The sequence below is a fragment of the Myxocyprinus asiaticus genome, chromosome 5 (assembly GCF_019703515.2).
Source record: "Myxocyprinus asiaticus isolate MX2 ecotype Aquarium Trade chromosome 5, UBuf_Myxa_2, whole genome shotgun sequence".
Taxonomy (NCBI): domain Eukaryota; kingdom Metazoa; phylum Chordata; class Actinopteri; order Cypriniformes; family Catostomidae; genus Myxocyprinus; species Myxocyprinus asiaticus.
This window is the reverse complement of record NC_059348.1, coordinates 8,414,987-9,481,790: the sequence shown is the minus strand read 5'-3', so window position 1 is coordinate 9,481,790 and position 1,066,804 is coordinate 8,414,987. Positions and strand designations below refer to the sequence as shown.

Below are 1,066,804 nucleotides of genomic sequence, written 5' to 3'. Positions count from 1 at the left end.
TGATGCACACCTCAAATGTGGAGGGAGAGAAAACTGCCCATAAAAATCAGTGGAGAGAGTCCGATCAACATAAGTGAATGTCACCTCTTCATCCACCTCTGCCTCCTCATCAGAATCTGATTGTTCAAACATTCTAAAATCTTTGATAAAATTGGACCCATTGTCTGTCACAGTTGCTGTCACTTTAGAGTTAAGTCCATAAGCTGAATGGACTTGCTCAATTTCACTGGCGATTACCACATATGGGTATTTTGTTTAATATACGCCTAAAAGACGGTGATTCTACAGTGCACATTGGTAGCATCTCTTCCACTATATACCCTGCAAACAGTTTTCTAACCTCACCTAACACTTTCTGTACTGCTGATGTAAAATCAAGCTTTGTCTGCTTAGAAGGGGGTGCCGCAGTTTCTTCTGTCGCTGTACAGGGATCATTAAAAAGTGTGTGTTTATGTTGCTGTGCCAGGTGCTTCAGTAGGTTGCTTGTGCTTCGGAGAGAGGCTGATAGGGTTTTTTCCCCAAGACATAACTTACATTTGATCTTGATGTTCTCGTCTACGTGTGACAAAAATGTGAAGTAATGGGAATATTTCCATTTAGCAAAACAGCCACTCGTTTCTGCTGACGAATTTAAAGGAGCTAAGATAAATTAGAAAAAACTATTTTATCATTAGATGTTAAAATAAGATTTTAAATTCAATATTGTTTTATATATATTTGTTGAAAATACAGTATGTAATGCAAATAAATCATCAGTAACTGCAATTAAATTACTTAAAAATGAAGTGTAATCCCATACTTTACTTTTTTCAGAGAAAAAGTAATTTAATTACAGTAACATGTTACTTTGTAATGCGTTACACCCAACACTGCTCACTGGTTACATGCAGGCAGGGTTGGGAGGGTTACTTTTGAAATGTATTCCACTACAGATTACAGAAAACATGCTGTAAAATGTCATTTGTAACGTATTCCATTAGATTACTCAAGGTCAGTAACGTATTCTAAATACTTTGGATTACTTCTTCAGCACTAGTAGATTTTTTCACTTGTTTTGACTATAAAAACTCCGCCAGTACAGTAAGACAAAATACATGTTAAAAATACATTCTCTGAAAAACCTAAATATCTTATGCAGTGTTGTTTCTAAAACAAGATGGATCAAATTGATCTTGTTTTAAGGATTTTTAGATATTTTTACAGGAAAACAATACAAAAATTATTATCAAGAATATGATTTTTGCCCTAATATCAAAGATCTTACTAGAAAAAAAGGAATTATGATCCAACATGAATTTTCTTGATAAAAAAAATATGATCGTGCCTGGTAACGTGCATGTAAAATGGCTAGAAATAGCATTTTAGCTTAGCGTAAAGCTGACAATTTACACAAGGTTTATTTCTATTTCTTGTGCTCCAAACTTACTTCAAACTTACTTCTCTGTCTGCTCGTATGAATGTAACACATCATAAGAAAGTGTTTCACCACTGTTCAAATGCACTTTGGATCGCATCATTTATATGTATAAATGTTTTCCATCTGAAAGGACTAAATATTAAATGAAACAAATGACAATAAAATGCCAAGTAATCTCTTCAGTAATCAAAATACTTTTTGAATGTAACTGTATTCTAAATACCAATGATTTAAATTGTAACTGTAGTGGAATGCAGTTACTAATATTTTGTATTTTAAATACGTAATCCCGTTACATGTATTCCGTTACTCCCCAACCCTGCGTGCAGGACATGATCATCTACACATGATCCACCACTGACATCCACCACTACGAGGGGCTTGGGATCTGTGGGTCTGTCATCATTTCCTTATTGGCCCCTTACTCACATAAGGTGGCGGTAAGATCATTACCACAGACATAGAGATTCCAAGCCCCTCATAATGGTGAATGTCTGTGGTGGATCCGATATAAATAATCATGTCATGCAAATACTCAGTGTGCATGTCACACACACCAAAAAATAATGTGAAATTCTGCGTTTTGCAGGTAACTGATGATATGCCAGATTACACTTCCACTTCATTACTGATTCATCCATGAAGAGTTATTTTTAATCAAATCAAATCACTTTTATTGTCACACAGCCATATACACAAGTGCAACAGTGGCTGAAATTCTTGGGTGCAGTTCCGAGCAACATAGCAGTCGTGACAGTGATGAGACATATACCAATTTACAATAAGATTTACACAGCACAATTAACATATCTAATATACACATAATTACACACTACACAATATACAAATAGTAATATACAATGTACAGTATACAATACACACAATATAGAATATTGTACAGTATACAATACACACAATATAGAATACACATTATACAATAAAAATAGTATATATAGTATATATAAAATGTACAGTAGGTTGTATTGTACTGTATTGACATTCAGGCTGCCGGTTGATAGTCAGTTGCCAGTGTGTTGTTAAGAGAGAATATATTTATATTTATGACAGTCCAGTGTGAGATTAATAAAGTGCAGTGCTGATGTATATTGATCATGAGAGATCAAGAGTTTAGAAGTCTGATTGTTTGGGGGAAGAAGCTATCATGAAGTCGGCTGGTGCGGGTCCTGATGCTGCTATACCGCCTGCCTGATGGTAGCAGTGAGAACAGCCCATGGCTCGGGTGGCTGGAGTCTCTGATGATCCTCCGAGCTTTTATCACACACCGCCTGGTATATATGGAACAAAAACATGCTGAAAGGAGTGTTATTCACATGTAAGTTGTAAATGTCCTGAGTCTGCATGATAGTGAAGTACTATGTTCCTTGGGTCTGCTTTATCAAGAGGCATAATGAATGACATATTGAATAATGATGAAATGCTAACAGTTTTATTACAGTTATGGTTAAAAAACACAAATTTCATAGAACATAGTTATTTCAAATAGGAACTACTTACAAATTTCATTAAAAAAAACAATATACAGATAATAAGATTTACTAAGCAGTATGAAATAACGTTCAATATTAACTATAAAGAACATTTAAACAACCTTTTATAGGTTCAGTAATGTTTGAGTGTGTGGTACACCTCAAAGCATGGAGTAACACACAAGGGAGTGTTGCATGGCACACATATGTATTTTGTAAGGTGCCTCTCCTTTGTCTTCCATGTGCTGGAGAGACAGACCTTGTAGTGCCGCCTGGTCCTGCTGCCCTCAGAAGTGGTTTGAGGAACTTCAGAGGGGAAATGCCTGGCAGTTAGACGCAGAGGATTGTCTGAGGCAGGACGACCCCCACTGCACCGATACCGTGGTGAACTATGCTCCTCCAGCAGTCCTCTCATCAGGTTGATCCTGAATTGCAGGGAATTAGTGGTGTGTCCTAATGATAGAAGGATACTGGTATACCAATCCCACATTCTCCCAGCAATGATACGGGGCCTGTGGTACTGTGGGGGCAAATAGGATGAGAATGGCCATGATCACCTGCAAAATTACCAAACAGAAAGCGGAGTAGTAAAGTAGTAAGGTACTCCCCAAGAACATGAGAGCTGTGCAACACTCCCTTTTGTGTCAGCCCATGATTTGTGGAGTACCACATCCTGAAACCTTATTGAGACTGCAAAAGGCAATGTTATTATTTATTCATATTATTTACTTACCATCATAATATTTTATTGCTATTGATAAATTTAATTAAAAAATGTCATATTTAATTTACTGAAATCATTTATTAATTTTTTTTACTATTATTTTAATAACACTGAATTGACATATGTCTCTAACAAAGCAATGCTATATGATATTTTACTTCACACAGGATTTTTCCCTTCATGGTGAAACATATGAGCAGCTAATCATGAATAAAGACAATGTCTGGCTTCATTGCTGTAATATTATGTTCAATACTATTATCAATACCAGTGCAATCCTACCGTAACTTTAGCTGAAAAATATGTCCTATTAAGAAATCCTTAAACAATAACTTTTCATCAAAGTGAGCATGAGTGAACACAACAAAATAAACAGTAATAAATGCTGCAATGTGCTGAACAGAGCATTGCCAAATAGATAACAAAGGCAGTGAAAGGGCATGATGGCATTATACAGCAGGACAAAACTAATGTCATAACGAATTATAAAACTGTAAATGTAGGACAAACATCTTTAAGTCATGTGTATATTATAGTCTATGCATGTTTTTTAAAGGTTTTGAAGTGAAAATGAAGCTTAACATTTACTTACCAATGTTTTGCCCTCCCGTGTGCGTCGGCTGTAAAACCCCACGAACCAGCGACATGCAAGGCTCAAGTACAGTGAAAATAATGGCAACATAAACTGTTGGTTAATATGTTTATTATAGCTTATATACATTTTATATATATATATATATATATATATATATATATATATATATATATATATATATATATATATATATATATATATATATATATATATATATATGTATATATATACATACACATATACATACATACATAAAAACATATACACACACATAATAATCATACTCACTTAAAACTATATTACACTACTCTCTCCACGCCCCACCCAAGAGCCCTCCAAAAACTCCAAATACCTGCCCCATTTCCAGAAAAACAATTCCAAGTCACCCCGTCTTCCCGATGACACCTCCTCATAAGCCGCCACCCTCCCCATCTCCATGCACCACTCCAGATATGGGGGTGCACCAGCTGACCTCCAACCCCTCAAAATAACCTGCCTGGCGATCATCACACAGGTCAGAACCCAATTCTCTATATGACTATCCCCCACATCGATGACCGCCCCATCACCCAGAACACAAAGTCTGGGGCAAAACGAAACCCGAGTGCCTACCACGTCACACAAAAAGTTCTGAACCATCAACCAGAATTTCTGGATCTCAACACACCACCAAAAAACATGGGCCATGTCTCTATCCTCCGACTGGCATCGCCAGCAGGTGGATGTGTCTTTAAGACCAAGCCTATACAATCAAGCCAATAAAATCTATGCAAATTTTTTAACTGCAAAAGATGCACCCTTCCATCTCTAGATGCAGACTTAATGTTTTTAAGAATCCTAGCCCTAGCCTCCTCCAATACCAAGTTGAAGTCTTTCTCCCATACTCTCTTGAGAGAAGTTAAAGCTCCATCCCCTAGACTCTGAATTAACAGGGAGTAATACACTGATGCCTCATGACCTTTTCCAAAAGCAGTAATCACCTCTTCCAGAGCATCTGCCGCTTTAGGGGTGTGTGTTCTACTCCCAAAAACAGTACAAAGCAGGTGGCGCAGATGTAAATACCTATAAAACTGAGATCTGGGGATCCAAAAATGTTGAACCAGACCTCCAAACGATCTCGACACTCAACTCTCATATAGGTCACCGAGTGTAGTAACCCCCCTCTCAATCCACTCTGACCAGCAGAAAGGGGACTTACCGATACACAATCTTGGGTTCTGCCACATGCTCGAGGCAACATTTAAATAAATTTGTCCGTACCGAGTGTATATGCGAAATAATGGGGTGTAACTTAACTTCTCCGAATAGTTTGATAGAGAGGCTTTGCAATGGCAAAATAGGGGCAAGAACTTCCTGTTCAATACCAAACCAGGGAGAGGCTCTCTCAGGTGGAAGTGACCATTAGCCAAATGTCTGAGACTGAACAGTAGGCCTAGCCCACCTTTGTCAGTCGGCCTATGTAACTTATTGAAATGCAATCTGAGACGCTTACCATTCCAAATGAAGGACTTCGCTATGCTATCAAATTGCTTGAAATAAGAGAGGGGGACATTTACAGGGAGAGATTGTAACAGGTAATTTTGGAATACAATTCATTTTAATAACATTAACCTTCCCAATCATCGATAAATGTAATGAAGCCCACCTGCCCACATTGCTCGAAAAACTTTTTATTAAGGGGTCAAAATTAACTCTAACTAAATCAGACAAATTTGCTGGGAATAAAATCCCCAAATACTTAATGCCCTGTTTGGGCCACTGGAAGGCGCCTGGCTGGAAAGCCGTTACTGGACAGTACGCTGTCAGAGCCAAAGCTTCGGATTTAGACCAATTGACTTTGTATCCTGAGAACTTGGAAAAGGAATTAATAATACTGTGGAGGCAAGGCATAGATCTAGTAGGGTCAGGACGTATAATAAAATATCATCTGCGTAAAGCAGAAGCTTATGTGCCAGCCTCCTGCTGTTACCCCTGGAAAATCATCCTCCTTTCTTATCGTGGCTGCTAATGGTTCCAGGGCAAGACAGAACAATAATGGGGAAAGAGGGCAACCCTGCCAGGTGCACTTATCCAGAGTATAAAGTAACTTAATCCAACCAATAAATGTACTCCTGAACCCATACATTACCAAAATCTTAAAAAGATAATCCCATTCTACCATATCAAATGCCTTTTCGGCGTCAAGTGAGATGGCAGCGACCGGAGACTGATCATTTGCCACTGACCACATGATATTGATGAAATACCTAATGTTATCAGAAGAGCTACGGCCCAAAATAAACCCCACCTGATCTATATGTATAAGAGATGTCATAACTTTACTTAATCGATTAGTCAAAAATTTTGACAAAATTTTTACATCTAGCTAGATCAGGGAAATTGGACGGTAACTTTTACACTCGCTTGGATCTTTGTCCGTTTTAAGAATCAGACTGATCCGGGCTTGTGTCATGGTTGGGGGAAGCTTTCCACTCTTTAATGATTCCATATAAGCTTCTAACAAAAATGGAGCCAATTCTGTAGCATAAGATCTAAAAAAATTCAGCAGCAAAACCATCTGGCCCCGGAGCCTTGCCTGTAGGTAAGGACTTAATTACCTACTCAAGCTCCTCCAAGGTTATCTCAGAATCAAGAGAGTTTTATTGCTCCATTGTCAATTTAGGGAGTTCTAATGGTTCCACAAAATTTCTTACATCTTCATCAGTAAACGAAGATGTGTAACTATAAAGATCAAGATAAAATTCTTTAAAAGCATTATTAATATCAATGGCTGAGGTAAAAATTTCACCACCAGCAGATTTCACTGAGGGAATGGTAGAAAAAGACTCTCTCTGCTTTATATATCTAGCCAAAAGCTTCCCTGCCTTGTACCCCGACTCAAAGTATGACTGTCTTGCCCTGAATAACCAAAACTCCACTTTCCGCAACAAAATAGTATTATTTCTGTATTTCAATCGGGTCAATTCTCTGAGGCCATCAGATGACATTCGGCGCTTCAGCTCTGCCTCTGCACTTTTAATATTCCCATCCAACTCCATGAGTTCTCGTGCTTTGGATTTTTTGATGAATGATGCATACTGTATGATCCGACCCCTAAGAACAGCCTTAAGTGCCTCCCAAGCCATGCCCACAGAAGATACTGGAGACCAGTTGGTCTCCAAATAAACATTGATTTCAGACTTTAACATTTGTTGGAAATCAGGATTTTGCCACAGGGATACATTAAAGCGGCAACTATATGATTTCTTTTTCTCCATATGTGGCAACACCTCCAAACTCACCAGGGCGTGATCTGAGACTAAGATGTTTCCAACAATCAACAACAGATGTAATGAGGGACTTAGACATAAAAAAAATATTTTCTAGAATAAATCTTTTGGACTGATGAAAAAATGTATAGTCCCTACCAGATGGCTTCAAAAGTCGCCAAATATCTGCAATACCAAGATTTTTACACATCATGTGAAGTGTCAATGTTGCTCTAGTGGGCTTACACACTTTTGTTTCACTATGATCAAGGAGTCCATAAAAAGATTAAAGTCTCCTCCCAATATTATATCATGAGGTGTGCCAGCTGCTTGCAACATCCCTTCGAGATCAATAAAAAAACCCTGATCATCAGTGTTAGGTGCATAAATATTAGCCAAAATCTTGAATTTCTGCTAAAACAATAATGATTCTCCCTAATTTGTCTTTAATCTGTTTGAGACATTTGAATTGTAGATGTTTATTTATCAATATAATGACCCCCCTGCTCTTGCTTGAGCCAGCACTAAAGAAAACATGTCCACCCCATATCTTCCCAAATTTTTCAGCTTCCTGCGGGGAAAGATGTGTTTCTTGAAGAAACACTATATCACATTTCTTACGCTTAAGAAAAGAAATAACCTTCTGTGGCAGCGGGGGCGTGGTCAAGCATCTCTCCGGAGAGAGAGAAAGCGGTAAGGGCAATTACACCTGAGCTAAATTATGTCTAACACCTGTCTCTAATTTCAGTGAGCACGGGGAGAGCAGCATAAATAGAGACACACCGCAAATAGAAGAGAGAGAGAGCCTGGGCACGACAGACCCGAACAAGAAGCAAAGAGTTTTTATTACAAATGATGAGAGTTTATTTTGTGAAGCGGTGTGTGATTGTAGATTAACTTAGTGCATAACGCAAAGACTGTGAGACTGTAATTTGTGCTGCAGAGAGAGAAAATAAATCCTTACCTGAACCAGGAAAGCTGCTTCTCGCTTCCTCCTTACACTGGTGCCGAAACCCGGGAATTGAAGTTTGGGTTGAAGATGGATGGAAGTCGTCCCGTAGAGTCCTCCCAGTTGGCAGAGATCCTCCAAGCCCTCGCTGGCCTACATCAGAGCCACCAACAGACGCTGCTTGAGCTCCGACAAGATCAAGACCGCCGGTTTGTCGAGCTCCTGCATGCTCAAGCCGAGGACCGGCAGGCGATCCGGAGCCTCCTCAGCCAGGAGGCATCCGCAGCCGCGACCCCGGACACTCCCACGCCGTTACCCCTGCCAGCATTACAGAAAATGGGGGCGGCAGACGACCCTGAGGTCTTCCTGGATTTGTTTGAGCGGACCGCCGAGATCTGGGGCTGGCCGCTCGGCCAATGGGCAGCCCGACTGATCCCACTATTGTCCGGGGAAGCCCAGCTTGCGGCTCAACAACTGCCAGCGACAAGCCTCCTGGCCTACGGAGATTTAAAAAGAGCCATCTTGCAATGGGTTGGTCGCACTCCGGAGGAAAGTCATCAGCTCTTCCGGAGCTTGAATTTGGAGAGCTCCGACCGCCCGTTTGCCTTTGCCCAGCGGCTCCGTGACGCCTGCCGAAGATGGCTGCTAGCGGGGGATCGCGACGTCCAGGGAATTATCGACCAGGTGGTACTGGAACAGTTCACAGATCGACTGCCAAAAGGGATGGCGGAGTGGGTCCAGTGCCACTGCCCGGCGTCGTTGGAGGAAGCTATCCGACTTGCGGAGGACCACATGGTGGCGATCCCGAGGGCAGAAGAGCCCTCCTACATTTTCTCTCCTCCCTCTGTTTCTTCCCCCTCCACTCTCTCCTCTCGTTCTGCTCTCTCTCCAGGTCCCGTTCCTGCCCCACGCAGACGAGGAGGACCTCAGCCCCTGAGACCAGTTCCCCGGGTGTGGGAGGCGACACCTTCCCCTACTCCAATGCCCCGCCGCTCTCCCCCTCAGGGGGGGGGCGCCCGCTGATGCAAGTGCGGGCGTAGCGCCTGGGCCGGCCTGCTGGAGGTGCGGAGACCCGAGCCACTTCCGAGATCAGAGCCCTCTGATGGAGCTGGGGACGGTGGTGCGGGTCTCTGACCTCCCACAGGCTGCCCCCGACCGGGCCGGAGCGTACCGGATACCGGTAAGTGTCAAGGGGGGTACTCACCAAGCGTTGGTGGACACCAGTTGTAATCAAACTACTATCCACCAACGCCTGGTTCAACCCGAGGCATTGGTCACAACTAAAACGGTGAAGGTGAAATGTGTACACGGGGATATTCACACGTATCCGGTGGTGACCCTGACAATTACATTTCGGGGGAAAAAGCATTAGTTAGTTCCCGCCTCACCCATCCGCTGATTCTGGGGACTGATTGGCCTGATTTTAGAGTTTTATTAAAGGGAATTTGTGCGGATGGGTCCTGTACGAAAATAGGGAGATGTGTGATGTGCGATGCTCTGGCAGGGGAGGCAGAGCCGGGGCCATCCTCGACAGCTCCATGTCATAATGACGAGAGAGGGGGAGAGGCTGCAGCCCCTCCCCTTCTCAGGGAATTCCCTGACGGGGATTTCCCTTTGGAGCAGTCGCGAGACGAAACCCTCAAACACGCCTTGACCAAGTGAGAGTCATCGATGGTCAACGACTCCAGCCTGACATCGCCCTTTCATACCCCTATTTTGCAATTATAAATGACCGGTTGTATCGAGTGACACAGGACACTCGGACCAAAGAGGATACCACCTCAATCTCCTGAAATTGAGGAGGGAGGCAGTTCCCGTGACATTGGCTACGGTAGTTCCCGAGAAGGCGGAGCTCGGACCGGAGGTGAGTTCAAAACATAAACAGTTCACCCCGGTCATTTGTGGAGACCACCTCTCACCGAGCCAACTCGCGGAGGTTGCTAGGTTGCAACAGGAGTTTGCAGATGTGTTCTCCCCTCTACCGGGACGTACAAACCTCATACATCACCACATCAAGACTGAGCCGGGGGTCGTGGTACATAGCTGCCCCTATCGACTACCCGAACACAAGAAGAAAATTGTTCGGGAAGAATTGGATGCGATGCTTGATATGGGGGTAATAGAAAAATCCCACAGTGATTGGTCCAGCCCAGTTGTTCTAGTGCCTAAGAGCGACAGGTCTGTGCGATTCTGTGTGGATTATAGAAAAGTCAACGCGGTGTCTAAATTTGATGCATATCCAATGCCTCGCATTGATGAGTTGCTCGATCGGTTGGGCACTGCTCGTTTTTATTCAACATTGGATTTGACGAAGGGTTATTGGCAGATCCCCTTGACACCAATTTCCCGTGAGAAAACCGCCTTCTCCACACCGTTTGGATTACACCAATTTGTGACACTTCCGTTCGGTTTGTTTGGAGCCCCGGCTACGTTTCAGCGTCTCATGGACCGAATCCTCAGACCGCATTCAGCTTACGCCGCTGCCTATTTAGATGACATCATCATTTATAGCAATGATTGGCAGCGGCATATGCAACATCTGAGGGCGGTTCTGAGATCGCTGCGCCGAGCGGGACTCACAGCGAAGCTGAAGAAGTGCGCGATTGGACGGGTGGATCTACGGTATCTGGGGTTCCACTTGGGCCACGGGCAGGTGCGTCCCCAAATTGACAAGACAGCGGTGATTGCGTCCTGCCCGAGACCCAAGACCAAAAAGGGGGTGAGACAGTTCCTGGGGCTGGCTGGCTATTATAGAAGGTTCGTACCTAATTATTCGGACGTCACCAGCCCGCTGACTGATCTCACTAAAAAGGGAGCTCCAGATCTGGTCCAGTGGACGGAGCAGTGTCAGCGGGTGTTCACGCAAGTTAAAGCTGCACTTTGCGGGGGGCCGCTTTTACATTCACCTGACTTCTCTCTCCCTTTTGTTTTACAGACAGATGCTTCAGACAGGGGGTTGGGGGCCATACTCTCGCTGGTGGTGGAGGGGGAGGAGCGCCCGGTGCTGTACATTAGCCGTAAGCTCTCGTTAAGGGAAACTAAGTACAGCACCGTGGAAAAGGAGTGTCTCGCCATCAAGTGGGCGGTCCTCACTCTCCGATACTACCTGCTGGGGCGGGCCTTCACCCTCTGCTCGGATCACGCCCCACTCCAGTGGCTCCACTGCATGAAAGATACTAACGCCCGGATCACCCGTTGGTATCTGGCTCTTCAGCCGTTTAAGTTCAAGGTGGTCCACAGACCGGGGGCGCAGATGGCTGTCGCCGACTTCCTTTCCAGGAATGGGAGGGGAGTGGTAGGCAGGCCGGAAGCCGCTCCGGCCTGAGTCGGGCGGTGGGGATATGTGGCAGCGGGGGCGTGGTCAAGCATCTCTCCGAAAAAAAAATAAAAAATACACCATGACTTACTCAGTCCATCAACTTTATAAAAGACATCCTTTGTGTGGGCATGTAGATATTTTGCGGCCATCCCCAGCATCCACTCTCAGTCTGGCCGGGAACCTCAATGCAAAAGCGATCCTCCGTCAATGCAAAAGTTTCTTGAAGGAGAAGTGTTATCCCACAAAACAAACTCCAGCCACGTTTGGGACATGTAAATACTTTGCGGCCATCCTTCGTTTCTATTCACAGTTTGGCCGGAAACATTAGTGCAAAAGTGATTTTCTGTTGATGCAAGAGATTCCTGGAACAAGCAAATATTGTGATTCTTCCAAGAAAGCTTTCCTTTGTTCCTCGCCTCACACAACACAAAATCTTTAACGGATGATCTCAGAAATTTGGCCAGAATTGTTCGGGCCCTGTCTCCCTCAGCAGATCTGCGAGTCGGGTCTCTGTGAGCTCGCTCGATTTCCATCTTACAGCCTGTTATGTCGAGCAGACTCTGGAAGAGCTCGTCTAGGAATTTCACCATATCTTGGCCTTCTTCGTGCTCAGGAATTCCAACAATCTGTACATTATTTCTTTGGCTCCTTTTTTGAGAATTTCCAGTTTTTCCAAAATGCTATCCATGTCTAGATCACGAGCGAATTAGCGGATAATTCTCTTTCCGATGACTCCAGATAATCAATCCGTTTCTCAACATCTGCCACTCTTGTAACCAACTCAGAGAATTTTGTTTCCATTGCCGTAATCGATCAATGTATTACAGCGAGATCTTCCAAGTCAGCAACAACCTTCGTCAGCATCACAAACGTATTGGACAGTTGATGCTGGATTTCCTCTCCCGCTGCACCATTCAAATCGAGTCCCCGGCTCGCGGCCTGTTTGGGGGTGTCAGCTTGAGCACGTAAGTGTCTTTTAATGTCTCCAGAGTCTGAGGATTTTGACTTCTTTGCCATGTTTACCTCAAAGAACAGATATGTAACTGGGTGTATCGAATCTCACAGGATTATAACATGAAAATAATTTAAAAACTAGCAAAGTACACAGAGCTAGTCGCTCACACGTCTGCTCCTCGCATGGCGTCACGTGACCTCGGTCAGCTGAAGTGATTTTAAATATGTCGGCACTAGTCTGAAATGGCTTGGGTCTTGACCTGGTCCACTTCAACTCTTTGGTCTGACACAGTGTGTCCCAAGAATTTTAACTGGCGCTTGAAGAAATGGCATTTCTTCATGTTCAATCTGAGGTTTGCTTTACTCAGCTTCTCCATTACTGCATTCAAGTCCTTGGTGTGTTGTTCCTGTAATTTGGAATATATAATGATGTCTATGTAAAGAAGCAGACCTTTCCAGTCAGTCTGTCCAACTTTCTCTCCAACAGACGTTAGAAGGTCACAGAAGAGTTCCTGAGTCCATATGGTATAGCCTTAAATTGATATAAGCCATGTTACAAAGGCTGTCTTTGCTTTGCTCTCTTCCTCCATCTCCATTTGCCAGTATTCAGATTTCAGGTCTAATGAAGTGAACCAAGTCACTCCAATTAAAGACTCCAAGATGTCATGTAGTAATGGCATCAGACAGGCATCAGAGTCTTATGGTAGTCAATACAGTACCTATATGAACTGTCAGATTTAGCTACCAGTACCACTGGAGAAGACTACGGGGACAGGGAGAGCTCGATAATGTTATCCTTCAGCATGATCCTCACTTCATCCTCAATGATTTTATTTTTAGTGGAGAGACTCTGTATGCTCTAGTCTTCACAGGTATTTTATCGAAGGTGTTAATTCAATGCTTCACCACCAGAGTTTACCCAAGTCTCCCTGACAACACCCTAGGCCAGGTCTGCATAAGCTTACTCAGCTCTTCCCTGTTGTCTGTATCGGAATCAAACAGCTCAGGATCTTCTGAACTCTGCCACTGATGGTAGTATGGCTTGTCCTCAAAAATCAGACAGTAAATATTGAGCTTAGCTGGGGCTGGGCTGGGGTTTAGATTAATTGTATAGTTGTACAGATTTGTTGTTTTTAATGAATGGATGGTAACTGTAACCTTTCTCCATATGCATGCCGTAACAAAATTTAGACAGACTGAGGATTGTACCCGATTGAGACAGGAAGCCTAGTCCCAATATGCAAGGAAACACCAGATGTGAATCTTCCATGATATGAGTCTTGACAATCCATCTCTCGCCATGCCATTCATAGTCCAATTCCTCCTGCGCCTTAACCTGTTGCATCTTCCCAACGGCCATGATGAACCTCTGTCTGTCTTCAGCAACCTCTAGATCCTACTCAGTGAATTCTCACAATCTACTCTCTTGCATCAAAGTAAACACACTCCCAATATCTACCACATTCTCTAGTTGGAGCCAATTCACCGATATAGGGACTGAAAGCAGAGATGGTTGGAAATGGCAGTATGTATGTTGATGTACAATTGAGACCCCAGCAAGTATACTGGAGGGAGTCTGCTTAGAAGTCATTTTCTTGTTTTCTTTTCCTTTGGTAGATTGGTAATTGACTTTGACTGCCAATAATCCTTAACTCCCAAGAAGTCCTTCTCCACAATGGTACCGACCTTGACCAGTTGTTCGACGGTCTGAACAGTCCCTCTCAGCAAGCCCACCACCTTGGAATTTATATTGTTCAGAATCCTATTCACCAACTCCTCTGTCTGGTTTCCATTTCATGAATAGGGCTCTATAGTCATAGGCAAAGGCATAGGCAAAGTCCCCCAATGTCTGTCCAGGCTGTTGTACCAGAGTCTTCAACCTCTCCTCCACCTCCGTCTTATAATCCGCAGGCAGGAAAGCAGCCATGAAGGCATCCTTAAAGGACGGCCAGTCATGAACTGTAGACTTGGCAGCTGTCCATCAATTTAAGGCAATAGAACTTAATATTCCCAGCAGTTCAGGATTAGAGAGCGATACATCCTCAATCTCTCTGGACTTCCTCAATTTTATTGAGACGATTACTAACCCCATCTCTCAAACTAGATTCTCTGATAACGGAACTAGTAACAGAGTTTTCTAGTCTAATTTCCAGACCCTGTAGCTTTTCTTTCAAATGCACCAAGTCGCTTTTTTGATTTTCTCCCTCTGTTTGTAACATATAAAGTCACATTCATCACTTCATCAGATTGTTCCCCATCAGATTCCTCATACAATAAACTTAACATTGATGAAATCTTAGGAGTAGGATCCCTATGGACTACAAAAGAGTCATCAATAAAGACAGTATCTTCTTGAGCTTGAGTCACTTGAGTTTCAAAAGTACATAACTCTTCCATATTCTCCATAGTTAATACAAAGCAATACATCACAATCCACCACAGTAGCAATAAAATAAATAAGTTCCTCGTATGGGCCTCCACCATGTAATGATCTCCCTAAATCAGCGAGCATTAACATATGTAAAAAACAGGGGCACTTATATCATTGGAAGTATGTATTGAGAATTTGAGGTGTAAGAGGAAATATGAGATACACACAGAGAAACATGTGTAATGCTTAAGTGTATTATACACTGATATATACCTGTACAATACTAACACTATACAATACATGCCTGATGTGAATAGTGCCATGGGAATCCATGATTCCAAGCCAAAAGCTAATTCAGAATGAATATTCCCTCAGAAAAAAATGAACTTGGTGTGAATAGGCTTTTATCCCCTATACATTTATACTACCTACTGTATGTGGTGTTGACCCAAAGGTACAGTAACCAATGAGTGTAACAGTGTATATGTAGGTGAAAACAAGTAAAAATGTGTAGAAGGAGCATCTTCCACTTAATTTTTATCCCCTTTTTTCCCAATTTGGAATGCCCAATTCCCACTATTTAGTAGGTCCTCGTGGTGGCGTGGTTACCTCCATCCGGGTGGCAGAGGACAAGTCTCAGTTGCCTCCACTTCTGAGACAGTCAATCCACGCATCTTATCACGTGGCTCGTTGTGCAAGACACCGTGGAGACACTGCAAGTGGAGGCTCATGCTATTCTCTGCGATCCACGCACAACTTACCACATGCCCCATTGAGAGTGAGAACCACTAATCGAGACCATGAGGAGGTTACCCCATGTGACTCTACCCTCCCTAGCAACTAGGCCAATTTGTTTACGAGACCTGGCTCAGCACATCCTGGATTCAAACTCGTGACTCCACGGGTGGTAGTCAGCGTCAATACTCGCTGAGCTACCCAGGCCCCCCACTTAGGATGAAGATTAATAATTTTTCCGAAAATGAGGATCATGTCTCAATTCTGAATCTGCAAGTGAGTTGAAGAGGTTGAAATTGACCCTCAGCAAACAGCCTCAGAACCAGCCATGCTTGTAAATGATATCTAAGATGCATGCTAAGTTAGCATCAAAGTATTTAACATTAAGTGTTTTTACATAAATTGTTACTGCTGTATTGTTTTAGCCCTAACCCTAAACCCAGATAATGTTGGACCATCAAACACTGTGTGAATACCTAAAACATGAACACCACACAAGGTTTCCTAAATAGTCTAGAAATATGAACATATAAAAATATTACAGTATTATATGCTTTTAACAGTGTGAGATATTTTATGTCTTCCCATACAGAAATCTGATATATCAGAATGAGCTTTATTGCCAAGTATGTTTACACATACAAGGATTATTATAATTTTATTTATCCAGTGCACAAACAATACAACAACACAGAGATAATAATAATAATAATAATAAAAAATAGAATAAAAATAAAAAGCTAACAGAAAAAATAAGTATATATAGAAATACACAATAAGGTAGAAAATAGACATATATGGTCATAAACATATTAAACTATAGTCCATTAGCTATATTTGGATGTAGCATATGTAGGCTACATATTCATATTCCACTATGATTTGAGAAAATATGTTACATATACACTGGCAGCCAAAAGTTTGGAATAATGTACAGATTTTGCTCTTATGGAAAGAAATTGGTACTTTTATTCACCAAAGTGGCATTCAACTGATCACAATGTATAGTCTGGACATTAATAATGTGAAAAATTACTATTACAATTTGAAAAAAAAAAAATGTTCAGAACTTCGAACAACTACTTCAAAGAGTTCTCATCAAAAAAAAATCCTCCATGTGCAGCAATGACAGCTTTGCAGATCCTTGGCATTCTAGCTGTGAGTTTGTCCAGATACTCCGGTGACATTTCATCCCACGCTTCCTGTAGCACTCGCCATAGATGTGGCTGTCTTGTCGGGCACTTCTCACACACCTTACAGTCTAGCTGATCCCACAAAAGCTCAATGGGGTTAAGATCCATAACACTCTTTTCCAATTATCTGTTGTCCAAGGTAGTTTCTTTGCCCACTCTAACCTTTTCTTTTTGTTTTTCTGTTTCAAATGTGGCTTTTTCTTTGCAATTCTTCTCATAAGGCCTGCACCCCTGAGTCTTCTCTTTACTGTTGTACATGAAACTGGTGTTGAGCGTGTAGAATTCAATGAAGCTGCCAGCTGAGGACATGTGAGGTGTCTATTTCTCAAAACAGAGACTCTGATGTACTTATCCTCTTGTTTAGTTGTACATCTGGCCTTCCACATCTCTTTCTGTCCTTGTTAGAGCCAGTTGTCCTTTGTCTTTGAAGACTCTAGTGTACACCTTTGTATGAAATCTTCAGTTTTTTTTGGCAAAAACAATGATTCCTCAAAACAATGATTGACTGATGAGTTTCTAGAGAAAGCTATTTCTTTTTTGCCATTTTTGCCAGTCTATTGCATACTGTGGCAACTAAAAAACAAAGACAATGTTAAGCTTCATTTAACGAACCAAATAGCTTTCAACTGTGTTTGATATAATGGCAAGTGATTTTCTAGGACCAAATTAACAATTTATCATGATTACTCAAGGATAAGGTGTTGGAGTGATGGCTGCTGGAAATGGGGCCTGTCTAGATTTGATCAAAAATGACTTTTTTCAAATAGTGATGGTGCTGTTTTTTACATCAGTAATGTCCTGACTATACTGTGATCAGTTGAATGATACTTTGGTGAATTAAAGTACCAATTACTTTCCGAAACAGCTAAATATGTACATTATTCCAAACTTTTGGCCACCAGTGTATGTAAACAGCCAATTTTCCTTACAGCACACCTGTTGTGAAATGAGTGTTGCATTTATGTGTAAGAATGGGACTTTAAAAAAAACGAATAGAATTTGATGCTCTGCTCCGCACTGGATCATGGGGCTCTGTGTTAAAGCTAGAGGAGCTGAACATGCAGCACCAGCTGATATATGAAGAAATAAATCGTGATTGCAGAACAGGCCAGTAGGTGACGATATGCACATGAAATGCGAATCGCCAAAAAGTAAAGAAGAAGAAGAAGAAGACGGTCCTGTTGTGACGTCATAAATGCTGCGCCACTGAATGATGCTCACGCTGCTGTCATTCTTTTGATGCAAGTCAAGTGTTTTATAAGGTAAACATACAAAGTCTACGTGAACATGGCGCATGTAAACATCGTTTCTTTTCGAACAAGCAATGGAAATGTTTCTGCTTAATGATGCTGCTGATTTTACATTTACATTACATTTATGCATGTAGCAGATGTTTTTATTCAAAGCAACTTGCAGTGCATTCAGGGTATACATTTGATCTGTTTGTGTGATGCTTTTGAAGTCACTGCCATGTGTTTTCTTCCTAGTTGTTTGTGCAGTTACAGTGTGTGCATAATTATTTAGCAATTTCTGTTTTTCATTATTTTACTGTTGAACAGATACAATGCTATCGGTGAGTCCCAAACTCTTTTTTTTAAGTTTACCAAAAAAGAAAGAGAAAAGGTGAGTTTTGTCTTTCTCAGGGGAATTACAACAACTTTCTCAAATATTTGAGTGTACAATTATTAGGCAATTATATTAAAGGATTTTTCTCCACTTCAAAATGTAATTGTAAACAAGGATCTTTCATCAAATAACTAATAATACAAAAGACAATGTACAACATCAAACAAATAACATGTTTTGGCCTTTCAAAATATTCATTAGCCATTAATGCAACTCAGCCAGTAGCTGGGATTTATTCCAACTATTTTTATGCACATTTTAAAATTACGCAGAAGATATCCTGAATGGAAACTCTTTACATGCGAAAAATCTTTTGAAATTCGCTTAAATTTGATGTGCTAGGAGGAGGTGGATTTTCTAGATACTGGCTTTAGTTAAAATGCACATTAAGCACAAAGTATACTTCGATTTGATGTGAACGCTCAGCGTCTGCATACAGTCGGACGCTAGCCTGTCAACTCCATCTGACTGTGCGCTTACACCGGCATGCTACAACTGCTTTGAGACACCGGACTATTTCTCTTCAGGAATTTAGACCTGTAAAGATGTCTTTATAGTCCTTCAGACTCGTTATACAAATGCAGGTATCTCTTGATCTCCTCACAAATGCACTCTTGACATGCACGTCTGCTGTTGTTGTTGTTTCTACCTTCATCTCCTGTTATTTAGCGGCATTTACATCTTGTTCTAGAGCTTCTTCGTGACAACAACAGCTCTACTGTGAGTGTTGCCACCTTGTGGATCCACTTATTAGTTAAAATAATTCCAGGCGCATGCACATACTGCACGTTCAAAGACGCGCAGTTAGAAAAATCAGGCCGCGTGCGTGACCGAGGTATACTTCAGAATCAGAATTAGCTTTATTGCCAAGTATGCTTACACATACAAGGAATTTGTCTTGGTGACTTTGGGCTTTAAGGTAACAGAGTCTGTTTTGTCTGTTTGATTTTTTGCAAAATGATGGCGTTTTTTTTTTTTGACCATTCGTGCACATTGTGAGTGTGCGATAGCTTGATGTGATTGGCCTAGCAAAGACCTTTGCACACAGTTCTTAAAACATATGCCTTGACATCCGAAGTGTTAAACCCACAGTTTGTTGTTAAAGTTGTTGCTCACAATCTGGCAGAACAGATTTGAGTGCGAGCACTACCAGGTATGAGGAGGCTGGCAGAGTATGGGCATTCTTTTCCTTAGCAAAGTCTCTGAGAACCTGACACCTTGTACTTCTGGAGACCCCAGGTAGGTTGTCGTTCTGATGGCACTGGAGGCTAAAGGGTCCCGGTGGCTTCATGCTTAATTCTTCAAGTCCTTTGCTATTAATTTGCACCTTTTCTTCTCAACACATTTTTGCTACCCTGCTGACTATTATTAGCAAACTTTTTAATTATCCGATGGTTGCCTTAATAGTTTGGAAATGTATAGAGTGCTGCATCCTTCGTTTTTGACTTTTCAGTGTTAAGTCTCTTTTTTTGACCAATTGTTACATCTGAAAATAAGGTGTTTGCCACTTTAAGCCACACCTTCCCTCATTAACAATTACAAATCACTTAAATTATTTTATCCATTAATTATTAAGATGTATGTGGTATGGAATTGGAAAAATGTGCTTGGGAAAAAATATCTGTTCAAAATATCGACTTGCCTAATAATTATGCACACAGTATTTGTCTGCCGATGTCATTTCGTCCTGATGATAAACTTGTGGAAAGTCACTACCCAGCAAACACACGACGTTGCTGCCATGTTCCTTTTCTACTATTTCTATTGAAACGTTCACTACGCATTCTCAATGTTGTAACAACATTCAGCAACTGCGAGACAACGTTCCAGCCACATTTGTTTATTCCTGATGTATTACTCTTACTTTCCCATTATTTCTTTGTGTTCTTATATGAACATTTCTAACTGCTAAAATATAACAATTCTTTGTTACATTTACAGAAAAATAAAGTACACCCTCCTTGAATTCTATGGTTTTACGTATCAGGACATAATAAAAATCATCTGGTCCTTAGCAGGTCTTAAAATTAGGTAAATACAACCTCATATGAACAACAACACATGACATATTACACCGTGTCATGATTTATTTAACAAAAATAAAGCCAAAATGGAGAATCCATATTTGATAAACTAAGTACACCCTTACTGCTGCCATAGGAATTAAGAGGCTAAGTAGTAGCCAGGTGCTACTAATCAAATACCCTTGATTAATTGATCATCTGCAAGTGTGACCACCTCTATAAAAGCTGAAGTTTTAGCAGTTTGCTGGTCTGGAGCATTCAGGTGTGTGTTAACACAATGCCAAGGAGGAAAGACATCAACAATGATCTTTAATGGGGCTTTTCCACTGCACGGTACAGCTCAACTCGACTCTGCTTGCATTTTGGGGGTTTTCCACTGTGGATAGTACCTGGTACCAGATACTTTTTTAGTACTACCTCGGTTGAGGTTCCAAGCGAGCCGAGCCGATGCTAAATGTGACATCAAAACCCTGCAGATCACTGATTGGTCAGAGAGAATTGTCACTACCAGTGTCACTGGATTTGCGACACAGGACATAAACCCACTAGTTTTAAAGTTAGCAACAGCGACAGCAATATCATTTGTTCATGCGACTTGAGTTGTAAAAAGAAATGGCTGTGTGCAAAACCACACCGTGGTCAATAAACAAGGTGCAGACGTTCCTCTCATTAGCGACGAACGAAACGACGCGAAATGAAAAAGTCTTTCAGGAAGTGTCTCGGCTGTTGGCCGCACAAGGCTACCACCGGACCTACCAACAGTGTAGGAAAAAGTTAAAAAAAAACTCAAGTGACTACAGAACCATCAAGGAACACAACAGCCGGAGTGGTTCAAACAGAAGAAAGTGGAAGTGATTCGACCAAATGGATGCTATCTATGGCAATAGACCAGCGAGCAATGGGAGGGAGAGTGCCCTGGCCTCGACATTGTAGGAGTCCACAATGGAGGATGGTACGTTTTGTTACGTTAACTCTATATTCTGCTTGAAAGCTTCACTTTTAGTTGACCAGCTACTGGAAAGCTTGCTTCTAAAACAACCAGGCAAATTTAACTGTTACACTTGTGTAAAATCACCATGCAACAACTGCTTTATGCAGCACAGTGAGCTAGTAGCTAACAGCTAGCGGTCGTGTTATTGTTTATGGTCAGTAATGTTTGTGTCGTGTTTAAGATGATGTCACAGCAGTAGAGGCGGCGCAACTATGACGATCAGCCTATAATCCCACCCACGTTGAGGCGGCACTAAACTGCAGTGGAAAAGCAAGCTCAGAAAAGTAAAGCGAGCAGAGTCGAGTCGAACCGTAATGTGTAGTGGAAAGTGAGAGAAGCAATTGTGGCTGCCCATCAATCTTGGAAGGATTATAAGGCCATTTCTAAACAATTTAAAGTCCATGGAAAACATTCAAGACAGTTGCCAATCTTCCCAGGAGTGGACGTCCCAGCAAATTCACCCCAAGGTCAGACCGTGCAATGCTCAGAGAAATTGCAAAAAACTCAAGAGTTACATCTCAGACTCTAAAGGCCTCAGTTAGCATGTTAAATTAAGTTCATGACAGTACAATTAGAAAAAGACTGAACAAGTATAGTTTGTTTGGAAGGGTTGCCAGGAGAAAGCCTCTTCTCTTTAAAAAGAACACGGCTTAGATTTGCAAAGTTGCATTTGAACAAACCACAAGAATTCTGGAACAATGTCCTTTGGACAGACGAGACCAAAGTGGAGATGTTTGGCCATAATGCACAGTGCCACGTTTGGCGAAAACCATATCAGCACAAACACATCATACCAACTGTCAAGCATGGTGGTGGAGGGGTGATGATTTGGGCTTGTTTTGCAGCTACAGGACCTGGGCACCTTGCAGTCATTGAGTTGACCATGAACTCATCTGTATACCAAAGTATTCTAGAGTCAAATGTGAGGCCATCTGTCTGACAGCTAAAGCTTGGCCAAAATTGGGTCATGCAACAGGACAATGATCCCAAGCACACCAGCAAATCTACAACAGAATGGCTGAAAAAGAAAAGAATCAAGGTGTTGCAATGGCCCAGTCAAAGTCCCGACTTCAACCTGATTGAAATGCTATGCGGGGCCTTAAGAGGGCTGTGCATAAACAAATGCCCGCAAACCTCAATGAACTGAAGCAACGTTGTAAAGAAGAGTGGGCCAAAATTCCTCCACAACGATGTGAGAGACTGATAAAGTCCAGTTCCATTTTGGCTTTATTTTTGTTAAATAAATCATGACACAGTGTAATATGTCATGTGTTGTTGTTCATCTGATGTTGTATTTACCTAATTTTAAGACCTGCTAAGGACCAGATGATTTTTATTATGTCCTGATACATAAAACCATAGAATTCAAGGAGGGTGTACTTTCTTTTTCCCATGACTGTATAATCAACAAGTGCTAACTTTGGAGAGTAAAAATGCAACACATATTTGCAACACAATATGATTGACTTTTTTAATACATTACAATGTTTTGTGTGTTATTGTAATTTCACTAACAAAAAGTACATTAGTAAAAGTATTTATAAAACCTGTACCATGTTACAGTGTTTCTCAACTGGTGAGTCGCATGTTTGTATGTGAGTGGTCATGATCACAGTATGTGAGTGGAGTGGCAACAATTTCCACTATGTGGTCAATGCGTTCTATTATCACTCCAGCTCCTCTCCGGGTTGTCCATTTCCCGCTCCTTGCTCACTCCACGCTCCGAGATGAAATAAACCCCGCTCCGTGTTCGCTCCATGGCAAACAAATTTCATGGCCCCTGCCTCATGTAGAATAAGAGCTTTTATAAGGTTACTGATATGACTGAACTCTTCATCTCACATGAGTGGTTATGAATTTATAAACGTTTCAATATTACTATTCATTTCCTTAGAGTTAAAGTCTTTTAAATTAGGGAAAAAATTAATGACTATCACAAACATGCCTGCAGAAGATTTATTAAATAAAAAATAAATACACGGAGAAAAACTTCAATGTGCTTTATTGGAACACTAACATTAGCCGAAGTCTGTAATTCTGTGGAAAAAAAAAATGGTTATGACATTTTCAGAGTGTTCTACACTTCACTATATATATATATATATATATATATAAGACTACAGTAGATAAGACTATCAAAAATATATGTCCAATGCTGAGTTCACTTTTAGAAATACTAACTTTTGAATCTTAAATCTTTTAAAGACTTCAAATCTACCCCTCTCTACCTCGGCTTCGTTTGCTGAGCTTCTTCATCTGCAAATGTAAATTGCATAAATTACGGCACTAAAATAAATTCTGGATGGCAATTGCGAAGTCAAACTACGCAATATTAACAAATTGATAGGTTCAGTTGATGTTTTAGGTCGTTAAGAAATTCGATTCTATTTAATGCAGGACATAATACAGTTGAGATGGCAATGCATTAAATAAGAATGATATGATTATTTAAAATATTTAATAGGAGAGAGAGAGATGTATTACTGACCTTTATTACTGATGCACGCAAAAGCATGTTTAAACAGCCCCTTATGCCTCCTACACACTATATGACTTTCAAAGATGTCAGATTGTGGTACCGTTCATATTACACAACTGTCTGTCTTGTCATGGAAGTCATAAGGTTTTCAAATTACACGAGCAATTGGCGACAGGGGTGAACACATTACAAATAATTTCACTGGGGGGGTCATGTGACGCCATGCGACGCCATGCAAGAAGCAGACGTGTGAGCAGATTATTTTCATGTTATAATCTGGTGAAATCTGATCACAAAGACCTCCAAAACTAATGGACAAATTATTAACAAAGTTTTCCTCCTGTGTAATATACAGGTGCATCTCAATAAATTAGAATGTCGTGGAAAAGTTCATTTATTTCAGTAATTCAACTCAAATTGTGAAACTCGTGTATTAAATAAATTCAATGCACACAGACTGAAGTAGTTTAAGTCTTTGGTTCTTTTAATTGTGATGATTTTGGCTCACATTTAACAAAAACCCACTAATTCACTATCTCAAAAAATTAGAATATTTTGACATGCCAATCAGCTAATCAACTCAAAACACCTGCAATGGTTTCCTGAGCCTTCAAAATGGTCTCTCAGTTTGGTTCACTAGGCTACACAATCATGGGGAAGACTGCTGATCTGACAGTTGTCCAGAAGACAATCATTGACACCCTTCACAAGGAGGGTAAGCCACAAACATTCATTGCCAAAGAAGCTGGCTGTTCACAGAGTGCTGTATCCAAGCATGTTAACAGAAAGTTGAGTGGAAGGAAAAAGTGTGGAAGAAAAAGATGCACAACCAACCGAGAGAACCGCAGCCTTATGATTGTCCAGCAAAATCGATTCAAGAATTTGGGTGAACTTCACAAGGAATGGACTGAGGCTGGGGTCAAGGCATCAAGAGCCACCACACACAGACATGTCAAGGAATTTGGCTACAGTTGTCATATTCTTCTTGTTAAGCCACTCCTGAACCACAGGCAACGTCAGAGGCGTCTTACCTGGGCTAAGGAGAAGAAGAACTGGACTGTTGCCCAGTGGTCCAAAGTCCTCTTTTCAGATGAGAGCAAGTTTTGTATTTCATTTGGAAACCAAGGTCCTAGAGTCTGGAGGAAGGGTGGAGAAGCTCATAGCCCAAGTTGCTTGAAGTCCAGTGTTAAGTTTCCACAGTCTGTGATGATTTGGGGTGCAATGTCATCTGCTGGTGTTGGTCCATTGTGTTTTTTGAAAAGCAAAGTCACTGCACCCGTTTACCAAGAAATTTTGGAGCACTTCATGCCTCCTTCTGCTGACCAGCTTTTTAAAGATGCTGATTTCATTTTCCAGCAGGATTTGGCACCTGCCCACACTGCCAAAAGCACCAAAAGTTGGTTAAATGACCATGGTGTTGGTGTGCTTGACTGGCCAGCAAACTCACCAGACCTGAACCCCATAGAGAATCTATGGGGTATTGTCAAGAGGAAAATGAGAAACAAGAGACCAAAAAATGCAGATGAGCTGAAGGCCACTGTCAAAGAAACCTGGGCTTCCATACCACCTCAGCAGTGCCACAAACTGATCACCTCCATGCCACGCCGAATTGAGGCAATAATTAAAGCAAAAGGAGCCCCTACCAAGTATTGAGTTCATATACAGTAAATTAACATACTTTCCAGAAGGCCAACAATTCACTAAAAATGTTTTTTTTATTGGTCTTATGATGTATTCTAATTTTTTGAGATAGTGAATTGGTGGGTTTTTGTTAAATGTGAGCCAAAATCATCACAATTAAAAGAACCAAAGACTTAAACTACTTCAGTCTGTGTGCACTGAATTTATTTAATACACGAGTTTCACAATTTGAGTTGAATTACCGAAATAAATGAACTTTTCCATGACATTCTAATTTATTGAGATGCACCTGTATGTTCTGTTTAAATGATGTTTGATATTAGGAAATAAACTGGATAATAAATAATAAGCCTCATATAAATAAATAGGCTCATCAACTTTTGGGAGGGAAAACTTCCTCTATCTTTTGTTGTTGACATCAAAAATATTGTCGTTTGATACGTGCCTTTTATACTGGAAAACTATGAACAAAACTAGTTTGATAAAACTCCACTTGTCCAATGTAAAATCTGGATTCTGAAGCAAAACCATTTGAGAACCACTGTGGAGAGTGGGTAATGTTTTTATTTTCTTGGTGTAAATTTGTATTTTTAGGCAGTTTTTAAGGAAAATGAGAAATATAGAATCTGTGTTTGTTCATAACTGCATTTATTGTGGCTGTATTGGTTGACTTGAGTGATGGGAAGAGAATAGGATAAAGTGTTGATGTAAGACGAGTAAAGAGCTCTGCTGCACTGGACCTCTGACTGGTGTCTGTATTAAAGAAAAACTCAGTGCATTTCCTTTAAAAATCAGGAGATTAATCATGATTCATTATTTTTATCTGTATCTCTTTTATAGGTTTAATAATGGAGTTTGTTAAAGAGGAGAGTGAAGACATCTGTATTTCAGAATCATTCAGACTACAAAATGAAGAAACTGAGGAACAAAGAGGTTGGTGTCCATTCTTGATTTTTATTAAAAGGCTGCTGAGGAACATTAAAGTATCAAATCTTCAGGCAATTCACCAGATTTGGTGGATGCTGTTATACAATCATAGGAACTGTCAAATTAAAACAATTAAACTAGAGAAATATAGAAAAAATAACAGTTGCTGAGGTGGACTCTCGTGATTTTTGCAGTGCCCAGTGTAGAGCTGCAACAATTAATCGATTATTATCAATAAGGTAAATCGCTGACAATGAATTTCATTATTGATTAGTTGGATATTTGCGGTAAGCACGGAGAAGCCTTGTCAGTGATGTCACTTCACAGCCAAGTGAAAAATGTGTTGCACTATGAAACTCGTTTGAAAAACAACGGAGACGAGTTGAAGCGGAAAAAACACCCAAGTTGTCCAGTGCACAAGAGCACATTATAACCACTTCAAAGAAGATCATAATAAGCATACAGTTTAATGTGGAGCGGTTACTGCATCAGGTGCGTTTACAGAGTGATTGTGCTGTTTGATGCGCTGAAGAGCTGTTTCTCTCCAGCACTTGACTTACATTTTACTGCTATTTTCTGTTTAATAATGTATACATTTAATGAATTCAAAACCAGGCACGTATTTTGCAAAACCGTATTTTTACCACATACGAGTCTCCGTTAAACTTCACTGAGCATGGAGCACACGCGCACATCCACTTCAATCAAACAGATCACAATGGAGAAAGGGAGCGCAATCATTGAATAAATTCGTGGAACATCATACCATGCTTTCAGTTTCAATGTAATCAGTCATGCGCTTTCATGGATGTCATGGTCATGTGTGCCGGTTTGAAGTGTTTTAGATAGTTTCTCATCATGTGAGCACCGGGATGAGTCTTTTCAGCACAAGTGATCTGCACTGCATTTGCAGATGATTGTAATATATTATACTGCGTATAGTGCTAAGGGTCCTGATATTTTATAGTCCAGATTGTGCCAAATGTTTTAGGAGGGGGGTTTGTAATGATTCATTACAACACAATACACAAAGCATAATTAGTTCAAATTAATGCACAGATAAATAAAAAGTATATTCAGTGTAGTGATGCCACGGTGTGAGTTTTTGACTGTTAGATTACCGTCTGAGAAAAAAAAAATAACGGTTAACCAGTTTTACGATTATTTGCACATTTTCGTATTATGCAACAGCACTGATGCAAAAAAAATGCATATCATATAACAATTGAACTTCTATGTGGACTTATTTCTGGGGGATATGTGGACGCCAAGGGAAGCCCTGTAATAAGAAATCTAATGAATACACTTACACACACACACACACACGCACACGGGAGGTAATAAGAGCTTCAATCTAGGGCACAACACCGCTTATGCACATCCCGAACTCAGTGATGTCTTTAAGTGCAAACTACAAAAATGTATGATTATTTTGGATGCGCAATGGGGGTGTAACGGTTCTCGGTAAAAAAACTAACCGTACGGTTCACTGCCAGCAATTCGGGAAGCATAAGCACCGTGGTTCACCTCAAGTTTATTGACGCATCTGGAGCACAAGGTTTTGTGAAGAAAATAAAGCATCCAAGACACGCAGTTACAACCTCTGCACCTGAACTGATGTAAATGGATACATTTGCCTGTGTTTCACATGGGTCAACTTGATGACGTCACTGTTCTGCAAGCATCATGTGTAGTTGAAAATGGCAAGTGGAGAAAAAGAGCTGCTGATAGAGAAGCCCCATGCGTTTAGGTCTCCTGTCTGGAAACATTTTGTTTTTACAGTCAATTACAACAGCGTTGGTCAAAAAACGTTTTCAAAACAGGCACTGTTTGCAGACATCGCTAGACACGAGTGCCGTATACTGGTAATACATCGACATATGATCATTTACGCCGAAATCACCGGGGAAAGATAGCGCACAGCATGAACGGAGCCGCAGATGGGCCAAAATTGCACACACTCCCTTTCGTTTTTAAGCAGGCACTCAGTGCTGATTCGGACAGGCGTAAAACAATAACTAAAGCGATTGGGGTGTTCATTGGCAACGATATGTTTCCCTACTCTGCTGACGAAGACGTGTGATTTCCACGTATGATTAAAACACTCAAGATGCATCGCAACATCCCTCGTATCCATTTTAATGGCAAAGTTCCTTCTATAGTGATGTACAGCTTCCAAATATTGAATATATGTGCAGTAGAGTTTAAAATGCATTTTCTGTCGATGCATGTAGCATAATAGTGTAGGTATTAAGTTAAAATGGTGATTTATTAATTAGAGAGGTTTATTTTAGTTAAAGACCCTAACAAAAATTAACCATGGTTTTACTATAGTAATATTGTAGTAACCATAACTGCTGTCACCATAGTTTTCTTTGCAGAAATCATGGTTTTGATACAATTAACCATGGTTTTACAACAGTAATACTGTAGTTTCCATATAGTAACCATGATTATACTATATATTGTATACATGACAACCATGTTGATTTTGTGGTTACTATGTTTTTACTACAAATACCATAGATAACCTATGGTTACTGTAAAACAATGATTTTTATTCAGGGAAATCCTGTTGAAGTGTTTGTTACCAAATAGAATATTCTTTCTTTGGATTTTGCAGTATTTTTTTTTTTCTGTACATTGCAAATATCGAACCGTACTGAAATCGTGACCCTAAAACCATGATACAAACAGAACCATGAGAAATTTGAACCGCTACACCCCTAGTGTGCAACGTAGTTCACGGCATTCAACATTCTTTTTCTTCTGCATCAGTTTATTAAGCAATCTGTTGTTCTGTCAGACACCCCAACATAAAGAATCTGCAACGGACTCTAAATACTGTCCACATTACCTTACAAATAAACCTTTAGACTAAGCATAGTAACGGGGACATTGCTTATAGTAGGTCTGAAACGATTAGTTGAAGTTATCGACAACATTGACAGTAAAAAATTGACGACAAAGTTGTTGACGAATAGTCGTTTGATCTAATTTAACGTAACATAAGATCATATGAAACACTGAAGCGTGAGAGGAGCACTGCATTGAGGAGAGGAAGAAAACACAGCTCATAGTCCAGATGCACAAACAACTTCGGGTGATGCAGATCACCAAGTATGAGGGAATTATACAAAATGAGTAAATACAGAAGCAATCTCGTTGTGGAATATGCGAAGCCAGAGCTGCTGCTCCGCTGAAGCAAAACTTGCATGTCTAGCATCTTTAAAGTTTACATACACCTTTGCCAAATACATATAAACTCAGTTTTTCACAGTTCCTGACATATAATCATAGAAAACATTCCCTGTCTTAGGTCAGTTAGGATCACTACTTGTGTGATTGAGCATAATAGTAGAAAGAATTATTTATTTCAGCTTTCATCACATTCTCAGTGGGTCAGAAGTTGACATACACTTATTATTTGGTAGCATTGCCTTTCAATTGTTTAACTTGAGTCAAATGTTTTGGGTAGCCTTCCACAAGCTTCTCACAATAAGTTGCTGGAATTATGTCCCATTCCTCTAGACAGAACTGGTGTAACTGAGTCAGGTTTGTAGGCCTCCTTGCTGGCACACGCTTTTTCATTTCTGCCCACAAATTTTCTATCGTATTGTGGTCAGGGCTTTTTGATAGCCACTCCAATACCTTGAATTTGTTGTCCTTAAGCCATTTTGCCACAACTTTGGAGGTATGCTTGGGGTCATTCTCCATTTGGAAGACCCATTTTGACAGAGCTTTAACTTCCTGGCTAATGACTTGAAATGTTGCTTCAAGATATCCCCATTTCCCTCCTCATGAATCCATCTATTTTGTGAAGTGCACCAGTCCCTCCTGCAGCAAAGCACCCCCACAACATGATGCTGCCACCCCCATGCTTCACGGCTGGGATGGTGTTCTTCGGCTTGCAAGCCTCACCCTTTTTCCTCCAAACAAAATGATAGTCATTATGGCCAAACAGTTCAATTTTTGTTTCATTAGACCAGAGGACATTTCTCCAAAAAGTAAGATCTTTGTCCCCATGTGCATTTGCAAACTTTAGTCTGGCTTTATGGCAGTTTTGGAGCAGTGGCTTCTTCCTTGCTGAGCAGCCTTTCAGCATCTACACAAGGTCCTTTGCTGTTGTTCTGGGATTGATTTGCTCTTTTTGCACCAAACTACATTCATCTCTAGGAGACAGAATACGTCTCCTTTCTGAGCGGAATGATGACTGCGTGGTCCTATGGTGTTTATACTTGCGTACTATCGTTTGTACAGATGAATGTGATACCTTCAGGCATTCACCTCCTATCAGAAGCTAATTGTCTAAAGGCTTGACATCTTTTTCGGGAATTTTCCAAGCTGCTTAAAGGCACAGTAAACTTAGTGTATGTAAACTTCTGACCCACTGAAATTGTGATAGTCAATTAAAAGTGAAACAGTCTGTCTGTAAACAGTTGTTGGAAAAATTACTGGTGTCATGCACCAAGTAGATGTCCTAAAAGAATTGGCAAAACTATAGTATGCTAATATTAAGTCTGTGGAGTGGTTAAAAATGAGTTTTAATGACTTCAACCTAAATGTATGTAAACTTCTGACTACTACACTATATTGCCAAAAGTATTCGCTCATCTGCCTTTAGATGCATATGAACTTAAGTGACATCCCATTCTTAATCCATAGGGTTTAATATGACGTCGGCCCACCCTTTGCAGCTATAACAGCTTCAACTCTTCTGGGAAGGCTTTCCACAAGGTTTAGGAGTGTGTTTATGGGAATTTTTGACCATTCTTCCAGAAGCGCATTTGTGAGGTCAGACACTGATGTTGGACGAGAAGGCCTGGCTCACAGTCTTCGCTCAAATTCATCCCAAAGGTGCTCTATCGGGTTGAGGTCAGGACTCTGTGCAGGCCAGTCAAGTTCTTCCACACCAAACTTGCTCATCCATGTCTTTATGGACCTTGCTTTGTGCATTGGTGTGCAGTCATGTTGGAACAGGAAGGGGCCATCCCCAAACTGTTCCCACAAAGTTGGGAGCATGGAATTGTCCAAAATCTCTTGGTATGCTGAAGCATTCAGAGTTCCTTTCACTGGAACTAAGGGGCCAAGCCCAGCTCCTGAAAAACAACGCCACACAATAATCCCTCCTCCACCAAACTTCACAGTTGGCACAATGCAGTCAGACAAGTACCGTTCTCCTGGCAACCGCCAAACCCAGACTCGTCCATCAGATTGCCAGATGGAGAAGCGTGATTCGTCACTCCAGTCCATTCCAGAGTCCAGTGGTGGCGTGCTTTACACCACTGCATCTGACGCTTTGCATTGCACTTGGTGATGTATGGCTTGGATGCAGCTGCTCGGCCATGGAAACCCATTCCATGAAGCTCTCTACGCACTGTTCTTGAGCTAATCTGAAGGCCACATGAACTTTGGAGGTCTGTAGCGATTGACTCTGCAGAAAGTTGGCGACCTCTGCGCACTATGCACCTCAGCATCCGCTGTCATTTTCCGTGGCCTACCACTTCGTGGCTGAGTTGCTGTCATTCCCAATCGCTTTCACTTTGTTATAATACCACTGACAGTTGACTGTGGAATATTTAGTAGCGAGGAAATTTCACGACTGGACTTGTTGCACAGGTGGCATCCTATCACAGTACCACACTGGAATTCACTGAGTTCCTGAGAGCGGCCCATTCTTTCACAAATGTTTGTAGAAGCAGTCTGCATGCCTAGGTGCTTCATTTTATACACCTGTGGCCATGGAAGTGATTGGAGCACCTGAATTCAATTATTTGGATGGGTGAGCGAATACTTTTGGCAATATAGTGTATCTCGTGTGTGTGTGTGTATGTATGTGTATGTGTATATATATATATATATATATATATATATATATATATATATATATATATATATATATATATATATATATATATATATATATACACAGTTGCAATCGAAATTATTCAACCCCCACAAGACAGTATGGATTTACAAAAGGCAAGCTTTTCTGGTGACCTAGAATTTTTAAACTTTACATCTAAATCAGTTGAGTGACACATTCAAAGTCATAGAGTGAATATATAACCTAATATTTCTAAATAGCAGGATTATTTTAAAAATACAGCCATGTCATAATTATTCAACCCCTATTGCATGTAGCTGTTTCTTAAATATGTAAGGCTACACAAGTAATTGTTTTTAAAACAAAATTAAGTCATCAATCTGCAATGGCACTTATTTAAGTTTTAAAATTTAAGTTTAGCGTTGTAAGCAAAAATTTATTTCTATGCAAAAAATGCAATTAAAAATAAGCTGTCTCAAAAGCTAATAGAGGAGATTATTTCATTACACAAGAAAGGTCATGGCTAAAAGTACATTTCCAAGGCACTTCAATTTCCAATAGACAAAGTTGGCAGCACCATTCATACATTTTTAAAATATGGTACAACAGCAACCTTCTTGGGGTGTGGAAGAAAGCAAAATTTCACCAAGGGAAAATGTGATGCCTTCAGTGTGTGAATTGAAGCTCGGTGATCACTGGACTAACAGTGAATAACACCAAGGATACATCCAAGTTGTCCAAAATCTGGTTCAGGGATGGGTCGTGGGATGTCCTTGAATGGCCCTTTCAGTCCATCATTAAAATCCCATTGCAAACCTTTGTTGGGATTTCAAGGAAGCAGTGGCAGCACAGAAACCAAAGAATGAGCTGGAAGCTTTTGCTCAAGAGAAATGTGTAAATATTCTAATAGAGAGATGTCCGAAGCCTGAGAACACAAGAATAAAGGATGCTCCACAAATGATTGACTTTGAGGGTTGAATATTTTTGACATGACATTTGTGGAGAGAATTAGTTATTTTTATTTTAAAATTCGGGTAAACTGAACTCTTTGTTCTCAAAATCACTCAAATGTGTATTAAAAACTTACTTTGACTGTTTACTGAGGTTTTAGTTGATGTGTTTTAATTCACATCACCAGAATGTATTGCTGGTCAGGGGGGTTGAATAATTTTGATTGCAACTGTATATACAGTGTTGTGGAGTAACGGAATACATGTAACGGGATTACGTATTTAAAATACAAAATATAAGTAACTGTATTCCACTACAGTTACAATTTAAATCATTGGTAATTAGAATACAGTTACATTCAAAAAGTATTTTGATTACTGAAGAGATTACTTTGCATTTTATTGTCATTTGTTTCATTTAATATTTTGTCCTTTCAGATGGAAAACATTTATACATATATATGATGTGATCCAAAGTGCATTTGAACAGCGGTGAAACACTTTCTTATGATGTGTTACATTCATACGAGCAGACAGAGAAGTAAGTTTGAAGTAAGTTTGGAGCACAAGAAATAGAAATAAACCTTGTGCAAATTATCAGCTTTACGCTAAGCTAAAATGCTATTTCTAGCCATTTTACATGCACATTACCAGGCACGATCATATTTTTTTAATCAAGAAAATTCACGTTAGATCATAATTTCTAGTAAGACCTTTGATATTAGGACAAAAATCATATTCTTGATAATAATTTTTGAATTGTTTTCCTGTAAAAATATCTAAAAATCCTTAAAACAAGATCAATTTGATTTATCTTGTTTTAGAAACAACACTGCATAAGATATTTAGGTTTTTCAGAGAATGTATTTTTAACATGTATTTTGTCTTACTGTACTGGCAGAGTTTTTATAGTCAAAACAAGTGAAAAAATCTACCAGTGCTGAAGAAGTAATCCAAAGTATTTAGAATACGTTACTGACCTTGAGTAATCTAACAGAATATGTTACAAATTACATTTTACAGCATGTTTTCTGTAATCTGTAGTGGAATACATTTCAAAAGTAACCCTCCCAACCCTGTGTGTGTGTGTGTGTGTGTGTGTGTGTGTGTGTGTGTGTGTGTGTGTGTGTGTGTGTATATATATATATATATATATATATATATATATATATATATATATATATATAAAATTAGCAGAAAAAAGGAAAAGGTGGGTAGGCTATTTAACAGACATCTCTACCAACAACAATCAAAGTCAGCAGTATCCAGTAAAAAAAAAAAAAGGCGGAAAGAGCAAAAAACTCGTCCCAAACAACACACTATACATTATGCAGCCATGTAGTGTATTAATTTTCCCAAATCTGACACAATGTTTTTTTTTACCATTCGAAGCATTCACCGTTTAACAGCGGAAGTGACATTTTAAACTTATGCAGTGTGTTTCCGTTAGTTTTAGCGCATTAGCCGACCTCAGTTCAACACTTGTCTCTCAAATAGTGTACATATTCACACAGCATGGTGTGATGGTAAAGCATTCAACTCACATTTGTAAGGTGCTGTCTTCACTAAAGTTTTGCTAGTTGCCACATTCTCCGTTATTTATAATTGTTTTGCCAGACCAGCCACGTTGTCAGGGAACTCCGCCCCTTCCGCTACGTAGGGCGAGCCGTGTGCGCTGAGTGCATGAAGTGTCCAACATTCCACACACTCCATTTTGACCACTGAAGAAATGCATCATCCGAGTACTTAAAGCACACTACTTTGTTACATTTTTAGTGTAAACATACTACTTGCACTACTTACACTCCAAAAAATAGAATAGTGCAGAAGTGTGCAGTTTGGAATGTACCTAGAGTAATATATCCAAGGAAAACATTATTTTGTTTGCAATTCTGATGATTCTGCTTCCATTTATCTGCTTTTTCTATATTGTTTTATGAATCACACTTATTGTTTGATCTGCAATTGCAATATATTTGATGCTATTTTGATCCCATAATGGTCGCTTGCCTATTGAATTTTAAAGGAGACTATTATAGTATAATGGAAATGCAAACCTTGTATTCATAACACTTATACACTATAAAACATAGAAATGAACAGTAAAATGTATGTGATGTGTGTGTTTTAAAAGTGCTCCTGTGCGCTGGACAACTTGTGGCGAGTTATTTTCTGCTTCAACTTGTCTCCATTTTTCAAACGAGTTATCAAGCACCGCATTTTTCACTATTGTAAGTGACGTCACTGACAGAGCTTCTCTGTGCATGCTGCACAAATCAAACTAATCGATAATGAAATTAGTTTTCGATGAATTTCATTGAGTATTGTCGATTTTATAAATGAGTTGTTGCAGCACTACAGTTCTGCTCGTGGAGCCTTAACTAACAAGCTGATGAGTTTAGCTGCGTTAAATAAGGGAGAAAAGCTAAATGAACAGTGTTGGGGATGCTCCAGGACCGGAGTTGCGAAACACTGCACTAAGACACAATTTATTTACTTATCGGAAGGGTGGGCACAACTGTCGCCTATTCCAGAATAAAGCACTGAACCCGAGAATTACTAAATTAACCTTAAAGATCACATGGACATTAAAACTTCATTTGTTGCTTATTACTATTTCAACCGTTCTTTCTTAGGTGCTTTCTATTTCTCACTTGATTTTACTTTTGACTATTTTATCTGTTAATTTTAGACCAGATGGAGGTAAACGAGGAAAGTGAAGAACTGAATGAAGAGGAGAAATATCAATGTCAGAAACCTGCTAACTTCATAACTGGAGAAAAATGTTACAGTTACTCACAGACTGAAATAAATTTTACACAAAATACAAAAGCAGAAAATTCTTCCACATGCCCGCAGTGTGGAAAGAGTTTCACAAAAAAAGGAAACCTTAAGAGGCATCTAAGAGTTCACACTGGAGAGAAGCCTTTCACATGCACTCAGTGTGGAAAGAGTTACACAGACAAAGGACAGCTTACGTATCACATGAGAATTCACACTGGAGAGAAGCCTTACACGTGCACTCAGTGTGGAAAGAGTTTCATTAAAAAAGGATGCCTTAATAGGCATCTAAGAGTTCACACTGGAGAGAAGCCTTACACATGCACTCAGTGTGGAAAGAGTTTCAGACGGAAAGAAAACCTTACGGATCACATGAGAATTCACACTGGAGAGAAGCCTTTCACATGCAGTCAGTGTGGAAAAAGTTCAACAGATAAACAAAGCCTTAAAATCCACATAAGAGTTCACACTAGAGAGAAGCCTTACACATGTCATCAGTGTGGAAAGAGTTTCTCATGTTTAAGCAGCTTAAAAAGGCATAGAAATGTTCATTCAGAAAAGGAATTACACCAATGTTCACATTGTGGCAAGAGTTTCAACCAGGCAAGAAAACTCACAAATCATCAGTGCTCTCACTCTGGCTTAACAGAAAACAATACACTTCAGAATCACATGAGAATTCACACCGGAGAGAAGCCTTTTGACTTGACCCTCCATGGAAACAAGAAGACTTACTTCTGTTCTGTCTGTGGAAAGAGTTTTTCACAGCTGGGCCATTTGCAACAGCACCAAAAAATACATACAGGTGTGAAAGCACATGTGTGTTCAGAGTGTGGTAAAGCCTTTCTCCTATTACACCACTTGAAAATCCACCAAATAATCCATACTGGAGAAAAACCTTACAAGTGTTCATATTGTGGAAAGGGTTTCACCATGTTAGCGAACATGAAAACACACAAGAGAGTTCATACTGGAGAGAAGCCATACCACTGCAGTTCATGTGGAAAGAGTTTCTCTACGCCACGAAACCTCAAAAGTCACGAGATGACAATGCACACTGGAGAGAAGCCGTACCACTGCACTGCATGTGGAAAGAGTTTCGGTATATCAAGTACTCTACGAAGACATATAAAGAAGAATTGCTCAAAGTTGTCAAAGTGAGCAAACTTTCTCTTAAGAAGCTTTATCATACGAAATGTGTAAATTCCAAAGATGGAATTACTTGATAAGAGACTACTAGAGTGTTATGGTGTTTAAACGGTCAAAAACTCTTAATAGAATGGATGAAATAAGAAAAAGGGTTATTGTCAGACCAATATGCCTATTGTGCAATTTCTTAGCAACAATTAGTCAAGCTTGTTCGCGTAGCAATTTAATTTAACATGTAATTTGTATTATAATGTGCAGATTCAGTGTTGTGTTTCTCTTGACTGTAATGCTCCATCACAAACATAGTTTGCCTGATTCAGCTGAACTTTCATGCTGGAGATTCCCAATGAGTGAAATATTTAGTATTACTGTTGCATCATGCTCTTAAGTTTTCAATCAATGTTGGATAATTTGATTAAAGGTTTTCAAGCCTGGTTTCGCGTGTACTCCATCAAAAAGAACAGGCGAGCAGCCATCTGATTGACATAACTGACCACAGTTCACCTGCATACGTGATGTTTAGAGGCAAGTAAATCTGGGGGAGGGTCTTAATGACATCAAAATAAACCAGAATGCAACAAACCGGTGACGGCAAATGATGGAGATGCCGTCTGTGAAACATTACAAAGAAACCACGAAAGAGCCTCATTTATAGAAAGGCATCATACCTAAACCATTATCATTGGTGGCCAAACGATCAGTGCACCCCTAATCTAAATCAGCCGATCTTCATCTTAAGTCTGTGATTGGCCGATCGTGCCTAGAATCAGGGACGATCTTTTTTTTTGCAGCACGCGGGGAATCACACATACAATGCTACTCCTAATAAATGAGTGCATTCTCAGCTCTTGATGCATGACAGTGTGGCCTCTGGAGGGTGAATTGTTAGCAATTTTAAGTTTGTTTGTTTCTTTCATTTTTTACACCATGCCAGCTTCTATGGCTATATTCATGGCGGGAACCAGGTTTAGTTCTTTAAAATAGTTAAATAAGTTAAATGAGGTGTTTTAAGATTCATTTTCCTAAACCTTAAAACTAAATTTGGATTTGCAATTCTAAGTATTCACGAATGTAAACTTTCAGACATGCTGTTATTCAGATGAATGAGCAGGTTTGTCTTTAAAAATCTGTTAGAATTACACGTGTATGAATATTAAGGTGCCCATTTCCTAGAGGCATTACGGTAGTAATTCTGACTCGCCTGCACAGTGAGTACGGAGAGGATCAAGAGACTGCAAATGGGTATTGACCTGTTTTATATGACGTCACTGTATTACAGCGACACCATGTTTGTGACCTATATTCCATGTACCTTCAATGTGCTGCGCTGTGGGATGCGACAAAAACTTATTCGGGAGTTAAAAGCAGCTCCTACATTCATACAGACGGGATCATCACAGATGTTTTTTAATACTGTGACTAAATCAGACCAGAAAACAACACAAAAACATTTGTAATTTCTGAATGAGAGATGTTTACAGTGATGTACTGGTGGGCGTGTGTACACGGCGGTCCCGCTGATGGTCATGGATATGGCGGGTGCGGGGAAAAGTGACGTCACTGAAACAGGTCAATACAAACAAATTAAACAACAAATAAACATTAAAATACAAATCTGAGTATACTTGATGTAATGTGAATCGTGACAATCAGACGTGTTGAGCAATAGAGACTGTTTGAGTGATCATGAGCACTTTAAGCTTCACTCCCTTCAAAATGCGCTCTCTATATGCTCTCAATATCTTATTATCAGTCACTCATCTCAGTGCTGTTCTGTGAGGATCCAAATTTAAATCAGATTAATGTTCGTCACATTACCACTAATCACAGCAACTACATTTCAACCATTACGGCACCGTGTCTTCACGCATTTGCTTAATAATTAGATTGTTACAGCAAAATGTCAAAGACAGTAAACAAATCATAGATATTAATGATTTCTCACTGGAGTAATTTTAGAGCTTGTAATGGATATATCTTTCTTATTTTTGAACATCTCTCTACTGTGTGTGATGCTCTCATGGTTTTTACTGGTTGCCATTGTCACAACTGATATTGACAGCACAACTATTCATTTTCAAATTTCAAAACAAATGTTAGTAATTCACAATTTATGTAATTTTAATGTAATTTTGGTAACTTTATAGAAAGGTTCCATTTGTTAACATTAATTAATGCATTAGGTTTCATGAACAAACAATGAACAATATATTTTTACAGCATTTATTAATTGTAATGTTAGTTAATACAAATACAATTGTTCATTGTTCATGTTATTTCATAATGCATTAACTAATGTTAACTAATACAACTTGATTTTAACAATGCATTAGTATATGTTGTAACTAACATTAAGTTCATTAATTCATGTTATTTACAGTAATGTTGTTAAATAATGTTAACAAATGGAACCTTTTTGTAAAGTGTTACCCTAATTTTACTGTGTGGGGCATAAACTTATAACTGCACAATATAAGTAGCAAATGTGTGGCAAAATGCACTTGAAAAGAAATCTGTATCGGATGACCTTAGTGTTAAAAAATTCGCAGATCGGTATCGGCCTCAAATTTCCTGATCGGTGCACCGCTAATTATAATTTTTCACATTACACCCTGAAAATTGTAATAAATTCTACCTAACCTTTTTCCAGCTGTTTTTACACATAACCTTCAACATCAAAGTGAAAATAACATTTTAAAAAATTATTAACAATTCGTAAAAAAAAACTGAATTCGTAAAATACTTTGTTTAGATAAGTGATCAGCGCCCAAAGAGTAACCATTACAGACTTGCTCAGGTGCAACCAATCACCTTTCAGATCACATACCTGGCTAATTGGCCCTCCACTTGTCATTAATTGTAGTTGTTTTGAATACTCCATAATAAAACCAGCTGTTCCATGAGGATTCCATTACTAGTCAGTGGCGGATTTAGGCACGGGCAACATGGGCAGTCGCCCAGGGCGGCATCTTGCCGGGGGCGGCACGGCACCCCCCCCCCCCCTCAGCGGTTCACCCAGGGCGCCATACAAGCTAGAACCGCAGTGGTTACTAGTAGTGCATGGAAATGAATTCAAGAATTCACCATGGTTGGAAAGGTACTTTCAAAAGGGCTCTGGGATAAAATTGTGGAAAGGCACAGGTGAGGAGAATGGTACAAAAAGATTTCAAAGGCTTTAACTATCCCTTTAAGTACCGTTCAGAGCATTATTAAGAGGTGGAAAGCATATGGCAGATCGGTCCGTCCTTCCAACTTGGATGACCATGCCAGGAGGATATTGATCAGGGAAGCTATCTTTGCACACTTTGTGAAAAAACACTTGGAGGATTCTGATGCCATGTGGCAAAAAGTTGTATGGTTTTGTAATCTGAAGAACATTAGAAAATCATAAACCAATAGTATACACTAATGCCAAGGTCTCTGGAGAGAGGTTTAGTTGTGATATTTATGCTCTCCTTGATCGATCGATGAGTTCGGTGATGGCGACGTCTTTCACTGGGGCTCAGGGCCACGTTATAGAGGGGAAGGAGCTGGATTCCGCTTTAACAGCTTTGGACACAAAGGAGCTAAGGAATGCTGATCTCCTGGAAGCACAGAGAGGGTTCTTGCAATCTGAAACACACAGATATTCAGCCCTTATGTCAGTGCAACATTCATCATCTGGAACACACAGATGCACTTGGAGAAGGTTTGCTCGCCAGAGCTAAACCTTGTTGCTGTAGTTATCTCCCTGGTATAGGGACTTGATGTTGCAATAGTCTCTTGTAGTGAGACTTGGTACTTGGTCGATCTTCTTCAGTCTCTCGGATAAACACCAAGAACGTTGGATGATTTGTTATCTTCTCTCTCATGGAGTGAGACCAAAACAGAGAAGTGTTATAGAAGTGTATCCTGTTAATGACCCTCTGGACAGGGATTTGGGACGTTGATTATTATTCAGTTATTGCTTCTCTCTCACAGAGTGAGACCAAAACAAAGGTGTGGCTGTTTTAAGGGGGCTTTATACCTTCCTGATGAGATTTCAGTTTGGCGCCTTCCTGTTTCAGGGCTATGATTGACTGTTGACATTGGAGGGGGCCCACACAGTGTGGCTCACCCTCCCTTCTCTGTGTGGAACATTTGCATATTTTAAAGTACATTGTTTTATCTATGTCTTTAAAGTTGTATCTATGCATTGTTCCTTTACCAAACCTCTTCAAAAATACTCTTGATATTTTTCTGAAGATATAAAAGACCAAACATAATATTGAAAGATTAAATATTACACATGCATGCCTGACATACACTATATTGCCAAAAGTATTCGCTCACCCATCCAAATAATTGAATTCAGGTGTTCCAATCACTTCCATGGCCACAGGTGTATAAAATGAAGCACCTAGGCATGCAGACTTCTTCTACAAACATTTGTGAAAGAATGGGCCGCTCTCAGGAGCTCAGTGAATTCCAATGTGGTACTGTGATAGGATGCCACCTGTGCAACAAGTCCAGTTGTGAAATTTCCTCGCTTCTAAATATTCCACAGTCAACTGTCAGTGGTATTATAACAAAGTGGAAGCGATTGGGAATGACAGCAACTCAGCCACGAAGTGGTAGGCCACGTAAAATGACAGAGCGGGGTCAGCGGATGCTGAGGCGCATAGTGCGCAGAGGTCGCCAACTTTCTGCAGAGTCAATCTCTACAGATCTCCAAAGTTCATGTGGCCTTCAGATTAGCTCAAGAACAGTGCGTAGAGAGCTTCATGGAATGGGTTTCCATGGCCGAGCAGCTGCATCCAAGCCATACATCACCAAGTGCAATGCAAAGCGTCGGATGCAGTGGTGTAAAGCAAGCCGCCACTGGACTCTAGAGCAGTGGAGACGCGTTCTCTGGAGTGACGAATCAAGCTTCTCCATCTGGCAATCTGATGGACGAGTCTGGGTTTGGCAGTTGCCAGGAGAACGGTACTTGTCTGACTGCATTGTGCCAACTGTGAAGATTAGTGGAGGGGGGATTATGGTGTGGGGTTGTTTTTCAGGAGCTGGGCTTGGCCCCTTAGTTCCAGTGAAAGGAACACTGAATGCTTCAGCACACCAAGAGATTTTGGACAATTCCATGCTCCCAACTTTGTGGGAACAGTTTGGGGATGGCCCCTTCCTGTTCCAACATGACTGCACACCAGTGCACAAAGCAAGGTCCATAAAGACATGGATGAGCGAGTTTGGTGTGGAAGAACTTGACTGGCCTGCACAGAGTCCTGACCTCAACCCGATAGAGCACCTTTGGGATGAATTAGAGCGAAGACTGCGAGCCAGGCCTTCTCGTCCAACATCAGTGTCTGACCTCACAAATGCACTTCTGGAAGAATGGTCAAAAATTCTCATAAACACACTCCTAAACCTTGTGGAAAGCCTTCCCAGAAGAGTTGAAGCTGTTATAGCTGCAAAGGGTGGGCCGATGTCATATTAAACCCTATGGATTAAGAATGGGATGTCACTTAAGTTCATATGCGTCTAAAGGCAGGTGAGCGAATACTTTTGGCAATATAGTGTATATAACAAACATGACAAAATGTGAAAAAGTGAAGGGGTCTGAGTACTTTCAGAATTCACTGTATATAGTATGGTAAGCATGATGGAAGAAGGCATTGCTGCCTCTAGGAAGTGTTCTGCATTTGTTCAATATCTTAAAAAAAATTCAGATTGTATAGAAGAGAGCAGAAAGATTAGTTCTTCATTGTCCTTTTCTTGTCAATGTTTGTGATATACACAGAAAATTATCATGGGTTCTGTGCAGGCTAAATTGCATACAGTCCATTTCCATACAGTCATCAGATATTACACATCATGTTTCTTTTTAAAAAAGCCTGTATATACTGGTTCTTGTCATGATTATAAACATCGTCAATTGAGCATTGCTCGACTTCTTTTACCATGTCCACAAACAAAATTCATGAATAAAACTGATTTGTATTGAGCTCTAGCCACCTGGAATATTCTTCCCACCTATGTTAAACAAACTAAAAGAACATACTTGTTTAAAAATATTTATAAATGCATGCACACAGTACAAATGCATAGGTTTATAAATGTGCTTTTCCTATTATTTTCATTTATTTTTTGTTTTGATGCTTTTTTTAAATTCTGTTTCATTTTTCAAGTGTCGCCTACTATAATGTTTACCATATGACCTTAATATGGGTAAAAGTAGGAAGCTGCAAAAGTTCAGGACTACAGACGATGCTGACTTTCCCAAGAATCACCGTGGCATTATACCAGAAAAGCACATTATAAATCGATTTACCCATTTAAATGACAACTGATATTCTAGTGAGTTTTATAAATGTTAGTCTTCATAATAGACAATAATTTAGTAGTTTTAGAATAGATACATAGAATCTCATAGAGCTAAAAAGGATGTCTAAAAGGAGGGTCGGGAATTATTTTAACAAAATAATGCTGCCTTCATGTGCTATGGCACAGGTTTAATATTAGCAAACTATAGTTTTGGCAAGTCATTTAGGACATCTACCTTGTGCATGACACAAGTAATTTTTCAAACAGTTGTTTACAGACAGATTGTTTCACTTTTAATTGACTATATCACAATTCCAGTGGGACAGAAGTTTACATACAATAAGTTATCTGTGCCTATTAAGCAGCTTGGAAAATTCAAGAAAATGATGTCAAGCCTTTAGACGATTAGCCAATTCTGATAGGAGTTGTACTGAATTGGAGATGTACCTGTGGATGTATTTTAAGGCCTACCTTCAAACTCAGTACCTCTGCTTGACATCATAGGAAAATCAAAAGAAATCAGCCAAGACCTCAGAAAACAATTGTGGACCACCACAAGTCTGGGTCATCCTTGGGAGCCATTTCGAAACGCCTGAAGTTACCACGTGCATCTGTACAAACAATAGTATTTAAATATAAACATCATGGGACCATGCAGCAATCATACTGCTCAGGAAGGAGATGCATTCTGTCTCCTAGTGTTGAATGTAATTCGGTGTGAAAAGTGCAAATCAATCCCAGAACAACAGCAAAGGACCTTGTGAAGATGCTGGAGGAAACAGGTAGACAAGTATCTATATCCACAGTAAAATGAGTCCTATATCGACATATCCTGAAAGGCTGCTCAGCAAGAAAGAAGCCACTGCTCCAAAACCGCCATAAAAAAGCCAGACTACAGTTTGCAAGTGCACATGGGGACAAAGATCTTACTTTTTGGAGAAATGTCCTCTGGTCTAATGAAACAAAATTGAACTGTAGCCATCACAAAGTCCTGTCTTCAATCTGATAGAAAATTTTTGGGTAGAACTGAAAAAGCATGTGCGAGCAAGGAGGCCTACAAACCTAACTCAGTTACACCAGTTCTGTCTGGAGGTATGGGCCAAAATTCCAGCAACTTATTGTAAGAAGTTTGTGGAATGCTACCCAAAATGTTTGACCCAAGTTGACCCTTTACAATTTAAAGGCAATGCTACCAAATACTAACAAAGTGTATGTAAATTTTTGACCCAGTGGGAATGCGATGAAAGAAATAAAAGCTGAAATAAATAATTCTCTCTACTATTACTCTGACATTTCACATTCTTAAAATAAAGTAGTGATCCTACTATTTCTATGATTAAATGTCAGGAATTGTGAAAAACTGAGTTTAAGTGTATTTGGCTAAGGTGTATGTAAACTTCTGACTTCAACTGTACTCAATGTAATACATGTGGGCTTCTTCTGTAGGTTGAGTGCTTAATTTGTTCTCAGCAGCTGTCATATAATAACAACACATCCTCAATGTTGAGACAATTTAGAACATGAGAACACATCTTCAGGAAGTGGACCAACAGCTACAAGCAACCAAGATATAAGCCTTCTGGTCGGTCATTTATTTGTTTGTCTATTGCAGTCTTTATAATAATGAATCTTAAATAGTAGAAGCTAAACTGTATACATTAATGTTTTAAAGGCTGTTATGTATTACTGCAGTTATATTTTAAATACTGTACAGGACTTACAGGGATCAGAAAACAAATGATTGATGAGGTTAACATGATTGTAAAAGATTACCAGCCATTTACAGTTGTTGAAGATGATGGCTTTAGGGAGTTTGTTGGAATTTTAGACCCAACCTACATTATTCCATTCTGCCAGTCATTAAAGAAAATGGTTGAGGACAAATACAAGGAGGCCAAAGAGAAGGCAAAGGAAGAGGTGAAAAAGGCCAAAGCTGTAACCCTCACATCAGACATGTGGACATCTTTACATATGGATGCATATCTGGAAGTGACATGTCATTTTATAAATGAAAAAGTTCAGCTGTCCACAGTTTTACTGGGCATGGGAAAATTTTCTGTATTTTACGTATTTCCATAAAAACATACTTCCGAGAATATAGCTGAAGAGAAGACAGCTTTGGTGGAGGAGTGGGGCATTCAGAACAAAGTGCGATGTCTTGTAACTGATGCTGCTGCCAATATGGTAGCATGTGCCAGCATCCTGAAGCTCCGCCACACAAACTGCGCAGCACATGCCCTAAACTTGGTTGTGAAAAAGGCCATAGAACAAACACCATAACTTGAGGATATTAGAGTTAAGGCATGAAAGATTGTGGCTCATTTCAAGTGAAGCACAACAGCAAGAGAAAGGCTACTGCTGTTACAAAATCAGATGGGCAAGCCAAATCACAAGTTAATTAACTTGTGGATACTCGTAGAAACAACACATATGCCATGTTAGAGCACCTCTTTGCTCAGAGGGAGCCAGTAGGTGATGCTTTGGTTACTCTGAAGACAAACCTCACAACTTTGACTTTAGAAGAGTATCAGACAGTAAATGAATGTCTTGGTGTACTGTGCCACTTCATGAGGCTTCCAGCCATGCAGCCTACTCAGGTACTGTGTGTGTGTGTGTGTGTGTGTGTGTGTGTGTGTGTGTACATGTTTATACTACATTGTGGGGACCTAATGTCCCCACAAGGATAGTGAAACCTGAGATCACCTACCTTGTGGGGCCCAGCCAGTGGTCCCCATGAGGGAAATGGCTTATTAAACATACTAAACTATGTTTTTTTTTTTTTTTTTGAAAATGTAAAAATGCAAAAAGGTTTCTGTGAGGGTTAGGTTTAGGCGTAGGGTTAGTGTTAGGGGATATAAATTATCGTTAGATCTGTATACAATCCATAAAATGCATGGGAGTCTGTGGAGATTCCCCACAATGATTTAAAAACAAGTGTGTGTGTGTGTGTTTTATTACATTTGGCATGGATCATGCATGTATTGCAGAGAACCTGAATTCCATTAAACTATTATTTTTATTATTCTGTCCTTTTTCAGGTAAAGGTCTGTGGGATCTACTGGACGGTCATTTTGAAAAAACCAGAAGGATGAAAAATGTGACTGCACATGCCACAGCTGAGGTTCAGTGGTGACCTACATATTCCACACACAGAAGATCCCCTGCATTTCTGGGCTATTCAAAAGGCTGACTATCCACATCTTCTTCATCTTGCCCTGGAATTTCTATGCACTCCTGCCTCCTCAGTCCTGTGTGAGAGAATATTCTCAAAGGCAGGGGAAGTAGTAAATAAAAAAAGAAATAGACTTAGCCTCCGCACTGTTGAACAAATCCTGTCCCTTAAGAAAAATCTTTAAAGTCTTCCACATAATGGCTGTCTCGTTTGGAAGGCTGCGTCCTCCAGAGGTCGCATTTTTCAGCCGCATACGTCATCAAGGCTGTCTCATTTCAGAAAAGCGAGTAGGACACTCCGAATGCAGCCTTCGAAGCGACCTTCTTTCACGGGAATTCGGAGGATGCATGAGGTGTATCCTTCGTGGGCACTCACAACCCACAATTCTTTGCTTCAACGGAAATATCTAAAAAAAAAGAAATCCCGTAAATATGATGTTCAAACGCAAGTAATGTTTATTCCCAAGTTGAAGTACCTCAGTATATGGGTGCAGAGTATATAATATGTATAATTATATTCATATATAATTAAAATAAAGTATTACACTAAAAGTACACCTGTAAAATCTATTTTCTTTTCTCTTTACATCATTAAAACTCTCCTAAAATGTACCTCATACATTCCCTTCTAAAGGGACTTTGTTCCATTCTCACTCGAAGCGCTCGCGCTTGTTAAAGAGTGGCGTGCTGTCATAGCAACCATGTTACGTTCTGTTTCCGTTTGTCCTACGAGGCTTGTTTAAAGGAGGACACTCGGTAAACTGCAGCCTTCAAAGGACGTGTCCTACCTAGCACGCAGCCTTCCAAATGAGACACAGCCAATAAAATGTCAACTCCCCAGTTCTAGGGTGACCATATACTGGTTTTCCAAAAAGAGGACACCTTTTGTTTTTTCGCCGGGGGGCGGGATTGAGGGTGGAATAATAGGGTTCAAAACAGTGTTACTATGAATGCAAACTTTAATACAGTGAAAAAGACACTCTATTGCACTCTGTCCCAAAAGTAGTCCGTTAATTTACCTGATGAACTTTCACCTTTTGCTGACCCTTTATGCTTTGCAGAGCTAATGTGTGCTTCTAAATCACTTGCACCTTTTTAGCAACTGACACATGAGTGCCAGCTTTACATGTCATACATTCTGCTTCCCACGGATCTCGACCTGGACGAAAGCATGGGAATTTTTTGTGCAAATCTTCTGTAAATTTGCACTTTCGTTTGGGCATTGTTTCTACTCAGCTGTCATTTGCTGCTACTGTCAAGTAACTGTTTGATGGCAAACACAACAGCGCTTCGCGCGTTCATGGAGAGATTGACAGGCAGGAATTTGGCCAATAGTTGCTGCAAGCCTCTTATAATCGACCAATTGGTGTGCGAGAAGGTGGGACTTACAAAGAGGGATTAAAGCAATGCAAATATGCGCGCACACACAGTGAAGTATTAGACCAGATGCACATCATAATGCAACTAAAGCCGGATCCCTGACTTTTTCGCATTTTAAGGTCCGAAAAAGAGAACATATGGTCACCCTACCCAGTTCACAAGCACTTCAACTGACTGTTCCACAATAATATTCAGTCATTTTGATCAAATATATGCCTACATGAGCCTTGCCTATGAACTCATAGGTTTAGGACTAAGACAAAACCTTATGTGAATAAGGCTGCATGTGTCGATCAAAGCAGATTCATAAAATGTTAATTCGTCCCATTTATAAATTCTTTCATTAATTCATTCATAGACTCATTTATTCATACATTGTGTAAGTAGGCCTACTTCATCAACAGTGACACATGAAAGACTAATTATTTGTATTGCCTTTATGGTTTGCAGAGTGTTGATTTCATGAAACAATCAAAAATGGCTGGGTCCTCTGGGACGCAAAGGCAGTTTTCAAGATGTCATTAGTGGGTTGAAAAGCTTCGAGTAATGAACCATTTCACTTTACAGTTGAGGGGAAAGCCTCGGTGCTTCGCAAAGATTCATTTCACCATCACTCATTTGATTTATTATACTGTAATAAAACCTGTCATAATGTTTATATTGAAAGAGATAAGACAGGGTTGCACACTAGCCCAGCAGGTGGCGATATGCCCTTAGAAAACGAATCTCCAAAAAGTAAAGAAGAAGACGGTCATGTTGTGATGATGTTATAAATACTGCGCCATTGAATACTTTCTTATATTTTTGAGTAAAGGTGAGTGTTTTAAACTGTCGAGAAACAGACAAGTTAAACAACGTGAAAAACCGCCTACTTGTACATGCATCCCAGTTTCAATCGAATTGCATTGTTCAGAATAAATATATGTAAAATAGTTTGGGAATCTGGACAGATGTTTATTAATTTATTCAGCTGTTCTTTTACTCGTCTCGCGCACAATAAAAAACAGAATTCAATGTAAATATGCAGTATTTAAATTATATTAAAATTGTGAACATGTTCTCTCTCTCTCTCTCTCTCTCTCTCTCTCTCTCTCTCTCTCTCTCTCTCTCTCTCTTTCTCTCTCTTTAACATTATTTCTCATAATACCTAATCATTTAAGTGAACATAGTGTTTTGATTTAGATAATGAACTCCTTATTTTACGATGGAGTGACGCCTGTTTCCCAAACCAGCACTTAGATCGCTCGTTATAAAGTTGAATTAAGTGCTTCCTTACGGGAGCTGTCCGGTCCAAAGGTGCTGATCACTTTTCCCAGTATGTCCAGAGTTTGCCTTCTCAACATGAAAATAATTTGGAAATACTAACAAACATGGAAGTTGTTTGTAACCTTGTCAAGGCGGCGAAATCTATTCATTATTACAGAATTTATTTAAAGAAATAATGATGGCTTTAGTAAGACAGAGTTTCAGATGTATTGATGCTCAATCATATTGATTAATGAAAGTGATGCAATGAATGCATGTAACGTAAATGTACGCGATGCGAATTATAAGCGACTCGGTGGCTATTTCGTGTGATGTCGCACGATTTGTTTCGCATAAACTCGTACGAATTCATCACGTGCAAATTCCCGGATGTCTAATGCGGAAGTAAGCGCGAGTTTCGCTCACAAGGCGTTAAAGACATACTTATTAATATTGTGCCCTTACCCAAACCCCTTATCTTAACTTAACCGATCAGTAGAGTGTGTAAACATGATAGGAAGCCGTTGTGTGTGACAGAATACACGACATCGCATATTAGATGTAAACGATGTCCAGCGACGTCATTGGCTGTAGTGAAAGTCGTGGGAATTAAAACGAGTGCAGTCCCACGATATCATACGAATTAGCCAAATTTAGAAAAGTTGTAGGAAAGGGGGCCTGGGTAGCTCAGTGGTAAAATACACTGGCTACCACCCCTGGAGTTTGCTAGCTCGCTAGTTCAAATCACAGGGTGTGCTGAGTGACTCCAGCCAGGTCTCCTAAGAAACCAAATTGGCCCAGTTGCTAGGGATAGTAGAGTCACATGGGGTAAACTCCTCGTGGTTGCTATAATGTGGTTCATTCTCAGTGGGGCGCGTGGTGAGTTGAGCGTGGTTGCCACGGTGGATGGCGTGAAGCCTTCACATGTGCTATGTCTCCGTGGCAACGCGCTCAACAAGCCATGTGATAAGATGCACAGGTTGATGGTCTCAGATGCGGAGGCAACTGGGATTCATCCTCCGCCACCCGGACTGAGGCAAATCACTACGCAACCATGAGGACTTAAAAGCACATTGGGAATTGGACATTCCAAATTGGCTTCACGCCATCCACTGCAGCAACAACGCTCAACTCACCACGCACCCCACCGAGAACGAACCACATCATAGCGACCACGAGGAGTTTTACCCCATGTGACTCTACCCTCCCTAGCAACCGGGCCAATTTGGTTGCTTAGGAGACCTGGCTGGAGTCACTTTTATTTCCGTTTTAAACTGCATGGTCACATTACATTACTCATGTCTTCTTAAATAATCTCTTAAATAAGAACATGTCGTCTTTCTATTGCCATTACAATTATGCTTATCAAAGAAGGCTAATGTAACGTTATACTGTTGTGGTGATGTGGGCGTGGCCAAGCGACGTCTATGGAGAGCGAGTCCGGGAGAGGAAGAGCAGTAAGGATTGACACCTATGGGAAAGTATCTCTAACAGCTGTTTTGTGTTGAAGTCCAGACCGCCGAAGGAGAGAGAGACGCACACAGCCGTGTTGATCTGTGTGTTCATTTGTTGTGCTGAAAAGCAAAGCGTGTTGTGTTAGCTGAAAAGTGGGAAAATAAAGACTTATGGTGTACAGTTTACCCGACCCTCGCTTCCTCCTTCTCAAAAGAGAGCTAGTAATCTATCACAACTGTACTATGTGTCTTGTAAATTTAGACCTATCATATCGCATGCGCAGACAGCGGAGACTGCCTATTGATTTCATAGTGATTTTTTCAACACTTTTTTTTATCTTCTGAAATAGTTTACAATGGCTTTCCAATGATTAAAATATGTTAATACAATTTATTACATTTCCCAATGTCTTTGATAAACTGTGAAAGATGCCAGAAAGATAAGTTTCAGTTGCACTTAATGGACTCCAGAGCTTCAAAGCTCTCGTTAATTTACAAACGTTTTTACGAACTACTTAGATAACGACGCTAAGTACTACTTAAGTGCTGCTAACGTTCTGCTTGGTGCTCTGGGAAACCCAGCCTATGTGTGTTAAATCTCTGATTACCGGGAGAGCACATTTTCTAAATAGCCATCTTTGACTACTTGTTTTTCTTCAAAAGAACATGTGAAATGCTGAAAATGTAATATACAAGTGTTTATATTTGTGCAGTACACAATGTAATCTCTGACTGAGAGCAAATATTTTTACTGTTATTTTTAAAATCTTTTTTTCTTTTTTTTTAATGCATATTGTTTATTTATTTATTTTCTCAAAAGAAAAGCAGAGTTTGTTGAAGTTATGTTGAAACCTTTCTTAGTAACTTCTGTCAATAAAACAATATATACATTTAACACACATTGTGGCAGCGGGGGCGTGGTCAAGCATCTCTCCGGAGAGAGAGAAAGCGGTAAGGGCGCTTACACCTGAGCTAAATTATGTCTAACACCTCTCTCTAATTTCAGTGAGCACGGGGAGAGCGGCATAAATAGAGACACACTGCAAATAGAAGAGAGAGAGCCTGGGCACCACAGACCGGAATGAAACAAAGAGTGTTATTATTACAAATGATGAGAGTTTATTTTGTGTAGCGGTGTGCGATTGTAGATTAACTTAGTGGATAATGCAAAGACTGTGAGAATATAATGGTGCTACAGACGCAGAAAATAAATCTTTACCTAAACAAGGAAAGCTGCTTCTCGCCTCCTCCTTTAATCTTTTTTTTTTTTTTTTTGTGGGTTAGAGTACTCAACTTTAAAATAACTCGAAAATGCCCATCCCTAGTCTTTATAGTAAAGAAAAACTGACTGTGTTACCTAAAAAAAATCACGAGATTAATCATGATTAACCATTCTCTTTTACAGGTTTAACAAAGCAAAACCAACTCCAAGATCCCCTGAAAAGATGGAGTTTGTTAAAGAGGAGTTCATTAAAGAGGAGAGTGAAGACTTCAGTATATCAGAACCATTCAGATTAAAAAATGAAGATACTGAAGAACAAAGAGGTTGGTGTCCATTCTTGATTTGTATTGAATGACTCATGAGGAACATTAAAGTATCAAATCTTCAGGCAGTTCACCAGATTTGATGGCTGTAGTTATAAAATTACAGGAGCTGTAAAATTAAAACAGTTAAACAACTATAGAAAAGGAGTGTTAACTCGAATCTCAGTGACCTTTTTCTGATGCTGAAGAACTGATAAGCCGTTGACATGCTTGGATCTGATCAGTTTTTTTTTCCTCAGCAAATACGATACGTCGCAAACACAGAATGTTATCAATGATGGTGGCTGTGTAACCAAACATTTTTATGGGACTCTTTTACTTTTAAATGACTAATTAAATATGGCAGAGCCATTGACTATTATTGAAGAGGGCATGAATATACAATTGTAGGAAGAAGTCCGTCCCACCAGGATTTCGTGGCACTTTTTCACTTTCACTTTTTTTAGGATCAGAGGGATAGATTTGATCACTGCATGTTCTTGTAACTCTTGTGATGCAGATGTAAAGAAGCACCTGATAGTACTTTCTGATACCGCCTTAAAACGATAACATTTTCTTGTAACCGGAATTCTCTCACACTTAATCGAACCTGTACTTGAGTTTGTGTTCATGAAGTTCAGTTACTTCCTCGCTTTTGATGTAGATGTATTTAACCCCCTTAATCTTCTCGTTGCACCCCTCTGTTGTAAAATTTTTGTAAGAACATTATTCAAGATATCTACTGTGCACAATGTGTGGACTCCCATGAACAATGTTCTCAGAAAACTGACACCTGCCGAGTTGACGACTGCCACGGATGCTCCCACAACATTTCCGAAAGACTGAGTAAGGAAATCTCTCAGCTTCTAATCAGATATGTAGCTTGAAATTGTGGTATGTCAATCATAAACATAATTACTGTAAAATACTGTACATTTTTATGATTTGTTATGCTTATATTACACCTGCTCACTTCTCAAAACGCATGAATAAAGTAGGCTTTTCCTCAGCCCTAGCTCTGTAACTAGTGGAATCTCAAACTCAAATTTTTTACAGCAGAATGCTACTATAGAGGACTTATATCTTTGAAAATGTCAGGTTCCTATCTGGTCCCCCACCAGAGATTTCACTTTCTCGCCCCCATAAAAAAGTCTCGAACCTGAAATGTTCTGCATGCACACTATACTTACCTAGGTTCCCCCCTAAAAAATGTAGGACTGAGACTCAAACCCTTCCCATTATAAATTGACCCTAAATGTGGAACTTTCAGGTTCAGTTTTATTATTTGTCACATACATAATACATACATGTGATGTAATGTAGTGAGATGTTTTTCCTTAGTTCCTCGTCCCACAGTGCATCAACAAACAGAACCATCAAGGAACTAAGGACATACACCCACATAATGATAAAAAAATTGAATAAACTATAGTAGACTATAAAGAAATATAAGGGGAATAAATAAAATATAGTAGAAAATATACAGAAATGTGCAGAGTATACAGAACTATACAGTGTGCAAAATTTGTAGTTAATTAAATTCGTAGTGCAAACTTTCTTGTGTCTGTGCAAAGCTGAAATATACAGACTCTCTCAAGTGTCCTTGTTCAGTAGCCGGATTGCCTGAGGATAAATCTCCTCCTGAGTCTCTCTGTGTTGGTCGTCAGGATCCGGTAGCGCTTCCCTGATGGGAGCACTGATAAGAGTCTGCATCCGGAGTGGTGAATGTCTTTGATAATTCTCCTGGCCCTTGTCCTGCATCGCTGGGTGTAGGTGTCTGTGATGCAGGGGAATAGAAGTCCTGAGGGCCTTCTCCGCTGTCCTCACCACTCTGGATAATGCCTTTTGATCATGGGCCATGGTGCCTCCGAACCAGGCGGTAATGCTCCCTGTGAGAAGGCTCTCCACAGCCCCAGTGTAGAAAGCCCTCAGCACCCTACGGGAGACCTTGAACCTGGCCAGGCGTTGTAGGTGGTAGAGATGCTGGCACGCCCTTGTCATCAAGCTGTTTATGTGTGTTGTCCAGGAGAGGTCTTCTGTGAGGTGGACCCCAAGTTATTTGAAGCTGTGGCTCCGTTGATCATCAGGGGGATGTAGTTCCTCACCTGCTTCCTCCCGTAATCAATAACCGTCGCCTTGGTCTTGGTGACATTCAGGAGAGATAGTTATTGAGACACCATGAGGAGAGGACATCCACTTCCTCTAAGTAGGCCTTCTCATCATTATTAGTGATGAGGCCTACCACCACTGTGTCATCAGCAAACTTTACCAACATGTTGGAGCTGTATTTGGCCGGGCAGTCACTGGTGTAGAGGGAGTAAAGAAGGGGGCTGAGGACACAGCCCTGGGGGGCTCCAGTGCTGAGGGTGAGAGTGGAGGAGGATTGCTTTCAGTGATCTTGATCTTTACATTAGGACTTAGTTCTAAGTCTAAGGTACAAGAATGTGAACAATGTTTATATATGTACATGTACCTTGTAATGTGCTCTAGAGATCAGTTTTTGTTCCAAGGAGCTGGGACCATCCTGAGCTGAGATATTGAGATTTCCGTAAACATCTGCATAACCAAAATTTGTTGTGCGCCATGACACAAAGATGGCCACCGTGGTTAAACCAAGTAAAATAAAAATAAATAACTGGTGGTTTTGCAATACCTATACATAGACGTAATTCTCAAAAAAATTAGGAAAATTAAAAATGGTCAAGAAACCTACAGTATGTTGGACCACTTGCAATGCATTAATCCTGAGCACTCCAGATGAACTGAGTGCAAGTGCGATTCACTTGCATTTGCGAGTGAAAATTAATATGTGGAAAATTGTTTGCCGTGCCAGTGACAGCTGATCTAACACACAAAGTTATGAACTTATTATTGCAGCCTACCATAAGGACAAAAACTTCCCTATGCATCTTTTAAAAGAGGTGCATTAGTTATTTTGCATTAAAAGTGCATTTTCTCACGAATAGCTGCGCGAGCGCTCTCCTCCTCTCTCTCTCTCTCTCTCTCTCTCTCTCTCACGTGCACGCAGAGACCGAGAGAGAGTGAAGATATACCTAGTAAAGATGGTTTAAGCTGAGATTCTTGCTTGTTTTTTATCTGTCAAAATGATGGACAGCATTTTGATGGATTGATGGATGTCTTAAAAACCTCGCCCTCGTGCAAGATTCTGGGAAAAATCGCGTATCAAAGATCCATAAAATGCATTATACCAGTAAATCTAACTCAATGTGATATAAGCAAAATCTCAGCATAATTTTTTTAAACTGTTCTTGACACCTTGGTAACTGTAGCAAAACTCGCTCTACCAACCAGAGCCTCTTTGCAGAACTGCATGAGGATGAAGCTCACCAAACATGCAGTATTCTGCTTCTAACTGAGAATTTTTAATGGAGATGCACTGGCTGTCATGTGGCAGAGTGCTTGAGGTTTTCTTTTCCTTGGATATTAAATATTCATGGAAATTCTAAAACATCATATCCATGCACTGCAAGACTGCGAAAGCCTGTTAAAACTGCATACATTGTTAAAATGTTCATGCTTTATAATGAGACCCTTGAGAGGCAATGCACATCTCAAAATATCAGTGTATTATAATGATCTTTATCCATCATTAATGTTATGTTTTGCATTTCTTGTGACCATGGATGATAGCGTTCTTTCTCGCGCACGCACGCGAACAAACACAAGGTGCACGGCTAGAGAGAGAGCGCATCCATGGCTGTGATGTAGACTTTCTGATGTATAAGTAAAGGGGGCTTTAAGGTAAAAAGGTTGGGAACCAATTTTCTAGCGTATGTTTTCATAGAATAAACTTTTAAAAACAGCATATAGGCCCATGAGTGCAGAAATGCATCTCTGTGAGGTAGTTTGTGTGATAGAAAATATATTAGTTTGTTTCATAGAAAATATATTAACATTTTATAACTTTCAGGGCTAACTTTAACATTAAGCATCATTGCATTATACACTGCCTGTCCAAAAAAAAGTAGCCGTTTGGATTTAAGGTTATGATCTGGGGTTGCTTCAATTGATCAAGTCTAGGCTCAGCAACATTAAACAGCAATAAAATGAAGTCAGCTGAGTACCTGAATGTACTGAATGACCAGGTTATACCATCAATGGATTTTTTTCTTCCCTGATGGCACAGGCATATTCCAGGACATCAATGCCAAGATTCATCAGGCTCAAATTGTGAAAGAGTGGTTCAGAAAGCATGAAGAATCATTTTCACTCATGAATTGGCCACCACAGAGTCCTGACCTTAACCCCATTGAAGGTCTTTGGGATGTGCTGGAGAAGACTTTATGGAGTGGTTTGTCTCAATATCGTCAATACAGCCTTTAGCTTTGATTACAGCACACATTCATTGTGGCATTGTTTCGACAACCTTATGCAACATCGCAACATTTATTTCCATCCAGAATTGCATTAATTTTTGGCCGAGATTTTGTATTGACGACGGGAGAAAATCCATTGATCCATTGATGAGATAACCTGTCATTCAGTGCATTCAGGTACTCAGCTGACTTCATTTTACTGCTGCATAACGTTGTTGAGCCTAGACCTGACCAATTGAAGCAACCCCAGATCATAACACTGCCTTAAATCCAAACGGCAACTTTTTTTTTGGTCAGCCAGTGTACAACGCTTAACAGTAAAATTAACTGTTACACATAAAAAAATGAACTCCGACTGCACCCCTAAATTTTTGACTGTGCCCTTAAAATGTTCATTTAGGAGCAGGAGTGCTCCAAACAAAAATGGTAGCGTAGAGCCCTGTCACCATCCAGCACCATTTAGAGCAGCTACTGAAGAGCGTGTGAAGATTAAACTATAGCTGTGATGCACTTGTGCCAGTTAAAAGGATAGACTAGGCTTTCGAAAGTGAACACTTTAACATTCATGTAATGGCAAATGTTCTTGGCTACAGTAATGTGAATGTGACCTGGGTGATTAAATTAGGCAAAAAATTAAGTAAATAAATAACTATAAATAAATTACTGATGACATTTTACACCAGATCCTGAAGTGTAGCAATTAGCACAATTAAAAGCTTTTTAATAAAGTCTTAAGAAATGTGTCATTCCAGATTTCAATATCATGAATTATTTATGCATTACGAATTATTTTACTGTTTTTTTTGCTGTTATAAATGGTTTAAAAAACCATGACACACGACTGGAAAATTAAGTGCTTCTGTTTGTGTATTAGATTACTGAGGTTATCAAATGCATAAGATATGCACATGAAGCATAGGAAACAGGTGTCTTATCGTTGTCTCTTGCTGTGTGTCAAACAAGGATGTGTGAGTTAAGTTTGTGCTCGAGCCACTTGCTGCTGCTTGGCATGCATGAGTTGTGATGTCAGTAGTATTACACGGCAAAAAGCAAGTCAATATCATGATTTTAAGAGCCCGCAAAATCAAACTGGTTCTCGGGAATCAGCTACACAGATAGCAATCTAAACCTGCTGGGCAGTATTGCCTGCTGTACCTCCACTAGTGCCTTCAGTCGTCCAGCTACAGGGTCATCGGCTGGGAGCCACCCATCATCCTGGTGGTGGAACAGGAGTCAGGGGTGTCTCCCCGCCACCCTCCACAGCTGGACACAGGATCCTTTCCACTGCCTCTCATTCTTGCCTTCCCTTCAAGACATTTCTTCTTTACAGGTCATATAATATGCAGCCAGGGATCAATGCCCAGGGCTCAATGCTAAGAATTTTTTCTACTGGCCAAGTTGGGCCAGTGCTTCAGATTTTTACTGGCCCCAACACAAAAATGACAAATAGCTGTTTTTACCATCATGGCTTTAAAAAATATGTCCGAAGATAAATATATTTTACATATCTTATGTTTTTAATACAATAAAACCGTCCCTTTACGAGAGCACATACATGTTAAACAGTCTACACTGCACGGAGAGAGATATTGATGATGAGACGTGCACAGAGAGACATTGATTTTCAATCCTATAGAAAGAAACTGTTGATTTCTTGTGTTCCAATGTGTGGATTACTAATTTTCACCAACATGTAAAAAAATGTGGGGATTTCGCGCACTGTGAACACGGAATGTGCGGGGATACTTATAGTGTTGCACAACATTAAATCCCACTACAGAATTCATTAAGTGGGTTTTTTTCCTGCTATTTTCTATACATTGGTAATAGCAGCTGCTAAGACACCTGAAAAAGAGCGAAGACGACTTGCGCGTCCAGTATATTATGCATTTGCATGTCTTTGCGAGATAAATATACATGCGCTCGCTCCTCGGTAAGAAGACTTTGTTCGCTCCGTGTAATTTTTGTGTTCTCTCGCTTGTTGTTTGCTTGCACTAATGTTATAAATGCAGCACTGGCCCGATCAGGCAAGTGACAGTTCTAGCAGCTGGCCCGAATCTTTCTCACACTGGCCCCGGGCCATCGGGCAGTCCTTATTGTCGAGCCCTGATGCCTATCCATATACCAATCCCTCAACAGATTAATTTGAGATCTATAATCGCAATAATTTGCTCCTTTCCCTCGGCCACATACTGTCAAACATACTATCTAAACAAATGTTCCCTATTCCTACTTTCTCACTTCAACACATTTAGATTTAATCCAAGCACACCCCACTTTTTGTCCTTACTTCTTAACTATAGCCAAAAGCTCCCTTACTAAGCTTCCTTTGCCATTTCCTTCACAGACTTCTTCAGTGCTGCTCCAACTATGCCAATGTCTTTCAATAGGTGCTGTATTGGTTTTTCCATAAAACCTTGACACCGACTTCAACTGGATAAGTGACAGTCATTCTTCAATTTTCCCTGCACTTGGTGACTAAATCAGCATATTTTAGCATCTTCCTCTCAAAGGCAGCCTCCAGTCCTTCCCGTGGGACAAGGTGCTCAATTATTATGACTTTTCTAGATGACAGTGACCACAACACTACGTCTGGCCTTAAGGTAGTAATGGTGACATTAGAAGGAAATTTGGCCAAGGTCAACCACCATTGTCTAATCATTTCCAGGTGCCAGGATTAATCTGGGTTCCTTCTGTTAAGTGCAGCGCTTCCCTTTTTAACAAAATCGGTGAACCTCCTTGGAGTAGCATAAAGGCCTTTGTTTGATTTTACACACCTCTAGGATTTTAACCAGCATGCGCAGGACCTGATCATGCCACCACCTGTACCGGAAAAAGATGTAGCGTAAAGTAATGAACTGTTTGTGATCAAAATGTTTCTTGTAACAAAAATTATATAATCAGAATACATGATTTTTTTGAATGGCCATCAATGGGAAAACATGCTCTTAAGCACAGGAGGGTGTAGTTCCTGCATCTACCAGCAGGGGCCGACAGGGTTCTGCTAACCAGCCAACTCCTGCCAGGGTTAGGTGACTAGGAGGGTGGCTCCAGGAAGGGAGCGAGATCAGGCATTCAGAAGAGGGGACGAGGTCAGGCAGCTTGGAGCGGGGATGTGGTCAGGTGGCTCTAGAGCAAGGATGAGGATAGGGTCTGCAACAACCACTGGAGAGGGCGGTGGGTCAGCGGTGGCCCCTGGAGAGGGTGAAGGGTTGCTGTTGGCTGCTGGAGAAGGGTGGAGTGTCATGGCTGCTGCTGGGGAGAGGTTAGGGCGCCTTCATGGGTCTGGCAGCGCCCAATACGGGGAATTCTAGGGCGGCTACTTTAGAGCTTCCCATCTTTCTCCGGCATTGCCTCTCCTGCACTGGACCAACTAGCGGGACCGACGAGAACTGGGAGGTTGGACCAACAGAGATGGGGTCCCATTCCCCATGTAGGAGCAAAATCAGGAGGGCAAACGAGGAGGGCAGGTGGAGTAATTGAACAAATGATCAGGGAAATGAGGGGGGCAGGGAAATGAAACGAGACGGGGAACAGACACAAGCAGGGTAACATTGAAAAACACAATAAAAAGTCCAAAACATAATAATTTAAGAGTGTCAGGATCCTGCCACAAAAGTGAAAAACAAAACTGGACAGATGAAAGGATCCTGACAGTATCCCATATACACTGATGAGCTGAAACATTATGATCACTCACAATGGTGAAGTGAATAACGTTGATCATCTCCTAACAAGGGCACATGACAAGTTCTGAGTAGATTAGATGGTAAGTGAACAATCAGTTCTCGTAGTCAGCATGGTGGATGTTGGAGAAATATGCAGGAGTAAAGACCTGAGCGACTTTGACAAGGGCCAAATTGTTATGGCCAGAGCATCTCTGAAATGGCTAGGCTTGTGGGGTAATCCCGGTCGCAAGTAGTGAGTACATACTGACAGTGGTCTGATAAGGGACAAACCACAAACCACCGACAGGGTGTTGGGCGCCCAAAGCTCATCGATGCACGAGGGCATCGAAGACTACTCCATCTGGTCCGAACCGACAGAAGGTCTACTGTAGAAGGACTGCTGGTCTACTGGTCCCATTTTCTTATACATCACGTGGACGGCCGTGGACGTGTGGGGAAGTGATGGCACCAGGATGCACTGTGGGAAGACGACAAGCTTGGAAACCCTGGGTCCGGCCATTTATGTGGATGTCAATTTTACATGTGCCATCTACCCAAACATCGTTGCAGACCAGGTACACCCCTTCATGGCAATGGTATTCCCTGATGTCAGTGGCCTCTTTCAGCATGCACGCCCTGCCACACTGCACACATTGTTCGGGAATGGTTTAAGGAACATGATGAAGAGTTCAAGGTGTTGCCCTGGCCTCCACATTCTCCAGATCTCAATCTGATTGAGCATCTGTGGGATGTTCTGAACCAACAAGTCCGATCCACGGTGGCTCCACCTCGCAACTTACAGGACTTGAAGGATCTGCTGCTAATGTCTTGGTGCCAGATACCACAGGATACATCTACAGGGATCTTGTAGAGTCCATGCCTCGGTTCTGTTTTTGTGGCACGTGGAGGACCAACAGCATATTAGGCAGGTGGTCAGAATGTTTTGGCTCATCAGTGTATAAGATTAATCAATTATGTCAATATAATTTAAGCATGCTGAGTGACTCCAGTCTGGCTTCCTAAGCAACCAATTGGCCCAGTTGCTAGGGTGGGTAGAGTCACGTTGGGTTAACCTCCTCGTGGTCGCTATAATGTGGTTCTCGCTCTCGGTGGGGCGCGTGGTGAGTTGTGTGTGGATGGCGTGGAGAATAGCATGAAGCCTCCACACGCACTAGGTCTCCACGGTAACGTATTCAACAAGCCACGTGATAAGATGCGCGGATTGACGGTCTCAGACGCGGAGGCAACTGAGATTCGTCCTCCGCTGCCTGGATTGAGGCAAGTCACTACGCCACCACAAGGACCTAGAGCACATTGGGAATTGGGCATGCCAAATTTGGGAGAAAAGGGGAGAAAATCCCCCCCCCCAAAAAAAATAACATGAATATAATATTCCAACTAACATTTGCACAGACAATTAAACAAATGCACAGCTGAATGTGTTGTGTGCATTCATGATGAAAATGACAGAATTAATATTTTAGTGTGACAAATGTTACATAGAAATTAATTCTTAATCTTTGTTACATTCTGCTATTTCTTGTTGTAGTTCACTTTTATTGTACTGTATTTCCCTGTAATTAATAACTGTAATTATCCATCTTGTATTGACTCATGACTGTGTGTTCATTTTAGACCCGATGGAAGTGAAAGAGGAAAGTGAGGAACTAAATGAAGAGGAGGAGAAACATCCATATCAGAAACCATATGATTTCATAACTGGAGAAAAATCTTATAGTTGCTCACAGACAGATAAGAAATTCTCACAAAAAAGAACTCAAAAAACAAAAACAAAGCGTTCTTTCATCTGCCCTCAGTGTGGAAAGAGTTTCAGACAAAAAGGACAACTTAATGTCCACATCAGAACTCACACTGGAGAGAAGCCTTTCACATGTCATCAGTGTGGAAAGAATTTCACACAAAAAGGACACCTTAATGTCCACTTAAGAACTCACACTGGTGAGACACCTTTCACATGCCTTCAGTGTGGAAAGTGTTTCAGACACAAAGAGAGTCTTAAGGAGCACATGAGAACGCACACTAGAGAGCCTTTTACATGCCTTGAGTGTGGAAAGATTTTGGCAAGTCCATGTAGCCTAAGAAAACATACAAATATTCACTCAAAGCAATTACACCACTGTTCAGAGTGTGGCAAGAGTTTCAAACAGGCAGATGGTCTCAGACTTCATCTGCGCTATCACTTTGAAGAAAAGCCATTTAACTGTGATCAGTGCAGTCAAAAATTTATTTTTGCATCAATGCTGAAAAGACACTTAAAACTTCATGAGACTAATGAGAAGCCTTACAACTGCACTGTTTGTGGAAAGAGTTTTTCACAACTGGCCAATCTGAAACAGCACCAGAGAATACATTTTAGTGAGAAATCTAACATCTGCTGCTATTGTGGCAAAGCTTTTATCAGAGCTGAAGACTTGAAAGTGCACCAAAGAATTCATACTGGGGAAAAACCTTACAAGTGCTCACACTGTGGAAAGGGTTTCAAGCGTCCCAAACAGCAGAAAAGACATGAGAATGTGCATACTAGAGAGAATCCATACTATTGCTCTCCATGTGGAAAGAGTTACAGCACATTAAGTACTCTACGGAGACATTTAAAGAAGTTTTGCCCAAATGTGCAGATTTTATCTTGAGAGTCTTTATCATGTGAAAGAGACTAAATGAATGATACCTGCCAATATCTCTTATAGGATGGATAAAATAAAATGTTGATCATACCAGCTGATGAAATTACCATGACATCTCACAGCAGGTCATTGCACTTCCGGTTGCTTTCTGTGGTGACAGGTTTGTTTTGAGTAACATTACAGTACTTATGGTGTCAGATGATAAAAAAAAATACTAGGTTTTTGTCCCACTGCCCAATTATTGCTGTTTTTATCTTATTCTCTCTAAGCAAAGCAAAGTTCAGCTTTGTTCATTAATAACAGTTATTGGTGACTTAAGTTAGCTAAAGTTAAACATGATTCAGACATTCTTAATGGGGTCTTGTCATGCATTTGTTTCTTCCTTGAGGTTCATTTCTAATGTAAGTAAAGGTTTTTGCACAAATGTTATAATGTAGCATTTAAAGATCTTTGTCCACCCTGTCTTTGGCCCTTTGTGTGAAATGCTTGGTTTTCTTTGTACTTCACTTTTAAGACACCCATTGTTATGATTGGCTAATATCTTTGAAGAGCAAATGCCCTACCACCATAACAAGCGTGCTAATTTTGTATTTATTTTTTTCAAGAATGAAAGAAAACGTGCAAGTGATTTACAAAATCACCTAAAGGCACTCAGTCCAACATTACTATATATAGTGATATTATTATTATTGAGACACAAATGCAGTTAACATTATTAATATTGCAGATTTTCTATCACATAGAAATGCACATTTGACAGTAAAGCCTTCGGTTGGGAGGCAGATTTGAATTTACTGATATTACCAACGATGCAATCTGTAAAAAGTTCCTAACGACTAAGGTATGTAGGGCTGTGTTCAAATATTCTGACAGTAGGACTTGTTAACTGATAAACAGGTAGATCTTTCATCAGGCACTTAATTATTGATTAACTTTTTCTATCAAAGTTAATTAAAACTGAACTTATTTACAGAGTATAAAAACTCAAAGCTTCATTCTTAGTTCATGGGGGTCCAAGCTCTTGTTTACCTCAGTTCTTGCATAGTATCCAGAATTGTGCTGTGGTATTAGTAGGATTATGGTAATCACAGGTAAAACCATGTTCTTCCTACCAGATGTAATTATGGTTTTTAACAAACAATCTATGAAATTTGTAATGTAACACAATATCCTTGTAGATTATATGAAGAATAAGTGCCATAAAAATGACTTATATTCCCCTAATGTATAATATTTAACATAATTATAATGTTGCAACAAATATATACAATATTTCTACCAAATCACCATAGTTTACACAATTAGTGTTGCTAACTGCAATGTACTAAAAACGGTAATGTGTGGATTGTAAAGCCTGTAATTACTGTTGTGCATGGCACAATGTTTTCCTGTTTACCTTGTCACTGCTGTTAAGAATGTTAGGGCCTTTTAATCTGGTTTCAACAAGCTTCGCACGGAGCCTTTAAGATTTCCATATTTCACACTGTATTTACTGCGGAATTACGCAAGTGCAAAGCATGTCCATCAGTACTGTGCAGGTGGCTCGGCCCTGCTCCCTATGCCCAGTTCATCCCTGGTTGAGACTTAGTAGTGTATGCTTACAAGCATTACTAGCATATGCGTCGCCATTGTCTTTCCAATTTCAAAAAGGGTCATTTTTGCAGGGTGGAAACAATAAATGCTCCTTTTAGACTGGAGAGGAAGTTTTGAGTTCTGAAACTTACAGTATGTTTTTAGTACAGTGATCTCTTATGTCAAAATATCAAGGAAAATATGATTCCTCATGACATGACCCCTTCAAAGGCAAAGCAATTAAGGTATTACTTTCTATAAGGCCTTAAGGCATTTTAGACATTACAGAATAATTTTCTGTAAAGCTTCTTTGAAACTGTGCATTGTGAAAGCGCTATACACAAATTATTATTGGAATGATTTACAGCATATTATTATTGACAGTAATTTGAGTAAATGTACGACAGTAAAGCATGTCATATTCAAATATATGACTGTGAGTACAAGGAATGAGTTTTTAATTAATTTGTAAAGTGATCAATTAGTTCACATAACTTAAGATCACAATAAAGACATCTACTTCTATCATATTGTGTGTTTGTATTTTTTGTCACTGTCACCCATTTTATAGATCAGGAAATAGGAAATTAAGAGTGAAGCCAGGGAGAGTCACAGAGGATCCTTTTTGATGAAGTTGAGAGTTCAGACATATTAAGTTCAATGTTTTGTTTTTTGAGCAATGAGAGAGCTTTGACATTTTGTCCTTGGATTAGAGGATCCAGACCGCTGTCCATTGACAAATATATAATTACCCTGCCTAACTCACTTAAACTACAAGAGGAGTGGGATACAGACCCTCGAATTGCTTCCAGTGGAGTATTGACCATTTCATGGACATAAACAGTAACAAAGGAATTAGAACACTATTACGCATGTCTAGCCCATGTCTAAGCGTTTCCGGTAGTGTTGGATTGGAGTCCACCTTAGTCGAGTCAGAGTCAAGTCTGAGTCTTTAAACAATCAAGTTGAGTCAGAGTCCAAAAGGGGCCATGTCAGACTCAAGATCGAGTCCATTACATGCCGAGTCGAGTCTGAATTAATCTGTTCAAGAATCTGAATTCAAATTGTAACCATAAACTCAACATCAATATTTTAAGCTTATTTTAACCTTTACAACTAAGAAAAAACAATTGTCAATATTAGTGCAACGAAAACACCTGTTGCATTTCCTTTATATATATATTATATACAGTTGAAGTAAGAAGTTTATATACACTTAGTTGAGGTCATTAAAACTCATTTTTTAACCACTCCACAGATTTAATATTAGTAAACTATTGTTTTGGCAAGTCGTTTAGGACATCTACTTTGTGCATGACACAAGTCATTTTTCCAACAATTGTTTACAGATTGTTTCACATTTAATTGACTATATCACAATTCCAGTGGGTCAGAAGTTTACATACACTAAGTTAACTGTGCCTTTAAGCAGCTTGGAAAATTCCAGAAAATGATGTCAAGCCTTTAGACAATTAACTTCTGATAGGAGGTGTACTTGTGGATGTATTTTAAGGCCTACCTTCAAACTCAGTGCCTCTTTGCTTGACATCATGGGAAAATCAAAAGAAATCTGCCAAGACCTCATTAAAAAAATGTGGACCTCCACAAGTCTGGTTCATCCTTGGGAAAAATTACCAAATGCCTGAAGGTACCACATTCATCTGTACAAACAATAGTACGCGAGTATAAACACCATGGGACCACACAGCCGTCATACCACTCAGGAAGGAGACACATTCTGTCTCCTAGAGATGAACGTAGTTTGGTGTGAAAAGTGCAAATAAATCCCAGAACAACAGCAAAGGACATTGTGAAGATGCTGGAGGAAACAGGTAGACAAGTATCTATATCCACAGTAAAACGAGTCCTATTTCGACATAACCTGAAAGGCTGCTCAGCAAGGAAGAAGCCACTGCTCCAAAACCGCCATGAAAAAGCCAGACTACAGTTTGCAAGTGCACATGGGGACAAAGATCTTACTTTTTCGAGAAATGTCCTCTGGTCTTATGAAACAAAAATTGAACTGTCTGGCCATAATGACCATTGTTATGTTTGGAGGAAAAAGGTGAGGCTTGCAAGTCAAAGAACACTATCCCAACCATGAAGCATGGGGGTGGCAGCATCATGTTGTGGGGGTGCTTTGCTGCAGGAGGGACTGGTGCACTTCACAAAATAGATGGCATCATGAGGAAGGAAAATTATGTGGATATATTGAAGCAACATTTCAAGACATCAGCCAGGATGTTAAAGCTCGGTCGCAAATGGGTCTTCCAAATGGACAATGACCCCAAGTATACCTCCAAATTTATTGCAAAATAGCTTAAGGACAACAAAGTCAAGGTATTGGAGTGGCCATCACAAAGCCCTGACCTCAATCCGACAGAAAATTTGTGGGCAACTGAAAAGATGTGTGCAAGCAAGGAGGCCTACAAACCTGACTCAGTTACACCAGTTCTGTCTGGAGGAATGGGCCAAAATTCCAGCAACTTATTGTGAGAAGCTTGTGGAAGGCTACCCAAAATGTTTGACCCAAGTTAAATAATTTAAAAGCAATGCTACCAAATACTAACAAAGAGTAAACTTCTAACCTACTGGGAATGTGATGAAAGAAATAAAAGCTGAAATAAATAATTCTCTCTACTATTATTCTGACATTACACATTCTTAAAATAAAGTAGTGATCCTAACTGATCTAAGACAGGGAATGTTTTCAACGATTAAATGTCAGGAATTGTGAAAAACTGAGTTTAAATGTATTTGGCTAAGGTGTATGTAAACTTCTGGCTTCAACTGAGATCAGCAGTTACAGAAATACTCAAACCAGTCCATCTAGCACCAACAATCATGCCACGGTCCAAATCACTGAGACCACATTTTTCCCCATTCTGATGGTTGATGTGAATATTAACTGAAGCTCTTGACCTGTATCTGCATGATTTTATGCACTTCTGCCACACGCATGGCTGATTAGATAATCACATGGATGATTGTTGGTGCCAGACAGGTTGATTTGAGTATTTCTGTACTGATCTCCTGGGATTGATGGACTCTTACACAACCATTACAAAAGATGCAAACATTCATTGATGCTCAAGAAGGCAACTCAAGGACCAAACTTTTGAACAGGACGATTTGTGTAAATTACAGTAAATGTTGTGTACATAAATTAAATAATCTTTAAATAATCTTTTATCTCTTCTGAAAGGGGTGTGAAATCTTCTAGGCCTAAAACAAAAGGGGTATGCAAACTTCTGCACTTCACTGTATATATAGTTTAAGAAAATTTATATTTTATTTTATATTTAGTTTTTTCACGATTTTACCACATTTTGGCTTTTTTTAATGTACAGATTCCATTTAGCATATTCTATCCATTTAATTTCATATTGCATGTGTAATTATGAAATGACTTTTCATACTAGGTACATATTTTAACAAAATTCACAACATTGGAACCTAAAATTCAAAATACAATCCCCACATCTAACATTTAAGTGCTTGTACTATGTAAAAAGTGCAGTATAGCTGACTGAATGTGACATTGTCTGATTTACCTCTGTGCTCTTGGGGAAATTAACATTCACAGTGAAAGTAAACACTCCGCTTACATTTTCACGTGTTGCATGAAGAAATTGTTGAAAATGCATTTTTATTAGTGCATTTCTTCTTGCGCTGACTGACAGGATGACATAGAGCACGAGCGCCAAGCGCATACCGTCATTGCCATAGTAACCAGATACATTTCAGCTGATTTGCTGAAGACTAGAATCAAAGTATTGTCAAATCAATGTGCAACGCAACGGAATTTATTTTCTTCCCTACAAATGATACCAGAGACAACAGCTAGAAGGACAATGAGGAGATTTAATATAAGAAAATCAGTGAGCCTACCAGCTGAAAACAGGACATAATTACATTCTTAGAGAACTGTCGGGACACAGTACTTTAAACCGGAACTGTACCGGGTAAACCGGAACGTCTGGTCACCCAATCTATAATTACATTTTAAACAAAACATTTTGCAGCACAAATTTTTATTTTGATATGTTGTTTTAGTAAACTGTGAGAGACATGATGTGGATGTCTTGACTTAATGAAGTTCTTAACCACGATGAAACTGTGATGCGAGAACCGTCTTGGCTGCACAAATGCCACCTGCTATTTTACCAGTTGTCAGGTCCCGTGCCGTGCGAAACTGCCTTGTATAGTTTCTACATACCTGTCTTTATGTGTTCGTCATGCCAGCCACCTTGGTAATCGATGTTGTACAGTAGTCTCTCAGTAGTAACATTCAAGCGTATTGGTTGACTGATGAGTGTGCCACTCTGCATGTGCGTATGTATGAGTGCGTGTTTGCTCAACATGTTGAAATAAACTCTGGCTACATCTACGACATCAGGGGGTGCTACAGCTGTATGCAGACAGAGATGTGTTCATTTATTTCTGTTTTGTTATTTTTATTTATTTATTTATTTTTCATTGCATCACAAATGCCATGGACTCATCTGGACTCGGGAAAAAATCCAAAGTCCCAAAGGCTCGAATCCGAGTCAAGTCCGAGTAAAAATGCTTCCTAGTCCATGAAAATTGGACTCGTGACTCAGACTCGAGTCCGAACTTGAGTACCCCAACTCTAATTTCGGGTAGCGTCACTTTTATAACCCAGAACAGTCCAAAAAAAATTATTAGAGCGTACTTTGAGTCTATCTTAAACAGAACAAGTTAGACTTGTCAAGTCATTTTTATTTGTATAGCACTTTTCACAACACACATCATTTCAAAGCAGCTTTACAGAGAATCATGCATTAACAGAAAATGAAACTGTAATATCTATAACGTCTTAGAGTCATCATTGTGTAGTTTGGTTAAATAAGATTGTAAATTGTGTATAAAAATAAAGAATTAAATAATTAAATTATAATTGTATTTAGAACCCAAGTGAGCAAGTCGAAAGCGACTGTGACAAGGAACACAAAACTCCATAAGATGGAGAAAAATAACCTTGTGAGAAACCAGGCTCACTGTGGGGGCCAGTTCCTCTCTGGCTAACCGGCATTAATATATTGCCAATATTAGTTATTTATGTGCAGTGCAGGTCATGGTTTAAAATTAGTAAACTAAGTAAGTGTTAAGGGCCATTGTTTATACAAAGATTTTGTATGAACTGTAAGATTAATGACTAATGTCTTTGAAGTTCATCCTGGATTAACTGCAGAAGTTTACATAGATGCATTGTCCTTTGTTAGTTGGCTGATGAAGGGTATTGTTGGCAATTAATTGAAAGTCTATGTATTCCATTTCAAGAGTAATTTCCATCATTAGACCGAGGTGATGAAAGCAGAGATCAGTGAGGTGCATCGCAGTTCAACCAGCACGTCATTTCGGTGAGGTCCATCTCACGTCCAAGGTTCAGGCAGTGTCATACAAAGTATCCCATGTCTTATGGTTTGAGTTGGCATCAGTTCATCCTCTGAAGTCCATCATAATAGACTGAAATGATGTCTGGCTGACACCAGCTGCATTTAGTTGTCATTACTCAGAGACACATAGCACTGGAGTCTGACACCAAGCAGGAACGGAGGTGGATCTGGCCGGCTCTGGTAACCTCGGGATATGAATCCCAAGGTTGAGACAGGGAAACAAATAGAATAACATTAGCGTAGATGCCATTCAATTTTTTGCAGAGTTATAGAACATGATAAATGTTTCTGGTTCAGGCAGACCTAACTAAAGCAGCCTAATTGTGAGTTGATGGATAAATTAGGTGTATGCCTGGCTAAATAGATGAGTCTTTGGTCTAGACTTAAACTGAGTGAGTGTGTCTGCATCTCGAACAGTGTTAGGGAGACTATTCCATAGTTAAGGAGCCAAATATGAAAAGGATCTACCTCCTTTTGTGGATTTTGATATTCAAGGAACTATAAACAGGCCAGAATTTTGCGATCGTAATGAACGTGATGGAATATAGCATAGAAGGTCACTTAAGAACTGCGGAGCTAGACCATTCAAAGCTTTGTACGTAGTTAACAGAATTTTAAAACTAATACGAAATTTAATAGGTAGCCAATGTAACAATGATAAAATGGGGCTAATATGACCAGGGTTGGGAGGGTTACTTTTGAAATGTATTCCACTACAGATTACAGAATACATGCTGTAAAAATTTAATTTGTAACGTATTCCATTAGATTACTCAAGGTCAGTAACGTATTTAAATACTCTGGATTACTTCTTCAGCACTGGTAGATTTTTTTCAATTGTTTTAACTATAAAAACTCTGCCAGTACAGTAAGACAAAATACACATGTTAAAAATACATTCTCTGAAAAACCTAAATATCTAATGCAGTGTTGTTTCTAAAACAATATAAATCTAATTGGTCTTGTTTTAAGGATTTTTAGATATTTTTACAGGAAAACAATACAAAAATTATTATCAAGAATACAATTTTTGCCCTAATATCAAAGGTCTTACAAGAAAAAAAGAAATTATGATCCAACGTGAATTTTCTTGATAAAAAAAGTATGATCGTGCCTGGAAACGTGCTTGTAAAATGGCTAGAAATAGCATTTTAGCTTTGCGTAAAGCTGACTTTGAAATTTACACAAGGTTTAATTATATTTCTTTTGTTCTAAATTTCAAACTTCTCTGTCTGCTCGTATGAATGTAACACATCATAAGAAAGTGTTTCACCGCTGTTCAAACACTTTGTATCGCATCATTTATATGTATAAATGTTTTCCATCTGAAAGGACTAAATATTAAATGAAATAAATGACAATAAAATGCATAGTAATCTCTTCAGTAATCAAAATACTTTTTGAATGTAACTTTATCCTAAATACCAATGATTTAAATTGTAACTGTAGTGGAATACAGTTACTTATATTTTGTATTTTAAATACGTAATCCCGTTACATGTATTCCGTTACTCCCCAACACTGAAAATGACCATATTTCGTGGTTCTAGTCAGCACTCTGGCAGCTGCATTTTGAACCAATTGAAGTTTATTTATTGAACTTGCAGGACATCCTCCCAGTAATGCATTACAATAATCTAGTCTTGAGGTCATGAATGCATGAATTAGTTTTTCGGCATCAGTGACAGGGAGCATGTGTCAAAACTTAGCAATATTTCTGAGGTGGATGAATGCTGATCTACAAACATTGGAAATTTGATTTTCAAAGGACAGATTGGTATCAAATATAACACCTAAGTTCCTCGCTGTAGAAGACGATGTAAAAGTACATCCATTGAGAGTCAAATTATATTTTAGCGGCTTGTTTTTAGAGGTTTTTGTTCCAATAATTAGTACCTCTGTTTTGTCAGAATTGAGTAGAAGGAAATTTCTAGCCATCCAATCTTTTATTTCATTGATACACTCTGCTAATTTGGAGAATTGTGAAATCTCATCAGGTTTTGAAGAAATATAAAGTTGGGTATCGTTGGCATAACAGTGGAAACTTATTCCACGATTCCTGATAATATCTCCCAGGGGAAGCATATACAAGGAGAAAAGCAGAGGCCCTAAAACTGATCCCTGTGGCACTCCATACGTTACTTTTGTTTGGTTTGACAATTATTCATTTACATTGACAAAGTGGTAGCAGTCTGCTAAATAGGACCTAAACCATGCTAATGCAACTCCACAAATGCCAACATAATTCTCCAGCCTATTCAAGAGAATGTTGTGATCTATCATGTCAAATGCAGCACTTAGATCTAAAAGCAATAGAAGTGAAATGCAGCCACAATCAGATGATAAGAGCAAGTCATTTGTAACTCTGATAAGTGCAGTCTCTGTACTGTGATAGGGCCTAAATCCTGACTGAAATTGTTTATTTATACATATTTTTTTCTGTAGAAATGAACATAGTTGGGAGGACACTACCTTTTCTAGTATTTTTGACATAAACGGGAGATTTGAAATTGGTCTATAATTAGCCAATTTTCCAGGATCAAGCTGTAGCTTCTTAACAAGCGGTTTGATAACTGCCATTTTCTTGGGAAATATCCTAAGGATAGCGAGGAGTTAACTATATTAAGAAGAGGTTCTGAGATTACAGGGAATACCTCTTTTAAGAGCTTACTTGGTATTGGATCTAACATACATGTTGTGGCTTTTGATCTTTCGATAAGTTTTGTTAGCTCTTCATGACCTATGACAGCGAAGGTTTGAAGTTGCTCGTGAGGAAAATTATGAGATACAGTTTTCTGTGGTACTGTGACAGACGATTGCATAATTCAAATTTAATTTCTGATTATTTGACTAATTTTAACAGTAAAGAAACTCATGAAGTCATTACTATTGTGCTGTGATGGCAGTACTGAAAAAACACCTAGGATTGTTGTGGTTACTTTTTATGTGTGAGACAACTTAACAGCAGGAAGGAAGTAGACACAGGGAAGTGGGGTTTCTTCTGGCACAGGTAAGATTTTTAATCAGCCACTTCAAGGTTTTTCAAGTTCACAAACTCATCAGATTCACAGCAGGTAGTCAAACAAACACATCAGCTTCACAGGAACATAATAACCTCAACACATCAGCTTCACACACATAATAGATTAAACCGCTTCAACTTCGGGTACACCGTGGCCTTTCTTGTGCCAGACTCTCTCACCCAGCTGCTGGCGTGGCTGGTTATATGCCGCTCTCCCCATGCTCACCGGAATTAGAGACAGGTGTTAAACATAATCTAGCTCAGGTGCAAGAGACCTTACCGCTTTCTCTCTCTCCAGATGGATGCTTGACCACGCCCCCACTGCCACATTATGAGTTTGCTAAAATATGCTGACCTGGCAGCTTTAAGTGCCCATCTGTAGCTATAGACACTATCCTTCCACACACCGTGAAATACCTCTAATTTTGTATTCTTCCACTTGCGCTCCATTTTCCGAGCTGCTGTCTTGAGAACATTATCAAGAGTACTAGAGAAGACTGTATTTATATTTTCTGATATTACTTCAAGTTTTTCTAGACTTTTTGGCTTACTGAATATATAAGATATATCTGGAAGATTATTAGTGAAGCTATATTTAGTGGTTGAAAAAATAGTTCTATCTGAACAATAGCGTGGTGTAGATTGAGTGACATTAGCTGATCCTAGCATACAAGAGATGAGGTAATGATCTGAGATGTCATTGCTCTGCGGCAGAATTTCTAAAGTATCAATGTCAACTCCATATGACAGAATTAAATATAGCGTATGATTATGGCGACGAAGTTGGTCCTGTCACATTTTGTCTGACTCCAAGAGAGTTGAGAATATCGATAAATGCTAATCCCAATGTGTCATTTTCATTATCTATGTGAATGTTGAAATCACCAACAATTAAAGCTCTATCTACATTAACTACTAGATCTGATAGAACATTTGCAAATTCACCAAGGAAATCAGAATACTGCCTGGGTGATCTATATACTGTAGCAAGTGCAAAAGACAACAGAGAATTTTTTATTGTATCTGACGGTGTCACATTAAGCATTATTAGTTGAAAAGACTCAAACTTATATCCTGCCCTCTGAATAACACCAAAAACTTAAATGTAAATTGCAGCAACACCTCCTCCTCGACCCTTCAGACGAGGCTCATATTTATAACAATAACCTGGGGGAGTAGATTCATTTAAACTAATATATTCATCCGGTTTAAGCCAGGTTTTGTTCAAACAGATCGCATCCAAACTATGATCTGTAATAATTTCATTTAAAATTAGTGCTTTGGTTGAAAGAGATCTAATGTTTAGTAGCCCTACCTTTATATGATGTTTATCTTCTATTTTTTGTTATTTTCGAGTTTTACCATAATACATTTTTTTATAAATTATTAAGGGAGTGGTTTGTGTTTGGTACTACATGAAACAGACACAGTCTCTATGTGATATGTAGGTGATACGATCTCTATGTGTTGTTGTTTATGTGACCTGTGTGACATCTCAAGGCAACATCCAGCCATTCAGTCACACTACTCTACTAGAAACCTCATCACGACGAGGAGCAGGGAGGGGGCCAGAGCATATTACAGTGTCTGATATAATTTTTGCAAGTTCAACCACCTCTTTAACATTATCTCTAGTGATCTCCGAATGGCGAAGCCGGACATTGTTAGTGCCAACATGAATAACAGTTTTAGAAAATCTACATTTAGCATTAGCCAGCACTTGTAAATTTGATCTGATGTCAGACGTTCTGGCACTGGAAATGCATTTAACAATAGTGGCTGGAGTCTCCGTTTCAACGTTCCTTACAATAGAATCACCTATGACCAAGGCTCTTTCAAAATGATTCTCAGTGGGTGCATCACTGAGTGGGGGGAATCAATTGGAAACCTTAACAGGAACGGGGGAGTGGTGTCACTTTGCTGGGCGAGTATGCCGCCGAGACATCACCCAAACGTCCTGCTGCGGGGGCTCTACAGCCGGAACCAAAGTGTGTGTTGCTCGCTGTACTACCCATATCCGAAACAGTATCTACCGGCTTCTCTTTCTCACTGACCTCTACTAGCGTTCGGATGCGTGCCTCTAACTCATTAACTTTCTCCGTCGATGTGAATCCCTCATGCAATTGCAGTTGTTGTGTTAGTTCCTGATCAGCAGATGTTTGAGATTGATGCAATAGTTTGTGTAAAACACAGACGAGAAAACGAATGCACACAGTCGACATGCAAGATGTAGACAAGCGGAAGAAAAGAAAAGAAAGAAAACGGGTGCATGTGGTAATATACACGCAGTTGAAACAGTAGAAAAGCAGGAGAAAAAACTAAGCACGCGGTAAAATAAAATGATGAGTGTAGAGGAATAAGCAATGCTAAGCAGGCTAGCAAGCTACAAACAAACAGACTCGTGCAGCGTGCCGGCAGCAACCAGAACAGGAAACTCGCTTACTGTCCCCTGCTGACCAGGACTCGTTGAGAGATAAAGTATGTTCACTTCACTTTATCTCTTGCAGTATTAAATTTTGTCTGTTGGCGCTTAATCAAAAGCTTTGATTCTTGTCTGTTAGTTTTCGCTTGTTGCCACAAAACTGCAAAAAGGTTGTGCAAAAACTGAAAATAAACAATGTCAGTACAGGATCATTTAAATCAGACTCTGAGTCAAAAATAATTCTCAAAGAACATCATACGTTTACCTGAAGTGACTTATCCAGACATGTTGTTGATACTGAGTGCCTACGCTGCGAGAGAGCCGATGAAAGTGTATCATAGTTTAGATGCTTACAATTATATCCAAGGTTGGGAATATTGGATCGCTCCAATTAAAATCAATGAAGCTGTTAAATCTGAAAGTGCTTGACTAGCAGACAAGGTGTAAGGTTTTTTTTTAATTCTAAAAAACTTTCCTTGTGTGTCTCTTTCTCCTGTGGTAGCTTTTATACTACTCCTACTCTGAGATCTTGGCAGTGCAATACTGCAGATATTGTTGACTTTTGTGTGACAAATTGCTTGTTATGTTTCTCATTTGTAAGTCACTTTGTACTTTATAAAAGCATATGACTAAATGTAAATGTAAATGACTTGCGCAGCTTCTTTCATTATAATAGGAGCAATCTATAATCACTTTTAGAGCCTATAAAGAAATACTCTGACTTCACAAGCCAGCTATACTCTACCTTTCAAACTTACTATTAGTTGGCAAAAATGTTGTTTACCTACCAGAGATAAGATGTGTGCTACAGGTGTTAGTACAGCACGTATCCAGCCATTTTGCTTCATCACAGCGGTTCATGCATCCATTTGCGGTTGCTTTTTCGGAAATGTAAACACTTTAATATCCGTTAGTTCCAGGCATCCAGGGAGCATCCAGCCACCGAACAACATGGTTCAAATTTTAGTGACATTCTATTACAATCGTATTAACCTTAGTAATGTATATCTTGTTAAAGTCACTATGAATGAATCGCCTCTCGCTGTTGTTTTGAATGAGTATGACAACTAGCCGGAAATATTCAAGGGACAAAGACATCACTTTTTTAAACTGACCAACAGTCCTTGAAATGGTCTATATATATATCCCTGCACTGGCTAAGTTCTATTTAAATACCAGTCCCTTAAGGCCTTTAATTACTATTTGTGGTCATTTACAGAGTATTTAGCAACATGTTATTACTAAGGCCAGTCCTGCCACTTTAACCACACTAGGCCAAGTCACAATTCTAATTTTATTTTTATTTTATTTTTTTTGTGCATTCATACACTTATTTTATCCCAAATATATCAAATTCTGTGTTATTAGGCATTTCTTATTCCAATTCTATGTTTGGATTCCACAATTTCATCCATGTTTCCTTCATTGCGGAATCATTGGGCCCTATAAAGGCTATATCAAAGGCTATTTTATTTGCCAGTGAGGGTTGTACCCAAGATAAAGAGAAACGTGAGTGTTTGTGGACAGGGTATGAAAATAAAAATTTTGCAAGCTGTCAGGCAGAAAACCTTCATACCTCATTTCCAAGACATGGTAAAGAGAAAGCCTACAAATAGACAAAAACTAATACCCATACCATGTCTGTCCACCGATAAACAACAGCAAACTCTAGATCAGTTGAAAATCATATTGCCAACAGCAGCAGTGGTAAAAGGTGAAATTAGCTGGGTTTCCATCCTCATATTCCTATGCAAATTTGGAGATATTGCATAACAAATGCTGGATGGGAAAACCAAGATGGAACGAAGTTTCCTAAAATTGTTCATAAAAAAACTTGAGGTGGATACAATTTATATTCAGTAGAAGGACGTGCATAGACCGCGATGTACACACATTTACTAAATATATTCAAACAGTATAGAATTTATATAGCAACACTGATGCGCATCAAAAAAGTTGTAACTTTGCCTCAACAAGCCCTAAATACCTAATTTGCTCTGAGAATATCATCAATATCACCGCACACCATCTGAACTGTTGCTCTGGTTATTTTAAAAATGCTAAAGCCTCGTCAAAATTATTGACCTCCCAGAATAGTCTGACATGCTTTCGTTCCCAGCCTTAAGGCATCATAGCATAAAAACGTTATCATAGACTTGTAGGGTATTTCCATTATTAGACCAAATAAAAATGAGATGAAAGATGCAAATATTTCAGAATGAGCAAGAAGAAGCACCTGCTCATGCAAAAGACCAATATTTGGCAAAATCATCTGTTGGTCTAAAGAGAACTGCTTGATGAAATGGTTTAATTAGAGCTGTGTAGTCACACAACACAATACAGTGCAGTGGTTCTGCAACACATTTAATTTTCTCCTCAGGTCCTCAGATCTTTTACCACTATCTGTTCTCCGTTCTCGTTTTAAGTCCAAGGGAGACAGGTCTTTCTCAGTTACTGCTCCTAAGCTCTGGAACAGCCTGCCCTTTCATATTAGACCTTCCCCTCTATCACCATTTTTAAATTTGAAGGCGTATTTATTTTCTTCAGCTTTTGATTTAGCTCAAAGTTTATTTCTGAAAAAATCATGTTATTTAGTGCTCTGTTTTGTTCATATATATTTTCTTTAATTCTGTTTATTCTTCATCGCTTGTTTATATTTAGGAATTTGCTCTTGCCATTTGACCTCTCCTCCTCCCGCATGCTTTCCGTGATCATCACTCCAGTCCAGTATGTGTCGGTAATGCAACATGAACTGCTTTTCCGATCCGCCATTAAACATCACAAGAAGAAGTTGTTGTTGTTGTTATTGTGACGTCATAAGGACCCGCCGCAATTCCGCCGTCTGTTGTGATTCAGTTGACTTAAGGTTTGTGTTTTTCAGTGCTTTAACTAAAATATATAAAACAATACAACACTTTTACACATAAACAACATGGTAATATTACTTGAAATCATTTAGCGTTTGTGATATAAAACGAATATAATGTTGTTCAGTCTCATTGTTTATGTGAATTAATCATTAAAACAAGCTAAACTCATCATAACATGAATATTGAGGATTAAATTAAAAACAGTTAGTCATTTATCAGAAGTTAGAAGATAAGCAGTTTTTCATCCATCAATATGCAATAAATTATCTGTAACAAGAGCTGAAGCAAAAATTAGAAATAGACAAAGAAAAAAAATGCATTTTAGGAGGGTTTAAAGTTACTTTATAAAGTTATTTTCCTGATAATGTGTTCAAATCCCAAACATTTATCTTCATTTTTTTGTAAATTTAGTTAAGTACTGTATTAATGTCATTGTTGTCTATTAATAACCTCATCATGAGAAATGTGAATACAAATCAAACCTGTGTTTATTGTGGAACATGTCATTTTTGTGTCTTTTTTAGACACAAAATCATCTCTTCATGATCAAATATTTATTTGAAAGTCTAAATATACATTTTTGGCTGATGGAGTCTTGCATTTCATTTACCTTCTCTATCCATAAAATATAAAAATATAAACAATATAATATTAAGCTATCTGTGATCAATTTGAAAATATTAAAAGCTTAATCAATTCACAAGATGGTGAAAGGGTTGAATGCCACCCAAACCTTTTCTTTCATGGGCTAGAGATGAAAATGAAGTATTTCACAAAGTTCAATATTAGTGCTGCACAAAAAACATCTTAAAAAATACGTCTTGTTATTGCATGCCAGTTATTGCATATAGTTTTCCTAGTGCTGACTTTTTTTTTCATTATTCAGTAGTAGCCTATATTAATTTGTAATAGTATTAAATTATATTAAGCTTTCAGTTTAAATGAGTATAAAAGCTTTAAGATTTTATATAATGTCTTTAAATATTTAAAATAAGGTCTTCATGTGGACATATAAGAATTCACTTATCAGAATCAGAATCAGAATGAGCTTTATTGCCAAGTATGCTTACACATACAAGGAATCTGTCTTGGTGACAGGAGCTTCCAGTGTACAACAATACAATACAGCAACAAGACAGAGATAATAATTAAAAAATAAAAACTAATTATACACATACATACATACACATGGGTAGTGCAAATATTGATATATTATTGATAAGTGATATTATGCATCAGTATCAGCTATTTGATATTTTAGTTTCCAGCAGTCCTCTCGACTTCTCGCAGTAGCTGCAGTGTTTCATTTTGCTGTGTAAATGTCTTTAATTTCTTCATAAATATACAGTGATCCTTGTGCGGTGTAAATGTGTATTAATTCTTCATGATTTTATGGCGATCTCTTGTGCAGTATAAAATCTGTTTTCATTTTCATATTTGTATAACAATCTCTAGATGTGCTGTTTAAATGTATTAAAATTCTTAATATTTTCATAACGATCGGCCTTCAACGGAGAGATAAATCCCGCCGGCTCTCTCGCGAGGAGTGAATCTGAATCCCTGTTTTTCACGCGATTGGCTGTTTGCTGCAAACATCACTCATTCATGTGCATGAGCGCGTGAACTAATCTTAAACTCAGGATCAAAGCCTGAGTTACCAAAGAAAGTTGATGAGCAGCATCATGGTACCACTAAAGCCTGATTGGTTTGGTTTGGTCAACTCAAAACCAACCCTGAAACCCTGAGTTTGTTCAACAAGCTTCATGGTATAGGTCACAGGTGCCTGTACCATAAAGCCGGTTTCTCTGGCTAATCAGGTAAATTTTAGTTTAGTTTGTTTCAACCCTAGGTTTTAGGTACCATGAAAGTGGGTCGACCTTTACCGGTGTTCATCGCCATAGTAACTTATAACTTGCTCTTTGGCAGGTTTTGTTCTGGGTAACAGATCGCTAACAGATGCTGAACCAATCAGCTGTGAGTAAAGTGACATCTCTGACGCAATTAAGTTACTCCCCTGTCTCTCTTTAAGGGATAGTTCATCCAAAAATTAAAGTTCTCTCATCATTTACTCACCCTCATGCCATCCCAGATGTGTATGACTGACTTTCTTCTGCAGAATACAAATGAAAATTTTTAGAAGAATATTTCAGCTCTGTAGGTCAGTGCAATGCAAGTGAATGGTGGCCAGAACTTTAAAGGTCCAAAAAGCACATAAAGTAATCCAGATGACTCCAGTGGTTAAATCCATATCTTCTGAAGCAATATAAGTGTGGGTGAGAAACAGATCAAAATTGAAGTCATTTTTTACTATCAATCTCCACCTTTGACCAATCCTGACCAGTAGGTGGCAACCTTTTGGACCTTCTTTGGAGTTTTGGTCACCATTCACTTGCATTGTATGGACCTACAGAGCTAAAATATTCTTCTAAAAATCTTTGTTGTGTTCTGCAGAATAAAGTCAGTAAATATGAGAGATTTTTTTGGGAAAACTATCCCTTAAGCTAGCAATGCCTCGGAAAATGATCTATATATAGAGAGATAATTATATATATCCGAGATAATTATCTTGGATGTCCATGCTCTCTCCTCCTCAGTCAGGTTTTTGTATTTTTCCTCATGTTTTGTCTGGAAGTGGCGGTTCAAATTGAAATCCTTAAATACAGTGATTTGTTCCCTACAAACTAAACACACAGTTTACCGTTAACCTCTGTCAAGAAATAGTTCACATTCCAGGACTTATTGAACACTCTGTATTCTGCATCAACTTTTCTTTTTTCACTGATCATTTTCGTTGGCTGATGGATGTACTGCATGTTTGACACATTTCACAGTATGAAGTGTACGTACACCGATCAGCCACAACATTAAACCACCTGCCCAATATTGTGTAGGTCCCCCTTATGCTGCCAAAACAGCACATTACATTCAGTGGTGAGCCTATGCCCTTTATATGGGTAGACTACCTGATATACACCAGTCAGCCACAACATTAAAGCCACCTGCCTAATATTGTGTAGGTCCCCTTCATGCCACAAAAACAGCGCCAACCCGCATCACAGAATAGCATTCTGAGACGCTATTCTTCTCACCGCAATTGTACAGAGCGATTATCTGAGTTACCGTAGACTTTGTCAGTATGAACCAGTCTGGCCATTCTCTGTTGACCTCTCTCATCAACAAGGCATTTCCATCCACAGACCTGCCGCTCACTGGATGTTTTTTGTTTTTGGCTCCATTCGGAGTAAATTCTAGAAACTGTTGTACGTGAAAATCCCAGGAGATCAGCAGTTACAGAAATACTCAAACCAGCCCATCTGGCACCAACAATCATGCCACGGTCCAAATCACTGAGATCAAATTTTTTCCCCATTCTGATGGTTGATGTGAACATTAACTGAAGCTCCTGACCTGTATCTGCATTATTTCATGCACTGCACTGCTGCCACATGATTGGCTGATTAGATAATCGCATGGATGATTGTTGGTGCCAAATGGGCTGGTTTGAGTATTTCTGTAACTGCTGATCTCCTGGGATTTTCACGCATAACGGTCTCTAGAATTTACTCAGAATGATGCCAAAAACAAAAAACATCCAGTGAGTGGCAGTTCTGTGGACGGAAATGCCTTGTTGATGAGAGAGACAGAGTTCTCAACAGAGAATGGCCAGACTAGTTCAAACTGACAAAGTCTACGGTAACTCAAATTACTGCTCTGTAAAATTGTGGTGAGAATATCATCTCAGAATGCTATTCTGAGATGTGGGTTGGTAATGATTTGGCGGTACGAGGGGGACCTACACAATATTTGGCAGGTGGTTTTAATGTTGTGGCTGACTGGTTTATGCACGCATGGCACTTTTGAATGTCACTTCAAAATAAAGGCAACATAATTCTTTATTCATAGCCTAATTATTTTGTGTTTAATATGTGGTTTGCCAAAGACTTCGTGACCCGTAAAATGCCCAGGTCTGTTGTAGTCTCTACATGGTGGACTATGAGGTTGTTTGCATTAAGAGCTCTGCACAAGTGTGTCTGTGTCATTCCGTAAGTACACAGCCAAAACGCTTTTGTGTATTGCTGGTGTTTATGTTAGAAAATACCTTTTTGGATTTACCTGAAGCGCATGTGAAGCGCTTTTACTTTGAAATTGCTCACATGCGCTAGTGAGGATCCAGCGAGAGCAGCAATCTACTGACCACTTCCGGTTTACACGGCCTTGTGTTTTTTTTTTGTTTTTTTTATGCCCAATTCCCAATGCACGCTAAGTCCTTGTGGTGGCATAGTGACTCGCCTCAATCCGGGTGGTAGAGGACGAATCTCAGTTGCCTCCGCATCTGAGACCGTCCATCCGCGCATCTAATTACGTGGCTTGTTGAGCGCGTTACTGCAGAGACGTAGCGCGTGTGGAGGCGTCATGCCATTCTCCACGGCATCCACGCACAACTCACCATGAGCCCCACCAAGAGCAAACCACATTATAGCAACCACGAGGAGGTTACCCAATGTGACTCTACCCTCCCTAGCAACTGGGCCAATTTGGTTGCTTAGGAGATCTGGCTGGAGTCACTCAGCATGCCCTGGATTCAAACTCGCAACTCCAGGGGTGGTAGTCAGTGTCTTTACTCGCTGAGCTACCCAGGCCCCGGCCTTATGTTTTTGATCAGGCATTACAAACGCTATCCCCTTGGGGATTCTATTGACTGGGTGAATTGCGTATACATTCTAAGATGGGCTGAGATCATATGCAGTGTTCTCATAGATGACACTACTCTTGCAAACTGTTCCCAGGTGACTGAGGAGGACAAACAGTGAGAACTCACCATATGCGCGACGACACTGATCACAGCGTTGTTTCATATTAGCAGTGCTCCATGAGACAGAATGGGTTGAAACACGCTTTGCTCTCAACTCGCTTTTGTTCTCAAAGCCAAAGCCAGCATGCCGCTAACACAAGTCTATGTAATTGCGAATGCCACTCTTAAATTTTAAGCAGCGGGTTTATGGTGTCCATGTAAACAAGCTCAGTTTCTTGGTCAGTTCCTCTGATTTCTGCAGTTGTAGCCTTCTAAAGGCCTTACTGTTATGTCTTGTCAGCCATGTCCTGCATCTTTGCTGTGGCCACCTGTGCACTGTCTTCTTACTTTGCTGTAGCAGTCATCAAGTTATTATTAGGTCAAGCATTAGCCACTTGTCTGCTTTTAACCCAACTTCTGTGGTTAAGCATTTAGTCATTCTAAGCATTTAACTATATTATTGCATCATATATTTATCGCCTCCACCTTGTTACACTCTTTTGGTTGACACTCAGCTAAGCTTACAATCTTAAGGTCATAAAGTCAAGTTTCCTTTTCTAAAATATATATACATTTCAAAACCTAGCCATGATTACACATGGTAAACAGGGAAATTGTATTTAATTCAACAAGGTGTTAATGTAAAGAATTAAGGAATTTGTTCCCTTTTATTTGGCAGATCTGCTCTTCTATACTGTACCACACAGTGATCGTGATTCACTTCTGCAGTGAAGATACTCCCACAGAAATTCACCAATAAATGATGTGATTATTTCCATCATTCTACAGGTAAAGAAAGAAAAAAGGTGGTTTATAAAGAGGAATAACTCCAAGTGTAACCACTGAAGTCTACTGGCACACTATTGCAAAAATGAAGTTTGTTAAAGAGGAGAGTGAAGATATAAGTGATCCAGAGCTACGCAGGACGAAAACCGAAGATACTGAGGAACAAAGAGGTTGGTGTCCATTCTTGATTTTTCATAATGACTGTTGAGGAACAAAGCTTCAGACAGTTCACTAGATCTAGCAGCTGAAGTTATAACATCACAGAAGCAGTAAAATTACTGTTAAACAAACAATTAATCTATATGAGAGCACCAACCTTCAGCATAACAAAGATCACATTAAGATACTTGGCCATTGCTGCTTACTGCCGTTAAATTGGTGTTAAATTATATTTCTTTTTTCAAATTTGTCTCAATTAACGATGTTCATTTCTAGACTTGATGGAAGTAAAAGAAGAAAGTCAAGAACTGAATGACATAGAGGAGAAACACCATCAATATCATCGAAGAACAAGAGGCAAAAAGTATTTTACCTGCCCTCACTGTGGAAAGAGTTTTGCACAAAAAGGAGACCTTAAGCGTCACATAAGAATTCACACTGGAGAGAAGCCTTTCACATGCTCTCAGTGCGGCAAGAGTTTCAGAGAGAGTGGAATATTTAAATGTCACATGAGAATTCACACTGGAGAGAAGCCTTACACATGCAATCAGTGTGGAAAGAGCTTCAAACAGAGAGGACAGCTTGACGGTCACATGAAAATTCACACTGGAGAAAAGCCCTTCTCCTGCCCTCAATGTGGAAAGAGTTTCAGAGAGAAAGGACATCTTAAGCGTCACATGAGAATTCACACTGGAGAGAAGCCCTTCACATGCCATCAGTGTGGAAAGAGTTTCAAACAAGCTGGCCATCTCACACTTCATCTGCAAAATCACTCAGGATTAAAGCCATTTAACTGTGATCAGTGTGGCAAAAAATTTATGCGGACATCAGATCTAAAGATACACATGACAACTCATACAAATGAGAAGCCATACGTGTGTTCTTTTTGTGGAAAGAGTTTCTCTTACTCAGGACACCTGAAATCACATGAGAGAGTGCACACTGGAGAGAAGCCATACCAGTGTACTTCATGTGAAAAGAATTTCACCCAATCAAGTAATCTAAAAACTCATTTAAAAAAGGGTTGTTCAAAATTGTCATTGTGAGCATTGTAAATTTCAGGGTCAACACTTATGTATTTAATGTAACACAACTTCATTAGGCTGATTTCCCTGAAAACAAGACTTCATTTTTTATGCCATTTTGCTTGTCAAGTAAATATATCTTGTTTTATAAATGTTTAGATTTTTTATTGGAAATCAGGATAAAATACTGAAAATGACAATACTAAGAAAATGACAGTTTGCAGTGTATAAATATTCATAATCTTGCATAACAGGTATCTACCAGATCTGATGTCATTACCTTTAGAAATTACAGAATTAACCTTTAGCATATCACATAAATAGAGTGAAATTCAATTGGGTTTTGTTACGGTCTGTGATCCCAGTCTGGAGTTCTCTCTTTCGCTCTCTTTTCTCTCACACTCTCTCTTGCTCATTCTCGCTCTCTGAGCGAATATGGGTGTGTGTTCTTTTAGGTCTGCCTTTGTGCACCTGAGACTCGTCTGCTCGTTAAGCCCCGTTCACATTGTCAGCGATTTTGTTGCTGGATGCGACAAGAAATCATTCATTTTCAATGAGAGCTGGAGACATCCGGCGACATGAGTGACAGCGACCATTGGCAACAGGATGTGGGAATGTCAAGAGATGTGACAAAGCTGAGAAAAGTTTAACTTTATGCAAATGCAGTGATATCGCGCAGCGACTACCAATGAGAGAAAACAGCGGAGCTCACACCATCCTGTGAGATACTGGAATCGAGTGCAGGAAAGATGGAGATGTAAATGTTGTCATCAGTTTCCTTTTTCAAAATCATTTATTTGTAACCACATTCCTTTATCTGTAACCACATGCATGGATATAATAAAACATAGAGAACCGTGTCAGAAATTTGCCATTCTGAGTTTGATTGATACATTATTATTAACAATTTTTATTGATTCCATTCAACAAATTAAATAAACATAACAGAAAATGCAGAATCAAATTATATAAAATTAACCCCTTCCCCCGAACATCTCCCGCCACAAACCCCCCCCCCGACACAAACACTCAAACATAAAAAAACACACACAAAAAAAACATAAGTATATTTAAAAACAAAAAACAAATGCAAACACACATTTAAAACTAGAGATCTCTCTCCACTACCCCTCCCCGAAAGCCTTCCAAAAAGGCCAAATAGCTGCCCCATTTCCTATCAAATAACCCCCGATTGCCCAGCCTTCTATACAACCACTCTTCAAAGGCCACCACCCTCCCCATCTCTGAACACCACACATGAAATAAGGGTGCCCCAGCCGACCTCCAACCCCTTAAAATAACCTGTCTGGTGATCATGATGCTAATTAGGACCCAACTCTCCACGTGCCCATTCTCAACGTCGATGACCGCCTCATCGCCCAAATACAGAGTCTGGGGCAAAATGAGAGCAGAGTGCCCAATACATCACATACAAGACTCTGAACTTTCAACCAGAACTCCTGGATCTTAACAAACCCCCAAAAGACATGGGTTATGTCTCCATCCTCTGATTGGCATCAGCAGAAGATGGGTTTGTCTTTAAGACCAAGCCTATACAGTCTAGAGGGGGTCCAATAAAATCGATGTAAAATCTTGAATTGCATAAGGAGCACCTTTGCATCTCTAGATGCAGACCTGATGTTTTTTAGAATCCTAGAGCACTCTCCCTCCTCCAATACCAAGTTTATATCTTTCTCCCATAATCTCTTGAGGGAAGTTGAAGCTTCTTCCCCCAGACTCTGAATTAGCTGGGAGTAGTACATTGATGCCTCATGACCTTTTCCAAAAGCAGTAATCATCACTCCCAGAGTATCTGCCGCTTTAGGGGGGTGAATGCTACTCTCAAAAATAGTACAGAGCAGGTGGCACAACTGTAAATACCTAAAAAACTGAGATCTGGGAATCCTAAAATGTTGAACCAAATTATCAAAGGATCTCAACACTCCACTCTCATATAGGTCACCAAGTGTAGTAACCCCCCTAACAATCCACTCTGACCAGCAGAAGGGGAACTTATCAATACATAATTTTGGGTTCAGCAATATGCTCGAGGTAGCATTCAAATAAATGTCTGAATCAAACTCCTTGGACACTTTTGTCCATACCGAGTGCAAATGCGAGATAATGGGGGGTAACTTAACTTCTCCAGTTAGTTTGACAGAAAGGCTTTGCAATGGCAAAATAGGGGCAAGAACTTCCTGTCCAACCTCATCCAACCTCTTCTGCCATTTCCTTCCTCTGAGAAAAAACAAAAAAACATCAGCACTGAACCTAACAATTTGTATTTGCACTGTACATAACAGATAACAGATTTGTATTAGATTACACTACATATGTGTATGTGTGTATGTATGTTTTTGTGTGTCTGTGTGTGTATGTACATATATGTATAATTATTATTTTTTTTTTTATTATCTATGTCTCGCTGCTGTTTTTGTATTGTTTTTGTATTGTTGTACACTGGAAGCTCCTGTCACCAAGACAAATTCCTTGTATGTGTAAGCATACTTGGCAATAAAGCTGATTCTGATTCTGATTCAATACAAAACCAGGGAGGGGCTCTCTCAGGTGGATGCTACCAATGAGCCAAATGTCTTAGACTGAATGCATAATAATAAAACTGTCTAAGAAATCTTGGGTAGGCCTGGCCCACCTTTGTCAATCGGTCTATGTAATTTGTTGAAATGCAATCTGGGACGTTTACCATTCCAAATGAAGGTCTTTGCTATGCTATCAAATTGCTTGAAATAAGAGAGGGGGACATCTACAGGGAGAGACTGTAGCAGGTAGTTGAATTTTGGAATACAATTCATTTTAAAAACCTTCCCTAACATAGATAAATGTAATGAAACCCACCTGTTCACATCGCTCGAAAACCTTTTTATTAAAGGGTCAAAATTAACTCTAACTAAATCACACAAATTTGCCGGGAATAAAATGCCCAAATACTTGATGCCCTGTTTGGGCCACTGGAAGGTGCCCGGTTGAAAAGCTGTTACTGGGCAGTATGCTGTCAGAGACAAAGCTTTGGATTTAGACCAATTAACTCTGTATCCTGAGAATTTAGAGAAGGAATTAATAATCCTGTGGAGGCAAGGCATAGACTTAATGGGGTCGGTGACAAATAATAAAATATAATCTGCGTAAAGCAAAAGTTTATGCGCCATCCCTCCCACCATCACCCCTGGAAAATCATCCTCCTTTCTTATTGCGGCTGCTAATGGTTCCAGGGCAAGACAGAACAATAAAGGGGACAGAGTAAAATAATCTGAAATTAATCAATTTGTTTGTACCGCCGCTACCGGGTGTCTATAAAGTAACTTAATCCATTCAATAAAAGTATTTCCGAACCCATATATTTCCAAAATCTTAAAAAGATAATCCCATTCAACCATATCAAACGCCTTTTCGGCATCAAGTGAGATGGCAGCGACCGGAGTCTGATCATTCGCCATTGACCACATTATACTGATGAAATGCCTAATGTTATCAGAAGAGCTACGACCCTGAATAAACCCCACTTGATCTATATGTATAAGAGATGTCATAACGTAACTGTATTTCAATCGGGTCAATTCCCTGAGGCCATCAGACGACATTGGCACTTCAGCTCTGCCTCGGCACTTTTAATATTCCCTTCTAACTCCACGAATTTTTGTGCTTTGGATTTTTTGATGAATGAGGTGTACTGCATGATCCGACCCCTAAGAACTGCCTTAAGTGCCTCCCAAGCTGTGCCCACAGAGGAAACTGAGGACCAGTTGGTCTCCATATAAACATTAATTTCAGCCTTTAACATTGGTTAAAAATCAGGATTTTGCAAAAGGGATACATTAAAGCACCAACTATATGATTTCTTTTTCTCCGTATGTGGCAACTCCTCTAAACACACCAGGGCATCCAAAACTAAGATGTTTCCAATTGAGCAGTCAACAACGATGAAATGAGGGACTTAGATATAAAAAAATAAAAAAAATTATTCTAGAATAAATCTTATGGACTGATGAAAAAAATGTATAGTCCCTACCAGATGGGTTCAAAAGTCTCCAAATATCTGTAAGACCAAGATTTTTACACATCCTGTGAAGCGTCAGTGTTGCTCTAGGGGGCTTGCACACTTTTGCTTCACTATGATCAAGGACTGAATCCATCAATAGATTAAAGTCTCCTCCCAGTATTATATCATGAGGGGTGCCAGCGGCTTGTAACTTCCCTTGAAGATCTATAAAAAACCCCTGATCATCAATGTTAGGTGCATAAATATTTGTCCAAATCAACCTTTGCCCCTGAATTTCTGCTAAAACAATAATGACTCTTCCTAATTTATCTTTAATCTGTTTGAGACATTTGAATTGTAGATATTTACTTATCAATGTAATGACTCCCCTGCTCTTAGTTGAGCAAGCACTAAAGAAAACATGTCCACCCCATATCTTCCCAAATTTTTCAGCTTCCTGCAGGAAAAGATGCGTTTCTTGAAGAAACACAATATCATATTTCTTACGTTTAAGAAAAGAAATAACCTTCCTTCTTTTTATGGGGTGCCCCAACCCATTCACATTCCATGTGGAGAGAGATAATCCACTCATTTTAACATTTGACATTTTGACATGTTAGAAAAAAATTGATTGTGTCAAAAACAAAATTATAAAGACCACCTTCCAACATTAGTGCAACAATCAACCCCAGAACTTTTCCCAGAACCAAACAAACAGAAAAAAGAAAAACGTGTGCATTAACCCCATGCACAACAGCGCCAACCGGCATCCATCTCTCTAAACTCAAAAGGTCCATGTACGCCTACGAGAGTCCCTGTGACAACTTTGCTGTCGTATTGCTTAAGTCCAGTGCTTCTATACAGGTTCTGTGAGACAGAATTACATAACAGAAAATAATATATAAAACAAACTCCAGCAAATAGGCAGAATAAACACCAAGAATGTGAAGATTAATTCACAAAACTGTATCGAAGGTGTGTTCCTCGACAAAACAAATGCTAGCCACTAGCAGAACCAGCACACACACACAAAAAAATAAAATCCATTCAGTTTCCTTGGACAGTCAAACTAATTTTCAGTGAGCCGGCTGTTCATGAGTGCAGCAGATGACTTAATCCTCCCAATGTCCTAAAAAAATACTCCACAAAACAAACTCCAGCCAATAGGAGGCATAAACACAAAGAACGAGCAGTTTCATCCACAGCTGTCCCGAAGGAGTGTTATTCCACAAAACAAACTCCAAGAGAAACAAAAAAGGTGCCCAGTTTCCTCGGACGGTCGAGTGTATATTCAGCAAGACAAGCTACTTGTGGGCAACGTGAGAAACACACTAATACTTCCTCAGTCCATCGAGTTTATGAAAAACATCGCTTGTTGTGGGCATGTAAATATTTTGCGGCCATCCTTAGTATCTATTCTCAATTTGGTCGGAAACATCAGTGTGAAAGTGATCCTCCGTCGATGCAAGAGTTTCTTGAAGGAGTGTTACTACACAAAACAAACTCCAGCAGCTAGGCGGAACCAACACAAAAAGAAACAAAATGGCGCCCAGCTTCCTCAGACAGTCGAGTATATGTACAGCGAGTCAATCCACTCGGGGGCCACATGAGAAACACCAAATGGCTAACTCACTCCATTGACTCTATGAAAGACAGGGCCTGCTGCGGGCATGTAAATACTTTGTGGCCATCTTTAGTATCTATTCTCAGTTTGGCCAGAAACATCAGTACAAAAGCAATCTTCTGTTGATATAAGAGTTTCTTGCATTCCTTGAATCGATCACGTTTCTCTCTTGTTGAATTCGCAAAGTCTGGGAACAAGAAAATGCTGTGATTTTTCCAAGTAAGCTTTCCTTTGCTCCTCGCCTCATGCAACACAAAATCTTTATTGGATGATCTCAGGAATTTGGCCAGAATTGATTGGGGCCTGTCTGCCTCAGCGGATCTCCGAACCGAGACTCTGTGAGCTCGCTCGATTTCCAGCTTATGGCCTGTTATGTCGAGCAGACTAGGGAAGAGCTCATCCAGGAATTTCACCATATCTCGATATTCATATACAATTCAGAAGTTGTTTCTCCGGCTACGATTCTTCAAATCCTCCAGTTTTTCCAAAATGCGTTGCACATTTATCTTGGTCGCTAGCGGATTAGCAGCTAATTCCCTCTCCGATGACTCCAGATAATCGATCTGTCTCTCGACGTCCCCAATTCTTGTAACCAACTCAGAGAATTTTGTTTCCATCGCCGTAATCGATCGACGTATTACAGCAAGATCCGCTGTAAGTCGGCAACAACCTTCGTCAGCATCACAGACATTCTTGCCAGTTGCTGCTGGATTTCACCCGCCGCACCAGCCAAACCGAGTCCCTGGTCTGCGGGCCTGTCTGAGGTTTCAGCTTGAGCACGTAAGTGTCTTTTAATATCTCCAGAGCCCAAGGATTTTGAATTCTTTGCCATGTTAACTTCAAAGAACAAATTTTTAGCAGGGTGTATCAAATCTCACCGGTTTATGACACAAAAATAACCAAAAATCAGCAAAGTGCGTAGAGCTCGCCGTTTACACGTCTGCTCCTCACATGCCGTCACTTGGAACTGCGAGTTTGATTGATACATTGAAAGATCATTCATCGTGTTGATATGATGCGTTGAGTATTGCTGCAATTTAGAACACTTTTCCATCCAAAATGCTGGATTATAGATGAGGATTGAAGTTGTGCTGTGGTATCTCGCAACCGGTACTGACTTCAAAACTTTAGCCTAGTTTTTTGGCCTTGGCAAAGCAACTGTGCACCACTGTATGTGTATTTGTGGGAGTTGTGTTTGTCAGACGCACGATACAAATGAATTTTATCAGTTTGCCTATGGGAGAAAAACTACAGGCAATTGTTGATGGCCTTGAGGAGAGAGAGGGGCTCCCTAAATGTGTGATAATTCAAAGGATTATTTTAATCATAAAGGAAGTTACTCCATCATATTACAAGTGGTTGTAGATCATCACTACCGGTGAGTAAAGTTACAACGTAACACACATTAGTGGTTAAACAATATGGTTTTTTTAGTGGGCGATGCCAATATCCAGAGAGCAGGGTGGCCAATAGGCCGATCAAATGCTGATATAGGATCAGACCTAGAGGGTTCAGGCAGGGCAACCCAGGGAGGTGTCGATGGGACAGGTTGAGGGAGGAAGGGTGGGTGGGGAAAAAAGGGGTTGGCTTGGAATAAAGGACGAGGCCTTAGAATGAAGTCCAGGGAGGTGCTGGCGGATCAGAGCAGGGGGAATTAGGCAGGACAATCCAGGGGGAGCAGGAGGAGTTGGAAGGCAAAGAGAAGACCAGCAGGAAGACCGAGGGAGGGTGGGGGGGGAAACCATGGGGACGGCTCCGAGGCAGGAGTGTGATTTGGAAGCTCCAGTTCCACAGTGGGGTAGGGCAGCTCCAGAGCAGGGATGAGGTCTTGAGGCTCTAAATCAGGGGCAGACTCTGGTGGTGCTGGCCAAGGGGAACCAGGCAGGGCAGACAGAGGAGCGAGGCCTGGAGGGGCCTCCTGAAGTGCAGGATCTGGTGAGGCAGACAGGGAGATGGAACCAAATGTGGGAGGGCGAAACAGTCAGCACGGGGGTGGGGCTCCCCTTGGAATGGGGGTTTAGGCTCCCCATGGTGGAAAACATAGCCCATGAATATCCAGAAAGAGAGAATCCCCAGCCCTCTTATCTCCCAAGGGTTAAGGGGCTCATTGAGACAGATGTTGAAGATGTCTTTAAGCGCTCTATCGATGAAGTCCCGCCCGTCTGCCGTGATGAGGAAGTTGCATCAAAGTAAACCAAAAAGGCTTTATTGTTGAGGCAAAACAAACTTAAAGATCCCCAAAGGGCAAAAACACAGTCGCAGGGTGGGTGGAGAACTGACTGGCTAGAAACAAGGGAAGGGAAGGAGGAGGGCTATGCTGGGTGGCTGAACCTAGGAACAATGATGTTTTGCAGGTGGGCCAGCAGCAAAGGAGAGTCCAATGGCAGTGGGGCAGCCAGCAACCAACAGCCAGTGTCCAACAGGAACATGACAAACAAAATCAAACAAGTGGTTCGAGGCTACTGATTTTCACCCATCAGGACTTCATTCAAGTAAGACAGGTTTATTTTAATCAGTCAAGAGAAATATAATGGTTGGAAAATAAATGGGTTTGAAACATTGCCACAGTGGCTGACAGGTTAAAATTTGCCATTGTTAGGGGCAATTGCGGCTTTACCGACGTGGTATTTGCAGTGAAAATGTGAAATTTAACTTTACATGTACAGTAATCATTAGGAGTGTAACGGTTCTCAGTTAAAAAATTAACCATACAGTTTGCCAACCACGGTTCGGTAAGCATTTGCGCCGCGGTTCATCTCTAGTTTAATATCGCATCTGGATCATACAGTCTGGCAAAGAAAATAAAGTGGCAAATAGACATGTGCATTTGTAACCTCTGCTAATGCATCTGTATGGCTCTGTAGATGGACACACTTCACCTGTGTTTCACGTGGGTCAACATACAGAGAGAAACTGTCCTATTAATTATTAGTATGTTAAATCAGTTGATGACATCACAGTTCTGCATGCATTATTTGGCAAAATGGCAAGCGGAGAAAACAAGCCGCAAGGGAAAAGCCCCTGCGTCATTTAAGTCTCCTGTCTGGGAATTTTTTCTTTATGCAGTCAATTACAACAGCGATGGTCAAAAAAACGTATTCAAAACAGGCACTGTTTGATGACGTTGATCGACGCGAGTACCGTATATTGGTAATACATCGATATTTGATTAGCTATTTACACCGACATCACCTGAGGATAAACAGTATAGTGCACGGTGTGCACAGAGCCATAGGTGAGCCCGAAACTGCACACAGACACACTCCCTTCCGTCTTTAATCAGGCACTTGGTGCTAGTTTGGACAGACATGAAACAAGAACTAAAGCACTTGGGGTGTTCATAGCCAAACTAAGTTATGTTGCCCTTACTCCATTGATGATGTGGGATTTCCACGTATGATTAAAATACTCAAGTCGCGTTACGACATCCATTCTCGTATTCATTTTAATAGCAAGTTTATTTATTTTATAGTTAACTGAATGTTGAATATATGTTGAGTTGAGTTTGAAATGCACTTTATGTTGATGCATGTAGTGAAATAATGCAGGTATTAAGTTAAAATGTTGAGTTAGTAATTAGAGAATTATTATTATTATTATGTTTTAGTTAATTAATTAAAAAATATATATATTGATCACACATATACAGTGAAATTCTTTTTTTTCACATATCCCAGCTAAGCTGGGGTCAGAGCGCAGGGTCAGCCATGATACGGTACCCTTGGAGGAGATAGGGTCAAGGGCCTTGCTCAAGGACAGTGGCATCTTGGCAGTGCTGGGGCTTGAACCCCCAACCTTCTCATCAGTAACCCAGAGCCTTAACTGCTGAGCCAGCATTTCTGTTAAGTTAAGAATCCAAATGAAAATGAACCATGGTTTTTCTATGGTAATATTGTAGTTACCATGACTGTAATAACAAGGACTGGTGTCACCATGGTTTTCTTGGCAGAAATCGTTATTTTGATACAATTAACCATTGTTTTACAACAGTAATACTGTAGTTTCCATATAGTAACCTTGATTTTACTATAGTATAGTAACCATGTTCATTTTGTGGTTACTATGATTTGACTACAAATACAATGTTTAAACTATGGTTACTGTAGTAAAACCATGGTGATTTGTAGTGAGGGGAAATCTCTTGAAGTGTCTGTTACCAAATAGAATATTTTTACATTAACATTATTGCAGTAATGTTTTTTTCCCCCTGAATATAACAAATACTGAAACCGTGACCCTAAAACCGTAATACAAACTGAACCATGAGAAATTTGAACCATTACACACTTAGTACTCATTGCCAGCATATCAAACCATTTGTATGTATGATCATAAACCCCTGCAGATACAGAGCAGACATTAGAAAATGTTCAGGCTAAAGTTGTTGTTGTTGTTTTTTTTCCAGTTTTGATTGGGAAATTAACTTGAGTTACGGACATGATAAAAAAGGACATTTTTTGGAGACCACTCTCTGTAAAAACTAAAAAACTGATTTGAAATGCATAGTCCAGAATTAAAACTAGCCACACAATGAAGAGAGCTTGGCACTCATATGAACATGTAATATTACATTTTTATACATTGTCATTTTCACATTAAAGTGGAAAACCATCCAAAGCCTTTAAAACCTGCAGATTTTGACCTCTGAGACATTGGTATGATATCCATCAAAGCATTATGGATTGAATTAAAATTGAAATCGCGATGTGGCCTTGTACATTTAATAAACCAAATGCTGCGTTTTAAAACAGTCTGCATTGAGCGTTCAGTAAGTACTGCACAAGCTAGTGGCGCGTGTTTGGGACACACTCAGCCATGCATCAATATGAGATGATCCAATGGATCATATTACAATTTAAATCGCGAAGCTTGTCTAAATGATCCCTTCCCAAATGTAGGCATATGACGGTATCAAATTTTCACGGTATACGGTATCATCACAGTATTGAATTACATTACAAAAACGGGTTGAACGATAAACAAACTTTATTGTTGTTTTCTTAAATATACATTCCTTTAAATATACATATAACAAAGAACTTTGAAAAGAACCCTGAACGTTTAAAAAACTACCATCAACACCATAGATACGTAGCCAAATATAACATTTAGTTGATGTCTTAATATTTAAATGGTCATTATACCACAGGGCCACTGATCATTACAGATCAGTACAGACCTGGTCTTGTTGAGGTTAATGTTAAGGTAAGGCTAGACTAATTTTATCAAGCCAGTTACTAGGCTACAACAATAGTACACTTTTTTTTCTGGAAAGCAAGCCAGTTGCTAATATATAGCTAGGCACTTGCAACAAATGTAATATCTGCAAGTTCACTCACACTGTAAGGCAACGTACGATTGCATGGCATTCCAAAATATTCGTCATACTAAAGAACTGCAAAATGGTCTTTAATGTTAAGAAGTACATCAAACAGTGCTTGTTTTCTTTTACATCAATTTCTTATGCCATGGGCAGTGCTAAGGGGGAGCTTGCAGGTCCTTCAGCCACCCCAAGGAAGTTCATAGCACCACCGTAACACCCCCAACAAATTTGTGTAGCAGCGCCCGGCAGATTAGCCTTTTCATAAAGATGAGAAACATTTTCCCTGACAGCTATTATGTCCTGTGTAGGCTACCGTATTTCTGTTGGCTGAATTAGAACTAGCAATGCCCCATTCACGAATGAGCTGGTTCTTTTCAAACAATAGGTCAAACGGGATAGCAAAATGATCTGAATTGGTTTGCGATTCAGTCCGTGAATCACTTGGACATCTCAGGCACTGAATCCTTTAGAGCGGTTTCTCATACTCCCCAACAATGAAAATAACAGCAATGAAGAGGGTATTTATTGCGTTAAATATCTACTTGTGCAGCATTTGTATGACACAAGGTAAACATTTTCCAATCTAAAAAATATCAAAACATTAACAGTGCATGAACCCAGATACTGTAGTACAGGTGCATCTCAATAAATTAGAATGTCATGGAAAAGTTCATTTATTTCAGTAATTCAACTCAAATTGTGAAACTCGTGTATTAAATAAATTCAATGCACACAGACTGAAGTAGTTTAAGTCTTTGGTTCTTTTAATTGTGATGATTTTGGCTCACATTTAACAAAAACCCACCAATTCACTATCTCAAAAAATTAGAATACATCATAAGACCAATAAAAAAAACATTTTTAGTGAATTGTTGGCCTTCTGGAAAGTATGTTCATTTACTGTATATGTACTCAATACTTGGTAGGGGCTCCTTTTGCTTTAATTACTGCCTCAATTCGGCGTGGCATGGAGGTGATCAGTTTGTGGCACTGCTGAGGTGGTATGGAAGCCCAGGTTTCTTTGACAGTGGCCTTCAGCTCATCTGCATTTTTTGGTCTCTTGTTTCTCATTTTCCTCTTGACAATACCCCATAGATTCTCTATGGGGTTCAGGTCTGGTGAGTTTGCTGGTCAGTCAAGCACACCAACACCATGGTCATTTAACCAACTTTTGGTGCTTTTGGCAGTGTGGGCAGGTGCCAAATCCTGCTGGAAAATGAAATCAGCATCTTTAAAAAGCTGGGCAGCAGAAGGAAGCATGAAGTGCTCCAAAATTTCTTGGTAAACGGGTGCAGTGACTTTGGTTTTCAAAAAACACAATGGACCAACACCAGCAGATGACATTGCACCTCAAATCATCACAGACTGTGGAAACTTAACACTGGACTTCAAGCAACTTGGGCTATGAGCTTCTCCACCCTTCCTCCAGACTCTAGGACCTTGGTTTCCAAATGAAATACAAAACTTGCTCTCATCTGAAAAGAGGACTTTGGACCACTGGGCAACAGTCCAGTTCTTCTTCTCCTTAGCCCAGGTAAGACGCCTCTGACATTGTCTGTGGTTCAGGAGTGGCTTAACAAGAGGAATACGACAACTGTAGCCAAATTCCTTGACATGTCTGTGTGTGGTGGCTCTTGATGCCTTGACCCCAGCCTCAGTCCATTCCTTGTGAAGTTCACCCAAATTCTTGAATCGATTTTGCTTGACAATCATAAGGCTGTGGTTCTCTCGGTTGGTTGTGCATCTTTTTCTTCCACACTTTTTCCTTCCACTCAACTTTCTGTTAACATGCTTGGATACAGCACTCTGTGAACAGCCAGCTTCTTTGGCAATGAATGTTTGTGGCTTACCCTCGTTGTGAAGGGTGTCAATGATTGTCTTCTGGACAACTGTCAGATCAGCAGTCTTCCCTTTAGATTGTGTAGCCTAGTGAACCTAACTGAGAGACCATTTTGAAGGCTCAGGAAACCTTTGCAGGTGTTTTGAGTTGATTAGCTGATTGGCATGTCACCATATTCTAATTTTTTGAGATAGTGAATTGGTGGGTTTTTGTTAAATGTGAGCCAAAATCATCACAATTAAAAGAACCAAAGACTTAAACTACTTCAGTCTGTGTGCATTGAATTTATTTAATACACGAGTTTCACAATTTGAGTTGAATTACTGAAATAAATGAACTTTTCCATGACATTCTAATTTATTGAGATGCACCTGTACATGTGCATCTCCAAGATGTCTAATTTAAGATGTCTTTTTCATCTGAAAACTTTGCATTCTAATAAACATCTGATAAACATCTTAAAAAAACAGATTTATATACATTTTAAATCATATATGTCTCAAAGACATCTGCTGAATATCCTTATGACATCCGAGAGGAAACTTCTTAGACATATTGCAGATGAGCAAACAACATAAAAATACCTGCCCTTCAAGTAGAGATGAATGGAAAGCCTTTAAAAGAGAGGCACAAACAACTGGCAATGTTATAGTGCTTCTCTAAAAGGGCAAAATGACATACACCCAACTAAGAATTTGCAGAATGTTCAGAGCATGCACGAGGTAACAGCAGTAGCATAGGATGGACAGCCAACAGCTTAGTGAACAGGTGTCAAGGTCTGCGGGCCGAATCTGGCCTGCCACCTCATTTTATGTGACCTGCGAGTACATTTTTGAAACATTGGATTGCAGGTGAGCAGAACATCTCACTGTCCAATCAGTTAGTGCTTTCTGCGTGAATAATGACCGATTATCAGCACAGCTCAATGGATGGAGCCGGTGAGTTTACTCATGCACCAGTCTTAACCTTGCAGCACAGATCATTATCAACACTAGCCGTTACCCGGATCAATTATGAGAACAGCAGAATGGAAGGAGGTGTGCAAGTGCCTGTGACGGTGCCACATTTTCAACCGGCCCTTTGAGGACACATTTTACGCTGAATAACACTTGAAATTGAGTTTGACACCCCTGGCTTGGCGTATTAAATGAGTCTAGATAATAGGGATTAAAGTCATACCATTGAGTACCATTGCCCGCTGTTCCACCATGGATGTTTTTAATGCCTATAATTGACCTTCAGCTACTAGATGAAGTAAAGAAACAGAACTGTATCAGTTGATGTACTTGTTAGCCATTTCATTAATCAGAAATATAGTAATATGACACTTTTGTACAGATGAATCAAACGATCCAGTGACTGAGAAAACAGGGTCAGCAGTATTTCTACCACAATATCAGGTAATCATTAGGAAAAGAGCCCCAGATATTTTATAGTATGCCCCAGATATTTTATTAGAATTTAGTCTAGTTGGTAGCTATTTTATTGACTCTCCAGTGGGTGGAGGAAGTATAACTAAAGAGGGGAGTGATTTGTTCAGACTCCCTGGCAGCCTTGAATGCTGTCTGGCCAATCTGACTGCAGGCCAAGACGTAATTCTTTTTTTTTTTTCTCCCCTTTTCTCCCCAATTTGGAATGCCCAATACCCAGTGCGCTCTAAGTCCTCGTGATGGAATAGTGACTCACCTTAGTCCGGGTGGCGGAGGATGGCTCTCAGTTGCCTCCGCATCTGAGACTGTCAATCCACGCATCTTATCACGTGGCTTGTTGAGTGTGTTACCACAGAGACATAGCCCGTGTAGAGGCCCACGCTATTCTCCGTGGCATCCACGCACAACTCACCACGTGCCCCACCGAGAGCGAGAACCACATTATAGTGACCACGAGGAGGTTACTCCATGTGACTCTACACTCCCTAGCAATCGGGCCGATTTGGTTGCTTAGGAGACCTGGCTGGAGTCACTCAGCACCAGTGGCGAATTCTCAGGGCCAGCAAAGCCTTCTCTGATGGCCTAACATGCCAAATAAATAAATATTTTTCATCCTTTCATTCTCATTGACCTTTTTGCCTGTGTATTTTAAATCGCTTTCCACTCTTAATTAATCTACAAACAAATAGAGAAAAATGAAAAGTTTATCCAGTCAGAATTTATTCCTTGATGATTACAAGCGAAGCCTGACAACTTTTTCACAAATCACATGCCCGAAGCTGAAGCAGCGCATGAGTTTGTGCTCCACCCCCTCAGGCCTTCAGAATTTCCACAGAATCCCTCAACAGTGCAAATGAATGGGCATCTAATGTCAGATTTTCACATTCATCAGCCAATCAGATTGATTTATTTATTCTTGGTGGGTGTGATCTTTAGGATATGTCCCGGTCGAGGCCTTCTAGCTGGCCTTGAGTGACACAATCACGCTTTAAGTGACGTAATTTGAAAGCGAAGAGCGCGAGATCTTACTGACGAGTCGACTGATTCGTCGACTTGCTGACGAGTCGACTGATGGCAGTGACTGATTTTCACTTCAAGCAAATTGGTAAGTGCTTTTTGCATTGTTATAGCAACATCAGGAGTTTTCTAAGTGTAAATTAGGCTACTTGAGCATTCAGTGTCGGATCAAGTTTTGAAAAGTAGTGCTGCATTCCATTCAACTTGGAAAGTCGGATTTTACAACTTCCTACTAGGAAAAGTCCAATGGAATGCATCTTGAAGTCAGAATTACAACTTGTAGGCTCGTGCAGAAATTCTCAACTCCTATTTCGCCGAGATGCAGGGCCATGATGTCACACAAACATGTCAACACTCAGGGAGATATACAAAGTAAGTGATAAACATTCACTTTATAAAGTAAGATCAATAAATGTGTTCGTTTCCACATTACATGATATTAAAGTTTGTTTAACAAATGCCTGCAGAAACAGGTGTATAAAACATTATAATCTCTTTTGATAATCGTACACCTGAAGCACAAATGCTAGCGCTGCAGCATTGTTTATCAATTGGGTTGCTAGGAGACATCTCTAATGAGAGTCAAACCCCTGCTAAGCTAACGGGAGTGTTGCAGTTCCGAGTATCGGGGAATGGAAAGCATTTATGATCTGAGATATCAAGTAGGAATATCCCACATCCAACTTGAATGGAACGCAGCATAAGCGTGTACCCTGACGAAATGAAATTTATTGCAAGCAACATTTAAATCACAAATATTATTAGATAGATTTTTCCAGGTATTATAGACTTCCTTGGTAGATTCATATGAATAATTATGATTTTTGAATGTCTGTTTGGGAGAAGTTCATTTCACAAACAGTCATGCTGCAGTTAAAATTAGGCTTGCTTGAGCCTTAAGTGTCATTTCAAGTTCTGGCTTTCGTGCGTGGACGTGTTTTTAAAATGTCAGTTAGTATTACTAGTTAGCTGCGACATAATGTATGATGCCCAAAGGAATGGGGTGTCTTATTCATTGTGAAACTGTGTTTTCTTAATGGCATGAATCACACTGAAGGCCTAGACTTTAAATGCATGGCCCACCACTGCTCAGCATGTCCTGGATTTGAACTTGGGACTCCAGGGGTGGTAGTCAGTGTCTTTACTCACTGAGCTACCCAGGCCCTGGTAAGACATAATTCTTGAAATTTTTCTATACTAGTGCTGTCAGTAGATTAAAAATTTTGATTGCGATTAATCTCTTGATTTTTCATAGTTAATCGTGATTAATCTCAGATTTTAAAAGTGATCAATTTTGACTCTTTATATACTTATTTCCTGTCAAAATGCATTTATTTTCTTTCTTTGGAAAGAACAACACAATAGAACAAAACAACATGTAACAATAATGCTTTATTAACATTTTCCAAACTCCACAGTACAAAGACAGACATTCACTAAAATAGCACCAATTATAGTAACATTAAACATTTACCAAAGTGGGATGTTGACTGATTGATAGAACTACTATTAATTGCAATGTGCATAAAATCTCTTAAACCCTCATCCTACACAATATTTATCGTCATCAGGCTGTCTTTTCATTTTGAATATGGAATGAACCTGATTTGTTTCAGGGCAGCAAGTGCAGCATTGAACTCCATATGAAAAGCACGTCTTGTTCTGTTTTAGTGCTGACACTGCCGATGGAAATATAATTAATCTGAATTATCTGGTAATCATTAGCTGACGCTTCAGAAGCTCAGCGGCAACGGGTACAAAGTTATATCAGAATTATGTTAAATTTGAGCGGAGCATCAACAGACCCTCCACAGGAGAACAAGCTGCACAGCAGCCTTGTAAGAATTTACATGCTTATGTGGTAAAATGCTGACTTTCAAAAGACGCAAAGAACTTAACTTTTGTCACAAGTCCCATTAGCGTTTGTTTTATAAGAGAAAAGTCTTTCTCCAGCATGGACTCACTGTTGTGTGTTTGTTTGTAGTGTGTTTACGAATGTAATGTTCCCGCTGGACACATCGCAAGGATTCCTCCCTCTTACCAGTGTTCAGAACTCACACGGAGCTGAATAAAATCTAGGAATCTAATGTCAAATCGGTACTTGCCTCAATCGCGATTAAGAAAACATTTACGCGTTATACATTTTAAATTAATTGCATGCATTATTGCTGACAGCACTATTTTATACCTATATAAATGACTTAAGGCATTATCATCACCTTTCTCTGGATCCCAGCACATGTTGGAGTGGAAGGAAACAAGATAGTAACAAGATAGTAAACAAACATGCAAAGAATTAACTGAAATTTAGCAATATAGAGTTCAATAAACAGTCATTAGTATCAGTAAAGCAGAAGTAAAGGTAATTATCAGAAAAACTGTAATTAAACACTGGCAGAACCTTTAGAATAAGGAGGCAAAGAGAAATGTAAGCATCAAGGGAACGAAACTATGTTTAAAATACTTGACTCCAGTGGTTAAATCCATATCTTCTGAAGCGATATGATAGGTGTGGATGAGAAACAGATCAATATTTAAGGCCCTTTTTTTTTTTTTTTACTGTAAATTCTCCACGCTGCCCAGTAGGTGGCAATATGCACAAAGAATGCCAAATACCAAAAATACAAGAAGAAGAATGTGAAAGTGGAGATTGATAGTAAAAAGGACTTAAATATTGATCTATTTCTAACACACACCTATCACATTGCTTCTGAAGATATAGATTAAACCACTGCAAATCTTATGGATTACTTTTATGCTGACTTTATGTGCTTTTGGAGCTTCAAAGTTTTGGTACCCATTTACTTGCAGAGTGCAGAGATCTACAGAGCTGAAAATTCTTCAAAAATCTTTGTGTTCAGCAGAAGAAAGAAAGTCATACACATCTGAGATGGCATGAGGGTGAGTAAATGATGAGAGAATTTTCATTTTGGGTGAACTAGCCCTTTAAGTAAAATAAATAGCATCCTACTGGATTATGCATACATTGTGGGATGATGGAAACAGTGGAACATGTCCTGTTTAATTGTAGGACTTATGACAGAGCAAGACAATTATTGCAGAAAAAACTACAAGAAAAGGGGATCCAGAATATATCTTTGGAAGTTGTTTTAGATAAGAAACAAGGGGGACAAAGTATTAGAGAACTGTATTGTGCTTTCTGAAAGAAACAAGAATACAAACGGGTTAAGTTTATGTATGTTTTAATGTTTTCTTATTTTTTAAATTAAACCGTTTTTGTTTGTCCTTTCGCATTGACGCTCCAGTCCAGTATGTGTCGGTAATGCAACATGAACTGGATTTCCGATCCGCCATTAAACATCACAAGAAGAAGAAGTTGTTGTTATTGTGACGTCATAAGGACTCTACCGTGTGTTGTGATTCAGTTGATTAAAGGTTTGTGTTTTTCAGTGCTTTAACTAAAATATATAAAGCAATACAACACTTTTACACATAAACAACATGGTAATATTACTTGAAATAATTTAGCGTTTGTGATATAAAACGAATATAATGTTGTTCAGTCTCATTGTTTAGGTGAATTAATCATTAAAACAAGCTAAACTCATCATAACATGAATATGGAGGATTAAATTAAAAACATTTAGTCATTTAGCAGAAGTTAGAAGATAAGCAGTTTTTCATCCATCAATATGCAATAAATTATCTGTAACAAGAGCTGAAGCAAAAATTAGAAAGAGACAAAGAAAAAAAATGCATTTTAGGAGTGTTTAAAGTTACTTTATAAAGTTATTTTCCTGATAATGTGTTCAAATCCCAAACATTTATCTTCATCTTTTTGTACATTTAGTTAAGTACTGTATTAATGTCATTGTTGTCTATTAATAACCTCATCATGAGAAATGTGAATACAAATCAAACCTGTGTTTATTGTGGAACATGTCATTTTTGTGTCTTTTTTGGACACAAAATCATCTCTTCATGATCAAATATTTATATAAATATCTAAATATAAATTTGCATTGCACTGACCTACAGAGCTGAAATATTCTTCTAAAAATCTTCATTTGTGTTCAGCAGAAGAAAAAAGTCATACACATCTGGGATAGCATGAAGGTGAGTAAATGATGAGAGAACTTTAGTTTTTGGGTGAACTATCCCTTTAAGCTACCAACAGACCTTATTCACAGTAGCGGCATTTTTAATGGGAATGACAACAAGGCTGTGCGGGATAGACGTACAGTCTGTTCAATGGGCTGTACTGAGTTTAAAGTGTTTTTGGATCATTCCGCGGACAAAACATTGAAAAAATATATTTTCAAGAACACTCAGTAGACAAAGAACTCCAGAAAACATGAGTTGCAAAATCAGATGTGATCTAGGAGTTTTTTACAGATTTAAACCGTTCGTGCCATTGAAGAGATGGTAAGTCTATCCCTTACAGCCTCGAAAGATGGCGCTGTTGTGATTAAGGTCTATACCTCGGATGTCCATGCTCTCTCCTCCTCAGTCAGGTTTTTGTATTTTTCCTCATGTTTTGTCTGGAAGTGGCGGTTCAAATTGAAATCCTTAAATACAGTGATTTGTTCCCTACAAACTAAACACACAGCTTTACCGTTAACCTCTGTCAAGAAATAGTTCACATTCCAGGACTTATTGAACACACTGTATTCTGCATCAACTTTTCTTTTTTCACTGATCATTTTCGTTGGCTGATGGATGTACTGCACGTTTGACACATTTCACAGTATGAAGTGTACGTACACCGATCAGCCACAACATTAAAACCACCTGCCCAATATTGTGTAGGTCCCCCTCGTGCCGCCAAAACAGCACATTACATTCAGTGGTGAGCCTATGCTCTTTATATAGGAGGCTACCTGATATACTCCAGTCAGCCACAACATTAAAGCCACCTGCCTAATATTGTGTAGGTCCCCCTCGTGCCGCCAAAACAGAGCCAACCCGCATCTCAGAATTCTGAGATGATATTCTTCTCACCACAATTGTACAGAGCGATTATCTGAGTTACTGTAGACTTTGTCAGTTCAAACCAGTCTGGCCAATTGAGAATGAAACAGGCGAGCACTTTTAACATCATGAGCTCATACGCATCTGTTGCAGGGCTGATATGCGGGACTGTTTAAATGGCACGTTGCACACCAGTCTGTTGTTGTGGTAACACGATGGCACAGAACAACAAAACTAACTATGATTGGTGGTTTACCTGTCTCAGACGGCTCCTTAGTATGCAAGCAGGAGATTCTTGGCGCCCTGTGGCTTTAGAAATGAATCGGCCAAATAGCCAACTAAAAAAGCTGATGCTTTCGATTAAAATAAATACAATGTGATATGAGGCATAGATCTTAAAATAATTTTGGAGAAAATGCAAAGTTACCTCAGATATCCTTTTTTATTATCCTGATGGACAGTCTGCTGCAGGTATGCCGCACCTATGCTGCAGGTTTGACGCAGAAGTATAAATTGGCCTTTAGTGTGTAATAATGTTGCTATTTAGGTACATGTTAAGAATTAAACATTAGAGTGGACAGTTAAATAACATATAATACCAGGCTATAATTATTATCATAATGATAATTTTGCAACATACAAATGGAGGCTAAAGAGTAGACAAGCATGGAAAAGAAACTTCTTGTTCAAGAATAATTTCTGAGGCTGTAGTGAATTATGATGACACTCAATTCACCTGTAGTCCCAATGTCATTGCATGTCATTTGCATATACATCCTAAGATGGTCTGAGATCATATGCAGCATTCTAATAGATGACACTATTCTTGCGTGAGAACCTTGAGAGCTCATCATATGCGCATGTTCCGCGAGACATGCTCGCAATGCACAAGTGAGCGCCAAAGCACCAACGAACCTCTGAACAGCGAATCAGACACACGCATTGGCGGCTTTTCTTTTGTCTGTTCTTCAAAATATAAAATGTGTTTCTTCAAGCTCGTATCTTTGTGTCTAAAGGCATTTCTTGTCTAATGTCACTCCAAGACATCTAACACCGTGTCCTAACGCAGCGGCATGTGATAAAAGGTATCTTTTCCATGATAATCAGAGTTTTGATGCCTGTGTGTGGACAGTAACTAAGCTCAAGCATTAGAGACAAGCGGGCACTCTCTCCTGTGTCCTTGCTCAAGTGTATTATCTGTGAATTGTTGTTTTATTTCTTTATTTCCACATTTGAAACATCTGGAACATTGGAAAGTGGCTGGGTACATTCATTCATCTGCATGCTCTCTCATCAACAACAACCCTGTGCAGGCATAATTATTTAGTTAATGTTGAATATTCAATTGAACATCCACTTCATTTGTCATAGATACTAATCTTGAAATGCAGTAATAATGCTTGTGCTTCACCGAACAGCTTATCCTTTTAACAATTCAGTTTTTTATATATTGCATTGTGTTGTATTGTGTGTTTCTTTTAGTGAAAATGAATGAAAAGAGCTTCTGGTTAATGACATATTTGTAAAAGTTACATTTTGTAAATGTATACACAAGCACATGAAAAAAAAGCAATATACTCGTACATGTGACTGGCACAAGTGCTGTTTTATATAAGCGGCGCTTGAGACTGAACGGGTTGTTTACTGTGAACCTTTGAAACTCAAGACGCTTTGCTCTCGACTCGCTTTTGTTCTCAAAGCCAAAGCCGGCCCCCTCTCCGGCTGCTATACTGCTTCTGTGGCTTCCAAGGAATGGCACGAGGGAGGCACGTGAGGATGGGGAATAGAGCATGGAGATTTTAGGAGGATTTGTCGGCAGCTCAGCCTTGCGTGTCTCCTCTCCTCCATATCAAGCGGTTTCACCTGTTCAGTTTAAGCTCTGTTTTTTCCAGGGCTGAGCCTATGCTGACATATCACTCCCTGAGATTGATTGTGTACATTGTGAGCACATGAAACTCAAAATGCTTTGCTCTTGGCTCGCTTTCATTCTGAAATCCGAAGCTGCTCTCCTCTTCTAACGCCATACTCTTTCTGTGGCTCTCAAGGGACTGCACGAGGGAGGTGCACGAGGTTGAGATATAGAGCAAGGAGAGTTTGAGGATGATTTGTCACCGGCTTGGGCCTTGTGTCTCTCCTCTTCTCCATCTAAAGTGGCTTCACCTGTCTAGTACAGCCGTGATGATTTGCGCGCTGGCCCACATGATACGATCACGTTTGGTGGAAATTATAATGAGGGGGTGCTATATCCCTGCTGTTTATCCCAGTTAGACACGCAGCACTCGTTGAGATTGATTGTGTTCATTGCGAGTGCATGAAACTCAAGACGCTTTGCTCATGGCTTGCTTTTGTTCTGAAAGCCAAAGCCGCCCCCTCTCCACCTGCTATACTCCTTCTGAGGCTTCCGAGGAACCGCACGCGTGTGAGGACGAATAATAGAGCATGGAGACTTGAGGAGGATTTGTCCCTGGCTCAGCCTTGCGTGCCTCCTCTCCTCCATATCAGGTGGCTTTGCCCGTTCAGTATAAGCGCTGTTTATGCTAGAGCTGAGCCCACACTGACATACATGTAGCACTCGCAGAGATAGATTGTGTTCATTGTGAGCACATGAAAGTCTTATAGCTTCGCTCTCGGCTCACTTTCGTTCTGAAAGCCGAAGCCACTCCCCTTCTCCTTCCGCCATACTCCTTCTGTGGCTCTCAAGGGACTGCATAAGGGAGGCGGGTGAGGTTAGGATATAGAGCAAGGAGAGTTTGAAATCATTTGGGAATGATTTGTTGCCAGCGCGAACCTGCGTTTCTCCTCTTCTCCAACCGGCCGTGGCAGTTTGCGGCTCACTCCCGCTATTGTCATCCATGTTCAACGATGGTGATGATGTCAGGTATATTTTGTTGCTGGGCTTGAACTTTTTGAAAGGGTGGGGGTTTTATGTATCAGACATCGTATCTCAGGGCTTTCCGGTCTCTTCTCTGCCATGCATGTCTGTTGGTCTGTAAGGTCAGATGGAACATCTGTTTTATCCATATTTACATGGACATTGTGTCTAGAGAATTGGCTTGTGGATGTGGGAAGAAGCTTGCATCATTTCTGAATTTTGCTTTTTGTTGCACAAATCTGGAGAAAAGGTAAAAAGGAGGAAATGGTACCTTGTGCTCTTCTTTGTATCTGAACACTCAGTTACCCATTTCTTCTGCTGGCTGTACAGGAGATTTTTTTCACTATAGGTTTCAGGCCATGAGTTTTCAGATCATGCATAGGGCTGTCACGATTATGATATTTGGCTGACAATTAATTGTCAAACTAATAATTGTGATTGTGACGATTAATTGTCTGTTTTAGGGCTATCACGATCAGTCGTCATAGAAATTGTCATAATTCATATTTAACTTCAAAGATATAAATCAAGTAATAAAATAGGGATATATGATTTACTTTTAAGGCTTTAAAAACGTATAAATTACATGAAAAATAATAAATACTTAAAGTCTCTCATTTTGGTCAACTTTAGTTTTGGTCAGGTTTACATTAACACTGTTGTTTTGGTATTCCCGTATTTTATAATATATATTTGTATAAAAAATATATATATATTTTTTAAATATATTAAATATTTATATTATATTATGCAATATTAAGATTTTTTGTCCTAATTTATTCACTTTCACAAGTTTTTTTTAATGTTCTTTGATTAAACCCACAGGCCCTTATTTGTCATGAAGCAAAACCTTTGAGATTTCGTTTCATAATTGTATCACTCCACAGAAATAGAGTAAGCATGCGTTTCCTTCTCTGTGTTACTGCGTGTTATTAACACGGCATATATGACCTCACCATGACCAGAAACATTTGCCATTGTTTAAAGTGAGCCGGAGTGCTTTGCGTTCACTAAAGTTTATATTTGTTCATTTATATTTTCGCGGGAGTTTGGCGCGAGTCTGCTGGCAGGAAGCGCATCAGAGCAAGAGAAGCAGTTCACGCGCTCTTCCGGACAGGAGCTGCAGGTTGACATCCATGATGCAGCTCAGTGAGGCTCGGAGATCAACTGAATGAAACACAAACGCGCTATTGACGACTTTTAGCCTATATATTTGCTTAAAATTCCCTTATTTGGTCATTAAAATGTGATTGGAATTTGAAGTGCACAATAATCAAGATCAAATAACCACGATAATACGATTATTTAATAACTGTGACAGGTCTAGTCATGCAATATGCAAGACCAGGGAGGTACCCCTCTAATTTTGTGCACTCTTATTTTTAGAAGAATATCTCCCAGCTCTATTTTTGATGTCCTTGTTACTTAGCTTTGGGTTACTATATTTTTCAGCAAAACTTGTTTAACCACATCTGGTGCCCCCATAGCTTTCTTCAAGTCTTTCCACAACACACACATTCTTGTTCTGTTGACTCTAGCCATTTTGTCATTAAATCAAGCATGTTCACAGGGGTTAACAGGATGCCGCTAACACAGTCTATGTAAACGCAAATGCCACTCTTAAATCTTAAGCAGCGGGTTTATGGTGTACATGTAAACAAGCTCAGTTTCTTGGTCAGTTCCTCTGATTTCCGCAGCTGTAGCGTTCTAAAGGCCTTACTGTTATGTCTTGTCAGCCATTTCCTGCACCTTTGCTGTTGCCATCTTCTTTGCCTTAGCAGTCATCAAGTTATTCTTAAGTCAAACATAAGCCACATGTCTGCTTTTAACCCAAACTCTGCCTTTAAGCATTTAGTCATTCTAAGCATTGCACTATATTATCCTTAAGTATATTATCGCATCCACCTTGTTACATTCTTTTGGTTGACACACAGCTAACCTTACATTGTTAAAGGAATAGTTCACCCCAAAAAATGTTCTCACCCTCAGGCCATCCAAGATGTATCTGAGTTTCTTTCTTCATCAAAACAGAATTTAAGATATTTAGGACTTCATTTCAGGCTTCCTGAAGAGAAACTTGCACAGACCACAGACCAAGCGCCATTCACAAACCAAAACAAGTCCAAAACTATTTCAAAACAATATAAAAAAATAATTTCCAAATAATAGTAATTTAAAAAAAAACATTCCTGCAGTAAATAACCATCCTTTATTTCGGAGCAATGCCGTTGCGTTATCTACCTGTCAGGAATTCAAGCCACACAAGTTGTAGTTAGTGAAACCAAGTGCGAGAGCTGAGATTCACAGGATTTACACAGTGAGATCAGTGGTATAGGTGATATCACACAGAAGAGAAACTTCACAAACTGAAGAAGAGGTAACCAGCAAAACAGCAGAGTAAGCTCTAAACAAATATCGACGAAGATCAAGAGCAAATACAGACAGGTAAATAATCACTGCGAGTCCTTTGTGTGAGACTTGACAGTGAAGTGGCGTGAAGGTGAGTTATTTATGCAGGCAGTGATGAGCGAGTGAATTGAGTGCAGGTGCGGTGAATTAGAAATCGGGTGATGAGGAGCAGAGCGCTGAGGGAGGTGTGACAGTGACAGTTTTCACACATACCTGAGTTCACTGGAAAAACAGCACGGGCACAGCAGATTAATTCAGATATCGACCCTTTGTTTCTTTTGATGGTCTGAAATCCTCAGGGGTAAAATTTTCCCTGCACACCCTCCAATATTTGAGAGAATGTAGGGGTGTACTGATATCCAGGTTCAGTGCGATAAGCCAGAGCTTTAATCACTCATGATCATGTATAGACAATCGATGAAAAGTTTATATTTTTCCCGGCGTGCATTTTCTTTGGGGTTTCTGAAGGTTGAAGCATCCAGGATACACACGCCAAAAGACCATTTTGAACAATACACTTATACAAATACAAATCTACAGCAAAGACAATTAAACTTTTGTACAGCGCTCCTTCCCTTGTAAACAATGACGCACTGAGTACATTCACTTGCATTGTTTAGAGGAGGAGGCCTGAAATGAAATCCTAAAAATCTTAAATTCTGTTTTGATGAAGAAAGAAACTCAGATACATCTTGGATGGCCTGAGGGTGAGTAAATTATCAACAAATTTTCATTTTTGGGTGAACTATTCTTTAAGGCCATAAAGTCTAGTTTCCTAGTCTAATACATACAGTATATGTTTCAAAGCCTAGCCATGATTACACATGGTAAACAGGGAAATGACATTTCATTCAACAAGCTGTTATTGTAAAGAATTTAGGAATTTGTTCCCTTTGTTGGGCAGATCCGCTCCTCATTGATTGTGATTCACCTCTGCAGTAAAGATACTCCCACAGCAATTCACCAATAAATGATGTGATTATTTCCAACATCCTACAGGTAAAGAAAGAAAAAAGGTGGTTTATAAAGAGCAGTAACGCCAAGTGTAACCACTGAAGTCTACTGGCACACTATTGCAAAAATGAAGACTTTTAAAGAGGAGTTTAAAGAGGAGCATGAAGACATCAGTATTACAGAACCATGCAGAATGAAAACTGAAGATACTGAGGAACAAAGAGGTTGGTGTCCATTCTTGATTCTTCATAATGACTGTTGAGGAACAAAGCTTCAGACAGTTCACTAGATCTGGCAGCTGAAGTTATAAAATCATAGAAGCCGTATAATTACATTTAAACAAACAGTAAATCTGCATGAGAGTACTAACCTTCAGCATAACAAAGATCACATTATGATACTTTGCCGTTGATGCTTACTGGCGTTAAATTGCTGTTAAATTGTTTTACTGTAATTGTGTACTTTTTTCAAATTTGTCTCAATTTACTATGTTCATTTCTAGACTTGATTGAAGTAAAAGAAGAAAGTCAAGAACTGAATGACATAGGGGAGAAACACCATCAATATCATCGAAGAACAAGAGGCAAAAAGTATTTTACCTGCCCTCACTGTGGAAAGAGTTTTGCACAAAAAGGAGACCTTAAGCGTCACATAAGAATTCACACTGGAGAGAAGCCTTTCACATGCTCTCAGTGCGGCAAGAGTTTCAGAGAGAGTGGAATATTTAAATGTCACATGAGAATTCACACTGGAGAGAAGCCTTACACATGCAATCAGTGTGGAAAGAGCTTTTCACAGAGAGGACAGCTTGACGGTCACATGAGAATTCACACTGGAGAAAAGCCCTTCTCCTGCCCTCAATGTGGAAAGAGTTTCAGAGAGAAAGGATATCTTAATCGTCACATGAGAATTCACACTGGAGAGAAGCCCTTCACATGCCATCAGTGTGGAAAGAGTTTCACACAAACAAGCAATCTCAAAATTCATCTGCAATATCACTCTGGATTAAAGCTGTTGAACTGTGATCAGTGTGGCAAGAAATTTATGCGGACATCAGATCTAAGGATACACCTGACATCTCATAAAAATGAGAAGCCTTACGTGTGTTCTTTTTGTGGAAAGAGTTTTTCTTACTCAGGACACCTGAAATCACATGAGAGAGTGCACACTGGAGAGAAGCCATACCAGTGTACTTCATGTGATAAGAGTTTCACCCAATCAAGTAATCTAAATACTCATTTAAAAAAGGGTTGTTCAAATTTGTCATTGTAAGCTGTGTAAATGTCAGGATCAACACTTATGAATTTATTGTATCAACTTCATTAGTCTGATTTCTCTCAAAACAAGACTTTATTTCTTATGCCATTTTGCTTGTCAAGTAAATATATCTCGTTTTATGAATGTTTAGATTTGTTTTTGGAAATCAGGATAAAATATTGAAACTGAAAATACTAAGAAAATGACAGTTTGCAGTGTATACAGTCAGAAGTTAACATACACTTAGGTTGAAATCATTAAAAAGAATTTTTTTAACTACTCCACAGATTTCATATTAGCAAACTATAGTTTTGGCAAGTCGTTTAGAACATCAACAATAGTTTACGGACAGATTGTTTCACTTTTAATTGACTATATCACAATTCCAGTGGCCCTGAAGTTTACATACACTAAGTTAACTGTGCCTTTAAGCAGCTTGGAAAATTCCAGAAAATTATGCCAAGCCTTTAGACAATTAGCCAATTAGCTTAAAATAGGAGGTGTACTGAATTAGAGGTGTACTTGTGGATGTATTTTAAGGCCTACCTTCAAACTCAGTGCCTTTTTGCTTGACATCATGGGAAAATCAAAAGAAATCAGCCAAGACCTCAGAAATTTTTTTTGGACATCCACAAGTCTGGTTCATGCTTGGGAACAATTTCCAAATGCCTGAAGGTACCACATTCATCTGTACAAACTCTCAGGAAGGAGACGCATTCTGTATCCTAGAGATGAAAATAGTTTGGTATGGAAAATGCAAATCAATTCCAGAACAACACCAAAGGACCTTGTGAAGATACTGGAGGAAACAGGTAGACAAGTATCTATATCCACAGTAAAACGAGTCCTATTTCGACAACCTGAAAGGCTGCTCAGCAAGGAGTCACTGCTCCAAAACTGCCATAAAAAAGCCAGACTACAGTTTGCAAGTGCACATGGGGAGAAAGATCTTACTTTTGGGAGAAATTTCCTCTGGTCTAATGAAACAAAAATTGAACCGATTGGCTATAATGACCATTGTTATGTTTGGAGGAAAAACGGTGAGGCTTGCAAGCCGAAGAACACCATCCCAACCGTGAAGTATGGGGGTGGCAGCATCATGTTGTGGGGATGCTTTGCTGCAGGAGGGACTGGTGCACTTCACAAAATAGATGGCATCATGAGGAAAGAAAATTATGTGGATATATTGAAGCAACATCTCAAGACACCAGCCAGGATGTTAAAGCTCGGTCGCAAATGGGTCTTCCAAATGGACAATGACCCCAAACATACCTCCAAAGTTGTGGCAAATGTGGCTTAAGGACCACAAAGTCAAGGTATTGGAGTGGCCATCACAAAGCCCTGACCTCAATCTGACTGAAAATTTGTGGGCAGAAATGAAAAAGCATGTGCGAGCAAAGAGGCCTACAAACTTGACTCAGTTACACCAGTTCTGTCAGGAGGAATGGGCCAAAATTCCAGCAACTTATTGTGAGAAGCTTGTGGAAGGCTACCCAAAATGTTTGACCCAAGTTAAACAATTTAAAGGCAATGCTACCAAATACTAACAAAGTGTAGTAACCCACTAGTAATGTGATGAAATTATTATTAATTGAAATCATTCTCTCTACTATTATTCTGATATTTCACTTTCTTAAAATAAAGTAGTGATCCTAACTGACCTAAGACAGGGAATGTTTTCTAAGATTAAATGTCAGGAATTGTGAATAACTGAGTTTAAATGTATTTGGCTAAGGTGTATGTAAACTTCTGACTTCAACTGTAAATTATCATAACATCTGCTCGTTAAGCCTATTCACATTGTCAGCGATTTTGTCATTGGATGCCACAGGAAAGCATTCATTTTCAGTGAGAGCTGGCGAATTCCGGCGACACGAGTGACAGCAACCATTGGTGACAGGATGTGGGATTGTCAAGAGACATGACAAAGTTGAGAGAAGTTTAAGTTCATGCAAATGCAGAGTGATATCGCGCAGCGACTACCAATGAGAGAAGACAGTTTAGCTCACAGTGCAGGAAAGACGGTAAAGTAAATGTCATCGATTTCACTGTTCTATTTCATTTGTCTGTAACCACATGTATGGATATAATAAACCATGTCAGAAATTGTCCGCATTCTGTGTGAGTTTGATACATTGAAAGATCGTTCATTGTGTTGACACATTTTCGTCCAGAATGCAAATTTTTAGTGGCAACTAAATTATAATTATTATAATTATATAATAATAATTAATAGTAATAATTATCACATGTTATACATATACAGTGAAATTCTTTTTTTCACATATCCCAGCCAAGCTGGGCTCAGAGTGCAGGGTCAGCCATGATACAGCACCCCTGGAGCAGATAGGGTCAAGGGCCTTGCTCAAGGGCCCAACAGTGGCATCTTGGCAGTGCTGGGTCTTGAACCCCCGACCTTCTGATCAGTAACCCAGAGCCTTAACCACTGAGCCAAAACTGCCCCCACTGAAAAACGGATGATGTACCTGAAATAACATGTTCACGATAGGATGCATTGAGCACATATTTAGTTTATCTAAAAACACTCCCCTTGCAGAATATTCATTATTAGAGGCAAATCAAATGATTCCTTGTCAATAAGCATGCTATCTTTGTTTTACTGGCAATGTATCTCATCTGTGATCAGATTTTCTATAGCAATGGCCAGTTGTGCAGCCGAGCAACCTGACCTAGTTTCCATCTAATTTTCGTGCTGTTTTGTTATCGATAACGTGAAAATGCATTAAAAAAAATGTATGTTAAATTTGTCGTCTTCTGCTTGTTTCCATTCAAATGGCTTTTTATCGATAAAAAATGGTGTGCGTGATGATGTCATGCTTTAAAAAAAAAAAAAAAAACTTTACGTAAGTTTTGTTTTATCACAAAATAAATCTGCCCTTAAGCCGATTCCATACAGAAATGTGTGTTTATCGCTAATAGTGTAGGCCATACCTTTCGCCTCCCAGATGTCCCAATTCATTGAAATTAGCCAGCTTACTGTCATTTTAATTTCACAAATAAATGCAATCAGAAGACAAGGAATTGCAGTCAAAAGGAAACTGTAATATTGGTCCTGATGTTGCGCCTATCGCATGCTGCCACCGCTTTCGACCTGAAAGTGAATCGTCATGGCCCTGTTCAAGCTGGCAACCTGCACCAAGTAACGGGGAAACTTTCAGTCTTATAAGGACCATCCATCGACCATTCATATGCTGTGTGCACAGCTATTAAAGAACAATTGATGCGGTGTAATATCAGGGTTTCCTGAGTTTACATGTATGATATATTCCTGATATTCAAAATTTTGAACAAGCATATAACCTAAAGCATTGCGTCACAGCTGCATTATGTCCCGCATATTTGTCCAGCAACTTTCAACAACCAACTGAACTTGATTATCATCTAAAATTAATTTTAGTATCATAATGCAGTTTACATTTTCAGAAGAAGCTCAGCAAATGCGATCCGAGGTAAAGAGGGTTAGATTTAAAATATTTAAAAGTTTTAAAAGGTTCAAAAGCTCGTTTTCTGAAAGTGAACTCATTGGACAAATAGTTCAGATACTTTATAGTCTTGAAATGTAGAAAATGTCATTCAGCCGACTTTTTGCATCTACAGAACAGGGTACGGCTAATTTAAATTTGTGTAAAGAAAAGGCAATTATATAGGCCTAACAATATTATTTTTTCGTTTGGTAATTTATTTTTTTAATTTTATGCTTTTTTTCGTTTGGTAATTTATTTAATTTAATACAGGGAAATTTGCTGGCATTTTGGCATTTGAAGTATTGAAATAGAGTTTATGCGCTAGAGTTAAACGGAAAAATATTATGTCGACACTTGTGAAATTTTAGCGATAATTTGCGTTTCCGTACTTCAAATGTCAAGAAAAACTGGTTTGGAAACACTTTTTGTTGAGAAAATTGGCATTAGCGCAAAAATGTAGAGTCACATGACAGAATTTGCCCCAATCGTTAGCCTGTGTCAATCATGACGACAAGGTATACATCCATAAAAGTCCATTTATTGTACATGATTATGGATTGATCTGAACGGCATAAAGATCCGATCACTGCAAACATGACACTTCCAGGAGTGCCAACACAAATATCTCGTATCAAGACATGCACATTGACAAGTGCACGGAGAACAAATTAACGGTCACTGTTTGTGATTAATTGAAATCGCGGTAGACATCCGTTTATTTATTAAGGTTACTTTTTCACACCATTCAAAATAATAGAGAGCAGTCATGGAGTTAGCTCACAATACAAAAAAATATAATTTCTGTGCACAAAGATGTTTTAAATTAAAAATAAATACACAATACTAGAAGAAAAGCTTCAGTGTGCTTTTTTGGAACACTAACATATAACACAATTCTATTAAATTATTGTTTAGCTTACATTTGAAAAAATGCTGGCAAAATTCCCTATATTAAATTAAATACATTACCAAACAAAAAACGCATTAAATTAAAAAAATAAATTACCAAACGAAAAAAATTATATTTTTAGACCTATATATGCCTTTTCGTTACACAAACTTAAATTAGCCTTACCCTGTTCTGTAGACGAATAAAGTTGGCTGAATGACATTTTCTACATTTCAAGACTATAAACTATCTGAACTATTTGTCCAATGAGTTCACTTTCAGAAAAGGAGCTTATGTTTTTCTTTTTTTTTTTTAATTACATTTTTTAATGAAATCTTATAATATCAAGAAACACACACACACACACACACACACACACACACACACACACACACACACACACACATATATATATATATATATATATATATATATATATATATATATATATATATATATATATATATATATACACACACACAACATTTAAACCCCACAAATGTGTATATACATACACATACATATACATACACACACATAATAATCACACTCACTTAAAAACTATACTACAATACTCTCTCCACAAACCAGCCGAGAGCCCTCCAAAAATTCCAAATACCTGCCCCATTTCCGGACAAACAAATCTAAATCACCCCATCCCAATGACACCTCCTCATAAGCCGCTTCCCTCCCCATCTCCGTGCACCACTCCGGATATGGGGGCGCACCAGCTGACCTCCAATCCCTCAAAATAACCTGCCTGGCGATCATCACACAGATCAGAAACCAGTTCTCAATATGGCCATCCCCTCATCGATGACCGCCCCATCGCCCAGAACACAAAGTCTGGGGCAAAACGAAATTCTGAACCTTTGACCAGAATTTCTGGATCTCGACGCACCACCAAAAAACATGGGCCATGTCTCCATCCTCCGACTGGCATCTCTAGCAGGTGGGTGTATCTTTAAGACCAAGCCTATACAGTCTAGAGGGGGTCCAATAAAATCGATGCAAAATTTTGAATTGTATAAGGATATTTTAAGGATATCAGTTCATTTTAATAACATTAACCTTCCCAATCATCGATAAATGTAATGAAGCCCACCTGCCCACATCGCTCGAAAACCTTTTTATTAAAGAGTCAAAATTAACACTAATTAAATCAGACAAATTTGCTGGGAATAAAATCCCCAAATACTTAATGCCCTGTTTGGGCAGTTTTGGGAAGGTGCCCGGTTGGAAAGCCGTTACTGGACAGTACGCTGTCAGTGCCAAAGCTTCGGATTTAGACCAATTGACTTTGTATCCTGAGAACTTGGAAAAGGAATTAATAATTCTGTGGAGGGAAGGCATAGATCTAGTAGGTTCAGAGACAAATAATAAAATATCATCTGCATAAAGCAAAAGCTTATGCGCCACACCTCCTGCCACCACCCCTGGAAAATCATCCTCCTTTCTTATCGCGGCTGCTAATGGTTACAGGGCAAGACAGAACAATAATGGGGAATGAGGGCAACCCTGCCGAGTGCCCCTATCCAGTGTAAAATAATCTGAAATTAATCCATTTGTTTGTACCGCTGCTACAGGGTGTCTATAAAGTAACTTAATCCAACCAAGAAATGTACTCCCGAAACATATACATTTCCAAAATCTTAAAAAGATAATTCCATTCTACCATATCAAATGCCTTTCTGTCATCAAGTGAGATGGCAGCGACCAGAGACTGATCATTCGCTACTGACCACATGATATTGATAAGACGCCTGATGTTATCAGAAGAGCTGTGGCCCCTGATCTATATGTGTAAGAGATGTCATAAACTTACTTAATCGGTTAGCCAAAATTTTAGACAAAATTTGTACATCTAGTTGGACCATGGAGATTGGATGGTAACTTTTACACTCGCTTGTATCTTTGTCCTTTTTAAGAATCAGACTGATCCGGGCTTATGTCATGGTTGGAGGAAGCTTTCCATTCTTTAATGATTCAGTATAAACTTCTAACAAAAGTGGAGCCAGTTCTGTAGCATAGGATCTAAAAAATTCTGCAGCAAAACCATCTGGCCCCGGAGCCTTGCCTGTAGGTAGGGACTTAATTACCTCGTCAACTCCTCCAAGGTTATCTCAGAATCAAGAAAGTTTTTTGGCTCAGTCTTCAGTTTAGGAAGATCTAATGGTTCCACAAAGTTTCTAATATTTTCATCAGTAGACGAAGATGTGGAACTATAAAGATCAAGATAGAACTCTTTAAAGGCATTATTAATATCAATGGCTGAGGTAAAAATTTCACCACCAGCAGATTTTACTGAGGGAATGATAGAAAGAGATTCTCTCTGCTTTATATATCTAGCCAAAAGCTTCCCTGCTTTGTCCCCCGACTCAAAGTATGACTGTCTTGCCCTGAATAACCAAAACTCCACTTTCTGTGACAAAATAGTATTATATCTATATTTCAATCGGGTCAATTCTCTGAGGCCATCAGATGACACATGGCGCTTCAGCTCTGCCTCTGCACTTTTAATATTTCCTTCCAACTCCATGAGTTCTCGTGCTTTGGCTTTTTGATGAATGAGGCATACTGTATGATCCGACCCCTAAGAACCGCCTTAAGTGCCTCCCAAGTCACACCCACAGAGGATACAGAGGACCAGTTGGTCTCCATATAAACACTGATTTCAGTCTTTAACATTTGTTGGAAATCAGGATTTTGCAAAAGGGATACATTAAGGCGCCAACTATATGATTTATTTTTCTCTACATGTGGCAACACCTCTAAACACACCAGGGCATGATCCGAAACTAAGATGTTTCCAATTGAGCAGTCAACAATGATGAAATGAGGGACTTAGATATTAAAAAAAAATCTATTCTAGAATAAATCTTATGGACTGATGAAAACAATTTATAGTCTCTACCAGATGGGTTCAAAAGTCTCCAAATAACTGTAAGACCAAGATTTTTACACATCCTGTGAAGCATCAATGATCAAGGACTGAATCCATCAAAAGATTAAAGTCTCCTCCCAAAATTATATCATGAGGGAGGCCAGCGGCTTGCAACATCCCTTGAAGATCTATAAAAAAGCCCTGATCATCAGCGTTAGGTGCGTAAATATTAGCCAAAATCAGACTTTGCCCCTGAATTTCTGCTAAAACAATAATGACTCTTCCTAATTTACCTTTAAACTGTTTGAGACATTTGAATTGTAAATGTTTATTTACCAATATAATGACTCCCTTGCTCATACTTGAGCCAACACTAAAGAAAACATGTCCACCCCTTATCTTCCCAAATTTTTCAGCTTCCTGCGGGGAAAGATGCGTTTCTTGAAGAAACACTATATCATATTTCTTACATTTAAGAAAAGAAATAACCTTCCTTCATGGGGTTCCCCAACCCATTCACATTCCATGTGGAGAGAGATAGTACACTCATATTAACATTTGACATTTTGATATAATAGAAAAAATAAATTGTGTGCCAAAGACAAATTTATGAAGACCACATTTCAACATGAATGCATCAACAAAACCCCAAACTTCCCCCCGAACAAAACAAACAGAAAAAAGAAAAACGTGCGCATTAACCCCGCGCACGAAAGCGCCAACCAGTGTCAATCCCTTAAAACTCAAAGTGTCCATGTACACCTACGAGAGCCCCCGCGACAACTTTGCCATCGGATTGCTCAATTTTGTCTCACAAATTTGTAAGGCAAAATTACATAACATCAAATATTTTGTAAAACAAACCCCAGCCAATAGGCAGAATAAACACAAAGAACGTGTAGACTCATTCACAGAACTGTCTCAAAGGTGTGTTCCTTCACAAAACAAATTCCAGCCGATATAAAGCCATTCAGTTTCCTCGGTCAGACAAACGAATCTTCAGTGAGCCAGCTGATGAGTGCAGCAGATGACATAATCATTCCAATGTCCCACGAAAATACTCCGCAAATCATCAAGATACTCCAGCCAACAGGAGGCATAAGCACAAGGGACTGACAGATTCATCCATAACTGTCCCGAAGTAATGTTATTTAACAAAACAAGCTCCAACCGCAAGGCGGGACAAGCACAAAAGGAAACGAAACACGCATCCCGGTTTCTCGGATGGTCAAGAGTTAATTCACTCGGAGGCCGCATAAAAGTATATCCCATGATTTACACAGTCCGTCAACTTTATAAAAGACATCCTTTGTGTGGGCATGTAGATATTTTCCGGTCATCCGTAGTGTCTATTCTCAATCTGCCTGGGAACTTCATTGTAAATGTGATCTTCCGTCAATGCAAAAGTTTCTTTAAGGAAAATCATTAATCCATAAAACAAAACAAACTCCAACCACTCGGCGGAGCCAACGCAAAAAGAAACAAAAATGGCCCCCAACTTCCTCCGAAAGCCAGAGCATGTACAGTGAGCCAATCCACTCACAAGAAAAACACCAAATGGTTACTCACCCATTGTTTCAATAAAAGACATTGCCTGATTGGGACATGTAAATACTTTGCTGCCGTCCTTGGTGTTAATTCTCAGTCTGGCTGGAAACATCAGAGCAAAAGTGATCTTCTGCTGATGTAAGAGTTTCTTGCATTCCTTAAACCGATAGTGTTTCTGTCTTGTCGAGTTCGCAAAGTCCGGGAACAAGAAAATATTGTAATTCTTCCAAGAAAGCTTTCCTTTGCTCCTGGCCTGGCGCAACACGAGATCTTTATCGGATGATTTCAAAAATTTGGCCAGAATCGATCGGGCCTCTCTGCCTCAGCAGATCTGCGAGCCGGGACTCTGTGAGCTTGCTCGATTTCCAGCTTGTGGCCTGTTATGTCGAGCAGACTTGGGAGAAGCTCGTCAGGAATTCCAACAATTCGAATGTTATTCCTGCGGCTTCTATTCTCAAGATCTTCAAGCTTTTCAAGAACACGTTCCAAATCAACTTTGGTCACGGGCGGATTAGCGGCTAATTCCCTCTCTGATGCCTCCAAATAATCGATTCATTTTTCAACATCTGTCACTCTTGTGACTAGCTCAGACAATTTTTTTCCATTGCCGTAATCGATCGACGTATTACAGCGAGATCCTCCAAGTCTGCATGTACCTTCGTCAGCATCACCGACGTGTTGGACAGTTGACGCTGGATTCCTTCTCCCGCTGCGCCATCCAAATCGAGTCCCTGGTCCACAGGCCTGTCTTGGCTTTCATCTTGAACCCGTAAGTGTCTTTTAATGTCTCGAGAGCCCGAGGATTTTGACTTCTTTGCCATGTTTACCTCAAACAGTAAATGTGTAACTGGGTGTATCAAATTTCACCGGATTGTATCATGAAAATAATAAAAAAATTAGCAAAGTGCGCAGAGCTGTCTCTCACACGTCTGCCCTTCGCATGGCGTCACGTGGCTCCCCTTTTAAAACTTTTAAATATTTTAAATCTAACCCTCTTTACCTCGGATCGCATTTGCTGAGCTAATTCAGAAAATATAAATTGCATTATGACGCTAAAATTAATTTGAGATGATAATCAAGTTCAGTTGGTTGTTAAAAGTTGCTGGACAAATATGCGGGACATAATGTAGTTGTGATGGCGATGCATTAGATTAGATGATTGTTCAAAATAGCCTATTGAATATCAAGAATGTATCATCTATTTAAACCCTGAAATTACACTGCATCAGTTTTTCTTTAATATCTGTGCACACCGCATATACACATCGATGGATGGTCCTTATACTAAGACTGAAAGTTTCCCCCACTACTTAGTGCAGGTTGCCAGCTTGAACAATGATGATTCGCTTTCGGGTCGGAACCGGTGGCAACCTGCGATAGGCACAACATCAGGACCAATATTACAGTCCTATCAGAAGGGCAACTGTTCTCTTTTGATTGCAATTCCTCATCTTCTGATTGCATTTATTTGTGAAATTAAAATGACAGTAAGCTGGCTAATTTCAATGAATTGTCTCAATACTCTCCCCATTTTACCAAAACTTTGGGACATCTGGGAGGCGAATTAGCGATAAACACACATTTCTGTATGGAAACGGCTTAAGGGCAGATTTATTTTGCGCTAAAACAAAACTTATGTGACAAAGTGTTTTTTTAGGCATGACGTCATCACGCACAGCATTTTTATTGATAAAAGGCCATTTGAATGGAAACAGGCAGAAGACGGCAAATTTAGCAAAAAACAATTTACACATTTTCACTTTGTCGATAACAAAATAGCGCAAAAAGTGGATGGAAACTAGGTTATAGTGAACAAGTCTTCAGAGCTCAGATAATTGAGACAAGTACAAAATGGATACTGACAATGTTTACATGGACACCAGAAAGCTGTTTATTGCAAGAAAGCTGCTTAAGGTTTGAAATCGGTATATGGGTGGACATGAGCTGTGTTATCGGCTTTCTCTTTACTCCTGTGTACATGCGACTTGGTAAGCAACTTTCTTCACGGCAACATCATTTTCCCATGACGCTTGTGTAAATAAACATGGGATCTGAGGAAGACTTTGCTATTTTATTCTCTGTTTCTTAGCTTTATTTCCAGATACTCCAGAATTGTTGTTGTTTATCAGTATTTTACATTGGTGTGTAAAAATGTAATTTATAGTTTGTGATTTTCCCATTTTACTTCCAGAAATGTTTAATTCTTTCCTCTTTACGCATTCATCGTAAGCGCATGAAACTCAAGACGCTTTGTTCTCAGCTTGCTTTCGGTCAGAAAGCCAGAGCCATTCCATTTCCGTCCCGCAATACTCCTTCTGTGGCTCCTGAGGGACCGCACAAGGGAGGCACACGAGAATGGGGGAAAAGGCACTGAGATTTGAAGAGGATTTGTCACCGGCCCAGCCTTTGCATGCCTTCACTATTAAGCAGTCGAGCCTGTTCAATACGAATGCAGTTAGTGCCTGGGCTGAGCTCATGTTGATACAATGGTTGTAGAGATTGATTGTGTTCATTGAGAGCACATTAAAACTTAAAATGCTTCACTCTGGGCTCGCGCCCACCTCCTCCCACTATGCTTTTTCTGCAGCTCCAATGGGACTGCACGAGGGAGACAGGTGAGGATGGGATATAGAACGTGGAGAGTTTGAGGATGATTTGGTGCCGGCTTGAGCCATGCACCTATGGAATGCCAAATAGGCCATATGTAAATGTGAGTCTCCTCTTCCCCATATGAAGCGGCTTCGCCTATCCAGTACGACCCTGACATCGCATTGTGTGTTTGATACCATCATGTTCAGTGGAGATTATGAGGAAAGGTTATATCGCTTGTGTTTATCCCTGCCAATCTCGCACTGAGATTGGTTGCATTTATTATGAGCGCATGAAAACTTGAAATGCTTTGCTCCCATCTTCTCAGCTCCCGAGGGACCAGTATGGCCGTGACGATCAGCGCACTGCATGCATGATACGATCACATTTGGCTGGGATTATGAAAGGGATGTTATGTCATTCGTGTTTATCACAAGGGCTGTTTATTGCATGGGCAGAGTCCACGCTGATCCAGTGTTTGCTGAGATTGATTGTGTTCAGTGCGAGTGCATGACACTCAAAAGATGTTTGCTTTCGGCTTGCTTTCTGGAAAAAGATGACACTGGTCCACTCTCCTCCCTATATCTAGAGAGGACGAGATTCATGAGGAGCATGGGGTTCATGAGGATAATTGTCACCGGCTTCAGCCTTGCATCTCCCCGCTTCTCCATCTTAATGGGCTTCGCCTATTCAGTACACCATGGCGATTCGTGGCCTGCTCTGACTGTCAGGAAGTCACTTCTCAATCTCCCCGCCATTGTGAGCCGGGAATGAGAACGTGACATCTCCTCTGTAACACAGGATGGTTTTGCCCTGATTTACTGTTGTCAAGTCGTCAACGCCATGCCAGAAGACTGCCATGTCGCAACACGGAGGTCTATGTGCCTCCACATCGCCTAGCACCTTGCATTGTCCCAGTCACTACAATGAAAGAGAATGGTGATTGAGACTAACATTTTGCCTAACATCTCCTTTTGAGCTCCACGGATGAAAGAAAGACATATGGATTTGAAAAAACCATGAGTAAGTGATGACAGAATTTTCATTTTGGGGTCAAACTACTCATTTAAAAGTTCAATGATATCCCCAATGAGTCAATTCTGAATGAGGGAATCTTGCTGCTAAATCAGTTGTGATGTTTGTTGAAAATAGTTAATGTGTATGATAAAGGTGGATAATAGGATGATATTTTGAAAATTATGCTTGTATATTATTAAAAATATAGTGTGTATATTATATAAATTGGTACACAGACCTAATTATTAAAATGACTGATTTACAAGGCAGAAAAAAATACCTGTATAGATCAGATGGAGATGAGAGATGTATCAGATGTATCAAATAGCGACTACACACGTACCCCCGGGGTGGGTTGTCAATAGGCAGACCTCCCTTGATTCTAAAAGTTTTACATGGCGCGAGGTGGCATAGACCATCTCGCCCTGTCACTGTCCTGGTCTTAGCGTTTGTTTTTTAAAGCGCTCATGGGTCCCAGGTCGAGCCATTGGCTACAGTGAGCTGACACATGCTCTCATTAAAGACTACGCTGCTCTTTGCTTTGGCGACAGTAAAGCGTGTTGTGGAACTTTAAGCATTGAGGGTCGATGACACTTGTAAAGAGTTTGGACCAGGTGTGTCAAACACAGGAAGGGCTACGTGCCCAAGATTTTGACCACTCCCTTCAGGGCTCAGGTTACTTCCCTACTTTCCAAACAAAGGCTTTCCCATTGGATCGTGGATGCCATTGCGCTTGTGTATGAGTCACAATGCATGCAGTGTTATATTGCTGTTAAAGCTCACTCCACCAGAAGCATGGCCTCTTCTTGGGCATGGTCTAATGGTGTTTCCCTAGAGGACATCTGCCTAGCTGGACTTCCCCTAGCACTTTTTCTAGGTTACATAACCTGGATGTTGCCTCTCTCTCTCTCTCTTCCCAAGTGCTTGCTGTGAAGGAGGGTTAGCCCTTTGATTTTACTGCTGTACAAACCAGTATACTTCTATGTGGTCATTTCATGAACCACAACTGGTGGTCATTTTTTATTAAGTTTTATTACTCATCTAGTTTGTGATTTTATACTCATTCACTAGCGGCCAGGCACCGCCCTGTACAATCCTACCATGGTGAATTGGCATAATTTGCAGTATTGCGCTACCTGGATTGGCTAGCGTCACCGCCGTGTGTATCCTTCTTATCTGTAACTTTTGTTCCTCCCTTTCGATTATGTTACAAAGAGGAGGCTCTGTGGGTGTTTTTTTTTTAAATACCCTATCGGCTAGTAGGAGTTGTTTGCGCATGTGAATCAGTAGCATGGTGTGATGGTATACATTTCCCCATAGCGTCAGCTATCTGGCACAACGTCGAGAGACCGACTTGAAAGGGGATGGTTTCTCTGAAAGGAGGGAACGAGATGCTGCGTACACTGGCCACACTACTGAATTTTCACTCTAGGGGCTAAGTATTGCTCTGTACCCTTCAGTTGAATATTATGATTAAATAGCGCAGTGTTCCGCCATATATACTCACAATGACATGTGTGAAGAGGGTGGAGCACGAAGTGCTATCTGCTTCGGTGTGTACCCAATTGAAAATGGATCCTCAAGGGAGTGTCTGTAGTTAAATTATACATTTAATCAAGTAGAACCAGGTATGGAATGATCGCTGTATGCTGATGATAGGGCGCTGTTGAAAAGCGGTCGAAAATTAAAAAAGTTCAGTAAGTAACTAACAAGGTTAAAGAATCTGCTCTGAAATGGGATTTTCGGCTGTCAACATCAAAGTCGTAAGCATTATGCTTTATAAGGGAGAAAAATTTTCATGTAATTCTTACACTTTGGAGCAGGTGTCTGCAGTAAAAATTCTTGAAGTCTGGTTGAATGTGAAATTGACCTTTGGTGTTCACATAAAAAAACTGCTAACTAAATGCAAGGCTTTGAATGTCATGACATGCTTGGTTGGGTGCAAACTGCAATTTACTCAGCAACATTTCTTGCACCATTATTAGATCAGCACTTGAATATGAATGCATGGCATATAGTTCAACAAGTAGGTCATTATTGAAGATAACATTAATTCGCTGTGGACTACACAGAAAATAAAGTGCTATCATTTGCAATCCAATTAAACAGTGAGTAAAGCTTCTCTGACCACTGCTTGCATCACTTCTCTTAAAATGGAATACATAGATAATAAATTGCCGCCAACTAAAGAATTAATCGACCAAATAACAAAGGACACTGCATATATATGCACTTCTGCAATCAATTTGGGATGGACTTCATAGACACTTCAATCGTGAATCTTACAGTTCATACAAAATCCTTTAGTTTTTTTGTTTGTTTGTTTGTTTGTTTGTTTGTTTTTTTCAGATTAACACTTTTTAATTGATTCTTATACAGAGTAAAGAATAAAACATAATATAAATGTAAGAATCCACTATTATCCATTTTAAACCCCCATTAATTCCCTATCCCTTTCCCAATCCCCAATCCCACCCTAACCCTCAACAAATGTCACTGTGGTCAAAGCCTGTTACACACATATAATATAAACACATTTATTTGAGAAACTACAAATATAAAAATCAACAAATAAAAGGAGAAAAGGAGAAAAGAAAAATTCCACAAAGGATACGATTCACAATTTCGACCATAATCACGTTTCTTCCTCACTGAGATCCTTCCATAAAGGTCAAGTATTTGTCCCATTTCTTACCATACATGTCTAGTCTGCCAAGTTTTTTATATGACATCTTTTCAAATGCCACCACCCTTCCCAAATCGGTGAACCACTTTTGAAATGAGGGAGTGCCTTTTGACTTCCATCCTCTAAGAATTATCTGTCTGCAAATCAGTTAACTAGTTTGGTCCCAGCTTTTTGTATATTTGTCACCTACTTTAATAACCGCTCCATCACCCAGTTGTGGTGGAGTGAGCAAGAGAAAGACACAGTGGGTGTGGCGTCAAGCCTCGGAGAGGCATTTATTAGAAATAATAATAAACATAAAATGTCCCCAAAAAAATAAAAATTTAAATAAAGTATCCATGGGGGAGAGTGTTCCAAATAAAAGGGAATCTGGCATCCTCGCGGTGACTGGGGCATGTGTAGGAAAGGGTGGTGTCCACAGGAATGGTCCAGGATGTGGGCGGGACACGACGGCTGCTTGCGTTCCCTTCTGTGGTCCGCAGTGCGAGGGGCGGCGGCTTCTGTGGCGGCCTGTCTTCCCAAGGGCTGTGGCGAGTGTGACATGAAGGCAGCCTGGCATCCGTGTTTGTCAGCCGCGATGCGAGCGGTGCTCCCCAGCGACTCATCTATCCCACGCCGGGGTTTCTTGGGGAGCGGGTCCGGCACGCATCTAACTTGGCCGGTATCCTCCCTGCTGTGCTCCTTGAACCTGCGAGGATGCCAGTGTGTGCAAACATGGAGAATAGAAGCTGGCTTCCTGAGAAGAGGAGCGGTCTATGTTTATTTAACACATCTCAGCTGTGCCTCGTTCCCCGCTGCCTAAACGAGGCTTATTAATTATGCGCCTCTTCTCTCTCCTGCCCATTCCTGTCGTGAGCCTGGCTGAAGGACGGCCCTCTGAGGCGGGGCGATGATGATGAGAGGGAGGGACGGCTCATTCTGTCACACAATACGTACAGTCTAGGGCAGAATGAAAAAATTCTGGACCCTTACCCAGAATTCTTGAATCTTAGCATAGAACCACAGAGCATGGGCTGTCTCCATCCTCCAACTTTCATTGCCAGCAGGTAGGTGTGCCTTTTAAACCAAGCCTAAACAATAGATTTAAACAATCTAGAGGGAGTCCAGTAGAAATGATGCAAAATCTTAAACTGAATAAGGCATAGCCTTGCATTCCTAGACATAGTTTAAAAAATATATATATTTCCCACTCCCCATCTTCCAATACCAAGTTCAAATCTCTTTCCCATAACTTCTTAAGAGCTGTTAAGGCTCCATCAGCAATGTTGGTTAGTTACTTTAAAAAAAAGTAATCCACTACTGATTAATTTTATGAAATTATTATTGGATTAATTGACTGAACACTTCATGGGAAAGTAATCAGATTACTAATTACTTTACTTTGAAGTTACTATCTAAAACCAATAAAACCTGTAAGCCTGCATTTAGATCCAGTCCCTTTCATCTTTTGTTTCTGCAGACATTACACCAAGACAACGCAAGAACTTAGGGACAACTCTGTGGATGCCCTTGAGTGGCCCAGCCAGAGCCCCGACTTGAACCCAATCAAACATCTCTGGAGAGACCTGAAAATGGCTGTCCACTGATGGTCTCCATCCAACCTGACAGAGTTTGAGAGGATCTGCAGAGAAGAATGGCTGAAAATCCCCAAATCCAGGTGTGCAAAGCTTGTCGCATCATACCCCAAAAAAACTTGAGGCTGTAATCGCTGCCAAAGGTTTTTCAACTAAGTACTGAGTTAACTATGACATCTGGCTTTAGAAGTTGGTGTAACTGGCAGACATATTTTCTACTCTCAATGAGCTTAATTTAAGTCTTGAGGGTCTCAGTGCCATTGTTTTCAACACTCAGGACAAAGTTGAAGCACTTATAAAAAAATTCATTTTCTGGTCCAGCTGTCACTCCTCCAATCCCACATCTCTCATTTCAAGAGCAAGAACAATTACATGTGTCAAAGTAATTTGAAATTCCCAGAGTCTGAGAAAGAGCCAGCAGTATTTGTACCCCAATATCAGCTAATCATTAGGAAGGTGCCGCGGATGGTCGCCTCGGTGTGGAGCGCTCCTATTCTTTTGTTGTTTTTGTTTGTTTGTCCTGTGTTTAGTAATATTTTTCCAATCAGTTTTACCAGGGATGAACTGCTGAATATTCAGCAGCATATACCAGACAATCTTTTCCCGATTTTTGAATATTCTGACACTTTGCTGGACATTTTAGTCAGAGGCGCAGCTTTGCTGTTCAAGAGATGCAGGCGAGGGAGACGAGCAGGCACACTGGTCAAGCTCAGTCGGCACAGCTTTCGAACAGCGCTGCCGAGCATTAATCTAGTGAATCCCCGCTCTCTTCCTAACAAAACGGACGAACTACATCTCCTCACCCGTACAAACTAGGACTTTTCAAACTTTGCTGCCTTGTGCTTCACAGAAACCTGGCTGAGTGAAGCCATTCCGGATAGCGCGTTACATCTGCCGGGCTTTCAGTTGTTCAGAGCAGATCACATTGCAGATTTAACGGGGAAAACGAGAGGCAGTGGAACATGCTTTTACATCAGTGAAAGTTGGTGTACAGATATAACAACATTAAAGAAGATGTGCTGTCCTAATTTGGAAGCACTCTTTATTAACTGTAAGCCTTTCTACTCGCCGCGGGAGTTTTCTTTGTTTATTCTGGTGAGTGTTTATATCGTGCCAAACGCGTGTGTGAACACAGCACTGCAACAGCTGGCTGATCAGATCACTGACACTGAACAACAATACCCGGACTCAGTTATTATTATTCTTGGGGATTATAACAAAGAAAACCTCACACGTGAACTGCCCAAATACAAACCGCACATTACATGCCCCACTAGAGACAGAAATATACTGGATCATTGCTACACAACTATAAAGGATGCATATTGCTCTGTCCCAAGAGCAGCTTTGGGACTCTCTGATCACTGTCTGATTCGTCTTCCTCCAACCTACAGACAGAATCTAAAATCTGCTAAGCCTGTATTAAGGACTGTAAAGAGATGGACCAATGAAGCAGAGCTGGAACTACAAGCCTGCTTTGACTGCACTGATTGGAGTGTTTTTGAGGCCGCAGACACCAATCTGGACAAGCTCACAGATACTGTTAAATCATATATCAGTTTATGTGAGGATATGTGCATCCCTACTAGGATTTATTTAACGTTTAACAATGACAAACCATGGTTTACAGCAGAACTACAGAGGTGGGGATAAAGTATTGTACAATCAGGCCAGGAACACACTGAATAAGGAAATCAGAGTGGCTAAAAGAAGATACTCTGAGAAGCTGAAATTTTTTTTTTCAGTTAACGACTCTGCATCAGTGTGGAGTGGCATGAAACAATTTACAAATTACAGGAATCCTGCCCCCAACCCTGTGGTGGACCAACAACTGGCTGACAACCTAAATGTGTTCTGCTGTAGATTTGAAAGGCCCAATCTCACACCCCACTCTGACCTTCACTTCACACAAACACCAACACCTCCTGCAACCCCCCTCCTCACCCTCCTGCTACTCAACCTGCACTTAAGATCTGTGAAGAAGAGGTGTCCCATGTCTTCCGAAAACAGAAGATAAGGAAAGCACAGTGCCCAGATGGAGTTTCATCTGCGTGTCTTAGATCCTGACGAAACCAAAAATCACAGGACTTAATGACTACAGATCTGTCACCCTGACATCTGTGGTCATGAAATCATTAGAGAGACTGGTGTTTGCCCACCTGAAGAACATCACTGGACCCTTTCTAGATCCCCTTCAATTTGCTTATCGAGCAAACAGGTCTGTGGAGGATGCAGTCAACATGAGATTGCATCATATCCTGCAACATCTGGATGGACCAGGGACATATGCAAGGATCCTTTTTGTGGACTTCAGTTCGGCTTCAACACCATCATCCCAGCTATACTCCAAACTAAACTACACCAGCTGTCAGTGGATTACCAGCTTTCTGACGGACAGGCAGCAGCTTGTGAGATGGGAAATTCACTTCAAGCACCTGTACAATCAGCACTGGTGCCCCCCAGGTATGTGTGTTCTCCCCACTACACTTCTCCCTCTACACCAATGACTGCATCGCCAAGGACCCCTCTGTCAAGCTCCTGAAGTTGGCCTCATCCAAGATGACGATGAGTCTGCATATAGAAGGGAGGTTAAACAGCTGGCTGTCTGGTGCAGTCAAAACAACCTTGAGCTGAACACGCTAAAAACAGTGGAGATGATTGTGGACTTTAGGAGGAACCCCACAACACTGACCCCCTCACCATTCTAAACAGCACAGTGGCAGCAGTGGAGTTATTCAGGTTCCTGGGTCCTACCATCTCACAGGACCTGAAGTGGGAGACCCACATTGACTCCACTGTGAAAAAGGCCCAGCAGAGGTTGTACTTCCTTCGCCAGTTGAGGAAGTTCAACCTGCCACAGGCACTGCTGATACAGTTCTACTCAGCAGTCATTGGGTCTGTCCTCTGCACTTCAATAACTGTCTGGTTTGGTTCAGCTACGAAATCAGATATCAGAAGACTACAAAGGACAGTTCAGACTGCTTTTGGGCCTCATGTATTCAGATAGAAGACAAAGGCAGGCCTAACACAGTTGTAAAACCTGACTGAGGCCCACACACAGTCATAAATCTTACTGATAAAAACCGTGCCAAAATCAAACAAAGGAAGTCCAAAACAGATTACAAATCCCATGAAGCCTTGCTCACTAAAGGATCGAACTCTCAACTCCTATTGGATGAGGCACACAACAGAACGGCCCTCAACCAAGACGTCATCGGGAGTAGAAATAACTCTGAAATCCTTCTGGGCGTTGCTTCCAGCAACTCTGCCCGCCGTGTGTAGACGCAGCTCATTGCTGCTCTCAGGTGTAGCCTCGTGGCACAAGGAAGTAACATCTGACTTGAAACTGTGGCCATACAGTCTCCATCCCGCTGGATGAGTTGAGATTACTCTGTGTTCCACCGAACACTCTAACAGATCCGAAGGAGACCACCTAGCAATCCTCATTTTCATCTGTTTGCCTGCAGAAATGAAGAGAAAAATATTTCTCTTCCATCTTCAATCAAGTCAACGTCGCTGATTTCTCCGCCAGCCCGCCGAGAATCAGCAGCCGTACCGCCCGCCGACAGAGCGATGAAACGGCCTCCCGTCATCACCCGAGCCTCGAGGAACCGAGTCGGAGTTAAAGGACGGATGAACACACATTCTACCTGTGTCCTCATATGATTCAAGTAAGAGGTTTACGTATGGGCAGAGATAGAATATTATAGTGTGTTATTCTTGTGTATCAAGGTTATTGCTTGTACAGTTTACAGACCGCCTAGTCCGCTCATTGCTGCCAATAATACTCAAGGTATTACTGTAATGTACTGTTATCACGAATGAGATCTGCTGTGTTGTAGTCCAACCACATTGGACTGTTGTGTATTTCCGCCATCGTGGGTAAGACCGGCACACTGAGTTTATCCATTAAAGAACCAAAGACCGTGGGACGGTTTACAAGTCGTCCACCGTGTCTCTGAGTGATAAACTAACAGCTGCTTTCTCTCCCACGATCGCGAAACCGGCTTTGGTGCCACCACTTTATTCTCTCTCTCTCTCTCACTCTCTCTCTCTCGTACTAACCACACAAACACGCGACCCCTCACAAACATTCTCGCACACACTTTTGGCTAGTAGATACCTTCGTGATAATGCTGAGCTTTGTCCCTATGTTATCGTACAAGCGGAGACACGTGGTAAACGGGCAGACGCCATTAACCAGCTTCTCTCCGGCCACATTCGCGGCCATATTCTCTGGCTGGAAATCTCGCTTGACGTACTCTCCACGAGAGTCACGTCCGCCATTTTGTGCGCGTCACACCGTACACACACACACACACACACACACACACACACACACACACACACACACACACACACACACACCTATCTTCCTCTCATGTGTTATAGGCTTATTTTGGTTACCATATCTAATCATGTCACTGTTTAGTTTGTAGTTGAAAGTCGGAAGTTTATTGACTGCATTGTATTGATTATGAATTGATATTACTGCATAAATAAACTTTGTTATATTTCAAAGAGAAGTGTTTTGATTTGTTTTGCATACACCTGTGTCAAATGCTGGCAGGGGATGTCAGTGCTCGGATTCAAGCCTTCATTGTTTCCTTTTGAATGTCGATTTTCTTAAGAGAACAATCTAATATTGAGACTGTTATACTGTATGGTTATTAGTCCCTGATTCCAGGGTGGTGCCCCGGCGATATTAATCCTTATTAATATTCTATTGATTTTGATAATTGATAATTATCTTTTGATGATTGTTGAATTTGAAGGATCAATAAGCTAGTGTTAATTCTAATCAATGTTCCATTGATTTTAATAATTAATGATTATCTTTGATAATAATTAATATTCTATTGAATTTTATGGTTATCTTTGATTGTTGATGTGAAGGATTAAAAGAGCTAACATTGATTCAAATCAATGTTCTATTGATTTTAATAACTGATAATTATCTTTGATAATGATTAATTATTGCTAATAACCAAACCCGCTCCTGAACGTAACGCACTACATTTACTGGTGCTCTGTATGAGGCTTTAATGAGTTAGATTCTATTATTTAATTATTAATTATTTCTGTTAGTAACACTGATCTAAACAACCAGTAGATCCTACACTGCTGAAGAGGATTATTGGTTGACCCCTGCCCTCCCTACAAGAACTATACACTTCTAGAGTGAGGAAAAAGGCTGGAAAAATCACTCTGGACCCAACTCACCCTGCCCACTACCTTTTTAAACTGTTGTCTTCTGGCTGACGCTTCAGAGCTCTGAGCACCAGAATCGTCAGGCACAGGAACTGTTTTTTCCCTCAGGCTATCCATCTCATGAATAGTTAAAACTGCAGCATTGAGCAATAATTATGTGCAATTCACAGTCTTGTCTTTTTATATTTATCCAACACATCCAACCTCTTCTGCCATTCTATTCCCTTGCACTGTATATAACAGATTTGTATTTACATTTGCACTACGTATTTGTATGTATGTATGTGTGTATCTGTGTGTGTATGTATGTATGTGTATGTATGTTTGTGTGTATCTGTGTGTGTATGTATGTATGTGTATGTATGTATGTGTGTATGTATATATGTGTGTATGTATGTATATATATATATATGTCTTATTGTGTATTCTATATATACTTTATTTTCTATTCAGTTTTTTTTTTTTGTATTTTTTTTATTACATTTTTAATTATTTTTTATTATTATCTATATGTTGTTGCTGTTTTGTATAGTTGTGCACTGGAAGCTCCTGTCTCCAAGACAAATTCCTTGTATGTGTAAGCATACTTGGAAATAAAGCTGATTCTGATTCTGCAAAGAGCCCCAGATAATGTTTCAGTATTCACAATAGAGTTGGTAACTATTTTCTTGACTCTCCAGTGGAGGAAATATAACTAAAGAGGGGAGTGGTTTGTTCAGACTCCCTGGCAGCCTTGAATACCGTCTGGCCAATCTGACTGCAGGCAAGGCGTAATTCTTGAAATATTTCTATACCTATATAAATGTCTTAATCAAAGCATTATTATCACCTTTCTCTGGATCCCAGCACATGTTGGAGAGGAAGGAAATAAGATAGTAAACAAACATGCAAAGAATTCACAGAAATTTAGCAATATTGACCTGTTTCATGTGACGTCACTTTATGACCATGCCACCATGTTTGCCGTACGGAGATTAATTATGGATAAAATATCTTTAAATGTCCGTGAAAGTTCAATTTGGCAATATTTGTACTGACTTCATACCTGTATGAACATTTTCTGGGACTTGGCATTTATCATTTTTGATGTTTTTCTTGATACTGTTTGTGACGAGGAGGAGGGCGTGGCCGGGTCGCGATGGAGCACGGCCGGCGCTGAATCTAGCTGATCAGAGGGAGAGCGAGATAAGGGGCAGCTGGAGATGCCAGTTCAGGAGAGAGAGACGCACGTGGCTGCTTTCTGTGTGTCTGTTTGTGTTATGGTTTATGTTTGTTTTATGTTGAGTTTTGCATTAAAATTTTATGTTGATTGTTCAGCCGGTTCCCGCCTCCTCCATGCCCGTCCTTATACTGTTACACTGTTTCTCAGGTGTTTTTCCATTCACTGCCATTATTTTCTTCCGCTGATGGTCACAAACATGGCGGCTTCAAGAAAAATTTACATTGCTAAAACAGGTCAATAGAGCTCAATAAACAGTCATCAGTAAAGCAGAAGTAAAGGAAATTATCAGAAAAACTGTAATTAAACACTGGCAGAACCTTTAGGATAAGGGGGCAAAGAGGAGGCACTTATACAAAATACAAAGAAATGTAAGCATCAAGGGAACGAAACTATGTTTACAATACTTGACTCCAGTGGTTAAATCCATATCTTCTGAAGCAATATGATAGGTGTGGGTGAGACACAGATCAATATTTAAGTCCTTTTATACTATTAATTCTCCTCGATGCCCAGTAGGTGGCGATATGCATGAAGAATGTGAATCGCCAAAAACACAAGAAGAAGAATGTGAGTGTGAACGCTATGGGAGAAAGGTGCCTCAGGTTGTTTCTGGCAGGGTACTCAGCCTTACAGGTTCCATATGGTTAGGATTAGATTGGGGTGAAGTTAGGGCATCTGCTGCCTGCCAGGAACAAACAGAGGCACCTTTGTACAATGGGCAAAAAGTGAAAGTGGAGATTTATAGTAAAAAAAGAACTTATATATTGATCTGTTTCTCACCCACACCTATCGTATCACTTCTGGAGATATAGATTAAACCACTGAAAATCTTATGGATTACTTTTATGCTGGCTTTATGTGCTTTTGGAGCTTCAGAGATTTGGTAGCCATTTACTTACAGAGTGCAGAGATCTACGGAGCTGAAAATTCTTCAAAAATCTTTGTGTTCAGCAGAAGAAAGAAAGTCATACACATCTGAGATGGCATGAGGGTGAGTAAATGATGTGAGAATTTTCATTTTTGGGTGAACTATCCCTTTAAGTAAAATAAATAGCGTCCTACTGGATTATGCATACATTGTGGGATAATGTAAACATTGGAAAATATCCTGTTTAATTGTAGGACTTATGACAGAGCAAGACAATTATTGCACAAAAAACTACAAGAAAAGGGGATCCAGAATATATCTTTGGAAGTTGTTTTAGATAAGAAACAAGGGGGACAAAGTATTAGAGAACTGTATTGTGCTTTCTGAAAGAAACAAGAATACAAACAGGTTGAGTTTATGTATGTTTTAATGTTTTCTTATATTTAAAATTAAATAGTTTTTGTTTGTCCTGCATTGACGCTCCAGTCCAGTATGTGTCGGTAATGCAACATGAACTGGATTTCCGATCCGCCATTAAACATCACAAGAAGAAGAAGTTGTTGTTATTGTGACGTCATAAGGACTCTACCGTCTGTTGTGATTCAGTTGATTTAAGGTTTGTGTTTTTCAGTGCTTTAACTAAAATATATAAAGCAATACAACACTTTTACACATAAACAACATGGTAATATTACTTGAAATCATTTAGCGTTTGTGATATAAAACGAATATAATGTTGTTCAATCTCATTGTTTAGGTGAATTAATCATTAAAACAAGCTAAACTCATCATAACACGAATATTGAGGATTATATTAAAAACATTTAGTCATTTAGCAGAAGTTTTTATCCAAAAGGGCACATAACATGCTTAAAAAACAATTTGTCATACAGAAGTCATCAAAATGAAATAACACACTTTCAAGTTCCCAAAGTATCTGTATCAGGAGCTGAAGCAGAAGTTACAAATAGACAAAGAGAGAAAATGAATGTTTAATGTGTTTAAAGTTCCTTTCCTGATAATGTGTTCAAATCACTGATCTGCACTTCTACATTTAATTAAGTACTGTATTAATGTCACTGTTGTCTGTTAAAAACCTCTATTTATATGTTCATGAAAAATGTGAGCGAAAATAAAACCTGTGCTTATTTTGTAATATTTGATCAAATAATTGTTAAACAAAAATCAAGATAATTTTTTATTTGGATTCTGGTCAGGGAAACCAGATATCAGTACCCCGTTATGGATAATAAAACATTAAACCATGGTGTAACCTCTACACTGTCGCCTACGTTGCTGTTTCTATACAGCGAAAACACTAGATATTGCTGCGTGTATATGTGAGAAATGAATTAAAATTTAATCAACAAAAGCAGTGTAATTTGTGGATTCAAAAGCAGTTATTAAACTATTGTTAAAAAGTAGTTCATCAAAGTATGTGATCATGTTGATATTTAGGTACATATTATGTATTATACATTAAAGTCGACGATAGATGCAGTGTTTGCATTAGAAATCTGATGAGGTTATATGCGTTACTGACTCCAACAACTTAATTCTTGATTCAGTCAGATTACAGGAAAAAGTTATGAATTAGCCTAATGTCCGCTACTACATTTTATTTTTCAGTCATTTCTCTACACTTACTTAATTGTTTGATAAAAAATGATTGCGCTTCATTTGGTTGATGCTTGTGTGTTTTGAGTAGGGTGGGGAACCGAGAACCGGCTCCATTCTTTAAAAATTACCAGAATCGTATGATCTTCGTGACTTTCGGTTCTGTTAATGGTTCTCCAGCATGCAGTTTTCCGCAGATGAGGCTGGAACACCGTCCTGAAATACTCTGACAGTGTTTCCAGCAGCACATCTCTGCAGCAGCGCTGCCCTCTACTGACTCTACAGCATAAACCCACACAGCTCTACCAGTGCCGGTTCTTTTGAATCTACATCGTGAAACATACAGAGCTTCCATTTATAGTCCAGTATACAAGTAATCTTTATACTGATGTGCAAGTTATGAATGTCCAACTCAAAATTAAATAAGAACTGTTGAAGTCTCACAAGCCTGAAGTACAACATTAGGCTACATAAGTCTAAACGGTCTCTGGAGCTGTCACTGTTTATTTAATGATCACCTGTGTCTCTGTTAAATCAAGCAGTGCAGTTACTGACTGATTGTTCATATGACAATTTATAATTAAAGACACACTAGTTTTATAAAATAATAAATGAAGTAGTGAAATATGCCATCACATTTCTTGTTAGTTTAGATTTGTTTATTAATAATATAGTTAGAATCTATTACTGGTTTGTAATTATTGTCTCTAAATAGTCTGCAAATAAACCTTTTACAAGAACTGTATTATATTTATTTCTGATTGGTTATATCTGCTCTTTAGAAATCTGAAATGATCTCATTATTTGGTAACAGACAGCAGAGGGTAGTAAATACAATAAGAATTGCATTTCTCATTTCCAAATAATTATTTTAAAAAAAGATACTAAAATAATTACTGGAATCACTACTGGAACCATTAAGGAACCGGTAATTGTTAAGAGGAGTCAGAACTGGAATCGTAAAATTCCTTATGATTCCCAACCCTAGTTTTGAGTGAGCGGACGGTAATTGTGAACAAGCATTAGAGACGAGTGGTCACTCTCTGATGTCCTCACTCAAGTGCATTGAGAAATCTCAGTCTGTGAATAGTATTTTTATTTTGTTATTTTCACATATGAAACATCTGGACAAAGCAAATCAAAATTCGCAGTGCATTTCTGAGGCATGGCATTCAAATAAAGTGTTTGGGTACATTCACTCATCTGCACGCTCTGAGCGTTTTAAGTTAAGTGTGAGTAAATCATGACCATTTTTATTTTTGGGTGAACTATCCCTTTAAAGGTGCTAATTAGTGTAAATATACCTGTATAAATTTGGTAATTATTTATTTATTATTTTTGTCAGATCTCATCCCAAGCTGGAAATATTCCCATCATCCTTGAAGTGACGCTTGACTTCAATCAAGCAGGAAATATCTCTGTGACAGCACATTCTACACGAGGGATGATGGAGTTTATTAAAGACGAGAGTGAAGACTTCAGTATTCCATATCTGTGAGCAATGAAAACAGAAGATACTGAGGAACAAAGAGGTTGGTGTCCAAGAGGCCTGAATCAGCATTTATGTCATTTACCTCCGTATTTATTAGTGCTGTCAGTCGATTATATTATTTAATCGTAATTAATTACATGATTTTTCATAGTTAATCGCAGTAGGGATGGGCATTTTCTAATAATTTTGAAGTCAAGATCTCTTAATCCACAAAAAATTGGTACTCGATTATTTGTAAATTAAAATGCTTTAAAAAGTTAAAAGTAAGTATGACATGTGAAATGTATATTTTTTTTTAATTAACAAATGTTACCAAGAACTGTTTAAAAATAAGAACTTCAACACACTATGCTTTCCTTTTGGGGAAAAAAAATTAAATGAACAATATACATTAATATAAATTGGAAAAAAGATTTAAGCAATAACAGAACAGTGTTCAGAGATTTAAAGCACATACACACACACTGCTCTGATAGGCTTCAGATTTTCTTGTAATTTCTGCTCCACTTAGCATTTTTTTTTTTTTTTTGTCATCGTTTCGTTTGCATGACTCCAACAAGAACTGAATTCCAATGGAGTAGAATTCAAAACAATTTGGCAAGAAATTCAAAGTATAGTGTTTGGCGTTGCTCACAGCAGGCAGATGTGGAAAGGAAAATCAGTTTGTGATATTTGAGTAATGAGTTTAAAATTAGTCGAGTCTCGTGCAATCGCAGATTTTGAAAGTGCTGAAAATGTATTCTAAATATACTTCTTTTCTTGTTAAAATGTACAGTTGAAGTCAGAAGTTTACATACACTTATGTTGAAGTCATTAAAACTCATTTTTTAACCACTCCACAGATTTCAGATTTAGGACGTCTACTTTGTGCATGACACGAGTAATTTTAACAACAATTGTTTACAGACAGGTTTCACTTTTAACTGACTATGTCACAATTCCAGTGGGTCAGAAGTTTACATTCACTAAGTTAACTGTGCATTTAAGCAGCTTGGAAAATTTCATAAAATGATGTCAAACCTTTAGGCTATTAGCCAATTAGCCTCTGATAGGCTAATTGGAGTCTTTTGGAGGTGTTCCTGTGGATGTATTTTAAGGCCTACCTTCAAACTCAGTGGCTCTTTGCTTGACATCATGGGAAAATCAAAAGAAATCAGCCAAGACCTCAGAGATTTTTTTTTAGACCTCCACAAGTCTCGTTCATCCTTGGGAGCAATTTCCAAACGCCTGAAGGTATCACATTCATCTGTACAAACAATAGTATGCAAGTATAAAAACCATGGGACCATGCAGCCAGAGATGAACGTAGTTTAGTGCGAAAAGTGCAAATCAATCCCAGCATGGGATTGAATCCCGTGAAGCATGGGGATGGCAGCATCATGTTGTGGTGGTGTTTTGCTGCAGGAGGGACTAGTGCACTTCACAAAATAGATGGCATTATGAGGAAGGAAAATTATGTGGATATATTGAAGCAACATCTCAAGACATCAGCCAGGAAGTTAAATCTCAGTCGCAAATGGGTCTTCCAAATGGACAATGACCCCTATCATACCTCCAAAGTTGTGGCAAGGACAACAAAGTCAAGGTATTAGAGTGGCCATCACAAAACCCTGGCCTCAATCCGATAGAAAATTTGTGGGCAGGACTGAAAAAGCGTGTGCGAGCAAGGAGGCTTACAAACCTGACTCAGTGGAGAAGTCACGTGACGCCATGCGAAGAGCGAACGTGTAAGCGGCGAGCTCTGCGCACTTTGCTAGTTTTTAATTATTTTTATTTTATAATCCAGTGAGAGTCGATACATCCTGTTACATATCTGTTCTTTGAAGACATGGCAGAGAATTCAAAATCCTAATATCTGGAGATATTAAAAGACACTTACGTGCCCAAGCTGAAACCTCAGACAGGCCCGCAGACCAGGGACTCGGTTTGGACGGTGCAGCAGGAGAAATCCAGTGTCAACTGGCGAGCATGTCTGTGATGCTGAAGAAGGTTGTTGCTGACTTGGAGGATCTCGCTGTAATATGTTGATCGATGACGGCGTTGGAAACGAAATTCTCTGAGTTGGTTACAAGATTGTTGGAGGTCGAGAGTCAGATCAATTATCTGGAGTCATTGTAGAGGGAATTGTCTGCTAATCCGCTAGCGACCAAGATAGACGTGGAATGTATTTTGGAAAAATTGGAAGACCTTGAGAATCAGAGCCGGCGAAATAACGTCCGGATTGTTGGAATTCCTGAGCATGAAGAAGGCTGAGATATGGTAAAATTCCTAGACGAGCTCTTCCCGAGTCTGCTCAACATAACAGGCCATAAATTGGAAATCGAGCAAGCTCATAGAGTCCCGGCTCTGAGATCCGCTGAGGGAGACAGGCCCCGATCAATTCAGGCCAAATTTCTGAGATCATCCGATAAAGATCTCGTGTTGCGCCAGGCGAGGAGCAAAGGAAAGCTTTCTTGGAAGAATCACAGCATTTTCTTTTTCCCAGATTTTGCGAATTCGACAAGAGAGAAACGTGATTGTTTCGAGGAACGCAAGAAACTCTTACATCAACGGAAGATCGCTTTTGCTCTGATGTTTCTGGCCAAATTGAGAATAGATACTAAGGATGGCCGCAAAATATTTACATGCCCACAACAAGCATGGTCTTTCATAGAGTCAGTGGGTGAGTAGACCATTTTATGACTTTCATATGTCTCGCTTTACATACTCTTGGCTGTCTGAGGAAGCTGGGCACCTTTTTGTTTCTTTTTGTGCTAATTCCGCCTTGTGGTTGGAGTTTGTTTTTTGGAATAACACTCCTTCAAGAAACCTTTTACACTGAAGTTCCCGGCCAAATTGAGAATAGATACTAAGAATGGCCACAAAATATTGACATGCCCACAAAAAGCGATGTCATTTACAATTCATAAAACCAATGGACTGAGGAAGTCATGGTGTGTTTCTTACCTGCCTACAAATGGGCTGTCTCACTGAATATACTCTTGATCATCCGAGGAAGCTGGGCACCTTTTTTTGTTTCTTTTTGTGCTGGTTCCGCCTAGTGGCTGGAGTTTGTTTTGTGGGACAGTTGTGGATGAATCTGCTTGTTCTTTGTGCTTATGCCTCCTATTGTATGGAGTTTATTTCGTGGAGTATTTTTTGCAGGACATTGGAATGATTACGTCATTTGCTGTGCTTATGAAACAGCCAGTTCACTGAACATTCGTTTGACTGTACGAGGAAACTGAACGGCTTTATTTTTATTAATTTATTTTTTTTGTGCTGGTTCAGCTAGCGGCTGGAATTTGTTTTGTGGCGGAACACACCTTCGAGACAGTTTTGTGAATGAATCTACACGTTATTTGTGTTTATTCTGCCTATTGGCTTGAGTTTGTTTTATAGATTATCTTTTGTTGTGTAATTCTGTCTCACAAGATTTGTATAGAAGCACCGGACATGAGCAATCCAACCAAAGTTGACACGGGGGTTCTCGTAGGTGTACATGGACTGTTTGAGTTTAGAGAGATGGACGCTGGTTGGCGCTGTCATGCGCGGGGTTAATGCGCACGTTTTTCTTTTTTCTGTTTGTTTGGTTTGGGGGGAAGTCCGGGGTTTGATTGTTGCATTAATGGGAAATGTGGTCTTTATAATTTTATTTTTGACACACAATCTATTTTTTCTAATATGTTAAAATGTCAGATGTTAATATGAGTGTACTATCTCTCTCCACGTGGAATGTGAATGGGTTGGGGCACCCCATAAAAAGAAGGAAGGTTATTTATTTCCTTAAAAGTAAGAAATATGATATTGTGTTTCTTCAAGAAATGCATCTTTCCCCGGAGGAAGCTGAAAATGTTGGGAAGATATGGGGTGGACATGTTTTCTTTAGTGCCGGCTCAAGTAAGAGCAGGGGGGTCATTACATTGATAAGTAAGCATCTACAATTCAAATGTCTCAAACAGATTAAAGATAAATTAGGAATAGTCATTATTATTTTAGCTGAAATTCAGGGGCAAATGTTGATTTTGGCTAATATTTACATACCTAATGTGGATGATCAGGGCTTTCTTATAGATCTTGAAGGGATGTTGCAAGCCACTGGCACCCTTCATGATATTATATTGGGAGGAGACTTTAATCTATTGATGGACTCAGTCATTGATCATAGTGAAGCAGAAGTGTGTAAGGCCCCTAGAGCAACATTGACACTTCATAGGATGTGTAAATATCTTGGTCTTACAGATATTTGGAGACTTTTGAACCCATCTTTTGGGAGCTATACATTTTTTTCATCAGTCAATAAGATTTATTCTAGAATAGATTTTTTTTATTGATATCTAAGTCCCTTATTTCATCTGTTGTAGATTGCTCAGTTGGAAACATCTTAGTCTCAGATCACGCCCTGGTAAATTTAGAGGTGTTGCCACATATGGAGAAAAAGAAATCATATAGTTGCCGCTTTAATGTATCCCTTTTGCAAAATCCTGATTTCCAACAAATGTTAAAGGCTGAAATCAATGTTTATATGGAGACCAACTGGTCCTCAGTATCCTCTATGGGCATGGCTTGGGAGGCACTTGGTAGTTCACCCAAACATGAAAATTTGCTGATAATTTACTCACTCTCAGGCCATCCAAGATGTATCTGAGTTTCTTTCTTCATCAAAACAGAATTTAAGATTTTTAGGATTTCATTTCAGGCCTCCTCCTTTAAACAATGCAAGTGAATGATGCATATTTAGGGTGCATCAAAATAATTCACACGACTCCATTCGACAAATAAAGTTCTTCTGAACCCAAACGATTGATTATTTTTAGAAACAAAACAATACTTATATACTTTTTAACTACAAATGTTCGCTTCCGTACATCTCTGTGATGCGCTCATGAGAGGGACGATGTAAGGTCACGCGTGGAGGAGGAGGCAGGAAGCGCGTACAAGAGAAACTTGCACAGACCACAGACCAAGCGCCGTTCACAAACCAAAACAGTCCAAAACAATTTCAAACACGATGTCGGAGGATTTTGATTTTAGAAGAGAAGAGGAGATGGAGAGTTTTTCGCCCAACCCTACCTATTTGAGCCCGAACACACCTCTCATGGGCGCGTGTCACAAAGATGTACGGAAGCGAACATTTGTAGTTAAAAAGTATATAAGTATTATGGATTATTTTAATGCACCCTAAATATGCATTTTGGACCGTCAAAAAAATTTAGTATATTCGCTTGCATTGTTTAAAGGAGGAGGCCTGAAATTAAATCCTAAAAATCTTAAATTCTATTTTGATGAAGAAAGAAACTCAGATACATCTTGGATGGCCTGAGGGTGAGTAAATAATCAGTACATTGTAATTTTTGGGTGAACTATTCCTTTAAGGTCACTGGACTTCCTGTTCCTGTTGCTGATGGCACACTGCACGAGTGTTTGTAGCCTGCTAGCCTGCTTAGCATTGCTTGCTCTTATTCTCATACATTCGTCATTTTATCCATTGTCACTTTACCATGTGTTTCGTGTTTTCCGCTTTTCTACTGTTTCATCTGTGTTTATTTTACTTGTTGCTTCTGGCGCCTAGCTCGAGTCTGTGTTTGTAGCCTGCTAGCTTTTTTTAGCATCGCTTATCTGTCTGTTTTCAACCTTAAATCCTTAACATCTGCCATTTTTCAGTGCGCATCGGGTTTTCCCCCATATTATTCTCTTATCGTGATACAACTGTGTGCATTTTCCACGTGCATCCGCTTTCTGTTTTTATCGCAATTAAACTAAGTGCATTTTACAGCACGAACCCGTTTTTCTCCTCTGTGTTACACGAATTATTGCATCATTCTCAAAGCACCGCTTATCAAGAACAACCATAACAACAAACAATTGCGTGAGGGACTCACATCGATCTCAAACCCTCACCGCACAGGAACAATCAAAAACAACAAACAACTGCGGTAAGTCATGGCATCTGCTCATGTTATATGTTCCTGCATTGCATGTCATATGGTTACAATAGCCTCTTCTGTCAGCAGTGAGGGATTCACGTGATACATGTAAGGATTTAGTCAGGCTGACGGAGAAGGTTAATGAGTTAGAGACACATCCGAACGCTCGTGGAGGTCAGTGAGAAAAAGAAGCCAGTAGATACTGTTTCGGATGCGGGCAGTACAGAGAGCAACACACACACTTTGGGTCCGGCTCTAGAGCCCCCACAGCAGGACGTTTGGGTGATGTCTCGGCAGCATACTCGCTCAGCAAAGCGACATCACTCTCCCGTTCCTGTTAAGGTTTCCAATTGATTCTCCCCACTCAGTGATGCACCCACTGAGAATCACGTTGAAAGAGCCCTTGTTATTGGTGATTCTGTTGTAAGGAACGTGGAAATAGAGACTTCAGCCACTATTGTTAAATGCTTTTCGGGTACCAGAGCATCTGACATCAGATCAAATTTACAAGTGCTGGCTAATGCTAAACGTAGGTTTTCTAAAATTGTTATTCATGTCGGCACTAATGATGTCCAGCTTCGCCAGTCGGAAATCACTAGAGATAATGTTAAAGAGGTGTGTAAATTTTCAAAAACAATGTCAGACACTGTAATAGGCTCTGGCCTCCTCCCTGCTCATCGTGGTGATGAGGTTTATAGAAGATTAGTGTCAATGAATGGCTGGTTGTCTGAGTGGTATCTGGAGAATAGAATAGGATTTATAGACAATTGGAAGAGTTTTTGGGGTAGACCTGACCTGCTAAAGAGAGATGGACTCCATCCCTCCAGGGAAGGTGCCGCTCTCCTCTCTAGTATTTTGGCTCATAGTCTTAGTAATGATAGTATTTGACTAACTGAGGCCAGGAAGCAGACAAAATAGTTAATCCGAACGTCTGCTAGCTGCCTTGAGACGTCACACAGGTCACATAAACTACAACACATAGAGACTGTATCACCTAGATATCATATAGAGACTGTGTCTGTTCCCCGAACTACCAAACACAAAACCCTCACTAAATCATTTAGAGAAAATTTTATTAAGGTCAAACTTGAACAAAATAAACAAATTCAAGATAAAAATCATATAAAGATAGGGCTACTAAACATTAGACCTCTTTCTACCAAAGCACTAATTGTAAATGAAATTATTACAGATCATAGTTTGGATGTGCTCTGTTTGACTAAAACCTGGCTTAAACCGGATGAATATATTAGTTTAAATAAATCTACTCCCCCAGGTTATTGTTATAAATATGAGCCTCGTCTGAAGGGTTGAGGAGGAGGTGTTGCTACAATTTACATTGAAGTTTTTGGTGTTACTCAGAGGACAGGCTAAAAATTTAAGTCTTTTGAAATAATAATGTTTAATGTGATACCGTCAGATATAGATATAAATAAAAAAAAACTCCCAAACCTGTACCTAAACCTGTCGTCTTTTACCCTTGCTACAGTATATAGATCACCCAGGCCTTATTCTGATTTCCTTGCTGAATTTGCACATTTTTTATCAGATCTTGTAGTTACTGTAGATAGAGCTTTAATTGTTGGTGACTTCAACATTCACATAGATAATGAAAATGACACATTGGGATTAGTATTTATTGATATTCTCAACTCTCTTGGAGTCAGACAAAATGTAACAGGACCAACTCATCGCCATAATCATACACTAGATTTAATTCTGTCTTATGGAGTTGATGTTGATACTATGGAAATTCTGCTGCAGAGCGATGACATCTCGGATCATTAACTTGTCTCTTGTATGCTGCGATCAGCTAATGTTACTCAATCTACACCATGCTATTGTTCAGGTAGAACCTTTCTTTCGACCACTAAATATAGCTTCACTAATAATCTTCCAGATCTATCTCATACACTCAGTAAACCCCAAAGCCTAGAAGAACTTGATGAAATAACAGAAAATATAAATACAGTCATCTCTAGCACTCTTGATAGTGTTGCGCCCCTTCAATTAAAGAAAATTAAAGAAAAAAGCCCCGCACCATAGTACAATGGTCACACTCATGCTCTCAAGAGAGCAGCTCGGAAAATGGAGCACAAGTGGAAGAATACAAAATTAGGTATATTGCGGTGCATGGAAGGATAGTGTCTGTAGCTACAGACAGGCACTAAAAGCTGCCAGGTTAGCATATTTTAGCAAACTCATAGAAAATAACCACAACAATCCTAGGTGTTTATTCAGTACTGTGGCTAAATTGGTTAGGAATAAAGCCTCAACAGAACCAGATATAAGAGTAATGACTTCATGAATTTCTTTACTGATAAAATTGAAATAATCGGAAATAAAATTTGAATTATGCAATCATCTGTCACAGTACCTCAGAAAACAGTGTCTCATAATTTTCCTCACGTGCAGCTTCAATCCTTCACTGTCATATGTCATGAAGGGCTAACAAAACTTATCGAAACATCAAAAACCACAACATGTTTGTTAGATCCAATACCAACCAAGCTCTTAAAAGAGGTATTCCCAGTAATCTCAGAACTTCTTCTTAATATTATTAACTCCTCGCTTTCCTTAGGACATGTCCCAAGAAACTTTAAAATGGCAGATATCAAACCACTTATTAAGAAGCCACAACTTGATCCTGGAGAACTGGCTAATTATAGACCGATTTCAAATCTCCCGTTTATGTCTAAAATACTAGAAAAGGTAGTGTCCTCCCAAATATGTTAATTTCTACAGAGTTTACATGAACAATTTCAGTCAGGATTTAGGCCTCATCACCCGAACAGAGACTGCACTTATCAGAGTTACAAATGCCTTGCTCTTATCATCTGATCGCGGCTGCATTTCACTTCTATTGCTTTTAGATCTAAGTGCTGCATTTGACATGATAGATCATGACATTCTCTTGAATAGGCTGGAGAATTATGTTGGCATTTGTGGAGTTGCATTAGCATGGTTTAGGTCCTATTTAGCAGACTGCTACCACTTTGTCAATGTAAATGAATAATTGTCAAACCAAACAAAAGTAACGTATGGAGTGCCACAGGAATCAGTTTTAGGGCCTCTGCTTTTCTCCTTGTATATGCTTCCCCTGGGAGATATTATCAGGAATCCTGGAATAAGTTTCCACTGTTATGCCAACGATACCCAACTTTATATGTCTTCAAAACCTGATGAGATTTCACAATTCTCCAAATTAGCAGAGTGTATCAATGAAATAAAAGATTGGATGGCTAGAAATTTCCTTCTACTCAATTCTGACAAAACAGAGGTACTAATTATTGGAACAAAAACCTCTAAAAACAAGCTGCTAAAATATAATTTGACTCTCGATGGATGTACTGTTACATCGTCTTCAACAGTGAAGAAGTTAGGTGTTTTATTTGATACCAATCTGTTCTTTGAAAATCAAATTACCAATGTTTGTAGAACAGCATTCCTCCACCTAAGAAATATTGCTACATTATGACACATGCTCTCTGTTGCTGATGCTGAAAAACTAATTCATGCGTTCATGACCTCAAGACTAGATTATTGTAATGCATTACTGGGAGGATGTCCAGCAAGATCAATAAATAAACTTCAATTGGTTCAAAATGCAGCAGCCAGAGTGCTGACGAGAACCAAGATATATGATCATATTAGCCCCATTTTATCATCGTTACATTTTATCTGTTAAATTTCGTATTAATTTTAAAATTCTGTTAACTACGTATAAAGCTTTGAATGGTCTAGCTCCGCAGTACTTAAGTGACCTTCTACCACGCTATATTCCATCATGTTCATTACGATCGCAAAATTCTGGCCTGTTAATAGTTCCTAGAATATCAAAATCCACAAAAGGAGGTAGATCCTTTTCATATTTGGCTCCTTAACTAAGGAATAGTCTCCCTAACACTGTTCGAGATGCAGACACACTCACTCAGTTTAAGTCTAGGCTAAAAACTCATCTATTTAGCCAGGCATACACCTAATTTATCCTTCAACTCACAATTAGGCTGCTTTAGTTAGGTCTGCCGGAACCAGAAACCAGAAATATTGATCGTGATCTATAACTCTGCAATAAATTGAATGGCTTCTATGCAAATATTATTTTATTCCCTGTCTCAACCTCAGGACTCCTATCCTGAGGTCACCAGAACCGGCTGGATCCAGCTCCATTCCTGCTTCGTGTTGGACTCCACTGCTACGTGTCGCTGTGTGATGATGACTAATAGCAGCCGGTGCCAGCCAAACATCACTTAAGTCTATTACGATGGACTTCAGAGGATGAACTGATGCCAACTCCAACCATAAGACATGGAATTTTTCTCCACTAACCAACATCTTATGAAGTTTTGTGTTCCTTGCCACAGTCGCCTTCGGCTTACTCACTGGGGTTATAAATACAATTATTATTTAATTACTTATTTTTAAACACAATTCCCAATCGTATTTTATCAAACTACACAAAGATGACTCTAAGACATTATAGATATTACAGTTTTATTTTCTGTTAATGCATGATCTTCTATAAAGCTGCTTTGAAATGATGTGTGTTGTGAATGGCGCTATACAAATAAAAATGACTTGACTTAAGGCGGTTCTTAGGGGTCGAATTATACAGTATGCCTCATTCATCAAAAAATCCAAAGCACGAGAACTCGTGGAGGTGGAAGAGAATATTAAAAGTACAGAGACAGAACTGAAGTGCAGAATGTCGTCTGATGGCCTCAGAGAATTGACCTGATTGAAATACAGATATAATACTATTTTGTCGTGGAAGGTAGAGTTTTGGTTATTTAGGGCAAGACAGTCATATTTTGAGTCGGGTGACAAAGCAGGGAAGCTTTTGGCTAGATATATAAAGCAGAGAAAATCTTTTTCTACCATTCCCTCAGTTAAATCTGCTGGTGGTGAAATGTTTACCTCGGCCACTGATATTAATAATGCTTTTACATTTTTAAATTCTATCTTGATCTTTATAGTTCCACATCTTTGTCTATTGATGAAGATTTTAGAAACTTTGTGGAACCATTAGAACTCCCTAAACTGACGATTGAGCAAAAAAATCTTGATTCTGATATAACCTTGGAGGAGCTTGATGAGGTAATTAAGACCCTGCCTTTCAGACAAGGCTCCGGGACCAGATGGTTTTGCCGCTGAATTTTTTAGATCTTATGCTACAGAACTGGCTCCACTTTTGTTGTTGATATGGAATCATTAAAGAATGGAAAGCTTCCACCAACCATGACCCAAGCCCGGATCAGTCTGATTCTTAAAAAGGACAAAGAACCAAGCGAGTGTAAGAGTTACCGTCCAATTTCCCTGATCCAGCTAGACGTTAAAATTTTGTCAAAAATTCTGGCTAACCGATTAAGTAAAACTATGACATCTCTTATACATATAGATCAGGTGGGGTTTATTCGGGGCCATAGCTCTTCTGATAACATTAGGCGTTTCATCAATATCATGTGGTCAGTGGCAAATGATCAGACTACGGTCACTGCCATCTCACTTGATGCCGAAAAGGCATTTGATATGGTAGAATGGGATTGTCTTTTTAAGATATTGGAAAGGTACAGGTTTGGGAATATTTTTATTGAATGGATTAAGTTACTTTATAGACAACCGGTAGTGGTGGTACTAACAAATCGATTAATTTCAGATTATTTTACTCTGGATAGGGGCACCCAGCAGAGTTGCCCTCTTTCGCCATTATTGTTCTATTTTGCCCTGGAACCATTAGCAGCCGCGATAAGGAGGAGGATTTTCCAGGGGTGATGGCGGGAGGTGTGGCACATAAGCTTTTGCTTTTCGCAGATTATATTTTATTATTCGTCTCTGACCCCATTAGATCTATGCCTTGCCTCCACAGGATTATTAGTTCCTTCTCTAAATTCTCAGGTTACAGAGTCAATTGGTCTAAATCTGAAGCTTTGGCTCTGACAGCGTACTGCCCAGTAACGGATTTTCTCCATGGTTTCGTGTTGAACAGGAATTTCTTGCTCCTATTTCACCATTGCAAAGCCTTTCTATCAAACTAACCGAAGAAGTTAAATCACACCCCGTTATCTTGCATTTGCATGTGGTTTGGATAGAAGTATCCAGAGTGTTTAAGATATTTATTTAAATGTTGCTTCAAGCATATGGCTGACCCCTGAATTCCATATTAATAAATCCACTTTCTGTGGGTCAGAGTGGATTGTGAGTGGGGTTACTACACTTGGTGACCTATATGAGAGTGGAGTGTTGAGATCTTTTGAGAATTTGATTAATCATTTGGGGATTCCCAGATCTCCACAAAAGGGAGAGAGAAATCGGGTGAATGTAAAAGCGACACTGCTCCGTCCACTGGACCGGGTCTGGAGCTCCCTTTTAGTGAGATCAGTCAGCGGACTTGTGACGTCCGAATAATTAGGCACAAATTTCCTATAATAGCCAGCCAGCCTCTTTTTGATCTTGGATCTCGGGCAGGTCGCAATCGCCCCAGTCATGTCAATTTGGGGACGCACCTGCCCGTGGCCCAAGTGGAAACCCAGATACCGTACCTCCACCCGCCCAATCACGCACTTCTTGGGGTTTGCTGTGAGTCCCGCCCGTCGCAGCGACCTCAGAACCACCCTCAGATGCTGCATGTGCCACTGCCAAACATTACTGTAAATGATGATGTCATCTAAATAGGCAGCGGTGTAAGCCGAATGCGGTCTGAGGATTCGGTCCATGAGGCGCTGAAATGTAGCCGGGGCCCCAAACAAATCGAATGGAAGCATTACAAACTGGTGTAATACAAACAGTGTGGAGAATGCCATTTTTTCATGGGATATTGGTGTCAAGGGGACCTGCCAATAACCCTTTGTCAAATCCAGTGTCGAATAAAATCGAGCGGTGCCCAACAGATTGAGGCATTGGGTAGGATTCAAATTTAGACACCACGTTGACTTTACTATAATCCCGTCACTCTTAGGAACCAGAACAACCGGGCTTGACCAATCACTGTGGGATTCCTCTATTACCCCCATATCGAGCATTGCATCCAATTCTTCCCAAACTATTTTTTTGTTTTCGGGCAGGCGGTAGGGATGGCTACGTACCACTACCCCCAGCTCGGTCTCGATGTGGTGCTGGATAAGGTTTGTATGACCCGGCAGAGGGGAAAACACATCTGCAAATTCCTGTTGCAACTTGGTAAGCTCTGTGACTTGATACGGTGAGAGGTGGTCTCCACAAGTGACTGGGGTGATATGATTGGGTTGTGTATTCACCTCCGGCCTGAGCTCTGCCCTCTCCGGAACTACCATAGCCAACGTCACAGGGACCGCCTCCCTCCATAATTTCAGGAGGTTGAGATGGTATATTTGATGTGCGCTCCCTCTATCGGTTCGCTTCACCTCATAATCAAGATCTCCCACTCGACGTGTGACCTCAAAGGGTCCTTGCCACTTAGCGAGTAATTTGGAGCTCGATGCGGGGAGTAATACGAGCACTTTATCTCCCGGTGCAAATTCACGTGGCCGAGCACCCCTGTTATACAGGTGGCTCTGATGTTCTTGAGCTTGGAGCAATTTCTCCTGTGTTAGTTGCCCGAGAGTGTGGAGTTTTGCTCTAACATCAAGGATGTATTGAATTTCGTTTTTACTGGTTGAAGGTCCCTCCTCCCACGTCTCCCATATAATGTCAAGCACCAAGGGCGGGCGCCGCAGCAGCTCGAACGGGGAAAACCTGGTGGAGGCTTGCGGGACCTCTCGCACTGCAAACAATAGGGGCTCGAGCCACATACACAATTTCTAGCATATTTGTGTACAAAATTACGAATCATATTCTTCAGGGTTTTATTAAATTGCTCCACCAGGCCATCTGTCTGCAGATGGTACACGCTGGTGCAAACCGATTTATTACCCAATAATTCGTACAGTTTGCGTAGTGTTCGTGACATAAATGTAGTGCCTTGATCAGTGAGGATTTCTTTCGGAATCCTCACTCGGGAGATAACTTTGAAAAATGCCTCCACAACACAGCACTGCTTCCAGATATCATGTTGCATAGTCCACCAGGACCAATACAAAACGATGTCCACATGCAGTCTGGTCTAATGGCCTGACGAGGTCCATGCCAATTCTTTCGAAGGGGACCTTGATTAACGGAAGGGGGTGCAATGGCGCTCTTGGGGTGGCCGGCGGATTCACCAGCTGACATTCACGGCATGCCGCAAACCACCTGCGAACATCGCCATGAATGCCCTGCCAATAAAAATGGGTCATTAGTCGGCTCAGTGTTTTCCTCTCCCCTAAGTGACCCGCCATCTGATTATAATGAGCCACCTGGAACAGCATTTCCCAGCTGGGTTGTATCCTCTTTTGTTTGAGTGTCCTGTGTTACTCGATACAACCGTTCTTTTATTATCACAAAATAAGGATATGAAAGCATGACGTTCGGCTGGAGCTGTTGGCCTGAGGGTTTTGTCTCTTGACTGCTCTAGAGGGAGCAGTCAAGACCCCCCCACCCCCACCCCCACGTCACCCTGACGTGGAGCTGACAAAGACTGCCCCGGCTCCGCCTCCCCTGCCAAAGCATCGCACATTTCACATCTAACAGCCTTCATGCAGGACCCATCTGCACATATTCCCTTCAACACATTTTTGAACTCAGGCCAATTAGTCCCCAGAATAAGCAGATGGGTGAGGCGGGACTTAAACGCTGCCTCCACTCTATGCTTTGTTCCCCGAAATTTGATAGTGAGGGTCACTACAGGGTAGTTGTGAATATCCCCATACACACACTTCACCCTCACCCTTTTGGTTGTGCCCAAAGCCTTGTGTTGAACTAAGCATTGGTGGATAGTGGTCTGATTACAACCTGTGTCCACCAAGGCTTGGTGAGTACTCCCCTTGACACTTACCAGTATCCTGTATACTCCGGCCCGATCGGGGGCAGCCTGTGGAGTGTCAGGGATCCGGACCAGAGTTCCCAGCTCCATCACAGGGCATTTATCCTGGAAGTGCCCCAGATCCCCGCAACTCCAGCAGGCTGGCCCAGGCGCTACGCCCGCACCTACGTCGGCGGGCACATCCACCTGAGGGGGAGAGCAGTGGGGCAATGAATTCGGCGGGGGGGGGAACAAACACCCGTGAACGGGAAGCCGGCTTCGGTGACGCTTGACCACACCCCCGCTGCCACAGTGAATCAATAAAAAATGTTTATCACAAACCTGACTCAGTTACACCAGTTCTGTCTGGAGGAATGGGCCAGAATTCCAGCAACTTATTGTAAAAAGCTTGTGGAAGACTACCCAAAACGTTTGACCCAAGTTAAACAATTTAAAGGCAGTGCTACCAAATAGTAACAAAGTTTATGTAAACTTCTGACCCACTGGAAATGTGATGAAAGAAATAAAAGCTGAAATAGATTATTCTCTCTACTATTATTCTGACATTTCACATTCTTAAAATAAAGTAGTGATCCTAACTGACCTAAGAACCAAGGAATTGTGAAACATTTAAACTCAGTTTATTTGGCTAAGGTGTATGTAAACGTCTGACTTCAACTGTATGTATAAAAATACTCACAAATTATAATTCTCTGTAATAAAATGTGAATTAATAAAATGCACATGAATAACTCTGATGCGTGGGTGTCCTTATGAACACTGAATGTTGCATGAAAGTGTTTATCATGCATCTCCTTTGCAGCGTCCCTCCAGCAAATAAATGTGGTGGTGAACTTGAGCATGTTATTCTTCATCTTTTTTATGTCGATTTGCAAAACAAGCTTAACAAGCATTACTGCCACAAACTGAATGGTCATGACATTGCGAGAGACCTCTGAGGTGCTCATCTCTGGCCTATTTAAATATATAGTTATAGTGCCCCTTAGCGGTGTAAAGTTGCTAATGACTAATTCACGGGGTGATTGCAGCGGTACTAAGCCTTATCTGGTTGAATACCATTTGTATTTTACAAGGCCTAGCTATGGTTATATGTGGAAAACAGGGAAATGGGATTTTCTAGAAAAGGTGTTATTGTTCAAATTAAGGAATTTGGTCCCTTTTTTTTTTTTTTTTTTTTTGCAGATCTGTTCCTCCATACCACACAGCAATCATGATTCACCCCTGCAGTGAAGACACTCCCACAGCAATTCACCAATAAATGCTGAGATTATTTCCATCATCCGACAAGTTAAAAAAAAAGTGGTTTATAAAGAAGAAAAACTCCAAGTGTATCCACTGAAGTCTGCTGACATTTTATTGCAAAAATGAAGTTTGTAAAAGAGGAGTTGAAAGAGGAGAGTGAAGACATCAGTATTACAGAACCATGCAGAATGAAAAATGAAGATACTGAGGAACAAAGAGGTTGGTGTCCATTCTTGATTCTTCATAATGACTCGCACAGTTCACTAGATCTGGCAGTTAGAAAATCATAGAAGCAGTAAAATTACAGTTAAACAAATAATATCAGAATATTAATCAGAATTTTAAAAAAAATCCTTCAACATAACAAAGAACACAAAGAAGGTACTTGGCCTTTGCTGCTTACTGGCATTAAATAGATTAATTGTATTTAATTTTTCAAATTTGTCTCAATTTACTTTGTTCATTTTAGACTTGATAGAAGTAAAAGAAGAAAGTCAAGAACTGAATGACATGGAGGAGAAACACCATCAATATCATACATTTGATAATTTCATCACTGGTGAAGATTCTTTAAATGGCTTAAAGACAGAAAATAATTTCTCATGGAAAAGAACTCAAAGAACAAAAGTCATAAATTCTTTCACCTGCTCTCACTGTGGACAAAGTTTCACAAAAAAAAGAAACCTTAACACTCACTTAACACTTCACCCTGGAGAGAAGCCTTTCACATGTCATCAGTGTGGAATGAGTTTTGCACAAAAAGGAGATCTTAAGGGACACATGGAAATTCACACTGGAGAAAAGCCTTTCACCTGCCTTCAGTGTGGAAAGAGTTTCAGACAGAAAGGAAACCTTCTGCGTCACATAAGAATTCACACTGGAGAGAAGCCTTACTCTTGCTCTCAGTGTGGAAAGAGTTTCACACAAGCAGCCCATCTTGCACTTCATCTGCAAAATCACACTGGAGTAAGGCCATTTAACTGCGATCAGTGTGGAAAGAAGTTTAGGCGGAAATCAAATCTAAAGATACACATCACAACTCACACAAATGAGAAGCCTTGTCTGTGTTCTTTTTGTGGAAAGAGTTTCGCTCACTCAGTACTCTTGAAAGCACATGAGAGAGTGCATACTGGAGAGAAGCCATACTACTGTACCTCATGTGGGAAAAGTTTCTCAAAGAAAGAACATCTAAATGTTCACATGAAAATTCACACTGGAGAAAAGCCCTTCCCCTGCCATCAGTGTGGAAAGAGTTTCAGAAAGAAAGGAAACCTTCTGCGTCATATAAGAATTCACACTGGGGAGAAGCCTTACTCTTGCTCTCAGTGTGGAAAGAGTTTCACACAAGCAGCCCATCTCGCTCTTCATCTGCAAAATCACTCTGGATTAAGGCCATATAACTGCGATCAGTGTGGAAAGAAATTTAGGCGGAAATCAAATCTGAAGGTACACATCACATCTCACACAGATGAGAAGCCTTGTGTGTGTTCTTTTTGTGCAAAGAGTTTCGCTCACTCAGTACTCCTCAAAGCACACGAGAGAGTTCATACTGGAGAGAATCCATTCCACTGTACTACATGTGGGAACATTTTTTCAAAGAGAGAACATCTAAATGTTCACATGAAAATTCACACTGGAGAAAAGCCCATCCCCTGCCTTCAATGTGGCAAGAGTTTCAGAGAGAAAGGAGATCTTCAGCGTCACATGAGAATTCACACTGGAGAAAAGCCCTTCCCCTGCCTTCAGTGTGGCAAGAGTTTCAGAGAGAAAGGAAATCTTCAGTGTCATATGAGAATTCACACTGGAGAGAAGCCTTTTACATGTAATCAGTGTGGAAGAAGTTTCAAACAAGCTGCCCATCTCACAGTTCATCTGCGCTATCATTCTGGATTAAGGCCATTTGACTGTGAACAGTGTGGAAAGAAATTTACGCGGGCATCACATCTAAAGACACACATGACAACTCATACTAATGAGAAGCCTCATGTGTGTTCTTTTTGTGGAAAGTGTTTCGGTACATCAGCATACCTGAAAATACATGAGAGAGTGCATACTGGAGAGAAGCCATATCACTGCACTTCATGTGGGAAGAGTTTCACTCAATCAGGTCATCTACTCACTCATATAAAAAAGCAAAATTGTCCAAAACTGTCATAGTGAGCAATGTAAATTTCAGGGTCAACACTTATGTATTTAATGTAGCATTTCAGTCAGTTTACTAGATATGTTATAATTTGAAAGTGAATAAAAAAACAATTAAACAATACATAAAGTAATCCCACTAAGGCAATAACTGTCTTTCCTCTTCTTAAAGATAAACTCAATTTATTCTTTCACCACTGTTGCTCACCTTCCTTTTTACTTGTGCTTCTCTGAGCAATTTGCAACTTTGTATTATATATCAAAGAAGTATCAATTGCTTCTGTTGTATTCCTCATTTGTAAGTCGCTTTGGATAAAAGTGTTTGCTAAATTATTAATGTAACTGTATATTCAACGAACACTATATTAGGAACACTATGGTCTTAATAAAGTGCCTGATGTGGTTTTCTGCTGTTGCGACCTATCCACCTCGAATTTGACATGTGCATTCTGACATGCTATTCTTCTCACCACAATTGTACAGAGCGGGTATCTGAGTTACCGTAGACTTTGTCAGTTTGAACCAGTCTGGCCATTCTCTGTTGACCTCTCATCAACAAGGCATTTCCATCCACAGAACTGCCACTCACTGGATGTTTTTTTTTTAATTTTTTTTTTTTTGGGCACCATTCGGAGTAAATTCTAGAGATTGTTGTGCATAAAAATCCTAGGAGATCAGCAGTTACAGAAATACTCAAACCAGCCTGTCTGGCACCAAAAATCATGCCACGGTCCAAATCACTGAGATCACATTTTTTCCCATTCTGATGGCTGATGTGAACATTAACTGAAGCTCCTGACGCGTATGTGCATGATTTTATGCACTGCGCTGCTTCCACATGATTGGCTGATTAGATAATCCCATGAATAAGTAGGTATACAGGTGCCAGACAGATGACTCAAGTTTGTTTTGGAGTGAGTACGGAGCCTGCCGACCTATTTAAGAACTCTACAGCCAAGTTGGTATGGAGCCAGCATTGAAAGCTAAGGAGATTTTCTGACCAGCCTCGTATTGTTTCATATTTGACCCTCCCTCTGTGCTCCTGCAGTGGTGTCTCACTCTCCCATGCATATACATACACCCTTCACAAACACACACACTGGCCTCTTAATTGTGTATGACGTTTTATGTGTTAATTGTGATTGTTTGATTCGGACTGTTTGCTTTATTTTATTGAATTTTTGGTTTATATTTTCATTGTTCACAATAAATGTGTTACTGAGTTTGAGTCACAGACACTTGTTTTCATCATGGATATTATCTTCCTTTTTAAGAGATTGTTTTATTTATAATTTTTGTATTTTATTTGTCTGGTGACAGTTCCCAGCAAAATACAAATGTGTCTATGATCGCTGTGACTGCTGGCTTATGAAGTGCTATCCTGGGTCTTAAGTGTATTTTAACTGGCCCAAGCCTGTCTGGCGCCCAAATATATTTAATTTTTTATAATTTAAATTTAAGTTTTGGTGCGCCACCGTTACATGAGAAAAATCTTACTAATCTAACTATTTGCCAATGAGGTAAGTAAATCAAAATGAATTTAAAGGGAAAACAAATGTATTTTCTTACCCCAATGGCAGATTTGTTTTTCTTGTTTTTAAGAAAAGTTTACTAAATTTGGTCAGGTTTCACTGAAATCGAGACTTAATTTCTTATTACATTTTGCTTAAGTAAATATATCTTGTTTTATGAATATTTAGGTATTTTTACTGGAAGACCAGACAAAAATACTAAGAAAATTTGTATTTTTATTTTTTGCAGTGTATACAGTAAATGATCATTACCTTGTATAACAACAACAAAGGTTTCTACCAGATCTGATATCATTTATTCTGCCTTCACGTGCTAGCTGAATGATTTTAAATTCGAGTTTCCCACTCGGATGTTGCACATGAATGTCGTAATTACGACTGGGTAACTCTGAATAATTTTGATACCCGAGTTTCCGAGATGGGAGAAGTCCAAAACTTGCAGCAGAGGAGGAGAGTACGGTTTCTGTAGTCAATGACAGGTTTGATTTATTTTCCTAAATACAGCTAATTCTTAACACTTGCCGTTTCGGTCAAATTTATTTATGTATATCAGCAAACACATGATGCATGTTGTACATTTTTACACCGTGAAAATAGCTCGTATTTGACCAAAATTCTGTTATCGTCTAGTAATGTGTATTATGGTGTCAAAATAAAAGTTCCTCGAGAAATATATATGAAATGCATCTCCTTTGTCCGCTTGTGACCGGATTTCTCCAATGGTTTGTGTCACTACATACGTCAGCATGAGGGTCAAAGGCCACCACGGACATGTGATCATATATACACAATAAATGGCGATCATTTATCGGTGTAAGTTTATAAATGCCATAAGAAAGCGATTGACACGGGTAGATTTTCGCCCATTACGCTGATTTCACGTGGCATGTAAACACCTTAACCGGCGTTCTTACCGGCTCGTCCAGTATGCACACATGCCATAAGTCAGGATTGGTGGGTAAACATTGTGCTTGGTGCATTCATCAATGATCTGCGGCTTGCACATTTTTGCATGCAATATCGCATATTTGATGTTCTGTGTGAGAAATTAAGCGTGTTAACATGCACGTTCTTACACCGATCATGCTTAATAAGCCGACAACGCATGTAGTCATATATAAACAATAAATGGCGATCATTTATTGGTGTAATATTATAAACGGCTTAAGAATAAACTGATCTACACGGGTAGATTTTTGCCCATGACGCCGATTTCACGTGGCATGTAATCACCTTAACAGGCGTTCTTACCGGCTCATCCAATGTACGCACGTGTTGAGTGCCTGCCTCTTCATGGTTTGACGTCAAAAGCAGAAAATAAAGCGATTATTTTAAAAGTTATTTAAACGTGGATTTTTTGCTTTGTCAGATTTTTTAAATAAGCTGTTTTTTTTGGGGGGGGGGAGTAATCAGTGTATTGGTGTGCATGTAAACAGGCTCACTGTGACTGCTATTGTCCTGACACAAGTGTAACAATGCAGTTGGAGATGAGGATTGCAGTCGCCCTGTGGTATCTCGCAACCAGCAATGATTTCAGAGCATTAGCTTAGTTGTTTGGCCTTGGCAAAGCAACTGTAGGGTTGAAAGTCAACAAAGAAATTCATTTCTGTGTTACAACCCCTGTTACCTTATGAAAACAGACCTGTTGCACTCTTGCTTTGGAAAACCTTAAATTGAACAGAATTTTACCAGAGATTTTACCACGACTTCCAAGGGGTGTAGCCTCTGGGTAACGAGTAGAAGCGCACATCAAGGTAAGGGTAAACTGATGCCCTGATCTTGATCTAGGCAATGGTCCTACACAGTCAAGGATGACTCTCAAACAGCTCTCCCATCACAGGAATGGGGTGCAGTGGAGCCAGGGAGATGACATGATTTGGCTTACCCGATACCTGACAGGTATGACATGACTTACAATATTTAGACTCTGCAGATTTTAGACCTGGCCAAAAGAAATAACTTGAGATTCATTTAAATGTCTTTTAACCCCTAGATGCCTAGATATCCTGAGTGACAGCACATGATCATGGGAAAGCTGTAAGACATGAGAATGGTATGCAGTAGGCACTACTGATAGACAGTATCCCAGTTCGCACATGAGGTGGTGTCCATTTCCGCATCATGACTCCATCCCAGAAAGAAGCAGTATCACATGCAGATACTTTGTCCCTTCTTATAGCCAGTATAATACAAGCACCTAAGGAAGGATCAGATCACTGCCCATCAGCCAGTTTCTTTATCCCTACATCTGGTGAAGAGGCTGGTTTACCCCTGTCTCTTTTTCTTATTTATGAGTTGAATATATTTCACTAACAATTGTTAATAAATAGGCTTATCTGGTGGAAACATCTGAGTGAGACAGATGGTTATTAAAGACTATGGATCTAGTCACTTATAGATCACAAGCTGGTAGCTAAGGATCACATGGCAGTGTTTATTAAAGTCTATATGAGTGGCTGCTTAAATACTATGGGGTGATTGACCTGCAGACCTCTGGGGCACACGTTCAGTATTTCCGTGTAGATAAGGGGCCCCGAACACAGTTTCAGTGAAAATTTGCGCATCACAAGCCGATCAATTCAGGCAGCGGCGACGCTTAAAACTTCATTTCCAGGTTTCATTTAAATTTTGTATTAGACTCAGATTTTTGAACCCCACAATGTGTGTATGTTTACTCTTTTAATCATTTAATGTAGTTTTGAGAGTGACCAGCATTGTGGTTTAAGGAGGGTGTATGCTGGGTTGAAAATCTCATGGTGGCTTCTTATTTAAAATACATCATGTGTTGTTCTTAAAGCAAAAAGAAACAAATGAAACACGAAATGTAGGCGGTCATCCACTTAACCACAGCAGGACCGAAGCAAAGTGGGCACGTTTACTCTGAATAGTGCTGCCTGAATTGTGCGCTGTGCCGCCGGCTCATGATGTGCGAATGCGTAGCACGTGCAAGCCAGTCTCATCACACTTTTAACTTTTAGTTTCACCTCCATTACAGCTAAAGAAAATGTTGCATGGTCTTGAGAAAGAATTACATCAAGATATAGATTGGAATGCAGGTGCAAGGGACTTAATATTCATACAATAGTCTACTCCTCTCTCACTGTTGCTTGTGTGCCAGTGATTACCCCTCCGTGTGCCAATGTTGGCACGCATGCCGTAGGTTGCCAACCCCTGGTTTATACTAAAGAGATTCAATTGAATGTTCATCTGACACACTTAATGTGGCTTAAAAACAATCTTAGGACTATTATTGAAGTAAGGTAATGTTAAATACAGTACAGAGACAACACTTTTTTATGACGAGCTTGTTTAATAATGCAGTATTACATGAGCAAAGAGTGCTGTGTGACCCTGCATCAGCATGGCTGTGACTAGGCTCTAGGCACAAGGTAGTGATGTTACGTACAGAGGTGGGTAGTAATACACTACATTTACTCTGTTACATCTACTTGAATAACTTTTTGGGGGGGAAATTACTTTTAGAGTTGGTTTTAAAAGAGGGTACTTTTTACTCTCACTCAAGTAAATTTCTAATAAAATGTTTTACTCCTTTACAATGGGCAGCATTCCTGTTGTTACATTACTGGGTTTAATTGCAGTTAATGTGTAATTTATTGAGAGATTATTGAATGGGACTTTTACAACAGCGGAAGTTCAGCTGCGTGTGCCAGTGTTGCAGTCAAGACCACCTAAACCGAGACCAAGTCAAGACCAAAACCAGAGTGTATCGAGACCGACACAAGACCAAGACTTTCAGGTGTTGAGACCAAGTCAAGACCAAGACCAGAGTGTATCGAGACAGAGACAAGACCAAGACTTTCAGGTGTTGAGACCAAGTCAAGACCAAGACCAGAGTGTATCGAGACAGAGACAAGACCAAGACTTTGAGGGGTTGAGACCAAGTCAAGGCCAAGGCAGGGCAAGTCCGAGTCAAGACCAAGACCAGACCAGTGTGAGTCCCACACTGCATGACACACTTACAATAAAATGTGGAACTCGCAAACCATAGGCACTCCTCAAATTGATCAGAAAGATCCAGATTCCCATAAAAACACCCACAGAAAACAAATGAAGATTCATTCACCTCTTTTATTGCTATATAATTTATATACAGTTGTGCTCAAAAGTTTGCATACCTTGGCAGAAATTGTGAAATTTTGGCATTGATTTTGAAAATATGACTGATCATGCAAAAAAACTGTAGTTTATTTAAGGATAGTGATCATATGAAGCCATTTATCATCACATAGTTGTTTGGCTCCTTTTTAAATCATAATGATAACAGAAATCACCCAAATGGCCCTGATCAAAAGTTTACATACCCTTGAATGTTTGGCCTTGTTACAGACACACAAGGTGACACACACAGGTTTAAATGGCAATTAAAGGTTAATTTCCCACACCTGTGGCTTTTAAAATTGCAGTTAGTGTCTGTGTATAAATAGTCAATGAATTTGTTAGCTCTCACATGGATGCACTGAGTAGTGTGAGGCATCCTACGTGCCAGTTCTGTCACAGTGTGTATGCATAAGAATCCAAAGTAATAACTTGAATCCTTCCTTCAAAGTTTGGTTCTGTTTGACAGTTTACTTCTCACAACTTGCCAAACATAAGCCAGTGTGGTTTGAAAGTGCTTTTAAGAGTGAATTAGGGGTTGGTAAATTTACTATAGTCTGCTTAAAATCTGCTCTTGTTGTTATTTAACTCCTAATGCTTTCATCTAGATGTTACAGAGAGGTGCCAACTCACTTCATTGACGTCCACCAAAGAGAGAACGCAGTGAAATTTGCACATTACATAACAGTAGACCGTAAGCCACAGGTCGAAGACTCTCACCTGTGTGTTCGTGTCAGCATTATAGAAACTGTAAAACAACAAGCTATCAGAGCCATTGTGTCGCAAGAATTTTTACTGCCCCAGTAAAATGAGTCAACAATCGCAATGCGTGACTGGAGCTGAAGCTCCACAGAGGTTAGTCGACCCAGCACTGCAAGATGTAGTCGCTGCTGTCCTTCGTCTCTCCATAGAGGAGAGAGATAACCTTAACGGCTACAATATTAGTCATTGTGATGAAATATTGCAGGAACTAGTTGATTATGTCAACAACCCGGTTGGGAAGCCAAAGCGCACAATCCCGGACCTAGTGGGCCAAATATTCCTCCATCACCGCAGAACCCAACTGCAATCCGCAGAGCACCAGGCCCAGCTCGCCCAGCTGCAGAGCAGCTACAAAGTGGTGCAGAGGGAAAATCTCAGCCTGCACCAAGACGTTAGGTGCACCCAAGCTGAGAAAGTCCAGGCACAGGAAGATAATGCTCGGATGCAGGAGGAAAACGAAACCCTGCGCAGGCAGCTTCAAGCTGCCCAGCTAAAAGTAGAGTCAGATCAGGTAAGTGCAGCTGAAATGCACAGCACAATATCTGACATAGAAGAGGGCTCCCTCTTTAGCACAACGCGTAGAAATGTGCCCCAGAGAAACCCAGGGACACACGCTAGGAGCCGAGCTGCCCCTAGTGGTACGATCTCTGACTTCATCCGCCATGACACCTTTCAAGCTCCTCCAGCGGCCCGCTGGTTGGATGCAGGTGCCCCTCCTTACAGTTGCCCCCCCAGTCAGTTTTCAGTCACGCCACCGTGCATTCAAACCGACTGATTCCACACCACGGAGGGGGGACAATTATTTTCAAGCCCAGAGTGGTGTAATCGGCTCAAAGATTCCATTAGCCAGGGAGCTGTACGCACCCCCACGCGTCGACTGGACTTCTTCCCCACCATGAAGGGGAGGAAGTCATCCTCATCACTATAGCGATCTTAGTGACTATGGTGTTTTGGATGACTCGGACGACCCGTGGTCATACCGACACCAAGGCTTGCGCATCCGAGAACTCGAGTCCCTCGCAGGGGACATAGAGCGCTTTGACCAAGTAATCAAGATTCAAACATCGACAATTATCTAATATTATATAATTGAGCACTGCCTGGTTGATTTGCCTTATGCTTCGTCACGTGAAAAACTCAAGCTTATATGGAAGACCACGGTAAGGAGTGTCCATGCGTTCATGGAAACACTACCGACTGGTACACAACACCGCTACTCAGCTCTGTGTAAAGCCCTACGCGAGGAGTATTCGCATTATATCGACGAAGCCTCCTCTACCATAGCTGCTTTCGCCATCACCCAGAAGAGGCACGAGCCTCCGCGTGAGTATTATAGACGCCTGAGAACCACGTACTTCCAAGGAAGTAACGCACCAGGTCTGGAGGAGGAACGAGCTTTCAAGTCTCTTTTCCTTCACAACCTCCACGAGTGCGTGCGATATGACGTCACGGTGCACTGCAGAATGGGCAACCCCACCATGCAGGAAATCAGAAGGTACGTGCAGCTGGCATGGGAGACACGTGTGCGCCCTGCCCGAGTGCATGAAGGTGACGCCAGAGCCCTGGGGATCCAAGCCTCAGAATATGCAGACCTAGCGTTTGAAGGCAACGAAATGCCTCGCGTTAAGGTGAATGCTAGAACCGGACCCCAGAGGCACCAATCACCCCACCAGCAGGGTAGGCAACAGAACCAGGGGGGTGGTAACCAGACACCCCCCCAGGGTCACGGCAAGCCTAAACAACAAAACGTTCGTCGGCAGAAAGGAAAGGCGTGGTTCGAACAAAAACCCAAACAAGAAGGTGGGTGGGTAGAAAAGGTCTCAGACCCCCTCAGAGAACAGGATTTGAGAGAGGAAATGGAGGATATAAGGAGACGCTTGACTGAGTTAGTAACAAAGCTTGATGTGCTCCATTGTTCACCAGGTCTGCCGAACTCCTCAAAGGAATATGGTGCTGAAACCTCGTCAGTATGACTAGACAATGTACCTTCTCCTGTTAACGCCAAAGTTGACGTTGTAGGTTGGGAAAAGGGGAACAGGGTCCAAGTTGCTCCCCAAAACACACCCTCCTTTTCTGTCCTTCTTGGGTGATCTGTACCGTAAGTGCAACACCTGACTCATGGGTCATTCAGCTCCCATGCACTACTCGACACTGGTTCCGAAATAAGTTTAACGGGTTTCAACACCTTCGCAGAGGTGGCTAGAGCAAAGCTCTCCCTTGGCAAACCGTTATAGACAGAGACCTGCAACGTAAGCATCACAAGCTACACACAAGATAGGTCGTCTATCACAAAACGGGCCTGGATTGACACCTTTCAAGGGATGATGCTAGTACACCCTGTTTACATATGTCCCATTAATACGGAACCACTGTTAGTTGGCCAGGACCTACTGAACCAATTCGCTCCGCTCATTGACTGCGTCGTGGACACACGTGGGCTCAGGACCCCTCGCTCTAAATTATCTCTAACCTTAACATGTGTACTAAGACAAATGACATTCATTGGGTTTGTCCAAACGCAACCCCTTTGTTAGAGAGGTGACTAACTACCTCTGCGGCCTAAGAGCCGAATTCCCTGAACAAGATGAAGGAACAGAGACAAGGGTAGAGCGAGCAGGCAATCACTGGCTCGTTAACACACCAGCCACCGAAGTCCCAATGTCATACGACTGCCATGATACAGCCACTAAACTAAGGCTACCAAACCAAACGGTGTTCTTAACGGTTCCCCAAGGAGCCACCGTGCACATTGACGATATCGTCCTCCATCATCTCAATGTCGACAAACATGACGAAGAAATTGAGATCATGGATGCATTTAGAGGTCACAGCCTCACCGTTGATGACACCCTTCAACAGCAGCTTCAGGCTGAAGGGACGAAATTAGTGAAGTTCAGTCTCAAACCGACTGGCTTGACCACTATATTTCCTAGTCACATTAGCAGATCGTCCTTACTGAGAACACCCTATCAGATTGCACACGCCATGTACAGGTACATTCAACACCTACAGGCCAGACTGGACTTCCTCCTCGTACAGCCACGTTTTACACACCAGTCTGAGCCCATCCCACAGGTTAACCCCAATCATTTCCAAGGATAAGCCTTTTAACCTTTAACCCTCCTTTCCTCTAACATTTTGTTCCTAGTAACCAATGTCAGGTTCTACTTTGATTTTGTGTTATGACCAAAGAACAACAAAGGATTGTGTTATGGTTAATGCTGTGCCTTCCATTAACTTGAAATGTTTATGTGTGATGAATGTAGTTTTAGATTTAGCTGGAATTTCTATGCACAGATGTGCCTCAATGTCTGTCCAGATGATAAAGACTCTGTGAACTCTAATGAACTGTATGGACTGTGCAACCATTTTCTTTCCTATCAGGAAAACATGGATGGCGTAACCCACAGGTTACTGTGAACCGACAAGAACTGTTTGGCCCTTCATTTGCTCTAAAGATGCTGGACAACAACCAACTCTTCAGACCAAAGGGTGGAATGTTGGGCCTCATGTATTCAGATAGAAGAGAAAGGCAGGCCTAACACAGTCGTAAAAACATAACTCAGGCCCCCACATAAGTCATAAATCTTACTGATAAAAACCACGCCAAAATCAAACAAAGGGAGTCCAAAACAGACTACAAATCCCATGAAGCCTTTCTCACTAAAGGATTGAACTCTCAACTTCTATTGGATGAGGCACACAACAGAATGTCCCTCAACCATGACATCATCAGGAGTAGAAATACCTCTGAAATGCTTCCGGGCACTGTAAAATATTGCTGTAAATTTACGGCCAAATTCCTACAGCAATCTACTGTGATTCTTAAATACAGTAGTTTGCTGTTAAAAACGTTGCATTCTGGGAGATCAAGAGCAGGCAAGTGACTAGTTTTACGGTAAATAGCTGTTCTGTGCAAGGCATTAGGGGAAAATGAACATTTAAAACCATGATATCATCTTGGTGAAAGCTATAGTGACATTTTGAAACATATATTTTAACCCCCCATGAAAATTTTAGTTTGTGGCACATGGTTAGTGTTCATGATGTTTCTGACCAACACCTTTGTTCTTTATCATCTCACATCAGCTTTCACTTGTCTAATGAGAAGTCAAATAAAAAATAAAAAAAAATCAACCTTAGAAGCAATGTACATATTAAATGTACAATTTTGCCAGGATTGAACAGTGTATGTTTTATGAAAAAAAAAAAACAACAACAACAATCTGTACACAGTAAAATAACAGTATAGCACTGCATTGTGGGTTATAATGGTGAAATACCCATAAGCATTTGCGCTTGAATAAGTATGCATGCTTTGGCAATGCATTGGAGCTACAAAAAAAAAAACAAAAAAAAACAAAAAAAAACAAAACACACATACAAAATTATTTATTCAGACTTAATAGAAGTCTTAGTTTAATTAGTGTTGTTTTTTGTTATCAATAGTTGTGTTTTGATTGAAGTCACCATTATGGTGATTAGTGATCTCTTGAGCTGGCACCTTGGACCTTCTTTATTATTATATTATGTTCTTCCAGCCAGTCAATTTATGTTTAAGTAAAAGACAAGTTGTTGCACTGTGCTACTTGGAAGACAAAACCTAAGGTCAGCCTGAATGTCTGATCCTACCTTGCTAATGGCACTATATGTGGCAATAGTGATGCATTACACATAAAAGCAAAAAAGTAAAGGATATTTCAGCAAAATTATATCAGCAAATTGTGTGTTTGATGTTTTTGATGAATTTACAGCATAACTCCAGTTGTTATCTAGACACACAGATATCAACTCTCGGCATACGAAATGCAACAAAGGTGACAATTAACAAACATACTTTTATGTAAATAAGTAAGAGCTGAACATTAAAATCCAAGTAACTTAGACTACAACAAAAACAACGTCAAAATAAACCAGTAAATAGTAAAAAATCGAAGCAATTTCTTCATGCCGCAGTGCATGCTGGGAACATAGCTGTTAATTTCAACAACAGTAGATAATATGTAATTTGACAGCTATATGCTGCTAAATTACGGTTGTATACTGTAGCTGTTAAAACAGTATCTAGCTGTTCATTTCTGCAACAGAAAGACACCGTTAATTTTACAGTAACATGCTGGCAACCCTGCTCCCAGTTCTTTACTGTTTTTTTATGAGAAAATCTTTAAGAGTCTCCCGCATTCACTTTCTTGGTGTGTGGGGAGGGGTTACAGCCGTTAACAGTAACAAAAATTTCAAATTAGAAATGAGTCAAGTTATTGCTTGCATTTGAAGCAGGAAGCTTTACATCCAATCACAGTAATGAAGTTATCAAATAAATCAAACAATGCACAGGCAATTTAGTGATATCCCCACAGTTGTGGTCTTGACCGGTCTTGAAATAAAATCCCAAGTCCTCTTTGTCTGAGACCGAGACATGACTGAGTAAAAATGTGGTCGATTCCGAGAAGAGACCGAGACCTTCAAAAAGTTGTCTCGAGACCAAGGCCGATCTTGAGTATTACAACACTGACACACGCTGACACAGACTGTCACTCAAGGCGAGTCCATCACTGGTGCACTCTTCAAAGTGAAACACTTTCTTCACTCTGCACAGTGAAAAAATTCGTCATGCAAAGCCTTCAATTAACACAAAGACAAGCGGATATTTCAAGATTAAAATCTCAGCTTCAAGTTAAGGCAGCACGTCGAGGTAATTTGTGGCTCTAGTGCTAACGCGGGCTTTTCTGTGACATTGTGATGGTCATTTTCAGGGGGATTCTGTAAATATGGGCTCTTGAAACATCAGTTTTTTTAAGTGTACATTTTAAATCAGAGCAGCAATATATCAGTGCACTTTGTCCCGCATCCCGCATGTCATGAGCAGTATTTACGCATTTAAAATGCGAATTGCCCTCGCAGGAGTACTGGAAACTATCGCCGCTACTTCGGGCTAATTAACTGTATAAATCCATGTAAACATCCACGTTAAGTGTAAATGCCTTTTGCTCTGCAGTTCATGTGATTGACAGCTGAAGCGGGAACAGACAGCATTTCTAAGTGTGCACAGCGAGGTGCACGGGGCGCACGTGTGGGAGATGTGCTGGCGTGAGGCGATCGTATGGCGAAGAGAGTGGCTGTGTCCGAAATCGTTCACTCATTCACTATTTCCTATATAGTGAATGGCAGTGAGTGCACTAAATCTCAGCAGTGATTGAACTAAATAAGTGAGTGAATTTGGACAAAATATTCACTGAAAGTAAATAGTGACATTCTGTCTTATATCTCCTTATTGTGTTGCATGGAAGAAAGAATGTCATATGGGTTTAGAACAACATGATAGTGAATGATGACAGAATTTCCATTAATAATAATAATAATAATAATTTTGTAATACATGTTAAATGTGTATTATGTAATGGAATATAGGGGAGTTAACATCTATTATGTCATTTGTGAAAGTAACGAGTTACTCACTACTTGAGTATTCTTTTAATTGGATACTTCCTTACTCTTACTCAAGTCATTATTTATGTTAGTACTTTTACTTCTACTTGAGTAATTATTTTTTAAAGTAATTTTACTTTTACTTGAGTACAGTTTTTGGCTACTCTACCCACCTCTGGTTACATATGACACTGAAGCTTCAAAGCATGTACCAAGTACCCAGCACAATTTTCAATGAAGTCCTGTATTGGAGCGTGTATTGTTTTCAGAGAATCACATGATCAAAGAAAAATTAAGCCTCACTTTCTGTCCAGTCACATGCACGCTTCACTTTGGAATGTGTGAATCCAGACCTCTACTCTATGGTTTTATGGAAGTTTAAGTCCATTTACAAAGTATTTCAAATTACATTATGATAGATCCTATAATACAAGTATAATTAAATATAATTAGAGCACTAGATACTTGCCTCATTCAACTCTGTTAGTCATATTTATGTTCATTTCTATTATTAAAGTCACACTGAATCATATTGTCATGATAATCAACAAATTTAGCACTGTTAGGCTTTTATTTGTGCACACTGGATCAAACCTACATCAGGTGCTTCATAAAGTGGAGCTGCATACCCGTGTTTATGGCTGCTTTACATTTGACAAACCACCAGATGGCACTTTTTTCGACACTCCCGAGGCTTTGAATCTTTTCCTGGAGCAATTGAGGAAAAACTTCAGAGCTTCACGAAGCTTCTTTTGCCCATACCTAGCACAAGGCCACAGGTAATCACATCCGTGCTGATTTAGGGCCATACAGCATGATTGTGAGTGTGATATTGCTTTTAAACAACAGTTCAACTAACAAGTAAATAAATAAAAGAGGAAAAACTAAGGACTATCACACACACACACACACACACACACACAAAAACACTTTTGCACTTTTTGCTTACGCCACCAGTCAGGATCTGCTATTGCTGGTTCAAATGATGTGTACAAGCTTCCATTACAAAATTGAAAATGTCAATTTAGGACTCAAAATGATCTCTGAATTGGTGGTGTCTGATGCTGTTTCTGTGCAGGTTGAGAGGCTGATGTAGCACAGTCCAAAACATAGCCCTCAGGAGGGCAAAATGACTATTTATTTTTCAAAACCTCATCCAATTCATTGTAAGATGGACAAGTTACCCTTTCCATTCTATATTTACTATTGTTGTCCTTCACCCTCCTGTAAGCAAGCTCAAGGTATTTTATTTAACTTTTACCACGATCGGCTATATTTGAAAAACCATTTGCAAAATCATCTAGAATATAGCTTGGTTACAATACGAGTCCAAAAGTTTCCTTTGGATTGAGTCTTCAACAGAAACCAAAATAAGACATCTGATTTTGCTGTTCTGGTAACTGAAGAGAAACATATGTAGCTCTCTGAACAAGTGAGAGGACAGAAGCGTGAAAGTGGAGGTGCAGAGATTTAGAAACATTTTGTTTTGACTGAAGGTCTGATAAAGGCAGAAGTAACTGAACACACAGTTTCAGTTGGGAAGCCAGGCAAAGATCACCTGAAGGCAACCAGCTGTGGACCAATAGCATTAACATCAAATGTACAAATGAATGGAAAGAATGCTTACAATTAGGCTAACACATGTTACAGGAAGTACAGGACTTTTTTCCACATCAAAGTGTATTTCTTAGAGGTAGAACAGCTATGGATTCAGTACTCTGCCTTATCAAACATCAGAAAGGCTCAAGTGATTAAACAGATTGCTCATGCAGTTTTCTTTGATGTGGAAAAGTCCCATTTTGTTTAGTGTAATAATAAATGATATATATTTAACCAAGAAGAACCCATTCAAAAGAATTCTTTGGCTTAAATTTATCGAATCATGGACCGTGGTTCCACATGTTTGACATGAGTTTTCTTAAATTGGCATGCAATCTCAAATTAAATACTTCAAGTAGAGGGACCCTAATTGAATTGAGTAAAAACAATTAATTTAGGAATGTTACATTAACTTAAAATAATCTTTTTCTGTTATATAGTACGGTGGATACTGACATCATAGCATGCTAAATGCATGCTAATGGGAAACACTATGCTATGATTAATATAGCAAATGCTTATTGAATAAATCAATAATGAGCTTTTCTCAGTAGAGCAGTCCTCCACCTTTCACCTAAATGGTGACCACCAAAACTCCAACAGAAACTCTTCTGAATATAAACACAACAAAACATTAAACACTAACAAGTCTTCCCCCTTTCTATTCACCTTGCACAACTTAATTTTGACGTTTACTCATTCGAGTGCCATACAAAGTTTCAGTTAACTAAACGAAAAACTATTAATGTTATCCCAATTTCCCAATTCGGTCAATTATCCTCGCTGCCCAGTAGGTGGCGATATGCATACAATGCAAATCACCAAAAACACAAGAAAAAGATTGAGATTTATGGTTAAAAAAAAAAAAAAGGACTTAAATATTGATATTTTTCTCACCCACACTTATCTTATTGCTTCTGAAGATATGGATTCAAACACTGGCGTCATATATGGATTACTTTTATGTTTCCTTTATGTGCTTTTGAAGCTTCTACGTTTTTGCACCTATTCACTTGCATTGTATGGACCTACGGAGCTGACATATTCTTCTAAACATCTTTTTGTGTGTGTGTGTGTTCAGCAGAAGAAAGAAATTCACACACATCTGGGATGACATGAGGGTGAGTAAATGATGGGAAAATTTTCATTTTTGGGTGAACTATCACTTTAAGTAAAATAAATAGCATCCTACTGGATTATGCATACATTGTGGGATGATGGAAACAGTGGAACATGTGCTGTTTAATTGTAGGACTTATGACAGAGCAAGACAATTATTGCACAAAAAACTACAAGAAAAGGGGATCCAGAATATATCTTTGGAAGTTGTTTTAGATAAGAAACAAGGGGGACAAAGTATTAGAGAACTGTATTGTGCTTTCTGAAAGAAACATGAACATCAAGAATACAAACGGGTTAAGTTTATGTATGTTTTAATGTTTTCTTATTTTTAAAATTAAATAGTTTTTGTTTGTCCTGCATTGACGCTCCAGTCCAGTATGTGTCGGTAATGCAACATGAACTGGATTTCCGATCCGCCATTAAACATCACAAGAAGAAGAAGTTGTTGTTATTGTGACGTCATAAGGACTCTACCGTCTGTTGCGATTCAGTTGATTAAAGGTTTGTGTTTTTCAGTGCTTTAACTAAAATATATAAAGCAATACAACACTTTTACACATAAACAACATGGTAATATTACTTGAAATCATTTAGCGTTTGTGATATAAAACGAATATAATGTTGTTCAATCTCATTGTTTAGGTGAATTAATCATTAAAACAAGCTAAACTCATCATAACATGAATATGGAGGATTAAATTAAAAACATTTAGTCATCTAGCAGAAGTTTTTATCCAAAAGGGCACATAACATGCTTAAAAAACAATTTGTCATACAGAAGTCATCAAAATGAAATAACACACTTTCAAGTTCCCAAAGTATCTGTATCAGTCCTGCAGGAGCTTCATTGTAAGAGAGAAAACTGATTTTTGAAGTGTTTAAAGTTCATTTAAAGTTCTGTGTTTGCTGGAAATGTCTGATGTGAAGTTGTAAGTAATGCAACATTTGTGTTATTTTTCTGTGAGTAAAACACTTGCACATTAAAGAGGGAGATTTTATATTTAGTCTTAAAGCTTAGTGCACACTATACGACTCCTAGTACACACTACACGACTCCTAGTGCCTAATGCACACTACACAACTCCTAGTGCACACTACACGACTCCTAGTGCACACCACACGACTCCTAGTACCTAGTGCACACTACATGACTCTTAGTGCCTAGTGCACACTGCAGGTTGCCTTTGATGCTTTGAGTCGACGATTGGTCGTCTATAAGGACCTAATGGAAGTGATGATTTATAGTTAAAATTTGTTTTAAATATTGATCTTTTTTCACACTGAAAGTGATAGTGTTGCTTCAGGAGACATTAATTTAACCGCTGGAGTTGTATGGATGAAGTTTATGCTGACTGTCTGTGATTTTTGGAGCTTCAAAAGAGAAATCTCCATTCACTTGCATTTTAAGGACCTACTGAGCTGAGATATTTTTCAATTTTTTTTACTAATAAAATGACAAGCACATGACAATGCTTAATGTTGAGCCCTGCAGAGGGATGTATCGCATGCAGGTGAAAAACTCTTTTTACCAAGACGTAATTTTCAGCAAGTTGATATTTTAGGTTTCTTCAATATACTCTGTTAAGAGTTCAATGTAAACACACTACAAACTAGGGCTGTGCGATTAATCGACATCGCAGCAAAATCACGATGTGAGCATGGGCGATTTCTAAACCGCAGAAAGCGGCGATTCTACGCACCTCACCCCTCAGTGTGCAAACAATGTTCACCAATCAGAATGCAGCACACCTAAAAGATCTAGCTCGAGAACAGAACAAAGTGGGCTAAAGACTATGCAGGAAAGCACAGAAACAGGGAAGATGAATTCAGGACAGAATAATGACTTGGTGCAGAAAAAAATCGACATCCGTGGTTTGGCAATATTTTGGATACAGGAGAGAAGATGTGTTACAGACCCAGGTAATTTGCAAGACCTGTCAAACTATTGTTGCGACAAAACAGAGTAACACCACAAATCTGTTCCAACACCTGAGACAGTGCCATAAAGAACTATACGAGCAATGCATGGTGACAAAGTCCCTCGACATGAACAAAAACACATCCCAAACGCATTCAGGACCAGGTGAACAAAAATCGATAACACAGGCATTTGGGATCTGCACACCATACAAGAGGAGCTCAAAAAGGCATAAAGAAATAACTGACACCGTCACGTATCATTCATGTAAAGACATGGTGCCTGCGTACATCGTCAGTAAAGCTGGCTTCCAAAAAATTATACAGACACTTGATGAGATACCAACTGCCATTGCAAAGTTAATTCAATTAAGTGAATATTGTAGCAATAATTTATTTATTCCATTTTGTTCATTTAATTCCTGTTTCTTTAAAAATATTGCAAAATGAACCCATATAGCATAAACAGTCTTTTCTCACGCCGAATGATTTATTTTGCGATGACTGTATATTATCCTGCTTATTACAAGGCTACCTGTAATTGAATGAATCTAAAAAATGGACACTGATATAGTGGACAATAGTGATTGAAGTAGGATAGATGACCCCAGATGTGCAGTAGTTAAGAAATAGTCCGCTAGGTGGTGCTATTGACCAATCAGAATAGTGTATTCTAGACAGCCCTGTAAAAATTGCCCTTAATAATCATATTATTATTAATAAGAAACAGAACAAGGGTGACTTTTAAATATAAACATCAATTTCAAATGTATGTTGGGCCTCATGTATTCAGATATAAGACAAAGGCAGGCCTGCACACAGTCGTAAAGCCTAACTGAGGCCTACACACACACAGTCATAAATCTTACTGATAAAAACCGCACCAAAATCAAGCAAAGGGAGTCCAAAACAGACTACAAATCCCATGAAGCCTTGCACATTTTGTACCTATGTATGACATTCCAAAGGATCAAACTCTCAACTCCTATTGGATGAGGTGAACAACAGAACGCCCCTCAACCATGACGTCATCGGGAGTAGAAATAACACTGGGATACATCTGGGCATCGTTTCCAGAAACTTTGCGTGCCGTGCATAGACGCAACTTATCGCTGCTCTCAGGTGTAGCCTCGTTGCACAAGGAAGTATCGTATGACTTGAAACTGTGGCCATACAATCTCCATCTCGCTGGACGAGTCGAGATTTCTCTGTGTTCCACCAAACATGCTAACGGATCCGAAGGAGACCGCCGAGCAATCCGCATCTTCATCCGTTTGCCTGCAGAAGTGACCGAGTCAACGTCGCTGATTTCTCTGCTAGCCCACCGAGAATAAGCAGCCATACCGCCCGCCGACAGAGCGAGGAAAAGGAACCGAGTCGAAGTTAAACGACGGATGAACACACATTCTGCCTGCATCCTCATGCGATTCAAGTAAGAGGTTTACATCTGGGCAGAGATAGATTATTATAGTGTGTTATTCTTGCGTATCAAGGCTATTGCTTGTACAGTTTACGGACCGCCGAGTCCGCTCATTGCTGCTAATAATACTCAAGGTATTACTGTAGCGTACTGTTTTCACAAATGAGATCTGCTGTGTTGTTGTCCAACCACGTCGGACTGTTGTGTATTTCCGCCATCGCGGGTGAGACCGGCACAATGAGTTTATCCATTAAAGAACCAAAGACCGCGGGACGGTTTAAGAGCCCTTCACCGCGTCTCTGAGTGATAAACTAACAGCTGCTTTCTCTCCCATGATCGCGAAACCGGCTTCGGTGCCGGTGTTGTGTCGAAGTCTGTTTCCCCATCGGATTCTGTTTCTCCCAGCCCCGCCCCCGTCTAAACGACGAGGGAAGCGCGCGTTCCCAAAAAGCTCGCCCCCGAGATGCTGTGCTCGTACCAATGAGGTCTACGGAGAGCGCTAAGGCTCAAAACGAGAGTTTTTAACGAGCTTAAAAACTCTGTAGAATGTTGTATTCTAGAAGTGAAAGGCAAATTTCATGACTGTCTAGTTATATTTTGGAAATGGGGTAACAGAACCTATGTTTGTTGCGTTTTTATGTCTTTATGAACACAATCACCTACTGTTATTTCTATCAATAAATAATGTTATATTTGTGAGAATTTACATTTTGAACATTGTAGACTTTTGGAATAAATGTGTGCTCACTCACATAACTGTGATTTTATAGGCTGAATATGCGATCGTTCTCACATATTTCTCTTTTTTTTAAAATGCAAATGCGTGATTTGGCCACAAGAGTGCTCCGCTGTCCACTTTAGTTCAGGTGTTTAGAGTAAACTTAGGGTATGTTTACATGACAATGATGTACTAAAAACGTAAAAGTTTTTCCTTTTGCGTTTTTGAAAAGTTTCGCGTACAGATGACAACGTTCACACGGATACTCGAAAATGACTAAAAATGCTGTATTATACATGCCAGGCCAGTAGTTGGCGATGTCACTTTGTAAAGAAACACTACGCGCCTGCGCACATAAGCATTCTTCCACAGAGCGGTGAATACAAAAAATGAAGATGGCAAAAGCATCGAGCAATTTTGTCTGGACAAAATCTTGAGCCGCACAAACACAGTCCTGTAGTCCACCATTGTAGTTTTGAATGTCTCGTGTTGTTTTGAAGTACTCACGCGCATGCCTATAGACTGAACACGTAATACCCGTGCGCATGACGTCATCCTTTTCACAAATTCGCGTTTTTGTATGTTTACACGGAGACGATAACGGCATCATTTTCAAAAACTTGCACTTTGAAACCCGTTTTCAAAAGTTTGCATTTTCAGGCTCCAAAACGGCATTGTCGTGTAAACGAACAGCCAAAACGCATAAAAAGTTTTCCGTTTTTAGTTGAAAACGTTGTCGTTTAAACGGCCCCTAAATCTGATGGTTTTCTGTCCCAACAAGTATACTTTCACCGCAATTTACTGAGAAAAGGTAAAAAGAAATTGTAGATAAAAAAACAAACAAACATAATCTTTGCCTTAAAACCACCCCCATTATAGCAGGGGGAATTTTTTTTTTTGCCAATATTCTTTCCAAGTTTTCTTTAAATATTTTGTTCAGTTTTAACACCAGCAGATATTGTAAGGTAGTGAATGGTTTTTGGTAAGTGCTTGTGAGTTGAAGAGATCAGATTAATGCACTAATTGTGCATTTGAATCAAAATTATCATCACTCATGCATTCCTACGGTCAGGAATTGACTCTTTTGTGCAAGGCTTAAAATACCAGTCACAAATAACAAGAGTGTTACATTTACTTACTGTATGTACATTGTATCTGCTATTGACACAACAGTTTCCATACTGACAGCTTAATTTACCCTTGGGACCTTCAGTAAACTTGGGAATATCCCTCTTATACACTAAATAGTACCCCCAAGTGGCAAGCGCTGAAGCACTTGCTTAAAAAAACACTATTATTCTTCAAGCTAATATTGGTAAAGAAATTAAAATTGATGTTTACATTATAACGCAATTGTTAAAATGTTATTGCACTGCAGATATCCTGTGATGCCTGCTGAAGGTGGTTCCACCACATGTGTGTAGGAAGGCCAAAGATAGAGGAGAAATTTGAGTGTGCAGCATGCTGAATCTCAGTGAGACATAAGGATGGAACTAACAGACCAAAAATGGATAAAGTTTAATGTTTTTTTACATACTTGTAATTATGAGATTGATATTGTTTTTTTTTCATTGATTTTGAATGTTTGTTTTGAATTACTTAGATTTTTCCATATATATATTATTTGTAATATTTCTTTAATTCCCACAGGCTATAAATCACAGGACTTATCTGTTGTGGAGAAACAAGTCAGCAGTATGAATTTGACACATGTATGAGCTTTCTTTCTTATTGAACAGAGGGGGAACAGTATCTGACAGTAACGTTCTCAGCTGTCAGGATGCATTCCCCCTGCTATAATGGGGGTGGTTTTAAGGCAAAGATAAAAACCTAAAAACTTGTGATGTTATTTTTTTTTATCTACAATTTCTTTTGATCTTTTCTCAGTAAATTGCGGTGAAAGTGTACTTGATGGGACAGAAAACCATCAGGTTTAGTTTACTCTAAACAGCTGAACTAAAGTGCACAGCAGAGTACTCTTGTGGCCAAATCACGCAATTGCATTTCTAAAAAAAAAAAAAAATGAAAGAAAAAAAAAAAAAAGCTTAGCTAAGGGGAAAAAAAGAGTAAGATGTGAGAACAGTCGCATATTCAGCCTATAAAATCACAGTTATGAGTGAGCACACATTTATTCCAAAAGCCTACAATGTTCAAAATGAAAACTTTCACAAATCTAATATTATTTATTGATAGAAATAACAGTAGGTTGATTGTGTTCATAAAGACATAAAAACACAACAAACATAGGTTCTGTTACCCCATTTCCAAAATATAACTAGACTATAACTATGAAATTTGCCTTTCACTTCTAGAATACAACATTCTACAGAGTTTTTAAGCCTTGGCGCTCTCCGTAGTACCTCAGTGATACGAGCACAGCATCTCGGGGGCGGGGCTGGGGGAAACTTTTTATTTTTTTAGTTTTTTTTATTTTTTATTGCAGAATTTATAAACAAACATGCAACATATAATACACAACTTCAGTATAAAGATATATAGAAAACAGTCAGAGGAAACAGCTCTTAATAACATGGATAAAAATAAATAAATAAATAAATTTAAAAAATAGTTCAGTTATTTACTATAGTCGGGAAGTGATTTAGGATGTCGTACAATTTTTGTTCTTTTGGACCTTTTAGAGTTTTTAGAGATTTCAAATACAATTTAAATTCATTTAAAAAATAACAAATTTGGGGGATGATTTTATAATTCTACACTTGTGGATAAAATTTTTTGCTAAGCACAGAATTGTATTACAACAGAGTTCATTGTCTTTGCTTTGCAATATCAAACCAAATGTTATGTCGTCTCTGGAGATAGAAGACGGGAATGAAGAGATCTTTTGCTGTATCCAATTATGTATGTCACACCAAAATATTTGTACCAGGTTGCATGAAAAAAATACATGGTCTGTAGTTTCAACATCAATTTTCACAAAATGTGCACGCATTATCATCAGTACCAAAGCGAAGTCTAAGTAATTCTTTAGAGGGGTAAATGTTGTTCATAACTTTGAAGTGTGTTTCTTTCATTTTGGGGGGTATAGGAAGTGTTAAATATATTGTTCTTAGTTTAGTTATTGAATTTGTATCAAATTTATGCAGGATGCCATTTTTGTTGGGCTTTTCAGGGTAAAGGTATTCAGTGAAACAACTTCTAATAAAATGATTATTGAACTTTTTATCCAAAATCAAAATCCCTTGAATTGATAGTGGAGCCAGTCGTGGCTGTATCATTTGGTATGTTAATATATTTCTTATTAGACAAACAAATTCTTGGGGAAGTGCTTTATGTAATGTAGTGAAGTCTGATTGTGAGGGTTTGAAATTATGTTTAGTGCAAAATTGTTCATAGTTTAAAAGATTGCCACTGGCATCCATTAAGTCAGTTATGGACCATATATTCCTCTCAAACCAATCTTCAAAAAACAAAGATCTGTTGCGGTGTAATACATATCTATTATTCCAGAGAATAGAGGAGTGTGGTGAAAGGGGCTGGGGGAAACAGAATCCGACGGGGAAACAGACTTCGACACAACACCGGCACTTTATTCTCTCCTCGCTCTCGTACTAACCACACACACACACACACACACAACCCCTCACAAACATACTCGCACACACTTTTGGCTAGTAGATAACTTGGTGATAAAGCTCAGCTTTGTCCCTAAGTTATCATACAAGCGGAGACGCAGTAAACGGGCAGACGCCATTCGCCCACATTCGCGGCCATATTCTCTGGCCGGAAATCTTGCATGACATACTCTCCACGAGAGTCACGTCCGCCATATTGTGCACGTTACTCCTTACACACACACACACACACACACACACCTACCTTCCTCTCATGTGTTATAGGCTTACTTTGGATACCATATCTAATCATGTCACTGTTTAGTTTGTAGTTGTAAGTCGGAAGTTTATTGACTGCATTGTATTGATTATTAATTGATATTACTGCATCAATAAACTTTGTTATATTTCAAAGAGAAGTGTTTTGGTTTGTTTTGCATACATCTGTGTCAAGGGCTGGCAGGGGATGTCAGTGCTCGGATTCAAGCCTTCATTGTTTTCCTTTTGAATGCCGATGTTCTCCGGACACCGACTTTCCTGAGAGAACAATCTAATATTGAGACTGCTATACTGTCTGGTTATTAGTCCCTGATTCCAGGGTGGTGCCTCGGCGATATTAATCCTTATTAATATTCTATTGATTTTGATAATTGATAATTATCTTTGATGATTGTTGAATTTGAAGGATCAATAAGCTAGTGTTAATTCTAATCAATGTACCATTGATTTGAATAATTAATGATTATCTTTGATAATGATTAATTATTGCTAATAATCAAACCCGCTCCTGAATGTAGCGCACAACACGTATTTGCTGAAGTACTTTTTTGTTTTAGAACTTTGCAGTTTTATCTTGTTTAAAGGTTTGAAGTAAGACCCATGACACTTTTAATTTAAATGCACATTGTCTTATTTTTTAGAAAACGCAGTTAAGGATGAACCTCGCATTTTCGGAGTCACAGGCTTGTGCAAAAAGTTGGTGGGGCATTTTTCTCATAGTTGGAAGAAAAGGGTGGCATTAACTGAAGCCCAGGAAGAACTTCAGCTTCCAAAGCATGCACTCATAACAGAGTGCCCAATAAGGTGTGGCTCAAGGCAACAGATGATAGAAAGGGTTTTGGAGCAAGAGTGGGCACTGTCTCAGGTCCTTTCAGCTGCCGTAAAACAGACACAGATGTCCTTGAAACTGTGAGTAAAGCACTGAGCCCACTTCAGGAGTTCACAGATGCCCTGTCCGGTGAAGACTATGTCAGTGTGTCATATCTGAAACCAGTTCTTCATCTATTCAACACAAAGATACTGGCTGTGGAGGATGAGGATTCTGACCTGATCAAGACAATAAAATCCACGATTCTTGACTACATCAGTAAAAACTATGAATGATGAAGATACCCAAGAACTGCTGGATATGGCATTATTCCTAGATCCAAGATTCAAGACAAAGGCCAGGGTGATGTCTGATATGTAAGAGATTTCGCCCCCATGTGAGTTGTTGTTTGGGTAAATTGAGTGGGACAGTCATGCCTTATTACACTGTTTATCTAGTATTTTGTCTTTTCTATCTGTTCTATGCATTCTCATTGGATGCAATTAATTCTGAGAGCACCACAGGCAGGGAGAATGTAGACACAGATCTACCTTCATCAGCAAAAAAAAAACAAACAAAAAAAAAGCAAAGAAGTCTTTGGGAAGCTTCTTCAAGACTCTCAGCCATGCCAGCATCTCTGAAACTTGAAGAAGCAATTGCCTCTGAGGAAACAACATCAGATAAACTTCCCAAGATTGAGCAGGCTTGCACAAAATTATCTGTATTCCTGCTACAAGCTCACCATCAGAGAGGGTGTTTAGCACAGGAGGAAATGTGGTGACATGTCAGCGTTCATGCTTTAAGCCAGAAATGGTACACATGCTGGTTTTCTTAGCAAAAAACCTTTAAACTAGTAAAGCAGCTAGTTTCTGTCATTGTTCTAGTTTCTGTTTTTTCAGAGATTCTTCAGTCTGGGTTGTTATTTTGTTTTGGTGGTTTGATTACCATATTCTTATTTATTTTGCCTTATGTCTGTTCTAGAAACATGATGTGCCAACTTTACCAATGGTTTATTTTGCCTTATGTCTGTTCTAAAGACATGATGTGACAACTTTACTAAATGTTATTTGTCTTATGTCTGTTCTAGAGACATCGAAATGCATTTATGAATGTAAAATGTGTAAGGAAATATTTTGCCAAAATCGCGATTAAAATCGAAATCGCAATGTCTGTCAAAAAATCGTGATAGTATTTTTTTGTCCATATCACACAGCTCTTCTACAAACCCGAAAGAGTTTTGGAGAGGTGCTTCTTTGCTGGCACACACACAGAGAAGAGCGGGACTCGATGCTCAGCGAAGCGTTGGTTTAAGAGTTCCACCAGTTCACCAGTCATCACGTTAATCTTAGGTCAAGCATAAGCCACTCGTCTGCCTTTAACCCAACTTCTGCCTCTTAAGCATGTAGTCATCCAAAGCATTGCACGATACTATCCTTAAGCATATTGTTGCATCTGTGTTGCATTCTTTTTGTTGACAGGCTGCTAAGTTTACATTCTTAAGGTCATGGAGTCAAGTTTCCTTGTGTAATATGTAAACATTTCAGTCTAGCTATGGTTGTACATGGTAAACAGAGAACTGCATTTCCTACAACAAGGTGTTATTGTACAAATTAAGGATTTTGGTCTCTTTATTTATACCACACAGTGATCTCGATTCACCCCTGCAGTGAAAAAAGGTGGTATATAAAGAGGATCAACTCCGGAGTAACCACTGAAGTCTACTGGCATACTGTTGCAAAAATGAAGTTTGTTAAAGAGGAGAGTGAAGACATCAGTATTACAGAACCATGCAGAATGAAACATGAAGATACTGAGGAACGAAGAGGTTGGTGTTCATTCTTGAGTCTTCATTATAACTGTGTTGAGGAACATTGAAATAATGAAGCTTCAGACATTTCGCAAGATCTGGCAGCTGTAGTTAGAAAATGATAGAAGCAGTAAATTTATAGTTGAACAAACAAATAATACCAGAATCTACAGAATCTTCTTTTAGGGATGCACTGATCCGATACCTGTATTGGTATCGGCTCCTATACTGACGTTTTTAGACTGATCGGGTATCAGTCCGACAAGCCCGATTCAAATCCAATACTGTGTGTTATGTTTGTTACTGTCAAGCTCTAAAAATGACATAAAAGCACCATTAAAGTAGTCCATATGACTCGTGCATTTTATTCAAAGTCTCTTGAAGACATGCAACAGCTTTGTGAATGTCAAAAGGCTGCGTTTTAAAACTAAATATACAGTATGAATTAGTGAATGCCGCTGCTCTGTTGACACACATACATGGCATACACAGGCTTCGTGAGGTGACTGCGGCTATATTCATCCCTCAGATCTCATGGCTATTTTAATATGTGAGCGTTGCTCATGAACAGCATCTCAAATGTAGATGCTCAATAGCTTGGTTTACTTGGTTATAATATGCATATAGAATGGCACCAGAGGAGCATTTTACCAGATTTTGAATAAGAAGCGAATTAAACTACTGTGACGTAACCCACAAACAGACACTTAAAGGACGTCCTGGAGTGTTAGGATCATCAAAATAAAAGCCTGAGAGTTTTAAAGCTAAAGGTGCATGACTGAAATATATTACTGTTGTATTTAAAAATTGTAAAAGTCAATAATAATAATAATAATAATACTCAATAATCATAATAATAGCTCAAATAAATATACATAAGATGAAAGCCAATGTGTATGGCCATGAAGTTTTGGAATTTTCGTGCAAGCATGCGCTAAGTCTAGGAGCAAGTTGGTTTGGCGAAACAATACACCCAAAGTTTGTGCACATACTGTACACCCACAATAACACCAATACTCCCACCCACTTGTTGCTATGTGCTGGCATGAAAGTTGCAATTAGAATTAGAGCTCTCATGAAAATTGAACAAGACATTGCACACAGTCGTTGCGCATAGGGCTGAAATTGGGGAATCATGAAAATAGAGCCCCAGAATCCTTTAAAGTCCAGATACAAGTTGAAAAATTATGCAAAGAAAACTGGTTTCTTTTCTACTGAAGACTTCCACTGGAATTACTATTAATTTTTAAATTAAATTTTAATTTTGCTGCTACATTATACAGTAGACTAGTGAACAATAATTTGTTTCTTAATAGGCTGTACATTTATATTGAAATAATGTCTAGTTAGAGGTTTGTGTTTCTTTACACACACACACAAAAAAAGAGTACACCCAATTAGTTCCACACAATAATGTAAAGAAAGTCTAAACTGATTATGAAAAAAACCCCAACAACACTGGTATTGGATTGGTATCGGCCAATACTGAGATTTCAGATAGAAAAAGCGGGGTCGGTGCATCCCTAATTTCTTATTTCATATTTGTCTAAATTTACTTTGTTCGTTTTAGACTTGATAGAAGTAAAAGAAGAAAGTCAAGAACTGAATGACATGGAGGAAAAACACCATCAGTATCAGACATTTGATAATTTCATCACTGGTGAAGATTCTTTTAGTGTCTCAAAGACTGAAAAGAATTTCTCATGGAAAATAACTCAAAGAACAAAAGTCATCAATTCTTTCACCTGCTCTCACTGTGGACAGAGTTTCACACAAGCAGCCCATCTCACACTTCATCTGCAAAATCACACTGGAATATGGCCATTTAACTGTGATCAGTGTGGAAAGAAATTTAGGCGGAAATCAAATCTAAAGATACATATCACAACTCACACAAATGAGGACCCTTGTGTGTGTTCTTTTTGTGGAAAGAGTTTCACTCACTCAGTACTCTTGAAAGCATATGAGAGAGTTCATACTGGAGAAATAAGAATTCACACTGGAGAGAAGCCAAACTATTGTACTTCATGTGGGAAAAGTTTCTCAAAGAGAGGAAGTCTAAATGGTCATATGAAAATTCACACTGGAGAAAAACCCTTCCCCTGCCTTCTGTGTGGCAAGAGTTTCAGAGTAAAAGAAAGTCTTAAACATCACATGAGAATTCACACCGGAGAGAAGCCTTTTACCTGCCCTCAGTGTGGGAAGAAATTCAGAGAAAAAGGAACTCTTCGGCGTCACATGAGAATTCACACTGGAGAGAAGCCTTTCACCTGCTCTCAGTGTGGAAAGAGTTTCACACAAGCAGGACATCTCAAAATTCATCTTCAAAATCATTCTGGATTAAGACCATTTAACTGTGATCAGTGTGGCAAGACATTTATACGGGCATCACATCTAAAGGCACACCTGATAACTCATACTAATGAGAAGCCTTATGTGTGTTCTTTTTGTGGAAAAAGTTTCATTGCATCATCACACCTGAAATCACACGAGAGAGTGCATACTGGAGAAAAGCCATTCAAATGCACTTCATGTGGGAAGAGTTTCACCCAATCTGGTAGTCTAAAGTCTCATTTAAAAAAGAGTTGCCCAAAATTATAATTGTGAGCATGGTTATTTCAGGGTCAACACTTAACTTCAATCAGTTTACTAGATCTGTTGTAGTTTGAAAGTCATAAAATCATTTCAAAATCATAAAAGAACCATAAAGGTTAGGAGCAGAAAAATGCATGCTAAAAGTCATTTTGATAATTGTTTTTTTTTTTTTTTTGTCTTGTTTTTCAGTAAAAATATCGAAACATTCTTAAAACAAGATATATTTACTTCATAAGCAAAATGTCAACATATTAAGTCTTCTTTTGAGATAAATCTAACTGAATTCAGTGAGGTTTAGGCTTAAAACAAGAAAAAACTATTTGCCAATGGGATAAGAAAAATGAACTTAAGCATAATGTTTACTAAATTTGGTCAGATTTCACTGAAAACAAGACAGTTTCTTTTGCCATTTTGCTCGTTAAGTAAATATATATTGTTTTATGAATACTTAGATATTCTACTGGGAAAGAAGACAAAAAAACTTGTTCTTGTTTTCATTGTATAAATGGTCATAACCTTGTAAAAGAGGTATATGCCAGATTTTTTTGTCAATAACATCAGAATGACAGGATTAACCTTTAGCATATTACATAAAAATAGTGAAATTAAATTGGGGTTCAATTAATGTATTATTCCTTTGTCACAATTGAACTGATTTTGATCAGCATGATACAGTAGACCTTCTGATAACATGAAATGAAGGCCCTGTTTATACCTGTTATTATTACACAGCAATACTCTATTCAAATTAGTCAGTCCCATCATCGAGCAGAATAACTACCACACATCCAGGGATTAAGACATATCAGACCAGTCATCCGGGTATTGCAAGTCATCTTTCCTGCTTCACTGTGCAATCTCTAAAAGCCAGCTAATAAAATAATTTCAACTCAAATCAATGTTTCATGTCCATAGTTACAACCCGGCTCTAAGGCTGTAACAAAAAGGAGACCAAATGTGCAAAACTACCAAAACAACATTTATTTTAACGTGTGTATATACAAGTAATAAAATGTAATGCAAGGCAGTATAAATGTTAATCAGTTGTGTTTGCTAGTGCATGGTGCAAATGCAGAGCTGCATGTCTAAATGGTTACAACAAAACAAGAAAGAAGGACCCAAAGCAGAAACTGGGCACTACAATGAAGCTCTCAGATCGGTTCCACGACACAGCTCCATGCCCGCGAGGATGTCGTCGCCAACAAAGAACTAGCCCATGAACACTTCGGAGGATATTTAAAGCTCCCACTCACAAGCGTCAGGTGTGTCAGCCACACCCCTCACAGCCCAAACTACCTGAAACAACAAACACTCACACACACAGGCACCAGCAAGGCTGGGACGTCACCCCCCTTAAAGTCCCAAGTCCATGAAGACTTAGTGACCCATAAATGATCCAATTTCATAACGTGTAATGTCTAACAAAATACTTAAAATAAGAAGATGAAAATACTACAAATTACAATATACTTCAATATACTTATGACAACCAAAGTCACCTCTGGATCACCGGTTTTAGGACCTTGTTTGTCCCACTAAACACCCTCTGTCTCACTAACCGGCTATCTTCATCACCAGTAATCTGGATCCTGAAAGCAATTTGAGGTAATAAAAGAAAGAATGGCACAGAGAACAGAAGAAGTAGAAGACAGACATAAGATTATCAAATCACAATCTGTCAGACCAGGAGCACGAGACAACATATCAGCCAATATGATATGTCTCACATTCAGGTTATAGGGCTGTAAAAAAAAAAAAAAGAACCCATCGCATCAACCGCTGACTTGGGCTTTGTAACGAGTGTAAAAATGTCAGAGGATTTTGGTCTGAATAAACAACCACCTATCCCCAACATACACATCAAAATGTTGGAGCACCTAGATCAGAGCCAAAGTCTCTTTTTCTTTAACAGAATAATTTTTCTGATGTACATTACATTTTTGAGAAAAGAAACTCGTAGGATGTTCTACTCTGGTTTCGCCCGTCTGGAATAATACAGCACCTGCTCCGACTTGACTCGCATCTGCCTGAATTTGAAAAGGCTGATCAAGCCGAGGTGCAGCCAAGACAGGAGCAGTTTTACATTCTCAAAGGCCTTTTGACAATTTAGAGTCCGATCAAACTTGGCAGAACCTTTCAACAGATCAATTAAGAAGAAACGATGGTGGAAAAATTAGTACAGAAAATCCGATAATAGCTGACTATTCCTAAAAAAAACGCATCAGCACTTTTTTAGTCGATGGCGGAGGAAAGCTTTCAATGGCCAATACTTTAGCCTGGGGAAGACGCACCTCACCCTGCCCTACCTCTTTTCCCAAATACTCTACCGTCGCCCTGGCAGACTCACACTTTGCCAGATTAACGGTGAGGCCCACATCAACTAGATGCACAAACAGATCTTGAAGATGTGAAATATGCTGCTTCCAAGAGTCACTAAAAATAATGTCATCAAGATAGACGGCACAACCTTCCACACCATACACTACTTGATTCATTAATCTCTGAAATGTTGCTGGCACATTTTGCAAACCAAAACTCATAACAGAGTACGACTATAATCCTGATGGCTTAATAAAAGAGGTTGCTTCTTGTGCTCGGGATGTTAATGGCACCTGCCAGTAACCTTTCAGGAGATCCAGTTTGCTCTCATACTTTGCCGTGCCAACCTGGTCAACACAATCTCCATACGAGGAAGTGAAGATGCATGGGGTTTAGTTATAGCATTCAACTTTCAATAATCAGTAGAAAACTTTTAAATACCATCTGATTTCGTTACTAAGAGACATTCACAGCTTGAAAATGACGGTTTGGCTATGCCATTGTCGAACATATACAGTACCTCAGTCTCCAGTTCTTGCCGTTTATCGAAAGGAACCCAATAAAACTGCTGACGGATAGGCTGCGCATCACCTATACACATGTCATGTTGTATTAGATCCGTTTGAGTTGGAATGTCCCCGAACAACATAGGAAAAATCAGATACTAATCTGGTTAATTCTAACCTGTGTGAATTAGACAGATGACCAAACAAAATATTCAAATTCTGGAGGGTACGTGGTAATGCGGCAACAACACACTATCTTCAGGGGCCTACACATCCACTTTTCCATCTGCCACAAGAGAACAAGGAGACTCATTGGACACTGTGACACCGACAGAAAATGAACTTTTTATTTTTGCATCATAACTACAAGAGAAATAGAACTTGAGCAAATTTGCATGGCACAACTGCTTTGATTTCTTATGGTCTAAAGTAGCAATTAAATAATTTTGTTCTGATAATTTCAGGGTAAGAGTATATGGCCCGGTAAATCTTGCACGAAAAGGAGAGGCAACAAAGCTAACACCTGATCACATTCAGAATGACGGTCGAACAGCTTCTTAATTTTTGTCTGTGTTTTGGAGAGATTTTCTTCTGCACTCTGCCCTGCCAAAAACAAACGTCTGTGAAAACAATTGACGTAATTCAACAAATTGAGGCAGTTTATCACCTTTCAACTCCTGCAAAACAGCACATGCATTGTATGACCGAAAACTAATTTGTTTGGACTAAAACCCAAACATTCTTGTGTTACCTCCCAGGCCATAAGCATTAACCAAGGGTAACCCCTCTTCCCAATCGTGATTTAATTCAACACAATAAGCATGTAACAGTGCCTCTAGGGTGGATGAAAGCGCTCCAAGCGCACCCTGACTCTGAGCACGATCGTGATTGATTGCTTCACTTTAAGCAGTTGCAAAATCTCAGCAAACATATGCAACGTAAAATTGGTCCCTCGGTCACTCTGAACAATCTTCGGTATGCCAAAGAAAGAAATGAATTGCGTTAAAACTTTCACAACAGCTTTGGTGGTGATTTTTCAAAGTGGGTAAGCTGTTGGGTAACGCATTACTTGGCACATCACCGTAAGCAAATACGCGTTACCAGACTTGGATGGAGGCAGTGGGCCAACGCAGTCAAATATTATGTGTTCAAATGGCTGACTGACGACATATATCAGACACAATGGGCTTAAAAGACTGATTGGGTTGTCCCGTCAACTGACAGGTGTGGCAGGTTTTTATGTATGTAGTGATGTCTTTTTTCAGGTGAGGCCAATAGAATTGTCACAAAACTCTCATAAGTTTTTCAAACTGCTAAATGGCCTGTGACATCACTATGAGCATCACCACATCCCTAAACTGGCTAGGTACCACAACCTGAACTATGGGTTCACCGGTTGAATCTTTATTTTGGGGAACACTTAATGGAATTCCTGTACAAGTTCATCAGACTTTGAAATCAATTGAATCGACATAACTATGGGTGGAGGGGTCACTGTGATGAGGAGGAGGACATGGCCAGGCCGTGCGGGTACACGGCTGGCGCTGAATCAGATGATCAGCGGGAGAGCGGTATAAAGGGGAGCCAGAGATGCCAGTTCAGGAGAGAGAGAGACGCACGCGGCCGGGTTCTGTGTGTCTGTGTTCATGTTTGTTTTAAGTTGAGTTTCTCATTAAACTTTATGCTGACTGTTCAGCCGGTTCCTGCCTCCTCCTTGCCCGTCCTTTAACTGTTAGTCACATTTCACCATACTCACCCCCCCTGCCAAATTATTCCCTAATATTACCGAAATGCCATCCACCGGTAATGATGGACGCACCCTAAGGGTCAACTGGTTTATTTTTAATGCAGAACTTTGTAATTTTGTATTTTTACAACAGTAATGACAAACAGAATTTGGATCTGTTTTTCCACAAGCAAAGTTAACAAATTTAGATGTAGATCAAATTTCCATAAGCGCTGCGTAAACACTCTGTCGGTGACCTGCACTGCCACATAAACGAGCATCCCCATACCCGGTGTCAGTATAAATTCATCTGCCAATATAGCAGCTTTGGCAGAAGTTTTTGGCTTGTTTTCAATGATATATGTAGCAATGTGGTCAGGGACAATGCTTCTGAACTGTTCTAAAACAATCATGCCATGCAACTCATCAAAAGTACTTACATTATAAGTGGCGCACCACCGATCAAAATGCGCAGTAAGCTCTCTCGCCACCTCTACCGGAGTTTGCCTCTCACCTTTTCTCCAACTTCTAAAACATTGACGATACACCTCTGGGACTAATTCCTATGCCTTCAGGATGGTGGATTTTACTTAATAATCCTTTCTATCTTCTATCGTAAGTGCAGTGTATGCCTCTTGTGCCTTACCAGTAATGACACTTTGAAGCATCACTACATGATCAGCGGCAGGCCAATTAAGTTCCTCAGCTATACTTTCGAAAAAAAACAAACAAAAAAAACACATCAGGGTCACATTCATTAAATTTATGAAGTAATTTTAAATGACCTACCACATCAAAAGTACGTGGTGAGCTTTCATTAGACCCTACACTCCCAGAGGGTAACTTACCTTCCCTGATTAATTTCAGATGTTCAACCTGCAGATCAAAGTCTTGTGCCTTTTTCTCAGCTTCTAATTGTTGCGTATGTTTAAGCCGTTGTAATTCGATTTCGCATTGCTTTATTAAATCATCCATTTTTAATTTTTCAAGCTCAAGTTTATGCTCTCTAACTTCTCTAGCCATTTGTCTATCATGTGCCTGTTGCATTTCTGGAATTTCTTTCTTTTGTTCAAATGATAAACCTGAAAAATGCCCACAGATGTCTTTAATTTCCTGCTAGTCTTTAATGGGGCAGAAAGAAAAAAAAGAATTTAATTCATCTTTTTTCACGTCTAACTCACTGTTCCCTAAATGTGCTACAAGGTCCCACAATTGCCTCTTTACAAATGAGTTCAAGAACTCCTCCGATGGAGCTTTAACAAATTCTTCAATAGATGCCATAATAAAACTATTTGGTGACGACGAACCAATCAAAGAATCTGGCTACTTTTTAAGCCACTAAAAATTATAGGGAAGCGAATAATTTTATGGTTAATACAGGTAAGATTTATTAAAAATCTCCTTTCTAATCTATATACCACCCCACTAAACTATCTCTATGCCTAGTCTTCATGCAGCTCCCCAGAGCGAAGCGTCTTTAAACACCAACATAAGCTGGCATTAAATTGAACAGGACAGTTCAATCCGCAAACCACAGTGGTGTGCTCAACCCAGGAGTCTGCACAAAAATAACAAATCAATGCAAAGTGTGGCTTATTCCTAATAGGGAAGTGAATAAAATCTCAACCTGTCATTTAGCAAAAAATGAAATTTCCTCCAGAAAAAATCCATCTTAACGAATCTTAACGCAAAACTAACCTAACAAATAATCGCGCTTGTCTCCCAAACAAATTTGGCAAATATTACTATCGAATGAATCAATCAAGAATCATTTTAAATGAATAAACCAATCAAAATTATTTTTGGAGACTAGCCCACGTTTGTTATAACCCGGCTCTAAGGCTGGAGCAAAGGGAAACCAAACGCCCAAAACTACCAAAACAACATTTATTTTAACATAAATATTGATGCATGTGGCTAGAGTCTTTTCTATATTTTATATTTTTTTTGCTTTTTTATATTATGAAATCAACTATAATAAGAAGTTATGCAATTATATTCATATATTCACATTTATGTACTCATATCATCACTGTATAACAATAATTATATGCATGCTTGATGCCTTATGTATCTAATGTACCTGTGAGATGCATGCATGAGACCAAATTTATACATTTCATATTCTTTTATATGAGTTTGTTACCCTTTTGATCTCATGAGGCTTCAGAGCTTGAACGAGAGAGCATAGTTTTTGACTGTTATTGATCTAAGAAACGTACAGACAGACAGTAAATAACAGGATGTGTTTCGAGACACCTGTCCTCGTATTTCGCTGAGAATTTACGAGTCGTTTGCATAAATAAATGTACGAGTGGGGCTTTAGCTTATTTTTCCACTCAAACCGCAATGTTCTATAGGTCACTTCTATAGGTCATAACAGCCTGACCTGACACTTAGGGTTATTACATCATTGTGCATTACTTTCTGTACCTAAAAAGGAAGTGCTTTCTGGCACAGTCTCAAGAGGGTATAAAGACCTTAACGAATATCTGTGTGTCAGACTAACACTTCTGCTCTCTGGCTCTAGCACATCTGATCTCCAACTTTGAGGCCTCATCTCGACTCATTTCTGTACTTTCACTTTTTTCCATTTACTTATTTAATTAGACAAAGTGAAGACTTTGTGTTAGATTTATTCCAGGACTTAGTCCTTGGGTATATCCTCAAGATATATCTACTTAACATTTATAATCAAACATTTATTTTCTGTATTATTACATTTATTGAAATATTCATTATTTCATTTTTTTATTCATTTATTAAAGGTGCAATATGTAAAAATGTTCATGTAATATTAGCCTTTTTTTGTCAATGTGTGAACGGCTTGTAACGCAACTTTAAAAATGAGCCTTTCCCGGGCTTCCTAGGTTGCCTATTAAAGCCTGTAGACTGATTTTCATGTGAAGGGAGCGGGTAGCTTTTGCAGGGAAAATCCAAAGGATGTAACGTTTATGCAAGCTCCCGAGAGCCTTGCCTCTTACGGTAATAGCTGCTTCTTTTGCTAGTCATCAGTGACAACAAACTGCAATACTATGTAACGTTATCTTAGAGATGGAATCCAGCAAATGTCCGGCTCCCAGCACAACACCGACTCCTAAACAAACCACGAGTAAGCCACAAAAAAAAAAAAAAAGAAAAAGAAAAAAACATTTATCTACTGATTCCTGTCTGGCTAAGCAGGAACATGATCATGGTCCAGTGAAAACTAGAGTGAACATCGGCAGGGCATTTGATTCCTGGAGGGACCTTTGTTTGGTTTTGGGGATTAAAACCAACCCTGAATTGGCATTCTTCTTATTGGACAGGTAAGCTTACATAACTGCAAAGCATGTGAAATATAGTGCCATAAGGATTGATCTGTGTCATTTTAGCTAACTTGATCTTGCCTGCACAGTAACTGTCCTAATGTTAATCTGTAATTATTCAGGAAGGTAAACTACAATAACATATGAAATGAATGCTAGACAATGTTCAAGATAATGCAAAAATACCCATTAGTGTAATGTAAATTGGTTATACAGAAAATATATACAATCTATTATTATAAAACAATAGCGCATCGATATATCAAAATGTCAGTTGTGATGGAATCACATCAGTACTGAATTGTGCCAACATATTTATAATGTACAGTCTATTTTATAAACAGCTACTGTCATCCACCAAATTTAGCTAACAGCTAATGATAAATCATACAAAGAAAAGTGATTACTTCAAACAACAGTCTCGCATAGACCTATATCCACACTTTGTTTTAGCCCTGTTCCAGCACTGGAGAGTCAAATATAATATACAGTCTCAAAGTTTGTAGTAAAACAATCATAACTGTGTAATTTTAACTATGCTACCTCATCTGTCAGCATCACTCTCCAATGGCCAAAAGGGGGGCAACCTAAGGCAGGGCATCACCGCCCTGGGGCACCTACCCAGGAAGGGAGGTGTGAGATGGGTAAGAAAGTGGATAAGATGCTATCTTGGGCCAAAAGCATCCAAACGGGGAAACTGTAAGAAGTTACAGGAATCTGTCCCAAACATGAGCTCCACTAAACTCGAGCGAACTAACCACACACAAATGGCTTGATTATCAGTGATAAACAAACGTTCACAATCTGTCACTATGCCAGTAGATCAAACCCTAAGGAAAATCTAATTAATCATAGAATGGGAAACAGAGTTGGCTTTTGAGAACCATCTCAGAACAAATGTTAGATAGACTTTGATTATTAAATCTAAAAAAAATTATTAGCATCACATTTGAGTTTTTATTAACTCATCTTGATCCAACGTGTAAGACACTGTTTATGATTTGAACTAAACTTGGTTTTGGCCAGACATGATTATTAAAGACAAAATATTTTGAGTCCATACAAAGATCTTTTACAAGACCACCTCATTGTTAAAAATTGTTCTCAAAACCATGCATTACAATTCCCTCAGCACTCAAAGCATGAAATATTCAATGTACAGAGTGCAGTATATAACTTGAAAATGCTGAATCCAGTACAGGTAAGAAATAGGAGAAAGTTGGAATTTTCGGACCAATGTCCTCAAGTTATGATGGACCTTGTCCAGTGTTGTTGACAACTCAAACATCCTTGCTTGTTGAAATCGAGCCAGGCTTGACTCGATGGTTGCATTTAATGCAAACTAAACTATTCCTGCTTGCTCTACTATAACCCTAAGTCGCAGACCCCGCCGATGCTGCAGCTTAATGCTGCTACAGTGATGACACTACTTTTCCCCTGACAGGTCAGCCGAGTGAAAATACCTTAGGGCGCTGATATAATGCCTCTCTGATGAAAATATGATGGAGAAAAAAAAAAGAGTAATGGGTATCACAACTGCTATGAAGATAGAATTCCTGATCGCCATGAAGGGATAGTTTAAATAAGTAAGATAAGATTGATGTGAGTATTAAACATATACTCAATTGGGGGACTGATGCATGTGGCTAGAGTCTTTTCTATATTGTATATTTTTTTGCTTAATGATATTATGCTTGAAATCAACTGTAATCAGAAGTTATGCAATCATATTCATATATTCAAATGTATGTACTCAGTTTTATATCCATTCATATCATCACTGAATAATTGTCATTATATTCATGCTTGATGCCTTATTTATCCAATCCAGTGTTTTGTGTCTCTAAACTCTTCCACTTTTTCTCATCGGCTCATTCTTTTCTCAGGGCTCCTGTCTGGCACAACTGGGTTACAGGCCATTTGGCCAATCTCCTAGCTCTCAATGTCATCTCTCTCTACTAGTAATGTCAAAAGTATGTGAAGCCACACATATGCACAAAACACCACATGTTATGAGAAATTGCACAATATAAAACAATGTGTTGTAAGTGCAGTGTCCTTTTACATTACAGTAACCCAAAGAAATGCAACTTACTACAATGAAAAGTAAATATACACATAAAGCAAAATGACAAAAACAAAGCAGGGAATGTAAATAAAGATACTGAAAAATAAAATGCCTGTGAACATTACCAAACATTCTTTTTTTCAAGTAAATCTTTAGAAAAAAGGTATGACAGTGATTTCCAGGTTTCACATGCATCCTGGAAAGCCTAGAACTTTGCAATGCAGTTTTCCAGTCATGGGAAAGTCCTGGAAAATTACAAAAATTCTTAAATGTCCTGGAAAATAATTATTTGTCCTGGAAATATTTTGGTGAACGAATCCCAGTCGCATACATTCGCTCCAACATTGCTGTTACCCAAAACATTTGAGTACTAAACTTTAGACAACTATGACGGTCGGACGTCTGATTTGTTTTAAAACTCATTCACACCTTGGGTAGGTAGCATGGTGATTCTGCCTTAATACCTCGAAATGTGAATTAATTTTCAATAATTCAATGATCGTAGTCAGCTTTTACTGCTGTTACATGTAGTATGTGGAAAACATGGACTGAAACACAGAATCTAGTCATAAAAATGGCAACAGCTGTAAAACGCAGAAAGTCATGGAATATTACATATTTGGGTGAAAATGAATGTTTGAATGCACAATTAATCAAATAAAATTGCAATATGTTCTAGTGTGATAATTAAACAGACAAAATTTGTGATCTAATTAAATATATAATCTGCATGTGCTGCGTGCTTCAAAATGAATGTTTGAAGTCGGGTGCTCATTCACTGACAATACCTCATCGTAATCATCACGTGTGCTCTTGTGTGTAAGATGTCCGAGAGCAGAGCACTCTGAAGTGCACAGCACATACCAACTATGTATTTATTGAATTAAATCAATTTACAGGGATTAACAATCACACTGTGCCATGAAGCAAACTGCTTATCTGGGGGTGAGAAACTACACAGTCAAAAACACTCAATTTAAATAGACGTACGTGTTTTTGCTTAAATATTTCAATTGTGCTTTGACAAGAGTGGGAACCCTGATTTCACAGTGAGCTAAAGCTTTTCCCCTCTTAACTGGTTCATTTACTCTCTTTACATTCCAACTTAAAGGGATAGTTCACTCAAAAATGAAAAATCACAGACAGTAAGCATAAATGTCACCCATACGACTCCAGCTGTTAAATTAATGTCTTCTAAAGCGACACGATCAGTATATTTACTGTAGATATCGCATGAGTCATGTCTCACTCACAACTGCTGGGTTTAGGCAAAAAGCCAAAATACACATTGTAACACTGTTCAGTGGAAAGGAGAACAGGGAAGCGAGATTTCCAGATCCAGGTAAGCATTTAATTTGGCCACCTTGATGCTTACAACTTCACAACCTCATTAGCTTCATATGCACATAGTAACTTAAACACTTTAACTTCACAAAACACAACAGCTTCTGTAGCAGCGTGGCCTTCCTTGTGCCAGTCTCTCTCTCTGTTGCTGGTGGCGTGGCTGTTTATATGCTGCTCTCCCCCTGCTCACTGGAATTAGAGACAGGTGTTAAACATAATTTAGCTCAGGAGCAAGTGCTCTTACCGCTTTCTCTCTCTCCGGACGGATGCTTGAACACGCCCCCGCTGCCACATATCCCCACCGCCCGACTCAGGCCGGGGAGGCATCCGGCCTGCCTACCACTCCCCCCCATTTCTGGAAAGGAAGTCGGCGACAGCCATCTGCGCTCCCGGTCTGTGGACCACCTTGAACTGAAACGGCCGAAGAGCCAGATACCAACGGGTGATCCGCACGTTGGTGTCTTTCAGGCAGTGGAGCCATTGGAGTGGGGCGTGATCCGAACAGAGGGTGAAGGCCCGCCCCAACAGGTAGTATCGGAGAGTGAGTACCGGCCACTTGATGGCGAGACACTCCTTTTCCACGGTGCTGTACTTAGTCTCTCTCAACGAGAGCTTACGGCTAATGTACAGCACCAGGCCCTCCCCCCCCCCCCCCCCCCCACACCACCTGCAAGAGTACGGCCCCCTGTCTGAAGCGTCAGTCTGTAAGACAAAAGGGAGAGAGAAATCAGGTGAATGTAAAAGTGGCCCCCCCGCAAAGTGCGGCTTTAACTTGCGTGAACGCCTGCTGACACTGCTTGGTCCACTGGACCGGGTCTGGAGCTCCCTTTTTAGTGAGATCAGTCAGCGGGCTGGTGACGTCCGAATAGTTAGGTACGGATCTTCTATAATAGCCAGCCAGCCCCAGGAAATCTCACCCCCTTTTTGGTCTTGGGCCTCGGGCAGGTCGCAATCGCCGCTGTCTTATCAATTTGGGGACACACCTGCCCATGGCCCAAGTGAAATCCCAGATACCGTACCTCCACCCACCCAATTGCGCACTTCTTTGGGTTTGCTGTGAGTCCCGCTTGGTGCAGCGATCTCAGAACCGCCCTCAGATGTTGCATGTGCCGCTGCCAATCGTTGCTGTAAATGATGATGTCATCTAAATAGGCAGCGGCGTAAGCCGAATGCGGTCTGAGGATTAGGTCCATGAGACGCTGAAACGTAGCCGGGGCCCCAAACAAACCAAATGGAAGTGTCACAAACTGGTGTAATCCAAACGGCGTGGAGAAGGCGGTTTTTTCACGGGAAATTGGTGTCAAGGGGATCTGCCAATAACCCTTCGTCAAATCCAATGTTGAATAAAATCGAGCAGTGCCCAACCGATCGAGCGACTCATCAACGCGAGGCATTGGAAGCATTGCATCCAATTCTTTCCGAACGATTTTCTTTTTGTGTTCGGGTAATCGGTAGGGGCGGCTACGTACCATGACCCCCAGCTCGGTCTCGATGTGGTGCTGAATGAGGTTTGTACGACCCGGTAGAGTGGAGAACACATCCGCAAACTCCTGTTGCAACCTGGCAACCTCGGCGAGTTGACTCGGTGAGAGGTGGTCTCCGCAAGTGACCGGGGTGAACTGTTTATGTTTTGGATTCACCTCAGGTCTGAGCTCTGCCCTCTCCGGAACTAGCATAGCCAACGTCAGAGGGACCTCCTCCCTCCACAATTTCAAGAGGTTGAGGTGGTATATTTGACATGTGCCCCCTCTATCGGTTCGTTTATCCTCATAATCGAGATCCCCCACTCGTTGTGTGACCTCAAAGGGCCCTTGCCACTTGGTGAGTAATTTAGAGCTCGATGTGGGAAGTAATACAAGGACTTTATCTCCCGGTGCAAATTCCCTTAGCTGAGTTCCCCTGTCATACAGTCGGCGCTGTCTGGCTGGAGTCATTGACCATCGATGACTCTCACTTGGTCGAAGGCGTGTTTGAGGGTTTCGTCTCGTGTCTGCTCCAAAGGGAAAGCTCCCTCAGGGAATTTCCTGAGAAGGGGAACTGGCTTCTGTGGCAGGACTCCTCGCCTCCGCGGGGCAGGAACGGGCTCTGGGGAAAGAGCAGAGTGAGAGAGAGAAGGGGAGGGGATAATTTGGCCACCTTGATGCTTACAACTTCACAAACTCATTAGCTTCACATGCACATAGTAACTTAAACACTTTAACTTCACAAAACACAACAGCTTCTGTAGCAGCGTGGCCTTTCTTGTGCCAGTCTCTCTCTCTGTTGCTGGTGGCATGGCTGTTTATATGCCGCTCTCCCCCTGCTCACTGGAATTAGAGACAGGTGTTAAACATAATCTAGCTCAGGTGCAAGCGCCCTTACCGCTTTCTCTCTCTCCGGACGGACGCTTGAACACGCCCCCGCTGCCACACACATATATTTTAATTTTGCCGGGAATAGCAAGAGTATCATCCAATTTAAATGTGGTGGTCTACTGCTCAGGTGATTGAAAGCCAGTTTGTGTGGTAGACGTTATAGGCTACACCCTAAAACTTTCAAAGTACTGCATAATATCGATATGCGCATCGGCATGGAGAACATGATGATGTATTGCCGTATCGATATTTTGAACACAGCCCAAGTAAATACACCTATATAAATGTGGTCATTTATTTATTTTTTATTTTTGTCAGATCTCATCCCATGCTGGAAATATTCCCATCACAATATACATCCCATCTACATAAAGGCTATCACATTTTTATAATTTCACATGTTCTTGTTCAGAAAAACAAGTGGTGAAAGTTGACTTTTTATAAAATGCGAGATTTAAAGCACATACATATTGGTCTGGTAAGCTTCAGAGTTTCTTGTACTTTTTCACACCACTTAACATTTTTTCCCACCAGAAAAGCAGATCCTCACCGGTTTGTTTGCATGACTCCAAGAAGAATCAACTACCAATAGAGTAGAATTCAATAAGAATCTAAATATTACAACTGTTGCAACTCTTGGCTTTGCTTGAAAGCACAGACTCCATCATTTCTTCTTCTCTCATTCAACATCTCGATGACATGCTTCTACAGCGCCCCCCAGTGGACTCAGTTGTAACTGCAAGATTTGGTGAAAGATTCAAAGGGAAAGAACAGTGTTATTCGCGTTGCTCATTTTTCAAACAAAGACTTCTATAGTATAAAGATCTAAATGCACTAAAACAGAAAGAATTCAAGTAACATTAGATGTTTCCTATAGTCTAAAGGCCAAAGTATTCTTCGGTTGTCCGCGTTGCTGACCGTTCCATGCACAGTATGCGTGATGCAAATTTCGTCATTAGTGCAGTTTGTAGATTGTCTGCGTGTGGCCCAGATTTACTCGACACATGGACAATCTTTGTCTGTGCACATTGTCGGTGCTTGCACCTGGTGTTGAATGTACAAGAAGAGAATCACAAAGCTGTTGTAGTGTGCATGCGTAAAACGCATTCATATTCGCTCCCAGTAAAAAGAGTGCGATTTGAAAGGCAACGCAGTCGACTGGGCGCGATCCAATCTTGAACGCAGAAAAACTCAGAAGGACAGAAGGATGTAGAACGCATCTATTTCGAGCTTTGAGATATGCTGCGATCTTCTCAATCACTATGCTATGATTAGTATAGCTAATTCTCAATGAGTAAAGCAATCTAGAATATTCTCGACATGTACCTGTCCTCAACCTAAGCTCAAGCTCCACCATTCACCGTATTCCAACAATTCCAACATAACAGAAACTCATTTTAATCTCAACACAACAAAACATTGAACGCTAACAAGTCTTCCCCCTTTACATTCATCTTGCACAAAGACACATTATAAAACACTTCATTTTGACATTAACTCTGTCGAGTGCCATGCAAAGTTTCAGTTTACCAAACAAAAAATATCCATGTTGTCCCAACCCAAACAGATTAAGTAAAGCTTGAAAGAGTTTGAGAAAACAGGGTCAGCAATATTTGTTCCACAACAGCAGGTAATTACTAGGAAAATGATCCTAATGATCCTAATGCTCCCCGGCAGCCTTGAATACAGTCTGGCCAATCTGACTGCAGACAAGACTTAATTTATAAAGGTATATAAATATTCCTTTCTCTGGATCCCCACCTTTCTCATCACATGTTAGAGGGAAAGGAATCAAGATACTAGACAAACATACAAAGAATTCACTGAAATTTAGCAATACAGAGCTCAATAAACAGTCATCAGTATCAGTAAAGCAGAAGCAAAGGTAATTATCAGAAAAACTGTAATTAAACACTGGCAGAACCTTTAGGATAAGGGGGCAAAGAGGAGGCACTTATACCAAATACAAAGAAATGTAAGCATCAAGGGAACAAAACTATGTTTAAAATACTTGACTCCAGTGGTTAAATCCATATCTTCTGAAGCGATATGATAGGTGTGGGTGAGATCAATATTTAAGTCATTTTTTACAATTAATTCTCCTCGTTGCCCAGTAGATGACGATGGATTGATAGTAAAAAAAAAAAAAAAGGACGTAAATATTTATCTGTTTCTCACCCATTATATTATATAGCTTCTGAAGATATAGATTAAACCACTGCAAATCTTATGGATTACTTTTATGCTGACTTTATGTGCTTTTGGTGCTTCAAAGTTCTGTCTACCATTCTGTTGCATTGTATGGACCTACAGAACTGAAAATTCTTCAAAAATCTTTGTGTTCAGCATAAGAAAGAAAGTCACACACATCTGGCATGGCATGAAGGTGAGTAAATGATGAGAGAATTTTCATTTTTGGGTGAACTATCCCTTTAAGTAAAATAAATAGCACCTTACTGGATTATGCATACATTGTGGGATGATGGAAACAGTGGAACTTGTCCTGTTTAATTGTAGGACTTATGACAGAGCAAGACAAGTATTGTAGACAAAACTACAAGAAAAGGGGATCCAGAATATATCTTTGTAAAATCTTTTGGATAAGAAACAAGGGGGACAAAGTATTAGAGAACTGTATTGTGCTTTCTGAAAGAATCAGAATCAGCTTTATTGCCAGGAATCTGTCTTGGTGACAGGAGCTTCCAGTGTACAACAATACAATACAGCAACAAGACAGAGATAATAATAAAAATAAATAAAATAAAAATAGAATAAAATAGAAAATAAAGTATATATAGAATATACAATAAGACAATAAATACATACATACACACACACACACACACACACACACACACACACACACACACACACATATATATATATATATATATATATATATATATATATATATATATATATATATATATATATATATATATATATATATACACACACACACACACATACACATACGTAGTGCAAATCTAAATACAAATCTGTTATATACAGTGCAAGGGAATGTAATGGCAGAAGAGGTTGGATGTGTTGGATAAATATAAAAAGACAACACTGTGAGTTGCACATAATTATTGCTCAATGGGGCGGTTTTAACTGTTTGTGAAGAAACATGAACATCAAGAATACAAACGGGTTAAGTTTATGTATGTTTTAATGTTTTCTTATTTTTAAAATTAAATAGTTTTTGTTTGTCCTGCATTGACGCTCCAGTCCAGTATGTGTCGGTAATGCAACATGAACTGGATTTCCGATCCGCCATTAAACATCACAAGAAGAAGAAGTTGTAGTTATTGTGACGTCATAAGGACTCTACCGTCTGTTGTGATTCAGTTGATTTAAGGTTTGTGTTTTTCAGTGCTTTAACTAAAATATATAAAGCAATACAACACTTTTACACATAAACAACATGGTAATATTACTTGAAATCATTTAGCGTTTGTGATATAAAACGAATATAATGTTGTTCAATCTCATTGTTTAGGTGAATTAATCATTAAAACAAGCTAAACTCATCATAACATGAATATGGAGGATTAAATTAAAAACATTTAGTCATTTATCAGAAGTTTTTATCCAAAAGGGCACATAACATGCTTAAAAAACAATTTGTCATACAGAAGTCATCAAAATGAAATAACACACTTTCAAGTTCCCAAAGTATCGGTATCAGTCCTGCAGGAGCTTCATTGTAAGAGAGAAAACTGATTTTTGAAGTGTTTAAAGTTCATTTAAAGTTCTGTGTTTGCTGGAAATGTCTGATGTGAAGTTGTAAATAACGCAACATTTGTGTTATTTTTCTGTGAGTAAAACACTTGCACATTAAAGAGGGAGATTTTATATCTAGTCCCAAAGCTTATTGCACACTATACGACTCATAGTGCTTAGTGCACACTACACGACTCCTAGTGCACACTACGTGACACCTAGTGCACTCTGCATGACTTCTAGTGCCGAGTGCACACTGCACGACTTCTAGTGCACACTACACGATTCCCAGTGCCTAGTGCACACTGCACGACTTCTAGTGCACAATACACGACTCCTAGTGCCTAGTGCACACTACATGACTCCTAATGCCTAGTGCACACTGCAGGTTGCCTTTGATGCTTTCGACGATTGGTCGTCTATGAGGACCTAACGGAAGTGATGGTTTATAGTTAAAAAGTACTTAAATATTGATCTTTTTTTCACACTGAAAGTGATAGTGTTGCTTTAGGAGACATTAATTTAACCGCTGGAGTCGTATGGATGAAGTTTATGCTGACTGTCTGTGATTTTTGGAGCTTCAAAAGCGAAATCTCCATTCACTTGCATTTTAAGGACCTACTGAGCTGAGATATTTTTTTTCAAACGTGTTCTGGTGAAGAGGGAAAGTCGTACACACCTGGGATATCACGAGGGTGAGTAATAATGAGAGAATTCTCATTTTTGGGTGAACTATCCTTTAAATGTGATCCCAACTAGTTTTAAATGATGCTGATGGAGGTTTTTATTTTCCGTCCTTTTTTTACTCTCCGGACAACAAACTTTTTTACTCAAAAAATGACAAGCGCACTTAATGTCGAACCCTGCAGAGGAATGTAGCGCTCGCAGGTGAAAAACTCTTTTTACCTAGATGTCATTTTCAGCAAGTGGTTTCTTCAATATACTCTGTTAAGAGTTCAATGTAAACACACTACAAACCCGTAATAGTTTTTGCTGGCACACACACACAGAGAAGAGCGGGACTCATTCCCGATGACAAGGTAGCAAGATGCTCAGCAAAGCGTTGGTTTAAGAGTTCCACCAGTTCACCAGTCATCACGCTAATCTTAGGTCAAGCATAAGCCACTCGTCTGCCTTTAACCCAACTTCTGCCTCTTAAGCATGTAGTCATCCAAAGCATTGCATGCAGGGTTGGGAGGGTTACTTTTGAAAAGTATTCCACTACCGATTACAGAATACATGCTGTAAAATTAAATTTGTAATGTATTGCGTTAGATTGCTCAAGGTCAGTAACATATTCTAAATACTTTGGATGAATGTAACACATCATAAGAAAGTGTTTCACCGCTGTTCAAATGCACTTTGGATCGCATCATTTATATGTATAAATGTTTTCCATCTGAAAGGACTAAATATTAAATGAAACAAATGACAATAAAATGCAAAGTAATCTCTTCAGTAATCAAAATACTTTTTGAATGTAACTGTATTCTAATTACCAATGATTTAATTTGTAACTGTAGTGGAATACAGTTACTTATATTTTGTATTTTAAATACGTAATCCCGTTACATGTATTCTGTTACTCCCCAACCCTGATTGCACGATACTATCCTTAAGCATACTGTCGCATCTGTGTTGCATTTTTTTTGTTGACAGGCCGCTAAGTTTACATTCTTAAGGTCATGGAGTCAAGTTTCCTTGTGTAATATGTAAACATTTCAGTCTACAACAATGTGTTATTGTACAAATTAAGGATTTTGGTCTCTTTATACCACACAGTGATCTCGATTCACCCCTGCAGTGGAAAAAAAGGTGGTATATAAAGAGGATCAACTCCAGTGTAACCACTGAAGTCTACTTGCATACTATTGCAAAAATGAAGTTTGTTAAAGAGGAGAGTGAAGACATCAGTATTACAGAACCATGCAGAATGAAACATGAAGATACTGAGGAACGAAGAGGTTGGTTTCCATTCTTGAACTGTTTTGAGGAACATTGAAATAATGAAGCTTCAGACAGTTCGCAAGATCTGGCAGCTGTAGTTAGAAAATGATAGAAGCAGTAAATTTATAGTTGAACAAACAAATAATACCAGAATCTACATGAGAATTACAGAACTAAACTTCAGCATATCAAAGATAACATAAAGCAGACACTTGGCCTTTGTTGCTTACTGGCATTAAATAGGGGTTCAATTGTATTTCTTTTAGGGATACACTGATCCGATACCTGTATTGGTATCGGCTCCGATACTGAAGTTTTTAGACAGATGGGGTATCCGTGCAGATATAGCACCTCTGACAAGCCCGATCTAAATCTGATACTGTGTGTTAGTCATGTTTGTTACTGTCAAGCTCTAAAAATGACATAAAAGCACCATTAAAGTAGTCCACATGACTCGTGCATTTTATTCAAAGTCTCTTGAAGACATGCAACAGCTTTGTGAATCGCAAAAGGCTGCGTTTAAAAACTAAATATACAGTATGCATTAGTGAATGCCGCTGCTCTGTTGACACACATACATGACACGTACAGGCTTTGTGTGGTGATTGCGGCTATTTTCATCCCTCAGATCTCGCGGCTATTTTCATGTGAGCGTTGCTCATGAACAGCATCTCAAATGTAGATGCTCAATAGCTTGGTTTACTTGGTTATAATATGCATATAGAATGGCACCGGAGGAGCATTTTACCAGATTTTGAATAAGAAGCAAATTAAATTACTGTGACGTAACCCACAAACAGACACTTACAGGACGTCCTGGAGTGTTAGGATCATCAAAATAAAAGCCTGAGAGTTTTAAAGCTAAAGGTGCATGACTGAAATATATTACTGTTGTATTTAAAAATTCTTAAAGTCAATAATAATAATAATAATACTCAAAGCTCAAGTAAATATACATAAGATGAAAGTCAATGTGCATGGCCATGAAATTTTGGTATTTGGTAAGTCTAGGCGCAAATGGGTTTGGCGAAACAATACACCCACAGTTTGTGCACATACTGTACACCCACAATAGCACAAACACTACCACACACTTGAATTTTGTACTGGCACGAAAATAGCAAATAAGAATTAGTGCTCTCACGAAAATTGGATAAGACGTTGCACACGGTCGTTGCAAATAGGGCTGCACTTTGTGCACTCACGAAAATAGAGCTCCAGAATCCTTTAAAGTCCAGATACAAGTTGAAAAAATTATGCAAAGAAAACTGGTTTCTTTTCTACTGAAGACTTCCACTGGAATTACTGTTAATTTTGCTGCTACATTATCCAGTAGACTAGTGAACAATACATTTTTTCTTAATAGGCTGTACATTTATATTGAATTAATGCATAGTTAGAGGTTTGTGTTTCTTTACACACACACAAAAAAAAAAGAGTACACCCAATTAGTTCCACACAATAATGTAAAGAATGTCTAAACTGATTATGAAAAAAAAACCAACAACACTGGTATCGGATCGGTATCGGCCGATACTGAGATTTCAGATATCAGAATCTGATCGGAAGACAAAACTGGGATCGGTGCATCCCTAATTTCATTTTTCAAATTTGTCTCAATTTACTTTGTTCATTTTAGACTTGATAGAAGTAAAAGAAGAAAGTCAAGAACTGAATGACATGGAGGAAAAACACCATCAGTATCAGACGTTTGATAATTTCATCACTGGTGAAGATTCTTTTAGTGTCTCAAAGACTGAAAAGAATTTCTCATGGAAAATAACTCAAAGAACAAAAGTCACCAATTCTTTCACCTGCTCTCACTGTGGACAGAGTTTCACACAAGCAGCCCATCTCACACTTCATCTGCAAAATCACACTGGAATATGGCCATTTAACTGTGATCAGTGTGGAAAGAAATTTAGTCGGAAATCAAGTTTGAAGTTACACATCACAACTCACACAAATGAGAAGCCTTACGTGTGTGCTTTTTGTGCAAAGAGTTTCGCTCACTCAGTACTCCTGAAAGCACACGAGAGAGTTCATACTGGAGAGAAGCCATACTACTGTACTTCATGTGGGAAAAGTTTCTCAAAGAGAGGATATCTAAATGTTCACATGAAAATTCACACTGGAGAAAAACCCTTCCCCTGCCTTCAGTGTGCCAAGAGTTTCAGAGCGAAAGGAGATCTTCAGCGTCACATGAGAATTCACACTGGAGAGAAGCCATACTACTGTACTTCATGTGGGAAAAGTTTCTCAACAAGAAGACATCTTGATGGTCACATGAAAATTCACACTGGAGAAAAACCCTTCCCCTGCCATCAGTGTGGCAAGAGTTTCAGAGTGAAAGGAGATCTTAAGCGTCACATGAGAATTCACACTGGAGAGAAGCCGTACTACTGTACTTCATGTGGGAAAAGTTTCTCAACAAGAGGTCATCTTGATGGTCACATGAAAATTCACACTGGAGAAAAACCCTTCCCCTGCCTTCTGTGTGGCAAGAGTTTCAGAGTGAAAGGAAATCTTCAGCGTCACATGAGAATTCACACTGGAGAGAAGCCTTTTACCTGCTCTCAGTGTGGAAAGAGTTTCACACAAGCAGGACATCTCAAAATTCATCTGCAATATCATTCTGGATTAAAACCATTTAACTGTGATCAGTGTGGCAAGACATTTATGTGGGCATCACATCTAAATACGCACATGACAACTCATACTAATGAGAAGCCTTATGTGTGTTCTTTTTGTGGAAAAAGTTTCATTACATCAGGACACCTGAAATCACATGAGAGAGTGCATACTGGAGAAAAGCCATTCAAATGCACTATATGTGAAAAGAATTTCACCCAATTAAGTAGTCTAAAGTCTCATTTAAAAAAGAGTTGCCCAAAATTATAATTGTGAGCATGGTTATTTCAGGGTCAACACTTAACTTCAATCAGTTTACTAGATCTGTTGTAGTTTGAAAGTCATAAAATCATTTCAAAAACATAAAAGAACCATAAAGGTTAGGAGCAGAAAAATGCATGCAAAAATGCATTCTATGCAAAAATCATTTTGATCATTGGTATTTTTGTCTTGTTTCCCAGTAAAAATATCTAAACATCCTTAAAACAAGATATTCAAAATGTCAACATATTAAGTCTTCTTTTGAGAGAAATACTTTTCTCTAACTTAATTCAGTGAAGTTTAGGTTTAAAACAAGAAAAAAATATTTACCAATGGGTTAAGAAAAATAAACAAGCATAAAGTTTACTAAATTTGGTCAGATTTCACTGAAAACAAGACAGTTTCTTTTTCAATTTCATTAATATCAGAATGACAACATTAACCTTTAGTATATTATGTAAACGGAGTCAAATTAAATTGGGGTTCAATTAATGTATTATTCCTTTGTCACAGTTGAAATGATTTTGATTGACATGATATAGTAAACCTTCTGATAACATGACATGAAGGCCCTGTTTATACCTGTTATTATTACACAGCGCTCTGGAATATTCAAATTGCTCTATGCTGCCATCAATCGGAGTAACTACCGCACATCCAGGGATGAAGACGTATCAGACCAGTCATCCAGGTATTGCAAGTCATCTTTCCTGGTTCTCGGATCACTGTGCGATCTCTACAATCAAGCTAATAAAATAATTTAAACTCAAATCAATGTTTCATGTCCATTTATTTATTTGGCAAGTAGTCTTGTAATAAAGCCTGTGGCGGGGTGAGCAAGAGACAGACACAATGGGTGTGGCGTCAAGCCTCGGAGAGGCATTTGTTAGAAATAATAAAAAACATAAAACGTCCATAAAAGAAGAAAAAAAAGTGTCCAGGGGGAATGGTGTGAAGGGGTGGGAAGTGTCTGTGGAATGGCCCAGGCATGAGCCGGGTCCGATGACTGCACGCACTCCCCTCCTGGATCTGTGGCGCGGTGGCATCGTTAGCGGTCTGTCTTCCCAGGCCCGCAGCAAGTGTGAGGGGAAGGCGGCCCTGCTTCTAGCCCGTCGGCCGCTAGGCATGGTGTTCTCCCCTGCGACATCTAACTCATGCCGGGGGTCCGAAGAGCGGGTCCGGCAACGCATCTATCTTGCGCGAACCCTCCCCGCTCTGCTCCTGGGCCTGCGTGGATGCCAGTGTGTGCACACATAGAGAGAAGAGGCACGCTCTACGTTTTATTGGCAGCAGTGATGAGGCTAAACACACAATCAGGTGTGCCTCATTTCCCTGCTGCCCAAACGAGGCTTATTAATTATGTGCCTCTTCTCTCTCCTTCCCACTCCCGTCGTGAGCCTGGCTGAAGGATGGCCCTCAGAGACATGGTGATGATGATGAGAGGGAGGGGGGGTCGTTCCGCCACAAGCCTCACAGATAAAATTCTGGACTTTTACCCAGAATTCTTGAATCTTAGCTCAGAACCACAGAGCATGGGCTATGTCTCCATCCTCCAGCTGACATCGACAGCAGATAGGTGTGTCTTTTAAAACAGGCATAAACAAAGTAGAGTAAGTCCAGTAGAAACAATGTAAAATCTTCAGCTGAATAAGGCGTACCCTGGCATCCCTAGACATAGTTTTAATTTTTTTTTTTAATTCTTTCCCGCTCCCCATCCTCCAATACCAAGTTCAAATCTCTTTCCCATAAGGGTATAATACACTGACGCTTCATGACCCTTTCCAAAGGCTGTAAGCACCATACAGATGGCCTTAGGGGGCTGTGTACTACCTCCAAAAATAGGACAAAGTAAATAGCACAGCTGTAAATATTTAAAATCCCAAATTGCTGTTAAATTTTCAAATAATCTCAAAGCTCCATTTTCATAAAGGTCACCAAGTGTAGCAACACCCCTCTTCATCCATTCTTTCCAGCAAAAGGGGGACTTGTTAATGAATAATTTGGGATTCAGCCATATTCTTGAGGAAACATTTAGGTAAATATCAAAATTGAACATACGGGAAACCTTTTTCCATACTGAATGTAAGTGAAATAATAGGATGCGTTTTTACTTCTCTAGGTAATTTAATAGAAAGACTTTGCAATGGTGATATTGGGGCAAGGACCGCTTGTTCAGTGGAAGAGACCAATGGGCCAGGTGTCTAAGATTAAAAGCATAGTAAGAAAACAAAATTTTGAGGAGGCCTAAACCTCCTTTGTCAATTGGTCTATGTAACTTAATGAAATGCAACTTTTGGAAGTCGTTTACCATTCCAAAATAAAAGACTTAGATATTCTACCAAATTGTTTAAAATAAGAAAGAGGAACTTCTAGAGAGAGACTGCAGTAGATAATTTAATCTGGGGATACAATTAATTTTTTATAACATTGACCTTCCCAGCCATAGACAAATGTAGTGAAGCCCATCTATCAACATCACACAAGAACCTTTTTATTAATGGGTCAAAATTAACTAACTAAATCTTTCAAATTTGCTGGAAATAATACCTAAATTCCTAATGCCTTGCTTGAGCCATTGAAAGGTGCCAGGTTGGAAAGCTGTGGTAGGGCAATATGCTGTCAGAGCAAGTGCTTCTGATTTAGACCAATTCACCCTGTATCCTGAAAATTTGGAGAGTGAATGAATAATTCTATGGAGGGTAGGCATAGATCTTCTAGGGTTGGAGATTAATAAGAATATGTCATCTGCGTAGAGTAGAAGTTTAAGCACAACACCTCCTCCTACAATACCAGGAAAATCATCTTTTATTATTGCATCTGCTAATGGTTGTTTATAATGTAAATTAATTCACCCAATAAAAGTGTTCCCAAACCCATAAATTTCCAAAATCTTAAAAAGATAGTCCCATTCCACCATATCAAAGTCTTCTCGGCGTCAAGTGAGATGGCAGCGATTGTGGTCTGATCATTCGCTACTGACCATATAATATTTATAAAACATGTAATATTATCAGAAGAACTACGACCACGAATAAACTCCACTTAAATCTATATGTATAAGAGATGTAATTACTTTGCTTAATATTTTAGACAATATTTTTACATCTAACTGGATCAGCGAAATTGGACGATAACTTTTACATTCATTTGGGTCTTTATCTTTTTTTTAAATGAGACTGATCAGGGCTTGCATCCTTGTTGTCAGTTGTTCACCTTTCTTTAATGACTCCGTGCAAACTTCTAACATAAGTGGAGCCAGTTCTATGACATAAGATCTAAAAAATTCTGCAGCAAAACCATCTGGCCCCGGTGCCTAACAGGTTGGTAAGGCTTTAATTACCTCAACGAGCTCCTCCAAAGTAATATCTGAGTCAAGAAAGTGTTTTTGATCATTCGTCAGTTTAGGAAGTTCTGATGGCTCTAAGAAATTGCTAAAAATCCTTATAGGATAGAACTATGAAGATTGAAAGAGAATTCTTTAAAGGCCTTATAAATATCTGTGGCAAAAGTAAATATATTGCCTCCAGAAGACTTCACTGAAGGAATGGTGTTAGAAAAATCTCTGTTTTATGTATCTGGCATGAAGTTTCCCTGCATTGTCCCTCGACTCAAAATATGTCTTGCCTTGAATAACCAAAACTCTACCTTCTGTCAAAATGGTATTGTACCTATATTTTAGCTGAGTCAACTCTCTAAGACCATTGGATGACATTCGGTTTCAGCACTTTTAATCAGTGTTGGGGGTAACGTGATAAAAGTAACACATGTTTCGTAATCAGATTACTTTTTCGAGTAACGAGTAAAGTAATGCAATATTTTCTTATTTTAGACCATAATATCGGAGTTACTTTTTAAATAAAGTAACGCATTGCTTTTGTACACATCTACTGTCTCTGTATTGCGAGAATTCAGGAGTAAAAGTGTGCAAACTTCGGGGAGGAGACGTAGAGCATGATGGGCATTATAGAGTGTGAGGCCAGAGACTATTTAGCAGAAGAGATGTGTCACTTCTATTTAAATGAATGGGAGAAATTGGAACACTCAACCAAGGAGCTCTACCACCCAGTGGTCAACGGATATAGAAAGGAAGTCCTGCCTTGCAGGTAAAAGAGCCAATCACCTTGTAGATACAGATATCACCAATCAACTCGCTAACGCACGTGTGCATTTCATGTTTTAGCATAATACAGGTGCATCTCAATAAATTAGAATGTCGTGGAAAAGTTCATTTATTTCAGTAATTCAGCTCAAATTGTGAAACTCGTGTATTAAATAAATTAAATGCACACAGACTGAAGTAGTTTAAGTCTTTGGTTCTTTTAATTGTGACGATTTTGGCTCACATTTAACAAAAACCACCAATTCACTATCTCAAAAAATTAGAATACATCATAAGACCAATAAAAAAAAAAACATTTTTAGTGAATTGTTGGCCTTCTGGAAAGTATGTTCATTTACTGTATATGTACTCAGTACTTGGTAGGGGCTCCTTTTGCTTTAATTACTGCCTCAATTTGGCGTGGCAAGGAGGTGATCAGTTTGTGGCACTGCTGAGGTGGTATGGAAGCCCAGGTTTCTTTGACAGTGGCCTTCAGCTCATCTGCATTTTTTGGTCTCTTGTTTCTCATTTTCCTCTTGACAATACCCCATAGATTCTCTATGGGGTTCAGGTCTGGTGAGTTTGCTGGCCAGTCAAGCACACCAACACCATGGTCATTTAACCAACTTTTGGTGCTTTTGGCAGTGTGGGCAGGTGCCAAATCCTGCTGGAAAATGAAATCAGCATCTTTAAAAAGCTGGTCAGCAGAAGGAAGCATGAAGTGCTCCAAAATGTCTTGGTAAACGGGTGCAGTGACTTTGCTTTTCAAAAAACACAATGGACCAACACCAGCAGATGACATTGCACCCCAAATCATCACAGACTGTGGAAACTTAACACTGGACTTCAAGCAACTTGGGCTATGAGCTTCTCCACCCTTCCTCCAGACCCTAGGACCTTGGTTTCCAAATGAAATACAAAACTTGCTCTCATCTGAAAAGAGGACGTTGGAACACTGGGCAACAGTCCAGTTCTTCTTCTCCTTAGCCCAGGTAAGACGCCTCTGACGTTGTCTGTGGTTCAGGAGTGGCTTAACAAGAGGAATACGACAACTGTAGCCAAATTCCTTGACATGTCTGTGTGTGGTGGCTCTTGATGCCTTGACCCCAGCCTCAGTCCATTCCTTGTGAAGTTCACCCAAATTCTTGAATTGATTTTGCTTGACAATCATAAGGCTGCGGTTCTCTTGGTTGGTTGTGCATCTTTTTCTTCCACACTTTTTCCTTCCACTCAACTTTCTGTTAACATGCTTGGATACAGCACTCTGTGAACAGCCAGCTTCTTTGGCAATGAATGTTTGTGGCTTACCCTCCTTGTGAAGGGTGTCAATGATTGTCTTCTGGACAACTGTCAGATCAGCAGTCTTCCCCATGATTGTGTAACCTAGTGAACCAAACTGAGAGACATTTTGAAGGCTCAGGAAACCTTTGCAGGTGTTTTGAGTTGATTAGCTGATTGGCATGTCACCATATTCTAATTTTTTGAGATAGTGAATTGGTGGGTTTTTGTTAAATGTGAGCCAAAATCATCACAATTAAAAGAACCAAAGACTTAAACTACTTCAGTCTGTGTGCATTGAATTTATTTAATACACGAGTTTCACAATTTGAGTTGAATTACTGAAATAAATGAAATTTTCCACGACATTCTAATTTATTGTGATGCACCTGTATGAGGTCAACATTCGGTTGAGTGAAACACGATTTGATTCATGTGTTAATACACACTGCATTAAAAAAATCAGTAAACGCATTTAGGCAGAGGCATTATAAGACTAGTTTTCCACTAGCCATGACATTATACACAGGGTGAAATACTCGCTCAATTCACTGACTTATGCAGCCGAAATGCTCCGTGTTACAGCTCCCTGTAACTGGGAGAATGGGGTGAGAAAATACTCTAGATCAGTGACTCTGAGTAACGTTCTACATCAGTTGTGTATGCAGAGACAATGTCTTGGTTTATAAAAATATTTTATATTTTTGTTTTATAATAAACAAGTAGTTTGATTCATGAAACAAACTGTTTTTATGAAATTTTGGTAGCATTAAAAACTATTCCATTCAAGTTGTACCAACATGCGCCTTTGAAGTTGTGGCATCTGTACTCACTGTGGATCAACTCAAAACAAGCGTGCACTGAGATGACTCAAGTGAAAAATATTAATTTATTCATCATACCTATTCCTTGAACCAGAACCATAGCAGGAAATTTTGGGCCCCCTGACTTTATATTGCTCTGGGCCCCTTTCCTATTAAAATAATACAGTATTGAAATTGTTGTGGTGCCCCTGTATCTTTGGGCCCCTAGAATCATTATCATCTTTCACCCCACTAACTATGGCCCTGCCTTGAACATGTTAGGTTGCATTCCCAATTGAATTTTATCCTGACTTTTGAAAAACATCTTAAGTTGACTCTGGTATTGTCGATGGGCACAGTACATGGTGACATACTATATGATGCAGGTTCAAGTGTTGGACTTTGCTGCTTTTGGTAAGACAGTGGTTATTCTTCATTATTCATTTTATAAAATGTTCTGATCATCAGCATTGGGTGCATAAATATTAGCCAATATAAGATTTTGCCCCTGTATTTCAGCAAAACTATAATGACTCTTCCTAAATTATCTTTAATCTTTTTGAGACATTTAAATTGTAAATGCTTACTTATCAATGTAATGGCATCCCTGCTCTTACTTGAACCAGCACTGCAAAACACATACCCATCCCATGCACTGTAAAGTTTTTCAGCTTCCTGTGAAGAAAAGTGCATTTCTTGAAGGGACACTATATCATATTTTTTACACTTAAGAATATACAACCTTCATTCTATTTATAGGGTGACCCAGCCCATTAACATTCAACATGGAGCCACTCATATGCACAAAACACCGCATTTTATGAGAAATTGCAAAATATAAAACAATGTGTTGTAAGTGCAGTGTCGTTTTACATTACAGTAACCCAAAGAAATGCAACTTACTACAATGAAAAGTAAATATACACATAAAGCAAAAAGACAAAAACAAAACAGGGAATGTAAATAAAATGCCTGTGAATATTACTAAACATTACCCCCACCCATAACCCTCCCAAACCCACATAAAGAGTGTGATCTAGTCAGATAGATTGAAGCGTATATAAAGTTAGCTACTACGTTTATCAAGATACCCATTCTCTTCAAATACCGAGAGCTTGTCCTTCAGGTCAGTTCAGTGAGCTATAATTTTACTGATGGCACTTCTGCCTTCTTCTAAAACATAATTAGTTTTTTAGCTGTAATTATTCCATAGGAGACAAATTGTTGTTGTGCCAAATTGAAGAATAAGATCCGGTTCAAGATGTTTGTCAAGGGTGTACGGCAAAACGTGAAATATTTTTGTCCACAACCCTTGAAATTTGGGGCACAGTGCGTAACCATGTGACAAACTTGAGAATGACACTTATCACATTGAGGTGACACTTCTGGGAATCATTTATGCAGTTTCAGCTTTTAATAATGTAGTCTATGAAGCACTTTGAACTGTATTAAACAATGCTATATAGCATTAATAGATCAGTCATGAACAGCTTCAAGAATGTGATCCCATACCTCCATGGGTAATTGCATCCACGGCCATGACCACAGAGGTCGTTCTCGAGTCACTGTCTACGCTCACGACCACAGAGGTCGTTCCCGAGTCTCAGTCCATGCCCACGACCACAGAGGTCGTTCCCGAGTCTCTGTCCGTGTCCACGACCCCAGAGGTTGCTCCCGAGACTCTGCTCATGTTCACGACTACTGAGGTAATTTCCCAGTCATCCTGGACTCTTGGCCTCGAGCCTGCCAGGGCTCTGCCTTCTATGGCTTCGCCCCTCGAGCCTGCCATGGCTCCGCCTTCCACGGCTTCGCCCCTCGAGCCTCCCATGGCTCCGCCTTCCACGGCTCCACCTTCAGAGTCTTCTACGGCACCAGTCTCTAGTCTGTGGCCGCCTCTCAGACCTCCTGACCCTATCTCAACCCTGTGTTCACCACCAAGGCTTCCTGATCCTGTTTCAGCTCTGTGGTCGCCAACCAGGCCTCCTGATCCAGTTCCTACCCTGAGGTGGTCTCCTGGCCGTCCTCCTGATATACTCTGGTCTCCTGGATTTTCTGGCCATCCGCCTGATCCGCTCTGGTCCTCTGGGTTTCTGGTCGTCAACCTGATCTGCTCTGGTCTTCTGGGTCTCCTGACTGTCTGCTTGATCTGCTCCGGTCTCCTGGGACTCCTGGCCGTCCGCCTCACCTGCTCCAGTATCCCTGGTCTCATGGCCATCAGCCTGGTCTGCTCTGGCTCCCTTGGTCTCCTGGCCGTCCCCCTGACCTGCTCTGGTATCCCTGGTCTCATGGCCGTCCGCCTGGTCTGCTCTGGCTCCCTTGGTCTCCTGGCCGTCCACCTGACCTGCTCTGGTATCCCTGCTCTCATGGCCGTCCGCCTGGTCTGCTCTGGTTCCCTTGGTCTCCTGGCCGTCCACCTGACCTGCTCTGGTATCCCTGGTCTCCTGGCCATCCGCCTGGTCTGCTCTGGCTCCCTTGGTTTCCTGGCAGTCTGCCTGATCTGCTCTGGTTTCCTTGGTTCCCTGGTCGTCTACCTGATCTTCCCTGGTTTCTTTGGACCCCGGCGTTGCCTGCCTCCTCGCTTCAGGAGCCGCTCGCGTGGTGGGGGGGGGTGCTTTGTCATGAATCCCGCCTTTGTTGTTCCTCCCACTCACCACCAGAGGGCTCCATCACCTGGGGATTGACTTTAACTCTCTGGACTCCATTTCCCATAATCCCCGTACCTGTCACTGATTACCTGCTCAGCTGTTTCTCATCTACTCAGCTATTTAAGTCTCACTCTCACTCTCTATCATTGTGAAGTCTTGTTTTTCCCTGGCTGACATTTCTGAGGGTTCAATAGCATGACATGACAATTGCATGATATTTAGCTGCACAAATATATGGCATAAGTTTACCATCTACTACAAAATTGTCAATGTTTGTGTAAACAAATATAGATTTGAGAATAAAAGTGGTACTCACTGCCAGCCGGATTAAGAAGTCTCCTTGCATCAACCATATTTGTATTATTAGTATATGTATTCAAAAAGTTGCTGGAGTTGAGGTGACCTATCTTGTTGTTGAAGACCTACCTAATATGGATCTAAAACGCAATTAAAGTCACCGCCAATTATTAGATTTGTATCTGAAATATCAGATTTTAAATCAAACACTCTTCTGAAAAAGTCAGGGCTGTCATTGTTTGGCCTGTAAACTTTAACTAATGTCAGAGGCACAGAGTGAAGTTCCCCACTAACTATTATATATCTCCCCTCCTTGTCTAAAATGGTGGTTTTATGTTTAAATGGGACCCCTTTAAAAATAAAGACTGCTGTTCCTCTAGCTGTCGCAGAACATTTTGAATGATATACTTGTCCAATCCATTTACACCATAACCTATTATGGGTATCTTTTTTTCAAATGAGTCTCCTGTAGAAACATTATATCAGATGATAAAGATTTCAAATGAGCTAAAACTTTTCACCTCTTAACTGGTTTATTTACTCCCTTTACATTCCAACTTATGAAGGTTAGGCACATAACCCCAGTATTAGTAATCTTCTTGTCACTGTACATAAAAACTCTCAATCAAAAGTAATCTTGCTCCATCCATGCAATTAAAAAGCAGTAGTATTGACCACAGGCAGATATAGCACTCGCCCACCCTCCTCTGGAAGAACCCCTTTAATAACAGAACATGTCTAGCTTTTACAAAAACAATGGTACAGCATGACTCACCACAAAGCAGTTGGTAAAGAAAACATTTAAGGAAAAACAAAAAGAAACCATCCTCTGTATGTTCCACCTCAGAGACCTCGTAGTAGTCCAACATAAGCTCAGCAGCCAGAATGGGACCTAACAAACAAGACAAAAGCATCTCTTCACTGCTCCAAGTGACCCCTGGTGCTGAACCCCTTTATCTTTCCAAATCAAATAAAATCAAATCAAATCACTTTATTGTCACACAGCCATATACACAAGTGCAATGGTGTGTGAAATTCTTGGGTGCAGTTCCGATCAACATAGCAGTCGTGACAGTGATGAGACATATACCAATTTACAATAACATCAAATTAACACAGCACAATTTAAACATCTGATATACACATAATTACACTCAACAATATACAAATAATAACATACACTGTACAGTATACAATACGCACTATATAGATACACATTATTCAATAAAAAAAAAATATATATATAGAAAAAGTATATATATATAGAATGTACAGTATTGCACTGTATGGACATTCAGGCTGTCGGTTGATAGTCAGTTGTTAAGAGAGAATATAATATAATAATAATATAATTTATGACAGTCCGGTGTGAGATATAAGAGTAAGAGTAATAAAGTGCAGTGCTGATGTATTTTGATCGTGGGAGATCAAGAGTTCAAAAGTCTGATTGCTTGGGGGAAGAAGCTATCATGAAGTCGGCTGGTGCGGGTCCTGATGCTGCGATACCACCTGCCTGATGGTAGCAGTGAGAACAGCCCATGGCTCGGGTGGCTGGAGTCTCTGATGATCCTCCGAGCTTTTTTCACACACCGCCTGGTATATATGTCCTGGAGGGAGGGAAGCTCACCTCTGATGATGTGTCTGGCAGTTCGCACCACCCTTTGCAGGGCTTTGCGGTTGTGGGCGGTGCTATTGCCGTACCAGGCGGAGATGCAGCCAGTCAGGATGCTCTCTACAGTGCAGGTGTAGAACCATGTGAGGATGTGGCGGTTCATTCCAAACTTCCTCAGCCGTCTCTGGAAGAAGAGGCGCTGATGAGCCTTCTTCACAACGGCTTCAGTGTGGATGGACCATGTGAGTTCCTCAGTGATGTGGACACCCAGGAACTTGAAGCTGCTGACTCTCTCCACTGGTGCTCCATTGATGGTGATTGGACTGTGTTCTCTGTCTTTTCTTCTGAAGTCCACCACAAGCTCCTTTGTCTTACTGACGTTGAGGGAGAGGTTGTGCTCCTGACACCAGTGTGTCAGAGTGTGCACCTCCTCTCTGTAGGCTGTTTCATCATTGTCAGTGATCAGACCTACCACCGTCGTGTCATCAGCAAACTTAATAATGGTATTGGAGCTATGTGTTGCCCAAACTGCAATGGGTCTAGAGAGAGAGGCAGCACAGACCAGATGTAATCTCTGATTAGTCTCTCAAAGCATTTGCTGATGATGGGGGTCAGAGCAACAGGACACCAGTCATTTAAGCAAGTGATTTTTGATTGCTTTGGAACAGGCACAATGGTCTATGTTTTAAAGCATGTGGGGATTACAGACAAAGAGAGGAAAAGGTTGAAAATGTCCATAAAAACACCAGCCAGCTGGTTCGCACACGCTCTGATGACATGGCCCGGAATGCCGTCTGGGCCCGCGGCTTTGCGGATATTCACCCATCGGAAGGATCGGGTTACATCCACTACAGAGACGGAGAGTGAACTAACCTCCGTAGCTACGGCCGTGAGAGCTCTCTCCACGAGGGTGGTGTTATTTCCCTCAAAACGAGCATAAAAAGTATTTAGCTCATCCGGGAGAGAGGCAGCGGTGTTCATGGTGGAGTTTTTATTCCCTTTAAAGTCCGTGATGATGTTAATTCCCTGCCACATGCTTCTAGAGTTGGTGGTGTTAAACTGTCCTTCAATCTTGTTCCTGTACTGGCATTTTGCTGTTCTTTTGCTGTTCTGTTTTTCAGAGGGCATAACTGGCTTGTTTATGCTCCTCCGCGTTCCCGGAATTAAAAGCGGAGGTCCGCACATTAAGTGCCGCGCGAACATCGCTATTTATCCATGGCTTCTGGTTCGGATAGATCCGTGTTGTTCTGCTCGGAACGACGTCCTCTACACACTTTCTGATGAAACACATTACGCTATCAGCGTAAAGCTCGATGTCATCATCAGAGGCGGACCAGAACATCTCCCAGTCCGTGTGATCAACACAGTCTTGTAGCGTAGAGTCTGATTGGTCCAACCAGCACTGGATCGTTCTGAGGGTGGGTACTTCCTGTTTCAATTTCTGCCTGTAAGCGGGCAGAAGCAGAATGGAAGAGTGGTCCGATTTGCAAAATGGTGGGCGGGGGAGGGATTTGTAGCAATCCTGGAAGGGAGAGTAGCAATGGTCCAAAACCCGGTCCCCTTGTGTGTTGAAACTAATGTGCTGATGGTATTTTGGTGCGACTGATTTGAAACTGGCTTTATTAAAGTCCCCGGTCACAATGAACGCGGCCTCAGGGTGCGCGGTTTCCTGCTCACTTATACTCCCATACAGTTCCTTGAGTGCCCAGTCTGTGTCGGCTTGTGGCGGGATGTACACAGCAGTGATAATGACCGCTGTGAATTCCCTCGGTAGCCAGAATGGTCGACACAGAAGCATGAGAAATTCCAGATCAGGAGAGCAGAAAGACTTGATAGAATGTTCGTTCCTCTGATCACACCAGGATTTGTTGATCATAAAACATACACCACCACCTCTGCTTTTACCTGAGAGGTCTTTCGCTCTGTCCGCTCGGTGCACGGAGAACCCCGCGGGTTCAATTGCTGAGTCTGGAATCTCCGCAGACATCCAAGTTTCTGCAAGGCAGATAATGCAGCAGTCCCTTGTCTCTCCTTGGAAAGAGATCTGCGCTTTCAGCTCGCAGAGCTTGTTGTCCAGAGACTGAACATTTGCCAGTAGAATACTGGGTAGCGGGGGTCGATTTGCGTGGCGTCTTACTCTGATGAGAACGCCGGCTCTGTTTCCCCTTTTCCTCCTGCGTTTCCACGTCTGGGCTGCCCAGACATAGGGCTCCGCTTGCGTGTTTGTAAACAGCGGGTCGGCATTGAGGAATTTGAAGTCTGGTTTACGGTGTGAAATTGCTGAACCAATGTCCAAAAGTGTTTGTCTGCGAGACAATAAGGCAGACAACATCCAAGACAAAAAACATAAGAATTGTAAACAAAACAAACAAAACACTACCATGTTGAGTCGGAGCTGTGGAGTGCCCTATCAATAGTAAGGGGCCAGTAAGGACATGACGATGGACCCAGAGATCCTAAGTCCCTCGTAGTGGTGGATCCAGTGTAACCAGTGAGTATATCACACAAAACTACAATATAAGCTCAATTACATTTTCTCAATCTTATTTACATTAGTCAGAACCCACTTTGCCTGCTTCCCTTTCACTCCAGGTGGTGTTTTCTCCAGCTGTTCTGCAGTGTAGCGGTTTGTTTCCTGATCTCCTCAACATTAGACCTCTGTGGGAGATGCAGGTGGGGTCTGACTTTGAGGGTTCCAAAAAAAAAAAATGATGTCCAGTAGGGGTAAGATTTCTGGTAGCCCTCCAGGTGGAGCTTACCTCCTCCACCTCCTTTGGTGTAGTGTGTGCAGGCAATGAAGCAGTGCCTGAGACATCTTCAGAATTAAAAAAAATATATTTCTCTGATCTTATCTGTTAATTGTTTTCTTTTAAAAGCAGACATCTTTTTCTGTGGCAATTGTGTAAATAAAACTGTAAATGCAATTAGCGAAAGGATTTGTGTGTAAAATCATTGACGAGCACCAATGTGAATCTGAGGTAAACTGTGACACTTGTCACCTGGGGAAAGGAAAGACTACGAAGCATTAAAAAAAACTATGAAGCGTATGGAGAATCATGGGCACTGTGCTGGAGCATTAGGAGAAACACGGGCACTGTGTTGGAGCATTAGGAGAAACATGGGCACTGTGCTGGAGAAACACGAGCACTGCTGTAGAAACACGGGCACTGTGCTGGAGTATTAGGAGAAACACGGGCAGTGTGCTTGAGAAACACGGGCAGTGTGCTGGAGAAACACGGGCACTGTGCTGGAGAAACACGGGCAGTGTGCTGGAGAAACACAGGCACTGTGCTGGAGCATTAAGAGAAGCACAGGCACTGTTCTGGAGACACACGGGCCCTGTGCTGCAGAATTAGGAGAAACATGGGCACTGTGCTAGAGCATTAGAAGAAACACGGGCACTGTGCTGGAGCATTAGCAGAAATACGGGCACTGTGCTGGAGCATTAGCAGAAACACGGGCACTGTGTTGGAGCATTGGGAGAAACACGGGCACTGTGCTGGAGCATTAGGAGAAACACAGGCACTGAGCTGGAGAAACGTGGGGACTGTGCTGGAGCATTAGGAGAAACACGTGCAGTGTGTTGGAATATTTAGGAGAAAAACAGTATTCACAGAATATGCAAAAAGATTCACATAATGTGTCAGTATTATTAACACATATTGAATATTTGTAACACATTGGTTTTAAGAGTGTAGGCTATTATTTAAGCATTTGAGCACGAAGGAGCGGGCTTTACTGTGTGGCTGTCTGCCCGCCTCGTGCAGTTATGGGGTCGAGGGCTCAATGGTATTAGAATATGGAACCGGTAAAGAAAAAAACATTTAAATAAATTATATATATATATATATATATATATATATATATATATATATATATATATATATTTCCTTTAGTTTTTATCCTGATTTTATGAAGAACTGGTTTTTGTTGCTAAACATTTACTTCAGTGTTCCATGAGTAAGGCAATTTTCTCAGAAACCACTGTATTTAATATACAATGGCTAGTACACGGTTCCCCAATTGCGGTCTTGGAGGGCCGAGATGCTTCTGGTTTTCATTCCAATCTTAATTACCTAATTGGCTTTATTGAACCAATTTAACCATTTGTACAGGTCCTGAATGAAGGTTAAATGGTTCCAGTCAAGCCAATTATGTAATTAAGAGCTGAGTTGGAATGAAACCCAGAAGCCTCTTGGCCCTCCAGGACTGCAAGTGAAGAACCCTGCTCTAGAGTGTTACCATCTTATGTTCAAAACACTTGAGTGTTTTATATGATGGAGTGTTCTGTGCGTCCTAAACCTGCACCGTGTTGAATTCAAATATTCTACTTACATGCAGCTGTTCGTACCCTGTTTTGTGAAGGGTTTGTTATTGAATGCCTGTATTTATGTAAAAAAAACAGTAGGCTATTTACTGTTAGGATAATATTGGTAATTGTGCTGTTTGTTGTGTTCATAAAGTTTATTTAAAGTGCTGCCAGAGGAGTGGTTTAAGAAGTGTTACAAATCATAAACACGTCCAAGAGTTTATATTCCTTAACACATTTAGAATCATAAATGCAGTGTCGTGTTGGAAAAGTGTGTCAAATAAGTGTTTAAAAGTTAAACATGCGGTCTTACAGTATACAGTTCACTGTAAACTATAGCAAAAATTGCACAGATTAAACACATTTAATGTTATTTAGATGTTTAACAATTATTTAGAGTTCCAAATGACTAAACAGCAGTGTTCTACCTGATTACATAAAAACACTGCTGTTTAGGAATAGAACTGTAGTCTACACATACACGCTATTTAGATATTAACTTGTTGATTTACTGTTGAGCTCAAAAAGAGAAAAACTGCTATCTTAAATTTAAATACAGTGAAGACAGCTAGGATGCAGACAGACAGCGTTCAGAGTGTGTGCAGCCTACAATAAGAATGGAGATTTTCTTCCATCAAGCAGAAAAAGGTAAATAATATCAGAAGCGATATCGCTACTGTAGAGCCAGGGACCTCTGCAATGACTGCATACATGAACAAGAACCCGTATAACGAAGAATCTACTGTGGAAGGGAAACTCTGCACTTTAATTCTGCAAGCGGGCGATTCTGGATCCTACTTCTGTGCTTGTGTGTACAGGACACTTGCTTATTTTGGTAACGGATCCACACTGGTTGTTTTGGAATGCCCAATGCGCTTTTAAGTCCTCATGGTGGCGTAATGATTCGCCTCAATCCGGGTGGCGAAGGACGAATCCCAGCTGCCTCCGCATCTGAGACCGTCAATCTGCGCATCTTATCACGTGGCTTGTGGAGCACGTTGCCACGGAGACATAGCGCGTGTGGAGGCACCATGCGCCCCACCACGAACGAACTACATTATAGCGACCACGAGAAGGTTACTCCATGTGACTCTACCCTCCCTAGCAACCAGGCCAATTTGGTTGCTTAGGTGACCTTGCTGGAGTTACTCAGCACACCCTGGGATTCGAACTAGGGAACTCCAGGGGTGGTAGCCAGTGTCTTTTACCACTGAGCTATCCAGGCCCCCACATCGATTGCATTTCTAACTTTTTTTTAAAAGCATCAACGGGCATCCCTGATAAATTGAGGAAGGTCATTCCAAAGGTCCATGGAGCGAAACTCCAGCTTTGGGTATTGCCAATAAGCCAGAGGAGGCAGATTGTAAGTTATGTGCAGGTGTATGATGTGTAAGCAATTCAACAATGCAACAGGGAGACAGATTGTCCAAAGCCTTCAAAGTAAGCAGCAAGGTTTTAAAATCAATCCTGCTCTCAAACAGCAACCAGTGCAGGGAAGCAAGAACCAGTGAAATATGGGCACCCAGATTAGAACCAGTTAAAATGCGAGCAGTAGAGTTCTGGATATATTGTAGCCTGCTAATGGCAGCCTTGGAGATGCCCGCAAACAGCGCGTTGCAGCAATCAAGCCAGGAGGAAACAATGGCATAAACTATCCTCTATGCATCAGGCACAGACAGCATAGGGCGCAGACCATGCTGGTGCAGGTTTTCTGACCATGGTAAATTATCATAAGGGTAATCTTACATTAGGTGCATACTTATGATATGATACTCACCTGCGAAGACCCAACCTGTTCTGTCATTTTTCTAAAAAGGTAAAGCAGAAGGGAATATAATGAATAAATCATTTAATATGAGGGTATCATTTAATATGAGATGACTGAATGGCAAACTTAACAGTCTAGCATTAGCTTACCTTTCGTGAAACAAGAAAGGCTAACCTAACTAAGAAACACTGATTACCAACGTAGCTGACCAGTGCGCATATTTAAACTATAAACAAATGGATAAGGGTGTGATTTCAGAAAAAGAAAGAAAAAACATACCTTTAATGGTATTTGCCACTGCCAAACTAGTTCTTCTGATTGGCCAAAATTCTCTGATCTCTGTACAGTGCCACAGCTGCCTCTACAGATGCACAAATAAATTTTACTCATTTTACATAGATATGTGGTGCAAAAGGGAGAGAAAATATTCTACAAGTGTGCAACTCTCATTGGATGAATTCACATACTGATTTACGGATGAGCAAAATTTGTCCGTGTCTTCACATTTTTTGAATGTTTGTTTGCACCAGAATTGGTGTCTATACAAGACACAGTACTTACAAAAAACACTGTCGACGTTGACTCTGAAGCCCGCAGAGTGACAAATGCAGACTGCATATATATTTAACATGCAATTATTATCAAATAAGTAAAAAAGGTCATTTTATGTCATAAGTATAAATTCATATTTTATTTTATTTTTTTGTAAAAAAAGAAATAATAATAATAATCATGTAATAGCGTGTTTAAGATTGTATTATTCATCATTACATTGAAATCTACAGAGATTGATACATAGACAGATAGTCTATGTATGTCTATGTATGTCTATGCATGTCCAGTCATACAGAGCAATGTGTAGACAGATACATATGCATTTTATTACAAAATGTAAATGGAAGAAAACCCTTATGAAAAAATACTTCAGAGGCCAAATTTGTTACATTAAAATACATTTTTATTTTCCAACTGATCAGCAATCCATCAAAATAACAGTGTTTCCAAGCATTTTAATAAATTAACTAACAAGATTTCTTCATTTGGTTTATAAACAGCATATATATTGAGACATAATTGTCAGAGTTTTTTGCTTTTATGTTTTATTTTGGCCATTAGAGGCCCTCATTGTATTTCTTTTCAGTTTCCCGCCATTTTATCATGTGTTATTGTTTTCACCTGTGCCTCGTTCTGGACTGTGTATTTAAGTTGTTCACTTCCTTTGTTTCTTTGCTTGGTTATTGATGTTCCTAGCCAGTTACTGCTGTAAGTTTGCTCTAGTTCCAAGAACTAAACTTTGTAAGCCTTTTGGTTTGTTCTTTCCCCGTGTTTATTTTTTGCTGTTTTTTTATATCTTTTTCCTGAGTTCTTTGGAGATTATTTTTCCTTCTTTCAGATCCTTTTCTGGACTAAAGATTTTTCTGTTTTTTTTTTTGATTGTCAGTAAGAAATTGCTTTTTGTACTCTCTTGCTGTTTTTTTGTTGATTAACTCTTCTGAGTTCTTTTAAGAGCGCGTCTAACTGTTGGGTTCAACTCCCTTCTGTGGCTCAGTGGTAGAAATTAAGACTCTGACGCCAGAGACCCAAGTTCAGTTCCTGGCTCTGACAATAATTATTTCCAATGGCTGAGTATTCCTAAATGTTCAAGAATAGCTTCTAATTAATCACAGAAACTATTAATCATAGCAATCAATTACATTTTTAAATGAAAGTTCGTTATCAAGTACAAAAGTTAGTATTAAACTGTCTGAAGACATAGGCCTGGACCATATCAAAACATTGGCCCACCCACTAATCACAAATTACAAACCTACTACTGATGATGGCATAATTTTTGTTGTAAGAATGTTATTCCTTCTACTCCAGAAGGAACCCCCACTGCCATTAATCCTGGGTTTGTAATTTGCGATTAGCGGGTGGGTCAGAGTTTTGATTTGGTCCAGACCCTAGTCTTTGCTGAGATCACAACAAAATTTATCTCATAATAAATTAATATGCAAATCTATGTTTTACAAAAAAAAAACAACAACAACAAAAACATTCAAAGGTTTTCAAAGGAGACGCTGCTTTAACACTACTAGACTCTGGAACCATCTTTTATTAAGAGATTCACCCTTGGGGCTCCTGTGGGGCATCCAGTAAAGTTGCTCATCAGAGTGCAGGATGCGCCCTATAGCCTGAAGATTGCCGACTATGGTCAATCGCCACCCAGGGAAGCGGAGAGGGCTCAAGTCAGCTGGAGAATCCCTGTTTCCCCACGCACCAGTGATACCTGTGGATGGCTGGGCGCCTGCGGGCCAGCTGTGATGTGACTAGGTCTCCGTAGTCCTCCGAGGGTAAAATAATTGTTGATTCCAAAATAAAAAATAAAAAAAATAGCATGGACAGGACTCCAATTGTGAAGCAGCAGTTTTAAAGTTTCAGATCACAACGCTGTGGGTCTCATGTAGGAGTATCCAGGTCTGATGCTTTTATTACAAACAGCGATCTCTCCATCAATCTCCTTCAGATCAGACTGGAATTTTGAAATCAGCTGTTCGGGGATCTCATTTGTGAATCGCTCCTCTGGGTAACCCTCCAGTTTAACCTGGGAGAGAGGGCATTAGGAGTTATATCAAGGATGGGCAATACTGGTCCTGGAGGGCAGGTGTCCCTCTTGACTTTTGTTCCATTTGTGCCCTAACTTATTTGATTAGACCAAATAAGTAATTTAGGACACAGTTGGAACAAACACCAGGAGGGACCACCCCTGAGTTGCATCACTTTCATAGATATTCAACTTCCCTTAAAAAACTACAGTTCCCATGAACCTCTGCCGCCCATCCCAATGGAGGCATGCTGGGAAATGCAGTTAAAAAAAAAATCTGTTCTCTCTATGTCAGGGATCTCCAATCCTTGTCCTAGAGGGCAGTGTCCCTCCTGTACCCTAAATTATTTAAGTGGACCAAGGTTAAATAAAGTAATTTAGGGCACAGTTGGAACAAAAACCAGGAGGGACACCGGCCCTCCAGCCCAGGATTGGGCACCACAGCTCTATATACTCTTTAATCAGTGTTTCCCAAATCCAGTCCTGGGGACCCCTTGCATTTGCTGGTTTTTGTCTTATCCGAGCTTTTTAATTATTTTAAACAGTTGGAGATTTCAAGTTATAAAATTATATAAGTTAATTAAAAAAGTCAAATTAAGCAAATTATTAGTTCAGTTAAGTCATTAAGAGCTCAGTCAGAACAGAAACCAGCAGGACTGGAGTTGGAAACCACTTCTTAAATCAATGCTGTTTTTTACAGCAATGCTTTCATTTAAACATGTTGTTTTATCTGGGAAGTCTTCATAAGTGTGGGATGGGGTGTGCTCAGTGAGCATAGAGCAGGACACAAGCAGGGCTTGTCCTCTAGAGGCTGGCAGCCCCGCTCACATCCACTCCAGTTTCTGGGTGGAAAAGAGAAAGCTGGCAGTCTGTGGGGATCGGAGGAGGAGGAGGACTAAACCTGTGGCTCTACTGAGCTGCATGTATAGGCGAGATAAAAATGAACTTGTTTCAGACTACATTAAAAAGAGTAGCACTCACAAAGTCTTGAGAGGGGTGACTGCGCAACCAAATAGCAGCGATGCAGTAGATGGTGCTTCTGACATCAGCAGGGCTGTCCAGGATGTCTTTACTTTAAGAGGCTGGTGCAGGGTGGGAGAGGCATTGGGCATCCAGACAGCAAAGTCAAACTGATGAATACAAGGAGTGATGGGGTTAGTTTAATATTACTATTCTGAGGGGTACAGTGCGTGGTAGTTGCCCTGCGATGGACTGGCATCCCGTCCAGAGTGCAGTCCCGCCTTGCACCCCGTGTCTGCCTGGTTAGGCTCTGGCTCATCGCGGCCAATGATAAAGCAGCTATGGATAATGTATGTGTGTTCAATGTGTGGTAGGGTTAGATCACCATTACTATACTGAGGGAAACAGTGTCTGGAGATAAATCACTTTCCCTCATTTCTTCCCACTTTTCTGATTAATAATCAACACAAACTCTTGCAACTGTTTTTCAATTACAAGTGTCAGTCACTATAGTCAGTGTGGTTCTGTACTTCTCCCAGAAACACCAGCCCAATACTCAACTGATCATGTGGCACAGCTCCAAATGTGTGCCAGTGGAAATAAGGCATTACTTATGCCTATTGTCCTAAGAGGAGCAGAGGTAATTGACAAATGTTTTCCAGCTGACCTGACTTTGGGCTATCTTTTCTCTTTCCTTCTTTCCCGTCTTTTTCAGTTCTGCCTCAGTGTCTCCAGGTGTTTTTGGGTCGCCCCCTTTCCCTTGTTCCCTGGGGGTTCCAGGTTAGGGAGTATTCTCAGATGATGTTATTTGAAGGCGTTCGCAGTGTTTGACCATCCACTCCCATTTTCATGCAGAGAATCTCTTGTCCGATGGGTTGTTGATTTCTTGAATTTCCTGAAACAGACGAGCAAGAAGAGAAAAGAATTTCCTGTGCTTGTCCGTGTAAACCCCGCAAATGATTGTCTTTACAGGAAAAGACCATTCCAGATGGTTGATTAGATAAGTGAAGTAAAGTCATGAAACCATGTGTAGCGTGACTGAGAAAGGATGGGAGTAGGTGATAGTAAAAACAGCTGAGTTCCGTTGATTGTTGGGCAACTTGTTTTTTTATAACAAATATTGATATTTAAAAACCTCGCTTCAGAGTACAATAACACGCATCTACCTCCTGAACACCGCATGCACAGCAGGTGTCCGAGGCAAGGATGAGGAGCAGATTTGAGGAGAGAAAGCATGATCAGTGACATACAAGTGCATGGTGAAGTGCCAATTGGACACAGGATGGGACACAGGATGCGACTCTGAACTATATATATACTGTGATATTTCTCTTCTGTCAATTCTTGCCTGTGTCTGGGAACAAGAGCTGCTGGTTTTAAAGAAATAAAAACTTGCACTGTTTTGACTTAGTCCAGAGTTTTGCTCATCTTATTACTTTACTTACAATTGTACACTGAACTTCTGATAAAGAAAAGTGACTCTACAGATCAACCATCACTAGAAGTGACAAGGACATTAGGTTCAATTTAAACTGTACCAAAAGTAGAAATATTTCAGGAATCGGAATAGGTCAGGAAATCTTGAGTATAAAAACAGTGTTTCTCCAGAGTAACTTCACAGTGCTACAAACCTACGATAGCAAGAGGCTTGGAGAATGCTGCTCCCAAATGCAATGATAAGTCTGTTACTCATACTGTGCTGTACTTCATACTACAATGCTGAAAAAACCTGCCCTGGTAAGTACTGTTACTTCATTTAAAATGTCACTTCAAGTATGCATTTCACTGCAATATCATTTAAATGTGGTGATTATAAAAAAGAGAAGTTATACATGTATTTGAACCAGATCTGGGGAAATTCATTATTTCAATTAACTAAAATATTTTTCACAAAGTAAATATTATTTGAAAATATTTCAATATCTTTTACAGAATGTAAATGTTATTTAAGGAAATTATAAATGTGTAGAATAATTTATACATATATATATATATATATATATATATATATATATATATATATATATATATATATACAGTTGTGCTCAAAAGTTTGCATACCCTGGCAGAAAGTTCGAAATTTTGCCATTGATTTTGAAAATAATTTAAGGATAGTGATCATATGAAGCCATTTATTATCACATAGTTGTTTGGCTCCTTTTTAAATCATAATGATAACAGAAATCATCCAAATAGTCCTGATCAAAAGTTTACATACCCTTGAATGTTTGGCCTTGTTACAGACACACAAGGTGACACACACAGGTTTAAATGGCAATTAAAGTTTAATTTCACACACCTGTGGCTTTTTAAATTGCAGTTAGTGTCTGTGTATAAATAGTCAATGAGTTTGTTAGCTCTCACATGGATGCACTGAGTAGGCTAGATACTGAGCCATGGGGAGCAGAAAAGAACTGTCAAAAGACCTGTGTAACAAGGTAATGGAACTTTATAAAGGTGGAAAAGGATATAAAAAGATATCCAAAGCCTTGAAAATGCCAGTCAGTACGGTTCAATCACATATTAAAAAGTGGAAAATTCGGGGATCTCTTGATACCAAGCCAAGGTCAGGTAGACCAAGAAAGATTTCAGCTACAACTGCCAGAAGAATTGTTCGGGATACAAAGAAAAACCCACAGGTAACCTCAGGAGAAATACAGGCTGCTCTGGAAAAAGACGGTGTGGTTGTTTCAAGGAGCACAATACGATGATACTTGAACAAAAATGAGCTGCATGGTCGAGTTGCCAGAAAGAAGCCTTTACTGCACCAATGCCACAAAAAAGCCCTGTTACAATATGCCCGACAACACCTTGACACGCCTCACAGCTTCTGGCACACTGTAATTTGGAGTGATGAGATCAAAATAGAGCTTTATGGTCACAACCATAAGTGCTATGTTTGCAGAGGGGTCAACAAGGCCTATAGTGAAAAGAATACCATCCCCACTGTGAAGCATAGTGGTGGCTCACTGATGTTTTGGGGGAGTGTGAGCTCTAAAGGCATGGGGAATCTTGTGAAAATTGATGGCAAGATGAATGTAGCATGTTATCAGAAAATACTGGCAGACAATTTGCATTCTTCTGCACAAAAGCTGCACTTTTACTTTCCAGCACGACAATGACCCTAAGCACAAGGCCAAGTTGACCCTCCAGTGATTCCAGCAGAAAAAGGTGAAGGTTCTGGAGAGGCCATCACAGTCTCCTGACCTTAATATCATCGAGCCACTCTGGGGAGATCTCAAACGTGCGGTTCATGCAAGATGACCAAAGACTTTGCATGACCTGGAGGCATTTTGCCAAGATGAATGGGCAGCTATACCACCTGCAAGAATTTGGGGCCTCATAGACAACTATAACAAAAGACTGCAAGCTGTCATTGATGCTAAAGGGGGCAATACACAGTATTAAGACCTAAGGGTATGCAGACTTTTGAACAGGGGTCATTTAATTTTTTTCTTTGTTGCCATGTTTTGTTTTATGATTGTGCCATTCTTTTATAACCTACAGTTGAATATGAATCCCATAAGAAATAAGAGAAATGTGTTTTGCCTGCTCACTCATGTTTTCTTTAAAAATGGTACATATATTACCAGTTCTCCAAGGGTATGCAAACTTTTGAGCACAACTGTATATATATATATATATATATATATATATATATATATATATATATATATATATATATATATATATATTAACATTTTCAAATATGGCACCAACAGTTGCTTGTTTTTAAAACCTGATTGAAGACTTATGCTTTTATCATTTATAATCGTTCACATGTTAAGACTAATTAATGTTACTATTATGATTATTATGAATTTATTAGCAGATGCTCCCCTTTCACCCAGGGAAATTTACAGTTATTACAAAAAATACACATCTCAAGAATCACAGTACAAGTCTTGTATATATTAGAAGCATAATTATATCCTGAATGGCTCCTCCTGCTCTCCTCTCTGAATCTGCACTCCTCTCCTGTGTTCCAGAGGTGAAGCTGGTGGGTTTGAATGACAATGAGAGGCTGACTTTCCTGCAAGGGTGTCCAGGACTTCCTGGGATGCCAGGAACCAATGGCATTCCTGGAACCCCAGGCAGTAAAGGGGATCAGGGTCTTGCAGGGGGTAAAGGTACAGTAACACTGTTTCATCTAGTATTCTTGTAATTTAATTCTATTTTGATTCTATTCCTGATTAATATTGTGTACCTGAGGAGTGTAGCATCTGTACTTCTAAAATGCCTTGTATCAAAATGCATGTGACTGAGAAGCAGTCAGAAATCTGTTCTATACTACCACCCCTGGAGTTCGCTAGTTCGAATCCCAGGATGTGCTGAGTGACTCCAGCCAGGTCTCCTAAGCAACCAAATTGGCCCGGTTGCTAGGGAGGGTAGAGTCACATGGGGTAACCTCCTCGTGATCGCTATAATGTGGTTTGTTCTCGGTGGGGTGCATGGTGAGTTGAGCGCAGATGCCGCGGTGGATGGCGTGAAGCCTCCACATGCGCTATGTCTCCGTGGCAATGCGCTCAACAAGCCACGTGATAAGATGCGTGGGTTGATGGTCTCAGACGTGGAGGCAACTGGGATTCGTCCTCCGCCACCCGGATTGAGGCGAATCACTACGCGACGACGAGGACTTAAAAGCGCACTGGGAATTGGGCATTCCAAATTGGGTGAAAAAGGGGAAAAATCCCAAAAAAACAAAAAAAAACACAATCTGTTCTATAGGCAGTAGCTTGAGTAATCCCAGTATACAGTAAAAAGTGCAGCGGCTTTACTTTTAAATGTCTTGTATCCTTTTATAGGTGTGAAAGGAGACCCTGGAGTACCTGGGAAGATGGGTCCAGTTGGTGACAAAGGTGAACAGAATCATTGAATTGTATAAAATTGCACGTCGTCACATTTCAATTTCTCCAGAAGAGGTGCCAGTTGTGCTGTTCAAATCCTCTCAGGCCTCCCTTCATGTCAGCATTTCTTCTGTTTCATTATCGCCCTGAACCGAGGCATGTTTGGCAGTCCAGAGAGAGCATCAGGTCTGTCTGTCTGCTGAACTCTTTTATTCTGTGTGTTTTTAGGAGTGAAAGGCGACTCTGGACCCATTGGAAATCCAGGCCCGGCTGGAGCCAAAGGTAGAGCTATTCTATAGGAATATTGAAATGGCTAATGCCTTTATCCGTGTATCATTCAAAATGTGATCTATTAATTCAATACCAATCAAATATAACTGTACTAAAAGGATACTGTAAATAATATTAACATTTCATCAAACTGTCAGTGACTTGATTCATGTTTTCCGCAGGAGAAAAGGGAGATTGTCTAACCTCAATTCAAACAGGTGAGTGGAGATTAAAAACACAATGGAACTCATTTACTAAACACTTTCACCAGTGTATTCTTTTAACTAATGCACCAGGACTGTTGTAACAACAACCAAGAGATATGAACAAATCCTCCCTGTATTGGCAGACGTGCACTGACTTCCTGATTTTAAGATGCTGCTCCTGACATATAAAGCTCTCAATGACTGTGGTCCTCTGTACCTAAAGCCCACAGCACACAGTCTGACTGAAGCTGTCCTTAACAGCACTGCTGACAGTGTGTGTCCTATTGAGTCGGGCCACAGGATGCAGCCTTGCTCAACAATCCAAGAGTACTGTATATACAGGGTGCTTAGAAAGTCCTTGTGCAGCTCTAAAGTTTAATAACTTTGGATGTACATGAAAGACGCACACTGTGAACAACATATGAAAGCACAATTCATAAAATTTTAACACAATACAACAGATTTCTAGGTTCCAACATAACCACCATCTCACACCACCTTTCGTGATGATACATCGTTCAACAACCCAATGATTTTCCTACTCAATGTTGAAGACATCCTCCAGTTGCTGTGAGTGATTTCATGAATTGCTCTTGTGTTCCTGGCCCTACATTAACAATAACAAGACGTTATGAATTCTGCTTGCAAATACCCTTCACAGTTTGCTTCCATCATGTGTACATCCAGTTATTAAACTTAAAGATGCACAAGGACTTTATAAACGGCTTGTTTATTTTTGACAGACTGTTTGCTATCAATGCAGGTGCTGTGAGCTGTAAGGAGCTGTTGGAGAAAGGAAACACACTGAGTGACTGGTACACGGTGTACACAGCCAGCAAGAAACCCATCAGTGTGTTCTGTGACATGCACACAGATGGAGGAGGCTGGCTTGTAAGTGATCTCACAAACCCCTCCCTCTTTCCTTAGCTCAGAGGGTCCCAATCTGTGGTCTGGGGTCCAGTTTAAAACAATCCCCTATTTTATTGAGTGTGTCCATTTCAATATGTTCAGAAACCACTGGCTGATGAGTGACTTTTATTCATTTAAAATATTGAATCAATTTGTATTAATTTACTCATTCATGTATTTCACTTGTAGGTATTTCAGAGACGTATGGATGGATCAGTGGATTTCTTTCAGGACTGGAATTCATACAAGAGAGGGTTTGGCAACAAGCAGACAGAGTTTTGGCTGGGAAATGAGAACATTCATTTATTAACAGCAACAGGTAAATTCACTGCACTCGCTGTGTGTCTTTTCATTTTGACTATGTGCAACTAATCTGAACTCCATACAGCTGTTCTCTGTCAAAATGTACATTTTGTAAAGAAACCGGGAGTAGACTGTGGGAAAGAAGTTCAGTAAAGGGAAAGTTTGTAAGCTTTTGCAGGTTCAGAAATCCAGTCTTGTTAGAAGCATCCCTGTGGCAAAAACTGTATTAAACAGAACTTGTATAATATCAAACTAATCTCTGTTTCGGTGATCCTATTTCCAGAACCCATCAATAAAGCTTCTTTGTTAAGTGCAGCTGGGTGCACATTGCTCCTAACATTGAGTATTGTTATTCTTAAAGGTTCTCATGAATTACGCATCGATTTTGAAGACTTTGACCGTGTAAAAACCTTTGCAAAATACAAGTCGTTTCAAATCTTGGGGGAATCTGAGAACTATAAACTCCTCCTGGGGGAATTTACAAGTGGTACTGCTGGTAAGTTTTGTTTTTATTTCCTGTTTATGCATGATACTCCTTGACAATACATATTTACTTCCTATGAAGATCATTTAATCAAAATGCAGCGCTCTAGATGCATAATAATACTTGTATATAGCATTGTGACGTCTGTACATAGTGTTGGATTGTTCCCTGATAAATGATCTCTTTTAATGGATAAAACACTTTTACTTTGGTAAACACTACATATGTATTTTAGATTCATTGATAGATCATGTTCTAAGTGAAAACTTAAATCTTTATTCCTATTACTGTACACAATGACATATCGGACACACAAAAACAGTATGAGTGGCATGCTGGAATAAATGATTTGCTTCAGTTAAAGGGCCATTGATATTGTACCTGATTCACAAAGCCTTGCTGAATTAATGTGTTTTTAAGGTGCTGAATTTCACTGGAACACATCTTTAATTTTGTCCCCAGGTGACTCTCTAACATATCACAACAACAGCTCCTTCTCTACTAAGGATCACGACCTAACTGCAAATCGGTGTCCTGATAATTATAAAGGAGCCTGGTGGTATGATGACTGCCATAAATCCAATCTGAACGGTCCTTATAAAAATGGACCCCATGAATCATTTGCAGATGGAATCAACTGGTTGTCAGGGAAAGGATACAATTATTCCTACAAGTACACTGAAATGAAAATCAGACTGAAATAAAAATAAAGAACATAAGAATATAAGATAAGACATTTCACAACAAGGAAAGTCCTTTCTCTGCTTGTTCACTATCTTGCTACCAGTGTGATCCAGTGTCATCACTCAGGACAGGATTATCTACCCTCCCCAACAGATTATTGTTAGTGAAAAAATACATGTTTATCTTAATGCTACAATGATTAATAGATAACTATAGGAAGTTATATTTGTGCAGAGTCCCGCACTAACAGACTAACAAAAGAGAAGTTTTGTTTCTTTAATTCTTTACGTTTAGTCCTTTAATGCACCGCTGCTACAGCCATCAAAATGCTGTATGTTCACTGTCGGACATCAAAAATCCTCTGCTGTGATTAATGTTCCTGTTATTATGCATAATTCAAAAGTTTATTTGAGAGGTGTTATGGAGAGTATTTGTCAGAAATCATTCTGCAGATTCTGTCTGACACTGCTTTAATAAGTAATTTAGCTGTAAGAAGACTGTTCAAACTGTTGGATGCCGTAAACTACATGTCGCGCCCACACAATATTTATATATTCATGCACATTGGCGGGTAATTTTGCACATTTACCCAGCACTGTCAACAAGAAATGCCGCTAGACACAAAGACGCGTGCTTGAGGAAACACAACTGTTTATATTTTGAAGAATGGATGAAATGTCGGAGATGCACGTGTCTGATTTGATTTTTTGTTCAGAAGTTCATTTGCGCTTTGGTGCCCATGCGTACTGTGCTACCGTGTCTCGCGTAACGTGCAAACGGAGAGTTCTCACTTTTTTTTCTCTCTGTCAGTCATCTGGGAGAAGGTTGTAAGAATAGAGTTGTCTATGAGAATGCTGCATATGCTCTCAGACTATCTCAGGATGCATAAGCAAATAACATGCAATGACATTGGGACTACAGGTGAATTGTGATGTGTGTGTGTGTGTGTGTGTGTGTGTGTGTGTGTGTGTGTGTGTGTGTGTGTGTGTGTGTGTGTGTGTGTGTGTGTGTGTGTGTGTGTGTGTGTGTGTGTGTGTGTGTGTGTGTGTGTGTGTGTGTGTGTGTGTGTGTGTGTGTGTGTGTGTGTGTGTGTGTGTGTGTGTGTGTGTGTGTGTGTGTGTGTGTGTGTGTGTGTGTGTGTGTGTGTGTGTGTGTGTGTGTGTGTGTGTGTGTGTGTAAGTAATCCAGTCCAGCCCCAGAAATGGTTCTTGAACAAGTTTACTCTTTAGCCTCCATTTGTATGTTGCAAAATGATCAATATGATAATAGTAATAGCCTATGGTAATATGTTATATTTTACTGTATATTCAAAAATAACAAAATTAGTTAAAATGAAATATTGTATATATTTATTTGATGAATACAAATGGACATAATGCAGCCTTACACATGAGTTCCTTTGCACTACTAGTCACCTAGCTCAGACAATGCACTGACTGGTCAATTGATAGTTTTAAATTGATAGTTTTGCACATTCCTACCTTTTACCTGTAAATTATAAATTACATAGTGAAACTATTGTCATTTTAGACACAGCTGTTCTTCAATAGACATTTCTTTCTGAGAAAAAGGAGTTAGATTTTTTTAAATATTTTTAAGAAGTTTTTATATCAAAACATAAAATCGCAATATCACAATACATATTGAATCGGCAAGGAAATATCATTGTAATATCGAATGGGCAACAATCATCCATGCGATAATCTAATAAGCCAATCGTGTGGAAGCAGTGCAGTGCATAAAGTCATGCAGATATGGGTCAGAAACTTATATTCACATTAACCATCAGAATGGGGGAAAAAATTTGGGCTGGTTTGAGTATTTCTGTAACTGCTGATCTCCTGGGATTTTCGCACACAACAGTCTCTAGAATTTACTCCGAATGCTGCCAAAAACAAAAAACATCCAGTGAGTGGCAGTTCTGTTGACGGAAATGCCTTGTTGATGAGAGAGGTCAACAGAGAATGGCCAGACTGGTTTGAACTGACAAAGTCTACGGTAACTCAGATAACCACTCTGTACAATTGTGGTGAGAAGTATAGCATCTCAGAATGCTATTCTAAGTAAATAAACATATCAACAATAATTACTTTAAACAGAGAATAAAGACACTCAGACCAAAAAAAAAACAAAAAACATTCCAATATCTTCGTACATAAATGTATAAATGAAAAACATCCAAGAAAAGTAAAAAAAAAATAATAACAAATAAAAATAATAATTAGTGTTTTCCTTATTATTCTAACTGCAGCTCATGATTATTTATAAATTCCAAAAATAAACCCGTTTAAGGTATAAGATATTTTTTCAATTGATAAGCAGGCTGATAATTCTCTTAGCCATTGGCTAATTGAAGGGTGGCAGATATTTTTCCAGTACATGGAAATTAATCAGTAAGCATGTAGCAAACATAAACCTAACAACTTAGCTTCATGTTTCTTCAATTTCAGATTTATGGGAAATATACCTAAAATGCAAAGTTTGGGACGCAGGAGACCTTTTTTATTATTATTATTATTATTATTATTTTAGAAATTATATCAATTACTTCTTTCCAGAACTGTTGTATTACTGTACAATTGCAGACACAGTAAATTAAGTTACCTTTAGATACATTGCATTTGATACAAATATCAGATATATTAGAGTTAAACTTGTTTAATTTTTCTGGGGTAATGAATGTTCTCATTATCCAGTTGTATTGTGTTAATTTATGTCTGGTGTTGATTGACAATTTTTGTGCTTTTAAGCAGACAAATCTCCATTCTTCATCTGTGATTTCTATATTAAAGTCCTCACACCATGCACTTCTCTTAGATTCTGTAGATATCTTTGCTTTTCCCAGAAGTTTACCATAAATAACAGATAGCAGTGCCTTATAAGTGTTTCATGTTGCTAATTGTTCTAATATTGTTAATTGTGGATATTTTAAAGCAGATTTTTTCATAGCAGAGGTAATAAAACTAAGTAGTTGGATGAGATTGGGGAATGTCATAATTTTTTTTCAGGTAATCAAAAGAAATAAGATCTCCAATCTTACTTACACCCTTGTAGTACCAAAGTTTGAAGCCCATATCCTGTTTGCCTAGAATGAAGTTCCCACTTCGCCATATAGGTGAGAAGAATTATATTGTAAATTGTTCACCCAATGCCTTATGTGCTTCATACCCAACCTCTACAGTATTCCTAACAAATGGGTTTTTAGTATCTTTCAAGAGTGTTTTGAGGGAATCCGAATAGATATATATCAAGACTATTGGTATTTTGGGTTTCCAACTCTATCTGTACCCAAGTTATATCTGAGTTTCGGAACCAGAAAAAGGCACCCCTTAACTGAGCTGCCCAAATTACAACAGCAAATTGGGCAATTTTAACCCCCCTCTGTCATATGCAAATATAACAGTGATAAATGTAATCTTGGGCATCTATTGCTCCAAATAAAATTAGCCAAGGGTTTCCTCATATTTATAAAGAAGGAACTAGGAGGAGCGAAAGGAATTGATTGAAAAAGATATCAAAACTTTGGCAATATATTAATTTTAATTATGTTTATTCATACAATTAAAGAAATAGGGAGAGTTCTCCATCTGTTAATGTCTTCTTTCACTTTATTTATTGTAGGATCATAATTCACTGAGACTAGTTTGGCTAATTGAGGAGTAATAATGATACCAAGATATCTAAATCCATCCACAGAATTAATGAGTGACTTATTTTCTGATATAACCTTCCTTCATTATATAGAAAAAGTATGGATGATTTTGCCTCATTTATTTTAATATTTAATATTATTTATCTTAAAAATTTGCTCAAGGTATTAATCAGTTCAATGAGCACTGGAATAGAGTTTTTGAAATCTGTTAGAAACAAAATTGTATCATCTGCAATACGGTGTTCCACGTTCACTATCTTGATTCCTTTAATTTGGGGGTAACTTCTGATCGAAATTGCAAAAGGTTCTAAAGCTAGAACAAATAATAATGGGGACAGAGGACAACCCTGGCGAGTTCCGTGAAATGATTGAAATGGTTTTGAAATTATGGTTCTGCATATAACACTTTAATCCAATTACAAAAGGATCTCCCAAACCGAATCTATAAAGTACTTGGAAAAAGATATGGCCACTCGACCCTATCAAAGGCCTTTTCAGCATCTAGGGACAACATACATGTGTCCCTAGATCCTTCTCTTAAATATAGTAAATTTAATACACACCTAATATTGTGGAAAGCCTGATGATTTTTAACAAACCCGCATTGGTTCACTTCTATTAAAGATGGAAGATACTTCTCCAATCTTAATTGATTCTCGTACATAATTTCACCCATTTCTGTCGCTGCATTCATCACCATTTGCCTGTCGCAGAAATTCAGAAACTTCATGATGAGCACTCTTAGATGAGCCTTCTCTTGGTATAATGGTTTGAAAGACCTGGTCCGAACTCCAGGCATGAGCTGTCAGTCGACAGCACCTGTATGTCACCTACCTGTCTAAATGAGGCTAGAGTCAACAGGAGTGTGGTCTTTCACTAAAGCAGGCATATCAGTACAAGGCCCTCCCCTTCGGTCTGTCCCTGTCACCACACGTCTTTACGTAAGTTGCAGAGGCAGCCCTTGCCCCACTAAGGGAAGTGGTCATCCGCATCCTCAATTATGTCTGACTGGCTGATTCTAGCTCACTCTCGAGATTTATTGTGTGCACACAGGGACCTGGTGCTCAGACACCTCAGCCGATTGGGACTTCAGGTCAACTGGGAAAAGAGCAAGCTCTCCCCAGTGCAGAGCATCTCTTTTGTCGGGATGGAGTTGGACTCAGTCACTATGACAGCACGCCTCACGAGCAAGTGCACTCAGTTGGTGCTGAATTGCCTGAAGTCATTCAGGGCAAGATCAGTGGTCCCACTGAAACAATTTCAGAGGCTCCTGAGGCATATGGCATCCTCAGCAGTGGTTACGCCGCTCGGGTTGATGCATATGAGACCGCTTCAGCACTGGCTTCAGACTCCAATCCCGAGATGAGCATGGCGCCGTGGTACGCATCGTGTGGCTATCATGCTGATCTGTCGCCATATGTTCAGCCCTTGGACGGACCTTGCATTTCTACGGGCAGGGGTTCCCCATAGAAATGCCGTGTCATTGTCACAACAGTGCGGGTTTGTGTCCAAGTTGTCTGCAATGGGCACGCAGCCTCGGACTCCTGGACAGGACCTCGACTGCATTGGCATATCAACTGCCTTGAGTTACTGGCAGTATTGCTGGCTCTGCGGAGGTTTTGACCATTGATCCAGGGCAAGCACGTGTTAGTCCAGACAGACAACATGGCGACGGTAGCATATATAAATTGCCAAGGCGGTTTACACTCATGTTGCAACTCGGCCACTTCTCCTCCTTTGGAGTCAGCAGTGACTGAAGTCGTTGTGGGCCACTTACATCCCAGGGGAACTCAGTAGCGGACACGCTGTCACAAAAAGTGATGCTCAGGGGAGAGTGGAGACTCCACCCCCAGGTGGTTCAGCTGATTTGGAGTTGATTCGGCAAAGCGCAGGTAGACCTGTTTGCTTCCCAGGAATCCTCCCACTGACCACTATGGTACTCCCTGGCCGAGGCCTCGCTCGGCACAGACACACTGGCACACAGCTGGCCCCGGGGCCTGTGCAAGTATGCGTTTCCCCCAGTGAGCCTGCTTGCACAGACTTTGTGCAAAGTCAGTGAGGACGAAGAACAAGTCGGTGCTTTCCTTCCTGCAGGAGGGGTTAGAGGGGCGGCTGTCCCCCTCCACCTTAAAAGTGTATGTGGCCGCCATAGCAGCACACCACGATGCAGTAGACGGTAAATCCTTGGGGAAGCACAACCTGATCATCAGTTTCCTTAGAGGCGCCAGGAGGTTGAATCATCCTAGGCCATGCCTCATTCCCTCCTGGGACCTCTCTGTAGTTTTGCTGGCCTACAGAGAGCCCCGTTTGAGCCCCTAGAGTCAGTTGAGCTAAAAGCCCTCTCATTGACTGCACTCACTTCCATCAAGAAGGTTGTGGACCTGCAGGCATTCTCTGTCAGCGATACTTGCTTAGAGTTTGGTCCAGCATACTCTCACGTGATCCTGAGACCCCGGCCGGGCTATGTGCCCAAGGTTCCCACTACCCCTTTTAGGGATCAATTGGTGAACTTGCAAGCGCTGCCCCGGGAGGAGGCAGACTCAGCCTTGTCATTGCTGTGTCTGGTATGCACTTTGCGTGTTTACTTAGACTGCACAGAGAGCTTTAGTTGCTCTGAGCAGCTCTTTGTCTGTTTTGGGGGACAGCAGAGGGGGAAGGCAGTCTCCAAACAGAGGATTGCCCACTGGATTTTGGAAGCCATCACTTTGGCATACCAGGCCCAGGGCACGCCGTGCCCCCTGGGAGTACGAGCACACTCTACTAGGAGTGTGGCATCCTCCTGGGCCCTGGCGAACGGTGCCTCTCTAACAGACATCTGTAGAGCAGCAGGCTGGGCGACCCATGTGCTTGCAGGTACGAACAGGTAAATATGCGGGCAGCTGGCTGGGTGTACCACTTGCACTTAGTGCCTTTCCCCTCCCTGAGGGGATAATGTGTGCTTTTTTCATCCACGTGAGTTCCCGGAACCGGTGAACCCTGGATGTCTTTCCTCCCCCAGCACTTTGCAGCAGGCGAAATCGGCAGAGGAATTCGATACCAGGCCCAGTACTCATGAAGTATGCCCTGTCAGGTCAAGCCCTGTTCTTGGGATAGGTGCTCCATATGTGGTGGTTCCCTGTCGGTAATCCCATATGAGGTATTTTCCACGTTATGGTTTCCCTGACAGTAAACCCGTGTCTTCCCTTGGGCATAGTTCTGCTCTGCCACCAGTCGCTGTGCTTGTGGAGCTCCTCCCCTCCAAGTAGGACCTACCGCAGGGACTCCTTTCCATATGTGGTACTTCCCAGCGGGTAAGTCCATGTGATGTGCTCTCCACATGTTAACCTTCCTTCGGGCAGGATGTGGTCTCTGCGGTGTCCTTTCTCCATGGGGAAAGGAACAACTTCCCCGGCGCGAATACATCTTGGTCCCAGCTAAGTGAATTTATTTTTTTATTTTTTTAAAGAGAAAAGGTCAAAATAGCTGGTGCGGCCTATTCCCACTGTAAGCACGTCTTGTCGCCCCAACCCATTGGGGTACGAGGGACTATGCGACTTATGTGGTGCGTTGGGAAGGTTACAATGGGGCTGTGTGCACATGTTACTAGGCACACGGTAGGCTGCCTGCACCTGCACTGCCGATCCACGTAACAAAGTTCAGCTGGTTGTGACATTTTGTTGTGTCTACATCGATACAACATTGAGTGAGTGACAGATAGAGAACATCTTGGTTACTATTTTAACCTCCGTTCCCTGATGGAGGGAACAAGATGTTGTGTCCCTCCTGCCACATCACTGAACTACCCACTGAAATGGCTGGGACTCTGTCTCGGCTCCTCAACACAAACCTGAATGAGTAGATGCAAGCCGTCTCCTTTTATACCCATATGTCCGGGGGAGTGGCATGCAAATTCCACTCGCCAATTCTCATTGGCCTTTTCTCAAATATCAGAGGTGTTTGGGGCTCCCAAGTTCAACCCCTAGTGTCACTACATCGACACAACTTTTCGTTCCCTCCATCAGGGAACAGAGATTACAGTAGTAACCAAGACGTTGTTTTAGTTGTTAATTATCATAATAATAACAATAAATCAGTATCAAAATTTATAATTCTATTAATAATAACTACTGAAGTGAATATTAATCATGTATTTCACTGAATTCATCCATCTGTGAATCACAGTAATGTCATTCTAATCTGAGGTAAACCGTTGGTTCTCCCTTTGACTAAAAGCCATTGCGAGCAAACTGACAGTTCATCACGACCACAACTAGGGGTGAAAATACGACAGTCGGACATGAATGAATCCCTTAAGGGATGTTGTAAAGCGGCTCGAGTGTTTTAATCATACACTGAAATCCAAATTGTTCATCAATGGATTAGGGCAACATAACTTTGGCATTGAGCACCCCAAGCGCTTTAGTTATTGTTCTAGGTCTGTCCGAATTAGCACTTAGTGCCTGCTTAAAAACGGTAGGGAGTGTGTGCAGTTTTGGCTCACCTTTGACCCATCTTCCCTGGGTGATGTCAGTGTAAATTATTAATCACATATCACTGACAAGCGATGTCTGCAAACAGTGAATGTTTTGTAAATGGTTTTTGACCATCGATGTAATTGACTGCAAAAAGAAAACGTTTCCAGAAAGGAGACTTGAATGACACAGTAGGCTTCTCTATCAGCTACTTCTTTTCTCTGCCTGCCATTTTCTTTTTTTTCTTTTTCTATCCTTTTCTCCCCAATTTGGAATGCCCAATTCCCAATGCGCTCTAAGTCCTCGTGGTGGTATAGTGACTCACCTCAATCCAGGTGCCGGAGGACGGATCTCAGTTGCCTTTGCGTCTGAGACCTCAATCCATGCATTTTATCATGTGGCTTGTTGAGCGCGTTACCGTGGAGACATAGCACATGTGTAGGCTTCACGCCATCCACCACAGCATCCATGCTCAACTCACCACATGCACCACCTAAAACGAACCACATTATAGTGACCACGAGGAGGTTACCCCATGTGACTCTACACTCCCTAGCAACTGGGCCAATATGGTTGCTTAGGAGACCTGGCTGGAGTCACTCAGCATGCCCTGGGATTCGAATTTGCGAACTAGTGAACTCCAGGGGTGGTAGCCAGCGTCTTTACCACTGAGCTACCCAGGCTCCTTAATCAGGCTTTTTAACAAGTATCTTCATCGGCCTTGAGAAGTGTCCATCAAAACCGCGTGTCCCACCCTTATGTTTTGAAGAGCTTTGACTAATTTACCTCAGCTGTCCGGCTGTTGCTTGAAGCTGGATTAGGTCTGCTGATCTATATCACCACCACCAAGGTAAAGTATCTCCTCTTGTTCTTGAAAACAGTGTTAAAATATGTACAAGTTAACTTAACATTCTAATGACAAAAAAGCTAATTCTGACAGGCAATTTAATGCACTGGACCCAGATAATGCGCCTCGAAACCAACCACTCAACAAACAGACTAGAAACCCTAGTCATAAAATTGATTTCGATCTAAAATAGTAAGTGAAAGTTCAGATTATATCCAAAAATAAATTTTATAGCAATCGATAACCTACAAACTGAGTTCTGGGAACACGAACAGTTAGACTGGAGCCTGTAACTGAACATGCACCATTGGAACCCATGATAAGAAAAACTGTGTATGTCTGCGTTCACTAACAAAAATCCAAGTTCAATTAAAATATCGAACAGGTCATTAACAGATGTGTAATGATAGAATTCTGTTTATGGGACTAATGGTGATTAATTGTTATTTTGACTCATTTCGTTTATGAGAGTTTTTCCATGCTCTTGAAAAATTAATTTTTTTGGAGATACTGTCAGGGCTTTTCATTAGAATGTGACGATATATTAAGGAATCTGGTCCTTTTTCTTTGGCAGATCTTCTCCTCCATACTACACAGTGATCGTAATTCACCCCTGCAGTGAAAAAAGGTGGAATATAAAGAGGAACAACACCAAGTGTAACCACTGAAATCTACTGACATACTATTACAAAAATGAAGTGTGTTAAAGAGGAGCATGAAGACATCAGTATTACAGAATCATGCAGAATGAAACATGAAGATACTGAAGAACAAAGAGGTTGGTGTTAATTCTTCGATTATCAATCTTCATAATGACAAACAGTTAACAAATCTTCATACAGTTCACCAGATCTGGCTCAACATGAGTAATAAAAACATTAAAGCAGTAAAATTACAGTTAAACAAACAAATGATACCAGAATTTACATAAGAAAGAAAGAACTAAACTTCCGCCTACCAAAGATCACAGATAGTAGATACTTGGCTTTTACTGCTTACTGGCATTAAATTGGGGTTCAATTGTATTTATTTATTTATTCTTTTCACATCTTTTAATTTACTGTTCATTTTAGACTCAATAGAAGTGAAAGAAGAAAGTCAAGAACTGAATGACGTGGAGGAGAAACATCATGATCCTAATTGTGATCATTTCATCACTGGTGAAGAACCTTTTAGTGGCTCAAAGACTGAAATGAATTTCTCACAGAAAAGAATTCGAAGAGCAAGAGCCAAAAAGAGTTACACCTGCTCTCAGTGTGGAAAGAGTTTTGCACTAAAAGGAGATCTTAAGCGTCACATGAGAATTCACACCGGAGAGAAGCCTTTCACATGCCTTCAATGTGGAAAGACTTTTGCAGTAAAAGGAAATCTTCAGCGTCACATGACAATCCACACTGGAGAAAAGCCTTTCTCCTGCTCTCAGTGTGGAAAGAGTTTTGCTCAAGTAGGCCATCTCAAAATTCATCTGCGCAATCACTCTGGATTAAGGCCATTTAACTGTGATCAGTGCAGCAAGAAATTTATGCTGGCATCACATCTGAAGGCACATCTGATAACTCATGCAAATGAGAAGCCTCATGTTTGTTCTTTTTGTGGAAAGAGTTTTGTTACATCAGGAAACCTGAAAGCACACGAGAGAGTGCATACTGGAGAGAAGCCATACCACTGTACTTCATGTGGGATGAGTTTCACCCAATTAAGCAATTTATGGACTCATTTAAAAAAGTATTGTCCAAAACTGTCTTAGTGAGCATTGTTAATTTCAGGGTCAAATGTGTTAAATGTAATACAATGTCAGTCAGTTCACTAGATCTGGTGGCTGTTGTCTGAAAGTAATGAAATCATTGGATAAGAGAAACAGATGTAGCTCACTGAACAATAGGACAGAAGTGTGAAAGTTCCACGCAGATATTTTGAAACATTTTGTTTTAATTGGCAATGAGCTCTTATGTTACCTGAGAGGAACTCTCATCAACAGCCAGCAAGAACAGCTTTTCTTCAGCATAATTTCTGTTATGGACTCTCTGCTATGTCCATGACCTGACAGACAGATCTAACTTGATGGCAACGTTTTCCAGTGAAGTGCTGAATGCATGTATGTGATCTGCATGTGTCTTGAGGACATAAATAAAGCAGATAGCTGTTTAATTTATTATCACAATTTTCCAGTGATAAGAAGGGAAATAAAAAGGACTGGAAACACTAAGCAGAATTAACAGGACACTGTGCTTAATCTCATGTCATTTAAGCAATGAAATATGAAGATATGCAGATCACATCCAGCAGCATTAAAGAATGTGAGAGAAGAAAGCACGATGAGTAATTTTTGAGAATTGATCTCATGTTATTTTATATACATGGAGAAGCAAACACACTGACTAAAATATAATGTGCAAAAGAGACGTTCTTTTCATGTTCAACAGAAGAAAAAAATATTGATGTAAAATTACAAGATTTGTGGGATTGCAGATTTAAAGGGGTTGTGACATGAAGTCTAAATTTTTCTTGATCTTTTGACATATAAGAGGTCATTGTACTATAAAAACTTACTGTAAGTTTCAGAACTCAAAATTTCCTCCTCACTGCATAAAGAGCATTTGTTGAATGGGGGCCTGGGTAGCTCAGTGGTAAAAGATGCTGGCTACCACCCATGGAGTTCGCTAGTTCGAATCCCAGGGCGTGCTGAGTGACTCCAGCCAGGTCTCCTAAGCAATCAAATTGGCCCGGTTGCTAGGGAGGGTAGAGTCACATGGGGTAACCTCTACGTGATCGCTATAATGTGGTTCATTCTCGGTGGGGCGCATGGTGAGTTGAGCATGGATGCCACAATGGATGGCGTGAAGCCTCCTCATGCACTATGCCTCTGTGGCAACGCACTCAACAAGCTACGTGATAAGATGCGCAGGTTGACGATCTCAGACGCAGAGGCAGCTGGGATTTGTCCTCCACCACCCGGACTGAGGCAAACCACTACCCGACCACAAGGACTTAAAAAGCACATTGGGAATTGGGCATTCCAAATTGGAACAAAAGGAGCATTTGTTGAAACCAAGCTGCCAAAACAACTCATTGGGATAAATTTTTGTAAGTGTGCAAAGCGCTACGTGCTACGACCTTGCGCAAGGTCTTATCCAATTTCCGTGCCTGCGCAAAGCGCAAGTGGTTGTGGGTGGAAGTGTTTGCACTGCTGTGGGTGTGTGTGCACAAACTATGGGTGTATTGAATGTAAATTAAGTGGTGCAAAGCGCAGTTTGCTCAATAGGTCATTGCGCTAAGATGTTTCAATACCACGTCTTAACTCAGTCCAAAGTTTAAACTCACTTCCTGCAGATTCCACCAGCAGGTTGTAATAAAGTTAATGTCCAAACTCTGAAAATATAGTGGAACATGCAATTATGTCCATGATGATCAGAGTTGTAGCCGTCTTATATGAAACAAAGATTTATGAGATTTGTGTTAAACTATCTGTATAGCTCACGGTTTATTTTTCATTTATTATGTTTAAATTTACAATTGTATTTTTGACCTAATTTGTAAGTCTAAAGGTATTTTTCCACCTGTTGTTGTAGAGTGATTTTTAAGTCACTGTAAAATGGGCTGGTGGAAGAAGTTGGAGAGAGTAAAATGTCAGGAATTGGTATGATTATTTGACCACTTTGTTATTTTGATTATATTTTTGTTTAGTTTGAAGTGTAATTTCAATTTAGAAATATTTTTGATTTAATTTTGTCATTTTTCAATGAATGAATTACATTTTTCAAAACTGACCGTTAGAATTGAAGTGCGTGCCGATATAATCACTGTTAATACTAGCCATGATTTGTGTGTCAGTAGATGAAAATTGATTAATAATACTTACATTACTTTTTTCTATGCATATAAAAGGAGCGTGTCGCTGTCAATTAAATATGCCTGACATTCATCAAGGATGCGGTTAATGCACAAAGAACGTAATTTTCAGTGCATCTTATTCATTGCATACAGTCCATTCATACTACCAACTTTTCATGAATGTGCTGTCTTTGTTTATATAGCTGGTGCTTGTGGGAATGGACTATATAATAGGACGTAGAAGGTGAAATAACCGGAGAAGAACCTCAGAATTAAATTGCACTTGTTCCAGCACATTTGTGCGTTGTATGTACGATTTTGCCAAACCCACTTGCGCCTAGACTTAGAGCGTGCTTGCACGAAAATACCAAAACTTCATGGCCATGCCTATTGGCTTTGCGCTTATGACTTGTGGCATAACACTGTGCTTAACACTAGCACTCTTAAAATAGGGTGGCCGCCTCCTGGCCGCCTCCTGGCCCTGTGGCTGCCTCCCAGGCCTCCTGACCCTGTCTCTGCCCTGTGGCCACCTACCAGGACTCCTGACCCAGTCACTACCCTGAGGTGGTCTCCTTGGTCTCCTGGCCGTCCGCCTGATCTGCTCCAGTGTCCTTGGTCTCCTGGCCGTCCGCCTGATCTGCTCCAGTCTCCTTGGTCTCCTGGCCATCCGCCTGATCTGCTCCGGTCTCCTTGGTCTCCTGGCCGTCCACCTGATCTGCTCCGGTCTCCTTGGTCTCCTGGCCATCCGCCTGATCTGCTCCGGTCTCCTTGGTGTCCTGGCCGTCCGCCTGATCTGCTCCGGTCTCCTTGGTGTCCTGGCCGTCCGCCTGATCTGCTCCAGTCTCCTTGGTCCCCTGGCCATCTGCCTGATCTGTTCCAGTCTCCTTGGTCTCCTGGCCGTCCACATGATCTGCTCCGGTCTCCTGGCCATCCGCACGATCTGCTCCGGTCTCCGTGGTCTCCTGGCCATCCGCCTGATCTGTTCCGCTCTCCCTGGTCTCCTGGCCGTCCGCCTGATCTGCTCCGGTCTCCTTGGTCTCCTGGCCATCCGCCTGATCTGCTCTGGTCTCCTTTGTCTCCGGCTCCACCTTGGTCCTCAATTCCATCGGCTCTGCCTCGGTCTTCCATGGCCCCAGCTCCACCTCAGCCCTCTGAACCTCTGGCTCCAGCTTGGTCCTCTGAGCCTGCAGCATCACCCTGGCTCTCCATCCCTCCAGCTCCACCTTGGTCTCAAGCCTCCCTGACTTTGCCTTGTTCCTCTGCTCCCCTTGCCCCTTGTGCCCCCTTGAACTACCTGTTTCACCCCTTCCCCCCACACCCTATGGACAATTTTTTTTTTTTTTTGAGCGTCTGGACTCCACTCCTTAAAGTGGGACTCTGTCACGTATTCCCTGTTTTTGTGCTTAGACTTTTATTTTGAAATCCTTGTTTAGTTCCCACGTTCCTGTTTCCTGTTAGTTTTGTAGTCCTTTTGTAGTTTCCTTTTATGATTGCTTTTCCCCTGATTGTTTTCCCCAGGTGTTCCTCATTCCCTTGTTTGCCCTTGTATTTAAGCCCTTGTTTCCCCTGGTTTCTTTGTCAGTCTTCACATGTGTTGTCATGTTCTGTACCTGGTTCCTTGTGTTTTGTTTCCTTTTATTCTGAGTTACCTTGTTTCATTAAAAGCTGTGTTTAGATCCTCATTCCTCATCTGCCTCATCACAGTAAGCAAACCGTACTCTGAGCACTTTGTTACTCTAAGCATGTGATAGAGTTGTTGAGCACAGAACCACTCTGGATACACTTTAATAATGCTCTAACTTAATATAGACTGGACAGAGCAGTGTAAATAAACTTAGACTATTTATTTAATTAAATCGCAGCCCATTGTGATTTAATAATTGCATGAGGTCATATTGCAGTATCGATTTTATTTCGATTAATTGTGCAGCCCTACTCCTTTATTGGTATTAAAATAATATAGGCTTTTATGGACATAGGTGCCTCGATGGGACAAATATACAATCATGCACTTTCAAAAGGTCTTCACGATCTTGTCTCTCTTTTGGATAGCAGCAGAACAGGCACAGGTAGGACGGCTTCAGCAACTTTTTGCCAGATAAAAACAAGGTTTCACTCTTTCTGTGTGTGTGCAAGTGTGCAGAGCGAGAGCTCTGTGACCGTAAGTACAGGTACTTTTCAATGCAGAAATTATGCAAAAGCAACTAATGACAGATAAACATAACCAGACGTTTTACAGTTTTGGTGCTTTTTTAAAATATAACCTTGTGAAAGCCAACCGAACCATGAAGAAAATGCAGAATTATAACTATTTTAGCCCCTGTTTCTTAACAAATCAAGAATGCTACAGGTTTGAAAACGTCCTAAATCACTCTATTGAAATTGCAGTTTTACTCCTGTTGTTATTTCGGCGAGCTCCACATGACAGGAATCAGAGAGAGTTAGTTGCAGTGAATCGTTATGTGTGTCACCCCTCCACAATTTAGTGTCAGGAAGTGTGTCACACCTCTGACTGACAAGTGCGAAATCTTTGTAAAAAGGTCAGCAAGTGTGACACCTTGGCCAAAACAGAGTTGTTTGGAGTCTGCAAGTGTGACACTGGCTTAATTTCAAGACACTTCAGAGCTGCACAATTAATCAAAATATCATCAAAATCCTGCAATTTTATCCCAGAGTGAACAGTTGATACATTCTGTTTTCACGCATGGGTCCCATGATAAATTTTCAGCAGTCTCAGAGTGGTTCATGTAGGCATGTGATGGTATTCGGTAATACGGTATATCACGTGCACAATATTGTCATCGTGGGCACATCAAAATACAGTAAATAAATCTAGATAACCTTTTAGCCAAATTGTTTAGATTTTTCGATCACACAGTATTTTTTTTCATCAACGAATCAAGATTCACAATTCTGTGTGTATGGGGCATAAATGACTTGTGCACTCTTATGTAAACAAACCAGCTGTCACAGTCTGTCTCCATCATCTTCTTCAAGGACTCTTATTTTGAAGTTTTTCACTGGACTTCATTTCCCACAGTGCACTGCCCTCATCACTCCGTCTGTTTCTTATTATCCTCACCTGTATTCCATTCCCTCATTAGTTCCTTTTGTATAAATATCCTCTAGTTTTACCCACTCCTTTGTCAGTCCCTGAAGTATTATGTTGAGTTAGTGAAGTGTTAAGATTTATTGTTAGCTCCAATCCAGCGTTTGTTCCACTCCAGCGATTACTAGTGTTAAAATGTATTGTGTGTTCTACTCCAGCGTTTGTTCCACACCAGCGACTGTAAATAAAGGATTTAAAGACTCTACTCCTGCGTGTCCTCTCTTCCTCTTCCTCTCCTAGACACCCAACGTTACACCAGTGTGAATTAGAAGCATGGCTAAAGGAGGAACACAGCCAAAAGTATGGAAGTATTTTGGTTTCCATGAAAGTACAGATGGATTGTTGGTCGAAGATGGTTTCCCTTTGTGAAAAGACGTGTGGCAGAAAAGTGGCAGCGAAACACAGGAACACCTCCAACATGTGAGATTTCTCCTGTTTGTACACATCTTTGAAATTCTTGACCCAAGAGAACTCGGCTGGTCGAAGAGCACTGATGATTGGTTAAACTATTTGTGGGTGTGGTTTGGACATGACGGTTTTTATTTACAATCGCGCATGCCAGCTGAGGAGTTGTTACCCAAGATACTGTCGTTAAAATGTATAACTTTGAAGCCTGTCTCTCAGAGATTGTGTGGAAGTATACTTTTTTACATGATTTGCAACACAAACTCTACAAAGACAGCACGGCCACGACAAATGAGTGGAGAGAGATTGGAGTTTTCAAAAGTGAAAGGGGCTGTGACAAGTTTAACTAAGCAAAGAAAGCACTAAAAGCGGTGGTCCATGGAGAGAAAACCCTGCGTTATTGGCTTTACTTGTGGCTGGAACAGTACGTTAAACATCGTAACATCACCCTAAATGAACACATTTTTAAATGTCGTCACACATAATATAAACAGTGGCTTTGTTCACCTGGGGTGCTTTAGTTTGTCCAGGAGAAAAAAGTTCAGCTTCTTCCAAAGTATAAACCAGGCTTAAGAGACAACCAGCTGAGTGACATCCAAGACGATAAAGAAAGTGAACTGTTGTTGTCATTACAGGTAATGTCTAGCTTGCTTTCAAGTGGCCGAAGAGTAGTTTGCTAAAACTCTGCTAGCTGCACAGTAATGTTTGCATCTGGTAATAAAAACTAAAATACAGTTGTAATCAACTAATACTAAAAGTCCTGTAATTATTAATAGCAATGTGGCACAATGATATTTCAATATTAAGTTCCAGTTGGAATGCATGCAATCGTACGTTGCCATACAGTGTTAGTGAACTTGCGGTTATTAAATTTGGCCTAGCTATATATATATATATATATATAACTCAGCATAAAAAGAAATGTCCCTTTTTCAGGAAACTGTATTTTAAAGATAATTTTGTAAAAATCCAAATAACACTACAGGTCTTTATTGTAAAGGGTTTAAACAATGTTTCCCATGCTTGTTCAACGAACCATAAACAATGAATGAACATGCATCTGTGGAATGGTCGTTAAGAAACTAACAGCTTACAGACGGTAGGCAATTAAGGTCACAGTTATAAAAATTTAGGACACTAAAGAGACCTTTCTACTGACTCTGAAAATCACCAACTGCCTGAACGTGCCTTAGGCATGCTGCATGGAGGCATGAGGACTGCAGATGTGGCCAGGGCAATAAATTGCAATGTCCATACTGTGAGATGCCTAAGACAGCGCTACAGGGAGACAGGAAGGACAGCTGATCATCCTCGCCGTGGCAGACCACGTGTAACAACACCTACACAGGATCGATACATCCGAATATCACACCTGCAGGACAGGTACAGGATGGCAACCACAACTGCCTGAGTTACACCAGGAACACACAATCCCTCCATCAGTGCTCAGACTGTCTGCAATAGGCTGAGAGAGGCTGGACTGAGGGCTTGTAGGCCTGTTGTAAGGCAGGTCCTTACCAGACATCACTGGCAACAATGTCGCCTATGGGCACAAATCCACCTTCGCTGGACCAAACAGGACTTGCAAGAAGTGCTCTTCACTGACGAGTCATGGTTTTGTCTCACCAGGGGTGACGGTTGGACTCGCGTTTATCATCGAAAGAATGAGCGTTACACCAAGGCCTGTACTCTGGAGCGGGATCGATTTGGAGGTGGAGGGTCCATCATGGTCTGGGGCGGTGTGTCACAGCATGATCGGACTGAGCTTGTTGTCATTGCAGGAAATCTCAACGTTGTGTGTTACAGGGATAGACATCCTCCTCCCTCATGTGGTACCCTTCCTGCAGGCTCATCCTGACATGACCCTCCAGCATGACAATGCCACCAGCCATACTGCTCGTTCTGTGCGTGATTTCCTGCATGACAGGAATGTCAGTGTTCTGCCATGGCCAGTGAAGAGCCCGGATCTCGATCCCATTGAGCACGTCTGGGACCTGTTGGATCGGAGGGTGAGGGCTAGGGCCATTCCCCCCAGAAATGTCAGTGAACTTGCAAGTACCTTGATGGAAGAGTAGATTAACATCTCATGAGGAGGAGATGCACTACAGTACTTAATGCAGCTGGTGGCCATACCAGATACTGACTGTTAATTTTGACCCCCCCCCCCCTTTGTTCAGGGACACATTATTCCATTTCTGTTAGTAACATGTCTGTGAAACTTGTTAAGTTTATGTCTTAATTGTTGAATCTTTTTATGTTCATACAAATATTTACACATGTTAAATTTGCTGAAAATAAAAGCAGTTGAAAGTGAGAGGATGTTTCTCTCTCTCTCTCTATATATATATATTAGCAACTGGCTTGCTATCCAGGGAAAAAAAAATATATGAATTATTATTTTTTTTTAATAATCAGGGTTATTTATATCCTTTTATTAACAGATAATAAAGTCCTTTGTTATCTGTTAATTTAAAAGGCCAGTTTGTTTTTGCGAACATTTTAAACTGATATCAACAAATAAGGTATATTATATTATTATCTAAACAATATGTAAATGTTTGGTTTGTTATTTCATTATTATTAAATCAATTATATGATTATCATTAATTTTATAATTATGTATTATGATGCATCATTGTTTTATTGATGAATAGCCATTGTTTTACAATTATAATATTTTTATTACTATACCATTATAAAAATACTAATTAGTATTGAATTATTACTTTTTTTAAATATTATTTGCTATTTGCAATGTGTCTATAAGACGTACAGGTGCATCTCAATAAATTAGAATGTCGTGGAAAAGTTCATTTATTTCAGTAATTCAACTCAAATTGTGAAACTCGTGTATTAAATAAATTCAGTGCACACAGACTGAAGTAGTTTAAGTCTTTGGTTCTTTTAATTGTGACGATTTTGGCTCACATTTAACAAAAACCCACCAATTCACTCTCTCAAAAAATTAGAATATGGTGACATGCCAATCAGCTAATCAACTCAAAACACCTGCAAAGTTTTCCTGAGCCTTCAAAATGGTCTCTTAGTTTGGTTCACTAGGCTACACAATCATGTTGTCCAGAAGACAATCATTGACACCCTTCACAAGGAGGGTAAGCCACAAACATTCATTGCCAAAGAAGCTGGCTGTTCACAGAGTGCTGTATCCAAGCATGTTAACAGAAAGTTGAGTGGAAGGAAAAAGTGTGGAAGAAAAAGATGCACAACCAACCGAGAGAACCGCAGCCTTATGATTGTCAAGCAAAATCGATTCAAGAATTTGGGTGAACTTCACAAGGAATGGACTGAGGCTGGGGTCAAGGCATCAAGAGCCACCACACACAGACGTGTCAAGGAATTTGGCTACAGTTGTCGTATTCCTCTTGTTAAGCCACTCCTGAACCACAGACAACGTCAGAGGCGTCTTACCTGGGCTAAGGAGAAGAAGAACTGGACTGTTGCCCAGTGGTCCAAAGTCCTCTTTTCAGATGAGAGCAAGTTTTGTATTTCATTTGGAAACCAAGGTCCTAGAGTCTGGAGGAAGGGTGGAGAAGCTCATAGCCCAAGTTGCTTGAAGTCCAGTGTTAAGTTTCCACAGTCTGTGATGATTTGGGGTGCAATGTCATCTGCTGGTGTTGGTCCATTGTGTTTTTTGAAAACCAAAGTCACTGCACCTGTTTACCAAGAAATTTTGGAGCACTTCATGCTTCCTTCTGCTGACCAGCTTTTTAAAGATGCTGATTTCATTTTCCAGCAGGATTTGGCACCTGCCCACACTGCCAAAAGCACCAAAAGTTGGTTAAATGACCATGGTGTTGGTGTGCTTGACTGGCCAGCAAACTCACCAGACCTGAACCCCATAGAGAATCTATGGGGTATTGTCAAGAGGAAAATGAGAAACAAGAGACCAAAAAATGCAGATGAGCTGAAGGCCACTGTCAAAGAAACCTGGGCTTCCATACCACCTCAGCAGTGCCACAAACTGATCACCTCCATGCCAAGCCGAATTGAGGCAGTAATTAAAGCAAAAGGAGCCCCTACCAAGTATTGAGTACATATACAGTAAATGAACATACTTTCCAGAAGGCCAACAATTCACTAAAAATGTTTTTTTTATTGGTCTTATGATGTATTCTAATTTTTTGAGATAGTGAATTGGTGGGTTTTTGTTAAATGTGAGCCAAAATCGTCACAATTAAAAGAACCAAAGACTTAAACTACTTCAGTCTGTGTGCATTGAATTTATTTAATACACGAGTTTCACAATTTGAGTTGAATTTCTGAAATAAATGAACTTTTCCACGACATTCTAATTTATTGAGATGCACCTGTATGTCTCGGATGTCAATAAGACATCTGGACTCAAGATGGCGCAGAGTATGGCTGCTGCGTTGCGAGCTCCAACACAACATAGTAATGTTTTGTTTGTTTTGTTCACAATTCTTATGTTTTTTGTCTCGGATGTTGTCTGCCTTATTGTCTACGACAGACAAACACTTTTGGACATTGGTTCAGCAATTTCACACCGTAAACCGGACTTCAAATTCCTCAATGCCGACCCGCTGTTTACAAACACGCAAGCGGAGCCCTTTGTCTGGGCAGCACGGCCGCGGAAACGCAGGAAGAAACGAGTAAACAGAGCCGACGTTCTCATCAGAGTAAGACGCCGCGCAAATCGACCCCCGCTACCCACTATTCTACTGGCAAATGTTCAGTCTCTGGATAACAAGCTCTGCGAGCTGAAAGCGCGGATCTCTTTCCAATGAGATACAAGGGAACAGAAACTTGGATGTCTGCGGAGATTCCAGACTAAGCCATTGAACCCGCGGGGTTCTCCGTGCACCGAGCGGACAGAGCGAAAGACCTCTCAGGTAAAAGCAGAGGTGGTGGTGTTTTATGATCAACAAATCCTGGTGTGATCAGAGGAACGTACATTCTATCAAGTCTTTCTGCTCTCCTGATCTGGAATTTCTTATGCTTCTGTGTCAACCATTCTGGCTACCGAGGGAATTCACAGCGGTCATTATCACAGCTGTGTACATTCCCCCACAAGCCGACACAGACCGGGCACTCAAGGAACTATATGGGAGTATAAGTGAGCAGGAAACCGCGCACCCTGAGGCCGCGTTCATTGTGACCGGGGACTTTAATAAAGCCAGTTTAAAATCAGTCGCACCAAAATATCACCAGCACATAAGTTTCAACACACGAGGGGACCAGGTTTTGGACCATTGCTACTCTCCCTTCTGGGATGGCTACAAATCCCTCCCCCACCCACCATTTGGCAAATCGGACCACTTTTCTATTCTGCTTCTGCCCGCTTACAGGCAGAAACTGAAACAGGAAGCACCCGCCCTCAGAACGATCCAGCGCTGGTCGGACCAATCAGATTCTACGCTACAAGACTGTTTTGATCACACAGACTGGGAGATGTTCCGGTCCGCCTCTGATGACGACATCGAGCTTTACGCTGATAGCGTAATGTGTTTCATCAGAACGTGCATAAAGGATGTCGTTCCGACCAGAACTGTACGAATCTATCTGAATCAGAAGCCATGGATAAATAGCGATGTTCGCTGGCACTTAATGTGCAGACCTCCGCTTTTAATTCCGGGAACGTGGAGGAGCATAAACAAGCCAGTTATGCCCTCCGAAAAACTATCAGAACCGCAAAACGCCAGTACAGGAGTAAGATTGAAGGACAGTTTAACACCACCAACTCTAGAAGCATGTGGCAGGGAATTAACATCATCACGGACTTTAAAGGGAATAAAAACTCCGCCATGAACACCGCTGCCTCGCTACCGGATGAGCTAAATAATTTTTATGCTCGTTTCGAGGGAAATAACACCGCCCTCGTGGAGATTGCTCTCGTGGCTGAAGCTACAGAGGTTAGTTCACTCTCCGTCTCTGTAGCGGATGTAACCTGATCCTTCAGATGGGTGAATATCCGTAAAGCCGCTGGCCCATACGGCATTCCGGGCCGCGTCATCAGAGCGTGCGTGAACCAGCTGGCTGGTGTTTTTACGGACATTTTCAACCTTTCCCTCTCTTTGTCTGTAGTGCCAACATGCTTTAAAACATCCACCATTGTGCCTGTTCTAAAACAATCAAAAATAACTTGTTTAAATGACTGGCATCCTGTTGCTCTGACCCCCATCATCAGCAAATGTTTTGAGAGACTAATCAGAGATTACATCTGCTCTGTATTGCCACTCTCCCTTGACCCGCTGAAGTTTGCTTACCGCAACAACCACTCCACTGATGATGCCATTGCATCTACACTACACACTGCTCTCTCCCACCTGGAAAAAAGGAACACTTATGTGAGAATGCTGTTTGTAGACTACAGCTCAGCATTCAACACCATAGTGCCCTCCAAGCTAGATGAGAAACTCTGGGCTCTGGGCTTAAACAGCTCGCTGTGCAGCTGGATCCTGGACTTCCTGTCAAGTAGACGCCAGGTGGTTAGAATAGGCAGCAACATCTCCTCATCACTGACCCTCAACACTGGAGCCCCGCAGGGCTGTGTTCTCAGCCCACTACTGTATTCCTTGTACACACATGACTGTGTGGCAACACATAGCTCCAATGCCATCATTAAGTTTGCTGATGACACGACGGTGGTAGGTCTGATCACTGACAATGATGAAACAGCCTACAGAGAGGAGGTACACACTCTGACACACTGGTGTCAGGAGCACAACCTCTCCCTCAACATCAGTAAGACAAAGGAGCTTGTGGTGGACTTCAGAAGAAAAGACAGAGAACACAGTCCCATCACCATCAATGGAGCACCAGTGGAGAGAGTCAGCAGCTTCAAGTTCCTGGGTGTCCACATCACTGAGGAACTCACATGGTCCATCCACACTGAAGTCGTTGTGAAGAAGGCTCATCAGCGCTTCTTCTTCCTGAGATGGCTGAGGACGTTTGGAATGAACCGCCACATCCTCACACGGTTCTACACCTGCACTGTGGAGAGCATCCTGACTGGCTGTATCTCCGCCTGGTACGGCAATAGCACAGCCCACAACTGCAAAGCACTGCAAAGGGTGGTGCGAACTGCCAGACACATCATCGGAGGTGAGCTTCCCTCTCTCCAGGAAATATATACAAGGCGGTGTGTGAAAAAAGCTCGGAGGATCATCAGAGACTCCAGCCACCCGAGCCATGGGCTGTTCTCACTGCTACCATCAGGTAGGCGGTATCGCAGCATCAGGACCCGCACCAGCCGACTCCATGATAGCTTCTTCCCACAAGCAATCAGACTTTTGAACTCTTGATCTCCCACGATCAAAATACATCAGCACTGCACTTTATTACCCTTACTCTTATATCTCACACCGGACTGTCATAAATTATATTATTATTATATTATGTTCTCTCTTAACAACTGACTATCAACCGACAGCCTGAATGTCAATACAGTACAATACTGTACATTCTATATATATATACTTTTTTATATATTTTTATTTTTTATTTTTATTGAATAATGTGTATCTATATAGTGCGTATTGTATACTGTACAGTGTATGTTATTATTTGTATACTGTTGAGTGTAATTATGTGTATAACAGATGTTTAAATTGTGTTGTGTTAATTTGATGTTATTGTAAACTGGTATGTCTCATCACTGTCACGACTACTATGTTGATCGGAACTGCACCCAAGAATTTCACACACCATTGCACTTGTGTATATGGTTGTGTGACAATAAAGTGATTTGATTTGATTTGAGACGTTTATGATTTAGAATGTTTGTAAATCTGATGTTTTTAAGATATTTAGCAGATATTATTTAGATTGTTATGCTTTTCAGATGAAAAAAATCTAAAACACACATCTTGGAGATGTACGTGTGCTATCTGGGACCTTACACCGATAAAGAAAAGCCGCTTAATGCGTTTACATGGCCACACACATTGTCGATAAGCATAATTAGTGTAAGAGCGTGCATGTATACATGCTCAGTCATGTGAACTTTGAGTAATGAACCCAATTTCAATACTTTTTTATTTAAAGTCCACATCTTAATACATAAACTGTAAGTTTCAAAGTCTTGTAACAGTCTCCAGCCCTTTTTTCTTTTTTTCTTTTTTTTTTCTCATGGGTGCAATAATCATCCCTGCCTCCAGAGGGTGATAAACAGTGGGTATTTCACACTGTTGTGTACAAATGTGAGATAGAAGAAGATGCACAAGCAAGTATTGTTGTATGTTCATGTTGATTTTGTCAATTCATCTAAAGTCTTGATTGAGGAAAGTTTTTTTGTTCAACACTTATGTAAGTTGATAGTTAAAAATGTTAAAACTTGTATGAATAATTTTTTTTCTTTTTTCTTTTTCCAATCTCTGTTTATCCAGATCTTGTGAGTAACTGTGCTGTATAATGGAAATGTTTGTTTGATGCAGGATTGTTTGAAACAGCTTTTGATGTCTGTTAAATTGACTTGTATAGTTTGTATTGGGACTGTTTTTGTGTATGACTGGCCTGTTGGAGACTTTTATTCTTGATGTTAAATTGGATTATAAAGGACCTGTTATTTATACTCATCATCATTTCATCTCCTTCAACTCATTTAAAGCCTGCCTGCATTCATGTATCCACTTTAAATGAGACATTTGAGACTGAACTATTTTAATGCCAAATTCTGTTACTTGATTGTTTTGTAATCTTCAATATGTCAGTTTTGTGTTGTGTTTGTTTAAAGTCTGGATTCAAGTTTTTGTTGCAAATTATTATCACTAAATATCTAAAGATCTACATTTGCTCATTTTTTAATTATATTTTTAATGAATGTTGGATAATTCTGCTTTTACTTCCATTTATTTGTTGTTCTAGATGTCATAAAGGCGGTTAAAACCTAGCTATGTGTATACATGGTAAACCGAGTGATTGCATTTGATACAACTATGAAATATTGTAAAAAAATTTATGAATTTGGCTCCTTTTTTGGCAGTGCTACAAGCGAAGGAAAAAAAAAGTATACAAAGAGAAACAACTCCAAGTGTAACCACTGAAGTCTACTGACATACTTCTGGAAAAAATCTGTTTAAGAGGAGAGTGAAGACATGAGTGATCCAGAGCCATGCAGAATAAAAAATGAAGATACGGAGGAACAAAGAGGTTGGTTTTCATGATCATGATTGAGGAACATTAAGGGTGTTTTCACATCTGGCTTGTTTGGAACGTTTGTTTCGGAACCTGGTGCGTTTTCTCCCTTAGTTTGGTTCATTTAGACACGTGAACGCTGCAGTCGCACTCGGATCCGCACCGAAACTTTTAGTCCAACCAATTGCAAATGAACTCTGGAGCGGTTTGCTTTTGGTGAAAATGTAATTGACTAGGAAGGCAAATTTTGGCAAATTCTTTTAACTGATTCACTGCCAGCTTTAACCTGTTATTAACTGGTTAACCAATAAGCCATTAATCAAACAAGTGACCAAACAAGTATTACAATATTGGCTGAATTAAAACGAGCTTATATGACAGACGTGCATATTTAGCAATAGTTATTACATCAACATTTGTATGAAAGACTGTATATTTCCTTGTTAGTTTATGAAATATAATTTGAATGGATTGCTTGCACACCAAATAAACCTACGATGTGATAACTTTTGGCAGGTTAACAATGGAAGAATAAAAACAGCCAATTTACCCACAAATTGTGCTGCTGGCAATCCTAATTATTTTTGTTGAGAAAATTCATGCATTCGACTCGTACAGCTTTAAAGTCCTCTTTTACAATTTTCATCTAAACATGTCGTCTTCATGGATGAAATGGTCCTACAGCACACGCTTCATATTTCCTTGTCTTTCAGACGAGAGGAAGACGTATTTTTGAAGTGTTTTACGTGTTAACAGCACTCTCATATGTACATAACATGCCCCACGTGATATACCCAACAAGTTACCTCTCAGCTAATTTTTAACCGATAGTATTAGTTGAACAAGTTGTTAAAGCCGGTCATAAATCCGACCCAACGAACCATACAATTTCCCTATAAAAACCATGAACATACCTGATGGATCTTTGCAGTAGACATCTGTAGGTCAGCACGTCACTGTAATTCATCATATATTAAATATAATTGCAAGTTTAAATTAGGAGTTGTTTAATAATTCCTGAGGTCATTTTAGTATGATCGCTTCTCACTTTTGGATAGCGGCAGAACACAGGTAGGACTTAAAAAACATTTTTACATGGCTTCTCCACTGATCTCTATCAGAGGGCTTCACTCTTTCTGCTGTGTGTGTGTGCGATAGAGTGAGGGAGAGAGAGCAGAACAGGCTCTGTTTAATGCTGAAATACTGCTGAAGCAACTAGGCAGTGCTTTGCATAACTGAGACATAAACAATACTCTAAAATTTGTAAAGGTTGACAATTTTTTACAGATACATAATTTTAATCAGTATATTGATGAATGAGCTAAATCCTGGAACAGCGCACAAATATTGTGACCAATAAGGGGACTGTTTGCACACATATTTTATTAAAGGAATATTCTGGGTTCAGTTCGAGTTAAGCTCAATCGACAGTATTTGTGGCATAAAGCTGATTACCACAAAAATGAATTTCAACTCGAGGTTCCAGTGAAGCATGTACAGTGGAAGTGAATATGGCAATTTTTTTGGAGAGTTTAAAAGTAGAAATGTGAAGCTTATAATTTTATAAAAGCACTTACATTAATTCTTCTGTTTAAACTTGTGTATCATTTGAGCAGTGAAGTTGTTTAAATTGTCGTTTTAGAGTTTGATGACTACATCGTCATGGCAATGAAGTTGTAAAATTGGCTATAACTTTAAACAGAAAAGGTTAGTGTTTTTATCACACTAATATCATGTTAACATGCATATTGTTTATGTATTGTGGCTACACTTTTAAAACAGTGAGTATTTAAAAAAAAAAAACATTCATTTCCATTGTAAGTGCCTCACTGTAATCCAGCTTTTTTCTTTTAAGAAAAGGAGGGGCAAGTCAAAAAATTTTTTTGTGGTACTCAACATTATGCTACAAATGCTGTCTGATTGAGCTTAACTTGCATTGAACCCGGAATATTCCTTTAACACAGTTTAGGTTCGTTTTGAAATGAGCCGAACCAAGTGAACTGTATTTCTTTTTTCACATGTCTCAATTTACTCATTCATTTTAGACTTGATACGAGTGAAAGAAGAAAGTCAAGAACTGAATGACGTGGAGGAGAAACAGCTGTATCATAAATTTGATACTATCAAGACTGGTGAAGAATATTTTAATGGTTTAAAGACCGAAAATAATTTATCACAGAAAAGAACTCGAAGAACAACAGCCAAAAAATCTTTCACCTGCTCTCACTGTGGAAAGAGTTTCACACAACCAGGAAACCTTAAAACTCACTTAGGAATACACACTGGAGAGAAGCCTTTTAAATGCTGTCAATGTGGAAAAAAATTCACACAAAAAGGAAGCCTTAAAACTCACTTAAGATTTCACATGGGAGAGAAGCCTTTCACATGCCATCAGTGTGGAAAGAGTCTCTTATGTCAAAGAAACCTTAAGATTCACATGAGAATTCACACTGGAGAGAAGCCTCACACCTGCCATCAGTGTGGAAAGAGTTTCTCTGTGATAGCAAACCTTAAGAGTCATCTTCGACTTCACTCTGGAGAGAAGCCTTTCACATGCCATCAGTGTGGAAAGAATTTTACACAGAGAGGACATCTTGATGTTCACATGAAAATTCACACTGGAGACAAGCCCTTCAAGTGCCATCAGTGTGGAAAGAGTTTTACAATTAATGGAAATCTTCAGCGTCACATGAGAATTCATACTGGAGAGAGTCCTTTCACCTGCGCTCAGTGTGGAAAGAGTTTCAAACAAGCAGGCAATCTCACAGTTCATCTGCGCTATCATGCTGGATTAAAGCCATTTAACTGTGATCAGTGTGGCAAGAAATTTCCGCTGGGATCACAGCTAAAGGTACACATGAGAACTCATACAAATGAGAAGCCTCATGTGTGTTCTTTTTGTGGAAAGAATTTCAAAACATCAGGAAACCTGAAATCACATGAGAGGGTGCATACTGGAGAGAAGCCATACCACTGTACTTCGTGTGAGAAGAGTTTCAGCCACTCAAATAATCTACAGACTCATTTAAAAAATCATTGTCCAAAACGGTCATATGAGCAAATTTAATTTTAGGGCCAATTATTATTACAGTTATTATTTAATTAAGCACTTCAGTCTTCACTAGTCAGTTCAACTTCAGTCAGTCCACTAGATCTAGTGGCTGTAATTTGAAAATCATAAAAAATAAATAAAAAAAAAAGAACCACAAAAAAGTTATGCACAGCCAAATTAGCATATTTATGCAGTTAAATGATCATAACCTTGTATAAACAGTATCTACTAGATTTAATGTTGTTAACATTAGAATGACAGAATTACCCTTTAACATATCACACAAAAAATAGTACAATTAAATTGTGATTTACTTTATATTTCTTTGATATGAATTGATGGAAATCAATTCATTGATTGACTTTCTTTTTTTACAACTATTGTGGTTGGCAGAGGTCTACTATAAATGTTGAATTAGGCTTCTACAAGTACTGTACTGTAAATCTTTATAGTTTTATGAACTTAAAACTCACATTGATTTAAGGATGCTTTTTGTCAAGGACACTCCTAAACCGATGCAGCCTTATTTGCTATTGTGGGTGAAGACTGCTTTAAAATCCTCGTTCAAAATTATTACAACTTTTAAGTGCTCTTTTTGATTCATGTCTTTTTCCATGGTGACTCTTTGATTTGGTGCTGTGCTGAGATTGCCTTTCTGAGTTTACCGTCAACACGTGTAAATATTTCAAACTCGGCATTGAGTGAACCACGAGTAAGCAATGGGTTGTTTAATCAACTTAAAAACTAATTGCGTGGCGGGTACACTTTCTTTTGAAGAGTTTGTTAATGGATGGGAGAGAAACTCCAATTATCTGCTCGGCTGTCTTCACTAGCCTCTCCAAGGACAGAGACAGTACAGCAGGGCTGGGACGATTCATCGACGTAATCGACGTCATCGATTACAGAAATACGTCGATTTGCATAACATGCGTCGCAATGGAGTAATTAAAATGGCAGCGCCCGGTTTAAGTATGGTTTCCCCGAAGAACAAGCTGCAGCTAAAAAAAACTCGCCTACAGTCATCTAAAGCGTGGGAGTATTTTAGCCAGAGACCCAACAATGTGATGCTGTGTAAGCTATGCAGATTGGAAATGGCTTATCACAGCAGTACAACCGCCATGAACACTTGAAGCGAAAGCATCCCAGAGCGTTTTGTCAAGACGGCAGCAAGGCAGCACCGTAAGTCCTGTTTACTTTTTGTCCCCACCCACCCAAGCATGACATATTAGTATTACAACATGTGTTTCTGTTAGTAGTAGTCACTTTAAATTGATTTTCTAAATGTTTCCTCATCGCCCCCATGTTAAAAGTAATTTCTGCACCACTGCTAACGTAGGGTGACCATACCCTCTTTTTCGGACCTTAAAAAAGTGTCCGGCCGGGATTTCTAAATTTGTGAAAATGTCCGGTATTTGGCTTTAGTTGCATTATGATGTGCATCTGGTCTAATACTTCATTGTGTGTGCGCGCATATTTGCATTGCTTTAACCCCTCTTTGTATGTCCCGCCTTCTCGCACACCAATTGGTCAATTATAAGAGGCTTGCAGCAACTATTGGCCAAATTCCTGCCTGTCAATCTCTCCGTGAACACGCAAAGCGCTGTTGTGTTCGGCATCAAACAGTTGCTTGACAGCAGCAGCAAATGACAGCTGAGTAGAAACAATGCCCAAACGAATGTGCAAATTTACATAAGATTTGCACAAAAAATTCCCATGCTTTCGTCCAGGTCGAGATCCGTGGGAAGAAGAATGTATGACATGTAAAGCTGGCACTTATGTGTCAGTTTCTAATAAAGGTGCAAGTGATTTAGAATCACACATTAGCTCTACGAAGCATAAAGGTTCAGCAAAAGGTGAAAGTTCATCAGGTAAATTAACGGACTACTTTCATCAGGTGAAATTATCACATTGCTTCCTTTTCCATGGCCATTCAAAATAACAGTAATAGTAAATGAAGGAACACTCATGGCATCAAATATTTTAGTTTAGTACATTTAAATGTTTTATTTATATATATTTATGTTATGCTAATAGTGTATTTTTCACTGTATTAAAGTTTGCATTCATAGTAACACTGTTTTTGTTGCAGAATAATGCCCTGCAGTGCACACTTTGTTTCTTGTACATTTGTTTGTGTTTAAGAGAAGATGATTTAATAAAATATTGAAATATTAATGAGACAAGTTTTGCATATTTTTTTGGGTTAATTATATTAATCAAGTAAAAATGATAAAAAAAAATCTTTATAATAATCAGCAAATTAGTCGTTAGATTAATCGACTAATCGGAAGAAGAATCGTTAGATTAATCAATAAAAAAAGAAACATTAGGTGCAGCCCTACAGTACAGTTTCCAAATCAAATGGTGATGCAGCTGCAGAGAAATCTCATTATAGTCGCAGTGGAAGGTGGTGGGAATGGGAGAAGAGAGGTTGGCTTTTCTCATCCTGTGCAAGAAATGAAGTAGTTGTTTGGCTTTTTTTGGTTATGGTGGTGGTGGTGTCGATTGTCCTGGTGAAATCCTCTGTAATGTGCACCCCCAAGAGCTTAACACTGTGGACCTTCTCAACAGCAGAGTAGTTGATGTTTAGAGTATAGACAGCAGAGCTCTTTCTTAAGTCAACAAACATTTAAAAACAGGTTGTCTTTTTCAGATTAATTTTTTTTTTAATTGATTCTAAGCATTATACAAATCAAAACACAATACATAAACACAGAATCAAACATTATCTCCCTTCAACCCCCATTAACTCCCGATCCCCCTCCCAGTCACCAACCCCCAACATACATCACAGTGGTCAAGGCCTGAGCCACAAGCGTACAAAAAAATACACAAATCATCAAATAAAGAAAGAAAAGGAGAAGAGTTCAACAAAGGATACAATTCACAATTTCAACTACAATCATGTTTCTCTCTACACCAAGTGCCCTTTAGAAAGGCCAAGTAATTGTACCATTTCTTACCATATGCGACCAATCTGCCAAGCTATTTATTTGACATCTTTTCAAATGCCACCACCCTGCCCAATTCGGTGAACCATTATTGAAATGAGGGAGCACCTTTTGACTTCCATTCTCTAAGATTATCTGTCTGCCAATCATTACACTCGTTTGGACCCAGCTTTTTGTATATTTGTCCTCTAATAATCGCTCCATCCCCCCAATATACATAGTCTAGGGCAGAATGAAATTTGAGTATCTGGAGCCTCAGATATATTCTGGACTCTTACCCAGAATTCTCTAATCTTAGCTCAGAACCATAGAGCATGGACTATGTCTCCATCCTCCAACTGACATTGCCAGCAGGTAGGTGTGTCTTTTAAACCAAGCCTAAACTATCAGAGGGAGTCCAGTAGAAACTATGCAAAATCTTAAACTGAATAAGGCATACCCTTGCATCCCTAGACTTGGTTTTAACATTTTTAAAATTCTTTCCCACTCCCCATCCTCCAATACCAAGTTCAAATATCTTTCCCATAACCTCTTAAGAGCCTTTAAGACTCCATCACCAAGACTCTGAATCAACTAGGAATAATACACTTGACACTTCATGCACCACACAGAGTGTGTCTGCAGCTTTAGGGGGCTGTGTACTACCACCAAAATTAGTACCAAGTAAATGGCACAACTGTAAATACCTGAACAATTGAGACTCAGAAATCCCAAACTGCTGTTATATTTTCATGAAGGTCACCAAGTGTAGCAACATCCCTCTCAATCCATTTTTTCCAGCAAAAGGTGGACTTGTTAATATATAATTTGGGGTTCAGCCATATATGTATCAAAATTGAACATACAGGAAACCTTTGTTATTTGGTTTCATTCATTCTGAATGTGTGAAATAATGGGATGCATTTTTGCTTCTCCAGGCAATCCAGTAGAAAGACTTTGCAATTGTGAGATTGGGGCAAGGACCGCTTGTTCAGTGTTGTATCAGGGAGGGGCACTCTCAGGTGGAAGAGTCCAATGGGCCAAGTGTCTAAGATTAAAAGCATAGTAATAAAACAAAATTTTGGGGAGGCCTAAACCTCCTTTGTCAATTGGTCTATGTAACTTACTGAAAAGTAACCAAGGTCGTTTACCATTCCAAATAAAATACTTACATATTCTATCAGATTGTTTAAAATAAGAAAGGAACTTCTAAAAGGAGAGACTGTTGTAGATAAATGAATTTGGGGATACAATTCATTGTTAAAACATTGACCTTCCCTTCCATAGACAAATGTAGTGAAGCCCATCTATCCACATCACACAAGAACCTTTTCATGAATGGGTCCAAATTAACTACAGTTCTCAGATTTGCTGGAAATTAAATGCCTAAATACCTAATGCCTTGCTTGAGCCATTGAAAGGCGCCAGGTTGGAAAGCCGTGGTAAGGCAATATGCTGTCAGATCAAGAGCTTCAGATTTAGACCAATTCACCCTATATCCTGAAAATCTGGAAAAAGAATGAATCATTCTATGGAGGCTAGGCATAGATCTTCTAAGGTCGGAGACAAATAATAATATATCATCTATATTGTTGATTCAGTGCGGGCAGAGTTACCCACTCCATTGATTTAATGAAGGTCATAGCTTGTCGTGTGCATGTGAAAGTCTTACGTCAATCCTTGGCATCAATTCTCAGCTTAGCCATGTAAAGCAATGAAAAGCTCACATCCTGTGCATGAAGTAACTTCTTACACTCTTTGAATCTCTCCCGTTTCGCTTGTGTAGCACTGGCAAAGTCTGGAAAAACCATAATGTAATCCTCCCAGCACAATTTGCCTTTATTCCTTGCTGTACGTAAAATAAAGTGTCTGTCTACCGATCGCAAGAATCTTGCCAGAATGGATCGGGGTCTGCCACCCGCCCCGGGAAGCCGACCGAGAGCTCTGTGCGCATGCTCTATTTCCAGATGCTGTGTCTACCAAATTAAGAATAAGCCTGTCCAGTTACTTGACCTTCCTTTTTCCTTGGGATTCCAATGTAACCAACATTATTACATCTGCTACGATTTTCCAAATCTTCTGATTTTTCAGTCACAAACAGAAGTATTCATACCCAGCTAAATTAACTTCTCCACCAGCCTCAGTGGAATTATTGTAAATGCCGAGCTATGAACAGTCTATGAACAGCAGTCTGGTGTAATTGTTCTTCCTGTCCAGGTGAGTGAGTGTGAGGTGGAGTACGGTAGAGATGGCATCACTTTTGAGTCTCTCAAAGCACTTTGTGATTATGGGCATGAGCGCTATGGGCTGGTAATCATTTAAACAGGAAACAGTTGAGTTTTTTTGCACTAGGATGATCCTGACTTTTAAGTACTGTTGCTGAGTGCAGTGAGATGTCTAAAGATGTCAATGAGAGTGCCTGCCAGCAGATCAGCTCATCCCCTGAGCACCTGACCGGGTATAGCCTGTTATCTGCTCTAGCAGATTTACGTGGGTTAACTCTTCGGGGTGTGTTGTTTACGTCAGTTGTGGATGGACAGAGGACCAGGTCGTTGGAGAGACGGTTGGTCTTCCTTGCAGGTTCCTTGTTTTGTGCCTCAAAAAAACAGGCTAAGAAGTCAAAACCTGGCAAAAGTGCCAGGGGAAGCCCAGTCCGTGGCTGGGCAGATGTCCTCTAAAAACCTGTGGCAAGATGGCACCAGTGTGTGGCTGGCCGTTTGTTACCTGGTCTGTTTATGTCTCTTTTTTTCCAATATATCTCTGCTCTGTTGGTTTACAATCACCCGACACTCATTAACATCATTAATACTGTTGATAAGCTGTTTAAACAAGAACTAAGAGCATCGTGCACCTACCTTCATCCCGTTCTGTTGACTATACCATCATGTTTACACCTGCTTGTGCTCTTCACTGGAGAAAACGTCAGAGAAGACATGGAACGCAAGGCAGTAAATCTGTTAAATCTTTCTCTGACTGATCCTGTGTTGTGCGTGGTGTTTCACCACCCACTTAAATTCAGTAATGATTTTATTTAAGAGTTTTCTGACTTTTTGTGGGCAATCTTGCCAAAAATATGACAGACTTCTAATTCTGGGAGATTTGAATATTCATGTTTGTTGTCCATTAAATCTTCTGGCCAAATACTTTTTTAATATTTTTGACTCTTTTAATCTTGTTCAACTGTGAGTGGTCCTACACATGAACATACATTAGACTTTGTTTTATCTTATGGTTTTTCTGTCAGTTATACTGAATTATGTCTTCTCTGATCATAAGCCTGTTATTTTTGCTGCTTCCTTCCTTAATAAAAAATATTTTAAACCTCACCCTCCTGCTCGCTAGTCATAACTTCTACTATTGACTAGCAGTCAACCAATATGAGTTTTTAATGACTGATGTGGATATCCAGAAATCAGGGTGGCCGATAATCTGTTTCAATGCCGATATATCACAAATTAACATATTAAATAAAGTAAATATAAAATTGCTAAAACATTAATAAACTCTCAGCACTAAGTGGTGATGTGGGTGTGGCCGGGTGACGTCTGTGGAAAGTGAGGCCGGGACAGGAAGAACGGTAAGGATTGACACCTGTGGGAAATCACCTCTAACAGCTGTTGTGTTACAGTGAGAGCTGGAGGGGATAAAAGGGCAGTCCAAATCACCGGAGGGAGAGAGAGAGAGAGAGAGACAGACAGACAGACGGACAGACAGACACTGACTGACTGACTGACTCTGACTGACTCATGCAGCCGTTTTGATGTGTACATTCAGTTGAGTTATGCTGAAAAGCAAACAGTGTGTGAGGATACTGAAAAGTATTAAAAATAAAGATTTACCTTGGATTGTTTGCCCAGCTCCCGCTTCCTCCTCCACAACAGTGCAAGAGACTTGTCACACACTATATTTACTCAATTTCACACAAAACTTTAACTTTGTAAAAAATTATCTTTAAAAAATAAGATAGCATTTTTTTCTGATTTCTGTTTAGTCATACTTTTTAGTCATTTATTTCTCCATGAAGAAATTTTTAATATATTAGGAAGAAGGAAATAACAGTTCACAAAGTAGTCCAGCAGCCATGGATGGCATAAAATGGTCTTATGATTAATTTTCACAAAATTAAAACATGTCATCGTCTCTGCCATGGATGACAGTGAAAGACAATTAAAATTACTAGTTGGTAACCTCATCTTTCTCACTTTAATGGAAATATAAAAATGATCCTTTCAGACTTTTACGTTTTCTACATTTTCTCACAGCAGATACCCCTGAAACCCCGAACAGTATCATCCCACAGTCACAAGGGCTTCTATTCCCCAATACTTGGGTATCTGAATATAAAGAAATATAAAAATATATCATTTGAGTGTAAAAATATTCAAACAAAAACTGGACTGCTGTCATTATGCTTCAAAACGAACAGATGATCTTTAACATTCATATCCAACTCCACTTGATTGATATACTCTATAAAATATTTTAATATTTTGGTAGAAGATCCCTCAGACACCACTTTAACTGTCTCTTTATTTAATACATGCACTGCACATTTGTTTATATAAATCGATCAAACACATCTTTTTAAACATTAAGCTTACATTTCTTCATACAGATTTAAATAATTTATTTTCAGTTTGCTAAAAGCATTTAGTGAGGCAAAATCATGTGTAAATATTTCTGATTATGTGCAGGTGATGGTCATTAGCGTCAGACTTTGTGTGAGGGCAGCGTCTCCTTCGGTTTGGATAGAAGACGCTGATGTGCGTTCCGAATGACTGATATTTTTGAGCCCTACACCCTTCAAAGCTCTCCCTCTGAAGGGATTAGGGCACAGGGATGAGCCTTTCGGAACAGAAAGCACCCAGGGTCAGTCTCGTGTCCATGCAAACAGAAGGTGGCGGAAAATATCGTTATTATTTTGCGAACCGCCATTAAGAAGAAGAAGAAGAAGAAGAAGAAGAAGTAGAAGAAGAAGAAGAAGAAGAAGAAGAAGTTGTTGTTGTTATTGTGGCGTCATAAGGACTCCACCGTCTGTTGTGATTCAGTTGATTTAAGGTTTGTGTTTTTCAGTGCTTTAACTAAAATATATGAAACAATACAACACTTGTACACATAAACAACATGGTAATATTACTTGAAATCATTTAGATTGTTTATGTGAATCATTAAAACAAGCTAAACTCAACATAACACGAACATGGAAGATTAAATTAATATTTAAGATTGAACTGTTTCAAAAATATGTCAGATTTGTGGAGCATGCAATTTTTTGTTTTTGCAGCCCAATACTGAAAACTGAGTTCACGAGTCTCGTATGTTTTTCACACAAAGCTTAACAGGGGATTAATGTTTTCGCTTGTTCATAGATAATACTTATTTTACATTCAGGCATTTAGCAGAAGTTTTTATCCAAAAGGGTACATAACATGCTTTAAAAGTATTTTGTCATACAAAAGTCATCAATATGCAATAACAATAACAGTCCTGCAGGAGCTGAAGCAGAAAGAGAAAATGAATTTTTAATGTGTTCAAATCACTGATCTGCACTTCTACATTTAATTAAGTACTGTATAAGTGTCACTGTTGTCTGTTAAAAATCTCTATTTATATGTTCATGAAAAATGTGAGTGAAAATAAAACCTGTGCTTAATTTTTAATATTTGACCAAATCATGTTTAGACAAAAAAATATCAGGTTAAGTTTTATTTGGATTCTAGTCAAGGAAAACTGATATCAATACAATACACTGATTCCGCATTAAGGGCCCGTTATGGATGAATAAACATTGAACCTAATGTATCACTTTCTGTATATGTGAGAAGATGCCTTCAATTCTGAAATAATTATACATGGATAAGCCAAAACATTATGACCACTCACAGGTGAAGCGAGTAATGTTGATCATCTGAACACATTTTGAATGCAGGAGAAATAGGCAGAGTAAAGACCTGAGCGACTTTGACAAAAGCCAAATGGTTATGGCCAGACAACTGGATTAGAGCATGTCTGAAACAGCTAGGCTTTTGGCGTGCTCCCGGTCAGCAGTGGTGAGTGCCTACCGACAATGGTCTGATCAGGGACAAATTAAAAACCGGCGACAGGGTGTTGTGCACCTAAGGCTCATCGATGCACAAGGGCAACGAAGGCTATCCTGTCTGGTCCGAACCAACAGAAGGTCTACTGTGGCACAAGTCACATAAAAGTTTAATGATGGTTACGGGAGGAATGTGTCAGCACACAGTGCATTGCACCTTGTTGTGTATGGGGCTGTGTAGCCACAGACCAGTCAGAGTACCCATGATTACCCCTGTCCAGCGTTGAAAGCACCTACAATGGGCATGCGAGCATTGGAACTGGACCTTGGAGCAGTGAAAGAAGGTCGCCTGGTCCAATGAGTCCCATTTTCTTTTACATCACTTGGACGGCCATGCACGTGTCCACCATTTACCTGGGGAAGTGATGACACCAGGATACACTGTAGGAAGACCACAAGCCAGTGGATGGAGTGAGATGCTCTGGGCAATGTTCTGCTGGGAAACCCTGGGTCCGGCTATTCTTGTGGACATCAATGTTGGGCCTCATGTATTCAGATAGAAGACAAAGGCAGGCCTAACACAGTCATAAAAACCTAACTCAAACCCCCACATTCCAAGTCGTAAATTATACTGATAAAAATCGCGCCAAAATCAAACAAAGGGAGTCCAAAACAGACTACAAATCCCATGAAGCCTTGCTCACTAAAGGATCGAACTCTCAATTCCTAGTGGATGAGGCACACAACAGAACGTCCCTCAAACATGACATCATCAGGAGTTGAAATACCTCTGAAATGCTTCCGGGATTTGCTTCCAGCAACTTTGTTTGCAGTGTGTAGACGCAGCTCATTGCTGCTCTCAGGTGCAACCTCGTGCAACCACATCTTCATCCGTATGCCTGCAGAAGTGAAAAGATTAAAGGTTTCTCTTCCATCATCAATCAAGTCGACATTTCTGAGTTCTCCGCCAGCCCGCCGAGAATCAACAGCCGTGCCCGCCAACAGAGCGAGGAAACGGCCTCCCGTCATCACCCGAGCCTCAAGGAACCGGGTCGGAATTAAAGGACGGAGGAAAACACATTCTACCTGTGTCCTCATGTGATTCAAGTAAGAGGTTTACGTCTGGGCAGAGATAGAATATTATAGTGTGTTATTCTTGTGTTTCAAGGTTTTTTGCTTGTACAGTTTACAGACCGCCATGTCCGCTCATTATTAATACTCAGGGTATTAATTATCACAAATTTGTTTTGCTGTATTGTGGTCCAACCAAATTGGACTGTTGTGCAGTTTCGCCATCGCGGGTGAGACAGATAAACTGAGTTCATCCATTAAAGAGTCAAAGAACACGGGACTGTTTACGAGTCGTCCACCGCGTCTCTGAACGATAAACTAACAGCTACTTTCTCTCCCACGATCGCGAAATCGGCTTTAGGGCCGTCACTTCTCTCTCTCTCATACTAACCACACACACACACATATACATACATACATACATACACGCACGCACGCGACCCCTCACAAACATTCTGGCACACATTTTCGGCTCCTAGATAGCTTAATGCTAAAGCCCAGCTTTGTCCCTAAGCTATCGTACAAACGAATACATGCGGTAACTGGTAGACGCCATTGACTGGTTTCTCTCCGCCCCCATTCGCGGTCATATTCCCTGGCCGGAAGTCTCGCGTGACGTACTCTCCACGAGAGTCACGTCCGCCATTTTGTGTGCGTCCCTCCTTACACACACACACACACACACACACACACTGTCACACACACACCTTATGTGTTATAGGATTATTTTAGTTTCCATATCTAATCATATAACTGTTTATTTTGTAGTTGTAAGTCGGAAGTTTATTGACTGCATTGTATTAATTATTAATTGATATTACTGCATAAATAAACTTTGTTTATATTTCAAAGAGAAGTGTTTTGGTTTGTTTTGCATACACCTGTGTCATGCTGACGGGATGTCAGTGCTCGGATTCAAACCTTCATTCATTGTTTTTTTTCCCCGAAAATCGATATTCTTCGGATGTCGATTTTCCTAAGAAAACAATCTAATATTGATACTGTTTTACTATTTGGTTATTAGTCCCTGATTTCAGGGTGGTGCCCCGTCAATGTTAATCCTTATTAATATTCTGTTGATTTTTGATAATTGATAATTATTTTTGATGATTGTTGAATTTGAAAGATCAATAAGCTAGTGTTAATTTTAATTGTTTCATCGATGTTAACAATTAGCGATTATCTTTTGATAATTGTTGATTTAAAGGATTAAAAAAAGCTAACATTGATTCTCATCAATGTTCTGTTGATTTTAATAATTATCTTTTGATAATTATTAATTATTGCTAATAACCAAACCCGCTCCTAAATGTAGCACACTACATTTACTGGAGTCCCATATGAGGTTTTAATGAGTTAGATTCAATTAATTAATTTAAATATTAATTCATAACTAAAGAAATAATTATTAATTATTTCTGATAGTGACACTGATCTAAACAACCAGTAAAGCCCTACATCAATTTGATATGTGCCACCTACCTAAACATGGTTGCAGACCAGGTACACCCCTTCATGGCAGTGGTATTCACTGATGGCAGTGGCCTCTTTCAGCAGGATAATGCGCCCTGCCAGACTGCTTATATTGTTCGGGAATGGTTTGAGGAACACGATGAAGAGTTCAAGGTGTTGACTTGGCCTTTTGAATTCCCCAGATCTCAATCCGATTGAGCATCTATGGGATGGGCTCGACCAACAAGTCCAAAACCCGGCAGCTCCACCTCACCAATTACAGGACTTGAAAGATCTGCTGCTAATGTCTTGGTGCCAGATACCACAGGTAGAGTTCATGCCTCGGTGGATCAATGCTGTTTTGGTGGCACATGGAGGACCAACAACATATTATGCAGGTGGTCATAATGTTTTGGTTCATCAGTGTACATTTCATCAACAATAGTAATGTTATTTGTGGATTCAAATATTTCTAGTTTGGCAATGTTTATGCATGTGTGTGTGTGTGTGTGTGTGTGTGTGTGTGTGTGTGTAAATGATATCAGTTTTTGGTATCATGAGCACAGTATTGCATCCCTGAATCCTACTTAAAATAAATGTAAGACTTAATACTGAAATGTATGGAGAGATGTAGGAATAAAATACATTTGTACAAAAAGGAAAAAAAAAATTCTTAAAGGGATCATTTATTTATTTTAATTTGGCAGATCTCGTTCCATGCTGGAAATATTCCCATCGTCCTTGAAGTGACATTTGCCTTCAGTCAAGCAGGAATATCTCTGTGACAGCACATTCTACATGAGGGAAAGACGGAGTTTATTAAAGAGGAGAAAGGAAGACATCAGTATCCCAGATCTATGTGCAATATAAAAGGAAGATACTGAGGAATAAAGAGGTTGGTGTCCATGAGTGCTGAATCAGCATTTATGTCATTTACCTCAGTTTTTCTTAGTGCTGTCAGTCCATTTAAAATATTTCATCACAATTAATCAAATTAATGATTTTTCATAGTTAATCACATATTTTGAAAGTGCTGAAAATGAACTCATATATATTTATATATAATACTTTCCTGTCAAAATGCATTTATTGCATTCTAAGGACAGTAAACAAAACAATATGTAACAAGAATGTTTAATAATAAAAAATTTTTTCAAACAGACTTTTATAAACTCAGCAAAAAAAGAAACGTCCTCATTTTCAACTGCTTTTATTTTTCAGCAAACTTAACATGTACATTTTTTATGAACATAAAAAGATTCAACAACCAAGACATAAACTGAACAAGTTTCACAGACATGTGAATAACAGAAATGGAATAATGTGTTCCTGAACAAAGGGTTAGCATCCACAAAAAAGTAACAGTCAGTATCTGGTGTGGCCACCAGCTGCATTAAGTACTGTAGTGCATCTCCTCCTCATGGACTGCACCAGATTTGCCAGTTCTTGCTGTGAGATGCTACCCCACTCTTCCACCAAGGCACTTGCAAGTTTCCAGACATTTCTGGGGGGGAATGGCCCTCGCCCTCACCCTCCGATCCAACAAGTCCTAGACATGCTCAATGGGATTGAGATCCGGGCTCTTCGCTGGCCATGGCAGAGTGCTGACACACCTGTCTTGCAGGAAATCACGCACAGAACGAGCAGTATGGCTGGTGGCACTGTCATGCTGGAAGGTCATGTCAGGATGAGCCTGCAGGAAGGGTACCACATGAGGGAGGAGGATGTCTTCCCTGTAATGCACAGCATTGAGATTGCCTGCAATGACAATAAGCTCAGTCTGATGATGCTGTGACACACCGCCCAAGACCATGACGCACCCTCCACCTCCAAATTGATCCCACTCCAGAGTACAGGCCTCGGTGTAACGCTCATTCCTTCAACGATAAATGTGAGTCCGACCATCACCCCTGGTGAGACAAAACCGCGACTCGTCAGTGAAGAGCACTTTTTGCCAGTCCTGTCTGGTCCAGCGAAGGTGCGTTTGTGCCTATAGGCGATGTTGTTGCCGGTGATGTCTGGTAAGGACCTGCCTTACAACAGGCCTACAAGCCCTCAGTCCAGCCTCTCTCAGCATATTGTGGACATTCTGAGCACTGATGGAGGGATTGTGCATTCCTGGTGTAACTCGGGCAGTTGTTGTTGCCATCCTGTACCTGTCCCGCAGGTGTGATATTCGGATGTACCAATCCTGTGCAGGTGTGCGAGGATGATCAACTGTCCTTCCTGTCTCCCTGTAGTGCTGTCTTAGGCATCTCACAGTATGTACATTGCAATTTATTGCCCTGGCCAACTCATGCCTCCATGCAGCATGCCTAAGGCACGTTCACGCAGATGAGCAGGGACCCTGGGCATCTTTCTTTTGGTGTTTTTCAGAGTCAGTAGAAAGGTCTCTTTAGTGTCTGAAGTTTTTATAACTGTGACCTTAATTGCCTACCGTCTGTAAGCTGTTAGTGTCTTAACGATCGTTCCACTGGTACATGTTCATTCATTGTTTATGGTTCATTGAACAAGCATGGAAAACATTGTTTAAACCCTTTACAATAAAGATCTGTAAAGTTATTTGGATTTTTACAAAATTGAAAAAGAAAGAAAAAGAGACGTTTCTGAATTTTCTGAAGAAGTTTCTTTTTTTGCTGAGTTTAGTATAAAGATATAAATGCACTAAAATAGATAGAATTCAAGTAACATTAGATGTTTCCTTTTGTCTGAAGGCCAAAGTATACTTCAGTTGTCTGCGTTGCTGACCGCTCTGCGCACAGTACTGTAACCGTGATGCTAATTTTGTGCACATTGTGCAGATGTCTCTTCATCTGTGTGCATCGTCAGTGCTTGCACCTGCGGTTGACTACTAAAAGAGAATTACAAAACAGTTGTAGTGAGCATGTGTCATTGTCAAATGCGTTCGTATTCACTCACGGCCAAAAGAGTATACTTTGAAAGGCAACGCGGTCGACCTGGAACGCAGGAAAACTAAGTATGCCAGGTAATTTCTTTGACCACTTCTCAACTTGCTTTGGTGCAATTGCCTAGTATGGTCTTCGTGGGACATATTTCTTGCCCACTTTTGTCACAATGTGAATTTGTCTCTCGCCATTCTCATACTCCCATAATTCCTTGTCAACCACAGTCCTTCTTTTTTGTCAATGACAGGAGCGAGTCACTATTTGTGATTTCAACATAGTATTCACAGATAGTAGGCCTGTCACGATAACCACTTTTGTTGGATGATATATTGTCCCAGAAATAGTTGTGATAAACGATATTATTGTCATTTTAAGACCATTTTATGCCACTGATATAATGATAATATAAGAGCATAATAATGCAAGTACACCCTTTCAAAGAGCAATGGACTTTTAATTCTAAAGAATATTCAGACATTGGAATCGGAACGTCAAAAACAAAGTCGGGAAGGCCCCTCTCCATCTCCAACTGCGGTTTTTGTTCCCAGCTCGGAAAACAGTGCAGAACACAGTGCAGAAAGATGGTAAATCATTACTCACCCTCAAGCCTGTATGAATTTCTCTCTTATGAGGAGCGCAAAATTAGATTTTTGGCAGAATGTTAGTCACAGTCACTATTCACTCCTTTTTTTTTTTTTTTATAAAATAAAAGTGAATTGAGATTGAAACTAACATTCTCCCTAACATCTCCTTTTGAGTTCCACGGAAGATAGAAAGTCAGACGGGTTTGGAGCACATGAAGGCGAGTAACTGTGGCAGTATTTTTGGTAACACTTTACAGTAATGTTCATTAACATTAGATAATGCATTAGCTATCATGAACTAACAATGAACAATATTTTACAGCATTTATCTTAGTTGATGTTAGTTACTAAAAAAAATACAATTGTTCATTGTTAGTTCATAGTGCATAAACTAATGTTAACATGTACAACTTTTTATTTTAATGTATGAAAATGTATTAATATATTGAATGTTGGAATTAAAATTAACCAAGATTAATAAATTATATAAAAGTGGTGTTTATTGTTAGTTCATGTTAACTAACGTTAACAAATGGAACCTTTTTGTAAAGTGTTACCAAATTTTCATTTTTGGGTAAATCATCTCTTTGAGAGTAGTCGATTCTCACCAGTTGCATTAAAAACGGCTGTTTAATATTGACAAAATACATTGAAAATATTAACAGAGAAAATCCTGAGGGAATCTTGCTGCTAAATCAGTTATGTTTTATATTCAAAACAGATATGCATTTTAAAGATAGATATGTTTTCATTGTGTGTAATTTATTAATGTTATAGTGTTAATATAATTATAATGTATATTGTTATATACTTATTAAAATTGACTGATTCACATGGCAGAGAAAATGCCTCGGATACATTAGATGGAGCTTTAAAAAGATGAGAGATGTACGGGTGCATAAGTCTGTTTCTCTTCAATCTAAAGATGTTTTTATTACACAAAGCGTTTTTGCAATTTCTGCCTTTCTGCATTATGAGGGAGCGGCATGATGTGAGGAGACAAAATTAGATTTCTCCAACATTGTGCGCTTGCGATTGAAGACATCTTTGTTGATTATAAACAGGAGCAATAGTTTTATCGCAATGCTCGCTTATAGAGATGCAGTTCAACAGCATTCGCATGTCCAATTAACAGGTTTATACCCGTTAATATATGTAAAATCATCTAGTTCAGTAGATACGTGCACTGCTCGCACTCACAAGCTGCTGAACGCTGCACGAGTGAAGGCGAGAGCGAGAGATGCCATAGAGGGAATTCCCCGCATTTTGACAGTTAAACGTGGGAATGATTAAAATTGTGCTCAATCCCCCCAATCCCGCACTATTGAGCTAACATTCGTTATTGAGATTTTAATCAGGCTAAATCTAATCGCTAAAATGTTGGTGACATTCATTCTTATGTAAACAAACCTGCATGTAAACACAATGGACAATATCGAGGTCAGCAAAAATTATCGAGGTCATGTCCATATATTGTACGATAAGTCAATAACGTAATTATCGTGACAAGCCTAGTGCCACTGTTCTGTTGTAACTATCACTACATTGGTATTTGGACATTTCAGCAAAAGGTGTTCAAAATCAACTATAGATAAATGCAGAAAAAAATAAACTAGCATATGCTACTTGGAGGCAAAAACAAACTGGATTAAATTAGATACTTAAGTTATGATGTCATGTTTTTATATCAGTTAGAAGACAGATGTGAAGTGTGAGTTAGATTCAAAAACATGTATACTAGGCTAGTTTTCACCTAAGGAAGCATTAAGCTATGACATTTAGTGATTCCATGACTCCAACCATTTGATAAGTTCCCTCAAGTGTAGGCCTATTATACTGAGAGCCATACGGCAGTGCTTGAGAACAGAAAACCCCTTTGACGAGTTCCCACAATAGCCCATGTCATATTAAGCGAATACAGAGCTGGGGAACGTTTTTCAGATTCCCATTATATGCTATATTATGCTGGAGAACATAGGACCCTTTGTCATGTGTTCATTATGTGCCATATAAATCTGGAGAACATGGGACCCTGGGAACATTGGAATAACTCCGGTTAAACTATATTTTATTCTGTGTGCACTAGAGATGGGCTCAAGTACTCAGGTACTCACATGTTATTAGGGGAACATTGACTGTCAGAGACGTCTCATAGCAACCAAACTGATATACGATGCTGCAATGCTATCATTTCGATAATCAAAAGAGAGTGTATTTAACAATGTTTTGAACACCTGTCTCTGCAAATGTTTGCTAAACACGTTTTATTATCATTTAATGTAAGAACTTTGACTCGTTAATGGATATTATAAAAAAAAAAAGAATGTTTGTCACTGACTGTAAACCTCCCTGTTCTGGGTGACGTAACACACACCTGCATCTTGACTAAATGGGAGTTTAAGATTTCCAAGTTAGAAGTCCGACATAAAGTGTCATTCCATTGCACTTTCTTTAGTTGAAAGGTGGAAATTAAGACTCTCCGAGTTTAATGGAACGCTTCATGTATCATCACAGCAACAACAATATGGAGCATCGAGGCTTTCCCCACGGGAACAAACACTTGGACACACACACACTATACAGCTGGTGAGTGTTTCAAACATCTAGGCAGAGCGCAGCTAAATGGAACTGAATGCAGCGACTGAACTTCAACTTACACGCATTAAAACGCAATGGTTATGGCATCTCCTGTTATTTGAAAATAGACGGTTCAGACAGTCACTAAAAAAATCTGGTGCGTGCTTACTAAGATTACTATGGTAATCTGAAGGAAGAACAGACAAATTCTTTCATTGAGTTGGGCAGCGAATCTTCACATAATGACAAAATATGATGCATTATACTTTGATTATGCAATATTTTGTACATTTTGTAACAGATTATTTTATAACAGCTATAAAAAGTAATAGACGATACACTGGAATAACAAGACGCAATGCAGCAGCCAAAGACGTTTGTCAGCCGTATTATTAAATATACAATTATGTACATGTCATTGCCCCTTGAGTACTCAACGAGTAATTAGAGTACTCGAGTAGACAAAATGACATCAATGCCCATTCCTAGTGTGCACATCATGTTTAGAATACATTAGGTTTATTGTACATTTCTCAGAGGCCTATTTTCTATTCTATAGCTATTCTTTTGTACACCGCACAGTAACTGTTAATACTTTTTAACATTATCCTGACTGTTTAAAACAGTCTATTATGGTCTCTATTGGTCCTGCACTTTTAAGATTTTTTTTTTCAATAAATATACCCGTATTGGCAAATGATTCATTAAATGCATGTCATGTTCTATATTTAAAGTAGCCTACAATGATGATAATGCAAGGTGAGCACGTTGGAGATAAATGCCCCTTTTTCAGCAGAATTTAGCATCGGATTTGGCTGTTGGAAGTATGAATCGATCGAATGGATCGAATAAACACAATGTTTTTGACTGTTTCCTGAGGCTTTCTTTTGTTTTAGACTAGTCAACAATGAAATTAGTCATTCCGCACATATACTTATTTTTATAATGAATGTTAAATAACCCCCTTTAATCCATATAAATGTTGAGAGTATTTTAGATGCCATAAAGATGGTTTTAGCCAAGCTATGGTTATACATGGTTTACAGGGTGGTGGCATTTCCTGCAACAATGGGATATTGTATATTGTCGCTGTCCGATGGAAAATGCGCATCTCCACTTTTGGCAATTTTGTCTTTCCATAGACTGAATGCGCTGAGTGACCGCTGCCTACTCTTTGAATTGTGTATCGAAATGATCAATAAAAAGATGTTTAATCAGGCTTTTTAACAAGTATCTTCATCTGCCTTGAGAAGTGTCCATCAAAACTGCATGTCCCACCCTTATGTTTTGAAGAGCTATCGACTAATTTACCTCAGCTGTCCGGCTGTTGCTTGAAGCTGGATTTGGTGTGCTGATCTATATCACCGCCACCAAGGTAAAGTATCTCCTCTTGTTCTTTGAAAACAGTGTTAAAATATGTACAAGTTAACTTAACATTCTAATGACAAAAAAGCGAATTCTGACAGGCAGTTTAATGCATTGGACCCGGAAAACGCACCTTGAAACCGACCACTCAACGACCAGACAAGAAACCCTAGTCATAAAACTGATTTCGATCTAAAATAGAAAGTGAAAGCTCAGATTATATCCGAAAATACATTTTCTAGCAATCGATAACCTACAAACTGAGTTCTGGGAACACTGGAGCCTGTAACTGAACATGCACCATTGGAACCCATGATAAGAAAAACTGTGTATGTCTGCGTTCACTAACAAAAATCCAAGTTCAATTAAAATATCGAACAGGTCATTAACAGATGTGTAGTGATGGAATTCTATTTATGGGACTAATGGTGACTTATGTAATTTTTGATTCATTTCATTTGAGAGTTTTTCCATGCTCTTGAAAAATAAATTTTTTGGAGATACTGTCAGTGCTTTTCATCAGACAGCGACGATATATAAATGAATCTGGTCCCTTTTATTTGGCAGATCTGCTCCTCCAAACTACACAGTGATTATAATTCACTCCTGCAGTGAAAAAAGGTGGAATATAAAGAGGAACAACACCAAGTGTAACCACTGAAATCTACTGACATACTATTACAAAAATGAAGTGTGTTAAAGAGGAGCATGAAGACATCAGTATTACAGAATCATGCAGAATGAAACATGAAGATACTGAAGAACAAAGAGGTTGGTGTTAATTCTTCGATTATCAATCTTCATAATGACAAACAGTTAACAAATCTTCATACAGTTCACCAGATCTGGCAGCTGTAGTAATAAAAACATTAAAGCAGTAAAATTACAGTTAAACAAACAAATGATACCAGAATTTACATAAGAAAGAAAGAACTAAACTTCCGCCTACCAAAGATCACAGAAAGTAGATACTTGGCTTTTACTGCTTACTGGCATTAAATTGGGGTTCAATTGTATTTATTTATTTATTCTTTTCACATCTTTTAATTTACTGTTCATTTTAGACTCAATAGAAGTGAAAGAAGAAAGTCAAGAACTGAATGACGTGGAGGAGAAACATCATGATCCTAATTGTGATCATTTCATCACTGGTGAACAACCTTTTAGTGGCTCAAAGACTGAAATGAATTTCTCACAGAAAAGAATTCGAAGAGCAAGAGCCAAAAAGAGTTACACCTGCTCTCAGTGTGGAAAGAGTTTTGCACTAAAAGGAGATCTTAAGCGTCACATGAGAATTCACACCGGAGAGAAGCCTTTCACATGCCTTCAATGTGGAAAGACTTTTGCAGTAAAAGGAAATCTTCAGCGTCACATGACAATCCACACTGGAGAAAAGCCTTTCTCCTGCTCTCAGTGTGGAAAGAGTTTTGCTCAAGTAGGCCATCTCAAAATTCATCTGCGCAATCACTCTGGATTAAGGCCATTTAACTGTGATCAGTGCAGCAAGAAATTTACACTGGCATCACATCTGAAGGCACATCTGATAACTCATGCAAATGAGAAGCCTCATGTTTGTTCTTTTTGTGGAAAGAGTTTTGTTACATCAGGAAACCTGAAAGCACACGAGAGAGTGCATACTGGAGAGAAGCCATACCACTGTACTTCATGTGGGATGAGTTTCACCCAATTAAGCAATCTAAGGACTCATTTAAAAAAGTATTGTCCAAAACTGTCTTAGTGAGCATTGTTAATTTCAGGGTCAAATGTGTTAAATGTAATACAATGTCAGTCAGTTCACTAGATCTGGTGGCTGTTGTCTGAAAGTAATGAAATCATTGGATAAGAGAAACAGATGTAGCTCACTGAACAATAGGACAGAAGTGTGAAAGTTCCACGCAGATATTTTGAAACATTTTGTTTTAATTGGCAATGAGCTCTTATGTTACCTGAGAGGAACTCTCATCAACAGCCGGCAAGAACAGCTTTTCTTCAGCATAATTTCTGTTATGGACTCTCTGCTATGTCCATGACCTGACAGACAGATCTAACTTGATGGCAACGTTTTCCAGTGAAGTGCTGAATGCATGTATGTGATCTGCATGTGTCTTTGAGGACATAAATAAAGCAGATAGCAGTTTAGTTTGATATCACAATATTCCAATGATAAAATGGGAAATCAAAAGGACTGGAAACACTAAGCAGAATTAATAGGACACTGTGCTTAATCTTACGTCATTTAACCAGTTTATTCGCGAAGGATGCGGGTGGCCTTTGTTTTCAATTGTTTATTTTCAGCACTTGTTTAGTATTGCTTTATTAAGTAATCTGTTCAACCAATACACCATTTAAAAGATCTAAGGCTGTAGATTCCTTCCAATGAAAGCATTGATCAATCTAAATGACTTTCAGCCAATGATTTCTTATTTTGTGTAAAGAGTGCACAATAGACAACACAGCAACAAACAAAGTCCGTACCTTTTTTTTTGTTATAGCAGTATAGGTTTTGATCCAGCAATGATGACATCTCTCTGTTTTGACTGCAATAGCCCATTACACGACATTCATAGTAAATCTTTGCCCAAAAACACACAAACTTGTATAAAAATCCATAGAACTTCCATTATTTACATCATGAAATCAGTAAACATGATGACGTCATCCTTTTTATTCGACAAACTATGTGCGTTTAACGTGCCCTTTGATAAAACAAGCCATATAAATGCATTTAGTAGAGTGTCTGGAACAGAAGTAGCGCACCCCTGATGTTTTCTGAATAAAACTGGCTTCATAGTTTTACAAAATAGGGCATGAGAACAGCCATTTCTGATGACGTCTGTTCATGCATAGGCAAATTTGTTTGGTTAAAATCTACCAATAGCACTCCAGAGCACTTATGAGGACATGTAACCAATGAAATTACGAATACAGCAATATGTGGGTGGTAATAGTTTGCATAAATTATCACATCATTTAATAAGTGAGAACACTTCTCATTGGAAGATTCAAAGGTCCGCGTTCGGTCTCCTTTACAACGCTGTCCTTTCCGAAAGGCACCCAGACGAGCACTTGGATAAAGGCTTACAGAAAGCTAATTTTTGCTAGTATCACTTTCAAATTTGAAACATAACAGGCTAAAGCCCTAAGTCTTATCAAGCTGTGTTTTTAGGTGTCTATCCCACAGGATTGTGTATTTATTTCATAATAAGTGTGAAATATGATTTTTAGCTTTCTGAAGATACTTGATTATGTGTGTAGTCAGAGGGACTTTTGAGCAGTAAACCTTTTATTTTGGGTATGTCATTTACCCTGTTCCTCACCAAAGTGAGGGCGCAATGTAACAGGTTTTAAGCAGATCACATCCAGCAGCATTAAAGAATGTGAGAGAAGAGAGCACGATGAGTAATTTCTGAGGATTGAGCTCATGTTATTTTATATACACGGGGAAGCAAACACACTGACTAAAATATAATGTGCAAAAGAGACGTTCTTTTCATGTTCAACAGAAGACAAAAATATTGATGTAAAATTACAAGATTTGTGGGATTGCAGATTTAAAGGGGTTGTGACATGAAGTCTAAATTTTTCTTGATCTTTTGACATATAAGAGGTCATTGTACTATAAAAACATACTGTAAGTTTCAGAATTCAACATTTCCTCCTCACTGCATAAAGAGCATTTGTTGAAACCAAGCTGCCAAAACAACTGATTGCATTTTATTTTTGTAAGAGTGCAAAGTGAAGTGCTATGTGCTATGACCGAGGTCTCACCCAATTTGCGTATCTGCGCAAAGCGCAAGTGGTTGTGGGTGGAAGTGTTTGTGAAGCCTCCTCATGCACTATGTCTCCGTGGCAACGCACTCAACAAGCCACGTGATAAGATGCGCAGGTTGACGATCTCAGACGCAGAGGCAGCTGGGATTTGTCCTCCACCACCCGGACTGAGGCAAACCACTATGCGACCACGAGGACTTAAAAAGCACATTTGGAATTGGGCATTCCAAATTGGAACAAAAGGAGCATTTGTTGAAACCAAGCTGCCAAAACAACTCATTGGGTTCAATTTTTGTAAGTGTGCAAAGCACTACGTGCTACGACCTTGCGCAAGGTCTTATCCAATTTCTGTGCCTGCGCAAAGCGCAAGTGGTTGAGGGTGGAAGTGTTTGCACTGCTGTGGGTGTGTGTGCACAAACTGTGGGTGTATTGAATGTAAATTAAGTGGTGCAAAGCGCAGTTTGCTCAATAGATCATTGCGCTAAGATGTTTCAATACTACGTCTTAACTTGGTCCAAAGTTTAAACTCACTTCCTGCAGATTCCACCAGCAGGTTGTAATAAAGTTAATGTCCAAACTCTGAAAATATAGTGGAACATGCAATTATGTCCATGATGATCAGAGTTGTAGCCGTCTTATATGAAACAAAGATTTATGAGATTTGTGTTAAACTATCTGTATAGCTCACGGTTTATTTTTCATTTATTATGTTTAAAATTACAATTGTATTTTTGACCTAATTTGTAAGTCTAAAGGTATTTTTCCACCTGTTGTTGTAGAGTGATTTTTAAGTCACTGTAAAATGGGCTGGTGGAAGAAGTTGGAGAGAGTAAAATGTCAGGAATTGGTATGATTATTTGACCACTTTGTTATTTTGATTATATTTTTGTTTAGTTTGAAGTGTAATTTCAATTTAGAAATACTTTTGATTTAATTTTGTCATTTTTCAATGAATGAATTTCATTTTTCAAAATTGACCGTTAGAATTGAAGTACGTGCCGATATAATCACTGTTAATACTAGCCATGATTTGTGTGTCAGTAGATGAAAATTGATTAATAATACTTACATTACTTTTTTCTATGCATATAAAAGGAGCGTGTCGCTGTCAATTAAATATGCCTGACATTCATCAAGGATGCGGTTAATGCACAAAGAACGTAATTTTCAGTGCATCTTATTCATTGCATACAGTCCATTCATACTACCAACTTTTTATGAATGTGCTGTCTTTGTTTGTATAGCTGGTGCTTGTGGGAATGGACTATATAATAGGACGTAGAAGGTGAAATAACCGGAGAAGAACCTCAGAATTAAATTGCACTTGTTCCAGCACATTTGTGCGTTGTATGTACGATTTTGCCAAACCCACTTGTGCCTAGACTTAGAGCGTGCTTGCACGAAAATACCAAAACTTTGCGCTTATGACTTGTGGCATAACACTGTGCTTAACACTAGCGCTCTTAAAATAGGGTACATTAGGTGTGTTCGACTTCATGCAGTGCTGTGTAGACCGATTGGCAACTTGAAGCAGTGCATGTTGGTTAGAAATTTTGCCAGACTCACAACGTGACAATGGTGACGTGTTTTTCATGGTCTGCTTTTGCAATTGCATACTTCACATACTACTCTTACTACTGCTGTGTCAGCCTATGGCAGAAATAAGAGTAGTATGGTAGTATGCCATTACCATGGTGTTTATTCTGACACCTCCAGTTTGGCAGAAACTCTCAACAAAAAACCTGTGTTTTTTTAATAATAGTGCATCATGTTTATATCACGTTATATTATGTTTGTCATAGTAATATCATGTTTATTCATAATAATAAAAAATAAAAAAAAGACTCCTTTATAGGGCTGCACGATTTAGACAAAATCTCATATTGCGATTGTTTAAAAAAAATATTGAGATTGCGATTTGAACTGTGATAACGATTGACAAAAAAAAGGAAAAAATTTTCGTTTTTCACGTTCAACTGCCAAAAGGCTACTGGGGTTTTCACACTTGAGTCCTCATAAAATAACCAAACTGAGACCTTTTTTTTTTTTTTTCAAGTCATCCACAAATAAATATATTTTATATAAACAGTGAAACAAAGAAAAACACTGTCTTCTTCATATTAAAATTGTATCCATCAACGGTGTACCTGTTTTTGTCCATTTTATGATTGGGTTTCAAAAACCAGTGATGATGATTAGTCTGCTGAGCCCCTGTCAACTTGAATAATAGAGATGCTCCAATCAGGATGTTAACATCCAACACCGATCTCTAATTTTCTTTTCATCTAATCGTCCGATGCTGATCATTTAACTTTTTATCCGCAGCTCTGTCAAAACTGGTTATATGTAAGCTTTCTGCTCAGTCTGCTAATGCCATAGTTGTTGCCTGGTTTTTGATTGAAAAAATGCTGTTGGTTAGTTGAACAATTAAAAAAACACAAAATATTCCATTTTACTTATCTCTAGGCTTTAAAAACAAGTAGGCTTATACAAACTATTCTCTACTGTATATAAGACGGTCCTAAAGAACGAGGCTATTAATGTCAAAATTAAGTTGAACTGATAACCCATTGGTGTAATTAAATTTAAAGTGAAAGTTTTGGTTAGTTTGTCACCATTTCATGTAATTATTTTAATCCATTATTATATTTAGTTTAACAATGCATTATATTATAGTTTCTAAATATTTATAAAGATTTATATGTACGTTCCTTCCTTTTTATTTTGTTGGATGTTGGTAATATAAGTTCCGCTTTCACTTGTTGCCGCTGGGAGTGTAATAAGGGTTACACACTCTCTCGTGAGATTAACAAATGACAGGAGAATGGAGGAAGAGCGCATGTTTCTGGACTCTACAGGTGCTACTGTTTATGCTGTTTGCTCAGTAATCATTTAATAAAGCAGTTTGAATTATTCCCCATCTTTTTTCCGCGTTATTATTGATACCTGTGCCAGCAGAGACTGGCAAGTTATATATATATATATTTATGGAAATTTATATACATTTATGTTATGCTAATAGAGTGTCTTTTTCACTGTATTAAAGTTTGCATTCGTAGTAACACTGTTTTGAACCCTATTATTCCACCCCAATCCCGCCCCCTGGTGGGGGAAAAAAAAAAGTGTCCTCTTTTTGGAAAACCAGAATATGGTCACCCTAGAATATCACACCTGCGGGACAGGTACAGGATGGCAACAACAACTGCCCGAGTTACACCAGGAACGCACAATCCCTCCATCAGTGTTCAGACTGTCTGCAATAGGCTGAGAGAGGCTGGACTGAGGGCTTGTAGGCCTGTTATAAGGCAGATCCTTTCCAGACATCACCGGCAACAACATCGCCTATAGGCACAAACGCACCTTCATTGGACCAGACAGGACTGGCAAAAAGTGCTCTTCACTGACGAGTCGCGGTTTTGTATCACCAGGGGTGACAGTCGGACTCGTGTTTATCGTCAAAAGAATGAGCGTTACACCGAGGCCTGTACTCTGGAGTGGGATCAATTTGGAGGTGGAGGGTCTGTCATGGTCTGGGGCGGTGTGTCACAGCATTATCGGACTGAGCTTGTTGTCATTGCAGGCAATCTCAATGCTGTGCATTACAGGGAAGACATCCACCTCCCTCATGTGGTACCCTTCCTGCAGGCTCATCCTGACATGACCCTCCAGCATGACAATGACACCAGCCATACTGCTCGTTCTGTGTGTGATTTTCTGCAAGACAGGAATGTCAGTGTTCTGCCATGGCCAGCGAAGAGCCCGGATCTCAAACCCATTGAGCACGTCTGGGACCTGTTGGATCGGAGGGTGAGGGCTAGGGCCATTCCCCCCAAAATGTCCGGGAACTTGCAAGTACCTTGATGGAAGAGAGGGGTAACATCTCACAGCAAGAACTGGCAAATCTGGTGCAGTCCATGAGGAGGAGATGCACTGAAGTACTTAATGCAGCTGGTGGCCACACCAGATACTGACTGTTACTTTTGATTTTGACCCCCTCTTTGTTCAGGGACACATTATTCAATTTCTGTTAGTCACATGTCTGTGAAACTTGTTCAGTTTATGTCTTAATTGTTGAATCTTTATGTTCATACAAATATTTACACATGTAAAGCAGTTGAAAGTGAGAGGACGTTTCTTTTTTTGCTGAGAAATATATCATATATATTTCTATCCAGAAAAAAAAAAAAAATAGTTTTTTTTTTTTATTTTATTTTTTTTATATATAATCAGGGTTATTTATATCCTTTTATTAACAGATAATAAAGTCCTTTGTTATCTGTTAATTTAAAAGGCCAGTTTGGTTTTGGGAACATTTTAAACTGATATCAACAAATAAGGTATATTATATTATTATCTAAACAATATGTAAATGTTTGGTTTGTTATTTCATTATTATTAAATCAATTATATGATTATCATTAATTTTATAATTATGTATTATGATGCATCATTGTTTTATTGATGAATAGCCATTGTTTTACAATTATAATATTTTTATTACTATACCATTATAAAAATACTAATTAGTACTGAATTACCCTCTCATAGGTCCAGTGCTTGGGTTATACAATAAGAACACCTCATCAATGCTGAAACATTTTCATGCAAAGCATGGAAGTTCTACTTCAGAAAATCAACCAAGCAGACGAAGTTAAGGCACACCCTTATTCATGCAAAATTCCTATATATTTTTTTAAATAAATAATTTAAAACATAAAATCAGTGTCTTGATGTGTTATTACTATTCTTTATGCGTAACCTTTTTATATAAAGTCTGCATTTCAGGGGTGCAATATTCATCCCTTCCTCCAGAGGGCGATAAGAAGTGAGTATTTCACAGAGTTGTGTAGAAATGTGAGATAGAAGAAGATGCAAGTATCGTTGTAAATATATTTAAACAGCTTTAATAAGGTCAAGATTAGACTATGGATGTATTGCTTATTGCTCAGCGTCGAAGTCTGCACTAGCAGACCTAGATACTGTGCAGGCCCAAGCTTTAAGCGTTTGTTTAGGAGCAGTAAAAACTACCCCAGTGTGTGCAATACAAGTGGAAGCTGGAGAAATGCCATTGGGGCTGCGCCGAATTCATTTAGTACTGGATTAATCTGAGGGGGCATACCGCCCAACAAAAAAGGTGTTGCAAACATGTTGGGAGAAGGAGAGAATTCATAGGGAAAGCTTTGGGTGGACAGGCAATTAAGTAGCAAAAGGTGTAGGTGTATTTGATATAGAGTTTGGAGAAACTGTTATATGGCCTAATAAACCAGTATGGGTGCTGGAGTATCCATACGTAGATATGGAACTTAAGAAGATTAGATGAAATAGCAAGATGTCTGATATTATAGATAAGTATTATAGGGATTGTAAATACAAGGACAATATTCAGGTATTCACAGATGGATCAAATTAGAATCAAATGCAACAGGATCAGGTGTTAATATGTCTAGTTTCCATGTGGAGCTTAATAAAAGAGCGTCTGACCATCCAAGTGTCTATGCAGTTGAATTATTTGCTATATTGATGGCAGTAGAGTGGACTTCAAATAAATGGACTCTAGGTTAGAGAACAGAAGGTGGCAGTAATGCAACAATCCGGATGCCAACTGCCATAAAACCCCAAAGAAGAAGTAGTAGTGTTGTTGTATGTGCTTGGTGATTTTGTCAATTCATCTGAAGTCCTCGTTCAGGAAAGTTATTTTGTTCAACACTTATGTAAGTTGATAGTTAAAACTCGTATGAATAATTTTTTATTTATTATTTTTTTTTTTTTTTTCCCAATCTCTGTTTCTCCAGATCTTGTGAGTAACTGTGCTGTATAATGGAAATGTTTGTTTGATGCAGGATTGTTTGAAACAGCTTTTGATGTTTGTTAAATTGACTTGTATAGTTTGTATTGGGACTTTTTTTGTGTATGACTGGCCTGTTGGAGACTTTTATTCTTGAGGTTAAATTGGATTATAAAGAACATGTTATTTATACTCATCATCATTTCATCTCCTTCAACTCATTTAAAGCCTGCCTGCATTCATGTATCCACTTTAAATGAGACATTTGAGACTGAACTATTTTAATGCCAAATTCTGTTACTTTATTGTTTTGTAATCTTCAATATGTCAAGTTTTGTGTTGTGTTTGTTTGAAGTCTGGATCCATGTTTTTGTTGCTAATTATTATCACTAAATGTCTAAAGATCAACATTTGCTCATTTGTTAATTATATTTTTAATGAATATTAGATAATCCTGTTTTTATTTCCATTTATTTGTTGTTCTAGATGTCATAAAGGCACTTAAAACCTAGCTATGTGTATACATGGTAAACCGAGTGATTGCATTTGATACAACTATGGAATATTGTAAAAAATTTATGAATTTGGTTCTTTTTTTGGCAGTGCTACAAGCGAAGGAAAAAAAAAGTATACAAAGAGAAACAACTCCAAGTGTAACCACTGAAGTCTACTGACATACTTTTGGAAAAAATCTGTTTAAGAGGAGAGTGAAGACATGAGTGATCCAGAGCCATGCAGAATAAAAAATGAAGATACGGAGGAACAAAGAGGTTGGTTTTCATGATCATGATTGAGGAACATTAAGGGTGTTTTCACATCTGGCTTGTTTGGAACGTTTGTTTCGGAACCTGGTGCGTTTTCTCCCTTAGTTTGGTTAATTTAGACACGTGAACGCTGCAGTCGCACTCGGATCCGCACTGAAACTTTTAGTCCAACCAATTGCAAATGAACTCTGGAGTGGTTTGCTTTTGGTGAAAATGTAATTGACTAGGAAGGCAAATTTTGGCAAATTCTTTTAACTGATTCACTGCCAGCTTTAACCTGTTATTAACTGGTTAACCAATAAGCCATTAATCAAACAAGTGACCAAACAAGTATTACAATATTTGCTGAATTAAAACGAGCTTATATGACAGACGTGCATATTTAGCAATAGTTATTACATCAACATTTGTATGAAAGACTGTATATTTCCTTGTTAGTTTATGAAATATAATTTGAATGGATTGCTTGCACACCAAATAAACCTACGATGTGATAACTTTTGGCAGGTTAACAATGGAAGAATAAAAACAGCCAATTTACCCACAAATTGTGCTGCTGGCAATCCTAATCATTTTTGTTGAGAAAATTCATGCATTCGACTCGTACAGCTTTAAAGTCCTCTTTTACAATTTTCATCTAAACATGTCGTCTTCATGGATGAAATGGTCCTACAGCACACGCTTCATATTTCCTTGTCTTTCAGACGAGAGGAAGACGTATTTTCGAAGTGTTTTACGTGTTAACAGCACTCTCATGTGTACATAACATGCCCGACGTGATATACCCATCAAGTTACCTCTCAGCTAATTTTTGACCGATAGTATTAGTTGAACAAGTTGTTGAAGCCGGTCAGTCGGTTAACCGTCCCTAAATCCGACCCAACGAACCATACAATTTCCCTATAAAAACCATGAACATACCTGATGGATCTTTGCAGTAGACATCTGTAGGTCAGCACGTCACTGTAATTCATCATATATTAAATATAATTGCAAGTTTAAATTAGGAGTTGTTTAATAATTCCTGAGGTCATTTTAGTATGATCGCTTCTCACTTTTGAATAGCGGCAGAACACAGGTAGGACTTTTTGACAGATAAAAAACATTTTTACATGGCTTCTCCACTGATCTATATCAGAGGGCTTCACTCTTTCTGCTGTGTGTGTGTGCGATAGAGTGAGGGAGAGAGAGCAGAACAGGCTCTGTTTAATGCTGAAATACTGCTGAAGCAACTAGGCAGTGCTTTGCATAACCGAGACATAAACAATACTCTAAAATTTGTAAAGGTTTTACAGATACATAATTTTAATCAGTATATTGATGAATGAGCTAAATCCTGGAACAGCGCACAAATATTGTGACCAATAAGGGGACTGTTTGCACACATTTTATTAAAGGAATATTCTGGGTTCAGTTCAAGTTAAGCTCAATCGACAGTATTTGTGGCATAAAGTTGATTAATTTCAAATCGTCCCTCCTTTTCTTTAAAAAAAAAAAAAAAAAAAAAAAAAGCTAAAAACGAGGTTCAAGTGAAGCATGTACAGTGGAAGTGAATATGGCAATTTTTTTTGGAGAGTTTAAAAGTAGAAATGTGAAGCTTATAATTTTATAAAAGCACTTACATTAATTCTTCTGTTTAAACTTGTGTATCATTTGAGCAGTGAAGTTGTTTAAATTGTCATTTTAGAGTTTGATGACTACATCGTCATGGCATCGAAGTTGTAAAATTGGCTATAACTTTAAACAGAAAAGGTTAGTGTTTTTATCACACTAATATCATGTTAACATGCATATTGTTTATGTATTGTGGCTATACTTTTAAAAAAAAAAACATTAATTTCCATTGTAAGTGCCTCACTGTAATCCAGCTTTTTTCTTTTAAGAAAAGGAGGGGCAAGTCAAAAAAATTTTTTGTGGTAATCAGCATTATGCTACAAATGCTGTCTATTGAGCTTAACTTGCATTGAACCCGGAATATTCCTTTAACACAGTTTAGGTTCGTTTTGAAATGTGCCGAACCAAGTGAACTGAATCCAAGATGAAAACACAAAATTGTAGCAATATTTGGCCCGGTTTTGAAACAAATCAAACGAGCTACAGGTCTAAAAACACCCTAATGCTTCCTACACACTACACGACTTTCAGATACGTCAGATTGTGGTACCGTTCACATTACACAACTGTCTGTCTTGTCATGGAAGTCGTAAGGTTTTCAAATTACACGAGTAATCGGTGACAGGGGTGAACACATTACAAAACATTTCACTATTGACGAATCCCTGATCTCAGGGATAAAGCCCTGGTCTTAAACTCCTCAACTGAAAGAAATATATAAAACAAGAAAGAAAACAAATGCATGATCACATGTTATGCATTTCAGAAGATGATGTGTATGTTTTTAATCGCCTAAAGGCATATATTTTATTGGTTACAATATGAAAAAGTACCTCGTACTGAAAAATCTACCTATTTTCTTATCTGACTGTCCAAGAGAATTGGCAATTTCTCTCCAACTCTTCTCTTTCTCCACCCGGTTGTGGTACAGTTCAGAGGAAACATCAAATAGTCACTGGTGCTCCTGCCAATGTTCCACTAATTTTTCCTCCATTTCTTTGGTCCAATGAGACTTTCTTGATACCACAGCCATGTTAGTTGATGTTCTGTTGCAGGTACATCAGGACTCCTCCCACTGAAAGATCCCGTGCACCGTTTCTTGCTCCCTCATTGGCTGTAGGTCAACGCTGCAGTTGTATTCAGTCAAAACACATTTCACATTGCGCGATTTGGAATCGCAGACAGGTCCAGATATTTAACATGCTAGATATCTCGCTGACATCGGCGACGCGTCGGCGCTTCTCTCAGATCACGTCTTTGATAATTCATACATTGCGTTCGTCGCTCACGGGACGAGCTCTGATTTGCCTATGATTTCGGCTTTTGTTGGCGATCTCCACAAAACTGTCGGCGAGTGAAAACCGGGCCTAAAATCGTGTAGTGTAAACTCGGCATAATGTATCAAAGCTTCATACAGTTCACTAGATCTGGCACCTGTAGTTAGAAAATAATAGAATCTGTAAAATTACAAAAATAATACCAGAATCTATATGATATTCAGCATATAAAAGGTCACAAAGTGATACTTGGCATTTGCTACTTACTGCCATTAAATAGTGGCTCAGTTGTATTTCCTTTTTCACATGTCTCAATTTACTTTGTTCATTTTAGACTTGATACGAGTGAAAGAAGAAAGTCAAGAACTGAGTGATGTGGAGGAGAAACAGCTGTATCATAAATTTGATACTATCAAGACTGGTGAAGAATATTTTAATGGTTTAAAGACCGAAAATAATTTATCACAAAAAAGAACTCGAAGAACAAAAGCGAAAAAATCTTTCACCTGCTCTCACTGTGGAAAGAGTTTCACACAACCAGGAAACCTTAAAACTCACTTAGGAATACACACTGGAGAGAAGCCTTTTAAATGCTGTCAATGTGGAAAAAAATTCACACAAAAAGGAAGCCTTAAAACTCACTTAAGACTTCACATGGGAGAGAAGCCTTTCACATGCCATCAGTGTGGAAAGAATTTTACACAGAGAGGACATCTTTATGTTCACATGAAAATTCACACTGGAGACAAGCCCTTCAAGTGCCATCAGTGTGGAAAGAGTTTTACACTTAATGGAAATCTTCAGCGTCACATGAGAATTCACACTGGAGAGAGTCCTTTCACCTGCGCTCAGTGTGGAAAGAGTTTCAAACAAGCAGGCAATCTCACAGTTCATCTGCGCTATCATACTGGATTAAGACCATTTAATTGTGATCAGTGCTGCAAGAAATTTCCGCTGGGATCACAGCTAAAGTTACACATGAGAACTCATACTAATGAGAAGCCTCATGTGTGTTCTTTTTGTGGAAAGAATTTCATAACATCTGGAAACCTGAAATCACATGAGAGGGTGCATACTGGAGAGAAGCCATACCACTGTACTTCATGTGAGAAGAGTTTCAGCCACTCAAATAGTCTACAGACTCATTTAAAAAATAATTGTCCAAAACGGTCATATGAGCAAATTTAATTTTAGGGCCAATTATTATTACAGTTATTATTTAATTAAGCACTTCAGTCTTCACTAGTCAGTTCAATTTCAGTCAGTCTACTAGATCTAGTGGCTGTAATTTATGCAGATAAATGTGTCATAACTTTGTATAAACAGTATCTACTAGATTTAATATTGTTAACATTTGACAGAATTACCCTTTAACATATCACACAAAAAAATAGTACAATTAAATTGTGGTTTACTTTATATTTCTTTGATATGAATTGATGGAATTCAATTCATTGATTGACTTTCTTTTTTTACAACTATTTTGGTTGGCAGAGGTCTACTATAAATGTTGAATTAGGCTTCTACAAGTACTGTACTGTAAATCTTTATAGTTTTATGAACTTAAAACTCACATTGATTTAAGGATGCTTTTTGTCAAGGACACTCCTAAACTGATGCAGCCTTATTTGCTATTGTGGGTGAAGACTGCTTTAAAATCCTCGTTCAAAGTTAATCAAACTTGTAAGTGTGACCGGTGTAGTCTGTGTTGTTATTTTTTTTTTTGTAGAAATAATCAGACACCAGGCAGCAATGGGAGAATCAGCTCAACATTTACTTTTGGATGAAAGAAAGAAATACAAAACAGTCTGTATTGTACTGTGTGCTCACCCTCTACAATCTCTCCCTTACAGGCACATGCCAAAAGGGCAGAGAAAAGAAAGTACAAGACACAGTAGTAATAATAATAATAATAAAACAAACAAACAACATACCTGATGAAAGAAAGAAATACACAACTGTCTGTAACTGTGTACTCACCCTCTACAATCTGTAAAATAAATTTGCAATGCAGTCACCATGTGCTCAGCCCCAATGGCAAACAGAAAAACCCAAAATAACCCCAATATTAAAAACATAAAAATAATCAACCATATTAGTAAAATAGATTTAGAGGAGCTCAAAATACACCTACTTCTCCCATGCAGGCACATGCCAAAAGGGAAGTGGAGGAGCCAAAAACAGGAAATTAAAATGACTGGTACATTGCAGACAAAATTAAAGGGGAAGACGCACACATATACACCTTGAATACTTTGACCAGATACACAAATAAAAGTTTCAATAACTTTAGGTATTCCCATACAACCCAAAAATTCAGACATGAATCTGAACTTAACAAAGATTCAAGTTGAACCATAGATTCGTTGAAACATAGAGGTTACACACAGGTTTAATTACCCTTCCAAACCTGATGGTGTAACGATCACTAGCAGCAGAATCAGCTACTGGGTCCCGTCTAACAGGCATACTGTTGGAATCAGGAATTTGAGGTAAGTGACTTGCAGTAGCACTAGCCACCGCATCATCATCAGCCATTGAAACAGCTGTCTGAGCACTAGGGAATTCACCCATGAAGCAGTGTGGTCATCACCACATGCAGCTACAATAGAGATGTCAGACACAGAGTCTGCATGTGAGAATTCTTCAGGCTCTGTCTGCTTACCATCTAACAGCTCTATAGACTCATTCACCTCGGCAATGGATGAAGAACCGTCAATCTGCGTTCGCTCAGTTAGTGCTCCATCAGATGTCATCTCTGAAGGTACAGTGCAAACACAAGTCTCATTGTTCTCCTGATAAGAACTAACGACGTCTGTTTCCGGCAAAGGAAGAAAGTTTACCTGCAGAAGATGATTCCGATAGACTACTTGCTTATTACCATCTCTTTCACGTATCTTATAGATGTGCAGCGAAGGCTTTGAGGCAACAGAGTACATTACCAGTTCCCATCTATCAGCAAGTTTCCATTTCCCTCTACAACCCTTGTTGGACTCGTTAATTGTACTGACTGGACTGGTGTTGTTCTTAGAATTATTTTGGGCTAATGCCACGGCTGACTGAAGGTCACTGACCAGTGATTCAACGTAATCATCATAGTCACACACTGACTTCTCGTAAAACACTCTGGAACCTTAGGTCAACTGGTAACCTGGGCAACCTACCAAACATCAAATAGAAAGGGGCAAAACCTGTTGTTTCGTGCGCAGTACAGTTGTACACAAGTCATAGTCTGTACCAACTGTGGCCACTTTTGCTTGGGTCCAGGTGGAAGCGACCTCAACATGTTACCTTGTGTTCTATTGAACCATTCAGTATCACCATTCCCCATCAGGTGATATGGTGAGGTATGAGACTTGTCAATGCCAGCCAAGTCAAGAAGTTCGGCAATTAGCACACTCTCAAAGGACGCACCTTGGTCAATGGATATGCTGGGGAAATCCATAAACACAGAAAAAGCCGTCCCACAGTTTCTTAGCAACTCTTTTTGCCATCTGGTCTTGACACAGGAATGCATGTGCCAGCTTTGTGAAGTGATCACTAAAACATCTACTGATCTGTTATTTCGGTCTTCAGTGGACCAAAAATCAATGAAAACAAGCTCAAGTGGGGCTGTTATTTTAATACTCTCCAAGGCTCTGAAGTCTTGCTTAAAACACACCTGTTACATTTCCTCACATAATCACGCACATCACGCTCCATATCTAGCCAGAAAAACCTCTGAGGAAATAATGACAAAGTGCGTGGCTGCCCTTGATGACCAGCCAGGTCATGAACACCAAAAAGTGCCTGTTCCTTCAAGGAGTTGGGTAAAGCAAACTGAAACCTCTTCTGCTTAGTAAGCGGATATTTGATTGTTCTGTACAAAATTCCATTAAGCACTGAAAGTTTGTCCCACTGCTTTAGAATCCGCAACACACTTTAGTTTTCATTTGCACGTTCACGTCTGGACGGTCTACGCTCCCTGCCTACGTAATAAAATACTCTGGCGATGACAGCATCACTGTGCTGACTCTATTCCAGGTCTGGTCGTGAAAGCGAATGAAACAACTTAGTGTCACCACTAACCAATGAGCTCAGATGCTCGGCACATGATATTGCCCTAAATTCAGTTCCTGGATCCCACTCATCACATGAAGACAGAAAGGAAGACACGTCTTCAGCAGACATTGAAGCATTCAACCCAGTGTGTAGGGCTGGATGTGAACTTAATGCCTTTGGATGGCATGTCAGGCGAAACGTCTCTTGCACACATCCATCGTCCACACTGTGTACTTGCCTCAACAGTTCAGAATAAGACTCACTGGCTCCATAGAAAGCTTACTGGCTTCACGAATGGATCCCTACTGAGTGCATCTGCAACTACATTGAGTTTTCCAGGAATGTACTTGATCTTAAAAGTATAAGGTGCAAGCTTCGAAACTCAGCGTTGCTCACATGCATCTAACTTGGGTTTTGTCATAATGTATGTAAGCGGATTATTATCCGTCCACATGGTAAACTCATGACCTTTAAGCCAATAACTGAACTTGTCGCATACTGACCATTTCAGAGCCAAAACTTCCAGTCTGTGTGCAGGATATTTGGTCTGACTATGGTTCAAAGTTTTGCTTGCGAATGCTATCAGTTATGCCTTGTCCTCACTGGCAGGTACCTGCGAAAGCATTGCACCTAAACCGTATAAACGGATGCTCAAAATCTGGATGAGCTAACACCACTTTCAATGAGTGCTTTTTTCAATCTGTCAAAGGCCAAATCACATTCTGGGGTCTAGTCTTTGGGTGTCAACTATTGAAAAGTACCTGCTTTCTTACGACCACTAGCACCCTTCACTTCATGTTTCTGGCCAGCTGTCAACTTGAATAAGGGTCTAGCAGCACTAGAGCAGTTAAGATTGAAGGATTGGTAGTACAGCACCATACCGAGAAACGATCTAATCTTTTTCTGTGAAGGTGTGATTCTGTCTTCCTTCATTAGGTCCTCTTTTTGAAAAGCAGCAATGACTTTTACTTTGTCCTCATCAGCTGAAACACCAGCACCATCTAATACATGGCCTAGAAATTTCACAGATTTTTTCAGAAAGTGACACTTTTTAGGAGCTAACTTCAGATTGCTTTATCTCAGCTGGGAAAACACTATCTCTAAGCATTCCAAAGCCTCTCAAATGGAGCAAAAACCAACAAGTCATCAAGATAGCAGAGAAGACTTAAAGTTAAGATCACCGAAAATGCTGAGCATCATACGCATGATGACGCATTATTTTTTTTTGTAGAAATAATCGGACACCAGGCAGGAATGGGAGAATCAGCTCAACATTTACTTTTGGATGAAAGAAAGAAATACAAAACTGTCTGTATCTGTGTGCTCACCCTCTACAATCTGTAAAATAAATACGTGCAATGCTTGTCACTATGTGCTCACCTCAACAGAAAAACCCAAAATAACCCCACAGTACAAGTAAAAACATATTGGTAAAATAATATTAGACACATAAAATAAAAACATATGTATAAAAATTTATTTTTAAAACAAAGATGAAATTAGATTTAGGCACATGCCAAAAGGGAAGAGGAGCCAAAAACAAGAAATTAAAATGACTGGTACATTGCAAAAAAAAAAAAAATATATATATATATATATATATATATATATATATATATATATATACAGGTGCATCTCAATAAATTAGAATGTCATGGAAAAGTTCATTTATTTCAGTAATTCAACTCAAATTGTGAAACTCGTGTATTAAATAAATTCAGTGCACACAGACTGAAGTAGTTTAAGTCTTTGGTTCTTATAATTGTGATGATTTTGTCTCACATTTAACAAAAACCCACCAATTCACTATCTCAAAAAATTAGAATACATCAGAAGACCAATTAAAAAAAACATTTTTAGTGAATTGTTGGCCTTCTGGAAAGTATGTTCATTTACTGTATATGTACTCAATACTTGGTAGGGGCTCCTTTTGCTTTAATTACTGCCTCAATTCGGCGTGGCATGGAGGTGATCAGTTTGTGGCACTGCTGAGGTGGTATGGAAGCCCAGGTTTCTTTGACAGTGGCCTTCAGCTCATCTGCATTTTTTGGTCTCTTGTTTCTCATTTTCCTCTTGACAATACCCCATAGATTCTCTATGGGGTTCAGGTCTGGTGAGTTTGCTGGCCAGTCAAGCACACCAACACCATGGTCATTTAACCAACTTTTGGTGCTTTCGGCAGTGTGGGCAGGTGCCAAATCCTGCTGGAAAATGAAATCAGCATCTTTAAAAAGCTGGTCAGCAGAAGGAAGCATGAAGTGCTCCAAAATTTCTTGGTAAACAGGTGCAGTGACTTTGGTTTTCAAAAAACACAATGGACCAACACCAGCAGATGACATTGCACCCCAAATCATCACAGACTGTGGAAGCTTAACACTGGACTTCAAGCAACTTGGGCTATGAGCTTCTCCACCCTTCCTCTAGACTCTAGGACCTTGGTTTCCAAATGAAATGCAAAACTTGCTCTCATCTGAAAAGAGGACTTTGGACCACTGGGCAACAGTCCAGTTCTTCTTCTCCTTAGCCCAGGTAAGACGCCTCTGACGTTGTCTGTGGTTCAGAAGTGGCTTAACAAGAGGAATACGACAACTGTAGCCAAATTCCTTGACACGTCTGTGTGTGGTGGCTCTTGATGCCTTGACCCCAGCCTCAGTCCATTCCTTGTGAAGTTCACCCAAATTCTTGAATCGATTTTGCTTGACAATCATAAGGCTGCGGTTCTCTTGGTTGGTTGTGCATCTTTTTCTTCCACACTTTTTCCTTCCACTCAACTTTCTGTTAACATGCTTGGATACAGCACTCTGTGAACAGCCAGCTTCTTTGGCAATGAATGTTTGTGGCTTACCCTCCTTGTGAAGAGTGTCAATGATTGTCTTCTGGACAACTGTCAGATCAGCAGTCTTCCCCATGATTGTGTAGCCTAGTGAACCAAACTGAGAGACCATTTTGAAGGCTCAGGAAACCTTTGCAGGTGTTTTGAGTTGATTAGCTGATTGGCATGTCACCATATTCTAATTTTTTGAGACAGTGAATTGGTGGGTTTTTGTTAAATGTGAGCCAAAATCATCACAATTAAAAGAACCAAAGACTTAAACTACTTCAGTCTGTGTGCATTGAATTTATTTAATACATGAGTTTCACAATTTGAGTTGAATTACTGAAATAAATGAACTTTTCCACGACATTCTAATTTATTGAGATGCACCTGTATATATATATATATATAAAACACAGAATCAAACATGATCTCCCTTCAACCCCCATTAACTCCCCATTCCCCTCCCAGTCACCAACCCCAACATACATCACAGTGGTCAAGGCCTGAGCCAAAAAAACACAACACAAATCATCAAATAAAGAGAGAAAAGAAAAAATTCAACAAAAAGAATACAATTCACAATTTCAACCACAATCATGTTTCTCTCTACACCAAGAGCCCTTCAGAAAGGCCAAGTAATTGTACCATTTTTTACCATATGCAACCAATCTACCAAGCTATTTATTTGACAGCTTTTCAAATGCCGCCACCCTGCCCAATTCGGTGAACCACTATTGAAATGAGGGAGCGCGTTTGACTTCCATCCTCTAAGAATTATCTGTCTGCCAAACATTACACTCGTTTGGACCCAGCTTTTTGTATATTTGTCCTCTAATAATCGCTCCATCCCCCAATATACATAGTCTGGGGCAGAATGAAATTTGAGTATCTGGAGCCTCAGATAAAATTCTGGACTCTTACCCAGAATTCATAAATCTTAGCACAGAACCACAGAGCATGGACTATGTCTCCATCCTCCAACTGACATCGCCAGCAGGTAGATGTGTCTTTTAAACCAAGCCTAAACTATCTAGAGGGAGTCCAGTAGAAACAATGCAAAATCTTAAACTGAATAAGGCGTACCCTTGCATCCCTAGACTTGGTTTTAACATTTTTAAAATTCTTTCCCACTCCCCACCCTCCAATACCAAGTTCAAATCTCTTTCCCATAACCTCTTAAGAGCTTTTAAGGCTCCATCACCAAGACTCTGAATCAACTAGGAATAATACACTGATGCTTTATGCACCACACAGAGAGTGTCTGCAGCTTTAGAGGGCTGAGTACTACCACCAAAAATAGTACCAAGTAAATGGCACAACTGTAAATATCTGAAAAATTGATACTTAGAAATCCGAAACTGCTGTTATATTTTCAAAAGATCTGAAAGCTCCATTTTCATAAAGGTCACCAAGTGTAGCAACATCCCTCTCAATCCATTTTTTCCAGCAAAAGGGGGACTTGTTAATATATTATTTGGGGTTCAGCCATATACTTGATGAAACATTTATGTAAGTATAAAAATTTAACATACAGGGAACCTTTGTTAGAAGGTTTAGTTCATTCTGAATGTAAGTGTGAATTAATGGGATGCATTTTTACTTCTCCAGGCAATCCAATAGAAAGACTTTGCAACTGTGAGATTGGGGCAAGGACCACTTGTTCAGTGTTGTACCAGGGAGGGGCACTCTCAGGTGGAAGAGACCAATGTGCCAAGTGTCTAAGATTAAAACCATAGTAATAAAACAAGATTGTCAATTGGTCTATGTAACTTACTGAAAAGTAACAAAGGTCCTTTACCATTCCAAATAAAATACTTAGAAATTCTATCAGATTGTTCAAAATAAGAAAGAGGAACTTCTAAAATGAGAGACTGTAGTAGATAAATGAATTTGGGGATACAATTAATTTAAAACATTGACCTTTCCTGCCATAGACAAATGTAGTGAAGCCCACCTTTCCACATCACACAAGAACCTTTTCATTAATGGGTCCAAATTAAATACAGCTCTCAAATTTGCTGGAAATTAAATGCCTAAATACCTAATGCCTTGCTTGGGCCATTGAAAGGTGCCAGGTTGGAAAGCTGTGGTAGGGCAATATGCTGTCAGAGCAAGAACTTCAGATTTAGACCAATTCGCCCTGTATCCTGAAAATCTGGAAAAAGAATGAATCATTCTATGGAAGCTAGGCATAGATCTTCTAGGGTTGGAGACAAATAATAATATATCATCTATATTGTTGATTCAGTGCAGGCAGAGTTACCCACTCACTCCATTGATTTAATGAAGGCCATAGATTGTCGTGGGCATGTGAATGTCTTACGTCCATCCTTGGCATCAATTCTCAGCTTAGCCGAGTAAGCAATGAGAAGCTCACATCCTGTGCATGAAGTAACTTCTTACATTCTTTGAATCTCTCCCGTTTAGCACTGGAAAAGTCTGGAAAAACCATAATGTTGTAATCCTCCCAGCACAATTTGCCTTTATTCCATGATGTACGTAAAACAAAGTATCTGTCTGCCGATCGCAAGAATCTTGCCAGAATGGATCGGGGTCTGCCACCCGCCCCGGGAAGCCGACCGAGAGCTCTGTGTGCGCATGCTCTATTTCCAGATGCTGTGTCTAACAAATTAAGAATAAGCCTGTCCAGAAACTTGACCTTCCTTTTTCCTCGGGATTCCAATGTAACCAACATTATTACATCTGCTACGATTTTCCAAATCTTCTGATTTTTCAGTCACAAAGAGAAGTATTCATGCCCAGCTAAATTAACTTCTCCACCAGCCTCAGTGGAATTATTGTAAATGCCGAGCTATGAACAGTCTATGAACAGCAGTCTGGTGTAATTGTTCATCCTGTCCAGGTGAGTGCATGTGAGGTGGTGTACGGTAGAGATGGCATCACTTTTGAGTCTCTCAAAGCACTTTGTGATTATGGGCATGAGCGCTATGGGCCGGTAATCATTTAAACAGGAAACAGTTGAGTTTTTTTGCACTAGGATGATCCTGACTTTTGGTACTGTTACTGAGTGCAGTGAGATGTCTAAAGATGTCAATGAGAGTGCCTGCCAGCAGATCAGCACATCCCCTGAGCACCTGACCGGGTATAGCCTATTATCTGCTCTAGCAGATTTAAGTAGGTTAACTCTATGGGGTGTGTTGTTTACGTCAGTTGTGGATGGACAGAGGACCTGGTCGTCGGAAGGAGGATTGGTCTTCCTTGCAGGTTCCTTTTTTTGTGCCTCAAAACATGCTAAGAAGTCAAAACCTGCCAAAAGTGCAAGGGGAAGCCTAGTCTGTGGCTGGGCAGATGTCCTCTAGAAAACCTGTGGCAAGATGGCACCAGTGTGTGGCTGGCCGTTTGTTACCTGGTCTGTTTATGTCTCTTTTTTTCCCCAAGATATCTCTGCTCTGTTGGTTTACAATCACCCGACACTCATTAACATCATTAATACTGTTGATAAGCTGTTTAAACAAGAACTAAGAGGATCGTGCACCTACCTTCATCCCGTTCTGTTGACTATACCATCATGTTTACACCTGCTTGTGCTCTTCACTGGAGAAAACGTCAGAGAAGACATGGAACGCAAGGCAGTAAATCTGTTAAATCTTTCTCTGACTGATCCTGTGTTGTGCGTGGTGTTTCACCACCCACTTAAATTCAATAATGATTTTATTTAAGAGTTTTCTGACTTTTTGTGGGCAATCTTGCCAAAATATGACAGACTTCTAATTCTGGGAGATTTTAATATTTATGTTTGTTGTCCGTTAAATCTTCTGGCCAAAGAATTGATATTTTTGACTCTTTTAATCTTGTTCAACTGTGAGTGAACATACATTAGACTTTGTTTTATCTTATGGTTTTTCTGTCAGTTATACTGAATTATGTCTTCTCTGATCATAAACCTGTTATTTTTGCTGCTTCCTTAAAAAAAAAAAAAAAAAAAGTTAAACCTCACCCTCCTGCTCGCTAGTCTCGCATAACTTCTATTATTGACTAGCAGTCGACCGTAATGGGTTTTTAATGACCGATGTGGATATCCAGAAAGCAGGGTGGCCGATAGTCCGATACAAATCACACAATTTATTGTATTAAATAAAATAAATATAAAATTGCTAAAACATTAATAAACTCTTAGCACTGTGGTGATGTGGGCATGGCTGGGCGACGTCTGTGGAAAGCGAGGCCGGGTCAGGAAGAACGGTAAGGATTGACACCTGTGGGAAATCACCTCTAACAGCTGTTGTGTTACAGTGAGAGCTGGAGGGGATAAAAGGGCAGTCCAAACCACCGGAGGGGAGAGAGAGAGAGAGGGACTCACACAGCAGCTTTGATGTGTGCATGCAGTTGCGGTATGCTGAAGAGCAAACAGTGTGTGAGGATACTGAAAAGTATTAAAAATAAATGTTACAGGACCCTGTCATTAAATAAACCCCCACAAACAACTCGGGTTCGTTATAAAAAGAAATAGCCAAGGTTTATTGATGGCTTCACACAAAAGTACATCACACACAAGGTTTACGTTAAAACATCAATAAATATTAAAACATTTAACATTTTTTGTCAAATTCATACCTGTCTTAAATCCAGAAAGAATCTAAATGCAAGCCCCTCGCATACAATGTGTGTCTATCTCTTTCCGCCAGCCAGAAACAAACCCACTCTCCCTATCATTCCTACCCACAGTCTTTATAGTCACATTCAACCACACCCCTTAATTCACCACTTTATTTCCTCAATGTCACCTGCTACATAAAGATTGACTTTGGATTGTTTGCCCAGCTCCCGCTTCCTCCTCCACAACAGCGCAAGAGACTTGTCACACACTATATTTACTCAATTTCACACAAAACTTTAACTTTGTAAAAAAATACGATTTTCTGATTTCTATTTAGTCATTTATTTTTAGTCATTTATTTTTCGATGAAGAAATTGTTAATATATTAGGAAGAAGGAAATAACAGTTCACACAGTAGTCCAGCAGCCATGGATGGCATAAAATGGTCTTGTTTTAATTTTGTGAAGATTAATCATATGTCATCATCTCTGGCATGGATGACAGAGAAAGACTAGTTGGTTACTAGTTGGTAACCTAGTCTTTCTCACTTTAATGAAAATATAAAAATGATCCTTTCAGACTTTTACATTTTCTACATTTTCTCACAGCAGATATCCCTGAAACCCTGAACAGTATCATCCCACAGTCACAAGGGCTTCTATTCCCCAATACTTGGGTATCTGAATATAAAGAAATATAAAAATATATAATTTGAGTGTAAAAATATTCAAACAAAAACTGGACTGCTGTCATTATGCTTCAAAACGAACAGATGATCTTTAACATTCATATCCAACTCCACTTGATTGATATACTCTATAAAATATTTTAATATTTTGGTAGAAGATCCCTCAGACACCACTTTGACTGTCTCTTTATTTAATACATGCACTGCACATTTGTTTATATAAATCGATCAAACACATCTTTTTAAACATTAAGCTTACATTTCTTCATACAGATTTAAATAATTTATTTTCAGTTTGCTAAAAGCATTTAGTGAGGCAAAATCATGTGTAAATATTTCTGATTAGGTGCAGGTGATGGTCATTAGCGTCAGACTTTGTGTGAGGGCAGCGTCTCCTTCGGTTTGGATAGAAGACGCTGATGTGCGTTCCGAATGACTGATATTTTTGAGCCCTACACCCTTCAAAGCTCTCCCTCTGAAGGGATTAGGGCACAGGGATGAGCCTTTCGGAACAGAAAGCACCCAGGGTCAGTCTCGTGTCCATGCAAACAGAAGGTGGCGGAAAATATCGTTATTATTTTGCGAACCGCCGTTAAGACGAAGAAGAAGAAGAAGTTGTTGTTGTTGTTGTGGCGTCATAAGGACTCCACCGTCTGTTGTGATTCAGTTGATTTAAGGTTTGTGTTTTTCAGTGCTTTAACTGAAATATATAAAGCAATACAACACTTGTACACAAAAAAAAACATGGTAATATTACTTGAAATCATTTAGATTGTTTATGTGAATCATTAAAACAAGCTAAACTCATCATAACACGAACATGAAGATTAAATTAATATTTAAGATTGAACTGTTTCAAAAATATGTAAGATTTGTGGAGCATGCAATTTTTTGTTTTTGCAGCCCAATACTGAAAACTGAGTTCACGAGTCTCGTATGTTTTTCACACAAAGCTTAACAGGGGATTAATGTTTTCGCTTGTGCAAAGATCATACTTATTTTACATTTAGGCATTTAGCAGAAGTTTTTATCCAAAAGGGTACATAACATGCTTTAAAAATATTTTGTCATACAAAAGTCATCAATATGCAATAACAATAACAGTCCTGCAGGAGCTGAAGCAGAAAGAGAAAATGAATTTTTAATGTGTTCAAATCACTGATCTGCACTTCTACATTTAATTAAGTACTGTATTAATGTCACTGTTGTCTGTTAAAAACCTCTATTTATATGTTCATGAAAAATGTGAGCAAAAATAAAACGTGTGCTTAATTTTTAATATTTGATCAAATCATTTTTAGACAAAAAAATATCAGGATCATTTTTATTTGGATTCTAGTCAAGGAAAACAGATATCAATACAATACACTGATTCCGCATTAAGGGCCCGTTATGGATGAATAAACATTGAACCTAATGTATCACTTTCTGTATATGTGAGAAGATGCCTTCAATTCTGAAATAATTATACACGGATAAGCGAAAACATTATGACCACTCACAGGTGAAGCAAGTAATGTTGATCATCTGAACACATTTTGAATGCAGGAGAAATAGGCAGAGTAAAGACCTGAGCGACTTTGACAAAAGCCAAATGGTTATGGCCAGACAACTGGATTAGAGCATGTCTGAAACAGCTAGGCTTTTGGCGTGCTCCCGGTCAGCAGTGGTGAGTGCCTACCGACAATGGTCTGATCAGGGACAAATTAAAAACCGGCGACAGGGTGTTGTGCACCTAAGGCTCATCGATGCACAAGGGCAACGAAGGCTATCCTGTCTGGTCCGAACCAACAGAAGGTCTACTGTGGCACAAGTCACATAAAAGTTTAATGATGGTTACGGTAGGAATGTGTCAACACACAGTGCATTGCACCTTGTTGCGTATGGGGCTGTGTAGCCGCAGACCAATCAGAGTACTCATGATTACCCCTGTACACCGTCGAAAGCACCTACAATGGGCATGCAAGCATTGGAACTGGACCTTGGAGCAGTGGAAGAAGGTCGCCTGGTCCGATGAGTCCCATTTTCTTTTACATCTCGTGGACGGCCATGCACGTGTCCACCGTTTACCTGGGGAAGTGATGACACCAGGATGCACTGTAGGAAGATGACAAGCCACTGGATGGAGTGGGATGCTCTGGGCAATGTTCTGCTGGGAAACCCTGGGTCCGGCCATTCTTGTGGATGTCAATTTGATATGTGCCACCTACCTAAACATGGTTGCAGATCAGGTACACCCCTTCATGGCAATGGTATTCACTGATGGCAGTGGCCTCTTTCAGCAGGATAATGCACCCTGCCAGACTGCACACATTGTTCAGGAATGGTTTGAGGAACATAATGAAGAGTTCCCCAGATCTCAATCCAATTGAGCATCTTTGGGATGGGCTGGACCAAAAAGTCCAAAACCCGGCAGCTCCACCTCGCAATTTACAGGACTTGAAAGATCTGCTGCTAATGTCTTGGTGCCAGATACCACAGGTAGAGTTCACGCCTCGGTGGATCAACACTATTTTGGCGGCACACGGAGGACCAACAGCATATTATGCAGGTGGTCATAATGTTTTGGTTCATCAGTGTACATTTCATCAACAATAGTAATGTTATTTGTGGATTCAAATATTTATAGCTTTAAAAACAAGTTCATATTAAGGTCGTCTTATACTTGTGGACCTCTGACGTAGCCTCTGTGTGGTGGTATTTATTTAGTTCTGCATTAGTGTATCTACATCATTCTGCGAGTACACCTTCAAAATGCTTGTGTATTGAGAGAGAATTTGTTTTCCACATTTCAAACATCTGGACAAAGCAAATAAAAATTCCCAGTGTACTTGTGATGGAGGGATTTCCAGGAAAGTGGCTGGTTAAATTCACACGTCTGCTCGTTCTATCATCAACAACTCTTGTCAGAGTAATATATTCATATTATAATATATTAAATATGCTAGTGTGTGTGTGTGTTTGGCAATGTTTATGCATGTTGTGTGTGTGTGTGTGTGTGTGTGTGTGTAAATGATATCAGTTTTTGGTATCATGAGCACAGTATTGCATCCCTGAATCCTACTTAAAATAAATGTAAGACTTAATACTGAAATGTATGGAGAGATGTAGGAATAAAATACATTTGTACAAAAAGGAAAAAAAAACAAATTCTTAAAGGGATCATTTATTTATTTTTTATTTTGGCAGATCTCGTTCCATGCTGGAAATATTCCCATCGTCCTTGAAGTGACATTTGCCTTCAGTCAAGCAGGAATATCTCTGTGACAGCACATTCTACATGAGGGAAAGACGGAGTTTATTAAAGAGGAGAAAGGAAGACATCAGTATTCCAGATCTATGTACAATATAAAAGGAAGATACTGAGGAATAAAGAGGTTGGTGTCCATGAGTGCTGAATCAGCTTTTATGTCATTTACCTCAGTATTTCTTAGTGCTGTCAGTCCATTTAAAATATTTCATCACAATTAATCAAATTAATGATTTTTCATAGTTAATCACAGATTTTGAAAGTGCTGAAAATGAACTCAAGGCTTTTATAGTATAAAGATATAAATGCACGAAAATAGAATGAAAATCAAGTAACATTAGATGTTTCCTTTTGTCTGAAGGCCAAAGTATACTTCAGTTGTCTGTGTTGCTGACCGCTCTGCGTACAGTACTGTAACCGTGATGCTAATTTTGTGCACAGATTTTTGCAACAATTAAACAATTGTCAAAAACAATTGAAGTCGGGAAGGCCCCTCTCCATCTCCAACTGCGGTTTTTGTTCCCAGCTCGGAAAACAGTGCAGAACACAGTGCAGAAAGACGGTAAATCATTGCTCGCCCTCAAACCTGTATGAATTTCTCTCTTATGAGGAGTGCAAAATTAGATTTTTGGCAGAATGTTAGTCACAGGATCACTTTCCTGTCAATCATCACACTGATAAGGACCCAGTTTTTAATGTGTATTCCCTAAGTTAACCCCCGCCCCATCACCCAAAATACAAAGTCTGGGGCAGATGAAATCTGAGTGCCCAGGATCTCACAGACATAACTCTGAACCCTCGACCAAAACTCTTGAATCTTAGTACAATACTAAAAAACGTGGGCTATGTCCCCATCCTCTGATTGGCATCTCCAACAGGTGGGTGCATCTTTAAGACCAAGCCTCGTGACCCTTTCCAAAAGCCGCTAGTACCATCTCAAGAGTGTCTGCAGCTTTAGGGGGCTGCATACTACATCCAAAGATGGTACAAAGTAGATGGCGCAGCTGTGAGTACCTGAAGAATTGAGATCTGGGAATCCCAAACTGCTGTGTAATATTTTCAATGGATCTCAATGCTCCATTTTCATACAGGTCATTCAGTGTAGCAACTCACTTTTCAATCCATTCTGTCCAGCAAAAAGGGGACTTGTTAATACACAATTTAGGGTTTAACCAAATACTTGCGTCAACGTTCAGGTAAATATCCAAATTGAGCACATGGGAAACTCTTGTCCACACTAACTGCATGTGCAAGATAACGGGATGTGTCTCCACCTCTCCGGGCAGCTTGGTAGAAAGACATTGCAATGGCAAGATAAGGGCAAGGGCATCCTGTTCAATAAAGAGCCAGGGAGGAGCTCTTTCAGGGGGAAGCGACCAATGCGCCAAATGTCTGAGACCAAAAGCATAAGAGTAAAACAATATTTTTGGGAAACCTAACCCACCTTTGTCAACTGGCCTGTGTAACTTGTTAGAATGCATTCAAGGGCGCTTACCATTCCAGATAAAAGATTTGGCAATACTATCGAATTGTTTAAAATGAAAGAGGGGAACCTCAATGCGGAGAGACTGTAATAGGTAGTTCGATTTTGGAATACAATTCATTTTTATAACATTAACCTTCCCAATCATCGATAAATGTAATTAAGCCAACCTTTCCACATCACTCAAACTTTTTTATTAAAGGGTCAACATTAACACTAACTAAATCACATAAATTTGCTGGGAATAAAATACCCAAATACTTAATGCCCTGTTTGGGCCACTGAAAGGCGTCTTGCTGAAAAGCCGTTACCGGGCAGAACGCTGTCAGAGCCAGTGCTTCGGATTTAGACCAATTACTCTGTATCCCAAAACTTTAGAGAAGGAATTGATCATTCTGTGGAGGCAAGGCATAGATCTAGTGGGATTGGAGACAAATAATAAAATCTGTGTAAAGCAAAAGTTTATGCGCCACACCTCCCGCCATCACCCCTGGAAAATCATCCTCTTTTCTTATCGCGGCTGCTAATGGTTCCAGAGCAAGACAGAACAATAATGGGGAAAGAGGGCAGCCCTGCCGGGTGCCCCTATTCAGAGTAAAATAATCTGAAATGTATCCATTCGTTTGTACCGCCGTTACAGGGTGTCTATAAAGTAACTTAATCCAACCAATAAATGTACTCCCGAATCCATAAATTTCCTAAATCTTAAAAAGATAATCCCATTCTACCATATCAAATGCCTTTTTGGCGTCAAGTGAGATGGCAGCGACTGGAGTCTGATCATTCGCTACTGACCACATGATATTGATGAAACGCCTAATGTTGTCAGAAGAGCAACGGCCCCGAATAAACCTCACTTGATCTATAACAGATGTCATAACTTTATCGGTTAGCCACAATTTTTGTCAACATTTTTACATCTAGCTGGATCAGAGAAATTGGATGGTAAATTGTACACTCACTTGGATCTTTGTCCTTTTTAAGAATCAGACTGATCCGGGCTTGTGTCATGGTTGGCGGGAGCTTTCCATTCTTTAATGATTCCGTATAAACTTCTAGTAAAAGTGGAGCCAATTCTGTAGCATAAGATCTAAAAATTCAGTGGCAAAACCATCTGGCCTCAGAGCCTTGCCTGTAGGTAAGGTCTTAATTACCTCATCAAGCTCCTCCAAGGTTATCTCAGAATCAAGATAATTTTTTCATCATTTCGTCAATTTAGGGAGTTCTAATGGTTCCACAATTTCAAACATCAGTAGACGAAGACGTGGAACTATAGAGAGCAAGATAGAACTCTTAAAAAGCATTATTAATATCAATGGCCGAGGTAAAAATTTCACCACCAGCAGGTTTCACTGAGGGAATGGTAGAAAAAGACGGATCAGCTCTGCCTCAGCACTTTTAATATTCCCTTCCAACTCCACAAGTTCACTTGCTTTGGATTTTTTGATGAATGAGGCATACTGTATGATCCGGCCCCTAAGAACAGCCTTAAGTTCCTCCCAAGCCACACCCATAGAGAATACTGAGGACCAGGTGGTCTCCATATAAACATTGATTTCAGTCTTTAACATTTGTTGGAAATCAGGATTTTGCAAAAGGGATACATTAAAGTGGCAACTATATGATCTCTTTTTCTCCGTATGTGGCAACACCTCTAAACTCACCAGGGCATGATCTGAGACTAAGTTGTTTCCAATTGAGCAATCAACAACAGATGAAATGAGGGACTTGGATATAATTAAAAAAAAAAAAAAATCTATTCTAGAATAAATCTTATGGACTGATGAAAAAAATATAGTCTCTACCAGATGGGTTCAAAAGTTGCCAAATATCTGCAAGACCAAGATTTTTACACATCCTGTGAAGCGTCAATGTTGCTCTAGGGGGTTTGCACACTTTTGCTTCACTATGATCAAGGACTGAGTCCATCAAAAGATTAAAGTCTCCTCTCAATATTATATCATGAGGGGTGCCAGTGGCTTGCAACATCCCTTCAATATCTATAAAAAAGCCCTGATCGTCAGCGTTGGGTGCATAAATATTAGCCAAAATAAGACTTTGCCCCTGAATTTCTGCTAAAGCAATAATGACTCTTCCTAATTTATCTTTACTCTGCTTGAGACATTTGAATTGTAGATGCTTACTTATCAATGTAATGACCCTCCTGCTCTTACTTGAGCCAGCACTAAAGAAAACATGTCCACCCCATATCTTCCCACATTTTTCAGCTTCCTACTGGGAAAGATGCATTTCTTGAAGAAACACTGTCATATTTCTTACGCTTAAGAAAAGAAATAACTCTCCTTTTTATGGGGTGCCCCAACCCATTCACATTCCACGTGGAGAGAGACAGTCCGCTAATTAACATTTTACATATTGGTATAATAGAACAAATTAATCGTGTGTCAAAAACAAGATTATGCAGACCACATTCCCCATTAATGCAACAATCAAACGCCGAACTTCCCCCTGAACCAAACAAACAGAGAAAAGATAAGTGTGCAAATTAACCCTGCGCACGACAGCGCCAACTGGCGTCAATCTCTCTACACTCAAAAGGTTCATGTATGCTTATGAGAACCCCCGCGACAACTTTGCCATCGGATTATTCAAGTCCGGTGCCTCTGCACAAATTTTGTAAGGCAAAATTACATGACAGAAAATACTTTGTAAAACAGACCTCAGCCAATAGGCAGAATAAACACAAAGAACATGTAGATTCATTCACAGAACTGTCTTGAAGGTATGTTCCTCCACAAAACAAATTCCAGCTGATATATAGCTGTTCAGTTTCCTCGATCAAATGTTCCTTAAAAATATTCCACAAAAACAAACTCCAGCCAACAGGAGGCATAAGCATGAAGAACGAACAGATTCATCCATAACTGTCCCAAAGCAGTGTTATTCCACAAAACAAGCTCCAGCCGCTAGGGGGAACCAACACAAAAAGAAACAAAACAGGCATCCCGGTTTCTCGAATGGTCAAGTGTGTATTGAGCGAGTCAAATTCACTCGGAGGCTGCATAAAAAAAAAATACACCATGACTTACTCAGTCCGTCAACTTTATAAAAGACATCCTTTGTGTAGGTATGAAGATATTTTGCAGTCATTCTTAGTATCCATTCTCAATCTGGCTGGGATCTTCAGTGTAAAAGCGATCATCTGTCCATGCAAAAGTTTCTTGAAGGAAGTGTCATTCCACAAAACAAACTCCAGCAGCTAGGCGGAGCCAACGCAAAAAGAAACAAAAATGGCGCCCAGCTTCCTCAGACAGCTAGAGTAAGTACAGCGAGTTAATCCACTCTGGAGCTACATGGAAAAACCCCAAATGGCTTACTAATCCATTATTTTTATAAAAGAGAGTGCTTGCTTGGGACACGTAAATGCCCTACGACCATGCTTTGTTTCTATTCTCAGTCTGGCCGAAACATCAGTGCAAAAGCGATCTTCCGTTGATGCAAGAGTTTCTTACATTCCTTGAACCAATCGCGTTTCTCTCTTGTCAAATTCGCAAAGTCCGGGAGCAAGAAAATATTTTGATTCTTCCAAGAAAGCTTTCCTGTGCTCCTTGCCTGGCGCAACACAAGATGTTTATCGGATGATCTCATAAATTTGGCGAGAATTGATCGGGGCCTGTCTCTCTCAGCAGATCTGCGAGCCGGGACTCTGTGAGCTCGCTCGATTTCCAGTTTATGGCCTGTTATGTCGAGCAGACTCGGGAAGAGCTCGTCCAGGAATTTCACCATATCTCTGCCCTCTTCATGCTCAGGAATTCCAACAATCTGTATGTTGTTCCTTCGGCTCATTTTCGAGATTCCAGTTTTTCCTAAATATATTCCAAGTCTGTTTTGGATGCGGGCGGATTAGCGGATAATTCCCTTTCCAATGACTCCAAATAATCGATCCATCTCAACTTCTGCTACTCTTGTGACCAACTCGGAGAATTTTGTTTCCATTGCCGTAATCGATCGATTGTATTACAGCGAGATCCTCCAAGTCAGCAACGACCTTCATCAGCATCATAGAGATGTTGGACAGTTGACGCTGAATTTCTTCTCCCGACATGCTTTCCAAATCGAGTCCCCGGCTCGCAGTCCCGTCAGAGGCCTCAGCTTGAGCACGTAAGTGTCTTTTAATGTCTCCAGAGTCTGAGGATATTTACTTCTTTGCCATGTTTACCTCAAAGAGCAAATATGTAACTGGGTGTATCGAATCTCACCGGATTAAACGTGAAAATAATTAAAAACTAGCAAAGTGCGCAGAGCCAGTCGCTCATGTCTGCTTCTTGCATGACGTCATGTGACCCCTCTCCAATGATAGCTTCTGTAACATCTGGGCAATGAGTGATGACAACAGATTAGGTACCACCCCCTCCCGTCTCAGCGGGAAATCGATAAAAGGGCAATGTACAATAGAAATAGCAATAGGCAAATTAAAAATAAAATGATCAATCACTGCATTATCACATTAATAAAAAAAAAAATGGTTTCATCACAAATTCTTTATTATAAATTTACAGTTTAAAATTCCTTTTTTTGTGTTTGCGTTATAATATTGTATATATCTATTATATCCACATGTATATAATTGATTGCTCAATTGATTTATTGATTTCTCAATTGATATATTGATTTATCAAATTATTTTTATAATTGATTGCTCAATTGGTTTATCGATTTTTCAGTGGATTTATTTATCAATTTATTATTGCATGTCACACATGGGCCCTCATAAAATTCTGTGACATTATGGATTTTATAGTTAATTCCGTTTTTATAACCTCGTTTTCCACATCGCAAAAATCATATGGCCCTAGTAATGGTGTTTTCTCCAACAAGGTGTTATTGTAAAAATAAAAAACAATTGTCCCTTTTGTTTGACAGATCTGCTCCTCCATACCACACAGTGATCATGATTCACCCCTACAGTGAAGACACTCCCACACAATTCACCAGTAAATGCTGAGATTATTTCCATCATCCGACAATTGAAGAGAAAAAAGGTGGTTTATAAAGAGGAACAACTCCAAGTGTAACCACTGAAGTCTACTGGCGTACTATTGCAAAAAATGAAGTTTGTTAAAGAGGAGTTTAATGAGGAGAGTGAAGGCATTAGTGATCCAGAGCCATGTAGAATGAAACATGAAGATACTGAAGAACAAAGAGGTTGGTGACCATTCTTGATTCTTCATGGTGACTGTTTTAAGGAACATTGAGGTAACAAAGCTTCAGACTGTTCACTAGATTTAGCAGCTGTTGTTAGAAAATCATAGTAGTAGCTAGTGTTGTCAATAGTACCGGTACTTCGGTACCAAGTCGGTACTAAAAGATGTAACAATATTAGTGTATTTACAGTACCGGTAGTACCAAGAACCGACTTAATTCGATACCCGCACACTGTCTGATTGACACATGACTGCTTTCAAATACTCACACGCTTATTTGAGCGTGTGCTCTGTTACTCCTTTTACACTGAAACTGACAATTAAATTAAAATAGTTATATATCCTAATGTGTTTATTAAACTAAAAAAGGCTGCAATCTTAGTCTGCATTCGAGCTGTGTGCTTTAAATATATGAAGCATACCGCTCATACAGTAGAAACTCAACAAACATTGAGAATCATTTGCGTTGTATAAGATGACAGAGAAGAGCACTAAACCACTGTGAAGTGCTTATTACATGTAGATTATATAATACACCGATCAGCCACAGCAATAAAACCACCTGCCTAATATTGTGTAGGTCCCCCTCTTGCCATAAAAACAGCGCCAACCTGCATCTTGGAATAGCATTTTGAGATTCTATTTTTCTTGCCACAATTGTACAGAGCGGTTATCTGAGTTACTGTAGACTTTGTCAGTTCGAAACAGTCTGGCCATTCTCTGTTGACCTCTCTCATCAACAAGGCATTTCCATCCACAGAACTGCCACTCACTGGATGTTTTTTATTTTTGGCACCATTCTGAGTAAATTCTAGAGACTGTTGTGTGTGAAAATCCCAGGAGATCAGCAGTTACAGAAATACTCAAACCAGCCCGTCTGGCACCAACAATCATCCATGCGATTATCTAATCAGCCAATCGTGTGGCTGCAGTGCATAAAATCATGCAGATACAGGTCAGGAGCTTCAGTTAATGTTCACATTCAACCATCAGAATGGGGAAAAAAATAATCTCAGTGATTTGGGCCATGGCATGATTGTTGGTGCCAGATGGGCTGGAGTATTTCTGTAACTGCTGATCTCCTGGAATTTTCATGCACAACAGTCTCTAAAATTTATTCCGAATGGGGCCAAAAACAAAAAACATCCAGTGAGTGGCAGTTCTGTGGATGGAAATGCCTTGTTGATGAGAGAGGTCAACAGAGAATGGACAGACTGGTTCGAACTGACAAAGTCTACGGTAACTCAGATAACCGCTCTGTACAATTGTGGTGAGAAGAATAGAATCTCAGAATGCTATTGTGAGATCTTTGGCAGCACGAGTGGGACCTACACAATATTAGGCAGGTGGTTTTAATGTTGTGGCTGATCGGTGTATTTGTGTAATTAAATCGCAGCATTTGCATTTTAACGATCACACTGGGCCATGTAGCAAACTGTTTATCCATCAGAAGAAGTGAAGCTTCTGTCAAAACCACACCTCAAAATAAAAGCACGATTCAGAATAAAAGCTAGGCACCTGAAATAGAAGAAATTGCAACAGAAATATATAACAACTGTGTAATAAAATGTAATATTCACTGTAGTAATGTTAATAATAATGATTAATGCATAATGAAGATATAATAATAGTAATAACAATAATAATAATATTAATATAATTAAGCAATACAGTATATCACAAGCAAGAGTGCATTTGTACTGAATAAAAAAATATTAAAGCAAGGGTATGTTAAAATAATTGTTCTATTTTTTACTTTTTTTCTCCCCAATTTGGAATGCCCAATTCCCAATGTGCTTTAAGTCCTCGAGGTCGCGTAGTGATTCGCCTCAATCCGGGTGGCAGAGGATGAATCCCAGTTGCCTCTGCGTCTGAGACGTCAGCCCGCGCATCTTATCACGTGGCTTGTTGAGCACGTTGCCACGGAGACATAGCGCGTGTGGAGGCTTCACGCCATCCACCGCGGCAACCACGCGCGTGGCGAGTTGAGCCACACCGAGAACGAACCACATTATAGCGAACCACTACGCTCCCTAGCAACCGGGCCAATTTGGTTGCTTAGGAGACCTGGCTTGAGTCACTCAGCATGCCCTGGGATTTGGACTAGCGAACTCCAGGGGTGGTAGCCAGCGTATTTTACAACTGAGCTACCCAGGCCCCCTTTTTACTTGTTTTTAAAGTAAAGTTTAAAGTTTTTAAGTGTTTTAAGAATCAATTTGATTATTAGTTCATTTTGATGATTAAATTAAACTTTATAAAATTTAATTCTGGAAAAATTCTTTTAAAAAAGCAAAAAAGAATTTGAGAAAAAATAAAACATTTCAGTAGAGCCCTGCATAAAAATAATTAAGATATACATAACTGAGAAACACTTTCATATCTTTTAATTTATTATTTACATTGAAATGTAACTTTAAATAGGCTAAAGGAGTGTGTTCAATAACTAATAACCATATTAGCAAATATTTGCTGCAATATCGAATTTGGTATCAAAAACCATTAAATGTATCTGGTTTCAATATCGACTGCTGAAATTTTGGTATTGTGACAACACTAGAAGCAGCTACATTATTGTTAAACAAGCAAATAATACCAAAATCTACATGACAGTTACAGAACTTACCTTCATCAATTCAAAGATAACTTCAAGTAGATACTTGGCCTTTGTTGCTTTCTGGCTATAAATAGGGTTTTCTTTTATTTGTCTCAATTTACTTTGTTCGTTTTAGACTTGATGGAAGTAAAAGAAGAAAGTCAAGAACTGAATGACACGGAGGAGAAACACCATCAGTATCATACATTTGATAATTTCATCACTGGTGAAGAATCTTCTAGTGGCTCAAAGACTGAAAATAATTTCTCACAGAAAATAACTCTAAAAACAAAATCCAAAAATTATTTCTCCTGCTCTCACTGTGGAAAAATGTTTGCACAAAAAAGAAACCTTAACGCTCACTTAAAGCTTCACACTGGTGAGATGCCCTTCACATGCCATCAGTGTGGAAAGAGTTTCCTACTAAAAGGAAACCTTGGCAATCACTTAAAAATTCACACTGGAGAGAAGCCTTTCTCATGCTTTCAATGTGGAAAAGGTTTTGCAGTTAAAAGAGACCTTAAGTGTCACATGAGAATTCACACAGGAGAGAAGCCTTTTACATGCCCTCAATGTGGCAAGAGTTTCACGAAGAAAGGACAGCTTGATGTTCACAAGAAAATCCATTCTGGAGAAAAGCCCTTCTCCTGCCATCAGTGTGGAAAGAATTTCAGAGAGAAAGGAGATCTTAAGCGTCACATGAGAATTCACACTGGAGAGAAGCCTTTCACCTGCTCTCAATGTGGAAAGAGTTTCACACAAGCAGCCCATCTCACAGTTCATCTGCACTATCACTCTGGATTTAAGCCATTTAACTGTGATCAGTGTGGAAAGAAATTTACAGTGGCATCACAGCTAAAGGTACACATGACAACTCACACAAATAAGAAGCCTCACGTGTGTTCTTTTTGTGGAAAGAGTTTTGCTAACTCGGGACACCTGAAAGCACACGAGAGAGTGCACAGTGGAGAAAAGCCATTCACATGCATTTCATGTGGGAAGAGTTTCACCCAATTAAGTAGTCTAAAGACTCATTTAAAAAAGCGTTGCCCAAAATTGTCATTGTGAACAAAGTTCATTTCAGGGTCAACACTTATTTAATGTAACAACTTCAGTCAGTTCACTAGATCTGTTTGAAAGTAATAAAATCATTTATTAGAACAAAAAATAATAAAATGCATAAATGAGAGGTATCTACCATATTTGATGTCATTAGATTGACAGGACTAACCTTTAGCAGATCGCATATAAAGTGAAATTATATATGACATAAGACCTTATCTTTCATTTCCATTTAGTAATTTAGCAGACACTTATCCAAAGCGACTTACAAATTAGGAACATAGCAAGCAATTTGTCATTCAACAGTCTGCCGTGTTGCACTGTCAGGTTCTTAAAGTTGCTGGAGTAGTATAGAAGCTAGTGTAGAAGGAATAGACATACAAGATTTTTTATATTGTTAAATATTAAGAGTTCATTTAGTGTGGATGGTTAAGTGCTCTCGGAATAGATGTGTTTTCAGCTGGTTCTTGAATGTTGTGATGGTTTCAGCAGATCATGTGGAGATTGGAAGCTCATTCCACCACAGAGGAAGAGAAAGTGAATGATCGTGAGTCCTGAGTGCCTTGGACTACTAGAGCATCTGAACAGAATACCCATAATCCAAAGAGCACCATTGGGAATTGTTATACACCCAAGTAGCAATTCTTGCATGCTGTGTTTGACTGTAATCATGAAATAGACTTTGTGCCTCTGTGACGGGACCATCGGGTGCTGCTCGTTCATTGATCACAGAGAGTGAGTTGGGACATAGACCTGGAGGAGTGAATTGAAGTAAGAGGGTGCTGTTCCAAAGGCTGTCCTGAAGGTCAGAGTCAAAGCCTCAAATTTGATGCGGGCAGCTACAGGTAGCCAGTGCAGTGACATCAAGAGTGGGGTGACGTGAGCTGTCTTTGGTTGATTTGTCTTTGGCTGACGCACTGCTGCATTGTGGAACATCTGCAGTGGCTTAATCGAGTTAGCTGGGAGGCCGGCTAGAAGAGCACTGCAGTAGTCCAGTCTTGAAATGACCAGAGCTTGGACCAGGAGCTGTGCAGCATATTTAGACAGGAAAGGTCTGATTTTCCAAATGTTGCACTTTCATGGTGCAAATGACAAAACTGCTTTAACAACACCTTGTTTTACTTCGAGAAATAGCCTTTATTTCTTCTATGTGTTTTGAACTGCCTCTTTCCTCTCACTTCATCACAGTCTGTTGATGCATTCGGCCTCTGTCACCAGCAGCTCATGGATCTCTTCGAGGCTATCACTCACTGCCACATCCCTGATAATCCATTCTGTTTAAATGCTTTGATCTAATACAGCCGGCAACTGATTGAGATTTTCAGTATAGAAACGCATACATATTCATGTGGAAGCACAAGAAATGTAACGCATTCTGGGAGGAGCGGAAAATGAGTGCCTGGACTGTGGCCGAAGCGGGGCTGAGTGCCATCTTGTGAAATGCACTACTCCCTCCAGTGAAATTCTGATCGCTACGCTCAGCTCGCATACTTTGACAGCCGCAAGACTACGCAGAATGCTGTGGGTGCACGTTATATGTCAGGATTGTTGGGAAAACGTGCTTGGTAAATTAACTAATGACCTGTGGCTTGCACATTTTCATGTGTAACGTCGCACATTTGATGTTTATGCAAGAAACTGCGACTGCTATTTTACCGACAATAGCACAACCATGCAGTTATAGATTAGAGACATTCAGATCAGCTTGATTTCTGGTCAGTTCGTCTGTTAAAAATAAAAAAAGAAGCTTATTGGTCACTTGAAGAGAACACAAGAGCCCGCTCCAACAATAGAACGATTTTTTTTTCTGTCATGCTTGATGTCCTTTTCCAGGTGCTGGAACCATTAACTCACCAGGGAGTCCTGACGGTCAAGTGATTAACGACCTCCCGCTGGCAGATGCTAATGCATGATCCATCTCTCACCTACTGGCCGTTGATTATGTTGATGAAGCTAGCACCTGAAAATCACTGGAAAAAAATCAGCTACTGTGATGCTGTCTGAAGGGACAACCGCAGGCGATCTTGGATGGCTTTTAGGAGAGATGGGGACTCCCTCAATGTGCCAGAGCTATTAATGGTTCCCATATCCCGGTCACTTCCTGTGATGATGCAAAGGACTATTTTAATTGTAAAGAAAGTTACTCTATCATATTATAGCGGATGTAAATAAGCACTACTGGTGAGTAAAGTTACACCATAACACATATACATAAATATGAACGAACAGCTAGGCTATTTGTATATCCCAGTAAGGTAGCAAGTCCGTTTGTTGACTTGTTTGTCATCGATAGGTTTACCAATTACCAATCACTTTTACTTGAGCTAAAGTTGCCGAGGGTTGTGGTTCAATACCTCATTTGTGTCTTTCTGTTTCTCTGTGTAGGTCACCTGGTAAATTTAAGGTGTACAGGTCCCTATTTTGCTTCTAGGCGACCATGCATACCCTCTCTTGAGTTGGCAGATGAAGGGATTTCCAGACAATTGACATCTAACCAGAGAAGAGAGGCTCTTCAACTACCGACTGAGTCATGCACACATTACTGTTGAATGTGCTTATGAAGGGCTAAAGGGGAGATGGAGGTGTCTGCTGAAGACGGTGAAAGTGAGCAAAGTGACAAAAATGCCCCCTAAATTCAAAATGTAGGAGCAAAAAATGCCCCCACAATGAATTCCTCAATTTAGGCCTAATTGTACATATTATTACATAAAGTATAAGCTGATATCGATTGAATTTCATGGGTAAGAGGTAATCAATTCTCAATCTAGTTATTTATATTGAGAATTTATGTTAATCACGGGCATGACCCCTCACTTTCAATAAAACCAAAGTCCATCCCCCACACTTTTTCACAGGGCAAATGTGTTTAAGCTGTGTCTTTCATACAGCAAATGTCTAAATGTGTAAAGCAAAAGTTAAAATTCACTGGTCAATCATGTAATTAATTAAATAAAAAAAAAAAGATCAATTGAGAGCCTTAAAAATATACCTTATATATTTGTTTGTCTTGCGCTAATCTTTCTGTCCTCCTCACTTTTGAAATGATTGCTACGCCCCTGATGTTAATTGTTTGATTAAATGTAATTATTTGACATAAAATGCCACCTTATGTTTTTTTCTTTGATTAGAAAAAAATTCCCCCTGAAAATCAAGGGGGCAAGGATCGCCCCTTAATGGAAAAGTTAATTTCTGACCCTGATGAGAGTGTATATTTTATTTAATATTTTGCTTTAATCATTTTAATCACATTTTAGCTTTTTAAAATGTACAAATTTTACATTCTATAAATGCATATGATGTCAGTAATTTTTTTTTTTTTACGATAATGATACAAGCTGTTGTCACTATTTTAAATTTCATGCACGTTTAATACAACATGTTCACAAGGTTGTACAGGTGCTGGTCATATAATTAGAATATCATCAAAAAGTTGATTTATTTCACTAATTCCATTCAAAAAGTGAAACTTGTATATTATATTCATTCATTACACACAGACTGATATATTTCAAATGTTTATTTCTTTTAATTTTGATGATTATAACTGACAACTAAGGAAAATCCCAAATTCAGTATCTCAGAAAATTAGAATATTGTGAAAAGGTTCAATATTGAAGACACCTGGTGCCACACTCTAATCAGCTAATTAACTCAAAACACCTGCAAAGGCCTTTAAATGGTCTCTCAGTCTAGTTCTGTACGCTACACAATCATGGGGAAGACTGCTGACTTGACAGTTGTCCAAAAGACGACCATTGACACGTTGCACAAGGAGGGCAAGACACAAAATGTCATTGCAAAAGAGGCTGGCTGTTCACAGAGCTCTGTGTCCAAGCACATTAATAGAGAGGCGAAGGGAAGGAAAAGATGTGGTAGAAAAAAGTGTACAAGCAATAGGGATAACCGCACACTGGAGAGGATTGTGAAACAAAACACATTCAAAAATGTGGGGGAGAACCACTACGCACAGACGTATGCAAGACATGGGTTTCAGCTGTCGCATTCCTTGTGTCAAGCCACTCTTGAACAACAGACAGCGTCTGAAGCGTCTCGCCTGGGCTAAAGACAAAAAGGACTGGACTGCTGCTGAGTGGTCCAAAGTTATGTTCTCTGATGAAAGTAAATTTTGCATTTCCTTTGGAAATCAGGGTCCCAGAGTCTGGAGGAAGAGAGGAGAGGCACACAATCCACGTTGCTTGAGGTCCAGTGTAAAGTTTCCACAGTCAGTGATGGTTTGGGGTGCCATGTCATCTGCTGGTGTTGGTCCACTGTGTTTTCTGAGGTCCAAGGTCAACGCAGCTGTATACCAGGAAGTTTTAGAGCACTTCATGCTTCCTGCTGCTGACCAACTTTATGGAGATGAAGATTTCATTTTCTAACAGGACTTGGCACCTGCACACAGTGCCAAAGCAACCAGTATCTGGTTTAAGGACCATGGTATCCCTGTTCTTAATTGGCCAGCAAACTCGCCTGACCTTCACCCCATAGAAAATCTATGGGGTATTGTGAAGAGGAAGATGCGATATGCCAGACCCAACAATGCAGAAGAGCTGAAGGCCACTATCAGAGCAACCTGGGCTCTCATAACACCTGAGCAGTGCCACAGACTGATCGACTCCATGCCACGCCGCATTGCTGCAGTAACTCAGGCAAAAGGAGCCCCAACTAAGTATTGAGTGCTGTACATGCTCATACATTTCAGTTGGCCAAGATTTCTAAAAATCCTTTCTTTGTATTGGTCTTAAGTAATATTCTAATTTTCTGAGATACTGAATTTGGGATTTTCCTTAGTTGTCAGTTATAATCATCAAAATTAAAAGAAATAAACATTGAAATATATCAGTCTGTGTGTAATGAATTAATATAATATACAGGTTTCACTTTTTGAATGGAATTAGTGAAATAAATCAACTTTTTGATGATATTCTAATTATATGACCAGCACCTGTATATGAAGGTAAATCTGTAGCAAAACTGGACAGCTTATAGATTTGAATTTTAGAACTTGTACAAAAAATATTTGTAAGTTTAAATTTACACTCGCAGCCCTGATTTGAAAGCTTGTAAATTACAAATGAGACTTGAAGTTGCATGGTTATTTACTTCATCGCATTTAAGTATTAGGACGCTCAAGTATTCATGTAAAACATGAACTAATATGACATTAAAATGTGTTGTCAATGACTTTATGCCTCATTCTATGAGTACAATGGAACGTTATGTAGAACGGGCCACAAAATGGAACCACGATATGCAGAAAAGGACTTTTTTTTTCTTTTTTTTTTTTAAATCATCTTGAATACAGCCCGGTTACAATACGAGTCCACAAGTTTCCTTTGGAATGAGTCTTCATCCCAAAGTAAGGCACCTAGTTTTGCTGCTGTCCAACCACAGAGATCCATTGTTTTTCTGTTTCATCATATTGGGATTCCAGTGGGCAAAGTTTAAATCCTGTGCTTTGGCACACTGTCCTACAATGATTACCTGTTAGGTGAGTAGGGGTTCCTTTGCCACATTTCAAATGCATTCAGCCACATGAGCATTTACAATTCAAATGCAATGTGGTCACATGCGTTTTCGAAGTAGGGCTGCAGAATTGATCACAATCAAAATGAAATCGCAATATGAGCATGTGCAATTTATCATGCGCATAATATCTATTCAAAATCGCAATATGATGCGCAGGTGATAAGCGGTGCCTGGTTTCCTCCAGGCATGACGCTTGTAATTGAGGCCAATCTCAATTCCAAATTCAGTCTTCGTTTCATCAGACCAGAGAATCTTGTTTCTCACAGTCTGAGGGTGCTTTTTTTTTTTTTTTTCGCTAATTCCAAGAAGGCTTTCATGTGTCTTGCACTGAGGAGAGGCTTCCATCTGGCCACTCTGCCATGACACCCAGATCGGTGGAGTGTTGCAGTGATGGTTGTTCTTCTGCAAGTTTCTCCCATCTCCACACATGATCTTTGGAGCTCAACCAGAGTGACCATCGGGTTCTGGGTCACCTCACTTACAAAGGCCCTTCTCCCCCAATGGGGGTTATGCGCAACAAACTTCTGTATTCCATAAAACAGGTCACATCGCTTCCAGTTCCGTACGTTCTACGCTGACATGGCACTGTTTTACTCAAGATGCCTTCAGGAACTACCAAAGATGAGCATAACCGATGTCCATCGCATATGCAGGTTGACATCAAAAACTCCTGCCACCAAAGTGGATAAGGGATTTAAGCTATATGCTTCCTCATACATATGCAACTACGAGGATATGTAGTAGCCCCTAACGGAAATGCTGTACAATATGTCACAAGCTAGCTAATGCTAACATAAACTTCCTAGTCTTATCTATGGATCTACATAATCACATTAACACATTGTTAATTTTTTCACCAGTATCAAATAAAGACAGACTAACTGGTGCTGTTAGCATCAGAGCAGCCTGTCACAGGTCTATGAGGAAAAGCGAGAAGCCACACAGCCTGAGAGTAATGTTAGGGTTGGTTTGGGTGTTCTGTTTGAGTTCTCAGTCTGTTTCAGTTCAGGGACAGTTTTTACCAAGCATTTCAGAGTTGGAATAAGAATAGACGAATCCGTGATCATGACCAAGTCCCTTTGTTATCCTGAGATGCTTGGTAAATGCATGCACAGTTGTTCCAAGTTCGTTGTTGTTGTTTGTCTACTTGTTAAAAGATGAGGATAGTGAGGTCACTGGGGTATAGTTGAATGACTGTAAATCCTTAATTCTTGAGTGCCACCTTTTATTCCATGTTATTCATAATCAGGCCTCCCAAAATAAAATTCCCTCTATTACACACAGTATTAACAAATTCTGTTATTGTATTTATTGTATTAATGGCATTGCCAAACTTGCCCCAGCAACCTAACTAGACTGATACTCAAAATCAATGTCAGTGTTTGTAAAAATTTCCCTCCATATACTTTTGTACAGATTGTTCTTCGGGATTCGGACCCTGTCATCCTCGTATCAAATCGGTGCTCGTGTGTAGCTGGTACTGCAGTGTGCAACCACATTGTTGCTTTGCTGTTTCAAACAGCAAATTATTCATTATTCTTGATGTGCAGGTTGTGCCCCCTGTCCACTCCAGCACTGAGACAGAGCAGCAATGGCACAAGCCCAGAATAGCTGTGTTGAGACATGACTCCTGGTATTAGTGATATTAAAATATAAACAGTAAGACAACTGTATTGGAAGCATGTTTTGTCAATGCCACAGTCCAACTTGTAATGATCCGGATCCTTAGAAGGACAGCGATGAATTATTAAATGCAATTTGTTTGCTCTCATTGTTTTGACCTAGGCAGTCATAGGTAATATGTCACATACTTTGCCTGACTATTTAGTATTTTGTGTTTTTTTTTTTTTCTTTTAATTGTCTTGTCTCATAATGTTGATAAAAATAATTGTTGTTGTTTTTGTCAGGGAGTGAAAACCTGGGCCAATAAACAAAATGGTCATCACAAGACCAAGACCCACCTGGCTCATGGAAGGAGGAATCAGGTGAGTTAGTTAGCTCCTATTACTGCATCATGCAAGGTTTTACAATCCACAGGGTCATAGGCAGTATGGTAAATGTTATTACTATATCACATGCTGTACTCAGTGGTATTGTTGAATACCCCTGTTGTACACTTATCGCAAAAACTGTTCCTCCAACATATTTACTTGTCAGTGCAATTGCTGTCTTTCACATTTTCACTATTACTGTCTTTTACAGAAGTACACTCTACAAGGGCTTGGTTGGGAACTTGACATCGCTTTGCTACAGATTGGAGACACATACAAAGACTTTGACATTACAGAGAAACCTTTAGTAGCATCTAAGGGCATATGTGATCAGAAGACTCTTGTTGAGACAGCTTTTGGCTTAGCACAAATGGGGAGTGTGCTCTCTTACCAGCAGCCTATATTGCCCACAAAGTCGATCAACATGCACCAAGATCCTCCACCTTACCCACCGCTGCCTCTTGGGGAGTACAGGGTTCACCCAACAGAATGTGTGCATGTGTGCACTGAAGAGGAGCACTTACACCTTAAAAGCTTGATAGTCACACTGGACATGGCCTGTAAGATTGAGGCTGCCACAAGAGAGCAGGCAGCGGAACAGGAGTGGCATCAGCTCCATAGGCCTAGGATCACCTCACGTTTTAGAGAGGTGTGTTTTGTCAGGGGAGTGAGTTCTACAGAGTCTCTTGCAGAAATAATCCTCAAAGGAACAAGGCAGACAGCAGAAATGAGAAGAGGTGCAGACATGGAGTTTGAGGCAGCAGTGGAGTACCGCAGGATGAAAAATGTCAACTACACGCCCTGTGGCCTCGTCATCCACCCTGATGCCCCTTGGCTTGGTGCCTCACCAGATGGCTTGATTTATGATCCATTCACACAGCCACCATTGGGACTGGTTGAGATAAAGTGCCCTGATGTGAAGAACTATGTGGACTGTAAATACCTTCGAATGCAGCATGGCACTTTAGCACTCTGTGAAAGCCACTTGTATTACTGGCAGGTGCAGGGTCAACTGTTGATCAATGGCCTGCAATGGTGCGATTTTTGTGATCTGTGCCCAGGGTGACATGCTGGTGCAGCGTATATATGTTGACCCGAAGATAACAGCAGCCATCAGAGAGAGGGTGGACCAGTTTTATTTTAATGTGTATATGCAAAAGTATTTCTCCAAAAGGTTGTTATGATTGATGCAGGATAATGTGAGTTGTAAAGTTGGTTGCTTAACCATTTTTATTTTTCCTATTTTTTATAGACTTTTTTTTTTGGAGAGCTCTGATGGGCAATTTTAATGTTTCATTGAATAATTTAGATTATTAAAAAGTATGTTCGTCAAAAGTTTACACAGTAATTGTACTGTATATATTGCAATGAACAAAGAGAAAAAAAAAAATTCCCCACACAGACTTATTTTTCAGTGACAAAAATAATAAGCATTTCAAATAAAAAAATAACATTTTAAATACAATTTATATCTCATTGTGACTGTATAAAATAAGTTTTCTATGACGGGATGTCAGTGCTCGGATTCAAACCTTCATTCATTGTTTTTTTCCCAAAAATCGATATTCTTCGGATGTTGATTTTCCTAAGAAAACAATCTAATATTGAGACTGTTTTACTATTTGGTTATTAGTCCCTGATTTCAGGGTGGTGCCCCGTCAATGTTAATCCTTATTAATATTCTGTTGATTTTTGATAATTGATAATTATCTTTGATGATTGAATTTGAATGATCAATAAGCTAGTGTTAATTTTAATTAATGTTTCATCAATGTTAACAATTAACAATTATCTTTGATAATTGTTGATTTAAAGGATTTAAAAAAGCTGACATTGATTCTCATCAATGTTCTATTGATTTTAATAATTAATAATTATCTTTGATAATTATTAATTATTGCTAATAACCAAACTTGCTCCTAAACGTAGCACACTACATTTACTGGAGTCCCATATGAGGTTTTAATGAGTTAGATTCAATTGATTAATTTAAATATTAATTAATAACTACAGAAATGATTATTAATTATTACTGATAGTAACACTGATCTAAACAACCAGTAAAGCCCTACATAATAATTGGTGCCCCGTGTGAGGCATCCTACGTGCCAGTTCTGTCACAGTGTGTATGCATAAGAATCCAAAGTAATAACTTGAATCCTTACTTCAAAGTTTGGTTCTGTTTGACAATTTACTTCTCAAAACTTGCCAAACATAAGCCAGTGTGGTGTGAAAGTGCTCTTAAGAGTGAATTAGGGGTAAATTTACTATAGTCTGCTTAAAACCTGCTGTTGTTGTTATTGAACTCCTAACACTTTCATCTAAATGTTACAGAGAGGTGCCAAGTCACTTCATTGACGTCCATCAAAGAGAGAACACAGTGAAATTTGCACATTACATAACAGTAGACCGTAAGCCACAGGTCGAAGCCTCTCAACTGTGCTTTCGTGTTAGCATTATATCAACTGTAAAACAACAAGCTGTCAGAGCCACTATCACAAGAATTTTTACGGCCCCAGTAAAATGAGTCACCAATCGCCCTGCGTGACTGGAGCTGAAGCTCCACAGAGGTTAGTCAACCCAGCACTGCAATATGTAGTTGCTGCTGTCCTCCGTCTCTCCATAGAGGAGAGAGATACCTTAACGGCTACAATATTAGTCGTTGTGATGACGCATTGCAGGAACTAGTTGATTATGTCAGCAACCCGGTCGGAAAGCCAATGCGCACAATCCTGGACCTTGTGGGCCAAATGTTCCTTCTTCATCACCGGAAAACCCAACTGCAAACCGCCGAGCACCAGGCCCAGCTCGCACAGCTGCAGGGCAGCTACCAAGCGGTGCAGAGGGAAAATCTCAGCCTGCACCAAGAAATTAGGTGCACTCAAGCTGAGAAAGTCCAGGCACAGGAAGATAATGCCTGGATGCAGGAGGAAAACGAAACCCTGCGCAGGCAGCTTCAAGCTGCCCAGCTAAAAGTAGAGTCAGATCAGGTAAGTGCAGCTGAAACGCACCGCACGACATCTGACATAGAAGAGGGCTCCCTTTTTAGCGATACATGTAGAAATGTGCCCCTGAGAAACCCAGAAACACACGCTAGGAGCAGAGCTGCCCCTAGTGGTACAGTCTCTGACTTCGTCCTCCAAGACACCTTTGAAAATCCTCCAGCGGCCCGCTGGTTGGATGCAGGTGCCCCTCCTTACAGTTGCCCTCCTCAGTCAGTTTTAAGTCACACCACCGTGCGTTTCAAACCGACTGATTCCACACCACGAAGGGGGGACGATTATTTTCAAGCCCAGAGTGGTGTAAGCAGCTCAAAGATCCCATTAGCCAGGCAGCTGTACGCAACCCGGGGTCCACCCCCACGTGTCGATTGGACTCCTTCCCCACCACAAAGGGGAGGAAGTCGTCCTCATCGCTATAGTGATCCGAGTGACTATGATGTTTCGGACGACCTGTGGTCATACCGACACCAACGCTAGCGCATCCGACAACTCGAGTCCCTCGTAGGGGACATAGAATGTTTTAACCCAAGTAATCGAGATTCAAACATCGACAATTATCTTAGGGAAATTGATCGCGTGAAAAACTCAAGCTTATATGGAAGACCACGGAAATGAGTGTCCATGCGTTCATGGAAACGCTACTGACTGGTACACGAAACCGCTACTCAGCTCCGTGTAAAGCCCTACGCGAGGAGTATTCGCTGTATATCGATGAAGCCTCCGCTACCATAGCTGCTTTTGCCATCACCCAGAAAAGGCATTAGTATTATAGACACCTGAGAACCACGTACTTCCAAGGAAGTAACGAACCAGGTCTGGAGGAGGAACGAGCTTTCAAGTCTCTTTTCCTTCACAACCTCCATGAGTGCGTGCGATATGACGTCACGATGCACTGCAGAATGGGCAACCCCACCATGCAGGAAATCAGAAAGTATGCGCAACTGGCATGGGAGACACGCGTGCGCCCTGCCCAAGGGCACGAAGGCGACGCCAGAGCCCTGGGGATCCAAGCCTCAGAATATGCAGACCTAGCGCTTGAAGGCAACAAAATGCCTCACGTTAAGGTGAATGCTAGAACAGGACCACAAAGGCACCGATCACCCCGCCAGCAGGGTAAGCAACAGAACCAGGGGGATGGTAACCAGACACACCCCCAGGGTCACGGCAGGCCTAAACGACAAAACGTTCGCCGGCCGAAAGGAAATGCGCATTTCGAACGAAAACCCAAACAAGAAGGTGAGTGGGTAGAAAAGGTTTCAAATCCCCTCAGAGAACAAGATTTGAGAGAGGAAATGGAGGATATAAGGAGACGCTTGACTGAGTTAGTAACTAAGCTTGACGTGCTCCGTTGTTCACCAGGTTCGTCGACTTCAAAGGAACACGGCACTGAAACCCCGTCAGTATGGCTAGACGATGTACCCCCTCCCGTTAACGCCAAAGTTTACTTTTTAGGTCGGGAAAAGGGGAACAGGGTCCAAGTTGCTCCCCAAAACAGTCACTCCTAACATGCCACACCCTCCTTTTATGACCTTCTTGGGTGATCTGTACCGTAAGGGCAACGCCTGACACATGGGTCATTCAACTCCCACGCACTACTCGACACCAGTTCCGAAATAGTCTAATGGGTTCCAACACCTTCGCAGAGGTGGCTAGAGCAAAGCTCTCCCTTGGCAAACCGTTATAGACAGAGAGCTGCAACGTAAGCATCACAAGCTACACGCAAGATAGGTCGTCTATCACAAAACGGGCCTGGATTGACACCTTTCAAGGGATGATAATAATAGACCCTGTTTACATATGTCCCATTAATACGGAACCACTGTTAGTTGGCCATGACCTACTGAACCGATTGGCTCCGCTCATTGACTGCCGTCGTGGACACGTGGGCTCAGGTTGACATACCGAGACCACTTGGTCCAGAAAACAGTTCACCAGCTTCAGATGCACACGTCGCCATCGTCCAAAAATCCAGCAGAGACGACGACTCCAATAAGAACAATTACAGGGCCTGGGTAAAACCCTTCAGGGTACTATAGTCACTGTAAATTTGCAATCCGTTCTTATCAATAACACTTTGCACGCTTTAGGGACTTTGTCAGAGAAAACAACTTATGTGTGTATCGTTAGAGATCTAATGCAGGATCTTAGGGAAATTGGCTCCTCAGTCAACAGTCTGAGTGGTGGAAGTATTCCAGCTTACCTGGTCTCCCTAGACCTTGTCGAACAAATCCTTAGATCTGCTACTATCTCCGTTGTGCAACCTTCACAGATAAACATGGCATATAGTTTTGGCATTGAAATTCCAATCCATGTAAATCCTCAGAACCTCAAAATAGGATTTATCCTCAATCTACCATCATAGGCAGAATATATATAGACTAAAATCTGTATTTAATGTTGGTTTTCAGAGAGGTAATGCACACATTCTCCTCAAAACACCACCAACACTCGCCTACCATGATGAGGACCCCTCGCTCTACCTTATCCCTAACCTAAACAGGTGTACCAAGACAAAGTGCATTCACTGGGTTTGTCAAAACGCAACCCCTTTGTTAGAGAGGTGACTAACTTCCTCCCTGAACAAGTGTCATGGTAGCATGTCCATCAAAGATGAAGGAACAGAGACAAAGGTAGAACGAGCAGGCAGTCGCTGGCTTGTTAACACACCAGCCACCGAAGTCATACGACTGCCATGATACAGCCACTATGCTAAGGCCACTAAACTAAGGCTACCAAACCAAACGGTGTTCTTAATGGTTCCCCAAGGAGCCACCATGCACATTGAAGATATTGTCCTCCATCATCTCAAAGTCGACAAACATGACGCAGAAATTGAGATCATGGACGCATTTAGAGGTCACAGCCTCACCGTTTATGACACCCTTCAACAGCAGCTTCAGGCTGAAGGGATTGGAATTAGTGAAGTTGAGTCTCAAACCGACTGGCTTGACCACTATATTTCATAGTCACATAAGCAGATCATCATCTTACCGAGAACACCCTATCAGTTTGGTTGCCCTCTGGCTCCTCCTTAGTGGTTGGATCATCATCGCAATTATTGCACACGCCATGTACAGGTACATTCAACACCTACAGGCCAGACTGGACTCACTTCTCATACAGCCGCGTTTTACACACCAGTCTGAGCCCATCCCACAGGTTAACCCCAATCATTTCCAAGGATAAGCCTTTTAACCTTTAACCCTCCTTTCCTCTAACATTTTGTTCCTAGTAACCAATGTCAGGTTCTACTTTGATTTTGTGTTATGACCAAAGAACAACAAAGGATTGTGTTATGGTTAATGCTGTGCCTTCCAATAACTTGAAATGTTTATGTGTGATGAATGTAGTTTTAGATTTAGCTAGAAGTTCTATGCCCAGATGTGCCTCAATCTCTGTCCAGACAATAAAGCCTCTGTGAACTCTAATGAACTGTATGGACTGTGCAACCATTTCTCTTTCCTATCAGGAATACATGGATGGCATAACCCACAGGTTACTGTGAACCGACAAGAACTGTTTGGCCCTTCAGTTGCTCTAAAGATGCTGGACAACAACCAACTCTTCAGAACAAAGGGGGGAATGTTGGGTCTCATGTATTCAGATAGAAGACAAAGGCAGGCCTAACACAGTCGTAAAAACATAACTCAAGCCCCCACCTTCTAAGTCGTAAATCTTACTGATAAAAATCGCACCAAAATCAAACAAAGGGAGTCCAATACAGACTACAAATCCATGAAGCCTTGCTCACTAAAGGATCGAACTCTCAACTCCTATTGGATGAGGCACACAACAGAATGTCCCTCAAACATGACATCATCAGGAGTTGAAATACCTCTGAAATGTTTCGTGAATTTACTTCCAGCGACTTTGTTCACCGAATATAGACGTAGCTTTTTTTTTGCTGCTCTCCGGTGCAACCTCTTGGCACAAGGAAGTAATGTCCGACTTGAAACTGTAGCCATACAATCTCCATCTCGCTGGACGAGTTGAGATTACTCTGTGTTCAACCAAACACTCTAACTGATCCGAAGGAGACCGCCGAGCAATTCGCATCTTCATCCATTTGTCTACAGAAGTGAAGAGATTAAAGATTTCTCTTCCATCTTCAATCAAGTCGACATTTCTGAGTTCTCCGCCAGCCTGCCGAGAATCAACAGCCGTACCGCCCACCGAGAATCAACAGCCGTACCGCCCACCGACAGAGCAAGGAAACGGCCTCCCGTCATCACCCGAGCCTCAAGGAACCGGGTCAGAGTTAAAAGACGGAGGAAAACACATTCTACCTGTGTCCTCATGCGATTCAAGTAAGAGGTTTACGTCTGGGCAGAGACAGAATATTATAGTGTGTTATTCTTGTGTTTCAAGGTTTTTGCTTGTACAGTTTACGGACCGCCATGTCCGCTCATTATTAATACTCAGGGTATTATCACGAATTTGTTTTGCTGTATTGTGGTCCAACCAAATTGGACTGTTGTGCAATTTCGCCATCACGGGTGAGACAGCAACTGAGTTCATCCATTAAAGAGTCAAATAATGTGGGACTTTTACGAGCCGTCCACCGCGTCTCTGAGTGATGAACACAGCTGCTTTCTTTCCAACGATCGCGAAATCGGCTTTAGGGCTGTCACTTAATCATCTCTCTCTCTCTCTCTCTTACTAATCACACACACACACACACACACACACACACACACACACACACACACACCTTATGTGTTATAAGATTATTTTGATTTCCATATCTAATCATATCACTGTTTAGTTTGTAGTTGTAAGTCGGAAGTTTATTGACTGCATTGTATTAATTATTAATTGATATTACTGCATAAATAAACTTTGTTTATATTACAAAGAGATTTTTTGCATACACCTGTGTCATGCTGATGGGATGTCAGTGCACGGATTCAAACCTTCATTCATTGTTTTTTTTCCCGAAAATCGATATTCTTCGGATGTCGATTTTCCTAAGAAAACAATCTAATATTGAGACTGTTTTACTATTTGGTTATTAGTCCCTGATTTCAGGATGGTGCCCCGTCAATGTTAATCCTTATTAATATTCTATTGATTTTTGATAATTGATAATTATCTTTGATGATTGAATTTGAATGATCAATAAGCTAGTGTTAATTTTAATTAATGTTTCATCGATGTTAACAATTAACGATTATCTTTGATAATTGTTGATTTAAAAGGATTTTAAAAAGCTAACATTGATTCTCATCAATGTTCTATTGATTTTAATAATTAATAATTATCTTTGATAATTATTAATTATTGCTAATAACCAAACTTGCTCCTAAACGTAGCACACTACATTTACTGGAGTCCCATATGAGGTTTTAATGAGTTAGATTCAATTTATTAATTTAAATATGAATTAATAACTACAGAAATAATTATTAATTATTACTGATAGTAACACTGATCTAAACAACCAGTAAAGCCCTACAAAAGAGTTGCTCTCATTGGTCACCCAGTATAAATAAAGGCTATTGAATGAATTAATGTGAACACAATCTAAGTCTGCAACAAAGTCATTACCACAGGGGTATGCAAGATGAATATCACACGACACAAAACGTATCTGGTATAGAATCTGATGTCATTGTCCGATGCTGAAAACCTCTCCAAGCCAAATGATTGCTTCAGTGTAACCTCTTCCAGCCTCTTTCGTAGTTCTTCTATCACCTGCTGTTGTGCTTCTATTTTCTCACATGCTATATCCAAAGCTGATGGTTCTGGTTTGGCATCATAATCGTGGCACTGAAGCAACACTTCAACATACATGTTTTCCTCTTCAGTTACTTTATCCTCTGGCCGTTGTGTTCTCTCCCAGATGCTTGGTCTGGCTGCCGGTAGAGAGAAGTTGTTCCAGGCAAACAACACAGGCACAGCCCCCTCTTTTAAGCGTCGTCGCCCACCGTGAATGACATCCGTGGAGACTAAATGTCTACTACAGACTGTCGTGGTCCTATTAATTACCAAATTTTCACGTCTCACATTACATATCCATATTTTTTTTAAAGTTTCATCCTTTGGGAAGTGGTGGAAACTTACAGTGGAATTGAACTTCCCTGACAACGCGCATTGAGGTACACAGCAGAAATCACTGTTAAGATTTTCCCGCTTCTGGTACTTTATCGGTTTTGACAAAGCCATTTTCTTCTCACTAACATTCAGATATTAAAAATAAAAATAAAATGCAAACAATAATCCGAATAAACTAGGTTAGCAGATTAATGTTACTTTTCCGGCAAGCGGATGTGGTGAGACCAGTTTTCCGGTTTGGTCATATGATGTTCGTCATATACCCTATTGCTCAGTTTGGCCGGGCGGCCAGCTCTAGGAAGACACCTGGTTGTTCCAAAAAACTATTTGTAGCCTTCCCCAGATCTGTGCCTCGACACAATCCTGTCTCTGAGCTCTGCACTCAGTTCCTTTGACCTCATGGCTTGATTTTTGCTCTGATTTGCATTTTCAGCTGTGAGACCTTATATAGTCAGGAGTGTGCCTTTCCAAATCATGTCCAATTAATGGAATTTGCCACAGGTGGACTCCTATTCCAAGTGTAGAAACAACTCAAATATGATCCAGAGAAATGGGACGCACCTGAGCTAAATTTCAAGTGTCACAGCAAAGGGTATTTCAGTTTTTTCTTTTTAATAAATTTGCAAAGTTATCAAAAATCAGTTTTTTTACTTTGTCATTATGGGGTATGGAATGTGGATTGATGTGAAAAATAAAAATAATTTAAAGCATTTTAGCATAAGTCTGCCACATAACAAATTGTGAAAAAAATGAAGGGGTCTGAATGCCCTGTGTGTGATCTGCATGTGTCTAAACAGTATATTGTGAATAAAAAGTTTGGAAAGACAAAGAAAAAATTCAGTGATTCTGTGCTTAATCTTTGTCATCTAAAGAAATGATGAATGAAATACAAAGATATGCTAAGCATATCCTGCATTATTTAAGTCAAGAAATTCAAGTGGTATGACAAAAAGAATGTGTGAGCAGAGAGCATGATGAGTACTTTTTGAGGAGGCACCTCGTGCTTTTTTTAAATACAGTATATACATAAGAAAACACTGATTAAGCTATAAAGTGCAAAAGAGATCTTCAGCAAAAAAAACAAAAAAAACAAAACAATTTTTACATTGTAAAATGAAAAAGGATGAGAAGCTTTGTTGCTTGAGGGATGTTTTATTGGAATCATAGTAAAATAAAAAGTGTAATAGAGTTAACTTTCAATAGAGCTGTTTTATAGGCTACCAAGATATTGGGCAGGGGCGATTCTAGGATTTAATTCTTAGGGGGCTCAGCCCCCAATGACATTATTAGATGTGCATATTTAATGTATTCCACTCTTTAGCATAGATAGTGTTTCGTTTGTTTTTTTGTTTTTTTTTTTACTGTGTTTACATCATTCAAGATAGCTAGCTAATATTCATTCAGAATACTGTCATTTTCTGTAATAAACAGACTTATAAAGTTACAAAAAAAAAAAAAAAACAATGCTGAAACTGTTTAAAGGACCATTTAAATGATATATATATATATATATATATATATATATATATATATATATATATATATATATATATATATATATATTACATGTATTAACAAATGATAAAAAAGTGTTTATTAAAGAAAATCAATAATTTCACATAAAGCACCGAGATGTTCACGACCAAACAATTTAATTTTACTTTATTCAAATCAGCGTGTCTACTTAGAGACTTTAGCAGTGTTTAAATATCATAAGCATTTTCCATGCAAATGACAACAAAGCATATAATTTTGTGAACTGCTGTCGCATGACCATCAAGGTATACAAAAATGACAACATAACCTAAAAGTAATTACACATCCTGATATCATTGTAATGTCATTGGTCACTTTTACTCTTAATTAATTCAGTCCCTTTCTCTCCTTGTTAAACGAGATTACCGAACTAAACGAGCAACATGCCTCCTCTCCTTCAATGCTGATCCTTGCTCGTTCATGAATCGAATGAGTACATAGTGTCACAGTTATTCACCGTTCTGTTCCTTGGACTCTTATTTTGATATGGTTTTTGTGTCATCCTTAGTTTCCCCTGGACTACACTTCCCATAATGCACTGCCCTCATCACTGCCATCTGTTCCCAAACTTCCTCACCTGTCCTCCATTTCCTCATCAGCACCTGTGTGTATAAATACCCTCCAGTTTTATTAATTCCTGGTCAGTTCTTGTATTGTTATGTTGTGTTGTTAAATTGTTGCTTAGTTGATTTATGAATTGTTTTGTTCCACTCGAGTGTCGATTTCCTGTTTGACTCCTCCTACGATATTCGTCTACTCCTGCATCTCCAATTTAAAGCTTGAAAGTTAATCTACTCCTGCGTCTCCTGTCTTCCTCTCCATGAACCCAACGTTACATAAGGTGTATTCATTCAGTGGGTTAAACCAATGATATTCTCCTTCACAGCCCACACAATGCTATTGGCTTGCGCTACAATCAGTCTTTACAGGTGGGAAAAGCAACCAATGCGCCTCATGATTCAAACATGCTTTGCAGTAGTTAAAAACATGAGTGCTGGTTACAAAATCACAGATTGTTAGGGGGGCTGAGAGGAATTTTAGGGGGTTTGAAGCCCTCCTTTATAAGGGTCTAGTAACGCCCATGATATTGGGTATTCAACATATTGTGTATTTCTAACAGAAAACACTTTTGTTGACTTAAAGGAATAGTTCACCCAAAAATGCAAATTTGCCATCCAAGATGTATCTGAGTTTCTTTCTTCATCAAAACAGAATTTAAGATTTTTAGGATTTCATTTCAGGCCTCCTCCTTTAAATAATGCGAATGTAATCCATTTTTTGACAGTCCAAAATGCATATTTAGGGTGCATCAAAATAATCCACAGGACTCCAGTTGACAAATAAATTTCTTCTGAACCCAAACGACTGAAACAAAACAATACTTTTTTAACATCTACTCATGAGAGGGATGACGTAAGCTCGTTGGTAAGGTCACGCGTCATGTGGAGGAGGCAGTAAGCCCGTCATTGTTTACAAGAGGAACTTGCACAGACCAAGTGCCATTCACAAACCAAAACAGTCCAAAACAATTTCAAAACAATATAAAATAAAAAATAATTTCCAAATAATAATAATGAAAAAACATTATTGCAGTAAATAACCATCATTTATTTTGGAGCAATGCTGTTGCGTTATCTACTTGTGCTTTTTCTGTAGCAGAAATATATAAGCTATATGACTGTCAGGAATTCAAGCCACACAAGTTGTAGTTAGTGAAACATGTGTGAGAGCATTTACTGAGATTCACAGGATTTACACAGTGAGATCAATGGTACAGGTGATATCACATAGAAGAGAAGCTTCACAAACTTATTTATGCAGGCGGTGATGAGCGAGTGAATTGAGTGCAGATGCGGTGAATTAGAAATCGGGTGATGAGGAGCGGAGTGCTGAGGGAGGTGTGACAATGACAGCAGTTTCACACATACCTGAGGTCGGTGTGACAATGACAGCGGTTTCACACATACCTGAGGTCGCTGGAAAAACAGCATGGGCACAACCGATGAATTCAGATATCAACCCTTTGTTTCTTTCGATGGTCTGAAATCCTCAGGGGTAAAATTTTCACTGCACACCCTCCAATATTTGAGAGAATGTAGGGGTGCACTGATATCCAGGTTCAGTGTGATAAGCCAGAGCTTCAATCACTCATGATCATGTATAGACAATCGATGAAAAGTTTATATTTTTCCCGGCGTGCATTTTCTTTGGGGTTTCTGAAGGTTGAAGCATCCAGGATACACATGCCAAAAGACCATTTTGAACAATACACTTATACAAATACAAATCTACAGCAAAGACAATTAAACTTTTGTACAGTGCTCCTTCTCTTGTAAACAATGACGCACTGAGTACATTCACTTGCATTGTTTAAAGGAGGAGGCCTGAAATGAAATCCTAAAAATCTTAAATTCTGTTTTGATGAAGAAAGAAACTCGGATACATCTTGGGATGGCAAATTTGTGATCCCCATACTGTATGTTAGTATTTTAATATGGGTGCAAATAGTTTCTGACACTTTACACCAGGGTGCAATTAGTATCTACCATTATTTGCACCAGGGTTGGGTGCAAATAATATCTGCCCCTATTTGCACTGGAGTGTAACTAGAACATACCATTATTTGCACCAGGGCGCACCATCTGCCAAAAATATCTCAGCTCTGTAGATGAAAGACAGATACATTTTTAAGTCCTTGGCTTTTACTATAAATCTCCACTCCACTCTATCTCAGATATGAAAGTGGAAATAAACAGGCACCACACATTAGCAGTTCTAGCGAAACCCGCTTCAACACCCCCAAAGTTGTTGACGGGGTGCCTCGTGCCGCCCATGCCTAAATCCGCCACTGGCACCACATGTGACTGTCAGATGTGAAAGTGGAGATTTATAGTAAAAAAAATGACTTAAATATTGATCTGTTTCTCACCAACACCTATCATATTGCTTTTGATTATATGGATTTAACAACTGGAGTCATATGGATTACTTTTATGCTGCCTTTATGTGATTTTTGGAGCTACAAATGTCTGATCACCATTCACTTGCATTGTATGGACCTACAGAGCTGAAATATTCTTCTAAAAATCTTCATTTGTGTTCTGCAGAAGAAAGAAAGTCATATACATCTGGGATAGCGTGAAGGCGAGGAAATGATTAGAGAATCAAATTTTTGGGTCAACTATCCCTTTAATAATTATTTTAAACATAAGGGGTATAATAGTTTGATTTTCTGATATCGATCAGTTCTCTTGTCACTGTGATTGTGAACTAACAAACACCATGAGTGTTCAACATCACGCACTCAGAGATGTTTTCAAAAACAAGAGCGATATATCCAATTTTAGCACCAAATGTCCTTCAATAACAAGTCATAAAGATTTGTTCACCCTCCTTAGTGTTTTGTGTCGAAGTAACGCAGATCACTAAAAACCATTTGCATGAAGGCGCCTCAGCGCCGTCACTGCAGGAAAAACTGTTATTTTTTCATGTTAATACTGTTGTCATGATGAGTACATATATCCGATTAGCAACTCGACAGATTCGCACCTTGCTGAGTAACTCTCAAGTGAGATGGCTATGGAAAGCCAAGAGGGTCAGAATTCACGTGTTTTGTATCGCCGTATTAAGCTTTGAAACGCCGTTTTCTAAACGCCGTAAGGTTTTAAGTAAACGGATTTAGGCATTACATAAACGCCGTACGCCGTCACGCGTTATGTCAACGCGTGTTATTTATTTTTTTGTAATTAACATTTTTATTGATTCATGAGCATATGACAGTAAAAAAAACTCAACAAATATATAATGAATCAACATTTTACATTTAAACCCTACTAATACAATCCCACCCTGACCCCTAACGAACACCCCTGTGGTCCCACATAACACACACACAATCCAAAAAAATAAAATATATATATATATATATATATATATATATATATATATATATATATATATATATATATACATACACATACACATATACACAAATATACACACACACATACATATACATACATACAGATACACATACATACACTTACATAAAATAATATATATATATATATATATATATATATATATATATATATATATATATATATATATATACACATACACAAATAAATAAAATAATAAACATACATGATTAAACTACACTCTCCACATCCCCTCCCCGAGATTCCCCCAAAAAAACTAAATATTTGCCCCATTTTTTTAGCAAATAAGTCCCTCAACCCCAGCCTTCTACTTACCACCTCTTCAAATGCAGCTACCCTCCCCATTTCCACACACCACTCCGAAAAAGAGGGTGCTCCATTTGACTTCCAACCCCTTAAAATTACTTGCCTGCCGATCATGAGACTGGTCATAACCCAGTTTTTTATATGATTGTCCCCTAAATGCATGACCACTCCATCACCCAAAATACAGAGTCTGGGACAAAGCAAAACCTGAGTGTTCAAAACGTCGCACAAATACCTCTGAACCCTCAACCAAAACTCCTGAATCTTAACACACCCCCAAAAGACATGGGCAGTGTCTCCAACTTCTGACTGGCATCGCCAGCAAGTGGGTGTGTCTTTAAGACCAAGCCTATATAATCTAGAGGGGGTCCAATAAAATCTATGTAAAATCTCAAATTGCATAAGGCGAACCCTTGCATCTCTAGATACAGACTTGACATTTTTAAGAATCTTAGTCCACACTCCATCCTCCAATACCAAATTCAAATCTTTTTCCCATACTCTCTTGAGAGAAGTCAAGGCTCCATCCCCCAGACTCTGAGTTAGTAGGGAGTAATACACTGATGCTTCATGGCCTTTTCCAAAAGCAGCAATCACCTCTCCCAAAGCACCTGCTGCTTTAGGGGGGTGCGTGCCACTCCCAAAAATAGTGCAAAGAAGGTGGCGAAGCTGTAAATACTTATAAAACTGAGATCTGGGAATGCCAAAATGTTGAACCAAATTTTCAAAAGATCTCAATAGTCCACCCTCATATAGGTCACCAAGTGCATTAACCCGCCTCACAATCCAATATGACCAACAAAAAGGGGACTTATTAATACATAGTTTAGGGTTCTGCCATATGCTCAAGGCAACATTTAAATAAATATCAGAATTAAACACTCTGGACACTTTTGTCCATATCGAGTGCAAATGCAAAATAACGGGATGCGACTTAACCTCTCCGGCTAGTTTAATCGAAAGGCTATGCAGTGGCGAGATAGGGGCAAGAACTTCCTTTTCAATACAAAACCAGGGAGGGGCCCTCTCAGGTGGAAGCGACCAATGAGCCAAATGTCTAAGACCGGACGTATAATAATAAAACAAAATCTTGGGTAGGCCTAGCCCTCCTCTGTCAATTGGCCTATGTAACTTATTGAAATTTAACCTGGGGTGCTTACCATTCCAAATAAAGGACTTCGCTATGCTATCAAATTGCTTGAAATAAGAGAGGGGGACATCTACAGGGAGAGACTGAAGCAGGTAGTTGAATTTTGGAATACAATTCATTTTTATAACATTAACCTTCCCAATCATCGATAAATGTAATAAAGCCAACCTGCTGACATCGCTCGAAAACCTTTTTATTAAAGGGTCAAAATTAACTCTAACTAAATCAGACAAATTTGCTGGGAATAAAATCCACAAATACTTAATGCTCTGTTTGGGCCACTGGAAGGCACCCGGCTGGAAAGCCGTTTCTGGGCAGTACGCTGTCAGTGCCAAAGCTTCAGATTTAGACCAATTGACTTTGTATCCTGAGAACTTGGAAAAGGAATTAATAATTCTGTGGAGGCAAGGCATAGATCTAGTAGGTTCAGAGACAAATAATAAAATATCATCTGCGTAAAGCAGAAGCTTATGCGCCGCACCTCCCGCTGTCACCCCTGGAAAATCATCCTCCTTTCTTATCGCAGCTGCTAATGGTTCCAGGGCAAGACAGAACAATAATGGGGAAAGAGGGCAACCCTGTCGAGTGCCCCTATCCAGAGTAAAATAATCTGAAATTAATCCATTTGTTTGTACCGCTGCTACAGGGTGTTTATAAAGTAACTTAATCCAATCAATAAATGTACTCCCGAACCCATACATTTCCAAAATCTTAAAAAGATAATACCATTCTACCATATCAAACGCCTTTTTGGCGTCAAGTGAGATGGCAGCAACCGGAGATTGTTCATTCGCCACTGACCACATGATATTGATGAGACGTCTGATGTTATCAGAAGAGCTATGGCCCCGAATAAATCCCACCTGATCTCTATGTATAAGAGATGTCATAACCTTAATTGGTTAGCCAAAATTTTTGACAATATTTTTACATCTAGTTGGATCAGGGAGATTGGACGGTAACTTTTACACTCGCTTGGATCTTTGTCCTTTTTAAGAATCAGACTGATCCGGGCTTGTGTCATGGTTGGAGGAAGTTTTCCCTTCTTTAATGATTCAGTATAAACTTCTAATAAAAGTGGGGCCAGTTTTGTAACTCTAACGTGATTCAGCAATATAGAGAACTAGCGTAAATCCTCATGAAAATGAACACCTCACAGTTCATACAGATTTGATAGGTTGCTGATAAATATATTTCTGATGATGATATCATAACGCGGGCCGCAAAAGATGCCGAGTAGTAATGAATTAGGGTGATATTAAATTAAAATTGAAGTTCAAATCAAGAAACTTCAAATGGCACAAGCTGATAGGTTCTCTGAAATGCAGTTGGTTAGCCAATCAACTTGATTTCTAATTCTTTGTGTATAGATAAATTGCTCAGTTTTGCAGATAAGCCGGTTTCACTGCAGCAAGAGATTTTTCCTGAAACCCTCCTCCTCTCAAGCTTCACATATCTAGATCTGCTATGTCATTGGGATTATATGTATGTAATTGTGTAGCAGCAGCATGTCTTGAGTATGTTCTAGCAGTAGGAAGTTTTCGTATTTGCTTTGCAGCAGCAGTGCAGCTGATCTGGTTCAAGACCAAATCCTCTCAATTTGTCTAAAAATGCTAAATTATTTAGTAAATTGTAATTACTGAATGTGTTAATTTATAAGCTCTATGTCTACTGCTTTGGTAGACGTACATTTAAAGATTAGAGCCCATCATTTTCTTTCTGCACTACCTCCTGTTGTGTGCCATGTGACATTTGTCCATGGACCAAAGATGCCAAGTCCAACATTGGAGAATGGTGGTTTGTGAGCAAGTCTATCTGCTGGTTAATCTACCATTTTTCTGACTCTAAGCATCCTCTGAGCTTACAACAAATACACATTTGTAAATTACTGCAGACACAAGTCATTTTTTTCCAACAATCCAGAACCCTGCAGCTTGAATGACTCCTTGTCAGGATCCTGCCTTCTCTATGAAGACTTGTTTTACTGTTGTGGCAGGATTCTGACAGTCTCATCTCTGTATTGTTTAGTTTTTGGTTGTTCCTTGTCTCCTTTGCCAGGAGCCGGCCGAGCCAGCTGTTGACTGCCTGGAGGTGGCCAAACCTACTGCCGGCCACCAGGAGGGGTACAAGTCCACAGCTGTTCTTCCCACTGCCTGTAAGAGTAGGAAGAGGAGGAGACAGTAATGTCCAAATACACTGCAGTTTGCCAGGAGGGGTCCAAACATGCTACAGTTTCCCTGGAGGCCGCCAACATCCCACATTCCTCATCAGCGGCCACCCCCCTGTCTGACCCCTCACCAGCAGCCACCGGCCAGTCTGTCCATTCCCCTGCGGTTGCCATTCAGACTGACCCTTGTCCAGCGATCACTGCCAAGACTGACCCCACGCCTGCGGCCACCACCCTGTCTGTCCAGTCCCTTATGGTCGCCACCCAGCCTGACCCCTGTCCAGGGGCCACCACTCAGACTGATCCCTGTCCAGCGTCCGCCACCCAGACTGACCCCTCGCCAGCAGCCGCTGCCATCCATGTTCTCATTCCTATCCTGCCTGACCTCATCCCCACTCCTAGGCAGCCTGACCACGTCCCTGTCCTGAGACTGTCTGACCTCATCCCTTCTCCGGACCCCACCTCCTTCCTGAAACCTCCCCTCTGGCCGTGGGACCCTGCCCTCTTCCTCAAGCCTCCTCCCTGGCCGCCGGACCTCGCCCCATACCTAGAGCCTTCTCCTTGGTTTCTCCCTCGCCCCAGTCTCATCTCTGTACTGTTTAATTTTCGGTTGTGCATTGTCTCTTGTGTGAGTGCACTTGGCTGTTTTGCTTTTCATGGCCATGTGCACTCATGTTTGTTTCTTTATTAGATTATCCTGGCCTCTCATTTGCCTGGTTATCTGTCTGATTATTAGTTGAATGCCCTCACCTGTTCTCCTAGTTACCCTCTTCATTTCCTTCCCCTTATACATGTGTTTTCTTGTCTGTGTCAGATTGTTTTCAGTGCTCCTGTTTCGTAGCCCTTGTCAGTTAGGTGAAGTGCTGTCCCCTTATGACTCAGTACACTTGACATTGTGTATATTAACGTATATGGGGAGTGCCTTCTTAGACGAACTAGTTGAAACCTCTCTACAATAATGCCAATATTCTAATATTGGCTATGGTGTTTGAGCCTCGCCTGTTTTGGCGCGAAGCTGTCAATTATATAAACAGGTGCACAAATACCATTTCCTCATAATTTCTTCCTTCATGACAGCGATCATCTCTTGTCTAGAAGCACTCTACCCTTCGCCGTCGATATACACAAGTCAGCAGGTGGAATCTTCATGGCAACGAGAAGACTCTCCGCTCCCCTGCAGTGCTCTGGCGAATATCACTCCATCTCGCTGCTTGATGCTTCGCTGGTGAACATGCCTCAGCATCCTGATTCCCCGCAGTGCTTCGGCAGGTGTTGTGTATCCTTACAAAGCAATTGTATATTGTGTGAAATATAAATATATATTTATTTATATATTTATCTATCTAAAATAGTCGCTTACGTGTTCACATCTTTTTAAAGGCATCGTTCCGTAAGTGTTTCTTGTGTGAGAGACACATCCTGCCATCAGATCAGCATTAGTGCTACATTTACTGTCTGGGCTGCGCCCATGCAGAGTCAGATCTCATGGAGACAGACTGTCCACAATGTGAGGGCATGAGTCTCAAGATGCTTCGCTCACAAATCACCCTTGTTCTGAGGGACGATTCAGCCTCATGCTCCCTCCCACCCACCTCTTCTGTGATACCCGAGGATTCACACGAGGAGGCACGGCGGGGCCGCGAGGTCAATCAGGATGAATTTGAGCTGGTCCTTGTGCCAACACGCCCCCTACGAGCCCCTCAATCTCCACGAAGCGCATTTTTTCCGATACGCTATGTGTGAAACGTGTTCTGGCCCTCTGAAAGAGCGCCTCTTCTCGTTTAGCGGTTCTGATGCTGGGGATGATAATGACGATGTCATGTCTATTGCCAGTGTTGGGGAGTAACGGAATACATGTAACGGGTTTACGTATTTAAAATACAAAATTTAACTGTATTCCACTACAGTTACAATTTAAATCATTGGTAATTAGAATAGTTACATTCAAAAAGTATTTTGATTACTGAAGAGATTACTTTGCATTTTATTGTCATTTGTTTAATTTAATATTTAGTCCTTTCAGATGGGAAAAATGTATATCCTGTTATCTGTTACAGACTGTTTATGCAATATAGACGCAAGACAAACCGCAACCCACACAACCTACGGCCACTTTGCACTTCATCACCTGCTACGCTCTCTTTCTCAGTGGGACTCTGGAACTGCCAGTCAGCTGTGAACAAAGCTGACTTCATACCAGCCTTTGCCACACAGTCCACCCTCAGCATCCTGGCACTGACAGAAACATGGATACATCCGGAGGATACAGCAACACCTGCTGCTCTCTCCAACAACTTCTCCTTCTCTCACACCCCTCGACACACCGGTAGGGGTGGGGTAACAGATTTGATCATTCATAACAACAGGACTTTTTCACCACACTTTTCTCTATGTAACAATACTACTTTTGAATTCCATGCTATTACTACAATGCAACCCACAAAAATACATGTTGTCATTTATCGCCCTCCAGGTCATCTGGCAAACTTTCTCGAGGAGTAGGATGTCCTGCTGTCCTCCTTCCTGGAGGATGGTAAGCCACTTACGGCTGGTAACATACACCAAGACAAGCTCCAGGCCACTGAACTGAATGCTCTTCTGGCCTCATTTGACTTGGAAAGACTAAGCACCACAGCAACTCACAGATCGGCAACCAGTTGGACCTCATTTTTACATGAAACTGTACCAACTCAAATATTCTTTTTATTCCTTTACATGTCTCTGATCACTACTTTTTTCAATTCAACATGACTCTCCCATCTACATTAAAACAGACTCCGCCTTTGGTTTCCTTTCGCCATAACCTCTGTTCCCTTTCAACCTCTCGCCTTTCCACTGCTGTCTCTACCTCTCTTCCTACACAAAATGTATTTTCCACCCTTGATGTAAACAATGCCACAGACACACTAAGCTCTACTTTAACAACCTATCTAGACAACATCTGTCCTCTCTCCTCAAGGCCAGCACGTACTACACCACCCAGCCCCTGGTTCTCTGACGTCCTTCGTGAACATCGGACTGACCTCAGGGCAGCTGAGAGGAGATGGCGTAAATCTAAAGATCCAGCAGATCTAGGTAAATATCACTCTCTGCTTGCAACTTTTTCAGATAACGTTAAATCTGCAAAAACTTCCTACTACCAGAGCAAGATCAACAGCACCACAGACACTCACAGCTTATTTAGAACTTTCAACACACTTCTCTGTCCTCCTCCTCCACCACCTGACACATCACTGACAGCGGATGTCTTCGCCACATTTTTTACTAATAAGGTTACAACCATCAGCAATACATTCTCAGCACCTCACCCTGTAACGCATTCATGGAAAGGAGGAGGCGAGAACCAGCTTGATAATATAAATAATAGTTTAATAATGGACTTAAACCAAAAGACACAAACACACATAGGTGTCGGACAGCTGTCCATAACTCTCTCTGTCGCACTGCCGTCTCCAGTCGGCCTTTATCCCTCTCGGGCTAATCAGCCTGATTAGGAGCTGGGTGTGTAGAATCACGACCCGGCCCCGCCCTCCACCCTGCCACACACCCGTCTCCTGTATGCAACCCCTCTGTCTCGATGTTCTCTCCTCTGACTGACACTGAGGTCTCTAAACTCCTCCTCTCCAACCACCCAACCACCTGTTCCCTTGACCCCATTCCTTCTCACCTCCTCCAGGCCATCTCTCTGTCATTCTTATCTGCACTCACTCACATAATTAACACATCTCTACTTACAGGCACTTTTCCCACTACATTTAAGCAGGCTCGAGTAACCCCGCTGCTGAAGAAACCCGCACTTAACCCCACACAAATAGAACACTACAGACCAGTCTCTCTCATCCCATTCATGGCAAAAAACACTTGAAAGGGCAGTTTCAAATCTCTGCCTATCTCTCACAGAACAAGCTGCTGGATGATAATCAGTCAGGCTTCAAAAGTGGACACTCCACCGAGACTGCCCTGCTGTCCGTCACTGAGTCGCTGAGATGGGTGAAAGCTGAATCCAGATCATCCGTCCTGATTCTACTGGACCTTTCTGAAGCCTTCGACACAGTCAACCATCAGATCTTACTCTCCACCCTCTCTTTGCTGGGCATCACAGGAACTGTGCTTGACTGGTTTAATTCCTATCTCTCAGGTAGGTCCTTCAAGGTAGCCTGGAGAGGTGAGGTGTCCAAGTCACATCAGCTACTTACTGGGGTACCTCAGGGCTCAGTGCTTGGGCCACTTCTCTTCTCTATATACACAACATCACTGGGACCCATCATTCATGCACATGGTTTCTCTTACCACTGCTACACTGATGATACGCAACTCTACTTGTCTTTCCAGCCCAACGACACCACAGTGACTGCTCGAATCTCTGCCTGCATGGCAGACATCTCGGCCTGGATGAAGGAACACCACCTGCAACTTAACCCAGCCAAGACCGAACTCCTTGACTTTCCAGCCAACCCTGCTGCTGAACACAACATAACCGTGCAGCTGGGTGCAACTACAGTAACGCCTTCCAAAATGGTCAGAAATCTAGTGGTAACCATCGATAACAAACTACATTTCAGAGACCACATATCAAAGACCGCAAGATCATGTAGATTTACACTCTACAATATCAGGAAGATAAGACCCTTCCTCTCTGAACATGCCACAAAACTTCTTGTCCAGTCACTTGTCATAATTAGACTGTACTCCCTGCATGTGCAATTAGACCCCTGCAAATGATCCAGAATTCAGCAGCACGTCTGGTCTTTAATCAACCAAAGAGAGTGCATGTTACACCACTCCTTGTCTCTCTTCACTGGCTGCCAGTTGATGCACATATCAAGTTCAAGGCTCTGATGCTGGCATACAAAACAGTCACTGGGTCTGCTCCAGCATACCTAAAATCATTTCTGCAGAGCTACGCGCCCACTAGAAGCCTGCTGTCAGCTAAGGAACATCGGCACTTTCCCGGACTTTCGGCCTCATCATACCACGTTGGTGGAATGATATTCCCAACTCCATCCGTGAAGCTGACTCACTTTCTGTAAAAAAAAAAAAAAAAAAAAAAGAAAGAAAATCTTGTTGCACTTTAATCTGTTTTGAATGCTATTCTGATGCTAGTGAAACTTTGTACTATGGCACTTTTTGTACCACTGTCTCCTTAAAATGATTCACTTATGTGTTTCCTCTTTTGTAAGTCGCTTTGGATAAAAGTGTCTGCCAAATGAATAAATGTAAATTTATACATATAAATGATGCAATCCAAAGTGCATTTGAACAGCGGTGAAAAACTTTCTTATGATGTGTACGTTTGAAGTAAGTTTGGAGCAGAAGAAATAGAAATAAACCTTGTGTAAATTGTCAGCTTTACGCTAAGCTAAAATGCTATTTCTAGCCATTTTACATGCACATGTTACCAGGCACGATCATATTTTTTTATCAAGAAAATTCACATTGGATCATAATTTCTTTTTTTCTAGTAAGACCTTTGATATTAGGGCAAAAATCATATTCTTGATAATAATTTTTGTATTGTTTTCCTGTAAAAATATCTAAAAATCCTTAAAACAAGCTCAATTTGATTGATCTTGTTTTAGAAACAACACTGCATAAGATATTTAGGTTTTTCAGAGAATGTATTTTTATAGTCAAAACAAGTGAAAAAATCTACCAGTGTTGAAGAAGTAAGCCAAAGTATTTAGAATACGTTACTGACCTTGAATAATCTAATGGAATACATTACAAATTACATTTTACAGCATGTGTTCTGTAATCTGTAGTGGAATACATTTCAAAAGTAACCCTCCCAACCCTGTCTATCGTTGCATCAGGCAAGTGGTCAGTGGATGACCCCCATCGAGGGTGAAAAGCGTGCATGCACCACTGACAGGGAGATGCTCCGCGTCCTTACATGGGCGGTCGAAGAGCTTAACTTTGAGTGGTCTCCCCCATAGGAACCTGAACAGTCTCACCTTGATGAATGGTTCCTGCAGTCCGGACGCCGTCAAGCGACCACGTTCTGCAAATCTTCCCCATTCTTCCCTGAAGTTTGTAATGAACTGTCTAAATCCTGGCGCGCACCCTTCTCAGCATGCTCGCACAGTGACACCATCCTCTCTAATGTGGATCATGGGGAAGTAAATGGTTATGACCAACTATCCCCTGTGGAGGAGGTGGTAGCGGCACACCTCTGCCCAGCTAGTAACAGGCGTGGAAATTACACCCCATACATCCTTTCAAGCTGTGTCGACAAACGTCCGCACTGGCTGGAAAAGCTTACTCAGCGGCAGGACAAGCTTGATCAGCACTCCACCCAGGTATTTCAAGCCAAGCTCCTCAAGCAAATGGATGAGGAAGGCTTCGATCCAGAGACATTCAAAGAGCTCTGCACCACTACAGACTTAGTGCTGCATGCCACAAAGTCACTGTGAAGGCCATCGTCAAGTCCATGGGCAACCTGGCAGTTCTGGATCGACATGTATGGCTGACCCTCACAGAAATAAGTCATAGGGAAAAAGCCACTCTGTTGGATGCTCCAGTTTCTCCAACCAGCCTCTTTGGTGGTTCTGTGAATGAGTTTACTGAGCGTTACGTCACGACTCAGCAGCAGTCACAGGCTATGAGGCACTTTATGCCCTAATGGAGTACATCACAGCCGGTTCACCCTCACTCTGTTTCGAGCCAGCGCCCGACTAAAAGCACCAAACCTGCTGCCTCTGCACCGGCACCTGCCACCGCCAAGCCACCGGTGAGGCCACGCAAGCCATGGCCCAAACGGAAGCAGCAGTATCAGCGCCCACCTTGTGCCCCCCAGCGCAGCAAAAGCGCTCCTGACAGGCACAGCCCTTTGAAGCATAAAGCAGAGCCCGTGGTTCCCTCCGGGTCTGCTCCAAAGAAGGCTTGACTGGAAACACAAAATACTGTTCCCCATCCCCCCACTGCTGTTTGTCGGGAAAGGAATATTGTTGTTCACGATATTGTTCAAAATGTTGTTTCTGTGTCTTGCACTCAAATAAATGCAATAAAACATTTAATTAATGCAAAAAAGAGTACAGCACTCATTGCAAATGCGTGAGATGCTCACACATTCTCAATAAAGAGCCCTTTTCCTCTTCAAAATACACACATTATGTATAACTGCTTCCCTATGGTAAGCGACGCATTATATCATACTGTGAGCAAACCAAATTGCCCTCTGTCCCGATACGTGGACGCGTGCCGAGCCCTAACGGGTATTTCGGAATGGGTGCAAAAAAATGATCGAACATGGTTATACGATCCAATTTATATGCCGCCCACACCGTTTCAACGGCGTACTGTCTTCCACGGTTTCGTCCAAAGACACGGCAATGTTACGAGCTGAAATACACAATCTCCTTGTGAAAAACGCGATAGAGGTTGTGCAAAATTGTCAAGCCCAAAAAGGGATTTACAGCCATTATTTTCTTGTCCAAAAGAAAGACGGCGGGCTTCGGCCGATCCTGGATTTGAGACATTTGAATCGCGCACTCGCAAAGCGCCCATTCAAAATTATTACTCAGAAACGATCTTATCGCATGTACGCCCACACGATTGGTTTGCATCGATAGATTTGAAGGATGCGTACTTTCATATCCAAATTGTAGGACATCACAGGATGTTTCTGAGATTCGCGTTTGAGGGAACAGCGTATCAAGTCAAAGTCCTGCCCTTCGGACTGTCTCTGGCTCCTCGCATGTTCACAAAGTGCATTGATACGGTTCTCGCCCCTCTGAAACTGGGTGGCGTGTGCATCTTGAACTACCTCAATGATTGGCTGTTACTGGCACAATCAGAGGCTCTGTTATCCCAGCACAGAGACTTACTGCTTCAACATCTAAACAGCTTGGGCCTCAATATGAACTGGGCAAAGAGCATGCTCTTCCCCAGCTAACAAATCTCCTTTTTGGGAGTCCACCTTGACTCCACAAGCAGGCGCACTCATCTCATGAGCAAGCGCGTTCAGGCCATTCTACAGTGTCTGTCTCAGTTCAAACTGGGGAGAACACTTCCCCTGAAGCTGTTTCAAAAAGCATTGGGATTTATGGCGGTGGCATTCCATTAGGTCTCTTACACATGAGACCTCATCAGTGCTGGCTCAAGCGCTGTGTGCCACAACATGCTTGGCGCCAAGGGTGCATGCGCATCACTATATCCCACTGCTGTATAGCTGCTTTAGCACCCTGGACGGCTCCTGTGTTTTACCAGTTGGTGTCACGCTGGGGAAGGTTGTCAGGCGGAAAGTGGTGACTACGGATGCTTCCAATACAGGTTGGGGACAGGTGCAAAAAAGCGTGGCACATCAAATGCCTAGAGCTATCGGCTGTATTCCTAGCCTTAAAGGCTTTTCAATCAGAAATAGCAAACTGTCATGTCCTGGTTCGTTCAGACAACATGACAGTTGTGGCATATATAAAACCCCAAGGCAGAATTAATTCGCCACTGTTGAGAATGACATGTCACCTCCTCCTATGGAGTGAGCATCATCTCCTCTCCCTGAGAGCAACATATGTCCCAGACCACCTGAATTACGGCATGGACCTATTGTCACGCCAAGGGGTGACACCGGGCAAATGGAGACTTTATCCTCAAACTATATTGAGGATTTGAGAAATATTAGGAAAAGCAAAAATTTGCCTCAGTGGGGAATACCAACTGTCCCCTCTGGTACTCGAAGTCCCAAGCCCCACTGGGAGCGGATGCAATGGCCCACAAATGGCTGGTGAAATGCAAATATGCATTTCACCCGGTGTGCCTGATTCACTCTGTCATATACAAAGTCCTAGAGGACAAGGAAACGATTCTATTTGTTGCGCCGAAATGGCCCAACCAGCCATGGTTTCCGGAAATGATAGAGATGCTGTACAGTTTGCCATGGGAAATACCGCTGAGGAGGGATCTCCTCTCTCAGGTGCAAGGCACAATCTGGCATCCCCAGCCCAAGCTGTGGAATCTACATGTGTGGCCCCTGAACGGAGTGCTACACATGCCAGAACTGACGCATTCAGTCATGAACACCATTTTACCGGCCACAGCACCGTCCACAAGACGCCTCTACGCGCTAAAATGGAATGTGTTCACTGATTGGTGTTTCTCACATGGCAAAGACCCAGTAAACTGCCCCATACATGAAATTCTCATATTTCTTCAAGAGCGATTAGACGCAGGACTCACTCCATCAATGCTCAAAGTATATGTGGCGACTATATCTGCATATCACGCACATGAAGCCGGCACCACTATAGGCGAGCATGATTTAACCATAAAGTTCCTTAAAGGAGCAAGACGATTAACCCCCACCCCGGCCGGCAACAGTCCAGACTTGGGACCTAACTTTAGTCCTAAAAGCACTCGCAGGGCCCCCCTTCGAGCCTTTGGACTCTGTTGATTTGCGCATGCTCTCCGTTAAGACCGCATTACTGCTGGCTCTGGCCTCAGTAAAATGGGTCGGTGACCTGCATGCACTCTCAATCGACAATTCATGTCTGGAGTTTGGCCTTGGTTTTTCAAAAGCCACTGTCAAACCCAGAAAAGGCTATGACCACACCCTTCAGAGGTCAGGGGGTCCACCTTTAGGCCTTCTTCCCTCCTCCATTTAATTAGGATGAGGAACAATCACTGCATTTGTTATGCCCTGTGCGGGCGCTAAATGCATACATTGAGCGTACACGCCAATTCAGACTGTCTGATCAGCTCTTTGTATGATATGGAGGATGCACAAAAGGAATGTCCATCTCCAAGCAAAGACTTTCTCACTGGATTGTCGATGCAGTTGCCCTGGCTTATGAGTCACAGGGTAAGACTTGCTCAATTGGTGTTAAAGCACACTCAACTAGAGGCATGGGCATGTCCTTACAAGACATATGTTTTGCAGCAGGATGGTCTTCTCAGAACACATTCGCAAGGTTTTACAAGCTAGACGTAACGTCTCTCTCTTCACAAGTCCTCTCTGTTTAGAGCGCTTTCTATTCATTGGCCAAATACATATATATGTATGCTCTACCCTTTAAGGACGAGCTCTCCATTTACATTTTGCATTCAGGCTGTAGTAATTTACCATAAGTCACAAGCACTTACATTATAAATAAATTCCCTTCCCGACTTGGTTCTTGAAGGAGTTAATTCATACTATGTGACTTTAGTTCATATATTCATATATGAGTGCTCCACACCTGGCCCAACACGAGGGTCACTCACTGTGGCATACTCATGTCGGTCACCATCCCATGAGATCGCAGCGTCATACTTCCTTTCTGGGAGGTTATGTTGTGTAGTGTGCCGTGATGGGATTCTGTTCCCCAAATGCATTAATAAACACAATGTCAAGTGTACTGAGTCGTAAGGGAACATCTCGGTTATGTACGTAACCTCGGTTCCCTGAGACAAGAGTTCTTGAGGCACAAGCGATGCGCTCATTGTCCTCACTCAGTAATTCTGAGGAAATGGTGTTTATGCACCTGGTTTTATAGTGGGCGGGGCTCAAACACCTTAGCCAATATTAGAATATTGCCATTATTGTTGAGAGGTTGCAACTAGGTCGTGTAAGAAGCCACTCCTCATATGCATTAATAAACGCAATGTCTCCTTCCCTACGTCTCAGGGAACCGAGGTTACGGACGTAACCAAGACATTTTTCTGGTCTTTAGCCAGATTCAGGCCAAGTGCTCTCTGTTCGGTTTTCTTTTCCTTTGATTGTTATTTGATCTAGTTTGGTTTTATTTGTTGTTTTGCCCTACCATGGGTTTTTTGTTTTCCCAGCCCTGTTGGCTGTAGTCTGGGTGTCTGTTTTATTTTGTGTGCCCAGTTTTTGTTTTTTTTTTAAAGTAATTTTTGTTTATCTCAGTCTGCGATTGGGTTTATCTATAGCAAAAACCTGACACTCACAAGAAGATTAGAAATGTGATTCTTTCATGGAAGAATAAGAGGGTGTTTATTTTTCCTCTGGATAATCAACAGACTCATGACTGTTGTTTATTGACTGTTGTTTATTGACCTTTGTGTCCTCGTCTTGATATTAAGGTAAGCAGTTTTGTACTTGAGACCTTATTTTTATGGTCTTAGTTGTGCAATGGACTCAACCCTCTCCGGGCTCTGTCTTGACTCGGACTCGAACAAGTGTGGAATCTGACTTTTTCCTGAGACCAGTCGAGTCCCTTAAAAATCCCTCTTATAATCATGGGCTGTCTGGTGGCTGCTTTACAGCATGTATGCAAGAAGAGCGCTCGCGACTCGCCATTGCGGCTGTGTGTGAGAACGGCCTGTCTCTGAGAGATATTGAAAACTGTGTTGACTATAATATACAGATGTGCCTGAGGAATTTACAAGCTTTAAGACACAAGGCAGGCCATTAGTGGATTTTGTAAAACTCTTTTATGAAGTCAAGATGTCATGAACCTCCCAAATTTGGGCATATTCAAAAATGATGTTTTTTCTCATAAGCTCCTTTTTTTTACAACAACCTGCTAATGTCTAAACTAACATAAAAATCACATGATGAAAAATTATATGATATTCTCAATTGTACACAATGAGGTTTAACTACAGAAAGCTGATACGGAGTAAAAGAGTGGTTTTTATCATGTTTTAAAGTGTACAATGTTAAAAGCACACATATTCTGCTCTCTGAGCGTATCTGAGTGGGCCCTTTTAGTTTTAGTTCCAGTAATACTTAAAGATTTACTTTATATCAATAGCACCTCATAGATGCAACATTTAAACTTTTATTATTATTATTTAGAAAAGACATGAAATGTAAAAAAGTGTAAAGTTGTTATAGATTATATAGGGTCTTATATTTTAATTGGAAAGGATTTAGGTATTTCATGCAAGCATTGGATTAATGAAATAACAGTTTATTTTAGATTATTATTATTATTATTTTCTGGTTCCTAACCTCTCCTCCTCCCGCATGCTTTCAGTGATCATCACTCCAGTCCAGTATGTGTCGGTAATGCAACATGAACTGCTTCTCCGATCCGCCATTAAACATCACAAGAAGAAGTTGTTGTTGTTATTGTGACGTCATAAGGACTCAGCCGCAATTCCGCCGTCTGTTGTGATTCAGTTGATTAAAGGTTTGTGTTTTTCAACGCTTTAACTAAAATATATAAAGCAATACAACACTTTTACACATAAACAACATGGTAATATTACTTGAAATCATTTAGCGTTTGTGATATAAAACGAATATAATGTTGTTCAATCTCATTGTTTATGTGAATTAATCATTAAAACAAGCTAAACTCATCATAACATGAATATGGAGGATTAAATTAAAAACAGTTAGTCATTTATCAGAAGTTAGAAGATAAGCAGTTTTTCATCCATCAATATGCAATAAAGTATCTGTAACAAGAGCTGAAGCAAAAATTAGAAATAGACAAAGAAAAAAATGCATTTTAGGAGTGTTTAAAGTTACTTTATAAAGTTATTTTCCTTATAATGTGTTCAAATCCCAAACATTTATCTTCATCTTTTTGTACATTTAGTTAAGTACTGTATTAATGTCATTGTTGTCTATTAATAACCTCATCATGAGAAATGTGAATACAAATCAAACCTGTGTTTATTGTGGAACATGTCATTTTTGTGTCTTTTTTAGACACAAAATCATCTCTTCATGATCAAATATTTATTTGAAAGTCTAAATATACATTTTTGGCTGATGGAGTCTTACATTTCATTTACCTTCTCTATCCATAAAATGAAAAATATAAAAATAAAAACAATATAATATTAAGCTATCTGTGATCAATTTGAAAATATTAAAAGCTTAATCAATCCACAAGATGGTGAAAGGGTTGAATGCCACCCAAACCTTTTCTTTCACGGGCTAGAGATGAAAATGAAGTATAGTTCAATATTAGTGCTACACAAAATACATCTTAAAAAAGAACAAATACGTCTAGTTATTGCATGCCAATGATTGAAACATGTCTAAGTTATTTCGAGGTTCAAACTAGTTTATTTTATGGCTGCTGCGTTGCGAGCTCCGACACAACATAGTAATGTTTCGTTTGTTTTGTTCACAATTCTTATGTTTTTTGTCTTGGATGTTGTCTGCCTTATTGTCTACGACAGACAAACACTTTTGGACATTGGTTCAGCAATTTCACACCGTAAACCGGACTTCACATTCCTCAATGCCGACCCGCTGTTTACAAACACGCAAGCGGAGCCCTTTGTCTGGGCAGCACGGCCGCGGAAAGGCAAAAGGAAAAGGGGAAACAGAGCCGGCGTTCTCATCAGAGTAAGACGCCGCGCAAATCGACCCCCGCTACCCAGTATTCTACTGGCAAATGTTCAGTCTCTGGATAACAAGCTCTGCGAGCTGAAAGCGCGGATCTCTTTCCAACGAGATACAAGGGACTGCTGCATTATCTGCCTTACGGAAACTTGGATGTCTGCGGAGATTCCAGACTCAGCCATTGAACCTGCGGGGTTCTCCGTGCACCGAGCGGACAGAGCGAAAGACCTCTCAGGTAAAAGCAGAGGAGGTGGTGTATGTTTTATGATCAACAAATCCTGGTGTGATCAGAGGAACGTACATTCTATCAAGTTTTTCTGCTCTCCTGATCTGGAATTTCTTATGCTGCTGTGTCGACCATTCTGGCTACCGAGGGAATTCACAGTGGTCATTATCACTGCTGTGTACATTCCCCCACAAGCCGACACAGACTGGGCACTCAAGGAACTGTATGGGAGTATAAGTGAGCAGGAAACCACGCACCCTGAGGCTGCGTTCATTGTGACCGGGGACTTTAATAAAGCCGGTTTCAAATCAGTCGCACCAAAATACCACCAGCACATTAGTTTCAACACACGAGGGGACTGGGTTTTGGACCATTGCTACTCTCCCTTCCGGGATGGCTACAAATCCCTCCCCCGCCCACCATTTGGCAAATCGGACCACTCTTCCATTCTGCTTCTGCCCGCTTACAGGCAGAAATTGAAACAGGAAGCACCCACCCTCAGAATGATCCAGTGCTGGTCGGACCAATCAGATTCTACGCTACAAGACTGTTTTGATCACACGGACTGGGAGATGTTCCGATCCGCCTCTGATGACGACATCGAGCTTTACGCTGATAGCATAATGTGTTTCATCAGAACGTGTGTAGAGGACGTGGTTCCGACCAGAACAATACGGATCTATCCGAATCAGAAACCTTGGATTAATAGCGATGTTCGCGCGGCACTTAATGTGTGGACCTCCGCTTTTAATTCCGGGAACGCGGAGGAGCATAAACAAGCCAGTTATCTGAAACGCAAAACGCCAGTATAGGAGTAAGATTGAAGGACAGTTTAGCACCACCAACACTAGAAGCATGTGGCAGGGAATTAACATCATCACGGACTTTAAAGGGAATAAAAACTCCGCCATGAACACCGCTGCCTCTCTCCCAGATGAGCTAAATACTTTTTATGCTCGTTTCGAGGGAAATAACACCACCCTCGCGGAGAGAGCTCTGGCGGCTGAAGCTACAGAGGTTAGTTCACTCTCCGTCTCTGTAGCGGATGTAACCCGATCCTTCCGACGGGTGAATATCCACAAAGCCGCGGGCCCAGACGGCATTCCGGGCCGCGTCATCAGAGCGTGCGTGAACCAGCTGGCTGGTGTTTTTACGGACATTTTCAACCTTTCCCTCTCTTTGTCTGTAGTCCCCACATGCTTTAAAACATCCACTATTGTGCCTGTTCCAAAACAATCAAAATTAATTTGCTTAAATGACTGGTGTCCTGTTGCTCTGACCCCCATCATCAGCAAATGCTTTGAGAGACTAATCAGAGATTACATCTGCTCTGTGCTGCCTCTCTCTCTTGACCCGCTGCAGTTTGCTTACCACAACAACCGCTCCACTGATGATGCCATTGCATCTACAATACACACTGCTCTCTCCCACCTGGAAAAAAAGAACACTTATGTGAGAATGCTGTTTGTAGACTACAGCTCAGCATTCAACACCATAGTGCCCTCCAAGCTAGATGAGAAACTCCGGGCTCTGGGCTTAAACAGCTCGCTGTGCAGCTGGATCCTGGACTTCCTGTCAAGCAGACGCCAGGTGGTTAGAATAGGCAGCAACATCTCCTCATCACTGACCCTCAACACTGGAGCCCCTGAGTGTTCTCAGCCCACTACTGTATTCCTTGTACACACATGACTGTGTGGCAACACATAGCTCCAATGCCATCATTAAGTTTGCTGATGACACGACGGTGGTAGGTCTGATCACTGACAATGATGAAACAGCCTACAGAGAGGAGGTGCACACTCTGACACACTGGTGTCAGGAGCACAACCTCTCCCTCTTGTGGTGGACTTCAGAAGAAAAGACAGAGAACACAGTCCCATCACCATCAATGGAGCACCAGTGGAGAGAGTCAGCAGCTTCAAGTTCCTGGGTGTCCACATCACTGAGGAACTCACATGGCCCATCCACTCTGAAGTCGTTGTGAAGAAGGCTCATCAGCGCCTCTTCTTCCTGAGACGGCTGAGGAAGTTTGGAATGAACCGCCACATCCTCACACGGTTCTATACCTGCACTGTAGAGAGCATCCTGACTGGCTGTATCTCCGCCTGGTAACGGCAATAGCACCTCCCACAACCGCAAAGCACTGCAAAGGGTGGTGCGAACTGCCAAACACATCATCGGAGGTGAGCTTCCCTCCCTCCAGGAAATATATACAAGGCGGTGTGTGAAAAAGCTCGGAGGATCATCAGAGACTCCAGCCACCCGAGCCATGTTCTGTTCTCACTGCTACCATCAGGCAGGCGGTATCGCAGCATCAGGACCCGCACCAGCCGACTCCATGATAGCTTCTTTCCCCAAGCAATCAGACTTCTGAACTCTTGATCTCCCACGATCAAAATACATCAGCACTGCACTTTATTACCCTTACTCTTATATCTCACACCGGACTGTCATAAATTATATTATTATTATATTATGTTCTCTCTTAATAACTGACTATCAACCGACAGCTGAATGTCAATACAGTACAATACTGTACATTCTATATTTACTACTATATATACTTTTTTATATATTTTTATTTTTTATTTTTATTGAATAATGTGTATCTATATAGTGCGTATTGTATACTGTACAGTGTATGTTATTATTTGTATATTGTTGAGTGTAATTATGTGTATATCAGATGTTTAAATTGTGTTGTGTTAATTTGATGTTATTGTAAATTGGTATATGTCTCATCACTGTCACGACTGCTATGTTGATCGGAACTGCACCCAAGAATTTCACACACCATTGCACTTGTGTATATGGCTGTGTGACAATAAAGTGATTTGATTTGATTGATTTGATATCTGCCTTTAGAAAATATGGAGAACATTGTCTTCATTAAATTCTCTCTTTCAAATTATTTAAACTCAACTTTGACTTCTCGTCTTCATTGTTCATACTGGTCTCTCTACAAAATTGCTTAATTTGAAAAATAATGATATTTCTTGATTAAAGACAAATGTCACTTCAAGGATTATGGAAATGTATCCAGCAGAGGATGAGATCTGCCAAATTAAAAAATAAAATACCAAGTTTATATAGGTATATTTACATTAATTAGCACCTTCAAAAAATAGTTCACCCAAAAATCAAAATTGTCATGTCTTACTAACCCTTATACTGTTACACACCTGTATGACTTTCTTCCTTCCACTAAACACAAAAGGAGACATTAGGCAGAATAACAGTCTCATTCACCATTCACATTCATTGCATCTTTTGAAAATTGAAGGGTTTGAAACAATATGAGGGTGAGTAAATGATAAGAGTTTTCATTTTTGAGTGAACTACATGTTATATATACAGTACTGTGCAAAAGTTTTAGGTACTTGTGAAAAATGTTGCATAGTGAGGATGTCTTCAAAAATAATGCCATAAATAGTTTTCATTTATCACTTAATGTCATAAAAAGTCCAGTAAACATAAAAAAACTAAATCAATATTTGGTGTGACCACCTTTGCCTTTAAAACAGCACCAATTCTCCTAGGTACACCTGGTCACAGTTTTTCTTGGCTGTTGGCAGATAGGATGTACCAAGCTTCTTGGAGAATTCACCACAGTTCTTCTATCTATTTAGGCTGTCTCAATTTCTTCTGTCTCTTTATGTAATCTCAGACTGACATGATGTTCAGTGGAGGGCTTTGTAGGGGCCATGACATCTGTTGCAGGGCTCCCTGTTCTTCTATTCTAAACTTTTCTATTTGCAAAAGTAATGTTTGGGAGTCTAACATTTATATTTCCTATTGACACACTGAAGCTGAAGATATAAATAACCATCTTAAGACAAATGCTTTTGTGAAACATCTTAAGTGCCAAAGACTTTTGCACAGTACTGTGTGTATGTGTGTATATATATATATATATATATATATATATACACACACACTGGCAGCCAAAAGTTTGGAATAATGTACAGATTTAGCTGTTTCGGAAGGAAATTGGTACTTTAATTCATCAAAGTGTCATTCAGCTGATTACAAAGTATAGTCAGGACATTACTGATGTAAAAAACAGCACCATCACTATTTGAAAAAAGTAATTTTTGATCAAATCTAGACAGGCCCCATTTCCAGCAGCCATCACTCCAACACCATATCCTTGAGTAATCATGCTAAATTGCTAATTTGGTACTAGAAAATCACTTGCCATTATATCAAAGACATTTGAAAGCTATTTGGTTCGTTAAATTGTCTTTGTGTTTGTTTTTGAGTTGCCACAGTATGCAATAGACTGGCATGTCTTAAGGTCAATATTAGGTCAAAAATGGCAACAACAAATAAAGAAACAGCTTTCTCTAGAAACTAGCCAGTCAATCATTGTTTTTTTTTTTTTTTTTTTTTTTTGGAAATGCCCAATTCCCAATGTGCTCTAAGTCCACGTGGTGACGTAGTGACTCGCCTCAATCTGGGTGGCAGAGAACGAATCTCAGTTGCCTCCGCATCTGAGATCGTCAATCCGCGCATTTTATTACGTGGCTTGTTGAGCGCGTTACTGCGGAGACATAGCACGTGTGGAGGCTTCACGCTATTCTCCACGACATCCACGCACAACTCACCACGTGCCCCACCGAGAGCAAACCACATAATGGCGACCACGAGGAGGTTACCCCATGTGAGTCTACCCTCCCTAGCAACTGGGCCAGTTTGTTTGCTTAGGAGACCTGGCTGGAGTCACTCAGCACGCCCTGGGATTCGAACTCCAGCTGAGCTACCCAGGCCCCCAGTCAATCATTGTTTTGAGGAATGAAGGCTATACAATGCTTTAAATTGCCTGAAAATGTCATACAAATGTATACACTACAGTTTTCAAAGACAAAGGACAACTGGCTCTAACAAGGACAGAAAGAGATGTGCAAGGCCAGATGTACAACTAAACAAGAGGATAAGTACATCAGAGTCTCTAGTTTGAGAAATAGACACCTCACATGTCCTCAGCTGACAGCTTCATTGAATTCTACCCGCTCAACACTAGTTTCATGTACAACAGTAAAGAGAAGACTCAGGGGAAGAATTGCAAAGAAAAAGCCACTTTTGAAACAGAAAAACAAAAAGAAAAGGTTAGAGTGGGCAAAGAAACACAGACATTGGACAACAGATAATTGGAAAAGAGTGTTATGGATCTTAACCCCATTGAGCTTTTGTGGGATCAGCTAGACTGTAAGGTGTGTGAAATGTGACCGACAAGACAGCCACATCTATGGCAAGTGCTACAGAAAGCGTTGAGTGAAATGTCACCTGAGTATCTGGACAAACTGACAGCTAGAATGCCAAGGATCTGCAAAGCTGTCATTGCTGCACATGGAGGATTTTTTGATGAGAACTCTTTGAAGTAGTTTAAGTTATGAATGTTTTTTTCAAATTGTAATAGTAATTTTTCACATTATTAATGTCCTGACTATACATTGTGATCAGTTGAATGCCACTTTGGTGAATAAAAGTAACAATTTCTTTCCATAAGAGCAAAATCTGTACATTATTCCAAACTTTTGGCCGCCAGTGTGTGTGTGTGTGTGTGTGTGTGTGTGTGTGTGTGTGTGTGTGTGTGTGTGTATATATATATATATATTAGTTGAAGTCAGAAGTTTACATACACCTTAGCCAAATATATTTAAACTCAGTTTTTCACAATTTCTGACATTTAATTATAGAAAACATTCCCTGTCTTAGGTCAGTTAGGATCACTACTTTATTTTGAGAATGTGAAATGTCAGAATAATAGTAGAGAATGATTTATTCCAGCTTTTATTTCATTCATCACATTCCCAGTGGGTCAGAAGTTTACATACACTTTGTTAGTATTTGGTAGCATTGCCTTTAAATTGTTTAACTTGGGTCAAATGTTTTGGGTAGCCTTCCACAAGCTTCTCACATTAAGTTGCTGGAATTTTGGCCCATTCCTCCAGACAGAACTGGTGTAACTGAGTCATGTTTGTAGGCCTTCTTGCTCGCCAGAGCATGTGAGCGAAGCAGAGCGGTGTGACACTCCACTCAATAACCCGCTCCATGCATGTGCGCTCCACTCAACCGCTCACAGCCCAAGCAGATGCTCTGCTCATGTACTGCTCACGCTCACCTGTAAAAAAGCTTTCGCTCAAATCCTGCTCCGACATTAAATTTCTCTGTAGTATACTTGGTTCCAAACACGTTCACAGGGGGTAGCTACAGTGCCCCGAGCAACTGCCCCTTTGCCCACATGGGCTGAGGTGCCCCTCTGGGTGAAATATAGACTATAGGCCGACATCTATTAAATTATCAAAAGATTAGTAACGTACACATATGAAATTATGTGATTGTATTGTTGTGTTTTAGTATATAAAGTTATATGCTAAGAATATGCGAAAAAAGAATTTCACTGTATATATGCAAAATGTATAATATGTGACAAATAAAGGCTTCTTCTATAAATTCTGGCTGTTTTTTGTTTATTTTGGACTGGTTTAAAACTGCTGTTAGATAATCGGGCCTACCAGACCTTCCTTTTCATTTGTAATCAGTCAAATATTTCTCTGTTAGCACATATGTCATTGAACATCTTCAAATAATGCCTTAACATTTTTTTTTCAGTTCTAAATTACCTTTATTTACTTTAAACAAGTCATCAAACATGCCTCTACAAGTGATAAAACATGTGCGCGTTGGCACGGAAACTCGCATATGCGCAAATTTGTGCTTTTCAGTTTAAACTGGACCCGAGTGATACAACCGACCCAGAAAACCACAATCCTTTCAACTTTAAAGTTTGTTTGAGTCGGTACCAGGAAAAATATTGCAGGTAAAAGTGAAATTCATAATTGTTTTTCGGTTGTCTCAATGGAATGATTGTACTGTAGATTTGATACATTAATATGTTTCTGATTTAATGCTATCAGACTGTTGTGTCTGTAAATTAAAATGAGCAATTTCTCATCCTAATTTTGTGTTCAGTTTTAAAGGGTTTATTAAGTTATCCAGAAAACAGCAGTGAATGTTTTTCTCTTTCTCAGTATTGTTGCTTTATTTATATTCCCTACAATTTTATATGTACGAATCACATGCAATCTAAAGGACTGTGGTTGTTTATATAATAATTATTATATTAGTAGATACCATGTGCCCCTTTGTTTTTCCTTGATATTTTTAAAGCAGCAGAATGTAATGTTTAATGTGTGTGTTCATGTATTTCATGTCTTTTATTTTGAAAAGTTTAGTTCCTGTTTCATGTCATGTGTTCCTGGTCATGTGATGTCCTGTTTTCCCTCCATGTTCATGTATCTTGTTTCCATTGGTTCGTTGTTTGATTATCTTGTTTAGAGTTCTTAGTGTTTAATGGTTATCTTTGTCATGTGTTCTCCCATGTCCAAGTATTTAAGCCCTCATGTTTTCCATTGTCGTTGGTCAGGTATTGTGTGTTTGGTAACCTTGTCAAGTTAGGTCAGTTCATTGTTTATAGTCAAGTCAAGTTCATGTTTATGTTTCACGTTTATAGTTAGTTTTTTTGGGGGGGATTTCACGTTTGTTAATAAAATTGCACTTGGGTTCTTCACTTCATCGTCATCGTCTTTGTCATTGCCAGCGCCAGCAGCATCATTACACAGAAAGTGAATCTGGACTTTATATGCGTCAAACGATCATGTCTTGTGCATGCGCTCTTTATACGTACAGCAAGGTTTAACCATGGATTTAACAAATAAAAAGCAATCGTCCCGCATAAAGTGAGATTTTGTCCAATATAAATACAGGTGCATCTCAATAAATTAGAATGTCGTGGAAAAGTTCATTTATTTCAGTAATTCAACTCAAATTGTGAAACTCGTGTATTAAATAAATTCAATGCACACAGACTGAAGTAGTTTAAGTCTTCGGTTCTTTTAATTGTGATGATTTTGGCTCACATTTAACAAAAACCCACCAATTCACTATCTCAACAAATTAGAATATGGTGACATGCCAATCAGCTAATCAACTCAAAACACCTGCAAAGGTTTCCTGAGCCTTCAAAATGGTCTCTCAGTTTGGTTCACTAGGCTACACAATCATGGGGAAGACTGCTGATCTGACAGTTGTCCAGAAGACAATCATTGACACCCTTCACAAGGAGGGTAAGCCACAAACATTCATTGCCAAAGAAGCTGGCTGTTTACAGAGTGCTGTATCCAAGCATGTTAACAGAAAGTTGAGTGGAAGGAAAAAGTGTGGAAGAAAAAGATGCACCACCAACCGAGAGAACCGCAGCCTTATGAGGATTGTCAAGCAAAATCGATTCAAGAATTTGGGTGAACTTCACAAGGAATGGACTGAGGCTGGGGTCAAGGCATCAAGAGCCACCACACACAGACGTGTCAAGGAATTTGGCTACAGTTGTCGTATTCCTCTTGTTAAGCCACTCCTGAACCACAGACAACGTCAGAGGCGTCTTACCTGGGCTAAGGAGAAGAAGAACTGGACTGTTGCCCAGTGGTCCAAAGTCCTCTTTTCAGATGAGAGCAAGTTTTGTATTTCATTTGGAAACCAAGGTCCTAGAGTCTAGAGGAAGGGTGGAGAAGCTCATAGCTTCAAGTTGCTTGAAGTCCAGTGTTAAGTTTCCACAGTCTGTGATGATTTGGGGTGCAATGTCATCTGCTGGTGTTGGTCCATTTTGTTTTTTTGAAAACCAAAGTCACTGCACCCGTTTACCAAGAAATTTTGGAGCACTTCATGCTTCCTTCTGCTGACCAGCTTTCTAAAGATGCTGATTTCATTTTCCAGCAGGATTTGGCACCTGCCCACACTGCCAAAAGCACCAAAAGTTGGTTAAATGACCATGGTGTTGGTGTGCTTGACTGGCCAGCAAACTCACCAGACCTGAACCCCATAGAGAATCTATGGGGTATTGTCAAGAGGAAAATGAGAAACAAGAGACCAAAAAATGCAGATGAGCTGAAGGCCACTGTCAAAGAAACCTGGGCTTCCATACCACCTCAGCAGTGCCACAAACTGATCACCTCCATGCCACGCCGAATTGAGGCAGTAATTAAAGCAAAAGGAGCCCCTACCAAGTACTGAGTACATATACAGTAAATGAACATACTTCCCAGAAGGCCAACAATTCACTAAAAAAAATTTTTTATTGGTCTTATGATGTATTCTAATTTGTTGAGATAGTGAATTGGTGGGTTTTTGTTAAATGTGAGCCAAAATCATCACAATTAAAAGAACCAAAGACTTAAACTACTTCAGTCTGTGTGCATTGAATTTATTTAATACACGAGTTTCACAATTTGAGTTGAATTACTGAAATAAATAAACTTTTCCATGACATTCCAATTTATTGAGATGCACCTGTATTAGATGATATCATGTTTAATGATCCCAAAACAAATAAAAATTATTTAATTCACACTGTCTTTAAGAAAAGTTTTTTTTTCCTAATGTAAAATCGTTTATAGCTTTTTTTTTTCTCTGCGCATGAATGCAGCAAGCGATGTTGAAGATGTTATGTGCAACCACTAATCTCAGTTTTTTTACGTTTCACTTATCATTAAGGTGTGGATTTGGCTTTGGGAGACTGACCAGCAGTTATGAGCACTTTATCCTGAAGCAGAAATCGAAAGCAACAGGCGGTCGATTAAGTGAGGTAATTCCACTATGAAATTTTCTATGCGAGAGCGGAAATCTTTACTAATCAAATGCTCAATTGTACAATGGAGGCATGAAAGCAGAATGCTCCACCTGCAAATTAGGACACACTGATCTGCAAGATCATACATGTTTATTGGTTTTGATACAGGGATTTTTTGTGTGTGTTCACCAGGATTCAAGGAAAAATGCTTTGCCAATATACAGTATTATTAAGCGTACATATTCAGTTGAGGGTGCTCTAACGTTCGCAACCCTGCAGAACCGGGCCTGCATCTAGCTGGCAGCTGCACTTACATGATGGCAAAACAACAAGATACCATACTTATCTATTAATTTATTATCGAACAGTAGTGTAGCCTACTAGCTCACCTTTTGCCGCACTACCATGTTCGCGTAGCACATCCTCATGCTCTCTGGCAATGTGACGCGTACAATTCCAATAGGAATATTTGCTAATTCTCACGGTCTCTCCACAGTCCACACTCCCTTTCGATTTCCTCATTCTTAACTTTGATTTATACTTTGCATTTATTTAGGCTATAAGGTTTGCAACTTCACTAAAACAATGTTAGACCTCCATAACCTCAGGCCTATTGCTTATTTCGCAGATTCCCAAACCAGCATATCACGAAGCGCATTCTGGGTTGAGCGAGCGGCACTGATCGGCCTGAGAGAGCGGATTGGAATCTTCAAAAAGGTGCTCTCCGCCCAGGTGGAATTATCACCACTCCACTCAATGCTCCACTCACATGCTCTGTTGCTCGTACATGCTTTTTCAGTTCTGCCCGCAAATTTTCTATCGGATTCAGGTCAGGGCTTTGTGATGGCCACTCCAATACCTTGACTTTGTTGTCCTTAGGCCATTTTGCCACAACTTTGGATGTATGTTTAGGTCAGTGTCTATATGGAAGACCCATTTGTGACCAAGCTTTAACTTCTTGGCTGATGTCTTGAGATGTTGCTTCAATATATCCAAATAATTTTCCTTCCTAATGATGCCATCTATTTTGTGAAGTGCACCAGTCCCTCCTGCAGCAAAGCACCCCCACAACATGATGCTGCCACCTCCATGCTTCAGGGTTGGGATGGTGTTCTTCGGCTTGCAAGCCTCACCCTTTTTCCTCCAAATATAATGATGGTCATTATGGCCAAACAGTTAAATTTTTGTTTCATTAGACCAGAGGACATTTCTCCAGAAAGTAAGTTCTTTGTCCCCATGTGCACTTGCAAACAGTAGTCTGGATTTTTTTATGGCGGTTTTGGAGCAGTGGCTTCTTCCTTGCTGAGCAGCCTTTCTGGTTATGTCGATATAGGACTCGTTTTACTGTGGATATAGATACTTGTCTACTTGTTTCCTCCAGCATCTTCACAAGGTCCTTTGCTGTTGTTCTGGGATTGATTTGCACTTTTTGCTCCAAACTACGTTCATCTCTAGGAGACAGAATGCATCTCCTTCCTGAGCGGTATGATGGCTGCGTGGTCCCATGGTGTTAATATTTGCGTACTATTGTTTGTACAGATGAACGTGGTACTTTCAGGCATTTGGAAATAGCTCCCAAGGATGAACCAGACTTGTTGAGGTCCACAATTTTATTCTGAGGTCACGAATGATTTCTTTTGATTTTCCCATGATGTCAAGCAAAGAGGCACTAAGTTTGAAGATAGGCCTTAAAATACATCCACAAGTACACCTCCAATTCAGTACACCTCCTATCAGAAGCTAATTGGCTAATTGTATAAAGGCTTGACATCATTTTCTGAAATTTTCCAAGCTGCTTAAAGGCACAGTTAACTTAGTGTATGTAAACTTCTGACCCACTGGAATTGTGATACGGTATATTCAATTAAAAGTGAGACGATCTGTCTGTAAACAATTGTTGGAAAGATGACTTGTGTCATGCACAAGTAGATGTCCTAAATGACTTGCCAAAAGTATAGTTTGCTAATATTAAATCTGTGGAGTGGTTAAAAAATTTGTTTTAATGACTTCAACCTAAGTGAATGTAAACTTCTAACTTGAACTGTAGATGTCTACTGCCTCCTGGTGGAAGTTGTTGTGCTTGTCTGCCTATAGGCTATATTTTTTAGACTTGGGATCGATGCCTTTTTCACTCACCGATAATCAGAAAATTTTCCAGATGCATTTTTTTTCAGATATAAATAGGGCTATTGATGCTGCAACAAACCCTTAAATCTACTGCAAAGGCTTACCAGTATTCAGTGTCATATACTGAAACACCACTAGATGGAGCCATAATAGGTTGCTTGTTTGTGAATTTATGAGCTATCGAGGTGTTTTTGAGTTGACCCACAACACCTCAGTAAGTTTCTGTTCTTTTAGAGAAATGTTTTTCTGTCAGCTAAAGACTTGTCTCTGAATTTCTGAACATTCTGAGGGGGTGGGCATTTTCTCTATCGGACATTGGGCCTCATTCACTAACTGTGCGAATGCACGTATTTGTGCATGAAATATGCGTACAAAGGTTTTCAGAAAACAATCATGATTCAATAAGTTTGTAGTAAAATTTACTGTAAGTTTACAAAATAAATTGGACCAATTGAAACCACACATATGGAAAATAGTGGAAACATTAAATAAAAAAATAATAAAAAATATCCACACTATAATGAATTATGTGCATATGTGCACTTTAGCTTGAGCTGGGTTCTGGTTCTGCCTGTTCGCGCTCACTGATAGAGCACACTAACCATGTCCCTTTTTTGGCAGATCTGCTCCTCCATATTTCCTGATTCACCCCTGCAGTGAAGACACGCCCACAGGAATTCACCAATAAATGCTGTGATTATTTCCATCATCTGACAAGTGAAGGAATAAAAAAGGTGGTTTATAAAGAGGAGCAACTCCAAGTGTGACAACTGATGTCTACTGACATACTGTTGCAAAAATGAAGACTGTTAAAGAGGAGTTTAAAGAGGAGCTTGAAGACATCAGTATTACAGAACCATGCAGAATGAAACATGAAGATACTGAGGAACAAAGAGGTTGGTGTTCATTCTTGATCCTTCATTATAACTGTTTTGAAGAACATTGAGGTAATAAAACTTCATACAGTTCACTAGATCTGGAATCTGTAGTTAGAAATTAATTAAGTAAATTTAGCTAGAAATAAATTAAGTAAATTTATAGTTAAACAAACACATCATACCAGAATCTACATGAGAATGAGAGAACTAAACTTCAGCATATCAAATATCACAAAGTAGAAAGTTGCCCTTTGCTGCTTCCTGCCATTGAATAGGGATTCAATTGTATTTGATTTATTTATAGTCAAATTTGTCTCAATTTACTATGTTCATTTTAGAATTGACAGAAGTAAAAGAAGAAAGTCAAGGACTGAATGACGTGGAGAAGAAACACCATCAGTATCAGACATATGAAAATTTCATGACTGGTGAAGAATCTTGTAGTGGCTCAAAGACTGAAAATAATTTCTCACAGAAAAGAACTCAAAGAACAAGAGACAAAAAATATTTTGCCTGCTCTCACTGTGGAAAGAGTTTTACCACAAAACAAATCCTTAACGTTCACTTAAAATTTCACACTGAAGTAAAGCCTTTCACCTGCCATCAGTGTGAAAAGAGTTTTGTACAAAAAGGAGATCTAAAGCGTCACATGAGAATTCACACTGGAGAGAAATCTTTCACCTGCTCTCAGTGTGGAAAGAGTTTCACACATGAAAGAAACCTTAACACACACTTAAAACTTCACACTGGAGAGAAGCCTTTCTCGTGCTTTCAATGTGGAAAACGTTTTGCAGTTAAAAGAGGCCTTCAGGGTCACATGAGAATTCACACAGGAGACAAGCCTCACACATGCCCTCAATGTGGCAAGTGTTTCATAGAGAAAGGAAATCTTCAGCGTCACGTAAGAATTCACACTGGAGAGAAGCCTTTCAAATGCCTTCAATGTGGAAAGTGTTTCAAGCAATCAGGCTCTCTCACACTTCATCTGCGCTCTCACTCTGGATTAAAGCCATTTAACTGTGATCAGTGTGGCATGACATTTATGTGGCCATCACAACTAAAGGCACACATGCCAACTCACACAAATGAAAAGCCTTACGTGTGTTCTTTTTGTGGAAAGAGTTTCGTTTCATCATCAATCCTGAAAACTCACGTGAGAGTTCATACTGGAGAGAAGCCATTCAAATGCACTTCATGCGGGAAGAGTTTCACCCAATCAAATAATCTAAAGTTTCATTTAAAAAAGGGCTGTCCAAAATTGTTATTGTGACCAAAGTTAATTTCACTGTCAACACTTAGGTATTTAATGTAGCACAGATTCAGTTTACTAGATACAATTTAGTTTGAAAGTCAAATAATAATAATAACAAATAAATAAAGAACCACAAATGTTAGGAACAGAAGTATGCCTATGCATACACTGCAAAACATATTTTCTTAATTAGTATTTTTGTCTTGTTTTCCTGTAAAAATATCTAAACATTCTTAATACAAGATATATTTCCTAGGGATGTGCGAGACTAATTGACTAATCGGTACTGATGCTGCTAGATACTCATTGACACCAGAATTACTAGTCGTAATTTTATTTTTCCCCATTAAACTGTTGAACATTTTTACACATTTACGTTTGGCTTTATATTTTTACAAAGGCTGCGCTTAAATTACTGTCCTGTTAATGCTACATTTGAAATATAATTAATAATACGATAATTAAAAAGAGGATATCTGGAGCAGATACAAAGCGTAATTTCACCTCAGGCCACGCATGTTTCTTCCCTCTCTCACTCATGGCGCGTGCAGGAAAATGTCCTCTCGCAAGACGAGCAGAGTAGCTATGGAAATCCCTTCGGTGGTGGTGCAGGAAGATGATTTTAGAAACGTTGGCTTGCAAGTTGCCATGATGTTTTCACATTTGAGTCTTCTTTACATCTGTGCATACTTGCAAGTTATTTTAACACTGAGCGTGCTTTTTCAAGTGCAGGATTATCGGCTCAGGTGAGTCAGGTCCCGTCTTTCACCGGACCATGTTGACATGTCGTGAAATACGTGCAAATTTTCAGCGCTTTTTTTTCTCTCTCGTAGATATGGCATATGTGAAACATTTTCAACAATGTCCTGACTGTTTTAATAATGTATGCTAAGTAACTTTTACTTGGTGAATTCAGTTTAGAACAAGCTATTAGGGTTGCTCTATTAGTCCTGCACTATTCATTCAATTGTTTTCAATAAATGCCTGTATTCTCTAACATTGATTCAGTCAATGCGTGTCGTTCTATATTTAATATACATCATAATGCAAGGCAAGCACGTTGCAGATAAATGCCCCTTTTCAGCATAATTTATTGTCGGATTTGGCTATAGGAATTGACATATTGACACAATGACATATTTTTCATGGGTCCCATAAACACACAATTTTCTGAGGGTTTCTTCCTTTTAGACTAGTCAGCTAGTCGACTCCAAAATTTACATTTAAACGTCAGTGAAATTAATCGCTCCGCACATCACTAATATTTGCTTGACATGCAAAATGTCTTAAGATATCAAGTCTTGTTTTGAGAGAAATCTGACTGGTGAGATCTTCCTATTTGCCAATGAGATAGAAAAATAAAAAAAAATTAAAAGGGAAAACAAATGTATTTTTCTGACCCCATTGGCAATTTTTTTTCTTCTTATTTTAAGCATGAAGTTCACTATATAGACTGAATTTCTTAAACTTAATTAGACGTAATTTCTTATGCCATTTTGCTTGTCAAGTAAATGTTGTTTTATGAATGTTTAGATATTTAGCATTTCACATAAAAATAGTGAATTAAATTAGGGTTCAATTCATGTATTATTAATATGTCACAAATAATTTGATTTTGATCAACATGATACAATGAACCTGACTGCCTTTGCATGTAAACTTTTCCAGCATTATTACCGGCTTATAACATGTGCGCACGTGTTGTACCCAAAGTTGTTTACATTTCGAAGTCAAAAGCAGATAATTATAAGTCTCATGTAATCACAGGTTTCTTACGTTGCCGGTTTTTTGAATAAGTTGTTTTTTGATAGTTATGACTCATAACTTATTTGCGTTGCTGTGCATGTCATGCTCAGTGTTGGCTGGGAGAGGCAGCTGTTAAACTTACTGCTGCTGTTTCTGCCTCACAAATCCACAGATTTGTACGGTGATGCCGGCGTAAATAAAACGACATGTTTGATGTACTGTAGCACCAGGACATTTCATCGTTGTTTGGCAGATTTGACAAGCTGTACTGCTACAATACAATCTACTTGCCATTTGTCATCGACCTTCTCACCTATGTACTGTAAGTTTGGTGCTCTGATGTCCTGTGAGTGCTCATTGCCACCTCTCGTGGTAAGAGACTGTTCTGCAGCTATCAATATTGCGCTGATTAGTTTTAATTACACTATATTGTGTTTGTTTATGTATCGTAAGATATATATGGTATTGAATCGTGAGCATTGTATCATACGATACAATATTTTTTACACCCCTACTCAATACTGTACATAAACTCAGCAAAAAATGAAACGTCCCTTTTTCAGGACACTGTATTTTAAAGATGATTTTGTAAAAATCCAAATAACTTTACAGATCTTTATTGTAAAGGGTTTAAACAATGTTTTCCATGCTTGTTCAATGAACCATATACAATTAATGAACATGCACCAGTGGAACAGCTTACAGACGGTAGGCAATTGTGGTCACAGTTATAAAAACTTAGGACACTAAAGAGACCTTTCTACTGACTCTGAAAAATACCAAAAGAAAGATGCCCAGGGTCCCTACTCATCTGCATGAATGTGCCTTAGGCATGCTGCATGGAGGACTGGAGATGTGGCCAGGGCAATAAATTGCAATGTCCGTACTGTGAGACGCCTAAGACAGCGCTACAGGGAGACAGGAAGGACAACTGATCGTCCTCGCAGTGGCAGACCATGTGTAACAACACCTGCACATGATCTGTACATCCGAATATCATACCTGCGGGACAGGTATAGGATGGTAACAACAACTGCCCAAGTTACACCAGGAACGCACAATCCCTCCATCAGTGCTCAGACTGTCCGCAATAGGCTGAGAGAGGCTGGAATGAGGGCTTGTAGGCCTGTTGTAAGGCAGGTCCTCACCAGACATCACCGGCAACAACATCGCCTATGGGCACAAACCCACCTTCACTGGACCAGACAGGACTGGCAAAAAGTGCTCTTCACTGACGAGTCATGGTTTTGTCTCGCCAGGGGTGACAGTCGGACTCTCATTTATCGTCGAAGGAATGAGCATTACACAGAGGCTTGTACTCTGGAGTGGGATCGATTTGGAGGTGGAGGATGCATCATGGTCTGGGGCGGTGTGTCACAGCATCATCGGACTGAGCTTGTTGTCATTGCAGGCAATCTCAATGCTGTGCATTACAGGGAAGACATCCTCCTCCCTCATGTGGTACCCTTCCTGCAGGCTCATCCTGACATGACAGTCCAGCATGACAGTGCCACCAGCAATACTGCTTGTTCTGTGCGTGATTTCCTGCAAGACAGGAATGTCAGTGTTCTGCCAGTTTAACAGATTATTTTCATATTCACTTCTACTTGTGCTACAGTTTCTGAGACTCCTAGTACCATACCTCATTTGTGTCTGTTTCTGTTTCTCTGCGTAGGTCACACTGTAAATTGAAGGTGCACAGTTCCCTATTAAGCTTCTTGGTGACCATGTATACCCTTTCTTCAGCTGGCTGATGAAGGGATTTCCAGACAATTGACATCCAACCAGAGAAGAGAGGGACTTCAACTACCGACTGAGCTGTGCACACATGACTGTTAAATGTGCTTTTTAATAGCTATATGGGAGATGGAGGTGTCTGCTGAAGAGGGTGAAAGTGAGCATATCAAGGGTTCCAGCAGTTGTTAGCAGCTGCTGTGTCCTACATAACTTGTGCGCATCAGAGGAAGATTACATTTTGGATGCCTGAAGTGGAGAAGGCAAAAGAACTGAATGCACCTGACATTCCAGTGGCACTGGAGAGAGCAGAACAACCGCTGCATATCTGACAAGCACTTTTGCGTTATTTCTCCAGGCAGACTGCTGACAATTGATTTTCAGGGATCTCTGGAGCAGCACTGAGTTCAGCTTGCAGTGCGGTTTGCGTGCATTGACATCAAAGCATCATCACATGCTATGCGCATAGACACTTGAGACTGCATGAACAAAGAATCCACAAGCTGTCAGAGGGAGATAATGGTGCAAGCAAATATACCATAAGTAATTATTAGCAAAAACATTAGTGGTAAATCCACTATCGGCATGATAAGTAAGGGATAAGGTTCAGTCAGCCGGTTGTTATCACAAAAAGAACTTCAACAGGGTAGTCGTTCACTGTACTGGACTGTACATTATACCGCTTATTACACAGCTACCTACCAAATAAAATAATGGACATGAAATATTTATTTGCATTGAAATGTTATTATGGAAAAAGAAAGAGATCACAGAGTCTCTGAAAACAGATGAACCTGTTGGTATTTATATTGTTACTTTACTACCAGATGTCCAGTCATTATTTAGACAAATCTGACCACTGAATGGTGTCATGTATTAATATTAACAGTTATACAACAGATACTATCAGTCCTTGAATTTGATTGTCCAAGAGGCATTTCAAGAGTACTGATATTCTGCACTGGGATGCTTTACTATTTTTTATCACTAAGCTAATTTGTGTTTGCAGCTTTCCAAATAATGGTGGGGATCTTTAGTTTAAATAAATTTACATGTATTTAATTACATTTTCCAGCTATCAGACCCTGATATATGTTTTTCACTTGCTTATTTGTCAAGGCACTTGCAATTTGTCAAAATCTGTTTAAGTTCTGGCCTTCTCCCAGACATTTCTGCTGCTTTGTACACCTCCAGCAGTCTTGGGATCAGTTTACAACACAGCTGAAAATTAAAATGAAACGACTGAGTGGGCAGAGTCCTGCACATGGGCGGGTCCCTTTTGAACAAAGTCAATGATCTTCCTCTGAGGAGTGTCATGGTCTGTGTTTGCCTTTACTCTACACACCACTTGGGTCTTGCCAGCTTTTGCAGGATCTGATCATGCCGCCACCTGTACCGTCCTTGTGCCAAGGTGGTCTTGACACCAGCCAACATGTGCTGCTGATCTGCTCTTGGGGCCCCAGAGAGGGGGCAACTCTCCTCTAAACAATAATGCTTGATTAACCTTTTCCACCACTTTGAACTCCACTTGAAAAGCGATTGCAGATGGCTAATTCTCGGTTTGCATTATAGTTAAGACTTGACGTGCTTCTGTGGTAATTAAATTGTGCCATACATAGGCTGCAGGCACTTAATTTCTGTTTTGTACAACTAATAGTGTTAAGAGGTCCTTTCTCCATCACTAGATCATTGACAGAATCACTGCTGTGTGTTTGTGGTGTGTGTGTGTCAGTGTATTACCTCAGGCAGACTCATCGCAAATGTTTCCACCCTATTCCAGCCAGTGTTCAGAACTCGCACGGAGCTCAAGTAAATGTCAGAATCTAATGTCAAATCGGTAAATGCGTTTATCACGATTAAGAAAAATTAAACATTTTAAATCACATAAGTTAATGCAATAATTTTGACAGCTCTACTTAAAACACTTAAAAACCATCATCACAGTTTCTTAGCATACCTACAATTTGGCTCCATGAGTAGAAGTTCCACATCATGGGAGAACTGTGGAATCATGATAGGATCAGGTAATCCCCTCTACAAGATAGTAGGCTACAGGTATTCAAGGTTGAATGTAAGTGGACAGAATCAGTTTTGAACAAAACTTGTATCTTATATTACACAAACGGGTTATGAATTCAGGATGATTAAATTGTAAAACAAATTACCCTCTCAGGCCAAGGTTTGGTTGTGGGGGAGGGCGGGGGGGGTGGATATTTTAAATCGATTTTGCTGTCTTATAGGATGACTCATAGCAACATAATGGACTTCTCTTAGCTGAAAAGAAGCAAAATTGTACAAGAAGTGAAAATATGCAGTACAGATTCACTATTGCTATCTTGCCTTCTTACACACATATCTGACCCTTACACACTTTTAATCATAACATATTTAACTACTTCATGAATTACAGGGTGCAACTATAAATGAAAAGTACAATATTAGAAAAATGCACGTACAGCCTAACAAGCTTGAAATATTTTTTTCAGTTAATTTTTAATGTTCATGTATATCTCCCACAACCCCACCCTTTCCATTCAATACTCCCCACACTGCTCCACTATCAACATTATTTACAGGCAAAGCTGTATCTCCCAAGATTTCTGATTTAGTGAGAAGAACAGGCCCATGTATTTTTTTGTTTTGTTTTGTTTTACAAAAACAGTCATAATGGGAGGTATCATATCTCAGCACACCTATTTCATTTATACAGTATCTGTCAAAGTTTATAGTCATAGTAAGCAGATGAAACATAAAATAATCACTTCAATACTGGAAGAATGTTCTGGGAGTGATTGACAATTGTCCCTGAATGAGATGCTCCACAAAGTGTGCCATGAACAGTTCAATGACAAAGCATATGTGACCATCCAGCTCAATACATATTTCCAAAATACTTCCAAAGTCAAGAATGCCACTTGTGCACCAACAGAGAGAATCATGCCCTTTGAAAATTCTGTTCTAAGACTGTAGGGATAAGCCCAACAATGTGAGCCAGGGTTGGAAATTAATTGGGGCTTGTGACAAAAATGCCCCTGAATTTCAAAATATGACTTCCTATTTTTTTTTTTTTAATTAATAAAATCTGATATAGTTACACCTATTAGGTATGATAAATCACGAAATATAATGTTACCAAATGCTACAATGTACTATACAATTTACTTAAGACAATTTACTCTCCCCTGGTTACCCACTGAAGCTAAGTAAGGTTGAGCTAAAATAGTTGATGATATCAATATAACTAACCCCAGATCATCGCTTTGTGACACACTCAGGTGAGGCACTGTCAATAAACACTGTCATATCGACTCTGGGAGTCACTATAGTGCACTTTTTTTTTTTTTTTTTTTTTTTTATACAAATGTAATGCTTTAAACATAACATTACCCGCTAAGAACATACGCAGATGCAAATGAAAACACTGAAGACCGGAAATTGAAAACAGGCAAATCGTGGAACACTAATGCGTGCAGGAAAAAGGTGGATATTCCAGCAAGTTATTTTGACAGGTAAAGCCATATGAGCAGTGTAAAATGTACAAGAAATTTAAGTTCTACAATATGCACCAAGTAAGCATTTAAATCATTAGTATGTATTACAGAAACGGAAATTGAAACCAGAGATAAATAAGTGAGTGCAGCAACACTTTAGAAACGGAGGAAAATTCTAGAATATAGCAGTCTATGGACACTCACAGGGTGTTTGGCATCACAGGCATTGGTTGAGCCAATGTTTCCATGTTGCTGAGACCGGTTTACTCCCAAACCATTTCTGACCTTACACCAATAAAGGAAAGCCGCTCTCATTTACACCACAGCTTATTAAGCTTAATCTGTGTAAGAACATGCATGTAAACACGCTCAGTCATGTTCGAGTGCTTTAAGGTTAAGATGAACTCAGGTTTAAACTTTGATTTAACAGACTTTTATTACTTTTGATCCCAATCTAAACCAGATTGTCTCTATCTGGTTTTGTCAACCTAAACTTACTCTGCAACTCTGAGTTTATTTTATGTTTTTCCCCTTAAATGGCACATACATGTACTGTGTAGAAAAGCTTTGAGTAACTGTCTCAAGCCTGTTTATGTTTTTTTTCTTCTTAAAGATGTAAGACTCCTCCCTGCCTCCAGGGGGCGATAAATAAGGACTATTTCACAGAGTTGTGTAGAAATGTGAGAGAAGGAGTGTGAAGATGCACAAGCAAGTATTATTGTATGTTCATGCTGATTTTGTCAATCCAATCTAAAGTCTTGATTGAGGAAAGTTATTTTGTTCAACACTTATGTAATGGTTTAAATATTTTAATACTCGTAAGGGTACCTTTTTTGTATTTTTTGCATGGAAATGTTTGTTTGGTGCAGGATATTTTGAAACAGCTTTTGATGCATGTTAAATTTACTTGCATGGTTTATATATATATATATATATATATATATATACATATATATATATATATATTATTATTATTATATATATATATATATATATATATATATTTTTTTTTTTTTTTTTTTTTTTTTCAGAACATTCTACATATAAAGAGGAACAACTGCAAGTGTAACAACTGAAGTTTACTATTGCAAAAATGCAGTGTGTTAAAGAAGAGTTTAAAGAGGAGAGTGAAGACATCAGTATTACAGAATCATGCAGAATGAAACATGAAGATACTGAGGAACAAAGAGGTTGGTGTTCATTTTTGATCCTTCATAAAGACTGTTGAGGGACATTAAGGCCGTTTTCACACATGGCTTGTTTAGAGGATTTGTTCAAATCAAATCACTTTTGTTGTCACACAACCATATACACAAGTGCAATAGTGTGTGAAATTCTTGGGTGCAGTTCCGAGCAACATAGCAGTCGTGACAGTGATGAGACATATACCAATTTACAATAAACATCAGATTTACAACACAATTTAAAAACGAATATACACATAATTACACATAACACAATATACAAATAATAACATACAATGGACAGTATACAATACACACAATATGGAATACACATTATACAATAAAGTATATATAGTATATTTAAAATGTACAGTAGGTTGTATTGTACTGTATTGACATTCAGGCTGTCGGTTGATAGTAAGTTGCCAGTGTGTTGTTAAGAGAGAATATAATATAATAATAATATAATTTATGACAGTCCGGTGTGAGATATAACAGTAATAAAGTGCAGTGCTGATGTATTTTGATCGTGGGAGATCAAGAGTTCAAAAGTCTGATTGCTTGGGGGAAGAACCTATCATGAAGTCGGCTGGTGCGGGTCCTGATGCTGCGATACCGCCTGCCTGATGGTAGCAGTGAGAACAGCCCATGGCCCGGGTGGCTGGAGTCTCTGACGATCCTCCGAGCTTTTTCACGCACCGCCTGGTATATATGTCCTGGAGGGAGGGAAGCTCACTTCCGATGATGTGTCTGGCAGTTCACACCACCCTTTGCAGTGCTTTGCGGTTTGTGCTATTGCCGTACCAGGCAGAGATGCAGCCAGTCAGGATGCTCTCTACAGTGCAGGTATAGAACTGTGTGAGGATGTGGCGGTTCATTCCAAACTTCCTCAGCCGTCTCAGGAAGAAGAGGCGCTGATGAGCCTTCTTCACAACGGCTTCAGTGTGGATGGACCATGTGAGTTCCTCAGTGATGTGGACACCCAGGAACTTGAAGCTGCTGACTCTCTCCACTGGTGCTCCATTGATGGTGATGGGGCTGTGTTCTCTATCTCTTCTCCTGAAGTCTACCACAAGCTCCTTTGTCTTACTGATGTTGAGGGAGAGGTTGTGCTCCTGACACCAGTGTGTCAGAGTGTGCACCTCCTCTCTGTAGGCTGTTTCATCATTGTCAGTGATCAGACCTACCACCATCTTCAGCAAACTTAATGATGGCATTGGAGCTATGTGTTGCCACACAGTCATGTGTGTACAGGGAATACAGGAGTGGGATGAGAACACAGCCCTGCGGGGCTCCAGTGTTGAGGGTCAGTGATGAGGAGATGTTGCTGCCCATTCTAACCACCTGCCGTCTGCTTGATAGGAAGTCCAGGATCCAGCTGCACAGCGAGATGTTTAAGCCCAGAGCCCAGAGTTTCTCATCAAGCTTGGAGGGCACTATGGTGTTGAATGCGGAGCTGTAGTCTACAAACAACATTCTCACATAAGTGTTCTTGGGTCTAGTGATGGAGGCAGCATAGAGCAGATGTAATCTCTGATTAGTCTCTCAAAGCATTTGCTATTGATGGGGGTCAGAGCAACAGGACGCCAGTCATTTAAGCAAGTGATTTTGGATTGCTTTGGAACAGGCACAATGGTGGACTTTTCAGAGGGAAAGGTTGAAAATGTCCGTAAAAACACCAGCCAGTTGGTTCGCGCACGCTCTGATGACGCGGCCCGAAATGCTGTCTGGACCTGCGGCTTTTCGGATGTTCACCCATCGGAAGGATCTGATTACATCCGCTACAGAGACGGAGAGTGAACTAACCTCTGTAGCTTTGGCCGCGAGAGCTCTCTCCGCGAGGGCGGTGTTATTTCCCTCAGAATGAGCATAAAAAGTATTTAGCTCATCTGGGAGAGAGGCAGCGGTGTTCACAGCAGAGTTTTTATTCCCTTTAAAGTCCGTGATGATGTTAATTCCCTGCCACATGCTTCTAGAGTTGGTGGTGTTAAACTGTCCTTCAATCTTGTTCCTGTACTGACATTTTGCTGTTCTGATTTTTCGGAGGGCATAACTGGCTTGTTTATGCTCCTCCGCGTTCCCGGAATTAAAAGCGTAGGTCCGCGCATCAAGTGCAGCGCGAACATCGCTGTTAATCCAAGGTTTCTGGTGCGGGTAGATCCGTATTGTTCTGGTCAGAACAACGTCCTCTACGCACTTTCTGATGAAACACATTACGCTATCAGCGTAAAGCTCGATGTCGTCATTAGAGGCGGACCGGAACATCTCCCAGTCCGCGTGATCAAAACAGTCTTGTAGCGTAGAGTCTGATTGGTCCGACCAGCACTGGATCGTTCTGAGGGTGGGTGCTTCCTGTTTCAGTTTCTGCCTGTAAGCAGGCAGAAGCAGAATGGAAGAGTGGTCCAATTTGCCAAATGGTGGGCGGGGGAGGGATTTGTAGCCGTCCCGGAAGGGAGAGTAGCAATGGTCCAAAACCCGGTCCCCTCATGTGTGAAAACTAATGTGTTGGTGGTATTTTGGTGCGATTGATTTAAAATTGGCTTTGTTAAAATCCCCGGTCACAATGAACGCAGCCTCAGGGTGCGCGGTTTCCTGCTTGCTTATAATCCCATACAGTTCCTTGAGTGCCCGGTCTGTGTCAGCTTGTGGCGGGATGTACACAGCAGTGATAATGACCACTGTGAATTCCCTCGGTAGCCAGAATGGTCGACACAGAAGCATGAGAAATTCCATATCAGGAGAGCAGAAAGACTTGATAGAATGTACGTTCCTCTGATCACACCAGGATTTGTTGATCATAAAACATACACCACCACCTCTGCTTTTACTTGAGAGGTCTTTTGCTCTGTCCGCTCGGTGCACGGAGAACCCCGCGGGTTCAATGGCTGAATCTGGAATCTGAGCAGACATCCAAGTTTCCGTAAGGCAGATTATGCAGCAGTCCCTCGTCTCTCGTTGGAAAGAGATCCGCGCTCTCAGCTCGCAGAGCTTGTTGTCCAGAGACTGAACATTTGCCAGTAGAATACTGGGTAGCGGGGGTCGATTTACACGACGTCTTACTCTGATGAGAATGCCGGCTCTGTTTCCCCTTTTCCTTTTGCGTTTTCGCGGCCGGGCTGCCCAGACAAAGGGCTCCGCTGGCGTGTTTGTAAACAGCTGGTCGGCATTGAGGAATTTGAAGTCCGGTTTACGGTGTGTAATTGCAGAACCAATGTCCAAAAGTGTTTGTCTGTCGTAGACAATAAGGCAGACAACATCCAAGACAAAAAACATAAGAACTGTAAACAAAACAAACAAAACACTACAATGTTGTGTCGGAGCTCGCAACGCAGCAGCCATACTCGGCGCCATCTTGAGTCCAATGGTTGCGCAGAACCTGATGCGTTTTCTCCTTTAGTTCGGTTCGTTTAGGCACATATGAACGTGGCAATCACACCCAAAACTGCTCCAGAAAGACCACATGGACAAGGTGGTCTCTGACAGATTACAAACAAACTCTGGATTGTGGTGAGAATGCAATCCGACCCAACAGACCAATGAACCAAACAATATCCCTATATAAACCACAAATATACCTGATGGATCTTTGGAGAAGACGTGTAAGTCAGCATGTCACTATAACCAATAATCAAAACGTGTATAGCCTTTTGGCGACTTCATTAGATATAATTTCACGTTTAAAATAGTTGTTTAATAATTCCTGAGATAACATTAATATGATCACTTCTGTCTTTTGGATAGAGGCAGAACAAACACAGGTAGGACAGCGGTGCTTAGCATAACCATGACAAAAAATACTCAGATTTGTATAGGTTGACAATTTTTTTACAAGTATATAATTTTAACTGGTATATTGATGGATGAGCTCAATCCTGGAACAGCACACAAACATTCTGACACTTTACTTCTGGCGGATGAATCTCCTAATTTGTGTTTAACTGCACATCGCCTGTGTGATCATGACTGGAGCCGGAGTCATAACGTGCTATTTTCATGTTGATATTATGTTATACGATTAAACATTTGAAACAGAAATATTACTTGCTTTGATAAAAATAAACAACACTCTTATTTACAAATTTAAATGATTTTGCATATTTTTCCACTTAAATCGTTTTTCTGACACTACACCCAAAGCACTTTTAAATAGAGAACAGGAGTCTCTCCTCAGCCTCCACCTGTATATCTTAATATGATTATTCAAGTGTTTTACCTACTATTAATGTTTGAATTGTACTACAATTTTCAATTTAAGAGGTTAAAATTGTGATATGGCTTATGAGTTCAATAAAAGACTTTATTATTTTTATGCTATATTGTCCAGCCTCAGTTACAACAATAGTATGTCTATGCAATGCACACAATAACACCGTAAACCTAAAACGTAAAACAAGGATTCAATGATGGGAATAAAATATACTTTGTTAAACATAAAAATAATATGCTTAAATATGCAATTAACAATTACAAGAAGTCAGTTTCAGAAGTCATACATATTAAACATGTAACAGTAACTTACCCAGACAATATAGATACATCGTGATCGATTAACACACAAGCAATGTTTGATTCATAAAAGCATGACAAACAATATAAGCTTCAACAACCCTACCAGAAAACATATCCAGGCATTACAGCAGGTAAACAACTTTGCCAAACGGCTAACAGATAAACAGGTAAACAAGACTGCAACGATGCTGTCCTGAACTGTGTGAGTATTTAACTGATCTGAACAGCATTTTGAACACTGACTGTTTAAGTACTTATTCAATAATGGCAATTTGTTCATTGTTAACCAAAAAATATTACATGTGTAGTGCAGCTTTAAACAAACAAATAATACCAGAATCTTCATGAGAGTATGAACTTTCGTTATATAAAAGATCACAAAGTAGATTCTTGGCATTTGCTGCTTACTGCCTTTAAATAGTGGTTCAATTGTATTTTTTAACTGAAAATGAAAAAATGTTTTCATTTTAGACATGACAGAAGTAAAAGAAGAAAGTCAAGAACTTGATGACGTGAAAGATAAACCCCATCAGTATCACACATTTGATTATTTCAAAAACAGTGAAGAGCCTTTTAGTGGTTTAAAGACTGAAAATTATTTCTCAAGAAAAAGAACTAGAAGAACAAGAGTCAAAAAGTCTTTCACCTGCTCTCACTGCGGAAAGAGTTTCACACACAAAGGAAACCTTAAAACTCACTTAAGACTTCACACTGGAGAGAAGCCTTTCACATGCCATCAGTGTGGAACAAGTTTTGCACAAAAAGGAGATCTTAAAGGGCACATGAGAATTCACACTGGAGAAAAGCCTTTCACCTGCTCTCAGTGTGGCAAAAGTTTCTCAGTGAGAGCAAACCTTAAGAGTCATCTGCGACGTCACTCCGGAGAGAAGCCTTTCACATGCCTTCAGTGTGGAAAGAGTTTCTCAATGAGAGCAACCCTTAAGAGTCACCTACGACTTCACTCCGGAGAGAAGCCTTTCACATGCCTTCGGTGTGGAAAGAGTTTCATACAGAAAGGACATCTTCAGCGTCACATGAGAATTCACACTGGAGAGAAGCCTTTTACATGTCCTCAATGTAGAAAGAGTTTTGCACGAAAAGGACATCTTCAGCGTCACATGAGAATTCACACTGGAGAGAAGCCTTTCGCCTGTTCTCACTGTGGAAAGAGTTTCACACAAGCAGGCAATCTCTCTGTTCATCTGCGTTATCACTCTGGATTAAGACCATTTAACTGTGATCAGTGTGGCAAGACATTTATCGGTGCATCACAGCTAAAGTTACACCTGATATCTCATGCAAATGAGAAGCCTCACGTGTGTTCTTTTTGTGGAAAGAGTTTCATAACATCAGGACACCTGAAAGCACATGTGAGAGTGCATACTGGAGAGAAGCCATACCACTGTACTTCATGTGGGAAGAGTTTCACTCAGTCAAGTAGTCTGAAGATTCATTTAAAAAAGCGTTGTCCAAAACTGTCATTTTGAGCTAATTTAATTTCCAGGTCAACACTTTGTAACACTTCAGTCTTCACTAGTCATTTCAACTTCATTCAGTTCACTAGATCTGGTGGCTGTAATTTGAAAGTCATAAATAAAGAACCACAAAGGTTAGGGACAGAAAAATGCAGAAAAGCATTTATGCATACTGTATAAATGATCATAACTTTGTATAACCAGTGCTGCATGGTGCACACACCTTCTATCCTGTTGTTAAATCAGGGTGGATAAAGATAGTCAGACTACCCTAAATTATAAGCAACTAGGCCTTTGTTATTTACAATCTGGATAGAGATCTCCTTTTGCTCAATGTTCTTCAATCCAAAGACTCAAATACTCAAAATTAAAGTGTCGAGAGGCTGTATGCAACCTTAATACCTCCGTTTTATTGGTTAAAATACTTTTATCAACAAAAGTAAAAAGAGATTGTAAAGTAAATTACAATATCAGCTGAGCAATAGTGACATTGCATAGACAATCTAAATCGACGCTGAATCAAAAATCTAATCAGTTTATCATTCCCTATATGGTCAGTCTCTCCAAGTTGGTAAATTCCCTAGATGTATTCTGAATAGCATTGTCAGAACTAACACATTAATACATGCAATTAATGAAAGTTTAATGCGTTATCGTCAATATAGCATAAACACTTGTTGGGAGACCTTTGCGGAGTCATTATACTTGCACACACACCACAAACACACAACAGCGCTTTTCTGTCAGTGATACAATGATGGAGAAAGTAGCTATAAATGCTATTTTCTTTTCCAAAACTAGCCTAGATGGGACTTATGATAGAAATCAATTCTTTTTCAGCCTAAGTAAGGTACTGTTTAATGGCTTAAGTCTTAACTATCACCAAAACGAAGAATGAGACGTTTTTGTCTGCAAGCGCTCTTCATGTTGAGTTCAAAGCAGTTCTTGATGTTGGCATTGATGCTCTGTCATGCATCATGAACGTGGCTCCACGATTGCTGTAGGAAAGCGGATAGCCACAGTCGGCCAGCTGATTAATATTGTGGAGGATGAGAGTTTAAGAGATTTAATGTCCATTGCAATAAATATGCAACCAATTAGTCAAACTTCCACTTAGACTTTGGGAAATGTTTAACGTTAATTGAATTGGTGCTATTTTAGTGCATTTCTATCTTTATACTGTGAAAGGCTTTGTTTGGAAAATGTTAATAAAGCATTTTGACAGGAAAATAAGTAAATATAGTGCCAAATTTCAGCACTTTCAAAATCTGTGATTAACTACAAAAAATATGTGATTAATCACAATTTAATAAATGTATTGATTGACAGCACTAATTCTGAGGTTTCTGGAATGTCCATATTATTCTCTTCCGGAGACTCTTAGCCAGATGACGATGACGACTTTTTGTAGTCCCTGTTGTCTTGTCTGTAAAACATCCATACATTCCCCATTCTCTGTTATATATGTACTATTACATTGTAACACGTTACTCCCAACACTGATGAAAAGTAAACAGGCCTGCAAATTTGCCAGAATTATACAATATCTTAATTTGTTAGATGAATACAAAGTCCCCTCTTTATGTTCCTTTTTTAATTATTTTAGTTTTGTTACATTTGCATTGTAATTGTACCAACTGTGATATTGCATATTTTAATGTGTGTGCCTTGATTTATTGTTTATTTATTATGCTTGATTTGCCATTGCAAATATATATCTTATTGTGATTGATAATTGGAAGTAAAAAAAATAAAAAAAATAATAAAAAAACATTAAAGACTGTTTCTCATGGGTATAATATTCATCCCTACCTCCAGAGGGCGATAACCAGTGAGTATTTCACACAGTTGTGTAGAAATGTGAGATAGAAGAAGATGCAAGTATTGTTGTATGTTCATGTTGTTTTTGTCAGTTCATCTAAAAACCTGATTGAGGAAAGTTATTTTGTTCAACACTTATGTAAGTTGATATTTAAATATGTTAATACTCGTATGGTTACCTTTTTTTGTATTGTTTAATCTCTGTTTCTCTTGTGAGTAATTGTGTTGTATAATGGAAATGTTTGTTTGATGCAGGATTGTTTGAAACAGCTTTTGATGTCTGTTAAATTGTCTTGTATAGTTTGTATTGGGAGTTTTTGTGTATGACTGGCCTGTTGGAGAATTTTATTCTTGAGGTTTAATTGGAATATAAAGGACCTGTTATTTATATTCATCATCATTTCATCTCCTTCAACTCATTTAAAGCCTGCCTGCATTCATGTATCCACTTTAAATGAGACATTTGAGACTGGACTATTTTTCGTTATTAAAAGTTTTTATTGATTCCATATAAGACATAAAAAAAAATACAAATATATAAAAATAAAATAACAATATTTGGAATCACATTATATTATTTACAACCCTTCCTCCCGAACATTAACCACCCCAGCACAAACATATACTCCAATGGTCAAATACAATTGACAGAGACACACAAATATATTTAGAAATACATTTTAAAAAAAGTATATGTTCAAAAACAAAAAGGCTACAACATACACATTTAAAACAACACATCTCCCTCCACTGTCCCTCCCCGAAAGCCCTCCAAAAAGGCCAAATAGCTGCCCCACCTCCTGATGAACATATCCATGTTGCCTAGCCTTCTATATGACAACTCTTCTCAAATTGCCACCCTGTCCATCTCCTCGCACCACTTACGAAACGAGGGGGCTCCAGTTGACTTCCATCCTCTAAGGATAATCAGTCTGCCCACCATAACACCAGCCAGGATCCAATTCTTCATGTACTTATCTCCTACATCAATGTCCGCCCCGTCACCCAAAATACAGAGCCTGGGGCAAAAGGAGATCCGAGTACCCAATACGTCGGCCATAAAATTCTGGATCCTCAACCAGAACTCCTGTATCTTACGACACCCCCAAAAAACATGGGTGGTGTCTCCATCTTCTAAATGGCATCACCAGCAGGTGGGAGTGTCCTTAAGACCAAGTCTATACAATTTAGAAGGGGTCTGATAAAATCTATGTAGAATCTTAAATTGCATAAGGCACACCCTTGCATCTCTAGATGCAGACTTGATGTTTTTAAGAATCCTAGCCCACACTCCCTCCTTCAAAAACAAATTTAAATCTTCCTCCCATAATCTTTTGAGGGAATTTAAAGCTCCGTCCCCCAGAATCTGAATTAGCAGGGAGTAATACACTGATGCCTCATGATCTTTTCCAAAAGCAGTAATCACCACTCCCAGAGTATCTGCTGCACTAAGGGGTTGCGTGCCACTCCCAAAAACAGTGCAGAGTAGGTGGCGCAGCTGTAAATACATATAAAATTGAGATCTGGGAATTGCAAAATTTTGAACCAAATTTTCAAAAGGTCTCAATACTCCACTCTCATATAGGTCACCGAGTGTAGTAACCACCCTCACAATCCAATCTGACCAACAGAAAGGGGACTTATTAATGCATAGTTTAGGGTTCTGCCATATGCTCGAGGCTACGTTTAAATAAATATCCGAATTAAACACTCTGGACACTATTGTCCATATCGAGTGTAAATGCAAAATAACGGGGTGTGACTTAACTTCTCAGATTAATTTGATCGAAAGGTTATGCAGAGGCGAGATAGGGACAAGAGCTTCCTTTTCAATACAAAACCAGGGAGGGTCTTTCTCAGGTGGAAGCGACCAATGAGCCAAATGTCTGAGACCAAATGCATAATAATAAAACAAAATCTTGTGTAGGCCTAACCCACCTTTGTCAATCGGCCTATGTAACTTATTGAAATTTAACCTGGCACGCTTACCATTCCAAATAAAGGACTTTGCTATGCTATCAAATTGCTTGAAATAAGAATGGGGGACATCTATAGGGAGAGATTGTAACAGGTAGTTGAATTTTGGAAGACAATTCATTTTAATTACATTAACCTTCCAAATCATCGATAAGTGTAATGAAGCCCACCTGTCCACATCATTCAAAAACCTTTTTATTAAGGGATCAAAATTAACTCTGACTAAATCAGACAAATTTGCTGGGAATAATATTCCCAAATACGTAATTCCCTGTTTGGGACACTGGAAGGCGCCCGGCTGGAAGGCCGTTACTGGACAGTACGCTGTCAAAGCCAAAGCTTCGGATTTAGACCAGTTGAATTTGTATCCTGAGAACTTGGAAAAGGAATTAATAATTCTGTGGAGGCAAGGCATAGATCTAGTAGGGTTGGAGATGAATAATAAAATATCATCTGCGTGAAGCAGAAGCTTATGCGCCTAATGTTATTAGAAGAGCTGCGGCCCCGAATAAACCCCACCTGATCTATATGTATAAGAGATGTCACAACCTTACTTAATCGGTTAGCCAAAATTTTTGACAAAATGTTTACATCTAGTTGGATCAGGGAGATTGGACGGTAACTTTTACACTCGCTTGGATCTTTGTCCTTTTTAAGAATCAGACTGATCCGGGCTTGTGTCATGGCTGGAGGAAGCTTTCCGTTCTTTAATGATTCAGTATAAACTTCTAACAAAAGTGGAGCCAGTTCTGTAGCATAGGATCTAAAAAATTCTGCAGCAAAACCATCTGGCCCCAGAGCCTTGCCAGTAGGTAGGGACTTAATTACCTCGTAAAGCTGCTCCAAGGTTATCTCAGAATCAAGAGAGTTTTTTTGCTCAGTCATCAGTTTAGGAAGATCTAATGGTTCCACAAAGTTTCTAATATCTTCATCAGTAGATGAAGATGTGGAACTATAAAGATCAATATAGAAATCCATAAAAGCATTATTAATATCAATGGCTGATGTAAAAATTTCACCACCAGCAGATTTCACTGAGGGAATGGTAGAAAAAGACTCTCTCTGCTTTATATATCTAGCCAAAAGCTTCCCTGCTTTGTCCCCTGACTCAAAGTATGACTGTCTTGCCCTGAATAACCAAAACTCCACTTTCTGTGACAAAATAGTATTATATCTATATTGCAATTGGGTCGATTCTCTGAGGCCATCAGATGACATAGCTCTGCCTCTGCACTTTTAATATTTCCTTCCAACTCTACGAGTTCTCGTGCTTTGGATTTTTTGATGAATGAGGCATACTGAATGATCCGACCCCTAAGAACCGCCTTAAGTGCCTCCCAAGCCACGCCTACAGAGGATACCGAGGACTAGTTGGTCTCCATATAAACACTGATTTCAGCCTTTAACATTTGTTGAAATTCAGGATTTTGCAAAAGGGATACATTAAGGCGCCAACTATATGATTTCTTTTTCTCTATATGTGGCAACACCTCTAAACTCACCAGGGCGTGATCCGAGACTAAGATTCCAATTCCAATTGAGCAATCAACAACAGATGAAATGAGGGATTTGGATATAAAAAAAAAATCTATTCTAGAATAAATCTTATGGACTGATGAAAAAAATGTATAGTCTCTACCAGATGGGTTCAGAAGTCTCCAAATATCTGTAAGATCAAAATTTTTACACATCCTGTGAAGCGTCAATGTTGCTCTAGGAGGCTTGCACACTTTTGCTTCACTATGATCAAGGACTGAGTCCATCAAAAGATTAAAGTCTCCTTCCAAAATTATATCATGAGGGGTGCCAGTGGCTTGCAACATCCCTTCAAGATCTATAAAAAAGCCCTGATTATCAGCGTTAGGTGCGTAAATATTAGCCAAAATCAGACTTTGCCCCTGAATTTCTGCTAAAACTATAATGACTCTTCCTAATTTATCTTTAATCTGTTTGAGAAATTTGAATTGTAAATGTTTATTTACCAATATAATGACTCCCTTGCTCATACTTGAGCCAACACTAAAGAAAACATGTCCACCCCATATCTTCCCAAATTTTTCAGCTTCCTGCGGGGAAAGATGCGTTTCTTGAAGAAACACTATGTCATATTTCTTACGTTTAAGAAAAGAAATAACCTTCCTTCTTTTTATGGGGTGCCCCAACCCATTCACATTCCATGTAGAGAGAGATAGTACACTCATACCAACATTTGACATTTTGATATAATAGAAAAAATAAATTGTGTGCCAAAAACAAAATTATGAAGACCACATTTCAACATCAATGCAACAATAAAACCCCGAACTTCCCCCCGAACAAAACAAACAGAAAAAAGAAAAACGTGCGCATTAACCCCACGCACGAAAGCGCCAACCGGTGTCAATCCCTTAAAACTCAAAGAGTCCATATACGCCTACAAGAGCCCCCACGACAACTTTGCCATCGGATTGCTCAATTTTGCCTCACAAATTTGTAAGGCAAAATTACATAATATCAAATATTTTGTAAAACAAACCCCAGCCAATAGGCAGAATAAACACAAAGAATGTGTAGATTAATTCACAGAACTGTCTCAAAGGTGTGTTCCTTCACAAAACAAATTCCAGCCGAAATAAAGCCGTTCATTTTCCTCGGACAGACAAACAAATCTTCAGAGAGCCAGCTGATAAGTGCAGCAGATGACATAATCATTCCAATGTCCCACGAAAATACTCCACAAATCATACTCCAGCCAACCGGAGGCATAAGCACAAGGAACTGACAGATTCATCCATAACTGTCCCGAAGTAATGTTATTTAACAAAACAAGCTCCAACCGCTAGGTGGAACCAGCACAAAAGGAAACGAAATACGCATCCCAGTTCCTTAGATGGTCAAGAGTCAATTCACTCAGAGGCCACATAAAAGTATATCCCATGATTTACACAGACCGCCAACTTTATAAAAGACATCCTTTGTGTGGGCATGTAGATATTTTGCGGTCATCCGTAGTGTCTATTCTCAATCTGCCTGGGAACTTCATTGTAAAAGTGATCTTCCGTCAGTGCAAAAGTTTCTTTAAGGAAAAGTGTTAATCCACAAAACAAAACAAACTCCAACCACTCAGTGAAGCCAACGAAAAAAGAAACAAAAATGGCACCCAGCTTCCTCCGAAAGCCAGAGTATGTAAAGTGAGTCAATCCACTCACAAGAAAAACATCCAATGGTTACTCACCCATTGTTTCAATAAAAGACATTGCCTGATTGGGACATGTAAATACTTTGCTGCTGTCCTTGGTGTTAATTCTCAGTCTGGCTTGAAACATCAGAGCAAAAGTGATCTTCCGCTGATGTAAGAGTTTTTTGCATTCCTTAAACCGATAGCGTTTCTGCCTTGTTGAGTTCGCAAAGTCCGGGAACAAGAAAATATTGTAATTCTTCCAAGAAAGCTTTCCTTTGCTCCTCACCTGGTGCAACACGAGATCTTTATCGGATGATTTCAAAAATTTGGCCAGAATCGATCAGGGCCTTCCTCTCTAAGCAGATCTGTGAGCTGGGACTCTGTGAGCTTGCTTGATTTCCAGCTTGTGGCCTGTTATGTCGAGCAGACTCGGGAAAAGCTCATCTAGGAATTTCACCATATCTCTGCCCTCATGCTCAGGAATTCCAACAATTCGAATGTTATTCCTGTGGCTTCTATTCTCAAGATCTTCAAACTTTTCAAGAACACATTTCAAATCAACTTTGGTCGCGGGCGGATTAGTGGCTAATTCCCTCTCTGATGACTCCAAATAATCAATTCGTTTTCAACATCTGTCACTCTTGTGACTAGCTCAGATAATTTTTTTCCATCGCCGTAATTGATCGACGTATTACAGCGAGATCCTCCAAGTCCGCAAGTACCTTCGTTAACATCACTGACATGTTGGACAGTTGACGCTGGATTCCTTCACCCGCTGCGCCATCCAAATCGAGTCCCCGGTCCACAGGCCTGTCTGGGCTTTCATCTTGAACCCATAAGTGTCTATTAATGTCTCCAGAGCCCGAAGATTTTGACTTCTTTGCCATGTTTACCTCGAACAGTAAATGTGTAACTGGGTGTATCGAATTTCACCGGATTATATCATGAAAATAATTACAAAAATTTGCAAAGTGCGCAGAGCTGTCTCTCACACGTCTGCCCTTCGCATGGCGTCACCGTACTCAAGACTGGACTATTTTTAATGTCAAATTCTGGGACTGAATGTCAATTTTGTGTTGTGTTTGTTGAAAGTCTGGATTCATGTTTTTGTTGTAAATTATCATCACTAAATGTCTAAACTCTTTGCTCATTTGTTAAAGGTGGATTATAAAGAGGAACAACTGCAAGTGTAACTGAACTCTGTTGACATACTATTACAAATATGCAGTGTGTTAAAGAAGAGTTTAAAGAGGAGAGTGAAGACATCAGTATTACAGAATCATGCAGAATTAAACATGAAGATACTGAAGAACAAAGAGGTTGGTGTTCATTCTTGATTCTTCATAAAGACTGTTGAGGAACACTGATGCAACAAAGCTTCCCTTACAAAAAAAAAAAAAGAAAAGAACAAAGTTTTCGTTATTTTCACATGAGCTTGTGATTTGCCACAAATGTGTGCCAGCCATTTGCAGCTCTTCACCGGTAGTGGTGAACCTGCAGGAAACCTTTGGCAACAATGAAGAATTATTATTATTATTTTTTTTTACATTAACATTTTTTTATTGATTCCTATATTAACACATAAAAGCAAGAACATATACAAACAGAATCAATACTTAACCCCCTCTGTTACTACCCCCCCCACCCCCCAATCCCCAATCCTACCCATAAGAACATCCCAATGGTCCCACATAATTATAGACACACAAAAACAAATATTAAAAAATAAAATAATTAATAAAATATAATAAATCACACACATAACCTCTACATCTATCTCTCCACTGTCCCTCCCCGAGAGCCCTCCAAAAATGCCAAATATTTGCCCCAATTTCCCATAAACAAGTCCAAATTACCCAATCCTCTAAATACCCCTTCTTCAAATGCTGCCACCCTCCCCATCTCTGTACACCACTCTGGAAATGATGGCGCTTCGTCGGACTTCCAACCCCTTAAAATGACTTGTCTGCCAATCATAACACTTGTTAAAACCCAATTTTTTTTATAAATTTATGACCACTCCGTCACCCAAAATACAAAGTCTGGGGCAAAGCAAAACTTGAGTGCCTAAAATATCAAACAAATAGCTCTGCACCTTCATCCAAAAATCTTGAATCTTAACACACCCCCAAAAGGCATGAGTTGTGTCTCCAACTTCTGATTGACAACGACAGCAGTTGGGTGTGTCTTTAAGACCAAGCCTATATAATCTAGAGGGGTCCAGTAAAATCTATGTAAAATCTTAAATTGCATAAAGCGAACCCTTGCATCTCTAGATGCAGACTTGACATTTTTTAGAATCCTAGTCCACACTTCTTCCTCCAATACCAAATTCAAATTTATTTCCCATAATCTCTTGATAGAAGCTAAAGCTCCATTCCCCAGACTCCGAACCAGCAGGGAGTAATACACTGATGGCTCATGACCTTTTCCAAAATCAGTAATCACCTCTCCCAAAGTATCTGCCGCCTTAGGGGGGTGTGTGCTACTCCCAAAAATAGTACAGAGCATGTGGTGCAGCTGTAAATACCTATAAAACTGAGATCTGGGAATCCCAAAATGATGACCCAAATTCTCAAAAGATCTCAACACTCCACTCTCATACAGGTTGCCAAGTGTAACAACCCCCCTCACAATCCACTCTGACCAACAGAAAGGGGACTTATTGATACATAATTTTGGGTTCAGCCATATGCTTGAGGCAACATTTAAATAAATGTCTGAATTAAATACTCTGGCCACTCTTGTCCAAATCATGTGCAAATGTGAAATAACGGGGCGTGACTTAACTTCTCCGGTTAGTTTAATAGAAAGACTTTGCAATGGTGGAATAGGGGCAAGGACTTCCTGTTCAATAGAAAACCAGGGAGGGGCTCTCTCAGGTGGAAGCGAACAATGAGCCAAATGCCTGAGACCGAACGCATAATAATAAAACAAAATCTTGGGTAAGCCTAACCCACCCAGCTTATGCGCCACACCTCCTGCCACCACCCCTGGAAAATCATCCTCCTTTCTTATCGCGGCTGCTAATGGTTCCAGGGCAAGACAGAACAATAATTGGGAAAGAGGGCAACCCTGTCGAATGCCTCTATCCAGAGTAAAATAATCTGAAATTAATCAATTTGTTTGTACCGCTGCTACAGGGTGTCTATAAAGTAACTTAATCCAACCAATGAATGTACTCCCGAACACATACATTTCTAAAATCTTAAAAAGATAATCCCATTCTACCATATCAAACACCTTTTTGGCGTCAAGTGAAATGGCAGCGACCGGAGACTGATCATTCGGTACTGACCACATGATATTGATGAAACGCCTAATGTTATCAGAAGAGCTGCGGCCCCAAACGAACCCCACCTGATCTGTATGTATAAGAGATGTCATAACCTTACTTAAATGATTAGCCAAAATTTTGGAAATTTTTTTACATCTAGCTGGATCGGGGAAATTTAACGGTAACTTTTACACACACTTGGATCTTTGTCCTTTTTAAGAATCAGACTGATCTGAGTTTGTGTCATAGTTGGAGGAAGCTTTCCCTTCTTTAATGATTCAGTATAAACTTCTAACAAATGTGGAGCCAATTCTGTAGCATAAGATCTAAAAAATTCAGCAGCAAATCCATCTGGCCCCAGAGCTTTGCCTGTAGGTAAGGTCTTAATTACCCCGTTAAGTTCCTCCAAGGTTATCTCAGAATCAAGACAATTTCTTTGCTCAGTCGTCAATTTAAGGAGTTCTAATGGTTCCACAAAGTTTCTAATATCTTTATCAGTAGACGAAGACATAGAACTATAAAGATCAAGATAGAACTCCTTAAAAGCATTATTAATATCAGTGGCTGAGGTAAAAATTTCACCACCAGCAGATTTCATTGAGGGAATGGTAGAAAAAGACTCTCTCTGCTTTATATAACTAGCCAAAAGCTTCTCTGATTTGTCCCCTGACTCAAAGAATGACTGTCTTGCCCTGTATAACCAAAACTCCACTTTCCGCGACAAAATAGCATTATATCTGTATTTCAATCGAGTCAATTCTCTGAGGCCATCAGACGACAATCTGCGCTTCAGCTCTGCCTCTGCACTTTTAATATTCCCTTCCAACTCCACGAATTCTCATGCTTTGGATTTTTTGGTGAATGAGGCATACTGTATGATCCGACCCCTAAGAACCACCTTAAATGCCTCCCAAGCCACGCCCACAGAAGATACTGAGGACCAGTTGGTCTCTATATAAACATTGATTACAGTCTTTAACATTTGTTGGAAATCAGGATTTTGCAAAAGGGATACATTAAAGCGCCAAATATGATTTCTTTTTCTCTGTTTGTGGCAACATCTCCAAACTCACCAGGGTGTGATCCGAGACTAAGATGTTTCCAATTGAGCAGTCAACAACAGATGAAATGAGGGACTTAAATATATATATTTTAAAAAAAATCTATTCTAGAATAAATCTTATGGACTATGGAAATCTTAAGTCTCCAAATATCTGCAAGACCAAGATTTTTACACATCCTGTGAAGCGTCACTGTTGCTCTAGGGAGCTTACACACTTTTGCTTCACTGTGATCAAGGACTGAGTCCATCAAAAGATTAAAGTCTCCTCCCAAAATTATATCATGAGGGGTGCCAGCGGCTTGCAGCATCCCTTCAAGATCTATAAAAAAGCCCTGATCATCAACGTTAGGCGCATAAATATTAGCCAAAATCAACCTTTGCCCCTGAATTTCTGCTAAAACAATAATAACTCTTCCTAATTTATCTTTAATCTGTTTGAGAAATTTGAATTGTAGATGTTTACTTATCAATGTAATGACTCCCCTGCTCTTACGTGAGCCAGCAATGAAGAAAACATGTCCACCTCATATCTTCCCAAATTTTTCAGCTTCCTGCGGGGAAAGATGTGTTTCTTGAAGAAACACTATATCATATTTTTAAGAAAAGAAATAACCTTCCTATTTTTTATAGGGTGCCCCAACCCATTCACATTCCATGTGGAGAGAGACAGCTCATTCATATTAACATTTGATATATTGATATATGATATAAAAAAAAATTGTGTGTCAAAAACAAGATTACACAGACCACATTCGCCATTAATGAAACAATCAAACCCTGAACTTCCCCCCGAACAAAACATACAGAAAAAAGAAAAACGTGCGCATTAACCCCGCGCACGACAGCACCAACCGGCGTCAATCCCTTAAAACTCAAAGAGTCCATGTACGCCTACGAGAGTCCCCGCGACAACTTTGCCTTCGGATTGCTCAAGTCCGGTGCTTCTATACAAATTTTGTGAGGCAAAATTACATAACAGATAATACTTCGTAAAACAGACCCCAGCCAATAGGCAGAATAACAGAAAAACATGTAGACTCATTCATAGAACCGTCTCGAAGGTGTGATCCTCCGCAATACAAACTCCAGCTGATGTAAAGCTGTTCAATTTCCTCAGACAGACAAAAAATTGTTCAGTGAGCCAGCTGTTATGAGTTCAGCAGATGACGTAATCATTCTACTGTCCCTTAAAAACACTCCACAAAAACAAACTCCAGCCAACAGGAGGCATACGCACAAAGAACAAACAGATTTATCCTCAGCTGTTCCAAAGGAGTGTTATTAAACAGAACAAGCTCCAGCCACTAGGCGGAGCAGCATGAAAAACAAAACCGGCATCCCGGTTCCTCGGATGATCAAGAGCCAAACTAACTTAGAGGCCGCACAAATAAATTACAAAAAATAAAATACACCATAACTTACTCAGCCCGTCAACTTTATAAAAGACGTCCTTTATGTGAGCATGTAGATATTTTGCGGTTATCCATAGTGTCCATTCTCGATCTGGCCGGGAACTTCAGTGTAAAAAGAAAGATGTCTGTCAATGCAAAAGTTTCTTTGAGTCATGCCACAAAACAAACTCCAGCCGCTAGGGGGAGCCAGCGCAAAAAGGAACAAAAATGACACCCAGCTTATTCAGATAATAGAGTCCCTCAACCGCGAGTCAGTCCACTAATATAAGAAACATCAAATGGCTTACTCCAATGTATTTATGAAGGAGAGTGCCTGTTTTGGACATGTAAATACTTTGCGACCATTCTTCGTATCTGTTCTCAGTTTGGCCGGGAACATCAGTGCAAAAGTGATCTTCTGTTGGTGTAAGACTTTCTTACATTCCTTGAACCGATCGCGTTTCTCTCTTGTCGAATTCGCAAAGTCTGGGAACAAGAAAACATTGTGATTCCTCCAAGAAAGCTTTCCTTTGCTCCTCGCCTGGCGCAACACGAGATCTTTATCGGATGATTTCAGAAATTTGGCCAGAATTGATCGGGGCCTGTATCCCTCAGCTGTTCTGCGAGCCGGTTCTCTGTGAGCTCGCTCGATTTCCAGTTTATGACCTGTTATGTCGAGAAGACTCGGGAAGAGCTCATCCAGGAATTTCACCATATCTCTGCCCTCTTCATGCTCAGGAATTCCAACAATTCGTATGTTATTCCTTTGGCTCATATTCTCAAAATATTCCAGTTTTTCCTAAATTAATTCCAAATCTCTTTTGGACGCGGGTGGATTAGCGGATAATTCCCTTTCCGATGACTCAAATAATCGATGTGTTTTTCAACTTCTGTCACTCTTGTAACCAATTCAGAAAATTTTGTTTCCATCGCCGTACTCGATCGCCGTATTACAGCGAGATCCTCCAAGTCAGCAACAACCTTCGTCAGCATTACCGAGATGTTGGACAGTTGACGCTGAATTTCATCTACCGACGTGCCGTCCAAATCGAGTCCCCGGTCCGCAGGCCCGTCAGAGGCCTCAGCTTGAACACGTAAGTGTCTTTTAATGTCTCCAGAGTCGAGGATTTTGACTTCTTTGCCATGTTTACCTCAAAGAGCAAGTATGTAACTGGGTGTATCGAATCTCACCGGATTATAACATGAAAATAATTAAAAAACTAGCAAAGTTTGCAGAGCTCGTGTCTCACACGTCTGCTTCTCGCATGGCGTCCGTGGACTTCCGACAATGAAGAGTTTGCCACGAATCTCATTTGCATGTGAAAATAAAGAGTGGCAAGTTTGCAGCAAGTTTGCCAGAACTCTTAATTTTTGCCAGGTTCATACAGTTCACTAGATCTGGCAGCTGTGGTTAGAAAAGAATAGAAGTGGTAAAATTATAATTAAACAAATAATAACAAAATCTACTTGAGAATTACAGAACCATCAGCATTTCAAATATCACAATGTAGATATGTGGCCTTTGCTCCTTACTGGCATGAAATTGTATTTCTTTTTTACAAATGTCAATTTATGTTCATTTTTGACTTGACAGAAGTGAAAGAGGAAAGTCAAGAACTGAATGACGTGGAGGAGAAACATCAGTATCGAAAGCTTATTAATGTCAAGACTGGTGACGAATCTTTTAGTGGCTCAAAGACTGAAATTAATTTCTCACAGAAAATAACTCAAAGAACAAGAGCCAAAAACTATTTTATTTGCTCTCACTGTGGAAAGAGTTTCACACAAAAAGAAAACCTTAACGTTCACTTCAAACTTCACACTGGAGAGAAGCCCTTCACGTGCCATCAGTGTGGAAAGAGTTTTGCACATAAAGGAGATCTTACGCGTCACAATAAAATTCACACTGGAGAGAAGCATTTCACCTGTTCTCAATGTGGAAAGAGTTTTACACAAAAAGGACATCTTAAGCGTCACATGAGAATTCACACTGGAAAGAAGCCATTCAAATGCCATCAGTGTGGAAAGAGTTTCAAGCTATCGGGCTATCTCACAGTTCATCTGCGGTCTCACTCTGGATTAAAGCCATTTAATTGTGATCAGTGTGGCAAGACATTTATGTGGCCATCACAACTAAAGGTGCATGTGTCAACTCACACAAATGAGAAGCCTCATGTGTGTTCTTTTTGTGGAAAGAGTTTTGGTACATCAGGAACCCTGAAATCACATGAGAGAGTGCATACTGGAGAAAAGCCATACCACTGTACTTCATGTGGGAAGAGTTTCACTCAATCAGGTCATCTACTGACTCATATAAAAAAGCATTGTCCAAAACTGTCTTAGTGAGCAATGTTAATTTCAGGGCCAAAATGTATTAAATATAATAAATACAATGTCAGTCAGTTCACTAGATCTGGTTGTTGTTGTCTGAAAGTAATGAAATCATTAGATAAGAGAAACAGATGTAGTTCACTAAATAAATAAAAGCGCACATGTGTGAATGTGGAGGTGCAGAGATTTAGAAATAAGGGATGGGCATTTTCGAGTAATTTTGTAGTCAAGTACTCTAACCCACAAAAAACAAAGACTTGATTACTCATAAATAATTTATTTATTAATTAATACAATAAAAAACTCAGAAGCATATAGACAAATAAAGACTAAAATATAGACCTATGTACATAATGACATCCTTTTTTTTATTATTAATATTACTAATAAACTAATATGCCTGTTGAAAATTAACACATGACCAAATGTTTCCAAGAACGGTTTCAAAATAAGACAAACAACACTTTTGGGGAATTTTTTTTTAGTTAAATACGCGTTATTATAGAATATATTCTTTGAAAGTGCAGTATGTAAGATTCAGAAACCCTTGTTATTAATGACACCTCTTGCCGTTAAGTGAACTTCAGCCAGCTACCTGTTGCTCGTGCTCGCGCTCGTGCACACACTCCATAGGGACGCGAGTGAGCGAGCATTGACCAAAACAATGACGTAACTTGCGAAGAGACAGCGTGATTCACCGGCATCATGCTGACAGATGAGGTAGCATAATTAAAATTACAGTTATGATTGTTTTACTACAAACTTTGAGACTGTATATTATATTTGACTCTCCAGTGCTGGAACAGGGCTAAAACAATGTGTGGATATAGGTCTGACTATGCGAGACTGTTGTTTGAAGTAATCACTTTTCTTTGTATGATTTATCATTAGCTGTTAGCTAAATTTGGTGGATGACAGTAGCTGTTTATAAAATAGACTGTACATTATAAATATGGTGACACAATTCAGTATTGATGTGATTCCATCACAACTGTCATTTTGATATATCAATGCGCTATTGTTTTATAATAACAGAATGTATATATTTTCTGTATAACCAAGTTACATTACACTAATGGGTATTTTTGCATTATCTTGAACATTGTCTAGCATTCATTTCATGTGTTATTGTAGTTTAGATAAAATTACACAGATCAATCCTTATGGCACTATATTTCACATGCTTTGCAGTTATGTAAGCTTACCTGTCCAATAAGAAGAACGCCAATTCAGGGTCGGTTTTAATCCCCAAAACCGAACAAAGGGCCCTCCAGGAATCAAATGCCCTGCCGATGTTCACTCTAGTTTTCGCTCAACCACGATCACGTTCCTGCTTAGCCAGACTGGATTCAGTAGATAAATGTTTTTTGTTTTTTTGGCTTACTCAGAGTTTGTGTAGGAGTCGGTGTTGTGCTGGGAGCTGGACATTTGCTGGATTCCATCTCTAAGATAACGTTACCTAGTGTTGCAGTTTGTTGACGCTGTTGAATAGCGGAAGAGAAGCTACTGTCACATCCTTTGGATTTTCCCAGAAAAAGCGACCCGCTCCCTTCACATGAAAATCAGTCTACAGGCTTTAATAGGCAACCTAGGAAATCCGGGAAGGGCTCATGTTTTAAGTTGTGTTACAAGCCGTTCACACATTGGCAAAAAAAAGGTGAATATTACACGAAAATTGTTACATATTGCACCTTTAGGTAAATTAAAGAACATGCATTCATAAAAATGGAAAACGTACATTTATTCATTTAGCAGACAGTTTTATCCAAAGCGACATACAAAAGAGGACTAATAAAATATACGCAATTCATCAGGAGACAGTAATTTGAAAAGTGCTGCATTACAAAGTTTCAATTGTATTAGAAAAATACTATCCAAGTCAGATTAGAGTGCAAGAATAATAATAATATATATATGTATATACACTGGCGGCCAAAAGTTTGCTATCAAAAATATTAATTTATAACCTAATAAGCACAATATATATTTTTTAAATACAGCCATGTCATAATTATTCAACCCCTATTGCATTTAACTGTTTCTTATATATGTAAGGCGACACAAGTAATTGTTTTAAAACAAAATTAAGCCATCTTTATACAATGGCACTTATTTAAGTTTAAAAATTTAAATTTAGTGACGTAAGCAAAAATGTATTTCTATGCAAAAAATGCAATTAAAAATAAGCTGTCACAAAAGCTAACAGAGGATATTATTTCATTACACAAGAAAGGTCATGGCTAAAAGTACATTTCCAAGACACTTCAATTTCCAATGGACAAAGTTGGCAGCACCATTCATACATTTTTTAAATATGGTACAACAGCAAACTTCTTGGGGGTGGAAGAAAGCAAAACTTCACCAAGGGAAATGGTAACTTGAATATTCAAGAAGTAATTAGGAAAGACCTGTGGAGTGCTGGAAGAAGGTTTTATGGATGTATGACACAAAACAGAAAATGAGATTTAGACCCATGGGTCAGCAGTACGTCTTGAGTAAGATGACAAGGTGATGACAAGAACGACATCATCCCCACGGTCAAGCATTGAGGTGAGTCAGTCCTGTTATGGGGGTGTTTTGCAGCTGCAGGAAACGGCTATTCTGACTTTGTGACTGACGCCAAGTCCAATTGAAAATGTGTGGACTTGAAGAGTGTGACTTGAAGAAGGCTGTGCACATGAGATCCCCTCCCAATTTGATTGATCTGGAGCTTTTCTACAAGGAAGAGTGGGGAAAAAACTGACAAATCAAGATGTGCTTAATTGATAGACACTTATTCAAAAAGACTGGCTGCTGTATTAAAAGCAAAAGGTGCTTCAAACAAGTATTGGTTAAGGAGGTGTGCACACTTATGCAACCAGGTTATTGTAAGTCTTTTATTTTTATTTTTTTCTCCTAAAAAGTTTCTGTTTGTTGCTCACCTTGAATGTGGTTGCAACCTGTTCCAAGTGAAATATGCGGCTCACGGATGGTCCGCTGTGGCGTCCCCTAACGGGAGCAGCCGAAAGAAGTAATAGTACTTTACCTTGAATTTGGTTGATTGCATTTTTCACATTAAAGGTGGAAATCTGACATGTTTTATCTTGGATTCATTTTTTACATCTCAAAAAACCTGCAGTGTTAAAGGTGCATTCAGTAGTTTGAAGCCAATTTAAAACGTTTTTCGCATTAACGCATGAATTGTGTTTTTGTGAAGTTTGATCCGAATGGTGTACACTCACATGAGATGAAGACTGTATTCTACATGGTGTGGGTCACCCTTTTCAATGTGTTTTGCCACGTTGAAATCACGACCCGTGGTGTTTCACTAAACGTCGAAGAAGAGAATCCTGTGTTGATACTATTGGCTATGCTTGAAACGTTGTTAGGTGACGCGAAGAGTGAAAAGAATCAGAATGAGCTTTATTGCCAAGTATGCTTACACACACGAGGAATTTGTCATGGTGACAGAACACAATGGAACATATAATTTATCGTGCTTTAGCAGCGGAGACAACGGGAGATCCAGTAGCTGTACTGCCGAAGAAGCCAAAAAAGGTCTGAAGCAACTTGCTTCAAGCAAGAAGACCGAAAGACTGGCAAAGGCAAAAAAAAAAAAAAAAAAGGCAGTAAATATCAGTAACGGTATGGCATCTACGTCTTCATTCATTTAGTGCAAAGTAGCTTGGTACAGCGACTGTTGTGGATTTTGTGTAAACTATGATGCTGGTTGCTTGGAAATAAAATGATTTCTTTAAATACAGTATTCATGTTTAATTTAATCATCAAAATCAATTCTAATATTTCCTTTACCATAACATTCTATATCACTAGATAATTGAGGTTTATTTTGCGCTAAGCAGTTCTCTAATAAAGGTAATAACTGTCTTTAGAAATAATGTGAAATGTAGACAGTCTCCAAAGATTAATGATATGAGGGACAATAATAATCTGTCCTTAACAGTAGAAGCATTTTTACTTGATTTCCGATGTTTGTTTTTAGGCAAAGCAATTATATTATAGTAGTAATAAATAACTTTAGAAATTACCTCAAACGCTGACATTTTCCAGATACCAATGATATTCCAAAGCTGACGGGGGCAGCAGAGATGATCATGCTGATCCACATTGAAAGATGGCAGTATAGTGCCTAACACCACTGTAACATCGGTACTTAAAGTACACAAAGAAGAGCAATGCTAATGCTAGCTAGAGAATTACTGAATGCCCCTTTAACAGGGGTGTGTATACTTTTAATATCCACTGACAATCATTTATATATAAAGAAAATAAAAGCGGGACAATACACATCCCTGTGGTGAAACAGTCGAAGACAGTAGTTTGCTGGACAGCATGCCATTGACCCGTACTCTTTGGGATCTGTTTGTAAAAAAGTCAGAGAGACAACACACAGTTTTAAAATCCAGTTTTGTAGCTAAAATATGGCGCTGAATACAATTAAAAGCAGCGGAGAAGTCAATAAAAAGCAATCTTACATGATTTTTTAGTTCCCTTCAGGTGCCTCATGACCAGGTTTGGCAGAGTGCAAGTGGCATCATCCACTCCTGTGCCGGTCCTGTAAGCAAACTGGAGGGTAGGGCTTGGCGATAGGATATCAGCGATATCTTACAAAGATCCCCATGCCGATTGCAACACTCAATTGACAGACCATGATTGACAATATTTGGAAATGGCAAAACCATGGATCTGGGAAGTCGCCAAATATATTAAACAGTGGGCCAAGGTGTGAAACTAGCACCCGCCAAATGCGGCGAGGCTGAATCCAGTTTGCAAGTTCCCCGTCTAAATGTATTTCATGCAGGTAATTTTGTTCATCTACCCGCAACAGGCGGGTGACCTGTAAGATGTCTCGGACATGACAAGAAATGCTGTTGGTCACAAAGACACACACTTGAAGAAACACACTTTATTATAATTTTAAGAACAGACAAATGAAAAGCCGTCAATGCTCATGTCTGATTCGCTGTTTGTTCAGAGGTGTGCAGCACTACAAGCCTGTCATGTGGAACACACGTGCAGCGTGAAATCTGTGGGCTCAGTAAAGTATATCTTTCTATTAAAGAAACAAAGACAAAAGTGATTAAATCATAAAATAATACAAGACAAGTTCACCTTGAACCTAAAATTGAGTTCAATTTTATTTTCTTTAGGCAGCATTAACTGTATTACTAAAATGCAATACAAACACAAATTAAATAACACATTTGGCAGCATTACTTTGGGAATTTATCAGGCTTTATTATTATGATTATTAGTATCTTTACATTTATAATTGTCTTCAGTTCTTAATTTTTAGGCTAGTAATTTTCCACCTGTTGTCATTGACTGATACTTGCTTGATGGCAAATGGAGACATTGGAGATGGTAAGTGTTTGGATTGGGGAGGCGCTTATATAAAAAAAATTTGACCACTTTGTTATTTAATTTTTTCATAGCACTTCATCACCAATAAAGTGAGTGCCACCAGCCTGTAATAGTTAAGAGACTGTGAAGACCTTTTTTTTTTTTTTTTTTGGAACGCCCAATACGCTGTAAGTCCTCGTGGTGGTGTAGTGACCCGCCTCAATCCGGGTGGCAGAGGATGAATCTCAGTTGCCTCCGCGTCTGAGAACGTCAATCTGCGCATCTTATCATGTGGCTTGCGGAGACATAACACGTGTGTAGGCTTCACGCTATTCTCCGCGGCATCCACACACAACTCACCACGCGCCCCGCCGAGAGCGAACCACATTATAGTGACCACAAGGAGGTTATTCCATGTGACTCTACCTTCCCTAGCAACCGGGCCAATTTGGTTGCTTAGGAGACCTGGCTGGAGTCACTCAGCATGCCCTGGATTCAAACTTGTGACTCCAGGGGTGGTAGTCAGTGTCTTTACTCGCTGAGCTACCCAGGCCCCTGAGACCTTTTCTTAGCTACTGGAACAACTACAGAATCTTTCCAAAGACGTGGGACCTTAGAAAGCCAGAGTGATTTATAGAAAATAAATGATAAAATGTCTGAGAGCTGCTCTGCGCAGTTTCTCAGCAGTCTACCTCTAATAAGATCAGAGCTCTTCTTAACCTTGACCTGACTAAAATATTTACATACATCAGCTACGTTGACTTGATACTTAACCTTAGTACAGGGGAATTCAATTAAAGAGGTCCAGTCTCTACATTTCCTTCCCAGCAAAGGTCCAGATAATAATACATAGCTTACATGGTCTCAGTAGTCAAATGACTATGAAATTATATATTATATATTTTTTAATAGTTTTTATAACTTTTCACATTGGCAGCAATATTACTTTGTAAATAAATCCTAAATGGTCAAAATAGATAAAAGATTAGATCAACAGGTAGTTTTGAAGCAGAATGATAGCAGTCCAGTTTTTGTATTTAAATATTTTCACTTTCAGAATATACAGCTCTGGAAAAAATTAAGAGACCACTCCAAATGTTTTTTAAATCAGCATCTCTACATGTATGGCAGCCATTATATTCCAGTGTCTGTTGAATTTCTGCTTGATTCTTTGAGCCAGGAGTGGCATAAAATCACTAAACAGCAATGTGAAGAACTGGTGGAAAGTGTGCAAAAACGCATGAAAGCTGTGATTGAAAATCAGGGTTATTCCACCAAATATTGATTTCTGAACTCTTCTAAGTTAAAACATTAGTATTGTATTGTGAACATTAGAATATAAACTTGTCTTTGCATTATTCGAGGTCTGAAAATAATGCATCTTTTTGGTTATTTTGACCGGTTGTCATTTTCTGCAAATAAATGCTCTAAATGACGATATTTTTATTTGGAATGTGGAAGAAATGCTGTCTGTATAAGCAGAAAGTTCTGAACTAAAATCATGTCTAAAATCGGTTAAAATCATTGGCTAATTCAGAGCTTGATTTCTCCCGGAATTCAATAATTCTTGGCTTTATTTATATTCCAATCATACTTTTAACTCCATCCCAAGCTAGATGAGACTTTCCATTTGCTGTCAGCAAAGTCTCCACTTTGTTTTTGCAACACAGTTTAGCTAACTTTATTTCTTTTATAACTTGTTTTTGAGCTTCTCTATAACGAATGGTATTCCCCTGATTAAAATATAAATTCCTTAATCCTTGTGCACCCTTCATTGCGGGTGCATTCTTGTGGTCAAAACTGACCCCAAACAATAACCGTGTAATTTTGTACCATAAACATGTATTTTTTTTTTTTTTTTTTAAATAAATGTAATAACATGAACATGAACAAACATGAGACTTAGAATAACACAATTTGTTCCCACCCCTAAGTGTAAACTTAAAGCGGAAAAAAAATCAACTGTCTCAAACTCAGCCTTTGATCTGTGTGTGTGTGTCTGTATGTGTGTGCATGTGTGTGAGCACGCTTGTGTGCTAAGTATTATTGTCTCACCCTTTCATTTATGTGTGTGTGTGTGTGTGTTCTGCATTATGGCTGATTTTATTTGACAAATTCTATAAAAATGCTCTCTGTTATAGTGTCACCTATTCATTCCTGTATGTGATTGTGTGTGTGTGAGCATGTCCATTACGCATTTTGGATGTGTTATATTATAACCCTTAATTTATGTGTGTGTGTTCTGCACTGTGGCTGATTTATTGATTTTATTTGACAAATAGAAAATAAAAAAAAATGCTGTTTTATCGTCTCACACATTAATTTCCTTTGTGGGGTCAAATTTGACCCTGAATACGAGTGTGAGTTTTTTTGTCACACCACCAGAATCCAGCCCAATTTTTTTGTGTGTGTGTATAGATAGCAAATGTAGGACAACTCACCAAACCTCATGCCACTGAGGACATTTTTTATAGATTTTGTGATCCATGGTTTGTTATTTGGAAATACTATACACATTTTCTGTGAAATGTAATCTAAGCAGACAATGTCTCTGTAAGATCATGTAAATCTGTACAAAATGTCTTAAATCCCAATTAGTACATTCAAAACAGACTTTTAGGCTTTGAATCAAGTCATCAGACCACACTTGAAGTAGTCTTTTCACTGTTTTCCCCATTTTCAATACAGATCTGTAACAAGGAGCCAAATAGACAATGTGACGATCAGACATACCGAGGGGCTCTTACCTTTAATAGACCCATAACAGAGATCCAGATACACCCCGTTCCTCAGTGGACATCTTATATATTTATAAAAATGGCTGATTGATTTTACAATGATTAAAATATTGAACTCCAAAGCCCTCAAATTTGAGGTCTGAGTCTAAATCAAGGTCTTTGAGCAAAGTCTCTGTCAAAGAAATAACATGCCGTTTGCTGTTTATGCAGCCTCTGTCATACACTCATGGTTAGGGGTGTAACAATTCGCCCTTCGCAAAGACCCCCCCCCCACTTAGTTACTGTTGCTACGCCCGACAAGCTTTCGCTACCAGCCATGGCGCTCCCACTTTCAATTTGTGCACTCCCTGGGGAAATAATGAATAATTTCTGGAAAAATGACATGTTGATTTCAGACAGAAGTAGACAGAAAGGTCCGCAATATGCATTCGAAGGATATATTCAGGATGTGAACATGACTCGAAATTATGTAAACAAAATAAAGATTGAAGCTATAGCCTACAGGTCACGGGGTAAAACTGAACTACCGCGTCACCTGGCGATTGAGACTGAGGATAACAACATTAAGGAGCAAAACTGTTCCTGTAAAGTTGGTTATATAGCTCTCTATTCACTATTACAATCATTAAAAAGCAAAAGCAGTATGCATTTATAACGTCACATTCAGTAAGTCATCATTAGCTAACTACCGTAACATTAGTAGCCTATAGTGTGCTGTAACGACATAACGTCTGGTTAGCTCCACAGGTTTCTGCGCCCATGTCGTTGGTCTTATCTATACCCTGGACCTCTGTAAAGCCCAAAATATAAGTAATATGTCAGCCCTGTCCTCTACAAGCCTGCCACAACAGTGGCATAAGCCAAGAGGCAGACAAATAACACCGCTGCCCGTAACAGCTGTTGTGGTGGTGAAGGCAAAGACAAAACGGAAACTCATCTTCTGTCACTACAGCAATGACAGGTGAGTTGTTTTTCATGCTTTATAAATAAGGATAGAAATAGAAAATATGATAAACCATATAACTTACTGTGGCGTAGGAGTACCAGTAATCTGGACTTTTATGACACAAGTAGACATGAATTTTGTATATTGCAGAGCCTTGTCTGAAGTGACAGATGAGGATTTGGAGTTATTGAGAGGATTGACAGGGACACCTATGAGCTACATAGCAAACAGGCCACCAATAGATGTAGCAGTAGGTCAGGAAAAGTACCCTCTTGGAAGTGGTTTGAGCTACCAGGTAAAGCAGTGATACAGATTAAAACTTGATACAGATTAAGATTCATTTATTATCATTTGCCACAGCTTATTACAAAAGAAAAACATTCACAATATAACACTAGAATTTGAAAGGTTAAAATTGGGATACAAAATGCAAATTCATTATAATAACTTGTGTGACAGACAGAGAGAAATCATGGCCACATGTGTTAACTGCAGCACTTTGCTGTCCCTATGTGGTTTCTTCAGAAGCCTATGCCTTAATGATGTGTCACTGGAAATTAGACAACATACCACAAACCATATCTGATTTATATTTCCTAACATGGAATTAGGGATCCTACCAGATACTATCTTACATTTTTTGACTTTGGCTATTGCTCTTTCTACATGCACCTGGTGTTTGACTATATTCTTTGTTATCTCAACATCTGGGACTGGCATTTGAAGATTTGACTTTGCAAACAGAGGAATGTTTAGTTTAAGGCCAAGCTCCTTCACATCTTTCTCAATGAGAAACCCTTTATCCACCATGAGCCCATCACCTCTCTTAAGGTAGCCACACTGAAGCAGACCTTTCAGTAAATCTTTTATTTTGCATTGTCTAAATATCTCTTGGTCAGAAATTGATCCTGTGTCAAGTGTAGATGCAAACATAATGGAGCCACGAGGATCACAGACTATAAGAGACTTAAGTGTGTTAGTAGACTTATAGTTAGAATAAGTCTGACTTTGTATTAACAGTGAGCTGGGTTTCTCTATCTTTATCTCTGTGCAATCAATAATTGCAAAAGTTGTTGGAAACTCTGCTTTGTAGTTGTCGGGCATGTTTTCTGAGATGATGTCCCTGTGTGGCCAAACAGACACATTACCTAGCCTGCCATACATGAAGTCAATCCATGAACTGAATAAAGTGCTAACACTTCCATTTGAAATTTGAAAGCTAGCTCTTTCAGGTCAAAGTTTTGTCTTAGTCTCATAAGTACAAGTAGAAATTGTTGACGTAAAGACATGTGGCGGATGTATCTGTTCAGTTTCTCATATGTCAAGGGGATGTGTGTTTGTGGGACTATTTCATTATCTGGTAGTCTGAAAAATCTGCACAATTTGTTAAATTCATTGTAAGTGAACCCAGTGCAGTATCTGAAGTAGTTAGAGACACTGCTGTTATTTATAGTCTCTGGTGTTAGTGGGTAAGGAACTTGACGAGTTTGTATTTTCTCCCTTAGCAAGTCATTTTCTTTTTCATTTTGAGCAAGTAGAGTCTTCAATCTTTCCACTTCCTCCTGTGTAAACATAAGAATGAAATGATTAAAACTAGTGTTTTATTAACACAGGACATAAACACATTGCAATAATTTTTTTTTGTGTGTGTAGCTCCCATTATTGGACAACACTTGGCCAAGATCCTCCCTATCAAACCCTACTGATGATTTTCCAGTATTCCCTTTGCCACCACAGCCAAGCACTTTCTTTACAGTCCTAACAAAAAACCAGATGGAATGCTACAATGCCATGATGGTCTCAACATCTGAATCAGAGGTACTGGAGAAAGAAACCAGACAACAGAGCATCAACAACATCTGTGTCCGCTCTCCTCGTCTTACTTCATCCTCTTTCAAGAGCGTATACTCCAGGAAAGCAGACTACAAGCAGCTTGCCACCAGCATGCTGAGGAAGAAGACACTGCTAACCAAAGCAGTGAAGAGAGGCCTGGAGCTTGAGCCAGTTGCTGCAGCCCAATACACAGAAGTCACAGGAAACCAAGTCTGCATGTGTGGCTTTGTCATCAATCCCAACGCCCACCATTTAGGTACATCTCCTGACAGGAAAGTCCTTCATAGCGGCTATGACAAAAGCTATGGTCATTTAGAAATAAAGTGCCCAGACCGATACAGCTACACAGGTTGTCAATACCTCCAGAAGCACAGTGGTGACACCTTCAGTCTCAAATGTAATCATGAGTACTATTACCAAATTATAGGACAGATGGGGATAATGTGTGACAATGACAATGATGTGTGTCACAATGACTACCATCTGGAGCGCATTCACTTTGATGCAGAAATGTGTGAAAAAATTAAAACTAAACTAGTCTGGTTCTTTTTTGAGTATTTCCTACCAGCCCTGTGCAGTTAGAGAGATCACTGTAACAAAAAACATGACACATACCCATTTCAGTGACCATAGTGCTCTCCTCTGTAGTGGTATCCTCCATTAATGATTCTGTTGCCATCTCTCCTGTAATATTCATGGAAATGCCTTGTAGATCACACCTGACTCTGTAAATATGATATATACATTTGATATTTCCAAATTAATATGCTTAGCAGGTTATATGACAACTAATGTGATTGTAATTTGTAATGTCATCTGTATAAAATAAAAAAATTGCATTGTTGTTATTATTTGCTTTTTCTTTATACTGTATAAGAGAAACACCTGATGTTTTCAGCATTGTCTGGCATGCTGTCAGCTCGTAGTCTTTTCCTTGGTGGCACTGACACTGTTTGCAACTTTGGTGGACGTCTTATAAATACTAAATTAATGGGGCCTGGGTAGCTCAGCGAGTACTGATGCTGACTACCACCCCTGGAGTCGCGGATTCGAATCCAGGGCATGTTGAATGACTTCAGCCAGGTCTCCTAAGCAACCAAACTGGCCCGGTTGCTAGGGAGGGTAGAGTCACATTGGGTAACCTCCTCGTGGTTGTGATTAGTGGTTCTCGCTCTCAAAGTGGTGGAGTCTCCGCGGTGTCATGCACAGCGGGCCACGTGATAAGGCAACTAGAGGCAACTGAGACTTGTCCTCCGCCGCCATGAGGACATAATAAGTAGTGGGAATTGGGCATTCCAAATTGGGGATAAAAAAGGAGATAAAAAAATTAATTTGTTACATGTGCGATTTAAATGAGGCATGCGTGGCTTCATTCTCTCTTGCATTACGGTATGTGCTGTCATGGACGGTACGTGCTGTCATGGCCGGATCATTCTGTTGTTTGTTTTGAGAACACTGATCGCTCCCGAGGAGGCACTGATTATGGTAATGGTTTACTCACCCACTCCACCAGTCTTCCACTGATTACACTCCCTATTTCATCCCTTGTGTTTTCCCTGTCCCATTGCTGGATTATTGTTTGCTGTACCTTAACATTGCTCTCTTGTTTAGTGTGGAGTTCTGTTCTGTTGCTTGCTTTTGTCTCGGAGTGGTGTGTGCCCATCAGATCGCTGTTGTCCTGGTGATCGCGTTTGAGGAGCATTTCTTGGATATTTTGCCCATGTGTTGGGAGACTTGCTTGTCTGGGCTCTGCTCCGCACCACACCTTCCTGCTCCGGATTGTTCTGGCCTCCACAGCACTACGCACTGACGAACACACTAGCCTTGCCCCAGTGGCTTCCTTATTGAGCTCGACCGAACTGGCACAGGAGCGCTTTTGTGTTTATTGAATAATTAATGACTTTTTGATTTATTCCCTCTGCTCTTGGGTCCATTGTCCCCACAAATTGTCTGACAGAATAATCCAGCCACGCTATGGACCCAGCCGAGGAGACCGCTATTCGTTCTGCTCTGTCTCAGCAAGTGGCTCTGCTTGGTCAACATCAAGAGCAGATATCCATATCTAACCGCACCATGGAGGTGATGGCCTCGCAGCTCACTGAGCTTACGACGCTGGTTCAGCGACTCCACCTCCCTCCTGATCCTAGTCCAGCACAGGATTTACCTCCTCCCTCAGATCCGATGTGCGAATCCATCCCCCAGCTCCATACATGGGTGAGGGATCTGTAAGGGCTTTTCTCTCTCAATGTTCACTCTTCTTCTCCATGCAGCCCACTACTTTTACCTCCGACACCATGAAGATTGCATATGTAATCACGCTCCTTTCCGGGAAGGCTGGAGAATGGGGAACGGCGATGTGGGACAACCGTCATGCATGCTGCTCATCCTATGAGGCCTTTCCTATGGAGCTCCTCCGGGTTTTCAACCACACCGCTCAAGGCCGGGAGGCAGGGAGATTGTTATCTGGACTTTCCCAGGGGAACCGGTCGGTAGTGGACATTGCAATTGAGTTTCGCACTCTGGCTGCCTCCAGTGACTGGAGGATTATCCGACTCTGTCCAGGATGAAATGTATTCTCTGGTCTTACCCCCCCCCCCCCGATTTGATGACTTGGTGGACTTGGGCATTCGAGTCGATCAGTGCCTGGCTCAACGTCAAGAATATTGCTGATGCCGCTACTCGTCCGCCTGGACTGCTGAGGCTCACCCCCTGTCCACTCCTTAACTTGCCTCTCCTGATCCTCATCCTACTCCTGAACCCATGCAGGTGGGTAGTCTCCCAGTGTAATGTAAGGAGAAGCAGTGGCGGCTCCTCAAGGGGTTGTGCTTTACTTGTGGCCAATATGGCCACCTCTCTGCTACCTGTCCGCTCAAAGACCCCGCTCGTCGGTAGTAAGGAGGTTACTGGCGAGCGCAACATCCCTAGACAAAGCCCCCAGACTTGGCACACTTCTGGTTCGCTTGCTGAGTGGTATGAGCTGTCACGGTATCTCAGCTCTGGTGGATTCCGCCACCGAGGGAAGTTTTATCAACACGGACTTAGCCTTTAAATGCAGGCTTCCAAGATTCCAACTGGACGAACCTATCACTGCACACACACTTAGTGGAACGCCCCTGTCTGTCATCACCCACTCTACTAAGCCTGTTACTATGGTTTCCAGGAATCACTCTGAACAGCTGTCATTCTTCCTCAAACAATCTCCAGCTACCCCAGTTATGCTTGGACACCCTTGGTTGGTAACACACAACCCTCACATACACTATATTGCCAAAAGTATTCGCTCATCTGCCTTTAGACGCATATGAACTTAAGTGACATCCCATTCTTAAACCATAGGGTTTAATATGACATCGGCCCACCCTTTGCAGCTATAACAGCTTCAACTCTTCTGGGAAGGCTTTCCACAAGGTTTAGGAGTGTGTTTATGGGAATTTTTGACCATTCTTTCAGAAGCACATTTGTGAGGTCAGACACTGATGTTGGATGAGAAGGCCTGGCTCGCAGTCTTCGCTGTAATTCATCCCAAAGGTGCTCTATCGGGTTGAGGTCAGGTCTCTGTGCAGGCCAGTCAAGTTCTTCCACACCAAACTCGCTCATCCATGTCTTTATGGACCTTGCTTTGTGCGCTGGTGTGCAGTCATGTTGGAACAGGAAGGGGCCATCCCCAAACTGTTCCCACAAAGTTGGGAGCATGGAATTGTCCAAAATCTCTTGGTATGCTGAAGCATTCAGAGTTCCTTTCACTGGAACTAAGGGGCAAGCCCAGCTCCTGAAAAACAACCCCACACCATAATCCCCCTCCACCAAACTTCACAGTTGGCACAATGCAGTCAGACAAGTACCGTTCTCCTGGCAACCTCCAAACCCAGACTCGTCCATCAGATTGCCAGATGGAGAAGCGTGATTCGTCACTCCAGAGAACGCGTCTCCACTGCTCTAGAGTCCAGTGGCGGCGTGCTTTACACCACTGCATCCGACGCTTTGCATTGCACTTGGTGATGTATGGCTTGGATGCAGCTGCTCGGCCATGGAAACCCATTCCATGAAGCTCTCTACGCACTGTTCTTGAGCTAATCTGAAGGCCACATGAACTTTGGAGGTCTGTAGCGATTGACTCTGCAGAAAGTTGGCGACCTCTGCGCACTATGCGCCTCAGCATCCACTGACCCTGCTCTGTCATTTTACGTGGCCTTCCACTTCGTGGCTGAGTTGCTGTCATTCCCAATCGCTTCCACTTTGTTATAATACCACTGACAGTTGACTGTGGAATATTTAGTAGCGAGGAAATTTCACGACTGGACTTGTTGCACAGGTGGCATCCTTTCACAGTACCACGCTGGAATTCACTGAGCTCCTGAGAGCGGCCCATTATTTCACAAATGTTTGTAGAAGCAGTCTGCATGCCTAGGTGCTTTATTTTATACACCTGTTGCCATGGAAGTGATTGGAACACCTGAATTCAATTATTTGGATGGGTGAGCGAATACTTTTGGCAATATAGTGTATATTGGGTAACCAACTCTGTTTTAATCTCTGCTGTTTCCTCTGTCCAGTCTTGTGTTTCTTTGGTTTCTTTGATGTTTCAGGTGTTCTGCTGGAGTATCATGACTTGAGGGAGGTGTTCAGCTGATCCCGCGCCTCGACCCTCCCTCCTCATCCCTCATCCGACTGCGCTTTTGAATTGCTTCCTGGAACCTCTCCACCTCGAGGATGGTTGTATTCACTATCGGCCCCCGAGAGGGAGGCAATGAACAGGTATATAAACGATTCTTTAGCAGCCGGTCTCATTCGCCCGCAGGGGTGGCGTTCTTCTTCATGAAAAGAAGGACGGCATGCTTAGACATTGCATAGATTATCGGTGGCTGATTGATATCATGGTTAAGAACCATTACCCTCTGCCGCTGATATCCTCAGCTTTCGAACTCTTGCAGGGGGCGTCCGTCTTTATGCAGCTGGACTTATGGAACGCTTACCATCTGGTCCATATTATATATATATATATATATATATATATATATATATATATATATATATATATATATATATATATATATATATATGTATATATATATATAAATTGCTTGAAATGTGGCTTATCTAAGATCATTGGGGAGAGACAAACTGGATTTGTCTGAGGACGATCTATACATAATAATATTTGCCTGATTTTAGACTTGCTTGAATATAATAAAGAGATCAAGAATGATGAGGTTATTCTATTTTTAGACTTCTAAAAGCATTTGACATGCTGGATCATTCTTTTATTTTTAAATGTTCGCAAACATACAGGTTTGGTGAAAACTTTTGAAAGGTGTTGTACACAGATATTAATAGTTCAGTTGCCTTGACAACAGGTAATTCACCTAGATTTGACATCAAGAGAAGGGTTAAACAAGGCTGCCTAATTTCGCCCTCATTATATATTATGGCTATGGAGATGTTGGCCATCCTTATTAAAAAAGTCAAATATTGAAAAACTTAGGGTGGTTTCACATATAGTACATTTTAAATTAACTAAACCCAGTTCGGTTAAGGTGAACCAGAAAGGGATCCAGCCGCAAATGACCTCAGTGCTTTTGGTGTCCACGATGTAAGTGGAATTAAAAGAGGACCCAGTTTCTTTTTTGGTCCTCTTCACATTAATGTCGTCTCAGACCACTTGTTGTTCACACCACAGCTCCTTAAGGACTCAGACACCATTGCAGCTAGGGCTGTTACAATTATGAAATTTGGCTGACAATAATTTTTCATAAATATTTGTGATTATTATGATAAGCAATTGTCATACAAATTGTCATACTTCTTAAGGTGTAAATATTTAGGTATACACATTTGTAAGGATGAGGTCATTAAGGAAAAACTGAATATCTGGAATATATGGGATGACAGTAAAAGGAGACTTGATGCAGATGCAGAGTGATCTATCTATTTTTGGGAAGATTTACTTAACTAATATGGAATGTCCTGCCAGGTGTATTTACCCGGCATCTTGTCTTTCTATTTCTAATAGAGCGATTCAGACCATTAACCAAATTATAGCCAATGAAAATAGTTTTTGGTTTTGCGTTCCATGGGGAATGTTAAAAATATTGGGTGGAATTGATTTCCTTTTAAGATGTGATTTATTTATTTATTTATTTATTTTTTAGACACAAGTCTCAGTGCATTCTTGATTGATTTGTGCTTCATTTAACGAATGAAGATGGGAGTCTGTTAACTTTCAGGGATTTTTGTATACAATATACGGTCTATATTGTGACCGTAAGCTATTTGAGTGTGTCAGGGCCGGTCAACCCATTAGGCGACATAGGAGAAAGGATATCTTAGACAAAAATCAACATTCTGTAATTTACTTACCCTCATTATGTTCCGCATCAAACAACTTACTTTCTCTGTTGGACCACAGAAAAGATGTTGCTGTGGAAGGAGATGTTTAGTCATATGTTAAGGACAGACAGTCTCATTTGGTGCTGTTTTTGCAAAATTAATAAATAAAATACATTATTTTAAACCCCCCAACAACATCATAGAACAATAGATTGTGTACTTGATAGGCCCCAGACTCCCCAGTAATGATGAAAGCATATAAATGTGTCTGCTGTGAAATATACTGTACAATGTGAATAGATATTTAGTGCCTTTTTTTTTTTTTTTTTTTACATCTTAGACCACTTGACTTGGTTTACGTGCACTTTACATTAAAGTTATTCCTATATACAGTGATACCCATTTATGATGCCTACTTAAGAAGCCATAACATGCACTTGCATACTTCTAAGTTACTCCTAATTAAATTACACCTTACTAATTACTTTTCTAAAACCCATATAAACTTTGACCATCAAATTATTCTTTTAATTATTTCAAATAAATCCTATAACACAAATAAATTATTTTTGAACTGTTCCTAAATGGTTAATAAAATCTGTAACTCAAATTCGATCACTCTCTATATAATTTATTTTCTAAACAAGTACATTTGTTGCAAAAGTCTGTATTTCATGTAAGCATCATAGGCAACATTCATAACAGTACAGTAACAGTAAAGAGTTTTACAGCGGCCCCTCAGCAAACCATTACGTGCTGAAACTTTACTTGGACTGAAACTTTACAATCTGGAATCTTGTGTAATGGTGCAACAGTCACATAAAGTCCTCGTTGACACCTGAACTTCTTCAGAACATTGAATCTTAGTGACACCTGCGCTAAAAAACAAGCTAGACGCAGCGTAAAAAAAGAAACAGAACGCAGGTGTCTCGAGGTGCATTTTTAAATATTGACTTGACAGTGTCTAAAATCCATCAATTCTGCACAACACTCGAAAGAAACAGCAAGACAGCAGTCAAAGACATCTAGTGCATGATTACATCAGAAAACAGTTGAAAAAGTGCAGATGTGCAAAAAAATAAGTTTGGTGTGAACAGCCTCTGCCATCTCTCAAACATGTATATCTATGTTGCTGTGTCAAGTGCTTTAGTTGGTACAGTACTTGTGCTTCGGATCTGCATTTGTCATAAATTTGTAGTAATGGGGAGATTTCCATTTAGTAAAACAGCCACTCATATCTTCCATGATGGTGGGTGGTGATTGTAAATGAGAACGCCCCCAAAGTTGTTGACCGATGACCCCCCCCGACAAGATGCCGCCCTGGGCAACTGCCCATGTCACCCATGCCTAAATCTGCCACTGCATGCAATAGTTGGTGGTAATGCATTTGCATCATGCTGAAGTGGGCAGTTTGGAAGAGCATTGCAACAAGGTGACTGCACAAAGCTTTGCCTAGAGCACACGTGCATTACGAGCTGAACAGGCTCTGTGACAGCTTTTAAAATTATCTACTATAAAGTAAAAGCTGATGTCAGTATATTTAATATAGAGTTTTTTACAACACAAAACACTCATGAACATCCTCATGAACCTTTTTTTTTTTTTTTTTATGTGAAAGAAATTAGTATTGGCTGAGGCATAATAGTTGAATAGACAGCACTGAACAAATAACCAATGCTTGCCTCAATGCAGAACTCTGCAATCGCAGTAAAACTAGCATTTTTTTACCTTACAATATAAGTTCTATGGTTTCACTGTGGACCTGCATCAGCACTGTAGTAAGTGCAAACAGGGTCACGTCATGCAAAGTTCAGAATGTTTGGTGTAGCTAGCTAGTGTAGCATTGTTACATTTTATAGCAAAAATTATATATACAGATGTTCAACCATGCTGGTTAAGCAATTGTGCTAACCATTAATACATGGTTAGGCTTTATCCAGTAGCATAATGACCTAAACTGCTTTGGAAACAAAGCAACTTATAATACAACTACACCTATAGTGTAAGGGGATGGCCTCATTATAACAGATTCTCGTTGTATCTAATGGCACTTTTTCACTGCACGTTACGGTTCGACTCAACTCGACTCTGCTCGCCTTACTTTTCTGAGCTTGCTTTTCCACTGCAGTTTAGTGCCGCCTCAACGTGGGTGGGATTATAGGCTGATTGTCATAGTTGCGCCGCCTCTACTGTCATGACATCACCTTAAACGCGACACAAATATTACTGACCATAAACAATAACATGACTGCTAGCTGTTAGCTACTAGCTCATTGTGCTGCATAAAGCAGTTGTTGCATGGTGATTTTGCCTGGTTGTTTTAGAAGCAAGCTTTCCAGTAGCTGGTCAACTAAATAAACTGAAGCTTTCAAGCAGAATATAGAGTTAACGTAACAAAACGTACCATCCTCCATCGTGGACTCCAACAACGGCGAGTCCAGGGCACTCTCCCTCCCATTGCTCGCCGGTCTATTGGCATAGATAGCGTCCATTTGGTCGAACCGCTTCCACTTTCTTCTGTTTGAACCACTCCAGCTGTTGTGGTCCTTGATGGTTCTGTAGTCACTCTTAAGTTTTTAAAAAGTCTAAAGTCTTTAACTTTTCCCTACACTGTTCGTAGGTCTGGTGGTAGCCGTGTGTGGCCAACAGCTGAGACACTTCCGCATCGTTTCGTTCGCTAGCGAGAGGAACGTCTGCATCTCGTTTATTGACCACGGTGTGGTTTTGTGCACAGCCATTTCTTTTCACGATTCGAAAGTCGCGTGAACAAATGATATTGCTGTCGCTGTTGCTAACTTTAAAACTAGCGGGTTGATGTCCCGTGTCGCAAATCCAGTGACGCTGGTAATGACTATTCTCTCTGACCAATCAGTGATCTGCAGGGTTTTGATGTCACATTTAGCATCGGCTTGGCTCGCTTGGAACCTCGGCCGAGGTGGTACTAAAAAAAGTATCAGGTACCAGGTACTATTCACAGTGGAAAACCCCCAAAAAGCGAGCAGAGTCGAGTCGAGTTGAGATGTACCATGCAGTGGAAAATCCCCATAAGGTAACCTGTAATGAATGAGGCTCCTCACGCTTCCTCATCGACCGATAACACCTACACCTCACAGTAATCTCCCTGTTTATCACACTTTACACTGAACATTATATTCAAAAGAGAACAATCAAATTTAAAAATGAACATAACTGTTTGCATTCTTATCTGGGTTGAACTTCTCAGCCTAAGATCATTGTGATATAAAAGAATGTAACTAACATTTATATTTAATTAAAAACTTGCGTATGACAATTTGTGGTTGGTTATTTACTTTCATAGTTGAATATATCATGTTCATGAAAGAACTGATATCCTTTCGTGAGTTTTGTATGTGGTCTTATCAAATGAACCTCAAAGAGTCAACCAACATCAGCAGATGTAAACTTTGGTAAGTTTATTAAGGAGGTTGTGAAAGGTGCCATGCCATATTCCATTATCTGCAAACAAAAGCTCAATGGAGCAGAACGGAACTAGCCTGTGTGAAAAAAGTCTATGAATTAAAATACTGAGATGAGATGAGGCTGACATTTTACCATTTAATAACATTTACAGGGAAACGTACTGTACATATAAATATTATCAGGACTGCATAACCATACCTGGAGAAGGAGCCACTGCGTAGTCATGGTCTACTCCAGATGTCACCTCAGGTAAGATGTCCTCATCTTGAGGTTGTCAAAAGAGAGAATGGGATATGTATTTTGACAAATATTATCAAATCATTTAAAATCAATATAAAAGTGTTCTTTATCCAACACAGTGCATTCATAATGCTTTTAAGTGCATCTTATAATTGTTGCCAACATATAACACTGATCTAATTACTGCTTTACCTTTAAACAGTGCAATGTGTTAAACTATATGAGATGGCTGACATTAAACCATTTAATAAAGTTTAAAGGGAAATGTACTAGCAAATCAGGACTGCATAAACATACCTGGAAGAAGATCCATTGCATCTGCTCCACCAATTGCCTCAGGCATGGTGTCCTTATCCTGAGGTTTGTCAAAAGAAAGTATGGGACAAGTATTGACACCGGAGCGAGCTCTCACCTTGCACACAGACTCTAATTTTTCAGTATCCTCTGCTCCCCAGTTGTTCCAAATAAACCTGGAAGGGACGGCCCCAGTTCTAAGGCGCTTACGACCAGTGGACCCAGTATAGTCAGCTTCGCTGAAGTGCCAGTGTTCTGTCGAAGTCTGTTTCCCCTTACGTTAGTGTTCCCCTTAGCGCCATTAAACATTAAACATTGGAAAACAGACTTCGACACTAAGCTTAAGGAGAAACATAGGGGGAACAGACTTCGACAGCACCGTTAAACATTAAACATTGTGGAAACAGACTTCGACACTAAGCTTAAGGGGAAACATAGGGGGAACAGATTTCAACAAAGTGGAAGCACGGGGGAACAGACTTCGACACAACACCGGCTATACACAAAAGTGCTACCTCTGAGAACATTCAACTTCGGATCCTGTATGCGTCGAATCGCATGAATCCACTCCTTTATCATATTACTGTCCCCTGTGAATGTGTAAAAATGTACATATGGGTGTCGTTTGTTTTTTACTATTTGAGCAATGAGGCACACTACGATAACTTCTTGCTACTCCTTCCACCATAGTTGTTTTGACCAGAAGCTGTGATACCTTGCAAAAAATACTTCTGTGTTCTAAAATTCAGAGTGTGAAAAAGGTCCATTGGGAAAAATAAAAAATAAAAACATTAAAGAAGAAGACTGATGTTTCTCATGGGTGTAATACTCATCCCTGCCTCCAGAGGGTGATAACCAGTGAGTTGTGTAGAAATGTGAGATAGAAGAAGATGCACAAGCAAGTATTGTTGTATGTTCATGCTGATTTTGTCAATCCATCTAAAGTCCTGATTGAGGAAAGTTATTTTGTTCAACACTTATGTAAGTTGATAATTAAATATGTTAATACTCGTTTGAGTACCTTTTTGTATTGTTTAATCTCTGTTTCTCTTGTGAGTAACTGTGCTGTATAATGGAAATGTTTGTTTGATGCAGGATTGTTTGAAACAGCTTTTGATGTTTGTTAAATTGACTTGTATAATTTGTATTGGGACTTTTTTTGTGTATGACTGGCCTGTTGGAGACTTTTATTCTTGAGGTTTAATTGGAATATATATGACCTGTTCTTGTTTTCATCATCATCATTTCATCTTCTCCTTCAAAGCTTGTCTGCATTCATGTATCCACTTTAAATGAGACATTTGAGACTGAACTATTTTAATGCCAAATTCTGTTACTTTATTATAATGTAATCTTCAATATGTAAATTTTGTGTTGTGTTTGTTTAAAGTCTGGATTCAAGTTTTTGTTGCAAATTATCATCACTAAATGTCTAATGAACTACGCATGTGTGAAATAATATTTTTTTAATGAATGTTGAATAATCCCCTTTTTAATCAATGTAATTGTTGAGTGTATTTTAGATGCCATAAAGACGGTTAAAGCCTAGCTTTGGTTATACATGGTAAACAGGGTTATGTCATTTCCAACAACAATGGGATATTGTAAAAATTAAGTAAAGTCTTTTTTTTTTCTCTAGGCAGATCATCCTGCAATTGAAGAAATTGTGATCCTTAAAAAGTCTTAATGTCTTAAATTCAGTTTTCCAAAATTTAAGGTCATAAAAAGTCTTAAATATCTTAAATTATACAACAAAAGTCTTAATTATCATTTAAAGGAGTCTTAAATTTGCGGGCGGAAAGACAGGAATTGTGATAAGACCTACTGTGTAACAAAAAAAAAATCTTTTTTTTTCTTCTGGGTTGTAAGTGTTATTTCCTAATTGCGTATGCCTCAGAAGTATAGAAAATGGTTATTATTCCCCACAAACTTTGCTTTTGTGACCAGGACAGTGATATTTTGAAATTTACCTATTTCCAATGAGAAAACAGGCGAATTTGTGTCTTTCGTTCACATAAAGACAGTGGTGGTGGTGGCGTAGTGGACTAAAGCACTGAATTGGTAAGCAGAAGGTTGTTGGTTCAATCCCCACAGCCACCACCATTTTGTCCTTGAGCAAGGCACTTAACTCCAGGTTGCTCCAGGGGGATTGTCCCTGTAATAAGGGCACTGTAAGTCGCTTTGGATAAAAGCATCTGCCAAATGCATAAATGTAAAGTCAGAAAACACAACATATGAATCCAAATTAACATGTATTTATGCTAAAGTAATATTCAAAGCCGTGCTGGTCCATAATTGTAACAAGTACCCGTCTCTTCCCCTGGCTCACTCGGTGCACCTCAAAGAGGATTATAACAGCATCAAGACCTTGCTGGACACCTTGAAGTATGATGAGTATGGCTGGGAGGTCATAGGAGACTTCAAAATGGTGGCATTCTTGATGGGTCTCCAAGGCGGTTTTACCAAATTTCCCTGCTATCTTTGCCTTTGGGACAGCAGGGACACCAAGGTGCACTACCACAGGCGGGACTGGCCACAGCGGGCCGAGTTCTCTGTGGGGAGGAACAACGTCAAGTGGGAGCCATTGGTGGACCCCCGGAAGGTGCTGATGCCACCACTGCACATCAAATTGGGCCTTATGAAACAATTTGTCGGAGCGCTAGATAAGGAGCCGGCAGCCTTCAAGTACCTTCAAGACTTCTTCACTAAGCTGTCTGAGGCAAAGATCAAAGCCGGTGTCTTTGTCAGACCACAGATAAAGAAGGATTTTGGATCATATGTTGATTTTTTCAGACTTTATGTGAACGAAAAGACACACATTCACCCATTTTCTCATTGGAAATAGGTACGTTTCAAAATATCACTGTCCTGGTCACAAAAGCAAAGTTTGTGGGGAATAATAGACATTTTCTGTACTTTTGAGGTATAAACAATTAGGAAATAACACTTACTACCCAGGGACAAAAATTGTGTTACATAGTGATCAAACTTCAAAAGAATACAATTTAATTAAATAGATGCATGCGCTGCATCCTTATAAGTGAAAATGTGGCACTGTTGTATTTTCTACAAGCATGCAGGGGCTTGTGAGTGTTTCCAGCCGTTGCAGAGCGGATCACAGTTAGACCATATTGGAAATTTATGACAAGCGATCACTAATGATCATCTGTTAAAAATGATATAGTGTTGATGAAAAATAATGTTTTATATTGTAAAAACTGTAGATTATTGTAGGAGTGAACATTTTATTTCCCTTATCTGTTTGAATGAGCTGCTGGAAGCAGTGAAGAACAAACATTTCTAAATAAGAGTCATCATGTATTTCAGCCTTTAAAGTTAAAAGTTCTTTGTTTCCCCCGGTTATTGGTATTTTTGTTGCACCATAAACTGCATCGGTATAGAGATACAGAATAATGTTTATTTGTTCAGGTCTTGAAAAAGATGTTAAGTCTTAAATTTGTTTTTAAAAACTCTGCAGCAACCCTGGAGCAACTCCAAGTGTTTCAACTGAACTCTTCTGACACACTATTGCAAAAATGAAGTCTGTTAAAGAAGAGTTTAAAGAGGAAAGTGAAGACATCAGTATTACAGAGTCATCCAGAAAGAAACATGAAGATACTGAGGAACAAAGAGGTTGGTGCTCATTCTTGATTCTTCATAAAGACTCTTGAGGGACATTTTCACAGCTGGCTTGTTTAGAGGATTTGTTTCAGAACCTGGTGCATTTTCTCCCTTAATTCGGTTGGTTTAGGCACATTTGAACATGGCAATAAGGGGCGGATCTAGAATTTTTTTTATGGGGTGGCAAGGGGGTGTCATGCAGACTATGAGGGGTGGCAACACCAAAGCAAGCGCCCATGCGTAGTTCTTATGGATGAAGGTACCAAGCTTCGTTGCAACAAGTACTAGTTCATTAATGGAGTCACTATCAAATTACAGATGTCCATGAATTTGCAATACAACTGCATTTCCACATGAACCACATAGTAACCATTTTGCTACTGATTTGCAAACATAATAAAATTAAGTAACAAAATTGTCTATTAAACACATCAACAAATTCTAAATGTTCCTTAGCTTGACATTTAGAACCGGCAATCTGGACTAAACTTCGTTGCCTTTGTTAAAGGTGCTATATGTAAGATTGACCACAAGCGTTTGAAATGGGTACTGCAGTCCAAATTCAAAATATTGGAGAGTTGTCTGCCCCACCCCAGACTCGAAGCTCATGCAGCTTGCCATAATGAGGACACGCAACAGGAACGAGTGAAACTGAAAAAGTCAAGCGACGATATTTATCCTTGTTTTACTACGCCTCTGATCATGGAGGCTTTTTAGGTTGGGTGGAATCTGTTATCTCTGATCCAGTTCGTTTGCTGGCTTCCATGGCTGCAGCACGCAGTGCTGGTGGTGTCGAAATACTATTGGTGAGTGGGCAGTGGACGGGATCACACAGGCCAAAACATAAACAGAAATTCTGTTTTTAAATGCACCAGGTTCTGAAACAAATCAATGCCAAAATTTCACAATTTCTGCCAGGGTATGCAAACTTTTGAGCACAACTGTACCTGATGGATTACTGGAGAAGACATCTATAAGTCAGCATGTCACTATAACCGATAATCAAAACATGTGTATAGCCTTTTGGCGATTACATTAGATATAATTACACATTTAAAATAAGAGTTGTTTATAATTCCTGAGGTAATTTTAGTATGATCGCTTCCCTCTTTTGGATAGTGACAGAACAAACACAGGTAGGACAGTGTTTGCAACTTTTTGACTGATAAAATGTGGCTTGACTCTTTTTGCTGTGTGTCTGTTTGTGTTTGTGTGAGAATAGAGCACTTTTTAAGTAATGACAGATAAAAATAACCATGACTGGAATTTTACAACGCTTATCCATCCGAGTGACTGATAATGTTTATTTGCAGTGCTACTTTTGACCGGAAAACGCATACTGTACAATGCGACAGAACTTTGCGTTTCATAAACACAAACTGTACTCTAAAATGTGTATAGTTTGACAATTTTTTACACACGTCATTTTAACTGGCATATCAGTGGATGAGCTAAATCCCAGAACAGCGCACAAATATTGTGACAGCTTGCACACATTTGACTTTGCAAGAAGAAAATGCAACACTGTAACAATTTTATCCCCTGTTTTGGAACAAATTAAATGAGCAACAGGTCTGAAAATGCCCTAAGGTATCAAACAGTGTTTCCCATTAATTACCTAGACTGTGGCAGCCTGTAATGAACTGAAAATATTTTTTTACTTCTCATGATAACACAAAAGATCTCTTTTCTGTTTTGTGCCATTGCTTTGGCAAAGCATCTCTTACTCCCAGTCAGTCAGCTTATTCTTCTGTTGAAAGTAATCAAAGAGCACATATTTTTATAATTTGCAAGCAATCTATTAACCACTGTGCCCTGTTTGATTGGCAGGTGGCATATGTGTGTGTTGATCATGCGCGTGCGTTCCAAAAATGCTTGCAGTAACGTGTGCCTGAACGGTCAAATACATTTCAAAATTATGCCAAAATGCCCGTCTTTGTGAGGTATTCATGTAAACACAATGAGTTGTGTCTAAAGTGAATGTAAACAGCAGAGAAAAAAGCAGATTTGTATTAAAATGTCAGACTTGTAAGTGTAAATGTAAGCTAACAGACCTGCTGCTGTCTAGTCTGTCATTATAATAATCAAACAAACATAACAAGAAAGCGAGAAAACACCCACTGCTCTTGACTGAGTAACTTTAGTAGCTTTAAAAAGTATTAATGTATTCTAATCATATAATGAAGACCAGTCGTAGTTTTATGTTACATTTCATTCTAAATGTTTAATTGAATACTTGATAGCCTACTGATGTTAAACACTTTTATAGCTGTTAATAAAGCACAGAATTTTCTTAATTTGTATTTTTTGTTCTATTATTTTTAATCTATTTCTATTCATTGCTGTTTTTTATTGTTATTTTTTTGCTGAATGTTTACTAGTCTTGAATAATTACTTAAGAACTGGAAACCATTCTTCCATAATTAACATACAGTACTGTGCAAACGTCATAGGCACATAAGATGTTTCACAAAAGCATTTGTCTTAAGATGGTTATTTATATCTTCAGCTTTAGTGTGTCAATAGGAAATATAAATGTTAGACTCCCAAACAATACTTTTGCAAATAGAAAAGATTAGAATAGAAGAACAGGGAACCCTGGAATTGTTGTCATGGCCCCCACAGAGCACCCCACTGAACATCGAGTCAGTCTGGGATTATGTGAAGAGACAGAAGCAATTGAGACAGCCTAAATAGATAGAAGAACTGTGGTGAATTCTCCAAGAAGCTTGGTACATCCTATCTGCCAACAGCCAAGAAAAACTGTGTCCAGGTGTACCTAGGAGAACTGGTGCTGTTTTAAAGGCAAAGGTGGTCACACCCAATGTTGATTTAGCTTTTTTATGTTTACTGGACTTTGTATGACATTTAAGTGATAAATGAAAACTATTTATGCCATTATTTTTGAAGACATCCTCACTCATTTTTCACAATTGCCTAAAACTTTTGCACAGTACTGTGTAACTTAGTGTTATTATTTGTTGTGGTATTGAAGCTGGTACTGAGAATTGTCAAATTTCACTACCGACTACTGAAATTTTGGTTTTGTGGTAATGTATAGCCTTTATTGTACATGGGAGGTCTTGCTGCAGTAACATGATGAAAAAGTAGATCTCATTTCATAGAACTAGCAGTACCCTGCTGTAAATGATGGCGATGGAGGCTTTTCTTTATTTGACAACCATACGCAACATAAAATAATTATTATATGACAATAGCCTCCTCCCCAGTGCAGTTTACATTTCTGTCGCAGAGAACTGAGTTGATTGCATAGGTACACTATTAGGTTGGGCATTGGTCATAATTTTAGAAAAATATATAACAAACTTTATCATGTTACTTGAGCATGTAACTTAAATGTTATTTTTTTCTCTCCGGACAAGTAACATTTTTTACTCAGACAAGTGAATGACCAATTTACATGACAATGCTTAATGTCGAGCCCTGGCTCAAATGTATGCTCTAGTCGATTTTGTGTTTTGACCATTTGTGAACTGCGTTAAACTCCGTCTCGTTTACCATGCTTTGTGGGTGTGACTTTTTTGCCATGGCATCACCATTCATATCTATACAACCAATGTGTTTGATTAAATTACTACTTAAGCACCAAATTGTTTACAAGAGCACAAAGTTATTTGTAGATCTAGCCTCTTAATTTTTCTCTCAAAGTGCACCAGATTGATGCATTTAACTTTAATATGTACAACATTTTTTTACAGGGGAGCATGCCCCCAGACACCCCTAGAGAGTCCGAGGTCCACCCACCACAGTCTCACAAAATCCTGTGGGAAACAGTGATCAAAGCTTCAGACAGTTCACTAGATCTGACAGCTGTAGTTAGAAAATCACAGAATCTGTAAAAGTACAGTTAAACAAACAATAATACCAGAATCTACGTTTCAGCATATAAAGATAACATAAAGCAGATACTTTTAAAAATGGGTTCAGTTGTATTTCTTTTTCACATTTTCTATGTTCATTTTAGATTTGATAAAAGTGAAAGAAGAAAGTCAAGAACTGAATGACGTGGAGGAGAAACATCATGATCATAAATTCGATAATATGACTGATGAAGATGATTTCAGTGGCTCAAAGACTGAAATGAATTTCTCTCAGAAAAGAACTCGAAGAGCAATAATCAAAAATTATTTTACCTGCTCTCAATGTGGAAAGAGTTTCACACTAAAAGGAAACCTTAAAACTCACTTAAGACTTCACTCTGGGGAGAAAACTTTGACTTGCCTTCAATGTGGAAAGATTTTTGCACATAAAGTAAATCTTAAGTGTCACATGAGAATTCACACTGGAGAAAAGCCTTTCACCTGCTCTCAGTGTGGAAAGAGTTTCACACAGAAAGGACCACTTGATGTTCACATGAAAATCCACACTGGAGAGAAGCCTTTTACATGCTCTCAGTGTGGAAAGAGTTTTGCACATAAAGGAAGTCTTAAGCGTCACGTGAGAATTCACACTGGGGAGAAGCCTTTCACCTGCTCTCAGTGTGGAAAGAGTTTCACACAGAAAGGACCACTTGATGTTCACATGAAAATCCACACTGGAGAGAAGCCTTTTACATGCCCTCAATGTGGAAAGAGTTTTGCACATAAAGGAAGTCTTCAGCGTCACATCAGAATTCACACTGGAGAAAAGCCTTTTACATGTCTTCAATGTGGAAAGAGTTTCACACAAGCATGCAATCTCAAACTTCATCTGCGCTTTCATTCTGGATTAAAGCCATTTAACTGTGATCAGTGTGGCAAGAAATTTACACGGCCAACACATCTAAAGGGACACATGACAACTCATACTAATGAGAAGACTTATGTGTGTTCTTTTTGTGGAAAGAGTTTCGTTTCATCATCAATCCTGAAAGCACACATGAGAGTTCATACTGGAGAGAAGCCATACAAATGCACTTCATGTGGGAATAGTTTCACCCAATCAAGTAATCTAAAGTTTCATTTAAAAAAGGGCTGTCCAAAATTGTCATTGTGACCAAAGTTAATTTCACTGTCAACACTTAGGTATTTAATGTAGCACAGATTCAGTTTACTAGATATGATTTAGTTTGAAGGTTAAATAATAATAATATCAAATAAATAAAGAACCACAAATGTTAGGAACAGAAGTATGCCTAGGCATACACTGCAAAAATATGTTTTCTAAATTAGTTTTTTTTTTTTTTTTCTCCTTCCTGTAAAAATATCTAAACATTCTTAAAACAGGATATATTTACTAGGGATGTGCTAGACTAGTTGACCAATACCAAAAAATCAGCAGTTACAGAAATACTCAAACCAGCCCATCTGGTACCAACAATCATCCATGCGACTATCTAATGAGCAAATCGTGTGGCAGCAGTGCATAAAATCATGCAGATACGATTCAGGAGCTTCAGTTAATGTTCACATCCACCATCATAATGGGGGAAAAATGTGATCTCAGTGGAGCGTGGCATGATTGTTGGTGCAGATGGGCTGGTTTGAGTATTTCTGTAACTGCTGATCTCCTGGGATTTTCACACACAGTCTCTAGAATTTACTCAGAATGTTGCCAAAAACAAAAAACATCCAGTGAGGGGCAGTTCTGTGGATGGAAATGCCTTGTTGATGAGAGAGGTCAACAGAGAATGGCCAGACTGGTTCAAACTGACAAAGTCTACGATAACTCATAACCGCTCTGAACAATTGTAGTGAGAAGAATATCATCTCAGAATGTTATTTTGAGATGCGGGTTGGCGTTGTTTTGGAGGCATGAGGGGGACCTACACAATATTAGGCAGGTTGTTTTAATGTTGTGGCTGATCAGTGTGTATAGTTGAATCATTTTCTATGTGTTGTAGTTTGTGACCTGTGTGATGTCTCATGATATCCAGTAGATGTTCGGATTAGCCAGTTTGTCTGCTTCCTGACCTGGGCCCCAGTTAGTCAAATACTTTCACTGTTAAGACTATGAGCCATATTACTAGAGAGCAGAGCGCCACCTTCCCTGGAGGGATGGAGGTCAGGTCTATCCCAAAAACTCTTCCAATTGTCTATAAATCCCATGCTATTTTCCATACATCACTCAAACTTCCAGCCTTTCTGTGACACTAATCTACTATAAACCTTGTTACCACGACGAGCAGAGAGGGTTTTTTTGCAAGTTCACACACCTCTTTAACATTATCTTTAGTGATTTCCGACTGGCGAAGCCGGACATCATTAGTGCCGACATGAATAACAATCTTAGAAAATCTACGTTTAGCATTAGCCAGCACTTGTAAATTTGATTTGATGTCAGACACTCTGACACCCGATATGCATTTAACACTAGTGGCGAGAGTCTCTATTTCCATGTTCCTTACAATAGAGTAACCAATAACTAGGGCACTTTCACATGATTCTCAGTGGGTGCATCACTGAGTGGGGAGAATCGATTGGAAATCCTAACAGGAATGGGAGAGGGGTGTTGCTTTGCCCTATGAGTATACTGCCAAGACATCACCCAAAGGGTTATCTACAGCCGGAACCAAAGTGTGTGTGTTGCTTGTTGTACTACTCGCATCCGAAACAGAATCTAATAAGCACCTATTTAAAGTCAAAAATGTTTTAATTAGCAATTTGTTTTTTACACAAAGGTATCGATTAACTTCAGAAGACATTACTTAATTGACTGGAGTCATGTGTATTACTTTGATGCTGCCTAAATATGCTCTTTAGACCTTCAAAAATTTGTGTCCATTCACTTGCATTGGATAAAGCTAAAAGCATCAGAAACTTTCCTAAAAATCTTAAATCCTGTTCTGATTAAGAAAGAAGGTCATATACATCTTGGATGGCCTGAGGGTGAGTAAATTATCAGCAAATTTTAATTTTTGGGTGAACTATTCCTTTAAAGGTGTCATGAACTGAGAAATCAAAATTCCCTTGATCTTTTGACATATAAGAGGTCATTGTACTATAAAAACATCCTGTAAGTTTCAGAACTCAAAACTTTCTCGTTAGTCTAAAAACAGCTTATATTGAAGCCAATCTGCCAAAATGACTGGATGTGGAATGTGCCACTTTATACGTAATTAATAACACCACCTCCGCAAAAGATCAAAACCTGTTTAGACCCGCCCACCGATTCACGCATGTAGTAGGTAAATAACAAGAGAGGCAAACGCAGGTCTACACAGAAACCAAAAGATAAAGATGGCTTCGAAGACAACAAGATGCTGTGCATTGCCAAGTTGTGGAAAAACAGTCTTTACATTGCCTTCCTTCTGATCCCAACATTAGGAAAGAGTGGATGAACTTTATTTTTAATGAAGTTCCAGACCTCATCAATAAGAACTTGGTCCTTTGTTCACTTCATAAAACCGCGGATTCATTTACAAACAAGGCACAATTCGACGCAGGATTTTCAGAAAGATTGAAACTAAAAGACGATGCTGCGCTGACTATATTGGATCCGACAGTAATGTCGCACTACACAAGTGTGAGTAACTGTTTTTATTACGTGGTCACTATTGCTTTGTCTATTATTACAGATCGTTTGATATGTACTGAGTATTTATGTGTTTTTAACCTAAATCACAGCAGCGTCCATCTATGAAGGATGTAGGCTGTCAAACATACATGCAGAAGTTTACATCGGTAGGCACACAGCTGTCCTTTGGAACTCTGGGACCTAATCATAGAAGCAGAGTTTTTTTTATATATGCAAAACTGTTAGCCAGTCATACCAGTGGGCGTTTAATTCTGAGTCTACAATCCGCCACGCCTATTCAAATGGTGTCACGATGAGGTGGGTCAAAACAGGACAGAAAATAGCCTATTACTTCTAAATTGATGTTTTTTTATGTAAAAATCTTGATAACATTATAAGTGGACCTCAGAGAACAGTACAAAATAAAAAAGGCAGTTCATGACCCCTTTAAGGCAGGACCTTAAATGGGCAGTTCATGCTCAAAAACCCTCCAATGTGGCTGAACTAAAGCAGTTCCGCAGAGAAGAGTGGGCCAAAGTTCCACCACAGCGTTGTGAGAGACTGTTCTCCAGTTGTGGGTGGGTGTGTGTGTGTGTGTGTATATATATATATATATATATATATATATACACACACACTCAGTTGTGCTCAAAAGTTTGCATACCCTGGCAGAAATAGTTAAATTTTGATATTGATTTTGAAAATATGACTGATCATGCAAAAAAAAAAAAACTGTCTTTTATTTAAGGATAGTGATCATATGAAGCCATTTATTATCACATAGTTGTTTGGCTCCTTTTTAAATCATAATGATAACAGAAATCACCCAAATGGCCCTGATCAAAAGTTTACATACCCTTGAATGTTTGGCCTTGTTACAGACACACAATGTGACACACAGGTTTAAATGGCAATTAAAGGTTAATTTCCCACACCTGTGTCTTTTTAAATTGCAATTAGTGTCTGTGTTTAAATAGTCAATGCATTTGTTAGCTCATGTGGATGCACTGAGCAGGCTAGATACTGAGCCATGGGGAGCAGAAAAGAACTGTCAAAAGACCTGCGCAACAAGGTAATGGAACTTTATAAAGATGGAAAAGGATATAAAAAGATATCCATAGCCTTGAAAATGCCAGTCAGTACTGTTCAATCACTTATTAAGAAGTGGAAAATTCGGGGATCTCTTGATACCAAGCCAAGGTCAGGTAGACCTAGAAAGATTTCAGCCACAACTGCCAGAATAATTGTTTGGGATACAAAGAAAAACCCACAGGTAACCTTAAGAGAAATACAGGCTGCACTGGAAAAAGACGTTGTGGTTGTTTCAAGGAGCACAATACTTGTTGACCCTTCTACAAACATAGCACTTATGGTTGTGACCATAAAGCTCTATTTTGGTCTCGTCACTCCAAATTACAGTGTGCCAGAAGCTGTGAGGCGTGTCAAGGTGTTGTCGGGCATATTGTAACCGGGCTTCTTTGTGGCACTGGCTTCTTTATGGCAACTCGACCATGCAGCTCATTTTTATTTAAGTATCGTCGTTTGTGCTCCTTGAAACAACCACAACGTCTTTTTCCAGAGCAGCTTGTATTTCTCCTGAGGTTACCTGTGGGTTTTTCTTCCCAAACAATTCTTCTGGCAGTTGTGGCTGAAATCTTTCTTGGTCTACCTGACTTTGGCTTGGTATCAAGAGATCTCTGAATTTTCCACTTCTTAATAAGTGATTGAACAGTACTGACTGGCATTTTCAAGGCTTTGGATATCTTTTTATATCATTTTCCATCTTTATAAAGTTCCATTACTTTGTTAAGCAGGTCTTTTGACAGTTCTTTTCTGCTCCCCATGGCTCAGTATCTAGCCTGCTCAGTGCATCCACGTGAGAGCTAACAAACGCATTGACTATTTAAACACAGACACTAATTGCAATTTAAAAAGCCACAGGTGTGGGAAATTAACCTTTCATTGCCATTTAAACCTGTGTGTGTCACCTTGTGTGTCTGTAACAAGGCCAAACATTCAAGGGTATGTAAACATTTGATCAGGGCCATTTGGGTGATTTCTGTTATCATTATCATATTAATGATAACAGTCATATTATCACAGTCATATTTTCAAAATCAATGCCAAAATGTAACAATTTCTGCCAGGCTATACAAACTTTTGAGCACAACTGTGTATATATGTATATATGTGTATGTGTATATATGTATATATATACAGTTGAAGTCAGAAGTATACATACACTTAGGTTGAAGTCATTAAAACTCATTTATTAACCACTCCACAGATTTAATGTTAGCAAACTATAGTTTTGACAAGTCGTTGTAATGACACGAGTAATTTATTCCAACAATTGTTTATGGACAGATTGTTTCACTTTTAATTGACAATATCACAATTCCAGTGGGTCAGAAGTTTACATACACTAAGTTAACTGTGCCTTTAAGCAGCTTGGAAACTTCCAGAAAATGATGTAAAGCCTTTAGACAATTAGCTTCTGATAGGAGGTGTACTGAATTAGAGGTGTACCTGTGGATATATTTTTAGGCCTACCTTCAAACTCAGTGCCTGTTTGCTTGACATCAAGGGAAAATCAATAGAAATCAGAAAAAAAAGTGAACCAGACCATAAGTCTGGTTCATCCTTGGGAGCAATTTCCAAACGCCTTAAGGTACCACATTAATCTGTATAAACACCATGGGACCACACAGCCATCATACCGCTCAGGAACGAGACGCATTCTGTCTCCTAGAGATGAATGTATTTGAATTTCTCCAAAACACGTTGGCCACAATTATTGGCACCCCTAGAAATTCTTATGAGTAAAATATATCTGAAGTATATTCCCATTCATATTTTACATTTTTTAATACACCTGGGTGACTAGGAACATGAAATTGTTAGGCCAAGACATCCTGTATCACAGGGGAATAAATATGAGGTAACACACAGGCCAAATTCCCTTAATCATCTGTCACAGTGGTTTAGACTAAAGAATATAGTTCTGTTGTGTGGCAAAAGATTGTTGAGCTTCATAAAATGGGAAGTGGCTATAAGAAAAAAGCCAAAGCATTGAAAATACCCATTTCCACCATCAGGGCAATAATTAACTAGTTCCAATCAACTGGAGATCTTGAGAATCAGCTTGGAAAAGGACGTGTGTCTTTATTGTCTCCACGCACAGTGAGGAGGATGGTTCAAGTGGCCAAAGAAACTCCAAGGATCACAGCTGGAGAATTGCAGACATTTGGGTCTTGGGGTCAATATCAGACATCAAAATCAACACAAACATGGTTCACTGACCACAAAAGACTGCCATGGCCATCCCAGTCCCCTGAGCTGAACCCCATAGAACATTTGTGGGGTGAACTGAAGAGGAGAGTCCACCAAAATGGACCTCTGAATTTGAAGGATCTGTAGAGATTCTGTGTGGAGGAATGGTCTTAGATCACTTGCCAGGTGTTCTCCAACCTCATCATTAGGCATTATAAGAGAAGACTCAGAGCTGTTATCTTGGCAAAGGGTGGTTGCAAAAAGTATTGAATAAAAGGGTGCCAATAATTATGGCCAATGCATTTTAGAGAAAAATATTTATTTAATAATGAAATATTTCCCATTTCAATTTTACTTCAATTAAAGATTAGATTTTTATTTATTTATTTATTTATTTTATAATGAAAGATCAAAAGGATAAACAATGCAGATTTTTTCTCACAGCCTTCTTTGATCATATTTACCAAGGGTGCCAATAATTTTGGCCACAACTGTGTGTGTGTGTGTGTATATGTATATATATATGTAAGTATATATATATATATATATATATATATATATATATATATATATATATATATATATACTTACAGTTGTGCTCAAAAGTTTGCATACCCTGGCAGAAATTGTGAAATTTTGGCATTGATTTTGAAAATATGACTGATCATGCAAAAAAAAAAAGGATAGTGATCATTAAATTTTATTTAAGGATAGTGATCATATGAAGCCATTTATTATCACATAGTTGTTTGGCTCCTTTTTAAATCATAATGGTAACAGAAATCACCCAAATTGCCCTGATCAAAAGTTGACGTACCCTTGAATGTTTGGCCTTGTTACAGACACACAAGGTGACACACAGGTTTAAATGGCAATTAAAGGTTAATTTCCCACACCTGTGGCTTTTTAAATTGCAATTAGTGTCTGTGTTTAAATAGTCAATGCGTTTGCTGTAGGAGAAATACAGGCTGCTCTGGAAAAAGATGTTGTGGTTGTTTCAAGGAGCACAATACGATGATACTTGAACAAAATGAGCTGCATGATCGAGTTGCCAGAAAGAAGTCTTTACTGCACCAATGCCACATAAAAAGCCCGGTTACAATATGCCCGACAACACCTTGACACAGTGTGCCAGCTTCTGTATGGTCACAACCATAAGCGCTATGTTTGGAGAGGGGTCAACATGGCCTATAGTGAAAAGAATACCATGCCCACTGTGAAGCATGGTGGTGGCTCACTGATGTTTTAGGGGTGTGTGAGCCCTAAAGGCATGGGGAATCTTGTGAAAATTGATGGCAAGATGAATGCAGCATGTTATCAGAAAATACTGGCAGACAATTTGCATTCTTTTGCATGAAAGCTGCGCATGGGACGCTCTTGGACTTTCCAGCACGACAATGACCCTAAGCACAAGGCCAAGTTGACCCTCCAGTGTTTACAGCAGAAAAAGGTGAAGGTTCTGGAGTGGCCATCACAGTCTCCTGACCTTAATATCATTGAGCCACTCTGGGGAGATCTTAAACGTGCGGTTCATGCAAGACGACCAAAGACTTTGCAGACCTTGAGGCATTTTGCCAAGATGAATGGGCAGCTATACCACCTGCAAGAATTTGGGGCCTCATAGACAACTATTACAAAAGACTGCAAGCTGTCATTGATGCTAAAGGGGTCAATACACAGTATTAAGAACTAAGGGTATGCAGACTTTTGAACAGGGGTCATTTCATTTTTTTCTTTGTTGCCACGTTTTGTTTTATGATTGAGCTATTCTGTTATAACCTACAGTTGAATATGAATCCCATAAGAAATAAAAGAAATGTGTTTTGCCTGCTCACTCATGTTTTCTTTAAAAATGATACATATATTACCAGTTCTCCAAGGGTATGCAAACTTTTGAGCACAACTGTATATACAGTGTATATATATATATATATATATATATATATATATATATATATATATATATATATATATATATATATATACACACACACTACCGGTCAAAAGTTTTGAAACACTTGACTGAAATGTTTCTCATGATCTTAAAAATCTTTTGATCTGAAGGCATATGCTTAAATGTTTGAAATTAGTTTTGTAGACAAAAATATAATTGTGCCACCATATTAATTTATTTCATTACAAAACTAAAATTTATTTAAAAAAAAGTTTTTGAAATGGATGACTTGGACCGAATAATTAAGAAAAGCAGCCAAAAGTGCCCAACATAGATGGGAACTCCTTCAATACTGTTTAAAAAGCATCCCAGGTTGATACCTCAAGAAGTTGGTTGAGAAAATGTCAAGAGTACATGTCTGCAAATTCTAGGCAAAGGGTGACAACTTTGAAGATGCTAAATTATAACACAGTTTGGATTTTGTTTAGTCACAACATAATTCCCATAGTTACTTTTATGTTACTCCATAGTTTTGATGACTTTACTATTATTCTAAAATGTGTAGAAAAAAAATTTATAATAAAGAATGAGTAAGTGTTTCAAAACTTTTGACCAGTTGTGTGTGTGTGTGTGTGTGTGTGTGTGTGTGTGTGTGTGTGTGTATATATATATATATATATATATATATATATATATATATATATATATATATATATATACTGGTGGCCAAACGTTTGGAATAATGTACAGATTTTGCTGTTTCGGAAGGAAACTTGGTACCTTATTTTACCAAAGTGTCATTCAACTGATCACAAAGTATAGTCAGGACATTACTGATGTTAAAAAAATCAGCACCATCACTATTTAAAAAAAGTTATATTTTATCAAATCTAGACAGGCCCCATTTCCAGCTGCCATCACTCCAACACCTTATCCTTGAGTAATCATGCTAAATTGCTAATTTGGTTCTAGAAAATCACTTGACATTATATCAAACACAGCTGAAAGCTGTTTGGATCGTTAAATGAAGTTTAACATTGTCTTCGTGTTTGTTTTTGAGTTGCCACACTATGAAATAGACTGGCATGTCTTAAGGTCAATATTAGGTCAAAAATGGCAAAAAAGAAACCGCTTTCTCTAGAAACCCATCAGTCAATCATTGTTTTGAGGAATGAAGGCAATGTTTGAAATTCCCAAAAAACTGAAGATTTCATACAAAGGTGTACACTACAGTCTTTGAAGATAAAGGACAGCTGGCTCTAACAAGGACAGAAAGAGATGTAGAAGGCCAGATGTACAACTAAACAAGAGGATAAGTACATCAGAGTCTCTAGTTTGAGAAATAGACGCCTCTCATGTCCTCAGCTGACAGCTTCATTGAATTCTACCCACTCAACACCAGCTTCATGTACAGCAGTAAAGAGAAGACTCAGGGGTGCAGGCCTTATGGGAAGAATGGCAAGAAAAAGATACTTTTGAAACAGAAAAACAAAAAGAAAAGATTAGAGTGGACAAAGACATTCGACAACAGATAATTGGAAAAGAGTGTTATGGATCTTAATCCCATTGAGTTTTTTGGTATCAGCTAGACTGTAAGGTGCGTGAGAAGTGCCCGACAAGACAGCCACATCTATGGCAAGTGCTACAGGAAGCATGAGGTGAAATGTCACCTGAGTTTCTGGACAAACTGACAGCTAGAATGCCAAGGAGCTGCAAAGCTGTCATTGCTGCAAGTGGAGGATTTTTTTATGAGAACACTTTGGAGTAGTTTAAGAAGTTCTGAAAAAAATGTTCATATTGTAATTGTAATTTTTCACGTTATTAATGTCCTGACTATACATTGTGATCAGTTGAATGCCACTTTGTTGAATAAAAGTACCAATTTCATTCCATAAGAGCAAAATCTGTACATTATTCCAAACTTTTGGCCACCAGTACATATATATAGTGCTGTGAAAAAATATTTGCCCACTTCCAGATTTCTTGTATTTTTCATACTAAATTGTTTTAGATCTTTCAACAAGATATAACATAAACAAAGGCGACTTGAGTAAACACAAAATACAGTTTTTAAATATATATATATAAAATTTGAAGCAAAAAAGTTATCCAACACATATCACCATGAAAAATGAACTGCCCCCTTAAACTTAATATCTGGTTGGGCCACATTTAGTAGCAACAACTGCAACCAAACCCTTCCGAAAACTGGTGATCAGTCTTTCACAATGCTGTGGTGGAATTTTAGCCCGCTCTTCTTTGCAGAACTGCTTTAGTTCAGCCACATTGGAGGATTTTCGAGCATGAACTGCCCGTTTAAGGTCCTGCCACAGCATCTCAATCGGGTTCAAGTCACGATTAGGCCACTCCCAAACTTTAATTTAGCTTCTTTTGAGTCATTCAGAGGCGGACTTACTCCTATGCTTTGGATTATTGCTGCATAATCCAGTTGCGCTTGAGCTTCAACTCACAGACTGATGACTAGACGTTCTCCTTTAGGATTCTCTGGTAGAGAGCAGAATTCATGATTCCCTCAATTATTGCAAGTTGCCCTGACCCTGAATCAGCAAAGCATCCCCACACCATTATACTACCACCACCATGCTTGACCTTAGGTATGATGTTCTTTTTGTGGAATTCTGGGTTTAATTTATGCCAGATGTAACAGAACCCGTCTTCCAAACAGTTTTACTTTCGACTCATCAGTCCACAGAACATTTTCCCAAAAGGTTTGAGGATCATCAAGGTGTGTTTTGGCAAAAGTCCAACAAGCCTTAATGTTCTTCTGGGTTAGCAGTGGTTTTCGCCTTGCCATTCTTCCATGGATGCTGTTTTTGGTCAGTGTCTTTCTGATAGTGGAGTCATGAACAGTGACCTTTATTGATGCGAGAGAGGCCTGCAGTTCCTTGGATGTTGTCCTTGGCTTTTTTTGTGGCTTCCTGGATCAGTCTTCACTGTGCTCTTGGAGGAATTTTGAAAGGTTGGCCACTTCTGGAAGGTTCACTACTGTGCTAAGTTTTTTTCCATTTGGAGATAATGGCTCTCACTGTGGTTCTTTGGCGTTCCAGAGCCTTTGAAATAGCTTTGTAACCCTTCCCAGACTGTTGTATTTCAATCACCTTTTTCCTCATCATTTCTAGAATTTCTTTCGACCGTGGCATAGAGTGGTACTGGGTGAGATCTTTTAGCTAACTTCATGTTGCTGAAAAAAATCCATTTAGGTGTTGATTTGATTGAACAGGGCTGGCAGTAATCAGGCCTGGGTGTGTCTAGTCCAGTTTAGCCCCATTATGAATGCAGTTTCATAGATTTAGGGATTAAGTAACTAAGGGGGCAAATCATTTTTCACACAGGCCCAGTTGGATATTGGATAACTTTTTTGCTTCAGTAAATAACATTATCATTTTAAAACTGTATTTTGTGTTTACTCAGATTGACAGTTGCAATCATAATTATTCAACCCCCCTGACCAGCAGTAAATTAATTTTATTGTTTACATTTTAAACAGTAAATTGTCAAAATATTATAATTATTTTTATTATTATTAGGCTTAAGCTATGGATAAAATTTCAAAAGATGGCTGCACGCTCATTAAAGGCCTGCGGTAAGCGAAGCACTGGAGCTCTCGATGGCTGTTACAAGAATTTCCACAGAAGATGTGAAGCAGAACCAGTCTGTACAGGCTGCCGAAGAAAATCAACGGCAGCAGTGGAACAGAATGGAAGCAAGGCAGTGGCCGGCCAAGATCTGGTCGAACGACAGCTAACATTGGTCTCATTGGAGATTTGATCTGCAGCCAGGAAGATGTGCTGAAAACTCACAAAAGTCTGCATGAATTCTAACCAGAAACTGGCATTTCTCATTTGTTGATCGAGCATATTCCAAAACTAGACCTGCAGCTGAGAATGTTCAAGTGCATTTCTGCCAATGACTGCTGAGTAAAAAGGCCACAGCGATGCTAGCAGCTGCTGCAGAGATTCCCAAATAAACAAAGTGTGCACAGTTTGTGGTTTACTGATGAAAATAAATTTACTGATTTACTGTCTTTACCATGGCCACTCTTGTAAATGCACAGAACGACCAGGTATACTCATCAGAAGCCCACAAGAAAGACGTGAAGGTGAGTAGCCTTGTGCGGGAGTGGGAGCATTTCAGCCACAGCATTATGGTGTTGGTTAGCGTCTACTATTCTGAGGCTAGTGAAACTTTGTAATGTGGCACTTTGCGTACCACTGTCTCCTTAATGAAGATTTGCTTATGTTTTCCTCTTTTGTAAGTTGCTTTGGATAAAAGCGTCTACCAAATGAGTAAGTGTAAATGTAAAATGTCTCGCAGATGGGAAAGATGAGCATCATGTTTGTGGAGCCAAGGTGAATAGCTAATACTGTTGCGATAATGTTCTTGGCCAGGATTTGCTGCCAGACATCCAAGGAAGATACGGCCGTTCCACATGGAAGCGGCAGAAGGATGGCACACTGTCCTACACTGCTCAAAACACGCTGCAATACAGAGATGTTTTGTATTTTGTGTGTTCGGTTGCATAAATGTGGACCATTGACTTTGCTTCATGTATGTTTTTAATGGTTTCTACGTGGAAGTAATGTGTCTATTATTACAGCCCATGTGTATCGCCAGATGGCGCCATTTTATATTGTGCAATTGATACAAATAAAGTTAACGTATGTTTTCGGGAAGTCGTAGAGGAATGTCAAAAATATTTCAAAAATGCCTTTATGCATTTTAAAGATATAAGGAATCAAACATAATATAAATATATATTAACCAACTTTCTACTTAGAGTGCCTACTCTACCTACTCTGCTGTTCACCTTAGTGAGACATTGCAAGAGTTTTATTCCACTGTTCAAACTACCATGACACACGAATATAGTGAAACAAGTCTCAGAGCTGGAATTAACAGTCACATCACAAAACACAATATCATAATAATACAGACTTGAAGTCATGCAATAAGTCAGCGTGACCTCTCAGAGCAATGCACGCACAGTTCTTTGCTCTACTCGCATAGTCAAAATTCTCAATAACTCTGCCAGCAATTTAAAGCCTTCATGAAAATGCTTTGCGATTGTGACCATTAAGGATGCTTCATATAAAATCATATGAATGTCAACGAGAGAATCACAACCAACCATTAGCGCTCCTTCTTTTAATATGATTATTCTGATAGATGATTTATTGCTTTGGTCTGCAACTTGTTTCAAGCTACTGCATTTATAGCCAGCATTTGAGAAAGGACCATTTTTATAGATTTGTGTTTTTAAACAGCAGATTTTGTGTTTTGAATTTTTTAGAGGTGAAATTAGCTGTAAATATTCAGATTATAAAATTACAGCTGAAGAAGAAATTATGGTGTTGGTCGGTGTCCAGTGTTGGGTGTAATGCATTTCTAAGTTATTAATTACTGTAATTAAATTACTTTTTCATTGAAAAAAGTAAAGGGATTACTTTTAATTCAGTAAATACTGTATAGACTATAGAACAATTCTATATAAAACAATAGTGAATTTAAAATCGAAATTTAACGTCTAATATTAAAACGTATGTTTTCCAATTTAACGCAGCCTCCTTAAATTCTTTGGCCAGTTCATGAATCATTTATTTGATTTTTTATGATATATTTGAAAGAATTAAAAGAACAATTGAACAAATGGCAGAAATGGATGAAAATTGTATACATCTTCAAAATATCCTGCTGACTGCGTATTCGGAGTTTGGTTACATTTGGAGTTTGCGTTGAGTAGATATTGATCAATTACTCAAATCGCGTTAATCTGTAGGAATTGTATTGTTAATATCTTCGGAACGAGTTGACATATTGAAATTCTCTGAACAACTTTTGTCAGGAAAGTCTGTAGATGATGTATACCAAAATTCATGCCAATTGGACAAATGGCCTATAGGAGGAGTTCAAAAAAGTAGGTTTTTCAAAAAATATAGAAGCATCAGCAGTGAATGGAGAAACAGCCATGGAACGACATCAATAAAAGCATCTAAATGTTGCTTTGGATACATGACAAGTGCCAGGAAAAGTGTGTACAGGTCTGAAGTCAGCAGAAATATTGCCAGATTTGAATTTCACAGTCATTTAAATATATTTTATTCACGATTCATCTCCGGACACCGGCGAGTCTGACATGTAACCGGCGAGCACACACACCCAGAGGAATATCACCATGAGCATATCTCATTAAGGAGTAACAAATGTTTGTGTTGTTTTCTGGTCTGACTGAGTCACAATATTACAAAATGTCTGTGATGATCCTGCCTGTATGAATGAATGTAATGATCTGCTTTTAGCTCAACAAGAGAACACAGAAAGCAACCAAGGCAAACAAACGTATGCATATATACATGGAGTTTAATTACTATTGTGTTTATGTTGATATGCATATGTTGTCTCTTTTGTAGCATGGGTAATTTAAAAAAATTCCTTATCAACTCGTATATAGCCTAAACATGAAATATATATTGTGCAATATATAGTGACGTTATAGTGCTTTTTATACAATGTGTTACAGTCATCACACATCTTACACGGTCGTGGTATTATAAAGTTAAGTGTTTAATCGCTGCTCTCCCCATTCATCACTGGTTGACTTGGTGATTTTGGCTCTGGTATGTAAACATCAGTCAGTGTTGTGGAGTAACGGAATACATGTAACAGGATTACGTATTTAAAATACAAAATATAAGTAACTGTATTCCACTACAATTACAATTTAAATCATTGGTAATTAGAATACAGTTACATTCAAAAAGTTTTTTGATTACTGAAGAGATTACTTGGCATTTTATTGTCATTTATTTCATTTAATATTTTGTCCTTTCAGATGGAAAACATTTATACATATAAATGATGCGATCCAAAGTGCATCTGAACAGTGGTGAAACACTTTCTTATGATGTGTTACATTTATACGAGCAGACAGAGAATAAGTTTGAAGTTTGGAGCAGAAGGAATAGAAATAAACCTTGTGTAAATTGTCAGCTTTACGCTAAGCTAAAATGCTATTTCTAGCCGTTTTATATGCACGTTACCAGGCACGATCATATTTTTTTATCAAGAAAATTCAGGTTGGATCATAATTTCTTTTTTTTTCTAGTAAGACCTTTGATATTAGGGCAAAAATCGTATTCTTGATAATTTTGTGTATTGTTTTCCTGTAAAAATATCTAAAAATCCTTAAAACAAGATCAATTTGATTTATCTTGTTTTAGAAACAACACTGCCTAAGATATTTAGGTTTTTCAGAGAATGTATTTTTAACATGTATTTTGTCTTACTGTACTGGCAGAGTTTTTATAGTCAAAACAAGTGAAAAAATCTACCAGTGCTGAAGAAGTAATCCAAAATATTTAGAATACGTTACTGACCTTGAGTAATCTAACAGAATACGTTACAAATGACATTTTACAGCATGTATTCTGTAATCTGTAGTGGAATACATTTCAAAAGTAACCCTCCCAACCCTGACAGCAGTATCACTTTATCAAGCTTTATAAATAGAAATAAAAGATTTGCCAACTTTTGTCGCACAGCACACACAAGATATGTGAAGTTTTGGTCATATACTGTACTATATATGGCAGTGAGGTCATTTAATGTTGTCACATGAAACAGGTAAATAAAATTGACCTCTTGGCTCAATTCAAAGGATGTACACACAAATCGAGGCAAGCAGTTGGGAGGTGAGTGTAACTCACAAGCACACAACAAACTGGTGACAAACAACAGAAACAAGAGTTATATAGGGAGAGAAAACGTCATGGTTACTTGCGTAACCTCCGTTCCCTGATGGAGGGAACGAGACTTTGTGTCGATGTAGTGACACTAGGGGTCACTCTTGGGAGCCCGAGACACCTCTGGTCTTTGATAAAAGGCCAATGAAAATTGGCGAGTGGTATTTGCCTGCCACTCCCCCGGACATACGGGTATAAAAGGAGCTGGTATGCAACCACTCATTCAGGTTTTACACTGAGGAGCCGAGACAAGGTCCGGCCATTTCAGCAGGTAGTTCAGCGTTGTGGCAGGAGGGACACAACGTCTCGTTCCCTCCACCAGGGAATGGAGGTTACGCAAGTAACCATGACGTTCCCTATCTGTCACTCACTCGACATTGTGTCGATGTAGTGACACCAGGGGTCCCTATACGAAACGCCACAACTGGCTGAACTGTGTTACGTGAACTGGCGGTGTGTGACGGGCAGACCACTGTGTGCCTCGTAGCCAGCACACCAGGTTGACAAGTAACCTCCCCCAACATAGTTATGAGTGTCGAACGGCCCTTTGGGGACAAGTCGACTACCCAAAAGATAGAGACAGGCTAACCCAGTCGTGGCTTCTTTTCCCCTTCTTTTTTTCCACTCCCTAAAAAAGAAGGGGGATTATCCGACTGGGCTGCCAGGTCTAGTCGAGGGGTGTCCCTCCCAAGGGGAGGACACCGTGGAGACCACACCTCGTCCAAAGGGGGGGGGTATTTAAGTGGAAAAATACATCACATGGTCTTGCCAACCATGTGGAGAGTCTTCAAGGTAGATCCTGCCCAATGGGGGAGGAGTTACTATAAACATGGAGACTGGGGCAGAGGGGCTCTGCCCAAGGAAGATGCAGTTTGCCAACAGGGAAACGAATTAGCGGAAGATATACATCGCATGGGGTTTGCCTTACAGGAAACCGCCACATGCGGAGCACCTACCCCAGAACAGGGCTCTTAGTTAGCATGTGTACTGGGCCGGCAGTGAGTCTCTCTGAAAACTCGACTGCCACAGGGCTCGGAGGAAGTCAACCAGGGAACATAGTTTGTGAATACAACTGGGAATTAATGGCGCACGTCTTCAGCTCAAAAGAGGTTGAAGGCGCTATGTGCAAGCAATACACCCGGCCAGCTATCCCGGGCTTATCCGCTTGTATTGCGGGCCACTACCTGGGATGAAACTGGTTCCACCCGGAGGTTGTAGAACCTTGCAAAGGTGTTGGGTGTTGCCCAGCCCGCTGCTCTGCAAATGTCTGTTAGAGAGGCACCCCTGGTAGTATGGGCTCGTAGCCTTACTGGGGGCGGCATGTCATGGGCGTGATATGCCATAGCTATGGCATCAATGAGCCAGTGGGTGATCCTCTGCTTGGAGACAGCGCTTCCTTTCCGCTGTGCACCAAAGCAGACAAAGAGCTGCTCAGAGATTCTAAAGCTCTGTGTGCGATCCAAATAGATGCGTAAAGCACGCACCGGACACAGCAACGATAGGGCTGGGTCTGCCTCCTCCTGGGGCAGCACTCACAGGTTCACCACCTGATCCCTAAAAGGGGTTGAGGGAACCTTGGGCACATAGCCCGGTCAGGGTCTCAGGATCACGTTTCGCTGACAGAGAACGCTTGCAGGTCTCCTACCCTCTTGATGGAAGTGAGTGCAGTCAGGAGGGCAGTCTTCAAGGAGAGTGCCTTAAGCTCAGCTGACTGAAAAGGCTCAAAGGGGGCTCTCTGTAGACCCTGAAGAACTACAGAGAGGTCCCATGAGGGAACGAGGCACGGTCTGGAGGGATTCAGCCTCCTGGTGCCTCTCAGGAACCTGATGATCAGGTCATGCTTCCCTAAGGACTTACCGTCGACTGCGTCGTGGTGTGCTGCTATGGCGGCAACGTACACCTTCCAGGTGGAAGGGGACAGCCGCCCTTCCAACCTCTCCTGCAGGAAGGAAAGCACTGATCCGACTGCGCATCTCTGGGGGTCTTCCCGTCGGGAAGAACACCACTTAGCGAACAGACGCCACTTAAAGGCATACTGGCGCCTCGTAGAGGGGGCCCTAGCCTGAGTGATCGTGTCTACTACCGTGGGTGGTAGACCGCTTAGGTCTTCCACGTCCCATCCAGGGGCCAGACATTGAGATTCCAGAGGTCTGGTCGCGGGTGCCAGATGGTGCCCCATCCCTGAGAAAGAAGATCCTTCCTCAGGGGAATTCGCCAGGGGGGGGCTGTCGCGAGGAGCGTGAGGTCCGAGAACCACGTCTGGGTGGGCCAGTAGGCTCCTCGTTCTCCCTGACCTTGCACAGGGTCTGTGCAAGTAGGCTCACTGGGGGAAACACATATTTGCGCAGGCCAGGGGGCCAGCTGTGTGCCAGCACGTCTATGCCGAGGGGGGCCTTGGTTAGGGCGTACCAGAGCTGGCAGTGGGAGGATTCTTGGGAGGTGAACAGGTGCACCTGTGCCTGTCCGAATCGACTCCAAATCAGCTGGACCACCTGAGGGTGGAGTCTCCACTCTCCCCTGAGGGTAACCTGCCGTGACAGCGCGTCCGCTGTAGTGTTGAGGTTGCCCGGGATGTGAGTGGCTCGCAGCGACTTGAAGTGCTGCTGACTCCAGAGGAGTTGTGACATACAACGAGAGCGCAGACCGTCTTGGCGGTTGACATATGCTACTGTTGCCGTGTTGTCTGTCTGAACTAACACGTGCTTGCCCTGGATCAATGGCCGAAACCTCTGTAGGGCGAGCAGAATTGCCAACAACTCGAGGCAGTTGATGTGCCAATGCAGTCGTGGGCCCGTCCACAAGCCAGCGGCTGCGTGCCCATGGCAAACAGCGCCCCAGCTTGTTTTGGAGGCGTCCGTCGTGACCACGACATGCCTGGAGACCAGTTCTAGGGGAACACCTGCCCGTAGACACGAGAGGTCGGTCCAAGGGCTGAAAAGACGGTGACACACCGGTGTGACGACCACGCGATGTGTCCCGTGGGGCCATGCCCATCTCGGGATTCGAGTCTGAAGCCAGTGCTGAAGCGGTCTCATATGCATCAACCCGAGCGGGGTGGCCACCGCCGAGGATGCTATATGCCCCAGGAGCCTCTGAAAAAGTTTCAGTGGAACCGCTGTTTTCTGTTTGAATGCCTTCAAACAGGCCAGCACCGACTGTGCGTGCTCGTTCCTGAGGCGCGCTCTCAAAGAAACTGAGTCCAACTCAAAACCGAGTAAAGATATGCTCTGAACTGGGAGGAGCTTGCTCTTTTCCCAGTTCACCCGAAGCCCTAATCGGCTGAGGTGTGAGAGCACCAAGTCCCTGCGTGCACACAACATGTCCCGAGCGTGAGCTAGGATTAGCCAATCGTCGAGATTCCCCTTAACGGGGCAAGGGCAGCCTCTGTGATCTTCGTAAAGACGCGAGGAGACAAGGACAGGCCGAAAGGGAGGACTTTGTACTGATACGCCTGACCCTCGAACACGAACCGCAGGAAGGGTCTGTGTCGAGGAAGGATCGAGACGTGAAAGAACGCATCCTTCAGGTCTACCGCCGTGAACCAATCTTGATGCCGGACGCTTGCTAGAATGCACCTTTGCATCAGCATCTTGAACGGGAGTCTGTGTAAAGCCCGGTTCAGTACTCGCAGGTCCAAGATTGGTCGCAACCCACCGCCTTTTTTCGGTACGATGAAGTAGGGGCTGTAAAACCCTTTCTTCATCTCGGCTGGAGGGACAGGTTCTATTGCGTCCTTTCATAGGAGGGTAGCGATCTCCGCGCAAGGTAGCAGCATTTTCGTCTTTAACCAAGGTGAAGTGGACACCGCTGAACCTGGGCGGATGCCCGGCGAAGTGAATCATGCAGCCGAGTCGGACGGTCCCCGGACCAGCCCTCGTGACGGATTGGAAGGCGCAAGCCATGCGTCCAAGTTCTGCGCAAGGGGGACCAAAGGGACAACGTCATCGGATGTACTGGCAGGTGGGGCCTCACGGCGGGGCAGAGCTTGAGATGCCACACCACGTCATGGCCGTGCTGAGTCTAAGGACATCGAAGCACTTACCTGGCTCCTTGTTACCACCCCCGGAACAGCCTGGGACGGGGGAGGAAGAGGCCTGTTCTCGTGACCCGTGGAGACTGTCACATCGGGGGCGGATTTGTGCCACAGCTGGGCGCTCAGGGGTGGGAGACCGCCGCTGGAGCGCCAACCTGCCAAATGGAGTGGTGGACGGTGGTCGTGATGCCAGCTGTACACACCGGATACGTGACCCAGGGAACAAGGAAACCGCTCTTGCTGAGCTCTTGAGTACTGCAGCCACTTGGGCATGCAACGCAATTAAATGCAAAAGGTAACAAAAAGATGAAGATCTGCTTACCAGCTCCAGAGCAGTGGGTTTCGTTGTTCCTGGGTCGCCCGTCTCAAGGGCGCTTTGAAGCCTTTCACGGGTTCTGGGCGGCCGCGAGACGGGTGGCGTCGGCTTCCTGCAGTGGGCTCCACGCCGGGGCCGGGCCGAAGGGGCGGGCTGCGGCGGAGCCGGTGCAGTCAACGCAGGGGGACGCCCTTGGCGATGAGTAGACGGGGTGCGGGATCTTGAGCCGCGCCGGGGCAGGATATGCCGGCTAGCATCCATCTACTGCTCTACCATCGAGAACTGCTGGGCAAAGTCCTCGACGGTGTCGCCGAATAGGCCCGCCTGGGAAATGGGGGCAGCAAGAATCGTGTCTTGTCGGCCTCAGCCATCTTGACCAGGTTGAACCAAAGGTGGCGCTCCTGGACCACTAGTGTGGCTATCGTCCGCCCGAGAGACCGTGCTGTGACCTCCGTCGCTCAGAGAGCGAGGTCGGTCACCGAGCGCAGTTCCTGCATCAATCCCGGGGCGGAACTACCCTCGTGCAGTTCCTTTAGCGCCTTGGCGGACTTGCAGGAGAGCTATGGCGTGCAGGGTGGAGGCGGCTTGTCCAGCGGCACTGTAGGCCTTGGCCGTCAGAGACGATGTAAACCTACAGGCCTTGGAGGAGTGCCTTTATCCACCGGGGGATTGCCGAATAACCCTTGGCCGCCCCACCATCGAGGGTAGTGAGGGCGGGGAAGCTGAAAAGATCAGGACCGGGCAGTAAAAAGTGCCTCCCGTGACCTTGTCAACTCTTCATGCATTTCCTGGAAGAAAGGAACAGGGGCGGGGTGTGGCTTTGAGCGGCGCCGCGAGCCCAGGAACCAATCACCGAGCCACGAGGGTTCAGGCAAGAGTGGTGAAATCCACTCTAACCGACGCTCGCGGCTGCCTGGGAAAGCATGTCATCATCTCCACGTCAGCCTGTGACTGGGCGATCGACCCCGAAGGGAGGAGCCCAGCTGAGGCTTCCGACTGGACGAGCCCGCTCTCCGATGCTGCGCTCGAGAGCTCATCACTTTCGCGGGCTCTGAATAAGAGGTCGAACTCGCCGTGAGACGTGCCGGCGGACTCACCCAGAAGCCCGATCGGGGCAGACGAGCGTGCTGGGGAATGGGAGGTCCGCGGGGGGATACCCGGCGGAAGCGGTCCCATTGGGGTCCCCAAATCGCCCCCAGTGTTAGCCGCGCTGGCCTCAAACCCGTGGGTAAAATGACCGAGGCGGGAGCCTCTGGGGTGGCTCGCTTTCTTACGAAGGCGTGCCGCGACCGCAACGTTGCCATGGACATATTCTCGCAATGAGAACATGACCATCCACGAACGCTGTCTCCGCGTGAGCAGTGCCCAGACATGAAAGACAGTGATCGTGACCGTTAGAAGGCGAGAGATAACGAGCACAACCAGGAATAACACACAATCGGAAAAGCATCTTTAAAAAGACGCGTCTTAAAAAAGACGTTCCGTGTGTGCGCTCTTTTAGAGAAATATATACTCTTTTAGAGGGGAAAAATGCTCTTTCAGAAAATATACTCCCTAGTTTTTCTGCCGAAGCGCCCAGGGGCGTTCTCTGCAGTGCACCAGTGCAGAGGAGGGAGAAGCCGCTGAAATGCGCCATCAGATCCAGCAGAGGTGAATGAACAGTAGTATTCAGCTCAATGAGCATGACCGTTCGGCTCCGAAGAGAAAATCTGAATGAGTGGTTGCATACCAGCTCCTTTAATACCCGTATGTTCGGGGGAGTGGCATGCAAATACCACTCACCAATTTTCATTGGCCTTTTATCAAAGACCAGAGGTGTCTCGGGCTCCCAAGAGTGACCCCTAGTGTCACTACATCGACACCAACGTCGAGTGAGTGACAGATAGGGAACTCTGAATCCCCAACCAAAACTCTTGAATCTTAGTACAGGACCAAAAAACATGGGCTATGTCCCCATCCTCCAACTGGCATTGCCAGCAAGTATGTGTGTCTTTAAGGCAAAGCCTATATAATCTAGAGGGAGTCCAATAAAAACGATGCAGAATCTTAAATTGAATGAGGTGCACCCTTGCATCCCTAGACATAGACTTGACATTTTTAAAAATCCTAACCCATTCTCCATCTTCCAGTACTAAATCAAGTCTCTCTCCCATAACTTCCTAAGAGATGTTAAAATCCCATCCCCTAGACTCTGAGTTAGCCAGGAATAGTATACTGAAGCTTCATGACCTTTTCTAAAAGCAGCAAGCACCATCTCAATAGTGTCTGCCACTTTAGGGGGCTACGTACTACACCCAAAGGTGGTACAGAGTAGATGGCGCAGTTGTAAGTACCTGAAGAATTGAGATCTGGGAATCCCAAACCGCTGTGTAATATTTTCAAAGGATGTCAACGCTCCATTTTCTACAGGTCACCCAGCGAAGTAACACCCTTCCCAATCCATTCTGTCCACAGAAAGGGGACTTGTTAATGCACAATTTAGGGTTTAACCAAATATTTGCGGCAACGTTCAGATAAATGTCAGAACTGAACACACAAGAAACTTTTGTCCACACTAAATGCATGTGCGAGGTAACGGGATGTGTCTTTACTTCTCCGGGCAGCTTGGTAGAAAGACTTTGCAATGGCAAGATAGGGGCAAGGACCTCCTGTTCAATAAAGAGCCAGGGAGTGGGGCCTGGGTAGCTCAGTGGTAAAATACGCTGGCTACCACCCCTGGAGTTCGCTAGCTAGCTAATTTGAATCCCAGGGCGTGCTGAGTGACTCCAGCCAGATTTCCTAAGCAACCAAATTGGCCCGGTTGCTAGGGAGGGTAGAGTCATGTAAGACTGTCACAAAAATTATCTGCATCACTTCCGGGAAAGTCAAAGAACTCTGCGAGAACCAACGTCATAAAACTCTCACACAGAGGAGCATCTCCACCTGAGAAAACACACCCCACTGATTGGGGACCATAAAACGCAAATCACACTCACATCTGCTCTCTCTCTCTCACCTTAGGTCACTTTAAGGACACTAAAAACTAAGTTATGACTTAACCTGTTCTGTAATGTAAAAGGTTTTCTGATCATACATGTTTGGTATCATTCAAGAGGTCTCGGTGCAACTGGTAAAACGGTCTCATTCCCTTTCAGCAAAGTAAAATCACAAGTAAGATTTCAGAACTTAAAATACAGTATTCTATCCGGGGCATGCCCCCCTCAAGTCTCACACAGAGACCAAATGCTGTATGCAGATTAGGTGTATTCTTTGTAAACATCAAACAACCTACTCAATCAAAGGTCGACTTACAACTCCCTAAATTGTAAACCAAATCCTAAATAACATCAAACACACACATCTGAAATAACAATGGAATCGTTTGGTACTTAAGGAAGGATGGCAGAGAAGCTCGGGGAATCTGTAAATCAGATCTCCCATGCTTTGTCGTTTGCATGTAGTTTTTTTTCTACCAGGTATTTCTTATTATTGATAAATGTTTGAAGGAATCTGTAATTCAGATCTCCCATGCTTCGTCGTTTGCATGTAGTTTTTTCACTACCAGGTAATTGCAATTTGTATTTCTTATGTTTGGTAAATGTTTGAATGGAATACAGCTTTAATTATATTATTATGCTTGGTTCACTGATAGCTTTGAGTTTGATTTATTATTTTAATTGGATTGTTTGAATGTATTACTATTACCTGGTAAATAAACTGTTAATATGATTCATTCTGAAGGACTGTTTTCTAGTATATTTCTTGTTAACTACAAATCTATGGTCAGAGTTGGCTTAATTAAGCTACTTCAGAACTAACCCATTAGTTAAGTATGTAAGAGGCTAAACGGTAAACCGAGAATCTATAATAGAACTTAGCCAAGTAGAATTAAATGGGAATACTAAATGTAGGACTGAGAATCTGTAAAACAGGACTTAATTGACTGGGGCTAAACGGTAAATCGAGAATCTTTTGTAGAACTTAGTCAAGTAGAATTAAATGGGAATACTAAATGTTGGACCGAGAATCTGTAAAACAGGACTTAATTGACTGGGGCTAAACAGTAAATCGAGAATCTATTATAGAACTTAGCCAAGTAGAATTAAATGGAAATACTAAATGTAGGACCGAGAATCTGTAAAACAGGACTTAATTGACTGGGGCTAAATGGTAAACCGAGAATTTATAATAGAACTTAGCCAAATAAGACTAAACGGATAAAGCCGAGAACCTATAAGGATTTAGTCTAAAACTTACTAATATCTGAAACTGATGAATTTATAGTCAAAGGACCTGTGTCTGACCAGCACAGGACCCAAATAACATTGAAATAACAAATGCAGTCTAGAAGAGAGAATTACTAAAATTCAGAGCATAGATACATCAACGAGGTTTTCATAATTGGAGTCAGATGAAATAAAGAAAAGAATTAATGAAAAGATTAATAAAAAACATGGAACTCAAATCAAATAATCAAAGTATTATTTAATGTCGCGCACGATAAGACTGAACACGCAGGAGACCTTCAGCCACGCCATTGGATACCGTCCTTGGACCAGTGGGTGACTTCCCCCTTTCAGTCACATGGGGTAAACTCCTCGTGGTCGCTATAATGTGGTTCGTTCTCAGTGGGGCGCGTGGTGAGTTGTGCGTGGTTGCCGCGGTGGATGGCGTGAAGCCTCCACATGCGCTATGTCTCCGTGGCAATGCGTTCAACAAGCCATGTGATAAGATGCGCGGGTTGACGGTCTCAGACGCAGAGGCAACTGGGATTCGTCCTCCGCCACCCGAACTGAGGCGAATCACTACGCGATCACGAGGACTTAAAAGCACATTGGGAATTGAGCATTCCAAATTGGGAGAAAAAGGGGAAAAATCCCCCCCCCCAAAAAAATTAAATAATAAAGAGCCAGGGAGGAGCTCTTTCAGGTGGAAGCAACCAATGCACCAAATGTCTGAGACCAAAAGCATAATAGTAAAACAAAATCTTGGGGAGACCTAACTCACCTTTGTCAATTGGCCTGTGTAACTTGTTAAAATGCATCCAAGGATGTTAGCTATACTATCAAATTGTTTAAAATAAAAGAGGGGAACTTCAATGGGGAGAGACTGTAGTAGGTAGTTGAATTTTGGAATATAATTCATTTTAATAACATTAACCTTCCTAATCACAGATAAATGTAATGAAGCCCACCTGCTCACATCACTCGAAAACCTTTTTAGTAAGGGATCAAAATTAACTCTAACTAAATAAATCACACAAATTTGCTGAGAATAAAATGCCCAAATACTCAATGCCCTGTTTTGGCCACTGGAAGGCGCCCGGCTGGAAAGCTGTTACTGGGCAGTATGCTGTCAGAGCCAAAGCTTCAGATTTAGACCAATTGACTCTGTATCCTGAGAACTTAGAAAAGGAATTAATAATTCTGTGGAGGCAAGGCATAGATCTAGTGGTGTCGGAGACGAATAATAAAATATCATCTGCGGAAAGCAAAAGCTTATGCGCCATACCTCCCGCCATCATCCCTGGAAAATTATCCTCCTTTCTTATCGTGGCTGCTAATGGTTCCAGGGCAAGACAGAACATTAATGGGGAAAGAGGGCAACCCTGCCGGGTGCCCCTATCCAGAGTAAAATAAACTGAAATTAATAAATTTGTTTGTACCGCCACTACTGGGTGTCTATAAAGTAACTTAATCCATCCAATAAAAGTATTCCCAAACCCATATATTTCCAAAATCTTAAAAAGGTAATCCCATTCTACCATATCAAACGCCTTTTTGGCATCAAGTGAGATCATTCTCTGATCATTCGCCACTGACCACATGACATTGATGAAATGCCTAATGTTATCATAAGAGCTATGGCCCAGAATAAACCCCACCTGATCTATATGTATAAGAGAATTCATAACTTTACTCAATCTATTAGCTAAAATTTTTGACATTTATTTTTACATCTAGCTGGATCAGGGAAATTGGACAGTAACACTTATACACTTGGATCTTTGTCCTTTTTAAGAATCAGACTAATCCGGGATTTTGTCATGGTTGTCGGAAGCTTTCCATTCTTTAATGATTCTGTATAAACTTCTAACAAACGTGGAGCCAGTTCTGTAGCATAAGATCTAAAAATTCAGTAGCAAAGCCATCCGGCCTGTATGCAAGGCCTTAATTACCTCGCCCAGCTCCTCCAAGTTTATCTCAGAATCAATAGAATGTTTTTGCTCAGTCATCAGTTTAGGTAGTTCTAATGATTCCACAAAGTTTCTAATAACTTCATCAGTAGACGAAGACGTGGAACTATAAAGATCAAGATAGAACTCTTTAAAGGCATTATTACAGTTTTTCCTCAATCGATTTGGCACATTTACTGAAACAAACGTACAATTGTCAAAACTCTTAGTACAATCCTCACATCACATGGTACATTCAGCAGACCAATCTATGTGACCTGCAAAAGGTGATTACTCAAAAGAATTAACTCATGTTTCAAATGTAAATAAATCCATCAATGAATAAATCATTGTCATCAAAACAAAAGGTTCCTTTATCATTGCTTAGACCAAGACAGTCAAAATGCAAAGACATCTTGTCAAATGACAGTGTACTCTGATAGTTACCCACTATGTAATATTGTCCAATTGCTAACATTGTATATGTAGGCAGCTGAATAGTATTGATGTCAAAGTCATGGCACACACTATACTTTCAACAAAACATTTATTCAAACATTTCTCATCATTGTATGTTCACACTTTACAGCCAACTGAAAATACGTAAAGAAAGCTTGTACAGAAAAAAAATATATACAACAGCAAAATTCAGGAACTACAATATGTGCAAGAAAAAAGAAAATATGCTGCAAGTTCATCAACCTCATGGGTCTTCCAATCTCTCCTCTCTGTCTGGCCACAACATTTCATCTACATCACAACTGATATCTTCCCTTGCAATGTAACGAGAGAAAAATCTTTTGGCATGACGCAGCCACCCCCTACAACAATTTGCTGTGATATCCTCACAACCAGCATCCATTGCACCCAGTAAGGACAACTGGTCATGAGGCAGTGATCATAGACCTTCCATCTCCATACAGAGAACTCCTCAATGGGGTTTAGGAATGGGGAGTATGGTGGGAGAAACTCCATTAAAAAAATGTGGGTGGGCGTCAAACCATTCCTGTATTTGAAAGATGGAAACTTACGTTGTCCCAAACTATAACATACTTTGGCAAGTCATTTCTTACAAACCCCCTCTCATTCTCAGGAATGAGATCCCTGTAAAGAGTTTCCAGGAAACTGAGGAGACGTTGTGTGTTATAGGGCCCAATGATGGGAATGTGGCTGAGTACACCATTCCTACATATGGCAGCACACATTGTAATGTTCCCTCCACACTGGCCTGGCACATCAACAGTGGCTCAGTGACCAATAATATTATGGCCATGTCTCCTGACTTTGGTCAAGTTGAATCCTGCCTCATCAAAATACACAAAAATGTGTGGGGATTCATCAGCCTCCAGCTCCATCAATCTCTATAAAAGATTTAATTTAGGAAATAATTTACAGTAGATATTGTAAATCATACAGTTACACATATTGTGTAACAAATTCTGCATATACAGGTTGTACTTATCAATACTGAAAGACAAGGAGATTACAGCACTGTGTAGTGTACAATGAAGAATTCTTACCTGTACATACTGGTACCTCAGCTCCTCCACTCTCTCACCATTCCTCTCAAATGTTACCTTGTAGAGTTGGTTCATTGCAATCCGATTTCTCTTCAGCACTCTCAGTTGTGGAGAGGCTGACGGTGTTGACATATTGAAAGATACCGTCATCTTGTATGACTGCACTTTGAATATTTATTAGTCTAATAGCATTGTTTGCTACGACCATATTACAAATTTCAAGTTCTTGTTGAGCAGTGAAAACTGATCTTCTGCCACCACCATGGGGCAGACACTCAATCCTAGACAGAAAATACAGCACAGTAAAGTCAATGTATTCTACATAAATTCTGAGACATGCAGTGGTAAGTTTACTGGAATACCAGTGTGAAGGAATATTGCAGTACAATATTTGACTACACACCTGTTTTCTCTCCTGAATTTCTGGACTATTGACAACACCATGGACCAGCCCAGATTAGGCTGCACTCTCCGACCAGCCTCTGTCATACTTAGGCCATGGTTGATGACATGGTCTATAATTGTTGCCTGTATCTCATTTGATATTTCTCTGTGCCTTTGCCTTTCTCTGGCTCTTCCTCATCCTTTGTGCCCCCCTCTCCCTCTTCCTCTTCCTCTCCCCCTCACCATACCACCCCACACTCTAGTGCCCCTTCCTCTTGCACGAGCAGGCTCTTGCCCCTGTCTGTCTCCTGCCTGCTCCATATTCCACAGCTGTGAAATTCAGTCTTACCCTTGCAGTATAAATGTGTTTGAGAACTGATAGGTTATGAGTTCCCTATCTGTCACTCACTCGACGTTGTGTCGATGTAGTGACACTAGGGGTCACTCTTGGGAGCCCGAGACAACTCTGGTCTTTGATAAAAGGCCAATGAAAATTGGCGAGTGGTATTTGCATGCCACTCCCCCGGACATACAGGTATAAAAGGAGCTGGTATGCAACCACTCATTCAGATTTTCTCTACGGAGCCGAACAGTCATGCTCATTGAGCTGAATACTACTGTTCATTCACCTCTGCTGGATCTGATGGCGCATTTCAGCGGCTTCTCCCTCCTCTGCACTGATGCACTGCAGAGAACGCCCCTGGGCGCTTCGGCAGAAAAACTAGAGAGTATATTTTCTGAAAGAGCTTTTTCCCTCTAAAAGAGTATATATTTCTCTAAAAGAATATCTTTTTAAAGACGCGTCTTTTTAAAGATGCCTTTCCGATTGTGCGTTATTCCTGGTTGCGGTCGTTATCTCTCAACTTCGGATGGTCATGATCACTGTTTTTCATGTCATGGCACGACCCATACGGAGGCAGCGTTTGTGGATGGTTCATGTTCTCACTGCGAGAACATAACAATGGCAACGTTGTGGTTTCGTAAGAAAGCAAGCCACCCCAGTGGCTCCCTGCCTTGGTCCTTCTACCTACGGGTATGAGGCCAGCGCGGCTAGCACTGGGGGCGATTTGGGGACCCCAATGGGATCGTCTCCACCGGGCATCCCCCCACGGACCTCACATTCCCCAGCACACTCGTCTGCCCCAATCGGGCTTCCGGATGAGTTCGCCGGCTCGTCTCACCGCGAATCTGGCTTCTTGTTCCGAGCCCGCGAAGATGATGAGCTCTCGAGCGCAGCATCGGAGAGCGGGCTTGTCCAGTCGGATGCAGAAGCCTCAGCTGGGCTTCCCCCCTTCGGGGGGCTCCACCTTCTCTGAGTCCATCTCCCATGACTCCGCCTTCCACGGCTTTGCCTCACGAGCCTCTCATGGCCCCGCCTTCTACGGCTTTGTCTCTTGAGCCTCTCACGGCCCCGTCTTCCACGGCTCTGCCCCAGAGTCTTCCACGGCTGCGCCTCCCTTGGCTCCACCCTCAGTCTCTTCCAAAGCTCTGCCTGCTTCCCCAGCTGTTCTGCCTCCCGACCCAGTCCTTGCCCTGTGGCCGCCTCCCAGGCCTCCCGACCCAGTCCGGTGCCTCGGTCAGGGCGTACCAAAGTGGGCAGTGGGAGGATTCCCGGGAAGCAAACAGGTCTACCTGTGCTAGACCGAATCGACTCCAAATCAGCTGGACCACCTGAGGGTGGAGTCTCCACTCTCCCCTGAGGGTAACCTGATGTGACAGCACGTCCGCTGCGGTGTTGAGATCGCCCTGGATGTGAGTGGCTCGTAGTTATCCCCAAAATGAAAATTGTCTCATCATTTACTCACCCTCATGCCATCCCAGATGTGTATGACTTTCTTTCTTCTGCTGAACTCAAAGAAAATTTTTTTAGAAAAATATTTCAGCTGTAGGTCCATACAATGCAAGTGAATGGTGATTGGACCTTTGTAGCTCCAAAAATCATAAAGGAAACCTAGAAGTAATCCATAAGACTCCAGTGGTTAAATCCATGTCTTTTGAAACGAAATAATAGGTGTGGGTTAGAAACAGAACAATATTTAAGTAATTTTTTACTCTGAATCTCCACTTTAATGAACTGAAACTAAACAGGCTTCACATGTGACTTACAGATGAAAAGTGAAAGTTAAAGTGTAGATTTATAGTAAAAAGAAATGACTTAAATATTGATCTATTTCTCACCCACACCTATTATATTTCTTCTGAAAATATGGATTTAACCACTGGAGTTGTACGGATTACTTCTATGTTTCCTATGTTGCCAGTTTTGGTCCTCTGAATTCTGGCCACCATCCACTTGTATTGTATGGACCTACAGAACTGAGATATTCTTCTAAAAATCCTTGTTTGTGTTCTTCTGAGGAAAGAAAGTTATACATATCTGGGATGGCATCAGGGTGAGTAAATGATTGAATTCATTTTAATTTTTGGGTGAACTATCCCTTCAAATTAATGATTTTTTTTTTTTAGTTCATCAGCTGTCAATTCAGACAATAGCAAAATGCTACTAAATGATATTGCAACCCATAAAAGCAGCTCTGTGGATAGTTACATTAACCACATTCATTTATTTTTAACAAGGCATAAATTTACCTATGGCATAAATTAACTTTTAAAAAATAGTTATTTTAATGTGTAGAACAGAAATAGACTGGGAATGTAAACATGTGTACTAGTAAACATCCCTGTTGTACAATCAAAACAGGGATGTTTACTAGTAAACTGCACTGACTGATTTGATCAATTACTGATTTTATCAATTACAATTAATTTTATCAATTCACTGACTTTATTAATGTAAGTGTGTGTGTGCATGGTTATTTCCTTGTTGCGTCTCTTCCTTTCTCCTTCACGGTCTGAAGCCAGCAGCAGCCTTTCATTACTGACTCTGTTTCTGTATTTTTTGACTTCGATGTCAAGGACAGCATCTAATGAACATAAGTAGAAAAACCAAAGACATTAACTTCTGGCAGCAATAGGATACACTTTTCTTGTCTACCTCGACATCCAAAATCATTGAAGCCTATACAAAATAATCGACGCAAGATTTAACTTCACCATGAAGTGTAATTAATAAAATTATAAATTACAGAATGATAACTAATTCAAGATAATTTCAGCTAATGTTAACACACAAGAATGCAAAGAAAAAGCTAGCTAATATAACCCTGCTTGTGGACCATCAGTTAGTTGGCTATAAAGTTCAGTAGTCATTGTACAAAGTCAGATAGCTAATGTTATATAGATATAGAAAATAATTTTCCACTTGACAGTTAAAACAAGACTGGAAACCGAACATAAAGTACCATGAATTACCTTTTTGCAACAAATTTTGATCCTCTGGAAAAAGAGTCAGTTTATACCTGCTGCATCCACGAAAAGTAGGATCTGAGTATCAAAGATAGCTGGGCTCTGCAAGTCTTAACCACCAAAACCATCAGTCGTCTATGTTCCATAATTTTAGCAGTGGGCCGCTTGTGACTTATTATTTTAAATATACAGTGCTTTCATAAAGTATTCAGACCTCTTCATTCTTTTCCACATTTTATGTTGGAGCCTTATGCTAAAATGCTTTAAATTATTATTATTTTTTTTAAATTCACATCAATCTACACTCCATATCCCATAATGACAAAGCAAAAAAAATGATGTTTGATATCTTTGCAAATTTATTAAAATCAAAAACTGAAATATCACAATGACAAGTATTCAGACACTTTGCTATGACACTTGAAATTTAGCTCAAATGCATCCCATTCCTCTGGATCATCTTTGAGTTGTTTCTACACTTTGAAGTTCATCTGTAGCAAATTTAATTGATTGGACATGATTTAGAAAGCCACACACCTGTCTATATAAGGTCTCACAGTTGAAAATGTATAAGTCATGAGGAACTGCCTGCAGAGCTCAGAGACAGGATTATGTCAAGGCACAGATCTGGGGAAGGCTACAAAAGAATTTTGGCTGCATTGAAGGTTCCCAAGAGCACAGTGGCCTCCATTGTTCTTAAATGGAAGAAATTTGGAACAACCAGGACTCTTCCTAGAGCTGGCCACTGGCCAAACTGAGCAATCGGGGGAGAAGAGCCTTGGTGAGAGAGGTGACCAAGAATGCTGTGGTCACTCTGGTTGAGCTTCAGAGATTGCGTGGAGACAGGAGAAATTTGCAGCAGGACAACCATCACTGCAACATTCCAACGATCTGGGTTTTATGGCAGAGTGGCCAGACGGAAGCCTCTCCTCAGTGCAAGGTACAAAAAAAGCACCTAAAGGACTTTTATACTGTGAGAAACAAGATTCTCTGGTCTAATGAAATGAAGATTGAACTGTTTGGCCTCAAATCCAAGCATCATGTCTGGAGGAAACCAGGCACCACTCATCACCTGCACAATACCATCCCAACGGTGAAGCATGGTAGTGGTAGCATAACATTGTGGGGGCTTTTCAGCGGCAGGAACTGGGGGACTGATCAGGGTTCAAAGAAAGCTGAATGCAGCAAAATACAGAGATATTCTTAATGAAAACCTGGTCCAGAGCTCTCAGGACCTCAGACAGGGCCAAAGGTTCACCTTCCAACAGGACAATGACCCCAAGCACACCACCAAGACAACTCTGTGAATGTCCTTGAGTGGCCCAGCCAGAGCCCGGACTTGAACCCAATCGAACATCTCTGGAGAGACCTGAAAATGGTTGTCCACCGACGGTCAGAGCTTGAGAGGATCTGCAGAGAAGATTGGCAGAAAATCCCCAAATCCAGGTGTGCAAAGTTTGTCGCATCATACCCAAAAAGATTTGAGGCTGTAATAGCTGCCAAAGTTTCTTCAACTAAGTACTGAGTTAAGGGTCTGAATACTTAAGTCAATGTGATATTTCACTTTTGTCTTTTTAATAAATTTGCAAAGTAAAAATCTGGTTTTTGCTTTGTCATTATGGGGTATGGAGTGGAGATTGATGTGATTTTTTAATTTTTTTTATTTAAAGCATTTTAGCATAAGGTTGCAACATAACAAAATGTGAAAAAAATGAAGGGGTCTGATACTTTCTCAGTGCACTGTACATACACTATATTGCCAAAAGTATTCGCTCACCCATCCAAATAATTGAATTCAGGTGTTCCAATCACTTCCATGGCCACAGGTGTATAAAATGAAGCACCTAGGCATGCAGACTGCTTCTACAAACATTTGTGAAAGAATGGGCCGCTCTCAGGAGCTCAGTGAATTCCAGCGTGGTACTGTGATAGGATGCCACCTGTGCAACAAGTCCAGTCGTGAAATTTCCTCGCTACTAAATATTCCACAGTCAACTGTCAGTGGTATTATAACAAAGTGGAAGCGATTGGGAATGACAGCAACTCAGCCACGAAGTGGTAGGCCATGTAAAATGACAGAGCGGGGTCAGCGGATGCTGAGGCGCATAGTGCGCAGAGGTCGCCAACTTTCTGCAGAGTCAATCGCTACAGACCTCCAAAGTTCATATGGCCTTCAGATTAGCTCAAGAACAGTGCATAGCCGAGCAGCTGCATCCAAGCCATACATCACCAAGTGCAATGCAAAGCATCGGATGCAGTGGTGTAAAGCACGCCGCCACTGGACTCTAGAGCAGTGGAGACGCGTTCTCTGGAGTGACGAATCACGCTTCTCCATCTGGCAATCTGATGGACGAGTCTGGGTTTGGCGGTTGCCAGGAGAACGGTACTTGTCTGACTGCATTGTGCCAACTGTGAAGTTTGGTGGAGGAGGGATTATGGTGTGGGGTTGTTTTTCAGGAGCTGGGCTTGGCCCCTTAGTTCCAGTGAAAGGAAATCTGAATGCTTCAGCATACCAAGAGATTTTGGACAATTCCATGCTCCCAACTTTGTGGGAACAGTTTGGGGATGGCCCCTTCCTGTTCCAACATGACTGCACACCAGTGCACAAACTTGACTGGCCTGCACAGAGTCCTGATCTCAACCCGATAGAGCACCTTTGGGATGAATTTGAGCGAAGACTGTGAGCCAGGCCTTCTCGTCCAACATCAGTGTCTGACCTCACAAATGCGCTTCTGGAAGAATGGTCAAAAATTCCCATAAACACACTCCTAAACCTTGTGGAAAGCCTTCCCAGAATAGTTTAAGCTGTTATAGCTGCAAAGGGTGGGCCGACGTCATATTAAACCCTATGGATTAAGAATGGGATGTCACTTAAGTTCATATGCGTCTAAAGGCAGATGAGCGAATACTTTTGGCAATATAGTGTACTTTAAAAAGGGGTACAACTGTATTTATTCTCAATTTAATATTTTTATTTTAGATTTAATAGAAGTGAAAGAGGAAACTCAAGAACTGAATGACATGGAGGGGAAACATCAGTTTCATAAATTTGATAATATGGGTGGTGAAGAAGATTTTAATGGCTCGAAGACTGAAAATAATTTCTCAAGAGCCAAAAATTGTTTCACCTGCTCTCACTGTGGAAAGAGTTTCGCACAAAAAGGAAACCATAAAACTCACATAAGTCTTCACACTGGAGAGAAGCCTTTTACCTGCCTTCAATGTGGAAAGAGTTTCTCATTGAAAAAAAGCCTTAAGATTCACCAGCGACTTCACTCTGGAGAGAAACCTTTCACATGCCTTTGGTGTGGAAAAAGTTTCACACAAAAAGGTGATCTTGAACATCACATGAAAATTCACACCGGAGAAAAACCTTTTAAATGCCTTCAATGTGGAACGAGTTTCAGATTGAAAGCACATCTTCAGCGTCATATGAGTATTCACACTGGAGGGAAGCCTTTCACCTGCTTTCACTGTGGAAAGAGTACCTCATTGCAAAAGAGCCTTAAAAGTCACCTGCGACTTCACTCTGGAGAGAAACCTTTCACATGCCTTCAATGTGGATAGAGTTTCACACAAGCAGGCAATCTCAAACATCATCTGCACTATCATTCTGGATTAAAGCCATTTAACTGCAATCAGTGTATCAAGACATTTTCGGGTGCATCACAGCTAAAGGTTCACCTGAGAAGTCATACAAATGAGAGGCCGTACATAGTCATCAATTTCAAAAACGTTTTTTTTTTTTTTTTTCAATTAAATTTTAGTTTTATAATTAAATAAATTAATATGGTGGCTCAATTATATTTTTGTCTACAAAACTATTTTCAAATATTTAAGTATATGCCTTCAGATCAAAAGATTTTTAAGATCATGAGCAACATTTCAGGCAAGAGTTTCAAAACTTTTGACTAGTAGTGTGTGTGTATATATGTATATGTACGTGTATATATATATATATATATATACACAGTTGTGCTCAAAAGTTTGCATACCCTGGCAGAAATTGTGAAATTTTGGCATTGATTTTGAAAATATGAAATTTTATCTCCACCTTTTATTTAAGGATAGTGATCATATGAAGCCATTTATTATCACATAGTTGTTTGGCTCCTTTTTAAATCATAATGGTAACAGAAAATCACCCAAATGGCCCTGATCAAAAGTTTACATACCCTTGAATGTTTGGCCTTGTTACAGACACACAAGGTGACACACACGGGTTTAAATGGCAATTAAAGTTTAATTTCCCACACCAGTAGCTTTTTAAATTGCAATTAGTGTCTATGCATAAATAGTCAATGAGTTTGTTAGCTCTCACGTGGATGCACTGAGCAGGCTAGATACTGAGCCATGGGGAGCAGAAAAGAACTGTCAAAAGACCTGCGTAACAAGGTAATGGAACTTTATAAAGATGGAAAATGATATAAAAAGATATCCAAAGCCTTGAAGATGCCAGTCAGTACTGTTCAATCACTTATTAAGAAGTGGAAAATTCATGGATCTCTTGATACCAAGCCAAGGTCAGGTAGACCAAGAAAGATTTCAGCCACAACTGCCAGAAGAATTGTTCGGGATACAAAGAAAAACCCACAGGTAACCTCAGGAGAAATACAGGCTGCTCTGGAAAAAGATGGTGTGGTTGTTTCAAGGAGCACAATACGACGATATTTGAACAAAAATGAGCTGCATGGTCGAGTTGCCAGAAAGAAGCCTTTACTGCGCCAGTGCCACAAAAAAGCCCTGTTACAATATGCCCGACAACACCTTGACACGCATCACTGCTTCTGGCACACTGTAATTTGGAGAGACGAGACCAAAATAGAGCTTTATGGTCACAACCATAAGCGTTAAGTTTGGAGGGGGTCAACAAGTATTGTGCTCCTGAGAGTCCTTCAGGTGCCTTTTGGCAAACTCCAGGTGGGCTGTCATGTGCCTTTTACTGAGGAGTGGCTTCTGTCTGGCCACTCTACCATACAGGCCTGATTGGTGGAGTGCTGCAGAGATGGTTGTTCTTCTGGAAGGTTCTCCTCTCTCCACAGAGAAATGCTGGAGCTCTGTCAGAGTGACCATCGGGTTCTTGGTCACCTCCCTGACTAAGGCCCTTCTCCCCTGATCGCTCAGTTTGGCCAGGCGGCCAGCTCTAGGAAGAGTCCTGGTGGTTCCAAACTTCTTCCATTTATGGATGATGGAGGCCACTGTGCTCATTGGGACCTTCAATGCTGCAGAAATTTTCTGTACCCTTCCCCAGATCTGTGCCTCGATACAATCCGTCTCGGAGGTCTACAGACAATTCCTTGGACTTTATGGCTTGGTTTGTGCTCTGACATGCACTGTTAACTGTGGGACCTTATATAGACAGGTGTGTGCCTTTCCAAATCATGTCCAATCAACTGAATTTACCACAGGTGGACTCCAATCAAGTTGTAGAAACATCTCAAGGATGATCAGTGGAAACAGGATGCACCTGAGCTCAATTTTGAGTGTCATGGCAAAGGCTGTGAATACTTATGTACATGTGATTTGTTTTGTTTTTTATTTTTAATAAATTTGCAAAGATTTCAAACAAACTTCTTTCACGTTGTCATTATGGGGTATTGTTTGTAGAATTTTGAGGAAAATAATGAATTTAGTCCATTTTGGAATAAGGCTGTAACATAACATAAAATGTGGAAAAAGTGAAACGCTGTGAATACTTTCTGGATGCACTGTATGTATGTGTGTGTGTATGTATATATATATATATATATATATATTTGCACATGTTTTTTATTATGTATCATATTTGATACATTAGGCTTTAAAGGTCATTTTCCTCCTGAGGCCCAGCAATTCATTTTTGTATAGGACATTTTTTATTTAGTTTTTCTTAGTCCATACATGCTACAGTGGTAAATCTCGGGGAATTATCAGAGGACTCCTAGCGCTTTTCAGAGATACCAAATGTTTGAAAGTTTGGCCATAACATCTTACTCTCCTTGGTCTATAAATATGGGTCTAAATTTATCACAGTTCAATTCAGCACATCAAATACAATATTAATAAAATATTTATTTTTTTCAATAAACAATTTTTATCATATGTATTTTATGTACCAAACACTATATTGACATTTAAAAAAGGGAAATTGTAAAAGTATTTTAGCTGGGTCTCAGGAACTTATGGTAAGATGACATCATATTAGCTTGTAATGTAAAATAATGAGATCTTTATAATGACAGAGCAGGCTACATATATATATATATATTATAGTGGACATGAATGGAATGGAATGGTGATTGAGAGACATAGCTTAAAAGCATATTGTATCATATTTGGTACATGTAATTTCAACATGATTTTAAATCAAACAATATACATAATTTAAACCAAGCATAAGTTGATTTTATTCAGCAAATACTCATTTTAAAATAGCAGTAACAATAATCATTATTGTAACGGTTGCTTTATTAAAATAAGCTGTCATTTATCCCAATATAAGAGTAATTTTTTGCACAAGTCCGCCGCCATTTGAAATAGATCGATATAAACATTGAAACCACTTTTTCACAAATAACCACTAGATGGTGCCATGAATATGTGAAACTTTCATACCATTCGTTTTTTTGCTTTTCAGCTTGAACAGAGAGTGAGAGAAGAGCCGTCAAACATTGTCTATCATATTTGATACATACAGCGGTATGGGGTTAACTTTTCATGTATATAATGGACATCATTACAAAAATAAAGCGATTTTTTTAGAAACATAATTTATGTTGCTTGGTGGCAACATTGTGTGACAATGGACAGAAATGAATCAAAGAGAGAATTTATTTAAATAATTTTAGCATGAAATCATCTGTGACAATTTGTGGATGTCAGCATACTATGAATTAGACAAAAAAGAATTAAAAAAAATACAGTTAAACAAGAAGACAACTCTTTTACCTAATTGTATAAATAAATACTAAATAGGTCGATTGTTTAAGAATGAAGAGGTGAAAAGCATTTTTTAATTCATTATTAGACTATTACATCTTATATGCATCATGTCATTGCAAAGTGAAGAAAACTGTATGTTACCCTGAGGTTCGTGTAATGCTGAAAAGCTGAATGAAATAAGTTGATGAGCGATAGATATGCTGATAACCACAAACATACATGATGAATCTTTGGTGATGATATCTGTGGGTAAGCACATTTAATAATCAAAGTGCGACTCTTCTTGTGCAAATGACTTGTAATTGCTTTTTTGCAAAACAGGGGCATGGAAACATTGTCCCGACGAAGACTTGATTTCTGCTCAAAATGCTAAATCATTATAACTGTGATTAGAAAGAAAGCCACAATTAACCTGCGGAGCTGTAGTCCATCCATTTTGGTCTCAGGAACCCTGGAACAATATTTGTTGAATTTGAATGATCAATAAGCTAGTGTTAATTTTAATTAATGTTTCATCGATGTTAACAATTAATGATTATCTTTGATAATTGTTGATTTTAAAGGATTAAAAAACTAACATTGATTCTCATCAATGTTCTATTGATTTTAATAATTAATAATTATCTTTGATAATTATTAATTATTGCTAATAACCAAACTTGCTCCTAAACGTAGCACACTACATTTACTGGAGTCCCATATGAGGTTTTAATGAGTTAGATTCAATTAATTAATTTAAATATTAATTAATAACTAAAGAAATAATTATTAATTATTTCTGATAGAAACACTGATCTAAACAACCAGTAAAGCCCTACATATATATATATATATATATATATATATATATATATATATATATATATATATATATATATATATATTTAAGCAATATCACACAAGCAAGAGTGCGATATGGCCCTACATCAGCACTGCCGAGTGCTGTAGGTAATCACAGCAGTGCTGATTTAGGGCCATATATCATGATTGCAAGAGTGATATTGCTTATATACAACAGTTCAATGAACAAGTAAATGAAAACAAATTAGGAAAAACTGAGTACGGTCATAAAAACACATTTGTGCATAGTACTACATTCTTACGTGACGGATCAGAATCTGCTGTTGCTGGTTCAAACCAAATGATGCGTCCAAGCTTTCGTTAGTAATTAAAAAATGTCACTTCAGAAATAGTATCAGGGCTTGTGCTGTTTCTGCCAAGTTATTGGATAAACAAGGATGGATGTGTGTGTGTGAGAGAGAGAGAGAAAGATGGAGCATGTGCGATCACCTGTTGCCACTCCCAAGCAGAGATGTTGTCAGCTTTCTGAAGATCAGCTTTCTCAGTGGAAAAATAGCCGTCCAAGAGGGGGTATTTCTCCCTATTTCACGGTAGCTGGTGCACAAGAGTCTTTCACTATAGAAACCGCAATCTCTTCTGCCATTTTAAACAGCACATCCTCTCCAATGTGGAAACTCCGGTAAGAGGTAAGTGCCTTGAGTTTGTGTAATTAATCAGTCTGTTGTGTCTCAGCTGTGATGAGCCGTAATGCTGAAGTTGTTTGTTTAAAGCTGTTTAAAGCTATTTCCTAGCTTTAGTAGTGTAGTAGTAATAGGAGCGATCATGTAGAGCTGTTGTATGTAAACACTGACTGACGCGGATTCACTTCACTTCATCAACTGGCTCATATTACACACAAACACAAAAAAAATGTATTACAAAAAAAATTATCTTTTGCCACCACCTGCTGGCTAACATATGTAATGTAAAAAATACATGTAAAGAGACATACATACAGTAACTCTTAACACATCTGCACTGCTCTTACACTTTAGTTTAGAACGGCACAAACATAAGCGGAGTGATACACACAGTGAAGCGTCGGAGTGCTGATGGTGTGAGACCAGCAGTACTCATGGAACATCTCTCGTCCAATCAGATTCGAGGACATATATTCTGTGTGTGTATATATATATATATATACACACATACACACACACACACACACACACACACACACACAGGCGGCCAAGGAATACATTTTACTGTTTCAGAAGGAAATTGGTACTTTAATTCACCAAAGTGTCATTCAACTGATCACAAAGTATAGTCAGGACATTACTGATGTAAAAAACAGCACCATCACTATTTGAAAAAAGTAATTTTTTCAGCAGCCATCACTCCAACACCTTATCCTTGAGTAATAATGCTAAATTGCTAATTTGGTACTAGAAAATCACTTGCCATTACATCAAACAGTGCTGAAATTTTGGTTTGTTAAATGAAGTTTAACATTGTGCTTGTGTTGCCACAGTATGCAATAGACTGGCATGTCTTAAGGTCAATATTAGGTCAAAAATGGCAAAAAAGAAACTGCTTTCTCTAGAAACTCATCAGTCAATAATTGTTTTGAGGAATGAAGGCGATACAATGCTTGAAACTGCCAAAAAACTGAAGATTTCATACAAAGGTGTACACTACAGTCTTCAAAGACAAAGGACAACTGGCTCTAACAAGGACAGAAAGAGATGTGGAAGACCAGATGTACAACTAAACAAGAGGATAAGTACATCAGAGTCTCTAGTTTGAGAAATAGACACCTCACATGTCCTCAGCTGACAGCTTCATTGAATTCTACCCGCTCAACACCAGTTTCATGTACAACAGTAAAGAGAAGACTCAGGGGTGCAGGCCTTATGGGAAGAATTGCAAAGAAAAAGCCACTTTTGAAACAGAAAAACAAAAAGAAAAGATTAGAGTGGGCAAAGAAACAGACATTGGACAACAGATAACTGGAAAAGAGTGTTATGGATTTTAACCCCAATGAGCTTTTGTGGGATCAGCTAGACTGACGAAGCGCTGTAAAGTTTACATATGCATCTTGAACAGTCAGATGCATTTACACTTCACCAAGTTACGAATGGAATGCGTCTCAAACCACCTCCTGAAGTGTTTTGAGCGATCGGATTGCAATCCATCTTGAATGCGAATGCGATAGCTATCCGATCAGTGAAAACACATGAAGTGACCAAGTGTAAATAGACCCTAAGCTACATCTGTTTATAACATCTGTAACTGCTATGCTGTGCACAAATAAACAGCTATTAGTCTGTGAGTAAAACAATATGCCTGTTATATTCTATTCTTTCATTAACATCAGTGACTGTGGATATTTCTGATATTTGCAACCATCTTTGCAATGTATTAATTATCCAGTTCACTGACTGAATGTTTTTACTATGAGTGTGATGAAATGTCATTTTATGCATTTTAGGCATGTGAGGAGTTGCATTTGACAGCGGTCTAAAGTTTGTTACAACAGTGTTATGATGGACAAAATATTTAAACTGTTTGCATAAAGTAAAACGCTTCTACCATCTCTATCACTGATGTTTTCATCTGTTTTGATGCGCGTGTGTCTGACCAGCGGCATCATTTATGCATAAATGATGTATTTTAGTCGCAGGACCTTTCAGATGATGAAAAAATTTGACTTATATTCTGGAAAATACTGTAGGTGTGGCACTAATCCATGTGTATTCTGCAAAAGCAGTGGGATGTATCCGAAGGTGTTTAAATAGGTTGCTGGTGTTCCCCCTTTTGGCTTGAAATCTTTTTAGACAATCACGGCCAAATCTCGCTATGTGAATAGTTTTTTAAAAAGCTTCTCACTCTCCAAAGTTTTATTTAAATCCATATTATCCATTAGGAGACATAACAACCACACTAACACTGGGAAAACCACACACTGAAAAATAAACAATACCATATAAGGGGCAAATTCTCAACAGCATTTTGCGCTCTTAAAGGGCACTACGTGAAGGGGACACCACTTGAAAATACTACATTTTTAATGTTATTGCAGACATAGGTCTGATTCAAATGAAGGTTTTAGCGAAAATAATATTTACTACTGCACATACAACATTACTTACGGTACTACTGTATTGACTGTACTAATGTTTAAAAAATACTGTAGCAAACTTTAATATCACAATACTACCGTAGCACCGGTATACCATGCAACCCTACTGCCTACCCGTGGTTGCTATTGCTAGTATAATTTTGGACAGCTTGTTGTTGTTCAATAATATAGTTTAATTTCAAAACTAAATACATTTTTTTTATTAAAAAATAAAAATAAATAGAAATCCCCTACTTGCTATGCAGAGTGTGATAGGCTAATTTTGGCCAGCTTGTTCATGAATGTTCATTATAATAGTTTTATTGCAAAACATGCACAAAAAAAATTATATATATATATATATACAGGTGCATCTCAATAAATTAGAATGTCGTGGAAAAGTTCATTTATTTCAGTAATTCAACTCAAATTGTGAAACTCGTGTATTAAATAAATTCAATGCAGACAGACTGAAGTAGTTTAAGTCTTTGGTTCTTTTAATTGTGATGATTTTGGCTCACATTTAACAAAAACCCACCAATTCACTATCTCAAAAAATTAGAATATGGTGACATGCCAATCAGCTAATCAACTCAAAACACCTGCAAAGGTTTCCTGAGCCTTCAAAATGGTCTCTCAGTTTGGTTCAGTAGGCTACACAATCATGGGGAAGACTGCTGATCTGACAGTTGTCCAGAAGACAATCACTGACACCCTTCACAAGGAGGGTAAGCCACAAACATTCATTGCCAAAGAAGCTGGCTGTTCACAGAGTGCTGTATCCAAGCATGTTAACAAAAAGTTGAGTGGAAGGAAAAAGTGTGGAAGAAAAAGATGCACAACCAACCGAGAGAACCACAGCTTTATGAGGATTGTCAAGCAAAATCGATTCAAGAATTTGGGTGAACTTCACAAGGAATGTACTGAGGCTGGGGTCAAGGCATCAAGAGCCACCACACACAGACGTGTCAAGGAATTTGGCTACAGTTGTCGTATTCCTCTTGTTAAGCCACTCCTGAACCACAGACAACGTCAGAGGCGTCTTACCTGGTCTAAGGAGAAGAAGAACTGGACTGTTGCCCAGTGGTCCAAAGTCCTCTTTTCAGATGAGAGCAAGTTTTGTATTTTGATTGGAAACCAAGGTCCTAGAGTCTGGAGGAAGGGTGGAGAAGCTCATAGCCCAAGTTGCTTGAAGTCCAGTGTTAAGTTTCCACAGTCTGTGATGATTTGGGGTGCAATGTCATCTGCTGGTGTTGGTCCATTGTGTTTTTTGAAAACCAAAGTCACTGCACCCATTTACCAAGAAATTTTGGAGCACTTCATGCTTCCTTCTGCTGACCAGCTTTTTAAAGATGCTGATTTCATTTTCCAGCAGGATTTGGCACCTACCCATACTGTCAAAAGCACCAAAAGTTGGTTAAATGACCATAGTGTTGGTGTGCTTGACTGGCCAGCAATCTCACCAGACCTGAACCCCATAGAGAATCTATGGGGTATTGTCAAGAGGAAAATGAGAAACAAGAGACCAAAAAATGCAGATGAGCTGAAGGCCACTGTTAAAGAAACCTGGGCTTCCATACCACCTCAGCAGTGCCACAAACTGATCACCTCCATGCCACGCCGAATTGAGGCAGTAATTAAAGCAAAAGGAGCCCCTACCAAGTATTGAGTACATATACAGTAAATGAACATACTTTCCAGAAGGCCAACAATTCACTAAAAATGTTTTTTTTATTGGTCTTATGATGTATTCTAATTTGTTGAGATAGTGAATTGGTGGGTTTTTGTTAAATGTGAGCCAAAATCATCACAATTCAAAGAACCAAAGACTTAAACTACTTCAGTCTGTGTGCATTGAATTTATTTAATACACGAGTTTCACAATTTGAGTTGAATTACTGAAATAAATGAACTTTTCCATGACATTCTAATTTATTGACAGGCACCTGTATATATTAGTAGCTAAATGATTAGTAGTGAAATACTACGTTAAATGATTAGTTCAATTAAAAACAACAAAAAAACAAAAACAAATACAACAATACACCTTTAAGGAATTGCTGTAACTCTTAATAGCAATTTGTTTACTTATGAAAATTTGATGGCTTACGTAATAAATGATGTCATCAAGTGATTTAACTTCTTTTAGTGACATTTCAGCAAGCATTTGGCAACTTCCCATGAGAAATAGTGGGCAACACTGATTGGTTTAACATTTCTGAGTGTTATTGCACTATACATGTAGCCTACCTCAACAGCTAAAACATCCCAGATTGTCAGATTCTGTTAATATTGCTAAACTCCAAAATGCAACACGACTAAATATCACTATACAGCTAGACAATAATTAAATAGTTCAGTCCTACCTTTGCTGAAAGCTTTTCAATTGTCAGATGCTATACATTTTTTGCACGTTATGTTTTTAGCCACACCGAACACGCAGTGTTCCCTGATAGCACACGTACATCACCCAGAAGTCTGTTTGATGTGTGTGTTTACATCTGGAAGATGTATTTTTTTCTGTTGATGAAAATATGATGAGAAATAAACAACACAATGAAGCGAATCCACAACAGAGCTTGACTTCTAGACAGAGCACATAAACGGGCATTATCCCAAATCAACTCCTGTGCTTGAGTTTATGAGGGAATTTTGGAATTGTAACTTAAGTCGAGGACGAGTGGACATGTAGTTGATACACCTAGTCTGCGATCAGTCGTGGTGTGCGCTTGGCTTGTGTTGCGTGCTGTGTGTGTATCTTGTGAATACGCTGCTGCCAAAAAAAATACTCTATGTAGCGCAAAATCAAGTCTCTAAAATAACGGAAAATTAATTGTCCTTAGAATGAAGGATCCACAAAACAATTGAAGTAATACTTGGCTTTATTCACTAAATGACACTATTTCATGAGTTTCTTTCAAGTTTTCGCAAGGTCTTTTATACAAGTTTATAGATTTACGTCACATGCATAAATGCCATTGGCACTCTGTCACCATGGTGTCACTCTACAACTGCGGTGCAGCGGTTGTCATGGTGATGCTAGCAGCCAGAGTTGAAACTTGAGTCGCACTTAAGTCGCAAACAAAATTACTTGCGACTCGACTTGGACTCGTAAACAATTGACTTGAGACTTGACTTGGACTCGAAATCATATACTTATACTAGTTATTTTTCGACCGTTTTTCCCGCCGGTGCGACTACAGAATTGGCCAACTCTCCCTCGCTCTCTCCGTTTATGCGCTGCCATTTTCTGTTAAGCGATATCAAATGGCATACGCATCAAAAGTGGAATGAAACAGCACTATTCGCTGCCCGGATCAATGGACAAAGCAGCCTGAGTGCAGAGCTGCTGTGCTTATGCGTCTCGCGGACAGGTCTCAAGCTCGAGGGGCAATGACATGTACATAACTGTATATATAATAACATGTCTGACAAATGTCTTTGGCTGCTGCATTGCGTCTTGTTGTTCCAGTGTACCGTCTATTCATTATTATAGGCTGTTATAAAATAAACTGTTACAAAATGTACAAAAGATTGCATAATAAAAATGTAATGCATCATATTTTGTCATTATGTGAAGATTCGCTGCCCAACTCAATGAAAGAATATGCACAATGCGCGTCTGTCTGTTCTTCCTTCAGGTTACCGTAGTAATCTTAGTATGCATGCACCAGTGAATTTAGTGACTGTCTGGACTGTCTATTTTCAAATTGCAGTTGGCTTAACAGGAGATGCCATAACCATCACATTTTTAATATGCATGTTAAGTTCAAGTTCAGTTTTGAAGACGCTGCATTCTGTTCCATTTAGCTATGTGTCTTCCCAAGTGTTCGCTCCTGTGGGGAAAGCCGCGATGCACCGTATTATTGTTGCTGTGATAATTCATGAAGCATTCCATAAAACTCGGAGAGTCTGACTTTCCACCTTTCTTTCAACTGGTGAAAGTGCAACAGAATGACACTTAATGTCGGACTTCTAACTTGGAAACTCGTGCGGAAATCTTCAACTCCCATTTCGTCGAGATGCAGGTGTTACGTCACCCAGAACAGGGAGGTTTACAGTCAGTGATAAACATTCACTTTTATTAAATAATATCCATTAATGAGTCAAAGTTCTTACATTAATAAAATGTGTTTAGCAAACGTTTTGCAGAGACAGGTGTTCAAAACATGGTTAATTACACTCTCTTTTGATTATCGTAACGATAGCATTTAAATGTTTAGGATACTGTTTTTCTTTACAAAAATGCCAAAGTTTGTTTTATAGAAATCATGTTACATTTTACCATGGAAGTGAAGATCCATGCTTGATTTTACCTGAGGTTGCCGTAGTCTTGTTACAAATAAATACCACTGTTTAAACTATAAAAAACTATGGTACATTTTCATATGGGCAAATGGAAAATAGAATAAAGGGCTTTAAAGCCCTAAAGATTTATGGACAAAGATAGTTTTCCTTCTGTGTAAAATCTGTTCACTTTTAATGCAAGGAAAATAAATTATAGTTTATTGATAGTTTCCTGAAAAAAAATAAAATCCATGATTAAAGTAAAACCTTATGAACTTTTTAAACAAGTTTAAATAAATAAACAAGACAATCCCTTAAAGTTATCAGTTTTAATATTTCAAAATTGAATTAGTCTTATTCAGGGTTTATTAAACTAACCAGCTGCAGATAAAGAACTACTGCCAAAAAAAAAAAAAAGACTTGATTTGGACTTGTGACCAAAGACTTTAGACTTGGCCTTGAAAGACTTGAGACTTGACTTGGACCTCAGGGACTTGTGAACATGTCTGCTAGCAGCCCTAATCAAGTTAGATTTGTATCTGTCAGATCATGTACATAGCAGAGAGTCCACAACAGAAATTATGTACTTCTCTCCTGAAGAAAGGCTCTTCTTGCTGGCTGCTAATGAGAGTTCCTCTCAGGTAATTTAACACTTGTGTGACCTTCGGGACATTTTTGTCTTTTTCATTTTTGTTTTTTCGATCATTTTGGCTGTGTTAATGCCAACGGCATACATTTTGCTAAAGGTGTGTATTTTGGGGGAATTTTGATATTTCAACCTCAGTTCCTAAAAACATCTATAAAACACTGTGTACACAAAATAGTTACACTCAGGACCTCCAGGACAAAAATGTCCCCATTGAAACCCATTAAAATGGCAATATTTAATCCCAGTGCCAATAAAGCATAAAATCATGAATTCTATGATATTATGTTGCTTTCATTCCGGAGCCCTGGCTTCAAAATTTTAATTTGTAATTTTTACACCAAATGGCGCCATTTTTCTTATGTTTAGCCTATGGAGCAAATACATGCTTTTTTCCTATTTTCTATATAATTGAATAAATGATATAGCTAAAATTGTGTGGGAGTGTTGGTATGGATGTCAGAGTGTGTTTTTGTGTGTGTGTGTGTGTGTAAAAAAACTAGGGTCGCCAAGCTAACTGAATGTGTGAAAAAGTTACAATTATTTTTGGAATAAAGCACAATCAAATAGGGCTATTTTTGAGTATTTTAATAATATATACTTGTTTATGAGATATATGAAAAGACAATATATACAGTATCAGGCTGTTTTTTAAAGTGCGCATCTCGCGAGGGTAGGTATGGACACAGTTTTTTTTTTTTAAAGATGCTGCAAAATTGCTTGTTCTATGTACAGTACTGAGCAACGATAAGAGCAGACTAGCTAGCCAAACAAAAGCAATGACTATGGCAAAGCATCAGGGACAAGAGAAAAACATAAGTGGTAAAAAGAAAATAAGGATTTCTTTGGTTTTTATTTATTACTGTTTATTTGGATTTATTTGAATTGAATTTGGTTTCACTGAGGCAATGGACAAAGTGCAAATTGAGTGTGTGATTTGTGGTGAAAGACTAGCAAATGAAACATGAATGAATAGAATGGGCACACGATTGAGTACTCCAGGGCTTGAGCGCTAATGGAAAAGTATAAGATATTATCCATGTCTTTTCAACATTAACAGATTGCCTATTACAAGAGATATGACACATTAGAGTAAGTTGTACTGTACTCTTTCAATATAACCTCTGATATTCATTCATGTTTTTTTCATGCTACATTTGAGAGCGAGTGTTGTGCCACTCCGTTTGAATGTGCAGCTGCCAATATTTATTGTTTGGATTTCACGATAAAACTGACATAATTTGAAGGCTGAGACTAAAATAGAGTTTCTCCATAACACTTCTTCTGGTTAAAATAATGGAGCGTGTCACATTTGTGGATATGTAGCTACTGGAAAAACCATATATTATACGCAGTCTACATGCAATTTGGAACAAAGACAACTATGTTTGTGTTCTCTGGAATAGACAGTCCCCCCCAACAAAATTCTGTATATTTGGTATATCCAACAACTTAACGCATATAGCTATGTTCCTTCATATCGTACTGAAGAGCCATCAGAGCACCAAACACCCTCAGATGGTGGGTAAACCCAGGGAGTTTTTCCTTTGGGAAAACCTGTACTATCAAAATATACCCCAGAACTAGAGCTCACAATAAATATCATAAATACGCATATAACTTATTAGGTGAATATCCCATCCCACAATATTACTGTTCTTAAATTATTAGTTTTATATTTCCAAGTTTTATCGGTTAAGTAAAATGAATACATTTGTACATTAGTGATTTCTCCTCCAATGCATTGCTATTCTCGTGTTACAAGGAAAATCATTCAGTTCATTCAACAAATAAATGAATATGTTGCTCATGTCAGTTATTTAATTCGGGGAGAGGGTGGGGGGGTGTTCGGATTTTGAATGTTAAAATAGGGGTCCACTGGAAAAATGGTTGGGAACCACTGTTCTAAGGTCCTGAGTTTTTTCTAAATCTGACACTGCACAAAAAATGATAATGCATCAAAATCAGTGTTGTTGCTAATCATTGATATATCCCAGACTGTGATAGTAAAAATAATATTCTCCCCTTAGCATTTAGTAATTGGAAAATAATTCATTTTTGTGTTTTTTTCATAAAAAACAACAGTGGCATTACATAAACTGGCATTTAAAGGGTTAAAACCCTGAAAATGAATGAATATTTGGTAGTTTTGATCAGGACTGTGTATATATTCATATATAATATTATTATGGCAGTTTTCTGACGTGGAAATTTTTGTCCTCGAAGGATTTCCGAGTAACTTTTTTTTTTATTGACGCACAAGGGTTAAGAGCTAATTACCAATTAATACAAAATGTTTCAAAATATCTGAAACTTACTTCTGTCCTCTCAGTGAGAACAGTAGTGTGCTACATTTGTTTCTCTTATTTATTTATGTTATTACTTTCAATCGACAGCCACCGGATCTAGGGAACTGACTGACATTGTATTACATTTAACACATTTGGCCCTAAAATTAACATTGCTCACTATGACAGTTTTGGACAACGCTTTTTTAAATGAGTCTGCAGACTACTTAATTGAGTGAAACTCTTCCCACATGAAGTGCAGTGGTATGGCTTCTCTCCATTATGCACTCTCTCATGTGATTTCAGGTGTGCTAATGTTTTGAAACTCTTTCCACAAATAGAACACACGTGAGGCTTCTCATTTGCATGAGTTGCCAGGTGTATCTTCAGCTGTGATGCCAATGTAAATTTCTTGCCACACTGATCACAGTTAAATGGCTTTAATCCAGAGTGATAGTGCAGATGAAGTGCGAGATTGCTTGAGTGGCTGAAACTCTTCCCACATTGAAGGCATGTGTAAGGCTTCTCTCCAGTGTGAATTCTCATGTGATGCTTAAGATCTCCTTTATTTGCAAAACTCTTTCCACACTGAGAGCAGCTGTAAGGTTTCTCTCCGGAGTGAATTCTCAGGTGACGCTTAAGATTCCCTTTATGTGCAAAACTCTTTCCACAAAAAGAACATACGTGAGGCTTCTCATTTGCATGAGTTGCCAGGTGTAACTTTAAATGTGATGCCAGCGTAAATGTCTTGCCACACTGATCACAGTTAAATAGCCTTGATCCAGAATGACTTTGCAGATGAAGTTTAAGATTGCCTGCTTGTGTGAAACTCTTTCCGCACTGAAGACATGTAAAAGGTTTCTCTCCGGTGTGAATTCTAATGTGACGCTGAAGATCTCCTTTATATGCAAAACTCTTTCCGCACTGAGGGCAGGTGAAAGGCTTCACTCCAGTGTGAAATGTTAAGTGAGAGTCAAGGTTTCCTTTCTGTATGAAACTCTTTCCACATTGAGAACAGGTGAAAGGCTTTTCTCCGGTGTGAATTCTCATGTGACGCTTAAGATCTCCTTTTAGTGCAAAACTCTTTCCACACTGAAGGCAGGTGAAAGGTTTCTCTCCAGTGTGAATTCTAATGTGATGCTGAAGATCTCCTTTATTTGCAAAACTCTTTCCGCACTGAGGGCAGTTGAATGGCTTCTCTCCAGTGTGAAATGTTAAGTGAGTGTTAAGGTTTCCTTTTTGTGTGAAACTCTTTCCACAGTGAGAGCATGTGTAAGGCTTTTCTCCAGTGTGAATTCTCATGTGGCGCTTAAGATCTCCCTTATATGTAAAACTCTTTCCACATTGAAGGCAGGTGAAAGTCTTCTCTCCAGTGTGGATTTTCATGTGACGCTTAATATCTGCATTACATGCAAAACTCTTTCCACAGTGAGAGCAGGTGAAAGAATTTTTGTCTCTTGCTTTTCGAGTTCTTTTCTGTGAAAAAATAATTTCAGTCTTTGAGACAATAAAAGGTTCTTCACTAGTCATGAAATGATCAAATGTTTGATCATGAAGTTTCTCCTCCACGTCATTCAGTTCTTGAGTTTTCTCATTCACTTCAATTGAGTCTAAAATGAACAGTAAATTGAGACAAATGTGAAAAAATAAATAAAATAAAAAATACAATTGAACCACCATTTAATGCCAGTAAGCAAAGGCCAAGAATCTACTTTATGTAATCTTTGATCGGCTGAATGTTAGTTCTTTCTTTCTCATGTTGATTCTGGTATTATTTGTTTATTTAACTGTAATTTTACTGCTTCTATGTTTTTATAACTACAGCTGCCGGATCTAGATATAGATCTCAACAGCCATTATAAAGAATCAAGAATGGACACCAACCTCTTTGTTCCTCTTTAACAGACTTCATTTTTGCAATAGTATGTCAGTAGACTTCAGTGGTTACACTGGGTGTTGTTCTTCTTTATATTCCAACTTTTTTCACTGCGGGGGTGAATCAGGATCGCTGTGTGGTATGGAGGAGCAGATCTGCCAAAAATGGACCAATTCTTTAATTTATACAATATCCTATTGTTATAGGAAATGCCATCACCTGTTAACCATGTATAACCAAAGCTAGGCTATAATCATCTTTATGGCATCTAAAATACCCTCAACAATTACATGGATTAAAGGAGGGATTATTCAACATTCATTATCAAAATAATTTAACACATACACAAGCATAGTTCTTTAGACATTAAGTGATTATAATTTGCAACAAAACATGAATCCAGACTTTAAACAGTCACACAACACACAATTGGAATATTGAAGTTTACAAAATAAACAAGTCCCAGAATATTGCATTCAAAAATAGTCCAGTCTCAAACAGTTCATTTAAAGATGATACATGAATACAGGCAGGCTTTAAATACACCATTCAGCCACAACATTAAACCACCTGCCTAATATTGTGTAGGTCCCCCTCGTGCTACCAAAACAGTGTCAACCCGCATCTCAGAAGAACATTCTAGACTTTGTCAGTTCAAACAAGTCTGGCCATTCTCTGTTGACCTCTCTCATCAACACGGTATTCGTCAACAGAGAATGGCCAGACTGGTTCGAACTGACAAAGTCTACGGTAACTCAGATAACCACTCTGTACAATTGTGCTGAGAAGAATAGCATCTCAGAATGCTATTTTGAGATGCGGGTTGCCGCTGTTTTGGTGGCACGAGGGGGACCTACACAATATTAGGCAGGTGGTTTTAATGTTGTGGCTGATTGGTGTAGGTTGAAGGAGAAGATATAATTATGAAAATTTGTCCTTTATAATGCAACTGGCAAGGCATACACACAAAAAAAGTCCCTATACAAACCATACAAGTCAATTTAACATACAGCTGGAGCCATTTCAAACAATCCTGCACCAACCATTTGCATTCAACAGCAAAGTTACTCAAGTCCTACAGAAACAAAGATTAAATTATCTAAAAAAGGTACTAATACTAGTATCAACATTTTAAACTTTCAACTTACATAAGTGTTGAACAAAATAAATTTCCTCGACTTTTCTTGGCAAAATCAAAATGAGAATGCTACAAGGCTTCCTTGTGCATCAAATTCACTCTTCTTCTAGTTCTTCTTTCTAGACAACTCTGTGAAATACTTCTTGGTTATCACCTCTTGAGGCAGGGATGAGTATTGCACCCATTAGAGAGAAGAAAAAAAAACATTTACTGGCTTGAGACAGTAACTCAAAGCTCTTCCACATAGTGCATGTTTGTGCCATTTAGAGTAAAAAAAAAAAACGGCACTTTCTCAGGCCTGTTTCACGAAGCTAGTTGAAAGGGATATTTCACCCAAAAATAACAACTCTCTCATAATTCTGTCATCACCCTTGTGATATCCCAGGTGTGTATGACTTTCTTTCTTCAGCAGAACACATTTGAAGAAAAATTTTAAAATATCTCAGCTCAGTAGGTCCTTAAAATGCAGGTGGATGGTGATCAGACCGTTGAAGCTCCAAAAAACACTTATGTTGCTTATGTCTGGCAAAAACAGAGGGATCCAGAAGATTTTGCAGGATAAATTAGAAAGAGAAATTCCTTTTGTTCACTGCTTTAATCACCAGCTCCATTTTGTGGTTGTTCATGCAGTATCTACCTAGCCAGATGTAGAAGACATCTTTAATGTGTGCAACTTCCTATATAAGTTCATCAAAAAGCCAAGAATCGCTGTCTTGTATGGTGGACAGCAGCTTAAGAGGCTACTAGAACAGTGGTGGACGGGGTATCTTTTAACAGTCAAGACAATTCTGAACTCTTTTCAGAACACTGAGTTGTTGGCAGAGATCGATGGTAATCATATGTACGAGGCAGATGTGTGCATGAAGGCAGTTGTCCTGAAAAGGGCCTTATCAGAGAAGAGTTTTAAATTCATTGCCAATAGTGTTTTTAAAATTCTACAGCAGCTTGATGCTCCAAACAAATTGATGCAATTGGATTGCATGGACCTAATTAGTGCTGTAAGATTACTTACATGTGCTTCTGAATGCCTGACAAAATTGCAATGTGAATCTAACTGTTTGGACCTGGGAGAAGACTGACAACACAATGACCTTCCAAAAGAAAATGTACAGTCAACAAAGGCCTTCAAGTACTGTATATCAGGTAAAGAATAACATTGGCCAGACTCTATGCGACTATGGCGATCAAGAGGAGCTACGATGACTATACTAGAGTACGTTGGACTTGGTGCTTGTGGAAATCTCTGAATGTTTTGGAGAAAGAAACAGTAAGTTAACTGAAGCTTTTTCAGTACTTGATTAACAGAATTACACCACTTTTCTGAACGTGCAATGTATACAACACGTACTGAACTGACATGGAGATTGTTGATTCAGAGTTTGTCATGGCTCAACAATACTTGTGTTAAAAACAGTCTAAATCTGTTGCTGGTGAGAAATTGACACCTAAACTAAATTTTCAGCTGCATTACACTACCCTACAAGCTAAGCCAAGTGTCCTTGCTGCAATTAAATATGCACTGACATTTGGAGCTTCCACAGCTATTGTAACATATTGGAATCTCAGAGAGCAAGGCTGTGGATCCAAGTCAAGTCATTTTTATTTGTATAGCGCTTTTCACAACACACATCGTTTCAAAGCAGCTTTACAGGAAATCATGCATAAAAAAAAAAAAAAAAAAATTTTTTTAATATCTATAAAGTCTTAGAGTGATCATTGTGTAGTTTGATTAAATATGATTGTAAATTGTGTATAAAAATTTAATAAATAATAATTGTATTAAGAACCCCAGTGAGCAAGCCGAAGGCGACTGTGGCAAGGAACACAAAACTCCATAAGATGTTGGTTAATGGAGAAACCAGTCTCACTGAGAAACCAGGCTCACTGTGGGGGCCAGTTCCCCTCTGGCTAAACAACATGAATATAATGCCAATATTAGTTTTTTGTGTGCAGCGCAAGTCATGGTTTCAAATTTGTAAATTAAGTGTTGAGGTCCAGTGTTTAAAAAAAAGAAAATATTTTTTATGAACTAAGATTAACGACTAAACTGCATTTGGATTATCAAAGAAAATGTAAAATACAAAAAGCAAGGCTCAGACAAGACAAAAAACTAGAACTGAAACTTACATTTCAAACATCCATAGAAGGACAAGAACTGACAAAGACACAGGACATTATATACACAAGACTAAACAAGGTTAACAAGACTAAATGAGGAGACAACAAGAGCACTACACAATAATTTCAAAATAAGAGACATGCCAAAACAAAAGTCCAAAACAAACACTACAGAGTTTGTTACAGAGCCCACCTTAAGGGGCGGCACCTGTTGTCAAACAGAACAAAAACAAAAATGAGCAAGTTAGGGTAGGGCAGGTGGACAGGTGACTAAGGCATCAACAGGCAAGATGGAGACCACAGGGGTCAGGAGAGGTTGCTGGCGAGCAGGATGGACCTGGCAGGTGACCAGGAGACCAGGGCAGAGCCGGCAGGCAACGAGGGCAGAGCAAGCCAGCGACCAGAGCGGAGCTAGCGGATCAGCTGGAAGCAACAGAGAATCCGACAGGTGAGCAGGAGACCAGGGCAGTGTAGGAGGGCAACCAGTTTACCAAGGTGGACCAGGGTGGATGCCCAGGGTGGACACCCAGGGTGGACAAAAGCGGACCAGGGTGAAGCCATTGGAGACTCGGAGGGCTGAGCTACTGGGGACAGAGGTCAAGGCAGCTGGGGATGCAAAAGGCTCAATGGTCAAATTGGCTGGGGATGCTGAGCACTCAGTGGTCAAGTCGACTTGGCATGCAGAGATCAAGTTACCAGGAGACTCAGAGGTCAGGGCATTAAGGGAGTTAGTGGCTAAGGTACAAGGGAACGCAGAAGCCAGGGCAGCTGGGAACACAGATGTCAGAGCAAAAGGAGAAGCATAGTCCAGGGTATCAGGAGACTCAGAGGTTAATGCATAAACATAAATAATGACTTGAGTAAAAGTAAGAAAGTATCCAATTAAAAGAGTACTAAAGTAGTAACTCGTTACTTTCACAAATTACATAATAGACGTTAACTCCCCTATATTCCATTACATAATACACATTTAACATGTATTACAGAATTATTATTATTAATGGAAATTCTGTCATCATTCACTATCATGTTGTTCCAAACCCCTATGACTTTCTTCCATGCAACACAATAAGGAGATATCAGACAGAATGTTTGCCTGAGTCACTATTTACTTTAAGTGAATGTTTTTTTTCCTCCATATTTTGAAAGTGAATGTTGACAGAGACTGTCAGTCCCTAACATTCTGTCTAACATATTTTATGCTCCACATAATACAAAGGGTCACACGGGTTTGGAACAATATGAGGTAGGGAAATGATGACAAATTAATTAAATTAAATTATGGCTGAGCTATCACTTTAAAGGTATAGTTCACCCAAAAATTAAAATTGTCTCATCATTTACTCACCTCCATGCCATCCCAGATATGGATAACTTCCTTTTTTCTGCAGAACACAAATTAAGATTTTTAAAAGAATATTTTAGCTTTGTAGGCCAAAATGTTGATGCTCCAAAAAGCACATAAAGGCATCATAAAAGTAATCCATAAGACAGTAGTTAAATCCCTATCTTCAGAAGTGATATGATAGGTGTGAATGAGAATTGTTTTTTGCTAGATATTCTTCTCCCTGCCTAGTAGGGGTGATATGCAGAGAAGAATGTGAATCACCAAAAACACAAGAAGAAGAATGTGAAAGTGATCTGTTTCTCATCCACACATTCTCATGTCACATTGCTTCTGAAGATACTGATTTATAGTCTTATGGATTACTTTTATGCTGACTTATGTGATTTTGTTTAGCTTTAAAATGTTGCCACCCATTCACTTGCATTGTGAGGACCTACAGAGCTGAGAAATTCTTCTAAAACTCTTCATTTGTGTTCAGCAGATGAAAGAAAGTCATATACATCTGTTATGGCATGAGGGTGAGTAAATGATGAGAGAATTTTCATTTTGGGTGAACTATCCCTTTAAGGGCTCTTGTCAGATCTGGATGAATTTGTCAATAAGAAGAGAGGTTTGGAAACATGTTTAGTAATTATTACGGTGAAAATGTGAAAATGTCCCACAAGGACATTGTATATAATGCTGAAATACAAACCAAAGCAAGATCATGCTTTATTAATGCATACTTTCGCTATTTCATAGCTTTTAAAGTCCTGTGTGGATACTTATTTCAGAATTTAGATCATTAGATCTGTACAGCAGTACCGCCTAGTTCTGTACATTTGATGTACACTCGACAATGGTTAATTGCCCACAATCCTCCATGGGGAAGACGTACAAGCTGGGAGTTTACTGCTTCCTTCTCTCTTGCAATGTTTTATTTCATGCTGAATGTATTAAATTACTTTTTGACAAATCATTACTTGATTAAAATAACAAAATAACATATAGAGAGGCAAAACGTACAGATACATTTTAAAATGTACTCTTTATTTCATAAAATGTTTACTCTTTATATTAACACAGTATATATTAAAAATGATAAACAGAATTAAGATTTATTGTAATAATATATTATTTAATAAGAATAAGTAAGTAAGGCCCAAGTATTTTAAAAGTGCATGTGACATTGTTTCTGCGACAGCCCCAGAGCTCTGACACTTGGTGGATACGTTAGCGTCCGAATTCACTCCCTCATTTCATTCACTCACTGCTGAGATATAGTGCACTAACTGCCATTAACTATACTGAATGATTGAACGACTTCGGACGCATCCACTCTCTTCGCCAAATGATTGCCTCGTGCATGCACATCTTTCATGCGTGTGCCTGCCGCCCCTTGCTGTGCACGCACAGAAATGCTGTCTGTTCACGCACCAGTTGTCAATCACGTGAACGGCAGAGCAAAAGCGTTTACACATAACTTGGATGTTTACATGGATTTATACAGTTAATCCACCCGAAGTAGTAGCTGCAATAGTTTCCAGTAAATGCTTAAATATTGCTCATGACATGCGGGATGCGTGACAAAGCGCACTGATATATTGCTGCACTTATTTAAAAATGTACACTTAAAAACTGATGTCACAAGAGCCCATATTTACAGAATCACCCTGAAAATGACCATCACATTACACAGAAAAGCCCGCGTTAGCATTAGAGCCAAAACTTACCTCAGTGTGCTGCCTTAAATTGAAGCTGTGATTTTAATCTTGAAATATCAGCTTGTCTTGGTGTTAAATGCAGGCATTGCATGACGAAACTATTCTTTTTTTCACTGTGCGGAGCGAAGTGTTTCACTTTGAAGAGTTTGATGCTGCAGCAGTGATGACTTGAGTGACAGTCTGTGACAGCACGCGCAGCTGTGTGAACTTCCATTCTCGTAAAAGTCCCATTCAATAATCTCTCAATAAATTACACATTAACTAAAATTAAACCCAATAATGTAATGACAGGAACACCGCCTATTGTAAAGAAGTAACAAAAATTCATTCGAAATTTACTCGAATGTACCCACTTTTAAACCTACTCTAAAAGTATAACTTTTTTCAAAAAGTTACTCAAGTAAATGTAACGGAGTAAATGTAGCGCGTTACTACCCACCTCTGGAGTTCAAGGCAGCTAGAGACTCATTGGGCTCAAAGGATTCAGAATTCAAAGCACTAGGGAGGAAAGTACTAGGAGATTCAGGGTGCTGGGCCACTGGAGAATCAGAGGGTGAGACTGCAGGACGTAAGGCTGCAGGAGGCGGAGACTCAGGGGCAGAGGATGCAGGGGGTGGAAACTCAGGGGCCGAGGCCACAGGAGGCGGAAACTCAGGGGCAGAGGATGCAGGGGGTGTAGACTCAGGGGTCCAAGTGCTCACTTTATTCAGTAGCCTAATAGCCAATAGCCTCCAATCAGGCTTATTTGGTACCATGATGCAGCTCATCAACTTTCTCTGTCAACTCAGTCTTCGATCCTTCTTTTAAGAATTATGGAGGCCACTTTGCTTTTAGGAACCTTCAATGCAGACGAAATGTTCTGTAGCCTTTCCCAGATCTGTGCCTCGACATAATCCTGTCTCCTTTGCCCTCATGGGTTGGTTTTTGCTCTGATATGCATTGTCAGCTGTGAGACCTTATATAGACAGGTGTGTGCTTTTTCAAATCATGTCCAATCAATTGAATTTGCTACAGGTGGACTCCAATCAAAGTGTAGAAACATCTCAAATATGATCCAGAGAAATGGGATGCACCTGAGCTAAATTACAAGTGTCATAGCAAAAGGTCTGAATATTTATGTCAATGTGATATTTTCAGTTTTTAGATACAGTTTTTTTCTTTTAAATAAATTTGCAAAGTTATCAAAAATCTGGTTTTTGCTTTGTCATAATGGGGTATGGGGTGTATATTGATGTGAATTTTTATTTTTTATTTTTTTTTTTTTAAAGCATTTTAGCATAAGGCTGTAACATAAAATGTAAAAAAATAAAATAAATAAACAATAATAATAAAGAAAATAAAGTAAATAAATAAATAACACGTGGACAGTTTAACCAGCCACCAATCAAAAACAAATAAATCCAAAAATTTAGGATGCATCTATGGCAAGAATGCACCCTACAGGCTACAACAAGTGCTGAAGAAAAACAATAAATATACTGGAAAAAACCTTTGCACAGTATAATCACCTACTGTGTTCAGACGAACACTATAACAGTCCAACCTTATGTAAAAAAAAAAAAAAAGAAAGAATATATTATGTTGAAATGCAACTCAATTACCCTAAATAAATGTTAGTATATTATTAAGAACTGCAATCATCCATTGAATATGCTGGCTAAAAAGCTCCTTGTGTTTGTGATTGACGATGTCTTTAAATTGTTTAATGTATGTTTGAATAAATCTCCTAATTGTGTCAAATATCTAAAAATTGTTTGGAATTTAGAGTCCTTTTTCTCAGAATTAAGTGTTTATGACAGCCACCTTTTAAATGATTGTATCTCGACAATGGCTTGTAGTAGAAATATACGTTTATAAACGGCTGAGACTTCTAAATTGGGACTGCTTTGTGGTTTTTTTTTTTTTTTTTTTTTACAGGTTTTTTATCAATACAAATCAGTCTCAGCTTTCAAACTAAGTCAATTTTATCATGAAATCAAAAGAATTAATGTTCTTTTGACTGTCTTTAATGCGCTGTGTGACAGATCGCAGTATCGGCCTCAGTTCAAACGGCAGCACGGAACACGAATGAGCCGATCATTTTCTTCACTTTAATACAAGTTATAACACGAAAAAAAAACATGAATGTACATCTGAGGGCATGTTGAAATATAGGCTACAGTCCAACTTACATTCACGAATCGTCTCTCGTGTATGCGACCAAGCGGTTTCAACCGCAGGAAGACATCAGTATAACAGCTTGTGAAGAACTTGTCACCTAATGTTTCCTCAGGAAGATTTAGCCAGTAATGCCCTTAGCTCCATAATTAGCTAGAAAAATGAAAAGCTTCTTTATAGAGAAGCATATTGCTAAAATTATAAATGTATTATACATTTTTACAGAATATAAACAAGTTCTATGATTATATGTCAACTGTGATTATAAAGTGGAAACTTTATTTTTGAATTTAGTGCATAAAACTTAAAATGTGTTTCTGGGTCAAAGCTTCTCAAAATGATGGAGCAGGTCATAATCACAAAATTAGTCAAATTTTTATGAAAATGTTTGAGTTCACAATGTAGCTTAATAAACCTATATTTCTTTTAATGTAATAACCTATTTAGAAAAAAAAACATTACAAATTGTGCAATTATGTTGAGAGAAAATTATTACATTTTAAACATTGTTTCACTAATACAAAATGTGCTGCTATTACATTATAAACTGTGATTACATTATAAGTTACTACAGTGTGTTCATAATGTAAAACATTTATCATACAATAATACATTATGCGAAAAACATAACATTATGAGCTCAAGATTGTATTACGTTTTGAGAAAATTATTACATTATGAATGTTTTATTACATCAATAATGTAATACTTATAACATTATGTGCAGATATTACATTAAGAGATGCTACAACATTTGATTTCACCCTTGTGTGTGTGTGTGTGTGTGTGTGTGTGTGTGTGTGTGTGTGTGTGTGTGTGTGTGTGTTTGTGTGTACGGTGAGTGATATGGTGCACCTGTGGTGATGTGTATTTTTTAGGGGCATCATTGAACTCTTGGCTAGCCTGCCTGCTACTGGTAAGCCTCGGGCCTGCTGTTTCTTTGACATGACAATCATGTCTTCAACAAACAACGCCCATAAGGGATTTGATTCCAAAAGCATGCACATTTATACAAATATTGAAGAATTCTAATGTTTACTTCACATTTTTTTCAAATTACTGTTAATTTGACTTTTTTTGCATCTGGATACATTCAGCACAAGATTCTTTTTCTGTAGGATGTATACTCAATTTAAAACACTCCAACTTAACAAATTGTTAATTGTTTATTAATGAATTGGTTATTATAGTTATCTAGACTCGAGACTAGATCAATATATGCGTGATCAATATGCACTGTTTCCGAGCGCAGCAAAATTAAATGAATGTGAAACGAAAAACAGCTAAACAAATTTGGACACAAACATTTAGCCAACATATAGTTAATATTTTGATTATGAAATCAGAGTATTCAAAGAATATTTAAATGTTTACAGGAGTTCTAAAAATTCAGACGACTGTGGGCATACCCAGTTCTTGATGCGCTGCTCATGTGGGAAAACTTCTGGGAAATGGTCTTATTGATAAAGTTTCATAGGTTCATGGGCAATGCAAATTTGCCCCTCGAGCCATCCCAGTTGGTGGTCGATGCCCACTCTGTATACTGTAGCTGCGGTAAAATGGTGCAAAACAGCAAGCAACCATGCCGATCCAGCCACCCTTGACTCTGCTTCATCAGGAATTCTAACTGCTCCAGGGTGGGAGTAGAGAGCTGGAGTGCGGGATGGCATCTTCAAATTGGTGTTGTCAGAGTTGGACCGACAGATATGTCAGAAGACATGTTTGTCTTCCGTCTGCATGTTCACTCAGGCTAGCAGTGATGCCGGTCAGACAGTTTGGTGTTGGGGTGCAACTGCGTGAACAGGGTCGAGTCCTCGGAGCATCCGTAGCCTTTCTTAGCTGCATTACAACAGCTCCCTCTTCAACGTCTCAATCTCAGTGTCCCGTCTCACCAGTTCAGGCCTCAAGTCCTCCACCACATTCTGGTGTCCAGTGCTTGAGGTCTGAAGTGCCTCATATATGACCCTTGCCTATATTTGGGAGAAAACACACTCTATTAATACATCCGTTTATCTTTGCACAATTAAAGTTTGAAAGTGTTTGTTAGCAGGCTATTCCATGTAAAATTACATATAAAATAAATTACAGCTTTATTTTGGACCATGCACTTCTTTGTTGGAAATCTAGCCTTGGTCCACCTATCTGCCATTGGCTTATGGAGAGGGGGTCTGTTTTCCACTAAAGGTGTCTATTAAAAATAGTGCAGTTATTTATTTATTTTAATCACAAATGTAAAATGGTTGTTTAATCGGTATTAAAAATGTTTTGAGATTTTACCTTCTTGGTGTTCCTCATCCTGCCACTATAAAACGATGTTTATTTCTGTTTGATGGAGCAGTTCAAGTACTCTAATAAGTAATAAGTAATGTAGTAGCATACAGTTTAGGTGCACCTTTATGCTGTAGGCATACAGTAGCAAATGGTGGATGGGGCTGGAAAGGTGTGAAAGACGGTAGCCCTATTATAAAGTAATTTTAACATCTACATAAATGCACTATATATATATATATACAGGTGCATCTCAATAAAGTAGAATGTCGTGGAAAAGTTCATTTATTTCAGTAATTCAACTCAAATTGTGAAACTCGTGTATTAAATAAATTCAATGCACACAGACTGAAGTAGTTTAAGTCTTTGGTTCTTTTAATTGTGATGATTTTGGCTCACATTTAACAAAAACCCACCAATTCACGATCTCACAAAATTAGAATACATCATAAGACCAATAAAAAAAAACATTTTTAGTGAATTGTTGGCCTTCTGGAAAGTATGTTCATTTACTGTATATGTACTCAATACTTAGGGGCTCCTTTTGCTTTAATTACTGCCTCAATTCGGCGTGGCATGGAGGTGTTCAGTTTGTGGCACTGCTGAGGTGGTATGGAAGCCCAGGTTTCTTTGACAGTGGCCTTCAGCTCATCTGCATTTTTTGGTCTCTTGTTTCTCATTTTCCTCTTGACAATACCCCATAGATTCTCTATGGGGTTCAGGTCTGGTGAGTTTGCTGGCCAGTCAAGCACACCAACACCATGGTCATTTAACCAACTTTTGGTGCTTTTGGCAGTGTGGGCAGGTGCCAAATCCTGCTGGAAAATGAAATCAGCATTTTTAAAAAGCTGGTCAGCAGAAGGAAGCCTGAAGTGCTCCAAAATTTCTTGGTAAATGGGTGCAGTGACTTTGGTTTTCAAAAAACACAATGGACCAACACCAGCAGATGACATTGCAACCCAAATCATCACAGACTGTGGAAACTTAACACTGGACTTCAAGCAACTTGGGCTATGAGCTTCTCCACCCTTCCTCCAGACTCTAGGACCTTGGTTTCCAAATGAAATACAAAACTTGCTCTCATCTGAAAAGAGGACTTTGGAACACTGGGCAACAGTCCAGTTCTTCTTCTCCTTAGCCCAGGTAAGACACCTCTGACGTTGTCTGTGGTTCAGGAGTGGCTTGACAAGAGGAATACGACAACTGTAGCCAAATTCCTTGACATGTCTGTGTGTGGTGGCTCTTGATGCCTTGACCCCAGCCTCAGTCCATTCCTTGTGAAGTTCACCCAAATTCTTGAATCGATTTTGCTTGACAATCATAAGGCTGCGGTTCTCTCGGTTGGTTGTGCATCTTTTTCTTCCACACTTTTTCCTTCCACTCAACTTTCTGTTAACATGCTTGGATACAGCACTCTGTGAACAGCCAGCTTCTTTGGCAATGAATGTTTGTGGCTTACCCTCCTTGTGAAGGGTGTCAATGATTGTCTTCTGGACAACTGTCAGATCAGCAGTCTTCCCCATGATTGTGTAGCCTAGTGAACCAAACTGAGAGACCATTTTGAAGGCTCAGGAAACCTTTGCAGGTGTTTTGAGTTGATTAGCTGATTGGCATGTCACCATATTCTAATTTTTTGAGATAGTGAATTGGTGGGTTTTTGTTAAATGTGAGCCAAAATCATCACAATTAAAAGAACCAAAGACTTAAACTACTTCAGTCTGTGTGCACTGAATTTAATACACGAGTTTCACAATTTGAGTTGAATTACTGAAATAAATGAACTTTTCCACGACATTCTAATTTATTGAGATGCACCTGTATATATATATATATATATATATATATATATATATATATATATATATATATATATATACAGTAGATGCTTTAATTTTAGGTGGTAAATGTACATTTCAGAAGTTTGCATTGTAACAGCATTCCCCCAGTGCTTCCAAAATTTAAAGAGATTATTACAAATTGTTGAACTTTTTCTAAATAATGCATGACAAATTGCTGGTCAAATTATTATTAATGGTACAACTCAACCCTTTAAAAATGAATATGAATGACACAAACTCATACTGTGAATTACAGTTGATCAATGAGAACATTTAGTTACTAATATATATATATATATATATATATATATATATATATATACTCCAAACCATATAAACTTGAATGCTTATTGGATTCAGTCATTTTCAGGTGATATGTACTTGTGTAATGAGGGAGGGTGTGGCGAAATTGACTAACACCTTATATCAAGGTGTGCATAATTATTAAGCAGCTTCATTACCTCAGGTAAAATGGGCCAAAAAGAGATTTAACACTCTTGAAATAGCTAAACCATTGAGGCGTGACCACTGGACAATCAAACATTTTGTTGCAAATAGTAAACTGGGGCGCAAAAAAACACATAGTGAAGAAAAGGTGCAAATTAACTGCAAAAGACTTGAGGAGAATTAAACGTGAAGCTACCAAGAACCCATTATCCTCCAGTGCCACCATATTCCAGAACTGCAACCTACCTGGAGTGTCCAGAAGTACAAGGTGTCAAGTGCTCAGAGACGTGACCAAGGTCAAGAAGGCTGAAACACGACCACCACTGAATAAGATTCACAAGTTGAAGCGTCAAGATTGGGCAAAGAAATACCTGAAGACAGATTTTTCAAAGGTTTTATGGACAGATGAAATGAGAGTGACTCTTGATGGACCAGATGGATGGGCCCATGGCTGGATCACTAATGGACACAGGGCACCACTTCGAGTCAGGCGCCAGCAAGGTGGATGAGGGGTACTGGTATGGGCTGCTGTCATTAAGGATGAGGTAGTTGGACCTTTTCTAGTTGAAGATGGACTGAAACTCAACTCCCAAACCTACTGGCAGTTTCTGGAAAGTACTTTCTTCAAGCAGTGGTACAGGAAGAAATCCTCAGCATTCAATAAAGCCATGATCTTTATGCAGAGCAATGCTCCATCACATGCATCCAAGTACTCCAGTGCTTGGCTAGCCAGCAAGGTCCTCAAATATGCCCAAATAATGACTTGGACCCTTCCTCACCTGACTTAAATTCTACTGAGAACTTGTGGGCCTTTCTCAAATGTGAGATTTACAGTGAGGGAAGACAATACACCTCTTTGAACAGCATTTGGGAGGCTGTGGTTGCTGCTGCAGCGAAAGTTGATCGTGAACAGATCAAGAAACTGACAGACTCCATGGATGGAAGGCTCATGGCAGCTATTGAAAAGAAGTGTGGCTATATTGGTCACTGAATAATTTTGAAAGACCAAAATGTTATTTAATTGTCATTTTGTGTTACTTATTTTTTGCACTTACTCTAAAAATTGAGAATAAACAACTGAGTTGGGAGAAATTGTTTTTGTAATTTAGTTGCCTAATAATTGTGCACACTTATATATCCCCCTGAAAAAGACAAAACTCACTTTTCCTTTCTTAAACATTCAGGTTGAGGTTCAATAACATTTTGGATTGACTGAGAGCATTGTGTTTGTTCAAAAATAAAATTAATCCTGAGGAATGCAATTTGCCTAATAATTGTGCATGCAGTGTCCTCTTCCCAATCCTGTAAAATTAGCCTAAAACTCAAACTTCAAGGCATACCCAAAGTAAATGTAAAGCTGTTCTTTAGTCTCTTTTGAAAGGTGATGTTTTTCCCCAGCAGTCAGAATCACGGTAAGTGCTACAGGTTTTGAGTAATAGAAGTTTGAACACACTGAATTTTTTTTTGCATACAGGTGCCTGCAGATGACTATAACTGGGAGCTATTAGCTGGAAAACACAATGGGACCACAGCATGAAGCCTTAACTAGTCCAAGTTAAAATTTTATAACAATACTACAAAAAATGAATATTTTACACATGTTTTTCTAAGGGTATGTTCAGGTGTTTTCCAAAAGTGCCTTTTGGATACTCCAAAGGACCCTTGGTAACCATGGCCACATACAGTACCTAGGATAAAAAGGCTACTACTTTGGAACGCTTTAACGTACAGTCATAATTTTGGGCTCTAATGAAAGGTGACACTTAGAGCTATCATATCCCATATCCAGATCCACTATTAGTATTGCTGACACAGAGTAACTGCATAAACACATTAGAGTGCTTTTTTCCCTATTGAAACTAAACTTTGTGCATATAAAAGTCAAAACAAGTGCTATGGTGGAAAAGAAGTTTATATAAGAAATAAACACCAAACTATTTACATACGTTTTTTACACAACATATTTACATACAATTACACCTTTTACAGGTTTTTGGCAACATGCCAGTCATTGTAGAGGTCATGTTTGGGCACAAAGGCACATCACAGGAGGAGCACTTCACTGGGTGTCTTTGCATGGCACTGCCTGCACTTCAGTCGACCAGCGGCGCTGAGTCCACTGATATGCACTGACCTGTGATGTGCTCTGCGTGGAGCAGGAGATACGGGTCTGGCTGTGGAGTGAGACCCTAACTCTGCCAGCTCCTCGGCAAAGGTCTCTCTGAATACCTTCTGGTGCATAGGTACCTCTCCTTTACCTTTTGCAATGTCTTTGTGGAGGAGGAAGGCGTTCACAATTGCCATGTCCATGAAATGATAAAAGAATGTCTTGTACCACTTCTGGGTAACTTTATAGTACCCTATCAGGGTGTCAGAAAGGTCCACTCCACCCATGCACCTGGATGGACAGAAAGAAAACAACATTGAGAAAAATATACCAAAACATAAATATATCAACCACACATATTATTACATTTCAAAGAGCATAGAACATAATTGAATATATAGTACATACTGGTTGTATTCCTTTACTGCTGGTGGAACTGGGATGTCCTTCAATGCCCAGTGCTAATCTGCACCTCACATCTCAGCAGTTCACACAATGAAACAAAGAGTCACACACACCTCCCCTACAGGTCAGCAGTAACACCTCAAGACACACAAACATAACTTACATTCTTATATTCAACTTATATAGTTTTTCTTTTCATGTAAATATGTATGCATGTATGTATATTTACTGTAAATACTGTATGCTTTGGCAATGTAAAAAAATCTTTATACCATGCCAATAGAGCTATATGAATCTGAAACAAACAGTGAAACAAAGGGGTAATAAAACTTCACACACGCACAAACAAATACAAACACCTCCCGCAAACAGTTCAACAGACTCACTGGGGAAACACACGACAAAAGGTAATCTACAGAATGTGTATTCATAATTCAAACTAAAGCTTATTTATGCGGAATATACAGTAATATATGTTATATAATATAAGAAAATACTTACTTTTCGAGAGTAATGTCTCCTCCCTCCAGAAACATTGCATCTGCCTCGGAGTCAATATATGATTCATCACTGTTTACATGTACATCATGATGGCACCGTGGATGGCCGCCTCGGTGTGGAGCGCTTCTATTGTTTTGTTACTTTTGTCTGTTTGTCCTGTGTTTAGTAATCTTTTTTCAGTCAGTTTTACTAAAGACGAAATGCTGAACATTCGACAGCATACACCAGTCAATCTTTTCCCGGATTTTGAATATTCTGACATTTTGTTTGACACTTTAGTCGGAGGCGCGGCTGTGTTGTTTAAATGCATTATGAGACGCAGGCAAGGGAGACGAGTAGGCGCGCTGGTCAAACTCCATTGGCAGGGCTTTCGAACAGCGCTGCCAAGCATTCATCTAGCGAATCTCCACTCTCTCCCTAACAAAACGAATGAACTACATCTCCTCACCTGCACAAACAAGGACTTTTCAAACTCTGCTGCCTTGTGCTTCACAGAAACCTGGCTGAGAGAAGCCATTCCGGACAGCGCGTTACATCTGCCGGGCTTTCAGCTGTTCAGAGCGGATCACATCACGGAGTTAACGGGGAAAACGAGAGGCGGTGGAACATGCTTTTACATCAATGAAAGTTGGTGTACAGATGTAACTACATTAAAGAGGATGTGCTGTCCTAATTTGGAAGCAATCTGTATTAACTGTAAGCCTTTCTACTCGCCGCGGGAGTTTTCCTTGTTTATTTTGGTGAGTGTGTATATCACGCCAAATGCGTGTTTGAATCCGCACTGCAACAGCTGGCTGATCAAATCACAGACACAGAACAACAATACCCGGACTCAGTTATTATTATTCTTGGGGATTTTAACAAAGCAAACCTCACACGTGAACTGCCCAAATACAAACAGCACATTACATGCCCCACCAGAGACAGAAATATACTGGATCACTGCTACACAACAATAAAGGATGCATATCGCTTTGTTCCTAGAGCAGCTTTGGGACTATCTGATCACTGTCTGGTTCATCATCTTCCAACCTACAGACAGAAATTAAAATCTGCTAAGCCTGTATTAAGGACTGTAAAGAGATGACGCAGAGCTGGAACTACAAGCCTGCTTTGACTGAACTGACTGGAGTGTTTTTGAGGCTGCAGACACCAATCTGGACGAGCTCACAGATACTGTTACATCATATATCAGTTTTTGTGAGGATATGTGCATTCCTACTAGGACTTATTTAACAGCGGAACTCAGGCAGCTTCGTCAGGCCAAAGAGGATGCTTACAGAGTTGGGGATAAAGTCTTGTACAATCAGGCCAGGAACACACTGAATAAGGGAATCAGAGTGGCTAAAAGAAGATACTCTGAGAAGCTAAAAAACAAGTTTTCAGCTAACGACCCTGCATCAGTGTGGAGTGGCATGAAACAACTTACGAATTACAGGACTCCTGCCCCCAACCCTGTAGCGGACCAACAACTGGCTGACTACCTGAATGTGTTCTACTGTAGATTTGAAAGGCCCAATCTCACACCCCACACCCACTCTGACTTCACTTCACACAAACACCAACACCTCCTGCAACCCCCCTCCTCCCCCCTCCTGCTACTCAACCTGAAATTAAGATCTGTGAAGATGATGTGAGACATGTCTTTCGACAACAAAGGATAAGGAAAGCACAGGGCCCAGATGGCGTTTCACCTGCATGTCATAGATCCTGTGCTAACCAGCTGGCCCCCATCTTCACACAGATCTTCAACAGATCACTGGAGCAGTGTGAAGTCCCATGCTGCTTCAAACATTCCACTATCATCCCCATCCCAAAGAAACCAAAAACCACAGGACTTAATGACTACAGACCTGTCGCCCTGACGTCTGTGGTCATGAAATCATTTGAGAGACTGGTGTTGGCCCACCTGAAGAACATCACTGGACCCTTTCTAGATCCCCTTCAATTTGCTTATCGAGCAAACAGGTCTGTGGATGATGCAGTCAGCATGGGATCGCATCATATCCTGCAACATCTGGACAGACCAGGGACATATGCAAGGATCCTTTTTGTGGACTTCAGTTCGGCTTTCAATACCATCATCCCAGCTACACTCCAGAATAAATTACACCAACTCTCTGATCCCATGTCTATCTGTCAGTGGATTACCAGCTTTCTGACGGACAGGCAGCAGCTTGTGAGACAGGGGAAACTCACTTCCAGCACCTGTACAATCAGCACTGGTGCCCCCAGGGATGTGTGCTCTCCCCACTACTCTTCTCCCTCTACACCAATGACTGCATCGCCAAGGACCCCTCTGTCAAGCTCCTGAAGTTTGCAGATGACACCACTGTCATCGGCCTCATCCAAGATGACGATGAGTCTGCATACAGAAGGGAGGTTAAACAGCTGGCTGTCTGGTGCAGTCAAAACAACCTTGAGCTGAACATGCTCAAAATGGTGGAGATGATTGTGGACTTTAGGAGGAACACCCCAACACTGACCCCCTCACCATTCTAACAGCACTGTGGAGTCATTCAGGTTCCTGGGCACTACCATCTCACAGGACCTGAAGTGGGAGACCCACATTGACTCCATTGTGAAAAAGGCCCAGCAGAGGCTGTACTTCCTTCGCCAGCTGAGGAAATTCAACCTGCCACAGGTGCTGCTGATACAGTTTTTTATTTTGTATTATTATCTATGTCTTACTGCTGTTTTTGTATTGTTTTTATATTGTTGTACACTGGAAGCTCCTATCACCAAGACAAATTCCTTGTATGTGTAAGCATACTTGGCAATAAAGCTCATTCTGATTCTGAAACTTCATCCCCAGATCGTCGCTTTCACACCGAGTACATTCTTCCAGCACATCTTGGAGCGAATATTTTGTTTTCCTCATCCGTTTCGCCATAATTCACCTTCCAGAAGCGTCAACAGTCACAAAACTACACTTTTCACCTTTTGCGCATGGATGCACAAAACACTTGGCAATGGTTATCCAGCTTTACGCATGGACTTCTTAGTTGTAGCTTTGAAACTTCCTACTAAAAATGCATATCATTGTTTTTAGAATTTCATTGGCTATACGATGTGCTAGTCATCCACACAATCGGTTGCAACTGGCTCGATCTTTACATCAAGGATGTGATGCGGACTCTCCTGGCTACTGAAGGCTATGGAAAGGATATGGACGCTCCTATTGGGTCATATGAGGTGTCAATTGAACGGTCAGAGTGCAGCAGCCATTTTGATACCGGATATCGGAAATGTTTACATGTGAACTGAAGTTATGACGGAGAATACGTGAAAGATTAGGCACATCTGCCGGATACTTTGAAATGATGCAACAAGAGTCCGTGGGTATTTATTGATGTAATGTGTTTTGGATTAAATATTTTACTTGATTGGTTCATTTGGACCTTTGCCAATGTAACAAGACCGTATTTGTCGGATGTTATGCATCAGTGGACTACTATGAGGCTTCTTATGTGAGTTGCCTCAATTTTGTTATTGTTTGTTTATATGTTGGTGGTCTGACAAGACGTTGATTGTACCTTGAAATGGTTTACATCAATAGAATCACATCTTGACATCTTGACATTAAAAAAACTGTGCCCAGGTGACCAAGGAGAATTGGTGCTGTTTTGAAGGCAAAGGTGTTCACACCGAATATTGATTTAGCTTTTTTTTATATATATATTTACTGGACTTTGTATGATGTTAATTGATAAATGAAAACTTTTTATGGCATTATTTTTGAAGACATCCTCACTATGCAACATTTTTCACAAGTGACTAAAACTTTTGCACAGTACTGTAAGTAAATATATATTATATATATATATATATACACACACACACACACACACACACACTACTGGTCAAAACTTTTGAAACACTTGACTGAAATTTTTCTCATGATCTTAAAAATCTTTTGATCTGAAGGCGTATGCTTAAATGTTTGAAATTAGTTTTGTAGACAAAAATATAATTGAGCCACCATATTAATTAAAAGGCAAAGGGTGACTACTTTGAAGATGCTAAAATATAACACAGTTTTTATTTATTTTGGATTTTGTTTAGTCACAACATAATTCCCATAGTTCCATTTGTTATTTCATAGTTTTGATGACTTTACTATTATTCTAAAATGTGAAGAAAAAAAATATAATAAAGAATACGTGTTTCAAAACTTTTGACTGGTAGTGTATTTTATATATATATATATATATATATATATATATATATATATATATATATATATATATATATATTCAGTTCAGTTCTCACCCATAAAAGCTGAGGGAAACTTTTTTTTTTTTTTTACATCTTGACATTAATTTTATTGCAGATGCTATTTGCACCTTAGTTCAAAAAATGGTATATGCCATTTACACCCCAGTGCAAACAGTGTCAGATACTATTTGCACCCATATTTAAATACTAACATACAGTGTATGGGCATCACTGCAGTGTGTTTATTTACGGTCCCACAGACACACCACAGTATATTAACCCCTACCCCAAACCTAACCTTATCTTAGAAAAAATAACCTTGGTTTTACTACAGTAACCATGGTTTCACCATGGTATTTTGTTGTAAATATCCAGTAACCACAAATTTAACCATGGTTACTATATTACCACAATATTACTCTAGTAACACCATGGTTAACCCCCCCAAAAAACATGACAGACCCCGCCTCTGGGTCAAACCCTTCTGTACACTCCTTGACATTCACCATGACCAAATCACTGTGATGAAACCAACATTTATATTCATTTGTATCTATTGTTTTAAGTAATATTAAAGGAGGGGGTGTCTGGGTAGCTCAGCAAGTAAAGACGCTGACTACCACCCCTGGAGTCGTGAGTTCGAATCCAGGGTGTGCTGAGTGACTCCAGTCAGGCTTCCTAAGCAACCAATTGGCCTGGATGCTAGGGTAGGTAGAGTCACATTGAGTTAACCTCCTCATTGTTACCATAATGTGGTTCTTAATCTCGGTGGGGCACGTGGAGAGTTGTGCGTGGATGCCACGGAGAATAGTGAAGCCTCCACACGTGCTACGTCTCTGCGGTAACGTGCTCAACAAGCCACGTGATAAGATGCGCGGATTGACGTTCTCAGACGCGGAGGCAACTGAGATTCATCTGTAAAGCTGTAGATCAATTACTGAATGAGGATGATGAGCGGTCTGCAAGATAAATTCAGAGCGAGCTTCAGTCCCGTTTGCAGTTACGAGTATCCACCAGCTCCACCAGGAGAAGCGTAAAGCAACTTGGGTGGACTAATGGCAAAGCACGTTAAGCAACTTTATAGGTCACTGTGCAATGCTGTATTCTTTTGTAATTTTCCAGATACAGATTTTGTAAATAGTGGAAATATTTGTCTTATAGGACAGACCCTATGATCCGCAAAAACAACAACACCCTGCATCTTAGTCAAGTTGGCAGTGGACGGCTAACGAAGAGACCGTCAGCAATGTAATCTTCTCCAACGATGGAACAACATTGGCTTTGGAGCACTTTGATGTGCTTCATGAAAAGGGGTTGGTGCATTGTGAAACCGAAAGCTGAGTATACATTAAGCTTCACGTTTGGGGGAGCACATCCCGTCAGGGACCAGGGCCGATAGTTCTTTTGGAAGCCAAGTTCATCACCATATAGCACATCAAATATCTTTCTTTGATAACGATTTTTATAGTTCACATACACACAGGCAATACATCAAATGTCCTCATTGCTTCTTCCAAGGTAAAAAAACAAAAAAACAATTGATGAACAGTAGCTACACAGCTGATAACAGTAGTTCCTTTGTAATCTTTTTATTTCTATATGTATCTTAGCGGAATTGATGCATTTTTTAACAGACAGGCCTGATGCGATTATTAGTTAACCGCCTGATCGCGGTTATTTGAGACAACCGCAATTATTGGGTATTCAATTTCCAATCACATTTTAATGCTCAAATAAGATAGTTTTAAGCGAATATACTTTATAAATGCCATGAACAAAGCGTTTGTGTGTCATTCAGTCGAACTCTGAGTCAGAGCGTCACTGAACTGCAATGCGGAGGTCAACCAGCTCCTGTCCTGAAGAGCGTGTGAAGCGCTCTGATGCGCGTTCTGTCAGCAGAGGCTTGTGCCAAACTCTCACAAAAATATAAACAAACAAGTATAAACTTTGATAGTGAATGCACAGCTCTCTAGTTTCACTTTAAACAATTGTGTAATGGCAAGTGTTCCTGGCTTATACATGCAGTGTTAATGAGGAAATGCATACTATTCTGTGGAGTGATAAAATGATGAAACTAAATCTCAAAGGTTTGCTTCATGAAAAATAAGGGCTCGTGGGTTTAATCAGAACAGTAAAATAACATGAAAGTGAAGAAATTGGGAAAGAAATGTTTACTATTGCATAATATAATATAAATATAATAAAATATACATTAAAATTATATGTTCAAAAAACAAGTGTAAATGTAAAATTGACCAAAACTAAAACTGACCAAAAGAGAGACATTTAGAAATATTTTGATATTTAAAACATTATTTTTTCATGTCATTCATAAATTTTTAAAGCCTTAAAAGGAAATCAAAGTTTATTCCTATTTTATTATTTGATTTATATATTTGAAGTTAAATGTGTAGAAATAACTTCTCAAGGTGTATGAAGCACTCATGCAGAAAAAAGCACACCTTAAAAAATATGACAATAAATTGTGAAAGCCCTTAATGAGACAATTAATCGTCAAAGCCCTAAAACAGACAATTAACTGTCATAATCGCAATTATTTGTTTGACAATTAGCCAAATATCATAATTGTGACAGCCCTACAAACAGTGTATTTACAGACAATGACCTGAAACTTATGGCAGCCAGGAAATGTATTGATGATGAGAGGATCAACTGGGTGAAAACACCAGCTGAGTAGGTCTCTCATATCATCTCTGTCTTTCTTGGGTAGTATACCTAGAACTCATTTATAAAGTATGCGCAAGATAAAATCATCCAACATATCCCAATTTTGCCTCCGGATCCCCAGATCTCAACCTGATTGAGCTGGTTTGGCACGCACTGAAGGAGTTCGTCAAATGCGAGGCCAAGCTAACGAATAAAGATGAGGTTCTTCAAGCCATTATGACTTTCTGGGGCGATCATCTGACGAAAATCTCTTGCAACAGATACATCGACCACCTTCAGAAGGTTTTTCCTGATGTGGCTGAGCGCAACGGTGGATCTTCACAGTGTGTTAGCTTTTCACAAATAACAAATGATTTGGGCTTTGGCCAAGACAACATCCTGTTATTGATCTTTAAAAATGTCTGACACCACACTCAGCTGTAGATGTATTGTTTTGCATTTATTATAACTATCTGATTTGCAAACTTTTTCATGTAAATAAAGATTTAGTGAGTTTTCTGATTATCAATTTTTATTGATTCACATAAATGTACCTCATAAAACAAAACATATATACATAGAATCAAACTTAACCCCAACTATTACTCCTCCCCCTCCCCCTCCCAATCCCACCCTAACCCCAGCAACATAACAGTGGTCTTAAATGACATAGACACACATGCACAAACATAAATAAAAAAATACAAAAACACAACAACAATCACATACCCACAAATGACAAATACCCGCCCCATTTCTCCACGAACACTTTATACCTCCCCGTTCCTCTGAATGTAACTTCCTCAAAGGCCACCCTTCCCATCTCCGAGCACCACACCTGAAAAGAGGGTGCTCCAGCCAACCTCCAGCCCCTCAAAATGATCTGCCTGGCGATCATGACACTGGTTAAGACCCAATTCTTTATGTGTCTACTTACAAAGTCAATGACCGCCCCATCACCCAAGGTACAGAGTCTGGGGCAGAATAATACCTGAATACCTAACACCTCGCATACCAGACTCTGCACCTTTAACCAAAACTTTTGAATTTCAACACCCCCTCAAAAGACATGGGTTAAATCTCCATACTCTGATTGGCATCTCCAGCAGGTGGGTGTGTCTTTAAGACCAAGCCTATACAATTTAGAGGGGGTCCAATAGAACCGATGTAAAATCTTGAATTGTATAAGGCGCACCCTTGCATCTCTAGATGCAGTTTTTGTGTTTTTTAAAATCCTAGTCCATTCTCCCTCCTCCAATTCCAGGTCTAAATCCCTCTCCCATAATCTTTTGAGAGTGGTTGAGACTCCGTCCCCCAGACTCTGAATTAATAAGGAGTAATATACTGATGCCTCATGGCCTTTTCCAAAAGCAGAGATCACCTCTCCCAGAGTATCTGCCGCTCTAGGGGGGTGTATGCTATTCCCAAAAATAGTACAGAGCAAGTGTCGTAGCTGAAGATACCTAAAAAACTGAGATCTGGGGATCCCAAAATACTAAACCAAATTTTCAAAGGATCTAATCACACCTCTCTCATAAAGATCACCGAGTGTATTAACCCCCCTCGCAATCCACTCAGACCAACAAAAAGGGGACTTATTAATGCATAGTTTGGGGTTTAGCCATAGGCTCGAGGTAACATTTAGATAAATATCTGAATTAAGCACCCTGGACACTTTTGTCCATACTGAGTGCAAATGTGAAATAACGGGGTGTGATTTAACTTCTCTGGTTAATTTGATGGAAAGGCTTTGCAATGGCAAAATAGGGGCAAGAAGTTCATGTTCAATGCAAAACCAGGGAGGGGCTCTTTCAGGTGGAAGTGACCAATGAGCCAAATGTCTGAGACCGAATGCATAATAATAAAACAAAATCTTGTGTAGGCCTAGCCCACCTTTGTCCATCGGTCTATGTAACTTATTGAAATTTAACCTGGCACGCTTACCATTCCAAATGAAGGACATCACTATGCTATCAATTTGCCTGAAATAAGAGAGGGGGATATCTATATGGAGAGATTGTAACAGGTAGTTGAATTTTGGAATACAATTAATTTTAATTACATTAACCTTCCCAATCATCAATAAGTGTAATGAAGCCCACCTGTCCACATCATTCGAAAACCTTTTTATTAAGGGATCAAAATTAACTGACTAAATCAGACAAATTTGCTGGGAATAAAATTCCCAAATACTTAATGCCCTGTTTGGGCCATTGTAAGGCGCCCAACTGGAAGGCCTTACTTGACAGTACGCTGTCAAAGCCAAAGCTTCGGATTTAGACCAACTGACTTTGTATCCTGAGAACTTGGAAAATAAATTAATAATTCTGTGGAGGCAAGGCATAGATCTAGTGGGGTTGGAGACGAATAATAAAATATCGTCTGCGTAAAGCAGAAGCTTATGCGCCACACCTCCTGCAATCACCCCTGGAAAATCATCCTCCTTTCTTATCGTGGCTGCTAATGGTTCCAGGGCAAGACAGAACAATAATGGGGAAAGAGGGCAACCCTGCCGGGTGCCCCTATCCAGAGTAAAATAATCTGAATTATGTTCATTTGTTAGTACCGCTGCTCCAGGGTGTCTATAAAGTAACTTAATCCAACCAATAAAAGTACTCCCAAACCCATACATTTCCAAAATCTTTAAAAGATAATCCCATTTTACCATATCAAACGCCTTTTCGGTGTCAAGTGAGATGGCAGCGACTGGAGACTGATCATTCGCTACTGACCACATGATATTGATGAAACGCCTAATGTTATCAGAAGAGCTACGGCCCCGAATAAACCCCACCTGATCTATATGTATAAGTGATGTCATAACTTAATCGGTTAGCCAAAATTTTTGACAAAATGTTTTCATCTAACTGGATCAGGGAAATTGGACAGTAACTTTTACACTCGCTTGGATCTTTGTCCTTTTTAAGAATCAGACTGATCCGCGCTTGTGTCGTGGTTGGCAGGAGCTTTCCATTCTTTAATGATTCCATATAAACTTCTAACAAAAGTGGAGCCAGTTCTGTAGCAAAAGATTTGAAAAACTCAGTGGCAAAGCCGTCAGGCCCCGGAGCCTTGCCTGTAGGCAGGACCTTAATTACCGCATCAAGCTCCTCCAAGGTTATCTCAGAATCAAGACAATTTTTTTACTCAGTCGTCAATTTAGGGAGTTCTAATGGTTCCACAAAGTTAACCAAAAAATAACCAAAACTCCACTTTCCATGACAAAATAGTATTATATTTCAATCAGGTCAATTCTCTGAGGCCATCAGATGACATACAACGCTTCAGCTCTGCCTCTGCACTTTTAATATTTCCTTCCAACTTCACGAATTCTCGTGCTTTGGATTTTTTGATGAATGAGACATACTGTATAATCCGACCCCTAAGAACCGCCTTAAGTGTCTCCCAAGCCACGCCCACAGAGGATACTGAGGACCAGTTGGTCTCTATATAAACATTGATTTCAGTCTTTAACATTTGTTGGAAATCAGAATTTTGCAAAAGGGATACATTAAAGCAGCAACTATATGATTTATTTTTCTCTATATGTGGCAACACCTCTTAACTCACCAGAGCATGATCTGACATTAAGATGTTTCCAACTGAGCAATCAACAAAACATGAAATGAGGGACTTAGATATATATATTAAAAAAAAAAATCTATTCTAGAATAAATCTTATGGACCGATGAAAAAAAATGTATAGTTCCTACCAGATGGGTTCAAAAGTCTCCAAATATCTGTAAGACCAAGATTTTTACACATCCTGTAAAGTGTCAATAAAGCTCTAGGGGGTTTACACACTTTTGCTTCACTGTGATCAAGGACTAAGTCCATCAAAATATTAAAGTCTCCCAAAATTATATCATGAGGGGTGCCAGCGGTTTGCAGCTTTGCTTCAAGATCTAAAAAAAAGCCCTGATCATCAGCATTAGGTGTTTAAATATTAGCCAAAATCAACCTTTGCCCCTGAATTTCAGCTAAAACAATAATTACTCTCCCTAATTTATCTTTAATCTGTTTGAGACATTTGAATTGTAGATGCTTATTTACCAATATAATGACTGCCTTGCTCTTAGTTGGGACAGCACTAAAAAAAACATGTCCACCTCATATCTTCCCAAATTTTTCAGCTTCCTGCAGGGAAAGATGCGTTTCTTGAAGAAACACTATATCATATTTCTTACGTTTAAGAAAAGTAATAACCTTCCTTCTTTTTATAGGGTGCCCCAACCCATTTACATTCCATGTGGAGAGAGACAATCCACTCATTTTAACAACTGACATTTTGATATAGTAGAAACAATAAATTGTGTCAAAAATAAAATACAGACCACATTCCCCATTAGCGAAACAATCAAACCCCGAACTTCCCCCCGAACAAAACAAACAGAAAAAATAAAAACGTGCGCATTAACCCCTCACACGACAGTGCCAACTGGCGACGATCCCTCTAAACTCCAAAGGTCCATGAACGCCCACGAGCCCCCACGACAACTTTGCCATCGGAATGCACAAATTTGTTAGGCAAAATTACATAACAGAAAATACTTTGTAAAATAAACCCCAGCCAATAGGCAGAATGAACACAAAGAATGTGTAGATTAATTCACAGAACTGTCTCAAAGGTGTGATCCTCCACAAAACAAATTCCAGCCGATATAAAACCGCTCAGATTCCTCGGACCGACAATCGAATGATCAGTGAGCCAGCTGTTATGAGTTCAGCAGATGACGTAATCATTCCAGTGTCCCGCAAAAACACTCAACAAAACAAACTCCAGCTAGCAGGAGGCATAAGCACGAAGAACGAAAGACCAATCCCCAGCTGTTCCAAAGGAGCGTTATTCAACAGAACATACTCCAGCCACTAGGCGGAACCAACGCAAAAAGAAACAAATCTGGCATCCCGGTTCCCCGGATGATCAAGTCAATTCACTTGAAGGCTGCATAAAAGTATATACCATGATTTACACAATCTGTCAACTTTATAAAAGACATCCTTTGTGTGAGCAGCATGTAGATATTTTGCGGTCATCCGTAGTGTCCACTCTCAAACTGGCCGGGAACTTCAAATGTAAAAGTGATCTTCCGTCAATGCAAAAGTTTCTTTAAGGAAAAGTGTTATTCACAAAACAAACTCCAGCCGCTAGGCGGAGCCAACGCAGAAAGAAACCAAATGACGCCCAGCTTCCTCAAATGCCAGAGTAAGTACAGCGAGTCGACCCACTCACATGAGAAACATCTGATGGTTTACTCACTCATTGATTCTATAAAAGACATTGCCTGATTGGGACATGTAAATACTTTGCGACCGTCCTTCGTTTCTATTCTCAGCTTGGCTGGAAACATCAATGCAAAGTGATCTTACGTTGATGCAAGAGTTTCTTGCATTCCCTGAACCGATTGCATTTCTCTCGTCAAACTCGCAAAGTCCGGGAAAATGAAAATATTATGATTCTTCCAAGAAAGCTTTCCTTTGCTCCTTGCCTGGCACAACACAAGATCTTTTATCGGATGATCTCAGAAATCTGGCCAGGATTGATCGGGGCCTGTCTCCCTCAGCAGATCTGCGAGCAGGGACTCTGTGAGCTCGCTCGATTTCCAGCTTGTGGCCTGTTATGTCGAGCAGACTCGGGAAGAGCTCGTCCAGGAATTTCACCATATCTCTGAATTCCTCATGCTCAGGAATTCCAACTATTCGAACGTTATTCCTGCGGCTTCTATTCACAAGATCTTCAAGCTTTTCAAGAACCCGTTCCAAATCAGCTTTGGCGGATGATTCTCTCTCCGAAGACTCCAAATGATCGATTAGTTTCTCAGCATCTGCCACTCTTGTAACTAACTCAGAGAATTTTATTTCCATCACCGTAATCGATCAACGTATTATAGTGAGATCCTCCAAGTCAGCAAGAACCTTCGTCAGCATCACCGACATGTTGGACAACTGACGCTGGATCTCCTCTCCCACCGCGCCATCTAAATCGAGTCCCCAGTCTGTAGGCCTGTCGGGGCTTTCATCCTGAACACGAAAGTGTCTTTTAATGTCTCCAGAGCCCGAGGATTTTGACTTCTTTGCCATGTTTTACCTCAAAGAGCAAATGTGTAACTGGGTGTATCGAATTTCACCAGATTATAACATAAGAATAATTAAAAATTAGCAAAGTGCACAGAACTCGTTGCTCACACGTCTGCTGCTTGTCACTTGACCCCCCGATTTAGTGAGTTTTCAAAGCAAGATGCTATTTTCTTTTACAAGAAAGACATTGATTTCTTTGATGTCCTCTGTAAGGGACAACGGGTTTCAGCATGCATTTTCACTTAAGAAAATTAGCACAAAATGTAAAACTTGACTTCGTTATAAAACAAATTAAAAAACCTTTCCTTCATTTTCAAACTGGGTCCTGACATCCACAACAGAGGAGATTTAATTGTTTTTTTGTCCTCAAACAATTATTGTAATATGTTTCTCATGTACCAAATACTATACTGACATTGCAAAAATGAAATTGCAAAAACATTTTATTTCTTTGGTCGTGTCTGCAGTCTCTTAATTTTATAAGCTAGATAAAGAATGGATAAAATACTAGACAGATAAAGAATAAAGCATGTAAGCTATAGTTTTGAACTGCATAATGGAATATGGGCAACAGAATCCCATCATGCCGCACTACATGACATAACCTCCAAGAAAGGAAACGTGACGCCGCAGTCTCGTGGGATGACGACCGACATGAGTATGCCGCAGTGAGTGACCCTCGTGTTGGGCCAGGAGGGGAGCCCTCAGAATGAATATATGAACTATATAAGCACTTATAATGTAAGTGCTTGTGACTTATGGTAAATTACAATGGCCTGAATGCAGGCGGTTGTGTAAAAAGATGGGGAGCTTGTCCTTAAAGGGAGGAGCATAAGTATATATATTTGGCCAATGAAATAGCAAGCACTCTAAACAGAGGGGACTTGTGAAGAGAGAGACGTTACATCTAGGTTGTAAAACCTTGTGAATGTGTTTTGAGAAGGCCATCCTGCTGCAAAACATATGTCTTGTAAGGACACACCATTCATCCACGCCCATGAGGAGACCATGCCTTTTAGTTGAGTGTGCTTTAACACCAACTGGGCAAGTCTAACCCTGCAACTCATAAGCCAGGGCAATTGCATCAACAATCCAGTGAGAAAGTCTTTGCTTGGAGACGGACATTCCTTTTTTAGTCTGAACTGGTGTGTACGCTCTACGAATGTGTGTAGCGCCTGCACAGAGCATAACAAATGCAACGATTGTTCCTCATCTGAATTAAATGGAGGGAAGAAGGCCTGAAGGTGAACCACCTGCGCTCTTAAGGGCATGGTTAGGACCTTAGGCACATAGTCTTTTCTGGGTTTGAAAGTGGCTTTTGAAAGACAAGGGCCAAACTCCAGACATGAATTGTCAATTGATAGTGCATGCAGGTCACCAACCCGTTTTACTGAGGCCAGAGTCAGCAGTAGTGCGGTCTTAACGGAGAGCATGCACAAATCAACAGGAGGGCCCTGCGAGAGCTTTTAAGACTAAATTTAAGTCCCAAGTCGGGACTGTAGCTGGACGAGATGGGTTTATTTGTCTTGCTCCTTTAAGGAACTTTGATTAAATCATGCTTGCCTATAATGGTGCCGGCTTCATGTGCGTGATACACAGATAGTTGCCATATACACTGAACATTGACGGAGTGAGTCCTGCGTCTAAATCGTTCTTCAAGAAATATGAGAATTTCATGTATGGGTCAGTTTACTGGGTCTTTGTCATGTGAGAGACACCAATCAGTGAACACATTCCATTTTAGCACGTAGAGGCATCTCGTGGATGGTGCTCTGGCCTGTAAAATGTTCATGACTAAATACATCAGTTCTGGCACATTTATGGAGCTCTGGTCAGGGGCCACACATGCAGGTTCCACAGCTTGGGCTGGGGATGCCAGATTGTGCCTTGCGCCTGAGAGAGAAGATCCCTCCTCAGCGGTATTTCCCATGGCGAACTGTACAGCATCTCTACCATTTCCGTAAACCATGGCTAGCTGGGCCATTTCGACGCAACCAATAGAATAATTTCCTTGTCCTCTCGGACTTTGCATATGACAGAGTGAATTAGGCGCACCGGGGGAAATGCATATTTACATTTCGCCAGCCATTTGTGGGCCGTTGTGTCTGCTCCCAGCGGGGCTTGGGACTTCAAGTACCAGAGGGGACAGTGGGTATTCCCCACTGAGGCAAATAGACTGATATATCTCCGAAAACCTCAATACAGTTTGAGGATGAAGTCTCCATTCGCCTGGTATCACCATGCTGTAATTCAGGCAGCCTGGGTCATATGTCACTCTCAGGGGGAGATGACGCTTGCTCCATAGGAGTCTCAACCAGTCTCAACTGTGATGGTGAATGAATTCCGCCTTGGTGGTTTATATATGCCACAACTGTCATGTTGTCTGAGCGAACCAGGACATGACAGTTTGCTATTTCTGACTGAAAAGACTTTAAGGCTAGGAATAAAGCTCTAGGCGGTTGATATGCCATGCTTTCTTCGCACCTGTCCATGTGTCGAAAGTCGGGCATCCATCGCACACCACCCCCAACCTGTGTTGGAAGCATCCGTAGTCACCACTTTCCGCCTGACAATCTGCCCCAGCGACACCTCGCTGGTAAAAGGCAGGAGCTGTCCAAGCTGCTAAAGCAGCTATACAGCGGCGGGATACAGTGATGCGCATGCACCCATGGCACCAAGCATGTTGTGGCACACAGCGCTTGAGCCAGCACTGAAGAGGTCTCAGGTGTAAGAGACCTATCGAAATGGCGGCGGCAAACCCAATGCTTTTTGAAACAGCTTCAGTGGAAATATTCTCCCCAATTTAAACTGAGACAGACAATGTAGAATGGCCTGAACGTGCTCGCTTGTGAGGTGCGCGCGCCTGCTTGTAGAGTTGAGGCGGACTCCCAAAAAGGAGATTTGTTGGCTGGGGTAGAGCGTGCTCTTCGCCCAGTTCACATTGAGGCCCAAGCTGTTTAGATGTTGAAGTCTCTGTGCTGCATAACAGAGCCTCTGATTGTGCCAGTAATAGTTATTCATCAAGGAACGCACGCCGCTCAGTTTCAGGTGCGAGAACCGCATCGATGCACTTTGTGAACGTGCTAGGAGGCAGAGACAGTCCAAGGGATGGCAGGATTTTTAATTGATATGCTGTTCCCTCAAATGCGAATTTTATAAACATCCTGTGATGTTGTACAATTTGGATATGAAAGTACGCATCGTTCAGATCGATCGACACAAACCAATCGTGTGGGCATACAGGCAATAAGATCCGTTTCTGAGTAATCATTTTGAAAGGGCACTTTGTGAGTGCGCAATTCAAATGTCTCAGATCCAGGATCGCCAAAGTCCGCCATCTTTCTTTGGGACAAGAAAATAACAGCTGTAAAACCCTTTCTGGGCTTGACAATTTGGCACAACCTCTACTGCGCTTTTCATGAGGAGATTGTGTATTTCAGCTCATAACACTGGCGTGTCTTCGGACAAACCATGGAAGACAGAACGCCGTTGAAATGGGGTGGCCGGTGTGCAAATTGGATCGTATAACCATGTTCAATAATTTTTTGCACCCATTCTGAAATTCCCATTATGGCTCACCACGCATCCGCGTAACGGGACAGAGGGAAATTTGGTTTGGTCTTCGTATGATATAATGTGTCGCTCACCATAGGGAAGCAGTTGCGCATAAAGTGTGGGCTTTGAAGAGGAAAAGGGCTCTTTATTGAGAATATGTGAGCATCTTGTGCATTTGCAACGAGTGCTGTATTCTTTTTTGCATTTATTGCATTTTTATGGCATTTATTGGAGTCCAAGGCACAGAAACAACATTTTGAACAATATTGTGAACAACAATATTTCTTTCCAGACAAACAGCAGTGGTGAGATGGGGAAGTGTTTTGTGTCTCCAATCGAGCCTTCTTTGGAGCAGACCCGGAGGGAACCGCAGGCTCTGCTTTCCGCTTCAAAAGGACTGTGCCCGTCAGGAGGGCTTTTGCTGCGTAGGAGGGTTTGTTCCACCAGCGCGATGCGGGCGCTGATATGGCTGCTTTTGTTAGAGCCATGGGTTGTGTGGCCTCATCGGTGGCTTTGTGCCGGCGCTGAGGCAGCAGGTACGGAGCTTTTAGTCGGGCACTGGCTCGAAACTGGCTGCGAGGGTGAACGGGCTGTGATGTACTCCATTTTGGCATAAAGTGTTTCCTAGCCTGTGATTGCCACGACATAACACTCAGCAAACTTATTCACAGAGCTGCCAAAAAGGCCAGCTGGAGACACTGGAGCATCCAACAGAGTGGCTTTTTCCTTATCACTTATTTCTGTGAGGGTCAGCCATACATGACGATCCAGAACTACCAGGTAGCCCATGGACTTGCCGATGGCCTGCGCAGTGACTTTCGCAGCGTGGAGCTCTTTGAATGTCTCTTGATCGAAGCCTTGCTCGTCCATTTGCCTGAGGACTGCAGGAACCATTAATCGAGGCGAGACTGTTCAGGTTCCTCTGGGTGGACCACTAAAGGTTAAGCTCTTTGACCACCCTTGTAAGGACGCGGTGCATCTCCCTATCAGTGGCGTGTGTACGCTCCTCACCCTTGCTGCGGGGAGGGGCAGCAGCATCATCCACTGACCACTCGCCTGATGCAGCGAGAAACATGACACTGTCATTATCATCCCCATTGTCAGAACCGCTGAACGAGATGAGGCCGCGCACTCTTTCAGAGGGCCGGAGCTCATCTCGCACATAACTTATCGGCAAAGACACGTCATGTGGAGATTGAGGGGCTCGCGGGGCATGTGCCAGCATGAGGACCACCTCAAATACATCCTGCTCGACCTCGCGGCCTTGCCGTGCCTCCTCGTGTAAATCCTTGGGTATCGCAGAAGAGGCGGATGGGAGGGGACATGAGGCTGAACGAGGGCGATTCGCAAGCGAAGTGTCTTGAGACTCATGCCCTCACAGTGAGGGCAGTCTGACTGCATGAGATAACTTGTGGTACGGTGACTGATTCTGGGTGGGTTGGCGGAGATATCAGTGAAGACGACTCGGTTGAAGAAGGAAGAGAAATCTTTCTTCACTTCTGCAGGCAAAAGGGTGAGACGCAGATTGCTCAGAAATCTCGGCTCATCCAGCGAGATGGAGATCGTATGGCCAAAGTTCAGGTACGTACGTTACTTCCTTGGGCAGCAAGGCTACACATGGGAGCAGCAGGGCTACAACTAGATGCGGTAAATACTGTTGCTGAAAGCAAAGCTTAGGAGGAATCTCTTGGGTTTTATACACTTGATGACAGCATAGTTAAGGGAAGCGTTCTGTCGTGCATTTCATCCAATACGAATTGAAAGTTTGAACCATCAGAATTTCACACCTATGTGTAAAGTGAGCAAGCCTTGATGGGATCTGTAGTCTGTTTTGGACTCCCTTAGTTTGATTTTGGTGCCGTTTGTGTTATCAGGCTTTGAGTGTTCCTACAGGCCGCAGTCAGGCTTTATGACTGTATGTAGGCCTGCCTTTGTCTCCTATCTGAGTACATGAGGCCCAACATATATATATTTCACACAATATACAATATGCAATTGCTTTGTTAGGATACACAACACCTGCCGAAGCGCTGCAGGGAATCAGGATGCTGAGGCCCGTTTACCAGTGAAGCGTCAAGTGGCGAGGCGGAGCACTGCAGGTGAGTGGGGATTCTTCTCGTAGCCGTGAAGATTCCACCCGCTGACTCCTGTATATTGATGGCGAAGGGTAGAGGACTACTAAACAAGAGATGATCGCTGTCTTGATGGAATGGTGTTTGTGCACCTACTTTAATAGCGGACAGTTTTGCGCCAAAACAGGTGGGGCTCAAACACCATAGCCAATATTAGAATATTGCCATTATTGTAGAGAGGTTTCAACTAGGTTGTGTAAGAAGGCACTCCCCCCATATGTGTTAATAAAAGCAATGTCAAGTGTACTGAGTCGTAAGTAAACTGCGATTCTTATTAAAATAGTTTAAAATATTTCTTTTGATAATTATGCTGCCTCCAATGAAGAATAATTCTGTTCACTTTTTCTTCCATTTTTATTGCCAGGAAAATAAAACATATGATACAATTGTATACATATAAATTAATTAATTCACATCTGATAATCCTGTTTAAAAACAGAAAATATTGGCTAGCCTATCAGCACATTAAATGTGCGCTCAGTACTTTTTCCTCATGAATAAAGTTTTACCCCTTAAGAAATAGCAATTTTTAAACATGTATAAAATCATGGCTACTCACACAACATGAAGACTCCAATCATATCAGTAAACTTATAAAAGCTGCTTTATTCTACATGGAGAGGGTCCCCTCAGGTGGGCTGCCATGTTAGAATCACATAACCAGTCGAATACTACTGGTTTCATCTCAGTAACCACCATTTTATTAGACACTTTTACTCAAGGATTAAATTAATCATGGCTGACTGCGCATAGTGTATTTCTACAATGGCATCTGAAACCAAAAACTATTGATTTTGAATGATGCTGCATCCACACCACTAGATGTCAGTGAAAGTCCAAGATGACACAAACACAAAAGTTACTGAGTGCACCTTTAAAAGAAAGCACATATTTAGAGACTTGACAGTTTTTGGAAGTAACAATTGTTTGAATATGCTGCTGAATGATGCTCACTCATAATATAAGTGTATACATATAAAAATACTTACAAATGATAATTCTCTCTAATTAAATGTGAATGAATAAATGGAAACAAATAAGTCCCGATGCGTGGGCGTCCTCGTTAATGCTGAATGTTGCAGGAAAGTCTTTGATTTGCTGGCTGGACACTGCAAAGGCATTTCTAATCCTGTTTCTTCTTCATCTTCAATTTAATGGCAGTTGGCAAAATAGAAATGCAAACTGAATGGTCGTGACGTTGTGAGAAAGAGCTCTGAGGTGCTCAGCTCTGGCCTGTTGAAATTCTATGGTTATAACGCCCATTAGCGGTTAAGAGCTGCTAATGACTAATCAATGCAGTGATTGCAGCAGTAGAAAATCTATTCTGAATGGATACCTACTGTAGTATACTGACTCAAGTTGAACTGACTAGAGAAGTCTGAAGTGTTACAATAAATAAGTTGGCCCTGAAATTAAACTCGCTCACTATGACAGTTAGGACAAAGTTTTTTTAAATGAGTGTGTAGATTACTTGATGTGCTGAAACTCTTCTGTACTCCGGAGTGAAGTCCAAGGTAACTCTGAAGGCTTGATGTCATGGAGTAACTCTTTCCGCAATGAGAGCAGGTGAAAGGCTTTTCTCCATTGTGAATTCCCATATGATGCTTAAGATCTCCTTTATTTGTAAAAATCTTTCCACACTGAAGGCAGGTGAAAGGCTTCTCTCCAGAGTGAAGTCTTAAGTGAGTTTTAAGGTTTCCTTTTTGTGCGAAACTCTTTCCACAGTGAAAGCAGGTGAAAGGCTTCTCTCCAGTGTGAATTCTAATGTGACATTTAAGATCTCCTTTATTTGCAAAAGTCTTTCCACACTGAAGGCAGGTGAAAGGCTTATCTCCAGAGTGAAGTCTTAAGTGAGTTTTAAGGTTTCCTATTTGTGTGAAACTCTTTCCACAGTGAGAGCAGGTGAAAGGCTTCTCTCCAGTGTGAATTCTAATGTGACACTTAAGATCTCCTTTATTTGCAAAAGTCTTTCCACACTGAAGGCAGGCAAAAGGCTTATCTCCAGAGTGAAGTCTTAAGTGAGTTTTAAGGTTTCCTTTTTGTGTGAAACTCTTTCCACAGTGAGAGCAGGTGAAAGGTTTCTCTCCAGTGTGCATTCTCATGTGACACTTAAGTTCTCCTTTATTTACAAAAGTCTTTCCACACTGAAGGCAGGTGAATGGCTTCTCTCCAGAGTGAAGTCTTAAGTGAGTTTTAAGGTTTCCTATTTGTGTGAAACTCTTTCCACAGTGAGAGCAGGTAAAAGGCTTCTCTCCTGTGTGAATTCTCATGTGACACTTAAGATCTCCTTTATTTGCAAAAGTCTTTCTACACTGAAGGCAGGTGAATGGCTTCTCTCCAGAGTGAAGTCTTAAGTGAGTTTTAAGGTTTCCTTTTTGTGTGAAACTCTTTCCACAGTGAGAGCAGGTGAAATAATTTTTATCTCTTGTACTTAGAGTTCTTTTCTGTGAGACATTTTTTTCAGTCTTCGAGCCACTAAAATCTTCTTCAGCAGTCATTTTATCAAATTTACGCACATGATGTTTCTCATCCACATCATTCAGTTCTTGAATTTCCGCTTTCACTTCTGTCAAGTCTAAAATGAACATAGTAAATTGACAAATGTGAAAAAATTACAACTGAACCCCTATGTAATGGCAGTGAGCAGCAAAGGACAAATATCTACTTTAAGTGATCTTTTATATGCTGAAAGTTAATATGCTCATGTAGATTTTGGTATTATTTGTTTAACTGTAATTTTACTGCTTCTGTGATTTTCTAACTACAGCTGTCAGATCTAGTGAACTGTCTGAAGCTTTGATACCATAGGCTGTTTTCAGACCTGTAGCTTGTTTGATTTTTACGAAGTCCCTTAGATAACAGGGTATTTTTTCTGTATATTTTTTCTGAAATAGTTTTGTATTGCATCAAAGTAAATTTACCATGGTTTTAACCATGACATTCATAGTGCAACCCTAGTAATACAGGAAAACATCTCCGGTTACACATGTAATCTCGGTTCCCTGAGATGAAGGAAATGAGATGTTGCGTCAAATGCTATGGGGAATTCCTTCTCCGATGACCTAGATGAAGCTCTTCATTCAATCTTATGATTGGCAATGGTGTTTGAGAGCCCCACCTCTTTAGGCACACAGTTGGCCTATATAAATCTCCATTTCTACAGAATTTTCTGACTGAGGGACAAGAGCACATCTACATGTACCTCAAAACTCTAAAGTGGTAGTGAGGCCAGCTTACTCAATGTCTCATTTCTTGTATAACCGGAGACGTTCCCTTTCGATTACAGTTCACTCGACATTGCGTCAAATGCTATGGGGAACAGAGTCCCATCATGCCGCACTACATGACGTCATACCCCCAGAGGAACCTACCAAAGGACAATTTAAACAACAGCCTACATACAGGCAGCTGTATCAAAATTATAGCAGGTAGCCTGCCCGTAATAAAGGAGCTTGGGCTCACCCACTGAGTGTTGGAACAATAAGCCCTCTAGACAGAGAAAACCTGTGACGAGATGGATTCCACGTCTAGGTTGTTAAACCTCACCAACGTGTTATGCGAAGACCAACCTGCTGCAAATCTTGCAGGGCATCTTGCGCCCTATGATTTATAAGCGAGGGTGATTGCATCAACAATCCAGAGAGAGAACCTTTGCTTGGAGACGGACATGCCTTTTGTTTGTCATCCATAACAAACAAAGTGCTGATCCGAAGCCTAAAATGGCAGGTGCGCTCCACATACGGGTGTAATGCCTGCACAAAGCATAAGAAATGCATCAACAGCTCCTCATCCTAATTAAACAGTGGGGGAAAGAAGGCTTGTTGGCAGACCACCTGAGCCCTGAAGGGCGTGGATAGAACCTTAGGCACATAGCCTTTTCTGGGTTTGATGGTGGCTTTTGAAAGACCCGGCCCGAATTACAGACATGAGCTGTCGACCGACAGTGCCTGCATATCACCCACCTGTTTAACTGAGGCCAGAGCCAACATAAGTTGGCTAAACAAAGGTCTTTAGAGAAAGCACACGCATCTCAACAGATTCCAGTGGTTCGAATGGGGGGCTCGTGAGCGCCTTTAGCACCAGGTTTAAATCCCAAGTTGAGACTGTAGCAGGGCGAGGGGGGTTTAAACACCTCACTCCCCAAAGAAACTTTATGACAAGTTCATGTCTGCCTATAGAAGAGTCAGCCGTGATATGTCGAGATAGTCGCTACATAGATCTTAAATGTTGATGGGGTAATACCTGCATCCAGCAGCTCTTGAAGGAATGTAAGTGTCTCAGCTATGCAGAAATTCACTGGGTCCTTGCTACGTGAAGAGCACCAATTTGTAAACACAAGCTATTACAGTGCATAGAGGTGTCTCATGGACTGTGATCTAGCCTGCAAGATTGCGTTCATTACCGACTGTGCCAATTCTGTCACGTTCAATGCGATTCGTACAGGGGCCACACATGTAGGTTCCACAGCTCTGGCTGGGGATGTTAGATTGTGCCCTGTGCTTGAGACAGGAGGTCCCTCCTCAGCAGTATTTCCCATGGAGGGCCATTCATTATCTTCATCATCTCAGGAAATCAGGACTGATTAGGCCATTTCGGCGCAACCAACAGAACAGTTTCCGTGTCCTCTAGGACTTTGCAAATGACAGAGTGGAGGAGGTGAACCGGGGGAAACTCATACTTGCATTTTGCAGGCCATTTGTGGGCCATGGCATTCACCCATAGTGGGGCTTGGGAAATAGAGTACTAGAGGGGACAGTGAGTGTTCTCCATGGAGGCAATTAGGTTGACTTCCGCTTTGCTGAATACTTCCCAAACCCTAAGGACCATCTGAGGATGAAGTCTCCATTCCCCTGGCATCGCTCGCCAGTGCGACAGCAGATCCGCTCTGCAGTTTAGGCGGCCCGGGACATATGTCGCATACAGGTGCTGTGCCAGGCTCATCATTGGCAGCTATCGAGTTCCACCCTGGCGATTTATATACTCATCTACTGTCATTTTGTCCGAACGAATCAGAAAGTGGTGATTCACTATATCAGAATGAAAAGCCTTCAAAGCTAGGAAGACGCTATTAGTTCCAGGCAGTTGATGTGCCATGCACGCTTCACACCTGTCCAGGTGCTGAAGGTAGAGTGTCTGCGGCACAATGTGCCCCAGCCTGTGCTGGACACATACATGGTCACCACTTTTCACCTGAAAACCTGACCCAGCAACACCCTGCTAGTAAAAGTCTGGAGCTGTACATGGTGCTAGAGAATGGCACCAGGCGTGTTGTGGTACACAATGTTTGAGCCAGCACTGCAGAGGCCTCATGTGTAAAAGACCTAACATTATGATGGTGGATGCTGCCGCCTTAAGACCCAGCTTTTTTTAAAAAATGATTTCAGTGGAATTTTTTTCCCCAGTTTGAATTGAGACAGACTCTGAAGAATGGTCTGAACACACTCGCTTATGAGATGCGCATGCATGCTCTCAGAGTAGAGTTGGACTCTGGTGGCTGGAAGAAAGCATGCTTTTTGCCCAGTTGACATTGAGACCCAGGCTAGTAATAGCCAATTGTTGAGGTAATTAAAAATGCCCACGCCATTCGGTTTTAATGGTGCGAGCGGTGCATCACTACATTTTGTGAATGTGCGTGGAGCCAGAGACAGACTGAAGGGAAGGACTTTGAAATGATACGCAGTTCCCTCGAACACGAATCTCAAAAACAGCCTGTGATGCGGTGCAATTTGTACATTGAAGGACGCAAACTAGTCCTGAGGACGGATATGCAATAAGGTCTGTTTCTTAGTAATCATTTTTAATGGGTGTTATGTGAGCGCGCGATTCAAATGAACCAAAGCCCACAGTCTTTCTTTGGAATGAGAAAATAGCCGCAGTAGAACCCTTAGTGGGCATCGCAGTTTGGAACAATCTCTATGCCCATTTTGCGAAGAGATTATTAACTTCTGCGCGCAACACTGGCGCATCCCGTGATGGGACCATAGATGACAGAACGCCGTCAAAGCGACTTGGCCGGCATGCAAACTGCTTTTTTCCCCCGTCGTTTAAGGCAATTAAGGTTTTTGATTGGGCCACGGTTTACGTGATTTCACCGATGGCTCAGTGGCAGCCATTGTTGGCGCTGGAGTGGCGAGAGTGGGGTTCTTCACCGGACGCTGACCCAGAGTATAGGGAGAGCAGGCTGGGTGAAAGGAAAGGCTGCTTCTCTTCAGTAGGAAGTGCTTCGCTTGCAATTGCATTTGCGCAGCGATGAAACGCTCTGCAAAGCCTTCCACGGCGTTGCCAAACATACCAGCTGGTGACACGGGGGTGTCAAGGAGGGTGGCTTTCTCTGCATCACTCATCTCTGTGAGAGTCAGCCAGACAAGTTGGTCCAGAACCACCAGGTGCTCATCGCCTTTCGGAGGGCCGGTGACTTTCGTGGCCCGCACCATATAAGCCCTTCCAGCCAGTTTGGACATCAATCAACATGGCTTGGAGGGATGGGCGGGGCGAGTCTTCCATCCCATGGCGGCAGCAGGACAAAGGTGGGCTGCAATCGCCTGTTCTACCAGGGGGAAGATTTAGATAGCCCTTTTCCTCTGCATGGGCCACCGTGGTGAGAACGGCATCCCCTCTGATCTGAGTGGTGACGAGTAGGGCATGCACCAGGTCTTCATGAGTTCTGTGTGGACCTCTGAGAAGAATGGCGCATTTCTCTTGACAGCAGTCTGCTGATGACGAGTGGCCAGCAGAAACCACTCATCCAGGCAAGATTTTTCCAGCTATTCTAGAGGGGACCACTTGAGACCGAGTTCCTCAACCGCCCATGTGAGGACACAAAGCATGGGGAAAGGGGCAACAAAATCCTCCATGGACCACACACCAATATCTGATGCTGCGAGGGACATGGCATCATCCCGATCATCAGAACCGACAGACAGAATAAGGCAGTGCACTCCAATAGAGAGCCGGAGCTCATCACGTGAATACTGCACTGGCGAGGACGCTGCGTCAGAAGATCGGGGGGCATGCATGGCTTGCGTCAGCACAAGATCCTTCTCAAATTCGAGCATGCACTGACATACGGAGCCGCAGATGTTTACGAGTATGTTTCATATATCGCTTTGATTGATACAAGGCTCGCATCAGAAAGCTGGAACATGCTGCTGGAACATGAGACTTTATGGAGGTAAGATGAAAATCTGGTGCCTTCAAACTATTCTGAGAACAGTCATTCAACAACTCTGTCTGTTCAGCAATTAACTGATAACGCAGCAAGTCAGCTGAATAAACTTTGGTTGCAGTGCGGTGAAACAGCAGTTTTAGAGCGGTCATTAATCGTTTTTTAAAGAGAACTTAAGTGTGAATACCGTTAAATTGGAAATAAAGCATGGGCAAAACATGACTTAATTTTGGTCAAAAAGAATAATTTACTTGTTTGTAGTTTTAACACCTTGTTCAACATGAGAGTTGCTGTTTAATGAAATTTTATTGTTTATTTAAGAAAAAATATCAAAGCTATGGCAACAGTATTTTTTTTTTTTCAAATCGTGCAGCCCTGCAATAAAAATAAATAAATAAAACTTCAAAGGGCAGAATAATCGTGATAAGAATTTTAAGCAAAATAATCATGACATATGTTGATGTCTTTAAGGAAGAAAATTCTGAAGAAATGTTGATTTCGCACCCGCTTATATAGGCCAACTGTGATCCTAAAGGGGTGGGGCTCAAATACCATTGCCTATCACAGGATTGCCATTACTGTACAAAGGGCTTCAATTAGGTCATCGAAGGAATTCCCCATAGTGTTTGATGCAATGTCGAATGAGCCGTAATCGAAAGGCAATGAAAACAACAGTAATAACAGTCATAATTTTGTGGTTACTATGGTTTCACTACAAATACCACATTTTAACAATTACTATTATACATTACATACATATACATTATTATGATGGTTTTACTATGAATATCACGGCTAAAATATGGCTTCTGAAGTAAAACCATGGTAAATTTACTGAGAAGGAATGCAAAACTATTGCGAGGAAATGCAAAACTATTTCATAAAAAAAAATTCCTGCACTTTCCCTAAGGGGCTCTGTAGATTTGCTCCAAAACAGGGACAATTTTTTTTTTTACAATAGCCGCTTTTCCATTATCTGGCCGAATGGTTCTGAGCACGATACGGAACGGTTACAGTAGCATTTCCACTTAAGCACGGTTCGGCAAGGCACGATTATAAACCATTCTGTGAGAGAGTACTCTCAACTATATTTTGGGTCTCTAACTCAAACCCTCTAGCGCCAACAACTGTTAAAATTTTCACTTATGTTTATGATTTTAACTTTTGAACTGCAAGGCCTAGAGTCAAAATTATTTTTTCCTCTGATTCCCTAGCTCATGCCAAGTCGAATGTATACCATGTTTTCAATTTCCGCCTGACTAGATTTTCCGCCATTTAGAATTTTCAGAAAATCCTACTTTTTCTAACTCCTCCTAGGCCGTATGTCCGATTTGCACAAAATTTGTCATGTATCATCTAGAAATACTGGGGACAAAAGGTTATACAAATTTTTTGGACAGAACAAACCATTTTTGAATAGCATTTCAATTAATTTGATGGCGAGTGCGCTAAAATGGATGTGAGACTGTATCTTCGCAATGCTTTGGTGTATTGACACAAAACTTGGTATTTGTCAGAGCCATGACTTGAGGGTACCTGCAGCATTTCGGCACAGAACCACCACCTTGTGGTCAGGAGATAAGAACAAATTATATTTTTAGTATTAACTTCTGAATAGTTTGGCCTAAAATTATGAGGCTGGTCTCTTTAGACTCTTTTGGGGCATAACGATTTGGATTATGCCAATACTCCTATGTCAGCCATTTTTAATTTTGTCGTAAAATGTAGTATATAATTATACATATATATATAAAGTTTTGAGCCGGCGCCACTTTGTGGTCAAAAGTTATAACAAAATGTAATATGTTTATAATGTTTGATTATTTTAGTCTATCGTCCTGCTACTTCTCTCTTTAGATTCCTTGAGTAATGCCAAATACGCTGATACCAAATTTGCCATAGTTGGCCATACTTTGTCCACCATTTTGATTAACTTTGAAAACCTACTTTTACAAGTCCAATCTGCACGAAATTTGTCATGTATCATCTAGGGACACTCATAACAAAAAGTTATCAAAAGCTTTTTGATAGACATAACGGTTCTCGAATAGCGCACCAACACATTTGATGGCAAATCACCAAAAAGCATCCGTGGCTGTAACTCTGCAACACTTTTACAATACATGAAACTTTGTGTGTGTCACAATGACAACACCCTGACCTCACCATGTAAATCTGGTGACTGTACCACCTGTTAGCAATTATACCTATGTTTTTATGCTACTTTTCTTTAAGTCTTAACTGATGTCCAGTGACATTTCCATACCATTGGTGTGCTCGGCCCCTTAATTGCTTCTTGCAGCTATATTTCTCTTTGCTTTCCTTTTTGCAACATAGGCAGTGACTTTCTTGTGTATTAGCAGAGTAAAACAAAGGAAAAACCAGTCCCAAAAACTGGAACATGCAATAATCCTCTCATGTTTACCTCTCATGCCATCGCCACAGACGGACCCGTTATGAACATTCTCCTGATTTCACGGCACCACAGTGGAAAAAGAAAGCGTAGCCGGTTGCGCCAACTGGCCTGGATCAGCACCAAAGATCCATCAGGTATGTTCATCGTTTTTAAAGGGATATTTGTTTCATTGGTCTGTTGGGTCGGATTGTATTCTCACCACAAGTGAACCGCTCCAGAGTTTGTCTGCAATCGGTCTGAGACCTCCTTGTCCAGGTGATCTCAGACTAATTGTTTTGGTGCAGATCCAAGATTACTGTGTTCATATGTGTCTAAATGAACCGAATTAAGGGAGAAAATGCACCAGGTTCTGAAACAAATCCTCTAAACAAGCCAGGTGTGAAAACGGCCTTAATGGACTTTATCAATCATTGTGAAGAATCAAGACTGAACACCAACCTCTTTGTTCCTCAGAATCTTCATGTTTCATTTTGCATGACTCTGTAATACTGATGTCTTCACTCTCCTCTTTAAACTCTTCTTTAACACACTGCATTTTTGTAATAGTATGCCAGTAAACTTCAGTTGTTACTCTTGCAGTTGTTCCTCTTTATATACCACCTTCTAATCTTTCTTCACTTGTAGGATGATCTGACAAAAAAAGGCAGATTATTTTATTTATATAATATCCCATTGTTGTAGGAAATGCCATCACCCTGTTTACCATGTATAACCAAAGCTAGGCAATAAACGTCTGTATGGCATCTAAAATACCCTCAAAAATTTTATGGATTAAAGGCAGGATTATTCATCTTTCATTAAAAATAGTTCTTTAGACGTTTAGTGATGCTAATTTGCATCAAAAACTTGAATGCAGACTTTAAACAAACACACAACACAAAATTGACATATTTAAGATTAGAATACAATCAAGTCCCAGAATTTGCCATTAAAAATAGTCCAGTCCCAAATAGCTCATTTAAATCGGCTGAAGAAGATGATGAAATGATGATGACAACAAGGACCCAGTCCTACAGTTGCAATCAAAATTATTCAACCCCCCTGACCAGCAATACGTTCTGGTGATGTGAATTAAAACATATCAAATAAAACCTTAGTAAACAGTAGGTTAATAATACACATTTGAGTGATTTTGAGAAGAAAGAGTTCAGTTTACCCACATTTTAAAATAAAAAATAACTGATTCTCTCCACAAATGTCATGTCAAAAATATTCAACCCCCAAAGTCAATCATTTGTGGAGCATCATTTACCCTTAATAACATCAAATACATTTTTCATGTAAGTGCTCTCAGGCTTCGGACACCTTTCTATTAGAATTTTACACATTTCTCATGAGCAAAAGCTTCCAGCTCATTGACATTCTTTGGTTTCTGTGCTGCCACTGCTTCCTTGAAATCCCAATAAAGGTTTGCAATGAGATTTTAATTATGGACTGAAAGGGCCATTCAAGGACATCCCACGACCCATCCCTGAACCTGATTCTGGACAACTTGGATGTATCCTTGGTGTTTTCTTGCTGGAAAATCCAGTGATCACTGAGCTTTAATTTACACACTGAAAGCATCACATTTTTGCCAAAATGGCCTGATACCTGAAAAAATCCATGGCGTCCATCACATAGTCAGGATAGCCATTTCCTGCAGTTGCAAAACACCCCCATAACAGGACTGACCCACTTCCATGCTTAACCGTAGGGATGGTGTCGTTCCTGTCATCACCTTGACTTTTTTTTTACTCCAGATGTACTGCTGGTCTAAATCTCATTTTCTGTTTAGTGTCATACGTCTATAAAACATTCTTCCAGGACTCCACAGGACTTTCCTAATTACTTCTTGAATATTCAAGTCAACATTTCTCTTGGAGAAGTTTTACTTTCTTCCACACCCAAGAAGGTTGCTGTTGTACCATATTTTAAAAATGTATGAATGGTGCTGCCAACTTTGTCTATTGGAAATTGAAGTGTCTTGGAAATGTACTTTTAGCCATGACCTTTCTTGTGTAATGAAATAATCTCCTCTGTTAGGTTTTGTGACAGCTTATTTTTAATTGCATTTTTTTTTTTTTTTTTTTTTTTTGCACTGAATAATTTTGATTGCAACTGTATATAATACAATTAAGCCTCAAGAATGAAAGTCTCAAACAGGCCACTTATATACAATAAAGTCCTGATACTAACAATATTTGGTCACATATATTGACTATACAAGTCAATTTAACAAACATCAAAAGCTGTTTCAAACAATCCTGCATCAAACAAACATTTCCATTATACAGCACAGTTACTCACAAGGTCTGGAGAAACAGAGATTAAACAATACAAAAAAGGTACTCAAACGAGTATTAACATATTTACTATCAACTTACATAAGTGTTGAACAAAATAACTTTCCTCAATCAAGACTTTAGATGGATTGACAAAATCAGCATGAACATACAACAATACTTGCTTGTGCATCTGCTTCACTCTTCTTCTATCTCACAATAGTCCCTGTTTATTGCCCTCTGGAGGCAGGGATGAGTAAAACACCCATGAGAAACGTCTTCTGTAATGTTTTGTGGCAGTTGGCAAACCAGCTTATGGTGAATTTCCGACACTTACAGGGATGGAGCAGAGGCGGGTACCCAGATAGCAAGGAGACGTTGATTCAACGTCTATTTTCAGTTGTGAAGGTCGAGATCAGTAATCAATCAATTTTCGATGTTGAATCAACACTCATTTTTTGGTCGGTATATCAGAAGGTCATTAGGTTGATTCAGCTTGGTCAATTTCACAGTGATCATTTTCATATTTATTTCAACTTTAACTTTAGTCTATTCATTTGTCTGAATTCAGATATGCTGCGCCATACTGAGTAAACAGTCATTACATTCTCATATACTGTGTTTTCATTTCTGGGACAAACCCTGTGGCATTTTCTGCACCAATGTTCACCACCGAGGCCCAAATGAGCATTGCAAAAGTAGACGTCTCAAGTTACAATATATTGTACATTTAAAATGCATCATCATCTGCTGTACCTACCGTAACTGTGTGTGCTTTGTGTTTTAACCAAATGCTTTAATTTTTTGATAATGATTGACAATGATTTTATGATAATGATTAGTAGTACGACTGTTTAAAAATACTGTTTATTAATGTCACTTGGATGTTTTTCTCTATTTCAGAGAGACATGTGCAGTGCCTTACCCGTTTCATTTGCTTCATGCTTTAGAACAGGGGTACTCAATATGCAGACTCCGGTCCGGATCCGGGCCGAGCTCTGAAACATTGTGCTAGTTATCTGGCACCTGCAACGCGCCTAATTTACTGTACGTACGAGTTGCAGGTGCAGTTATTTTAACAACAGTAGCGGAGACACCGCTACAGATACTGGCATCTTTCACTTAAACACACTACAGAAAACTAAAATTAAGTAAAGTGAAACTATCTTCATCTGTCTGATATGATTCAGCTGGTTCAGCTAAGCCAGGTTTGTGTCAGGACAAGTTAAGTGCCGCCTTAAGACTATAACATTTTTTCCATCTAAATTTAGCTTAATTAATCAGCATGTTACAAGCCTTTCATAATAAACAGATTTATGTTCTAATTTTGTGAAAATTAAGCAGAGATGTCATCATGGCAAGGAAAGCCAATTTATCCTTAAATTAATCAAACAGATATTTTATGCTTCACTGTTATGTAAATTGTTTGTTTGTTGTTAGTAGATTCTCACTTTAAGGAAAATATAAAAATGGTCCATTCGGGCTTTTACATTTTTATACATTTTCTTTCAGGGGACACCCCTGAACCCACACTATTTTATCTGTCAAAAGACCTCCTATGTCCCATACATAGGTATAGGTTCTGAATGTAAAAATATTTCAACATAACTGGACTGCTGTCATTCAGCTTCAAAACAAACTGTTGATCATATCTTTTAATATTCACATCCAAGTGCTCCCGATAGATGAAGTCTTGATGAAATATTATAATCTTTTGGTAGAAAATATCTCTCTGACCCCACTAGCTGTCTCTGGGCCCCCAATGTCCTCATCAGGATTTTTTTCTTCTTTTTTTTTTTACAAAGTACTATTGCTGTCAACATGGCAAGTTATAAAAACTATTAAAAAAAAAGATACATAATTTCCTAGCCATATAACTACTGACACCATGTAAGCTACATACTATCCAGGCTTTTGCTGGGAAGGAAATGTAGAGACCGGAACTCTTGGAACTTTAATTGAGTACCCCTGCTTTAGAAGGTAATCACTTTTAGACACTAATATTTTCTGCATTGTTATACATTTTCGGCTGCAGTAAATCCTCCCCAAAGAGGCTCAAATACAGAACACAGTGGTATTGTAGTTGTATTGTAATGCCATATATCACAAGACAATGTTTGACAGGGTGGAGTTAAAAAATAAAGAATAACCTGTTATTTCTGTGTAATTCTAGAATTTACATTCTTTTATTTTTTTCTTCCCTTTTCTCCCCAATTTGTAATGCCCAATTCCCAATGCGCTCTAGGTCCTCGTGGTGGCGTAGTGACTCACCTCAATCCGGATGGTGGAGGACGAATCTCAGTTGCCTCCACACATCTTATCACATGGCTTGTTGAGCGCATTACCATGGTGACGTAGCACGTGTGGAGGCTTCACGCTATTCTCCGTGGCATCCACGCACAACTCACCACGCGCCCCACCGACAGCGAGAACCACACATTATAGCAACAATGAGGAAGTTACCCCATGTGACCCTACCCTCCCTAGCAACTGGGCCACTTTGGTTGCTTAGGAGACCTGGCTAGAGTCACTCAGCAAGCCCTGGATTCGAACTTGCAACTCCAGGGGTGGTAATCAGCATCAATACTCGCTGAGCTACCCAGGCCCCTAGAATTTACATTCTTTAAGAGGTAGTTCACCCAAAAATGAAAATTCTCTTATCATTTACTCACCTTCATATCATCCCAGATGTGTATGACTTTCTCTCTTCAGCAGAACACAAACGAAGATTTTTAGAAAAAGACCTGAGCTCTGTTTGTCCTTATAATGCAAGTAAACATGTTCCAATCTTTGACTGTCCAAAAGTCACATTTAGGCAGCATAAAAGTAATCCACATGACCCCAGCTGATCAATTAATGTCTTCTGAAACTAATCGATAGGTTTGTGTTAGAAACAAATTGATAATTAAAACTTTATTAACTTAAAAAAAAACAGCTTCCTGCCAGCACTTGACGCATCACCTAATGACCCTGCATCAGTGTGGAGTGGCATGAAACAAATTACAGGACTCCTACCCCCAACCCTGTGGTGGACCAACAACTGGCTGACGACCTGAATGTGTTCTACTGAAGATTTGAAAGGCCCAGTCTCACACCCCACTCTGACCTTCACTTCACACAAACACTAACACCTCCTGCAACCCCCCTCCTCCCCCCTCCTGCTACTCAACCTGCACATAAGATCTGTAAAGATGATGTGAGCCACGTCTTTCAGAAACAAAAGACGAGGAAAGCTTCAGGCCCAAATGGCGTCTCACCAGCGTGTCTTCGATCCTGTGCTAACCAGCTGGCCCCCATCTTCACACAGATCTTCAACAGATCACTGCAGCAGTGTGAAGTCCCATGCTGCTTCAAATGCTCAATCATTATTCCTGTCCCAAAGAAACCAAAAATCACAGGTCTTAATGACTACAGACCTGTCGCCCTGACGTCTGGTCATGAAATCATTAGAGACTGGTGTTGGCCCACCTGAAGAACATCACTGGACCCTTTCTAGATCCCCTTCAATTTGCTTATCGAGCAAACAGGTCTGTGGATGATGCAGTCAACATGGGATTGCATCATATCCTGCAACATCTGGACAGACCAGGGATATATGCAAGGATCCTTTTTGTGGACTTCAGTTCGGCTTTCAACACCATCATCCCAGCTATACTCCAGAATAAATTACACCAACTCTCTGTTCCCATGTCTATCTGTCAGTGGATTACCAGCTTTCTGATGGACAGGCAGCAGCTTGTGAGATGGGAAACTCACTTCCAGCACCTGTACAATCAGCACTGGTGCCCCCCAGGGATGTGTGCTCTTCCCACTACTCTTCTCCCTCTTCACCAAGGACCCCTCTGTCAAGTTCCTGAAGTTTGCAGACGACACCACTGTCATCGGCCTCATCCGAGATGATGATGAGTCTGCATACAGAAGGGAGGTTGAACAGCTGGTTGTCTGCTGCAGTCAAAACAACCTTGAGCTGAACACGCTCAAAACGGTGGAGATGATTGTGGACTTTAGTAGGAACACCCCAACACTGACCCCCCTCACCATTCTAAATAGCACTGTGGCAGCAGTGGAGTCATTCAGGTTCCTGGGCACTACCATCTCACAGGACCTGAAGTGGGAGACCCACATTGACTCCATTGTGAAAAAGGCCCAGCAGAGGATGTACTTCCTTCGCCAGTTGAGTAAGTTCAACCTGCCACAGGCGCTGCTGATACAGTTCTACTCAGCGGTCATTGAGTCTGTCCTCTGCACTTCAATAACTGTCTGATTTGGTGCAGCTATGAAATTAGACATCAGAAGACTACAAAGGACAGTTTGGACTGCTGAGAGGATTATTAGTTGCCCCTGCCCCCCCCCACCTTCAAGAACTATACACTTCCAGAGTGAGGAAAAAGGCTGGAAAAATCACTCTGGACCCCACTCACCCTGCCCACTACCTTTTTGAACTGTTGCCTTCTGGCCGACAATTCAGAGCTCTGAGCACCAGAACCGTCAGGCACAGGAACAGTTTTTTCCCTCAGGCTATCCATCTCATGAACAGTTAAATTGCCCCATTGAGCAATAACTATGTGCAATACACAGTTTAGTCTTTTTTCATATTTATCCAACACATCCAACCTCTTCTGCCATTTCATTCCTCTGAATTTTTTTTTTTTTGCACTGTACATAACAGATTGTATTATATTTGCACTACCCATGTGTATGTGTGTGTGTATGTATGTATGTGTGTTTCTGTATGTATGTGTATAATTAGTTTTATTTTTTATTATTATCTATGTCTTGCTGCTGTTTTTGTATTGTTTTTGTATTGTTGTACACTGGAAGCTCCTGTCACCAAGACAAATTCCTCGTATGTGTAAGCATACTTGGCAATAAAGCTGATTCTGATTCTGATCACGTAGACACTTCACTTTTTTATGAAATAACCCATTGTTGAAATACAGTTTCACTGTTATTCGTCTTTTTCTTTTGCCTTTAGGGAGGAACTCCTCAACAGAGCCACATCGCAGCACATCAGTAAATGGTAAAGGCTTTCTCTTGTGTAACATTAATTACAATTTTCAACCTTTACAAGCTTATTGTACAGATAATGGAAAAGGAAATAAATGTTGCCTCTAAACTTACAGAAGCACATGAATTACTGTAGAAAAAATACTCATTTTATTTTAATAGTTTGTAAGATTGCTAATCATTAACCCTTAAAAATGCAAGAACATAAAAAAATATTTTTCTAACATATTACAGCCCAAATAATACATTTTAAATTTTACTCTTCAAAATACTGCTTTTATTGACAATTTTACAGCATGTATCGTTCATGAAAATAACATGTTGGAGGTAGGAATGTTTGCCATGAGGTCAGTGGACTTCTCACATTCCAAGATTGTGAGTTTTAATACAAAGTCACATGACCTCAGTATTTGCAGGGACCCTTATTTTCAATAATTTTTTAAAGAAACTTAGCCAACTCACTGCTCCTGACATCAGCCTCTCAAATGCTTCTTCAAATATCTTTGTAGGTTTTTAAAGGCATCATAAGAGTTGTTATAGTTATGGGAACACTCCTGTGAACAGATAAGATTTGATACTTTGAAATAATTATGGCTATGTTTGAATTGCATTGTTTTTATTTCGAGCCTCAATAAAAACCTCAGTTCAAGACATAGAGAACTTAAAGATATTGGACGTAACCAGTTGATAACCTGAACAGATGTCTATTCCAGTCCTACCCTTCACCCCACCAGAGTGCTTTTATATGGATGGCTGTCTACTAGCAAGTTCTCATCAAAATTAGATGTATGCAAATGTAACTCAGTGACATAAAGAATTAAGTATTGCAATGAATAGTTCACCCAAAATTGTAACCCTTGTGCAACCTTCGTGACATTTTTATCTTTTTCATTTTTTCAATCATTTTGGCTGTGTTAATGCCAATGGCATACATTTTGCTAAAGGTGTGTATTTTTGGGGGAATTTTGATATTTCAACCTCAGTTTCTATAATACATCTATAATACACCGTGTAAACAAAATAGTTACACTCACGAAATTAAGGACAAAAATGTCCCCATTGAAACCCATTAAAACTGAAATATTTGATCCCAGTGCCATTAAAGTATAAAATCATGAATTCTATGATATTATGCTTTCATTCCGGAGCCCTGGCTTCAAAATTAAAAATGTTAATATTTTCCACCAGATGGCACCATTTTTCTCATGTTTAGCCTATGGAGCAAATACATGCTTTTTCCCTATTTTCTGTTTGCTGTATTACAGAGCACTGCAGGCCAATTGAATAAATGATGCAGCTAAAATTGTGTGGGTGTGTTAGTATGGATGTCAGAGTCTGTTTTGTATGTGTGGTGTGTGTGTGTGTGTGTGTGTGTGTGTGTGTGTGTGTGTGTGTGTGTGTGTGTGTGTGTGAAAAAAACAACAGTGACATTATGTAAACAAACTGGCATTTAAAGGGTTAAAATCCTGAAAATGAAAGATTTTTTAACCAACATCAGTCCTGATCATAACTACCAAATATTCACTTTCAGGATTTCAACCCTTTAAAAGCCAGTTTGCTTATATAATGCCACTGTTGTTTTTCATGAAAAAATAAAATAAAATACCCACAAAAAATGAATTCTTTTCCATATACTTAATGTTAAGGGAATTTTTTTGGGGGGGGGGGGGGGGGGGTTATCACAGTCTGGGATATGTCAGTGATTAGCAACAACATTGATTCTGATGCATTATTATTTTTTGTGCAGTGTTAGATTTAAAAAAAAAAAAAAAAAAACTCAAACTCAGTACCTTAGTGGACAAAAATGTCCACATAAAAAAAAACTGCCATAAAAATATTATATATTAATATTATTTTCCACTTTCACCAACATCAGTCCTGATCATAACTACCAAATATTCAAAGTCAGTGAAAGTGAGTATGGTAAATAATACATTTTTAGTTTTTTCATAAAAAGCAACAGTGGCGTTATATAAACAAACTGGCATTTAATGGTAAAAATCTTGTAAATGGATGAATATTTGGTAGTTATGATCAGGACTGATGTTGGTTAAAAAAAATTAACTAATTGAAAGTGGAAAATAATATTACTATATAATATTATGGCAGCTTTTTGATGCAGACATTTTTGTCCTCAAAGGACCTCTGAGTAACTTTTTTTATTGATGCACAAGGGTTAATTCTCTCATTGTTTACTCAAACTTATGCTGTCTCAAACTTGTTGACTTTCTTCTGCGGAACACAATCAAAGATATTATAATAGTGATATGTCTTTTTGTCCATACAATGCAAGTAAATGGGGACCAAACGTTCAAGCTACAAAAAGGACATAATGATAATCCATACAACTCCAGTGGTATAATGCATGATTTCTGAAGTGATACAGTCGATTTTGAGCGTGAACAGACCAAAATTGAACTACTTTTTCCACAATAAACCTTGCCATCAGCAGTCTACTTGGTGATCATGATTTAAAACTCGATTACACTTCCTAGCACTCTGCGCATGCGTCAAGCACTAGGAATTGTAATCAAGCTTAGAATCATGATCGTGCCTAGAGACTACAATGGCAAGATGTATAATGAAAAAGGAGTTACATTTTGGTCTGTTCTCTCCCAAAACCGATTCATGAGTTCACTCGTATAGTCCAGGAGCGCATTAAGGTAAACAGATTTGGCATGCTGTCCATAACGGAGTGGCTCAAGTATGGGACTGGGAGATTCCCCTGGAATAAGTGACTAAACAATTTTGAAATTATAATTGGTATAAACCTCTGGAGTTGCATGGATTACCTTAATGCTGCCTTTAAAATATCTCAGTTTGTGTCTGCAGAAGAAAGTCATTCAAGTTTGAGACAACATAAGGAAGAGTAAATGATTAGAGAATTGTCATTTTTTGGTGAACTATTCCTTTAATTGCAAAGGAAATATTTTATCCATTATTATTTCTGTCCTCTAATTTCAAGGGTATCAATTCTTTATAATGTGCCTACTGTGTGAGGAATAGTTAAAAACATTTACTCAGTTTCTCACATTTACAATTCATACAGAGCCCTTTCTGGAATAATTTTGCATTATGCTTTGTGCTTTCATAAAATAAATTAATCATGGTTTTACTACAGTAATATTGCAGACTGTTGTAACCATGTTCTTTTTATTTTTTATGGAAACCCTGGTTTTACTGAAATAATATTGTAGTTAGCATAACTGTAAAACCATGGCTAATCTTGTGATTACAGTTTTATGAAAAATACCATGGTTAAAAAAGGGTTTCTTTAGTAAAGCAATGTTTAATTTTAATGATTAATCAGTGTTTTACTACAGTAACCTTAGCTGAACTGTGGTATTTGTAGTAAAATGAGAGGAACCACAAAATTATGTTTATCACCATAGTTTTCATTGTCCTGTATTTATGGTTTCACTACAAATACTATAGTTAAACTAAGATTACTGTAGTAAAACCATGGTTAATATTTTGTGAGGGAATGCAAAACTATTGTAAGAGGACGCAAAATGTATTGTGAGGGAACACAAACTTTTTCAGGACCTTATTCATGCTAGCGCCATCTTTGATTTTTAATGGGAATGACAAAAAGGCTGTGCAGGATAGACTTACAGTCTCTTCAGTGGGCTGTACTGCAGTTTAAAGTGTATTTGGATCATTCCGATGACAGAAACATTGATAAAATATCTGTCCAAGAACACTCAGTATACAAAGAACTCCAGACAACATGAGTTGTGGTAAATCAGATGTGATCTAGGAACTATCCAGCTTTATACCATGCATCCCATTGAAGAGATGGTAAGTCTATCCCTCACAGCCTCGTTGTCATTCCCATTAAAATCAAAGATGGTGCTAGCGTGAATAAGGTCTCTTAAGAGGCTCTGTATGTATGTCTTTCTTTTGTGGAACACAAAAGACAATATTGAAATATTCATTCTCAGTCACGATTTGCTTTTATTGAAGAAAAAAAAATGCAATGAAAGTGAATGGTGACTAAGAATGTCAGTCTGTAATGTTCTGCCTAATATCTCACAGAAGAAAAAAGTCATAAAGGTTTAGAACATGAGGGTGTGTATATGATGACAATTTTATTTTTGGGGGTGAGCTAGATCTAGAACTATAACTTTGAGACTAGTTAAATTAGGCTTTACTGTGTTTATTATTATACATCCGTTTGTGAATGCACCAGTGTGAAGGCATTTTCTATATTTGATATGTGTTTGAAAAGAATATTTACATTTATATGTATGTGTAAATGTATTTTTTTTTATAATTTAAACAATGAATTACTGAATGTGCAGTGTGTTTAATAAATTACTACATACAGTTGTGCTCAAAAAGTTTGCATACCCTGGCAGAAATTTTGAAATTTTGGCATTGATTTTGAAAATATGACTGATCATGCGAAAAAACTGTCTTTTATTTAAGGATAGTGATCATGTGAAGCCATTTATTATCACATAGTTGTTTGGCTCCTTTTTAAATCATAATGATAACAGAAATCACCCAAATGGCCCTGATCAAAAGTTTACATACCTTTGAATGTTTGGCCTTGTTACAGACACACAAGGTGACACACACAGGTTTAAATGGCAATTAAAGGTTAATTTCCCACACCTGTGGCTTTTTAAATTGCAAATAGTGTCTGTGTATAAATAGTCAATGAGTTTGTTAGCTCTCACGTGGATGCACTGAGTAGGCTAGATACTGAGCCATGGGGAGCAGAAAAGAACTGTCAAAAGACCTGCGTAACAATGTAATGGAACTTTATAAAGATGGAAAAGGACATAAAAAGATATCCAAAGCCTTGAAAATGCCAGTCAGTACTGTTCAATCACTTATTAAGAAGTGGAAAATTCGGGGATCTCTTGATACCAAGCCAAGGTCAGGTAGACCAAGAAAGATTTCAGCCACAACTGCCAGAAGAATTGTTTGGGATACAAAGCATAACCCACAGGTAACCTCAGGAGAAATACAGGCTGCTCTGGAAAAAGACGGTGTGGTTGTTTCAAGGAGCACAATACTTGTTGACCACACTCCAAACATAGCGCTTATGGTTGTGACCATAAAGCCCTATTTTGGTCTCGTCACTCCAAATTACAGTGTGCCAGAAGCTGTGAGGCGTGTCAAGGTGTTGTCGGGCATATTGTAACCACCTTTTTGTGGTATTGGCTTCTTTCTGGCAACTCGACCATGCAGCTCATTTTTATTCAAGTATCGTCATATTGTACTCCTTGAAAGTATAAAATTTCACAAGAATCTAAGAATATATAGCACTTACAGTCGAGAAGAGCCGTCCGACTCGCGATTCACCGCCATTCATTTAAATCCAGCATTTTGAACATGATGTCGCCTCAGCTCCTGAGGGATTATGGGATCGTAAAGTGTCCAGTCGATCTGCACTTCAGAATCTCACCGGAAATAGCAGGTCATCCGGGTACTACTCATTTGCTGCTTCAAGAATACTGTGGATTCGTACACACTACTCCACTGGCATACTGTTTTTGGCATACCATATAGTAGGGCAGTATGGATATTCGGGCGCAGCACATCACTGCTGCAGCATCATGCTCTTCAAACAAATACTAGACAGATAACGAATAACAAAGCATGCAACCTACAGTTTTGAACTGCATAGTTTCTGGTTATTAGATGCAGCCTAAAACTCAAATGCATCCATTGAGACAAATATTATACAACTAATGTGCTCACAATACTAACTTCCACCCTAATTACCATAATGGAAAATTGTTATTCTTATTAAAATAGTTTACAATATTTCTTTTGATTATTATTCTGCCTCCATGAAGAATAATTCTTCATTTTCATTTGCAGAAAAATAAAACACATGATACAACTGTATACACACACATTCATTCATTCACATTTGATTATCCTGTTTAAAAATAGAAAATATTGGCTAGCCTATCAGCACATTAAAGGTGCACTCAGTAATATTTCCTCAAGAAAAAAAGTTTTACTCCTAAATAAATTAACAGCAATTTTGAAACGTGTATAAAATCATGGCTACTCACACAAGATGAAGACTCCAGTCATATCAATAAACTTATAAAAGCTGTTTTATTCTACATGGAGAGGGTGCCTCCAGCAAATCAATGTTGTGATTGTGAATTTGCATTTCTTCTTCTGTTTCATCTTCATCTTCTATTTAATGGCAGTTGGCAAAATAAGAATGCAAACTGAATGGTCTTGATGTGAGAAAAAGCTTTGAGGTTGCTCAGCTCTGGCCTGTTGAAATTCTATGGTTATAACGCCCCTTAGCGTTTAAGAGCTGCTATTGACTAATCAATGCAGTGATTGCAGTGGTACAAAGCCTACTCCCTTAAAAAAAATTAACTGCAGTCTAACTGCAGTATTACTGCAATCTACAGTTGACGTCATAAGTTAACATACACTTAGGTTGAAGTTATTAAAACTCATTTTTCAACCACTCCACAGATTTCATATTAGCAAACTATAGTTTTGGCAAGTCGTTTAGGACATCTACTTTGTGCATGACACAAGTAATTTTTCCAACAATTGTTTACAGACAGATTGTTTGACTTTTAATTGACTATATCACAATACCAGTGGGTCAGAAGTTTACATACACCAAGTTAACTGTGCCTTTAAACAGTGTGAAAAATTCCAGAAAATTATGTCGTCAAGCCTTTCTACAATTAGCTTCTGATAGGCTAATTGGTGACATTTGGAGGTGTACCTGTGGATGTATTTTACGGCCTACCTTCAAATTCTGTGCCTCTTGACATCATGGAAAAAAAATAAAAAAAATAAGCCAAGACGTCAGAAAAAAAAACTGTGGACCTCCACAAGTCTGGTTCATCCTTGGGAGCAATTTCCAAATGCCACAAGGTACCACGTTCATCTGTACAAATAATAGTATGCAAGTATAAACATCATGGGACCACGCAGCCATCATACTGCTCAGGAAGTAGATGCATTCTTTTTTTTTTTTTTTTTTCAATTTGGAATGCCCAATTCCCAATGTGCTTTTATTTTGAATCCCAGTTGCCTCCGCATCTGAGACCATCAACCCGCGCATCTTATCACGTGGCTTGTTGAGCGCGTTGCCACGGAGACATAGCACGTGTGGAGGCTTCACGCCATCCACCGCGGCAACCACGCACAAACATGCGTTCCACCGAGAACAAACCACATTATAGTGGCCACGAGGAGGTTACCCCATGTGACTCTACCCTCCCTAGCAACCGGGCCAATTTGGTTGCTTAGGAGACCTGGCTGTAGTCACTCAGCATGCCCTGGGATTCAAACTAGCGAACTCCAGGGGTGATAGCCAGCATCTTTTATCACTGAGCTACCCAGGCCCTTAGGAAGTAGATGCATACTGTCTCCTAGAGATAAATGTAGTTTGGTGCAAAAAGTGCAAATCAATCCCAGAACAACAGCAAAGGACCTTGTGAAGATGCTGGAGGAAACAGTTAGACAAGTATCTATATCCACAGTAAAACGTGTCCTATATCGACATAACTTGAAATGCTGCTCAGCAAGGAAGAAACCACTGCTCCAAAACAGCCATAAAAAAGCCAGACTACAGTTTGCAAGTGCACATGGGGACAAAGATCTTACTTTTTGGAGAAATTTCCTCTGGTCTGATGAATCAAAAATGTAACTGTTTGGCCATAATGACTATCATTATGTTTGGAGGAAAAAGGCTGAGGCTAGCCAGCCGAAGAACACCATCCCAACCGTGAAGCATGGGGGTGGCAGTAGGGCTACACGATAATGGGTAAAATGATAATCACGATTATTTTGCTTAATTATAATCATGATTATTAAATCACAATTATTCTGCCCTTTGAAGTTTATTGTATTTTTTATTGCAGGGCAGCACGATTTGGAAAAAAACACTGTTGCCACAGCTTTGATATTTTTCTCTGAAATAAGCAAAATTACATTAAACAACAGCTCTCATGTTGAACAAGGTGTTAAAACTACAAACAAGTAAATTATTCTTTTTGACCAAAATTATGTCATGTTTTGCCCATGCTTTACTTCCAATTTAAGGGTTTTTACTCAAGTTCCCTTTAAAAATTATTTACTTTTATTATTATTATTGCAATAAACAGTGGTAATATATTTCTGTAATAATTTAGTAGGTGGCAATGCTAAATGGTTTCAAGCCATTACTTTGATGTAAAAAAAAAAAAAAAAAAAAAAAAAATAGTATAATTATGTGGATATATTGAAGCAATATCTCAAGACATCAGCCAGGAAGTTAAAGCTTGGTCGCAAATGGGTGTTCCAAATGGACAATGACCCCAAGCATACCTCCAAAGTTGTGGCAAAATGGCTTAAGAACAACAAAGTCAAGGTATTGGAGTGGCCACTGGGAATGTGATGAAAGAAATAAAAGCTGAAATAAATCATTCTCTCAACTGTTATCCTGACATTTCACATTCTTAAAATAAAGAAGTGATCCTAACTGACCTAAGACAGTTAGGAATTGTGAAAAACTGAGTTTAAATGTATTTGGCTAAGGTGTATGTAAACGTCTGACTTTAACTGTACCTTGAATATAAGTGTATTTTTTTCAGTTGTTCATACTTCTGCCAGTGCAGTAAAGACAAAATATACTTTAAAATATAAAGTGTTAATATCTTATATGTTGCTTTTCAGGTAAATGTATCTTGTTTTGAGGATTTTTTGATATTTTAAAATATTAAGATATGTTAAACATTATATTCAACATTTTCTTTTGCAGTATAACTCCTAAAGTAAATGTATGTCAGGATTGTTAGATATTTATATTAGAAACAAATCAAAAACCTTTTTTTTTTTTTTTTTTGCATTGCATTGCATTGCATAATGGGCTTTTTGTTAACTTCGATCCATCTTTAACTCACAAAAACACAAACTCTCTTCTTAATAGAGTTGCGTATCGCCGATTTTCTCTTCGATAAGATACACACCGTGACACATACATATATTATGATTCACTACATCGCGCGCCATCATGTTATAATAAGCTGCAGCAAGTGGATGCAAGGGACGAGCGGGAGAAGTTTGTAACTCTCACTGTTTATCACGCGACTCATATAAGCGGCTCTGACAGCACAGAGAAATGCCAGTTTCAGAGTTTGTGCTTATTAACACAACCACTATTTGAACTTTAACAAAAGATGCATTTAAGATATAATGCAGGGGTGTTGCCTTTTTAGACGCTCTGGCAGGTAAGTTTCGCTCAAGTAGAACACCAGGTAAGGTTCCGCTTTATTTCACGTCAGGACGATACTGCTTCTGTATTTACTTATTTTGTATTTTTGTACTATAATTCCCTCATACTTTGCGATCTACATCACCTTTAAGGCTTTTTGGAAAGTCTGGAGTGTGCCTGGACTGTTAGCTGCGTTTTCTTCCTCTCTTCATTCAGGCGCAGGCGGCAGTGCTGCTCTCGCATGTCACTGGTCTTTCAAATGATCTCACGATGCGTTAAATGAGATCAAACAACTGCGACGTAACCGGGGGGACCTTACACAGAGACACACACACCACAAACAAACACACAGCAGCAATTCTGAGTTGGTGATCAAAGTGATGAAGAAAGGACCTCTTAATGGTATATTTTCTTGTACAAAACAAACCCAGATGCAGCAAACTAAAGCCACATTCATAACTCGCTGGAGTGAAGCAGCCAGCGTTTCCTCAGCACCTTGTGCTTTCATTTTCTGGACTATTCAGATAAAGTCTCATTATGTGGGCAGTATTAGCGCTTAAAGCAAAACAAAGCCCTATTCGGATGGACATTGTTTCTCAGGGTGACCTCAGTAAAGGAAAACGCATGCCTTCAGATGACAATTAATTCACAGTGGAAAAGCGAGTTCGGTCATCCTGCGAACCCGGAAATTTGCTTCTCACGTGGTCAGTCGCATGTAATATTTGTATTGCAGTTTAGTCGGCTAATCAGTTAGTTCTACCACTAGTCAACGCATGGGTTCGTGCCTAGTCGAGGATCACATGAATACAGTTGCGCTTGTTCCATATGGTGACAGCAAGAGGAAAATTCCTCAGTACACAAACTGTGATCTGTGTATTTTGTGAAAATACATTTTCAAATATAGGCTATGCAGATATATTTGGAATTATGCTAAAGTGGAAACAGAGTTAACATGGTGCACTTTACTCATGCTTTTGTTTCTTATGCACCAAGATAAAAGCATGTCATCAATTGCTCTCTCTCTCTCTCCAGCATGCAATCAAACACACACACATAAGTGTGTACGGAGAGAGAGAAAAGCCGCACATATACCACATATGGTAAAGAAAATGTATAAAATTTCTGGAAAAGTTAGTTTAGTGCAACCTCTGCTTTCTATTTTTCTTCTATGTAAGTGATCCCACTCAGTGTGGTAGAGCGGGGACGTAATTTTATTAATGTAAATAATTTCCAACATTTCTGCACATACACATTACCATACATCTTGACAAATAATAACTATACAGCATTTGACAGAGGTCAAAAACGTTTTCCAAAATGACTTTTGGATTGATTCCTGCTTTTAAACTCAGAGATGTGGATTTAGATGGAAATTAAATTACTACACGACCTCAGTGTTTTGTCAAACATTATTTGGCAGGGGATTTTTTTTCACAGGTGGTGGGAGAAAAACAGACATTTTGGATTCGGATGGAATAACAATCACTATCTAGCCCTGGTAAATGCAGGCTCAAGATCCAGCTCTTTTCATGTGGAGTTCAAAGCAGTGCAAATCATGTGAATGCAACTTTACCATTGTTATAGCAAAGTGGACAGCCACAGCCTGTCGGACAATTATTATTGTGGAGGCTGAGGGTTTGAGACATTTAATGTGCACTGCAATGTATGCACAACCTATGGGGACAAGTTCTTTAAATTTGTGTTCCTCCCACTTAGACTTTGGGACTGTTTCATGTTACTTGGTGCTATTTTAGTGCAATTCTCTCTTTATGCTGTGAAAGGCTTTGTTTGGAAATTATTAATAAAACATTGTTGCATATTGTTTTGTTTTCATTCTTAAATAGGAACTAAATGAATTTTGACAGAAGAAGTATAGTTCATATTTCTGTCATATTTCAGCAATTTTAAAATCTGTTATTAACTATGAAAAAAATCACATGATTAATTTCGGTTAAATATTTTAATTGACTGACAGCGCTATGTTTTATACATTGCCAATTTTTTCATGTTTATTTTATACTTTTATATTTGCTAGTGAATGTTTAATTTGATATATTGCATTGCTGATGCTAAGGTGTCTTAATGGCCAGGCACATCTTTAAAACATTCTTTTTTAAAAATTTGAATGTCAATAAATTGCTGATTGCTAATAACCTGCATTGTATTGGCAGTCATTGATCTAGTTTTGAAGAATGTAAGGAAGTACAGCAAATGTATTATGTGTAAGATTGTAGAGTGCAGTTCTAGAGAACAACAGTAGAACTGCAGTACAAGTTTGGTAATTAGGACGCAGTATTCCTGCATTTTACAGTACTGCAATACAAGTGTGGTAATTTGGACACAGTATTCCTGCAGTTTTCACTACTGCAGTACAAGTGTGGTAATTTGGACACAGTATTCCTGCAGTTTTAAGTAGTGTAGTACAAGTGTGGTAATTTGGACGCAGTATTCCTCCAGTTTCCTGTACTGCAGTTATACTGCGTCCAATTTACCAGACTTATACTAAAGTAAAAAAACATCAGTTATTTCATCAGAGCTGTACCCTAGCGGGCTGCGCTCATGACATGTGGTGCTGATGCATCGTGGGTGACCTGAGTTCGAGTCCCTAGCTTATGATTATTTTGGCTTATCATCCTTTCACTTCTCTCTTCAGATTCCTTGGGTAATGCCGAATACACTGACACCAAATTTGCCATGGTCGGCCATACTTCCTGTCCACCATTTTGAGTAACATTTAAAACCTAATTTTACTAACTCCTAGGCCGCAAGTCCAATTTGCACAAAATTTGTCATGTTTCATCTAGGGACACTCACAACAAAAATGTATCAAAAGCTTTTCGATAGACAAAACGGTTCTCGAGTAGTCGCCAAAAAACATCTGAGGCTATATCTCTGCAACACTTTGACAAAGTTTGTCATGAAACTGTGTGTTTCATATTGACAATACCCTGATCACACCAAGTAAATATGGTGAATGTACCACCTATTCATTAAAAGTTATAATTAATTGTATTTTAATGTTAGAAATTATACTTATGTTTTTATGCTGCTTTTCTTATAGTCATAATCACTGATGTCCAGTGACACTTCTGTACATGCCACTGGTGTGCTCTGCCCCATAATTGCTGCTTGCAGCTATATTTCTCTTTGCTTTCCTTCTTGCAACATGGGCAGTGTATTTCCTGTGTATTAGCAGAGTAAAACTAAGAAAAAAAGCAGTCCTAAAAACTGGAACATGCGATCATCCTCAATAGCATACTCGCTCCAATGTTTACCTCTCACACCATCACCACAGACGGATCTGATACTTACATTCTACTGATTTCACGGCACCACAGTGAAAAAAGAAAGAGTAGCCGTGCCAATTGGCCTGGATCGGCATGTAATGGTACGGTTTTGTGGCACTAACTTTTCGGCCCGATGGTGGACAAGCGGTTAATGTTGCACTCTCTTCTTGGTTAGGTTCGCTTTCACAAGGCACCATTTGAAAACAGAACAAAACTGTGACCAAATCTCAGACTACATGTGAGCAAGCACCTTATGATTCAGATTGTTTGTGTGCTGTTCCAGGATTTTGCTCATCCATCGATATACCAGTTAAAATTATATACCTGTATTTAAGCGTTTTGACAGCACTGTACATGTACGTGTAGTTACTTTCAGCATGATAAACTTTGAGAAGTTGTGTCTCTATTCATCCTCATTATTTAAAGCATTGATTGTGTTCAAATTAAACGCATTGAACAGTCAATTTATGTTCCTGTTATTATGCATAATCCACATGTTTATATGTGAGATGTTGTGGACAAATTAAAGAACAATATTTTTATGGAGTGTGTTGCTGGTTCTTTGATGTCTGACATCAAATTTCTTTAATTAACTTTTGAAAAACCTGTAGGATGCCGTAAAATAGGCCTACATGTCCTCTCACCTAAAATACTCTTCTGAAGCGAGTCCAAGCTCTCCAGTTACATTGAAGCACAATATTCTACACCCAGGATGCAGATAAGCAGTGTTGCCCTATGTTGGAGCGTCTCTTTTCATTATAAAGTTCCTCCAGGGTAAAAAGCACATTTTATTTTATTTTCTCCCAAAACACTAAATAACATCAAATCTACCACCAGACTTTCCTTAACAACTGATGATTATGCTCCCATACACAGATGAGCTCTTCGTGAAATCTCTTGCGTTTAAATCTTTCCGAACTCCAAGCAAACACTTGATTATATAAAAGAATATATCAGATCAATCACGCAGTGCATCTACATGTACAGACTGATCAATTAATAAAAGAATGGACATGAAGAGCAACTCCATCCTCCACTTCTTCATTGAGCGCAAATATAAAGTATGTCCTTCAGTAATTTGGGTTTTATTGATATCTGGCAAAATTCCAAAATTTGAAACTAAACTTTTTTATTATTATTATTCAGTTTACTAAGTGGAGCCTTGTCTTGAGCTGTCAGCCTCCTCTGGCATTTATGCAGCACCTTTCAAACTCACCTGGGCTATCACTAATGAAAGAAAATAAATCACTTCAGCCTATATGTATTATGCACACTTGAAGTAAAATTGATCAAAACAACTGTTAATTTTATATATTTTTTATATATATATTTTTTTAAGACTCAGCCATCCTTGCTAACTGTGACGGACTGACAATATAATACAAAACTTTACTACTGCTATCACAGGACTGCCTGCTGTTAGCCTACTGTTAATATCGACAGCCAGAAACGGTTCGAGTTCAAATATCGAAAGACTCCAATAAACCAAGTAAAATCGCAAATGTACAGCAGTGCATGTATGAGTTACTGGACACATTTTATTTTGTGATTTGATTAACTTGACCTGTACCGTAGTGCGCTGTATTTTACTGTATTTCACCATGTTTGGCTATTTCAGACCACTTCTCCTGTTTCATTAATGTAAACAGATAAAAAGACAGCAGTCAAAGTGAGATCGGGAGGTAAAATAAAACAAATGGAGCCACTAAAACGTAATTCATAAGATCACAAATGTCTTTGTCATGAGAGGGCCGAGCAGAATGAAGAACAAAGTTGTTCAAATTTGCTGCATGTCTAATGTCTGCAGACAGAGCTCCATTGCCACCCTGCACGATGGCTATATCACATGTGCCAGGATCCACCTTTGGTCAAAGCAAATAGTTAAATTTTCTACTGTATTTTTTATTGTTTGTTTACTTCATTTGAGTTATTTTACTGATTTTATTCATTGTACACACTAATATATGCACATATTGTGTCTATAAAGCAGAATAAACAGATGTGAAAGATCTACAGTTTTGTCAAATTTAACAGTCTGGCTGGGGGGGCACAGTAGTCTAACTGCCCTCCCTCTCGAGCCGACCATGCCTTTAAGGCTGTTTGGAAAGTTTCAAGTGTGATTGCTGTGTTCATAAGTGCCTAAACGAACAGAACTAAAGGAGAAAATGCACCAAATTCCAAAACAAATGCTCCAAACAGTTATGAAGAATCAAGAATGAACACCAACCTCTTTGTTCCTCAGTATCTTCATGTTTCATTCTGCATGACTCTGTAATACTGATATCTTCAATTTCCTCTTTAAATTCCTCTTTAACACACTGCATTTTTGTAATAGTCTGTCAGTAAACTTCAGTTGTTACACTTGCAGTTTTATATACCACCTTCTTTTCTTTCTTCACATGTAGGATGATCTGCCCAAAAAATATATGCATACAAGTCCATTTAACAGACATCAAAAGCTGTTTCAAACAGTCCTGCACCAAATAAACATTTCCATTTTACAGCACAGTTACTCACAAGATCTGGAGAAACAGAGATTAAACAATACAGAAAAGGTACTCAAACGAGTATTAACACATTTAATTATCAACTTACATAAGTGTTCAAAAAAATAACTTTCCTCAATCAAGACTTTAGATGAATTGACAAAATCAGCATGAACATACAACAATACTTGCATCTTCTTCAGTCTTCTCAGTGGCGGGAAGGGGGTGGCCTGTGGTGGCCTGGGCCTGGGCCACCCCTGAAATCTCATTGACTACCCTGTGGCCACCCCAGAACTGATTGGTAGTTCATCATGTTCATCAACACAAGAACGAAGAACCAATAGAAACACCTGTCAATCAAAGATGACATCTCAGGTCATTTGTTGATTTAGAGCCACACTGACCCAGGGTCAGTTTTATATTTCTGACCATTATAGTAGTGGTGGAACTGAAGCTGTGTGAGCTGATCTTTGATCAGTGGGGGAGGGGCAGGCCGCGGGCGGCCAGGCAGGTGCCGCAGGTCGTGGGCAGCGGGTGCCAGGTCTGGAGTATAATGGTCGGTCAGAAGCACGAAGCTGACACGAGCTAGCGTCTTCCTCCAACTTCCAATGAGTTGACGACGTCGATTTGTGGTCAAAAAGAAAGCTGTTATTTGAGAGGTATGTTCATCTAATCTATCGTTTAATTTATCCCGAATTTCCATGTGAATGTGAAAATATTTTTTCATTGTTACAGTAGCTAGGTTAAAGAGTAAGCTAGACCCTACTCCACATTCAGCATGTTATCTTTATATTGACATGAACTATGAAATGCCATGTTTTCTGATTTAATGACGGAGGTGTGTAAAGCGTTTTACAGATGTATATGTTCAATAGCTAAAGTTATATATATGGCTAACCTGTGTGTGAAATGGAAGGGTTTGTGCTGTGACTATACTTTAAATCTTTACATGAGTTATTTATGAGCTCTTTATGTGTATTATTGGTCAGTCAGACCAATAAAATCTTCAAAGTTTTTATACCTTATTTGACATTTTAAATATGCAGAGGCAGGGCAAATTGCACTTAAATGCTGCAAATGATTCGACTAACTATTTTATTTGGTAATATTCAAAGTAATTGAAGCTATCAGAACATGTGGAAAATAAACCTGAGTAGACACTGTAAATAGAGTTTTGTTTTTTACTGTATTCAGAGCTCAATCTGCAATTTTGGGGTTTCCAGACAGACACCTATAAGCCCTCGTAGCCAATTTCACACACTGATTTGTACCCAATTTAACAATATTTCTGCTGGACAGTGCAGTTATAGCTAATAAATGAATGAATAATTGACTGAATGATTGATTGAATTGCGCCTCAATCAGTTATCACCTGTACTTGTATCTTTTTATGATTATACACTATACCTGATGTTATATGCAGATTAATTCTCTACAATGAGAATAGCTCTTAAAAATGTGGAACTGACTTTTCCTAAACAATTACTGATTTAAAAATGGATGTTATGTTAAAATAACTAGAGATTCCCAGAAACTGTAATAGGTTGAACTAGAACAGGAATAGAAAACTGTCAAATGTCAAAACAACAGTCTGATATTGAATACAAACTATTCAGTGAATGCTAACATGAGTTTAAGAATTCATTTATTCTACATGTGTAGATGTTGAAGCAAAGCAATGCGATATTTACACATTTTGATCATGTGCCATTCATAAAGGTTCTCCCGGTATCGCCACCACACACTAGGTCTGTGCCCCATCTTGGCCACCCCAGTAAAAATGTCCTGGATATGCCGCTGCTTCTTCTAGTTCACATTTCTACATAACTCTGTGAAATACTCCGTTTATCACCCTCTGGAGACAAGGATGAGTATTACAAAGATATGATAATTCATATGCATAAAAATACTTTTCCACATTTTTCTGTCCCTAACCTTTGTGGTTCTTTTTTATGACTTCCAAATTACAGCCATCAGATCTAGTGAACTGAATGAAGTTGAACTGACTAGTGAAGACTGAAGTGATACATTAAATAAGAGTTGGCCCTAAAATTTAATTTGCTCAGATGACAGTTTAGGAGAATGCTTTTTTAAATGAGTCTGTAGATTTCCCACATGAAGTGCATTTGAATGGCTTCTCTCCAGTATGCACTCTCTCATATTCTTTCATGATTGATGATGTAATAAAACTCTTTCCACAAAAAGAGCACACGTGAGGCTTCTCCTGTGTTTGAGATATCAGGTGTAAATTGAGCTGTGATGCACACGTAAATTTCTTGCCACCCCGTTCACAGTTAAATGGCTTTAATCCAGAGTGATATTACAGATGAACTGTGAGATGGCTTGCTTGTGTGAAACTCATTCCACGTTGAGAGCAGGTGAAACATTTTTAGTCTCTTGTTCTTCATGTTCTTTTCCTTGAGAAATTCTTTTCAGTCTTTGAACCACTCAAATCTTATTCACAGGTTATGATATGAAATAGTCAACTACATTATGCTGATGTTTCTCATCCATGCCATTCAGTTCTTGACTTTCTTCTATCAAGTAAAAAAAAAAAAAAAAAAAACACAATTAAACCACTATTTAATAGCAGTAAGCAGCAAAGGTCAATTATCTACTTTCTGTGATCTTTTCTATGTTTAATATTAATTCTCTCATGTAGATTCTGGTATTACTATTATTATTATTATAACTGTAATTTTACAGATTCTGTGATTTTCTAACTAGCTGCAAGATTTAGTTAACTGTCTGAAGCTTTGATACCGTAGGGCGTTTTCAGACCTGTTACTCGTTTGATTTGTTCCAAAACAGGGACTTAAATTGTTAATATGTTGCATTTTCTTCTCGGTTTGGTTCGCTTTCACAAGGCAACATTTGAAAAAAGACTAAAACTGTGTTAATAAAAGTCTCATGTCAGCAAGCACCTCATTGGTCAGAATGTTTGTGTGCTGTTCCGGGATTTTGCTCATCCATCAACATACCAGTTAAGGGGTCCTGGGTAGCTCAGCGAGTATTAACACTGACTTCCAACCCTGGAGTCACGAGTACGAATCCAGGGTGTGCTGAGTGACTCCAGCCAGGTCTCCTAAGCAGCCAAATTGGCCCGGTTGCTAGGCAGGGTAGAGTCACATGGGGTAACCTCCTCGTGGTCACGATTAGTGGTTCTCGCTCTCAATGGGGTGTGGTAAGTTGTGCGTGGAACGCGGAGAGTAGCATGGCCCTCCACATGCGGAGTCTCCACTGTGTCATGCACAATGAACGTCGTGATGAGATGCACGGATTGACGATCTCAGAAGCAGAGGCAACTGAGACTTGTCCTCCACCACCCGGATTGAGAAGAGCAACTGTGCCACCACGAGGACCTACTCTAAGTAGTGGGAATTGGGCATTCCAAATTGGGAGAAAGGGGGATAAAAAAAATAAAATAAAAATATACCAGTTAAAATTATATACCTGAAACAAATTTCAACCTATACAAATGAGTATTTTTTGTCATGGTTATGCAAAGCGCTGCCGTCCTACCTGTGTTTGTTCTGCCTCTATTCAAAAGACAGAAGTGATCGTACTAAAGTTACCTCAGGAATTATTAAACAACTCCTATCTTAAATGTGCAATTATATGTAATGTAGTCACCAAAAGGCTATATACACATTTTGATTATCTGTTATAGTGACATGCTGACTTACACACGTCTTCTCCAAAGATCCATCAGGTATGTTTGTGGTTTATATAGGGATATTATTTGGTTCTTTGGTCTGTTGTGTTGGATTGCATTCTCACTACAATCCATTGTTTGTTTGTGATCGTGTTCTCCACGTTGTGACAACGTAGAAATGCAAGTTGCAAGAAGGCTGGGACAACGTTGTGGTGTAGCTTTCATCAAATGCAAGATGACTTTCCAGCCACATTTGTTTATTCCTGATGCCATAGCAACTCATTACTCTTGATTACCCATTATTTCCATCATTTATAACACACAAAGCCTCAAAATAAAATAGCAAATCATGCAATAACTTTTTTAATATTATGCAATATTTTACATTGTTATTTAAAAGTGACGTTAACAGTCAAATATTGAATTACAATAAACATGCCAATTTGGAGAGTAAAAATGCAACACAGGGTCATATCATCGACTTTATTCATACATATTACAATGGTATTGTAATTTTTGTAATTGCACTACCCAAAATTACATATTAGTAAAATTACATTACAAGTATATATTAAACATGCACAGCAGTTTATATTAGGTACAATTAAGAATAATAAAAAAATAAAAAAATGCACAACATTAAATCTAAAATACTGAACTTATTGTCTCCCTATTCTTATTGCCAGCTCAGACAGCCTTGATATGACTGGACAGCTGAAAAAGAGATACATTAGTTTAGTGCTGGCATAATATACTTTCCCATATAATTGCACATTCTGTTAAAGCTTGAGACATTAAACATATTTTATTTAAAATTGTATCAAATTTCAAGTTAATAATTATGCACTTTCTATTTGATTTTAGGTTTTTAATGGGACAGGAGAGAAAGAAGTGATAGGAAATGATAGAGAGAAGAATGGGGAGTAATACCCATCATTTACAGCAGGGGTGCTCACACTTCTATGGAATAAAATCTACTTTTACATGATATTGCATCAAGATCTGCCATACACAATATATATATATACATTGTCACAATACCAACATTTCTGTAGTTGTTAGTGAAATTTGACAGTTCTTGTTACTAGCTTATCACAATAAATTATCACATTAATTAAAGGAATAGTTCACCCAAAAATGAAAATTTGCTGATAATTTACTAACCCTCAGGCCATCCAAGATGTATCTGAGTTTCTTTCTTCATCAAAACAGAATTTAAGATTTTTAGGATTTCATTTCAGGCCTCCTCCTTTAAACAATGCAAGTGAATGTACTCTTCCGTACATCTCTGTGACACGTGTTCATGAGAGGGATGACGTAAGCTTGTTGTTAAGGTCACGCGTGGAGGCGGCGGCAGGAAGACAGAATGAAATGCCACATAGAGCCTAATTACTACTGGTCTTCACTGTATAATGTACTGTATAATACACAGGGTTGAGGAGTAATGGAATACATGTAACAGGATTACGTATTTAAAATACAAAATATAAGTAACTGTATTCCACTACAGTTACAATTTAAATCATTGGTAATTAGAATACAGTTACATTCAAAAAGTATTTTGATTACTGAAGAGATTACTATGCATTTTATTGTCATTTGTTTCATTTAATATTTAGTCCTTTCAGATGGAAAACATTTATACATATAAATGATGCGATCCAAAGTGCATTTGAACAGCAGTGAAACACTTTCTTATGATGTGATACATTCATACGAGCAGACAGAGAAGTAAGTTTGAAGTAAGTTTGGAGCACAAGAAATAGAAATAAACCTTGTGTAAATTGTCAGCTTTACGTTAAGCTAAAATGCTATTTCTAGCCATTTTACATGCACGTTACCAGGTACGATCATATTTTTTTATCAAGAAAATTCACGTTGGATAATAATTTCTTTTTTTCTAGTAAGACCTTTGATATTAGGACAAAAATCATGTTCTTGATAATAATTTTTGTATTGTTTTCCTTTAAAAATATCTAAAAATCCTTAAAACAAGATCAATTTGATTTATCTTGTTTTAGAAACAACACTGCATAAGATATTTAGGTTTTTCAGAGAACGTATTTTTAACATGTGTATTTTGTCTTACTGTACTGGCAGAGTTTATAAAGTCAAAACAAGTGGAAAAAAATCTACCAGTGCTGAAGTAGTAATCCAAAGTATTTAGAATATGTTACTGACCTTGAGTAATCTAATGGAATATGTTACAAATGACATTTTACAGCATGTATTCTGTAATCTGTAGTGGAATACATTTCAAAAGTCACCCTCCCAACCCTGATAATACATAAATACTTTTTAAAGCTAATAAAGTTATCCAGTCAAGAACAGTTTTTTTTTTTTTTCCCATTTTCTTGTTATGGTTTGATTAATATTAACACTTAAGTCCAATATTTTGATACAAATCTGCTTTATTTATTTCAGTTAGTTTCAGAGCCATGAAACTAACTGTAATAAGTTTTTCCAATTATGTTATTATTTTTTATTTCAGTTTACGAAAAAAAAATTGTACATTTAGTTTTGGTCTTCGTTTACGATTATTACCTTGGCCCACACACAAGTGGTACCCATGTCAGAGCATGTGCCAGCCATGTCTCTGACTACTTACTTTTAGGGCTGAAATGATTAGTCGACGTTATCGACAACACAGACAATAAAAATTTGACAACAACATTTTCCATTGTTGAATAGTCGTTTGATCTCATTTTATGCAACATGAGATCATTTGAAATGCTAATGATGACGGGGGATGAGCAGCACTTCAGCTCACTCCTGACTCGAGGAAGAAAACAGCTCACAGTCCAGCAGATGCACTCCAAACAGATTAAGGTGATGTATATCGAAATAAAGAGGAGCCATACCTGACTTTCGCTTGAGCAAAACATGCCTGTCAGAGCATCTAAAAAGGAAACAATCCGGCATTATATCTTTAATGCATTTTTTTATTAAAGTTCAAATAATAAGGAAGCAGTTTGTATAAATAAGCACAAACTCTGAAAATGGCATTTCTCTATGCAGTCAGAGCCGCTTATATGAGTCGCGTGAAAAACAGCACAAGAGTATTTCAAATTTCTCCCGGCTGATATAACGTCTCGTGCCGAGATGCTCATCCCTCGCGCCCGCTTGCTGCAGCTAGATTATAACATGATGCCTCGCAACATAGTAAATCATAATATACTGTATGTCATGGTGTGTATCTTATGAAGAAAATCAGTGGTTTGAGCTCTATTAAGAAGAGAGTTTGTTTTTTGTGAGAGAAAGATGAAACGAAGTGACCAAAAAAAGGTGAGTGTAGTCTTAGCCCATTATACAATGCAAAAAATGTGGTTTTAGATTTTTTTGTTTTTTTACTTTATCCCCTTTTCTCCCAATTTGGAATGCCCAATTCCCACTACTTAGAGTAGGTCCTTGTGGTGGCACAGTTGCTCATCTCAATCCGGGTGGCAGAGGACAAGTTTCAGTCATCTCCGCTCCTGAGACAGTCAATCCATGCACCTTATCACGTGGTTTGCTGTGCATGACACTGCGGAGACTCACAGCATGTGGAGGCTCATGCTACTCTACGTGATCCACGCATGTGTGGGAGACTGGAGAGGGTTAGGGAAAACCGGCTGGTTGATCGGCCCACGGGACTGGGGAAATGGTTTTGGGGTCAGAATTCCCTGTCCCCGCAGAATAGGAACAGGACGAGGGGAAGAAGAGGGGGAGGAAAGAGAGAGAGAAGAAGAAGAGGTCTCGCCGGCCCCCGAATACGCCACCAAATGTTTCTCAGCCAGCTGGATTGCCTCCGATGAACTGCTCCAGTACTACGAGGTCAATGACAGCTTCGGCATCGCTATCCTCTGTCAGCAGCCACCTCCGACAGGCATCACGGAACTATTGAGCGAAGGCAAACGGGCGACTGCATTCGCTGTACGACAGCATATGGAAGCACTGTTGGTGTTTTTCGAGGTTACAGCTGACCCGTTGCAAGATGACCCGCTTCAGGTCCGCGTACTCCAAGACGTTCTCGACCGGAAGTTGTTGGGCCACGAGTTGGGCTTCCCCGGACAGCAATCGGGCTGCCCACTGGGAGTTGGGCCAGCCCCACGCTTCAGCTGCCTGCCCGAAGTGCTTAATGAAAGCCTCTGGATCATCTTGTGTCCCCATCTTCATGAGTGTGATGTGGGGCTGGGCTATGGCTGCGGCCAGGGTTGTGGCTGGAGTACTCCCCTGGTCCATCAAGCTCCGCAATACCTGTCTATCCTCTGCCTGGGCTTGGAGCAGAACCTGTAAACGCCTGTAAAATGTTGGGTCTGGTGGATGTCGGACCCAATTCCCAGGTTTCGGCCCAACTGTGACAGATCTCTTGCTACTTTGGAGGAGGAAGCGGGGGCCAGGTAAACAGTCCACGTAAATCTTTATTTTTCGACTTTTCAGCTTAACACCAAAACAGTTTGCTTTTCAGCACAACATGAATGCACACAGTCAGCTTCGTGTCTTTCTCTCTCCCCTCTGGCAGTCTGGGCACCCTTTGAATCCCTCTTCAGCTCTCACTGTAACACAGAACAGCTGTTAGAGATCATTTCCCACGTGTCAATCCTTACTGTTCTTCCTCTCCCGGCCTCACTCTCCATAGACATCCCTTTCCATGCCCACATCACCACACTGGTCAAAATAACAAAAAAGCCAGCACAATGTCCAGACCTGAACCACATTGTGATCAAGATGAAGATGGACGGCCACAAGCCATCAAGCAAAGCCAAGCTGCTTGAATTTTTGTGCCAGAAGTGGCATAAATTCACCCAACAGCAATGTGAAAGACTGGTAGAGAGCATGCCAAGATGCATGAAAGCTTTGATTGAAAATCAGGGTTATTCCATCAAATACTGATTTCTGAACTCTTCCCAAGTTAAAACACTAGTATTGTGTTTTTTAAAAATGAATACGAACTTGTTTTCTTTACATTATTAGAGGTCTGAAAACACTGCATCTTTTTTGTTATTTTGACCAGTTGTCATTTTCTGCAAATAAATGCTCTAAATGACAGTATTTTTATTTGGAATTTGGGAGAAATGTCAGTATTTAATAGAATAAAACAAAAATGTTAATTTTACTTAAACACATATCTATAATTAGTAAATCCAGATAAACTGATAATTTTGCAGTGGTCTCTTAATTTTTTCCAGAGCTGTATATACTGATGGGCCAAACCATTATGACCACTCACAGGTGAAGCGAATAAGGTTGATCATCTCCTAACATGGCCACATGTCAAGGTCTGAGTAGATTAGATGGGAAGTGAACAATCAGTTCTCATAGTCAACGTGTTAAATGCAGGAGAAATGGACAGGAGTAAAGACCTGAGCTAATTGACAAGGGCCAAACTGTTATGGCCAGACGACTGTGGCACAAGTCACAGAAAATTTTAATAATGGTTACCGGAGGAATGTCACAACACACAGTTCATCGCACCCTGCTGCGTATGGGGCTGCATAGCCACAGATCAGTCAGAGTGCCCATGATGACCCCTGTCGAAAGCGCCTACAATGGGCACGCGAGTGTCGGAACTGGACCTTGTGGAAGAAAGTCGCCTGGTCCAATGAGTCCCATTTTCTTTTACATGCACTGTGGGATGACGACAAGCTGGTGGAAGAAGTGTGATGCTCTGGGCAATGCTCTGCTGGGAAACCCTGGATCCTGCCTTTCATGTGGACATCAATTTGACACGTGCCACCTACCTAAACATTGCTGCAGATAAACCCCGTCATGGCAATAGTATTCCCTGATGGCAATCCAATTGAGCATCTGTGGGATGTGCTGGACCAACAAGTCCGATCCACAGTGGCTCAACCTCGTAACTTACAGGACTTGAAGGATCTGCCGCTAATGTCTTGATGCTAGATACCACAGGACACCTTCAGGTGAGGACCAACAGCATATTAGGCAGGTGGTCACAATGTTTTGGCTCATCAGTGTATATGTGCTTGTTCTTTTGTTATTATATCAATATACATTGCCACTGGTGTGGGATGGGATATAGAATGGGTGGGCATATAGATGCAAAGATAACTGAGGGTTAGAGAATAACAGGAGGATACCCCTTATTAGCATATAATTGTTTGTACTGAGACAGAAACAGAGTTGTTTTTTGGGTTTAGACAATAAGAAATTACTAACCTAACTAAGAAATAATTTGTTTGGTTCAATAAGAACTGTGGGTAACTAATAATCTGGGAGATTCTGTTGTAGTTATTAAAGATCTTTTGTAATTAAAAGATCTGTAGGGCATTCCAGAAAGCCGAGTTAATCAACTCTAAAATAAACCCTGAAGTCAAGTTGATTAAACCACACATTGCTTACTCGTGGATATTGGTAGCAGAATGCCATTAAGTTCACACAACCCTGAAACTCAGTTTATACACATTCACTGACTTCATTTACATGGACACCAAAAAGCAGTTTATTGCGAGAAAGCGGCTTATTGTGAGATCGCAGCATTCCTGTTTACATGCACTGTATAAATGGCATACTCCCACATACAAGGCTCGGTCAGCAAGCAGCTTTCTCTATAGCAACGTAATTTCCCCAGGACGCTTGTGAATATTAACATGGCATCTAAGACTTAACTATTTTATTCTAAGTTGCTTGGCTTTACTTACAGATATTCCAGAGTTGTTGCTGTGTTGGTTAACTTTCCATCGCAACCTCAAGCACAATTGTGCTGCAATAGTGGGGTTTCCCTCTTACGTAAAATTATTACGTAAAATGTAGGAACACACATATTATATATATATATATATATATATACAACCTGTGAAAACCTGTTTAAATTAAACATGATTAAAAAAACCTGTAATAACACTTCTTATCCATTTACATGACCACATAAGCAGCGTTTTCCAGGAGAAAACCAGGGGTGTTAAACCACTTTCCATTAGTTACTGTGAACTCTGAAAGGCATTCTCAGCTGAGTGCCGAATCCACGAGTCGCCATGAGTAAGAAAAGCTCACTTATAAGTTTTAATGACTATGAATGTGGATTATAATATAGTCTTCACCCACAATTGTGAGATTGTCCTTGACCAAAAAAACAAACAAAAACAAAAAACAATATGAGTTAAGTTTATAAATCTATAAAGCTTGACTGTACAGTACTTGTAGAAGCCAAATTCAACATTTATAGTAAACCTCTGTCATCCACAATAGTTGTAAAAGGATAAAATCAATCAATTATTTGATTTCAAATCCATTTGTAACAAAGAAATAAAAGTGAAGCCCAATTTAATTTGACTATATTTTTGGTGATATATTAAAGGGTAATTTTGTAATTTTAATGATAACATCAAATATAGTAGATACCAGTTAAACAAGGTTATTATCATTTATATGCATAAATATCTAATATGCTTTTCCACATTTTTCTGTTTTTTTATGACTTTAAAATTACAGCCACCAGACCTAGTTCACTGACTGAAGTTGAACTGACTAGTGGAGACTGAAGTGTTACAAAGTGTTGACCCTGAAATTAAATTAGCTCACTATGACAGTTTTGGACAACGCTTTTTTAAATGAATCTTCAGACTACGTGATTGGCTGAAACTCTTCCCACAAGAAGTGCATTTGAATGGCTTTTCTCCAGTATGCACTCTCACATGTGTTTTTAGGTTTGATGATGTAATAAAACTCTTTCCACAAAAAGAACACACGTAAGGCTTCTCATTAGTATGAGTTGTCATGTGTCCCTTTAGATGTGATGCCAGTGTAAATTTCTTGCCACACTGATCACAGTTAAATGGCTTTAATCCAGAATGAAAGCGCAGATGAAGTTTGAGATTGCATGCTTGTGTGAAACTCTTTCCACACTGAAGACATGTAAAAGGCTTCTCTCCAGTGTGAATTCTCATGTGACGTTGAAGACTTCCTTTATGTGCAAAACTCTTTCCACACTGAGGACATGTAAAAGGCTTCTCTCCAGTGTGGATTATCATGTGAACATCAAGCGGTCCTTTCTGTGTGAAACTCTTTCCACACCGATGGCACGTGAAAGGCTTCTCTCCAGTGTGAATTCTCATGTGACGCTTAAGATCTCCTTTATGTGCAAAACTCTGTCCACACTGAATGCAGGGGAAAGGCTTCTCCCCAGTGTGAAGTTTTAAGTGAGCGTTAAGGTTTCTTTTTTGTGTGAAACTCTTTCCACAGTGAGAGCAGGTGAAAGAATCTTTGGCTTTTGTTCTTCGAGTTCTTTTTTGTGATAAATTATTTTCAGTCTTCGAGCCACTAACATCTTCACCAGTCAAGAAATTATCAAATTTATTATACTGATAATTCTCCTCCACGTCATTCAGTTCTTGACTTTCCTCTTTCACTTGTATCAGGTCTAAAATGAACATAGAAAATTAAGACAAATGTGAAAAAGAAATACAACTGAACACCTTAAGTATCTGCTTCATGTGAACTTTTATATGCTGAAAGTTAATTCTCTCATGTAGATTCTGGAATTATTTAACTGTAATTTTTACAGATTCTTTGATTTTCTAACAACAGCTGCCAGACTTAGTGAACTGTCTGAAGCTTTGATACCTTAGGGCGTTTTCAGACCTGTTGCTCGTTTGATTTGTTCCAAAACGGGCTAAAATTGTTACAATGTTGCATTTTATTCTTGCAAAGTCAAAATGCGAGCAAGCTGTCACAATGTTTGTGCGCTGTTCTGGGATTTAGCTCATCCATTGATATGCCAGTTAAAATGACTAACATGTCAAAAAAATTGTCAAACTATAACATTTTAGAGTATAGTTTGTGTTTCAGTTTATGTTCCGCTACATTGTACAGAATGCATGTTCCAGTCAGAGGTTGCACTGCAAATAAGCATTTTCAGTCACTCGGATGGATATGAGTTGTAAAATCCGTAATGGTTATTTTTATCTGTCATTAGATAAAAATGGCGGTCATAGAGCTCTCTTTCTCACACACACACACAGCAAAGTCTAAAGCCACATGAAAATGTTTTTATCAGTTGCAAACGCCATCCAACAAGTATCGGTTCTGTCGCTATCCAAAAGATGGAAGCGATCATACTAAAATTACCTCAGGAACTATAAACAACTCCTATTTTAAATTAAACTGTAGTCGCCAAAAAAACTATATCCATGTTTTGACAACAAATTACAGATGTAATCTCCAAAGATCCATCAGGTATGTTTGTGGTTTTTATAGGGATATTGTTTGGATATTGTTGGAAACGCACCAGGTTCCGAAACAAATGCCCCAAACAAGCCAGGTGTGAAAACGGCCTTGATGTCCCTCAACAGTCTTTATGAAGATTTAAGAATGAACACCAACCTCTTTGTTCCTCAGTATCTTCATGTTTAATTCTGCATGATTCTGTAATACTGATGTCTTCATGCTCCTCTTTAAACTCTTCTTTAACACACTTCATTTTTGCAATAGTATGCCAATAAACTTCAATAGTTACACTTGGAGTTGTTCCTCTTAATACACCACCTTTTTTCTTTCTTCACATGTAGGATAATCTACCAAAAAATATATACCAACCATACAAGTCAATTTAATAGACATCAAAAGCTGTTTCAAACCATCCTGCACCAAACAAACATTTCCATTATACAGCACAGTTACTCACAAGAACTGGAGAAACAAACATTTAAGAATTTAAAAAAACTATCCATTTGAGTATTAACACATTTAACTATCAACTTACAAAAGTTTTGAACAAAATAACTTTTCTCAGTCAGTACTTTAGATGGATTGACAAAATCAGCATAAACATACAACAATACTTGCTTGTGCATCTGCTTCACTCTTCTTCTCTCACATTTCAACACAACTCCGTGAAATAGTCCTTATTTATCGCCCCTGTAGGAAGGGATGAATATTGCACCTCTGAGGGAAAAAAAAACATTAACAGGCTTGAGACAGATACTCAAAGCTTCTCTACACAGTGCATGTTTGTGCCATTTAGTGGTAAAAACATTTTTTTAAAAAACAGCACCTTCTGAGGCCTGTTTCACAAAGCTACTTAACTCAGAGTTTCTGGTTGACAAACCCAGATAGAGCCAAACCAGTTTAGATCAGGTTCAAAAGTAATAAATATCTGTTTAAACCTGATTTCATGCTTTACCCTAAAACATGCAAACACAACTGAGCAAGTTTACATGCATGTTCTTACACCGATTAAGCTTAATAAGCTGACCACATGTGTGGTGTAAATGCATTAAATGGCTTTCCTTTATTGGTGTAAGGTCAGAAATGGCTTAGGAATAAACCGGTCTCGGCAACATGGCAATATTGCCTCAACCAATGGCATTAGTTTGGTGCATGCGTCAGGTGTGAGCTCACGTGAGCACAGAGGCAGATTTAACATGGCTACATACTGCTGTGAAAATTGTGCTGCTCCTTGAAAACATATTTCAATATCTGCAATACAGTACTTGTAACATGGAGGAATTTATCGATAACTACATTTATCATAAGATCAATGCTGACATGGAGTCAACAACAGAAAGAGCACTGAATCCGGAAAAAAGGAACAAAAATTGACTCATTTACCAACACAGATGATCTGCTCATTTCTAAAATAAAGGTTAGTGTGCTGGATTTACTAAACAAGAAACTAGACATACCTCGAATTATTCATGAAGAGATTAAGGATTTGCAATCTTGCCTTGACTTTACGTATCAACAAACTGATGACCTTCATAGAGACAATAAAGGACTTCAGACTCTCCTCACATACTGAAAATATTAAAAAAGAAAACAAAGAAATAAAAGAAACAATTCTTGACATCTAAACAAGAAGTATGCGGGGCAATCTCATATTCTCCCGAGTTTTTTTGTAATAATGCCCGAGAATGACTTTGACAGTCCAGAATCCATAATCAAACACTTTCTGCACAACGACCTGAAATTACCCAATGATATTGTAAAAAAAAAAATTACCATCGTGTACACCATCTCGGTGCATGTCTAAAAGAACTTCCACGGCCTATAATTGATTGATTCCAACACTACAAGAAAAAAAGAGCTTGTTAAAAGCAAAGTTTAAGTCCCCGTTTTCTGCTTCCATGACCAAATCCCACAGGAACTTGCCGAACATCAGAAAATACCGTATCCCATCCTCAAGCAACACAGGCTAGCTGGCAGCAGCATTTTACTAAAGGTGGATAAATAATACATAAATGGACAGCTTTTCAAAATCACTCCTTGGTTTTTCTAAACTGAATGAGGAGTCCAGCAATGAAGGTTAGAAAATGCCTCCATATAACTTTAATGTTTGGTGATTGAGCGCAATACTCACCTGTTAAAGCTTAATCCCCCTCAAAAAACCAAGCTCTAGCCACCTCACACACCACTCTATGAGAATTATTTCCAGATCTATGCACCGTGTGAGGTTGTGTTTGGGGTTATTTTTATTTGTAATTCTGTGTTGTAAATAAACTAATGTTACTGGGGAAAATATTGGTAGTAATTCCATTATTGGGGCGATAATAATATTTAGATTTTCCTGGACATTGGCCAAAAATATACCAGCCGCCGATATATCATGCATCCCTAATACTTACTAAAGTTCAGCACTATTTTACATTGGGTAGAAAGTTTTCATTAATAATTTAGATATTAAAAACTATCAGCTGATTAATCGTGTATCGGCCTGTTTTACCAGCTTAGTTACCCATATCAGTGAAACCCACTATTGTTCAACCTCTAGTCCAAAGACATGCCCCAATTCCAAGTTTAAATCTTTCTCCCATAATCTCTTGAGAGTGGTTGAGGCTCCGTCCCACAGACTCTGAATTAACAGGGAGTAATACACTGATGCTTAATGACCTTTTCCTAAAGAAGTAATCACCACTCTCATAGAATCTGCCGCTTTAGGGGAGGTGTATGCTATTCCCAAAAATAGTACAGAGCAAGTGGCGCAGCTGTAGATACCTAAAAAACAGATTTGGGGATCCCAAAATGTTGAACCAAATTTTTAAGGATCTCAACACTACTCTCATATAGATCACAGAGTGTAGTAATCCCCCTCACAATCCACTCTGACCAGCAGAAAGGGGACTTATTAATACGTAGTTTCGGGTTCAGCAATAAGCTCGAGGCAACATTTTAGATAAATATCCGAATTAAACACTCTGGACACTTTTGTCCATACCGAGTGCAAATGCGAGATAACGGGGTGTTATTCAACTTAGATGAATAGAAAGACTTTGCAATGGCAAAATAGGGGCAAGAACTTCCTGTTCAATACAAAACCAGGGAGGGGCTCTTTCAGGTTGAAGCGACCAATGAGCCAAATGTCTGAGACCGTAGTCATAATAATAAAACAAAATCTTGTGTAGGCCTAGCCTGCCTTTGTCAATCAGCCTATGCAGCTTACTGAAATGTTCCAAATGAAAGACTTCGCTATGCTCACAAATTGCTTGAAATAAGAGAGGGGGACATCTATAGGGATTGACTGTAGCAGGTAGTTGAATTTTGGAATACAGTTCATTTTAATAACATTAACCTTCCCAATCATCGATAAATGCAATGAAGCCCACCTGCACACATTGCTCGAAAACCTTTTAATTAAGGGGTCAAAATTAACTTTAACTAAATCAGACAAATTTGCTGGGAATAAAATACCCAAAAACTTAATGCCCTGTTTGAGCTACTGGAAGGCGCCCAGCTGGAAGGCTGTTACTGGGCAGTACGCTGTCAGAGCCAAAGCTTCGGATTTAGACCAATTGACTTTTTATCCTGAGAACTTAGAAAAGGAATTAATAATTCTGTGGAGGCAAGGCATAGATCTAGTAGGGTCAGAGACAAATAATAAAATATCATCTGCGTAAAGCACAAGCTTATACCTTCCGCCATCACCCCTGGAAAATCATCCTCCTTTCTCCTCTTGCGGCTGCTAATGGTTCCAGGGCAAGACAGAACAATAATGGGGAAAGAGGGCAACCCTGCCGGGTGCCCCTATCCTGAGTAAAATAATCTGAAATTAATCCATTTGTTTGTACCGCCGCTACCGGATATAGTAACTTGATCCATCCAATAAAAGTATTCCTGTACATTTCCAAAATCTTAAAAAGATAATCCCATTCTACCATATCAAATACCTTTTCAGCGTCAAGTGAGATGGCAGCAACCAGAGTCTGATCATTCGACACTGACCACATGATACTAATGAAACGCCTAATGTTATCAGAAGAGCTACGGCCCCGAATAAACCTCACCTTATCTATATGTATAAGAGATGTCATAACTTAATCAGTTAGCCAAAATTTTTAACAATATTTTAATGTCTAGCTGGATCAGGGAAATTGGACAGTAACTCTTACACTCGCTTGGGTCTTTGTCCTTTTTAAGAATCAGACTGATCCGGGCTTGTGTCATGGTTGGAGGAAGCTTTCCATTCTTGAATGATTCCGTATAAACTTCTAGCAAAATTGGAGCCAGTTCTGTAGCATAAGATCTAAAACATTCAGCGGCAAAGCCGTCTGGCCCCTGGAGCCTTTAAGCAAAGCCTTAATTACCTCACCAAACTCCTTCAAGGTTATCTCAGAATCAATAGAATATTTTTGCTCAGCCGACAGTTTAGGAAGTTCTAATAGTTCCACAAAGTTTCTAATATCCTCTTCAGTAGGCAAAGATGTGGAACTATAAAGATCAAGATAGAATTCTTTAAAAGAATTATTAATATCAGTGGCCGAGGTAAATATTTCACCACTACCAGATTTCACTGAGGGAATGGTAGAAAAAGACTCTCTTGGTTTTATACATCTAGCCAGGTGTTTCCCTGCTTTGTCCCCCGACTCAAAGTGTGACTGTCTTGCCCTGAATAGCCAAAATTCCACCTTCCGTGACAAAATAGTATTATATCTGTATTTCAATCGGGTAAATTCTCTGAGGCCATTAGACGACATTCGGCGCTTCAGCTCTGCCTCTGCGCTTTTAATATTCCCTTCCAATTCAACGAGTTCTTGCGCTTTGGATTTTTTGGTAAAAGCGGCATACTATATGATCCGGCCCCTAAGAACTGCCTTAAATGCCTCCCAAACCTTGGCCACAGAGGATACTGAGGACCAGTTGGTCTCCATATAGACACTGATTTGAGCCTTTAGCATTTGTTGGAATTCAGGATATTGCAAGAGGGATACATTAAAGTGCCAACTATATGATTTCCTTTTCTTGATATGTGGCAACACCTCTAACACACTAGGGCATGATCTGAGACTAAAATGTTTCCAACTGATGAAATGAGGGACTTAGATATAAATTAAAAAAAATCTATTCTTGAGTAAATCTTATGGACTGTTGAAAAAATGTATAGTCCCTACCAGATGGGTTCAAAAGTCTCCAAATATCTGTAAGACCAAGATTTTTTACATATCCTGTGAAGTGTCAATGTTGCTCTAGGGGGCTTGTACACTTTTGCTTCACTATGATCAAGGACTGAGCCCACCAAAATATTAAAGTCTCCTCCCAATATTATATCACGAGGGGTGCCAGTGGCTTGCAACATCCCTTCAAGATCTATTCAAAAGCACTGATCATCTACGTTAGGTGCATAAATATTAGCCAAAATAAGACTTTGTCCCTGAATTTCAGCTAAAACAATAATTCTATAATAACTCTTCCTAATTTATCTTTACTCTGTTTGAGACATTTGAATTGTAGATGTTTACTTAGTGTAATGACTCCCCTTCTCTTAAGCCAACACTATAAAAATATTCAGCTTCCTGTGGAGAAAGGTGCGTTTCTTGAAGAAACACTACATCATATTTCTTATGCTTAAGAGAAATAACCTTCTTTCTTTTTATGGGGTGCCCCAACCCATTCATATTCCACGTGGAGAGACAATCCACTCATATTAACATTTTACATTTTGACATATAAGACAAAATAGACTGTGTGTCAAAGACAAGATTATAAAGACCACATTCCAACATTAATGCGACAATCAAACCCCAAACATCCCCTAGAAAAAAAAACAACAAAAACATGCACATTAACCCCGTGCACGACAGCACCAACTGGCGTCCATCCTTCCAAACTCAAACAGTCCATGCACGCCTACGAGAGCCCCCGCGACAACCCTGCCATCGGATTGCTCAAGTCCGATGTTTCTATACACATTTTGTGAGACAGAATTACACAGCAAAAGATAATCTATAAAACAAACTCCAGCCAATAGGCAGAATAAACACAAAGAGTGTGTAGCTTCATCCATAAAACTGTCCTGAAGGTGTGTTATTCTACAAATAAACTCCAGCCGCTAGGCAGAACCAGCACAAAAAGAATGCGCAGATTCTTCAAACAGTCAAACGAATGTTCAGTGAGCCGGTCCACTCGGCTGCAACATGAGACAAGCAAATTACTTACTCCAATGACTTTGCAAGAAATACTCCACAAAATAAACTCCAGTCGATAGGCAGAATAAGCACAAAGAGGGTGTAGATTCATCCACAAAACTGTCCCGAAGGTGTGTCGCTCTACAAAATAAACTCCAGCCGCTAGGCGGAACCAGCACAAAAAGAGCATGCAGAATCTTCAAACATTCAAGCGAATGTTCAGTGAGCCGACCACTCGGCTGCAATGCGAGTACCACAAGATGACTTACTCCATTGACTTTATGAAGGACATCGCTTGCGGTAGGCATGTGACTGCTTTACGGCCATCCTTAGCATCTATTCTCAATTTGACTGGGAATATCAGTGCAAAAGCGACCTTCCGTTGATGTAAAAGTTTCTTGCATTCCTTGAATCGATCACGTTTCTCTTTTGTCGATTTCGCAAAGTCTGGGAACAAGAAAATGCTGTGGTTCTTCCAACAAAGCCTTCTTTTACTCCTCGCCTCACGTAACACAAGATTTTTATCGGATGATCTCAGAAATTTGACCAGAATTGATCGGGGCCTGTCTCCCTCAGCGGATCGCTGAGCCGGAACCCTGTGATCTTGCTCGATTTCCATTTTATGGCCTGCTATGTCTAGCAGGCTCGGAAAGAGCCCATCCAGGAATTCCACCATAACCCGTCCCTCCACTCCCTCTGGGACTCCCACGATACGGACGTTATTCCGCCAGCTACGGTTTTTCATGTCCTCCAACTTCTCCCAGATACACTCCAAATCCACCTTGGTTGCTAGCGGATTAGCAGATAATCCTCTCCGATGACTCCACATCAGTAAATTTCACCTCCATGGCAGTGATCGGTTGACGTATCACAGCAAGATCCTCCAAGTCAGCAATGACCTTCGTCAGCATTGCCGATATGTTCAACATCTCTCACCGCATTTCCCGCATCTCTCCCACCAAATTGACTCCCGGGCCCGCAGCCTGTTCAGGGGTGTCAGCTTGAGCACGTAAGTGTCTTTTAATGTCTCCAGAGCCTGAGGATTTTGAATTCTTTGACATATTGTCCTCCTAGAACAGTAATGGAACAGTGTGTATCGAATCTCACCGGTCAATGTGATAAAAAGTATTAAAATTAGCAAAGTGTGCAGAGCTCGCTGTTCAAACGTCCGATCCTCGCCTTGCATCACGTACAGAGGTGAGTTATGTGCTTTTTAATATTTACAGGGGAAAGCTGCAAGAACCTTTCTTGCCAGTTCTGAGTGGAAGTATCAACAATTTGGCAATTCGTTCCTGAAACCTGTGCATCAATCTACCAGGTTTTAAAGGTGCACTCAGTAATTCTAATCCAATACACTTTTTGTCAAATTCTGCAAATATCTCCTCACAGTCTATTAGCTGTACATTCTGTGGGTGGGCTGAAAAAAAAATCTTGTATTTGTACACAGCCCTGGCCCTGTAAATGTGACAAAAAAGTGGATCAGACCCATCCACACAACACTACTCCAGCCAATCAGCAACAGGGGGTGGTTCTTACACGTGCACAGGATGGGGGGTGGGGGCAGAGCGAGAGGGACATTCATAAGAAGAGTGACGGCAAATCTCGCTGATGCGAACTTTCTAAAATCCAAGGAGGACAAATGGCTGAGAAACAGACCAAGAGAAAAAGGTCAGATGAATATAAACTAAAAAAGAAGGATTATGATAAGTCAAGGGCTAGGAGACGCATCAGCATCTGCAAGGCATTTCTGCAATGGAGAGACTTCTGAGAGGTAAAAGGCCTTAAGACAGATGCAGAAGTTGCTCTTTTTCTGGATAACAAAAATTTTGCTATGTTTCACAGAACCCATATATGCTGTTGTTGTGATGTTAGATTTAGTAGCAGGAGAGTTGTAAGTGTCTGGAGCTGATGTGCAAAAAACCGTCTCGCGTGCATGAATTTGGGGGGCGGAGCTTCCAAAGGAGCACTGAAGGGAAGGGGTGTGTTTGTTTTGGCAGTTGAGTTCAAATAGCAACAGTGTTTCTCAGGAATCGCTGAGTGCACCTTTAAAAGAGAAATACCAGAAGGTATGTGTGTTATATCTGTTTTCTTTTTTTTTTTATATACTTTGAAGTTTAAATTGCAGTTTGTAGGCATTTGGACAGCGACACATGGCCACATGACCACAAATTATCAAGGGTCTGACATACGAAATTAGCTGACATATGAAACTAGCCTTCATGTGTTTTAGATTTATTTTCTTGTTTTTCAGTGCCTGGACACAGTGGAAGAGTGGCAGCAAGTAGCCGATGGATTCCAGGCTCAGTGGAACTTCCCAAACTGCCTGGGTGCTCTGTATGGGAAACACATCAACATTTGCCCCCCACCAGGAACTGGATCAACATTCTATAACTACAAGCATACATTTTCCATAGTTCTAATGGCACTGGTTGACAGCAGTTACAGATTCCTGTACGTAGATGTAGGTTGCAATTGGCGGATTTCAGATTTGGTGGATGCTCACTGCAAGACGCCCTGGAGAACAGAACATCCAACATCCCTGTCCCTGCACCACTTCCTGCTTCTGACCGGCTGGCTCCTTATTGCATTGTGGCAGATGAGGGTTTTCCTTTGAAGGAGTACCTCATGAAGCCATATCCAAACCGCAGGATATCTGTAGAGCAACGCATCTTCAATTACAGGCTGTCGCAAGCTCGGAGGGTGGTAGAAAATGCTTTTGGCATCGAACCGTTTTCGAGTCTTTCAAGACACTGCCAAAGTGGAGGACATTGTTTGGCTTGCTGTGCTCTGCACAACTTCCTGTGGACCGAGTGTTGCGAGCTATACATTGTGGGAATTGACCAGGAAGGACCGGATCATGACAGTGTCCCAGGAAGGTGGAGACAAGACCCTGACCTATGGCAGGCCTCCCTGTCACACACAACCAATGCTACAACACGAGCCAAACAGCTCAGGGATGAACTATGCCATTACTTTAATTCTGACATTGGTGCGGTGCCTTTTCAGTGGTGCAAAATATAGGAAATGTGTAAAATACTGACAAACTTGTTGGTTTCCAGAAGTTGGCCTTGGTTTCATTTCTATGGCTGTAGTTTGAAATTGCAAAATAAAGTTTTGCATTTTTCATTATACCATTTTGTGTTCACTCTTGACAAAGAAGTGCGAGTGCAAGTACCCTTTACCAAAAGTCAAAATGTTTTATTATCAAATGTGCAGTACAATGGGCAATTAAATTCTTATAAGGCACAGACATATAAAAAAAAATTATATATATAAAAAAAATGTAGGTAGGTAAAATATAAGTCTGCAGGAATTATTTACATTTACATATATCTGTTACAACTTTGTTGCCACATGTAAAATTACAGATGTGTAAACTGTCTGTCAGAGGCCCATTGAATACTTGGAGATGCAGTTGTCCACCTTGTGCTGGAAATGTGACAGTAAATGTGGGGGCAACTTCTGCATTCTGTGTTCAATGTTTTTGCAGTAGGCAGAGATGGCATCGTTGTGGTCTTCCTGAGAAGCTAAACTTTCCAGGGTTTTACCAATGGTGCGCATCATGTATGCTGACTCCTCACTGGCGGACTCATCCAGCATCTTACTGCGCTTCACCCGAGGCCTCGGAGTGCTTGACTGGCAGGAGGTGCAAAGGATCCTCTCTGATGGCTGTGGACTCTGCTCCACAGATGGTGGATTCTGTTAGGGGAGTACTGGGCCTTGGCTCACGCTCAAAGAAGCTGGGCTCTTCAGGGGTGCTGGTCCAGGTGTCACTGTTGGTGCCATCTGAGGGTGAATAGGAATCATCAGCAGCCGAAGGTTCCTTAAAATAAAAATAAATTCACAATGAGTGGGATTTAATACCATGGATTCTTACAACTTTTCACCAAGCATTCATAACAATAACAGGGCATTGTTAAAACAGTATCCTGAAAATTGGTCTCCATTTGTTTGGGGTGTGGTCAGGGGTGAAATGCCTGGTGTGAATAAGCTTCCCTCACAGCGTAGACAAATTGATATTATAATGGCTTTATACAGATGCACATCGTGGCACATTGTGGAAGATAATGAGAGAGTGAGACCAAGTTAACGTATGAAAGGCTACATTTGAATAGAGGGGTAGAAACACCCACCTGGACAATCAGTGGCCACTTCTTGCAAATTTGTATTTACATTTTTGTCATGTAGCAGATGTTTTTATCCAAAGCGACTTACAATATGTAAATGAAAGCAGCAAGAAACAATGTTTTCTTTATTAACAACAGTTAATTTACCCTGATAGTTAGGTTGGAAGTGGTCTCGTTCCTTTTTGTGTGGGGTTCTAAAAACTGTAGCCGGGTCAGGATCCATTGCTGCCTTCCAGTCTTCTGTGCTCCAAAACTTCCTGAGGGTGCAAGTTTCTTGTACCGTATATACTGTGTTCGCAGAGAATCCCACCTCTTTCTGAGCTCTTTCTCTGAAAGACAAAGTCAAGTTTTGTTAGCATTGTGTTAGCAGGTCAAATTCATGTCTATATGCAGTGCCAACAAAGGTTATTTTTGCTCTTCTCGTTACGGATTTAAGATGCTGGCACGTAATAACAAAACTGCCTGTTCCATAACCGAAATAAGCCTGGCTTATTTTGGTAAACAGAATAAACAAAATGATATTTACCATGTACTAGTGAACAATAAAACAAACAATTATGAACAGTTTCTGCTTAAGAGCACAATAGCCAAAAAATGAAATCTTACCTGATATAACAAGTTTGTTTTCGATCTCACGCCAGAGTTCTGCTTTCACCACTTGGTTGGCATAACATTTTTCTGTAATGCCGTACAGAGCTGGCCTCTCCTGAATCATGTTGATCAGTTGGTCTTCAGTTTCTTCATTCCAGACGGCCATGTCATTATGAAAATATTCGCGTATTGGAATGCTCAGATGAGATGAAGATGAAAAATTATAAGAGCCTTCTGTGTGTGTGCCCTCTTGACTTCGTCGTTTGCTTGCTTTCGTCACTTCCGTTTTTCTTCTTGTGCACTCGTTCACTAAGCTGAACAGCCAATCAGATTAATCTGTCTCACCGACGGGCTCCGCCGCCGATTTAACATGCTCAATCGGCTGAAAAGCTGCTGACGGGGGTCCGACTATTGCCAACGGTGCGGAACACACCACAAAAACTAGGCCGACGGATGCTCAACGACGGCCCGACATTGGCCGACCATCGGCTTGGTGTTTCAAGGCCTTTAGAGAAGGCCGTGAAATAGAATGGAATGGGTTGTGCTGAGATATACAGAAACAGGTATGTTTTTTTTTCATATAAGAAAATACTAACCTAACTAAGAAATAAAAATGTGTTTGGTTCAATAAGAACTGTGGATAACTGATCATCTGGGATATTCTGTTGTACAGTTGTCTTCTGGCCATAATTAAAAGATCTGTAGGCTATTTCAGAAAGCAGAGTTAATCAACTCTGACATAAACCCTGAACTCAACTTGATTATACCACACATTGCTCACTCATGGTTACTGGTACCAGATTGCCAGTTTGGATTTAGTTCACTCAACCCTGAGTTTGAAACTCAGCTTATATTTGTTTATGGTAAACTCAAAGGCATTCTCAGAAGAGCTCAGAATCCACAAGTCACCATGGATTAATAAGAATAGCGTGCTTATACATTTTAATGAATATGAACGAGGATTATAAAAGCAGTCTTCACCAGCAATAGTGAAGGGACTGCAACGGTTTAGGAGTGAGAGTGTCCTTAACAAAAACACACTTAAATCAATGTGTGAGATTTAAGTACATAAAACTATAAAGATTTACCATACAATGCTTGTAGAAGCCTAATTCAACATTTAACCTTCTGAGATTTGTTTTAATCAAATTGTTAATTATGTTTCCAGGAGTGTTGGTAATTCATGTTTATGAGATGTTAGAGACTTTCCAGCTGATTTTCTGTAAAGCTGCTTTGGAACAATGTGTATTAGGAAAAGCACAAATAAATAAAAAATAAACAAATAAAAATGACTTGAAAATATGTTGCAATGCATTTTACAATACAAAATATTTTGTACACACAGAAATGACCTTAATTATGATTCAAAGTAATGGCCAGCATCATCCAATCATTGCCAATCATGTTAAAATAAAACTATATACTGTATATAAATTGTGGATCTATGAACTGATTACCATTATCCCATGCCAAAGATGTTGAGTGGTCCAAACATCAGCTGCAGCCTGAAACTGAACTTTACCAGATGTTTGCAGTGAATGCACTTAGCTGCATAGGAAAGCTACAGGATGCTCCCTTGCTCCTAATTTAGTGGATGACTTAACCTCAAGTGTGCTTTCTGCCTGCGCTTATCTCAGAACAATTCGAAATGCACCTCATTTTCACCTGAACTCCACATAAAGCAACATTTTTCTGCTTTTGGTTGAACCCACTGATTCTCAAAGACAGTAAATATAGGATTATATAGGTAAAATATAGGTTATGATCATTTACATGGATAAATATGCTTTTCCACATTTTTCTGTCCCTAACCTTTGTGGTTCTTTTTCAATGACTTTCAATGTACAGCCATCTAGGCCCATATTCACAAAAAATCTTAAGGTTAAAAGTATCTGCTAACGTGGAAATTTAGGAGCAAATCTTAAAAATTAGGGCCGCGTGACTTCTAATTTTAATCTAAGAGGAATTCATGAAGCATTTTAACGCTAAAAGTCGCTCCTAAACTCACGACAGCTTAGAAGTTGTCCTGAGGACTCCTAAATCTCCAAGAATGACTCAAAAACGATTTGAAACATGCCTGCTGTCGTCAATCTACATTAAAAACAATGTTTTAGAATATTATTATGACATTAACTTTTTAAAAAGGTATCGCCTGAATCGTGAGGGTGTTTTCGTAAGGGCTCCCTTGATACAGTAGAAGATGGGATGCACGCTTGTTTCATTGCATCAACACAGGATGGAGTGTGACAACCAAATGTCTGTCTGTCTATCTATCCATCTATCTATCTGTCAGTCTGTCCTGACAAATAGTGCATGCCAGTCTATCAATCTTTTGGGGCGATTTAAAAGAGCACGCACATAAAACGTGACGTCATCTATAGCAGCGAGGTCAACTCCGCCATACTCTTAGGATTTTCTTAATAAAAATTGCTCTTAGCAGTTTTGTGAAAGGTAGGTTTTAAGCAAAAACTCCTAGCTAGTAACTCATTGAAGAACTCCTAGTAGTAAGATAAAAATCTTTGTAAACATGGGCCCAGATGTAATACACTGACTGAAGTTGACTAGTGGAGACTGAAGTGTTACATTAAATAAGAGTTGGCCCTAAAATTTTATTTGCTCACTATAGCCTAGTTTTCATCCACTTTTCACGCTATTTTGTTATCGACAAAGTGAAAATGCCTAAAAAAACCATGTGCGAAGTTTGCCGTCTTCTGCCTGTTTCCATTCAAATGGCCTTTTATCGATAAAAAAATGGTGTGCGTGATGTCATGCCTAAAGAAACACTGTCGCATAAGTTTTGGTTTAGCGCAAAAGAAATCTGCCCTGAAGCCGTTTCCATACAGAAATGTGTGTTTATCGCTAATTGTGTACCTTTCGCCTCCCAGATGTCCCTAATGTTTTTTCCTCCAAAGTTTTGGTAAATTGGGGAGAGTATTGAGACAATTCATTGAAATAAGCCAGCTTACTGTCATTTTAATTTCACAAATAAATGCAATCAGATGATGAGGAATTGCAATCAAAAGAGAACAGTTGCCCTTCTGATAGGACTGTAATATTGGTCCTGGTGTTGCACCTATCTCAGGTTGCCACCGGTTCCAACCAGAAAGTGAATCGTCATGGCCCTGTTCAAGCTGGCAACCTGCACCAAGTAATGGGGAAACTTTCAGTCTTATAAGGACCATCCATCCATGTGTATATGCTGTGTGCACAGCTATTAAAGAAAAACTGATGCTGTGTAATTTCAGGGTTTACACTGATACATTCCTGATATTCAATAGGCTATTTTGAACAATCATCTAATCTAATGCATCAGGACTGCATTATGTCCCGCATATTTGTCCAGCTTTTAACGACCAACTGAACTTGATTATTTAAAATTGATTTTAGCGTCATAATGCAATTTACTCAGTAAATGCGATCTGAGGTAAAGAGGGTTAGATTTAAAATACTGAAACGTTTTAAAATGTTCAAAAGCTCGTTTTCTGAAAGTGAACTCAGCATTGGACAAATAGTTCAGATAGTTTATAGTCTTGAAAAGTGTAGAACATTCTGAGAATGTTATTCAGCCGACTTTATTCATCTACAGAACAGGGTAAGGCTAATTTAAGCTTGTGTAAAGGCAAGTATATAGGCCTAACAATATAATTTTTTCATTTGGTAATTAATTTTAATGAATTTTGCCAGCATTTTTTCTAAAGCTAAACAATTTTATAAAATTGGGCTGTTGGTGTTTCAAAAAAAGCACACTGAAGCTTTTCTTCTAGTATTGTGAATTTATTTTTCATTTAAAACATCTTTGTGCACAGAAATGATATGTTTTTTGTATTGTGGGTTAATTCCATGACTGCTCTCTATTATTTTGAATAGTGTGGAAAAGCAACTTTAATAAATAAACGGATGGCTACCGCGATTAATCGCAAACAGTAGCCATTCATTTGTTCTCCGTGCACTTGTCAATGTGCATGTCTTGATACGAGATATTTGTGTTGGCACTCCTGGAAGTGTCATGTTTGCAGTCATCGGATCTTTATGCCATTAAGATCAATCCATAATCACGTACAATAAATGGACTTTTATGGATGTATACCTTGTCGTCATGATTGACACAGGCTAACCATTGGGGTCAATTCTGTCATGTGACACTACATTTTTGCATTAATGCCAATTTTCTCGACAAAGTGTTTCCAAACCAGGTTTTCACGACATTTGATGTATCGACATAGAATTTATGCACCAGAGTTAAACGGAAAAATATTATGTCGACATTTGTGAAATTTTAGCGATAATTTGCATTTCCATCAGCTTTATTTTAATGCGCTAAAACTATTTTCCGCAAAAAATCCTTGGATGGAAACTTAGTTACTGACAGTTTTGGAGAATGCTTTTTTAAATGAGTCTGTAGATTACTTGATGTGCTGAAACTCTTCTCACATGAAGTGCATTTGAATGGCTTCTCTCCAGTATGCACTCTTGCATGTGTTTTCAGGTTTCCTGAGCGAGCGAAACTCTTTCCACAAAAAGAACACACATGAGGCTTCTCATTAGTATGAGTTGTCATGTGTCCCTTTAGATGTGATGCCAGTGTAAATTTCTTGCCACACTGGTCACAGTTAAATGGCTTTAATCCAGAATGAACTCCAAGATGATGTTTCAGATCGCATGCTTGTGTGAAACTCTTTCCACATTGAAGACATGTAAAAGGCTTTTCTCCAGTGTGAATTCTCATGTGACGCTGAAGACTTCCTTTATGTGCAAAACTCTTTCCACATTGAGGACATGTAAAAGGCTTCTCTCCAGTGTGGATTATCATGTGAACATCAAGCGGTCCTTTCTGTGTGAAACTCTTTCCACACCGATGGCACGTGAAAGGCTTCTCTCCAGTGTGAATTCTCATGTGACGCTTAAGATCTCCTTTATGTGCAAAACTCTGTCCACACTGAATGCAGGGGAAAGGCTTCTCCCCAGTGTGAAGTTTTAAGTGAGCGTTAAGGTTTCTTTTTTGTGTGAAACTCTTTCCACAGTGAGAGCAGATGAAAGAATCTTTGGCTTTTGTTCTTCGAGTTCTTTTTTGTGATAAATTATTTTCAGTCTTCGAGCCACTAACATCTTCACCAGTCAAGAAATTATCAAATTTATGATACTGATATTTCTCCTCCACGTCATTCAGTTCTTGACTTTCCTCTTTCACTTGTATCAGGTCTAAAATGAACATAGAAAATTAAGACAAATGTGAAAAAGAAATACAACTGAACACCTTAAGTATCTGCTTCATGTGAACTTTTATATGCTGAAAGTTAATTCTCTCATGTAGATTCTGGAATTATTTAACTGTAATTTTTACAGATTCTTTGATTTTCTAACAACAGCTGCCAGACTTAGTGAACTGTCTGAAGCTTTGATACCTTAGGGCGTTTTCAGACCTGTTGCTCGTTTGATTTGTTCCAAACATGAAAATGTTTTTATCAGTTGCAAACGCCATCCAACAAGTATCGGTTCTGTCGCTATCCAAAAGATGGAAGCGATCATACTAAAATTACCTCAGGAACTATAAACAACTCCTATTTTAAATTAAACTGTAGTCGCCAAAAAAACTATATCCATGTTTTGACAACAAATTACAGATGTAATCTCCAAAGATCCATCAGGTATGTTTGTGGTTTTTATAGGGATATTGTTTGGATATTGTTGGAAACGCACCAGGTTCCGAAACAAATGCCCCAAACAAGCCAGGTGTGAAAACGGCCTTGATGTCCCTCAAGAGCCTTTATGAAGAATTAAGAATGAACACCAACCTCTTTGTTCCTCAGTATCTTCATGTTTAATTCTGCATGATTCTGTAATACTGATGTCTTCACTCTCCTCTTTAAACTCTTCTTTAACACACTTCATTTTTGCAATAGTATGCCAATAAACTTCAATAGTTACACTTGGAGTTGTTCCTCTTTATACACCACCTTTTTTCTTTCTTCACATGTAGGATGATCTACCAAAAAATATATACCAACCATACAAGTCAATTTAACAGACATCAAAAGCTGTTTCAAACCATCCTGCACCAAACAAACATTTCCATTATACAGCACAGTTACTCACAAGATCTGGAGAAACAAACATTGAAGAATTAAAAAAAAAAAAAAAAGTATCCATATGAGTATTAACACATTTAATTATCAACTTACAAAAGTTTTGAACAAAATAACTTTTCTCAGTCAGTACTTTAGATGGATTGACAAAATCAGCATGAACATACAACAATACTTGCTTGTGCAGCTGCTTCACTCTTCTTCTCTCACATTTCAACACAACTCCGTGAAATAGTCCTTATTTATCGCCCCTGGAGGAAGGGATGAATATTGCACCTCTGAGGGAAAAAAAAACATTAACAGGCTTGAGACAGTTACTCAAAGCTTCTCTACACAGTGCATGTTTGTGCCATTTAGTGGTACAAACATAAAGAGGCCCGTTTCACAAAGCTACTTAAAAGAGTTTCAGGTTGACAAAACCAGACTAAGCCAAACCAGTTTAGATTAGGTTCAAAAGTAATAAATGTCTGTTTAAACCTGAGTTCATGCTTGACCCTAAAACACGCAAACACAACTGAGCAAGTTTACATGCATATTCTTACACCGATTAAGCTTAATAAGCTGACCACATGTGTGGTGTAAATGCATTAAATGGCTTTCCTTTATTGGTGTAAGGTCAGAAATGACTTAGGAATAAACCGGTCTCAGCAACATGGCAATATTGGCTCAACCAATGGCATTAGTTTGGTGCATGCGTCAGGTGTGAGCTCACGTGAGCACAGAGGCAGATTTAACATGGCTACATACTGCTGTGAAAATTGTGCTGCTCCTTGAAAACATATTTCAATATCTGCAATACAGTACTTGTAACATGGAGGAATTTATCGATAACTACTTTTATTACAAGATAAATGCTGACATGGAGTCAACAACAGAAAGAGCACTGAATCTGGAAAAAAGGAAAAAAATTGACACATATAACGACACAGATGATCTGCTCATTTCTGAAATAAAGGTTTGGTGTGCTGGATTTAATAAACAAGAAACTAGACATACCTCAAATTATTCATGAAGTGATTAAGGATTTGCGATCTTGCCTTGACTTTACGTATCAACAAACTGATGACCTTCATAGAGACAATAAAGGACTTCAGACTTCACTCTCCTCGCATACTGAAAATATTAAAAAAGAAAACAAAGAAATGAAAGAAATAATTCTTGACATCCAAACAAGAAGAATGCGGGGACAGTCTCATATTCTTGGAAATGCCCGAGAATGACTTTGATAGTCCAGAATCAAACACTTTCTGCACAACGACCTGATGTTACCCATTGATACTGTAAAAAAAAAATGACCATCGTGTACACCATCTCGGTGCACATCTGAAAGAATATCCACAGCTTATACTTGATCAATTCCAACACTACAAGAAAAAAGAGCTTGTTAAAAGCAAAGGAAGGGAACTTTAAGTCCCCATTTTCTGCTTCCACGAACAAAATCCCACAGGAGCTTGCCGAACATCAGAAAATACCGTATCCCGTCCTCAAGCAACACAGGCTAGCTGGCAGCAGCATTTTACTAAAGGTGGATAAATAATACATAAATGGACAGCTTTTCAAAATCACTCCTTGGTTTTTCTAAACTGAATGAGGAGTCCAGCAATGAAGGTTAGAAAATGCCTCCATATAACTTTAATGTTTGGTGATTGAGCGCAATACTCACCTGTTAAAGCTTAATCCCCCTCAAAAAACCAAGCTCTAGCCACCTCACACCACTCTATGAGAATTATTTCCAGATCTATGCACTGTGTGAGGTTGTGTTTGGGGTTATTTTTATTTGTAATTCTGTGTTGTAAATAAACTAATGTTACTGGGGAAAATATTGGTAGTAATTCCATTATTTGGGCAATAATAATATTTAGATTTTCCTGGATATTGGCCAATAATATACCAGCTGCTGATATATCATGCATCCCTAATACTTACTAAAGTTCAGCACTATTTTACATTGAATAGAAAGTTTTCATGAATAATTTAGATATTAAAAACTATCGGCTGATTAATCGTTTATCAGCCTGTTTTCCCACCTTAGTTATCCGTATCGGCGAAATCCACTATCGTTCAACCTCTAGTCCAAAGATATGCCAGTCAATTATTCTTGGAAAAAAATGACCAGTATTGGTCTATTCTATGGTTAAAATGTCCATTCTGTTTTTATATTTTTAAAAATGTCCATGGTAAATCCCCCGAATCTCCATAGATGATTACTAATATCTGTTTGGTCTACTAACGTTCCATTTGTTATGCATGTAAAATAAAGTTAAAAATGTCTGAATGTACTCAAACACAAACATTGTTGATCAATCTTTTAATGTCTTTAATGTAGACAACCTTTAGTAGCTAAATGACCAGAATATGCCACTGGAAACAACTAGTGAAACATAAAAAAAAAATCTCATGCAATCGATAATTTCTCTTGGCCCACCCACCCAAAGGTTTCTGTCTACACTACTAGATGATAAAAATGATGAAAACAAGCAACTGGTCATATATAATCCAAATAACCATCAAGAATAAGTCTCCAATAGGCCAGTCATACACACAAAAAAGTCCCTATACAAACCATACAAACATTAAGTCAAACATCTCAGTTCAATAGTTCAAATGGTCTTTACCATACATCAAAAACTGTTTGAAACAATCCTGCAACCCAACAAAAATTCTCATTCCGCAGCAGTTACTAACAAGATCTGGAGAAACAAACAATAAAAAAATAAAAAAATTGCCTGTACAACAGTCCCGATTTTACAAGCCGTGTCCTGCTTGTCCCGATAATCAGTCTAAGCCTAATATTTAAAAAAAACATTTATCATTGCTGTGATTCGTGCTTTATTCTGTAATGAGAAACTTGTGATGAATAATGAGAGAATCGTTCAATCTCTCAGTCTCAGAATCAGCAGGGCGTTTTCCACTAAACTTTCCCCTCATCACCCCCTACCACATTTCCTGTTGTCTGTCAGCCCATAAGAAAAGTTCTCAACTGCTAGAAGCCAAAAACCAGGGAGGGATGATAATAGTTAAACAGCACAGGTGAAGGTAATCAAGTAACAGAAAATGTGTCCCCTTCCTAAAAACCTATGACATAATGTCAGCAAAACTGCAACCCTGTATCAACAAGCCATGTGATGTCATAAACCCTATTCGGATGAGATTAGTTTTATATGGGGATGTGGGGCAATGTAATAATTACCAGAGCTTCTCATTGATTTTAATCCCATCCGAAACAGGCATATCAGTGCCAATAAAGATTACAGAATTATTTATTACCCAGGTAAAGTTTGTCCACTGCAAACTGACATGCTAGTAAAAAGCCAGTGAATCTGCGCTGTCTGTGGGCACAATAACTATCGTTGTTTCTGAAGTTCTCCGTGTCTTAAATTTTTGGTCAAAGAAATTAGAAATGAGAAGATGCGCTTCACATCCTTAGATAAATCTGGCTGTCGCTGTAACGTTGCTGGTAAAGACAGGCTGACGAAGACGATGAAGTTAGAACCCAGGTGCAGTTTATTTACATACGTGAAATCCAACAACCGTAAATCCAAACATGGAACAAAACATAAACTTGACTAAACTAGACTTGACCAATCCAACAATGTTACACTTACAATACCTGACAATGGACAATGGCAAACATGAGGCTTAAATACATGGACAAGGGAGAAACATGACAATGATAACCAATGACAAGACAGAACTGATAACAAGGTAACAAGACAATAAACCAATGAAAGCAAGACACATGAACAGGGATGGAAACATGAAATCACATGACCAGGGGACCGCATGACATGAAACAGGGAATCACATGACCTGGCAGGGAAACAGGAAATAACATGTCATGGAACAAATGACTATAAAACAGGAACTAAACTTCCAAAATAAAAGACATTTACACAAAACATGAACAAAAACACATAAATCAAAATCAAATCAAATCACTTTTATTGTCACACAGCCATATACACAAGTGCAATGGTGAGCAGGTGTGACAGTGATGAGACATATACCAATTTACAATAACATCAAATTAACACAACACAATTTAAAGTCTAATATACACATAATTACACACAACACAATATACAAATAACATACACTGTACAATATACAATACACACAATATAGATACACATTATTCAATAAAAAAAGAATATATAGTATATATAGAATGTACAGTAGGTTGTATTGTACTGTATTGACATTCAGGCTGTCGGCTGGTAGTCAGTTGTTAAGAGAGAATATAATATAATAATAATAATATAATCTATGACAGTCCGGTGTGAGATATAAGAGTAAGAGTAATAAAGTGCAGTGCTGATGTATTTGATCGTGGGAGATCGAGAGTTCAAAAGTCTGACTGCTTGGGGTTAGAAGCTATCATGGAGTCGGCTGGTGCGGGTCCTGATGCTGCGATACCGCCTGCCTGATGGCAGCAGTGAGAACAGCCCATGGCTCAGGCGGCTGGAGTCTCTGATGATCCTCCGAGCTTTTTTCACACACCGCCTGGTATATATGTCCTGGAGGGAGGGAAGCTCACCTCCGATGATGTGTCTGGCAGTTCGCACCACCCTTTGCAGTGCTTTGCGGTTGTGGGCGGTGCTATTGCCGTACCAGGCAGAGATGCAGCCAGTCAGGATGCTCTCTACAGTGCAGGTATAGAACCGTGTGAGGATGTGGCGGTTCATTCCAAACTTCCTCAGCCGTCTCAGGAAGAAGAGGTGCTGATGAGCCTTCTTCACAACGACTTCAGTGTGGATGGACCATGTGAGTTCCTCAGTGATGTGGACACCCAGGAACTTGAAGCTGCTGACTCTCTCCACTGGTGCTCCATTGATGGTGATGGGACTGTGTTCTCTGTCTTTTCTTCTTAAGTCCACCACAAGCTCCTATGTCTTACTGACGTTGAGGGAGAGGTTGTGCTCCTGACACCAGTGTGTCAGAGTGTGTACCTCCTCTCTGTAGGCTGTTTCATCATTGTCAGTGATCAGACCTACCACCGTCGTGTCATCAGCAAACTTAATGATGGCATTGGAGCTATGTGTTGCCACACAGTCATGTGTGTACAGGGAATACAGGAGTGGGCTGAGAACACAGCCCTGCGGGGCTCCAGTGTTGAGGGTCAGTGATGAGGAGATGTTGCTGCCTATTCTAACCACCTGGCGTCTGCTTGACAGGAAGTCCAGGATCCAGCTGCACAGCGAGCTGTTTAAGCCCAGAGCCCGGAGTTTCTCATCAAGATTGGAGGGCACTATGGTGTTCTTAAAACCATGACAGTTGCGTATTGATGCATGTTTTTCTAAAGCATTTAATACGGTCAAGCGTTTATTTAAAAAAAAAAAGAAAAAGAAAAAAGGATCATGTATTCTTTTGGTTAGGAAAAGTGCAGCTCCACATCTTGAGACATATTTTCCAGAAGAACAAATAAAATTACACAACTTGAACGGATTGTCCATTAATTGGTAGATGTGTCCTGATTTTTTGTCTCAGTCATCTGGTCACCCTACTATACAGGCATAGTGAAACCATCAACTTACATAAATGTTACATAAACAAAAGAAAGTTCCTCATTTAGGACTTTAGTGGAATTTGAATTGGAAAATTCAGAATGAGCATTCAAACATCCTTTCTTGTGGATTTACTTACATTTACATTGTCATTTAGCAGGTGCTTTTATCCACAGTGACTTACAAATGGGGAACATAAGCAATTCGTCACAAAAAAAGTCAACAATATCTTCAGTATCGCATTACCAAGTTCTCACAGCGGCTGGAGTAGTAAAGATGCTAGTCCAAAAGAAAGCGACAGACCAGGATTTTATTTTTTTAATAAATAGTAAGTTTGATTGGTTAAGTACTTGCGGAGATGATGTGTTTTCAGCTGTTTCTTGAATGCTGAGATGGTATCAGCAGATCGTGTGGAGGTTGGAAGCTTATTCCACCACAGCAGAACAGAGAGTGGAAGTGAAGAGAAAAGCGCTTTAACACATCCAGGTTTCTACCAGAGAACGCAGCTTATGTGGTCATGTAAACACATCAGCTGCATCTTACAGATTTTTGAAGAGTGTGCATGTGCATGGAGCAAACCGAGATAATAAACATCATAGGATGGAGCCCAACATGTCAACACAGCGGAAACAATTCAACGGTTTTGGGAGTACAGTGGTAAAAACACATACACTATAAACTACATCCATTTAGAAACGGCAATGTAACATATCGACTGTCCCTCACGCTCACGTTTATGCGCTCATACATTGGGGGAGTGCCAGAGTTTTACGTTGAAGGTAACTATTATAGTGCAATTCCACCACAGGTCGCAATAGAATGTTAAGGAAAAAAATACAGCAATTCTAATTCTTAAAATCTTCACAAAGTTAAGCAACGGAGAATAAAATAAAGTCTTCCTCGAGTGTCATGTTTGTTATTTACAAAAGCGTTGTGGGGAAATTACACTGCTTCGGAGAAAGCCGCTTACTGACAAAGCCGCATGTATACGGGAGTACGAGTTCGCCGCTTAAACAGTGTACGATATAACCCGCTTTCTCGCTATAAGCTGCTTACTGGTGTTCATGTAAACATAGTCCCTGATTATTTTTTGGAGTGACTATTTGCATCCAGGTGTAAATAGTACCTGCAAACAGCGTTTTGTAAGTGTCGATGCAGTGGCGTGGGGTGTAACGCTGGTGTGTTGACCCGGGTTCGATTCTGCGTTTGTTGCTTTTCACGAAGGATTCATTCACGAACTGGACGTCTTTACCGACTAGGATACCCTAGGTGTGGGGAAAGTGGCATTTTCTCTGAGGAGACAAGGGAGGAGGAGGCCTTCTCAAAAAATGTGGGTGAGAAAAATAATCAACTGTACATAATTATAACAAATAAAATATTATAGAATGTGAGCTCAAATAATGTGTATATTACTCATCTTTCTAAAGTCACTGTCAAACTGTGACACCAGAGGGAGACAGGACAAAGATAACTGGGGGTTAGAGAACAGGTGGATGCCCCTTATTTGCATAGAATGGGTTGTGCCGAGATATACAGAAACAGGTATGGTTTTTTTTGTGTTTTTTTTAATAAGACTAACCTAACTAAGAAATAAGAATTTGTTTGGTTCAATAAGAACTGCGGATAACTGATCATCTGGGATATTCTGTTGTACAGTTGTCTTCTGGCCATAATTAAAAGATCTGTAGGCTATTCCAGAAAGCAGAGTTAATCAACTCTGACATAAACCCTGAACTCAACTTGATTGTACCACACATTGCTCACTCATGGTTACTGGTACCAGATTGCCAGTTTGGAGTTAGTTCACTCAACCCTGAGTTTGAAACTCAGCTTATATTTGTTTATGGTAAACTCAAAGGCATTCTCAGGAGAGCTCAGAATCCACAAGTCACCATGGATTAATAAAAATAGCGTGCTTATAAGTCTTAATGAAACGAGGATTATAAAGCAGTCTTCACCAGCAATAATGAAGGAACTGCATCAGTTTAGGAGTGAGAGTGTCCTAAACAAAAAGCATACTTAAATTTAAAAAGATTTAAGTACATAAAACTATAAAGTTTTACCATACAATGCTTGTAGAAGCCCAATTCAACATTTAACCTTCTGAGATTTGTTTTAATCAAATTGTTTATTATGTTTCCAGAAGTGTTGGTAATTCATGTTTATGAGATGTTAGAGACTTTCCAGCTGATTTTCTGTAAAGCTGCTTAGGAACAATGTGTATTAGGAAAAGCACAAATAAATAAAAAATAAACAAATAAAAATGACTTGAAAATATGTTGCAAAGCATTTTACAATACAAAGTATTTTGTACACTCAGAAATTACCTTAATTATGATTCAAAGTAATGGCCAGCATCATCCAATCATTGCCAACCATGTTAAAATAAAACTATATACTATATATAAATTGTGGATCTATGAACTGATTACCATTATCCCATGCCAAAGATGTTGAGTGGTCCAAACATCAGCTGCAGCCTGAAACTGAACTTTACCAGATGTTTGCAGTGAATGCACTTAGCTGCATAGGAAAGCTATATGATGCTCTATTGCTCCCTATTTAGTGGATGACTTAACCTCCAGTGTGCTTTCTGCCTGCACTTGAACAATTTGAAATGCACCTCATTTTCACCTGAACTCCATAAAAAGCAAATTTTTCTGCTTTTGGTTGAACCCACTGATTCTCAATGTGATAATGCACAAAAAATATAGGATTTCTAAGGAAAAAAACAAGATTATGATCATTTACACTGAGGGCCAAAAATTTTGAATAATGTACAGGTTTTGCTCTTATGGAAAGAAATTGGTATTTTTATTCACCAAAGTGGCATTCAACTGATCACAATGTATAGTCAGGACATTAATAAAGTGAAAAATTACTATTACAATTTCAAAAAAAAAAATAAATCAGAACTTCTTAAACTACTTCAAAGTGTTCTCATCAAAACAATCGTCCACATGCAGCAATGACAGCTTTACAGATCCTTGTTATTCTAGCTGTCAGTTTGTCCAGATACTCAGGTGACATTTCACCCCACGCTTCCTGTAGTACTTGCCATAGATGTGGCTGTCTTGTCGGGCACTTCTCACACACCTTACAATCTAGCTGATCACACAAAAGCTCAATGGGGTTAAGATCCATAACACTCTTTTCCAATTATCTGTTGTCCAATGTCTGTGTTTCTTTGCCCACTCTAACCTTTTCTCTTTTTTTTCCTGTTTTTTTCTTTGCAATTCTTCCCCTGAGTCTTCTCTTTACTGTTGTACATGAAACTGGTGTTGAGCGTGTAGAATTCAATGAAGCTGTCAGCTGAGGACATGTGAGGCGTCTATTTCTCAAACTAGAGACTCTGATGTACTTAGCCTCTTGTTTATTTGTACATCTGGCCTTCCACATCTCTTTCTGTCCTTGTTAGAGTCAGTTGTCCTTTGTCTTTGAAGACTGTAGTGTACACCTTTGTATGAAATCTTCAGTTTTTTGGCAATTTCAAGCATTGTATAGCCTTCATTCCTCAAAATAATGATTGACTGACGAGTTTCTAGAGAAAGCTGTTTCTTTTTTGCCATTTTTGAATTAATATTGACCTTAAGACATGCCAGTCTATTGCATACTGTGGCAACTCAAAAACAAACACAAAGACAATGTTAAACTTCATTTAACAAACCAAATAGCTTTCAACTGTGTTTGATATAATGGCAAGTGATTTTCTAGGACCAAATTAGCAATTTATCATGATTACTCAAGGATAAGGTGTTGGAGTGATGGCTGCTGGAAATGGGGCCTGTCTAGATTTGATCAAAAATGACTTTTTTCAAATAGTGATGGTGCTGTTTTTTTACATCAGTAATGTCCTGACTATACTTTGTGATCAGTTGAATGATACTTTGGTGAATTAAAGTACCAATTTCCTTCCGAAACAGCAACATCAATATATTATTCCAAACTTTTGGCCCTCAGTGTATATGGATGAATTTGCTTTTCCACATTTTTCTGTCCCTAACCTTTGTGGACTTTCAATTTACAGCGTCTGGGCTCGTATTCACAAATAATCTTAAGGTTAAAGTAAGCTGCATGGAAATTTAGGAGCAAATCTTAAAAATTAAGGGTGCGTCACTTCTAATTTTAGGACTCGTAAAATTTTAATCTAAGAGGAATTTATGAAGCATTTTAAATGCTAAAAGTCGCTCCTAAACCCACGACAGCTTAGAAGTTGTCCTGAGGACTCCTAAATCTCTAAGAGTGACTCACATATGATCCAAAGCATGCCTGCTGTCATCAATCTACATTAAAAACAATGTTTAGAATATTATTATGACATTGACTTTTTTAAAAAGTTATCGCCTGAATCATGAGGTTGTTTTCGTTATTGTAAACTCAGTTGAAACTGAAACAATCCAATTACAACGGAGATAAAGGTTTTTTACAATCCTGCACTCCCTGGCCAAGGGCAAACTGAAACTGCAGCATGAATGAATTGGGAGTTTCTGTCATCGGTCAGCAGAATTACCTATCAAACTATAAATGCCCACTCCAGACCGTACATCATCTGACAATTCATAACATATGTTTTTCTGCCAAAGCTTACTCGATGCAGAGAAATAAGGTGGCATTCACAGCCATCATGGGGCTCCCTTGATACAGTAGAAGATGGGATGCACACTTGTTTCATTACATCAAGACAGGATTAAGTGTTCATCAAGCGAAACAATATATAAAAGTCTATCTGTCTGTGCTGACAAATAGTGCATGCCAGTCTACCAATCATTTGGGGTGATTTAAAAGAGCATGCACATAAAACGTGACGTCATCAATAGCAGCGAGGTCAACTCCGCCATACTCTTAAGATTTTCTTAATAAAAATTGCTCTTAGCAGTTTTGTGAAAGCTAGGTTTTAAGCAAAAACTCCTAGCTAGTAACTCTTTGGAGAACTCCTAGTAGTAAGATAAAAATCTTTGTAAACATGGGCCCAGATGTAATACACTGACTGAAGTTGACTGACTTAGTTAAGAATGAAGTGTTGCATTAAATAAGAGTTGGCCCTAAAATTTAATTTGCTCATTATGACAGTTTTGGAGAATGTTTTTTTAAATGAGTCAGTAGATTACTTGATGTGCTGAAACTCTTCTCACATGAAGTGCATTTGAATGGCTTCTCTCCTGTATGCACTCTCTCATGGATTTTCAGGTTTCCCGAGCGAGCGAAACTCTTTCCACAAAAAGAACATACGTAAGGCTTTTCATTTGCATGAGTAATCAGGTGTACCTTTAGCTGTGATTCCAGCAGAAATTTTTTGCCACACCGTTCACAGTTAAATGGCTTTAATCCAGAATGAAAGTGCAGATGAAGTTTGAGATTCCCTGCTTGTGTGAAACTCTTTCCACATTGAAGGCATGCAAAAGGCTTTTCTCCAGTGTGAATTCTCATGTGACGTTGAAGACTTCCTTTCTGTGCAAAACTCTTTCCACATTGAGGGCATGTGAAAGGCTTCTCTCCAGAATGAAGTCGCAGGTGACTCTGAAGGCTTGATGTCACTGAGAAACTCTTTCCACAGTGAGAGCAGGTGAAAGGCTTTTCTCCAGTGTGGATTCTCATGTGACGCTTAAGATCTCCTTTATTTGCAAAAATCTTTCCACACTGAAGGCATGTAAAAGGTTTCTCTCCAGTGTGGATTTTCATGTGAACATAAAGATGTCCTCTCTGTGTAAAACTCTTTCCACATTGAAGGCATGTGAAAGGCTTCTCTCCAGAGTGAAGTCGCAGGTGACTCTGAAGGCTTGTTGTCTCTGAGAAACTCTTTCCACAGTGAGAGCACGTGAAAGGCTTTTCTCCGGTGTGAATTCTCATGTGACGCTTAAGATCTCCTTTATTTGCAAAAATCTTTCCACACTGAAGGCAGGTGAAAGGCTTCTCTCCAGAGTGAAGCCTTAAGTGAGTTTTAAGGTTTCCTTTTTGTGTGAAACTCTTTCCACACTGAGAGCAGGTGAAGGAATTTTTGGCTCTTGTTCTTCGAGTTCTTTTTTGTGAAAAATTATTTTCAGTCTTTGAGCCACTAAAATCTTCTTCACCAGTCATATTATTGAGTTTATGATGCTGATGTTTCTCCTCCACGTCATTCATTTCTTGACTTTCCTCTTTCACTTGTATCAAGTCTAAAATGAACAGAGTAAATTGAGACAAATGTGAAAAAAGAAATACAATTGAAACCTTTTTAAAGCATCTACTTTGTGATATTTTATATGCTGAAAGTTAATTCTCTCATGTAGATTCTGGTATTATTTGTTTGTTTAACTGTAATTTTACTGCTGTGATTTTCTGTGATTAATATTTTTTATTGATTCATCTATTAAACAAAGAACAGCAAAACATACTTACAGAATCAATATTTAACCGCACCCCCAACACAAATCCCCAACCCGACCCCCAACAACACCCCAGTGGTCACATAATTAGATACACAAACAAACAAAAAAAACAAAAAATATATATGCTAATCACACACATCCACGAAACCTCTCTCTCCACTGTCCCTCCCTGAGAGCCCTCCAAAAAAGACAGATATTTGCCCCATTTCTCCACAAACAGGTCTAAACTACCCAGTTTTCTGGATGCCCCCTCCTCAAAAGCTGCCACTCTGGCCTTCTCTGAACACCACTCCTGAAATGGGGGTGCTCCAGCCGACTTCCAACTCCTTAAAATAATCTGTCTGGCAATCATAATACTAGTTAGGACCCAGTTTTTCACGTGCTTATTCTCCAAATTAATGACCGCTCCATCTCCTAAAATACAGAGTCTGGGGCAAAATAAAATTTGAGAGCCCAATACCTCACACATAAAACTCTGAATCCTAAAACAAAATTCTTGGATCATAACACATCCCCAAAAGACATGGGTTGTGTCTCCATCTTCTGATTGACACCGCCAGCAGGTGGGTGTGTCTTTAAGACCAAGCCTATGCAATCTAGAGTGGGTCCAATAGACTATATGTCAAATCTTAAATTGCATAAGGTGAACCCTTGCATCTCTAGATGCAGACTTGATGTTTTTTAGAATCCTAGCCCACACTACCAAGTTTAGATCTTTCTCCTATAATCTCTTAAGAGAAGTTGAAGTTCTTCCCCCAGACTCTGAAATAGCAGGGAGTAATACACTGATGCCTCATGACCTTTTCCAAAAGCAGTAATCACCACTCCCAGAGTATCTGCCACTTTATAGGGGTGTAAACTACTCCCAAAAAGAATACAGAGCAGGTGGCGCAGCTGTAAATACTTATAGAACTGAGATCTGGGAATCCCAAAAAGCTGAACCAAATTTTGAAAGGATCTCAACACTCCACTCTCATATAGGTCACCGAGTGTAGTAACCCCCCTCTCAATCCATTCTGACCAGCAAAAAGGGGACTTGTTGATACATAATTTGGGAGTCAGCCATATGCTTGAGGCACCATTTAAATAAATGTCAGAATTTAAACACTCTGGACACTTTTGTCCACACCGAATGCAAATGCGAGACAACGGGGTGTTACTTAACTTCTCCGAATAGTTTGATAGAAAGGCTTTGCAATGGCGAAATAGGGGCAAGAACTTCCTGTTCAATACAAAACCAGGGAGGGGCTCTCTCCAATGGAAGAGACTAATGAGCCAAATGTCTGAGACCGAACGCATAATAATAAAACAAAATCTTGGGTAGGCCTAGCCCACATATGTCAATCGGCCTATGTAACTTACTGAAATGTAATCTGGGACGCTTACCATTCCATATGAAGGACTTTGCCATGCTATCAAATTGTTTGAAATAAGAGAGGGGGACATCTACAGGGAGAGACTGCAGCAGGTAGTTGAATTCTGGAATACAATTCATTTCAATAACATTAACCTTCCCAATCATAGATAAATGTAATGAAGCCCACCTTCCCACATTGCTCGAAAACCTTTTAATTAAGGGGTCAAAATTAACTAACTAAATCAGACAAATTGCTGGGAATAAAATACCCAAATATTTAATGCTAAATGTTTGGGCCATTGAAAAGTGCCTGGTAGAAAAGCTGTTACTCGTAGTACGCTGTCAGAGCCAAAGCTTCGGATTTACACCAATTGACTCTGTATCCTGAGAACTTAGAAAAGGTATTAATAATTCTGTGGAGGCAAGGCATAGATCTAGTGGTGGGGTTAGAGACAAATAACAAAATATCATCAACGTAAAGCAAAAGCTTATGCGCCACACCTCCTGCCACCACCCCTGGAAAATCATCTTCCTTAAATCTGTATTTCAATCAGGTCAATTCTCTGAGGCCATCAGATGACATTCGCCGCTTCAACTCTGCCTCGGCACTTTTAATATTCCCTTCGAACTCCACGAGTTCTCTTGCTTAGGATTTTCTCCATATAGACATTGATTTCAGCCTAAAACATTTGTTGGAAATCAGGATTTTGCAAAAGGGATACATTAAAGCGGCAACTATATGATTTCTTTTTCTCCGTATGTTACAACACCTCTAAACTCACCAGGGTGTGATCTGAGACTAAGATGTTTCCAATTGAGCAATCAACAACAGATGAAATGAGGGCCATATATATATATATATATATATTTATAAAATCTATTCTAGAATAAAAATGTATAGTCCCTCCCAGATGGGTTTAAAAGTCTCCAAATATCTGTAAGACCAAGATTTTTACACATCCTGTGAAGCGTCAATGTTGCTCTGGGGGACTTGCACACTTTTGCTTCACTATGATCAAGGTCATAGTCCATCAATAGATTAAAGTCTCCTCCCAATATAATATCATGAGGGGCGCCAGCCGCTTGCAACATCCCTTCAAGATCTATAAAAAAGCCCTGATCATCAGTGTTAGGTGCGTAAATATTAGCCAAAAATCAACCTTTGCCCCTGAATTTCTTCTAAAACAATTACGACTCTTCCTAATTTATCTTTAATCTGTTTGAGACATTTGAATTGAAGATGTTTACTTATCAATGAAATGACTCCCCTGCTCTTGAGCCAGCTCTAAAGAAAACATGCCCAACCCATATCTTCCTTTCTAACTTTTTCAGCTTCCTGCAGGGAAAGATGTGTTAACTGTGTTCTTACGTTTAAGAGAAGAAATAACCTCTTTTTTTATGGGGTGCCCCATAAAAGTTAATAAATTTTTTTTTTTTTTTAAGTGTATCAAGATTTGATGATGATGGTTTTAAATAGCATTGTAACCTACTATTTTTCTACATGCCTTTTTCTTCAGCGAAGCAGATTACTAGCTCATTAAAACTCAATGTATCAATAAATTCTCATATACTATTTTCATATAATACTTGTATTATAATTTGTCAATAAATATCCTTATTAGCTAGACTGGGAACTTTTACCTTTGTATGTTCGTGTCCGGTGGCAAACACAAGCCATCAGCACATGAAGTTAAACCTGTCACCTTTTTCCCTTTACTTTCCTTTTTGCGACATGGTCCGTGTCTTTCCTGTGTATTAGCCAAGTAAAACCAAGGAAAAAAGCAGTCCTAAAAATTGGAACACGCGATCATCCTTAATAGCGCACTCGCTCCAATGTTTACCTCTCACACAATCGCCACAGATGGGTCTGATACATACATTCTACTGATTTCATGGCGCCACAGTGGAAAAAGAAAGCATAACTGCATCAACTGGCCCGGAACAGTATGGTTTCGCGATGAAAGCTGTTCGGCCCGATGGTGGAAATGCGGCTAATGTTGCATTTTCTTATTGGTTCGAATCACTTTCACAAAGCAATATTTGAAAACAGACTAAAAATGTTTAATAAAAGTCATGTCAGCAAGCACCTCAAGAATGCAAGAATGTTTGTGCGCTGTTCCGGGATTTCGCTCATCCATCAATATACCAGTTAAAATTATATACCTGTAAACAATTGTCAACCTATACAAATTTGAGTATTTTTTGTCACAGTTACGCTAAGCACCGCTATTAAACCCGTTAAAGTGATCGTACTAAAGTTACCTCAGGAATTATTAAACAACTCCTATCTTAAACGTGCAATTATATGTAATGTAGTCGCCAAAAGGCTATATACATGTTTTGATTATCTATTTTTGTTATAGTGACATGCTGACTTACACGTCTTCTCCAAAGATCCATCAGGTATGTTCATTGTTTTTAAAAGGATATTTGGTTCATTGTAGGGATGTGCTGAACGACTAATTTCACTTATGTTTAAACTGAAATTTTGAAGTCGATTAGTCTAAAAAGAAAGCAATCTTCAGAAAACAGTCAAAAAATGTGTTTATGCGACCCAATGTGTTTATAACCCGGAAAAAAAAAAACGCTGAAAAGTTGCACATATTTCACAACATGCAGTCGTGCATTAGCCATTGATATAATACAACAGCTGTTCAGTAAAGAACGTTAACCAATAACAGTTACAAAAAAAAAAATTGGCCTGTGATGTAGCCTAAAACCTAATGTATTCTAAACATGACATGCACACAGAACAAAAGCAGTCGGCACAATAAACAGTAATTTTTTAGGCTACTTACTCAAAAGCATAAATTTTTTTGATGAGCAAAATTAACACGTCGACATGGTCCGGTGAAAGATGGGACTTGACTCACCTGAGGCAGCTACCCTGCTGCTTGAAAAAGCCTGCACAGCGGAAAAATAACGTACAAGCAAGCACAGATGTAAAGAAGTCTCAAATGTGAAAACATCCAACGACTTTCAAACGTTTGGAAATCCATTTCCGCACCACCACTGAAGTGATTTCATAACAACTTTGCTGAGTTTGCTTGTCTAGCGAGAGGACATTTTCCTGTGCACGCCGCGAGTGAAAGAGGGAAGAAGCATGCGCAGCCTGAGGTGAAATTAAACTTAGTATCTGCTCCAGATATCTTCTTTTTTTAAATAATATTTGTATTATTAATTCTATTTAAAATATGTAACATGAGTAATTTAAGCGCAGCCACTGTAAAAATATAAAGTTAAACGTAAATGTGTAAAAATAAGTTTCAAGCGTGATTGCCGTGTTCATATGTGCCTAAACTAACCGAATTAAGGGAGAAAATGCACCAGGTTCTGAAATAAATCCTCTAAACAAGCCAGCTGTGAAAATGGCCTTAATGGCCCACATCAATCAATGTGAAGAATCAAGAATGAACACCAACCTCTTTGTTCCTCAGTATCTTCATGTTTAATTCTGCATGATTCTGTAATACTGATGTCTTCACTCTCCTCTTTAAACTCTTCTTTAACACACTGCATTTTTGTAATAGTATGCCAGTAAACTTCAGTTGTTACACTTGCAGTTGTTCCTCATTATATACCACCTTCTTTTCTTTCTTCAATTGTAGGATGATCTGAAAAAAGAAAAAGAAGAAAAGACAGATTCCTTCATTTATAGAATATCCCCTTGTTGTACAGTAGGAAATGCCCCATTTACCATGTATAACCAAAGCTAGGCTATAACCATCTGTATGAAATCTAAAATACCCTCAACAGTTATATGGATTAAAGGGGGTTATTCAATGTTCATTATAAAAATAGTTTAATGATGATAATTTGCAACAAAAACACAACACAAAATTGACATACTGAATATTACAAAATCAAGTAACAGAATTTGGCATTAAAACTAGTTCAGTCTCAAATGTCTCATTTAAAGTGGATACATGAATGCAGGCAGGCTTTAAATGAGTTGAAGGAGATGAAATGATGATGAGTATAAATAACAGGTCCTTTATAATCCAATTTAACATCAAGAATAAAAGTCTCCAACAGGCCAGTCATACACAAAAAAAGTCCCAATACAAACTATACAAGTCAATTTAACAGACATCAAAAGCTGTTTCAAACAATCCTGCATCAAACAAACATTTCCATTATACAGCACAGTTACTCACAAGATCTGGAGAAACAGAGATTGAACAATACAGAAAAATGTAACCATGTGAGTATTAACATATTTAAATATCAACTTACATAAGTGTTGAACTAAAGAACTTTCCTCAATCAGGACTTTAGATGGATTGACAAAATCAACATGAACATACAACAATACTTGCTTGTGCATCTTCTTCTATCTCACATTTCTACACAACTCACTGGTTATCACCCTCTGGAGGCAGGGATGAGTAAAACACCCATGAGAAACGTCTTTGTTGTTTCATGGCGGTTGGCAAACCAGCTTATGGTGCATTTCTGCCACTGAGCATTTGCTGGCTTTATTCTGTAGCTACGACAAACATTGACTGTTTTCAGTTTAATTTTTTATGCCCATATAGTATGGTTAGATACTCTTTAACTTAATTGTGCTAATGATATATTTGTAAGATTGTCGCGACACGATGAGAAATGCCACTGCAAATGCAAAAATAAAATCGAAATTGAGAGAAATAAAGTCACAAGTGCGAGTTTATTTCTCAGAATTGCAACTATTTCTCGCAATTGTGAGTTATAAATTCGAAATGCCACAAATAAAGTCAAACTTGTGAAATAAAAAGTCAGAATTACCTCTTATTTTTTTAATTACCTGACGGGACACGAAACGAGGTCTTTGGTAAAATTTAATTGACAGTATGTGGACATTTTTTTCTACAACACAAATTACACAGTTATACCTCAAACATGAATTTTGTAGCCATATTGAATTGCATAATTGTATTTTTTTTTTTTTTTTTAAATTACAGCGGCTTCAAAATTCTCATTTGCGTCACAGGCTGAAGCAGAGGCAGGACCCAAACACAGAGTTAAAAAACAAAAGGTTTTATTTATACAAAATAAACAAAACCAAACAAAAACTACACCGTAGGTGAAAAAAAAACAGTCCAGGGCAACAAACTAGATGACAGGTTGGGGGCAGATGAACTCTTCCAGCACCAACTGGAACCAATAGACTGGAAGGCAAACAGGACCGGCATGAACATGAAACAAGCACAAGACAAACAGGCACTGGACAGCACAAACGAAGACACTAAAATAGGGAAGGAAATTAAACTGGTTAACGGGCAAGGCAGGTGTAACCAGGGCAGGTGTAACATTAATTGGCTCTATAACTCTCCACCAATAGCTGGTGTGGTGAGCATTCTGGCGCACTATGTCTGCCGTCGCATCATCCAGGTGGATGCTGTACACTGGTGGTAGTTGAGGAGAGTCCCGTTCACTGTGTAAAGCGCTTTGAGTGTATTGTCAGAAAAGCGCTATATAAATGTAATGTTCATTCATTCATCCATTCATTCATGCCAACCGACAGACGAGAGAATGCATAGCAACGCCAAACAAAGCAATGCCACACATTCCCACACTAGAGAAAGCCTGAGCGTACAGGCAAACACTACACGATGCACGCAACAGGCAACAAAGGACACCTGTGCGAGAGTTCGGCCACATACAAACCCAACACCTCAGACTGAAATGACCGAACCTCAGCACAACATGAAGATAGGGCGCGCAGCGCAACATGAACGCAACACGAAGTGCGCCCATGGTCGCAAGAGACAGACATAAACAAGTGACGTGAGTGCATGCCGCCAAGATGACATAAGCGCAATGCACTCACAACAATAACAAACAGAACATGGAGCATGAGTGTCCAAATCCTGACACCAACTGAAACCGAACCAGATAGGGCTCTATACAGGGCTCAGGATCCAGACACCATGCTCCGAACATGAAACATGAGACCAACCGAGGAGTGCACAACAGGGAAATTAACAACCAAAGCCATGCGCTCAAACACAGACAGAAAATTAAACACAAAGACAGACAAAGAACGATGATGTCACGGTCCTGTCACACAAAAACCCAGACTGACAGGACCATGACAGTTTGAGGTTTGAAAGTGTGCAATTTATGTTGCAGAACTAAACGTCCAAATATCTTCAAGTAATGTTTTCCACAGACCTTATTTTACTCATAATATAAGTTGTAAAACCCTATTATAAAAACCCATAGAAAAATCCAGAGGGAACCCATGGCTAATTAGACTTCTGGGTTTGCCTACAAATTGACGTTACAGCTGAGCAGCTCTATACAGTCCCACCAGGATTTCGCGGCACTTTTTCATGATTTTTGCAGCCCAAAATTACTGAATTTTCTGCAGGTTTTCTCAAATTTTGTGATGCAATTTGCTGCATTATTTTTATTTTTTATTTTTTTTGGGGTTGTTTTGCAGTGAAAACTCACAAATCATTATTATATACCTCTGTAATTGTGTTAATTACATTGTAAATGCAATTACATGTAAATATTTTTGTGTATATTAACTGGATATGCAGTTAGCAAGCAAAAAAAAATAATTACACAAAAATACCATACATTTAGGTGAAAACTGTGGGTACTGGAAGTCCCTTAATTATTTTCTGCTTCTGAAAATGCAAGAAAACTTCTCTTAGGTTAAAACAGATGTGCAATAAATCTGTAAACTAAAAACACCAATGAGGATTTAATAATTAGGCCTGTTGCAATTATTAAATTGTCTGATACTGAAATCTGATATATGGCCATATTCGAACAAATACCAGTAGAGTTCGCATATTTAAGCATTTATATACAAATTATCATTATGTACAACCGGTCGACCTTGTCAAAATGGGGCTGGCCGACAATCCTGAAGCGACCCTCCATCTCTTCAAGAAGGCAGCCGAGGTGTGGGAATAGCTGCCTGACCAGTGGGCGGCCCGACTGTTACCACTACTCTCCGGGGAAGCGCAGCTTGCGGCACAACAGCTCCCCATAGCAACCTACCCATGTATGCAGACTTAAAGAGAGCCATTTGGCCGGACCCCCCAAACAGAGCCGACAGCACTTCCGGCGTCACAGGAGGAAGTGACCCAGTTGGACGAGGACTACATGGCGGCGTTTCCGGGAAGCTGTGATCTGGAGTCTCCCCTGCTAACTCTGCCTCTCTCCGCTATCCTTCCCATGTTGTCAAGTTTGTCCCCATGGGTGTAGGAGGGGGGCCTGGGCCGGTCTTTTGGAGCTGCGGGGATCCTGGGCATTTCCAGGACCATTGCCCTGTAATGGAGGTGGGCACTCTGGTCTGGATTCCCGACGCTCCACAGGCGTTCCCCGAGGGGGATTTCCCTCTAGAGCAGTCACGTGACGAGTCCCTCAAGCACGCATTTGACCAAGTGGGAGTAATCAATGGTCAACAGCTCCAGCCTAACGTCACGCTCACATACCTGTATTTTTCAATTAACAAAGATAGGTTGTATTGAGTGACGCAGGACACTCAAACAAAAGAAAATATAACCTAGTTATTAGTCCTAAAGAGCCGTTGGGAAGCGCTTTTCCAGGCGGCTCACCATAAACCAATGGCTGGCCATTTAGGACAGGAAAGATTCACGGGGACATTCACAGGTGGTGTGTGCCGTGCCATGTGCCGTGTCAGTTGGCCACCCCAAAAGCGCCATTGCGCCCTCTACCATTAATCGAGGTACCCTTTGAAAGAATTGGTATGGACTTCATCAGGCCATTAGAACGGACTGCATGCGGATATTGCTTTGCATTAGTTCTGGTGGATTATGCAACGCGATATCCGGAAGCAGTGCCCCTGCGCAACATCTCAGCACGTAGTGTTGCGGAGGCACGCTTAAGAATAATCTCCCGAGTGGGGATTCCGAAAGAAATCCTCACTGACCAGGGCGCTACATTTATGTCACGAACACGGCGCGAACTGTACGAATTATTGGGCATTAAATAAATTCGCACCAGTGTTTACCACCCACAAACCAATGGGTTGGTGGAATGATTTAATAAACCCTGAAAATCATGATCAGTAAGTTCGTACACAAGGATGCTAGGAATTGGGATATGTGGCTCGAGCCCCTGTTATTTGCAGTGCGAGGGGTCCCACAAGTCTCCACAGGGTTTTCCCCATTCGTGCTGCTGTATGGGCATTGGCCGCATGGTGTGCTCGACGTCATACGGGAAGCTTGGGAGGAGGGACCTTCAAACAATAAAAATTAAGTTCAGTACATTCTTGATCTTAGAGCAAAACTCCACATTTTGGGTCAATTAACACGGGAATTTGCTCCAAGCTCAGGAACATCAAAGCCGGCTGTATGATGGGGCACTCGACTACAGGAATTTGCTCCGGGAGATAAAGTGCTTGTATTAAAGCCCACCTCAAGCTCTAACTTACTCTCCAAGTGGCAAGGGCCTTTTGAGGTCACACGGCGAGTTGGAGATCTCGATTATGAGGTTAAGCGAACGGACAGGGTGGAGCATGTCAAGTTTACCATCTCAACCTCCTAAAATCATGGAGGGAGGCGGTCCCTGTGGCCTTGGAAATGGTAGTTCCAGAGAGGGCAGAGCTCAGGCCAGAGATGATGATCAAACCTATTCGACACTGGATTTAACAAAGGGTTATTGGCAGATCCTCTCAACTCCAATCTCCCGAGAAAAACTGCATTTTCCACACCATTCGGTTTACACCAATTTCTGACCCTCCCGTTCGGTTTGTTTGGGGCCCCTGCCATGTTCCAGCATCTCATGGACAAAATTCTCAGGCCACATAAAGCATATGCCGCCGCTTATCTAGATGATATCATAATTTATAGTAATGATTGGAAGCGGCACATGCAACATCTAAGAGCCATCCTGAGATCGCTGCGGCAGGCGGGGCTCACAGCCAACCCAAAGAAGTGTACAATTGGGCGGGTGGAAGTTCGGTACTTGGGCCACGGGCAGGTGCGTCCCCAAATTAACAAAACCGCAGCGATCGCGGCCTGCCCAGCACCCAAGACCAAAAAGGAGGTTAGACAGTTTCTGGAGCTGGCTAGCTACTACTGAAGGTTTGTGCCTAGTTACACTGACTGATCTCAGTCGAAAGGGGGCTCCCGATCCGGTCCAGTGGATGGAGTCGTGCCAACAGGCTTTTCTAAAAGTGAAATCTGCACTTTGTGGGGGACCAATCTTACATGCTCCAAACTTCTCTCCCCTTTATTTTGTAGACAGATGCATCTGACAGGGGGCTGGGGGCAGTGCTCTCACAGGAGGTGGAGGGAGAGGAGCGACCGATGCTGTACATTAGTCATAAACTCTCACTGAGGGAAACTAAGTACAGCACCATTGAAAAGTAGTGTTTGGCGATCAAGTGGGTGGTCCTCTCCCTCCGCTTCTACCTGCTGGGGTGGGCCTTCACCCTCTGTTCAGATCACACCCCACTCCAGTGGCTCCACCGCATGAAGGATACCAATGCACTTCTGCTGTTCAAATTTGAGGTGATTCACAGACCGGGAGCGCAGATAGCTGTGGCTGACTTTCTCGCCAGAAATGGGGGGTGAGCTGACAGGCTGGATTTTGCCCCTGGATTATGCCCCGGAGTTGGGTGGTGGAGGTATGTGGTGATGGGGGCGTGGTCGTGTGTCTGTCTGCGGAAGAGAGGGTGTGGTGTGGTGTGGCTCGTCAAGCTGGTTGACATAATTTCTAATAGTTGTTTCTCATTACAGTGATAGTGGAGAGATGCCTTAAAAACAGCTGAACACGCCAGAAGAGAGAGAGAGAGAGAGAGAACAAGTGTGCAGCGTTGCCATTGTGTATACCGAAGCTATTGAGTGTTTGTAAAGAAGTTGGTTTATTTTTTTGAGAGTCAATTTTTGAACTGAGTGAATAAACCCGAAAGAGTGCACTGCTGCACAGAAGAGAAATAAAGCATTACCTAAAGCGTGTCACTGCTCCCCGTCTCCTCCTTCCCATACCCGAACTTGGAGTTTTGTTACAACCACATTTTCATGTTTGCTTCTTGTCTTTTCAGAAACGGACTAGAAAGCAGAGACAATCACTGTGCAGAGACACAGCCACCAGAACACTGAGAAACTACAGCACAACGTTGACAGCACCTGACACTGGATCACAAGCACCTCACCATTTTCCTTCATCTTCACGTTTATCTTCTCCAATAAAGGCCCCTCCAGGGTGAACATTTTTTTTAAACTTTTGTCTGTGCCTCATTCTCATCCCACTACATTGGTGGAGAATGCTGGGCTTAAGTTCAGAGTGAAGACAGACACATAATTTGCCCCATATTGTTTGTTTGTGCAGTTCTATAGATTCTGCTTTCTCTCTCCCATAATAGAGGACCTTATTCATTGATTGGTTAAAGTTTCACTCCGCCAGCAGCAGATCTCAGAAAAACCCGCCGCTGGACTGACTTGAGCGGAGCAGGAGATCATGCATCTGCGAACAGAAAGAGTAGAGCTTGTGCGAACACCGGAGGTGAGAGAAACAGCTCACCAATTGCTGACTAAGCTCACAGAGCAGGATGATGTAGAATCCTATCTCCATACCTTTGAGGTGATGTCCGCTCACGAAGGATGGGCATGAGGGGAATGATCCTGCATTTTAACACCCTACCTTATGGGGGAAGCGCAGCAGGCATACTATTCCCTTCCAATCGACTTGTTAGGCAACTATGATGCACTGAAGGCAGGGATTATGGCTTGGGTGAGCTTATCACCAGTGTGTGCTGTTCAAAAGTTCCATGAGTGGGTGTATGATCCTCAGGCTCCGTTTTGGGTCCAAACCACAGAGCTTGCACGCCTGGTGCAATTGTGGCTCATAGGAGGAAATCCAACCCCAGAAAAAGTGTCAGAAAGTATAACGGTGGATAAACTGTTAAGGTCTCCCTTGCTCTGTTCATAAATCCATAGGCATGAAAGATCCATCCACGATGGCTGAATTGGTAGAGGCGGTGGAGCTGACAGAGGCAGCAATCACCCAGGACGGAGGAGAGAGAGCAGCTGGGTACCCCCGGAGGGGATTTCCAGAGAGGCATGCATCAGAGGGCACCCAACGGGTAGAAATACCGCCTGTGGGAACAGGAGTCAGAGATGAGCCAATGCCACAGATCCAAATCCACCAGAGGGCAAAGGCTGGTTTGTGGGGTGAATTCTTCATTGTAAACCCCGCCCCACGGGGACATACCGGGAGGTGCGCATCAATGAGTGGTGTGTCCTGGCCATGTTGGATACCGACAGCTCAGTCAGTCTTGCCCAACCTGGAGTTCTGCTCTCAAAATCCTCAGACAAAGCGCTAATTCCCATAACCTGTGTACACAATGACACCTGCTACATGCCATCTGCCATGGCCATGGTAGCGGCGTAATTAGGAAGCTAGACATTGATGTGATGAAAGATTTGCCGGCCTTGGAGGAGCTTGTTGAGGTAATTAAAGCCTTGTCAATAGGTAAGGCACTGGGGCCAGATGGTTTTGCTGCAGAATTTTTTAGATCTTATGTCACAGAACTGGCTCCACTTATGCTAGAAGTTAGAGTAATTAAAGAAAGGTGAACTACCACCAACCATGGCACAAGCCCTGATCAGTCTCATTCTTAAAAAAGATAAAGACCCAAATGAGTGTAAAAGTTATCATCAAATTTCCCTGATCCAGTTAGATGTAAAAATATTGTCTAAAATTCTGGCCAATCGATTAAGAGTAATTACATCTACTATAAATAAAGATCAAGTGGGGTTTATTCGTGGTCGTAGTTTTTCTGATAATATTAGAGGTTTTATAAATATTATGTGTTCAGTAGTGAATGATCAGACCCCGATTACTGCCATCTCACTTGATGCCGAGAAGGCGTTTGATAAGGTGGAATGGGATTTTTCTTTTTTTTTTTTTTTTAATTTTGGACATTTTTGGGTTTGGGAAAATTTTTATTGGGTGGATTAAGTTACTTTATAAACAAATATTAGCAGCAGTGAAAACTAATGGATTCATTTCAGATTATTTTTCTCTTGGTAGGGGAACCCACCAAGGCTGTCCTCTCTAGTAGATCCTAGTAGTTCTATGCCTAGCCTGCATAAAATTATTAATACTTCCTACAAATTTTCAGGATACAGGGTGCATTGGTCTTAATCGGAAGCTCTTGCTCTGACAGCATATTGCCCTGCCACGGCTTTCCAACCTGGCGCATTTCAATGGCCCAAACAAGGCATTAGGTATTTAGACATTTTATTTTCAACAAATTTGAGAGATTCAGTTAGTTAATTTTGACCTATTAATGAAAATGTTCTTGTGTGATATGGATAGGTGAGCTTCACTACATTTGTATATGGCAGGGAAGGTCAATGTTATAAAAAATTAATTCCATCCCCAAATTCAATTATCTGCTACAGACTCTCCTGCTAGAAGTTCCACTTTCTTATTTTTAACAATTTGATAGCATATCTATGTATTTTATTTGGAATGGTAAACGACCTTGTTTGCATTTCAGTAAGTTACATAGACCAATTGGAAAAGGAGGTTTAGGCCTCCCCACAATTCTGTTTTATTACTATGCTTTTAGTCTCAGACACCTGGCCCATTGGTCTCTTCCACCTGAGAGAGCCCCTCCCTGGTACTACGTTGAACAAGTGGTCCTTTCCCCAATCTCACTACTGCAAAGTCTTCCCATCACACTACCTAGAGAAGTAAAAATGCATCCCATTATTTCATACTTACATTCAGTATGGACAAAGGTTTCCAGAATGTTCAATTATGATACTTACCTAAATGTTTCCTCAAGCATATGGCTGAACCCCAAATTATGTATTAACTACTGTGTACCCCTTTTGCTGGAAAGAATGGCTGGAGAGGGGTGTTGCTACACTTTATGAAAACTGAGCTTTTAGATAATTTGAAAATATAACACAGCAATTTGGGATTTCTAGGTCTCAATTTTATTAGGTATTTACAGTTGCACCATCTACTATTTTTGGTGGTAGTACACAGCCCCCTAAAGCTGCAGACATCCTCTGTATGGTGCTCACGGCCTTTGGAAAGGGGCATGAAGCATCAGTGTATAATTTTTCGTTGATTCAGAGTCTTGGTGTCTGGGCCTTAAGAGGTTATAGGAAAGAGATTTGAACTTGGTATTGGAGGATGGGGAGTGGGAAAGAATTTAAAAAAATGTTAAAACTATGTCTAGCGATGCAAGGGTATGCCTTATTCAGTTTAAGATTTTGCATTGTTTCTGCTGTACTCCCCCTAGATTGTTTAGGCTTGGTTTAAAAGACACATCTACCTGCTGGCGATATCAGTTGGAGGATGGATACATAGCCCATGCTCTGTGGTTTTGCACTGGGATTCAGGAATTCTGGGTGGGAGTCCAGAATTTTATCTGTGAGATACTCAAATGATATTCTGCCCCAGACTATGTATATTGTGTGATGGGGCGGTTATTAAAGTAGGTGACAAATATACAAAAAGCTGGGTCCAAACTAGTGTAACAATTGGCAGACAGATACTTTCTAGAGGATGCAAGTCAATTGGCACTCCCTCATTTCAAGAATGGTTGACCGAATTGGGCAGGGTGGCAGCAATTGAAAATATGTCATATAAACAGCTTGGCAAAAGATACGCATATGGTAAATAATGGGACAGGTATTTGTCCTTTCTGGAAGGCTCTCAGTGAGGACCGTGTGGAGAGAGACAACATTGTGGTAGTAATTGTGAATTCTGCTCTTTGTGGAATTCTTTCTTTTCTCTTTGTTTGTTGATTTTTATATTTTGGATTTTTAGAATTGAGTATAATGAAATTTCTGGCCATCCAATCTTTGATTTCATTGACACACAAATTTCATCAGGTTTCAAAGATACATAAATTTGGGTATTGTCGGCATAGCAGTGGAAATTTATTCCACTATTCCTGATAACATCTCCCAGGGGAAGCATATTTAACCTTGTACGACCCCGCAGAGTCATTTAAGGGTTAAACTTCTGACATACGGAGTCATGTGACCAAACACCATGGCGTCGATTTTTTTGAATTGCATCTATGGGTCCAGTGCCAACAAAAGTGCCTCTGGTAAGAAACCTCTTCAAATTTTTTCTAGTAATACTACCTTTTCTAGTATTTTCGACATAAATGGGAGATTTGAAATCAGTCTATAATCAGCCAGTTCTCCAGGTTCAAGTTGTGGCTTTTTAATAAGCGGTTTGATAACTGCCATTTTTAAATTTCTTGGGACATGTCCTAAGAATAGCGAGGAGATAATAATATTAAGAAGTAGTTCTGAGATTACAGGGAATACCTCTTTTAAGAGCTTAGTTGGTATTGGATCTAACATACATTGTTGCTTTTGATGTTTTGATAAGTTTTGTTTGCTCTTCATGACCTACAGTATGACAGCAAAGGATTCAAGTTGCTCATGAGGGAAAATTATAAGACACTGTTTTCTGAGGTGCTGTGACAGACGATTGCATAATTCCAATTTTATTTCTGATGATTTCAATTTTATCCTTAAAGAAATGAATGAAGTCATTACTATTGTGCTGCAATGGAATATCTGGTTCAATAGAGGCTTTATTCCAAACCAATTTAGCCACAGTACTGAATAAACACCTAGGATTGTTGAGGTTATTTTCTATAAGTTTGCCAAAATATGTTGACCTAGCAGTTTTTAATGCCTGTCTGTAGCTACATACACTATCCTTCCATGCACCACGAAATACCTCTAATTTTGTATTCTTCCACTTACGCTCAATTTTCCGAACTGCTCTCTTGAGAGCATGAGTGTGATCATTGTACCATGGTGCGAGGCTTTTTTCTTTATTCTTATTTAATCAAAGGGGGAAGACACTATCAAAAATGTATTTATATTTTCTGTGATTACATCAAGTTCTTCTAGACTTTTTGGCTTACTGAGTATTTGAGACAAATCTGGAAGTTTATTAGTGAAGCTATTTTTAGTGGTTGAAATGTGTGACATTAGCAAATCGCAGCATACATGGTAATGAGCTGAGATGTTATCGCTCTGTGGCAGAATTTCTAAAGTATCAACATTAATTCCATATGACAGAATTGAATCTAGTGTATGATTATGCCGATGAGTTGGTCCTGTCACATTTTGTCTGACTCTAAGAGAGTTGAGAATATCAATAAATGCTAATCCCAATGTGTCATTTTCATTATTTATGTGAATGTTTATGTCACCAACAATTAAAGCTCTATCCAAATTAACTACTATATCTGGTAGAAAATCGGTAAATTCACCAAGGAAATCAGAATACGGCCCGGGTGATCTATATACTAAAGCAAGGGCAAAAGGCGACAAGATTTATTATTTAAATATGATGATGTCACATTAAGCATTTTGATTTTAAAAGACTTAAACTTATATCCCATCCTCTGATTAACACTAAAAACATAACTGTAGATTGAAGCAACACCTCCTTGACCCTTCAGACGAGGCTCATGTTGATAACAATAACCTGGGGGAGTAGACTCATTGAAACTAATATATTCATCCTGTTTAAGCCAGGTTTCAGTCAAACAGAGTGAATCCAAACTATGATCTGTAATAATTTTAATTTACAATTAGTGCTTTGGTTGAAAGAGATCAAATGTTGAGTAGTCCTAAATGTATATGATGTTAATCTTAAATTTTTTGTTATTTTCAAGTTTGAACATAACACAAATATTTCTAAATGATTTAATGAGGGGTTTGTGTTTGGTAGTTCAGGGAACAGATACAGTCTCTATATGATACCTAGGTGATACTGTCTCTATGTGTTGTAGTTTATGTGACCTGTGTGACGTCTCAAAGCAGCTTGAAGATGGATGATTAAGCCGTACTGTCTGCTTCTTGACCTCGGCCCCAGTTAGTCAAATACTATTACTATTAAGACTATGAGCCAAATTACTAGAGAGGAGAGCGGTACGTTCCCTGGAGGGATGGAGTCTGTCTCTCTTTAGCAGGTCAGGTCTACCCCAAAAACTCTTCCAATTGTCTATAAATCCTATGCTATTCTCTGAACACCACTCAGACATCCAGCCTTTCAGTGACACTAATCTACTATAAAACTCATTGCCACGACAAGCATGGAGGGGCCCAGAGCATATTACAGTGACTGACATCATTTTTGCAAGTTCACATATCTCTTTAACATTATTGCTAGTGATCTCCGACTGGCGAAGCAGGACATCATTATTTTTTTTTAAATCTAAGTTTAGCATTAGCCAGCACTTGTAAATTTGATCTGGTGTCAGACGCCCGAGCCTCCAAAATGCAATTAACAATAGAGTCTCTATTTCCACGTTCCTTACAATAGAATAACCTATAACAAGGGCTCTTTCAACATGATTCTTAGTGGGTACATCACTGAGTGGGGAGAATTGATTGGAAATCCTAACAGGAATGGTAGAGTGGAGTGCAGGGGCTCTACAACCGGAAACAAAGTGTATGTGTTGCTCACTGTACTACCTGCATCTGAAAGAGTATCTACCACCTTCTCTTTTTTTTCAATTAACATATTTATTGATTCGTAGACATATATAACCAAGAAAAAACACAACATATATATATTGAATCAACATTTAACATTTAAGCCCCACTATTACCCCTCAGCCTCCCCAATCACCAACCCCACCCTGACCCCCAGCGAACACCCCTGTGGTCATAAATAAGAATACACACAAACACAAAACTGACCTCCACTAGTGTTCAGATGTGTCTCTAACTCATTAACCTTCTCCATCAGCCTGATACATTCCTTACATTTATCACATGTAAATCCCTCACTGCTGACGGAAGAAGCTATAGTAAACATGTGGCATGCAGTGCAGTGCAGAAAGTGATAACATGAGCGGATGCCATGACTTACCGCAACTGTTTGTTGTTGTTGTGGTGGTGCTTCTTGAGCAGAGGGGGTTTGAGACCAATGTTAATCCCTCATTCAATTGTTTGCTGTTGTTATGGTGGTTCCTGATCAGCAGAGGCTTGAGATTGATGCAATAATCCATGTAAAACACAGAGGCGAAACGAGTGCATGCAGTCAAAACAAGAGATGTAGACTGGAAAAATAGAAAAAAAAAGAAAAAGAAAGAAATATACACGCAGTTGAAAAAGTACAAAAGCATTAAAAAAAAAAAACGAAGTAACGGGAAAATGGTAAAGATTAAGGATAAAATTAAGAACGTAGAGGAATAAGCAATGCTATGCTTTGTGAGATGTTATCTAATGTTTCTATATATGCCTTCATGTTTCTCGCAGTCATGTTGTTTGTTTTTTTGAATCGTATCATAAGAAACTGAGATGCGTTCTTTGTCTGATGAACGTGTCATCAAACACACAATCGAATACAGCGGCTGTGAGAGCTGATCTTTTAACTTACCTTATTTTCTGGGAAATAGTTTTTTTTCATCATCTAAAAGGTCCTGCGACTTATAATCCAAAGCAAACACATGCACACCAAAACACATCTGCTTACACACAAACATATGATAACATCAGTCAGAGAGGGTAGAAGTGTTTTAAAGTAGCCTATTCAGAGTATTTTGCCTTTACAAAGTACTTTATGCAACAGTTTAAATATTCTGTCCCATCATAACATAATTGTTCTAAACTCTAGATTGCTGTCAAACACAGCTCCTCAAATACCCATAAAATGAAAATTTTTCACACTCATAGGAAAAACATTCAGTCAGTGAACCAGATAATTAATGCATGGTAAAGAGGTTGTAAATAGATATATCCATAGACAGACAGTCGCTAAAGTTTGTAAAACACTAAAACAAACTAAGAGCTGTTTATTTGAATACAGCATAGTTACATAGGTCCCACTTTATATAAGGTGTCTTTAACTACTATGTACTTAAGCATTTGATACAATGCACTTATTATTTACATGTGTGTTGTTGCATTGCACTTACATTTAAAGTACCTGCATTTAATCACATGTGTAGTTACACTGTTAACCTTACCCCTAACTCAACCCTTACTCTAAAACCTAAATCTAACTCCTAATCTTAACCCTAAGCCTACACCTACTGCTAAACCTACCTGTACCTCAATCACATTAGAGGCAAATGTGAATCTTGTGAGAATTTTGCAGAACAACACACAGTAAATTTGTTGTATTGAATGCATTTTAACATTACTACATAGTAGTTAAAGACACCTAATATAAAGTGTGACCGTTACATATGTTATTAACAGATATGGCTTATCTGTATTCTTTTTTAATGAACTATAAACAGATTATGAAAAACTGTTACAAATAATTACTTGCTCCCGATAAAAACAAGGTTGAATTCTGCATAATATGATGCGGACCTGTAGATCCTGTAGTAATCCAGCTGCAACTTTATTTCCGGAATTTTGTTTTTGAAAAATTTGAAACAGCAAGAACTGGAAGAAGGTGGAAGCAATAAGATGCTTAAGAATAAATTAGTGCAATAGTGATTAGGATTACTAAATGCTTATGAGCAGAAGTGTGGTTTATGCTTGATCTAAAAATAACTTTACTGCTATAGCAAAGTAAGAAGATGGTGCAGTGGCTGTAACAGCAAAGACGCAGGTAACAGCTGATAAGATGCAACAACAAGGCCCTCAGAAAAATACAGCTGCAGAAACAACAGGAACCGAGTAAGTGACTGAGTGGTAACACTTTCTATGAAGCTCACATTTATAATGCATTGTAAAGTTATTATAATGCATTAGTAATGTCTCAAAATAAATTATTATAATATGTTATGACTTTTCATAAATAATTGTAACTACAGTTATAATACATTATAATACTTACATATTCATAGTTATACCTTAGAGTATAATGCATTATAACACCAGCAACATCCAATTTTATCTGCAGAAGTTATGTATTATTTACAGTATATTTGTAAAATATATAATAGGTATTGTATGCTTTAAGAAAAGTAAAAAAAAGCAATGTCTTCTTATAAACATCCATAAGATATTTTTAAGTGGTTATAAGGCATTACAACTCATGCTGGAAATTATCTACATTACACATGCCCAAAATAACACCCATTCATTGTAAATTTTGAAATATTACAAAAAACACTTGTAAAGTTACAAAGTTAAAAATTTTCAGAAACTCTCTCTCTCTGGGAGTCACGTGACGCCCTGCAAGTTTTGGACGTGTGAAAGGCGAGCTCTGTGCACTTTGCTAGTTTTTAATACTTTTTATGTCATAAACCGGTGAGATTCGATACAATCTGTTCCATAACTGTTCTATGAAGACAATAAGTCAAAGAATTCAAAATCTTCAGGCTCTGGAGACATTAAAAGACACTTATGTGCTCAAGCTGATACCCCTGACAGGGCCGCAGACCAGGCACTTAATTTGGACGGTGCGGCGGGAAAGATTCAGTGTCAACTGTCGAGCATGTCGGTGATGCTGACGAAGGTTGCTGCTGACTTGGAGGATCTTGCTGTAATATGTTGTGATAAAGATAGGTTCATAGGCAATGGAGGAGTCAGGAAGCAGCAAACAGTTGAGTGTTTATTCTTATCGTCAGCTTCACACACACATTCAAACAAAGCAAAATGGCTTTGGGTGGCCTACTCAAAATAGCTTTCTCTCTGTGGTCTGTTGCTCTGGCCACTCTCTCTCTCCTCTGCCGCTCTGGCGGGCCTTATCAGGTCTCCCTCCACCATCACTATAATGAGAGACAGGTGTTAGTGTAAGTACAGACCAGGTGACGAACTTTACCTCTTTCCCTATCCCGCAATCAGACACATGACCACGCCTCCACGTGCCACATACCCCCACCGCCAACTCAGGCCAGGGCAACATCTGGCCTGCCTACTCCCCCCCATTTCTGGAGAGAAAGTCAGCCACAACTATCTGCGCCACTGGCCTGTGGATCACCTCAAACTTAAAGGGCTGAAGAGCCAGATAACAACGGGTGATCCGCGCGTTAGTATCCTTCATGCGGTGGAGCCACTGCAGAGGAGCGTGATCAAAAGAGGGTGAAGGCCCACCCCAGGAGGTAGTAGCGGAGGGTAAGAACAGCCCACTTAATCACAAGACACTCCTTCTTGATGGTACAATACTTTGTCTTCCTAAAGGAGAGCTTGCAACTAATAAATAGCACTGGCCGTTCCTCCCCTCCCACCTCCAGTGAGAGCACCACGCCCAGCCCCATCAGATGCATCAGTGTGCAAAATAAAGGGGAGAGAGTAGTCAGGTGCATGTAAAAGCGGCCCCCACACAGTGCGGACTTTACCTTAAGGAAATCCAGTTGGCACGACTCTGTCCACTGGACCGGATCAGGAGTCCCATTTTAGTAAGGTCAGTCAGCGGGCTGGTGACATCAGAATAGCTAGACGCAAACCTCCGGTAGTAGCCAGCCAGCCCCAAAAACTGCCTTACCTCCTTTTTGGTCTTGGGTACCGTGCAGGCTGCGATCACTGTGGTTTTGTTAACCTGTGGAACCTCTGCCCGTGACCCAAGTGGAACCCCAGATACCTAACTTCCACCCGCCCAATTGCGCACTTCTTCGGGTTGGCCGTGAGTCCCGCCTGCCGCAGCGCTCTCAGGAGAGCCCTCAGATGTTGCATATGCTGCCACCAGTCATTACTATAAATGACAATATTGTCCAGATATGCAGCGGCATATGCCGTGTGAGGTCTGAGGATCTTGTCCATGAGGCGCTGAAATGTGGCCGGGGCTCCGAACAAACCAAATTGAAGCGTCACAAATTGGTGTATTCCGAATGGTGTGGAAAAAGCCACCTTTTCTCGGGATATTGGAGATAAAGGGATCACCAAAGCTTGATGTGTTAACCCCTTTTACTCTTACGGTATCCGATACACCCCTGCCCAATCGGGGGCAGCCTCTAGAGCATTGGGGATCTGGACCGGTGTCCCCACCTCCATCACCAGACACGGATCCTGACTGTGTCCGGCTTCCCCACAGCTCCAACAGACCGGCCCAGGCCTTCCTTCTGCACTCTTGGGGGTGGTCTCGCCAACCTGGGGGGATAGCGGAGGGAGACAGGGGGAGTAGGTGGGGCAGACAAGGGGAAGGGTCCTCTGGACCGGGGGTGGGGTTTGGGCAGGGCTCCTCCCCACTTCCAAGGAGCCGGAACTGGGTGGGACTGAGGGGGACTGGGGGGAGGGGGACATGAGACACAAGGGGTGGAGAGAGAGAAGGGAGAGAGAGAAGAAAACACTGCTTCGCTGCCTCCTGGAAACACCGCCATGTTGTCCTCTGCCAGCTGGACGGCCTCCTCCAGCGACACTGGGTGGTGGCACTGGACCCACTCGGACATGCCTCAAGGAAGTTGGGAGATGAACTGCTCCAGTAACACCAGATCGACAACTTCCACGGTGCCACGGGTTCTCCCCACCAGCAACCATTCCCGGCAGGTGTCACGGAGTTGCTGCGCAAAAGCGAACGGTGGCTGTGCTTCCCGAAGCTCAGGGACCTGAATAGCTGCCGACTCTACTCCTGGGTCCAACTGACCCGTTGCTGGATGGCCTTTTTCAGATGGCTGTAATTAAGGAGGCTGGCGGCGGGGAGTTGCTGTGCCGCTAGCTGTACCTCCCCGGAGAGTAAGGGCAACAGGCGGGCCACCCACTGATCAGGAGGCCACCTCCATACCTCGGCTGTCCTCTCGAACAGGTCGAGGAAGGCCTCCGGATCATCATTTGGCCCCATCTTCATCAGGGCCACAGGTAGGGTAGGCTCCGGGGAGAGCACCTGCTGGTCCTCCGCTTGTGCCTGGAGAAGGCATACCTCCATGAGGGTCTTGAAGATATCGCCCAGCGGTGAGGACTCCATAACAGCATTCTCCTCCAAAGGTCTCCCTCCGCCATCACTATAATGAGAGACAGTTGTTAGAATATTACAGCCCAGGTGATGAGCCTTACCACTTTTCCTCTGCCGCAGACAGACCCATGACCATGCCCCCCCATGCCACATACGTCGATCGATTACTGCCATGGAGTCGAAATTCACTGAGTTTGTTTAAAGAATGTCGGATGTTGAGAAACGGATCGATTATCTGAAGTCACTGGAGAGGGAATTAGCTGCTAAATCGCTAGCGACCAAGATAGATTTGGAATGCGTTTGAGAAAAGTTGGAAGACATTGAGAATCGTAACTGGCCAAACATTTTTGGAAAAATTCCAAATTGTTGGAATTCCTGAGCGAGCAGAGGGTCAGAATATGGTGGAATTTCTGGATGAGCTCATTCCGAGTCTGCTCGACATAACAGGCCGTAAACTGGAAATCGAGCGAGCTCACAGAGTTCCGGCTCGGAGACCCGTGGAAGGAGACAGGCCCGATCAATTTTGGCCAAATTTCTGAGATCATTCGACTGTACAAGTTTGACTTGTAATGTCATTGTATGTTACAAGTTTATGTTATAGCTGTTAATAAGAAGATATTGCTTTTGTAAATTTATTGAAGCAGACAAAGACCACTTATAATATGATCATGTCATAAAGCCTATTGACTGTTTACACTATGCTTCTTTTGCATGACAGCACTTATACGATTAACTTTATTAACTTCTGCTGCATTAAAATTGGACATTGCTTGTGTTATAATGCATTATATCTTAAGTATAGTGGAAGTCTTATAATGTATTATAACTGTAGTTATAATTAATTGTGAGAAGTTATAACTTATTATAAGGTATATTATGAGACATTATGAATGCAGAATAATGCATTAGAATCAGAATCAGCTTTATTGCCAAGTATGCTTACACAAACAAGGAATTTGTCTTGATGACAGGAGCCTCCAGTGCACAAACAATACAGCAAAAACAAAAAAACAAACAAATAGAACATAAAGTGAATAGAAAATAAAGTATATACAGAAATATATTATATATATATATATATATAAAGTTGTGCTGAAAAGTTTGCATACCCTGGCAGAAATTGTGACATTTTGGCATTGATTTTGAAAATATGACTGATCATGCAAAAAAAAAAAAAAAAAAAAAAAGTCTTTATTTAAGGATAGTGATCATATGAAGCCATTTATTATCACATAGTTGTTTGGCTCCTTTTTAAATCATAATGATAACAGAAATCACCCAAATGGCCCTGATCAAAAGTTTACATACCCTTGAATGTTTGGCCTTGTTATAGACACACAAGGTGATACACACAGGTTTAAATGGCAATTAAAGGTTAATTTCCCACACCTGTGGCTTTTTAAATTGCAATTAGTGTCTGTGTATAAATAGTCAATGAGTTTGTTAACTCTCACGTGGATGCACCGAGCAGGCTAGATACTGGGCCATGGGGAGCAGAAAAGAACTGTCAAAAGACCTGCGTAACAAGGTAATGGAACTTTATAAAGATGGAAAAGGATATAAAAAAGATATCCAAAGCCTTGAAAATGCCAGTCAGTACTGTTCAATCACTTATTAAGAAGTGGAAAATTCGGGGATCTCTTGATACCAAGCCAAAGTCAGGTAGACCATAAAAACAAGTGAAGTTTGATCAGTCGCTTCCCTCGTACCTAAATCAACGGCTCCTTTCCAGAATAAAATGAAATATGCAGAAAATCACAGTATTACAGTTCTTGTATAGTGACAGGGCAGAAAGTCTTGAAGTTAGAGAAGAGAGGACAACGGCAGCAGATTATGCTAGCCGGTGTGCTCATGATGCTATGCCCTGCGGGCTTCCGACGTGCCGTGCACAGCGTGTTTTTAAACAGATTTAGCGCTTAGAACTTTCTTCCAAAAATTCAGAAATATTATGTATTTTTTGGTACTTTGTAATTGTGGTGAAATATAATTGTAGCGAAGTTGAATACTTAATTTTTAATCAACTCAAGTAAAATAACTATTATTTATTTATACTTAGTTGAAAAATTTGAAAAATGTACTTTAGTACTGTAACGAGAGTAGTTGTAATTCGTTACTTTCTACCTCTGACAAAGTTCAATTACCCACTCTCGAAAAACATCTGATTATTAATATCCATCATCCCAGGAAAAAGCTGATGTAGTAATCCAGAAATCACTTTATTTTCTTTATAGTCACACAGTACATATGTGATGAAAACTCAAATCGTGTTTCACCATGAAGTCACGCACACCCATACACATACATATTTGAAATGGGTGATTCTCTTTGAATACTTTGTTTTTTATATGTTATTTCTGTTTAGGGAATTGTAAAATGAGCACAATCCTCTCAGTGGCAGGCTAGCAGCTAGTTGTTTACTGTTGGCGGCTATGGAGCTCCTCTCATTTCTCAATGCAGGTTTTAAACCAATCACAGGCTGCAGCACCTCCCACAGTCCCACAGTTCCTATATGTCCCAAAAGTATCTCCCCGGAGTAAGAGCTAAAAATGTCCCCTAAAACGGCTTCGAGGAACTATAGTTCCTTAGGTGTGAAAACGACGAAAAGCACTAGTCCCGTGGAAAAGTACCTAAAACAGCTTTAGACCCGCCAGTAACTGAATTTACACACACAATCCTGTTAAGAAGTTTACATTCCCTTGGTTTCTAATATGGTGTGTTGCTTTCTCGATGATCAATGACTGTTTGTGTAATAATTGTTCATGAATCCCTGCTTTGTCCTGAGCATTGAAGATGTCTACTTTTCTTAAGAAAAAAACCCAACTACAGTAAAATTATTTGGTTTCTCTGCATCTTCTGCACATTTGAGTTCTTCCCAACAGTGGATATATATGAGGTCCAGATTTTGACAATTGAGGGTCTTGAAGATAATACACAACTATTACAAAAGTTGCAAACAATTATTGATGCTCATGAAGGCAACATAAGAAGAACCAAGGGGTGCAAACTTTTGAACAGAATGATTTGTGTAAATAAGAGTCAATTTTGTGTTATGTAGCTTTTGAAGGGCAGTACTACATAAAAAGATATAATCTCTTATAGGCTATTTGTATACATTCTGAAAGGCGTGTGAAAACTTATAAAAACAAAAGGGTTATGCAAACTTCTGCACTTAACTGTATAGGCTATATAGTTTGTGAAAATGTATATTTTATTTTAGATTTAGTTTTTTCACGATTTAACCACATTTTAGCTTTTTTAATGTACAAATTCCATGTAGCCTATCCTATCCATATGATGTCATATTGCATGTGCAATTATGAAATGACTTCACAAAAATTCACAACATTGTAACTAAAATTCAAAATACAACCCCCACATCTGAACATATAAGTGCTTGTACTATGTAAAAAGTGCAATGTAGCTGTCTAAATGTGACATTGTCTGATTTACCTCCTTGCTCGTGTGGAAATGAACATTACAGAAAAATACTCGCTTACATATTCACATGCTGCATGAAGAAATGCATCGGCTGCTTTCAACTCAATGTTGAAAACAAATTTTTTATTGGTGCATTTCTACTTGTACTGAATGACAGGATGACAAAGAGTGCACGCCAAGCGTATGACGTCATTGTCATGGTATCCAGATACATTTCAGCAGATTTGCAGAAAGACTAGAATGAAAGTATCATCAAATCAACGTGCAACGCTTCGAAATTGCTTCTCTTCTCTGCAAACGATACCAAAAACAATAGCGAGAAGGAAAATGAGTACATCAAAAATAGAAAAAAAATCAGTGAGCCTACCAGCTGAAACCAGGACATAATTACAATATTTAGAGAATTGTCGGGACACCAGGACACACCTCTTCAAAAAACGGGACTTCTGGTCACCATAATTAAATGCAACAAGAAAACAATCCCGCAACGTGAAAACAATCTCTCATACAACATTTAATGCCATGGCCTTATGAATTAAAGACTTGTTGCTCTGATTTAAGACCTTTTTAAGACCTGCGGAAACCCTGCCTACACAGTTTTCATATACAGTCCCTACCTTTTTCTCCTTCCCATCACCTGCTGCTGTCTCTCTCCTCTCTCTCCTTCTGTTGCTGTCTCTCTCCTCTCTCTCCTGCTGCTGCTGTCTCTCTCTCTCTCTCTATCTTCTACTTCCATCTCTCTCTCTCTCCTCTCTCCGTCTTTTGCTGCTCTCACTCTTCATCTTCTCCCGCTGTCTCTCTCCTCTCTCTCTCCATCTTCTGCTGTTGCCATCTCTCTCTCTCATTCTGCTTCCATCTCTCTCTCTCTCCATCTTCTGCTTCCATCTCTATCTCTCCTCTCCATTTTTTTGCTGCTATCTCTCTCCATCTTCTGCGGCTCTCTCTCCTCTGTCCATCTTATGCTGCTGTCTGTCTCTTCTGTCCATCAGTCTATCTGTCAGTCAGTCTCTTTGTCTGTCTGTCCGTCAGTCTTTTTGTCTGTCAGTCTCTTTGTCCGTCTCTCCATTATCTGCAAAAAGGTGGAACCATTAATGGGTACTTTCATGGTTTGAGAGTTGCAAATCGGTCTATGACACTGTTATGGTCTGTACCGCACACAGCCCCCCTCTCAATGGACATCACTGCTAGGTGATTGAGCCTGTCTTGGCCCATGTTTCTTCTCAACCACACGTGCAGCCGGCGCAGAGCACTGAACTATCTTTCGCAACTTCAGCTGCTAACAGGAATTGTAAGTGCAGCTTGAAAAACTGATCTCAGGCTTGGAAACATATCAGGGTCAAGGAGCTTGTATATGCTTGCCACATCTGAAATGGCCTCTTCTTTTTTTTCTTCTGCTTAGATAGTGCTTAGCAACCACAAGCTCCTCTTTACTGACTGTCATATGGTACTGTTTAGCAATGAGCTGGAGGGAGTCTTCATTTAGAAAGTCATCCGATGCTGGAGGGCAAGCTTGAATGCCTTTCATCAGCTCTGCACCCACACCACAAAATCTCCTTGTGAGCTCACCTATCATCCTGTCAAGACATGGGTAGTAGATGTTGTACCTTAACTCATCCCCAGTGATCACATTAGCCCTGGTGCCGGAAGAGGACTCCACAACATAGTCTTCCAATCGCCTCTGCTTGCGCCTGTTTACAGTTTGGGTCTCTGACAGATTGTTGGCCTCAGAAATGGCTTTTGCCTCCTCGTAAATGTTCTCTGCACTTTGCTCACTACGCAATGATTGTAGCGTTTCAAGGACAACATCTTTGTAAAGTGTTGCTTGTGCCAGGTCTAGATCATTCTTCTGAAGGTACTTATGGAGCCCTTCTGTGGCGGACAGCATCCTCTTAAACATCACAAGCATATAAACACTTGAAAATCTCAACAGTTTTGACAGCAGTCCAACTGCTGTGGATGTTCCAATTTCTTCTAGGCACCTTAAAACTGCTGTGAGATTGACAATCACAGCATTGACTGATCACAGCTGGCATGCCCATCGGGTTTTGGACAACTGAACAAGTTCACTCTCCACTAAGCCAAGGACTCTCTGCATGTCAGTGAAAGCCTGATGATTGACAAGAGAAATGCTGAAGAAACAATATACACTCTCCAGTGTTTCAAAGAGATCAGTGGTCTCTGGCACAGCCCTGCATGTATGGCAAAGCATCAAATTCAGCTCATGTGCATAGCAGTGCACATAAACTGCTTCTGGGTGTTTGTCACGGAAACTAGCCTGAACTCCACCAACTGAACCACTCATAACTGATGCCCCTTCATAGGCTTGAGCCACACATCGAAGGTCATTAAGGCCGTTGGATTCTAGCACATGTTCAATTGTATCTGACTGACATCGCATCAAAACCATTGAGGCTGCAAAGTTCAAGGAAACGCTCTTTGACTGTGCTATCGGCTCCAACATAGCGCACACAAACTGCAAGCTGTTCAACATGGCCATCCCTTGCCTCATCAGCCATCACTGCATACATTTTTGACTTCTTCCATCTCATTAATTATGCAGTAACTTCCTCTGCACAACATTGAATCATCTCTTTCTGTGAGGAAGGAGAGAGATAAGTGGAATGAGATGGAGCTTTGAAGTTTTTGAGAAAGGGGTCAAATTCCTGCAGGAGTTTAATCATTTCAATGAAGTTTCCCTGAATGTCACAGGACTCCATTTCATTATGGCCCAAGAATCTAGTGACAGCTACAACTCGACGGATGTATTCTCGCCTTTCAGTAATCTGACCAGCTTGTGCCACATTAATTTTCTCTATGACACTGCCTTGTATCAAACTGGCTTGTAAGACTTCCAATTAACCATTGAAGCTTTGTGTACTGAAGTTTTTTCATGCTCTCTGAAGCTGTCTAACGCTCGTTTCCAGTTGGAAAATCCAGTGGTGGCAATAGTGTCCTTGTTAACTCGTGACTCTTTCTTCCCAAACAGCCTGCATGAGAAGCAGAATTTCTGCTTACAGAATATTCTAGCCACTCAAATGAATCAAACCATTTCAGCTGGAAAGACCTTCTTTGCAGTCCAAAGCTAGTGAGTGGATATTCTTTCAGTTTTCCCCATTCAGGGCCTGTCTGCAAAGTCCCTAAATCCTCTACTCTGCTGTCCTCCAATAAATCCTCCTTTCTCCTCTTTGAATCATCTGTGATGCAAAAAGGACAGTTTCAGGACAAGTAAGTTAGTTTTAAAACAAAAAAGTTTAAAAAAATATTCTCAAGTATCACAGGATTATGCTTTAAAATAGACACTAAAAAGGGAGGGAAGATTCAAAAGTGTACAAAATTCCAGTTGCAAAAAAGCCCACGTGTAACCATCTGTGATGATGTTTTGATGATTTTTGGTTGCAATTTTCATGTATTTTGTCATACACATTGCAATAGTTAGGCTATGTTTTTATATATTTTTCAGGAAGGCAAAATAGTGGTATTTCAATATAGCCTAAATGTGTTTTGACATCAATTGAATGGTGGTTGATGTATGAGATGCCAAAATAAGTTAAAGTGAAAATATTAATCATTATAGTCTAACTTCAGGTAGACTGCACTCCACAAAATTAACCTGTTTAATATTGACATTTCATTTAGCTAAATCCATTCCAATGCAGCCTACAGGCATGAGGAGGATTCAAATTTTATTTAATCAAAAGTGCTTAATTCATTGACTTTCTCTGACACACAAAGTGACACCAAATAATTGCTACCAATTACGATGCCTGGTTCTGATTCAGCTGCGGCTGGCTCCTCAGGCTCAACATTGCTACCCTCTGCAAAACCATGAAGTCAAATTAAGTTAATCTCAAAATAAACTGCTTGGCAACAGAAACTAACATCCTAGTTCCTTGCTTTGCAAATAACCTAATACATATTTCTGGTTAAAACTGGGTTAGTAGATTGTACTGTCGGCTATCTACTTCTCGGTAACCTTTTAATAATCTGTAGCTTACTACAAGCTGCCTACTTTGAGGGTAATGTTAGCTTGCTAGTTACTATCATAAGTGGACTAGCACACCCCATGCAGACCATTTTTTCAACCGATTTGATTTACTTAGCCCACGAGAAAAACCCGGATAAACCACAATGAGAGACAAGTGTCATCCACTGGCTATGGCAATTATGATTAAGATGTAGGCTATTTCTCTACAAAATGTACACTTATTTCTAAATACATAGTATAACGTTATATTTATTTCTTGAAATTGGACATTTGGATGTCCTTGACCAGCCCACAAGCTTAAAAACATTAAGCTAAACATGTAGGTAACATCAGTAAATCCTCACCATTACTCTTCTTTTCGATAAAGTCCAAAAGGCTGCATTGATTTTTTTTCTTGACATTTCATTTTTCCTCCAGAGTGACACAGGCTGCCTCCCTAGCGGGAGCGGGAGGGGGGTGGGGCAGGGGGTCAAGTCACGTGAACTTCAAACAAAATGTAGCAATATTATTGCGTAGCCTACGTTCTTTGAAGACCTGCGAGACTGCATCATGAAGATGGTTGCATATTCATACAGAAAATATTCTTGTTGTTGTTGTTGAGCTGCATCTAAACTTTGTGTTGCCTACATTTAAAATTTCATTCGGGGCTACAGTCAAAACATTCAGGGCTGAAGCCCCGGAAAAATGACCTGGTGACGCTGATGCACCAGAGTCTCAACCAGCTCCACATTTTCGGCCTTGTGATTGCCCAGGAAGCCCCGAACCACTGCGAAAAAGCTGTTTCATGCCGCTTTCTCCTTACTAGTGAGCTTCTTGGGGAATTCATTGCACTCCAGGATCTTCTTTATCTGTGGTCCGATGAAGACACCGGCTTTGACCTTTGCCTCAGACAGCTTAGGGAAGAAGTCTTGAGGGTACTTGAAGGCTGCCGGCTCCTTAACTAGAGATCTGACAAATTGTTTCATAAGGCCCAATTTGATGGTGCAGTGGTGGCATCAGCACCTTCAGTGGGTCCAACCATGGCTCCCACTTGATGTTGTTCCTCCCCACAGAGAACTCGGTCCACTGTAGCCAGTCCTGCCTGTGGTAGTGCGCCTTGGTGTCCCTGCTGTCCCAAAGGCAAAGATAGCAGGGAAACTTGGTAAAACCACCTTGGAGACCCATCAGGAATGCCACCATTTTGAAGTCTCCTATGACCTCCCAGCCATACTCATCATACTTCAAGGCATCCAGCAAGGTCTTGCTATGTATCCACTTAGGCAGCAGGAACTAAACTGAACTGGTGGGCTTAAGGCCCCTGAATTTATACTACTATTTATATTACTGGAAAGTTCTAGAAGTTATTCCAAGTTTACTCAGCACTGAATCTATCTGGAATGTTCTGGAAAATAGGTAAATTTCAAAATATCACTGTCCTGGTCACAAAAGCAAAGTTTGTGGGGAATAAACCCTATTTCTATACTTTTGAGGCATAAGCAATTAGGAAATAATAGTTACTACCCAAGAACCAAAAAATAAAAAATAAATAAATAAATTTTATATATATATATATATATATATATATATATATATATATATATATATATATATATATATATATACAGTATATATATATATATATATATATATATATATATATATATATATATAAAATTTTTCTTTTTTTGGTTCTTGGGTAGACACCACGTTGCAGAAGATGAACAACCAAATATCAGTGGTCACAAAACCAGCTGAACCACAAATTCCTAAAACCCAAAGTTTCCAGTTACCTAGCAGCCACATCATTAAAAGATCTGCTTTCAAGAGTGAACCACCTTCACCTCACTCAATGATTCACCAAGCATTCAATACCTCTCATCAACATCCCTTTGCACATTCTTTGCCATTCAACTCATGGCAAGAAGATTTTATCAAAGCAGCTAGTATGACAGATTTTGCTAAATTTCTTGCACGCAAAGAACTTGTCACCACCGGGCTCACAAAGTTTGATGATTGTCCTGAAAATTACCGAGCATGGCAAGCTTCTTTCATCAATGTCATTGAAGGATTAGATCTCACAGCAGGTGAAGAACTAGATCTCTTAAAGTGGCTGGGTAAGGAATCATCAGAGTATGTCAAGAGATTCAGATCTGTGCACATAATCCCAAAGTAGCTCTTCAAATGGTCTGGGACAGACTCAACCAGTGCTACGCTGCCCCTGAAACTGTAGAAAGTGTGCCATTTAGAAAGCTTGATACTTTTCCTCGCATATCCAACAAAGACATTTTCAAGTTAAGAGAACTCAGAGATCTTCTTATGGAATTACAGTCTGCCAAAGAGGATAGGTACTTACCAGGGTTAGCTTACCTGGATACTGCTCGTGGCATCAACCCCACTGCAGACAAATTGCCACATAATCTGCAGGAGAAGTGGATTTCTATTGGATCAAGGTACAAAAATGAACACAAAGTACCCTTTCCTCCGTTTTTATTTTTTACACAATTTGTATGTTGTAAAGCCAGGACGTGAAATGATCCAAGCTTTATGCTGTCTACAAGCAACACCACGGCTCCCAGGTATGAAAAGCCCTCACTTAAGAACACAGTATCAAAAAGTTTCATATCTGCACACAAGACAGATGTAACTGCTTCACTGGAAACTCGAACTGAGAAAAAAGTAAAAAGAGATGGCCTGACAAAAAACTGCCCAATCCATAATAAACCTCATCCACTTGCAAGGTGTAGAGTGTTCAGATCGAAGTCCACAGAGGAATGCAAAACATACCTCAAAGAAAATAATGTGTGCTTTAGATGTTGTGCATCAACCTCTCACTTAACCAGAGACTGTAAAATGCTGCTAAAATGCAAGGAGTGTGAAAGTAATCATCACTCCACAGCTATGCATCTAGGCCCGGCCCCTTGGACCTCAAACTCTGCAGAACAAGAGCATGCAGAACTTGAAACTGAAAAGGAAGTAAACCTCAACAGCCCAGCTTCTATAAGTTCCCAGTGCACAGAGTCACAAATCAGTCATATACTATATAGTCTAGTCAAAAAAGAGTTAATAAAGTTGACAAATTATAAAGATGTATAATTTGTCAACATTATGAACAATTTTGAACAGCACACTATATAGTAAATGTGAACTCATTTAAGCAAAGTAAAGTCAATCGCATGGGTGGGGTCAATGAGCATCAACAGGGTAAAGCACACTCTTGATAAAAGGCCTGAGATGAAGAAACATTTTCAAGATTTTTAGGGAAAGGTGTTAGACAACAAACATGCTGAACTGGCTCCTCTGCTCAAAGAAAATGAGGAATGCTGGTATCTACCAATTTTTGGAGTCTACCATCCACAAAAACCAGATCAGATAAGGGTGGTTTTCGATTCCAGAGCACAATACCTTGGTATCTCTTTGTATAACATTCTTCTCACAAGCTACGATGACTTGAACAATTCCCTCTTAGGAGTGTTGTTACGCTTCCGAAAAGAGCCAATAGCCATAACAGCTGACATTCTGCAAATGTTCTATTGCTTTTTGGTACAAGATGATCACAGGAAATATTTAAGGTTTTTGTGGCACAGAGACAATGACATGTCAAAAGAGATCACAGAGTACCAGATGCGTGTCCATGTCTTTGGGAACAGCCATCCCCTGCCATCGCAATCCATGGTCTAAGACGTGCTGCACAGGAAGGCGAGCATGAATATAGGACAGACACTTGCCAGTTTGTTGAGTTACATTTCTACATGGATGATGGTCTGATATCTTTCCCAAATGAAGTGGATGCTATCAATTTGCTTAAGCGTACCCAGACAGTTCTCGCTCAGTCAAACATAAAGCTTCAAATTCAGCTACAGTGATAAAAGCCTTTACTCCAGAGGATCTAGCTAAATGCATAAAAGACCTGGATCTCACCAGAGAAACTCTGCTGAGTCAGAGAAGTCTTGGATTATGTTGGGAAATGGATTCAGATATGTTCACCTTTCAGGTTACAAACACTGATAGGCCTTTCACTCGTCGTGGAGTATTGTCTATCGTCAAGAGTCTTTTTGACCCTCTTGGGTTAGTGGCACCAGTGACTATAAAAGGAAGAGCTTTACTGAGAGAAATATCTCATGACACAAATGACTGGGACACACCACTCCCTGATGCCGAACAAGAGGAATGGGAAGTATGGAGAAATTCCTTACAGGATCTGAAAAGTCTCCATATACCACTTACTTACGTTTCACTATCACTTTCCAGTGGATAGCATAGAGAGTTATGTCTCTTCTCGGATGCATCAAATATGGCCATAGCTGCAGTAGCCTATATTTGGGTTATTATTGAAGAGGGACTAAGTCAAGTGGGATTCGTCTTGGGCAAAGCTAAACTAGCCCCTCAGCCAGAACCCACCATTCCATGCCTTGAATTGTGTGCAGCAGTATTAGCTGTAGGAATGGCAGAACTAATACTTGAAGAAATGGACATCAAGCCAGATGCAGTCAAGTTCTAGTGTGATAGTAAGGTAGTTCTTGGCTACATATTCAACGAGACCAGATGTTTCTTTGTATATTTGCACAACAGAGTGCAACAAATCTGCCAGAGCACAGTTCCAGAACAGTGGTACTTTGTGCCAACAAAACAGAACTCGGCGGATCTCGCCACCAGGTCAGTGTCTGCATCACAGCTTGCTAACACAGTGGTTTACTGGTCCAGCTTTTCTGCAAACCCTTCTCAACTCACCAAGAATTTTGAGTTGATAAAGCCAGAATTGGATTTAAATCCGGCCACATGTCACAAGTCTTGTCACTGTAATTACAGAAATGCTTCTGTTCCTGGAGAGCTCTTCTTAGAGCTGTCACACTTCTTATTCACATAGCTCGTTCATTCAAGTCAGACTCAATGGCAACGTCAAATGAATGTAAAGGCTGGCACCTATGTGAAAAGGTCAGAACTCCAGAAGAACTCTTTGCATGCCAAGCTCGTTATCCTCAAATCTGTGCAGAAAGAAACATACAGTGATGAACTCAGGGCCTTGGCAGAACAGAAGAACATCCCATGATGCAGTTTACTTTGGAAACTTAACCCTCAGATTCAAAATTAACTGCTAAGAGTAGGCAGATGCCTGAAAAATGCTCCGTTAGACCTGGATGAGAGAAATCCCATCATCCTACCTAAGTCATGTTACAACACTGTTGGTGAAACATTACCATCAAGAAGTAAAACATCAAGGTCGTAAATTCACTGAAGCAGCAATCAGGGCTGCAGGCTTGTGGATCATGAATGGTAAAAGGCTCATCGGTTCCATTTTGCATCACTGTGTTACCTGTCGCAAACTGATGGGTAGAATGGCACAACAGAGAATGGCAGATCTTCCATTGGAATGTCTTGACATGTCCCCTCCTTTCACCTATGTGGGTTTGGATGTATTCGGCCCATGGACTGTTGAGACTCAGCGCACTAGAGGAGGTGCAGAAAACAGTAAACGTTGGGCAGTCCTTTTTAAGTGTATGAGTACTTAGAGCATTGCACACTGAAGTGATAGAAGCCATGGATACATCCAGCTGTATCAATGCATTACGCTGCTTCTTTGCTATAAGGGGACCAGCAAAACAGCTCAGATCCGATTGTGGAACAAATTTTGTTGGAGCATGCAAAGAACTCAGTTTCACAATAGATCGCACTGTTCAGAAATACCTAAGTGATAAAGGTTGTTCCTGGCAATTCAACCCCCCTCATGCATCACACATGGAAGATGCATGGGAAAGAATGATTGGGATCACACGCAGAATACTTGACAGTATGTTGCTGCAAAACAAATCTACCCAACTTACTCATGAAGTTCTGTGCACATTCATGGCTGAAGTATCAGCAATAATTAATGGCAGACCTCTGGTTCCAGTCTCCTCTGATGCAGAGGCACCATTCCTATTAACCCCTGCCACGTTTCTCACGCTGAAGACAGGTTCACTTGATCCTTCTGGAAATTTCACTGACAAAGACCTTTTCAAGAGCCAATGGAAACGTGTACAAGCTCTTGCAACTGAGTTCTGGACTCGCTGGAGGCGAGAGTATCTTCCCATCCTGCAAAGCAGATATAAATGGACTGTAACACAACGCAATATTCAAGCTGGAGACACTGTTCTCTTAAAGGACAGGGAAGTGTCTCACAATAAGTGGCCTATGGCAGTAGTCACTTTTCCCAGTGCTGATGGAAGGGTGAGAAAAAGAGGTTAAGACCACCTCGCAAGGGACTCTCAAGAAGTTCTTAAGACCAATTTCAGAAATAATTTTGCTTCCTAACTCTTTAGGAAGAAGCAAAATTATTTCTGAAATTGGTCTTAAGAACACTGAAAATTCTTGAACACATATAGTGATGTCTACAGACGTCAGGCGGGGAGTGTTATGCCTTTAATTTCACAGACTTTAGCGCCACCTTATGGACACTTAATACAAACTCATTCAATAAAGAGAATCAGGAAGTTCCTTTCATTCAGTCACATGTTGCTTCAGAGACATACATTAAAGGTCTCTCAATCTTCATCAATCCTTGCTTGTAAAGTTTAAGAAATCAATGGCTGTAAGTAATTTTATTTTTTACAGTGCATCCGGAAAGTATTCACAGCACTTCACTTTTTCCACATTTTGTTACAGCCTTATTCCAAAATGGATTCAATTCATTATTTTCCTCAAAATTCTACAAGCAATACCCTATAATGACAACATGAAAGAAGTTTGTTTGAAATCTTTGCAAATTTATTAAATAAAAAACAAAAAATTAAAAATAATCACATGTACATAAGTATTCACAGCCTTTGCTCAATGCTTTGTTGAAGCACCTTTGTTGGCATACCTATTTTTGGGCAGTTTCTCCCATTCTTCTTTGCAGGACCTCTCAAGCTCCATCAGGTTGGATGGGGAGCGTCGGTGCACAGCCATTTTCAAATCTCTCCAGAGATGTTCAATAGGGTTCAAGTCTGGGCTCTGGCTGGGCCACTCAAGGACATTCACAGAGTTGTCCCGTAGCCACTCCTTTGTTATCTTGGCTGTGTGCTTAGGTTCGTTGTCCTGTTGGAAGATGAACCTTCGCCCCAGTCTGAGGTCCAGAGTGTTCTGGAGCAGGTTTTCATCAAGGATGTCTCTGTACATTGCTGCATTCATCTTTCCCTCGATCCTGACTAGTCTCCCAGTTCCTGCCGCTGAAAAACATCCCCACAGCATGATGCTGCCACCACCATGCTTCACTCTAGGGATGGTATTGGCCAGGTGATGAGCGGTGCCTGGTTTCCTTCAGACATGACGCTTGCCATTCAGGCCAAAGAGTTCAATCTTTGTTTCATCAGACCAGAGAATTTTGTTTCTCATGGTCTGAGAGTCCTTCAGGTGCCTTTTGGCAAACTCCAGGCGGCTGTCATGTGCCTTTTACTGAGGAGTGGCTTCCGTCTGGCCACTCTACCATACAGGACTGATTGGTGGAGTGCTGCAGAGATGGTTGTTCTTCTGGAAGGTTCTCCTCTCTCCACAGAGAAATGCTGGAGCTCTGTCAGAGTGACCATCAGGTTCTTGGTCACCTCCCTGACTAAGGCCCTTCTCCCCCGATCGCTCAGTTTGGCCAGGCGGCCAGCTCTAGGAAGAGTCCTGGTGGTTCCAAACTTCTTCCATTTATGGATGATGGAGGCTACTGTGCTCATTGGGACCTTCAATGCTACAGAAATTTTTCTGTACCCTTCCCCAGATCTGTGCTTCGATACAATCCTGTCTCGGTGGTCTACAGACAATTCCTTGGACTTCATGGCTTGGTTTGTGCTCTGACATGCACTGTTAACTGTGGGACCTTATATAGACAGGTGTGTGCCTTTCCAAATCATGTCCAATCAATTGAATTTACCATAGGTGGACTCCAATCAAGTTGTAGAAACATCTCAAAGATGATCAGTGGAAACAGGATGCACCTGAGCTCAATTTGGAGTGTCATGGCAAAGGCTGTAAATACTTATGTACATGTGTTTTTTTCGTTTTTTATTTTTAATAAATTTGCAAAGATTTCAAACAAATTTCTTTCACATTGTCATTATGGGGTATTGTTTGTAGAATTTTGAGGAAAATAATGAATTTAATCCATTTTGGAATAAGGCTGTAACATAACAAAATGTGGAAAAAGTGAAGCGCTGTGAATACTTTCCGGATGCACTCTACATGTTATTGATCTCAGGTGTTAAGAAATTTTGATTATTTAATGCTTACTGGTGTTATTTTGTTTAAGGTAGTATTATGTAAGTCCATAAGCATGATTACTCTGTAATTGTAATGTTTAAATGTAATCTTTAAGTTAAGTTCATTATTGAATTCGTAATCTAAGATTTAGACAGATTTAAATGTCCTAAGCTAAATATCATGATGTTTGTGATACATACTGGATCTTTAAGATACAATTTACTCAAACACATTTTATTTGAGCTTTATACTGAAAACGCATCACATTTGTAAGAAGAATTTATTGTATACTCTTTATTTTGTTTTAGTTTCACTCTGTTTCGTGATTGAGCAAACAAGAAGTGCAAATCCATCTACTGTACTTCAATAAATAATGGAGCTAGGACGCACGCTTTTCGACTCTTTCATTGAATGGAGTTTAGCTTGCTGTCAATCTGTGTAAAAACCCCAAACACGGAGGGAGGACAATATACCCACGATATTAAGGGTCATTCTGGTTGGATACCTACTGTACATTTCTTGATTGAAATGTTTTTATATGATTTAATTAAAATGTTATGTAATAAAACTAGTTGTATGCATATTTCCAGTACGTTTAGTTATTAAAAAATAAATAAAAATAAATTTCGTACCATCATGGGGGACTATTCATGTCCTCGGTTCACGCATGCACACAGTAGCAGCAGCTCACTCATCAGTTCTCTGCACTGCGGACATGTCTGACAGAGACAGTTCAGAGATCAGTGTACTGCTGGCTCGTGAACTGTTGCGACCAACTCAGTGTATTATTGACTCGAGAACTGCTGTCTCCGGATCAGTGTACTGTCAACTTGAGAACTACTGCGACCGGATCACCATCAATGTTCATAAAACGGTAATACATAAAATGGTAAAGAATGTGAGTTTAAATAATGTGTATAGTAGTCATCTTTCTAAAGTCACTGTCAAACAGCAACACCAGAAAATAAACTTTCAGTGGAAAGCAGTGATAAAGATAACTGGGGGATAGAGAATAACAGGGAGATGACCCTTATTAGCATTTAATGTGTTTATAAGATAGACAGAAACAGAGATGTTTTTTTGTTTGTTTTTGTTTTAGACCAGAGGTGCCCAAACTACGGCCCGTGATGACCTTTGATTTGGCCCGCCTTGCCATAGATGACAAGAGGGTAAAAAAATAGAAAACAATAATATGGCATTGATGCAGCTCTTCATTTTTAATTAATCTTTTTGTTTTAAATTTTATTTATTTTTTATTTTGCATTATAAATACTATAGGTTATTTGTAAAGTAGAGAGCATAAGTGATTTAATTTTTAAAAATGTATATGCGTACTTCAATGACCTTTAAATAAGTACTGTCTGAAATTTCGCTCCATTGGCCATCCCACGTGCCACCCCAAAATATTCACTATGATTGGCCAGCTCCAAATTCGGAGGTGGGCATTCAATACTGCCAGACTGAACCTAGTTGGTTTAAAATGGAGCGGGAAATGAAGCAGTGTCAAGACATGACAGGTAATTAGGTGGACTCGCAGAACAGTACGTACAGTCATTCGAAATGAAATATGGCTTGAACGTGCACTATACGTTGTGCAGCATTTCATATCCACGTGAACGCGACCACTGAAGCGCATCCGTGAAGCGGGCTTGATGAAGTCAGGTGAGGGAGCATTTCAATATAAACAATGGTTCCATTCACTCCAAACACCGCACAACATTACCACAAGCACTATAAGTGAACAGACCAGGACTCTCAAAAATCCCTTTTCTGCCCTGCCAGCTAGACAAAAACGGTAATGCAGTAAACTAATTCTTCATATTTCATCTTATTCTGACGAAAACCCGTTTTGGGGTGTGTATAACATCTGTGTGCATCATAATGTAATTCGTTTGTCAAACGTGAGGACATCTCGTTTACTTGCAGCTATCAATTTTTAGGCAGATAGTTGCAAGTTTTTTAATAACCACAAGATACAATCCCATATTTCGGCAGGTTCTTAATCATAATCATATTTTGAAGTCAATGAAATTAATAGGCCTCTCAATTTTTCATTTGCAGAAATGTACGTCGTAGTTTTTATTTCCTTTCATAATGTAATGCATTCAGCCTTAGTCCATCACCTCTTAAGAAAAGAAGCAAAAGTACAATTCAAGTTTTTGATATCACAACAGGAAAACAGTTTTAATGTCAAATAAAAGTATGTAGGCTAAATGCATTCACTACGCAAAAACATTTTACAGCATTGTTTAATTAAATAATCCTACTACATTTGGCAGTCCCAATAAATGGTAATACTGAGTGAAATCCAGGACAGTGTGTAGCCTAGGTCTAAGAAATATCTTTAATATCTTCTTTGTCACATAACAAAACAATATCCTAACTGATAGTATTACGTCATGCCATTGTATCTTCATCTCTCCCAATCTGCACAGAACTACTGTGTTTAGTGTGAGATGCTCTGTTCTCAAAGAGACAGTAAACATGTTTTAATAGATGCTTACATTTTTAGCAGACATTTTATTCAAAGTGACACAATTGAGAGAGACACAATGCACATAAAAATTATATTGAAATCAGTTATGTGCATTGTGCAAGTATAGGACATTTGATGATTTTAATTTGAGAGTTCTTTGTGTTTTGCAGTATTAATATTTAATTTTAAAATAATACAGTTTGATATATGCAACTTTTACTTTTGGCCCACTGCCCTCAATCAAGTTTGATTTTTGGCCCTTCATAGGAAAAAGTTTGGGCACCTCTGGTTTAGACCAATAAGAAATTACTAATCCAACTAAGAAAAAATAATAAGCGAATGTGACTGCTGTGTGCATTTTCCATTTCCCTTTTTGATTTGTGACTAGTAGCACCTAATAAACAAGCAATAGAATTACTTTTTTTTTTTTTTTTTAAAGAGCAAATAATTTTCCAAAAAATGTATGTCCTCAAATGTGGACAGTGGGACTAAGTTGTGAAATTCTTAAAATACCAAGCTATAAAAAGTCAGAATTGTTTTTATCAAATTGTTTATTATGTTTCCAGAAGTGTTGGTAATTCATGTTTTTGAGACATTACAGACATTCCAGCTGATTTTCTGTAAAGCTGCTTTGGAACAATGTGTATAAAAAAAATACTAAAAAAAATACTTTTTTTTTTACAAACAAATAACTTGGCTTGAAATTATCATTAAAGCATTTTACCAATCAGAAATTAGCATAATTATGATTCAAAGTAATGGCCAGCATTATCCAATCATTGCCAATCATGTTAAAATAAAACTATATACTGTATATAAATTGTGGATCTATGAACTGATTACCATTATCCCATGCCAAAGATGTTGAGTGGTCCAAACATCAGCTGCAGCCTGAAACTGAACTTTACCAGATGTTTGCAGTGAATGCACTTAGCTGCATAGGAAAGCTACAGGATGCTCCCTTGCTCCTAATTTAGTGGATGACTTAACCTCAAGTGTGCTTTCTGCCTGCACTTATCTCAGAACAATTCGAAATGCACCTCATTTTCACCTGAACTCCACATAAAGCAACATTTTTCTGCTTTTGGTTGAACCCACTGATTCTCAAAGACAGTAAATATAGGATTATATAGGTAAAATATAGGTTATGATCATTTACATGGATAAATACGCTTTTCCACATTTTTCTGTCCCTAACCTTTGTGGTTCTTTTTGTATGACTTTCAACTACAGCTGTCTGGGCTCGTATTCACAAATAATCTTAAGGTTAAAGTAGCTGTGTGGAAATTTAGGAGCAATCTTAAAAATTAGGGGCTATCACTTCTAATTTTAGGACTCCTTAAATTTTCATCTAAGAGGAATTTATGAAGCATTTTAACGCTAAAAGTCGCTCCTAAACCCACGACAGCTTGGAAGTTGTCCTGAGGACTCCTAAATCTCTAAGAGTGACTCAAACAATTTGAAACATGCCTGCTGTCGTCAATCTACATTAAAAACAATGTTTTAGAATATTATGACAGCTTTTAAAAAGATAATGCCTATATAAACAATTGAGTTGACGAATTTTAATAATATAATACTATAATATTATAAATATTAAAATTGACATTGACCTTTTAAAAAGGTATCGCCTGAATCGTGAGGGTGTTTTCATTATTATAAACTCAGTTAAAGGTGCAGTCACCTCGCCCACGAACTGAAACAACCCAATTACAACGGAGATAAAGGTTTTTACAACTCTGCGCTCCCTGGCCATATGCAAAATGAAACTAGCACGAATAAATTGGGAGTTTCTGTCATCGGTCAGCAGAATCGTCAATCAAACTATAAATGTCCTCTCCAGACTGCACATCATCCGACAGTTCATAACGTATGTTTTTCTGCCAATGCTTACTCGATGCAGAGAAATAAGGTGGCATTCACGGCCATCATGGGGCTCCCTTGATACAGTAGAAGATGGGATGCATGCTTGTTTCACTGCATCAACACAGGATGAAGTGGTCAACAACTGAAAAAAAAAACCAAAAACAGTCTCTCTGTCTGTCTGTCTTTGCTGACAAATAGTGCTTGCCAGTCTACCAATCATTTGGGGCGATTTAAAAGTGTGCGCACATAAAACGTGATGTCATCCATAACAAGATTTTCTTAGTAAAACTTTCTCTTAGCAGTTTTGTGGAAGGTAGGTTTCAAGCAAAAATCCCTAGCTAGGAACTCTTTGGAGAACTCCTAGTAGTAAGATAAAAATCTTTGTAAACACGGGCCCAGATGTAATACACTGACTGAAGTTGACTGACTTAAAATGATTAGTTAAGACTGAAGTGTTGCATTAATAAGAGTTGACCCTAAAATTACATTTGTTCAATATGACAATTTTGGACAATTCTTTTTTACATGAGTCAGCAGATTACTTGATGTGCTGAAACTCTTCTCACATGAAGTGCATTTGAATGGCTTCTCTCCAGTATGCACTCTCTCATGGGTTTTCAGCTCTCCCGATGTAACAAAACTCTTTCCACATTGAAGGCATGCGAAAGGCTTTTCTCCAGTGTGAATTCTCATGTGACGGTAAAGACTTCCTTTTTGTGTAAAACTATTTCCACACTGAGGGCATGTGAAAGGCTTCTCTCCAGAATGAAGTCTCAGGTGACTCTGAAGATTTGAGGTCACTGCAAAACTCTTTCCACACTGATGGCATGTGAAAGGCTTTTCTCCACTGTGGATTCTCATGTGACGATTTAGATCTCCTTTATGTGCAAAACTCCTTTCACAGTGAAGGCATGTGAAAGGTTTCTCTCCAGTGTGGAATTTCATGTGAACATAAAGATGTCCTCTCTGTGTAAAACTCTTTCCACATTGAAGGCATGTGAAAGGCTTCTCTCCGGAGTGAAGTCGCAGGTGACTCTGAAGGCTTGATGTCTCTGAGAAACTCTTTCCACATTGATGGCATGTGCAAGGCTTTTCTCCAGTGTGAATTCTCATGTGACGGTTAAGATTTACTTTATGTGCAAAAATCTTTCCACACTGAAGGCAGGTGAAAGGCTTCTCTCCAGAGTGAAGTCTTAAGTGAGTTTTAAGGTTTCCTTTTTGTGTGAAACTCTTTCCACACTGAGAGCAGGTGAAGTAATGTTTGACTCTTGTTCTTCGAGTTCTTTTTTGTGTAAAATTATTTTCAGTCTTCGAGCCACTAACATCTTCACCAGTCATATTATCAAATGTCTGATACTGATGTTTCTCCTCCACGTCCCTCAGTTCTTGACTTTCTTCTTTCATTTCTATCAAGTCTAAAATGAACATAATAAATCAAGACAAATGTGAATAAGACATACAGTTGAACCCTTTTTTAAAGTATCTACTTTATGTGATCTTTTATATGCTGAAAGTTAATTCTCTCATGTAGATTCTGGTATTATTTGTTTGTTTAACTGTAATTTTACTGCTTCTGTGATTTTCTAACTACAGCTGTCAGATCTAGTGAACTGTCTGTAGCTTTGATAACTTAGGGTGTTTTCAGACTTGTAGCTTATTTGATTTGTATGGAGCCCCTTAGAGAACAGGGCAGGAATTTTTTTTACCGAAATAGTTTTGCGTGCCCTCGCAATAAATTTACCATGGTTTTACTACAGTAACCATATTTTAACCATGATATTCATAGTGCAACCACAGTAATACAGGAAAACAAAAACAATGTAAGACGGATCTGTTATGTACATTCTACTGATTTCACAACACCATAGTGGAAAAAGAAAGCATAACCGTGCCAACTGGCCCGGATCGGCATGAAACGGCATGGTTTTGCAATGAGAACTGTTCAGTCACAGTTATGTTAAGCACCACCTTTAGGGGTAGTGACCCAATTAAGCCCACCTATTGTTTTATTTTAAAATATAAAAAAGACAGAAAGCAAAAGAAAAAACTGTTGTTGCTGAGGAAATGCACACATTTGTTGGTATAATTTGACTTTTCATTTGGAGCCAATCAATTGTTTTGTTCTCGAGTTATTTGGGAAAATGTGCTGCCACTGTTCGGCGGCCATTATTTTCAAGTGGGCTTATAAGAAACAGTGCCTTTGAAAAGCAGAATATTTATTTTATTTGTTTAAACAACAATAACAAACATGCTCTACATTGTAAAAGTGTTTTTTATTCATGAAAAAAAATGTGTTTACCAAATTATTTAAGTTTATTTTCCACTGACACCTATTGGTCCTAATAAACCCACTGAGCACGTGGATGTGTATTTAAAATGTAATTTGGTATTATTAGTTGAATGCCACATAATGTATGATAGGCATATGGTGTCTTATTCATTGTGAAACTGTGTTTTCTTAATGGCATGAATCGCACTGAAGGCCTAGACTTCAAATGCACAGGCCGCTGCTGAGTGCTGCACTTTAGTAAGTACCACTTTCAGTGGCAATACTTTATACATTTCTCTCACACTGATACCTTCTTCAGAGCCTTTGTCATTTGAAATTAATGGAAATATTAATTGAAATATTACAGGTCAAATGTGTTCAGCAGTAACAAAAAACACTGCCTTACAAAGCCTAATAGTACCTGTATGCTTCATCACTGATGACAACATTTGTTAGTTTATTTTATTGTCATATTCAATCTATGAAAGATGTCCAAGAAAGGGTGAGAGAAAAAGGGACAGAAATAAAATCAACTCTTCTCAAAGTCTTTTCTTCTTAAAGGTAATTTATAATGGCATTGTATATATGTGCCCTCAGATGAACACATTGTATTATATAACAATGTGCCCTCTCGTAAATATCACATTTATATTTCAGACGTATTTATTTTACAATGCTCTTACCTTGTTCTTTTTTTTTTGTACATAACATCATAAAATTAGGAAGCTTGGACAGAAGTAATTTTTTTTCAGAGCAGAGAAAAGTTTGGGAAACTTTAAAAGCAAACACTACGAAAGGGAAAACTACAAAACCGCTCCTGTGCACGTGCATTCACGCAATGTAATTTGTTAGCGCTTGGTCTTCTGAAGAATGCGAAGTTGCGAACGGCCGACCAAAAGCAAACACCCAGGCGTTATATTCATACAAGGTTTGCATTAATGATTGATTTACTACTGATAATTAACTTACAAATCTACGGTGACAAGGAGGAGGACGGGGCCGGGCGTGCCAAGGAGAGGGATAAATGCAACGAGATGCGGCAGTTCAGGAGAGAGAGAGAGCCACATGCAGCTGCCGTGTGTGTGTTTATGTTTGTGTGTCTTTGTGTTCAAGTTTATTAAAAACATTACTTTGATGCTTCATCCGTTTCCCCCCGCCTCCTTTCCATTGAAGCCTGTTACATCTACTTTGCAACAAAACATCTTTGGAGCGCTCATGTGTATAGGGTGACTGGAACATATTTGACGCCCCTCAACTCCGAAAAAAAAAAAATCTACGGATCTGCACAATCTTCAAAACAGCGTATGAAGAGGAAAGTGGTTTCTATCCTTGACTTGTAACATTGTTCTAACCTTTTGAACAGCTAGTTAGCTATGTTAGCTTTAATGTTATCATCTCTCCACTTTGTCAGCAATGCAATTCCCCAGGGCAACGATTAGTTATAAACAAATTAATTATCAAACCACCTTTGGTTGTCTTAAATGACTGATTTATTGTACCATGACAATAATAATAATAACGTGTACTGTAGTCATTGCTTGGCTTTTCTCTGTCGATGTTTAAAACCCGCATTTAAAGCATCCATCTCAATAAATAGCCCAGTCATGTTGCAGAACAAACTCATGAACAGAACAATCATGAGTGATTGTTTTTTATCTAACCTCTAGAGGGAACCGTTATACTGTAGAACAGAGGAGTTCAGACTGTAGAAACCTCCAGCGCCGGCCACGGAGGAATTCGTCAAAAAATAACCATCGGGGGGCCTGGGTAGCTCAGTTAGTAAAGACGCCGACTACCACCCCTGGAGTCATGAGTTCGAATCCAGGGTGTGCTGAGTGACTCCAGGCAGGTCTCCTAAGCAACCAAACTGGCCTGGTTTCTAGGGAGGGTAGAGTCACATGGGTTAACCTTCTCGTGGTCGCTATAATGTGGTTCACTCTCGGTGGGCTCGTGGTGAGTTGTGCGTGGATGACGCAGAGAATAGTGTGAAGCCTCCACACACGCCATGTCTCCGTGATAACGCCCTCAATAAGCCACGTGATTAGTGCGGATTGATGGTCTCAGACGCAGAGGCAACTGAGATTCGTCCTCCGCCACCTAGATTGAGGCAAGTCACTACGCCACCACAAGGATTTAGAGCGCATTGGGAATTGGGCATTCCAAATTGGGGAGAAATAATAATAATAATAATAATAATAATAATAATTAAATAAAAACCATCGGAGCTGATTTTTTCCAATAGCCAATATTTAGAAAACGCAACTCTCTGCCCCGATTAATTGGTAAATCTAATATATCAGTTGACCTCTAGTCTAAATCTAAATATCTAAACCCAAATTGAGATATTTATTTAGTTAAATGCAAAGTATTTACATTTTTAAAAGCATAGTGGGCTTAAGAACACATGGGGGCTTAAATGGTACACATGTTGATCATAAGCCCACTCCAGACTTTCCACGTTTCCAATTAAATGAAGTAAACTAATTTTGTCAGTTTATGACAAAACATGAGTGTTTAGATGAGAGATTAATCGTTGATTTAGTACTCACTTTATTGGACTTCATTTCAACTCACTACTTCATTTCTTTAAGAAAACATGTAAAACTTAGATTTGGGTGGGCTTAATTGGGCCACTTCCCCTATACCCGTTTGTTGCCTCCATTCAAAAGACAGAAGCGATCGTACTAAAGTTACCTCAGGAATTATTAAACAACTCCTATGTTAAATGTGCAATTATATGTAATGTAGTCGCCAAAAGGCTATATACAGGTTTTGATTATCGGTTATTGTGACATGCTGACTTACAGATGTGTTCTCCAAAGATCCATCAGGTATGTTCATTGTTTTTAAAGGGATATTTGGTTCATTGGTCTGTTGGGTTGGATTACATTCTCACCACAAGTGAACTGTTCCAGAGTTGGTTTGCAATCGGTGGCTGTGTTCATATGTGCTTAAACTAACCGAATTAAGGGAGAAAATGCACCAGGTTCTGAAATAAATCCTCTAAACAAGCCAGGTGTGAAAATGGCCTTAATGGCCCACATCAATCAATGTGAAGAATCAAGAATGAACACCAACCTCTTTGTTCCTCAGTATCTTCATGTTTAATTCTGCATGATTCTGTAATACTGATGTCTTCACTCTCCTCTTTAAACTCTTCTTTAACACACTGCATTTTTGTAATAGTATGCCAGTAAACTTTAGCTGTTACACTTGAAGTTGTTCCTCATTATATACCACCTTCTTTTCTTTCTTCAATTGTAGGATGATCTGACAAAAAAAGAAGAAAAGACAGATTCCTTCATTTATACAATATCCCCTTGTTGTACAGTAGGAAATGCCCCATTTACCATGTATAACCAAAGCTAGGCTATAACCATCTGTATGAAATCTAAAATACCCTCAACAGTTATATGGATTAAAGGGGGTTATTCAATGTTCATTATAAAAATAGTTTAATGATGATAATTTGCAACAAAAACACAACACAAAATTGACATACTGAATATTACAAAAGCAAGTAACAGAATTTGGCATTAAAACTAGTTCAGTCTCAAATGTCTCATTTAAAGTGGATACATGAATGCAGGCAGGCTTTAAATGAGATGAAGGAGATGAAATGATGAAGAGTATAAATAACAGGTCCTTTATAATCCAATTTAACATCAAGAATAAAAGTCTCCAACAGGCCAGTCATACACAAAAAAAGTCCCAATACAAACTATACAAGTCAATTTAACAAACATCAAAAGCTGTTTCAAACAATCCTGCATCAAACAAACATTTCCATTATACAGCACAGTTACTCACAAGATCTGGAGAAACAGAGATTGAACAATACAGAAAAATGTAACCATATGAGTATTAACATATTTAAATATCAACTTACATAAGTGTTGAACAAAATAACTTTCCTCAATCAGGAATTTAGATGGATTGACAAAATCAGCATGAACATACAACAATACTTGCTTGTGCATCTTCTTCTTTCTCACATTTCTGCACAATTCACTGGTTATCCCCCTCTGGAGGCAGGGATGAGTAAAACACCCATGAGAAACGTCTTCTTTAATGTTCATGGCGGTTGGCAAACCAGCTTATGGTGCGTTTCTGCCACTTACTGGGATGGAGTGTTGAGCATTGACGTTAAGGGAAAGAGAGAGAAAAAAAACCCCACTTAAATTCTTAAATCCTGTTTCTCAATCTGCATCCTTCAAATATATTAGCAGAGCTTTATATACTGTTGAATCCTTATTTAGTAGAATCTGCAGTGAAAATGGAGTAATTCCTATAGACTTTAGTGCATCTATAAGCTGTAATCTTTAATTATCATTACCTAAACACTTTATTAGTACATGTTCAACTGTTTTAAGAAGACCACATCTAGCACAGTATCCAGATTTGTGTTTGCCAATGATGTAAATTGATAAGTGAGGAGTGCCCAACTCTGAGTTTAGATATTATGATATCTTATCTTCTATTGACATAATTGTTTCTATCAAGCCCAACTTATCTTTGGATATTACCTATATGATGCCCCTATGTCTCACTGTCCCATTTTTCTTGCCACATCCCATTTACAGCCCCTTTTATTTAGTCCTTTCACTTCCATTTTACTCATTGGAACACTAAACTCTACTGTATATCAGAGTCTTAGAGCCTGTTTAGTGACATCATCCACCTCCTCATTTCCTTCTACCCCTACATGAGCAGGTACCCATAAAAAGGAAATTACTGTTCTTAATTTATATACCCTGAACCGACTTTGAAGAAAATCTGATGAAATATCCTGCCTAGTTGAAGATTTTCCACTCTTTAAACTTGATGTGGAGGAGTAGGATCATTTCACCACTTCAATAGATGGACCTCTTCAACCCACTGATGAGCCATTATGTTTGCAAGCATTTCCGTAGTGTGCACTAACATATTAGGAAAATATGACATGTAGTAAGTCAGTCTATCCACTGGCAGCCTACAACAACCTTTAGAGTCTTCAAAATTATTTTCACAGTTTTTTAAATATATAACTTCTATATAATAGTCATAAGTCAGTTGACTGAATGCTTGGATACCGCCACCGAAGTGGGTGGAATTTTCAGATGGTCCCTTACGTACGCATCTGAGCATTTGCTGGCTTTATTCTGTAGCTACGACAAACATTGACTGTTTTCAGTTTAATTTTTTATGCCCATATAGTATGGTTAGGTACTCTTTAACTTAACTGTTCTAATGATATATTTGTAAGATTGTCGCATCGAGAGAATGTGACACAATGATAAGAAATGCCACTGCAAATGCAAAAATAAAATTGAAATTGAGAGAAATAAGCAATTGTGACTTTATTTCTCGGAATTGAGACTTTATTTCTCGCAATTGTGAAATGCGAGAAATAAAGTCACAATTGTGAAATAAAAAGTCAGAATTACCTCTTATTACCTGGCGGGATCCAAAACAAGGTCTGTGGTAAACATTAACAATATGTGGACATTTTGTTCTACAACACAAATTACACAGTCATACCTCAAACATGAATTTTGTAGCCATGTTGAATTGCATAATTTAAAAAAAAAAAAAAAAAATCACATAGCGAGGGGGGCCTGGGTAGCTCAGCGAGTATTGATGCTGACTGCCACCCCTGGAGTCACGAGTTCGAATCCAGGGTGTGCTGAGTGACTCCAGCCAGGTGACCTAAGCAAACAAATAGGCCCAGTTGCTAGGGAGGTCACATGGGGTAACCTCATTGTGTTCGCGATTAGTGGTTCTCGCTCTCAATGGGGCACATGGTAAGTTGTGCATGGATCGCTGAGAATAGCATGAGCCTACACGTGATAAAATGCGTGGATTGACAGTCTCAGAAGCAGAGGCAACTGAGACTTGTCCTCCGCCACCCAGATTGAGGTGAGTAACTGAGCCACCATGTGGACCTACTAAGTAGTGGGAATTGGGCATTCCAAATTATGCCCAATGTCCAAATTTATAAAAAAATAAAATAAAAAAAAGCGGCTTCAAAATTCACATTTGCATCACAGGTTGAAGCAGAGGCAGGACCCAAATGCAGAGTTAAAAAACAAAAGGATTTATTTATACAAAATAAACAAAACCAAACAAAAACTACCCCATAGGGGAAAAAACACAGTCCACGGCAACAAAATAGATGACAGGTTGGGGGCAGATGAACTGTTTCCAGCACCAACCGGAACCGATAGACTGGAAGGCAAACAGGACCGGCATGAACATGAAACAAGCACAAGACGAACTGGCACTGGACAGCACACATGAGGAGACTAAAATAGGGAAGGAAATCAAACAGGTTAATAGGCAGGGCAGGTGTAACAAGGGCAGGTGTAACATTAATTGGCTCTATAACTCTTACTTTCTCCTCTCCACCAATAGCTGGTGTGTGGTGAGCGTACTGGCACACTATGGCTGCCGTCGCATCTAGAGCCCGACCGATATGGGATTTTTGAGACCGATACTGATACCGATTTTAGATGGGGGAAATTCACAGATTACCGATATGATGGCCGATATAGTTAATTTTTGAGCTGGAATGAAAATAGACCTTTTCTATGTGGATTGTTCACCGATTGTGCACCGATATGACTATGCAAAGGTACTCAGAAGGCTGCTTTCTTAAAAAAATATTTTTATCAAAGAATATTTGACATTATTATTATAATACACTACCGGTCAAAAGTTTTGAAACACTTGACTGAAATGTTTCTCATGATCTTAAAAATCTTTTGATCTTTAGGCGTATGATTTAATGTTTGAAATTAGTTTTGTAGACAAAAATATAATTGTGCCACCATATTAATTTAATTATAAAACTAAAATGTAATAAAAAATAAAATAAAACATTTTGAAATTGATGACTTGGACCAAATAATAAAGAAAAGCAGCCAATAAGTGCCCAACATAGATGGGAACTCTTCAATACTGTTTAAAAAGCATATCAGGGTGATACCTCAAGAAGTTGGTTGAGAAAATGTCAAGAGTACAAGTCTGAAAATTCTAGGCAAAGGGTGACTACTTTGAAGATGCTAAAATATAACAAGGTTTTGATTTATTTTGGATTTTGTTTAGTCACAACATAATTCCCATAGTTCCATTTATGTTATTCCATAGTTTTGATGACTTTACTATTATTCTAGAATGTGAAAAAAAAAAAAAAAATTATAATAAAGAATGAGTAAGTGTTTAAAAACGTTTGACCGGTAGTGTACATTGTCAACAAATTCTAGAAATGAACACTGAGAAAATAAAGAATAAATAAAAATACAATAAATAGTTAAATAAACATTTGTATGGTTTAGTATCAGTTAAATGCTGACCATTAAAATAAAGAATAAATAAAAATAAAATAAATAGCTAAATAAACATCAGTATTGTATGTTTAGTATCAGTCAAATGCTGACCATTAAAATAAAGAATAAATACAAATAAAATAAATAGCTAAATAAACATCAATAATGTTTAGTATCAGTCAAATGCTGACTATTTTAATACTGCCAGTCAATTATTGGCAGGTTGTAAAACAAGAAGCATTTACACCTGTCGAGTCAAGAGAAAAACAGCGGCAGCGGTTTACACCGTATTCTGCTATACAAGTTCAGGGGAAACTTTCAACGGTGGAAAACCAGACTTTTAAATATTACATTTTATAAATGCAATGACTGGAATTGTTCGGTTGAAGGGGGTACCAAATTGTGAATCTTGAACAAAACAGTTTGGTGAATACATGTTTACACATTAGCATCGACTCAGCTGACAAGCAATGAAAGTAGCTACGTGGTTAGCTAGTTAGCTATAAGCTCGTTGTCACGGAGAGTAAAAGATGGACCAGCATTGCATCTCACCAACTAGGTAATAATATAGCATGAAATCAACACTCAACAGACACAATCCACCACTGCACCGTTGTCTGCTGAGCAGCAAAAAGATGCTCTGATGTTTACCTTTCAATCTGCTACATTACTTACTGCACTGACAAACTATAGCTGGATAACAGCAAACAGACGTGAGTGACACGGTTGTCAGGGACAGAGTTAACGTTATACAGGTGCATCTCAATAAATTAGAATGTCGTGGAAAAGTTCATTTATTTCAGTAATTCAACTCAAATTGTGAAACTTGTGTATTAAATAAATTCAATGCACACAGACTGAAGTAGTTTATGTCTTTGGTTCTTTTAATTGTGATGATTTTGGCTCACATTTAACAAAAACCCACTAAAAAAATTCACTATCTCAAAAAATTAGAATACATCATAAGACCAATAAAAAAAAAACATTTTTAGTGAATTGTTGGCCTTCTGGAAAGTATGTTCATTTACTGTATATGTACTCAATACTTGGTAGGGGCTCCTTTTGCTTTAATTACTGCCTCAATTCGGCGTGGCATGGAGGTGATCAGTTTGTGGCACTGCTGAGGTGGTATGGAAGCCCAGGTTTCTTTGACAGTGGCCTTCAGCTCATCTGCATTTTTTGGTCTCTTGTTTCTCATTTTCCTCTTGACAATACCCCATAGATTCTCTATGGGGTTCAGGTTTGGTGAGTTTGCTGGCCAGTCAAGCACACCAACACCATGGTCATTTAACCAACTTTTGGTGCTTTTGGCAGTGTGGGCAGGTGCCAAATCCTGCTGGAAAATGAAATCAGCATCTTTAAAAAGCTGGTCAGCAGAAGGAAGCATGAAGTGCTCCAAAATTTCTTGGTAAACGGGTGCAGTGACTTTGGTTTTCAAAAAACACAATGGACCAACACCAGCAGATGACATTGCACCCCAAATCATCACAGACTGTGGAAACTTAACACTGGACTTCAAGCAACTTGGGCTATGAGCTTCTCCACCCTTCCTCCAGACTCTAGGACCTTGGTTTCCAAATGAAATACAAAACTTGATCTCATCTGAAAAGAGGACTTTGGAACACTGGGCAACAGTCCAGTTCTTCTTCTCCTTAGCCCAGGTAAGACGCCTCTGACGTTGTCTGTGGTTCAGGAGTGGCTTAACAAGAGGAATACGACAACTGTAGCCAAATTCCTTGACATGTCTGTGTGTGGTGGCTCTTGATGCCTTGACCCCAGCTTCAGTCCATTCCTTGTGAAGTTCACCCAAATTCTTGAATCGATTTTGCTTGACAATCATAAGGCTGCGGTTCTTTCGGTTGGTTGTGCATCTTTTTCTTCCACACTTTTTCCTTTCACTCAACTTTCTGTTAACATGCTTGGATACAGCACTCTGTGAACAGCCAGCTTCTTTGGCAATGAATGTTTGTGGCTTACCCTCCTTGTGAAGGGTGTCAATGATTGTCTTCTGGACAACTGTCAGATCAGCAGTCTTCCCCATGATTGTGTAGCCTAGTGAACCAAACTGAGAGACCATTTTGAAGACTCATGAAACCTTTTCAGGTGTTTTGAGTTGATTAGCTGATTGGCATGTCACCATATTCTAATTTTTTGAGATAGTGAATTGGTGGGTTTTTGTTAAATGTGAGCCAAAATCATCACAATTAAAAGAACCAAAGACTTAAACTACTTCAGTCTGTGTGCAGTGAATTTATTTAATACACGAGTTTCACAATTTGAGTTGAATTACTGAAATAAATTAACTTTTCCACGACATTCTAATTTATTGAGATGCACCTGTATTAGTTATATTGAAAAGGGAAAATGATGGGGTCATTGTTTATTAACTTTCCAGTATGTATTTCACAAACTAGTCAGCAACTTACTGCAAACACACCGCTCAACTCCGCACCGCTCAACACCACCCTGTCTGCAGAACCGCGTCAGCTCAGTTCGGAGCACCCTCTGCTGGACAAAATACATAATGACACCAATTCTAAAGCATTGTTTTCTGCATTACATGTTCTGAAAAAAGTTTTCATTCCTGCGCATATCGGTAAAATATACGCCGATACCGATATATCGGTGAAAGGCTAATATCGGCCGACCGATATATCGGTCGGGCACTAGTCGCATCATCCAGATGGATACTGTACACTGGTGGTGGTTGAGGAGAGTCCCCTGTTCACTGTGTAAAGTGCTTTGAGTGTAGTGTCAGAAATATATATATTAATATAAATGTAATGTTCATTCATTCATTCATTCATTCATCCCAATCGACAGACAAGACGAGAGAATGTGTAGCAATGCCAAACAAAGCAATGCCACACATTCCCACACTAGACAAAACCTGAGCGTACAGGCAAACATCACGCGATACACGAAACAGGCGACAAAGTGAGACAGGACACCTGTGCGAGACACAAACCAGACATCTCAGACTGAAGTGACTGAACCTCAGCACAATGAGAAGATAGCTCACGACCAGGGCGCACAGCGCAACACGAGTGCAACATGAAGCATGCCCGTGGTTGCGAGAGACAGACATAAACAAGTGACGTGAGTGCATGCCGCCAAGGTGACATAAGCGCAATGCACTCACGCCATTAACAGACAGAACATGGAGCATGAGTGTCCAAATCCTGACACCAACCGAAACCGAACCAGACAGGGAAGTCAGGATCCAGACACCATGCTCCGAACATGAAACATGAGACCAACCCAGAAGCGCACGGCAGGGAAATAACAACTGAAGCCTTGCGCTCACACAGAGACAGAAAATGATGTTGTCACGGTCCTGTCACACAAAAACCCAGACTAACAGAGTGACAGGACCGTGACAGTTTGAGGTTTGAAAGTGTACAATTTATGTTGTAGAACAAAAAGCCCACATATCTTCAAGTAATGTTTTCCACAGACCTTATTTTACTCATAATGTAAGTTGTATTATAAAAACCCATAGAAAAATCCAGAGGGAACCCATGGCAAATTAGACTTCCGGGTTTGCCTACAAATTGACGTCATGGATAAGCAGCTCTATACAGTCCCACCAGGATTTCGTGGCACTTTTTCATGATTTTTGCAGCCCAAAATGACTGAATTTGCTGCAGGTTTTCTCAAATTTTGCAATGCAATTTGCTGCATTTTTTTTGTTTTGTTTTTTTTTTTTGGGGTTGTTTTGCAGTGAAAACTCACAAATCATAATTATATACCTCTGTAATAGTGTTAATTACATTGTAAATGCAATTACATGTAATTATTTTAGTGTACATTAACTGGATATGCAGTTAGCAAGCAACATTTTTTTTTTTTTAAATACACACAAAAATAAAACATGTATTTAGGTGAAAACTGTGGGTATTGGAAGACCCTTAATTATTTTTGTATTAAAATGTTCTGCTTCAGACAATGCAAGAAAACTTCTCTTTGGTTAAAATAGATGTGCAATAAATCTGTAAGCTAAAAACACAAATGAGGATTCAATAATTAGGCCTGTTGCAATTGTTACATAGTCTGATACTGAAATCTGATATATGGCCATATACACACAAATACCAGTAGAGTATTAAATTCCACAAATTTTTGGAAAAATGTTTACATATATGAAAATTGCTATTTTTGTCATATTTTGACAAATGTGTTGCATATGTATATATGTGACCTTTTTTATATCAGTACAAAACATTTATGAACATTTATTTTCAGCATATAAGTGTTCAGCATATATTGCCATTTTCAGATTCGTAGCTTACTGTATTAAGCACTTCAAATTCTAATCACATTTTACTACACAACTAATGGGGTTTTTAAGTAAATGTTCAGGTTTCTTTGTATAAACCTGGTTAGCAAGGATAAACAAAAAAAAAATTAACATTTTCAGAGCACAGCAGAGTGTATTCTGATAATTTAATTCAAGGTAAATGTCAGAACTGTGATTTTCTTTCTGTTGTTAAGACTGATGTTTAGTTGATGTTAAACAGTCTAACGGATTGTTAAAGTTTCCCTCAATGGCTGTGCATTTCTGTGTTGCATGTCTTTGGCCCTTTTGATTAAAGGTGAAATCAGTAATTTGTTTCCCATTAAAAAGTTTTACTCCTAAAGAAACGAATTGTAATTTTTAAACAAATGTATAAAATCATGACCACTTACATGAGATGAGGACCTTATAGTTTACTAACCTTAAACTTAACTGTTCAAAATGGCGCCGCTGAGGAAGGCTGCCTACGTTAGTGCCCGCAACCCACATTGCAATTTTTGTGTACTTTATTTTGACTTTTTACCTTGTTTGTTTCTTGAGTTAGGCCATGGACATATAACATACGACCATTTAACTTTAATGAACATTGGAATAAACTTTACTCACCACTCTAATTCCCGTTTTTATCCCAACTGGCCTCTGGAGATTACTCTGAGCCAGATAAACAAATGGACTAAGGCAGCGACGACGACGAAGGAAAAGAGCCATAAAAAAGAGTGAGGAACCGGGTACAAGCCAGGGCACATGCCACACCAATGCCCAGCATATTGTTAGCTAATGTCCAGTCCATTGACAACAAACTGGATGACCTCAGAGCCCGGATACAGTTCCAGTGAGACTTCAGGGACTGCAACGCTCTTTGTCTCACCGAGACATGGCTCACACAAACATTCTGGACCACACTGTACAGCTGCCTGGGTTCTCCATTCACCATATGGACAGGATGGAGAACTCGGGGAAAACCTGGGGTGGTAAAGTGTGTTTAATGATCAACGACAAATGGGGCAGTGCAGGGAGCACCCATCATCTTATGGAATTATGCACACCAGACTTGGAATGCCTCGCCATCATATGCCTTCCTTTTTATTTAGGCTGAGAGTTCACCTCTGCCATCATTATGACTGTTTATATTCCACCTCAGGCCCACACAGATACTGCTTTATCAACACTACACAGAGACACTGGACTGCTACAAATATCGAATCCGGATGCAGCATTGGTGATTATCGGTGACTTTAACAAGGCTAACTTGAAAAAAGTCATACTGGATTTTTATCAGCACATAACCTGCATTACACAGGGAGAAAGAATGCTGGATGCTGGGTGCTGGATACTGCATGGCCAAGGACCCCTCTGTCAAGCTCCTGAAGTTTGCAGTGGACACCACTGTCATCGGCCTCATCCGAGATGATGATGAGTCTGCATACAGAAGGGAGGTTGAACAGCTGGCTGTCTGGTGCAGTCAAAACAACCTTGAGCTGAACACACTCAAAATGGTGGAGATCATTGTGGACTTTAGGAGAAACACCCCAACACTGACCCCCCTCACCATTCTAAACAGCACTGTGGCAGCAGTGGAGTCATTCAGGTCCCTGGGCACTACCATCTCACAGGACCTGAAGTGGGAGACCCACATTGACTCCATTGTGAAAAAGGCCCAGCAGAGGTTGTACTTCCTTTACCAGCTGAGGAAATTCAACCTGCCACAGGCGCTGCTGATACAGCTTTACTCAGCAGTCATTGAGTCTGTCCTCTGCACTTCAATAACTGTCTGGTTTTGTTCAGCTACGAAATCAGACATCAGAAGATAATAAGGGCAGTTCGGACTGCTGAGAGGATTATTGGTTGCCCCCTGCCCCCCTTCAAGAACTATACAATTCCAGAGTGAGGGAAAAAGGCTGGAAAAATTACTCTGGACCCCACTCACCCAGCCCACTACCTTTTTGAACTGTTGGCTTCTGGCCGATGCTTCAGAGCTCTGAGCACCAGAACCGTCAGGCACAGGAACAGTTTTTTCCCTCAGGCTATCCATCTCATGAACAGTTAAATTGCCCCATTGAGCAATAACTATGTGCAATACACAGTTTAGTCTTTCTTATATTTATCCAACACATCCAGCCTCTTCTGCCATTACATTCCTCTGAGAAAAAAACAAAAACAAAAACAAAAACAAACATTTGCACTGTACATAACAGATTTGTATTGCACTGTACATAACAGATTGTATTAGATTTGCACTACCCATATGTATGTGTGTGTGTGTGTGTCTGTTCATATGTGTATAATTGTATTTTTTATTTTTTATTATTTATTATTATCTATGTCTTGCTGCTGTTTTTGTATTGTTGTACACTGGAAGCTCCTGTCACCAAGACAAATTCCTTGTATGTGCAAGCATACTTGGCAATAAAGCTGATTCTGATCATTGTTATACACAACACAGGGACTGCTATAAGGCCATAAAAACACTGCCACTTGGTAAATCAGACCATGCAGCCATTTTACTACTCCCAAAATATAAACAAAGGCTGCAGAGGGAAGATCCGGTGACGCGGGAGGTGTGGCACTGGTCAGACCAATCACAAGCCTTGCTACAAGACACACTGGAGGATGCAGAATGGGAGATGTTCCGGTGCAGCTCTGATGACATCAGTGAGTTTACAGCAGCGGTGCTTGGTGATACAGAGTTTCTGATAGAAGAGACTATTCCCACATGCTCTGTAAAGGTTTTTTCCCAGTCAGAATCCATGGGTCGATTGATCCGTGCTGAAGGCTCTGAATGCGCTCACAGCTGCCTATAATGCAGGGCTGTAGACTGGCAACATGGGTGAATACAAAATGGCTTCCTACAACCTGAGAAAAAGAGTGAGGGAAGCCAAAAGGAAATATAAGGACAGGACTGAGACACAGTTTGAGCAGGCAGATTCCAGGCGTCTGTGGCAGAGCATGCAAACTTTTAAAAACTCAAGCCCCCCACTATAAACACTGGCAGTGCCTCCCTAGTGTATGACTTGAATATCTTCTATTCATGGTTGTGGTTACCAGCACCAGCACAGACCAGAAAAACTGTGAGTAAAAACAATCGGGTTTGGCTGGGAAAGAGGAAAGACTGGTCATTTCAGAACTGGATGTGAGGAAGGTGCTATACAAGCTTGACACCAGAAAAGCATGCGACACAGACAACATCCCTGGACATGTGCTAAAAGTCTGTAATAACCCAACAGCACCAGTCCTCACTACCATTTTTAACCTCTACCTTCACCAATGTGTCGTTTCCACATGTTTTAAGTCCACAACCATCATTCCTGTCCCCAAAACCACCCGTCCCGCTTCCCTGAATGACTACCGTCCTGTAGCACTCACTTCTATAGTGATGAAGTGTTTTCAAAAACTGGTCAGAACCTATGTCTGTTCCTCCCTCCCCAGCTGCCTGGACCCATTACAGTTTGCATACCGGTCCAACAGGTCCACAGATAATGCCATTAATCACACCTACAGACTGTCCACTCCCATCTGGACCAGAGGAAAGGAAACTATGTGCAGATGCTGTTTGTAGATTTCAGCTCCGCCTTTAACACCATCGTCCCTTTACACCTCTGCAAAAAGCTCCAGAACCTGGGGCTGAACTCCTCTATCTGCCACTGGATCCAGGACTTCCTAACCGGATGGTGGTCAGGATGGAAAACTACACCTCCGTGCTCAGCCTCAGCATTGGAGCCCCCCAGGGCTGTGTCCTCAGCCCCCTGCTTTACTCCCTCTACACCAATGACTGCTCGGCCAAACACAGCTCCAACAAGTTGGTGAAGTTTGCTGATGACACTAACAATGATGAGAAGGCCTACTTAGAGGAAGTGGAGGTCCTCTCCACATAGTGTCACAATAACAACCTCTCCCTGAATGTCATCAAGTCCAAGGAGATGGTTATTAATTACAGGAGGGAGCAGGTGAGGAACTACAGCCCCCTGATGATCAACAGAGCCACAGTTGAGAGGGTGAGCAGCTTCAAATACCTTGGGGTCCACCTCACAGAAGACCTCTCCTGGACAACACATAGAAACAGCTTGGTGACAAGGGTGTGCCAGCGTCTCTACCACCTCCGATGCCTGGCCAGGTTCGAGGTCTCCCATGGAGAGTCTTGTGGATAGTCTTCTCACAGGGAGCATCACCACCACCACCAAGCAATCAAAGACTTTCACCACCCCGAATACAGACTCTTTTTAGTGCTCCCATCAGGGAAGCGCTACCGGATCCTGAGGACCAACACAGAGAGACTCAGGAGGAGTTTTTATCCTCAGGCAATCCAGCTACTGAAAGGGGACACTTGAGAGAGTCTGTATATTCCAGCTTCGCACAGACACAACAGTTTGCACTGTAATAAACATTTTAATTAACTAAAAATGTTGCATACTGTGTACATTTGTACAACCTTACCATAACCTAACCCATTTTGCATATTTTCTACTATATTTTATTTATTCACCTTATATTTCTTTATAGTCTATATATTTTCTAAATTGTTTTTTTTTTTTTATCATTATGTGGGTGTATGTCCTTAGTTTGTTGTTGGTTCTGTTTGTGGATGCACTGTGGGATGAGGAACTAAGGAAAACCTTTCACTACATTACATGTATGTAATATGTATGTGACAAATAATAATCCTTGAATCTTGAACCTTATAAAAGCTGTTTTATTATACATGGGAGATAGGCACCCTCAGGGGGCAGCCATTTTAGAATCACATGACCAGCTGAATACTATTCACTTAATCTTAGTAACTGTTATTGGACACTTTCACTCTTGGATTAGTCATGGCTGATTATGAATAGTGTATTTCTGCAATGGCATCTGTAACTGAAAAATACTGATTTTGAATGATGCAGCAGAGATGATACAAACAAAAAGTTACTGAGAGCACCTTCAAAGTATCTTTATTTCTGTTGTTCACATGTATGCCTATACATTTAGAATGACAATAAAGTGAACACTGAATCATTAACTCCTAGCATCCTGTTCCTTTATTGTTTGGTGAACGAGTCAAAGAGCTAGCATTACCATGCTATCTTGATAGCATCCTAACTTTTTCATGTATTTTCAGGCAGACATTGTTACCTTCATGAAGATACAAATCCTGACAGGGCACCGCAGAAAGACTTCTTGATTTAGCTGCTTTCACTTATGCACAGGACAGTGTGGAGAGTCTCCATACCAGAGTCAGTGTCACCCCTGGCAACCATAATCAGTCACACTAGTGAGGAGCACCGTGACTGGAAACAGCTGAGAGCAATCTTCCTCGTTAGGCGAGGGATATATAAGGAGCAAGGAAACTCAGACAAGGTGAGCCATGTGTGGACACCACTGTGGTGATGGGGGCGTGGTCATGTGTCTGTCTGCGGAAGAGAGGGTGTGGTGTGGCTGGTTGACAGTTTCTAACAGCCGTTTCTCATTACAGCGATAGCAGAGAGATGCCTTAAAAACAGCTGAACACGCCAGAAGAGAGAGAGAGAGAATGAGTGTGCAGCGTTGCCAACTGCTGACCGAAGCTATTGAGTGTTTGTAAAGAAGTTGGTTTATTTTTTGAGAGTGAATTATTGAACTGAGTGAAAAACCCGAAAGAGTGCATCTGCTGCACAGAAGACAAAAAGCGTTACCTAAAGCGTGTCACTGCTCCCCGTCTCCTCCTTCCCATACCCGAACTTGGAGTTTTGTTACAAGCACATTCTCATGTTTGCTTGTCTTTTCAGAAATGGACTAGAAAGCAGAGACAATAACTGCACTCCAGAGACACAGCCACCAGAACACTGAGAAACTACAGCACAACATTGACAGCACCTGACACAGGAACACAAGCACCTCACCGTTTTCCTTCATCTTCACCTTCACGTATATCTTCTCCGATAAAGGCCCCTCCAGGGTGAAATTTTTTATACTGCTGTCTGTGCCTCATTCTCATCCCGCTACATTGGTGGAGAATGCTGGGCTTAAGTTCAGCCAGCAGCAGATCTCAGAAAAACTCGCCGCTGGACTGACTCGAGAGGAGCAGGAGATCGTGCATCTGCGAATGGAAGCAGTAGAGCTTGAGCGAACACCAGAGGTGAGACACACAGCCCACCAATTGCTGACTAAGCTCACAGAGCAGGATGATTTAGAAGCCTATCTCCATACCTTTAAGGTGATGTCCGCTCATAAGGGATGGGCACGAGGGGAATGGTCCTGCATTTTGGTCCCCTTCCTTACGGGGGAAGTGCAGCGGGCATACTATTTCCTTCCGACCGACTCGTTAGGCAACTATGATGCACTGAAAGCTGAAATTATGGTTTGGGTGGGCTTATCACCGGTGTGCGCTGTTCAAAAGTTCCATGAGTGGGTGTATGATCCTCAGGCTCCAGTTCGGGTCCAAACCACACAGCTTGCATGCCTGGTGCAATTGTGTCTCATAGGAGGAAATCCAACTGCATAAAAAGTGTCAGAAAGGATAACAGTGGATAAACTGTTAAGATCTCTCCTTCGCTCTGCTCATAGATCCATAGGCATGAAAGATCCATCCATGATGGCCGAATTGGTAGAGGTAGTGGAGCTGGCAGAGGCGGCGATCACCCAGGATGGAGGAGAGAGAGTGGCGAGGTTTTCCAGAGAGGCAAGCGCCAGAGGGCACCCGACGGGTAGAAATACCACCTGTGGGAGCAGGCGTCAGAGATGAGCCAATGCCACAGACCCAAATCCATCGGAGGGTAGAGTCTGGTTTGTGGGGTGCATCCTTCATTGGAAACACGCCCTACTGGGACATACCAGGAGGTGCACATCAATGGGAGGTGTATCCGGGCCATGTTGGATACCGTCAGCTCAGTCAGTCTCGCACAACCTGGAGTTCTGCTCTCAAAATCCTCAGACAAATGCTAATTCCCGTAACCTGTGTACACGATGACACCTTCTACATGCCATCCACCACGGCCATGGTAGCAGCATAATTAGAAGCTAGACATCGATGCGATGAAGGATTTGCCGGCCTTGGAGGAACTTGTTGCGGTAATTAAAGCCTTGCCAATAGGTAAGGCTCTGGGGCCAGATGGTTTTGGTGCAGAATTTTTTAGATCTTATGTCACAGAACTGGCTCCACTTATGTTAGAAGTTAGAGTAATTAAAGAAAGGTGAACTACCACCAACCATGACACAAGCCCTGATCAGTCTCATTCTTAAGATAAAAACCCAAATGAATGTAAAAGTTATCAAATTTCTACATTTCTGGCTAAGTGATTGAGTAATTACATCTACTATACATATAGATCAAGTGGGGTTTATTCGTGGTCATAGTTTTTCTGATAATATTAGACGTTTTATAAATATTATGTGTTCAGTAGCGAATGATCAGACCCCGATTGCTGCCATCTCACTTGATGCCCAGAAGGTGTTTGATAAGGTGGAATGGGACTTTTTTTTTTTTTTTTTGATTTTGAAAATTTCCGGGTTTGGGAACACTTTTATTGGGTAGATTAAGTTATTTTATAATCAACCATTTGCAGCAGTGCAAATTAATGGATACATTTCAGATTATTTTTCTCTTGGTAGGGGAACCCAGCAAGGCTGTCCTCTCTAGTAAATCCTAGTAGTTCTATGCCTAGCCTGCAAAAAAACTATTAATACTACCTGGTGCCTTTCAATGGCCCAAACAAGGCATTAAGTATTTAGGCATTTTATTTCCAACAAATTTGAGAGATTTAGTTAAAGTTCATTTTGACCTATTAATGAAAAGGTTCTTGTGTGATGTGGATAGGGGGGGCTTCACTACATTTGTATATGGCAGGGAAGGCCAATGTTATAAACTACCTAAAGAAGTAAAAATGCATCCCATTATTTAATACTTACATTCAGTATGGACAAAGGTTTCCCGTATGTTAAATTTTGATACCTACCTAAATGTTTCCTCAAGCATATGGCTGAACCACAAATTATGTATTAACAATAGTGTGCCCCTTTTGCTGGAAAGAATGGATGGAGAGGGGTGTTGCTACACTTGGTGACCTTTATGAAAACTGAGCTTTTAGATCATTTGAAAATATAAAACAGCAATTTGGGATTTCTAGGTCTCAATTTTTCAGGTATTTACAGTTGCACCATCTACTTTGAACTATTTTTGGTGGTAGTACATAGCCCCCTAATGCTGCAGACACCCTCTGTATGGTGCTCAAGGCCTTTGGAAAGGGGCATGAAGTGTCAGTGTATTATTCCTCATTGATTCAGAGTCTTGGTATTGGGGCCTTAAGAGGTTATACGAAAGGGATTTTTATTTGGTATAGGAGGATGGGGAGTGGGAAAGAATTTAAAAATGTTTTAGAACTATGTCTATTGATGCAAGGGTACACCTTATTCAGTTTAAGATTTTGCATTGTTTCTACTGTACTCCCCCTAGATTTTTTAGGCTTGGTTTAAAAGACACATCTACCTGCTGGCGATGTCAGTTGGAGGATGGAGGCATAGTCCATGCTCTGTGGTTTTGTGCTGGGATTCAGAATTCTGGGTGGGAGTCCAGAATTTTATCTGTGAGGTTTTAGATACTCAAATGTCATTCTGCCCCAGACTATGTATACTGTGTGATGGGGTGGTTATTATATTAGGTGACAAATATACAAAAAGCTGGGTCCAAACTAGTGTAACAATTGGCAGACAGATAATTTCTAGAGGATGGAAGTCAAGTGGTGCTCTCTCATTTCAAGAATGGTTCACCGAATTGGGCAGTTGAAAATATGTCATATAAACAGCTTGGCAAAATATACGCGTATGGTAAGTAATGGGATAGGTATAGTGGATTCTGCATATATGTTTTGTTCCTGTTTTTTATACAAGAATCAATAAAAAGTGTTAATAACAAAACAATTAGTAAACTATGTAAGTGTTAAGGGCCAGTGTTTAAACAACAAGATTTTGTATGAACTGTAAGATCAATGACTAATGTCTATGAAGTCCATCCTGTATTAACTGCAGAAGTTCACATAAATGCATTGTCCTTTGTTAGTTGGCTGAACAGGCTTTTGTTTGCAATTAATTGATAGTCTATGTATTCCTTTTAAGAGTGTAGTCCATCATTAGACCAAGGTGATGCATGAAGAGATCAGTGAGTTGCATCGCATTTCAACCGGCAGGTCATTTCGGTGAGGTTCTATGAGGTCCATCCTAAGTCCAAGGTTCAGGCAGTGGCATATGAAGTATCCCATATATTACGGTTGGAGTTGGCATTGTTCATCCTCTAAAGTCTATCGTAGTAGATTGAAGTGATGTCTGGCTGGCACTGGCTGCAGTTAGTAGTCATCACTCAGCGACACGTAGCAGTGGAGTCTGACACCAAGCAGGAACGGATCTGGATCCTGCCGGCTCTGGTAACTTAGGGATTGGTTGAGACAAGGAAACAAACAGAATAATATTAGCTTAGATGCCATTACATTAATTATTGATTATGAGAAGTGTTTCTGGTTCCAGCAGTCCTAACTAGAGCAGCCTAATTACGAGTTTATGAATAAGTTAGGTGTATGCCTGGTTGCATAGATGAATCTTTAGTCTAGACTTAAACTTAGACTTAAACTGAGAGTGTGTGTCTGAGTCCCAAACAATGTTAGGAAAACTATTCCATAGTTTAGGAGCCAAATAGGAAAAGGATCTACCTCCTTTTGTTCATTTTGATATTCTAGGTACTATTAACAGGCCAAAATGTTGTGATCGTAATTAACATGATGGAATATAGCTTGGTAGAAGGTCACTTAAGTACTGCAGAGCAATATCATTCAAAGTTTTGTATGTAGTTAACACAAATTTTTAATTAATACAAGATTTAACAGGTAGCCAATGTAACAATGATAAAATGGGGCTAATATGATCATATTTCTTGGTTCTAGTCAGCACTCTGGCTGCTGCATTTTGAACCAATTGAAGTTTATTTATTGAACATGCAGGACATCCTCCCAGTAATGCATTACAATAATCTAGTCTTAAGGTCATGAACGCATTAATTCATTTTTCGGCATCAGCAACAAAGAGCATGTGTTGTAATTTAGCATTAGTTCTGAGGTGGAAGAAAGTTGTTCTAATAAAATTGGAAATTTGATTTTTAAAAGACAAATTAGTGTCAAACATAGAAGTTATGTGCTGTAGAAGACGATGTAACAGTATATCCATCAAGAGTCAAATTATTTTAGTGGCTTATTTTTTAGAGGTTTTTGGACAAATAACTAGTACCTCTGCTTTGTCGGAATTGAGTAGAAGGAAATTTCTGGCCATCCAATCATTGATTTAATTGATACACTCTGCTAATTTGGAGAGTTGTGAAATTTCATCAGGTTTAGAAGAAATATAACGTTGGGTATTGTCGGCATAACAGTGGAAACTTATTCTGCTATTCCTGATAATATCTCCCAGGGGAACCATATTTAACCTTGTACGACCCCGCAGAGTCATTTAAGGGTTAAACTTCTGACACACGAAGTCATGACCAAACACCATGGCGTTGATTTTTGTGGACTGCATCTATGGGTCCAGTGCCAACAAAAGTGCCTCAGGTAAGAAACCTCTTCAATTTGTTTCTAGTATTATTACATTTTCTAGTATTTTTGACATAAATGGGAGATTTGAAATCAGTCTATAATTAGCCAGTTCTCCAGGATCAAGCTGTGGCTTTTTAATAAGCGGTTTGATAACTGCCATTTTTAAATTTCTTGGGACATGTCCTAAGGATAATAATATTAAGAAGAGGTTCTGAGATTATTTTAAGAGCTTAGTTGGTATTGGATCTAAAATACATGTTGTTGCTTTTGATGTTTCGATAAGTTTTGTTTGCTCTTCATGACCCACAGTATGATAGCAAAGGATTCAAGTTGCTTGTGAGGGGAAATTATAAGACATGTTTTCTGAGATGCTGTGACAGATGACTGCATAATTCCAATTTTATTACCGATGATTTCAATTTTATCCTTAAAGAAATGAAGTCATTACTATTGTGTTGTGATGGAATATCTGGTTCAATAGAGGCTTTATTCCTAACCAATTTAGCCACAGTACTGAATAAACACCTAGGATTGTTGTGGTTATTTTCTATGAGTTTGCCAAAATATGCTGACCTAGCAGTTTTTAATGCCTGTCTGTAGTTACAGACACTATCCTCCATGCATTGCGAAATACCTCTAATTTTGTATTCTTCCACTTGTGCTCAATTTTCCAAGCTGCTCTCTTGAGAGCATGAGTGTGATCATTGTACCATGGTGTGAGGCTTTTTTCTTTATTCTTATTTAATCAAAGGGGGAAGACAAAATCAAGAGTGCTAGAGAAGACTGTATTTATATTTTCTGTGATTACATCAAGTTCTTCTAGACTTTTTGGCTTACTGAGTATTTGAGACAAATCTGGAATATTAGGGATTGCTCCCAACATGTGAAGCTATTTTTAGTGGTCAAAAGAATAGTTCAACCTGAACGATAACATTGTGTAGACTGAGTGACATTAGCTAATCGCAGCATACAAGAAACAAAGTAATGAGCTGAAATGTTTTCGCTGTGTGCCAGAATTTCTGAAGTATCAACATTAACTCCATATGACAGAATTTAATCTAGCGTATGATTGTGGCGATGAGTTGGTCCTGTCCTGACTCCAAGAGAGTTGAGAATATCGATAAATGCTAATCCCAATGTGTCATTTTCATTATCTACAGTGAATATAAAAAGCTGTTAAAACAGCAGGTTTTTGTGATGTAAAAATGAAACAAAGATAAATCTTATCAGACAACCTATGCAATGCCACTGAAAACCAAAGTGACACATTTCAGAGAAAAAAAATAAAAAACTTAGAATAACTTAACTGCATGAGTGTGCACACCCTTTTGTAATTGGGGATGTGGCTGTTCAGCTGTTCAGGGATGTTCAGAATCAGCCAATCATCAAGCTTATGTGAAATAGCACATACCTGTCTTCACCTGAAGTAACTCTGATTAATTCCAAATAAATCTCAGCTGTTCTTGTAAGATTTTTCTGACATCTTTTTGGTTGCATTCCACTACAAGAGCCATGGGTGGCTCAGTGGTTAAGGCTCAGTGGTTAAGGCTCTGGGTTACTGATCAGAAGGTCGGGGGTTCAAGCCCCAGCACCGCCAAGATGCCACTGTTGGGCCCTTGAGCAAGACTCTTGACCCTATCTGCTCCAGGGGCACTGTATCATGCACTCTGACCCCAGCTTAGTTCCAGATATGTGGAAAAAAAAAAGAATTTCACTGTATATGTGCAAATGTGTGATAAAGAAATATAATTAATTAATTAGGGCTACAAAAACATTTCCAAGGATATACTGTGGAGAAAGTATGGCACAACAGTGATATTATCAAGAATAGGACGTCCCTCCAAAATTGATGAGGGAAAGCTGATCAGGGAGGCTGTCAAGAGGCCTACAGCAAAGAGTTGCAGCTCTTTCTGGCAAGTACTGGTTTCTCCCAAAATGTGACAACTATCTCCCATATTCTTTATCTATGTTGACAGGGTGGCAAGACACAAGCCTTTTCTGACAAAAAAAACATCCAAGCCCACAAAAAAACATATCCAGTCTCCCAAAACCATGTGGGAAAAGTGTTATGGTCTAATGAGACCAAGACTGAACTTTTTGCCCAAAATCGTAAAAGGTATATTTGGTGCAAAAACAACACAGCACATCAGCAAAAGAACACCATACCCACGGTGAAGCATGGTGGTGGCAGCATCATGCTTTGGGGCTGCTTTTCTTCAGCTGGAACTGGGGTTTTAGTGAAGGTGGAGGGAATCATGAATAGCTCCATGTACCAGTCAGTTTTGGCACAGAACCTTCTGGCATCTGCTAGAAAGCTGAAAATGAAGAGATCTTTCAGCATGACAATGATCCAAAGCACACATCCAAATCAACAAAAGAATGGCTTCAGCAAAAAAAGATTAAAGTTTTGGAATGGCCCAGCCAAAGCCCAGACCTGAATCCTATAGAAAATCTGTGGGGGGACCTGAAGAGGGCCGTACACAGGAGATGCCCTCGCAATTTGACAGATCTGGAACATTTTTTGCAAAGAAGAGTGGGAAAATATTCCCAAGTCAAGATTTGCCAAGCTAATAGACTCCCATTCAAACAGACTGAGTGCTTCAAAGGGTGATTCAACTAAGTATTAGTTCAGGGATGTGCACACTTATGCAGTTAGGTTATTCTTTTTTTTTTCTCTGAAATGTGTCACTTTGGTTTTCAGTGGCATTGCATAGGTTGTAATTTTTACATTAAAGGTGCAACAATTATAGCTCTATCCAAATTAACTACTAGATCTGGTAGAAAATCTGCAAATTCACCAAGGAAATCAGAATACGGCCCGGGTGATCTATATACTAAAGCAAGGGCAAAAGACAACAATGTCACATTAAGCATTTTTATTTCAAAAGACTTAAACTTATATCCTGTCCTCTGAGTAACACTAAAAACATCACTGTAAATTGTAGTAACACCTCCTCCTTGTCCCCTCAGATGAGGCTCATGATTATAACAATAACCTGGGGGAGTAGACTCATTTAAACTAATAAGCCAGCTTTCAGTCAAACAGAGCAAATCCAAACTATGATCTGCAATAATTTCATTTACAATTAGTGCTTTGGTTGAAAGATCAAATGTTTAGTCCTAAATTTATATGATGTTCATCTTCAATTTTTTGTAGTTCAGGGAACAGACACAGTCTCTCTATGATACCTAGGTGATACTGTCTCTATGTGTTGTCGTTTATGTGACCTGTGTGATGTCTCAAGGCAGCTTGTAGACGGATGGTTAAGCCATAATGTCTGCTTCCTGACCTGGGCCTCAGTTAGTTACATATTATCACTATTAAGGCTATGAGCCAAATTACTAGAGAGGAGAGCGGCACCTTCTCTGGAGGGATGGAGTCCGTCTCTCTTTAGCAGGTCATGTCTACCCCAAAAACTCTTCCAATTGTCTATAAATCCTATGCTATTCTCCAAACACCACTCAGACATCCAACCTTTCAGTGACACTAATCTACTATAAACCTCATCGCCACGACAAGCATGGAGGGGGCAGAGCATATTACAGTGTCTGACATCATTTTTGCAAGTTCACACAAGCTCTTTAACATTAACAGTGATCTCTGACTGGCGAAGCAGGACATCGTTACTTTTTTAAATCTATCATTAGCCAGCACTTGTAAACTTGATCTGATGTCAGACACCCGAGCCTCCAAAATGCAATTAACAATAGAGTTTCTATTTCCACGTTCCTTACAATAGAATAACCTATAACAAGGGCTCTTTCAACATGATCCACAGTGGGTGCATCACTGAGTGTGGAGAATCAATTGGAAATCCTAACAGGAATGGTAGAGTGGTGTCGCTTTACTGAGCGAGCATGCCTCCGAGAATCACCCAAACGCCCTGCTGCGGGGGCTCAACAACCGGAAACAAAGTGCATGTGTTGCTCACTGTACTACCTGCATCTGAAACAGTATCTACCAGCTTCTCTTTCTCACTGAACTCCACTAGTGTTCAGATGCGTGTCTCCAACTCATTAACCTTGTCCGTCAGCCTGAGTAATTCCTTATATTTATCAGATGTAAATCCCTCACTGCTGATGGAAGAAGCTATTGTAAACATGTGGCATGCAGTGCAGGAAGTGATAACATGAGTGGATGCCATGACTTACCGCAATTGTTTGTTGTTGTGGTGGTGGTGGTTCTTGAGCAGCGGGGGTTTGAGACCAATGTCAATCCCTCATGCAATTGTTTGCTGTTTTTACGGTGGTTCCTGATCAGCAGAGGTTTGAGATTGATGCAATAATCCATGTAAAACACATAGAAAACGAATGCACGCAGTCAAAACGCGAGATGTTGACAAGTGGAAAAAAGAAAGAAAACAAGAAAAAGAAATATACATGCAGTTGAAAAAGTACAAAAGCAGAAAAAACATAGTAAAATGGTAAAGATTAAGGATAAAACTATGAACGTAGAGGAATAAGCAATGCTACGCTTTGTGAGATGTTATCTAATGTTTCTGTATATGCCTTCATGTTTCTCGCAGTCATGTTGTTTGTTTTTTTAATCGTATCATAAGAAACTGAGATGCGTTCTTTATCTGATGAATGTGTCATCAAACACACAATCGAATACAATGGTTGTGAGAGCTGATTTTTTAACTTACCTTATTTTCTGGGAAATAGGTGTTGTTGTTTTTTTCATCACCTGAAAGGTCCTGCAACTTATAGTCCTAAGCAACTTATTTACGTAATTGATACGTAATTGATGTTGGCCGGTCAAACACATGCACACCAAAACACATCTGCTTATACACAAACATATGAAAACATCAAGTCAGAGAGGGTAGAAGTGTTTTAAAGTAGCCTATTCAGAGTATTTTGCCTTTACAAAGTACTTTATGCAACAGTTTAAATATTCTGTCCCATTATAACATAATTGTTCTAAACTCTAAATTGCTGCTCCTGGTCCTAGTGCCTGCCATATAATCTGTCAGTGTGACATATACACAGATGCGACTTATACATGTTTTTTTATCTCAACATTATTTTGTCCAGCTGCAACTTTTATTTCCGGAATTTTGTTTTTGAAAAATTTGAAACAGCAACTAATAGAAGAAGGTGGATGCAATAAGATGCTTAAGGATAAATTAGTGCAATAGTGCTTAGGATGACTAAATGCTTTAGAGCAGAAGTGTGGTTTATGCTTGACCTAAAAGTAACTTTACTGCTATAGCAAAGTAAGAAGATGGTGCAGTGGCTGTAATAGCGAAGACGCAGGTAACGGCTGATAAGATGCAAAAACAAGGCCCTCAGAAAAATACAGCTGCAGAAATAACAGGAACCAGGTTAGAGACTGAGTGGTAACACTTTCTATGAAGCTCACATTTATAATGCACTGTAAAGTCATTATAATGCATTAGTAATGTCTCAAAATACACCTTATAATATGCTATGACTTGTAACTACAGTTATAATACATTATAATACTTACATATTCATAGTTATACCTTAGAGTATAATGCATTAGAACACCAGCAACATCCAATTTTATCTGCAGAAGTTATGTATTATTTACAGTATATAAAATATATAATAAGTACTGTATGCTTTAAGTAAGGTGACAAAAGCAATGTCTTCTTATAAACATCCATAAGATATTTTTAAGTGGTTATAAGGCATTACAACTCATGCTGGAAATATACACATATATATATATATATATATACACATATATACACATACATATATACACACACACACAGGTGGCCAAAAGTTTGGAATAATGTACAGATTTTGCTCTTATGGAAAGTAATTGGTACTTTTATTCACCAAAGTGGCATTCAACTGATCACAATTTATAGTCAGGATATTAATAATGTGAAAAATTACTATTACAATGTAAAAAAAAAAAAAGAAAAAAGAAAAAAAAAAATCATAACTTCTTAAACTAGTTCAAAGAGTTCTCTTTATAAAATCCTCCATGTGCAGCAATGACAGCTTTGCAGATCCTTGGCATTCTATCTATCAGTTTGTCCAGATACTCGGGTGACATTTCACCCCACACTTCCTGTAGCACTTGCCATAGATGTGACTGTCTTGTCAGGTACTTCTCTCGCACCTTACAGTCTAGCTGATCCCACAAAAGCTCAGTGGTGTTAAGATCCATAACACTCTTTTCCAATTATCTGTTGTCCAATGTCTGTGCTTCTTTGCCCACTCTAACCTTTTCTTTTGGGTTTTCTGTTTCAAAAGTGGCTTTTTCTTTGCAATTCTTCCCATAAGGCCTGCACCCCTGAGTCTTCTCTTTACTGTTGTACATGAAACTTGTGTTGAGCATGTAGAATTCAATGAAGCTGTCAGCTGAGGACATGTGAGGCATCGATTTCTCAAACTAGAGACTCTGATGTACTTATCCTCTTGTTTAGTTGTACATCTGGCCTTCCACATCTCTTTCTGTCCTTGTTAGAGCCAGTTGTCCTTTGTCTTTGAAGACTGTAGTGTACACCTTTGTATGAAATCTTCAGTTTTTTGGTAATTTCAAGCATTGTATAGCCTTCATTCCTCAAAACAATGATTGACTGATGAGTTTCTAGAGAAAGCGGTTTCTTTTTTTTTCCTTTTTTTTTTTTGTTGCCATTTTTGACCTAATATTGACCTTAAGAAACGGCAGTCTATTGCATACTGTGGCTACTCAAAAAACAAACACAAAGACAATGTTAAGATTCATTTAACAAACCAAATAGCTTTCAACTGTGTAATGGCAAGGGATGTTCTAGTACCAAATTAGCAATTTATCATGATTACTCAAGGATAAGGTGTTGGAGTGATGGCTGCTGGAAATGGAGCCTGTCTAGATTTGTTTAAAAATGACTTTTTTCAAATAGTGATGGTGTTGTTTTTTACATCAGTAATGTCCTGACTATACTTTGTGATCAGTTGAATGCCACTTTGGTGAATTAAAGTACTAATTTCCTTCCAAAACGGCAAAATCTCTACATTATTCCAAACTTTTGGACATCAGTGTGTGTGTGTGTGTATATATATATACTGTCTCATATATATATATATATATATGTATGTATGTATGTATGTATGTTGATCACACATGTAGCCAATCTTCAAGCATAAAAATAAAATAAAACTGATTCTATACTTGACTTTATTCAATAAACTTTAATGTTTGTGCATCTTATTTGAAGACTTGTTTTATAAATAACTTTCATTGTATAAGTTTGACTTGTAATGTCATTGTATGTTACAAGTTTATGTTATAGCTATTTATAAGATATTGCTTTTGTAATATTGACTGTTTACACTATGCTGCTTTTGCATGACAGCACTTATACGATTAACTTTATTAACTTCTGCTGCATTAAAATTGGACTTTGCTTGTGTTATAATGCATTATAATCTTGAGTATAACTATGAATAGGGGTAGTTTTATAATGTATTATAACTGTAGTTATAATTGTTTGTGAGAAGTTATAACTTATTATAAGGTATATTATGAGACATTATGAATGCAGTATAATGCATGTATAATGCTTTTACAATGCATTATAAATAAGGGCTTCATAGAAAGCGTTATCGACTGAGCTTGTTTACATGGACACCAGAGAGCTGTTCATTGCGAGAAAGCTGCTTAAGACTGAAAAGCGCATCACGTTTACATGCACTGCATTAGTGGCATACTGTTAACCCCCAAATATAATGTAATTTTTCTGTGAAGATGTCAAGCAATGAAGTACCTATTTTTTCTTCGAAAAACATTAGAGAAGAAACCAGACATGATGCATCATTTCACTGAGTTAATGCAAAAGATGCTGGTCAACGATCATGCAAAACCTGATCGACCTCTGAGAATGTAAAGAACACAGATATCTGCCAATGTTTGGGAAATATCACCTTCAAAAGAATTTGATTCAAGTGCTGAACATGGAGTGTCCTTTTAAATGCTTTTTTGTGGATCATATTTAAATAATGCTCTACTGGGAGTCCTTTTGAGCTTTAGGAGAGAGCCTGTAGCATTTACAGCTGATGTTCACAATTCACAGCATCAAGACTACCTTAGATTCCTGTGGTATGAAGGCAATGACATCAATAAGAATTTGAAGGAAAATAGGATGAAAATCCATGTCATTGTTTACAAGAGGAGCACTGTACAAAAGTTTAATTGTCTTTGCTGTAGATTTGTATAAGTGTATTGTTCAAAATGGTCATTTGGTGTGTGTATCCTGGATGCTTCAACCTTCAGAAACATTAACTTTTCATCGATTGCTTATACATGATTATGAGCAATTGGAGCTCTAGCTTATCACGCTAAACCTGGATATCAGTACCCCCAAAAATTCTCTCAAATATTGGAGGGTGTGCAGTGAACATTTTACCCCTGAGGATTTCAGACCATCGAAAGAAACAAAGGGTCGATATCTGAATTTATCGGGTGTGCCCGTGCTGTTTTTCCAGCGAACTCAGTATATGTGAAAACTTTGTCATTGTCACGCCTCCCTCAGCGCCCTGCTCCTCATCACCCGATTTCTAATTCACCGCACCTGCACTCAATTCACTCGCTCATCACTGTCTGCATAAATAACTCACCTTCACGCCACTTCACTGTCAAGTCTCACACAAAGGACTCGCAGTGTTTATTTACCTGTCTGTATTTGCTCTTGATCTTCATCGATATCTGTTTAGAGCTTACTCTGCTGTTTTGCCAGTTACCTCTTCTTCAGTTTGTGAAGCTTCTCTTCTGTGTGATATCACCTGTACCATTGATCTCACTGTGTAAACCCTGTAAATCCTGTGAATCTCAGCAAATGCTCTCGCACTTGGTTTCACTAACTACAACTTGTGTGGCTTGAATTCCTGACTGTCATACAGCCTATATATTTCTTCTAAAAAAAAAAAAAAAAAACACAAGTAGATAATGCAATGGCATTTCTCTGAAATAAAGGATTGTTATTTACTGCAGTAATGTTTTTTATTATTATTTGGAAATTAGTTTTGTATTTTATATTGTTTTGAAATTGTTTTGGACTGTTTTGGTTTGTGAATGGCGCTTGGTCAGTGGAAGTTTCTCTTGTAAACAATGACGCACTTCCTGCCTCCTTCACGTGACGTGTGACCTCTACGTGACGCGTGAGCTTACATCATCCCTCTCATGTGCGTGCGTCAGACAGATGTACGGAAGCGAACATTTGTAGTTATAAAGTATATAAGTATTGTTTTGTTTCTAAAAATAATCAATCGTTTGGGTACAGAAGAACTTTATTTGTTGACTGGAGTCGTGTGGATTTTGATGCACCCTAAATATGCATTTTGGACTGTCAAAAAAATGTAGTACATTCACTTGCATTGTTTAAAAGGAGGCGGCCTGAAATGAAATCCTAAAAATCTTAAATTCTGTTTTGATGAAGAAAAAAACTCAGATACATCTTGGATGGCCTGGGGGTGAGTAAATTGTAAGCAAATTTTCATTTTTGGGTGAACTATTCCTTTAAAGGGTCAAAATTAACTCTAAATCACACAACTTTGCTGGGAATAAGATGCCCAAATCCTTAATGCCCTGTTTGGGCCACTGGAAGTCACCCCGCTGAAAAGCTGTTACTGGGCAGTATGCTGTCAGAGCCAAAGCTTCGGATTTAGACCAACTGACTCTGTATAACAATACTGTGGAGGCAAGGCACTGATCTAGTGGGGTCGGAGATGAATAATAAAATATCATCTGCTTAAAGCAAAAGCTTATGCGCCATACCTCCCGCCACCACTCCTGGAAAATCATCTTCCTTTCTTATCAAGGCTGCTAATGGTTCCAGGGCAAGACAGAACAATAAGGAGGAAAGAGGACAACTTTGCCGGGTGCCCCTATCCAAAGTAAAATAATCTGAAATTAATCCATTTGTTTGTACCGCCGCTACCGGGTGTCTATAAAGTAGCTTAATCCATCCACTAAAAGTATTCTCGAACCCATATATTTCCAAAACCTTAAAAAGATAATACCATTCTACCATATCGAACGCCTTTTCGGCGTCAAGTGAGATGGCAGTGACCAGAGTCTGATCATTTGCCACTGACCACATGATATTGGTGAAATGCCTAATGTTATCAGAAGAGCTGCGGCCCTGAATAAACCCCACCTGATCTATATGTATAAGAGATGTCATAACTTCACTTAATCGGTTAGCCAGAATTTTTTACAATATTTTTACGTCTAGCTGGATCAGGGAAATTGGATGGTAACTCTTACACTCGCTTGGATCTTTGTCCTTTTAAAGAATCAGACTGATCCAGGCTTGTGTCATGGTTGGCGGAAGCTTTCCATTCTTTAATGACACCGTATAAACTTCTAACAAAAGTGGAGCCAATTCTGTAGCATAAGATCTAAAGAATTTAGCGGCAAAGCCATCTGGCCCCGGAACCTTGCCTGTAGGCAAGGCCTTAATTACCTCGCCAAGCTCCTCCAAGGTTATCTCAGAATCAAGAGAATGTTTTTTGCTCAGTTGTCAGTTTAGGGAGTTCTAATGATTCCACAAAGTTCCTAATATCTTCATCAGTAGACAAAGACGTGGAACAATAAAGATCAAGATAAAATTCTTTAAAAGCATTATTAATATAAATGGCCGAGGTAAATATTTCCCCACCAGCAGATTTCACTGAGGGATTGGTAGAAAAAGGCTCTCTCTGCTATATGTATCTATCAAAATCATCCCTGCTTTGTCTCCCGACTCAAAGTATGACTGTCTTGCCCTGAATAGCCAAAACTCCACCTTCCGTGGCAAAATAGTATTATATCTATATTTCAATCGTATCAATTCTCTGAGGCCATCAGACGACATTCAGCGCTTCAGCTCTGCCTCGGCACTTTTAATATTCCCTTCCAACTCCACGAGTTCTTGTGCTTTGGGTTTTTTGGTGAATGATGCATACTGTATGATCCGGCCCCTAAGAACTGCCTTAAGTGCCTCCCGAGACACAGAGGATACTGAGGACCAGTTGGTCTCCATATAAACATTAATTTCAGCCTTTAACATTTGTTAAAATTCAGGATTTTGTAAAAGGGATACTATAAAGCATCAACTATATGATTTATTTTTCTCCATATGTGGAAACACCTCTAAACTCACCAGGGCGTGATCTGAGACTAAGATGTTTCCAATTGAGCAATCAACAACAGATGAAATGAGGGACTTCAATATATATAAAAAGAATCTATTCCAGAATAAATCTTATGGACTGATGAAAAAAAATGTATAGTCCCTACCAGATGGGTTCAAAAATCTCCAAATATCTGTAAGGCCAAGATTTTTACACATCCTGAGAAGTGTCAATGTTGCTATAGGGGGCTTGCATACTTTTGCTTCACTATGATCAAAGACTGAGTCCATCAAAAGATTAAAGTCTCCTCCCAATATTATATCATGAGGGGTGCCAACAACTTGCAAAATCCCTTCAAGATCTATAAAAAAAAAAAAGCCCTGGTCATCAGCGTTAGGTGCGAAGATATTAGCCAAAATCAACCTTTGCCCCTGAATTTCTGCTAAAACAATAATGACTCTTCCTAATTAATCTTTAATCTGTTTGAGACATTTCAATTGTAGAGGTTTACTTATCAATGTAATGACTCCCCTGCCCTTACTCGAGCCAGCACTAAAGAAAACATGCTCACCCAATATCTTCCCAAAATGTTCAGCTTCCTGTGGGGAAAGGTGAGTTTCTTAAAGAACACTATATAATATTTCTTACATTTCAGAAAATAACCTTCCTTCTTTTTATGGGGTGCCCCAGCCCACTCATATTAACATCTGATATATTAGAAAAAATAGATTGTGTGTCAAAAACAAGATTATAAAGACCACATTCCAACACTAGTGTAACAATCAAACCCCAAACTTCCCCCCAAACCAAACAAACAGAAAAAAGAAAAACGTGTGCATTAACCCCGCGCATGACAGCACCAACCAGCGTCCATCCCGCTAAACTCAAACAGTCCATGTATGCCTACGTGAGTCCCTGCGACAACTTTGCCATCAGATTGCTCAAGTCCGGTGCTCCTACAAATTTTGTGAGACAGAATTACACAACAAAAAATTGTCTATAAAACAAACTCCAGCCAATAAGTGGAATAAACACAAAAAAACGTGTAGATTCATAACAGTTGGGCTTAAATGTAAAATTTAATTTGCTCAATATGACAGTTTTGGACAATTCTTTTTTACATGAGTCTGTAGATTACTTGATGTGCTGAAACTCTTCTCACATGAAGTGCATTTGAATGGCTTCTCTCCAGTATGCACTCTCACATGGATGTTCAGGTGTCCTGATGTAACAAAACTCTTTCCACATTGAAGGCATGCGAAAGGCTTTTCTCCAGTGTGAATTCTCAGGTGACGGTAAAGACTTCCTTTTTGTGTAAAACTATTTCCACACTGAGGGCATGTGAAAGGCTTCTCTCCTGAGTGAAGTCGCAGGTGACTCTGAAGATTTGACGTCACTGCAAAACTCTTTCCACACTGATGGCATGTGAAAGGCTTTTCTCCACTGTGGATTCTCATGTGACGATTTAGATCTCCTTTATGTGCAAAACTCCTTTCACAGTGAAGGCATGTAAAAGGTTTCTCTCCAGTGTGGATTTTCATGTGAACATAAAGATGTCCTCTCTGTGTAAAACTCTTTCCACATTGAAGGCATGTGAAAGGCTTCTCTCCAGAGTGAAGTCGCAGGTGACTCTGAAGGCTTGATGTCTCTGAGAAACTCTTTCCACATTGATGGCATGTAAAAGGTTTTTCTCCAGTATGAATTCTCATGTGACACTTAAGATTTACTTTATGTGCAAAAATCTTTCCACATTGAAGGCAGGTGAAAGGCTTCTCTCCAGAGTGAAGTCTTAAGTGAGTTTTAAGGTATCCTTTTTGTATGAAACTCTTTCCACAGTGAGAGCAGGTGAAGGAATTTTTGGCACTTGTTCTTCGAGTTCTTTTTTGTGTAAAATTATTTTCAGTCTTCGAGCCACTAACATCTTCACCAGTCATATTATCAAATGTCTGATACTGATGTTTCTCCTCCACGTCACTCAGTTCTTGACTTTCTTCTTTCATTTCTATCAAGTCTAAAATGAACATAATAAATCGAGACAAATGTGAATAAGACATACAGTTGAACCCTTTTTTAAAGTATCTACTTTATGTGATCTTTTATATGCTGAAAGTTAATTCTCTCATGTAGATTCTGGTATTATTTGTTTGTTTAACTGTAATTTTACTGCTTCTGTGATTTTCTAACTACAGCTGTCAGATCTAGTGAACTGTCTGTAGCTTTGATAACTTAGGGTGTTTTCAGACCTGTAGCTTATTTGATTTGTTTGGAGCCCCTTAGAGAACAGGGCAGGAATCTTTTTTACTGAAATAGTTTTGCGTGCCCTCGCAATAAATTTACCATGGTTTTACTACAGTACCCATATTTTAACCATGATATTCATAGTGCAATCACAGTAATACAGGAAAACAAAAACAATGTAAGACGGATCTGTTATGTACATTCTAATGATTTCACAACACCACAGTGGAAAAAAAAAGCATAACCGTGCCAACTGGCCCGGATCGGCATGAAACGGCATGGTTTTGCAATGAGAACTGTTCAGCCCAATGGTGGAAAAGCAGCTAAAGTTGCACTTTCTTCTCGGTTCGGTTTGCTTTTCACAAACCAAAACTGTGTTAATAAAAGTCACATTTGTGCAAGGACCTCATTGGTCAGAATGTTTGTGTGCTGTTCCAGGATTCACTCATCAATCAATATACCAGATAAAATTAAATACCTGTAAACAATTGTCAACCTATACAAATTTGAGTATTTTTTGTCACAGTTATGTTAAGCACCACCTTTAGGGGTAGTGACCCAATTAAGCCCACCTATTGTTTTATTTTAAAATATAAAAAAGACAGAAAGCAAAAGAAAAAACTGTTGTTGCTGAGGAAATGCACACATTTGTTGGTATAATTTGACTTTTCATTTGGAGCCCCTCAATTGTTTTGTTCTCGAGTTATTTGGGAAAATGTGCTGCCACTGTTCGGCGGCCATTATTTTCAAGTGGGCTTATAAGAAACAGTGCCTTTGAAAAGCAGAATAATTATTTTATTTGTTTAAACAACAATAACAAACATGCTCTACATTGTAAAATAGTGTTTTTTATTCATGAAAAAAAATGTGTTTACCAAATTATTTAGGTTTATTTTCCACTGACACCTATTGGTCCTAATAAACCCACTGAGCACGTGGATGTGTATTTAAAATGTAATTTGGTATTATTAGTTGAATGCCACATAATGTATGATAGGCATATGGTGTCTTATTCATTGTGAAACTGTGTTTTCTTAATGGCATGAATCGCACTGAAGGCCTAGACTTCAAATGCACAGGCCGCTGCTGAGTGCTGCACTTTAGTAAGTACCACTTTCAGTGGCAATACTTTATACATTTCTCTCACACTGATACCTTCTTCAGAGCCTTTGTCATTTGAAATTAATGGAAATATTAATTGAAATATTACAGGTCAAATGTGTTCAGCAGTAACAAAAAACACTGCCTTACAAAGCCTAATAGTACCTGTATGCTTCATCACTGATGACAACATTTGTTAGTTTATTTTATTGTCATATTAAATCTATGAAAGATGTCCAAGAAAGGGTGAGAGAAAAAGGGACAGAAATAAAATCAACTCTTCTCAAAGTCTTTTCTTTTTAAAGGTAATTTATAATGGCATTGTATATATGTGCCCTCAGATGAACACATTGTATTATATAACAATGTGCCCTCTCGTAAATATCACATTTATATTTCAGACGTATTTATTTGACCATGCTCTTACGTTGTTTTGTTTTTTTGTACATAACATCATAAAATTAGGAAGCTTGGACAGAAGTAATTTTTTCAGAGCAGAGAAAAGTTTGGGAAACTTTAAAAGCAAACACTACGAAAGGGAAAACTACAAAACCGCTCCTGTGCACGTGCACTCACGCAATGTAATTTGTTAGCGCTTGGTCTTCTGAAGAATGCGAAGTTGTGAACGGCCGAACAAAAGCAAAAACTCAGGCGGCATATTCATACAAGGTTTACATTAATGATTGATTTACTACTGATAATTAACTTATAAATCTACGGTGACAAGGAGGAGGACGGGGCCGGGCGTGCCAAGGAGAGGGATAAATGCAACGAGATGCGGCAGTTCAGGAGAGAGAGAGAGCCACATGCAGCTGCCGTGTGTGTGTTTATGTTTGTGTGTCTTTGTGTTCAAGTTTATTACTAGAGTGCTTGTTTGTGTCGGGTGGGGTGGAGGGATTATTGCTCGGGGAGGAAAAAAAAAAGATTTGATTTCATGTGGTTTGAGGTTGTATTTTCTATTATGTCTGTGTGATTTGCTGCATAAATCAATAAAAATTTGTTATTAGAAAAAATAACCATCGGGGGCCTGGGTAGCTCAGTGAGTAAAGACGCTGACTACCACCCCTGGAGTCACGAGTTCGAATCCAGGGCGTGCTGAGTGACTCCAGCCAGGTCTCCTAAGCAACCAAATTGGCCCGGTTGCTAGGGAGGGTAGAGTCACATGGGTTAACCTTCTTGTGTTTGCTATAGTGTGGTTCGCTCTCGGTGGGGCTCGTGCATGGATGCCGTGGAGAACAGTGTGAAGCCTCCACATACACTATGTCTCCGTGGTAATGCCCTCAACAAGCCACGTGATTAGTGCGGATTGATGGTCTCAGAGGCAACTGAGATTCGTCCTCCAACACCTGGATTAAATTGGGGAGAAAAAATAAATAAGAATAATAAAAATAAAATAAAAACCAAGAAAACGCAACTATCTGATATATTAAATCTAATATATCAGTTGACCTCTAGTCTAAATCTAAATATCTAAACCCAAATTGAGGTATTTATTTAGTAAAATGCAAAGCATTTACATTTTTAAAAGCATAGTGGGCTTAAGAACACATGGGGGCTTAAATGGTACACATGTTGGTCATAAGCCCACTCCAGACTTTCCACGTTTCCAATTAAATGAAGTAAACTAATTTTGTCCGTTTACGACAAAACATAACATGAGTGTTTAGATGAGAGATTAATCGTTGATTTAGTACTCACTTTATTGGAAGGCTGTTAACATTTCTATAAGAAAACATGTACAACTTAGATTTGGGTGGGCTTAATTGGGCCACTTCCTCTATACCCGTTTGTGACCCGTTTGTTGCCTCTATTCAAAAGACAGAAGCGATCGTACTAAAGTTACCTCAGGAATTATTAAACAACTCCTATCTTAAATGTGCAATTATATGTAATGTAGTCGCCAAAAGGCTATATACAGGTTTTGATTATCGGTTATTGTGACATGCTGACTTACAGATGTGTTCTCCAAAGATCCATCAGGTATGTTCATTGTTTTTAAAGGGATATTTGGTTCATTGGTCTTTTGGGTTGGATTACATTCTCACCACAAGTGAACCGCTCCAGAGTTGGTTTGCAATCGGTGGTCTCGGACTGATTGTTTTGGTGCAGTTTCAAGTGTGATTGCTGTGTTCATATGTGCTTAAACCGAATTAAGAGAGAAAATGCACCAGGTTCTGAAATAAATCCTCTAAACAAGCCAGGTGTGAAAATGGCCTTAATGGCCCACATCAATCAATGTGAAGAATCAAGAATGAACACCAACCTCTTTGTTCCTCAGCATCTTCATGTTTAATTCTGCATGATTCTGTAATACTGATGTCTTCACTCTCCTCTTTAAACTCTTCTTTAACACACTGCATTTTTGTAATAGTATGCCAGTAAACTTCAGTTGTTACACTTGAAGTTGTTCCTCATTATATACCACCTTCTTTTCTTTCTTCAATTGTAGGATGATCTGAAAAAAGAAAAAGAAAAAGAAGAAAAGACAGATTCCTTCATTTATACAATATCCCCTTGTTGTACAGTAGGAAATGCCCCATTTACCATGTATAACCAAAGCTAGGCTATAACCATCTGTATGAAATCTAAAATACCCTCAACAGTTATATGGATTAAAGGGGGTTATTCAATGTTCATTATAAAAATAGTTTAATGATGATAATTTGCAACAAAAACACAACACAAAATTGACATACTGAATATTACAAAATCAAGTAACAGAATTTGGCATTAAAATAGTTCAGTCTCAAATGTCTCATTTAAAGTGGATACATGAATGCAGGCAGGCTTTAAATGAGTTGAAGGAGATGAAATGATGATGAGTATAAATAACAGGTCCTTTATAATCCAATTTAACATCAAGAATAAAAGTCTCCAACAGGCCAGTCATACACAAAAAAAAAGTCCCAATACAAACTATACAAGTCAATTTAACAAACATCAAAAGCTGTTTCAAACAATCCTGCATCAAACAAACATTTCCATTATACAGCACAGTTACTCACAAGATCTGGAGAAACAGAGATTGAACAATACAGAAAAAAGGTACTCATACGAGTATTAACATATTTAATTATCAACTTACATAAGTGTTGAACAAAATAACTTTCCTCAATCAGGACTTTAGATGGATTGACAAAATCAGCATGAACATACAACAATACTTGCTTGTGCATCTTCTTCTATCTCACATTTCTGCACAATTCACTGGTTATCCCCCTCTGGAGGCAGGGATGAGTATTACACCCATGAGAAACGTCTTCTTTAATGTTCATGGCGGTTGGCAAACCAGCTTATGGTGCATTTCTGCCACTTACTGGGATGGAGTGTTGAGCATTGACGTTAAGGGAAAGAGAGAAAAAAAAACACTTAAATTCTTAAATCCTGTTTCTCAATCTGCATCCTTCAAATATATTAGCAGAGCTTTATATACTGTTGAATCCTTATTTAGTAGACTCCGCAGTGAAAATGGAGTAATTCCTATAGACTTTAATGCATCTATAAGCTGTAATCTTTAATTATCATTACCTAAACACTTTATTAGTACATGTTCAACTGTTTTAAGAAGACCACATCTAGCACAGTATCCAGATTTGTGTTTGCCAATGATGTAAATTGACTGATAAGTGAGGAGTGCCCAACTCTGAGTTTAGATATTATGATATCTTATCTTCTATTGACATAATTGTTTCTATCAAGCCCAACTTATCTTTGGATATTACCTATATGATGCCCCTTTGTCTCACTATCCCATTTTTCTTGCCACATCCCATTTACAGCCCCTTTTAATTAGTCCTTTCACTTCCATTTTACTCATTGGAACACTAAACTCTACTGTATATCAGAGTGTCTTAGAGCCTGTTTAGTGACATGATCCACCTCCTCATTTCCTTGTACCCCTACATGAGCAGGTACCCAAATTGGCCCGGTTGCTAGGGAGGGTAGAGTCACATGGGGTAACCTCCTCGTGTTCGCGATTAGTGGTTCTCGCTCTCAATGGGACACGTGGTAAATTGTGCATGGATCACGGAGAATAGCACGAGCCTCCACATGCGGAGTCTCCGCGGTGTCATGCACAGCGATCCTCGTGATAAGATCCGCAGATTGACGGTCTCAGAAGTGGAGGCAACTGAGACTTGCCCTCCACCACCCGGATTGAGGTGAGTAACCGCGTCACCACGAGGACCTACTAAGTAGTGGGAATTTGGCATTCCAAATTGGGAGAAAAGGAGATAAATAATACAAAAAACCACATAGCGGGTTCCAAATTCACATCTGCATCACAGGCTGAAGCAGAGGCAGGACCCAAATGCAGAGTTAAAAAAACTACCCCATAGGGGAAAAAACACAGTCCAGGGCAACAAACTAGATGACAGGCTGGGGGCAGATGAACTGTTTCCATCACCAACCGGAACTGACAGACGGGAAGGCAGACAGGACCGGCATGAACATGAAACAAGCACAAGACGAACTGGCACTGGACAGCACACACGAGGAGACTAAAATAGGGAAGGAAATCAAACAGGTTAATGGGCAGGGCAGGTGTAACAAGGGCAGGTGTAACATTAATTGGTTCTATAACTCTTTCTTTCTCCTCTCCACCAACAGCTGGTGTGTGGTGAGTGTACTGGCGCACTATGGCTGCCGTCACATCATCCAGATGGACACTGTACACTGGTGGTGGTTGAGGAGAGTCCCCTGTTTACTGTGTAAAGTGCTTTGAGTGTAGTGTCAGAAAAGCACTATATAAATGTAATGTTCTTTCATTCATTCATTCTTTCATCCCAATCGACAGACAAGAGGAGAGAATGCGTAGCGACAGGTAAATGCCATGCAATGCACGCAACAGGCGACAAAGTGAGACAGGACACCTGTGCGAGACACAAACCCGACACCTCAGACTTAAGTGACCGAACCTCAGCACAACGTGAAGATAGCTCGTGACCAGGGCACATAGCGTAACACGAGCACAACATGAAGCATGCCCGTGGTCACGAGAGACAGACATAAACAATTGACGTGAGTGCGTGCCGCCAAGATGACATAAGCGCAATGCACTCACGCCAATAACAGACAGAACATGGAGCATGACTGTCTGAATCCCGAAACCAATCGAAACCGAACCAGACAGGGAAGTCACGATCCAGACACCATGCTCTGAACATGAAATTTGAGACCAACCCAGAAGCGCATGGCAGTGAAATAACAACCAAAGCCGTGCACTCACACAGAAACAGAAAATGAAACACAAGACAGACATAGAATGTTGTTGTCACGGTCCTGTCACCCAAAAACCCAGACTGACAGAGTGACAGGACCGTGACAGTTTGAGGTTTGAAAGTGTGCAATTTATGTTGTAGAACAAAACGTCCACATATCTTCAAATAATGTTTTCCACAGACCTTAATTTACTCATAATGTAAGTTGTAAAACCCATTATAAAAATCCAGAGGGAACCCATGGCAAATTAGACTTCCGGGTTTGCCTACAAATTGACGTCATGGCTGAGCAGCTCTATACAGTCCCACCAGGATTTCGCAGCACTTTTTCATGATTTTTGCAGCCCAAAATGTCTGAATTTGCTGCAGGTTTTCTTAAATTTTGCGATGCAATTTGCTCCATTTTCTTTTTTTTTTTGGGGGGGGGGGGGGGGTTGTTTTGCAGTGAAAACTCACAAATCGTCATTATATACCTCTGTATTTGTGTTAATTACATTGTAAATACAATAACATGTAATTATTTTAGTGTACATTAACTGGATATGCAGTTAGCAAGCAAAAAAAAAAAAAGAAAAAAAAAAGAATTATAAACAAAAATACCATACATTTAGGTGAAATACACAATTGAGGATTCAATAATTAGGCCTGTTGCAATTATTACATTGTCTGTTACTGAGATCTGATATATGGCCATATACACACAAATACCAGTAGAGTTCATATATTTGAGCATTTATGTACAAATTTAAATTCCACAAGTTTTTTGAAAAAAATGTTACATATATGAAAATTGCAATTTTTATCATATTTTTAAATATGTGTTGCATGTGTATATATGTGACCTTTTTTTATATCAGTAAAAACCATTTATGAACATTTATTTTCAGCATATAAATGTTCAACATATATTGCCATTTTCAGATTCGTAGCCTACTGTATTAAGCACTTTAAATTCTAATCACATTTTACTACACAAATAATGGGGTTTTTAAGAGAATGTTCGGGTTTCTTTGTATAAACGCGGGTTTTTGTTTTAAGGAGATAAAACTAGAAAACTTTGTGTGAGACAAAGGGCAACCTGGTTAGCAAGGATTAAAAAACAAAAAAAAAAACAACAAAAAAAAAAAACATTCGGAGCACAGCAGAGTGTATTCTGATAATTTAATTCAAGGTAAATGTCAGAACTGTGATTTCTTTCTGTTGTTAAGACAGAGTTTAGTTGATGTTAAACAATCTAACGGATTGTTAAAATTCCCTCAATGGCTGTGTATTTCTGTGTTGCATGTCTTTGACCCTTTTGATTAAAGGTGAAATCAGTCATTTTTTTCCCATTAAAAAGTTTTACTCCTAAAGAAACGATTTGTAATTTTTAAACAAATGTATAAAATCATGACCACTTACATGAGATGAGGACCTTATAGTTTACTAACCTTACACTTAACAGTTCAAAATGGCGCCGCTGAGGAAGGCTGCCTACGTTAGTGCTTGCAACCCACATTGCAATTTTTGTGTACTTTATTTTGTTTTTTGCCTTGTTTTTTGCATTATACTTGAGTTAGCCCATGGACATTTAACAGAGGACCATCTAACTTTAATCAACATTGGAATAAACTTTACTCACCACTGTTATTCCCGTTTTTATCCTGACCCCGACTGGCCTCTGGAGATTACTCTGAGCTAGATAAACAATGGACTTAGTCTCCTGAGGCAGTGACGACGACAAGGGAAAAGAACCATAAAAAAGAGTAAGGAACTGGGTACAAGCCAGGGCACACTCCACACCAGTGCCCAGCATATTGTTAGCTAATGTCCAGTCCATTGACAACAAACTGGATGACCTCAGAGCCCAGATCCAGTTCCAGTGAGACTTCAGGGACTCTTTGTCTCACCGAGACATGGCTCACACCAACCATTCTGGACCACATTGTACAGCTGCCTGGGTTCTCCATTCACCGTATGGACAGGATGGAGAACTCGGGGAAAATCCGGGGTGGTGGAGTGTGTGTATTTATCAATGACAAATGGGGCAGTGCAGGGAGCACCCATCGTCTTATGGAATTATGCACACCAGACTTAGAATACCTCGCCGTCAAATGCATTCCTTTTTATTCTGGCTGAGGGTTCACCTCCGCCATCATTGTGACTGTTTATATTCCACCTCAGGCCCACTCAGATACTGCTTTATCAACATTACACAGAGACATTGGACTGCTACAAATATCGAATATAGATGCAGCATTGGTGATTATCGGTGACTTTAACAAGTCTAACTTGAAAAAAGTAATGCCGGATTTTTATCAACACATAACCTGCAGTACAGAGGGAGAAAGGATGCAGGATCATTATTATACACAACACAGGGATTGCTATAAGGCCATAAAACACTGCCACTTGGTAAATCAGACCATGCAGCCATTTTACTACTCCCAAAATATAAACAAAGGCTGCAGAGGGAAGATCCGGTGACGTGGGAGGTGCGGCACTGGTCAGACCAATCACAAGCCTCGCTACAAGACGCACTGGAGGACGCAGACTGGGAGATGTTCCGGTGCAGCTCTGATGACATCAGTGAGTTTACAGCAGCAATGCTTGGTGATACAGAGTTTCTGATAGGAGAGACTATTCCCACACACTCTGTAAAGGTTTCTTCCCAGTCAGAAGCCATGGGTAGATCGATCCATGCGGAAGACTCTAAACACGCTCACAGCTGCTTATAACGCAGGGCTGTTGACTGGCAACATGGATGAATACAAAACAGCTTCCTACAATCTGAGGAAAACAGTGAGGGAAGCCAAAAGGAAATAGACCTTGTTACCTTCATGAGTAAAGTTAGGAGTAGAAAGCAATTCATGCTAAAAGCACCAGAGCGAGGGCTTCTGGAGCAGATATCAGCAGCAGATATCATCAAGTCAAACAAAGAAATGCTTTAAGAAAGGTGAGAGAAGATGAAAGGCTTGCTACAGAAAGACTTCTTGATTTAGCTGCTTTCACTCATGCACAGGACAGTGTGGAGAGCCTCGCAAACCAGAGTCAGCGTCGCCCCTGCAACCGTAATCAATCACACTAGTGAGGAGCACTGTGATTGGAAACAGCTGAGAGCAATCTCCCTTGTTAGGCAAGGGAGACATAAGGAGCAAGGAAACTCAGACAAGGTGAGCCACGTGTGGACACCACTGTGGTGATGGGGCGTGGTCGTGTGTCTGTCTGCAGGAGAGAGGGAGTGGTGTGGCTCATCAAGCTGGTTGACATAATTTCTAACAGCTGTTTCTCATCAGCTGTTTCTCATTACAGTGATAGTGGAGAGACGCCTTAAAAACAGTGTGCAGCATTGCCAACAGCTGACCGAAGCTATTGAGTGTTTGTAAAGAAGTTGGTTTATTTTTTGAGAGTGAATTATTGAACTGCGTGAAAAACCCGAAAGAGTGTATCTGCTGCACAGAAGAGAAATAAAGCGTTACCTAAAGCGTGTCACTGCTCCCTGTCTCCTCCTTTCCATACCCGAACTTGGAGTTTTGTTACAACCACATTCTCATGTTTGCTTCTTGTCTTTTCATTAACAGACTAGAAAGCAGAGACAATAACTGTGCTCCAGAGATACAGCCACCAGAACACTGAGAAACTACAGCACAACGTTGACAGCACCTGACATTGGAACACAAGCACATTACCGTTTTCCTTCATCTTCACCTTCATGTAAATCTTCCCCAATAAAGGCCCCTCTAGGGTGAAACATTTTTATACTGCTGTCTGTGTCTCATTCTCATCCCGCTACATTGGTGGAGAATGCTGGGCTTAAGTTCAGAGTGAGGACAGACACATCATTTACCACGTATTGTTTGTCAGTTCTGCAGATTCTGATTTCTCTCTCCCATCATGGAGGACCTTATTCATCGATTGTTTGAAGTTTCACTCTGCCAGCAGCAGATCTCAGAAAAACTCGCCACTGGACTGACTCAAGAGGAGCAGGAGATTGTGCATCTGCGAACGGAAGCAGTAGAGCTTAAGCGAACACCAGAGGTGAGAAACACCGCCCACCAATTGCTGACTAAGCTCACAGAGCAGGATGATGTAGAAGCCTATCTCCATACCTTTGAGGTGATGTCCGCTCACGAGTGATGTCCGCGCACAAGGGGAATGGTCCTGCATTTTGGTGCCCTTCCTTACGGGGGAAGCGCAGCGGGCATACTGTTCCCTTCCGACCGACTCGTTAGGGGACTATGATGCACTGAAGGTGGAAATTATGGCTTGGGTGGGCTTATCACAGGTGTGCACTGTTCAAAAGTTTCATGAGTGGGTGTCTGATCCACGGGCTTCTTAAATATAACATATATATAAAACTTGCCTCGGGGGCGTTTACCATTTGCATCGATCGTCTCAGCACATTACCGTATGAATAGCGTGCTCTGCTGGTGGGTGTGATCACATTAGGGATAATTAGCTGAGCCAGGAGAAACTGTACATCACTTTGTTTCATACAGATTACATTGCAGGAGAATATTTGTTTTAAATTTGAATTGTTTTATTTAAAAGTAGACATTTTAAGCTTTCTTTAGACATAAGTTTCATGTTTGTCTGATAAGCATTTGCGGAGTTTCAGTTCATGATTTTGTTTCAGAAAGATGCTTGCGGAGACAGAGACGGCTGAAAGCGCACCCGGTTTATTTTCTTTATTTTACAAAAGCACAAGGTTTTGTTGTTATTGTGAGTGTACACAAATAAAAGTAGACACTTTATAGCATCCGTCGACCCATGAGGGTTAAAGTAGGTGACAAATATAGTGAAAACCGTGTGGAGAGAGACAAAATTTTGGTAATAATTGTGAATTCTGCTCTTTGTGGAATTCTTTCTTTTCTCTTTATTTGTTGATTATTATATTTTTGATCTTCTCAAATATTTGTTTTTGTTTGTTTATATGTGTGCATTGTGTAATTTAGGCTTTGACCACAGGGATGTTTGTTGAGGGACAGTGTGGGGATAGGGAGGGAGGGGGGAAATAATGGGGATTAAAATAGATTCTGCATATATATGTTTTGTTCCTGTTTTTTATACAAGAATCAACAAAAAGTGTTAATAACAAAACAATTAGTAAACTAAGTAAGTGTTAAGGGCCAGTGTTTAAACAACAAGATTTTGTATGAACTGTAATATCAATGACTAATGTCTATGAAGTCCATCCTGTATTAACTGCAGAAGTTCACATAAATGCATTGCCCTTTGTTAGTTGGATGTAGTCTATGTATTCCTTTTAAGAGTGTAGTCCATCATTAGACCAAGGTGATGCAGGCAGAGATCAGTGAGGTGCATCACAGTTCAACCGGCAGGTAATTTCGGTGAGGTTCCATGAGGTCCATCCTAAATCCAAGGTTCAGGCAGTGGCATATGAAGTATCCCATATTTTACGGTTGGAGTTAGCATTGTTCATCCTCTAAAGTCCATCGTAGTAGACTGAAGTGATGTCTGGCTGGCACCGGCTGCAGTTAGTAGTAATCACTCAACACGTAGCAGTGGAGTCCGACACCAAACAGGAACGGACCTGGATTCTGCTGGCTCTGGTAACTTAGGGATTGGTTGAGACAGGGAAACAAACAAAATAATATTAGCTTAGATGCCATTAAATTAATTGCAGAGTTATAGATTATGAGAAGTGTTTCTGGTTCCAGCAGACCTAACTAAAGCAGCTTAATTATTAGTTGATGGATAAGTTAGATGTATACCTGGCTGAATAGATGAATCTTTAGTCTAGACTTAAACTGAGAGTGTGTGTCTGAGTCCCAGACAATGTTAGGAAGACTATTCCATAGTTTAGGAGCCAAATAGGAAAAGGATGTACCTCCTTTTGTGGATTTTGATATTCTAGGTACTATTAACAGGCCAGAATTTTGTGATCGTAATGAATGTGATGGAATATAGCTTGGTAGAAGGTCACTTAAGTACTGCGGAACAATATCATTCAAAGTTTTGTATGCAATTAACCAAAATTTTAAATGAATATGAGATTTAACAGGTTGCCAATGTAACAACGATAAAATGGGGCTAATATGATCATATTTTTTGGATCTAGTCAGCACTCTGGCTGCTGCATTTTGAACCAATTGAAGTTCATTTATTGAACTTGCAGGACATCCTCCCAGTAATGCATTACAATAATCTAGTCTTGAGGTCATGAACGTATGAATTAGTTTTTCAGCATCAGCAACAGAGAGCATGTGTTGTAATTTAGCTATAGTTCTGAGGTGGAAGAAAACTGTTCTAATAAAATTGGAAATGCGATTTTCAAAAGACAGATTAATGTCAAATATAACACCTAAGTTATGTGCTTTAGAAGATGATGTAACGGTATACCCATCAAGAGTCAAATTATATTTTAATGGCTTATTTATTTATTTTTTTTAGAGGATTTTGGTCCAATAACTAGTACCTGTTTTGTCGGAATTGAGATGAAGGACATTTCTGGCCATCCAATCTTTGATTTCATTGATACACTCTGCTGATTTGGAGAGTTGTGAAACTTCATCAGGTTTCAAAGAAATATAAAGTTGGGTATCATCGGCATAACAGTGGAAACTTATTCTACTATTCCTGATAATATCTCCCAGGGGAAGCATATTTAACCTTGTACGACCCCGCAGAGTCATTTAAGGGTTAAACTTCATGTGTCATGTGACCAAACACCATGGTGTTGATTTATTCATCTATGGGTCTAGTGCCAACAAAAGTGCCTCAGGTAAGAAACCTCTTCAAATTTGTTCTAGTATTACTACCTTTTCTAGTATTTTTGACATAAATGGGAGATTTGAAATCAGTCTATATTAAGCCAATTCTCCAGGATCAAGCTGTGGATTTTTAATAAGCAGTTTGATAACTGCCATTTTAAAATGTCTTAAGACATGTCCTAAGGATAGTGAGGAGATTATAATATTAAGAAGAGGTTCTGAGATTACAGGGAATACCTCTTTTAAGAGCTTAGTTGGTATTGGATCTAACATACATGTTGTTGCTTTTGATGTTTCGATAACTTTTGTTTGCTCTTCATGACCTACATTATGATAGCAAAGGATTCATGTTGCTCGTGAGGGAAAATTATAAGACACTGTTTTCTGAGATGCTGTGACAGACGATTGCATAATTCCTATTTTATTTCTGATGATTTCCATTTTATCCTTAAAGAAATGAATGAAGTCATTACTATTGTGCTGCAATGGAATATCTGGTTCAATAGAGGCTTTATTCCTAACCAATTTAGCCACAGTACTGAATAAACACCTAGGATTGTTGAGGTTATTTTCTATAAGTTTGCCAAAATATGCTGACCTAGCAGTTTTTAATGCCTGTCTGTAGCTACAGACACTATCCTTCCATGCACCACGAAATACCTCTAATTTTGTATTCTTCCACTTACGCTCCATTTTCCGAACTGCTCTCTTGAGAGCATGAGTGTGATCATTGTACCATGGTGCGAGGCTTTTTTCTTTATTCTTATTTAATCAAAGGGGGAAGACACTATCAAAAATGTATTTATATTTTCTGTGATTACATCAAGTTCTTGTAGACTTTTTGGCTTACTGAGTATTTGAGACAAATCTGGAAGATTTGGGATTGCTCCCTACATGTGAAGCTATTTTTAGTAGTCAAAAGAATAGTTTAATCTGAACGATAACATTTTGTTATCGTTCAAATTAATCTCAGCTGTTCTTGTAGGATTTTTCTGACATCTTCTTGGTTGCATGCTACTACAAGGGCCATAGGCTAACAAAGTATCAATGGGATCTCATTGTTGAAATATATCACTCAGGTGAGGACTACAAAAAATGTTCCAAGGCTTTAGGTATACCATGGAACACAGTGAAGACAGTCATCAACAAGTGGAGAAAGTATGGCACAACAGTGACATTATCAAGAATAGGACTTCCTTCCAAAATTGATGAGAAGACAAAGAGAAAACCGGTCAGGGAGGCTGTCAAGAGGCCTACAGCAACATTAAAGGAGCTGCAGCTCTTTCTGGCAAGTACTGGTTGCTCCCAACATGTGACAACTATCTCCTGTATTCTTCATCTGTCTAGGCTATGGGGCAGGGTGGCAAGACACAAGCCTTTTCTGATGAAAAAAACATCCAAGCCCACAAAAAACTTATCCAGTCTCCCAAAACCATGTGGAAAAATGTGTTATGGTCTGATGAGACCAAGATTGAACTTTTTGCCCAAAATCGTAAAAGGTACATTTGGCGCAAAAACAACACAGCACATCAGCAAAAGAACACCATACCCATGGTGAAGCATGGTGGTGGCAGCATCATGCTTTGGGGCTGCTTTTCTTCAGCTGGAACTGGGGCTTTAGTGAAGGTGGAGGGAATCATGAATAGCTCCATGTACCAGTCAATTTTGGCACAGAACCTTCTGGCGTCTTCTAGAAAGCTGAAAATGACGAGATCTTTCACATTGTCAGCATGACAGTGATCCAAAGCACACATCCAAATCAACAAAAAAATGGCTTCAGCAAAAAAAGATTAAAGTTTTGGAATGGCCTAGCCAGAGCCCAGACCTGAATCCTATAGAAAATCTGTGGGGGGACCTGAAGAGGGCCATATATAGGAGATGCCCTCACAATTTGACAGATCTGGAACATTTTTTGCAAAGAAGAGTGGGAAAATATTCCCAAGTCAAGATGTGCCAAGCTAATAGACTCTTATTCAAACAGACTGAGTGCTGTAATAAAATCAAAGGGTGATTTAACTATGTATTAGTTCAGGGATATGCACACTTATGCAGTTACGTTATTCTACATTTTTTATTTTTATTTTTTTTCTCTGAAACATGTCACTTTGGTTTTCAGTGGCATTGCATAGGTTGTAATTTTTACATTAAAGTTGCAAAATTTCTGATATGATTTATCTTTAATCACAAAAACCTGCTGTTTTAACAGGGGTGTGTAGACTTTTTATATCCACTGTATGTGAATGTTTAAGTCACCAACAATTATAGCTCTATCCAAATTAACTACTAGATCTGGTAGAAAATCTGCAAATTCACAGAGGAAATCAGAATATGGCCCGGGTGATCTATATTGCAAGGGCAAAAGACAACAATGTCACATTAAGCATTTTTATTTCAAAAGACTTAAACTTATATCCTGTCCTATGAGTAACACTAAAAACATCACTGTAAATTGTAGTAACTCATTTAAATTAATAAGCCTGCTTTCAGTCAAACAGAGTGAATACAAACTATTATCTGTAATCATTTCATTTACAATTAGTGCTTTGGTTGAAAGAGATCAAATGTTGAGAAGTCCTACATTTATATGATGTTTATCTTCAATTTTTTGTTATTTTCAAGTTTAAACAATCACATTTTTTCTAAATTATTTAGTGAGGGGTTTGTGTTTGGTAATTTGGGGAACAGACACAGTTTCTATATGATACCTAGGTGATATTGTCTCTATGTGTTGTAGTTTATGTGACCTGTGTGATGTCCCAAGGCAGCTTGCAGATGGATGGTTAAGCCATACTGTCTGCTTCCTGACCTGGGCCCCAGTTAGTCACATATTATCACTATTTTTTGACTATGAGCCAAATTACTAGAGAGGAGAGCAGCACCTTCTCTGGAGGGATGGAGTCCGTCTCTCTTTAGCAGGTCACGTCTACCCCAAAAACTCTTCCAATTGTCTATAAATCCTATGCTATTCTCCGAACACCACTCAGACATCTTTCTCACTGAACTCCACTAGTGTTTGGATGTGTGTCTCCAACTCATTAACCTTGTCCGTCAGCCTGAGTAATTCCTTACATTTATCACATGTAAATCCCTCACTGCTGATGGAAGAAGCTATAGTAAACATGTGGCATGCAGTGCAGGAAGCGATAACATGAGCGGATGCCATGACTTACCGCAATTGTTTGTTGTTGTTGTGGTGGTGGTTCTTGAGCATTGGTGGGTTGAGACCGATGTCAATCCCTCACGCAGTTGTTTGCTGTTTTTACGGTGGTTCCTGATCAGCAGAGGTTTGAGATTGATGCAATAATCCATGTAAAACAAAAAGAAAATGAATGCATGCATCAAAACGCAAGATGTAGACAAGCGGCAAAAAGAAAGAAAACAAGAAAAAGAGAAATATACATGCAGTTGAAAAAGTACAAAAGCAGAAAAACATGGTAAAATGGTAAAGATTAAGGATAAAACTATGAATGTAGAGGAATAAGCAATGCTACACTTTGTGAGATGTTATCTAATGTTTCTGTATATGCCTTCATGTTTCTCGCAGTCATGTTTTTTTTTTAATCGTATCATAAGAAACTGAGATGCATTCGTTGTCTGATTAATGTGTCATCAAACACACAATCGAATACAGCAGCTGTGAGAGCTGATTTTTAAACTTACCTTATTTTCCGGGAAATAGGTGTTTTTTTCATCACCTGAAAGGTCCTGCGACTTATAGTCTGAAGCAACTTATTTACGTAATTGATACGTAATTGATGTTGGCCGGTCAAACACATGCACACCAAAACACATCTGCTTACACACAAACATATGAAAACCTCAGTCAGAGAGGATAGAAGTATTTTAAAGTAGCCTATTCAGAGTACTTTATGCAACAGTTTAAATATTCTGTCCCATTATAACATAATTGTTCTAAACTCTAGATTGCTGTCAAACACAGCTCCTCAAATACCCATAAAATGACAATTTCTCACACTCATAGGAAAACATTCAGTCAGTGAACCAGTTAATTAATGCATGGCAAAGAGTGTTGTAAATAGAATTATCCATAGATAGACAGTTGCTAAAGTTACTAAAACACTAAAACAAACTAAGAACTGTTTATTTGAATACAGCATAGCTACATAGGTCCCACTTTATATAAGGTGTCTTTAACCACTATGTACTTAAGCATTTGATACAATACACTTATTATTTACATTTGTTGTTGCATTGCACTTACACTTAGAGTACCTGCATTTAATAATGTGTAGTTACACTGTTAACCTTACCCCTAAGCCAACCCTTACCCTTACCCTAAAACCTAACTCCAACTCTTAACCTTAACCCTACTCCTACCAGTACCTCAATCTCATTAGAGGCAAATGTGAATCTTGTGAAAATTTTGCAGAACAACACACAATAAATATGTTGTATTGAATGCATTTTAATGTTGCTACATAGTAGTTAAAGACACCTAATATAAAGTGTGATTGTTACATATGTTATTAACAGATATGGCTTATCTGTATTTTTTTTAATGAACTATAAACAGATTATGAAAAACTGTTACACATAATTACTTGCTCCCGATAAAAACAAGGTTGAATTCTACATAATATGATGCGTATCTGCAGGTTCTTAAGTAATCTTCACAGTGCACATCTGACATGTTGAGCGGTTGAAGTCTGGCGGCTGCTCCTGGTCCTAGTGCCTGCCTATAATCTGTCAGTGTGACTTATGAACAGATGCGATTTATATGTGTTTTTTTTTAATATCTTACAACATGATTTTGACCAGCTGCAAATTTATTTCCGGAATTTTTTTTTTACTTTTTCTAAGTTAAAACAGCAAGTACTGAAAAAGATGGATGCAATAAGATGCTTAACCCTTTCCAGACGGAGCGTTCAAATTTGGGAACAATTATTCCCATGGTTCCTGTCTCAATATCTTCCCCGTCCAATCACCGATTTTATTTCTGAAAACTGCCAGATACTCGTGACAATATAAGCTAAAAGCACATATGATTGGTTAAGGGGTTACTGGGCGTGAATAATAAATGTATCTTCATCATCCTCATCCTCCATTTGCCTGGGCGGGGCCAGAGAGGATACCCTGGGAGATTACCTCCAGTGTTGGACTTGCTGCTTCAAATTGAAAACTGAGGTGATCTTTTGAGGTAAGACAAGTTATTTAACATGTGTTGTCAATATTGTCTACGGAAGCTCTGAACCGCAAGGTGGAAGAAAAAAAATAACGGTGAAAAATAAAAATAAAAATAGTGTCTCAGTTCCTTCCTGAGCCTATGTCTTAAAAAAAAAAAAAAAACTTTAAAAGGACAGACATAATAATAATTTCCCCATGTTTCCCGTTTTACTCAATACATTCCTTCACTTCCACCATGTAACACTGAGCAAACGGCATAGATGGTTTAGAAAGACCAACAATTTCAAACAAAAAAATAGACCCGGACCACGAGGAGATGGAGGATGAGATGGAACCTGATCCCCAGCCAAGACCATCAACTAGGTATATATGAATGTGTATGTATTGTTAGTTTCCATTTCTCATATGACTGATACTCACAGTAACACTAACACTGTTACTCTTATTATTTTGGGTATGGCTAGCCATTCTCGCACAGGTCCCAAGTCAGCTAGAAAGCGTAAATGTTTCTTATCCCTCGTACTCTGACATCAATTCACAGGCACCAAAACCTCTCCCATTTAAGCCTAGCCGTCCATTTGGTATTGACTTAGGTAGCGTGCATCAGGCTGTGCGGTCAACTTCCAATATGATGTTGCGAGAAATTTACTTTTTCATGCTGTTTTTTTACTCAGGCTGTAGTTGCTGAGATATGCAGCTTTACAAACCGTCAGGGGTGGGAGCTCGTCCTAAACTGTCCGTCACATTCCAGCTACCAAGGAGCTTGGATGGAGGTGATTCCCGATGAATTTAACAGATTTCTTGGGTTGCTCATTTACATGGGGTTTTCAATTCTCCCTGATTCCCATCGTCATTGGGGAACCAAGTCACTTCAGGGCTCGTGGGCGAGGGGATTTATGTCGCGTGACCGCTACAAGGCTCTTTTAGCAGCTCTACATGTTGTAGACCCTACCACAGAGGATAATCAGGATCACCTTAGGAAGTTGCGTTATCTTATGGACCACCTCAAACAAAAATGCCAGCAGCTCTTTCAGCTTAACCAAAATCTCGCAATAGATGAAAGCATGGTCAAGTCTAAAGCTCGGTCAGGATTTAAACAATACATGAAGGGCAAGCCTACTCGGTGGGGTTTTAAATTATGGGTAATTGCAACATCAGACTCGGGATATACTCTCAAATTTATTGTTTAAACAGGTAGTCATGATGGGCGTGTCACTGACTTGGCCACCAAAGCAGTTGAATCGTTACTGCAGCCATTCACAGACCAGTGCCACAATGTTTGGTTTGACAACTTTTACACGTCCCCAGCTCTTATGGTTAAGTTGTTAGAAATGGGAACTAATGCCTGTGGGACATGCATGGTGAATCGTAAACTGTTTCCTGCAGAATTTAAAGACATCAAAAGATGGGAACGTAAGACAGCTTGTGGGGATATGAGGTGGTGTAGGACTGATGGGAATATACTTGTAATTCAGTGGAAGGACACAAGTGCAGTTACATGCCTCTCCAATTTCCACAATGTGAATGGCTCAACCGAAATTACTAGGTTTGTAAAAAATGATGGCGACTGGACAAAAGAAGTAGCCTTCCAGCCCACTGTCATCAACGATTATAACAAAAACATGGGCGGTGTTGATAGGTCAGACCAAATGATAAAATCTTACAACGTCCTACAAAAAACTCAGAAGTGGTGGAACTCTTTTTTTTCCACTTCATAGACATTGCCGTCATCAATAGTTTAATATTGTTTAAGGAATGGCAACACATTCATGCAGCACCAGGGGATGAGCATAGACCGGTGAATTTAACCCAGACAGATTTCAGAGAAAACCTGGCTCGTCAGCTGGTAGGTATCAATATTCACGCAAGTTTCCCTTTGCATACACTAAAGCCTGTAGTCCCTCCTTCATCATCACTCCACACAGCCCATGTCCCTAAATTTGAAGAGTCCTCTAAGAGATGTTGGCTATGCTATCGGAAAAGTAGGACTGAAAATAAAACTAAAGCAGCTTGTTGCGCGCCGGAATGTAATGGCAAAAGACTTTGCTTGGTTCGCGATAGGAACTGTTTTCAGTCTTGGCACTCAGCTGAAGAGTTTCGTGAAGAAGACTAGGTTGGGCTGTGTTTACTGGTGTTGTCGTACTCCCCCTCCCCTCTTTTCTCCCTCTCTTCTCTCCACAGTTATTGCAGTTGTTGAGTATTTATGAATTTATATATATTCTGTTCTTGCACTCTTTATTAAAAATGTATTTACTGTAGATAGTTCGAAAGTTTGATTTGGCATGTTTTGCTGTGTAATTCGTGTGTAATTCTAATGTTCAAATTAAATAAAGTGTGTTTTATTGAACACATAAAATGTATATTTCAGTGTTTCTGTCCTTCAATTTCAGATGCAGTCTCAATTTATTATTGCAGGTGCTCAAAAGGAGTATTTGAGGAGTGGTCATGTGAAATGTATCTTAACATTCTAAATGTTTGTTTTATTCCGTTTGCCCACTAATCACTAGAATGGTAATAACTTTTAAACAATAGATTATATTTCTAATCTGTCTGCTATTCTACATTGCCCACAAAATTATGTATATTTCATACACTCGAAGTTTCCCTCTAGCTTTTAATTAAAATGGTTGAAAATGCAGTTGTCTGATGAAGTATGGTGGCTGGAGAAGATTTTTGTAAAAATTGCTGTGTGAAATCTTATTGATAAAGGATGATTAGCCTTAAATAATCATACATATATTTATATCATTTGAAAGCCCTAGTTCTTCTCTTCAATATGGTATATACAGTTCAAGTGTGTGATGTTTTATGTATATGAATGTAATATGAAAATGGATATGAATATCATATTCTGGCACAGAATGGCATTTTTGGAATTTTGGGCTCAGGCTTTAAAGGGTTAAGGATAAATTAGTGCAATAGTGCTTAGGATGACTAAATGCTTTAGAGCAGAAGTGTGGTTTATGCTTGATCTAAAAATAACTTTACTGCTATAGCAAAGTAAGAAGATGGTGCACTGGCTGTAATAGCGAAGACGCAGGTAACGGCTGATAAGATGCAACAACAAGGCCCTCAGAAAAATACAGCTGCCGAAATAACAGGAACCGAGTTAGAGACTGAGTGGTAAGACTTTCTATGAAGCTCACATTTATAATGCACTGTAAAGTCATTATAATGCATTAGTAATGTCTCAAAATACACCTTATAATATGCTATGACTTGTAACTACAGTTATAATACATTATAATACTTACATATTCATAGTTATACCTTAGAGTATAATGCATTAGAACACCAGCAACATCCAATTTTATCTGCAGATGTATTATTTACAGTATATTTGTAAAATATATAATAGATACTGTATGCTTTAAGTAAGGTGACAAAAGCAATGTCTTCTTATAAACATCCATAAGATATTTTTAAGTGGTTATAAGGCATTATACTCATGCTGGAAATTATCTACATTACACATGCACAAAATACAAAATAACACCAATTCAATGTAAATTGAGATATCACGTAAAACACTTGTAAAGTTACAATGTTAAAATTTTTCAGAAAATCTCTCTCTCATATATATATACATATATATATATACATACACACACACACACACACACACACACGCATACACTAGTGGTCAAAAATTTGGAATAATGTTCAGATTTTGCTCTTATGGAAAGAAATTGGTACTTTTATTTACCAAAGTGGCATTCAACTGATTACAATTTATAGTCAGGACATTAATAATGTGAAAAATTCAAGGCAATTACAATTTGAAAAAAAAAAAAACTACTTAGAGTTCTCTTTAAAAAATCCTCCACGTGCAGCAATGACAGCTTTGCAGATCCTTGACATTCTAGCTGTCAGTTTGTCCAGATACTCAGTTGACATTTCACTCAACGCTTTTTGTAGCACTTGCCATAGATGTGGCTGTCTTGTCGGTCACTTCTCACGCACATTACATTCTAGCTGATCACACAAAAGCTCAATGGGGTTAAGATCCATAACACTCTTTTCCAATTATCTGTTGTCCAATGTCTGTGATTCTTTGCCCACTCTAACCTTTTCTTTTTGTTTTTCTGTTTCAAAAGTGGCTTTTTCTTTGCGATGCTTTCCATAAGGCCTGCACCCCTGAGTCTTCTCTTTACTGTTGTACATGAAACTGGTGTTGAGCAGGCAGAATTCAATGAAGCTGTCAGCTGAGGACATGTGAGGCATCGATTTCTCAAACTAGAGACTCTGATGTACTTATCCTCTTGTTTAGTTGTACATCTGTCCTTTCCATCTTTCTGCCAGTTGTCCTTTGTCTTTGAAGACTGTAGTGTACACCTTTGTATGAAATCTTCAGTTTTTTTGGCAAAAACAATGATTCCTCAAAACAATGATTGACTGATGAGTTTCTAGAGAAAGCTGTTTCTTTTTTTGCTATTTTTTACCTAATATTGACCTCAAGACATGCCAGTCTATTGCATACAATTTCAACACAAAAACAAACACAAAAGACAATGTTAAGCTTCATTTAATGATCCAAATAGCTTTCTACTGTGTTTGATATAATAAGTGATTTTCTAGTACCAAATTAGCAATTTAGCATGATTACTCAAGGATAAGGTGTTGGAGTGATGGCTGCTGGAAATGGGGCCTGTCTAGATTTGATCAAAAATGACTTTTTTCTATATATATATAGACAGTATATGTATGTTGATCACACATGTAGCCAATCTTCAAGCATAAAAATAAAATAAAACTGATTCTATACTTGACTTTATTCAATAAACTTTAATGTTTGTGAATCTTATTTGAAGACTTGTTTTATAAATAACTTTCATTGTATAAGTTTGACTTGTAATGTCATTGTATGTTACAAGTTTATGTTTTAGCAATTTATAAGATATTGCTTTTGTAATATTGACTGTTTACACTATGCTGCTTTTGCATGACAGCACTTATACGATTAACTTTATTAACTTCTGCTGCATTAAAATTGGACTTTGCTTGTGTTATAATGCATTATATTCTTGAGTATAACTATGAATAGGGGTAGCTTTATAATGTATTATAACTGTAGTTATAATTGTTTGTGAGACGTTATAACTTATTATAAGGTATGAGACATTATGAATGCAGTATAATGCATGTATAATGCTTTTATAATGCATTATAAATATGGGCTTCATAGAAAGTGTTATCGACTGAGCTTGTTGACATGGACACCAGAGAGCTGTTCATTGCGAGAAAGCTGCTTAAGACTGAAAAGCGCATCACATTTACATGCACTGTATTAGCGGCATACTGTTAACCCCCATATACAATGTAATTTTTCTGTGATGCTGTCAAGCAATGAAGTACCTCTGCTTTCTTCGAAAAACATTAGAGAAGAAACCAGACATGATGCATCATTTCACTGAGTTAATGCAAAAGATGCTGGTCAATGATCATGCAAAACCTGATCGACCTCTGAGAATGTAAAGAACACAGATATCTGCCAATGTTTGGGAAATATCACCTTCAAAAATTTTATTTGATTCAAGTGCTGAACATGGAGTGTCCTATTAAATGCTTTTCTGTGGATCATATTTAAATAATGCTCTACTGGGAGTCCTTTTGAGCTTTAGGAGAGAGCCTGTAGCATTTACAGCTGATGTTCACTATTCACAGCATCAAGACTACCTTAGATTCCTGTGGTATGAAGGCAATGACATTGATAAGAATGTGAAGGAAAATAGGATGAAAATCCATGTTTTTGGTAATAGCCCATCACCTGCTATAGCCATTTACTACATGAGGAGAGCATCCCAGGGAGGTGAGTCAGAACATGGCGCTGATGCTATAAGTAGCTGCTCCTGAAGTAGCAATCCTAAAGAGTAACAGACAGATGCTAGCTGAATCAAATCTATTACTGCATGGTGTCCTCCAACAAGCAATAATAGAAGCTTTCCCATAAAAGATCTTGACCTCAGTGCAGATCCCCTAACTATCCAGCAAATCTTGGGACTGTCTTGGAATCTGGAAATAGAGAGTTTCAAATTCAGGGTTTCCCCTGATGAAAAGCAATATACAAGAAGAGGCATTCTCTCTTCAGTAAATGGCATCTATAACCCTTTGAGGTTTGTGGCACTCATATCAAATGAGAGAACTCACATTTGAGCTGCATGAATGGGACACACCACTTCCACCTGAAAAACAGATTGAATGTAATGTGGTAAGAATCATTGGATGACCTTGAACATAATTAGATTTGAAGATGTTATACTCCATCTTCACTGACATCTACAAAGACAAAAAAACTTTGTAATAGGAGCTACATGAGAACCACTGAACCATTCAAGGGCAATGTCATGCTGGCTTTGTGATGGGGAAATTTAAACAGGCCAAGACCTACACATACAATTCCACGATTAGAACTGAATAATTTATTCAGGGATTAGTTGGATATTGACTAAAATGCTATCAAGTTCTTTACAGACAGCAAAATATTGCTGGGGTACATTCCCAACACCACAAGGAGTTTCTATGTGTCTATAGCCAACAGTGAATCGAATCAGAAAATCTACACATTCTGATGAATGGTTCTACATCTGCATAGAGAATAATTCTGCAGATTATGCAACTAGTCCCACACAAGCAATTCTCTTGTTACACACAAGATGGCTCACAGACTCACCTTTTCTATCACAAGTCCAGCCAGAGGACTTTCTTGAGAAAGATGCTTTTGCACTTGTAGATTCAGGAACAGATGATGAGATACGCCCTGATGTTGTGTCCCTGGTGACCAAGAGCTCAGAGCCACGGTTAGGTCACTATCACTTCCTGTGCTTTTCTATCTGGAAGACTCTCACTTACACATTAGCCATACTCCATCACATTGCCACATCCTTCCAAAGTCCAAGCATAAATGGCAATAGTACAAAAATAAACATGCAATGTCACAGAGATGGCCAAAGCTAAGAACTTAATTATTGGCTCTGGTTCTGCTCCTTGGTTCAACATGAAGTGTTCAAAGATAGGGATAATTCCAGCTGCAGGGTTCATCACAAATGTGTAATATGTTGTAAGCTCAGAGGATGCTTTGAGTGTCTTTTACCTGCAGATAGGCTTACTCTAAAACCACCATTCACTGGTGTAGGACTTGACATATTTGGTCGATGGACAATTTTCACATGGCGCACAAGAGGAAGTAGTGCATAAAGCAAACGATGGGCAGTAATCTTTGCATGTACGCCTAACAGTACTGTACACATAGAACTCATACCTTTCTAAGTTCAGTCATAACAACTCTCAGAATGATTTAGCATGTTAATGTGGGTATGACATAGGATTTGCTGCTGCAGAGCAAGCACAAAGACTTGCTAATGCTTGAACATATATTAGACATACCGCTGCTACTGCACAATTACACTTATGCAGATTATCCTTCTTTGCACATGTGGTGCTGGGGAAGAGGTAGGTTTCAGAAAAAAACTCAGTGGGTGCTATCCAATGCGACTTAAAAAAGAGGAATACATTGTAAGCGAATCATCTTAAGGATACAGTGGTACAAAAAGTGCTGTATTACAAAATTTCACTGCATCAGAATAGTAGTATTCAAGCCAGATTAAAGTGCAACAAGAATGTTTTATTTTATTTATTTTTTTATTTAATGACTTAAGTGCTAATGGAAAAGATGTGTTTTTAGACATTTTTTAAGACAGAAAGTGAGTCAGCTTCATGGATGGAGTTGGGAAGGTCATTCCACCAACATGGTACGATGAAACCGAAAGTCCGAGAAAGTGTTTTGGTGCCTCTTTGTGTTAGTACAAAAAGGCGCCGTTCCTTCTGGTGGGAACTTAGCTCTGCAGAAATTAATTTAGGTATGCTGGAGCAAACTCAGTGACTGTTCTGTATGCCAGCATCAGAGCCTTGAATTGATATGTGCATCAACCGGCAACCAGTGAAGAGAGACAAGGAGTGGTGTAACATGCGCTCTCTTTGGTTCATTAAATACCAGACGTGCTGCAGCATTATGGATCATTTGCAGGGGTCTAATTGCACATGCAGGAAGGCCTGCAATGAGAGTATTATAGTAGTCCAGTCTAGTTATGACAAGTGACTGAACAAGAAATTGTTTGGCATGTTCAGAGAGGAAGGGTCTTATCTTCCTAATATTATAGAGTGTAAATCTACATGATTTTGATTTGGACTCAAGATGGCGCCGAGTATGGCTGCTGCGTTGCGAGCTCCAACACAACATAGTAATGTTTTGTTTGTTTTGTTCACAATTCTTATGTTTTTTGTATTGGATGTTGTCTGCCTTATTGTCTACGACAGACAAACACTTTTGGACATTGGTTCAGCAATTTCACACCGTAAACCGGACTTCAAATTCCTCAATGCCGACCCGCTGTTTACAAACACGCAAGCGGAGCCCTTTGTCTGGGCAGCACGGCTGCGGAAACGCAGGAGGAAAAGGGGAAACAGAGTCGGCGTTCTCATCAGAGTAAGACGCCGTGCAAATTGACCCCCGCTACCCACTATTCTACTGGCAAATGTTCGGTCTCTGGATAACAAGCTCTGCGAGCTGAAAGCGCAGATCTCTTTCCAACGAGAGACGAGGGACTGCTGCATTATCTGCCTTACAGAAACTTGGATGTCTGCGGAGATTCCAGACTCAGCCATTGAACCCGCGGGGTTCTCCGTGCACCGAGCGGACAGAGCGAAAGACCTCTCAGGTAAAAGCAGAGGTGGTGGTGTATGTTTTATGATCAACAAATCCTGGTGTGATCAGAGGAACGTACATTCTATCAAGTCTTTCTGCTCTCCTGATCTGGAATTTCTCATGCTTCTGTGTCGACCATGCTGGTTACCGAGGGAATTCACAGCGGTCATTATCACAGCTGTGTACATCCCCCCACAAGCCAACACAGACCGGGCACTCAAGGAACTGTATGGGACTATAAGTGAGCAGGAAACTGCGCACCCTGAGGCCGCGTTCATTGTGACCGGGGACTTTAATAAAGCCAGTTTAAAATCAGTCGCACCAAAATACCACCAGCACATTAGTTTCAACACACGAGGGGACCGGGTTTTGGACCATTGCTACTCTCCCTTCCGGGATGGCTACAAATCCCTCCCCCGCCCACCATTTGGCAAATCGGACCACTCTTCCATTCCGCTTCTACCCGCTTACAGGCAGAAACTGAAACAGGAAGCACCCACCCTCAGAACGATCCAGTGCTGGTCATACCTATCAGATTCTACGCTACAAGACTGTTTTGATCACATGGACTGGGAGATGTTCCGGTCTGCCTCTGATGACGACATCGAGCTTTACGCTGATAGCGTAATGTGTTTCATCAGAAAGTGCGTAGAGGACATGGTTCCGACCAGAACAATATGGATCTATCCAAATCAGAAACCATGGATAAATAGAGATGTTCGCGCGGCACTTAATGTGCGGACCTCCGCTTTTAATTCCGGAAATGCGGAGGAGCATAAACAAGCCAGTTATGCCCTCCGAAAAACTATCAGAACCGCAAAACATCAGTACAGGAGCAAGATTGAAGGACAGTTTAACACCACCAACTCTAGAAGCATGTGGCAGGGAATTAACATCATCACGGACTTTAAAGGGAATAAAAACTCCACCATGAACACCACTGCCTCTCTCCCGGATGAGCTAAATACTTTTTATGCTCGTTTTGAGGAAAATAACACCGCCCTCGCGGAGAGAGCTCTCGCGGCCGAAGCTACAGAGGTTAGTTCACTCTCCTTCTCTGTAGCGGATGTAACCCGATCCTTCCGATGGGTGAATATCCGCAAAGCCGTGGGCCCAGACGGCATTCCGGGCCGCGTCATCAGAGCATGCGCGAACCAGCTGGCTGGTGTTTTTACGGACATTTTCAACCTTTCCCTCTCTTTGTCTGTAGTGCCCACATGCTTTAAAACATCCACCATTGTGCCTGTTCCAAAGCAATCAAAAATAATTTGCTTAAATGACTGGCGTCCTGTTGCTCTGACCCCCATCATCAGCAAATGCTCACATGGTCCATCCACACTGAAGTCGTTGTGAAGAAGGCTCATCAGCGCCTCTTCTTCCTGAGATGGCTGAGGAAGTTTGGAATGAACCACCACATCCTCACACGGTTCTACACCAGCACTGTAGAGAGCATCCTGACTGGCTGCATCTCCGTCTGGTACGGCAATAGCACCGCCCACAACCGCAAAGCACTGCAAAGGGTGGTGCGAACTGCCAGACACATCATCGGAGGTGAGCTTCCCTCCCTCCAGGAAATATATACAAGGCGGTTTGTGAAAAAAGCTTGGAAGATCATCAGAGACTCCAGCCATCCGAGCCATGGGCTGTTCTCACTGCTACCATCAGGCAGGAGGTATCGCAGCATCAGGACCCGCACCAGCCGACTCCATGACAGCTTCTTCCCCCAAGCAATCAGACTTCTGAACTCTTGATCTCCCATGATCAAAATACATCAGCACTGCACTTTATTACCCTTACTTTATTACCCTTACTCTTATATCTCACACCGGACTGTCATAAATTATATTATTATTATATTATATTCTCTCTTAACAACTGACTATCAACCGACAGCCTGAATGTCAATACAGTACAGTACTGTACATTCTATATTTACTACTATATATACTTTTTTATATATTTTTATTTTTTATTTTTATTGAATAATGTGTATCTATATAGTGCGCATTGTATACTGTACAGTGCATGTTATTATTTGTATATTGTTGAGTGTAATTATGTGTATATCAGATGTTTAAATTGTGCTGTGTTAATTTGATGTTATTGTAAATTGGTATATGTCTCATCACTGTCACGACTGCTATGTTGATCGGAACTGCACCCAAGAATTTCACACACCATTGCACTTGTGTATATGGCTGTGTGACAAAGTGATTTGATTTGATTTTGATTTGATGATTGTGCTGTCTTTGAGATATGGTCTGTGAAATTTGTTGGTTATCGATGGTTACCCCTAGATTTCTGACCGATTTGGAAGGCGTTACTGTAGTTGAACCCAGCTGCACGGTGATGTTGTTTTCAACAGCAGGGTTGGCTGTAAAGACAAGGAGTTCAGTCTTGTCTGGGTTAAGTTGCAGGTGGTGTTCCTTCATCCAGGACGAGATGTCTGCCAAACAGGCAGGGATTCGAGCAGTCACCATGATGTCATTGGTTTGGAAAGACAAGTAGAGCTGTGTGTCATCAGCGCAGCAGTGGTAAGAGAAACCATGTGCCTGAATGATGGGTCCCATTGATGATGTGTATATAGAGAAGAGAAGAGGAGTGGCCCAAGCACTGAGCCCTGAGGTATCCCAATAAGTAGCTGATGTGACTTGGACACCTCACCTCTTCAGACTACCTTGAAGGACCTACCTGAGAGATAGCAATTAAACCAGTCAAGCACAGTTCCTGTGATGCCCAGAGTAGAAAGGGTGGAGAGTAGGATCTGATGGTTGACTGTGTCAAAGTCTGCAGAAAGGTCCAGTAGAATTAGGACGGATAATCTGGATCCAGCTTTCACCTGTCTCAGCGACTCGTTGACAGACAGCAGGGCAGTCTCGGTGGAGTGTCCACTTTTGAAGACTGACTGATTGTCATCCAGCAGCTTGTTCTGTGAGAGACAGGCAGAGATCTGATTGAAAACTGCCCTTTCAAGTGTTTTTGCCATGAATGGGATGAGAGAGATTGGTCTGTAGTATTCTACTTGTGTGGGGTTATTTCAGCAGCGGGGTTACTCGAGCCTGTTTAAATGTAGTCGTAAAATACCTCTAAGTAGAGATGTGTTAATTATGTGTGTGTACGTAGGATGGATGGAGAGATGGCCTGGAGAAGGTGGGAAGGAATGGGTTCAAGGGAACAGGTGGTGGTTGCAGAGGAGGAGTTTAGAGACCTCAGTGTCAGTCAGAGGAGAGAACATAAGAGACAGAAGAGCTGCATATAGGAGGCGGGTGTTTGACAGGGTCTGGTGCTGAGAATGTATTGCTGTTGGCTGTAATCTTATTAGTAAAAAATGTGGTGAAGACATCTGCTGTCAGTGATGCGCCAGGTGGTGGAGGGGGAGGACAGAGAAGTGTGTTGAATGTTCTAAACAAGCTGCGAGTGTCTGTGGTGGTGTTGATCTTGTTCTGGTAATATGACGTTTTTGCAGATTTAACGTTATCTGAAAAAGTTGCAAGCAGAGACTGATACTTACCCAGATCTGCTGGATCTTTAGATTTCCACCATCTCCTATCAGCCAACCTGAGGTCAGTCTGATGTTCACGAGGGAGGTCTGAGAGCCAGGGACTGGGTGGTTTCATACGTGCTGGCCTAGAGGAGAGAGGACAGATGCTGTCTAGACAGGTTGTTAAAGTAGAACTTAGTATGTCTGTGGCAGTGTTTACATCCAGGGTGGAAAATAAGTTTTGTGTGGGAAGAGAGGTAGAGACAGCAGTGGAGAGGCACGAGGGTGAAAGAGAACGGAGGTTACCGTGAATGAAAACCAAAGGCGGAGTCTGTTTTAATATAGATGGGAGAGTCATGTTGAATTGAACAAAGTAGTGATCAGAGAAATGTAAAACAGTAACAAGAATATTTGAGTTGGTACAGTTACGTGTAAAAATGAGGTCCAGCTGGTTGCCCGATCTGTGAGTTGCTGTAGTGCTTAATGTTTCCAAGTCAAACGAGGCCAAAAGAGCATGAAGTTCAGTTGCCTGGGGCTTGTCTTGTTGTATGTTGAAATCTCCAAGAACCACAAGTGGTCTACCATTTTCAGGGAGGAGGACAGCAGGACATCCAACTCCTCATAAAAGTTTGCCAGCTGACCTGGAGGGCGATAGATGACAACAACATGGATTTTTGTGGGTTGTATTGTAGTAATGGCATGGAATTCAAAAGAAGTATTGTTACATAGAGAGGAGTGTGGTGAAAATGTCCAGTTGTTTTGAATGAGCAAACCTGTTCCCCCACCCCTACCAGTGTGTTGAAGAGTGTGAGAGAAGGAGAAGTTGTTGGAGAAGGCAGGGGTGTTGCTGTATCCTCTGGATGTATCCATGTTTCTGTCAGTGCAAGGATGCTGATGTTGGACTCTGTGGCGAAGGCTGGAATGAAGTCAGCTTTGTTTACAGCTGACTGGCAGCTCCAGAGTCCCACTGAGAAAGAGAGCGGAGCAGGCGCTGATGTGCAAAGTGGCCGTAGGTTGTGTGGGTTGCGTTGTGTCTTGCATCTATATCGTTTAACTGTCTGTAACAGATAACAGGGATGTGCTTGAGGGCATATGTTATGCGTGAAGTAGACATATTAGAATGTAGAAGGAAAATATAGGAGAAAAAATACAATTACAAGATACTTAAGTGCTATGGTGAGTGGCGCCTTGTCAGTGTCCTTGCTCGGTGGACTCGCACAAGTAGACTCGCTGGTCTTCACACGAGGAGGACTTTACACGAGGCCTACTACTTCCGCATCAGCATTCAGTTCAAATATATACATGCTGCTAATGAGCCATTCAGTGAAAAAAGCTGGACACGCTTTAATAATGCTTAGCACAACAAAGCTAGTCAAGTGGGAAACTGAAACTAAGCGCGGGAAAAAATGCGAATTCAGTACACCGCAAACAATCGATGCTAAACTTTAGCAATAAATAGTACTCTAAAACAAGTGAAGCACTGTTTATAGACACACTAAAAACAATGATAGTTTTACACGCACTAGACAAACAACTCTAAATCTAGCAGTGAATACCCTGGGACAAGTCAAAACAATGTAGCACACACCCACACGTTCAACACAGTAAACAAACAGCACAAGTCTAGCAATTAATATTACTCTACAATGAAGTAAAACAATGAAATAAACACACACGCAACTTCTCCTGAAATGACCATGGATCCCGCAGTTTAAAAATAAAAATTTGTACTTCTAAAATGATATGTCCTCGTTTCCTTTCCTTGCTTCCCTTCTTCATTTCCTTGCTCCACCCTCTTAGGAAACGAGGAAAAAATGGAAGGAAAGGAAATGAGGACAGAGGAATCGAAGCCAGAAGGATTTGTAAAATGAAATGTCCTGCTCACTCAAGTGTGACTTCAGAGTGCATTTTTGTGCAGCTGCAGTACCTCGGCACACTTACCATTATGTTGTTGAAACTTTATTTATTTTTGTTATTAACAATTTTTATTGATTCCATGCAGCAAATCAAATAGACACAACAGAAAATGCAGAATCAACCCACATGAAATCACAACCCTTCCCCCCGAACATTAACCCCCCCCACCCGACACAAACAAGCACCCCAGTGGTCAAAAGCCAACTGACGAAGACACACAAATAAACAATAAAATATCAGAAAATATTTAGAAACTTATAAAATAATAATAAAAAAAAAAAATACATAAAAAGCATACTTTCAAAAACAAAAAGGTTGCAACACACACATCCAAAACCACAAGTCTTTCTACACTGCCCCTCCCCGAGAGCCTTCCAAAAAAGCTAGATAGCTGCCCCATTTCTTGATGTATATATCCCGGTTGCCTAGTCTTCTACATGATATCTCCTCAAATGCCGCTACCCTGCCCAACTCGACACACCACTCACAATCTAGAGGGGGTCCAATAGCATCGATGCAAAATCTTTAATTGCATCAGATGCACCCTTGCAACTCTAGATGCAGAATTTATGTTTTTTAGAATCCTAGCCCACACTCCCTCCTCCAATACCAAGTTTAAATCCTTCTCCCATAGTCTCTTGAGAGAAGTTGAAGCTCCATCCCCCAGACTTTGAATTAACAGGGAGTAATACACTGATGTCTCGTGACCTTTTCCAAAAGCAGTAATCACCACTTCCAGAGTATCTGCCGCTTTAGGGGGGTGTATGCTGCTCTCCAAAATAGTACAGAGCAGGTGGTGCAGCTGTAAATACCTAAAGAACTGAGATCTGGGAATCCTAAAATGTTGAACCATATTTTCAAAAGATCTCAACACTCCACTCTCATATAGGTCACCAAGTGTATTATCCTTCCTCACAATCCACTCTGACCAGCAAAAAGGGGACTTATTAATACGTAATTTTGGGTTACGCCATATGCTTCAGGCAACATTTAAATAAATGTCAGAATTGAACACTTTGGACACTTTTGTCCATATCGCGTGCAAATGCGAGATAACGGTGTAACTTAACTTCTCCGATTAGTTTAATAGAAAGGCTTTGCAATGGCAAAATAGGGGCAAGAACTTTCCGTTCAATACAAAACCAGGGGGGGGCTCTCTTAAGTGGAAGCGACCAATGAGCCAAATGTCTGAGACCGAACGCATAATAATAAAACAATCTCTTGGGTAGGCCTAGCCCACCTTTGTCAATCGGCCTATGCAACTTATTGAAACGTAATCTGAGACGTTTACCGTTCCAAATGAAGGACTTTGCAATACTATCAAATTGTTTGAAATAAGAGAGGGGGACATCTGAAGGGGAGACTGTAGCAGGTAGTTGAATTTTGGAAAACAATTCATTTTAATAACATAAACCTTCCCAATCATGGATAAATGTAATGAAGCCCACATCCCCCGAAAATCTTTTATTAAAGTGAATAGTTCACCCAAAATGAAAATTTGTTGATAATTTCTTCATCTTCAGGCCATCCAAGATGTATCTGAGTTTCTTCATTCATCAAAACAGAATTTAAGATTTTTAGGGTTTCATTTCAGGCCTTCTCCTTTAAACAATGCAAGTGAATGTACTCAACTTTTTTGACGGTCCAAAATGAATATTTAGGGTGCATCAAAATAATCCACACTACAAATAAAGTTCTTCTGAACCCAAACGATTGATTATTTTTAGAAACAAAGCAATACTTATATACTTTTTAACTACAAATGTTCGCTTCCATACATGTGATTTGCGCTCATGAGAGGGATGATGTAAGCTCGTTGGTAAGGTCACACGTCACGTGGAGGAGGAGGTAGGAAGCGCATCATTGTTTACAAGAGAAACTTGCACAGACCAAGTGCTGTTCACAAACCAAACCAGTCCAAAACCTCCCGCCACCACTCCTGGAAAATCATCTTCCTTTCTTAACGCGGCTGCTAATGGTTCCAGGGCAAGACAGAACAATAAGGGGGATAGAGGGCAACCTTGCCGGGTGCCCCTATCCAAAGTAAAATAATCTGAAATTAATCCATTAGTTTGTACTGCCGCTTCCGGGTGTCTATAAAGTAACTTAATCCATCCAATAAAATTATTTCCGAACCCGTATATTTCCAAAACCTTAAAAAGATAATACCATTCTACCATACTGAATGCCTTTTCAGCATCAAGTGAGATGGCAGCGACTAGAGTCTGATCATTTGCCACTGACCACATGATATTGGTGAAACACCTAATGGTGTCAGAAGTATCTTGTACTGATCTATATGTACAAGAGATGTCATAACTTCACTTAATCAGTTAACCAGAATTTTTGACAATATTTTTACGTCTGGCTAGATCAGGGAAATTGGATGGTAACTCTTACAGTCGCTTGGATCTTTGTCCTTTAAAGAATCAGACTGATCCAGGCTTGTGTCATGGTTGGCGGAAGCTTTCCATTCTTCAATGATTCCGTATAAACTTCTAGCAAAAGTGGAGCCAATTCTGTAGCATAAGATCTAAAAAATTTAGCGGCAAAGCCATCTGGCCCCGGAACCTTGTCTGTAGGCAAGGCCTTAATTACCTCGCCAAGCTCCTCCAAGGTTATCTCAGAATCATGAGAATTTTTTTGCTCAGTTGTCAGTTTAGGGAGTTCTAATGGTTCCACAAAGTTCCTAATATCTTCATCAGTAGACGAAGACTTGGAACTATAAAGATCAAGATAAAATTCTTTAAAAGCATTATTAATATCAATGGCCGAGGTAAATATTTCCCCACCAGCAGATTTCACTGAGGGAATGGTGGAAAAAGGCTCTCTCTGCTATATGTATCCAGCCAAAATCTTCCCTGCTTTGTCCCCCAACTCAAAGTATGACTGTCTTGCCCTGAATAGCCAAAACTCCACCTTCCGCGACAAAATAGTATTATATTTGTATTTCAATGGGGTCGATTCTCAGATGACATTTGGCACTTCAGCTCTGCCTCGGCACATTTAATATTCCCTTCCAACTCCATGAGTTCTCGTGCTTTGGATTTTTTGGTGAATGATGCATACTGTATGATCCGGCCCCTAACCGAACCACTTTAAGTGCCTCCCAAGTCATGCCCACAGAGGATACTGAGGACCAGTTGGTCTCCATATAAACATTAATTTCAGCCTTTAACATTTGTTGAAATTCAGGATTTTGCAAAAGGGATACATTAAAGCACCAACTATATGATTTATTTTTCTCCATATGTGGAAACACCTCTAAACTCACAAGGGCGTGATCTGAGACTAAGATGTTTCCAACTGAGCAATCAACAACAGATGAAATGAGGGACTTGGATATATAAAAAAATCGATTCTAGAAGAAATCTTATGGACTGATGAAAAAAAATTATATTCCCTACCAGATGGGTTCAAAAGTCTCCAAATATCTATAAGGCCAAGATTTTTACACATCATGAGAAGCGTCAATTTTGCTCTAGGGGGCTTGCACACTTTTGCTTCACTATGATCAAGGACCGAGTCCATCAAAATATTAAAGTCTCCTCCCAATATTATATCATGAGGGGTGCCAGCGGCTTGCAAAATCCCTTTAAGATCTATAAAAAAGCCCTGGTCATCAGCGTTAGGTGCAAAGATATTAGCCAAAATCAACCTTTGTCCCTGAATTTCTGCTAAAACAATAATGACTCTTCCTAATTTATCTTTAATCTGTTTGAGACATTTGAATTATAGATGTTTACTTACCAATGTAATGACTCCCCTGCTCTTACTCAAGCCAGCACTGAAGAAAACATGCCCACCCCATATCTTCCCAAATTTTTCAGCTTCCTGCGGGGAAAGGTGCGTTGCTTGAAGAAACACTATATCATATTTCTTATGTTTAAGAAAAGAAATAACCTTCCTTCTTTTTATAGGGTGCCCCAGCTCATTCACATTCCACGTGGAGAGAGATAATCCACTCATATTAACATTTGACATATTAGAAAAATAGATTGTGTGTCAAAAACAATATTATAAAGACCACATTCCAACACTAGTGTAACAATCAAACCCCAAACTTCCCTCCGAACCAAACAAATGTGTGCATTAACCCTGCGCATCACTGTGCCAAACAGCGTCCATCCCTCTAAACTCAAACAGTCCATGTACTCCTACGAGAGTCTCTGCAACAATTTGCCATTGGATTGCTCAAGTCTGGTGCTCCTGTACAAATTTTTAGCCAGAATTACACAGCAAAACATTGTCTATAAAACAAACTCCAGCCAATAAGTGGAATAAACACAAAACTTTTGTAGATTCATCCACATAACTGTCCCGAAGGTGTGTTCCTCCACAGAACAAGCTCCAGCCACTAGCGGAACCAGCACAAAAAAAAAAGTTCCGTTCTTTGGGCAGTCAAACGAATGTTCAGTAAGCCAGCCCATTCAGCCAATACATAAGTGCAACAAAAGACCCAATCACGCCAATGTCCTGCAAAAGATATTCCACAAAACAAACTCAAGGCCACAGGAGGCATAAGCACCAAAAACGTGCAGAAACTTGCACAAGCGGATAATTTATATTACACAAAACAAACTCCAGCCGCTAGTCGGAACCAGCACAAAAAGAAACAAAGAAGGCGCCCAGCTTCCTCGGGCAGTCGAGAGTATGTTCAGTGAGTCAGGTCCACTAGGCAGCAACATGAAAATAACCAAATGGCTAACTCACTCCAATGTTTTTATGAAGGACAGTGCTAGCTGTGGGCATGTAAATTCTCTACGGCCATCCTTAACATCTATTCTCAGTTTGGCCGGAAACATCAGAGCAAACGCATCCTTTCATTAACTACGTTTCCATCCAAGGATTTTTTGCAAAAAAAGTTTTAGCGCATCAAAATAAAAATGATGGAAACGCAAATTATCGCTAAAATTTCACAAGTGTCGACATAATATTTTTCTGTTTCACTCTAGCGCATAAACTCTATGTCGATACATCAAATGTCGCGAAAAACTGGTTTGGAAACACTTTTTGTCGAGAAAATTGGCATTAGCGCAAAAATGTAGAGTCACATGACAGAATTTGCCCCAATCGTTAGCCTGTGTTAATCATGACGACAAGGTATACATCCATAAAAGTCCATTTATTGTACAAGATTACGGATTGATCTGAACGGCATAAAGATCCGATCACTGCAAACATGACACTTCCAGGAGTGCCAACACAAATATCTCGTATCAAGACATGCACATTGACAAGTGCACGGAGAACAAATTAACGGCCACTGTTTGTGATTAATTGAAATCGCGGTAGACATCCGTTTATTTATTAAGGTTACTTTTTCACACCATTCAAAATAATAGAGAGCAGTCATGGAGTTAGCTCACAATACAAAAAAATATAATTTCTGTGCACAAAGATGTTTTAAATTAAAAATAAATACACAATACTAGAATAAAAGCTTCAGTGTGCTTTTTCGGAACACTAACAGACCAATTCTATAAAATTATTGTTTAGCTTTTGAAAAAATGCTGGCAAAATTCCCTGTATTAAATTAAATACATTACCAAACGAAAAACACATTAAATTAAATAAATAAATTACCAAACAAATTTTTTAAAAATATTTTTAGACCTATATATGCCTTTTCTTTACACAAACTTAAGTCAGCTGAATGACATTTTCTACACTTCAAGACTATAAACTATCTGAAATATTTGTCCAATGAGTTCACTTTCAGAAAACGAGTTTTGAACCTTTTAAAACTTTTAAATATTTTAAATCAACCTCTTTACCTCAGATCGCATTTACTGAGTAAATTGCATTATGACGCTAAAATCAATTTTAAATAATCAAGTTCAGTTGGTCGTTAAAAGTTGCTGGACAAATATGCGGGACATAATGCAGTCCTGATGCATTAGATTAGATGATTGTTCAAAATAGCCTATTGAATATCAGGAATGTATCATCTATTTAAACCCTGAAATTACACTGCATCAGTTTTTCTTTAATAGCTGTGCACATAGCATGTACACATGGATGGATAGTCCTTATACGAAGACTGAAAGTTTCCCCCATTACTTGGTGCAGGTTGCCAGCTTGAACAGGGCCATGACGATTCGCTTTCGGGTCGGAACCGGTGGCAACATGCGATAGGCGCAACATCAGGACCAATACAGTCCTATCAGAAGGGCAACTGTTCCCTTTTAATTGCAATTCTTCATCATCTGATTGCATTTATTTGTGAAATTAAAATGACAGTAAGCTGGCTAATTTCAATGAATTGTCTCAATACTCTCCCCAATTTACCAAAACTGCGGAGGAAAAAAATTAGGGACATCTGGGAGGCGAATTAGCGATAAACACACATTTCTGTATGGAAACGGCTTCAGAGCAGATTTCTTTTGCGCTAAAACAAAACTTATGTGACAAAGTGTTTTTTTAGGCATGACGTCATAACGCACAGCATTTTTATTGATAAAAGGCCATTTGAATGGAAACAGGCAGAAGACGGCAAATTTTGCAAAAAATGTTTTACACATTTTCACTTTGTCGATAACAAAATAGTGTGAAAAGTGGATGGAAACTAGGCTATAGATGTAAGAGATTCTTGCATTCCTTGTGAAAAAACTCCTAGCTAGTAACTCATTGGAGAACTCCTAGTAGTAAGATAAAAATCTTTGTAAACACGGGCCCAGATGTAATACAATGACTGAAGTTGACTGACTGAATCTGACTAGTGAAGACTGAAGTGTTGCATTAAATAACAGTTGGTCCTAAATTTAAAATTGTATTTGCTCAATATGACAGTTTTGGACAATTCTTTTTTACATGAGTCTGTAGATTACTTGATGTGCTGAAACTCTTCTCACATGAAGCGCATTTGAATGGCTTCTCTCCAGTATGCACTCTCACATGTGCTTTCAGGTGTCCTGATGTAACAAAACTCTTTCCACATTGAAGGCATGCAAAAGGCTTTTCTCCAGTGTGAATTCTCTTGTGACGATTTAGATCTCCTTTATGTGCAAAACTCCTTTCACATTGAAGGCATGTAAAAGGTTTCTCTCCAGTGTGGATTTTCATGTGAACATAAAGATGTCCTATTTGTGTAAAACTATTTCCACATTGAGGACATGTGAAAGGCTTCTCTCCAGAGTGAAGTCGCAGGTGACTCTGAAGATTTGACGTCACTGCAAAACTCTTTCCACACTGATGGCATATAAAAGGCTTTTCTCCACTGTGGATTCTCATATGACGATTTAGATCTCCTTTATGTGCAAAACTCCTTTCACAGTGAAGGCATGTAAAAGGTTTCTCTCCAGTGTGGATTTTCATGTGAACATAAAGATGTCCTTTTTGTGTAAAACTCTTTCCACATTGAGGGCATGTGAAAGGCTTCTCTCCGGAGTGAAGTCGCAGGTGACTCTGAAGATTTGAGGTCACTGCAAAACTCTTTCCACACTGATGGCATGTGAAAGGCTTTTCTCCACTGTGGATTCTCATGTGACGATTTAGATCTCCTTTATGTGCAAAACTCCTTCCACACTGAAGGCATGTAAAAGGTTTCTCTCCAGTGTGAATTTTCATGTGAACATTAAGATGTCCTCTCTGTGTAAAACTCTTTCCACATTGAAGGCATATGAAAGGCTTCTCTCCAGAGTGAAGTCGCAGGTGACTCTGAAGGCTTGATGTCTCTGAGAAACTCTTTCCACATTGATGGCATGTAAAAGGTTTTTCTCCAGGATGAATTCTCATGTGACACTTAAGATTTACTTTATGTGCAAAAATCTTTCCACATTGAAGGCAGGTGAAAGGCTTCTCTCCAGTGTGAATTCTTAAGTGGGTTTTAAGGTATCCTTTTTGTGTGAAACTCTTTCCACAGTGAGAGCAGGTGAAGGAATTTTTGGCTCTTGTTCTTCGAGTTCTTTTTTGTGTAAAATTATTTTCGGTCTTCGAGCCACTAACATCTTCACCAGTCATATTATCAAATGTATGATACTGATGTTTCTCCTCCACGTCACTCAGTTCTTGACTTTCTTCTTTCATTTCTATCAAGTCTAAAATGAACATAATAAATCGAGACAAATGTGAAAAAGACATACAGTTGAACCCTTTTTTAAAGTATCTACTTTATGTGATCTTTTATATGCTGAAAGTTAATTCTCTCATGTAGATTCTGGTATTATTTGTTTGTTTAACTGTAATTTTACTGCTTCTGTGATTTTCTAACTACAGCTGTCAGATCTAGTGAACTGTCTGTAGCTTTGATAACTTAGGGTGTTTTCAGACCTGTAGCTTATTTGATTTGTATGGAGCCCCTTAGAGAACAGGGCAGGAATTTTTTTTACTGAAATAGTTTTGCAAGCCCGTGCAATAAATTTACCATGGTTTTACTACAGTAACCATATTTTAACCATGATATTCATAGTGCAACCACAGTAATACAGGAAAACAAAAACAATGTAAGACGGATCTGTTACGTACATTCTACTGATTTCACAACACCACAGTGGAAAAAGAAAGCATAACCGTGCCAACTGGCCCAGATCGGCATGAAACGGCATGGTTTTGCAATGAGAACTGTTCAGCCCAATGGTGGAAAAGCAGCTAATGTTGCACTTTCTTCTCGGTTCGGTTTGCTTTTCACAAACCAAAACTGTGTTAATAAAAGTCACATTTGAGCAAGCTCTCATTGGTCAGAATGTTTGTGCGCTGTTCCGGGATTTCGCTCATACATCGATATACCAGATAAAATTAAATACTTCTACCTATACAAATTTGAGTATTTTTTGTCACAGTTATGTTAAGCACCACCTTTAGGGAAAGTGACCCAAAATACCGTGGGCCGTAATATTTCCAACAGGTTAAGCCCATGTACCATATAAGCCATGCACCAGATGAACACATTGTATTATATAACAGTGCGCGCCCTCATAAATATCACATTTATATTTCAGACGTATTTATTTTACCATGCTCTTACATTGTTTTGTTTTTTTGTACATAACTACATCATAAAATTAGGAAGCTTGGACAGAATAACATTTTTTCAGAACAGAGAAAAGTTTGGGAAACTTTCCTGTGCACATGCATTCACGCAATGTAATTTGTTAGCGCTTGGTCTTCTGAAGAATGCGAATTTGCGAACGGCCGAACAAAAGCAAAAACTCAGGTGGCATATTCATACAAGGTTTGCATTAATGATTGATTTACTACTGATAATTAACTTATAAATCTACTTTGCAACAAAACCTCTTCGGAGCGCTCATGTTTATAACGTGACTGGAATGTATTGGACGCCCCTCAACCCTGGAAATAAAACTCAACTGATCTGCATGGATTCATAAGTGATTTATTTAATTATTTATCTTCAAAACAGCATATGAAGAGGAAAGTGGTTTCTATCCTTGACTTGTAACATTGTTCTAACCTTTTGAACAGCTAGTTAGCTATGTTAGCTTTAATGTTATCATCTCTCCACTTTGTCAGCAATGCAATTCCCCAGGGCAGCGATTAGTTATAAACAAATTAATTATCAAACCACCTTTGGTTGTCTTAAATGACTGATTTATTGTACCATGACAATAATAATAACGTGTATTGTATTCATTGCTTGACTTTTCTCTGTCGATGTTTAAAACCCGCATTTAAAGCATCCATCTCAATAAATAGCCCAGTCATGTTGCAGAACAAACTCCACAAGGAGTGATTGTTTTTTATCTAACCTATAGAGGGAACCGTTATACTGTAGAACAGAGGAGTTCAGACTGTAGAACCCTACAGCGCCGGCCACGGAGGAATTCATCAAAAAATAACCATCGTAGTTGATTTTTTCCAATAGCCGATAGTTAGAAAACGCAACTCTCTGCCCCGATAAATCGGTAAATCCAATATATCGGTTAATCTCTAGTCTAAATCTAAATATCTAAACCCAAATTGAGGTATTTATTTAGTTAAATGCGAAGCATTTACATTTTTAAAAGCATAGTGGGCTTAAGAACACATGGGGGCTTAAATAGTACACATGTTGGTCATAAACCCACTCCAGACTTTCCACGTTTCCAATTAAATGAAGTAAACTAATTTTGTCAGTTTATGAAAAAACATGAGTGTTTAGATGAGAGATTAATCGTTGATTTAGTACTCACTTTATTGGAAGGCTGTTAACATTTCTATAAGAAAACATGTCAAACTTAGATTTGGGTGGGCTTAATTGGGTCACTTCCTCTATACCCGTTTGTGACCCGTTTGTTGCCTCTATTCAAAAGACAGAAGCAATCGTACTAAAGTTACCTCAGGAATTATTAAACAACTCCTATGTTAAATGTGCAATTATATGTAATGTAGTCGCCAAAAGGCTATATACAGGTTTTGATTATCGGTTATTGTGACATGCTGACTTACAGATGTGTTCTCCAAAGATCCATCAGGTATGTTCATTGTTTTAAAGGGATATTTGGTTCATTGGTCTTTTGGGTTGGATTACATTCTCACCACAAGTGAACCGCTCCAAAGTTGCTTTGCAATCGGTGGCTGTGTTCATATGTGCCTAAACTAACCGAATTAAGGGAGAAAATGCACCAGGTTCTGAAACAAATCCTCTAAACAAGCCAGGTGTGAAAATGGCCTTAATGGCCCACATCAATCAATGTGAAGAATCAAGAATGAACACCAACCTCTTTGTTCCTCAGTATCTTCATGTTTAATTCTGCATGATTCTGTAATACTGATGTCTTCGCTCTCCTCTTTAAACTCTTCTTTAACACACTGCATTTTTGTAATAGTATGCCAGTAAACTTCAGTTGTTACACTTGCAGTTGTTCCTCATTATATACCACCTTCTTTTCTTCAGGTGTAGGATGATCTGCCAAAAAATAATAAAAAAGACAGCTTCCTTAATTTATACAATATCCCCTTGTTGTACGAAATGACATCACCCCATTTACCATGTATAACAAAAGTTAGGCTATAGTGTACAACAAGGCTAAAGGCACCCCTTAAGGAAATTTAGCTTTTTTCATGGTCGTAGAATGTATTAAGGTAATATATATATATATATATATATATATATATATATATATATATATATATATATTTATATTGATGGAGCAACATAATTTGTGTGAAAAGAAATAATAACGGATGGTTGTTTAGATTAAAATTCAGTTTTTAATAAAAGGTGGTTAGGGAGCCTTTTACTCCACACTTGGAGCAAAAGGCCACTAGGGGGTTTAAAGTGATATTGTGTAGATACCGGGGCAATAGTTACAGGGCCAAATTTGTCAACTAGCAAGATGCTTTTCTGAGTAACAATTTAAGATAATTCTTACTCAAAATAACCAATTCAGAAAAAAGTAAACAATTTTCTGTTAATTTCAAACACATTTGTCATTTTATTACATCTTGAGTATTCTATAAACAAACTAATCTCTATTATGATTGGATGAGGAAATGTGAGAACATTTTTCATAAATCTTTTCACCCCACTTAAGAAAAACAATGCATTTCATATGGCGGAGGTGAACTCTCAGGGTAAATAAAAAGGACGGCATTTGAGGGCATATAATTATTATTATAATTATTATTATTATTATTATAAAATTATAATTATAAAATTAATTATTATAATTATTATAATTATGACGCCGAGGTATTCCAAGTCTGGTGTGCGTAATTCCGTAAGACGATGGGTGCTCCCTGCACTTCCCCATTTGTCGTTGAACGTTACACACACTCCACCACCCCAGGTTTTCCCAGAGTTCTCCATCCTGTCCATACGGTGAACGGAGAACGCAGGCAGCTGTACAGTGTGGTCCGGAATGGTTGGTGTGAGCATGTCTCAGTGAGACAAAGAGCGTTGCAGTCCTTGAAGTCTCGCTGGAACTGTATCCAGGCTCTGAGGTCGTCCAATTTGTTGTCAATGGACTGGACATTAGCTAACAATATGCTGGGCATTGGTGTGGAGTGTGCCCTGGCTCTTTTCCCTCGTCGTCTTTGCTGTCCATTGTTTATCTGGCTCAGAGTAATCTCCAGAGGCCGGTCGGGATAAAAACGGGAATTAGAGTGGTGAGTAAAGTTTATTCCAATGTTGATTAAAGATAGATGGTCGTATGTTATATGTCCATGGACTACCTCAAGAATAATGCTAAAAACAAGGTAAAAAACAAAATAAAGTGCACGAAAATTGCAATGTGGGTTGCGAGCACTAACGTTGGCAGCCTTCCTCAGCGGCGCCATTTTGAACTGTTAAGTTTAAAGTTAGTAACCTATAAGGTCCTCATCTCAAGTAAGTGGTCATGATTTTATACATATGTTTAAAAATTACAATTCGTTTCTTTAGGAGTAAAACTTTTTTTTAATGGGAAAAAAAATGACTGATTTCACCTTTAATCAAAAGGGCCAAAGACGTGCAACACAGAAATACACAGCCATTGAGGGAAAGTCCCCTGTTGCAGAGGGGCTTTTTACCCCAAATACTATCCTTTCACTTATTGGACAGTTATTAAAAAATGTTTGATACACAAATTTGCAACATTTTAATAAATATTAAAAATTAGACCAAACTGCCTCAAAATCAAACTTTAGACACCACATGCAAAGATCACATGGATCAAGTACATTTTGCAGTGTATCGTGACAAGCAGACAAACACATAACACAAAAGTGACATCAAGTAACAGAATTTGGCATTAAAATAGTTCAGTCTCAAATGTCTCATTTAAAGTGGATACATGAATGCAGGCAGGCTTTAAATGAGTTGAAGGAGATGAAATGATGATGAGTATAAATAACATGTCCTTTATAATCCAATTTAACATCAAGAATAAAAGTCTCCAACAGGCCAGTCATACACAAAAAAAGTCCCAATACAAACTATACAACTCAATTTAACAAACATCAAAAGCAAACAATCCTGCCTCAAACAAACATTTCCATTATACAGCACAGTTACTCACAAGATCTGGAGAAACAGAGATTGGAAAAAGAAAAAAAAAAAAGTTATTCATACCAGTTTTAACTAACAACTTACATAAGTGTTGTACAAAATAACTTTCCTCAATCGGGACTTTACATGAATTGACAAAATCAACATGAACATACAACAATACTTGCTTGTGCATCCTCTTGCATCTTCTTCTATCTCACATTTCTACAAAACTATGTGAAATACTCACTGGTTATCACCCTCTGGAGACAAGGATGAATATTACACCCACTTTTTCTTGTTTTCTGTTATGTGGAGCCACCATGATGTACTGTAAATTTCCCATCTATTTGCTATTGTTTGGATACTTTGTGAGAGAACAGCGTAGGCATGGAGGTAGTCTTCAGTATAGCCGTGACTTTCTCATGTCGTGCCACGATGTTGGACATGGAGTGCTGGATACAACATTTAACATGCCTTTGAAGATCTTACGGAACAATTTCTCTCATGCAAGTGCTGGAGAATCCACCAGACAGAGGGTGAGGAAAAGAGGACATAAGGGTGGTGTGCGGCAAAGGCTACGTAAACAGCAACTTTGCTACATTCCCCTTCCCTCGGTAATTCTTGACACTTTCACATTCAGTAATATTTATCAGGAAAGCACTACCTGATTGGTCGTAGAAACTATAGCCCTACCCATAATCGTAGCCGTAATCAGGTAGAGCTTTCCTCATAAATATGAATGAGTATTCTCCTGCCATCCTACATTTTGGAAATCGACCCGCATGGGAGAAATGAGGAAATAAAGAGTAATCTTTAAGAATTTCGTTATTTGAGTAGTTTCTCTCTCTACTCCCTCTACCGTTTGAACTGTTATGAGATTGATCAGTGACGTAATGAGCACCCCTGCTCTACTGTATATCAGAGTGTCTTAGAGCCTGTAGCTACATGATCCACCTCCTCATTTCCTTCTACCCCTACATGAGCGGGTACCCATAAAAAGGAAATTACTGTTCTTAATTGATATATCCTGCATACTTTGAAGTATTTCTGATAAAATATCCTGCCTAGATGAAGATTTTCTGATCAGAACATATCACCACTGATGAGCCATTTTGATAGCAAGCATTTCCGTGGTGTAAACTGATAGATGTTTTAATGTCCTTTTTGCTATATATTTTTTTTTATATTTTTAGGTTTTTCTCTTTTTCTTTTATTTCTAACGAAGAATATCACTTAATGTTAAACGCTGAAAAAAAGCAAATTTTTAGAGTGAAAATACTGGTTACAGTTCTAGCTTTTTAGCTAAAATCACTGGCCTGTGTCATTTGGCATTACAGTCTGCTATTGTTAACTCCTAGTACATAATTGGAAGTATATGTTTGTGCCATTGAAGCCTTGATTACAGCAATTAATGTTACCTGTCTGATTAAAACACCTGACAACCCTTACAAAAATCGAGAGTTCATGACAAATTTGCCACTGATCATTTTCACATGCAAATGAGCTTTGTGGCAAACTAGTGGCCAATTTTCCAGTGTTGCCAAAGGTTTGCTGCAGATTCACCACTACCTGTGAAGAGTTGCAAACTTCTGGCAAACATCTGAGACGAATCACACACTCATTTGCATGTGAAAATATTGAGTGGCATATTTGCGGCAAGCTTGCAGCTGGTTTGCCAGAACTTTAGATTTTTTGTTAGGGAACACATTGTCAGAGTCCTTAATATGTCAAATGTCCAGTGCATAAGACTGCAGTAATAGACACCATCGTGTAAGGCACTAATTTGGACTGCAATGAATGTAAATATGTGAGGTCTGGTCAGAAAATACCACCAGTGGAACCACAACTGATCCCACATAAACCTCAAAATGTTGCAGAGTCCAAATCAAAGCCAACACAGCCTCCTCAATAACTGAATAATTCAGCTGATAAGTCAAAAGCTTCTTAGAAAAATAACTCGCAGGACAGTCAACACCTTCATCCGTCTTACAGTACAGCCATTAGGGCTGCCCCCTGATAGTCGACAAACCTTAGTCGATGAGAAGAGTCTTGGTCGACAAGTTTTGATTGGTTGGTTGGTCGCAGAAAAAACTCCACAGGAAACCGACGAACACCGGTATTACCGCTGATTGGATGCTAGGTGGTAATATGGGGTAATTTTCATTAAGCAGGGTTAGGGTTAAGCCTACACAATAAAGCAAAACACCTTGATTTCAAACTTTGAACTTTATTTTTTATTTATTTGAACTAAAAATTCAAATGAAACTAGAAAAAAAAATTAAGTGCAATTAAAATGTGTTTTGTTCAACTTTCTGAAAGATGGTTTTACAACAGTTGTGAAGGGCAACATCTCTTTGGCAAAGAACCTACTTCATCTGTGCATTCTCTACCAGTCGGTATTTCGTTGTCCAGGAAAATACATCATGTGTGTAAATAAATTTGTTTTGTTCCCTCCTTCACGATATATATATATATATCGCGCAATATCCAATTACATCGGAAATCCCCGGGCTGAGGGATCGGTGAATATTCTTGCTTTAGTGATTTTGCATTGAAAATTAAATTTATTTATTTTAAAAACTTAAATCAAATAAATTTCTAAATTCAAATTGCACTCCAAACGAAATGAAAAAGCAAATAAAATAATGAAGTGATAACATTTTCCACCTGCATGTTTAGGCGGATACTTGCCTGACGGTAAATGGAAAGGTGGTTACTAATATATATATATATACACCATATATAAAGTATATATATATAAAGTATCCCTCTAAACATGCAGGCGGAAAATTACTTACACAAATGAAGACATAAAAGCAATTATAAATGTAAAAATAATAATTATAATGATGATAATAATCACTGAAATATAAATCATGGTTCGAGGTGAACATGTTTTTGTATTATTTTATGTTTTAATCACAGATGTATAGGCTGTAGAGTTGTGGTCACAATGAACTGCTCTGTGGAAAAAATAAAGCGAACTGAACTCAAAGCACCTCCTGAGCTGAGATGTCTGGACGATACTGTTCTTGCAAAATAATAATAATACAAAATTTAAAAAAATCAGAAGACTGAGACAAAGAAAGAGTGAGAAACTTTTACATGCGTGTGTTCCACGAGACGGCATGCCTTAGTATAAACATACATGCACATAGACGGCATGTCATCTGTTCTTAATAATATAATAAAGTGTGTTTCTTCAAGCACGTGTCTGTGTGTCTACGGGCAAATTATTTGTAATATTAATTTGATAATAATAATAGCCTAATAATAATAATAATAATGTAATACATGGCAAAATGAGCCAAATATAGTCTTGACATGTCAAAGGCATCAGCTATTGGCGATCACTCTGACCATCGTCGATCCCAGAGATCATCGTCTGTCGAGCACAACCCTAATGTGCATTTCTCTCTATAAATTAACAAAATGTTCAGACAGTCTCCTTGCTGGTTTTTTCCGACACATTCAGAATTATTACCGTTTTTGCCGGTATTGCTGCGGCTCGCTTCGTGCGTGCACTTGTAAAATGTATATTTTAAAGGCTCATTATTACGGTTTAGTATTTCTCTGTAATGTAGAACAGTGTTAGCAATGTTACTTATAATGTTCTTTCTCAGCCCTGGAACTCAAACCATTTTCTGATGCCCCCCAAAATATATACATTTAAGTAATTAAATTAATATAATAAATGTGCGACTGGTCGACTAATGGCTTAAATTAACGCCTACTAGTCGACCAGGAAAATCTTTGGTTGGGGGCAGCCATAACAGCCATGCACCCACATTACTAGCATCTACACACAGCTTGAAAGGTCTATCAAACTATGGTGCAGCCAGAACTTGGGTAGAGGTGAGAAGTATTTCACCTCCTCAAAAGATAGCTGAGAGATGGGCTTTCAAATGAACCTATTGTGAATTAGCCTTGAGCAGGTCAGTCAGAAAGTTCCTACAGAAGATTTGATAGTAACCAATTCGGCCTAGGAAATGCATTAACTCCTTTTTTGTTGTATGAGAGGGAAAATGATCCATGCACACAGCCCTGCTCAACCACCTTTCTGAGGTACGTGACTGTCGCCCTGACAAATTTGTAATTGGCCAAGTTAACAATAAGACGAGCCTCATCAAATAGACAAATTTAAGACTTTTTAAGACCTTTTTCAAGACCTGAAAAAATAAAAATTAATACTGTATTCCTATACCAAAACAAACCCACCCAATATCAAAATAAATTATGTATCACAGACTCTTACTTAAATAGGCAGGGGCACACATTCAACATGGCCTTAACATTGTTTATCAGTAAAACAGGGTAGGATATATGCAAGATTAAAATACTCAATACATGTTTTCAACATATAAACTCAGCAAAAAAAGAAACGTCCCTTTTACAGGGAACTGTATTTTAAAGATAATTTTGTAAAAATCCAAATAACAGATCTTTATTGTAAAGGGTTTAAACAATGTTTTCCATGCTTGTTCAATGAACCATAAAGAATTAATGTGCATGCATCTGTGGAACGGTCATTAAGACACTAACAGCTTACAGATGGTAGGCAATTAAGGTCACAGTTATAAAAACTTCAGACACTAAAGAGACCTTTCTACTGACTCTGAAAAACACCAAAAGAAAGATGCCCAGGGTGAAGGCATGGAGGACTGCAGATGTAGCCAGGGCAATAAATTGCAATGTCCGTACTGTGAGACACCTAAGACAGCGCTACAGGGAGATAGGAAGGACAGCTGATTGTCCGTGCAGTGGCAGACCACATGTAACAACACCTGCACAGGATCGATACATCGGAATATCACACCTGCGGGACAGGTACAGAATGGCAACAACAACTGCCCGAGTTAAACCAGGAACGCACAATCCTTCCATCAGTGTTCAGACTGTCTGCAATAGGCTGAGAGAGGCTGGACTGAGGGCTTGTAGGCCTGTTGTAAGGCAGGTCCTTACCAGACATCACCGGCAACAACGTCGCCTATGGGCACAAACCCACCTTCACTGGACCAGACAGGACTGGCATAAAGTGTTCTTCACTGATGAGTCGCGGTTTTGTCTCACCAGGGGTGATGATCGGACTCGCGTTTATCGTCGAAGGAATGAGCGTTACACCGAGGCCTGTACTCTGGAGCGGGATCGATTTGGAGGTGGATGATGTGTCATGGTCTGGGGCGGTGTGTCACAGCATCATCAGACTGAGCTTGTTGTCATTGCAGGCAATCTCAACGCTGTGCATTACAGGGAAGACATCCTCCTCCTTCATGTGGTACCCTTCCTGCAGGCTCATCCAACCATACTGCTCTTTCTGTGCGTGATTTCCTGCAAGACAGGAATGTCAGTGTTCTGCCATGGCCAGCGAAGAGCCCGGATCACAATCCCATTGAGCACGTCTGGGACCTGTTGTACCGGAGGGCTAGGGCCACTCCCCCCAGAAATGTCCAGGAACTTGCAAGTACCTTGGTGGAAGAGTGGGGTAACATCTCACAGCAAGAACTGGCAAATTTGGTGCAGTCGATGAGGAGGAGATGCACTACAGTACTTAATGCAGCTGGTGGCCACACCAGATACTGACTGTTACTTTTGTTACCTCCCTTTGTTCAGGGACACATTATTCCATTTCTGTTAGTCACATGTCTGTGAAACTTGTTCAGTTTATGTCTTAGTTGTTGAATCTTTTTATGTTCATACAAATATTTACACATGTTAAGTTTGCTGAAAATAAAAGCAGTTGAATGTGAGAGGACATTTCTTTTTTTACTGAGTTTATATCACATTAAATTTGGTTTATGTGCCATTATTTAAATACAAATTAGAGGTCGACCAATATTGGATTTTGCTGATACGATAATGTGTTGAAAGAAAGAATATTTTTAAAAATTGGTAGCCTATATTAAATGTTCTTAGTCTTTCCTTCTTGTGATGGGGAGGGCCAGACAGAGGCTACAAGTGTCACTGCTGCGGTGAGTTTGTCGGTTTGCTCTGTGTGTTTTGTTATTTCCTCTCCCTCATGTCTCGCAGGCGCTGCTGGCATGCATGATCAGTGTTTCCATTGGAACATCGATTGTTCCCAGAGAAATGCTGATCATGCCACTAATTAGCATGCTAGCAGCACTTGGTTCTCAAATGATTCACTCCATACTTAAGCCCTTCGTGTTGTCAGTATCTTTGCTAGATTGTTGTTTTGATGTGAAGTACTTGCCTCGCTCTCTCTGCCTAGTTGGTCCTGTCTCATGTATCTGTTTGGTTGCCTGTCTCTGCCTGCGTGTCAGGAGTGTGGTTGCTTTCCCGTTTGCAGTACGCTTGTTCTCTGCGCTCACGAGTCTTCAACGGAGGATTCCTACGAATCTGCTCCTGACTTCCACTACAAATAATCCATTCACGGATTAGCCCATTGTGCTGCCACAGCACGCACGCATCCACAAACTTTTCCCCGCTGGTGCTGGGATCCTAAGTCTTCGCCAGCACAGCTGAAGTGAATATTTATTGTTAATAAATCCTTTGAACTCTTCCTCTGCTCTTGGGTCTCTTTGGTCTCGCTCTCTGACAACAAGAGTCCAAATTTAATTAAATTCAGATGCAGTTTATGGTGCAACCAAAATAAAACAAATTTAAAAAAACTGAAATACACGAAGAGTGTTTGCACTTCACTACTTCCAGCTGCTCATTCAAACAGATAAGGGAAATAAAATGTTCACTCCTACAATAATCTACAGTGTATTGTGACATAAACATATTTAATCAACACTATATCATTTTCAACAACTGATCATTAGTGATCACGTCATAAATTTCCGATATGGGCTAATGATTGTGAACTGCTCTGCAACAGCTGGAAACACTCACAAGCCCCTGCGTGCTTGGAGAAAATACAACAGTGCCAGATTTGCACTCTGAAGGATGCAGAAAAGCATCTATTTAATTAAATTTTATTCTTTTGAAGTTTAATAATCACATTAGGTCATATCATGATTCCTGTCTTTCCACATGCAAATTTAAGACCTCTTTAAATGATAAGACTTTTGTTGTATCATTTAAGACTTATGGCCTTAAATTTTGGAAACTGAAATTAAGACTTTTTAAGGTTCTGCGGGAGCCCTGATGCAAGTGCTGTTCTCAGGAGTCCTTGAAAACAACATCGTCTAAATAAACTGCTACACCCACCAAACCAAAAACAGGAGGATATAGCAAATATACTGTTGCAAAAGCTTGTGACAATTTCCATAGAAGAAAATGTCAGACTGGTTTGCATGGAATAAAAATATTTTAAGATAACTGTAGCATTGGTGTTTCCCTTAAGTTGGACAGAGACACCATTCTGACTGGGAAATGATTAGGAGGAGGAGCATGTATTTACCTGAATGAATGCTGGTGCAAAACTGTGACTCTGAGGTAAACTGTGTGCAGTCCTGACATTGAATTGATGTCAGTTTCTCTTCAACCTTTTTGTTTGCCTTGGGAGTTTCCCAAAAAAGTTTTACGGTTATTTACATTGGCCCGAAGGCTACGTTGAACAATGCATCAGACGTTTTATGCAGAACAGTCCACCGGCTGCAGAGTATTTCACCTGATGCACCAAATTTTGTGAATTGATATTTTAATCATTGTAAAATCACATATTTTTATCAATATGCAAGCTGTCCATCGAGGAACGTAAAAGTATTTTGATCTCTAATATAGGTCTATTAAAGGGGTATAAAAGTCTGTTTTAAGAGCTCCTCTGTATGTCTGATCATCACATTGTCTATTTGGCTCCTACTTACAGATATGCATTGAAAAGGGGGAAAACAGATGAATGTACTGATTGGAATTTGTTTAAGAAAGTTTGTACAGATTTAGATGATTTTACAGAGACAGTGTCTGCTTATATTACATTTTGTGAGGCATTAGTAATTCCACAGAAAATGTGTATAGTACTTCCGAATTATAAACCATGGATCACTAAATCGGTCAAAAACTTGTATTAATTGAAGGACTTTTAATCAGGGGGATACCATTCATTATGGTGAAGCTCAAAAACAAATTATAAAAGAAATAAAGTTAGCCAAACTGTTGCAAGATCAAAGTGGAGACTTTGCAAATGGAAAGTCTCATCTAGCTTGGGATGGAGTTAAAAGTATGATTGGAATATAGCAAAAGTAAAGAATGATTGAATTACCAGAGAAATCAAGCTCTGCATTAGCCAATGATTGTAACCGATTTGACATACAATTTGATGTTCATGATTTTAGTTCAGAACTTTCTGCTTATACAGAAGAAATAGGGTATTTATATTTTAAGATTAAGTTTCAAGTCAGCATAACTGATGTTGATGTATGTAAATGTTTTAGTCAGGTCAAGGTTAAAAAGAGCCCTGATCTTATTAGAGGTAGACTGCTGAGAAACTGCGCAGAGCAACTCTCAGATATTTTATCATTTATTTTTAATAAATCACTCCAGCTTTCTAAGGTCCCACATCTCTGGAAAGATTCTGTAGTTGTTCCAGTAGCTATAAAAGGCCTCCACAGTCTCTTAATGATTACAGGCTGGTGGCACTCACTTTATTGGTAATGAAGTCCTCTGAAAAACTTGTTAGGGAGGACATTTTAACATTGACACAATCAGTACTTGATCCCTTCTAGTTTGCTTAAAGGACAATGTATGATACCACTTGCACTCTGCTAAACCTGGTCCTAAGGCACCTAAGGAGGGAACAAAAAAATCATGCAAGATTGATGTTTATTGACTTCTCTGCTTTTAATTGTATTCAGCCCCATATTTTAGCTATAAAACTGGATTTTAAAACAGTATGCTGTCTGGTTGACTTTTTTACTAATAGATCCCAAAGAGTACGGGTCAATGGCGTGCTGTACAACAAACTATTGTCTTCTACTGGTTCACCACAGGGATGTGTTTTGTCCCCGCTTTTATTTTCTTTATAGATAAATAATTGTCTGAGTAACTATAAGGGGAGATGCATCGTTAAATTTGCTGGCGATTCAGTTATTGTATGCCTCCTCAATGATTCAGACTGCGACCATGGTCCCATGGTGGATATGTTTACACAATGGTGTGATCGTTCTTTTTAAAATATTATTGTAATCAAAACAAAACTGATTGATTTCCGTAGGAATTCTTTACCCATCATGCCATCATTAAGGGAAAATCTGTAGAGGTTGTCAAGCAATATAAGTACTTGGAAACTGTATTTGATGACAACTTTTAAGGCCAAAACTGATGTTTTTCAAGAAAAAGCACTCCAGCATTTGTATTGCTTGAGGAAATTACGTAGCTATAACATGGAAGTTTCTCTTATGAAAATGTTTCATTGAGTCTGTTATAACCTTTATTTTAAGAATGTGAAATGTCAGAATAATAGTAGAGAGAATGATTTATATCAGCTTGTATTTCTTTAATCACATTCCCACTGGGTCAGAAGTTTACATACACTTTGTTAGTATTTGGTAGCATTGCCTTTAAATTGTTTAACTTGGGTCAAATTTTTTGGGTAGCATTCCACAAGCTTCTCACAATAAGTTGCTGGAATTTTGGCCCATTCCTCCAGACAGAACTGGTGTAACTGTGTCAGGTTTGTAGGCCTCCTTGCTCGCACACACTTTTTCAGTTCTGCCCACAAATTTTCTATTGGAGTGAGGTCAGTGCTTTGCAGGGTTTCTGCAGGTGCGAAGGAATGAAATGTAAGACTTTTTAAGGCCGAATAAAAGAAAAATTTAAGACCACTTTTGCAATAATAATAATAATAATAATAAAATAATTCTTTAGCTGGTAAATACAAAACCACTGAGACTACTTGGATGTCTCTGGACATGTTTTTTATATTTTATTGTGCATTTGTGTGTGTTTTTTTTAAATAAGTTAATACAACATTAAAACTCTAAATGAATTCATTAAGAATGCACGTAGCCTAAAGTATGTAACCTATATTGTGACCCTTCTCTTTAGTCACTTGCTTTCCAGCAAGACGTGACACAATAGACCAATGCTTTGGCAATGTCACCGCTTATGTCAAACACGGAAGTGGTGGCAAAAACCATGCGTAAAAAGTCAACTTTTATCGGATTACGTTGTTGAAAAATGATTCCGAGGGCTCTCATTGACTGCTGTGGCTTCAAGCCATCAACAGAGCTGACAGACTGAGGACATCATTTCAACTCACAACTTTGCAGCAAAAATTTATAACAAACATGATTACTTTTATCGCTAAGAATATGTTTGTATTGATGATGGCTTTGTGTCATACTTTCGTTTAATCATCTAATCTGTCAAATCTAACACAACAGTCAGTGGGCTTTCTGCCACCACTTACTGCGCATGCGCTGACATTTTTGTAAACAAGAGGATTGGTCTATAGACCTTATTCACAGTAGCGCCATGTTTGATTTTTAATGGGAATGGAAATGAAGCTGTGAGGGACAGACTTACCATCTCTTCAATGGCATGCACGGTATAAATCTGTAAAAAGATACAATATCCCATCTGATTTTCCACAATTCATGTTGTCTGGAGTTTTTTGTCTACTGAGTGTCCTTGAAAAGATATTTTTCCAATGTTTTGTCAGCGCACCGATCCAAAAACGCATTAAACTGCAGTACAGCCTATTGAAGAGACTGTACATCTATCCTGCACAGCCTCGTTGTCATTCTCGTCAAAAATATAATATGCCGCTTAATATAATAAAAGTCTTAAGACTTTTAAGACTTTTTAAGGACCAGCAGAAACCCTGCTTTGTGATGGCCACTCCAATACCTTGACTTTGTTGTCCTTGAACCATTTTACCACAACTTTGAAGGTATGCTTGGGGTCATTGTCCATTTGGAAGACCCATTTATGACCGAGCTTTAACTTCCTGGCTGATGTCTTAAAATGTTGCTTCAATATATCCACGCAATTTTCCTTCCTCATGATGCCATCTATTTTGTGAAGTGCACCAGTCCCTCCTGCAGCAAATCACCCCCACAACATGATGCTGCCACCGCCATGCTTTAGGCTGGGATGATGTTCTTCAGCTTGCAAGCCTCACGCTTTTTCCACAAAACATAACGATTGTCATTATGGCCAAACAGTAAAATTTTAGACCAGAGGACATTTCTCCAAAAAGTAAGATCTTTGTCCCCATGTGCACTTGCAAACTGTAGTCTGGCTTTTTTATGGTGGTTTTGGAGCAGTGGCTCCTTCCTTGCTAAGCAGCCTTTCAGGTTATGTCGATATAGGACACGTTTTACTGTGGATATAGATACTTGTCTACATGTTTCCTCCAGCATCTTCACAAGGTCATTTGCTGTTGTTCTGGGATTGATTTGCACTTTTCGCACCAAACTACACTCATCTCTAGGAGACAGAATGCGTCTCCTTCCTGAACGGTATGATGGCTGCGTGGTCCCGTGGTGTTTATACTTGCGTACTATTGTTTGTACAGATGAACATGGTACCTTCAGGTGTTTGGAAATTGCTCCCAAGGATGATCCAGAGCCACTGAGTTTGAAGGTAGGCCTTAAAATTCATCCACAGGTACACCCCCAATTGGAAAATGACTCGTGTCACACACAAAGTAGATGTCCTAAATGACTTGCCAAAACTAAAGTTTGCTAATATGAAATCTGTGGTGTGGTTCAAAAAAGTGTATGTAAACTTATGACTTCAACTGTATGTGACTAGAGCAACTAGGAAGGCTCAGCTAATCCTCTCTGATCCTAGTCATCCTTTATCCACTGAATTCTGGTTGCTTTCCTCTGGTCGGAGATGCAAACTTCCCCAGTGTAAGACCAACAGATACAAAACTCTTTTATCCCTGTAATTATACATTTGATAAATTACTCATTGTAATAATTATGTGTGAGCATATGTGTGTGTACTGCTGCCTACATAAAAATTGCCTCTTGAGGACAAAAATAAAGATTGAACATGTTTCTTGTTAATGTGTACTACATACCCAATCAATCCTTTCCTATTAACATTAGGACATGGATGAGGAACTTGCACAGAGTGCTGATGAGAAGACCACCATGTGTATCATTGTCACCAAGGACACTGCCAAGAATGAACCCCATGATGTTAAAATGTTTTGCATTTTTTAGATTTTTTTTTTTTTAGAGAAATGTTAAGGTTTATGTATAAAAAGGTTAATAGTTATACTTATGCAAAGATGATTTCATTGAGGCCCTCATGAAGCAGTTGTACATATGTCATTCTGGCTGTAAATTGGTAATGAATATTACACATCGTGCACCCCATGCAATTACGTGGTGGTTAACACCACTACTGGCTTAACTTTAGTTTTTTTATGTGATGTTATGAGAAAGACAGTGGGGCAAATGATCTTATAGTGACCCTTAAATTTGCAATCCCACACATTTTGTAATTTACATCATTTTTTTTTTGTTTTGTTTTTTTTTCTTCACAAAACAAAACAAAAACAAAAAAAAAACTTTTTTTGGGGTTTTATATTTTTATGTATATTTTTCATTTAAATTTTTCCCAAAAGAAAATCATAATTTGTTGAAGTTTCCTTATTTTGAACCTGTTCTTGCGAAAAAAATTAAAAATAAAAAAAAATAAAAAAACATGATTCACGCACATATCGTATGTGTTATTTTTAACGTGCATTTCAATTTACGAGTAATCAAGAACTCATTTTCTTTTGTAGGTTAAAGTGCGTACGACTACAAAATTACTCGAAAATGTCTAATTGCCTAATCCCTAATTTCTAAATCTCTGCACCTCCATTTTCACACATCTGTTTCTCTTATCTAATGATTTCATTAGTTTGAGATGACAGGAACCAGTTCTAGTGAACTGACTGACATTGTATTACATTTAATAAAATGCAGCCCTGAAATTAACATTGCTCACCAAGACAGTTCTGGACAATGCTTTTTTTAGATGAGTCTGTAGACTAGAGTGGCTGAAACCATGCATTTGAATGGCTTCTCTCCAGTATTTTCATGTGTTTTCAGGTTTCCTGATGTAACAAAAATCTCAGTTCATGAGTTATCATGTGTATCTTTAGCTGTGATGCACCTGTAAACGTCTTGCCGCACTTATCACAGTTAAATGGTCTTAATCCAGAGTTATATTGATGAGGAACTTTGAGGTGGCTTGTTTGTGTTAAATTCTTTCCACATTGAGAGCACGTGAAAGGCTTTTCTCCAGTGTGAATTCTCACGTGGCGCAGAAGATTTCCTTTTTATGAGAATCTTTTTCCACAGTGAGAGCACGTGAAATAATTTTTGGCTTTTGTTCTTCGTTTTCTTTACCATGATAAATTAGTTTCCATCTTTGAGCCACTAAAAGGTTCTTCACCAGTCAGGAAGTGCAGTGGTAAATACACTGTGGTATTTGGTAGTGGTAGCTCAGTGGTTAAGGCTCTGGGTTACTAATTAGAAGGTCAGGGGTTCAAGCCCCAGCACCACCAAGATGCCACTGTTGGGCCCTTGAGCAAGGCCCTTGACCCTATCTGCTCCAGGGGTGCTGTATCATGGCTGACCCTGCACTCTGACCCCAGCCTAGCTGGGATATGTGGAAAAAGAAGAATTTCATTGTATATGTGCAAATGTGTGATAAATAAAGAAAATTATTATTAGGATATTATCAAGCTTTCGATACTGATGTTTCTCCTCCAAGTCATTCAGTTCTTGACTTTCTTCTTTCACTTCTGTCAAGTCTAAAAATGAACATAAATTGACATTTATAAAAAAAAAAAAAAATACAATTTCATGCCAGTAAGGAGCAAGGGCCACACATATACTTTGAGATATTTGAAATGTTGATGGTTCTGTAATTCTCAAGTAGATTTTGGTATTATTTGTTTAATTACAGTTTTACCACTTCTATTCTTTTCTAACCACAGCTGCCAGATCTAGTGAACTGTATGAACCTGGCAAAAATTAAGAATTCTGGCAAACTTGCTGCCAACTCGCCACTCTTTATTTCCACATGCAAATGAGCTTTGTGGCAAACTCTTCATTGTCGGCAAAGTTTTTCTGCAAGTTTACCACTACCGGTGAAGAACTGCAAACTTCTGGCAAACATTTGTGGAGAATCGCAAGCTCATTTGCGTGTGAAGATTTGCGACAAGTTTGTCAGAACTCTGGATTTTTTGTTAGGGAAGCTTTTTTGCCTTTATGTTCCTCAACAGTCATAATGAAGAATCAAGAATGGACACCAACTGATTTGTTCCTCAGTATCTTCATTTTTCTTTCGGTGTGGTTCTGGATCAATCATGTCTTCAAGCTCCTCTTTAAACTCTTCTTTAACAAACTAAATTTTTGCAATAGTATGTCAGTAGACTTCAGTGGTTACACTTGGAGTTGCTCCTTTTTACATACCACCTTTAACAAATGAGCAATCATAGTTCTTTAGACATCATTCTATCGCCCATCCCTACTGTTTCAAACAATTCTGCAAACAAACAAAGATTTCCATTCCCCAGCACAGTTACTCACAAGGTCTAGAGAAACAAAGATTAAACAATCCATAAAATGTACCCATACGAGTGTTAACATACTTAAATACCAATTTAAATCAGTGTAGAACAAGAGAACTTTATTCAACCCGGACTTTAGATGGCTTGGCAAAATCAGCAAGAACATACACCAATACTTTCAGGCAACCACTTCACTCTTCTTCTTTCTCACCTTTCTAGAAATACTCACTGGTTATCCCTCTGGAGGCAGGGATAAGTATTACATTTTATATATATATATATAAAACATTAACAGGCTTGAGAGAGTGCAGTCACATTTTAACAACAATATCCAGCAGATGAAGAAGGTAGTGATGGCAAATTGAAGCTTTGTTAAGCAACAGGACTTTAAATATAAAAGTATTAAAATAGCATTAATTACTCAAAAGTTTTCTACACAGTGCACTTTTGTGCCATCTAGTGGTAAAAACATTTTTAAAAACTACAGCACCTTCTGAGGCCTGTTTCATGAAGCTAGTTGAACAAACTCAAGAGTTTCAGAATAAGTTTTAGGTTGACAAAACCAGATAACGCTGGTTTAGATCGAGTTCGGCGATCTCAAGATTCTCAGTATAAACTTTCTCTGTCAACTCAAAGTTTGATTCTGCGTTCATGTTTAACCCTAAAAGCACGTGAGCATGACTGAGCTAGTCTTATACCAATTATGCTGAATAAACAGACAATGTGTTTGGTCATGTAAATGCATTAAAAAGCTTTCCTTTATCCAAAGGTCATAAATGGCTTAAGAATATACTGGTCGACACAGGTTGATTTTTGCCCAGTAGTGTAACTACAGGCAGTGCAGGGTGTGCAAACGACAGAGGAGAACGCTCCCCTCCACCCGTAAGGCTTTTGTTTTTTTCCATTACCATTATTTTGTGTCGCAAGGAGCTCTGGTATGGAGATCCTCCATCAGTGTCATAATTTTTTACAGTATTAAATAGTGATTTTCCATTGTGTCACTGTGGTAAAATAGACAAAATGACAAAAAAGACAATGTTACAGAGCTGTTTGTCAAACAAAGCTTATCAAACACAGATGTCCTATGTGTCTAAAGCATAAAAAGAGAATAAACTAGTCTTAATCAACTCACCCTTTTTACAGAATACATGATCCAGCTCTTAACAAATTAAAATATATTCAGCATGCACAATACTAAGTAGTAAAGTTTATTTACATCTCTAAAAAGATAACTGGGAGTTAGAGAACAGGGGGATGCCCCTTTGCAGTATAGTGTTGCACGAGAGCCAATCACACTGCCTCTAAGCTATCAGTCCACGTTTACCAAAGAACATGAGGTATTCTCTACTCAACACCGTCCTCTGTAACATTAAAGGCCTATTACTTATAATAGCAAAAGAATAAGCACACATATATTTAATTACGCTTATGAGCAATGTTTCAATTGAAACACTAGCCGGGTCAATTATAACTCGGGTTAACGCCATTAATTAAATGCGTTGTTGTTTTTGTTTTTATTAGGGCTAACAAATAAAATTATAAATGTTCACAATGTATTTTCATTTTCATTTTCAGGAAGAAAATTAAATAACTAATATCCATGAAGCAACCATTTACATATATTGAAAAAGCCTGATATTCCAGCATTTATTCTTTACACTAATTCACGAGTTAACTAAACTAACTTAAATGCTGCCATTATTAAGCATTGTAAGATCGCCTTCTACACTTCAAAATGTAAAAAATACAATACAAATAAATGTTACTCATAATAACTGACTTGCTTCACGCTGAACAATGGTGCCAAAAGAGTCCCTTTGCACCTCCTGCTGGTGATTTTGCTGCCAAGTTTTACTGCCGCGTTAATCCCCGAGACAGTAAGGATCATTCTGGTTGGATACCTACTGTACATTTCTCATCTGAAAGGTTTTTAAATGAATTAATTAAAATGTTATGTAATAAAATTAGTTGTATGCATATTTCCAGTATGTTTTTTATAACAACAAACAATTTACATTTCGCCCCTCATTCAAGTCCTCGGTGTGACAGTCTGGCCATGACTGTAACCCCTCTATCTGTCAGTTTGTCTTGTCGGTGTTTTCCCCCTTACTCTTGTGCTTTGCAGGTGCCACACCGAGAACGTAAGCCCCAGAAGCATCATTACTCCAATCATTGATTATCCGGGGCACCTGTCTCCTATTAACCTCTCCCTTTTTAAGCTCCCCTCATGTTGAGTCCTGTGCTGTATTGTTTAGTGGGTTTGCTTAGTCAGTTGGTTCAGCTACTAAGAGCGTTGGTTGGTTTATGTTTCCCTTGTTCAACTAGTTCTTTATTTTGGTATTTTTCTCCACTGAGAGAGGTTTTGATTGTAATCTGATTAGTTTCTTTTTAATAAAGTTTTTTCCTGCATCCCGGCATTTGGGTCCTTTATCTCAGCTTATCTGTGACACCTGGTTCACGGATGCACATAGTATCAGCAGATCACTTATCGGTTCTCTGCACTGCAGACATGTCCGACAGAGACAGTTCACAGATTACTGTTGACTCGTGAACTGTTGCGACCAACTCAGCGTATTATTGACTCGAGAACTGTTGTCTCCGGATCAGTGTACTGTTGACTCAGAACTGCTGACACTGAATCATCATCATCATACTTTCATAATAAACTGTAATGCGTAAAACGGTACAGAATGTGAGCTCAAATAATATGTATAGTAGTCATCTTTCTAAAATCACTGTCAAACAGCAACAACAGAAAATAAACTTTCAGAGGGAAACAGGGACAAAGATAACTAAGGGTTAGAGAATAACAGGGGGTGCCACTTATTAGCATTGAATGGGTTTCTGAGATAGACAGAAAGAGATGTGTTTATTTTGGTTTAGACCAATAAGAAATGACTAACCAAATAAAAACGTAAATTGTTTGGTTCAGTAAGAACTGTGGGTAACTGATGATTGAGGAGATTCTGTAGTACAGTTGTCTTCTGGATGTAATTAAAAGATCTGTAGGGTATTCCAGAAAGCAGAGTTAATCAACTCTGACATAAACCCTGAATTCAAGCTGATTAAACCACACAATGCTTATGGCTATTGGTACCGAAATGCCAGTTGAGTTAGTTCACTCAACCCTGAGTTTGAAACTCAACCTAAACTAAACCCTGAGTTTGTGTATTTATGGCGTTCTCACAAGACCTCAGAATCCACAAGCCACCATTGATTAATAAGAAAAGCGGCTTTATGAATGTTTTATTTGAATGAATGAATCAGTTTAGGAGTGAGTGTCCTTGACAAAAAGCATACTTAAATCAGTGTGAGATTTAAGTATATAAAACTATAAAGTTTTACGGTACAGTGCTTGTAGAAGCCTAATTCAACATTTAACCTTCTGAGACTGAGTGTGACTGCTATGTGCATTTTCCATTTCCCTTTTTGGTTTGTGACTAGTAGCACCTAATAAACACACAAAAACATTTAGTTTTCCAAAAATATTGATGTCCTCATATGTGGACATTAAATTCATGTTCAATTTAATTTCATAATTTGATTTCATATTCATATATAGCTTCTGCTATAGACTATCTTCTGCCCTGGACATCATTTTATTGGATATACCATCATTTGAATACCCTGTTGGTCTCTGACCTTTGTTGGACTACCACAATCACCCCTTCTGGATACTTGGAAACTCTCGGATGTTTACAGCGATCCACACCTTTCATCACCGCTATACCTCCACTGCCCGCCGGTGAACCTACTGCATCCCCCGCTGTTGCCATAAGTAAATGTGTGAGTCTCCAGACTTTTCAGCCTACTCTTATTTGGCCTGCTTGCATCTACATCCCCGAGATGACGCTCAGCTACTCCTTGTATATGAATATGAAAAATTTAATTTCATATTCATATTATTTAATTTAGAAATAAAATACCAAGCTATAGATAGTCTTTATCAAATTGTTTATTTTTCTTCCAGGGGTGTTGGTCATTCATGTTTTTGAGACGTTACAGACATTAGAGCTGATTTTATGTAAAGCTGCTTTGGAACAATGTGTTTGGAGAAGAGCAAAAAAAAATAAATTATATATAAACAAAAATATATATATATATACATACACACACACACACACACACACACACACACAAATAAAAATCATTTGACATTTTACAATACAAAGCATTTTACCAATCAGACATTAGCTTAATTAATTATGACTGAAACCTAACCTTTGTGGTTCTTTTTTTATGACTTTCAAATTACGTCTGTCAGGGCCCTTATTCACAAAAAATAAGGCTAATAAAATAAAAAGCTAAAAGTAGCTCCTAACGTGGAAATTTAGGAGCAACTCTTAAAAATTTGTGATGTGTCACATCTAATTTTAGAACTCATAAAATATTCATCTAAGAGTAATTCATGAAGCATTTTAACACTAAAAGTCACTCCTAAACCCACGACAGTTTAGAAGTCATCTTAAGGACTTCTAAATCCCTAAGAGTGACTCACAAATGATCCAAAGCATGCCTGCTGTTGTCAATCTACATTAAAAACAATGTTTTGGAATATTATTATGACATTAACCTTTTAAAATGGTATCTCCTGAATCACAAGTCAATGTATTTTAATAATATAATATTATAAATATAATATTACGAATTGGGAATTGTCATCAGTCAGCAGAATAATCTATCAACCACACATCGTCCGTCAATTCATAACGTATGTTTTTCTGAGAATGTGTGCTCGCTGCAGAGAGAAAAGGATGCATTCATATAGCTATCACAGGGCTCCCTTGACACAGTAGAAGACTGGATGCACACTTGTTTCAATCACATCTATCCATCTTCCTTCCTGCTTGCGCTTCGTGAGAGAACGCTGTGCGCGACTGGCTGTCGCTTCTCATGGACACGTTTGTTTGTTTATGTTCTTCTGCTTCTACTCAACTATGTTCTGCCCTGGGCTTTCTTATCCACACCTTTCCTCATCTTAGGACTTTTTAGCCTAATCTTATTTGGCCTGCTTGCCATCTACATCTCCGAGATGACGCTCAGCTACTCCTTGTCACAACTACGTGGCCTTAAGTGTTTCCCTAGACTGGACACCGTAACAAATGATTTCTGTAAGGCTCTTGGAATCTCATGACGTCCACGCTATTGTTATCTTTCAACTAGACAACCATTATTGATACATTATTCTTTGCCCACCTGTATTCCATCGATCTGGTCTATTAGACAGGATAATCACAATTTGCCATCACATAAACACAGAGGAATAGACTTTCATGTGCTGAAACCTTTGGTAAAGACTGAAATCTGCTGTATGAATGAGAACAATCGTATATCACCACTATTGTGCTTTATTGAACACACATTCTTTATTTGTGCTTTATTGAACACTTTTAAATAAAACAATTGTGCTTTAACACCCATTCATTATCTAGTAAAGGGACCTTCCTCTGTGACTTGATCTCTGAGAAAGACTTGGACATACTGATTCTCACCGAAACATGGCAAACACCTAATGACTTTGGGGAACTTATTCTACTTACCTCGAATTTTCCTGTCATACAATCAAAATGTCCATATCATAAACTGCAGCCTGTAGATTTATCTTCATTCGCTGACTCGCAGTGCCTCTTCTATGTCCTCCTCTCTTAACCTTTCATGCCCAGTTGAAATACTCGACATATATAATTCCAACCTCTCATCTATCTTAGTTTAACATGCCCCTTTAAAATCTAGGCTCGTTCCCTACACATTCCTTACCATGGTTCACTTCCGAGCACAGAGTGATGAAAGTGATGGGTGCCCGTCTTGAGCGGCTCTATAAGAAAACCAGACTTACAGTCCATTCTATCGCATATTCTGAACATCTTTTGCAATACTGATCAGCTCTAAATTCAGCCCGCTCCACATATATTTAGACTGTTATTACTCCTACTGAATTGATGACCAAGGACAATTTTTTGCTTCTATTAAACTCACACCCTGTAAAGTCTAACTTAGGCTCTACACAGCTCTGTGAATCTATTATTAGTTTTTTCCAAACTAAAACAGATACTTTGTCACCATCTACCACATCTATAACTGATTTTTCACCTAGGCACCTGATTCAAGATTTTTCCTGTTTCACTACTACTGATACTTCCTAGGTTGCTGGGCTAATAAGAAAATCTAACACTTCAAGTTTACTGGATACTGCCCCTACTTCTCTCCTAAAACAATGCTTGTCTGCTATTGCCTCACCCAGTTCTCATATGATTAATATGTCTCTTGTCTCTGGTGTTGTTCTATTTGGTCTTAAAACTGCTGTTGTTACCCCTATCTTCAGAAAATCTGGTCTATATTCCTCTGATTTGTGTAATTATAGGCCTGTATCTAAACTTCCTTTCATTTCAAAGGTATTAGGGAGAGTTGTTACTAGCCAGTTACAGTCTCACTTAACCACTAATAATCTGAATGAACCTTATCAGTCTGGCTTCCGTCCTCTGCATTGCTCTTTTAAGGGTTCTCAATTATCTTCTTTCCTCTGATTCTGGTGTTCTCACTATTCTTCTACTTCAGGATCTCAGCTCTGCATTTGACACTATCTGTCCTAACATACTTCTTACGTGTCTGTCTGCTATTGGTATCACTGGTATTGCTTTGGAGTGGTTCACACCATATCTATCCATGATTTAAAGCACTGGTTGGCAGCAAACTATCTAAAGTTTAATGCTGAAAAAGACAGAAATGCTGCTAACTGGCCCAAAGTCCCTTATTTCTAGAGTCATTCTTTACAATGGACCCGGATGGTTTTCCAATCAATCCATCTAAATCTGTGCGCAACCTGGGTGTGATTTTTGACCCCACACTGATGTTTGACGTCCATGTTAACAATGTTGTTAAGACCACTTTTTTCCCCATTTACTGTACGTAACATCTCTCGCATTCGTCCCGCTCTCAGTTCCCAAGACGCAGAGACTGTAATCCGTGTTTGTGTCACATCACGTTTGGATTATTGTAATTCTGTTTTAACAGGACTTCCAGCTAAAACACTCTCATGACTACAGTATATTCAGACCTCTGCTGCCTGTCTCCTCACACATACTAGAAGATCAGCACACATTACTCCCATGCTCAAGCAACTACACTGGCTACCTGTTGAATACAGCATACGGCACAAGATTCTAATTATCTCCTACAAGGCTCTTCATAATCTTGCCCCACAATATTTCAGACCTTCTCACGCATTACTTACCCGTTCGCTCAATAAGGTCTTCCGAGGCTATTTTTTTGGTTGCTCCCAAGTCTAGATTGTCTTCCATGGGTGGTAGGTCTTTTAGTGTTGAGGCCCCTAGACTTTGGAACTCTCTACCTCAGAACCTCCAGGAGGTCACCTCCTATGAATCCTTCAAGAAGCTGTTGAAAAATCATCTCTTTTCTCTTTGCTACTCTCATGCTTGAGGTTAATGATTACTTCAACTTTTCTTTGAAACCTTTGTGATTTTGTTTTTTGTTCTGTTTTAGTTTGGATGTATTTTGTTTTGTCTTTGCTTTGTAAAGCGACCTTGAGTATTAGAAAGGTGCTATATAAATAAAAATATTAATTATTAATATTATTTATTAATTACTTAGATGTGCTTTCTTTTCAATCTATATATCTTGCTGGCTGTCTGTCTTTGCTGACAAATAGTGCTTGCCAGTCTACCAATCATTTGGGGTGATTTAAAAGAGCACGCACATAAGACGTGACATCATCTATAGCAGCGAGGTCAACTCCGCCTTACTCTTAAAGATTTTCTTAGAAAAACTTGCTCTTAGCAGTTTAGTGAATGGTAGGTTTTAAGCAAAAACTCCTAGCTAGGAACTCTTTGGAGAACTCCAAGTAGTAAGATAAAAATCTTTGTAAACACGGGCCCAGATGTAATACACTGACTGAAGTTGACTGACTGAAACTGACTGAAACTGACTAGTTAAGACTGAAGTGTTGCATTAATAAGAGTTGACTCTAAAATTAAATTAGCTTACTATGACAGTTTTGGAGAATGCTTTTTTAAATGAGTCTGTAGATTACCTGATGTGCTGAAACTCTTCTCACATGAAGTGCATTTGAATGGCTTCTCTCTAGTATGCACTCTCTCATGGGTTTTCAGCTCTCCCGATGTAACAAAACTCTTTCCACAAAAAGAACACACGTAAGGCTTCTCATTTGTATGAGTTCTCAAGTGTACCTTTAGATGTGATATCAGCAGAAATTTCTTGCCACACTGATCACAGTTAAATGGCTTTAACCCGGAATGAAAATGCAGATGATGTTTGAGATTCCCTGCTTGAGTGAAACTCTTTCCACACTGATGGCATGTGAAAGGCTTCTCTCCAGTGTGAATTCTCTTGTGACGATTTAGATCTCCTTTATGTGCAAAACTCCTTCCACATTGAAGGCATGTAAAAGGTTTCTCTCCAGTGTGGATTTTCATGTGAACATAAAGATGTCCTCTCTGTGTAAAACTCTTTCCACATTGAAGGCATGTGAAAGGCTTCTCTCCGGAGTGAAGTCGCAGGTGACTCTGAAGGCTTGATGTCACTGAGAAACTCTTTCCACACTGAGAGCAGGTGAAAGGCTTTTCTCCAGAATGAATTCTCATGTGACGCTTAAGATTTACTTTATGTGCAAAAATCTTTCCACACTGAAGGCAGGTGAAAGGCTTCTCTCCAGTGTGAATTCTTAAGTGAGTTTTAAGGTATCCTTTTTGTGTGAAACTCTTTCCACAGTGAGAGCAGGTGAAAGAATTTTTGGCTCTTAAGAAATTATTTTCAGTCTTTGAGCCACTAAAATCTTCTTCACCAGTCATATTATCAAATTTATGATCATGATGTTTCCCCTCCACTTCATTCAGCTCTTGACTTTCCTCTTTCACTTGTATCAAATCTAAAATGAACAATCAATTGAGACAAATGTGTAGAAGAAAAGAAAAATACAACTGAACCTTTTTAAAGTATCTACTTTGTGATCTTTTATATGCTGAAAATTAATTCTCATGTAGATTCTGGTATTATTTGTTTAACTGTAATTTTACTGCTTTGTGATTTTCTACTTACAGCTGTCAGATCTAGTGAACTGTCTGAAAATGTGATTCCTTTAGGGTGTTTTCAGACCTGTAACTTGTTTGATTTGTACAGAGCTCCTTAGAGAACAGGGTGGGAATATTTTTTCTGAAATAGTTTTGCGTGCCCTCACAATAAATTTACCATGGTTTTGCTAGAGTAACCATGATATTCATAGTGCAACCATAGTAATACAGGAAAATGAAAACAATAGTAATACAAATCCTAATTTTATGGTTACTGTGTTTTTAATACAAATTTTATTAATTTGTTAATATTTTAACAATTACTATTATACATTACATATACATTATTACAATGGTTTTACTTTGTCAAAACTGTCAATGTATGGACATTTCCCAGCCAGAAGCCCTGGGTAAATGGAGATGTGTGCGCCAGGCTGAGAGCACGAACCGCAGCCTTTAACTCTGGTGACATGATAGCCTACAAAAAGTCCAGGTATGACCTTCACAAGGCTATTAGGGTTGCTGAGAGAGACTACAGGGACAGAGAGGAGTCAGACTATCGCAGCTCCGACGTCAAACGCATGTGGAGTGGAGTAGTCTGCGCACAATAACAGGTTACAAAGATAAGAAAAGCAGCGATGTGGACACATCTGCCTCATTACCAGATGAGTTCAACACCTTCTACGCTCATTTTGAGGCAGACAACAAATTTCCTACTGTGAAAATTCCCACTGACCATAACAGCTGCCCTCTGGCCTTAACAGTACCTTAAGTCAGTAGGTCCATTAAGAGGGTCAACGCTCGTAAGGCACCAGGTCCTGGTGGCATTCTCGGCCGTGTCCTGAGGGTTTGTGCTGACCAGTTAGCAGGTGTTTTTACCAACATCTTTAACATCCCCTGAAGTTTCAGAGTGATTCCCACATGCTTCTGTTGGGCCTCATGTATTCAGATAGAAGACAAAGGCAGGCCTAACAATCGTAAAACCTAACTCAGCCCCCACACATTCCATGTCGTAAATTATACTGATAAAAATCGCGCCAAAATCAAACAAAGGGAGTTCAAAACAGACTACAAATCCAGGAAGCCTTACTCACTAAAGGATCGAGCTCTTAACTCCTATTGGATGAGGCACACAACAGAACGTCCCTCAAACATGACATCATCAGGAGTTCAAATAATTCTGAAACGCGTCCAGAATTCGCTTCCAGCGACTTCGTTCACCGAATACGGACGTAGCTTTTTGCTGCTCTCCAGTGCAACCTCATGGCATAAGGAAGTAATGTCCGACTTGAAACTGTAGCCATACAATCTCCATCTCGCTGGACGAGTTGAGATTACTCTGTGTTCAACCGAACACTCTAACGGATCCGAAGGAGACCGCCGAGCAATTTGCATCTTCATCCGTTGGCCTACAGAAGTGAAGAGATTAAAGATTTCTCTTCCATCTTCAATCAAGTCGACATTTCTGAGTTCGCCGCCAGCCTGCCGAGAATCAACAGCCGTACCGCCTGCCGACAGAGCGAGGAAACGGCCTCCCGTCATCACCCGAGCATCAAGGAACCGGGTCAGAGTTAAAGGACAGAGGAAAACACATTCTACCTGTGTCCTCATGCGATTCAAGTAAGAGGTTTATGTCTAGGCAGAGATAGAATATTATAGTGTGTTATTCTTGTGTTTCAAGGTTTTTGCTTGTACAGTTTACGGACCGCCATGTCCGCTCATTATTAATACTCAGGGTATTATCACAAATTTGTTTTGCTGTATTGTGGTCCAGCCAAATTGGATTGTGCAATTTTGCCATTGTGGGTGAAACAGAAACTGAGTTCATCCATTAAAGAGTCAAATAACGCAGGAATTTTACGAGCCCTGCTCGTAAAACCGTGTCTCTGAGTGATGAGCACAGCTGCTTTCTCTCCAGCTATCGCGAAATCAGCTTTCGGGCTGTCGCTTAATCATCTCTCTCTCTCACTAACCATACTGACACACACACACACACACAGTCACACACACACCTTATGTGTTATAGGATTATTTTTATTTCCATATCTAATCATATCACTGTTTAGTTTGTAGTTGTAAGTCGGAAGTTTATTGACTGCATTGTATTAATTATTAATTGATATTACTGCATAAATAAACTTTGTTTATATTACAAAGAGAAGTGTTTTGGTTCATTTTGGTTTTGCATACACCTGTGTCATGCTGACGGGATGTCAGTGCTCGGATTCAAACCTTCATTCATTGTTTTTTCCCCGAAAATCGATATTCTTTGGATGCAATCCTAATATTGAGACTGTTTTAATATTCGGTTATTAGTCCCTGATTTCAGGGTGGTGCCCCGTCAATGTTAATCCTTATTAATAGTCTATTGATTTTTGATAATTGATAATTATCTTTGATTGAATTTGAATGATCAATAAGCTAGTGTTAATTGTAATTAATGTTTCATCGATGTTAACAATTAACGACTATCTTTGATAATTGTTGATTTAAAGGATTAAAAAAAAAAAAGCTAACATTGATTCTCATCAATGTTCTATTGATTTTAATAATTAATAATTATCTTTGATAATTTTTAATTATTGCTAATAACCAAACTTGCTCCTAAACGTAGCACACTACATTTACTGGAGTCCCATATGAGGTTTTAATGAGTTAGATCCAATTAATTAATTTAAATATTAATTAATAACTACAGAAATAATTATTAATTATTTCTGATAGTAACACTGATCTAAACAACCAGTAAAGCCCTACACTTCAAGAAGACCACCATCATCCCTGTCCCGAGGCAAACTGCTATCTCCTGCCTGAATGACTACCACCCAGTCACACTGATCTCAGTTATAATGAAGTGCTTCGAGAGGCTCGTCAAAACCCACATCTGCTCTTCCCTCCCAAACACCGTGGACCAATTTCAGTTTGCACACCGGACTAATGGATCCACAGATGATGCCGTAGCAATGACCACGCACTCTGCCCTTACACACCTGTAGAAAAGAGACACCTATGTGTGGATGCTAATATATCTGGGGCTTAGCAGCCACCTGTGTAACTAGATTCTTGACTTTCTGATGTGCAGACCCCAGGTGGTGAGGATCAGCAGCTGCACATCCTCTACGTTCACACTCAGCACTGGTGCCCCACAGGGATGCGTGCTCAGTCCCCTTCTGTACTCCCTGTTCACACACAACTGTGTGCAAAGCACAACCCTAATATCATCTTCAAGTTTGCTGACATGACTATTTTAGGCCTTATCTCCAATGGAGACAAAACGTCCTATAGGGAAGCGGTCAGAGCACTTTCAGCATGGTGTGGTGACAATAACCTCTCCCTGAATGTCAGCAGAACAAAGGAGATGATTATGGATTACAGAAGTCTCAGAGAGAGACATACGCTCCTATTCACATCAATGGAGTGGAGGTTGAAAGGGTCAAAAGCTATGAGTTTCTTGGCGTACACATCTCCGGTGACCTCTCCTGGTCCCTTCATACAGACAAGGTAGTGAGATACGCCTGTCAATGACTTTACTTCCTGCAGAGGCTAAAGAAGTTTGGCATTGCCTCAGACACCCTGACAAACTTCTACCACTGCAACATAGAGAGTATCCTGACTGGCTGTTTGGTACGGTAGCTGCTCTGCACTTGACCGCAAAGTGCTGCAGAGAGTGGTGAGAACAGCAGAGCTCATCATAGGCAGCAAACTCCTAGCCTTACAGGAAACTTACCATTCACGTTTTCTGAAGAAAGGCAATAAAATCATGAAGGACTGCATCAACCCAGCTCACAATTTGTTAGTGTCACTGCCATCTGGCAGATGCTTCAGGAGTATTCAGTCACAACTAGATTAAAAAACAGTTTCTAACTACAAGCTATCAGACTATTGAACGGCCACTAGCTACCTCCACTCTGCACTCCACCACTTTTCAGTGTATTTATTCTGTATATTTTATATTAATAACACATAGTGTATATATTATTGTGTATTTATTACTGCATACTCTTCTTCAGTCTGCTAATTTACTGTATGGCTCCTGCTGCTCTTCTCACTTGAGTCCATCTGTATCTTTAGCAGTTCACTCTGTACTTGCTTTTAAACTACATTAATGTTTACACTGCAATGATAATTAATCCACATTCATATCTATGGTCATTGTTTAATATTGGGTTCCCACCCCTACTCCTGACTCAGTACTGTCTTTTTACGAAAACCTCTCTGCATCTGCATTCCCTATATTTACTTCTATGTCTGTGCTGTTTGCCTATATGTTAAATTGTCCTGCACTGTCTTTTTTTCTGTGACCTGAGCCTTGTCCCAAGCATCTCAATGCCCAGTGTACCCTGTGTAAGCTGTGTAAATGAAAAATAAAATAACTTGAATATCATGGTTAAAATATGGTTACTGAAGTAAAACCATGGTACATTTTTTGCGAGGAAATGCAAAACTATTTCAGAAAAAAAATTCCCACCCTGTCCTATAAGGGGCTCTGAAGATTTGTTCCAAATCAATTTGTTTTACAATAGCTGCTTTTCCACCATTGGGCCGAATGGTTCCGAGCACAAGTTTATGTTTAGTGTATTATCATGATTTTAGGATGATGGTTTAGTTAGCACTGTAGCCTACACTTATTTTTCTACATGCCTTTTTTGTCAGGGAAGTAGATTAAGAGCTCATTCAAACTAAAAATGTATCAATATATTCTCATATACTATTTTCATATAATACTTATAACTTGTCAATAAATATCCTTTCTAGCTAGTCTGGGAACTTTTACCTTTCTGCATGTTCGTGTCCGATGGCAAACACAAGCCATCAGCACATGAAGGTAAACCTGTCACCTTTTTTCTTTACTTTCCTTTTTGTGACATGGTCCGTGTCTTTCCTGTGTATTAGCCGAGTAAAACCAAGGAAAAAAGCAGTCCTAAAAACTGGAACATGCAATCATCCTTAATAGTGCACTCGCTCCAATGTTTACCTCTCACGCCATCGCGTGATACATACGTGAGATTGTACGTATCAGGCCTTTCTACTGATTTCAAGGCACCACAGTGGAAAAAGAAAACATATCCGCATCAACTGGCCCGGATCGGCACGGAACGGTATGGTTCGAGAACTGTTCGGCCTGATGGTGGACAAGCGGCTAATGTTGCATTTTCTTCTTGGTTTGGTTTCACAAGGCAATATCTGAAAACAGATATTAATTAAGTCAATAAGTCACATGTGAGCAAGCACCTCATTAGTCAGAATGTTTGTGCGCAGTTCCGGGATTTCGCTCATCCATCAAGATACTAGTTAAAATTATATACCTGTAAACAATTGTCAACCTTTACAAATTTGAGTATTTTTTGTCACAGGTATGCTAAGCACCGCCATTCTACCGTTTGTTCTGCCTCTATTCAAAAGACAGAAGCAATCGTACTAAAGTTACCTCAGGATTTATTAAACAACTCACATCTTAAACTTGCAATTACATCTAATGTAGTCGCCAAAAGGCTATATACATGCTTTGATTATCTGTTATAGTGACATGCTGACTTACAGATGTCTTCTCCAAAGATCCATCAGGTATGTTCATTGTTTTAAAGGGATATTTGGTTCATTGTTCTGTTGGGTCGGATTACATTCTTTCCAAGAGTGGACTGCTCCGGAGTTTGTTTGCAATCGGTCGGTGGTCTCAGACTTATTGTTTTGGTGCTATTTCGAGTGCAATTGCCGTGTTCAAATGTGCCTAAACTAACCGAATTAAGGGAGAAAATGCACCAGGTTCTGTAAACAAGAAATCAAATTCTCTAAACAAGCCAGCTGTGAAAATGCCCTTGATGTCTCTCAACAGTCTTTATGAAGAATCAAAAATGAATACCAACCTCTTTGTTCCTCAGAATCTTCATGTTTAATTCTGCATGATTCTGTAATACTGATGTCTTCACTCTCCTCTTTAAACTCTTCTTTAACACACTGCATATTTGTAATAGTATGCCAGTAATCTTCAGTTGTTACACTTGCAGCTGTTCCTCTTTATATACCACCTTTGTTCTTTCTTCAACTGTAGGATGATCTGCCAAAAATGAAAGAAAAAAAAAAAAAAAGACTGATTCCTTAAAGGAATAGTTCACCCCAAAATTTAAATTCTCTCATTGTTCACTTACCCTGATGTCATCCCAGATATGTATGACTGTCTTTCTTTCTTCAGCAGAAGACAAATTAAGATTTTTAAAAGAAGACAGATCTCTGCCAGGTCCTTATAATGCAAGTAAACGGTTGCCAACACTTTGAAGGTCCAAAAGTCACATTTGGGCAGCATAAAAGTAATCCACATGACTCCAATGAATGTCTTCTGAAACAAATCGATAGGTTTATGTAAGAAAAAGTCGATAAATATTATGTTATTAACTTAAAATCGGTGCTTCTGTCCAGGGCTCTTATGCGGTTTGAAATGGCCGAACTCTCGCATGACGATCGTTCTTCTGTTGTAAATAAGCGCCACTTATGTCACGCAACAGCTACGGGATGCATCAACTGCTGGCAGGAAGAAAATTAATAACGTTTTAATTATCTTTTTTTTTTTTTTTTTTTTACACAAACATATCAATTTGCTTCAGAAGACATACATTGATCGACTGGAGTCGCATGGATTACTTTTAAGCTGATAAAGTGCTGGCACCCATTTACTTGCATTATAAGGACCTGACAGAGCTCGATCTTCTTCTAAAAATCTTTATTTGTGTTCTGCTGAAAAAAAGACAGTCATACATATCTGGGATGGCATCAGGGTAAGTGAATAATGAGAGAATTTTCATTTTTGGGTTAACTATTCCTTTAATTTATACAATATTGCATTGTTGTAGGAAATGCCATCACCCCATTTACCATGCATAACCATAGTTAGGCTTTAGACCTTATTCACAGTAGCGCCATCTTCGATTTTTAATAGGAATGACAATGAGACTATGAGCGATAGACGTACAGTCTCTTCAATGGGCTGTACTGTAATTTTAAGTGCTTTTAGATCATTCCGTGGACAAAACATTGAAAAAATATCTTTCTGAGAACATTCAGTGGACAAAAACCTCCAGACAACATGAGCTGTGGAAAATCAGATGTGATCAAGGAGCTATTTACAGATTTATACCGTTCATGTCTTTGAAAAGATGCTAAGTCTATCCCTCACAACCTTGTTTCCATTTCCATTAAAAATCAAAGATGGTGCTAGCATGAATATTGTCTATAACCATATGTATGGCATCTAAAATACCCTCAACAATTATGTGGATTAAAGAGGGGTTATAAATAATTTAACAAATGAGCAAATGCAGTTCTTTCGATGTTTAGTAATGATAATTTGCGACAAAAGCTTGAATCCAGGCTTTAAACAAACACATAACACAAAATTTAAGATTAGAATAAAACCAAGTCCCAGAATTTTGTATTAAAAAATAGTCCAGTCTCAAATTAGTGCCCAACTGATATATTGGTCGATGTATCGGCGTATATGTTTACCGATATGCGTGGATATGAAAACTTTTTTCAGAACATATAATGCAGAAAACAATGCTTTAGAATTGGTGCCATAACGTAGTTTGTCCAGCAGAATGCGCTCTGACTCCATTGTTTACAGAGCTGACTCTGAACTGACGGTGGCTCTGCAGACAGGGCAGAGTTAAGCGGTGCGGAGTTAAGCGGTGTCTTCTCCGTAAATTGCTAACTAGTTTGTGAAATACATACTGGAAAGTTAATAAACAATGACCTCATCATTTTATATAACTAATATAACATTAACCTGACAACAATGTCACTCATTTTTATCACATCTGTTTGCTATGTTAGCCAGCTATAATTTTTCAGTGCAGTCTGTATTGTAGCAGATTGAAAGGTAAACATCAGAGCATCTTTTTGCAGCTCAGCAGACAACGGTGCAGTGGTGGATTGTGTCTGATGAGTGTTTATTTCACGCTACATCGTTACCTAGTTGGTGAGACTCAATGCTGGTCCATCTTTTACTCTCCGTGACAACGAGCTTATAGCTAACTAGCTAACCACATAGCTTTTTTCATAGCTTATCAGCTGAGTGGAAGCTAATGTGTAAACATGTATTCACCAAACTGTTTTGTTCAGGATTCATAGTTTGGTACCCCCTTCAACCGAACAATTCCAGTCATTGCATTTATAAAATGTAATATTTAAAAGTCTGGTTTTCCACCATTGAAAGCTCCCATGAACTTGTATAGCAGAATACGGTGTGACACCTCTGCCGCTGTTTTTCTCTCGTCTCGGAAGGTGTAAATGCTTCTTGTTTTACATCCTGCCCCAAATTGACTGGCAGTATTAAAATAGTCTGCATTTGACTGATACTAAACAGTAATACTGATGTTTATTTAGCTGTTTATTTAATTTGTATTTATTCTTTATTTAAATGGTCAGCAACTGACTGATACTAAACAGTACTGATGTTTATTAAGCTATTTATTGTATTTTTATTTATTCTTTATTTTAATGGTCAGCATTTGACTGATACTAAACCATACAGTACTGATGTTTATTTAGCTATTTATTGTATTTTTATTTATTCTTTATTTTCTCAGTGTTCATTTCTAGAATTTGTTGACAATGTATAATAATAATGTCAAATGTTCTTTGATAAAAAATATTTAAGAAAGCAGCCTTCTGAGTACTTTTGCATAGTCATATTGCTGCAAATTCAGTGAACAATCCACATAGAAATGGTCTGTTTTCATTCCAGCCCAAAAATTAACTATATCGGCCACCATATCTGTAATCTGTAAATTTTCCCCCTCTAAAATCAGTATCGGTCTCAAAAATCCAATATCTGTAGGGCTCTATCTCAAATAGCTAATTTAAAGTGGATACATAAATGCAGGCAGGCTTTAAATGAGTTGAAGGAGAAAATGAAATGATAATGATGAAAACCAGGAACAGGTCATATATAATCCAATTAAACCTCAAGATTATAAGTCTCCAACAGGCCAGTCATACACAAAAAAAAAAGTCCCAATACAAACTATACAAGTCAATTTAACAAACATCAAAAGCTGTTTCAAACAATCCTGCATCAAACAAACATTTCCATTATACAGCACAGTTACTCACAAGATCTGGAGAAACAGAGATTAAACAATACAAAAAGGTACTCAAACGAGTATTAACATATTTAATTATCAACTTACATAAGTGTTGAACAAAATAACTTTCCTCAATCAGGACTTTAGATGGATTGACAAAATCAGCATGAACATACAACAATACTTGCTTGTGCATCTTCTTCTTTCTCACATTTCTGCACAATTCACTGGTTATCACCCTCTGGAGGCAGGGATGAGTAAAACACCCATGAGAAACATCTTTAATGTTTCATGGTGGTTGGCAAACCAGCTTATGGTGCATTTCTGCCACTTAAAAAAACACTTAAATTCTTAAATCCTGTTTCTCAATCTGTATCCTTCAAATATATTAGCAGAGCTTTATATACTGTTGAATCCTTATTTAGTAGAATCTGCAGTGAAAATGGAGTAATTCCTATAGACTTTAGTGCATCTATAAGCTGTAATCTTTAATTATCATTACCTAAACACTTTATTAGTACATGTTCAACTGTTTTAAGAAGACCACATCTAGCACAGTATCCAGATTTGTGTTTGCCAATGATATAAATTGACTGATTAAGTGAGGAGTGCCCAATTCTGAGTCGAGATATTATGATATTTTATCTTCTATTGCCATAATTGTTTCTATCAAACCCAATTTATCTTTGGATATTACCTATATGATGCCCCTATGTCTCATTGTCCCATTTTCTTTCCACATCCCATTTACAGCCCCTTTTAATTAGTCCTTTCACTTCCATTTTACTCACTGGAACACTAAACTCTACTGTATATCAGAGTCTTAGAGCCTGTTTAGCGACATGATCCACCTCATTTCCTTCCACATGAGCGGGTTTTTTTCTAGTGTTTGTTTGATTGATCTTCTGATCGTTTGTTTAGTTTTTCTAGTTTTCTGTTATGTGGAGCCACCAAGATGCACTGTACATTTCTTATCTATTTCATCTTTTTGCTATTGTTTGGATAATTTGAGAGAAGACAGCATAGGCATGGAGGTAGTCTTCAGTATAGCCGTGACTTTCTCATGTCGTGCCACGATGTCTGGCATGGAGTGCTGGATACAACTTTTAACATGCCTTTGAAGATCTTACGGAACAATTTCTCTCATGCAAGTGCTGGAGAATCCACCAGACAGAGGGTGAGGAAAAGAGGACATAAGGGTGGTGTGCGGCAAAGGCTACGTAAACAGCAACTTTGCTGCATTCCCCTTCCCTCAGTAATTTTTGATAACTTTCAGTCTCTTCAGCTGGATGACTTGCAAGAAAATTTTACTTTTTTGTCTAAATTCAGGAATGCATGTGTTATTTTATTGACGGAGAGTTGGCTCAAATACCATGATTTAGACTTGAACCACGAAATCGAGGACTTTGGAGTTTCCCTGAAGTTGGACAGAGACACTGTTCTGACTAGGAAATCATTAGGAGGAGGTGTATGTATTGACGTGAATGAACGCTGGTGCAAAACTGTGACTCTGAGAGAAACAGTGTGCAGTCCTGACATTGTATTGATGTCAGTTTCTCTTCTACCTTTTTGTTTACCACTGGAGTTTCCATTTACATTGACCCGAAGGCTACTGTGAACAATGCATCAGACGTTTTATGCAGAACAGTCCACCGGCTGTTAGGGAGGAGATTTTAACATTCACACAGTCAGTACTTGATCCCCTCTAGTTTGCTTACAGGACCGGCAGAGGAGTGTATGATGCCACTTGTACTCTGCTAAACCTGGTCCTGAGGCACCTGGAGGGAACTAAAAAATCATGCAAGATTGCTTTTTTATTGACTTTTAACTAGAAAACTTACTGATAATTTTTATTTTGGATTTTAAAACTGTGTAGTCTGGTTGACTTTTTTAACAAACAGATCTCAAAGTCCTCTCTGACCCTAGTCATCCTTTATCCACTGAGTTCTGGTTGCAATGGCACCCACCAGTTACCCTTGGGCCAAAGCAGACCAGCTGGGGATTAAGGTAGGGTAAAAGTCAAAGGCAGAGTTTAGTGAGACACTCGTGCTGCGTGTCATTCAAGTCAGATGTGGGATATTCCTACTTGAATTCTCCAAACTCCGACCATAAAGGAATTCCATTGCCAGATGCTTGGGGGAAAAAAATTGTTTAAACAACCAACACTGCAACACTGACATTAGCATAACAGGGGTTTGACTGTTTCCTAGCAACCCAACTGATAAACAATGCTACATTTGAACAGTCATCAAAATATAGTTTAATTTACATAGTTTTGTACAACAGTCTCAGCAAACATTTATTAAACAAGCTTTAATAACTTGTAATGTAGGAACTTTCAATCATTGATCGATATCATTTAATAAAAGTGAATGTTTATCACTAACTTTGTACATCTCTGGGTGCCGACATATGTGTGACGTCACGCACCTGCATCTCAGCTGAAAAAATTGCGGACACATTACAAATCTGTTAAGCTACACAATGGACAAAGCGGTGCCCAAAGGAAGAACTTTCCATGGTTCGAGATCATGGACGGTGTGCTGTGACATCGTCCTGCTGTTAGTGGAGAGACCACTCGGGGCACCATGGCAGTTAAAGTCTGTGAGTTTATCTTTGTAGCTAGCTAACGTTTCCATACAAAATAAACTTGATATTCTAAATAACTAGATAACATGGGTGTTTGTTTTTGGCTCGTGAAATGAGCGGGGTATGTGACGTTTGAACCAGGGTGGCGTATTAAGGGCGTTTTAAGGCAACACTGCGGGGCTTTTGGCCCGATGGTGGGAATGCAGAGCGATTTTGGTCTCGAGGCAATTGACCTCGGCTGACCAGTTTATGGCCCTGGCATAATAGTGGAAATGCAGCTAGTGTGTGCAAGGTACATGAGAAGTGGACGACAACATACAGGTACAATTAAATGAGTCGCATCATTTGTCTGCAAATATAACACTCCATTCACAAAAAATATATCGCTCATCACACACATTAGACACACTTCCCTTCTCTGTTTTCTCAAACAGAGGCTTAAGAGACTATAATTTCTCTGTATCTTTCCAATGTTTTCTGGGATCCACCAGTCACTGACCTTGAGGCCTTCCATAGAAGCCCCGAGGACTGGAGTACCCAGGTACCGATCGCCGCTGTCTGCAAGTTTTTCTTGAGCTTTTGGTCCCGCCCTGTAGCAGACTATCTTCCAAGTCTGGCAGCAGCTGCAGACCCGCCTTGGCTTGGACCTGAGTGACAGCAGGGCATGACATAATGACATTGGCAGATACCGTATCAGAATCTTTGGTGGATTGAATCAGTGCATAGAGCCCTGGTAAGTGTCTTCCTAAAATCATGTCGGCGGGCAAATTGTAAACTATAGCAACGTTCAGTAAGTATGGCTACACCCCATTATCAGGAGAACGGAGGGGAAATAAATGCCAGTGCTGCCCGACCAATGGTGATAGTCTACATTGTCACAGTTGTTTTTGTCATCAGACAGCTGCGACTAAAAAAACTTTGAAAAAGAATAGGTATAATCGCTTGCTTTCTCTATTAAGTTGATATTGTATAAACTCTAAATCAAGCTGACATAGTACTAAATGTTAGGCATATTTGTTCACTGCGCTGCAGTACAAGCTGTTGATGAAATACTGAATAAGAATGATGAGCGGTCTGCTAGAAAGTTTCAGAGCAAGCTTCAGTCCCATTTGCAGTTAAGAGTATCCACCAGCACCATCAGGAGAAGCGTAAAGCAACTTGGGTGGACTTATGGCAAAGCACAGTAAGCAACTTCAAATGTCACTGTTCAATGCTGTATACGGATTAATTTTCCATTTCCAGTTTTTATAAACAGTGAACAATTTTGTCTTGTAGGACAGACCCTATGACTGTGAAAACAACAAGGCCCTGCGTCTTAGTCAAGTTCAGCAGTCAGTGGTTACCGAAGAGACCTTTGACAATGTAATCTTCTCAGATGAAACAACAGTGGCTTTGGAATGCTTTGATTTGATGGGCTACAAGAAAAACGGTTGGAGCATTGTGAAACTGAAAGTTAAGCTTCAAGTTTGGGTAGGGCTGTGTATTGGCAAGAATCTGATATTACGATATGTATCACGATACGGGTTGCGACTCAATATAATGCGATACTGTAAGCAAGGCGATATATTGCTTATATATATACAGGTGCATCTCAATAAATTAGAATGTCATGGAAAAGTTCATTTATTTCAGTAATTCAACTCAAATTGTGAAACTCATGTATTAAATAAATTCAATGCACACAGACTGAAGTAGTTTAAGTCTTTGGTTCTTTTAATTGTGATGATTTTGGCTCACATTTAACAAAAACCCACCAATTCACTATCTCAACAAATTAGAATACATCATAAGACCAATAAAAAAACATTTTTAGTGAATTGTTGGCCTTCTGGAAAGTATGTTCATTTACTGTATATGTACTCAATACTTGGTAGGGGCTCCTTTTGCTTTAATTACTGCCTCAATTCGGCGTGGCATGGAGGTGATCAGTTTGTGGCACTGCTGAGGTGGTATGGAAGCCCAGGTTTCTTTGACAGTGGCCTTCAGCTCATCTGCATTTTTTGGTCTCTTGTTTCTCATTTTCCTCTTGACAATACCCCATAGATTCTCTATGGGGTTCAGGTCTGGTGAGTTTGCTGGCCAGTCAAGCACACCAAGACCATGGTCATTTAACCAACTTTTGGTGCTTTTGGCAGTGTGGGCAGGTGCCAAATCCTGCTGGAAAATGAAATCAGCATCTTTAAAAGCTGGTCAGCAGAAAGCAGCATGAAGTGCTCCAAAATTTCTTGGTAAACGGGTGCAGTGACTTTGGTTTTCAAAAAACACAAATGGACCAACACCAGCAGATGACATTGCACCCCAAATCATCACAGACTGTGGAAACTTAACACTGGACTTCAAGCAACTTGAGCTATGAGCTTCTCCACCCTTCCTCCAGACTCTAGGACCTTGGTTTCCAAATGAAATACAAAACTTGCTCTCATCTGAAAAGAGGACTTTGGACCACTGGGCAACAGTCCAGTTCTTCTCCTTAGCCCAGGTAAGACACCTCTGACGTTGTCTGTGGTTCAGGAGTGGCTTAACAAGAGGAATACGACAACTGTAGCCAAATTCCTTGACACATCTGTGTGTGGTGGCTCTTGATGCCTTGACCCCAGCCTCAGTCCATTCCTTGTGAAGTTCACCCAAATTCTTGAATCGATTTTGCTTGACAATCATAAGGCTGCAGTTCTCTCGGTTGGTTGTGCATCTTTTTCTTCCACACTTTTTCCTTCCACTCAACTTTCTGTTTACATGCTTGGATACAGCACTCTGTGAACAGCCAGCTTCTTTGGCAATGAATGTTTGTGGCTTACCCTCCTTGTGAAGGGTGTCAGTGATTGTCTTCTGGACAACTGTCAGATCAGCAGTCTTCCCCATGATTGTGTAGCCTAGTGAACCAAACTGAGAGACCATTTTGAAGGCTCAGGAAACCTTTGCAGGTGTTTTGAGTTGATTAGCTGATTGGCATGTCAGCATATTCTAATTTGTTGAGATAGTGAATTGGTGGGTTTTTGTTAAATGTGAGCCAAAATCATCACAATTAAAAGAACCAAAGACTTTAACTACTTCAGTCTGTGTGCATTGAATTTATTTAATACACGAGTTTCACAATTTAAGTTGAATTACTGAAATAAATGAACTTTTCCACGACATTCTAATTTATTGAGATGCACCTGTATATATATAAAAAAAAAATTATCTAATTTTAGGAAAACTGTCATAGTATTAAGAACACACCACCATATGCATAAAACCAGAGTAAAAAAATAAATAAATTGCATTTATCAGTCCTCCGTTTATCACTCTTGTTTGTAGCACATACAAGTCCAGATTCCACTCATCCATTATGTGATGCGCTTTTATGGTTACGTACAATTCAGTGGCCCTCGATATCAAAGTGTCGCATGTCAAAGTGATTCCAGCACCCTCATTTTACCTCCTTGTACAACTCGGGCATAGCGATGTCAGTGATGTGTTGTCGGGAGGGTATTGTGTAACGAGGCCAATATGGTATTCACCATATTATGGAAGCCATCATTCTCTACAACACTGAGAGGGTTCATATCTTTGCAAATGAAATAAAGTATTGACCGAGTTATTTTGGTTGCACAGGTTGAGGTCGGTGGTAACTTTGGTGTGTGAACTTGTTCCAGAGTGAGTTAAGAGGGATCCACTCATTTAACTTCAGCCGTTTGCTGTTCTGTTAGCTGTACATCAGAATGGTGCCTTGCTAACTGTGCTCTCAGATTCGTTGTGTTCCCCGAGTATTTGATTTTGGCATGGCACATTTTGCAAACAGTATGGCTCTTGTCGATCTCCTTGGTGTCTCCTTGGTGTGGAATCCAAGATGAGTCCACACTTCAGATCAGTACACCGCAGGTTCATCTTCCATCGGTGGTAACGTTACTAGTTAGCTTGGTTTGCAAATGCTAATGCTAATGTTAGCGGTGCGCCCTTACGCTACTTCCTGTCACAGTTTACATTCAGAGATAACAACACTGCCATCTAGTGGTCAGGGGTTTAAACACAACACAAAATGAGCCGCTGCCATAAATCTTTGGACGTAAACTATTAATTAAAATTCAATACAATGTTTTTGAGAATCGATACAGTATTGCAAAACATACTATCATGATACTCAAGTGTATCAATATTTTCTTACACGCCTAATAGGGGGGCCATATCACATCAGGGACCAGGGCTGATAGTTGTCTTCAAAGGCCATTTCATCACCATATAGCACAGCTGAATCTTTCTTTCTATACAATATTAATGTTAATTTACAATTTCAACTCTTAAGTATGGACCAGGTATTTTATGAAGAGGGGATAAAAACTCTAATTTGGCCCCATACATATGACAATACTTAAAAGGTCCTCATCGCTTCTTCCAAGGTAAAAAAAAAAAAATAGTTCATGAACGGAAGCTACACAGCTGATAAAGAGTATTTCCTATGTGATCTTTTTATTGCTGATTTCTTTTAGCAGAACTGATGTATTTTCTAACGTTACCATGTACAGTATTCACAGACAATGACCCCAAACATACGACAGCCTGGAAATGTATTGCTGATGAGAGGATCAATTGGGTGAAAACTCCAGCTGAGTAGGTTTCTAATTTCATCTGCCTTTCTTGGGTAGCATATCTAATGAACTAATTTATAAAGTGTGCACAAGATAAATTTATATAACATATTCCATTTTTGCCTCCAGATCCCCAGATCTCAACCTGATTGAGCTGGTTTGGCACGCAATGAAGGAGTTTGTCAAATGCGAGGCCAAGCTAACGAATAAAGATGAGCTTCTTCAAGCCATTGTGACTTTCTGAGGCGATCGTCTGATGAAAACCTTTTGCAACTGATACATCGACCACCTTCAGAAGGTTTTTTCCTGCTGTGGTTGGTTAAGCATAATGATGGATCTTCTGGAATGTATCAAATTTATTTTACAGTGTGTTAGCTTTTCACAGATACCAAATGTTTTAGGGTCTGGCCAAAGCATCCTGTCTTGGATCTTTAAAAATGTCAGACACCCCGTTCAGCATTGTATGGAAAGATGAATAGATGTATTGTTTTGTATTTATTATAAATATTTGATTTGCAATTGTTTTTCCCCTTGTAAATAAAAATTGTTCAAAGTTCTCAAAGCAGGACACTATTTTCTTTTACAAAAGAGGCATTGATGTCTTCGATGTCCTCTGTAAGGGACAACGGGATTCAGTACATGTGTTTTCACTTAATAAAATGAGCTCAAAACTTAAAACCTGACTTTGTAATAATTATAATAATAATTTAATAATAATAAAAGAAACATTTTCTTTCATTTTCAAACTGGATCCTGGCATCCTCAACAGAAGAGTTTGAGTAAAATATAAATAAAATAACTTTTAATTCCCCAAACAATTATTGTAATATGTTTTTCATGCAGCAGATACTTTATTGACATTGCAAATATGAAATGAAAAAAATAAATAAATAAATAAATTCCTGATCATGTCTGCAGTCCCTCAAAGGTGAAGTGTGTAACATTTCTGAAGTCAAAATACACTCTACTTTCCCAGTTTGTTGCTCATTGAAACTATAAGTAAGCCATTAGTGGGTTTACCTCCCCCAAAAGTAGAAACATTGAGCCTCCCAGGCACTATCAAAACATTAACATTTATATTTTGAGCGGTCCACTCAGCTCCACCCATCCCTTTATTGTTCAACCTATAGAGTGAGTTAGGGGCGCAGCTACTTGAACTAGCTGTTCAGCTTGGAGAACATGAACCACCATGGCAGACTTGTACAGAGGAAAATAATTATAGCTTCGTCTACAGATGTTAAAGCCAAAATTCGAAGACTTAAAAGACACGGAGAACAGAGTAAAACAAGAATGAACACTGGTGTTGCTTTTACAAGGTGGAGGACACACACACACACACACTACCAATGATGAGATCACTCTAGCACAAGTTACTAATACACCACCACTGTCAACAACAGCCAAAATGGTCAGAAATGGTGCTGTCATTAAGCTTACTAGTTACCAGAACAATCCTACCTCATGAGCTCGATCCCGAACACCCAGCTGCCATTCAATCCGGCGATGTTATCGGATCACTGGATTCCGCTACCACGGTTTGTTTGAAACAGACTTCATTTTTGTAATTACGTTTGATGCCACTAGTCGCGCAGAAATTACAAAGACATAACAAATAAAGCACATAACCTACACTTTTGAACTGCATAGTTTTCTGGTTATTAGCATTGAACTCAAATGCATATATTGAGACATACAAACTTCCACCCTAATTAGTGCAATGGAAAATTGCGATTCTTACTAAAATAGTTTACAATATTTCTTTTGATAATTATATTCTTCCCCCATGAAGAATAATACTGTTCACTTTTTCTTTATTGCCAGGAGAATAAAACATATGATACAATTATATACAGTACATACATTGGCAGCCAAGAGATCATAATAATCATGATAATCTTTTAGCCTGTGGTCTGAATAAACATTGAACAAATGCATTTTTGTCAAAGTCTGAAACCACAGATGCACTTTCACAATCTTCCACATGGTCCAGCACCCTTTATCTACCCAAATACCCAAGGTATGTTTATGTACTATAAAATAAAGAATATTATACATCGGTGGAAAAAAGTTTGGAAAAATAAACAGATTTTGCTCTTATGGAAAGAATTGGTATTTTTATTCACCAAAGTGGCATTCAACTGATCACAATGTATAGTCAGGACATTAATAACGTGAAAATTTACCATTACAATTTGAAAAAAATGTTCAGAACTTCTTAAACTACTTCAAAGAGTTCACATCAAAAAATCCTCCATGTGCAGCAATGACAGCTTTGCAGATCCTTGGCATTCTAGCTGTCAGTTTGTCCAGATTCTCAGGTGACATTTCACCCCACACTTCCTGTAGCACTTGCCATAGATGTGGCTGTCTTGTTGGGCACTTCTCATGCACCTTACAGTGTAGCTGATCCCACAAAAGCTCAATGGGGTTAAGATCCATAACACTCTTTTCCAATTATCTGTTGTCCAATGTCTGTTTTTCTTGGCCCACTCTAACCTTTTCTTTTTGTTTTTCTGTTTCAAAACAGAAATTTTTTTGCAATTCTTCCAATAAGGCCTGAACTCCCGAGTCTTCTCTTTACTGCTGTACATAAAACTGGTGTTGAGCGGGTAGAATTCAATGAAGCTGTCAGCTGAGGACATGTGAGGCGTCTATTTCTCAAACTAGAGACTCTGATGTACTTATCTTTTTGTTTAGTTGTACATCTGGTCTTCCACATCTCTTTCTGTCCTTGTTAGAGCCAGTTGTCCTTTGTCTTTGAAGACTGTGGTGTACACCTTTGTATGAAATCTTCAGTTTTCTGGCAATTTCAAGCATTGTATAGCCTTCATTTCTCAAAACAATGATTGACTGACGAGTTTCTAGAGAAAGCTGTTTCTTTTTTGCCATTTTTGACCTAAAACTGACCTTAAGACATGCCAGTCTATTGCATACTGTGGCAACTCAAAAACAAACACAATGTTAAGCTTCACTGAACAAACCAAATAGCTTTCAACTGTGTTTGATATAATGGCAAGTGATTTTCTAGGACCAAATTAGCAATTTATCATGATTACTCAAGGATAAGGTGTTGGAGTGATGGCTGCTGGAAATGGGGCCTGTCTAGATTTGATCAAAAATGACTTTTTTCAAATAGTGATGGTGCTGGATTTTTTAACATCAGTAATGTCCTGACTACATGTTGTGATCAGTTGAATGCCACTTTGGAACAGCAAAATCTGTACATTATTCCAAACTTTTGGCCGCCAGTGTATAAATGAATGAATTCACATTTGATAATCCTGTTTAAAAATAGAAAATATTGGCTAGCCTATCAGCACATTAAAAGAAGACACATGTTTAAAGTCTGTTTTTGGAAGTTACAATTGTTTGAATATGCTGCCTAATGATGCTAGAGCATAACGTCTGTGTACATGTATAGAAATACTTACAAATGATAATTCTCTCTAGTGAAATGTGAATGAATAAATAGAAACAAATAATTCTCCGTTATGTAGGTGTCCTCATGAACGCTGAATGTTGCAGGAAAAGTCTTTATCGTGCATCTCCATTGCAGCATCCATCCAACAATTAATGTTGTGGTTGTGAATTTGTGTTTCTTCTTCTATTTTATGGCAAGCAAACGAGCTCACTGCCACAAACTGAATGGTTTTGACATTACTAGAAACAGCTTTGAGTCGCTCATCTCTGGCCTGTTGAAATTCAATGGTTTTAGCGCCTTGAACTGGAACTGACTAGTTGAGACTGAAGTGTTACATTAAATAAGAGTTGGGCCTGAAATTGACTCACTATACTTTTTTAAATGAGTCTGTAGATTACCTGATGTGCTGAAACTCTATCCACATGAAGTGCATTTGAATAGCTTCTCTCCAGTATGCACTCTCTCATGGATTTTCAGCTCTCCTGATGTAACAACACTCTTCTCATCAGGCTTCTCATTATGAGTTCTTAGGTGTAACTTTAGCTGTGATCCCAGCAGAAATTTCTTCCCACACTGATCACAGTTAAATGGCTTTAATCCAGAATGAAAGCGCAGATGAAGTTTGAGACTGCATGAATTTGTGAAACTCTTTCCACAATGAAGGCATGTGAAAGGCTTCTCTCAGGAGTGAAGTCGCAGGTGACTCTGAAGGCTTGATGTCACCGAGAAACTCTTTCCACACTGAGAGCAGGTGAAAGGCTTTTATCCAGTGTGAATTCTCATATGATGCTCAAGAGTTACTTTATGTGCAAAAATCTTTCCACATTGAAGGCAGGTGAAAGGCTTCTCTCCAGAGTGAATTCTCATGTGACGCTGAAGATCTCCTTTATGTGCAAAAATCTTTCCACATTGAATGCAGGTGAAAGGCTTCTCTCCAGAGTGAAGTCTTAAGTGAGTTTTAAGGTTTCCTTTTCGTGTGAAACTCTTTCCACAATGAGAGCAGGTGAAAGGCTTTTCTCCAGTGTGAATTCTCATGTGACGCAGAAGATCTCCTTTATGTGCAAAAATCTTTCCACATTGAAGGCAGGTGAAAGGCTTCTCTCCAGAGTGAAGTCTTAAGTGAGTTTTAAGATTTCCTTTTCGTGTGAAACTCTTTCCACATTGAGAGCAGGTGAAAGTCTTCTCTCCAGAGTGAATTCTCATGTGACGCTGAAGATCTCCTTTATGTGCAAAAATCTTTCCACATTGAAGGCAGGTGAAAGGCTTCTCTCCAGAGTGAAGTCTTATGTGAGTTTTAAGGTTTCCTTTTCGTGTGAAACTCTTTCCACATTGAGCGCAGGTGAAAGGCTTCTCTCCTGTGTGAATTCTCATGTGACGCTGAAGATCTCCTTTATGTGCAAAAATCTTTCCACATTGAAGGCAGATGAAAGGCTTCTCTCCAGAGTGAAGTCTTAAGTGAGTTTTAAGGTTTCCTTTTCGTGTGAAACTCTTTCCACAGTGAGAGCAGGTGAAAGGCTTCTCTCCTGTGTGAATTCTCATGTGACGCAGAAGATCTCCTTTATGTGCAAAAATCTTTCCACATTGAAGGCAGGTGAAGGGCTTCTCTCCAGAGTGAAGTCTTAAGTGAATTTTAAGGTTTCCTTTTCGTGTGAAACTCTTTCCACAGTGAGAGCAGGTGAAAGGCTTTTCTCCAGTATGAATTCTCATGTGACGGTTAAGATTTACTTTATGTGCAAAAATCTTTCCACACTGAAGGCAGGCGAAAGGCTTCTCTCCAGAGTGAATTCTTAAGTGAGTTTTAAGGTTTCCTTTTCGTGTGAAACTCTTTCCACAGTGAGAGCAAGGAAAATAATTTTTGGCTCTTGCTCTTCGAGTTCTTTTCTTTGAGAAATTATTTTCAGTCTTTAAACCACTAACATCCTCTTCACCAGTCATATTATCAAATTCGTGATCATGATGTTTCTCTTCCACATCATTCAGTTCTAGACTTTCCTCTTTCACTCGTATCAAGTCTAAAATGAACAAAGTAAATTGACAAATAAGGGAAAAAAATGCAAAAGCCAAGTATTTTGTGATATTTATATGCTGAAAGTTAATTTTCTCATGTAGATTCTGGTATTATTTGTTTAACTGTAATTTTACATTTTTAACTTCAGCTATCAGATCTAGTGATCTGTCTGAAGCTTTGATACCTGTTTTCAGACCTGTAGCTTGTTTGATTTGTACAGAGAAGTGGTCCTCAGACTGTGGTACGTGCCCTCAGGTGGTACGCAGCACGACCCAGGATACTAACATTAAAAATCATTTAAATATAGATTTTATTCAAAAGTTTTCCATGTTTTATTTCTAATGTACATCTATAAGAGTCATGCATAGCCCACTCTTTTCTTTTTCTTTACATCGGCAGTGCAGAATGTGAATAGGTAACGTGCTCTGTGCGCACACAATAGTATTCCCACACAAAAAACAGAACAGCAAAAACTGACGCGATCAAGGGAAGATATCATTCCGTTTAATTTACACATTCTCAGACTTCCTTAAAGTCTGTGACCTTAAATAGTGCTTTTGACACTGGGTTGTATTTGGCTGTATTTGTTTTTCTTTCACTGGAAGATTGTTTGGATGAGGGACAGAGATATGGAGCGCGTGTCTGACATCTGTACGCAAGGCAGTGCTATGTGACGAACACTGCCGCTATGTCACCTATGACCGAGTCCGCTTATGATGGTAAGGGCTGGTAAGGGCATGAATCAAAGTAAAAGAAACCCTAGATAACTAACTGCAGCTGCTGCTTTCATAGATCACATGCACATTATCACATATTTTTAAGGGTGATGCTAGCTGCAGTATTTTAGGGGGGCTGAGATGAAAAACAGGGTCTTGCAATGCCTAGGATCCAAATATCTAAATATATATAGTAGTTTATTTGAACTGGATTGCAAAACTTCTAAATGTTAATATTGTATGTGTGTATTTTAGAAACACACTCTTAATTGCTGATTTTGTAAACTAGAAGAAATATGGATATTAACCAAATATAGCATTGTGTACGTTGCTCACAATCCTCAAGACTATGCTCAAAAATGTTTAATTGCCGAATGCTGAAAAAATATTTGAGTGAACGTTGGTGGTGACTAGATGGTACTTGAATGTTCTGATTTGACCGAAGGTGGTACTTGTCCTTAAAAATTTGAGAAACACTGCCTTAGAGGACAGGGCAGGATTTAAAAAAAAAAAAACAAAAAAGAAAAACATTGTGTTGCCTTGCAATAAATGGTAAATTTATTGCGAGAGAACGCAAAACTACTTCAGAAAAAAAAAATCCCGACCTGTTCTCTAAGGGGCTCTGTAGATTTGGATTTAGATTAGGTTAGCTACTGTAATCATACTCAACTGTTCTCAACAGTGCTGGAGGAATAGCTTTAGTACGTGCCAACTTATGATTGTCAATTTGCCAACACCAAGGTAACTTCGTGCTTTTAGTTGTTTCTAGCTTGCCAAGTTCACAAATATTTGGTTGAAGTAAATAAAATACAAAAAAAGTGTATGATTAGTGTATCATGATTTTACGATGATGGTTTAATTAGTACTGTAGCCTAGTGTGATGAGGAGGAGGGTGTGGCCAGTCCATGATGGTTGGCGCTGAATCACCTAATCAGCGGGAGAGAGAGATAAAGGGGAGCTGGAGACATCAGTGAGAGAGAGAGAGAGACGCACAAGCTGTGTGTTTGTGTGCGTCTTCTGTTTGTTTTGCTGTAAAGCACTTTGTATTTGTTTAAGTTCAGTTGTACCATTAAAAGTTTATGTTGAAGTCCACCCAGTTCCCGCCGCCTCCTTGCCCATCCTGAGAACTCTGTTACACCTACGTTTATTACACATAAACGCCTTTTTCGTCAGGGAAGCAGATTACCAATTCATTTAAACTCAAAATGTATCAATATATTCTCACATACTATTTTCATTTAATACATATATTATAATTTGTCAACAAATACCCTTTTTAGCTAGTCTGGGAACTTTTACCTTTCTGCATGTTCATGTCCGGTGGCAAACACAAGCCATCAGCACATGAAGGTAAACCTGTCACCTTTTTGTCTTTACTTTCCTTTTTGCGACATGGTCCGTGTCTTTCCTGTGTATTAGCTGAGTAAAACCAAGGAAAAAAGCAGTCCTAAAAACTGGAACACGCGATCATCCTTAATAGCGCACTCGCTCCAATGTTTACCTCTCACATCATCGCCATAGATGGATCTGATACATACATTCTACTGATTTCACGGCGCCACAGTGGAAAAAGAAAGCATAACCGCGTCAACAGGCCGGATCGGCACAGAATGGCATGGTTTTGCGACAAGAACATTTCGGCCCGATGGTGGACAAGCGGCTTATATTGCACTTTCTTTTGGTTAGGTTTGCTTTCACAAGGCATAATTTGAAAACAGACCAAAACTGTGTTAATAAAAGTCACATGTGAGCAAGCACCTCATTGGTCAGAATGTTTGTGTGCTGTTCCGGGATTGAGCTCATCCATCGATATACCAGTTAAAATGATATACCTGTTAACAAATGTCAACATACAAATTTGAGTATTTTTTGTAGTGGTCGACCAATATATCGTAGAGGCCGCTAAATCGGACAATATTCTGATTTTTTTAATTATCGCATCAGCCGATACATTTTCCAGTTTGGCCGATTTGTTTCTTGAGGGCTCCGAGAAACTCTTGCTTGCATGTGAAGCGACTGAGACATGTAAACGACCAGTCACGATTTGTTTTGTTGTTACTTGCTTTCGTCTTACTACAATAATAGTATGCAACACAGTGTCATTTAAATGGTCCGCATATCAGAGACGAGTTTTAGCTCATAATATTAAAGTGCTCATCTGTTTCATTCTCCTCTCTCCTCAGTAGTTCCCTGTAACTTTTAACTGTTTTTTCTAATGATAAAAGGCAAATATCAATAAAACTTGAAAGTCGGTGAAAGTCCTCGTGGTCGCGTAGTGATTCGCCTCAATCCAGGTGGCGGAGGATGAATCCCAGTTGCCTCCGCGTCTGAGACATCAACCCACGCATCTTATCACGTGGCTTGTTGAGTGCGTTGCCACGGAGACATAGCGCGTGTGGAGGCTTCACGCCATCCACCGCGGCATCCACACTCAACTCACCACGCGCCCCACCGAGAACGAACCACATTATAGCGACCACGAGGAGGTTACCCCATGTGACTCTACCCTCCCTAGCAACCGGGCCAATTTGGTTGCTTAGGAGACCTGGCTGGATTCACTCAGCATGCCTGGGATTCGAACTAGCGATCTCCAGGGGTGGTAGCCAGCGTCTTTTACCACTGAGCTACCCAGACCCCTTGTAAGTAAATGTCTTATTCACTCTGCAATGTATGTACAATTGGTTTGATTCTGTATTTATTTAGAAAATGCGATTGTTATTGCGCACATGCCATCCATGGTTGCTGGACTACTGTGTGTACTGTTATTACCTTCTTCCTAATATATGAACAATTTCTTCATGTGCAAATAAATTACTAAAATTTGATGACTAAAAAGAAATCAGAAGAAACTGCTATCTACCATTTAAAATACAATATTATTATTTTAGAATCTTTTTAACAAAGTTAAAGTTTTGTATGAAATTTAGTAAATATAGTGCTTAATAAGAGTTTATTAAATTCTTTTTAGCAATTTTTTTTTTCTGTTATTTACTAAATTAAATTATGGGATATATCAGCATTGTATCGGCCTATCAGCCACCCTGCTCTCTGGATATCGGCATCGGCTGGACCACCTCGTCCAGTTGGTCTCGGATGATTGTTTTGGTGCGGATCTGAGTGTGAGTGTTCATATGTGCCTAAATTAACTGAACTAAGGGAGAAAACGCTCCAGATTAGATATTAAATGTCTCTCAACAGTCTTTATGAAGAATCAAGAATGAACACCAACCTCTTTGTTCTTCAGTATCTTCATGTTTAATTCTGCATGATTCTGTAATACTGATGTCTTCACTCTCCTCTTTAAACTCTTCTTTAACACACTGCATATTTGCAATAGTATGCCAGTAGAGTTCAATTGTTACACATGGAGTTGTTCACCTTTATATACCACCTTCTTTTCTTTCTTCAATTGTAGGATGATCTGCAAAAAAAAAAAAATCTTATCTTATGCCGTTTATCTTAATTTATCCAATATATTCAACAATTATATGGATAAAAAGGGTATTCAATGTTTATTATTAAAAATAATTTAACAAATCAGCAAATGTAGTTCTTTAGACATTTAGTGATGATAAATCGCAACAAAAACATGAATTCAGACTTTAAACAAACACAACACAAATTTGACATTGTGACGAGGAGGAGGGTAGCCGGGCCATGTATACAAGTCAATTTAACAGACATCAAAAGCTGTTTCAAACAATCCTGCATCAAAACAAACATTTCCATTATACAGCACAGTTACTCACAAGATCTGGAGAAACAGAGATTAAACAATACAGAAAAACGTAACCATACGAGTATTAACATATTTAAATATCAACTTACATAAGTGTTGAACAAAATAACTTTCCTCAATCAGGAATTTAGATGGATTGACAAAATCAGCATGAACACACAACAATACTTCCTTGTGCATCTTCTTCTATCTCACATTTCTATATAACTGTGTGAAATACTCACTGGTTATCGCCCTCTAGAGACAAGGATGAATATTGCACCCATGAGAAACATCTGTAAAGTCCCCTTGAAGTGCCTTGAAAAGCACAGCTTTCTTAACGCTGTTGATTTATTTCCTACTGAAACATGAATTTGGGGTGGGACTTGTTGAACAGCTCGTGCCATACACACACACACACACACACACACACACACACACACACACACACACACACACTCCTCTGTCCACCGTACTGCTGCTGTTAGAGAGTGAAACTACAGAAACGGAGCAATTTCAACCTAGTCCGGCCACTTTTCCACTGACTTGAGATCCAAAAAATTATAAAACTGACCCTGTTACTATGTAGTATAACCAGCCCACAAACAAAAACAGTGCATCGCGGACATCACTAATGATGAGACAGGGGCTGTAGTGCGAGTCATGAAGTTGAATCAGTAACAAGCGAATTAAACATTACAATATATCAATGTTTTGAATCACACTACACTAAATAGACAGAGCAAATAAAACTTACTCATGATGTACATCCCAAGAACCCTCTGAAAAACAGCTGCATTAAATATAAACGCCAGACACTTTCATCGCGTCTTTCTCCCGCGAGCGGATTCCAATCAGAAGTGAAAGTCCCTATGCACTGTTCCTTTCAACGACAATTACCCTCCACTCTGAGGGCTTCAGGGGGCTGAAAGGTGATAACGGTCAGTCACAACTCACTTCTACAGTGATTATTATTGAACGTTCTGTTTGGAAAGACCCCACAACATGGATTGTGCTCTCTCTGAAGTACCCTGCGAAAGAATCATCAGTGCAGGTGAGAACACAGCCATGTGTGGTGAGCAGATTAGAGGGAAGGTGCCGTCTTTTTCTAGGAAGCATTTGATTGGACAAAGTTTCTCTAGTGCACTTTGACGTCATGACTGTGCCTCTGTCTTTCAAGCCGGAAGAACTGCAATCTGTGTAGTAAAAAGTGCAGTTTTGCGTAGTACAATGATGCTGTACAGCATAATGACAAATTGTACTGCACTTACAATGCCTTTTAACTGCAGTACTGATGTAGTGCACTGCAAAATAATAGCAGTTCAGAGTAGTACAATTTAAAATCAATGCAGTAGAGCTGTAGTTTGTGTGGTTCCCTTTCAATTCAGTCATAAATGCTGCATCATAGACAATATCCATGATATTATATCTAAGCGACAATTAGACTTTTTGTTCTTAAAGGAATAGTTCACCCAAAAATGAAAATTCTCTCATTATTCACTTACCCTGATACCATCCCAGATATGTATGACTGTCTTTCTTCGGCAGAACACAAATAAATATTTTTAGAAGATAGAGCTCTGTCAGGTCCTTATAATGCAAGTAAAAGGGTGCCAGCACTTTGGCGGTCCAAAAGTCACATTTAGGCAGCATAAAAGTAATCCATATGACTCCAGTCAGTCAATGAATGTCTTAAGCGAATCGATAGGTTTATGTACGAAACAAGTAAATAATTAAAACTTTTTTAAGCATTAACCTCTAATCTTCTATTTGTATCAGCATTTGTTGAAATGCTGGGTCCTATAGAAAGATGTATTAAAGTGCCATCTATATGATATCCTTTTCTCTTCATGTGGCAACATCTCTAAACACACCAAAGCATGATCTGAAACTAAAATGTTCCCTGCAGCATACAGTTGTCCTTGGATACTCCTGGTGAACATGTTTCTTCACTAGAGCAACAGATCAGGGCTAGCGAGGACAATCTACAAGATCTTTTGATACAGACCAGAGAACTAACTAAAGATAATGCCTACCTGATGGACAAGATTCAGGACCTGGAGAGCTGAAGCAGAACTTCTAATCTTCGCTTTGTTAAGATTCCTGAATCCACCGAGGGCCGCAATATTCTTGGTTTCATGTCCCAGTTGATCCCGCAGCTCCTTGGGCGAGAGAACTTTCCTACTTCTCCCGTTATCGAGAGGGCTTACCGCACTCCTTTGTTTCTACACAACGATAGAGACGATAGAGCTGGTCCAAGGCCTATCCTGATTAAACTTCTCAACTTTCAGGACAAGGTTAGAATCTGCCGTCTTGCAAGAGAGCTGGTGTTTAAAGGTACTCGCATCTACATATATTCTGATTTCAGTGCGGATCTCGTGAAGAGGTGCTGTTGTTTTGATATAGTTAAACGGAGACTCCATGAACTTAATCTAAAATACTCTCTCTGGTATCCATGTACACGGAGTGTCATTGTCGATGGCAAGCCCCAATGTTTCCCATGGATTCTCCATCATAAGAACAGTTAACTTGTTTAGTTGAAGTATACAAGCCAGGACACTGTAGTATCTCCGGCTTTTCACATCCAGTTGCCTAAACATAATCTTTCATAAAAAAAATTTTTTTTGGCAGGTTTATTTCTGCTGGCATGTCTTTTAGTTATTTACCGCAAATTGATTTGCTTGTCTGAATCCAATTATATTAAAAATGTACTGTTGTATTGCCAGCTGTCTCAGTTGTTGTTGCAAAATTGTCGCTGGTTTTATTTTGTTGAGCTACTGTCACTGTTCCTATTTCTGATGCAGACCGACCTTTGTGTGGACTATTAATGGTTTCTGCTTATATTGACTTAATTTGGCCTTCTCACAGAGATGCCTTGGCTTAGGATGACCGGGGCTGCTGGGCCAGATTTTATGTTCTTGTTTATTTGTTTTGTGTGTTTGTTTGTTACATTACTACAACCCCTTACAACCCTCTTAGTTTTTTTGGATTTGCATAGCTTTTAATTTATCCCTTAATAGTGTAGCTATCCCTATGATTTCTTACTTTCAAACTGGATAATATTAAAGGTTTAAAAATTATTAATTTGTATATTAGAAGTCTGTTGCCATAAATGTATTTATGGGTAGTCCAACATAATCCTAATATAACTACACTGTCTGAAATGTGGCTTAGTAGCAAAATCTCGGATAATGAAATCAAAATTGTAAATGTACTTTATAGAGCTGATAGAAACTCCAAGGGTGGAGGTGTGGCTACATACGTTTCCTCTAACTTGATATCCGAGTTAATTATACCTACAGTTGAACCTATACATTTTAAATGCCTTTTTGTTAAAATAATTGTTCATCAGAATAAATATGTGACTATTGGAAACAAACAGTATATATACCTACCTCTGTCCCTGCTGAATCTTCCAACTGTTTGATTTCTACTATTGATTCTATCTTATGTAAAAAATGAAATGATTATTTTAGGTAATTTCAACAAAAATGGGTTAGATAAGTCTTGTCTTAAAGATAAAAATAATTTTGAAAATCTAATCACAACTAATTAAAGAACCCACTTGAATCACCCCAACATGTCAGTCTTTACTTGATTGGATACTAGCCACTCACCCTGACAGATTTATTAAAGCTGGTATTCTGTCAGATTGCTTCAGTGACCACACTGTGTATGGAAGATTAAAATTCTGAAATTATCCCCAAAATTACAGAAAATTAGACTACATAAGAAAATGAATGTTGACCTATTTATTAATGATCTAATCTCTATTAATTGGGATAGGTACCAAATAACACCCAATGTTCAGGATACCTGGGATTTTTTACATTCTGAGTTCCCTCAAGTAGTAGATAGACATGCTCCCTGGAAAATCTCAAAGGTCAAGGGAAAACACCTACCTTAGATGAGTGTAGAACTTATATGTCTCTTTAGGCAGAGGTAGAAAGCCTGGGCAAAATTTCGTCAGACAAGGGAAAATGATGATTGGGAAACATACAGGGGACTAAGAAATATATCCGAGACCATGACCCGTAATGCTAAATCTAATTATTATAAAGAATATCTCTCTAATAATTGCAAAAATCCTAATCAATTCTGAAATAGTATAAAAGTCATAATAAACACTTCAGAAAAATGTTCTATTAATCAGATAAGAGATGGCAATCTAATAATCCATGACTCTTTATCTATCAAATCAAATCAAAATCAAATCACTTTTATTGTCACACAACCATATACACAAGTGCAATAGTGTGTGAAATTCTTGGGTGCAGTTCCGAGCAACATAGTAGTTGTGACAGTGATGAGACATATACCAATTTACAATAAACATCAGATTTACACAACACAATTTAAAATCTAATATACACATAATATACAAATAATAACATACAATGTAGAGTATACAATACACACAATATAGAATACACATTATACAATAAAAATAGTATATATAGTATATATAAAATATACAGTAGGTTGTATTGTACTGTATTGACATTCAGGCTGTCGGTTGATAGTAAGTTGCCAATGTGTTGTTAAGAGATAATATAATATAATAATAATATAATTTATGACAGTCTGGTGTGAGATATAAGAGTAATAAGAGTAATAAAGTGCAGTGCTGATGTATTTTGATCGTGAGAGATCAAGAGTTCAAAAGTCTGATTGCTTGGGTGAAGAAGCTGTCATGAAGTCTGCTGGTGCGGGTCCTGATGCTGCGATACCACCTGCCTGATGGTAGCAGTGAGAACAGCCCATGGCTCGGATGGCTGGAGTCTCTGATGATCCTCCAAGCTTTTTTCACAAACCGCCTTGTATATATTTCCTGGAGGGAGGGAAGCTCACCTCCGATGATGTGTCTGGCAGTTCGCACCACCCTTTGCAGGGCTTTGCGGTTGTGGGCGGTGCTATTGCCGTACCAGGCGGAGATGCAGCCAGTCAGGATGCTCTCTACAGTGCTGGTGTAGAACCGTGTGAGGATGTGGTGGTTCATTCCAAACTTCCTCAGCCGTCTCAAGAAGAAGAGGCGCTGATGAGCCTTCTTCTCAACGGCCTCAGTGTGGACCGACCATGTGAATTCCTCAGTGATGTGGACACCCAGGAACTTGAAGCTGCTGACTCTCTCCACTGGTGCTCCATTGATGGTGATGGGGCTGTGTTCTCTTTCTCTTCTCCTGAAGTCCACCACAAGCTCCTTTGTCTTACTGACGTTGAGGGAGAGGTTGTGCTCCTGACACCAGTGTGTCAGAGTGTGCACCTCCTCTCTGTAGGCTGTTTCATCATTGTCAGTGATCAGACCTACCACCGTCGTATCATCAGCAAACTTAATGATGGCATTGGAGCTGTGTGTTGCCACACAGTTATGTGTATACAGGGAATACAGGAGTGGGCTGAGAACACAGCCCTGCGGGTCTCCAGTTTTGAGGGTCAGTGATGAGGAAATGTTGCTGCCCATTCTAACCACCTGGCGTCTGCTTGACAGGAAGTCCAGGATCCAGCTGCACAGTGAGCTGTTTAAGCCCAGAGCCCGGAGTTTCTCATTAAGCTTGGAGGGCACTATGGTGTTGAATGCTGAGCTGTAGTCTACAACAACATTCTTACATAAGTGTTCTTTTTTTCCAGGTGGGAGAGAGCAGTGTGTATTGTAGATGCAATGGCATCATCAGTGGAGCGGTTGTTGTGTAACCAAACTGCAATGGGTGCAGTGATGGAGGCAGCACAGAGCAGATGTAATCTCTGATTAGTCTCTCAAAGCATTTGCTGATAATGGGGGTCAGAGCAACAGGACGGCAGTCATTTAAGCAAGTGATTTTGGATTGCTTTGGTACAGGCACAATGGTGGACGTTTTAAAGCATGTAGGGACTACAGACAAAGAGAGGGAAAGGTTGAAAATGTCCATAAAAACACCAGCCAGTTGGTTCGCACACGCTCTGATGACGCGGCCCGGAATGCCATCTGGACCCGCGGCTTTGCGGATATTCCGCTACACAGACAGAGAGTGAACTAACCTCTGTAGCTTCGGCCACGAGAGCTCTCTCCGTGAGGGCGGTGTTATTTCCATCAAAATGAGCATAAAAAGTATTTAGCTCATCCGGGAGAGAGGCAGCAGTGTTCATGGCGGAGTTTTTATTCCCTTTAAAGTCCATGATGATGTTAATTCCCTGCCACATGCTTCTAGAGTTGGTGGTGTTAAACTGTCCTTCAATCTTGTTCCAGTATTTACATTTTGCTGTTCTCATAACTGGCTTGTTTATGCTCCTCCGCATTCCCGGAATTAAAAGCGGAGGTCCGCGCATCAAGTGCAGAGCGAACATCGCTATTAATCCAAGGTTTCTGGTTCGGGTAGATCCGTATTGTTTTGGTCGGAACAACGTCCTCTATGCACTTTCTGATGAAACACGTTACGCTATCAGCGTAAAGCTCGATGTCGTCATCAGAGGTGGACCGGAACCTCTCCCAGTCCACATGATCAAAACAGTCTTGTAACATATAGTCTGATTGGTCCAACCAGCACTGGATCGTTCTGAGGGTGGGTGCTTCCTGTTTCAATTTCTGCCTGTAAGCGGGCAGAAGCAGAATGGAAGAGTGGTCCAATTTGCCAAATGGTGGGCGGGGGAGGGATTTGTAGCCATCCCGGAAGGGAGAGTAGCAATGGTCCAAAATCCGGTCCCCTCGTGTGTTAAAACTAATGTGTTGGTGGTATTTTGGTGCTACTGATTTGAGATTGGCTTTGTTAAAGTTCCCGGTCATAATGAATGCGGCCTCAGGGTGCGCGGTTTCCTGCTTGACTATAATCCTATACATTTCCTTGAGTGCCCGGTCTGTGTCGGCTTGTGGTGGGATGTACACAGCAGTGATAATGACCGCTGTGAATTGATTTATTTTTCTCTGTATGTGGCAACATCTCTAAACTCACCAGGGTGTGATCTGAGACCAAGATATTTCCAATTGAGCAGTCAACAACAGATGGAATGAGGGATTTAGATATTAAAAAAAAATCTATTCTAGAATAAATCTTATGAACTGATGAAAAAAATGTATAATCCCTACCAGATGGGTTCAAAAGTCACCAGATATCTGCAAGACCAAGATTTTTACACATCCTGTGAAGTGTCACTGTTGCTCTAGGGGGCTTACACACTTTTGCTTCACTATGATAAAGGACTGAGTCCATCAAAAGATTAAAATCTCCTCCCAATATTATATCATGAGGGGTGCCAGTGGTTTGCAACATCCCTTCAAGATCTGTAAAAAAAGCCCAGATCATCAGCATTAGGTGTGTAAATATTAGCCAAAATCAACATTTGCCCCTGAATGTCTGCTAAAACAATAATGACTCTTCCTATTTTATCTTTAATCTGTTTGAGAAGTTTTAATTGTAGATGTTTATATATCAATATAATGACCCCCTGCTCTTACTTGAACCAGCACTAAAGAAAACATGTCCACCCCATATCTTCCCAAATTTTTCAGCTTCCTGCGGGGAAAGATGCGTTTCTTGAAGAAACACTATATCACATTTCTTACGCTTAAGAAAAGAAATAACCTTCCTTATTTTATGGGGTGCCCCAACCCATTCACATTCCATGTGGAGAGAGATAACCCATTCACATTAACATTTGACATATTGATATAATAAAAAAAATAAATTGTATGTCAAAAGCAAGATTATACAGACCACATTTCCCATTAATGCAACAATCAAACCCTGAACTTCCCCCCCAAACAAAACAAACAGAGAAAAGAAAAACGTGCGCATTAACCCCGCGCACGACAGCGGCAACCAGCGTCAATCCCTCTGAACTCAAAAGGTCCACGTACGCATGCGAGAGCCCCCGCGACAACTCTGCCGTCGGATTACTCAAGTCCGGTGCTTCTGCACAGGTTTTGTGAGGCAAAATTAAATAACAGAAAATACTTTTGTAAAACAGACCCCAGCCAACAGGCAGAATAAACACAAAGAACATGTAGATTCATTCACAGAACTGTCTTGAAGGTGTGTTCCTCCACAAAACAAACTCCAGCTGATATAAAGCCGTTCAGTTTCCTCGGACAGATAATTGTTCAGTGAGCCGGCTGTTATGAGTGCAGCAGATGACGTAATCATTCCAATGTCCCTTAAAAATACTCCACAAAACAAACTCCAGCCAACAGGAGGCGTAAGCACAAAGAACGATCAGATTCATCCACAGCTGACCCGAAGGAGTATTATTCAACAAAACAAACTCCAGCCGCTAGGCGGAGCCAGCGCATAAAGAAACAAAACAGGCATCCCGGTTCCTCGAATGATCAAGTGTGTATTGAGCGAGTCAAATTCACTCGGAGGCCGCATAAGAAAAAAATTCACTGAGGTGGTTACAAGAGTGGGGGACATCGAAAAACGGATCGATTATCTGGAATCATGGGAGAGGGAATTAGCTGCTAATCCGCTAGTGACCAGGGTGGATTTGAAGCACGTCTGGGAGAAGTTGGAGGATATGGAGAATCGTAGTTGGCAGAATAACATCCGTATTGTTGGAATTCCTGAGAGAGCAGAGGGTCAGAATATGGTGAAATTCCTGGACAGGTTCCTTCCGAGTCTACTCGACAAAACAGGCCATAAGCTGGAAATCGAGCGAGATCACAGGGTTACGGCTCGGCGATCCACGGAAGCAGTCAGGCCCCGATCAATTCTAGCCAAATTTCTGAGATCATCCGATAAAGATTTTGTGTTACACGAGGCAAGGAGTAAAGGAAGGCTTTCTTGGAAAAACCACAGCATCTTCTTGTTCCCAGACTTTGTGAATTCGACAAGAGAGAAACGTGATCGATTCAAGGAATGCAAGAAACTCTTACATCAACAGAAGGTCGCTTTTGCACTGATGTTCCTGGCCAAATTTAGAATAGATGCTAAGGATGGCCGTAAAATATTCACATGTCCCCAGCAAGCATTGTCTTTCATAAAGTCAAACGGAGTGATTAAGTTATTTTGTGGTACACACGTTGCAGCCGAGTGGGCCTGACTCATTGAATACTGAACTTGACTGTCCGAGGAACTGAGCGTCTATTTCGTTTTTTTTTTGGGCTGGTTCCGCCTAGCGGCTGGAGTTTGTTTTGTAGAATAACACTCCTTCAGGACAGTGTTGTGGATGAATCTGCACATTCTTTGTGCTTATGCCTCCTGTTGGCTGGAGTTTGTTTTGCAGAGTATTTCTGGCAAGACATTGGAGTGATTAGGTCATTTGTTGCGCTCATGTAGCAGACGAATGGGCCGGCTCACTGAACATTCTTTTGACTGTCCGAGGAAAATGAGCGGTTTTCTTTCTTTTTTTTTTTTTTTTTTTTGTGCTGGTTCCGCTAATGACTGGAGTTTTCTTTGTGGAGGAACACACCTTTGGGACAGTTATGTTGATGAATTTCTGTTGTGTGCCTCATCCAATAGGAGTTGAGAGTTCGATCCTTTAGTGAGCAAGGCTTCATGAGATTTGTAGTCTGTTTTTGGACTCCCTTTGTTTGATTTTGGCGTGATTTTTATCAGTATAATTTACGACTTGGAATGTGAGGGCTTGAGTTAGGTTTTTACGACTGTGTTAGGCCTGCCTTTGTCTTCTATCTGAATAAATGAGGCCCAACAAAAATATGTATTGAAACACCGGACTTGAGCATTCAGATGGCAAAAGTGTCGCGGGGGCTCTCGTAGGCGTACATGGAAAGTTTGAGTTTAGAGGGAGGGACGCTAGTTGACGCTGTCGTGCGCGGGGTTAATGCGCATGTTTTTCTTTTTTCTGTTTGTTTGGTTCTGGGGGAAGTTCAGGCTTTGATTGTTGCTCTAATGTTGGAATGTGGTTTTTATAATTTTGTTTTTGACCCACAATCTATTTTTTGTCATATGTCAAAATGTCAAATGTTAGTATGAGTGGATTGTTTCTCTCCACGTGGAATGTGAATGGGTTTGGGCACACCATAAAAAGAAGGAAGGTTATTTGTCTTCTTAAGTGTAAGAAATGTATATAGTGTTTCTTCAAGAAACGCATCTTTGCCCACAGGAAGCTGAAAAATTTGGGAAGATATGGGGTGGACATGTTTTCTTTAGTGCTGGATCAAGTAAGAACAGGGGAGTCATTACACTGTTAAGTAAACATCTACAATTCAAATGTCTCAAACAGATTAAAGATAAATTAGGAAGAGTCATTATTGTTTTAGCAGAAATTCAGGGGCAAAGTCTTATTTTGGCTAATATTTATGTACCTAACATTGATGATCAGAGCTTTTTATAGATTTTGAAGGGATGTTGCAAGCCTCTGGCACCACTCATAATATTATATTGGGAGGAGACTTTAGTCTATTGATGGGCTTTGACCTTGATCATAGTGAAGCAAAAGTGTGTAAGCCCCCTAGAGCAACATTGACGCTTCACAGGATGTGTAAAAATCTTGGTCTTACAGATATTTGGAGACTTTTGAACCCATCTGGTAGGGACTATAAATTTTTTGCTCAATCGTTTGCTCAATTGGAAACATTTTAGTCTCAGATCACACCCTGGTGCGTTTAGAGGTGTTGCCACATACGGAGAAAAAGAAATCATTTAGTTGGTGCTTTAATGTATCCCTTTTGCAAAATCCTGAATTCCAGCAAATGCTAAAGGCTGAAATCAATGTTTATATGGAGACCAACTGGTCCTCAGTATCCTTTGTGGGCATGGCTTGGGAGGCACTTAAGGCGGTTGTTAGGGGCCAGATCATACAGTATGCCTCATTCACCAAAAAATCCAAAGCACAAGGATTGGAAGGGAATATTAAAAGGGCCGAAGCAGAGCTGAAGTGCCGAATGTCATCTAATGGCCTCAGAGAATTGACCCGTACAGATATAATACTATTTTGTTATGGAAGGTGGAGTTTTGGCTATTCAGGGCAAGACAGTCATACTTTGAGTCGGGGGACAAAGCAGGGAAGCTTTTGGATAGATATATAATACAGAGAGAGTCTTTTTCTATCATTCCCCCAGTGAAATCTGCTGGTGGTGAAATATTTACCTCAGCCATTGATATTAATAATGCTTTTAAAGTATTCTATCTTGATCTCTATAGTTCCACATCGTTGTCTACTGATGAAGATGTTAGAAACTTTGTGGATCCATTAGAACTTCCTAAAATAATTCTCTTGATTCTGAGATAACCTTGGAGGAGATTGGTGAGGTAATTAAGGCTTTGCCTACAGGCAAGTCTCTGGGGCCAGGCGGCTTTGCCGCTGAATTATTTAGATCCTATGCTATCCTGGCTCCACTTTTGCTAGAAGTTTATATGGAATCGTTAAAGAATGGAAAACTTCCGCCAACCATGACACAAGCCCGGATCAGTCTGATTCTTAAAAAGGACAAAGATCCAAGCGAGTGTAAGAGTTACCGTCCAATTTCCCTGATCCAGCTAGACATAAATATATTGTCAAAAATGTTGGCGCATAAGCTTTTGCTTTACACAGATGATATTTTATTATTCATCTCTGACCCTACTAGAGCTATGCCTTGCCTCCATAGAATTATTAATTCCTTTTCTAAGTTCTCAGGTTACAGAGTTAATTGGTCTAAATCCAAAGCTTTGGCTCTGACAGCGTTCTGCCTGGTAACGGCTTTTCAGCCAGGCACCTTCCAGTGGCCCAAATGGGGCATTAAGTATTTGGGTATTTTATTCCCAGCAAATTTTTGTGATTTAGTTAGTTAATTTTGACCCTTTAATAAAAAGGTTTTTGAGCGATGTGGACAGGTGGTCTTCATTACATTTATCTGTGACTGGGAAGGTTAATGTTATTAAAATTAATTGTATTCCAAAATTTAACTACCTGCTACAATCTCTCCCTATAGATGTCCTCCTCTCTTATTTCAAGCAATTTGATAGCATAGCAAATTCCTTCATTTGGAATGGTAAACATCCCAGATTACACTTCAGTAAGTTACATAGGCCGATTGACAAAGGTGGGCTAGGCCTACCCAAAATTTTGTTTTATTATTATGTATTCAGTCTCAGACATTTGGCTCATTGGTCACTTCCACCTGAGAGAGCCCCTCCCTGGTTTTGTATTGAAGTTCTTGCCCCTATCTCGCCACTGTAAAGCCTTTCTATCAAACTAACCAGAGAAGTTAGGTTACACCCCGTTTTCTCGCATTTGCATGCGGTGTGGACAAAAGAGTTCAGAATGTTTAATTCAGACATTTATTTAAATGTTGCTTCGAGCATATGGTTGAAACCAAAATTATATATTAACAAGTCCCCTTTCTGCTGGACAGAGTGGATTATGAGGGAGGTTAATACGCTCAGTGACATATATGAAAGTTGAGTCGTGAGATCCTTTGAAAATAACATTTTGGGATTCCCAGGTCTCAATTCGTTAGATATTTACAACTGCACCACCTGCTCTGTACTATTTTTGGGAGTAGCATACACCCCCCTAAAGTGGCAGACACTCTGGGAGTGGTTATTACAGCCTTTGGAAAAGGTCATGAGGTACCAGTGTATTACTCATTACCCATGTGTATGTGTGTATGTATGTATGTGTGTGTCTGTACATATGTGTATAATTATTTTTTATTTTTTATTATTATCTATGTCTTGCTGCTGTTTTTGTATTGTTTTTGTATTGTTGTACACTGGAAGCTCCTGTCAACAAGACAAATTCATTGTATGTGTAAGCATACTTGGCAAAAAAGCTTATTCTGATTCTGATTCTGTATTTCTCCTGAGGTTACCTGTGGGTTTTTCTTTGTATCCCGAACAATTCTTCTGGCAGTTGTGGCTGAAATCTTTCTTGGTCTACCTGACCTTGGCTTCGTATCAAGAGATCCCCAAATTTTCCACTTCTTAATTAGTGATTGAACAGTACTGACTGGCATTTTCAAGGCTGGCATTTCACTTAAACACACTGCAGAAAACAAAAATTAAGTAAAGTGAAACTATCTCCATCTGTCTGTTGTGATCCAGCCGGTTCAGCTAAGCAATGTTTGTGTCAGGACAAGTTAACGTGCTGCCTTAAGACTATAACGTTTTTTCCATCAATTTAGCTTCATTAATCAGCATGTTAGGAGCTTTTCATAATAAACAGATTTATGTTCTAATTTTGTAGAAAATTAAGCAGAGATGTCATCATGGTAAGGAAAGCCTATTTATCCTTAAATTAATCAAACAGATATTTTATGCTTCACTGTTATGTAAATTGTTTGTTTGTTGTTAGTAGATTCTCTCTTTAAGGAAAATATAAAAATGGTCCATTCGAGCTTTTACATTTTTATACATTTTCTCTCAGGGGACACCCCTGAACCCACAGTATTTTATCTGTCAAAAGGCCTCCTATGTCCCATACATAGGTATAGATTCTGAATGTAAAAATACATTGTAAAAACAAAACTCAGCTTCAAAACCAACTGTTGATCTTATCTTTTAATATTCACATCCAAGCAGGGCCGGTCAACCCATTAGGTGATATAGGCGAGCACCTAGGGCGGCATCGCTTGGGGGGGCGCTGATCTACCGAGCCAATAAGTACACGTTCAATCTGTGTCGAACAAAATGCACCCTGTGTTTTCCAATAATGTGTTGTGGCGCCCCCCACGGATCAAATAAACAGTGTACTAAATGCCTTACTACCATACTACTTTTACGGTTTCTGTTATATCCGTGTTTGGCAAAAAACAGTGAGAGTAGTATGAATATGTAAAGGGGTTAGACGGAAAGGAGGAGGCGAGAACCAGCTTGACAATATAAATAATAGTTTAATGATAAACTTAAACAAAAACACACAAACATAAACACATACAGGGCAGCTGCCTGTAGTTTTCTCTCTCTCTCGAACTGCTGTCTCCGGTCACCTTTATCCCTCGCTCGCCTCATCAGGCTGATGGAGGTCCGGGCTTGCATCATTCTGGCCCGGCCCCACCCTCCTCCACGCTACAGGATAGTATGCCATTGTGAACACGGCCATAGACTATGGAAGTGATGCCTGATGTGTGAAATAATCAGTCTTTTGTGTCGATTCTTCTCAAGAATTTGTCTAACGTGCAGGCTAAATCGTTTGAAGCACTTTGTCACACAGTAAAACAGTAAATAGGATGCTTTAGAAGACAGAGAACAAAAACAACGCTGAATGAAGTGAATATTTACTTACAATTCATTGAAACAAAACCTGCAGCTGCATTCAATCGTTTGCCAGTGATGAAGATCATGTGTGAGTGCGAGTGCAGCCTGTGAACCATTGTCTACTGCAGGTAAAGTTACTTTCTTTCTTTCTTTTTTTTTTTTTTTTTTTTGAGTTAAAATTATTTTATTAGCTTACTTGAAGAAACCGTGCAGAGACAGAACACAACACACAGTTTCGTAGAATGCCCAGATGAGTGGTCAGTTACACAGTGTTGACATGGACATTATTTTGAAATATTTCACTGCTGAATTCGCTGACTGGCCAATCAGAATCAGGTATTCCAGAGAGCTGTGTAATAAGAACACATAACACAGTACGCACAACACAACTCTGTACATAAGGAATTCATAGCTCAGCTGCCACAATCACTTTTCTAGCCAGACCATTTCACAAGAATTACTTTCATTCAGGCTTCAGTTCAGGTTTATAAGCACAGCACGTATGTTTTGAAGAAACAGCACATTTGCTGTGCTGACTCCAACGCCAAGCTCTCCCAATAACAGTGAACATAGATAAGTTCTGACTGTTCGTTTCTGCATAAATCTGCATTCTATCATGGATTATATTAATAACAAATTTCTTTTGCAATTAACATTTGTATTGATTCATCTATTAAAAAGGGACAGCAAAGCATATATATATACAGAATCAATATTTAACCCTAACTATCCCCCCCCCCATCATTCACCCGACCCCCGTCAACACCCCGGTGGTCACATAATTACAGACACACAACAAACAAACACAAAAGTATATAAATAAATAAATAAAAATTAAATAAATAATAAACTAATCACACACATCCCCTACACCTCTCTCCACTGTCCCTCCCCGAGAGCCCTCCAAAAAAGACAGATATTTGCCCCATTTCTCCCCAAACAGGTCTAGACTCCCCAGTCTTCTGGATATCCCCTCCTCAAGAGCTGCCACTCTGGCCACCTCTGAACACCACTCCTGAAATGGGGGCACTCCAGCCGACTTCCAACTCCTTAAAATAATCTGTCTGGCAATCATATTACTAGTTAGGATCCAGTTTTTCACGTGTTTATACAAGGGACTGCTGCATTATCTGCCTTACGGAAACTTGGATGTCTGCGGAGATTCCAGACTCAGACATTGAACCCATGGGGTTCTTCGTGCACCGAGCGAACAGAGTGAAAGACCTCTCAGGTAAAACTAGAGGAGGTGGTGTATGTTTTATGATCAACAAATCCTGGTGTGATCAGAGGAACGTACATTCTGTCAAGTCTTTCTGCTCTCCTGATCTGGAAATTCTTATGCTTCTGTGTCGACCATTCTGGCTACCGAAGGAATTCACAGCAGTCATTATCACTGCTGTGTACATCCCCCCACAAGCCGACACAGACCGGGCACTCAAGGAACTGTATGGGATTATGAGTGAGCAGGAAACCGCGCACCCTGAGGCTGCGTTCATTGTGACCGGGGACTTTAATAAAGCCAGTTTAAAATCAGTCGCACCAAAATATCACCAGCACATTAGTTTCAACACACGAGGGGACCGGGTTTTGGACCATTGCTACTCTCCCTTCCGGGATGGCTACAAATCCCTCCCCCGCCCACCATTTGGCAAATCGGACCACTCTTCCATTCTGCTTCTGCCCGCTTACAGGCAGAAACTGAAACAGGAAGCACCCACCCTCAGAACGATCCAGTGCTGGTCGGACCAATCAGACTCTACGCTACAAGACTGTTTTGATCACACGGACTGGGAGATGTTCCGGTCCGCCTCTGATGACGACATCGAGCTTTACGCTGATAGTGTAATGTGCTTCATCAGAATGTGCGTAGAGGACGTGGTTCCGACCAGAACAGTACGGATCTATCCGAATCAGAAACCTTGGATTAATAGCGATGTTCGCGCGGCACTTAATGTGCGGACCTCCGCTTTTAATTCCGGGAACGCGGAGGAGCATAAACAAGCCAGTTATGCCCTCCGAAAAACTATCAGAACTGCAAAACGCCAGTACAGGAGCAAGACTGAAGGACAGTTTAACACCACCAACTCTAGAAGCATGTGGCAGGGAATTAACATCATCAGGGACTTTAAGGGGAATAAAAACTCCGCCATGAACACTGCTGCCTCTCTCCCGGATGAGCTAAATACTTTTTATGCTCATTTCGAGGGAAATAACACCACCCTCGCGGAGAGAGCTCTCGCGGCTGAAGCTACTGAGGTTAGTTCACTCTCCGTCTCTGTTGCGGACGTAACCCGATCCTTCAGACGGGTGAATATCCGCAAAGCCGCGGGCCCAGACGGCATTCCGGGCCGCGTCATCAGAGTGTGCATGAACCAGCTGGCTGGTGTTTTTATGGACATTTTCAACCTTTCCCTCTCTTTGTCTGTAGTCCCCACATGCTTTAAAACATCCACCATTGTGCCTGTTCCAAAACAATCAAAAATTACTTGTTTAAATGACTGGCGTCCTGTTGCTCTGACCCCCATCATCAGCAAATGCTTTGAGAGACTAATCAGAGACAATATCTGCTCTGTGCTGCCTCTCTCTCTAAACCCACTGCAGTTTGCTTACCGCAACAACCGCTCCACTGATGATGCCATTGCATCTACACTACACACTGCTCTCTCCCACCTGGAAAAAAAGAACACTTATGTGAGAATGCTGTTTGTAGACTACAGCTCAGCATTCAACACCATAGTGCCCTCCAAGCTAGATGAGAAACTCCGGGCTCTGGGCTTACACAGCTCGCTGTGCAGCTGGATCCTGGACTTCCTGTCAAGCAGACACCAGGTGGTTAGAATAGGCAGCAACATCTCCTCATCACTGACCCTCAACACTGGAGTCCCACAGGGCTGTGTTCTCAGCCCACTCTTGTATTCTCTATACACACATGACTGTGTGGCAACACATAGCTCCAATGCCATCATTAAGTTTGCTGATGACACGACGGTGGTAGGTCTGATCACTGACAATGATGAAACAGCCTACAGAGAGGAGGTGCACACTCTGACACACTGGTGTCAGGAGCACAACCTCTCCCTCAACGTCAGTAAGACAAAGGAGCTTGTGGTGGACTTCAGGAGAAGAGAAAGAGAACACAGCCCCATCACCATCAATGGAGCACCAGTGGAGAGAGTCAGCAGCTTCAAGTTCCTGGGTGTCCACATCACTGAGGAACTCACATGGTCGGTCCACACTGAGGCCGTTGAGAAGAAGGTTCATCAGCGCCTCTTCTTCTTGAGACGGCTGAGGAAGTTTGGAATGAATCGCCACATCCTCACACGGTTCTACACCTGCACTGTAGAGAGCATCCTGACTGGCTGCATCTCCGCCTGGTACGGCAATAGCACCGCCCACAACCGCAAAGCACTGCAAAGGGTGGTGCAAACTGCCAGACACATCATCGGAGGTGAGCTTCCCTCCCTCCAGGAAATACATACAAGGCGGTGTGTGAAAAAAGCTCGGAGGATCATCAGAGACTCCAGCCACCCGAGCCATGGTCTGTTCTCACTGCTACCATCAGGTAGGCGGTATTGCAGCATCAGGACCCGCACCAGCCGACTTCATGATAGCTTCTTCCCCCAAGCAATCAGACTTCTGAACTCTTGATCTCCCACGATCAAATACATCAGCACTGCACTTTATTACCCTTACTCTTATATCTCACACCGGACTGTCATAAATTATATTATTATTATATTATATTCTCTCTTAATAACTGACTATTAACCGACAGCTGAATGTCAATACAGTACAATACTGTTCATTCTATATATACTATATATACTTTTTTATATATTTTATTTTTTATTTTTATTGAATAATGTATATCTATATAGTGCGTATTGTATACTGTACAGTGTATGTTATTATTTGTATATTGTTGAGTGTAATTATGTGTATATCAGATGTTTAAATTGTGTTGTGTTAATTTGATGTTAGTGTAAATTGGTACTGTCTCATCACTGTCACAACTGCTATGTTGATCGGAACTGCACCCAAGAATTTCACACACCATTGCACTTGTGTATATGGCTGTGTGACAATAAAGTGATTTGATTTGATTGATTGATTGATCCCCAAAAGACATGGGTTGTGTCTCCATCTTCTGACTAACATCGCCAGCAGGTGGGTGTGTCTTTAGGACCAAGCCTATGCAACCTAGAGGGGGTCCAATAAACTCTATGTAAAATCTTTAATTCCATAAGGCGAACCCTTGCATCTCTAGATGCAGATTTTATGTTTTTTTAGAATCCTAGCCCACACTCCCTCCTCCAATACCAAGTTTAGATCTTTCTCCCATAATCTCTTAAGAGAAGCTGAAGTTCCATCCCCCATATTCTGAATTAACAGGGAGTAATACACTGATGCCGCAAGACCTTTTCCAAAAGCAGTAATCACCACTCCCAGAATATCTGCCGCTTTAGGGGGGTGTAAACCACTCCCAAAAACAGTACAAATAATGTGGCACAACTGTAAATACTTAGATCTTTGAATCCCAAAAAGTTGAACCAAATTTTGAAAGGATCTCAACACTCCACTTTCATATAGGTCACCGAGTGTAGTAACCCCCCTCCCAATCCATTCTGACCAGCAAAAAGGGGACTTTTTGATGCATAATTTGGGGTTCAGCCATATGCTTGAGGCAACATTTAAATAAATGTCTGAATTAAACACTCTGGACACTTTTGTCCATACCGAGTTCAAATGCGAGATAAAGGGATGTAACTTAACTTTTCCGATTAATTTGACAGAAAGGCTCTGCAATGGTGAAATAGGGGCAAGAACTTCCTGTTCTATACAGAACCAGGGAGGGGCTCTCTCAGGTGGAAGCAACCAATGAGCCAAATGTCAGAGACCGAAAGCATAATAATAAAATAAAATCTTCGGTAGGCCTAGCCCACCTTTGTCAATCGGCCTATGTAACTTATTGAAATGTAATTTGGGACGCTTACCATTCCAAAAGAAGGACTTCGCTATGCTATCAAATTGCATGAAATAAGAGAGGGGGACATCTATAGGGAGAGACTGCAGCAAGTAATTGAATTTTGGAATACAATTCATTTTAATAACATTAACTTTCCCGATCATAGATAAATGCAATGAAGCCCACCTGTCCACATCGCTCGAAAACAGTTTTATTAAGGGGTCAAAATTAACTAACTAAATCACACAATTTTGCTGGGAATAAAATGCCCAAATACTTAATGCCCTGTTTGGGCCACTGGAAAGCGCCTGGCTGGAAAGCCGTTACTTGGCAGTACACTATCAAAGCCAAAGCTTCGGATTTAGACCAATTGACTTTGTATCCAGAAAACTTAGAAAAGGAATTAATAATTCTGTGGAGGCAAGGCATAGATCTAGCAGGGTCAGAGACGAATAATAAAATATCATCTGCGTAAAGCAAAAGCTTATGCGCCACACCTCCCGCCACCACCCCTGGAAAATCCTCCTCCTTTCTTATCGTGGCTGCTAATGGTTCCAGGGAAAGACAGAACAATAATGGGGAAAGAGGACAACCCTGCCGAGTGCCCCTATTCAGAGTAAAATAATCTGAAATTAATCCATTTGATTGTACCGCCGCTACAGGGTGTCTATAAAGTAACTTAATCCAACCAATAAATGTACTCCCGAACCCATATGTTTCCAAAATCTTAAAAAGATAATCCCATTCTACCATATCAAACGCCTTTTTGGTGTCAAGTGAGATGGCAGCGACTGGAGTCTGATCATTCACCACTGACCACATGATATTGATGAAATGCCTAATGTTGTCAGAAGAGCTGCGGCCCCTAATAAACCCCACCTGATCTATATGTATAAGAGATGTCATAACTTTACTTAATCGATTAGCCAACATTTTTGACAATATTTTTACATCTAGCTGGATCAGGGAAATTGGACGGTAACTCTTACACTTGGTTGGATCTTTGTCCTTTTTAAGAATCAGAGTGATCCAGGCTTGCGTCATGGTTGGCGGAAGCTTTCCATTCTTTAATGATTCCATATAAACTTCTAACAAAAGTGGAGCCAGTTCTGCAGCAAAAGATCTAAAAAATTCAGCGGCAAAACCATCTGGCCCCGAGCTTTGCCTGAAAGCAAGGCCTTAATTACTTCGTCAAGCTCCTCCAAGATTATTTCAGAATCAAGAGAATTTTCGTCAATTTAGGGAGTTCTAATGGTTCCACAAATTTTCTAATATCTTCTTCAGTAGATGAAGATATGGAACTATAGAGATCAAGATAGAACTCTTTAAAAGCATTATTAATATCAATGGCTGAGGTAAAAATTTCACCACCAGCAGATTTCACTGAGGGAATGGTAGAAAAAGACTCTCTCTATTTTATATATCTTGCCAGAAGCTTCCCTGCTTTGTCCCCCGACTCAAAGTATGACTGTCTTGCCCTTAACAACCAAAATTCCACTTTCCGTGACAAAATAGTATTATATCTGTATTTCAATCAGGTCAATTCTCTGAGGCCATCAGATGACATTCGGCGCTTCAGCTCTGCCTCGGCACTTTTAATATTCTCTTCCAACGCTACGAGTTCTCGTGCTTTGGATTTTTTGATGAATGAAGCATGTACTGTATGATCCGACCCCTAAGAACTGCCTAAAGAGCCTCACAAGCCACGCCCACAGAGGATACTGAGGACTAGTTGGTCTCCATGTAAACACTGATTTCAGTCTTTAACATTTGTTGGAAATCAGGATTTTGCGAAAGGGATACATTAAAGCGCCAACTATATGATTTCTTTTTCTCTGTATGTGGCAACATCTCTAAACTCACCAGGGCGTGATCTGAGACTAAGATGTTTCCAATTGAGCAGTCAACAACAGATGAAATGAGGGGTTTAGATATATCTATATAAAACAAGTCTATTCTAGAATAAATCTTATGAACTGATGAAAAAAATATATGGTCCCTACCAGATAGGTTCAAAAATCTCCAAATATTTGCAAGACCAAGATTTTTACACATCCTGTGAAGTGTCACTGTTGCCCTAGGGGGCTTACACACTTCTCCTTCACTATGATCAAGGACTGAGTCTATCAATAAATTAAAGTCTCCTCCCAATATTATATAATGAGGGGTGCCAGCGGTTTGCAACATCCCTTCAAGATCTATAAAAAAGCCCCGATCATCAGCGTTAGGTGCGTAAATATTAGCCAAAATCAACCTTTGCACCTGAATGTCTGCCAAAACAATAATGACTCTTTCTATTTTATCATTAATCTGCTTTGAGAAATTTGAATTGTAGATGTTTATTTATCAGTGTAATGACTCCCCTACTCTTACTTGATCCAGCACTAAAGAAAACATGCCCACCCCATAGCTTCCTGTGGGGAAAGATGCTGTAGGGCTTTACTGGTTGTTTAGATCAGTGTTACTATCAGAAATAATTAATAATTATTTCTGTAGTTATTAATCAATATTTTAATTAATTAATTGGATCTAACTCATTAAAACCTCATATGGGACTCCAGTAAATGTAGTGTGCTACGTTTAGGAGCAAGTTTGGTTATTAGCAATAATTAATAATTATCAAAGATAATTATTAATTATTAAAATCAATAGAACATTGATGAGAATCAATGTTAGCTTTTTTTAATCCTTTAAAATCAACACTTATCAAAGATAATCATTAATTGTTAACATCGATGAAACATTAAAATTAACACTAGCTTATTGATCATTCAAATTCAATCAAAGATAATTATCAATTATCAAAAATCAATAGAATATTAATAAGGATTAACATTGACGGGGCACCACCCTGGAATCAGGGACTAATAACCGAATATTAAAACAGTCTCAATATTAGATTGTTTTCTTAGGAAAATCGACATCCGAGGAATATCGATTTTCGGGAAAAAAACAATGAATGAAGGTTTGAATCCGAGCACTGACATCCCGTCAGCATGACACAGGCGTATGCAAAAAAAAAACAAAACACTTCTCTTTGTAATATAAACAAAGTTTATTTATGCAGTAATATCAATTAATAATTAATACAATGCAGTCAATAAACTTCCGACTTACAACTACAAACTAAACAGTGATATGATTAGATATGGAAATAAAATAACCCTATAACACATCAGGTGTGTGTGTGACAGTGTGTGTGTGTGTGTCAGTGTGGTTAGTGAGAGAGAGAGAGAGAGAGAGAGATTATTAAGCGACAGCCCAAAAGCTGATTTCGCGATAGCTGGAGATAAAGCAGCCGTGTTCATCACTCAGAGACGCGGTTTTACGAGCGGTGCTCGTAAAAGTCCTGCGTTATTTGACTCTAATGGATGAACTCATTTTCTGTCTCACCCGCAATGGCAAAAATGCACAACAATCCAATTTGGTTGGACCACAATACAGCAAAACAAATCTGTGATAATTAATACCCTGAGTATTAATAATGAGCGGACATGGCGGTCCGTAAACTATACAAGCAAAAACCTTGAAACACAAGAATAACACACTATAATATTCTATCTCTGCCCAGACGTAACCTCTTACTTGAATCGCATGAGGACACAGGTAGAATGTGTTTTCCTCCGTCCTTTAACTTTGACCCAGTTCCTTGAGGCTCGTGTGATGACGGGAGGCCGTTTCCTCACTCTGTCGGCGGGCGGTACGGTTGTTGATTGTCGGCGGGCTGGCGGAGAACTCAGAAATGTTGACTTGATTGAAGATGGAAGAGAAATCTTTAATCTCTTCACTTCTGTAGGCAAACGGATGAAGATGCGAATTGCTCGGCGGTCTCCTTCGGATCCGTTAGAGTGTTCGGTTGAACACAGAGTAATCTCAACTCGTCCAGCGAGATGGAGATTGTATGGCTACAGTTTCAAGTCGGACATTACTCCCTTGTGCCACGAGGTTGCACCGGAGAGCAGCAAAAGCTACGTCTTTATTCGGTGAACGAAGTCGCTGGAAGCGAATTCTGGAAGCATTTCAGAATTATTTGAACTCCTGATGATGTCATGTTTGAGGGACGTTCTGTTGTGTGCCTCATCCAATAGGAGTTGAGAGCTCAATCCTTTAGTGAGCAAGGCTTCCTGGATTTGTAGTCTGTTTTGGACTCCCTTTGTTTGATTTTGGCGCGATTTTTATCAGTAAAATTTACGACATGGAATGTGTGGGGGCTGAGTTAGGTTTTACGACTGTTAGGCCTGCCTTTGTCTTCTATCTGAATACATGAGGCCCAACATTCCCCCCTTTGTTCTGAAGAGTTGGTTGTTGTCCAGCATCTTTAGAGCAACTGAAGGGCCGAACAGTTCTTGTCGGTTCACAGTAACCTGTGGGTTACGCCATCCATGTATTCCTGATAGGAAAGAGAAATGGTTGTACAGTCCATACAGTTCATTAGAGTTCACAGAGGCTTTATCGTCTGGACAGAGATTGAGGCACATCTGGGCATAGAACTTCTAGCTAATTCTAAAACTACATTCATCACACATAAACATTTCAAGTTATTGGAAGGAACAGCATTAACCATAACACAATCCTTTGTTGTTCTTTGGTCATAACACAAAATCAAAGCAGAACCTGACATTAGTTACTAGGAACAAAATGTTAGAGGAAAGGAGGGTTAAAGGTTAAAAAGGCTTATCCTTGGAAATGATGGGGTTAACCTGTGGGATGGGCTCAGACTGGTGAGTAAAACGTGGCTGTATGAGAAGTGAGTCCAGTCTGGCCTGTAGGTGTTGAATGTACCTGTACATGGTGTGTGCAATAATTGCGATGATGATCCAACCACTAAGGAGGAGCCAGAGGGCAACCAAACTGATAGGGTGTTCTCGGTAAGATGACGATCTGCTTATGTGACTATGAAATATAGTGGTCAAGCCAGTCGGTTTGAGACTGAACTTCACTAATTCCATCCCTTCAGCCTGAAGCTGCTGTTGAAGGGTGTCATCAACGGTGAGGCTGTGACCTCTAAATGCGTCCATGATCTCAATTTCTGCATCATGTTTGTTGACGTTGAGATGATGGAGGACAATATCGTCAGTGTGCACGATGGCTCTTTGGGGAACCATTAAGAACACCGTTTGGTTTGGTAGCCTTAGTTTAGTGGCCTTAGCTTAGTGGCTGTATCATGGCAGTCGTATGACTTCGGTGGCTGGTGTGTTAACGAGCCAGCGACTGCCTGCTCGCCCTACCTTTGTCTCTGTTCCTTCATCTTTGATGGACATGCTATCATGACACTTGTTCATGGAATTCGGCTCTTTGGCCGCAGAGGTAGTTAGTCACCTCTCTAACAAAGGGGTTGCGTTTTGACAAACCCAATTAATGTACTTTGTCTTGGTACACATGTTTAGGTTAGAGATAAGGTAGAGCGAGGGGTCCTCATCATGGTAGGCGAGTGTTGGTGGTGTTTTGAGGTGAATGTGTGCATTACCTCTCTGAAAACCAACATTAAATACAGATTTTAGTCTATATATATTCTGCCTATGATGGTAGATTGAGGATAAATCCTATTTTGAGGTTCTGAGGATTTACATGGATTGGAATTTCAATGCCAAAACTATATGCCATGTGTATCTGTGAAGGTTGCACAATGGAGATAGTAGCAGATCTAAGGATTTGTTCGACAAGGTCTAGGGAGACCAGGTAAACTGGAATCCTTCCACCACTCAGACTGTTGACTGAGGAGCTAATTTCCCTGAGGTCCTGCATTAGATCTCTAACGATACATGCATAAGTTGTTTTCTCTGACAAAATCCCTAAAGTGTGCAAAGTGTTATTGATAAGAACGGATTGCAAATTTACAGTGACTATAGTACCCTGAAGGGTTTTACCCAGGCCCTGTAATTGTTCTTATTGGAGTCGTCGTCTCTGCTGGATTTTTGGACGATGGCGACGTGTGTATCTGAAGCTGGCGAACTGTTTTCTGGACCAAGTGGTCTTGGTATGTCCACATGAGCCCACATGTGTCCACGACGGCAGTCAATGAGTGGAGCCAATCGGTTCAGTAGGTCCTGGCCAACTAACAGTGGTTCCGTATTAATGGGACATATGTAAACAGGGTCTGTTAGCATCATCCCTTGAAAGGTGTCAATCCAGGCCCGTTTTGTGATAGATGACCTATCTTGCGTGTAGCTTGTGATGCTTATGTTGCAGGTCTCGGTCTATAACGGTTTGCCAAGGGAGAGCTTTGCTCTAGTCACCTCTGCGAAGGTGTTGGAACCCATTTGTGGCAGCGGGGGCGTGGTCAAGCATCTCTCCGGAGAGAGAAAAAGCGGTAAGGGCGCTTACACCTGAGCTAAATTATGTATAACACCTGTCTCTAATTTCAGTGAGCACGGGGAGAGCGGCATAAATAGAGACACACCGCAAATAGGAGGGGGAGAGAGCCTGGGCACGACAGACCCGAGCAAGAAGCTAGGAGTTTCTTTACAAATGTTGAGAGTTTATTTTTGTGAAGCGGTGTGCGATTGATGATTAACTTTGTGCTGCAGAGAGAGAGAAAATAAACTATAACCTGAACCAGGAAAACTGCTTCTCGTCTCCTCTTTACACTGGTGCCGAAACCCGGGAACTGAAGTTTTGGGTAGAAGATGGATGGAGGTCGTCCCGTAGAGTCCTCCCAGTTGGCGGAGATCCTCCAAGCCCTCGCCAGCCTACATCGGAACCACCAACAAACGCTGCTTGAGCTCCGGCAAGATCAAGACCGCCGGTTTGTCGAGCTCATGCATGCTCAAGCCGAGGACCGGCAGGCGATCCGGAGCCTCCTCAGCCAGGGGGCATCCTCAGCCGTGACCCCGGACACACCCACGCCGTTACCCCCGCCAGCATTACAGAAAATGGGGGCGGCGGATGACCCCGAGGCTTTCCTGGATTTGTTTGAGCGGACCGCCGAGATCTGGGGCTGGCCGCTCGGCCAATGGGCAGCCCGACTGATCCCACTACTGTCCGGGGAAGCCCAGCTCGCGGCTCAACAACTGCCAGCGTCGAGCCTCCTGGCCTACGGAGATCTTAAAAGAGCCATCTTGCAACGGGTTGGTCGCACTCCGGAGGAAAGTCGTCAACTCTTCCGGAGCTTGAAGTTGGAAAGCTCTGACCGCCCGTTTGCCTTTGCCCAGCGGCTCCGTGACGCCTGCCGAAGATGGCTGTTAGCGGGGGATCGCGACGTCCAGGGAATTATCGACCAGGTGGTACTGGAACAGTTCATAGTTCGACTGCCAAAAGGAACGGCGGAGTGGGTCCAGTGCCACCGCCCGGCGTCGTTGGAGGAAGCTATCCGACTTGCGGAGGACCACATGGCGGCGATCCCGAGGACAGAAGATCCCTCCTACCTTCTCTCTCCTCCCTCTGTTTCTTCCCCCTCCCCTCTCTCTCTCTCGTCTGCTTTCTCTCCAGGTCCCGTTCCTGCCCCACGCAGACGAGGAGGAACCCAGCACCTGAGACCAGTTCCCCGGGTGTGGGAGGCGACACCTTCCCCTACTCCAGTACCCCGCCGCTCTCCCCCTCAGGGGGGGGCGCCCGCCGACGCAAGTGCGGGCGTGGCGCCTGGGCCGGCCTGCTGGAGGTGCGGAGACCCGAGCCACTTCCGAGATCAGTGCCCTCTGATGGAGCTGGGGACGGTGGTGCGGGTCTCTGACCTCCCACAGGCTGCCCCCGACCGGGCCGGAGCGTACCGGATACCGGTAAGTGTCAAGGGGGTACTCACCAAGCGTTGGTGGATACCGGGTGTAATCAAACCACTATCCACCAACGCCTGGTTCAACCCGAGGCATTGGTCACATCCAAAACGGTGAAGGTGAAGTGTGTACACGGGGATATTCACAAGTATCCAGTGGTGACCCTGACAATTAAATTTCGGGGTAAAAAGCATAGAGTGGAGGCTGCGGTTAGCTCCCGCCTCACCCATCCGCTGATTTTGGGGACTGATTGGCCTGATTTTAAAGCTTTATTAAAGGGAATTTGTGCGGATGGGTCCTGTGTGAGAATAGGGAGATGTGTGATGTGCGATGCTCTGGCAGGGGAGGCGGAGCCGGGGCCGTCCTCGACAGCTCCACGTCATGATGACGAGAGAGAGGGAGAGGCCGCGGCCCCTCCCCTTCTCAGGGAATTCCCTGAGGGGGATTTCCCTTTGGAGCAGTCGCGAGACGAAACCCTCAAACACGCCTTTGACCAAGTGAGAGTTATCGATGGTCAACGACTCCAGCCTGACATCGCACTCTCATATCCCTATTTTGCAATTATAAATGAGCGGTTGTATCGAGTGACACAGGACACTCGAACCAAAGAGGATACAACCCAACTTTTGATTCCAAGGAGCCGTCGGGAAATGGTATTCCAGACGGCTCATTATAATCCTATGGCAGGTCACCTAGGAGAAAGGAAAACACTGAACCGTCTAATAGCCCGTTTCTATTGGCCGGGCATTGGCGGCGATGTCCGCAGGTGGTGTGCGGCATGCCGAGAATGCCAGCTGGTTAACCCACCGGCCACCCCAAAAGCGCCATTGCGCCCTCTCCCTTTGATCGAGGTCCCCTTTGAGAGAATTGGAATGGACCTCGTCGGGCCATTAGAACGGTCAGCACACGGACATCGCTTTGTATTGGTCCTAGTGGACTATGCAACGCGATATCCGGAAGCAGTGCCTCTTCGCAACATCTCAGCACGCAGTGTTGCGGAGGCACTCTTCAAAATAATCTCCCGGGTGGGGATTCCGAAAGAAATCCTCACCGATCAAGGCACAACGTTTATGTCACGGACACTACGCGAACTGTACGAGTTATTAAATATTAAATCGATTCGCACCAGTGTATACCATCCTCAAACGGATGGCCTGGTGGAACGATTTAATAAAACCCTCAAAAACATGATTCGTAAGTTCGTGCACGACGATGCTAGAAATTGGGATAAATGGCTCGACCCCCTGTTATTTGCAGTACGAGAGGTCCCGCAAGCCTCCACTGGCTTCTCCCCATTCGAGCTGCTATATGGGCGACGCCCACGCGGCGTGCTTGATGTATTGCGAGAAGCCTGGGAGGAAGGACCTTCGAACAGTAAAAATGAAATTCAGTACGTTCTTGATCTTAGAGCAAAACTCCACACCTTGGGGCAACTAACACAGGAGAATTTGCTCCAAGCTCAAGAACGACAGCGCCGACTGTATGACAGGGGAACTCAGCTAAGGGAATTTACACCGGGAGATAAAGTGCTTGTATTGCTCCCCACATCGAGCTCTAAATTACTCGCCAAGTGGCAAGGACCCTTTGAGGTCACACGACGAGTGGGAGATCTCGATTATGAGGTTAAACGATCCGATAGAGGGGACGCACGTCAAATATACCACCTCAATCTCCTAAAATTGTGGAGAGAGGCGGTCCCCGTGACGTTGGCTACGGTGGTTCCCGAGAAGGCGGAGCTGGGACCGGAGGTGAGCTCGAAACATAAACAGTTCACCCCGGTCACTTGCGGAGACCACCTCTCACCGAGCCAACTCGCGGAGGTTGCCAGGTTGCAACAGGAGTTTGCAGACGTGTTTTCCCCTCTACCGGGACGTACAAACCTCATCCATCACCACATCGAGACCGAGCCGGGGGTGGTGGTACGTAGCCGCCCCTATCGACTACCCGAACACAAAAAGAAAATTGTTCGGGAGGAATTGGATGCGATGCTTGATATGGGGGTAATAGAAGAATCCCACAGTGATTGGTCCAGCCCAGTTGTTCTAGTGCCTAAGAGCGACGGATCTGTGCGATTCTGTGTGGATTATAGAAAAGTCAACGCGGTGTCTAAATTTGATGCATATCCAATGCCTCGCGTTGATGAGTTGCTTGATCGGTTGGGCACTGCTCGATTTTATTCGACATTGGATTTGACGAAGGGTTATTGGCAGATCCCCTTGACACCAATTTCCCGTGAGAAAACCGCCTTCTCCACACCGTTTGGATTACACCAATTTGTGACACTTCCGTTCGGTTTGTTTGGGGCCCCGGCTACGTTTCAGCGTCTCATGGACCGAATCCTCAGGCCGCATTCAGCTTACGCCGCTGCCTATTTAGATGACATCATCATTTATAGCAATGATTGGCAGCGGCATATGCAACATCTGAGGGCGGTTCTGAGATCGCTGCGCCGAGCGGGACTCACAGCGAACCCGAAGAAGTGTGCGATTGGGCGGGTGGAGGTACGGTATCTGGGGTTCCACTTGGGCCACGGGCAGGTGCGGCCCCAAATTGACAAGACGGCGGCGATTGCGACCTGCCCAAGACCCAAGACCAAAAAGGGGGTGAGGCAGTTCCTGGGGCTGGCTGGCTACTATAGGAGGTTTGTGCCTAACTATTCGGACGTCACCAGCCCGCTGACTGATCTCACTAAAAGGGAGCTCCAGACCCGGTCCAGTGGACGGAGCAGTGTCAACAGGCGTTCACGCAAGTTAAAGCCGCACTTTGCGGGGGGCCGCTGTTACATTCACCTGACTTCTCTCTCCCTTTTGTTTTACAGACAGATGCTTCAGACAGGGGGCTGGGGGCTGTGCTCTCGCAGGTGGTGGGAGGGGAGGAGCGCCCGGTGCTGTACATTAGCCGTAAGCTCTCGTTAAGGGAAACTAAGTACAGCACCGTGGAAAAGGAGTGTCTCGCCATCAAGTGGGCGGTCCTCACTCTCCGATACTACCTGTTGGGGCGGGCCTTCACCCTCTGCTCGGATCACGCCCCACTCCAGTGGCTCCACCGCATGAAAGATACTAACGCCCGAATCACCCGTTGGTATCTGGCTCTTCAGCCGTTTAAGTTCAAGGTGGTCCACAGACCGGGGGCGCAGATGGCTGTCGCCGACTTCCTTTCCAGGAATGGGGGGAGTGGTAGGCAGGCCGGATGTCGCCCCGGCCTGAGTCGGGCGGTGGGGATATGTGGCAGCGGGGGCGTGGTCAAGCATCTCTCCGGAGAGAGAAAAAGCGGTAAGGGCGCTTACACCTGAGCTAAATTATGTATAACACCTGTCTCTAATTTCAGTGAGCACGGGGAGAGCGGCATAAATAGAGACACACCGCAAATAGGAGGGGGAGAGAGCCTGGGCACGACAGACCCGAGCAAGAAGCTAGGAGTTTCTTTACAAATGTTGAGAGTTTATTTTTGTGAAGCGGTGTGCGATTGATGATTAACTTTGTGCTGCAGAGAGAGAGAAAATAAACTATAACCTGAACCAGGAAAACTGCTTCTCGTCTCCTCTTTACACCATTAGACTATTTCGGAACTGGTGTTGAGTAGTGCGTGGGAGTTGAATGATCCATGTGTCAGGTGTTGCCCTTACAGTACAGATCGCCCAAGAAGGTCAGAAAAGGAGGGTGTGGCATGTTAGGAGTGACTGTTTTGGGGAGCAACTTGGACCCTGTTCCCCTTTTCCTGACCTACAAAGTAAACTTTGGCGTTAACGGGAGGGGGTACATCGTCTAGTCATACTGACGAGGTTTTAGTGCCGTGTTCCTTTGAGGAGTTCGATGGACCTGGTGAACAACGGAGCACGTCAAGCTTAGTTACCAACTCAGTCAAGCGTCTCCTAATATCCTCCATTTCCTCTTTCAAAACTTGTTCTCTGAAGGGATTTGAAACCTTGCCTACCCACTCACCTTCTTGTTTGGGTTTTCGTTCGAAACGCGCATTTCTTTTCGGCCGGTGAACATTTTGTTGTTTAGGCCTGCCGTGACCCTGGGGGTGTGTCTGGTCACCACCCCCCTGGTTCTGTTGCCTACCCTCCTGGTGGGGTGATCGCCACCTTGGGGTCCTGTTCTAGCATTCACCTTAACGCGAGGCATTTCGTTGCCTTCAAGCGCTAGGTCTGCATATGAGGCTTGGATCCCCAGGGCTCTGGCGTCGCCTTCGTGCCCTCGGGCAGGGCGCACTCGTGTCTCCCATGCCAGTTGTGCGTATCTTCTGATTTCCTGCGTGGTGGGGTTGCCCATTCTGCAGTGCATCATGACGTCATATCGCACGCACTCGTGGAGGTTGTAAAGGAAAAGAGATTTGAAAGCTCGTTCCTCCTCCAGACCTGGTGCATTACTTCCTTGGACGTACGTGGTTCTCAGGCATCTATAATACTCACGCGGAGGCTCGTGCCTCTTCTGGGTGACGGCGAAAGCAGCTATGGTAGCGGAGGCTTCGTCGATATACAGCGAATACTCCTCACGTAGGGCTTTACACAGAGCTGAGTAGCGGTTTCGAGCAGTGGGCTGCTGGAGGATTTTGAAAGGTGTCTTGGAGGACGAAGTCAGAGACTGTACCACTAGGGGCAGCTCGGCTCCTAGCGTGTGTTCCTGGGTTTCTCAGGGGCACATTTCTACGCGTATCGCTAAAAAGGGAGCCCTCTTCTATGTCAGATGTTGTGCTGTGTGTTTCAGCTGCATTTACCTGATCTGACTCTACTTTTAACTGGGCAGCTTGAAGCTGCCTGCGCAGGGCTTCGTTTTCCTCCTGCATCCGGGCATTATCTTCCTGTGCCTGGACTTTCTCAGCTTGAGTGCACCTAATTTCTTGGTGCAGGCTGAGATTTTCATTCTGCACTGCTTGATAGCTGCTCTGCAGCTGTGCGAGCTGGGCCTGGTGCTCAGCGGTTTGCAGTTGGGTTTTGCGGTGATGAAGAAGGAACATTTGGCCCACTAGGTCCAGGATTTTGCGCATTGGCTTCCCGACCGGGTTGTTGACATAATCAACTAGTTCCTGCAATGCTTCATCACAATGACTAATATTGTAGCCGTTAAGGTTATTTCTCTCCTCTATGAAAAGACGGATGACAGCAGCAACTACATCTTGCAGTGCTGGGTCGACTAACCTCTGTGGAGCTTTAACTCCAGTCACGCAGGGCAATTGGTGACTCATTTTACTGGGGCCGTAAAAATTCTTGTGATAGTGGCTCTGACAGCTTGTTGTTTTACAGTTGATATAATGCTAACACGAAAGCACAGTTGAGAGGCTTCGACCTGTGGCTTACAGTTTACTGTTATGTAATGTGCAAATTTCACTGTGTTCTCTCTTTGGTGGATGTCAATGAAGTGACTTGGCACCTCTCTGTAACATTTAGATGAAAGCGTTAGGAGTTCAATAATAACAACAGCAGATTTTAAGCAGACTATAGTAAATTTACCAACCCCTAATTCACTCTTAAGAGCACTTTCACACCACACTGGCTTATGTTTGGCAAGTTTTGAGAAGTAAATTGTCAAACAGAACCTAACTTTGAAGGATTTCAAGTTATTACTTTGGATTCTTATGCATACACACTGTGACAGAACTGGCACGTAGGATGCCTCACACGGGGCACCAATTATTATGTAGGGCTTTACTGGTTGTTTAGATCAGTGTTACTATCAGAAATAATTAATAATTATTTCTGTAGTTATTAATCAATATTTAAATAAATTAATTGGATCTAACTCATTAAAACCTCATATGGGACTCCAGTAAATGTAGTGTGCTACGTTTAGGAGCAAGTTTGGTTATTAGCAATAATTAATAATTATCAAAGATAATTATTAATTATTAAAATCAATAGAACATTGATGAGAATCAAAGTTAGCTTTTTTAATCCTTTAAAATCAACACTTATCAAAGATAATCGTTAATTGTTAACATCGATGAAACATTAAAATTAACACTAGCTTATTGATCATTCAAATTCAATCAAAGATAAAAATCAATAGAATATTAATAAGGATTAACATTAACGGGGCACCACCCTGGAATCAGGGACTAATAACCAAATATTAAAACAGTCTCAATATTAGATTGTTTTCTTAGGAAAATCGACATCCGAAGAATATCGATTTTCGGGAAAAAAAACAATGAATGAAGGTTTGAATCCGAGCATTGACATCCTGTCAGCATGACACAGGCATATGCAAAACAAACCAAAACACTTCTCTTTGTAATATAAACAAAGTTTATTTATGCAGTAATATCAATTAATAATTAATACAATGCAGTCAATAAACTTCCGACTTACAACTACAAACTAAACAGTGATATGATTAGATATGGAAATAAAATAATCCTATAACACATAAGGTGTGTGTGTGACAGTGTGTGTGTGTGTGTCAGTGTGGTTAGTGAGAGAGAGAGAGAGAGAGAGAGAGAGAGAGAGAGAGAGAGAGAGAGAGAGATTATTAAGTGACAGCCCGAAAGCTGATTTCGCGATAGCTGGAGATAAAGCAGCCGTGTTCATCACTCAGAGACGCGGTTTTACGAGCGGGGCTCGTAAAAGTCCTGCGTTATTTGACTCTAATGGATGAACTCAGTTTCTGTCTCACCCGCAATGGTGAAAATGCACAACAATCCAATTTGGTTGGACCACAATACAGCAAAACAAATCTGTGATAATTAATACCCTGAGTATTAATAATGAACGGACATGGCGGTCTGTAAACTATACAAGCAAAAACCTTGAAACACAAGAATAACACACTATAATATTCTATCTCTGCCCAGACGTAACCTCTTACTTGAATCGCATGAGGACACAGGTAGAATGTGTTTTCCTCCGTCCTTTAACTTTGACCCGGTTCCTTGAGGCTCGGGTGATGACGGGAGGCCGTTTCCTCGCTCTGTCGGTGGGTGGTGCGGTTGTTGATTGTCGGCGGGCTGGCGGAGAACTCAGAAATGTCGACTTGATTGAAGATGGAAGAGAAATCTTTAATCTCTTCACTTCTGTAGGCCAACGGATGAAGATGTGAATTGCTCGGGTGTTCGGTTGAACACAGAGTAATCTCAACTCGTCCAGCGAGATGGAGATTGTATGGCTACAGTTTCAAGTCGGACATTACTCCCTTGTGCCACGAGGTTGCACCGGAGAGCGGCAAAAGCTACATCTTTATTCGGTGAACGAAGTCGCTGGAAGCGAAATCTTTAAGCATTTCAGAATTATTTGAACTCCTGATGATGTCATGTTTGAGGGACGTTCTGTTGTGTGCCTCATCCAATAGGAGTTGAGAGCTCAATCCTTTAGTGAGCAAGGCTTCCTGGATTTGTAGTCTGTTTTGGACTCCCTTTGTTTGATTTTGGCACGATTTTTATCAGTAAAATTTACGACATGGAATGTGTGGGGGCTGAGTTAGGTTTTACGACTGTTAGGCCTGCCTTTGTCTTCTATCTGAATACATGAGGCCCAACAATGCATTTCTTGAAGAAATACTATATCATATTTCTTACGCTTAAGAAAAGAAATAACCTTGCTTCTTTTTATGGGGTGCCCCAACCCATTGACATTCCATGTGGAGAGAGATAATCCACACATATTAACAATTGACATATTGATATAATAAAAAATAAATAAATAAATTGTGTGTCAAAAGCAAGATTACAGAGACCACATTCTCCATTAATGCAACAATCAAACCCCGAGCTTCCCCCCAAACAAAACAAACAGAAAAAAGAAAAACATGCGCATTAACCCTGCACATGACAGTGCCAAACGGCGTCGATCCCTCTAAACTCAAAGAGTCTATGTACGCATGCGAGACCCTCCGCAACAACTTTGCCATCGGATTGCTCAAGTCCGGTGCTTCTATACAAATTTTGTGAGGCAAAATTAAATAACAGAAAATACTTTGTAAAACAGACCCCAGCCAACAGGCAGAATAAACACAAAGAACATGTAGATTCATTCACAGAACTGTCTTGAAGGTGTGTTCCTCCACAAAACAAATTCCAGCTGATATAAATCCATTCAGTTTCCTCAGACAGACAGACAATTGTTCAGTGAGTCGGCTCTTATGAGTGCAGCAGATGACGTAATCATTCTAATGTCCCTTAAAATTACTCCACAAAATAAACTCCAGCCAACAGGAGGCGTAAGCACAAAGAAGGATCAGAGTCATCCACAGCTGACCCGAAGGAGTGTTATTTCACAAAACAAACTCCAGCCGCTAGGAGGAGCAGCACATAAAGAAACAAAACAGGCATCCCGGTTCCTTGGATGATCCAGAGGCCGCATAAAAAAAATAAATCATGTCTTACTTTATAAAAGACGTCCTTTGCGGTCATCCATAATGTCCATTCTCAATCTGGCCGGGAACTTCAGTGTAAAAGCGAACTTCCGTCAATGCAAAAGTTTCTTGGAGTGTCATGCCACAAAACAAACTCCAGCCACTATGCAGAGCCAACGCAGAAAGAAACAAAAAATGGCGCCCAGCTTCCTTAGACAGCGAGACACTGAACAGCGAGTCAGTTCACTCACATAAGAAACGCCCAATGGTTTACTCACCCATAGTTTGTATTAAGGCCAGTGCCTTTTTGGGGCATAAAAATGCTTTGCTGCCATCCTTGGTGTCTATTCTCAGTTTGGCCGGAAACATCAGTGCAAAAGCGATCTTCCATTGATGTAAGAGTTTCTTACATTCCTTGACAAGAGAAACTATCTTGTCAAATTCGCAAAATCTGGGAACAAGAAAATATTGCGATTCTTCCAAGAAAGCTTTCCTTTGCTCCTTGTCCGGCATAACACAAGATCTTTATCGGATGATCTCAGAAATTTGGCCAGAATTGATCAGGGCCTGTCTTCCTCAGCAGATCTGCGAGCCGGGACTCTGTGAGCTTGCTCGATTTCCAGCTTATGGCCTGTTATGTCGAGCAGACTCGGGAAGAGCTCGTCTAGGAATTTCACCATATCTCTGCCCTCTTCATGTTCAGGAATTCCAACAATTTGAATATTGTTTCTTCGATTCCTATTTTCAAGATCTTCCTGTTTTTCCAAAATAAATTCCAAGTCTGTTTTGGATGCGGGCGGATTAGTGGATAATTCCCTTTCTGATGATTCCAGACAATCGATTCATTTCTCAACATCTGTCACTCTTGTGACCAACTCAGAAAATTTTGTTTCCATCTCTGTAATTGATCGACGTATTACAGCGAGATCCTCCAAGTCAGCAACAACCTTTGTCAGCATCACCGAGATGTTGGACAGTTGACGCTGGATTTCATCTCCCTACGTGCCGTCCAAATTGAGTCCCCGGCTCGCAGTCCCGTCAGAGGCCTCAGCTTGAACACGTAAGTGTCTTTTAATGCCTCCAGAGTCTGAGGATTTTGACTTCTTTGCCATGTTTACCTCAAAAAGCAAATATGTAACCGGGTGTATCGAATCTCACCGTTATAATATTAAAATAATCAAAAAACCAGCAAAGTGCGCAAAAACATGGCATCACGTGACCCAGGTAAAGATACTTTCTAAATAAAAATGTATCAAAACACTTACATTATATGAAAGCGCTTAAAAGTACCAAAACCAAACCAATACCATGTTTTTGGACATGTTCTTTGGAGTAGCCTTCCATATAAATACCAGGATATAGGCCTATTGTATATAATAAAAATATCAAGGTTTTACCATATTGTACCATCACTGCACAGCAGGCGTTTGAGAAAGGTAAATTTGATAAACTTTATCTTATGCTGTGTAATGTGAAAAAGTGACAGTATGTTTTAAGTCCATTCATTAATGCTACACAATATACAGTATATAGGCTACTGAAGAAAATGTTCAGATGATGCTCCTAAAATCATCAGAAATGAATGCTTTGGTGCTGTTTTTGCAAAATGAATAAATAAAATAAATAATTTTAAACCCCCCTACAACATCATAGTACAATCGATTGTGTACTTGATGGGTCCCAGACTTCCCAGTAATGATGAAAGCCTATAAATGTGCCTGCTGTGAAATATACTGTACAAAGTGCATAGATCATAGATAGGGCAGTGTGCCTTTATTTAACATCTTAGACCACTTGACTTGGTTTACTTGCACTTTACATTAAAGTTATTCCTGTATATAGTGATACCCTACTTATGATGCCTACTTAAGCCATAACATGCACTTGCATTTTTCTTCCCAACATTGTTATAATTAATGTTTTGCTAGTTTGGGATTATACACATTAGGATGTATTGTATTAATTTGTACTTTTTGTGTAAAAGTAATACATAGCTTTCTAATAATTTTAGAGAGGGGGGGTACACAAAGTACTGGAGGGTCTTGACTAGGGTGCCAAATGGGGTAGGACCAGCACTGCATCTATGTGCCCTTGACTGATGAAGTCTTGATGAAATATTTTAATCTTTTGGTAGAAAAGATCTCTCAGACCCCTGAGTCTTCTCTTTACTGTTGTACATGAAACTGGTGTTGAGCGGGTAGAATTTAATGAAGATGTCAGCTGAGGACATGTGAGGCATCTATTTCTCAAACTAGAGACTCTGATGTACTTATCCTCTTGTTTAGTTGTACATCTGTCCTTCCACATCTCTTTCTGTCCTTGTTAGAGCCAGTTATCCTTTGTCTTTGAAGACTGTAGTGTACACCTTTGTATGAAATCTTCAGTTTTTTGGCAATTTCAAGTATTGTATAGCCTTCATTCCTCAAACCAATGATTGACTGATGAGTTTCTAGAGAAAGTTTCTTTTTTGCCATTTTTGACCCAATATTGACCTTAAGACATGCCAGTCTATTGCATACTGTGGAAACTCAAAAACAAACACAATGTTAAGCTTCATTTAATGAACCAAATAGCTTTCAACGGTGTTTAATATATTGGCAAGTGATTTTCTAGTACCAAATTAGCAATTTAGCATGATTACTCAAGGATATGGTGTTGGAGTGATGACAGCTGGAAATGGGGCCTGTCTAGATTTGATCATAAATGACTTTTTTCAAATAGTGATAGTGATGTTTTTTAACATCAGTAATGTCCAGATTATACTTTGTGATCAGTTGAATATCACTTTGTTGAATTAAAGTACCAATTTCCTTCTGAAACAGCAAAATCTGTACATTATTCCAAACTTTTGGCCACCAGTGCATATACATACAGTTGAAGTCAGAAGTTTACATACACCTTAGCCAAATACATTTAAACTCAGTTTTTCACAATTTCACAATTTAATCATAGAAAACATTCCCTGTCTTAGGTCAGCTAGGATCACTACTTTATTTTAAGAATGTGAAATGTCAGAATAATAGTAGAGAGAATGATTTATTTCAGTTTTTATTACTTTCATCACATTCCCAGTGGGTCAGAAGTTTACATACACTTTCTTAGTATTTGTAGCATTGCCTTTAAATTGTTTAACTTGAGTCAAATGTTTTGGGTAGCCTTCCACAAGCTTCTCACAATAAGTTGCTGGAATTTTGGCCCATTCTTCCAGATAGAACTGGTGTAACTGGGTCAGGTTTGTAGGCCTCCTTGCTTGCACACGCCTTTTCAGTTCTACCCACAAATTTTCTATCAGATTAAGGTCAGGACTTTGTGATGGCCACTCCAATACCTTGACTTTGTTGTCCTTAAGCCATTTTGTCACAACTTGAGGTATGCTTGGGGTCATTGTCCATTTGGAAGACCCATTTGCGACCAAGCTTTAATTTCCTGGCTGATGTCTTGAGATTTTACTTCTATATATCCACACAATTTCCCTTCCTCATGATGCCATCTATTTTGTGAAGTGCACCAGTCCATCCTGCAGCAAAGCACCCCAACAACATGATGCTGCCACCCCCATGCTTCATGGTTGGGATGGTGATCTTCGGCTTGCAAGCCTCACCCTTTTTCCTTCAAACATAACAATGGTCATTATGGCCAAACAGTTAAATTTTTGTTTCATCAGACCAGAAGAAATTTCTCCAAAAATTAAGATCTTTGTCCCCATGTGCACTTGCAAACTGTAGTCTGGTTTTTTAATGGCAGTTTTGGAGCAGTGGCTTCTTCCTTGCTGAACAGCATTTTAGGTTATGTCGATAAAGGACTTGTTTTACTGTGGATATAGATACTTGTCTACCTGCTTCCTCCAGCATCTTCACAAGGTCCTTTGCTGTTTATCTGGGATTGATTTGCACTTTTCGCACCAAACTACATTAATCTCAAGGAGACAGAATGCGTCTCCTTCCTGAGGCTGCGTGGTCCCATGGTGTTTATACTTGTGTACTATTGTTTGAACAGATGAACGTGGTAACTTCAGGCATTTGGAAATTGCTCCCAAGGATGAACCAGACTTGTGGAGGTCCACAATTGTTTTTGTTTTTTTTCGTTTTTGGCTGATTTCTTTTGATTTTCCCATGATGTCAAGCAAAGAGGCACTGAGTTTGTAATTAACATTTTTTTAATAAATCTTATAATAACAAAAACACACACACACACACACACACAACAATTAAACTCCACAACACCCCCCCCCCCCAAAAAAAAAACAATCCTATGGTCACACATAAGTAAATATATACATACACATACACACACACACACACACACACACACACATATATATACATACATACATACACATACCTATACACACACACAATAATCATAATCACTAAAAAGCTATACTACAATACTCTCTCCACACCCCACCCAAGTGCCCCCCAAAAATTCCAAATACCTGCCCCATATCCGGACAAACAAATCTAAATCACCCCGTCTTCCCAATGACACCTCCTCATAAGCCGCTACCCTCCCCACCTCCGTGCACCACTCCAGATATGGGGGCGCACCAGCTGACCTCCAACCCCTCAAAATAACCTGCCTGGGGATCATCACACAGGTCAGAACCCAGTTCTCAATATGGCCATCCCCCACATCGATGACCGCCCCATCGCCCAGAACACAAAGTCTGGGGCAAAACGAAACCCGAGTGCCCACCACCTCGCACACAAAATTCTGAAACTTCAACCAGAATTTCTGAATCTCGACACACAACCAAAAAACATGGGCCATGTCTCCATCTCCAGCAGGTGGGTGTGTCTTGAAGACCAAGCCTATACAGTCTAGAGGGGGTCCAATAAAATCTATGCAAAATTTTGAATTGTATAAGACGCACCCTTGCATCTCTAGATGCAGACTTAACGTTTTTAAGAATTTTAGCCCGCACTCTTTCCTCCAATGCCAAGTTGAAATCTTTCTCCCATACTCTCTTGAGAGAAGGCTCCATCCCCCAGACTCTGAATTAACAGTGAGTAGTACACTGATGCCTCATGACCTTTTCCAAAAGCTGCAATCACCTCTCCCAAAGCATCTGCCACCTTAGGGGGTGTGTGCTACCCCCAAAAATAGTACAAAGCAGGTGGCGCAGTTGTAAATACCTATAAAACTGAGGTCTGGGGATCCCAAAATGTTGGACCAAGTTTTCAAACGATCTCAACACTCCACTTTCATATAGGTCACTGAGTGTAGCAACCCCCCCCCCCACAATCCACTCTGGCCAGCAGAGAGGGGACTTGCCAATACACAATCTTGGGTTCTGCCATATGCTCGAGGCAACATTTAAATAAGTGTCCAATTTAAACAATCTGGACACTTTAGTCCATACCGAGTGTAAATGCGAAATAATGGGGTGTAACTTAACTTTTCCGATTAGTTTGATAGAGATGCTTTGTAATGGCGAAATAGGGGCAAGAACTGCCTGTTCAATAACAAACCAGGGAGGGGCTCTCTCAGGTGGAAGTGACCAAAGAGCCAAATGTCTGAGACTGAATGCATAGTAATAAAACAAAATCTTGGGTAGGCCTGGCCCACCTTTGTCTATCAGCCTATGTAACTGTAGAGCCGAGGAGGGTGGGGCCGGGCTGGAATGAGACACACCCGGTCCCCAATCAGCCTGATGGGGCGCGCGAGGGATAAAGGCGGCCGGGGACGACAGTTCGAGAGAGAGAGAATTGCAGACAGCTGTACTGTGTGTTTTTGGTTGTGTGTTCTGTTTAAGTTGCTCATTAAATTATTATTTAAGTTGTCAAGCCGTTTCTCGCCTCCTCCTTTCCACTGAACCCCCTTACAGTAACTTATTAAAATGCAATCTGGGACGTTTACCATTCCAAATGAAGGACTTCGCTATGCTATCAAATTGCTTGAAATAAGAGAGGGGGACATCTACAGGGAGAGGTTGTAGCAGGTAGATACATTTTGGAATACAATTCATTTTATTAACATTAACCTTCCCAATCATTGATAAATGTAATGAAGCCCACCTGCCCACATCACTCGAAAACCATTTTATTAAAGGGTCAAAATTAACACTAACTAAATCAGACAAATTTGCTGGGAATAAAATCCCCAAATACTTAATGCCCTGTTTGGGCCACTGGAAGGCGCCCGGCTGGAAAGTCGTTACTGGACAGTACGCTGTTAGAGCCAAAGCTTTGGATTTAGACCAATTGACTTTGTAACCTGAGAACTTGGAAAAATAATTAATAATTCTGTGGAGGCAAGGCATAGATTTAATAGGTTCAGAGACAAATAATAAAATATCATCTGCGTAAAGCAGAAGCTTATGCACCACACCTCCTGCCACCACCCCTGAAAAATCATCCTCTTTTCTTATCGCAGCTGCTTATGGTTCCAGGGCAAGACAGAACAATAATGGGGAAAGAGGACAACCCTGCCGAGTGCCCCTATTCAGAGTAAAATAATCTGAAATTAATCCATTTGTTTGTACCACTGCTACATGGTGTCTATAAAGACACTTAAACCAAACAATGAATGTACTCCCGAACCTGTATATTTCCAAAATCTTAAAAAGATAATCCCATTCTACCATATCAAACTCCTTTTTGGCATCAAGTGAGATGGCAGCGACCGGAGACTGATCATTCGCTATTGACCACATGATATTAATGAGACGCCTGATGTTATCAGAAGAGCTGCGGCCCCGAATAAAACCCACCTGATCTATATGTATAAGTGATGTCATAACTTTACTTAATCGGTCAGCCAAAATTTTTACATCTAGTTGGATCAGGGAGATTGGATGGTAACTTTTACACTCACTTGGATCTTTGTCCTTTTTAAGAATCAGACTGATCCAGGCTTGTGTCATGGTTGGAGGAAGCTTTCCATACTTTAATGATTCAGTATAAACTTCTAACAAAAGTGGAGCCAGTTCTGTAGTATAGGATCTAAAAAATTCTGCGGCAAAACCATCTGGCCCCGGAGCCTTGCCAGTAGGTAGGGACTTAATTACCTTGTCAAGAGAGTTTTTGCTCAATCATCAGTTTAGGAAGATCTAATGGTTCCACAAAGTTTCTAATATCTTCATCAGTAAACAAAGATGTGGAACTATAAAGATCAAGATAAAACTCTTTAAAGGCATTATTAATATCAATGGCTGAGGTAAAAAATTTCACAACCAGCAGATTTCACTGAGGGAATGATAGAAAGTATTACTGTCTTGCCCTGAATAACCAAAACTCCATTTTCCGCGAATAAATAGTATTATATCTGTATTTTAATCAGGTCAATTCTCTGAGGTCATCAGCTGACATACGGCGCTTCAGCTCTGCCTCTGCACTTTTAATATTCTCTTCCAACTCCACGAGTTCTCGTGCTTTGGATTTTTTGATGAATGAGGCATACTGTATGGTCTGACCCGTAAGAACCGCCTTAAGTGCCTCCCAAGCCACGCCCACAGAGGATACTGAGGACCAGTTGGTGTCCATATAAACATTGATTTCAGTCTTTAACATTTGTTGGAAATCAAGATTTTGCAAAAGGGACACATTAAGGCGCCAACTAAATGATTTCTTTTTCTCTGTATATGGCAACATCTCTAAACTCACCAGGGCATGATCTGAGTCTAAGATATTTCAAATTGAACAATCAACAACAGATGAAATGAGGGATTTGGATATAAAAAAAAATCTATTCTAGAATAAATCTTATGGACTGATGAAAAAAATGTATAGTCCCTACCAGATGGGTTTAAAAGTCTCCAAATATCCGAAAGACCAAGATTTTTACGCATCCTGTGAAGCGTCATTGTTGCTCTAGGGGGTATACACACTTTTGCTTCACTGTGATCAAGGACTGAGTCCATCAAAAGATTAAAGTCTCCTCCCAATATTATATCATGCAGCATCCCTTCAAGATCTATAAAAAAGCCCTGATCATCAGCATTAAGTGCGTAAATATTAGCCAAAATCAACCTTTGCCCTTGAATTTCAGCTAAAACAATAATGACTCTCCCACATTTATCTTCAGTCTGTTAGAGAAATTTGAATTGTAGATGTTTACTAATCAATATAATGACTCCCTTGCTCTTACTTCAGCCAGCACTAAAAAAAACATGTCCACCCCATATCTTCCCAAATTTTTCAGCTTGCTGCGGGGAGGGATGTGTTTCTTGAGGAAACACTATATCATATTTCTTACGTTTAAGAAAAGTAATAACCTTCCTTTTTTTTATGGGGTGCCTCAACCCATTTACATTCCATGTGGAGAGAGATAGTACACTCATATTAACATTTGACATTTTGATATAGTAGAAAAAATAAATTGTGTGTCAAAAACAAAATTATACAGACCACATTCCCCATTAGTGAAACAATCAAACCCCGAACTTTCCCTCGAACAAAACAAACAGAAAACAGAAAAACATGCGCATTAACCCCGTGCACGAAAGCGCCAACCGGCGACAATCCCTCTAAACTCTAAAGGTCCATAAACGCTCACGAGCACCCACGACAACTTTGCTATCGGATTGCTCAATTTTGCCTCACAAATTTGTGAGGCAAAATTACATAACAGAAAATACTTTGTAAAATAAACCCCAGCCAATAGGAAGAATGAACACAAAGAACGTGCAGATTCATTCACAGAACTGTCTCAAAGATGTGATCTTCCACAAAACAAATTCCAGCTGATATAAAACCGTTCAGATTCCATGGACAGACAAACTAATGTTCAGTGAGCCGGCTGTTATGAGTTCAGCGGATGACATAATCATTTCAATGTCCCGTAAAAATACTCAACAAAACAAACTCCAGCCAGCATGAGGAATAAGCATGAAGAATGAACAGATTAATCCACAGCTGTTCCAAAGGAGTGTTATTCAATAGAACAAGCTCCAGCCGCTAGGCGGAACCAATACAAAAAGAAACAAAATCGTCATCCCGGTTCCCCGGATGGTCGAGTCAATTCACTCGGAGGCCGCATAAAAGTATATACCATGACTTACAAAATCTGTCAACTTTATAAAAGACATCCTTTGTGTGAGCATGTAGATATTTTGTGTCCACTCTCAAACTGGCCGGGAACTTCAATGCAAAAGTAATCTTTCATCAATGCAAAAGTTTCTTTAAGGAAAAGTGTTATTCACAAAACAAGCTCCAGCCGCTCAGCGGAGCCAACGCAAAAAGCAAAAAGAAACCAAAATGACGCCCAGCTTCCTCAAAAGCCAGAGTAAGTACAGCGAGTCGACCCACTCACATGAGAAACACCCAATGGTTTACTCACCCATTGATTCAATAAAAGACATTGCCTGATTGGGACATGTAAATACTTTGCGACCGTCCTTCGTTTCTATTCTCAGTTTGGCCAGAAACATCAGAGCAAAAGTGATCTTTCGCTGATGTAAGAGTTTCTTACATTCCTTGAACCGATCGCGTTTCTCTCGTCGAACTCGCAAAGTCCGGGAACAAGAAAATATTATGGTTCTTCCAAGAAAGCTTCCCTTTGCTCCTCGCCTGGCGCAACACAAGATCTTTACCGGATGATCTCAGAAATCTGGCCAGAATCGATCGGGGCCTTTCTCCCCCAGCAAATCTGTGAGCTGGGACTCTGTGAGCTCGCTCGATTTCCAACTTGTGGCCTGTTATGTCGAGCAGACTCAGGAAAAGCTCATCTAGGAATTCCACCATAACTCTGCCCTCCTCATGCTCAGGAATTCCAACAATTTGAACGTTATTCCTGTGGCTTCTATTCTCAAGATCTTCAGCTTTTCAAGGAGATGTTCCAAATCAACTTTGGTCGTGGGCGGATTAGCGTTTAATTCCCTCTCCGAAGATTCCAGAAAACTGATTCGTCGCTCAACATCAGTCACTCTTGTAACTAACTCAGAGAATTTTATTTCCATCACCATAATCGATTGACGTATTACAGCGAGATCCTCCAAGTCAGCAAGAACCTTCGTCGACATCACCGACATGTTGGACAACTAATGCTGGATCTCCTCTCCCGCCGCACCATCCAGATCGAGTCCGCAGTCTGTAGGCCTGTCGGGGCTTTCATCCTGAACACGAAAGTGTCTTTTAATGTCTCCAGAGCCCAACGATTTTGACTTCTTTACCATGTTTTGCCTCAAAGAGCAAATGTGTAACTGGGTGTATCAAATTTCACCAGTTTATAACATGAAAATAATTAAACATTTTGTAAAGTGCGCAGAGCTCGTCGCTCACACGTCTGCTTCTTGCATGGCATCACGTGACCCCGAGGCACTGAGTTTGAAGATAGGCCTCAAAATACATCCACAGGTAAACCTACAATTGACTCCAATTAGCCTATCAGAAGCTAACTGTCTAATTGCCTAAAGGCTTGACATCATTTTCTGTTGTCCTTCTGGCCGCACCTGCTGGCAGGCTTTCCCCACCTTTCGAGACCTGGGAGGGAGACAAGGGGAGGGAAAAGAGCGAGGCAGAGTGACGGTGAGAGAGAGAGAAAAAGATTGCTTGCCGGTTCCCAGACACAGCTTCACCTGGTTCTCGACTGCTCCTCCACTGCTCCTCCACCCTCTGGCAGACGACAGCTGCTCTTCCCCGGGCAGACGAGTGCTCCAACCCCTGGTGGATGGAATGCCCCTCCACATTCTGGCAGCTGGTAGCGAGCCCCTCCTCCCCTTGCGGATGGCGGTCATTCCTCCGTGTCCAGGCGGCTGGCAGTGACTCATCCATCCCCTGGTGGATGGCCGCAGCTGCTCCTTCCGTCAGACGGCAGTGGTGAGGACTCCACAACAGTGCATCCCTCCTCTTTCCCGGGTTTTGGCACCAATGTAACAGGGTTAGGATGGGCAAGGAGCCGGCGGGAACCAGACGAACCATTAAAGTAATATTTAATGAGAAATTAAAACAAAGAGACACAAACATAAACACACACGTGGCAGCTGCGTGTGGCTCTCTCTCTCCCGAACTGCCACATCTGGCTCGGCTTTATCCCTCTTCTTGGCTGATTAGCCCGCCCTCATCCTCCTCATCACATATATATAGAAACCAGTCTAATAAGATTAACCCTTTCCAGCCGGAACATTCAAATTTGGGAACAATTATTCCCATGGTTCCTGTCTCAATATCTTCGCCGTCCAATCACCGATTTTATTTCTGAAAATTGCCAGATACTCATGACAATATAAGCTAAAAGCACATATGATTGGTTAAGGGATTACTGGGCATGAATAATAAATGTATCGTCTTCATCATCATCCTCCATTTGCCTGAGCGGAGCCAGAGAGGATATCCCGGGAGATTACCTCCAGTGTTGGACTTACTGCTTCAAACTGAAAACTGAGCCGACCTTTCGAGGTAAGACAAGTTATTTAACATGTGTTGTCAATATTGTCTATTGAAAGTCAAAACATTTTAGTTACGAAGCATATATTTGTAGGAGTAACGCTAGTTATTTCTGGAAAAAATGACATGACTGTCGGCGTTCATCGGACAGGCAGCTATCCTCTATTTTTAAGCAAATTTCTGTGAAACTTGCTAAATAAACATTAGCTAGCAATACTATGTATATTTTTAGCTAAATATCAATAACTTTTTTGGCCAGTTTTGTCACTTGTGAAAAATCCGCCTGAAGTAATGTGAGACAGAGAGCAGACGCTGTTCAGACCATTTTTTTTTTTTTTTTTTTTTTTTGACGCTGTTCAGACCTGCCTGGAAACTGGCCTGCTAGTTAGATAAGTTATCTAGCTTGTTGATTTTCCCTTGTAATAATAATAATAATACATAAAAAAAATCTATTTGTAAGATTTATGTAATTTAATTGCATATCAAATTTACATTAATTTGCATTACATAGTTTTAATATAAACAAAGTTTGTTTATATTAAAACTATGTAATGCAAATTAATGTAAATTTGATATGCAATTAAATTACATAAATCTTACAAAAAGGCTTAAATATTTCTGTGAGTGTATCTTTCTATAATTTAGCAGATAGCCTTACCCATCCATCACACAGACATGATTTTAGATTGTGTGTAGTTTCCTGTTCACAAGGAAAGTGTGAGAGGGCTGTCTGCAGTTGGACATTCTGGTTAGTCTGCAAGCCTTTGGTGACTATACAGTGTACAGATTTGTGAAGAAAAAATCTGGCTACCAATTGTAGCTGCTGGTTACCAACTGTGTACTTTTTTCTGTTGTAGAGATGGATAGAGACTATGGCTCCCTGCTCAGCACCCTCAAGAGGCGGCGGCAGCTGACTGCTGATGAGCTTAGGTTCATAGCAGAAGAGGACATGGCTCATGAGGGCATGAGCACACAGGAGGAAGATCTGCTGGACCAGGAACTACTGCAGGAAGACCCGGACCATGAGGAGATGGAGGATGAGATGGAACCTGATCCCCAGCCAGGACCATCAAATGGGTATTTATGAATGTGTATGTATTGTTTGTTTTTATTTCTCATATGACTAATACTCACAGTAACACTAACACTGTTACTCTTATTATTTTGGGTATGGCTAGCCATTCTTGCACAGGTCCCAAGTCAGCTAGAAAGCTAGAATTGCCTTAGGAAGTTGCATTATCTTATGGACCACCTCAAACAAAAATGCCAGCAGCTCTTTCAGCCTAACCAAAATCTCGCAATAGATGAATGTATGGTCAAGTCTAAAGCTCGGTCAGGATTTAAACAATACATGAAGGGCAAGCCTACTCGTGGGATTTTAAATTATGGGTAATTGCAACATCAGACTTGGGGTATACTCTCGACTTTAATGTTTACACAGGTAGTCATGATGGGCGTGTCACTGACTTGGGCACCAAAGTAGTTGAATCATTACTGCAGCCATTCACAGACCAGGGCCACAATGTTTGGTTTGACAACTTTTACACGTCCCCAGCTCTTATGGTTAAGTTGTTAGAAATGGGAACTAATGCCTGTGGGACATGCAGGGTGAATCGTAAACTGTTTCCTACAGAATTTAAAGACGTCAAAAGATGGGAACGTAAGACAGCTTGTGGGGATATGAGGTGGTGTAGGATTGATGGGAATATACTTGTAATTCAGTGGAAGGACACACGTGCAGTTACATGCCTCTCCAATTTCCACAATGTGAATGGCTCAACCGAAATTACTAGGTTTGTAAAAAATGATGGCGACTGGACAAAAGAAGTAGCCCTCCAGCCCACTGTCATCAACGATTATAACAAAAACATGGGCGGTGTTGATAGGTCAGACCAAATGATAAAATCTTACGACGTCCTACAAAAAACTCAGAAGTGGTGGAAGACTCTTTTTTTTTCCACTTCATAGACATTGCCGTCATCAATAGTTTCATATTGTTTAAGGAATGGCAACACATTCATGCGGCACCAGGGGATGAGCATAGACCGGTGAATTTAACCCAGATAGATTTCAGAGAAAACCTGGCTTGTCAGCTGGTAGGTATCAATATTCACGCAGGTTTCCCTTTGCATACACTAAAGCCTGTAGTCCCTCGTCGTCATCACTCCACACAGCCCATGTCCCTAAATTTGAAGAGTCCTCTAAGAGATGTTGGCTATGCTATCGGAAAAGTAGGACTGAAAATAAAACTAAAGTAGCTTGCTGCGAGCCGGAATGTAATGGCAAAAGACTTTGCTTGGTTCGCGATAGGAACTGTTTTCAGTCTTGGCACTCAGCTGAGTGTGACCAGTTTTGTGAAGAGGCCTAGCGTGGGCTATGTTTACTGGTGGTGTTGTCCTCCCACTCCCCTCTTTTCTCCCTCTCTTCTCTCCACAGTTATTGCAGTTGTTGAGTATTTATGAATTTATATATATTCTGTTCTTGCACTCTTTATTAAAAATGTATTTACTGTAGATAGTTCGAAAGTTTGATTTGGCTTGTTTTGCTGTGTAATTCGTGTGTAATTCTAATGTTCAAAGTAAATAAAGTGTGTGTTTTATTGAACACATAAAATGTATATTTCAGTGTTTGTGTCCTTCAATTTCAGATGCAGTCTCAATTTATTATTGCAGGTGCTCAAAAGGAGTATTTGAGGAGTGGTCATGTGAAATGCATCTTAACATTCTAAGTTTGTTTTATTCAGTTTTCCCACTAATCACTAGAATGGTCATAACTTTTAAACAATAAATTATATTTCTAATCTGTCTGCTATTCTACATTGCCCACAAAATTATGTATATTTCATACACTCGAAGTTTCCCTCTAGCTTGTAATTAAAATGGTTGAAAATGCAGTTTTCTGATGAAGTATGGTGGCCGGAGAAGATTTTTGTAAAAATTGCTGTGTGAAATCTTATTGATAAAGGATGATCAAATAATCATACATATATTTATATCATTTGAAAGCCCTAGTTCTTCTCTTCAGTATGGTATATACAGTTCAGGTGTGTGATGTTATATGAATATGAATATAATATGAATTTGGATATGAGTATCATATTCTGGCACAGAATGGAATTTTCAGAATTTTGGACTCAGGCTTTAAAGGGCAACTGTTGTACTGAGTTAATCAACTCTGACATAAACCCTGAACTCTGAGTTGATTAAACCACATATTAATTATTCGTGGTTATTGGTACCAGAATGCCAGTTTGGGGTCAGTTCACACAACACTGAGTTTGAAAATGTTTACACATTCACTGACTATGTTGACACGGACAAGAAAGCGGCTTCTTGCGAGAACGCTGCGTTCGTTTACGTGCACTGTATAAGTGGCATGCTTTTTACTCCTGTGTACATACGGTTTAGTCAGTAAGCAGCTTTCTACACAGCAACGTAATTTTCCTGTGTTGCTTGTGTAAATATTAACATGGCACCCAAGAAAGACTTCACTATTTTATTCTCAGTTGCTTGGTTTTATTTACAGATATTCCAGAATTGTTGCTGTGCCTGTTTCCATAATTCACCATAGCGACCTGCAGCAGAAATGCGCAGCAATATTGGCATTTCCCTCTTACATAAAACTCCGGGATTCCCACAATGTACGAGTGCATATATGCAAATTTGAGGGACAATCGATATTTTACAGCAGTGTGTATAAATGGGTGTAGTTCATAGTCTGTGTTTTTCCCACTGTACTCCCAGAAATGATGAATTCTTTCCGTTGTTGACTTGCGGCTCCATCCTGTAATGTTTGTTATCCCGTCTGTTCATGCACATGCACACTCCTGTGTCCATTACATTAACATGACCACATAAGCAGCGTTCTCCTGGAGAAAGCCAGGTGTGTTGAACCGCTTTCTATTAATTTCTTAAGCGGCATTAGGAAATCTTCTAAGGAGATTTCACATTTACATTACGTTTCAAAACCCCCGGAATAAACAGTTTTATTAAGTGAATGTAAATGTGGTCACTGTGAACTCTGAAAGGCATTCTCAGCTGAGTGCCGAATCCACGAGTCACCATGAGTAAGAAAAGCTCATTTATAAGTTTTAATGACTATGAACAAGCATTACAAAGCAGTGTTCACTAACAGTAGTGAAGGGGGCTGCATCTGTTTAGGAGTGAGTGTCCTTAACAAAAAGCATACTTAAATCATGTGACTTTTTAATTCATAAAACTATTAAGTCTTACAGTACAGTACTTGTAGAAGCCTAATTCAGCATTTATAGTAGACCTCTGTTGCCCACACTAATTGTAAAATGAGATCAAATTCAATTTATTGGTTTATATCAACTTGTAGCAAAGAAATAATAAAGTGAACCCCAATTTAATTTCACTATTTGTAATGCAATATGCTAAAGGGTAATTTTGTCATTGATATGTTAACAACATAAAATCTAGTAGATACCAGTTATTCAAAGGTATGATAATTTATATGCATAAATGTGTTTCCACATTTTTCTGCCCCTAACCTTTGTGGGGTTTTTATATGACTTCCAAATAACAGCCACCAGATCTATTTCACAGACTGTTGAACTGACTAGTGGAGACTGAAGTGTTACAAAGCGTTGATCCTGAAATTAAATTCTCTCACTATTACAGTTTTGGACAACGCTTTTTTAAATGAAACGTTAGATTACTTGAGTGGTTGAAACTCTTCCCACATGAAGTGCATTTGAAGGGCTTTTCTCCAGTATGCACTCTCACATGTGCTTTCATGTATGATAATGTAATAAAACTCTTTCCACAAAAAGAGCACACGTGAGGCTTCACATTTGAATGAGTTTTCAGGTGTACCTTTAGATGTGATACAAGTAGAAAATTCATGCCACACTGTTCACAGTTAAATGGCTTTAATCTAGAATGATTTTGCAGATGACGTTTGAGATTCCCTGCTTGTGTGAAACTCTTTTCACACTGAAGACATGCAAAAGGCTTCTTTCCAGTGTGAATTCTTATGTGACGCTGGAGACTTTCTTTATGTGCAAAACTCTTTCCACATTGACGGCATGTAAAAGGCTTCTCTCCAGTGTGGATTTTCATGTGACGCTGAAGAGCTGCTTTATGTGCAAAACTCTTTCCACATTGAGAGCATGTAAAAGGCTTCTCTCCAGTGTGGATTTTCATGTGAATATAATGCTGTCTTTTATGTTTGAAACTCTTTCCACACTGAAGGCATGTGAAAGGCTTCTCTCCAGAGTGAAGTCGCAGGTGATTCCGAAGGCTTGATGTCACTGAGAAACTCTTTCCACAGTGAGAGCAGGTGAAAGGCTTTTCTCCAGTATGAATTCTTAAGTGAGCTGTAAAATTTCCTTTTTGTGTGAAACACTTTCCACAGTGAGAGCAGGTGAAAGGCTTTTCTCCAGTATGAATTCTTAAGTGAGCTGTAAAATTTCCTTTTTGTGTGAAACACTTTCCACAGTGAGAGCAGGTGAAAGATTTTTCTCCAGTGTGAATTCTTATGTGAGTGTTAAAGTTTCCTTTTTGTGTGAAACTCTTTCCACAGTGAGAGCAGGTGAAAGACTTTTTGGCTCTTGTTCCTGGGGTTCTTTTCTTTGAGAAATTATTTTCAACCTTTGAGCCACTAATATCTTCTTCACCGGTCATATCACATGTATGATCCTGATGTTTCTCCTCCACGTCATTCAGTTCTTGACTTTCTTCCTTCAGTTGTGTCAAGTCTAAAATTAACAACGTAAATTCAGACAAATGTAAAAAAAGACACAAGAGTTTAGCCCTTTTTAGAGTATCTACTTTATGCAATCTCATGTAGATTTATTTGTTTGTTTAGCTGTAATTTTACAGATTCTGTGATTTTCTACAGTGGTCAGATCTAGTGAACTGTCTGAAGCTTTGACACCTTAGGGCATTTTCAGACCTGTTGCATGTTGCATTTTCTTCTTGCAAAGTCACATGTAAAAAAGCTGTCACAATGTTTGTACGCTGTTCTGGGATTTAGCTCATCCATCAACAGTAGCGGTTCTAGCTTGTATGGCGCCCTGGGCGAAACCTGCTTCAACACGCCCCCAAGGTTGTTGTGTGGGACGCACTGTCTCCCTAACTTCATTTTATGGTGTTTGTTCTTGCTCTCTTTGATATGAATCACTTGTTCTGTATTCCTCACTTGTAAATTGCTGTACAATGGCTTGATGGAAGTCAAAGTCAAGTTTATTTATAAAGTACATTAAAAACTTGTGTACAATAAAATGTGGGACAATAAGTGTACATCAAACACAATAACACAATCTTACAATCTTATTAAAACACAATGGAATAAAACATTTCAAAACATAAAACCAAATGTAATGTAATTGAAACATGTTGCACACAGAAGCCTCACACAACAGCACAGCAGTGCTTGGCCGTTCTGCAAGCTTCATATGTATTAAAACTTATTGGAAATAACTACTGAGATCATTTTATACTTTTCGTAGATATCATATTAGTTGTGATGGTATGTGGGATTGGGGTCCGCAAAGAATTTGGGTTTATGAAAGGGGTCCTTGGTTCAAAAAAGTTTGAGAAACCCTGAATGACCCATCACTAATGTGAACAGCTCCAGAATTTGTTTGCAACCGGTCCGAGACCACCTCATCCAGTTGGTCTCAGACTGATTGTTTTGGTGCAGTTTCAAGTGTGATTGCTGTGTTCATATGTGCTTAAACCGAATTAAGGAAGAAATTGCACCAGGTTCTGAAACAAATCCTCTAAACAAGCCAGGTGTGAAAACGCCCTTAATGTCCCTCAACAGTCTTTATGAAGAATCAAGAATGAACACCAACCTCTTTGTTCCTCAGTATCTTCATGTTTAATTCTGCATGATTCTGTAATACTGATGTCTTCACTCTCCTCTTTAAACTCTTCTTTAACACACTGCATTTTTGCAATAGTATGCCAGTAGAGTTCAATTGTTACACATGGAGTTGTTCACCTTTATATACCACCTTCTTTCTTCACTTGTTGTATGATCTATGCCAAAAAAAGTCAATTTAACAGACATCAAAAGCTGTTTCAAACAAACATTTCCACTCCCCAGCACAGTTACTCACAATGTCTAGTGAAACAAAGATTATACAATCCATAAAAAGGTACTCATATGAGTATTAACATATTTAAACCATTACCTTACATAGATATCGAACAAAAGAACTTTTCTCAATCAAGACTTTAGATGATTTGACAAAATCAACATGAACATACAACAATACTTGCTTGTGCATCTTCTTCTATCTCATATTTCTACACAACTATGTGAAATACTCACTGGTTATCGCCCTCTGGAGACAAGGATGAGTTTTACATCTTTGAGAGAAAAAACATTAACAGGCTTGAGACAGTTACTCAAAGCTTTTCTGCACAGGGCATGTTATCTTTAGAGAACAAATAAACATGATTCAGACACATGGATGATTACAGGCAGGTTCTTAGTATACAGTCAAAGATTTCGAAAGAACATACTGCCATAGATCACAAAAATCTATGAGAGGTGGGGGACTCGAGTTACATGCCTTGACTCGAGTCTGACTCGAGTCGCATGTTTAAGGACTTGTGACTTGCTTGACTAAATGAAGAAAATAACTTGACTTTGACTTGAGAACCAGCAACTCGAGACTTGACTTGACTTGAACTGCATGACTCGACAATGACTTGAATGTTTTTTTATTATTATTATTTTCAATAACTTATTATAAACAGTAATGAAATGTGTTACAAAAATATTGCAACATCAATTAATTAATATGCAAAATTGTAAGCAGGCCAGCACCACTGATCTGCATCTGCGAGGTTAACGCTGCGCTCACAACACGCCAAAATGACAGATGATTGTCCAGTTCCCAAAATAATCTCCTCTGGATATAAAGATTTCAAATTGGACCGTGAATAAAAAAAGATTTGCCAGATGCACAGTATGCAACTCAAAAATATCCAATACAACCAGCACAACCTTGAATTTCATCAGACATTTCAAAAACCACAAGGAAATTGAGGTAAATCATTTCATTATCCAGAAAGATTCATATGTAAAATTACTGTTCAAATGTTTGAGGGTTGTCAGTAAATTAAAATGATTCACGATTAATCTCATGTTTTGTAGCGCTGACAAGTTTGAAATTATACAAGTGTGTGCCCTTTCTAAACCTTCTCAACAGTCAACAATATACCATAACCATTTATTGGCAATATAAAAACAGAACAGGCAGATTTGCAGTCACAACACTTTATTTAAAACGTGACTAGTATAAAATATACAGAATGACTCGTGACGAAATCCAAGTGCTCTCATAGTGATTATGACTTCTGAAGACTTTAAATAAAGCCCTTGAATGCAATACCTAAATTACTATTTTATATAAATGTATCTCTGAAGGGAACTGACTGTCTTCAGAAAAGTTTCGATGGCATTTTCCTTTCATCTTACATCTGTATAATGCCTATTAAAGTGTTTATTAGCGCAGGGCTGCTTTGTGTACAGGCGTTACCAGGGTAACTGCTATGTTTCTGCTGTTCCATAAGCGCCACCTACTGTCAGAGAGCGAATTTGCATTTTCATTCAGCCCGTCTGCCGTTTTTGTTAGATCAATGTGAAAATCTGTACTGTGCAAAGGTCTTAGGCACATAAGATGAAAAAAGTTACTAGGGGATTTTGTGTTTTGTACTGAATTGAACATATCCTGAAATGTTTGAAAGAAGTGCATTTTTAATGATCTTAAGGTTAGGACACCAATTACAGCCTCAAGTCTTTGAGTATGATGCTACAAACTTGGCACACCTATTTTTGGGCAGTTTCTCCCATTCTTCTTTGCAGGACCTCTCAAGCTCCATCAGGTTGGATGGGGAGCATCGGTGCACAGCCATTTTCAGATCTCTCCAGAGATGTTCAGTCGGGTTCAAGTCTGGGCTCTGGCTGGGCCAGATGAACCTTCGCCCTAGTCTGAGGTCCAGAGCGATCTGGAGCAGGTTTTCATCAAGGATGTCTCTGTATATTGCTGCATTCATCTTTCCCTCGATCCTGATTAGTCTCCCAGTTCCTGCCACTGAAATACATCCCCACAGCATGATACTGCCACCACCATGCTTCACTGTAGGGATGGTATTGGCCAGGTGATGAGCGGTGCCCTGGTTTCCTCCAGACATGACGCTTGCCATTCAGGCCAAAGAGTTCATTCTTTGTTTCATCAGACCAGAGAATTTTGTTTCTCATGATCTGAGAGTCCTTCAGGTGCCTTTTGGCAAACTCCAGGTGGGCTGTCATGTGCCTTTTACTGAGGAGTGGCTTCCGTCTGGCCACTCTACCATACAGGCCTGATTGGTGGAGTGCTGCAGAGATGATTGTTCTTCTGGCAGGTTCTCCTCTCTCCGCAGAGAAATGCTGGAGCTCTGTCAGAGTGACCATCGGGTTCTTGGTCACCTCCCTGACTAAGGCCCTTCTCCCCCGATCGCTCAGTTTGGCCGGGCGGCCAGCTCTAGGAAGAGTCCTGGTGGTTCCAAACTTCTTCCATTTACGGATGATGGAGGCCACTGTGCTCATTGGGACCTTCAATGCTGCAGAAATTTTTCTGTACCCTTCCCCAGATCTGTGCCTCGATACAATCCTGTCTCGGAGGTCTACAGACAATTCCTTGGTCTTCATGGCTTGGTTTGTGCTCTGACATGCACTGTTAACTGTGGGACCTTACATAGACAGGTGTGCGCCTTTCCAAATCATGTCCAATCAACTGAATTTACCACAGGTGGACTCCAATCAAGTTGTAGAAACAACTCAAGGATGATCAGTGGAAACAGGATGCACCTGAGCTCAATTTTGAGTGTCATGGCAAAGGCTGTGAATACTTATGTACATGTGATTTTTTTTGTTTTTTATTTTTAATAAATTTGCAAAGATTTCAAACAAACTTCTTTCACATTGTCATTATGGGGTATTGTTTGTAGAATTTTGAGGAAAATAATTAATTTAATCCATTTTAGAATAAGGCTGTAACATAACAAAATGTGGAAAAATTGAAGCGCTGTGAATACTTTCCGGATGCACTGTAAACACACACATGGCAGCTGCATGTGGCTCTCTCTCCCGAATTGCCGCATCCGGCTCGGCTTTATCCCTCTCCTCGGCTGATTAGCCTGCCCTCCTCCTCGTCACACATATATATATATATATATATAGAAACCAGTCTAATAAGATTAATTGACAACTTAACTGTTGTACTGAGTTAATCAACTCTGACATAAACCCTGCTGATTAAACCACACATTGCTTACTCGTGGTTATTGGTACCAGAATGCCAGTTTGGGGTCAGTTCACACAACACTGAGTTTGAAAATGTATACACATTCACTGACTATGTTGACACGGACAAGAAAGCGGCGTATTGCGAGAACGCTGTGTTCCTGTTTACGTGCACTGTATAAGTGGCATACTTTTTACTCCTGTGTACATGCGGCTCGGTCAGTAAGCAGCTTTCTACACAGCAATGTAATTTTCCTGTGATGCTTGTGTAAATATTAACATGGCATCCAAGAAAGACTTCACTATTTTATTCTCATTTGCTTGGTTTTATTTACAGATATTCCAGAATTGTTGCTGTGCCTGTTTCCATAATTCGCCATAGCAACCTGCAGCAGAAATGCGCAGCAATATTGGCGTTTCCCTCTAACATAAAACTCCGGGATTCCCACAATGTACGAGTGCATATATGCAAATTTGAGGGACAATCGATATTTTACAGCAGTGTGTATAAATGGGTGTAGTTCATAGTCTGTGTTTTTCCCACTGTACTCCCAGAAATGATGAATTCTTTCCGTTGTTGACTTGCGGCTCCATCCTGTAATGTTTGTTATCCCGTCTGTTCATGCACATGCACACTCCTGTGTCCATTACATTAACATGACCACATAAGCAGCGTTCTCCTGGAGGAAGCCAAGTGTGTTGAACCACTTTCTATTTATCCCTTAAGCGGCATTAGGAAATCTTCTAAGGAGATCTTACATGACGTTTCAGAACGCCGCATTCAGCAAAACCCCCGGAATAAACAGTTTTATTAAGTGAATGTAAATGTGGTCACTGTGAACTCTGAAAGGCATTCTCAGCTGAGTGCCGAATCCACGAGTCACCATGAGTAAGAAAAGCTCATTTATAAGTTTTAATGACTATGAACAAGCATTACAAAGCAGTCTTCACCAACAGTAGTGAAGGGGGCTGCATCTGTTTAGAAGTGAGTGTCCTTAACAAAAAGCATACTTAAATCATGTGACTTTTTAATTCATAAAACTATTAAGTCTTACAGTACAGTACTTGTAGAAGCCTAATTCAGCATTTATAGTAGACCTCTGTTGCCCACACTAATTGTAAAATGAGATCAAATTCAATTTATTGGTTTATATCAACTTGTAGCAAAGAAATAATAAAGTGAACCCCAATTTAATTTCACTATTTGTAATGCAATATGCTAAAGGGTAATTTTGTCATTGATATGTTAACAACATAAAATCTAGTAGATACCAGTTATTCAAAGGTATGATAATTTATATGCATAAATGTGTTTCCACATTTTTCTGCCCCTAACCTTTGTGGGGTTTTTATATGACTTCCAAATAACAGCCACCAGATCTATTTCACGGACTGTTGAACTGACTAGTGGAGACTGAAGTGTTACAAAGCGTTGACCCTGAAATTAAATTCTCTCACTATTACAGTTTTGGACAACGCTTTTTTAAATGAAACTTTAGATTACTCGAGTGGTTGAAACTCTTCTCACACAAAGTGCATTTGAATGGCTTTTCTCCAGTATGCACTCTCACATGGTATGTCATTTTTGATAATGTAATAAAACTCTTTCCACAAAAAGAGCACACAAGGCTTCACATTTGTATGAGTTTTCAGGTGTACCTTTAGATGTGATACAAGCAAATATTTCATGCCACGCTGATCAGTTAAATGGCTTTAATCTAGAATGATTTAGCAGATGACGTTTGAGATTCCCTGCTTGTGTGAAACTCTTTCCACACTGAAGACATGCAAAAGGCTTCTTTCCAGTGTGAATTCTTATGTGACGCTGAAGACTTTCTTGATGTGCAAAACTCTTCCAACATTGAGAGCATGTAAAAGGCTTCTCTCCAGTGTGAATTCTCATGTGACGCTGAAGAGCTGCTTTATGTGCAAAACTCTTTCCACATTGAGAGCATGTAAAAGGCTTCTCTCCAGAGTGAAGTCGCAGGTGATTCCGAAGGCTTGATGTCACGGAGAAACTCTTTCCACAGTGAGAGCAGGTGAAAGGCTTTTCTCCAGTATGAATTCTTAAGTGAGCTGTAAAGTTTCCTTTTTGTGTAAAACTCTTTCCACAGTGAGAGCAGGTGAAAGATTTTTCTCCAGTGTGAATTCTTAAGTGAGTTGTAAAGTTTCCATTTTGTGTGAAACACTTTCCACAGTGAGAGCAGGTGAAAGATTTTTTGGCTCTTGTTCCTGGGATTCTTTTCTGTGAGAAATGATTTCCAACCTTTGAGCCACTAATATCTTCTTCACTGGTCATATCACATGTATGATCCTGATGTTTCTCCTCCACGTCATTCAGTTCTTGACTTTCTTCCTTCAGTTGTATCAAGTCTAAAATGAACAATGTAAATTCAGACAAATGTAAAAAAGACACAAGAGTTTAGCCCTTTTTAGAGTATCTACTTTATGCAATCTTTTATCAGCTGAAAGTTAATTCTCTCATGTAGATTTATTTGTTTGTTTAGCTGTAATTTTACAGATTCTGTGATTTTCTACAGTGGTCAGATCTAGTGAACTGTCTGAAGCTTTGACACTTTAGGGCATTTTCAGACCTGTTGCATGTTGCTTTTTCTTGTCACATGTAAACAAGCTGTCACAATGTTTGTACGCTGTTCTGGGATTTAGCTCATCCATCGATATACCAGTTAAAATAAAATGAAAATTGTAAACTATAACAATTTTAGAGTATAGTTTATGTGTTTCAGTTTATGTTATGCAAAAATACATGGAATTATACAGAATGCATGTTCCAGCCAAAAGTAGCACTGCAAATAAACATTATCAGTCACTCGGATGGATTGAAGTTGTAAAATTTCCAGTGGTTATTTTTATCTGTCATTAGTTAAAAAGTGCCAGTCACAGAGCTCTCTCTCTCTCTCTCACCACACACACACACACACAGCGAAAAGAGTCAAGCCACTTAACAATGGTTTTTATCAGTCAAAAAGTTGCAAACGCCATCCTAGCGGTGTCTGTTCTGTCACTATCCAAAAGAGGGAAGCGATCATACTAAAATTACCTCAGGAATTATAAACAACTCATTTTAAATGTGCAATTACATCTAATGTAGTCGCCAAAAGGCTGTACACATGTTTTGATTATTGGTTATTGTGACATGATGACTTACACGTCTTCTCCAAGATCCATCAGGTATATTTGTGGTTTATATAGGGATATTGTTTGGTTCATTGGTCTGTTGGGTTGGATTGCTTTCTTACCACATGAGACCGCCTCATCCAGTTGGTCTCAGACTGATTGTTTTGGTGCAGTTTCAAGTGTGATAGCCGTGTTCATATGTGCATAAATGAACCGAACTAAAGGAGAAAATGCACCAGGATCTGAAACAAATGCTACAAACAAGCCAGGTGTGAAAATGGCCTTAATGTCTCTCAACAATATTTATGAAGAATCAAGAATGAACACCAACCTCTTTGTTCCTCAGTATCTTCATGTTTCATTCTGCATGATTCTGTAATACTGATGTCTTCACTCTCCTCTTTAAACTCTTCTTTAACACACTGCATTTTTGTAATAGTATGCCAGTAGAGTTCAATTGTTACACATGGAGTTGTTCACCTTTATATACATCCTTCTTTCTTCACTTGTTGTATGATCTGCCCCCAAAAAAGTCAATTTAACAAACATCAAAAGCAAAAGTTTCAAACAATTCCATTATACAGCACAGTTACTCACAAGATCTGGAGAAACAAAGATTAAACAATACAAAAAAAGGTACTCATACGAGTATTAACATATTTAAACCATTACCTTACATAGATATCGAACAAAATAACTTTCCTCAATCAAGAATTTAGATGGATTGACAAAATCAACATGAACATACAACAATACTTGCTTGTGTATCCTCTTGCATCTTCTTCTGTCTCACATATCTACACAACTATGTGAAATACTCACTGGTTATCGCCCTCTGGAGACAAGGATGAGTTTTACATCTTTGAGAGAAAAAACATTAACAGGCTTGAGACAGTTACTCAAAGCTTTTCTGCACAGGGCATGTTATCTTTAGAGAACAAATAAACATGATTCAGACACATGGATGATTACAGGTTGGTGCTTAGTATACAGTCAAAGATTTCGAAAGAACATACTGCCATAGATCACAAAAATCATTATAAAATACACACAGCCACACTTCTGCTGGTATAAATATCACTGGTAGACCTAACCAGTATTCTCTCTTCATACCTTAGAGACTCACCATAATGCTAAAATCCTCTTTGAAACAACAATAGTAAAGGTTTGATGTTAGATAACTTACTTTTATGAATGTTAAACTTTCCCCAAGAAAAACTATCATTGAGTCTTAGGCACATAAGATGTTTAACAAAAACATTTGTAGTAAGATGGTTATTTATATCTTTAGCTGTAGTGTGTCAATAGGAAATATACTTTTTAGACTCCCAAACATTCCTTCTGTGAATAGAATAGGAGAACATGTAGCCCTGCAACAGAGACCCCCACTGAACATCGTGTCAGTCTGAGGTTACATTAAGAGACAGAAGCAATTGAGACAGCCTAAATATATAGAAGAACTGTGGCGAATTCCCCAAGAAGTTTGGAACATCCTATCTGCCAACAACCAAGAAAAATTGTGTCCAGTGTACATAGGAGAACTGGTGCAGTTTTGAAGACAAAGTTGGTCACACCAAATATTTATTTAGCTTTTTATATGTTTACTAGACTTTGGATGATGTTAATTGAAAAATGAAAACTAACTATGGCATTATTTTTTAAGAAATCCTCACTATGCAACATTTTTCACAAGTGCCTAAAACTTTTGCACAGTATTGTATTTTCTAAAAAAAAAAAAAAGAAAAAGAAAAAAAAAGTGAAACCATTTCATATTATATAATAAAAGGTTATGTTCTAGAAAGATGCCTTTTAAATTGTTTTTTGGTCATTTGAAAACTTTTTCATGACTGAAAAGGGACATATTTGTCACCATATTTTGATAATGACCTGCCTCATCTGAGGGTGTAGATGTCATGAAGCGAAGGTCCGGAGTTAGTTATGCTGATATTATTAACTATTAACTGTTGTACAACATACCAGTACAACAATGGATTTTTTTAATAAAACAGAAATGTATTTTTGGACATTTTATTCAGTGTACAAAAGGTAGTGGACAATTACATTCTAATATAAACCTCTTTCTAAATAAGAACTCATGAGTGGTGTAACTTAGGAAGGAGGTCACGAGAGCGGAATCTAAGTGTGGCAAACTTTAATAATAAATAAATAAAGTACAAAATAATGGGGTAAACACAGGAACAAAGAAAACATCCATGAGGGGAAAACACAGGAACAAAGGAAACATCAACGATTGGAACTGGTCAATAAACAGGAGGTCAAAACACATACATATAACAACTGACCAAGGTTACATAGACATCAGGGCAATATATATATACAGGGATAAACAAGGTAAATGACACACAGGTCAGAACAACAGCTGGATGTGCTCAGGGCAGGGGATTATTGGAAGTGTAGTCCAGGGGGAACAAATGACAGGGCAAAACACAAGGCAAACAACAGTGAATCGTGACATAGCCAGGAGACTCAGAAGACCAGAGCAGATCAGGTGGATGGCCAGAAGACCCAGGAGACCAGAGTATATCAAGCGGATGTGATGGGACCAAGAATACCAGAGCAGATCAGGTGGACGGCCAGGAGACCCAGAAGACCGCCTCAGGCCTGTGTGATGACCCCAGACTAGAGGGCAGAGCCGTGGTAGGCAGAGCCATAGGAGGCTCGAGGGGCGAAGCCGAGGCAGGTGGAGCCGTGGAAGACTCAAGGGGCAAAGCCGTGGAAGATGGAGCTGTTGGAGGCTCGAGGGGTGAAGCCGTGGAAGGCAGAGCCATGGCAAGCAGAGCCTTGAGAGGCTTGAGGGGTGAAGCCTTGGAAGGCGGAGCCGTGGGAGGCTTGAGGGTCGAAGCTGTGGAAGGCAGAGCCATGGGAGGCTCGAGGCTAAAAGTCCAGGATGACTGGGAAATGACCTCAGTGGTCGTGAACATGAGCAGAGTCTTGAGAGTAACCTCTGTGGTCGTGGGCATGGACAGAGACTCGGGGGCGACCTCTGTGGTTGTGGTCATGGACAGAGACTCGGGAACGACCTCTGTGGTCGTGGGCTTGGACTGAGACTCGGGAACAACCTCTGTGGTCATGTACAAGGGCAGAAAATCGGAGATGACCTCTGTGGTCGTGAACATGGGCTGAGACTTGGAAACGACTTCCATGGTCATGTAAATGGGCAGAGACTTGGAGATGACCTCTGTGGTCATGAACATGGGTTGAGACTTGGAAACAGAAGTCTTTCTCCTCCTCCTCCTCCGGGAGGCCGACGTAGGTAACACTGGCTCTGGGACGGACGAGGCTGGCAACGCTGGATCTGGGACGGACTAGGCTGGCAGCTCATTGGCCGTGGCAGGCTTGGGCATTGACTCGTTGGCTGTGGCAGGTGTGGGCGTTGACTCATTGGCCGTGGCAGGTATGGGCGTTGGCCGTGGCAGGCGTGGGCTCTGACAGTTTGTGGGGGTCTTCGTGGCCCTACGCACCGATATCAGTGGCGAATAATTCAACTTGGAGATAAGGGCCGTGAAGGGCTTTGAGATGGGCAGCGGAATGCTTGAAGCAATGAGTCGCAGAAGGCTGGACTGTGACATGGTGTGGAGCTGACGCAGACGTGGATGTGACATGATGTGGAGCGGACTCAGATTTGACTGTGATGTGTCGGGGAGCAGATTCATACATGGCTGTGACTTGGCATGGAGCAGGCTGAGGCGTGGCTGTGACATGGCATGGGGCAGGCTGAGGCGTGGCTGGACATGGCAAGGAACAGGCTGAGGCGTTGCTGTGACATGGCATGGAGCAGACTCAGGCATGGCTGTGACATGGTATGGAGCAGACTCAGGCTTTGCTGTGACATGGAGTGGAGCGGACTCAGGCGTGGAAGACTCAGAAACCGGAACCGGGATTGAGAGAGGAGGATCCTCTGAAGCGAGTGTCTCTAAGATTAACCTTACATATTCCTCCCACGTGTAGTCTCCGGTCTCCAGCAATTCCCTCCACCGGTGTGTTGGGAGTCCAATTCTGTAAATGGATTTCAGGTTTTCATCATCAAATCCTGTGTGGACGGCAATGGTGGAGAAGAAATGAGAGTACTCCCTTATAGATAAGTCCGCCTGGCTCAGTTGCCTGAAGTATGCCGCTTTTTTTTTTGTGGTCAGTTCTTCGGTAACGTAGGAAGGAGGTCACAAGAGCGGAATCTAAGTGTGACAAACTTTAAAAATAAATAAATAAACAAAGTACAAAATAACGAGGGAAACACAGGAACAAAGAAAACATCCACGACTGGAACTGGTCAGTAAACAGGAGGTCAAAACACATATACATATAACAACTGACCAAGGTTACATAGACATCAGGGCAATATACACTACCGGTCAAAAGTTTTGAAACACACTCATTCTTTATTATATTTTTTTTTTCTACACATTTTAGAATAATAGTAAAGTCATCAAAACTATGGAATATCATAAATGGAACTATGGGAATTATGTTGTGACTAAACAAAATCCAAAATAAATAAAAACTGTGTTAAATTTTAGCATCTTCAAAGTAGTCACCCTTTGCTTAGATTTTACAGAAATGTACTCGACATTTTCTCAACCAACTTCTTGAGGTATCACCCTGGGATGCTTTTTAAACAGTACTGAAGGAGTTCTCATCTATGTTGGGCACTTATTGGCTGTTTTATTTGGTCCAAGTCATCAATTTCAAAAACTGTTTTTTTAATTTTTATTATTATTAAATTTTAGTTTTATAATTAAATATATTAATATGGTGGCACAATTATATTTTTGTCTACAAAACTAATTTCAAACATTTAAGCATATGCCTTCAGATCAAAAGATTTTTAAGATCATGAGAAACATTTCGGACAAGTGTTTCAAAACTTTTGACCGGTAGTGTATATACAGGGATAAACAAGATAAATGACACCCAGGTGAGAACAATAGGGAACAGCTGGAAGTGATCAGGGCAGGGTATTATGGGAAGTGTAGTCCAGGGGGAACAGATGACAGGGCAAAATACAAGGCAAACAACAGTGAATCTTGACAAGTGGTAACAGACAATTTCAATGGTGCTTTTAAGATTATTATTGGTAGTTCTTGGAAATACAGGCACATCTACTCAAACTTCCCTCAAATTTATCTCATGGGATTTAAGCATTGCGCTTTGGTATGTGCATACAGGCCCTGATTTAATTTTAGAATGGACCTATTAATAGTAAATGTCATTCATGCTATTATAAACAGTGCAAAGAATGATTTGTAGTGAGCTGTTTATTATGAGATTTAACTTTGCCTCCCGTTTTTTTTCGGAATCGAAAAAGAATCGATTAAATGGGTCTGGAATCGACTCTTGGAATCGATTCTAATGATTCCAAAAACAGGAATCGGAATCGGAGTCGTTTCCCAAATTTCTGGAATCGAACAGCCCTAGGCAATGGGAAGTGCACACTGTACAAAGTTCTTCTGCAGGAAGAAATAGACACAACTCCATTACCACCTGATGCAAAAGAGTTTGAGAACATGCGCAAAGCCCAGTGTTCATTGTGCAGCAAAATGGTTCCTCTTCAGTGTCTTCCCATGCATCTGAAAACTTGTCATGTGGATTTATGTACCTCAACTGATGATATAAGTCTAAGATGTTTTTTTTTGTTTGTTTGTTTGTTTATATGTCACTTTATTTTTTAATAAACTATGACATTTAAAAAAATATATATTTTTTTTTATTTTTTTTGTAGGAACTGAAGAAGTCTCCAGAAATACATAAGTCCATGGACATTTGGACTGAGAAGGTGAGTAATTGTGTGTGTGTGTGTGTGTGTGTGTGTGTGCAGGTTCGGCTATATTTGTGAGGGCCGCAAGGTCCTCACTTTGTCAAAAATGTCCTCACTGATATAGTGAAACCTTTAGAGAACCAACTAGGTGGTCCTTACCAGTTAAAAAGGCTCATAAATCGGCCAAATCATGTTTAGCTTTAAATCTACTGATGTGCACAGGTATCTGTGAGGGTTAGGTTTGGGGTAGGGGTTAGAAAATATCATTGTTCTTCTATGAAATCAATGGAAATCTATGAGATGTCCTCACTTTTATAGTCAAACAAATGTGTGTGTGTGTGTGTGTGTGTGTCTATGCAGTACCAGTAAGGTGGATAGGCTTTCATCTGGGTTCATTGCCATAGTGACATAAGCTAACGGATTCGGCTAACCTGCTCCAGGGCAGGATATGTTCTAAAAAAATATCATATACAAATAATGGACCAGTCATCTATGAGCAAAGTTGCAGTTATTCTCCCTGTATCTCTCTGTCCAATTTAAAGCACATTTCATAGAAATAATTTTAGAAATCTACAAAATCAGCTCTTTATCATAATTATATATATTTTTTAGGTTACATTATATACGTTTGCCAGTCTTGTGAACTAGTCATAACCCCACTCTCAGTATTAAAATGTTGATAGTGGAAATTGATAACAAGCATGTTGATGCCACTTAACCCTAACTGGATTTGTGAGTACAGCAGTTTATTACCTTTTGCTGTGTTATGTTCATGGATATAAGTGAAGTTTTCTTAAACATTATTTAGGTTGATAAATGGATAGAATTTCATTCACTCAAAATCCATAACAAAATTCCTTCAAATTGAATTGAGTACATTTTATGAAAATTCAATTAATACAATTTAAATATATTGAGGTTTTATTCATTTAATTAAAAATTTCATGGAGTTTTGTCATGAAATTGAAATGCAAAAATCTGAAATATAGGGAAGTTTTTGTAGTGGGCTCTCCAGAGGATCATTTGATAAGACATTTATAAAACAAAATTTTTTAATTTAGCTTTTTGTTAATTTTGTATATTTTTGGCATATTTTAAAGTGCTGACATGCCACAATTTCAGGCACATTTACAGGCAAGGGATAAAAAAAGAGTCTTCTCGCTGCAGCCTCTGCTTCACAACAGTTACCAGGAAGTTAATATAAACTCAGCAAAAAAAGAAACGTCCTCTCAATTTCAACTGCTTTTATTTTCAGCAAACTTAACGTGTAAATATTTGTATGAACATAAAAAGGTTCAACAACTAAGACATAAACTGAACAAGTTTCACAGACATGTGAGTAACAGAAATGGAATAACGTGTCCCTGAAAAAATGGGGGTGAAAATCAAAAGTAACAGTCAGTATCTGGTGTGGCCACCAGCTGCATTAAGTACTGCAGTGCATCTCCTCCTCATGGACTGCACCAGATTTGCCAGTTCTTGCTGTGAGATGTTACCCCACTCTTCCACCAAGGCACTTGCAAGTTCCCGGACATTTCTGGGGGGAATGGCCCTAGCCCTCACCCTCCGATCCAACAGGTCCCAGACGTGCTCAATGGGATTGAGATCCGGGCTCTTCGCTGGCCATGGCAGAACACTGACATTCCTTTCTTGCAGGAAATCACACACAGAACGAGCAGTATGGCTGGCAGGTCATGTTAGGATGAGCCTGCAGGAAGGGTACCACATGAAGAAGGTGGATGTCTTCCCTGTAACGCACAACGTTGAGATTGCCTGCAATGACAAAAAGCTCAGTCCGATGATGCTGTGACACACCGCCCCAGACCATAATGGACCCTCCACCTCCAAATCGATCCTGCTCCAGAGTACAGGCCTCGGTGTAACGCTCATTCCTTCGACGATAAATGCGAGTCCGACCATCACCCCTGGTGAGACAAAACCACGACTCGTCAGTGAAGAGCACTTTTTGCCAGTCCTGTCTGGTCCAGCGAAGGTGGGTTTGTGCCCATAGACAACATTATTGCCAGTAATGTCTCGTAAGGACCTGCCTTATATTAGGCCTACAAGCCCTCAGTCCAGCCTCTCTCAGCCTATTGCGGACAGTCTGAGCACTGATGGAGGGATTGTGCATTCCTGTCAGGCATTTGTTGTTGCCATCCTGTACCTGTCCCGCAGGTGTGATATTCGGATGTACCGATCCTGTGCAGGTGTTGTTACACATGGTCTGGCACAGTGAGGATGATCAGTTGTCCTTCCTGTCTCCCTGTAGTGCTGTCTTAGGCATCTCACAGTATGTACATTGCAATTTATTGCCCTGGCCACATCTGCAGTCCTCATGCCTCCATGCAGCATGCCTAAGGAACGTTCACGCTGATGAGCAGGGACCCTGGGCATCTTTCTTTTGGTGTTTTTCAGAGTCAGTAGAAAGGTCTCTTTAGTGTCCTAAGTTTTTATAACTGTGACCTTAATTGCCTACCGTCTGTAAGCTGTTAGTGTCTTAACGACCATTCCACAGATGCATGTTCATTAATTGTTAATGGTTCATTGAACAAGCATGGAAAACATTGTTTAAACACTTTACAATAAAGATCTGTAAAGTTATTTGGATTTTTACAAAATTATCTTTAAAATACCGTTTCCTGAAAAAGGGACATTTTCTTTTATATCATGCACTCTGCTTTAGGAGGTGTTTAGGTTTGTGTGGTTTGCAAGCCTAGAGACTATTTAGAGTCAATTAAGAGTCACTTCTATTAAAATGTATGGGAGAAATTGGAATGCCCAAAGGTCAACAAATGTAGAAAGGAAGTTCCGCCTTCAGGTAAAAGAGCCAATCAGCTTTTAGATATGACATCACCTGTCAATCAACTCGAGAACGAGCATGCGCATTAACTAAACAAGACGGGAAAATGTAGTTGTTTTTTTTTTTTTTTTTTTTTTTACATAATCTGAGGTAAAGAAGCACAATTTATGATACCAGTATAGTCAGATTTTACTGCTGATTTGAGAAATGTTCTTTGATCATAATTTAGACCCACCGTTTTGGAGATTTCGGTCTTTTCCCATTCAAGTAGATAGGAGCTGCACTGGCATGCCGCTTGTTTACATAGAAAAATAGCTCCCCTGGAGCGTTCCAAAGATAGCCGCCGAGTGAGCTGACTTGCTAAAAAGACTTTGGCCAGCCTTAATCCAGTTTATTTCGATGGCATGTTATTGTTCTCATAATTTTATTTACTGTTGATTTTTTAATAAACATTTGCATCATGCTTATGTTTAAATGAGGAATTATTAGGAAGTGAGAAAATGAGCATACAAGAAATTGTAACTGTAAGCTTTTTTTATTTTAATAGATTTTATTTTGAACGTTTGGTGATGCATCATTTGAGCAGTGGTGAATTCTCAGGGCCGGCAAAGCCTTCTCTGCTGGCCTAACATGCCAAATAAATAAATATTTTTCATCCTTTCATTCTCAATCACCTTTTTGCCTACGTATTTTTAATCGCTTTCCACTTTTAATTAATCTACAACAAACAGAGAAAAACAAAAAGTTTATCCAGTCAGAATTTATTCCTTGATGAATACAAGCGAAGCCTGACAACTGTTTCACAAATCACATGTCCAAAGCTGAGCTCATTAGCAGAAGCAGGGCGTGAGTCTGAGCTCCACCCCCTCAGGCCTTCAGAATTTCCACCTCAACAGTGCAAATGAATGGGCAACTAAAGTCAGATTGTCAGATTCATCAGCCAAACAGATTGATTTATTTGTTCTTGGTGGGTGTGATCTTTAGGATATGTCCCAGTCGAGGCCTTCTAGCTAGCCTTGAGTGACGCAATCACACTTTAAGTGATGTACGTAATTTGAAAGCGAGCGCAAGATCTTGCTGACGAGTCGACTGTCATTACTGCCGCTATCGCCATTGAGAAAGAGATCCTTATGGATTTAAAAACCTGAGATGTTCTGCATGACCGTGTACTTGCTTAATATATTAAACAGGAAAGGAGGACTGATTTTCACTTCAAGTAAATTGGTAAGTGCTTTTTGCATTGTTATAGCAACATCAGGAGTTTTCTAAGTGTCAATTAGGCTGCTTGAGCATTCAGTGTCGAATCAAGTTTTGAAAAGTATTGCTGTGTTCCATTCAACTCGGCAAGTCAGATTTTACAACTTCCTACTAGGAAAAGTGCAATGGAATGCATCTTGAAGTCAGAATTACAACTTGTAGGCTCATGCAGAAATTCTCAACTCCGAGATGCAGGGGCATGATGTCACACAAACATGTCGACACTCAGGGAGATATACAAAGTAAGTGATAAACATTCACTTTATTAAGTAAGATCAATAAATGTGTTCGTTTCCACATTACATGATATTAAAGCTTGTTTAACAAATGCCTGCAGAAACAGGTGTATAAAACATTATAATCTCTTTTGATAATCGTACACCTGAAGCACAAATGCTAGCGCTGCAGCATTGTTTATCAATTGAGTTGCTAGGAGACATCTCTAATGAGAGTCAAACCCCTGCTAAGCTAACGGGAGTGTTGCAGTTCCGAGTATCGGGGAATGGAATGCATTTATGGTCGGAGATATCAAGTAGGGATATCCCACACCCGATTTGAATGGAACGCAGCATAACCGTGTATCCTGACGAAACTAAATTTATTACAAGCAACATTTAAATCGCAAATATTATTAGATAGATTTTTCCAAGTATTTCCTTGGTAGATTCATATGAAAAATTATGATTTTGGAATGTCTGTTCGGGAGAAGTTCATTTCACAAAACAGTCATGCTGCAGTCAAGTGTCGTTTCAAGTTCTGGCTTTCGTGCGTGGACCTGTTTTTAAAATGTCAATTGGTATTATTAGTTAGCTGCGACATAATGTATGATGCTCAAAGACGTAGGGTGTCTTATTCATTATGAAACTATGTTTTCTTAATGGCATGAATCACACTGAAGGCCTAGATTTTTAATGCACGGCCCGCCACTACATTTGAGTTTATGCAAGTGCACATCTAGCAAACAGGCCTTGGCGAAAAAGCTTTTATAATTACAAAAATGTACATATTTCCATTGTCTGTTAAACAATTTCAATATTATTAAAAATGCTGGACATGTTTTAAAACTATATGCATGCTGTTACCACATACCTGCATACAAATACTGAAGTAAAAGAACAATAATGCCTGTGTAGGTAACAAGTAATAACATAGAAATTAAGCATTATTTGTTGGACTACACTGAATCTTTATCGGTAATAGACAACTACTGAGTTACAACACAAAGTTATTTTTAAATGTAATACCTATAAACTACTATTTCAATCGATTAGCAATGTGACCAGTAACACAACCATCTCTACAATTCTTGAAGGTATAGTTTCAGTAACGACTGCTCCTGTAGCATTTTCATTATAGCATGGGTTAAATGGTAATGACAATTTCCCACAATTACTAGAATTTATACACATGATGCATTGGGTAGAAACTTCTTTCTAACGCTAATTGGTGTGACCATAAATAAACGTTAGTAATGATGTAGTTATTCATCTTACAATATGCCACAGGCTGGTCAGCAACTGCCCATAGCATACCTCAGATCACCAACAAACTTTGTTTTCCGGTACAGATGCTAGTGTGTCAGAGGTCATGCTGTATCCCAAAAGATAGGAAGCTAGCAACATGTCATTCAAACAAGACAGTACCAAAGTACATGTACTACTGTTCAACTACAACTAAAGTTTAATTCTGGCTAAACATATTTGTGGGAAACTTTAAACAGGATGTGCAGTACAGTAAGCTGTCAAGGCATGATGTAGTAAATATCTGTGTATATTATACTTAACTGTTGCCCAGCTATGAATTAAAAACTATATTGTATAGCCAGTACTGTGTATGAAAGACCCATACAGTAACGAGTGAAACATTTCTATTACATAGGTGTTAGTTTTTGAAGAGTGAATATGTTTTGTGAAAGTGGGGTGTTATGACAGCTGAAAATACACTATATACTGTAGGTTTGTGTTGACAGTGGTAGACCGTTAAACAGAGTGACACTCCTGTGCTGTGATAGCCTGCCTGTATTCCACTATAGTAGCAAAACACAAGCTGCCCTTGCTCCCTGCACATTAAATTCAAAATGTGATGTAAATATCAGTTAAAGACAATGACATGATCATACGGCAATATATTTAACTCCCTACTACATACCTACAGGTTTAGGTCAAGCGTTGCCCTGCTGACTACTTGATGCAGTTAACCTCATGTTACAAATAATATCATAACAAATGTTCTATAATCAGCCTTTATTAAGTTAATCAAAAGCACATATTTCTTTATCTGCCACAACTTATAAAAGTGTGTATGATTATATGTAGAAGTTAATATTATAATGTCATTAATGTACTATGAACAAACGTAGTAAAGTCCGTCTGTACATTAATATGTTTGTTATAATAAAAGTATTCAAAGTTAAATTGTCACAATTTCCACCCACCAGATTCAGGGCAGTAACTGCGAACGATGGTACCACTCCTTCAGTGTCAACATGACGAAACAAGACATCATCAAATTTAAGAGAATAAAGTGGTTGTGTGTGATCTGTGGGTAAAAACTTAAGCACATTTAAAGACTGTATAGGCACATAGAAATAATTAAAAAAAAAGTGTTCTTTTTTGTACAAAATTCTATACTTTTTTGCAATTAATGTGAAATGCAGGCAATGCACAATCTGTCATTTATGGTTTAGCCATGCAAGACAATCACACAATCTGAAATATATGAAGATAATTAACCCTTGTGTGGTCTTCAAATTTTGATTATTCACCCAATGTTTGATGGATACACAACATTATTGTTTTTGTTTTTTTTCTGATTAATTTTTTATTGGTTCACATATTGAACACAGAAAAACAAAACATATATACACAGAATCAACAGCTAACCCCCACTATTACCACTCCGCCTCACAATCCCCAACCCCACCCTGGCCCCCAACATCATCCCAGTGGCCATACATGATTACAGACACAAAAACAAAAATAAATAAATAATAATAATCACACATCCAGAAACGCCAGATATCCACCCCATTTCCCCAGTCTTCTTTTCAAAGGCCGCCACCCTCCCCGTCTCAGAGCACCACTCCTGAAATGAGGGTGCTCCAGCCGACCTCCATCCCCTTAAAACTATCTGTCTGGCAATCATAACACTGGTTAGGGACAGAAAAATGTGGAAACGCATATTTATGCATATAAATGATCCTAACTTTGTATAACTGTTATCTACTAGATTTGATCTAGTACATATTGCATTAAAAATAGTGAAATTAAATTGGGGTTCACCTTATTATTTCTTTGCTACAAGTTGATAGAAATCAATAAATTGAATTTGATCTCAGATTATTTTACTCTGGATAGGGGCACCTGGCAGGGTTGTCCTCTTTCCCCATTATTGTTCTGTCTTGCTCTGGAACCATTACCAGCAGCAATAAGAAAGGAGGATGATTTTCCAGGGGTGGTGGTGGGAGGTATGGCACATAAGCTTCTGCTTTATGCAGGTAATATTTTATTATTCGTCTCTGACCCTTCTAGATCTATGCCTTGCCTCCACAGAATTATTAATTCCTTTTCTAAGTTCTCAGGATACAGAGTTAATTGGTCAAAATCCAAAGCTTTGTCACTGACAGATTACTGCCCAATAACAGCTTTTCAGCCGGGCGCCTTTCAGTGGGCCAAACAGGGCATTAAGTATTTGGGTATTTTATTCCCAGCAAATGTGTGTGATTTAATAAGAGTTAATTTTGACCCTTTAATAAAAAGGTTTGAGTGATGTGTGCAGGAGGGCTTCATTACATTTATCGTTGATTGGGAAGGTTAATGTTAATAAAATGAATTGTATTCCAAAATTCAACTACCTGCTACAATCTCTCCCTGTAGATGTCCCCCTCTCTTATTTCAAGCAATTTGAGAGCATAGTGAAGTCTTTCATTTGGAATGGGAAACGTCCCAGATTACTTTTCAGTAAGATGCATAGGCTGACTGACAAAGGTGGGCAAGGCCTACCCAAGATTTTATTATTATGCGTTCGGTCTCAGACATTTGGCTCATTGGTCGCTTCCACCTGAGAGAGCCCCTCCCTGGTTTTGTATTGAACAGGAAGTTCTTGCCCCTATTTCGCCATTACAAAGCCTTTCTATCAAACTAACAGGAGAAGTTAAATTACACCATATCTCGCATTTGCACTCAGTATGGACAAAAGTGTCCAGAGTGTTTAATTCGGACATTTATTTAAATGTTGCCATGAGCATATGGCTGAACCCCAAATTATGCATCAACAAGTCCCCTTTTTGCTGGTCAGAGTGAATTGTGAGGGGGGGTTACTACACTCGGAGACCTATATGAGAGCGGAGTGTTGAGATTTTGGTTCAACATTTTGGGATTCCCAGATCTCAGTTCTTTAGGTATTTACAGTTGCACCACCTGCTCTGTACTATTTTTGGGAATAGCATACACCCCCTTAAAGCAGCAGACACTCTGGAACGGGTGATTACTGCTTTTGGAAAAGGTCATGAGGCATCAGTGTATTACTCCCTGCTAATTCAGAGTCTGGGGGACAGAGCTTTAACTTCTGTCAATAGATTATGGGAGAAAAATGTAAACTTGGTATTGGAGGAGGGAGAGTGGGCTAGGATTCTAAAAACGTCAAGTCTGCATCTAGAGATGCAAGGGTCCGCCTTATGCAATTCAAGATTCAACATTGATTCTATTGGACCCCCTCTAGATTGTATAGGCTTGGTCTTAAAGACACACCCACCTGCTGGCGATGCCAATCAGAGGATGGAGACATAACCCATGTCTTTTCGGGGTGTGTTAAGATTCAGGAGTTTTGGTTGAAGGTTCAGAGTTTTGTGTGTGATGTATTGGGCACTCGGGTTTCACTTTGCCCCAGACTCTGTATTTTGGGCAAAGGGGTGGTCATTGATGTAGAGAATAGACACATAAAGAGTTGGGTCCTAACCTTTCTGGGGTGGGGGTTTTGACTTCCAAATTACAGCCACCAGACCTAGTTCACTGACTGAAGTTGAACTAACTAGTGAAGACTGAAGTGTTACAAAGCATTGACCCTGAAATTAAATTCTCACTATGACAGTTTTGGACAACACTTTTTAAAATGAATCTTCAGACTACGTGATTGGCTGAAACTCTTCCCACATGAAGTGCATTTGAAGGGCTTTTCTCCAGTATGCACTCTCACGTGTGTTTTCATGTTTGATGATGTAATAAAACTCTTTCCACAAAAAGAGCACACGTGAGGCTTCTCATTTGTATGAGTTCTCAGGTGTACCTTTAGATGAGATACCAGCAGAAATTTCATGCCACACTGTTCACAGTTAAATGGCTTTAATCCAGAATGATTTTGCAGATGACGTTTGAGATTCCCTGCTTGTGTGAAACTCTTTCCACACTGAAGACATGTGAAAGGCTTCTTTCCAGTGTGAATTCTCATGTGACGCAGAAGATCTGCTTTTTGTACAAAACTCTTTCCACACTGAAGACATGTGAAAGGCTTTTCTCCAGTGTGAATTCTCATGTGACGCTGAAGATCTGCTTTTTGTACAAAACTCTTTCCACATTGAGAACATGCAAAAGGCTTCTCTCCGGAGTGGATTTTCATGTGAATATAATGCTGTCTCTTATGTATGAAACTCTTTCCACACTGAAGGCATGTGAAAGGCTTCTCTCCAGAGTGAATCCGCAGGTGACTCTGAAGGCTTGATGTTGCTGAGAAACTCTTTCCACAGTGAGAGCAGGTAAAAGGCTTTTCTCCAGTGTGAATTCTTAAGTGAGTTTTAAAGTTTCCTTTTTGTGTGAAACTCTTTCCACAGTGAGAGCAGGTGAAAGATTTTTTGGCTCTTGTTCCTGGGATTCTTTTCTGTGAGAAATTATTTTCAGTCTTTGAGCCACTAATATCTTCTTCACAAGCCACATTATCGCATGTATGATACTGATGTTTCTCCTCCACGTCATTCAGTTCTTGACTTTCCTCTTTCACTTGTATCAAGTCTAAAATGAACATAGTAAATTGAGACAAATGTGAAAAAGACATACAGTTGAAACCTTTTTAGAGTATCTACTTTATGCAATCTTTTATCTGCTGAAAGTTAATTCTCTCATGTAGATTCTGGTATTATTTGTTTCTTTAGCTGTAATTTTACAGATTCTGTGATTTTCTAACTACAACATTCGGATGTAGTGAACTGTCTGAAGCTAGTGCATTTTCAGACCTGTTGCTCATTTTATTTGTTCCAAAATGGGTTTAAATTGTTACAATGTTGCATTTTCTTCTTGCAAAGTTAAATGTGAACAAGCTGTCACAATGTTTGTGTGCTGCTCTGGGATTTAGCTCATCCATCAACATACCGGTTAAAATGAAATACCTGTATACATTTGTCAAACTATAACAATTTTAGAGTATAGTTTATGTGTTTCAGTTTATGTTATGCAAAAATACATGGAATTATACAGAATGCATGTTCCAGCCAAAAGTAGCACTGCAAATAAACATTATCAGTCACTCGGATGGATTGAAGTTGTAAAATTTCCAGTGGTTATTTTTATCTGTCATTAGTTAAAAAGTGCCGGTCACAAAGCTCTCTCTCACACACACACACACACAGCAAAAAGAGTCAAGCCACTTAATGGTTTTTATCAGTCAACAAGTTGCAAACACCGTCCTAGCGGTGTCTGTTTTGTCACTATCCAAAAGAGGGAAGCGATCATACTAAAATTACCTCAGGAATTATAAACAACTCTTATTTTAAACGTGCCATTATATCTAATGTAGTCGCCAAAAGGCTATATACACTACCGTTCAAAAGTTTAGGGTCACTTACTCATTCTTAAATTTTTTTTCACATTTTAGAATAATAGTAAAGTCATCACAACTATGGAATAATAGAAATGGAACTATGGGAATTATGTTGTGACTAAAAAAATCCCAAATAAATCAAAACTATGTTATATTTTAGCATTTTCAAAGTGGCCACACTTTGCAGACATGTAATCTTGGCATTTTCTCGACCAACTTCTTGAGGTATCACCCTGGGATGCTTTTTAAACAGTACTGAAGGAGTTCCCATCTATGTTGGGCACTTACTGGCTGCTTTTCTTTATTATTCGGTCCAAGTCATCCATTTCAAAAACATTTTTTTTATTTTTTATAAAATTGTAGTTTTGTAATGAAATAAATTAATATGGTGGCACAATTATATTTTTGTCTACAAAACTAATTTCAAACATTTAAGCATATGCCTTCAGATCAAAAGGTTTTTAAGATCATGTGAAACATTTCAGGCAAGTGACCCCAAACTTTTGAATGGTAGTGTACATGTTTTGATTATCTGTTATAGTGACATGCTGACTTACACATGTCTTCTCCAAAGATCCATCAGGTATGTTTGTGGTTTATATAGGAATATTTTTTGGTTCATTGGTCTGTTGGGTTGGATTGCATTCTCACCACATGTGAACCGCTCCAGAATTTGTTTGCAACCGGTCCGAGACCACCTCATCCAGTTGGTCTCAGACTGATTGTTTTGGTGCAGTTTCAAGTGTGATAGCCGTGTTCATATGTGCATTAATGAACCGAACTAAAGGAGAAAATGCACCAGGTTCTGAAACAAATCCTCTAAACAAGCCAGGTGTGAAAACGCCCTTAATGTCCCTCAACAGTCTTTATGAAGAATCAAGAATGAACACCAACCTTTTTGTTCCTCAGTATCTTCATGTTTAATTCTGCATGATTCTGTAATACTGATGTCTTCAAGCTCCTCTTTAAACTCTTCTTTAACACACTGCATTTTATGTCAGTAATCTTCAGTTGTTACACTTGCAGTTGTTCCTCTTTATATACCACCTTTTTTCTTTCTTCACATGTAGGATGATCTGTCAAAAAATGTAATATATATATATATATATATATATATATATATATATATATATATATATATAAACCATACAAGTCAGTTTAACAGATATCAAAACTGTTTCAAACAATCCTGCATCAAACAAACATTTCCATTATACAGCACAGTTACTCACAAGAGAAACAGAGATTAAACAATACAGAAAAATGTAACCATATGAGTATTAACAATTTTAAACCATTACCTTACATAGATATCGAACAAAATAACTTTCCTCAATCAGGACTTTAGATGATTTGACAAAATCAACATGAACATACAACAATACTTGCTTGTGCATCTTCTTCTGTCTCACATATCTACACAACTATGTGAAATACTCACTGGTTATCGCCCTCTGGAGACAAGGATGAGTTTTACATCTTTGAGAGAAAAAACATTAACAGGCTTGAGACAGTTACTCAAAGCTTTTCTGCACAGGGCATGTTATCTTTAGAGAACAAATAAACATGATTCAGACACATGGATGATTACAGGTTGGTGCTTAGTATACAGTCAAAGATTTCGAAAGAACATACTGCCATAGATCACAAAAATCATTATAAAATACACACAGCCACACTTCTGCTGGTATAAATATCACTGGTAGACCTAACCAGTATTCTCTCTTCATACCTTAGAGACTCACCATAATGCTAAAATCTTCTTTGAAACAACAATAGTAAAGGTTTGATGTTAGATAACTTACTTTTATGAATGTTAAACTTTCCCCAAGAAAAACCTATTCAATAAAAACTGAATAGGAGTAATTCCATATCTCTAAAAAAACAAAGTTTTGAACAAGACTAAAATGTGATACTATATACACACGAAAAGCAAGTGATTTGCTATTTTAATTGTAATTAATTAATTAATTAATATAATTGACACTGCCTCATCCACCATTTCTTCAGTTCGGAAACTCCAGTGGTTGAGAGGATCAGCAGCAGGGACTGTTGGGAAGGAGTCTGCTGTGGAGCTTGCACTGATGCGGGCTCAGCCAAAGGGCACATTGAGCGTGCAAATGGAGCACTCGTGAGCTCCCCTCTGAACGCTAAAATGTCAGATGGGACACCCTGCGTCCACAAGTCCACATCAAGTGTACCATTTGGGACAGGGCTTATATACACATTTGAGAAGCCTCTTCTTCCTCTGAACTTTGTCCTTGGAAGTTTTTTTACATTGATATCACCAACGACATGAATTCAAGGAACAAACATTACTTGTAAATTATTAATTATTATTTTGTCTTGCTTTTTTGCACACCTTGCACTAATGATTCACCTGAGACAACAAAATGAATAAAAAAATAAAAACAGTATCTGTAAATGTCATAGAAGTGGTGTACCTGATGAAGGGGACAAGTTTTTTTTTTAGGCAATCGACAAATTCAAATATATTTTCTAAAAAATAAACAACAACAACAACAACAAAACATATAGAGTGAAACCATTTAATATTATATAATAAAAGGTTATGTTATAGAAAGATGCCTTTTAAATTGGGTTTTTTGATCATTTGAAAACTTTTTCATGACTGAAAAGTTAAGGTACATATTTTGATAATGACCCGCCTCATCTGAGTGTGTAGGTGTCTGGAGTTAGTTATGTTGATATCATTAACTATTCTGGGATTGTCATGATAGCCAACAACTGCAGGTTGAGCCTGAAATTAATTTGACTCCAAATAACACTTCATGGTTGTTTATCTCTGTCTGGATCACTTGTTTTGATAATTTTTACATTGCGTCTTGAGACTAGAAACAGAAAACAGGCAATTAGAATCATCATGGCGCCGCCCAGTGGTTGCTCTAAACTGTAGATGAGACAAATCAGTCCTCCAGCTAAAAAGAACAAAGATATTAAATCACTTGTGTAAATTAAAATCAGACATCTGCTTTCTACAGCAAACCCACTTTATAGAGGCAGAGTCCTGGAAATTTGCAGCTAGATGGATTGGCCAGACTTTTCACTCCACCTTTAACTCCAAAAAAATAAAAATAAAACAGGCGAGAAAGGTGCCAGAAGAGGGGTTGGACAATCAAGGTCACTAGCCGACAACTATAAGGGTAATGGGTTAATTCAGACCCTGAGTGGTACTCTCAGGGCCGTAGCAACTAATTCTGGGCCCCGTGACTATATATTGCCCTGGGCCTCTTACCCATTAAAATAATACAGTTTTGAATTTGTCATGGGCCCCACTGGACCTTTGGGCCCCTAGAATTGTTATTGCCTTTCACCCCACTAGCTATGGCCCTGGGTACTCTTGTTGGGTGTGTTGCGGGTGAGGGTCCACACACCTCATGGACAGATTTTACTTGTCCCTTCATCCTGGCAACAATTCCCTCCCTGGATGATTTCGGGGCAGTTCTATTGCAAATCCAGGAGGGGGAAACTAAAGCCAGACCAGTTGCTTTCGCCAGTAAGTCCCTTTCTAAGTCGTAGTGGAACTATCCAACTCACTGGTTGGAGTTCCTTGCCCTGAAATGGTCAATATGTTATACATTTAGCCATTGGCTCAAGAGACATGAATCCTCTGTCTGGACAGACAACAGTCCACTGGGCTATGTATTAAAAAAAAAAAACATGCTTGATTGCTGCAAACAACACTGGGTGGCTAAACTGGCTATTTACAACTTTGACATAAAGTATGTGCCTGGTCCCTAGAACACTGTTATTGAGTACTGGTGACAGGACAGCACAGAGCAGATCACACACTGATTAAACTGGGCTTCCCTCGATATCATGGCACAGTCAACAAAACTTATGCAACCCATTTGAATTCTACTTGAGAACTTACTATTTTAAAGTGCTATGGAGCAATTCAACCATTTAAAATGCCTAGACATCTCTGACATTCTGAACACAAGAATGCTGTTTTGGCGGCAGCCAAAAGTTTGGAATAATGTACAAATTTTGCTCTTATGGAAGAAATTGGTAATTTTATTCACCAAAGTGGCATTCAACTGATCACAGTGTATAGTCAGGACATTAATTATGTGAAAAATTACTATTACAATTTGAATTTTTTTTTCAGAACTTCTTAAATTACTTCAACAAAGAGATCTCATCAAAAAATCCTCCACGTGCAGCAATGCAGATCCTTGGCATTCTAGCTGTCGGTTTGTCCAGATACTCAGGTGACATTTCACCTCACGCTTCCTGTAGCACTCGCCATAGATGTGGCTGTGTTGTCGGGCACTTCTCACGCACCTTACAGTCTAGCTGATCCCACAAAAGCTCAATGGGGTTAAGATCCATAATACTCTTTTCCAATTATCTGTTGTCCAATGTCTGTGTTTCTTTGCCCACTCTAACCTTTTCTCTTTTTTTTTGTTTTTGTTTCAAAAGTGGTTTTTTTTTTTTTTTTTTTTTTTTGCAATTCTTCCTATAAGGCCTGCACCCCTGAGTCTTCTCTTTACTGTTGTACATGAAACTGGTGTTGAGCGGGTAGAATTCAATGAAGCTGTCAGCTGAGGACATGTGAGGTGTCTATTTCTCAAACTAGAGACTCTGATGTACTTATCTTCTTGTTTAGTTGTACATCTGGTCTTCCACATCTCTTTCTGTCCTTGTTAGAGCCAGTTGTCTTTGAAGACTGTAGTGTACACCTTTGTATGAAATCTTCAGTTTTTTGGCAATTTCAAGCATTGCATAGTAGGGGTGTGATGATACACTTAGGTCACGGGACGAGACGAGACGATACTGGGTTCATGAGAACAAGACGAGACGATATTTTAACACTATATCCACTACCGGTCAAAAGTTTTGAAACACTTTTTCTTTATTATAATTTTTTTTCTTCACATTTTAGAATAATAGTAAAGTCATCAAAACTATGGAATAACATAAATGGAACAATGAGAATTATGTTGTGACTAAACAAAATTCAAAATAAATCAAAACTGTGTTATATTTTAGCATCTTCAAAGTAGTCAAACTTTGCCTAGAATTTGCAGACATGTACTCTTGATATTTTCTCAACCAACTTCTTGAGGTATCACCCTGAGATACTTTTTAAACAGTATTGAAGGAGTTCCCATCTATGTTGGGCACTTTTGGCTGCTTTTCTTAATTATTCGGTCCAAGTTATCCATTTCAAAAACCTTTTTTTAAATAAATTTTAGTTTTGTAATGAAATAAATTAATATGGTGGCACAATTATATTTTTGTCTACAAAACTAATTTCAAACATTTAAGAATACGCCTTCAGATCAAAAGATTTTTAAGATCATGAGAAAAATTTCAGGCAAGTGTTTCAAAACTTTTGACCAGTAGTGTATATGACTGGAAAAATAGTCATTTATTCGACTGAAAGTCACAAAATGCAAAACAATGCAGGTGCATTTTGAAATGTTTTAACTAGTCATCTTGTAATGAATGTCACTTCAGTTCTACTTTCTGAGTATGAATTATCATATGCAGTAAAAGACAGAACAATATGCAAGCATTGTAAAAGTTTTTGCCACAAACTCAACTGACTGGCTTCTCTCCTGTATGATTTCACATGAGTCTCTTCAGACCTGGTTGATTTTAGTTGAGAGCTGCAGTGGTTCTGTAGGTGTCTTTGCATAGTGCTTGTGTTAGCCACAGTGTACGGCACTATTTTCTTACAGTGCTTACATACTGGCTGTGTCTCCTTTGGAAGGCTGTGTCCTCCGGAGGTTGCATTTGTCAGCCACATACATCATCGAGGCTGTTTCGTTTAATTTTATTTATATTTTTAGCTATTTTTATTTTTTAATGGGAATGCAAAGGTTAACAACTGTATAAATGTAAGTAAATATACATAAAAGGCATTGACAATAGATATAAAAAAAAAAAAAAAATGTAAACAAATGAAACGAGACAGCTTCGATGACGTATGCGGCCGACAAATGCGACCTCCGGAGGACGCAGCCTTTGTTCATGTCTTGTCTGTCACCATTTATTGTTTCCACCGGGTACCTAAAATGCTGCCACACAAACGATTTAAAAGTGGCGGGGGCATCTTCTATGCTAATTTCACCCTCACACTCCGTCATGCTGATATCGTGAGACAGCTTTTCACCTCAATGAGAAATATCGTAACATTTTAGTATTGCGAGATCTTGTCACACCCCTATTGCATAGCCTTCATTCCTCAAAACAACGATTGACTGACGAGTTTCTAGAGAAAGCTGTTTCTTTTTTGCCATTTTTGACCTAATATTGACCTTAAGACATGCCATCTATTGCATACTGTGGCAACTCAAAACAAAGATAATTTTAAGCTTAATTTAATGAACCAAATAGGTTTCAGCAGTGTTTGATATAATGGCAAGTGATTTTCAAGTACCAAATTAGCAATTTAGCATGATTACTCAAGGATGTTGGAATGATGGCTGCTGGAAATTGGGCCTGTCTAGATTTGATAAAAAATGACTTTTTTCAAATAGTAATGGTGCTGTGTTTTACATCAATAATGTCCTGACTATATTTTGTGATCAGCTGAATGCCACTTTGGTGAATTAAAGTACCAGTTTCCTTCCGAAACAGCTAAATCTGCATATTATTCCAAACTTTTGGCCGCCAGTGTATATATATTCACCGTTCAGCCACAACATTTAAACCACCCGCCTAATATTGTTTAAGTCCCCCTCGTGTCGCATTCTGAGATGCTATTCTTCTCACTACAATTGTACAGAGCAGTTATCTGAGTTACCATAGACTTTGTCAGTTCAAACCAGTCTGGCCATTCTCAGTTGACCTCTCTCATCAAGGCATTTCTATCCACAAAACTGCTGCTCACTGTATGTTTTTTGTTTTTGGCACCATTTGGAGTAAATTCTAGAGAATGTTGTGTGTGAAAATCCCAGGAGATCATCAGTTACAGAAATACTCAAACCAGCCCATCTGGCACCAACAATCATGCCACAGTCCAAATCACTGAGATCACATTTTTTTCTCCTTCTGATGGTTGATGTAAACATTAACTGAAGCTCCTGACCCGTATCTGCGTGATTTTATACACTACACTGCTGCCACACGATTGACTGATTAGATAATCGCATGGATGAGAACTGCTGATCTCCTGGGATTTTCACACACAACAGTCAGGTGGTTTTAATGTTGTGGCTGATCGTTGTATGTATATATATATATATATATATATATATATATATATATATATATATATATATATTGATAACTCTGTGCAAAATATATAAAAAATCCTTTTAGACCCCGGTCAGAATTGTAACTGGTGGGATCTGAACAGAGGGTGAAGGCCCACCCCAACAGGTAGTACTCGGATGGGCTGCAGTGAAGGGACAGAGTGAGAGGAGAGAGGAGGGGAAACACAGGGGGAGGGGAGAGAGAGAGAGTGGGAGGGCTCTTCCACCCTCTGATCCGCCGACATATGGCCTCCACCAGTTGGGCGGCCTCCTCCATCGACGCCGTGTGGTGGCACTGGATCCACTCCACCATTGCTTTCGGTAGACGACGGATAAGCTGCTCCAGCACCATGAGATCGATGACTTCCTCGGCGTCGCGGTCCTCAGCCAGCAGCCACTTCAAGCAGGCGCCTCGGAGCTGTTGGGTGAAGGCAAACAGGCAGCCGTGCCCATCCATCTTCATCGACCGGAAGAGCTGTATCATCGTACACCAGGAGACTTGCCGCCAGTAGTTGTTGCACTGCAAGTTAAGCTTCCCCGGACAACAGTGGGATGAGTCTGGTCGCCCACTGAGCACGTGGCCAGCCCCAGATCTTGGCCATCCTCTCGAAGAGATCCAGGAAGGCCTCGGGATCATCTTCTGCCCCCACCTCCATGAGGGCAACCGGGGGTATGGGAGCTGCTGGGTCTGGGGTCGCGGCCGGGGCTTTCTCCTAGTGTAGTAGGCTCCAGATCACGTGCCGGTCCTCTGCTTGAGCTTGGAGCACCTCCTGGAATTGGCGATCCTGGTGCTGGCATAACTCAAGCAGGGCCTGATGTTGTGGATGGTGCATACTGGCGAGGGACTTGATGACTTCCACCAACTGCGAGGACTCCATGCAGACGTATTTCCTCCAATTCTCCTGGGTTTCGGCACCATTGTAAAGTTCAAGGAAGGGAGGGACAGGAGGACACAGGAAACTTGGGCTTCAACTCAAAGGTATAACTTTTAATAAACAACTCAAAGGGGCTTTTCAGCAGAACACTCTTTAGCTTAAACTCAAGATAGTCTCTTTCAGACTGGTAGCTCTCTCTCCGTCATGGTCCCTTTTTATCGCTCTCCCCAGTGCTTACATCAATCAGAAACAGGTGTTAGACATTATATCGCTCAGGTGTGTGCACCCTTACCGCTGACATTAGCAGCGTTTGTGCGAATTGACTCACTTCTCATGATGTAATGAGTGTTTATTTGAGTTACTGTCACCTTCCTGTCAGCTTGGGCAATTCTCCTCTGACCTATGTCATTAACAAGCCGTTTTCGCCTACAGAACTGCCGCTTACTGGATGTTTTTTGTTTTTCACATTATTCTGTATACACTAGAGACTGTTGCATGTGAAAATCCCAGGAGATCAGCAGTTACAGAAATACTTAAACCAGCCCATCTGGCACCAACAATCATAACATGGTTGAAATGACTAGATCAAATTTTTCCCCATTCTGATGGTTGATGTGAACTTTAACTGAAGCTCCTGACCCATATCTGTATGATTTTATGCAATGCACTGCTGCCACACAGTTGGCTGATTAGATAATCACATCAATAAGTAGATGTACAGGTGTACATAATAAAGTGGCCGGTGAGTGTATATATGTGTATGTGAATAAAAAAAATGTATTATGATAGGCTGAAGGTTAGATCTCTCTTTCTTTTGTAGATTTTTGTATTATTTAACTATTTTTTGTTTCTTCTGTGATTTTCTAACTACAGCTACCAGATCTAGTGAACTTTATAAATCTTTGTTACCTCAAGTTCCTCAACGGCAATTATAAAAAACAAGAATTGACACCAACCTTTTCATTCCTTAGTATCTTCATGTTTCATTCTGCATGGTTCAACTATATTATGTCTTCACTCTCCTCTTTAAAATACTTCATTTTTGCTATGTCAGTAGACTTCAGTTGTTCCTCTTTGTATACCACCTTCTTTTTTCACTTGTAGGATGATGGAAATAATCACAGCATTTATTGGTAAACTGTGGTAGTGTCTTCACTGCAGGGGTGATCTATGATCACTATGTGGAATGGAGGTGCAACGTTTGTTATAAAAATAATTTAACAAATGAGCAAAAGAAGTTCTTTAGACATTTAGTGACAATAATTTGCAACAAAAAACATGAATCCAGAGTTTAAACAAACACAACACAAAACTGACATATTGTAGATTACAAAACAATCAAGTTCCAGAATTTGGCATTCAAAAAATAGTCCAGTCTCAAATGGCTCATTTAAAGATTATACATGAATGCAGGCAGGCTATAAATAGGTTGAAGGAGAAGATGAAATAATAAAAAACAAGGAGCAGGTCTTATATAATCTAATGAAGCAAAGAAATTCAACACAGTCACACTCCACCCATGTAATACGTGGGTGAATTATTTTTCTCTGAATCAAAGGATAGTTAAGCCAAACCTATCTGTTGCACTGTAAAAAAGTGGTAACCTGCAGTTGTTACCTTAAGGAGCCTTAAGGAGGCCAGATCTGTGTTTCATCCCCATTTCCTGTCATTGAAGACACATACTTTACTTTATTAAACATCCACAAAGTATTATAAACATTGAAATAAAATGTCTGAAGGGAGTGAGCTGTTGTTCTCACAATGATCGGAGGCCTGAAGTGAGGAGAGTGTTTTCTCTGGCTCGGGATCTCAGCATCTTGGTCAAATGTAATTATTATCTTAGACATTGCGTGATCAGTACAGTGTCAGTTTATGGTGCTAATTATGATTGTGAGGCGGGTTCAAATTCGGCTTTTCCCAAACCACTTTTCTTCCCATGTCATGACATCAGCAGCGAAGACAGACTCTTCCTTTGATAAACATTAACATATATGGCTTAAAAAATGAAATAACCTTTAAATGCTGAAAGTATGTCTTAGCATTTGTTTTAAATGTTTAATTGACTTTTAAGACATCTATATCAAATATTAATATTTATGTGAATAAATGCGTGTATACTGTATGTAATAATGGCATATCACATGTCAGTTGAGTACATTTTACTTCAAAAAGTTGAGGCAATGTCTTTCTAGCAAGTCAGTCCACTGTCAACCATTTTTGGAACACTCTCGGGAGGCTATTTCCAGTCATGACAGTGCAGCTCCTATTTACTTGAATGGGGAAAATCCTATCTACTTGAACGGGGAAAGACAGAAATCTCAAAAACCGTTGGTCAAGATTACAATCAAAGAACATATTTCAAATCAGCAATACAATTTGATAATATTTTAATCATAAATTGTGCTGCTTTACCTAATTTTACACTAAAACGCAACATTTTCACGGCTTGTATAGCTAGTGTGCATGCGCATTAGTGCGTTGATTGACAGGTGATGTCTGCATCTAAAAGGTGATTGGCTCTTTAACCTGTAAGGCTGGACTACCTTTCTACATCCGTTGACTGTTGGGTGCTCAGAGCTTCTTGGTTGGGTGTTCCAATTTCTCCCATTCATTTAAATAGGAGTGACACGTCTCTGCTAAAAAGTCTCTGGTTGAGGTAACAGTTCTCAGATGACACAATCGAATGCTCGAGGTGGCTGTCTACTTTTGGTGTTTCCCATCCCCCATGCGAACACAGACAAAGGTGATGCAGGGGGCTGTGATGCTTCAAAAGATTGGAGATTTGGCTGTTTAAATTTTCACCCAGATTTTTGGGAAAATACAAGTAAACTACTCTCACGCTATTGTTCTGTATTAATGTAATTAAGTTGAATCATAATCTTTATCATGCAACCATGAACGCTGCCGCCCTATGCTACTTACCGCCTATGGTTTTACCTTTTAAAACACAATTGTGGTGACAAATATAAGAGGAAATATATAAATATTATGCAGTACATAGGACACAGAATCAACACCAGCCACAACGCAAAATGGAATGAAATGCAAACAAAAACCATGCAATGCTGAAATAATGTCTGCATTTGTTTTGAACATTGAAATTAACTTTAACGATATCAAATATTACTATTTACAGTATATGTGGTCAAATGTGTATTTATACAATTAAGGCATATAGTTTGTCTGCTGGATGCATTTGACTTACTACACGTACAAACAAGATAAAGAAGAGAGTTTCGATCCTGCAACCTCTGGCCTGAAAGGCAAAAACACACCCACTGAGCTATCAGTTCACATGTACAGTTGAAGTCAGAAGTTTACATACACTTTAGCCAAATACATTTAAACTCAGTTTTTCACGATTCCTGACATTTAATGGCAGAAAACATTCCCTGTCTTAGGTCAGTTAGGATCACTACTTTATTTTAAGAATGTAAAATGTCAGAATAATAGTAGAGAGCATTATTTATTTCAGCTTTTATTTCTTTCATCACATTCCCAGTGGGTCAGAAGTTTACATACAATTTGTTAGTATTTGATAGCATTGCCTTTATACTGTTTAACTTGGGTCAAATTTTTTGGGTAGCCTTCCACAAGCTTCTCACAATAAGTTGCTGGAATTTTGGCCCATTCCTCCAGACAGAACTGGTGTAACTGAGTCAGGTTTATTGGCTTCCTTGCTCGCACAAGCTTTTTCAGTTCTGCTCAGATTGAGGTCAGGGCTTTGTGATGGCCACTCCAATACCTTGACTTTGTTGTCCTTAAGTCATTTTGCTACAACTTTGGAGGTATGCTTGGGGTAATTGTCCATTTGGAAGACCCATTTGCGACTAAGCTTTAACTTGTCTTGAGATGTTGCTTCAATATATCCACGTAATTTTCCTTCCTCATAATGCCATCTATTTTGTGAAGCACCCCCACAACATGATGCTGCCATCCCCATGCTTCATGGTTGGGATGGTGATCTTTAGCTTGCAAGCCTCAGCCTTTTTCCTCCAAACATACCATCATCATTATGGCCAAAAAGTTCAATTTTTATTTCATCAGACCAGAGGAAATTACTTACCAAAAAGTAAGATCTTTGTCCCCATGTGCACTTGCAAACTGTAGTCTGGCTTTTTTATGGCAGTTTTGGAGCAGTGGCTTCTTCCTTGCTGAGCAGCCTTTCAGGTTATGTCGATATAGGACTTGTTTTACTGTGGATATAGATACTTGCCTAACTGTTTCCTCCAGCATCTTCACAAGGTCCTTAGCTGTTGTTCTGGGATTGATTTGCACTTTTCACACCAAACTACACTCATCTCTAGGAGACAGAATGAATCTCCTTTCTGAGTGGTATGATGGCTGCGTGCTTCCATGGTGTTTATACTTGCGTACTGTTGTTTGTACAGATGGACATGGTACCTTCAGACGTTTTGAAATTGCTCCCAAGGATGAACCAGACTTGTGGAGGTCCACAAATTTTTTTTCTGAGGTCTTGGCTGATATCTTTTTGATGTTCCCATGATGTCAAGCAAAGAGGCACTTTTGCAGGTAGACCTTAAAATACATCCACAGGTACACCTCCAATTCAGTACACCTAATATCAGAAGCTAATTGTCTAAAGGCATGACATCATTTTCTGGAATTTTCCAAGCTGCTTAAAGGCACAGTTAACTTAGTGTATGTAAACTTTTGACCCACTGGAATTGTGATACAGTCAATTAAAAGTGAAACAATCTGTCTGTAAACAATTACTGGAAAAATTACTTGTGTTATGCACAAAGTGGAGACAAAGTAGTAATATTAAATCTGTGGAGTGGTTAAAAAATTTGTTTTAATGACTTCAACCTAATTGTATGTAGACTTCTGACTTCAACTGTATATAGTAAATGTTTTCTGTACTCCACACCATCCTCTTTACCTTTAGAATTAAACTAGAAAGAATTTTAAAATAAGTACACATTTATTCACTATGCTTATGAGCAAGGTTTCAACTGAAACATATAGTCTATCATTTCAGTATAGTTATTAAATAAAATCATGAATGTTCACAATGTATTTTCAAAATAATTATATATTTTTTTAAAAAAGAATGGAGATGCAGTTGACATCCAGGGGCTTAAATAGAATCTGTGTTTTTTTATTTTCAATGGTTATTAATGATGCCCGGAGATCCCGCAGAATAATCTGATACAATGTGGGCTGAAATGCCTTCACATGCCATGGACTCGGGAGCGCCCATGCTCAAAACTGTTCTGGTGGATTGTGAGGACCCACTTTGAAGATCAGCTGTGGATTAAACATTTCCGAATGTCAAAAGCTGTGTTCAAAGAATTGTGTGCCAAGGTCTGTCAATTCGTTGGGCCAGTCACACCAAGCCATCACACACTCATAACAAGTGCAAGAATGGTCAAAACACATAATCGTTTTGCGTTTCCATCACATTAATGAGCATTATTTTCTTCTCCCCTTTTTCTTCCCAATGTGGAACGGCCAATTCCCAGTGTGCTCTAAGTCCTCTTGGTGGCGTAGTAACTCGCCTCAATCCGGGTGGCAGAGGACGAGTCTCAGTTGCCTCCGCAACTGAGACAGTCAACCCGCGCATCTTATCACGTGGCTTGTTGAGCGCATTACCGCGGAGACATAGCGTGTGGAGGCTTAACACCATCCACCACGGCATCCATGCACAACTCACCATGCGCCCCACCGACAGCGAACCACATTATAATGACCACAAGGAGGTTACCACATGTGACTCTACCCTCTCTAGCAACCGGGCCAATTTGGTTGCTTAGGAGACCTGGATGGAGTCACACAGCACGCCCTGGGATTCGAACTCGCGAACACCAGGGGTGGTAGTCAGCATCTTTACTCACTGAGCTACACAGGCCCCACCTTAATGAGCATTTGATCTAATGCAGAACCCTACAAAATCCACCTCCTCCTAGCACATTACAAATTCACAAAATAAAGTGAATTTTGATAATTTAATCGCATATCAAGCATTTCCCATTCAGGATTTCTTCTGCGTAATTTCAAAATGTGCATAAAAATAGTTGGATGGGAACCCAGCAAGTGCCAGCCACATCGCAAAATGTTTTACATGAATCTGCTGGATACATTTTACTTACCACGTGTATCCAAACAAAAAAACAATAAAATAAAATGAGCAAGTCTCAATTCTGCAGTTTGTCACACATATCATTCTATTGTACCGAACACACTTCCACTTGGCTATCAGTCCACATGAGATGAATTCAAGAACTTCAGCTTTTCTCTACTCCACACCATCATCTGAGACTTTAAATCATATATCAAATCATATCATATATAATATAAAAATAATGAGCACATATATACACTGGTGGCCAAACATTTGGAATAATGTACAGATTTTGCTCTCATGGAAAGAAATTGGTACTTCTATTCACCAAAGTGTCATTCAACTGATCACAAATGTATAGTCAGGGCATTAATAACATGAAAATTATTATTATAATTCAAAAAAAAAAAATTTCAGAACTTCTTAAACTACTTCAAAAGTGTGACATTTCACGCTTCCTGTAGCACTTGCCATAAATGTGGCTGTCTTGTCGGCCACTTCTTATGCACCTTACAGTCTAGCTGATCCCACAATAGCTCAATAGGGTTAAGATCTATAACACTCTTTTCCAATTATCTGTTGTCCAATGTCTGTGTTTCTTTGCCAGGATTACAGACGGGGACAAAGCTACCAGACAGACGACTCAAGTTAAATGTGGAGTGGTGTGAGTACGGAGCCTAATGATCCGCTATAGTTCTCTAAGACCGTCCTGAACTGGATCCAGCATCAGGAGCTAAGGTGATCTGATCTGCCTGTATTCCCATTTTGATCTCTCCCTGTGCGCTCCTGCAGCAGTGCCTCACACACACACTCAAGGTACATGCAAGTATCCCCATGACCCAGCGCACACTCATTCCCATACCCCAGAGTGCCTGATCTCGCTCTCACACTCACATACACCCTACACAGACACATACACCCTGTTGGCTATTCTATGTTTAACTAATTAATTTGAATTTGATTTATTTTATTGAACTACTGATTCACTTTTTGTTTCAAATAAATGCACTAAAGAGTTCACATACACTTGTGTTTCCTGGTTTATGGACAATATACTGTATTTCTTTCTAAAAAGTTAAATTATCGCTGTGACTGGTGGCTTGAAAAGAGCTATCCTGGGTAAAAGTTTTTTCGACAGGCCTAATCCTGTCTGGCACCCGAATATATAATTTTAACATTTTAACATTTACACCATGTTCACTGGGCCAAAGAGGAAAAGGACCATCCAAGCTGTTATCAGCATCAGGTCCAAAAGTCAGTGTCTGTATGGGCTAAGGGTGTGTCAGTGCCAATGGCATGGGTAACTTGCACATCTGTGAGGGCACCTGTGGCATGGGGGACGTGGTCATGTGTTGGTCTGCGGGAGAGAAAGAGCGGTAAGGCTTAATTATCTCTAACACCTGTCTCTCATTATAGTGGTGGTGGAGGGAGACTTAAAAAGACATGCCAGATCATCAGAGAGAGTGACCAGAAAGCACGACAGCCCCGAACCGAGAGTGGTTATTAGTTAAGAGTGCTTTCATTTATTTAAAAATGATTTCTTTGTTATCAACAGTTACTGTCGATTGTGTGTTTAAGAAAGAGAATAAAAGGACCGACCTTGAACCTGCTTTGTTGTCTCCTGACTCCTCCATTGCCTGAACTAAGAGATCTGCTACAGCACCATTAATGCAGACAGATATGTACATTACATTTGCATTTATGCATTTGGCAGACACTTTTATCCAAAGCGACTTACAGTGCACTTATCACAGGGACAATCCCCCTGGAGCAACCTGGAGTTAAGTGCCTTGCTCAAGGACACAATGGTGGTGGCTGTGGGGATCGAACCAGCAATTACCTTCTGATTACCAGTTCAGTGCTTTAGCCCACTACGCCACCAGCACTCCGATGGTGTACAAATATGTACAAATTTTGGAACAACATATACTACCATCCAGCACGTCTTTTCCAGGGACGTCCCTGCATTTTCCAGCAGGACAACACCAAGCCACATACTGCCAGGATTACAAGTGCATGGCTGTGTAAGCAGAGAGTGTGGGTGCTAGATTTGCCTGCCTGCGGTCCTGATCTGTCTCCAATTGAGAATGTGACACATTATGAAGCACACTATATGGCAACGAAGACCCCGTACAATGGTGCAGCTGAAGACCTGTAAAATGGATGAATAGGGGAAAATTCCACTTTCTAAACTTAACAAACTTGTGTCTTCAGTGCCCAAATGCTTAATACTTGTAAGTGTTTTAGAAAAAATGGTGATGTTTCACAGTGGTAAACACTCGACTGTCTCAACTTTTTTGGAGCGTGTTGCAATCATCTGATTTGAAATGACTGTACATTTTCAATAAAATAATGAAATTCAAGGTAAAACATAATATAATGTGTAGTTGTAGTGCTTTCAATATAGCAAAGGGTGAATATAATTTACAAATTAATTTAAAAATATTTTATTAGCATTTTTCATACTGTCCCAACTTTTTTGGAACTGGGGTTGTAAATGATCTGGGGGTATTCCAGAAAGCTGAGTTGACTCGAGCTGATTTAACCACACATTGTTTACCCATGGTTATTAGTACCAGAATGCCGGTTTGGAGTTAGTTCACAAAACCCTGAGTTTGAAACTCATTTTATAAACATTCATTGACTACATTTATATAGACACCAAAAAGCGGTTTATTGCGAGAATGCTGCATTTCTGTTTACATGCACTCTGTGTGCGGCATAGTCTACTCCTGTATAATTATGGTTGGTAAGTAAACAGCTTTCTCCATAGCAACCTAATTTCCCTGCCACACGTGTGTAAATATTTGCACGGCATTCAAAAAAGACTTTGCTATATTATTCTCTGTTGCTTCACATCATTTACAGATATTCCAGAGTTGTTGCTGTGTTTGTTTCTTAAAGGGCCAGTTCATCCAAAAATGAAAATCCTCTCATCATTAACTCACCCTCATGCCATCCCAGATGTATATGACTTTCTGACTTCTGCAGAACACAAAAGAGTTTTTAGAAGAATATCTCAGCTCTTAAGGTCCATACAACAACTGTTTTAAGCTCCAAAAAGCACAAGTCAGCATAAATATGACTCCAATGGGTTACTCCATGTCTTCTGAAGCGATATGATAGGCGTGGGTGAGAACAAGATCTAAATTTTAGTTCTTTTTTTACTATAAATTCCTCTCCCTTCCCAGTAGGTGACGATATGCACGAAGAATGCTAATCGATAAAAACAAAAGAATGTGGAAGTGAAAGTGGAGAGTGATTGTAAAAAAGAACTTAAACATTGAACTGTTTCTCACCCACACCTCCAATAATGAAAGCGTTTGCATCGGTTTAGGAGTGAGAGTGTCCTTGACAAAAAGCATACTTAAATCAGCGTGAGTCAAGTTAATAAAACTATAAAGTTTTACAGTGCAGTACTTGTAGAAGCCTAATTCAACATTTATATTAGACCTCTGTCACCTGCAATAGCTGTAAAAGGACAAAATCAATTAATTGATTAATTCGTAACATATATATAAAAAATAATAAAGTGAACCCCAATTTAATTTCACTATTTTTAATGCAATATGTTAAAGGGTAATTTTGTCATTTAAACGTTAACATCAAATCTAGTAGATACCAGTTATGCAAAGTTATGATATTTATATGCATAAATATGCTTTTTCAAATTTTTCTGTGTCTAATCTTTGTTGTTCTATTTTGTTTTTTTTACATATGACAGCCATTTCAAATTATAGCCATAAGGATCAAGTTGAACTGACTAGTGAAGACTGAAGTGTTACAAAGAGTTCACTCTGAAATTAAATTGGCTCACTATGACAGTTTTGGACAATGCTTTTTTAAATGAGTCTTTAGACTACCTGATTGGGTGAAACTCTTTTAACATGAAGTACAGTGGTATGGCTTCTCTCCAGTATGCACTCTCACATGTGCTTTCAGATGTCCTGACATAGTGAAACTCCTTCCACACTGTGAGCATTTGTAAGGTTTTTCACCATTATGAACTCTCTCATGGTTATTCAGGTGTCCTGATATAGTGAAACTCCTTCCACATTGTGAGCATTTGTAAGGTTTTTCTCCAGTATGAACTCTCTCATGTGTTTTAAGGTTTCCTGATTTAACAAAACTCTTTCCACAAAAATAACACACGTGAGGCTTCTCATTAGTATGAATTCTCAGGTGTAACTTTAGCTGTGATCCCAGAGAAAATTTCATGCCACACTGTTCACAGATAAATGGCTTAAATCCAGAGTGATAGTGCAGATGAAGTGTGAGATCGCTTGCTTGTGTGAAACTCTTTCCACATTGAGAGCAGGTGAAAGGCTTTTCTCCAGTGTGAATTCTCATGTGACGCTGAAGATGTGCTTTCACTCTGAAACTCCTTCCACACTGAAGGCAGGTGAAAGGCTTCTCTCCAGTATGAATTCTCATATGATGTTCAAGATCTCTTTTTTGTGTGAAACTCTTTCCGCAGTGAGAGCATGTGAAAGGTTTCTCTCCGGTGTGAATTTTCATGTGACGTTTAATATCTGTATTACATGCAAAACTCTTTCCACAGTGAGAGCAGGTGAAAGAATTTTTGGCTTTTGTTCTTTGAGGTCTTTTCCGTGCTAAATTATTTTCAGTCTTCGAGCCACTAAAATCTTCTTCACCAGTCATATTAAATTTATGATACTGATGTTTCTCCTCCACTTCATTCAGTTCTTGACTTTCCTCTTTCACTTGTATCAAGTCTAAAATGAACAAAGTAAATTGAGACAAATGTGAAAAAAGAAATTAAATTGAAAAAAGTATCTGTTCTATGTGATCTGTTTGATGGTGTCCAGAGAATAGCAGAGGATTCATAGACATTTGGAAGAGTTTTTGGGGTAGGCCTAAACTGCTAAAGAGAGATGGATTCCATCCCTCCAGGGAAGGTGATGCTCACCTCTCTAGCAATTTGGCTCATAGTCTTAATAGTGACAGTATTTGACTAACTGGGGCCCATGTCAGGAAGCAGACAAACTGGTTAATCTGAACGTCTGCTTGAGACATCACACAGGTCACATAAACTACAACACAGGTTCCCTGAACTACCAAATAGAAAACTCTCACTAAATCATTTAGAAAATTTTTTATTTAGGTCAAACTTATATATATATATATATATATGTACACTATATTGCCAAAAGTATTCGCTCATCTGCCTTTAGACGCATATGAATTTAAGTGACATCCCATTCTTAATCCATAGGGTTTAATATGATGTCGGCCCACCCTTTGCAGCTATAACAGCTTCAACTCTTCTGGGAAGGCTTTCCACAAGGTTTAGGAGTGTGTTTATGGGAATTTTTGACCATTCTTCCAGAAGCGCATTTGTGAGGTCAGACGCTGATGTTGGACGAGAAGGCCTGGCTCGCAGTCTTCGCTCTAATTCATCCCAAAGGTGCTCTGTTGGGTTGAGGTCAGGACTCTGTGCAGGCCAGTCAAGTTCTTCCTCACCAAACTCGCTCATCCATGTCTTTATGGACCTTGCTTTGTGCACTGGTGTGCAGTCATGTTGGAACAGGAAGGGGCCATCCCCAAACTGTTCCCACAAAGTTGGGAGCATGGAATTGTCCAAAATCTCTTGGTATGCTGAAGCATTCAGAGTTCCTTTCACTGGAACTAAGGGGCCAAGCCCAGCTCCTGAAAAACAACCCCACACCATAATCCCCCCTCCACCAAACTTCACAGTTGGCACAATGCAGTCAGACAAGTACCGTTCTCCTGACAACCGCCAAACCCAGACTCGTCCATCAGATTGCCAGATGGAGAAGCGTGATTCGTCACTCCAGAGAACGCGTCTCCACTGCTCTAGAGTCCAGTGGCGGCGTGCTTTACACCACTGCATCCGACGCTTTGCATTGCACTTGGTGATGTATGGCTTGAATGCAGCTGCTCGGCCATGGAAACCCATTCCATGAAGCTCTCTACACACTGTTCTTGAGCTAATCTGAAGGCCACATGAACTTTGGAGGTCTGTAGCGATTGACTCTGCAGAACGTTGGCGACCTCTGCGCACTATGCGCCTCAGCATCTGCTGACCCCGCTCTGTCATTTTACGTGGCCTACCACTTCGTGGCTGAGTTGCTTCCACTTTGTTATAATACCACTGACAGTTGACTGTGGAATACTTAGTAGCGAGGAAATTTCACGACTGGACTTGTTGCACAGGTGGCATCCTATCACAGTACCACGCTGGAATTCACTGAGCTCCTGAGAGCGGCCCATTCTTTCACAAATGTTTGTAGAAGCAGTCTGCATGCCTAGGTGCTTCATTTTATACACCTGTGGCCATGGAAGTGATTGGAACACCTGAATTCAATTATTTGGATGGATGAGTGAATACTTTTGGCAATATAGTGTATATATATATATACAGGTGCATCTCAATAAATTAGAATGTCATGGAAAAGTTCATTTATTTCAGTAATTCAACTCAAATTGTGAAACTCGTGTATTAAATAAATTCAATGCACACAGACTGAAGTAGTTTAAGTCTTTGGTTCTTTTAATTGTGATGATTTTGGCTCACATTTAACAAAAACCCACCAATTCACTATCTCAACAAATTAGAATATGGTGACATGCCAATCAGCTAATCAACTCAAAACACCTGCAAAGGTTTCCTGAGCCTTCAAAATGGTCTCTCAGTTTGGTTCACTAGGCTACACAGTCATGGGGAAGACTGCTGATCTGACAGTTGTCCAGAAGACAATCATTGACACCCTTCACAAGGAGGGTAAGCCACAAACATTCATTGCCAAAGAAGCTGGCTGTTCACAGAGTGCTGTATCCAAGCATGTTAACAGAAAGTTGAGTGGAAGGAAAAAGTGTGGAAGAAAAAGATGCACAACCAACCGAGAGAACCGCAGCCTTATGATTGTCAAGCAAAATCGATTCAAGAATTTGGGTGAACTTCACAAGGAATGGACTGAGGCTGGGGTCAAGGCATCAAGAGCCACCACACACAGACATGTCAAGGAATTTGGCTACAGTTGTCGTATTCCTCTTGTTAAGCCACTCCTGAACCACAGACAACGTCAGAGGCGTCTTACCTGGGCTAAGGAGAAAGAGAACTGGACTGTTGCCCAGTGTTCCAAAGTCCTCTTTTCAGATGAGAGCAAGTTTTGTATTTCATTTGGAAACCAAGGTCCTAGAGTCTGGAGGAAGGGTGGAGAAGCTCATAGCCCAAGTTGCTTGAAGTCCAGTGTTAAGTTTCCACAGTCTGTGATGATTTGGGGTGCAATGTCATCTGCTGGTGTTGGTCCATTGTGTTTTTTGAAAACCAAAGTCACTGCACCCGTTTACCAAGAAATTTTGGAGCACTTCAGGCTTCCTTCTGCTGACCAGCTTTTTAAAGATGCTGATTTCATTTTCCAGCAGGATTTGGCACCTGCCCACACTGCCAAAAGCACCAAAAGTTGGTTAAATGACCATGGTGTTGGTGTGCTTGACTGGCCAGCAAACTCACCAGACCTGAACCCCATAGAGAATCTATGGGGTATTGTCAAGAGGAAAATGAGAAACAAGAGACCAAAAAATGCAGATGAGCTGAAGGCCACTGTCAAAGAAACCTGGGCTTCCATACCACCTCAGCAGTGCCACAAACTGATCACCTCCATGCCACGCTGAATTGAGGCAGTAATTAAAGCAAAAGGAGCCCCTACCAAGTACTGAGTACATATACAGTAAATGATCATACTTTCCAGAAGGCCAACAATTCACTAAAAATGTTTTTTTTATTGGTCTTATGATGTATTCTAATTTTTTGAGATAGTGAATTGGTGAGTTTTTATTAAATGTGAGCCAAAATCATCACAATTAAAAGAACCAAAGACTTAAACTACTTCAGTCTGTGTGCATTGAATATATTTAATACACAAGTTTCACAATTTGAGTTGAATTACTGAAATAAATTAACTTTTCCACGACATTCTAATTTATTGAGATGCACCTGTATATAAACAACATATAAAGCTAGGGATACTAAACATTAGATCTCTTTCAACCAAAGCACTAATTGTAAATGAAATTATTACAGATCATAATTTGGATGTGCTCTGTTTGACAGAAACCTGGCTTAAACCAGATGAATATATTAATTTAAATGAATCTACTCCCCAAGGTTATTGTTATAAACATGAGCCTTGTCTGAAGGGTTGAGGAGGAGGTGTTGCTGCAATTTACAGTGAAGTTTTTGGTGTTACTCAGACAGGATATACGTTTAAGTCTTTTGAACTAATAATGTTTAATGTGATACCGTCAGATACAATTAAAAAAATCTCTGTCATCTTTTGCCCTTGCTACAGTATAGAGAGCACCAGGACAGTACTCTGGTTTCCTTGGTGAATTTGCTAATTTTCTTTCAGATCTAGTAGTTACTGTTGATTAGGGCTGCAACTAACGATTATTTTGATAATCGACTAATCTAACGATTATTAGAACTATTATTCGGCTATTCGGCTATTATTGCAATGATTAATCATTAGCTCTTAACTATTCATGTTGTGCCTCGACTTAAAAGATTGTATTAAACGTGAATACAACAGTAAAGAGTACAAAATGATCTTTTATAAATACCCCTAAATGACATTCACTGAATTACAAGAAAAAAAAATTATTGGATTTTTATTTCATTAAAACAAATTCACTGCAAAAAATCCTATTGTTATCAAGTGTTTTTATCTTGTTTTCCATTTAAAATGATCTAAAAATCATATAAGATATGATAGAAACTTATAAGATATTTAGACTAGCTTTAAGAGAATGCACCTTGAATACAAGTGTATTTTGTATATATATTAAGTGTTTTTTTCACTTGTTCATATTTCTGCTAGCGCAGCAAATACAAAATATAATTGTATTCAATATATATTCTTTGAAAGCAAGTCTAAATATCTTATATGTTGCTTCTCAGGTAAATGTATCTTGTTTAAAGGATTTTTTGATATTTTTAAATATTAAATATTATATTCAAAATTCTCTAACATTTTTTTTCTTCTGCAGCATAGCTCTTAAAGTAAATGTACGTGAGGCGTTTTAGATATTTATACAGGAAAACAAACCAAAAAAGACAAATCAATAACCAATTTATTTTTGCATTGCATAATGGGCTAAGACTAAGCTCACCTTTTTGTTCACGTCGATCCATCTTTAACTCACAACAAACAAATTCTGTCTTCTTAACAGAGCTGCATATCATGGATTTTCTTCACTATAAGATACACACAGTGACATATATATTATGATTCACTACGTCATGAGCCATCGTGTTAAAATCTTGCTGCAGCGAGCGCACGCGAAGGATGAGTGTCTCCGCGCGAGAGGGTTTATCAGTCGGTAGAAGTTTGAAACAGTCTTGCTGTTTTTCACACGACTAATAAGTGGCTCTGACCGCACAAAGAAATGCCAGTTTCAGAGTTTGTGCTTATTTACACAACTCGCTTCCTTATTGAACTTTAATAAAGGATGCATTAAACATATAACGCTGGGCTGTTTCATTTTTAGACGCTCTGACGGGCAAGTTTTGCTCAAGCGGAATGCCAGATCCGGCTTCGCTTTATTTCACGTCAGGATGACACCTTCTGTATTTACTTATTTTCTATTTTTGTAGTACAATTCCCTCATACTTTGCAATCAACATCACCTTATGCTGTTTGGAAAGTTTAGAGTGCATCTGGACTGTGAGCTGTGTTTTCTTCCTCTCCTCAATCAGGTGCAATCTGCAGTGCTCCACTTGCGCATCATCATTAGAATATGATATTGTTACATTAAATGAGATCAAACGACTATTCGACAACGAAAATTTTTGTTGACAATTTTTTATTGTCAACGTTGTTTAACATCGACTAATCGTTTAAGCCTTATTGTAGATAGAGCTTTAATTATTGGTGTCTTCAACATTCACATAGATAATGAAAATGACACATTGGTATTAGCATTTATCGATATTCTAAACTCTCTTGGAGTCAGACAAAATGTGACAGGACCAACTCGTCGCCATAATCATACACTAGATTTAATTTTGTCATATGGAGTTGATGTTGATACTATAGAAATTGTACCTCAGAGCAATGACATCTCAGATCATTACCTCGTCTCTTGTATGCTAGGATCAGCTAATGTCACTCAATCTACACCACGCTATCGTTCTGGTAGAACTATTCTTTCGACCACTAAAGATAGCTTCACTAATAATCTTCCAGAATTATCTCACAAACTCAGTAAGCCAAAAACTCTTGAAGAACTTGATGAAATAACAGAAAGTATAAATACAGTCCTCTCTAGCACTCATGATAGTGTCGCCCCCTTTAATTAAAGAAAAAAGCCCAGCATAGTACAATGATCACACTCAAAAAATGCAGCTTAAGCAGAAGAATACAAAATTAGATGTATTTTCGTGGTGCATGGGAGGATAGTGTCTGTAGCTACAGACAGGCACTAAAAGCTAAAAGCTCAGAGCAGTGACATCTCAGATCATTACCTCGTCTCTTGTATGCTAGGATCAGCTAATGTCACTCAATATACACCACGCTATCATTCAGGTAGAACTATTCTTTCGACCACTAAAGATGGCTTCACTAATAATCTTCTTGAATTGTCTCACACACCAAAAAGTCAAGAAGAACTTGATGTAATAACAGAAAATATAAATATATAAATACAGTCTTCTCTAGCACTCTTGATAGTGCCGCCCCACTTCGATTACAGAAAATTAAAGAAAAAAGCCATGCACCATGGTACAATAATCACACTCATGCTCTCAAGAGAGCAGCTTGGAAAATGAAGCACAAGTGGAAGAATACAAAATTAGAGGTATTTCGCAGTGCATGGAAGGATAGTGTCTGTATCTACAGTCAGGCACTAAAAGCTGCCAGGTCAGCATATTATAGCAAACTCGTAAAAAATAACAAATCCTAGGTTGTTTATTCAGTACTGTGGCTAAATTAGTTGGAAATAAAGCATTGACTGAACCAGATATTCTGATGCAACACAATAGTAATGACTTCATGAATACTCTAATAACATAGAAATCATCAGAAATAAAATTTGAATTATGCAATCAACTGTCACAGCACCTCAGAAAACTGTCTCATAATTGTCCTCATGAGCAACTTCAATCCTTCGCTGTCATAGGTCATGAAGAGCTAACAAAACGTATCAAAAAATCAAAAGCGACAACATGTATGTTAGATCCAATACCAAGTAAGCTCTTAAAAGAGATATTCCCTGTAATCTCAGAACCTCTTCTTAATATTATTAACTCCTTGCTATCCTTAGGACATATCCCAAGAAACTTTCAAATGGCAGTTATCAAACCAATTATTAAGAAGCCACAGCTTGATCCTTAAAAATTGGCTAATTATAGACTGATTTCTAATCTCCGATTTATGTCGAAAATACCAGAAAAGGTAGTGTCATCACAACTATGTTCATTTCTACAGAGAAATGGTATATATATGAACAATTTTAGTCAGGATTTAGGCCCCATTACTCATTTCCTGTGTAAACAAGGAAATGTCAAATCAAACAAAAGTATGGAGTGCCACAGGGTTCAGTTTTAGGGCCTCTGCTTTTCAACTTATATATGCTTCCCCTGGGATATATTATCAGGAATCGTGGAATAAGTTTACACTGTTATGCCGACGATACCCAACTTTATATTTCTTCTGAACCTGAGGAAATTTCACTTATTGTTTTTGTGCGGATTCGAGTGTGAGATCACCATGTTCAAATGTGCCTGAACGAACCATATTAAAAGGAGAAAATACACCAAATTCCGAAACAAATGCTCTAAACAAGCCAGGTGTGAAAATTAGAGGTGGGGAAAAAAATCTATATGTTGCAGTTAGGGGTGGGCGATATACCAGTAGACATGAAAAACTGGTAGAAATCTGCCAACCGGTATACATTTTGGATTATCGTCTCTATCACAATAACGCAAAATTGCCACTCAAGAAAAGTGTAAAGCACATAACACGTAGGCACTCTGTTGGATAACCGGAGGAAGGCGGAGCGACTGCTTGTTCCTCCAATTCGTTTGAATCAGAAGATGAGAGGCAATTATGAAGGAAAAAGTGTGTCTTCCGTGGTGTGGAATTGGTCTGGCTTTAGAAAACGCAATACCAAGCAGAAAACAGTGATTTGCAAGGTTTGCACATTGTCTATGTCGATATATGTAAATATCCATGTGCATGTGTCTATCAGTGGTCAGGGCTTCACATGAGACTGAGAGAAATGATGAAACACATGGTTTTTAATTGACAGCTGCACATGTCATTAGATGAAAAGCATGTCTAGAACACAAGAAAATGTCACTGAATCTGCTTTTGTAAATTTCACTTGAGCGACCGCCAAGGCAAATTCAATGACATTCATCACGTGCTCCAAACATGCCTCCCATCCAAACACGAAGCAAATTTTGCGCATGCAGTCTGAAACTTGCAAGTGCGCGCGAGTGTTGAAGGCATCCCAGTCCTTTCATTTGTGCTCCAATGACAGAAAAATTGCATATCACACCCGCTACTCATTCTAGTTTCTCTCATTGTCATGTGGGTTTTTAAAATACACATGAAAACCCTTTCTAAAATTCAGTTCGAATGTTGAAATGTTGAAACAAACCATCCATACCGTATTTTCCTTCAGATAATTTATATTTTCTTTTATTATTTTTAATTTGTGTCATTTTTTTGGTTGCATTGCTTTGAGATGTTAAGTTTCTTGAGGAAAGTTAATAATAATAATAAAAAAAAGAAGATTAGTGAACATCATCAGATTGAAATGTGGCATTTTTGTTTTTACTATAACTATGTTTGTCAACTTGCAAATAAAGAGAAAATTATATAAGATTAATTAGTTTTCATTTATAAAGTATTTAATTCACTGACTGGAATACTTAAATTACACACTGCAACATGGCTTAATATATAATACAGTTTTATAGATTTTTCAGAAAAAATGAAACTATATTGTGATATATATATCGCTATATAAAATTACTCATATCGTGATACAAGATTCTGGTCATATCGCCCACCCCTAGTTGCAGTATTGTGGTATTTTTCCTCATGATATTGTATCAATATTCACATGCCAAAAATTGATATTTAATCGATATTTCAATATTTTTATAATCGAAATTTAAACTTCTACAACAGTCCCTTAGATGATGCAGCTATTTTGCATTACTGTTGAGACAGAACGGAACTCCTTTGATGTCACTCATAACATGGAAAAGTTGTTGACAGAATGAACGCGTCAGAGACTTTTCAAAATCTGCCTTCCTCTATGAAATCTAGAGTTTGCTGGAAGAGTGGTGAGATCCTTTTATTGAATAAAACAAAGGCGATTAAGAAGCTGGATTCAGTCTCGTCTTTCCTTGCATGATGCGTCTCTCATGAGCGTGCAGTAAAACGCGTTTGTATCTGTGGCAGCGGGGGCATGGTCGAACGTCTGCCCAGAGAGAGAGGAAGAGGTAAGGGCGCATACACCTGAGCCAGATTATGATTAACACCGGTTTCCAATTCTAGTGAGATTGGGGAGAGCGGCAAAAAAGCAACCACTCCAGCACCAGAAAAAGAGAGCGTGTTAGGGAACAAGACTCCTGCTGTGAAGCCTAAATATAAATGTGATATATAAATGTGAAGCTGATGTGTATTTGTGAAGTAGTTTCATTGTGAAGCTGTAAGCCCAGAAAGTTACCAATTAAAGCCTGACGTGTGTGTGAAATCCGGTTCCCTGCTTCCTCCTTCCCTCCTGTTGTGAAGTTCATTACACTGGTGCCGAAACCCGGGAAGAATCAAGTTGGAGGAAGTACGCCCCATGGAGTCCCCCCAGTTGGCAGAAATCCTCAAATCCCTCACCGACCTACACCAGACCCACCAACAATCCCTGCTTGAGCTAGGGCGAGAACAAGATCGCCGGTTCTTTGAGATCCTTCGAGCTCAAGCAGACGACTGGCATGCGATCCGGAGCCTCCTCAGACAGGAGAAAGCCCTGGCTGCGACCCCGGACACCACATCCCCCATGCCCCGCCCACACTCCTGAAGAAGGGGGCGGAAGATGACCCATAGGCATTCCTCGACCTCTTTGAGCGTACCGCGGCGATCTGGGGTTGGCCACGCGCCCAATGGGTGGCCAGGCTCATTCCGTTGCTGTCTATGGAAGCCCAGCACGCAGCCCAACAACTGCCGGTGGCTAGCCTCCTGGCTTACGATGATCTGAAAAAGTCCATGCTGCAGCAGGTTGGCCGCAGTCCAGACCAGTATCGCCAGCTTTTCCACTCCATTAAGTTGGAGAGGACCGGCTGCCCATTCGTTTTCACCCAAAGGCTCCGAGACTCCTGCCGGAAATGGCTTCTGGCGGGGGACCGCGACTTCAAGGGAGTAATCAACCAGGTGGTGCTGGAGCAGCTAATCCATCGACTACCAAAAGGGACAGCGGAATGGGTCCAATGCCACTGCCCGGTGTCGCTGGAGGCAGCTGTCCAGTTGGCGGAGTGTGACAAAGTGTGTCTTGCCATCAAATGGGCAGTCCTCACTCTCCGATACTACCTGCTGGGGCGGGCCTTCACTCTCTGTTCAGACCACGCCCCACTCCAATGGCTCCAGTGGCTCCAATGGGGGGGGGGGGTGGTAGATGGGCCGGATGTCTCCCCGGCCTAAGTCGGGCAGTGGGGATATGTGGCAGCGGGGGCATAGTTGAGCGTCCGCCCGGAGAGAGAGAAAGCGGTAAGGGCGCATACACCTGAGCCAGATTATGATTAACACCTGTTTCCAATTCTAGTGAGCTTGGGGAGAGTGGCATTAAAAGCCACACCAGCGCCAGAGAGAAAGAGAGAGTTAGGAAACAAGACTCCTGCTGTGAAGCTGAAATATAAATGTAATATATAAATGTGAAGCTGATGTGTATTTGTGAAGTAGTTTCATTGTGAAGCTGTAAGCCCAGAAAGTTACCAATTAAAGCCTGACCTGTGTGTGGAGATATCCGGTTCCCTGCGTCCTCCTTCCCTCCTGTTGTGAAGTTCATTACAGTACCTCATTCAGTTGAATTCCAAACATCTCATGGAACCACACCACTGACGTCACCCAAAGCAGCTCTCGAGAGCACGTAAAGATGAACTTCTTCTCAAGCACTCTGATGTGCGTGCAGTCTACATAGTCTCGCACCAAACTCCCGCAAAAATATAAATGAGGTATAAATGTATTCATTTAATAGTAATCGTAATAACGCAAAGTGCTCCAGTTTCACTTTAATTTAATGGCCGTGCAATGGCAGATGTCTGTGGTCATTGCGGCTTCATTCACACAGTGTTTATGACAAGCAGTGACACAGAGGATGAGATGCCCACCTACTCAACTTCTATGGTGATAAATTGAAGAAACAGAATCTCAAAGTCTTCCTTAATGAGAAATAAGGGCTTGTGAATTAATAGGAGAGCCTTAAAATAATGCATGAAAGTGAAGAATTTAAGGCAGAAATATTTTATTATGTCATAATATAATATAATAGCTATACAGGTTGGCTGGGTTACAAAACAAGCAAAAGAAAAATATATCTAAAATATTGATATACAGTGCTGTGAAAACGTATTTGCCCCATCCTGATTTCTTGTTTTTGTGTATATCTCATACTAAATTGTTTCAATAATTCAAACAATATCTAACATAAAACAAAGGCAATCTGAGTAAACACAAAATACAGTTTTTAAATTATAATGTTATTTATTGAAGCAAAAAAGTCATCCAATACCTACTGGGCTTGTGTGAAAAAGTATTAGTTACTAAATCCCCAAATTTATGAAACGGCATTCATAATGGGGTTTAGCTGGACTAGACACACCCAGGCCTGATTTCTGCCAGCCCTGTTCAATCAAATCAGCACCTAAATAGAACTTTTGCAGCATCATGAAGTTGGCTAAAAGGTCTCACCCAGTAGCACACTATGCCAAGGTCGAAAGAAATTCTAGAAATTATGAGGAAAAAGGTGATTGAAATACATCAGTCTGGTAAGGGTTACAAAGCTATTTCAAAAGCTCTGGGACATCAAATAACCACAGTGAGAGCCACTATCTCCAAATGGAGAAAACTTAGCACAGTAGTGAACCTCCCCATAAGTGGCCAACCTTCCAATATTCCTCCAAGAGTGCAGCGACGACTCATCCAGGAAGTCACAAAAAAAGACAAGGATAACATCCAAGGAACGGCAGGCCTCTCTCACATCAATAAAGTCACTGTTCATGAATCCACTATCAGAAAGACACTGGCCAAAAATGGCATGCATGGAAGAGTGGTGAGGCAAAAACCACTGCTAACCCAGAAGAACATTAATGCTCGATGGAATTTTGCCAAAACATACACTGGCGGCCAAAAGTTTGGAATAATGTACAGATTTTGCGGTTTCGGAAGGAAATCGGTACTTTAATTCACCAAAGTGGCATTCAACTGATCACAAAGTATAGTCAGGACATTACTGATGTAAAAAACAGCACCATCACTATTTGAAAAATAGACCATCACTCCAGCAACCATCACTCCAACACCTTGTAAGGGGGGGCTGAAGGTCTCCTGCGCGTTCTGTCTTATCGTGCACATTAAGTTATTTCATTCCGATTAAATAACTATATTATTCGTTTTATGATCCCCCTTTATTTTATCTGACTCCAATTATAAAAGTTTCCAAGGGTATATTAATGTTCCAATCTTAATTATTATTCAATTTGGTTTAACATTTGATCATCGTATTTAACTCTTTATTTTATATTGTACTTGTTCATTCGGATTCCTATGTCGCTTAGAGAGTCTCGCGCTGGCCGTGTACGCGGATCTCACGATCACAAACTCGCCAGTCTTGGTCATTAAACAGAGGTAATTGACTAATTACTATTTAGATGGCTGCTCATGCTTGCTCTTTTATCTAAAAGTATTTTGTTTAGTCCCCTTAGATAGTAGACACTTAATTAGAGTAACATTATTTCTACTCAGAGGTGATGACTGCTAAAATTTACAAAGACAGACCAACATTACCCAAGTTAAAAATAGCTTTATATAATCATTCCATAGTTTCCTATGTACACTTAGCTAGAAAAATATTACAATAACCAGAGGTTTAGACTTCACACTACTTAGGTTGGTCAATCAACTTCATGTTGTCCTAAATGGAAATTCCATATCGAGCCTGTACACTCTAAGTACACTTGAACTAATGCCAATTTGTTAGTCGGAGCTCTAAAGTCTCAGTCGGTGTGCCCCATGCTCCACTCAGAACTGAGCTTTAGTCTGCTACTAACCTGGTCGTATATTTGCTGAAACATGGACTTAACGTTATCTACTATAGACAATAATTTCAGAGTAAATCAGAATAAACTCAAATGTAACAATTTATTTACCAGGTAAAATAATACATTCATCAATTCCAATTAGACAATAATAAGTCAAATTCAAACATTTATCAAAACATAAGAAATAAGAATCGCATACCTGGTAGAGAAAACTACACAGAGCAATTGTGCGGGAGATCTGACTACAGATTCCCTGTCTCCTTTGCCATCTCTCCTTAAGTACCAAACGATTTTATTGTTATTTCAGATGTGTTGTTTGATGTTATTCTGGATTTGGTTTACAATTTAGGGGGTTGTAAGTAGACCTTTGAAACTTGTAATTGTGTTGGTCGTTTGATGTTTACAAAGAATACACCTAATCTGCATACAGCATATGGTTCCTGTGAGAGACCTGGGAGATTGATCCTCAAACCTTTTGGGAGAATGTTCTGTGGAATGATGAGTCGATAGTGAAACCATTTGAAAGACAGGGGTCCTGTTAAATCTGGCGTAAATCAAACACAGAATTCCACAAAAAGAACATCATACCAACGGTCAAGGATAGTGGTGGTAGTGTGATGGTGTGGGATGCATTGCTGCTTCGGGGCCCAAGTGACTTGCAATAATTGAGGGAATCATGAATTCTGCTCTCTACCAGAAATCCTAAAGGAGAATGTTTGGACATCAGTCCGTGAGTTGAAACTCAAGCATAACTGGATTATGCAGCAAGACACTGATCCAGAGCATAGGAGTAAGTCCACCGCCGAATGGCTCCAGTGAAGTAAAATTTAAGTTTTAGAGTGGCCTAGACAAAGTCCTGACTTGAACCCAATTGAGATGCTGTGGCAGGACCTTAAACAGGCAGTTAATTCTCAAAAACCCTCCAATGTGGCTAAACTAAAGCAGTTCTGCAAAGAAGAGTGGGCTAAATTTCCACTACAGCGATGTGAAAGACTGATCTCCAGTTATCGGAAGAGTTTGGTTGCAGTTGTTTCTGCTAAGGGTGGCACAACCAGCTATTAATTTTAAGGTGGCAGTTAGTTTTTCACAAGGGGGATACAGGTGTTGTATAACATTTTTGCTTCAATAATATATGTTCACTCAGGTTGCCTAAGTTTTATGTTATATCTCGTTTGAAGATCTAAAAGAATTTAGTATGAAAAATACAAGAAATCAGGAAGGGGGTAAATACTTTTTCACAACCCTGTATTTGAGTTTAGAAATATTTTGATAATTATAATTTTATTTAAAAATTTATACTTTTATATCTGATTGTCATTCATATGTTAAGCCTGAAAAGGTAATCATAAACTCATATTTTATTATACGATCAGAGCTAAAATTGTATAAATGGGGGAGTCACATGACACTATGGCTTTGTTCACACTGCAGGAAAAATCGGATTTTTCCTCAAATCCGATTTTTTTGAGTGACTGTTCAAACTGCAAGTTATATGTGGCCAGGTTCGATTTTTTTCTGTTTAGACTAGTCGCATTTGCCATCACGTCCACATTAGCTGTCATAGTAATGCAGCAAACTTGCGTATATTCACCATGCATGAGATTTTAGCGATGGATGTTTTACCACTGTTTATGATTTTCATGAGGGCAGTATCCAAATATGAACTTTCTTCACAGACAACGGCTTAAAAATGGGTGAGATGGCATATGCAATGTTTGTTGCTGCTAGTGTTGTTGCTGCCCATTTTACGGATGCTGTTTATCTTGGGGTCCTGTATTTAAAGCAGAGAGTGAAACATCCTGTATTGAAGGCTTTGTGTCCCGTATTAAAGCATAAAATGTTGGACAGTGAAACGAGGACCTGCGTCCTGTGATAAATGCTTCTCAAGCGTCTCGTATTCGCGTGACATTCAATACTTTATCGTGTTGTGGTTTCTTACAACCGGTATGGGTTACTGCACCTTGAAGCATATCTTGAGGTAAGTTAAGACAATGTCTGTGATATTATAAGAGGTTTGCAGTGCTTTGCGTGCCCTGTAACATATAAATGACAAATGGCTGAAATGTGTAATAAAACAGGCTGAACTCACTTTTGAAGTCCAGGGGTGGTAGTCAGCATCAATACTCGCTGAGCTAACCATTCCCCCTCATGGCCATAATTACTGTATTAAATTCAAAGTGCCCTGTGAAGGCATTTCGGTGCTGTTCGGAGTGCAGTATGTTTTCTCGTAACAAAACCTGACTTATAACAGCCATCACGCCCAGCAAATGACGAAAGATGAAACAACATGAAATCCAATCTGACCGTTCAGACTGAGACATATTATGAAAAATCGGATTTTAATCGGATTCCAAACCAACGACGAATGTGGTTTGGATGAGGCTGGTAAAAATCTAAATGTGTTTTTGTCCTGTTCAGATTACAAAAACTTAAACGAATTTGAGTAACAGCATCCAAAAAAATCTGATTTCTCCTACGTGTGAACGTAGCCTGAGAGAATTCTAATTTTTTGGGTGAACTATACCTTTAAAGTCCACATTACCAGAAGTGAAGTGATCGCTCTTTTGGTCATCAGCACATCAACACATTTTTCAGTTCTCCTTCAGTTTCAGTGTTATTGTGTGTCATGGTCATTAAAGTCAAGCTCCAATATGACATTAAAGAAGCATAAAAGCACCATTTAAGTAGTCCATATGGCACAACAGTCTTTATGAAGAATCAAGAATGAACACCAACCTCTTTGTTCTTCAGTATCTTCATGTTTAATTCTGCATGATTCTGTAATACTGATGTCTTCGCTCTCCTCTTTAAACTCTTCTTTAACACACTGCATTTTTGCAATAGTATGCCAGTAAACTTCAGTTGTTACACTTGCAGTTATTCCTCTTTATACACCACCTTCTTTTCTTTCTTCAATTGTAGGATGATCTGACATAAAGAAAAAGAAACAAAATGACTTTCCTTCATTTTTACAACATCTGATTGTTGTAGGGAAATACCATTACTCTGTTTATGTCTTTATGGCATCTAAAATACCCTCAACAATAACACAGATTGAAAGGGGTATTATTTAACACTCATTATAACAATTTCACACATGCATAGTTCATTAGATATTTAGTGATGACAATTTGCAACAAAAAGTTGAATCCAGACTTTAAACAAACACATAACACAAAATTGACATACTGAAGATTAGAATAAAATCATGTCCCAGAATTTGACATTAAAAATAGTTCAGTCTCAAATGTCTCATTTAAAGTGGATACATGAATGCAGACAAGCTTTGAAGGAGAAGATGAAATGATGATGATGAAAACAAGAACAGGTCATATATATTCCAATTAAACATCAAGAATAAAAGTCTCCAACAGGCCAGTCATACACAAAAAAAGTCCCAATACAAACTATACAAGTCAATTTAACAAACATCAAAAGCTGTTTCAAACAATCCTGCATCAAACAAACATTTCCATTATACAGCACAGTTACTCACAAGATCTGGAGAAACAGAGATTGAACAATACAGAAAAGGTAACTCATACGAGTATTAACATATTTAATTATCAACTTACATAAATGTTAAACAAAATAACTTTCCTCAATCAGGACTTTAGATGGATTGACAAAATCAGCATGAACATACAACAATACTTGCATCTTCTTCACTCTTCTTCTATCTCACATTTCTACACAACTGTGTGAAATACTCACTGGTTATCACCCTCTAGAGACAAGGATGAATATTGCACCCATGAGAAACGTCTTCTTTAATATTTATTATTATTATTTTTTTCAATTATGAATCACAATAAGATAAACATTTATAATGGCAATTCAAGCAGAATGAATAAACAATAAAGCAAGGCACACACATTAAAACATGCAATATCTCAGTTGGTACAATTACAATACAAATGTAACGAAACTAATAAAAAAGCAACACAAAGAGGGGTCTTTTTATTCATCTAACATATTATGGGCTTGTATAATTTTGGCAAATTTGCAGGCCTGTTTACTTTTCATCAGTGTTGGGAGTACCATTACAATGTAACGCATTACTGTGATTAAGTTACTTTTTTCTTGGAAGGGATTTGTATTCTCAGGGCGAATGGAGGAGTCAGGAGGCAGTGAAAACAGTTAAATGAGTACTTTATTACTTTTCAGCTTCGTTCACAAAACACAAACAAAAAGGGCACTCAGTGGCCCAAATAATCACACACAAATGAGTCACTCAATCATGTTGTACACACACAGAAAGAGTTTCTCTCTGGTCCCTCTCTTTCGTCGACTGATGCTCTTTGTCGGCCTTTTCAGGTCTCCCTCCACCATTACTATAACAAGAGACAGGTGTTAATGATAATTACAGCCCAGGTGATAAGCCTTACTGCTCTCCCTCTCCCGCAGACAGACACATGACCACGCCCCCAACCCCACAGGATTACTCTTAATTTTTTTGTAATTTAATTAGTTACTTATGATGTACTATATGAGTTACATATTGTATAGACTTTCAACAATTTTATATATAAAAAATATTGAATTGAAAATCTGAATTTAACGTCTATTGATAACATTTGTTTTGAAATTCAAGCAACCCCTTTAAAAGCACTGGCAATGGGAGTCGAGTGGCGCCATGCGAGGTTCGGACGTGTGAATGGCGAGCTCTGTGCACTTTGCTAGTTTTAACACTATTATTGTCATAAACCGGTGAGATTTGATACACTTTGTTCCTTAACTGTTCTAGGAAGACAAAGAATTCAAAATCTTCAGGCTCTGGAGACATTAAAAGACACTTACGTGCTCAAGCTGATGCCACTGACAAAACCACGGTCCAGGGAGCAGATTTGGCTGGTGAAGTGCAGGAAATTCGGCGAAAATTGTTGAATTTGTCGGCAATGCTGACAAAGGTCATTGCTGACTTGAAGGATCTTGCTGTAATACGTCAATCGATCACTGCCATGGAGACGAATTTCACTGAAGTGGTTACAAGAATGGGGGACGTCGAGAAGGATTGATTATCTGGAGTCATCGGAGAGGGAATTAGCCGCTAATCCGCTAGCGACCAATGCGGATTTGGAGCGCGCCCAGGAGAAGCTATAGGATATGGAGTATCGTAGTTAACATGCGGGGTTAATGCGCACATTTTTCTTTTTTTGTTTGTTTTGTTTTGGGGGAAGTTCGGGGTTTGATTGTTGCTCTAATGTTGGAATGTGGTCTTTATAATTTTATTTTTGACATACAATGTATTTTTTCTAATATGTCAAAATGTGAAATGCTAATATGAGTGGATTGTCTCTCTCCACATGGAATGTGAATGGGTTGGGGCACCCCATAAAAAGAAGGAAGGTTATTTCTCTTCTTAAGCGTAAGAAATATGATATAGTGTTTCTTCAAGAAATGCATCTTTCCCCGCAGGAAGCTGAAAAATTTGGGAAGATATGGGGTGGACAATTTTTCTTTAGTGCTGGCTCAAGCAAGAGCAGGGGAGTCATTACACTGATAAGTAACCGATGATAGCAGATGATATTTAGTTATTCGTCTCCAACACCACTAGAGCTATGCCTTGCCTCCACAGAATTATTAATTCCTTTTCTAGGTTCTCAGGATACAGAGTCAATTGGTCTAAATCCAAAGCTTTGGCTCTGACAGCGTACTGCCCAGTAACGTTTTTTTAGCCAGGGGCTTTCCAGTGGCCCAAACAGGGTATTAAATATTTGGGCATTTTATTCCTAGCAAATTTGTGTGATTTAGTTAGAGTTAATTTTGATCCCTTAATAAAAAGGTTTTCGAGCAATGTGGGCAGGTGGGCTTCATTACATTTATCTATGATTGGGAAGGTTAATGTTTTTAAAATTAATTGTATTCCAAAATTCAACTACCTGCTACAGTCTCTCCCTGTAGATGTCCCCCTCTCTTTTTTCAAGCAATCTGATAGCATAGCGAAATCCTTACTTTGGAATGGTAAGGGTCCCAGATTACATTTCAATAAGTTACATAGGCCGGTTGACAAAGGTGGGCTAGGCCTATCCAAGATTTTGTTTTATTATTATGCATTCGGTCTCATTTGGCTCATTGGTCACTTCCACCTGAGAGAGCCCCTCCCTGGTTTGGTATTAAACAGGAAGTTCTTGCCCCTATTTTGTCATTGCAAAGCCTTTCTATTAAACTAACTGGAGAAGTTAAGTTACATCCCTTTATCTCGCATTTGCACGCAGTATGGACAAAAGGGTCCAGAGTGTTTAATTCAGACATTTATTTAAATGTTGCCTCGAGCATATGGCTGAACCCAAAATTACGTATTAATAAGTCTCCTTTCTGCTGGTCAGAGTGGATTGTGAGGGAAGTTAATACAGTCGGTGACCTATATAAGAGTGGAGTGTTGAGATCTTTTGAAAATTTGGTCCAACATTTCAGGATTCCCAGATCTCAGTTCTTTAGGTACTTACAGCTGCGCCACCTGCTCTGTACTATGTTTGGGAGTAGCATACACCCCCCTAAAGGGGCAGATACTCTAGAAGTGGTGATTACTGCTTTTGGATAAGGTCATGAAGCATCAGTATATTACTCCCTGCTCATTATCAAAGATAATTATTAATTATTAAAATCAATAGAACATTGATGAGAATCAATGTTAGCTTTTCTTAATCCTTTAAAAAAACAGTTATCAAAGATAATCGTTAATGGTTAACATTGATGAAACATTAATTAAAATTAACACTAGCTTATTGATCATTCAAATTCAATCAAAGATAATTATCAATTATCAAAAAATCAATAGAATATTAATAAGGATTAACATTGACAGGGCACCACCCTGAAATCAGGGACTAATAACCGAATATTAAAACAGTCTCAATATTAGATTGTTTTCTTAGGAAAATCGACATCCGAGGAATATCGGGAAATCGGGATATTCGGGAAAAAAAACAATGAATGAAGGTTTGAATCCGAGCACTGACATCCCGTCAGCATGACACAGGTGTATGCAAAACCAAAATGAACCAAAACACTTCTCTTTGTAATATAAACAAAGTTTATTTATGCAGTAATATCAATTAATAATTAATACAATGCAGTCAATAAACTTCTGACTTACAACTACAAACTAAACAGTGATATGATTAGATATGGAAATAAAAATAATCCTATAACACATAAGGTGTGTGTGTGTGACAGTGTGTGTGTGTGTGTCAGTGTGGTTAGTGAGAGAGAGAGAGAGAGAGATGATTAAGCGACAGCCCGAAAGCTGATTTCGCGATAGCTGGAGAGAAAGCAGCTGTGCTCATCACTCAGAGACACGGTTTTACGAGCAGGGCTCGTAAAATTCCTGCGTTATTTGACTCTTTAATGGATGAACTCAGTTTCTGTTTCGCCCGCGATGGCAAAATTGCACAATCCAATTTGGCTGGACCACAATATAGCAAAACAAATTTGTGATAATACCCTGAGTATTAATAATGAGCGGACATGGCTGTCCGTAAACTGTACAAGCAAAAACCTTGAAACACAAGAATAACACACTATAATATTCTATCTCTGCCCAGACGTAACCTCTTACTTGAATCGCATGAGGACACAGGTAGAATGTGTTTTCCTCCGTCCTTTAACTTTGACCCGGTTCCTTGAGGCTCGGGTGATGACGGGAGGCCGTTTCCTCGCTCTGTTGGCGGGCGGTACGGCTGTTGATTCTCGGCGGGCTGGCGGAGAACTCAGAAATGTCGACTTGATTGAAGATGGAAGAGAAATCTTTAATCTCTTCACTTCTGTAGGCAAACGGGTGAAGATGCGAATTGCTCGGCGGTCTCCTTCGGATCCGTTAGAGTATTTGGTTGAACACAGAGTAATCTCAACTCGTCCAGCGAGATAGAGATTGTATGGCTACAGTTTCAAGTCGGACATTACTTCCTTATGCCACAAGGTTGCACCGAAGAGCAGCAAAAAGCTCGGTGAACTAAGTCGCTTGAAGCGAATTCTGGAAGCATTTCAGAATTATTTGAACTCCTGATGATGTCATGTTTGAGGGACGTTCTGTTGTGTGCCTCATCCAATAGGAGTTGAGAATTCGATCCTCCAGTGAGCAAGGCTTCATGGATTTGTAGTCTGTTTTGGACTCCCTTTGTTTGATTTTGGCGCAATTTTTATCAGTAAAATTTACGACTTGGAAGGTGGGGGCTTGAGTTATGTTTTTATGACTGTTAGGCCTGCCTTTGTCTTCTATCTGAATACATGAGGCCCAACATTCCTAAAATATATTAGCAGAGCTTTACAGTATATACTCTTGAATCCTTATTTAGTAGACTCTGCAGAGAAAGCAGAAAAATTCATATAGACTTTAGTTCAGTGGTTCTCAAAGTTTTGGAGTACTGGACCCCCCCCATCATATTCAAAAGCAGTCTCAAGGACCCTGACAAACTGAAACCACCAGTTTTTTACTTTTATTTAATAATACCTTCATTTGCGTAATATCATTATATTACCATTTCAATATTTTCATTGCAAAAAAATTATAATAAAAAATAAATAAATAAAATAATTATCACAAAAAAAGACATTAACTTTCATTTAATATCAAATTTTAACAAAACATTATATTTCAGAACATGGCATGTTATATATATTAGAACACTTCATTTCCAACCATTTGTCTTAATTTAATAAAAGGATTTGCATTACACTGACCTTTACATTTCTATCATCACTGATCAGTATTTTAAAGTCAATAAACATTAACCTGATTGTTTTCCTATTTTGGAAGTAATATTACCATGTCAAAAAATAAAGGCCTACCTACCGTATTTTCTGATTGTGTTTATTTATTTATGTTTTCATCATCCTAATTTCCTAGAGGTCCTGCGACTTATAGTCCAAAGCTGCTTTTACATGATATGTACTTTAATTGATGTCTGCCGGTCAAATGCGCAGCACACCACAACACATATGCTTACACAAACATTAAACATCAGTCATTGAGACTGTAGCATTTTAAAGTAGCCTATTCAGAGTATTTTGCCTTGATAGAGTATTTTGCCATCATAAAGTATTTTATGCAAAATATCATGCCCAACATAACAGTATTGAGTTAAAGGGATAGTTATCCCAAAATGAAACTTCTTTCATCATTTACTCACCCTCATGCCATCCCAGATGTGTATGACTTTCTTTATTCTATATATACCTAATGGTGACCTAAACTTTGAAGGTCTAAAAGGCAGTATAAAAGTAATCCATATGACTCCAGTGGTTAAATCCATATCTTCTGAAGCGATAAGGTAAGGTAGATTTCTACACTAGTGTGGAAGTTACTTTCACTTTCACATTTAGCCACCTACTGGTTGGGGCTGGTCAAAGGTGGAGATTAATAGTAAAAAAGGACTTAAATATTTAGTCGTTTCTCACCCAGTTTTATGCCCCCCTTCTATGCCAAAATGTCAATTTAATCAAATCATTAATACAAATTCTTCAGGCTGAAATGTATTACATCTTACCCTAAAAATTACATCAACATCAACTATATCAGAGGTTACAAATAAAAAAACAGAAGAATTCATTATGAGGAAATGTTTTGCCCCCACATAATTTGTATGATTTTAATGCCATTTTGCCTCAAGCTCCACTTAATTTCTGACCATTTAGTGGCCACGGAGTGAGTTGGCAGCTGAATCTAATGGTTTTAGCGTGTTTAAAAAGAGTGCTGTTGCAAGCTGTCATTTGCTCATAAGATGGTGGCCATCTGGAGGAGACATCAGAAGCTGATTGAAAGACTCGGAAAGCTGCTCAGGAAAAGTTTCAGTGAGAGTTACAGATGGAACAGAGAGCAGGTGTGATTCTGTGAAGGGCAATGGAAGAGTGCAGCGCGTGTCTGAGGGGAGAGCTGTGAGGGCGCACGCACCGTAATGCACTAGAGAATGAAGCTGTGCATGTCTCATTTAAATCGCACATGTAACTAATTTAGTATTTATTCTAAAATATTGTATACCCATTTGCTGAATCAAGATTCATTCGATTTTTAACGGTTTAAATAAATTATTGATCAAAACAAATGATTCTCGATTCAAAAATCATATTTTAAGATTGATGCATATGAATCGGCAGGAACAGTTAACGATGCACCGAGAAAAGGAGTGAATTGTTACACCCTTAACCATGAGTGTGTGTCAGAGGCTGCGTAAACAGCATGTGTTATTTCTTTGATAGAGACTTGGTTCAAAGAACTTGATTTAGACTCAGACCTCAAATTTGAGGGCTTTGGAGTTCCCCTGTAGTTGGACAGATGAGGGTGTATGTATTTTCATGACTGAACGCTGGTGCAAAACTGTGACTCTGAGGGAAATTTTGTGCAGAGTTTCTCTTTTACCTTTTTGTTTGCCTCAGGAGCTTCCTCAAATTTTTACTATAGTTGTTTATATTGGCCCAAAGGCTAATGCATCAGGCATTTTATGCAGAATAGTTCACCGGCTGCAGAGTATTTCACCTGATGCACCTAATATTGTGAAGCGATTTTTTAAACATTGTAAAATCACTCAGCCATATTTATCAATACATAAGATGTCCATCGAGGAACGGGAAGTATTTGGATCTCTGTTATGGGTCTATTAAAGGGGTATACAAGTCTATTTTAAGAGCCATCCGTATGTCTGATCATCACATTGTCTATTTGGCTCCTTGTTACAGATCTGCATTGAAAAGGGGGGAAACAGAGAAAAGACTACTTCAAGTGTGGTCTGATGACTCATTTTAAAGCCTAAAAGGCTGTTTTGAATGTACTGATTGGGATTTAAGACATTGTGTACAGATTTACATGATCTTACAGAGATAGCATCTGCTTAGATGACATTTTGTGAGGAATTAGTCATTCCATGGAAAATGTGTATAGTATTTCCAAAAAACAAACCATGGACCATTTATTTTATTTTTTTTTGTAATAAATTTCCTATCAGGGGACACCCCTGAATCCACCATACAGTATTTTTTATCTGTCAAAAGGCTTCCTATGTCCCTTTCATATACAGCTCTGGAATAATTTAAGAGACCACTCCAAATGTTTCTCTGGATTTACTGTTTATAGATATGTGTTTGAGTCAAATGAAAATTTTTGTTCGATAAACTACTGACAGAATTTCTCCCAAATTCCAAATAAAAATATCGTCATTTAGAGCATTTATTTGCAGAAAATGACAACCGGTCAAAATAACAAAAAAGATGCATTATTTTCAGACCTCGAATAATGCAAAGACAAGTTCATATTCTAATGTTCACAATACAATACTAATGTTTTAACTTAGAAGAGTTCAGAAATCAATATTTGGTGGAATAACCCTGATTTTCAATCACAGCTTTCATGCATCTTTGCATGCTTTCCACCAGTTCTTCACATTGCTGTTGAGCAATTTTATGCCATTTTATCAAGCAGGAATTCAACAGACACTGGGATGGAATGGCTGCCATACATGTAGTGATGCTGATTTAAGAAACATTTGGAGTGGTTTTTTCCAGAGCTGTATATTCTGAAAGTGAAAATATTTAAATACAAAAACTGGACTGCTATCATTCTGCTTCAAAACTACCTGTTGATCTAATCTTTTATCTATTTTGACCATTTAGGATTTATTTACAAAGTAAAATTGCTGCCAATGTGAAAAGTTATAAAAACTATTAAAAAAAATATAATATATAATTTCATAGCCATTTGACTACTGAGACCATGTAAGCTATGTATTATTATCTGGACCTTTGCTGGGAAGGAAATGTAGAGACTGGACCTCTTTAACTGAATTCCCCTGTACTAAGGATAAGTATCAAGTCAACATAGCTGGTATATGTAAATATTTTAGTCAGGTCAAGGTTAAAAAGAGCCCTGATCTTATTAGAGGTAGACTGCTGAGAAACTGCGCAGAGCAGCTCTCAGACATTTTATCATTTATTTTCTATAAATCACTCTGGCTTTCTAAGGTCCCACGTATTGGGAAAGATTATGTTGTTGTTCCAGTAGCTAAGAAAATGTCTCCACAGTCTCTTAATGATTACAGGCTAGTGGCACTCACTTTATTGCTGATGAAGTCCTTTGAAAAAACATTGAGGAGATTCTAATATTGACACAATTAGTACTTGATACCCTCCAGAAGGGATGGGTGATATGTAAAAAATATTTTATCGATAATTGTCTTAACAAATATTGTGATATCCGATTATATTGTCGACTCCCTTTCCAAGGGCTGGTGCATATTTTTGCTTTATTGATTTTGCTTTAAAAAGTAAATTCATTTATTGAAACACGAAAAACAAACAAAAAACATTTATAAATTCAAAATGCACTTTACAATAAAAATAATAATAATACAAATAAAAATAAAAAAACGATTAAAATAACAAAGTGATCAAAAAATCGTATATAACCACCTCCCCAAATCCAAACATTTACCATCTCCAATGCCTCCATAGGGGAGACAGCAGCTGTTTTCAAAGCTAATGGAACAATACCAGAAGCAAGTGATGTATTCATCAGGTGAGAGAAAAGAAGTAGTGATAGCATGAAGAGAACATTTAAGGAGAGAAGTTGGTGCAGGGTCAAAATGGCATGTTGCAACATAAGACAGGGTGGTATGGGAAAAAGAAGTATGTCTGGTGACCAAGTGGATGTGAAAAAATTAAAAATACTCAGTAGCCTCAGAAGGGTTAAAATGGACCCAGATTGAGTCAGTTTTGTTTTTGAAAAACTGGAGAATTGATTCACATAGCTCAACAGATGCAGGTGGAGACAGTGATGGAGACTGTGTAAGTTTATTAAACATGGAAATGAGAGTTTTAGGTTTACAGTTTGATAATGGAAGAAAAATAGTTTGCCCGTGCACTGTTAAGAGAAGCCTTGTATTGGACAAGATGATCAGAGAGAGCCACAGAATGAACAGTCAAACCAGTTTTCTTGACGAGTCATTCCAGACGTCAACCCTTTGCTTTCATAGCCCGCAATTCAGGAGTATACCAAGGAGAGGAATAAGGGGAAGGAACCAGGCTACACTTAACAGGTGCATAGTCATCTAAGATGGAGGTAATTTTTGCATTGTATAAAGAAAGCATTTCATCAAGGCAGGATATGTTTATAGAAGATGTGAGTACAGAATTGCAGATAGAATCAGTGAAAGACGACAGATTGATAGATTTTATATTACAATACGATATCTGTTTTTTGCTACAAGACTTAAAAAGATAACAGCTGAAACTAAACTTAATGAGCTTATGATCAGAAAAACCATCCAAACCATTCCAACACAGAAAGATTGTTAAGCCCAGAGGAACATACCAAATCCTAAGTGTGGCCATGACAGTGAGTAGGAAAATGTACATGCTGATTGAGATTGAAACAATCAAGTACAGACTCAAACTCATTAGAAGCAGTTGAGTTAGTGTCAACATGGATATTAAAATCTCCCAAAATTATCACTGTTTTATGTGATGCACAGGCTAGAGTAAGCAATTCACTGAGGTCAGAAAGTAAGCTTGGGTGTCTATTAGGTGGTCTATAGATTAGAATTACAAGCAACAGGGTATGCCCTAACAGTCTAATATGCTATACGATTTAATGCTATGTCGGTGGACAACTGCTAAGTCACTACCACTGCCTTGGAGTCGGGTCTTAGCAAGGAAGGTGTAGCCCTCCAGTGTCATCAGGTTGAGTTCCATGTAATCATTTGCTGTTTGCCAAGTTTCAGTTAAGAAGAGTATGTCCAAGTTATTGTCAATAATAACATCTCTGAGCATACTGCCTTCACCAGTCAACCTGCAACAGTTTAAAAGAGCACCAGTATTACATGAGGACACACAGTCCATAGCAGGCCTACTGACTCATTCAAGTCTGACTGGGGTTAGTAGCGAGCCAACATTAACTCCATGATAAGAAGTGCATGATGCAGACAATCTGAGGTTAGAGCAGGATGACCAGAAGTAGGAGATGAGTAATGTAAATTCCAATGATGTTTCACAGAACGGTGAACATAGCTCGGACGTCTAGTAATCCCAAGCTGTTTACAATAATCATAAACGACAGGGTCTAATCGATAATAGCAGTTAATACCACATATGGGCATGGTGTTGTTTGGGTGATGAGCAGTCTCGTTTATGAGCCAAACATACCTTTTAAAATTATGACTAAAAAGTTCTATATTGGTTTCATCAGACCATTAAACATTTTGCCATAAGGTTTTGGGTGACAGGATAACAAAATTGTGAGTAATGCCTTCCATTTTGCCACCATACTCTAAAGCCCAAAAATATGGAGAATACAGAATATTTTTGACATGCAACAAGAGACCAGTCCTTGACAGATATTCTTGCAACTCATTTAATGTTGCAGTAGAACCCTTTGCAGCCTCCCTGATTAGTTTTCTTTTGTTTTTTTTTCATCAATTGTTGATGGGCATCCTGTTCTTTGGAATGTCATTGTGGTGCCCTGTTTTCTCCACTTGATGATGGCCTTACGATGTTCGATGGCACATCTATCGTTTAAAAAAAAAAATCTTAATCGCGATTAACACATTATCGTTAATACAACATTAACCAGTATAAACACTTGTTGGATGGGTGGAACCTTTGTAATGTCTCCACCCGGAGTCGTTACACTGACACACACTGCACAACAAACACACACCAGATCCCTTCTACCAAGGGAGCCTACAAGCTTAGCATAAAATAGCATAACGTGGCGGTACCATAGATATTCTATGGGCGGTACTGTTGGTTTGTAACACGCTAATTGACCATTGTGTAAAATTAATTTTCATTATGCTCCGTTTCTTTTTCATCATAACTTTCAATAAACTGTAAATTGCTTTCTGTAACTAAACCAAACATGTTCAAATGTCATGTTGAACTGATAGAGACTAGCATGCTTAAAAAAAAAATCTTTCTTTGTGTAACTATGTCAGCCAAGGCCAATTTGTTCCAGAGAGAAAAGGGAGGCAGAAAACGTCCTGGTTACTTGCGTAATCTCCGTTCTCTGATGGAGGGAATGAGACGTTGTGTCGATGTAGTGACACTAGAGGTCACACTTGGGAGCCCAAAACACCTCTGGTCTTTGATAAATGGCCAATGAAAATTGGCGAGTGGTATTTGCATACCATTCCCCCGAACATAAGGGTATAAAAGGAGCTGGTATGCAACCATTCATACAGGTTTTGTGCTGAGGAGCCGAGACAAGGTCCCGGCCATTTCAGCGGGTAGTGCAGTGTTGTGGCAGGAGGGACACAACGTCTCGTTCCCTCCATCAGGGAACGGAGGTTACGCAAGTAACCAGGACATTCCCTATCTGTCACTCACTCGACGTTGTGTCGCTGTAGTGACACTAGGGGTCCCTATACGAAACGCCACAACTGGCTGAACTGTGTTATGTGAACTGGCGGTGTGTGACGGGCAGACCACTGTGTGCCTCGTAGCCAGCGCACCAGGCCGACATGTAACCTTCCCTAACGCTGTTATGAGAGTCAAACAGCCCATCGGGGACAAGTCGACTGCCCAAAAGATAGAGACAGGCTAGCCCAGTCATGGCCTGTTATCCTTTTTTTTTTTTTTCTCTCCCCAAAAAAAGAGTTAACTGACTGGGGCCACCAGGTCTACGTCAGGGGGATGTCCCTCCCAAGGGGAAGACACCGCGGAGACCACAGGGGTTGGGGCAGTATTTTGAGTGGAAATACATCACATGGTCTTGCCGAGCTTTGTTGGAAGTATGTCATGTGGAGAAGTCCCATGGTAGGTCCTACCCTATGGGGGAGGAGTTTCTACAAACATGGTGACTGGGGCATACCAACAGCGAAACGAATAATCGGAAGATATACGTCGCATGGGGTTACCTATGGGGAACCAACACATGCGGAGCACCTACCCCAGTACAGGGCTTAGTTAGCACATGTACTGAGCCGGCCACAGGGCTCAGAGAAAATCATCCAGGGAACACAGTTTGTGAACACAGTTTGTGAACACTAGTCAACAGCGCACGTCTTCAGCTCAGGGGAGGTGAAAGGCGCTATGCGCAAGCGATACACTCGGCCAGTTGTCCCAGACTTACCTGCTTGTGCCTGCCACAACACGGGACGAAACCGGTTCCACCCGGAGATTTTAGAACCTCGCAAAGGTGTTGGGTGTTGACCAGCCCGCTGCTCTGCAAATGTCTGTTAGAGAGGCGCCACTGGTCAAGGCCCAGGAGGCCGCCACACTCCTGGTAGAATGGGCTCGTAGCCCTGCCAGGGGTGGCACGTCCTGGCCGTGATATGCCATTGTTATGGCATCAATGACCAGTGGGCGATCCTCTGCTTGGAGACAGCGCATCCTTTCCTCTGTCCACCAAAGCAGACAAAGAGCTGCTCAGAGACTCTAAAGCTCTGCGTGCGATCCAAATAGATGCGTAAAGTGCACACCGGACACAGCAACGTCAGGGCTGGGTCTGCCTCCTCCTGAGGCAGCGCTTGCAGGTTCACCACCTGATCCCTAAAAGGGGTCATTGGAACCTTGGGCACATAGCCAGGTTGGGGTCTCAAGATCACTTGAAAGTAGCCCGGACCGAACTGCAGGCACATTTCGCTGACAGAGAACACTTGCAGTACCCTCTTGATGGAAGTGAGTGCAGTCAGGAGGGCAGTCTTCAAAGAGAGTGCCTTAAGCTCAGCTGACTGCAGGAGCTCAAAAGGGGCTCCCTGTAGACCCCGAAGGGATTCAACCTCCTGGCGCCTCTCAGGAACCTGATGATCAGGTCGTGCTTCCCTAAGAACTTACCATCCACTGTGGTGTGCCGCTATAGCGGCTACATACACCTTCAAGGTGGAGGGGGACAGCCGCCCTTCCAACCTAACTTGCAGGAAGGAAAGCACCAATCCAACTGCGCATCTCTGGGAGTCTTTGCGTCGGGAAGAACACCACTTAGCGAACAGATGCAACTTCAAGGCATACAGGCGCCTCGTAGAGGGGGCCCTATACTGAGTGATCGTGTCTACCACCGCAGTCGCGAGGAGCTTGAGGTCCGAGAACCATGTCTGGGTGGGCCAGTAGGGTGCTACCAGGACGACCTGCTCCTCATCCTCCCTGACCTTGCACAGTGTCTGTGCAAGTAGGCTCACTGAGGGAAACGCATATTTGCGTAGTCCAGGGGGCCAGCTGTGTGCCAGCGCATCTATAACGAGAGATGCCTCGGTCAGGGCGTACCAGAACGGGCAGTGGGAGGATTCTTGGGAAGTGAACAGGTCTACCTGTGCCTGCCCAAATCGACTCCAAATCAGTTGGACCACCTGAGGGTGGAGTCTCCACTCTCCCCTGAGGGTAACCTGTCGTGACAGCGTGTCCACTGCAGTGTTGAGGTTGCCCGGGATGTGAATGGCCTGCAGCGACTTGAGGTGCTGCTGACTCCAGAGGAGGAGACGGCGGGCGAGTTATGACATAAAACGGGAGCACAAACTGCCTTGACGGTTGATATATGCCACTGTTGCCGTGTTGTCAGTCCGAACTAACACATGCTTGCCCTGGATCAACGGCTGAAACCTCCGCAGGGCGAGCAGAATTGCCAACAACTCGAGGCAGTTGATGTGCCAACGCAGCCACGAGCCCGTCCAGGAGCCGGTGGCTGCATGTCCGTTGCATACAGCACCCAGCCTGTTTTGGAGACGTCTGTCGTAACCACTACGCACCTGGAGACCCGTGAGTAGAAGGACCGGGGCGGGGAGCCGCTGGGGTGGCTTGCTTTCTTACAAAGGCAAGCCGCGACCGCATCGTTGCCATGGACATGTTCTCGCAATGAGTACATGACCCATCCACGAACGCTTTTTCCGTGTGGGCAGGGCCCAGACACGAAAGACAGCGATCGTGACCATCAGAAGGTGAGGGATAACGAGCACAACCAGGAATAACACACAAACAGAAAGGCATCTTTAAAAAGATGCGTCTTTAAAAAGATATTCCATGTGTGCCACTCTTTTAGAGAAATATACTCTTTTTTAAAATTTTTTATATACTCTTTTATTTCTGCCGAAGTGCCCAGGGGCGTTCTCTGCAGTGCACCAGTGCAGAGGGGGGAGAAGCTGCTGAAATGCACTGTCAGATCCAGCAGAGGTGAATGAACAGCCGTGGGAATTCAGCTCAGTGAGCATTGACCGTTCGGCTCCGAAGAGAAAATCTGTAGAGTGGTTGCATACCAGCTCCTTTTATACCCGTATGTTCAGGGGAGTGGTATGCAAATTTTCCTTGGCCTTTTATCAAAGACCAGAGGTGTTTCGGGCTCCCAAGAGTGACCCCTAGTGTCACTACATCGACACAACGTCGAGTGAGTGACAGATCGGGAACTGTCTTATCAGAAGGCACAGCCGAAGGGTGAAAAAAAAAAAATCTTATTATGGAATGTACTGAGGAAGACTAGTGTGGATAAAGATGTGTATTTTCTAACAGGAACTTGTCCATGTAAGGTGAAGGAAGCTATGAGGATCTATGGTAATCACTTTTTGTATTTAGCCAATCAGTAGGTTGATTCTTTGTCTTCTTAAAAATGTATATGTATGATTGTGTTGAATAAGTATTCTGTATTTTTGAACTGACCCTTGTAGCTACCCTGGCTCGTGAATAAAGATTTTCTTTGCTTAAGCTTTACCATTTGGAAGAATGTAGGTCTTTATTGCAGAACAAGAATACGAGAGGTGAAATGGATTGGATGAAATAGCAAAATGGGAAAATGAGGCTAAGAAAATACTCTTAGGTGAAAATAGACAGAAAAAAACATGGCCAGTATTACAATGGGCATAAAAAAAGATGACATTGATGCTGTTGTGAGTTTGTCTTTGTTTACAGATGCAGCTGCTGCTTCTCCTTTTCCTTCTCCCCATCGTCCTCAGTTGCCCACTGCGCCTGAACCATCGGTCATATTTGCAGAAGGTGCTGTAGCTGGAACCTCTGCCTCCTCATCATCAGTCAAAGCCTAAAGCACGCCATAAGAGACACCTCGACAAGAGAAACCATCGACTAGATAAAATGATCACTGAGATGGCCAAGAGCAGTTGCATCAAATGGCTAAACAAGAATCTGCAATTCTTCATGGACCATGCTAAGCATGCTGAATGCATTCTACACGATAAACACGATAAACAGCCTGTGACTGGGCGACCACACCCGAGGGGAGGAGCCCAGCTGAGGCTTCCGCATCCGACTGGACAAGCCCGCTCTCCGATGCTGCGCTCGAGAGCTCATCACTTTCACGGGCTCCAAAGAAGAGGTCGAACTCGCCGTGACATGAGCCGGCGGACACATCCAGAAGCCCGATCAGGGCAGACGAGCATGCTGGGGAATGGGAGGTCTGTGGGGGGATACCCGGCGGAGGTGGTCCCATTTGCTTAAGCTTTACCATTTGGAAGAATGTAGGTCTTTATTGCAGAACAAGAATACAAGAGGTGAAATGGATTGGATGAAATAGCAAAATGGGAAAATGAGGCTAAGAAAATACTCTTAGGTGAAAATAGACAGAAAAAAACATGGCCAGTATTACAATGGGCATAAAAAAAGATGACATTGATGCTGTTGTGAGTTTGTCTTTGTTTACAGATGCAGCTGCTGCTTCTCCTTTTCCTTCTCCCCATCGTCCTCAGTTGCCCACTGTGCCTGAACCATCGGTCATATTTGCAGAAGGTGCTGTAGCTGGAACCTCTGCCTCCTCATCATCAGTCAAAGCCTAAAGCATGCCATAAGAGACACCTCGACAAGAGAAACCATCGACTAGATAAAAAGATCGCTGAGATGGCCAAGAGCAGTTGCATCAAATGGCTAAACAAGAATCTGCAATTCTTCATGGACCATGCTAAGCATGCTGAATGCATTCTACATGATAAACATCCAAGACACAAAACTCACTTCAAACGGTGCAGTTGAAATATTATCAAGGAGGACAGAACATTGGCCAAAGACGGCACGGTAGATGCGGAGGATGGGGATGTGGATGGGGACGTGGCAGAGGCTCCGTTAAAGGTGAGGGCGCCTCAGGCACCTGCTATACCTATAACCAGTATGGCCATTTTGCTAGGGATTGTCTACAAAACCCTGAATTAGACAGCAGTAAGCTCAGGGGGATACAGCCCCAACATTCTCTGTGAACAATCCACAGCAAAAATAGGATAAGGAGGGGGAATGGGCTGGTGAACAATGTGAAACTGAAAGTCAATGTGTACTTCAAGCACCAAAATTGACCCACAATTTGAAGAAAGACCCATACATTGAGCTTTCTGTTTATGGTAAAAATATGATGTTTGTTGTCGATACAGGTGCCACCTGTTCAGTGTTGTCAAAGGGCTCTTTGCCTCTTAAACCCAGCTCAGACTCGATTGTAACACCTCTGGTCTTCCACTCACTGAATATTTTTCCAAACCAATCATCACAAAATTGGGAAATAGTTCACTCAGACACAGGTTCCTCCTGTCAGAGCACTGCCCAGTAAAATCTAATGGGTAGGGATCTTTTAGGACGACTGAATATTCAAATCGATTGTTCAGAACAGGGTTTACAAATTTCAAGCTCTGAAATTGGGCTTTATTCATTGAAAATAATTTCCCCATGTTTTTATTCATGGAATATTATCAAACCAGATGTTCATCGTTAATTGTATGAGACACTGGATTTAGCTGATTGGGAATTGCCTGAATTTTTGCATTGTACAAGCCCGTTCTCCCATACGGGTTCAGACTTATCCTACAAAAAGGATTGGTTCCCAGGATCCAATAGAGAGTGTTTGGTTTTAGGTGATGTCTTTCTTGGTGTTGAATACATAGGCATTTCTGTACAACTTTCAAAACAACAACATCCTTTCAGGGAAGTAATGCCCCATATTTCTCTGGCAAATAGGGAGGAGAATATTAAGACATGGGAAGTTTTATACAGAAAGCTTTAGGATGTAGAGATTGGGGAAAAAAAGAGAAAATTATTTTTCACCTTCACTTCAAGTTCCAAATTTTGTAATGGCTACCGTTGTTCATTCCAGACAAGAGATACGTACACTGGCAGCCAAAAGTTTGGAATAATGTACAGATTTTGCTCTTATGGAAAGAAATTGGTACTTTTATTCACCAAAGTGGCATTCGAATGATCACAATGAATAGTCAGGACATTAATTATGTGAAAAATTACTATTACAATTTGAAAAAAAAATTTAAACTACTCCAAAGTGTTCTCATCAAAAAATCCTCCATGTTCAGCAATGACAGCTTTGCAGATCCTTGGCATTCTAGCTGTGAGTTTGTCCAGATACTCAGGTGACATTTCACCCCACGCTTCCTGTAGTACTTGCCATAGATGTGGCTGTCTTGTCAGGCACTTCTCACGCACCTTACAGTCTAGCTGATCTCACAAAAGCTCAATGGGGTTAAGATCCATAACACTCTTTTCCAATTATCTGTTGTCCAATATCTGTTTCTTTGCCCACTCTAACATTTTCTTTTTGTTTTTCTGATTTAAAAGTGGCTTTTTCTTTGCAATTCTTCCCAAAATGCCTGCACCCATGAGTCTTCTCTTTACTGATGTACATGAAACTTGTGTTGAGTGGGTAGAATTCAATGAAGCTGTCAGCTGAGGACATGTGAGTTGTCTATTTCTCAAACTAGAGACTCTGATGTACTTATCCTCTTGATTAGCTGTACATCTGGGCCTTCCGCATCTCATTCTGTCCTTGTTAGAGCCAGTTGTCCTTTGTCTTTGAATGTAGTGTACACATTTGTATGAAATCTTCAGTTTTTTGGGAATTTCAAGTATTGCCTTCATTCCTCAAAACAATGATTGACTGATGAGTTTCTAGAGAAAGCTGTTTCTTTTTTGCCATTTTTGACCTAATATAAACCTTAAGACATGCCAGTCTATTTCATAGTGTGGCAACTCAAAAACAAACACAAAGACAATGTTAAGCTTAATTTAAAGAATCAAATAGCTTTCAGCTGTGTTTGATATAATGACAAGTGATTTGATAGTACCAAATTAGCAATTTAGCATGATTACTCAAGGATAAGGTGATGGGGTGATGGCTGCTGGAAATGGGGACTGTCTAGATTTGATCAAAAATAACTTTTTTCAAATAGCGATGGTGCTGTTTTTTTAACATCAGTAATGTCCTGACTATACTTTGTGATCAGTTAAATGCACTTTGGTGAATTAAAGTAACAATTTCCTTCCGAAACAGCAAAATCTGTACATTATTCCAAACCTCTGGCCGCCAGTGTGTGTGTGTATGTATGTATGTATGTATATATATATATATATATATATATGTATATATATATATATATATATATATATATATATATATATATTATTCTTGTTGCACTCTAATCTGTTTCGGATAGTTTTTTCTGATGCAACTGAAACTTTGTAATGCAGCACTTTTCGTATTACTGTCTCCTTAAGATGAATTGCTTATGATTTTCTAGTACCAAATTAGCAATTTAGCATGATTACTCAAAGATAAGGTGTTGGAGTTATGGCTGCTGGAAATGGGGCCTGTCTAGACTTGATCAAAAATTACTTTTTTCAAATAGTGATGGTGCTGTTTTTTTTAACATCAGTAATGTCCTGACTATACTTTGTGATCAGTTGAATGCCACTTTGGTGAATTAAAGTACCAATTTCCTTCCGAAACAGTAAAATCTGTACATTATTCCAAACTTTTGGCCACCAGTGTGTGTGTGTGTGTGTGTGTGTATGTATATATATATATATATATATATATATATATATATATCATTCTTGTTGCACTCTAATCTGTTTCGGATAGTTTTTTCTGATGCAATTGAAACTTTGTAATGCAGCACTTTTCGTATTACTGTCTCCTTAAGATGAACTGCGTATGTTTTATTAGTCCTCTTTTGTATGTCGCATTGGATAAAACCGTTTGCCAAACGAATAAATGTTAATGTTTTACATTTTTATGAATGCATGTTCTTTAATTTACTTAAAGAATATATTCTATAATATTTTTCCCAAAAGTGTAGTTTGTTTATCTTATTTTGAAACTGTTCTTGGTAATGTTTGTGTCATAAGGTAATTTTAACATGCATTTTAATTTATTAATAATACTAAAAAAAAGGATGTCATCATGTACGTAGGTCTATGTTTTTTATATATCTTTGTCTTTATTTGTCTATATGCTTCTATTGAGTTTTTTATTGTATTAATTAATAAATTATTTATGAGTAATCAAGTGAGTACTCGACTACAAAATTACTCGAAAATGCCCATCTCTTATTTCTAAATCTCTGCACCTCCACTTTCACACTTCTGCCCTTTTATTTATTCAGTGAGCTACATCTGTTTCTCTTATCTAATGATTTCATTACTTTCAGACAACAACAACCAGATCTAGTGAACTGACTGACATTGTATTTATTATATTTAATACATTTTGGCCCTGAAATTAACATTGCTCACTAAGACAGTTTTGGACAATGCTTTTTTATATGAGTCAGTAGATGACCTGATTGAGTGAAACTCTTCCCACATGAAGTACAGTGGTATGGCTTTTCTCCAGTATGCACTCTCTCATGTGATTTCAGGGCTCCTGATGTACCGAAACTCTTTCCACAAAAAGAACACACATGAGGCTTCTCATTTGTGTGAGTTGACACATGCACCTTTAGTTGTGATGGCCATGTAAATGTCTTGCTGCACTGATTGCAGTTAAATGGCTTTAATCCAGAGTGAGACCGCAGATGAAGTGTGAGATAGTCTGAATGCTTGAAACTCTTTCCACACTGATGGCATTTGAATGGCTTCTTTCCAGTGTGAATTCTCATGTGACGCTTAAGATTTCCATTTTGTGTAAAACTCTTTCCACATTGAGAACAGGTGAAATGCTTCTCTCCAGTGTGAATTTTATTGTGACGCGTAAGATCTCCTTTTTGTGCAAAACTCTTTCCACACTGATGGCATGTGAAGGGCTTCTCTCCAGTGTGAAGTTTGAAGTGAACGTTAAGGTTTTCTTTTTGTGTGAAACTCTTTCCACAGTGAGAGCAAATAAAATAGTTTTTGGCTCTTGTTCTTTGAGTTATTTTCTGTGAGAAATTAATTTCAGTCTTTGAGCCACTAAAAGATTCATCACCAGTCTTGACATTAATAAGCTTTCGATACTGATGTTTCTCCTCCACGTCATTCAGTTCTTGACTTTCCTCTTTCACTTCTGTCAAGTCAAAAATGAACATAAATTGACATTTGTAAAAAAGAAATACAATTTCATGCCAGTAAGGAGCAAAGGCCACATATCTACATTGTGATATTTGAAATGCTGATGGTTCTGTAATTCTCAAGTAGATTTTGTTATTATTTAATTACAATTTTACCACTTCTATTCTTTTCTAACCACAGCTGCCAGATCTAGTGAACTGTATGAACCTGGCAAAAATTAAGAGTTCTGGCAAACTTGCCACTCTTTATTTTCACATGCAAATGAGATTTGCGGCAAACTCTTCATTGTCGCCAAAGGTTCCCGCAGGTTCACCACTACCGGTGAAGAGCTGCAAATGTCTGGCACACATCTGCAGCAAATCACAAGCTCATGTGAAAATAATGAAAACGTTTTATTTTGTGCGTGTGTGTGAGGATTTGTTGCATCAGTGTTCCCCAAGAGTCTTTATGAAGAATCAAGAATGAACACCAACCTCTTTGTTCTTCAGTATCTTCATGTTTAATTCTGCATGATTCTGTAATACTGATGTCTTCACTCTCCTCTTTAAACTCTTCTTTAACACACTGCATTTTTGTAATAGTATGCCAATAAACTTCAGTTGTTACACTTGCAGTTGTTCCTCTTTATATACCACCTTTAACAAATGAGCAAATATTTAATGATGATCATTTGCAACAAAAACATGAATCCAGACTTTAAACAAACACAACACAAAATTGACATATTGAAGATTACATTATAATAAAGTAACAGAATTTGGCATTAAAACTAGTTCAGTCTCAAATGTCTCATTTAAAGTGGATACATGAATGCAGACAAGCTTTGAAGGAGAAGATGAAATGATGATGAGTATAAATAACAGGTTCTTTATAATCCAATTAAACCTCAAGAATAAAAGTCTCCAACAGGCCAGTCATACACAAAAAGTCCCTATTCAAACTATACAAGTCAATTTAACAGACATCAAAAGCTGTTTCAAACAATCCTGCATCAAACAAACATTTCCATTATACAGCACAGTTACTCACAAGATCTGGAGAAACAGAAATTAAATACAAAAAAAGGTACTCAAACGAATATTAACATATTTACTATCAACTTACATAGATGTTGAACAAAAGAACTTTCCTCAATCAGGACTTTAGATGGATTGACAAAATCAGCATGAACATACAACAATACTTGCATCTTCTTCACTCTTCTTCTATCTCACATTTCTACACAACTGTGTGAAATACTCACTGGTTATCACCCTCTGGAGACAAGGATGAGTAATGCATGCATTAGATAAAAAACATTAACAAGCTTGAGACGACCATATTTTGCAAGTCCCATTTTCATTGCAGTGACGTACCAAATAACGTAACAGCAACGTAACTTTGCGAATCGCTTATGGTGCGTTGGACCAGAGGCGTCAAATCGACCGGAAGTCATTCATTTTCTATGGCAGCCAGCGTCTCTCGGCGGCGAGAAGCGGCGCGTCCGTGGCCTGCGCGTCTTGGGCGTTGTGGGCGTCAGAGGAAAGTTGAAGTGCGGGCAACATTATGGTAATGAGCTTTGACGCGATTTGGCGGCAACCTATTGGAATATAGAAGTGCTCCGCTCTAGTGAAGTCTAGAGAGCACAAAAGTGTAAACTTTGGTTCCCACCAAACAACAGCTCCAAAAACAAAATGAAGGAGAAACGAATTATTGCCGTGGCAGGTTTTCCTGTTATATAAGATCTGTCCCTGTTTTCTTACAGGGATATACATTTTAAAAAACGATGCGTGGACAAAGGTGTCTGAAATTGTTGGTGTGCCAGGTGAGTTGATGAAGTGGATATTATGGTTAATATAATATTATATATAATATATTGCATGCTAATTTTGGCGCCATAGCATGCAAAACCGTGCTGCCTGATCAATCGGTAACACATTTATACCATCAGCGTTTATCTTAACAACACAATTTTTTTTACCAGCTGCACATCACACATAGCCAAGAGCTTACAGACAAATAGCGCGGCGATAGTTGGTGTCCTGCCTCGCAATAAACAGCCCAACTTTTGACAGAAGGCTGTCAAACTGGTCCCTGTCCAGCCTGAAATATCTCTGAAACCTGACATCATCCAGCCGCAACTCCTGCACCAGCCAGTGATATTTCCCGAGCTGCTGACGGCCTTGGAGAATCTTGTGAACCCAGAGCGTTCTTCAATGTCTTCTCCACAAGTAAACCAGAACAGCCAATGCAACAACCTCTCGATGATCCATAGTGACATGAATTTGATAATAAGTGCAACACTATTTATAGGAAACATTCATATTTATATTTAATTACTTTCTGCCATCGATCGATTTCTTACTTTCACATTTAAACGATTTCATGAGGATATACGCTACTTGTGATAGGTCGGCAAAAAGATACCGGTCGAATTGTCTGGATGTTTTGCGGCCCCATTAAACATAGTTCACAAAACCAAGCATTCCAAACAAATGTTGCCGCCTCTTTCAACTACGCCAGAGCATCCATGAATCTTCGATAGCGTTGCAAAGCAGCCAGAGCGAATTTTGCCGATCTCGCCTCCTCTGGTCTGAACGCACGGTTAATCGTTGTGATGACATTATTGCTGTACGCAGCAGGGACGTGTTGTGTACGTTGCAACGACCATATTTTCATTACCCATTATGTTTAAATGCAGTATACAGTATGTGGCCACATACCTGTGACACTTTTTCCATGCAGCATCCCACCTCTCGCGGCCAGGGTGGGTGGGTCTCAGGCTGGAGCCCCCACAATACAGAATTTACCTTTTATTTCACTTAGGACTACTATGTTAACTCATGGGTTTTACATTACATGTTTAATTGATGATTAATCATATTAAGCTCATTATCAGTTCAGTAGGCTGAAATTCAAAACTAACTTAAAGCAACCACCTGCGTCTTTCCAGTTTATACTTCTATCATGTGGAGATTATGGAAACAATTTCCAATTCACAAACATTTGTTTCTAAATAGTGGAAAACACATGACATTTTACTCACATTTTAACATTTACACATTTCCAAAAGACAAATAGACATCAGATATCACACAATAAATATTTTTTCACACGGAAATTTAACATGAATAATTCACAAAAGAAACAATAAAAATAATTAAATAAATAAAAATGTAACCAGTGGTAATATATATATATATATATATATTCTTCTTCCCCAAACAGTACAACTGTCTTGTCACTGTCTTCCTCCTGTGGCTGCTCCTGCTGCTAAAAATAAGTAAATAAGTAAATTTTAGTTGTACAAACATAAATAACAATATCTCCATTCAAATGCTTCTGTTCAATCAGGATTGTACCATATTTACACAATAGTATATAAACGCACATAATTCAGCATTTGTGTTGCAAACATTCTGGGCCATTGAGGTTTATGAGACACAGTGATACTGAAGAGGGGGGTAGTGGTGGCTCAGCGGTTAAGGCTCTGGGTTACTGATCAGAAGGTCAGGGGTTCAATCCCCAGCACTGCCAAGATGTCACTTTTGGGCCCTTGAGCAAGGCCCTTGACCCTATCTGCTCCAGGGGCGCCACATCATGGCTGACCCTGCACTCTGACCCCAGTTTAGCTGGGATATGTGAAAAAAAAAGAATTTCACTGTATATGTGCAAAATATATAATTATAATTATAAAAGAGGAGATGAGCTGCTTATTTCTATGGAAACTCAATGAGGATTATATTAAATTATCACTCTTGTCACATGCACTCAGAAACTCAAAAGTCTTATGTGAAATGAAGGCTCACTGGTTTAATCAAACTGACTCATCATCAATATAAATCAAATAATCATTAAATAAATAGGTAATATGATAAAAAAAAAAAAAAAGGAAATATTTGAAATATTTTACTATTTAAAATATTATTGGTCAAATTTTCAAATCACGTAGGCCTATTTTTATTGATGTTTGTGTATAGGCTTGTTTGTATTAGACAGTGAAGGTGGCATGAACTAATCATTGTTAATTGCTATTTGTATGTCAAATGTAAGACTAAATTCATAATTATATCAGCCCTAGTATTACTGCTTGTCTGTGTTTGTGTCATTAAAGGAACAGTCCACCCAAAAAGAATATTTGTAGAAAGTTTTCAGCCATTTGTGTCCATACAATAATGGGTAATGGTGACCAAAACTTTGAGGCTCCAAAATAGATATAAAGGCATCATCAGTGTAATCCATGTGAGTCCGGCGGTTTAATCCAAATCTTCTTAAGCGATTTGATAGCTTTGTGTGAGATAAAAAACTAAAATTCATCAAATATCTTCACTTCCTCTTACCTCTCTAATGCGTGTTTTAATTGACATTAGAGAGCTGAGTGGAAGTGCGAATAAAGACTTCATTTTTGTTTTGTTTTTTCCGAACCCAAAGGAATCAAATCGCCTAAGAAGATTTGGATTAAACCACATGTGTCACATGGATTGCACTGTTGTTTACAATGTTTTTTTTAGGGCCTCAAAGTTTTGGTCACCATTACCCACCATTGTATGAACACAAACGGCTGAAAACTTTCTTCAAATATCTTCATGTGTTCCCAAGATGAACAAAAGTCATATGGGTTTGGAACAACATGAGGGTGAGTAAATGATGACCGAATTTAAATTTTTGGGTGAACTACTTTTAATGTGACAGTTGTTGTTGAGGAGACCATTGGGGTACACAACATCAAAGATGTACAGTGGCTAAAAAAAGTATACACACCCTTATGTTTTTAAGAACCAACCAAGATCAGTCATGTCTATTGGTCAACCGATACGTTTTTGTTTTTAAATGCCCAATGTCGATACAAAAATGCAGTGTGGCCATGTCTGTTTAGCAGCTGTCACTGCATGTGTGAATGGGGCTTAAGGACATGATCCATCATTGGCAGCTTCTGCCAGGGACTGAACCCCTACAGTCAGCCAGACTGTGGAACTGCTGAAACCCAACTAGTGGAGACAGTTTCAAAACCAATTCAGAGGCACAGTGGTTGAAATGGCTCTAGAAAGAAAGCTTACATGTTTCACCTTACTGGAGCATGTTTTAGGGTGTCCCCCACAATGTCCTCAACTTTTGCTTGCTGCATTCCTGGACTGGACATCACCACTGCCTCTGTGAAATGAAAACCTGTAATAGTAAGTTTTGTGTAGCAACAATTTCAAAAGTTGTAGATGTCTTTTGATTTACTTGAATATTTGCACTCACTTTTTATAACATTTATAATATTCATATTCAGCAGTGGTCTCTTGCCCTTTTTCCGCTTTAAGCTGAACTCCTTCCAGACATTGTAGGAGGCCACTGTACGCATCACCCTGCGGGTGTTCTCTCCTGGATTTGGCCCTCCAAGAAGACTCAAATGTTGGGTCTGCAAAACAAAAAATTATTGTTCAAAAAATGTACATTAAGTGATTACAAAAAATACCAAAAAGTTCATTTTAAATGTTCATATATACATACATATACACTACCGGTGAAAAGTTTTGAAACACTTACTCATTCTTTATTATAATTTTTTTCTTCACATTTTAGAATAATAGTAAAGTCATCAAAACTATGGAATAACATAAATGGAACTATGGGAATTATACTGTGACTAGACAAAATCCAAACTGTGTTATATTTTAGCATCTTCAAAGTAGTCACCCTGTGCCTAGAATTTGCAGACATGTACTCTTGACATTTTCTCAACCAACTTCTTGAGGTATCACCCTGGGATGCTTTTTAAACAGTATTGAAGGAGTTCCCATCTATGTTGGGCACTTTTGGCTGCTTTTCTTAATTATTCGGTCCAAGTCATCCATTTCAAAAACCTTTTTTTAAATAAATTTTAGTTTTGTAATGAAATAAATTAATATGGTGGCACAATTATATTTTTGTCTACAAAACTAATTTCAAACATTTAAGCATATGCCTTCAGATCAAAAGATTTTTAAGATCATGAGAAACATTTTGTTCAAGTGTTTCAAAACTTGTGACTGGTAGTGTGTGTGTGTATATATATATACATTATATATATATATATATATATATGTATATATATATAGCATTTTACATGTATTTCAGTGATATTTCACATGTAACACACCACTTCCTGAAGGTCTCCTCTTTTATATGTTCTTCAAGGGTGAGGTGTTCCCCCAGAGTGTCACATGTGTTAAGGTTCACATCCTCCAGTCGATGACCGATCCCATCACCCAGTGCACGAGCATATAATTCATGCATGGCCACTAAGGTTTTCCTTATCTCCTTCATCTCAGCCTCCATGCTGACTATTTTTTGGGTGAGAAGGCTCAGGAGGCAGTCTAGGGGAAATGAATATCAGAAATTTTTGGAAATTACTACTTCATAGGGCTGTGCGATAAACAGTATAAAATAATACAATTTTAATTTAAATGAATTTTAATTGAATTTCAAATTTTATGAAACAAACGCAAGAAATAAAATGGTGGCATGGATTACAGTTTCATTTAAATGCAAGAATGTATGAATTATCTCTAAAAACAAAGTAAAAGGTAATACCTGTTCTTGCAAACACCCTGACCCTGTGAAGGGCCCAATTCTTTGTATCAGGCAGTACACATCTTGTTTTTGGCCAAGTTCATTGGTGGCCAGTAGCAGTCCTGTGCCTGCAATGACAAACAGAACAATTGCATAAGTAAACAATCAATGAAAACTGTGAAGATGCGAGGCGATCCTGCAGTCCCAGCCTCTATCACAAAAACTGAAAAAAATATGTAACAAATAAATCATCAACATAGAATTGAAAATTAAATAAAAATTCATATAAAATGGATGTTGTTCAGACAAGTTATAGCCTTGTCCCACGACTCAAAGTATGACTGTCTTACCCTAAATAACCAAAACTCCACCTTCTGCGACAAAATAGTATTATATCTGTATTTCAATCGAGGCCATCAGATGACATTCCGTGCTTCAGCTCTGCCTCGGCACTTTTAATATTAACTTCCAACTCCATGAGTTCTCGTGCTTTGGATTTTTTGATGAATGAGGCATACTGTTTGATCCGACCCCTAAGAACTGCCTTAAGTGCCTTCCAAGCCACGGCCACAGAGGATACTGAGGACCAGTTGGTCTCTATATAAACAGCCTTTAACATTTGTTGGAAATCAGGATTTTGCAAACGGGATACATTAACGCGCCAACTATATGATTTCTTTTTCTCCATATGTGGCAACACCTCTAAACTCACCAGGGCCTGATCTGAGACTAAGATGTTTCCAATTGAACAATCAACAATAGAAGAAATGAGGGACTTAGATACACTATATTGCCAAAAGTATTCGCTCACCCATCCAAATAATTGAATTCAGATGTTCCAATCACTTCCATGGCCACAGGTGTATAAAATGAAGCACCTAGGCATGCAGACTGCTTCTACAAACATTTGTGAAAGAATGGGCCGCTCTCAGGAGCTCAGTGAATTCCAGCGTGGTACTGTGATAGGCTGCCACCTGTGCAACAAGTCCAGTCGTGAAATTTCCTCGCTACTAAATATTCCACAGTCAACTGTCAGTGGTATTATAACAAAGTGGAAGCGATTGGGAATGACAGCAACTCAGCCACGAAGTGGTAGGCCATGTAAAATGACAGAGCGGGGTCAGCGGATGCTGAGGCACATAGTGCGCAGAGGGTCGCCAACTTTCTGCAGAGTCAATCGCTACAGACCTCCAAAGTTCATGTGGCCTTCAGATTAGCTCAAGAACAGTGCGTAGAGAGCTTCATGGAATGGGTTTCCATGGCCGAGCAGCTGCATCCAAGCCATACATCACCAAGTGCAATGCAAAACGTCGGATGCAGTGGTGTAAAGCACGCCGCCACTGGACTCTAGAGCAGTGGAGACGCGTTCTCTGGAGTGACGAATCACGCTTCTCCATCTAGCAATCTGATGGACGAGTCTGGGTTTGGCGGTTGCCAGGAGAACGGTACTTGTCTGACTGCATTGTGCCAACTGTGAAGTTTGGTGGAGGGGGGATTATGGTGTGGGGTTGTTTTTCAGGAGCTGGGCTTGACCCCTTAGTTCCAGTGAAAGGAACTCTGAATGCTTCAGCATACCAAGAGATTTTGGACAATTCCATGCTCCCAACTTTGTGGGAACAGTTTGGGGATGGCCCCTTCCTGTTCCAACATGACTGCACACCAGTGCACAAAGCAAGGTCCATAAAGACATGGATGAGCGAGTTTGGTGTGGAAGAACTTGACTGGCCTGCACAGAGTCCTGACCTCAACCCGACAGAGCACCTTTGGGATGAATTAGAGTGAAGACTGCGAGCCAGGCCTTCACGTCCAACATCAGTGTCTGACCTCACAAATGCGCTTCTGGAAGAATGGTCAAAAATTCCCATAAACACACTCCTAAACCTTGTGGAAAGCCTTCCCAGAAGAGTTGAAGCTGTTATAGCTGCAAAGGGTGGGCCGACGTCATATTAAACCCTATGGATTAAGAATGGGATGTCACTTAAGTTCGTATGCGTCTAAAGGCAGATGAGCGAATACTTTTGGCAATATAGTGTATATTAAAAAAAAAATCTATTCTAGAATAAATCTTATGGACTGATGAAAAAACTTTATACTCCCTCCCAGATGGGTTTAAAAGTCTCCAAATATCTGTAAGACCAAGATATTTACATATCCTGTGAAGCATCAATGTTGCTCACACTTACACACTTTTGCTTCACTGTGATCAAGGACTGAATCCATCAATAGATTAAAGTCTCCTCCCAATATTATATCATGAGGGGTGCCAACGGCTTGCAACATCCCTTCAAGATCTATAAAAAAGCCCTGATTATCAGCGTTAGGTGCGTAAATATTAGCCAAAATCAACCTTTGCCCCTGAATTTCTGTTAAAACAATAATGACTCTTCCTCATTTATCTTTAATCTGTTTGAGACATTTGAATTGTAGATGTTTACTTATCAGTGCAATGACTCCCCTGCTCTTACTTGAGCCAGCACTAAAGAAAACATGCCCACCCCATATCTTCACAAAATTTTCAGCTTCCTGCAGGGAAAGATGCATTTATTGAAGAAACACTATATCATATTTCTTACGTTTAAGAAGAGAAATAACCTTCCTTCTTTTTATGGGGTGCCCCAACCCATTCACATTCCACGTGGAGAGAGACAATTAACATTTGACATTTTGACATATTAGAAAAAATTGATTTTTTGTCAAAAATAAAATTATAAAGACCACATTCCAACATTAGTGCAGCAGTCAAACCCCAAACTTCCCCCCAAACCAAACAAACAGAAAAAAGAAAAACGTGCGCATTAACCCCGTGCACGACAGCGCCAACCGGCATCCATCCCTCTAAACTCAAACAGTCCATGTATGCCTACGATAGCCCCCGTGACAACTTTGCCGTCGGATTGCTTGAGTCTGGTGTTTTTATAAAAATGTTGTGAGACAGAATTACTTAACAGAAAATAATCTATAAAACAAACTTCAGCCAATCGGCAGAATAAACACAAAGAACATGTAGATTAATTTACATGTTCGAAGTCTCGAAGGTGTGTTCCTCCACAAAACAAACTCCAGCCGCTAGCGGAACCAGTACAAAAAAAAAAAAAAAAAAATCTGTTCAATTTCCTTGAACAGTCAAACGAATGTTCAGTGAGCTGGCTGTTCATGAGTGCAACAGATGACCTAATCCTTCCAATGTCCTGCAAAAAATACTCCACAAAACAAACTCCAGCCAATAGGACGCATAAGCACAAAAAATGAGCAGATTCATCCACAACTGTCCCGAAGGAGTATTATTCCACAAAACAAACTACAGCTGCTAGGCAGAACCAGCAAAAAAAGAAACAAAAAAGGCACCTAGCTTCCTCGGACGGTCAAGTGAATGTTCAGTGTGTCAAGGTCACTTGGGAGCAACATGAAAATCACCAAATGGCTTACTCACCCCATTGTCTCTATGAAGGACAATGCTTGCTGTGGGCATGTAAATATTTTGCGGTCATCCTTAGTATCTATTCTCAATTTGGCCGGGAACATCAGTGCAAAAGTGATCTACCATTGATGTAAGTGTTTCTTGCATTCCTTGAATTGATCACGTTTCTCTCTTGTCTAATTTGCAAAGTCTGTGAACAAGAAAATGTTGTGGTTCTTCCAAGAAAGCCTTCCTTTACTCCTCACCTCGCTTAACATGAGCTCTTTATCGGATGATTTCAGAAATTTGGCCTCCCTCAGCCGATCTCCAAGCCAGAACCCTGTGAGCTTGCTCGATTTCCAGCTTATGGCCTGTTTTGTTGAGGACACTCAGAAAGAGCTCGTCTAGGAATTTTACCATATCTCGGCCTTCCTTATGCTCAGGAATTCCAACAATTTGGACGTTGTTTCGCTGATTACGATTCTCAAGGTCTTCCAGCTTTTTCCAAATATGTTCCAAATCTACTTTGGATGTTTCCTTTGGTGTGTTTGCGGATAGGAGTTCCTGGATCTTGTACGATACTCGATCAGCTCCCCGATCTTCTAGGAAAAAGGGACTTTCTGGGTGTGAAGCTCAAGATTAGGCATGGAGGTGAGAAAACAAGGAGAAAATAGCGAAAATGATGACTGTAGGAGTCTTGAGAAACGCTGCGTGTTACCATTCTCCTGCAGGTGTCATTCTGCTACGATGCGTAGGCGGGTTATATATAATTTGATGTGGAAAAAGGGATTCTGATTAGTTAACGTAGCAAGGCGTACCACGGTGACCTATCAGCCTGTGCCACAGAGTTTCCTAACTTAACTTAATTTGTCATAAATGTGTCATTGCTGTTACAAACTCATTTCTTTGGTGTTGTCTTAAAATGATTCATAGAGACTGATGTACTGTTATTTGGATGAGTTTTCACTTTGCTGCACACTGCTTTATTATTGTGTTGTGTGTTGTCGATTTCAAGTCACGTACAAAAAAGTAAATTGTGGTCAGTTTTTGTTGAAATTAATTACATTTAAATGGTTTTTTATTTAATTAAATAAGACAAATGAGCATTAATTAAAAAGAATCACAAACACACACTCTTAATACAGACACATGAGAGGACAGAAGGGGATAGTGATTTCAGTGAAAATATTTGTCTGTTTATGTATTTTTAATTTGTGAAGTGTTTATCTCTCTCTCTCTCTCTCTCTCTCTCTCTGTGTGTGTGTGTGCGTGTGTGTGCGCGCACGCGCATGTTTATGCTACATTGTGGGGACCAAATGTCCCCACAAGGATAGTAAAACCTGAGATCACCTACCTTGTGGGGCCCAGCCAGCGGTACCCACAAGGGAAATGGCTTAGTAAACATACTAAACTATGTTTTTTTGAAAATGTTAAAATGCAAAAAGGTTTCTGTGAGGGTTAGGTTTAGGGGTAGGATTAGGGGATTAGGATTAGGATTAGACTTGTTTTTATATCATTGTGGGGACTCTCCATAGACTTCCATGCATTTTACAGTGCATCCGGAAAGTATTCACAGTGCTTCACTTTTTCCACATTTTGTTATGTTATAGCCTTATTCCAAAATGGATTAAATTTATTATTTTCCTCAAAATTCTACAAACAATACCCCATAATGACAACATGAAAGAAGTTTGTTTGAAATCTCTGCAAATTTATTAAAAATAAAAAATGAAAAAAATCACATGTACATAAGTATTCACAGCCTTTGCCATGACACTCAAAATTGAGCTCAGGTGCATCCTGTTTCCACTGATCATCCTTGAGATGTTTCTACAACTTGATTGGAGTCCACCTGTGGTAAATTCAGTTGATTGGACATGATTTGGAAAGGCACTCACCTGTCTATATAAGGTCCCACAGTTAACAGTGCATGTCAGAGCACAAATCAAGCCATGAAGTCCAAGGAATTGTCTGTAGACCTCAGAGACGGGATTGTATCGTGGCACAGATCTGGGGAAGGGTACAGAAAAATTTCTGCAGCATTGAAGGTCCCAATGAGCACAGTGGCCTCCATCATCCGTAAATGGAAGAAGTTTGGAACCACCAGGACTCTTCCTAGAGCTGGCTGCCCAGCCAAACTGAGTGATCGGGGGAGAAGGGCCTTAGTCAGGGAGGTGACCAAGAACCCGATGGTCACTCTGACAGAGCTCCAGCGTTTCTCTGTGGAGAGAGGAGAACCTTCCAGAAGAACAACCATCTCTGCAACACTCCACCAATCAGGCCTATATGGTAGAGTGGCCAGAAGGAAGCCACTCCTCAGTAAAAGCCACATGACAGCCCGCCTGGAGTTTGCCAAAAGGCACCTGAAGGACTCTCAGACCATGAGAAACAAAATTCTCTGGTCTGATTAAACAAAGATTGAACTCTTTGGCCTGAATGGCAAGCGTCATGTCTGGAGGAAACCAGGCTCATCACCTGGCCAATACCATCCCTACAGTGAAGCATGGTGGTGGCAGCATCATGCTGTGGTGATGTTTTTCAGCGGCAGGAACTGGGAGACTTGTCAGGATCGAGGGAAAGATGAATGCAGCAATGTACAGAGACATCCTTGATGAAAACCTGCTCCAGAGCGCTCTGGACCTCAGACTGGGGCGAAGGTTCATCTTCCAACAGGACAACGACCCTAAGCTCACAGCCAAGATAACAAAGGAGTGGCTATGGGACAACTCTGTGAATGTCCTTGAGTGGCCCAGCCAGAGCACTTGAACCCGATTGAACATCTCTGGAGAGATCTGAAAATGGCTCTGCACCGATGCTCTCATCCAACCTGATGGAGCTTGAGAGGTCCTGCAAAGAAGAATGGGAGAAACTGCCCGAAAATAGGTGTGCCAAGCTTGTAGCATCATACTCAAAAAGACTTGAGGCTGTAATTGGTGCCAAAGGTGCTTCAACAAAGTATTGAGCAAAGGCTGTGAATACTTATGTACGTGTGATTTCTTTTTTTATACATTTGCAAAGATTTCAAACAAACTTCTTTCACATTGTCATTATGGGGTATTGTTTGTAGAATTTAGGAAAATAATGAATTTAATCCATTTTGGAATAAGGCTGTAACATAACAAAATGTGGAAAAAGTGAAGCGCTGTGAATACTTTCCAGATGCACTGTATATCTTTCTATTAAAGAAACAAAGATGAAAGTGAATAAATCATAAAATAATACAAGACACTTCACCTTGAACCTAAAATTGAGTTTTCTGTTCTTTAGGCAGCATTAACAGTAGGCTATTACCAAAATCCAACACAATCACAAATTTGATAAGAACACACATTTGGCAGCATTATTTTGGGAACACAAGGGAATTTATTAGGCTTATTTATTTTAAATATTATTGTCTTTACATTTATAATTGTCTTTATTTCTTAATCTGTAGGCTAGTAGTAATTTTGCACCTGGTGTCGTTGATGGATGCATGCGTGATGGCAAATGGAGCCGTTGGAGACAGTAAATATTTGGATTTGGTGAGGTGGTTATATAAGATTTTTTGATCACTTCGTTATTTTATTGCTTTTTTCAGTTAGTTTAAAGTGCAATTTGACAGAATTTACAAATGTAGTTTGTTTATGTTTTCATGAATTAAACTGTTAAAGCAAAATCAATAAACTAAAAAAAAATCACCGACCCTCAGCAGGGGGGTTGATGATGTAATCGGATATCGTGATATTTTTTAAGGCTATTATCATTAAAATATTTTTTTAAATATCACCCAGTCCTAATGTGCAAGTGGTAATGTATGTGCAAGGTAGGGGTATGTACAGTTATTGAATTAAATATGTGAATTTACATATGTACATGAGATATGTATTTACATTATTGCACTATGGGGGAGTCCTGAGGCAGTTTAATTGTTCATGTGGAAAATGGCCAAGGGTAAAAACTGTTCTTATGCCTGGATGTCCTGGCCCTCAGTGCTCTGTAGCACTGGCCAGAGGGCAACAGTTCAAAAAGGGAGTGGGCAGGGTGTGCGGGGTCACTCTGGAGATGTACAGGTCTCGAAGGGTGGGTAGGGAGGCACCAATAATTCTCTCAGCAGTCCTGACTGTCCATTATAGTTTCCTTCTGTCTGATTTGGTGGTTGAACCAAACTAGACAGTTATAGATGTAACAGGACAGACTCAATGAAGGCTGAGTAGAATGGAGTCAGCAGCTCCAGTGGCAGGTTGAACTTCCTCAGCTGGCAAAGGAAGTACAACCTCTGCTGAGCCTTCTTCACAATGGAGTCTATGTAGGTGTCTCACTTAAGGTGCTGAGAGATGGTAGAGCCCAGGAACCTGAATGAGGATGGTGAGGATGGTGAGGAGGGGGAGTGCAGGAGGATTTCTCCTGAAGTCCACTATCATCTCCACTGTTTTGAGCATGTTCAGCTCAAAAATGGTACATATATTCAACCAGACAGCCAGCTGTTCAACCTTCCATCTGTATGCAGACTCATCACCATCGTGGATGAGGCCTGCAGACTTCAGGAGCATGACAGTAGGGTCCTTTGCAGTGCAGCCATTTGTGTACAGGGAGAAGAGCAATGGAGAGAGAACACATCCCTGAGGAGCACCAGTGCTAATAGTGAGGGTCCTGGATGTGAGTTTCCCCAGTCTCACTAGCTGCTGCCTATCAGTCAGAAAGCTGGTGATCCATTGACAGATTGGGGTGGGCATGGAGAGCTGGGTCAGTTTGGTTGAGAGAAGATCAGGCATGATGGTATTGAAGGCTGAGCTGAAGTCCACAAATAGGTTCTTTGCATAAGTCCCAGGTCTGTCGAGATGTTGCAGGATATAATGCAGTCCCATATTGACAGCATCATCCACAGACCTGTTTGCTCAGTAAGCAGCAGTCCAGTGATATCATTCAGGTAGGCCAAAACCAGTCTCTCAAATGACTTCATGACCACAGACGTGAGAGCGACAGGTCTGTAATCATTACGTGCTGTGATTTTGGGTTTTTTGAGGACCGGAATAATGGCAGAGCATTTAAAGCAGCATTTAAAACAGCATCTATGTGAAGATGGGGGCCAGTTGGTCAGCACAGACTTTCAGAGAGGCAGGTGAAACACCGTCTGGGCCTGAAGCTTTCCTAGTCATTTGTTTCCGAAGGACCTGGCACACATCCTCCGCACAGATCATAAGTGCTGACTGAGTAGCAGGACGAGGGTGGATGGGGGTTCCAGGAGGTGTTTGTGTGTGAAGTGAAGATCAGAGCAGAGGAGGGGTGTGAGACTGGGCTTTTCAAACCTGCAGTAAAACACATTCAGTTCATCAGCCATTAGTTGACACTCTTCAGAGCGAGGGGGAGGTGTCTTGTACTTGGAGATGCTTTTCAGGCCTTTCCACACAGATGAAGGATTGTCGGCTGAAAAATAGTTGTAGCCACTCTGATTTCCTTAGTAAGTGTGTTGCTGGCCTGGTTGTACAATAACTTATCCCCACTTCTGTAAGCATCCTCTTTGGCATGAGAAAGCTGTGCGAGTTTTCCTGTAAACCATGGTTTATCGTTATTGAATGGTAAAAAATGTCCTAGTAGGGATGCAAATATCCTCACAGAAACTGATATATGCTCATCCAGGTCTGTGGCTGCAGCTTCAAAAACACTCCAATCAGTGCAGTCAAAGCAGGCTTGTAGTTCCAGCTCTGCTTCACTAGTCCATCTCTTTACAGTCCTTACTACAGGCTTAGCTGATTTTAGTTTCTGCTTGTAGGTCAGGAGAAGATGAACCAGACAGTGATCAGAGAGTCCTAAAGCTGCACGTGGGACAGAGTGATATGCATTCTTTACAGTGGTGTAGCAGTGGTCCACTATATTTCTGTCTTTGGTGGGGCATGTGATGTGTTGTTTGTATTTTGGCAATTCACGGGTGAGGTTAGCTTTATTAAAATCTCCCAGAATAATAATAAGTGAGTCAGGGTGTCGTTGCTCCGTGTCTGCGATGTGATCAGCCACCTGTTGCAAAGCTACGTTCACGCATGCTTGTGGCAGGATATAAGCACTCACCAGAATGAATGAGGAAAACTCTTGTGGTGAGTAGAAATGCTTACAGTTGATGAGGAGTGCTTCTAAATTAGGACAGCACATCTTCTTCAATGCTGTTACATTTGTACACCAACTTTCCTTGATGTAAATGCATGTTCTACCACCTCTCGTTTTCCCTCATGATTCCGCAATGCGATCTGCTCTGAACAGCTGGAAGCCCGGCAAATGAAGCGCACTCTCCGGGATGGCTTCATTCAGCCAGGTTTCTGTGAAACACTGAGAAGCGGAGTTAGAGAAGTCCTTATTTGTTTGAGGGAGCAGAAGCAGTTTGTCTGTTTTGTTGGCGAGGAAGCAGACATTCACCGGATGAATACTCGGCAGTGGAGTCCTAAAGCCTTGTTGACGAAGCTTCACAAGCATGCCAGCTCGCTTCCCTCACGTGAGTCTTTTGGATCGCTTGTAGAGCACAGCTGCGCCTCTAACTAAGATGTCTACTAAAACGTCTGAATAATCAAACATTGGTAAAAAATTATCAGGTATGCTCTGCCGAATATTCAGCAGTTCATCCCTGGTGAAACGGATTGACAAAAAATGACAAACAAAATAAAAAGCTCCATACTGAAGCAGACATCTGAGGCACCATTAAGGATAGATATATCAAATAATTATAAACCCTTCTTTCAAAAACATATATGACCGAAATAATGAGGAGCACATATTTTGGCTTTCAAAATATTCTTTTGTGTGCTTTATTTTGAGGAGATAATACAGATAGAACTCATACCAGATGTCGCACCTTTTTTAATAACAAGCTCCTCTTCATTTTCTTGACTTGTTTGGGACTCGTCCTGTTCTGTGGAGATGTTTTTTCTCTTCAGGGTTTTTCCCTAGGTCAAAAATGATTGAGTAGCATGAATTATCCCACTCTGCACTCTCCTGTAAAAATCTGGAAACCTGCTGTACTCACGCACACATGCGTGCTGCAAAGAATGCACACGCGGCAATCACATGAAACACAGATCAGTGTGATGACAATTATTCATATCGCCCAGCTCTAAACATAACCTAGCAATTTTTGTTATTTTAATATTTCTTTGTAAACAAAAAGATATGTTGCAAATGTAGTTTTTTTTTTTTTTTTTTTTTGCTTAGCCCACTTTTGCTTCCTGTTGAATTTTTTTTAATTAGGCACTAATTCCATTACAGCCGTTTTTATTTTTTATATATAGAAAAGCAGCTATATAGAAAAAACATTTACCATTTATTTTTGTCATTATTATTTAACATAATTATGCATAGTCAGCGCAAAATTAAAACCTCAAATTTAAGTGCTATACAAATAAAAATTTAAAAAAGGGTCTCACAATTAAGCTTGAAAAGTGTAATTTCTTGCAGCAATAAGTGACTTTCTTAGGTCATCAGATATCAGCTCAAGGTATTGGTACTGATCCAGGTAAAGTTTAAGTGGTCAAGCAATAGAAAATTCCCAGTACAGTTAAGGAATTATGCTCATTCTTAGGGTTCTGTAGTTACTACAGAAAGTTCATCAAGAGTTTTTCTAGAATTGCCAGACCTATCCATGATTGTGTGTATAAAGCAGTTTGGCACTACAAAGAGAGAGTTTAGTGTTTTGAGTGCCAATTAGCATTTAAGCTGCTGAAGGAGAAGCTTACTTCTGCTCCTGTGTTAGGGTATGCAGATTTCAATCTTCCTTTCACATTAGAGACAGTGAAACCTGGGTGCTGTCTTATACCAGCAGCAGGGTGAGTGTAGGGGAGTCATAGCTTATGCCAGTAGAATACTTCATAAAGCAGAAAGGTAGCATTTCAGTAGCATGAAGCTTGAGCTACTGGCCCTCAAGTGGGCTATTTCTGAAAAATTCTGTGGATCTCTACTGGGCTCCAAGTTTTTTGGTCGTCACAGATAACAACCCTCTGTGCCATCTAAAAACGGACAAGCTCGGTTCAATTAAGCAAAGATGGATTGCCTAATTAGCCGTCTTTGATTTTGAAGTGAAATACTGCCCAGTACGGCATACTGCAGCTGCTGATGCCCTCTCTAGGCAGCCATCAGCAGGGGAGCCTGCCACTCCATAGGATGCAGAATATGATGACTGTATTGCCATCTCAACCAAATAAACAAAGGAACAGCCTTAGAACCTGACTTAGTGATGCCTGGTGAAAAGTGCTGTAGGGCTAGACAGATCCATGCTTTAGAGTGTAGAGGAAGCAGTCATCCTCAAGGAAGTATGCCTACTCTGCCAGGTTATACAACAACTGTACTGAAGCTGTACTGTTTTTCAAATTTTAAGATCCTACTCTCAGTTCTTTTAGAACCTTTTGGGAATGTAAACAGAAGCCCACCACTCGTGAGAGATCTGGTCTCTCACAATCTGTTCTGTCACTGATAAAGAAGCATAAGTGTGTTAAGAGAGCTGGATGGCTTGTGTGATGGAAATTCACCTGTAAATTGAATCAAATGGTAAAGCATAAGCAAAGAAAATCTTTATTCACAAGCCCGGGTAGCATCTCCTACCACCAAAGCATACCTCGGAGACCTACAAGGGTCAGTTCCAAAATACAGAATTTGGCTAATTACAAAAAGTGATTAATATAGATCCTCCTATCTTCCTTCACCTTACATGGACATGTTCCTGTTAGGAAATACAAATCTTCATCCACACTTGTCTTCCTCAGTGCATTCCATAATAGGATGTTTGTTTTTACCCCTCAGTTGTGCCTTCTGATAAGACAATTCTCTGCCTCCCTTTTCACTCTGGAACAAATTGGACTTGGCAGACATAGTTACACAAAGAAAGATTCTTTTTTAAATATGCTAGTCTCTATCAGTTCAATGTGACATTTGAACATGTTTGGTTCAGTTACAGAAAGCAATTTACAGTTTATTGAAAACATAATAAATTATGAAAAAGAAACAGAGCATAATGAAAATTTATTTTCCACATTTGCTTTATCGGATTCAACAGCTGCTCTTACCCTCATGTCTAAAAGAACAGGTCTTTGAAAGTGTTCATGACAGTATGGGACAACAGGGCATTGAGCAAACGTTAAACCTGTTGAGGCAATGATGCTTCTGGGTTGGCATGTACAATGATGTGGAGCAGTGGATCAAAAAGTGTTAAAGGTGCATCTTAACCAAGATGCCACAGCCAAGGATACATCCCCCTATGAAGCCATTTCTAGCTTCAAGGCCCCTTGAAGTAGTGGCAGTAGATTTTACTGTGATTGAACCTGCCTCTGATGGGTATGAGAACGTGTTAATTGTGACTGATGTTTTCACAAAGTTCACACAGGTGTTTCCAACCAAGGATCAGAGGGCTGATACTACTGCCAAGATCCTTCTGAAAGAGTGATTCATGAAATATGGTGTGCCTGTACGATTACATTCTGATCGGGCAGAAATTTTAAACCTAGGTGATTGCTGAGCTATGTAAGATGTATGGTGTAAAGAAAACCTGCATCAAAATGTATCAGCCTCAGGGCAATGCTCAGTGCGAGCGCTTCAACAGATTGCTCCTTGATCTATTACGTACACTTCCCCCTGAAAGAAAAAGCGTTGGCCAGACCACCTTCCTGAGTTGGTTTATGCTTATAATGTAACACCACATGCAACCACTGGATACTCACCACATTACTTGCTGTTTGGAGTCAACCCGCATCTTTCAATAGATGCACTGCTAGGTCAAGAGCAAACTGTGGACAGAAAACATGATTGGTTATTGATTCACCAAGACAGATTGAGAGAATCTCATGAAAAAGCCAGGGAATATGCCAAACACGAGGATGCTGAGAGACTTACCCCTTTCAATGACGAGTTCTATTGCCCTGTGATTGATGTGGGTCAGCAGGTATACTTGCGTCACAGACCTTTGGGTAGGAACAAAATACAGGATTCATGGGGTCCTACTGTATACAGAGTCATAGATATGCAGGGTATCACACATTCTATTGAGCCCCTTGAAGGTGGACCTATAAAGAGAGTCCATTGAGTTGACTTGAGCCCTTGTGTTAACTCTGTTCCCGGCCAGAGGTGACTGAAACCCGTTCTCCCACAAAACCGCAATTGAGGGGAGAATCTGTTTCGAGCAGGTTGAGGTTGTGCATTCTGACTCTGATTTTTTTGTGTTAGAAGAGGTCACATATCCTAGTCTGTAAGAGACAGAGCATGTGAACACTGAAAATCCTGCTGAACCCATGCTGAAGCTCTTAGAGGTGAACCTGTACTGATTTCACTGAACAACAATGTTTGGTAACAGAGAGCCTTTAGTCTAGCAGTGACACAGCTCCTAGAGTGTCTGAACCAGAAATGAAAAAGCCTGTACCAGAACCAAGAAGAATTAAAAGAGCCAATGCTGATATACACTCAAACCCATTTCATGAGCCAAAATCAGCATGCAATTCTGTTTCACTCAGTCCTTTAGTGTGTTCTTTAGAAAAGCTGTTAAAGAAGAGAAAGATATTTATTAAATCATCAGGGCAATGACTTTAAGCAGGGGAGAATATAGCCAAGTGGAGAAATATAACGTAATTTAACTTTAGTCATAAGTTGGACATCGCCCCTTTAAGAACTCCTTGTGTTGTGCATGCATGCTGGTTAGAATGTGAGAGCATATGTTGTGCATATGTTGTGCAATAGAGCTCCCAGTTTTGTTCATCATTTGAGAATTCTTTGGGTAAATATAAAATTTTACACAAAATGTTGTTAAATTGCATTAAATGTGTTCAAAAGCGCAATATGTTAAAACTGAATGTTTGTTATTGGTTATTTTTGAAGGATGCATATGGATTGCATGTGTGGCGTTTGACCACATTTTGGTACACATGCAAGGAACTGGGTATGTAAATTTAGTATTAATTATATCTCATTTAATGGATTATAGTCCAGAAAGTTTTCCAGTTTAGAGTAAGTGTAATAAGTGTTACATGTGAAAAGCAGTGGCGGGCCATGCATTTCAAGTCTAGGCCTTCAGTGTGATTCTTGCCATTAAGAAAACACAGTTTCACAATGAATAAGACACCCTATGCCTTTGAGCATCATACATTATTTCACAGCTAACTAGTAATACCAATTGACATTTTAAAAACACGTCCACACACGAAAGCCAAAACTTGAAACTACACATAATTCTCAAGCAAGCCTAATTTTAACGGCAGCATGACTGTTCTGTGAAATGAACCTCTCCCGAACAGACATTCAAAAATCATAATTTTTCATATGAATCTACCAAGGAGGTCTATAATACCTGGAAAAATCTATCTAATAATATTTGTGATTTAAATGTTGCTTGCAATAAATTTCGTTTCGTCAGGGTACACAGTTATGCTGCGTTAAAATTAGAGGGGGCAGATGAAACTGCTTAGGGGAATGCTCCCTTTCCTCAAAATGACAAAAGAGACAAAATGTTACAGAACTGCATCTGATAAGAGACCAACCCAAGCACTGTGTAAAATTTTTAAGACCAGACAAACACAGTACAAGTTCTGACACTCGGGAGGTTGTAAGCTCCTGCAATACGAGTCAGTTATACACATATATATTGTTTGGTCCCCCTTGTACTGCCAAAACAGCGCCAACCCGCATCTCAGAAAAGCACTCTGAGAGTATATTCTTCTCACCACAGTTGAACAGAGTGGTTATCTGAGTTACTGTATACTTTGTCAGTTCGAACATGTCTGGCCATTTTCTGTTGACCTCTCTCATCAACAAAGTGTTTCCATCCACAGAACTGCTGCTCACTGTATGTTTTTTTTTTTTTATTTTTGGCACCATTCTGAGTAAATTCTGGAGACTGTGTGTGAAAATCCCAGGAGATCAGCAGTTACTGAAATACTCAAACTAGTACGTCTGGCACCAACAATCATCAATACGATCATCTAATCAGTCAATCGTGTGGCAGCAGTAGAGTGCATAAAATCATGCAGATATGGGTCAGGAGCTTCAGGTAATGTTCACATCAACCATCAGAATGGGGAAAAATTGTGATCTCAGTGATTTGGAGCGTGGCATGATTGTTGTTGCCAGATGGGCTGGTTTGAGTATTGAGGGTCATTTCTTCACCTTCATGCCATCCCAGATGTGTATGATTTTCTTCTGCAGAACATGAATGAAGATTTTTGAAGAATATCTCATCTCTGTTGGTCCATTCAATGCAAGTGAATGAGAAGCGGTGAGAAACAGATCAATAATTAAGTCATTTTTACTATAAATCTCCACTTTCACGTTCATAAGCGCACTTCTCTCTTAAAAGTTCTTCTTCTGTTTTTTGTGATTTACATATTTCATGCATATCGCCCCCTACTGGGCAGGGAGAAGAATTTATAGTAAAAAAGGACTTAAATATTGATAATCTTCTCACCCACACCTATCATATTGCTTCTGAAGACATAGATTAAACCACTGGAGTTGTATGGATTACTTTTATGCTGACTTTTTGTGATTTTTTTTTGACCTTCTGAGTTCTGATCACCATTCACTTGCATTGAAAGGACCAACAGAACTGAGAAATTCTTCTAAAAAGCTTAGTTTTCCCAGATCTGTGCCTTGACACAATCTTGTCTCTGTTCTCTGCAGGCAGTGTCTTTGACCTCATGGCTTGGTTTTTGTTCTGATATGCATTTTCAGCTGCAAGACCTTATATAGACAGGCGTGTGTCTTTCCAAATCATGTCCAATCATTTGAATTTGCTACAGGTGAACTCCAATCAAAGTGTAACAGATGATCCAGAGAAATGGAATGTACCTGAGCTAAATTTCAAGTGTCATAGCAAAGGGTCTGAATACTTATGTCAATATGATATTTCAGTTTTTTCTTTTTAATAATTTTGCAACGTTATCAAAAATTAGTTTTTGCTTTGTCATTATGGAGTATGGATTGTAGATTGATGTGAAAAAATCTAAAGCATTTTAGCATAAGGCTGCAACATAACAAAATGTAAAAAAAACAAAACAAAAAAACAAAAACAAAAAAAACAAATGGGTCTGAATACTTTCTGAATGCACTTATGTATGTGTAAATATATATATATATATTAGGGTTTCCGTTTGCCAGTAATTACAGGTTCTTGACTGTTAAAATGTCCTAATCTTCGACAAATTCAAACATTGTCTGATACATTTTCAGCTAAAAGATTTTAATAGGAAAAGTCAGCAACCACTATAATTGATGCTACAAGTGCACAGCTTGCCACCATCCCAATGATAACAGCTCTTTGCTGCCACAAAGGTTTAAACCTTCCCAAAGGTGGCAAAGTCCTAGTCCACAATTAAAAAAGCATGTTGGCAAAAGCCGCTGCAATTCCCACCTCGCTTGCCCACAGTGAGAAGCTTCTCATTTCAGAAGTAGCCTACAACATTAAAACAGCCTTTTGTCTTTTGGAGAAGGCTACCAGGCTTACGTGAATGTCAAGTTGAAACACTTGACACACTGAACTTCACTTCGAAAGCAAAGCGCATTTGTAAATACGAAAAATCTGAGGAAAATAGTCATAAAAATAAAGAGCTACCATAATTAGCCAAGGTGAGAAATTATTTGACATAACCTAATGACTTGTTAGGCTATTTTAATATTTTTTGGTAAATGAAAAGATATGTGGCAAATTGCAGTTTATTTTATTGCATTGCCCCCTTTGCCTCCTGTTGAAAGTGTTTTATTTAAATTAGACTAATTTTATGACCGCTGGCCAAAACATTTTTTTTGAATGAAAAAGCAGCTATAATGAACAAACGTTTCTTGTTCATTTTTACTTGATTGTGTCATTATTATAATTACATTATTATGCATAGTCCATCTCATTATAGTGCAAAATAAACAAATTCGATGACCGGATTTTTTCCCAAATTGTCCTGCAAACTTTATTATTCCCAGACACGTTGGCTGGCATCAAAAAATCTTAGTGGAAACTCTGATATGTGTGTGTGTGTGTATGTATGTATGTGTATATATATATATATATATATATATATATATATATATATATTAGGGCTGTCAATCGATTTAAATGTTTAATTGAATTAATTACATGGTATGCCGATTCATTAATCGAATTAATCGCATATATAAATATTTGCTTAGAAAACCCCTCAAATAACAACAATTAAATAAATAATGATTAAATAGTTATATTTAAATAATTGTAAATGAAATATATATTATAAAAAAATAATAATATAGACAATTAAAATGCATTACATCATTGTGGCTCACGAGTAAACATTAAAAATATGGTAACACTTTACAATACAGTTCCATTTGTTAACTTTAGTTAATAACATTAGTTAACATGAACTAACAATGCACAATACTTTTACAGCTTTTATTAATCTTAAGCTTAGTTAATGTTAATTTCAACATATACTAATACATTTCTCAAATCAGAAGTTGTTTTTGTTAACATTAGTTAATTCACTATGAACTAACAATCAACAACTGTATTTTTATTAACTAATATTAACAAAGATTAATAAATGCTGTAAAAATATATTGTTAACTGTTTGCTCATGATACTTAATGCATTTACTAATATTAACGAATAGAAAATTACTGTAAAGTGTTACCAAAAAGACAATTCAAATGCAATATTTTGTTTACTTACATATTATTTAACTCATCATTAGCCTACAGTTCACAATCCATTTTGCAACTGAATTCATCAATCAGTCAGAGATAGATTTATTTTGAGGGCTTTTCTAAGGATGCATCAATGCACACCTGCGTCAGATGCTTTTGAAGCGTTTCGATTGCATCGCGTCATAACAGCCGCAGCGTCTGCATTTTAAGTCTGGGCCTTCAGTGCGATTCATGCCATTAAGAAAACAGTGTCACAATGAATAAGACACTGTATGCCTATTTTAGATTACGTGGCAGTCAACTAATAATACCAATTGACATTTTATAAACACATCCATGCACAAAAACCAGAACCAAGGAGGTCTAATATTGAGAAAAAGCTCTCTAATAATATTTGTGATTTAAATTTTGCTTGCAATAAATTTTGTTTCGTCAGGGTACACGGTTACTTTTCAAAACTTGATCTGACACTGAATCCTTAAGCAGCCTAATTTACACTTAGAAAACTCCTGATGTTGCTATAACGAAAATCAGTCCTCATTTCCTGTTTAATTAATCAATCGCACGATCATGCAGAACATCTTAGGTTTTTAAATCCATAAGGATCTCTTTCTCAACGGCAGTACCAGCAGTAATGACAGCCGACTTGTCAGCAAGATCTTGCGCTTTTCTATTTCAAATTACGTACACCACTTAAAGCGTGATTGCGTCGCTCAAGGCCAGTTAGAAGGCCTGGACTGGGACATATCCTAAAGACCACTCCCACAAGAACAAATAAATCAATCTGATTGGCTGATGAATCTGACAATCTGACTTTAGATGCCTATTCACTGCACTGTTGAGGGATTCTGTGGAAAGTCTGAAGGCCTGACGGGGTGGAGCTCAGACTCACGCGCTACTTCGGCTTCAGGCATGCGAAAACATGTGAAACATTTTGAAACAGTTGTCACACTTTGCTTGTAAGCATCGAGGAATAAATTCTGATTGGATAAATTTTTTTTTTTTTTTTTTGGTATTCATTTGTAGATTAATTAGGAGTGGAAAGCGATTGAAAATACATAGGCAAAAAGGTCAATGAGAATGAAAGGATGAAAAAATATTTATTTATTAGGCATGTTAAGCCAGCAGAGAAGGCTTTGCTGGCCCTGAGAAATCGCTACTGTTTCATAAACATACAGTTTTTAGGTCACTGTGTCCAGCTAAACATAGTTTGAAATTTATAAAACACGTCTTCAGATCCCTGTGTTTGTATTTGCACTCTATCAAACTGTTTGAATGCAAGAACATGTTCTCATCTTGTTTTGTCTTCTGCCTTGCCCAAACAGCTGAAGTTTCGCTTACTGCCCCTAGAGAAAACAGGTGGTACTCCATGCTTGAATTGCTCATATGGAAGGGATATTCCTTATTATGGTCCGGGGGACATGATTAATCCAAGTCATAATTCCTGAAATTTGTGACTTGAGTCAAACTAAATTAAATCAAACAATACCACACATATAACATGAGAGCATGAGACAAAAATAATAATAATACACTTTGATGCATGACATAACGTATGCCTGTGTGAAAATATTAACAAAAAAATGATAAATTAATTAAGAGACTTTTGGGGACCATTCACCCACCACAACCTTTCTCTTGGCTGGCGTGAATCTTAATCACCAAACTGGAACCAGTTTGCAACACAGCACCAGCCAATAGGTGGAGAGTGCAGGTTGAATATAATTAAAGGGCCATACACAAAATCAAGTAAAGCAAGTGGAAGCACCTTTTTGACCCTGTTACACTTCCCCCTGCTGAATTCCACTTGATTCCACACAAAACAAATAAAAATAAAAACAAATGACAATATCACCACAAAACAAAACCAGGTACCAAACCACATTAACATATAGTATAAAAATAATAGCATAATGCCAAGTAAAACTCCATGAAATAGTCACATATGATTTCAGTGAAAAACAATATTCCCCATAGAAATCAAAGTGAAAAGAGGTTGGCCATTCCCCTAAGCACTCACAGATAAACATGCCTGTTACATGTTAGTTAGACTGTGATTCTTCATAACCTTGGACACAAATGTATACACATATACAAATACTCAATATAGACTATATCACTCCAGCCTCAAGTTGACACATTACAATTACATTACAGCTATTTATTTTGCATACAAAACACAGACATTGAAATTTCAAACAGTAACAGTTCATTAGAACAATATATTAAAACTAATTTAGAACATAAAAATCATAACTCAGTTCTTATTAAGGTTTAGTTTCTTTCCCAACTGACTTTTTTCACTCAACCTGACACTTTCTGCTGATTCATAATTTCAGTTAGTCTGGTTACTGGTTTAAACAGTCTACCAGCTCTGGATCTCATACAACTCAGGGAATTTTCAACAAAAATGTTGCAAACACTGTCATTCGGCATTGTCTTGTTCTCACAAGACAGTTACTGCCAAGTTGTGCAGTACTCAGAGTTGCAAGCAGATGTTCAGTTTGCTCTGCATTACACACAGAAACTAACCCAAAAGTACTCTCAACCACTGAAGAACTCTGAGGTTCAAGCTGGGTAGGGTTAGAGTTGTCAATCAAATCATGTCAAGATTTTCAGACTGGGTCACTTCATCAGCCTGTACTGATTCAGGAACATTCTCAGGCTCCTCTACATCATCCACACTCACATTATTTGTGCCATTTGAAGGCAGCTGTGATACCCACACTCTTGTTCTGTAATTAGAAGTATCCACAGACAGGTCAACACCAGCCTCAGAGGCAACACTGATATCGGAGACACTCAGGTGAATCTCATTCACATTATCTTTAGGGTCAATGTCGGGAAAGGGTAGAAAGCTGACTGGCATTATCAGATTATGATGCACAATCTTTGTAACACCAGTGGAGCTGTGCTGAATTCTGTAAATATGACTGTCTGGGTTCAGCCCACCAACAGTATAGATGGTATTCTCCCAGAGATCAGCAAGCTTTCCTTTTCCATGTGCTCCCTTGTTGGCAAACAAATCTCATCCCTTAAGCTGTTTTGTTGCAGATGCCTGCGCAATGCACATTGGTTCCTTCATATCACTCTGAAGGGCCTGGACATATGTCATAATCCACAACATCAGGATTGTCCAAGACAGTGTGAAAGGCCAGATCGATGGGCAGCCGTGGAATCCTCCCAAACATTAACAGGAAGGAAGCATACCCTATAGTTTCATGAACTGTGCAGTTGTACAAGGACAGATATTTCAGTGCTTGAGGCCATCTGTGCTTGGCTTTCGCTGGCAGAGAGAGTATCATATTCCCCAAAGTCCTGTTCATCCTTTCACAAGCTCCATTCCCCATCGGATGATACAGAGTTGTCCTGGATTTCTGGAGACTCAAGAGTTCATCAATCAGCGCAAGGCACTCTCAAATTTAGCTCCTCTATCCGAGTGAATCCGACTCGGAAAGCCATAAACACAGAAGTAGTTATGCCACAGTTGATGCGCCACTGCTTTGGCAGACTGATTCGGACACAAGAAGGCATTGGCCATCTTCGTGAAGTGATCTGTCACACCAAGCACATCGAGACCAGTTGGAAGGGTCCTCCGCAGACCAAAAGTATATGCCAGGGGTCAGCAACCTACGGCACGCGTGCCAATGCTGAGTAATCACTGGCACGCCAGCAACAGTGAGAGTAGACTATTTTATTTATATGAAGTTCCGCACCTGCATTCCAATCTACATCTTGATGTAATCCTTCCTCATGATTATACGCCATGTTTTCATGAGATGAATGGGAGGCTAAACAAAAATGTAATATGTGACGAGACCGCAGTAAACCCAATAGAGTCAAGCCATTCTCATATCACCAGCCGGCAGCACTTCACGATCGGTTAATCACACGAGTAAACGCAACCGCTTTGCTACGGTCAGGCTGTGCAGCTGACAGCCTACATTCCGTGTTTCATTAGTTTCTTTTTTCTTTCAGAACAACACGTGATGTAATTAGGAAGACACCACTATTAATCCTTGAGATTTTCAACCCAGCATAGACACTTCATAAACGACAGTCACATTCAAAACTACACTAAATGATTAAAAGAGAAAACATAATCCCACACTGTGAGGTTCAAAATTTGGAGTCTATTAAAAATATAAATTAAACCTGGTTATTAAGTTTTAGGATTTTGCAGGTGCGATTCACCGAAAAGTGCTGAATAGTTGATCGGCTTGTGATGTGCAAATGGCTTGCATGTGCAACGTGAGTCTCGTCACACTTTAATAGTGTTCAGTCTCCCATTCAGCTGATGAAAACATTAGGAAGGATTACATCAAGATGTAGATTGGAATGCAGGTGCGAGGAACATATAAATTAAATAGCCTGCTCCTCTCTTGCTGTTGCTTGCGTGCTATGATTACCCCTCTGTGTGATTTTGAAAAATGTATAACATAATAAAAAATATTTGAGATTCCACACAATTTTGTGATCAATAATCAAATAAGCAAATTTGTGACATTAACTGTATTAACTCATTTTGTACAAAAGGACAGTTTTTTTTTTTTTTTTTTGTTAAATTATAGCACTTTCACAAGATGCTCTGTGAAAATTAACATGAAGGATCATTATTATATCATAATCATCCAGTTTTGCACAAATGTTTATGCTGATAAGATAATTTGTAATGAAAAATAATCAATTACATTAGAAAAAGAAACATTTTCACAAGTGGACTCAAACTTTGGAAAATCACATACAGTAAATGCACTTGTTTTTTTGGAGGGGGGGGCACTAGGCGTTGACAGCCATTGACCAGGAAAATAAAAAATGGCACTCCATGTCAAAAAGGTTGCTAAACCCTGGTCTATGCACATGAGTTCAAGTGGCTGTGTGGTAATGATGTTCACACCCTCGCACCGATGACAGCACCTCACATACTCCCTCACATCCTTCTCTAGGTCTTGCCAGTAAAGACCTCTGGAGTCTGCTGTTGACCTTGGTGGCCTGCTTGATCATGGACACCCTTCAGTACCATGGCTTTCATAGATTTGGGGATGACATACAAGTAGGTTTTCCTTCTACTCCCAGTGTTCTTTGAAACTCTGTACAGTACACCGTTCTTCAACACCAGTCTTCCCCAGTGTTTCAGAAGATTGAGGGCAGCTTTCGGCTCACTTACATGCTCCCTCCTGTTTGGTCTCCATCCTCTTTCCACAAAACAAATCACTCTACTCAGTATGTTGTCTCCCTGCTGTTTCTTCAGTAGCTTATCATGAGGAATTACATCAACATCAGATGGTTCAGATGGCATCACCGTTTGCGGGAGTTGAGGCAGCAACATGGCATTGGACATGAAGTTATCGCCCATCTGCATACATGAGCACAACACGGTTTCCACTTCTTGCTGTGACAGAGTATCAGGTAAACAAACTTCAGTTGTATGGCATCCAATAGCCACTCCCTCAGCATCAGAAGAACTGTCAAAGTGGGGAGTAGATCAACGAAATACATCTTGAACATAATCCGTTTGTAGAGCTGCAGCTTCTCCCAGCAACTTATCATAGGGGACTCTTGTCATTCGGTGGAGCACACTAGGGTAGACAAAGGGCTCACGGTGTCAGCATTAAAAATTTTTGGTCCTGGAATGTAATTTGTCAAACTGGTATGGCACCAGTTTAGCAATCTATCTGTGCTCGCAAGCATCCAATTTAGCTTTGGACAGAATATCCTTTCATGGGAAATTTGAAAAGTAGGAACGGCTTATTAAAATTTGGATGAGCCAAAAGGACTTGATCAAGCAAGACTTGCTTTAGTTTGTTAAACTCTTTATTGCACTCTTCAGTCCAATCTGAAGCAGACAACTCTCTCCGATGTACATGGTGCTTCTTGCCTTTACCAAGCAGATACCATGCATTCCGTAGTCATATTAAACAAAGGTTTGGCAATGGCTGAGCATTCTTCAATAAATTGTTGGTAAAACACTTCCATGCCCAGAAAAGACCATATCTTCTTCTGAGAAGAAACATCAGTACCGTCTACCATAAGTCATCCTCGGTAGCATTAATGGCTCTGACTTTTTCTGGGTCCGTAGCAATACCTTTAGTGCTCATAATGTGTCCCAAAAACATTACAGTACTCCACAGATGGCATTTCTTTGGGGCAAGCTTTAGATTATGAGTCTCTAGATGCTTAAACACCATTTCCTGGTGCTCCAATGCCAGCTCTTCTTTGGGTGCAAACACCAGGACATCATCTATGTAAACATAGTAGGCTGATTAAATTTTGATCCCCAAATATCACCAACATCATCCACATGAAGTTTGCCGGCCCTGCGTTAAACGATTATATTCATATAATCTGAATGGTGATGTAAAACCTATGTACTTCCGGTCATTTTAATGCACCTCTACATTATAGTAACCAGAAGTGAGGACCATGGTCGAAAAGTAGGCATTTCCATCCAACGCAGCAAGAGCATCCGTCTGATGGGGAAGGGGGTGCAAATCATTTATGGTATGAGCATTAATCCAATGAAAATCTATGCATATTCTCAAATCTCCTGACTTCTTCCAAAATAGAACAAGAGGCAATGCAAACTAACTACTGGATTTTCATGTGATCTCACGTTCTTCCATCTCATTCAAAGCTTGATAGAGATGTCATACTGATTGGGAGCAAGAAGCTGATATGGCAATAGAAAGGGTTTGTCGTCACTGAGACAAATCCAATGAACAAAGACTGTTGCCTTTCCACAGTCCAACTTGTGTCTTGAAAAGATGGAATGGTACTGAGCTATAAGCTGAATAAGTTTTGCCTTGCACTCCAAAAATAAGTCGAAATAGTCCATGTTTATATCTGTTAAGCCTAAATCATGTAAAACCGGAGTTTCATCAGCAGCACTTGTTTTGTCTTGTGCATTAAGAAATTCAGGTGTGCTGTTCATAACAACTAGGCTCACTTAACCCTGTCAGTCAATCAGAATGTCAGCTGTTTTCTGTACTTTGTGCTCCAAAGCAAATGAGGAACCATCAGACATGTTGTAACAGTCAAAGTCCTGCAAGACCATACAAGGAAAAACATAAGCAAGCTTGGAATTTCGCTTCAAAGTAACAACTGTTTCAAAAGGATTTATCATGTTAAGCAGAACCCATCCATCCTTTCGAAGCAAAGCAACTGTTTTTCCAATCAGCACTAACCTTGGTCTAGACTTCACCCTGCTTGGTTCCAAAATGACAGCACTACCAGCTGAAATGTCATTTTTCACTTATAGGCTCAGGAGACACTGCCTTTTTGATCTTGACAGTTCCTACTAAGTCAGGGACAAAACTGTCTTTCCACCTCTCTACATTGGCTAGAAAATCAGTTATGTCTTGTTACATAATTTCATTTCCAGATTTGGACATACTCATTAATAACTCCTCAGAGTTGACAAATTAAATGTTTTAACAGGTCACTGCCAAGAATGAGATAGTCACCCTGGCTGTCAACTACTAAAGTCGGAACAGCGATTTGACAGCCGTACACATCCATCTCTATCTCACACACTCCTAATGGACTTGTTTTGGTGCCACCACATCCTACCAAAACTACCTCTGTTTGAGCAAGCGAAGGGCAAGACAACACACCTGCACTTAGAAGTTGTGGTAGGATTCTGGAGCTCAGGGTACAGGCCATCGACCCACTGTCGAGCATAGCCTTGACTTCGAATTTTGCAGCAATTGTCAACTTAGTGTAAAACAAATAATTATATGGCTGACGTTTTTGCGTGTTCTTAAGTACAGCTGTACAATCAGAACCATTCTCATCACACACACTTTTATATACAGATTCCAAATCAGAATCTGTCAGTGATGAGGGATCATCATTAGGCCTTGCACTTACCCTCTCCACATACAGGCCTGCAAGTTTCCCGCATGTGAAACAGCGTAAATCAAAGGCACCACACTGGCAGTTGTGTAGGCTTTGGCTTGAGGACACTCTGCACATGCATGCCCTACTTTGTAATAAAGAAAACCAAGGTGATTTGCCCTACAGTGAAAATGAGTGGTGTGCCCAACATTCCCACATACCTCACAAGGTAATGTTGGCCGGACTCTGTTCTTTTGACTATTAACCCTCTTGGGTCTGAGGGTGTTTTGGGCCCTGGAGAAGTTTCGAAGTGCCTTGACATTTGTGCTTTTTTCAGTTGCTTAAAAACATATTAATGGCTAAAGTCTGATAACTCCATATTCAGCACAAACTGGGCTACAATAATATGTGAACAACATGTATGTACATGTTTGTATTTTTGAGAAAATAACGTTTATGCGTGGTTTTTGAAAAAACTAAAACTTTAAGTCACTGAAATAAGGCCATATAACACATACTAATCATTTGTTCACAAGACTTTTGAGAACTGGATCTTGTAGGCTAGAGTTTTTGCTACAAAAATGATGTGAAAACCATCCTGATCACTCATTCATAAAAAACAATATAGTTATTTAACTTTTGTAAGACACTTTTAGTGTTAGAAAAGCCATATGCATGGAAGATCATGAATATTGATGTGATTCACACTTGAAGAGACAAAGACCCCTCCCCTGAGAGAGAATGAATGTGAGGAGACTTAATGATTGAATGTATTGTTTGTAGCTTATTCACAAAATCAAGTTTAAGTTAAAAGAATTAATCTGACTATATATTTTCTTTACATAAAGACTTAAAAAATTTAGACCTACACTACCGTTTAAAAGTTTTAGATCCGTAAGATTTTTTTAAATTTTTAAAAAGAAGTCTCTTTTGCTCACCAAGGCTGCATTTATTTGATCCAAAATACAGCAAAAACATTGATATTGTTAAATATTTGTAAATTTAAAATAACTGTTTTCTATTTGAATGTATTGTAAAATGCAATTTATTCCTGTGATCAAAGCTGAATTTTCAGCATCATTACTGCAGTCTTCAGTGTCACATGATCCTTCATAAATCATTCTAATATGCTGATTTTCTAATATGGGCATATTTACAGCACATTTGACACATTTACACCCAAACAGATTCATTGATGATAATGAGGCAGCATAAACACTAGTTAAAATATAATCTAAACATTCATATTATTTTTATATCATATTACATATCATATTTTTATCATACAGCATACAATTTAAATACCTGCTTTAGCTGAAACAACATTTAAATGTAACTAAAACTATTAGGACATATTTCAAATTTCAATACTCTGAATCCTGGCTGGCAAGTCTGGAAATAGTCCAACTAGTAAAATATGTATGTTTATACAAAATAGCATGTCAGCTAATATGTAAGTAAAACTAAATGACTTACTCATCTGAAATTGTGTCCTCGGCTGTATCAAGTCACTCTTCAAAATGCAAACGTTCATCGGTGTCCCGCTCTTCTTCTGAGGAAAATGTGAACTCTTCATCACTCTCCAGGAGCTTCCTCACCTGTGTAGCATTCCATCTTCCAAACGCACAGAAAAGTGAATGAACTTGATGTTTTTTAAGGCACTGTTGGGGGCGTTTACCATTTGCATTGATCGCCTCAGCACATTACCGTATGAATAGTGCGCTCTGCTGGTGGGTGGGATCATATTAGGGATAATTAACTGAGCCAGGAGAAACTGTACATCGCTTTGTTTCATACAGATTACATTGCAGGAGAATATTTGTTTTAAATTTGAATTGTTTTATTTAAAAGTAGACATTTGAAGCTTTGTTTAGACATATGTTTCATGTTTGTGTGATAAGTATTCGCAGAGTTTCAGTTCATTTTTGTGACGTGTTTCAGAAAGATGCTTGCAGAGACAGAGACAGCTGAAAGTTTATTTTCTTTATTTTACAAAAGCACAAGGTTTTGTTGTTATTGTGAGTGTACACAAATAAAAGTAGACCCTTTATAGTTTCTAATGATGTCTTACACTTATCTGTCTGCCCAAAAATGTTGGAGTATTTTAAGTTGTTTCCGCTGTTATGAGGAGAAAATCCAGCAGGACACGCCGACGCGTCCATCGACCCCAGAGGGTTAAAGTGCCTACACTCTGCTCTATGCTACGTTCTGGCATGCTAGAAAAGGCTGTGTCACTGAAATGCTGTTTCAGCAAATCAAAAATAGGACTTGGGCCATTGGACAAATCAATAAAAGGGTTACTGTGTAAGCCCACCCTCACAACTTCTCTTTCCTGCCCCATAAGCCAACTCATTACTTCATCGGCTTGTTCTTCAAGAGGCATCCTCGTTTTGCGTAAGCATGACATGAATATGGTTCCTACTCATGCATTGTGTAAGGCTCTGCTCAATCATCCCTAAAGCAAACAGGATCTTTGATTTCAGATTTTAGAACCCTGTTCAAGACAGATGAGTCTGCACTACTCGAACTGCCCTCTTTAGACTCTATGCAAGAAGCAATGCTTTCTCCAATAGAACGTCCAATTCGTTCTGCCATACCCACTATTGAGTCCATGGATGTTTCACACTCTTTTGAACATGGTGGGCTTAAAGCACCAATTGCAAACTGGTAGGGTGCCGATTCAGAATTATCATTTGTATATGGCACATTTTCTGGGGCAGATATAGGAGTAGATGTGATAGAAGAAAATCTGCCTCTTCCAACTAATGGCATAGTACTGAACATAAATAAACCTCTACCTCTCCCAAAATTGTTCTCAGACTCCATGTTCAAAGTACTAAAGGCTTACAAGACAAAAACAATTGCCTGTTTGTTATTTACAGCTCTTTTCAGCTAATTTTTAAATGTTACTGAATTGAAATAAAAAAAATATTTTCTTATTATGATTCTCAAAAATATTATGACTCTTCAAAAAATAGATATTCACCACAGTTCAAAGACTTTTCAATTTCAAATACCCACACTCAGTGTTACGTTGTTTAAAAATAAAATCAGTCCTTAGAGAGAGAAAAAAAATATTTGGAAAATTCAGTCCTAAAAATATTGTTCCCTATCTGTCACTCACTCGAGGTTGTGTCAGATGTAGTGACACTAGGGGTCACTCGTGGGAGCCCGAGACACCTCTGGTCTTTGATAAAAGGCAAATGAAAATTGGTGAGTGTTATTTGCAATACGGGTATAAAAGGAGCTGGTATGCAACCACTCATTCGGATTTTCTCTTCGGAGCCAAACGGCCGATGTTTACTGAGCTGACTGTTCATTCACCTCTGCTGGATCTGATGGTGCATTTCAGCGGCTTCTCCCTCCTCTGCACTGGTGCATTGCAGAGAACACCCCTGGGCGCTTCGGCAGAAATAAGAGAGTATATTTCTCTAAAAGAGTGGCACACATGTCTTTTTAAAGATGCCTTTCCGTTTGTGTATTATTCCTGGTTGCGGTCGTTATCTCTCAACTTCTGATGGTCACGATTGCTGTCTTTCGTGTCTGGGCGTGACTCACGTGGAGACAGCGTTCGTGGATGGATCATGTACTCATTGCAAGAACATGACCATGGCAACGTTGTGGTCGCGGCTTGCTTTCGTAAGAAAGCAAGCCACCCCTGTGGCTCCCCGCCTCGGTCCTTCTACCTACGGGTATGAGGCCAGCGCGGCTAGCAGATGCCACCCGTCTTACGGCCAGCCGCCAAGAACCCGCGAAAGGCTTCGAAGCGCCCCTGAGACAGGCGACCCAGGGTCGATGAAACCCACTGCTTTGGAGCTGGTAAACAGACCAGTCCATCCCCCAGTGGAGGGCCGGGAGGAGAATCTTTTGTTGCCTTTTCACTTAATTTCGCCGCATGCCCAAGTGGCTGCGGTACCCAAGAGTTCAGCAAAAGAGCGGTTTCCTTGTTCCCTGGGTCACATACCCAGGTGTGCACGGCCGTCATCACAACCACCGTCCACCATTCCATTTTGGCAGGTTTGGCGCTCCAGCGGCGGTCTCCATGCCCCTGCGCGTCCAGCTGTGGTACAAATCCGCCCCCGATGTGACAGTCTGCTGTCCCAGGCTGTTCCGTGGATGGTCACAAGGAGCCAGGTAAGTGCTTCGATGTCCCTGAACTCAGCACGGCCACAACACAGCGTGGCACCTCAGGCTCCGCCCCGCCGTGAGGCCCCACCCGCCGGTACGTCCGACGAGATTGTCCCCTTGGTCCCCCTCGCTCGGAGCTTGGACGCGTGGCTTGCGCTTTCCAATCTGTCGCGATGGCTGATCCGGACCGTCCGACTCGGCTATGCAATTCAGTTCGCCAGGCGTCCGCCCAGGTTCAGCGGTATCCACTTCACCTCGGTGAAGGGCGAAAACGCTGCTACCTTGCGCGTGGAGATCGCTACCCTCCTACGGAAGGATGCAATAGAGCCTGTCCCTCCGGCCGAGATGAAGAAGGGGTTTTACAGCCCCTACTTCATTGTTCCGAAAAAAGGTGGTGGGTTGCAGCCAATCTTGGACCTGCGATTATTGAACCGGGCTTTACACAGACTCCCATTCAAGATGCTGACGCAAAAACGCATTCTAGCGAGGGTACGGCATCAAGATTGGTTTGCGGTGGTAGACCTGAAGGACGCGTACTACATCAAGAGGGTAGGAGAACTGCAAGCGTTCTCTGTCAGCGAAACATGCCTGGAGTCCGGTCCGAGCTACTCTCACGTGATCCTGAGACCCTGACCGGGCTATGTGCCCAAGGTTCCCACAACCCCTTTTAGGGACCAGGTGGTGAACCTGCAAGTGCTGCCCCAGGAGGAGGCAGACACAGCCCTGACGTCGCTTTACGCATCTATTTGGATCGCACGCAGGGCTTTAGAGTCTCTGAGCAGCTCTTTGTCTGCTTTGGTGGACAGGGGAAAGGAAGCGCTGTCTCCAAGCAGAGGATCACCCACTGGCTCATTGACGGCATTACAATGGCATATCACGCCCAGGATGTGCCGCCCCCGGCAGGGCTACGAGCCCATTCTACCAGGGGTGTAGCGGCCTCCTGGGCCTTGACCATTGGCGCCTCTCTAACAGACATTTGCAGAGCAGCGGGCTGGGCAACACCCAACACCTTTGCAAGGTTCTACAATCTCCGGGTGGAACCGGTTTCGTCCCGTGTAGTGGCACGCACAAGCAGGTAAGTCCGGGACAGCTGGCTGGGTGTATCACTTGCGCATAGTGCCTTTCACCTCCCCTGAGCTGAAGACGTGCGCTGCTGACTCCCAGTAGTGTTCACAAACTTTGTTCCCTGGATGATTTCCTCCGAGCCCTGTGGCAGACGAGTTTGCGGAGAAACTCGCTGCCGGCTCAGTACATGCGCTATCTAAGCCCTGTACTGGGGTAGGTGCTCCGCATGTGGTGGTTCCCCGTAGGTATCCCCATGCAACGTATATCTTCCGCTAATTCATTTCCCTTTTGGTAAACTGCGTCTTCCTTAGGCAGAGGCCCCTCTGCCCCAGTCACCATGCTCGTAGAAACTCCTCCCTCGTAGGGTAGGACCTACCATGGGACTTCTCCACATGACATACTTCCGACAAAGCTCGGCAAGACCATGTGACGTTTTCCACTCAAAATACCCCCCCCCCCCCCGGGCGGGGTGTGGTCTCCATGGTGTCTTCCCCTTGGGAGTGACACCCCCCTGACTAGACCTGGTGGCCCCAGTCAGTTAATTCATCTTTTTTTGGGGGGGGGGGAAGAGGGAAAAAAAAGGATAAGAGGCCACGACTGGGCTAGCCTGTCTCTATCTTTTGGGCAGTCGACTTGTCCCCAAAGGGCCGTTCGACACTCATAACAGTGTTGGGGGAGGTTACGTGTCGGCCTGGTGTGCTGGCTACGAGGCACACAGTGGTCTGCCCGTCACACACCGCCAGTTCACGTAACACAGTTCAGCCAGTTGCGGCGTTTCGTACAGGGACCCCTAGTGTCACTACATCGACACAACGTCGAGTGAGTGACAGATAGGGAACGTCCTGGTTACTTGCGTAACCTCCGTTCCCTGATGGAGGGAACGAGACGTTGTGTCCCTCCTGCCACAACGCTGAACTACCCGCTGAAATCGCCGGGACCTTGTCTCGGCTCCTCAGCACAAAACCTGAATGAGTGGTTGCATACCAGCTCCTTTTATACCCGTATGTCCGGGGGAGTGGTATGCAAATACCACTCGCCAATTTTCATTGGCCATTTATCAAAGACCAGAGGTGTCTCGGGCTCCCAAGAGTGACCCCTAGAGTCACTACATCGACACAACATCTCGTTCCCTCCATCAGGGAACGGAGGTTACGCAAGTAACCAGGACGTTTTCAAAGCTCAGTCCTTGAAAAAGTTTTTTTGTTAGAATTTCAGTCCTCACAAAATTATTTTGATATCAAAACACAGTCCTAAATGTTTGTATTTTTTTTCAAAAATTTTTTTTCAAATATGTCTTCAAACTTGCATTTTTTTATTGGTCAGTCTTTAAAATAGTACTTCTTCAAAGTTAGCAGATGTTTTAGAATAAACAAATGCAGATGGATACTGGTACTCCACTCCCTCTTGTGGCGAAAAGCAGCACTGCATCGAACAGCTCCTGACACTCAAGCACACGTCACCCAAGGCACGAACTTATTCTGTTTAAACACATGAAAAGCAGTAGTCAGTCCCAATAATCATGCTTACAAATGTTCCACCACAACTACTCTCTTGGCTGGTGCAAATCTTAATGGTACGAACAATATAGGGTAGATATACTGTTTAAACACATGAAAAGTGGTGGTCAGTCCCAATATTCATGCTCACGCATGTTCTATAATGAGGATGAACATTAAATCAAACATTACCACACATATAACATGGCAGCATGAGAAGAAAACAAAATACAATTTGATGCATGACAAAACATATGCCTGTGTGAAAACATTAACAAAAAAGTAAGAAATTAAGAGACTGAGGGGTCACATGATGCCATGCGAGGATCGGACGTGTGAACGGCGAGCTCTGTGAACTTTGCTAGTTTTAATACCTTTTAATGACATAAACCGTGAGATTAGATACACTCTGTTCCATAACTGTTCTAGGAGGACAATATGTCAAAGAATTCAAAATCCTTGGGTTCTGGAGACATTAAAAGACACTTACGTGCTCAGGCTGACACCCCTGAGAAGGCCGTGGACCGGGGAGTCGATTTGGTCAGAGAGTTGCGGGAAATGCGGCGAGAGATGCTGGACATGTCGGCAATGCTGACAAAGGTCATTGCTGACTTGGAGGATCTTGCTGTAGTGTGTCGATCGATCACTACCATGGAGGTGAAATTGAATGATGTGGTCACAAGAGTGGGGGATGTCAAGAGGCGGATCGACTGTGAGGAGTTATCGGAGAGGGAGTTATCTGCTAATCCATTGGTGACTAGGGTGGATTTGGGGCGTGTCTGGGAGGGGTTGGAGGACATGGAGAACTTTGGCCAGTGGAATGGTGTCCATATCATGGGAATCCCTGAGGGAGCAGAGGGACAGAGTGTGGTGGAATTCCTGGACGGGTTCTTTCCAGGTCTGCTTGACGTGGCATGCCTTGGGCTGGAGGTGGGGCGAGCTCACGGTGTTCCAGCTCAGCGATCCGATGAGGGGGACAGGCCCCGATCGATTCTGGCAAAATTTCTGAGATCATCCGATGGGGATGTTGTGTTGCATGGGCAAGGAGCGGGGGAGGGCTTTCTTGAAGGAGCCACGGCATTTCCTTGTTCCCAGACATTGCGAGCTCGACAGGAGGGAGGCGTGATCGATTCAGGGAATGTGGGAAACTTTTGCATGAACGGAGGGTCACTTTTGCGCTGGTGTTCCCAGCTGAATTGGGAGTGGATGCTGCGGATGGCCGTGGAATGTTTGCATGTCCACAGCTGATGATGTCCTTTGTGAAGTCAATGGAGTGAGTGGGTCGTGTTGTGGTGCTCACGTTGCAGCCGAGTGGACCACCTCACTAAACATTCATTTGTCTGTTTGAAAATTCTCCGTGCTCTTTTTGTGCTGGTTCTTCCTAGCGACTGGAGTTTATTTTGTGGAGTATTTCTTGCAAAGTCATTGGAGTAAGTCATTTGCTTGTACTCATGTTGCAGCCAAATGGACCAGCTAACTGTACATCAGCTTGACAGTTTGAGGAACCTGCATGCTTTTTTGTGTTGGCGCCGCCTATCGGCTGGAGTTTATTTTGTGGAATATTTCTTGCAAAGTCATTGGAGTGATTAAGTCATTTGCTTGCACTCATGTTGCAGCTGAATGGACCGGCTCACTGAACATTTATTTAAATGTTGCTTCGAGCATATGGCTGAACCCAAAATTATGCATTAATAAGTCCCCTTTCTGCTGGACAGAGTGGATTGTGAGGGAGGTTAATACGCTCAGTGTCCTATATGAGAGTGGAGTGTTGATATCCTTTGAAAATATGGTTCAACGTTTTGGGATTCCCAGGTCTCAATATTTAGGTATTTATAGCTGCGCCACCTGCTCTGTACTATTGTTGGGAGTAGCATACACCCCGCTAAAGCGGCTGACACTCTGGGAGTGGTGATTACTACCTTTGGAAAAGGTCATAAGGCATCAGTGTATTACTCCCTGCTAATTCAGAGTCTGGGGGACGGAGCTTCAACTTCTCTCAAGAGATTATAGGACAAAGATTTAAACTTGGTATTGGAGGAGGGAGTGTGGGCTAGGATTCTAAAACATTTCAAGTCTGCATCTAGAGATGTAAGGGTGCGCCTTATGCAGTTTAAGATTGTACACAGATTCTATTGGACCCCCTCTAGATGGTATATAGGCTTGGTCTTCAAGACACACCCACGTGCTGGCGATTCCAGTCAGAAGATGGGGACACAACCCAAGTTTTTCAGTGGTGTGTAAAGATCCAAGAATTTTGGTTGAGGGTTCAGAGTTTATGTGACGTATTGGGCACTCAAAATTCATTTTACCCCAGACTCTGTATTTTAGGCGATGGGGCAGTCATTAATATAGGGAGAAATACATGAAGAACTGGGTCCTGGCCAGTGTTATGATCGGCAGACAAATTATTCTTATGGGATGGAAGTTGGCTGGAGCGCCCTCGTTTCAAGAGTGGCATACAGAGATGGGCAGGGTAGCGGCATTTGAAGGAATGTCATATAGAAGGCTAGGTAATATGGAACCTACCTACCTGCTGGTGATGTCAGTTGGAGGATAGAGACATAGCCCATGCTCTGTGGTTCTGCATTAAGATTCAAGAATTCTGGGTACAAGTCTATAATTTAATCTGTGAGGCTTTAGATACTCAGATTACATTCTGCCATAGACTATGTATTTTGGGTGATGGGGCAGTTATTAAAGTAGGTGACAAATATACAAAAAGCTGGATCCAAACTAGTGTAATTATTGGCAGACAGATTTTTTTTCTCCCCTTTTTCTCCTCAATTCCCAATGCGCTCTAAGACCTTGTGGTGGTGTAGTGACTCGCCTCAATCCAGGTGGCGGAGGACGAATATCAGTTGTCTCCACATCTGAGACAGTCAATCCACACATCTTATCATGTGACTTGTTGAGCATGTCACCACAGAGACTTAGCGCATGTGGAGGCTTCACGCTATTCTCTGTGGCATCCACGCACAACTCACCATGTGCCGCAATGAGAGCGGACCACATTATAGCGACCACAAGGAGGTTACCCCATGTGACTCTACCCTCCCTAGCAACTGGGCCAATTTGGTTGCTTAAGAGACCTGGCTGGAGTCACTCAGCATGCCCTGGATTCGAACTTGTGACTCCGGGGGTGGCAGTCAGCGTCTTTACCCGCTGAGCTACCCAGGCCCCGGAGAGATCATTCTTAGAGGATGGAATTCAATTAGCGCTCCCTCATTTCAAGAATGGTTCACCATTTGGGCAGGGTGGCGGCATTTGAAAAGATGTCATATAAACAGCTTGGCGGATTAAACGTCTATGGTAAGAAATGGGACAAATACTTGACCTTCCTGGAAGGCTCTCAGTGAGGACCATGTGGAGAGAAACATGATTATGGTCGAAATTCTAAATTGTATCCTTTGTGGAATTTTACTTTTCTCTCTTTATTTGTTGACTGTTATATTTTTATTTTCTCAACAAATATTTTTTTGTTTATATTGTATGTGTACAGCTCAGGCTTTGACCACAGTGATATTTGTTGAGGGTTAGGATGGGGTTGGGTATTGGGAATTAATGGGGGTTTAAAGGAGTTAAAAGTTGATTCTATACATTTATATTATGTTTTATTCAGTATTATGTATAGAATCAATAAAAAAGTGTTAATCTGAAAAAAGCTTGATACAGTTTACATACATGTTAGCCAAATACATTTAAACTCAGTTTATCACAATTCCTGACATTTAATCATAGAAAACATTCCATTTCTTAGGTCAGTTAGGATCACTACTTTGTGAAATGTCAGAACAATAGTAGAGAGAATTATTTATTTCAGATTTTATTTTATTTGATCACATTCCCAGTGGGTCAGAAGCTTACATACAATTTGTTAGTATTTGGTAGCATTGCCTTAAAATTGTTTAAATTGGGTCAAACATTTTGGGTAGCCTTCAAAAAGCTTCTCACAATAAGTTGCTGGAATGTTGGCCCATTCCTCCAGACAGAACTGGTGTAAATGAGCTAGGTTTGTAGGCCTCATTGCTCGCACATGCTTTTTCAGTTCTGCCCACAAATTTTCTATCATATTGAGGTCAGGGCTTTGTGATGGCCACTCCAATACCTTGACTTTGTTGTCCATTTTGCTACAACTTTGGAGGTATGCTTGGGGTCACTGTCCATTTGGAAGACCCATTTGTGACGAGCTTTAACTTCATGGCTGATGTCTTAAGGTGTTGCTTCAATATATCCACATAATTTTCCTTCCTCATGATGCCATCTATTTTGTGAAGTGCACCAGTCCCTCCTGCATCAAATCCCTCTCACAACATAATGCTGCCACCCCATGCTTCACAGTTGGGATGGTGTTCTTTAGCTTGCAAGACTTACCCTTTTTCCTCCAAACATAACGATGGTCATTATGGCCAAAAAGTTCCATTTTTGTTTCATCAGACCAGAGGACATTTCTCCACCTTTGTCCCCATGTGCACTTGCAAATTGTAGTCTGGCTTTTTTTAATTTTTTTTTATGGTGGTTTTGGAGCATTGGCTTCTTCCTTGCTGAGCAGCCTTTCAGGTTATGTCGATATAGGACTCATTTTACAGTGGCTATAGATCCTTGTCTACCTGTTTCCTCCAGCAATTTCACAAGGTCCTTTGCTGTTGTTCTGGGATTGATCTGCACTTTTCGCACCAAACTACGTTCATCTCTAGGAGACAGAATGCGTCTCCTTCCTGAGTGGTATGATGGCTGCGTGGTCCCATGGTGTTTATACTTGCATACTATTGTTTGTACAGATGAACGTGGTATCTTCAGGCATTTGGAAATTGCTTTCAAGGTTGAACCAGACTTGTGGAGGAACACAATTTTTTTTTTCTGAGGTCTTGGCTGATTTCTTTCAACTTTCCCATGATGTCAAGCAAAGAGGCACTGGATTTGAGGGTAGGCCTTAAAATACATCCACAGGTACACCTCCACCTATCAGAAGCTAATTGGCTAATTGTCTAAAGGCTTGACATCATTTTCTGAATTTTCCAAGCTGCTTAAAGGCACAGTTTACTTAGTGTATGTAAACTTCTGGCCCACTGGAATTGTGATATAGTCAATTAAAAGTGAAACAATCGGTCTGCAAACAATTGTTGGAAAAATTACTCCTGTCATGCACAAAGTAGATGTCCTAAACGACTTGCCAAATCTATAGTTTGCTAATATGAAATCTGTGGAGTGGTTAAAAAATACATTTTAATGACTTCAACCTAAGTGTATGTAAACTTCTGACTTCATCTGTATATATTACCTTGTTTGAAACACTTTGCTGTAGTACCTTTAAAAAACCATTAGATGTCATCAGTGTATTTATTTTCAGAAGCAATACAGACACAGAGTAACATTCTATAACCCTGAAGTATTAAAAGCCTCTGTATGTGTAATCACAAAAAGATAAAGAGAGAAAAAGCTTTGAAACTGCTTTGAACTGCTTTATTATATACTTGCGTTTAGAATAGGAGAACAAATGTATGCATTAGAATAGAGAAGTTTAACCTTAATATAATGTATGATAAAAAAAATGTAATAGATTGGATTTACAGAGAATGGGGAATGTATGGATGTTTTTACAGACAAGACAACAGGACTACAAAGAAGTCATCGTCCTCTGGCTAAGAGGCTCCAGAAGAGACTAATATAGACATTCCAGAAACCTCAGAATTAGTGCTGTCAGTCGATAAATGTATTAAATTGTGATAATTCACATATTTTTTGTAGTTAATCGCAATTAATCGCAGATTATTTACTTATTTTCCTAACTCAATGCATTTATTTCTAAGGAAAGAAAACAAAACATGTAACAATATAATGCTTTATTAACATTTTCCAAACAAAACCATCCACAGTATAAAGATAGAAATGCACTAAAATAGCACCAATTCAATTAACATTAAATGTTTCCAAAAGTCTAAGTGGGATTTTGACTAATTGAAATAAATAGTCTCCCCATAGGCTGCATATTAATTGCAATGGACAGTAAATCTCTTAAACTCCTTAATATTAATCAGCTGGCAGACTGTGGCCATCCACCTTTTCTTTCAACAATCGTGGAGCCACATTCACGATTCGCGTTAACATCAAGCGCCACTTTGAACTCAACATGAAGAGCGCTTGCAGACAAAAATTTCTCATTCTGCGTTTTGGTGATAGTTAAGACTTAACGTGCCTCTGTGTCAATTAAATAGCACCTTACTTAGGCTGAAAAATAATTGATTTCTATCACAAGTCCCATCTGGGCTAGTTCCCATAAGAGCTACTTTCTCCATCTTATCACTGACAGAGAAGCGCTGTTGTGTGTTTGTGGTGTGTGTGTAAGTGTAATGACTCCGGGCAGACTCATCGAAAAGGTTCCACCCTCCCAACAAGTGTTTAAGCAATACTGACGATAAATTAGTTAAACGCGATTAAGTAACGCGTTAAACTTTTTAAATTAATCACACGTTAATGTGTTAGTTCTGACAGTACTATTCAGAATACTTCTAGGGAATTTACCAACTTGGAGAGACTGACTATATAGGGAATGATAAACTGATTAATTTTGGATTCAACGTCGATTTAGGTTGTCTACCCAATGCCACTATTGCTCAGCTGATATTGTAATTTACTTTACAATCCCTTTTTACTTTTGTTGAAAAAAGTATTGTAGCCAATAAAACTGAGGTGTTAAGGTTGCAAATAGCCTCTCAATGCTTTAATTTTGAGTTCGAGTCTTTGGATTGAAGAACATTGAGCAAAAGGAGATCTCTATCTAGATTTAAGTAACAAAGGCCTAGTTGCTTATAATTTAGGGTAGTTTGAGTATCTTTATCCACACTGTAAAAAATGTAATTTTAACGGTAAAAGACTGTAAAAATGCAACAGTAAAAACCCTCAATTGGTAAACGTGTAGTTACCTTAAAATATACGGTACAAAATTGTAATATATTTAAAAAGACAATACATGTCGTTTTACGGAAACATTTTGTAAAAATTAAATTTTTTAGATGTAAAGTCTAATTTTCCCGTATAATTTACGGAAAAAAATTATATCACGTTTGACAAGAGTACATGTAATTTTTAAGGTAAATTATTGTTAAAATTACAGTTAAAAACAGTAATCGGGCGTTCCCAGAATTCCCTGTGTGACCCATTACATTTAATTATATTTTATAGGAATAGTTATGTTTCTTCTAATTTTTAATATCAGTTATGTACTTTGGGGTGTTCTGTGTTATATTTGATGTAGTTTAGTTAACGTTTACTGCATTATTTTAATTTCACGTTACCCTGAAGGTGTTTAGTGTTTGTGTGAGTGACACTGAGCACTGTCTCTACATGGTTATTGGTCATTGCTCCTGTAAAGGCCACTATTGATGAACTTCATGTCATAATGTGCCCTTCTGTAATTACTACAGTGATTAACAATACATTATAAAGTAAAAAGCTGATTTTTAAAATTTCAGAAGGTTAATATCAAGTTTATCATTTAATAACATAAACATGATAATGTACCGTAAAATATACAGGCATCAAAGTTACATCCCATAAAGCCTGAAACATGGTTATCGTATTTTTTTACAGTGAATTTGACAACCACAGCTGCCAGTTTTTTTTTTTACCTTAATTTAACAGGATTTGTTTTTGTTTTGTTTTTTACAATGCACCCTGATTAAACAACAGGATAGATGGTGTGTGCACTGTGCAACACTGCTTATACAAAGTTATGATCATTTATACAGTATGCATAAATGCTTTTCCACATTTTTCTGTCCCTAATCTTTGTTCTTTATTTATGACTTTCAAATTACAGCCACCAGATCTAGTGAACTGAATGAAGTTGAACTGACTAGTGAAGACTGAAGTGTTACAGTGCATCCAGAAAGTATTCACAGCGCTTCACTTTTTCTACATTTTGTTATGTTACAGCCTTATTCCAAAATGGATTAAATTCATATTTTCCTCAAAATTCTACAAACAATACCCCATAATGACAACATGAAAGAAGTTTGTTTGAAATCTTTGCAAATTTATTAAAAAAAAAAAAACTAAAAAAAAAAAAAAAATCACATGTACTTAAGTATTCACAGCCTTTGCTCAATACTTTGTTGAAGCACCTTTGGCACCAATTACAGCCTCAAGTCTTTTTGAGTATGATGCTACAAGCTTGGCACACCTATTTTTGGGCAGTTTCTCCCATTCTTCTTTGCAGGACCTCTCAAGCTCCATCAGGTTGGATGGGGAGCGTCGGTGCCCAGCCATTTTCAGATCTCTCCAGAGATGTTCAATTGGGTTCAAGTCTGGGCTCTGGCTGGGCCACTCAAGGACATTCACAGAGTTGTCCCGGAGCCACTCCTTTGTTATCTTGGCTGTGTGCTTAGGGTCGTTGTCCTGTTGGAAGATGAACCTTTGCCCCAGTCTGAGGTCCAGAGCGCTCTGGAGCAGGTTTTCATCAAGAATGTCTCTGTACATTGCTGCATTCATCTTTCCCTCGATCCTGACTAGTCTCCCAGTTCCTGCCGCTGAAAAACATCCCCACAGCATGATGCTGCCACCACCATGTTTCACTGTAGGGATGGTATTGGCCAGGTGATGAGCGGTGCCTGGTTTCCTCCAGACATGACGCTTGCCATTCAGGCCAAAGAGTTCAATCTTTGTTTCTCATGGTCTGAGAGTCCTTCATGTCATGTGCCTTTTACTGAGGAGTGGCTTCCGTCTGGCCACTCTACCATACAGGCCTGATTGGTGGAGTGCTGCAGAGATGGTTGTTTTTCTGGAAGGTTCTCCTCTCTCCACAGAGAAATGCTGAAGCTCTGTCAGAGTGACCATCGGATTCTTGGTCACCTCCCTGACTAAGGCCCTTCTCCCCCGATCGCTCAGTTTGGCCAGGCGGCCAGCTCTAGGATGAGTCCTGGTGGTTCCAAACTTCTTCCATTTACAGATGATGGAGGCCACTGTGCTCATTGGGACCTTCAATGCTGCAGAAATTTTTCTGTACCCTTCCCCAGATCTGTGCCTCGATACAATCCTGTCTCTGAGGTCTACAGTCAATTCCTTGGACTTCATGGCTTGGTTTGTGCTCTGACATGCACTGTTAACTGTGGGACCTTATATAGACAGGTGTGTGCCTTTCCAAATCATGTCCAATCAACTGAATTTACCACAGGTGGACTCCAATCAAGTTGTAGAAACATCTCAAGGATGATCAGTGGAAACAGGATGCACCTGAGCTCAATTTTGAGTGTCATGGCAAAGGAGGTGAATACTTATGTACATGTGATTTATTTCGTTTTTTATTTTTAATAAATTTGCAAAGATTTCAAACAAACTTTCACATTGTCATTATGATGTACTGTTTGTAGAATTTCGAGGAAAATAATGAATTTAATCCTTTTAGGAAGGCTATAACATAAGAAAATGTGGAAAAAATGAAGCGCTGTGAATACTTTCCGGATGCACTGTACATTAAATAGGAGTTGACCCTGAAATTAAATTAGCTCAATATGACAGTTTTGGACAATGCTTTTTAAAATGAATCTTCAGACTACTTGATTGAGTGAAACTCTTACCACATTTAGTGCATTTGAATGGCTTCTCTCCAGTATGCACTCTCTCATGTTCTTTCATGATTGATGATGTAATAAAACTCTTTCCACAAAAAGAGCACACGTGAGGCTTCTCCTGTGCATGAGATATCAGGTGTAATTTTAGCTTTGATGCACTCGTAAATGTCTTGCCGCACTGATCACAGTTAAATGGCTTAAACCCAGAGTGATATTGCAGATGAACTGTGAGATTGCCTGCTTGTGTGAAACTCTTTCCACACTGAGAACAGGCGAAAGGCTTCTCTCCAGTGTGAATTCTCATGTGAAGCTGAAGATGTCCATTTTGTGCAAAACCCTTTCCACACAGAGGGCATGTAAAAGGTTTCTCTCCAGTGTGGATTTTCATGTGACGCTGAAGATGTCCTTTCTGTATGAAACTCTTTCCACACTGAAGGCATGTGAAAGGCTTCTCTCCGGAGTGAAGTCGTAGGTGACTCTTAAGGTTTGCTCTCACTGAGAAACTCTTGCCACACTGAAGGCAGGTGAAAGGCTTTTCTCCAGTGTGAATTCTCATGTGACACTTAAGATCTCCTTTTTGTGCAAAAATCTTTCCACATTGAAGGCAGGTGAAAGGCTTCTCTCCAGAGTGAAGCCTTAAGTGAGTTTTAAGGTTTCCTTTGTGTGTGAAACTCTTTCCACAGTGAGAGCAGGTGAAACAATTTGTGTCTCTTGTTCTTTTAGTTCTTTTTCTTGAGAAATTATTTTCTGTCTTTAAACCACTAAAAGACTGTTCACTGTTTCTGAAATAATCAAATGTGTGATACTGATGGGGTTTATCCTTCACTTCAAGTTCTTGACTTTCTTCTTTTACTTCTGTCAGGTCTAAAATGAAAACTGAAAATGAAAAAATAATGTTCAAAATTACAATTGAACCACTATTTAAAGGCAGTAAGCAGCAAAGGCCAAGTATCTACTTTGTGATCTTTTTTAGGCTGAAGGTTTGTTCTCTCATGTAGATTCTGGTATTAGTTGTTTGTTTAACTCTAACTACAGCTGCCAGATCTAGTGAACTGTCTGAATCTTTTTTTTAGGCCTGAAGCTCATTTTATTTGTTCCTAAACAGGGCCAAAACTTGGCAACATTTGAAAATGGACCAAAACTGTGTTAATAAAAGTCACATTTAAGCAAGCACCTCATCGGTCAGAATGTTGTTGTGCTGTTCCGGGATTTTGCTCATCCATCAATATACCAGTTTAATTATTTATATACCTGTAAAAAATTGTCAACCTATACAAATTTGAGTAATTTTGTCATGGTTATGCTAAGCACCGCTCTCCTACCTGTGTTTGTTCTGCCTCTATCCAAAAGACAGAAGTGATCATTTTAATGTTACCTCAGGAATTATTAAACAACTATCTTAAATGTGAAATTATATCTAATGTAGTCACCAAAAGTCTATATACAGGTTTTGGTTATCGGTTATAGTGACATGCTGACTCACAGATGTCTTCTCCAAAGATCCATCAGGTATATATGTGGTTTTTATAGGGATATTGTTTGGTTCATTGGTCTGTTGGGTCGGATTGCATTCTCACTACAATCCAGAGTTTGTTTGCAATTGGTCAGAGATCACCTCATCCATGTGGTCTTTTTGGAGCAGTTTTGAGTGTGATAGCCATGTTCATATGTGCCTAAACGAACCAAACTAAAGGGGAAAACACATCAGGTTCTGAAACAAATCCTCTAAACAAGCCAGGTGTGAAAACGGCCTTAATGTCCCTCAACAGTCTTTATGAAGAATCAAGAATGAACACCAACCTCTTTGTTCCTCAGTATCTTCATGTTTAATTCTGCATGATTCTGTAATACTGATGTCTTCACTCTCCTCTTTAAACTCTTCTTTAACACACTGCATTTTATGTCAGTAATCTTCAGTTGTTACACTTGCAGTTGTTCCTCTTTATACACCACCTTTTTTCTTTCTTCACATGTAGGATGATCTGTCAAAAAAAGAAAAAAAAAAAATAGTAATAATAATAATAATAATAATATTATATATATATATATATATATATATATATATATATATATATATACACACACACACACACACACACACACACACACACAAAATAAAGTAAATTTAACAGACATCAAAAGCTGTTTCAAACAATCCAGCACCAAACATTTCCATTCCCCAGCTCAGTTACTCAAAAGTCTAGAGAAACAAAGATTAAACAATACAAAAAAAAAGGTACCCATACGAGTATTAACATATTTAAACCATTAACTTACATAAGTTTGAAAAAAATAACTTTCCTAAATCAGGACTTTAGATGAACTGACAAAATCAGCATGAACATACAACAATACTTGCATCTTCTTCTCTCTTCTTCTAGTTCACATTTCTACACAACTCTTTAAAATACTTCCTGTTTATCGCCCCCTGGAGGAAGGGATGAATATTGCACCTCTGAGAAAAAACAAAAACTTTAACAGGCTTGAGACACCTGCGTGAAGTTGGCCCCCCACCCAACGCAAAACTTCGGCAAAATAGTCTCAATCGTTTGTGCTCCGTTTGTGCTGCTTCGGTTTTTTAGATATTAAAGTAATATTTATAGGTCATTCTGAGGTCACTCAGCCCCCCCACATGCTCCAAATTCACCCCAAATAGTCTCGTTTGTTTTTTTGCTTCATTTGTGCTGGTTTGTGCCGGTAAAAGTTTCGTCTTTTTTTTTTAACAATACAGTTGAAGTAACAAGGTAAGATCCAAATGGCAAACCAAATCACATAAATAGTCGCATTCACTTAACTGTTACCTATCCACTGTGAGTTTTCATCTTTTAACGGACACAGCGGATCACAGGATGTGTGCAATGTAACACAAACTCCAAGTGTTTTTACTTGTTACTGTATGTAGTTATGTGAATAACAGTAGTAATATTAACATTGTCATAAATACAGACACCATAATCTGTTTGCTGTAGCTCTGTGTTTATACATACAGGTGCATCTCAATAAATTAGAATGTTATGGAAAAGTTCATTTATTTCAGTAATTCAACTCAGATTGTGAAACTCGTGTATTAAATAAATTCAATGCACACAGACTGAAGTAGTTTAAGTCTTTGGTTCTTTTAATTGTGATGATTTTGGCTCACATTTAACAAAAACCCACCAATTCACTATCTCAAAAAATTAGAATACATCATAAGACCAATAAAAAAAAAAACATTTTTAGTGAATTGTTGGCCTTCTGGAAAGTATGTTCATTTACTGTATATGTACTCAATACTTGGTAGGGGCTCCTTTTGTTTTAATTACTGCCTCAAGTCGGCATGGCATGGCGGTGATCAGTTTGCGGCACTGCTGAGGTGGTATGGAAGCCCAGGTTTCTTTGACAGTGGCCTTCAGCTCATCTGCATTTTTTGGTCTCTCATTTCTCATTTTCCTCTTGACAATACCCCATAGATTCTCTATGGGGTTCAGGTCTGGTGAGTTTGCTGGCCAGTCAAGCACATCAACACCATGGTCATTTAACCAACTTTTGGTGCTTTTGGCAGTGTGGGCAGGTGCCAAATCCTGCTGGAAAATGAAATCAGCATCTTTAAAAAGCTGGTCAGCAGAAGGAAGCATGAAGTGCTCCAATATTTCTTGGTAAACGGGTGCAGTGATTTTGGTTTTCAAAAAACACAATGGACCAACACCAGCAGATGACATTGCACCCCAAATCATCACAGACTGTGGAAACTTAACACTGGACTTCAAGCAACTTGGGCTATGAGCTTCTCCACCCTTCCTCCAGACTCTAGGACCTTGGTTTCCAAATGAAATACAAAACTTGTTCTCATCTGAAAAGAGGACTTTGGAACACTGGGCAACAGTCCAGTTCTTCTTCTCCTTAGCCCAGGTAAGACGCCTCTGATGTTGTCTGTGGTTCAAGAGTGGCTTAACAAGAGGAATACGACAACTGTAGCCAAATTCCTTGACACGTCTGTGTGTGGTGGCTCTTGATGCCTTGACCCCAGTCTCAGTCCATTCCTTGTGAAGTTCACCCAAATTCTTGAATCGATTTTGCTTGACAATCATAAGGCTGCGGTTCTCTCGGTTGGTTGCGCATCTTTTTCTTCCACACTTTTTCCTTCCACTCAACTTTCTGTTAACATGCTTGGATACAGCACTCTGTGAACAGCCAGCTTCTTTGGCAATGAATGTTTGTGGCTTACCCTCCTTGTGAAGGGTGTCAATGATTGTCTTCTGGACAACTGTCAGATCAGCAGTCTTCCCCATGATTGTGTAGCCTAGTGAACCAAACTGAGAGACCATTTTGAAGGCTCAGGAAACCTTTGCAGGTGTTTTGAGTTGATTAGCTGATTGGCATGTCACCATATTCTAATTTTTTGAGATAGTGAATTGGTGGGTTTTTGTTAAATGTGAGCCAAAATCATCACAATTAAAAGAACCAAAGACTTAAACTACTTCAGTCTGTGTGCATTGAATTTATTTAATACACGAGTTTCACAATTTGAGTTGAATTACTGAAATAAATGAACTTTTCCACGACATTCTAATTTATTGAGATGCACCTGTACATAGGCTGTGTGTGTGTGTGTGTGTGTACAGTACAGGTCAAAAGTTTGGAAACATTAAGATTTTTAAATGTTTTTGAAAGAAGTCTCTTAATCTCACCAAGGCTGTAAAATACAGTAAAACAGTAATATTGTGAAACAACACACTTTAAAAGCTGTTTTCTGTTTTAATATAATTTCAAAAGTAATTTTATTTCTGTGATGTCAAAGCTGAATTTTCAGCATCATTACTCCAGTCTTCAATGGTTTGTTTGTTTGTTTTTAATTTCGTTTTAGTTTTTCTTTATTTTACTTGTATTGTTTATTTTATAGATTATACTGTAAATTATTTTCTCTATTTGTAGTCTATATATGCTCTATATTTTATACTATGTGTTGGAATGACTATTGTCATGTTCATTGTTTGTAGTTTGACTGGTATAATAAAATTTAAAAAATATAAATAAATAAATAAAAAACTTCAGTCTTCAGTGTCACATGATCCTTCAGAAATCATAGTAAAATGTTGATTTTGTGCTCAACTATTATCAATTATTATTGGAGCTCAATTATTAAGAATGGTTCTTATTTTTTTATCAGTGTTGAAAACCATTTTTGCATGCTTAATATTTTTGTGGAAACCGTGATACATTTTTGTGTGGATTCTTTGATGAATAAAAAGGTAAAAAGAACAGCATTTATTTGAAATAGAAATCTTTTTAACAATATAAATGTCTTTACTGTCTCTTTTGATCAATTTAATGCGTCCTTGCTGAATAACAGTATTATTTTATATATATATATATATATATATATATTACTTACCCCAAACCTTTGAATTGTATCGTGGTTTCCACGAAAAAAAAAAAAAAAGCAGCACAACTGTTTTCAACTGATAATAATAATGAATGTTTCTTGAGCAGCAAATCAGCATATTAGAATGATTTCTGAAGGATCATGTGACACCGAAGACTGAAGTAATGATGCTGAAAATTCAGCTTTGATCACAGGAATAAATTACAGTTTACTAGATATTCAGATAGAAAACAACTGTTTTACATTGGAATAATATTTCACAACATTACTGTTTTACTGTATTTTTGATCAAATAAATGCAGCCTTGGTGAGCAGAAGAGACTTCTTTCAGAAATGTTTTCAAACTTTTGACTAGTACTATATATATATATATATATATATATATACAGGTGCATCTCAATAAATTAGAATGTCATGGAAAAGTTCATTTATTTCAGTAATTCAACTCAAATTGTGAAACTCGTGTATTAAATAAATTCAATGCACACAGACTGAAGTAGTTTAAGTCTTTGGTTCTTTTAATTGTGATGATTTTGGCTCACATTTAACAAAAACCCATCAATTCACTATCTCAACAAATTAGAATATGGTGACATGCCAATCAGCTAATCAACTCAAAACACCTGCAAAGGTTTCCTGAGCCTTCAAAATGGTCTCTCAGTTTGGTTCACTAGGCTACACAATCATGGGGAAGACTGCTGATCTGACAGTTGTCCAGAAGACAATCATTATAAAATGATCACAAGGAGGGTAAGCCACAAACATTCATTGCCAAAGAAGCTGGCTGTTCACAGAGTGCTGTATCCAAGCATGTTAACAGAAAGTTGAGTGGAAGGAAAAAGTGTGGAAGAAAAAGATGCACAACCAACCGAGAGAACCGCAGCCTTATGATTGTCAAGCAAAATCGATTCAAGAATTTGGGTGAACTTCACAAGGAATGGACTGAGGCTGGGGTCAAGGCATCAAGAGCCACCACACACAGAAGTGTCAAGGAATTTGGCTACAGTTGTCGTATTCCTCTTGTTAAGCCACTCCTGAACCACAGACAACGTCAGAGACGTCTTACCTGGGCTAAGGAGAAGAAGAACTGGACTGTTGCCCAGTGGTCCAAAGTCCTCTTTTCAGATGAGAGCAAGTTTTGTATTTCATTTGGAAACCAAGGTCCTAGAGTCTGGAGGAAGGGTGGAGAAGCTCATAGCCCAAGTTGCTTGAAGTCCAGTGTTAAGTTTCCACAGTCTGTGATGATTTAATTGCCATTTGTTGACAAATGGCAATTAGATTTTGGACTATGGCCTCTTTTGATGAACACAGGACAGTGAAAATGTAATCTCTGTCGACTGCTGGTTTCTTGGGCATCTGGCATAAGCAAAAAATAATTACCCACTTCAATAATCCTGACTCAAAAAATGTCATGTATAAACTTGTTTTCATGTATTATTGTATTGGTCTGAATATAAGGATAATATAATATAGTAATAATATATAAGGATAATATATATCTTATATTAGGACCAATATGGTAATGTTGACCCCTAAATGCACAATGTATTCAAAAAACTAACATGGGTCACTTGTACAACTGTAATTAGCATATATTAGTATTAGCAATGAGTTTTCTGTTCAGTAAACATTGACAATCTTAGCTCTCTTGAATGTTGTACCATTATTCTTGAAGTTAACAAATAATATTGTAACTGACAGTGTTAAAACATTGTACTTACTTTGGCCAGAAATTTGATTTAGTAACAACTTTTGTAGTTTGATTTATATCGACTTTTTCTCTACTAACTCTACACTAATTTGCACAAGAACATCTTGAACAGAAGTGTCACTTGCGCCTAGTGATGGCAGTGAAGTGTAGCAGATGATACTCCATGTAAATAAATAAAAAGTTCAATCAGGAAAGACCAGTGAATGAAGTAAAGAGAATTGTTTATTGAACAAATGTGATGATTTGACAGAAAGTCTTCGGCAATTCTAAAAGTGTGTTCACATCGAGGAGATTTGCGCTTTTGTTCTCGTGCCCAGAGCTGAGTGAATGTGAGTGACAGAAAAAGAGTCCGACAGCACCAGATGAATATTGAGCTGCTGCTGTCTGAACACCAATAAGTTTAATAAACACCATAGCGACTACAAAAACATTGATAAGAAGGAGCTGATGTTGTATTTAAACATCTTTATCCAACATTTTGGTAAGAGATTGAAATGACAAACCCGAAATAAAATGCTCACTGCTCACAAATCGTACTGACTACACACAAAACAAGAGAGACCTATTTTAGAAATATATAATATAGTAGCCTAATATATAGTAATCAGAATGACCGAGACTGCTACTAACCTATATTTGGTTTTTGTGACCATTAAGTGATCTATTTTATTCTGTCAGTATTGTATTCAATAAATATCAGCATTTATAATTCGCCTGTAATTCAGTGTCTAATATTTAAAAAACCGAAGCAGCACAAACAAAACTTTTACCGGCACAAACGAAGCACAAACGATTGAGCTTATTTTGGGTGAATTTGGAGCATGTGGGGGGGCTGAGTGACCTCAGAATGACCTATAAATATTATTTTAATATCTAAAAAACCGAAGCAGCACAAACCAGCACAAACGGAGCACAAACGATTGAGACTATTTTGCCGACGTTTTGCGTTGGGTGGGGGGCCAACTTCACGCAGGTGCTTGAGACAGTAGCCAGGGTTGAGAGAGTTACTTTTGAAATGTATTCCACTACAGATTACAAAATACATGCTGTAAAATGTAATTTGTAACATATTCCATTAGATTACTCAAGGTCAGTGAAGTATTCTAAACACTTTGGATTACTTCTTCAGCACTGGTAGATTTTTTCACTTGTTTTGACTATAAAAACTCTGCCAGTACAGTAAGATAAAATACATGTTAAAAATACATTCTCTGAAAAACCTAAATATCTTATGCAGTGTTGTTTCTAAAACAAAATAAATAAAATTGATCTTGTTTGAAGGATTTTTAGATATTTTTACAGGAAAACAATACAAAAATTATTATCAAGAATATGATTTTTGCCCTAATATCAAAGGTCTTACTAGAAAAAAAGAAATTATGATCCAACGTGAATTTTCTTGATAAAAAATATGATCATGCCTGGTAACGTGCATGTAAAATGGCTAGAAATAGCATTTTAGCTTAGCATAAAGCTGACAATTTACACAAGGTTTATTTCTATTTCTTCTGCTCCAAACTTACTTCAAACTTACTTCTCTGTCTGCTCGTATGAATGTAACACATCATAAGAAAGTGTTTCACCGCTGTTCAAATGCTCTTTGGATCGCATCGTTTATATGTATAAATGTTTTCCATCTGAAAGGACTAAATATTAAATGAAACAAATGACAATAAAATGCAAAGTAATCTCTTCAGTAATCAAAATACTTTTTGAATGTAACTGTATTCTAAATACCAATTATTTAAATTGTAACTGTAGTGGAATACAGTTACTTATATTTTGTATTTTAACAGTAGTGTATAATGTTACAAAAGATTTCTATTTCAGATAAATGTTGTTCTTTTGAACTTCATATTAATCAAAGAATCCTGGAAAAAAAAAAAAAAATTGTACACAACTGTTTTCAACATTGATAATAATCAGAAATGTTTCTTGAGCATCAAATCAGCATATTAGAATGATTTCTGAAGGATCATGTGACACTGAAGACTGGAGTAATGATGCTGGAAATTCAGCTTTGATCACAGGAATAAATTACAGTTTACTATTGTATTATTAATATTATTTTAAATTGTAATAATATTTCACAATATTAGTGTTTTTACTGTATTTTGGATCAAATCAATGCAGGCTTGGTGAGCAGAAGATACTTTTGAACAGTAGTGTACATTCAACAGAATAATTCTAGCATTATTTACCAATGTAGTATTTACTACCCTAAAAACAACTGGATGATTGATGTGACACTTTGTGATAATGTTTGTTCCAAAATACTTTTTTAAATGCATGAAACTAGTTTATTAGATATTCAAAATATAAATTGTGACAAGACAGGCTGTCAGTCTGTGTTAGTGTTGGTGGGGATTTTTCAGTGATTTCAGTGCAGTTACATTGTTACGTCAGTAGGTGGTGGCAAGGGACTGTTATGAGTGAGTCAGTCAGCAGACTATTCAACCATTTCAGTCAAAAAGGCTGCTTTATTCAGGAACAAATGTTTGAAATTTATGCAAGGAATACAAAAGCCCTGACATGTAGTGGATAGATATAGTAGAAAGATATAGAGAGAGAGAAAATTACCCCTCAAAAAAGTCAATAAGAAGCTTTCTCTTCCCGACTGCGAGTGGAGGTTTATTATTCTCCATTTTTTAGCTAAAGTTAGCTTCACCGGAGCAGTGCCAAGCAAGCAGTCATGTCAACGATGTCATGCACTTAGCAGTCTTTATATGTGGGGAGGGGCGTTTACATTTTAAAGAGACATGACAACATGCCTATAAACAAACTTAATATAAATTATTGTAAAAATTAATTCACGAAATTTATCGTATCCACTGCCTGAATTTATCAGATTTGTCATTATTATTTTTACTAAAATATAAGTATCTTGGGGGCCCCCCTAAGTCTATTTTTTACTTCTTATGGGGGGTCCCTAATGCCTTATGGGGGGTCCCGGATCCCCCCAACCCCCCCTCAATTTGAGCACTGGTAGTGGTACAGCCTGTCAAATCTGCTAAACAACGGGGTCATGTCCTGGTGCTACAGTACATCAAACATGTAGTTTTATTTACGGTGACATCACCGTGCAAATCTGTGGATTTGTGAGGCAGAAACAGCAGCAGTAAGTTTAACAGCCGCCTCTCCCAGCCAACACTGAGCATGACATGCACAGCAACGCAAATAAGTTATGAGTCATAACTATCAAAAAACAACTTATTCAAAAAACCGGCAATGTAAGAAACCAGTGATTACATGAGACTTATAATTATCTGCTTTTGACTTTGAAATGTAAACAGCTTTGGGTACAACACGTACCCAAACATGTTATAAGCCGGTAATAATGCCGGTAAAGTTAACATGCAAAGTGAAACAGGGAGAAGAGTGCAAAAAAAAAAAAAAAAAAAGTGTTCCGATCAATTTTTGCTTAAGCTGCTAAATAATATTGGATTATGCACGTATATCGTAAAACCAGAGGTCGCGTTCCTCTTTCCTTCCTTTTTTTTCACCACTAAATAACATTAATAGGAGTTTTTTTTCCTTGCTACAGTCACTTCAGCTTGTTTCAAACAACAAGGCATGATTTTCTATGAAGCTGCTTTGAAACTATGTGTATTGTGAAAAGTGCTATACAAATATTAATGACTACAGTTAAGACAAACTTATTTTCTCAAGAAAAACATACAAATTGTGAGCTCATATTAGTTTCTCTCAACATTCAAACAAAATAAATAGCTCTTTAAAAAAAAGAAAAAAGTGCTGCTTTTTGTTGCCAGAGACACTTTTGTGGCATTTATGATTTAAAAGACATTTATATTGAATCCTTGAATAAGTTTGAATGGAACAATTGCGGGTGCTCATATCGTATCTTGAGGCTATGCATCGTATCGTGAAATCTGTGTATCGTTACATTGGCGGCCAAAAATTTTGAATAATGTACAGATTTTGCTCTTATGGAAAGAAATTGGTACTTTTATTCACCAAAGTGGCCTTCGACTGATCACAATGTATAGTCAGGACATTAATAACGTGAAAAATTACTATTATGATTTGAAAAAAAAAATTCTTCAAAAACTACTTCAAAGAGTTCTCATCAAAAAATCCTCCACTTGCAGCAATGACAGCTTTGCAGATCCTTGGCATTCTAGCTGTCAGTTTGTCCAGATTCTCAGGTGACATTTCCCCCACGCTTCCTGTAGCACTTGCCATAGATGTGGCTGTCTGGTTGGGCACTTCTCACACACCTTACAATCTAGCCGATCCCACAAAAGCTCAATGGGGTTAAGATCCGTAACACTCTTTTCCAATTATCTGCTGTCCAATGTCTGTGTTTCTTTGCCCACTCTAACCATTTCTTTTTGTTTTTCTGCTTCAAAAGTGGCCTTTTCTTTGCAATTCATCCCATAAGGCCTGCACCCCTGAGTCTTCTCTTTACTGTTGTACATGAAACTGGTGTTGAGCGGGTAGAATTCAATGAAGCTGTCAGCTGAGGACATGTGAGGTGTCTATTTCTCAAACTAGAGACTCTGATGTACTATCCTCTTGTTTAGTTGTACATCTGGGCCTTCCACATCTCTTTCTGTCCTGGTTAAAGCCAGTTGTCCTTTGTCTTTGAAGACTGTAGTGTACACATTTGTATGAAATCTTCAGTTTTTTGGCAATTTCAAGCATTGTGTGCTTGAACATGCCTCAAAACAATGACTGAATGACAAGTTTCTAGAGAAAGCTGTTTCTTTTTTGCCATTTTTGACCTAATATTGACCTTAAGACATGCCAGTCTATTGCAAACTGTGGCAACTCAAAAACAAATACAAAGAGTCGCGTGGCGCCATGCGAGGGTCAGATGTGTGAACAATAAGCACTGCGCACTTTGCTAGTTTTTTATTCTTTTTGTATCATAATCCAGTGAGATTTGATACACCCTGCTATATAACTGTTCTACAAAATCAAAATCCTCGTGCTCTGGAGATATTAAAAGACACATACATGCTCAAGCTGATACCTCAGATAGGTCCGCAGACCAGGGACTCGGTTTGGACGGTGTGGCGGGAGAAATTCAGCGGCAATTGGCGAGCATGTCTATAATGCTGGCGAAAGTCGTAGCGGACCTGGAGGACCTTGCTGTAATACGTCGATCGATTATGGCGATGAAGGCGAAATTCTCTGTTTTGGTTACAAGATTCGGGAACGGCGAGAAACGGATTGATTATCTGGAGTCATCAGAGAGGGAATTAGCTGCTAATCCGCTAGTGACCAAGATAGACTTGGAACACATTTGGGAAAAACTGGAGGATTTGGAGAATCATAATCAGCGAAACAATGTCTGAATTGTTGGAATTCCTGAGCATGTGGAAGGCTGAGATATGGTGAAATTCCTAGACGAGCTCTTCCCGAGACTGCTCGAAGTGACAGGCCATAAGCTGGAAATCAAGCGAGCTCACAGAGTCCCGGCTCGGAGATCCGCAGAAGGAGACAGGCCCCGATCAATTTTGGCCAAATTTATGAGATCATCCGATAAAGATCTCATGTTACGCGAGGTGAGTAGTAAAGGAAAGCTTTATTGGAAGAACCACAACATTTTCTTATTCCCAGACTTTGCGAATTCTACAAGAGAACCTTGATCGATTCAAGGAATGCAAGAAACTCTTACATCAACGGAAGGTTGCATTTGCACTGATGTTTCTGGCCAAATTGAGAATAGATACTAAGGATGGCATCAAAATATTTACATGCCCACAGCAAGCATTGTCCTTCATAGAGACAATGTGATGTGTAAGCCATTTGGTGATTTTCATGTTGCTCCCAAGTGAACTTGACTCACTGAACATTCACTTGACTGTCTGAGGAAGCTGGGTGCCTTTTTCATTTCTTTTTGTGTTGGTTCCGCCTAGTGGCTGGAGTTTGATTGTGAAGTATTCTTTGCAGGACATTGGAAGGATTAGGTCATCTAGTGCACTCATGAACAGCCGGCTCACTGAACATTCGTTTGACTACCCGAGGAAACTGAATGGCTTTTTTTTGTTTTTTTGTGCTGGTTCCGCTACAGGCTGGAGTTTGTTTTGTGGAGGAACACACCTCAGGACAGCTATGCGAAGGAATCTACATATTTGTTGTGTTTATTCTACCTGTTGGCTGGAGTTTGTATTATAGATTTTCTTCTGTTATGTAATTCTGTCTCACAAAATTTGTGCAGAACTACTGGACTTGAGAAATCCAATTGACGGCAAAGTTGTCGCGGGGACTCTCATAGGCGTACATGGACTGTTTGAGTTTAGAAGGATGGATGCCGGTTGTTGCTGAAAATTTTTTTTTTTTTGTTTGTTTGGTTTGGGGGGAAGTTCGGGGTTTGACTGTTGCACTAATGTTGGAATGTGGTCTTTATAATTTTATTTTTGACACACAATCTATTTTTACTAAAATGTAAAAATGTCAAATGTTAATATGAGTGGATTGTCTCTCTCCACGTGGAATGTGAATGGGTTGGACCACCCCATAAAAAGAAGGAAGGTTATTTCTTTTCTTAAACGAAGGAAATATGACAGTGTTTCTTCAAGAAAGGCATCTTTCCCCGCAGGAAGCTGAAAAACTTGGGAAGATATGGGGTGGGAATGTTTTCTTTAGTGCTGGCTCAAGTAAGAGCAGGGGAGTCATTATATTGATAAGTAAGCATCTACAATTCAAATGTCTCAAACAGATTAAAGATAAATTAGGAAGAGTCGTTATTGTTTTAGCAGAAATTCAGGGGCAAAGGTTGATTTTGGCTAATATTAAGCACCTAACGCTGATGATCAGGGCTTATTTATAGATCTTGAAGGGATGTTGCAAGCCGCTGGCACCTATCATGATATAATATTGGGAGGAGACTTTAATCTTTGATGGCCCCCTAGAGCAACATTGACGCTTCACAGGATGTGTAAAAATCTTGGTTTTACAGATATTTGGAGACTTTTAAACCCATCTGGTAGGGACTATACATTTTTTTCATCAGTCCATAAGATTTATTCTAGAATTATTATTTTTTTTTTTGCAATTAACATTTTTATTGATTCATCTATTAGAAAGAAACAGCAAAACATATATTTACACAGAATCAATATTTAATCCTAACTATCTATGAGAGTAGTCACAACTATTACATAGAGTCTATTTTACATACCAAGTTTAGATCTTTCTCCCATAATCTCTTAAGAGAAGCTGAAGTTCCATCACCCAGACTCTGAATTAACAGGGAGTAATACACCGATGACTCATGACCTTTTCCAAAAGCAGTAATCACCACTCCCAGAGTATCTGCCACATTAGGGGGGTGTAAACCACTCCCAAAAACAGTACAAAGCAGGTGGCGCAACTGTAAATACTGATTGTAAATATAGTTTAACCAAATTTTGAAAGGATCTCAACACCACTCTCATATAGATCACCGAGTGTAGTAACCCCCTCTCAATCCATTCTGACCAGCAAAAAGGGGACTTGTTGATGCATAATTTGGGGTTCAGCCATATGCTCGAGGCAACATTTAAATAAATGCCTGAATTAAACACTCTGGACACTTTTGTCCATACCGAGTTCAAATGCGAGATAACGGGATGTAACTTAACTTTTCCGATTAATTTGATAGAAAGGCTTTGCAATGGTGAAATAGGGGCAAGAACTTCCTGTTCTAAACAGAACCAGGGAGGGGCTCTCTCAGGTGGAAGCGACCAATGAGCCAAATGTCTGAGACCAAATGCATAATAATAAAATAAAATCTTGGGTAGGCCTAGCCCACCTTTGTCAATTGGCCTATGTAACTTATTGAAATGTAATTTGGGACGCTTACCATTCCAAATGAAGGACTTCGCTATGCTATCAAATTGCTTGAAATAAGAGATGGGGACATCTACAGGGAGAGACTGCAGCAAGTAATTGAATTTTGGAATACAATTCATTTTAATAACATTAACTTTCCTGATCACAGTAAAATGCAATGAAGCCCACCTGTCCACATCCCTCGATTTATTAAGGGGTCAAAATTAACTCTAACTAAATCACACAGTTTTGCTGGGAATAAAATGCCCAAATACTTAATGCCCTGTTTGGGCCACTGGAAAGCGCCCGACTGGAAAGCCGTTACTGGGCAGTACACTGTCAAAGCCAAAGCTTCGGATTTAGACCAATTGACTTTGTATCCTGAAAACTTAGAAAATGAATTAATAATTCTGTGGAGGCAAGGCATAGATCTAGTAGGGTCAGAGATGAATAATAAAATTTCATCTGCGTAAAGCAAAAGCTCATGCGCCACACCTCCCGCCACCACCACTGGAAAATCATCCTCCTTTCTTATCGCAGCTGCTAATGGTTCCAGGGCAAGACAGAACAATAATGGGGAAAGAGGGCAACTGCCGAGTGCCCCTATTCAAAGTAAAATAATCTTAAATTAATCCATTTGATTGTACCGCCGCTACAGGGTGTCTATAAAGTAAGTTAATCCAACCAATAAATGTACTCCCAAACCTGTATATTTCCAAAATCTTAAAAATAATCCTATTCTACCATATCCTAATCCTATTCCTATTGACAGTATTTTGACATCTAGCTGGATCAGGGAAATTGGACAGTAACTCTTACACTCGCTTGGATCTTTGTCCTTTTTAAGAATCAGACTGATCCGGGCTTGTGTCATGGTTGGCGGAAGCTTTCCATTCTTTAATGATTCCATATAAACTTCTAATAAAAGTGGAGCCAGTTCTGCAGCATAAGATCAAAAAAATTCAGCGGCAAAACCATCTGGCCCCAGAGCTTTGCCTGAAGGCAAGGCCTTAATTACCTTGTCAAGCTCTTCCAAGGTTATTTCAGAATCAAGATAATTTTTTTCTCAGTCGTCAATTTAGGGAGTTCTAATGGTTCCACAAATTTTTGAATATCTTCATCAGTAGATGAAGATGTGGAACTATAAAGATCAAGATAGAATTCTTTAAAAGCATTATTAATAACAATGGCTGAGGTAAATATTTCACCACCAGCAGATTTCACTGAGGGAATGGTAGAAAAAGACTCTCTCTGTTATGTATATCTTTCCAGAAGCTTCCCTGCTTTGTCCCCCAACTCAAAGTATGACTGTTTTGCCCTGAACAACCAAAACTCCACTTTCCATGACAAAATAGTATTATATCTGTATTTTAATCGGGTCAATTCTCTGAGGCCATCAGACGACATTCGCCGCTTCAGCTCTGCCTCGGCACTTTTAATATTCTCTTCCAACTCCACGAGTTCTCGTGCTTTGGATTTTTTTATGAATGAGGCATACTGTATGATCCGACCCCTAAGAACTGCCTTAAGTGCCTCCCAAGCCATGCCAACAGAGGATACTGAGGACCAGTTGGTCTCCATGTAAACATTGATTTCAGTCTTTAACATTTGTTGGAAATCAGGATTTTGCAAAAGGGATACATTAAAGCGCCAACCATATGATTTATTTTTCTCTGTATGTGGCAACATCTCTAAACTCACCAGGGCTTGATCTGAGACTAAGATGTTTCCAATTGAGCAGTCAACAACAGATGGAATGAGGGATTTATATATATATATATATATATATATATATATATATATATATAAAAAAATCTATTCTAGAATAAATCTTATGAACTGATGAAAAAAATATATATTCCATACCAGATGGGTTCAAAAGTCACCAGATATCTGCAAGACCAAGATTTTTACACATCCTGTGAAGTGTCACTGTTTCTCTAGGGGACTTACACACTTTTGCTTCACTATGATCAAGGATTGAGTCCATCAATAAATTAAAGTCTCCTCCTAATATTATATCATGAGGGGTGCCAACAGTTTGCAACATCCCTTCAAGATCTATAAAAAAGCCCTGATCATCAGCGTTAGGTGCATAAATATTAGCCAAAATAAACCTTTGCCCCTGAATGTCTGCTAAAACAATAATGACTCTACCTATTTTATCTTTAATATGTTTGAGAAATTTGAATTGTAGATGTTTATTTATCAGTATAATGACTCCCCTACTCTTACTTGAGCCAGCACTAAAGAAAACACGCCCACCCCATATCTTCCCAAATTTTTCAGCTTCCTGTAGGGAAAGATGCATTTCTTGAAGAAAGACTATATCATATTTCTTATGCTTAAGAAAAGAAATAACCTTCCTTCTTTTTATGGGGTGCCCCAACCCATTGACATTCCATGTGGAGAGAGATAATCCACTCATATTAACAACTGACACATTGATATAATAAAAAGAAAAAATTGTGTGTCAAAAGCATGTGTCAAATCAAGATTATACAGACCACATTCCCCATTAATGCAACAATCAAACCCCGAACTTCCCCCTGAACAAAACAAACAGAAAAAAGAAAAACGTGTGCATTAACAATCCCTCTAAACTCCATGTATGCATGTGAGAACCCCCGCGAAAACCTTGCCATTGGATTGCTCAAGTACGGTGCTTCTGCAAAGGTTTTGTGAGGCAAAATTACATAACAGAAAATACTTTGTAAAACAGACCCCAGCCAACAGGCAGAATAAACACAAAGAACATGTAGATTCATTCACAGAACTGTCTTGAAGGTGAGTTCCTCCACAATTTCAGTTTCCACAAACAGACAGACAATTGTTCAGTGAACTGGCTGTTATGTGCTGAGTGCAGCAGATGACGTAATCATTCTAATGTCCTTTAAAATTACTCCACAAAACAAACTCCAGCCAACAGGAGGCGTAAGCACAAAGAACGATCAGATTACATCCACAGCTGACCCGAAGGAGTATTATTCAACAAAACAAACTCCAGCCGCTAGGTGGAACCAGCACATAAAGAAACAAAACAGGCATCCCGGTTCCTCGGATGATCAAGAACCAAATTCACTCGGAGGCCGCATAAAAAAAATACATCATGACATACTCAGTCCATCAACTTTATAAAAGACATCCTTTATGTGAGCATGATGATATTTTTCGGTCATCCATAGTGTCCATTCTCAATCTGGCCGGGAACTTCAGTGTAAAAGCGATCTTCTGTCAATGCAAAAGTTTCTTGGAGTGTCATGCCACAAAACAAACTCCAGCCGCTAGACAGAGCCAATGCAGAAAGAAACAAAAAATGGTGCCCAGCTTCCTTAGATAGTCGAGTCACTGAACAGCGAGTCAGTCCACTCACATAAGAAATGCCCAATGGTTTACTCACCCATACATTTTATGAAATACTTTGCTGCCGTCCTTGGTGTCTATTCTCAGTTTGGCCGGAAACATCAGTGCAAAAGCCATCTTCCGTTGATGTAAGAGTTTCTTACATTCCTTGAACCGATCGCATTTTTCTGTTGTCGAATTTGCAAAATCCGGGAACAAAAAAATATTGTGATTCTTCCGAGAAAGCTTTCCTTTGCTCCTTGCCTGGCGCAACAAGAGATCTTTATCGGATGATCTCAGAAATTTGGCCAGAATTGATCTCCCTCAACAGATCTGCGAGCTGGGACTCTGTGAGCTCGCTCGATTTCCAGTTTATGGCCTGTTATGTCAAGCAGACTTGGGAAGAGCTCGTCTAGGAATTTCACCATATCTCTGCCCTCTTCATGTTCAGGAATTCCAACAATTCAAATATTGTTCCTTCGATTCCTATTTTCGAGATCTTCCAGTTTTTCCAAAATAAATTCCAAGTCTGTTTTGGACGTGGGGGGATTAGCGGATAATTCCCTTTCCGATGATTCCAGATAATCGATTAGTTTCTCAACATCTGTCACTCTTGTGACCAACTCAGAGAATTTTGTTTCCATCGCCATAATCGATCTACGTATTACAGCGAGATCCTCCAAGTCAGCAACAACCTTCGTCAGCATCACCGAGATGTTGGACTGTTGACGCTGGATTTCATCTCCCGATGTGCCGTCCAAATCGAGTCCCCGGCTCGCAGTCCCGTCAGAGGCCTCAGCTTGAACACGTAAGTGTCTTTTAATGTCTGAGGATTTTGACTTTTTGCCATGTTTACCTCAAAGAGCAAATATGTAACTGGGTGTATTGAATCTCACTGGTTATAACATGAAAATAATAAAAAAACCATCAAAGTTCTCAGAGCTAGCCGCTCACACGTCTGCTTCTCGCATGGCGTCACGTGACCCCCTAGAATAGATTTTTTTTGTCCCTCATTTCATCTGTGAAGGTGACGAGTTGACAGAATTTGCTGGTATAATCCAGGATAGGAAGGTCTTGACGAAATAAATCCATAAGTGGACCGGTCAGCTCCATGACTCATGTGGGTCTGGACGAGTAGGAGAGGAGGATTAGTGGGATCTCTGGAGTAGAAGAGGACGTTTGGAAGAGCAGGTAAGTGTATCCGTAGTTTTTGTTGGGTCAGTCCTTCTGTAACGTTGGGTGTCTAGGAGTGGAAGAGGAAGAGAGGAGACGCAGGAGTGGAATCTTTAAATCCTTTAATTATAATCGTAGGAGTTGAACAAATGCTGGAGTGGAACAAATAAAAAGGCTCAACAGTAATAATCGCTGGAGTGGAACAAACTATAAATCTAAACATCAAAACTTAGCACAACGTAACACTTCACAAAATAACACTTCAAGGACTGGCAAAGGAGTGGTAGAGGACATTTATACAAAAGGAACTAATGAGGAAATAGGATACAGGTGAGGATAATAAGAAACAGATGTAAGTGATTAGGGCAGTGAACTATGGGAAATGCAGTCCATTAGAAAACTTCAAAATAAGAGTCCTTGAAGAAAATGAAGAAAATTAGGCAGACAGACTGTGACATAAGGATATACCCAGGGACTAAGTCCTGGAATAAACCTAACAACACAAATACTTGTCTTTGTCTAATGAACTAAGTAAATGGAAAAAAGTTGAAGTACAGAATGAGTCAAGATGAGGCCTCAAAGTTGGGGATCAGATGCAAAGAGCCAGAGAGCAGAAGTGTTAGTCTGACACACAGGTATTTGTTAAGGTCTTTATGCCCTCTTGAGACTGTGCCAGCAGGCATTTCCTTTTTAAGTACAGAAAGTTCTGCACAATAATGTAATAACCCTAAGTGTCAGGTCAGGCTGTTATGCGGTTTGAGTGGAAAGATAGACTACAGCCCTACTCGTACATTTATTTATGCAAACGACTCGTAAATTTACCTATCTCAGCGAGAAATGATGACAGGTGTCTCAAAACATATCCTGTTGTGTACTAGGTCTATGTCTGTACTATGGCTGCATGTTACTTGGAACAATAACTGTCATCAACTATGCTCTTTCGTTCCAGCTCTGAAGGTCAAAAGGGTAACCAACTGGTCAAAAGGGTAACACACTCATACATTAGAGGATCAAATGTATACATCTGGTCTCACGCATGCATTTGGGTCTCAGGGGAACATTGGATACATAAGGCATCAAGCATGAATATAATGATAGTATTGGATACATAAGGCATCAAGCATGAATATAATGATAGTATTGGATACATAAGGCATCAAGCATGAGTATAAAGATGAATTATACAGTGATGATATGAATGAATAAAAAATAAACATAAATGTACTCAATAAATGTGAATATGATTGCATAGCTTCTGATTATAGTTGATTTTAAGCATAATATCAATAAGCAAAAATATAAAATATAGAAAAGACTCTAGCCACATGCATCATGTACAAATATTGTGAACGCCCTTATCAATGCTAAAAAAAAATGACATCCATCGCTTTTGAAGGATGGCACACTACACACGCTATGAAGCTCTCCTAGATGATCCTGGACAGTGAGGAAGAATTCACATTTTCCTCAAAAGAAGAGAGCGACTCTGATTATGAACGGTTGCATTTTACATAGCGATTTGATCCAGCGGATGATATAATTTCTGATGAGTAAAAGCCGAAGCATACATCAAGCAAGTATGCAAACGGGAGCGCTTGGCCAACACGTGGTCCCGTTGTACATACCTTATGTGCGCATACATTGCGTTGCTATGGCTGTTACAAACCTCAGACCGCAAGGGGGCAATAGATTTTTTTAAGCGTAACCATGAAACCCTTGCTGTATCTGAAACCAGGAAAATGCTACCTTCGGAGGCTGTATATGGAGGCAGGATGAAAATAAGGTGTTTTTCAAACTGTTTGGAGACCAGTTTCCTTTTTGGGGGGGGGGGGAGATTTTTCCCCTTTTTCTCCCAATTTGGAATGCCCAATTCCCAATGTGCTTTTAAGTCCTTGTGGTCGCGTAGTGATTCGCCTCAGGCCAGTTGCCTCCGCGTCCGAGATCGTCAACCTGCGCATCTTATCACGTGGCTTGTTGAGCGCGTTACCACAGAGACATAGCACATGTGGAGGCTTCACGCCATCCACCGCGGCAACCACGCTCAACTCACCACACGTCCCACCAAGAATGAATCACATTATAGCGATCACAAGGAGGTTACCCCATGTGACTCTACCCTCCCTAGCAACCGGGCCAATATTGTTGCTTAGGAGACCTGGCTGGAGTCACTCAGCATGCCCTGGGATTCAAACTAGCAAACTCCAGGGGTGGTAGCCAGCGTCTTTACCACTGAGCTGTTGTCCATTGTCCTTTGTTAGTTGGCTGATGTAGGCTTTTGTTGGCAATTAATTGATAGTTTATGCATTCCATTTCAAGAGTGTAGTCCACCAATAGACAAAGATGATGCAGGCAGAGATCAATGAGCTGCATCACAGTTCAACCGGCAGGTCATTTCGGTGAGGTTCGGTGGAGTCCATCCTAAATCCAAGGGTTAGGCAGTGGCATATGAAGTATCCGATGTCTTACAGATGGAGTTGGCAAATAGAATAATATTGGCGTAGATGCCATTCAATTTATTGCAGAGTTATAGATTATGAGAAATGTTTCTGAGAAATGTTTCTGATTCCGGCAGACCCAACTAAAGCAGCCTAATTGTGAGTTGATGGATAAATTAGATGTATGCCTGGCTAATTAGATGAGTCTCTAATCTAGACCAGGGATGGGCAACTGGCGGCCCGTGGGCCATATACAGCCTGCAGTATCGTTGAATATGGCCCGTCAGACAATACAGAGGATTGATTTTAGTTCTTTGAAAAAGGGATTATGTAAAGATTGCATTCAGGCTATGATGTTATTATAACTATTGACCAGAAAAGGTCGCTTGTTCTTAGCAGACCTCCTGATCAATGTAGGATTCTAGCATGCAACAACTAACAGTTGTTCATAATTTATAAGTTCAATTAAGCTAAATTTTACCTCAGCTTGTCAGCGAGCTAGTGCACGCTATTGTTAATGTACGCAGGGGTAACCCAAATCTTTTGTTTGCCTGGATATGAAATCTGTCATTAAAGATTTCAGTTTGATTCGTAAATACACCATTTATCAAAGAGACATACAGTATTAGAGATATGTACACCAGAGTTGCTCTCCTCACAGATGTAAAGGGTAAAATACAAGGGTAAAAAAGTTGTTGTCAGAGGGAAAGACTGCGATTGAGTTTGATTATTGAAAAGTCTTGCGAATAGAGAGAATGTTCTCTGATGCACACGACTGTTTGGTCCATGCGTGTGTGTTGTGGTGCTGCAATGTTTTGTATTAATGCACTGAAATGTTATGCTCTTGTATCCAGTATTGTTACTGATGATATTTGGATTTTGGTGATAATACATCGATTTTAACTAATACCTATAAGCTGTTTTATAATGTTTTTATACATATTGTTAAATAAAAATGTTAATATAGGTAACAAAATCTTTAAAAGAACATTCTATTAGTCATGCATAGATTACCCACAATAATGAGGAAATTGAGTAAGGGGGTGAACATTGTTAAAGTGCGGATTTGTAATCTGTCCCCTTGATAGAGAGGAGAAAAAATGTTGGCCCTCACAACCTTCAAAGTTGCCCATCCCTGAGGTCACGTGATGCCATGCAAGAAGCAGACGTGTGAGCGACGAGCTCTGCGCACTTTGCTAAATTTTTTATTGTTTTCATGTTATAATCTGGTGAATTTTGATACACCCAGTTACACATTTGCTCTTTGATGCAAAACATGGCAAAGAAGTCAAAATCCTCGGGCTCTGGAGACATTAAAAGACACTTACGTGTTCAGGATGAAAGCACCGACAGGCTTACAGACCGAGGACTCGATTTGGATGGCACGGCGGGAGAGGAGATCCAGCATCAGTTGTTCAACATGTCGGTGATGTTGACGAAGATTCTTGCTGACTTGGAGGATCTCGCTGTTATACGTCGATCGATTACAGCGATGGAAATAAAATTCTCGGAGCTAGTTACAAGAGTGACTGATGTTCAGAGACGAATCGATTTTTTTTTAATCCGCCCGCGACCAAAATTGATTTGGAACATCTTCTTGAAAAGCTTGAAGATCTTGAGAATAGAAGCCGCAGGAATAACGTTTGAATTGTTGGAATTCCTGAGCATGAAGAGGGCAGAGATATGGTGAAATTCCTAGACGAGTTTTTCCCGAGTCTGCTCGACATAACAGGCCACAAGCTGGAAATCGAGCGAGCTCACAGAGTCCCAGCTCACAGATTTGCTGAGGGAGACAGGCCCCGATTGATTCTGGCCAGATTTATGAGATCATCCAATAAAGATCTTGTGTTGTGCCAGGCGAGGAGCAAAGGGAAGCTTTCTTGGAAGAACCATAATATTTTCTTGTTCCCGGCCTTTGCGAGTTCGACAAGAGAGAAACGCAATCGGTTCATCGGCGAAAGATCACATTTGCTCTGATGTTTCCGGCCAAACTGAGAATAGAAACAAAGGTCGGTCGCAAAGTATTTACATGTCCCAATCAGGCAATGTCTTTTATTTTTGTAATTAACATTTTTTATTGATTCAAAGAGAAAACACAACAGAGAAAAACACAACATATACACCGAATCAACATTTAACTTTTAACACTCATTAACATCCCTCCCCAAACACCAACCCCACCCTACCCCAAAGAACACCCTTGTGGTCACATAAAATAATACACACAAACAATAAAATAAAAAAATAAAAAAATAAATAAAAAAATATATATATAATAAACATACATATTTAAACTAAACATCTCCCTCCTCATCCCTTCCCCTAGAGTCCTCCAAAACTGCCAAATACCTACCACACTTCCTGAAAAATAAGTCCTCCAGCCCCAGCCTTCCATCTATCATCTTCTCATAATCTGCCACCCTCCCCATCTCCGCACACCACTGGCGCTCCGTCTGACTTCCATCCCCTTAAAATAATTTGTCTACTGATCATCACGCCAGTCAGAACCCAATTTTTTATATATTTGTCGCCCGAATTTATAACTTCCCCATCGCCCAAAATGCAAAGTCTGGGGCAAAGTAAAATCTGAGTGCCCAGAATGTCATGCAAATAATTCTGAATCTTTAACCAAAAATCTTGTATCTTAACACATCCCCAAAAAACACGGGCTGTGTCTCCAACTTCTGATTGGCATCGCCAGCAGGTGGATGTGTCTTTAAGACCAAGCCTATATAATCTAGAGGGGGTCCAATAAAATCTTTGTAAAATCTTAAATTGCATAAGGCGAACCCTTGCATCTCTAGATGCAGACTTAACATTTTTCAGAATCTTAGTCCACACTCCATCCTCCAATACCAAATTCAAATCTTTCTCCCATAATTTCTTAATAGAAGTTAAAGCTCCATCCCCCATACTCTGAATTAACAGGGAGTAGTACACTGATGCCTCATGACCTTTTCCAAAAGCCACAATCAGCTCTCCCAAAGCATCTGCCTCCTTTTTGAAATACAATTCATTTTAATAACATTAACCTTTCCAATCATCAATAAATGTAATGAAGCCCACCTGCCCACATCGCTCGAAAACCTTTTTATTAAAGGGTCAAAATTGACTAACTAAATCAGACAAATTTGCTGGGAATAAAATCCCCAAATACTTAATGCCCTGTTTGGGCCATTGGAAGGCACCCGACTGAAAATTCGTTACTGGACAGTATGCTATCAGAGCCAAAACTTCGGATTTAGATTTCGGATTTAGGATACAAATTAACTTGGAAAAGGAATGAATAATTCTGTGGAGGCAAGGCATAGATCTAGTAGGTTCAGAGACAAATAATAAAATATCATCTGCGTAAAGCAGAAGCTTAAGCGCCACACCTCCCGCCACCACCCCTGGAAAATCATCCTCCTTTCTTAAATTTGTGAGGCAGAAGTGTGCAATCCAATGGCAAAGTTGTCGTGGGGGCTCGTGGGCGTTCATGGACCTTTTGAGTTTAGAGGGACTGTCGCCGGTTGGCGCTTTCGTGTGCGGGGTTAATGCGCACGTTTTTCTTTTTTCTGTTTGTTTTGTTCGGGGGGAAGTTCGGGGTTTGATTGTTTCACTAATGTTGAATGTGGTCTGTATAATTTTGTTTTTGACACACAATTGACTTTTTCTACTATATCAAAATGTCAAATGTTAATATGAGTGTACTATCTCTCTCCACATGGAATGTGAATGGGTTGGGGCACCCCATAAAAAGAAGGAAGGTTATTACTTTTCTTAAATGTAAGAAATATGATATAGTGTTTCTTCAAGAAACACATCTCTCCCTGCAGGAAGCTGAAAAATTTGGGAAGATATGGGCTGGACATGTTTTTTTTAGTACTGGCTCAAGTAAGCGCAAGGGAGTCGTTTTATTGGTAAATAAACATTCACAATTCAAATGTCTTAAACAGACTAAAGATAAATTAGGGAGAGTCATTATTGTTTTAGCTGAAATTCAGGGGCAAAGGTTGATTTTGGCTAATATTTACGCACCTAACTCTGATGATCAGGGCTTTTTTATAGATCTTGAAGGGATGCTGCAAACCGCTGGCACCCGTCATGGTATAATATTGGGAGGAGACTTTAATCTGTTTATGGACTCAGTCCTTGATCACAGTGAAGCAAAAGTGTGTAAACCCCCTAGAGCAACACCGACGCTTCACAGGATGTGTAAAAATCTTGGGTCTTACGGATATTTGGAGACTTTTGAACCCATCTGGTAGGGACTATACATTATTTTTCATCAGTCCATAAGATTTATTCTAGAATAAAAATTTTTTTTATATCCAAATCCCTCATTTCATCTGTTGTGGATTGCTCAATTGGAAACATTTTAGTCTCAGATCATGCCCTGGTTAGTTTAGAGGTGATGCCACATATAGAGTAAAAGAAATCATATAGTTGGCACCTTAATGTGTCCCTTTTGCAAAATCCTGATTTCCAACAAATGTTAAAGACTGAAATCAATGTTTATATGGAGACCAACTGGTCCTCAGTATTCTCTGTGGGCGTGGCTTGGGAGGCACTTAAGGCGGTTCTTAGGGGATCTTGGGATCCCCAGATCTCAGTTTTTTAGGTATCTTCAGTTACGCCACTTGCTCTGTACTATTTTTGGGAGTAGCATACACCCCCCTAAAGCAGCAGATACTCTAGGAGAGGTGATTTCTGCTTTTGGAAAAGGTCATGAGGCATCAGTGTATTATTCCCTGTTAATTCAGAGTCTGGGGGATGGAACTTCGACTTCTTTCAAGAGATTGTGGGACATACAATTTTATAAATTGATTCTGTGTGTGTATGCTCTGTCTGTGTAATCCTGCTTGTTTGAATCAATAAAAATTTTTATTAAAAAAAAAAAAAAAAAAAGTTGCCCATCCCTGGTCTAGACTTAAACAGAGTGAGTGCATCTGCGTCCCGAACAGTGTTAGGGAGACCATTCCATAGTTTAGGAGCCAAATAGGAAAAGGATTGTCATGTTCAAATGTGTTTTTGTTTATGTTTTCAGGTCTTTTATTTTGAAATTAGTTCACTTCCTTGTCTAGTCATGCAATTATCCTGTTTCCCTCTTGTTCATGTATCTTGTTCTCATTGGTTTATTGTCTTGTTAACTTGTTATCAGTCTTGTCTTTTCATTGCTTCATGTTTTAGTAGTCTTGTTATTAGTTTAGTCTTGTTATTGGTTCATGTTTCATTGTCCTGTTATCAGTTTTGTATTTTCATTGGTTGTCTTGTTAACTTGTTTACTTAGCCTGTGTATTTATAGCCCTCATGTTCTCTAGTCCTTCGTTGAGTATTGTGCTATTGCAACCTTGTCCAGTCTGTATTATTGTCAAGTCTGTTCTAGTCTTTTAGTTTCTTTTTGTTTTAACTTTGGATTCAATAAAATAACTGCACTTGGGTTCTCACACATCATTGTGTCATCCTTGCTTGTTCTTATCCTGCCTACATGTTACAGAATACTCGACCGCAACATGAACCCAGCAGTTTGCCTCATGCGGTTAAGCCAGGGAAACCATTCCATAGAGAAATATGTGGAAGACTTCTGTGTTCTGTCCAGCAAGGTGGATTTTAATGATGTGGCTCTGAAGGACTTTTTCTATGTGGGCGTAAATGAGCCTTTATGTTCCATGCTACCCTGAGGTGGAATTTCTTGGACTCTGGAACAGTACATTGATTTTGCCCTGTGTCTTAGTGGTTCACTGTTTACTGTAGGAGTGGCAGATGAGGATGCCAACTCTCTTTCCATGGCCGCCAGGCCATGCCTCAAGGACCCCCCAGCTCCCTACTGAACTCTATTGTTAGTTTTATGTTTGGGTGTCAAGAGCTGCCCCTTGTGGGGGGATATGTCGTGTTTAAATGTGTTTTTGTTCATGTTTTCAGGTCTTTTATTTTGGAACTAGTTCACTTCCTTGTCTAGTCATGTGATTATCCTGTTTCCCTCTTGTTCATGTCTTGTTCTCATTGGTTTATTGTCTCATCAGTCTTTTCATTGGTTCATGTTTTAGTAGTCTTGTTACTGATTCATGTTTCATTGTCTTGTTATCAGTTTTGTATTTTCATTGGTTGTCTTTAACTTGTTTACCTAGTCTGTATTTATAGCCCTCATGTTCTCTAGTCCTTTGGCAAGTATTGTGTTATTGCAGCATTTATAATCTAGTCCAGTCTGTATTATTGTCAAGTCTATTCTAGTCTTTTGGTTTCTTTTTGTTTTCACTTTGGATTTAATAAAATAACTGCACTTGGGTTCTCGTACATCATCGTCTCATCCTTGCTTGTTCCTGTCCTGCCTGCCTACACATTACAAGGATCTACCTCCTTTTGTTGATTTTAATATTCTAGGAACTATTAACAGGCCAGAATTTTGTGATCATAATGAATGTGATGGAATTTATTATGACAGAAGGTCACTTAATTACTGTGGAGCTAGACAATTCAAAGCTTTGTATGTAGTTAACAGAATTTTAAACTTATGAGATTTAACAGATAGCCAATGTAATAATGATAAAATAAACTAATATGATCATATTTCTTGGTTCTAGTCAGCACTCTGGCAGCTGCATTTTGAACCAATTCAAGTTTATTTATTGAACTTGCAGTACATCCTCCCAGTAATGCATTACAATAATCTAGTCTCGAGGTCATGAACGCATTAATTAGTTTTTCGGCATCAGCAACAGCAAGCATGTGTCCTAACTTAGCAAAATTTCTGAGGTGGAATAATGATGTTCTACAAACACTGGAAATCTGATTTTCAAAGGACAGATTAGTATCAAATATAACACCTAAGTTATTTGCTGTAGAAGACGACGTAACAGTACATCCATCGAGTCAAATTGTATTTTAGCAGCTTATTTTTTAGTGGTTTTTGGTCTAATAATTAGTACCCCTGTTTTGTTGGAATTGAGTAGAAGGAAATTTCTGTCCATCTTTGATTTCATTGATACATTGTGAAATTTCATCAGGTTCAGGTTTCATCAGAGAAATATAAAGGTGGGTATTGTCGGTATAACAGTGGAAACTTATTCCACGATTCCTGATAATATCTCCCAGGGGAAGCATATATAAGAAGATAAGCAGAGGCCCTAAAACTGATCCCTGTGGCACTCCATACTTTTGTTTGATTTGAAAATTCCATGTTTACTCATACAAAATGGTAGTGTTCTGATAAATAGGACCAAAACCATGCTAATGCAAGTCCACACATAATTCTCAGGCCTATGCAAGAGAATGTCGTAATCTGTCGGGTCAAAGGCAGCACTAAGATCTAAAAGCACTTGAATAGAAATGTAGCCGTGATCAGATTATAAGAGCAAGTCATTTGTAACTCTGATAAGTGCAGTCTCTGTACTGTGATGGGGCCTAAATCCTGACTGAAATTGTTCATATATACCATTTCTCTGTAGAAATGAACATAGTTGGGATGACACTACATTTTCTAGTATTTTCGACATAAATGGGAGATTTGAAATAGGTCTATAATTAGCCAATACTCCAGGATCCAGCTGTGGCTTTTTAATAAGAGGTTTAATAACTGCCATTTTAAAGTTTCTTGGGACATGGCCTAAGGATATCAAGGAGTTAAATTAAGAAGAGGTTCTGAGATTACAGGGAATACCTCTTTTAAGAGCTTAGTTGGTATTGGATCTAACATACATGTTGTGGCTTTTGATTTTTTAAGTTTTGTTAGCTCTTCATGACCTATGACAGCGAAGGACTGAAGTTGCTTGTGAGGAAAATTATGAGACACTGTTTTCTGAGGTGCAGTGACAGTTGATTGCATAATTCCAAGTTTATTTCTGATGATTTCTAATTTATCAGTAAAGAAAGTCATCACTATTGTGCTGCAACAGAATATCTGGTTCAGTCGATGCTTTATTCCTCACCAATTCTGCCACAGTACTGAATAAACACCTAGGATTTTTGTAGTTATTTTCTATGAGTTTGCTATAATATGCTGACCTGGCAGCTTTTAGTGCCTGTCTGTAGCTAGAGACACTATCCTTCCATGCACCGCGAAAATACATCTAATTTTGTATTCTTCTACTTAAGCTGCATTTTTTGAGTGTGATCATTGTACTATGCTGGGCTTTTTTCTTTAATTAAAGGGGGCGACACTATCATGAGTGCTAGAGAGGACTGTATTTATACTTTCTGTTATTTCATCAAGTTCTTCAAGAGTTTTTGGCTTACTGAGTATGTGAGATAATTCTGGAAGATTATTAGTGAAGCAATCTTTAGTGGTAGAAAGAATAGTTCTAAATGAACGATAGCGTGGTGTAGATTGAGTGACATTAGCTGATCACAGCAAACAAGAGACGAGGTAATGATCTGAGATGTCATCGCTCTGCGGTAGAATTTCTGTAGTATCAACATCAACTCCATATGACAGAATTAAATCTAACATATGATTATGGTGATGAGTTGGTGCTGTAATATTTTATCTGACTCCAAGAGAGTTGAGAATATTGATAAATGCTAACACCAATGTGTCATTTTCATTATCTATGTGAATGTTGACGTCACCAACAATTAAAGCTACAGTAACTACCAGATCTGATAGATTGGCAAATTCACCAATGAAATCGGAGGACGGCCCGGGTGATCTATATACTGCAGCAAGGGCAGAAGATGAATATTTTATATTTGATAGTGTCACATTAAGCATTATTAGTTCAAAAGACTTATATCCTGTCCTCTGAGTAACACCAAAAACTTCACTGTAAATTGTAGCAACACTTCCCCTCGACCCTTCAGGCGAGGCTCATGGCTAACAATAACCTGGGGGAGTAGACCCTCAACTAATATATTCATCTGGATTATGCCAGGTTTCAGTCAAGCAGAGTGCATTCAAACTATGATCTGTAATAATTTCATTTACAGTTAGTGCTTTGGTTGAAAGAGATATAATGTTTAGTAGTTCACGCACCTCTTTAACGTTATCTTTAGTGATCTCCGACTGGCGAAGCTGGACATTGTTAGTGCCAACATGAATAACAATTTTAGAAAATCTACGTTTAGCATTAGCCAGCACTTGTAAATTTGATCTGATGTCAGATGCTCGAGTCCCGTAAATGCATGAAACAATGGTGGTTGGAGTCTCTATTTCCACGTTCCTTACAACAGAATCCCCTAAAACCAGAGCTCTTTCAAATTGATTCTCAGTGGGTGCATCACTGAGTATTAATATGCAGTTAATATTGTGTATGTTACTGAAATAAGCACAAATGTCAGGGCATGTCAAAACATCTCCAAAATCCACAAAAAATGCCTCAGACGCCACAGGGCTAATAAACCTACAATGTGTGGTCATGTAAATGCATTAATCGGCTTTCCTTTATTGATGTAAAGTTATGAATGGCTTAGGAATAAACTGGTGTCGGCAACATTGGCTCAACCAGTGGCGTGAGTTTGGGGCATGTGCCAGGTGTGTGCTTACTTGAGCACAGAGGCAGATTCAACATGGCTACATACTGCTGCAAGATTGTGAAAATTGTGCTGCTCCTTGAAAACCTATTTCAATATCTGCAATAAAGCGACACATCTGGATAAATTCCCACCTGTCCGACCGGGTTTAACTTAGGGGAATTTATCGATAATTATTTATCAGCCACATCCACCCCCTAGATGGCGATTTAATAAGTTTATTGCTTAAGGACAAGGAAATTCTCATGATAGCACTGAGAGTATATCTGCATGCACACTATGGGAAACAAGAAAGAGCAGTCAGCAAGAGAAAAACATTTACAGGACTAGGTGAAAAGACCTTCTATCCACTGAAGGGCTTACAGAATTAATCACCAAGGAACTGTTAAGGACCAAACAAGACCTGAAAAATATATTGAACAAAAGAACAGAACATATATTTCTTAAACTCAGACAAACAGCAATTTGAACTTGGAGATAAAACTGGCAAATACCTGGCAAATCAACTAAAGCAGCAAACTGAAAAATTTATTTCTACATCAATTACGGATCCATCTGGCAATAAAACTCAAAATACATTCGAAATTAATGATTTATTTAGATCGTATTACTCACATCTCTATACTACTGACCAAAATACATCATTAGAAGTAGTAGAATCATTTCTGAGGAATGTCTCCTAATCGAAAGTATAAATACGTAATCAGGTTTGTTGGACAGGATGCCCATTATCCCTTTTATTATCTGCACTTTGAATTGAACCCCTGGCAGCTGCAATTACATAATATTTCTGGAATCCAATCTAAATCACACCATCATAATATCAGTTTATATTCTGACGATATTCTATTACAGTATACTTAACAAATCCATTGTCATTTATTTGATAAGTCCATAATCTGATCAGTGGTTTTAGCAGATAATCAAGCTACTCCAACTGCATGAAATCCGAGTTTCTTCCCATCACCAAACAGGACTGGGATGCTGAGATAGAGACCAAAACAATAAAATACCTTGGAATCCATATTTCACCTAACTCAAAGGATCTGTTTAAGCTCAACCACGCCCCCTACTGCAAGAAATACAAAACACCTTGGAAAGATGGAACAAATTACCCATATCTGTAATTGGCCATATATAATCTATAAAAGGGAGCATACAATTACCTTTTTTCTATGATCCCCATCACCCCACCTCCAGGCTTTTTCTCATCTTTAATTAGTGCAATATCGGAGTTTTATTGGAAGAAAAATAAGCCCTGAATAAAATTGCCAACCCCCCACCAGAAGCCCAAACAATTTAGAGAACTTGGAGCCCTAAACATCTCTCCCTACTTTCTCAAAAGCTAATTTACATCTATCACTGAATCCATAACTCAAACCTTCCCTGGTTAGATACAGAAAATGATCTGATTCAACATTTAGATATAAAACATCTCCCATTTACAAACAAATCCATAAAACTTCACCTAGTTATAAAGACAATATAACCATTACTACCACCTTAAATGCTTGGTGAAAGATGCACGACTACAGTCCCAAATATATAAATTAATATCATCCACAAACAAACACATAGCAGCTCCAATTCAACAATGGATTACTGACATCCGTACAGACCATAATATCAACTGGCAAACAGCCTGTGACAACATTTATTTCATGTCCTGCAGTTACAAAATTCGACTGATCCAATACAGCATTATCCATAGAACACACATCACAACATACAAACTTCACCACTTGGGTTACACACAAAATAACATCTGTCCACAGTGCCCAACCACCACCGATGATTATTTATATGCGCTTTGGCTTTGTCCACATATAACACTTTTGGTCAGATGTCATGAGCAGACTGTCAAAGATTCTTTGCCTCAGCATCCCAGTTTCACTGTGCATTATCATATTGAGAATCAATGGGTTCATCCAAAAGCTGAAAACATTTGCTTTCAGAGGCTTTATATGGGGTTTGGATGAAAATAAGTTGCATTTTGAACTGTTTTGAGACCAGTGCAAGCAGACAACACACTGAAATCATTCACTAAATAAGGAGCAAGGGAGCATACTCTAGGTTTCCTATGCAGCCAAGTGATTTCACTCCTAACTTCCAGCCAACAGTTCAGTGTCAGGCTGCAGATGATGTTTGGACCACTCGACATGTTTGGCAGACATGGGACAATGGTAATAAGCACTTAGATACATAATTTATAATGCTTAATTTTATTTTAACATGGTTGGCAGTGAATGGATGATGCTGGCCATTACTTATAATAATTATATTTATGCTAATTTCTGATTGGTAAAATGCTTCAGTACTGGCTATCTCTTGTTTGTTTGACAGTGCAAAGAGAGAACATTGAGATTTTGTTGCCAAAGTAAAAACATAAACGTCAAATAAAGTCAAGTAATTTTTATTTGTATAGTTTATTATTTGTGCTTTTCCCAATACACATGGTTCCAAAGCAGCTTTACAGAAAATCAGCTACAATGTTTGTAACATCTCAAAAACATGAATAACCAACACTCCTGGAAACGTAAACAATTTGATAAGAAATCTGACTTTCTATAGCTTGGTATTATTGTAAAATTTCACAACTTATTCATGCTGTCCACATATGAGGACATCAAATTTTAGCATTTTTTCCAAAATTATTAATTTTAAGAGTTATACATTTGTCTAATATTCCAGATGGTACATTTTCCAGATTTACTGAAAGTGGGCATCACTTTCATGGCCATGTTGAATTTGTTATCACAAAAAACACTGACATATTAAACAGGACAGTCATATAAATTATGCATTTTGAATTTTATTTTCTGCTAGATGGCTGGACAGAAAACAAATCATCTATGGCAGTACATCACTGAGCCAGCACCAGGTACAGACACAACAAACATATGGGGTCACCCAAAGACTTCCCACATTTTTCTTAATAAAGAAGCACAGAAGATGATGCTGCTAGCTTTGCCTCACAGGGAAGAGTTTAGATAACTTTGACCTAAATATTTTATACTCAAATAAAATGGCGAAATTGTATTCTAGGTCCAAAGTTATCAACATTTTAATAACAGAGATGATTGCCACAGACAATCATCTCTGTTCAATAGTTTCAGATGTTGGCTTCCAGCACTGTTGGCTGTAGGTATAACCTGAAGAATAACAAATACTACCACACAGACATTCTTGACAGTGTGCACAAAAAAAAGTTACAGACAAGACCAAAACACTTATTGCACTTGAAAATGCTGGCCCCAATCTAACTTTGGGGTGTGTAGGGGAACATGGGAAAATGACATGCCCAACTGCGGAGCAATGGGATATCATTTCAAATGAGGGTCCCACAACCAGTGGAATCAAAACACTATGGCAGGCAATGTTGCAGAGCTTGGAAAAGAGACTTGCAAAAAATGAGGACAGCAAATGTTTGATGCTGGCAACACTGCTGGATCCTCGCTATTAGGGCTATATCTTCACAGCAGCAGACACACTGAATAAGGCCAAACAATGGTTAACGGAAGGACATGCTACTTCCTAAGAACAATCATAACCACCACTGCACATGCAGGAGATTAAGGACCATGAAGTCCTAAACAGTATGGAGAGAGACAGAGGAACCCCCTGGACTTGATCAAATTATGCAGACATTCTCGGAGCTCATCGTGGAACTTTTGTTGAAGACAGAGTTAACTTCTCTGACAAGCTGGACCGTTATTTCCAGGAGCCACTGACTGACAGAAAGACTGGTCGGTCACTGGAATGGTGGAAAAACAATCAAGAATAACTAAGTCTACTTACACCTTTGGCAAAAAAAAAAAAAAAAAACATCTGTCCTCTAGGGCTGGGCGATAGGATGATGTTATCAGATATCGACGATATCTTACAAAGATTCCGATGACAATTGCAACACTCAATTGACAGACGATGATCGACAATATCAGGAAATGGCAAAACCATGGATCTGGGAAGCCAGCAAATATATTAAACAGTAGCCCAGGGTGTGAAACTATCACCGGCAGCCGCAAAATGCGAGAAGGCTGAATTTGTGAGCTCCTTGTCCAAATGCAGGTATTTCATGCGCGGGTAATTTTGCTCATCTACCCGCAACAGGCTGGCGACCTGTAAGACGTCTCGGAGTGACACATGACAAGAAATGCTGTTAGTCACAAAGACACAAGCTTGAAGTAACACACTTTATTATATTTTTAAGAACAGACAAAAGACAAGCTGCCAATGCTCGTGTCTGATTCGCTGTTTGTTCAGAGGCGTGCAGCACGAGCCTGTTATGTGGAACACCGTCTCGTGTAACAAGCGCATTTAAAGAGTTTTCACTCTTTTTTTCTCTGTTTTGTTTGTCTGAAAACTGTTTGCATGGATAATGTCATCTATGAGAATGCTGCAAATGATCTCCGATCATCTCAGGAGGTACTGTGAGTTTAGTTTGCTTTATTTCCATGGACCAGTTCACAGTTAACATGCAGGTTCAGTAATAAATATCTTTCTATTAAAGAAACAAAGACGAAAGCGATTATGTCATAAAATAATACAAGACACGTTCACCTTGATTATTATTATCTTTTAATTATTATTATTTATAATTGTCTTCAGTTCTTAATGTGTAGGCTATTAGTAATTTTCCACCTGTTGTCGTTGACGGATGCTTATGTGATGGCAAATGGAGGCGTTGGAGATGGTAAATGTTTGGATTTTGGGAGGTGGTTATTTAAGATTTTTTGATTGCTTCATTATTTTATAGCTTTTTGCGTTTAGTTTAAAGTGCAATTTTAATTTAGAAACGAAACCCCACATGACACTAACAAGACACATGTGTACAGTGCAGCCTGGCTCTCTCACATTAAATCACGTAACTAACAACTAGTTGTGCAGTACGGTTCCGTTCACACAGCGTGGGTTTGCCGAGAATGCGGTTGTGAGTCCTGGAAATTTGCAGGTGTTTCAGTTCAGTTATAGAATGCGGTTGTCACTCTCATATATAACTGAACTGTGTGTGAATGTAACCATATTAAGTACTCAAAACAGGATCTAGTGAATTGATTGACACTGTATTACGTTTAGTCAAATTTGGCCCTGAAATTAACATTGCTCACTCACAGTTTGACAATTTTTGTATTATTTATTTTTTTATTAGTCCTTAAGTTACTTGAGAGGCTGAAACTCTTCCCACATGAAGTGCATTTAAACAGCATCTCTCAAGTATACACTCATGGTTTTTCATGTTCCTTGATGCAACAAAACTCTTTCCACAAAAAGAACACACGCAAGGCTTTTCATTTGCATGAGATGTCAGGTGTAGCTTTAGCTGTGCTGCACCCATAATTGTCTTGCCACACTGTTAAATTGCTTTATCCAGAATGCAAGCGCATATGAAGTTTGAGATTGCTTAATTGGCTAAAACTTTTTCCACATGATGCGCAGTGGTATGGCTTCTCTCCAGTATGCACTCTCTCATGTGCTTTCAGGATTGATGATGTAACGAAACTCTTTCCACAAAAAGAACAAACATATGGCTTCTCATTTGCATGAGTTATCAGATGAACCTTTAGCTGTGATGCTAGCGGAAATGTCTTGCCACACTGATCACAGTTAAATGGCTTCAATCCAGAGTGATAGTGCAGATGAATTTTGAGATGGCTTGTTTGTGTAAAACTCTTTCCACACTGAAGACATCTGTAAGGCTTTTCTCCAGTGTGAATTCTCATGTGACGCTTAAGATCTCCTTTATTTGCAAAACTCTTGCCACACTGAGCGCAGATGAAAGGTTTCTCTCCAGTGTGAATTCTCATGTGATGCTGAAGATCTCCTTTATGTGCAAAACTCTTTCCACACTGAAGACAGGTGAATGGCTTCACTCCAGTGTGAAATGTTAAGTGAGTGTTAAGGTTTCCTTTTTGTGTAAAACTCCTTCCACACTGAGAGCATGTGTAAGGCTTTTCTCCAGTGTGGATCCTCATGTGGCGCTTAAGATCTCCCTTATGTGTAAAACTCTTTCCACATTGAAGGCATGTGAACGGCTTCTCTCCAGTGTGGATTTTCATGTGACGCTTAATATCTGCATTACATGCAAAACTCTTTCCACAGTGAGAGCAGGTGAAAGAATTTTTGTCTCTTGTCTTTCGAGTTCTTTTCTGTGAAAAAATAATTTCAGTCTTTGAGACAGTAAAAGGTTCTTCACTAGTCATGAAATGATCAAATGTTTGATCATGATGTTTCTCCTCCACGTCATTCAGTTCTTGAGTTTTCTCATTCACTTCAATTGAGTCTAAAATGAACAGTAAATTGAGACAAATGTGAAAAAATAAATAAAATAAAAAATACAATTGAACCACCATTTAATGCCAGTAAGCAAAGGCCAATAATCTACTTTATGTGATCTTTGATCGGCTGAATGTTAGTTCTTTCTTTCTCATGTTGATTCTGGTATTATTTGTTTATTTAACTGTAATTTTACTGCTTCTATGTTTTTATAACTACAGCTGCCGGATCTAGATATAGATCTCAACAGCCATTATAAAGAATCAAGAATGGACACCAACCTCTTTGTTCCTCTTTAACAGACTTCATTTTTGCAATAGTATGTCAGTAGACTTCAGTGGTTACACTGGGTGTTGTTCTTCTTTATATTCCAACTTTTTTCACTGCGGGGTGAATCAGGATCGCTGTGTGGTATGGAGGAGCAGATCTGCCAAAAAAGGACCAGATTCCTTAATTTATACAATATCCCATTGTTGCAGTAAATGCCATCATTATTCCTGTCGTGATTATTAAATAATCATCTCATTGGCGATTATTTGATCTAAATAATCGTGATTATTTTGCACTTCAAATTCCAATAACATTTTAATGCCCAAATAAGAGATTTTAAAGTGAATATATAAATGCCATCAACGGCGCATTTGAGTGTCATTCAGTTGAACTCCGAGCTGTACCGCAGATCTCAACCAGAGCAGCTCCTGTCCTGCCATGTGATAAAATGTGCGGACTGACGGTCTCAGAAGCGGAGGCAACTGAGATTAACCCCCCCCCAGTCTCAGATGTCTCATTTAAAGTGGATACATGAATGCAGGCAGGCTTTAAATGAGATGAAGGAGATGAAATGATGATGAGTATAAATAACATGTCCTTTATAATCCAATTTAACATCAAGAATAAAAGTCTCCAACAGGCCAGTCATACACAAAAAAAGTCCCAATACAAACTATACAAGTCAATTTAACAGACATCAAAAGCTGTTTCAAACAATCCTGCATCAAACAAACATTTCCATTATACAGCACAGTTACTCACAAGATCTGGAGAAACAGAGATTAAACAATACAGAAAAAAGGTACTCATAGGAGTATTACCATATTTAATTATCAACTTACATAAGTGTTGAACAAAATAACTTTCCTCAATCGGGACTTTAGATGGAATGACAAAATCAACATGAACACACAACAATACTTCCTTGTGCATCTTCTTCACTCTTCTTCTATCACATATTTCTACACATCTCTGTGAAATACTCCCTGGAGGCAGGGATGAGTATTGCATCCATGAAAAAAAAAAAAAAAAAAAAAAAAAACATTTACAGGCTTGAGGCAGTTATTCACAACTCTTCCACATAGTACATGTTTGTGCCATTTAAAGTAAAAAAATAATAAATAAATAAATAAATAAATAAATAAACCAGCACCTTCTGAGACCTTTTTCACGAAGCTAGTTGGTCCTGTTTATGCTTAACCCTGAAGCACGCTTTCTTACACCGATTTTGCTTAATAAACTGACAATGTGTGTGGTCATATAAATGCATTAAAAGGCTTTCCTTTGCATTGCATGTAAACTCCTTAACCGGCATTGTTACTTATCCAGTGTTTCCAATGTGTTGTGCTCATGCCTCTGCACGATTTGACATCAATATTTTGTCAAAGGGCAAAGCCCCTAGCAAAGCGTGTTGAGAGGAGGTAGAAACATAACTAATTGTTCAAATAAATATGCACAAAACATGATGGAAATTTCAATAAAAAAATTATCTTAAATAATAACATTTATATATATATTAATTTTGAATTTGATTGAGTTTTTAATCATAAAATAGCCTATAAAAACAAATCAGGAAAAAAACTGACAGGTAACTTACACGTGGTAGGCAGAGAATTTGACGAATAGCCTATCAGTGACTCTGGCTTGCAAATTAATGCAAATGAATGCTGTAACTGAGAGCTAGCTAGATCAAATAAGATAGTTAACTTGTCAATGACAATAACTGCATGTAAAACATGGATATCAGATAATATACGTCATCAGGAACAGTTAAAAATCTGTCAAGTGGTGGATTGCCAGATGCAACAGTGCAACCACCCAACTCCAGCGACTCGCTGGGCGTCGTCACACCAGTGCCTGTATCTCTGCCCGCTTCCTCTGGCTCGAGCACATCTGGTCCCCCCAGAGAGTCTGCCAACCTTGGTGAGCATAAACCGAATCAGGTTAAGTTACAACATTTCCCTTCTCAACTGTGCAACAATCAGCAACGGTCATTTGTTGCATCATGGTATAACTCAAGGGAGTGGTTGAAATATCTGGTGCAATCAGATGCTGCATTTTGTTTTCTGTGACCCAGCTGGAATGGAAATTATTTCCATTATTATTTTCTTTGTTAAAGAAAATTGTCAGGTTACAGAGCGACTTCTTGCTATGATGACGGCTGAAAAGGGGGGATGCCTAAACCCTGACCAACACAATCATTGCAGAGCTTGATTACTCTTATATTTGTCGCAACAATTGTGTTTTAAAAGGTAAAACCATAGGCGGTAGGTAGGTAGCATAGGGTGGCAGCGTTCATGGTTACATGATAAAGATCATGATTCAGCTTAATTACATTAATACAGAACAACAGCATGAGGGTAGTTCACTTGAATTTTTCCAAAGATCTGGATGAAAATCTAAACAGACAAATCTCCTTTAATCTTTTAAAGTGTCTCAGCCCCCCACATCACCTTTGTCTGTGTTTGCAAGGGAGATGGGAAACACCAAAAGTACATAATAGCCCACCTTTAACACCCACCTCGAGCGTTCAATTGTGACATCAGAGAACAGTTACCTCATCTTAACTTGAAGCAAAATGTACCCAACTGACATGTGATATGCCGTTATTGCATACTATATACTATACATTGCATACTATATTCACATAAATATTAATATTTGATATAGATGTCTTAAAAGTCAAATAAAACATTCAAAACAAATGCTTAGACACATCAAAGCGGTGGATTTTCCAATATCCTTTTATTTTTACAAGTTATATCTTATCTTTTATCATCCTCATTTATTGTTATTATATTAATAAATGTGCTATTTTTCTTTTACTATAAGGTGCAAGTAACATGTACTGTATGTTATCTTAGGGGTGACTGGGAGGGTCTGATTTTGATGCCAGAAATATATATATTATTCAAATAACATTTGTTGCAATACTTCCAGCTTCATTCTTGTTATGGCAAATTGAGTTTCTTATTAAAATATTTTACAATATTTTATATGATGCTTCAATAAAGAATAATTTGGTTAACTGTTTTTTATGGGGGGTTTTTGCCAGGAGAATATAACATATGATACAACGATATACATATAAAAATTTTTTTTTTTTTTTTTTCCTTTTTCTTCCAATTTGGAATGCCCAATTCCCAATGTGCTTTTTCAGTCCTCGTGGTTGCGTAGTGATTCGCCTCAGTCCGGGTGGCGGAGGACGGATCCCAGTTGCCTCCGCGTCTGAGACCGTCAACCTGCGCATCTTATCATGTGGCTTGTTGAGCGTGTTGCCACGGAGACATAGCGCGTGTGGAGGCTTCACGCCATCCACCGTGGCAACCATGCTCAACTCACCACGTGCCCCACCAAGAACGAACCACATTATAGCGACCAGGAGGAGTTTACCCCATGTGACTCTACCCTCCCTAGCAACCAGGCCAATTTGGTTGCTTAGGAGACCTGGCTGGAGTCACTCAGCACGCCCTGGTATTCGAACTAGTGAGCTAGCGAACTCCAGGGGTGGTAGCCAGCTTATTTTACAACTGAGCTACCCAGGCCCCCCGATATACATATAAATTAATAAATTCACATTTGGTAATTCTGTTTAAAATAGAAAATATTGGCTAGCCTAGTGGCACATTAAATTAAAGCACAGGCTCAGCGTCTTGACAGTTTTCGGAAGTTACTATTGTTTGAATATGCTGCCTAATGATGCTCGCTCAAAAAGTATAGTATATGTATAAAAATACTCACAAATGATAATTCTCTGTAATAAAATGTGAATGAATAAATGGAAACAAGTAGGTCCCAATGCATGGGTGTTCTCATGAACGCTAAATGTTGTAGGAAAGTCTTCATCATGGTCATCATTGCTGCATCCCTCCAGCAAATCAGTATTTGTTGTTCTTCTTCTTCATTTTATATAGGTTGGAAAAACGAGCATTACTCTCTCAAACTAAATGGTTGTACCGTTGCGAGAAACAGCTTTGAGGCGTTCACCTCTGGCCTGTTGAAATTCTATGATTATAGCTCCCCTTAGCGGTTTAAAGCTGCTTATGACTCATTAACTTGGTGAGTGTGGCAGCAGAAAGCTTACTCTGGATGGATACCCACTGTATGACTTTCTTTCTTCTGCAGAACACAAATTAAGATTTTAAGAAGAATATTTCAGATCTGGGGGGGTCACGTGACCCCATGCGAGAAGATGATGTGTGAGCGGCTAGCTCTGCGCACTTTGCTGGTTTTTTTATTATTTTCATGTTATAACCGGTGAGATTCGATACACCCAGTTACATTTTTGCTCTTTGAGGTAAACATGGCAAAGAAGTAAAAATCCTCAGACTCTGGAGACATTAAAAGACACTTACGTGTTCAAGCTGAGGCCTCTGACGGGACTGCGAGCCGGGGACTCGATTTGGACGGCACGTCGGGAGATGAAATCCAGCGTCAACTGTCCAACATCTCGGTGATGCTGACGAAGGTTGTTGCTGACTTGGAGGATCTCGCTGTAATATGTCGATCTATTACGGAGTTGGACACGAGAGTGACAGATGTTGAGAAACGAATCGATTGTCTGGAATCATCAGAAAGGGAATTATCCGCTAATCCGCCCGCGTCCAAAACAGACTTGGAATTTATTTTGAAAAAACTGGAAGATCTCAAAAATAGGAATCAAAGGAACAATATTCGAATTGTTGGAATTCCTGAACATGAAGAGGGCAGAGATATGGTGAAATTCTTAGACAAGCTCTTCCCGAGTCTGCTCGACATAACAGGCCATAAGCTGGAAATCGAGTGAGCTCACAGAGTCCCGGCTCGCAGATCTGCTGAGGGAGAAGGCCCCGATCGATTCTGGCCAAATTTCTGAGATCATCCGATAAAGATCTCGTGTTGCGCCAGGCAAGGAGCAAAGGAAAGCTTTCTCGGAAGAATCACAATATTTTCTTTTAGAGAGAAACGCGATCGGTTCAAGGAATGTAAGAAACTCTTACATCAATGGAAGATTGCTTTTGCACTGATGTTTCTGGCCAAACTGAGAATAGGCACCAAGGATGGCAGCAAAGTATTTTTATGCCCCAAAAAGGCACTGGCCTTCATACAAACTATGGGTGAGTAAACCATTGAGCGTTTCTTATGTGAGTGGACTGACTCGCTGTTCAGTAACTCAACTATCTAAGGAAGCTGGGCGCCATTTTTTGTTTCTTTCTGCATTGGCTCCGCCTAGTGGCTGGAGTTTGTTTTGTGGCATGACACTCCAAGAAACTTTTGCATTGACGGAAGATCGCTTTTACACTGAAGTTCCCGGCCAGATTGAGAATGGACACTATGGATAACTGAAAAATATCAACATGCTCACATAAAGGACATCTTTTATAAAGTTGATGGACTGAGTAAGTCATGATGTATTTTTTATTTTTTTGGCCTCCGAGTGAATTTTACTCTTGATAATCCGAGGAACCGGGATGCCTGTTTTGTTTCTTTATGTGCTGGCTCCGCCTAGCGGCTGGAGTTTGTTTTGTTGAATAATACTCCTTCGGGTCAGCTGTGGAAGAATCTGATCTTTCTTTGTGCGTACGCCTTCTGTTGGCTGGAGTTTGTTTTGTGGAGTAATTTTAAAGGACATTAGAATGATTACATCATCTGCTGCACTCATAACAGCCGGCTCACTGAACAATTGTCTGTCTGTCCGAGGAAACTGAACGGCTTTATATCAGCTGGAGTTTGTTTTGTGGAGGAACACACCTTCAAGACAGTTCTGTGAATGAATCTACATGTTCTTTGTGTTTATTCTGCCTGTTGGCTGGGGTCTGTTTTACAAAGTATTTTCTGTTATGTAATTTTGCCTCACAAAACCTTTGCAGAAGCATCATACTTGAGCAATCCGATGGCAAAGTTGTCGCGGGGGTTCTCGCATGCGTACATGGACTCTTTGAGGTTAGAGGGATTGACGCCGGTTGGCGCTGTCGTGCGAGAGGTTAATGCGCATGCTTTTCTTTTTTCTGTTTGTTTTGTTCGGGGGGAAGTTCGGTTTGATTGTTGCATTAATGGGGAATGTGGTCTGTATAATCTTGCTTTTGACACACAATTTATTTTTTTTATTATATCAATATGTCAATTGTTAATATGAGTGGATTATCTCTCTCCACGTGGAATGTCAATGGGTTAGGGCACCCCATAAAAAGAAGGAAGGTTATTTCTTTTTTTAAGCGTAAGAAATATGATATAGTCTTTCTTCAAGAAACGCATCTTTCCACACAGGAAGCTGAAAAATTTGGGAAGATATGGGGTGGGCATGTTTTCTTTAGTGCTGGCTCAAGTAAGAGTAGGGGAGTCGTTATACTGATAAATAAACATCTACAATTCAAATTTCTCAAACAGATAAAATAGGAAGAGTCATAATTGTTTTAGCAGACATTCAGGGGCAAAGGTTGATTTTGACTAATATTTACGCACCTAACGCTGATGATCAGGGCTTTTTTATAGATCACGAAGGGTTGTTGCAAGCCGTTGGCACCCCTCATGATATAATATTAGGAGGAGACTTTAATTTATTGATGGACTCAGTCCTTGATCATAGTCAGGGCCGGAGTGGCAGTCGGGAAGATCGGGAGAATTCCCGCTGGGCCGGTCAAAAATTGGGCCAGTTAGGTCTGCATGTTGATTGACAAACTTTCATCATATGTCGCATAACAATTGCCAACAATCCGTAACATCCGGTATTTAAAGGATCAGAATTGCGTTCCTTATTATAGCGGATGCAGTCTGTATTTTATCATCTCACACCCAAACAAATGAGAGAGTAGCCTGTGAGAGACGAAACTGATGTGGCGCTGCTTCACTTGACAGTGCGGGAAGGATCACGGAAGATCCATCGAGAACAGATAGGCTACTGATAGCTGAATGGATGAACGTGCTTCAGGTAGCCTAAAAGATCATCACAATTTTAATACTGACTGCAGTCTCACAATCTCAATCAATTAATCTCTGAAATCCTCTTCCTTAGCAGTGCAGAATGATAATAGCAAATTTTTGTCACAAAATAACAGAATACTTAAAGTAAATGAACACAGATGCAACAGCACAACATGGTATGAAAATAATGGGACTTTACAGCTCTCAAAAGATTAAACTCAACAAAACAAACTGCACAGAGTGCCTTCAATGTTGTATAATGCGATAAAACCCTCTTAAAGAGACAGTAACCATTTTGCCTTTGTCCTGAACATTTACATTCCTAGTAAAAGAAAAGTACAACTGTGTTATTTTAAGTCTTTTATTTCACTTTTATCATTGTAAAATGGTACGTTTTTGAATGGTATGTAAAAATGTAAAAACAATCACTCAACCTTAATTGTTTCACTGGATCTGTTGCTATTTGAATTATCTAAAATACAAAGCACTGACCATTTAAAGTGTGTGCCTGTACATCTTGAAAGAGTTATAAACATTTAAAGTTCTATAGTGTTATTATGTGCCTAGATAGTCTTTAAAATAAAATTAGTTTACCCAAAAATGAAATTTCTCTCATCATTTACTCATCCTCATGCCATCCCAGATGTGTATGACTTTGTATAACACAAATTAAGCTTTTTAGAATAATTTCTCAGTTCTGTTGGTCATTTCAATGCAAGTGAATGGTGATCAGAACTCAGAAGGTACAAAAATCTCATAAATGCAGCATAAAAGTAATCCATACAACTCCAGTGGTTTAATCTATGTATTCAGAAGCGATATGATAGGTGTGGGTGAGAAACAGATCAACTCAATCAAATCAATTTTTTTTTTACTATAAATTCTCCTCCCTGCCCAGTATGGGGCGATATGCTTATGTAAATCACCAAAAACAGAAGAAGAACTCTTAAGAGAGAAGAGTGCTTAATTATTGATCTGTTTCTCACCGCTTCTCATTTACTTGCATTGAATGGACCAACAGTTCTTCTAAACATCTTCATTCATGTTCTGCAAAAGAAAGTCATACACATCTGGGATGGCATGAGGGTGAGGAAATGTCCCTTTAACATTCACTTATTTTTACAACACATACAGTGATGTCTTATGACAAAGTGAAAATCTTAGTGAATGGCGTATGTGGTATAATGACATGGAGAGCTTAAATAATTTTCAAGTAATTACATATATTGCATATTTTTTGCTGTGATCTTGTTTTATTGTTATCATCTTCACCTCCAACCCCCCTTTTGGGTGTGGGCTGACTTGGACATGACATCCCGGGCTGAATATGAATCCCACTCTGGCCCTGATCATAGTGAAGCAAACATGTGTAAGCCCCCTAGAGCAACAGTGACACTTCACAGGATGTGTAAAAATCTTGGTCTTGCAGATATTTGGCGACTTTTGAACCCATCTGGTAGGGACTATACATTTTTTTTATCAGTTCATAAGATTTATTCTAGAATAGATTTTTATATATATATATATATATATATATATATATATATATATATATATATATATATACAGTATATCTAATCCCTCACTTCATCTGTTGTTGACTGCTCAATTGGAAACATCTTAGTCTCAGATCATGCCCTGGTGAGTTTAGAGATGTTGCCACATACAGAGAAAAAGAAATTATATAGTTGCCGCTTGAATGTATCCCTTTTGCAAAATCATGATTTCCAACAAATGTTAAAGACTGAAATCAGTGTTTACATGGAGACCAACTGGTCCTCAGTATCTTCTGTGGGCGTGGCACTTAAGGCAGTTCTTAGGGGTCGGATCATACAGTATGCCTCATTCATCAAAAAATCCAAAGCACGAGAACTCGTGGAACTGAAAGAGAATATTAAAAGTGCCGAGACAGAGCTGAAGCGCCGAATGTTCTCTGATGGCCTCAGAGAATTGACCCGATTGAAATACAGATATAATACTATTTTGTCGCAGAAAGTGGAGTTTTGGTTGTTCAGGGCAAGACAGTCATACTTTGAGTCGGGGGACAAAGCAGGGAAGCTTCTGGCAAGATATATAAAACAGAGAGAGTCTTTTTCTTCCATTCCCTCAATGAAATCTGCTGGTGGTGAAATATTTACCTCAGCCATTGATATTAATAATGCTTTTAAAGAATTCAATCTTGATCTTTATAGTTCCATGTCTTCGTCTACTGAGAAGATATTAGAAAATTTGTGGAACCATTAGAACTCTCTAAATTGATGACTGAGCAAAAAAATTCTCTTGATTCTGAAATAACCTTGGAGGAGCTTGACGAGGTTATTAAGGCCTTGCCTTCAGGCAAAGCTCCGGGGCCAGATGGTTTTGCCGCTGAATTTTTTAGATCTTATGCTGCAGAACTAGCTCCACTTTTATTAGAAGTTTATATGGAATCATTAAAGAATGGAAAGCTTCCACCAACCATGACGCAAGCCCGGATCAGTCTGATTCTTAAAAAGGACAAAGATCCAAGCGAGTTACCATCCAATTTCCCTGATCCAGCTAGATGTAAAAATATTGTCAAAAATTTTGGCTAATCGATTAAGTAAAGTTATGACATATCTTATACATATAGATCAGGTGGGGTTTATTAGGGGCCGCAGCTCTTCTGACAACATTAGGCATTTCATCAATATCATGTGGTCAGTGGCGAATGATCAGACTCCGGTCGCTGCCATCTCACTTGACGCCGAAAAGGCGTTTGATACGGTAGAATGGGATTATCTTTTTAAGATTTTGGAAATACATTTTAGTTAGGGTTAAATATTGATTCTGTGGGAGTACATTTATTGGTTGGATTAAGTTACTTTATAGACACCCTGTGGTGGCGGTACAGTCAAATGGATTAATTTCAGATTATTTTACTTTGAATAGGGGCACTCGGCAGGGTTGCCCTCTTTCCCCATTATTGTTCTGTCTTGCCCTGGAACCATTAGCAGCTGCGATAAGAAAGGAGGAGGATTTTCCAGGAGTGGTGCCAGGAGGTGTGGCACATAAGCTTTTGCTTTACGCAGATGATATTTTATTATTCGTCTCTGACCCTACTAGATCTATGCCTTGCCTCCACAGATTTATTAATTCCTTTTCTAAGTTTTCAGGATACAAAGTCAATTGGTCTAAATCTGAAGCTTTGGCTTTGACAGCATACTGCCCAGTAACGGCTTTCCAGCCGGGTGCTTTCCAGTGGCCCAAACAGGGCATTAAGTATTTGGGCATTTTATTCCCAGCAAAATTGTGTGATTTAGTTAGAGTTAATTTGACCCCTTAATAAAACGGTTTTCGAGTGATGTGGACAGGTGTGCTTCATTGCATTTATCTATGATAGGGAAAGTTAATGTTATTAAAATGAATTGTATTCCAAAATTCAATTACTTGCTGCAGTCTCTCCCTATAGATGTCCCCATCTCTTATTTCAAGCAATTTGATAGCATAGCAAAGTTCTTCATTTGGAATGGTAAGCGTTCCAAATTACATTTCAATAAGTTACATAGGCCGATTGACAAAGCTGGGTTAGGCCTACCCAAGATTTTATTTTATTATTATGCATTTTGTCTCAGACATTTGTCCAGAGTGTTTAATTCAGACATTTATTTAAATGTTGCCTCGAGCTTATGGCTGAACCCCAAATTATGCATCAACAAGTCCCCTTTTTGCTGGTCAGAATGGATTGAGAGGGGGGTTACTACACTCGGTGACCTATGTGAGAGTGGAGTGTTGAGATCATTTCAAAATTTGGTTCAACTTTTTGGGATTCCCAGATCTCAGTTCTATAAGTATTTACAGTTGTGCCACCTGCTTTGTACTGTTTTTGGGAGTGGTTTACACCCCCCTAAAGTGGCAGATACTCTGGGAGTGGTGATTACTGCTTTTGGAAAAGGTCATGAGGCATCGGTGTATTACTCCCTGTTAATTCAGAGTCTGGGGACGGAACTTCAGCTTCTCTTAAGAGATTATGGGAGAAAGATCTAAACTTGGTATTGGAGGAGGGAGTGTGGGCTAGGATTCTAAAAAACGTCAAATCTGCATCTAGAGATGCAAGGTTTAAGATTTTACATAGAGTCTATTGGACCCCCTCTTGATTGCATAGGTTTGGTCTTAAAGACACACCCACCTGCTGGCGATGTCAATCAGAAGATGGAGACACAACCCATGTCTTTTGGGGATGTGTTAAGATTCAAGAGTTCTGGTTGAGGATTCAGAGTTTTATGTGCGAGGTTTTGGCCTCTCAGATTTTATTCTGCCCCAGACTCTGTATTTAAGATGGGGCAGTTAGTAATTTGGAAAATAAACACATGAAAAACTGGGTCCTAACTAGTATTATGATTGCCAGACAAATTATTTTAAGGAGTTGGAAGTTGGCTGGAGTGCCCCTATTTCAGGAGTGGTGTTCAGAGGTGGCCAGAGTGGCAGCTCTTGAGGAGGGGATATCCAGAAGACTGGGGAGTCTAGACCTGTTTGGGAAGAAATGGGGCAAATATCTGTCTTTTTGGAGGGCTCTCGGGGAGGGACAGTGGAGAGAGGTGTAGGGGATGTGATTAGTTTATTATTTATTTTATTTTTATTTATTTATTTATTTCTATACTTTTTTTGTTTGTTTGTTGTGTGTCTGTAATTATGTGACCACCGGGATGTTGATGAGGGTCGGGTGAGTGATGGGGGGGGGGGGGGGCGGATAGTTAGGGTTAAATATTGATTCTGTGTATATATATGTTTTGCTGTTTCTTTCTAATAGATGAATCAATAAAAATGTAAATCACACAAAAAAATTCAGCTCTGTAGGCAAGTTAATGGTTGCCAAAATTTTGAAGCTCCAAAAATCACATAAAGGCAGCATAAAAGTAATTCATATGACTCCATTCTCAGGTGCAATAAGTGTTTTGGTCTGGTCTATAACTTTTTTTGTGCACACTGTCAAGCATGTCTGTGCCGTAGTATTTCTCATTCTTCAGGTTATATCTACAGCCAACAGCCGCTGGAAGCCAACATCTGAAACTATTGAACAGAGATGATTGTCTGTGGCAATCATCTCTGTTATTAAAGTGTCGATAACTTTGGACCTAGAATCTGAGTTTTGCCATTTTCTCTGAGTATCAAATTTCTGGGTCAAAGTTATCTGGACTCTTCCCAGTGAGGTCAAGCTATAGAATGTCAGATTTCTTATCAAATTGTTTACGTTTTCAGGAGTGTTGGTTATTCACGTTTTTGAGATGTTACAAACATTGTAGCTGATTTTCTGTAAAGCTGCTTTGGAACCATGTGTATTGGGAAAAGCACAAATAAACTATACAAATTAAAATTACTTGATTTTATTTGACGTTTATGTTTTTACTTTGGCAACAAAATCTCAATGTTCTCTCTTTGCACTGTCAAACAAACAAGAGATAGCCAGTACTGAAGCATTTTACCAATCAGAAATTAGCATAAATATGTCTGATTCAAAGTAATGGCCATCATCATCCAATCACTGCCAGCCATGCTAAAATATAATGTAGCATTATAAATTATGTATCTAATTGCTTATTACCATTGTCCCATGTCTGCCAAACATGTTGAGTGGTCCAAACATCATCTGCAGCCTGAAACTGAACTGTTGGCTGGAAGTTAGGAGTGAAATCACTTGGCTGCATAGGAAAGCTATAGGATGCTCCCTTGCTCCTTATTTAGTCAATGACTTCAGTGTGCTGTCTGCTTGCACTGTTCTTAGAACAGTTCAAAATGCACTTCATTTTCATCCTAACTCCATACAATGTAAAGAAGGTTAATGAGCTTTTGGATGAGCACATTGATTCTCAATATGATAATGCACTGTGACACTGGGATGATGAGGCAAATAATCTTTGACAGTCTGCTCATGACATCTGACCAAAAGTGTTATATGTGGACAAAGCCAAAGCGCATATAAATAATCATCGGTGATGGCTGGACAATGTGGACAGATGTTATTTTGTGTGTAATCCAAGCAGTGAAGTTTGTATGTTGTAATGTGTGTTCTATGGATAATGATGTACTGGATCAGTTGAATTTTGGGATTGCAGGACATGGAATAAATGTTATTATAGACTGCTTGACGTAAGCTCGTTGGTAAGGTCACGCGTCACGTGGAGTCAGGAAGTGCGTCATTGTTTACATCGGTTTTTTTTTTTATTTGTTTTTTTTAATTATTATTATTTGGAAATTATTTTTTTGTATTTTATATTGTTTTTAAATTTTAAATTTTTAAATTGTTGTAATTGTTTTGGTTGTGAACAGCACAAGTTTCTCTTGTAAACAATGACTCGCTTCCTGACTCCTCCTCCACGTGACGCTTGACCGAACCAACAATCTTACATCATCCCTCTCATGAGTGCAGTCACAGAGATGTACGGAAGCGAACATTTGTAGTTAAAAAGTATATAAGTATTGTTTTGTTTCTAAAAATAATCAATCGTTTGCGTTCAGAAGAACTTTATTTGTCGACTGGAGTCGTGTGGATTATTTTGATGCACCCTAAATATGCATTTTGGACTGTCAAAAAATGGAGGATATTCACTTGCATTGTTTAAGGGAGGAGGCCTGAAATGAAATCCTAAAAGTCTTAAATTCTGTTTTGATGAAGAAAGAAACTCAGATATATCTTGGATGGCCTGAGGGTGAGTAAATTATCAGCAAATTTTCATTTTTGGGTGAACTATTCCTTTAATAGTTATATTGTCTTTATAACTAGGTGAAGTTTTTATGGATTTGTCTGTAAATGGAAGATGTTTTATACCTAAATGTTGAACCAGATCATCTTTGATTTCTAACCAGGAAAGGTTTGAGTTATGGATTCAGTAATAAAAAGTAAGAGTAGAGAGAGAAATGTAGGTTCTCCAAATTGTTTGGGCTTCTGGGGGGGTTGTTAATTTTATTCAGGGATTTTTGTTCTTCCAATAAAACTCAGATATTGCACTATTTAAAGATGAGAACCAGCCTAGAGGTGGGGTGACGGGGATCATAGAAAAATGGTAATTGATTTTCGGGTGTATGCTCATTTCTATAGATTATATAAGGATGTGGTTAGGAGCAGGGCGTGGCTGGGCCGTGAGGGTGCACGGCCGGCGCTGAGTCAACTAATCAGCAAGGGAGAGAGATAAATTAGAGCCGGAGATGCCAGTTCTAGAGACACACGCGGCCGCACCCTCCTCCACGTCACACTCCTCCCCCGCCCGATTCAGGCCGGGCACCATCCGGGCTGGCCAGCTCCCCCCCCATCTCTGGAGGGGAGACGCTGCCTTTCCGGCCCTTTCGCCAGCCAATGGTCCACCCCGCCTCCTGGGAACCTGGGGAGAGACGAGGGGAGGGAAGAGGGAAAGGGAGAGTGGGAGAGACACAGAGAGAGAGAAGAGAGAGAAAAACTTGTTCGTCGGTCCCCGGATAAGCTGTCGTCTGGTCCTCAGCCACTCTGGCGGATGACAGCCTCTCCTCCCCGGGTGGACAGCAGTGAGTCCTCCGACCCCTGGTGGATGGAATGGCTCTTCCTAGCGGACGGCAGCATTTCCGCTGACTCCCGGCGGCCGGCAGTGACTCCTCCGTCCCCCAGCGGATGGCCATATAGACAAACATTAAAAACAAGCTGGTGAGTAAACTGTAAAGAAGGTTAATGAGATGGTCTGTAACAGAGGAAGTTGAACTTTATGGAGCCTATAGACAATGCCTTGAGAAACATCAGTACTTAATTTAGTACACCTTGATTTGCAATAAACAAAGGGAATTTGGGAGTGGTTAAGTTTGGAACTCCTGGGGTCATCTGCATACAGGAGGTAAGTTAGATGAAAGGCCAAGGAGGGAGGCGCACCCCCAAGCAGTGGCCAGAATTTCCCTACCTTCTTAAAACTGTTTTGCCAGATATTCTACTGTTGTGGGGATGAAACCATAGTTCCAGTCGCACTGAGAGCTTTTAGATAATACCAAACGTGCCTATTTACATTATTTGTATACATCAGATATGATATTTTGCTACATACAATTCTTAGATGAGTTTGAGGTGATTCTGAGCTGAAGGGGAATGAAGGAGGAGGAGGGGTAAGAGCAACAGTTGGAAGTGAATTTGCAATTTTTGCTCAGGGGGTGTGGTGCCTCAGGAAGAGAGGCTAATTGTTTGAAGGTTCATATGTTGATTTTCTCAAAAGTACTTTGTTGTCTCAGCAGTGCTCACTGAATCCAGACAGCTTGGCACTGCCTTACAGTCAAGGCAACTCATAATAGTTTCTGCGTGGTCACTATTAGGCGTTCGCGGTGACAAGTCCATTTTGATGTTCTTTGTCATTTTGGTCTTTCCAGTGTGGGAAGCTGTTCAGAGAGCTTTGTATGCATTTGCAGAACACTTTGTCTAAACAGGTGTATGTAGCTTGGGTTTGGCAGGTGGATAATCGGGTTTAGGTTTGTCTCTGCCTGTGTCAGGTTGAGTTTAACCCATGTGTCCAGTTCATCAAGTCCATCATCAAGTCCATCAAGGCCTTTGTGGCTTGTTCAGTGAATGTGTTGATACATCATGGAGAAACACCTTCTTCTAGTGGCACCTTCCCTTTGATGATGATCTGAATTCTCTGCTACCTCCAGTGGTGGTCTTCTGGGCAGACTTCAGTAGGCGAAGGAGTTTTCACTGGTGATGCATCACTGTGAAACACCTGAACAGCAGCTTAAATGACCATATAAAGATGAAAATTCTGATCAGACACTAGGTGTGTTTATATGGACCCTAGTAATCTGTTTGTGATCAGACTAGTAGCATAGTCCAAATAAAAGTCTCATATAACTACATCAACCGAAATGAATTGGCCAAATCCAATGTAAACTTAATTCGGATTGTATGGGGTGGTGTAAACCTTTTATAATCCGTTAGAGAAGAAAATATTTGCTATGTAAACGCTTGATCGGGTTGCTTTCTGGAACTGGGACATTGTGCGCATGTCCATTACTGACTCAGTAATTGCGTCATGTTGATGAGGGAATGCTGAACTCTGAGAAGACGAGTGACCAGTAGAAGGTCGAAACACCACACACTATCTCTAATAATTCAAAGCTAGATGATTTTTATTGTTGCTGGATAGTAAGTAGATGGTATATTTGAACATTTTGAATTATTATTTTATTTTTGATGTATTGTGTATTAAAACCAGAAGCCCTCGTGCAACATCATATCCTCATTTGTTGCATTGTCTGAAATAATCTCACATGTACAAAATCTAATGTGACAGCCCCTTCAAATGGTGAGAGCATGCTGTATAATTGTGCAGTGTACACATCACAAGATCAATTCAGAGTTGATGTTTTTGACATATAAACCCACACATTAACCCGATCACTTTATTTAGCGTTCATGTAAACAGTACGTTCGGAATCATCTATTGGATTGATTTTATTCTGATAAAAAAAAAAGTGTCCATGTAAACCCAAAGAATGAACAATGTTCCATGAATTATTCCATTGGAATACAATTGGAACATCACGTCTCTCTCCGGTTTTCTAATCACCCGTTACACTCACATGAAACCAGTCTCCACTCGCTCATTTCAAATGAGAAGCATATACAAAGTGCTGAACATGAGATGAATCATTAAATTTGCTTCGCCAACCCCAATTTTAGCTTTGGCGGCTGGCAAAAAAATTATAAATGAAGGGAAAACCTGTCTGTTAAAGTGATGGAAAGCATTTGAATGATCCATCAGTGCCTGTTAATGTTTTTTTTTTTTTTTTACACTTGGGTGCAATACTCATCCTTTTCTCCAGAGGGCGATAACCATATGGTACTTCACAGAGTTGTATAGAAATGTGAACTAGAAGAAGAGTGAAGAAAAAGCACAAGCAAATATTGTTGTATGTTCAAGCTGATTTTATCAATCCATTTAAAGTCCTGATTGAGGAAATGTCTTTTGTTCAACACTTATGTAAGTGGATGCTTTTTAAATCTTAATAATTTTATTGCTAACTTTTTTTTTGGATTGTTCAGTGTTTATTTTTCCAGACATTGTGAGTAATAATACTGTGGAATGGTAATGTTTGTTTGTTGCAGGATAGAGTTGTTCATCAGTGACATCAATTTGTATGGCAAAACTGAAAGTCTAATTTGCCATGAGATCACTCTGGATTTTCCTATGGGTTTTTATATTTGGGTTTTTCAGCTTATGAGTAAAATAATATCTGTGGTAAATATTACTTGAAGATATGTGGACGTTTTGTTCTACAACATAAATGACACTTTAATTCCTCAAACATAAATTTTGAAGCCTCTCTGTCTGTGTGTGTGTGTGTGTGTGTGTGTGTGTGTGTGTGTGTGTGTGTGTGTGTGTGTGTGTGTGTGTGTGTGTTTTAAGTATGCAATTCAATACAGCTTCAGTATTCACATTTGAGGTATGACTGTGTGTAATTTATGTTGTAGAACAAAACATCCATGTATTGTCAAACAATATTTATCACAGACCATATTTCACTCATACATCCTAAACTGCCATTCTTAAAACCCATAGGAAAATCTAGAGGGAATCCATGGCGAATTCTCTTCTGGGTTTTTGGACTATAATCTGAACAGCTCTATTGTTTGAAACAGCTTTTGATGTTAAATAAGAAATACAATTTTGTGATGTATGACTTGTATGGTTTGTATATGGACCTTTTTTTTTTTATGTATGACTAGCCTGTTGGAGACTTATTCTTAATGCTCATTTGAATTATATGGGACCTGTTCCTTGTTTTCATCATAATTTTTATCATCTCCTCCTTGAACCTGTTTAAAACCTACCTTCATTCTTCAGCCGATGCGTTTACATCCTACAGACCACTTTTCATGTATCTTCTTTAAGGGTGTGTTCACACTTGTAGTTCGGTTCTCTAGGTCCGGACCAAAAAAGAAAATGATACATTTAGTCCTGGTTCACTTAGCGTTCACACTGGCATTTTTAACACCGAACCTAAAGATACAAAACAAAAGGCATAAGGATAAGGTCACAACCTGATTGGACAGCTTTTATGATGTATATTTTGTGATGGAACTTGCCGAACATCCAAAACAATGCTGGATGCTCGTTAGATTTATATATGTATATATGGTGGTATTTTTACCAGCTGACAACAAACGAAGAGCTAATAAAATGAGTCAAAACAGCGCCAGGAATTCCTCCGTTGCGCACACAAACGAAGATATGCTGCAAGGAGAAGGTGGTTCCGACACCTGTACTGAACTGTAATGGGCAACATAGCTCCTACGATGAGAAGAACCAGGTATGCTTGAGGTCAGATTAAAGGCAAATTACTTCCTGTCTTTGGTCCATGCTGTGTTCATATATCAGTCAAACTGCACCAGAGTTAGTTTGGAAGCGGACCGAGACCCACTATTCAGGGGGTCTCGGTCCACTTGTTTGGTGCGCACCAAGGTTCGGATGGCAGCGTTCACACTTGTTCAAATGAACCGCACTAACAGAGCAATCGTACCAGAGTTCGTATTTTACCAAGTGTGAACACACCCTAAATGAGCCATTAGAGACTGGACTATTTTTGACTGGCAAATTTTGGGACTTGATTGTGTTGTGATTTTCAGTGTTTCACATTTGTGTTAGATCTGGATTCTTTGTTTTTTGTGTGTGTGTGTGTGTGTGTGTGTGTGTGTGAGTAAATTATCACTAAATGTAGGCCTATAGAGGACTACTTTTGCTCATGTGTTAAATTATTTTTATAACGAATGTTTAGTAATCCCCCTTTAATTCATATAATAGTTAAAGGTATTTTTAGATGCCACACAGACAGTTATAATCTAGCTATGTTTATTCATGGTAAACAGGGGCATTTTCGACAACAAGGGGTTATTTTAATAATTAAGGAATTTTGTCCCCTTTTTTGGCAGATCTGCTCCTCCATATTACACAACAATCGTGATTCACCCCTGCAGTGAAGACACTCCCACAGGAATTCACCAATAAATGCTGTGATTATTTCCATCATCCGGCAAGTGAAGAAAGAAAGAACGTGGTAAAGAGAAACAACTTTGTGTAACAACTGAAATCTACTGACATAATATTTCAAAAATGCAGTCTGTTAAAGAGGAGTTTAAAGAGGAGCTTGAAGACATCAGTATTACAGAGTCATGCAGAATGAAAAATGAAGATACTGAAGAACAAAGAGGTTGGTGTTCATTCTTAATTCCTTATAATGATTGTTTTGAGTAACATCAAGTTGACAATGCTTATGACAGTTCACTAGATCTAGCAGCTAGTTAGAAAACCATAGTAGCAGTAAAAATTAAGTTAAACCAATAATTCCAGAATCTACATGAAAATTACAGAACTAACATTCAGCATATCAGAGATCACAAAGTAGATAGTTGGACTTTGCTACTTACTGGTATATTTATTTATTTATTTATTTCACATTTGTCTTAATTTACTATGTTCATTTTAGACTTGATAGAAATGAAAGAAGAAAGTCGAGAACTGAATGATGTGGAGGAGAAACATCATAAATTTGATAATTTCATGACTGGCGAAGAACCTTTTAGTGGCTCAAAGACTGAAATTAATTTCTCACAGAAAATAACTCAAAGAACAAAAGCCAAAAATTCTTTCAACTGCACTCAGTGTGGAAAGAGTTTCACAGAAAAAGGAAACCTTAATGCTCACTTAAGAATTCACACTGGAGAAAGACCGTTCACATGCCATCAGTGTGGAAAGAGTTTCATAATTAAAAGAGACCTTAAAAAACACATAAAAATTCACACTGGAGAGAAGCCTTTCACATGTTCCCAGTGTGGCAACAGTTTCAGAGAGAGGGGAAGCCTTAAGAATCACCTACGAATTCACTCCGGAGAGAAGCCTTTTACATGCCTTCAGTGTGGAAAGAGTTTCACACAGAAAGGACGGCTTGATGGTCACATGAAAATCCACACCGGAGAGAAGCCTTTCACATGCCATCAGTGTGGAACAAGTTTCAGAGAGAAAGGAAATCTTCAGCGTCACATGAGAATACACACTGGAGAAAAGCCTTTCACATGCTCTGAGTGTGGAAAACATTTCTCACAAGCATGCAATCTCACAATTCATCTGCACTATCATTCTGGATTTAAGCCATTTAACTGTGATCAGTGTGGCAAGCAATTTAGGCAGGCATCACATCTAAAGAGACACCTGACATCTCATGCAAATGAAAAGCCTTAGGCCGGGTATACAGAGTGCATGTTTTGACACCCGGGAGGTCGTGAGCCCCTGCACACGTTACGAGTTAGTTTATCTGATAATCGTACAGATGCAGTGGTGCACGACAAATATATAAAAATAATATTTTTCATTATAAAACAAAGCCAGAGGAGATGATTGCTTTAATTCCTTGTAGCTTGCAATTTGGAAAAATAAAAAAGACTGGCATGGCAAGGGGGTGCATTAACTGAAAACTCATCTACCGATTACAAAAAATAAGTAAAAATGATGGATGATTATTAAAAATGCTGCCCGACATTTGACAGATTCAGATTTCGAAGGGAGGCTGTGTGAATTCATGACTGCATACATCAACTTCATTGTGTTGCTGCCAGTTACTGCATGATAATAAAGCACACAAAATGTACAAGATTAAAAAGAAATTGTGCAAAATTCACGCACCGTTTCTGCCGGTTAATACTTGGATTTAATCTAAGCGCAAACATGAGGTTTAGTGCAGAATTATGAGTTATTTTGGTGGAGTAGGCTGGTCTTAGCTGGTCAGGGTGGTCTTAGATAGTCTCCCAGCCTGACCAGCTAAAAATTGTTCAAACCCCCTCTGAAACCAGCTAACTGACCAGCTAAAACCAGCCAACCAGCTTAAGCTGGTTTTAGCTGGTCTTTTCAGCAAGGATGTACAGCAGGGGTCTGCAACATTTTTTACATGAAGTGACATTTTAAAATTCCTCTGTAAATCCCTGTGCCAAACCTCCAAAAAGAAAGAAAAAGATAGACAGACAGAAAGAAAAACAGACATACCCTCTTTTATATGGTTACTAAAATGGAGTCTTCCTCTCATGTGAGTGATCGATTTTATACATATATTTTAAAATTACTGTTGATTTCATTGAGTAAACATTTGTAATGAGGAGAACAATGACTGAGTCCATCTTTAATTATGTTGACTCGAGAGTCACCGTCTTGTGCGTGTGGAACGCCAAGGACCGTGTATGCCAGCTTGATAATCTCAGCGGTAACTATTTATTTACACCAGGCAAGTACGCTATTGTTCTGAAAACATAAAGTAACTAATAATAAAAGAAACTGTAGGCTGTCATCTGCTCAACTGCATAGCGCGACCAACGCAAAGCAGACGTGTTTACTCAAGCGACCCTCCACTGCAGCGCTGCGGAACCTGATGTGTGTCATTCATTGAGCATGCAGCTGCGAAGGACTTCAACGTGTCGATAATTCATACTTCTGTCTCTTGCTGTCGATCGCGTGCGAGTGAGTGATTATTACAAATGCCACCAATGGTGGATAAAGCAATAATTTGCGGACCCCCTGCAGTACAACCGTGGACCCCCTGGGGGTTGCGGACCCCCTGTTGAAGACCCTTGAGATCGTGCATTCTGAAAAGAAGTCATTCAAATGCACTTCATGTGGGAAGAATTTCGGTCGATCAAGAAAAAAAGCATATTCCAAAACTGTCATAGTGAGCAATGTTAATTTCATGGTCAACACTTCTGTATTTAATGTCAAACAACATTACTAAGTTCACTAGATCTTCTGTATCTAAACATAAATAAGTTTAGAGTTGCAGAGTTTAGATCCAATGCTAATCAAATACACCTGAACCAGCTTATTAAGGTCTTCAGGATTACTTGAAATTTACAGACAGGTGTGATGGAGCAGGGTTGGAGTTGAACTCTGCAGGAAGCTAGCTCTGCATGATATAGTTAACCTTCTGATAACATAAAACTATATCATCTTCCTGCTCCATACACACAATTCTGGTAACTGAGGAGAAACAAATGTTGCTCACTGAGCAAGTGTGAAAGTGGAGGTGCAGAGATTTATCCCAAAGTATACTTCGGTTTTGACGTAATGCTTAGCGTCTGCTTGCAGTCGCACCCTAGCCTTTCAAAGTATACTTCCTATGAATGTGTGCACAGGCGGTTAGTGCATGCATGCTACAACTGCTATGCACTTCAAGAGTTTAGACCCATAAAGATGTCTTTATATTCCTTCAGACTTGAGTTATACAAATGCAGGTATCTCCTGACCTCTTGACGTGTTGTGTAGCGCCAATTACATGTTCTTGCACTTCTTTATGACAGCAACCGCTCAACTTTGTGTTGCCACCTTGCAGACCCACTAATTAGTGCAAATAATTCTGGACTGAGTGCTGTGGGTTAAGAAAATCTGAGCTGCGCACGAACTGTGCTAAAGATGAAAATTGCATCGCGCATACTGGGCGCAGAGCGATCAGTAACGCGGATAACCAAAGTATACCTTGGCCTTTAGAAAAATCGGGCCTTGCATATTCATTGCCCGAATACACTTTATGCACTACAGTATATCCTGTACGCAGATGCCTAGCATTCATGTCTGACCAAAATATACTTCGGGCTTTAGAAACATGTTTTAATTGTGTTTTAATTGATGGTGAGCTTATATTACCTAAGAGGAACTGTAATTAGCAGCCAATAGTGCAGACAAGTGCATCACTTCTGCTTTGGACTCTTTGCTCTTTACATGACCTAGCAAACACAGATCTAACTTTGAAACCAAGATTCTTCTTTAAGTAAAAAATTACTGTTTAAATAGCAATCTTTTCCATAGAAGTGCTAAATGCATATACAGTTGTGCTCAAAAGTTTGCATACACTGGCAGAAATTGTGAAATTTTGGCATTGATTTTGAAAATATGACTGATCATATTAAAACAACTGTCTTTTATTTAAGGATAGTGATCATGTGAAGCCATTTATTATTACATAGTTGTTTGGCTCCTTTTTAAATCATAATGGTAACAGAAATCACCCAAATGGCCCTGATCAAAAGTTTACATACCCTTGAATGTTTGCCCTTGTTTCAGACACACAAGGTGACACACACAGGTTTAAATGGCAAATAAAGGTTAATTTCCCACACCTGTGGCTTTTTAAATTGCAAAATTGTGTCTGTGTGTAAATAGTCAATGAGTTTGTTAGCTCTCACGTGGATGCACTGAGCAGGCTAGATACTGAGCCATGGGGAGCAGAAAAGAACTGTCAAAAGACCTGCGTAACAAGGTAATGGAACTTTATAAAGATGGAAAAGGATATAAAAAGATATCCAAAGCCTTGAAAATGCCAGTCAGTACTGTTCAATCACTTATTAAGACGTGGAAAATTCGGGGATCTCTTGATACCAAGCCAAGGTCAGGTAGACCAAGAAAGATTTCAGCCACAACTGCCAGAAGAATTGTTCGGGATACAAGGAAAAACCCACAGGTAACCTCAGGAGAAATACAGGCTGCTCTGGAAAAAGACGGTGTGGTTGTTTCAAGGAGCACAATACGACGATACTTGTACAAAAATGAGCTGCATGGTCGAGTTGCCAGAAAGAAGCCTGGTTACAATATGCCCGACAACACCTTGACACTCCTCACAGCCTCTGGCACATGTATTTTGGAGTGAGGTCACAACCATAAGCGCTATGTTTGGAGAGGGGTCAACAAGTCCTATAGTGAAAAGAATACCATCCCCACTCTGAAGCATGGTGGTGGCTCACTGATGTTTTGGGGGTGTGTGAGCTCTAAAGGCACGGGGAATCTTGTGAAAATTGATGGCAAGATGAATGCAGAATGTTATCAGAAAATACTGGCAGACAATTTGCATTCTTCTGTATGAAAGCTGCACATGGGACACTCTTGGACATTCCAGCATGACAATAACCCTAAGCACAAGGCCAAGTTGACCCTCCAGTGGTTACAGCAGAAAAAGTTGAAGGTTCTGGAGTGGCCATCACAGTCTCCTGACCTTAATATCATCAAGCCACTCTGGGGAGATCTCAAACATGCGGTTCATGCAAGACGACCAAAGACTTTGCATGACCTGGAGGCATTTTGCCAAGACGAATGGGCAGCTATACCACCTGCAAGAATTTGGGGCCTCATAGACAACTATTACAAAAGATTGCACGCTGTCATTGATGCTACAGGGGGCAATACACAGTATTAAGAACTAAGGGTATGCAGACTTTTGAACAGGGGTCATTTCATTTTTTTCTTTGTTGCCATGTTTTATGATTGTGCCATTCTGTTATAACCTACAGTTGAATATGAATCCCATAAGAAGAAATGTGTTTTGCCTGCTCACTCATGTTTTCTTTAAAAATGGTTCATATATTACCTATTCTCCAACGGTATGTAAACTTTTGAGCTGTACATATGTGATCTGCAGGCATCTTTGAGGAAATAAAGAAAGCAGATTACCGTTTAGTTTGATGTCGCAATTTTCCAATGATAAAAGTGATTTAAAAATGACTGGGTAGGCAAAGCAGAAATAACATGTCACTGTGCTTAATCTCTTGTCATCTAAAGAAATGTATGAAATGTAAAGATATCCAATAAATCACATCCTGCTATATTAAAGCCAACAGAATTTCCAGTGTTTTGATCAAACCAAAAGTGTGAGGACAAAGCATGATGAGTGATTTGAGGCTGCACCTTGTGGTGTCCTGAGATAGAAAACTGTTAAGGAAAAATACTTCCTGGAGTGACCAGTAGGTGACGCTATGGGTACACTGTTTTCATTTGTTCTAACATGTTACCATTATAGAAGCAGTGTAAATTCCAGTGGCTGCCCAGAGAAATATGTAACCAGAAATTATTTTATTTACTGAGATAACCTCTACGGCTTTATTATAGGAGAGAGTGTAATGGTCAACTAGCGTGTTACCACAGTTAAGTCACCGTTTGCGTATACCATACACATAAATGGAAAAGCCGTAAACTGACACCTACCTGTTCCAAAATTGTCAATGTCTTTTCTTATAAACAGCAATTTTATCCTAGGAAACTCCACACATAGAACTATGTTAAATGAGAGAATCGATGAGAAACATTTTTTACATTAGAGATGTTCTATAGGTATCAGTGTAAAATGCAGTAATAGTCAACTTTTACTGGAGCTGTTTTAAAAGCTACCAAAATATTGGCTTTTTGATGTATTGTGTATTTCTAACAGCAGACACTTACACCGATCGGCCAGAACATTAAAACCACCTAACTAATGTTGTGTAGGTCCCACTTTGTGCCGCCAAAACAGCGCCAACCCGCATCTCAAAATAGCATTCTGAGATGCTATTCTTCTCACCACAATTGTACAGAGTGGTTATCTGAGTTACCATAGACTTTGTCAGTTTGAATCAGTCTGGCCATTCTCTGTTGACCTCTCTCATCAACAAGGTATTTCCATCCACAGAACTGCCGCTCACTGGATGTTTTTTGTTTTTGGCACCATTCTGAGTAAATTCTAGAGACTGTTGTGTGTGAAAATCCCAGGAGATCAGCAGTTACAGAAATACTCAAACCAGCCCATCTGGCACTAACAATCACGCCACGGTCCAAATCACTGAGATCACATTTTTTTCCCCATTCTGATGGTTGATGTGAAAATGAACTGAAGCTCCTGACCTGTATCTGCATGATTTTATGCGCTCTACTGCTGCCACACGATTGACTGATTAGATAATTGCATGAATGATTGTTGGAACTCTCAACACTGATGAAAAGAAAACAGGCCTGCAAATTTACAAAAATGATACCATAATTTGTTAGATGAATAAAAAGACCTCTCTTTGTGTTCTTTTTTTATTATTTTAGTTTCGTTACATTTGTATTGTAATTGTACTAACTGTGATATTGCTTATTTTAATATGTGTGCCTTGCTTTATTGTTTATTCATTCTGCTTGAATTGCCATTACAAATGTATATCTTATTGTGATTGATAATTGGAAGTAATAATAAATAATAATAATTAAAAAAAAAACATTAAAGAAGACTGACGTTTCTCATGGGTGTAATACTCATCCTTGCCTCCAGAGAGTGATAAACAGGAAGTATTTCACAGAGTTGTGTAGAAATGTGAGATAGAGGAAGAGTGAAGAAGATGCAAGGATTGTTGTATGTTCATGTTGTCAGTGCATCTAAAGTCTTAATTGAGGAAATTATTTTGTTCATCACTTATGTAAGTTAATGGTTTAAATATGTTAATACTCATTTGAGTATATATTTTTTAATTTAATCCGTTTCTCCAGATCTTGTGAGTAACTGTGCTGTATAATGGAAATGTTTGTTTGATGCAGGATTGTTTGAAACAGTTTTTGATGTTTGTTAAATTGACTTTTTTGTGTATTACTGGCCTGTTTGAGACTTTCAGTTTTGATTCTTATTTGGATTATAAAGTAAGGTTGTGCGGAACGATTAATTTAACTGACGTTTAACCGTAAATTTGGACTTCTAAAACGTAAGAAACCCTCAGAAAACAGTCAAAAAACATTGTGTTTATGCGACCCATTGAAAATACCGACGCTAAATTCCGCTGAAAAGGGGCATTTATCTGCGACATGCTCGCCTTGCATGATCATTGTGTACAACATGACACGACCTTAATCAACCTTAACAAATACAGGAGTATTTATTGAAAACAATTGAATGATTAGTTCAGGACAATAGAGCAACCCTAATAGCCTGTTCTAAACATATTAAAACAGAACACTGTTGAAAATAATTATCCATGAGAGAGAAACGTGCTGAAAAGTTTGCACGTATTTCACGACGTGCATTTGCCAGTTATCTTATATGACCGCTGTTCGGTTAAGAACGTTAACCAATAGACCTTTTTCACACTTCGGGTTTTGGAAAGCGTTAACGTAACGTTTTGTAAACTTAGACAGCGTTGAATGGGAGATCACAGCAAATATTATTTTCACTAACCCATCTGCTCCAAGACCAAAAGAAAAAAATCCACTATTACATTTGAATGACTTTCCAGAATTAAGATTAAGACCAAATTTATTGTCACTCTCTCAGCAGCTGTGGTAATTCGTTTTTTTTAAACTAATTCCAGGGTAATATAACACAAAGTATAATGTTATAAATTTACACTCAATATTTAAAAAATACATAATATAAAAAAATCCCGACATTTACGTTGATAAGGCGAAAACGCGTCATCATAGTCTGTGAAAAAGGTATATGGCTGTCTCGTTTGGAAGGATGCGTCCTCCGGATGTCGCGTTTGTCAGCCGCCTACGTCATCGAGGCTGTCTCGTTTCATTTTTTTAATTTTTACTGGGAATGCAAAAAAGGTTAACAATTGTGTAAATGTAAGTGCATATACATAAGTCATTGACAATAGATACAAAAATAAGAAAAATAAAAAAAATGAAACGAGACAGCCGCGATGTCGTATGCGGCCGACAAATGCGACCTCCGATCCTATGTCCCGTGATGCTTAGCGAGAAATATGGGCGTTACTTCCGTTGTCAAGTAAACACAACGGTTGTTGGGGCGTTCGTCCATTCATTCATTGTGGTGTTGTGATTTTGAGGAGAGCATGTATGATTTCGTGTGGACATACATCAGTCACTATATCAGTGTGTTACTGAACGATAATAAACTGCAAAAAAAATCATAAAGACAAAGTGCGAATAAAATCTGCACATTGTTTCTCCCAGATGCAGCTGAGATTTAATCTAAGCACAATTATTAGTTGTTTTAGTGGAGTACCTGTGTTAGTTCAGCTTTAGATGTGTGTGCTTGTCATCTTGTCACCCTGCATGTTCAAATCAGACAGACACACTGAGGAAGAGCTGGAAGTTCTCATACTTGGGTATGTAATCACTTATTTCCTTTTAAATCTGCACATAAATTTAAACTTTTGTTCTGCGGGTGATTGACTGGTGAGAAGTGGTGCTACACTGCTGTCCGGGCCGCCGTTTTAAACCTCAGATGCGATGTGGTTTCTGATAACCTCTATATGTGTTTTTTGTGATCCAATCACAAAACATTTTGCACCCTGTTTACAACTATATTTAGCGCTGACCTTTGCGATCGGATCATCCGAAACTCATCTTATTACCAGCTGTAAACAGGGTCTTACATGACTGCAGCCAAAGTTAGGGAATGCTGTAGAATGACTTCTGGTGGAAGTCCCACCCACATTCATTTCCCCAGTAAGACCCCCAGGAAAAGGTGGATAGTTAAGATGTAAAAATATACATTGTAAGCAGTGTCAGAACCAATACCAGTGAAATTTGGTGATTCTTGATGCAAAAACTACTACTGACTAATTTGTTTATGGGTAAACATTGCTTCAAGTTCTCAAGTAATTATTCAAGACAAGAAAACAGTCAGTAATAAAATAAGAACACAGAAACAAATAAAGAATACAGTGCTTAACATTTCTAACAGCAGTGTCAAGTATTCAAGTAAACATTCTTTCTTTCTCGTGGATTACAGGTCTTCACTGTATGATTATAATACATTAATATTTTATTTTAAAGCTACTAAATGTATCCAGCCAAGGGCAATGAATGTTTTTCTTATTGTTGTTGTTGATGTTAATGATAGACAATGGCAGGTATTTCATGCTGCATTTACACCACAAGTCCTTCTGCACAGATCCAATATTTTAATACAAATCTTTTGTTTATGCTTACTTCAGACATAACTGACTGTATCTCGTCGAGACTGGTATCTGTCAGACAGTGCGCTGGGGACGAGTTTCTGAAATGTAGGATGGCAGTGGAAGGGAAAAATAAGGAAATAAAAAGTGATCTTTAAGAATTTCGTTATTACAGTAATTTCTCTCTCTACTCCCTTTATCGTTTGACCTGTTAATGAGATTGATCAGTGGTTGTCTTGCAATCAACCAGTCAATTGCGTTTGATGTAATGAGCACTCCTGTTTTAACAAGTTGAGCTGTCTGCACATCACTGAATATAGCCTTCTTGATCAGCAGGGTAAAAATCATATTTTTTTTTTGCATGCCTAGTCTAAAATAGTCATTTTATAGGCTACTTAGAGCATACATTTTTGATGTGCAAAATTAACATGTCAACATGGTACGGTGAATGGCGGGACCCGACTCACCTGAGGGGATTATCCTGCGCTTGGAAAAAGCCTGTTTGGCAGGAAAAAACATGCAAGCATGTTCAGATTTAAAGAAGACTCAAATGTGAAAACATCCATTGCGACTTGCAAGCCAACGTTTCAGAAATCCACTTCCCGCACCACCACTACTATGCTCGTCTTGCGAGAGCATGTGCGCCTGCAGGATTTTATCTCGGGGTATGCACGGAGTTCAACACTAGCGCCATCTAGATCTTTTATCTCCTGCAACACGTGCCCGACAATTCTGCCAGTATGTCCGGTTGCAAATACTGGCCTTTCAGCCGTGGGAGTGCCAGGCAAACTCGGTTCCTCACTTCAGATGTGAGATAGTCGATGAATGGAAGGAACAGATTCCATCACCAATAGTCATCTGGGTTTGTCGCTGGTATGTTTGACCACTTTGTCTGTATTGTTACAATGCGAGAGACCGAGGGATTGACATGAAGTTTGTTAGCCAATGCACAACTTTGATCCCACATTCGTTGATAGTCGCATCTTCCCTTTTGTTTTTAAGCAGTGTCACAAGCGCAGTGGTGGCAGCACATGGTAGATTGCAAGTTGGGTTTTGCAAACTGTTTCTAAGGGTGTTTACACACTTGAGTCCTAAGAACCATACTCAGACCCCTTTAAGTGGACCAAGTGAAAAATGACCCAGTTCTTTTTGCGTTCACACTGTCTGAGACCTTGTAAGTGGGCTCAGATTTCTTTGGCAGTGGTGAATTTTCAGGGCCAGCAAAGCCTTCTCTGCTGGCCTAACATGCCAAACAAATAAATATTTTTCATCATTTCATTCTCAATCACCTTTTTGCCTATGTATTTTTAATCGCTTTACACTCTTAATTAATCTACAAACAAATAAAGAAAACAAAAAGTTTATCCAGTCAGAATGTATTCCTTGATGCTTACAAGCAAAGTGTGACAACTGATTCACAAATCGCATGCCCGAATCCGAAGCAGCACATGAGTTTGAGCTCAACCTCTCAGGCCTTCAGAATTTCTTCAGAATCCCCCAACAGTGCAAATTAATGGGCAACTAAAGTCAGATTGTCAGATTCATCAGTCAATCAGATTGATTTATTTGTTCTTGATGGGTGTGGTCTTTAGGATATGTCCCGGTCGAGGCCTTCTAGCTGGCCTTGAGTGATGCAATGTACGTAATTCAAGAGCGAAAAGCGTAAGATCAAGCTGTCATCACTGCTGGTATCGCCATTGAGAGAGATCCTTATGGATTTAAAAACCTGAGATGTTCTGCATGACCGTGTGATTGCTTAATTTATTAAACAGGAAAGGAGCACTGATTTTCACTTCAAGTAAATTGGTAAGTGCTTTTTGCATTATAGCAACATCAGGAGTTTTCTAAGTGTCAATTAGGCTGCTTGAGCATTCAGTGTCGGATCAAGCTTTGAAGAGTAGTGCTGCGTTCCATTCAACTCGGAAAGTCGGATTTTACAACTTCCTACTAGGGAAAAGTGCAATGGAATGCATCTAAGTCAGAATTACAACTTGTAGGCTCGTGCAGAAATTCTCAACTCCGATTTCGCCGAGATGCAGGGGCGTGATGTCACACAAACATGTCGACACTCAGGGAGATATAAAAAGTAAGTGAAACTTTTTCACTTTATTAAGTAATATCGATAAATGAGTTAGTTTCCAAATTACATATTAAAGCTTGTTCAACAAACGCCTGCAGAAACAGGCAATTATAATCTCTTTTGATAATCGTACACCTGAAGCACAAATGCTAGCGCTGCAGCATTGTTTAGCAGTTGGGTTGCTAGGAGACATCTCTAATGAGAGTCAAACCCCTGCTAAGCTGACGGGAGCGTTGCAGTTTTGTTTCCTTAAACGTCATCTTCTGAATATCGGGGAATCGAATGCACTTATGGTATGATAGAGATATCAAGTAGGAATTATTTATTGCAAGCAACATTTAAATTGCAAATATTATAAGAGATTTTTCCAGGTATTATAGATCTCCTTGGTAGATTCATATGAAAAATTATGATTTTTGAATGTCTGTTCGGGAGAGGTTAATTTCACAAACAGTCATGCTGCAGTTAAAATTAGGCTTGCTTGAGCATCAAGTGGCGTTTCAAGTTCTGGTTTTCATGTGTGGACGTGTTTTTAAAATGTCAATTGGTATTACTAGTTAGCTGCGACAATGTATGATGCCCAAATGCATAGGGTGTCTTATTCATTGTGAAACTGTGTTTTCTTAATGGGATGAATCACACTGAAGGCCAAGACTGTAAATGCATGGCCCGCCACTGCTTTTTTTGTCCACTTTGTCAGTTACAGGCTCTCAGTCCTTTTTGCATTCACACTCTGTGTCATTTGTGGACCAAGCACATACAAAGAAATATTGTATTTATTATAATTACAAATTATTAGGGCTATATTTAATGTTAAGAGTACAGATAGCTCTACTTATTAACTTATAAGATAATATAAATGTTTAATGCTCCCAAAATGAATAAACAGCATAAGAACAGGTGTCTGTATTCAATAACACTTCATTTATTGATCTTTGAATTTATTGTTTAATCTACTGACAGCCTCGGGTTACTTCCGTTAATAGAATAGTTTACATATTCCTGTCGTAATTTCTTAACATTCATGTGGCTTTCAAAGCGTCCGGTTAAACCCTTGAATCTTCATTTACACAGAACACTAAAGAAAGACCTTTTAACAATAGTTTAAAAATGCTTCTCCCTCTTTCATATCTATGGAAACAAAGCAAGCGGCTCGTCGCATCTCTCCCGAACTCACGTTGTGATTTCCTGAGTAGGGGAAACTGTCAGGGCCAAACATGTTTGATATTATGTGAATGGGAAAATCAAGTGAGCCTGGATTGCTTTTATTTCACAATGCACGTAATTGGCGAACTGAACCAAAGGCTGCAAGCGAACCGTACTCAGACTACCTCCCGAGATGGTCTCTGCTCGGTTAGATTTTAAGGGGTCTGAGATCGTTTGGAGTGTTCACATATGGACCAAAAATCCCACAAACTGCCATGTTCCCGTCCCTGCTCCCTGGAGACGGGGGTTTCTTCCCCCAAAACCTGCTTCGCGGGCCCGGGGGGTTCCGGGCACCACTACCCCCCCCGTATCTCCTTCCCTTTTCCGCCAGTTTGGAGAAACTGTAGCCACAGGTGCGGACTGTGTTGGGGCCGGTGTGCTGGCGCTGCAGGGAGCCGGGCCACTTCCAAGACTAATGTTTGGCGATGGAGGTGGGTGTATCAGTCCGGGTCCCCAACACGGCGCATACCGCCTCCGACCAAGCAGGGACGTACCAGATACCTGTGAGTATTCAAGGAGCTACATACTAGAGCTCGACCGATATGGGATTTTTGAGACCAATACCGATTTTAGACAGGGAAAATTCACAGATATGGTGGCCGATATATTTAATCTTTGAGCTAGAATGAAAACAGACCTTTTCTATGTGGATTTTTCACCGATTTTGCACCGATATGACTATGCAAAGGTACTCAGAAGGCTGATTTCTTAAATATTTTTTATCAAAGAATATTTGACATTATTATTATACATTGTCAACAAATTCTAGAAATGAACACTAAGAAAATAAAGAATAAATAAAAACACAATAAATGGCTAAATAAACATCAGTACTGTATGTTTAGTATAAGTCAAATGCTGACCATTAAAATAAAGAATAAATAAAAATAAAATAAATAACTAAATAAACATCAGTATTACTGTTTAGTATCAGTCAAATGCTGATTATATTAATACTGCTGAGTCAAGATAAACAGATTAGCTGTGGTGTTACACCGTATTCTGCTATACAAGTTCAGGAGAAACTTTCAGTTGTGGAAAACCAGACTTTTAAATATTACATTTTATAAATGCAACGACTGGAATTGTTCGGTTGAAGGGGGTACCAAACTGTGAATCCTGAACAAAACAGTTTGGTGAATACAAGTTTACTCATTAGCTTCCACTCAGCTGACAACAATAGCCTAGTTTCCATCCACTTTTCGTGCTATTTTGTTATCGACAAAATGAAAATGCGTAAAAAAGAATTTGCGAAATTTGCCGTCTTCTGCCTGTTTCCATTCAAATGGCCTTTTAACGATTAAAAATGGTGTGCGTGATGACGTCATGCCTAAAAAAACTCTTTGTCGCATAAGTTTTGGTTTATCGCAAAAGAAATCTACCCTTCAGCCGTTTCCATACAGAAATGTGTGTTTATTGCTAATTCACCTCCCAGATGTCCCTAATTTTTTTCCACCGAAGTTTTGATAAAATGGGGAGAGTATTGAGACAATTCATTGAAATTAGCCAGCTTACTGTCATTTTAATTTCACAAATAAATGCAATCAGAAGATGAGGAATTGCAATCAAAAGGGAGCAGTTGCCCTTCTGATAGGACTGTAATATTGGTCCTGATGTTGTGCCTATCGCAGGTTGCCACCGGTCCCGACCCGAATTGTCATGGCCCTGTTCAAGCTGGCAACCTGCACCAAGTAGTGGGGAAATTTTCGGTCTTAGTATAAGGACCATCCATCAATGTGTATATGCTGTGTGCACAGCTATTAAAGAAAAACTGATGCGGTGTAATATCAGAGTTTACATATGATACGTCCCTGCTATTCAATAGGCTGTTTTGAACGATCATCTGATCTAAAGCATTGCCATCTCAACTGCATTATGTCCCGCATGTTTGTCCAGCAACTTTTAACATCCAATTGAACTTGATTATCATCTAAAATTAATTTTAGCATCATAATGCTATTTACATTTTCAGAAGAAGCTCAGCAAATGCGTTCTGAGGTAAAGAGGGTTAGATATTAAATATTTAAAAGTTTTAAAAGGTTCAAAGCTCGTTTTCTGAAAGTGAACTCCGCATTGGACAGATAGTTCTGATACTTTATAGTCTTGAAGTGTAGAAAATGTCATTCAGCCGACTTTATTCGTCTACAGAACAGGGTACGGCTAATTTAAGTTTGTGTAAAGAAAAGGCTGATGGTCTAAAAATATAATTTTTTTCATTTGGTCATTTATTTTTTTAATTTAATGTGTTTTTCGTTTGGTAATTTATTTAATTTAATACAGGGAATTTTGCCAGCATTTTTTCAAAAGTAAGCTAAACAATAATTTAATAGAATTGAGTTATATGTTAGTGTTCCAAAAGCACACTAAAGCGTTTCTCCTAGTATTGTGTGTTTTTTTTTTTATTTAAAACATCTTTGTGCACAGAAATTATATGTTTTTTGTATTGTAGGCTAATTCAGTGATTGCTGTCTAGTTTTTCACATGCTTATTCTCCAAATTAATGACTGCCCCATCTCCTAAGATACAGAGTCTGGGGCAGAATAAAATCTAAGAGGCCAAAACCTCGCACACAAAACTCTGAATCCTCAACCAGAACTCTTGAATCTTAACACATCCCCAAAAGACATTGATTGTGTCTCCATCTTCTGATTGACATCACCAGCAGGTGGGTGTCTTTAAGACCAAGCCTATGCAATCTAGAGGGGGTCCAATAGACTCTATGTAAAATCTTGAATCTTGAATCTCTAGATGCAGATTTGACGTTTTTTAGAATCCTAGCACACACTCCCTCCTCCAATACCAAGTTTAGATCTTTCTCCCATAATCTCTAAGAGAAGCTGAAGTTCCGTCCCCCAGACTCTGAATTAACAGGGAGTAATACACCGATGCCTCATGACCTTTTCTGAAAGCAGTAAACACCACTCCCAGAGGATCTGCCACTTTAGGGTGTGTAAACCACTTCGAAAAACAGTACAAAGCAGGTGGTGCAACTGTAAATACTAAAAGAACTGAGATCTGGGAATCCCAAAAAGTTTAACCAAATTTTTAAAGGAGCACTCCTCTCTCATATAGGTCACCGAGTGTAGTAACCCCCCTCCCAATCCATTCTGACCAACAAAAAGGGGACTTGTTGATGCATAATTTGGGGTTCAGCCATATGCTCGAGGCAACATTTAAATAAATGTCTGAATTAAACACTCTGGACACTTTTGTCCATACCGAGTTCAAATGCGAGATAACGGGATGTAACTTCTCCGATTAATTTGGTAGGCTCTGCAATGGTGAAATAGGGGCAAGAACTTCCTGTTCTATACAGAACCAGGGAGGGGCTCTCTCAGGTGGAAGCAACCAATGAGTCAAATGTCTGAGACCAAATGCTTAATAATAAAATAAAATCTTGGGTAGGCCTAGCCCACCTTTGTCAATCGGCCTATGTAACTTATTGAAATGTAATTTGGGACGCTTACCATTCCAAATGAAGGACTTCGCTTTGCTATCAATTTGCTTGAAATAAGAGAGGGGGACATCTATAGGGAGAGACTGCAGCAAGTAATTGAATTTTGGAATACAATTCATTTTAATAACATTAACTTTCCCAATCATAGATAAATGCAATGAAGCCCACCTGCCCACATTGCTCAAACCATTTTATTAAGGGGTCAAAATGAACTCTAACTAAATCACACAATTTTGCTGGGATTGTATGATTTGGTGTGACCTTTGCCCCTGAATGTCTGCTAAAACAATAATGACTCTTCCTATTTTATCTTTAATCTGTTTGAGAAATTTGAATTGTAGATGTTTATTTATCAATATAATGACCCCCCTGCTCTTACTTGAGCCAGCACTAAAGAAAACATGTCCACCCCATATCTTCCCAAATTTTTCAGCTTCCTGTGGGGAAAGATTCGTTTGAAGAAATGAATCACATTTCTCATGCTTAAGAAAAGAAATAACCTTCCTTCTTTTTATGGGGTGCCCCAACCCATTGACATTCCATGTGGAGAGAGATAATCCATTCACATTAACATCTGACATATTGATATAATAAAAAAAATTGTGTGTCAAAAGCATGATTATACATACCACATTTCCCATTAATGCAACAATCAAACCCCAAACTTCCCCCCGAACAAAACAAACAGAAAAAAGAAAAACGTGCACATTAACCCCGCACGACAGCGGCAACAGGCATCAATCCCTCTAAACTCAAAAGGTTCACGTATGCATGCGAGGACCCACGCGACAACTTTGCTATCGGATTACTCAAGTCTGGTGCTTCTGCACAGGTTTTGTGAGGCAAAATTACATAACAGAAAATACTTCGTGAAACAGACCCCAGCCAACAGGCAGAATAAACACAAAAAACATGTAGATTCATTCACAGAACTGTCTTGAAGGTGTGTTCCTCCACAAAACAAACTCCAGCTGATATAAAGCCTTTCAGTTTCCTCGGACAGATAGACAATTGTTCAGTGAGCCAGCTGTTATGAGAGCAGCAGATGACGTAATCATTCCAATGTTCCTTAAAAATACTCCACAAAACAAAACTCCAGCCAACAGGAGGTGTAAGCACAAAGAATGATCAGATTCATCCACAGCTGACCCAAAGGAGTGTTATTCAACAAAACAAACTCCAGCCGCTAGGCGGAGCAGCACATAAAGAAACAAAACAGGCATTCCGGTTCCTTGGATGATCAAGTGTATATTGAGCGAGTCAAATTCATTCGGAGGCCGCATAAAAAAAAAATACATCATGACTTACTCAGTCTGACAACTTTAGAAAAGACGTCCTTTATGTGAGCATGTTGATATTTTGCGGTTATCCATAGTGTCCATTCTCTATCTGGCCGGGAACTTCAGTGTAAAAGCGATCTTCCGTCAATGCAAAAGTTTCTTGGAGTGTCATGCCACAAAACAAACTCCAGCCGCTAGGCGTAGCCAACGCAGAAAGAAACAAAAAATGGCGCCCAACTTCCTCAGACAGCCGAGACACTGAACAGCAAGTCAGTACACTAACATAAGAAACGCCCAATGGTTTACTCGCCCATAATTTGTATGAAGGCCAGTGCCTTTTTGTGGCATAAATATACTTTGCTGCCATCCTTGGTGTCTATTCTCAGTTTGGCCGGAAACATCAGTGCAAAAGCGATCTTCCGTTGATGTAAGTGTTTCTTACATTCCTTGAACCAATCGCGTTTCACTCTTGTCTAATTCGCAAAGTCCAGGAACAATAAAATATTGTGATTCTCCCAAGAAAGCTTTCCTTTGCTCCTCACCTGGCGCAACACGAGATCTTTTTCGGATAATCTCAGAAATTTGGCTAGAATTGATCAGGGCCTGTCTCCCTCAGCAGATCTGCGAGCAGGGACTCTGTGAGCTCGCTCGATTTCCAGCTTATGGCCTGTTATTTCGAGCAGATTCGAGAAGAGCTCGTCTAGGAATTTCACCATCTCTGCCCTCTTCATGCTCAGGAATTCCAACAATTCATGTTATTCCTTCGGCTCATTTTCAAAATATTCAAGTTTTTCCAAAATGTGTTCCAAGTCTGTTTTGGACGCGGGCGCGTTAGCGGATAATTCCCTTTCCGAAGATTCCAGATAATTGATTCGTTTTTCAACTTCTGTCAATCTTGTGACCAACTCAGAGAATTTTGTTTCCATCACCGTAATAGATCGACGTATTACAGCGAGATCCTCCAAGTCAGCAACAACCTTCATCAGCATCACTGAGATGTTGGACAGTTGACGCTGGATTTCATCTCCCAACGTGCCGTCCAAATCGAGTACCCAGCTCGCAGTCCCGTCAGAGGCCTCAGCTTGAACACGTAAGTGTCTTTTAATGTCTCCAGAGTCTGAGGATTTTGACTTCTTTGCCATGTTTACCTCAAAGAATAAATATGTAACTGGGTGTATCGAATCTCACCGGTTATAAAATGAAAATAATGAAAATAATAAAAAAAACATCAAAGTGTGCAGAGCTAGCCGCTCACACATCTGCTCCTCGCATGGCGTCACGGGACCTCAAGATGCTGAAGTCTTTCCAGTTTTGCAGTAACAAAGTATATGAAGCACTTCTGATTCATTAGAGTCAGAAATTAACAACAAACATTCTAAATTTAGTCATTTAGGGGGGCCTGAGTAGCTCAGTGGTAAAATATGCTGGCTACCACCCCTGGAGTTTGCTAGTTCGAATCCCAGGGCATGCTGAGTGACTCCAGCCAGGTCTCCTAAGCAACCAAATTGGCCCGGTTGCTAGGGAGGGTAGAGTCACATGGGGTAACCTCCTCGTGGTCGCTATAATGCGGTTCGTTCTTGGTGGGGTGCGTGGTGAGTTGAGCGTGGTTGCCGCGGTGGATGGCGTGAATCCTCCACACGCGCTATGTCTCTGTGGCAACGCACTCAACAAGCCACCTGATAAGATGCGTGGGTTGGCAGTCTCAGACGCGGAGGCAACTGGGATTTGTCCTCCGCCACCCGGACTGAGGTGAATCACTATGCGATCAAGAGGACTTAAAAGCACATTGGGAATTGGGCATTCCAAATTGGGAGAAAAAGGGTAAAAATCCAATAAAAAAAAAAAAAAAAAATTTAGTCATTTAACTAAACTCATACCTTTTATATAGCGTGTTAAAACAGTTTGCCGGCAATAATGTAAAGTGTGTTTACGCTTACTATGTAAATTAAGTTTCGCTACTAATGTAAATTAGATTTGACAAAAGGTGTGGTGCCCGTGTTGTCCTGGATGGTTCTTGATGGCCCAATCCCACCTCTATGCTACAATTGTTTGATGTCTCTGTGAATGTGATGACCCATGTGTTGTGAGACAAAGGTGTGGATGTTTGCTCATCTCCTATAATTAAGTAATCTGGGTTGGAGCGGCGTATCTACACAAATTGGGTTGAATGGAGTTCACATAGCGGCAGACTGCAATTTCTTACATAATTCCAGTGTTGATTAGAAGAATCAGTACTGATTAGTTGACTAGTTTCGCACATCCCTTTTTCAAAAGACCTGTTCCTTGTTATCATCATTTAATCTTCTCCTGCAAACTAATTAAAGCCTGCCTGCTTTAAATGAGCCATTTGACACCACTACTTTTGAATGCCAAATTTTGGGACTTGATTATATTGTAATCTTCAATACATCAATTTTGTGTTGTTTGTTTAAAGTCTGTATTCATGTTATTGTTGCAAATTATCACTAAATGTCAAAAGAATTACTTTTGATCATTTGTTAAATTGCTTTTTCTAATGAACATTGAATAACCTTCCTTCAATCCATGTAGTTGTCGAGGGTATTTTAGATGCCATAAAGATGATTATAGCCAAGCCATGGTGATACATGATAAACAGGGAGATGACATTTTCTGCAACAATGGGATATTGTATAAATCAAGGAATCTGTTCCCCTTTTTGACAGATCTGCTTCTCCATACCACACAGTGATCCTTATTCACTCCTGCAGTAAAAAAAAAAAAAAAAATGGTGGAATATAAAGAGGAACTCCACTGGCATACTATTGCAAAAATGAAGTCTGTTAAAGAGGAACAAAGAGGTTGGTGTCAATTCTTGATTCTTCTTAATTAGTGGTCGACCAATATGGGTTTTTAATGGCCGATATCCAGAAAGCAGGGTGGCTGATAGGCCAATGCAATGCCGATATATTACACAATTTAATATAGTAAATAACATAAAATTGCAAAAAAAATAAAATAATGAACTCTCATTTAGCACTATATTTACTCAAGTGCACACAAAACTTTAACTTTGTAATATTGTATTTTAAATGGTAGATAGCAGTTTCTTCTGATTTCTGTTTAGTCATAAAATTTTAGAAATGTATTTGCACATGAATAAATTGTTAATATATTAGGAAGAAGGAAATAACAGTACACACAGTAGTCCAGCAACCATAGATGGCATGTCCACGTTAACTATCACATTTGAAATATGTTATTTGATTGTAATCTTAACCAACCATTTTGGAGATTTCAGTCTTTCCCCATTCAAGTAGATAGGAGCTGCACTGTCATGACTGGAAATAGCCTCCCGAGAGCATTCCAAACATGGCCGACAGTAGACTGACTTGCTAGAAAGACTTTGGTTGCACTTACGTGCTCATGCGTATCCAGCGCGAGCAGCAGCAATCTCCTGACAGTTTAAATGGCCTGAATCGCCTGCTTGGTTTGTCGTCATGTTTTGTGAATCAGAGGAACTTTTGATCCTGATCCTAAAGTTTTGATTCTGGCTGATAGAATCCGCACTTCAGAGGAAGATATTAGATGAGTGCTCAACGGGAAGAAAACGCTGGATTTTCATGAGGTTCGTGAATGACATCTGTTTAAACGAGATCTGCATATTTGCAGACAGTATATAATAGAAGTTTTATTGATATTTGCCTTTTATCATTAGAAAAGAAAGTTAAAAGTGACAGGGAACTTTTGAGGAGAGACTGTTATAATACATGCTTTAGAGGTAAATAAATGAGCACTCCACAGGATGCTGGATCTGCTGAAGTTGTGTGAGGTTGGTTTATTACATCTGTTTAAACGAGATATGCGCATATTTGCAGACAGTATATGATATTAGTTTTATTGATATTTGCCTTTTTTTATCATTGGACAAGATAGCTAAAAGTTACAGGGAACTGTTGAGGAGAGAGAGGGAGAATGAAACAGGCGAGCACTTTAACATTATGAGCTCAAACGCATCTCCCGTGGCTCTGATATGCGGATTGTTTAAATCAGTGGTTCTCAACCAGGGGACCGGGACCCACTAGTGGGCCTCAGCAAACTTCCAAGGGGGTCTCAAGATGTCTTAAAATGATTTAAAATGTTATATTGAAGTATGATAACTTAATTTAAATGCTGAAATTAGTTAAAATCATGATGTAGGTCTACAACATGTAAACTGACAGTTCCTGAAAAGTCTGAAATTACAAAATGAATAATAAGTATTTTAATCTATTGACACTTTTAGATTCTGGGGCTTTAAAAATGGTCTTGGACAATGGGGGGCCTCGGAGTCAAAAAGGTTGAGAACCACTGGTTTAAATGACACTGTTGCACACCAGTCTAAAATTGTAGTAACACGGTGGCACGTAACAAAACGAATCGTGACTGGACATTTACATGTCTCAGTCGCTTCACATGCAAGCAGGCGATTCTCAGTGCCCTCAAGAAACAAATCGATAATTAAAAAAGTCAGAATATCGGCCGATATATCAGTCACTGCGATATATCGGTCGACCACTATTCTTAATGATTGTTGAGATTTAGATCTGGCAACTGTAGTTATAAAAACATAAAAGCAGTAAAATTACAGTTAAACAAATAATACCAGAATTTACATTAGAAAGAGAGAACTAACCTTCTGCCTATCAAAGTCATTTTTTATTCCTATATACAGTATAAAGATCACAAAGTACAAACTCTGCTTATGCTGCTTACTGGCATTAAATAGTGGTTCAGTTGTATTTCTTTTTTCACATCTTCATTTTCATTTACTTTGTTTATTATAGACTTGACAGAAGTGAAAGAGGAAAGTCAAGAACAGAATGATGTGGAGGAGAAACATCATGATCATAAATTTGAAAATTTCATGACTGGTGAAGAACCTTTTAGTGGCTCAAAGACTGAAATTAATTTGTCACAGAAAAGAACCCGAAGAACAAAAGCCAAAAATCCCTTTACCTGCTCTCAGTGTGGAAAGAGTTTTGCACATAAGGGAGATTTTCAGCGTCACATGAAAATCCACACTGGAGAGAAACCTTTCACATGCTCTCAGTGTGGAAAGAGTTTTGCAAATAAAGGAGATCTTCAGCGTCACATGAAAATCCACACCGGAGAGAAGCCTTTCACCTGCTCTCAGTGTGGAAAGAGTTTTGCACATAAAGGAGATCTTCAGCGTCACATGAGAATTCACACTGGAGAGAAGCCTTACACATGCTCTCTGTGTGGAAAGGGTTTCACACAAACAAGCAATCTCAAAATTCATCTGCAATATCACTCTGGTTTAAGACTGTTTAACTGTGATCAGTGTGGCAAGACGTTTACGGGTGCATCACAGCTAAAGTTACACCTGACATCTCATGCAAATGAAAAGCCTTACGTGTGTTCTTTTTGTGGAAAGAGTTTCGTTACTTCAGGAAACCTGAAAACCCATGAGAGAGTCCATACTGGAGAGAAGCCATACCACTGTACTTCATGTGGGAAGAGTTTCAGCCAATCAAGCAATCTCAAAATTCATCTGCACTATCACTCTGGATTCACACCATTTAACTGTGATCAGTGTGGCAAGAAATTTTCGCTGCCATCACAGCTAAAGTTACACCTGACATCTCATGCAAATGAAAAGCCTTTTGTGTGTTCTTTTTGTGGAAAGGGTTTTGTTACATCAAGAAACTTGAAAAACCATGAGAGAGTGCATACTGGAGAGAAGCCGTTCAAATGCACTTTATGTGGGAGGAGTTTCAGCCACTCAAGTAATCTAAGGACTCATTTAAAAAAGTATTGTCCAAAACTGTGATAGTGAGCAATGTTAATTTCAGGGCCACATTTTATTAAATGTTATACTATGTCAGCCAGTTCACTTAATCTGGTGGCTGTTGTCTGAAAGTAATGAAATCATTCAATAAGAGAAACAGATGTAGCTTGCTGAACAATAGGACCAAATGAAAGATGAGGTTCAAAGATTTGGAAACATTTTGTTTCAATTGACAATGAGCTCTTAAATGACCAAATAGGGTGTTTAGTTTGATGTCACAAATTTCGAATGATAAAAAGGGGAAAAAAATGACTGGAAAGACCAAGCAGAATTAATAGGACACTGTGCTTAATCTCATGTCATTTAAGCAAAGAAATATGAAGATCACATCCTGCAGCATTAAAGTCAACAGAAATTCCAGTGTTGTGATAAAACCTGAAGAATGTGTGAGTAGAGAGCAAGATGAGTGATCTTTGTGGATTGATCTCATGTTATTTTATATACATGAAGCAAACACACTGACTAAACTATAAGATGCAAAAGAGATGTAAAATTACAATATATGTGGGATTGCAGATTTAAAGGGGTAATGATATGAGGTATCAAATTGTCTTTGATCTTTTGACATAAAAGAGGTAACTACTATAAAAACATACTGTAAGTTTCAGAACTGAAAACATCCTCCTCCCCTGCAATAAGAGAATTTGTTGAAACCAAGCTGCCAAAACGACTCGTTCTCTGCTTCCTCCACATTGTGATCTCGCACTGTGGTAGACATTTGCATCTGACCGCCTCCACAACAACACATCAGTAGGTGTGTTTGACTTGAATTTCATCTTGATTTGCCGGTTGCAGTCAGGGGAGGAGTTGAAAAGAGAGCCATCAAGTCGGATACTTGCGCTTCTTGTCATCTGCTGAACCCACACCAGTCACTGAAGATAGCATGATGTTTGCTTCCTTTATTGCAGATTAAGTGAAATTCAGACAGACAGATGTTTGAATTTTACATAAAATAACTTGAAACAGTGTTCATTTGAAAAGGTTATGTGCTGCTTAAAACAGTGCCTGCTGTGTGTACAAGAAAAAAAGTCCAATAAAAGCCTATAATATTTTTATACCAATAAAGGAGTCAGTATTTTTAATTATTTTGAATTGATTTAAGAATAACAATGTATAGCATGATTTAAACATGATGTACGGTTATAAAAACACGTTGTGACTTGTGAGAGTTTTCACCGAAATGGAAGTGTCAGAATAAACACCATGGTAATGGCATACTACCACATTATTTTTTTTCTGCCATAGTCTGTCATAGCAGAAATAGTAAGAGTAGTATGTGAAGTATGCAATTGTGAATGCAGCCCATGAAACAAGTGTAACTGTTGTCACATTGTGAGTCTGGCCAATCGTGAATGAGCCATGTCATCATTCAGAGCTTGTGCAGCAGCTCTGGAGTAACTGCAGAGGCTGCACCAGCCGGCTGCTCTTGAAATGCTTTTGCGGTACTTTGATGGCATACGTAACTAGGGTTGGAAGGGTTACTTTTGAAATGTATTCCACTACAGAATACATGCTGTAAAATGTACTTTGTAACATATTCCATTATATTACTTAAGGTCAGTAACATATTCTAAATACTTTGGATTACTTGTTCAGCACTTTTAGATTTTTTCACTTGTTTTGACTGTACTGCCAGTACAGTAAGACAAAATACACATGTTAAAAATACATTCTCTGAGAAATCTAAATATCTTATGCATGTTGTTTCTAAAACAAGATCAATTTGTTTTAAGGATTTTTATATATTTGTACAGGAAAACAATACAAAATGTATTATCAAGAATATGATTTTTGCCCTAATATCAAAGGTCTTATTAGAAAAAAAGAAATTATGATCCAACGTGAATTTTCTTGATAAAAAATATAATTGTGCCTGGTAACATGTTCATGTAAAGTGGTTAGAAATAGCATTTTAGCTTAGCATAAAGCTGACAATTTACACCAGGTTTATTTCTATTTCTTCTGCTCCAAACTTAAAACTTCTCTGTCTGCTCGTATAAATGTAACACATCATAAGAAAGTGTTTCACCGCTGTTCAAATGCACTTTGGATCACATCATTTATATGTATAAATGTTTTCATCTGAAAGAACTAAATATTAAATGAAACAAATGACAATAAAATGCAAAGTAATCTCTTCAGTAATCAAAATACTTTTTGAATGTAACTGTATTCTAATTACCAATGATTTAAATCATAGCTGTAGTGGAATACAGTTATATTTTGTATTTTAAATACGTAATTCCATTACATGTATTCCGTTACTTCCCAACACTGTACGTAATGGTGACGCGTTGGTGGCGCCGGTTCAAGTCAGACAAAATTTCTAACCGACATGCATTGCTTCAAGTCCAGTGCTGATTGGTCTGCACAGCGCTGCATGAAGTCGAACACACCTAATGCGTACCTTACCTTTAATCACTTCTAAAGCCCCACCCAGTTGTGGTGAGCAATGGGATGGCAAGTAGAAAGAGAAGGTCAGTCAAGAGCAGAGAGCCAATCAGAACAGTGGGTGTTAACTGTTGAGTCTTAAAGGAGAAGCAGCACCAAAACTGAGTGTTTCATATGGTCAGAATGAGGGTGGAAATGTATTTATTTTGTTCAAAATTTTTTTTAACAAATCTATGATTATTTTTTAGGCAAAAAAACAAAATCCCTACTAATATTAAAAGTGAGCCTCAAGAAATATATTAAAATAATAAAAAGTCATGTCATGACCCCTTTAAGGGTAACTATAAGATCAGTTGTTACACTGGCTTTTCCATAATTACCTAACCCAAACAGACTGACAAAGGAGATTAGAGTGGCTAAAAGAAGCTATTCTGAAAAGCTGAAAAAACAGTTTTCAGCTAACGACCCTGCATCAGTGTGGAGAGGCCTGAAAGACTTTACCAACTACTAGACACCATCCCCCAACACTGTAGGGAATCAACAACTGGCTGACGACCAGAATGTGTTTTACTGTAGATTTGAAAAGCCCAGTCACACACCCCACACCCATTCCAACCTTCACAGCACACAAACCTTTTCACCTGCAACCAACCTCCTCCCCTCTCCTGCTACTCAACCTGCACTTAAGATCTGTGAAGAGGATGTGTGCCAGGGCTTCTGGAAGCAGATGACAAGATAAGCACAGGGCCCAGATGGTGTTTCACCCACTTGTCTAAAATCATGTGCTGACCAGCTGGCCCCCATCTTCACACAGATCTTCAACAGATCAATGGAATAGTGTGAAGTTCCCTGCTGCTTCAAATGCTCCACTATCATCCCTGTACCCAAAGAAACCCAAAATCACAGGACTGAATGACTACAGACCTGTCGCTCTGATGTCTGTGGTCATGAAGTCATTTGAGATACGGGTGTTGGCCCACCTGAAGGACATCACTGAACCCTTCCTGGATCCCCTGTAGTTTGCCTATCGAGCAAACCGGTCTGTGGATGATGTAGTCAATATGGGACTACATTACATACTTCAACATCTAGACAAACCAGGGAATTATGCAAGGATACTATTTGTTGACTTCAGTTCGGCTTTTAACACCATCAAGCTCACTCTCAAAACAGTGGAGATGATAGTGGACTTTAGGAGGATCACCCCAACATTAACTCTGCTCACCATTCTGAACAGCAATGTGGCAGCAGTGAGTCATTCAGGTTCCTGGGCACTACCATCTCACAGGACCTGACGTAGGAGACCCACATAGACTCAATTTTGAAAAAGGCCCAGCAGAGGTTGTACTTCCTTCGCCAACTGAGGAAGTTCAACCTGACACAGGCGCTGCTGATACAGTTCTACTCAGCAGTCTTTGAGTCTGTCCTCTGCATTTCTATAACTGTCCAGTTTGGTTCAGCTACCAAGTCAGACATCAGAAGACTTCAAAGGATAGTTCGGACTACTGAGAGGATTATTGGCGCTCCCCTACCCACCCTGCTAGATCTGTACACATCCAGAGTGATGAAAAGGGCTGGTAAATCACTCTTGACCCCATTCACCCAGCACACTTCATTTTTGAACCGTTGCCCTCTGGCCGGCACTACAGAGCACTGAGCACCAGAACAGCCAGGCACAGGAACAGTTTTTTCCCTCAGGCCATCCATCTCATGAACAGTTAAAACTGCCCCCAAATACTTTCCTTTTGTCAATACAACCATATGCAATAATCAATCCATCCATTCCTACTGATATCCATATTTAATTTATATTCTTTAACATATCCTACCTCTTCTTCAATACATATATCACCTGCACATAATTGTATGTCTCTATATAAAATATTCAAACAGCATTATTGCTCTATTGAATATTTCTCTTTTTTTTTTAAATCTATTATATCTTTTTTTTATGTCACTATATGTATATACACTATATTGCCAAAAGTATTCGCTCACCCATCCAAATTATTGAATTCAGGTGTTCCAATCTCTTCCATGGCCACAGGTGTATAAAATGAAGCACCTAGGCATGCAGACTGCTTCTACAAACATTTGTGAAAGAATGGGCCGCTCTCAGGAGCTCAGTGAATTCCAGCGTGGTACTGTGATAGGATGCCACCTGTGCAACAAGTCCAGTCATGAAATTTCCTCGCTACTAAATATTCCACAGTCATCTGTCAGTGGTATTATAACAAAGTGGAAGCGATTGGGAATGACAGCAACTCCAAGGCCACGTAAAATGACAGAGCGGGGTCAGCGGATGCTGAGGCGCATAGTGCGCAGAGGTCACCAACTTTCTGCAGAGTCAATCACTACAAACCTCCAAAGTTCATGTGTCCTTCAGATTAGCTCAAGAACAGTGCGTAGAGAGCTTCATGGAATGGGTTTCCATGACCGAGCAGCTGCATCCAAGCCATACATCACCAAGTGCAATGCAAAGCGTCGGATGCAGTGGTGTAAAGCATGCCGTCACTGGACTCTAGAGCAGTGGAGACGTGTTCTCTGGAGTGACGAATCACGCTTCTCCATCTGGCAATCTGATGGACGAGTCTGGGTTTGGCGGTTGCCAGGAGAACGGTACTTGTCTGACTGCATTGTGCCAACTGTGAAGTTTGGTGGAGGGGGGATTATGGTGTGGGGTTGTTTTTCAGGAGCTGGGCTTGGCCCCTTAGTTCCAGTGAAAGGAACTCTGAATGCTTCAGCATACCAAGAGATTTTGGACAATTCCATGCTCCCAACTTTGTGGGAAGAGTTTGGGGATGGCCCCTTCCTGTTCCAACATGACTGCGCACCAGTGCACAAAGCAAGGTCCATAAAGACATGGATGAGCGAGTTTGGTGTGGAAGAACTTGACTGGCCTGCACAGAGTCCTGACCTCAACCCAATAGAGCACCTTTGGGATGAATTAGAGCGAAGACTGCGAGCCAGGCCTTCTCGTCCAACATCAGTGTCTGACCTCACAAATGCGCTTCTGGAAGAATGGTCAAAAATTCCCATAAACACACTCCTAAACCTTGTGGAAAGCCTTCCCAGAAGAGTTGAAGCTGTTATAGCTGCAAAGGGTGGGCCGACGTCATATTAAACCCTATGGATTAAGAATGGGATGTCACTTAAGTTCATATGCATCTAAAGGCAGATGAGCGAATACTTTTGGCAATATAGTGTATGTTTAAATGTATATGTTTGTATGTATGTATGTATGTATATATGGTTGCATTCTCTTTGCACTAGAAGCTTCTGTCATCATGACAAATTCCTTGTGTGTGTGAGCATACTTGGCAATAAAGCTCATTCTATACTTCTATAATATTACATACAAAACTAAAGTGAATCCAGTAGCCCTGTAAACCACAATTGCTTGGAGCCCCTGATGTCGGGGAGGCCCTGGTCGGATGGCAAACAGCACGTCAACTAATTTCACAATCCTGCAAAATTATTTAAAATAACATCAAAATTGAGATATGGTTATATGTGATTACCAGGGTTTGAAATAAATACCTGCTATCCTGCATTTGGCTCCTCAGGCACTTTGGCGGGTGACCTTTTCAGGGTTTTTCCTGCATTGAAAATGCAGGAAAGTGCATTGACTCGAAGCTGCTGTTGAAGCAAAGTTATGGTATTCATGCTTCTCTTAACTTACAAGCGCACCTGTGCAGGGCGACTGGTGCTTGCATGGTGAGCGAAGTGAAACAAGCATTTTCAATTCATTCCAATGGGAGCCGAGTGCCACACTCATAAGGTGGATTCTCATCGGAATTAATTAAAAACAGTGAACACACACGGCAGTGGACACGTACAGTCAGCGTGCTCCTGAGCAAAACTTTCGTGATTTAGTCTGGCTTTACTCAATATCAGGATGTCCAGCTGAGACCATAAAACTTATGTGACCCATCTGAATTCTACAGTGAATGTTCTGGTACAGGGGTCGGCAGCCTTTTTGACATGGAGTGCTATTTTTTTATTTTTCAGGTCAATGGCTTTGCCGACATCAAAAAAATGCAAATGTATGTGATTTTCCGAAGTACTGTATGAGTCCATTTGTGAAATTGTTTTTATTTAGCATTTTTCTAATTTAGATGTTTATTTTTCATTACAAATTATATTATCAGAATAACAGTTTGAGTGAAAATGTTGTGCAAAACCCGATGATTATGATATAATCATGATCCTGCATGTGAATTTTCACAGAACAACTTAAGTGCTTTAATGAAAGAAAACCTGTCCTTTTGTACAAAATTAGTTAACACAGTTAATGTCACAAATTTGCTTATTTAATTACTGATCTTGAAATTGTATGGATTCTTAAATATTTCTTATGTTATGTCATTGTAATCATGTAATCACTAGCACGCAAGCAACAGCTAGAGAGGAGCAGGCTGTTTTATTTATATGAAATTTTTTGCACCTGCATTCCAGTCTACATCTTGATGTAATCCTTCCTCATGATCATGCTGCATGTTTTCATCAGCTGAATGGGAGGATAAACACATTTAAAGTGACGAGGTTCACACCTGCAAAATCCTAAAATTGTATTTCCAGGGTTAATTTATATTTTGAATAGACTCAGATTTTTTTAACCCCACGATGTGGGTTTATGTTTTCTCTTTTAATTGTTTAATGTAATTTTGAGTGTGACCATGGTTTAAGGAGGGTGTACCTGTAGGCTGGGTTGGAAATCTCAAGGATTAATTGTGGTGTTTTCCTTATTAGATCACGTGTTGTTCTGAAACCAAATAGAAACAAATGAAACATGGAATGTAGGCTGTCATCCGGACAGCCTGACCGAACATTTACTCCCACGATTAACCAAACGTGAAGCACTGCCGACTCGTGATGCTCGAATGGCTTGCATGCGCTGTACGAGTCTGTTGGGTATACTGCAGTCTCGACACATTTTAACTTTTTGTTTAGTCTCCCATTCAGCTTATGAAAACATGCTGCGTGATCATGAGGAAGGATTACATCAAGATGAAGATTGGTCTACTAGTAATAGTCTACTCTCTTGCTGTTGCTGGCGACGGGAGAGTCGAACCACTCCGTAAAGTCTTCTCCAGCACATCCCAAAGACATGGGGTTAAGGTCAGGACATTTGGTGGCCAATTCATGTGTGAAAATGATTCCTCATGCTCCCTGAACCACACTTTCACAATTTGAGCCAGATGAATCTTGGCATTGTCGTCCTGGAATATGCCTGTGCCATTATGGAAGAAAAATCCATTGATGGGATAACCTGGTCATTCAGTACATTCAGGTACTCAGCTGAATTCACTTTATTGCCACATAACATTGCTGAGCCTAGACCTGACCAACTGAAGCAACCCCAGATCATAATCATTATTTTAATTAAAACAGGGACTTTTTTGGGCCAGGGAGTGTATCTTTTCTTTTGCGCTACTAGTGCATAAATGCAGCAGACCTACTACTTCTTGACATTGTTTTTCGATTTTCGTTGTATGGCAAAAAGGCTATGACATTTAATGTCCATTTACTACATTTGTCAGTGTGTAAAAAATTGGGGACCTCTGTGGACACATTCAGCCATTAACTTTTAAAATGGCAATGGAAAACTTGGAAAACTTGTTAAAAATGCCAAGAGAGCACCACTGCACAGATTTTTGTAGAGATGTATCTGAAACAGACAGACTGAAGCAATCCGATACAGTTGGTGATGTTTGTTAACTTGGCTCTTGAACTCTCAGGCAATTCACTTAGCAGTAGCGGTTTTAACCACCATGCAAACCACGCAGTTGCGTGGGGCCTAGATGTCGGGGTTCCCCCGGCCCGAGTAGGAAAGCTCTGCAAAAACCGTTTGAGGGGTGACATGTTGTTCTGGGTACACACGCGAATATGCTGTTGTCTGCTGTCTCAGAGCGGTTCATGAAGCCGCCGGGTTTGGGCCAGTAGGACTTTGGGTTCGGGTTTGTAATTTATGAAAAATATACAGGCCTTCCGAACTTGTTTCACCCACGTGCGCTCACTCACACAGATACACACAAACGGATGTAAACACACTGGACGAACGTCCTTGAATGCTGTAACGCGTCTCACTGTTTCTTCAGTGTCTCACGCAGGACCGGCACATTTTTAGACACTGTGTCAAGTTAATAACTTCAGGTTTCAAAAACGCATGTCGAAACACCTGCGTTCTGTTTCATTAATTGCGCCGCGTCTAGACTGTTTTCAGCGCAGGTGTCAGAAAGCTTTAACGTTCTGAACAAGTTCAGGCTGCAAAGAGGTGACTGTTACAATTTTTAACATTATTTCAGATTATTCTGCACCAAGCAAAGTTTCAGCGATTGATAAACGGCAATGATTTTTTTCTTCTTTTTTCTTCTTCTTATGCTGCAGTGTGCTGAGGGGCCGCCGTGGTTTGTATGTATACTGTTACAATGCTGTAACGAATGTTACCCTCAATGCTTAGCCTACATAAAATACAGCCTTTTGCAACATGATGAACAATACACTGCAGCATTAGAATATAAGCTCCAGGTGAAAGTAAATAAGACAGAACTATATTACTCTTGTATACAACAAGTCCTCAGGGTAATAATAGTAGTACTGTATCATATTATAATGACAATCTGGACAACAATAAATAATTGTTGGGTTATAATATTAATATATACTGTAACAACAGAATTTCAAAATGTTACTGGGTGAAGTAGTAGGTTTTGCACACCCTGTTCACACACACAAAAGTGTTTTGTAAACATATATGTATGTTAATATTGCATTTTTATCACTATATTGTGGAAAAACTGGAAAACATGCATTAATTATCTTTAACTAGATTTTTATTTCATTAAACATGTTGAATGTACTTGGCTACAACGGCTGATAGGAAGAATTTATTTTGTCATTTGTTTAGCAACATTTTTCGAAATGGGGCCCCGGGTTGGTTGCCCCTGCTTAACAGATCACCTAAGACTAGTAAAGTCATATTACAATGTTGTGTTTTTGAAGGATGGAAAATTTGGCATTGTCAACAAGATATTAATTTTGCATACCGATGAGTCAGAGCAATGCATTGTGCTGTTAAAAGAAATCTATCATGTCGATGTGCCCCTCTTTTTTTTAAATCAACTTTTCTCCCAATTTGAAATGCCCAATTCCCACTACTTAGTAGGTTGTTTTAAATTCATTAATATCATTAAAGTTTATGTTGACTGTTCAGCTGGTTCTTGCCTCCTCCTTGCCCATTCTTTATCTGTTACAGGGAGATCAAGGTTTTTTTTGTCTTCACATTTTAGGAAGCTCTTCTCATTATGGTCACTTGCGAGCAGTTCTACCTACCGAAATAGTGAACAAATGCTTGCTCATTAACTTCACTAATGAAAACTTCATCTGCATGTTTCCAAACACTGTTGAAAGGGACATTTAACTGAAATGAATATGTATACAAGATGCTGTATAACAGCAACAAAACGTTATATAAAATTTGTCTTGAACCTGTATTAATGTGCCACTTTATTGTACAGTAGCTTGGGTGCAACAGTGATTGTTTTGTATAATTATAGTATTTTACAGTTTTCTTACCTTAAATGTTGCATGTATACCATGATCTGTATTTTTTAAATCTTGAGCTATATGTGAATCAATGAAGTAAGCTAACAGCATCCATCACATTTAAATCTATACAAAATAAAACAGTTTACAGCACATTTGCAATGGAGGGGAACCTTAGAAACAGATAAAAGTGGTATTTCAATACAAATATTCAACCATTATTTTGAGCTCAATGACTTTTGGTTTACAAATACATAGGCCAGACACAGTAACATATTTTATGTCTTTGTCTGAACAAAGTAACATTTGCATATATAAAGTTTACACACATATTTTAGAAGAAATATTTAGCTCTATTATTTAGCATGAGCTACAATGTATTGTTGTTGGTAATATATATTTGCAGTGGCGAAAATGCGGTCGCCTTCAGTATTGTTCTTTCACACTAGTAAATATGTCCAGCACCGATCCATAGACTAAATAGTACATGATTTTTAAGACTTGAAAATCTTCCCTGACTTTTGTAAGCACTATCAGTGTGTGTGAAGTATTAAGGATATCACAGCTCGTGGGTAATCTAAGTAAGTAACGTTTTTCCAACAATTTGGAAGGGTCCAATAAGTGAGTTAAGTTTATCTTCATATTTATCTTCTCGTAACACCTTTGTGAAATATTATCCAATGTTTCTATATAAACTAAAATGTTTTACGCAGTCACAAAGTTTCGAATTTGGAGTTTCTTGTCTTTTGGACTTTCAAGAACACAAAGGCATATCAGTACATCCACAGTGTGAAGGTGGATCTTGTGGATTTATGAATGAAGAGCTCTTGTTTTAAAAACTCACCTGAACACATTACAATACCCATGATAACTTCTGGCAACTCTACAACATGTAAATCTACTTTGGCAGCTAATTACTCTTTGACGTCAGATATCTATAAAGTACCGCTACACCGGAAGTTCAAAGACAAAAAAAATTTAAGATGGCTTTGCGCTAGTTTCTCTGGCGCATAAGGTCAATACGTTTCAAAACACTGTAAAGTTCTTGAGCCTGTGAATCATGGGTGCAATTCTCATCCCTGCCTCCACTGGGCGATAACCAGGGATTAATTCTTAGAGTTGTGCATAAATGCGAGCTAGAAGAAGAGCGAAGCAGATGCACAAGCAAGAGTTGTTGTATGCTCATTCTGAATTTTCCAATTCAAGTTACTCTTAAGTCCTGATTGAGGGATATTTTGTTCAACACTCATGTAAGTTGATGATTTAAATATGCTTGTATGGGCACTCTTTTATTTTTTAGTATTTGTTTCTCCAGCTCTTGTAAGTGTGCTGAGGAATGGAAATGTTTGTTTGGTTGCAGGATTGTTTTAAAAAGCTTTTGATGTGTTAAAGTCCTATCGACCTATTGAAGCTTGAGATGTGTAACTTAATGTTTGCATGGCTTGTATTGAGACTTTTTGTGTGTATGACTGGCCTGTTGTAGGCTCTTATTCTTTAGGCTTATTTGGATTATAATTGACGTGTTTGTTTTCATCATCATTATCATCCTGTAGTGTAGGGAGAACGTTTTGGGTGGGTGGGCCGCATGCAATCGAAATTATGAGATCTGTAAACTTTGTGTGTGTGTGTGTGTGTGTGTGTGTGTGTGTGTGTGTGTGTGTGTGTGTGTGTGTGTGTGTGCATTTTTAATGTTTAGCTAATTTGTTTCCAGCAGTGTATTTAGGGCATTTTGTTACTAACAGTTGTCTACTTTAAGCATATTTAAAGATCAATCAACAATATTCATGTTTGAGTACATTCAGACATTTTTAATTTTACCTGTGTAACGGAACGTTAGGTTGCCTTGTGGCTAAGAACAGATGTCGCCAAAACAACCTCGGGCACACCGGGACACACATCACAACAAGCGAGAGTTCAATAAAAAAATAATTTTGTAAAAAAACAGAGCCTTGAGACAGCTGGAGAAAGGTAATGGGCACTGGGCAGCCGTAATTTCAGAGCTAATCAGGGTCCCTTACACCAGTGAAATCCTTCCTCACATAAAAAAAAAAGAACCTATAAACACTCCAATGTTCCCTTTACACAACACTCAGTGTTATATACACTGATACACAAACACCTAAAAAAGAAACCCTCATTTAGCTCCTGTTCAAACTCAGTCCCCTCCCCTGGCTGAGCCCTGTCCTACTCAGTGACTCAGTGATTTTTTATTTTAAAACAAATGATCAAATTATAATAATAATAATAATTCCAATTTAAAAGAAAACCAAAAATAAGGAAATTTTACCAAAAAAATTAGAAAAACAAAACAAAATTCAAATATCATGTATTCAGTCTCACAGGGCAGTGATATACATTTTCCCTGTCTTAAAAGGCACAACAGTCTACATCAAACTCTTAGTTTGTCATGTGCTGATGTTATCACCCAGCCAACGCTTCTGCGGTAACTTTGACATAGCCAGTGATGCGAGGCGATCACCTCCCAACTGCCGTCAATCCAGGAAGTGCGCAAATCGCCTCCAGAGACCAGCAAGTACCTCCAAGAGGGAAGAGAAACTGGAGTAAGTACGCTGAACCTGACCCGGCAACAACTAGCACTGGAAATCACTGTTCCTTTATGATCGGATTGAGAGCGCTGCACAGACTCGTTGAATCAATAGCTTCAGTTCCTCCTCGCCGCTCTACCACAGTCTCCACACTCCGCTACAGCTAGCTGGATGGCATGTAACCACACAAGAAAACAAAAATCTCTGTTCCCTCCCTTTAGGTGCAGCCCACAATAAATGGATCGGGGGTAACATTATTGGGTCCGTAACACTACGGGCATCGGTCCGTTCCACCCGTCTTTCTCAGTACATCTCAGATAAATTCTTTTATCCCATCCTACCCCAACTTCAACTGGCTTCACCTATCCTAGTGTCCAATCATTTAATTTACACCGTTATGCAATTGTCTCCACAGGTTTATAAATCGCCGGGAATGCCCAGCCAGTTAAAAACAAGATGAAACATACAAATTCAACCGAACACAAAAACAATAAAATTAATGTTAGTACATCCAACAAGATATGCAATGAATTTTATTTTCCCCAAACAGTCTTATCTGTCCATCAGATATTTGTCCATTAGACTATAAGTCCCAAGTTTCTCTGGAGAGTCTTTTCTCATTTAAGGGTAAAAGTTAACATCAAACACCACAAAACATCAATCAGCAGGCATCCTACTCGACACAGATATTAATTATTATATGGGTATTCAGGGGATTTACCCTAGAAGATTTTGAAAATGTAAAAACAGAATGGATATTTTAACCATAAAAACCATATTCTGAAGAATATAAAAAATTTTCGTAGTCAAATTGCCGACATGTCTTTGGACTAATTTTCATTGGTCTAAATTAGACAATTTTCATTGGTGAAAATTATAAAAATGGGTATTGTTGGAGTCACGTGATGCTATGCGAAGGTTTTTCGCTTAAAGGCGAGCTCTGCTTAAATTTTGCTACAATTAACCTTTTAAGCAATATTAACCGGTGAGAACTGTAATAGTTTTGTTTGCTAACTGTGCTGGGTGGGCAGGATATCGAAACATTTGAAATCGTCAGCCTGTGGATTGTGCACCGATTTTGCACCGACATGACTATGCAAAGGTACTCAGAAGGCTACTTTCTTAAATATTTTTTATCAAAGAATATTTGACATTATTATTATACATTGTCAACAAATTCTAGAAATGAACACAGAAAATAAAGTATAAATAAAAATAAAATAAACAGCTTAATAAACATCAGTACTGTATGTTCAGTATCAGTCAATGGCTGACCATTTAGATAAGTAATACAATTATAGCTAAATAAACATCAGTACTGTATGTTTAGTATTAATCAAATGCTGACTATTTTAATACTGCCAGTCAACTAGGGGCAGGTTGTAAAACAAGAAGCATTTACACCTGCAGAGTCGAGATAAACAGCGGCAGTGGTGTTACACCATATTCTGCTATACGAGTTCAGGGAAACTTTCAATAGTGGAAAACCAGACTTTTAAATATAAACTTTTGTAAGTGCAACGACTGGAATTGTTCGGTTGAAGGGGGTACCAAACTGCGAATCCTGAACAAAACCGTTTGGTGAATACATGTTTACACATTAGCTTCCACTCAACTGACAAGGTATGAATTAGCTACGTGGTTAGCTAGTTAGCTATAAGCTTGTTGTCACGGAGAACAAAAGATGGACTTTATTTACTTTCCAGCATTGCGTCTCACCAACTAGGTAACAACATAGCGTGAAATCAACACTCAGACACAATCCACCACCGCACCGTTGTCTGCTGAGCTGCAAAAAGATGTTCTGATGTTTACTTTCAATCTGCTACATTACAGACTTCACTGAAAAACTATAGCTTGCTAACATAGCAAACATATGTGATAAACATGAGTGACATTGTTGTCAGGAATAGGGTGAACGTTATTAGTCATATTGAAAAGGGAAAATTGAAATGGTCGTTGTTTATTAACTTTTCAGTAAGTAATTCAGAAACTAGTTAGCAACTTACCACGAAGACACCACTTAACTCCGCATCGCTTACCTCTGCACTGTCTACAGAACCGCCGTCAGCTAAGCTCTGTAAACAATGGAGTTGGAGCGTGCTCTGCTGGACAAACTATGTTATGACACTATTCTAAATCACCCCAAACATTGTTTTCTGCATTATATGTTCTGAAAAAAAAAGTTTTCATATCTGTGCATATCGAAAAACTTATATGCCGATACGATACATCTGTGAAAGGCTAATATCAGCCAACTGATAAATTGGCGGGCACCATAGTGTTCCTTCAAGAAATGCACCTTTCTTCTCAGGAAGCTGAAAAACTTGATAGGGCATGGGGTGGACATGTGTTTTGCAGTGCTGGTTTGAGTAAGAGCAGGGGAGTCCTTACATTGATACAGTTAGCAAGCATTTACAATTCAAATGTCTTAAACAGATCAAAGATAATTTAGGAAGAGTCATTATTGTTTTGGCTGAAATACAGGGGTAAAACATTATTTTGAGCATAATATATTATATTTATACAGTGCTGTGAAAGTGATTTCTTCTGTTTTTGTGTATATCTCATATTAAATTGTTTCAAAAATCCAAACAAAATCAAACATAAAACAAAGGCAATCTGAGTAAACACAAAATACAGTTTTTAAATGATAATGTTAATTATTGAAGTAAAAAATGTATCCAATACCAACTGGCCCTGTGTGAAAAATTATTTGCCCCCTTAGTTACTAAATCCCCAAATCTATGAAATTGCATTCATAATGGGGTTCAGCTGGACTAGACACACACAGGCCTGATAAATGCCAGCCCTGTTCAATCAAATCAACACCTTAATAGAACTTGTCTCACCCAGTAGCACACTATACCATGGTCAAAGGAAATTACAGAAATGGTGAGGAAAAAGGTGATTGAAATACATTAGTCTGGGAAGGGTTAAAAAGCTATTTCAAAGGCTCTGGGACTCCAAATAACCACAGTGAGAGCCATTATCTCCAAATGGAGAAAACTTGACACAGTAGTGAACCTTCCCAGAAATGGCCGACCTCCCACCTCTGAATGGCTCAAAAGAAGCAAAATTAAAGTTTTGGAGTAGCCTTGTCAAAGTTCTGACTTGAACCTGACTGAGATGCTTCGGCTGTATTTTGTGCTTACTCAGGTTGCCTTTGTTTTGTTATATCTCGTTTGAAGATCTAACACTTTAGTATGAAAAATACACAAAAATAGATGAAATCAGGAAGGGGGAAAATACTTTTTCACATCATTATTTATGCACCCAACGCTGATGATCAGTACTTTTTTTATATATATCTTGAGGGGAAGCTACAAGCCGCTGGGATCCTTCATGATATGGTTTTGGGTGGAGACTTAAATCTTTTAATGGATCCAGTCCTTGATCATAGAGGTGCAAAGGTGTTTAGACCCTTTAGAGCAACATTGACACTTCAGAGGATGTGTAAAAATCTTGGTCTTACAGACATTTGGAGACTTCTGAATCCATCTGGGAGGGACTACACTTTTTTTCATCAGTTCATATGATTTACTCTAGATTTTTTTTATATATATATATACTGTATCTAAGGGGCCGTTTACACAACAACGTTTTCAACTAAAAACGGAAAACGTTTTATACGTTTTAGCTGTTCGTTCACACGACAACGGCCTTTTGGGGCCTGAAAATGCAAACTTTTGAAAACGGGTTTCAAAGTGCAAGTTTTTGAAAACGATGCCGTTATCGTCTCCGTGTAAACATACAAAAACGCGAATTTGTGAAAACGATGATGTCATGCGCACGCGTATTACGTGTTATATAAAGAATTATGGATTGATAGGCATCAATTTGAGATGTATATTATGAATACTGGTGTCTGGGCAAATAACAATAATCAACAATTTATTCATTTGGAGTGTTTTGTATGGAGTGTGAGCATTGTACAGTAGGCAGAACCTGCAATTTGAAAATCTTGAAATTAATGTATGGATTCAGATGGGAAAAATGTATTTGTATTAATGTTTTTTTTTAATTTTTTTTTACTTAATTTTATTTGATGTACCTTTACCCTGCAATTCATTCACCCACTGCTTATGTATATAGTCTATAGACAGAGATGTGATGCCATGTATAGTATTCAATGATATGCTTAGAATATGAAAACATGAGGCAGTGAAAATGCATGTTAGATCCAGTGTACACAAGACATCTCTCTCCATCAGAAGATATCCATATATCAGAGTTCTGTCTGATATCCAAAACCAGTCAACATCAACAGCTTGTTATGTTAACTTACTCTCCTACCAGCCCAAGAGTTAGCAGGGGGAATACAGAAGGCAGGAGACGAAGTGATGGTAAAAATGAACAGAGTTTATTGAATAGTCTTGAGTTCAGTCTATAGGCATGCGCACGAGTACTTCAAAACAAAGCGCGAGACATTCAAAACTACATTGGCGGACTACAGGACTGTGTTTGTGCTGCTCAAGATTTTGAGTTTATTGACGCTTCTCCAGCAAATTAATTGTAGTCATAAAGCAACCTCATCGTCCGTCCAGACAAAATTGCTCGATGCTTTCGCCATCTTCATTGTTTGTATTCACCGCTCTATGGAAGAATGCTTATGTGCGCAGGCGTGTAGTGTTTACCCTAAGTCTATTATTCCATCTACCGTTGACTGCTCAATGGGGAACATTTTAGTTTCAGATCATGCTTTGGTGTGTTTAGAGATGTTGCCGCATATAGAGAAAATAAAGTTATGTATATGACGCTTTAATTCATATCTTCTACAAGAACCTGAATTTCAAAACATTTTAAAGACAGAAGTCAATGTTTATGTAGAAACCAACTGGTCCTCTGTGGGCGTGGCATGGGAGGCGCTTAAGGAAGTTCTTAGGGGGCGTATCGTACAATATGCCTTATTCATTAAAAAGATCAAAGCACAAGAATTCATAGAATTGGAACAGAGTATTAAAAGTGCTGAAACAGCTGAAGCACTGAATGTCATCAAATGGTCTTAGAGAGCTGACTCAGCTAAAGTATAGGTACAATACTATTTTGTCACAGAAGGTAGAGTTTTGGTTATTCAAGGCAAGACATACATACTTTGAGTCGGGGGACAAAGCAGGGTAACTTTCGCCAGATATATAAAACCAGTTATATATTGCCACCATTCAGTGAAGTCTTCTGGAGGCAATATATAAATAATTCTGTTTAGATCTTATGTCACAGTACTGGCTCCACTTATGTTAGAAGTTTACACAGAGTCATTAAAGAAAGGTAAACAACTGCAAGCCCTGATAAGTCTCATTCTTAAAGATAACGACCCAAATGAATGTAAAAGTTATCGTCCAATTTCCCTGACCCAGTTAGATGTAAAAAATATTGTTTAAAATTCTGGCTAATTGATTAAGTAGAGCACTTGCATCTATTGTACATATAGATGAAGTGGGGTTTATTTGTGGTAATAGTTCTGATGATAATATTAGATGTTTTATAAATATTATGTGGTCAGTAGTGAATGATCAGACCCCAGTCGCTACCATCTCACTTGATGCCGATAAGGCGTTTGGTAATGTGGAATGGGAATCTTTTTGGAAAGTTTGGGAACACTTTTATTGGGTGGATTAAGTTACTTTATAAAACGTTAGCAGCAGTGCAAACTAAAGGATTAATTTCATATTATTTTTCTCTTGGAAGGGGAACCCAGCAAGGCTGTCCTCTCTCCCCTTTGGGGTTCTGTCTTGCCCTGGAACCATTAGCAGCCGCAATAAGAAAAGTGGATGATTTTCCTGGTGTTGTAGCAGGAGGTGTGGTGCATAAACTTCTATTCTGCGCAGATGATGTATTATTATTTGTCTCTGACCCTAGTAGATCTATGCCTAGCCTCAAATTTTCAGGCTATAGGGTGAATTGGTCTAAATCGGAAGCTCTTGATCTGACAGCATATTGCCCTGCCACAGCTTTCCAACCTGGTGCCTTTCAATGGCCCAAGCAAGGCATTAAATATTTAGGCATTTTATTTCCAGCAAATTTGAGAGATTTAGTTGGAATTAATTTTGACCCATTAATGAAAATGTGTGATGTGGATAGGTGAGCTTCACAACATTTGTCTATGGCAGGGAAGGTCAATGTTTTAACAATGAATTGTATCCCCAAATTGATTTTTCTACTACAGTCTCTCTTTAGAATTTCTCTTTCTTATTTTTAACAAATTGATAAAATATCTAAGTGCTTTATTTGGAATGGTAAATGTCCTCGGTTGTATTTCAGTAAGTTACATAGACCAATTGACAAAGGAGGTTTAGGCCTCCCCAAAACTTTCTTTTATTACTATGCTTTTAATCTTAGACACTTGGCCCATTGGTCTCTTCCAACTGAGAGAGCCCCTCCCTGGCACTACATTGAACAAGCGGTCCTTGCCCCAATCTCTCCATTGCAAAGTCTTTCTGTTAAACTGCATGAAGAAGTAAAAATGCATCCCATTATTTCACACTTACATTCAGTATGGACAGGTTTCCCATATACATAAATGTTTCCTCAAGCATATGGCTGAACCCCAAATTATGTATTAACAGTTGTGTCCTCCTTTTGCTGGAAAGAATGGATTGAGAGGGGTGTTGCTATGCTTGGTGACTTATGAAAACAGAGCTTTTGAGATCATTTGAAAATATAACACTGCAATTTTGGATTTCAAGGTCTTTTTTTTTTTTTTTAGGTATTTACAGTTGCACCATTTACTTTGTACTATTTTTGGTGGTAGTACACAGCCCCCTAAAGCTGCAGACACCCTGTGTATGGTGCTCACAGTCTTTGGAAAGGGGCATGAAGCGTCAGTATATTATTCTTCATTGATACAGAGTCTTGGTGAAGGGGCTTAACAGCTCTTAAGAGGATATGGGAAAGTGATTTGAACTTGCTGTTGGAGGATGGGGAGTGGGAAAGAATTTAAAAAAATCTTGAAACTATGTCTAGGGATGCAAGGGTACGCCTTATTCAGTTTAAGATTTTGTATTGTTTCTACTGGACTCCCTCTAGATTGTTTAGGATTGGTTTAAAAGACACAACTACTTGCTGGCTATGTCAGTTGGAGGACAGAAACATAGCCCATGCTCTGTATTTCTGCACTAAGATTCAAGAATTCTGGGCAAGAATCCAGAATTTTATGAGTATTTTAGATACTCAAATTTAAAGAGCACCTATTATGGTTTTTAAACGTGCCTAATTTTGTTTTAAAGGTCTCATACAATAGATTTACATGCATACAAGGTTAAAAAAAAAAGAAAAGTACTTTAATTTGCTCATAATTTAAATTGCAGCATTACCTTTTTTTCCCAGTGTCAAAACCGACTCGTTCAATGACCCGTTCTAAAGGATTCATTCTGAACTCCTCCTTTCAGAGAGCCTGCTCTGATTGGTCAGATGTCCCAGTGTGTTGTGATTGGTCTACTGCTTAGTGTAGTGTTTGAGGGCGGGTCAAAGCTGTTCGCGAGCAGCCAATGAAGACCAGAGGTGGGTTTTTGTTTTACCAAATTGCGTAGGTTAGTACAGGAAGTAAGTCTGGAATTACTAACGACTCGTTTCAGGTGTTCAGAATCGGTTCTTCCTTTTGGGAGGCAATAACTCCATTTGTCACGCACTTTGATTTTTGAAACTTTGCAGACTTTTTTACATTCACAGACAGCTATATAACACACTACATGAAAGGCAATATTTGAAAAACCATAATAGGTGCTCTTTAATTTTGCCCCAGACTATGTACATTGGGTGATGGGGCGGTTATTAAACTAGATGAAAAATATAAATAATGGGGGTTAAATTTTATTCTATATATATTTATTCTGTTTTATATATATATATATATATATATATATATATATATATATATATATATATATATATATATATATATATATATATATATATAGTATATGTATATATAATGAATAAATAAAGTGTTAATAACAAAAAAGAAAATTGGTATTGGTCCATTGATTAACTCTCAATAATAATTTGCGCTGCTTGGATAGGGCGGTAAAAGAGAAAAAGCATAAAGGAAGCATGTTATGACAAAAAACTAAAAATAAAAAAACCTAGCATATTCACACATTTGATATTTGTAAATAACATCATAATATTTTAGTTTTACGGGGGAAAAAAAGAGGCCGGAGTATTAAACGCTTAAAAGTTTTGATAGCATATTTTTTTAATCATCCAAAATAATTTATAGCAGTCAGTAACTTATGTATGCCATCACAAGCTGCTTTTTGTGCAACAAATATAAGTTATAATGAACAAAATTCACAATTTATACATATATTTTTAATTAACCATTATTTTATATTAAAAAAATAAATTGAATGTAGTTTAACATTTTGAGAGCATTTCAACATCCAAAGTTATTTAAAGGTTCACTCAGTATTTTTTTTTTTCTTATTTAAAAAGTTTTACTTCTAAGTAAATGAATAGTAATTTTGAAATTTATGTATAAAATCATGACCACTCATGTGAGACAGGGTTGTGCAAAATTCAGAATTGACCCTTCAATTCATGAGTTGGAATTTGAACTGGAATTGGAATGATTGACTGTTTTGAATTTCTTTGAATTGCAATTCAATAAATTCAATTTCCTCTGTCAAAACACTCACGACTTGGACTTTCATTAGTCTAAGACACATTTTGTGACAAACAATTACATTATTATGTTTTACCAAGTATGCCTATTTTTATTTAATTTTAATCTTTTTAGACATAACATTTGTCTAAAAATAATAATAATAATAATAATAAAATAAAGCTAAAATTAGCACAGCTATCAAAATAGATGGTTTTTGCTATATAGCACTAGAAATGGTCCACCATGTTGTTTGCAAAATACTTCATGAAAATATTCCTAAATAATAAAAATAATAGATTTATTATGGATTATTAAAACTGTATAAAGGGATGTTTGTACAACTTAAGACATTAGGATTGCATTTTTATTTTTTTTTTTGAAGTTGAATTAATGTACTTTAACTGAACTTAAAATGTCAATCTGCCTTGACTTTTACATATTAGTTGACATATTTGACATATTTAACAACATTAAAATAAAGTTTGCTTTACCAATGTTAAACTGTCATCTTCTTGCTTTTATTTAAACTGTTCAATACTCTGAGCATCACAACATCTCATCTCAACATTTCTATAAACATATATATTTCATGGAGAGTGATGTGCTTGCCGTCTTAATCCAATAATATACAATTTTTACTCACATGAACACCTGTGAAAAAACAAACAAAAACTGTTTTTTAAAATGCCATGCACAGACCTCGACACTTGGTACACAAAACCTGACAAGGTTAACAATCAACAAATGTATCATTTTTATTAGAGAAACAAACACAAACAAACCCTGACATTACAAAACAAGTTACCTACCATGACGACAAAATCAACAACAAAAATGTACATAAAACCATGCAAACAACCAAACAATGCAAACCTATTATTCATGCCCAAGTGCATGCTGGGAAGAGGTTGAATGGGACTTAAAAACTGATGACCATATAAACTTGTTTTCATATGTGTGTAGGCCAATTTAAACTTAAATGCTTTAATTCAACTCTCTGCTGTGCTTATTGGTTCGACTTAAAAATAATCTTAGTATGTTGTAACAAGCAAGCTGCATTTAGGTACATTGTTTGCGCCGGAAATCTACAATAATCAAATAAATCTTCCATTTGTTTTTTCAGCATTATTTACCTGATCTAAGATTTTTTTTTTTTTACTGTAATTTTTCTGGAAATACCCCATTTGTTTTGCCTGTGATAATACTATAACATGTTTCATGATATACTAAAAAAAAATCGAATGTATAATTAAAAAATACACTTAAAAATAGTCATTCTTTTAATTTTATTCCAATTTAATTATACTTCCTTAATTTCAAATTGCAATTCTACTTCCTTTTTTTCTACCTCAATTCAAATTCAGACCAAATTCAGGAATTGAATTGGCATTTCTCATTCATTTGTGAATGGTGCACAACCCTGATATGAGAGAGTTCAATCATATTGGTAACCTTAAAGCTTTTTTATTCTACATGGAGCAGGGGCACCTCATGGGGGCAGCCATGTTAGAATCACATGACCAGCTGAATACTACTTCCTTAATCACAGTAACTACCCTGTTATTGGACACTTTCATTTGTGGATCAATTTAATCCTGATTTACTGTGTATAGTGAATTTCTGCAAAGGCATTGGTAACTAAACTTCTGTGTGAATGATGCAGCATCCAGGCCACTAGGTGTCAGTGTATGCCAATGTAAGCTACTTTGACATCAAAAAATTGTGTGTGTGTGTGTTTAAGTGTGCACCTTTAATTCAGCATCTTATGTCAACTCGATCTGGTTTTAATTAGTGTGTTAGAAGGGATTTTACATTCTGTGTTTTTATGGCAACGGTTATGAGGCTATATTCACATCAGGCGTGCCTCATCATCCGCTGCCCAAAAGAGGCCTGCTAAAATGCACCTCTCCTCTCTCACCTGCCCAGTCCGGTTGTGAGCCTGCCTGAAGGAAATCCCTCAGAGGCAGGGCGATGATGATGAGAGGGAGGGATAGGTCATTCTGGCACAGTGTCATGTGTTCTCGTCATTGTCAAGTTATCGTCATTAAATTAATGTCATTTCCTACAATAAAGTAATATTGTATAAACTAAGGAATCTGTTTTTTGGCAGATCTTCTGCACCACATCTCCATCATTCACCCCTGCAGTGAAACCACCACCTCTGCAATTTACCAATAAATGCTGTTATTATTTCCATCATCCTACAAGTGAAGAAGGTGGTTTATAAAGAGGAAGAACTCCAAGTGTAACAACTGAATTCTACTGACATATTATTGCAGAAATGAAGACTGTTAAAGAGGAGAGTGAAGACATCAGTATTACGGAACCATGCAGAATGAAACATGAACATACTGAGGAACAAAGAGGTTGGTATTCCTTCTTCATAATGACTGTTTTGAGGAACATTAAATCAAGTCAAGCAGAGGTGTAAAGTAACGAATTACAACTACTCTTATTACAGTACTTGAGTAATTTTTTCACATTTTTCAACTAAGTATAAATAAATAATAGTTCTTGAGTTGATTAAAAATTAAGTATTCAACTTCGCTACAATTATTTTTCACCACATTTACAAAGTACAAAAAAATACGTAATATTTCTGAATTTTTGGGAGAAGAAAGTTATAAGCGCTAAATCTGTTTATAAACTAAAACGCGCTGTGCGTGGCACGACGGAAGCCTGCAGGGCACAACATCATGAGCACAACTCTTATAAACTGCTGCCGTTGTCCTCTCTTCTCTAACTTCAAGACTTTCTGCCCTGTCACTATACAAGAACTGTAATACTGTGATTTTCTGCATATTTCATTTTATTCTGGAAAGGAGCCGTTGATTTAGGTACGAGGGAAGCATCTGTTTAACCACTGATCAAACTTCTTGTTTTTATGGTAGGCAATGTTTTAACTGTCAAACATTAACACAGTGTAGTTTGAAATACATGTGGGGATATCTTGTTTACTTGCTACTGTATATTTTTAAAGATATGGGTTATGTTGCTTCTATAACGTGTGAATTTCCCCCTAGGAGGATCGATAAAGTTATCAATCAATCAATATGTCTAAAACAAACTTTTTATATACCTTAGAAGGATACAATGCCAATAGTATCGGAAATGAACAGGGACTCTGAGCAAAAATATCCCCGAAATTCAAAATATGGGGGCAAAAAATGCCCACACAATGAGTTTGTGTTTTATTAATAATATCTGATATAGTTACAGTTACATACGTTGCGATCTTCTTTTGACTTTTCACTGAACATCATCTTTTTTTTTTCCCCACTGTCCATTTCCTCGCACCATCGCGTGCACAGACGGGCTTTCCCTTCTGTCAATCCGCAACAGTTCGGTATTGTACTCCCATGTTAAATTCCATACCCGTTCGCCCCTCTTGTTCAAAATAAACTTTCCTAGTGGGTAACACTCACTCACGGTGCTCTGCTGTACTTCCCTGCCCTGTCTCACCCACTAGAGGCCATAAGTGTACATGGGATGGATGTTATATAAAGAAGGTATGAGAAATCACAAAACATATTGTAACCAAATGCTACAATTTACTTAATAATATCTCAATATGTTAAATAACCATAATGTTAATTAAGACTTTATTACAACTGTAATACAATAATACATATACAGAACAACCACTTTTATTGTTTGAATCAATCATATCTCTCACTAAACACTGTGTGAAATGTTTATTTTTGCCTTATTTAGTTGGCATGTAGGAGTTGATAACTGTTTGTTTAATAATCTCATTCCATATCTGGATAATTGCTGCAGTATCATAGAGGATACATTTCCTCTATGATATTGCATTATATCAGTTTTGTACAGTACGTTAACTTAATAGACAAAATACTTAGACATATGTGAATGAGAATAAACCTGAAATAGGAATGTGTTTCAATCACAATGCACATTATGTAATTTAGAGACATTTAGAATGTTACAAATGGCTTTTTCTATTTAAATAAATGTATGTTTTTTTTTGTTGTTTTTTTCTCCCAATTTGGAATGCCCAATTCCCAATGTGCTCTAAGTCCTCGTGGTCGCGTAGTGATTCGCCTCAGTCCGGGTGGCGGAGGACGAATCCTATTTGCCTCCGCATCTGAGACCGTCAACCCGCGCATCTTATCACGTGGCTTGTTGAGCGCGTTGCGACGGAGACATAGCGCGTGTGGAGGCTTCAGGGCATCCACCATGGCAACCACACTCAACTCGCCACGTGCCCCACCGAGAACGAACCACATTATAGCGATCACGAGGAAGTTACCCCATGTGACTCTACCCTCCCTAGCAACCAGGCCAATTTGGTTGCTTAGGAGACCTGGCTGGAGTCAATAAATGTTGTATTCTTAACATTTTCTGTTTGTCGAAGAATCCTCTTTCAGCAATGCAGGTCTTTGGTATTTAGAAGTTGCTAGTTTAGGACCTGTGTGGAGTCTGTTTCTCAAACTAGAGACTGTGATTTACTTGTCTTTTTGTTGTGCATCTGGCCATCCACATCCCTCTCTGTCCTGGTTAGATTATTTTTTCAAAACAGTAATGCATGGAATAGCCTTCATCTCTCTAAAACAATCGATTAAGGAGAAAATAGAGTTTCTTTATTTTTAAAACCAGAATTTGACTTGCAAGTGTAAATCAGCTTGTGAGAACTCAATACCTCAGCAAATAGGGAAAAAACCCACTGTATTGTGATTTCCTCCTGGTAGTGTAACCATTTTCAATTGTTCTAATAATACGAATTTTCTTGAGTACCAAATGAGCACTTTAGAATGCTTTTGTAAGGAATAGGTGACACAGTATATGTTTGCCATCATGGGTAAAGAATTTATCCATAAAAAATAATAGCAATATAAGAAATATCGCTTAAAACAATTATTTCAAACCGTAATAATATTGGCAGTTATTGATTTTGACAGTATTTTTGATAAATTTAATGCATCCTTGATGAAAGGAAGCATAAGTTTCTTTCAAGAACAAAAATGTCTGCGTTCTAAAAATGGAAGCGTATATAATATAATTTTCATAAAGTAACTTGTAATGTAATTGAGTAGTTTTTTAGCAAACTACTTATTTACTCTTACTTGAGTCATAATATTTCTTAGTACTCAAGTGAATTATTTCTTCAGTAGCAGTACTTTTACTTAAGTAAAAAACTTAGTACTCATCCACTGAAGTCAAGTCACATTTATTTGAATAGTGCTTTTCACAACACAAAGCAGTTTTACAGAAGATTATGCTGTATGTAACAGAAAATGATGCTGTGATGTCTTAATGTCCTCATTGTGCGGTTAAAATAAATAACGAGATTGAAAAATCATGCCTTAAGTTTAAAAAAAAAAGCTTAAGGCAGTTCACTAGATGTGGCAGCTGTAGTTATAAAATCAGAAATAGTAAACATATAGTTAAGAAACACCAGTATATACATGAGCATTACAGAACTTTCAGCACATCAGAGGTCACAAAGTAGATAGTTGACTTTTGCTGCTTAATGCCATTAAAAAGGGGGTCATTTGATTTTTATTTATTTTTTTCTCATTTCTCTTTATTTACTTTATTAATTTTAGACTTGAAAGAAGTGAAAGAGGAAAATGAAGAACTGAATGACATGGACGAGAAACATCAGTATAGAAAGATTGAGAATATCATCGCTGGTGAAGGATCCTTTAGTGGCTCAAAGACTGAAAATGATTTCTCACAGAAAAGAACTCCAAGAACAAGAGACAAAAAATATTTTGCTTGCTCTCACTGTGCAAAGAGTTTTGCACGAAATGGAGACCTGAATTCTCACTTAAGAATTCACACTGGAGAGAAGCCTTTCACATGCCCCCAATGTGGAAACAATTTCTTATATAAAAGAAACCTTAAGACTCACATGAAAATCCACACTGGAGAGAAGCCCTTCACCTGCCTTCAGTGTGGTAAGTGTTTTACATATAAAGGAGATCTTAAGCGTCACATGAGAATTCACACTGGAGAGAAGCCTTTCACATGCTCTCACTGTGGAAAGAGTTTCACACAAGCAAGAAATCTCACACTTCATCTGCGCTATCACTATGGAATAAAGCCGTTTAACTGTAATCAGTGTGGGAAGACTTATACGTGTGCATCACAACTAAAGTTACACCAGATAACTCATGCACACGAGAAGCCTTGCGTGTGTTCATTTTGTGGAAAGAGTTTCATTACATCAGGACATCTGAAATCACATGAGAGAGTACATACTGGAGAGAAGCCATTCCACTGTACTTCATGTGGGAAAAGTTTCAGCCAATTAAGTAATCTACAGATACATATAAAAAAGCATTGTCCAAAGTTGGCAAAGTGAGCAAATTTAATTTCAGGAGCAATACTTTCTTTTGTGTTGTAACTAGAGCTGTCAGAATTAATGCATTTAAGGGGTAATGACATGAGGAATCAAATTCTTGATCTTAAGAGGTCATTGTTATATAAAAACATACTGTAAGTTTCAGAACCCAAAACTTCCTCAATGCAAAAAGAGCATTTGTTGAAACCAAGCTACCAAAACGACTCATTCTCTGCTTCCTTTACATTTGCATCTGACCACCTCCACAACAACACATCAATGCCTACTTTACCTTTAATAATTTCCGAAGCTCTTCCTAGTAGCAGTGAGCAGTGAGATGGCAAGTTGAGAGAGCAGGTCAGTCAAGAGCAGAGAGCCAATCAGAAAAGTGGGCGTTAACTGTCAAACCTTAAAGGTAAAGCAGCACCAAAACTGAGGGTTTCAGATGGTCAGAACGAGGGTGGAAAATGGTCATTCTACTTCACTAATATTAAAGTGAACCTCAAGGAACAAATTAAGACAAAAAAGGGATATCATGACCCTTTTAATGCATATGATTAATTTGAAATGTCGAAAGCGTTAATTATACATAAAGTTTTTTACATATTTGTGAATATGTAATGTACATTCTGTATTCAAAGTGGACTGCAACAGCCAGCTGGCTGATTAAAAGAATAGTACACCCAAAAATGTTAATTCTCTTATTTACTCACCCTCCTGCCATCTCAGATTTGTATGACTTTTTTTTTTTTTTTTTTCTGCTGAACACAAATGAAGATTTTTAGAAGAATATCTCCGCTCTGTGGATCCATACAATGCAAGTGAATGGTGGCCAGAACTTTGAAGAAATTTTAAGTTATCCATTGAAGTCTCTTAGCATGCTCGATTACACTTCCTAGTGCTTGACGCATGAGCAAAGCGCTAGATGGTGCTACTGGAAGTGTAATCAAGCTTGAAATCACGATCGCCAAGGAGAATGCAGTCAAGATTTATAGTGAAAAAGTAGTTATTTTTGGTTTGATCTCACCCAAAACTGATTGGATCGCTTCAGAAGACATTTATTAAATCATTGGAGTCCTATTTATTTATTTTATGCTGCCTTTATGTGATATTTGGACCTTCAGAGTTCTGATCACCACTCACTGGCATTGTATGGACATACAGAGCTGAGATAGTCTTCTAAAAATCTTTGTTTGTGTTCAGCAGAAGAAAGAAAGTCATACACATCTGAGATGGCATGAAGGTGAGTAAATGATGAGAGAATTTTCATTTTTGGGTGAACTATCCCTTTAATATTGTGGAGGATGTGACCTTTTCAGACCTGTAGACCATTTGCTTTGTTCCTAAATGGGGACTAAATTGTTACAATGTTGCATTTTCTTCTTGGTTTCGCTTTCACAAGGCAACATTTCAAAACGGACCAAAACTATGTCAATAAAAGTTACATGTGAGCAAGCTGTCCCCTTATTGGTCACTATGTTTGTTCGCTGTTCCAGGATTAAGCTCATCCATTGATATACCGTTAAAATTATATGCCTGTAAAAAAAAAATGTCAACCATTACAAATTTTAGAGAATTTGACCATCACCAGTTAGAGGTGCTCCAAATACAAATTCTGTCATTCGGATGGATATGAGTTGTAAAGTTTCCGTCATGGTTTTTTTATCCGTCATTAGTTGCTTTTGCATTATTTCTCCATTGAAACGTGCCTGTACTTACAGATCTCTCTCTCCCTCTCTCGCACATACACACATGCACACACACAAACAGCAGAGTAAAGCCGCGTAAAAAAAATGTATTTGTCAAGTTGCTAACGCCGTCCTATCCATGTTCTGCTGCTATCCAAAAGAGAGAAACGATCGTACTAAATTTACCTCAGGAATTATAAAACAGCTCCTATTTTAAACATACAATTATGTATATCTAATATAGTTGCAAGAAGGCTATATCCACATTTTGATGATGAATTACAGAGAAGTGCTGATCTACAGATGTCTTCTCCAAAGATCCCTCAGTTATGTTAATGGTTTTTATAGGGATATTATTTGGTTCGTTGGTCTCCTGGGTCGACTTGCATTCTCACCACAAGCGAACCAATCCAGAGTTAGTTTGCTATTGGTCGTGGATCAGAGTGCGGTTGCTGTGTGAGCCAGGTGTGAAAACGCCCTTAATGGGAGTTACAATGTATATTCAACCTGTGAGGACTTGCTCTTTCAATTAGTCAACCTCCCACTTACAGGAGACTTTGGGAAATGTTTAATGTTACTTGCATTGGTGCTATTTTAGTGTATTTCTATCTTTTATTCTGTGGAAGGCTTTGTTTGGAAAACATTAATAAAGCATTATTGTTACATACTGTTTCATTTTCTTTTTTTAAGAAGGGAATAAATGCATTTTGACAAGAAAAGTATATGTCAAATATTAGCATTTTCCAAATTTGCGATTTATTCGTGTTTAACGATGAAAAGTGACGTTTAAAAAAGTAATCGCCTGACAGCACTAGTTGTAACAACTTCAGTCAGTTAGTCAGTACATCTGGTGGCTGTAGTTTGAAAGTCACAAAATCATCACAGAGTCATCACAAAGGTAAGGGACAGAAAATTACATGAATATTCATATGGTTGATTTTATAATCTTTTATAACAGTTATCTTCCAGATTTTATCTCATTAACCCCGGTTGGGTTGTTAGGGTAAGGGGTTGTCGATTAGCCTCCACATCCATGTAAACGATTTGGTAAACTTCAGTGTTATGTAAACAAGCATTTTCTTCTGCCGATCTCGTCCGTTATAAGAGCAGTACAAGCACAGGAAAAACCCTGTGTTTGACTGACGGTGCGTTTTTCTGAAGGACTACAAACGGTAAGCTCTAATCGCACTTTCAATTGCAGGGATGGTGTATTCTTACCATTTATATTTATGGTACAAAACTGATGGTTAACATTTATTTGTTTTGTATACTCAAGAGAAATTGTTAGTGCGGAACTTAGAACTTAAAAATTTTAGGAAATGGCCATAGTGACCATGTTTACATGCACTTAAGAAAACGGTTCATTCTAGGCATTTTGCTGAAAGCGGAATTCTGAAACTTCATCTAAACGAGAACGCTGATTTCCTTACGCCGTTTAAGAGAAAGCGGTTAAACACCTGGGTTTCTCCAGGAGAACACTACTTATGTGGTCAAGTAAACGGATAAGCAGTGTTCTTACAGGTTTTTGAGGAGTGCGTCATAGGATGGAGCCCAACATCGAATCAACAAGTCAACACAGCTTAAAGACTTCATTTCTGGGAGTACAGTGAGATAAGCACACAGACTATAAACTATACCCATTTATACACCAATTTAAAATATCGACTGTCCCTCACATTCGCGTGTATGTGCTCGTACATTGGGGGAATCCCAGAGTTTGACGCAAGCGAGAAATCCTTCTATTGCTGCGAAATTCTGATGCAGGTCACGATGGAAAGTTAAGGTAACAAACACAGCAACATCCACTGTTCCCCCAAAGCATGCTCGGGCATGCACTTCTGATGTCCCACCCACGCAGGAAAAATAAAATGCAGCACAGAAGGCAGACTCAATGTGTGGGGAAACAGCCATATTATTGTATTGTAGTAAATGAGAAATTATTGCAGTGTTCGGGTCAATCGCTATAGAGTTAGTGTCACTATATAGTAAGAACTGGTGAATGTGTTTTACAGCTTTCATAGATAGCATCTCATCCAAATCAGTCACTGTATAAATACTGTAGTGGTTGCACCTCAAGACGAGAGGCATGGCAAAACCAAAGACATAAGAAATTACAGCACTTTTTCAAAGAAAATGTCATCATGTTTTAAGGAAGAGTGGCTAGATCAAGTGGTGGAAATAACAGGATGGGCGCAGCAAGGTAACAAAACTCTGAGACATTTACAATTAAACATTCACTTTCAGGTGTAGTGTGCAAAGTACGCTTGGAGCCAAATAAGAAGGTGGAAATGACCACTAGGAAAGTGTGAGAAGGATGGAAATCTAAAGCACCACTTGCAACAGAAAATGCACTTAAGAGGCGGTGACTACTATAAAGCATAGACAATGGGGAATTTATTCTCTGCAGAACTCAAAAAGAAGGCCAAATCAAATATTGAGCAAGTAAAGATTCTTCAAGAAACATTGACAATGTTTAACTAGCATTCAAGATGAATGCCTCAATACAAGATATTCACAATCACCTTGCGAAGTACACTACTCTCCCTGACAGTTGGCGTAGTGCAGGCCCATAAGCGCTGTTGTTCACTATGTTCTTGACAGGATAAGACATACAGGCACTGTATCACACTTATTGATGTAAGCAATGATATCAACGTGCATAAGATGCGTGTTCTGTACATCAAGTTCAGGGAGCAGGAAGACTACAAAACAGTGTTTGTGGGTATCATGCAGCTGTCAGGATGCAGAGCTGAGGACATAGTGAAAGGAAAATCAATTATACTCTAACAATAACATTAATTTGCAGAAAATGGTCATGTTGACCTCTGACAGCACTTCAGTCATGCTAGGGAGACATAAAGGAGTGACCATGATTTTGAAATGACGAATACCTTATTTAACGGAGCAACACTATGTAGCCCACATGGAAGATTTGGAGATTGATGAGTCCTGGAAAAAGGTACCCCTGATGAGAGGTTTTAAGGACAGTCTACGCCATGTTTAGCAGATCATCCATAAAAAATCCAATCTGACCAGCTGTACATATGTAAGCACTCCAAATAAGCATTACATAGGTTAACAACATATAGGTATAAAAGACAGATATAAAAGACACCGGTAATATTAACAGTATGATTGTATAGCATGATTGTTGCTTGTCGGACATGCATGTTTACATAAGACCTGGCCTCGCCGTTCTGCGCATGTTGATGAATGGTCTCCTTTTCATGAAATACACATGATTAAGTGTTAGTTACATGACAGTTATGGGTGCTTCATATCAAATCATATGGATAGGCCATAACAGGGTTTTTCCTGGGTCAAAAACTGTCTTCGATGGTAGATTACGTACACTGTAGTCGACGTGCAAATCACCCTTCCCTTGTGAACTGTGACCGTAGGACTGGCAGTAAACCCATAATTAGTGTAAAGTAACAATTGTGGCTTATAACAATTATTCTTAACAACTAGAGAAAGAAAATCACAGATCCTCAGTCAATATCATCCATCATCAGGATAGATCATAATATAAGGTGCATACGTAATATAAGGTGCATACATCTATTTCTATGTTATATTTCTAATCGTAGAAAAAAAAACTAAGAACATAAAGGCTGCTTTAAAATAAAAATAGAAAAATAAACCTATGACTTTCAATGTCATGGAGACAAAATGTCACACTGGTAGTCTTCAAAATGTTTCTAGTTATTACAAAGATCACATCCTGCAGTTGAACATTTTACACGTCTCTTTTTTATTAACATTGTAGAACCTTTTTACAAGGTATCTCTTGTCAATTTCATCTTGATAGGGCCCATCCACAGCCACCTTGCCGCATGGATCCAAATGTTGGTCCTTCAGCCTTTTCCTCGGTGCTGTTTTCACCAGCAATTGATTATAAGTTATAATGCATTGAGCTCAAACAATGCACATTGGATCCAGCAATATTGTAACAATTTTAAATACCACTTTCAGGCCTGAGAAGAGCCTCTCTACATTCACAGTCTAGACAGGTGCTGTTAGGACTATAGCTGCAGCTAAACTGGGTTTATTACCTTAAAATGTAACTGAAGAATTTCACATTTACACTAAAATCTGGACTCTTAACTCTCTCTACTCAGCAAGTATAGGTTCCACAGATAACCTGGGAATCTCATTTACAAGAGCTCTCATCTCCTCGTCATCACCATAATCGGGCTCAGTGCTGGTGAGGATAGTCCATGGTGCCATAACTGAGGAATTACTAATACTGCTCTTATCTGGAAATCTTTCAGTGACATTTCAATCAGCATGTCAAGGAGGGTCCATAACCTGTGGCAACATACAAAACTATATCGTTAGTGTGAAAACTAATTTATTTTTTTAATTTTAATTCTAAATTACTGTATCTTGCAGGCTTTTGGAATCGCTCCCAAACATCATCCTGGAAGTAGGAAGGGATTTCCTCCTCCAGTGGCTTTAGGCCTGTTTCAGAAGTGAGCCAAGATTCCTACCTGTCCTTTATCATACTTTTGGACTTTATTTGTCCAAGAGATGACTTGAGGGTCATCACATAAATACACAAAAAGTAGCATCTCTCTAATGGGCAAATTTGATTGTGTAATAGTAATAAAAAAACAACAACATCTGTTTAATGCTTAAACCTTCTGCTCCACTTGAGAAAATAAGAGGTTTCTTCTTTGGAACACTTGAAACTGTTTGTGCAGCTTCTCTTGAACAATCTGCATTAGACAAAGTGCCAGAGGGAAGAACACGGCCTAGGCAAAGTTGTTAGGTTCTGATCTAGCCTGAAGAGACAGGTCTGCCATCAGGGCTGGGAGGATCCTTCGTGCTACATCAGTGGCCTCTTTGTTACTCTCCCACCTAGTTTGGATTACCCCCCTTTTTAAATAACTGAAATAACTCACTGTACACATATTAAAATTGTGCTTAAATTACTGTTCTCAAATACATTTTTTATTGTACCATTTAATTTCATAATTGCAGTTTTATCTGTGGTAGCTCAATGTTTCTCCATTTCTCTGAAACTGCTATTTCTTGCACTGCTTGCTTGATAGAACGAAAATATTGTTGAAATGGTTTTGCAGTATTTGGTTAGGTAAGGCACTCCCTATTTATTCATGCAGTCTGACACTGTAAGACTGAGTCGATGGGCAACACAGTGGACCATGATAATTTCAGGGAAAAGGTCTTTAAGCCTCTTAAAGCCTTTTTTCTTTTTTGCCTTGAAATAAAATTAAGTAAAAATGTATTCTATACCAAAAGTGGTATTCAAATAGAAGTATAACTTTAAAAGCTTACCGATCATAACTGAAGCACCATCACTGGCAAATTATGCAAAAGTAGCTCCATGTTAAAATTCTCTCATTATTTACTCACCCTCATGATTTCTCAGGTGTATATGACTTTTTTTTTTATTCACCAGAACACATTTAAAAAAACGACTCCAGCGGTTAATGTCTTCTAAAGCAAAGATCAATATCTAAGTACTTTTCAACCATAAACCATTGGCTTCACTAGAGGGTGGAGTCCTCTTGTGTAATGTATTCGTGTTGCCATGGATACCGAAGTAATCTCATGTTCTCCACTCAGTTGAGATATCTAGGTAAGCACACAAATGCACCACTGTGAGTAAAGAAACCAATAAATACAGATCTAAACCAAAACCAACCAAGCTACTGTACAGTGCTTCCTCCTCACTTATAAACAGCGCTGCTCTTCCGGATGTGACGCACATGCGTCAGTTCTCGCGTGTATCAAATGCCAGTGTGATTAAGTCAGGCACGTGTACCGCTGCTGAATGGAAGCATGATTTAGAGTTAAAAAAAAGTTCTTAAATATTGATATTTTTCACACCAAAAGCGATCGTGTCGCCTTAGAAGACATTCATTTAACAGCTGGTGTCGTATGGATGATTTTGGAGCTTCAAAAGAGAACTCCGTTCACTTGCATTTTAACCCTTGTATTCTGTTTGTAAAAGATTTACATGCTGTAATAGACCCCCACACACTAAGAGTGTAATTTGTACCAAAACCATGAATGTTTTTTAGACAAATGTTATATCACTAACTTCAAAGATTTAAAAACCTTAAAGTTGTGAAGTTTTGGGGGGATTTGTGGTATTTTATTTTTAATCTTATTTACCTCTAAATTACTAAACAACTCCATTCATTTTTATATAAAATAAGAACATTTTATGTTAAATTAATTTTTACACTAACAACATGTCACAAATTTATTCAGGGACATATTGTCATGCATTGGGGCAGATTACTGCCATCTGTTGGAGAGAAGAATAAAAAACATTTAACCAGCAGATGGCTGCAGAGGTCAACTCATTTGCCTGATTGTAGCAAACTGATTATTTATTTATTTATTTATTTTTGACAAGTTATGCATTTAGATGTTCAATACATTATCAAAGACATTTAAAAAATCATTATTTTTGTCATTATTTTTGTCAAAAAGTTTAGCTTTTTTTTTTTTTTTTTTTTTTTTAAACTCACAGACATGTGCGAACGGACGAGGTAGGGGCCGTTCACACCGAACGTGTTTGTGTGCGCATCTGTTCTGTTTTCTCTTTGTTTTCCTATGTAAACACATGCTGGACGGATGTCTTTGAAGGTTGCACCGCGTCTTGCTGTTTCTTCAGCGTCACGTGCAGGACCGGCACTTTTTAAACACCGTGTCAAGTTAAAAAGAACTTTACATTTTCATTCTTTGTGCTTTGTCTAGATTGATTTTAGGTGTCTGAACAAGTTCATGCTGTATAGAGGGGACTGTTGCATTGTTTCATTTTATTCCAGATTGTTCTGCACCAAGAAGTTTCAGCACATAAATGGTAAGGCAATGTTTTTTTTCCCCTTCTGATCTAGTGTACTGAGGGGCTGCTGTGCCTTGTTAAACTGTGTATGTTTACTGTT

General features: G+C 39.6%; 26 protein-coding genes and 1 long non-coding RNA gene across 87 annotated transcripts; 14 read left to right on the top strand and 13 right to left on the bottom strand.

Moving 5' to 3' along the window:
• Positions 1 to 18,268: 18,268 nt before the first annotated feature.
• On the top strand, positions 18,269 to 86,016 carry LOC127440570 (zinc finger protein 850-like). The gene is made up of 8 exons (XM_051697247.1): positions 18,269 to 18,418; positions 26,594 to 26,686; positions 36,150 to 37,395; positions 52,319 to 52,458; positions 62,078 to 63,075; positions 83,181 to 83,200; positions 84,005 to 84,141; positions 84,407 to 86,016. The coding sequence occupies exons 1-8, from the start codon at positions 18,370 to 18,372 to the stop codon at positions 85,174 to 85,176; spliced, it is 3,453 nt and encodes a 1,150-aa protein (XP_051553207.1). The 5' UTR covers positions 18,269 to 18,369; the 3' UTR covers positions 85,177 to 86,016.
• Positions 86,017 to 103,718: 17,702 nt separating this feature from the next.
• Positions 103,719 to 159,926, top strand: LOC127440569 (zinc finger protein 585A-like). The gene is made up of 6 exons (XM_051697246.1): positions 103,719 to 103,782; positions 104,428 to 104,463; positions 111,599 to 111,777; positions 112,056 to 112,821; positions 124,795 to 124,964; positions 156,385 to 159,926. Exons 3-6 carry the CDS (start codon positions 111,681 to 111,683, stop codon positions 158,070 to 158,072), a joined length of 2,721 nt encoding a protein of 906 aa, XP_051553206.1. The 5' UTR covers positions 103,719 to 103,782; positions 104,428 to 104,463; positions 111,599 to 111,680; the 3' UTR covers positions 158,073 to 159,926.
• Positions 137,324 to 209,685, top strand: LOC127440745 (gastrula zinc finger protein XlCGF57.1-like). Of its 14 annotated transcripts, none has more exons than XM_051697566.1 (5): positions 174,075 to 174,115; positions 182,162 to 182,725; positions 183,542 to 183,677; positions 183,974 to 184,153; positions 207,668 to 209,513. In XM_051697566.1, exons 4-5 carry the CDS (start codon positions 184,069 to 184,071, stop codon positions 208,927 to 208,929), a joined length of 1,347 nt encoding a protein of 448 aa, XP_051553526.1. In that variant the 5' UTR covers positions 174,075 to 174,115; positions 182,162 to 182,725; positions 183,542 to 183,677; positions 183,974 to 184,068; the 3' UTR covers positions 208,930 to 209,513. The 14 variants fall into 14 exon arrangements, 12 of the variants coding, with proteins under 12 accessions (XP_051553519.1, XP_051553522.1, XP_051553521.1 ...); XM_051697558.1 differs by lacking the exons at positions 174,075 to 174,115; positions 182,162 to 182,725 and adding exons at positions 178,985 to 179,381; positions 185,706 to 185,822 and having other exon boundaries at positions 207,902 to 209,513; XM_051697556.1 differs by lacking the exons at positions 174,075 to 174,115; positions 182,162 to 182,725 and adding exons at positions 178,986 to 179,381; positions 205,897 to 206,045 and having other exon boundaries at positions 183,974 to 184,004.
• A 20,736-nt stretch (positions 209,686 to 230,421) lies between these two features.
• On the top strand, positions 230,422 to 237,987 carry LOC127440858 (ficolin-1-B-like). Its single transcript, XM_051697866.1, has 9 exons — positions 230,422 to 231,012; positions 233,265 to 233,405; positions 234,081 to 234,134; positions 234,351 to 234,404; positions 234,575 to 234,610; positions 235,362 to 235,489; positions 235,697 to 235,826; positions 236,172 to 236,306; positions 236,757 to 237,987. Exons 1-9 carry the CDS (start codon positions 230,931 to 230,933, stop codon positions 236,996 to 236,998), a joined length of 1,002 nt encoding a protein of 333 aa, XP_051553826.1. The 5' UTR covers positions 230,422 to 230,930; the 3' UTR covers positions 236,999 to 237,987.
• A 76-nt stretch (positions 237,988 to 238,063) lies between these two features.
• On the top strand, positions 238,064 to 326,329 carry LOC127440847 (gastrula zinc finger protein XlCGF8.2DB-like). Of its 14 annotated transcripts, none has more exons than XM_051697829.1 (5): positions 273,236 to 273,427; positions 277,133 to 277,327; positions 277,637 to 277,824; positions 319,295 to 319,576; positions 322,305 to 326,329. In XM_051697829.1, exons 4-5 carry the CDS (start codon positions 319,480 to 319,482, stop codon positions 323,234 to 323,236), a joined length of 1,029 nt encoding a protein of 342 aa, XP_051553789.1. In that variant the 5' UTR covers positions 273,236 to 273,427; positions 277,133 to 277,327; positions 277,637 to 277,824; positions 319,295 to 319,479; the 3' UTR covers positions 323,237 to 326,329. The 14 variants fall into 14 exon arrangements, 13 of the variants coding, with proteins under 13 accessions (XP_051553791.1, XP_051553794.1, XP_051553790.1 ...); XM_051697837.1 differs by lacking the exons at positions 277,133 to 277,327; positions 277,637 to 277,824 and adding an exon at positions 312,867 to 313,054 and having other exon boundaries at positions 273,237 to 273,427; positions 322,305 to 323,029; positions 323,723 to 326,329; XM_051697836.1 differs by lacking the exons at positions 277,133 to 277,327; positions 277,637 to 277,824 and adding an exon at positions 312,867 to 313,054 and having other exon boundaries at positions 273,237 to 273,427; positions 322,305 to 323,029; positions 323,720 to 326,329.
• Positions 247,006 to 251,475, bottom strand: LOC127440909 (sodium/potassium/calcium exchanger 1-like). 2 transcript variants are annotated; one of them, XM_051698007.1, is made up of 2 exons: positions 250,470 to 251,475; positions 247,006 to 250,430 (listed from the first exon to the last, which is right to left on the bottom strand). In XM_051698007.1, exons 1-2 carry the CDS (start codon positions 250,950 to 250,952, stop codon positions 250,314 to 250,316), a joined length of 600 nt encoding a protein of 199 aa, XP_051553967.1. In that variant the 5' UTR covers positions 250,953 to 251,475; the 3' UTR covers positions 247,006 to 250,313. The 2 variants fall into 2 exon arrangements, with proteins under 2 accessions (XP_051553967.1, XP_051553968.1); XM_051698008.1 differs by having other exon boundaries at positions 247,006 to 250,391.
• Positions 261,458 to 267,614, top strand: LOC127440839 (gastrula zinc finger protein XlCGF8.2DB-like). 4 transcript variants are annotated; one of them, XM_051697808.1, is made up of 3 exons: positions 261,458 to 261,559; positions 262,236 to 262,402; positions 264,433 to 267,614. In XM_051697808.1, the coding sequence occupies exons 2-3, from the start codon at positions 262,348 to 262,350 to the stop codon at positions 265,452 to 265,454; spliced, it is 1,077 nt and encodes a 358-aa protein (XP_051553768.1). In that variant the 5' UTR covers positions 261,458 to 261,559; positions 262,236 to 262,347; the 3' UTR covers positions 265,455 to 267,614. The 4 variants fall into 4 exon arrangements, with proteins under 4 accessions (XP_051553768.1, XP_051553770.1, XP_051553771.1 ...); XM_051697810.1 differs by having other exon boundaries at positions 261,459 to 261,488; XM_051697811.1 differs by having other exon boundaries at positions 261,527 to 261,644.
• LOC127440878 (gastrula zinc finger protein XlCGF8.2DB-like) lies at positions 292,996 to 303,164 on the top strand. Of its 2 annotated transcripts, none has more exons than XM_051697936.1 (3): positions 292,996 to 293,266; positions 294,521 to 294,687; positions 297,907 to 303,164. In XM_051697936.1, exons 2-3 carry the CDS (start codon positions 294,633 to 294,635, stop codon positions 298,758 to 298,760), a joined length of 909 nt encoding a protein of 302 aa, XP_051553896.1. In that variant the 5' UTR covers positions 292,996 to 293,266; positions 294,521 to 294,632; the 3' UTR covers positions 298,761 to 303,164. The 2 variants fall into 2 exon arrangements, with proteins under 2 accessions (XP_051553896.1, XP_051553895.1); XM_051697935.1 differs by having other exon boundaries at positions 292,996 to 293,843.
• A 4,319-nt stretch (positions 326,330 to 330,648) lies between the features above and the next one.
• On the top strand, positions 330,649 to 332,163 carry LOC127440904 (uncharacterized). Its single transcript, XM_051698001.1, has 2 exons — positions 330,649 to 330,744; positions 330,962 to 332,163. Exon 2 carries the CDS (start codon positions 331,121 to 331,123, stop codon positions 331,814 to 331,816), a length of 696 nt encoding a protein of 231 aa, XP_051553961.1. The 5' UTR covers positions 330,649 to 330,744; positions 330,962 to 331,120; the 3' UTR covers positions 331,817 to 332,163.
• A 28,755-nt stretch (positions 332,164 to 360,918) lies between these two features.
• LOC127440568 (zinc finger protein 585A-like) lies at positions 360,919 to 405,501 on the top strand. Its single transcript, XM_051697245.1, has 8 exons — positions 360,919 to 360,980; positions 371,931 to 372,021; positions 372,635 to 372,723; positions 374,755 to 375,029; positions 375,350 to 376,261; positions 389,399 to 390,408; positions 398,589 to 398,679; positions 404,686 to 405,501. Exons 4-8 carry the CDS (start codon positions 374,933 to 374,935, stop codon positions 405,432 to 405,434), a joined length of 2,859 nt encoding a protein of 952 aa, XP_051553205.1. The 5' UTR covers positions 360,919 to 360,980; positions 371,931 to 372,021; positions 372,635 to 372,723; positions 374,755 to 374,932; the 3' UTR covers positions 405,435 to 405,501.
• Positions 374,993 to 438,233, top strand: LOC127440828 (gastrula zinc finger protein XlCGF8.2DB-like). Of its 7 annotated transcripts, none has more exons than XM_051697774.1 (5): positions 398,574 to 398,679; positions 426,202 to 426,299; positions 426,746 to 427,565; positions 430,063 to 430,217; positions 434,191 to 438,233. In XM_051697774.1, exons 4-5 carry the CDS (start codon positions 430,121 to 430,123, stop codon positions 435,198 to 435,200), a joined length of 1,107 nt encoding a protein of 368 aa, XP_051553734.1. In that variant the 5' UTR covers positions 398,574 to 398,679; positions 426,202 to 426,299; positions 426,746 to 427,565; positions 430,063 to 430,120; the 3' UTR covers positions 435,201 to 438,233. The 7 variants fall into 7 exon arrangements, with proteins under 7 accessions (XP_051553738.1, XP_051553739.1, XP_051553737.1 ...); XM_051697776.1 differs by having other exon boundaries at positions 426,202 to 426,650; XM_051697778.1 differs by lacking the exons at positions 398,574 to 398,679; positions 426,202 to 426,299; positions 426,746 to 427,565 and adding exons at positions 374,993 to 375,029; positions 391,732 to 392,362.
• On the top strand, positions 418,257 to 418,849 carry LOC127440567 (protein LDOC1-like). Its single transcript, XM_051697244.1, has 2 exons — positions 418,257 to 418,496; positions 418,553 to 418,849. The coding sequence occupies exons 1-2, from the start codon at positions 418,257 to 418,259 to the stop codon at positions 418,847 to 418,849; spliced, it is 537 nt and encodes a 178-aa protein (XP_051553204.1).
• Positions 438,234 to 479,024: 40,791 nt separating the features above from the next.
• LOC127440774 (gastrula zinc finger protein XlCGF57.1-like) lies at positions 479,025 to 643,634 on the bottom strand. 3 transcript variants are annotated; one of them, XM_051697651.1, is made up of 3 exons: positions 643,607 to 643,634; positions 486,231 to 486,377; positions 479,025 to 485,956 (listed from the first exon to the last, which is right to left on the bottom strand). In XM_051697651.1, the coding sequence occupies exons 2-3, from the start codon at positions 486,256 to 486,258 to the stop codon at positions 484,527 to 484,529; spliced, it is 1,458 nt and encodes a 485-aa protein (XP_051553611.1). In that variant the 5' UTR covers positions 486,259 to 486,377; positions 643,607 to 643,634; the 3' UTR covers positions 479,025 to 484,526. The 3 variants fall into 3 exon arrangements, with proteins under 3 accessions (XP_051553611.1, XP_051553609.1, XP_051553610.1); XM_051697649.1 differs by lacking the exon at positions 643,607 to 643,634 and adding an exon at positions 532,850 to 532,877; XM_051697650.1 differs by lacking the exon at positions 643,607 to 643,634 and adding an exon at positions 487,371 to 487,470.
• Positions 521,239 to 599,261, bottom strand: LOC127440566 (zinc finger protein 184-like). The gene is made up of 7 exons (XM_051697243.1): positions 599,166 to 599,261; positions 582,685 to 582,795; positions 582,227 to 582,417; positions 563,903 to 564,740; positions 560,277 to 560,735; positions 530,922 to 531,070; positions 521,239 to 523,477 (listed from the first exon to the last, which is right to left on the bottom strand). The coding sequence occupies exons 3-7, from the start codon at positions 582,321 to 582,323 to the stop codon at positions 522,315 to 522,317; spliced, it is 2,706 nt and encodes a 901-aa protein (XP_051553203.1). The 5' UTR covers positions 582,324 to 582,417; positions 582,685 to 582,795; positions 599,166 to 599,261; the 3' UTR covers positions 521,239 to 522,314.
• Positions 585,490 to 679,443, bottom strand: LOC127440800 (gastrula zinc finger protein XlCGF57.1-like). 3 transcript variants are annotated; one of them, XM_051697713.1, is made up of 4 exons: positions 679,348 to 679,443; positions 599,166 to 599,357; positions 595,773 to 595,865; positions 585,490 to 594,173 (listed from the first exon to the last, which is right to left on the bottom strand). In XM_051697713.1, the coding sequence occupies exons 2-4, from the start codon at positions 599,260 to 599,262 to the stop codon at positions 593,083 to 593,085; spliced, it is 1,281 nt and encodes a 426-aa protein (XP_051553673.1). In that variant the 5' UTR covers positions 599,263 to 599,357; positions 679,348 to 679,443; the 3' UTR covers positions 585,490 to 593,082. The 3 variants fall into 3 exon arrangements, with proteins under 3 accessions (XP_051553673.1, XP_051553672.1, XP_051553674.1); XM_051697712.1 differs by lacking the exon at positions 679,348 to 679,443 and adding an exon at positions 599,980 to 600,081 and having other exon boundaries at positions 585,491 to 594,173; XM_051697714.1 differs by lacking the exons at positions 595,773 to 595,865; positions 679,348 to 679,443 and adding an exon at positions 599,980 to 600,081 and having other exon boundaries at positions 585,492 to 594,173.
• Positions 635,246 to 754,703, bottom strand: LOC127440565 (oocyte zinc finger protein XlCOF6-like). The gene is made up of 6 exons (XM_051697241.1): positions 753,003 to 754,703; positions 678,526 to 678,717; positions 674,017 to 674,934; positions 643,524 to 643,532; positions 642,796 to 642,942; positions 635,246 to 638,863 (listed from the first exon to the last, which is right to left on the bottom strand). The coding sequence occupies exons 2-6, from the start codon at positions 678,620 to 678,622 to the stop codon at positions 637,941 to 637,943; spliced, it is 2,094 nt and encodes a 697-aa protein (XP_051553201.1). The 5' UTR covers positions 678,623 to 678,717; positions 753,003 to 754,703; the 3' UTR covers positions 635,246 to 637,940.
• LOC127440793 (gastrula zinc finger protein XlCGF57.1-like) lies at positions 713,371 to 720,556 on the bottom strand. The gene is made up of 3 exons (XM_051697700.1): positions 720,522 to 720,556; positions 718,097 to 718,284; positions 713,371 to 715,477 (listed from the first exon to the last, which is right to left on the bottom strand). The coding sequence occupies exons 2-3, from the start codon at positions 718,191 to 718,193 to the stop codon at positions 714,219 to 714,221; spliced, it is 1,356 nt and encodes a 451-aa protein (XP_051553660.1). The 5' UTR covers positions 718,194 to 718,284; positions 720,522 to 720,556; the 3' UTR covers positions 713,371 to 714,218.
• Positions 738,582 to 880,653, bottom strand: LOC127440861 (gastrula zinc finger protein XlCGF8.2DB-like). Of its 5 annotated transcripts, none has more exons than XM_051697881.1 (4): positions 880,581 to 880,653; positions 755,986 to 756,133; positions 749,685 to 749,875; positions 738,582 to 743,678 (listed from the first exon to the last, which is right to left on the bottom strand). In XM_051697881.1, exons 3-4 carry the CDS (start codon positions 749,779 to 749,781, stop codon positions 742,777 to 742,779), a joined length of 999 nt encoding a protein of 332 aa, XP_051553841.1. In that variant the 5' UTR covers positions 749,782 to 749,875; positions 755,986 to 756,133; positions 880,581 to 880,653; the 3' UTR covers positions 738,582 to 742,776. The 5 variants fall into 5 exon arrangements, with proteins under 5 accessions (XP_051553841.1, XP_051553842.1, XP_051553845.1 ...); XM_051697882.1 differs by lacking the exon at positions 880,581 to 880,653 and adding an exon at positions 769,426 to 769,560; XM_051697885.1 differs by lacking the exon at positions 755,986 to 756,133 and having other exon boundaries at positions 880,581 to 880,628.
• Positions 764,160 to 764,741, top strand: LOC127440928 (uncharacterized). Its single transcript, XR_007897238.1, has 3 exons — positions 764,160 to 764,307; positions 764,392 to 764,475; positions 764,644 to 764,741. It is a non-coding gene; the product is annotated as an uncharacterized LOC127440928 (long non-coding RNA).
• Positions 764,235 to 903,722, bottom strand: LOC127440795 (gastrula zinc finger protein XlCGF57.1-like). Its single transcript, XM_051697704.1, has 4 exons — positions 903,374 to 903,722; positions 903,123 to 903,274; positions 902,492 to 902,653; positions 764,235 to 765,484 (listed from the first exon to the last, which is right to left on the bottom strand). Exons 3-4 carry the CDS (start codon positions 902,586 to 902,588, stop codon positions 764,235 to 764,237), a joined length of 1,347 nt encoding a protein of 448 aa, XP_051553664.1. The 5' UTR covers positions 902,589 to 902,653; positions 903,123 to 903,274; positions 903,374 to 903,722.
• Positions 806,011 to 1,032,776, top strand: LOC127440833 (gastrula zinc finger protein XlCGF7.1-like). 6 transcript variants are annotated; one of them, XM_051697793.1, is made up of 5 exons: positions 1,014,392 to 1,014,519; positions 1,025,922 to 1,026,074; positions 1,027,669 to 1,027,803; positions 1,028,504 to 1,028,570; positions 1,029,769 to 1,032,034. In XM_051697793.1, the coding sequence occupies exon 5, from the start codon at positions 1,029,849 to 1,029,851 to the stop codon at positions 1,030,773 to 1,030,775; it is 927 nt and encodes a 308-aa protein (XP_051553753.1). In that variant the 5' UTR covers positions 1,014,392 to 1,014,519; positions 1,025,922 to 1,026,074; positions 1,027,669 to 1,027,803; positions 1,028,504 to 1,028,570; positions 1,029,769 to 1,029,848; the 3' UTR covers positions 1,030,776 to 1,032,034. The 6 variants fall into 6 exon arrangements, with proteins under 6 accessions (XP_051553752.1, XP_051553751.1, XP_051553753.1 ...); XM_051697790.1 differs by lacking the exon at positions 1,028,504 to 1,028,570 and adding an exon at positions 1,016,127 to 1,016,166 and having other exon boundaries at positions 1,014,412 to 1,014,519; XM_051697788.1 differs by lacking the exon at positions 1,028,504 to 1,028,570.
• LOC127441608 (gastrula zinc finger protein XlCGF57.1-like) lies at positions 819,699 to 830,507 on the bottom strand. Its single transcript, XM_051699203.1, has 5 exons — positions 830,462 to 830,507; positions 830,045 to 830,231; positions 828,280 to 828,948; positions 823,133 to 823,276; positions 819,699 to 822,031 (listed from the first exon to the last, which is right to left on the bottom strand). Exons 2-5 carry the CDS (start codon positions 830,139 to 830,141, stop codon positions 820,947 to 820,949), a joined length of 1,995 nt encoding a protein of 664 aa, XP_051555163.1. The 5' UTR covers positions 830,142 to 830,231; positions 830,462 to 830,507; the 3' UTR covers positions 819,699 to 820,946.
• On the bottom strand, positions 823,751 to 950,433 carry LOC127440906 (uncharacterized). Its single transcript, XM_051698004.1, has 2 exons — positions 950,174 to 950,433; positions 823,751 to 826,022 (listed from the first exon to the last, which is right to left on the bottom strand). Exon 2 carries the CDS (start codon positions 825,979 to 825,981, stop codon positions 825,316 to 825,318), a length of 666 nt encoding a protein of 221 aa, XP_051553964.1. The 5' UTR covers positions 825,982 to 826,022; positions 950,174 to 950,433; the 3' UTR covers positions 823,751 to 825,315.
• On the bottom strand, positions 842,361 to 860,307 carry LOC127440853 (gastrula zinc finger protein XlCGF8.2DB-like). Of its 4 annotated transcripts, XM_051697860.1 has the most exons (4): positions 856,215 to 860,307; positions 855,411 to 856,117; positions 847,245 to 847,426; positions 842,361 to 845,545 (listed from the first exon to the last, which is right to left on the bottom strand). In XM_051697860.1, exons 3-4 carry the CDS (start codon positions 847,339 to 847,341, stop codon positions 844,623 to 844,625), a joined length of 1,020 nt encoding a protein of 339 aa, XP_051553820.1. In that variant the 5' UTR covers positions 847,342 to 847,426; positions 855,411 to 856,117; positions 856,215 to 860,307; the 3' UTR covers positions 842,361 to 844,622. The 4 variants fall into 4 exon arrangements, with proteins under 4 accessions (XP_051553820.1, XP_051553817.1, XP_051553819.1 ...); XM_051697857.1 differs by lacking the exons at positions 855,411 to 856,117; positions 856,215 to 860,307 and adding an exon at positions 847,652 to 847,759; XM_051697859.1 differs by lacking the exons at positions 855,411 to 856,117; positions 856,215 to 860,307 and adding an exon at positions 847,728 to 847,757.
• LOC127440844 (gastrula zinc finger protein XlCGF7.1-like) lies at positions 940,752 to 953,021 on the bottom strand. 3 transcript variants are annotated; one of them, XM_051697822.1, is made up of 4 exons: positions 952,907 to 953,012; positions 952,430 to 952,611; positions 950,636 to 951,505; positions 940,752 to 941,045 (listed from the first exon to the last, which is right to left on the bottom strand). In XM_051697822.1, exons 2-4 carry the CDS (start codon positions 952,524 to 952,526, stop codon positions 941,041 to 941,043), a joined length of 972 nt encoding a protein of 323 aa, XP_051553782.1. In that variant the 5' UTR covers positions 952,527 to 952,611; positions 952,907 to 953,012; the 3' UTR covers positions 940,752 to 941,040. The 3 variants fall into 3 exon arrangements, with proteins under 3 accessions (XP_051553782.1, XP_051553781.1, XP_051553780.1); XM_051697821.1 differs by lacking the exon at positions 940,752 to 941,045 and having other exon boundaries at positions 950,466 to 951,505; positions 952,977 to 953,021; XM_051697820.1 differs by lacking the exon at positions 940,752 to 941,045 and having other exon boundaries at positions 950,466 to 951,505.
• Positions 984,289 to 990,335, bottom strand: LOC127440869 (gastrula zinc finger protein XlCGF8.2DB-like). Of its 4 annotated transcripts, XM_051697912.1 has the most exons (4): positions 989,270 to 989,997; positions 988,832 to 988,973; positions 988,439 to 988,584; positions 984,289 to 988,164 (listed from the first exon to the last, which is right to left on the bottom strand). In XM_051697912.1, the coding sequence occupies exons 3-4, from the start codon at positions 988,464 to 988,466 to the stop codon at positions 987,248 to 987,250; spliced, it is 945 nt and encodes a 314-aa protein (XP_051553872.1). In that variant the 5' UTR covers positions 988,467 to 988,584; positions 988,832 to 988,973; positions 989,270 to 989,997; the 3' UTR covers positions 984,289 to 987,247. The 4 variants fall into 4 exon arrangements, with proteins under 4 accessions (XP_051553872.1, XP_051553869.1, XP_051553870.1 ...); XM_051697909.1 differs by lacking the exons at positions 988,832 to 988,973; positions 989,270 to 989,997 and adding an exon at positions 990,025 to 990,335; XM_051697910.1 differs by lacking the exon at positions 988,832 to 988,973.
• A 9,091-nt stretch (positions 1,032,777 to 1,041,867) lies between the features above and the next one.
• Positions 1,041,868 to 1,066,167, top strand: LOC127440887 (gastrula zinc finger protein XlCGF8.2DB-like). Of its 3 annotated transcripts, XM_051697970.1 has the most exons (4): positions 1,041,868 to 1,041,982; positions 1,053,994 to 1,054,249; positions 1,057,454 to 1,057,807; positions 1,064,277 to 1,066,167. In XM_051697970.1, the coding sequence occupies exons 2-4, from the start codon at positions 1,054,165 to 1,054,167 to the stop codon at positions 1,064,312 to 1,064,314; spliced, it is 477 nt and encodes a 158-aa protein (XP_051553930.1). In that variant the 5' UTR covers positions 1,041,868 to 1,041,982; positions 1,053,994 to 1,054,164; the 3' UTR covers positions 1,064,315 to 1,066,167. The 3 variants fall into 3 exon arrangements, with proteins under 3 accessions (XP_051553930.1, XP_051553928.1, XP_051553929.1); XM_051697968.1 differs by lacking the exon at positions 1,064,277 to 1,066,167 and having other exon boundaries at positions 1,057,454 to 1,060,587; XM_051697969.1 differs by lacking the exon at positions 1,064,277 to 1,066,167 and having other exon boundaries at positions 1,041,870 to 1,041,982; positions 1,054,163 to 1,054,249; positions 1,057,454 to 1,060,587.
• Positions 1,066,168 to 1,066,804: the final 637 nt, after the last annotated feature.

Bases quoted from the DNA above. Each gene is read 5' to 3' on its own strand.
- LOC127440570 (XM_051697247.1), top strand. From the start codon at position 18,370: ATGCATGTAGCAGATGTTTTTATTCAAAGCAACTTGCAGTGCATTCAG. The intron at 83,201-84,004 runs GTGAGAACTCAC...TGGTTTATAAAG, and splicing joins GTGACTGAGGAGGACAAACA to AGGAATAACTCCAAGTGTAA. The intron at 84,142-84,406 runs GTTGGTGTCCAT...GTTCATTTCTAG, and splicing joins AGATACTGAGGAACAAAGAG to ACTTGATGGAAGTAAAAGAA.
- LOC127440869 (XM_051697909.1), bottom strand. From the start codon at position 988,466: ATGAAGTCTGTTAAAGAGGAACAAAGAG. The intron at 988,165-988,438 runs GTTGGTGTCCAT...TGTTCATTTTAG, and splicing joins TGTTAAAGAGGAACAAAGAG to ACTCAATTGAAGTGAATGAG.
- LOC127440887 (XM_051697968.1), top strand. From the start codon at position 1,054,165: ATGAAGACTGTTAAAGAGGAGAGTGAAGACATCAGTATTACGGAACCA. The intron at 1,054,250-1,057,453 runs GTTGGTATTCCT...TATTAATTTTAG, and splicing joins ACATACTGAGGAACAAAGAG to ACTTGAAAGAAGTGAAAGAG.
- LOC127440878 (XM_051697936.1), top strand. From the start codon at position 294,633: ATGAGTGATCCAGAGCCATGCAGAATAAAAAATGAAGATACGGAGGAA. The intron at 294,688-297,906 runs GTTGGTTTTCAT...TGTTCATTTTAG, and splicing joins AGATACGGAGGAACAAAGAG to ACTTGATACGAGTGAAAGAA.
- LOC127440858 (XM_051697866.1), top strand. From the start codon at position 230,931: ATGCTGCTCCCAAATGCAATGATAAGTCTGTTACTCATACTGTGCTGT. The intron at 233,406-234,080 runs GTACAGTAACAC...ATCCTTTTATAG, and splicing joins GGGTCTTGCAGGGGGTAAAG to GTGTGAAAGGAGACCCTGGA. The intron at 235,827-236,171 runs GTAAATTCACTG...TTATTCTTAAAG, and splicing joins TCATTTATTAACAGCAACAG to GTTCTCATGAATTACGCATC.
- LOC127440795 (XM_051697704.1), bottom strand. From the start codon at position 902,588: ATGCAGTGTGTTAAAGAAGAGTTTAAAGAGGAGAGTGAAGACATCAGT. The intron at 765,485-902,491 runs GTTGGTGTTCAT...TGTTCATTTTAG, and splicing joins AGATACTGAAGAACAAAGAG to ACTTGATACGAGTGAAAGAG.
- LOC127440906 (XM_051698004.1), bottom strand. From the start codon at position 825,981: ATGAAGACCAAGGAATTGTCTGTAGACCTCCGAGACAGGATTGTATCG.
- LOC127440839 (XM_051697808.1), top strand. From the start codon at position 262,348: ATGAGTGATCCAGAGCCATGCAGAATAAAAAATGAAGATACGGAGGAA. The intron at 262,403-264,432 runs GTTGGTTTTCAT...CATTCATTTTAG, and splicing joins AGATACGGAGGAACAAAGAG to ACTTGATACGAGTGAAAGAA.
- LOC127440567 (XM_051697244.1), top strand. From the start codon at position 418,257: ATGGACCCAGCCGAGGAGACCGCTATTCGTTCTGCTCTGTCTCAGCAA. The intron at 418,497-418,552 runs GTGAGGGATCTG...TTCTCCATGCAG, and splicing joins TCCCCCAGCTCCATACATGG to CCCACTACTTTTACCTCCGA.
- LOC127440745 (XM_051697557.1), top strand. From the start codon at position 179,157: ATGGAACTAACAGACCAAAAATGGATAAAGTTTAATGTTTTTTTACAT. The intron at 179,382-183,541 runs GTATGAGCTTTC...CATATCACACAG, and splicing joins GCAGTATGAATTTGACACAT to CTCTTCTACAAACCCGAAAG. The intron at 183,678-183,973 runs GTCAAGCATAAG...TATACCACACAG, and splicing joins AGTCATCACGTTAATCTTAG to TGATCTCGATTCACCCCTGC.
- LOC127440568 (XM_051697245.1), top strand. From the start codon at position 374,933: ATGAAGACTGTTAAAGAGGAGTTTAAAGAGGAGCTTGAAGACATCAGT. The intron at 375,030-375,349 runs GTTGGTGTTCAT...TGTTCATTTTAG, and splicing joins AGATACTGAGGAACAAAGAG to AATTGACAGAAGTAAAAGAA. The intron at 376,262-389,398 runs GTCCAAAATTGT...TTTTCATTTTAG, and splicing joins GTTTCATTTAAAAAAGGGCT to ACATGACAGAAGTAAAAGAA.
- LOC127440566 (XM_051697243.1), bottom strand. From the start codon at position 582,323: ATGAAGTGTGTTAAAGAAGAGTTTAAAGAGGAGAGTGAAGACATCAGT. The intron at 560,736-563,902 runs GTGAGCTAATTT...CCTCCTCCAAAG, and splicing joins CGTTGTCCAAAACTGTCATA to TAGCAAGAGATCTGTCACAG. The intron at 523,478-530,921 runs GTTGGTGTTCAG...TGTTCATTTTAG, and splicing joins AGATTCTGAGGAACAAAGAG to ACTTGACAGAAGTGAAAGCG.
- LOC127440828 (XM_051697778.1), top strand. From the start codon at position 430,121: ATGAAGTCTGTTAAAGAAGAGTTTAAAGAGGAAAGTGAAGACATCAGT. The intron at 430,218-434,190 runs GTTGGTGCTCAT...TGTTCATTTTAG, and splicing joins AGATACTGAGGAACAAAGAG to ATTTGATAAAAGTGAAAGAA.
- LOC127440844 (XM_051697821.1), bottom strand. From the start codon at position 952,526: ATGCAGTGTGTTAAAGAAGAGTTTAAAGAGGAGAGTGAAGACATCAGT. The intron at 951,506-952,429 runs GTTGGTGTTCAT...TTTCATTTTCAG, and splicing joins AGATACTGAGGAACAAAGAG to TTTTCATTTTAGACCTGACA.
- LOC127440909 (XM_051698007.1), bottom strand. From the start codon at position 250,952: ATGCTGCAGGCTCAGAGGACCAAGCTGGAGCCAGAGGTTCAGAGGGCT. The intron at 250,431-250,469 runs GTGGACGGCCAG...GGAGCAGATCAG, and splicing joins AGGAGACCGGAGCAGATCAG to GCGGATGGCCAGGAGACCAA.
- LOC127440833 (XM_051697792.1), top strand. From the start codon at position 1,027,731: ATGGTGGAATATAAAGAGGAACTCCACTGGCATACTATTGCAAAAATG. The intron at 1,027,804-1,029,768 runs GTTGGTGTCAAT...TGTTTATTATAG, and splicing joins TGTTAAAGAGGAACAAAGAG to ACTTGACAGAAGTGAAAGAG.
- LOC127440800 (XM_051697713.1), bottom strand. From the start codon at position 599,262: ATGCAGTGTGTTAAAGAAGAGTTTAAAGAGGAGAGTGAAGACATCAGT. The intron at 595,866-599,165 runs GTTGGTGTTCAT...ATTGTATTCCAG, and splicing joins AGATACTGAGGAACAAAGAG to AATTCAACTACCTGCTGCAG. The intron at 594,174-595,772 runs GTAAGCGTCCCA...TGTTCATTTTAG, and splicing joins AAAGTCCTTCATATGGAATG to ACTTGATACAAGTGAAAGAG.
- LOC127441608 (XM_051699203.1), bottom strand. From the start codon at position 830,141: ATGCAGTGTGTTAAAGAAGAGTTTAAAGAGGAGAGTGAAGACATCAGT. The intron at 828,949-830,044 runs GTTGGTGTTCAT...TGTTCATTTTAG, and splicing joins AGATACTGAGGAACAAAGAG to ACTTGATACAACTGAAGGAA. The intron at 822,032-823,132 runs GTTGGTGTTCAT...TGTTAATTTTAG, and splicing joins AGATACTGAGGAACAAAGAG to ACTTGACACAACTGAAGGAA.
- LOC127440861 (XM_051697881.1), bottom strand. From the start codon at position 749,781: ATGCAGTGTGTTAAAGAAGAGTTTAAAGAGGAGAGTGAAGACATCAGT. The intron at 743,679-749,684 runs GTTGGTATTCAT...TGTTCATTTTAG, and splicing joins AGATTCTGAGGAACAAAGAG to ATTTGATACAAGTGAAAGAG.
- LOC127440793 (XM_051697700.1), bottom strand. From the start codon at position 718,193: ATGCAGTGTGTTAAAGAAGAGTTTAAAGAGGAGAGCGAAGACATCAGT. The intron at 715,478-718,096 runs GTTGGTGTTCAT...TGTTCATTTTAG, and splicing joins AGATACTGAGGAACAAAGAG to ACTTGATAGAAATGAAAGAA.
- LOC127440565 (XM_051697241.1), bottom strand. From the start codon at position 678,622: ATGCAGTGTGTTAAAGAAGAGTTTAAAGAGGAGAGTGAAGACATCAGT. The intron at 674,935-678,525 runs GTTGGTGTTCAT...TGTTCATTTTAG, and splicing joins AGATGCTGAGGAACAAAGAG to ACTTGATAGAAATGAAAGAA. The intron at 638,864-642,795 runs GTTGGTGTTCAT...TGTTCATTTTAG, and splicing joins AGATACTGAGGAACAAAGAG to ACTTGATAGAAATGAAAGAA.
- LOC127440774 (XM_051697651.1), bottom strand. From the start codon at position 486,258: ATGAAGTCTGTTAAAGAGGAACAAAGAG. The intron at 485,957-486,230 runs GTTGGTGTCCAT...TGTTCATTTTAG, and splicing joins TGTTAAAGAGGAACAAAGAG to ACTCAATTGAAGTGAATGAG.
- LOC127440569 (XM_051697246.1), top strand. From the start codon at position 111,681: ATGAAGACTTTTAAAGAGGAGTTTAAAGAGGAGCATGAAGACATCAGT. The intron at 112,822-124,794 runs GTAAGCTGTGTA...CCCTATATCTAG, and splicing joins GGTTGTTCAAATTTGTCATT to AGAGGACGAGATTCATGAGG. The intron at 124,965-156,384 runs GTGAGCCGGGAA...TGTTCATTTTAG, and splicing joins TTCTCAATCTCCCCGCCATT to ACTTGATAGAAGTAAAAGAA.
- LOC127440847 (XM_051697828.1), top strand. From the start codon at position 319,480: ATGAAGTTTGTTAAAGAGGAGTTTAATGAGGAGAGTGAAGGCATTAGT. The intron at 319,577-322,304 runs GTTGGTGACCAT...TGTTCGTTTTAG, and splicing joins AGATACTGAAGAACAAAGAG to ACTTGATGGAAGTAAAAGAA.
- LOC127440853 (XM_051697860.1), bottom strand. From the start codon at position 847,341: ATGCAGTGTGTTAAAGAAGAGTTTAAAGAGGAGCTTGAAGACATCAGT. The intron at 845,546-847,244 runs GTTGGTGTTCAT...TGTTCATTTTAG, and splicing joins AGATACTGAGGAACAAAAAG to ACTTGATACAAGTGAAAGAG.
- LOC127440904 (XM_051698001.1), top strand. From the start codon at position 331,121: ATGGGGAGTGTGCTCTCTTACCAGCAGCCTATATTGCCCACAAAGTCG.